Source organism: Scyliorhinus torazame, chromosome 7 (assembly GCF_047496885.1).
Source record: "Scyliorhinus torazame isolate Kashiwa2021f chromosome 7, sScyTor2.1, whole genome shotgun sequence".
Lineage (NCBI taxonomy): Eukaryota > Metazoa > Chordata > Chondrichthyes > Carcharhiniformes > Scyliorhinidae > Scyliorhinus > Scyliorhinus torazame.
In genome coordinates, this window is record NC_092713.1 from 66,025,825 (window position 1) to 67,179,257 (window position 1,153,433).

The following is a 1,153,433-nucleotide window of genomic DNA, read 5'->3' on the forward strand; positions in this document are numbered from 1 at the left end:
TGCCGGATCCGTGGCCGTGCCTGCACACAGCGGCGGCCTGCAGCGGCCGTGCCACATGGCGGACGCAGCCCGTGGACCCGACCCGCGAAATAATGACCCCCTTTGGCCGGCTCGCGCGCCCCAGACCACCCCCCACAGTGCCCCCAGCCCCGAATAATGTCCCCCCTGCCCGCAGATTGGCCCACTCCGACTGTGGCGGCGCTGGACTGAGTCTGCAGCCGCCATGCCGAGTTCCCGGCGGATGAGACCATGAGAGACCCATGCCGTTGGGATCTCGGCCAGTCGGGTGCTGAGCATCGGGGGGCAGGCCTCAGACAATGTCCTGAGGACGTTGATACATGGCGCGGCGTACTCGCAGGGACGAAGCATCATGAAAGCGGCGCCGCCCCCGATTTGGTCGTAAACTTGGATTCTCCGGCCGTTCGCCGAACGCGATTTCGCTGTTGCTGACCGGAGAATCCAACGCAACATATTTGAGCCAGTTTACCTCAGTTGACTGGACAGCTGGTTAATGATGCAGATTGAGGCTCAACAGCGTGGGTTCAATTCCTGTTCCGGCTGAAGTTATTAATAAAGGTCCCGTTTTCTCAACCTTGCCACCCCTCACCTAAGGTGTGGCGATCTTCAGGTTAAATTACCGCCAGTCAGCTCTCTCTCTCTCACAAATGAGAGAGCAGCCTATGGCCCTCTTGGACTACGGCAACTACATTTCACCAAAGATGTCGCAAGTACTGGCAGAGTGACCCATTTCAATATGGCACAGGGACTGAGTTAGAGAGCATGCAGGTTCCTGGGATGTAGCACTGGGGTCCAAGTAGAGGATGTCCAGATGAGGAGAGGAGTGTAGGGGAGAAACAATCCACCTAATCATCGATTTCCTCTCCGACAGCAGCTGGTGCTGCATTGCCTGGCCCAAGCACTTCTCCTATCCAACAATCTAGAATAGCACAGCACTTACTCTTTTTACTGAAATCCTCTGCATTGCTGGAATACATGTTGATAGAATGTTGGTGCAGTCTTGGTAAAGTTTCCCAGAAAGTTTTCTTATTCTCAAAACTTAAAAGTATCAGGGTGGCACACTCTGGACCAAAGGTCCTCTGCAACAAATTATTCATAATCAGCTAGACGTTGTTAAGAGAAAGTGTCAAGTCAAGTGATCTCCATCAAAGTGCCATGCAATCCTCTTAATGAGTGCTAAGCAATTAGCCTCTTAGTGAACCAGGGCAGCCATTGCTAGCATGTACTTCTTGACCAAGATGGTATCTTTGTCATGAGAATGTCGCTTTAAGAAATGTTTGGCTGCTCATATTACTGCAGTGATATCAGAGTGTGGGTGGAGCTGGGCTGTCTGTCAGCTTTTTACTTTTATTTTAGGCTGTTTGCTGCAGGATGTGTTTTAGTTTCGTTTTCAGAGCTGGATAGCTGCAGTCACAGCCAGAAGGTCTATTAGAGTCTCTCTCTGTAATCTAGAGACTGTAAATCGATCCAGGAAATTAAGTGAGGTGAATTATGTGGTAGAAACACCAGATAGAAGGAAGACTCACTATGTGTGTTATGTGAATATGCTTAAAAGGTACTTTGATCCTGCAGGGGGACCTCCCTTCGGGCCCTCGCCACGGCGGCACTCCCATCCCCACCCAAAAAACACTCCCGCAGCCCGGTGGTGATAGCCACCCTCGAGTCCTGGAACCAACTACGGCAGCAATTTGGCCTGACCAAAATGTCGGACAAAGCTCCCACCTGCAACAACCATAGGTTCACACCAGCGCTGACTGACGCCACCTTCAAAAGATGGGGACAGGACGGGGGGGACACTGACAGTCAGGGACATATACACGGATGGCAGGATTGTAACAATGGACGAACTGAGAGAGAAATTCCAGCGAACCAGGGGAAACGAGCTGTGGTACCTGCAACTCAAAAACTTCCTATGAAAGGAGACAAGGACATACCCACAACCACCACGACAGACATTACTGGAAGAGTTACTGGACGCAAGCATACTGGAGAAAGGAAACTGTAGCGACATGTATGACCGACTGGTAGAAGAGGTCGACACCGGACTGGACGCCTGGTAGAAAGGGCCGACACCGTACTGGACGCAACACGAATGAAATGGGATGATGACCTGGGGATCGAAATAAGGTGGGGACTCTGGAGCGAATCACTGCATAGGGTCAACTCCACCTCCACGTGCGCAAGGCTCAGTCTGACGCAACTGAAAGTGGTACATAGAGCCAACTTACCAAGGACCCGTATGAGTAGGTTCTTCCCGGAGGTGGAGGATAGATGTGAACGGTGCCAAGGAGGACCGGCCAACCACGCCCACATGTTCTGGTCTTGCCCCAGACTTGTGGAGTACTGGACAGACTTCTTCGAGGCAATGTCCAAAGTGTCCAAAGTGTCCAAGTGGGTGAGGGTGGAGCCATGCCCGAAAGTGGCGGTCTATTCCGGGGAGGAGGGCAGACGTCCTTGCCTTTGCCTCCCTGATCGCCCGCCATAGACTCCTGTTCGGCTGGCGGTCAGCAGCACCACCCAAAGCTGCAGATTGGCTGTCTGACTTCTCGGTATCTCTCCAAATGGAGAAAATCAAATTCGCCATCCGAGGGTCAGACGATGGCTTCCACAGAACGTGGGAGCCATTCACCCAATTGTTCCGGGACCTGTTTGTGGCCAACAAACAAGCGGAAGAATAGCCAGGTAGCCAAGAACCAGGGGACAGTAGCCATGATTTGTGTGTGTGTTCCCTTCTCTTCTTATCAATATATATATATATATATATATATATATATATATATATCATATCCTGTGTGCATAACGGCAAATATACTTTGTTCAAAAACCCAATAAACAACATTTATTTTAAAAAAGTACTTTGAAAGGGAAGGAGAGAAAAAGGAGGAGGTTTTAATGATTCTAACTCAAAGTGACGAACCAAATCCAGATGACTGTGAATTTGACATACCTCAAATAAAATTGGAAATCGAGGATGTTCTCAAAAATTGGGATAAATTGTTGAGTTACCTTCCAGAGGAAAAATGGACTGACCTGAAAGAGTTATTGATATCACATGGGCAAGTTTGTGAAGATAAATTGGGAAGCACTAAAATGGCTATACATGATGTAGATGTGGGAAATGCTGTTCCAATCAAACAACATCCATATCGACTTAACCCTTTAAAATTGGCACAGGTTAACAAAGAGATTGAGAGTATGCTTAAAAATGGCATAATTGAAGTGGGTTGCAGCCAATGGAGCTCACCCATAGTGATGGTACCAAAACCAGACGGTACCCAACAGTTGTGTGTGGACTATAGAAAGGTCAATGCATTTGCAAGAATGGACTCTTATCCTATCCCACGTTTGGAGGATTACATTGAGAAAGTGGGACAATCAGCTTTTATTTCCAAACTGGATTTACTTAAAGGTTACTGGCAGGAACCTTTATCCGAAAGGGCAAAGGAGATTTCAGCTTTTATGACTCCAGATGGTATATACCAATTCAAAGTTATGCCATTTGGCATGAAAAACGTCCCAGCCACATTTCAACGGTTAACTAACAAAGTGGTTTCAGGATTACCCAATTGTGCAGTATAGATCGACGATCTGGTAATTTTCAGCCAGACATGGAAAGAACATTTAAAACATCTTATGGTGTTATTCGATCGACTTCAGGAGGCAGGTTTGGTGATAAACCTAGCCAAAAGTGAATTTGGAAAAGCCCAAGTCACTTTCCTTGGCCATACAATTGGACAGGGTCGAATGGTCACACGGGATGTGAAACCAACAGTTATTGAGGAGTTTTCAATACCCTCAAGACGATGGGAAATAATGCGATTTCTTGACGAGTGGATTTGATTGAACATTTGCGCAAACATTTTGTAGCGTGATTGCTCCACTGATGGACTTGCTGAAGAAACATTGAAAATTTCAATGGACAGCGGAGTTTCAACAGGCATTTGACTGCCTGAAAGCTGTGATAACCAATGCTCCTATGTTGGAGAATTACAAGGGACTCTGTGATCAGATTGAATTAAAGTATCTGACTTTAAAGAGACATGCCAAGGCGTAGAGAAATGGATGGATCGTGCAGAGACCTTCTTGTTCAAAGCGACTGTCAATCGAGAAGGATTTCAGTTGGAGAAAGAAGAACAAAAATGGACTATATTATTATATCAGTTTTCGTGTGTTGTTTTTTGAAATGAAAAAGTATATTTACTGTGTGCATTTCTTAAAGGATAGTGATAAGGTGAAAATTGAAACCATCTTGAATGTGATAGTTTATTTTTTTTTCTTGGGGGGAGGTGTCATGAAAAAATTTTGGCTCCTCATATTACTGCAGTGATGTCAGAGTGTGGGTGTAGCTGGGCTGTCTGTCAGCTTTTTACTTTTGTTTTAGGCTGTTTGCTACAGGGTGTGTTTTAGTTTCGTTTTCAGAGCTGGATAGCTGCAGTCACAGCCAGAAAGTCTATTAGAGTCTCTCTCTATAATCTAGACACTGTAAATCGATCCTGGTGATTTAAAACTAATAACAGTAGTGACTTTAACCCGATGTGCTTCTGGTAAAAGGTGTTTTTAAGTCGTATGGATGTTAAAAGGAAAGCTGAAAGGATTACTTAGTGTTGTATTCTTTGAGGGTTGTATTTGAATTAATGGTTGCTAAGATGTTCACTGTATGTTTTAAAAAGGTTAACTTGAGTTCATAGAATAAACATTGTTTTGCTTTAAAAGATACTTTTCCATTTCTGCTGTAGCACACCTGTAGAGTGGGCCGTGTGCTCCCCATACCACAATCTATTGAAAGTTGTGGGTCAGGTGAACTCCATGATACACTTTGGGGTTCTCTAAACCCTGATTCATAACATCTTGCACTAAAGATGTGCTATCTCAGCCACCTCAAATGCTCCCTAGCCCTCCAGGGAAGATTGCACCACCAATATTCCCTTATTTCTACTTTGCTATTGAGTGAGAAGGCAACGAATCCAATGTTGCATTACTGCTTGTGGGTTCATTTTAGAAATGGGTGCCTCAGTAAATTCCTATAATTGTTTGAGATTATCCATTTTGTGGACACCAGGCAATAAGAGGAAGAATGCCACCACCCAGGATTATGACTGAAGTCTTGGTATTCATCTGTTTTACCATTATTTGGCAGCTGTTATGTCTTCTCAATACAAATGGAGGCTGACGTGATATACTTTTTCAATCAAACAATAATCAATAAATTAAACAAAGATTACAGAGGTGACAGCCGCTGGTGGGGCACAAACTCAAAGATAACATCAAAAGGAAATGTAATAAATTAGATCAAAGTGTCATTTCCAGGGAAGGTGATGCACCCCAGCCCACATGGCACCCACCCATTGGAAGGCCTGAAGGGTGCTGGTGGACACCGCGTGCTCCCTCTCCAAGACCAAAAGTAGCTGCGGTAAAGGGGCAGACAGTTTGGTCATTTGACCCCCTTGACCACCTGCTGCCTGGGCCTGTTAATGGCCAACTTGGCCAGGCCTATGAGGAGGTCCTCCCCTTTTCTTGCTCCCCTCAACCCCCCCCCCCGCCTCCGCACAGGGTGACCAAAGATTAGGAGTGTGTTACCCTGATACATGGGTGTAGGGAGATTCCCTGCTGGGAACAGTTGACTAACTGTTGAAGGAAAGGTCAGCTTACAACAAAAGGAATATGTTAATATAAAAGCAAAACATTGTGGTTGCTAGAAATCTGAAATAAAAATAGACAACGCTATACTATAAAAAAAACTTAGCAGGTCAGCATCTGTGGAGAGGGAAACAGAGTTAATATAGTTAGTATTGGGGCAGCACGGTAGCATGGTGGTTAGCACAATTGCTTCACAGCTCCAGGGTCCCAGGTTCGATTCCGGCTTGGGTCACTGTCTGTGTGGAGTTTGCACGTTCTCCCCGTGTCTGCGTGGGTTTCCTCCGGGTTCTCCGGTTTCCTCCCACAGTCCAAAGATGTGCGGGTTAGGTGGATTGGCCATGCTAAATTGCCCATAGTGTCCAAAATTGCCCGTAGGGTGGGGTTACTGGGTTATGGGGATTAGGTGGGGTTACTGGGTTATGGGGATAGGGTGGAGGTTTGGACCTTCGGTAGGGTGCTCTTTCCAAGAGCCGGTGCAGACTCGATGGGCCGAATGGCCTCCTTCTGCACTGTAAATTCTATGTCTATGTCTATGTCTATTATATTTTAAAAACATGTTTACTGGAGGAATCTGGCCACATTACATCATCTGACTCCATTCAAGAGGTAGGACTTCCAACTCCAGAACTAGGATAAGAAAAGATACTTTGGAAAAGCAGAATGTATGGCCTATGTTTAAAGCCTTTGCATGATTTGTCCTTTCTTGTCCCTATCATTTTCAGTTATGAAATTTGTAGACCGGGTAGTCAGGTGTACATCGGGATGATGTGGACACAGGAAGTGACATGTGAATGTGGGAGACCCAGCAAAGGCAGACACACAGCGTGGAAGAGCTGTTAAGATTGTTGAATAACCCTCCAACTTGCACGTCCCTTGTCATCAGACGACATGGTGTCAGAGAGGAGCTGGCCGAGATGGCACAGGGACTTTGTCACATCGGCCAGCACGTCCTTTATGAAAACATCATGGCGCATCTACACTGGTGCTAGCCTCCCAATAAATCGAAAAAGGTACAAGTGCACACACTGTTAAACCTAGCAGGCCACAAGGTGGCTGGAAATTTTGAATCCTTTGTCTCCCAAGGTGAGGAAGAGAAAGAGGACTCAGAGGTATTGTTAAAGACATTCTAACAGATACCCATACCAGTGAAAAATATCATATTGGACAGGCATCTAGTTAACACAACTAACCAAAACCTTGATGAGTCTGTACAATCCTACACTGGGATTTTAAAAATACTTGCCAAAATGTGTGGGTTCAACACCCTCACAAAGAATTTGTGAGAGTTTGTATCATCTGGAGAATCCATAGCGATGTCTGTGTAAACAGTTGCTTTGAGATAAAAATCTAACACTCGAATCTGCCATCAGCATCTGCATGCTAAATGAGCAGTCAGAAAGAAGTGCTTACTGTCAAGGTGGGAAGCAGAAGTTTTCGTGGTACAGAACTCGCCCTGCTCAAACTTCAGCAGCCATCACCCACAGAACAGAATTGTGTGCTTCGCAACTCATAAACATTGTAACAACTGTGGCAAGTGGAACCACTTTGCTAAATGCTGCAGGTCCAGATCTCAGAAACCTGTGACCTGTCATCCCAAATCTCTGTAGAGGTACTATACCCAACAACTCCAAAAAGGTAACCCAGAGTTGGAAGGAACAAGGTAAAAGGATCCTTGTACTGGACCTCCATGTATGTAGGCATAGAGAGGGAAGTGTACAGATGTGTACCGTGCAACGTACTCAAGCCTCAACAAACCAACGAACAACTGCGCCTACATGTGTGGAGTCTGCACACTCTCCCCGTTTCTGTGTGGGTTTCCTCCAGGTGCCCTAGTTTCCTCTCACAGTTCAAAGGTGCGCAGGTTAGGTGGATTAGCCATGCTAAATTGCCCCTTAGTATGTCTAAAGATGTGCAGGTTAGGTGGATTGACCATGCTAAATTGCACCTTAGTATGTCTAAAGATGTGCAGGTTAGGTGGATTGGCCATGCTAAATTGCCCCTTCCTTAGTATGTCCAAAAATGTACAGGTTAGATGGATTGGCCATGCTAAATCACCCCTTAATGTGTCCAGAGATGTGTAGGTTAGGTTAAGGGGTCATTGGGATAGGGTGGGGAAGTGGGCTTGGGTGGAGAGCTCTTTCAGAGGTTTGGTGCAGAATCGATGGGCCAAATGACCTCCTTCTGCACTGTAGGGATTCTATGAGGTCCCAGACCTCCCATGCTTGCTCATGGCGGTAGACATATTCGAACAGAACAGAAAGCAGCGCTTGGTCCAGGTTGACTCATTCTCTGGGTGGTATGAAATCAACTATCTGCCCAATCTGAAAAGCAACACGGTCATCGGCAAGCTGAAGAGACACTTCACCACACATGGCATCCCCAAAAGGATACTGACAGACAACGCCTGACAGTTTATCTTCAGAGAGTTCAAAGATTTTGCATAAATATGGGCACATCACAAGTAACCCCCTCTACCCACAATCTAATGGCTTGGCAGAGCAGATAGTGCACTCAGCAAAGCATCTCTTTGAAAAATGTGTCCACGATTACACGACTCAACCGGTGAAAGGTTCTGAGGCAGGGCCTGCCCTCGTCAGCACATAGAATGTCTTCCAGGTGTACTAGAGCCATGATCCCTGCAGCCAAGGCCATTCTGCAACCACAAATAGAGACAAATATGGGTACCACCCTCAAGAAGTAGCAAAAGATACTATGACCACAATGCCTGCAGACTCTGTGCTCTAAAACCAGGCCAAATGGTTAGGATCCAAACCACACACCACCACCACACACTGGCGGCGGTTTGCTGCCATGCTCACAACCAAACAGCTATGTAGTTACCTCAGATGGTGCTCGATACATTAGAAACTGGCATCATCTGTTGCAGGTACCCAAACCATCACCACCAACCAACACACAGTCCTGGGCACTGAGTCTGCAATCTTCACTCTCTGCACTGTTGGAAATAGAGACCCTTCCCGAGGCCAATAAACCCTTCTGCTTGTTAGTCCCTTCTCGTCAGTCTATACAACTCAGCCACTTCTACAAACACTTCCATAGACCAACAGCCCCATTCCAGCTCTTTGGTGAAGGCTGTCTGGTGATGAGTTTCCATTCTGTATGTATGGGAAAAGGAATTGTCTCAGGACTCTTTGAACTTGGGCCATCAAGTTCCCTAACACCCTGACACTCATTTTCACTCTCCAATGTTGCAACCTAGATCAATCCATGTGTGGATTTGGATAGCCCATGTTAGAGCATCTGTTGGATGACCCACATTGAACAGAAAGTGGTGCAGGTCCAGGACAAGCAAGACATTCCTGGCCAGAGAGCCAGCTAACATCCAATAACAGCCAATGAGGCCTATGCAGCACCAACATTTACATTCACTCTGAGTTCAGCATAATGTATTATTATTTATCTTCTTCAGTTCTCCGTCCAAAGGCAGATCCTTGGTAATTACTTTCCAAAACCATAGTAAAGTGCCTAGGGGAAGGAGGCTGGAATAGGGACTCACCCACATGCTGTCACCACTAACCTGACCCACAGGATAGCTGTCGAACCAACTGAGCTAACCAGAACCTCCAAAGATTTAGCTAGTCTCTCAAAACTAGTGAAGTTCTAACTGACCACAGAACTCTGTTCTTCGTGTTCTAAAAAGGATAGATTGCACCTAACTCAGCCTCAGAGAAGCTGCAAGATTATAAGCAACATTATGTAGAAAATGTGTGCTGACACTGTCCATACTCTCAGACACACATTATACAGATAACTCATTATATCAATATCTTGATTTCTGGTGCTGACTATTTAAAAGAAGGATGCTCTTGAAGCGGGAGAGATTGTTATTATTAGAGAACATTGTCGAGGTTCTTCATCCCAGCCATTAATATTCAGGTTGCTGCTCTATTGATTTTTGGCTGCAATGTCATTTTCTCCCTGGACAGGGTGGACAACTTTGTCTGAATGGAGAACTGATGTGGAGATGCCGGCGTTGGACTGGGATATTCCATAGGAATTTCAACCATGTCAATGGTACTGTAGGGTTGGATGGCCAACTTCTCGGTGGTTATATTGATACAGAGGCTACAAACAGGAATAGAACTAACCAAGAATGGGCCATTATGGTACCACTTTCATTGCACTGAACGAAGCAGCAGATCAGCTCATCAAGCACAGCACACACAATCTGTTAGGCAGAAGAAATATTGTGGTACCAGGCACTGGATTCAGAGAAACTACACAGAATCACAGAATGGTTACAGCACAGAAGGAGGCCATTCAGCCTGTTATATCTGTGCTGCTCCCACCTTCGCCCCATAACCCTGCACATTCTTCCTTTACAGATAAAAATCCAATTCCCACTTGAAAGCTCCATAAGAACATAAGAACTAGGAACAGGAGTAGGCTATCTGGCACCTCGAGCCTGCTCCGCCATTTAATGAGATCATGGCTGATCTTTGTGGACTCAGCTCCACTCTCCGGCCCGTACACCATATCCCCGAATCCCTTTATTCTTTAGAAAGGCATCTATCCTTTTCTTAAAAATGTTTAAAGAAGGAGCCTCAACTGCTTCACTGGGCAAGGAATTCCAGAGATTCACAACCCTTTGGGTGAAGAAGTTCCTCCTACACTCCGTCCTAAATCTACCTCCCCTTATTTTGAGGCTATGCCCCCTAGTTCTGCTTTCCCCGACCAGTGGAAACAACCTGCCCGCAACTATCCTATCTATTCCCTTCATAATTTTATCTGTCTCAATAAGATCCCCCCGCATCCTTCTAAATTCCAATGAGTACAGTCCCAGTCTACCCAACCTCTCGTCATAATCTAATCCCCTCAACTCTGGGATCAACCTAGTGAATCTCCTCTGCACTCCCTCCAGTGCCAATATGTCCTTTCTCAGGTAAGGAGACCAAAACTGAACACAATACTCCAGATGCGGCCTCACCAACACCCTATACAATTGCAGCATAACCTCACTAGTCTTGAACTCCATCCCTCGAGCAATGAAAGACAAAACTCGATTAGCCTTCTTAATCACCTGTTGCACCTGCACACCAACTTTTTGCGACTCGTGCACCAGCACACCCAGGTCCCTCTGCACAGCAGCATGTTTTAACATCTTACCGTTTAAATAATAATCCATTCTGCTGTTATTCCTTCCAATTGAACCTTTGCCAATTACCTTAACTCTGTGGCCTCTCGTTCTCACTCCTTTCGCCAATGGGAATGGTTTCGCCCCATCTACTCTGTCCAAAACCCTGGATTTTGAACATCTCCTCTCAACTTTCTCTTCTCAAAGAAAAACAGTCTCAACTCGACCAATCGTTCTATGTAACTGAAGTTCCCCATCCCTGGAACCATTCTCGTGAATCTTTGCTGCATTCTCTCCAATGGCTGGGATTCTCCGACCCGGCGCCAGGTCGGAGAATCCCCGGGTGGATGTGAGAATCGCACCCGGCTTCCCGATTCTCCCCCGCCAATACTCGGGCGCCCGCAGGATTCCCTCCGCACCGGCTGGAGCTGCGGGGTCCACTCCGGCGCCGACCTAGCCCCCTAGGAAGGGGAGCATTCCCCATTATCGGGGACCATTGACGCTGGTGTGGTTGGCGCCACTTTTCACGCCGGCGTGGGGTCATAGCCCCATTATTGGAGAATTCTGCCTAATGTCTTCACATCTTTCCTAAAGTGGGTGCCCAGAATTGGATGCAACACAAACAGTTGAGGCTGAACCAATGTTCAATGCACGTTTAACATAACTTCCTTGCTTGTAATCCTTGCGCCTATTAATAAAACCTAGAATGCAAAGGCTGATGGGAAAGTCAGCCAACAGGACACAAACAAGCAGCTGTGGGTTGAGTGTGTATTTACCTCTGGAAAGGCCAGACAAGATCGATACCGGCAACCATCAGCATAACAAAACACCAGCCATCTGCATATTAATGAGCAATCCCCGGGAACAATGAGCAACATTTAGATACATAAAGCCAACCCAGACTTGTCGGCGCCAGCAGAAGCCTACACAAAGGGAGGTGAACGACCACCTCAAGACCGCCCATCGATCAAGGAATCGCTCCAACATTGGAGAAAATCGAACCAAGTGATTAGGACAAAGTCCAATCACTTGGAACTAGGTACAGGGTCCGCCCCGAAAGGCGGGAAGCCCCTGGGGACTATAAGAATAGAGTCCAAGTTCAAATCGTTCTTCTTGACCGGGTCACTCAGCAACGCGAACCAACCCTTGACAGTGGCCGGTCCAGCCATCGCTGAAATCGAGTAAGTCTTATTTCAACGTTCGCTACAAGATAGGCGCTCCTAGCTACCAATCTGTACCAACTTCGAATCCCGCAGGCTCAGAACCCGAACGAAAGGCCATTCGTTTCCCTGACCTGGTGGGCCAGTTCCGAGTTAAGTATTGGCCTGTTAGTCGTAGAAGTAGCTTAGACGTAGAATTTATGCATGAGTAGTGATTACGTGATTACTGTGTATAATAAATGTGCTTTGATTTAAATCTTACTAAGCGATGTATTGGATTATTGATCATTACTCGGACTTGAACCACATGGCGGTATCAGAAAGATACCTGGCGACTCAAGAGCAAAGGTGATAAAACAGAGCAATTAAACGAAGGCAAAAGTTAGCAACAGTTTCTCTTGAGCCCTCTTCACATAAAGTCTACTATCCGCAACCCTTTTCCCATTTACAACCTGTTTCTCTATTCCTCTCTTTTCAACTGAGCTGGAACTTGCTCCTGGGGTCCCAGCCACTTCTCAGTGACTCTTCTTTTGGGACCTCTGCCCAACCCCTCTCCCTGTTCCCCGCCTGGGGCGCTTCTTCTCAGCCTCGTGCTCTCCCAGTCAGCTGTCCCGGGTTTTTGTGTTATTTGTTCATATATGCAGGTGCACTGGCTCCAAATAATATAAAAATGCCAATCTGTACATGTGCAGTTACTCCTGGTCTGCGCATGCACTAAAGCTCTGAGATCAGAGGGTGCTGAAGTTCCCGCCCTCCACTACCAACACCAAAATAAGTTTAACTTTCATAACAGGGTGATTAATTACGTTCCTGGTGCTATAAAAACAGTTGACTCCTGTTGACCAAAAAAATTTCAATCAGTATTATGGAGAGGGTAATGTGTGATGCCTTTAAAACTATTCCCATAAATCGATTATTAGGATAGAGTCAAACCAGTGCATCTCACTTTTCAGCTTTCAAACAGAACATAAATGCACCAGTCACATTGCTGTCTCCCACATTGCAATGGCAACTGAAAAATATCAGACCCAAATTAGATGAATTAAATTTTCGGTATCCTAAATCCTACTAGGGTTGCCAATCCTCCAGGATTGGCCTGGAGTTTCCAAGAATTTAAGACCAAACTCCAGGACACTGCCATGTGCAACCCTCGAGAAAAATCATGAGGACATTAAAAATATATAGTTCCTTTTAAATTTTCTTTGAACATTCTTCTTTATCAGATATCAAAATATTGAAAATGCTTGAAAAAGGCTGTTTGGTGACAGTCAAGCATCATCCAATTGGATAATGAGTCTTTCTGCTTTCCAATTGGCGTAGGAAGGCAGTACATCAGCAGGATAGATGTGTTGGCCAATGAATGGATGGAGCATGGCGGCAGGTCATACGATGAAACCTTCAGGACTACACTGAATCACAATTGGCAACCCTATGGCTAAACCAGATCTTAGACCCCTGCAGACATCAATGAGGGGCCTGCCTACCAGTTGTTTTAAGCTCTGTCTGAGAAATTGGACTGCCCTAAGCAGAGTAAGTTTGGGCCTGTTTCACCCAGGTTTTCCAGATGTGGATGCAGACCAGCCAGTGAAAAAGTAGGGGTGTGCACTCCATTCATACTATCAGTTATGGACCAATGGACCCAAACCAATTTCCACCCCAGGGCTCATTCCACGACTTTGCCAGCAGAGAAAGAAAGAAAGGGAAAATCTGTATTTTTCAGTTGCCATTACAATTAAGCTTGCATCAGAGTCTGTGATACAATTGTCTCACACTGAGTGTCTGGTAGATATTAAACTGTGTCAGGGGCCTGAAAATAACCTGCATGCGTTTAATGAACATAGAGGGCACTACCCATTGGATTTGCATTGCAGTCAATTACATGCTCTTGAATAAATGCCTCTTATTCCTGATTACCTCATCAGAAAATGTGTAGTTTATCCAACGGGGCAGGAGATGAAAAGCTCTGCTGCTGTGATGCCCTTGAGTTGAACCCTTGGAATCAGGAATAACCACTGTCCCTATACAAATAATTATTTTGGGCATCACTGAATTTTGGCACAAACATAATGGCCTGGTAGGAGATTAACTTTGTGATGATGTGTAACAAAATAGATTAATTTCACAACTGAGTCGTTCAGATGACATCATGAACTCGTAATGTTGTCTGAATGACACAACCATACTACCAGACTGTAGCCATTCCAACGGATAGGAGGATTCATTTTAATTATAAAAGACTAGGAGGAGTTTGGAATCTTATTGAGATACCTTACCCGAACAATAGGTCACTGCAATCCATAATCAGAAATTATGTATTTTTATTTTGTAGATCGGTGCTGGGCTACGCAGTATCGTGTTTAAGTTAAATACAGTTTGAGCTGCAGAAGAACGCATTTGTAAATCCATACATGGAATATTTTCCTTTTGTTTCTCACATTAAGCGCCTGGGGAAAAAATACTTTCATCAAGAAATATCTTATCAAATACAGCACAAAATGAATGAACTGGATAGGATTTTACACTTTTTGCCTTGCAGTTTTATCAACGTGTGTAATAGCTTATTCTACGACGTTGTCTGAGGCTGTCGGTCCCTTGAGTTCTTCCTACATCTCTGTAGCCAGTTAAAATGGTTAACTCCCGATTTAGAATGGCCAACCCCGATTTAAAATGGCGAATGGAAAAGGCTGATGGGAAAATCTGCCAACAGGACTCAAACAAGCAGCTGCAGGTAAAACTGTGTATTCGCCTCTGGGGAGGCCAGACAGAATCGATACCTGCAACCATCAGCATCACAAAACACCAGCCATCTGAATATTAATTAGCAATCCCCGGGAACAATGTCCAACAAATTAGACACACAAAGCCAACCCAGACTTTTCGGCGCCAGCAGAAGCCTACACAAAGAGAGGCGAACGACCACCCCCAAACCGCCCATCGATCAAGGAATCGCTCCAGCATTGGAGAATATCGAACCAAGTGATTGGGTCGAAGTCCAATCACTTGGAACCAGGTACAGGGTCCGCCCCGAAAGACGGGAAGCCCCTAGGGACTATAAGTACAGAGTCCAAGTTCAAATCGACCCTTCTTCACCCTGCTGCAACCCCTGCTGCCTTCTGCTGACCTTCTGCAACAACCGCTCAAATCGTAAGTCTTATTTCAACGCTCTCTACGAGACAGGCGCTCCTAGCTGTCAAACTTTACCAGCTTCGAATCCTGCAGGCTCAGAACCCAAACGAAAGGCCATTCGTTTCCCTGACCTTGTGGGCCATTTCCAAAGTTAAGTATTGGCCTGTTAGTTGTAGGAAGTAGCTTAGAAGTAGAATTTATGCATAAGTATTGATTACTGTATATAATAAATGTGTATTGATTAAACTCTTACTAAGCGGTGTGTTGGATTATTGATCATTACTCGGACTTGAACCACATGGCGGTATCAGAAAGATACCTGGCGACTCAAGAGCAAAGGTGATAGAACAAGAGCAATTGAACTAAGGCTAAAACTAGCAACATTTTGGCGACTCCACCAGGACCCGATCTAGAAGTGGAAAACCACTCTGGGAGAACCCAAGAATTTGAATTAGAAAACCAATTGGAAACAGAAAACTACAAGTGTTCAAGCAGTTCTGATCAATACTCATAATTCGGAAGTGTGTGCCTGCATGCGTAACTAACAGGGCCATAAGGTAAAACTGATAGATTTTTGTTGTGTCAAAACTGTCGGAAGTCTATAGTTTTGGAAAGCAGCAAAAGCCGTACCTGTATTTACAACACCGCCTTAGCCCCCTGTTCCAAATTTAGAAGAAGCAGTCGGATAGGAAAGATGGCAAATCAGGCAATGCAGCGCCTCATGAACCCTGAGGAATTTGCGGTCGCAGCGACCAGCAGCAGTAGAGTGGGACAATGTCCCATTTGGGAGGAGGAAATCAGGAAATATCTCAAAGGGAAAGGATGGCCCCTTTGGAATGATTTCTGTGATAACGAGGAATCAGGTCTGGGAGTATAGGACATACTTGGTGGGAGAACCTGAGTGAGATCCATAAAAAGAGCTTAGCGAAAGCTCGCAAGCCGATGGCAATCGTCTCCTGTTTGGCACAATTGCGAGGCACAGAGGAGGTCGTTAAGACGCGCCGCAAAGAAGTTGAGGGCATACATCAGATGGGGAAGGTCGATTTAAGCGAAGTTGAAAGAGAGAATATGGAATTGAGGAGGAAATTGGCAGCAAAAGATGGAGAGGTGGATGACGCCAAACGGGCTCACCAGTCTTGTCTAGCGCATTTAAGCAGTTTCCAGTCGCAATAGGAAAAGGCCTATCAGGACACGCAACGTGCAGTCCTGGTAAGAGAAGAGACAGAAAAACAGGTAGAGACATTACAGAAACAGTGTAGTGATCTCAAGGCAGCATTAAGAGCATTCCATGCTGTCACCACAGAACAAAGACAAAGCACCTTAGATCACGCAAAGTGCCGGAAGCAGATTGCAGAGCTGCAATCACTGCTTTCTGTTCAGGAAGGTTTTCAGGAAACCTTTGGGGAAAAGTTAGACCAGGAAGACGGCCCTGATTGGGAAGAGTTACACGAAACAGCACAGAGATATGTTCAGGGAACATGTGCGCAGGGAAAGCCCCAAAAGAGAAAAGCACCCCATCCCCCACACAGCAGATAGTTCAGACTCCAATGAACCCTGTAACCACCCACCGCACAGCCACATTGGACGATGCGGAATTTCTATATTCCACACCCTTAACAGTGACCCAATCACGGGACGCGTGCGAGAAGATCACCCCGTTCCTCCCCGCTTCAGACCCCCATTTCTTTGCCACAGTTAGACATCAGGCGAACATGTACAGCCTGGATGAGAGAGAGCATGTAAAGCTCATGGTTTTAAGTTTAGATCCGTCGGTAGCAGCAGCCCTTCCCGACCCACAGAACGTAGGAGGAGGCACCCTTGCAGAAATGCATACCGCGATCCTGTATGCGATCGGGTATAACTGGGGTGACCCCGTAGATGGCCTCAATAAATGTAGGCAGAAGAAATCTGAGCACCCCACAGCGTTCGCTGGACGCCTGTGGATTCACTTCGCAGCAGTCTTCAGAGACGCAGACCGTGCCCATTTGTCCCCAGACAACATGGCCAAAGGGACCCGCACCCTTATCTCCCATGCCACAGATGCAGGATAGAAAGCCTGTACGAGTTATGATCCCTCAGAGGAGGCCCATAACGAGAAGTGGGGAGTGAAAAGATTGTCCCACGTTTGGGAGCAATCTGTCCAGAGCAAACCCACCGTTAAAAATAGCGAGGAAAAGCAGGCCGGGGCAGATATGCAGGCAGTAAAAACAACACACCAGAACCCCGCATGGGTGAATGAGGGAAAGAACAGCCCCCCACCCAAGTCACTAGAGTGTTACAACTGCGGACAGTTGGGACACTTCGCCAAAGAGTGCAATGCCCCGAAAAAGCCACAGAGAGCCCAGCAGACGGGCACTCTGAGTAAGAAAAAGACTGAGCCCATTCATAGCGTTAGCGCCCGTTCAGATCAGACGGACTTGACCGGAACGGACTGACGGTGTACGGGCTCCCCCAGTTGGGTCTGCAACACCCTTTGGGATAGGTCAGGACGACCAGTAGTTGCAGCGAAAATTCGGGGACAGCCTATCGAATTTCTCTTGGACACAGGAGGGTCCCGCACCACCAGAAATTCCTCCACCCTATTTCAAAAGGACACGTGGCCCACCACAGCCACTATCACCTTCAGCGGCTTTACAGGCCACTCACAGCAGGGACACATCACAGCCCCTGTACCCATTCAAATCGGCACCATCGCCACAAAGCACCCCGTGATTTTAGTTGACCTGCCCCACACAGCAGAACACATTCTGGGAATTGATTTTATGAATTCCCACAACTTATCATTCGATCCAGTCAACCAGTGTGTCTGGAAGATGGTGAAATCCGCAAGAGCCCCCGCAACGCTCAACATAGGCGAATATATGAACAAAATTAGCACCGTAGGCGAATTTTGGTTCAACCCGACCACGCTTAGCACGGACAAGCAGGTTAGGGCAGTTCTGCAAAACAACAGGACAGCATTCGCGACCCACAAGCACGACTGTGGATGGATGACTGGCTCCGTACAAATAACAGGACCTGACACTAGACCCCAAAAACAGTACGGATTTCCCCTAGAGGCAGAGGGAGAAATCATAAAAGTAATAGAGAGCTTATTAGAGCAGGGTGTACTTAGATCAGTAGCCTCCACTAATAATGCCCCGATTTGGCCAGTGAGAAAGCCCGATGGATCATGGCAACTGACCATTGATTATCGGGAACTCAATAAAGTCACCCCCGCAGCAGCCCCCACCGTAGCAACAAGTCCCGAGACCATGCTCAAGCAGGGATTCAATTCCCGCTACTTCAAGGTTTTGGACATCAGTAATGGATTCTGGTCCATTCCATTGGCAAAGGCGTGCCAGTACAAAATTGCCTTAACCTTTAAAACACAGCAGTAAACGTGGACATGCCTGCCACAAGGATTCCACAACTCCCCCTCCATTTTCCACCGACAACTGGCAAATGGTTTAGCAAAATTTTCTCGCCCCGAATGTCTGGTACAGTATGTAGACGACTTACTACTGCAGACAGACACCAAGGAAGAGCACATTGAGCTTCTGTCCGAACTCCTGGAACTATTACATTCAATTGGTTGTAAAGTCAACCCCAAAAAGGCCCAGATTTTGGAAGAAAAAGTGATATATTTGGGAACAATTATCACGCACGGTAAACGCGAGATCGAGCATAAATTTTTAGGACTGGTTGGCTACTGCCGAATCCACATTGACGTTTCGCCAGCAAGGCAGCGCCCCTCTCAGACCTCCTAAAGAAGGGAGCCCACTGGGAATGGCTTCCGCAGCATACGGATGCTGTGGACTCTTTAAAACAGGCACTCATAGCAGCCCCCGCACTACAAGTTCCAGACCCGCTTTCCCCTTATGCCATAGAGGTAGCGGCCACAGACCGCACCCTTTCGGCCGTGCTCCTTCAGGAACGGCACGACCAGTTAAGACCCGTAGCTTACGCCTACAGACTCTTAGATGCTGTGGAGCAGGGATTTTCAGCCTGTGAGAGGCACCTGCTCGCAGTTTTCTGGGCAGTCCAGTACTTTTCATATATTACCGGACTGAACCCCATCACAATTCTGACCGAACACACCCCCACCCAACCTTTACTGGACGGACGATTCAAGGACGGTACAGTAAGCCAAATAAGAGCAGCCAGATGGACCCTTCTCTTGCAGGGATGGGACATCACTGTGAAAAGGACAAAGACACACACCTACTTAGCCGACAATTTGCAGTACCCCGGAACCCCCCATGAATGTGAGATTATCTCTCCACACCACAACACAGGCCCCTTTATCGCCAAAACACCCCCAGAAAGATAGGTAATTCAACTCCGAGCCCCCCGCACACGGACACGTGTGAGCCCATAAAGATTTATGTGGATGGATCTTCCACAGTTTGGATGGGAAGCGCATAACAGGTTGCGGTATATATGTCGAGGGCGCGCAGGGACACGCCCTCGAGGAAATATCGTTGAAACGGACACTTAGGCGGCAGGCAGCAGAGCTCGTGGCCATTGCATATATAATTGAGCACCCAGATTCCTTCCCCAGCCCAGCAGGCATATACTCGGACCGCCTCTATGTCTGTAACAGCCTTACGGAATTTCTGCCCCTGTGGGAAGCAAGAGGATTTATTTCTGCAGACGGAAAACCCATCCCCTCAGACCCATTGCTCTGCCATATTTTAGAAAAAGCCCAGTACAGGACTTTTGGGATCATCAAAGTCCGCAGCCACCATCGTTCCTCCCCCCCTGGAAATGTAAAAGCTGACGCACTGGCAGGTTCCAGACATGGGTATTTTTGGAAACCCCCCGAAAGCACGCCAGTGAGTGCAGTTCAGGTCACACAGACAAAGATCGACGATCTAGTGGAGGCCCAAAAGCAGGACAGCAATCTCACGGAGATTGTAAAAGGGAAGTATCCCGCCTCCTACGAGAGGTTTAGAAATACACTGACCACACATGAAGGTGTGGTGTTGAAGGACACCCTTTATGTGGTTCCTGAACAGGACAGGAACCAATTGATTTGTTTGTTCCATGACGGTCATGGACATCAGGGAATCGATCCCACTACAGCCCATCTCAAACAGCTTTGTTGGTGGCCAAATTTAAAGGAAGATGTAAGACATTACATAGAAAATTGTCTTATCTGTGCGCAGAATAACCCCGACAGATATGCCAAAAAGGCCCAACTCAGCCACACCCGACCCGTTAATGGCCCCTGGACTAACCTCCAGATTGATTTTATAGGTCCATTGCCCCCCTGCAGGAATGGCTATAAATATGTACTTGTGGTCATAGACACATTTACAAAATGGGTGGAAGCATTTCCAGCCCGCACAAACACTGCAAAAACCACAGCCAAGATTCTAACCCACCACATCTTTACAAGATGGGGACTCCCCCGCAGCATTGAATCGGACCAAGGTTCCCATTTTACGCGACGTGTCATGCAGAACATCCTCACGATATTTGGCATCACCCAAAAATTCCACATAGCATACCACCCACAGTCGAGTGGTATCGTGGAGTGCATGAATCGGACCCTAAAAACCACCCACAGAAAAATGGTCCAGCAGAACAACACCACTTGGGACTCAGTCCTCCCTTTTGCGCTGATGTTTTTGCGTAACACTTTTTCTACATCCACAGGTTACACCCCACACACTCTCATGACCGGACGCCCCATGAAAGGCACAGAATACTTGTTAGGTTTAGACCTGACCAGCCCCGCAGTGACGGCCCTCACACACGAGAACGCAGTACAGCAATTAGTTGCAAATGTTAAAACGGCTCAGTTACCAGCCGCAGTAAAATTGGGCACCAGAAAGAAACAGAGCAAGGCTTGTTTCGACATGACAGTGCATGCGACTGAGTACGATATCAGACAGCAAGTGATGCTTTCTGTAGAAAACCCCAGCACATTCCTGTCACCTAAATACTCGGGTCCGTATTCCATTGCGGATAAAGTAAGCCCTTCCGTTTACAAAATAAAGTACCCCAATGGTAAGACTGCGTGGTTTCATATAAACCAACTGAAGGCTTATGGAACACAGTCGAACCACGCACACCACGTCATGCTCGACGCAGCACACCACACCCCGCCCACAGCCAACGTAACCCTACCAACCCCCACCACGTCCAGCCCAGCCACGGACTCGACCTCAACTCCACCCCCGAAATATATACTCCGCCCCGGAACGCCCACAGACTGCAGCAGCAGAGACAGCGACTGTGACTCGGACGATAGCCACAGCACGCCTCCCTACTATCCCCATGCAACCGGACCCACACCCAGCGACTCCGGCTACGATCCAAGTGATCCCTTCCTGATCACTTCCTGATCCTGAACAAACCCCACCACCGACCACCGAACCACACTGACGACCCCGATTCTGTCTCCACACAACTAGACACCAATTATTGGCACCGTGACAACTCATACAGACTCGTCCGCAACGACGAGAGCGACCCCAACTCACACCATGCAGCCCTTTCAGCCCTAATCCACTCCAGAGTTTGGCACCCGGGAGAAGAGGACGACCTTGGGTCTGACTCCCAAACCGAGAACACCTTTGCGACCCTGTTCGCAGCCGAGAACAAAGGTGTCCAGATGATGTTTTAAAGGAACCGCTTGGGAGAAGTGTTGTCCTTTCTGATGGAACCTGCAGAATGTTTTATGTTGTGTGTACGTTTGTTAAATGTTGTATGTCCGACAGGAGAATTTTTTCTCACTGCCACACGCCTATTCGGCCGAAACCTCTGAGGACTTGCCTTCAGAGACTAACCATTGCCAGGCGCCAATTCACCTGAAACCTTTGAGGACTTGCCCACAGAGACCCACAGTTGCCAGGCACTTGTTCAGAGGAACTAGCTTGCCTGCAGACACTTGTTCGGGTACCAGACGCCCGATCGTAACTGCCCTTCTGGTTCGAAGGATAGAACCACTACGGCAGCCCCACCACGATGACTACACTTTTGCCCGTTCTTGTCGGTTGCTCAGGCAGTGGAGAAACGGCGTGAGACCCGCCCTGCCTGGGAACCCCCCGCTGGTCAATCACGCTCAGGTAGGGGAGATACGGCATTGGTAGCCATCCTACCCGGGGACTCCATCCAAATCTTACCCGTCGCGGCCCATACGCACCTCATTTTGGCATTTTTCAGTTCAAAAAGTTTTGTTTGTTTAGGTAACCTTTAGGATGCCGGCCATCTGCTATTTACATCCTGGAACATTTGGATGCTAAATCAGCACTGGTTCATCACTGGGAAGTGTGTCTTCTCCTAAAATTTGTTTTTTGAAAAAAAATGAGGGAGTCACACATAGTGACCAATTATAAAGGGAATAATTGGCACAAAAGGACAGAGACACTAGCATACAAGATATTAAACAAAGATAGTTACAGACACTATGCTTGTTTCTACAGAACTCCAGAAGCTCCAGGACTGGAGAAAACAAAGAGAGAAAAGGAAAGAGAACAGCCATGAGGACTTCCTTCATATGGACCAACATAATGTTATTGGACATTTGGTTGCGCGTGACCGCAAACCCCATGACTTCAAGAACCCCAGCCATTAATGTTTCAGTATCCCGCAGTACCCAGAGCCCAGTCACCAGCGACACTACATCTTCCTGGTGTGCCAGGTTCATAACCTGGTACTCCCTGTCCTATGTGATCGAAACATTGCTAGCATTGGCGATACTCTTCTGTGTAGTGCAGACTATGCGTCTACGAAAATGGAGAAGGAGAGCCTACCGCGCTCGAACCCCGGTATATAGGATCAGATCCCCTATGTTCGGTTACGACCAGACCCCCGACCCCCGCGATCTATAATAAAGTAATAAACTGATTCACTTTCATTTATTGTTATTGTAAATAAAGAGATGCAAAGAATTTTTTCATGAGCAAAGATTATATGATCCTGAGCTTGACTGCCAAGCCAGGAAAGACTGTATGAAATGCTATGATTTTGTTGTATGATTGAGGAAGGTAGGATAATGGAATGTTTAAGCGAGTGTAGTGTATTAAGAATAAGTTAGAGGTTCCCAGTTTATTGTTTTGTAATGCATGTCCCTGTCTGACAGAGCGCCCTTAGAATTATTAGTTAAAAAATTTTGTGCATAGCTATGGTCAGTGCAGAAGCCATGAAGGAAGTGTCCCCCCCCCCCCCAGGTCAGGGAATGGAAAGCAATATAATGATGTGATCCTTCACGCTTCGCGTTAGGATCACACGGAGGGAATGTAGCCAGTTAAAATGGCTAACTCCCGATTTAGAATGGCGAACCCCGATTTAAAATGGCGAATGGAAAAGGCTGATGGGAAAATCAGCCAACAGGACTCAAACAAGCAGCTGCAGATAAAACTGTGTATTCGCCTCTGGGGAGGCCAGACAGAATCGATACCTGCAGCCATCAGCATCACAAAACACCAGCCATCTGAATATTAAGTAGCAATCCCCGGGAACAATGTCCAACAAATTAGACACACAAAGCCAACCCAGACTTTTCGGCGCCAGCAGGAGCCTACACAAAGAGAGGTGAACGACCACCCCAAAACCGCCCATCGATCAAGGAATCGCTCCAGCATTGGAGAATATCGAACCAAGTGCAATCACTTGGAACCAGGTACAGGGTCCGCCCCGAAAGGCGGGAAGCCCCTGGGGACTATAAGTATAGAGTCCAAGTTCAAATTGACCCTTCTTCACCCTGCTGCAACCCCTGCTGCCTTCTGCTGACGTTCTGCAAGAACCGCTCAAATCGTAAGTCTTATTTCAACGCTCGCTACGAGATAGGCGCTCCTAGCTATCGAACTGTACCAGCTTCGAACCCTGCAGGCTCAGAACCCAAACGAAAGGCCATTCGTTTCCCTGACCTGGTGGGCCATTTCCAAAGTTAAGTATTAGCCTGTTAGTTGTAGGAAGTAGCTTAGAAGTAGAATTTATGCATAAGTATTGATTACTGTATATAATAAATGTGCGTTGATTTAACTCTTACTAAGCGGTGTGTTGGATTATTGATCATTACTCGCACTTGAACCACGTGGCGGTATCAGAAAGATACCTGGCGACTCAAGAGCAAAGGTGATAGAACAAGAGCAATTAAACTAAGGCTAAAATGAGCAACATCTCAGGGCAGATTCATAGCACTGGAATTACTGAATCATAGGATTCTGCAACTATTCAGTCCATTGTGCCTGGAATGACACTCTGAAAGAACCACCCAACTTTGATTCATTCCTCTGCCTGCTTCCCATATCTTATTACACTTTTTTGTTTTCTAGTATTTATCCACTTCCCTTTTAAATGCTATCATGGATTATGTTTCCACTAGTCTTTTTTAAAAAGGCTTTCCTCATTTCAAAAACTAACTGCATTAAAAAGAGCCCCCTATTCTCTCCAATTGTTCTGTTGAAGGTGGAATTGTGAAAATAAGTTTTCCCATTTACTTTCTCTGAATGCAAGGGCTCAGATTTAGTACAATAGAAATTAGACTATCAGTGCTCATTGTTATTAAGGAGTGACTTCTGGAGTACACACTTACGCAATGAAATGCAAAAATCCAGAAGTCATGTGGTCCCTGTGAATGGGCGCACGGTGGCACAGTCATTAGCACTGCTGTCTCACAGTGCTCGGGACCCGGGTTCAACTCCGGCCTTGGTTGACAGTCTGTGTGGAGTCTGCACGTTCTCCCTGTGTCTGCGTGGGTTTCCTCCGGGTGCTCCGGTTTCCTCCCACAGTCCAAAGATGTGCAGGTTAGGTGGATTGGCCATGATAAATTGCCCCTTAGTGTCCATGGACATGCAGGTTTGATTACTGGGATAGGGCAGGCCGGGCTGGGGAGTTGGCCTACGTAGAGTGTTCTTTCGGAGGGTCGGTGCAGACATGATGGGCCGAATGGCCTCCTTCTGCACTGTAGGGATTCTATGTTTCTGCAATTCTAACCTGCTCCTACACTATACACTCTAACAGTCCCTCACTTATAGCCCTGACATTGAAATCAATTTAAAGCTATGACATCACTGTGCTTACCACCAGCTACCCCACTGAACATTCCAGAAAAAATTAGGGTGGCTGCAAGTCAATTTGAAAAACTATGATGAGCCATAATTACTACCAATTTGGCACTGAAAGTGTAATTTTCCCCCTCTCTCAATGCTGTCTTTCTTTCCCAATCTTTATTTCTGTGCATAATTTAAATGTAATTTATAATTCCTGGATTGGAGCCGACTTGGAATTTGAACCTGCTGGGTGGGTTTGTGGTGGACAGGGGGTGGGGGATGTGGGGGACAGTGTGGAGATCTGGTAGCTTGCAAGAAACCCAAAAGTACGTGTAGTCTGGTCAGAGAATCATAGAATTTACAGTGCAGAAGGAGGCCAATTGTCCCATCGAGTCTGCACCAGCCCTTGGAAAGAGCACCCTACTTAAGCCCGCACCACCATCCTATCCCCGTAACCCAGAAACCCCACCTGGCCTTTTGGACACTGAGGGGCAATTTAGCATGGCCAATCCACCTCCTGTACACCTTTGGACTGTGGGAGGAAACCAGAGCCCGGAGACAATCCACGCAGACACAGGGTGGGAGTCTCCGTTGTCCGACGCCGAAATCGGGAACGGCGATCAGGCGGATAATAGCTCTCGATGCCAAAATCGCGTCAGGCACTGGTTTTGTGCTGAATTGCAATGCTCCGCCCCCTCCAAATCGGCATCATTGCGACGCACGCAGTTGCGACCGCGTTCACATCTCATTAGTGGGCCCACCCACGATGCTCCGCCGAGATGGGCCGAGTGCCTGGCGGCGTGGTTCACATGTGGTCACAACAGTCGTGAGCCTGGCATGGTGGCTGCGGAGAGAAGGCGTATGGACCGCCATACTTCGCCGACAGTTGTGCCACTGGCCGGGGGGGGGGGAGGGGGGGGGCTTCTGCCAGGACTGAGGGGAGTAGTGTGGGTGGCCGGGAGGTGGGCTGTGCGGTACGCACAACTGGTGCCAGCTTTTCGGGCGCGATCGGTGCGAGCGTAGGAGGTGTATAGTGTATGTGGGGCTGCAGCTTGTCAGCCCTGCTCGTGTCCAGCACTGACCTGGCGAGTCTCCCACTATGTTTCACGTATTCCGCGGGTGTTTCATGTGGCGCCGGTGCTAGGCCCTCACCGGTCGTTGAATCGGTGCAGGTGTGGCGCTGATTGTTCTGCCGTGGAACTCCGTTGGCGTCAGTACTTAGAAGCAAGAACGGAGAAATCAGCCCATGGAGAGAAAGTGCAAACTCCACACAGCAAGTCACCCGAGGCCGGAATTGAACCTGGGACCCTGGAGCTGTGAGGCAGCAGTGCTAACCACTGTGCCGCCGTGCCGTCCAACTGTCTCACCGTGGCTTTTTACACCAGTCATCTGGCATCCGCTTTCGCAAACAATTATCATCAGGAAGTGCGGTGACGACTCACAAGACTCGATTTCAACAGCCCTATTTGAAGGGACACTCGAATGATGACAGTTGATGCACTGTGGAGCTGGAGGAGCAAAAGAGGCAAGTGTCGTAATTGAGGGTAAACAAGCCAAATAGGCACCACGCTTTATTGATGACTCCACTGCATTTAAAGGTGTGGTCAGCAAAAGCCGGCAGGGTGTTATTCTCCCCCGACAATGGGAGAAAGAGGCCACCATTAAACAACACCATCGGGCGGAGCATCGGTGTGGGGGCCCCACCGACATTTTGGTTGTAAGACCAGAAGCTTCCTCCGGACACAGCGGCAAAAATCGGAGAATCCAGCCAGTGATTCCTTTAACACAATAAAAGCCAAGGTTATTTTAGAATGCAAGGTGCATTATAAAGCAATGCTTGACACTGAGCCATATGAGGAGACATTAGGACAGATGATCAAAAGCTGAGTCAAATAAGTAGATTTTTTTTAAGGAGCATCTCAAAGGTTGAACGAGAAATAGAGCGGCAGAGTGGTTTAGGAGGAAATTCAACTTTGGGCCTTGATAGTTAACGGCATGGCCACCAATGATGGAGCAATTCAAGTCGGGGATGCACCAAGTGGCCAGAATTATACCCCAGAGGATTTGGCGGCTGAAGAAGATCACAGAGATAGGGAGGGGCCAGGCCATGGAGGGATTTGAAAACAAGGATGAGAATATTAAGATTGAAGCATTGCTTAAGTGGCTAGAGTTAGCCAACTGACAGAGAGGTGATGGGTGAGCAGGACAAGTAAGGACATGGCAACAGAGTTTTAGGTACCTTCCAGTTTCTGAAGGGTGGATGTGGGAGGCTAACCAGGATGCATTGGAATAATCAAGCCTAGGGGCTGGTTTAATTCAGTGGGCTTGACAGCTGGTTTGTGATGCACAACTAGGCCAGCAGCACGGGTTCAATTCCCGTACCAGCTGAGAATTCTCCCTCTGTGTACCCGAACAGGCGCTGGAATGTGGCGACTAGGGGCTTTTCACAGTAACTTCATTGCAGTGTTAAATGTAAGCCTACTTGTGACAATAAAGATTATTTATTTATTTATTGGTAACAAAGGTTTGGATAGGGGTTTCAACAACAGATGAGCTGTGATGGGTGGAATTGGGGACAATGTTGCGGAGTTGGAAATGAGCAATCTTCGTGATGGCATGGATATGAAGTGAACCCCTCAACCCGCGGTCAAATTTGGCACCAAGATTGTGAATGGCCTGCTTCAGTCTCAGACATTTGCCAACGAGAGGGATGGAGGTGGTGACTAGGGAACAAAGATTGGAGCGGGGGTATAATTTGAAGGAATTTCCGCTCATCTTCTGTTGGATGTCGGACGAGCAGTTTGAAAGCTTGGAGATTGGTAGGAATTGAGAGAAGTGGTGGTGAGGGAAAACTGGGTTTTGTCGGTGTACTTATGAAAACTAACGTGAAAGCAAGAAGGCAGAGCTGAAGGTTGCCAGGAAGTGAGCAGCAGGTGTCTGGTGTCAGGCTCCTGGATTAAATGCTGAAATGACATAATTAGGGCAGAACAGGTGAGTATAGAGGCACATTCAATGACATCCAGTTGTAAATTTCACCCCAACCCCCTACTCTGCCTCCTCAAGCCTACTCTAGCACATCAGTCCTCAGACCAACTTACGTTGAGCACAGACATCCCTCTCTATGCACTTCTTAACATTCTCATCTGTCCATCCACCACTAACACTCAGCCTCATCTTTATGCAATGTCCTGTCTTTCTCTCTCATAGTCAACCTCAACAAACACTCTCCATCCATCAGTTCAGCAGATACCACGACTCTCACTCATAGGTCTCCTCTGTCCCTCGTTGCAACAGAAGAGAACGCAGAACAATAGGGAGAGGCAGAGAGGGGTAGATGGTCCTCCATCTATCTTGCTATTAATATTTGCATGAGAGGAGATGCTTGTATATCAGCAAATCCCAGCATACCTGGTCATCGTGAATGAGAAGTTGAGAGTCTCTGTAGCCATCTGGGATGGCCACTTCCAACTAGGTAAAGAGCAACTCGCAAAGACTGATGGGTAAAATGGACAAGCCAAGAGTCAGGCAGGCTCAGAGCCTGAAATGCATATTTGTCAGCAAAGTCCAGACGGCATCGAAACTCTGTCCCATTAGCATGTTAATTAGGCCGATTAGCAGGTGATGGCCCATCTCCCCCAACACAAAGGACTGGTACTCCAGCAACCGGGACAGTCCCAGACATTTCAGCGCCACTCCCTGTTCAAGGGAAACGCAAACAACGGGGTCAATGACTGCTTGGGACACGCCCAGTCATGCAAATCCCCGCCCACTTATTGGTTAAGGAATCGAACGGAGTGATCAGGGATCACCCAATTAGTAAGGCCCAAATCGAAGGACCGCCCAAAAGAGCGCGAAAGCCCCCCCAAGGAATGAGCTAAAGAAAGAGCTAAGACGAGCAAGGAGGGGACATGAGAAGTATTTGGCAGGAAGGATCAAGGAAAACCCAAAAGCTTTCTATAGGTATGTCAGGAATAAAAGAATGGCTAGGGTAAGAGTAGGGCCAGTCATGGACAGGGATGGGAAGTTGTGTGTGGAGTCTGAAGAGATAGGCGAGGTACTAAATGAATATTTTTCGTCAGTATTCACTCAGGAAAAAGAGAATGTTGTGGAGGAGAATGCTGAGACCCAGGCTATTAGAATAGATGGCATTGAGGTACGTAGGGAAGAGGTGTTGGCAATTCTGGACAGGCTGAAAATAGATAAATCCCCGGGGCCTGATGGGATTTATCCTAGGATTCTCTGGGAAGCCAGGGAAGAGATTGCTGAGCCTTTGGCTTTGATTTTTATGTCATCATTGGCTACAGGAATAGTGCCAGAGGACTGGAGGACAGCAAATGTGGTCCCTTTGTTCAAAAAGGGGAGCAGAGACAACCCCGGCAACTATAGACCGGTGAGCCTCACGTCTGTTGTGGGTAAAGTCTTGGAGGGGATTATAAGAGACAAGATTCATAATCATCTAGATAGGAATAATATGATTAGGGATAGTCAGCATGGCTTTGTGAAGGGTAGGTCATGCCTCACAAACCTTATCGAGTTCTTTGAGAAGGTGACTGAACAGGTAGACGAGGGTAGAGCAGTGGATGTGGTGTATATGGATTTCAGTAAAGCGTTTCATAAGGTTCCCCACGGTAGGCTATTGCAGAAAATACGGAGGCTGGGGATTGAGGGTGATTTAGAGATGTGGATCAGAAATTGGCTAGCTGAAAGAAGACAGAGGCTGGTGGTTGATGGGAAATGTTCAGAATGGAGTTCAGTTACAAGTGGCGTACCACAAGGATCTGTTCTGGGGCCGTTGCTGTTTGTCATTTTTATAAATGGCCTAGAGGAGGGCGCAGAAGGGTGGGTGAGTAAATTTGCAGACGACACTAAAGTCGGTGGTGTTGTCGACAGTGCGGAAGGATGTTGCAGGCTACAGAGGGACATAGATCAGCTGCAGAGCTGGGCTGAGAGGTGACAAATGGAGTTTAATGTAGAGAAGTGTGAGGTGATTCACTTTGGAAGGAATAACAGGAATGCGGAATATTTGGCTAATGGTAAAATTATTGGAAGTGTCGATGAGCAGAGGGACTCCGGTGTCCATGTACATAGATCCCTGAAAGTTGCCACCCAGGTTGATAGGGTTGTGAAGAAGGCCTATGGTGTGTTGGCCTTTATTGGTAGAGGGATTGAGTTCCGGAGTCATGAGGTCATGTTGCAGCTGTACAAAACTCTGCTACGGCCGCATTTGGAGTATTGCGTACAGTTCTGGTCACCTCATTATAGGAAGGACGTGGAAGCTTTGGAACTGGTGCAGAGGAGATTTACCAGGATGTTGCCTGGTATGGAGGGAAAATCTTATGAGGAAAGGCTGATGGACTTGAGGTTGTTTTCGTTAGAGAGAAGAAGGTTAAGAGGAGACTTAATAGAGGCATACAAAATGATCAGAGGGTTAGATAGGGTGGACAGTGAGAGCCTTCTCCCGCGGATGGAAGTGGCTAGCACGAGGGGACATAGCCTTAAACTGAGGGGTAATAGATATAGGACAGAGGTCAGAGGTAGGTTCTTTACGCAAAGAGTGGTGAGGCCGTGGAATGCCCTACCTGCAACAGTAGTGAACTCGCCAACATTGAGGGCATTTAAAAGTTTATTGGATAAGCATATGGATGATAATGGCATAGTGTAGGTTAGATGGCTTTTGTTTTTTGACTTCCCATGTCGGTGCAACATCGTGGGCCGAAGGGCCTGTACTGCGCTCTATCGTTCTATGTTCTATGTTCTATGTAAGTATAAAGGAAGAGTTTGCCATATGTTCGCTCTCTTTTGGCCTTGGAACCCCGGTCACATCTATTGCCAACTGCAGCAACACCAGAAGCAAGTTCGAGTTCAACGCCCACTACCAGACGGATGAGCCCAGCTGAGTAGCAGTTACCACTTCGAACCCAAGAGATCTAGAATTGAACAGCGGCCACTGTTTCCTGAACTGAACCGGGTGCCCGAAGTTAAGTACAGGTTGTCTTAGTAATAGGAGTAGTTACGTAGTAGTGTATGTTGCATGACTAATTGTGTGTAAATAAAGTACCCTTGACCTTGAACTAACTAACTGGTGTTTGGCTCTTTGATGGATAGCCGGTTGAAACTTGTGGTGGTATCATTCGATACCTGGCGACTCTAAGCATTCGGACATAGACAATATAGAAAGAAGGCAAATCCACTAATTGCCCTAATTGGAACAGAGCCACAGAAAAGACCAAGTAGTAGAGATAAATCGACAACAGTTATTGGCGACATCTGACGGGTCTCGACCCAGAAGTGACCCTGTCACTCTGAGAGAACCCACAAAAGCATTTGAATTAGAATCCAAATTGGCAAAGTAAAAGAAACCACAAACAAAACCACTATCGATCTAACCTCCAGAATTCGGAAGTGTGTAATTTGCATGTGTTCTAACAAAGGGATATAAGGTAAACTCGATAGATTTTGTTGCGTGAAACTTTCGGGAGTTACGTAAACCGGAAAATAACATAAGCCGTACCCGTGTTTGCACCACCACTTTATTCCCCCTTGTTCCAAATTTCCGGTAAGAGACAGAGTATTTGTAGGGATGGCCATGAAGGCAATGGAACACCTTATGCATCCACAAGAGCCCGAGGTCGCAGCGACCAATAGATCAGAACAGTGTCCCGTGTGGGAAGAAGAGATCAGAAAGTACCTAAAGGGGAAAGGATGGCCCCTATGGTCTGAGTTTTGCACGAATGAAGAGACAGGTCCTGGCAGCATAGGACAGACTTGGTGGGACAGCCTGACTGAGATCCATACAAAGAGTTTGACTGAGGTTCGTAAGCCGAAGGCAATCGTCTCGTGTCTGGCACAATAGCGAGGCACAGAGGAGGTCGTGAGGACGCTCCGCAAGCAGCTAGAGGAGAATGAAGTGTTGGGTACTCTGATACACAGATGAACCAACACGGTTGCGAATGGTACCACGCAGTTTTATTGGGCTTCTTGACACACACCATGGAGATGACCCACGGCGTGGGCTCCGTGACCCTGGATAGGACCCCTTGGTCCTGGAGATCCTGCAGCTGCTTCTTGAGGCGGTCTTTGAGTGGCGCAGGGACTCTGCGAGGTGTGTGAATGACCGGGGTGGCGTCTGGTTTGAGCCGAATTCTATAGGTGTATGGCAGTGTTCCCATGCCCTCGAATGCCTCCTGGTTGTGGGCGAGGAGCGATTGAAGCTGTGCGCTGAACTCTGCATCTGGGACGTCAGAAGTGCCGTCTGGAGAGAGAGAGTGGACTCGTTGCACGAGGTGGAGAGCCTTGCATGCCTGTGCGCCTAGCAGGGAGTCCTTCGATGAGCCGACTATCTCGAACGAGAGTGTGGCCGTGTGTGTGTTGTGTGTCACCTGGAGCTGGCAGGATCTCATAGCCGGGATAACGTTCCCATTGTAGTCGACCATCCTGCACCGGGACGGCCGAATTGGTGGTCTGACCTTCATGGCGTAGAAGGCTGACCATGCGATGAGGTTGGCGGAGGCGCCAGTGTCCAGGCGGAATGTTATCGGCGATCGGTTGACCGTCAGGGTGGCACACCATTCATTGCCCGGATTTATCGTGTTAACTCGGTTCCCATCAATGACCGCAACACGGAAGGCGTCTCGGTCATCTGTGTCACCGGTCTGGATGTCGTCTGGGCACGATTCGTAATGGGGAGGCTGAATGGTCCGCACATCCCTGCGAGGTTGTCGGAGTTGTGGGAGATTGACACGTTGAGCTGCTCGACAGTAAGCAGCGTAGTGGCCCACCTTGCCACAGCGTAGGCATTGTCGGTTTCTTGCGGGACATTGCCGCTTTAAATGTGCAGCTCCACAGTTGTCGCACGTCGTGACGTCATGGCGTTCGTCGCGCCACTGCGCATGTGCAGTTCGGTCTTGCGTCGAGCGCGCCTGCGCATCACGTCCCTCAGTGTTGCCATAGGTTTTGCCACGCACAAGCGCGGGAGGCCTCGAAAAGCGCGCGAAATGGCCGCCCTCGTCCGGGCCGCGGGCCGGGAGGAACTTGATCGCCTGGACCCCTTCGGCCTCGTGGGGCACCTGGCTCGCCGATCCAGCCGTGTAAGACCCCCGTCGCGCCGATTCGGTCGCCTGAAATTGGGCATAGCAGCTAGTCGCGTTTTCGTGCAGGACACAGGCTTCGATTGCGGAGGCTAAGGTGAGGCCTTTTATTTTTAAAAGCTGCTGGTGTAGGGTGCCCGAGGCGACCCCAAAAACGATCTGGTCCCGAATCATGGAATCTGAGGTGGTGTCGTAACCGCAGGACTGCGCGAGGATGCGGAGATGCGTCAGGAATGACTGAAAGAGCTCATCCTTATATTGCAGGCGCTGCTGGAAGACATACCTCTCGAAGCTCTCGTTGACCTTGACGTTGAAGTGTTGGGCGAGCTTGAGAAGGACCGTCTTGTATTTGGATTTGTCCTCGCCTTCCGCGAACACTAGGGAGTTGTCGACATGGATGGCGCGCTGACCTGCGGTGGTGAGGAGGATGGCGATCTTTCTGGTGTCCGGGGCGCTCTCTTTTCCGTTGGCTTCCAGAAAGAGCTGGAAGCGCTGTTTGAACAGCTTCCAATTGACGCCAAGATTCCCAGCGACTTGCAACGGCTGCGGTGTGTTGACGGTGTCCATGGCGCAGGATGGCAGATTTGTGGGTAGGTATCAAATCACTCCTGGTATCATGAAGTGTTGGGTACTCTGATACACAGACGAACCAACACAGTTGCGAATGGTACAACGCAGTTTTATTTCAATCAACTATTAACATAACAAACTCTGGTACTCAGCACATGGTGAATGTCTGAATGGCTGGCAATGAGGTCTGTGCCCTGAGCTGTCTCCTGCTCGAGTGCCCAGGAAGTGTCGTGTTCCCTGTTTTTTACTGTATATGCTCTTGTCTGTGATTGGCTGTCGTGTTGTGTGTGTTGATTGGTCCATTGATCTGTCCATCATTATGTATGTGCTGTGATGCTCATCTGAATATCATGACAGAGGAAGAGAAAAGTAGAGAGGGAGATTTAATTGAGTGCGAGGAATTAAATGTACAGCTCCGGGAGCAGTTAGCGGCGAATGACAAGGAAATGGATGATGTCAAGAGGGCACATAAATCCTGTCTCGCCCACCTTAGCAGCTTCCAGGACACACAGCGTGCTGTACTGGTCAGAGAAGATTCAGAGAATCAGGTACAGATCCTAAAGCAACAATGCGATGATTTAAAAGCAGCCCTTCGAGCACTCCACAGTTCCACCGCGGAACAGAGACAGACCGTGCCAAATGCAGGCAGCAAATTGCAAGGTTGCAATCCCTGCTATCAGTTCAGAATGGGTTTAGAGACACCTTTGGCTCACAGCTAGACCAGGAAGACGGCCCCGATTGGCAGGAACTCAGTGAAACGGCCCAACGGTATGTAAGCGAGACTGAGAATCAAAATAGAGCCCCTCAGGCCCCGAAGAGAAGAGCGCCCACACCACCGACTGCACAGGCAGCACTCAACCCAATGAACCCCATCACCACACAGCGGAGGGTAACCACGGAAGACCAACCCGATTTTGTGCACACCACCCCATTATCGATTACCCAGTTACGAGACGCCCGAGAAAAGATAGATACTTTCCACTCCACATCGGATCCACATCACTTTTTCGCGTTAGTAAAACAACAAACCCTAATGTATGGTTTAGACGAGCCGGAGCAGGTTAAGCTCATAGTTATGTGCTTATACCCCTCAGTTAGTTCAGCCCTTCCCGACCCACAAAATGTAGGAGGAGGTAGCCTCCAAGAAATGAAAACGGCCATTTTAGACGCCATAGGGTATAACAGAGGAGATCCGGCAGACGGACTCAACAAAGGCAGGCAGAAAAAGGGAGAGCATCCAACAGCATTTGCTGGATGCCTTTGGATCCATTTCACTGCGGTAATTGATGAGTTAGCCCGGGCCCATTTATCAGCAGACAATACGGCCAAATGGACCCGTACGTTAGTGTACCACGCCACAGAGGCAGGACAGAAGGCATGCGCCAGTTATGACTCCTCAGACCCAGCACACAATGAAGCGTGGGTTCTGAAACGATTGTCCAGAGCTTGGGAACAGTCGATTCAGAAAAAGACAGAACATGAGAGAATAGACGCCACCATGAACCCAGTAAAGGCACATCAAGACCCCGCATGGGTAAATGAAGGCAGAGGTACAGCGCAGCACCCCAAGACACAGGAATGCTATAATTGCAGACACGAAGGACATTACGCTCGAGAATACAATGCCCACCCCGAAGCAGCAAAGGAATCAGCACCCAACCCCCCCCCCCACCCACCCCCAGAAACAATACCCGACCCATTCACAGCGTTAGCGCCCGACCAGATAATTCGCCCACGAGTGGCACTGATTGACAGTGTTCGGGCTCCCCAACTTTGGTCTGCGATATCTTTTGGGATAAGTCCGGAAGACCGGTCATCGCAGGCACAGTCCGGGGACACCACGTAGAGTTCCTTTGGGACACAGGAGGGTCCCGAACCATGTTAAACTCCTCCATCATGTTCCAGAAAGAGATTTGTCCCACTACGGATACCATTACTCTTAGTGGCTTTACAGGCCACCTCCAGCAGGAACACATCACAGCCCCTGTGGGCGTACAGTTCGGTAATATTAGGACAAAACATTTGGTTGTTTTAGTAGACTTGCCCCAGGCAGCTGAACACATTCTAGTTATCAATTTCATGAGTACACACAACCTCTCATTCGACCCAGTTAACCGATGCATCTGGAAAATGGCTAGAGCAACACGAGCCCCTGCCACGCTCACAGTAGGAGATTATGCCCATAGAATCAGCTCAGTAGGAGAGTATTGGTTTGATCCACAAACCATTACCACAGACAAAGCAGTTAGAGAGGTCTTGAAAAGACATAAGACAGCATTTGCCCAGCACAAGCACGACTGCGGTAAAATCCCAGGTGTTGTAAACACTACAGGTCCCGACCCCAAGCCCCAAAAACAGTACGGCTTCCCCCAGCAAGCCGAGGGAGAGATAGCCAAGGCAATTCAAAGCTTATTGACGCAAGGCGTGATTCGACCAGTTGTATCGACAAATAATGTCCCGACTTGGCCCGTAAGAAAACCTGATGGATCATGGCGACTGACCATCGACTACAGAGAATTGAACAAAGTAACTCCCCTAGCAGCCCCCACCATTGCCACAAGTCCCGAGACCATGTCGAGACAGGGACTCCAGTTGAAAATTTTTTCGGTATTAGACATCAGTAATGGCTTTTGGTCCATACCACTGGACAAAGCATGCCAGTATAAATTTGCGTTCACCTTCCAGGGACAGCAGTACATGTGGATGCGCCTTCCACAAGGCTTCCACAACTCCCCCTCCATTTTCCACAGACAATTGGCAAACGGCTTATCTAAATTTTCCCGCCCTGAATGCCTTGTTCAGTATGTAGACGACTTGCTCCTACAGACTGACACCAAGGAAGAGCACATCTCTCTCCTTTCTGAATTATTGGAACTCCTTACAATGATTGGATGCAAAATTGACCCCAAGAAAGCCCAAATTCGTCAGGAAAAGGTCACTTATTTAGGTACGGTCATCACGCAATGGAAGCGTGAAATAGAACTCAAACAGATTGATTCCATCGTAAATTTGCCCTTGCCCCAAAACGTTACAGCCCTCCAGTCATTTTTATGACTGGTTGTTTATTGTCGGAACCATATCGACGGATTTGCCACAAAGGCAGCCCCACTCTCCGATTTACTAAAGAAACAGGCACCATGGAAATGGCTTCCACAGCACACAGATGCCGTGGAGGCATTGAAACACGCCCTGAGCACAGCCCCTGATCCCCACTCCCTGTACGCGATAGAGGTAGTGACCACAGATCGCACCCTTTCGGCCGTACACCTGTAGTAAAAGCACGATCGTCTGGGACCCGTGGTCTATGCCTCATGAGTCTTAGATCCGGTCGAACAAGAATTTTCAGCCTGCGAGAGGCACGTATTAGCAGTTTTCTGGGCGGTACAGTACTTCTCGTACATAACCGGACTCAACCCAGTAACCATTTTGACCGAACACACCCCGACACAGCTTTTATTGGACAGCAGACTGAAAGATGGCACAGTAAGCCAAATTCGAGCAGCGCGATGGACCTTACTCCTATAGGGACGCAACATCAAGGTCAAACGGACCAAAACACACATGTTTCTGGCCGATAACTTGCATTATTCAAGGACCCCACATGAGTGCGAGATCATAGCCCCAAAACACACCACAGGACCCTTTGTTCCAAAGTCGGGACCAAGAAAGACAGATATCGGACCCCAGCCCACAGACAAAGCCCTAAGAATTTATGTAGATGGATCCTCCACAGTCCTTGAGGGAAAAAGGAACAGGCTGTGGCATTTATATAGAGGACGCGCAAGGACACGCTTTAGAAGAGATAGCTTTAAAGTTGCCTGGACACTTAGGTTCGCAGGCAGCCGAGTTAGCAGCCATTGCTTACATTGTCCAGCACCCCGATTCATTCCCGACCCCTGCAGACATATATTCGGACAGTTTATACGTCTGCAACAGCCTTACGGAATTCCTACCCCTGTGGGAATCGAGAGGATTTATTTCCGCGGACGGAAAACCTCTACCCTCAGCCCCACTACTAAAACATATCCTCCAGACAGCTAAAGGCAGAGAATACGGCATCATGAAAGTACAAATTCACCAGCGCTCCTCCCCATCCGGTAATGTGAAAGCTGACGCCCTAGCGAAGGCAGGCTCACGGCATGGTCACTTTTGGTAATCCCCGAGAGTGCCCCAGTACACGCAGTTCAGGTCTCACAGACCAACATCCAAGACCTCGCCCAGGCACAAAAAGAAGACGAAGCATTCAAGGACATTTTAAAAGGAAACTTCCCAGATCCCTATGAAAAGTTCAGAAATTCTTTGACGGTCCATGAGGGAATCGTTTTAAAAGATGGAGTTTATGTAGTCCCCACCCAGGATAGGAAGTTCCATGACGGACATGGACATCAAGGGATTGAATCCACCCTTGCCCACCTCAGACCCCTCTGCTGGTGGCCCAAGTTGAAAACCGACGTGTCCCACTACGTCGAAAATTGTTTAATTTGTGTTCAAAACAACCCCAATAAGTATGCGAGAAAAGCCCAGCTCCGACACACTCGCCCTGTAAATGGCCCGTGAATAAACCTCCAATTGGATTATATTGGCCCCCTCACCCCCCTGCAGAAATGGTTACAAGTATGTGTTAGTGGCGATAGACACATTTACGAAATGGGTCGAAGTGCTCCCATTGAGAACAAACACAGCCAAGGCCACCGCAAAGGTCTTAACAGAACAGATTTTTACAAGCTGGGGACTCCCCCTTAGTATTGAATCGGACCAAGGTTCCCACTTTGCGGGAAGGGTCGTGAAAAATGTTATGACAATATTTGGAATTAAACAAAAGTTCCACATTGCCTATCACCCGCAGTCCAGCGGCATTGTGGATTGCATGAATCGGACGCTAAAAGCCACCCTTAGGAAAATGGTGCAGCAGCACAATACAACATGGGACACAGTGCTCACATTCGTGCTGATGTTTATTAGAAACACAGCTCTACAGGATATACCCCCCATACCCTCGTGACCGGATGACCCATGAAGGGTACCGAATACTTATTCGGACTTGATTTGGCCAGCCCCGCAGTCACCGTCCTGACCCATGAGAAAGCAGTCCAGCACATGGTAGAGAATATTAAAGCAGCACAGCTCACTGCAGCTGTTCGACTAGGCGCTAAACGAAAGCAGAGTAAGGCCTGCTTTGACAAAACAGTACACCCGACAGAGTACACAGTCGGACAGCGGGTAATCATCACCTTGTACAACCCTAGTTCGTTCCTCTCCCCTAAATTTGCAGGATCCTATTCAATTTCAGACAAGGCAAGCCCCTCAGTTTATGAAATCACATTTCCAAACGGAAAATCGGGATGGTTCCATGTAAATCAGCTTAAGGTTTATGGAACGCATTGCAGCCACTCACACCATCTCTCATTGGCGATGGCAGACAATGTGGACCCGCCCACTGACAACCCGAGTTCCCCCTCCCCCAGCAACAGCAGCACGTCCACAGACAAGATCTTGACCACGCCCCCAGAATCAAATTTCACCCTGACGCTTGATTCGGCTGCTAGCGACAGCGACAGCACTACCGAAGCCCCTGAGAGACCCGAACAAAGATCCCTCGAATTAGGCCCCAGTCACTACAGGCCCAAACACCCCGACGACGATACACTCAGCCCCTTTGAAACAATTTATCTGCCCAATCCGGAACCTGACCCGCCAGCCGACGATAGCGACACCCCCTGACAACCTCCCTACGGACCATGAAGCAGTGGCACCATTCCTGTCGCTTGACGAGAAATGACAAAATGGACCCCACATCGGCACACGCCGCGTTAGCATGCAAACTCCATGAAAGAATTTGACACCCGGGAGATGGTGACAGCTACGAGTCTGACTCCCACCATGGACAGCCCTTTGCAAATCTTTTTGAAATAGAATCTTGAGGTGTCCAGATGATGAGAGTCAGGAACCGATGGGGATTTACGGTGTCCTGTACCCTGATGGAGCCTGCCTGTTTTTTTTCTTTTATTTGTTATTTTTAAATGTTGAATGTTTGTTTATTTGTGCAACTACTCGTGTCGGTCTCACCAAATTTCTTGATACAGTTTCTTCTTTCGGTCTCACACCAAATTTCTTGATGCAGCCATAATTACTCGTCTGACGCCACATGGCAGTTAGTGAAACAAGTTTGTCTGGAATCCATATTGTTACAAATTCGTTCCACTCCTGGAAAGTCACTCAGCCAGTGGAGTAACGGCACTGATCCCCACCATGCCTGGGGACCCCCTATACATTTGGTCAGCCAAGCTCGGGTAGTGGAGCAATGGCATTGATCACCGCCCTACCCGGGGATCCCACCCATTCTTGCCCTGCCGCGCATCATACATACCACCCCATTCGACTACTTTATTTCGAAACACTTTCCCTGTTTTTTTTTCGTGTCCTGTGGTTTGAAGAATGCTCTTTGCCACTACTTTTGCCCTTCCCGGCAACCCTTCGGTTGCTATTCCCCCACATCCTATTTACATGGAAGAAACACTTGGTTGGAAAAACAAGTTTGCAGAGGATGGAGAAAGTGTCTGCCCACTCAGCTCATCGATCACAGGCTGCGAGAGTGCTCGCGCTGTGACACAGAACGTTTTGGGGATGTCTTGTCTCCGTAAATGGTTGTTTAAAAAAAAAATGAGGGAGTCACATATGGTGACGATTATAATGGGAGAATTGACGTTAAAGAGACACAGACGGAAATACAAGATGTTAAACAACATGATGATAACAGACACTATGCTTCTTCCCTTACAGAGATACGAAAACACTCGACGGTGAAGGAAAACCGAAACAAGATGAAGACGACCCTGATGATCGGCATCATGATCGTCGCTGAAACAGTCCAGTTGCGCGGGTTACCCGCTTCTATCCCCCTCACCACACAGGCCCCGAACATCACTACCCAACACAACACCCCCAACCTGGACACTACACGCACACAGACCCAGACACCGATACCCCCATATGGTGTGAGAACCTCATCAAGTGGTATTCACTGTCCTACACAGTGGAAGCCTTACTAGTGATAGCCATATTGTACAGTGTCATTCAGCCAATTAGATTGCAGAAATGGAGACAGAGAGCCTCCCGCCCCCCCCCCCCCCCCCCCCAGTATATACATTCAGAGCCCCTTTCCTCGGACTCCAGCAGACCCCACATTCTTTCTGAACCTTTTCTTTAATAAATTCCGCGGTTGTTGGTTTGTGAATAAAGTTTATTTTTCTGTGTATGTAAGTGTCAGTGATAGGAAGAAATGCGATGCAGCTATCGGATATTTTCTGTATTGTATCATAGGTTTTGGATTGTAAATAGCAGCATGAGTGTAGTCTAGTTAGAGACAGTTAGAGGTTCCCCTTTTACTGAATGTTAAATGGCCCCTAGAGATTCTTAGACATCTGTTGTTTAGGCAAATTAGGTAAATGTTTTTGGACCCATGGGACAGAGTAGAATAAAACCTGTCCTTGGTTAAGGGTACCCGGCACCCCAAGAGAACAAAGAAGACCCAGTATGGTGATCCTTCATTCTTCGTGTTGAGGATCAAGAGGATGGAGTGTAGCCATCTGGGATGGCCACTTCCAACTAGGTAAAGAGCAACTCGCAAAGACTGATGGGTAAAATGGACAAGCCAAGAATCAGGCAGGCTCAGAGCCTGAAACGCATATTTGTCAGCAAAGTCCAGACGGCATCGAAACTCCGTCCTATTAGCATGTTGATCAGGCCGATTAACAGGTGATGGCCCATCTCCCCCAACACAAAGGACTGGTACTCCAGCAACCGGGACATTCCTAGACATTTCGGCGCCACTCCCTGTCCAAGGGAAACGCAAACAATGGGGTCAATGACCACTTGGGACACGCCCAGTCATCCAAATCCCCGCCCACTTATTAGCTAAGGAATCCAACAGAGTGATCAGGGATCACCCAATTAGTAAGGCCCAAATCGAAGGACCGCCCAAAAGAACCCGAAAGCCCCCCCGAGTATAAAGGAAGAGTTCGCCATACGTTCACTCTCTTTTGGCCTTGGTAACCCCGGTCACATCTATTGCCAACTGCAGCAACACCAGAAGCAAGTTCGAGTTCAACGCCCACTACCAGACGGATGAGCCCAGCTGAGTAGCAGTTACCACTTCGAACCCAAGAGATCTAGAATTGAACAGCGGCCACTGTTTCCTGAACTGAACCGGGTGCCCGAAGTTAAGTATAGGTTGTCTTAGTAATAGGAGTAGTTACGTAGTAGTGTATGTTGCATGACTGATTGTATGTAAATAAAGTACCCTTGACTATGATCTAACTAACTGGTGTTTGGCTCTTTGATCGATAGCCGGTTGAAACTTGTGGTAGTATTATTCGATATCTGGTGATATTAAGCATCCGGACGTAGACAATATAGCAAGAAGGCAAATCAACTGATTGCCCTCATTGGAACAGAGCCACAGAAAAGACCAAGTAGTAGAGATAAATCGACAACTTCTCCCAGAAAAATTAAATATTGCACATGGTCAGATGGTATACAACACCCACTTATGTTGATTTGGGGGGGTGGGGCACAATTTTAAAGTGATTGACAAGAGCAGCGGTGACAGAGGGAAGAAATATTTTTACACAGCAAGTGATTAGGATTTGGAAGGCACTGCCTGATAGGATACGGGATACAAATTCAAGGGATTTCAAAAGGGAATTGGATACGCATTTGAAAGAGAAACGGCGGGATACTCCAACCCCCCGGCAGGTCGGAGAATCGCCGGGGGGGTGGCTTAAATCCCACCCGGCCGCCCCGCGATATTCTCGGGCCCCCAAAAAATCCCGTCGACGTGAGTCACGCCACGTGCCTTGGAGAATGTCGAGGACCAGCGCGACGCAACAGGCCCTGACCCACAACTTTTAACAGATTCTGATATGGGGAGCACGCGGCCCACTCTCCAGGTGTGGTACAGCAGAAATGGAAAAGTAATTTTTAAAGCAAAACAATGTTTATTCTATCAACTCAAGTTAACCTTTTTGAAACATGCGGTGAACATCTTAGCAACCATCAATTCAAATACAACCCCCAAAGAATACAACACTAAGTAATCCTTAATAACGCATTATTTCCCTTCGTCTTGAGGGTATTGGAAACTCCTCAATAACTGTTAGTTTCACATCCCGTGTGACCATTCGACCCTGTCCGATTGTATGGCCAAGGAAAGTGACTTGGGCTTTTCCAAATTCACTTTTGGCTAGGTTTATCACCAAACCCACCTACTGAAGTCGATTGAATAACTCCATCAGATGTTTTAAATGTTCTGCATATGCCTGGCTGAAAATTACCAGATCGTCAATGTACACCGCACAATTGGGTAATCCTGAAACAACTTTGTTAGTTAACCGTTGAAATGAGGCTGGGGCGTTTTCCATGCCAAATGGCATAACTTTGAATTGATATATACCATCTGGAGTCACAAAAGCTGAAATCTCCTTCGCCCTTTCGGATAAAGGTACCTGCCAGTAACCTTTCAGTAAATCCAGTTTAGAAATAAAAGCTGATTGTCCCACTTTCTCAATGCAATCCTCCAAACGTGGGATAGGATAAGAGTCTGTTCTTGTAACTGCATTAACCTTTCTATAGTCCACACACAACCGTTGGGTACCATCTGGTTTAGGTACCATTACTATGGGTGAGCTCCATTGGCTGCAACCCACTTCAATTATGCCATTTTTAAGCATACTCTCAATCTCTTTGTTAACCTGTGCCAATTTTAAAGGGTTAAGTCTGTATGGGTGTTGTTTGATTGGAACAGCATTTCCCACATCTACATCATGTATTGCCATTTTAGTGCTTCCCAATTTATCTTCACAAACTTGCCCATGTGATATCAAAATCTCTTTCAGTTCAGTCCATTTTTCCTCATAAGGTAACTTAACAATTTATCCCAATTTTTAAGATAATCCTCATTTTCCAATTTAATTTGAGGTATGTATGAGGTTTAGCACTGGGGGCTGGTTTAGCACAGGGCTAAAGAGCTGGCTTTTAAAGCAGACCAAGTCGGGCCAGCAGCACGATTGAATTCCCGTACCATCCTCCCCGAACAGGTGCCGGAATGTGGCGATTAGTGACTTTTCACAGTAACTTCATTTGAAGCCTACTTGTGACAAAAAGCAATTTTCATTTCATTTCATGTCAAATTCACAGTCATCTGGATTTGGTTTGTCACTTTGCGTTAGAATGATTAAAACCTCCTTTTTCTCTCCTTCCCATTCTAAGTACCTATTAAGCATATTCACATGACACACTCGGTGAGTTTTCCTTCTACCTGGTGTTTTTACCACATAATTCACCTCACTTAATTTCCTTTCAATCTGATAAGGTCCACAAAACCTTGCTTTTAAAGGTTCACCTACCACTGTTAACAATACTAAAACTTTATCTCCACTGGCAAAACTACGAACTTTGGATTTCTTGTCCGCTACCCATTTCATCACATTTTGTGCAACTTTTAAATGTTGTCTAGCCAATTCACCTGCTCTATTTAATCATTCCCTAAAATTTAACATGTAATCCAATAATGTAATTTCCGATTTCTCACTCACCAATTTTTCCTTAATCAATTTAAGTGGTCCTCTTACCTCATGACCAAAAATTAGTTCAAAAGGACTAAATTTGGTTGACTCATTAAGTGCATCCCTAATTGCAAACAGTACGAATGGAATTCCTTTATCCCAATCCTCTGGATAATCATGACAATAAGTCCTCAACATTGTCTTTAATATCTGATGCCACCTTTCTAACGCTCCCTGTGATTCTGGATGCTACGCAGTTGATTCCAATTGTTTTACTCCTAAGCTATCCATAACTTCTTTGAATACCCTTGAGGTCAAATTTGATCCTTGATCCAATTGTATTTCTGTGTGTTGTCCATATCTAGTAAAGAATTTAAGTAACTCTTCACCAATCTTTTTAGCTGTCATATTACATACTGGAATGGCCTCTGGAAACCTAGTAGACACATCCATTATAGTCAAAATATATTGATTCCCACTTTTCGTCTTAGGAAGCGGTCCTACGCAATCAATTTGGACCCTTGTAAAAGGTTCCTCCAATGCTGGAATGGATATGAAGGGTGCTGCTTTTATCACTGCTTGAGGTTTCCCTATCACTTGACATGTGTGACATGATTGACAAAATTAAACCACATCTTTATGTAGTCCAGGCCAATAAAAATGTTTTTGTATTTTAGCTAGAGTTTTCCTTATTCCCAAATGACCTCCCACTGGTACCTCATGTGCAACTCACAACACCTCCTTTCTATACCCTACCAGCAATACTACTTGATGAACCTTTGCCCACTTTTCAACCGCCTGCATATGTAAACGTCTCCATTTTCTCATCAAGACATTACTTTTACGGTAATAACACTCTGGTATACACTCAGATTCCTCTTCCGTGTATGCTTTCTGAATTATCCGTTTTATTTCTACATCTTTCTGTTGTAACTCCACCAATTGTCCTGAACTAAAAATATCTGCCTCATCCTCCACCTGTTCTTGTTCTTCTTCAACCATCTGACCAAAAATCGTTTCTGATAATTGCACTTCAACTTCATCTTCACTCTTTGATTTCTCCTCTTGTCTTAACCTGTGACTTTGCGACCTTGTTACTACACAATCCGGAAAAATCCCAGGATTTCATCCATCAACAATTCAGTTGTCTGATTTTCCACTGGCTTATCAACCACCGTCGGCATCACTCCCACCTGCGATCCAGCCATATCATTACCCAAGATAAACTGTATTCCTGGACAAGATAGCTTCTCTATTACTCCTACTACCACATCACCACTCTTCACTGGACTTTCCAACCTTACCTTATATCATGGAACACTACTCCTCTCACCCTGAATTCCACACATTACCACCTTTTCTGGCAACATTCTTCCCAAACTACGTAACTCCTCATCTCTTACCATTAAAGATTGACTAGCTCCCGTATCTCTTAAAATTGTGACTTCTTTACCTGCTCCTCCTGATACACATGAGTAAACTTTACCCACATAAGTAAATTCTTTGAAGAGATCTGGCACCTTCTTATCAATCACCGCTTGATTCGGCTGTACAATTTTTTGCACATCCTTCGCTTCAATGGGCTTTCCTTTACCACTTTAACAAACCCCACTGACTTATCCTGTTTTACCATATCAGTCTTTCCACTGCTTTTCTTCAACCACCAACACTGTGCCTTTACATGGCCTAGTTTATTACAGTGAAAACATTTGAAATTTTTCATTTCTTTTCCACCCTCCTGGATTTCTTTTTTAATCTGAGGTACACTTTCCTTTTTATCTCCCATCAGATCACCTTTACCTTTACCACTTGAGTATTTCTCATGTCCCCAGTTTCTATCCCTCACCGGCTGAAACTGATGTCGGATTTTGATTTATGAACTAATTCATAATCATCTGCCAATTCTGCTGCTAATCTCGCAGTTTTAACCTTCTGCTCTTCCACGTGAGTTCTCACTATATCAGGAATTGAATTTTTAAACTCCTCCAAAAGTATAATTTCTCTGAGAGTTTCATAGGTTTGGTCTATTTTCAAAGCCCTTATCCACCTATCAAAATTACTCTGGTTGACCCTTTCAAACTCCATGTATGTTTGACAAAATTATTTTCTGAAACTTCTAAACCTTTGTCTGTAGACTTCAGGGACTAGTTCATATGCACCTAAGATGGATTTTTTCACCTCCTCATACGTCCCAGATACCTCCTCCGGTAGGGATGCAAACACTTCACTAGCCCTACCTATCAGCTTTGTTTGAATCAGTAATACCCACATGTCCTGTGGCCATTTCATTTGTTTAGCCACCTTCTCATCAAACCTTGGCAACGCTTGCACATATTTAAATAGATCCCCACCAAGCCTTCGACTATGACGCTCTTTCTCACTATCCTCATCACTATCATCCAACTGTACGTTCCCCTTTACGTCTGCCAATTTTAACTGGCCATTTTCTGAAGTTCAAACTCTCTTTCTTTAACTTTTTCCCTGATCTGTATCTCCCTTTCTCTTTCTTTTTGTTCTGCTAGGGCTATTCTTTCTTTTCTTCTTTCTTCTCCAATTCGTTTTCCTCTCCATCCCTTTCGTATTCAAGCTGCTTTAATTCTTTCTCATATTCCATTTGTTTAATTTGCAACTGAATTTTTGCTATTTCCAATGAGTCAAACTGTATCTCAGGCAACTTTAAATGCTAAGCCACCGCCATAATGGCTTCATCTTTTCACTTTTAATCAGGTAATGTTAACTGCAATGTTTTTGCCAAATCTAACAGTCTGCTTTTAGTCTCTGTCCGTAAAGTACTGCGTGTGACCGTCTCTGCCCCCCAAAACTTCAGAGCCTCTGAAAGAGCCATTGTCCACAACACACTCCCTACTTAAACTAAAATACCACACCTAAAAAGCAACCACAATATGCTCACCCCTCACTGTCTTTAAGTTCACTAAGCCAATCCAATAGATAGACTTTTATCCCCCTCGAGCCCCCAATGTGTTATGGGCTAGGGTTTGGAGAACCCCAGTGTGTACCATGGAGTTCACCTGACCCACAGCTTTTAATAGATTGTGGTATGGGGAGCACACGGCCCACTCTGCAGATGTGGTACAGCAGAAATGGAAAAGTAATTTTTAAAGCAAAACAATGTTTATTCTATCAACGTAAGTTAACCTTTTTGAAACATACAGTGAACATCTTAGCAACCATCAATTCAAATACAACCCCCAAAGAATACAACACTGAAAACGAAGCTAAAACACACCCTGCAGCAGCAGCCTAAAATGAAAGTAAAAAGCTGACAGACAGCCCAGCTCCACCCACACTCTGACATCACTGATAAACATCCATTTCTTAAAGGTACATTTCTTAAACACTCATTTCTTAAAGGTACTCTCACATGACAGTGCCGGGGGAGGGTGGGAAGGTTGGGGGGGGGGGGTTGCGGGGAGGGGCTGGGGCAGAGGGGCTGGGTGGGGAGGGGCTGGGGGAGGGTGTGGGGTGAATACTGAGCGGGGAGGGGCTGGGGGAGGGGCTGGGGGATGGGCTGAGGGAGGGGCTCAGGGGGAGGGTCTGGGAAGGGGCTGGGGGGAGGGGCTGGGGGGCAGAGGCTGCGTCGGGCGGTTGAGGAGGGTGAGTGCCGGGGAGGAGAGGGGAGGATTTGGAGAGGGTGCGTGCCGGGGAGGAGAGGTGGGGGTTGGGGAGGGTGCGTGCCGGGTAGGAGAGGGGAGGGTTTGGGGAGGGTGCGTGCCGGGGAGGGGGGGGTTGGGGATGGTTCGCGCCGGGATGGAGAAGGGGGGGCGTTGGGGAGGGTGCGGGCTGGGGTCGAGGGGGAGGGGGGTTGGGGAGGGTGCGTGCCGGAGGGGAGAGGGGTGTGCGTTGGGAAGGGTGCGTGCCGGGGAGGAGAGGGGTTGGGGGGGTGGGGTTGGGGAGGGTGCGTGCCGGGGAGGAGGGGGGGTGGCTGGGGAGGGTTCGTGCCGGGGAGGAGAGGGGGGTTGGGGAGGGTGCGTGCCGGGGGTGAGAGGGGCGTGCGTTGGGAAGGGTGCGTGCCGGGGAGGAGAGGTGTGGGAGGGAGGTTGGGGAGGGTGCGTGCCGGGGAGGAGGGGGGTGGTTGGGGAGGGTTCATGCCGGGGAGGGGGGGGGGTTGGGGAGGGTGCGTGCTGGGGGGGAGAGGGGGGTGCGTTGGGAAGGGTGCGTGCCGGGGAGGAGAGGGGTGGGGGGGGGTTGGGGAGGGTGCGTGCCGGGGAGGAGGGGGAGTGGTTGGGAAGAGCTCGTGCCGGGGAGGGGAGGGGGGGGCGTTGGGTAGGGTGCGTGCTGGGGAGGAGTGGAGGGGGGGGGTTGGGGAGGGTGTGTGCCGGGGAGGAGGGTGGGGTGGTTGGGGAGGGTTCGTGCCGGGCAGGAGAGGGGGGCGTTGGGGAGGGTGTGTGCCGGGGCGGAGGGGAGGGTGGTTGGGGAGGGTTTGTGCCGGGGAGAAGAGGGGGGGATGGGGTTGGGGAGGGTGTGGGCCGGGGAGGGGGGGGGGTGCATTGGGGAGGGTGCGTGCCGGGGAGGAGGGGGGGTGGTTGGGGAGTGTTCGTGCCAGGGAGGAGAGGGGGGCATTGGGGAGGGTGCGTGCCGGGAGGAGGGGAAGGGGGGGGGGGGGTGGGGGTTGGGGAGGGTATCGTGCTGTGGAGGGGGGGGGGGCTGGGGAGGGTGCGTGCCGGGGAGAGAGGGTGGGATGGCGTTGGGGAGGGTGCATGTTGGGGACGAGAGGGGGAGGGGTTAATGAGGGTGCGTGCCGGGGATGAGGGGGAGGGGCTTGGGGAGGTTGTGTGCCGGTGAGGAGAGGGGGGTGGGTTGGGGAGGGCGAGTGATGGAGAGGGTGCCTGACGGGGAGGCGATGGGGAGGGGTTGGAGAGGGTTCGTGCCGGGGAGGAGAGGGGGAGGGGTTGGGGAGGGTGCGTGCCGGGGAGGAGAGGGGGAGGGGTTGATGAGGGTGCCTGCTGGGGAGGAGAGGGGGAGGGGTTGGGGAGGGTTCGTGCCAGGGAGGAGAGGGGGGAATGGGGTTGGAGAGGGTGCATGCCGGGGAGGCGAGGGAGAGGGGTTGGAGAGGGTGCGTGCCGGGGAGGAGAGGGGGAGGGGTTGGAGAGGGTGCGTGCCGCGGAGGAGTGGGGGAGATATTGGGGAGGGTGTGTGCCGAGGAGGTGAGGGAGGGTGGTTGGGGAGGGTGCGCGCCGGGAGGAGGGGGTGGTGGTTGGGGAGGGTGCGTGCCGGGGAGGAAGGGGGGGTGGGTTGGGGAGGGCGAGTGATGGTGAGGGTGCGTGCCGGGGAGGAGAGAGGGGGGTTTGGGGAGGGTGCATGCCGGGTACGGGGGGGGGGTGTTGCGGGGGGGCAAGTGATGGAGAGGGTGCATGCCGGAGAGGCGAGGTGGGGTTGGGGAAGGTGCGTGCCGGGGAGGAGGGGGGGGGGGAGGCGTTTGGGGCCGTGCATGCCGGGGAGGGGGGGGGGGTGCCCGCCTGGCCATGTGCCAGCTGGCAACAGTCACGACTGTTTTCGGGATCCTTAAGGGGGAGGGGGAGCAGCCTCAAGTCGTGGTACACATAGGCACCAACGACATAGGTAGGAAAAGGGATGGGGATGTAAGGCAGGTATTCAGAGAGCTAGGGTGGAATCTTAGAGCTAGAACAAACAGAGATATTATCTCTGGGTGTTATCCGTGCCACGTGCTAACGAGATGAGGAATAGGCAGAGAGAACAGTTGAACACGTGGCTACAGGGATGGTGCAGGAGGGAGGGATTCAGGTGCCTGGATAATTGGGGCTCATTCTGGGGTAGGCAGGACCTCTACAAAGGGGATGGTCTATACCTGAACCAGATGGGTACTTTAGATGGGTCAGTTTTTGTCCAATGTGTGCAGGAGGGTTTCCTGACACAGTATGTAGATAGGCCAACAAGAGGCGAGGCCATATTGGATTTGGTACTGGGTAATGAACCAGGCCAGGTGTTAGATTTGGAGGTAGGTGAACACTTTGGTGTTAGTGACCACAATTCAGTTACGTTTATTTTAACGATGGAAAGGGAAAGGTATATACCGCAGGGTAAGAGTTATAGCTGGGGGAAAGGCAATTATGATGCGATTAGGCAAGACTTAGAATGCATAGGATGGGGAGGGAAACTGCAGGGGATGGGCACAATTGAAATGTGGAGCTTGTTCAAGGAATAGCTACTGCGTGTCCTTGATAAGTGTGTATCTGCAAGGCAGGGAGGAAGGGAACCGTGGTTTACTAAAGTAGTTGAATCACTTGTCAAGAGGAAGAAGGAGGCTTATGTAAAGATGAGACATGAAGGTTCAGTTAAGGCGCGGTTGTAGGTGTAACATAAGCGGCTTCCTTGTGGTGCACTTGACAAAGGAAGGTTCAGACGTGGAGATAACTTCAACACGTTTATTAAACTATCTACACTTCTATTACTCGGGTTCGACAGTACTGCTAATCCTACTATAGCTACCCAGACTGACTAACCAGTTGCTGCAATCCACGTGGTGGGTGTAATATTGAATCAACCCTGTGTCTGTACTCACTGACTGTCTCCACTGGAAAGAGGCAGATCATGTGTGTGGTGTCCTTTATATATGGGTTGGTGTAATGCCCCCCTGTGGTCATGTCACCTCCATGTGTATCGTGAATGTCTATTGGTCCTGTCCTATCTAACTGATCTATTGGTTGAGTGTGCGTGTATGATGCCTTTGGTGCTCCCTCTAGTGTCTAGCTAGCCTACATGCATTTACATTGATGCACATCACCACAGTTGAATCACTTGTCAAGAGGAAGAAGCAGGCTTATGTAAAGAATAGACATGATGGTTCAGTTAGGGCGCTTGAGAGTTACAAATTAGCCAGGAAGGACCTAAAGAGAGAGCTAAGAAGAGCCAGGAGGGGTCATGAGAAGTCCTTGGCAGGTAGGATCAAGGAAAACCCTAAAGCTTTCTATAGGTATTTCAGGAATAAAAGAATGACTAGTGTAAGAGTAGGGCCAGTCAAGGACAGTAGTGGGAAGTTGTGCGTGGAGTCCGAGGAGATAGGAGAGGTGCTAAATGAATATTTTTCGTCAGTATTCACACAGGAAAAAGACAATGTTGTCAAGGAGAATACTGAGATACAGGCTACTAGACTAGAAGGGCTTGAGGTTCATAAGGAGGAGGTATCATCAATTCTGGAAAGTGTGAAAATAGATAAGTCCCCTGGGCCGGATGGGAGTTATCCTAGGATGCTCTGGTAAGCTAGGGAGAAGATTGCAGAGCCTTTGGCTTTGATCTTTATGTCGTCATTGTCTACAGGAATAGTGCCAGAAGACTGGAGGATAGCAAATGTTGTCCCCTTGTTCAAGAAGGGGAGTAGAGACAACCCCGGTAACTATAGACCAGTGAGCCTTACTTCTGTTGTGGGCCATCTAGAAAGGAATAATTTGATTTGGGATAGTCAACACGGTTTTGTGAAGGGTAGGTCGTGCCTCACAAACATTATTGAGTTCTTTGAGAAGGTGACCAAACAGGTGGACGAGGGTAAAGCAGTTGATGCGGTGAATATGGATTTCAGTAAAGCATTTGATAAGGTTCCCCACGGTAGGCTATTGCAGAAAATACAGAGGCATGGGATTGAGGGTGATTTAGCGGTTTGGATCAGAAATTGGCTAGCTGTAAGAAGACAGAGGGTGGTGGTTGATGGGAAATGTTCAGCCTGGAGTTCAGTTACTAGTGGTGTACCACAAGGATATGTTTTAGGGCCACTGCTGTTTGTCATTTTTTTAAATGACCTGGAGGAGGGCGTAGAAGGATGCGTGAGTAAATTTGCGGATGACACTAAAGTCAGTGAAGTTGTGGACAATGCTGAAGGATGTTACAAGTTACAGAGGGACATAGATAAGCTGCAGAGCTGGGCTGAGAAGTGGCAAATGGAGTTTAATGCAGAAAAGTGTGAGGTGATTCATTTTGGAAGGAGTAACAGGAATACAGAGTACTGGGCTAATAGTAAGATTCTTGGCAGTGTGGATGAGCAGAGAGATCTCGGTGTCCATGTACATAGATCCCTGAAAGTTGCCACCCAGGTTGCTAGGGTTGTTAAGAAGGCGTACGGTGTGTTAGCTTTTATTGCTAGAGGGATTGAGTTTCGGAGCCATGAGGTCATGTTGCAGTTGTACACAACTCTGGTGCGGCCGCATTTGGAGTATTGCGTGCAATTTTGGTCGCCGCATTATAGGAAGGATGTGGAAGCATTGGAAAGGGTGCAGAGGAGATTTACCAGGATGTTGCCTGGTATGGAGGGAAGATCTTATGAGGAAAGGCTGAGGGACTTGAGGCTGTTTTTGTTAGAGAGAAGAAGGTTAAGAGGTGACTTAAGAGAGGAATACAAGATGATCAGAGGATTAGATAGGGTGGACAGTGAGAGCCTTTTTCCTCGGATGGTGATGGCTAGCATGAGGGGACATAGCTTTAAATTGAGGGGCGATAGGTATAGGACAGATGTCAGAGGTAGGTTCTTTACTCAGAGAGTAGTAAGGGCATGGAATGCCCTGCCTGCAACAGTAGTGGACTTGCCAACATTAATGGCATTTAATGGTCATTGGATAAACATATGGATGATAATGGAATAGTGTAGATGGGCTTTAGATTGGTTTCGCAGGTCGGCGCAACATCGAGGGCTGAAGAGCCTGTACTGCGCTGTAATGTTCTATGTTCTATGACGCCGGCCAGCACCTGGGCAATGGCGCCAGTGCCCTCAGCGATGGCCTGCAGAGACTGGGCCATTGCCTGCTGAGACTGGGCCGTGGCGTTGAGCGCTGCTGCGATCTGCTGCTGGCTCTGGCTGATGGCTGCCTGTGAGAGGGCAGCCATGTCCTGGGCCATGGACACCGCCTGCATGGAAAGCCCCACACCTTGCACACTGCGACCCATGTCAGACACCGTCGCACCCATTGCCTCCACCGCGGACGCCACCCGTGCGGTGTCAGCTTGGGTGGTACGCATGACCGGCACCACTACCTGCTCCTGCACGCGGGTGGAGTCCTCCATCTTCGCCTGCAGCTGCCTTGGTCCCTTAGTCCGTGCCTGCATCGGGTCAATGGGTGGGTGTGGTAACTCCAGGAACCCGGTACCCGTCTGGGCGGCAGATGGTTGCCTGCGCTGGGCTGCCTCCGACCGCCTGGCCCCTCGGCTGCACCTGCCTCCACCTGCTGTACCGGGATGGCTGTGTTGTGCGCACCAGTTAGTGTCTCAGGTGCCTCATCGCTAAAGAACCCAACCGTGGTGAGTGTCTCTGCGATGGTGGAGGGTGTAACAGATAGCAGTGGCGTAATGTTGTGCTCCTCATCCGACCCGAAGTCCGGGGTCCCCTGGAGTGGTGATTCCTGTCCATCCGTCCCCTGTGTGTGGGTGTCGTGTGCGTCAGTGTCCTGGGCGTCGGTGTCCTGTGTGTGAGGGTCCTGTGTGTTAGGGTCCTGTGTGTCGGTGTCCTGTGCTTCAGTGTCCTGGGCGTCGGTGTCCTGTGTGTGAGGGTCCTGTGTGTTAGGGTCCTGTGTGTCGGTGTCCTGTGCTTCAGTGTCCTGTGCTTCAGTGGCCTGTGTGTTAGGGTCCTGTGTGTTAGGGTCCTGTGTGTCGGTGTCCTGTGTGTCAGTGTCCTGTGTGTCAGTGTCCTGTGCATCAGTGTCCTGGGTCGGCTGCGATGGGGGCCTGTTGCTGTGGCTGCCCTCCTCGTCGCTGGGTGTGGCCTGCCGGAGTCGCCGCCCTCGCACTAGATGTGGGAAGAGTGCGCCTGGTGCTCCAGGTCTGTCCCTGGCTCGTGGCTGCCCTGTAACGTCCTGGGGGGGACGTCTGCCTGGTGCTCCGGGTCTATCCCTGGCTCGTGGCCGCGCTGGAACGTCCTGGGGGCGGCGTATGCCTGACGGGCCGGGTCTATCCCCCCCTTCTCCCATATTCCCCCTCTCCCCAAATCCCCCCTCCACCCATATCACCCATATCCCCCCTTCCCCCATATCCCCCTTTCCTCCATATCCCCCTTCCCCCATATCCACCTTCCCCCATATCCCCCTTCCCCCACACACCCCCATATCCCCATATCCCCCTTCCCCAATATCCCCCCGTCGCCATATCCCCCCTTCCCCCAGATCCCCCCTTCCCCCATATCCCCTTCCCCATATCTCCCTGTCCTCCATATCCCCCCTTCCCCCATATCCCCGCATATCCCCCTGTCCCCCATATCCCCCTTCCCCATATCCCCCTTCCCCATATCTGCCCTTACCCCATTTCCCCTCCCCCATATCCCCTCCCCCATATCCCCCTTCCCCCCATATCCCCCCGACCCCCATATTCCCCTTCCCCCATTCCACCCATATCCCCCTCACCCCTTATCCCCTTCCCCCATATCCCCTTCCCCTATCCCCCTTTCCCCATATCCCCCTTCCTCCATATCCCCTTTCCCTCATATCCCCCTTCCCACATATCCCCCTTTCCCCCATAGCCCCCTTCTCCCATATCCCCTTCCCCAAATCTCCCTTCCCCCATATCCCCATATCCCTCCTTCCCCCATATCCCCCCATCCCCCATATCCCCCCTTCCCTCATATCCCCCACATCCCACTGTCCCCATATCCCCCTTCCCCATATCCCCCTTCCCCTATATCCCCCTTCCCCCATATCCCTCTACCCCCATATCACCCCTCCACCTATATCCCCCCCTCCCCCATATCCCCCATATGGTGGAAGGGGGGATATGGGAGAAGGGGGGATATGGGGGAAAGGGGGATTTGGGGAAAGGGGGGATTTTGGGAAGAGGAGATATGGGGGAAGGGGGGATATGGGGGAAAGGGGGATTTGGGGAAAGGGGGGATTTTGGGAAGAGGAGATATGGGGGAAGGGGGGATGGGGAAGGGGGGTAAAGGGAGCAGGCAGTGGGAAATTTCACTTGATGCTGCGCAGCGGGTGGCCATTTTGCTGGGTCTCCGGGGTAGAGGGGTGTCTTTTGTGCAGTGACGCTGCGCGGCCTCACTGTTGGCGCATGCGTCCGTTACGTGTGACGCCGTCGCGAAGGGCATCACGCCGCTACTAGCCCATTCCCAGCCGGAGAATCTGCGACGTTTCAGGGGGCCCGACGCCGGAGTGATTTGCGCCGTTTTTGGCACCGGGTTTGGGCCATCGTGCCGATTCACGGAGAGTCCCGTCCAAAAGGTGGCATGGATCTGGGGAATAATACCAACTGGATTGCTCTGAGAGCTGGTGAAGCCTCGGGCAGAATGATGTCCTCCTGTACTGAATTGTTCAATGATTCCAAGGGGTGGATACTCCATTGTCCGGCGCTGTGATCAGGATTCCATATCAGGTGGAGATTGGAGTGTTTCTCGAAAAACGGGTTTTGCACCGTTGCTGGGGGGCGCTAAGTGCTTTTTGCTGTGAATAAGAGGAAGTGAAATCACTTAGCTACTTTTGATGTGGTGAGGAGCTGTCAATCATAGCAAGAATGTTTATAAACATTGTGGTTAGCATCAAAGCAGGGTACTTGAGATTCATTCAAGCGTGAAGAAAAAGATAAAAGAAATCCACAAAGCACCTGTCTCTGGACTAATAAAATGGTCAATCACTGGCTAGTGAAACGAATTGCTCTCAGGGGATTCAAAGCCCTTTCAAGTGTACTTGGCTTTTGAGGAAACCTGACATTTGTAGCAGCTGCTACTTTAAACACGTTTATTGGAGGCAGCAGATGTTAGGGAAGAATAAATTAAAATGCAGTGATCCTTCACTGCAGTGCCTGGACTGCTCTTCAGCTCTCAGGCAGGGGTGACTGATGGTGGTCTCTGATGGAGGGGGAGGTCGGTGGCTAGGGGGTCGGGCCACTCTCACGCATGCGTGCTGTCGCGGGGGGTGATCCATTATGCCTGTGGGGGGGGGCCGGTGCGGGAGGATGCCCATCGTCATCAGTGGGGGAGGGGGGCAGGATTAGTTGGGGGGGGGGGGGGTCACCAGATTTCCTGATCAGGCCACCTGCACAAAATGTCAGCCCAATACCGGATTCCAACCATATCCGGTGAGCTCGTCCCATGCATAAATTTGCATGGCAAAGGGGAGCGACTCGCATCCTGGTCCCTTCTCCTCGCACCAGCGGAGACCAGTTCCAATTCACCACTGACGGGAGCACGTGGGCTCCAGAAGGGAGAATCCCACCCTAGGATACTATGAATTTTGCATTCCAAAGAAAAAATAAGAAATTGCTACTTTAAAAAGCTAGTTATTTATAATCAATCCATTTCAGAATATTTATCTTCCCTCCAGGAGTTAAGATTGCCACTCGCATAAATGATTTCCAAAAGAATCTATTCATTAGGCCAGACTTCATGATAACTTGCAAAAGTAGGCCAATGTTGACAGCAGCTACATGCATCAAGTGATGTGGTTTTCACCTGGCACTGTCAACACTTTGCACAGTTCCTCTGGGAGATGAATTCAATCATTAACACATTCTGGGATAGGTTTGCTTCTGGTTCAGTGGAGGGTGAAGAATTCAACTGGAGATTTGAAACTTTCGGTCATTTCTCTCTCCTAAGAATAGGTAGAATGGATTTGACCTTTTGTACACCTAAATACAGCAGTAATGGTCTGGAAGAGGGGGCGAGGTGGGGCACTGGCAGTGGGGGAGTGGGGGTGGGAAAGCGAGTGATGGGGGTCTGAGAAATTCAATCAAACCTGGAAATGGGGGCAGGAGAGCTGGGTACAGACGCGATTTATGTGCTTGGCAGGTGACCACATGGACAATGGGAAATTGGTGTGCGATGCAACAGCGGATGTTAGGGGGCACCAGTCCAATGGCAATGTGCCTTCTGGACATTGTGGAGAAACAAGAGGTGTCTGAATGGCAGACATTCTGGATGCAGCTGCTCCTTGTGGGAGAGGTCTGGAACTGCATCAAATGCACTTTGGGATCCGATGTCCTCAGGAGAATTGTGCAATGATCTGTGCAGCCTGAGATTCCCTGCCATCCTGGTCAATGGATTAGCATCTGATCCGGACCTCTGGAAGGCTTTGCAGTACAATATCACCATGCTCCACCATGTCGTTCTCCTCTGAAGGTGTGGGTCACTTCTCTGCACATTCCTTCTCAAGGTCCACACTCCCTAAAGGGCCACCTTGTTCAGAAAACAGCAGACCAACCCTGTGAGAAACCCTTGAGTGAGCATAATGGAGGGTACTCCCATCCCCTACCACACTCCTGCAATGGATTTATTATGGAACCAAAACCACATCTTCATGAGTCCAATGATCTGCTCTTGGTGGTCTTGTGCTGAGATGGGAGTGGCTGTTGAGACTCTGCACTTCCATTGTAGGATTAAGCCCAGTTATCAGCAGTGCTTCCTTCAACAGATAACCCTTGTCTCTCCAGCTACGACAATTGTGATTTCACAGACCCTATTTTCCGAGACTTTGCATTCCACAGATCCCTCTACCATGATTGTTGGGATTTGCTGAATGGAAGATCGTCCGGTCCCTTTCTGTCTGCACTCCACATAATTGTTGCTCTCTTTGGTAGTAGTAGTGTGGACTCACTGAGCCAGAGGCTACTCGAACAGTAGCCCTTTGAAATCAACGGCAGGAAGTGGACATGCTGTTATCCTGAGAGAGGAAGCAATGCCGATCTTGAGAGGCTGCACTTCAGTACTCCTCCAATGTATGCGAGTCCTTAGCAATACTGGTCCCACAGCCAAGGAGCCACAAGTCTGTGCTTTTCTGGGCTGGTGAGTTGGGTAAGACAGGAGTGTGAAGGATAAGATGTGAACGAGCCCTTACGGCTTCTGCTTCCTTGTGCCACACAGTCAGTTGAACCTTACCACCATAATGAGATGCTGAAAACAGAGGCTGGGATCTCAAGACTTCCAAACTGCCGAGCGTTGCCATCTGAAATGGCCTCAATGTAACTCAGCAGCTTCCCATCGCTATGTCACAGATAGGTACAGAGCACAGAGTACAGAGTGCAGCTGAGGAAACTGAGTGCAAACCTGAGTGTTTGGTGAGTGGGGCAGTTTGGTGAGAGGGTGGGGGGGCTTGTGGGAAGGGGGTGTTTTTTTCCTTTTGCTTTTTCTACCATTCTCACCTGCAGGAATTCATTCTTACTCTCCTACAGAGAAAGGTGTTTGGTAAGTATCTGGTATGTGGTTGAGGTCTATTCTATTCTAATCTACTCTATCCCTGAGATATACAAATTGGTGATGAAGTTAATAAAATATATTTTAAAAAGCAATAGAGAAAAGTGAATAATATAATCAAGTAATTAATTAAAACACATCAAATGTGGCAGGATAGGTGATGTGTCAAGGCTGCAGTATGTGTGAGCTCCTGGATACTATAGTGACCCAGGGCAAACAGGTCTGCTGTATTTGCGACTTGAGGAACTTCGGCTCAAAGTCGCTGAGCTGGAAGCTGAGGTGCAGACTCTGCAACCCAGCAAGGAAGGGGAATGTTACCTGGATGCTTTGTCCCAGGAGGCAGTCACACCACATAGGATTTAGTCAGTGGTCATGGACAGGAGGATGTGACTGCGAGTGTGGCAGCTGAGGGCACCTAGGGGGCAGGAGTGCAGGTGTGTCAGCCTTTGCAATTGTCGAGGTTTGAGGTGCTTTCAGATTCTTTGGGTGAGAGTGGAGGAGTCTGGATGAGCAAACCAACCATGGCACTGTGTTAATGGAAGCCATTCAAGTCAAGGGAGCAAAAAGCAATGTAGTGGTAGTAGGGGACCTTATAGCGAGGCAAATTAATACTATCCTCTGCAGGATAGAACGCAAGTCCTAATGGTTGTGTTGCCTGTCCAATGCTAGGATTCAGGACATCCTCTCAGGGTTGGAGAGGAACTTGCAGTGGGAGGGAGAGAATCCAGTTGTTATGCTCCATGTAGATACCAGTGACATAGGTAGAACTAGGAAAGAGGTTCTGCGTACAGAGTATGTGGCGCTGGACACTGAACTAAAGAAGCAAGACCTGAAAGGTGATAATCTCTGGAACATTACCTGAGCCATGTACAAATTCAACAAGTAAGAAAGGATGATTGTGCATAGTCAGCATCATCGATCACACTAATGTCTGCTCCAGTGGAGCCTTCGATTTGAAGGCAAGTCTATTAAAAGGCTTTGCCCCAATAAATCATCTCCCCTCGGCTTTGTAGATTGTGAAATAGTCTAGAGTGACATTTTGCAGTGTACTGGAATTGGGATCGTTCCCAGCACCAGAATAATAGGGTCAACATAAGTTTGAAGAGTATCTGACGCAGGAAAAAACATTGTGAAAAATAATGAGGATAGACTTTGTCACTCAATATAGATGCTTTTGCGTCAGCATTGATGCGGAGTGACACTGAGGTGCCCATGATCTCAATTGGGCAATCCTTAAAATAATGTGGTGCCTTTACCATTTGCGCTTCTCTCCATGTGCAGTATTTAACTCTCAGGGAAAGATTCCTCCAGATGTCAACTTGATAACAAAGTCTTCTTCAATGACTTGCACACCTTTGTGAAGTGATTTTTTTTGAGTGTGAGTAACACTTTTTACCTCAAGCTGGACATGGTGTTGGGAGTGGATGGGTACCTGACCAATTTGGTACATTTTTTAGGGTATCTGACTGTGATGGAGTGAGTGTTGAGCCTGCTGTGTTATCTTAGTCCATAGCCCTTGTTCTTGAGCTGGTTAGGCAAGTTATGTTTGTGACCATAAGTTTGAGGAAGTATTTTTGTGTAACCTCTTTAAATCTAACATGGTGGGTTCAATTTGGACAGCCAAGGCTGTGGCTTTTTCCAAGGTTAAATCATCATCCTCCATGAGCAGACATTCGCTAATTTGCGGAATTGAAGATTTTATGGAATCAATTTGTCATGGATTAGTTTGTTAGTTAATGTGCCAACTTTACATGTTGAAGCCAAATGCGACCACAGGCTCACGATTTCCCTGACACTTCTAGGGTGATAGGAAAGAGTAACAAGCCCAGAGAACCATGGATGACCAGAGATATTCAGGATACGATGAGAAGGAAAAAAGAGGCTTTTAGCAGGTATAAGGGGACCAAATTAGCAAGAGGCATTAGTGGAGTACAGAAAGTGCAGGGTGGAGCTTAAGGATGCAATCGGAAGAGCAAAAAGGAGATATGAGAAAGTTCTGGCTGGAAAAATCCCAAGATATTCTGTAAGTATATCAATGGATCGAGGATAACCAGCAAAAGAGGAGGGCCCATTACGGACCAAGAGGGCAATCTGTGGGTGGAGCCAGAGGGCATCAGTAGGGTGTTGAATGAATACTTCACGTCCATCTTCACCCAAGAGAATGAGGATGAAGGTATGGAACTAAGTGAGAGAGACAGCGAGGTTCCTGAGCAAATTAACATAGGGAATGTTAGGGTATTGGAGGTTTTGGCAGGTTTAAAAGTGGACAAATCTTCTGGTCCGGATAAATTGGGTACCAGGGACTGAAGAGGGAGACTGAGGGGCCTGACCCAAATTTTTAATTCCTCTCTGATCATGGGGGAGATGCCAAAGGACTGGAGAACAGCTTATGTGGTTCCACTATTTCAGAAGGGTTGTAGAGAAAAGCCAGGGAATTACAGACCAGTGAGTCAGGCATCAGTGGTAGGGAAACGTTTGGAGAAAATTCTGAAGGAGAGAATCTATTTGCACTTGGAGAGGCAAGGTTTGATCAGGGATAATCACCATGGAATTGCCAGAGGGACGGCATGCCTACCAAATTTGATTGAATTTTTTGAGGAGGTGATCAGGTGTGTAGATGAGGGTAGTGCAGTTGATGTAGTTTACATGGATTTCAGCAAAAGCCCTTGAAAAGGTCCCACATGGGAGACATATAAAAAAGGCAATTGCACACGGGGTATAGGGTAATTTGATGAGGTGGATTCAAAACTGTCTTAGTTGTAGGAGACAGAGGGTGATGACCGAAAGGTACTTTAGTGACTGGAGGTCAATGTCCAGTGGTGTACCACAGAGATCTGTGCTGGGTCCCTTATTATTTATATATACGGCATTGATGACTATATAGGGGGTAGGATCAGTAAGTTTGCAGATGACACAAAGATTGGCCAGGTGGTTAACAGTGAGTGGCCTGGGTTACAGGAAGATATAGACGGGATGGTCAAATGGACAGATAAGTGGCAGATGGAATTTAACCCTGAAAAGTGTGAGGTGATACATTTTGGAAGGAGTATTCTGACAAGGAAGTATTCAATGAACGGCATGACACTGGGAAGTTAGGAGGAACAAAGGGACCTTGGCGTGTTTGTCCATAGATCTCTGAAGACAGAAAGGCAGGTTAATAGGGGGTTCAAAAGGGCATATGTGACACTTGCTTTTATCAATCGAGGCATAGATTCCAAAAGCAGGGATGTGATGTTGGAGTTGTATAGTACTTTGGTGAGGCCAGAGCTCGAGTACTGTATGCAATTCTGGTCGTCACATTATTGGAAGGATGCGGTTGCACTGGAGGGGGTGCAGAAGGGATTCACTAGGATGTTGCCTGGGATGGAACATTTAAGTTATGAAGAGATGTTGGATAGGATTGGGTTGTTTTTGCTGGAGCAGAGAAGATTGAGGGACGATTTGATTGAGGTATACAAGATGATAAGGGGCATGGACAGGGTGGATAGGGAGCAGCTTTTCCCCTTAGTTGAAGGGTCAGTTATGAGGGGACACAAGTTCAAGCTGAGAGACAGGAGGCTTAAGGGGATTTGAGGAAAAACATTTTTACCCAGACGGTGGTGATGATCTGGATGCACTGCCTGGGAGGGTGGTAGAGGTGGGTTGCCTCACATCCTTTAAAAAATACCTGGATAAGCACTTGGAACATCATAACATTCAAGGCTATAGGCAAAGTGCTGGCAAATGGGATTAGGTAGGCAGGTCAGGTGTTTTTCACGTCTCGGGGCAGACTCAATGGGCCGAAGGGCCTCTTCTTCACTGTGTGATTCTGTGATTTATGCACATTACATTGTTCTATGTGCTGAAGCACAAGAGCACTTACTGCGATATCAAATGTGGATGTGTCTTTTGTAAACTGCTTGAAGAGTGATGGTCTTCTGCCCTTTGGCAATAGAAAGTATTGCCTTTTCTGCACATAGGGTACAGGGTAATGCGATAAGGTGGATTCAAAATTGGCTCAGTTGTAGGAGACAGAGGGTGATGACAGAAAGCTGCTTTAGTGACTGGAAATCAATGCCCAGTGGTGTACCGCAGGGATCTGTGCTGGGTCCCCTATTATTCGTCATTTATATATACTGCTGGTATCTTCTTCACTGCTAGTATCTTCCATACTCATCGCGAGCAGGTAGGTCTTGAACCCCAAAATCCATTGATTCCATGGTAGGGGTGGATCCCCTAGTGTAGAAGGAAAGGTACTGGAGCTGGTAAATTTAAACAATTCTCCGTCCTTGTAGCCAGTTATTGAATTATTGGAGATATGCAGCAATTAAATATCAGTTTCTGTGTGTGAGCAGGACACAATGCGTGGGATTTTCTGCGCAACTCGTGCCGTCGGAGACGGACCACTATTGGCTGGCGGTGGGATCTTCTCCTCCCACCATTGTCAATGGGGTTTCCCATTAAATGCACCCTTACCACCGAAAACCCGTGGTGGAGATGCACCGCCGGTAGGACTGGAAGATACCGCCGGGGCGAACGGCCAGAAAATTCAGACCAATGTATGCAACTCCAATCTTACTCTCAATTAATCTTACTCTGTAACCACACTCAGGCTTGATTAACATCAATCACAGCATTAACATCAGTCAACAGACACATACAATCAAACACTGAACATTTGAGCACAACAGGATACAAGCAAGTTCTGCTTGTGTAATTTATCATTAAGACAGGGCTTGTTTTAAAATTGCTACAATCACTGTTTTTAATGTTTGAAGTGGTAGAAGATCAAAGGGGGTGAGAGAGAGATCAAATGGCACCAGGAAAAGCTGTCCACACCTTCCAATATGTCATTGCTTGGATCTGAATTTTCTGGCTCGCCGATGACTGACAGACCACTGAAGGGGCAATTTTAATCCTGACTACCCAGAAGAAACATAGTGGGTAGACATCGGTGTGGTCTCACACACACTGATTGCGCATGGCCACAGTTTTAATCACCTCTTAAGTTGGCCAGCAACCAATGTGGTCCTTCTTTAAACGTGCAGATTGGGCTCTAACTATGTCAACAAAATAAAACTGTAAAATGCAAATGATATATAGATATATCGTCATAATTCCTTGAATTTTATTAAGTAAAGGTGAACATCACTGTTTAAATAATGCTGATAATATTTAAGTATACTATGCATAATATTTCTTATCACGTTCTGATAATGACAAAAGTATTTTGCGGGATTCTCCATTTCAGAAACATAGGACGGGATTCATCATTGCCGACGCCGATATCGTAATTGCGATCGGACGGAGAATCCCTTCCGACGGCGGCAGTTTGGCACCGGTTTTCTTTCCTCCGCCCCCTCCAAAATGATATAATCGCGTCGCGTGCCGAACGCCGTTGGAACGGCCTTAATGCATCACCTCATCTCCTGAAGGCCCTCCGTGATGCTCCTCCCCCAATGGGCCGAGTTCCCGACCGTGCGGTTGACGTGTGGTCTCAGCAGTCGCGAACCTGGCGTGGCGACTGTGGACTGTGTCCAATGCGCCACAGTGAGCCAGAGAGTCGTGCGGCTGGCTCTGCTGGGCGGCGGCTTCCACGAGAGCTGGGGGGGCAGTATTTGGCAGGCCGGGTCCATGCACGGCTGGTGCCATTTTTTTTACGGCGCAACTGCTGCAGGTTGTTGCCATGCACATGCCCGGTCACAGACCTGGCAATTCTCCAGCCATTGTTGTCATGGGAGCCAGGTGTTTTACCCGGCGTGGTTGCTAGCTCCTCACCGGTCGCAGGATTGGTGAGGGTTCGATGCCGATTTTTGCATCGTAAAACGCCACAGTTCCCATGCCGTGGTCGGCACTTAGTCCCCAAATTGGTGAATCCAGCCCTAAGTGTTGACACCAGGACTCAATCAGTGGACTTCTACGACAACTAAATTGGCACCGATGGAACACGATCGATTCCAATGAAAAACGTGTCCGATTCGCTGGGATTGGGTTGGCCACTCGAGAGGCTGACAAGCTGCAGCCACATATTAGCACCCCATTTCCCACACACACATCCCAGCCAACAACATGGCAGCATGGAGAGCGGCACTCTGGTTTGCAGACGCCAAGCTGGAGATCTTACTGGATACCATGGAGGAGAGGTGGGCCACCCTGTTGCCCGGGGTGGGAAGGCGGCAGCCACCCATCTCTGTACACAGGGCCTGGGTGCAGGTGGCAGAGGTCGTGAGCGCCGTGGACTGTAAGGGCTGAACAGCATCGCCAGAAAAAGATGCACAACGTCCTCAAAGCAGCCAGGGTGCACCAACCCCATCCAAAACACCCATTACCCCCTCCCCCAACCCAGGGGGTGACTGAACCCTACCTATCAGCAGTGTGCTCGCTCCTCACCTTGCACAACATGCCAGCACCCATACCGGCTGCTGTACTGGGTGTCCGGCTACGACATCCACTAGCTTCCCAACCACTGTGCTGCCCACATCTGAGTGTCTCAACACAATGCATTGTCTGATCCTTCCTCCCCCCCCAGAAGAAGGTGGCCCACAACCGCCATGAGAGAGAGAAGGCTGAAGGCGACTGCCGGTCTATGACCCCTCACCACAGCGGAGCAGCAGGCACTGGACCTGGTCATTGGGCCCGAGGAGAGGGCAGTCGGCGAGGCGGAGGTTGCAATCGGGCAACCAAGTGTGACCCAGCTGTGTTGTGGTTTCCCATGGTATGCGTGGCACGCATGACCCTCCCATACCACCTCCACAGCCCCCTCATCTGCTTCACACCACACCATCACTACCAACCCAACCTGTGATCCAATTATGCATCATGTCGTGTGTCTTGCACGCTCACGTGCAGGGGAGGCGGGCCCTTCTGTGTCCCCCGCACCTGACCCCAAACCCATGCAGATTCCAGTGATTGGATAAGGTGATGGATAGCAAAGACAGCCCCAGAGCACCAGTCCGGGAACCACACTGACCTCACGTCACATCTGTCTCCAACACCCTCCACCATCCAAGAGACACTCACCTCGGTTGGGCACGTTACTGAAGAGACTCCTGGGGCACTATCTGGTGCACACCACACACGCAGCAGGACATCAGGTGGAGCTTGGAACCCCAAGGGGGCAGCCATTCAAAGAGCCACCCTACCCCAGGGATTAGTTGTCATCCAAATGGGTCTTGGTCTTCTGGAAAGGGTTGTCCAATCGATAATGGAGATGCAGACACAGAGCCAGGGACAACACGAGGGGCTGTCAGCAACCATCCAGCACCTGCAGGAGCAATTGGAGAAGTCCAACCGCCTGTAGGGGCAGGAGGTGATGCCAACAATGTGTGCCACCCAGGCCAACACCGAATGGGGAGCACCCACATGGAAGCCTTGGGTCAGGATGTCCAAGGCCTGGGGAACTTTGCGGGAAGTGGCCGAGGCACAGGACAGGGCTGCATGTAACAGGCAGCTATGTACCAGGACCACCTGGACATTGCAGCTACAGAGCTTGGCCCAGTCACAACAGGTTATGGCTGAGGGCATCGTTGGCATTGCCCGGGCACTGGGTGACCTGAGTCGATCCCGGAGGGAGGTGGCACAGTCACGGAGTGATGTGGCACAATCTAGAGGGAGGTGACCCAGACCCTGTGCTCCATGGCTGCAAGAATGGAGACCCATGTTGAGATGAGAGCGGGTCTCCAGGACTGGTGGTGCCAGGTGGCGGGGGAGCCCCAGGAGTTTGCAACGGTCACACCTCCATTCTACCACAGCCTGGGGCCCTGAGGTAAGTGAGATCCCAGAAGGGTCTCCACTCGGCATCTCGAAGGACCCAGTGGCATAAAAATTCAGTCAACCGTCACCTTGATGGCTATTGGGAGCGGGTGGCTTCCCCCATGCCCCTCTCCCCCTCCCCACCGCATTGCCCCCTGCTCAGCCAGAGTCTTCGACCGCATGTCCGGTCTGGCAGGTCCTTGAAAACCAGAGATTACCGGTACACACTCGGCATTGTGTGGCGCCTCCATCCCACCTCTTCCTTGGCCTGTTGGGCGGTCTTCTCTCCATCCTCACCAGCTATCTCCTCTTGAACAGGCTCCACTGCAGCAGGACCCACCGCCGACCATTCCACCTGGCATTCTGCCCTCCACACCGCAGCAAGATGATTGCCTTGCAGGCCACACACCCTAGGGGGTCACCCCAACATCATGGCCCATCCCTGGACACTCCCCCCATCATCATCCCCCGCTACGCCTCCCACCCTTCGCAGATATCTCCCCAATTCATCCATGCCAGCGGCATGACCGGCAGCGCACGGTCATGCCTTGGGGAACATGTCCTACCTCCTCTCACTCCCTCGGCAGCTGCGGCACCTGTTTCCGCATTTGTAAAACGACAAGTGAAACTCGCCGTCAGTAATTCCTCCTGGCAGAGGCGGAGCAGCACAGGAGCCCCGGAGAATACCGGGTCATGCCCATTAGTGATACGCCAATGGCGTTTACTGCACATGCGGAGTAGAATGCATTGACGCCTCGGTCAAGGCACAGGAGCGTGGCATTCTGTCGGGTGCCTGGCACCGGGCCTGATTCTCTGCACAATCGCATTTATCGATTCCGGTGTCTAATGTGCATTATTATGCACATTAGAGCAGGCATTATCAAACTCGGGGGCGCGACCCGCGGGTGTCGGGAAGGTCGCGGAGCCGTCCGTCGCGGCGCTCCCCATCACGCAAATCTGCGCGCAACAGCCGCAGCAGCCGGCTGTTAATAACGCTGGCTGCAAGCGGCCTTCAAAATGGCCGCGAACATGTAAACTAAATGCGGCCGCACTGCGCATGCGTGTCTGATCATCGGTGCGCATGCGCAGTGCGGCCGCTTTTTTAAAATTCATTAATTTTATTATTTATTTAATTTTTATTTATTTTATTTATTTTATTTATTTCATTTTTCTTTTTCTTTACAAGTTCGGGGGGGGGATTTATTTGATAAAATTTTACAGGAAAAAAATGCAGAACTTTGGACAGATGGAGACTCCATACTTTCCAACACCGGAAGGCTTCACCTTCATCCAACATGTTCCATTGGAGGAGCGTGTACGAGGGCCAACGGGACCCAAAACCATTTCTTCCATTTTTGTTAGCAGCAAACAAGGTAAGAGAAAATGGTGGGTCGCGCAGGTCGGCCGGCGTGGGTCGCGAAGGTCAGCCGGCGTGGGTCGCGAAGGTCGGCCGGCATGGGTCGCGAAAATCAGCTGGGTTGGGTCCCGAAGGCTGGCCGGTTGGTAAAAATGGGTCCCCGGAAAGAAAGTTTGAAGAACACTGCATTAGAGGAAAGAAATCAGCATATTTGCCAAGTACTTAAAATCGCTTGATCCTGCCTCAACAATCTGTGTAATAGAGTTAGAACAGGCTCAGGTTAAACATTCATTTGAATAATCCCAAGAGCTCGGTGGGTAAATGTACGGACCAGTACAGGACAGAATCAGATGTAAACCAGACAGCATCGCAAATTTGTGTTGTTAGATGATCATAGAGTGGCACTAGTAAGAGTAATGTCTGGCAATGTCACCCTGCGGAGCAGGAAAAAAAACCCGGCATCAGCAGGGATTCCTGCTCATTATGCAGTGATGTCTAATTTAATAGCCTGAATTATCTTCAGAATCATGTTTCCTCTCAATCTACGTTTCTTCAATTAAGGCAAGCTCAGTTATGCGTGTCTGTCTTCATGGTAGAACACTCAATACCAGAAGCATGTTTGTCACACTTCTGTGAACCTCTTCTAATGCACCAGTGTCCTTTTGAAAGCAAGGAACATAGCCTTTCATACAAAAAAAATGAAGGTGCTTCATGGAAGAACTGATTGGACACTAACCAGCAATTGGGAAAAGATTTTACAGGTGGGGGAAAATATAAAGTGGAGAGGTTTATAAAATGAATTACAGAAGGAAAGCCAAATTGGTTGAAGGATCCTGCCGCTATTGATGGAGTGCAGAAGAGAAGGGGTACACAGTGGTCCAAACTCAGGACAGTGCAAGGCATAGGCAGTGCAACAAGGTTGGAGGAAGGTGCAGAGATGAGGTGCAAATGAGAATTTTGAATCAATGCTGTGCTGCTGGTTGAAAGCACGGGAGGGTTGAAGTAATGGTGAGCTTGGCTTGGTGTGGGATATGATATGAACGCTGGATGTCTGGTTGAGATGGAGCTTATGAAGAAACAAGTTTGGGGAGAATGGTGTGGAGCACATTGGTGGATGAGGATTTGAGAGAAGTGGAGATAGTCGGTTTTACTCGTAGATAGAAAATGGGGTTTGAAGCTCATTTAATTTGAGCAGGATAGCAAGGCCACAATCAAGTTACGTCTGAACAAGTGGTTTGGAGGAGGGGGACAAATCAGGCACTTGGATACGTGGTTCCTGGCAAGAACTAAACAAAGTGGCTTTGATTTTGTCAATGTATCAAATAACATGTTTCAACTTACAATTAAATACCATTGAAATCCATTGTAATACTTAAGCAGGCTTCTTGACATTCAATCAACAAATAGCAATTACTTTCCATGAATGGTGAATAATTACATCCAAATCCTTCTCCTTGTCACCTTTGCCTGGGTATATCTTTATCATTTTTCTTTCCCAATCTGCACTTTTATCTATATTATTTTCTATTTACTATTGCTTAGACTTTTGTTTTGCTTCATTTGGGAACCTTCATTTGGGAACTGACTGGACACATCATCAGACATTGGGTGCAAAATTGTGATAAGCTGCAGGTCTAATTTGGGGGTTTTCATGTATCAGTTACTGAAAAGTGAATCCTTCTGCTACAAGCTGGTATGGGGAATGACAATAATAATTCCTTCAAATATAAAGAGATTAGGAGCGAGATTTTCTCCAACATCGGCAAAGACTGATGTTGGGCATGTAAAGAGCATTGAGGCCACCAATGGCATTTACAGATTTTCTCACTATATAATCCAGGATTTAGGAAAGAATATTTGCAGTCACGGGTTCCGTGATGTATCGCTGGTGAACAGCCTCTGATTTGGTTAAGACTGCAGTGTGTGGAAGCTCTTGGATTCGTGGGTTATCCAGAGAAATGACGTGTGCATTTAGTGTCTGTGGCTTGAGGAGCTTCGGCTCAAAGTCATTGAGCTGAGACTGAGCTGTGTACACTGCGACCCATCAGGGACGTGAAATTTACCTGAACGCTTTGTTTCAGGAGGTGGTCGCATCCTTTAGGATAGGATCTTCTGGTTTGCAAAGTGTTCAGGGACAGGAGAGTGTGACTGCTGCTGAGGTTGGTAAGGGGGCCCAAAGGGCAGGAGTGCAGGAGCGTCAGCCACTGAAATTGTCCAATAGGTTGGAAGTTCTTTCAGCTTGTTTGGATGAAAGTGGGGAGCTGCAAGGTCAATGAGCTGACTGACCATGGCACTGTGGTACAGGGTGCGATTCAATTAGGGGGAGCACATAAGAATGTAGCAGAGGTAGGGGATAGCACAGTGAGGGGGATTAACACTGTTTTCTAGCAAAGAGAGGGATTTCAGACTACTGTGTTGCCTGCCCGGTTCCAGGGTTCGGGTTATCTGCTCCAGGCTGGAGAGGAACTTGCAGTGGGAGGGGAGGATCCAGTTGCCGTGGTACATGTAGGTATCAATGACATAAAGGGCGTGGAAAGAGATTCTAGGAGTCAGTATGAGGAGCTAGGCACTAGATTTAGAAGCAGAGCCTCAAAGGTAATCATTTCTGGATTAGTCCCTGAGCCATGTGCAAATTGGCATAAAACAAATAAGATTAGGGAAATTAATGCATGGCTCAAAGACTGGTGTGGAAGAAGTGGGTACTGGTTCGTGGGGCACTGGCACCAATACCAGGGAAAGTGGGACCTGTACCCTGGGATGGTCTATACCTGAACCACGCTGGGGCTGATGTTCTAGCGAGTCACATAACTAGGAAAAGAGAGAGAGTTTTAAATTAATTAGTGGGGGCAAGGGATCAAATTTGGGAAGAGGCGTTATACCAAAGAGTAGAGACTAGGCAAGAAAGAAAGGTACTAATGTGGGAAATGATAAACAGACTATGACAGTAAGGGACAGAGAGTACAAATCTATGGGTAAGTCAGCAGATATGGCAAAATGCCACAAAAATAATAAAAGGACAAAACTTAAGGCTCTGTATCTGAATGTACATAACATTCAAAACAAAACAGGCAAATTGATAGTGCAAATAGAAATTAATGAATATGATCTGATAGACATTGCTGGGGCTCCTACTTTTATCTATACGGTAGGGCAAAATATAAAAGAGAAAATGTGAGCTTGTCAGACAAATGTAGCCATTATCATGGGGGATTTTGATCTACATAGATTGGAAAAATCAGATGGGCAAAGGTAAGGTAGATGAAGAGTTCATAGAATATTTTCAGTATAGTTCCTTAGAACAGCATGTTCTGGAGCCAACCAGAGGGCAGGCTATACTAGACCTGGTATTGTGCAATGAGATAGGATTATTTGATAATGTTATAGTGAGGCACCCCTAGGTAGCAGCCATCATAATATGATTGAATTTTACATTTAGTTTGAGGGAGAGAAAAGTGTGCCCAAAACTAGTATTTTAAAGTAAATTGGGGCATGAAATTGGAGCTAGCTAAAGTGAACTGGCAAACGTGCATGAGGAATAGATCATCTGATGTTCTCTTTAGCAAAGAGCGGGAGTTCAGACTGCTGTGTTGTCTGCCCGGTTTTTTTAAAGGGATATTTCAGAATACACTTAATAGACACATTCCAATGAGAAAGAAAAATTCCATGAGGAGGACCCATCATCCACAGGTAACTAAATAGGTCATAAGTACCATCCAGAAATAGCTGCAAATCAGGAAATGGAAGGATGGGAGGAACTCAGGAAAAATACAATCACCAGGGAAGTGGTATGGAACAAATTGTTGGGTTGTGGGCTGACAAATCCTCTGGTCCAGATGTACTTCACGCTAAGGTCATGAAAGAAGTGGTTAATGAGATAGTTTTAATTCTCCAAAATTCCTTAGATTTGGGTAAGGTTCCATTAGTTTGGGAGATGGCAAATGTAACTCCTTTATTCAAAAAGAGAGGGAGACAGAAAGCAGGAAACTTCAGGCCAGTTAGCCTAACACATGCCATAGGGAAAATGTTAGAAACCATTATTAAAGATGTTACCGTAGGGCACTTGGAAAAGTTTAAGGCAATCAGGCAGAGTCAACATGGGTTTGTGAAAGGGATCATGCTTTACCAGCTTATGGAGTTCTGTCGAAGGGGTCACATGTGCTGTGGATAAAGGGGAACCAGTGGATATACTGCACATAGATTTCTGGAAGGCATTTGATAAGGTGCCACATCAAAGATTGTTGTAGAAAATAACAACTCATGGCTTGCAGGACAACATAGTGGCATGGGCTGAAGATTGACTAGCTAACAGGAAACAGCGATTTGACATAAATGGGTCTTTTTCTGGTTGGCAGGATGTGCTGAGTGGTGTGCCACAAAGATCAGTGCTGGGGCCTCAATCTTTTACAATTTATATAAATGACTTGGCTGAAGTGACCGAAGGTATGGTTTCTAAATGTACTGACAACACAAAGCTAGGTAGGAAAGTAAATTGTGAAGAGGATATAAGGAGGCTACAAAGGAACATAGATAGGGTAAGTGAGTGGGTAAAGATCTGGCAAAAGGAATATAATGCACGTAAATGTGAAATTGTGCACTTTGGCAGGAAGAATAAAAAATAAGCTTATTATTGAAGTGGTGAGAGCTTGAGGAGTTCCAAGAAGCAGAAGGATCTGGGTGTCCTGGTTCATGAAAATCAAAAGGCTGCATGCAGGTACAGCAAGTAATTAGGAAAGCTAATAGAATGTTATAATTTATTGTGTGGGGAATTGATTACAAGGTAGGGAGGTTATGCTCCAGTTGTACAGGGCACTGGTGAGACCACATCTGGAGTATTGTGTACAGTATTGGTCTCCTTATTTGAGGAGAAATGTAAATACATTAGAAGCAGTTCAGGGAAGGTTTACTCATACCAGGAATGGGCAGGTTATCTGAAGGGGATAGGTTAGAGATGCTCGGTTTGTATCCAGTAGAGATTTGAAGAGTAAGAGGCAACTTGATCTAAACCTTTTAAGATCCTGAGGGGTATTGACTGGGTGGATGTGGAAAGGATGTTTCCTCTTGTCAGAGAATGCAGAACTTGGGGGTCAAAGTTTTTAAAAAGGGGTGGCTCATTTGAGACAGGAATTAGGAGAGTTTTCCTAAAACTCAGAGAGTTTTCTTCTTCAAAAGGCAGTGGAAGCAACGACTTTGAATATTTTTAAGGCAGAGTTAGATAGATTCTTGATTAACAAGGGGGTTAAAGGTAATCGGGGCTGGCAGGATTTTTTTAAAAATTCATTTTCCAGGATGTGAGCCTCGCTGGATGGGCCAGCATTAATTGCCCTCCATTTCAGAGAGCATTTGAGAGTCAACCACATTGCTGTGGATCTGCAGTTACATGTAGACCAGACCAGGTAAGGATGGCAGATTTCCTTTCCTAAAGAACACTAGTGAACCAAATGAGTTTTTACAACAATCGACAATGGTTTCATGGTCATCATTAAACTTTTTTATTCCAGGTTTTAATCAAATTCAAATTTCACCATCTGCCATGGTGTGATTTGAACCCAGGTCCCCAGAACTTTCTCTGGTCTCTGGATTACTAGTCCCGTTACAATAACATAGAACCCCTACAGTGCAGGAGGCTATTCGGTCCATCAAGTCTGCACCAACCCCTTGAAAGAGCACCCTACCTAGGCCCATTCCCCCAACCTATCCCCATAATCCCACCTAACTTGCACATCTTTGGACTGTGGGAGGAAACTGGAGTCACCCAAGTCTGGAATTGAATCCAGGTCCCTTGGCACTAGGAAGCAGCAGTGCTAACCGCTGTGCCACAGCCTCCCCAAACGTGGGGTTGAGGTCACAATCAGATCAACCATGATCTTATTGAATGGCAGAGCAAGCCTGAGCGGTCTAGTGGCCTACTCCTGCGTCTAATTCATACCTTTGTATGTTCACTCAGCCCCTCGATGATGTGGGGGACATTTTTAAAGGCTACCCCAGTACACAGCTAGCAGACCAGGAAATAATCTTCACCCAGGCGGAACCCCCCTGGCATGACCCTTCAACAACATCCACCACCCCCTCCGCTTTCCGTGCTCCCCCCCCCCCCCCCCCCCCCCGCTTTCCGTGCTCCCCTGGGAATGCTGATTGCCAAGTGCAAGCTTTCTGAGACCAGTTTTACTTCATGCTGTTCTGACATCACAGCATCGTGGATGGATTTTTGATATGGGGCTATGATTCCATGATGTATGGGCCTGATAATTATGAGGATTTATTACAATGAGGTTCCCAATGTTCAATGTCAGGAAACTCGGTATGGGAGGAGGGAACAATTGCTTTCTGCTTTGACGTTGTCTCGAAATGCGACTTTGGCCTTCTCACGATAATTTCCACTCCTGCCGCCAAACCGCCTGACACGAATGGGAGCATAAAATCCCATCCTTGGCCTGCCAAGTCGTTGGTAATTAGTTGCTTTATTAATTATTTGTATCCAAGTTTAAAAGTTGAACAGTCATCTATATCACACAAATAATTTGGAAAATACACCTTTTCTTCAAGTCTTAAGGTCACAAAATTTAAATCTGAGAACGCCTCACATTTGTCTAATTATATTTTCTGGATCTTATATTAAGAAACTGTTGTCCTTGTTCGACTTGGCTATAAAATGGTTAACTGGTTGCTCCTTCTTCCCTTGCAGGCATTTCAGCAGCAGGGCCCCCTAACTTGTACATCAGTGCTGCCAGTGTCCATCTCCTTGTCTAATGTTCAAAAATTCCAACACTACCTGCTATTCAATTCCCTAAAATATGACATTATTACTTTTGCAGCACATAATATTTGCTGAATCATTGTAGGAAATGTGTGCGCGAAACATGTGTCAGCTCATTATGCTTGTTAATGGGTAGTAGATTAGCACAGGCCAGATATATGGATATGCTAAATATGATGGACAGGGAGAATAGATAAATCATTGGTAAATGCTGATTGACTCCAATAAACATATGCAATTAGGATTCTGTTGGACTTGTATGATGTACTGTTAAACATATGGAAATTTATGTAATTAAGACATTTCTTCAGGGAGATACATTTGGAATCTACTTAAAACATGCCTGTCAGACCCAAATTGCATATGGTAATTGAAGTTGGTTATTAGCACAAGTATCCATAGATGGTGCTTTATCATTCATTAGGAAAGTTAGAGCAGCATAGCCCACAGGAATACTTATTATTTATTCTTCAATATTCTTCCACTATTGTGAAACTAAATACCACATTTACTCAGGTAAAAGTCGATCTGATGTAGAAGTTGACCCCATGATGTATGCCCTAAAAAACATAACTTTTCATTTACTTCATGCCAAAGTTGACCCTTAGTTTTTCAGGGATCAAAGCCCCCAAATTTAAGAACCAAAGTATAATCGCAAACCCCTCAATTTATTATTGATTTAAAAGTTACACTTACCCTATTTCCTCCAGTTCCTTCTTGACAATGAAAACAGGAAGAATTTTTATTTTTTGAGGGGGGGGGGGGGAAACTGACAGATGAGAGAAGAGAAAAAAATACACGTGAAACGTAAATAAATGAACGGCCAGGGCTTGTGGTCTCAACCATCACCCTCAACCTTCTTAGGGATGTGAGAGGATGCTCCATCCTTGCCAATGAGGGTTCTTGCAAGTGCTGACTAGGCACTCTTGAACCTGTGTCCAAAGAGCCTTTAAAAGCAAAATACTGCAGTGCTGGAGATATAGAACATAGAACATACAGTGCAGAAGGAGGCCATTCGGCCCATCGAGTCTGCACTGACCGACTTAAGCCCTCACTTCCACTCTAACCCCCTAACCCAATAGCCCCTCCTAACCTTTTTGGACACTAAGGGCAAATTAGCATGGCCAATCCACCTAACGTGCATGTCTTTGGACTGTGGGAGGAAACCTGTAGCCATCTGGGATGGCCACTTACAAAGTAAACATGGCTACTTGCAAAGACTCAAGGGAAATATGGCCAATACAGGATTGAGGAAAACTCAGAGCCAAAATGTATATTTGCTAACAGAGAACCAGACAGTATCGAAGCCCCTAGCTGATTTGCATTCTAATGACCCATTTCCTCAGGACAAAGGACGGGTACTCAGGTATCAGATACAATTCCAGACACATAGGCACCACTCCCTTCACCCAGGAAGCCCAAACAGCCAAGGTCAATGAGCGCTCAGGACACGCCCAGCCATCAAGGCACCCGCCTCTTTAATGGCTCAAATCGAAGGCAGTAATCGAGGCAGGCCGAATTATTGGGTCCAAAGCTAAGGACCGCCCAAAAGAGCGTGAAACCCCAAAGGATAAAGAGAGACATTGCCATGTCTTCGATCACTTTTGGCCCTGGCACACCGACACTCTTCGGCCCGGCCTATACCTGAAGTCAACCGCAGCACCACGACCAGAAGCAAGTTCAAGATCAACGATCACAGCCAGACGAATGAGCCCAGCAGAACCGAAGTTACTCCTCCAGACCCAGTCGCTCCAGATCCGAACAAAGGCCTTGTTCCTCTGCCAAAGCTGGGTGCCTGAAGTTAAGTACAGGTTGTTGTAGTGTTCGGTATAGTTTAGCTTGTAGTGTTTTTATGTTGCATGTGTGAGTTAATCTTGCGTGTAAATAAACTATTATTGAACTGGAACTAACTGACTGGTTGTTGGGTCTTTGATCAATATCCGGTTGAACCTTGTGGTGGTATCATTTGATACCTGGCGACCCTGAAAAGCAATATCATCATTATTAATTGGCAACAGTTATTGGCGACCTCTGACGGGTCTCGACCTAGAAGTGATTTTGTCACTCCGAGAGAACCCACAAAACATTGAATTAGAAACCTAATTGGAAAAGTGAAAGAAACCACACGTGTAAGACCTGTATTGATCAAACCTCCAAGATTCGGAAGTGTGTAGTAATTTGCATGCGTACTAACAGGGATATAAGGTAAACTCGTTAGATTTTGTTGCGTAAAACTATCGGGAGTTTTGTGAACCAGAAAATAGCTTAGACCATATCCGCTGTTTGCATCGCCGCCTTATTCCCCCTGTCCAAAATTCACAGTAGAGAACAGAGATTACAGTAGGCAAAGAGATACCAGTAGAAATGGCAGCAAAGGCAATGGAACGCCTTATGAACCCACAGGAACCCTAGGTTGCACCGACCAGTAGAGCAGAGCAGTGTCCGATATGGGAAGAGGAACTAAGGAAATACTTAAAGGGGAAAGGATGGCCCCTTTGGTCTGAATTTTGTTCGAATGAAGAATCTGGGGCGTCATTCTCCGACTCCCCGCCGGGTCGGAGAATTGCCGGGGGCTGGCGTGAATCCCGCCCCCGCCGGTTGCCGAAGTTGCCGGCACTGGATATTCGGCGGGGGCGGGAATCGGGCCGCGTCGGTTGGCGGGCCCCCCCGCTGGATTCTCCGGCCCGGATGGGCCGAAGTCCCGCCGATAAATTGCCTGTCCCGCCGGCGTGGATCAAACCACCTTTTGAACGGCGGGACAAGGCGGTGTGGGCGGGCTCCGGGGTCCTGGGGGGGGCACGGGGCGATCTGGCCCTGGGGGGTGCCCCCACGGTGGCCTGGCCCGCGATCGGGGCCCACCGATCCGCGGGCGGGCCTGTGACGTGGGGGCACTCTTTCCCTTCCGCCTCCGCCACGGTCTCCACCATGGCGGAGGCGGAAGAGACTCCCTCCACTGCGCATGCGTGGGAAACTGTCAGCGGCCGCTGACGCTCCCACGCATGCGCCGCCCGGAGATGTCATTTCCGCGCCAGCTGGCGGGGCAACAAAGGCCGTTTCCGCCAGCTGGCGGGGCGGAAATTCCTCCGGCGTCGGCCTAGCCCCTCAATGTTGGGGCTCGGCCCCCAAAGATGCGGAGCATTCCGCACCTTTGGGGCGGCGCGATTCCCGTCTGATTGGTGCCATTTTGGGCGCCGGTCGGCGGACATCGCGCCGTTTCAGGAGAATTTCGCCCCAGGTCCTGGTAGTATAGGACAAAAGCTGGTGGGACAACCTAACTGAGATACACAAGAGAGTTTAGGGAAAGTTCGTAAACCGATGGCAATCATGTCCTGTCTGGCACAATTGCGAGGCATAGATGAGGTCGTGAGGACGCTCCGCAGACAGCTTATAGAGATAGAAGAAAAGAGTGGAGAAAATGTTAGCAAGTGTGAAAAAGTTAATGAACAACTCCGAGAGCAGCTAGCAGCAGAAGACAAGGAGATGGCTGATGTCAAATGGGCTCACCAATCTTGTTTCGTCCATCTAAGCAGCTTTCAGACACAATACGATAAGGCCTACCAAGATACACAACGCGCAGTCTTGGTAAGAGAAGAGACGGAACACCAGGTAACAGAACAGTTAAAGAAGCAATGCGCAGACTTGAAGGCAGCTTTACGAGCACTCCACAGTTCCACAATGGAACAAAGGCAGAGTTCAGTAGCCCACGCCAAACGCAGGCAGCAAATTTCAAGGTTACAGTCACTGCTTTCAGTGCAAAATGGTTTCAGAGACACCTTTGGACCAAATTTAGACCAGGAAGATGGCCCCGATTGGCAGGAACTCAATGAAACTGCCTATAGATATGTAGAAAATACCGAAAATCACAATAGAGCCCACCAGGCCCCGAAAAGGAAAGCACCCGCACCACCGACTGCACAGGCAGCACACAACCCCATGAATCCAGTCACCACACAGCGCACGTCACAGGATCATGCCGAACCCGATTTCGTGTACACAATTGAGAGATGCCTGCGCCAAAATTGAACTATTCCAACCCACAGCAGATCCACACCATTTCTTTGAGCGAGTAAGACAACAGACAGTTATGTGCGGTCTGAACGAGCCGGAGGAAGTGAAACTTATAGTGATGAGCCTTGACCCATCCGTTAGTTCAGCATTAATCAATCCACAGAATGTAGGAGGAGGTAGCCTCCAGGAGATAAAGGCAGCTATTTTAGATGCAATTGGTTATAACAGAGGAAATGCCGTAGAAGGTCTAAATCGTTGCAGACAAAAGAAGGGAGAGCATCCGACTGCATACGCAGGGCGCCTTTGGATACACTTCAAAGCGGTATTTGGAGATTTAGTCCGCGCACACTTAAATGTCGAAAACACAACCAAATGGTTGTCTCCCACACCACAGAAGCAGGTCAGAAAGCCTGTGCGAATTATGACCCCCTCAGACACCACACATAACGAAGTGTGGGTTCTGAAGAGACTCTCTAGAGCTTGGGAACAATCCCTACATAAAAAGGCAGAGCAGGAGAAGGCAGAAGCAAACATGAATCCAGTAAGGATACATCAGGACCCCGCATGGGTAAATGAGGATAGACATGACGGACAGCACCACAGAGCACAGGGATACTATAATTGTGGACAAAAGGGACATTACGCCCGCGAATGCAATGCCCCCTGAACCAGCAATAGAATCAGCAAACGAACACCCCACATAGGAACAATGCCAGGCCTATACACAGTATTAGCGCCCGCCCAAACATTCTGCCATAAGTAGCACAGATTGACGCTGTTTGCACTCCCCAACTTGGGTCTGCGACACACTCTGGGACAAGTCAGGTAGACCAGTGGTCACAGGCACAGTCTGGGGACACCCCGTAGAGTTCCTTTAGGACAGAGAAGGGTCCCATACCACTTTAAACTCCTCCACAATGTTTCAGCGAGATAAATGGCCCACTACAGACACTATCACTCTTAGCGGATTTACAGGACAAATCCAGCAGGGATATATTACGGCCCCCGTAGATATCCAAATCGGAAACATTAATGCCAAACACCCCGTTGTTTTAGTAGATTTGCCCTGAACAGCAGAACACATTTTAGGGATCGATTTCATGAGTTCACACAACCATTCCTTTGACCCCGTGAATAAGTGTGTTTGGAAAACGGCTAGAACAGCGAGAGCCCCCACCACGCTCTCAGTAGGAGACTACGAACACAGAATCTGCTCAGTAGGTGACTATTGGTTTGATCCGCAAGCCATTAGTACAGATAGGACAATTAGAGAGGTCCTAAGGAAACACAAAGCATCCTTCGCCCAGCAAAAGCACGATTGTGGAAAAACTCCAGGAACAGTCGCCTTTACAGATCCCGATCCTAAGCCCCAGAAATAATACGGCTTGCCGTGAGAAATTGCAAAAGTAATTCAAAGTTTGCTAGACCAAGGTGCAATTCGGCCCGTAGCCTCAACAAACAATACCCCAATTTAGCCCGTAAGGAAACCAGACGGTTCATGGAGACTGACCATCGATTACAGAGAACTCAATAAATTAACTCCTTAGCAGCCCCCACCGTTGCCACGAGTCCCGAGACAATCCTGAAGCAGGGACTACAGTCAAGGTATTTTACGGTACTGGACATTAGCAATGGCTTCTGGTCCATTCCATTAGAAAAGAATTGCCAATATAAATTCGCCTTCACGTTCCAAGGACAGCAATATAAGCGGACATGCCTTCCACAAGGTTTCCTCAACTCCCCCTCCATTTTCCACCGACAATTGGCAAATGGATTATCCAAATTTTCCTGACCCGAATGCCTCATTCAGTATGTGGACGACTTGCTCCTACAAACTGATACCAAGGAAGAGCACATTTCGCTTCTTTCCGAACTATTAGGTCTCCTACACACCAGTCAAACCGAAAAAGGCCCAAATCCTAAAAGAAAAGGTCTTTTATTTAGGCACAGTCATCACGCACGGAAAAAGAGAGATAGAGCAAAAACGGATTGATTCGATTGTTAACTTGCCCTTGCCCTATAATGTCACTACACTCCGGTAATTTTTTGGACTGGTTGGTTACTGTAGGAACCATATAGACGGTTTTGCCACCAAGGCAGCCCCACTTTCCGAGCTCCTAAACAAGAAGGCTTGGGAATTGCTTCCACAGCATACTGATGCCATTGATGCATTAAAACGCGCCCTCGGTACAGCCCCCGCTTTGCAGGTACCAGACCCATACGCCATTGAAGTAGCGATCACCGACCAAACCCTATCGGCTGCACTACTCCAAGAAAGGCACGATCGTTTAGGACCGGTAGCCTATGCCTCACGAGTTTTGGACCCAGTGGAGCAAGGATTTTCAGCCTGCGAAAGGAACTTGCTCGCAGTTTTTTGGGCTGTTCAGTACTTCGCATAAATCACAGGCCTCAACCCCCTAATGATTTTAACCGAGCACACCCCAACGCAACTACTGTTTGATGGTAGGTTAAAGGACGTTTCAGTTAGCCAGATCAGAGCAGCACGCTGGACCCTACTCTTAAAAGGAAGGGACATCACAGTAAAAAGGACAAAGACACACACATTTTGAGCAGATAATTTGCAGTATGAAGGAACCCTACACGAGTGTGAAATCATCGCAGCCAGGCACAACACAGGACCCTTTATTCCTAAATCGCTACCCACAAAAGCAGGCATCAGGCCGCAGAGAACCCAGCCCACGGATAAATCTTTAAAAATTTATGTCGATGGCTCATCCACCGTTGATAATGGAAAAAGGATTACAGGATGTGGTATGTATGTGGAAGACGCACAGGGATGCGCATTAGAGGAGATAGCGCTAAAATTACCAGGACATTTAGGATCGCAGGCAGCCGAATTAGCAGCCATCCCATACGTAGTGCAGCACCCAGATTCTTTCCCGACCCCGCATTTAGCACACTGGGTTAAATCGCTGGCTTTTAAAGCAGACCAAGGCAGGTTCAATTCACGTACCAGCCTCCCCGAACAGGCACTGGAATATGGCGACTAGGGGCTTTTTACAGTAACTTCATTTGAAGCCTACTTGTGACAATAAGCGATTTTCATTTCATTTCAGATATGTATTCGGACAGTTTATATGTCTGTAACAGTTTGACGGAATTCCTGCCCCTGTGGCAATCTAGAGGATTCATATCCGCCGATGGTAAACCCCTACCCTCAGCGCCATTACTAAAGCACATTCTTGAAACAGCTAAAGGCAGCAAATATGGCATAATAAAGGTTATAAGCCATCATCGTTCCTCCCCACCCGGTAACGTAAATGCAGACGCCCTAGCAAAGGCAAGATGACGACACGGTCACTTTTGGCAACCCCCCGAGAGTGCCCCAGTACACGCAGTCCACGTCTCACAGACGAATATCCAAGATTCAGCACAGGCCCAAAAGGCAGGTGACACTCTTCAGCAAATTTTAAACGGTAACTTCCCAGCCCCCTACAACAAATTCAAGGACACACTGACAGTACAGGATGGAATTGTATTAAAGAGTGGAATTTATGTGGTCCCCACTCAGGACAGGAACCAGATTTTTTGTCAATTTCATGACGGACTCAGACATCAGGGGATAGAAACCACCATTGCCTACTTAAGACTTTTGTGCTGGTGGCCTGATTTAAAAGCAGACGTCACACATTATATTGAAAATTGTTTAATTTACGCTCAAAATAATCCAGACAGATACTCCAGGAAAGGTCAGTCACGACACACCCGCCCTGTTAATGGCCCATGGACGTATTTACAGCAAGATTATATTGGTCCCTTCCCCCCCTGCAGAAATGGTTTTAAATATGTGTTGGTGGTGATCGACACCTTCAGAAAATGGGTGGAAGCATTTCCCTCCAGGATAAACACGGCTAAGGCAACAACCAAGATTTTAACAGCAAATATTTACACGCTGGGGACCCCCCCACAGAATTGAATCAGACCAAGGTTCGCATTTTACAGGAAGAGTGATGCAGAACGTTTGACGATTTTTGGGGTAAAACAAAAATTCCACATTGCCTATCACCCACAATCCAGCGGCATTGTGGAACGTATGAACAGAACCCTAAAAGCGACTATCAGGAAAATGGTGCAACAGCACAACACTACATGGGACACAGTTCTCCCATTTGCACTTACATTTATTAGGAACACGGTATCAAGTTCCACAGGATTCACCCCCCCACACCCTTATGACCGGACGACCCATGAAAGGAACTGAATATTTATTAGGACTTGATTTGGCCAGCCCCACAGTCACCGCCCTCACCCATGAAGAAGCAGTCCAACAGGTAATGGAAAATGTTAAGGCAGCACAGCTCGCTGCAGCTGTCCGACTAGGTGCTCGAAAAAAGCAGAGTAAGGTCTGCTTTGATAAAACAGTACATCCAGTAGAGTATACAGTCGGTCAGCCGGTGATGGTTTCCCTATATAATCCCAGTTCGTTCTTCTCCCCTAGATTTGCAGGACCCTACTCGATTTCAGATAAAGTAAGCCCCTCGGTATATAAAATAACGTATCCTAATGGAAAGTCAGGATGGTTTCCTATCAACCAACTTAAGGTTTATGGAACCCAGTGCAGCCACTCACACCACGTCTCCCTGGCAATAGCAGATGACTACGCCCTGCCCACTGACAACCTAGTCCGACCCTCCCCCAGCCAGGACAGCACGTCCAAAGACCCGACCTTGTCCCCGCCCCAGGAACGACTTTCCATCTTAAACTTGATTTGTACAATAGCAACAGCGCTCCAGACTTATTTGAAATCAACGACCAATGGCACAACCGCCCAGGCCCCAGTCGCTCCAGCCCCAGGAACCCCGACCAAGATATGTTTGGCCCCTCATGCCCCCTTTCATTGCCACAACCAGAGACACCGCCACTGCCCGACGATAGAAATTTGCCCTTTGCAGCTACCGCCCCTTCTGACCAAAGAATCCCCCATTTGCACCACGATATCTCTTGTCGATTGGTACGGAACGACGATTCAGATCCCACGAGGCCCACGCGGCCACAGCACGAAAACGGCAGACACGAGTTTGGCAACTGGGAGATGGCGATGACTCAGAGTTTGACTCCTGTTGTGGTAACCCTTTTACGATGCTTTTTGAAATGGAACCCTGAGGTGTCCAGATGATGAGAAAAAGGAACCGATTGAGATTTACAGAGTCCTCTTTTCTGATGGAGCTTGCCCGCCTTTATTTCGCGAATTTCTTGATACACTTGATTCTTCCGGTTTCGGATGTTTCATTAATGTCACCCACCCACTAAATTTCTTGATGCAGTCATGATTACTCGTCTGCACATTCTCGGAGTCCATATGTTACAAACTCTTTCCGCTCGTGTAAGATCACCCAGGCAGTGGAGTAATGGCACTAATCCCCGCCCTGCCTGAGGACCCCCTATGTATTCGGTCAGCCAAGCTCGGGTAGTGGAGCAACGGCACTGATCACCGCCCTACCCGGGGATTCCACCCATTCTTGCCCTGCCGCGGCTCATACGCACCCCATGTTCCCATCACTGATTTGGAAAAGCTTTAAAACTCTTTACTGTCTCTGGCAGGTCTTTGTTTCCCCTGATATGTTCTTTTTTTGCGTGTGGTTTAAAAAATGCTCTTTGCCACAGTCTCTGCACTCAACTTTGGTTTCCGGCGACCCTTCGGTAGCTAACCCCAACTGCTATTTACGTGTTCAACACACTTGGTTGAAACAAAATTTGCTGGACGGAGAAATTGGCCTCCCACTCAACGCATCGACCACACGCTGCATTTTAACAAAATGTTCTTTTCGGATGTCTTGTCTCCAAAATCATAGAATCATAGAATCATAGAATTTACAGTGCAGAAGGAGGCCATTCGAGCCATCGAGTCTGCACCGGCCCTTGGAAAGAGCACCCTACCCAAGCCCACACCTCCCTATCTTCATAACCCAGTAATCCCACCTAACATTTAGTTGGACACTAAGGGCAATTTAGCATGGCCAAACCACCTAACCTGCACATCTTTGGACTGTGGGAGGAAACCGGAGCACCCGGAGGAAACCCACGCAGACACGGGAAGAATGTGCAGACTCCACACAGACAGTGACCCAAGCCGGGAATCGAACCTGGGACCCTGGAGCTGTGAAGCGACAGTGCTAACCACTGTGCTACCGTGCCACCCCTTGGTTGGTTTTAAAAAAAAATGAGGGAGTCACATGGTGACAATTCTAATGGGAAATTGATATGAAGGAGAAACAGACAGACCAACGAGATATTAAACAAAGGTAATAACAGATATTATGCTTGCACCCCCAGGAATATACGAGGATACAAGGAACAAAAAGACAAGATGAAGACAGAACTGATGACCTCCATCATGATCATCATCGGATCACTACAGCTGCGTGTGTCGATGACCCCTGTAACCCACACCACACTGGCCCCAAACATGACCATACAATATGAGACCCCGAGCCCGGACACCACACCTCACATGAAAATAAACACTGATACCCCCACATGGTGCGATAACATCGTAAGATGGTATTCCCTCTCATACACGGTAGAATCCCTATTAGTTATTGCAATACTCTGCGGTGTCGTTCAGATACTTAGACTTTGAAAATGGCGAAGGTGAGCCTCCTGCTCCCCGATATATACACTCCGAGTCCCCTTTGTTGGACTTCAACAGACCCCACACTCTTTTTGAACCCTTTTCTGATAAATAAAGTTCCTGTTTCAGTAAATGTAATAACATAAGTAGGAATGAGATGCTGCTATCGTTTAAAAATTTTTGTACTGTGATATAAGTTCTTTTTGGGTATTAGATAGCAGCATAAGTGTAGTTTGGTAAGGACAGTTAGAGGTTCCCCTTTGTGTAAATAAGTTAAATGTGTAATGATTAAATGTTTTCTACTGCCCCTTTAGAATTTATGAATGTGTGATGTATTAATAACTTAGGTAAATGATCTTATACATAGGACAGAGTAGTATAGAACCTGTCCTTGACCAAGGGTACCCGGCACACCAAAGAACATATGAAGGATCAGTATTGTGATCCACCACGCTTCGCGCTTAGGATCAAGTGGACGGACTGTAGTCATCTGGGATGGCCACTTACAAAGTAAGCATGGCTACTTGCAAAGACTCAAGGGAAATATGGCCAATACAGGATTCAGGAAAACTCAGAGCCGAAATGTATATTTGCTAACAGAGAAACAGACAGTATCGAAAACCCTAGCCGATTTGCATTCTAATGGCCCATTTCCCCAGGACAAAGGACTGGTACTCAGGGATCAGATACAATTCCAGACACATTGGTGCCACTCCCTTCACCCAGGAAGCCCAAACAGCCAAGGTCAATGACCGCTCAGGACATGCCCAGCCATCAAATTACCCGCCCCTTTATTGGCTCAAATCGAAGGCAGTAATCGAAGCCTGCCGAATTATTGGGTCCAAAGCTAAGGACCGCCCAAAAGAGCGTGAAACCCCAAAGGATAAAGAGAGACACTGCCATGACTTCGATCTCTTTTGGCCCTGGCATACCGGCACTCTTCGGCCCGGCCTATACCTGAAGCCAACCGCAGTACCACGACCAGAAGCAAGTTCAAGATCAACGATCGCTACCAGACGAATGAGCCCAGCAGAACCAAAGTTACTCCTCCAGACCCAGTCGCTCCAGATCTGAACAAAGGCCTTGTTCCTCTGCCAAAGCCGGGCGCCTGAAGTTAAGTACAGGTTGTTGTAGTGTTAGGTATAATTTAGCTTGTAGTGTTTTTATGTTGCATGTGAGAGTTAATCTTGTGTGTAAATAAACTGTTATTGAACTTGAACTAACTGACTGGTTGTTGGGTCTTTGATCAATATCCGGTTGAACCTTGTGGTGGTATCATTTGATACCTGGCGACTCTGAAAAGCAATATCATCATTAATAACTGTCACATCAGTATCTAGTTAATTTGGCAACATTATTGGCGTCTCCGGTGCAAATTGGCAACAACCCGGAACACCCGGAGGAAACTCACACAGACACGGGGAGAACGTGCAGACTCCGCACAGGCAGTGACCCAGCAGGGAATCGCACCTGGGACCCTGGTGCTGTGAAGCCACAGTGCTAACCACTATGCTGCCGTGCTGCCCGATATTTCAGAAACCGAAAAGATCTGGAATAAAAGCAGAAAATGCTGGATAAACTCAGCAGGTCTGCCAGCATCTGTAGAGAGATAAACACAGTTAACATTCTGAGTCCATATGACCGGTCTACGGAACTGAAAAGGGATAGAAATGTGATTAATTAAATACTTGGAGAGCGGTGTGGGACAGAATGGAAAGTCAGTGATAGGCTGGATCTAAGGAGAGATTAATAAAGATGTCATGGGCATGAGACAAAGGGGTTGTTAATAGTAACATTAGGAACTGAAGAGTTTTAATAGTGGCAAAGGTAGGATAGCAGAATGTGTTAATAGGAAAACAGAAGCCAGTGCTCAGTGCGAGCAAATGGAACAAGTGACAATGGCCGTGTCGGAGAGGGAGGTATTGTGTTGGGGCAAGTTGGGGAACTCAACAACAGAAAAATGGGTGAGGGAGTCAGGATGGAGGGGAAAGTTCCCAGCCTAAAGTTGTTGAACACAATGTTGAGTCCAGAAGGCTGTAACTGTGGTGCCTAATAGAATGTTTGTGTTGGACTTCACTGGTCCTTGCAACAGGCCGAGGATGGACATGTGGGCATGAGAGCAAGATGCTGAGTTGAAATGACATGCGACCAGTAGTTTGGGGTACTGCTTGCAGATGGAGCAAAGGTGTTTTATAAAGCGATCACCCAGTCTGTGTTTTGTCTCCCCAATGTAGAGGAGACCGCAATGGGAGCAGCGAGTACAGTAGATACAGGCGATAAAGGGGCAGGTATTGCACCTTCTTTAATTGCATTCTGTAGAAGGGTCATATAGACTCAAAACGTTAACTGTGTTTTTCTCTCTCCACAGATGCTGCCAGACCAGCTGAGTTTATCCAGTATTTTCTGTTTTTATTCCAAAGAGCATCTGTCTGGGGCTCTGGATTAGTCATGTAATGGCATTACCACTACGCCTACACCATTGTTTTCCCTCTTGAAAGAGTTTTACCTTTCAAACATTTTTTGTCTGCAGTGTATTCAATGATGAATTACTTATTTTCGGTTTATCTGGTCCTGTGGAGTCACATAAAGGTCCGCTCACAGTCTCACCTATAGATGCAATACCTTTGGAATGTGGCAGCCACACATAGTTGATGGCTATGATGTTTTTCATAGTCAACTGGCTAATATGGTGCTTCATAAGAGTATAAATGAAGAGTTGGAGCATGTGTTACTATAGAGCCTATAGAAACTGAAAGGAACTGAATGCAAGCTATTGGAAATATATTTCCAATTTTGAATATATTTGTGAAGTATTTTGGGGGAAAAGTAAGAACAAAATACTGTGGATTTTTTAGACTACAGTAAAATGTAGTGGCATCACTCTCACCACTGAGTCATTCGAGCATGGCTTCAAATCCCACTCCAGGGCTGGAGGACATAATTCAGGCTGACATTTCAGTATAGTACTGAGGGAGTGTAGCTCAGATGAGAAGTTAGTCCCCATCTGCGTAAACTGGATGTAATAGATTCCGTGGCACTATTCAAAGCTGAGCTCTCCAGGTGTCCTGGCCAACATTCATTCCTCAACCTACATCACTGAAATCAGATTATCTGGTCATTTATTTCATTGCTGTGACAACTCACTGTATTCAAACTTGTTGCCACATTTTCCTCAATCAGTCAAACTCACTTTAAATGTATTTAATTGTCTGTAAAGCACTTTGGGACATTGTGTATTTGAAAAGCGCGATACATAAGAAACATACATAGAAAATAGAAGAAAAGGAGGCCATTTGGCTCTTCAAGCCTGCACCGCCATTCATTCTGATCATGGCTAATCAATAAGTTCAATACCCTGATCCCGCCTTCCTCCCCCCCCCCCCCTCCATATCCCTTTAGCCCCAAGAGCTATATCAAATTCTTCTTGAAATTACACAATGTTTTCACCTCAACTACTTTTGATGGCAGTGAATTCCATGGGTTCACCACTCTCTGTGTGAAGGAATTTCTCCTCACCTCAGTCCTAAAAGGTTTTCCCTCTTATCCTCAAACTATGATATAAATGCAATAGTATGTATGTGTGTTGTAGGTAGGTATGTGGTCAATATCCTGCAATAGTCTTCCTAACAGCACTGTTGGGTGATTCAAGGAGGCAGCTCACCACCACCTTCTTAAGGCCAATTAGGAATGGACAATAAATGTTGGTCTAGCCAGTGATGCCCAAATCCCACGAATGAATAGATAAAACTGTACAAGTTGTTTTATAAACAGCTATCCTTAACTATTTCTATCTCCATTTGCATAGCACACTAAGGGTTCCGAGGATTTTACCAAAGACGTAGAAAATAGGAGGAGGAGGCCATTCGGCCCATCGAGCCTGCTCTACCATTCATTATCATGGCTGATCGTTCAACCTTAGTCCTATGTTCCTCCCATATTGTTTGATCCCCTTTGCCCCAAATTCCATATCTAACTGCTTCTTGAAAACATACAATGTTTAGGCCTCAACTATTTCCTGTGATAACGAATTCCACAGGCTTACCACTCTCTGGGTGAAGAAGTTTCTTCTCATCTCTGTCCTAAATGGTCTTCCTCATACTGTGACCCCTGGTTCAGGACATCCCCACCATTGGGAACACCCTTCTTGCATCTACCCTGTCTAGTCAGGAATTTTATAGGTTTCCATGAGCTCCCCACTCATTCTTCTGAACTCCTGCGCATACAATCCTAACCGACTCACTCTCTCCTCATATGTCAGTCCCGCCATCCCAGGAATCAGTCTGGCCAGTCTGTTTTAATTTCAGATTTCCAGCATCTGTTCCATTTTGCTTTTGTTTTAATACTTGAAATATTCTGATCAAGGTTCTCCACCTTGTTATCTTGTCTTTTCCATTTTCTAATGCTGATGGCCCAGAATTTTCTGCTCCAAACAATTGAACATCAAAGGAAGTGATGTTAGTACTGTTGGAGTATTAGTGAGACTAGTCTGGAATACTTGCATTCGTAAAATGTGTGCGCACTTACGAAAAATGTCAATGTGGTGAAAAAGATTCAGGCAGGAGAAAGAAAAGTAATTTGGGGTATAAATGACGTAGGAAGAATAAGTAAGTTAGGTTGATTTTAATTTAGCTTTTGATTTAGGGGTAAGGCTGTCGCTTATAAGATCAGCATTTATTGTTCATCCGAAGGTAAGAGGTTCCGGGGTATTTTGGAACTACAGCTGTCTCTCTGATGAAGGTACTCCTACAATGCCTGTAGGGAGTTCCAGGGTTTTGACTCGCTGATGATGAAGGAATGGTGGATATAAATCAGAGTCAGAATGGTGTGCAACTTGGAAGGGAAAATGGAAATTATGGCACTTCCGGACATTTGCTGCCTTCTTGGGAGGTGTTACCAAAGAAGGCTTGCCAAGTTGCTGCCAAGCATTCTACAAGTACATGCTGTAGTCAGGGTATGCTGTGAGAGTGTTTAAGGAGGTGTGTGAAACTGTTGAAGAAAATTAAGGAAATAAAGGTAGAGAGGTATTTTGGGGCAAATCAGGATGGAAAAAAAAATCAGAATCCATAATTATAAAGTAAAGCAAGCTGTGCTTAGCTTAAACAATAATTTCAGCATGTTTCAATTTGTTGACCTGTAGAACAGACTACCAGGTGGTAAAGTAAATATTGACTGGTGAAATGTTCAAAAGGGAATTGAGAAGCATGCATTTAAGGTGAGCTAAATAAATAAATAAATAAATGTGATTGGATAAAACCCCGAAATGTTGCTTTACGGAATAGTGACATATATGTATCCACAATGCTCCTTGCAATGAAGAATTTTTGCAACCATTCAGGAGAGGCAGATAATAAAATGGGAACCTTCCCTTTAAATAGAGAAGGAAAGGTGGAGGACATTAACTTGGCTTTTAATAATGGATCTTACAGCATCCAACAACAGACCAGTGTCGGCAGAAATCTGAGAGTCCTTGGGGAATATGATACACACAGAAGGGGGGGGGGGGGGGGAAGGATTGAATTTACAAGATGGAAAATTCACTTTTTTGAATAAAATGCTATGACAATCCATGGGACAAATAATTATAACCTTGTTATGTCTAGAAGATGTTAACTCCTGTGTATATATTTATCTTAAAAAGTGCTCTCCATTCAGAATAAATAACGTACAAACATTCAGTTTTTCAAATGTCAAAAACATAAATATTTTATATATATATATAGTCAATAATTAGGATGATTATTAGGAATAAGCATAACTATCGTTTAACAATCCTTTAGCAATGTTTGTGAATAATCCAACAGTCCTGTTACCATTGGAAACCGTAATGTTAAGGCAAGTTCCCAATGTAAACAACTTAGTGAAAATTCTAATTTTAACAGATTCAAATTTTGAAATATTTATAAAATCATAGAATCAGACAGCACGTAGGAGGGCATTTGGCCCATCGTGGCTCTGGTGGCTCCTGGATATATCTAGCCAATTAGTTCCAGTCCCCTGTTCTTTGAATGTAGCTCTGCAAATATCTCCTTTTCAAGTATTCATTCAATTCACTTTTGAATGTCACTTGAGAACCTGGGGCGAAATTCTCCCCCAACGGCGCGATGTCTGCCGACTGGCGCCCAAAATGGCGCCAATCAGACGGGCATCGCGCCGGCCCAAAGGTGCGGAATGCTCCGCATCTTTGGGGGCCGAGCCCCAACATTGAGGGGCTAGGCCGGCGGCGGAGGGATTTCTGCCCCGCCAGCTGGCGGAAATGGCGTTTGTTGCCCCGCCAGCTGGCGGAAATGGCGTTTAGTGCCCCGCCAGCTGGCGCGGAAATGCGGCGCATGCGCGGGAGCGTTAACGGCCGCCGACAGTTTCCCGCGCATGCGCAGTGGGGAGAGTCTCTTCCGCCTCCGCCATGGTGGAGGCCGTGCCGGAGGCGGAAGGGAAAGAGTGCCCCCACGGCACAAGCCCGCCCGCGGATCGGTGGGCCCCGATCGCGGGCCAGGCCACCGTGGGGGCACCCCCCGGGGTCAGATCGCCCTGCGCCCCCCCCCCAGGACCCCGGAGTCCGCCCACGCCACCTGGTCCCGCCAGTAAATACCAGCTTTGATTTACGCCGGCGGGACAGGCAATTCCTGGGCGGGACTTCGGCCCATCCGGGCCGGAGAATTGAGCTGGGGGTCCCGCCAACCGGCGCGGCCCGATTCCCGCCCCTGCCCAATCTCTGGTACCGGAGACTTCGGTGGGGGCGGGTGCGGGATTCACGGCGGCCAACGGCCATTCTCCGACCCGGCGGGGGGTCGGAGAATGACGCCCCAGGAATAAGAAGGGTGCAGTCACAATGTTGGGGGTTTACTACAGGCCTCCCAACAGCCAGCAGGAAATAGAGGAGCAGATAGGTAGACAGATTTTGGAAACGAGTAAAAACAACAGAGTTGTTGTGATGGGAGACTTCAACTTCCCCAATGTTGACTGGGACTCACTTGGGCCTGGACGGGGCAGAGTTTGTAAGGAGCATTCAGGAGGGCTTCTTAAAACAATATGTAGACAGTCCAACTAGAGACGGGGCTGTACTGGACCTGGAATTGGGGAATGAGCCCGGCCAGGTGGTAGAAGTTTCAGTAGGGGAGCATTTCGGAAACAGTGACCACAATTCAATAAGTTTTAAAGTGCTGGTGGACAAGGATAAGAGTGGTCCTAGGGGGAATGTGCGAAATTGGAGGAAGGCTAATTATAACAATATTAGGCGGGAACTGAAGAACATAGATTGGGGGCGGATGTTTGAGGGCAAATCAACATCTGACATGTGGGAGGCTTTCAAGTGTCAGTTGAAAGGAATTCAGGACCGGCATGTTCCTGTGAGGAAGAAGGATAAATACGGCAATTTTCAGGAACCTTGGATAACGAGAGATATTGTAGGCCTCGTCAAAAAGAAAAAGGAGGCATTTGTCAGGGCTAGAAGGCTAGGAACAGACGAAGCCTGTGTGGAATATAAGGAAAGTAGGAAGGAACTTAAGCAGGGAGTCAGGAGGGCTAGAAGAGGTCACGAAAAGTCATTGGCAAATAGGGTTAAGGAAAATCCCAAGGCTTTTTACATGTACATAAAAAGCAAGAGGATAGCCAAGGAAAGGGTTGGCCCATTGAAGGATAGGCAAGGGAATCTATGTGTGGAGCCAGAGGAAATGGGCGAGGTACTAAATGAATACTTTGCATCAGTATTCACCAAAGAGAAGGAATTGGTGGATGTTAAGTCTGGAGAAGGGTGTGTAGATAGCCTGGGTCACATTGAGATCCAAAAAGATGAGGTGTTGGCCGTCTTGAAAAATACTAAGGTAGATAAGTCCCCAGGGCCGAATGGGATCTACCCCAGAATACTGAAGGAGGCTAGAGAGGAAATTGCTGAGGCCTTGACAGTAATCTTTGCATCCTCACTGCCTTCAGATGATGTCCCGGAGGACTGGAGAATAGCCAATGTTGTTCCTTTGTTTAAGAAGGGTAGCAAGGATAATCCAGGGAACTACAGGGCCGGTGAGCCTTACGTCAGTGGTAGGGAAATTACTGGAGAGAATTCTTTGAGACAGGATCTATTCCCATTTGGAAGCAAATTGATGTATTAGTGAGAGGCAGCATAGAATCATAGAATTTACAGTGCAGAAGGAGGCCATTCGGCCCATCGAGTCTGCACCAGCTCTTTGAAAGAGCACCCTACCCAAGCCCACACCTCCACCCTATCCCCATAACCCAGTAACCGCATCCAACACTAAGGGCAATTTTGGACACTGAGGGCAATTTAGCATGGCCAATCCACCTAACCTGCACATCTTTGGACTGTGGGAGGAAACCGGAGCACCCTGAGGAAACTCACGCACACAAGGGGAGAACTTGCAGACTCCGCACAGACAGTGAACTAAGTCGGGAATCGAACCTGGGACTCTGGAGCTGTGAAGCAATTGTGCTAACCACCATGCTACCGTGCTGCCCAGGCATGGTTTTGTGAAGGGGAGGTCGTGTCTCACTAACTTGATAGAGTTTTTCGAAGAGGTCACAAAGATGATTGATGCAGGTAGGGCAGTGGATGCTGTCTATATAGACTTCAGTAAGGCCTTTGACAAGGTCCCTCATGGTAGACTGGTACAAAAGGTGAAGTCACACGGGATCAGGGGTGAGCTGGCAAGGTGGATACAGAATTGGCTCGGTCATAGAAGGCAGAGAGTAGCAATGGAAGGGTGCTTTTCTAATTAGAGGGCTGTGACTAATGGTGTTCCGCAGGGATCAGTGCTGGGACCTTTGCTGTTCGTAGTACATATAAATGATTTGGAGGAAAATGTAACTGGTCTGATTAGTAAGTTCGCAGATGACACACAGGTTGGTGGAATTGCGGATAGCGATGAGGACTGTCAGAGGATACAGCAGGATTTAGATCATTTGGATACTTGGGCGGAGAGATGGAAGATGGAGTTTAATCCAGATAAATGTGAGGTAATGCATTTTGGAAGGTCTATTGCAGGTAGGGAATATACAGTGAATGGTATAACCCTCAAGAGTATTGAAAGTCAGAGAGATCTTGGTGTACAGGTCCACAGGTCACTGAAAGGGGCAACACAGGTGGAGATGGTAGTCAAGAAGGCATATGGCATGCTTGCCTTCATTGGCCGGGGCATTGAGCATAAGAATTGGCAAGTCATATTGCAGTTGTATGGAACCTTAGTTAGGCCACACTTGGAGTATAGTGTTCAATTCTAGTCGCCACACTACCAGAAGGATGTGGAGGCTTTAGAGAGGGCGCAGAAGAGATTTACTAGGATGTCGCCTGGTATGGAGGGCATTAGCTATGAGGAGCAGTTGAATAAAATCGGTTTGTTCTCACTGGAACGATGGAGGTTGAGGGGCGACCTGATAGAAGTCTACAAAATTATGAGGGGCATAGACAGAGTGGATAGTCAGAGGCTTTTCCCCAGGGTAGAGGGGTCAATTACAAGGGTGCATAGGTTTAAAGTGTGAGGGGCAAGGTTTAGAGGAGATGTACGAGGCAAGCTTTTTACACAGAGGGTAGTGGGTACCTGGAACTCGCTGCCAGAGGAGGTGGTGGAAGCAGGGACGATAGTGACATTTAAGGGGCATCTTGACAAATACATGAGTAGGATGGGAATAGAGGGATTCGGACCCAGGAAGTGTAGAAGATTTTAGTCTGGACGGGCAGCATGGGAGGCACGGGCTTGAAGGGCTGAAGGGCCTGTTCCTGTGCTGTACTTTTCTTTATTCTTTCTTCTTTGTTCTAAGGCACTGAATTTTAAAAGTAGGCTTATAGGTATTATGCTATTTCTACTGAGTTTAGAAAGAAAGAAATCATCAAAAATGTCACTTAAACTTAATGAAAAGATTATTGGAAGAGGAATACCACTTATCTTTAGGAAACAAAAGTAAAAAGATTTGGGAATACTCAGCAAATCAAGCAGCATCAGTTGATGTTTCTGGTCTTAACCTTTTCCACAGTTGCTGACCGACTGCTGAGTATTTCCAGCATTTCTGCTTCTGTTTTCAAATTTCCTGCATCTGCAGTATCTTGTATGGTGTCGAAGACCTCGCATCATTGTTTGAATTCATCCAATAGTGATTAGATCAACGTATTCTCTATTGGTTTGTACAAGAACTCTGAATTGGGGTAATCTCTAGTTCAGATGACCTCGTCCTAAAATTGCTCTTAATTCAGCAGTAAATGAACAATCTCAATCAGCCCAGAGGGTGGTTGGTATGAGTAATGCAAAATGCCACACTTACATCGTGGGATATCTAATCTAGGATCTCTTGACATTGATGCTAGATTCCTGAAATGGAAGCATTACATTTCATTCAATTTTAACTATGGCAGAAAATTTAAAAATAGCATTCTTAGCAGTGACTGGGACTCTTAAAGGAGTAAATGAGTGTTCCGGACCAAGAGTGTTTGCCTGAGGCCTCTACAAACTAAAATTATGGCAAGCCACAAAGATCGTGGAAGAGGGAAATCATCTGTATATAAAGGGTATAATTTGTTATTGTTACTCTTGCGAGAGGTTGTGCTGAATGGGCATTGTGGGGTCATGAGATCAGGCAGAAATGCTGATTATCAGGGGGTCATTCATAATATGTCATGTATGCACTTCTGGGGAAAGGACAAAGCTCTCATTGCAAACAGGCAATCACTTCATTATTTATATTTCATTAGAATATTAAAATTCAATGATACGTGTACTGCAGCTTCCAGAGAATACACTATGCATTGGGCTTTCCCATATGAAGTATTCTTTACAGGACTGCTTAGTGCAGAGTGGAAACCATATTTAAAATTAAGCTGGTAATTTGGTCTTCAAAATCAGTATTGCCTGTTGTATCCATAAAAGAGGTCTTAGAGAAAAACATCCATTCAGTGCTGAGACATGGGTACGTTGAGGAGACAAAGTGGGAAAAGATTTATATTGAAGTATAGTTGCAGGCAAGTAGAACCAGATAGCAAGCTCACAGGGATGGGAGTATCACATAAATGCTTCATCCATCTAATTTAATGCATTAAAAGTCATCTCCACATCTACGTCACAGCAGCCAACTATACGTTCCTTCAGCATTGGATTACCAAGTATCCTGTGCCTTCCCCCTATTAGCTTTTTATATTGAACTACCCTGAGCAAATTGTAGCCAAAATATGATCATCTAAACGTTGAGTATATGTGACCAGTATTTTCCATGTAGACCGTCTCTTGATGGCAATGTACAATGTATTGCTCAAAAGAAATGAGTGTTCTTTCTCAGGAATCCATTAGATGACTGGCTGCTGGGCTTCATTTGGAAGATATTGGGATTAAGATGGTCTTCTGCCCATTTATGTTGGAGCATGAAATGGCTCTGAAGCTATGGGTTGGTCCTGTTCACTTTGTGCCACACTTAAAACCATTTAAGCAAGGTTGTTGGTGGGGCCAACTTTACTTTGGCTTGAGGGGCATATTTTTGACCAGTGTCTACTGCGATTGGACTCCTATTGATGCCACTTTCTTTGCATCTACAGTAATCTGTTTGTCAGTAGACTGCTTGGTAACATTCAAAGCAGAAAAACCTTGCATTCCCCTCTATCCCAATACATGTTAAAATTGAAGAAGAGACCTAAAGCTTTGACAAAGAGTCACCCAGACTCAAAGCGTTAGCTCCCTTCTCTCTCCGCAGATGCTGCCAGACCTGCTGCAATTGTCCAGTATTTTCTGTTTTTGTTTCAGATTCCAGCATCCGCAGTAAATTGCTTTTATACTATTAGAGCCAAAGTCTTTGGCGCCTTCATCAGTGATTATCCAAATCAGTTTGGACATCTTCCAAAATTGGGCTGGGCGGGGCGGGGTCGGGGGGGCGGGTGAGGGGGGCTCCGCTGCAGACCTCATTGCAGCAGCCGTTTCACTCACAATGGACTGCAGGTCGGTTAGCAGTTGTCGGACTGTACTGATAGGGCTAGATAACTTTTCAACTCTAGCTGTTTGCAGGCTTGTTAAACATTTTCTCTAATGACAGTAGAAATGATGGACAGAGAACATCGTTCTTTGCAATAACCACCTGAGGTTGGGTTCTCTAAGGGTTTTCAGCTAAGAATAGACCCAGGTTCACCTCCATGGTCTATTCCATAAAGCCAGGTTACCAACAACTCTGCTTAAATGGTTCACCAAACACACTTCCCTTCACCTACTGGCCTGTCAGAATTCTGTAGGGACATTTCCCTCCATGACACCAAGGTCAACTCCTTCATCACCCTCAAATCTTCATCCCCTTCCCACAGCACTTGGATTTAGATTTGGATGTGTTTATTGTCACATGTACTGAGGTACAGTGAAAACTATTTTTCTGTGTGGAGCTCAAACAGGTCATTTAGTACATGAAAACGAAAATACATAATAGGGCAACACAAGGTATTCAATGTAAATCCATAGATGCAGACATCAGGTGAAGCATACAGGAGTGTAGTATTAATCAGATCAGTCCATAAGAGGGTCGTTTAGGAGTCTGGTAACAGCGGGGCATCTGTTTGTGTGTGTTCTCAGACTTTTGTATCTCCTGCCCGATGGGAGAAGTTGGAAGAGTGAGTAAGCTGGGTGGGAGGGGTCTTTGATTATGCTGCCCACTTTCCCCAGGCAGCGGGAGGTGTATGCAGAGACAATGGATGGGAAGCGGGTTTGTGTGATGGACTGGGCGGTGTTCACGACTCTCTGAAGTTTCTTGCGGTCTTGAGCGAGCAGTTGCTGTACCAGGATGCTTTCTATGGTGCATCTGTAAAAGTGGGAGTCAGTGTGGGCATGCCGAATTTCCTTAGTTTCCTGAGGAAGTAGAGACGCTGTTGTGCTTTCTTGGTCATAGCGTCAGCGTGGGTGAATAAGAGCTGATTTTTGGTGATGTGCACACCTAGGCATTTGAAGCTGTCAACGATCTCCACCTTGGCCCCGTTGATGCAGACAGGGGTGTGTACAGTACTTTGCTTTGTAGAACATACAGTGCAGAAGGAGGCCATTTGGCCCATCGAGTCTGCACCGACCCACTTAAGCCCTCACTTCCACCCTATCCCGTAACCCAATAACCCCTCCTAACCTTTTTGGTTACTAAGGGCAATTTATCACGGCCAATCCACCTAAGCTGCACGTCTTTGGACTGTGGGAGGAAACCAGAGCACCCGGAGGAAACCCACGCAGACACGGGGAGAACGTGCAGACTCCGCACAAACAGTGACCCAGCGAGGAATCGAACCTGGGACCCTGGCGCTGTGAAGCCACAATGCTAACCACTTGTGCTACCGTGCTGCACTAATGAGTTCAACAACTTCAGTGGTGGCACGGTGGCGCAGTGGTTAGCACTGCTGGCTCACAGCGCTGAGGACCTGGGTTCGATCCCGACTCTGGGTCACTGTCCATGTAGAGTTTGCACATTCTTCCTGTGTCTGCATGGGTCTCACCCCCACAATCCAAAGATGTACAGGGTAGGTGGATTGGCCACGCTAAATTACCCCTTAATTGGAAAAAAAATTGGGAACTCTAAAGTTATTAAAGAGAGTTCAACAAGAGTTCAACAACAAGCAACATGGAGTCTGCATGTTCTCCCCGTGAGTGCGTGGGTTTCCTCCGGGTGCTCCAGTTTCCTCCCACAGTCCAAAGATGTGCAGGTTAGGTTGATTGGCCATTCTAAATTGCCCTTAGTGTCCAAAAGGGTTAGGTGGGGTTACTGGGTTACGGGGATTATAGGGGATGGGGATGGGGTGGAGGCATGGGACTTGGGTAGTGTGCTCTTTCCAAGGGCCGTGCAGACTCGATGGGCCGAATGGCCTCCTTCTGCACTGTAAACTCTATGATCTATGAACTTCAGACCATTAACCTTGTACCCCGTACTGACCCCCTTTTTAATCCAGTTTTTGTACACCCCCGCCCCACAGGGCCATCAATCACTTGTCCTTAAATTGTGAGGACCTTGTTCTGCTATTAACACACTTTGCTATCTTACCTTTTTACCTCCATTAACACCTTCTTTAGTCTCCAACACTACCATTTACACTCCGTGTCTTATGGCCATGACATCTTTGTCAAATAATACCTAGCTCCCCACCTACCTCTGAACTTCTATTTTGCTCCACCTGCTCCACCCACTCTTAAATAGTATAAAATTTGTCATATTTTTGAGCAATGATTGAGTAAATCTTCTCCATGCTCCAGTGTGCAGGCAATGTGCCCCTACCTCACAGAAAGTATCTGTTCTACTTCAATTTTGGTTCTGACTGAATGCACTTTATGCACAAGCAACTATGTTTGAGCAGGCTTAATTCTCATGGTCCCCATTCTTGGACAATTGTACAGTTGAGTGATACTGATGAATTAGGCCTCCATATTGAACACCACTTGGAGGAAACACAGAGGGTGGCAAGGGCAGATTCTGGCTGGGGGACTTCAATGTTGTAAGCCTGTTGTTTTTGATAGGATCACTCGCGTTCTTGAACTCTTTGATAATCCTAGACTTCTAGGCCTGGAAATAATTTTTGGGTAGGATGGGAAACTGAGTTTGGAGCTTTCTGATGATGCCAACCCACACTGCAGTGGTGTAGACATGTAATTTGGGAGTGCAGTTGGAAAATCCTCCTACTTCTTTCAGAGTGCATTGATGCTTCAGGCTCCCCTTTTGGCTTTGCCATTGGATTGGGGATATCTTGGGGAACTTATGGAACGCACAAATCTATAGTTGTCCGATAAGTGTGAAGCAGTCTTTGGCAAATGTGGATGATTATCGAGACAGCCTGGTGTGTTGCAAAGATTTCCTTTGAAACTGAATGACTGTTTCAGTGCTCGTAACAGATAGACCTTTGACCTCGATCTACCTGGAGAAGTGGCAATAAGAGAGGAGTTTCCATTAAACATGAACAGAGCCACCCCCAGACATTCCCATGGTCTGGATGGGATGGTTCCCCTTGTTCTAGTCTGTGCATTGACCACATCTGGCACTGAGACATTGTTTCTTCTACAGATTTCTATATTCCCACCATCACACAGAAGACTGAACTCATGCTCTGCATCGCGTGATACACATGTGACCCTGGTGTATTCTACCCAAGATCTCTGGCCTACGTGAGACTGGAATCATCAGCCTCTTGTCGTACATGAGCAAATCCTCCACCATAGAAAAGTGTTTCATTTATTCAAAGTAGGTTCTTATCACCATACCAATGGGCTGCTGTTGTGGTCAACCCCGTGTAATATTAGCGAATGTTCGATCCTGACGCAAATCAGGACCTCCAGAAAATGCCCAGTTTTGAGTTTCATTTGGTCTTCCATGTGTCCAAACATCTCAGGTATTATGGATTTAGGATCCATCATGTTTCCCAGCTTTTAGTTGGTTTAGCTGAAGTTTTTAATTTTCCATCCAGTATCCAAAGCTTTCCCCACGCTATTTAGCCTCTCACCGAAACTCGCTGTGGTCGCTGCCTCTCCCTTTGGAGTTAAAAACTGCTTTGCATTAAATTATTTCAATTATCACTTCACTCCCTCTCCCTGGATCATTTCAGTCACCACAGGTAATGGTGTCAACCTTGGGCCTGGACTGCAGAGTTTTCCATAACCCACCCTTGCTCGGCCTCTAGTTTTCCTGGGGCTGCTTGCTAAGAGCATCATGAAAATTGATTTTTTAAATTACTTTTCTTAAGGGTTGCTCAGCAGTTCCACAATTTTTGCTCTGTTCTCCGACTGGAAGCCTCCAAGGCTGGATCAGGATTCTCTTCACAGGCCACCATGTGCTGTAGTGCAGCCCTGAATGACTTTAAAAGCTATCTTTCTGACTTCCTGCATCCACTTCATATGCATATAATCCCTACAGTGCAGGAGGGGGCTATTCAGTCCATCGAATCTGCACTGACCCTCTGAAATAGCATCCTACCTCGGCCCACACCTCCATCCTATCCCTGCAACCCTGCACATCCTTGGACACTATGGGGTAATTTAGCACGGCCAATCCACTAACTTGTACATCTTTGGACTGTGGGACGAAAACCACACAGACACGGGGAGAGTGTTAAAATTCTGCACAGATAGTTACTAAAGGCCGTAATTGAACACTGGTGACTGGCGCTGTGCTAACTACTGTGTCACCATGCCTCTGTTATATGGAACAACTTTGGAGTTATTCAACTAGTCTTAGTGTTCTGCAGTTTTGGTGCTACTCTTACAGTTCTTGACATTTAATCTTCTTCAAAATTGAATTTTCAGTGTTTTGGGGGCCATCACTGCTGTTACCATGTTTTATGTTGGTTAGCTGAGCTTCAGAATAATTATTGAGATGTTGGTATGTTCAAAGAACAACTGGTTTATTTTATACAACGGAACCATGTAAAATTATCCATGACTAGATATTGCATTGCTGATGCCATGAACATCGTTTTCTCCTCTCCTACTCATGTATTCTCTTGGCTTATCATTATAGGTGCTATTTACACCTTCTCATATATTAACCCTTAAAAACCCTAATACTACACCTTTTCCCAAAGGTAGGGAAGTCTAAAACTAGAGGGCATAGGTTTAAGGTGAGAGGGGAGAGATACAAAAGGGTCCAGAGGGGCAATTTTTTCAGAGGGTGGTGAGTGTCTGGAATGATCTGCCAGAGGCAGTAGTAGAGGAGGGTGCAATTTTGTCTTTAAAAAGCATTTAGACAATTATATGGGAAAGATGGGTGGAGGGATATGGGCCAAATGCGGGCAATTGGGATTAGCTTAGTGATAAAAACTGGGCGGCATAGACAAGTTGGGCTGAAGGGCCTGTCAATATGCTGTAAACCCCTATGTCTCTACACCTTCCAAGTGGCACACAGCTAACTTGGAATTGTATTGCAATTCCTTCACTTTCTGTATCAAATCCTGGAACTCCCCTGATAACACTGTGTGTACCTGCACCATAAGGACTGCAATGGTTCAAGAAGGTGGCTCATCACCACCTTCTTAAGGGCAGTTAGGGATGGGCAATAAATGCTGCCCTTGCCAGCAACGCCCACATCCCTTAAAGAAATGTTAAAAATATATATTTTTCTGGAAGTGGCTTTTATTAACTACAGTAAGTTTATTACTTCACTAGAGAAAATTTTGAGCCACTTCCCAGCAATCAACTTTGCATTGGGAGGACAGTTTTACAGGTAAAACTGCATTTTAAGAACATCTTTGGCATTTTATGGAGCAGTGTTTTTCAAACTTTTTTTCCAGGAACCCATTTTTATCAACTGGCCAACCTTCGGGACCCACGCTGGCCGACATTCGGGACCCATGCTGGCCGACCTTCGGGACCCACGATGGCCGACCTTCGGGATCCACACCGGCCGACCTTCGCGGCCCATCATTTTCTCTTACCTTTAATGCAAGAGGTGAGCCTGCTTGGTCCTCACGATCTCACTTCAATCATGTTCACTGGTGGAGAGGGCTACGGGCATATCAGGTGCAGAATTCAGCCGGTTCCTTTGTCCAATTTTCACCTTTGTGAGGAAGGAAAATCCAATGTCGCACGTAAGTCATTGTGAAGGGCAAAAGCAACAAAATGCTTCTTTTACTCAGCTCCGGTTACTTCTTGGAGATGCTACTCCAGAATGCTGTTAACCTCATTGACTTGTGCTGTGTGTTTAATGTGCTGTCAAAGCTGAGGAGCAGAAGTTGTTTCTTCATTTGGAGCCAGCTGCAAGTTAAGAACTGATTCTGGGGTCTCAAACTCGAAGGGATGTTTCACCCACCTCTTCTGTCTCAAAATCTTAAAGTTCTCCTCTGGAAAGTAGTGACCAAAATTGTTGATCAGCGCAGACAGCTTCAACTGAATAAGGCTTGCCAGTCCATTTACAGTTTCCTTACTAATGCTGGTTTCTTCGATGTATCGTAGCCGGTGTGGGGAACATGTAGTAATTTTGGCTTTGCACTCGCAATTGCCAAACTTTCAATGACTTTTGGAAAGCTTCAATTTCTTCACAGGGCCGAAAGCAAGCATAATCCTTCCCTTGCAATTTGAGGTTCAATCCATTTAGAATTGAAAAGATGCCTGCAAGGTAAGACATTGTTAGCATCCAAGTTTCATCAGCAAACAAATCAGCCAGAAAGGACAATTTCTCGAGGAGCAAAGCGTGGATTTCGTACCTCAGTTCGTAAACTCTGAGTAGCACCCGACCCCTTGACAGCCAACATACCTCTGTGTGGAACAATAAATGTGTGTGCTCAGCCCCCATATTGGAGCACAGAGTTTCATAAAGTCTGGTATTGAGTGCACTGCATTTAATGAAATTCACCACTTTCACAATTCCTTTCAACACTACGGTCATGATATTCAGATAAACATCATGGTGCAAACACACATACACACTGATGGACAGATCAACGGACCAATCAACACACACGCAACATCACAGCCAATCACAAGCAAGGGCACACGCACTATAAAACGGGGTACACCACAGATCCCGCTCATTCCAGCAGGAGACAGCTCAAGGCACAGAGCTCACAGCAAGCCACTCAGACATTCACCATGTGCTGAGTGCCTCTCCAAGATAGTGTTAGGGCTGGGTCCACAGGTTAAAGGGTAATGAATGAACCACAGTTACAAGTTTACAGATGTTATTATTGTTAGTAATAAAACACAGTTGTACTATCTGCAACTGCGTTGGTTCGTCTGTGTAGCAGAGCACCCAACACGACATAGTACCAGGATCGGAACCCAGCAACTGTGAGACCTACCTACACATCTTCAGGAATCCGCCATCCTGCGCCATGGACACCATCAGCCGCTCCAAATCGCTGGAAACCTCGGCGTCAACTGGAAGCTGTTTAGCATCACTTCCAGTTCTTCCTAGAAGCCACAGAAAGGGAGAATGCTTCGGACACCAGGAAAATCGCCCTCCTCCTCTCCACGGCAGGGCAACACGCCATCCACGTCTACAACTCCCTGGTGTTCAGGGAAGGTGAGGACAAGACGAAGTACAAGACGGTCCTCCTTTAACTCGAGCAACACTTCAGCGTCGAGGTAACTGAGAGCTTCGAGAGGTACCTCTTCCAGCAGCAACTGCAGGGTAAGGATGAGCCTTTTCAATCTTTCCTAACGCACCTCCGTATCCTCGCGCAGTCCTGCGGTTACGAGGCCACCTCCGATTCCATGATTCCGGACCAGATTGTTTTTGGGGTCACCTCGGGTACCCTACGCCAGTAGCTCCTCAAAATTAAAAGCCTCACCCAAGCCACCGCCATCGGAGCCTGCGTCCTCCATGAAAACCCGACCAGCCGCTACTCCCAATTCCAGGCGGCCGAATCGGGATGGCAGGGGTCCTACGCACCCGAATCGGCAAGGCAGGGGTCCTACGAGGCCGAGCAGGTCCAGGCGATCAAATTCCTTCCGGCCTGCGGCCCGGACGAGGGCGGCCATTTTGCGCACTTTCCGCGGCCTCGCGCGCTTGTAGGCGCCAAAAGAGATGTCGCTGCAGAGGGACGTGACGCGAAGGCGCGCTCTACGCAGGACCAAACTGCACATGCGTGATGGCGCAATGAACGCCATGACATCACGACGTGCGGCAACTGTGGATCCGCACATTTAAAGCGGCAATGTCCAGCAAAGAACCGACACTGCCTCCGCTGTGGCAAGATGGGCCACTACGCTGCCTGCTGCCAAGCAGCTCAACCTGCCAACGCTCCCCAATTCCGCCAGCCTCGCAGGGACGTGCGGACCATTCAGCCTCCATACTCCGAATCATACCCTGACGATATACAGACCGGTGATACAGACGACCGGGAAGCCTTCCGTGATGCGGTCATTGACAGGAACCGGATGTCCCCAAGCAGGACCCACCAGCCGATGCCAGTGAACAGTGTCAATCCGGGTGATGAATGGTGTGCCACCCTAACGGTCAACCGATCACCAATCACATTCCATTTAGACACTGGTGCCTCCGCCAACCTAATAGCATGGCCAGCCTTCTACGCCTTGAAGGTCAGACCACCGATTCAGCCATCCTGTTGTAAGATGGTCGACTACAATGGAAACGTTATCCTGGCCATGGGATCCTGCCAGCTCCAGGTGACACACAATGCATACACAGCCACACTGTCTTTTGAGATAGTTGGATCATCGAAGGACTCCCTGCTAGGCGCACAGGCGTGCAAGGTTCTCCACCTCGTTCAGCGGGTACACGTTCTGTCTCCAGAAGGCATGTCAGACTTCCCGGATGCAGAATTTAGGGCACAGCTCCACTCGCTCCTCGCCCACAACCAGGAGGCATTCGAGGGCATGGGCACACTGCCCTACACTTACAGAATACGGCTCAAACCGGACGCCACCCCGGTCATTCACGCACCTCATAGAGTCCCAGCACCACTCAAAGACCGCCTCAAGTAGCAGCTGCAGGATCTCCAGGACCAAGGAGTGCTATCCCGGGTCACGGAGCCCACGCCATGGGTCAGCTCCATGGTTTGCGTTAAAAAGCCCTCTGGCGAACTCTGGATCTGCATCGACCCGAAAGACCTGAACAACAAGATCATGAGGGAACACTACCCCATACCCAAACGGGAAGAGATCACGAGCGAAATGGCCCGCGCTAAAACTTTTACAAAGCTTGATGCCTCGAAGGGCTTTTGGCAGATTCAACTGGATCAGTCCAGCAGGAAGCTGTGCACCTTCAACACTCCTTTCGGCAGGTACTGCTACAACAGAATGGCGTTTGGCATCATCTCGGCATCCGAGGTATTTCACAGGATCATGGAGCAGATGATGGAGGGCATCGAAGGGGTGCGCGTCTATGTTGACGACGTCATCATCTGGTCCACCACACCACAGGAGCACATCAGTCGTCTCCAGCGTGTCTTTGCTCTGATACGAGAACACGGCCTGCGCCTCAACCGAGCCAAGTGTTCTTTTGGCCAAACTGAGCTAAAGTTTCTGGGGGACCACATATCCCGGTCAGGAATGCGTCCGGATGCAGACAAAGTGAGCGCCATTACAGCCATGCCGCAGCCGGCAGACAAGAAAGCAGTGCTACGCTTTCTTGGGATGGTCAACTTCCTGGGGAAGTTCATTCCCAACCTTGCCTCCCACACAACGGCTCTTCGCCACCTAATGAAGAAGACCACGGAGTTCCAGTGGCTGCCCGCACACCAGAAGGAATGGGAAGAGCTCAAAATTAAGCTCACCACAGCCCCGGTATTGGCGTTCTTCGACACCTCTCGAGATACGAAGATCTCGACTGATGCCAGCCAGTCCGGCATTGGGGCGGTACTCCTGCAATGGGATGACACTGCATCATGGGCCCTGGTCGCCTATGCCTCGCGGGCCATGACCCCCACAGAACAGCGCTATGCGCGGATCGAGAAGGAGTGCCTGGGTTTGTTAACCGGCATAGATAAGTTCCATGACTACGTGTATGGTCTCCCTAAGTTCACCGTGGAAACCGACCATCGCCCCCTGGTCATCATCATACAAATGGACCTGAACGAGATAACCCCTCGCCTTCAGCGCATTCTGCTCAAGCTCCGGAGGTACGACTTCCAACTGGTCTACACCCCGGGAAAGGACCTCATCATTGCGGATGCCCTATCCAGAGCAGTGAGCACACCACCCGATTCAGAGGGGTTCGTCTGTCAGGTCGAAGCACATGTGGCCTTCACATCGGCCAATCTGCCAGCTGGTGATTCAAGTCTGGCCCGTATTCGCCGGGAGACTGCGGCTGACCCCCTTCTACAACGTGTGATGAGCCACATGACGGGAGGGTGGCTCAAAGGACAGTGCCTACAATTCTACAATGTCCAGGACGACTTGGCCGTCATTGACGGTGTCCTCCTAAAGTTGGACCGGATTGTGATTCCACACAGCATGCGCAGGCTGGTCCTCGAACAATTACACGAAGGCCATCTCGGGGTTGAGAAGTGCAGGAGGAGGGCCCGAGAAGCTGTATACTGGCCGGGCATCAGCGACGACATTGCCAACATGGTGCTCAACTGCACCACCTGCCAAAGGTTTCAGCCGGCGCAACCCCCTGAGACGCTTCAGCCCCATGAGTTGGTGACGTCCCCCTGGGCGAAGGTGGGTGTGGACCTTTTTCATGCGCTTGGCAGGGACTACATCATCATCATAGATTACTTTTCGAATTATCCAGAGGTCATACGCCTGCACGATGTGACATCATCCGCTGTCATCAGGGCATGCAAAGAGACCTTCGCTCGCCATGGCATTCCGCTTACTGTCATGTCGGACAATAGGCCCTGCTTTGCAAGCCAAGAATGGTCTTCTTTTGCTGCTTTGTATGGCTTCACACACGTGACGTCCAGCCCTCTGCATCCCCAGTCCAATGGCAAGGCGGAAAAGGGCGTTCATATCGTCAAGCGGCTCCTCTGCAAGGCTGCTAATGCCGGATCTGACTTCTGTTTAGCCCTGCTGGCCTATCGCTCGGCCCCACTAGCCACTGGCCTCTCACCAGCCCAGCTGTTGATGGGTCGCGCCCTCAGGACCACTGTGCCATCCATTCTTGTTCCTACACCCGACTATGCTCCAGTGCTGCAAAGGATGCGACAGCAGCGTGCTCAGCAGAAGGTGGCACATGACACTCGGGCAACTGATCTTCCTGCCTTGGCGCCTGGAGACAGCGTCCGCATCCACCTACCAGAGGGTGGCTGGTCAGCAACTGCCGAAGTTCTCCGACACGTGACACCCCGCTCATTCCTGGTTCGCATGCCTGATGGCTCCATTCGCCGGCGCAATCGCCGGGCTCTTCGCCTGCCTCTGCGCTCGCTATGTGATCATACACCGGTGCCACGCCCTCCTGTTGTTCCTGATGTCGACTTCGTGGAGCTTCCTGCTAACATGCCCATTCCTCTGTCGCCTGTGGCCAGGCCCATTCCTCAGCCGGTTGGATCCTGACCCACCCTTGAGGCGGTCAACCTGAATTCGTCGCCCACCTACTAGGCTGGACTTATGAGCCTGTTTGAACATTGGACTCACTAAAGTTTGATGCCACAATGTTAATATGTTTCTCTTTTTGTCGTTACAGGAGTTCATTTTGGTGCTTGATGTTTACACTTGTTTTGTTTATGGTACAACCTCATTGCTATGTTGCACCTGACACCTTCCTATGTATATAGTTTAGCCTCATGTACATGTTGTAGATATTGTACACACACATTCAGCTGCGCTCAGTATACATCTATATTTATTAACACATAGGCACATATTTTTGTAAAAAAAGGGGGGGATGTCATGATATTCAGATAAACATCATGGTGCAAACACCATGATGGACAGATCAACGGACCAATCAACACACACGCAACATCACAGCCAATCACAAGCAAGGGCACACGCACTATAAAACGGGGAACATCACAGTTCCCGCTCATTCCAGCAGGAGACAGCTCAGGGCACAGAGCTCACAGCAAGCCACTCAGACATTCACCATGTGCTGAGTGCCTCTCCAAGATTACATAGATTACATAGAACATACAGTGCAGAAGGAGGCCATTCGGCCCATCGAGTCTGCACCGACCACTTAAGCCCTCACTTCCACCCTATCCCCGTAACCCAATAACTCCTCCTAACCTTTATGGACACTACGGGTAATTTAGCATGGCCAATCCACCTAACCTGCACGTCTTTGGACTGTAGGAGGAAACCGGAGCACCCGGAGGAAACCCACGCGGACACGGGGAGAACGTGCAAACTCCGCACAGACAGTGACCCAGCGGGGAATCGAACCTGGGACCCTGGCGCTGTGAAGCCACAGTGATAATCACTTGTGCTACCGTGCTGCCCATAGTGTTAGGGCTGGGTCCACAGGTTAAAGGGTAATGAACGAATCACAGTAACAAGTTTACAGATGTTGTTATTGATAGTAATAAAACAGAGTTGTACCATCTGCAACCATGTTGGTTCATCTGTGTAGCAGAGCACCCAACACAACTACTTCAAGATCGGATGGAATTCCTTTTGATGCAAGTGCCTCACAGCGAATAAAACAATGATTCCAAGCAACGTCCTGACCAGCTACCTCCTTAATCCTTATTATAATACCGCTGTTTTTCCCAGTCATGTTGGCTGCTCCATCGTTTGTGATTCCTCTTCAACGAACCCAGCCGAGCCCACACTTTCCAATCACAAAACTATTCAAAGCTTCAAAAATCTCTGCGCCAGACGTGTGGGTTTGTAAAGTCAGGTAGCGCAGCAAATCCTCAATAAATTCATTGTGTCAGACATGTCTAACGTAAACTAGCAAGGTTGCACAATCTGAAATGTCTGTACTTTCATCCAGTTGTACTGAGAACTCCTGCACTGATTTTAAATGAGAATTAAGCTGGGCTTCTAAAGTCTCAGCAATATCACACATTCGGCGAGCCACTGTGTTTTCACTAAGTGGAATACATCTCACTTTTTCAACGAACCTCTCATCTATGACCATACAAACTATATCTAATGCTGCAGGGAAAATTAATCTCTCTGCTAAGTGTGGGGCATTTTCTCTTTAGCTACACAGTAAGCTACCATGTAAGAGGCTAATTGTACTTTGTCGTTCAATGTAACATTTCTGCTGAGGATGTCAGCTGACGATTTAAGTTCTCGTTGCATCCTCGTTGAAAAAAAATCAAGGTTTGTTCTCGAACTCGCCATGCTTAGTCTTCAAATGCCGTTGAAGTTTTGAGGGTTTTAAACTTTCATTTGTCAGCACTTCCCTGCATTAACGCACAAGGGCCTTGCATCCATATTTTCATTGGCACAATTAATAAATCCATACCTTAAAAAATCGTCTTTATATTGCTTTGTGCCTGATTTCAGCTTCTTCTTAATGAGCTGTTCATCAGAGGGCCTGGAGCTCACACCACCACTGCTTTGTCCTGTTGTGGGCTCTCCTGAACAGCTCACACAAGCACTGCTTTGTCCTGTTGTGGATTCTCCTGAACAGCTCACACCAGCACTGCTTTGTCCTGTTGTGGATTCTCCTGAATAGCTCATACCACCACTGCTTTGTCCTGTTGTGGACTCTCCTGAACAGCTCACACAACCACTGCTTTGTCCTGTTGTAGACCCTCCTGAACAGCTCACACCAGCACTGCTTTGTCCTGTTGTGGACTCTCCTGAACAGTTCATACCACCACTGCTTTGTCCTGTTATGGATTCTCCTGAACAGCTCACACCACCACTGCTTTGTCCTGTTGTGGACTCTCCTGAACAGCTCACACCAGCACTGCTTTGTCCTGTTGTGGACTCTCCTGAACAGCTCACACCAGCACTGCTTTGTCCTGTTGTGGACTCTCCTGAACAGCTCACACCAGCACTGCTTTGTCCTGTTGTGGACTCTCCTGAACAGCTCACACCAGCACTGCTTTGTCCTGTTGTGGACTCTCCTGAACAGCTCACACCACCACTGCTTTGTCCTGCTGTGGACTCTCCTGAACAGCTCATAACACCACTGCTTTGTCCTGTTGTGGATTCTCCTGAACAGCTCATACCACCACTGCTTTGTCCTGTTGTGGACTCTCCTGAACAGCTCACACGAGCACTGCTTTGTCCTGTTGTGGATTCTCCTGAACAGCTCACACCAGCACTGCTTTGTCCTGTTGTGGGCTCTCCTGAACAGCTCACACCACCACTGCTTTGTCCTGTTGTGGACTCTCCTTAACAGCTCATACCACCACTGCTTTGTCCTGTTGTGGACCCTCCTGAACAGCTCATACCACCACTGCTTTGTCCTATTGTGGACTCTCTTGAACAGCTCACACCACCACTGCTTTGTCCTGTTGTGGACTCTCCTGAACAGTTCACTCCACCACTGCTTTGTCCTGTTGTGGACTCTCCTTAACAGCTCACACCACCACTGCTTTGTCCTATTGTGGACTCTCCTGAACAGCTCATACCAGCACTGCTTTGTCCTGTTGTGGGTTCTCCTGAACAGCTCACACCACCACTGCTTTGTCCTATTGTGGGCTCTCGTGAACAGCTCACACCGTCACTGCTTTGTCCTGTTGTGGATTCTCCTGAACAGCTTATACCAGCACTGCTTTGTCCTGTTGTGGGCTCTCGTGAACAGCTCACACCACCACTGCTTTGTCCTGTTGTGGATTCTCCTGAACAGCTCACACCACCACTGCTTTGTCCTGTTGTGGACTTTCCTGACCAGCTCACATCACCACTGCTTTGTCCTGTTGTGGACTCTCCTGGAGCTCACTCCACCACTGCTTTGTCCTGTTGTGGACTCTCCTGAACAGCTCACACTAGCACTGCTTTGTCCTGTTGTGGGCTCTCCTGAACAGCTCTCACCACCACAGCTTTGTCCTATTGTGGACTCTCTTGAACAGCTCACACCACTACTGCTTTGTCCTGTTGTCGATTCTCCTGAACAGCTCACTCCACCACTGCTTTGTCCTGTTGTGAACTCTCCTGAACAGCTCACACCACCACTGCTTTGTCCTATTGTGGACTCTCTTGAACAGCTCACACCACCACTGCTTTGTCCTGTTGTGAACTCTCCTGAACAGCTCACACTAGCACTGCTTTGTCCTGTTGTGGGCTCTGCTGAACAGCTCAGTCCTCCACTGCTTTGTCCCGTTGTGGGCTCTCCTGAACAGCTCACACTAGCACTGCTTTGTCCTGTTGTGAACTCTCCTGAACAGCTCACACCAGCACTGCTTTGTCCTGTTGTGGATTCTCCTGAACAGCTCACACCACCACTGCTTTGTCCTGTTGTGAACTCTCCTGAACAGCTCACACCAGCACTGCTTTGTCCTGTTGTGGGCTCTCCTGAACAGCTCTCACCACCACAGCTTTGTCCTATTGTGGACTCTCTTGAACAGCTCACACCACCACTGCTTTGTCCTGTTGTGAACTCTCCTGAACAGCTCACACCAGCACTGCTTTGTCCTGTTGTGGGCTCTCCTGAACAGCTCTCACCACCACAGCTTTGTCCTATTGTGGACTCTCTTGAACAGCTCACACCACCACTGCTTTGTCCTGTTGTGAACTCTCCTGAACAGCTCACACCACCACTGCTTTGTCCTGTTGTGTACTCTCCTGAACAGCTCACACTAGCACTGCTTTGTCCTGTTGTGAACTCTCCTGAACAGCTCACACCAGCACTGCTTTGTCCTGTTGTCGATTCTCCTGAACAGCTCACACCAGCACTGCTTTGTCCTATTGTGGACTCTCTTGAACAGCTCACACCACCACTGCTTTGTCCTGTTGTGAACTCTCCTGAACAGCTCACACCAGCACTGCTTTGTCCTGTTGTCGATTCTCCTGAACAGCTCACTCCACCACTGCTTTGTCTTGTTGTGAATTCTCCTGAACAGCTCACACCACCACTGCTGTGTCCTGTTGTGGATTCTCCTGTACCGCTCACACCAGCACTGCTTTGTCCTGTTGTGGGTTCTCCTGAACAGTTCACTCCACCACTGCTTTGTCCTGTTGTGGACTCTCCTGAACAGCTCACTCCACCACTGCTTCGTCCTGTTGTGGATTCTCCTGAACAGCTCACACCACCACTGCTTTGTCCTGTTGTGGGTTCTCCTGAACAGCTCACACCACCACTGCTTTGTCCTGTTGTGGACTCTCCTGAACAGCTCACACCACCACTGCTTTGTCCTGTTGTAGACCCTCCTGAACAGCTCACACCACCACTGCTTCGTCCTGTTGTGGATTCTCCTGGACAGCTCACACCACCACTGCTTTGTCCTATTGTGGACTCTCCTGAACAGATCACATCAGCACTGCTTTGTCCTGTTGTGGATTCTCCTGGACAGCTCACACCACCACTGCTTTGTCCTATTGTGGACTCTCCTGAACAGCTCACACCACCGCTGCTGTGTCCTGTTGTGGATTCCCCTGAACAGCTCACTCCACCACTGCTTTGTCCTGTTGTGGATTCTCCTGGACAGCTCACACCACCACTGCTTTGTCCTGTTGTAGACCCTCCTGAACAGCTCACACCACCGCTGCTTTGTCCTATTGTGGACTCTCCTGAACAGCTCACACCACCACTGCTTTGTCCTGTTGTAGACCCTCCTGAACAGCTCACACCACCACTGCTTTGTCCTATTGTGGACTCTCCTGAACAGCTCATACCACCACTGCTTTGTCCTGTTGTGGATTCCCCTGAACAGCTCACTCCACCACTGCTTTGTCCTGTTGTGGACTCTCTCGTACAGCTCACTCCACCACTGCTTTGTCCTGTTGTGGATTCTCCTGAACAGCTCATACCACCACTGCTTTGTCCTGTTGTGGATTCTCCTGAACAGCTCATACCACCACTGCTTTGTCCTGTTGTGGATTCTCCTGAACAGCTCACACCAGCACTGCTTTGTCCTGTTGTGGGTTCTCCTGAACAGCTCACTCCACCACTGCTTTGTCCTGTTGTGGACTCTCTCGTACAGCTCACACCACCACTGCTGTGTCCTGTTGTGGATTCTCCTGAACAGCTCATACCAGCACTGCTTTGTCCTGTTGTGGATTCTCCTGAACAGCTCACACCAGCACTGCTTTGTCCTGTTGTGGATTCTCCTGAACAGCTCACACCAGCACTGCTTTGTCCTGTTGTGGGTTCTCCTGAACAGCTCACACCAACACTGCTTTGTCCTGTTGTGGACTCTCCTGAACAGCTCACACCACTACTGCTTTGTCCTGTTGTGGATTCTCCTGAACAGCTCACTCCACCACTGCTTTGTCCTGTTGTGGACTCTCCTGAACTGCTCACACCACTACTGCTTTGTCCTGTTGTGGATTCTCCTGAACAGCTCACTCCACCACTGCTTTGTCCTGTTGTGGATTCTCCTGAACAGCTCACTCCACCACTGCTTTGTCCTGTTGTGGACTCTCCTGAACAGCTCACACCACTACTGCTTTGTCCTGTTGTGGATTCTCCTGAACAGCTCACTCCACCACTGCTTTGTCCTGTTGTGGACTCTCTCGTACAGCTCACACCACCACTGCTGTGTCCTGTTGTGGATTCTCCTGAACAGCTCATACCAGCACTGCTTTGTCCTGTTGTGGATTCTCCTGAACAGCTCACACCACCACTGCTTTGTCCTGTTGTGGATTCTCCTGAACAGCTCACACCACCACTGCTTTGTCCTGTTGTGGGCTCTCCTGAACAGCTCACTCCTCCACTGCTTTATCCTGTTGTGGACTCTCCTGTACCGCTCACTCCAGCACTGCTTTGTCCCGCTGTAGGCTCTCCTGAACAGCTCACACCAACACTGCTTTGTCCTCTTGTAGGCTCTCCTGTACCGCTCACACTAGCACTGCTTTGTCCTGTTGTCGATTCTCCTGAACAGCTCACTCCACCACTGCTTTGTCTTGTTGTGAATTCTCCTGAACAGCTCACACCACCACTGCTTTGTCCTGTTGTGGATTCTCCTGTACCGCTCACACCAGCACTGCTTTGTCCTGTTGTGGGTTCTCCTGAACAGTTCACTCCACCACTGCTTTGTCCTGTTGTGGACTCTCCTGAACAGCTCACACCACTACTGCTTTGTCCTGTTGTGGATTCTCCTGAACAGCTCACTCCACCACTGCTTTGTCCTGTTGTGGACTCTCTCGTACAGCTCACACCACCACTGCTGTGTCCTGTTGTGGATTCTCCTGAACAGCTCACTCCACCACTGCTTTGTCCTGTTGTGGACTCTCTCGTACAGCTCACACCACCACTGCTGTGTCCTGTTGTGGATTCTCCTGAACAGCTCATACCAGCACTGCTTTGTCCTGTTGTGGATTCTCCTGAACAGCTCACTCCACCACTGCTTTGTCCTGTTGTGGGCTCTCCTGTACCGCTCACTCCAGCACTGCTTTGTCCCGCTGTGGGCTCTCCTGAACAGCTCACACCAGCACTGCTTTGTCCTCTTGTAGGCTCTCCTGTACCGCTCACACTAGCACTGCTTTGTCCTGTTGTGGTCTCTCCTGAACAGCTCACACCAGCACTGCTTTGTCCTGTTGTGGTCTCTCCTGAACAGCTCATACCAGCACTGCTTTGTCCTGTTGTGGATTCTCCTGAACAGCTCACACCACCACTGCTTTGTCCTGTTGTGGGCTCTCCTGAACAGCTCACACCACCACTGCTTTGTCCTGTTGTGGACTCTCCTGAACAGCTCATACCAGCACTGCTTTGTCCTGTTGTGGACTCTCCTGAACAGCTCACACCAGCACTGCTTTGTCCTCTTGTAGGCTCTCCTGTACCGCTCACACTAGCACTGCTTTGTCCTGTTGTGGTCTCTCCTGAACAGCTCATACCAGCACTGCTTTGTCCTGTTGTGGTCTCTCCTGAACAGCTCACACCACCACTGCTTTGTCCTGTTGTGGGCTCTCCTGAACAGCTCACACCACCGCTGCTTTGTCGTGTTGTGGGCTCTCCTGAACAGCTCACACCAGCACTGCTTTATCCTGTTGTGGATTCTCCTGAACAGCTCACACCACCACTGCTTTGTCCTGTTGTGGACTCTCCTGAACAGCTCATACCAGCACTGCTTTGTCCTGTTGTGGACTCTCCTGAACAGCTCACACCAGCACTGCTTTGTCCTCTTGTAGGCTCTCCTGTACCGCTCACACTAGCACTGCTTTGTCCTGTTGTGGTCTCTCCTGAACAGCTCATACCAGCACTGCTTTGTCCTGTTGTGGTCTCTCCTGAACAGCTCACACCAGCACTGCTTTGTCCTCTTGTAGGCTCTCCTGTACCGCTCACACTAGCACTGCTTTGTCCTGTTGTGGTCTCTCCTGAACAGCTCACACCAGCACTGCTTTGTCCTGTTGTGGATTCTCCTGAACAGCTCACACCACCACTGCTTTGTCCTGTTGTGGGCTCTCCTGAACAGCTCACACCACCGCTGCTTTGTCGTGTTGTGGGCTCTCCTGAACAGCTCACACCAGCACTGCTTTATCCTGTTGTGGATTCTCCTGAACAGCTCACACCACCACTGCTTTGTCCTGTTGTGGGCTCTCCTGAACAGCTCATACCAGCACTGCTTTGTCCTGTTGTGGATTCTCCTGAACAGCTCACACCACCACTGCTTTGTCCTGTTGTAGACCCTCCTGAACAGCTCATACCAGCACTGCTTTGTCCTGTTGTGGATTCTCCTGAACAGCTCACACCACCACTGCTTTGTCCTGTTGTGGGCTCTCCTGAACAGCTCACACCACCACTGCTTTGTCCTGTTGTGGATTCTCCTGAACAGCTCACACCACCACTGCTTTGTCCTGTTGTGGACTCTCCTGAACAGCTCACACCACCGCTGCTTTGTCCTGTTGTGGGCTCTCCTGAACAGCTCACACCACCACTGCTTTGTCCTGTTGTGGATTCTCCTGAACAGCTCACACCACCACTGCTTTGTCCTGTTGTGGGCTCTCCTGAACAGCTCACACCACCGCTGCTTTGTCCTGTTGTGGGCTCTCCTGAACAGCTCACACCACCGCTGCTTTGTCCCGTTGTGGATTCTCCTGAACAGCTCACACCAGCACTGCTTTGTCCTGTTGTGGATTCTCCTGAACAGCTCACACCAGCACTGCTTTGTCCTGTTGTGGATTCTCCTGAACAGCTCACACCACCACTGCTTTATCCTGTTGTGGATTGTCCTGAACAGCTCACACCACCACTGCTTTGTCCTGTTGTGGGCTCTCCTGAACAGCTCACACCAGCTCTGCTTTGTCCTGCTGTGGATTCTCCTGGACAGCTCACTCCACCACTGCTTTGTCCTGTTGTGGACTCTCTTGTACAGCTCATACCACCACTGCTGTGTCCTGTTGTGGATTCTCCTGAACAGCTCACACCAGCACTGCTTTGTCCTGCTGTGGATTCTCCTGAACAGCTCACACCACCACTGCTTTGTCCTGTTGTGGACTCTCCTGAACAGCTCACACCAGCACTGCTTTGTCCTGCTGTGGATTCTCCTGAACAGCTCACACCACCACTGCTTTGTCCTATTGTGGACTCTCCTGAACAGCTCACACCACCACTGCTTTGTCCTGTTGTAGACCCTCCTGAACAGCTCACACCACCACTGCTTTGTCCTATTGTGGACTCTCCTGAACAGCTCACACCACCACTGCTTTGTCCTGTTGTGGGCTCTCCTGAACAGCTCAGACCAGCACTGCTTTGTCCTGTTGTGGATTCTCCTGAATAGCTCACACCAGCTCTGCTTTGCAATGTTGTGGATTCTCCTGGACAGCTCACACCACCACTGCTTTGTCCTGTTGTAGACCCTCCTGAACAGCTCACACCACCGCTGCTTTGTCCTATTGTGGACTCTCCTGAACAGCTCACACCACCACTGCTTTGTCCTGTTGTAGACCCTCCTGAACAGCTCACACCACCACTGCTTTGTCCTATTGTGGACTCTCCTGAACAGCTCATACCACCACTGCTTTGTCCTGTTGTGGATTCTCCTGAACAGCTCACACCACCACTGCTTTGTCCTGTTGTGGGCTCTCCTGTACCGCTAAGACCAGCACTGCTTTGTCCTGTTGTGGATTCTCCTGAACAGCTCACACCACCACTGCTTTGTCCTGTTGTGGGCTCTCCTGAACAGCTCACACCAGCTCTGCTTTGCAATGTTGTGGATTCTCCTGGACAGCTCACACCAGCACTGCTTTGTCCTGTTGTGGATTCTCCTGATCAGCTCACACCACCACTGCTTTGTCCTGTTGTGGATTCTCCTGAACAGCTCACACCACCACTGCTTTATCCTGTTGTGGATTGTCCTGAACAGCTCACACCACCACTGCTTTGTCCTGTTGTGGGCTCTCCTGAACAGCTCACACCAGCTCTGCTTTGTCCTGCTGTGGATTCTCCTGGACAGCTCACACCACCACTGCTTTGTCCTGTTGTGGATTCTCCTGAACAGCTCACACCAGCACTGCTTTGTCCTGCTGTGGACTCTCCTGAACAGCTCACACCACCACTGCTTTATCCTGTTGTGGACTCTCCTGTACCGCTCACTCCAGCACTGCTTTGTCCCGCTGTGGGCTCTCCTGAACAGCTCACACCAACACTGCTTTGTCCTCTTGTAGGCTCTCCTGTACCGCTCACACTAGCACTGCTTTGTCCTGTTGTGGATTCTCCTGTACCGCTCACACTAGAACTGCTTTGTCCTGTTGTGGTCTCTCCTGAACAGCTCATACCAGCACTGCTTTGTCCTGTTGTGGATTCTCCTGAACAGCTCACACCACCACTGCTTTGTCCTGTTGTGGGCTCTCCTGAACAGCTCACACCACCACTGCTTTGTCCTGTTGTGGACTCTCCTGAACAGCTCATACCAGCACTGCTTTGTCCTGTTGTGGACTCTCCTGAACAGCTCACACCAGCACTGCTTTGTCCTCTTGGAGGCTCTCCTGTACCGCTCACACTAGCACTGCTTTGTCCTGTTGTGGTCTCTCCTGAACAGCTCATACCAGCACTGCTTTGTCCTGTTGTGGATTCTCCTGAACAGCTCACACCACCACTGCTTTGTCCTGTTGTGGACTCTCCTGAACAGCTCATACCACCGCTGCTTTGTCCTGTTGTGGATTCTCCTGAACAGCTCACACCAGCACTGCTTTGTCCTGTTGTGGACTCTCCTGAACAGCTCACACCAGCACTGCTTTGTCCTGTTGTGGATTCTCCTGAATAGCTCATACCACCACTGCTTTGTCCTGTTGTGGATTCTCCTGAACAGCTCACACCACCACTGCTGTGTCCTGTTGTGGATTCTCCTGAACAGCTCACACCAGCACTGCTTTGTCCTGTTGTGGATTCTCCTGAACAGCTCACACCACCACTGCTTTGTCCTGTTGTGGATTCTCCTGGACAGCTCACTCCACCACTGATTTGTCCTGTTGTGGATTCTCCTGAACAGCTCACACCAGCACTGCTTTGTCCTGTTGTGGGCTCTCCTGAACAGCTCACACCACCACTGCTTTGTCCTGTTGTGGACTCTCTTGTACAGCTCACACCACCACTGCTGTGTCCTGTTGTGGATTCTCCTGAACAGCTCACACCACCACTGCTTTGTCCTGTTGTGGACTCTCCTGAACAGCTCACACCACCACTGCTTTGTCCTGCTGTGGATTCTCCTGAACAGCTCACACCACCACTGCTTTGTCCTGCTGTGGATTCTCCTGAACAGCTCACACCACCACTGCGTTGTCCTGTTGTGGATTCTCCTGGACAGCTCACTCCACCACTGCTTTGTCCTGTTGTGGATTCTCCTGAACAGCTCACACCAGCACTGCTTTGTCCTGTTGTGGGCTCTCCTGAACAGCTCACACCAGCTCTGCTTTGTCCTGCTGTGGATTCTCCTGGACAGCTCACTCCACCACTGCTTTGTCCTGTTGTGGACTCTCTTGTACAGCTCACACCACCACTGCTGTGTCCTGTTGTGGATTCTCCTGAACAGCTCACACCACCACTGCTTTATCCTGTTGTGGACTCTCCTGTACTGCTCACTCCAGCACTGCTTTGTCCTGCTGTGGATTCTCCTGAACAGCTCACTCCACCACTGCTTTGTCCTCTTGTGGATTCTCCTGAACAGCTCACACCACCACTGCTTTGTCCTGTTGTGGATTCTCCTGAACAGCTCACACCAGCATTGCGTCGTCCTGTTGTGGACTCTCCTGAACAGCTCACTCCACCACTGCTTTGTCCTGTTGTGGGCTCTCCTGTACCGCTCAGACCAGCACTGCTTTGTCCTGTTGTGGATTCTCCTGAATAGCTCACACCAGCTCTGCTTTGCAATGTTGTGGATTCTCCTGGACAGCTCACACCACCACTGCTTTGTCCTATTGTGGACTCTCCTGAACAGCTCACACCACCACTGCTTTGTCCTGTTGTGGATTCTCCTGAACAGCTCATACCACCACTGCGTTGTCCTGTTGTGGATTCTCCTGAATAGCTCATACCACCACTGCTTTGTCCTGTTGTGGATTCTCCTGAACAGCTCACACCACCACTGCTGTGTCCTGTTGTGGATTCTCCTGAACAGCTCACACCAGCACTGCTTTGTCCTGTTGTGGATTCTCCTGAACAGCTCACACCACCACTGCTTTGTCCTGTTGTGGATTCTCCTGGACAGCTCACTCCACCACTGCTTTGTCCTGTTGTGGATTCTCCTGACCAGCTCACACCATCACTGCTTTGTCCTGTTGTGGATTCTCCTGAACAGCTCACACCACCACTGCTTTGTCCTGTTGGAGACTCTCTTGAACAGCTCACACCATCACTGCTTTGTCCTGTTGTGGATTCTCCTGAACAGCTCACACCACCACTGCTTTGTCCTGTTGTGGATTCTCCTGGACAGCTCACTCCACCACTGCTTTGTCCTGTTGTGGATTCTCCTGAACAGCTCACACCAGCACTGCTTTGTCCTGTTGTGGGCTCTCCTGAACAGCTCACACCAGCTCTGCTTTGTCCTGCTGTGGATTCTCCTGAACAGCTCACTCCACCACTGCTTTGTCCTGTTGTGGACTCTCTTGTACAGCTCACACCACCACTGCTGTGTCCTGTTGTGGATTCTCCTGAACAGCTCACACCACCACTGCTTTATCCTGTTGTGGACTCTCCTGTACTGCTCACTCCAGCACTGCTTTGTCCTGCTGTGGATTCTCCTGAACAGCTCACTCCACCACTGCTTTGTCCTGTTGTGGATTCTCCTGAACAGCTCACACCAGCATTGCGTCGTCCTGTTGTGGACTCTCCTGAACAGCTCACACCACCACTGCTTTGTCCTGTTGTGGGCTCTCCTGTACCGCTCACACCAGCTCTGCTTTGCAATGTTGTGGATTCTCCTGGACAGCTCACACCAGCACTGCTTTGTCCTGTTGTGGATTCTCCTGATCAGCTCACACCACCACTGCTTTGTCCTATTGTGGACTCTCCTGAACAGCTCATACCAGCACTGCTTTGTCCTGTTGTGGACTCTCCTGAACAGCTCACACCAGCACTGCTTTGTCCTGTTGTGGACTCTCCTGAACAGCTCACACTAGCACTGCTTTGTCCTGTTGTGGATTCTCCTGAACAGCTCACACCACCACTGCTTTGTCCTGTTGTAGACTCTCTTGAACAGCTCACACCATCACTGCTTTGTCCTGTTGTGGATTCTCCTGAACAGCTCACACCACCACTGCTTTGTCCTGTTGGAGACTCTCTTGAACAGCTCACACCATCACTGCTTTGTCCTGTTGTGGATTCTCCTGAACAGCTCACACCACCACTGCTTTGTCCTGTTGTGTACTCTCCAGAACAGCTCACACCACCACTGCTTTGTCCTGTTTAGTACTCTCCAGAACAGCTCACTCCACCACTGCTTTGTCCTATTGTGGACTCTCCTGAACAGCTCACACCATCACTGCTTTGTCCTGTTGTGGATTCTCCTGAACAGCTCACACCACCACTGCTTTGTCCTGTTGTCGGCTCTCCTGAACAGCTCATACCAGCACTGCTTTGTCCTGTTTAGGGCTCTCCTGAACAGCTCACACCAGCACTGCTTTTTCCTGTTGTGGGCTCTCCTGAACAGCTCACACCAGCACTGCTTTGTCCTGTTTAGGGCTCTCCTGAACAGCTCACACCAGCACTGCTTTGTCCTGTTGTGGATTCTCCTGAACAGCTCATACCACCACTGCTTTGTCCTGTTGTGGACTCTCCTGTACTGCTCGCTCCACCACTGCTTTGTCCTGTTGTGGACTCTCCTGACCAACTCACACCACCACTGCTTTGTCCTGTGTAGCGCACAAAGACTCCATGAGACGAATATAGTGAAGTCGATGAGGCTTTATTAAGCGTGTCTGTTCCCCAGCAGCCCGATAGTGAACTGGCATGCGGGGGAAGACACCGGCTTCTTATACTTCGTCTTCAGGGCGGAGCTTGAGGTCAACGGCCAACCAGGACCCGGGATCTGTCAGCCAATGACATTAGGGCTTCCAGTCCCACATGACCCCCAATACATACTACCACATTCACCCCTTGTCAAAAATGAACCCGGCGGGGTGATGCTTCGTATGGTGGTCAGGGTTTACAGGGCTGGTCCTGGGAGGATAGAACAGTTACATGGTAGTACAGTATTGGGCAGTTTCGTCCTGTTACAACTATTTACAGAGGGTATAGGAAAAACAAAATGTTCATTGAACAGTCCATCTTTGTTTTACATCGACGCCACGAGTCGGTCGGGCGGTCTGGTCGTCCGTGTCGATCGCCTCGGCCCCGGCGGTGGTGGTGGTGCTTGTACCAGTGTTGTCGCCTCCGGGAGCCGCACGGTTTCAGCTGTCGGTGCAAAGGGGAGGGGGACTGATCCTCCTGGGAAGGGGGCGGTCACGAGGTGCGGCGGTGGCAGGAAGGGGGGCGGTTGGGTTGATGGTGTCGGGGAGGTGTGCGTGGTGCCGGCGGGCGCCAGATCCCGCAGGGAGACCGTGTCCTGTCGGCCGTCGGGGTACTCCACGTAGGCGTACTGGGGGTTTGCGTGGAGGAGGTGAACCCTTTCGACCAACGGGTCCGCCTTATGTGCCCGCATATGCTTTCGGAGCAGGATGGGTCCTGGGGCCGCCAGCCAGGTCGGCAGCGACGTTCCCGAGGAGGACCTCCTAGGGAAGACAAGGAGACGCTCGTGCGGCGTTTGATTAGTGCTTGTACATAATAACGACCGGATGGAATGGAGAGCATCCGGGAGGACCTCCTGCCACCGTGAAACTGGGAGATCCCTGGACCTTCCAGACCGTGCCGTTCTCCCTTTCTACTTGCCCGTTCCCCCGGGGGTTGTAGCTGGTCGTCCTGCTTGAGGCTATGCCCTTGCTGAGCAGGAACTGGCGTAGCTCGTCACTCATGAAAGAGGACCCCCTGTCGCTGTGGACGTATGCGGGGTAACCGAACAGTGTGAAGATGCTGTTCAGGGCTTTAATGACTGTGGCCGCGGTCATGTCGGAGCAGGGAATGGCAAAAGGGAAGCGGGAGTATTCGTCCACTACATTAAGAAAATATGCGTTGCGGTCGGTGGAGGGGAGGGGCCCTTTGAAATCGAGACTGAGGCGTTCAAAGGGGCGGGAAGCCTTAATCAGGTGCGCTCCATCTGGCCTGAAAAAATGCTGCTTGCATTCCGCGCAGATGTGGCAGTCCCTTGTGACTGTACGGACCTCTTCTAAAGAGTATGGGAGATTGCGGGACTTGATGAAGTGGTAAAACTGAGTGACCCCCGGGTGGCAGAGGTCCTCGTGGAGGGTTTGGAGGCGGTCAATTTGTGCGTTGGCACATGTGCCGCGGGATAGGGCATGGGACGGCTCGTTCAGCTTTCCGGGACGGTACTAGATCTCATAGTTGAAGGTGGAGAGCTCGATCCTGCACCTTAAGATCTTGTCATTTTTAATTTTGCCCCGCTGTGCATTATCGAACATGAAAGCTACCGACCGTTGGTCAGTGAGGAGAGTGAATCTCCTGCCGGCCAGGTAATGCCTCCAATAGCTTCCACTATGGCTTGGGCTTCCTTTTCCACTGAGGAGTGGCGGATTTCTGATTTCTGAGGCGTGGAGGGTTCAGGAGAAAAAGGCCACGGGTCTGCCCGCTTGGTTAAGGGTGGCCGCTAGAGCTACGGCGGAGGCGTCGCTCTCGACCTGGAAGGGGAGGGACTCGTCGATGGCGCGCATCGTGGCCTTTGCGATGTCCGCTTTGATGCGGCTGAAGGCCTGGCAAGCCTCTGTCGACAGAGGGAAGGTCGTGGTCTGTATTAGGGGGCGGGCCTTGTCTGCGTACTGGGGGACCCACTGGGCATAGTACGAAAAGAACCCCAGGCAGCGTTTCAGGGCTTTTGGGCAGTGCGGGAGGGGAAATTCCATGAGTGCGCGCATACGTTCGGGGTCGGGGCCTATTATCCCATTGCGTACTATGTAGCCCAGAATGGCTAGCCGGTCGGTACTAAAAACGCACTTGTCCTCGTTGTACGTGAGGTTCAAGGCTTTGGCGGTCTGGAGGAATCTTTGGAGGTTGGCGTCGTGGTCCTGCTGATCGTGGCCGCAGATGGTTACATTGTCGAGATACGGGAACGTGGCCCGTAACCCATGTTGATCAACCATCCGGTCCATCTCCCGTTGGAAGACCGAGACCCCGTTTGTGACGCCAAAAGGGACCCGTAGGAAATGGTATAATCGCCCGTCTGCCTCGAGGGCTGTGTATTTGCAGTCACTTGGGCGGACGGGGAGCTGATGGTAGGCGGACTTGAGGTCCACGGTGGAGAATACTTTATACTGGGCAATCCGATTGACCATGTCGGATATGCGGGGGAGAGGGTACGCGTCTAGTTGTGTGTACCTGTTGATGGTCTGGCTATAGTCAATGACCATCCTTTGTTTCTCCCCTGTCTTCACTACTACCACCTGCGCTCTCCAGGGACTATTGCTGGCCTGGATTATGCCCTCCTTTAGTAGCTGCTGGACTTCGGACCGAATGAAGGTCCGGTCCTGGGCGCTGTACCGTCTGCTCCTAGTGGCGACGGGTTTGCAATCCGGGGTGAGGTTCGCAAACAAGGACGGGGGTTGCACCTTGAGGGTGGCGAGGCCGCAGATAGTGAGTGGGGGTATGGGGCCGCCAAATTTAAACGTAAGGCTCTGTAGGTTACATTGGAAATCTAAGCCCAGCAAGGTGGGGGCACAGAGTTGGGGAAGGACATTAAGTTTGTAGTTTTTGAATTCCCTCCCCTGTACCGTTAGGGTAACTATGCAGAATCCCTGGATCTGTACGGAGTGGGATCCTGCAGCTAGGCAAATCTTTTGAGCGCTGGGGTAGGTAGTTAAGGAACAGCGTCTTACCGTGTCGGGATGTATAAAACTTTCCGTGCTCCCGGAGTCGACTAGGCATGGCGTCTCGTGGCCGTTAATTAGGACCGTTGTCGTCGTCGTCTGGAGAGTCCGGGGCCGATCCTGATCGAGCGTAACCGAAGCGAGCCGTGGTTGTAGTAGTGGGGTGGGGTGGGGTCCGTTGTTGCCATCCAAGATGGCGTCGGGAATGGACAAAATGGCCGCCCCCATACATCGCACGTGGCTGAGGGGTCACAAGATGGCGTCGGGGGTGGACAAAATGGCCGCCCCCATGCGTCGTACAGGTCGGGGGCGGTCCAAGATGGCGGCGCCCCTCCTCCCCTCGTGGTGGTCGGGACCCAAAATGGCGGCGTCTGCGGGTCGCACATGGTGTGCTGGGGGGTCTGGGAGCGCTAGGACCGCGCGGAGTTCCTTCACTTCGAGCGCCAGGGTCGCGGGCGCTAGGACCGCGCGGAGTTCCTTCACTGCAAACGCCAGGGCCGCGGGCGCTAGGACCGCACGGAGCTCCCTCGCCGGGGACAGCGGTGGTCGGGGCCCAAGTCGGCGGCGCGGGCGGGTCAGGCGTGGGGCTGCGAGCGCAAGGAGCGCGAGGAGCTCCCTCACCGGGGACAGCGGTGGTCGGGGTCCAAGTCGGCGGCGTCGGCGGGTCAGGTGTGGGGCCGCGAGCGCAAGGAGCGCGAGGAGCTCCCTCACCGGGGACAGCGGTGGTCGGGGTCCAGGTAGGTGGCGCCGGCGGGTCAGGCGTGGGGCGCGGGACGGGGGTGAAGGTGGCGTTCGGGACGCGAAAGACTCCTTCCTCTCCGTGGAGAGTGTTGGCCGGGACCCAAAGCGGGAGCGCCGGCGGCGGGTCGTACATGGGCTGCGGGGAGGGGGGTTGGGGAGCGTAGGCGGCGTGCAGGGCTCCCAGTTCTCCCGGGGCCGCGGTGGTCGGGACCCAGAGCGGCTGCGCCTGCAGGTCGCACATGGCGTGCTGGGGGGGTTGGGAGGCATAGACTGCTTGTAGGGCTCCCTGTGGCCCCGGGACGGCGGCGACCTCGCGGGATCGGCACACCACCGCATAATGGCCCTTTTTCCCGCAGCTTTTGCAGATGGCTGCGCGGGCCGGACAGCGTTGTCGGGGGTGCTTCGCCTGGCCGCAGAAATAACAGCGGGCGCCCCCGGTGCGACTCGGCGTTTGGACTGCGCAAGCCTGTGGGGTGTCCGGGGGTGGGGTAGGGGGTTTGCCGCGACGGGTACGTACGGGGCCTAATGGCCTGCCGCGCGGTCGGGGCCGTAGGCGCGGGTATTACGCGCGGCGACGTCTAGGGAGGCTGCTAGGGCCCGTGCCTCTGAGAGTCCTAGCGACTCTTTTTCTAGAAGTCTTTGGCGGATTTGGGAGGATTGCATACCTGCCACAAAAGCGTCGCGCATTAACATGTCCGTGTGTTCGTTTGCATTCACCGACGGGCAGCTGCAGGCTCGTCCCAAAATCAGCAGCGCGGCGTAGAACTCGTCCATCGATTCCCCGGGAGCTTGCCGTCTCGTCGCGAGCTGGTAGCGAGCGTAGATTTGGTTAACAGGGCGGACATAGAGACTTCTCAGTGCTGCGAACGCCGTCTGGAAATCGTCGGTGTCTTCAATGAGGGAGAAAATCTCCGTGCTCACCCTCGAGTGCAGGACCTGCAGTTTTTGTTCGTCTGAGACCCGGCTGGTGGTCGGTCTGAGGTAGGCCTCGAAGCAAGTCTGCCAGTGTTTGAAGGCTGCTGCCGCATTCACTGCGTGGGGGCTGATCCTCAGGCATTCTGGAATGATCCTGAGCTCCATAGTCCTTTTTAGGCACGCTTAATAAATTGTAGCGCACAAAGACTCCATGAGACGAATATAGTGAAGTCGATGAGGCTTTATTAAGCGTGTCTGTTCCCCAGCAGCCCGATAGTAAACTGGCATGCGGGGGAAGACACCGGCTTCTTATACTTCGCCTTCAGGGCGGAGCTTGAGGTCAACGGCCAACCAGGACCCAGGATCTGTCAGCCAATGACATTAGGGCTTCCAGTCCCACATGACCCCCAATACATACTACCACATCCTGTTGTGGATTCTCCTGAACAGCTCACTCCACCACTGCTTTGTCCTGTTGTAGGCTCTCCTGAACAGCTCATACCACCACTGCTTTGTCCTGTTGTGGACTCTCCTGAACAGCTCACACCAGCACTGCTTTGTCCTGTTGTGGACTCTCCTGACCAGCTCACACCAGCACTGCTTTGTCCTGTTGTGGGCTCTCCTGACCAGCTCACACCAGCACTGCTTTGTCCTGTTGTAGGCTCTCCTGACCAGCTCACACCAGCACTGCTTTGTCCTGTTGTGAATTCTCCTGAGCCGCTCTCTCCAGCAGGTTTAGTTGTGAGATCCTTGCCTGTTTGTGTCTCTGGCCCTCTCTTCCTTATTACAAAATGATCCATTTTAAATTTTACAGTCCTGTTGCTTGTTTGCTGCTGACAAAGTGGAGGAATCGCAATCACGCCCAAAGCACGTGATGTCAGTGTTTGGGGTGTGTGACTTGTTCTCTGCCTCGCTTCAGGTAGGAAGGCTGCATTGAATTTGAAAAAAAATCTTCTCCAAGGTCAGCATGCTGATGTCAGGAGGAGGTGGTGTTTTTCTCTGGGCTCCAGGCATGTGCACTGATCAGCAGGCACGTATGCGCACTGCGTCTGGATTTTTTTTAGCCGGTCGCAACTGGCTTATTTGAAGCTGCTCACAGCCGGCATTGTTAAAAGCCGGCTGCTGCGGCCGTTGCCTGTGAATTCCCACAATGTGAAACGCCGCGATGGACGGTGAACTTGTGGACCCTCACTTACAATGCATTAAGCTTAATTTTTGGAATTACTTTTCCAAGAGATCACATGGCAACAACTGCAGTTCGAGACACAGTAACAAAATGTACTCTGCTCAGTAGAAGCAAGCATGTGAAGTTTAGGAAATATTGTTTTCTGAAGCATGCAGCATTAGTCAGGTTGCAATAAGATAAGGAAACCCTGTGAACTGGATATTTTGCATGAGAGTAACCCTCCTTTGCTGCACTGCTTGTGAGAGGATGTTCAAAAATAAACAGGAAATTAACCAGGCCCTGTCCTTGCTCCAGCTTGGCATATACTTTACACAACAACTGGAGAGTCCCTCTGTTGTCAGTGTGCCCCTTAAGAAATGCAGTTGCATGCCATTTCTGTCTGATTCTGCCAGCAAGCAACCAATACCAGCCAGTAATTTGCCATGTATAATGAATGGATCAATGTCAGAAACTGCATTGGGCCTCCACACTTCTAGCAAGCAATCTGAGATTGTGTCACTTCACTGGTGAAACATTGTGAATATAAGCACATTATGAATAGAGTCATGCAGTAGGTACATTTAAACACAGGTGTGAATTTGACATAGCTCCCAAGGGGTTCCAGATGGTACATTTTACTCTTCATTTCCTCGTTATTATTCAGAGGGCCTCAAGGCCTCAATGCACAAGAGCCGAAGCAGCTTTAAGTGGAAACTGTGCAGGACATTGACTATCATGCCAATGTAGGGCACGGTTCAATGGAAAACATTTTTAAGTTCATTTGTGGCAGGGTTTTCAGGGGGTTCTGCCAACGGGTTCCCCACCGGTACTTGGTCACGTTTTTGGGCCAGGGGAGTTTCTCACCAGATTAGCTGACACTTTGAATTTTTTCCAACACAGGGCAGCTGAATTTTGAAAGGGTGCCCCGATCTCCAAGTGAGCTTGTGGGTCCCCCACATTCCCCACCCATAGGCAATGTCACCTCACACACACATGAGCAGTATGAAGGGGTAGGGCCAGAGGGCATCCGTGCACGATCTCTGACCATCCAGGGGTCTCTGATATCCCGGCAGACACCCCCTGGGTGCCGTTCTGCAAGGTTCATGTGATGAACAGTTACTGTATTACTGTACCCTTATCATCATGTAAGGTGATGACCCCTTTAAGACCGGGCTTGGAACCATGGGGGACTCCGCCTCTGGCTCCGCCCACCTGGATGCCGTTTATAAGGGACCGCCTTGTGGGCGGCACCCAAAAGCACCCGTTTTGGCACCAGGCTAGTTCTCAGCTTATTAAAGCCTTCTTTACCATTTACTCTCAAAGCGTTGTTATTTTTATTTTTTTCAGAATAATTTTTATTAAAGTTTTCAGAAAATATCAACAACAAAATGTAAAAGGAACCCAATAGAATTAAATACAAAACAAAGCCCAGTGCCCCCTCCCCCCTATACATAAATAATATATTAACACCCGCCGAAACACATAGCAAATATATACATCCCCTCAGATCCCCCAGTATAGACAAACAAAAATACAATAGAACCCACTCCCATCCCCACCCCTCCGGGTTGCTGCTGCTGCTGACCATTGTCTACCGTTCTGCCAGGAAGTCCAAGAACGGTTGCCAATGCCTGAAGAACCCTTGCACTGATCCCCTTAAGGCAAATTTCACCCTCTCCAATTTAATAAACCCCACCATATCGTTGATCCAGGATTCCACGCTTGGGGGCCTCGCATCCTTCCATTGAAGAAGAATCCTTCGCCGGGCTACAAGGGACACAAAGGCCAGAATACCGGCCTCTTTCGCCTCCTGCACTCACGGCTCCTCTGCAACCCCAAATATTGCGAGCCCCCAGCCCGGTTTGACCCTGGATCCTACCAACCTCGACACTGTCCTCGTTACGCCCTTCCAAAATTCCTCCAGCGCTGGGCATGCCCAGAACATATGGGTGTGATTTGCTGGGCTCCCTGAGCACCTAACACACCTGTCCTCACCCCCAAAGAACCTGCTCATCCTTGTCCCGGTCATGTGTGCCCTGTGCAGCACCTTAAACTGTACGAGTCTGAGCCTCGCGCACGAAGGGGAAGAGTTCACCCTCCCTAGGGCACCTGCCCACATCCCCTCCTCGATCTCCTCCCCCAACTCCTCCTCCCACTTACCTTTCAGCACCTCCATCGAGGCCTCCTCCTCCTCCTGCATCAGCTGGTATGTTGCCGAGCACCCTGTCCCGTACCGTGCGTGGCGGCAGCAGCGGAAATTCCACCACTTGCCCCCTGGCAAACGCCCTTACCTGTAGATACCTAAAGGTGTTTCCCGGGGGAGCTCGTACTTCTCCTCCAGCTCACCCAGGCTCGCGAACTTCCCATCCACAAACAGGTCCCCCGAAAACTCTCCATCTATTCTCCCTTGGACAAACCAGTGGTTCCCCCGTATCGGGGTCCACACCAAGGCCCCCCACTTCCCCCCTGTGCTGCCTCCATTGCCCCCAAATTTTGAGGGCAGCCGCCACCACCGGGCTCGTGGTATACCTCATTGGAGGGAGCGGCGGCGCCTCCAGACTCTTACTCTCACAAGACGCCGTCTCCAGCCTCTTCCATGCCGCCCCTTCCCCCTCCTTCACCCACTTGCGCACCATTGCCGCATTGGCGGCCCAGTAGTACCCACAGAGGTTGGGCAGCACCAGCACCCCCCTATCCCTACTCCGCTCCAGGAACACCCTTCTCACCCTCGGAGTCCCTCGCGCCCACGCAAACTCCTGTTGACCCGCCTAAAGAAGGCCTTCGAGATAAGAATGGGAGGCACTGGAATATGAACAAAAACGTTGGGAGAACTGTCATCTTGACCGACTGCACCCTACCCACCCTACCCTACCCACCAGGGACAGCGGCAACGCGTCCCATCTCTTAAACTCCTCCTCCATTTGCTCCACCAGCCTCGTGAAATTAAGTCTATGCAGGGGCCCCCAGCTCTTGGTCACCTGGACCCCCAAATACCTGAAGCTCCTCTCCGCCCTTTATAGTGGGAGCTCGCCAATCCCCCTCTCCTGGTCCCCTGGGTGAACCACAAACAACTCGCTCTTCCCCATGTTGAGCTTGTACCCTGAGAAATTCCCGAACTCCCTGAGGATCCTCATTATCCCCGGCATTCCCCCCACCGGGTCCGCCACAAATAGCAGCAAGTCGACTGCATAGAGCGACACCCTATGCACCTCCCTACCCCGCACCAGCCACCTCCAGTTCCTCGACTCCCTCAGTGCCATAGCCAGGGGTTCAATCTCCAGCGCAAAGAGCAGGGGGGACAAGGAATACCCCTGCCTCGTCCCTCGATGCAACCGAAAGTTCTCAGACCTCCTCTTGTTCGCGGCCACACTCGCCATCGGGACCTCGTACAACAGTCTAACCCACCTGATGAACCCCTCCCCAAATCCAAACCTCTTCAGCACCTCACACAAGTACCCCCACTCTACCCTATCGAAGGCCTTCTCAGCGTCCATCGCCGCCACTATCTCCGCCTCCCCCTCCCTCGCTGGCATCATAATAACGTTCAGGAGCCTCCGCACATTTGCGTTCAACTGCCTCCCCTTCACGAACCCCGTCTGGTCTTCGTGGATGAACTGCGGTACACAATCCTCAATTCTCGTGGCTAAGACCTTCGCCAGCACCTTGGCATCTACATTTAACAATGAAAGCGGCCTGTAAGACCCACACTACAGGGGATCCTTGACCCACTTCAGGATCAAGGAGATCAATGCCCAGGGCAGCGTCGGGGGCAACGCCCCCCTCCCTTGCCTCATTGAAGGTCCTAACCAGCAACGGGCCCAACAGGTCCACATATTTTTTGTAAAATTCGACCGGGAAACCATCCGGCCCCAGTGCCTTCCCCGGCTGTATGCTCCCTATCCTTTGGCCAGCTCCTCCAACCCAATCGGAGCTCCAAATCCCGCCACCAGTCCCTCCTCCACCTTTGGGAACTTCAGTTGGTCCAGAAAGCGGCCCATCCCTCTCTCCTCCAGTGGGGGCTCGGACTGATACAGTTCCTCATAAAAGTCCCTGAAGACCCCATTCATGCCAACCCCACTCCACACCACACTCCCCCCCCCCCCCCCCCCCCACTATCATTAATTCCCCTAATCTCCCTAGCTGCATCCCACTTCCGAAGCTGATGCGCCAGCATCCGACTTACCTTTTCCCCATATTCATAAATCACCCCTTGGGCCTTTCTCCACTGCGCCTCCGCCTTCCTGGTAGTCAACAGGTCGAATTTGGCCTGGAGGCTACGCCTCTCCCTCACCAGTCCCTCCTCCGGCACCTCCGCATACCTCCTATCTACCCTCACCATAACCCCACCAGCCTCTCCCTCTCCCCCTACTCTCTCCTCTCCTTGTGGGCCCTAATGGAGATCAGCTCTCCCCTAACCACCGCCTTCAGCGCCTCCCAGACCATCCCCACTCGGACCTCCCCGTTATCGGTGGCCTCCAGGTATCCCTCTATGCTTCCTCGGACCCGCTCGCTCACCTCCTAGTCTGCCAACAGCCCCACCTCCAAGCGCCACAACGGGCGCTGGTCCCTCTCCCTCCCCCCCCCCCCCCCAAGCTCTAGGTCTACCCAATGTGGGGCGTGATCCGAAATGGCTATCGCCGAGTACTCGGTATCCTCTACTCTCGCTATCAGCACCCTGTTCATAACAAAAAAGTCGATCCGGAAATAGACCTTATGAAAGTGCGAGAAGAATGAAAATTCCCTTGCCCCCGGCCTTGCAGATCTCAAAGGGTCCACCCCTCCCACCTGGTCCATAAACACCCTCAGCACATTAGCTGCCGCCAGCCTCCTACCCGTCCTAGACCTGGAGCGATCCAGTGCCGTATCCAACACCGTGTTAAAGTCCCCCCCCCCCCGCCCATTATCGGGCCCCCCACTTCCAAGTCCGGGATCCAACCCAACATGCGCCGCATAAAACCCGCATCGTCCCAGTTCGGGGCATACACGTTGACCAGCACCACCCTCTCCCCTTGCAGCTTACCACTTACCATTACGTACCTACCGCCATTGTCTGTCACAATGCTCAACGCCTCGAACGACACCCTCTTTCCCACCAAGATCGCCACCCCCGATTTTTGCCATCCAGCCCCGAATGAAACGCCTGGCCTACCCACCCCTTCCTCAATCTTACCTGGTCTGCCACCTTCAGGTGTGTCTCCTGGAGCATGACCACATCCGCCTTCAGCCCCTTCAGGTGTGCGAACACCGGGGCCCGCTTGACCGGCCCGTTCAGTCCCCTTACATTCCAGGTTATCAGCCGGATCAGGGGGCTACCCGCCCCCCTCCCCCGCCGACTAGCCATAACCCCTCCTCGGCCAGCCACCCGCCCGAGCCCCACGCCCGGCCCGTTCCCCATGGTGGCAGACCCCGTCCCAACACCCTCTACTCGCTCCAGCTCCCTCTTGACCATACCAGTAGCAACCCGGATCCCCCCCACCATCCCCGCCACCCTCTCACCATCCCCGCCACCCTCCCACCCAGGAGCCCTCCGAGCTGCATTGCTCCCCCCATTGCACTCCCGCAAGTCAGCTGACTCCTGCTGACCCCGGCCACTCGTGCCTCTCCTTCGACTCCTCCCATTGTGGGAGTTCCCCTCCCCCTCCATTACCCACCAGCCGGTTCTCCGCATCCCCATCCCAAGCGCGGGAAAAAAAACGCGATTCCCCGCCCCGGCCCCGCCCCCTCCAGCCTTCAGCGTGGGAAAAAGCCCGCGCTTTCCACCTGCCCGGCCCCACCTCCTCTGTCGCTGCTCCTTTTACAGGCCCAGTCCCCTCACCCCCAACTCAGGCCTCACCCTCCCCCGCGGGGCCCCATCCCCATCCCCATCCCCATCCCCATCCCCCCCTACCGGCCATCCACCCCCTACTCCGTTTAGTTGCCCCCCTCCAAGAGCCCACCCGACAGACCCAACCAAAACAGTGCCCAACCACCCTAACCACCCACACCGAACCAAAACTGAACAACAACAAAGAACCCCCCCTCAAAACGTAACACAACAACAGCAATCCCCGACCATCCCCACACCCGACCCCCCATCCCGACCCTCAGTTTGTGTCCAGCTTCTCGGCCTGAACAAAGGCCCACGCCCCCTCCGGGGACTCAAAATAATGGCGCCGGTACTTGTAGGTGACCCACAGACGCGCCGGCTGCAGCATACCAAACTTCACCCCCTTCCTGTGCAGCACCGCCTTCGCCCGGTTGTACCCGGCCCTCTTCTTCGCCACCTCTGCGCTCCAGTCCTGATATATTCGAACCTCCGTGTTCTCCCACCTGCTGCTCCTCTCTTTTTTGGCCCACCGGAGTACGCACTCCAGATCAGCGAACCGATGAAACCGCACCAACACTGCCCAAGGCGGCTCGTTAGCCTTGGGCCTCCTCGCCAGCACTCTATGGGCCCCTTCCAGCTCCAGGGGCCCCTGGAATGACCCCGCTCCCATCAGCGAGTTTAACATGGTGACCACATAGGACTCCACGTCCAACCCCTCCAGGAGGTCCAGGATCCACAGATTCTTCCGCCTCGATCGATTCTCCATCTCCTCGAACCGTTCCTGCCATTTCTTGTGGAGCGCCTCGTGCGCTTCCACCTTTACCGCTAGGCCCAAGATCTCGTCCTCATTATCTGAGAACTTTTGTAGGACCTCGCGGATTGCCACTCCCTGGGCCGTCTGGGTCTCCAGCAGCTTATCAATAGAAGCCTTGATCGGCTCCAGCAGGTCCGCTTTGAGCTCCCTGAAGCAGCGCTGGATAACCTCCTGTTGCTCCTGTGCCCACTGCATCCACACTGCCTACTGCCCGCCTGCAGCCATCTTGCTCTTCTTCCCTCACACTTTCTTTGGCTTCACCACCACTTTTTTAGTCGCCCCGTTCCTGGTCCAAGCCATACACTGTTGGGGGAATGTTGCAGTCTTCTTCCCACACCGGGTAATGTCGAAAAAATTCCATTGGGGGCCCTGAAAAGAGCCCAAAAGTCCATTCCAAGCCGGAGCTGCCGAACGTGCGACTTAGCTCTGCCTTGCCGCAACCGGATGTCCTAAGCGTTGTTATTGAGGGTACAACAGTCCACCTTTGTGTGGCCTCGCTGGGGAGGCCGGTAGCTGCCAGATAAGTTCGCCGAAGTCGGTGATAACCGGTCTAAAACAGACTTCGGCAAGCGTCGTTTGGTTCCGGCCTTTTGGGCTTGATTCTGACTCTGACACCTCACAGGACTTGGGTAGACACAATGAGGCAGGAAGGCCGCCAGGAAACCTGTGGGAGGCCTCATCTGGCATTCACTGGCCACACCATGCTCGAGCGAGAGTGCAACACAGCCGGTGGATCACACCTGCAACCTTGAAAGTCAATACCCAAAAACGTTCTGGAGTCCACCATGATGTCAAGGCTGTTTCAGTTGGGTGATATGTTAACTCCTGAACAAAGAGCAGAGAGAGAAGTGAGCCTTCAATAAAGAGCAGGGGGAAAGAGAGAAAGAAGCAAGACTTCGATAAAGAGCGGAGGGGAGGCGAGACTTCGATAAAGAACAGTGAGGCGAGACTTCGATAAAGAACAGTGAGGCGAGACTTCGATGAAGAGCGGAGAGAGAGGTGAGACTTCGATGAAGGGTGGAGAGAGAGTGGCAATACTTCGATAAAGGGCAGAGAGAGAGGCAAAACGTCAATATGGAGTGGAGAGAGGCAGGACTTCAATAAAGAGCGGGCACAGAGGTGAGACATGGAGCTGAGAGGGCGAGGCGGGGCTTCGATAAAGAGCATGAAGAGAGAGAGGTATGACTTCAGTTAAGAGTGCGGAGAGAGGGAGTGGTGAGACTTCAATAAAGAACGTGATTCGCGGAATGGCTGACAGACCGTCAGCAACACATCGAGCTGGAGTAAAGGCTACAAGGGAGATAGCTGATTGGTTAGTGGGTAGGTTGAAGCTAAGTATGAGTTGTAGCTTTTTAAAATATAACAAATAATTATTTTACTTGGAATAAATTTAACGCAAACGTCTTTTAACTTAACATATAACAGGGGAATTCAGTCCTATGTTTTGCAGGGGGTGCAGTATATGGGAATTCCGAAATGTGCCATGCAGTCTGGATGACATTTGCAGCAAGTGCCTCTGCTTTGACCAGCTTCAGAGCCGGGTTTTGGAGCCTGGGGGTTGGCTGAAGGCACAGCGGTGCACCCGTGAGGCAAAAGGTTCGTGGATAGCACATTTTTAGATGTGGTCACCCCTCAGCCTAAGGAAGAGCAGTCGGAGAAGGAACAACTGACCACCAGGCAGAAGAATGGGGGCAGGCAGGTAGTCAGGAAAGTCCCAGAGTGCACCTCCCTCAAGAACCATTTGTCCGTGTTGTTAAACTATGAGATTGACCGTTCCTCTGGGGAGCATAGCCAGAGCCAGGTGGGTGGCTCAGCTGCACAAGCGGGGGTGGGGGGGGGGGGGGGGGGGGAAATAAGAGTGGAAGAGGCAATAGTGGTAGGAGACTCAATAGTGAGGGGTTCAGGCAGGAGTTTCTGCGGCTGCAGATGTGACTCCGGATTGGTGCGTTGCCTCCCTATGCCTGGGTCAAGGATGTCACTGAGCGGCTGCAGAAGTCGTGGTTCACATTGGTACAAACGACATAGGCAGAAAGAGAGAGGAGTTCCTACAGTAAGGGTTTAGGGATCTAGGCAGCAGATTGAAAAACAGGACCTCAAAAGGTTGTAATCTCCGCAATACTCCTGGTGCCACGTGCTTTGTGAGTATCAGAATAGGAGGATAGGGCAGATGAACGTGTGGGCTGAAGAGATGGTGTAGGAGCGAGGGCTTTCATTTCCTGGTCCACTGGGTCCATTTCTGGGGAAGGTGGGACCTGTACAAATCAGATGGTTTGAACCGGAATCAGAATGGGACCAATATCCTTGCTAGGAGGCTTGCTGGCACTGGGGAGAGTGGGGGGGAGGGGGGGTGTCACACAGTGGAAGTACAGTAAGGAGTCATTCACAGCTAAATAATGAAGAAAAACCACATCGGTCTGGAAGGCAGACCAAAGATAGACATCGATATGTTAAGGTACAAGGGAATATGGCAAAGCTGGATTGCATTTACTGTAATGCAAGGAGTCTTATGGGTAAGGTTGATGAACTGAAGACATTGATTAGCACATGCAAGTATGATATTATTGTTTTCGCAGATTCATGGCTGAGGGAGGGGATGGACTGGCAGCTCAATATTCAGGAACAAAGAACAAAGGAAAGTACAGCACAGCAACAGGCCCTTCGGCCCTCCGAGCCTGCGCCGACCATGCTGTCCGTCTAAATTAAAATCTTCTACACTTCCGGGGTCTGTATCCCTCCATTTCCATCCTATTCATGTATTTGTCAAGGTGCCCCTTAAACGTAACTATCGTCCCTGCTTCCACCACCTCCTCCGGCAGCGGGTTCCAGGCACCCACTTCCCTCTGTATAAAAAAAAAAAACTTGCCTCGTACATCTCCTCTAAACCTTGCCCCTCGCACCTTAAACCTATGCCCCCTAGTAATTGACCCCTCTACCCTGGGGAAAAGCCTCTGACTATCCACTCTGTCTATGCCCCTCATCATTTTGTAGACCTCTATCAGATCGTCCCTCAACCTCCGTCATTCCAGTGAGAACAAACCGAGTTTATTCAACCTCTCCTCATAGATAATGCCCTCCATACCAGGCAACATCCTGGTAAATCTCTTCTGCACCCTCTCTAAAGCCTCCACATCCTTCTGGTCGTGTGGTGACCAGAATTGAACACTATACTCCAAGTGTGGCCTAACTAAGGTTCTATACAGCTTCTAGGGCAGAGAAACTTCAGATGAGACGGGCAGTAAAATAATAATAATTTGTATTAGTGTCATAAATAGACTTGCATTAACACTGCAAAGAAGTTACTCTGAAAATCCCATAGTCGCATACCTCCGGCACCTGTTTGGGTACACGAAGGGAGTATTCACAATGTCCAATTCACCTAACAAGCACATCTTTCGGGACTTGTGGGGGTGCCCGGAGTGCCCGGAGGAAATCCACGCAAGCACGGGGAGAACGCAGAGACTCCGCATCGACAGCGACCCAAGCCACTTGGTTCCCTGGCGCTGTGAAGCAACAGTGCTAACCACTGTGCTATCGTGCCACCAGAGGAGGTTGTCATCACAATATTGATAAAGGAGTCAATCACTACAGTGAGGAGTGATAATATGTTAGCAGGCTCCTCAATTGATGCCATATAGGTGGAACTTAAAAAACAAATAAAAGTCAATAAATTTGCTGAGAGTATTCTATAGGCACCCAAGCAGTCAGGGTGCGATAGAAGAGCAGATATGTCAGCAAATTTCAGAAGTGTAAAAGCAATATAGCATTAATAGTCGGTGATGTCAACTTTTCCAATATTAATTTGGATAGTCAGAGTATGAAAGGCTTAAAGGGGGCAGAATTCTTAAAGTGTATCCACGAGAGACTTTTGAAGCAGCACGTAGAAAATCCTACAAGAGTGGGGGCAGTACATGACCTAGTTTTAGGGAATGGAGCCGGGCAGATGGTAAAAGTGTCAGTGGGGAACATTTTGGTCACAGTGACCATAACTCAGTAAGATTTAAGATAGTTATAGAAATGGACAAAGATGGACCGGAAATAAAGGTTCTGAATTGGAGTGTCAATTTTAATACAGTAAGACAGGATCTGGCCAAAGTGGACTGGGTGCGACAACTTGTAGGAAAATTCACATCAGAGCAGTGGGAAATCATCCAAAAAGGAAATAGAGAGAATATAATGCCAACATGTTCCCATAAAGGATGGGATCAAAAGCCCAGAGAATCCTGGAACAGGATTGGATCAGGAAAAAAAGGAAGGCTTATGGTAGAGGCAGAAGACTGTAAACAGTGGATGCCTTAGAGGTACTTATTAAAGAAATCAGGAGAACAAAGGGAGGGGCATGACAAAAACATTGGCTGGGAAAATCAAGGAGAATCCGAAGGTGTTTTTGAAGTATATTAAGGGGAAGGGGGTAACCGGGGAAAGAGTAGGGCCGATTGGGGACCAAAGTCAAAAGACAGAGGTAAGGTATTAGTGAGCATTTTGCATCTGTGTTTACTATGGAGAAGGACGATGTAGGCAAAGAAAGCAGGGAGGGGAGTGTGATGTAATTGAACAGATTAGTATTGAGAGGGAAGAGGTTTTAGCAGGCTTAAAAGTGGATAAATCCCCAGGCCCAGATGAGATTTATCCCAGACTGCTGTGTGAGACAAGAGAAGATTGCAAGGGCACGGACGTTAATTTTCAAATCTTCTCTGGCCACAGGAGAGGTGCTGGAGGACAACTAATGCAGTACCAATATTAAAGAAGGAAAGTAGGGAAGAACCAGTTAATTACAGGCCAGTGAGTCTAACATCAGTGCTTGGGAAATTGTTGGGAAAGATTTTGAGGGACAGAATTAATCTCCATTTGGAAAGCAAGGATTACTCAAGGATAATCAGCATGGCTTTGTCAGGGGGAAATCATGTCCAACAAATTTGATTGAATTTTTGGAGGTGGTGACTAGGTGTGTACATGAGGGCAGTGCAGGTGATAAGATTTCAGTAAGGCCTTTGACAAGGTCCTGAATGGAAGACTGATAAGAAGGTAAAAGCCCATGGGATCCAAGGCAATTTGACAATTTGTAGTCTGGATTCACCGGTGTGTCTAAAGTGATGTTTTCTCAGAGTACCTACTGGATAAATGGGGCAAGGAAAGTTCAACGGCAATGAAAATTTTTGTTCAAATGGCCAAATAATAAAAGGAAGAAAAATAAATGCATTTGTATAGCACCTTTTATGACCTCAGGATGTTCAAAAGCACGTTAATAATAATAATCTTTAATAGTGTCACAAGTAGACTTACATTAGTAATGAAGTTACTGTGAAAATCCCCTAGTCTCCACAGTCCGATGCCTGTTCGGGTACACGGAGGGAGAATTCAGAATGTCCAATTCACCTAACAAGCACGTCTTTCGGGATTTGCACAGCCAATTAAGTACTTTTGAATTGTAGCCACTGTTGTAATGCATGAATAAGAACCTTGGTAATATCTACTTGCTCCTCAAGGCAGAAAAGACCACAATAACAGCATCGCATTTTCCTGGAGATATCAGGAATAGCACTATTACAGATTTGAGCATTGAGATCTCAACATTTCCTTAAACAATATTTAAATTGATGCTCCTTCTTCAGATACAGTCAGGTGCAGACATCAGAAAAAAACTGTTCAGGAAGTTGTTTTGTGTGCACCGTTACTCAGGTGAAAATGAGAACAAATGATTTGCATTTAGTATAGACATGTATAATTCAGAAAGTCCTTGGTGTATGACTTTTATTCTTTCATAGGATGTGTCATCGCTAGCAAAGCATTTATTGTCCATCCCCAATTGCCTTCAAGAAGGCGGTGATGATCAGATTGTTGTTACTGGATATGTATGATAATTCATACAGATTAATCGAATGAGGCAAGTCAATATATTAGTCGATGACCTAGATGTTATTAGTAAAGACGGTATTAACATGGCAACATCGATTGAATGCTATTCTTGAGTTATATCAATTTTATAGTACATTTGATGGACTTAATATTAATCCCATCCATTGGAGATATTTCAAATTTCTGGACACATCCTATTCGATTGATAAGAATGGTGACCCTTAAGTATGCTAAGGAAAATTCAATTTTGTTATAGACTTTATTTCAGCATGCTTTCAAAAGGTCAAGAATTCTACGTCTGTGAATGTGCTCACCTGGTCAGTATTTCATTTCTAGACGGAAGTAAACATGTACTTTCAAGATTAAATGTCTCTTGCTATATGGAAGAGATATGATCTATTGTAAAGTTTATAGCATTTGGAATATATTTAGTTTTTTTTTAAACTGGGCATTGTTCATTGACTTATTCCATAGTTTAGAAAAGCACAAGTTGAGCCTCAGTCTCAATCCACCTACTAAACAGGAGATAAACTGTGGCAGCAGGCAGTACATTCCAGTGACCTATGCTAAAGTAGCAAGAATCATCTGTCGATGGCTGGTTTTCACCATCTTTTACAGATGGGGCAGGTGAGTGTGAATCACAGGGGGATGCAAGGCAACGTTCAGGAGCTGTCACTGACATTGAACTCGAATAGCTAGCCGAATACACAACATGTAATAAGGATGGAATAAATATTCCACTTGGTCCCTTTTTTGTAACAATTCATTTACCCACTTGCAAATATTATTGTTGTATACTCACCTTTCTATTTCCTGAAATTAGGTCCCAATTGACAATTCTTGCATAATTTTAACTATCTGCTATATAATGATGACATATGGTTTAGAAAATACTGCAACATCTTCTGATGTGATATTATGTTAAGGCAACAGTGACAATGACTGTGGGTCAGATATTTAGCAAGATCTCAGCAAATACTTTTTTCCCTTTTGTCACATAGGTATCTGGCACCCAAACACCTGTTCACGTTTTAGTCTTCAAAGGACATAGCTGAGAAATGCACAGGTAGTTCTTGCCAACTTGTATTAACTGAACTACCTTTTCCAAAGTGGAGTGTCTAAGGCATGAGTTGTTAAGTGGCAAGGATTAGTCAGCACCCCCCCCCCCCCCCAAAGTGTGCATTTCCAACTATGCAGCACTATTGGGCTTGTGCATAGGATGGGGCTTATTGCAAGGAGTTCTAGGGGCTGGGGTATATCCAGATGAGGGTTGCAAAAAAATAGCAGAGTTGACATTACACCTAGACAGTTACAATAGAACAGAACTGCTGGTGCAAAGCAGTCATTTAGAAATGTATATTTAGTTCGTCCCTAATCCCCCCAACATAACAAGGGGGATTCCATTTGAAATGTACTCATGGGACCCAGAATCCAGAGGAGCAAAGCCCGTCCTAAACAGGTTCAAAACACTTTAGATGGAATAGCTGAGGCCAGCAGAATACCTTTTAATGAAAATATAACCATCAAATCTCTTTAAAAAATTGACATATTCTCAATCATTTCTACACTCACAGCTAAGAATTTGCATCTCTAATTCACAGAATCATAGAATCCGTACAGTGCAGAAGCTAGTCGGCCCATCGAGTTTGCACCAACCCTCCAAAAGAGCACCCTACCAAGGCCCATTGTCCCCAACCTATCGCCGTAACCCCGTCTAAATTTTTGGACACTAAGGGGTAATTCAGCATGGCCAATCCACCCAACCTGCTCATCTTTGGATTGTGGGAAGAAACTGGAGCACCCGGAGGAAACCCACGCATATGGGGGGGGGGGGGGGGGGGGTATGTATAAACTCCACAGACACCCAAGGTTGGAATCGAACCCAGATCTCTGGCGCTGTGAGGCAGCAGTACTAACCACAGTGCCGCTATGGCGTCATTATAATGTAGGTTGGGCAATTGAAAAAAATACATTTGTTTTCAGAGTGGGCATCACAAGAAAACAAGCATTTATTCCCCATCTCTAATTGCTCTCCAGAACGTAGTGGTTCACTGCCTTCTTCAGCCCTTGCAGTCAGTGCAGTGTAGGTACACACACAGAATTTTGATTTCAGTGAAGGAATGCCAATATGGTTCTAAGTCAGGATGGTGTGTGAGGGGAACCTGGCAGTGTTGCCATGAGCCTGTTCGCCTAGGTGGTAGAGATAATGTGCTTAGGAAGTGCAGCGAGTTTCTGCAATGCTTTGCATAGATGCTACCCATTGCAACCTTGATGACGGAAGTGAATGTTTAACTTGAGGGGACTCAATCAAGTGGGCTGCTTTGTTCTGGATGGTGCAGAGCTTCTCAGGTGTTGTTGAAGCTGCACACAACCAGCCAAATGGGGAGTATTCTATCACACTCCTTACTTGCACCTTGTAGATTATGGAACCAGCCTCTTGACCTTCTAATGCAGCCACAGCATTTATGTTGCTGGGCCAGTAAAGTTTCTGGTTAAGGCTGATTGATAGGATGTTGATATTATGGATTCAGTGATGGTAATACTTTTGAACATAGACGGAAGGTGACAAGATTCGCTCTTGTTTAAGATAATATTGTCTGGCACTGGTGAATGTTACTTCTCCCTTCTCAGCCTATGCTAGAATACTGTCCAGATCTTGCTGCGTACAGGCAGACTACATTATCTGAACACTGCAATCATCAACAAACATCCCCACTTCTGACCTTATGGTAGAGGGATGGTCAATAAGGTGCAGCTGCTCCTGCAGTTATATCTTGGGCCCCGAGCTCATTGACTTTCAACACCCAGAACTACCTTCATAACTCTAACCAATGCAGTTTCGTGCCTGACCCATTGACATCAATTTTACGGTGTCTTCAAGATGCCACATTCAGTCAACTGTTTCTTGATATCCAGGGCGGTCACCATTATTCCCTTTCAAGCTGTGCAGCAACCAGAAAGTCTCCAAATAAATCACACGAGTCGACCTGTTAAATGATTATGGCCAAGCAATTAAATAAATCACCTGCACATTCCAAAACAAATGAGAGGCTATGTTGGAAGTCACTGTCACTGCACCCGTGGAGTTCAGCTCTTTTGTAACATCTGGATAAAATGATGTCTGCAGTAGAGCATGTATCTGACATTTTGTCATTTGTGTTGCAGTAACACTAGACTCAAGGAACAGGGATGTTAAATATAAATGGCTTAAATTCTACTTGATCGGCAAGCATTGGCATCAGGTCCAAAAGGAAACTGCAAACTTATGGAACTGAAAAGAGGCTCCATAAGCTACGCTGAGGCAGGTTTGAGATTTGCTGAAACTATTCATCAACCGCATTGCAGGTGAAAATTCCAGAGTTCATAATGGTTATTCAAATGATGCCCACGACCCAAAAGTTGGCCAAGTCGCACATGCTTGTGGTAGATGCTGAAATATAATGACAGTGCACATGAAACACCATTTTAAAAAATCAGAATAGACAAATCTTAACTCTTGTAAATCTCATTTTCAAATAAACAGTATCCCACCAAGTCGAATCAGGGCAGCACGGTGGCATTGTGGTTAGCACAATGGCTTCACAGCGCCAGGGTCCCAGGTTCAACTCCCGGCTTGGGTTACTGGCTGTGCGGAGTCTGCACGTTCTCCCCGTCTACATGGGCTTCCTCCGGATGCTCCGGTTTCCTCCCACAGTCCAAAGATGTGCAGGGGTAGGTGGATTGGCTATGCTAAATTGCCCTCAGTGTACAAAAAAGGGAAGGTGGGGTTACGGGGATAGGGGAAGGGGGGGGGGGGGGATGGGGTGGAGGTGTGGGCTTAGGTAGGGTGCTCTTTCCAAGGGCCAGTGCAGACTCGATGGGCCGAATTACCTCCTTCTGCACTGTAAATTCTGTGAATGATTTCCAGTCCCATTGTTCTTTGACAATAATTTTATCCCCTAAATTCCCTTCATGATAGGGATGGGAGCACAGATAGGTAATATATATGCAACATATATTCTACTTTCTTAAAGGAATGAAGTGGAATTAGAGAATGAAGTTAGGGACAACTGTAACAAGAACAAGTCTCCCACAAATTTGACCAGTCAAGACTGGGAGCACAGAGATGCTGAATCGACAGCATCATCAATGTCCACATCAGAGTTCCCAAATCTAACGGTTTGCTCAACATCTCTAGTTCAGCAAGTGACAACAGCAGATAATACCTCCCTGAGCAGATTTGTTTGACCCTTCACAGGCAATTAATAATAATAATCTTTATTAGTGTCACAAGTAGGCTTACATTAACACTGCAATGAAGTTACTGTGAAAAATCCCTAGTCGCCACACTCGGGCACCTGTTCGGGTACACAGAGGGAGAATTCAGAATGTCCAATTCACCTAACAACACGTCTTTCGGGACGTGTGGGACGAAACCCACGCAGACACAGGGAGAACATGCAGACTCCGCACAGACATTGACCCAAGCCAGGAATTGAACCCGGGTCCCTAGGGCTGTGAAACAACAGTGCTAACCACTGTGCTACCGTACCGCCTAATGTTGAATCACTGTCTTGTAATTCCCAATTCAATACCGCAGTGGTTCAATGAAGCTGCCCATCTTCATCTCAGAGCAACTGGTGACAAATGATAACTGCAGTCCTCCCGGCATTCTTTATAATAGGTAGCAGATTATGCCAACAATAGGTTGAAACCACCCAGGGTTGTTGGGGGGACGCAGAAGTAATTTTTTAATTTTTTTTAAACGCATTTTATTCAAACTTGTATCAAAGTAGGTTACAGCAAATAAACACCCCGGGAAACATTCTTCCTAACAATCAACTATACAGTTTGTACAGATTTTTCTATTTTTTCACCCCCCCCACCCCCACCCCTCTGACGAACAGCTCCTCAAACACGGTCACAAAAATGCCCCACCTTTTCTCAAAATCCCCTGCTGAGTCCCTTAACTCATACTTTATCTTCTCTAACCGCAGGAAGTCATACAGGTCACCCAACCAAGCCGCTACCCCCGGTGGCGATGCCGACCGCCATTCCAGCAAAATTCGTCGCCGTGCAATCAGAGAGGTGAAGGCCAAGACATCGGCCTTCCTCCTTTCCATGAGCTCCGGCTTCTCTGAAACCCCAAATATCGCCACCAAAGGGTCCACTCCCTCCTCCACGATCCTGGCTGAGACCGCGAACACTCTCGCCCAGAATCTTCCCAATTTTTCACAACCCCAAAACATGTACGCAAGATTCGCTGGCCCCCGCCCACACCTCTTGATGGGTTGGGTGCTCTGGATCCGTGGAACACATACAGGCCACCAACATTTAAAATAGTACAATATTTTATTAAGTTAGAAACTGTTGAACATACTTTCACTGTGGGTTAACATGATGTTAGATTAAACTAAATACCTCTGCCTGTCCTAACCAGGCTATGCACTCAGCACATGGTGAAGATCTGTGCTGTAAGCTCTGTCCTTCTGAGAAGCTGCATCCTGAATGAGCGGGAACTCTGATGCCCTCTGTCTAGACAGTGAGTGTGCTCTAACTGGTGATTGGCTGTGGTGTTGTGTGTGTTGATTGGTCTTGCTGTGTGTCCATCAGTGTGTGTGTCTGCACCATGATATACTGGTGTATATTGTGACATTCCCCCTTTTATAAAGAAATGTACGTGTGTGGCAATAAATAATGTGTGGTGAGAATGTTCCTAACTACGTGTGGGGTGCGAAGACATACTTACAGGACTACATACACGAGAACTAAGCTATTTACATGGGAAGGTCCCTGGTGCAGAGAAGCAGTATGCAACAAGAGTAACGAGATCAACACTATATACAAACAAGGGAAACAATCAAACAAAGCAACAAAACAATTCAGAGAGTCCATAAGTTTGAAAAGTTCATAAATTTAGTCTCTGAGGTGGGCGACAAATTCTGGTTGACCGCCTCAAGGGTGGATCGAGAGCCGCCGATTCAGGAGCGGGCTGGACTGCGTCAAAGTCATGGGGAGGCAGAGTGACAGGGAGCTCTGCATAGTCCGTGGCAAGTCAGCAGGAGGGCGAGGCAACACTGGAAGATCACGTGGCGCGAGTGGAACGAGACAAAGGTTGCGTCGATTGCGGCGCAGAATAGAGCCATCCGGTAGATGAACCAGGAACGAGCGGGTGGGCCACCTGCCGAAGGACAACAGCGGTTGCAGACCAGCCACCATCCGGAAGATGGCGCAGACGTTGTCATCTGGAGCCAGAGCAGGGATATCAGCTGCACGAGAGTCATGAGCCGCCTTGTGCTGTGCACGAGACAGCTGCATCCAGCGAAGGACCGGAACGTGGTCGAGGTCTGGGACATGGATGGACGGCACCGTCGTCCTCGGGGTGCGACTCATGAGTAACTGGGCTGGCGACAGGCCAGTGGACAGTGGGGCGGAGCGATAGGCCAGCAAGGCAAGGTGGAAATCAGACCCAGCGTCAGCAGCCTTACATAGGAGCCGTTTGACGATATGTACTCCCTTCTCTGCTTTGCCGTTGGATTGGGGGTACAGGGGACTGGATGTCACATGGGCAAAATTGTACCGCCTGGCAAAATTGGGCCATTCTTGGCTGGCGAAGCAGGGGCCATTGTCCGACATAACCGTGAGAGGGATGCCGTGTCGAGCAAAGGTTTCTTTACATGCACGAATGACTGCAATCGAGGTGAGGTCGTGCAACCATATCACCTCCGGGTAATTCAAAAAGTAGTCCACGTTCAGGACATAGTCTCTAACCAGCGTGTGGAACAGGTGGATGCCCACCTTGGTCCATGGTGACGTGACCAACTCATGGGGCTGCAGGGTCTCACGTGGTTGGGCTGGCTGGAAGCGCTGACAAGTGGGGCAGTTGAGCACTGTGTTGGCTATGTCCTCATTAATGCTGGGCCAGTACACCGCCTCTCGGGCCCGTCGGTGGCACTTTTCCACGCCAAGGTGGCCTTCGTGTAGTTGTTCCAGGACAAGCTGGCGCATGCTATGCGGGATGACAATGCGGTCCAGTTTTAGAAGAACCCCTTCTACTACCGCCAAATCATCTCTGACATTATAGAACTGAGGGCATTGGCCCTTGAGCCATCCGTCCGTTAGGTGGCGCATGACACGCTGTAGCAAGGAGTCAGCCGCCGTCTCGCGGCGAATTTGGACGAGGCGGTCATCCGAGGCAGGTAGATTGGAGGCCGCGAATGCCACATGGGCGTCAACCTGGCAGACAAATCCCGTTGGGTCACATGGAGTGTTGACCTGCCCTGGAGAGAGCGTCAGCAATGATGAGGTCTTTGCCTGGGGTGTATACCAGCTGGAAGTCGTATCGGCAGAGCTTGAGAAGAATACGCTGGAGGCGAGGCGTCATGTCGTTCAAGTTCTTCTGTATTATGTTGACCAGCGGGCGATGGTCGGTCTCAACGGTGAATTGAGGAAGTACGTAGACATAATCGTGAAACTTAACAACACCGGTCAGAAGGCCCAGGCACTCCTTTTCTATCTGCGCGTAGCGCTGCTCCGTGGTGGTCATCGCACATGACGCATATGCAACGGGGGCCCATGATGAGGCCTCATCACGTTGAAGGAGCACTGCCCCAATGCTGGATTGACTGGCATCGGTCAAAATTTGGGTCTCCTTTGCTGGATCAAAGAAAGTTAAGACCGGGGCTGTGGTCAGTTTTGCCTTGAGTTCTCTCCATTCGCGCCCGTGGGCAGGGAGCCATTGGAAGTCTGTCGTCTTCCTGACCAGGTTCCCGAGAGCCGTGGTATGAGAGGCGAGGTTAGGGATGAATTTCCCTAAAAAGTTGGCCATGCCCAGAAATCAGAGGACCGCCTTCGACTCCTCTGGTGTTTTCATAGCTGTGATGGCAGCTACCTTGTTCGCATCCGGCTGCACACCCAATTGGGAGACATGGTCCCTGAGGAACTTGAGTTCCGTCTGACCAAAAGAGCATTTGGCTTTGTTGAGGCGGAGGCCATGCTCATCTATACGTCTGAATACGCGCTGGAGGCGACTAACATGCTCCCGCGGGGTGGTGGACCAAATGATTATGTCATCGACATAGATGCGAACACCTTCAATACCTTCCATCATTTGTTCCATAATCCTATGGAACACTTCTGATGCAGAGATGATCCCAAACGGCATCCTGTTGTAACAATATCTGCCAAAGTGGGTGTTAAATGTGCAGAATTTCCTGCTGGATTTGCCAGAATCCTTTTGAGGCCTCGAGTTTGGTAAAGAGCTTGGCGCGAGCCATCTCACGTGAGCTCTTCGCGCTTGGGAATTGGATAGTGCTCTCTCATAATATTGTGATTTAGATCCTTGGGATCAATGCAAATTCTCAATTCGCCAGAAGGCTTTTTTTTTTTTACACATACCATGGAGCTGACCCAGTCGGTCGGTTCCGTGACTTTGGAAATCACTCCTTGGTTCTGCAGGTCCTGCAGCTGCTGCTTGAGGCGGTCCTTAAGGGGTGCTGGGATCCTGCGAGGTGCGTGCACCACAGGTTTGCCATTCGGTTTTAATAAAATCTTGTAGGTGTACTGGAGCGTGCCCATGCCCTCGAAGACGTCGTGGTACTGGTGGATAATGGCATCGTGCTGCGCCCTGAAGTCAGTGTCCTGAAAGGCAGGCGCGTCAGCAGGAGAGAGAGAGTGAACTCTCTGAACTAGGTTCAAGAGCTTGCATGCCTGCACGCCAAGCAGGGAGGCTTTCGAGGAGCCCACGATTTCAAAGGGAAGGATGGCTTTGCGTGACCTGTGCGTCACTTCAAGTTGGCATGAGCCGCTGGCAGCAATGGCATTGCCATTATAATCTAATAGCTGGCAGGCTGATGGCAGGATGGCTGGATTGACACAAAGGCTTTGGTGGTCAGACCGCGCAATGAGATTGGTGGAGGCACCAGTGTCCAGGCGGAATCGTATTTGGGACCGGTTGACCGTAAGGGTGGCACACCACTCATTGTCTGGATCGATGCTGTATACCGATAGAGGCTGGATTCTTTGCTTCGGGGACACCCTGTTTTTTATAATGGTACCGACTCGAAAAGGCGCCTTCGGGTCCTCGGTGTCAATATCGGGTAGCAGCTCCGAATCAGGCTCGGTGACCGTGGGTTGAATGGCCCGGACATTCCTGCGAGGCCGGCTGGAGCGACAAGAGTTGGCAGGCTGAGCTGATCTGCATATAGCAGCATAGTGGCCAAGTTTGCCACATCTCAGGCATCGTTGGGATTTGGCAGGACATTGCCGCTTTATGTGGGCGGAGCCATAGTTGCCGCATGTTGTAGCGTCAGTATGTTCGCTGCGCCACCGTGCATGCACAATGCGGTCGTACGTGGTGCGCGCCTGCGCAGTACGTTCGTCGACGTCCCCTCGTTCGGTGCGCACAAGTGCAGGAGTCCGTGAAAAGCACGCAAAACGGCCGCCTTCATCCAGGCTGAGGCCCTGGAGATGCTCGATTGCTTGGACCCGTTCTGCCTCGTGGGGACCTTGCTGCGCCGTTTCAGCCGCTTGGATGTGGGAATACCGACTAATGGCGTGTTCGTGTAGCACACAGGTCTCAATGGCAATCGCTAGGGTGAGCTGCTTTACCTTGAGGAGCTGCTGGCGTAGGGGGTCCGACTGAACACCGAAAACGATCTGGTCGCGTATCATGGAGTCGGAGGTGGGCCCGTAATTACAGGACTGTGCAAGGATGTGGATGAGAAAGGACTGGAAAGGTTCATCCTTGCCCTGCAAACGCTGTTGGAATACATAGCGCTCGAAACTTTCATTCACCTCGATGTTGCAGTGACTGTCAAACTTGAGGAGGACCATCTTTAATTTTGATTTATCTTCACCATCAGCAAAGGTGAGAGAATTGAAAATGTGGCATGTTCCCCGTCAATTGGATAGGAAGAGAGCGATCTTCCTGGTGTCTGTGGCTTCAAGGTAGAGCTGGAAGCATTGTTTGAATATCTTCCAGTTAGCACCTAGGTTACCGGTGATGCGGAGCGGCGGCGGCGGGCAGACACTGTCCATTTTGCAGGATGGCTGTATGCTGGTGGAAGGCAGATAACTTGCAGGTAGGTCTAAGAAGTTCTAACATCCCTCAACTACTGGTATCATGATGTGTTGGGTGCTCTGGATCCGTGGAACACTTACGGGCCACCAACACTTAAAATAGTACAACACTATTTTATTAAGTTAGAAACTGTTGAACATACTTTCACTGTGGGTTAACACGATGTTAGATTAAACTAAAGACCTATGCCTGTCCTAACCAGTCTATGCACTCAGCACATGGTGAAGATCTGTGCTGTAAGCTGTCCTTCTGAGAAGCTGCATTCCAAATGAGCGGGAACTCTGATATGTCTATATAGTGAGTGTGCTCTAACCGGTGATTGGCTGCGGTGTTGTGAGTGTTGATTGGTCTTGCTGTGTGTCCATCAGTGTGTGTGTCTGCACCATGATATACTGGTTGCTGAAAGAACCCACTCATTCTCGCCCGAGGCATATGCACCCTGTGCACCACCTTAAACTGTATCACGCTCATCCTTGCACAAGAGGAGGTTCCGTTTACCCTTCGCAGTGCCTCACTCCATACTCCCCAATTGATCTCCATTCCCAACTCCGCTTCCCATTTCCCCTTGATCTTCACCACCCGCTCTCATCCCTGCTCCCCCAGCCACTTATATATATATCCTCAATTCTTCCCTCCCCTTCCATATCCGGAAGCAGCAGTCACTCCAGCAGGGTGTATCCCGGCAATCTGTGGAACCCCTTCCAGACCTTTCGTGCAAAGTCCCTAACCTGTAGATACCTGAACTCACTACCCCTCGGCAGCTCTACCCCCTCCCTTAGCTCCTCCAGACTGGCAAACCCTTCCTCCAAATACTAATCCCTCACCTTCACCAGCCCCACTTCCCTCCACCTCCTGTATACAATATCCACCCCCCGCCCCCCCCCCCCCCCGGCTTAAACCAATCTCTCGCAGATGCGTGAGCACCGACATCCCTTCCACCCTAAAATGCCTCCTCAGCTGATTCCATATCTTCACCATGGACTGCACCACTGGGCTCCCTGAATATCTACTCGGAGCCATTGGCAATGCTGATGTCACCATAGCCCTCAAACTAGACCTCTTACAAGAGTCCTCCTCCATGCTAATCCATTATACCCTTCTCCTTCCCACCACCGCCGCACCTTGTCCACATTCGCTGCCCAATAATAACGAAGCATGTTTGGCAACGCCAACGCCCCCTGCTGCCTCTGTAGCAAGGTCCTCCCCACCCTCGGCATCTTCCCCGCCCATACAAAGTCAGAGATGATTGTGTCCACTTTCCTAAAAAAGGCCTTTGGTATAAAGATCGGGCGAGCCTGAAAGATAAACAAGAACCTCAGCAGAATATTCATTTTCACCACTTGGACCTTCCCCGCCAACGTTAATTTTCTTTCTCCACAAATTTATGGAGTCTCACGATCACCGCCCGCGGCAGCTCCCCAGCTCTAGGCTTTTGCCTCAGAGACCTATGCACTCGGTCCACTTCAGGTGCCTTATCTAGCACCCCTTCTGCCACCAGTCCCGTCAGCATCCCCGACACGTACCTCATGGCACTCACACCTTACACTCCTTCAGGCAGGCCCACTATTCGCAGGTTCTGTCTTCTTGAGGTATTCTCCTGCTCCTCAACCTGTTTTACAAAGGTCTCCTAGGAGCCCCACCTCTGCCTCCAGAGCCACCACACGATCGCTGTGGTCCGAGATCACTCCTTCAATCTCCCGAATCGGTGACCCCTGCACCTCCAAACATCTCTCCATCCGCTCCAAAGTACTCTTTAGCGGTGCCACAGCTTCTGCAATGGCCTTTGCATGATCCTCATGCATTTCTTTCCTCTGTTTATGGAATTCCTTCTTGATAAAAGTCATCAGTTCCTGTATCTGGGGCCTTACAGCTTGCCCCTCCCCCGCCTGCATGCTGAAGAGACTGTCTGTGAAGCACAAGACTGTTTCAACTTTCCACCAAACCTCTCACTGTTTTCTGCCGGGTCCGGTGATCAGAAGACATACCGTTCCAGGGGTAAACTACTCCTCTAACATTCACCTACGCCTGTTCATAAAGATTCCACCCGGATCTGGGTAAAAAGAGCCCTTTTCTGTGACTTTGAACAGGAACAGCCCTTTATGTGACCAATCACTCCATGGCCACAAGCGGAAGTCCGGGGGACGCAGAAATAATGGTTCAGGTGTATAAATTACGTAAAGGACAAAGAGGTTAGATAGATACAAGGTTGTTCTTTTTCCAGAGAATAGCAGACGTACGCAACAGGTTGTGGGCTTACGTGGGGAAAGTTCTGTACATCTTCAAGAGAGCTGAACTGGTTTCTGATGGCTCACAGTAGGTATCAATTCATGCATGTCAAGGTCAACATGGGTCTTTTTTGACTACTTTGTTACTTAATGAAATTTCTCTTGAGTGTTGGTTTTTGAACCTTTTTCACTGGTTTCCGAGTCTACATAACACCTAGCACCTGGACCTAATCTTTTGACCTTACTGTATGGGCTAGGATACATACATCAGTTGGTATTTTCCTGTTTTGACATTTTTCCATGGTTATATGGCTGAGTACTAGAAAAAGCAGCATTTCCAGCTATCTTTCGTGACTTGTTTATCCCAGCATCAATTATATTTAATTAGCTAGCTCGGCTGAAGTTCATAACCAGAGAGCTTTGTGATCAGAGTGCTGATTGTGGACAATTACAGTAAACTTTTGATAGCTTAGCTTTACACTGACCTTCACATCACTTAAAATAATGCCTCAGTTGTGTATACTTCAGAAGATGGCAAAGATCTTTCTGCAAAGATATCGCTCATTTGCATCCAATCCAAACCAGAAGTTTTTTTTAAAAAGGAAGACTTGCACTTTTCGTGACTACTAGGTATCTCAAAGCACTTCACAGTGAACAAAGTACTTCTGAAGTGTAGTCACTATTGTAATGTAGGAAATGGAGGAGCTAGAATCATGACAGCACAGGTCATTTTGGCCCATCAATTCACCTTGTACCAACTCCCCTGCCATTACCTAGTGGCACTGCAAACCTTTCCTTTTCAAATAATAATTTGCACAAAGCAAATTCCCACAAACAACAAATGATGATGACCAGATAATTGTGTGCAAAATATTAAATGAGGGCTATATATATTGGTCAGGACTCTGGGGATAGCTGTTTTGCCAAATTGATGCTGTGAAATCTTTTCTGCTCACCTGAGGAGCCTCGGTTTAACATCCCACCTGAATGGCGCATTTCCAATGATGTAGTACGCCTTCAGAGCTACACTGGAATGTCAGTCTTGATATTTTTCCCCCACTCATCCTGAAGTGGTATTTAAATCCAGGGCCTTACGGTTCAAAGGCAGGAATGCTACCCCGAGCCACAGCTCAAAAAGCCAAGAACATTTCCCCAAGGGCCTCTTGTATAGTTGTTACAACAGCATGTCAAACATGCATTTACAATATAACACTTACAAACTTTTGAAAAGTTGGCAATGACAGTTCATCAGACAATCCATAAGAAGCCATTCCTCAAATGAGACAAGCATGTTATAGTCCTTCAGACGCTCTGGAAACAAAGGGTACTCAAGCCCCATGCTGAGATGATTCCATTTCTCAACCATAGAAATTAGCACAGTGGCCTAAACAGCTGGCTAGTAATGCAGAATAAGGCCAGCAGCAGGGGTCCAATTCCTGTACCAGCCTTCCCGAACAGGTGCCGGAATGTGACTATAAGCATACAATAATTCATTGAAGCCTACTTGTGACAATAAGCAATTATTATTCCTATTAGAGAAATATATGTCAACCATTTGGCTTTGAAGCCAATTTGGCAATCACATAGCAGTTTCTCAATTAAGTCAAATTACGGAAATGCCATAATTGCCAACAACTTGGGTTCATAGAACACCTTTAATGTGGGAAGACATTTCAAGGCACAAAGACATAATCAAAGAAACTGGATACTGAATTAAAATTGAAGACATTAGAAAAGGTGATCTGGAGTTTGGCCAAGGGACTAGGTTTTAGACAAGGTCTGAAAGGTGGGTGACAATAAAACCGAAGGATGAAAATTTAAGGGGGCTTGTTGCCAATGCAAATCAGTGAAGCAGTGCATTTAAGTTGTCACAGGAAAGAATATAGGTTTTTGATGAGCCCAGCTTATAGGAGGGGGCAAGAATGAGAAGCTGGTCAAGAGCAACACTGCACTTTAATCATATGCTATGTGGTCGATTGAAGATGACAAAACTGAATCAGTGATTGCTAATCCCCGAATGCTAACTTACCATGATGCATCTTTTATCTAATAAATCTCCAGTTGCAAAGAGCAGAATGGTTCGTTATGTTCAAATTCTAACTCAATCACAAGTCTAAATGCTTCAATGCATGCTGTGCTTACAGACAATATTTGCTGCACAAGTAAAATAAGCCTGTGTAAATGAATCACCCCCATCATCAATGCAGTGCTCTGGGCATCTGCTGTGCACTCCAATCACTCTTATAAAAAGTGATTACAGTTCATATCATTGCATTATTCCTTGCCAACTGCAGGATTGCACTCCATCGGTCATCTCTGCCCTTAAGAGAGGTTGGCCATCAATACCACAAAGTGTTGTCATGCTGGAAAGTACGCAGAGATCCCAGATATTACAGGAACACATTAGGATTTGCTTTGCACCAGAAAAGCCCTCCGGCCAATCCAGGCAAGTATTTTCTTGGCAGTAGGCAATCTAGCTCAGAAAATATAGACACGACAGACTCAGAAAGTGCGTGTTTTTAAAAAAAATGTATGATGAACTGGCTTTTGTGTCACATCATTGCATAGTTTTTATGTATATCTAAAAAATAAAATTAAACATATACGAATGCACACACACTATTGTGATTCTATGCACTTTTAGACTTTGTTAAAAGTTCCAACAGTCACTTGACCTACTGGCTGAAATTCTCTGGTCGGTACAATTCACTTTACTCGCCGGCAGCACACCCTCGCCAGAGGGTTTCCCAGCAGCGTGGGGTGGTTACAATGGGAAATCCCATTAAACTGTGAGAGTATAGAAACCCTCCACTAACGAACAGTGTGCTGCCGAGAAACCCGCGGCTGGCAGACCGGAGAATTCCGCCCACAGATACAAATAGCAGCTTTAAAGCTCCAGATCATTTGCAATCTACCAGTGGAAGTCTGAAATTTTTCCACTGTTAATAGCACATAAGAACGGTTTGCATTTATATGGCCCTTATGATGTTAGGGTATTCCAAAGCTTTCTGATTTCTAGCATTCCTTATATGTCATTGATACACAGTCCAGGTCTCACTGTAGTACAGAAGCTTGCTACCAATTGTTCAAAAAGATGACAACTTGTCCATCAAGCTGCCTCACGCTTAAGAGTCTAAATGTCTTGATGAGACAGGGTAGTAACAGAGAAGGAAAGGAAGGAAGCAAATTCTGTACTCCGGATCCTACAACCTTAAACCATGCGTCTCCCATCAATGAGATAAAAGGATCTTTTCTACAATTGATGTAAACATAGCATTCTACAATGCACCACTAGGTACATGGAATACGTGCAAATACTAATTTGAAATAGATTCAAACATGAATTCTCCATTCTGGAAAATATTTAAAGGCTAAAAAATGCATTATGAGGTGATGAGATCACAACTATAGAAAGACAGATTTGGGAAATTGTATGTCATATGTCTGATAACCAACAACACTGAATTGCATCAAATCAAACCCTTCAAACCAGATTACCCGAGATTTTGCTCGGTGCAGGTTCTATAGGAGCATCCTTGAATCTTTCTTCTAACATGGTACAGGATATCAGGAACATAATCAGCTGTGCAAAAGGAGAAAGCAATAGGTGGTACTGGTTTTATTTTTTTGAAAAGTTAAACCCTTCACAATGATTCTGAACAAAATACATTTTTATTCTGCAAGATAGATGAATATGAAGTTATAGCAACTTGACAAAAAAGGAAAAAAAATCACAAAAATTCTGAAGACAGTAGCAGTTACTGTGTGAAAAGTGAAACACAGAGTCAATGCTTATAACGCAGAAAATCCCATACATGCTGTGACCAGTTATTGGTGTCACAAAAGACTCAGCTGCAGACTAGGAACAGAGATTTGTACAACTGATACAACCTAGTGTAGTATACAGTTATCTGTCCTAGTGTAGTATACAGTTATCTGTAAAGTATAAAATACCAGGACTGGGAGCAGATGCTATTCTATTAGTTGTAATGCACGGTGACCTTTTCTTGTAAGCTACATAAGTTCATATTAAACTACACCATTTACAGACAGAACAAAGCTGAATTACACAGATACAATAGTCAACATACTCAAGTTACATGCTGGGTTTTTGTCTGAAAAGTGCATGAATTTTTCTTTAAAAAGAACGAAGGACAGAATGTGCAAGAGAGGAGAGAGAGAGAGAGAGAGAGAGAGAGAGAGAGAGAGAGAGAGAGAGAGAGAGAGAGAGAGAAAAGAGAACCCAAGAGAGCAAGAATCCAACAGAAGAAGAGACAAAGTGAGAGCTTGAGGTAAAACGGGAGAGCAACAGACCGAGTACGACAAAGAGAAAGGAGAATGCACAAAAAATGTCTTTTTTGACCCCACTGCCTGGAACAAATGTGTAAAGCCTTCTGTCCTGCAGAGAACCAAAACAATCCAATTCATAATAAAAATTTAAAATGATCAAAGAATATAATCATTCAAATAAAGCAAGTATCATCAGGATAGAACTTTGTTTTTAAAAGTGTTTATAAAAAGAACTTGAAAGCACTTTGCTGCATCTAGCTGTTCTTAAAATAAAAATGTGCAATACTGACTAAAAAGGCATTAAAAAAATAATCTGGGAACACTTCAAATTAACATTGGTGACTATGGCATTGAAACTGCTGTGTTGCTCAAAAAGAGTTTCTACTAAGGCTGGGAATTCTTTGACATCAACTTATTATAAATAATGTGCTTTCTCCATAAGTTGGAAAAACAAATACTAGTTACCGGAGGATGGTGCTGCAGTAAGATATGCAAATTTAATTCCTGCTCCCCTCGCCTTCTAAAAAACAAATCTAGAATCGGTGTTCAGGGTCCCAACAGCTCAAAGTGCAACTGAATTAAATTTGGACAATCTCAATTTATTGAACATAAATGCTACATTCAACACTATTTTCAAATTCAATGACAAATTTCCAACTTGGAAAAGCTGCAGTGGATTGAAATCAGATATTATTCCACTGTTGGCATGTAAAAATATTGTTGTACAGTAGCATAGGGCTTCAAATTTATAACCAATTTGGGAAGCTTGATGTAATCACCATGAAGGCAAGGGAAATATTGCTGCCACTTGGGTAGAGTTTAGCATTTTCAATATTAATTTAAAATTGTTTAGTATCACTTTTCTCTTCTGGATAAGGAAAATCTACTGACTCTAACCAATCTCAGTCCTCTACACTCCTTAATTTTATCAGGCCCTGCGATATGCTTTGAAATCATATGCACAACCAACCAGTTGAATGCCACAAATAAGCAATTTTGACGAGTGGAACAAGTCATACATGGTATTTTTAAAAAACTCAGCGCATCATTTAGCCATGTAGGACTGTTTGTCCCATTTTTCTCCCCAATTAAGTTTTGTGCTTAAGAGGACAAATATCAATAGAGAATAAAGACCATTTTCCATTGCTGTCACACTATCGGCATCAAGTCGTCTCTCGTGAAGGTTTAAAAGGCAGGTGCAGAGTAAAGGTCCTTTCGCTCGGCTTTACTACTCCTTTGTCATCGCTCGGCCTTACTACTCCTTTGTCATCAACTTCCTATGTTATCAGTCTGAAATTTTAATTCATTTCATTTCTAATACCAAAACCATCTTTCAGACCCAAGTCACTAATCAAATTAATGCCAGTTAGTGGACAATTTTATATTGTAGTCCTGTCATTTTACTTGTGGTCTTTGCACAGAAGAGTGCTAATCTAATAGTATGCACCTGATTTAAACTGAGATCCCAGAAGTGAAAGGGTGAACGATTGCTACATAACCTACTGTTCCTCTTACTTTCATCCCCTTTGACTTTAATTAAAGATTTTTTTATGTTCAGTGAATGTTGTTAGTTCCTGAAAATTCACAAAGAAAATATACCTTTTTTAAAAACAGCATTGAGAAGCTCAGTCTGTGGATGAAGGGACATGGTTCTTCTGGCCATAACTCTACAAACAATGCCACAAATTGAACAATTCTCCCAGATGATTCTGGAAAAGCTAAACTCAAGGTAAATTCAGTCGCATTCAAATAAAGTTCATTGTTTCAAGGAATTGAATGCACTTCATGAACCATATTTTCTGTAGTGATGAATATCCTTGGATGTTTCCAGTAGAATAACAATTCTAAAGGAAAGGTTTGATATTACTTTGTACTGTTCCACTCCCAAAACACACCCCACACCCTCACATCAGTAATTACTAGGAGAAATTTCATCAAGCTAGAAGTTTAATCCAGCCACGACTGAAACACTAGGACATTCCAGTTCTTAAAAATTTCATTACAAGCTTCATTTATAAAATAGATTCAAGATGTCTTAGATTCTTCCTGCACTAGGTTGTCAAGCGTGACACTTCTCTTTGTTCAAAAGGAAACATCAGAATGCAACCTGGAATGAGATGCGGTGCTGAGAAGCACTCCATTTTACATTCCCTCCTTCTCACCCTCTCAAACCACAAAAAAGTGCTGCGAATTCATGAAAGATATTGACCTATCCTTCTCTTTCAAACAATATACTTAAGGTCATATTATGCAGGGGTGGGGAAGTAAAAAAAATGAGAAAAGGGCACGCAGGAATAAAAGAGTAATTACCAACTCCAAAAATATAGATCAAAAGATGAGATATTCAAGCCCTCCGACTAAGATTGCCTCACACTTTAATTGTTGGTTACTATGCCTGAACAATAGAATTTACTTAAATAATAAATCAAAATATTGTGCGTATACACACATGAATCTGCAATGAATTTAATTATCACCGCACAAAACAAAATTCTGCCAACTGGAATTTTTAAAACTCTAGACATTGCCTCCATCCCCATTTCTTCATTATATGTTTGCTTTCAATCTTCCTCTCTATCTTTAGCTGCAAGGGCATGATGGTCTGGAGAATAACATATGCATAATCAGACTCCAAGTGCAGTTAATGAGGAGCAGGATTGTTCTTCCTGGTGATTTCACTTCCTCCCCCAAATCATCCAATGGGAGTACTCCACCACCATGTAGTGCTTCATATACAGAAATCTTAGTAATACAAGTGATGGTGGATCAACAAGGTGGGGGGGGGGGGAGAAGAGAAAAGAGAAGGGCTAAAACCACAAGATGGCATCCTCGTCATTACCACAAAGAATCAATATTCCTACAACTTCCCAAAAAGCGTTCATTTTGCACAATGCTTCATTTTAAACATTTCCTTAAACTTTGACCAAATTACCCAGCCTTAGTATTTTTTTTTTTTTTTTTATATAAAAACAAGGCTCTCTCAGGAGTGGGTAAAGTATAAACTACCTATCAAACAAAAGCCAACTCCTAAAAATTAGCAGAAATGCTTAAAGGTTCATCAGAATGCTTTGTAGTGCTTCCAATATTTGCAGTTCAATCCTTCTCAGAACCCACACCACCCATCCCTCCCCCCAATGACCCAATTCCTGTGAATGCAGCAAACATACAACGTTCAACTCCATTCCAGGGTCTGCTTCACTTTACCATTACAAAAAAAAACATTCAATAACAGGAATAGAATTGCTCAAGTAGGGAGAAAAGGGCTTTTAGTAAGTGGGCCACAGTTGCACCCGCACCATTAATACATGCTGGGTAAGCACCAGCTTGTGCACAGTGAAGAATTAAAAAGTGGTTTCCATTTTGGCCATGGTCTGCAATTGAGCAGAGACCCTCACAAAATAAAATGGCAAATTTGCATCGAACTCCAGCTGCCCTCAAGGTCTAGGGGTGCATTTGCTTCCGCCAAGTTCACTGCTAACATATAGCGCACCAGCTGTCTGTGATAATATTAAAGCCGCTAAATATTTTTTTAAAAATCAATTGCGCCTGGATGGTGCAAAAAAACCCAACTAGTTACCATGTTCTGCAAATTCCTAATTGCTTGGGAACAGATTTGAAGTGCACAGAATATACTCTAGCCCTCTTAAAATGTAAGGCCTAATTTTCACATGAATTACATTTTTCAGAGAGGTCATTATTTTTTACCTCTATGGAATAAAAAAAAGGGCATGAAAACGTCAACATCTGCACTGGTGCAAAAATAGAACAATGGTTCTGGGAGCAGGAAAAGAGACGAGGGCCATGTTCTGCTCTACTGCAGAAAACAGAAGTAACTGGTGCGAGACCTTGTAGGCTTTTGGCAAAGGAAAAAAAGACAATCATTTTGTACATTTGTGAATATTACGGATGGCCTGTTAACATTCCAGATCTGAAAAAAGTATTTGAAACAAAATCAGATTCAAAAAAGTGAGACAAGTACAGCAAAAACTAGCTGCCATCTTATTACTTTTTTCACAAAAATCTGTAGATTTCTTTTTTGAATTGCACTAAATGCCCAATGCATCATGGGATGCTCATTTCCAGGACAAGCCAAGTTCTCAAACCGCGACACACCTGGGAACATGCTCAATGGATTTAGAACGTCGTCTCTTACACCATTTAAAATAAAGCTGTTCACCAAACCTTCAAATATCTCTCCCTACTTCCAAACAAAAAGCGGAGTACAGCAAAAGTCACATTGAACAGACTGAATTCTAGAAGTGTGAAGGATTAACTAATTGAATTTGTGTTTCCACAGAAATAGTCATCGCCATCAATTCAACTCTCTCATCCCAATTTCCCCATTAAGGTACAGGGACTTTCTTTGCCATCCAGGAGAATTACAAACTGCGCTCTCCTTTCAGCAAACAAATGAAACAAGATTATTTTGTTTGTTCCCCCCCCCCCCCCCACATTACCTAATTCCAAGCAGCTTTAACGTACTCGCATCTTTGCAACCATGTTTTGATGCTCACCTTCTGGGTTTAAATATGACTTCGCAAAGTAAGATCGCAAAAATTTTAGATGTTAATAACATTATGCATTCATGTTTTCTTTAAAAAAACACTAACATTTTGGTGTAAATATGCACGGCTGCAGACATCCGACAGAACATCAAGTGCTAAAACCAACATCAAAAGATTCCCTGGTCTTTTCATTTTGGTTAATTTTGTGAAGAGCTCTAGAGTCACAGAAGCCATAAAATGTTCTTTATTTGTATTTCTTTTTTTTTTTTTTAATTTGTACTCCAGTACATTGAAAATGACCCTTTGTGCAACTTTTTTTTTTTCAAATTTTGCCAGTTTTAAACTTTTTTTTTGTCAGAAGCTCTCCTGAATGCCTTTGGTCTTCTTTCACAGAGTTCAGTGTCCTCCAGCAAGTGAAAGAAATCAGATAATCTGTTCAAGTCTAGTTCAAGAAGAATACGTCGACTAAACTAAAAATGCAAAGAGGTCTTCTTCATACACTGGGTGCTCGTCAGAATTGCGCTAGATGTCGTTGAGATCTGAAGTTAAGACTAACAAAGTTCTCACAGGCAGTTCCATGAAAAAGAACATCTGAAAGTTGGAGATTTTTAAACTCTCACGATGAACAGCCTAGAGCCATCAGCACCAGACTGTTTGGACTTAAGTTTCAGCTCCACACGAATGACACCAAAACAAAAACCAAAAAATAAGATACATTTCCAGTTTTCTTTTGTGTTTCTCTGTGACTGAAATAAAAGCAAAAAAACAGAAAGTCACAGTTGGAGTTTAGGTAGCACCAGGTCACCTGAACTCTTGAGTACGCCACTGTCCTGTTCATATTCTGTACTCACTGTGCAAAAACAGCCAAGTACAATGCCCTCAGTGTTCTGTAATCTGTCATTGCCGACTCAAAACATTCATCTGCGCAGAGAGGGCATCTGGCTGTAGACGGGGTGGGCCAGTCTCACATTCAGAGAGTCATTGTGCTGGACCAGTGAAGTTTGTTGGTAATGCAGCACGAGGTCTTTAAGAGTGCTGTACAAGTTGTAAGGTTCGGCAAATCCATAACCCCTTGGCGTGCTGTAAATCACGCAGTGCTTCACTTCTCCATCAGCGCTGCAAGGAGAGATGCAAGCAATTTTTAGCAATAGACAAAATCCTATGACAGCACATATTAGGCAAGCAGCTTGTTTTGATTCAAGGTCAACAAGCGAGTTACCGCAACGGTTGAAATGCAACATTTCAGGCTTTTTGAAAATATGTAACTGTAGATATAACAAGCAAATTTAGTAACCGGGTATCTGAAATATTGTACTTGGGTAAACATTTCTTGTAATCATAGGTGAAGGAAACTCCATGGTGCACAAATTATATTCTTTCTTCACCATTTGTCATTGCCCCCCAGCTTTACTAGATTCGCTCTAACCCATGTTCCTTATTCCCATGGGAACAGATGATTCAATCAGAGGGCCAACCCTACTCCATACCTAGAAAACGCTCAGTGCAGACAATGGACAGATTACACCAGCTTTCTCTTGCTCACGTAACTACCAGGACAAAGTCAGATTCCCTTCCGAATATTTAAAAACTTGGGCCATACCACTTCTTTACTTTTAATAAGACCAGATTTAGCTTTAGTGTGGGTTAAATCAAGTGCTTGATAACTTGGAATTATTTTTGTTGTCTGAAACCACAAGGACAGTGACTAATACTGCACACAAAAGAAAGAATCATCTCACTTACACTTTAAAGCATTACCTTGACTTCCCATGAACATATTTAGTGTAGATTTTCTTCCAACTGCTTCCAACACTGACACACAAGAATTTGATCATGTTTTACACCAACAAGCTTCCGCCCTCCCAAATTGTTTTTAAAAAAATTTATAGAAATCCAAATCAAAATGTACTATTTCTTAGGAAACTAATGCTTCATCATTATTTGTCTGTACTTTGAATATTTAGCAAAGCTGATTTCAATTATTAAAAGGATTTAGATACCATTTAAATCCAGCTGTTTTCACTATGTCTCCTTCATGTGGTGGCTTATTTTGGACAGCCTCCGAATTAAGAAAAAAATCTCCCTTAAGCTTATGCCCATTTGGTGTGTTGGCAACTATAAATAGAAGTTTATCCCTGCAGCTGGTCAAAGTGCCACCAAGGTCTCCCCTCCCAGAAGAAAGACTGCTTTAATTCTTTGAGGCAGTGAGAATTTGGATTTTTACTGTAGTTTATTGTGAATGCAGCAGAAAGGCATTCTTTTTCAACACAATCATCCCTTCTGAAGCATATCGAACTGTTCAGCCTGTCCCACAGAGTACTGGTCATGTGCCAGGCCTTGCAGACAAAGAGCCTTCAATGTATCCCTTGGTACCAGTTATGAAGTGCTAGCTTCCCATAGGATGAGCTCTGCCCTTGGTCTGGCCCCAAGCTGTGGAAATTGGATGAGTGAAAATAAAATTAGAAAAAATGCCTGGCTAAGGGAAAGGGGACTTTGAGGAACAACCGATAATAGGAACTCACATTAATATATCTAAGATGCCTGCCTTGCACAAGCTTTGTATTTACCTCACTTAGAAAAGGAAAATGCTAATGTTAGGATCTGCCTCCAGCATATTCTTCACATTCCCCACCTAATGCTAATTAATACCCGGATCAATGAATGGCTCATACCTTGTTTTATGGTGTTTCCTACCAAACTGGATAGTTTATTCAGGTCTCATTGTGTTGTATTCACTGACCAATTCCATTTTGAGTGGGAACTCTGCTCCCTCTCCTCACCCAACGATTTATGCCTAACCCTACATTGCATTGCACTAGCCAACATCTTACACTAGCCAACTTAGAATGACAATGAATTTGTGTAATGTAAAGATTATTGACAAGGGAATAGAGGGGAAACTGGAATTAAAAGGACCCCAAAAAGGATATCATAAAAGGTGCTTTAAAGGGACTGACCACACTGCATCTGCTGTAATGCAAAATTTCCATTAATTTCTTCTTTTAAAAATAAATTTAGAATATCCAATTCATTTTTTCCAATTAAGGGGCAATTTAGCATGGTCAATCCACCTACCCTGCACATCTGTGTGTGTGGGGGCGAAACCCACGCAAACACGAATGTGCAAACTCCACACGGACAGTGACCCAGAGCCGGGATCGAACCTGGGACCTCAGCGCTGTGAGGCAGCAGTGCTAACCACTGTGCCACGTGTTGCCCCAATTTACTTTTGTAAATACCCAATGGGGTAGGGGGTGGTCCTGATAAATTCCTACATTCCTTCAAACACAATTGCAACTTCTACACATGGCAACGAAGACTAATGATAGAAAAAAATATTGACTCAACAGGGCATCAACAATGGGATTTTCTTGAGTCAAAAATGTGCCTTCTTTAAAACAAAAACATGATACTTACACCACAGAGCAGGCATAGCAGCCCTTTTTACTGCTTTCCCTGATTAGGAAGGCACCATCTGATTTTCCTCGAAGCAAATCTTCAGCTTGTGTTCGATTAATAGCGCCTACAAACCAGGTCTTCTCGTCGTAGTGAGGAAGGTTTTCATCTTCTTCAGTAATGAAATATGTGCTGAGGTGAAATTGTTTATAACAAGTTAGTCTATTGAGCCTTGTACTGTGCTCTCACAAAGAGCGATATGAAGAATATTTGCCAACTTGCTCCAGGATTAACTGGTTATTTACATTAAATAGCGATAGCAATATCTATACCACTGCATCAGCTTAATGTGTCTAGAAATTAAACCTTCTCAGTGACATCATCCAAATGCAGCGTTCATTTTCATACATATGCTGGCAACATCCAGCTCTCCTCACCACGTCTCTCAATTCCTCCAGTCACTAAATTATCTGATTGTTTAATGTGAGATTAAGTCAGTCTGCTTGCAACCTTGGTGCATAATTGATCCCGAGGTGAACTTCGGACCTCATATTCATGCCATCACTAAAGTAGCCTATTTCCCTATCCAGAAGACTGCATGACTTTTCCCCCATCTCCGCTTATCTGCTGCTGAAAATCTCATTAATGACCTCTAGATATGACTATCCCGTCATGTCTAGACCACCCTGGCTGGTCTCTCACGTTCTCTCCTCCTTAAACTAGAGGTCACCCCAAACTCTGCTGTCCTTTTGTACTTGCGGAAAGTCCAATTTGCTGTCCTTTTGTACTTGCAGAAAGTCCCATTTCTTTGTCACCCCTGTGCTCACTGACCTACACTGGCTCCTGGCCAAGCAGCATCTGGACTTAAAGAAATCTCATCATAGTTTTCAAGTCCCTCGATGGCCTTGCCCCTCCCTACCTCCAACCTCCTCCAGTTCCATCACCCCCCTGGAATATCTTCGCTCCTCTAATTGTGACCTCTTGTGCACCCCCAATTTTAACTGCTCCACCATTGGTGCCCATGCCTTCAGGTGCCCAGGCCGCAAGTTCCAGAATTACCTCCCTGCACCTCGCCATCTCATTTTCCTTCCTTAAGATGCACCTTAAAATCCATCTCTTCGACCAAGCTTTTGGTCATATGACCTAATATCTCCTTATGCGGCTTGGCATCATAGCTTGCTGTATAATTCATAAGAGTAGATTAATCAAGGCAATTACAAATTAGTGTTAAATGTCCTTTGTAGCACCAATCAACTTAGCATAATCGCACACAAAATCAAGAACTGAACTGGCTGTCCCCAAAACTGAGTCAAAGCCCATGCAAATAGGTGACCCTGATTATGAAGCCTACATTTAGTTCTACCACTGAGAAACTGAACAATTGGAAAGATATCAGCTTACTTGCCCTCAAGTGCTAAACCTGACTATGGTCCTGTCTATTCAAATCAATATGTTGACATTCCCATTAAGTGCTCTGGAAGGGGCCCAATCGGTCATAATTGGACACTAACAATGACTACATAATTAATGGTCTGCCATTAACTATCATGAGCACATTCAGTAACAGTTCTTTACCGTGCTTTGTAAATGTAATCTGAAGAAGCTGCACCAACTCTTTGAACCTATTTTTGGACTCCTGAAAACTGGATACAAGCTCCTAGATTTATTAGTTTCTTACAGGAAAAGATAGTTAAAATGACCCTTCCCAAAAACAAATAGCAAGATAAAAACAGAATTCTGTAAATCTAAAATTAAAAAGTGCCGGAACAGCTGTGATGTTCGGATTAAACATTTCTGATAAATCTTTAACTTTTCTCCGGATATTACCACACCAAATTTGACTTGCTTCTATTCCCCATCACATTCACACAAGTCTACCTGATCAAATTATAAAAAACTAAATCTGATCCTATTAGACTCATCTTACATTCATCAGAATGCTGAATTTCTTTTCAAGAAAGTAAAACCATTTTTTTTTTAAAGCTGCAGATAAAATATCTCATTCTAGTCTGAAGTCCTTTCCCTGTTTCATGATCATGATCACAATCCTGGTAGTTTTTGTAACTACCAAAGAACAAAAATACAATCAAACAATGAGGATGATTTTTTTTTTTTTAAGATAAAGCTCCGACCATGGTCATGTGCAACACACAATGGATACCTCCAGAAATAAACTCCAGAGCTGAGCAGCAATTCCTTACTCCAGATCAAAATTTAAAGTGTATTTGTGGCAAAACCCTTCCTATCTCCACCAAGGGTGGTCCACCTGCACAGATTTTCCACTATATCTAAATTTGGGCAAACCGAAAGACAGAAGGTTTTCAACATTTTCTAAGATCTTAAGTCTGAGACCAACCATGTAACTGGTACAGCTTCAGGTAAAAGAAAAGGTATTTTTCAGCAACGTATTCACAAGGACAATTATACTCACTCATCTGCATTTTCATTCTTGATTCCAAGCCAGTCATTTATTCGCTTTTGGCGCACCCCTTTGTGATTGAGCCACCTGCAAAATGGAGGGGGAAAATCATAAATTCGGATTGTTAAATGCCGACATTCAACCATACTTTGCCCCGCAGAAAAGTAAATCCAATATAATTTACTTTTGATTTCTACTTACACCAGATATTGATCCCTGATCTTACGCAGTTGAATTAGGTCAGGCTTGATGCTGTTCATTTTCTTATCAATTTCCCGGTTATCAGACGCTTGCTTCTTCAGATCCTGCTCCAGACGCATCTTACTGTCGTGTATCTCCCCAAGACGAGACTTGAGTTTTTCATAGTTCATCATTATCCTGCCATACAAGTAAAATGTTTTCAAATACTGGCAGCTAATGCATTGCTGCATGTTGTGTGGATGGCATAAACTGTTTACACTTACACACTGAAAATGAGTATGTTAATTATTTGCTCTATTTCTCCTTCCTATATTCATAGTTGCTCACTTCCAATATACCTTATAACGGACATGCAAATAATCAGGCTTTCCCCTTTGTGTACCAGTAGAAATCTGATTAGCTAGCTGGTTTGCAGAAGTATACTTTATGAAAATTAAAATCACCCCATTTATCTAACGACTCAATTAAGCAAAATCTATCCATATATTGATTTGAATACATTATGGAGAAAATCCATTCTAAAGTAATACATCAACCATATTCTTATTCATTAACATTTATGATTATAACACCATAAGCAGATGACACCAAATTTGGGGCATAGTTAATACTGAGGACGACTGCTGCAAAGTACAAGACACCAACAAACTGGAAGAATGGAAGTGGAAAAGGCAAATTAGTTTTAATACCAGTGAGAGGTGATCCTTATTCCTCCTACCAAAATGTAAGTTTTCCTACGCTTTGGAAAATAAGAATTGGAACAAATAATTATCTTGGGGGTCACAATCAAGGTTTAGAAAACCATAAAATTGCAAACAAAGCACTGGGACTCATTTCTGGAGGAACAGAATTTTTTTAAATGTTATAATTTTTTACATATTTAAAATTCCTGTGCTCAGTTGTCTCAGTATTACAAAAAGGATACAGACACACTGATGAAAGTTCAAAATAGATTACCAAGGCGATAGCAGAATTAAGAGGGTACAACCATCAGGTACGATAGAACAAGCTGGGGATCTATTCTAGAGAGAAAAAAACTGAGGGGTGGCTAGATAAAGATCTTCTAAGATTATGAAAGGGGTTGATAAGGTACATGTGATGATGTTTCTATTTGTGGGGAAGCCCTCAACCATAACTATGAGATAGATACTAATAAATCCAATAAAGAGTTCAGCAGAAACCTCTTTACCCAGACTTGCTACCACAGAGCCAATGCATAACATGCATGCAATTAAGGGGAACAAGATAAGTACGCAAGGGAGAAAGTAATAGAAGGATATACTGAGAAGATGAAGTAAGGTGGGAGAAAGCAAGTGTGAAGCATATACACAGGATGGATCAGTTGGGCCAAATGGCTTCTTTCAATGTGGAAAGCTTCAAATGAACGTCCCTATTAGGAGTAACATTCTGTTTTAGGTTCAAGTGAGAGGAAACTTTTTTTTATTCAGCAGGCAACTCCATATACTGAAGATTTGGGGACAAAAATATTTTAATCAATAGTACCGTTCAATTTCCTTCTCATTCCCTTCCCTGCGAAATCTCTCAATATATTCTTTGCTGTAACGTTCTTGAGTGTGACACTGCTCTTCAAATATTTTTATTGTTTCATTAAAGGCTTCAATTGCAGTTCTCTTCATTTGTATTTCCTGTTAAGAGACAATTGGTTTTACCATCAAGTTCAATTTCAAAAACAGTTTAGTTTGGACCAATATTCAATATTTTTTTACTGTAATATGCACATGGAATTTCGCTGTATTCTATTGTGAACTACAGTCTAGGATCACTAAATGTCAGAAATGGATGTGATTTTTATGAATGTCTTTTGGTACTGAAAGGTGGCCCTGGAGTACACTCAAATATATTGCAAAATTCAATTCTGCAACTCTTTCTCAAAAGTGCATTTTATTTTAAATTTGATTTAGACAGTCTCAGCACTTCTGTACAGGCTATTACCTCCATAGTAATGCTGCGGAGATGGAGGTTAACATGTCCTGGAACCAAGTAGCTCACCCACCCATACTAGCCAGTAATGGGTCATTGATCTGCCCCTTCTCCAAATATCATTCAAAAGTTTAGGTTACACATTATGGCAAGGAGAAAGGGAATTTATTTGGGAAATTTTAGCACTGTGAAATTTAAGTCTCCGATTGAACCAGATGCTGATTTCACAGTAACGTTATCCTTTGGCAGTGGCTTAGATAATGGGCACAGGGAGTTGCAAATGCCGATAGCCTAATTTCTAGGGTTTATATAAAGCTATACATATTCTACCACTTGGCAAAGATGTACAGTAGTGTAATTGTTTTAGGACAACCTTGATACACGAACCAGGTTGGATATTAATTCAGAAATTAACAAACCACTTTGAAGAAGCTTCTGCCCTACATTCAAATTATTGTCCAAGCCTACTGCTGACATCAACACAGCCACAGATTTATATAACAGGAGCTAACTGTTCCTTAAAAGGGCAGTGGGATTTCTGGAGCAGTATGATATAATCAAAAAGATTGAGGATGCTGGTAGCAACTTTTGCTAAAATGAGAATCACAAGATTAAGGAAACAGCATTCAAAAATTACTTTTCTAAAAATGCACTGTGGCAGAAACATTTCTGCAAAGTATGCAATTGGAGAGAACTTGGCCTTAGCATACCTGACTTCAAACAAACCAGGTGATGCACCATTTACACCATTGTTAACAAAATAGCTAAAACCATTGCTAACATAAAACAGAATACATTAAAAGTAGTGATGGTTTGAAATCAGTCCCAAAGTACTGGAGTTTTTGAGGAGCAAAAAAGATGGTGATGTACAGATCGTACGGTCCCAATAAACATTTGAAAATTGTGGCAAATTCACTGCTAGCTTTCAGTGTAAATACTAGCTTTCAGTGTAAATACTATCAGTCATCTGTGACTACATTGCCATTACCAACATGCAGGATCCAAAGCTAAATGAAACCATCGCCCAAGTTTCAACAAAATCAAAAAGGAATGGAATGTGTAAAGACCATTTAAGTCAACACCTTTACATCTACTGCTGTGTGCAACTTACCCCATTGTGCACGTCACATCATGTCTTAGAAAGAAAGGAGCTGCAAGAAATAACTTATTCCCATTCTCGCATCTCAACTATCCAGCCCTTGCTTTTTAACAAATTTCCTCCCTTGCCCCAGCAACACTGTTACAAGCCATTTGAGCTCCAGTGATTGGAATAAATTACTGCTGGGTACACATTACTCTCAGTACTTGTACTTGGCATACCTGTGAAGTCCGTGTGTATTCTTCATAAAGCCGGTCATATTCTTTACTCTTATCCTGATATTGGTTATGGTATTCCTGCAGTTTTTTGCCAACAGCGTCAATATTGTCTTCTTTCACCACCTGATCCTGTTTAACAAAGTGAGCAGCACAGGATATAATACCTATATTCTCATCATCAAGATTTGCTTTATTATGACGACAGACACAGCTAAATATTAGGTGTACAACTGAAAGTAACTGAATACAATTTCCAAGAAAAAAACCCAGAACTTCTTTATTCCCGGAACAATCATTTTCATTTCACCTAGCAGCTAATTGTAATAAACAAACACTGTGAAACCAGTATATCGAATACTTCATCTAATACGTGGAGATTTCCCTGCGTGAGACACAATACAATCTACCTACATAGCGATTTCAGCACCAAACTAATAATCAAAGTTCATGCCTGCATTAAAACCATGGCAAAACACAGAATACTTGAGGCATCTGGCCCATTCACAATTAATTACAAATGTCCTAAAAAGAAACTTGGTTTGGTATGGCACATTAATCTGTCACATTTATTTATTTTTAAAAATAAATTTAGAGTACCCAATTCTTTTTTTTCTAATTAAGGAGCAATTTAGCATGGCCAATCCACCTACCCTGCACATCTTTGGGTTGTGGGTGTGAGACCCACGCAGACACGGGGAGAATGCGCAAATTCCACATGGACAGTCACCCGGGTCCGGGATCGACTCGGGTCCTCAGCACCGTGAAGCTGCATTGCTAACCACTGCGCCATCGTGCCACCTAATCGGTCACATTTATTATGCGTTGACCACATCTATTTTTAATGGATAGTCAGTTCTCTTACAGTAACCACACCTCTTTTAGAGCTCCCTTCAATATGGCACCCAAAAACCACATTATTAGAGAGATTCAGTTATCAAATCCAGGAAATCTAACAGCTCTTCTTACCTGCTGGAACTTGGAGACTGGATACATTAATTTCACATCCAGCTTTGGGTTGTACTGTGCAAGGGACTCATGCCTGTAATGGTTAATGAGTTCCACCACCGAGTTAAAAGTGAGTGGGTCAGAGAAGCCATACTTTCCATCTCGATGGTATATTTTTATTAGCTTGTTATTGCCTCCTTTCCTGTAGAAGGACAAATATAAAGGCTGTGGTCAGTTGAGCAGCTTAACATAAGAATATGTCAAAAGAATGCAATTCGACTTACAGAGAGAGGCACTGATGTGGCTAGTTTTTTTAAAATACTGCATTAAGGTAACCAATAGTCACAAACTGAACTTTAGCTGAATAGCTCTAGTGGCAGAGTCCTGCGGGTTGGGTGGTGAGAAGAGAGAGAGGACAGCAGCATGAAAAGTCCTGAGGTCTTATTTAGAAGTAAAGGGCAGTTTTCCTGGTGTCTCGGCTGATATTTCTCTCAGTTAATATTGCAAAAACAGGCATTGCAGTTTTGGGGATTTTGTACTGGGATTTGGAATTGGCTGCATGCTTCCTATGACAAAATCAGCATTGGCTGAAAAATGCTTCGGGACTTCTGGGGAGAGGTGCTATATAAATGCAAATCTTTGTTGTATTAATAGCAGTCCTTTCGTGCAAACCTCCTTAATGATCAGTTCACAATCTCAGAACATATTCCTAGTGAAGGTACTCTATCATATCGGAGTACTACATTGAGGAGGAGAGAGAGCAACTTGCAATATTAGCTGTGTCACAAGAAATGTGGGACAAAGAGTGTGAAATTTTCAAACTTTTTTATTTTTAAAATCACGATGACCGCAGAGAAGCATTTGAAGTGCCTTTGCAGAAAATAAGGAAATTGTTTATGGCAATTCACTTTTCGCCCCAGGTCAGAATGTCAGCCAATGTAGGATGATGTGGTCTCTACTTCATCCCAAGTGCACTGAATTCTAGTACCATGTAATTGGCTCCCCTGACCCAATGTGACATTTTCATTTCCTAGAATGATGTTACCAAGTAAGACCATCAACTGATGCCAGTTTGGGCCTTCATGATTTGGCTTCACTTGGTGAATCAGAGAGGTGGTGTTCATTCCATCATTCAAAAAACAGGAAAATAGTCAGGTGGGAAATAAGGGGCGGAGAATGGCAGAAAGGGAGAGAGAGAAAATAAACTCTCAAGAATGCACCAGGAATCAAGACTAGCTGTTACAAAGAAAGAAAAAAGACCAAAGTAAAGGCTCTGTATCTAAATGCATGTAGCATTCATAACAAAGAACAAATTGATAGCATACATGGAAGTAAATAAATACAATCTGATAGCCGTCGTGGAGACCCGGCTGCAGGAAGACGAGGACTGGTGCTGAATATTGAGGAATATATGACATTCAAGACGAATAGGAATCTAGGTAATGGTGGAGGGGGAGCACTGTTGATCAAAGATGGCATTGGTGCTGTCCAGGGTTGGGAGACTATGAGGTAGGTAACGGTGTTGGAGATAATGGCTTGATGTTCGGTGGTCTGGTCATGGTCCTGGGGGAGGTAGGAGGAAGTATCTGAGAGTTGGTGCTCAGCCTCCAAGAGGTAGAGGTCAGTACACCAGACGGCAACAGCACCCCCTTTGTCAGCAGGTTTGATAACAAAGTCGGGGTTAGACCTGACAGAGTGAAGAGCAGAAAGTTCAGAAGGAGAGAGAGGTTAGAATGGGTGAGGGGGGCAGGGGCAGAAAAATTAAGACAGCCAATGTCCCTTCGACAGTTCTCAATGAAAGGATAGAGGGCAGGTAATTGAAGATGGTTGAAGAAGGATCATTGATTACCTCATTCATATGGGGAGGGAAGGTGGCCAGAGTGAGAAAGGTGCTGCTACAGAGGGGAAGGCAGGCAGAGGGTTTGGGTCTCCCGAACCTGTTGTACTACTACTGGGTGGCGAATGTGGAGAAGGTACGGAGCTGGTTCAGAGGGGTTGATTCTCAGTGGGTCAGAATGGAGGAGTGTTTGTGCAGGGGGTCGGGGCTGAAGGCACTAGCAACAACGCCGCTCCAGATAGCTCCGGGGAAATACTCAGGGAGTCCGGTAATAATAGATTCATTGAAAATCTGGAGGCAGTTTCGCCAACACTTTGGGTTGGGGGTAGAGTCATGGGAAATGCCGATTCGGGGGAACCACAGATTTGAGCCAGGGAGGTGGGATGGAAGTTTTCGGAAATGGGAAGAGAGGGGGATTAAGGCACTAAAAGATTTGTTTCTTCGGGGTCAGTTTGCAGGATTGAGGGAGCTGGAAGCGAAGTATGGGCTAGAGCAGGGAGAAGGGTTTAGGTACATGCAGGTTCGGGATTTTGCCAGGAAGGAGATACAGAGGTTCCCAGAGGAACCGGCCTCCACATTGCTCGAGGAGGTGCTGACAACAAGGGGACTGGAAAAGGGGGCAGTATCAGTGGTGTACTATTTTGGAAGAGGATAAGGCATCACTGGAAGGGATCAAAGCAAAGTGGGAGGAAGAGCTGGGAGAGGTTATAAAGGAGGGCGTCTGCTGTGAGGTGCTCCGGAGAGTGAATGCCTCCACCTCATGTGCGAGGTTGGGGCTGATACAGCTGAAGGTGGTATTTAGAGCGCACCTCACGAGGGAGAGGATGAGCTGATTTTTTGAAGGAATAGAGGATGTGTGTGAGCGTTGCGGAGGGGTTGGGGGGGGGGGGGGGCGCTAATCACGTTCATATGTTTTGGTCCTGTCCAAAGCTCGGGGAGTACTGGAAGGTAGTGTTTAGGATAGTTTCCAAGGTGGTGCGTGTGAAACTGGACCCGGGTCCCCAGAGGCCACATTCGGGGTGTCGGATCAGCCAGGGTTGGAAACGGGTGAGGAGGCAGATATCATAGCCTTCGCCTCGTTGATCGCCCGAAGGCGGATCCTGCTGGGATGGAGAGCAGCCTCTCCACCCAGTGCCCTGGCGTGGCGGGGGGACCTGTTGGAATACTTGACCCTTGAGAAGGTTAAGTTCGAACTGAAGGGAAGCTTGGAGGGGTTCCACAAGTCATGGGCACTTTCAAGAACTGGATAACATCGAACATTAGTTTGGGGGGGGTGGCGGCTGTGTATATTAAGGGTGACTATGGGTAATTCCCAATTCCTTTTTGTCATTTGTTTATGTAAACATGCGGGCTGATGTTTGGGGGTTGGTGGGAGGATGGGATTGTTGTTATTGTTATGGGGATTGACATATCTTGCTGATTTTTGTTTATTGTTGATGGGTGTAAATGCGGGAGAAAATGTGGAACTGAACGCAAATAGATCATCCATGATCTTATTGAATGGCGGAGAAGGCTCGAGGGGCCGAATGGCCTATTTTTGCTCCTATTCCATGTATGACCATAAGTGGTTTAAACAGCATTTTAAACTTTTTTTAAAAATATAAATTTAGAGTACCCAATTCACTTTTTCCAATTAAGGGGCAATTTAGCATAGCCAATCCACCTAACTCTGCATATCTTTGAGATGTGAGGGCGAAACCCACGCAAACACAGGGAGAATGTTCAAACTCCACACGGACAGTGACCCAGAGACGGGATCGAACGTGGGACCTCGGCACCGTGAGACTGCAGTGCTACCTTTGCGCCACCGTGCTGCCCTTGCAATTTAAACTTGATACATCCGAGTACCCAATGGTATTTTACTTAATACAAATTTCTAATGGAAACCCAACCACCCTGACAACAGTAATGTTTTGGGAAAAGAAAATTCTAAATCCTTTCCCAACAAAAAGGGTGTGCTTTTGTGCTGCAATAAATAGTTTCCAACAAGGCTTCTCCAATTATGTCCATTCTAAACTAAGCTCAGATTATGGTAAACACAAATGATTGACAGTAAATGTTGATTCCCATTAAATTCAAGCTTTTCACAAAGGCCAACAGTCTATGGCACTTATTTATTCTTCACCAAGTTGTATCATTATTCAAAAATATTCCTTTTATGTTCTTACGTTGGTCTCCTTTATTTTCTTTAGAATCGTAGAATTGCTACAGCGCAGGAGGCCATTTGGCCCATAGAGTCTGCACCAACCCTCTGAAAGAGCAGCCTACCTATGCCCACTCTCCTCATAACCCCAACCCCACCCCACCAAACATGCACATTTTGTTTTGAACACTAAGGGGCAATTTGGGACTGTGGGAGGTAGCCAGAGGTAACCTATGCAAACACGGGAGAATGTGCAAACTCCACACAGTCACCCAAGGCCAGAGGTCCCTGGGCACTGTGAGGCAGCAGTGCTAACCACTGTGCCATCCTCTACAGGTTGCACACTGCAAGAGAGAAAACTACCAACTGTTGTTTTAGGAAAAATCATGATTGAATGGAGTGGCTAGCACCGAATTGTCAAGCAGTAATTCAAGTGAAGTATAGCTTGATAACCCCCAGAATTAGATTCTCATATTGCCTCAAAATGGCAATTAGTTATGCTCAATAGTTTCTCGTGATAAGAGTCCGTAGGGACAAGTCCAGGTTCGGTACCACTTGTGTGTCTCCTAGTAGCCAGCAATAGATTGCTACTGGCAGAGTTTTGGAACAGGTCGCCACCCTATCCTCTCAGTTGGGCACTCATGGCCTGGATAGTTGATATAATGGGGTAGAAGTCAACATGCGGTGGAGGTCAACAGGAATAAAACAAAATTAGATCCCAAACCTTTGCTATACATGGTCTTTGGGGTTTTGAATAATTAATCATGGGTCTCTATATCAATGTGCTAGGCATGTTAAACTTGAATGTTGAAAGATTCCTTGGATTGCCTGCTCCATGGTGGAGAGGCTCAAACGTTCCGTTGATCCGGAGAACAATGCCGTTGGAAGTCTTCAACTCTTGGCAGGGTCATCCATGACGTCAAGGTCAGAGGGAAAGGACCAGACAAGACACAAACAAAAATTAAGTCCTCAGCGGTGAATCAGGCAGAGGATACTCATATGGTATCAATGGCTGTGACGGTGGATGAAAGCTGCAGTAGTATGGAGATCCCCAGTTGTCAAGGGTCCCTTGCCTAACGGCAAAATATACTCTGTGCAAAAATCCAATAAAAAACATTTTTTTTAAAAAGGATCCCTTGCCATTGGAATTGGACCTACCTACCTGGATGTCCCACACCATGTGTCTACCTAGAGGAAACTAACACAGCCCACACAGACAAGCCCTGCAGCGATTGGCGAGAGGTGACAGGATCGTGAGATCTGGAAGTCCCTAGCTTCAGTCCGGTGTGTAGGCAGTGCAGTTTGATTCAGCGATTTCGCTCTTGGAATTGGTAACTGGAAAAGTGTTTCAACCGCTTTCTTCACAACTGAGCAGTCCTCTTCAGGATCCACTCTGCTCACCCCGCATGGAATGCCATTGTTGCCGTAAACTCAGGCACTTCAACACCGACGTCACTGTCCTCCAAGAGACCTGAAGAACAGGTGAAGGGCAACGGCGGAAAGATGGCAGTGGTTACACCTTCTTCTGGAGGGGAAAACCAGAGGACCAGCCCAGGATGCATGGAATTAGATTCACGATCAAGAATAAACTCATCAACCAACTGAGCCCCTGGCCAGCATCAACAAGTGCCTCATGACCCTCCCGTCTACAATTCTCCAAGAACCAGCAGGCAACGGTCGTGAGTGCCTACACCCCAATCCTTGATGCCAGCGATGAGTCCAAAGGCAGCTTTTACTCCACCTTGGACACTCAGGAAGATGGGATCCTCCTCCTCGGGGACTTCAACGCCAAGTTTGGAAAAGAACCATCGGAATGTTTAGGTTTGTAACTCCATTGGGGCTCTACTGCTCACTAAATGCACAAAACACCAGCTTGTCATCAGTAACACACTGGTCCGTTAAAAAGACAAGTTCAGGATCAAAGTACTGGTACAGGATTGACTTCGTCATCCAGAGACCAAAAGGGTGCCCTCCTCACCAAAACAATGACCAGTGCTGGTGACTGCTGGACAGACCATGGGCTCCTCTGCTCCTCTATGCCTGTCAACCCACACCAGAAGATGAAGAAACAGTTCAGAAAAAAGATAAACATTGAGCAGCTTCAACTGCCAAGCATGCTAGTGAACTTCCCTCTAAAATCTCCAAAATGTCCATTCTAATGGGAGTGCAGAAAACCTGGAAAGAGCAGAAGACGGCCATCATCCCAAACTGTGAAGATACTATCAGCTACAAGACCAGGAAGCAGCAAGACTGGTTTGACGAAAAAGGCCTCACCTCAATCGACAGGAGGAAAGCTCTCCGCACTTGGCAAAATGACATAACCCAGCGAGGCAAAGAGGAGAGTTCATCAATCAACCAAGGCAGAGATACAAAGAAGAACTAAGAAAATCAAGAACCAATGGTGGTCTGAAAAAGCCAAGGATCTGCAACTCCTCGCCAACAAGCACAGCACCCGGGGCTTCTTCAGTGCCACCAAGGCAATATATGGACCCAACACCCTAGGTCTCAAACCAGTGTAAAGTAAGGACACAACCCTCGAGGGACAGATAAAACATCAACCTTCGATGAATGGAACATTTCAAAGAACTCCAAAAATGTGATAGATAAGGATGTGTTTGAGGAAATCCCCAACTCCCCATCAAAGGTGATCATAGATTCCACCAAACGTGGACGAAGTCAAAGCCGCCATTAAACAAGTGAAAGCATGGAAAAGCCGCAGGAGTGGATGGGATTCCAGTAGAGATCATCAAACTTGAAGAGATTAGCGAGAGGCAGCACGGTTTTGAAGGGGAGGTCATGTCTCACTAACTTGATAAGACTTTTTCGAAGAGATCACAAAGATGATTGATGCAGGTAGGGCAGTGGATGTTGTCTATATGGACTTCAGTAAGGCCTCTGACAAGATCCCTCATGGCAGACTGGTACAAAAGGTGAAGCCACATGGGATCAGAGGTGAGCTGGCAAGATGGATACAGAACTGGCTAGGTCATAGAAAGCAGAGAATAACAAAGGAAGGGTGCTTTTCTGATTGGAGGGCTGTGACTAGTGGTGTTCTGCAGGGATCAGTGCTGGGGCCTTTGCTGTTCATAGTATATATAAATGACTTAGAGGAAAATGTTACTGGTCTGATTAGCAAGTTTGCGGACGACACAAAGGTTTGTGGAATTGCAGATAGCGATGAGGACTGTCAGAGGATACATAGGATTTAGATCGTCTGGAGACTTGGGCGGAGAGATGGCAGATGGAGTTTAATCCGGACAAATGTGAGGTAATGCATTTTGGAAGGTCTAATACAGGTAGGGAATATACAGTGAATGGTAGAACCCTCAAGAGTATTGATAGTCAGAGAGGTCTAGGTGTACAGGTCCACAGGTCACTGAAAGGGGCAACACAGGTGGAGAAGGCATACGGCATGCTTGCTTTCATTGGCCGCGGCATGGAGTATAAAAATTGGCAAGTCATCTTGCAGCTGTATAGAACCTTAGTTAAGCCACACTTGGAGTAGAGTGTTCAATTCTGGTCGTCACACTATCAGAGGATGTGGAGGCTTTGGAGAGGGTGCAGAAGACATTTACCAGGATGTTGCCTGGGATGGAGGGCATTAGCTATGAGGAGAGATTGAATAAACTTGGTTTGTTCTCACTGGAATGTAGGAGGCTGAGGGGCGACTTGATAATTATGAGAGGCATAGACAGAGTGGATAATCAGAGGCTTTTTCCCAGGGTAGAGGGGTCAATTACTAGGGGACATAGGTTTAAGGTGCGAGGGGCAAGGTTTAGAGTAGATGTATGAGGCAAGTCTTTTTACACAGAAGATAGGAGGTGCCTGGAACTCGCTGCTGGAGGGGGTGGTGAAAGCAGGGACGATAGTGACGTTTAAGGGGCGTCTTGACAAATACAAGAATGGGATGGGAATAGAGCGATACGGACCCCGGATGTGTAGAAGATTTTAGTTTAGACGGGCAGCATGGTCGGCGCAAGCTTGATGGGCCGAAGGGCCTGTTCCTGTACTGTACGTTTCTTTGTTCTATCACCGGTCATCTCCATCAGCTGTTGCTGAAAATCAGGGAAGTAATTCCTGCTGACCTCAGGGATGCCATCATTTTCAAGAAAGGAGACAAAGCAGACTGTGGGAACTACAGAGGATTACCCTCCCTCCCTCCATCGTCAGGAAGATCATCGCCAAAATCCTCGCGAGCAGCCTTCTCCCAGTCTTTGAAGAAATCCTTTCCTGAAAGCGGGTGTGCCTTCTCACCAAACCACAGAACAGCGGGTGTGACTTTTAGTGCTCGGCAACTTCAAGAGAAATGCCAGGAGCAACATTGACTACTCTACATGGCTTTCATCAATCTGACAAAGGTTTGTGACTCAGTCAATGGGGAAGTGCTATGGAAACAGCTGCCCGGAGAAATTCGCCAACATCCTCGGAGTCCTCCACAACAAGATGTCAGCAACAATCCTCACTGATGGAAATGAGACAGAAACCTTTGAGGTAAAGACTGGAGTCAAGCCAGTCCCCTCTTTTTTACATCTTCACTATCACCATCCTTCACCACGTCAAGAACAAGCTTCCCAGTGGAGTGAACATAGTGTACAGGATGAACAGAAATCTTTTCAAACCCAACTGGTTAAAATCCAAGAAGAAAACAACATGGACATCACCAGTACTTGGATGACATGCCATCTTCAGTCTCTCAAAGAGAATTTCGAAGCCATGCTTTACACCTTCGCAGGAGCATACCGAAAAATCAGCCTCAACCTCAAGAAGACGAAAGTCCTTTGCCAACCCAACCCAGGGCAATATCCATCTCTTCCCTCCATTGAGATCAATGGAAAAACCCTACTGAACGTGGAACATTTCCCCAACCTGGGTGCACAAGGCTGTTGTCCTCCCAACTCTTCAATATGGTTCAGAAATGTGGACTGTTTACAGATGCCATCTCAAGGCCCTGGAGAGGTGCCATCAATGCTGTCTGAAATGGATTCACATCAGCTGGGAGAACAAGCATATTAACATCAGTGTCTTTGAAGGAGCCAACAGCACCAGCATTAAGGCCACGATCATCCGAAACCAACTCCACTGGGCTGGCCATGTGCTTTGTCAGAGTCCCGATTGCCAAAGAAAATCTTCTTTGCCCATGTCAAGGAAGGTTTCCGAACAAGACGGTGACATAGAAAGCACTTCAAAGACACACTGAAGGCTCATCAAGAAATGTAATATGGACATCAACACCTGGAAGTGCCTTGCTCAGAAGAGATCTACCTGAGCTCCTGATTGAAGGGACACAATTCTTCGAGGACACCCGACGGCAAAAGGCGGCCCAGAAAATGAGCCAGAGAAAGGAATATCAGCGATCTAGCGTCCAAGGAAACACCTGTCCAAGTGTGCGGACAAAGATGCGGCTCTGGGGTCGGGTTCATCAGCCATGCAAGGAGCCAGAGATCCCATGCCCAGTAATGAGTGTGTCTCAGGTGGACAATCGTTAACAAATGATCGCTGAAGGAAGAATACATGGTTTTATGTATTTTAAAATCTTAATAATGGGTTTCCACATCAATGTGCTATACATGTTTACTGTTCAAAGTTGCATGATGTCGACATTGGAGCAATAAAGAGGAGTAATCTAGGACAGAAGGTAGCTGCACTCTTGTCGGAGTCAGAAAGTTTTGGGCTCAAGTCCCACTCCAGACTCGAGCACAAAATCCATGCTACATTACCAAGGATGTGCTGTCTTTTGAATGCAACCTTAAACTGAAGCCCTGCCTGTGCTCTCAAGTGTAATCTAAAGATCTCATGGTACTATTTTGGGATAACAGTGGGGGAGCCATCCCCAGTCGATATTTATTCCCCAGTCAACATCGCTAAAGTTCTAGTCATTTGATGTTTTCAGAAGTTTGTAGTGTTCCAATTGGCTGTCATGATTCCTACCTTATGACAATGACTATACTTCATAAGTACTAATTAGCTGTAAAGCACTTTGGGATGTCCTGAGGTTATGAATGGCAGTACAAGTTTTTCTTGGGTTTGAATTAAATTGGCAGAAGAATGGCAGATAGAAACAGAAAAGAGGAATATGGTCATAAAGCGATTGCGTTGGACAATACTAGAAAAGGGAGTAGTTCCATATTAGATACTAGTGGGTAAAGAAGGACTATAAAAGAAATGCAAAGACAGATTTACAATGCATGTGAATAATGTTGATGAGCTGAGCATAACTAGGTGTGTGGGAATATGATGCAGCAGCAATAACGGAACCATGACTGAAAAATGGAGAAGACTGAGAGCTTAATATTCAAAGATATAAAGTGCTCAGAAAAAATAGGGAAAGAACAAAGGAAGGGGAGATGGCAGCATTGAGTAGGAAAGATATTGTAGTGTTGCAAAGAGGGAATGTCCTTGAGGGGGCAAGGGCAGAATCCATTTGATTACAGCTGAGAAACAGGGTATGATCATGCAACTGGGGATATTCAACAGGCCTCCAAATAACCTGAGGGGTAAAGAAGCAAAATTGCAGGGAAATCAAAGATGTGTAAGAACTAGAGTGGAGAAACAGGGGACTTAAATTACCTGGTACTTCAATTGCTTGGGATAGTGTTACCTCCAGGAGATGGGAGAGGAATTTCTGAAACGCGTTCAGAAAAACTTTCTTGGATCAGTTATGCTCTCGTCTCAACTAGAAAGGACGCACTTCTGGATCAGGCACTGGGAAACGGGATGGACCAAGTGTGTATGGGTGGACGTTTGGGTAAGAGCGATATCACAAGGTTTAAATTTTGAATATTGTTGCTAAAGTTTTTTTGTTTTGCACTCATCAGGATAAACCTAAGAATGCTAAATTTTAAACAACCACAATAGTTTATACAGGAAAAAGGAGGAGCTGATTGGTTGGCAAGTCGACTCTGGCCAAAGTGCTGCCATGTAGAAAACAATTGGAACTAAAGGCTCTGAAACTTCCGGGTAATTTTTAAAAATGCATGGCTTGAACATATTCTTTGTGTGTGCAGAGCACACATTCCTGAGTCCTTGCAGAGCACACATTCCTGCGTCCCAAGTCCTTGAAACTGCACCTTGCTAACCTAATGCATACATATTGTGGGATACCTAATTACTTGAATTTTCACATGCAGCGCAAATGTCTGCTGGTCTTGCAAGGTCTCAGGGCCAACCCAGGCATACATATTTGCAAGGTAGACTAAGAGGCTGGAATAGTCAATCTAAACATGTGATTATATTGACAAAAGTGGCGATATTACAAAACTTAGGGTCCTGACAATATTCCAGCAATAGCACTGAAGACTTTTGCTCCAGAACTAGTTGCATCCAAAGCCAAGTTGTCCCAGTACAGCTGCAACACTGGTAGCTACCCGGCAATGTGGAAAATAGCTTAGGTACGTCATGACAAATCCAACCCAGCAAATTACCTCCACAATAATCTACTCTTGATCATCAGCAAAGTGAATGGAGGTGCCAAATGCAGTGCTTTCAAGTGGCGCTTTCTCAGTAATAACCTGCTCAATGATGCTCAGTTTGGGTTCAGCCAAGGCCACTCAGCTCTTGACCTCATTATAACCATGGTCCAAACATGCACAAAAGTGCTGAACTCCAGTCAGGAGGAGAGTGACTTCCCCTGACATCAAGGCAGCATTTGGTCAAGTGTGGCATCAAGGAAATCTTGAAAAATTGAATGTCATGCGGAGGCAGGGAGAAAAGTGTCCACTGGTTAGAGTCATACCTCGCACAAAGGTTGATGGTTGTGGTTGCTGGAGGTCAGTCAGCTCAGTCCAGGACTTCACTGTAGGAGTTCCTCAGGGTAGTGTCCTAGGTTCCAAACATTTTCAACTGCTTCATCAACAGCCTTCCCTCCATCATCAGAAGTGGGGAATTCGCTGATCTTGCACAATGTTCACCATTCACAATTCCTCAAATACTGAAGCAGTTCCTGACCATTTTCAGCAAGACCTGAGCAACATTCAGGTTTGGGCTGATAATTGGCAAGTAACATTTGTGGCACACAAGCGCCAGGCAAAGACTATCTCCAACAACAGAGGATTTAACCATATCCCTTTGACATTCGATGGTATTACCATTGCTGAATCTCCCACGATCAAAATCTTTGGAGGTTATTATTGACCAGAAACTGAAATGGATCAGTCATATAAATACTGTGGCTACAAGAGCATGTCAGAGGCTGGGAATTCTGCACCAAGGGCCTCACCTCCTGATTCCCAAAAGCCTGTCTACTATTTACAAGGTAAAAGTCAGGAGCCTGTTCGAATCCTCTCCACTTTCCTGGACGAGTGCGGCTCCAATAACACATAAGAAACTTGACACCATTCAGGACAAAGTAGCAGCTTGATTGGCACCTCATCCACAAATATTCATCCCCTCCACCAAGACAGCAGTGTGTACCATCTACAAGATACACTGCATTAACTCATCAAGACTGCTTCAACAGCACCTCTACCAGGATGAGGGAAACAGATGAATGGGTCAACACCACTTGCAAATTTCCCTCCAAACCGTGACTCAGAACTATAGCACCATTCCTTAACTGTCGCTGGGTCAAAATCCTGGAACTCCCTTCCCAAAAGCACTGTGGGCGTACCTACACAGACTTTAGCAGTTCAAGGTGACAGTTCACCATCTAAAGAACAATTAGGGATGGGCAACAAATTATGGCTAAACCAGCGCCACACACATCCTGTGAAATAAGTTTTTAAAGTGCATGGTGTTTTGAATGGGCTTCAAAATTCATATCTTTTGGATCTGCCGCCAAGCATGATAGTGCATCCTTGCTCAAAAGCAAGCTTTAAAAACATTTGTTCGACTTGTGCAAGAATAACAAGCTGCCTTGCGACATATATGACAGGATTTGGCCTCATGGTTTACTACGTCCATTCGTGTATGGACTGCATAAGACACACAAAAGTGATGTCCCCCTCATGCCATTGACCAAATGGTTGGGTGCATTACTGCAGCCAGTTCTTTAAAGTTTTCCATGTAAGCCGTGAAGGAATCCTTCATGCTCACCAAAACTATAGCTGACCTACATATTGATTGCAATGTCTTGTTCATTTGACATTGGTAACCTATTTGCGAAGCTGAAGACGACATCGACATTTGTGCTGTGTCACTATTCACAGCGAGACAGATATGCTGCCATTTGCATTCATCAAACTTATGAACTCAGTCAAGTTCAGTTGTTATTGCACCATTTACACCCAAATAAATGATGTAACCATGGGATCCCTTCTAGGTCCAGCATTTGCTGAGTTACACGGTTTTCCGCGAGATGGGCATTTTCCGATACGACGATTATATATTTGCAATCTTTGAATCTAAAGCAGTGTGTAAAGATTTCCTTATAAACCTCCGTGCATTCCATCCCATGCTCCTATTCGCTTTTGAGATGGATTGATCTATCCCAACGCGCTGCCTTTCCTCAACATGCTAGTTGAGAAATCTGCTAATAGTTTCTCTACTGCTGTCTACTACAAGCCTACCTTCACTGATTATGCTGGGATTCATATAGCTCCACAAGTTTGGTCTGATTAGCAGTTTTGTAAATAGGGCTTTTGCTCACCTTGCAAGCTCCAGACAGGAAAAGAATGCAAATGAAGTCTTGCAGAACATTGGCTATCATTATTCACTGCGTATCGCAAAGCTTGCAAAATGGACGAAAGGCCGCCACAATTGGACTTGTGCCTGTCTACCTCAAATTACTATGGAACGGCAAAATACCTTAAAAATTTGAACAACTGGTTAAGCAAGCTGCTTCACACTGACATGCAGTGGCAATGCCAATGGTATTTCCCTACTAACAAGATGCTGCCATCAGCCCAAAAAGACATTCTACCTAATGCACAATTGAGCAATGTCATGCAGGAATTCCAGTGCTCGATGTAGGCCGCACATGCCCAAAATTGGCTGACTGAATCTGACAACGTGTTCCTCTGGCTGGTCCTACTAAGCAGAGTACTCAACCAGCCACAAAACTCAATTCAAAATGTCTACTGTCAGTTGTGATTCCATGACTGAGGGCACTTGCTGAACAATCCTGCTTACGCTAATAGCTGCACTTAAAAAAACAATTTAAGATAATCAGTCAAACTCGTAACATGGCTCATTTGCACTTGCAACATACATTCATGCACAGGGATATGTTCAAGCCTTGCGCCTTTTTTGAATTACCCGGAAACATGGGCCTCTATAATTTCCTGTTTCCTGAACACCTCAGCCAGAGTCCAGTGCCAACCAATCAGCACCACTTTTCTCCTGTAGTATAACTTGCGATTATTTGAAATTTGGCATAGTGTTTGTCCTGATGAAAATCTTCAGCAACTTGTCTCTCTCTTCAGTGATATTCAAGGATGGTATTGAAGAAGAGCAAGAACAATCTGAAGTAGAATGTCTAAATTGGAAAAGGGCCAATTTCAGGGATAAAAAGGGATGAGGCCAGAGTAAAATGGAATCAAAGAATTACAGGAAAAACTGTAGCGGAACAATGTGGTGTTTTTTAAGGAAGAGATGCTTCATGTAGAGGTCAAGCCTATTCCAACAAGGGTGAAAGGTAGGGGAAACAAAACTAGGAAACCTTGGATGACAAGGATATGGAGAATATGATTAAATAAAATAAAGGATACCTGATAAATAAAATAACGGATACCTGATGCATGTCAGGTGAATCAGTCAAACAGGAACCAGGTCAAACACCATAGGCTGAGATAGGAAGTGAGGAGGAGACGGAAACTGGCAGAGAGATTTTGAAAATAGAATGGCAGTCAACATAAAAGGAAACCAAAACTTTCCTGACATGTAAATAGTAAGCATCTAGTAAGAAGTGGAAGGGTCTTATTCGGGACAAAGAGGGTTACACATGCATAGAAGTGCAAGGCAAGAATACTGAAGAGTACTTTGTACTGGTGTTTACTAAGAGGAATCTGACATTATCAGTAGAAGCCGGGTAGTAGTGGCAATGGATGGGCTGAAAATTGAAAGGTGATGGTATTGGAAAGACTGGCTCAGAGTGTAAGTTGCCAGATGTCTACAGTTTACATCCTAGGTTTCTAATGAAAGAGAGAGTGGAGATGGAGGGAGGGCTTGCCATACTCTTCCAATCTTCTCTAGATGCCAACAGAACTGGAGTGTGGCAAATGTGACATTCTTATTCAAGGGTGCAAGGACAGACCTGGCAACAATAGGTCATTTAGTTTGATGTCAGTGGTGGCTAAGGTTTGAGAAACAATAATCAGCAAGGGGGGGGGGGGGGGGGGGGTGAACCAACAGGCACTTGGAAAGGTTGGAGTTAATTATGGATACCCAGCATGGATTTGTAAAACGTAGATTGTGCTCAACAATTCAATTGAATTTTCTTTGATGAAGGAACAGAGAATGTTGATGAAGGGAATTCAGTGGCTGGTGCCTATATGGATTTTAAGAAAGTCTTTGATGGAGTATCACAAAGCTGGTGATCTTGGGCTTCATAAATAGAGGCACCAAGTACAAAAGCAGGAAAGATATGCTGAATCTTTAGAACGCTCTGGTTAGGCCCTGACTTAAGAATGTTGCGTCCAGTGTTGATCACCACACTTTAGGAAAGATTTGATTTGATTTATTATTGTCACATGTATCAGTACACAGTGAAAAGTATAGTTTCTTGCATGCTATGCAGACAACGCATACTGTACATAGGAAAGGAAGGAGAGACTACAGAATGTAATGTTACAGTCATAGCTAGGGTGTAGAGAAAAGATCAACTTAATACGAGGTAAGTCCATTCAAAAGTCTGACGGCCGCAGGGAAGAAGCGGTTCTTGAGTCGGTAGGTACGTGACCTCAAACATTTGTATCTTTTTCCTGATGGAAGAAGGTGGAAGAGAGTGTGTCCAGGGTGCATAGGGTCCTTAATTATGCTGGTTGCCTTTCCGAGGCAGCGGGAATTATAGTTAGAGTCAATGGATGGGAGGCTGGTTTGCGTGATGGACCGGGCTACATTCACAATCTTGTGGTTTCCTACAGTCTTGGCAGAGCAGGAACCACACCAAGCTGTGATACAACCAGAAATAATTCTTTCTATGGTGCATCTGTAAAAGTTGGAGAGAGTCGTAGCTGACATACCAAATTTCCTTAGTCTTCTGAGAAAGTAGAGTCGTTGGTGGGCTTTCTTAACTGTAGTATCGGCATGGTGGTGGTGGTGGTGGTGGGGGGGGGGTACACAGGTTGTTGGTAATCTGGACACCTAAAAACCTGAAGCTCTCAACCCTTCCTACTTCGTTCCCATTGATGTAGACTGGGGCATGTTCTCCTTTACGTTTCCTGACGTCGATGACAATCTCCTTTGTTTTGTTGACATTGAGGGAGAGATTGTTGTTGTCGCACCAGTTCACAAAATTCTCTATCTCATTCCTGTACTGTCTCGTCATTGTTTGAAATCCGACCCACTACGGTGGTGTCATCAGCAAATTTGAAAATCGAGTTGGAGGGGAATTTAGCCACACAGTCATAGGTGTACAAGGAGTATAGTAGGGGGCTGAGGACACAGCCTTGTGGGGCACCGGTGTTGAGGATGACCGTAGAGGAGGTGCTGTTGCCCATGATGGGAGTGTCCTTAAGAAGGTGCACAGGAGATTTAAAAAGAATGGTTCCAGGGATGAGGATTTTAGCTACAAGGCTAAGTTGGAAAAGTGAAGGTTGTTTTCCTTGGGGCAAAAGAGATAGATGGAAGTGCGCAAGATTATGACAGGTTTGAATAAGGTAGGCTAAGAAAACCTATTCCCATTAGCTTATGGTACAAGGATTAGCAGGCACAGATTTAACGCTTTTGGGCAAAAAACATAGGGGGAATGTGAGGAACAATTGTTTTACGCAGCTGGACGTAATGATCTAGAGCTCACTGCTTAGGAGGGTGATGGAAACAGAGACAATCAATTATTTGAAAAATAAATTGGATGGGCACTTGGAAGGAAATAAATTTGCAGGGGTGAAACACTGAAATGGGACTGAGGGGATTGATCTATGAAGCATTGGCCTGGATTCAATGGGTCAAATGGCCTCCTTCCATGCAATAAATGACTATGACCATATTTTTAAATGAATACCTTCTGTTCACTGATGTGACAGCAGTAACAGTTTGGCTGCTACAGATTTGGGGTCAGCTACAATATGTACACACTATGCCCCATGTAAAAAAAATTACATTGATCTCCACTGACAACCCAATGTATTAAGGCACCCCACAGCTTGCTGCTGAACTACACAGGTCAAGAACATATCAGATTAACTCACCCATCTGCCCTGACTTATTTTCTTTCCGTCAGGTAGCAATTGGGCTGTTACAATTGGCACCAACATCTCTGGACTATGATCAGTTGCGAGATGGGTGCAGTGAGGAGTGAAAAAGCGCCTATTACCTCCCAGCGGCTTTTGTTAAAAGTGCATGTGCGCAGGTGCAGAGTGAAGACAAGACTGGGGACTGCTGGGATGTCCTCTCCAAATAGTCTGTTTATTATCCAGCCTTGTACTAGATGAAAATCAACTTGGCAGTAATTAGGAGGATGTTAATGCTTTTGGAAACAATACACAAGCTAATGCTGTTAGGAGTTACGGACAAAACTGAAGAGATAATCCAGTTATGGACACCAACTGATCTCCATTTTAAAAAATGGATCAAAGGTATTAAAGTAACTACCTTTCAAAAAACCTTATATTGTAATTAAAAATCTTAGAAATTGTGCAAGAATTCTTCGTATTATTTTAGTAAACTTTATAATCAGCTAATAGGAGTGAATTGAAGGGACTTCCGGGTGCGACGATGACCAGCTGAGTCGCACGTTTCGGCAGCTCCCTGTGAAACGGACTTTTGGGCTCTTGATAGGAGCCCCAACGGCAATTTTGACGGCTAAAAACACTGTGCGGTAAACCAGAAGGGAATCCCCCCTGGATACGGATGGAAAAAGGAGGAGAAAGTGGCCAGATTGCAGTGGATCCTTTAGAACAGCGGCAAGGAAGGCAAGCAAAAACCAAGATGGCGTCGGAAGGTGGCAGTTTAACATGGGGCCCTGAACAACAAGAGTTCTTGAAATGCTGTGTGGAAGAGATCAAAAAGGAAATGAAGAAAGAGCTGTTGGCCCCGATACTACAGGCGATCGAAGGGCTAAAGGAGGAACAAAAGACCCAGGAGCGGGAGCTTCGGGTCGTGAAGGCAAAGGCAGCCGAGAATGAGGACGATATACAGGGCCTGGTGGTGAAGACGGAGACGCAGGAGGCACATCAGAAACGATGTGTGGAAAGGTTGGAGGCACTGGAAAACAACGCAAGGAGGAACAACCTGAGGATTCTTGGTCTTCCTGAAGGTGTGGAGGGAGCGGACGTCGGGGCATATGTGAGCACGATGCTGCACTCGTTAATGGGAGCGGAGGCCCCGGCGGGTCCGTTGGAGGTGGAGGGAGCATACCGAGTGATGGCGCGAGGACCGAGAGCAGGAGAAATTCCCAGAGCCATAGTGGTGAGATTCCTCCGGTTTAAGGATAGAGAAATGGTCTTAGATGGGCGAAGAAAACTCGGAGCAGTAAATGGGAGAACGCGGTGATCCGCGTTTATCAAGACTGGAGTGCGGAGGTGGCGAGAAGGAGGGCGAGCTTTAATCGGGCCAAGGCGGTGCTTCATAAAAAGAAGATAAAATTTGGAATGCTGCAACCGGCAAGACTGTGGGTCACATATCGAGGGAGGCACCACTACTTTGAGACGGCGGATGAAGCGTGGACTTTTATTGTGGAAGAAAAACTGGAATGAGCGGGTTATTAAAAAGAACGTTCGAACAAAGTGGTGGGGCGAATGTGGGGGGCAAAGAGGGGTTTTATGTACTAATCCTGCGATGTGGTAACTTTTCTCTCTCCCACAGGTGGTGATGGGGGGAGGAGGGGAGGTGGAGGAGATGGGGCGTTGGCCATTGGGGGCGGGGCCAAAGGAGAAGCGGGGCTTGGTTCCCGCGCTATGATAATCATGGCGGGAATAGAGAAGCAGGAAGGAGGGGGCGTCGCACGGTGCGAGCCGAGGTCACGGGGGGAAGCCGAGGTCAGCCAGAGTTTGCTGACTTCTGGGAGCAACATGGGGGGAGTAATTACGCTAGCGGGGGATCTAGCGGGGGGGGTGGGAGGGGGGAATTACTGGGTTGCTGCTGCTGGGGAGAGGGGGGAGCTGGTATGGGAGAGGATGGGCGGGGGGGCACCGCCTGGGGGAGATACAGCTGCGTGGGAACCGGGTGAGGAGCTGGAAAAAGGTGATGGCTAATCGACAAGGGGGGGGGGGTAGGAAGCCCCCCAACTCGGCTGATCACGTGGAACGTGAGAGGGCTGAACGGGCCGATAAAGAGGGCACGGGTACTCGCACACCTTAAGAAACTTAAGGCAGATGTGGTTATGTTACAGGAAACGCACCTGAAACTGATAGACCAGGTTAGGCTACGCAAAGGATGGGTGGGGCAGGTGTTCCATTCGGGGCTAGATGCGAAAAACAGGGGGGTGGCTATATTAGTGGGGAAGCGGGTAATGTTCGAGGCAAAGACTATAGTGGCGGATAACGGGGGCAGATACGTGATGGTGAGTGGCAAACTACAGGGGGAGACGGTGGTTTTGGTAAACGTATATGCCCCGAACTGGGATGATGCCAATTTTATGAGGCGGATGCTAGGACGCATTCCGGACCTAGAGATGGGAAAGCTGATAATGGGGGAGATTTTAATACGGTGTTGGAACCAGGGCTGGATAGGTCGAAGTCCAGGACTGGAAGGAGGCCGGCAGCAGCCAAGGTGCTTAAAGATTTTATGGAGCAGATGGGAGGTGTAGACCCGTGGAGATTTAGCAGACCTAGGAGTAAGGAGTTCTCGTTTTTCTCCTATGTCCATAAAGTCTACTCGCGAATAGACTTTTTTGTGCTGGGTAGGGCATTGATCCCGAAGGTGAGGGGAACGGAGTATACGGCTATAGCCATTTCGGATCACGCTCCACACTGGGTGGACTTGGAGATGGGGGAGGAAACAGGAGGGCGCCCACCCTGGAGAATGGACATGGGACTAATGGCAGATGAGGGGGTGTGTCTAAGGGTGAGGGGGTGCATTGAAAAGTACTTGGAACTCAATGATAATGGGGAGGTCCAGGTGGGAGTGGTCTGGGAGGCGTTGAAGGCGGTGGTTAGAGGGGAGCTGATATCAATAAGGGCACATAAAGGGAAGCAGGAGAGTAAGGAACGGGAGCGGTTGCTGCAAGAACTTTTGAGGGTGGACAGACAATATGCGGAAGCACCGGAGGAGGGACTGTACAGGGAAAGGCAAAGGCTACATGTAGAATTTGACTTGCTGACTACAGGCACTGCAGAGGCACAATGGAGGAAGGCACAGGGTGTACAGTACGAATATGGGGAGAAGGCGAGCAGGTTGCTGGCACACCAATTGAGGAAAAGGGGAGCAGCGAGGGAAATAGGGGGAGTGAGGGATGAGGAAGGAGAGATGGAGCGGGGAGCGGAGAGTGTGAATGGAGTGTTCAAGACATTTTATAAAAAATTATATGAAGCTCAACCCCCGGATGGGAGGGAGAGAATGATGGGCTTCTTGGATCGGCTGGAATTTCCCAAGGTGGAAGAGCAGGAAAGGGTGGGACTGGGAGCACAGATCGAGGTAGAAGAAGTGGTGAAAGGAATTAGGAGCATGCAGGCGGGAAAGGCCCTGGGACCGGATGGATTCCCAGTCGAATTCTATAGAAAATATGTGGACTTGCTCGCCCCGGTACTGACGAGGACCTTTAATGAGGCAAAGGAAAGGGGACAACTGCCCCCGACTATGTCTGAAGCAACGATATCGCTTCTCTTAAAGAAGGAAAAGGACCCGCTACAATGCGGGTCCTATAGACCTATTTCCCTCCTAAAATGTAGATGCCAAGGTCCTGGCCAAGGTAATGGCAATGAGAATAGAGGAATGTGTCCCGGGGGTGGTCCACGAGGACCAAACTGGGTTTGTGAAGGGGAGACAGCTGAACACGAATATACGGAGGTTGTTAGGGGTAATGATGATGGCCCCACCAGAGGGAGAAACGGAGATAGTAGTGGCGATGGATGCCGAGAAAGCATTTGATAGAGTGGAGTGGGATTATTTGTGGGAGGTGTTGAGATTTGGTTTTGGAGAGGGGTATGTTAGATGGGTGCAGCTGTTGTATAGGGCCCCAGTGGCGAGCGTGGTCACGAATGGACGGGGATCTGCATATTTTCGGCTCCACAGAGGGACAAGGCAGGGATGCCCTCTGTCCCCATTATTGTTTGCACTGGCGATTGAGCCCCTGGCGATAGCGTTGAGGGGTTCCAAGAAGTGGAGGGGAGTACTTAGGGGAGGAGAAGAGCACCGGGTATCTTTGTATGCGGACGATTTGCTACTATACGTGGCGGACCCGGCGGAGGGGATGCCAGAAATAATGCGGATACTTGGGGAGTTTGGGGATTTTTCAGGGTATAAATTGAACATGGGGAAAAGTGAGTTGTTTGTGGTGCATCCAGGGGAGCAGAGTAGAGAAATAGAGGACCTACCGTTGAGGAAGGTAACAAGGGGACTTTCGTTACCTGGGGATCCAGATAGCTAAGAATTGGGGCACATTGCATGGGTTAAATTTAACGCGGTTGGTGGAACAGATGGAGGAGGATTTCAAGAGATGGGATATGGTATCCCTGTCAATGGCAGGGAGGGTGCAGGCGGTTAAGATGATGGTCCTCCCGAGATTCCTCTTTGTGTTTCAGTGCCTCCCGGTGGTGATCACGAAGGCTTTTTTTAAAAGGATTGAAAAGAGCATCATGGGTTTTGTGTGGGCCGGGAAGACCCCGAGAGTGAGGAAGGGATTCTTACAGCGTAGCAGGGATAGGGGGGGGCTGGCACTACCGAGCCTAAGTGAGTATTATTGGGCCGCTAATATTTCAATGGTGAGTAAGTGGATGGGAGAGGAGGAGGGAGCGGCGTGGAAGAGATTAGAGAGGGCGTCCTGTAGGGGGACTAGCCTACAGGCTATGGTGACAGCCCCATTGCCGTTCTCACCGAGGAACTACACCACAAGCCCGGTGGTGGTGGCTACACTGAAGATTTGGGGACAGTGGAGACGGCATAGGGGAAAGACTGGAGCCTTGGGGGGGTCCCCGATAAGAAACAACCATAGGTTTGCCCCGGGGGGAATGGATAGGGGATATGGAATGTGGCAAAGAGCAGGAATAACGCAACTGAAAGATCTGTTTGTGGATGGGAAGTTCGCGAGTCTGGGAGCGCTGACCGAGAAATATGGGTTGCCCCAAGGGAATGCATTCAGGTATATGCAACTGAGGGCTTTTGCGAGGCAACAGGTGAGGGAATTCCCGCAGCTCCCGACACAAGAGGTGCAGGACAGAGTGATCTCAAAGACATGGGTGGGGGATGGTAAGGTGTCAGATATATATAGGGAAATGAGGGACGAAGGGGAGACTATGGTAGATGAACTAAAAGGGAAATGGGAAGAAGAGCTGGGGGAGGAGATCGAGGAGGGGCTGTGGGCAGATGCCCTAAGCAGGGTAAACTCGTCGTCCTCGTGTGCCAGGCTAAGCCTGATTCAGTTTAAGGTATTACACAGGGCGCATATGACTGGAGCACGGCTCAGTAAATTTTTTGGGGTGGAGGATAGGTGTGCGAGGTGCTCGAGAAGCCCAGCGAATCATACCCATATGTTTTGGTCATGCCCGGCACTACAGGGGTTTTGGATGGGGGTGACAAAGGTGCTTTCAAAAGTAGTAGGAGTCCGGGTCGAACCAAGCTGGGGGTTGGCTATATTTGGGGTTGCACAAGAGCCGGGAGTGCAGGAGGCGAGAGAGGCCGATGTTTTGGCCTTTGCGTCCCTAGTACCCGGCGCAGGATATTGCTAATGTGGAAAGAAGCCAAGCCCCCGGGGGTGGAGACCTGGATAAATGACATGGCGGGGTTTATAAAGCTAGAGCGGATTAAGTTCGTCCTAAGGGGGTCGGCTCAAGGGTTCACCAGGCGGTGGCAACCGTTCGTCGAATACCTCGCAGAAAGATAGACGGAATGGGAAAAAGAAGGCAGCAGCAGCAGCCCAGGATCGGGGGGGGGGGGCGGGGGGGAGGAGGAACCAGAAGGACTCTCAGGGTTGTTAATATATACTGTATAGTATGTATAGGTCGTTGCTACAGATAATTATATATTGGACTGTTAAATTATATTTTTGGAGAGTGTTACTTGTGACAAGGCAGTTGCCAATTAGGGCTAGTTTTCATTTTTGTTATTTATTATTTATTCATTTTTTGTTTATAAAATAGGTCATTGTTATTTGTGTTGTTATAATATTGTGTAAAGGATGCACAATGTACTGTGTTGGTTGACCAAAAATTTTCAATAAAATATTTAATTTTAAAAAAAGGAGTGAATTGAAGGAGAACAGTGTTAAGTGGGTTATTGGCTACATTAACAATCCAGTGTGTTTTTTTTAAATCAGTGCTATGAAGTACAGCAGTCAAACCAGATTTAAAATGGAAGTAAAGATGATTTCCCTTTTTTGCACAGGTCATTACTAAGTTTTCTTATTTGATCATAATACAAATAAACACATTCTGACTGACTAATAATTGATCTTTGAAAATGTAATGGAGGGAATTCAGATATAATCAATAACATCATGTGACATTGACTGAAATCACTCAGTAAGATATTAATAATCTGTACTAGCAACCAAAGACAGAGAATGTCACTCTAATGCATACATTGAATTGGGTGGCAAATTATTTGACTGAAGAATTTAGTGGTGAGATAGTCTATGTAAAGCACATCTTAATATTATATAGATATTCTAGCACGCCTACAACATAAGACATCAATATATCAAATTTAATTGAAATTTATCAATTATTAAAGAAAATTAAAATCAAGCACAAACTTTGATTCACACAGGTGTATAAAGAATTCAGTTCAGACACACTGACCGTGAATGGTCTTCTCACCCATTGACTTATTGGAGTGTTAGGTGTTAGTGGAAAAGCACTTTATGGGTGAAGGAGGAACAAGATTAATTGTTGACCTTGCATATTAATTGCCGATGCCAACGAAATCACAGAGGACTAAGTAAACTTATTCAGCAAGGTAGTCGATATTGTGTAACTAAACCTTCAAAAAGCTTTTGATGAAGTGCCATACAAAAGACTAAAGTACATTTGAGCTTGCGGGATTAACAGAAAGATTCTGGGTTAGGCAAGGAATTGCACAGACATCCTGTGTGGACAGAAAGTAGTTTGCGGGTGGACAAGTTACTAGTAGCTTCCACAGAAATTGGTTCTGAGGTAGTTGCACGACTGCATCTTTATCACTGGTCCAGCCAAACGCATCAGCAGAATTCTCAGCAAGTTTATGAAGGACACAAAGATTTGAGCAGATGCAAGGACTGTAAATTAATGAGATTCATATGCAATGGGGGAATAGACCCATGTCTATATTAAAATACATCTGCCAAAGACGTGCAATATGAAACAGATGGAACAAGTGTAAGCATGGAGGGTTGCATGTATGAGCTTACGAACGAGAGAAATACCAGATGCTTATAGTGAATGATTCACTTAAGGTATACGACCACTAACTAAAGGCTTTTGAGAAAACAAATAGGATATGAGAACGTATTAGTAGGATAATTAAAGACAAAAAGTACTCTACGTTCTTTGAACAAAACCATGGTCAGGCCACATCAAGAACAATGTGTCCAGTTTTGGACCACTCCCATGGTGGGTGATAGAGGCCCCATAACAGGGTCCAGAGGAGGTAAATGCTCTGAAGAGGAGCATTACAGACTCAAAACATTAACTCTTGTTTCTCTCTCCACAGATGCTGCCAGGCCAGAGTTTTTCCAGCATTTTCTATTTTTATTTCAGAGGAGATGGCTCATTTTGGGGGTGAGATTAGAAAAAACCCATGTTTTGGGAAACGTGATTGAGATCCGTAAAATAATGGACGGGTTAGATAGACTCAGTTCACGTGCGTATGTTATTGAAAAATATAGGTACGGGGACATACTTTTTAAGTTGTAATAATGCAGAATTAAGTTAAATGCAAAGAGGTATTTATTTGTACCAGGTTTCACCAACTGCTGGAATAAGTTACAGCTAGTGTTGATTTACTGCAGACATTCCAATGGGAGCTGGACCAGTTCCTGTACGTGACAACCATGTGGGTGATTGGGATTAGAGTCATCAATCATCTGGTTTCCTAAAGCTTCACTTCTTGCCTTCAGGGGTTAGAGAGAAGTTGCCTAATACTTTGCTCCCCCCTTAAATTGGCCTATGGTTTTTTTACTACCCTCTTTGAGGAACCTACATAGGAACAATGGTGCATGGAAGTTACATCATGCCAGGACAGTCCAGGCTTGATGGGTGTCTCCCATTTGTTTTCTGTCATTTATTTCCCCATGAGTTTCTGTAAGGATAGCAAAGAAATTAATGCACGGGTAGTTCTCAGAGTGAGCAAGAGATTTGGGGATGACTGCTGCAGCATTTACTTCTTGTTTGGTTCAAAAGGTGACTCGTATAGATCAATGTAGGAATTAAAAAATCCATCAATTCAATTAACAATGCCTGGGGACTTCCGGTGGTGGCATGTAGGAGGAGGTCGCACATTGGAGGGCACCTGCTTGAGGCTTGATTTTTTAGAATTTAATGCCCGGTCCCAGGGGCAATTTTTGGTTAAATAAGTGCAGGAAGACATAAGGAAGAAAGATGTCCAAAACGCAAAGGAAAACAGCTGTAAAGAAGGAGGCGAATAAAGGTTCGCGATCAAGTGGAAGGGTCACGGCTCAGGAACTGGAAGGAAGGCAGAGGCTGGGTCGCCGGGTAAGGCCGCACTGCTCATGGCAAAAAAGGTGACCTAGGTGATGGTCGTGGAACTTGAAAAACAGTTCACAAATCACATGGAGGTGATGAGGAAGGAGATGGTGGCAGTATTGAAGGTGCTGGTGGAGGAGGCGATTGGCTCGGTGAGGGCAGCGGTATCGAGGGCATCGGCCGAGGTGCAGAAGAGTATTTTGCCAAGATGTTGGCGGAGCTGTTGGGGGAGGGGGAAGATCCCTCTCGGTACGAACTGGATCGGGCTCATAGGACGTGGAGGCCTATACCAAAGGTAAATGAGCCGCCAAGAGCAGTGACTACTTGTTTCCATAGGTACCGCATGAAGGAGAAGGTCCTGAGTTGAGCAAAGCAGTAGCGGGAGGTGCAGTGGGCTGGAGCTGGTATACGTATATACCAGGACTTTACTGTGGAGTTGGCGAGGAGGCCTTCGGCCGAGTGAAGACGGCACTGTATAACAGCAGGATGCTGTGCGGCACAATGTACCCAGTTAAGTTGAGGGTGACCTACAAATCCAAAGACTTATATTTTGAGACGGTGGAAGCGGCGGATGTGTTTGTGAAGGCAGAAGGACTGGGACAGAATTGAGAAATGGGACTGAGGATTGGTCTTGTACTGAGGATAGGGGGTTTGTAGGAGTGTATGTAGCTTTATCTTTTTCACTGCATGTCGGTATATGTGCTAAATGAGTCGACGTTGTCTATTTGGACAAGTAAGAGTTGGGATTTTCCTTTGTAATGATGGTTCTTTTGGGGTTTGTGTGTTGAAGGGGATTTCTTTGTTCTCCTGGGACCGGGCAGGGGGGAGGGGATTGGAGGAGAGTGAGGCCAGAGCATGGACCTCCACACTGGCTAGTTTAGGCTGGCCAGTGAACGGGAACGTGGTGGGGGGAGGGGCTGCGGCCATCAGAGCCTGGTAGAACAGGTTTTGATGAGCCTCGGAGGGGTGAAAAGTTGGGGATGGGGACCGCTACTGGGTGGGGTGTTTGCGAGAGGAAATGGAGGGGAGGAGTGTGGGAGGGGGCTGGGGGATTCTACAATTCATGGGTGTCATTCATTGTACGCTTTTGGGGATTGGATGGCCTTGAATATTAACGAGGGGAATGGGGTTGGGGGGGGGGGGGCTATACATATATATATATATATATATATATATATATCAATGACGACTATGGACAATTCCCAATTCCTTTTTGGTTTTGTTATTTGATGTTTATGTTTTCATGCGGGCTGTTGTTTGGGGATTGGTGGGAGGATGGGATCGTTGTTGTTAATAAGGGGATTGACATTGTATTCATTACCGTTTACTGTTCGCTGGTGGGTGTAAATTTTGAAGAAAATGTGAAAAAAAATATATTTTTTTAAAACACAATTAACAATGCCTTTCCTGCTCAATAAACAGACTGAAATAAATCCAGCATTTTGACAAAAAATATTTCAATACTCTTAACTTATTGTGTACCTGAGGGTTAAAGTATAATCTCCCTGCATCTTGGTAGAAGCATCTCGCACAAGGAATGTACCATCTGGCATGTCACGCAACTTGTCATTCACTTCTTCCCTATAGATTTAAAAATAAAAGTGGTGATTAGACTGGGTAAGCTGACATTTGTGAATGTGCGATTTTCACCCTGCAAAACTGGTCTGCTTAAAACCCAATCTACTAGATTACCACTATGGCAGGACTAGCAACACTATTCTGATTACTTTTTAATACAAATATTAATTAAACATTGTTGCTACTCCAACTGCATTTAACGCCTATATAATGTTGCATAATTTTACCTTTCTGTTCCTCATCCTTCCATTTCCTAACTAAGAGAATTCTTATTGGTAACTAGCTTTACTTTCCTGCTTGATCTTTGTTGGAGGCTCATTAGGAAAGTTGTTGCTTGCCAGGAAAGATCTTTTTTTTTTTTTTTAAATAGCCATATTGCTTGATTCAATTTATCCGATTTAACAGATTTTTTGCCTGACATACAAAACTGATTTTAAGCCGTTATTTCAGTTAAATTTAGCAGCAGGATTAGGCTGAGGCCCTTAATTACCAAGTAAATTAGTTTTAAGCAAAATTGGCAGCTACATCTTAACAGATGATAGGGGTCCACCAGGCATAAATGATTAGACTGACCTAGAGATATCTCCCCAGTACCACTCGGCATCTTGTAGAGATATGCTTCCACTATCTTTGATTCCATTGGCAGTTATTGACGTCATGGGTTTAGGTGGCTTTGGAGGAAGAGCTGCAACACAAAGAGACAAAATATGAATATAGGAGAAACCCCAGAGTCCTCGATATTTCTTTTCCACCCCAGTAAAATACTTGTGTATGAATAGAATGGAGACTCATCGGCACATGTAGTGTACAATTTGAATGTTGATTTACTGTATCAATTTTGGTTTGCTAGGTTTTTATCTAACTAATTATCTATGTGACACTCTAAAAAGTGGGTAAGAGGTGTTTGGATAAATTGACCCATAAACTACCCAATGGATGTTTCAGATGAGCAGAAATTCTCCCTCGGTGTACCCGAACAGGCGCCGGAATGTGGCGACTAGGGGCTTTTCACGGTAACTTCATTGCAGTATTAATGTAAGCCTACTTGTGACAATAAAGATTATTATTATTAAAACCAAGGTGGCAGGAGTTCGCAATGAAGGAGAGGAACTAGTTGAAAAGCAGAATGCTATGGATGCTGGAAGTCTAGAAATAAAAACAGAAAATTCTGCAAATACTCAAATGCTGCAAGTCAGGCAGCATCTGTGGTGAGAGAACAGAGTGACTTTCCCCAGTTTGATGAAAGGTCGTCGACCTGAAACATTAACTTAAGGGAAGGAACAATTTAGATCCAATACAAAAAAAAAATGGAGAAACTAATGAGATTCTGTTACTGCGATATCAAATATTTACTGAATTCCATTCACCAGAACACTCCTGACGTGTATAATCAGCATTGATGTATAAACATGGTGATGTATCTTAGAAAACTCATTCTTTCATTATCTGCTTATGGGAAGGGAGTGAGTTAAGGAGGTCACCTGTTATGGCTTTGGATTTATATTTTCCTCACCGAAGGAAAAATTTAAATGAATCAGACTATACTACTGCACTAACTTACGGTACAGTGGATTGCAGAGCAATTAATTACACTTTCTGCCCATTTCAGAAGGGTCTTGTGTGCAGGTTTACTATCATCAGTGCTAAATCAAGCCTTATATGACAATTTATTTTTGAAGTTGCGTCTTGCTTTGAAAAGTCATAAACTCAGTGTGCTTGAATAAATGATCACAGGACAATGCTATGTGACCGGAGATAAAGGGGGAAAAAAAGGGAACAATCAAGATTTTTTTTACTCTTCCACAGGATACTGGCATTGCTCAATAAGCTAGAATTTATTCCCTGTTCCCAATTGACCTTCGAGAAAGTTGTGGTGGTGGTGAACACCTTACTGAACTGTAGTCTATGTGTACTTGGTACACCCATTGTGCTGTTAGAATAGGAATTCCAGGGTCCTTATTCAGCAGTGAAAGAATGGCGATATAATTCCAAATCAGGGTGATGTGTGGCTTGTAGGGGAAATTGCAGATGGTGGCGTTCCCATGTAACTGCTGCCCTTGCCCTTCTAGGTGGCAGAAGTTGAGAGTTTGGAAGGTGATGTTAAAGAGATCTTGGTGAGTTGCTGCAGTGCAACTTGTAGACGGTACACACTGCTGCCAGTGTGCATTGGTGATGGAGGAAGTGAATATTTAAGGTGGTGTATGGGGTGGGGGCAATCAAGATTTGCTTTGTCCTGGATAGTGTCAAGCTTCTGAAGTATTATGAAGAGCTACACTCATCCAGGCAAGTGGGGAATATTCCATTACACTCCTGACTTGTGCCTTGTAGATGGTGGACAGGCTTTGGGGAGTCAAGAGGTGAGTTACTCGCTGCAGGATTCCTAGCCTCTGACTGCTCTTGTAGCCACAGTATTTAAGTTTCTGATTAATGGTAAATCAAGGATGTTGATGAGAGTGGAATTTGGCGATGGTAATATCATTGAATTTCAAGAGGAAATGGCTAGGTTCTCTCTTGTTGGAGATGACTATTGTCTGGAAATGTGCAGCACAAATGTTACTCATCTCTTATCAGCCCAAATCAGAATGTTGTCCAGGTCTTGCTGCATATGGAACAGCCTGCTGCAGTGTCTGAGGAGTAGTGAGCAGTGCTGAACATTAATGCAATCATCACAGAACATCCCTAATTCAGATCTTAAATGGAGGGAAGGTCATTAATGAAGTAGCTGAAGATAGTTGGGCCTAGGAGACTACCCAGAGAAACTCTTACAACAATATCCTGGGTTTTAGATGATTGACCTCAAACAAACCAACCATTGTTGTTTGTGCTAAATATGGTTCCAACCAGTGGAGGGGGATCCCCCTCCCAATTCCCATTGACATCAGTTTTGCCATGGCTCCTTGATGCCACACTTAGACAAATGCTGCACTGGACAAAGTCAGTCACTCTTACTTCTGGAATATAGCTCTTTTTTCCATGTTTGGTACAAGGCCATGAAGTCAGGAGCACAGTGGCCTTGACGAAACCCAAACTGAACACCAGTGTGTGATTTTTTCTGACTTAAGTGTCGCTTAACAACTCAGTCAATGACAGCTTCCATTACTTTGCTGATAATTGAGAGTGGACTGATGGGATGATAACTGGCCGAGCTATTTAAGAAGAAATGGGAAACTAACAAGGTTTAAGATAAGCATATCTCTGAGACTAGCTATTTCCACACAAGGGTATTAAAAGGTGGTGAGGAAATTGGCTAAGAGCATTAGAGTTTTGGAAGATCATGAGCCGCAATTCTGGAATTGTCCCCTTGTATTGGCAAATTGCTAATGACATTCCACTGTTTCAGAAGGGCATGAGAGATAAATTAGGAAATTACAGCTTGTAAGTCTAATATCAGTTGTGCAAGTTTATTAAGAACAGTGATACCAATGAATTTGGGCAAATAGTAGCCAACCAGAAAGAGAGAGCATGGATTTGCAACAGGCAAGTTATGTTTAAAACATTTTTACATATTCATTCATGGTTTGCAAGCATCAATGGTCAGACCAGTATTTATTACAAGCATCCCCAACTTCCCTTGAATGATGAGCCATTTTCTTGAATTCATAGAATAGATCATAGAATTTACAGTGCAGAAGGAGGCCATTCGGCCCATCGAGTCTGCACCGGCTCTTGGAAAGAGCACCCTACCCAAGGTCAACACCTTCACCCTATCCCCATAACCCAGTAACTCCACCTAACATTAAGGGCAATTTTGGACACTAAGGGCAATCGATCATGGCCAATCCACCTAACCTGCACATCTTTGGACTGTGGGAGGAAACCCACGCACACACGTGGAGGATGTGCAGACTCCGCACAGAGAGTGACCCAAGCCGGAATCGAACTTGGGACCCTGGAGCAGTGAAGCAATTGTGCTATCCACAATGCTACCGTGCTGCGACTTGAATGACTTGTGCAAGGCCATTTCAGAGGGTTGTTAAGAGTCAACCACAATGGTTCAGGAGTCACATATAGATCTGACAGGCAAGGATGGATAGAATTTCATCAAATTAGTTTTTACAACAATTCAGTAGTTTGATAGCCACCTTTATTTTTCTTCAAGATTTTATTTCATTAATTGAATTTAAGTTTCCCAGTTTCCCCAGTGGGATTTGCATTAATGAACTTGGGTTGATTTTCTTTATGTTTTTGTCCAAGGGTGTCATTTATACAAATTTCATAAGTCATTGACAAAGCTCCAGATAAGACAGAGACTGTGTACGCGCATGGAATTGGGAGGCAAACATACTGGTTTGGATAAGGAATTGGTTAAAAGATAGGAGACAGAGTAAGGATAACAGGCAGGATGTGACCAGTGGCATTCCCAGGGATTTATACTGGTCTGCAATTTTCACCATATTTATAAATGGCTTGGAAGAAGGAACGGAGAACCATGGGCAAAATTCTCCCCCAACGGCGGGATGTCCGCCGACTGGCGCCAAAGACGGCGCCATTCAGACGGGCATCACGCCGGCCCAAAGGTGCGGAATGCTCCGCATCTTTGGCGGCCTAGCCCCAACATTGAGGGGCTAGGCCGACGCCGGAGGGATTTCCGCCCCGCCAGCTGGCGGAAATGCCGTTTGTTGCCCCGCCAGCTGGCGGAAATGGCGTTTGTTGCCCCGCCAGCTGGCGCGGAAATGCGGCGCATGCGCGGGAGCGTCAGCGGCCGCTGTCAGTTTCCCGCGCATGCGCAGTGGGGAGAGTCTCTTCCGCCTCCGTCATGGTGGAGGCCGTAGCGGAGGCGGAAGGGAAAGAGTGCCCCCATGGCACAGGCCCGCCCGCGGATCGGTGGGCCCCGATCGCGGGCCAGGCCACCGTGGGGGCACCCCCCGGGGTCAGATCGCCCCGTGCCCCCCCCCAGGACCCCGGAGCCCGCCCACGCCGCCTGGTCCCGCCGGTAAATACCAGGTTTGATTTACGCCGGCGGGACAGGCAATTCCTGGCCGGGACTTCGGCCCATCCGGGCCGGAGAATCCAGCAGGGGGTCCCGCCAACTGGTGCGGCCAGATTCCCGCCCCCGCCCAATCTCCGGTACCGGAGACTTCGGCCGGAGCGGGGGCGGGATTCACGGCGGCCAACGGCCATTCTCCGACCCGGCGGGGGGTCGGAGAATGACGCCCCATGTATCTAAGTGTGGAATCCAACTTAATTCCATCAGCAAATTAAATAGAATAGATGGGAACAGAAAGTTACAAAGGGGCATTGATAGATTATACCCGATTATACCCACTTACTGAAGGTGAAGTTCAATGTGGGGGAAGTGCAAAGTCATCGACTTTGAACACAAGAAAGAGTGATCAGAGTATTTTCTAAACAGAGAAAATCTAGCAACTCTGGAAGAGCAGAGATTTAAGAGTATGAAATCATTAAAGCCTCGTGAACAGGTTCAAAATAATTGGGAGTGGCTAATGGAAGATGGGAACAGGAGTAGGCCATCTGCCCCTCGAGCCTGCACCACCATTCAATGAGATCATGGCTGAGTCGGATAGCATGGCAGCACAGTGGTTAGCACTGTTGCTTCACAGTGCCAGGGACCTGGGTTCGATTCCCGGCTTGGGTCACTGTCTGTGGATTCTGCATGTTCTCCCAGTGTCTGTGGATTTCCTCCGGGAGCTATGGTTTCCTCCCACAGTCCAAAGATATGCAGGTTAGGTGGATTTGCCATGCTAAATTGCCCTTGGCGTCCAAAAAGGTTAGGTGAGGTTATTGGGTTACGGGGGTGGGGTGGAGGTGTGAGCTTATGTAGGGTGCTCTTTCCAAGGCCTGGTGCAGACTCGATGAACCAAATGGCCTCCTTCTGGACTGTAAATTCTATGACTCTACTCCAGTGCTCTAGATATAAAGGCCAGCCATCTTCTTGATTACTTTCTGCACGTGTGTGCGGCATTTTAAAGATCTATGCACCTGAACCCCAAGGTCTCTTTCATCACCCACTGAATTTAGCTTCGGACCATCTAGCAAATACCCTGAGCTATCATGTTTGGTCCAAAATGGATAACCTCACACTTGCCTACATTGAAATCCACCTGCCACAGTTTTGCCCATTCACCTAGTCTATCAATATCCTTTTGTAATTTTATGTTGTCAGCTACGCTGTCTACAATGCCACCCAACTTTGTGGCATCGGCACACTTGGATACTCGACTTTCTATGTCATTATCCAAGCCGTTAATGAATAATGTGTACAACTGAGGTCCTAACACAGATCACTGTGGGACAACCTCTAGTCACATCTTGCCAATTTGAGTGTCTACCCATTATCCCTACTATTGTCCCCTGCCACTCAACCAGTTTCTCAGCCATGTCAGTAATTTTCCGGGGCGGCACAGTGGTTAGCATTGCTGCCTACAGCGCCGAGGACCCAGGTTCAAATCCCGGCCCTGGGTCACTGTACGTGTGGAGTTTGCACATTCTCCCAGTGTCTGCGGGGTTTCACCCCCACAACCCATAGATGTGCAGGGTAGGTGGATTAGCCACGCTAAATTGCCCCTTAATTGGGAAAAAAAAATAATTGGATACTCTAAATTTTAAAAAAATATTTAAAAATAAAAAATGTCAGTAATTTTCCCTCAATTCCATGGCTTCTACCTTAGTTAACAATAACTTGTGGGACTTCATCAAATGCCGTCTGGAAGTCAATATAAGCAACTTCCATAGACATTCCCCTGCCAACTACCTTAAGTCACCTCTTCAAAAAGTTCAATGCGGTTTGTCAGGCATGACCTACCTGTCATGAATCAATGCTGGCTCTCCCTGATTAACTGAAAATTTGAGGTTTACAGTTACCCTATCCTCGATTGTAGACTCCCAACAATTTCCCCACCATAGATATTAGGCTAACCAGTCTGCAATTCCCTGTTTTTCCTCTTTCGTCCTTCTTAAAAAGCAGAATGACATGAGCAATTTTCCAATCCAGAGGGACAACTCCTGAATGTAGGGAACTCTGGAAGATCAGTTAGGGTATCTACAATGTGCTCCCCTACTTCATATAACACCCTTGGATGGAAACTGTTAGGTCCTGGGGATTTGTCATTCTAGTTCCATTAAGTTCCGCATTATCGATGTTTTACTTGGGTTTATTTTAATTTAGTCCCCGATCCATTATTAATGTCCTCAAAATTTCTGGCAAGCTATCTTTCTTTTCTACTGTAAATACGGAGGTAAAGTAATTATTCAACATGTCTGCCATTTCCCCATAGTAATTGACAATATCCCCACATTCAGTCTTTAGCGAGGCAATATTGTTCCTGACCACCAGCTTTCACTTTGTGCAACTATAAAACTACTTATTGATTTTGATGTAAGTTTCCTTTCATAATCCCTTTTAGCAGCTCTTAGAAGTAGGCTATATAGCTAGCATGTGGATCAGATGACTGCCAACAGCATAGGGATCAATTCCCGTTCTGGCTGAGGTAGACTTGGGCTTGCCTCCTCGCCCTACCTGTAATCAAAATATCACGGCATTTTGCCATGGTGACAAATAATCGCCAACGATCTGCCTTTGGGCAGAGAACTCGAGATGATTTTTATTAGGCAAAGGCGTTACGGGTTAATGGACCAAGGCAGGTTGGAGGTAAGATTTCGATCAGCCATGATCAAATTAATTGAATGGTGGAGCAGACCCAAAGGACTGAATGGCCTACTCCTGTTCCTGTGAAAAATGGTTTATAGTTGATTCAATTCAGTGGCTTCATTGAAAAGTATTTTAATAAAGTTAAATTAAGTTAGACATAATGCTGAAGTTCGAAGATTAAATTGAACCATATTTAGTATTGCAAAGTGGTCCAAATTTTCGGTACTTCAGAATTTTTTTACCCACAACTATTTTGCAGTGTTCAGTATTTAAAATCAGTGAAGACACTGATCTTGTGTACACAGATCACTTGATGGTTAAACATAATTGAACTGAAAGTATTGGTCATTTCAAGACAGGAATACAATTCTCAGTTAATGCGAAACCCAATGATATAAAATCATTATGGTGTAGAATTCTACTGACATCGGAATCACTGTTATACTCTAAGGCTTTAAATATAAAAAGTGTCAAATGTAAACAACTACCAGATATCAAGTAGCATAAGCCAGCTTGAACATGTTGAGGTTCCCAAAAGGGCCTGCCCTCATTCAAATAATGTGCTGAATTGTCTTATTCATGATAACCATCACCTCTTTATTATTGCCTCTAAAAAGCTGTATAACCACAAGTAGCTTGCACTGTAATGTAGTTTCAGTTTCATTACATACTGTAAGACATGACTTTCACAACTGATAGGGAATTCTCACTAAAAAAAAATTAGGAAAGGATTAATGGCTTGAATGAATGTTGCTCTTGATAAACCTGAAAGATTAATTTACAAGGTCACAATAATTTTCTTTTTGCGTTTCCCTTCCAACCTATTTTCCCCACCCCTCCCCAATCTTATTTGGCTTTGAATATGGATCCCCAATACGTGAAGCAAGTTTCCATTTTTGTGGAACTTCCTAGTTAAATGAAATTTGTATTGGGAAAGAAATGGTAATGTTTACATCCAACCTGTTGCTGCACATCTTTACCTTGATTTGAAATCTCAGGTTGCTCCCCCAGTGTTCCAAGACATAACATTCCATTTAGCAAGCTATCCAAGAACTGACCAAATTAATTCAAGCCAACTGGCAACAGATCACCAGTCATGTAGGAAGCAAACTTAGATTGTTATAAACGTTAATATTGTCTGAACTATCAGGCTATGAAATTTAACAAAAAACCTATATCTTTTATATCTCAATACGAATCTATAGAATCCCTACACAGTGCAAAAGGAGGCCATTCAGTCCATTGAATCTGCACCGACCCTCTGAAAGAGTACCCCACCTAAGCCCACTCCCCTGTCCTACCCCGTAACCCCACCTAACCGGCACATCTTTGGACGCCAAGGGCAATTTCTTTTAGCATAGTCAATCCATGTAACCGTCACACCTTTGGACTGTGGGAGGAAACTGGAGCACCTGCAGGAGACAGGGGGAGAACTTGCAAACTTCACACAGTCACCCAAGGCCTGAGTTGAACCCAGGTCACTGGCGCTGTGATGCAGCAATGCTAACCACTGTGGAATTCAAAATTTTGTTCATGCTGATAAGATACCCCTTCAATATGAAATATGGCAAAGGCACAATCAAATTAATGTAAATCCATAGAACAAAACGAATCATAATTTTAATGGCAAATTTACCAGGAGATGCAGCAGGGATGTATAGTATACTGCTGAGGTAGAGTTGAAACCCCCTCATCTGAATGGTTTTGTGAGTGCCTTACCCTGTATTAAAGCAGGAACTGCCAGACCCAACAATGGGCACAATAGTTTTCTCCAACATATTAAGCACCCGAGTCAAATGCAAAGGTAAAAACTAACAGTACTTTGATGTTTAGTTCTTGCATAATATTCATCATCATCCCCTCCACCAATTAAGTTATCTTTGTACCCTGACCCTTGAAGGCATCAACTCGTGTTAGTCCTTCTCCCAAATAGCAAGTCTTCATGCTGCAGTGCTCAAAATGAACGTCTTATGACAGAGTCATCACAGCCAAACCCAAGTTAGTTTTCAAAATCGTATCCACACACACTTCTATCAGAGATCGCAGGACAGAGGTCAGCAGTCGTCACTTGGTTAATTTCCTGTTCTCTAAACTGAGGCTCTGAGTCCAATTGTAGCACCTTTATCACTGCACCAGCTGGGATTGGTTACTGCAGCAAAGACTGGTCATTATACGGTGGTTCCTCCCTTTCTATTGATGTAGTTCCTTGGATGAACTGTGTGCTCAAATGAACCATGAAACTTTTGAGTCTTGCCCAACCTATCCCTCAAACATACTTAGTAGATGGGCAAATCCACTAATTTAAAAAAAAATGTATATTAGCTTCCCCACATGCAAATGATAAGTATTACCACAGGACACTTGAATTCATTTCATCACACCACAAAATACTCCACAAAACGTCCCCTACAATACAGCAGATTTGTGAATCTCATTTATAAAGCAAATGAAGCTTCATCTCAGGTTGATGGAAAGCAAGAAATTACAATCCATTTGACATTGTTCTATCAAATATATATAACACGATGATCTTCGAGTTGATATCGTGCTACCCTATAATTCTTCCAGAATAAGGACACAGAAATTTGATAATCTCAAGGTAAAATAACTAGAAAAGCTTATTATCCAAAATAGAAATGCAGGTTAACATTTTGCGTCTTGCCCTTATTTTGAATAAAATCAATCCAAAACACTCAAGAAGCTCGACACCATCCAGGACAAAGCACCCCACTCGATTGCTCCCCCTTCCACATTCAATCCCTCCACCACCGACGACCAGTGGCAGCCATGTGCACCATCTACAAGAGGCATTGCAGTAACTCGCCACGGTTCCTTCGGCAGCACCTTCCAAACCCACAATCACCACCATCTAGAAGGACAAGAGCAGCAGATACTTGGGAACCCCACCATCTGCAGGTTCCCCTCCAAGTCACTCACCACCCTGACTTGGAAACATATCGCTGTTCCTTCACTAATGCTGGGTCAAAATCCTGGAACCCCTCTCTAACAACACTGAGTTTCCCTACACCTCGGGGACAGCAGCGGTTCAAGAAGGCAGCTCACCACCACCTTCTGCAGGCCAACTCGGGATGGGCAATAAATGCTGGTCTAACCAGCGACATCCACATCCCGTAAATTATTATATTTTTTAAAAATCTCACACAGATGCCAATCAATATTGCTGATGATTTCCACAATTTTCTGTTTTTAAACTTCCGTGTTTGTTCAAACATTAGTGCAAGTTATCCAGAACAAGGAGAAAGATACTAATCCTGTTCACAGTTTAATCCAAAAGTCAGTCTTGCAGGATTAACATTTTGAACTTTCCATCTTGCTGCATTGTTACTCTCAACCTTGGAGAAGCTCATTTAACATCCCTTAAACATTTAACACATTAAACAACATTCACTACTAATCAAATAGACCCTTCAATTGTACACACTTTTAAAAAGCTTACCGTTTATGAAAATGTTATGGTCGGCTTTAAAATAAATCTAATTGCCTTGCCTTTTAATAATTGGATTTAAAAGCTGTAATTACTCTATGTCTCAACAGCTATGTTGTCCAATAGAACTCTGTACTATTAGTTTAACTTGGCAATTGCTATGGTTACAAATTCTCAACCTAAAATCATTCTTGCTGAATACAAAAAGCTCTTTCTATGGGATACTTCAGGCCTTTCCGTTATGTCTCAGCACACTGTAATGTAATTTCTTATGATACATTTCTACCCATTTTTTAAAAATCATTGCAATATTTCCCCCACATTTTAGAAATGTTATGTTAGGATACAGAGCTAGGAGCTAATTTAAATGATCTAGACTTTACTTTGAAACTAAGTATCCTATGCAAATTTCTTCCCTCAAGTTCATAATGAGATGACAGTCCTGGGCTTCATTCTGGAAAAATACTTGGGACAATTATTTAAGATTGAAACCAAAGGCTTGTGATTGAACTATTTTTGTAAGAAGTGAAACAGTACAAAATATTATCACACAACTTTTACCATTAAAACTTTTGATGGTAGAATGGCTAACCTGAAGTATCCCCTTTAGTCACTATCAGGATTAATGAGCAACAAAAGAAGAATAGTGATGAATTCGAAAATCAGGTATTATGGATTGAGACCATCTAACTCGAGGATGCTTTAACGATTGCATCCTAATACACAGTCCAATAGAAGTGAAATGAATCAATTTACTAAAAAGTAATTGTTTCTTGCCTACCCAATGCATATGTGGAACATCAGGATACAAGATTCAAAAGAACTTCATTGTGGCTTTTGATGCAAAATGAAACATTATTGCCACCCGCTCTGAAGAGTCATACGGACTCGAAACGTGAACTCTGTTTCTTTCTACAGATGCAGCCAGACCAGCTGAGATTTTCCAGCATTTTCTGTTTTTACTATTCCCATCCCTGCCCCATTTATCTTTTTGTCTGGCATTCTTCTTTAGCTGCAAAGAGTGTCGTGTTGGGTGTTCCGATACACAAATGATCCAACACGGTTGTAGACGGTACAACTCGGTTTTATTGTCTTAAACAATAACAACTAATAACTGCTGGCTGAGGTTCGTGCTTCACCAGCTAACTTGTGGACCCAGCCCTTTCACTATCTTGGTGAGGCACTCAGCACATGGTGTATGTCTGAGTGGCAAGCTGTGAGCTCTGTGCTCGGAGCTATCTCCTGGTAGAATGAGCGAGAACTGTGGTGTTCCCAGTTTTATAGTGCGTGTGCTCTCACTGGTGATTGGCTGTGATGTTGTGTGTGTGTGTTGGTTGGTCCAACTACCTGTCCATCAGTGTGTGTATGATTGCACCATGATATGCTAATGTGGATATCATGACATCCCCCCTTTTCACAATGATATGTGCCTACATGCTAATAAATATAAGTGTGTACTGAGTGCATCTGAGTATGTGTGTGCAATATTTACAACATGGACATGAGGCTAAACTATATACAGAGGAAGGTGTCAGGTGCAACAGAGCAACGAGGTTGTACCACAAACAAAAACAAGTGCAATCAGCAAACAACGAGAGAACTTCTGGAACGACAAGAAAGAAACACGTTAACAGTACTGTAAAACAATTCAGTGAGTCCAATGTGCTAACAGGCTCATAAGTCAAGTCTCTCAGGTGGGCGACGAATTTGGGTTGACCGTTAGGGTGGCACACCACTCATCGCCCGGATCAATGATGTGCACTGGCAGCGGCTAATGGTTCCGACTTGGGGACATCCGGTTCTTGTTTATTACCGCAACGCGGAAGGGTTCCCTGTCTTCGGTATCACTGGTCTGCATGTTGTCAGGATATGACTCAGTGTATGGGGGCTGAATGGCCCGCACGTCCCTGCGAGGCTGGCGGAATTGTTGAGAGTTGGCAGGTTGAGCTGCTCGACAGCAGGCAGCGTAGTGGCCCATCCTGCCATAGCGGAGGCATTGTCACGCTTTGGCCGGACATTGCCGCTTTAAGTGGGCGGAGCCACAGTTGCCGCACGTCGTGACGTCATGGCGCCCGTTGCACCACCGCGCATGTGCGGTGCGGTCCTGCGTAGAGCACGCCTGCGCATCCCGTCGACGTCCCCTCTTTTGGCGCGTACAAGCGCGGGAGGCCTCGGAAAGTGCGCAAAATGGCTGCCCTCGTCCGTGCCACGGGCCGGGAGGAACTCGATCGACTGGACCCGCTCTGCCTCGTAGGACCCCTGCCGTGCCGATTCGGCCGCCTGGATTTGGGAGTACCAGCTGGTCGCGTTCTCGTGGAGGGCGCAGGTCTCGATGGCAGTCGCTAGGGTGAGGCGCTTTATTCTGAGGAGCTGCTGGCATAGGGTGTCCGAGGTGACCCCAAAAACTATCTGATCCCGAATCATGGAGTTGGAGGTGGCCTCATAGCCGCAGGACTGCACGAGGGTACGGAGGTGTGTCAAATAAGATTGAAAAGGCTCATCCTTACCCTGTAGGCGCTGCTGTAAGAGGTACCTCTCGAAGCTCTCATTAACTTCCACGCTGAAGTGTTCCTCGAACTTTAGAAGCACCGTCTTGTATTTTGTCTTGTCCTCGCCTTCCGCGAATGCCAGGGAGTTGTAGATGTGGATGTCGTGTTGCCCCGCCATGAAGAGGAGGAGGGCGATTTTCCTGGTGTCCGATACATTCTCCCTGTCTGTGGCTTCTAGGAAGAGCTGGAAGCGCTGTTTAAACAGCTTCCAGTTGACGCCAAGATTTCCAGCGATTCGGAGTGGCTGCGGAGTGTCGTGTTGGGTGTTCCAATACACAAATGATCCAACACGGTTGTAGATGGTACAACTCTGTTTTATTGTCTTAAACAATAACAACTAATAACTGCTGGCTGAGGTTCATGCTTCACCAGCTAACCTGTGGACCCAACCCTTTCACTATCTTGGTGAGGCACTCAGCACATGGTGTATGTCTGAGTGGCACGCTGTGAGCTCTTGTGCTCTGAGCTATCTCCTGGTAGAATGAGCAGGAGCTGTGGTGTTCCCTGTTTTATAGTGCGTGTGCTCTCACTAGTGATTGGCTGTGATGTTGTGTGTGTGTGTGTGTGTTGGTTGGTCCAACTACCTGCCCATCAGTGTGTGTGTGCGATTACACCATGATATGCTAATGTGGATATCATGACAAAGAGGACACTGGACCACAAGGGGATTGGGAACAAAGATTCTAAAAATTTGAATGCTGCACGTATAAAAAAAGGTAGATGTCAAAGTTTAAATATGGAGTTTCTAAATCAAAGATATGCCTCGTGATTATCTTGCCCAAAATTTTAAACCAATGACCACAAAGAAAACTTTATATTCTCTTGGCATGCTCACCAATTCAAAAGATTGTGGGTTGAAAGGTGCCTTCCATGTTCCCATCATTGCAGTCCTGAGCTTAACTGAATTCACAATGTGGTCGGCGCATCACCGTTTTAGCCCAATGAGTGTTACTGAGCAATTTGAAATATTTGAATTTTGAAGGCTTTCGACTCGCGTCAACATCCAAGTTTATTCCAAAAGAGAGCATACGCTTTGCGGATGTCTCCAACGTCATAACAGACGTACTAGAAGTGTACAGGTAGGCAGAAACCTTGGGCATGGTCTCATGTTACCATGTTAAAACAAGACTTGCCTGTAACACTTGCTTTAACTGGATCAGCCTTCAGTCATTTCTTTTCTTAATAAGCTATACTGCAAATTAAATAGAAAAACTACATCTACTATGATAAGTTGTTTCAGGGAGGCATCAGAGTCTGAGGAATGTGCCCACTCTTAAGCAGATACAATTCCTAAACTGGCAGCCATCAGTTCAGAATCGCCTCAAGTCAACCAGTCCCTAACCATTGAATGCATACAAAATGGCAACCATTGAAGACACCAAGTGAGTAAATTATACTGCATGTGGTGGTGGGTTGGTCCAATTCGGCTTTGGTCCAAGTCTTTCGTTAGCTAGAATTTAGCTCCATGAATGACAAAACAAAACGTGCAATTCACCCTAAAACAAATGAGACAAATAAACTCTGTCCAAACTGATCACACCATCCAGAAGCACGTGTTCCTGTTTTCCATTTGGAAACATTTCACTCCGTCCCTTAAGCCTCCACATTCCTTTTGGGGGTTACATCAGGAATGGGTGATCTCCCATGTGTGTGAATTCTACATATATCTATTTCACTGTTTAAAGGTAATTGATGTCAGCAAGGTGAGGTTGTAGTTTGGTTATGACAAACACACTCTGGGCTATTACTATTGTGAGCTGGATTTGGTCCACTCGAAGATAGTAGTGCATGAATTCTTCCCAAAGAAATGGATTCTGGACATTCATACTTGCGCAGTCATTATAAAAAGTCACTATAAAATGGAATGCAGACCACAGCTGACGTGTCAAAGTCCATTCTTTAATGAACAGTCTGTTCAGACACCAGGGGCAGGAACGGCATAGTGACACAGTTGTTAGGACTGCTGCTCAGTACCAGGGACCTGGGTTCAATTCCGGCCTGGGGTCACTGTGTCTTTGCATTTTCTTCCCGTGTCTGCGTGGGTTTCCTCCAGGTGCTCCGGTTTCCTCCCACAGTCCAAAGATGTGTAGGTTAGGTGGATTGGTCATGCTAAATTGCCCTCGTGTCCAAAAGATGGTTGGGTGGGGTTTCAGGGATGGGGCGGGGATGATCTTGAGGGTCGGTGTAGACTTGATGCGCCAAATGACTTCCTTCTGTACTGTTGGGATTCTATGATCCTATGAATTAATTAATTCATATATTTGTTAGATTCATATTTCACCACGCACCTAGTTATTCCAACTAACCATGTCATATCCTTTAAACCTTTGCTCCAAAATGTAGCTGGTTATATTGAATGAAGCAGTGAAACATTTTGTTATAAATATTAACATTTAAAGTTAAGGTAGATCAGAATTCCCAATAAAATATGCCTCTATATTTCACTGAACGCTTGGGTCAAAGCTCTTGGTTTGTCAGTCAAAATATACCAGCAAACCTTGAAAAGTACACCAAATGTCAACAGTGGCTCAATTTAAACCAGCAATGCCCTTTTAAAATAAATAGATTCCAGCAGTCCATCTGCAGTAACAGAAACAGAAATGTTTAAATACTTCAGAATGCAATGAGTGGCAGGCCCACTATCTGAAACAGTGTCAGTTTTCCTCAGAACATACAGAGATAGCTACCAGAACCATTCCTCAAAACTGTAATTGAGGTTTAACCCTGCAATCACATCATTGCACTATTACCTAATTCTAACACAGCCCTCGCAATGCTGGCTAAAATGAGACAGGGTGGGAATTGTCTGGCTGATGTGACATATGTGAAACTATCCTGAGTTAACTGCATTACTGAGTGGAGAGATAGCCATTTTGGAAAAATCAGGTAGAACAGTTTACAAAGCATCATTTTTTGGTTGGTCTGTATAATCTGGTGTATTTAACATAAAGAATACTGATTGGGAAGAAGGGATGATTATTTTGGGAACAGCTTTAGCCAAGCAAAGCCTGCAGTATTGGTAACCAGGGAAAGCAGTGTTAAAGAACTGGCAAAACAGCTCAAGGAAAAGAAAACGCAGATCATATTATACATGTTAAAAAACGATGCGCATATAATTGCGTCTAAATATCCAACAAACAATTTTCAACTTTAATAGAATATGAATCTATTTTATGATAATCAATGCTTATGTTTCCAACAACACATTTAAAAGTTTCAATCCCACTTCTTTGGATTGGAACTGGCATTCTCCATTTCAATAGATATTTCAGAATGCTGCATCTTTACTACCTTACCGTCTACGGCAAATGTTTCTGATAGGAGTCTGGCATGCATTACTAAGTGCAGTATATCTACTTCATGCATTGTCAGTTCCTTTGTGTGCCGGATTCACTCCTTGGTATCATGCTTGCTAATGAGGTTGAACTCGGCATTTGCTGAACTTTAAGCCCTATATCAGAAGCTCCTGGCAGTATTAACCTTTTGAATGGAGACAGTGTTCTAGCCAATCAGAGTGCAGCATGAGGATCGTATGTTTCTGACGTCATAGAGGATAGCAATAAAGTGCAAGAGCATTATAGCAAGCAGCAGCTATTAGGGATACCACATTCAGCTCTCTCTCATATATATAAGAAACACTTGGAAATATGGGATAGATAATCCTTTATTCCGTACATCGTTAATGTTTGGAACTATATCACTTTCTCTGATAAATCTCAATGGCCATTCACGCGATAAAGGTTTTGCTTTACTCAGGGCCTATCCATCCACACTTTCTTACTGTTCAATCTATCCCAACTATTTCCCTTTGAATCATTGTTCAGCGTTTTGATAACCAGCAGCTGAACACCTGAAAACCTCTGCAGTCCAATTTGCAATAATCACTGTATTTGAAAAAAGAACAAATTGATGAGGCCAATTTTACATGTCTTAATAGTTGCAACCCTCTTCCCTCCCCTACAACTATTACTGGCAGTGCAAAAAATAATCCATCAGCATTACTGTTTGGGAATACTTTTCAAATGTTTGAATTCATCAACTGATACAGTTCTTTTATTCTCACCAGAAATGCAATCTGAAACTATGATCCAATTTTTGTGTTACCTGTAGAGAAATATAGTAACAAAGTAAAACAGCTACATGTCTGCAACTATGTTATTTATCGCTTGCTATAAATGCAGCTTGGCATAAATGACTAAAATGCTCATGCAAAAACCTATATGATATCTCAACTATGCAGGAATTTCAGCTGAGGTTTATTCTTTCAGATTTTGTAACTAAGTATGGAAATGTGGTACAAATGGGACATGTATTAACCACTGCATAAAATTATAGAATAGCACAGCACAGGAAGAAGCCATTTGAATCATTTCCATCTTAGTTTGGTAGTATGCACTAAATTACAATTGAAGCATTTGGCAAACATTTAAAATACACAACATTATTATCTAAACCAACATTCTGCTCAACTCCTTCACAACAAAGAAATCCAATGCTCCAGAATCCTTATCAGTATTCTCGCCAACCCCCCGCAAAAGGTGCAGGTAAACTGGCAAGGAGAAAACATTGTAGACTAAGGTTTTCACTCGTATTCCGCGAAAGCGAAAACGAAAGACAGGTTTTCCATCCAGCTTTTTATACCATATTCTTGTAACTATCTTATTCACTGACATTAGATGTTCCTCAGAAGTCTATAACAGCAGAGAGGAAAAACAAGGTTTAGAGGCCGACTTCAAATTTAAAACCATTATCATTTTACAGACTTGAAATGTTTACATAATTTGAATTTCTAAATTGACTTGCACTAAAATGTTGAGTCACATGGCTATGTAGTTCATAAAGCAAATTCAGTTTGTCTCAACTCTCATTACTACTAGTGTACTTATTGCTTCAAAGGTTGGGTTGATAGTATACAAAATTGCTCGAATGTTTCTAAAAGTCCATACATCCTTCGGTTGTGCTGCACCAGCACTAAAATTATGTTCATTGCTATCAGAGCAAGTTGGATCCCCAGTACCAGATTTGTTCAGAATTTTGTTCACTGCTTCAGTCCTCCGTAACTGTAAGGCACTTATTACTAAAATAATAGAGTATATTTGATTCTCCCATCTCTAAATCATCACAGAATAAAGGATTAAATCTCGAGCATTTTCCTTTATTCTCCCTCCAGAATAACTTTGTCTGTTCTTATGCGAGCCCCAAATCTCCACAGTCCAACACAGTTACAACATTTTGTTCAACAAAAAGAAACTCCTCAGGATCCTTCCACTTTTTCCAGAATTTAGAAATGCTGGATATTTACTGCAATTCCATTAAGAGGAAGTTGTCAATCATACAGCCATTATGAGCCCAAACAATACACAAATAATCTCATAAAATATGACTCAAGATTTAGAGAAGAGGTGATTAAATAAAGCGGTTCCTACCAGCCACACCGTGCAAGATAGTTGAGTTTATGCCTAATGGCTGTAGCATTTGACTGGCTTAGGCCAACAAAGCCCTTGTGACCAGCTGTTCTGAGGATGGGTCTTTCCTGGCACATAGCTTCTTGCTTTTTGGTTACACCCTCCAAGCATGAAAAGTGGCAGCCCTATTAAGCTGCAGCTGTCATATAGTAAAACAGAGTTCTCACCACCCACCAGGCTGACATTGTTCTGTTTGAATTACATGGGCAATTATGTTTCGGATCAGCATTTTCAAAGTTTGGGGAAACTGAAAAGTAAGTGTGAAAGAGAAGAAGTGAGGGAGGGAGTGGAGGGCAAAATGTGCAGAGTCAAGAAATACTTCAGTATTGTATAAGATTTTAACAGTTTGGGCAATTTTCAAAAGATAAATTATATAGCAAACTCAAAACAGAGGGCATGGAGCATCTAATAGACATCTGTATTGAGTCCTGGGTCATTTTATTTATGGATAGATATGTTTTTTGCCAAAATATGTGATGAGGCAAGCAATTGGCTGTTGAGTTAACAGGAGCTCAAATTCTGCTGAGGCCTCTGCATCCGTACAATTAGAACAGCTTCTGTTTGGAAGGGATATTTGACAATACTGCTGCTGCAATCACAGTAAAGCATCCTTTGATTTATCAGTGTATAGATGAATACTCAAGTGGAAATAAAGCTCAATTTGCATCATTGATTAATTCTTGGAGACAGTCAACAGTTCGGTGTTAGGTTAGTGTGACCAGGGCTGCTAACATGACATTGCTTGTATATATTACATCACCATATTGGTATTCACAGATAAAATATAGGATGCTCTTTGTACTGAAATATGAGTTTTAATATTAGTAATGACTGCTAAAAATAATTTTGCTTACATTAACACTGAAAGCTCACAATAAATCTGCCTCATCATTGCATCGACCATTTACAATGAGGGTGTATTTGGCCAAAAAGACAAACCAAATACAGAGATATAAGCATTTACATAGATGTGCTTCAAAACTTGATTGAAGAATTTTACAGGGTGCAAACAATATATTCTGTTTTGTATTTCTTTCTCTCACTGTGGCCTTCCATGTAGGACTTGGTAATTTAACAAATCAACTGCAGTAACACAGCTAAGCAAGCCTTAACAGAACATTCGCATAAAGCTCAGCTGCTTCGGGAAGGCTTGCTGCTATGACATTACGAGGGGGTAGAGATATGACACCCCCCCCCCCCCTCCCCCTCCTCCCAGCCCCCTTTTGTGGCTATGTAATCTTAGCTGCATAATGTACATGGCCTAGTCCCATCAGGATGTGAAGGCTGGAAAAACGAATGTAATATAGGTGGTGTTAATTCCTTATCACTATGCAACTGGTAACCGTATGCAAATGAAAATAGTGAGTAAAAATAGGCCATTGACTGCTCTGTAGCAATTGCGGTTACTTTTCCATTTTGCACAGAGATACTGGAAAAATATAAAAGTGAATAGTCTTTTGACTTTGCAAGGAGATCTGCTCACTATGCTATTGTCTTCTGAAATCCAAGTGACATCATTGACAAGGACTCAAGTGGTGGCTGTACATCTTCAGAATACAAATGATATTTCTGCCAGTATTATAGCATCAGTCCCTAAATTGTAATGTGGCTTTAATTAGTTTTATTCTTTGGAAAAAAAACACAATCCTTATTATCATTCACTTGGGTCTATTTTGCAGCTTTAAACACATATTGCAAATGATAGTTGACACAAAATGTCCAGGGGCAAGATTGCCAACCAGTTGGATTGAAGGGGTTACTAAGCAATACATTCCTTTAAAAATGCATATCAACTATTTTTCAAATTGCTCAACACATTAACTCAGCAAGTATAAAATAAAAAGTTAAAATGGCTGGTTGCAGAAATAGCGGTTGCCTATGCAAGCTCACCTAAGAATCCCTAGACATTGCAACACGATCTGCGGTGATCCAAAGGGAACAGCAGCCAGAAGAGAGGGGGGGGGGGTGGGGGAGAGAGAGAGAAAGAGTCTGGCCAAACTCTTATCATTACAATCACATCCAGAAAGTCGTCAGGCTACCAGGATTTCATGGTCTGTGTAGCAGCGCTCTGCTGGGACGAGGCTGGCCAGTGGATCAGAGTAGTGCTGAGTTCACATACCAATTAGGTATTCAAAGCTCATAAAGCACGATCCAGCTTCCAACAGAAATGACGCCAAGTTCAAGCAGAATCATGTTTCTCTTCAATAAATGTTAAAATGAAACATCTGCAAAGCTCCTCCTCCCATCATTATTCCCCCCCCCCCCCCCCCCCCCCCCCATCCCAATCCCATCCCTATTTGTAAGACAGTTAAATCATCACACTCTCCATTGTCTCCTAATCTGCTTGGACTTCGTTTTTAAAAAAGGGCATCATTAAACTTTTATCGTTATATTATTAACTCCAAGAGGACCAGATTCCCTTGGAAACTTCCACATTTAACCAGAACAGCTCAAATTGACTGAGAATGGATATTCTGACAGCAGAATTATTGAGATGTATCAAATTAAATATTTCACTCAAAAATCCTGTGAGCCAGAAAAAAGTATACCACAGCACTCAATGGGTCAATGATGATTACTTCGCACTTTTCAAATGCGCCCTCAGAATACAATAAGTGAACATTCCTAATGATTAAATCTAAGAAAATTATTGATATATTTGCAATGTAACACACTCTCAATTTTCCTTTACCTTTTCCTCTGCAAAGTAGGCCAATGTTAGACTTTGGAAATATTGCTTCCAAGGAAGCAGCTGCTTTTTATTCTATCTGCATGGCCTACAAAGAGATTCTTTTATTGTCTATACTGTTCACATTAACTCCCTTTGAAGCAAAACTTTCTCTTTCTTGATCATGATATCAGGGCTCACTACCATGACAGAAACCAGCTTTTTAAAATACTTCTTTTTTATTAAAAAAAAAAAAATTGTAAGAATGCAACCAAAATGTACCTTTGGCAAAAATCTTGACACTCCAAATTAATTTAATATTGAAGTCCTTTATAAAGTTTTCGACAGCAGATATAGAAATTGGAATATATATAAAACATTGTACTTTTCAGGGGGGGGGGGGGGGGGGAAGAGGAGGAGTGTCAGCATAATCATGATTCCAAGAAGTCCAATATGTCAAAAGCTTTTCCAAAGAATAAAAGATAAAATCAATGCAATGCCCTGAAGTGTAATGGGGTACAGGCCCGGCCAGTAATAAGACTGATAATTGCAAAAGCTCTGCACAGACCACTGAAGACACAAAAGAAACAAAGGGGGGGGGGGGGGGGGTCACCCAAGAAACTCAGGCTTTAAGTCGCTAAAGAAAGAGAGCAAGGTGAAAGATTTAGAATGGTGTTACCTGGAGGGTCCATTTCAATGTAGAATATTAGCTCAGTTGAATAGGGCATCATCACTTCTCTCCAGTCTGCATCTGATTTGTCCATATTCCAAACTGTGTTGTACATTGTCTACGCAGTATTAAGATTATTTTTCTTTAAATATAAAAATGCTATCATACGGCTTTACACTTTGACAGTATTCCTGAATGCCTGCTTCAGATGTGCTCTTAAAACCTTGCTTTGTTACTGTTGCTCAGTGCTGAGTTGTTGAAGAAGAGGAAAAATAAAAGCAGTAACAGTCATGGGATGAATGAACGTAGAAACCAGCTCTACGATTGTGGGCTCAGTGGAAGCAGAGCTTGGGCTTCATGTTCCAGCTGGAGGAGGAGGAGGAAGGGGGGGGGGGGGGTGGGGGGGTGAGAGGGGAGCGAGAGAGAGGGGGAGGGGCGGAGCTGACCCGTGACCTTTCACATCAGCGGGAGGTACCAACCTCAACGGGGGGGGAGTGGAGGAACAACATCCCCCCCCAGCCAAATAAAACCACGTAAAACAACAATGTCCTCCATGCACCGCATTCTATCCGTAAGTAATCGTCGGAATCCGATTTTATTTATAAATAGATATGTTTCCAGCCGCATGTGGTTGGGCTTTTCCTCTCTACACCCCCCCGCGAAGTGTGCGGTGGTACGGGCCGGGCCCGGCTCCGGCTCGCTCCAGAAGCCGCTCTGCCGCCCGCAAACTGCCGGCGATTCCGCAGCGAATCAGGAGCGGGACCTGGAGATGGGGAGGGGGGTAGGGAGGGGGAGGGGCGAGCCGCGCGGGGCGGGGCCAGCAGCGGCTATGTCTCCCACAGGCTCTTCAACACAAAACCCCGCCCCCTTTCCTCAAGTTGGAGCCAATCTCCTCGCGGCGACTCCAAGAGGCGCGCGCCGATTGGCCGCGCGGTTACCAAGCGGGACAAAGGGCTGTGAGCCGGAGTACAACAACAACTGGCGGCTGCAAGGGGGAACCAACAGATGGCCGAGAAGCCGAGTGCAGGACTTTGAACTAAAACCTCCCCCCCTTCTCCAGCCCTCCCCCCCCCCCCCCCCCCCCCCCTCTCCAGCCAGTTGTCTCACTCAATTGTGTGCTTCCTGCCATTGTGTGACTGCTGGAAAGAATACACGTTTCGGGGGGGGGGGGGCGAAACAATTACCTCAAACCAGACGGGCCAGAAATTGCAGATTGTGTTCCGACACCGAGAATTAAACCTTGCTGGCTTTTGATTTTGTTTTAATGGGTTGAGCAAATAAGCCATACAAAGATTGGCTGTAAAAAGACCTTTAAATCCTCCCGCCCCCCCCCCCCCCCCCCCCAGTGAATCCTCCATGCAACCATCGTTAACCCTTTGTTCCACCAGGCAAGAACATTTAAGTCGCCACAGAAAACACTAAATTTCTTGCAGACCTGGGATACTATGTAGGCCAATTTTTTTCTTACAAAAACCCCGATGTCACTGCTGAATAGATCTGAGGGACTTTAAATATAATTGACTGCCTCACCAGTTCCAACAACCTGAGACAGAGAGGTCTGCCAATCCAATTTGGCATGAAAAAAGTGTAGACTTTAACTGACAGCCATTGATGTTGGTACCTTTTCACAGAAAAAAAATTAATTGTGTAGTTATAGCTGCAAATCAGTTTTAAAATTTTAATTACCGGTAGTGCTTTCATCTCCACTCCCCCACCTCTTTCGCCCTCCCCACCCCACCACACAAAGAAGAAAATTCTCAGCTATAATATGTACATTAATTCATTTGCGTGATAACTATAAATATATAGAGCGAGAGAGAGAGAATTGAGTCATGTTTGTTTTTGTTGAAATGTCCTACAGTGGTGATCACTGGCAATATGCTCCTTTAACATAATACTTCCAGCACAATGTTAATCTCTATTTAGGTTTGCATTGTGCAGTCAATAAAATTTCACATCAATTAAATCCGCAGAAAACAGGTTTAGTTCAGCAAACATTTTTAACTTTTATTTACAAGCTAGTGAAATAAGAAGCTGGTTAAATTTCACAGCAGCCTTTGTCAAGGACTGTGTGCTAAAAGGAAGCTTAGCCTTTAAAATCATGCATCCTTTCAGAAGGTCCTCATATCACAACCAGGCTATGCTAGCATTTAATATGCAGTTCAGCATTGTCAAAACTGGAATATAACAATCTTTTTTTTGCCAAAACAGTTATAAATCTGCAGTTCATCAAGCTCAGAAAATATTTTATACATGGTATTTATGATTTTAAAGCAACATTGATTCTAAACTATGGATTGAACGCATTGCACCTATTGAGCCAGGTGAGTTTAGGTTTCAAACAGGGCTTACGGTCATGTTAATACCTGAAGAAATTGATTCTCATCCACCAAACTCATTTGCTTAAACTTGGAGTGGGTCTAAAACAGCTTAAATCTGGATTACATTTTCCACAAACTTAGTGTATCTGTGACGTTAACATTTAAACTCAACGAGAAATAGAGGTAGGTAGCTGCAGTTAATTCACAAATTAAAGTATGATATTTCTCAATGTATCCACTAGGTGGGGTATCTGATCAATGATCACTATCCATTATGGCTCAAAAATTGTGCATGATGGCTCCTGAATCAGAAGGATAACATCAAGAAATAAATATAGACGGCTACAGATCACTTTCCTGCATGCAGGCTAAAGGCAGAATGGCTAGGATACAAATTGGAACAAACTATTGATAATAATCTTTACTAGTGTCACAAGTAGGCTTACATAACACTGCAATGAAGTTACTGTGAAAATCCCCACTCGCCACACTCCGGCGCCTGTTCGGGTACATTGAGGGAGAATTCAGAATGTCCAATTCATCTAACAAGCACGTCTTTCTGGACCTATGGGAGGAAACCGGAGCACCCGGAGGAAACCCACGCAGACATGGGGAGAATGTGCAGACTCCGCACAGACAGTGACCCAAGCTGGGAATCAAACCCAGGTCCCTGGTGCTGTAAAACAACAGTGCTAATCACTGTGCTACCATGCTGCCCATTGAAGGAAGATCATGATCTTTTGCAAAGCATCTTTAAAAATCATCTGCTCAATCTTGAACTGCTTAAATTCATCAAAGTCAGTATTTCTTAAATGAAAAAAAGAAAAATGAAAATCACTGATTGTCACAAGTAGGCTTCAATGAAGTTACTGTGAAAAGCCCCTAGTCACCACATTCCGGCGCCTGTTCGGGGAGGCTGGTACGGGAATGAATACAGCAATCACAATTCTTTGCCATTTTAGATACTGTCTATTGACGAACATAGCATAACTGCGCGCTACATAACTGTTCCTGAAAGATCACTGACCCACTAAGTTATTCACTGTGAAATGCTCCCCCCCACCCCCAACAGAAATGTTGCTTGACAGTGCTGTGCGGCAACCTTGGGATCTTTCACTTCCTTTTGAGAAATAAGATGATATCTCAAAGTTTAAAATGGAGTTTCAAAACAAAAACCCTACATGTTCTTGTGAGTTGTAAAGTACATCTTGTTCTGGACTTCATCAAATATAACTTGTAACTCAAACCTCCAATGAAAGCTATCGGAGCAGCAGTATCCCATTTCTTATTATCTACATGTCAATTTCATCGGTTCAAATCGAAGCCAACCTTTGATTTCTGGATAACCATTTAAAAGTGGGACTGTTAGTAAATGGATTAACACAAAGAAATTGTAAATTAACTTTAAAAAAATTATTTGACATAGATAATTAGAACAGTACAACAGTCAACAGCACACAAAAAAACCTCAATATACTCTCCAAACAAAGCTTATCACTTCAATTCTTTGTTTAAAAAAGTCTTCGTCCACAGGATTCTAAGAGACAATTATAGAAAACCAGTTTTATATATGCTGATGGGTATGCAGAAATGCTGTACTGTTGGGTTAATAACTAGGATCGATGTGATTTCTCTAATGCACTCATTGCATTAGCCCTGAATTGCTTCAGGGAGTTATGGGACTCCCTAGCTCTAGCTACTGCATACTTAGTTTCACACCAGCTTTAACCAGCATGGTGATGTCATGCCTAGTTGCAATGTGACCTGCTCTGCTCGCTTGATACAACATTCTACCAACCGTTGCAAGCAAGTCATTCTTATTCCAAGTTATTATCAGCTGCAAGCACTGTCCTACCTCCACTGAGAGGAATAAATTACGTTTTGTTCTTCTGAAGCAAAGAAAGAGAATTGTAATTTATAGTTTCATTCTGTTCTTTTTCTTAACAGGGCTGGTTGCAATACAATTTGACAGGCTTCAATATTTTGATTCTGTGCTGTTGATGCACTATTTTCCCTGATAGATTACCTCTTCTAATAATTTTCACTCCATATTGATATAATGATATGCCCCATTTATTTCTGCTGCTGAACTCAAGTTCTCTTATTACCAAAGTGCTAACCTTGTGGACCACACTGCCTTGTTCTCTCAACCCTAAAAACAGCTACATGAAGCGAGAAGCCTGGGATTCAGGATTAGTCACAAATTTAATCCCAGTTGGTTTTTTGAAAACGATTCCAAAGTTCAAACAGTGAAATGCCTTTATTGATCTAATAGTTAAATGTATCACCTGTGAGCCACGCAGCCCAGAATGCCCCCAGGTTTAATCTCAATTGATAATCTAATTTCAATAAAGTGAAACTGGTGCTCCGGCACTCATGAGGGAGAAAAGAAACACCCAAAGCTCACACTGCTAAACACAATCCAATAATGCCTCTTGGTAAAACAAATGCATGTATATTCAGGTTCCATTGTGATGACATACACAATCAGATTGTCTGTCACTCGTTAGGTCTGGTTCCATGGATGCAGCCTGCCTCCCATACTTTACCCAAGCGGTCATTCTCCATCCATGAAGCATCATGGTCAACCCCGATCCTGCCCTAAGGCAGGCACATGTTTCCATACAGATCAGTGATTACTGATTTGGCACACATTCCCCTCCAATGCCAATGGGAGTAAAACCAAATATAGTGCTGGACTACTATCCTGGATGAGATCAACTAAATCCATATCAAACTAGAGTTCCATCTCATTTGTATCGTCCATTAACACACTTTGCAGTGCACTTAGTTGAAGAGCCATTAGGAAACTCTAGGTAGCTTCTTGAGAAGGCGGGCACAGAAATTTTGCATGGCAGAATCTATCTCAGCTTACTTCAGTGAAGCCAGTGAGTAAGAGCCAGCTTTTCTGCTGATTAAATTTGAAGATAATTAAGAAATCGTAACATGGGGTTTATTTCCACACTCGTACATTGTTTGATAATTCTGATGGCACTGAAAACAGAATAGCTATTTTATTTCTAGCCTATCTTGTTTGACTTCACACATTGACACCATCACTAATTAAATCGCATAATTATTCACAGAAAAGACACATTCAGCAGCTAATTGCGAGGACGTAAAATACATTTTCGTACCTAAAAACTGGTAAATAATCATTTGCCTCCCAGATTAGCGGAGAATTATTTTGGAAGTCTACTTGAACCGTTGTCCTAGAATATCCCTGATTAACATTTAAAACCCCTCTTTTAATGTGCGTATTGCTGTTTTGACATGTCCGGCAATAATGAAGGCCGAAGGAAAGCAATACTTACTCTGAATGTCAACTAGAGTGCATCAATTTAATTTATCAGAAATATACAGTAATTATTATTTACAGGATGTGATGAGAAATGTCAACTCTTACAATAAACTGCTGGCACTTTCTCAAAATTACCTTGTGCCCTTTTTTTTCCCTTTCAGCAGGTGCCTGGTAAATGATTTCTATAAAGCGACACAAGATTGATTAAACAAAAGCCACCTTGTGCCAAAGTTCAGTCCTTGTAAATGGGGTTTGTATCTCATTCTCTGCCTCTGTCAGCCTCTGTCAGTCTTGCTCTGAAGGACCTTTCTTGCTTGGCTGGGTCACAGTAAGCAGGAGCACTGCCATAAAGGAGAAGATTGAATGGGGGGAAAAAGGCATCACCTTTCAAATTTGTCTCAACAAGTTGGACGACAAAAGAACAGCAAACTCTTTGACAATGAGCATAATTATGATCTTTGACTTCTCAAAGCAGTTGGAAAGCATGTTTACTTACAGTGTATTATTAATTCTCCCTCATTTACCTTTCCATTTCATGCTCAACAGTTCTTTAAGTGTACTGCTGTTTCATTTGTTTTAAGTTTATATCTTTATTTCTCACTCTTTTCTCCTATTCCAGCTATATTCTTCTTTATTACTATTTTAACAGAATGCACCATGTTAAGGCTCTACAAATAGTCCTGTTCCAGAGTCTGAAAATTGTAACCCTTTGGAAAGAAAATGCAAACAGAGAGTACGGCAAAAATATATTAGTTGAGAACAAAGAGTTTATATATACATTCACGTGCATTTGTTTTAAAGTTGAGCAAGAAAAAATTAAAGTGATCATGTAATAGCCTGAACCTTAAGTATTCATCACAAAATTTGCTTTATCTATGTTTCCATTAATGATAAAAAAATGTATACAAGACTGAACTAGGATCTGTAGACTGCCAATTTATATTGCCATCCGGTCCTTCACGCAATAATAATTATTTTTCATCGTTCTCTCTCCATTCTCTCTCATTGCCTTCTTCCTAAAATCTGAGAGGTTAACAATCAGAACTCTGATTCATTAGAGGTTTCCACTTTATTCTATCTGACACAAAATGCAGCAAAAACAGAGGAACTATTTGAAATCCAAAAACACTTGGTTTATTATTTGTCAGGGTAGAGAATAGCATTGAACTGTACAGAAGTGTCCATCCCCCTACTGCCTGCGGAACCAAAGAAAGTTACAGATAGATGGATTTATGGGCTCATTTTAATGCTATAGGCATGATGGATCATGCTATGACTAAACAGTCTTTTTAAAGGGAGCCAAGAAAACATGAAAGAAAAAACATACCTCCATATCATCCTGGCTATTTTATAATATTGGTATTTTTTAAAGATAATAGAAAAAGGGCGCGATTTAACTAAAAAAGAGAAATAGTCCGTTCTGGGCAGGCTTAGCAGGGCCGTTTCCTGCCATTTTTAAATGGCGCCCCAATCTTTCGACCCCGTGTTGCAACCCCCAATGCCCCAACTCACCTATAAGGGGGTCCTCGGGGGCCCCCCTGCACCGCATACCATATGGGCAGGGCACCCCGGGCCGATCCCTGGCACTGGTAAAATGTCAGCCTTTCACCTGGCAGTGCCAGCAGTGCCCCTGCCAGCCTGACAGTGCCACCTGGGAACTCTGGCAGTTCCAGGGTGCACAGAGTGGCACTGCCAACTTGGCAGTGTCAATGTGCCCAGGTGGCACCAGCAGTGCTAGGGTACCATCCTGCCGGGAGGCCAGCCACCCGGGGGCCTCCGATTGCCTTGGAGACCATCCCCCCGAAAGTGCTGTTCCATCTGGCCCCCATTTGTGGGGACCGGTGCTAAACGACATGCAGCTGGGGTCTCCTCAGCGAGGCTGATAGATGCCGGGTGACCGTTTGATCCGATGTCAGCATGATTAAGTGAGTAACTGTGCGAGACTGGGTTCCGCCCATTATGGGTGGGATTTGGATCGTGACATCTTGCGAGATCTGGTTAGATCTCAGAAGGAGTAACAACCGCGAGAATCCCGGAAGAGGCCTCTCCCAGGATCTACCGGCCGCAGACTGGCCCGATTCTGGGGGAATACGGCCGATAAATTGCACCCAAAGAATGTTTGCTGACTGAAGCCATGACTGGCTACAACGGACAGAAAAGTAATTTCTAACCTTCAGAAAACTATAGAAACCTCGTTGTACCTAAAGATGTACTAATGCCCCGTGACTGCAGAAATCAAATTCCAAGGAATGCACAAAGGCCCCTTTACATTTCTGAGGCAAAGCCCTGGCCAACAGAGACAAACCACCTGTGAGGAAAAAGGCCCCTGAAACCTCTGCACTTGAATTCTAACCCCCCTGGCAGTTTTTTTTGTGTGGGGGGGGGGGGGGGGGGCTGAGGTGGATGTGTGAAATTGCATGGACATGTTTCCGTCCAGGAACCTGCCCACCCAACCTGGAAGCAATTTTACGATGAGGCCACTAAAGAGCCTTTTCCCGATCATAGAACATAGAACATAGAACATAGAAAATACAGCACAGAACAGGCCCTTCGGCCCACGATGTTGTGCCGAACCTTTGTCCTAGATTAATCATAGATTATCATTGAATTTACAGTGCAGAAGGAGGCCATTCGGCCCTTTGAGTCTGCACCGGCTCTTGGAAAGAGCACCCTACCCAAACTCAACACCTTCACCCAACACCAAGGGCAATTTGGACATTAAGGGCAATTTATCATTGGCCAATTCACCTAACCTGCACATCTTTGGATTGTGGGAGGAAACCGGAGCACCCGGAGGAAACCCACGCAGACACGGGGAGGACGTGCAGACTCCGCACAGTCAGTGACCCAAGCCGGAATCGAACCTGGGACCCTGGAGCTGTGAAGCAATTGTGCTATCCACAATGCTACCGTGCTGCCCTTGAGAACAAATAAATCTACACTATATCATTTAACCGTAATCCATGTACCTATCCAATAGCTGCTTGAAGGTCCCTAATGTTTCCGACTCAACTACTTCCACAGGCAGTGCATTCCATGCCCCCACTACTCTCTGGGTAAAGAACCTACCTCTGATATCCCTCCTATATCTTCCACCTTTCACCTTAAATTTATGTCCCCTTGTAATGGTTTGTTCCACCCGGGGAAAAAGTCTCTGACTGTCTACTCTATCTATTCCCCTGATCATCTTATAAACCTCTATCAAGTCGCCCCTCATCCTTCTCCGTTCTAATGAGAAAAGGCCTAGCACCCTCAACCTTTCCTCGTAAGACCTACTCTCCATTCCAGGCAACATCCTGGTAAATCTTCTTTGCACCTTTTCCAAAGCTTCCACATCCTTCCTAAAATGAGGCGACCAGAACTGTACACAGTACTCCAAATGTGGCCTTACCAAAGTTTTGTACAGCTGCATCATCACCTCACGGCTCTTAAATTCAATCCCTCTGTTAATGAACGCGAGCACACCATAGGCCTTCTTCACAGCTCTATCCACTTGAGTGGCAACTTTCAAAGATGTATGAACATAGACCCCAAGATCTCTCTGCTCCTCCACATTGCCAAGAACTCTACCGTTAACCCTGTATTCCGCATTCATATTTGTCCTTCCAAAATGGACAACCTCACACTTTTCAGGGTTAAACTCCATCTGCCACTTCTCAGCCCAGCTCTGCATCCTATCTATGTCTCTTTGCAGCCGACAACAGCCCTCCTTACTATCCACAACTCCACCAATCTTCGTATCATCTGCAAATTTACTGACCCACCCTTCAACTCCCTCATCCAAGTCATTAATGAAAATCACAAACAGCAGAGGACCCAGAACTGATCCCTGCGGTACGCCACTGGTAACTGGGATCCAGGCTGAATATTTGCCATCCACCACCACTCTCTGACTTCTATCGGTTAGCCAGTTCGTTATCCAACTGGCCAAATTTCCCACTATCCCATGCCTCCTTACTTTCTGCATAAGCCTACCATGGGGAACTTTATCAAATGCCTTACTAAAATCCATGTACACTACATCCACTGCTTTACCTTCATCCACATGCTTGGTCACCTCCTCAAAGAATTCAATAAGATTTGTAAGGCAAGACCTACCCCTCACAAATCCGTGCTGACTATCCCTAATCAAGCAGTGTCTTTCCAGATGCTCAGAAATCCTATCCTTCAGTACCCTTTCCATTACTTTGCCTACCACCGAAGTAAGACTAACTGGCCTGTAATTCCCAGGGTTATCCCTAGTCCCTTTTTTGAACAGGGGCACGACATTCGCCACTCTCCAATCCCCTGGTACCACCCCTGTTGACAGTGAGGACGAAAAGATCATTGCCAACGGCTCTGCAATTTCATCTCTTGCTTCCCATAGAATCCTTGGATATATCCCGTCAGGCCCGGTGGACTTGTCTATCCTCAAGTTTTTCAAAATGCCCAACACATCTTCCTTCCTAACAAGTATTTCCTCGAGCTTACCAATCTGTTTCACACTGTCCTCTCCAACAATATCGCCCCTCTCATTTGTAAATACAGAAGAAAAGTACTCGTTCAAGACCTCTCCTATCTCTTCAGACTCAATACACAATCTCCCGCTACTGTCCTTGATCGGACCTACCCTCGCTCTAGTCATTCTCATATTTCTCACCTATGTGTAAAAGGCCTTGGGGTTTTCCTTGATCCTACCCGCCAAAGATTGTTCATGCCCTCTCTTAGCTCTCCTAATCCCTTTCTTCAGTTCCCTCCTGGCTATCTTGTATCCCTCCAATGCCCTGTCTGAACCTTGTTTCCTCAGCCTTACATAAGTCACCTTTTTCCTCTTAACAAGACATTCAACCTCTCTTGTCAACCATGGTTCCCTCACTCGACCATCTCTTCCCTGCCTGACAGGGACATACATATCAAGGACACGTAGCACCTGTTCCTTGAACAAGTTCCACATTTCATTTGTGTCCTTCCCTGCCAGCCTATGTTCCCAACTTATGCACTTCAATTCTTGTCTGACAACATCGTATTTACCCTTCCCCCAATTGTAAACCTTGCCCTGTTGCACGTACCTATCCCTCTCCATTACTAAAGCCAAAATGTTTAGGCTGGCAGGTGCAGGATAGATCAGGGGAGATATAGAAACATTTAAAATCCTCTATCTTGGGCAAGGTGGCTGTGGGGTTCTCCATCAGAAGCCTTCTTCTGATAGGGTGCCGTTCCCTCAAGAATCATACACCTCTGAGCCTCTCTCCCCATCCCTGGGCCTTTGCACTAATACCCCAAATAGGCCCTCTAGTTATCCCCCTCCAAGGAGTTCCCTATCCTCCTCTCTCTGGGACCTCTGCCACTTATCTGGCCTCCATGTCACAACACTTAGTCCCAGACACATTGCTATTGCTACAGTGCCTCTTCTGGCCACTGCAAAGCTGCTCCTGGAGGGCCTGGAGAGCTGTTGTCAAATCTTGATTGGTGGGCAGCTCAACAAGGTGGGACCTCCATCCAAGTGAGGACAGAAGTCCTGCCTGCCGCAATCAACACTCATTGGAGCCTAAAATGGGTGCAAGCCTGTCTGAGTTGGCAGGGATATGTTCAAGCTCTTTAAAAATTCAACCCCTGGTAAACCTATGAATGGATGAAACATTAATCATCTCAAGATCCTTTTTCCAAATCAAGGCGAAGAATTGGGAGTATATCACTTGATGCCCCGCCTCATGCTGCTAGGATCTGTAATATTGCTTTGTGAAGCTAAAAGAGGCACCCTGCCAGCTTTCACGCACGCAAAAGGAATAGAGCTCTGTCCAGGTTTAAATTGCCTGTCTCTCATCCACACTCTTTCTACTGGAACGTCTGAAATCCTGTACCAGTGCCTACGACAAGCCTCATGCACGTTTGCGTGCTTCTCCATTGTGGAGCTTCCGCCTTAACCTCTCTGAAGGAAAATAACATTAGACTAGGTGAAACAATCATTCTTATTTTGTCTGGTCTTGCCCTGTACCTATTTAATCCCATATCCCTCTTTTTATTGTAAGAAGTCTTACAACACCAGGTTAAAGTCCAACAGGTTTGTTTCAAATCACTAGCTTTCAGATCACTGCTCCTTCCTCAGGTTAAGGAATAGTGCTCCGAAAGCTAGTGATTTGAAACAAACGTGTTGGACTTTAACCTAGTGTTGTAAGACTTCTTACTGTGCTCACCCAAGTCCAACGCCGGCATCTCCACATCATGCCTCTTTTTATTGTATGAATATTGTACGTTGCAAACCCACTTCCTGTATTTTGAGTGTGTGTAAAATATACACCTTCTAAGTGTATCCTATCTTGAGTTTGCTGTAGGGTTATTAATAGAGGATTGGACGTGGGCAGCATGGTGGCGCAGTGGGTTAGCCCTGCAGCCTTACGGCGCCGAGGTCCCAGGTTCAATCCCAGCTCTGGGTCACTGACCGTGTGGAGTTTGCACATTCTCCCCGTGTATGCGTGGGTTTCGCCCCCACAACCCAAAAATGTGCAGTAGGTTAGGTGGATTGGCCACGCTAAATTGCCCCTTAATTGGAATAAATGAATTGGGTACATTAAATTTTTACTTTTTTTAAATAGAGGATTGGGCCACCCCAAAACTGAAGGGTTTGGAAAAGTACGCCACCACTGCCCGGGGGCACTGCTGGGGGCTTCCATTGGGGAGGTTTGGGTTGGGGGTGTGGTTCCCTGGGAGAGGGTTGGATGCCGAGTCTGGGGGCTCCTGAGTCCGTGGGGGGGGGGGGGGGGGTCCCGTGCGCTATTTGTACGTTTAAAAAAATTATTTTCAGATTGAGTTTGCATTACGAGCCCACCCTGCCTGCATGATGTCGTGGGACCTGCCTCCAGGATTTCTTTTGACAATGTGTCAAAATATAAAGTGGGAAAAGTCAGCAGTGCGGCAGGCAAGCTGCACACGGCTTTCCTGCCTCACTTGACACATTGTCAAAACAAAATGGAAAATTCCACCCACAAATTAGGAAGCAGCGCATTAGGGGGTCAAGTAAAGATGATGGGAGCATTGATGGTCACCTTTTGTGGAGAGAGGGACACGGAATGTGGTGAGCTGAGTGATGGGGATGGGACTGCTCGGAAGAAGGAGAAGAGGATGGTCTAACAAAGATGGAAAGATGTGGTGATGAGAGCCTTAAACACAGTGGGATTGGAAGAGGAATGGGTAAGTGACAGGTTGAGATGGAGAAGGGTGATTAACCAGCATCGTGGCGACCCCAAGTACCATGGGAGCAGCCAAAAGAAAAGGAATGTGGAAAATTGCCTCATGATGCTTCAGAGAAATACAGACCAAGATTTTCACTGAGTTGGGATGACTCGGCAGTCCTTTAAAAATGGCGGGTGTATCCCAATTCTGGGATTCCCAAGCCCATTTGAGGGCTTTGCAATTTTTGGCAGTGCATTTAAACAGTACGGGTTGATTCCTGTCAGAACCCAAAATCCGCCAATCCCAATGTTATGGGCTCCAAAGTGCAGTCAGATATCTTCTACTGCTCTGTAATTTTCCTGAAGTTGGGCCAGGTTTTTAAAGCTGTCCTTAGAGGAGTCGTATGTATGAGGAGGTCTTTTGAAAGGTAAGTTTAAAAGGCCTCCCACATGTCCCCATGCCACGTTATGCCCACCCACCCCCTCAGGCCCCTCATGCCTCTTATGCCAGGCTCTTCCCTTCCACCCTTCCACAGCCCTAGAGAAACAGACATTTTAAAAAATAAATTTAAAGTTCCCAATTGTTATTTTTCCCAATTAAAGGACAATATAGTGTGGCCAATCCACCTACCCTGCACATCTTTGAGTTGTGGGGGTGAAACCCACGCAACACGAGGAGAATGTGCAAACTCCACACGGACAGTGAGCCAGGACCGGGATTGAACCTGGGTCCTCAGCGCCGTAAGCAACAGTGCTAACCATTGCATCACTGTGCCGCCCTCTTGAGAAATAAAATTAACATTTCGAGTCCCATATGACTTCTTCTCAATAAGAGGGAGATGTTCCGAAGAGTTATCGTATTGGACTCAAAACCTTAACTCTCTTTCTCTCCCCACAGATGCCGCCAGGCCTGCTGAGTATTTCCAGCACTTCCTCCTTTTATTTCAGATTTCCACATCCACGGTATTTTGCTTTCATATTGGAAGAGTCGAGTTTGGAGGTGGCAAAGGCAGTTTCCATTCGTAGATGGAGGGGTGTAGTGGCAGAAATGGGAAATGTTATAGAGGTTGAAAAAGATGGTCCTTGATAGGAGAAGATGGGGGGTCAGAAATGCATCTTCGTCTTAACAGGTCACTGAAGTTATAAGGAGTCTGGTTCAGCCTGACATTACCCAGGGAGATGGTTGAAATCTTCAATGAGCATCCAGCAGAGTCTGGGTAGGAGGCATGGATAGTGAACACCATAGTTTTGCTTTTTCCTATCTTTAGCTGGAGTATGTTGTGATTCCTTTCAAGACAGGATGTTGCACAAGCAGTCTGAGCACACAGGTAGGGTAGGGTCAAGAGAGATGATGAAGGATCGCATTTGTATATGGTCGACTCTATTGAAAGCTGCAGAGTTTTGAAGGAGAATGAGGAGAGATATACACCATGGATTAGCTGCTCATTATACACCCACCAATTTTCTATTTCATTGAATTCAAAAGGAAAAGAAATGGGCCAGGATACACATCAAGCAGCCAATAATTCTATTATACAACATATCATGTACAGTATTTCCAAGGGCCGGTGCAGACTCGATGGGCCGAATGGTCTCCTTCAGCACTGTAAATTCTATGAAATAGTACTGCTTTTAAGAGGATAATTATTCAAAAGGGAATGATCAAAACAAAAATATTTTCCTGTTTGATAACTCTCCCAAAGCCCTAGAACATGAGCATCCATTGATAACTTACAAAACTGGTTTACCTGGAATACTGGTGTACATAGAATCAATGTCAAAAATAGTATATTTTTACATGATGTCTCCCATGGCACAGGATGGTGTGCTGGGCTTTTCTCTAGACCAGAATGATGTAGCCTTCATTGAACCATGAACAGTATAAGGGTAGGGTGCTCTTTCCAAGTGCCGGTGCAGACTTGATGGGCCGAATGGCCTCCTTCTGCTCTGTAAATTCTATGATAATTCTATGATAAATATTAAGTGTAAGAACATCTGGATAAACACAGTACCACATAGTCACAATCTGTTTGATCAGGCCATGTTCATACACCGATAGATGCTGTTAATATATTTATAAACAACTATTTGCAACTGTTTCCATATGTGTCATCTCTTTTGTAGTTGTGACTCCTTTGTAAGCCACAGATAATACAACCGAGCAAGACATACCTGCTCTGCAGTCCATTGTATAAATACATATTACTATTACACAGAGTGATTGCATGACATCTTAATGATGAAAGTTATCAGGTAAATATGGAAGCCAGTCTGTGTATTGAAAAGTTCCGCAAACAACAACGCATTAAGTGAACAGTTCATTTGTCTTTCTGGTGGTATTGGTTGAGAGACAAATGTTGAATAGGACATTCAGACAATTGCATGTTCTTTTTCAAACAGTGTCATGGGACCTTTTATATTCATTTAAACAGGGCCTCTGTTTAATATGCCATCTGTAAGATACCTCTAACAATGCAACACTGCCTCAATACTGTACAGAAGTATCAGCCTAGATTAGATGCTGAAGTCCTAGCGTGAGTATCAGACCCACAATATTCTGACCCAGAGGCAACAGTGATACGACTGAGTCAAGCTGATACATAAACGGACACAAAAGTGGTGTTATAATAAAATAATATGGCAGGGGAAAAAAACGTAATTTTTAAAATATCCATATCTGTACTTATTGCAACACAGTGTGCTAAGCAAAGGTATAATGGTCAAGTATCCATTATATCATTACATAACCACTGCATTCAAAAAACACACGAATTATGTTCTCAAAATCTTCAGATGATTTGCCAAATATTCCCAACTACCATACAACATGGAACATTTTTACTCAACTAACAGAGGAGTCACTACATAAAATGATGCCCTGTCACAGCACAGATTCTAAAATGTATCGTTATTTTTTTAAAGCCCCAATTTGGCCAGTGGTTTATTTGATAATTATACCTGTGGGTAACAGCCACACACTCCATGAAGAACCTGACTTCAATTCACAGTTTGTGTTGTGTTAAGTGATCTCAACTAGATCATCCAATTGTCCTCAAAGCTGGGGCCTCAGTGGGGAACATGCGGTTGAGGCAGCACACAGCCCCGTTTTCTACGCCGGGCTGCTCCACTCACCGGAACTCCTCAGTTAGCAAAAGATTGTGACGCCATTTTTAAATGGCTTCCGATCTCCGAAGCCCTTGTCGCGATCCCCGCCCCCCTCAAGCCCCAATGCACTATGGGGAGGGTGTGTCACCCCCCCCTCCCCCCGGCAACACCTGCACAGGTCACCCAGCACACAAAAAATGACAGATTGGCATCTTGGCAGTGCCAACCTGGCACCATGGCAGTGCCCCTTCCAGCTGGCAGTGCCACCTGGGCACCTTGGCAGTGCCAGGCTGGTACCCAGGTGGCACATCCAGGGTGCCAGTCTGACGGTGCCTGGGTGACACCAACCGTGCCTGAGTACCACCCTGCCCAGAAGTCAAGAACCTGGGGGCCTCCGATCCCATGGGAGACCCCCATGAATGCCGTTCCGTCTGATCCCTGTTTGTGGGGACCAGTGCTGAATGGCGCGAACATGACATTTCTGAGGCGAAGGGGATAGATCCCAATGCCTCTGGTAACTGAGGAATCACTTTATGCAGATTTGTTAAAAAGTGATCCTGCCCGCTATGGGCGGTACTTACATTGCAACATCTCATGAGATCGCATTAGATCTCTCGAGGTGTTGCGAGCCAGCTAGATCCCAAGAACGGGGTCTCTCTGCTTTTATCTTCCATGCTGCATCGCGGCAAGCTGCGTTTCGGGCGCAGGGTAGTCGTTGGCTCGGGCCCATAGTCTCCCGAACAGAGAATCCCAGCCAACGTTTGCAAGGCTTTCCAAAAAGCATACTAGTATTTCAATATACTTGGAAATAGTCATGAGAAGTTGATTGAATAGATTTTTAATGTCTGCTTTGCGGAACCGATGTAACAATTAAACCCTGATAATGAGAATAAAATACATTGTCGGTGCCACTGCTCTGCAAATGTAAATGATGATATCACATTTATCAACACCAATACTAACATTCATTCCAGGCCCAAAGCCCACTTTTTCCTTCCAGAAACCAGTTCTGCCAAGTTTCTTTCTTGTTGAGTCAGACTTGCTGTTCTTGGATTTAGAAACTAAATTAACTGTATTGGTATCTTTAAAAATATCTCCAAATATTTCAACTGAATATAAAATCGTCACCCCGTTTCAGTGTACAAAATAATCCTTTTCCCTCAATAATGTGCCAGGAGAGCAGCTTTGTAATAAAGTCTTGTTACCGCAGGGCAAGCTTTCTTTTTGCACGGAAACACTGTTGGTGCAAGGGCTTCAGTAAATACATCCACTTGTTTGCACCTTTCTTGACGAAAAACTGCTACTTATACCCAAACCACCTCAGTATATACAGCCCTGTACTTTGTGTGAAGGATTGGCCTTTCCAGACTCCGACACAAATAAATAAATGTGAAAATGGCAGAAGCGCAGGCCAGAATTTTATTGGAAGGCCTGAGGGACCAAAAGTGGTCTCCAAGCCTGCACAGGTGGACACAGGACTCTGAGGGGCCGCAGTGATTGAAGGGTGTTGCACTACTGCTGGCATCATTGTTGTCCTCAGGCCCTTCCTGGGAAGTCTATGGATTGCTACCTCAATAAATCTGGCAGTCTCCCAATGCCTGTCCCTATCTGGCAAAATACTGGTGGGGGCAGAAAGTAGTTGCTAATCAGGCAATTAATTGTACTGATTGGCCACCTAACTCCCATCGGGGGTGGCCATGCTGCGCTGTTGTTCCTCATGTCATTGACAATGTCCCATTAATTTTATATCAATTGTGTTTAATTATATGAAGGTGGAGGGTGTTAATAGGGGTTACACTTGAATACATATAAAGAGACGCTCACTGAAACTGTGTGGTAGTTGAGTTGGGGGGGTGCATGCTTATAATGTTTCACCTTGTAAAAAAAAATACAAAACTGAGTAAAGACTGGCTCCAGTATCATCCTTCACCAACTGGGTTTCGAAAATAGAATAGATCCCATAGTGGCAGAAAGGCATCAAGCTTCCCTCCCAATATGTTCGGCCGCCATTTTATGAGCCCTCCTGCCTCTCAGCACACCTCCAAAGACCTGGTGAAATTCAGACTGATGTCCTCACAGATTATGCACAGAAAATTCCAACAACTTGCATTTGTAGCGCATAATAGAAAAAAACACCCCAAGGTGCTTCACAGGAGTATAATCAGACAACATTTGGCACTGATCTAAAAAAAAGGAGATATTAGGAGGAGCGATTGGAAGCTTATTCAAGATAGAAGGTTTAAAGAAGGATCTCAATTACTACCATTGGCCAATTCAACCTACCCTGCATATCTTTGGGATGTCGGGGCGAAACCCACGCAAACACGGGGAGAATGTGCAAACTCCACACGGACAGTGACCCAGAGCCAGGATCGAACCTGGGACCTCGGTGCTACCATGTGCCACCGTGCTGCCGTATGCCTTTACATCCATGAGGTAAGATATTTTCTGTAGCATAGAATATGACACTTATATAATGGGGCAAAACAAAAAGAATGTTAACAGTAACTTGCTACATTGCCAAAAAAAAAGCACTTTAACGTTTGGGAACAAGTGTGGGGGTTGATTTAGGAATGGACCCAAGTATCTGACACATTTTCTGCTATGTCTGCATTAAATATTTGGAGATACTGAATGACAGGCCTGAATCCTGTGACAGGTGTTGAACTAAACCATTATCATATTCATCCAAAATAATGAGTCTGTGAGATTTACTGAGATAAATCAACAAAAAAATGTCCACGAAGGAAAGAGGAAAAGAATTTTCAAGGCTATTCAATGCTTGGGGAGTATAGAGGAAATCATTAGTTCTCAATTTATCTCTACATTTATTGGATTATTCATATAGACCAGGGTTAGTTGGAACTGCAGGTCAGGTGCAGAAGGAATATACTTAAATGAACATAATAATCATGGCTGGTGATGGAAGAAGAAACACTTTGGTGTCACTCACAAGCTACTGATTTACTGAGTTCCAGCGGTTTTGCAAAAGTTGCAGTCTCATTCCTCGTTATCCTGCAAGTAGAATTTATCAGTTATAATGGACACATAAATCTGACACCATTGCAGATTGGGGGATACAAATAGCAAAACCCACATGCATTCGGTGAGGGTGCCGATGGCTTGACGAAGACAAGGGGGGGGGGGGCAATGTGGCAGGTTGGCTGGGCAAGGACGGGGGAGGGGAGTAGGGCAAGGGCCCACGATGGTAGGCAGAGGGGCACGGAGGTGGATGAAGAAGATGATCAATGGGAGGCAGTTGGAAGACCAGAGGGAAGAAAGCTGGACTTCAATAAGGTAGCACGAAAATCTCACAAACAAGGGGGCGTTACCACATTGCGTATTGGAAGGGAATGGATGAAGACTCCAAGGTGGTAGGAAGAGGTGATGGGTTTGGCGGGGGGAGGGGGGGGGGGTTGCAGGGGGGTTTCCGTCCTCAAAAATGGCCTCAAACCTAATCGGACAAAATGCCAAGTTGGTGTGGATGCCATCACGTTTTTGGGTGACAGAATATCATCACAGGGGGTGCAGCCGGACGATGAGAAAATCAAGGCCACCATCAACATGCCGAAGCTCACAGATAAAAAGGGTGTCTTGCGAATTCTGGGCATGATCAACTTCGTTGGCAAATTCATTCCAAATCTCGCTTCAAAAACTTAGCTCAGGGAGTCCATTAAAAAGGATCTGGGACGGGATTCTCCGTAATCGGCGCGATGTCCTCCGACCGGCGCCAAAAACGGCGCGAATCAGTCCGGCATCGCGCCGCCCCAAAGGTGCGGAATTCTCCACATCTTGAGGGGCCGAGCCCTTACCTTGAGGGGCTAGGCCTACGCCGGACTGATTTCCGTCCCGCCAGCTGGCGGGAAAGGCCTTTGGTGCCCCGCCAGCCGGCACGGAAATGACTTTGCCGGGCGGCGCATGCGCGGGAGCATCAGCGGCCGCTCACGGCATCCCCGCGCATCCCCACACCAACTTGGCATAGTGGAGACCATGGCGAAGGCGGAAGGAAAAGAGTGCCCCCAATGCACAGGCCCACCCACAGATCGGTGGGCCCCGATAGCGGGCCAGGCCACCAGGGGGGCACCCCAGGACCCTGGAGCCCGCCCGCACCGCCGTGTTCCGCCGTCCCAAAGGTGGTTCAATCCACGCCGGCTGGCGTGGGTTGACAGCGGCGGGACTTCGGCCCATCGCGGACCGGAGAATCGCTGGGGGATTCCCGCCGACCGGCGCGGCGCAATTCCCGCCCCGATGCGAAGAATTCGCGACACGGCGGGGGCTCGATTCACGCCGTCCCCGGCGATTCTCCGACCCGGTGGGGGGTCGGAGAATCGCGCCCCTGATCTTCCAGTGGTCTCTGAAACATATGAGCATGATTGGAGAGCGCTCTGCGTCTCCTTAACAACGGGGCCTCTGCTGGACTTCTGCAACCCGGCTAACGAGACAAAAATCCCCCACGGACGCCTCTCAACTCAGGATCGGAGCAGTGCTGTGGTGCGAATGGAGACTGGCTGCCGCTAGCATATGCCTCAAGGGCCATGACGGACACAGAGCGCCATTATGCACAAATTGAAAAAGAATGTCTGGGACTTGTCAAGGGGCTGAAAAGGTTCCAGGATTACGTGAATGGGCTTCCCTCATTCTTGACTGAGATGGACCACAGGCCGTTGGTTTCAATAGTCCACAAGGACTTCTGCTAGATGTCCCCACGGATACAATGGCTCATGATGAAGCTTCAGCGGTATGACTTCAACTTGATCTACACACCAGGCAAATTTCTGGCTATCACTGACACACTCTCAAGAGCTGCGTCCGTAAATGAAGTCTGTCCGGGGGGGACACAAAGTTCAAATATATGTTAATATAGTGGCTGCATCACTACCGGTATCAGATGAGAAATCAAAGCTCATCAAGGCAGAAACGGCCAAGGGTCCAGTGCTTCAAAAGGTGATCGGGTGTCTGAGGGATGGCGGGAAAAAAGGCTCCTGCCCCGCCTACTACAACATTTGTGCTGAACTCAGTGAGGTGGATGGCTTGCTTTTAAGGCAGCAGAGAATTGTCATCCCTCACTCACTGCGGCCGCTCATGTTCAAGAGGCTGCACGGAGGACATTTAGGCATTGAGGAATTCAAGCGCCGGGCCTGGGAGATGGTATACTGGTTGGTGTCACCCAGGACATAGCTGGTATGGTGGACCAGTGTGACCCCTGCCAAAAATTCCGCTGCAGGCAAAACAAGGAGCCCATGCAGGTCAAAGACGTTGTTGCCAGCCCATGGTACAAGGTCGGGATGGATTTGTTCCACTTTTGATGGACCTGATGGTCATTGATTACTTTTACAACTACCCTGAGGTGGCGCAGTTGTCCAACGCGACAACAAGGCATGGAATATCATCAATTGTCATGTCGGACATTGGTCCTTGTTTTAGCAATTACGAATGGACTGCATTTGCTCACTGGTATGATTTCAAACACGTAACATCAAGCCCGCTCTAGCCACAGACAAATGGGAAGGTGGAGAAGGCTGATCACATAGTCAAACGGCTGCTCATGAAAGCTTTAGACAGCGAAGAGGACATGTACCATGCCCTGCTCAGCTGCCAGTCAACCCCACTGGTAAATGGCCTGTCACCAGCACTGCTGTTGATGAACAGGCAGCTGCGGACAACCCTGCCCTCCATGGCAGTCCCCACAATGGATTGGAACCTCCAGTCGAAGCTCATCTCACAGAAGCACAAACAAAAGGACGCATATGACAAATCTGCAAGAGCACTCAAGCCTCTGCAAATACAGGACACAGTTAAGAGTCAAGAATCCCAATGGCGGAGGGTGGACGAGGCTAGCAACAGTTATCCAACAAGCGGGTGCACACTCATACAGGGTGCTCACTGATGGCTCATTTCTGCACCAAAATTAAAGAGCTCTACTCAAGATACTGAGACCCTTTGTACTCAACCCGGCAGATGAGTCTGAGTATACTCCCAAGTGCAAAATAGGTGCAGAAGATCTGGCACACCCTAGCAACTGATGTGTCTGTGTTGGTGCTGGGGGATGGAGCAGTGAGTGATGCAAATAGGGCATGCTCACCAGCCCAGATGATACTCAGGCGGTCGTTCAGAGTGCAGCGGATGCCTGATAGACTGAACCTGCGACTGAACACTTCTTTCTCTAAGAAGAAATGTGATTGTCAATAAGGGTATTTGAAACATTTCTCCAAAGGAAGGGGGATGTGGTGACATGCGATCGGCATATCTATGTATAATTGTACGTAGTTGCGTCAATGTATATATTTGTACATAACAGTGCCACTGTATATAGACAATGACCAATACATGTAGGGATTGCTATAACCTCCCGCCAGCAGGTGGAACCAGACCGGACAGATGTATATATATTGGAGGACGGACGGGAACCGGGCACACGGTAGGAGGATGGACAAGACAGCAGACATCAGGAATGGAGATGGAATCGTTTATACATAGAAATGCATGGTTACCACTAAGAATGAATATGAGTAACAACTACATCTTTGTGTTCTATGTGTACCTTAATCATCAAGGAAATAACAGAACACAACCTTTCTTTGGCTTATGGTCTGGTTGAAAAAAAGATACCTTGGAAGGTAGGGCTACAAAAAATTCACGAGTAACAGCTGTTCGTTCCATGTGGATTTAAAACCCTGGAAATATTGCAATAAGATTTCTAAATGGATCGTTTTCAAACAAAGGAATTTGTGTTACCACAAACTAAATAGGGAAGTGAACAGCTATAAACAACTAAGGTCTTAGGGCAGCACGGTAGACAAGTGGATAGCACTGTGGATTCACAGCGCCAGGGTCCCAGGTTCGATTCCCTGCTGGGTCACTGTCTGTGCGGAGTCTGCACGTTCACCCCGTGTCTGCGTGGGTTTCCTCCGGGTGCTCCGGTTTCCTTCCACAGTCCAAAGACATGCAGGTTAGGTGGATTAGCCATGCTAAATTGCCCTTAGTGACCAAAAAAAGGTTAGGAGGGGTTATTTGGTTATGGGGATAGGGTGGAAGTGAGGGCTTAAGTGGGTCGGTGCAGACTCGATGGGCCGAATGGCCTCCTTCTGCACTGTATGTTCTATGTTCTATGTCTTTCAAGAAATAGAAATGTGGTGATACCTCACTTTGTTTCAATTAGATTTTTGGGGAGCGATTTTTGGCTTCAATGAGCAATGGAAATGACACAAAGTTCTATCAACCATTTTCCATTATTTTTCAACTATGAATACAACTCGTTAACATTTTTCTTTCAGTTCTTAAATACTGCAGTATCTCCAGGGGACTGTGAATGAAGATAATGTGATTATCAAAGGAGTTTTGATCAGCTACATGTTGCAAACTAGATGCATCTGTCAAATGTAATCTCCAACACTTGAGCTGCATGGTGCAGTCAAATCAATAGACCTATCAAACAATGCACTATTTGGTGGTGAAAGTTTGCTAATTTTATTGCAAGAGTAAACATGAGCATAAAGGAGTGAAATGTTGCACAGTTTATTGTTACAATGGGTAAGTGGAATTACCTTACTTTGGAGATTGAAAGGCAAACAGAACATTCCCTTAATGCAATAACTCTTATTAAGCAACCCATATTAAAGGTTTGCAATTGGCAGCATTTGCTCTGTGTATATTACACCAGTAAACTATTAACCCAAATCTAACAGCAGTCTCATTTGAGGTCATAACAATTGTTTAAACTGGACAGTTTAGTGCATTCTTCCTGAATGCTTAGCAGTATTATCCTGGTATTGCTGCTGGACTCCAGTGTGGTGAGGCAGCAGTTGCCCTCCGAGGTGGGCTTCACCCAGGTCCATGCTTCCTTCCAGCAATAAAAATGCTTTTAGCGGAGAGAGGGACTGCCATGTTATCTAGCTGCATTACCTGTGGGCTAGAGGTTATTGTGGCAGGATTATACTGGCATAGTCTCAGCAACATTTTCATACCAGTGTTACACTGCAGCAAGGGATTAATGCAAAGTAGTAGCTCCAAATAAATGTTCTTTTATGTCGTCGAAGTTCCTCCATCATGGTGCATGGACACGTGAATTATTGTTGGCATAAACACAATGCTCCAAGTGGCAACATCTATGGTTCCTTGGCAATTCTTCCTTTTGAAAAAGTTTCCCAATACTTTCGGGCAACAAGGGTATTGCAGTGCAGCCCTCAGTATCCACTGCTGGAGGAGTGTCGCTCACAGTGAGGAGGTGTCAGATGGGCTGGACACCCCCAGTGTCTCCTGGTTGGAAGGCCCCGGGCTGTGCTCCTGCTGATCCTCGACCCTTTGGGTACCCAGGGGACCCTCATTCTTCCATGGGACAGAGGGGCAGCTGAAGTGAGATCCAGAAGCCTGATCGTCCTTTGGTGCTGACACTCGTGGATTCTCACGATGGTGCCTGCACCATGCAGTTGAAGCTCTACACCATGGGAGCTTATGCCCTCAGTCATGGAGGTCATTAGTTGCACCATGAAGTGGGCATCCCCCACTGTCATGATATACAAACCTGCAACCAATGGATAATCAGAATAGGACACAACCAAGGGTTATCAGGACACCCAGAGGTGGCATCACCACAAGGGGGCATGACACGAACACTACAAAAGTGACAAGACGCACAAACACTGCCTCTTCCACAGGCAGACACCTAGAGAGTAAGACAGGGTTGATCAGCAGCAGCATCATACCCTAGCACGTGGCTTAGAGCAAGCTGGTATAGTTAGACTGAGTCACTAGAGCAAGATTCATCGAGTGTCGAACTCATTTAAGAACTGTGTTAATAGTTCAATAAACATGTTGAATTCATTTCATAGTCTGGAGCATCCTTTCGTAAAGTCTACATCCAGTAGCAGTTTATGTTACACAAAGTAACATAACACAACATGGTACAGGAGTGACTGTTCTCTCTACCTAGTTCAACTCAGCAAGGTCAAAGACAACCAGCTTATGAATACAGGCACAATGGACAAGATTCAGGCTCCTTATCAACTCAGGACCACCGGTAATCTTAGTGGTAACTGGCATTTGTTCAAGCAAAAGTTTTAGCTATACGTGGAAGCATCCGACCTAAATAGCGCGATGGATGCACGCAAGATAGCTCTTCTACTCACCACTGCGGGTGGCCATGCGACAGAGATCTTCAACTCCTTTCACTTTTCCGAAGGGCAGGACAAAACAAAATAACAAACTATCCTGGACAAATTTGACAGCCACTGCGAGGTGGACACCAACGAAATATTCGAGCGCTACATCTTCAAGCAAAGGAGGCAAGGTAAAGATGAATCCTTCAATAGTTATCTGACTAACCTTAGACTGCTAGCGCAATCCTGCAACTTCGGTGACATAACTGACTCCATGATCAGAGACCAAATCGTTTTTGGAGTCCACTCTAATCCTCCGCGAGAGCAATTATTGAAAATCAACCATATGACCTTAAAAGTGGCTATTGAACCATGTACTGTGCATGAGCATTCAAAGAACTGCTACTCACAATACAAAATGGCTGAGAGTGAAAAACAAGCCTCCCACGAGGTGGTGTGTGTTCAGGCCATCTCTCGGATGCAGTGCCTCAATATCTCCGACGGCAGCCATTTTGCACACTCTTCCCGGGGCCTGACGCATGCGCAATGGGACCGGGATTACGAAGCGGCCGAAAACCGCACTGCGCAGGTGCAAACAGCTGAGAACGGCACCGCGCATGCGCAACAACGCACTGAAAGTCATGACGGCGACATCATGACGTGTGCGAACTGCGACACTGCCCACTTTTTTTTAAACTGCCCTGCAAGAGGAAAACGCTGTTTAAACTGTGGGAAACTCAACCATTATGCAGCCCTGTGCAGATCTGCACCACCAGTCAGTGGTCAGCGCTCCCAATTCCGATAGCGTCGCATTCGGAGTGTGCAAACCAAACGCATGACTCTGATCCAGGCAGTGCTACGGATCCAGATGATGAATACCTGGGCACCACATATCGAGTGGGCATCATCACGAAGTGTGAATACGCCACACCGAACACATCGCAAGTCCAATCAATCCTGGCTGTGGATTCCGAGGACGAATGGAATGCAGTGATGGATGTCAACCAATGTCCCATCCAGTTCAAACTGGACACAGGTGCCTCCGCCAACCTGATCTCGCAGGTGGACTTCACGAGGATCAAGAAGCCGCCCACAATCCTTCCAGCTGCCTGCAAACTCCTGGACTACAATGGAAACGCAATTAAGGCACTGGGGCCCTGCCATCTGACGGTGTCCAACCGACATGTAGAGACACGCCTACGCTTCGAAATTGTTCAACCAGACAGGTCGTCCCTGTTAGGTGCGCACGCCTGCAAGCAACTGAACCTCATTTGACGGGTCTACACTACGATGCCATCTCATTCGGATCTTCAGGCCAGCATCGACGACATCCTCACTCAGTACCAGATGCTTTTAGCAGGATGGGCACGTTGCCGTATGAGTACAAGATTCTACTGCGGCCTGATGCCAAACCAGTGGTCCACGCACCGCGAAGAGTCCCTGCTCCGCTGAGGGAGTGACTGAAAGCAGAGCTTACAAGTCTACAACAGAAAGGCATCATCACCAAGGTCACTGAACCAACCAACTGGGCCAGCTCAGTGGTGTGCGTAAAGAAGCTTTCGGGGGACCTACGCATCAGCATTGACCCCAAGGATCTAAACAAAAACATTATGCGGGAACATTACCCAATCGCAAAGTGGGAAGAAACCACGAGCAAGATGGCACACGTGCGATTCTTCACAAAACTGGACGTATCCCAAGGAGTTTTGCAAATCCAACTTGAAGAATCCAGCAGAAGGCTCTGCACCTTCAACACGCCTTTTGGCAGATTCTGCTACAACCGAAGACCATTTGGCATCATCTCGGCATCAGAGATATTCCATCGCATCATGGAACAGATGATGGAAGGAATAGAAGGGGTTTGTGGCTACATTGACGATATCATAATCTGGTCTACAACCCCAGAGGGACATGTGTCGTGACTCACGAAGGTATTCTGATGCATACATGAACATGTCCTCAAGCTAAACAGATCCAAGTGCTGTTTTGGGACATCCATGTTGAAGTTCCTGGGCGATCAGATTTTGAAACACGGTGTGTGCCCGGACACAGACAAAATTAAAGCCATCGAGGCAATGAAGGTCCATGAGGACAAGAAAACAGTACTGCGCTTCCTGGGAATGGTAAACTTGCTTGGCAAATTCATCCCGAATTTGGCCACACACACGACGGCCCTACATAAACTGGTCAAGAAATCACCCGCCTTCGAGTGGAAGACGGAACACCAGACAGAGTGGTTGGAGCTGAAAGTCAAGCTCACCACAGCACCCGTCCTTGCATTCTTCGACGCAGACCGAGCAACCAAGATACCGACAGATGCGAGTCAGGATGGCATTGGGGTGGTGCTGCTACAAAAAGATGATACGTTATCCTGGGTCCCAGTAGCAATGGCATCACAGGCAATGACACCCACTGAGACCAGGGGCGAAATTCTCCGCAATCGGCGCGATGTCCGCCGACCGGCGCAAAAATCGGCATAAATCAGTCCGGCATCACGCCGCCCCAAAGGTGCGGAATCCTCCGCATCTTGAGCGGCCGAGCCCTAACCTTGAGGGGCTAGGCCCGCGCCGGACTGATTTCCGCCCTGCCAGTTGGCGGGAAAGGCCTTTGGTGCCCCGCCAGCTGGCGCGGAAATGACATTGCCGGGTGGCGCATGTGCGGGAGCGTCAGCAGCCGCTCACGGCATCCCCACGCATGCGCAGTGGAGGGGGTCTCTTCCGCCTCCGCCATGGTGGAGACCATGGCGAAGGCGGAAGGAAAAGAGTGCCCCCACGGCACAGGCCCGCCCACGGATCGCTGGGCCCCCCCCGGGGCCAGATCGCCCCGCGCCCCTCCCAGGACCCCGGAGCCTGCCCGCGCCGCCTTGTCCCGCCGGTAAGAGAGGTGGTTTGATTCTCGCCGGCGGGACAGGCATTCCAGCAGCGGGACTTCAGCCCATCGCAGGCCGGAGAATCGCCGGGGGGGGGGGGGGGGGGGGGGGGGCGCCAACCGGCGCGGCGCGATTCCCGCTCCCGCCGAATATCCGGTGCCGGAGAATTCGGCAACCGGCGGGGGCGGGATTCACGCCAGCCCCCGGCGATTCTCCGACCATCCCGCACCAGGTATGCACAGATTGAGAAGGAATGTTTAGGTCTTCTCACCGGCATCCTCAAATTCCATGATTATGTCTACGGCTTGCCTACATTTAACGTTGAGACGGATCACAGACCTCTGGTCCACATCATCCAAAAAGACCTGAACGACATGACACCCCGTTTGCAGAGAATTCTGCTCAAACTCCGGAGGTACGATTTTAATCTGGTGTACACGCCTGGCAAGGAGCTTATCATTGCCGATGCATTGGCCCGCTCCATCAACTCACCGAGTGAGCCACTGGAGATCATCCAGCACATTGAATCGCAGGTACAACTGTGTGCAAGCACCCTCTCGGCAACAGACGAGAAGCTCGTTCTCATCTGAGAAGAGACGGCCAATGATCCCCTGTTGCAGCGAGTCATCCACAACCTCAACAATGACTGGCAGAAAGGGCAATGCCCTCAATTCTACAACGCTAAGGATGATCTGATGCTGATCGACGGCATCTTGCTGAAGATGGACGGAATAGTGAGCCCGCTGCGTCTCCAGCGCATGGTGCTGCGGCAGGTTCATGAGGGACACCTGGGCATCAAAAAGTGCAGACGCAGGGCCCGACAAGCTATCCACTGGCCCGGCATCAACCAGGACATCACGGACATGGTCATGGCCTGCAAAACCTGTCAGAGGTTCCAACCAGCGTAGAGCAAGGAGACGCTCTAACCACATGACCTGGAAACCTCTCCATGGTCCAAGGTGGGCATTGACTTATTCCACGCGAATGGTCGCGACTACATCCTACTCATTGATTACTTTTCAAACTATCCTGAGGTGCTGAAGCTGCCAGACCTCATCTTAAGGACTGTCATCAAAGCATGCAAAGAGCCATTCTCGCGGCATGGCATCCCGAACACTGTCATGAGCGACAATGGTCTGTGCTTCCACAGTCGAGAATGGTCCACATTTGCCAAGAGCTACAATTTCAGGCATGTCAGCTCCAGTCCGCACTACCTGCAGACCAATGCCAAAGTCGAAAACATCGTTAAGCAACTCATCCACAAGGCCTCAGACTCCACTTCTGACATACACCTTACACTACTTGCATACCGGGCGACTCCCTTGTCCACTGGCATGTCACCAGCTCAAATGCTGATGAATAGGGACCTGCGAACGACGCTTCCAGCCCTACACCTGCCCAACCCAGATCACCTACCGGTACTACAAAAGATGCAAAAGCTTCGCAGCAGCCAGAAACAGAGCTATGACGCACGTGCCATCGATCTGGACGTGCTATCCCGGGCAGACACTGTCAGGATCAAGATACCGGATGGTGGGTGATCTGCCCCAGCTGTCATTATTCGACAGGCCGCGCCCAGATCCTATGTCATACAAATGTCTGATGGCACCATTTGTGCAAAGGAATCGAAGGGCTCTGCGAGAAATCGCACGCCCGCAACCACTTTCCCCTCCATTTCCACATGTCAAATTGCTACCTCCAGACACCTCGAACCACGAGTCCACCAGCCGTGCCTCCCACTCGCCTGTCAAGACACCGTCATTCCCTCCACCACCTCTCCGGCGGTCGTCGAGGATCAGACGGAAACCCCAGCGACTGGACTTATGAACAATTGTTTTGTTTGTTTTGTTCTGTATTCCTGTTCACTGTAGGTTCCAGTCAGTCACATTAGACAGACACATCCACATGTACATACATCTAAAAAGATACACAAAAGAAAGGGGGAGATGTCATGAGATGCAAACATGCAACCAATGGATAATCAGAATAGGACACAACCAACGGGTAATCCGGACACCCAGAGGTGGCATCACCACAAGGGGGCATGACACGAACACTATCTTCCACAGGCAGACACCTAGAGAGTAAGCCTGTTGATCAGCAGCAGCATCACACCCTAGCATTTCACCCTCTGCACAGCTCTTTGCTCCAAGGGTGTGACACATTTGAGCTCAGGCATGACTCCGGCTGGCTATGCCCACTGACCCCGGTTATGCTTGAGTTTATCCTTCAATGAGACAGGTGGGGAAAATGTAGGAGGGAGTCCTGCTAGTTCAGATGCTGATGAAATCTGGCATATGTGGGTCTTGAGCGGGAATGGGAATGGGAATGTGAGGAGTAGACTAGCTACAGGGGGGAACATGAGGAGTGGGTGGGGGTGGGGTGTGGGAAGAGGGCTGCATGATTGGTATTGGGAACCCGTGCGATGGTTGGATGAGAGATGATCTTGGAGGTGTGAAGGGGTCCAGAGGGAGACTTGAGGAGGCGGACTTACCCTGGCCGTGCGAAGATCATTCATTTTCCTGCAGAACTGTTGCCCGTCCTCTTTTATGGTGAGACGGCACTCATTAAGGCTGCCACTGCCTGCCCAGGAGGGGGTGGTGACCTTGGTGGAAGGAAGTCAGTGGGGAACGTGGGTATTGACCATCCTGCCTCTGTTACAAAGCATCCAGGGGCTTGGTCAGGGTTCTCTCTAAGAAACTTGGTGCTGGCTCCCTGGCAGCCATCCCTCTGACTGGATGTGGAACAAGTGCTGAGGAGGGATTTATGTGGAGTGCTTCACCAGTTGTCGAAATTAAGTTGTCCCGGGGTGAATTAATCAGCTCAATATTCTGTGAGATTTCCTGTTGGCACCAACAGGATTCTCCCGTTTTCTCACTGGAACCAACAATTTGAAAAAATGTGGTAAGATTCCACTCTCCGAGTGAATATGACTGAATGGATTATAGTTTTTCACGAGCAATATAGTTAGTTACTTGATGTGGATATTTATGTAGCCCATCGACATTCACTCTCTTTATATAAGAATAATTACTCGGAATACTGTACATTACTGGCACCTGGGAGGAGTAGGAAAATTAGTGTGGGAATGGTATTAAATGCCACTTTCAAGACTTCATGGGGCATCAGATTATAGGAGCCATTCAGAACTTACATGCCAAATTGGTAGCTGATGGGATTGGATTGGACACTCATCCCACCCAATTTTACTTTCCCTGAACTTCATTGACAGGTCGGTTAGGTCAAATTGGCCACAATATGTCTGCTGCAGTGAAGATGTGTTTTGCATGCCAGAACCTTTTACAGTAGCATTGCCTCAGTACAGCACCATATGCTTTAATGCTACAAACGATTCAGCCTCATCCCCAACATGACCACATTTCTTACATGGTCCCACCTCGGAATCTATTCAAATGAGACCCGAACACAAAGCTTCTGTTACTAACACAGTGCTGCTTGGAGCCGAGGTAATGATCTTGATATTTGACTATACCCGGCATGCTGAGCATTATTCCATTTGTACAGAGGTGAGCGGCAATATAAGAATTGATTAAAAGTGATTTGTCAGCAGTTGGCTTAAGGCCATTCAGTTTGAAAAAAAATCTGGCACTTGTGAGCAAGATTGTTGGGGTAGTCATGGCATCTTTACGTAATTCCCAAATGCCTGTACTTTAGTTACACCACGAGTGTTTCCTTTGGCAAAAACAACCAATCTAATCAGGGTCAACTTTACTTTAACTCTCAACACAGAAGTTCATTCAGGTTTTAAACTACACAGCAAAGTATCCTCTATCCAGTCTAATTCTGATAAACACATAATTGGTTTGCCAAGAAACCATACACTTCAATAAACTAGTCAATTGGAAAATCTCTGAACTGAAGCTTATTTACGCAATCAGTCACTCAGCATTTTTGTCTGATCGTACAATGGCACATACTGAACTAAACGCTATAATTGAACAGTCTTCAGAGGTTTCCTGCTGTCTCAGGTTTAATTTGGAGGCAGACAGACCATACTTCTTGCTGAACATTTAAAAATGTGTTAATTAAGAACTTTTTGGTCTTCCAATTAGGAATTGTGTACTGTATGAGCAAATGGGAATTGATCCACTGTAATTGCAGCCTGTGGAAGTGAATGGGAAGTGGACTGATGCATTGAAACAAGGCAGTGAACTGTAATTTTACAGTGTAAATTGAGAGTGACTGTGACCAGAGTTTCACACAGTGCGTGCCTTTAGGAAGTAGAGTTCTAACAACCGACAGATATTTAGCACTAAAAATCAAGGCTGACACTCCAGTGCTGTACTGTGGGAGTGCTGCACAGCTGGAGATTTAATCTTTCTGAGATGTTAAACTGAGGGCCCTGACTTACCCTCTCAGCTGGGCATAAAAGAGTTATCTCCCATGCCCTGGCAAAAGCAGATAATATGGCCATTATTGTGTTGCTGTTTGTGGGAGCTGACTGTGTGCAAACTGGTTCCTGCATTTCCTACATTACAACCGTGACTGCACTTCAAAAGTACTTAATTAGTTGTAAAGTGCTTTGAAATGTCTAACAGTCATGAAAGGTGCTATATAAATACAACACTTTTTTATATATAGGAGTAGCTTAAAGTGGATTTATCTATTAGAATTCCAAGATTAAATACATTTAGCTTTTCAGCATGGCATTGTTATGGCATACTCCTGACTCCTCTCTTCTCAATCCACAAACAATACTGAATGTGCTGATTTCTACCTACAGTCATATTGTGCATGTTGTTAGAATCCCCACGGGGACGACCCGATTAATCTCCCTGTGAGCCTCGAGGGGCGGAGTCCTGTCAGCAGGCTCGTTAATTCCACAGGATAAAACCCGGCCAAGGTAGGAGTCAGGATTCCAGAATAGTCCCAAGCTGGGAGTTAGACTGTTGCTTGTGTATACTATTTCCTAAACCAAGGTTGGAAATAAGCCTTTCATGACTCTCCTTTCCAGACTCCTCCTTGACTACCATAGTGCAAAGCATGCTATCTTTGCAGCATCTGTTTTTCCCAGCTGGATCCTCCCTCCTTAAAATGAAGAAACAAGGGGTGCTGATAATACTGCCTGCCCGGCTGAGGTCAGGTGGGCAGGCCACTAAGATCACCGGGGAAATGTATCTGTGCACATCCCGCTCCCTTTTCACAGCCTTCCATATTGACCTGCTGTTCTGAGGAGGCAGTAAAGACATCATTGGTCGTTCTTTAACCAGCCTCTAATTATGTCATTGGGGTCCGACTGCTATTTTAACCAATGGCCTGTGCAGGATATCTGTTGAAGAGTTCCTGCCAGATATAAGCTGGTGGGAAGAAGAGAAAGGGCCAGAAAAGGCTGAATCATTTAAGTAAACTGTTTGAACAATTTCCTTGTGGAGCCAAGAGGTGGAGAATTGCCCTCTGGGTCCACCAAGGAATGGTTCCGCTTTCCCAGCCACAAGCTCCCCCTTTGACTACGAGGCCCTCCTGAAAGTAATCTACCTGAATATTAGAGATTGTTCCTTCCTGTTTTAACTGACAGCCCCCTGCTGCCCTGCATTTTGTTTCAGCCCACCAACCAACTGGATTTTCTTGCCAATTTTGGACAGGGAACCGACAAACGAGGCCAAAGAATCAGGATCAACGGGACTTTATGTGCCAAGGGAACACTAGTTTATCCTGTCCATCCAATAACCACCCTCAGTTAAAATCAGGGCTACAGACCACTATTTAACTAGTCTTTTGTATATCGATGCATTGATTAATTTAATAGAGCCATTATTGCTCCTTTGGAAGTTCGAAGATAGACAGTTCTTGCAATGATGTGAAGATGCCAGCGATGGACTGGGGTGGGCACATGAAGGAGCTGTGCTCCGCAAGCTAGTAATTCCAAATAAATCTGTTGGACTTTAACCTGGTGTTGTATGACTTCTTACAGTTCCTGCAATGGCTGTGATGAGCAGTTTTGGATCCCTTCCAGCAAATGGAGCGATAAAACAATAAAATTAATTCTACTGCAAATACGATGGGCTGGATTCTCCATCATTATTGGGACTATGTCCCCACGCCGGTGTCAAAACGGTGGAGTCTTACTCCTGAAAATCCTGGATTAAAGGGGCATGAATTCCCAGCCCTGCACGGGGCTAGCAGGGACCCCAGCGTTTGCTGCAGATACGGGCCCCCGCACCTCCGGGTCACCACGGCCTCCAGCGGCCGCGCCGTGCTCCATGGTGGACTCGGACCGTGGAGGTAGACCCACAAAGGAGACCCCCCAGTCGGACACGCGACCGACCCTCAACCCCCGCACGAACATTCCCTGGCCGCCTAAAAGGCCCCCCTGGCCTCTGATCCGCCCGCCCCTAACCAGGGCGGCCGCGGGCTGAGTCCGCAGCCACCACGCGAGTATCCCGACTGGCTGGAGCACATTAGTTCCACGCCGTCGGGACTTCAGCCGGTCGGGGGCGGAGGATGTCGGAGCGGGCCTCTGGCAATGGCCCCAGGCAGCATGGCGTACTCCCCGGTGACGCTGCTTTTTGGGCCCCGCTGCTTTTCGGGGCCCGCAGAATCGGTGACCCGGCATCAGTCCCGATTTCTTGCAAGAATCGATTCTCCGCCCCTGCACCGGCCACAATTTCGGTGCGAGGGTGCGGAGAATCCAGCCCGATATCTGCTGCATTGTAAACACTTGCAATATTGTACTGCGGGATTACTAATTTTTCCCTAAAATAAAGATTTTTCCTTGCCATAGCTCAAGATTGTGGAGCCATGTCTGGCTCAGGTTCTTGCTGATATGAATGAATTTCACGCTTATACCATCCTCCTCATTTATCAACTAAGCTGTACTTGAAGTTCCACTTTAAGGAGCTGACTCCAGTTGCAAATGCAGAAAATCTCAAGCATTGACCTGTGGGCTAAACACTTTCAGGCTGCTCAGCAATCTTCAGAACAATGACAGAAGCAGAGAATAGTTACGTCTGTGCCAACTCTTTGTAAGTGCAAGTCAGCCAGACACTCCCTACTCTTTCCCCACGTGGCTCTGAAAATGTTTCTTTTCAATTGCTTATCAAATTCCCTTTAAGCAACGATTGAGTCTGCCTCCAACACAATCTCAGGCACTGTCTTCCACATCCTAACCATTCTCTGTGTAAAAATGTTTTTCCTCATGTCGCGATTGATTCTTTTGCCAGTCAACTTAAATCCTGGTCCTATGGCTTTTGCCCATTCCTTCAATGGGAACAGGAATTCTCTATTTACACTGTTAGATCCCTCTTGATTTTAAACATTTCTATCAAATCATCTGCCGTAGTTTTTCCAAACTATCCACATATGAAGACCCTCATCCTTGGAATCATTCCTGTGAATCTTTTCTGCATCCTTTCTAAAGCCTTCACATTCTTCCTAAAGTGTGATGTACAGAATTGGCAGCAGATGCATGGAAATATCACCACCTGGCATGTTCCTCCTCCAAGTCACTCACCATCCTGACTTGGAAAAATATTTTAGGTACACTCACAGTTCTGTTAGGGAGGGAGTTCCGGAATTTTGACCCAGTGACAGAGAAGGAACTGCAATATTTTTCCAAGTCAGGACATGGACTGTAGCGTTTCAAGAAGGTATCTTGCCATAGCCTTCTCAAGGATGATTAAGGGTGTTGCTACTTTTATTAACAAACCACAAGCTGCGAGTATGTTTCTTGTATTGACCAAATGACCACACAACCAGTATATTAGTTCGAAAGACAGTTTATTATTAAACACAAGACTTATCTCTATGTGCAACGATACACACTAAGATGACCTTTACTTAACTTCTGGGTGACTGGCTCTGTGCAGGTAGATAAGGTCTTTATCTGAGTCCCCACGTGTGTCGGCTGGAAGTCATCAGGTTCATCTTGGCTGCGGCTCGTCTCTCTCAGGTAGCGATCGCAGGTGTTGAACTTGGCTGGTCGTTATGCTGCAGTTGGTGTGGGCACAGGCCGGTCCCAAAAGAGACCGATCCCTAGATGTGCAGCGCCTCTTATCCTTCTCCTCTTTCGCGCCTTTTTGGGCGGTGCTAATTCAGGATCCAATGGATCGATAGGATCTCGATCACCCTAATCAATTCTGGCCAATTAGGGATGGGTACCTCGATGGCTGGGCAGGTCCTAGTTACCATTGTCCCAAGTACATATGTCTTTCCAAATAAGGGGAGGTGGCGCCGGTGAGTCTGCTACAGTTGCTGTTCCTTAATTTGAGTCTATTGTCCTGGGGAAATTGGTGATTGACCTTTAACAAGTGCAAGTTTCAGTTTGGTCTGGTTTTCCTTTGCCCAATACACAGGGGCTGTGTACTGTCTGTGTCGCGACTTGACCACAATTCCCATGATCTTTTGCGGTTGGCCATTTTAGATGGCCACGGGGTGGGCAATAAATGCTGACCTAACCAGCGAAGCCTCTGTCCCTTGAATGAATTTTAAAAATAGACAGAATACTCCAATTGAGGTTGAATCAGTATTTTGTAACGGTTCACCATTTTTTCCGTCAGAAATAGCTCAAGGTACAAGATAAAGTTCCTGGAATAAAGTAACTAAAGTCATGTTGAAGTGCATTGCAAAAATATGTTCTAATTAACATATTTGGAGTGGAATAAAGGTATCCATTATTACCATCTTAATCACTCATAATTAGAATCTGATTAATTTATCTCCAAGGGGCGGCATGGTGGTGCAGTGGGTAGCACTGCTGCCTCAGCACCAGGGATCCGGGTTCAATTCCAGCCTTGGGTCACTGTCTGTGTGGAGTTCACACATTCTGCCTGTGTCTGCGTGGGTTTCCTCCGGGTGCTCCGGTTTCCTCCCACAGTCCAAAGATGTGCGGGTTGGGTGAAATGGCCGTGATAAATTGCCCCTGAGTGTCCAGAGATGTGCACGTTAGGGTACGGGGATAGGGCGGGGTGGACGGGGGTGTGGACATGGGTAGAGCGCTCTTTCGAAGGGTCAGTGCAGACTCGATGGGTCGAATGGCCTCCTACTGCACTGTAGCGATTCTATGATTCTGTGAAATCAAAGTTAAATCGTCATGAATTTATAATCCTTTCTCCTGCCAGTCGGATGCTCTTAATTGTAAACTTTCATGAAAAATTCTGTCTTGGAAAAGATCAGACCAATGATCTGCAAAGATTGTGATCAATACTGTATTACTGAGAATATTAGCAGCATGGCCTAGTGATGCTTCAGATGATTTCTCAAGTTAACTTAAACAGTAGAACCTGTTTAGCCAAAGGCTGGTCACATGCAAGCCTAGAATTGGCCCATCATCAACTATGAATTAGGTTTCACAAAGCGAGGGATAGGGAAGGGAACAGGAATTTGCATACAAGATAAACTGCAATAATATGCAAACTATGCAAGAAATAGAGTAGCTTTATTATTAAAATGGATACAATGGGCACTGTTCAGCAGTCTCTTCGCACCCGACTTGACATCGGGCTGAGGCCATTGAATTTTGCGAGAGGTCTCTCACGACTCTTAATTCGTCTCGCGAGATTCAATTCAATAGAATCACGCGGGATGTCGCGATCTGGATCTCGCTCTCGCTGGGCGAGAGCCAACTATGCATATTTAAATGAGCCATTACATCACCGGCTGCGCCTGCAATACCTCGCCAGGGCACCGTTTACTACTTGTAACGGCACCTGGGGGGAGGGGGTCTCCCAGGACATTGGAGACCCCTCGGTGGTCGCGTATTGGGCGGGATGTAACCCTGGCACTCCCTTTGATATATGGGCACCTTAGCACTGCCATGCTGACAGTTCCATGGTGCCTGCATGTCAGGTTGCCATGCCAGGGGTTGAGCCTGAGTGTGCCTTGCCCATAAGAGGTGAGGTGAGAGGGGGCTCGAGGACCCCGGAAGAGGTAAGTTGGTTGAAGTGGGGCGGGGTCTAGAAGCTATGGCGGGGTCGTTGACGAGGGTCCAAAGATTGGGTCTGCCTTTAAGAATGGCGCAACCTGCGAGTAGTCTTCTTGCACTGACGAGCTGAGCAGGAATTGACTAAAGTGAGGCCTCGATGGGGCGTTCCTCACCGAGGCCAAACAAACAGCGAGTGCCGTTGAATAGTGGGGTCTGTCTCACCGAGGAACCACCACGAAACGCGCCCAAAACCGGACTTGGATTTTTTTGGGGTTGAATCGAGCCCCATATATTTTCTTACAAATAGTACTGTTTTTTTAAAATAAATTTAGAGTACCCAATTCATTTTTTCCAATTAAGGGGCAATTTAGCGTGGCAAATCCACCTACTCTGCATATCTTTGGGTTGTGGGTGCGAAACCCACGCAAAGACGGGGAGAATGTGCAAACTCCACACAGACAGTGACCCAGAGCCGGGATCGAACCTCGGACCTCGGCGTCGCGAGGCTGCAGGGCTAACCCACTGTGCCACCGTGCTGCCCCACAAATAGTACTGTTACGCCAAAAAGGCCGTGTGGAGCATCTGCAAGTCGTATTACCTTCTTTCGCAAGGCACAACCATTCAAATATATTGTTGTTCCCCTCCAATATGTCAGGTGCAGCAACCAAAAAGTACTGCTAGGTTTTGTCATGAGTTTTTACAAAATATTATTTTTTTTTTCCAACATTGCCTTCTTTGTCATGTGAGAGTACGATAACCACAGGTTAAGACAAGTTATAATATGTCACTAGGAAATCTAAAACTTCCTAAACTATCTAGGTTTAACATCCATTTACCCATGACATAGTTCAGTTAAAATTGAAAGGGATTTGGGAGTTCGAAGACCTTTGGATCCTGAATATTGTTCAGCTCCAAAACTTCAAGCTTTCGAGTGCGGATATTGCTTCTGGATTACAATTCCTTAATTATACTATTATCTTGATTTGATCCAGATTGCATTCTCAACTCTGGCACAGAAGCTCAGGGTTTCAAGCCCCACTGAGCTTGAGCAGATAAACTAGGTTGACATATTCAGTGCAGTACCAAACGAGTGCTGAATTGTCAGTCTTTTGACGGATAGGTTAAACCTGATGGAAATTGAGCAGCAGGATTGACTGGCATGGCTGCTTGCGTAGTGGGGAAATCTAGCCCACAGAGAAGTAGGTTTAGTGGTTGTTGGGGTTGGGTAGAGAATGGTTGGGAGAATTGGAAATGATGGCAAGATGTTTGAAGATCATGGAAGATTGACGGAGGGGGGAAATCAGGTATTGGGGGTGCTCAGTGACCATGGCGGTTTGGAAATGGGGGAGATTATTCACAAGAGGTGTGGGGGGAGGTAGAGGGAAATAAGTACTCCTGCTCCACCAGCAAAACTGTAAATATACTTATCTTCTGGATCCAGTTCTTTTCATCTTTGTTGTCCGGCTGCATTTCCTCATCCCGGGGAAACCCGGCCAAGAAAGTTTAAAAAGAGGAACTGTTAAGACGAAGCACGCAGTCTCTTTAACGGGTTTCAGTGGTCGACCTACTTCCTTGGAAGGGGTCACCCCCTCCCCCACCATTCTGATTCTGGTATAAATTGAAGTGGACGAGATCCAGGTGGATTGGGTTGGGTCGCTGTTTCAGATGTTTACTATTTTTATCTTTCAACCCAACTATTATTGGAAGTTAAAATTACCCCTTACAATTTTGTGTTGACGTATGTCATGCATCAATGTAAAATCAGATTTTCACAGTGTTGAATGATGGCCAGGATTTTTCCGTGGCAGGACCCGCCACAGAGGATGTGGTGGTGCCAGCCAAAAGCACATCCGAATTGCACCGTACGATCCGGGTAGTGGGCAGGGGCAGGAAAATTCCACCCGGCGCGTCTTACTGGTTCCTGTGTCACATTGCAGTGTGTGAGAAACAAGGCACGCCTGCAGTCATAATCCTCTGGCACCTGAGCACAAGCTGGTGATCTCACATGTGGGGAACATCATCACCACAAGGACTGAAGCAGTGTCAAGGAGGCCCACAACCACTTTCTCAGAGCAACCAGGCAAGGGCAATAAATGCAGCCTTGCCAGTTTTGCCCACATCCGAAGAACAAATATTTAAAGAAAAAACGCTGAATGCAGGAGAGAGTTAGCAGGCCTGACCTTAACCCTTCATCTCAGAATAAAAGTCATATTGCCTCAATAAGTCATTTTTATCTCCCAAACCAACCAGAATTTTGCCCTCTCTGCATGAGTTTAATATAAATCAGGACATTCTTTTTGTAACTTCGATTTCTAACTCAGTGACCCACCAAATTATGCTTTTCCCGCTTGTTTTCATATTGCATTTTCTCTGCTGTCAATTGCCCTAGAATTTACTCACCGTCAGCATTATGCAAGCTGATGACAACCGTGCCAAGTCAACAGATGTTCTTTTCCACTGAAAATCTAACGGCCTTTAGTTCCTTAATGCCACTGCTCAGATCACCTACAGTCTTCCCGAAGACATGACTTTCGTGAAGCCTTCTTTTTTTTATGCAAGGAGAAATCAGCGATTTTGAAAAATAAATTAACAGGGCCATTTCCCACAGCAGGAAAACAAACTAGAACTCCTCTTTAAACAGTCGTAAATGTCCCTGTGTAAATACGAACTTCACACGGGACTGTGTGTTCTGAAAACACGAGGGGCTGACATGGGCTCCAGTTCCAAGTGCTTTATTGAAACTTGACTGTCTGCCAAAGTTTAATGTTTAACATTTCAATGAAGCCTACGTAACTGGTTTTCAGTCTGTTTAATTCTTTTTAGCAAGAATCATAGAATTTACAGTGCAGAAGGAGACCATTCAGCCCATTGAGCCTGTGCCGGCCCTTGGAAAGAGCACCCTACTAAAGCCCACACCTCCATCCTATCCCGTAACCCAGGAACCCCACCTAACCTTTTTTTTTTGGACACTAAGGGCAATTTATCATGGCCAATCCACCTAACCTGCATACCTTTTGGACCGTGGGAGGAAATCGGAGCACCCATTGGGAACCCATGCAGACACGGGAAGAACATGGAGACTCCACACAGCCAGGGAGCCAAGCTGAGAATCGAACCTGGCACCCTGGAGCTGTGAAGCAACAGTGCTAACCACTGTGCTACCGTACCAATGTAAAAGTATAGTTGTTCATTTTAATTGTGGCACAGTATGTTGCGATAAAAGTAAAGGTCAGAGTTTCTTGGCCGTTCACGCCAGTGGGATCTTCTGCTCCTGCCGAAGGCGCACCCCTGCCGCAGGTTTCCCGGCAGCAAGGGGAGCATTCAACAGGAAATCCCCTTGACAACGGCAGGACCAGAAGATCCTCCCGGTTGACAATGATGGATTGCCAAGCCCGCTGCAAAACACGCGGCAGGTTGCGCGGGCAATCCGACCCTAGTCCACAATAAACATGCTGAGCTTTTTTCAAAAAAGAAAATTGAACAACCTACACGTAGCCAGTCACTTTCTAAAGAAATTAAACTAAAACTCCTTGATTTATAGCTCCAATGTTGTTATATACAAAACTAGAAAAGTGCCTGCGCTACGCTACATACTTGAAATACTTTAATCAAATCCTCCATAATAGTTTTAGCTGATGTTGCCTCATGGTTCAGAGTGATTCCATCATAGTCAATTGCAAAAATGACAGAAAATGATATGTAGCATTGATAAACTACTTGACATTTCTTAAGCAAAACGTAGATGATAATCTTTCAAAAGGCTTTTTAAAGTGGTACTGTCATATCATCAAGGGAAATAGAAGGTGTGTAATAATGGTTTGGAATGCTGCAGAAATTTGTTAGTGACCTTGGTATCCAACGCCATGTCAATCCAGGCACGTGATGATTCTCTTTCAGGAACAATTTTCCGCGCGCCACCGGTCCGACGCCATCCCGCCATTCTCCCAACCTGCGAGAGCGGCGTCATCGAGGTCGGCGCTGCGCCTGCCGGAGAATCGCCCGAGGTGCTAAGTACGGCGAAACTCCAGGCCCCCGCTATTCAGCGGCCCGGATGGGCCGAAGTCCCAATGGCGTGACCCCAGGTCGCGCCGTCGCCGTTCACCACTGCTAAATAAATTTGTCAGCCAGTCGTGCTGGCTGACGATGCGGAGTGAGGAAGTAAATGGCCGGCGTTCCCGGAGGCAGCATGTCATAGCATCCACGGCCAGTGCTGACGGGGGGAGGGGTTTTGGGGAAGGGTGCCGCCATGCTCGGGGGGAAGGGGGGGAGGGGGAGGAGGGGGGAAAGGAGGAGGGCGTGGGGGAAGGATGCTATCATGCTCGGGGGTGGGGGGGGGGTAGGAGGAGGGGTGGGGGAAGGAGGAGGGGAGGTGGGGAAGGAGGACGGGGTGGGGGAAGGATGTCGTCATGCTCGGGGGGGGGAAGGAGGAGGGGGTGGGGGAAGGATGCCGCCATGCTCGGTGGGGGGGAAGGAGGGGGTGGGGGAAGGATGTCGCCATGCTCGGGGGTGGGGGGGGAAGGAGGAGGGGGAGTGGGGAAAGAGGGGGTGGGGGAAGGATGTCGCCATGCTCGGGGGGGGGAAGGAGGAGGGGGAGTGGGGAAAGAGGGGGTGGGGGAAGGATGTCGCCATGCTTGGGGGGGCGGGAAGGAGGAGGGGGTGGGGGAAGGATGCCGCCATGCTCGGGGGGGGGGGGGGGAGGAGGGGGTGGGGGAAGGATGTCGCCATGCTCGGGGGTGGGGGGGGAAGGAGGAGGGGGAGTGGGGAAGGAGGGGGTGGGGGAAGGATGTCGCCATGCTCGGGGGGGAAGTAGGAGGGGGTGGGGGAAGGATGTCGCCATGCTTGGGGGGGAAGGAGAGAGGGGGTGGGGGAAGGAGGAGGGGGTGGGGGAAGGAGGAGGGGGTGGGGTAAGGCTGTCGCCATGCTCGGGGTGGGGGAGGAGGAGGGGGTGGGGTAAGGAGGAGGGGGTGGGGGAAGGAGGAGGGGGTAGGGGAAGGAGGAGGGGGTGGGGTAAGGCTGTCGCCATGCTCGGGGCGGGGGAGGAGGAGGGGGTGGGGTAAGGCTGTCGCCATGCTCGCCGCGGGGGGAGGTGGAGGGGGTGGGGAAAGGAGGAGGGGGTGGGGGAAGGAGGAGGGGGTGGGGTAAGGCTGTCGCCATGCTCGGGGTGGGGGAGGAGGAGGGGGTGGGGTAAGGAGGAGGGGGTGGGGTAAGGAGGATGGGGTGGGGGAAGGAGGAGGGGGTGGGGTAAGGCTGTCACCATGCTCGGGGCGGGGGAGGAGGAGGGGGTGGGGTAAGGCTGTCGCCATGCTCGCGGCAGGGGGGGGATGGAGGGGGTGGGGGAAGGATGCCACCATGCTCGAGGGGGGGTGGAGGGGGGAATGAGGAGGGAGGGGGGAGAAGGTGAGGAAGAGGGGGGAGGGGGGTGGGGGAGGAGGGAGGGGGAGGAGGATGGGGGGAGGTGGGGGGGAAGGGTGCAGCCATGTCTGGGGGGGGAGGGCAGGGGGTGTCGGGGCAGGAGGTCTCCATGTTCCGGGGAGGGTTTTTCGTGGGAGCGACATGCCAGCCTGCCTGCGATGGCAGGACGGTGGTGAAGACACACTTGCAAGTTGAGGTCATGATGATGGGCAAAGGCCACTGGCACTGCCATCCCGCGCGGCCACGCGCCTTGACCTTCCCCCACCCCCTCTTCCCCCCGACCCGACCCCCCCCCCCCCCCCTCCCACACACGGGATCCGCAACACCCAGACCACGGTGGCGCAATGAAGAGGGATGGGGTAAACTGGTCGGTGGATGGAGACTGTGGGTAGGGGTCTGGGTGCCTGCGTGTCTGTAGCGAGACCAGGCAACCGGTGAACACATGTATCCCATGGCACCTGGCTGTCGAGGTGTCAAAGCGCCATCATTAAACCTGTTGTATCTCCTCCCCCCCTCCTGCAGATCGTCATGTTTGCGAACCAGCCAGCGACGTTTGCCGCCATGGCGGGAGCCGCTGCCCTGCAGGTGGCCCTTCGGTAGCATCGACGCAGGCGGCTCAGAGCAGCTGCGGCAGGGGCGGCTGCAGCAGAGGGACTGGTTGCAGAGGGCCCCATGCCACCCGCTCAGGCTTCAAGCTCCGCCTGTCCGACAGGAGCAGGAGGAGGCGGAGGGGGACGATGACCACCACATTGTCGGGGATGCACAGGACGAGGATTCTGATCTTGATGGGGCGCAGGCGGAGGAGGAGGAGCAGGTGGTGGTGCCAAGGCGCCGGAGGTGCCCCATGAGGCCTCGGGTGTACCGTCACCGCATGTCGTTCGAGGACCTGCCGGACAGGGCATGCAGGAGGAGACTCCGATTGAGTCGGGAGACCGTCGCACATATATGCCACCTCATGGCACACTTGGCGCCACGTGGAACGAGGGGAGGACATGCTATCCCGGTGACCATCAAGGTGACGGTAGCCCTCAACTTCTACGCGACAGGGTCGTTCCAGGTGCTGAGCGGGGACCTGTCCGGTATCTCACAGGCATCGGTGCACCGGTGCATCCGAGCAGTAACTGACGCCCTGTATGCCATCGCCGACCGGTACATCCAGTTTCCAGAGGACCGCGCACGCCAGGATGCCCGGGCAGTGGGATTCACCTCCGTGGCCAGGATACTGATGGTCCAGGGGGTGACTGATGGGGTGCACGTCGCCATGCGCCCACCCTCGGAGAATAGGGACGTGTTCATGAACAGAAAGGGGACCTACTCCATGAACATTCAGGTGGTCTGCGACTATCGCATGACGATCATGCACGTGTGCGCCCAGTCCCCCGGCAGTGTGCATGATGCCTTTATACTGGCGCAATCTTACATCCCCACCATGTTCGAGGGACACCCCCCAGGCTGAAGGGCTGGTTGCTGGGTGACAGGGGTTACCCGTTGCGGTCGTGGCTGATGACGCCTATACGGATGCCACAGACCAACGCGGAGACCCGCTACAATGAGGCCCATGAAGCAACCAGGTGTGTTGTGGAGAGGTACTTTGGGCTGCTGAAGATGCGCTTCAGGTGCCTGGACCGCTCTGGAGGTGCCCTGCAGTACCACTTGGAGAGGGTCGGCCGCATTGTTGTCTGCTGCGTGCTGCACAACAAAGCCCAGCAGAAGGGTGATGTCCTGGAGGAGGAGGCACAGGGGGAGCCCGATGAGGGCGACGCATCTGCACATGAGGAGGAGGATGGGGAGGGGGGGGCACAGACATGACATGGGGTCTGGATATGGCCAGGAGGCTGCACGACGCCACCGGCCTGGCGAGCGAGCACGTGAGGCGTTGATCGCCGCACGTTTCATGAACTAGGGGGGAGAGCATTGCTGAGCAAGGCACTTGCACCACCATTCTGCTCAAACGCACCACCCAGCAGCCCCCCACCTCCCGCACCATCCGACAACCATAGTGCCCAACACCACCACTTCCACAGCACCTTACACCTGCGGCACAACGGGATGGTCTCACACAGTTGCTTGTGTCAGCGGTGTGATCAGTGCCATGTTGAATGATGACAACCCGCTCTGCGATGAGCTGTGAGCTCCGGATCGTTATACAATATCTGACTCGTGGTCACAGCTACACCTGCCACCTCGGTGGTCCCTGTATGCGTCACGGACACTCCATCACATGGCCATGTGGGGTAGCTGGCGTCGGTGTGCCGAGGGCAACGGGGTGTTGGGGGAGGGGGAGGAACACACACCGGCCTAACCATTGTACCGAACTTCGACCCCAGCGCCTCTCGGTCCCCTTCATGACCCCTCTGGCACCGGACATAGCACAGAGACATCTAGGTTTGGTGTAACAGTGACTTTAATCGTGACATTCACATACAAGTGCCCTAGTCCCTATAACTAAGCTGTGCCCTGCACGCGTGCCAACTTACTACGTGTCTAACGTCTTGGCCTTATGGGTCCTACCACTGCGTCTTGGTGTTTCCCCAGACGGTACAGCAGGAGTGGAGGCGGACTGCTGAGACTCCTGCCCTGTGACGTGGCTCCCCGTCGGCGCACGTTTCCTGGGGCGGCCCGGCTTTGATGGGCCAGGCCGCTCGGCGGGCGTGCTGGATGGCGTGGTGCCACCCTGTTCTGCCCGATGCCCACCAGATGCACTAGGGACGGAACGGGGTGAGTCCGTGTGCTCCGGGACCTCCCTTGCTGGAGTCACCGGGACGGGCCCCAGAACCTCCTCCTCCCTCGGGGAGCCCGGTGGCACCTGGGCCTCACTATGGGACGGTGGTGCGAGCGGAGACACCACCTTGGCACCACCGACACCTGGCGCTGCCAGTCCTGGAGGCCCGCTGTGGCATCGACCAGGGTCTGAACGTTCGCAGCAATGTAGCTCAGGGAGTGCGCCATCCCTGTCAGGGACTGTGCAACCTCCCGCTGGGCTTGTACGACGCCATCCAGCACGTGCGCAAGGCAGCCGATGCTCCTAGCGATGGCCTGCTGAGACTGGGCCAGACCCCGGAGCGCGGCGGCAATGTCCAGTTGGCTCTGGCGCCTGGCAGCCTGTGAGAGGGCAGCCCAGTCCTGGACCATGGATGACGTGTGCACATCAAGCCCCATGCCTTGCAGAACCTGGCTCATGGCCGAAACTGTTGCCCCCATTGCCTCCACCGCGGACGGCACCCATGCGGTGTCGGCCTGGGTGGCAGCCATGACCGCATCACTCCCTGCTCCTGGACTCGGCCGGACTCCTCCAGCTGCGTCTGCAGATGCTGGAAGACGGCTGTCATCCCGTTGTCCACTCCCTGGATTTCCAAAGGCATCGGGTCTGTGGGTGGATCTGGTAAGTCCAAGAACCCGGGAACCGTCTGGGCGGCAGCTGGGTGCTGGGCCTGGCCTGCCCTCCGACCGGCCAGCCCCTCGGCTGCTCCTACCTCCGCCTGCTGTACCGGTTCGGCTGTGTGGTGCGCACCAGTCAGTGACCCAGAAGCCTCATCACTAATGTGCCCAACCGAGGTGAGTGTATCTGCGATGGTGGAGGGTGTGGGTGACAGCAGTGACGCAAGGTCCACGTCCTCATCGGACACCAGGTCTGGGGTCTCCTGGGTCGAGCCTTGGACCGACAGACGTTGTCCCCGGTCCATGTGAGGTGCCATGTCCAGTCTGTCCATCATCTGTCTGGCCGTCCTCTGTGCGTCACTGTCCAGTGTCCCCGTCCTTTGTCCGTCACTGTCCTGGCTCTCCGTCCTCTCTTCGTCCATCTCATGGCCGTCAGTGTCCTGACTGTCTGTCCTGTGTTCGTCAGTGTCGTTTCTGTTGGTCCTCTGAGCGTCCGCTTCTTGTGCCCCGACCTTGGAAGAGGGCTCTCCTGTCCGTCTTCCTTCCCCTCTCTGCTGTGCGTCCCTGTGGGCGGATGAACTTGGACCTGGACGGTGGGGGCTTCTCCGAGACGTTCCGCAATAATCGGCTGCTGGCCCTGGAATACACAGTAAAGCATGTATCGTTAGACACGCGGAGTCGGGTGTGAGGGGGTGGAGGGGGCAGTGTGAGAGGGTGGAGTGTGAGGGGGTATTAGGTGGTGGAGGGGGCAGTGTGAGGGGGTTGAGGGGGCAGTGTGAGGGGGTGGAGTGTGAGGGGGGGCAAGGGGGTGGAGGGGGCAGTGTGAGGGGGTGGAGGGGACAGTGTGAGGGGGGGGTGCGGGCAGTGAGGGGCTGAGGGAGTGTAGCCAGGCAGAGGAGTCTCACTTGGTACTGCGCCTCCGATCTGGCATGGCGCTACGTCCCGGGTGTCGGCTCTCCCAGTGAGGTCCAGAGCCCTCTGCTCATGGACAGTGAGGGGGTGGAGCTCAGGTGATCCCCTTCCAGTACTTGTATACTCACGGTGGTTGTGAGCTGTCTTGCCCTGCGGGGGGGAAAGCATCACAGTCAGCATCAAATTGTGCAGATGTTGGCAACATTATGACTGGGTGGGGGCACTGGGCACCACGCCACGGCAGCTCACAAAGGGGGTGTGATGCCCATGTGGGTCGGGTGCAACGTGGTGCCGCCCCTCCTGCGTGGGCATGGGGGGGTTCCCGCGAAATGTGGTGGGGGGGGGAGGGAGGGGTGGGGTGTGGCCCGGGGGAACTCTTGGGGTACTTACCCCGTCAGCCCTCGTGAGGTCGTGGAGCTTCTTGCGGCACTGGTCTCCAGAGCGGGGGGGGTGTGCCCCACAGCGCTGACCGCGGTGCCCACTTCACACCAGTTGCGCTTGACTGTGCTGGCCGGGTACCAGTGGCCACGTCTTGGTCACAGGATCACCCTGCGCTCTTCAACTGCGTCCAGCAATGCCTCCAGGTCATTGTCCTGGAACCTGGGAGCGGCACGGTGGGGCTCAGCCATTTCTCTCTGTCGGGGCCTGTGCGCGGATCGCGCACATTAAATGACGTGGCGCGGCGTCATCCGGGCATCGCGTGATGACGGCGCTGCTCTGGCGCCATACCCACCGCGTTTCTCACGGCTCTGCAGCTGGCCCCTTTTCGGGGCCTGAATCGATGCTGCCAGCGGCCAGTTCGTGCCGTCGTGAAATGCGACGGCGTTCACGACGGCGCGGACCCTCTGACTCGCCATCCGAAAATCCCGCCCACAGTTTCTGTCTTAGCCTGGTAGATGTTGGGCGGGATTGTCCCAGCCCCACACCAGGCCGGAGAATCCCCGCAACCACGCCACGACACCCCGACGCCGGCACGCGATTCTCCACTGAGCGGAGAATCGGCGCCATTGTGTTTGGCGCAGCGCCGGCTGCGGGCCGCTCTACACGGTCGGGCTGCCGATTCCCGGCCGCTCTAAAAAGGGAGAGACCCGCCGATGCTGTCCACACCTGGGCGCAGCCGGCAGGAACACTGCGCGCAAGGTCGGGGGGCTGCCTGTGGGGGGGGGGGGGGGTGCTCAGACCCCGGGGGGGCCTCCGATGGGGCCTGGCTCTCGATCGGGGCCCACCAATCGGCGGGCCGGCCTCTCGCTCCCCGGGCCTATTTTCTTACGCGCCGGCCCCTGAACTCCTGCGCCATGTTGCGTCGGGGCCGGCGAGTTGAGGGAGGCCACCGCGCATGCGCGGGTTGTCGCCGGCGCCATTGCGCATGTCCTCGTTGACGCCGGCGCCACTGCGCATGCGCGGATCCCACGGCACACATTTTGCGCCGGGATGGGAGGCTGGAGCAGCGTGTCCAGCCCTACAGGGGCCAGAATCGGTGCTCCTAGTGGCCCGTTCACGCCGTCGTGAAACGCGACGGCGTTTCGACAGCGTGGACACTCTGCCGCCAAATGGGAGAATCCCGCCACTTATATTCAAGCTTATTTTTTAAATGCTTGCATTACTTTCTGTAAAACGACCTCAATTAAAGCAAAATGCTTGCAGATTGGTGGTCTGCCTCCTTGTTGGAGGCTGTCCATGAAGTTTTTATATCATTCAGCATCTTTCAGCTCACTAGAAATTAATTTTGATGAAAACATTCCCTTTCACTAAAAGGAGAAATAATTTGAAACCTCTTAGATTTAATTACGAGAGAATATTCTGGAAAATATTGGAGAGATTACACATGAAGTGCAGGTCTCGTCATTTTGTGCACGGAAAAAAGACATTAGAACTGCTTTACTGAAGGCCTGCAAAAGATTATTGAACTGTAAACAGAGGGTATGTAAACAATGGGCCCGATTTACAGACTGCTTCCCATCGGAATCAGGCCTCCCCCGGGATTCTCAACGGTCGTTATGCCTCGCGATACAAGATCTGGCATTGCCAGGGTGCCAGGCTGGCAGTGCCAAGGTGCCCAGGTGGCATTTAAACCAAGCCGGGGATCAGGCCTGGGGGTGCCGTGCCCATGTGAGATGCGGTGCGAGGTGAGTTGGGCTATTGGGGGGTTCCGGGGGTCGCGCCGGGGGTCGAGAGATCGGAACATTTTTGTTCCACTCGCCAGAGCTCCTCGGTGCAGGAAATGCAGCTGAGTGCGGTCTCTGCGGGGCATTCCCCGTTGAGGCCCCCAAATAAAAGCAGAGTACCGTTAGATAGTGCGGTCGTACCCGACGCTTGTCGCTCTCTAATCCCACTTGGAACGTCCTTTTGGTTAGATCACACCCTAAATGTTTCTAATTGGACTTTTAATGTGAAATCAATATTTATCCTAATTTTCCTCATTTTCTCTCCTCAAACTGTTAACTTCTGGGCCCAAAATACTAAAACATGCAATCAATCGTTTGATAACTTACCTGTGTGGCCATTCTTCATGTTAAACCTACATATGAATGCTGGCAAGCTATTCCATCATTTATTTGTTGTTCACCTATTACTGCCAAGGCCATGATCAGCCAACTCAGCATAAACTGAAGATCAAACCAAGTGCATCCTGGAATGGAGAGGACACTGCAATAATACATTGGGCAGTGCTTTCACTGCCTCAAACATTGGGGAACTCCAAACTCAAATTTGTGTTTGTTCATTTAGGGGATGTGGGTGTCGCTGGCTGGGCCATCCCTAACTGCCCTCCGTTTCAGAGGGCATTTCAGAGTCAACCACATTGCTGGCAACCTGGATTCACGTGTAGTCCAGACGAGGATAAGATGACAGATTCCTTCCATAAAAGACATTAATGAACCAGATGGGTTTTCGTGACAATGGTTACCTGGTCCTCATTGGATTTTATTGAATTAAAATGTCACCATCTGGGATTTAAACCCAGGTCCCCAGATCTTGCCCTGTGTCTCTGGATCACTAGTCCAGTGACAACACCACTATGCCACTGCATCCCTTAAGAACAGACAAAATCATGGACGTGGGACAGCAGTTTTACATAAAATCAGACTCTGTGAACCAACAGAGGTAAGATAAACAAAGCACCAACTAAATTTATTCGCATTCAAAGTTCACAGACCTGTAGATAGATGATCAGCCAGTTAAATATCTAATAGTATCCATTATTTTGAAGCCTTATAAAGGAAACTGGATTATTTCAAATTAAGTGTGGAATGGAGAGGTTTTTGTTTAAAAAAAACAGGATAATTAAACAGTTCCAAAACAGAATCTTGATGCGAGGGCAACTTGGTACAGATCAGTGACATTTCCCAATTCTTGCCTTTTGATGTTTATTAATATCTGGAAACTACTATCTTTGTTATAATAGTAGAAATTGCATGAGTGCCACAGGTTAATAAATACATTACGCTCGGGCATTAAGGGAGCGGCAAGTCAACTGGGTTCATAAAACTCCCAATTCATACAGCAAGGCACAGATGCCCAGCTAATCGATTATCTGGAAGATCATAATACTGGGTATGACACCCATAGGCTCTAAGATTGATCTGTATTGATCTTGGCATCAATCATATTGGGAGAGAAATGTAGTCATCTCCGCCAAAAGAGAATAAAGTGCCTATTGGATCAATGATTGTGTTGAAGAGCTGTGAAATTTGATGAAAGGTCAGCATTTCTGAAATAGATCTGACCAACCAATCAATCCCCCCCCCCCCCAATTGTTTATTCTTTAAAGGAAACCAGAGTAATTATTTTCTCAGACAGAACTCATACGATCTTTGTAGACAGCTAAATTACTCTTGCTGATTACTAATTTCCCCAATATAAATTTGGAGTTTGTAAAAAAGCAAAACAGTTTTGGCATCTTTATTTGTATGAATTATTTTAAGTCCAAGCTCATTCAACCATCCTTTAAAATGATTGTAATAATAGTGGCATTCCCCATGGCATTGTAGGTGATAAGTGAGGACCAAATGTAGCCTTCAGATAAAGATGGAGATGGGTTTGGGTGGGTGGCGGGGGGTGTGGTGGTTTGAGGTTGAACAAATTTTAACCTCATGCACTCTATCCTTATTTGTATAATACCTGGAAAGTAATTTATCATTCATAGTTGTATAGCAAAACCTGGCTGCAGCTTCCATGCACTTGGATCAATTGGCTTCACCATTTGGAAGTTGGGGATGAATCGGAGTTGCTCTGTTGCTTTTATTTGATGTACCTGCCAATCATTGTGCAGGGTGTCCAAGGCTAGACTCCCAGGTCAGATAGCTGCTCTGTTTTTTGTTCCCACTTTCCCACCCTCCACCGCTCTTCAATTTGTGCAGCTACACTAAAGGAGAGACCTGCAAAGGGCGGCGGCAGGAAGGGCCTCAGCACACAAACAGCACATGTAAAAGGTAGCATTATCCCTCACAACTATTTCTATGAGCAGCTATAAACTAACAGATCAACAGGCATTGAAGTACTACACGCATTGGTTGAAAACCAAGACTAGATGCTCTGCCTGAGTGCCTTCTTTTCATCGTGCATTTTTTCATACTCTGAAGTGCTTCCTAGAAAGAGCAGGTGCTCTGCCTGACAGCTATTTTATTCAGACTGATGCCTGAACAGCATGTCTGCACTGGAGGTACTTTACCACCACAGAAGCAGCTGGCACCACTAAGACATTAAAGTGCCAAGGATGAGGACCTTCTCACAGCTACTGTTGAATTTTATGGATAGACGTGATGACCACAGGTGGGGGCTCGAAGGCCTAACCTGCGGATAGTCAGGGATATGGCTGGACAGTGCCCTGACATTGTCCCTGACATCCTGGCTGTGCCAGGTTGGCATTGCCAAGGGCACCATGGAGCAGTGCCAAGTTGGTACTGCCAAGGGCATGGCCTAAGGGGAGGGGTGAGGAGGGAGCGGCCTGAAGAGAGAGCCCTGAGGGGGGCATTTGGCAACCCCATCGTGGGGTGTCGCTCACTTGGTGGGGGTCTGATGACAGCTATTGGGAATGGAGGGGCTTTGCCGGTGCGAAGGGGGCTCTAGAATTTTCTGAGATCAGGGTATCCTTTTTAAAAGGTGCCCCGATCTCTGAGGATCTGGCCTTGCTAGCGTCTTCAAATCCCACACATCACGGACGGGGTTCTCTAACCCCGGGCCGGGTCAGAGTATCGCCGGAGGGGGGCGCGATTCACGCGCCGATGCCCCGACGCCAGTCCGCCAATTCTCCGGTCACCGGAGAATCGGCGGTACGGTTGGCGCGGCTGCGGAGCGCCCCCCCCGTCGATTCTCTGCGCGGGATGGGCCAAGTGACTGCCGAGATAAACCAAGTCCCTCCGGCGCCGTTGACATTTGGTCCTACCTGGCGGGACCTTGGCGTCCATCCAGTGGGGGGCGGCCTGGTGGGTGGAGGGGGGTCCGACCCCGGAGGCGAGGGGGGGGGGCACTACTGTGGCCTGGCCTGCGATCGGGGCCTACCGATCGGCGGGCCGGCTTCTCCTGGTGGGGGCCTCTTTTACACCGCGCTGGGCCCCTGTATATCTCCGCCATGTTGTGTGGGGCCGGCACGGAGAAGGAAACTAGCCCGCATGCGTAAATTTGTGCCGGTCGCAGCGCGCATGTGCAGACCTGCAGCGCCCGTTTGACGCCGGTATCGGCAGCTGGAGCTGCGTGAGTCACTCCACTGTCGTGCTGGCCCCCTGTAGGGCGCAGGATCACTGCTCCTGAGGCCAGTTGACGTCATCAGGATCAGAGAACCCCGCCCCACATTTTTGGCACCAATCACCTCTGGCTCCAAAGAATTAGTCCATGACTCTCTGGAAAAATTTCTAAGTTCATTTCTGGCAGGTTTTCAAGGAGTTCCCCACCGCTATTCAATAACAGTTAAGGCTGGATTCTCCTGCCCTGCCAGCCGCATGAATGCCACGGGCAAGCCGCGTACAATGGAGAACTCCATTGACCTCGTGTGGGATTCATAAGGGGAATATGGGGAAAGGGGGATATGGGGGAAGGGGGGCTATGGGGGAAGAGGGATATGAGGGAAGGTGGATATGGGGGAAGGGTGTTATGGGGAAGGGGGATATGGTAGAAGGCGGGATATGGGGGAAGAGGGATATGGGGGAAGGGGATATGGGGAAAGGGGGATATGGGGGAAGAGGAATATGGGGGAAAGGGCATATGGGGGAATGGGCATATGGGGGAAGGGGGATATGGGTGAAGGGGGGATATGGGGGAAGAGGGATATGGGGGAAGGGGATATGGGGGAAGGGGGATATGGGGGAAGGGGGATATGGGGGAAGGGGGATATGGGGAAGGGGAATGGGGAAGGGGGATATGGGGAAGGGGAAAGGGGGATATGGGGTAAGGGGGGAAATGGGGGAAGGGGGGAAATGGGGGGAAATGGGGGAAGGGGGAAATGGGGGAAGGGGGATATGGAGGAAGGGGGGATATAGGGAAGGGGGATATGGGGGAAGGGGGATATGGGGGAAGGCGGGATATGGGGGAAGGGGGATATAGAACAGTACAGCACCTTCTATCCCACTCCCTGTCATTCTGGTGTGCTCCATGTGCCTATCCAATAACCGCTTGAAAGTTCCTAAAGTGTTGGGAGGATTAGGGGGAAGGGGGATATGGGGTAAGAGGGGATATGGGGGAAAGGGAGAATGGGGGAAGGGGGAATGGGGGATATGGGAGAAGGGGGGATATGGGGGAAGGTGGGATATGGGGGAAGGGGGATATGGGGGAAGGGGGATATGGGGGAAGGTGGGATATGGGGAAGGGGGATTATGGGGGAAGGGGGGATATGGGGGAAGGGGGATAAGGGGGAAGGGGTATATGGGGAGGGGGATATGGGGGAAGGGACGACAGACACAGCCCATCAGGCGGATGCCGCCCCCAGGACGTTCCAGGACGGCTCCCTACCACCTGCGGCTGTGCCGTCACTTCTCCAGCAGCCGTCCCACGCCGACCCCTACCTCCGGGCTGGCCGGCATCAACCATCGCGACTGGTTGACGCTGTTAAATAGGTGGTTTGATTTACAGCGGGACTTCTGCCCATCCGACCCGGAGAATTGGGGCGGCCTCGGGGCCCGTTGTGTCGCGCCAGTCCTCGACAGTCTCCGAGGCGCGCAGCGCGATTGAAATGAAATGAAAATGAAATGAAAATCGCTTATCGTCACAAGTAGGCTTCAATGAAGTTACTGTGAAATGCCCCTAGTCGTCACATTCCGGCGCCTGTTCGGGGAGGCTGGTACGGGAATTGAACCGTGCTGCTGGCCTGCTTGGCCTGCTTTAAAAGCCAGCGATTTAGCCCAGTGTCACGACAATGGGACTTTTGGGGGGCCGGAGAATATCGCGGGGCAGCCGGGCGGGATTTACGCCGCATCCCAGAATTCTCCGACCCGCCAGGGGATCGGAGAATCCTGCCCCATGTGTCTTCCTCATCACTTACTGTACCTACACACAAACATTTTGTGATTCATGTACCAGACCACCCAGATCCCTCTTTACCACTGAGTTCTGCAATCTCTCTCCATTCAAATAATATGCTGCTTTTTTATTCTTCCTTTCAAAGTGGACGAGTTCATATTTTACCAGATTATACTCCACATGCCAAATCTTTTACCCACTCACTTAACCTATTTAAATTTCTATGTAGACTCTTTAAGTCCTCCTGGCAATTACTTTCCCACCTGGCTTTATGTCATCAGCAAATTTAGTGACCATACATTTGGTCTGGTTTATTGTCCAACTCAATTTGAGTAATACAGAGTTAACGGTAGGGATCCACTCCCCTGTGGTGAGTTTGGTGGCATGGAGGGCACTTTTAATCATGGGGATTCTGCCACCTACCCAGGTCAACGGCATTAGTTCCTTGGCGGGATGGCCCATGGACAAAATCTCTGCCAATTAAAGCACATTTAAGGGCCTCATTCTGCTCTCATTGGTATGTACTCTGTGGCTGGCAGGGGGCTCACTTTCCAGGGAGCACAAAAAAACAAAAAAAAAGGGGTTGCTAGCTTGTGGGCTCCAGGGGAGGGGGGGGGGGGGGTGACCTGCTGAGAGATACCCCACTGCCCTTGCTTCTCGCCCTTTCTCATGTGATCCCTGCCACACAACCTTCGTCTGCCATCACTCATCTGTAGCCTGGGCCTGCTGAGTATTTCCAGTATTTTCTGTTTCTACTTCAAATTTCCAGCATCCACAATATTTTGCTTTTGTTTCAATTTTAGTAAACATTTGGCCAAATTCCTTAACCTCTGTTCCCCAGTAGCATCTGAAGAAATAGGTGCTATCCTGTCTCCCTATCGTTTGTGCACTGCACACAAACTTCCCCTGTGACATTGTGGAGTGAGGTTGTGACAATGTAAATTACAGGAAAACTAATACAAGAGGGTTTTGCATAGATTTTCTCTAATAATAGTATCTAAAGCTACTGCTTTCCCTGTCCTGCATTTAAATTCTAGCTGTGTTAGACTCTATTAAATGCTGAAACCTTGACAAATTCTTTCCAATTCATTTTGCTGCAGCTTAAAGTCAATGTAAAGTTTGCACTAGAGTTCCTGAGAGGCCTGTCTTATTTGTTCGGCAATCTAGTTTCAAATACCCTGATGATCAGCCTACCTGGGGAAGGATGCAGAAGAAGAGGCAGAACATGCATAGCACATACACCATGGGCTGTATTCTCCGCACCTCGACGCCCAAATCGTGGCCGGAGCGGGGGCGGAGAATCCATTTTCCCGCAAGGAATGGGGACTGGCGGCGGTTCCCGACAAGCGGCGTACTCGGTCGCCCTGGTCGGGGGCGGGCTGATTGGAGGGGCCTTATAGGCGGCCAGGAAATGTTTGTGCGGGCAGGGTCGGGCGCGCGGCCGATCAGGGTTTTTTATTTTAGGGTCCAGCTCCATGGTCCGAGTCCACCATGGAGCACAGCGTGGCCACTGGAGGCCGCTGCCATGCGCATGCACGCCCTCCGACCCAGAAGTGCGGGGCCCATATCTGCAGCAAAAGCTGCTGATCTATGACGGGTCCCTGCTAGCCCCCTGCTAGGCTAGGAATTTGTGGCCCTTTCACACCAGTTTTTCTGGCGTGAAACTCCACAGTTTTGACGTCGACGTGGGGGACATGGTCTCAATAACGGAGAATCCAACCCATGTCAGTCAGAAACAAATTTCTCCAATGGGTATCAAACCCCTTATTGTTTTATAAATTTAGAGTACTCAATTCTTTTTTTCCAATTAAGGGGCAATTTAGCGTGGCTGTGGGGGTGAGACTCATGCAGAAGTGGGGAGAATGTGCAAACTCCACAAGGACAGTGATCCAGGGCCGGGATCGATCCAGGGTCCTCGGCGCCGTGAGGTAGCAGTGCTAACCACTGTGCCATCGTGCCACCCCCAGATCCCTTATTTTTAATGAAGAGGGCCTAATGCCCAGTTCAGATACTGAGCCTTTACAAATATGGTGGGCGGCCTATCTCAGGTACAGAATAAGTTTACGCTGGCCATATTGGATTTTTGGGCACTTAGTTCACACTTACAAGGAGAGCGCAGCCATTGTTGTTCGCGGCCAGCTTATGGTATAAGCTCCCAGAAGTGGCAGACTTCCACTTAGATTCAGAATGTCCATATAGTGCTGAATTCCAATAACGATTGAGGAATTTTAGACACTCAACTCTTGGTTCCTACTAAGAGCACATTTAGTCCGCTTAGTTTTCTCCTGATCAGCACCAAGAGAAGAATATTAGTTCCAATACTTTCAAGATTGATATACACTAATCGTCTTCAGAACTAAAGATCTAGCAAGTGAGCAGCAGAAGGACCTGTGCACGAGGATCAGTAAAGAAGTTCCTGAAAGTTACTGTGATCCCATTATTGTCCCTTAAATGTGCAGGACAATGTTGGGGAGAACATTGCAAGAGAAAAATACATGATTTTTAAATTCCAGCAATTTTATAAATATTTCTGAAATGTACTGGAAAAATTACCATTACCCAACACAATCACAGTGGATAACCAGTTTTCCCACATTTTATGCGCTCTTGGACAGAGTGAAGATGTTTGCAATGAAATATTAATAGGAATTATCTGCTCTACAACTTGCTGCTCAACTTCAGCTGCTGTGAAATATCGGCTGGGATATCGCCCCGTGATGTTGGGATCGTGAATGGGGATCGGGCGGAGAATCGGGCTTCCGGCAGAAATCGAGGTTTGCGCTGGGCCTACTCCTGCTCCTAGTTCTTATGTTCTTATATGGGTACAATTCTCAAAAATGTTTGCAAAATTCAGTCAGGAGTAAATACAAAGGTTATTTAGAATACAGTTAAAAGTTTCTAGAAATCCAGAGAATGAACTGGTGGTGACATGGGCGTTGAGGTTTTGCGAGCAGTGCGGCAGGGCGTGAATCGAGAGAGCGACGCTGAGGGAACATGGTGCCGCAGAACAGCGGGGGCGCGTGGGGGCTGAGGCTGGAGCGAGGGAAGGCCACACAATTATTAGCGGTTGTGTGAGAGTGGGATTGTCGAGGTTGTGGTGCAGTGAACCTAACCATTCAGCAACAAGTGCCAGCACCATGAGATAAGTGATAGGAGACATCTGCAGTCAGAAAATAAATTATGGTCACTCTAGGGTGTGCCAATTGGTACAGTGCCAGATAATTGAAATTTTACTGTAATTAAATATTTTGCATGTGCTGTCTCTGTTGTAATCCAAGTAAGCCGGCAATTTGTGCACAGCAAGTTCCCACAAAGAGAGTGAGATAAATGACCAGGCAGTCTAATTTAGTGATATTGGTTGAGGGAAACATGTTTGCCAGGATACTGAAAATACCTCTCCTGCTCGTCTTTGAATAGTGTTATGGAATCTTCATTGTCCACCAGGTGCTTTCATATCTCATTTGAAGGGCAGCATATCCATTAGCCCAGCGCTCCCTCAGTACTGAAAAGGGACTTAAACCCATTTTTGACCGTCTGAATCAGGGACGAGAGTGCCGTCACTGAGTCACGGTGGACAGCTTTAACTTTCAGTCAGCAACTCATTTGGTAATAGCTGCTATCGCCCTGCAACTAACAGGAGACAGTAAACCAGCTGAAATGAAGAGAAAATTGAGTGAGGCGTTAAATGGGCAGCCTATTCACTATTGCTCACGTGAACGGGGTTCACAATTTCAGGTGCTGCTAAAAAGGTCAAGATTTTACATATCATCTTTGTCACAACCGCTAAACCCTGGTCCATTATTGGGAACAGCCCCTCTGGCCATGTGCGATAAGGTATAGCTATCAACCACAGTTCATAATCGAGGATGTGCGCTCATTGCACAGGAAATGCACCATGGGCGAAATTCTCCGGAAACGGCGTGATGTCCGCCGACTGGCGCCCAAAACGGTGCAAATCAGTCGGGCATCGCGCCGCCCCGAAGGTGCGGAATGCTCCAGCCTTAAGGGGCTAGGTCGGCGCCGGACGAATTTCCGCCCCGCCAGCTGGCGGAAATGGCCCTTGGTGCCCCGCCAGCTGGCACGGAAATGACATCTCCGGGCGGCGCATGCACGGGAGCGTTAGCGGCAGCTGACGGCATTCCCGCGCATGCGCAGTGGAGGGAGTCTCTTCCGCCTCCGCCATGGTGGAGACCGTGGCGGAGGCGGAAGGGAAAGAGTGCCCCCAGGGCACAGGCCCGCCCACGGATTGGTGGGCCCCGATCGCGGGCCAGGCCACCGTGGGGGCACCCCCCAGGGCCAGATCGCCCCGCGCCCCCCCCCAGGACCCCGGAGCCCGCCCACGCCGCCTTGTCCCGCCGGTAAGGTAGATGGTTTAATCTACGCCGGCGGGACAGGCATTTTAGCGGCGGGACTTCGGCCCATCCGGGCCGGAGAATCGCGCAGGGGGGGACCCGCCAACCGGCGCGGCGTGATTCCCGCCCCCGCCGAATATCCGGTGCCGGAGACTTCAGCAACCGGCGGGGGCGGGATTCACGCCAGCCCCCGGCGATTCTCCGACCCGGTGGGGGGTCGGAGAATCTCGCCCCTGGTCATTATACCTTTTTATCAATTGTTTTAAAGAGTGTAGTTGCCAAGGTCATGCTTCAGGTGTCATGATGTAACTGGTGATCAGGTTACAGCAACGACTTGTACCTGCTAGAATTGAACTATAATCATACTTTTAATTAAAACCGGTAATTTCCTGAAATGCAAATGCACAAAGTCACACTAAATTAGACACTTAAGCCTAATTTAGCAAATAAGGCAAATCTGAGAGTGCAGGGGCCTGTGGTGTAGTTGTGCTCCTAGTAAAGTAAAGCCGCCATAGTCCCAGGTAACGCTGGGCTGTTTTCTCCTTTGAGGACTGGTGGTGATTTAACCTGAGGATCACCACACCTCAGGCAAGGTTGAGAAGGCAGGACCTTCATGAATAACCTCAGCCGGGACGGGAATTGAACCTGTGCTGTTGGCCTCGCTCTGTATCGCAAACCAGGGGCGGGATTCGCTCCTACCCGGCGGGGCGGGCCGTACCGGTGCCGTGGAGTGACGTGAACCACTCCTGCTTCAGGCCGCCCAGAAGGTACGGAATCCTCCGCACCTTCAGGGGCTAGGCTGGCGCCGGAGTGTTTGGTGCCATGCCAGCTGGCGCGGAAGGGCTTGGCGCCACGCCAACCAGTGCCGAAGGGCCTCCGCCAGCTGGCGCGAGTTGGCGCATGCGCGGGAGCGCCAGCGTGTGCTGGTGTCATCCCAGCGCATGCGCAGGGGGTTCTTCTCCGCGCCGGCCATGGCGGAGGCTGACAGCAGCTGGCACAGAGTGAAAGAGTGCCCCCACAGCACAGGCCCGCCCGCGGATCGGTGGTCCCCGATCGCGGCCCAGGCCACTGTGGGGCACCCCCCAGGGCCAGATCCCCCCGCGCCGCCCCCCCAGGACTCTGCAGGCCGACCGTAGAGCCAGGTCCCGCCGGTAAAGACCTTGTTTGATTTACACCGGCGGGACTGGCCAAAAACGGGCGGCCGCCCGGCCGATCGCGGGCCGGAGAATCGCTGGGGGGGGAGGGGGGGGGGGGGGACGCTGCCAGCGGCCGCCGACTGGCGCAGCGCGATTCCTGTCCCCGGCACCGGAGAATTCGGCAGCCGGCGTCAGGGCAGCGGGGCGGGATTCACGCCGCCCCAGCTGTCCAGCCAACTACCCCTAGTGTAGGGATGGGGAAAGGAAGCTTCAGTTTGTGCTGATCTTTACGACCCAAAGTCAGCAGTGAATTTGATTCGGCTACGGGAAATGTAACAGCTTGTAGACAGAGCTTAAACTGAGAAACCCCAAATGCAACCATCAACTCTCATTCCCAAGCCCCAGGTTTGTCTTGGAGCTTACAGGAATTCATTTCCCGGACACATCTCGCCAACCATCAGAAAAGCAGAGCGCATAAAAAATTGCACCTTTTTACTATTTTCTTTCACCACTTTTATTTAGTAATTATAAAAATACTGGTAATAGGATAAAATTTTTTTTTAATGAGCTTAGGAGGCAAGAGTTCATGTGATGAAGCCTCTAGCAATATGTCCAACAACAGGGGATCATTAAAAGGCCTGGCACTTTCCATTCACGGGATGCAGGATGAAAAATTGATTGAATTGATATCAACCACACAGCAGAGACATATGTGAACAGCATTGCTCCCTCTGTTGTTTGAAAATTGGAGGCCCTGATGCAGTGGATGTATAAAAAGAGAACAGTTGGCAGGCCTGATGGCCACTCAACAGTAATGGCACAGGAGGGATCTTGCTGACTAAGACAAACTCATTCCATGTACTTAGCCACACATGAGGGTCCTGTGCTATCAGGATCAAGATGAAAGTGTGTGTCCAGCTCCTCAATGTCACACAAATGTTTTCAGGGCCCAATAAGCCTGGAATGAATCTAAATTTGGTACTACAACCCCTCTTGGATGTGGCATATGAAGCACGATTGAACCATCATCATTTGTACTTTCTCCTCCGGTGTGCCTGAACTGGGTAGCAGAGAGGAAGGGTCAATCAGTGAAGTCAGGTTAAGGTGTTTCTCTGCCTATAGAGTGGTTTCCCTTTGAGTCGACAACTCTGGCTAAACTCTAACCCCCTGAAAACTGTGTGTACTCTCCAGCCGGTGCCCCTTTTCCAAAGAAAGGGTGATTAGGATGTTGGCCCTTGCAAATGCCCAGTTGTTATGTAAAATATGAGTTCCTAATGTGACGCCAGGTCTACTTTGGCTTGTCCATCTATAAATGTGTAAAGTCGCTGTAGCCCCAGATGGCAATAGGCTGCTTTCCCCATTGAAAGAGAAAGCTGACTGGTGGTGATTTAACCTGAGGATCACCACACCCCAGACGAGGGGCAAGGTTGAGAAGGCAGGGCCTTCATGAATAATCTCCATGTATAGGACCTGGAGGAATTACAGGTACGGTTAAAGTGCGTTCAGGGCTGTTGCCCTTCGGTAATCTTTTTCATCCTAATTTTGCAAAATGTTCATAGTCTTTAAAGTAATACTCAAGTTCACCTCTTTACACAGTGTGATCTGACTACCAGCAGCTATCAAGAGCAAGGAAGGTAACAGGGCCCTCCACCAAAAAATCTAATGACTGGAGTTAAATGTGATGGGAGGGAAATAAATATAAAATACAGCTCCAAAGACCTACTTTCTGGCTTCAAATCATCAGGTACCAAAGACCTTCCATGCCTACATTTGTGGGTAAGGATCATTCTGTAGACCAGGGCCCAACCGAGCTCATGAAATTTGGATCTGATTTTCTGAGTTGACACACGACTCCCTATAAACATATTTTGTGTGTGTGGTGAACCACTGTACACCTGTATTAGGGGATGTAAGGTAGGACCTGTATTACAGGTTCGCCGGTACTTACTAACTTTTACAGATGCACCATAGAAAGCATCCTATCGGGCTGCATTACAGCCTGGTATGGCAACTGCTCGGCCCAGGACCGCAAGAAACTTCAGAGAGTCGTGAACACCGCCCAGTCCATCACACGAACCTGCCTCCCATCCATTGACTCCATCTACACCTCCCGCTGCCTGGGGAAAGCGGGCAGTATAATCAAAGATCCCTCCCACCCAGCTTACTCACTCTTCCAACTTCTTCCATCGGGCAGGAGATACAGAAGTCTGAGAACACGCACGAACAGACTCAAAAACAGCTTCTTCCCCACTGTTACCAGACTCCTAAATGACCCTCTTATGGACTGACTTCATTAACACTACACCCTGTATGCTTCATCCGATGCCAGTGCTTTTGTAGTTACATTGTATATGTTGTGTTGCCCTATTATGTATTTTCTTTTATTCCCTTTTCTTCTCATGTACTTAATGATCTGTTGAACTGCTCACAGAAAAATACTTTTCACTGTACCTCGGTACACGTGACAATAAACAAATCCAATCCAATCCAACCCAATCCATGCCTGCTGGCTCCGCCCAGGAGGAGGAGTATAAATATGCATGTCCTCCATTCAGCTGCCATTTCACCAGCTGCTGTCAGAGGCCACGCATCTTACTGCAATAAAGCCACAGTTGTACCCAATCTGAGTCTTTGTACAATTGATCGTGCATCAGTGTGGCCTCACGAAATCGCTCAAAAACGGCATTTGGAAAATTGGGACTTGCAAAGTCAGGAACATCGCCTCTGCTACGATGTTAGCATGCTATTGCAACTGCCACTGTAACTACAATCAAAAAATGTTTTCTTGAGCACACTGTTCCCATTTGTTTCTGTCTGATAACTCCTGAATATGGCAATATACTACCCTTTAAGAGGCCTGTAAAAATTGTGTGCACCAGGCTTTATGACGAGCCTCAGGCTAGTTTCTAATCAGGCTTTTTTGCCTGTTTTAAAGTGTTATATCTCATTGAAACTGAATGTGATTTGTTGATTTAAGGCCTCTGAACACTGATAAGAATCAGATCCTAGCATTTTAAGACTAACGGATGAGAGAACCGACATTAGCATTATTAGAATGCTAGTTTTGGAGCCAAAATAGCGCACTTTGTAGTGAAGTGCATGCTGCAGCAAATACATCCTGTAAACCTCCTAACCTGTGGCAATTTTTATGAGGGTGAAAACACTCAAGGGACAAAGGCGTGACTTGTGGCCTTATTTGCTGGTGTCGAGAGGCCACTCAACTACCAAAAAAAGATTTTTTTTTAACTTTAATTAAAACTCCATTGAACAAAAGTAAGCCAATAATATATTCCGATTTAAAATAAATCAGGATGTTATCCACATGTTAGATTTGGGCAAATTGAAAAGTAAAGTATGCTAACCAGCAAATGTCAGGATTTAAAAATATTTCTTTTAAAGGAAAGGTAAATAGTGAGTCTTCAAAACAAAGATAATTTATCCAAGATTTGAAAAAAATAAGCACATGGCCAACAGGTGGCTAATATGTTAATAAATGTTGTTTGCTCACAGACTGTAAATAATAAGCAATTTGTTAGTCTGATTTGGCCCTTGATAAACTCCTCACACCCATAGGGTTTGTCATGCCAAGGCTCAGGCAATCAGCAAGGGGTCTGGCATCGGTCCTCCTAGTGGATTGTGCAAAGACAGAGAGAAACACAGAGGCAGTTGAGCTTCCTTTTAAAAGGGAAGATATACAGGGAAGATTTGTGAGGCCAAGCTTTGGCCAGGCTCAGAACATTGTAGCAAACCATTTCCACGTTGCCCAGGTGAGTGGAGATGAGAGCTCTTCCAGAGAATTTTAATTAGCTAACATACTGGAAGCCGTGTGGGCAAAATGGAGGGGTGTGTGGGGAGGGAGGGTGCTACAGTGGCAGTGGGGAAACTCATAAGTAGGCGCGCAGCATTCATCAGTGGTTTAACCCAGTCATTGCATTTGAAGTGTGTTGGCATTAATCAAACAGATCCACAAATTAGAGAAAGGTTGCACACCCAATTATACATGGCTGGAAAAGACACAGCTAGTCAACGGGTGGGGCACCAAGGTTCCAAGTCAAGGGTGCTGGCAAGTGTGACATGAAGGCCCTAAACATTGACTATCGCACCTGGGAGTCATGAGCTGGTGAAAGAGGGAAATGGCGACACCTGGTTTGGTGGGCACTCGACAACCAATGATACAGCAACTTGGCAATATAGAACCATGGAAAAATTATGGCACAGAAAGAGGCCATTCAGCCTATCGGGACCGCCAGCTGAAAAAACTATCCGCCCATCCTAATCCCAACTTCCAGCACCCAGTCCCTAACTCTGCAGGTTACAACACTTAAGGTGCAGACTCAGGTACCTTTTAAATGAGTTGCTGGTTTCTGCCTCAACCACCAATCCATGTAGCGAATTCCAGACACCAACCACCCTCTGGGTGAAAAAGTTCTTCCTAATATCCCCTCCCATCCTTTTACCAATCACATAAAATCTGTCTGATTTTTATTCACTGATAACTGACCTCTCTGTTAGGGAAAACAAATCTTCCCTGTCTATCTAGGCCCCTCATAATTTTGTACATCTCAATCAAGTCACTCCTCAGCCTCCTCTGTTTTAAGGAAAATAGCTCGAGCCTGCCTAACCTCTCCTCATAGCTGCAATTTTGCAGCCCTGGCAACCTTCTTGTAAATCTCCTCTGCACTCTCCAGAGCAATTATGTCCTTCCTGTAATGTGATGACCAGAACTGTGCACTACAACAGTTGCCTAACCAGCATTTTATAAAGTTTCCTTATTTTGTATTCCATACCTCATCCAATGAAACCTTCAGAAACCTGTGGGCATGCACTCCAAAGTCTTTCACTTCCTCTCAAAATCCTCCCGTTGATTGAGTATTCCTTTCCTTGATTTGCCCTCCTAAAATGCATTACCTCACACTTCTGTGGATTGAATTCATTTGCCATTTTCCTGCCCACTCAACCAAACCATTGATAGAATTCTCAAGACAATAGCTATCCTCTTTATTATCAACAACACGGCCGATTTTTGCGTAATTTGTAAATTTCCCAATAATGCCTCCCACATATAAGTCCAAATCCTTAATAAATACCACAAACAGCAAAGAACGCAACACTGAGCCCCGTGGAACACCACTGGAAACCACTTTCTATTTGATAAAACATCCATCATTATCCTTTGTTTCCTGTCACTGAGCCAGTTTTGGATCCAACTCACCTATTCCCCTGTATTAACGTTTCTGAACAGTCTGCCATGTGGGACCTGCCTTACTAAAATCCATGTAGACTACACCCACTGTACTACACTCATCAATCCTACTGATTACTTCCTCCAAAAATTCAATTAAGTTAGCATGCCATGACTTTCTCTGAATAAAACCATGCTGACTATCTCTGATTAATCCTTGCCATTCTAACTGGCAGTTTATCGTTGCTCTCAGAATTGACTCAGATAATTTGCCCACCACCAAAGTTAGACCAACTGGGCTATATTTATTTAGCCTATCCGTCACACTGTTTTAAAATAATGGTACAACATTTGCCAACCTCCAATCTTCTGCTACCTTGCCTCTATCTAATGAAGATTGATAAATGATCCTCAGGGCATCCACTATTTTCTCCCAGGCTTCCTTTAACAGCCTGGGATATAATCCATCCGGCCCTGGTGATTTATCCACCTTCAAGGGTGTCAGTCCTTCCAGTACTTCTGTTCTCGTTGTGCTTACTGTATCTAATATTTCACACTTCTTCCCATTAACTAGAAGGTCTGCATCATTGCTCGACCTTTGTGAAGACAGAAACAAAGTACTCATTCCAGCCTGGCAGATATTCTGCATCATCGTATCAGTTACCTTGTACATTCTTGATAGGCCCTACCCTTTCCTCAGTTATCCTCTTGCTCTTAATGTGTCAGTAAAACATCTTTGGGTTTTCTTTGATTTTACATGCTAATATATTTTCATATCCTCCCTTTGCTTTCCTATTTTCCTTGTTTACTTCACCCGTGTGTTCTATACCCTCAAGGCTTTCTACTGTATTAAGTTTCTTGTGACTGTCATAAGCTTTCTTTTTCTGCTTTACCTTACCTTCTCTACCTCTAGATAGTCAGGGGGCTCCAGATTTGGTTGTACCACCCTTTTTCTTTGTGGGAACATACCTACACTATGCTGTTGAATGCCTCCCACTGGTCTGCCACTGATTTCTCTTCAGGTAGCTGTAACCAGCCCACTTTTACCAGATCACCTCTCAGCTTAATAAGATTTGTCTTTCCCCAATTTATAACATTTATACCTAGAACCTGCCTTGCAAAGATTGGCCAACACAACCATCAGCAAATGTGCATCATATGAAGACTCCCCACCTAAATGGATTTGTTCCTGCATGCCCATCAGCTTTCATAGATGAAAGGATGGCAACAACATTGCATTTGAAACTGACTTCCAGGTTTCCCCTACCAATTAGCATGAGAGGGCATGATGACCCGGATGAGTCGATTTCAACTCCATAATTTGAAGGGACACTGCAAAGAAATTCAGATGATGGCTTCTGGATGTGGGGGAACAAAGGTAGGGACTGTTCTGATGAAGTCCCATATGTTTACACCCCACTTTACTGATGTGTGGCTGGATTTGATGCTGCTAATCTGTAAGTGCCCACAAGGAGATACTCTTCCCTATTCTTCCCTATTAATGGGAAGAAGAGGAAAGCTGCTGAAACCAAGAACACATTGTTGGAGGTCATTCTGGAGGTGAACAGCAGGAGCAGCATGCCGTGCTCTTGAATTCAGTACTGAAAGCACTTTATTCCCCTAATCGGGGCAGGAATGGTGAGTTTGGAGGCACACCCAACTACTTCCTGATGCATAATCCCATCATTCTGCCTTCTTAAAACCATTCCAACGTTTTACACCTGACATCAATTTACCTTTCAGTTTCACGTGTCCCTTTCCATTGATGCACTTCCTCACATCCATATCTGTTCATCCACAACTGATACTCACCCTCGTTTTAATGCAATATCTTCCTCATGGTCAATCTCAACAAATTGGCCATCCATTCATTCAAAACATTCCATTACTTTCAGCCATAGGTCTCACTTCGAGAGTCAGGGAGAGGCAGAAAATCAGGGGCAGGGAGACACTGTGGCCGGGATTCTGCAAAAACGCAGCTAAGTGTTGACGCTGGCGTAAACACCGGAATGTTTCACGCCAGCGTCAACGTGCCTCTTAGCCCAGTGATTCTGAAGCCCACAGGTGGCCAGAACGGCGTCGGAGTGCTCCACGCAGCTCTGGCGCCGATACGCGGCCCTGCAATACCGGCCATGGGTCCGCGCATGCGTGTGGTGGCCGCTTCCGTGCCGGGCCCGTGCAACATGGTGAAGCCACACAGCGGGCTGGTGCGGAAGAAGGTAGGCCTCCCCCCAATTGCGGGTCTGGCGTTCAAGGAGGCCCCCCCGGCGTCTGATCTCTCCCCCCCCTCCCACCACCAGCAAGGCCACCGCGGCTGCGAGTCCGAGCTCCCGCCGGGTGGGACCATGTGAGAACCACGCCGGCGGGAACTCATCCGGTCGACTGCGGGGGCCTCTGTCAACAGCCCCTGACTGCGCCACGTCGACCACGTGCGCGGCTGGCAGCGATTCTCTGGTCGCCGGAGAATCGCGTCCCGGCGTCGAACCTGATCGCGGGTCTGAGGCCCCATTCTCCGTGCCCGCGCCGAGCACGATTTTGGCACGAAGGTTCGGAGAATCCTGGCCTGTGTTCTACGTCTTGCTCCTCCTGAAAATGCAAACTTCATTGATGCACAAGGATGTACAGAGAGAAACACAACATGACCATTTTGGAGACCCTGATTGGTACATATTGAAGGGCGAAATGCAAACCTGAGATCTTTGTTATTGGCACTATTGGTGGCAATGTGTACATAATACATCAGCTGGTTTGTAATGCAGAGTAAGGCCAGCAGCGTGGGTTCCATTCCCATACCAGCTTACCCGAACAGGCGCCAGAATGTGGCGACTCGGGGCTTTTCACAGTAACTTCATACTTGTGACAATAAAAGATTATAATTATTATTATTAATTGCCTGCCTGAACAAACATGGCATTGGTTAGCTGTGTGATGAATTTGTGGGCACCTGACACACTGTCAACAGACCACTGGAAGGTGTCAATTATACTGACCTATTTCATGGGGAAAGCACGTGTGTTCATTCCTTTGTATTCTGAGGTATTGATTGAACGAAGCAAGTCCAATCATAAACTTGCCATGTCTGTTCTGGCAAAGATTTTTCTCCATCCAACTTGAAGCACAAATATGACAATTATCCAGTTCAATCCCACAAGGATACTATTGTTACTAGGTTACATTATTGTGTAGTGGACATTGGCTGGTGTGGCAACAGCACCATATGCAAGATATTTAGATTGCTTACGGAAGATCGAAGACTCTATTTCTAACACCACCATTCAAACTTGGAAAAGCTGGTGATCAGGTTTAGAAAGGCTAACAATGCATAAGACAATGTAGGACTGGTTGAAGTTGTTGATACAGAATGCGATGATTTAACATAATGATGTAGCTTCCTCTATCTATATACTACACTATATCTACACTCTTCAGAGCAGTTTCCTTTTAGTTATACCTCAATATGATTAAAAGTATCTAATACTTTCAATTATCCACCCTCATTTGTTAAGCATCAAAACACTCATCCAAATAATGTTTGCTGTTATTTATTTACCTGTTGAATTTATGCAGTGACTGTTGAGGGTAAGTATTGGCCAGGAATCTGGGGATAACTCCCCTGGCCTTCTTCAAAATTGTTTCAAGAGATATTTTATGTCCATCTGAGGGGTCAGATAGGGTATTGGTTTAATGTCTCTTCGGAAAGGTGGCATCTCCAATTGTGCAACAATAATGCACAGCTAACCCTCAAAGCTGGGGATGCAGAGGGTGATCCTTGGAACAGTATTTTTTTAAAATGCGCAATGAGGTTTCTTGATGAAGGTAACTGCTAGAAACGGATTTAAATTCCTTCAAGCACCTTCTAGAACCAGTAACCTCTGCCGAGCTTTCCAGCCTGTGACATACGGTGGGGTGTGATAGTTAAGAGGTGATGCATCCCTAAACCATTACGTTCAGCAGGGTCACTGATGGGGGTCCCACACAGCCTCTCCCAACACCTATGTTAGAGGTATTTTCAAACTTCCCCTCACCAATTCTCTTCCCACAACCACAGTGCCTATAGATGAACTGTAATGCAGGAAGAAAGTTAGGAATTCTCCATCCCTACTTTATGTTACCAGCCTGAAGGAAGAGATGGGTATCTGTCAAATTAATACTCGAACCAGTATACATGGCATCATTCATATCGTTACAAAAGAGCCTTCCAATCTCTGCATTCTATTTCTCTACAGATTGGCCATCTCTAGCAATGCTGGAAAGAGTGTCTTTTTGCACAAAGTTGTAAACAGGTTAGATAACATTATTATACTGCAAATCAGCAGTAAAAACAATACACATCTTCTTGGCTATTTCAATACATTTGGCTCCAGCTTTGATTTCTGGAGAATAATCTCACAAAAGTCACACTAAACCATATGCTGCAAAACCATGCGAAAGACTAGATTCAACAGTGGCTGAGAAGTAACGTACCTAACATCAATGTGTAAAGAAAGAACAATTCACATTTCTACAATGCCTTTTACAGCCTTAGGCCATCCCAAAGTATTTCAAAGGCAATGGAGCATTTTTGAAGTCTAGTCACTGTTGTAATGTAAGCAGACACAGCCAATTTGAGCAGAACAATGGACATAAGTGACCAGATAATCTGTTTTAGCACTGATGGTTAAGGGATAAATGTTGCTTGGTAAACGGGGTGAACTGTTTGTCTTCAAATCGTGTTATGGTATCTTTCAGATCTGCCTGGTAGATAGCTAGGACTTTGGTCCAACGTCTTGTCCAAAAGGCAGAACCTTTGACAGTGTAGGAGTCTCTCAGCATCTCACTGGAATGGGAGCATAGATTATACACTTACCTTCCTCTGAAACAAAAACATGTGAGAATGTGACTACTGGGCCAAGGCTGAAACCAAGGTACCTGACGACAAGTGGTGTTCCAGGGTCCAGGGTTGTGGTGGCCTCCACCCTGAACTCTAGAGACAGCCCCAGACATTGGCCAGTGAGTTCAGACATCTGCACAGATGTGTTTTGCACTGGTGTGTTTTCGTGCTGACACTGTGGAGAATCGGGCGTAGGCGACTGGGCCTTCAGCTGCATCCCGTTAGCGGGAATCAAATGAGGAATCAAATCAAATCACTGGCCTTCAGCGGGTTTCTGATCTGCCATGGCTGGCACCGGCATTAGATCCCGAACGAAATTCACGCCGGCCTAACCCCCATTGAACTTGCCGGCAGGGGCATGAGTTAATTCTGCCCCTCGTCTTTCTCTGTATCACACATGTGAAATATGATTATGCCTAATTTCGTAAAAGGGAAAGTGGGATAACAGTGAGATTATGAATGAGAAAGCCCGCAATATGGTTAGAATCATTGTTTCACAATATATGGCAAGGTGGCCCAGTGATTAGCACTGCTGTCTCACAGTACCTGGGACTCGTTGGTCTAGGGGTATGATTCTCGCTTTGGGTGTCTCGGTTTCGAAACTTGCGGGAGGTCCAGGGTTCAAATCCCGGACGAGCCCTTTGATAAGGTTTTCTGTTGGTCAAGCGATATGTTAAGCAAGGAGTCAGGAGGGCTAGAAGGGGTCATGAAAAGTCATTGGCAAATAGGCTTTTTACACGTACATAAAAAGCAAGAGGGTAGCCAGGGAAAGGGTTGGCCCACTGAAGGATAGGCAAGGGAATCTATGTGTGGAGCCAGAGGAAATGGGCGAGGTACTAAATGAATACTTTGCATCAGTATTCACCAAAGAGAAGGAACTGGTAGATGTTGAGTATGGAGAAGGGGGTGTAGATAGCCTGGGTCACATTGTGATCCAAAAAGACGAGGTGTTGGGTGTCTTAAAAAATATTAAGGTAGATAAGTCCCCAGGGCCTGATGGGATCTACCCCAGAATACTGAAGGAGGCTGGAGAGGAAATTGCTGAGGCCTTGACAGAAATATTTGGATCCTCGCTGTCTTCAGGGGATGTCCCGGAGGACTGGAGAATAGCCAATGTTGTTCCTCTGTTTAAGAAGGGTAGCAAGGATAATCCCGGGAACTACAGGCCGGTGAGCCTTACTTCAGTGGTAGGGAAATTACTGGAGAGAATTCTTCGAGACAGGATCTACTCCCATTTGGAAGCAAATGGACGTATTAGTGAGAGGCAGCACGGTTTTGTGAAGGGGAGGTCGTGTCTCACTAACTTGATAGAGTTTTTCGAGGAGGTCACTAAGATGATTGATGCAGGTAGGGCAGTAGATGTTGTCTATATGGACTTCAGTAAGGCCTTTGACAAGGTCCCTCATGGTAGACTAGTACAAAAGGTGAAGTCACACGGGATCAGGGGTGAACTGGCAAGGTGGATACAGAACTGGCTAGGTCATAGAAGGCAGAGGGTAGCAATGGAGGGATGCTTTTCTAATTGGAGGGCTGTGACCAGTGGTGTTCCACAGGGATCAGTGCTGGGACCTTTGCTGTTTGTAGTATATATAAATGATTTGGAGGAAAATGTAACTGGTCTGATTAGTAAGTTTGCAGATGACACAAAGGTTGGTGGAATTGCGGATAGCGATGAGGACTGTCTGAGGATACAGCAGGATTTAGATTGTTTGGAGACTTGGGCAGAGAGATGGCAGATGGAGTTTAATCCGGACAAATGTGAGGTAATGCATTTTGGAAGGGCTAATGCAGGTAGGGAATATACAGTGAATGGTAGAACCCTCAAGAGTATTGAAAGTCAAAGAGACCTAGGAGTACAGGTCCACAGGTCATTGAAAGGGGCAACACAGGTGGAGAAGGTAGTCAAGAAGGCATACGGCATGCTTGCCTTCATTGGCTGGGGCATTGAGTATAAGAATTGTCAAGTCATGTTGCAGCTGTATAGAACCTTAGTTAGGCCACACTTGGAGTATAGTGTTCAATTCTGGTCGCCACACTACCAGAAGGATGTGGAGGCTTTAGAGAGGGTGCAGAAGAGATTTACCAGAATGTTGCCTTTTATGGAGGGCATTAGCTATGAGGAGCGGTTGAATAAACTCGGTTTGTTCTCACTGGAACGAAGGAGGTTGAGGGGAGACCTGATAGAGGTATACAAAATTATGAGGGGCATAGACAGAGTGGATAGTCAGAGGCTTTTCCCCAGGGTAGAGGGGTCAATTACTAGGGGGCATAGGTTTAAGGTGAGAGGGGCAAGGTTTAGACTAGATGTACGAGGCAAGTTTTTTACGCAGAGGGTAGTGGGTGCCTGGAACTCACTACCGGAGGAGGTAGTGGAAGCAGGGACGATAGGAACATTTAAGGGGCATCTTGACAAATATATGAATAGGATGGGAATAGAAGGATATGGACCCAGGAAGTGTAGAAGATTGTAGTTTAGTCGGGCAGTATGGTCGGCACGGGCTTGGAGGGCCGAAGGGCCTGTTCCTGTGCTGTACATTTCTTTGTTCTTTGTTCTTTGTGCCAGGCACACGGGTTTGATTCTGATCTTGGGTGACTATGTGGAGCTTTTACGCTCTCCCCGTATGTGCGTGGTTTTCCTCTGGGTGCTCCGATTTCCTCCTACAGTCCAAAGATGTGCAGGTTAGGTGGATTGGCCATGATAAATTTCCCCTTAGTGTGACCAAAGATTATTTGGCCATGGTATTGAATGCAGTTCAAAGCTTTTAGCCTTCTAGGCATACACACAAACTTTTATACATTAAAGGGCAAATGTGTAAAGACCATTTCAATGGTTTCCACCACTTTAAAGGGATTGCATTTACCTTAATCCCACAGACCTTTAGACTTGACATACTGACAGGCTTTTTGAAGGGTTTAGGAGTACAGATGGGATCTTAGTACAGTGGGCTAAACAGCTGGCTTGTAATGCAGAACAATGCCAGCAGCGCGGGTTCCATTCCCGTACCGGCCTCCCTGAACAGGTGCCGGAATGTGGCTTTTCACAGTAACTTCATTGAAGCCTACTTGTGACAATAAGTGATTATTACTCTTTTCACTTTATTAGGAGAAATGTGTATTTCTGAGATACTGATTGACTGTTTGATAGGTTTAAGGGTACAGATGATATCACTTCCACTTTATTATAAGAAAACTTTAATTTTTAGGGTTAAAAGGCTCCAGATGGATAGAGCAACCAATTGAGTCCAATCCCAGGAAGGAACCCCCACCTAAGCTCCTCCAGCCCAACATAAGCCCTTGTGACCGCACCTCCTGTTAAGGACCACCTTAGCACCCTGGAAGCAAGCATAGGGAGGATACTTACTGCCTTGCCACATCTGGAACTGCAAGCCGCCGGGTCTACTTTCCTCAGGACTTCACGCCAGTGGGACTCTGGGTTGGGGGGGGGGGGGGGGAGGAATATCCCAGCTGGCACGTGAAATTAGCGTCCAGCCCGTAAATAAGATATCAAACAGCTTTACTGAGTTATTTACATGGTTCCTCCCGGTCGGGGCGGGAAGCTCGGCGAGGATGTTGGGAAATCCGTTATGGCCAGGGGAGCAGGCCGGGAGACTCGCGACAGACTTAATGACGGATGTGAATCACGATTTTGACCCGACAGGGGATTCAGCGTGTCACCCCAAATTCCGCAGCTAGTGGGCAGTCCTGGAGGATCCTGGCTGTTATTTGTCAAGCATAGAGCGAGAGAAGAAATAATTGGCAGGCTATTTGACAATGGAGAACATTATAAAGATGATCAATATCCTGAAATTTCTACTGGCAAGTGCTCTCCAAAAATCTTGGGCTGGATTCAACAGTCCCCCAGCCATGTGTTTTTCAGCAGCCCCATTCCCTTGCAGTGGAATTCTCTCTTCCTGCCGCTTGTCAGGGTTTATCATAAAACAAAAAATAGCTGAAATGGCGGAAAAGATTTACGGGTGCTGTTATATTTTCAATATTCTGTATATTTATATTGGTATGTCCATCCTTTTTCAATACATTACACAAAGGACAAAAATCCCATTTTAAGCCATTACCACTATAACCAAATTCAATTAACTTATTGTAAGTCGAAAATGACTTAGTCTCAGTTGAGTATTTAGAAAATCTCAATAATTTGGAACTCTTTGCATTTTCTTAACCTGTTCCATTTAAATGAGTTAAAGTAGGAAGAAAGTAACCTAAGTAAGAAGCTTAATTAACCCAACCGCAATCATATTGAACAAGTCAATAAACATGGGCATAAATAATGCGGCAAAAATGAGAAAGGTTTCAAAAATGTTTGTTTAAATCATACAGTAGCCAACTGTTAATACCTTTTAATTGTTTCTGAAATGGATTTTGCTGATCTGTATTCGACCCCACTCTTCTGTTTGCACAATCATCATTGTCGTCAGTCCCATGAAATGACAATGACGTCTGTCAGGCTTTGTGTGTGTTAATTTATTCCCTTTTCAATGAGACCTTAATTCAGAATGTCCTCAAGTCGTTTTCTCTGTCCTCTCTAGGGCCCAGTGCCATCCTTAAGTTGTGAAAAGAGAGTCTGTTCCACAAGACAATTATTGGCCATGTAGACCAGCAGAGCCATTTCATATGATCATGATTACAATGCTAGAGGAATTGGGCGGAATTCCCCCCCCACCCACGCCGGGTGGGAGAATCGCCGGGGCACCGCGCGAGTCCTGCCACGCTGCCCCGACCCCCACTTGCGATTCTCCCACCCATCCCCAAACCAGCACGTCGAGAATCACGCCTGGTTCCCGCCGGCACCGTCCACACCTGGTCGCTGCCGGCGGGAACGCTGTGGGGGGGGGGGGGCGGCCTGTGGGGGGGGGGGGGGGGGGGAGGGTTCCTGAACCGCGGGGGGGGGGGGGTGCCTCCGATGGGGTCTGGCCCGCGATCGGTGCCAACCAATCGGCGGGCCAGACTCTCTAAAAGAGGACCTCCTTTTCTCCGCCGCCCCGCAAGATCCATCCGCTATCTTCTTGCGGGGCGGCCTCGGGGAGGACGGCAACCGCGCATGCGTAGGTTGGCGCCGGGCAACCCGCGCATGCGCAGGCAACGTCATTTACGCGGCGCCGCTTTTTACGTGGCGCCAAGGCCCAGCGCGCGTAAATTACGCGACGCAGCTCCTTACCCCCCGGGGCAGGAGAATAGGGGGCTGGGAGCGGGCTCCGACGCCGGAGTGAAACACTCCGGTTTTCATTCTGGCTCGGCACTTAGATTCCATTTCGGAGAATCTCGCCCGTTGTCTTCAAATCTGGAGGTTTGTTCGCCTGTTCTCCCACTTGACTTTGATTACACAATAAGGAGGTTTTAAAAGCAGTATTGGCAAAAGAGGCTGTAAGTGAACATAGCCACCATGGAATATTGTTTTAGCAAATGCACTAAGACAGCCCTCAGTGTCAGCGTCAATTGTCCTGTCTGTCTGGATTTTGTACTTTCTCCCCGTGTCTGTGTGGGTTTCCTCCGGGTGCTCTGGTTTTCTCCCACAGTCCAAGGATGTGCAGGTTACGTGGATTTGACATACTAAACTGCACCTTAGGATGAGGTTACAGGGCGGGGGATTGGGCCTAGGCAGGGTGGTCTTTCAATAAGTCGGTGCAGACTCGATGGGCCAAATGGCCTCTTTCTGTACTGTAGAGATTCTATGATTCTACCTGATTTTTAGAATCCTTTGAACCTAATTGAAGTGGCTGGATTCCACTTTTTGACAATTCCAATGAGCTTGAGTTCCAATGAAATGAAAATCGCTTATTGTCACAAGTAGGCTTCAATGAAGTTACTGTGAAAAGCCCCTAGTCGCCACATTCCGGCGCCTGTTCGGGGAGGCTGGTACGGGAATTGAACCGTACTGCTGGCCTGCCTTGGTCTGCTTTCAAAGCCAGTGATTTAGCCCTGTGCTAAACAGCCCCTTAATACACAAATTCATGCCTACCTTACCTCACCCAAAAGGCACCCCACCACACCTTTGGTCCATAATCAAAGAAGTACCTTACCTCTCCAAAGGGAGAGCTGTCTATCCAAACAAATCCACAAAATTCCAACCTGCTCCTACCACGTCTAAGCTGCTCGTTCCAGGTTTCAAACACCTCTCAGACCAAAATTAAGCTTGAGATAATTGATGATTTCGATGGACAGCTGCCTCTGTAAAATGCACATGTTTAAAATTCATGGTGGTGAGTTGCCATCTTGAACTGCTGCAGTCCATGTGGTGTAGGCACACCCACGGGGCTGTTCGGGAGAGAGTTACAGGATTTTGACCCAGCGACAGTGAAGAAACAGTGATATATTTCCATGTCATCATGGTGAGTGACTTGGGGGGTAACCTCCAAGTCATGGGATTCCCATGTGTCTGCTGCCCTTGTCCTTCCAGATGGTAGTGGTCATAGGTCTGAAAGGTGTTGCCTAGGAGCCTTAGTGAATGTATGAATCATGTAACTCAAGTACCGCATCTGTGAAAATGGTAGGTGCCAAGTTCGAGTGTGGGACTTCCAGATACAAGCCATGTTGGCGAGGCTTTGATTTGTTGTGAAAATCCAGGCCATTGTGTGTAGAGAGCTGGAACGTTACCTGCATGCACCTTCCACGCTTCCCTTAAAGGTACATGCCATAGCTGTACTCCTAGTCGTATCAGCTGAATATTCATGTATTTTGCACGTAATAAATTTGAATGCACATTTTTTTCTTAACCTGTTCCATTTAAATGACATGGTACCTGAATATTTCTGTTAAGTGAATGGGGAAAAATAAAATACAAGAAGAAAACCATTTTCTGTTTCTATCAATTGTTTTTTCATATAAATTTTGAGTACCCAGTTCTTTTTTCCAATCACACTGAGGATACTGGTCAGTGAAAATACAAGCTCGTGTTGCAGCTGAGGGAGGCAGCTGATGTTGATCCCCAGGACTGGATACTTGTTGGTCGTCTTCTATTCTTTTTCAGAGGACCTCGAAAGATATCTGACTATCTTGAATGGTGTGAAATGTAGAAGAAATTCTCACTGAAACATCGAGGGGTCCATCATTTTATAAACTGAGAGTGAATTTGGAGGAACTTGTAAAGCTGTCTTGTAGCACATTCCAACCCATTTTATTCAGTGTAATTTGTGCGCATTGGTCAAGAATCTCTAGACTTCTGGATGTTCGTACCCTGGAGGTACCTCTTGAAATACACTGGGCAATCGTCATAAATTCCATGCACTAACTACGTGGAAATTGCCTGGGTAGATTGATCTTCCAATGCATCTGAAACCCTTCAAAACTCTGAGTTAAGAGTCGAAGATGTTGGATGGTTCTGCCTTACTTCTCAGAATAGTTACACAGGAAAAGTTAAAAGGATTAAAACCAGTTATAACTCCTGGGCAACAATTCTACTAACCCATACACTACAAGCCCCTGTCATAATATGCACTCATGTTCATAATGAGATACAGACAGGCAGTGATGGACACACACAGGAACCAATCACTACACAGAATACAGAACAACCAATCACCAGGCAGGACACTACAGGGTACATTACCAGTATAAAACACACGAGGCAGGAAGGCTCAGCCTCTTCGTACTGGTGATAGCTATAGCAACAGTCAGGGTGCAATGTGCAGTCAGCACCTCCTACACATAGCACAGAGGAAATCTGGGCAAGCCAGACCAAGGTTAGCAGCTTAGATTAATAGAGTGTCGACTCACAGAGAACTGTGTACATTACTCGGCAAGTTCAATAAAGCAGTGTTGAACCATCTACAGCGTTGGAAGCCTGTTTTCAAGTGATACTGCATCGAGTTGCAGTCCTTGTTAATCCAACATATATAACAGATCAGCCCCCACCCCTCCAATTCCCCACTGAGCTCCCCCTCGATTATCCACCAACTAACTCCCCAATCAACCCCCAACCAACTGACTAACCCCTGGCCTGACTAACCATCCCCAGTGGCCCAACTGCTTTTGAGTAACTAACAGGCCAAATACTGCCATAAAGTATTACATCTTGAAACATGTTGATTCACAGGTTGAATTATTCACAGCAGCAAGCAGAAACTGGAGTTATTGAAGTCACAGCAGCTTTGAACCAACTGTCATTACAATATCTTTGTGGTGGGGAGGTTATTAGGCCCCAGGGTTGTAGGAGCGCGGTACTCAGCAATTATAGTACCAGATGACTTCCCTCACTTTGTAGACCTGTGGTTGGCGATGGGTTTCCCTCAGCAACTCCCTTTGTTGAATACAGCTTTGTCTGCGGACAAGGGGTTTTGTGAGAGGGTAGCTTCTGCTATTGGAAATTACGTGGATTTTAGTAAGAATGAAGAGGTTTCACCTTCCACGTACTGGGAATCGCTGAAGGTGGTCATCAGGGGGAAGATCATAGAGATGAGTCTGATAGGGAGAGGCAGAGGTTTGTGGATTCCATCCTGGAGATGGAGTGTCAATACTCTAAGCCTCAATGGCAGAGCTGTTAGCAGAGAGGATGAAGCTTCAGATAGAATTAGAGTTGGTGTTGATGGAGAAGGCAGTCAGTCAGCATCATCGTGTGAGAGGGACATTTTACGAGTATGGGGAGAAGGCCAGCCGTATATTGGCTCATCAGCTGAGGCGGCAGGCGGCCTCTCGGAAGATAGTCCAGGTTAAGAGCCCAGAGGAAGGTTAGTTTCTGCTCCAGAGAAGGTCTCTAATAGCCCGGAGATGGGTCTTGCTCAGATGTAGGGGATCAGTGCTGCCTAAGGCGTGTTTGGGGGATTTGTCGGAATTCCTGCATTTTGGAAAGATAATGTATGCCATAAGGGGATTGGAAGAGGGGTTTTACTCGAGGTGGCTGCCATTCATTACCTTCTTTAAAGAGTTGGTTGCCATCAGCAATTGGGAGGCGGGGGGGGGGGGGGGGTTTAGGAGGGGCGGGGTTGTGGGGATATTTTTATAAAAATGGTATAAATTTGTTTGACCATTTTGTGTGTTATAATTGAAAAAGTTCCGAATAAATTATATTTTTAATAGTGAAAGGATTAATCAGACAATCCCATCAGCTCAATTCCCTTGAAAGATAACTAAAGAAGAATCAGCTTGATTTCTACTGACAGCTTTCGTGTGAACATTCCCATGGAGTCATGTCAAGTCTGTATGTGTTGCTGTCAAGTCATTAAAGAAAGGGTGGCCAATCCTTCCAACCATAAAACCCTTTGAAATATAGTCATACCTTGAGAAATCAATCTGAGAAACAGGCAGTCAACTCAACCAATTAAGAACAAACTCAATAATGTATACCAAGCTATTTACGTCAATGGTTTTCAAGAAGCGTTGCAATGTCCACTTGTAGTATCTAACAAGTACCTTCTATGCTCAGGCTGTCTTGATTAGATTATGTTGTTGCTTACCAGACTGGTGCCTCATGGTAATTGTTTCTAGTACTTGGATGTACTCCGTGAGGACTTTTCCAGACATATAAATGCATCAGTAAACAGTCTGGCTTATCTAATTTCTTAGAAATAGAATTGAAAGAACAGAAGCCAATGTCCCACCATGTGTGTGAAGGAGCCATTTTGAGGGAGCTATCTTTCTGAAAACATCCTTTAAGAATAACAAACACAGTCCTCAGAGAAAACACAAATGTTACGAGCAAACATAAGGATGATTCTCTGCCTGCGTTGCTCCCGGTGCACATGCTGCTATTTCTGGGGAATAGTAGGATAGCCTAAACAGGGTTTGCCCCAGACGTCAATTGGAGCATGATGCTCCAGGCCCGTGGCACCAGGCGCAATCTGGTTCATGCCCTCACTAGGCGTGTACCGAATGGGCATATTTAAACGAGTATTTGAATATGCTTAGCCTGTTTTAAGCCGGGGTCTCAGCTCCTGGGGTTCTCTACCCCGCCGGTGCAGCACGAGGCTGGGGGGAATCACTACTGGTCTCCATCAACGAAGACCAGGTATGATGGCGTTGGCAGGGGGCGCAAGGTTATTAGGGCCTCCAGGTGGTCAGGAACAGGACTTAGCACCCTCGCAATACCAATATGGCAATCTGGCCAATCTTGGCAATGCCTGGCTGATTAGCACTGCCAGCGTGCCAAAGGGAATTGCTAGGGTACCTGCTTGGCATTGCAAAGGCACCAAGAGGCACTTTCATACTCTCACTTTAAGATTGGGGCACCCTTTAAAAATGAAACCTCGATATCTGGGAAGTCGGGATTGCCAGCATCTTTGGGTGAGATCTTTATTTACTCAGCTGCTTTCATCCCAGGTTCCAAAATAAAATGATTACGCTTGGGAGAATTGCGATTGGAATTGTGCTGGAACAGCTGGGGGGCTTTCCCCCCTGAAACAGCACTTAAAATCATTTTTGGGAGAATTCCGTCCATCATTTCTTGTCACAATCCAATGCTACTTCACATTACAGTGAAATAGAGGATCTTGAACTTGTTATTTTGAGAGCAGTGGATATTTGGGCGCGATTACAGATCAGTTATGGTCTCATTAAATGGGGAGAAGACTCAATGGGCCGAATGACCTACTTCTGCTCCTACACCTGATAGTCTTCAGGATTGGAGTCTCATATAGGGTTGCAAATAGCTTACATGAAGAACATTAGTGACCGATGAGTCTTAACAATGCTCAGTCTCCCATTGAGGACACAGATGGCATCATATATCAGATCAGAGAAGTTCCATTGGTTTAGCTGCCACCTCAATACTGAACTAATTATTTTAAGTATTTGTGTCATCTTTAAGTAGTGGTTTTAATTGAAACTATGCACTCGATGTTTTCTGCTGACCAGGCTTGTCAGTGCAGTAGTTAAAAGAAAATAATCTTCAAGTCATTAATACATGACAATACTTGCATTGAGTAATGGAATACTCTCCACTTGCCTGGATGAGTGCAACTCCAATAACACTCAAGAAGGTCAACACCATCCAGGACAAAGCACCCAGCTTGATTGCTCCTCCTTCTACAAACTTTCAAACGTTTCACCACCGACGAACAGTGGCAGCTGTGTGTACCATCTACAAGATGCATTGCAGTAACTCACCAAGGTTCCTCAGACTGCATCTTCCAAACCCACGACCACTACCATCTAGAAGGACAAGAGCAAGCAGATACTGGGAGCACCACCACCTGGAGATTCCCCTCCAAGTCACTCACCACCCTGACTTGGAAATATATCGCCATTCCTTCACTATTGCTGAGGCAAAATCCTGGAACTCCCTCCCTAACAGCACAACGGCTGTCCGTACACAAGGACTGCACTGGTTCAAGAAGGCAACTCATCAACATCGTCTGAAGAGCAACTAGGGATGGGCAATAAATGCTGGCCTAACCAGCGACATCCACATCCCATAAATTAATTTTTTTTAAATTAATCCGCCATGATCGAATGGTGGAGCAGACATGATGGGCCATATGGCCTAATTCTTCCTATATTTAATGAACTTACAAATTAACTATTATTTCATTTTTGCAAGTTTTTATTGCAAAATTATATCTGCAACTGATTACTTGAAAATTCGGTAAGTAGCATGTAAGACTTTCTCTTGAACCCCACCACCATGTCTATTGGGCAATTGCACTCAAGTCCGCTCTTCAGCCTATGTACACAGTGAGAGGGAATAAATCAGGAATATATTCATGAATGTGGTGGTGTTTTAACTTGAACTGTGCATATTTAGTTTAATTCACACTACTGAGTTTAGCAAGTCTCCAAGCCAATTCTGATGGCAAACTCATCAGCATTCATTCATCATTGGGTTACTTATGTTTTACTGGCTTAAACTCCCCTTGGCTAATTCAGCTCCTTCACATCACAACCACATCTAAGCTACACCTGGGAAAATGAAGGAGCTAAGCTGGTATTTTTCATACGAAAATAAAACTCGAAAGAAAGACATCACATTTATATTTCATGATCTCTGGACATCTCAAAGTGCTGAATTAATGTAGAATTTATGCCAGCGAATACCGCATGGTCACAAACAGAAATGAAATAAATGACCAAATCATTTGTCTAAGGCTTATAGGTTGAGGGATAACACTTGGTCAGGACACTGAGAACTTGCCTGCTTTTCCAATAACACACAGGGCGGATTTCCCTGGTCCGTCAGCCACGTGTTTCTCGGCCCTGCATTGTTTGCTGGTGGCTGGATTCTATCTTCCCACCGATTGTCAATGGGATTTCCCATTATAACCACCCCACATCGCCCCAAAACCCACTGGCATGGGTGCGCTGCCGGCAGGAAAAGTGAATCACAACAGCCAAAGAATTCCAGCCAAAAGGGCGGGATTCTCCGACCCCCCGCCCTGCCGCTCCGACGCCGGCTGCCAAATTCTCCGGCGCCGGTTTTCTGGCGGGGTTGGGGATCACGCCACGCCGGTCGGGGGCCATTGGCAACAGCCCCCCGGCAATTCTCCGGGCGCCGATGGGCCGAGCGGCCACCCGTTTTCGGCCAGTCCCGCCGGCATGAAATGGACATGGTCCATCCCAGCGGGACCTGGCTTGGAGGGTAGATAGCGGAGTCCTCAGGGGGGCGCTGGGGGATCCGGCCCCCAGAGTGGCCTGGCCCGCGATCGGGGCCCACCGATCTGCTGGCAGGCCTGTGCCGTGGGGGCACTCTTTCCCGTCGCGTCGGCCTCTGTAGGGCTCCGCCATGGCCGGCGCGGCGAAGATCCCCCCTGTGCATGCGCAGGAAACACGGCGGCGGTTCTACGCATGCACCAGACCACGCTGGTAGTTCTGCTCATGCGCGGGGCCACGGCGGCCCTCCACCGCCGGCCTGGCCCCCGGAAGTGCGGAGGATTCCGCAACTGCCGGGCGGCCCGACGCCGCAGTGGTTTGCGCCGCTCTTGGAGCCGGCGTCGGCCCGTCCCGCCAATTGCAGGAGAATCCTGGCCATAGTCTGTTACACACACCAGAGAGGGGATCAGTTGAACACCGTGGGCGCTATTTAACCACCGTGTTGCACCCGGTGCTGATCTGAGCGTTAACTAGCAGGAAAGGCCAAAATCGAGATTCGAGTCAGGCCCAAATCAATTTACTATCTAATCGGCCCGCTCCTGATGGCAAATTCCAGATCACGCCCAAATATGGCGAGCATATCATTAACCCTCATTTACATTCATTCTCATCTTATTAGTAAAATTGAAGTCAAATGCAAAGACCTCTGGGACCCACGTATTAACTTGCTCCCAAGTGTGAAATCACGCGGGCGTTGTTTTGTACTCTTTCTAAAATCGTGAAGATGGTGCTGAGCATGTGAGTAGCCATTTCCACTTTAAAATATGCAGCTCAAGGGCATCGAAACTGCTGCCCCAGTGCTTGGGGGGTTGGGGAGACCCCTTAGGGGGGCTTAGGCTTGGCAGGGGGTTGAAGCATTGCAGATCGGCGGTCGCCCCTGAGACGGGATGGAGGGCGGACTGAAGCATTCCAGGTTGTGGTTCGCCCCTGGGCCGGGGCAGGGGCTGTGTAAGGGGCTTTTTGTCTGTGAGGCCTTCAAGCCATTTTTAAATATTGTGGATACCCATAACAAGAACAACTACAGATGCTGCCTGTCTGTTCTACCAAACACTTCCAGGACAAAGCCCAACTCTTGTTTCTATGCTGAAGGTTACTTGAACTCCCTTTGACTGTGAGCAGCCTCTAGCTTTACAGCTGAAAGCTATTGCTAATGAGGAAGTGACCTTGATAGTTGTGAGTACACTCCACAGCTGCAGATTATGTTTGCAGTTTGCTCCTGCTGGTGGCTGCAGCTGCCTGGAGACTGCTGTTGCTGTTTCCTTCTTTTTCTTTAGTGGGAAAGAAAGACAATGTTTCCAAAGATACGTCGGTCCTGGAACACCGGCCAGAAGGCAATCTGGTTTGAAGCAAGAAGGTGCTGTGGGGACTGCTGTGCGACACTGATCTGAATGAGCAACCTGATGACGCCCTTGAAGAAATGCTTTCGCAGATTGCCGATGCTTTTTTGCTAGTGTGATGTGCTGCATGTAACTGGCACATCACCGTGGGTTAAACATGCTGGAAGTCAAGGATGTTCAACTGCACCTTGAGCGCCAGTGGAATATGTGGATGTCAGGGTTTTGTTCCAGTGAGATTGGGCCGTGTGTGAGGGCCTGCAGAGCTGTGTCTTCTGGACGGAGAATGACACTGATACGTGAAACAAGACACACTTCGATGAACAGATCATTTTACGACAAAGTTCAGGACACGATAAAATGTTCTCAGGCTTATCCTCCATTTCCGTTGAGGAACTTTCGAAGGGTGTTACTGTGTGAACGTTTTCTTTTGTGAGTGAGCTGATATGGCTTTGTATTGATACCAAAATGAACAGTGATATTTCCTTGTTGATTAATGGTTAGTGCGATATGTGGAATGTTACGTAGTTGATGTTCAAATTTTTGTTAATGCTGACCGTTTTTGCCAATAAAATATTACTCAAGTGGCTTCTCATGGGTACATGTGCTATATCTCAGGCGATGATTATTTGATTATTTCAATCAAACTTTGAAGCCTGCACAGGTTGCCTGAACTCTAGACATGTCAGCACCATAGAGGCAGTTGACAACAAACAAACACTGAAGAGCTTCAGCACTGGGACTATCCTCCGGACCATAGGGTAAGTGTGTGGCTCGGGGAGAGGGCACCTGATCACTATCTCTCGAATGTTCCCGGCAGAGTCTGGGGTCTAGGCGCTCCTGCTGCGGCCAGTGTGCAGATCGAGGACTTCCGGCACAACTGGCTTGGTGGATGGCACTCTGAGAGAAGGTGGGCCACGTAAGGATCGGGGAGGCTTGGGGGATTTGAGGGTCCCGGGTTGGAAGCCCTAACTTAGAACATAGAACATTACAGCGCAGTACAGGCCCTTCCGCCCTCGATGTTGCCGGACCTGTGAAACCACTCTAAAGCCCATCTACACTATTCCCTTATCGTCCATATGTCTATCCAATGACCATTTGAATGCCCTTAGTGTTGGCGAGTCCACTACTGTTGCAGGCAGGGCATTCCACGCCCTTACTACTCTCTGAGTAAAGAACCTACCCCTGACATCTGTCCTATATCTATCTCCCCTCAATTTAAAGCTATGTCCCCTCGTGCTAGACATCACCATCCAAGGAAAAAGGCTATCACTGTCCACCCTATTTAATCCTCTGATCATCTTGTATGCCTCAATTAAGTCACCTCTTAACCTTCTTCTCTCTAACGAAAACAGCCTCAAGTCCCTTAGCCTTTCCTCATAAGAGCTTCCCTCCATACCAGGCAACATTCTGGTAAATCTCCTCTGCACCCTTTCCAATGCTTCCACATCCTTCCTATAATGCGGCGACCAGAATTGCACGCAATACTCCAAATGCGGCCGCACCTAGTTTTGTACAGCTGCAACATGACCTCATGGCTCCGAAACTCAATCCCTCTACCAATAAAAGCTAACACATCGTACGTCTTCTTAACAACCCTCTCAACCTGGGTGGTAACTTTCAGGGATCTATGTACATGGACACCGAGATCTCTCTGCTCATCCACACTGCCAAGAATCTTACCATTAGCCCAGTACTCTGTCTTCCTGTTATTCCTTCCAAAATGAATCACCTCACACTTTTCTGCATTAAACTCCATTTGCCACCTCTCAGCCCAGCGCTGCAGCTTATCTATGTCCCTTTGTAACTTGTAACATCCTTCCGCACTGTCCACAACTCCACCGACTTTAGTGTCATCTGGAAATTCACTCACCCATCCTTCTACGCCCTCCTCCAGGTCATTTGTAAAAATGACAAACAGCAGTGGCCCCAAAACAGATTCTTGTGGCACACCACTAGTAACTGGTCTCCAGTCTGAACATTTCCCATCAACCACCACCCTTTGTCTTCTTCCAGCTAGCCAATTTCTGATCCAGACTGCTAAATCACCCTGAATCCCATGCCTCCGTATTTTCTGCAGTAGCCTACCGTGGGGAATCTTATCAAACGCTTTACTGAAATCCATATACACCACATCAACTGCTTTACCCTCATCCACCTGTTTGGTCACCTTCTCAAAGAACTCAATAAGGTTTGTGAGGCACGACCTACCCTTCACAAAACCATGTTGACTATCTCTAATCAAATTATTCCTTTCCAGATGATTATACATTCTATCTCTTATAAACGTTTCCACGATTTTGCCCACAACAGAAGTAAGGCTCACTGGTCTATAGTTACCGGGGTTGTCTCTACTCCCCTTCTTGAACAAGGGGACAACATTTGCTATCCTCCAGTCTTCTGGCACTATTCCTGTAGACAAAGTTGACTTAAAGATCAAAGCCAAAGGTTCAGCAATCTCTTCCCTAGCTTCCCAGAGAATCCTAGGATAAATTCCATCCGGCCCAGGGGACTTATCTATTTTCACTTTTTACAGAATTGCTAACACCTCCTCCTTATGAACCTCAAGCCCTTCTAGTCTAGTAGCCTGAATCTCAGTATTCTCCTCGACAACATTATCGTTTTGCTGTGTGAATACTGACGAAAAATATTCCTTTAGCACCTCTCCTATCGCCTCGGACTCCAAGCACAACTTCCCACTACTGTCCTTGACTGGCCCTACTCTTACCCTAGTCATTCATTTATTCGTGACATATCTATAGAAAGCTTTAGGGTTATCCTTGATCCTACCTGCCAAAGACTTCTCACGTCCCCTCCTGGCTCTTCTTAGCTCTCTCTTTAGGTCCTTCCTAGCTAACTTGTAACTCTTGAGCGCCAAAACTGTGCACGCTTTCCAGGGAGTGTGTATGGCAGCTGCATCCTGGGACAGGGAAGCCCTCATCCTCATACGATTCTCATAGGACGAGGCTTTGCAAGTCAGCTCATCCCCTCCTACCCAATCCCTCCACCATCCCCCCGCAATTACCCATGTTCTTCTCCTTCCCACCCAATCCCCCAATCCCTCTATTCCCCCCAGCCCTCCTTCCCCCCATTCCCCATTCCCCTCCTTCCCACTCAATCTCCCCTTTCCCACAATCCCCCCTGCCCATCATTCCTCCCCTTCCCACCCAAACCACTCCCCCAATCCTTCTACTCTCTCCCCAATTCCCCCTTCGCCCCAATCCCGCCCATTCCCTTCTTTCCACTCATTTCCCTCCTTCACCCACCTCTCCACGACTAACTTATTCCACCCTCCAAGGGTCTATGTAACATCAATCCAGGGTGATGGGTCAGTGTTGGCACTGTCAGCGAGTCAGTGTACAAGGCGGGAGAGTGATGATAACTTGCCGTGAGGTTAGCTCTGATGCTCCTCAGTTTATGCCAAAACCTGACTCCTGTCTTTCTGCTGACAGCGCGCTCACACCCATCCTCTGAACGGGGTTTGCATCATGGACATTTGATCTTGGACCACTGTGCCCTGGGGGGCAGGGGGTGGGGGTACAGGCAGGCCTGCTGTGAAGATTAATGTGACAGAGGTTTCACATGTATCAGGTGTGACATGTTTTAATTCTAAATATTTGACATTTCCTTCACCCTAGCAACAGATAGTGCCCCCCCCCCCCCCCCCCATGTCCAATCAGTGACCCTCTCTCTTCTTGATTCTCCGTGGTCTAATGCTACTTCTAGGTGTGTCCCCAGGAGGCAGAGATGGAGACAGCCTGCTGCTTTTTGCGCCCTGTGGCCTTTGATGCCCTTGGCAGACGCCTTCAGGAGCTGGACGGTCCAAGACGACTTACCGGTGTCACTGCCATCGCTGTTCTACCATGTTCTGCCCGCTGCCCTTGAGATGCGCCGGTGTCAGGATGGGACAATTTGGAAGAACTGGAAAGCGCTGTCGTCTCCTTGGTGACAGGCCCTGGATTGGACACCAGCGCTTCCTCCTCCTGACAGTGAGACTCGGAGGCACGAGTCCGGCGAATCAGAAGATGAGACCGGCAGTAATTGCGAGAAGCTCATGGAGCTAATTTCCGGCACTAATTGTCGTTAAATACAGACCGTGATCTCGCCAACGCGGCCGTCGAGAAACAACCCTCCAAAAACCACACTTGGAAATGTTTTTATTAAATCTTACCCATTATCTGTAAGTGCCTCAGATAGAGCAGCTCTCCCTTAGTACTGCACTGATGTGGCATACTAAATTATGTGGTCTGTATCTGGAATGATTATCATAGAATTTACAGTGCAGAAGGAGGCCATTCGGCCCATCGAGTCTGCACTGGCTCTTGGAAAGAGCACCCTACCCAAGGTCAACACCGCCACCCTATCCCGATAACCCAGTAACCCCATAACCCAGTAACCCCATAACCCAGTAACCCCACCCAACACTAAGGGCAATTTTTGGACACTAAGGGCAATTTATCATGGCCAATCCACCTAACCTGCACATCTTTGGACTGTGGGAGAAACCGGAGCACCCGGAGGAAACCCACGCACACACGGGGAGGATGTGCAGACTCCGCACAGACAGTGACCCAAGCCGGGAATCGAACCTGGGACCCTGGAGCTGTGAAGCAATTGTGCTATCCACATGGCTACCGTGCTGCCCCTATGATGCTTGACCCTACCACCTACTGCCTCAAATTTAAGTACCAAGCCACAATTGATATCCAGTTAGTATTGGTACTTTAAAAAGTCAATTATCTGTCCAGAGATGGAAATTTCTTTTTTTTGGCAGGTTGTGCTGAATACCCATATCACTGGTCTACATCACTGTTCTTAATAGAACTGATTTAATGCTGGAGCTGGACTATTGTCTCGATCAAATTCCACGCATATGCTTGTAGTATTAAATTTTGACAAAGGTGTAACTGAAGCAGCATCAAAAGGACTCCAAGTCTGTATGATCGGAATCTATGGAATCAAATATACTCGGTGTGAAAACCCTCCATGGTCTACATCACACAGTTAAATCTGCCCTTCTACACAATTGAATGCTTGGAAATGGCATTATTCAAACAAATTGATTTTCTTAGAAAGAACTGATTAGTTGTGGCTTATCTAGGGATAAATACTTACTCTGATATCAAAGCCTCCTTTTAACATTTAATCACACTCCCAAGTCACAGTAAACATGTTTATAAATTGCACATAATTAATCATGAGCACCCTTCACAGTCCCCAGAATTTACACTCATGAAGAGGCACCTAGAACTTGTGCTCAGACAGTTGGCATGTCGTTCCCATGGTAGCTTTCCTTTTGTGTTCTCTTGGCTGATTTATAAACATGTTATAAGGTACTCAGAAGAGTTTACCTTCTTTAGACTGCCTCCCATATGTGAAAACTGCAAGGCTAATGCCTTGTTGTTATAGAGGGTGGGAGGGAGTCTATGGATGACACAATCACATGAAAGGTAAGTGCCTTTGAGTGCAATCATTAAACTATAACTGCACAATTTATTACCACAGCCACTAAGATAATGGCAGTGACTGAAAGGAGAATTCTTAAATCATTCGAAATAGGGAACAAAGCAGTTAGCACATCAATTAGAGAAATGTGACCTGGCTCAGCATATTACTGATATGGAAGTTAGCAAGTTTTACTGCTCTTGTCTAATGCAGTTAAGAATTTGTTTTGACGCTGATGAAACACAGCATGATTTAGCCACAATTAACAAGAGCTTTCATACAGCATCGTTATATAGTGCATTTAAAACTGCTTCACTGGAAATAGGAACTCAAAAAATACTGATGACCTGTACATGTTTTCTGCTCCACTGCCTCTGATCCCAAATCCTACTTGGCATCTCCAAACTAAAGAGTAATGAAGTACAACAGGGAGGCAGTTTATCACAGTAACAATCTGCATCTACTTAATCCCCTTTAAAGATTATCCTTCAAAAGTATCTTGTGATGACATCATTGCCCAGAGTTGGGTTTGGATAAATCTCGAGGTATTGTTCATTCCAGTGTTAGGCTGCTTCTGATTGGATTATTAGGTCTCTATCTATTTAACTTAATCCGACCTTAATGAATCCCTGATATCTCTTAACGCCTGGCAGTCTGCATATTGCAGATGTTATGAATACAGTTTAGACAAATGAGGGGCTTTCTGTATGAATACACTGTACAAGATCAAATTGTTACCAATTAGTTGATAAAAGGCTTATATTTTTAGCTGCTTGTGTAGGCTGAACAGTATTTTCTCTCAATCTGAAATTAACTACTTCATTCTCTGTACACAACATTAACATTTTTCTTTTCTCCTCTCAGACAAGAGAGTATTAACAAATAAGCAACAAATATTTGGACAAAAATGGACTGTCTAAAAAAAAGTTTCAGGAAGATTTATTTAAATACTAGATCCCACCTAATTGTGACACAAAGCTATTTTTCGGGGTGGGGGGTGGGAGTGCAGGCAGTGAGGAAAGGCAGATTAGATTAAGGGGAAAAATCAAGTAACTGATATCCTTTGCCAACTATGGGCCAAAACAATACTTTTGCTGAACACAAAAGGCTTCTTTGCTTCCATTATTGCTCATGTTACCATCACTATTGTGGCAGAGACCACTCCACTGTTACTCTAAGGATGGGTCCCTGTATCTGTTCCCGCTGAATGCATTGTACCAATAAGGGAAAACACATCACATTATGTTTATACCTAACTCCAAAGATGGAGTATTATTTTGCTTTCAAAGGGCACTAATCACATCCAGTTGGACACAACAAGATTCAATTCTTACTACTTCCAAACTACAACAGTTTGGTGTTCTTGATAAACAGAGAAAAAACTCTCTGGTAAAGTACATTTAACTGGCGGTAAGATTCTGCTTCAATTAGTAGGGATGAAACTGCTTCATAGTTCTCAGCTTGGTTACAGGGATGAAGGCATTTAATGTACAGTTTCATTCAGATTCAATCTGAATTAATTGGGTCCTCATTGAGAGGCCACTCACATCCATTGCTTCAGAGTTGAAGTGACTCATGTAGAATCTGAATGAATAATTTCAGCCTTCTATCCAAAACGCTGTTAATGAACTGCAACATTGAATTTTTTGGGAGAAAATTTAAAGTTTTTTTTTGACCATTTCAAATCACGTATTGAGCTACCAACTAGACCAGCACAGCTTTGTCCCCAAATTCAATACACAATGAGTCACTGATGTCAGCCAAATATTTACGTTATTGAACAGAGGCCACATGTTTTATCGGAGGCCCAGATAATAGGTGGGGCAGATGAGATCTAAAGAATGTGAGAAATAATACATGGAGAAGGATCACTTTAAAAGATTAAGTAAAATGGGAACTACAAAGGGTTAGATTTTGGGTAACAAAGTGTTGTCCACGCACTGTGAAATAAACAGGAAATTGCAGTTAGACTTCTGCATAAACCTGCAACAGGGGCTGGTTTAGCACAGTGGGTTAAACAGCTGGCTTGTAACGCAGAACAATGCCAGCAGCGTGAGTTCAATTCCCGTACCGGCCTCCCCCGAACATGAACCGGAATGTGGCGACTAGGGGCTTTTCACAGTAACTTCATTGAAGCCTACCTGTGACAATAGGCAATTATTATTATTATATTACTTTACTTACAGGGCACCACAAAACTTATTTTAGATCCTTGCATTTCTAGTACTAAATGGGAATAAAGCTATGCCAATTAGGTTGGGAGGGGGTGTAGCCTGGGATACTTAAAATGTTGACCTCTGAGATCCCCAGCATTCTGGTCGAGCTTGCTGCAATTCTATGACTGATCAAATAAATTGCACGAGAATGATGTGAGGCAGCACCAGAGGTACCTGAAATGCCCGTGCGACTTACAGGAATGAAGCTGCTAAATTCAGGCCCAGGTCATAGCTTCCCCTGCACCTAAAATGCTGGCTGTACATTTTGGCCCGTTAATCAAAACAAAAAATTTGCATTCTCTGGTCTTCTCGATGTAGGGATGGGGAAACATTATAGAGCAGAAGAGGGATTGAGCAGTGGCTGAACTAAAGTGGCATGAAGCGTTGAGGAAATTTGAGTCATCGTGAAAATGGGAATAAACGGGAATAATACACCTAAAACTGGTCCAACTTTACATTTATTCACTTAACTTTGAAGGAAATTCTAGGCTCATGCTCACTTGCTCACTCTTTTGCACTTTTCAACAAAAGGTGGGGAGGTGGTGTCAATGGGCAGTTTACTTTGGAATAGGTAACAAACCTGCTTTCTTAGCTCCACACCCAAACTTAAGAACACCTTGGTCAATTGGGTGACATGGTGGCACAAGGGCTAGCCCTGCTGCCTCAGAGCTCCAGGGACCCGGGTACAATTCCGCCACTGTGTGGAGTTTGCACTTTCCCCCCCGTGTCTGCATGGGTTTCCTCTGGGTACTCCGGTTTCCGTCCACAGTCCATAGTCTGGCTTACGGGGATAGGATGGAGGCATGGGCTTAAGTAGGGTGCTCTTTCCAAGGGCATGTGCAGACTCGACGGCCGAATGGCCTCATTCTGAACTGGATGATTCTATGATTCTTCTGCTATTCCAATTATTGTACCACTGTTGATATCTTAAGATAGCAGTATTCACTACACAATCCTTCTTGGCCCTCTTGCCCTTGTCTGTCCTGTGGCCTGCTCGTCGACCATCCTGCTTGCCAACTCCTTCCCACTCAGTACCTCTCCCACTTGCCAGTTCCCTTCCTGACCCTCCAATACACTAGCTCCCTTCCATTTGCCACTTCCTCCACTTGCCACTTCCCTCCCTGATCTTCCCACCCGACACCTCCCTCTTGCTTCCCTGCTCTCCTACTCGCTGCTTCCTTTCCTGACCCTCCGACTTCAGCTCTTCTCACTTCCTTGCTTGCTTCCTCCCTCTCACCACCCCTCTCACAAGCTCTTGCCCATAGCAACGGTTCAGGAAAGGGAAGCGATGAGTTGAGAGGAAGGATCGTGACTAGGAGGGAGGTGGAGAGTGGGAGCATTGGGAAGTCAGGAAGGAAGTGGCGAGTGGTAGGGTCATAGAGTCAAGAGGGTCAGGGAGGGATGGGATGGGGGGGGAGGGAATTGGTGAGTGGGAGGAGTGGTGAGTCAGGAAGGACAGGGAGGGATGTGGCGAGTAGGAGGGTCAAGGAGGATATGGTGAAGGGGAAGGAGAAGAAGGAAACGGCGAGTGGGAGGGTCAGCGAGTGATGTGGTGAGTGGGAAGGTTGGGGAGGAAAGGGGTAAGTCAAGAGAGGCAGTGAGTTGGAAGAAGTAGCGGACTGGATGCTGGAAGCGACGAGCACAAGGTAAGTTGAAAGAGTTAATAGTTGGTAAATTATTAAGGCTTCTTAAGTTATTAAGAGTTAGTAAGAGGATTTCTGGGTCAGTTTGCTTCAAGAAGTTAGTATGCCAGACTCCCAAAACAACTACTCCACTCAGATCTTGATCACTGCAGGAGACTCCCAGTAAAACAGCAGAAATGTTAGAGGGATGTCTTCAAAGGAAGAAGGAAACCCTGGCTTGTGACTGACCAAAATGGAGAAGCCTCATTTGGGAAGGTACCGAAAACTTAATTGGAATGTGCAGAGATGAAGTCAAGGTGATAGAAGGAGGGCACAAATCTCCAAACAACCTATCTACCCAACCCTTCAAGCACCTTCTGCTCTCATGTGGCAGAGTCTGCAGATTGCACATGAACTTAGCAGCCATTTCAGAACCTATCGAATCAGAGTGGAAACAAGTTATCCTTGATCCTGAGGGACTGCCTAAGAAGAATGTAAAAATTACAGGTCAGGAATGTAACCCACATTTATTACTTGTCTCTTAAGGGAACATGATATTTGTTTAGCACGTTGTTTTCTAGGAACACATTAGGTGTGCTAAATGAGAGGTAACTGTATAAAGTACAGACATTATGCTCAATGTACACTGTAGCTTGATTAGATCACACTTGGCAAACTGTGTACAGTTACTAATGTGTTTCATAATCATTTTTTGTCAAGTACATACCAAGATACCTTTTTGAAGAAATAAATCTCAATGAATCTACAAGTATTTTTAAAGAATCCTACTTGCAACCCGATTAAAAAATTTCATTATGCCAATTAGCTTTCACTATTTTCTATGAATACCACTTCCCTAAGATGTACTAATTCAGCTCAGACCAGGAAGTAGTCTAGACACTTTTCCCAACTACATGGCATTTATTCACAGAGCTATTGGAAAAGCTCTCAAATGCATGTCAGCTAAGCTCAGTGATCGCACTGCTGTCTTGGAGTTAGATGTTGTGGGTTCAAACTCCATTTGAGGACATAATCTCTTAATCCAGGGTGACTCCTCTGTGCAGTATCCAGGGAGGGCTGTACTTTTCAAGTTACCTCTTTCTTTTTTTCATAAATGTTTTTTATTGGGTTTTTGAACAAAGTATATTTGAGAACGGCACACACGCACAAATCACAAAGGGAAAAAAAAAGTAATAACACAAGAGAAATACAAAATCAATTATTTACACACATAAGTAGGCATCTGTTTGTGGGGGAGGGGGAGGCGGAGACTGGGGGTGCGAGGGTGCGGTAGATATACATTTGGGTGCCGGAGAGACAATTCCGGAGGGCAATACTCGAATGGGTCTGGTGCTGATGTTGCCCCTTGCTTCTCCCGGACAGATTTCGCTGCCGTTGTCATCTCAAACTCACTGCCACTTCAGCTGGCCCTCCCGTCTTCCGCCTGTATACTCCTTTTTCTCTGTTCCTGTGGATGTCAAGTTTGTTCATGTTTTCCTGCCTCCCCCACCCCCCATCCTCCCCATACCACCCCCCCCCCCCCCCCCCGCCCACCCCCACCCCTACCCCCGTCGTCTGACCCTCGGATGGCGAATTTGATTTTCTCCATTTGGAGAGATTCCGAGAGGTCGGACAGCCAGTCTGCAGCTTTGGGTGGTGCTGCTGACCGCCAGCCGAACAGGATTCTACGGCGAGCAATCAGGGAGGCAAAGGCAAGGGCGTCTGCCCTCCTCCCCAGGAATAGATTCCGAGAGGTCGAACAGCCAGTCTGCAGCTTTGGGAGGTGCTGCTGACCACCAGCCGAAGAGGATTCAAGTTACCTCTTTCAATGAGCTGTTCAGCCAAGGAGCGAGTCAACCTGTGTGGAAAAGATTTTATGGCACTATTCACCAGTGAGCAGGGAACTCTCACAATGCCCTGGCCAACATTCGCCCCTTAACCAGCATCAATGAAACAGATTAACTGGTCAGTTACCTCACTTTCTGTTTGGAGGACAGTGCAGTTTGCAAATTCACCCACCCTTGCCCATGACACAATGATGACAATGAAATGCAAAGTACTTTGCAGTATTCTGAGGATGTGATGGGTGCTATTTTTGTGCTAATTCTTTCTTCAGTTTAAAAGAATAAGTTTGTATTAAACATGGTCCAAAAACTAAACAATGTAACAGAATAGATACAATAATTGTAAAGACTGGCAATTGAGGAGATTGGTTGGTGCAATGAATTACAACATTGTCATTTATCCTTTGGAACCTAGCTTTAAAGATAATGGGAAGAAACCAAGATGACCTTATCCAAATGATGGCTAATTATGAAAATGAAGTTAGCATTCTTGTGAAGTTGTACAGTCTGGAGAAATGTGGTTAAGGTGAGGCTTTGGCAGGGAAAAAGAAGAAGTTTTGCTGAGTATTTAACCTCTGCTGTTTCTTAACTGGAATAATTGACCCTAACTCGCAGAGGATGCCATAAATGGAAAAAATATTCTCACTATCGAGATGATTCCAAAACTGACAACTACCAGAAAAAGGAAAGAAGTCAGCTTTGAAGCTTCATTAGATGGGTCAATTTGGAGTTTAGGCTCCACAAAACCCTTCATTTGAGGCCAGTCAAGCATATGACTAATTACATCACATGAAGTAAAAAATAATGTCCCGAAGCAAATGATTGCCGTTTCTCAGAATTTTATTCACATGCCCAGTTGCACAAATGGTTGGTTGTTAGTAAAAGGATTTGTACCCTGACCATATAATTTCAATTCCTAGAACTGGAACTGTTTTGCTATGAAGCAATTGTCTTCAGTTTAAAAAAAAAATGCATCTTACTTCGTCATCACATATTTCATGCACTATAAAAGTTATTAAATTAAAAATGGTAAAAGAATGGGTATTCTAATGTTAATCAACCATTCATTGTACCACTGGTCATCTGAATTTGGTCAAATATCTTTATGAACTATTCCAAGAACTGAGTTTGCCATGGAAATGATAATGCCTCTTTGACTCCCAGTCACAGTAATCGTTACATTAACCATCTGCCCCCTTGCATTTATTCGGCAGAGAAAGAACACATTTGTGTGATACACCTCTTGCCAATTTGAATCCAAGTCAGAAACAGTTCTGAAAGCGTTAACCAACTTATCTCTAATTGAATAGCTTGGTGTAGTGCCCTCAAGTCCGAACAAAGGTCATTTTGCTCCTGCATTACATTTCTTGTCCCTCCATTGTTTTTAAAATTACGTTAATGATTCTTGCAGTTTTCAGGGCGAAGATTGCCCTTTTAGATGCTGAAATTTAAAATACTAAAAGGACAGTAATACCCTCTCCTGGATATATTAAGTTGGGCTGGAGTTACAAACTACCCCTACTCCACCTCTTTGGCAGTAACCTAGGGCGAGATTCTCCGACCCCCGCCGGGTCGGAGAATCGCCAGGGGCTGGCGTGAATCCCGGCCCCGCCGGTTGCCGAATTCTCCGGCACCAGAGAATCGGCGGGGGTGGGAATCGCGCCGCGCCGGTTGGCGGGCCCCCCCTGGGATTCTCCGGCCCGGATGGGCCGAAGTCCCGCTGCTAGAATGTCTGTCCCGCCGGCATGGATTAAACCACCTCTCTTACTGGCGGGACAAGGTGGCGCGGGCGGGCTCCGGGGTCCTGGGGAGGACGCGGGGTGATCTGGCCCTGGGGGGTGCCCCCACGGTGGCCTGGCCCGTGATCGGGGCCCACCGATCCGCGGGCGGGCCTGTGCCATGGGGGTACTCTTTTCCTTCGGCCTTCGCCACGGTCTCCACCATGGCGGAGGCGGAAGAGACTCCCTCCACAGCGCATGCGCGGGGATGCCGTGAGCGGCCTCTAACGCTCCTGCGCATGCGCCACCCGGCAATGTCATTTCCGCGCCAGCTGACGGGGCACCAAAGGCCTTTTCCGCCAGCTGGCGGGGCAGAAATCAATCCGGTGCAGGCCTAGCCCCTCAAGGTGAGGGCTCGGTCGGTCAAGGGGCGGAGGATTCCGCACCTTTGGGGCGGCGCGATATCGGACTGATTTGCGCCATTTCTGCCGCCGGTTGGCGGACATCGCGCCGATACCGGAGAATTTTGCCCCTGTTGACCATATTGCCTGTCCATGGCACCTGAGCAGTGTGATTGCACAATCTGGAAACTGGGTATAACCACAAATTCCGCACTAGTCCCCTCAGTAAATTGAAAAGGCTAAGGTATAAAATACCGATTCAGTTTAAAAACAAATTACATTCCTCATAATGATATAAATAAATTTATGCTGTCATTAATGTATTTCAATTCCTCCACAAAAATTTGAATCTGAAGGCCCCTCTCAAGTGCTGAGGGTGGACTAGATATTTTCACCCAGAGCTAGAGTTTGAAGTGACTTTGTGTTTTACAGTTCCAGCATGTATAATGCACCTAATTGACCTTAGTGCAAGAATATACTGGAACCAGTCAGTTTCGACCAACTTCTGCACTGGAATTTTCCTTCAAATAATTTTCAAAAACAAGACTAGCTTCAAAGGTTTTAAGGCAAAACATATATTGAATGTTTTCTCTTCATGATTAGGTAAAATATGTGTGTGAAGGAAAATAGCAATATCGAATCTCCACAGCACAGAAGGAGGCCATTTAGCCCATTGTGTCAGTTTTGGATGAAAAACAGCTATTCAATTTAACCCCAAGTTTCCAGCTTTTGGTCTGTAGTCCTGTAGCTGACTGCACTTCAAGAGTGCATCCAAGTATATTTTTTAAAATAAATTTTAAGTACCCAAATCCTTTTTTTTTCCAGTTAAGGTGCAATTTAGCGTGACCAATCCACCTAAGCTGCACATCTTTAGGTTGTGGGGGTGAGACCCACGCAGACACAGGGAGAATGTGCAAACTCCACACGGTCGGTGACCCGGGGCCGGGATCAAACCCGGGTCCTCAGTGCCGCGAGGCAGCAGTGCTAACCACTGCAACACTGTACCCAAGTATTATTTCTTATTACAATAAGGGTTTCTGCCTCTACAACCCTTTCAGGCAGTGTGTTTCAGATGCTCTCCAAACTTGGGTTGAAACAATTTTCTTCCCTAATCCTGTCAGTTACTTTAAATCTTGTGCCCCCCTGCTTATTGTCCTCTCTGCTAGGGAAATAGATCCTGCCTATCTACTTAATCCTCATAATTTTATAAACCTTAATTTTTCAACAAAGCAAATGTGAGACGATTTGACTTCAAAATTCAACTGGCAGAAGTATCTTTTCAAACAAAGAACTTTCTTTCCTTTTCCTTCCCTTTCTCAAGTTTATAAAACACAAAATGAAAGGTACAACAGCTCTGTCATTAGAACAGGCTTATCAGGGCAGCATGATTGTGCAGAGGTTAACATTGCTGCCTCACGGCACCGAGGTCCCGGGTCACTGTCCGTGTGGAGTTTGCACGTCCTCCCCGTGTCTGCGTGAATCTCACCCCCACAACACAAAGATGTGCAGCGTAAGTGGATTGGCTACACTAAATTTCCCTCAATTAGAAGTTTAAAAAAACCCACTCTTTTAGGGATATGCAATAAAGGCTAGCCTTGCCATTGGCATCCACACCCCATGAAGTATAACAAAAAAGGTTGATTAAAAACAGAGGAAGGTATTTACCATGTGATTACAGTCCAGTCAATCTAACCACGGTCATGGGCAAATCATTGAAAATCGTCTGAGAGACAATCTAAGTTGTCACTGAGAAGGGTACAGATTAATCAACGACAGTCAACGTGTATTTTTTAAGGGAAGTTCTTATCTCATTAACTTGATTAATTTTTTTGAGGAGATGACAAGGAGGATTGTGAGGGTAGTATGTTTGGTAGGAGTAGGGCAGCACAGTGGCGTAGTGGTTAGCACTGCTGCTTGCGGCGCTGAGGACCCAGGTTCGACCCCGGCCCCAGGTCAATGTCCGTGTGGAGTGTGCACATTCTCCCGTGTCTGCGTGGGTCTCACCCCCACAACCCCAAAATGTGGTTAGATAGATTGGCCACACTAAATTGCCCCTTAATTGGAAAAAAGATAATTGGGTACTCTAAATTTATTTAAAAAAAATGTTTGGTGGGAGTTTACGTGGATTTTAGCAAGGATTTTGACGGGTCCCACATGGCAGACTGGATGGATGCTACAAGTCACATTCTGCCAAATCAAAGGCATATTCAATATTCCTGCTCCCTAGCTCACACCTTCAATCCAATTTCCTATCCAAGCCAATAGGCTGCCTCCAAGTCCATGCATTCTCATTTTTGTAAAGAATATCGAATGTGGAACTTTGTTAAATGTCTTCTGGAGGACCATGAAAAAGAATCCATAAATACTTCCTTACCTACCACAATAGTGACTTCCTCAAAAAAATTCAACTAGGTTCATTAGACATGGCTATCCTTCACCGATTCATGCTGGCTCCTATTTTTCCAAATACTCAATCAATCTGCCCCAATAATAAATTCCAGTGCTTCTTCACACGTTACAGCAACAGATCTACCATTTCCTTGATTCTCCCTCCTAACTTTCGCAAACATTGCCAGTGTTTAGAAATTTCTTTATGGGATGTGGGTGTCACTAACAAGGGCAGCATTTGTTGCCCATCCCTAGTTATAGAATACAACTGCGCAGTCCAGGCCCTTCGGCCCTCGATGTTGCACCGACCTGTGAAACCACTCTAAAGCCCATCTACACTATTCCCTTATCGTCCATATGTCTATCCAATGACCATTTGAATGCCCTTAGTGTTGGCGAGTCCACTACTGTTGCAGGCAGGGCATTCCACGCCCTTACTACTCTCTGAGTAACGAACCTAACTTTGACATCTGTCCTATATCTATCTCCCCTCAATTTAAAGCTATGTCCCCTCGTGCTAGACATCACCATCCGAGGAAAAAGGTTCTCACTGTCCACCCTATTTAATCCTCTGATCATCTTGTTTGCCTCAATTAAGTCACATCTTAACCTTCTTCTCTCTAACGAAAACAGCCTCAAGTCCCTCAGCCTTCCCTCATAAGATCTTCCCTCCATACCAGCCAACATTCTGGTAAATCTCCTCTGCACCCTTTCCAATGCTTCCACATACTTCCTATAATGCGGCGACCAGAATTGCACGGAGTTATGTACAGGCCTCCTAACAGTGGTCAGGACCGAGGGCACAAAATGCACCACGAAATAGAAAGTGCATGTCAGAAAGGCAAGGTCACAGTGATCATGGGGGACTTCAATATGCAGGTGGACTGGGTAAATAATGCTGCCAGTGGACCCAAGGAAAGGGAATTCATTGAATGCTTACAGGAGGGCTTTTTGGAACAGCTTGTGATGGAGCCCACGAGGGTACAGGCCATTCTGGACTTAGTGTTATGTAATGAGCCAGACTTGATTAAAGATCTTCAAGTAAGGGAGCACTTAGGAGGCAGTGATCATAATATGGTCGAATTCAATCTCCAATTTGAAAGAAAGAAGGTAGAATCAGATGTAAAGGTGTTACAGTTAAATAAAGGTAACTACAGGGGCATGAGGGAGGAACTGACGAAAATCAACTGGGAGCAGAGCCTAGTGGGAAAGACAGTAGAACAGCAATGGCAGGAGTTTCTGGGAGTAATTGAGGACACAGTACAGAGGTTCATCCCAAAGAAAAGAAAGGTTATCAGAGGGGGGAATTAGGCAGCAATGGCTGACAAAGGAAGTTAGGGAATGCATCAAAGCAAAAGAGAAAGCCTATAATGTGGCAAAGAGTAGTGGGAAGTCAGAAGATTGGGAAGACTACAAAAACAAACAGAGGATAACAAAGAGAGAAATAAGGAAAGAGAGGATCAAATTTGAAGGTAGGCTAGCCAGTAACATTAGGAATGATAGTAAAAGTTTCTTTTAATACATTAAAAACAAACGGGAGGCAAAAGTTGACATTGGGCCGCTCCAAAATGACGCTGGTAATTTTGTGATGGGAGACAAGGAAATAGCTGAGGAACTAAATAAGTACTTTGCGTCAGTCTTCACAGTAGAAGACATGAGTAATATCCCAACAATTCCGGAGAGTCAGGGGGCAGAGTTGAATATGGTAGCCATCACAAAGGAGAAATTGCTAGAGAAACTAAGGTCTAAAAATTGATAAATCCCCGGGCCCAGATGGGCTACATCCTAGAGTTCTAAAGGAGATAGCTGAAGAAATAATGGAGGCGTTAGTTATGATCTTTCAAAAGTCACTGGAGTCAGGGAAAGTCCCAGAGGATTGGAAAATCGCTGTTGTAACGCCCCTGTTCAAGAAGGGACCAAGGAAAAAGATGGAAAATTATAGGCCAATTTGCCTAACCTCGGTTGTTGGCAAGATTCTAGAATCCATTGTTAAGGATGAGATTTCTAAATTCTTGGAAGTGCAGGTTTGGATTAGGACAAGTCAGCATGGATTTAGTAAGGGGAGGTCGTGCCTGACAAACCTGTTAGAGTTCTTTGAAGAGATAACAAATAGATTAGACCAAGGAGAGCCAATGGATGTTATCTATCTTGACTTCCAAAAGGCCTTTGATAAGGTGCCTCACGGGAGACTGCTGAGTAAAATAAGGGCCCATGGTATTCGAGGCAAGGTACCAACATGGATTGACGATTGGCTGTCAGGCAGAAGGCAGAGAGTTGGGATAAAAGGTTCTTTTTCGGATTGGCAACCGGTGACGAGTGGTGTCCCGCAGGGTTCAGTGTTGGGGCCACAGCTGTTCTCTTTATATATTAACGATCTAGATGACGGGACTGGGGGCATTCTGGCTAAGTTTGCCGATGAATCAAAGATAGGTGGAGGGGCAGGTAGTATGGAGGAGGTGGGGAGGCTGCAGAAAGATTTAGACAGTTTAGGAGAGTGGTCCAAGAAATGGCTGATGAAATTCAACGTGGGCAAGTGCGAGGTCTTGCACTTTGGAAAAAAGAATAGAGGCATGGACTATTTACTAAACGGTGACAAAATTCATAATGCTGAAGTGAAAAGGGACTTGGGAGTCCTAGTCCAGGATTCTCTAAAGGTAAACTTGCAGGTTGAGTCCGTAGTTAAGAAAGCAAATGCAATGTTGTCATTCATCTCAAGAGGCTTGGAATATAAAAGCAGGGATGTACTTCTGAAGCTTTATAAAGCATTAGTTAGGCCCCATTTAGAATACTGTGAGCAATTTTGGGCCCCACACCTCAGGAAGGACATACTGGCACTTGAGCGGGTCCAGCGGAGATTCACACGGATGATCCCAGGAATGGTAGGCCTAACATACGATGAACGTCTGAGGATCCTGGGATTATATTCATTGGAGTTTAGGAGGTTGAGGGGAGATCTAATAGAAACTTACAAGATAATGAATGGCTTAGATAGGGTGGATGTAGGGAAGTTGTTTCCATTAGCAGGGGAGACTAGGTCCCGGGGGCACAGCCTTAGAATAAAAGGGAGTCACTTTAGAACAGAGATGAGGAGAAATGTCTTCAGCCAGAGAGTGGTGGGTCTGTGGAATTCATTGCCACAGAGGGCGGTGGAGGCCGGGACGTTGAGTGTCTTTAAGACAGAAGTTGATAAATTCTTGATTTCTCAAGGAATTAAGGGCTATGGAGAGAGAGCGGGTAAATGGAGTTGAAATCAGCCATGATTAAATGGTGGAGTGGACTCGATGGGCTGAATGGCCTTACTTCCACTCCTATGTCTTATGGTCTTATGGTCTTATACTCCAAATGCGGCCGCACCAGAGTTTTGTACAGCTGCAACATGACCTCATGGCTCCGAAACTCAATCCCTCTACCAATAAAAGCTAACACACAGTACGTCTTCTTAACAACCCTCTCAACCTGGGTGGCAACTTTCAGCGATCTAGGTACATGGGCACCGAGATCTCTCTGCTCATCCACACTACCAAGAATCTTACCATTAGCCCAGTACTCTGTCTTCCTGTTATTCCTTCTAAAATGAATCACCTCACACTTTTCTGCATTAAACTCCATTTGCCATCTCTCAGCCCAGCGCTGCAGCTTATCTATGTCCCCCTGTAACTTGTAACATCCTTCCCCACTGTCCACAACTCCACTGACTTTAGTGTCACCTACAAATTTACTCACCCATCCTTCTACGCCCTCCTCCAGGTCATTTATAAAAATGACAAACAGCAGTGGCCCCAAAACAGATCCTTGTGGTACACCACTAGTAACTGGACTCCAGTCTGAACATTTCCCATCAACCACCACCCTTTGTCTTCTTCCAGCTAGCCAATTTCTGATCCAAACTGCTAAATCACCCTGAATATTTTCTGCAGTAGCCTACCGTGGGGAACCTTATCAAACGCTTTACTGAAATCCATATACACCACATAAACTGCTTTACCCTCATCCACCTGTTTGTCACCTTCTCAAAGAACTCAATAAGTTTTGTGAGGCACGACCTACCCTTCACAAAACCGTGTTGACTATCTCTAATCAAATTATTCCTTTCCAGATGATTATACATCCTATCTCTTATAAACCTTTCCAAGACTTTGCCCAAAATAGAAGTACGGCTCACTGGCCTATAGTTACCGGGGTTGTCTCTACTCCCCTTCTTGAACAAGGGGACAACATTTACTATCCTCCAGTCTTCTGGCACTATTCCTGTAGACAAAGATGACTTAAAGATCAAAGCCAAAGGCTCAGCAATCTCCTCCCTAGCTTCCCAGAGAATCCTAGGATAAATCCCATCCGGCCCAGGGGACTTATCTATTTTCACATTTTCCAGAATTGCTAACACCTCCTCCTTATGAACCTCAAGCCCTTCTAGTCTAGTAGCCTGAATCTCAGTATTCTCATCGACAACATTGTCTTTTTCCTGTGTGAATACGGACAAAAAATATTCCTTTAGCACCTCTCCTATCTCCTTGGGCTCCACTCACAACTTCCCACTACTGTCCTTGACTGGCCCTACTCTTACCCTAGTCATTCGTTTATTCCTGACATATCGTGGGGCAGCACGGTAGCATTGTGGATAGCACAATTGCTTCACAGCTCCAGGGTCTCAGGTTAGATTCCGGCTTGGGTCACTGTCTGTGCGGAGTCTGCACATCCTCCCCGTGTGTGCGTGGGTTTCCTCCAGGTGCTTCGGTTTTCTCCCACAGTCCAAAGATGTGCAGGTTAGGTGGATTAGGCCATGATAAATTGCCCTTAGTGTCCAAAATTGCCCTTAGTGTTGGGTGGGGTTACTGGGTTTTGGGGATAGGGTGGAGGTGTTGACCTTGGGTATTGTGCTCTTTCCAAGAGCCGGTGCAGACTCGATGGGCCGAATAGCCTCCTTCTGCACTGTAAATTCTATGATATCTATAGAAAGCTTTCGGGTTATCCTTGATCCTACCTGCTAAAGACTTCTCATGTCCCCGCCTGGCTCTTCTTAGCTCTCTCTTTAGTTCTTTCCTAGCTAACTTATAACTCTCGAGCGCCCTACCTGAACCTACATGTCTCATCTTTACATAAGGCTCCTTCTTCCTCTTGACAAGTGTTTCAACTGCTTTAGTAAACCACGGTTCCTTTGCTCGACCACTTCCTCCCTGCCTGACAGGTACATACTTATCAAGGACACGCAGTAGCTGTTCCTTGAACAAGCTCCACATTTCCATTGTGCCCATCCCCTGCAGTTTTCCTCTCCATCCGATGCATCCTAAGTCTTGCCTCATTGCATCATAATTGACTTTCCCCCAGATATAACTCTTGCCCTGCGGTATATTCCTATCCCTCTCCATCACTAAAGTAAACGTAATTGAATTGTGGTCACTATCACCAAAGTGCTCACCTACCTCTAAATCTAACACCTGTCCTGGTTCATTACCCAGTACCAAATCCAATATGGCCTCGCCTCTCGTTGGCCTATCTACATACTGTGTCAGGAAACCCTCCTGCATTGGACAAAAACAGACCCATCTAAAGTACTTGAACTATAGCGTTTCCAGTCAATATTTGGAAAGTTAAAGTCCCCCATAACAACTCCCCTGTGTCTTTCGCTCCTATCCAGAATCATCTTTGCAATCCTTTCCTCTACATCTCTGGAACTTTTCGGAGGCCTATAGAAAACCCATAACAGGGTCCAATATCGAAGTCCCAGGTACCAACCCATGCCGCAAGTTCACCCACCTTATTCCGGATGCTCCTGGCATTGAAGAAGACACACTTTAAACCACCTTCCTGCCTGTCGGTACACTCCTGCAACTTTGAAACCTTATCCTTGGAACTGAGTGGCTGGTTAGGCTATTTTAGGGGATATTTAGGAGTCAACCACATTGCTGTGGTTTTGGATTCATATGGAGGCCAGACCAGGTAAGAATTTTCTTCCCTAAAAGACATTGGTGAATCAGATGGGTTTCTACAAAAATTGACAACGACTTCATGGACATCATTTGACTTTTTTTAAATTCCAGTTTTTTATTGAACTCAAATACCACCATCTGCAAGGTGGGATGCGAACCCCAGAGCATTACCCTGGGTCTCTGGATCAGTGATAATACCATTATCTAATGAATAGAGATTGAACAGTTTAGGCATATACTCTCTCGAGTTTAGAAGAATGAGAAGAGATCTAGTTGAGTTTTATAAGATGATAAACGTTATTGACAACGTTGACGGAGAGTGGATGCTTCCTCTTGTGGGTAATCTAGAACGAGAAGTCATAGTTTTAAGATAAGGGTAGCAGATTTAAAATGGAGATGATAAGAAATTACTTCTCTCAGTGAGTCTTGATTCTGTGGAATTCACTATCCCAGAGTACGTACGGTGGCTGCCGGGACATTGAGTAAATTTAAGGAGGATTTAGACAGATTTTTAATTAGTAATGGGTTGTAGGGTTATGGAGGATGGGCGGGAAAGTGGAATTGACGCCAAGAAGAGATCAGCCATGATTGGATTGGATTGGATTGGGTTATTGTCATGTGTACCGAGGTACAGTGAAAAGTATTTTTCTGCGAGCAGCTCAACAGATCATTAAGTACATGGCCGAGCAGTTTCGAGGGGCTGAGTTGCCTATTCCGGCTCCTAGTTTTGTTCAAGTGTGTGTGTGAGTGCAAAAGTTGGAGCATGTTTATTATTTTTACTTAGGCCGGGTTAAGTCTAAAACACCTGCCTGACTGTGGCTCTTATGACCAGAACACATAAACAGTTAAACACTCACTGAATTGGCAATTATGTCCTTTTTCCAAATACCCTGTTACAGTCAAACGAGGAGTGGGAAAAGAGGGGAGCCATTTGACCCCTCCTCTCTTGATTGCAACAGTTTTCTTTCCAATCACAATTCTCTTTGGCTCTGACTGACTGACACTTCTGTTATTCATTCTGTACTGCCTTCTACCCTGCCACAGGACTTCCTTTTATCCTTGTCCCCCCACCCCTTGCTCAAAATCAATTTTCTATTTTTATCTCAGATGTTCAGCATCTGCAGTAATCGGCTTTTCCCACAGAATTAACGTTACCTGTTTAATATTACCTTGTTTTATTGTCGACATCTTGAAACTCCCACAGTCAGGTAGAATTCTAAAGGGTAAGGAGTTGAAATAACAAAATAATTGCCCAGTATAGGGTGCCAATTGTCAGGGTCACTTGTGCTGCAATGGATCAACTATTGTGAATGCAGGTGTTTATCAATATGTTACCAACGGATGTCTCAGTTGGTTCCCGGTACATTAAGAGGATCGATTAATATTTTTATAATGTACACATAGGCTTACAAAATCTCACAAAAATTGTAAAGCACATCAAACATGCCTGGATTGTGTGTTGTTTTCCATACTGTGGACTGAACAAAGTAACTCCCAATTATGACCTATTCCGAACAAAATACTCTTCATAAGTAATTCATTGACTTTGAAGCCACAGGTTGGTGAATTGCTGTTTGTACCAGATATATCTAGGTATGAACTCAATTGAATCATTCAACAGAAAGGACCAAAATAAATTTGAGGTGTATAAACGTACTTTCCTGTCTGTGGCATGGCGGAATTGGGTTTTATTCTTGGGATGGTGGGCAAGTTACCTGAAGGCGAAGCATACTGTGGCTGATATTTAAACCTTCTCATTAATGCCTCAATTATATCATAATTCTGTTTTCCCACCCCGAGGTCTTGCGAACAAGATTTACACAGACACGAACTGCTTGGGAATTGGCATAGTCTATATTGTTTAATGAAATGCTTCCACTGTATGTACAGTCAGAGCAATCATTCACAATATAATCCTAAATACTGAGTTAGTGATAAAAAGCAGCATTCAGTTTTGTTCTGAACATTCAACTATGTTTTATGCTCCACTGCAATCTGTCCCCAATAAAAGTAGCCTGTACAAAAAAAACAGTATTAATTCAGGATGGGAAAATATTAACTTTTTATATGAATTGAATAGTTTTATTAAAGTGTTGAGGAAGAATCAGTAGTTACGCCAAAAAATCTTTTGAAAGGCAAGAGAAAGACAGAGACCCAAGCAATTACGGATTTGTTGTCTTACTCCAGAAAACCAGCTAGTGAAATAGGAATGGAGTCTAAACTTTATGTACTTTTATAATCTTTTATTTACAGTGATACACATTACAAACATGCACCCCCTAACCCACCAACCAAGTTTCAGTTTGCTCCTAAATATATGTAGAAGCTTTTCATCTTGCACTTCACACGAACACCAATATAAGGGAGAAAACAACAATTAAGGTTGTTGCATAGCCAGCATACGTACACCTTGACAACCTCACCTACTTTGCCAGCAATGGTGGCAAAGTCATGACATTTGTCAGAAATAGAGTAATGGAGGAAAGAGGGACATTAGATGAGGGTTTTTATGTCCTTATTTTCACTTTGGCTGTAACAGTATTCAATGGCAGAGATATGTCATCCAATGGCCGAATTCTCCCGCCGTTCACTGGCAGCAGGATTCTCTGGTGCCACCGGCAGCGCACCCCCGTGGGTTTCCTATGGTGCGGGGTGGCTTCAATGGGAAATCCCATTGACAGCAGAGGGAGCAGAGAATCCCGCCGCCAGTGAATGGTGTGCTGCCTCACGCCGCCAAGAAACATGAGGCTGGATAATATCATCCAATATATTTTACATCATTTGTGCCACCTTCTGGCCAACTTCTTTATGCCTGGCATCTTTTAAGATTGAAGTGGGCAACTGATCACACAGGTGCATGCTTTAGACAGTTCTGTCTTGAGTACATTTAACTAGCAACAATGCAACAGGCCTGTCATGACCAAACTCTGCCTTTTTTCAAGTCGACCTCACAGAAAAGGTCACCAATCTACCTCATGCTGAAAAATTGTCTCAAGTCAGAAGTCCATCTTTATTGCAGACAGAAGAGCTATTACAACAAAGGTATATTTCCATTCCCGTGCTGTTGGCCTTTCTCTGCATCACAAACCAACTGAGCTAAATCGGCCCCTAAAGTTGCCATAGTCCAGATGACTATAGGCTGCTTTCCCTTTTGAGGGGGAGAGCTGACTGGTGGTGATTTAACCTGAGGGTCACCACACCTTAGCACAGTTGAGAAGGCGGGGCCTTCACGAAAAACCTCAACTGGTACAGGAATTGAACCCACGCAGTTGGCCTTGCTCTACATCACAAATTGGCTGTCCAGTCAATTGAGCTAAACTGGCCCCTCTCCCCTACCGGCTGAGGTTATTCATGAAGCCCACCTTCTCAATGTTGCCCCTCCCCTGAGGTGTGTTGGTAGCACATGTGGCTAGCACTGTGGCTTCACAGCGCTAGGGTCCCAGGTTCGATTCCCCGCTGGGTCCCTGCTAAATTGCCCTTAGTATCCAAAAAGATTAGGAGGGGTTAGTGGGTTCTGGGGATAGCGTGGAAGTGAGGGCTTAAGTGGGTCGGTGCAGACTCGATCGGCCGAATGGACTCCTTCTGCACTGTATGTTCTATGTATCTATGTATGTAATTTTCCTCAGCAATACTCAAGTTCTGTACTACCAAATTACTAATCTCAATGTTGTGCAATGTTTTATAAATGCCTTTTCCAACCATTGTGAGATTCGGCAGTGAGAAAGTCAGGAACCGTTACTTTAAAGAAATATTTGCAAACTTAAGCCTGTGCATTTCTTTAGCCATTATACGTTTGTGTGAAACCTGCCCCACGCTATAAAGATGGATTCCACAGACGATATTGCTGCACCAGAACTGCAATACAGTCACACAGCATTTGCTCTGTATTCCCCGAGAGGATAGTTAGCCACAAAAGAAGCCAAATGATCCTTTTCACAAGACATGTCAATGCAAACATTTGAAATAAAAATGACTAAACATGCTAGCAGTGCAAGGTAATCTGTTTACTATGCCACTCCACAGCTTACATCAATACACTGCCACAAAAATAATGATTGATCAGCATTGATTGAAATCCTTCCACAAACAATAAATGCACTCTAATCCAGGCTTCACTCCTCAAAGTCTACAAAGCTTCTCCAAAAGTTCATCATTTTCAGACATGTCTTGGAACCTACATTGAGGTTCTTTGTTTTGTTTGCCTCTACCTCAACTTCTCACCCTCATCACCCTGCTCTCTGAATCTCAAAGTAATATGATTGAGATAAACTCATTATGAAGAAAATCGATTGGATTTCTTTTTCTTCTTTTTCCTGAACACAAATGTGAGTGTTGAATTGTATTTTACTGTACACAGAATTTAACTTTGACACTGCGATGGACAATAGAGAAAGTATTTTGAAAGTAACATGAAATTGTAACTTTTTAAGTGTTCCTATTTGTGCCATACTAAAGAAACAGCTGAAATAGTGAACATGAATCTATATAGTTTGAGACATTTCTTAGATTCTCCAGTGACTAATTTCAGCTCGCACAATTAGTCCCACTTACCACGTACATATGAATAGAAGGCAAACGTGCCTCTCAGTATTTGATCAGTTAAGTTATATTTCTGGAGAATCACTCACTTTCAACTGATTATTACTTCAGAAGCTCTCTGCTTAAAAATACCACTTAAGCCAGTTGGTAAAGACATATGGAACGGAGTCTTAAGAAGGCAGAAATATCTCAGTCTGATCCTCAGCCTGTGCTGAGTTAGCTGGTCTACACTGGAGCTACAGCAGGGCTTTATAATAAGCTCCAGGACTCTTGAGCTGTAAGTGAAAATAACTGCCATAATCTCTGCTTTCAGTGGTACTTGGAAAATGCACCTAGGTATCAGGTAAGGCTAAGATACCTTTCTGGTTGAACAGTATGCTGTCATTCATTGCTAGCATATACATAGAACCATAGAATTCCTACGGTGCAGGAGGAGGCCATTCAGCCCATTGAGTTTGCATTCATCCACTGAAAGAGCGCCCTACTTTGGTCCACTTCCTCACCATATCCGTAACCCCATAACCCCACCTAACCTGCCCATCTTTCGACAATAAGGGGCAACTTAGCATAGCCAATCCACCTAACATGTGCATCTTTGGACTGGCGGAGGAAATTGGAGCACCAGGAGGAAACTCATATGTGGGGAGAAAGTGCAAACTCCACACAGTCACCCATGGCCGGGTTCGTGGTGCTGTGACGTTACAGTGCTAACCACTGTGCCGCCGTTCCTCCCAAAGAATGGCTTCATGAATAAAGTACTGGAGATGTTGTTGGTGATCATGATCCATTGCCTACATCTCCTAGAACGACTCAACAGCCTTCAGCTGAGGAAAGAGAAAATTAAAGGTGGGGGTGGGGCGGGGTGGGGGAGGAACTTCACTGATGTCCTTCCTTCCACCTACCAGCTCCGATTATGGAGTCACAAATTAATCTTGCACTGAATGTTTACAGTGCCTTTTTTCTTGTTAATTATTTAGAATTGTTACAATCATTACTAAATTACCTCATCTTCATTCAGAAAAAAATTGCAGAATCGGCAAAAAAATGAAGGTTGGCACACGAACACAAATCAAGGATAATAATGGAGTATGCTAATAAATGTTAAATAAAAATAAATATATGATTGGCTAAGTAAAATTATTGAGGTACAAGAATATTGGATATCTTCCAATGAATTACTAAAACATTTAACATAATTAAGGGAGTACATAAGGATGTCAGAAACAGGAGCAGGAAAGACCATACAACTCCTCAAGCCTGCTCCACCATTCAATACGACTATATGGATCTTCTACCCTCCCCCCACCCACTTATCTATCTAGACTGGGGACTGTCACACACTGGCTTGGCTGCACCAATGGCTGATGTGGAATTGGATATCCTTGAACCATGTGATAATATTTGAATTATTACTAAATTTAGGGTGGAGGATATGCCACAGCATGTTTGCTCGAAAATAAATGATAATATTTGAATTGGTTGAGTTCTACCTGCAATGCCTTTTTAATTTAGAATCATAGAATCCCTACAGTGTGTAAGGAAGCCATTAGGCCCATCAAGTCTGCACCAACCCATATGCTTTTGACACCATTGTAAAATTTAAATAAACATCATATTATGAAATCTTGATGATTAAGCCTCTTATATATATCAATATTTTAAAGTAGACTCCAGAACTTTGCTGTCAGTGTCTGTAAACTGGATTTAACAGCCGAAATGTCAGGCCTGGCTCACTGACGCCATACTCCCAGAATCTAAATTAAACACATCATATTAGCCTTTGGCTCAAGTGTCAATAGGTCATTGGTTTTGCCTTACTCAGCAGACTTGACCACATAATCCTGGATAATACTTCAGTGCATAACTGAGCAAATACTGCACTGATGGAGATGCCATCATTCAATAAAAGGTTCCATGACACTGTAATGTTCTCTGTTTAGTTTGTCTGGATGTCCTGAATGCATAGTGTTGAACAAAGAACATCAAGCTAAGTAAATTAACAATGCTGATTTATTAATCTACTACTTAAACAAGGTTCAAATGTATTCCTAAAGAATAAGGTTATTAAATTAAACTATGCTATCTTTAACTGCAGAATTCTCAAACATACAACTAATCTATCTCACATCTAAACACCTTCTCAAAGTCAAGGGATATCACATGATATATATGACTGCTCTTGATCACCCTCTGGTGGTAGGAGGTATTACATTATATTGTTAACTCTTTATCTCCCATACAATATACATATTCTTCCAGTACCCTGACCAACATTTATTCATCAATTAACATCTAAAATGAAGATTTGGTCATTTATGCCATTACTTTTTGTGGGCCCTTGCCGGGTACAAATTACCTACTGTGATTCCACACTTCAGAAGTAGTTAATTTGCTGTGAAGCACTTTGGGATGCCCTGAGGTTTTTAATTGGGCTACATATCACCTTTTCTTTCTTCGGAGTCTATGAATCTCTAGTCCATGTCCAAACAATAAATGCAATTTATATATAGGGCGAGATTCTCCGGCCTCTCAGCCACGTGTTTCTCGGTGGCGAGAGATGGCGGGCTGTTAGCTAGCGGCGGGATTCTCTGCTCCCGCTGCTGTCAATATGAATTTCCATTGAAGCCACTCCATGCCGCCAGAAAACCTGCCAGAGAATCCTGCCGCCAGCGAATGGCCAGAGAATTCCGGCCATAGTATATAAAACCAAAATACTGCGGATCCTGGAAATGTGAAATATTTTGCACCTTTTATGTAGTAAAACATTGCACGGTGCTTCACAGGAGTGGCATAAAACAAAATTTGACAGAGGGAATTCTCAGTCAACATTAGGAAGGTGACCACAAGCTTGGTTAAAGAGGCATGTTTTAAGGACAGTGTTAAAGAGAACAGAGAATAAAGAGCAAAGAGGTTTAGACATTGAGGGTGGGATTCTCCAATAATGGGGCTATGTCCCCTCGCCGGCGTGAAAAAGGGCGCCAACGGCTCCGGCGCCAACGGCCCCCGAAAGTGAGGAATTCTCCCCTTTCTCGGGGGCTAGGCTGCTGCTCGAGTCGTCTCCACAGCTCCAGCCGGTGCTGAATGGCCCGCGTGAGTCCGCGCATGCGCGGAACGGTCGCCGTATTTGGGTGCATGTGCGGAACGGCCGGCGAATTTCCGCGCATGCGCTGGGGTTCCCTTCTCTGCGCTGGCCCCCGGGCAATATGGCAGAGCCCTACAGGGGCCTGGCGCAGAGTAAAGAAGGCCCCTACGGAACTAGCCCGCCGGCCGATCGGTAGGCCCCGATCGTGGGCCAGGCCACCGTGGGGACCCCCCCGGGGTTGGATCCGCCCCCCCAGGATGGCCCCCGCACACTCACCTTCCAGGTCCCGCTGTGTGGGAGGTGAGTAATCCACGCCGGCGGGACTCGGCCAAACTCGTCGGCCACTCGGCCCATCGGGGGCCGAAGAATCACCGGGGGAAGCCACTGTCAACGGCCCCCGACCGCCATGGCGCCGATCCCGCGGGTGCCCGAAAATCAGCGGTGGTAAATGCGGAAGCCGGAGTCGGGGCGGCGGGGGGCAATTCAGACAATCCTGGCCGGAATTCCAGACCATCGAACCCAAAATCTGATCACAAATTATTTAATCGTAAGCAACAACTTACATTTATATGCAGGGAAATATCCCATGACCATAATCAGCTAAAAATGGATAGTTAGCAAAACAAATGTGGCAGTGGGAGGAATGACCAAAGATTTACTCAAAGAGGGCAGCACGGTAGCATAGTGATTAGCACAATTGCTTCACAGCTCCAAAGGTCCCAGGTTCGATTCCGGCTTGGGTCACTGTCTGTGCGGAGTCTGCACATCCTCCCCGTGTGTGCGTAGGTTTCCTCCGGGTGCTCCTGTTTCCTCCCACAGTCCAAAGATGTGCAGGTTAGGTGGATTGTCCATGATAAATTGCCCTTAGTGTCCAAGGTTGCCCTTAGTGTTGGTTGAGTGGGGTTACTGGGTTATGGGGATGGGGTGCTGTGGGCTTGGGTCGGGTGCTCTTTCCAAGAGCCGGTGCAGACTCGATGGGCTGAATGGCTTCCTTCTGCACTGTAAATTCTATTTTAAAAATATAACTCCATAGGGAAGGTTCTAAGGAGGTAAAGGAGATGGCTTTTGAGGTGAAGTAGGGAGGGAATTATAATCTTAAGTCCTAGATAACTGAAGTCATATCCACCAATTATGGAGCAAAGAAACCGGTGGTTCTGGTTCGACCAAGGATCATGCCCAGGAATGGAATTAGTGCTGTGACTATGGCATTTGTAATGACTTTGACAAGATGACACTGTGTCTTATCCAATATTGTATATTGGAAAAGCAATGATGATAACAACAGGAGCACTGAAGGGATGGGAAGGATTGGTGGTATATTGGTGCTGAGTGCAATCAGTGTACATGTGGAAGCTAACCCCCTGGCTTTCAATGATGTTGCCAAGGGCAGCATATAGATGAGGAAGAGCTAAGGATAAATCTGTGAGTGACTCCAGAGGTAACAGCATTGAGATGGGAATAATATTGCTAGAAAAGTTGACTATGATTAGATAGGCAAGGTTGCCACTGAGGGAAGGCAGTCCCATTGAGTAGGACAACAAATGAAAAGTGTTGGAGGAGGACAGTTTGTTCAATTGTGTCAAAAGCTGCAGAGAATTGAGAATGGTAAGGAAGGGTGGTGTACCATCGCCACAAAAACAGAAGGGGTCATTTATAACTTTGATTTGCATTATTGAAATGCTTGGCAAGGGAGAAAGCCTGACCAGAGAGATTTAAACATGGAGTTATGGGGAACTTGGGCCTGGAGTTGAGGGGTGACGATGCATTTAAGGACTTTAGAGAAAAAAGGGAAGTTGGAGATGAGACACAAAAACTGGGTTGAAAATGAATTTTTTGAGGAGGGTGGTTTTAAACAGGAAAGGCACAATATCTGGGGGTGGGTAGTGGGTTGTGTGGAGGCTAGGAAGGGAAGTTATGTGATTGTCAGTTTTGTGGGAATGAGGTTAAAGGAATAAGAGATGGATCTCATGCTAAAGATTAAGGCAGAAATGAAGAGAGACCTAAAGAGGTGTATGGGTGTGGAGAAATTAATTCATCAAGGAGCTTTAGCAGAGGAATGAGGTCAGATGATATATGCCATGTACCAGCCAGCTGTGTGAATGGATGGCTAAACCAATTGTGTGCCAAATGTGCTCAAGTGTCCACCCTTGGACTTGAGGACCATATTGGAGGAATGACAAGGATGAAAGCGAATAAAGGTTTTGTTGTGGATAAGATGATCAAAGATGAAGGAGAGAGTATCATTAACAGATTGAAACAGCAGACAATTGTGGCAAAAGTAGGACTAAATCTTAGTTAGTTGTAAGTGATTTGGTGATAGCGTTTTTTCCAGATGCAGTACAGAAGGAAGGAGGGTTGTTAGGGGTAGGGGGTACTTAGATGAAGAATGCACACAGAAGTAGCTACCTTATCTGATATGGTGAGACACTCCATTTGACCAAGTAAGCATGATGAACTGGCTGTGCATGTGACAGCAAGGATAGGGCAAGATAAGTGAAGAGGGAGATGGAAGTAACCAAGGATGAGAAGTCTTCAGTGCAGAGGTTGTGATAAAATAAGAGAGGATGAGAAATAAGGTGAGGCTTGGGGTGGTGGTGGTGTGATGAGAACAAGAATTTTAAAAGGAGGAGCTGAGAGGAATGGAACAATGTATGGTGACTGAGGGACAAAATTATCGAGGATTAGTGGAGACGCCAAGGTGTGGAGCACATCTGTATGTACAGTGGGAGTGTAAGTCAGGGCAGAGATGTCATGTATATAGATTTGTAACTACTTTGTCTTTACCTTTCTATCAAAATATTGACACACTTTGGGGGGCAGAAAAATATCCGCCGTGTTTCTGCAAGCCAAAACTCAAAATACCATTTTACATGAATGCCACAGAATGTTCCTCATGACATGGTCAAACAGGTTAAATTCCTTCAGAGTTTACTCTCTGTCAGCACGGAAACAGGGGGAATTATTTGAGTAGACAGTAATCTCCTTACAAATTCACATTTGTGTTGCTCGGGGGTTATAGAGTATTTTTCATGGTGAAATATAAAGGGAATTTAAATTGTTTCACTTTAATACTATCCTACTGGATTGAAAGGTGGTCTTGTGGCACAGTGGGTAGTGTCCCTGCCTCTGTGCGAGAAGCTCCAGCAACCGATTCCAGGAAAAACCTCACTATGGGGACAGATGAAAGTCTGCCTTGTGCACCACTTGCTGTGGGGAGTGAAACAACAACAAACTGGATTGAAGGTCTGTACCTTAACTCCCATCCACTTTAAGCTGCCCGCGTCTCTGTGGGTTTCCTTCGGGTGCTCCGGTTTCCTCCCACAGTTCAAAGATTTGCAGTTTAGGTAGAGTGGCCATGGTAAGTTACCCCTTAGCCTTCTTCTGCCCAGTAGGAATTCTATGGTTCTGTGAAGCAGTTGGCAGGACTCAAGCTCAGATGGACACAAAAACCAAGGTCCATGACACAAGTAAGGGGTTCTGTTATCTGATTTCACAATGGAATCCACAGCAACCCAGTGACAGGAGCAGTGGAGATAAAACTGTAAAGTACCTCTAAATGTGAGTAAAATGAGGAGAGAGCTTAAAACAAAGCAAGTTTATCAAATCTATCTAAATCTGGCAAGGTCACGGGCAGTTTTAAAATGGCACGGAAAGGAAAGAGTTAATATTGGAGTACAAGAACTGACAGACAGGAGAGACAGAGTCACCAAAGAAGCGATTTGATGTAGTACCTGAACAAGTCTCGTCTTCCTTTGATAATTAGCCACAGAACATATTTAGTTAAAAAGTCAGAATATTTCTCCAAACTGAAGAGTAAAAAACTTACAATGAGAAACAAGGCTGAGTATCTTAAGAATATATCAGGCACTATGGATTTCTGTTCTGAGAGGTGATGTCCTCAGTTAGAGTCATGTGATAATCTCCAATGTTGAATTGAAGAATTTTAGCTCTTAAATCTGCAGCTATGGAAAGCTTTCCAAAATGTATTGTACTCATTCTCCATTGTATTGTGAAGATAACTGATGAAGATGAAATCTCTCAGTAGAAAATATCCTACATGAGCAGGGATGTCATCATTCAAGAAGTTTTAATGGCCTCCCACAACCATCTGTTCCAACTGCATGCTGCCAGCTGTACAGTGGTATAATCGAGAGCTTGGTGATGCTTAGCAAGGGCATCCTTGGTTAAATTAAATAAGTGCTAGCTCTGGGATGTCTTTCATTGGCTTCATTCTGGATGATTAAGTTAAGCCAGGAAACTGTGTGCAGTCTCCTGGTTGCTATGAGCTTCAGGTTTATTCATGAACGTATCTAACTGATGCTCGAGTACTTCAAACAAGGATATCTTCCATATGCCTACATGATGAAAACCATGACAAAAATGTCAACAGCAAGTGTGTAAAGCAATGGTGTCTTTCACTAATTTATCCAAGGGGCTATGATTTCATTTGTCAATGTGGTTAAGTGGGGTAAGCTGAAGTCTATATTTGCTTATATTTGGGGGCTGGTTTAGCTCAGTGGGCTAGACAGCTCGTTTGTGATGCAGAACAAAGCCAGCAGCGCGGGTTCAATCCCTGTACCAGCCTAGAATTCTGAATTCTCCTTCTGTGTACCCGAACAGGTGCTGCAATATGGCGACTAGGTTCTTTTCACAGTAACTTCATGCAGTGTTAATGTAAGCCTACTTGTGACAATAAAGATTATTTCTTTTATTTATCAACTTTACCAGGCACCTACTTCTTATACATTGGTCAGGAAGAGGTTCAGCTCATGTTTGAAGGAATTCAGTGAATCAGTGTGGTAGTCTGTGTAGAGGTATTACGGTACCTGGTAATGCTGGAACACCATTGGTAGATATTGTATGCTTCCTATTGGTCAAGCTGTATGATAGCTCCGCCCTGCTAGGCAGGGTATACGTGCCCGTGCCGCCCCAGCAGCCTTCATTCTGTACCTGAGCTGCTGAGGGAAACATCAAGCTTATTAAAGCCTTCAGTTGGACTACAACCTCGCTTTAGTGGGCATTGATCATGCATCAATTTAATAAGCTAGATTTAAAAGGATGGAGCTCCGAATCAAGCCAGAGTGTCTGCAACATAGCCCCCACGCGGCGAACTCAGCGGCAATCTTCAAGCACTGGTTGGCGTGTTTTAAAGGATATCTCGGAACGGCCGAAAACATACCCACAGGAGAGCAGAAAATGCAAGTCCTGTACTCGAGGGTGAGCCTGGAAATTTACACCCTCATCGAGGACGCGGAAGACTTCGATGCGGCAATAGAGCTGCTAAAATGACATTATATCCACCCAGTAAACCAAGTCTACCCCCGACATCTGCTAGCAACGAAGCAACAAAGCCCTGGGGAATCGCTGGAAGAATTCTACCGTGCACTCCTGGGGCGAAATTCTCCGCAATCGGCGCGATGTCCGCCAACCGACGCCAATAACGGCGCAAATCAGTCCAGCATCGTGCCGCCCCAAAGGTGCGGAATCCTCCACATCTTGAGCGGCTGAGCCCTAACCTTGAGGGTCTAGGCCCGCGCCGGACTGATTTCCGCCCCGCCAGCTGGCGGGAAAGGCATTTGGTGCCCCGCCAGCTGGCGCGGAAATGACTTGTTTGCCCTGTTTGCGAACCTCACCCCGGACTGCAAACCCGCCCCCACCAGAGTCGATTTCGGCGGGAGAACAGCTGGTGAGTCAGTTTCAGCGGGAGCAGTGCGGAAGTGGCTGCTGGGAGGTAAGTCTGTCCTTTAAAAGCACTTGTCTTTGCAGGGGCAGGCCAGTCGATTTCGGCGGGAGAACAGCTGGTGAGTCAGTTTCAGCGGGAGCAGTGCAGAAGTGGCTGCTGGGAGGTAAGTCTGTCCTTTAAAAGCACTTGTCTTTGCAGGGGCAGGCCAGTCGATTTCGGCGGGAGAACAGCTGGTGAGTCAGATTCAGCGGGGGCAGTGCGGAAGTGGCTGCTGGGAGGTAAGTCTGTCCTTTAAAAGCGCTTGTCTTTGCAGGGGCAGGCCAGTCGATTTCGGCGGGAGAACAGCTGGTGAGTCCGTTTCAGCGGGAGCAGTGCGGAAGTGGCTGCTGGGAGGTAAGTCTGTCCTTTAAAAGCACTTGTCTTTGCAGGGGCAGGCCAGTCGATTTCGGCGGGAGAACAGCTGGTGAGTCAGTTTCAGCGGGAGCAGTGCGGAAGTGGCTGCTGGGAGGTAAGTCTGTCCTTGTCCTGTCCACTTGTCTTTGCAGGGGCAGGCCAGTCGATTTCGGCGGGAGTGAAGCAGGCTGGTTAGTCAATTTCAGCAGGAGCTGAGAATTTTTTTTTTAAATTAGTGTTTTAGGCGGGAACAGGAAGTCGACCCGCGGACGTCTGGGAAGACCCTCACCAATAAATTCTGGTGGAGAGGAAACCCGAGACACTACACGTGTAGTGTCTCCCACCCGCCCTCCTCCTCTAACCTAATAATAAAACCCATTGGTCTGAGGTAAGTACCATATTTTATAATATTATTATTTTTTATAAAATATTTAATTTAGTTGATAGCCAGATCTTGGTAGAAAGTTAAAGGAATGGCAGGGAAGGGAGTGCAATGTTCCTCCTGCAGGATGTTTGAGGTGAGGGATGCAGTTAGTGTCCCTGCTGATTTTACCTGCAGGAAGTGCTGCCATCTCCAGCTCCTCCAAGACCGAGTTAGGGAACTGGAGCTGGAGTTGGAAGAACTTCGGATCATTCGGGAGGCAGAAGGGGTCATAGATAGCAGCTTCAGGGAATTAGTTACACCAAAGATTGGAGATAGGTGGGTAACTGTAAGAGGGACTGGGAAAAAGCAGTCAGTGCAGGGATCCCCTGCGGTCGTTCCCCTGAGAAACAAGTATACCGCTTTGGATACTTGTGGGGGGGACGACTTACCAGGGGTAAGCCATGGGGTATGGGCCTCTGGCACGGAGTCTGTCCCTGTTGCTCAGAAGGGAAGGGGGGAGAGGAGCAGAGCATTAGTAATTGGGGACTCTATAGTCAGGGGCACAGATAGGAGATTTTGTGGGAGCGTGAGAGACTCACGTTTGGTATGTTGCCTCCCAGGTGCAAGGGTACGTGAAGTCTCGGATCGTGTTTTCCGGGTCCTTAGGGGGGAGGGGGAGCAGCCCCAAGTCGTGGTCCACATTGGCACTAACGACATAGGTAGGAAAGGGGACAAGGATGTCAGGCAGGCTTTCAGGGAGCTAGGATGGAAGCTCAGAACTAGAACAAACAGAGTTGTTATCTCTGGGTTGTTGCCCGTGCCACGTGACAGTGAGATGAGGAATAGGGAGAGAGAGCATTTAAACACGTGGCTACAGGGATGGTGCAGGCGGGAGGGATTCAGATTTCTGGATAACTGGGGCTCTTTGTGGGGAAGGTGGGACCTCTACAGACAGGATGGTCTACATCTGAACCTGAGGGGCACAAATATCCTGGGGGGGAGATTTGTTAGTGCTCTTTGGGGGGGTTTAAACAAATGCAGCAGGGGCATGGGAACCTGGATTGTAGTTTTAGGGTAAGGGAGAATGAGAGTATAGAGGTCAGGAGCACAGATTTGATGTCGCAGGAGGGGGCCAGTGTTCAGGTAGGTGGTTTGAAGTGTGTCTACTTCAATGCCAGGAGTATACGAAACAAGGTAGGGGAACTGGCAGCATGGGTTGGTACCTGGGACTTCGATGTTGTGGCCATTTCGGAGACATGGATAGAGCAGGGACAGGAATGGATGTTGCAGGTTCCGGGCTTTAGGTGTTTTAGTAAGCTCAGAGAAGGAGGCAAAAGAGGGGGAGGTGTGGCGCTGCTAATCAAGAGCAGTATTACGGTGGCGGAGAGGATGCTAGATGGGGACTCTTCTTCCGAGGTAGTATGGGTTGAAGTTAGAAACAGGAAAGGAGAGGTCACCCTGTTGGGAGTTTTTTATAGGCCTCCTAATAGTTCTAGGGATGTAGAGGAAAGGATGGCGAAGATGATTCTGGATAAGAGCGAAAGTAACAGGGTAGTTATTATGGGAGACTTTAACTTTCCAAATATTGACTGGAAAAGATATAGTTTGAGTACAATAGATGGGTCATTTTTTGTACAGTGTGTGCAGGAGGGTTTCCTGAAACAATATGTCGACAGGCCAACAAGAGGCGAGGCCACGTTGGATTTGGTTTTGGGTAATGAACCAGGCCAGGTGTTGGATTTGGGGGTAGGAGAGCACTTTGGGGACAGTGACCACAATTCGGTGACGTTTACGTTAATGATGGAAAGGGATAAGTATACACCGCAGGGCAAGAGTTATAGCTGGGGGAAGGGCAATTATGATGCCATTAGACGTGACTTGGGGGGGATAAGGTGGAGATGTAGGCTGCAAGTGTTGGGCACACTGGATAAGTGGGGCTTGTTCAAGGATCAGCTACTGCGTGTTCTTGATAAGTATGTACCGGTCAGGCAGGGAGGAAGGCGTCGAGCGAGGGAACCGTGGTTTACCAAGGAAGTAGAATCTCTTGTTAAGAGGAAGAAGGAGGCCTATGTGAAGATGAGGTGTGAAGTTTCAGTTGGGGCGATGGATAGTTACAAGGTAGCGAGGAAGGATCTAAAGAGAGAGCTAAGACGAGCAAGGAGGGGACATGAGAAGTATTTGGCAGGAAGGATCAAGGAAAACCCAAAAGCTTTCTATAGGTATGTCAGGAATAAGCGAATGACTAGGGAAAGAGTAGGACCAGTCAAGGACAGGGATGGGAAATTGTGTGTGGAGTCTGAAGAGATAGGCGAGATACTAAATGAATATTTTTCGTCAGTATTCACTCAGGAAAAAGATAATGTTGTGGAGGAGAATGCTGAGCCCCAGGCTAATAGAATAGATGGCATTGAGGTACGTAGGGAAGAGGTGTTGGCAATTCTGGACAGGCTTAAAATAGATAAGTCCCCGGGACCTGATGGGATTTATCCTAGGATTCTCTGGGAGGCCAGGGAAGAGATTGCTGGACCTTTGGCTTTGATTTTTATGTCATCATTGGCTACAGGAATAGTGCCAGAGGACTGGAGGACAGCAAATGTGGTCCCTTTGTTCAAAAAGGGGAGCAGAGACAACCCCGGCAACTATAGACCGGTGAGCCTCACGTCTGTAGTGGGTAAAGATTTGGAGGGGATTATAAGAGACAAGATTTATAATCATCTAGATTGGAATAATATGATCAGGGATAGTCAGCATGGCTTTGTGAAGGGTAGGTCATGCCTCACAAACCTTATTGAGTTCTTTGAGAAGGTGACTGAACAGGTAGATGAGGGTAGAGCAGTTGATGTGGTGTATATGGATTTCAGCAAAGCATTTGATAAGGTTCCCCACGGTAGGCTATTGCAGAAAATACGGAGGCTGGGGATTGAGGGTGATTTAGAGATGTGGATCAGAAATTGGCTAGCTGAAAGAAGACAGAGGGTGGTGGTTGATGGGAAATGTTCAGAATGGAGTACAGTCACAAGTGGAGTACCACAAGGATCTGTTCTGGGGCCGTTGCTGTTTGTCATTTTTATCAATGACCTAGAGGAAGGCGCAGAAGGGTGGGTGAGTAAATTTGCAGACGATACTAAAGTCGGTGGTGTTGTCGATAGTGTGGAAGGATGTAGCAGGTTACAGAGGGATATAGATAAGCTGCAGAGCTGGGCTGAGAGGTGGCAAATTGAGTTTAATGTAGAGAAGTGTGAGGTGATTCACTTTGGTAGGAATAACAGGAATGCGGAATATTTGGCTAATGGTAAAGTTCTTGAAAGTGTGGATGAGCAGAGGGATCTAGGTGTCCATGTACATAGATCCCTGAAAGTTGCCACCCAGGTTGATAGGGTTGTGAAGAAGGCCTATGGAGTGTTGGCCTTTATTGGTAGAGGGATTGAGTTCCGGAGTCGGGAGGTCATGTTGCAGCTGTACAGAACTCTGGTACGGCCGCATTTGGAGTATTGCGTACAGTTCTGGTCACCGCATTATAGGAAGGACGTGGAGGCTTTGGAGCGGGTGCAGAGGAGATTTACCAGGATGTTGCCTGGTATGGAGGGAAAATCTTATGAGGAAAGGCTGAAGGACTTGAGGTTGTTTTCGTTGGAGAGAAGAAGGTTAAGAGGAGACTTAATAGAGGCATACAAAATGATCAGGGGGTTGGATAGGGTGGACAGTGAGAGCCTTCTCCCGCGGATGGAAATGGCTGGCACGAGGGGACATAACTTTAAACTGAGGGGTAATAGATATAGGACAGAGGTCAGAGGTAGGTTCTTTACGCAAAGAGTAGTGAGGCCGTGGAATGCCCTACCTGCTACAGTAGTGAACTCGCCAACATTGAGGGCATTTAAAAGTTTATTGGATAAACATATGGATGATAATGGCATAGTGTAGGTTAGATGGCTTTTGTTTCGGTGCAACATCGTGGGCCGAAGGGCCTGTACTGCGCTGTATTGTTCTATGTTCTATGTAGGAGCAGACGGTACAGTGCCCAGAATCGGATCTTTATTAGGTCAGAGGTCCAAAGGCTACTGAGGGAAGGAGTCATTGAAGCTAGCAACAGTTCCTGGAGAGCTCAAGTAGTGGTGGTAAAGACCGGGGAGAAGCATAGGATGGTCACTGACTACAGTCAGACCATCAACAGGTTTACGCAGCTGGACGCGTACCCTCTCCCCCGCATATCCGACCTGGTAAACAGGATCGCGCATTACAAGGTCTTCTCCACAGTGGATCTTAAGTCCGCCTACCACCAGCTCTCCATCTGCACTAGTGACCACAAATACACTGCTTTTGATGCAGATGGGCGGCTCTATCACTTCTTACGGGTTCCCTTCGGTGTCACCAATGGGGTCTCGGTCTTCCAGCGCGAGATGGACCGAATGGTTGACCGGTACGGTTTACGGGCAACATTCCCGTATCTCGATAATGTCACCATCTGCGGCCACATTCAGCAGGACCACGACACCAACCTCCGAAAATTCCTCCAGACCGCAAAGATCCTTAACCTTACATACAATAAGGATAAATGCGTGTTTAGCACCGACCGCCTAGCCATCCTCGGCTAAGTAGTGCGAAATGGAGTTATAGGCCCCGACCTTGTGAGCATGCGACCCCTTATGGAGTTCCCCCTCCCTCACTGCTCCAAGGCCCTGAAGCGCTGCCTAGGGTTTTTCAGTTACTACGCCCAGTGGGTCCCCAACTATGCGGACAAGGCACGTCCCCTGATCCAATCCACAGCTTTTCCCCTGTCGATAGAGGCCTGCCCGGCCTTCAGCCGCATCAAAATGGATATTGCAAAGGCCACGATTCACGCCATCGACGAGTCTCTCCCTTTCCAGGTCGAGAGCGGCAGGTCTGATGTAGCTCTGGTGGCCACCCTCAACCAAGCGGGCAGGCCCGTGGCCTTCTTCTCACGTACACTCCATGCCTCCGAAATCCGCCACTCTTCAGTCGAAAAGGAGGCCCAGGCCATAGTTGAAGCTGTGCGACATTGGAGGCATTACCTGGCTGGCAGGAGATTCACTCTCCTCACTGACCAACGGTCGGTTGCTTTCATGTTCGATAATGCACAGCGGGACAAGATAAAAAACAGGACCTCTGCCACCCGGGGGTCACTCACTTTTTCCACTTTATCAAGACACACAACCTGTCCTACTCCATCGTGAAGGTCAGGACAGCCACCAGGGACTGCCAAATCTGCAAGGAGTGCAAACCGCACTTCTACCGGCAAGAGACAGCGCACCAAGGCTACCCGTCCTTTTGAACACCTCAGCATGGACTTCAAAGGCCCCCTCCCCTCCACTGACCGCAACATGTACTTCCTGAACGTGATTGACGAGTACTCCCGGTTCCCATTCACCATCCCCTGTCCCGACATGACCGCAACCACCGCCATCAAGGCCCTCCATAGCATCTTTGCACTTTTCGGGTTCCCCCTTACATACATAGTGATAGGGGGTCCTCCTTTATGAGCGATGAACTGCGTCAATTCCTGCTCAGCAAGGGCATCGCCTCGAGGAGGACGACCAGTTACAACCCCCGGGGTAACGGACAGGTAGAGAGGGAGAACAGAACGGTCTGGAAGACCGTCCTACTGGCCCTCCGGTCCAGGAATCTCCCAGTCTCCTGCTGGCAGGAGGTCCTCCCAGATGCCCTCCACTCCATCCGGTCACTGCTTTGTACCACAACCAACCTGACACCTCACGAATGTCTCCTTGTCTTCCCCAGGAAGTCCTCCTCTGGGACCTCGCTCCCGACCTGGCTTGCAGCTCCCGGACCCATCCTGCTCCAAAAACACGTGCGGGCGCACAAGTCGGACCCGTTGGTCGAGACGGTCCATCTTCTCCACGCTAACCCCCAGTACGCCTACGTGGTGTACCCCGACGGCCGACAAGATACGGTCTCCCTACGAGACCTGGCGCCCGCCGGAGCCCCATGCACACCCCAGCCACCAGTCCCACCCTCCCCTCCACCAGGGCACCTTACAGGAGGATCGGTCCTTCCGCCGGCCCCGTCTAAGGCCCCCCACCCACCGACTAGGGGTGTCGAAGCTGCCACAGAGATCGAGGCCACGCTCCCGGAGTCACAGACTCCCGAGTCTCCACCGGAGTCACCACCGAAGCTCCGACGATCACAGAGGACGACCAGGGCCCCCGATCGACTGATTGCTTCAGTTTAAATTGTAAATTTATATCATAAATTGTAAATAGTTAATAGAATTGTAAATAGTTACAAAACGCTGTACGGAGGTATTATGGTACCTCCGTAACTAATTCTACCACGTTGCCATGTTTGTAGTATCAGGCCACCACCCCCTCCGGACTCTTTTTAAACAGGGGGTGCATGTGGTAGTCTGTGTAGAGGTATTACGGTACCTGGTAATGCTGGAACACCATTGGTAGATATTGTATGCTTCCTATTGGTCAAGCTATATGGTAGCTCCGCCCTGCTAGGCGGGGTATAAGAGCCCGTGCCGCCCCAGTAGCCTTCATTCTGTCTGGAGCTGCTGGGGGAAACATCTAGCTTATTAAAGCCTTCAGTTGGACTACAACCTCGCTTTAGTGGTCATTGATCGTGCATCAATCAGTATTCACCGTATGAGCTGCAATCCGTTCTACACAACCACTATGATGTAGAAACACAAGATTTTGCATCCAATCCAATTTTGCCTTTATACAAATTGTGAGAATTATCCCCCAGTCCCCCAGAATCTATTTAGTTGAAGCAATTTGTTCACACATACACAGTCTAATCACTTCATAATCCTATAAGCCTTGATCAAATTACCCCAGTATATGCTTTTCTAATGTGTTAAGACCCAGCTCTAAGATGCTTTAGGCTGACAATTAATGTTGTGGCCCTCTTCTGCACCCTTTCCAATGCCTCACCATCTCCTACTAGATGAAGGATCCAAAACTGGTATTCTAAATGAGGTATTCTAACCAAGGTCTTGCACAAATCCAAAATAGTATGCTATATTTCATAGTTAATTGTCCTGTATCCACTCTCGATCACCAAATGCACTCGAGGTAAAGCTTCACAGCATTGGTCATGAACCTTTGGAGATCTTTTTTAAATTAAATTGAGAGCATTGGATAATTTTTTTTCTCAATTAAGGGGCAATTTAACTTGGCCATTCCACCTATCCTGCACATCTTTTTGGGTGAGTCCCATGCAGACACTATGAAAATGTGCAAACTCCACACAGACAATGACCCGAGGTTGGGATCAAACCTGGGTCCTTGGTGCTGAGGCAGCAGTGCTAACCACTGCACCACCATGCTCCCCACAAATCTTTAGAGATCTATGTACCAATTTTAGTTATTTTCCATAGAGTTTTATGCATATTCTACATTGGATCCATCACCATACATAACATTATTCTTTATCCAAGTTAAACATCATTTGTAAGTCACAGGGTCAACCCCCCAATACATCTAGATTTACTTACAGTAGACAAGCATCCTGATTCTCACTGATACATTGGTATCATCTTGCAGATCATCTCCCGCTAAATCATGAATGAAAATAGTAATGCCCTAACACTGTTCCCTGTGGAAAACTACTTGTGCCTGGTCTCCAAGCAGATCCAAATCTACCCTTGACGTAGTGCTGAAGATTCAATCACTGTCAATTCCTCACAAGGAGGTGCAACTGCTGTTTTGACTTCACATCTTACACCGACAGTTCAGTGCCTTACTTCACCTGGAACATAGAACATGGAACATACAGTGCAGAAGGAGGTCATTCGGCCTATCGAGTCTGCACCGACCCACTTAAGCCCTCACTTCAACCCTATCCCCTTAACCCAATAACCCATCCTAATCTTTTCGGACACTAAGGGCAATTTAGCATAGCTAATCCACCTAACCTGCACAACTTTGGACTGTGGGAGGAAACCGGGGCACCCAGAGGAAACTCACGCAGACACGGGGAGAACGTGCAGACTCTGCACAGACAGTGACCCAGCAGGGAATCGAACCTGGGACCATGGCGCTGTGAAGCTACAGTGCTAACCACTATGATACCGTGCTGCACCTGTCTTGATCCTTTTTTAACAGGCATGTCAATGATGCTGGGAGATCATTGGCAGGCAAGACAGAATTGAGCAGGAGTACAATGAAAGCTGCTGGACAAATTTACCATTTGAGGAAAGGGAAGCTGCCCTGTCTGTGTGAACTTAACTATTCGACTTTTGAACCCCTGGTTGCTGTGTGCACGCTGCATGAGTTTATATCTAAATCCCAGTCTGTAATCAATGATATCCTCAGTTGTCCCGCACCCTGTCTCTCCAGTCCTGCAGTATGCAAGTTGTGTGTGGGATCCTAGCAAGCAAGGCACATAAATAAAATTGAAGTGATCCAAAGAGGTGCTGCAGAATATTACACGATTCGGTATGGGAAATACACTAACCCTGCATTGTTGATCCAATATTTGAAATGGCAATCACTACTGTTAAGGAGGGGAAAATGAAGATAAAAAAACAAGTAAAAACAGGGAGTTGATTTGAGGAGGATGTCTGGAGAAATGATGAGATGAAGATTCGCCTATCAGTGGAAAACAAGTACTTTACATGCGTGGTTAGAGAAAACAATGGGGCTATATGGGCAGTAACTCCAGATAGGAGAGATAAGGAAATGGACACGTACCTGCCAAAAAGACAACTCCACAGGGTGAATAACATTAAAGGGAAAGAAACAGTGGGAGCAATTCTCTCAAAAATGACAAAGGGTGGATTCTGTGTTCCAGAGACACTGGGCGGGATTCTCCAATAATGGGGCTATGTCCCCATGCCGGCGTGAAAACCGGCGTCAACCACTCCGGCGTCAACAGCCCCCGGAAGTGAGGAATTCTCCCCTTTCTAGGGGACTAGGTTGTCACCGGAGTGGTTTCCGCAGCTCCAGCTGGCGTCGAACGGCCCGCGCGGGTTCGCACATGCGCAGAACGGCTGGCGTATTTCCGCGCATGTGTGGATGGGCCGGCGAATTTCCGGGCATGTGCGAGGGTTCCCTTCTCTGCACCGGCCCCCGGGCAATATGGCGGAGTGCTAAAGGGGCCCGGCGCGGAGTAAAGTAGGACCCCACGGAACTAATCCGCCCGCCGATCGGTAGGCCCCGATTGTGGGCCAGGACACCGTGGGGGACCCCCTGGGGTCGGATCCCCCCCCCCCCCCCAGGACTGCCCCCGCACACTTACCTTCCAGGTCCCGCCGTGAGTGAGTGAGTAATCCATGCCGATGGGACTGGGCCAAACGCATCGGCCACTCGGCCCATCGGGGCCCGGAGAATCGTCTGGGGGGGGCGTTGTCAACGGCCCCGACCGGCGCGGCGGGAATCCCGCCGGCACCCGAAAAACGGCGCCGGAGAATAGGGAAGCTGGCATCGGGACAGGATTCGCGCCTCCCCCCCAGGGATTCTCCGACCCTGCGCCGGGTCGGAGAATCCCCGGGGGGAGGCGGGAATCCTACCCCGACGCCAGCTTCCCTATTCTCCGGCGCCGTTTTTCGTGCGCCAGCGGGATTCAGGACTGTGTCCGCTAGTGCTAGGGGGGTGGTGCTAGGAGGTTGGGTGGGCAGGATTAGCATTGTGGGGTCCCTCTGATGGAGTTTAGGGGCACCTAGATTAAGTACTTACCCCCTTGGCCCACCGCGAGATCCACTGCATCGGGGCCAGGCTGGCAAATACGTGCATCAGCCCATGCCCCCGTGACTTGGCCAAGGGGAATATTGTTTGGGAAAAGGGGCGTCTCCGAGTTCAGGTAAACGTAGGTAGTTGGAGACCAAGGGATAGTTTCATGTAAAATTTTGCGTTTATAGACATCAGTATACTGAAGTGTCACAACAGATTATAATCCTTCTTGTCGTGTGTGTGTGTTTTATGTTTCTTTTAAGAAGTATTCTTTATTAATTGTTCACACAACGACTGGACTGTCTCTCACTGGGTTATACACCATTCCTCACATTATACCAGAAAAATCACATCCACCACTAATAACTGGTGTTCCAAGTTACCCTTCTGGGTTTTGGGATAGCCTCTCATTTAACATCAGCGGGGTTGTAACTCTACAGCAATGGACGTAGTAAAGTCAATTGATTTCAAGGTTGTGCCGGTGCATGGCGACTCTCTGTGAGCTCTCTCTCAATTAATCATGATCTATAAAACATGGAATGGGCTTGTGGGAATTGGCAGAAACAAATACGTTGTCCGACAGTGACAAAACACAATGTCGTCATCCACATAAACTTGAAAGATCATGGACAGGACTTTACAGCCCCTATGCCATAGTGGATGCAGTGGGCCATTTAAATTGCTGTTTCCTTTGGTGGGACCGTAATATCCTGCTAGGCAGGAAGGGCCGAAATCTCCTGGCCCATTTGTTTTCAAGACAGTCTGTCAACAATCTTTCTTTCCAAGGACAACCCCACAATGGTACAAGCTGGCAATGGCAATAGTCACAGCCCCATCACATGAAATCCTTAAGATCCACACTTAGGTCATTTCCATTTCTAAGTTTATCATTATCAGGATTACCATATCAGCCGGTCATGTCTGGCTAACTTGCACAACCATATCAATATCGGTGGAATACAGATATTAGTCTCTGATGGTGACACAGCCAAAGCAGAAGCAGAAACTCAGCTCCTCTGTCAATGTTCATCTGTATAAAGGTTTTGTTCCCCATTGTGAATTCTCAACAGAACTTCAAGCATCTGGAAGCCATGGAGTACATGGAGCCATGGCCAAGCTGGGTCAAGCAAAGACATTGATAGTAAAACTTGTACCTTTTCTCCTTACTGTACAAGAGTGTCAAAGAGTCAACAGCGATTGCCTTCTCTGGCATCCGTTAACATTACCAATACTTTCATATCTGTAGCTCAGAGATACCTAATGAGCAGATTGTTTCAACATCTGCTTTACACTTCTCCAGTTGCCCAATTGTTCGTGGTAAGGGACCAGGGATCATTACAAGTGATATTTCTCAAGAATTGAAAAATAGTCTCAACAAGTGCTGTGCGCAATGATTGATCTGATGACAACCAAGGAGAACGGCAGGGAGGCCCTAAGCACTTCAATCATTTAGAAGCAAATAGCATCAGACTCTTTCTAATCAAAACTTTCACCAGGATTCAATCTTTCTTTGACTCCAAGTCTGATAAAGTGCAGGCTGAAGCTTTTAATGTATTGGGGAACTTAGTCAAGTGTGCAAATGAAGATTCCAAATCCTCCTTCTTTGACAGATCCATTTAAACCTGGTCTGCTTGTTGCTGCAGCTGAGTGAAAACAGCAAAGAGGTCACTAGCTTTTGTTTATCTAATTGTGATCATAATATGACCAAATTCTACACAGTGCATGAAAAAGAGAAACTCGAAACGGCTACTAAGATTCCAGATTTAGGATAAGCCCGATTTCGATGCAATGCGACTGAGATTGTCTCCACTGTAAACTTGATAAATCAGTTAATGGGTGAAATGACAGAAGATCAGTGGGAGATGTTTAAAAGGAATTCAATATGATACAGAACCACTTTATATCCCTCGGGGAGCACTACTTAGACAGGCACAATGAAGTAGGGAAGGGACAACACAAAACTAAAAGAAAAAGCATATAAAAATGCAAAACAAAAGCACAGATCCTGGGGAATGGGAGCGATTCAAAGATGATCAAGTGATGACAAACAAGAGCTACAGAAATGGGAATATGAAAAAAAAACTTTCAAGGAATATCAAAATCACCACAAAAAAATTACAATTACTTTATGAAAATGTGAGGTGAAGTGCAATGCGGGCCCCTTGAAAACTGATAACAGTGATTTCTGGTGGTGACGTGTAGGTGGAGGTCGCACGTTAGGTGGCTTCCACTAGAGTCCTCGGTTTTTGGGCCTTTTTACCCAGTTTTGGAGGGAATTTGAGGGTAAACTCATCCTAATAGAGTTGTGGGCACTGGAGCATGTTGAAATCCCAAAGAAGGAATACTGGGAGAAAGGGAGCGAGTGCTAGTCTACCGGCAGAGTCGACAAAGATGCGAAGTGTGTTTGGAGGAAAGATGGCAGGAAAAAGCTCACCAGGTGGGGCTGTGCTTATTACAGTGGATACGTTGGCCAAGGTGATGGCGGTGGAGTTTGAGTGCCAATTGCCAAGCATTATTAGCGACAAGGGGCGATGATGGACACTCTTAATAAATCGGTGGACGAGTCATTGGCCCTGATAAAGGAGGTTTTTGGAAATCGGAGACGGTGCGGGAGCATGGTGAGTTGCTTAAGGGAAGGAGGAAGCACTGTCGTGACACAGCGACCAGCTCGCCTCACTGGAAGCTGAAGGTGAAGGGCAGAAATAAGGGCTTGAGGGCCAAGGTTGAGGACCTTGAGAACAGGTCGTGATGGCAGAACCTCAGAATCGTGGGGCTCCCTGAAAGTGTGGAGGGCCTGAGGCCGACGGAGTTATTGCAAAGACGTTCACAAAGCTGTTGGAGGTAGAGGAAGAGGCCCTCCCACTTCGAGTTGGATAGCGTCCACTGGTCTTTCCGGCCGAAGCCATGTGTGAACGTGCCATCAAGATTGTCTGTGATTGTCTGCTTTCATAGCTACCAGATGAAGGAGCAGGTATTAAGATGGGCCCAGCAGAATCGAGAGGTGAGGTGGGAAGGCAGTGGTATTCGTATACCAGGACGTCACGATGGAGTTGGTGAGAAGGTGTGTGGCCTTTAACAGGCAAAAGCAGCTCTTTTCAGGAGTGGACTGCACTTCGGCGAGGTCTACCAGGCGAGTCTGAGGGTCAGGCATAACTCCAGAGACCATTATTTTGTGACGACGGAGAAGGTGTAGGCTTGAGTGAAGGCAAAAGGATTGAGACTGAACTGAGATGGATTCTGGGACTTTGGTGTAGTTGGGATGAGGGCGACATGTTTTGTGGTTGGGGATTCATTAATTCATTTTGTATTTAGTTACCGTTAAAGTTTAATGCTGTTTGGGGTGTGTTGTTGTGGTATGGATTGCCTTTCTCCTCTCCAGGGGTTGTTTTGGACTAGAGAGGGCACACAATGGGGGAGGGGGGGGACAATTTCTTTGGGGAGGGAGGGAGGGGAGAGCAATTTTGGGATCAGTTAGGGCCTGGGGGAGGGTCGACTTGTGAGGTAGAGGGTTTGGGTGTAGGGTGTTTGTTTTTAGTTCCTTTCTAGATGCAGGGGAGTGGGGTCACCTCATTAGCAAACTAGAGTTGACTAGTGAACTGGAGTAAGGTCGGCGGAGGGACTGCAGTTGGCCAAACCTGGATAGGCAGTTTGGCTTACCTAGAAGGTGTGGATGGGGGTGCGCAATAGGGGCAGTGAACAGAGGAACTGTTTCAAAAGGCAATGGTTGGGGGGCTTCTGGGTTGGGGGTGGGGCAGGGTAGCTGGCTGACGATGGCTGGGAGAAGATTTTGGTCACTTCGTGGGGTGGGGCTGTGGGCCATCATGGGTGGACTCAGGTTGTAGTAATCAGGTGGGGGGATCAGATTATCCCTCGCAGTGGACATGGCTGATATGCAGGGGTGGGGAGAAGAGAGGTCCCCGGTTCAGTTAGTAACATGGAATGTGCGGTGATCGGGAGGGCGGGTAAAGAGGCGAGAGTTTTTGCCTACTTGAAGGGCTTGTCAGTCAGTCTAACCTCAGTGGTAGCTGAACAAAAACAATTGGAAGTAATTCTGAGAGTCAGAATTAAGTTGAACCACAATTGATTGAGTGGCAGGAAGCAGAGGGTGATGGTCGAGGAATGTTTTTTGACTGGGAGACTGTGTCTAGTGGGGTCCCGCAGGGATCAGTGTTGGGGCCCTTGCTGTTTGTGGTTTATATGAATTGTTTAGACATGAATGTAGGAGGGCTGATTAGTAAACTTACGGATGATATAAAAATTGGTGGGGTGGTAAATAGTGAGGAGGATAGCCCTAGATTATAGGAAGATATAGATGGGCTGGTGAAATGGGCTGATCATGGAAATCAATTTCAATCTGGATAAGTGATAGTTGATGCACTTGGGCAGGACAAATAAGGCAAGGGAATACATGATGAATGGCTGGACTTTGGGAAGCACCAAGGATCAGAGTGTGCATATACACTGGTCCCTTAAGGTAGGAGGGCAGGTGGATACAGTGGTTAAGAAGGCATATGGAATACTTTGTTTTATTAGTCGAGGCATAATGTTTAAGAGCAGGGTGATTATGCTGGAACTGTATAAATCTTTGGTTAGGCCACAGCCAGAGTACTGTGTGCAGTTCTGGAATCCAAATTATAGGAGGGATGTGATAGCACTGGAAAGGGTGCAGAGGAGATTTACCACAATGTTGCCTGGGCTGGAGGGTTTTAGTTATGAAGAGAGATTTGATAGACTGGGGTTGTTTTCCTTGAAGCAGAGGAGACTGAGGGGGTATACTCTCGAGATGAATAAAATTATGAGAGGCATAGGTAGAGTAGACAGGAATACACTTTTCCTCTTGGTGGAGGGACCAGGGTGTGGTGTTGGGTGCTCTGGTGCACAGATGAGCCAACACAGTTGTATGTGGTACAACTCTATTTTATTATAACTCTTATAATACAGTTCGTTCTGGATACTCTGCACGTGCTGTCTCCCTGAGTGTGTTTGGCAATAGATGTGTCCTGGTTCTCCTCTGCAGCTAATACTGACCACCGGGGGTCGTGTCTGTGCTTTTATATCTTTCTGTCATTGGTTGTGGTGTTGTGTGTTCTGATTTGTCTGTTGGTGTCTATCATGATGTGTGTGTTTGAATATCATGACATCCCCCCTTTTTATAAAGATAAGTGCCTACGTGGTTATAAATACAATTGTGTCGTGAGTGCATCTAAGAGTGTGTGTGTGTGTTGTGTACAGCGTGTGTTTATGACGTAACTATTTACATGGGGCGATGTCGGGTGCGTCACACTAACAAGGTTGTACCATAACAAAACTTGGATGCGAGAGAAAAAAAAAACTTGAACATTGGTCCGGTCAGACGATATCTGGAACAATAAACAACAACAGGTTATAATACAGAAGTGTTTGACTTTTTGAACGTATGAACAGCGTTATAAGTCCAGTCTAATGGGTGACCGCCTCAAGAATGGGCTGGTCCTCAAGCCGGTTCAGCTGTGGAGATTTGGGGTCACACTGGTTCACCTTGGACTGTTGGAGGTGATGCTGTTGCCGAAGTCTCTACTTTACCATTTGTTGTACTTCGTGCAGTGCTTGGTTTTTTTCATTCGTGCAAATATAACATTCAACATCTTTGTTAGTGGTGCCTTGGCTGTGGTTTGGTTCTGGTGGCGATGGAAGGGGCATGATCCGTGGCATCTCCACGAAGTCATCCTTGGGAACCAGTGGAGGATCCGGCGTGTGCGTACGGTTCAGTTGCGAGCGTGGAAGGCGGCACAAAGCCCGCTGATTGCGCCTACGCACCAATCCATCCGCCCTGCATGCCAGGAACAAGGTGGAGTCTGTTTTCTTTTTATGTTTGTGGTGGACGGCATCTTGTAGCCGATGGGTCGTTGCCATCGAAGTAGCACCATCACTAATATCATGCAAGGCGATGACTGTGCCAGATGTGGAAGTTGGCCGAGACCGTGTACGCTGGTTCCGGCCACCTGCTGTGCCGGAAGGGCGACTCCGCAGAGAAACGTCGAAGCATGTCGCCTTGGAGAGAGAATTGTTGCTCGCATCAACGTCTGGCGATGGCGCAAATTGGTGTGTCCATCTTGGACCGCCGGTGCTGGTTGCCACTGCCGACCCAGTGGGACTGCCACGCGATCCATTCCCTGTCGCCGTGGCATCCGCCGTCACCCTGAGCGTGCCATCACCGAGGCCGCGACACCGCCCGTCCGGAGCAAGGTCTGGCGTGCGCAAATCAGAGTCGGCGCTTGGCTGCTCCCCATCTGGAGTCCGGTCTGCCTTCCGTCGATGCCCCCCGTCCGGAGTCCCAACAGGTTCACTGGAGGCAGCCGAGATTCCCTGAAGCTGCACTTCTGGAGTCGGAACATGCAGGAATGCACCAACCAGTGGAGAGGGTCGAGCCATCGAGGGTGGAAGCGGTGCGCTGCCACCGCAGTCGTCAGTGGTCCCACCGTGATCGTTGAGTGCCTCGGTACGCACTAGGCGAGGTCTGTCACCTTGCACCTTTTGCATGGGAAGTGGGATGCTGTCGTCACTCGTCTCACATCCCGTGGATAGATCCTCATTAGCAGCTTGCTGTTCACTAGGGTTGGGTAAATTGTCAGAGTTTTCATCTGGTGGTGCACACCATGTCGGTGGACTGTCATTGTCTTGCCGTTGTCCTTCATTTGGGCTTTTCTTCTTTGGAATTTTAAATCTTCCCCCAGACATTGCAGAACCTTGTTTATTACCCCCAAATTCTCCCATAGGTATGGTCTCGAATATAGGATCCAATGTTTCTATCGACATTGTACTATTTTCCAAAGAACATTCCGTTTCACTTTTCTTCTCAGGTGCCTCATATGTATCTTTGTCTAATGTACATGCCTTCATGGTCTCTGGGTCTGATTTTGCTGGGACTGGCATGGTCACAGTCTCTCTTTTACTGTTCTCAATTGCCCACATTATACTCCCCATACATAACTGCTTAATCACTGGGGTTAGTGTGGTACAATGGATAATCGGGTCGACCTTATCTGCATCTTCACCATTAGTGGAAAGCACACTTGGTTGACTTGAAACTGCTGTGGGTTTTAAATTCGTTATCTGGCTACTCGATGTCGGTGTCCTCAGGATTCTTGCTCCAATGTTCTGCTCAATAATCAGTGGAGCGTGTATAGGTTCAATGCAATTAATGTTCCCCTCAAGGTTTGAAGAGTCATTACTGACTAACTGCTGGTCTCCGAAGTTGGGATTTTGCGGTGTTGTGTTGAAGGGAGACATTTGTCCCTGCTGTAGATATGATTCAGGTTGTGTTATTTCCATTACCTGAGGATCAATGTCTTGTCCATTTTTTTGATCCGTACTAAAACACTGGCAATTCTCAGTCTGCTCCTTGCAAGTTAAACATTCAATTAATTTCGTTAGCAAATCCTCAGCATCCTTCTGTGGCCGTGCAGCATTATTAATCTCTGTTCGGCTACAATGATCCTGAAGGTCAGCGCATAAACCTTTTTTCTTCGGGCTTGGACGAGGCGATTCCTTTGGCTTGTCTTCAGTTGGGCTTGAACAGTCTTCAGCGCTGTGCCCTTCATTGTAGCATGAGAGACCGTCATGTTCATGCTGCTGTGTAGTGGAGCATGGTAGGCTGTTATAGCCTTCTTGCTGTTCACGTGAGCATGGCAGACTTGCATCGTCTGCCGCTGGTTGGTCAGGAGAGGTTGCTAGACCCTCATGGTCTTGTTCCTGCAAGGACTGCGCTCTGGAGTCTTGCGTTCCTTCCATCGTGGAGTCCGTCCACGAGCTCTCTGTGGAGGCTTGTGACACTGGAGTCACTTCTTGTTCGTGCAAGGACTGCGCTCTGGAGTCTTGCGTTGCTTCTATCGTGGAGGCTGTCCACGAGCTCTCTGTGGAGGCTTGTGACACTGGAGTCACTCCTTGTTCGTGCAAGGACTGCGCTCTGGAGTCTTGCGTTGCTTCTATCGTGGAGGCTGTCCACGAGCTCTCTGTGGAGGCTTGTGACACTGGAGTCACTTCTTGTCCGTGCAAGGACTGCGCTCTGGAGTCTTGCATTTCTGCAATTGTGGAGTCTGTCCACGAGCTTGCTGTGGAAGCTTGTGACACTGGAGTCACTTCTGGTTCATGCGAGGACTGCACTCTGGAGTCTTGCATGTCTTCTTTCATAGAGTCGGGAACGTTGAGCGGGACGTGGACCACGCTCTGTGTGGCAGCAGGGCACTCTCCGTGTGCTTGCACCGCTCCCTGTCTGTTAATGTCAGGCTGCAGCATCATCCGGTACTGATAAGTTGGAACGTCATATCTGCTGGATTGAAGATCCTCAAATCCGAAAAATGAATCCGCATCTGCGTCGGATTCAATGTGGGGGCCGCCAATGTGCAACACGAAAGGTTCGTCCGAGTCATAGTCATATAGGACCACGGAGCTATCATTGGGCTCGCGAGGTCCGGAAACACTGTAAAGATCGTCATCGAAGTATTCTAGGTCGGAATCATCGGCTTGTGCGTAGGTAACTGCTTGTCGGAGGGTTCTTCGGAGGTCAAATTCATCTCCTGGGTCAATTTGCGGCACTGTGCTGTCATTCCAGGTGAGGGAAGGTTGTTTTACAGCTTTAACAGATTTTTGTTTTTTTGATTTGGGACGTTTCCCTTTTAAATTGGATTTGGGACATTTCCCTTTTAAATTGGTGCAGTCTGGGGCCTCTGACATCCTGACGCTCGGTATGTAGCACGTAGGAAGCGACTGCGCATGCTCAGATCGCTGTTCCTTTACCGATGGCCGTTTTCTTGACTGCGCATGCGCAGCATCTCGCGCATGCGCAAACGAAACTTCCGGTTCTGCGCACTGCTCGCGCAACTGTGCTAGCGTTATACCTTTAGCAAGATGGCCGCCGACCTCGACCCAGCCTTCTCTCAGGCCCGGGATTTTGGCTTCTGGGAATTCGGGCTCCGGGATCCCAGCCACGAGGTGAGTACTGCAGCTTTTCTTACCTTTATGTGCCGATTGGATTGCGTTTTCTTCACAGTACTTGGAGAATTTGTCCAGGACTGCCTGGTAATCGTACCTTTGCTGGCTCCTGAAGAACCTGAACCTTCTGAATATTTCTTTTGCCCTTGCACCGGCGATGGTGAGGAGAAATTCAATTTTTTCGCTATCATCCAGGTCTTGGAGTTCAGCTGCCACCAGGAACAATTCGAACATTTGCCGGAATCGCCGCCAGTTTTCGCGGAGATCGCCGTAGCACTGGAGTGCCTGCGGAACCGGGAGCTCGTACATCATGCCTGGGCACTGCTGGTTGTCTGTGTGCACTGAGGTATGCCGGCAGGTATCGATCCACTCCTGTACCATGTGGTGTTGGGTGCTCTGGTGCACAGATGAGCCAACACAGTTGTATGTGGTACAACTCTATTTTATTATAACTCTTATAATACAGTTCGTTCTGGATACTCTGCACGTGCTGTCTCCCTGAGTGTGTTTGGCAATAGATGTGTCCTGGTTCTCCTCTGCAGCTAATACTGACCACCGGGGGTCGTGTCTGTGCTTTTATATCTTTCTGTCATTGGTTGTGGTGTTGTGTGTTCTGATTTGTCTGTTGGTGTGTCTATCATGATGTGTGTGTTTGAATATCATGACACAGGGGACATAGGACAGGAGGTTTAGAGGGGATGTGGGGAAAAAGGTTTTCACCCAGAGGGTGGTGGGAGTCTGGAACTCACTGCCTGAAAAGGTGGTGGAGGCAGAGACCTTCATTACATTTAAGATGTATTTAGATGTGCACCTGCAATGCCAAGGCATACAAGGCTATGGGCCAAGTGATGGAAAATGGAATAAGAATAGTTAGGTGGTTGTTTTGGACCAGTGCAGATGTGACGGGTCAAAGGACCATTTCTGTGCTGTCGAGGTCTATGACAAATCCCCAGTACCAGATGGTTCCATCCCAGGTTTTTAGAGGAACTGGTGAGAACATTGCCAATTCCGTAACAATAATCTTCAAATGTTTTCTGATGGTGCCTGTCGATTAGAAAATTGAACACATCAACTTTGCCCTTCAAGAAAATTGAGAGGAAAAAGAGAATTATATACCAGTTAGCCCAACATCACTCGTCAGGAAATTTTGGGTGGTGCCAGAGGACTAGAGAATTACAGAAGCTACACTCTTGTTCAAAAAATTTGCAAAGATAAGGGGCGCGATTTTCCGCAATCGGCGCGATGTCCGCCGACCGGCGCCAGAAACGGCGCGAATCAGTCCGGCATCGCACCGCCCCAAAGGTGCGGAATTCTCCGCATCTTGAGGGGCTGAGCCCTCACCTTGAGGGGCTAGGTCCGCGCCGGACTGATTTCCGCCCCGCCAGCTGGCGGGAAATGCCTTTGGTGCCCCGCCAGCTGGCGGGAAATGCCTTTGGTGCCCCGCCAGCTGGCGCGAAATGAATTGTGAACTGTGAAGACGACAGTGTGGAACTTCAAAAGGACACAGATAAGTAGGTGGAATGGGCAGACAGGAGGCAGATGAAATTCAATGTGGAAAAATGTGAAGTGATTCATTTTGGTAGGAAGAACAACAGAGAATAAAGGTTATAATTCTAAACGGGGTGCAGGTGCAGAGGGACCAGTGGGTAGACATGCATAAGTCATTGAAGGTGGCAGGAAAAGTTGAGAGCATGGTTAATAAAGTATACAGTATCCTGGACTTTATAAATAGCAGAATTGAGTAGAAGAGCAAGGAGATTATGTTGAATTTGTGTAGGACACTGATCTGGCCTCAGCTGGAGTATTATAGTCAGTTCTGAGTTCTGCATTTAGGATGTGAATTCATTGATGAGAGTGAAGAAGAAATTGATGAGAATGGTTCCAATGATGAGGAACTTCAGTTATAAAGATAGACTGGAGAAGGTAGGATTGTCTTCCTTAGCAAAAAGAAGGTTCAGAGGAGATTTATTAGAGCTATTTAAAATCATGAGGGGCTTGGACAGAGTAGATAGGCAGAAACTGTTCCCACTTGTGAAAGGAATGAGAATGAGGGGGCACAGATTTAAAGTAATTGGCAAAAGAAGCAAAAGTGATCTGAGAAAAAATGTTTTAATGCATCGAGTGCTTAAATTCTGGAATGAACTGCCTCATCGAGTGGTGGAGATAGGTTCACTTGAAGCATTCAAAATGAAATTAGACTGTTATCTGAAAAAAAAAGAATGTGCAGGATTATTGGGAGAAGGCAGGAAATGGAATTAAGGGAATTGCACATTCAGATAGCCTGTGCAGACACGATGGGTCGAATGACCTCCTTCTGCATTGTAACATTTCGGTGATTCTAGAATCTATAATTAGAGCGACTGAATACGTTGAAAATTTCAGCTGATCGGAGATAGCCAGCCTGGATTTAGAAAAGGTAGATGATGCCTAATGAGCCTGATTCAATTTTAAGAAGTGACTTAGGAAGTGGAGAGGGAAATGTCTATGCATGCTGTGAGGACAAGCGTGATGGGTGAGCAGAATCTAACATGGGAAGAGAATATGCTGCGATCAAAGTAAACAGAATGCTGAACTACATCAAAAAGAGGTTCTTACGCAAATTACTCTGGCAAGTCTGCATCTTAAACACTATGTGCAGTTTTTGACATCAAGATGGCAAGGAAACATCAAAATCCAGAGATTAATGTGTAGAAGAACACGCAACCAATCTCCAGTGCCAGTAAAAACTTGGGGCGTGATCTACAAGCCGTGCCCTGCCCGAACAGGAGTGTGACACAGCCGGTAGATGCCGGAAGAGGCCTCCCCAGTCATCCCGAGAGCCAGTGCGCCTCGCGAAATCTACCCAGACCTCACGAGGCATCGTGATCAGGATCCTGCCCACAATGGGCGGGACGAAGCCTCACTCGCTTAAGTAGGTTTAAAACTTGCTTAGGTATGCTGACCCGGGATCTATCGGGCTCCCGGCATCTACTGGCCTCCCCAGCTCGGCCCCAGCTCGGCCCCATTCAGTATTGTGCCACACAAAGGTGGACCAGGTGGAACAGCACCCGGGGGATTTCCCGGCCATCGGAGTGGCCCTGGGTGGTCAGGGACAGGGCATGTGGGCACCTGCCATCCCGACATTTCACTGCGCTGAAGAGTTCTGGCGCGCGGAGTTCCTCAGTGCAGTGAATGGGGATAAGTGCGGCCTTGGCAACCATTCCCCACCGAGGCCTCTGACCTACCAGAATGGGCGCTCCGAGCACTGGGAAACACCTAGCTAATCTTGCGTGTAAGAGGACTCTGTCCCCATTTGGATAGATCGCGCCCTAAGTGTGACTAGACAGCAGTGGGGAACTCACCGACAGAGCCCAACAAAACACGCCACAAACTCTTTCCATTAGATCGCGCCCTTGGTCTTGAGAGGTAAATTCAGGAGATATAAAAGATAATAAATGGTTGAATTAAGGAGAATCTCACAAAGTATTTCAAATAAACCAAGATGCCAAGACATGTAAATATAGGGCAGGATTTAACAGCTATTCACACCGGGGGGAAATCCCAGTCCTTCGCTGGCGTAATCCTGTTGACAACAGGGGTGATGTGTTGGGTGTTGTGGATCACAAACAGGTCACCAACACTGGAAGTGGTGCAACTCTATTTTATTATAAGGTTAACTATATTAACATACTTGAACTGTGGGTAAATGCAATACCAGCTTTAACTGTTGACCCTTGCCTAGTCCTAACCAGGTGATGCACTCAGCACATGGTGAATGTCTGTGTTGCAGGCTGTGAGCTCTGTGCTCCAAGCTGGCTGCTAGAAAGAGCGGGAAATTAGATTTCTTCTTGTAAAGAGTGCCTCCTTCCTGGAAGGGCTTCCAAATTGGAGAGTGGCAACAAAACCTGGCAATTATTTAACAGACATTTGGATGTTCTAATGGCATAACTGCCCATTTTCCAGATGCATTAAGTAAGGTAGTCTGAAATATTGTTTTCCTACTTATTTATCTGATGATCTTATATAGCTCAGTTATTCTGGATGATGAGCCGAGCTGTGGGCTTAGGGGTGTCAGGGTTAGGGATTTTGCAGGTGGAGTCAACACCCAAGTTTTCAACAAGATATATACTCTCAACTTTGTGACAAATTCAGGTCACTTCCAAAGTCAATAAACATGTCCAAAACCGTGTGTTTCCTGTGTGATTACAAATCCACCCTGAGTACACTTTTAAACACAAGGCTTTTGTTCAACATCACGAGTAAAGCACAACATACTGGCCGGTGTGCCTGGTCCTCTGCAGCTGCACTGTTATAAACTGCTCAGTACTTGTGAAGAACTGAAATGTTGGAACTCAAGCTGGGACATACAGAGCATTACATCAATGCCCGGAAATGACTTGAGATATCAATTGTATCCCATAGTATCTTGTCTAAGGCAAAGAAAGACACCAGAAACTCTCCCTGATCATGTTTCAGAATGAACGAGACCGAACTAACCCAAGACATGGAAGATCTCTATGTAACAATCATCTTAATCTTTAAGAGGGATAAAAACATGGAGCGGTTCATTTTCCAAAATGTGTCCATTAAGCGACTCGAGTATAATGAAAAAGGTGACTATTTAATCTGAATAATCTTGCAACCTTATACAACTCAAAAGATTCTTCTTTTGTTCCAAAGAACCAGCTATGTTAGCTTCCAGTAACACTAATGCACCCAATGAATAGCACTGCTTTTCTCCCTTTTTTGCCTGGATTAACCTTTTCTGTATGGATCTCAATTTCAGACATTGCCCAGGGCAAGACTGCAGTCCTGTCAATCGGGCAAAATATCCAGCTGCCGTGGGTGGGCAGCACGGTGGCCTAGTGGTTAGCACAGCTGCCTCACGGCACTGAGGTCCCAGGTTCAATCCCGGCTCTGGGTCACTGTCCATGTGGAGTTTGTACATTCTCTCCGTGTCTGCGTGGGTTTCACCCCCAAAAATGTGCAGAGTAGGTGGATTGGCCACGCTAAATTGCCCCTTAATTGGAAAAAATAATTAGGGAATCTAAATTTTAAAAAAAATATCCAGCTGCCCAATGTTGTTGAGAAGCATTCTTTTCCTTACACTTTTTATGTATTATGAGTTAATAAAATGTTCTTTGCTTAAACCATTATTTCCAAATCTGCTTTGCCAAACCACCTTTACATTCAATGATAATACATTGATTCAATTTATTTCTGCATTTGGTCATGACAGCTATAGCAAACCACTTATTCATCTGTAAGGTCATATGATATGTGCACTGTATTTACTTTAGCTACCGTTATCAAATTCAAGTCATCAATGAGGTGCAGGTCAGCACGGTGGCACAGTGGTTAGCATTGCTGCCTACGGCGCTGAGGACCCGGGTTCGAATCCCGACCCTGGGTCACTGTCCGTGTGGAGTTTATACATTCTCCCCGTGTCTGCGTGGGTTTCACCCCCACAACTCAAAGATGTGCAAGTTAGGTGGATTGGCCATGCTAAATTGCCCCTTAATTGGGAAAAATAATTGGATACTCTAAATTATTTTAAAAAATCAACGAGGTGCAAACCTCCGAGAACCATCCTTCGCCCAGTAGAAGTACCTTTCTCTTGGGGTGCCACCATTGATATTTGGAAACTGATAGACGATGCCAGGGAGATATTTAAATTTTGCTGATTTATATGAATTTAGAGGGAGGGTGGATTCTTTTACAATACCACAAAACAGACAATGGCGAATTGACACCTCACTTTAACACCCTACAAAAACATCCCCACCCCCCAATCCCCCTCGCCTCAGCATTTTATTTTCCATCAACTTCAATAGCTGCCAATATGCCAGTTTTGCTCGACTGCCCAAGACCAAATTTACTCCCAGAATCGCAGGAACACAGGGCAGCACGGTAGCATTGTGGATAGCACAATTGCTTCACAGCTCCAGGGTCCCAGGTTCGATTCCGGCTTGGGTCACTGTCTGTGCGGAGTCTGCACATCCTCCCCGTGTGTGCGTGGGTTTCCTCCAGGTGCTCTGGTTTCCTCCCACAGTCCAAAGATGTGCAGGTTAGGTGGATTGGCCATGATAAATTGCCCTTCGTGTCCAAAATTGCCCTTAGTGTTGGGTGGGGTTAGTGGGTTATGGGGATAGGGTGGAGGTGTTGACCTTGGGTACGGTGCTCTTTCCAAGAACCGCTGCAGACTCGATGGGCCGAATGGCCTCCTTCTGCACTGTAAATTCTATGATAATCTATGATAATCCGGGATTCAACTAATCCCATTACTCCGAGTTTAAATCTGTTCACATGAAAATAATGATCACAGATTATATTTTCAGCATATTCTTCCCCAATAGGACATATATTAAGAATACAGAACATCGTTCCGCATTTTATTGATGTGAACCATGAGATTTTTTTTTGTCATGTGAAGTTATTGCGTATATGGTGCCCTAAATTGCTGATTGTGCTATGGTAAAATTGACCTGAAAATGACAAGTAGTGTTGAAATTGAATGCTTATGCTTTAAAAATCCAAAACAATCCACATTGCAATTATTGTACAAAAAGTGAGTTTCAATTTGATATCTGAATAAATGTAACTATTCATGCTGACATGATATTTTAATATCTAAATATTTAAGGGACCCTTTAATCTTTTACACATTTGAATCATTCATTTTTATTTATATTGAGACCTTGAAAAAATGTGCTGTACAAAAGATTTGCCTTCAGAAGATTTACTAGTCATGTTGGACAGAGGTGAAAGGGTTGATTAATCCCATCACCCTCCCCTGGGACACAGCTAAAGTTACATTGTACAACCAGTTACTTGTATGCTATTGCATTAGACACAAAACTAGCTTTGCTTTTGTCCTGAACTGTTTGACTCATAAATGTGATCTGTAACTCAAAAGGAGAATGAAAGGTCTGTTTTGTGTCTGCTTTCTGCCTTTTCATGCCTTCTGACAGTCGTGTACGCCTCAATCTCTTTCCTAATATGGTAGAAATTGCCTGCCATTATATATAAAATATATACATACACACTACAGTGTATATTAATTATTATGGAAAAAAGTTGGGATTCTAGTTTTCTGATTTTCATGGTGAAGGTATATAAATCTCAGAAACTGATATAGGCCAGTATCACAGGTGTTCTCACAAAAGTCATTGATCAGAAACAATAGGCAGGATTTAGCTACTGAGGGGCTAATTTCCCGCCTTGCCAGACCCACCTCGATGAAAAGTTACACACAATCTTTGCTCTCGGTTTGTGGGTGCGGGAGGAAGTCAGGCCTACTGACCCTGGAAGTAGAATGTCAGCAGCCGCAGTGGCAGACGAGTGTCACAGAAGACTGATTTGAAGACCTGTCTCGTTCCCGGATTTTGTCCCAGGTGTGTTAGAAGATTTTAGGCCCGCTAGCCCTCACCCTCACACCTCCTCCTTATAGCTTCCATTCCAACTCTTGCCAATTTTTCTCCCAAACCATGGCTGCTTATATTCTCCATGCCAACACAATGTCCCTGAGCCACTCTCCATGACCCCCATGGAGAACGGGCAGGAAAGTGGAGTTGAGGCCGAGAGGAGATCAGCCATGATTGTATTGAATAACGGAATGGGCTTGAGGAGCTGAATTGTCTACTCCTGTTCCTAGTTTAAAAAAAAATAAATTTAGAGTACCCAATTCTTTTTTTCCAATTAAGGGGCAGTTTCGCATGACCAATCCACTTATCCTACACATCTTTGGGTGAGACCCATGCAGACACGGAGAGAATGTGCAAACTCTACACAGTGACCCGGAGCCGAGATCGAACCCGGATCCTTGGAGGCATGAGGCAACAGTGCTAACCACTGTGCCACCATGCCTTCCTGTTCCTAGTTCTTATGTTCTTATACTGTCTAGGCCAATTGAATACCAACTCATGCTTCTTCAATGCCAATTCACCCAGTATGCACTATGTACATAGCCAATGAGCCACAAAATAATAATGGCAAATGTGGAATCGCTGACAGGAAATAAAACATCCAAGCATGCCTACTGAGGCTTGGCTGGAATCCCAAATTACTCAGGGCAGAACCAATCATGGGCTTCTGTTTTGACAAATTAACTGAATTGTTGACTTCGCTTGATTGATATTTTTAAGTGCGTCAAAGGCCCAGAACATCGATTCTCCTGATGGGCTATACTCTGGTGTTACCCCAGAAGATGCACTGTGGGACCCCCAAGAGGTCTGCAGGCCTTCAGCTAAGAATCTACAGGACGTACCTTCCAATGGGCAAATATCCTGCACTGGGAATATCCAAAATTCCAATTTAAAACTGGAGACTATTGATGGTTTTCACTCTCTTAACAGGATAGGTTCTTTTATTCATTCATTCATTCATTCATGGGATGTGGGCATCGCTGCCTGGACCAGCACTGGTTGCCCAGCCCTAACTGTCCTTAAACTGAATGGTTTCCTAGGCCATTTCAGAGGACATTCAAGACTCAGCCACATTGCTGTCGGTCTCGAGTCACATGTAGGCCAGACCAGGTAAGGGTGGCAGGTTTCCTTCCCTACATTAGTGAACCAGATAGGCTGTTATGACAATGGTTTCGTGATCATCATTAGACTTTTAATTCCGGATTTTTATTAACTTCAAATTTCACCATTTGCCATTGTGGGATTCAAACCTAAATCCTCAGAGCTTTACCCTGGGTCTCTGGATTACTAGTCACGTGACAATACCACTATTCCACCATCTTTTCATACCAGTCACCCACATAAGGTTAGAGCAATTAAAACCACTTCTAACTCCTGGGAAATTCTGATACTTGACTGCGCCCCCACCCCCACTGGACACTATTCCCTCGGCTACCCACTCCCTCAACCACCCGACACCTTCCGACCACTACCACTACCCGATTAATGCCCCCCCACCCCTCACCACCCGATTACCCTCCTGGTCTCTCTGACTATCCCCCAACTAACCCTCACCCCGACCACCCGACTGCCCTAACCACTGACTCCTCTCATCCCCCTCACTCCCCCCTAACTGCCCTCCAACTTCTGACTACCCTTCGGCTAACAGCCCACTCCCCCAACTATCCCAAACCCCCAGTGACTACCCTATGCCCCCCCCTCCCCCCCCACTGTCCCCCAACTGCCCACTCTGCATGACCACGTCAACCCCAACTACTCCCGATCCTCAGACACCTCTGACTAAGCTGGACTATCCGCTGACAGCCCACATTCTCCCAACACCTCCAACCACCATACCCCTCTCTCCAATCATCCAACACCCCCCCCTAAACCATGAAGCCCCATGACTACCCATGACCCAGCCCGCCGAACCCTTCTCCCCCAACCCAGCTGACTGACTTACATTACATAATTACTTTCCCTCCTGTCATAGTGCTGGGGCCTTTAAACTTACCTGGTTTTTCACCTCGTGCCATTAAATGGGGTGCGGCTTCCCTTCCCCCGGTGCTGCTGCCGTGGGCAGGAAGGAGTCTGGAGTTGCTGTGCTGCACATTTCTCACCAGGACGGGTTTGGAGGATCGGGTGAGAGCCTGGATAAGTAAAACGAAGCAAAGTGGCAATCCACAGGTGACTGCTACTCCGTGGAAGTTCTGGGCCTATGCCTCAATGTTTATTTGGTTAAGATGAAGACTTGTGAAGTGTTTGAAAGCTCTGGATACTTTAACGGTCTGTCTGATTAACATTTTCATAGGATTGTTGAAACAGCAGATTTATTTTCAAAAGATGATTTGTGACAGGGGGTTTCTTTTCTTCGCGACATTTTCACATTTGCCATTATTATTATTAGGCTCAGTGGTTATATAAAATAATATAAAAGCAAATTACTGCGGATGCTGGAATCTGAAACCAAAGAGAAAATGCTGGAAAATCTCAGCAGGTCTGGCAGCATCTGTAGGGAGAGAAAAGAGCTAACATTTCTTTGTCAAAGCCTTTTACAAAGAGTCATCTGGGCTCGAAACTCTAGCTCTTTTCTCTCCCTACAGATGCTGCCAGACCTGCTGAGATTTTCCAGCATTTTCCAAGCAGTTATATATATTTTGTACACTGGGTGAACGGGCATGGATGAGGCATGAGATGCCATTGAATTGGCACAGACGATATAAGTAGTCATGAGGGTGGGTGGGAGGCATGGGTTGGCTTTTAGTTGGGATGGATGGGATATGGGGTACATAGGTAAGACCTTTTGAACTGAACATTTAAAAGATTCTAGAACCTACTCTGTTACACCATGTTATATGCCCTCAAACCGATGAAGAAGATAGGCATTTTATTTTTACAAAGAGGCATGGAATATGGAAAATTTAGCTTGACAAGATGGATTCCAGGGGGCCAGGTGATTTTCTTTTGTGTTTCCTGTGCAGTCAAGATAGACCCATGTCTTTAAAAAAAAATTTAGAGTACCCAATTCATTTTTTCCAATTAAGGGGTAATTTAACGTGGCCAATTCACCTACCCTGCACATCTTTGGGTTGTGGGGGCGAAACCCACACAAACAGGGAGAGAATGTGCAAACTCCGCACGGACAGTGACCCAGAGCCGGGATCGAACCTGAGACCTCAGCGCTGTGAGGCAGCAGCACTAACCACTGCGCCACCGTGCTGCCCTTTAGACCCATGTCTTGACATGACTGGAAAATCATTCAAATGTAAGGTAACTTTCCAGATGATGATGTCTATCCCACTCCGTTCCAAACTTCTTTAAAACACAACTTGTGGTGGTCTGTGGAGAAGTGAAAATAACAAGAGCATGGTTCACAACTTTTATGAGGAACCATGAAGCACAAGTCATGGAGAAGTTTGCCCAACTTCATGAAAATTGCAGGAGTCTAGGAGATTCCTGCCACCACAATGGAGCTGGTAGGGTGAGTGTCCAAGGTGCGGGCTTGTTACCCACACCCTTGACCCGTGCCAGCGAAAACTGAGGGTGTCAGGAATGTCAAGGATCCGGGAATCTGATCCTGCTTGCCATTTTCAAATGGCTCCAGAGTCATTTTGACTCTGTGAAAACCCAGGCCATTAACTCCGTTTCTTTCTCCATGGAGGCTGCCAGACCTGCTGAGCATTTCCAGATTCTTTTTAATTAAAAAAAAATAATTATTTTTTAAATTTAGATTACCCAATTATTTTTTCCAATTAAGGGGCAATTTAGTGTGGCCAATCCACCTACTCTGCACATTTTTTGGGTTGTGGGGGCGAAACCCACGCAGACACAGGGAGAATGTGCAAACTCCACACGCACAGTGACCCAGAGCCGGGATCGAACCTGGGACCTCAGCGCCGTGAGGCAGCTGTGCTAACCACTAGGCCACCGTGCTGCCCTATTTCCAGATTCTTAATCAGAGGCTGCAATGCTGGAATTAGGAATACAAGATGGACTAAGAATCCCAGTGTTATTATTTGTAGGAATGACTACTAATTCTCCCTGGCATTGACAGTTAGGGACAGGAGTAGGCCATTCAGCCCATTGAGCCTGCTCCACGATTAAATACGATCATGGCTGATTGGACACTTAAATGCCTTGTACACCCACTATCCCCATAGCCCTTTACGTTGTTAACCAGAAGCCGATCAATCTCTACTTTACAGGTATTCAATGATTGAGCTTCCACAGCCCTCTGGTTAAAGAATTCCAAAGACCTCTGTGCAAAGAAATTTCTCCTCATCACGGTCCTAAGTGGCTTCCCCCTTATTATATTTGTTTATATTTTTAGAGTCCCATTAGGCCAAACAATACCTATATTTTGAAACATTTGATTTGGGTCTGCCCTTTTATTTGATTTTTCATGTTGCCAATGACTAACGTCCTCGTTCATGTTGTTTTCTGATTCATCTTTGTTACTGGTGCTCTGAGGTTTACACTCTCTGATTCCAAATATTTTTCCTTTCAACTGCAAACCTGTGGCCCTACCATAATACAAAATGTTTACTTTAATGAATTATTATAGTATTATTTTGGCACAAGAACCATCTCACTGTCAACAAAATATGTGTGGCAATATTTTTCAAAGGAACCATTTGTAAGGGGGGTATTTTAGATGCAGGCCCCTAACTGTGATCTTTATCAAAGTCCAATGCTCCATCCACACTTACACAGAACTTTGTTTTACTTGCTCAAAGAAGGTTGCTCAGGCAAGCCTAGAGGTCGACCCAGCCTGCCTTGATGTGGGTGCAGCCACAGGCCACCACTCTCCAACATCAGCAGTGGTGGCCCAATTGCTGTATGTTTTGTTAATTTAAGATAGAATAAAAAGGTGGTGAGAGGGTTCCACCATGTTACCATCCATTGCAGTACTGCAGCTCTCAAGCTGGCAGGCCTCTGATTCATCCTCCAGCTTCATGAGTCCGTCTGCTGTCCTTACTTGGACTGCAAATCTCTGTGTCAATTAACAGGGTCCATCCGGACTTCCGGTGGCGGCCATGGAGGGGTAGGTCGCACATTTGATAGCTCCCGCCTGTAATGGACTTTTGGGCCTTTTTCGCCCGGTTGTTTTTGGATATTATGCGATAAAGCAGTGAAGAGTGAGACAGTAAGGAAAAATCCCCCTCTGGTGTATGGAGAATTGGACCAGAAGTGGCCGTGTGAGACGACAAAGTCCTGTAAGGGAGGCGCAAGCAGAGCTGGTAACATGGGACAGCATGGTGGAGGGCAAGGACCGCGGGGAGACGGCACAGTGGTCGACGGAGCAGCTGGTGAAGTTTTTCGAGGATTGCTTCGCCAAGCTGAAGAAGGACACGCTGGACCCGATTAAGGCTTCGATTGATCAAATGGTTCAGAATCAGGAAACCCATGGGAGAGCGATCCAGGAGGTCGATCAAAAGTTGTCCGAGCACGAGAAGTATATAACCGTGCTGGAAAGCAAGGTGGGGATGATGAGCGACCACCAGAAAAGAATGCAGGAGAAGCTGGAGGATCTGGAGGCAGAATCTCAGAATTGTTGGCCTCCCTGAAGGCAGTGAGAGGTCGGATGCGAAGGCCTATGTGACGGACATGATGGAGAAGTTGATGGGGGCTGGGCTGTTCCCTCGGCCCCTGGAGTTGGACAGAGCGCACAGAGCCCTCGCAAGGAAGCCCAGAGCGAACGAACCGCCAAGGGCCAGCGGTGGTACATTTTCACTGTTTCATGGACAAGGACACGTTTTGCGATGGGCCGAGAAAGAACGGAGCAGCAAGTGGGAGAACTGTGAGTTGTGCATTTATCAGGACCTGGGAGCAGATTTGGCCAAGAGGGGAGCTGGGTTCAATCGGGCAAAAATGACCCTCTTTAAGAAGGGGGTGAAGTTCGGGATGCTGTACCCAGCCCGCCTGTGGGTCGCACATGAGGAACGGGACTTCTACTTTGAAACGCCAGATGAAGTATGGACCTTTATTAAAGAAATGAAGCTGGAGGTGAATTAAAAGACACTTAAGCCTTAGAGAAGTACTGTGGCAGCGATTTGTGGTGCTGGATTGTAAAAATTTAAGTAGCTCTATGTGAAATAATGGGCTGTGTGGATGGTTAAAGGTTGATCTGTCTTGCAGGGACCTTGCTAGAGGGGGGGATGGGCTTTGAATTTAGTTCTGTTTTTTGGGTGACTATTTTTCTAAAGTGATTGTTTCTTCATTGTTTCTTTTCTGTTATTTGTTTACTGGTGCCGCTTTTGAAATGCTTATTCATGTGGGGGGGGGGGCAGAGAGGAGAGTACAATAGGGAGACAGACTGTTTGGTGCCAGGGGTAAGAGCTATCGAGTCAGAATGGGTCAGCTGACTCGGAAGCGCAGTGGGGGGTGGACAGGTGTTAAGCTGAAGCTTGACTTGGGGGATTGGGTTTTTAGTGTTGTTGCTGGCGGGGGGGAGGGAGGGGAGAGAGCGGCTTTGCTGACAGGGGAGTAACTATTACTAGGGGACAAATGGGAGGTCGGGAATGGCGATAGCCCGAGTGGGGACTCGAGGAAGGGGAGGGCGCGAGCTCGAGGCTGGCCTAAAAAGGATGATGGCTAGTCGGCAGGGGGTGGGGTTGAAAGCCCCCCGTCCAGGCTGATCACATGGAATGTGAGAGGACTGAATGGGCCAGTCAAGAGGGCTTGCATGTTCACGCATTTGAGGGAACTGAAGGCGAATATGGCAATGCTACAAGAGACACACCTAAAGGTTACAGACCAGATGAGATTGAGGAAGGGGTGGGTTAGCCAAGTGTTCCACTCAGGACTGGACTCAGACCAGGGAGGTAGCGATCTTGATCAGAAAACAAGTGGCATTCGAGGCAGGGAGAATCGTGTCAGACAAGTGGGGGTAGGTACATAATGGTGAGTGGGAAGCTGGAGGGGGTGCGAGTGGCATTTGTGAACATATATGCTCTGAATTGGGATGACATGGAATTTATGAGGCGGGTGTTAGGAAAGAGTCACATAATCTGATCATGGGAGGGGACTTCAACACAGTCATTGATCCGGAATTGGACCAGTCAAAATCCAGGACAGGGAGGAGGCTGACTGCGGCAAAGGAATTGAAGGTTTTTATGTAACAGATGGGGGGAGTAGACCCATGGAGATTTGCACGGCCGAGGACGAAGGAGTGTTCCTTCTTTTCACATGTCCACAAAGTATACTCTCGTATCGACTTTTTTGTTCTGAGCAGGGCGCTAATACCGAAGGTGGTGGATATTGAGTACTCGGTAATTGCAGTGTTGGATCATGCCCCGCACTGGGTGGATCTACGGGTTAGTGTGGAGAGAGGGCAACACACGCTGTGGAGACTGGATGTGGGGTTGCTAGCGTACGAGGCGGTCTGTGGGCAGGTTAACAAGTCCACCCAGAACTACCTGGAAACAAATGATACGGGGGGGGGGGGGGGGCTCTCTGCAGCGACGGTCTGGGAAGCTTTGAAGGCAGTAGTCAGAGGGGATTTAATCTCGATACGGGCCCACAGAGAAAAGGTGGAACGGGCTGAGAGGGATAGATTAGTGGAGGAGATACTCCAGGTGGACAGGAGATATTCGGAGGCCCCGGACGCGGGGCTACTGAGCCCCAATTGAGATTGAGGAAATAATCAAGGGGTTGGAGGGCATGCAGTTGGGCAAGGCCCCGGGGCCTAACGGCTACCCGGTGAAATTCTATACGACGTTTTCAGAGATATTGAACCCACTGCTGGTGAGGACATTTAACGAAGCAAGAGAGAAGGGAGTTCTCTCCCCAACCATGTCGCAGGCCTCAATTTCATTGATCTTGAAACGGGAGAAGGATCCGGAGCAATGTGGGTCATACAGGCTGATTTCTCTACTGAATATGGATGCCAAACTGCTGGCTAAGATACTGGCCACAAGGATTGAGGACTGTGTCCCGGGGGTGATAGGGGAAGACCAGATGGGATTTGTTAAGGGCAGGCAACTCAAGGCCAATGTTCGAAGGCTTCTAAATGTTATTATGATGCTCTCAGAAGGAGAGGAGGCAGAGGTGGTGGTAGCGATGGATGCAGAGAAGGCTTTTGATCGGGTGGAGTGGAATTACCTGTGGGAGGCGCTGGGAAGGTTTGGGTTTGGTGAGGGCTTTATTGACTGGGTGCGGTTGCTCTATCAGGCACCAGTAGCGAGTGTGCGTATGAACCGGCTGAGGTCGGGGTATTTTAAACTACTCCGAGGGACGAGGCAAGGGTGCCCCCTCTCCCCGTTACTGTTTGATCTGGCCATAGAGCCATTGGCCATGGCGTTAAGAGCCTCTAGGAACTGGAAAGGGCTGGTTCGGGGGCGGGAGGGGGGTGGGGGGGGGGGGTCTATGCAGATGACCTGCTCTTATACATTTCGGACCCGTTGGAGGGGATGGGGGAAGTAATGCGAATCTTGGGGGAATTTGGCAATTTTTCAGGGTATAAATTGAACATGGGGAAAGGCGAGGTGTTTGCGATCCAGGCAAGAGGGCAGGAGAAGAGACTGGGAGAGCTGCCACTTAGAATGGTAGGGAAGAGCTTTCGATATCTGGGAATCTAGGTGGCCCGGAAATGGGAGGTACTACACAAGTTAAACCTATCCCGGTTGGTAGAACAAATGGAAGGGGACTTTAAGAGATGGGACATGCTCCCGTTGTCACTGGCGGGGAGGGTACAGACCGTGAAAATGACGGTCCTCCCCAGATTTATGTTTGTCTTTCAGTGCCTCCCTATCTTCATCCCTAAGGCCTTTTTCAAGCGGGTGAATAAGATTATTTTGGGCTTTGTGTGGGCAAGTAAAATCCCGCAAGTGAAGAAAGTGTTGCTGGAGCGCAGTCGGGGGGGGTGGGGGGTTGGCGCTGCCGAACTTCTGCAATTACTACTAGGCGGCTAATATAGCCATGATTAGGAAGTGGGTAGTGGGGGAGGGGTCGGCATGGGAGCGGATGGAGGCGGCGTCATGCAAAGACACCAGTCTGGGAGCATTGGTAACGGCACCTCTGCCGTTCTTGCCAGCCCGTTACTCCACAAGTCCGGTGGTAGTGGCGGCTCTGAGGATCTGGGCGCAGTGGAGGAGATATAAGAGAGTTGAGGGAGCATCGATTTGGACCCCGATTTATAACAACCACAGGTTTATACTGGGTAGGCGGGTTCCAGAGTTGGCAGAGGACAGGAATTAGAAGGATGGTGGATCTATTTATAGATGGGAGCTTTCCCAGCTTGAAAGCTTTGGAGGGTAAATATAAATTTTAGGTATTTGCAGGTGCGCGACTTCCTGAGAAAACAGGTACCGGACTTTCCGCTGCTGCCACCACGGGGGATACAGGATAGAGTAGTTTCCAGTACCTGGGTGGGAGAGGGGAAGGTATCGGATATTTACCAGGAGCTTTCAGAGGCGGAGGAAACTCTGGTGGAGGAGCTTAAGGGCAAGTGGGAGGACGAGCTAGGAGGAGAGATAGAGGCGGGTCTATGGGCGGATTCCCTCAGCAGAGTTAATACCTCCTCATCGTGCGCCAGGCTTAGCCTGATACAATTTAAGGTAGTCCACCGGGCGCACATGACAGTGGCTAGGATGAGCAAGTTTTTCGGGGTAGAGGATAGGTGTGTGAGGTGCGCGGGAAGCCTAGAAAATCATGTCCACATGTTTTGGGCATGCCCGAAGTTCAGAGGGTTTTGGCAGGGTTTGCTAAGGCAATGTGCTAAAAAAACGGGTGGTGCCGAGTCCGGAGGTAGCTATCTTTGGCGCGTCGGAAGATCCGGGAGTTCAGGGGGCGAAAGAGGCCGACGTCCTGGCCTTCGCCTCCCTCGTAGCCCGGAGACGGATCTTATTAATGTGGAGGGACTCAAAGCCCCCGAGTGTAGAGACCTGGGTTAGTGACATGGCTGGGTTTCTCAGTCTTGAGAAAATAAAGTTTGCCTTAAGTTTGCCTTCGGGTTCTCCCGGAGGTGGCAGCCGTTCGTCGACTTTTTCGGGGAAAATTAAAAATGTCAGCATAAAATTTTCAAAGACTTTAATAAAATATTATTTAAAAAAAACAGGGTCCATCCATCAGAATCCTAATGAACGAATGTTCCCCTAGGGGTGGGTTCGGGACCCGTAAACAGCCCCGACTTTTGTTTCCCGTCCCCTCGCCCCCCCCCCCCCCCCCCCACCACCACCAGCCCATAGGGAAAATCCAACCCCTGGTTTGGATCCCGATTATTGCTGAAGCATTGGGAAAGAATTTTCTGCCTCTTGGAAAAGTGAAATGAGTTTGTCAATGTAGCTTATCGTGGGTACAAATCTAAAGCAGAAAGCTTTCCCCAAATCAGCACCAATTGCTGGAAAGGTGGGAACCTCATTAAGAATGGCAGCAGGAATCAGAAATATCGCTCAGACAGTAAAAGATGTTTCTTTGGGGGGGCTGGGCCAAAGGAAATGTCTGAATTGAAATGCTTTGTGCAGACAAGTGGGAGAGCCCAACGTGTAAGTGAGTTCCTTTCCTCCGCAGTGATATTAATCACCTTGTTAAACACAAAATACCATGCAAAAGCATAGAATTATCAAACAAAAAATGTAGGGCTTCTAATATTCATCAACAGAAGTGTGGTTTGCAGTTATCCAATAATGAATTACTTACTTGCATATCATAGGCATATGTGAATGCTGAAGCCATATCAAATGAGTCACTGTTCACAAAAAAACCAAATAATACATGCTTCAGGTTCATCACATATCAAATTACTATGAAAAATGAAATGAAAATGAAAATCGCTTATTGTCACAATTCGGCTTCAATGAAGTTACTGTGAAAAGCTCCTAGTTGCCACAGTCCGCCGCCTGTTCGGGGTGGCTGGTACAGGAATTGAACCATGCTGCTGGCCTGCCTTGGTCTGCTTTAAAAGCCAGCTATTTAGCCCAGTGTGCTAAACCAGTCCCTGATAGAGCAACTAAGTTGCTCTATTAAGATTTGGTTAAATTGCTATAATGCTGATAGATTTTTAAACTGCTGGGATAGCAGAAAGGAACTTCAACATACCAAACTACTGGAAAACTCTAACTGGATCTCAGGGGCATGAACTGATAGTGTGTTATCTGTAGCTATAGCCGTCCCATTATTTTTTGCATGCAGGAGGCAACTCAAGTTCATCTTTTGCTCTTCAGTTCCTTGCCAGGCACATCATTTATTTTAAAGCAGCCTGAGTTCACATAAACATTGAATAATTTTGCACAAATATACACACAAGGGCAGCATTTTTATACTACCTACTCGTTACAACTGGTTCCTATGACATTTCTGCTTTTGGAGATGGAGTGGAATGTGGCCAAACAGCAAAATGTAGATGGCAGAGACAGGTGAGAGAAGAACAATATCGTTGACCCATGTGTAAGTTGTGGGAAGCCAACTATAATACATTAAGTCTTATGCTAGATACATTTGTTATCAGACTTGTTTACTTCTGGTGTCATGACTTTGTCAACTGTGACACTTCCTCACATTTGCCTAACATTTGAGGTAATAATTGCTGAAAATATTAAAAACTACTTGAATTACATAGAACCTTTAATGTAGTAAAACGTCCCAAGGCACGTCATCGGAGTGGCACCAAAACAATTATTGAGCCACAACTGTTAGGTCAGATGATCATAATCATAGGTTTTAAGGAGGGCGTCTTAAAGAAGGAAATAAAAAGGCTTGATAAAGCATAGAAAGGAAATTATAGAGCTTAGGGCCTTGGGAGCTGAAGACAAGGCTGCAAAAGGTGGAGCAATTCAAATTTGGGATGCTCAAGGGTTCAGAATTGGAAGAGTGCAGATATCTTGGTGAGTTGTAGGGCTGGTGGGGATTACAGAGAGGGGTGAGGCCATGGAGGACGGAAAACAACGATGAGGATTTTAAAATCAATAATTATTCAACAGAACCAATGTGGGTTAGCGAGCACAGGTGTGATGGGTGGGTGGGAATTGGCGCACGTTGGGGCATGAACAGTAGAGTTTTGGATGACCTCAAGTTTATGGAGGGTCAAAAATGAGAGACTGGACAAGAGAGATTTGTCATACTAGGGTCTAGATGGAACAAAGGCATGTTTCATTTCAGCAGCAGATGACTGGAGGCAGGGCAGAGATGGGTGATGTTATGGAGGTGGGAGTATGTAGCAAATATGTGGTTGGAAACTCATCTTGGGGTCAAATATAACACCAAAGGTTGGGAACAGTCTGGTTCAGCCTCAGCTGCCAAGGAAATGGATGGATTAGGGCAGCACGGTAGCATTGTGGATAGCACAATTGCTTCACAGCTCCAGGGTCCCAGGTTCGATTCCGGCTTGGGTCATTGTCTGTGCGGAGTCTGCACATCCTCCCCGTGTGTGCGTGGGTTTCCTCCGGGTTCTCCGGTTTTTTCCCACAGTCCAAAGATGTGCAGGTTAGGTGGATTGGCCATGATAAATTGCCCTTCGTGTCCAAAATTGCCCTTAGTGTTGGGTGGGGTTGCTGGGTTATGGGGATAGGGTGGAGCTGTGGATCTTGGGTCGGGTGCTCTTTCCAAGAGCTGGTGCAGACTTGATGGGCCGAATGGCCTCCTTCTGCACTGTAAATTCTATGAGCTGGTAGCTAGGGAATAAAGTTTGTGTCAGTGATGAAAGACAATATTTAGTTGGAGAAAATTTCTGTTCAGCCAGTACTAGACCTTTGACCAGAAGTGTGACAATTTAGTGACAGCGGAGGGTCTAGAGACGTAATGGTTTCATGTCATTAGTGTTCATGTGGAAACAGAATATTACATTGCAGATATTCCTACACATGGTGGTGCTCTTTTGCCTCTTCCTGTGCCGCAACTCACCTGGTCCTGCCCACGTCTGGGTCTCCTACTGCTGGTCCTTTAACTTCCGAATTCTCCGGCGCCGGGGTTTTGGCGGGGGCGGGAATCGCGGCGCGCCGGTCGGCGGCTGCTGGCAGCGGCCCATCCCCCCGGCGATTCTCCAGCCCGCGATGGGCCAAGTGGCCGCCCGATTTCGGCGGGTCCCGCCGGTGTAAATCACAACAGGTCCTTACCGGCGGGACCTGGCTCCATGGGCGGCCTGCAGAGTCCTCGGGGGGGGGGGGGTCTGGCCCCTGGAGGTGCCCCCATGGTGGCCTGGCCCGTGATCAGGGCCCACCGATCTGCGGGCAGGCCTGTGCCGTGGGGGCACTCTTTCCCTCCGCGCCGGCCTAGCCCCTGAAGGTGCGGAGGATTCCGCACCTTTGGGGTGGCCTGACGCCGGAATGGTTCACGCCACTCCTCGGCGCCGGAGGGGCCTGCCCTACCGGTTCGCGGAGCATCCCGCCCCTTGTTTAATTGACTGCAAATATAAACGGGATGCGGATGGCACAGTGGTGTTGCTGAAGAAGGGATTGCTAAACACAATAAACTTGGAGTCGAAGAAATCTAGACCTGCTTTCTAGTTCTTATTATAGAGTTACCACTGGAGCTTAACAATCATGAGCAACACCATGGGAGATCTGCTACATCTTAGGTAGGAAGATATTAATGGTGGTAATTTTAATCAAAGAGTTAACATAGTCTGTTCACTCCAAATAGCTAGTGCACAAGATCAGGCTACAGTTAGCAAAGTCATTAACAGCAGTGGAGTTGCCAGGGACCCCCTTTGCTGAAGCACAGATGGTCTATTATATGTTTTCAGACAGTCCTGATAAAGCCAGACTGATCATCATCCGCATGATGATAACATGGACACAGAAAGACTCACTTAATCATTAAAACCTGATGCTGTTGCACGCAACAGAATAAAGGACTTGGTTCTGAAATCAAACTTCTATTTTGATGTGAAAAAAAGTCTTACTTTTCAGACTAAGACTCCACTTTACAACAAATAAAGTAGTGAATGAGACCACTCCAAATGCCTTTAGTTTTCGACAATGTGATGTGTATTGGACCAAGGAGTGTTATTCAATGTTCTTGAGAGATGATGCTAATACCACAAGATAGAAGTTCCCCAAAAAGAGAGTTTTCCACTCTTGGCCATGAGATCAAGGACAGATACTGAATACATACAGGGGAGAGGAAATCGGTATGCTATCTCTCAATTGTTATCTAGTGATAATTCCTATGTACTTTGGCGCAATGGTAACATAGCTCAGCTGGAATGCCCACTGACTAGTGAGACCACCACTCATTATTGAGACCCAGACATGAAGAGGGTGAGGCAGTCGAGAATTTACTGTTGCTTGAAGGACACCCTAACAAGAATACTGCGCTTTAGGAGGGGGACAGAAAATTGGAGAAATCTCAGGCTCATATGTCCAACAATTAAATACTGAGTAACGTTCACTACAATAAATATATCTTCGCATTGGTTGTTTTAGAGTTTCATCAAAAATGTACATTCAAAATGAACAGGCCTACGCAGTGAGGGACGTATGATGGTGACTTGTCCTTGTTCGTATTAATTGCTGATATGGGGGCGGATTATGAAGTGCAACAAATGCATATGTTTTAGCTGCAGTCACTGTAGGAAAAGCATTGTAGGTCAGTGTGATACGTTCCTCAAATATATTTTTCAAAAACACTTGAAGAAAGAGCAGTCTCAAATTCAGCATGAATATTTGTATTCCCAAGGTCTAACATTTTGCTAAACATTATTTCTCCTGTTACGTCCTTGAGCTGCTACATACCTCAACTGATGATTGATTGGATCTAGCACAGAAGACCCTCATACATGGGGCTTTGCAGCAGCAAAGCATTTGAAAAAGAAAGTTGTGGGTTAAAGAATTGAAGCATTGCTTACAGTCAGATAATCCAATGTTCATGTGACACTGAATTCATAACTCACACCAAGGAAAATAAGAAAAATGGAACAGTTACAAAGGAGTCTTATTCCCAAAATTCTAAAAAGAAAATCGGCAATTATCCATAAAAAACATGTCTATATAAACAGGTCTATTACGGAGTCAAAAAGAACCCAAGTTTAACTGTCCAAAGAATTATTCTTCTGAAGGTGTTTGCCTCTGGCGCATGAAGAAAAGAAAAATACAAAGTTGGGTTTTTCAGCCAACGTTCCTTAGGAAATGGGCAAAAGTAACAGAAATTTAAGGTATTGTTTTACCCAGAGCGGATCTAAAGATTTATTGCAAAATTTAGGAAATTGAGCCAGGGACTGATGAGTGAAATAGATTACTTCCAGCCTCTTCAAAAACAGAAAAACCATCCAAATCAAACATCTTCTTATATATACTGAAGAAATACTGGATTCTGAAACAAATAAACACGAGCTGCATTTTAACTTTGGGACAGAGTGGGGCAAAGTGTGTGTGCTGCCTTGTCAACATTTAGCCAACTTCCTTACCCACACTGCTGGGAAGTCAGTGGCACGTGGCTGCCTAGCCATTAAAATGAGGCGGCAGGAGTTGGCCACTGGGGACCCAGGTAAATGGTCCTCAGCACAAGCGAAGTTCACCAGGAACGGGATCCAGGTTAGAGGATGTTGGATGATGCTAAGGACAGGGATTCCTTGTGGAGCACTCCTTCACCTTGGCCCACAAGGAAAGACATAGGGCTGATTGGGGTAAATTGTTTCCAGCTTCTGAATGGTAGGGTAGAGGGGACCGGTCACTTTGGGATTTTGAAGGTGGCTTGCACTTAATTGGCATGGAGACAGGTCCCCTGTGGGTGGGCCCCAGAAGCTGGACACCCAATCAGAGAGCTTCCAGTTTCAGTGGCAGTAAGTGAGAGGGCACTTTAACATGAAGGTGCCCTCTCAGCAACATTGTAAAAATAAATTAATAAAAGATGGAAAAAGCAGCCTGGTCACAACTATAATAAGCAAAATACTGCAGATTCTGGAATCTGAAACAAGAACAGAGGGTGCTGGAAAAACCCAGTAGGTCTGGCAGCAATTGTAATGAGAGAAGGTGGAGTTAACGTTTCAAGGGGAATGTGTGAGATATTGAAGTGTAGCTGTGAGAGATGGCAACAAAGTGTAGCAACTTTAAGAACAAAATATGACGTAGTGTGGAAGGGAGAAGGGGTCTGCATTGATGCAATAGATGTAAGGATATTTTAAAAAGGGGTTTAAGATGGAAGAGAAAGATCACAGGAACTGAGCGATTTGTTGTTAAGTTTGCAGATGCTACAAAGATATGTAGAGGGACAGGTTGTGTTGAGGAAGCAGAGATGTTACAGAAGGCCCTGGACAGGCTAGGAGAGTGGGCAAAGAAGTGGCAGATGGAATACAATGTGGAAAAATGTGAGGTATGCACTTTGGTAGGAAGAATAGAGTCATAGACTAGTTTCTAATTGGGAAAAGGCTTTGGAAATCAGAAGCACAAAGGGACTTAGGAGTCCTAGTTCAAGATCCTCTTACGGTTAACATGCAGGTTCAGTTCAGAAGGCAAATGCAATGTTAGCATTCATGCCGAGAGGGCTAGAATACAAGAGCAGGGTTGTATTGTTGAGGTTGTATAAGGCTCTGGTCAAACCCCATTTGGAATATTGTGAGCTGTTTTGGGTCCTGTCTCCAAGGAAAGATGTGCTGGCCTTGGAGAGGGTCCAGGGGAGGTTCACAAGACTGATTCCCGGAATTAAGGACTTGTCATATGTTGAGGACTCTGCATCTGTACTCGATGGAGTTTAGAAGGATGAAGGGGGATCTCTTTGAAACTTCCAGAATACGGAGAGACTAGAGTGAATGTGGAGTGGATTCAACTTGTAGGAAAAACTAGAACCTGAGGGCACAGCCTCAGACTGAAGGGACGATTCTTTAAAACAGAGATGAGGAGGAATTTCTTCAGCCAGAGGGTGGTGAATCTGTGGAACTCTGTGCCGCAGAAGGCTGTGGAGGCCAAGTCACTGAGTGTCTTTAAGACAGAGTTAGATAGGTTCTTGATTAATTAGGGGATCAAGGGTTATGGGGAGAAGGCAGGAGAATGGGGATGAGAAAAATATCAGCCATGATTGAATGGCGGAGCAGACTCGATGGGCTGAATGGTCTAATTCTGCTCCTGTGTGTTATGGTTTAATCTAAATCTGCCGAACACAATGTTGAGTCCCGACTGCAGTGTCAGGAAACCGGCACACTGGCCGGCACAAGTATCTTTGAGCCCCAAACGTCTCTTGTCTCGACCTTGGTAGGGCTCAAATATTCTACCTAGAATTTATTGTAAAAACGTTCACTTTTCATGTCTCTGTTTCTTGTAGGTTTCGCTTGGTGGGAGGTCCTTACTCCTCCTCACTGGTTTCAGCTTAAGACAGCAAATTGGGTTGATTTCATTGTCAGTTACATCATTGAAGAGGACTTCACTGAGGGTACCTAGGGCGTGATTCTCCACTCCCAACCCAGTTGGGAGAATTGCCTGGGCCGCCAAAATTTCCGGGGACGCCGGTCCGACGCCCTCCCACGATTCTCCCAAGCGGCGGGAACGGCCCGGTCGGGTTTCGCGGGCCGCAGGCCGGAGAATCGCCGGAGACACCGAAGATGGCGATTCTCCGGCACCCCCGCTTTTCTGAGGCCCGGATGGGCCGAGCGGCCAGGCCAAAACGGCGGGTTCCCCCCGGCGCCGTCCACACCTGGTCGCTGCAGTCGTGGGCAGTGCGTGAACGCTGGGGGGGGCGGCCAGTGGGGGGGCGAGGGGGGATCCTGCACCGGGCTTCACCTGCAATGTGGGGTGGCCCGCGATCGGTGCCCACCGATCGTCGGGCCGTCCTCTCTGAAGGAGGACCTCCTTCCTTCCACGGCCCCGCAAGATCCGTCCCCCATCTTCTTGCGGGGGCGGACTTAGAGAGGACGGCAACCACGCATGCGCGGATGACGTCCGTTATGCGGCATCGGCCGCATCATCTATGCGGCGCCGCTTTTCCACGGGCGACAAGGCCTGGCGCGGGTAGATGACGTGGCCCCGATACTGGCCCATTGTCAGGGCCTGAATCGGTCGGGACCGGGGCTGTTCCGCGCCGTCGTGAACCTTGACTCCGTTCACGACGGCGCGGCCACTTCGGCGTGGGAGTGGAGAATCCCGCCCCTAATATTTGGGGCTCCAAAAGGTGTGTGCTCACTAATATTAGTGTGACCAACTGGTTTAATGCACTGCAGTGGTGAAAACAAGTTTAAATCAAAATGGCTGATTCTGAGCTGAATCGAGGATCAGGAAAGAAAGAAGAGTGGAGACAGGGGGAGAGGAGAGGGAGAACAAGGAGACAGAAGGTGGACTGCAGGAGAAATCGGTAAGATCATGGGCGAAATTCTCCCCCAACGGCGGGATGCCCGCCAACTGGCGCCAAAGCCGGCGCAAATCAGACGGGCATCGCGCCGGCAAAAAGGTGCGGAAGTCTCCGCATCTTTGGCGGCCTAGCCCCAACATTGAGGGGCTAGGCCGACGCCGGAGGGATTTCCGCCCCGCCAGCTGGCGGAAATGGCGTTAGTTGCCCCGCCAGCTGGCGCGGAAATGCGGCGCATGCGCGGGAGCGTCAGCGGCCGCTGTCAGTTTCCCCGCGCATGCGCGGGAGCGTCAGCGGCCGCCGAACGTTTCCCGCGCATGCGCAGTGGGGAGAGTCTCTTCCGCCTCCGCCATGGTGGAGGCCGTAGCGGAGGCGGAAGGGAAAGAGTGCCCCCACGGCACAGGCCCGCCCGCGGATCGGTGGGCCCCGATCGCGGGCCAGGCCACCGTGGGGGCACCCCCCGGGGTCAGATCGCCCCGCGCCCCCCCCAGGACCCCGGAGCCCGCCCACGCTGCCTGGTCCCGCCGGTAAATACCAAGTTTGATTTACGTCGGCGGGACAGGCAATTCCTGGGCGGGACTTTGGCCCATCCGGGCCGGAGAATCCAGCGGGGGGTCCCGCCAACCGGCGCGGCTGGATTCCCGCCCCCGCCCAATCTCCGGGAGCGGAGACTTCGGCGGGGGCGGGGGCGGGATTCACGGCGGCCAACGGCCATTCTCCGACCCGGCGGGGGGTCGGAGAATGACGCCCCATTTGCCTCACAGCACTGGGTCAGTGCTATAAAGGAAACTGTTCTTTCAAAATCTGCTTATTCTCACTTCAGTCTTCTTTAAAAGTATATTGGGGGTACCAGAGTTGAGACTGACAGGAATTTCAGCAGTATCAATGATGCACTATCAATTACGACGAGGCGAGAGTAGAATGTAATTGAGGCTTTATTACACAGAGATGTGTGGCCTCCTACAGCAGCTTACGAAATGGCTGCTGTTCGGAGAGCACACACATTTATACTCCACCTCCTGGGCGGAACCAGAAGGCAAGGATCTACCCCCATACCTGTAGTACAGGGGCCTTACCGTAATACCCATATATACAATATAATACAACAGTGGTGACTACCACAATCAATCCGTGGCAGGATGTCCAATTGAAGGTGGACAGAAACAGGAACTACCAGCTCCCCGGACGCTCAAGTGCTTCCGAGGAGCCCTGTTATAAATGCAACATCTGGGCAGCACCGTGGCGCAGTGGGTTAGCCCTGCAGCCTCATGGCGCCGAGGTCCCAGGTTCGATCCCGGCTCTGGGTCACTGTCCGTGTGGAGTTTGCACGTTCTCCCCATGTTTGCGTGGGTTTCGCCCCCACAACCCAAAAAGATGTGCAGGCTTGGTGGATTGGCCATGCTAAATTGCCCCTTAATTGGAAAAAAGGAATTGGCTACTCTAAATTTAAAAAAAAAAGAAAATAGATGCAACATCTTCCAGAATGCACCTTCCCCTGCCAGCTTTGCATACCAGACGGCCCAAATCAGCACTGGCTCTTTGAGGCCAAGGACTTACGACTTTAACAAAAAATGAAACGGTTTAAAAGAATGGTTACTTTGAAAAAGATAAATATACACAGCTTCGCTCTTTCCAGTTGGATAATTGTTCAGCAATCAGGAATGGCAACCCTGCAGGTTGTTTTATTTCCCTAGCCCAGGGGCATTGAAGGGGACTGGAGCACTACTTTTCCCCAAATCAACTAATTCAGCACAAACTTGGAAACCTTTCAGTCTCTATGTGGCGCTTACCAACAAACCGACAGGGACCACTGTTTCACCTTTCAAATAATTCAAAACACAACAAATACTGAGAAAAACAAAAAAGGAACCAACTTTAGAAATTAACCATGGATGACTTTAATTGTTTATTTTTCAAAATGGTTTGATGGGGAGTTTTTAAACTTAAGGTCTTACAAAATGCTCTGAGTTGGTGGTGTGAGTGCTGTAGATCATGAACCTGTACATTTGTAGAGCAATGTTACGATAACCCTTAGATACTTTTGTGAGGGCCACAAAGAATCCAGCACGAGTTTTAAGGATACAAAGTAATAACATTTATTTACAATAACATATATATATAACAGCAGCAGCAACTTCCCTTGCTGCACACGCCTTCCTGCTGGTTCCAAACTGGCCAGCTTTATTTATACTTGGAGTTTACTAATGGTTTCTCCGCCCCACTCATTGGGGAAGCTCATACTCCCACAGGATTGTGGGATTGTCATTAGTCCCCAGCCAATAGTAAGCAGGCAGGTTATAACAGATACCCAAAAGAAGGCTTAACAACTGTCATTTTTAGTTGTCAAGCAGGTTGACCCAGCAGCTCCACATCTAAAGAGTTTGGTAATTATCTCCATTATTCAACACGTAAATGCAACAACCATTGTGCAAATGAACAAAAGTGACCAGGAATGCCCCAGCCGCAGTCAAATAGTCTGAAGGTTGTGCGGGTACTTCAGCGACATTAGCTTCTAAGAATGTTCACCAAACCTTGCCCTGCTATAGTATTGGTTGTGGCTTTCTCCTTTCGAGACTGAAGTTTGTGGGTTCAATTTTCACCCAGGACTTGAGGACAAATATCAAGGCTAACACTCGTGTGCAGCACTGAAGGAGAGCCACAGTGACGAGGTGCTGACTTCCAAATGAGATGTTAACCCAAGACTCTACCTGCCTCTTGAGTTGGGTGTAAAAGATCCCATGGCTCTATGTTGAAGAAGAGCTGGGAAGTCGTCTCCAGAGCCCTGGCCAATCAATCAATATTATTAAAACAGATGATCAGGTCACAATCACACGGGATATTGCTGCGTATAAATTGGCTGCCACATTTCCTAATTTACAACAGCGACTACACTTCAAAAATACTTCTTTTAATGTGAATCATTTTGGGATGTGCTGATGTCATGAACAATTTTATAGAAATGCAAGATTATTTTATACATATATTAAAAACTGAAAAGTAGAAGGGTTTATGTTACGGGATGAGCGCAACAAATGATATGCAGAGCACCAACAAATGATACCTATCCCCTGAAGGTTAACAACTTTGTCTTGATTGACTTAGCAAGTATATACAGGAATTAACTAAACCCGACAAGCAAAGAAAGTCTCAGGTTTCAACTCGTGTCTGTGCCAAGGTTTTGCCTGGGCATCACCCGTGTGCTTCAATTAACCTCAGTGCCTCTCGGTGCTGAAACAGCACTGCACCTGATATCCAGGGATCCCACAGAGAAGCTGTGCTTTACTCCAATTGAATCAAGGCTTCAGGAAAGTGGAGTGTCAGGATGTAAAAATAAATTTTCTTAAGGTGGTCAGTGACTTAAGAGTTTGTGTATGTAGCCCCCTTTTAATTTACGAGGGGTTTAATTGAAAAACACTCTGCTGAGAACTACTTGATAAAAGTGATAAAGTGATTAACTAAAATGCAGCCAGAAAGGTTAAAATGCAGATAAAGGAAAAGATACTTAAAGATGAGGGGCGTCCGGGGGCAGCACGGTGGCGCAGTGGATTAGCCCTGTTGCCTCACGGCACCGAGGTCCCAGGTTCGATCCCGGCTCTGGGTCACTGTCTGTGTGGAATTTGCATATTCTCCCCGTGTTTGCGTGGGTTTCGCCCCCACAACCCAAAGATGTGCAGGCTAAGTGGATTGGCCAGGCTAAACTGCCCCTTAATTGGATACTCTAAATTTTTAAAAAAAGATGAGGGGCATCTGACTCCTTGGTACGAGAGGTCTCTTGAGAGATTTCCGTCCCTTGGAACGCCTTGCGAGATCTAATAGTATGTGATCCAGATTTACATATTTAAGCGAACCATTAGCCTCATTTAAATATGTCTCCGCAGGATTAACCCAGCTCTCTGGAAATGACGCCCATGCCTGGGAGACCTCTCCGTGATGCCGTTTAGCACTGGTCTTCACAAATATGAACCAGGTGTGACATCATCTGGGGGGGCCTCTCAGGCCATTGGAGACTTCTGGGTGGTCGGGCCGGGGATAGGGCAGGGTGGCATCCTGATTCGCCCTCTGGAAGCTGTCCACCTTGGCATTGCCAGGCTGGCACCATGGCACTGCCACCCTGGCACTATCAAGGTGCCCATGTGGCATTGCCAGGCTGGACCTCCCAAGGTGGTCAGGTGGTGCTGACAGATTGGCACTATGAAGGTGCCTGGGTGGCACTGCTAGGGTGGCAGTTCCAGGGTGCCTGGGTGCCAGTGTGGCACTGCCAAGGGCCAGGGACTGTGGGACATGCCAATGAAAGGGGGGATGAGGGACGGTATGAAGGCTGTGGGGGGTGAAGAGCGGGTACGAATGGGCATCCATAAGGTTGGGGGAGGTGAAAGGTGGAGGTCCTGAAAGGGTGGGGAACACAAAGGGGGCTGTGGAGCCCTGAAAGGGGACACCTTCAGTGATCCCATACCGGGTGTTCTGAATTGGGAGTGTGTGGGGTAATGCACATGTGTGCGAGGGACGGAGAGGGGTGACATTGCCCATGGATGGGGAGTGTGGGGACCCTCAAGCTCACTTAGAGATCAGCGCCCCGATCTCTGAGGAGCCGGTCAGCTTTGACAAAAGGTTATCTGTACTCGAAACGTTGGCTCTTTTCTCTCTCTATAGATGCTGCCAGACATACTGAGATTTTCCAGCATTTCCTCTTTTGGCGAATTGGCTGGTGTTGGCTGAACATCACATTTTAAAAATATAATCTTTATTGTCACAGGTAGGCTTACATTAACATTACAATTAAGTTACCGTGAAAGTCTCCTAGTCGCCACATTACGGCGCCTGTTCAGGTACACAGAGGGAGAATTCAGAATGTCTAATTCACCTAACAAGCACGTCTTTCGGGGCTTGTGGGAGGAAACCAGAGCACCCAGAGGAAACCCACACAGCCACAGGGAGAAAGGGCAGACTCTGCACAGACAGTGACCCAAGACGGGAACCGAACCTGGGAACCGGGCGCTGTGAAGCAACAATGCTACCCACTGTGCTACTGAGCAACTGCTGTTTAAGTGCTGCTCATCCATGTTAGCTGGGGGCTGGCGAATGCGGTGCCAGCGAATCGGCTGATGAGCCTTCGTTTGTGGCAAGAAGCAGATGGGGCCTGGTTAAGTGGCCAAATTTAACAGCGTTGCCGGCCTCGCTGAGCAAACGCTGGCAAGCTGGCAGCAGTTCCCGCTCGCCACCACACTTAGAAATCTTTCCAGAGAATTGCGCCCAGTGTTTCCTATTCCTCACTCCAGTTAGAGCACTTACAGATTGCCTCGACTCTTGAGGCAGAACAGCAGTTGATTTCTTAATACCTTCTTCTTTGTCCTCCCTTGGCCAAGAACTCTCTCTGAAGCTGTTTCCCTGAGTTCTTCCTGCGTGTCTGCACTCAAAAATGTTTGTTCTCTGCCTGCCTTTATCATAACAAAAAACAAATGGCTGCTGTGTCAATTTTGATGAAGCATTATTCCACCAGGCAACAAATTAATTGTGTTGAAGTCCTTTGAATCCCTTCCTGTCTCCTGTTCCCTCAGATGGAAAAGGATTTTTCATATCTGATAGAATTCAATGGAGCGGTCTTTGCAATTTTTAATGACTCTTTCTAGCCAGCTCTACAGATATTGGTTGGCAAGGCAATGGCCCAGATGTAAGTGATGTAGTAGTAGACATTAAGCACTTTATGTGCTAGATTTAATGGCGCACCAGGATTACTCCTCAATGAAAAAGTTGAGGTGAGCTGTCGACCTATTTGTCAGCTCATCCTACGGAGATCTAGGGCGGGATTCTCCGCAATCGGCGTGATGTCCGCCGACCGGCGCCAAAAACGGTGCGAATCAGTCCGGCATCACGCCGCCCCAAAGGTGCAGAATTCTCCGCATCTTGAGGGGCCGATCCCTCACCTTGAGGGGCTAGGCCCGCGCCGGACTGATTTCCGCCTCGCCAGCTGGCGGGAAAGGCCTTTGGTGCCCCGCCAGCTGGCGCGGAAATGACTTTGCCGTGTGGCGCATGCGCGCGAGCGTCAGCAGCTGCTCACGGCAACCCCACGCATGCGCAGTGGAGGGGGTCGCTTCCGCCTCCACCATAGTGGAGACCATGGCGAATGCGGAAGGAAAAGAGTGCCCCCACGGCACAGGCCCGCCTGCGGATCAGTGGGCCCCGATCGCGGGCCAGGCCACCGTGGGGGCACCCCCCGGGGTCAGATCGCCCCGCGCCCCCCCCCCCCCCCCCCAGGACCTCGGAGCCCGCCCGCGCCGCCTTGTCCCGCCGGTAAGAGAGGTGGTTTGATTCTCGCCGGTGGGATAGGCATTCCAGCAGCGGGACTTCGGCCCATCGCGGGCCGGAGAATCGTCGGAGGGGGCCCGCCAACCGGCGTGGCGTGATTCCCACCCCCGCCGAATATCCGGTGCCGGAGAATTCGGCAACCGGCAGGGGCGGGATTCACGCCAGCCCCCGGCGATTCTCCGACCCGGCGGGGGGTCGGAGAATCCCGCCCTTAATGCTCAGAGTAACGTTGCTGATTTAAAATCCTGCCTCTGAGAGCTGCCGATCAATCAAACGCCAGGTAACGCTCTACTCTCAGCAGCACCACCAGTAGTGGTGATCACTGTTGGAACTACAACAGTCCCCAACTCCAAGGAGCCAGAATCAGAGCAGAAAGTAAGTAGAAGGTGGTGGTATCAATGAGGCCAAGCCGGAAGGGTCTGGCAAGGAGGGAAATGGTAGTAATGATCCTGGATAACTGTTATAACCCGCATGAGACAGGACGGGGCAATCAGTCTCCCCATGACTCTCGTCGAATACGAGCTCCCCCCGCTAAGGGGGTGAGGAGCCCGAGGACTTTCATGATTGAAACCTGTATACAGTCAGCCAGGTATGGCAGCGACAGAGAAGCCCTGGTTGGGATGTGATGTATATTGTAAACATAATTGCTTTGTAATAAACCAAGTTTTATTTTGAATAACTCGGTTCGGACTCATTTGTAGCCTACTAAAGTAAGCAAGCTCGAAGGGGAGGGAATCTGGTGGAGAGGGCAAAGGAGCTGGTGGAGAGAGGGGGGCACGGGTTGATCCGATGGCCTAGGGAGCCCAGCAAGGAGTAACCACCCTTGCCCACCTCCATCCACTGAAGGTCCTTAATTGTCCCTCAGGCAGTTTGGTAAAATAACAGCGAGGGCAGGAATGGGCAGGTAGATGGCAGGCATGCCCCCATGGCATTTTATCAGTTCCCCCGCTTGAAAATCTGCTATCAGGGGACACAAAACCCAGTCCTCTGTCTTCACATCCTGTCCTGAACAAATAGAAAAGCACGTGCCAACATTTCACCCCACCTATGTGTATAGCGCTCTTTTAATACAAAAGAGTGTGAATAGAGAGATTAGTACACAACAGAAACCAAAATAGAAACATTACCAGAAACTCTTCTGGATTAAATGTGCTCTCTAATCAACAAACACGCTACATTGATGCAGCCGACTAAAATAAATTCTCTTGTATTGCCACTGGAGTCTTGGCTGTGGTGTCAGGTTCTGTCAATTATTTAGACCTGTTTAATCTTAACACAAGGTACTGCTGTCCCTCTCTTATGACAGCCATCTCATTAAGCCAAAGTGCTACAGACTGAGGAAGTTCGAAAGACTGTTCTGATGTCTCAGCTCCTTTGACCTCTCTGAATGCTGCTTAAACGTCACCCGTCTCCATGTGTCAGTTGATAAAAGTGTCAAAACCTCAGGAGCAGAGGCGTTAGCTTTTAGAGAAAGAATCCAGCAGAAATTAGGTGCAATTCTGGTCTTCTTTACAATCCACCAAAGATTCCAGTGCTGATGAAGGTCATTCTGCCCACTATGTCTGTACCAAGATCTTGTTGGATAAATCTAAAATTAATTCCTTTGCTCTCTTTTCTCAAATCGCCCTGCATCATCATCATCTGCTTAACATGTTTAACTGCTGTTCCCTTAAAAGATACAACAGTTTCTATCACAATTACTCACTCTGGAAAAACATTCTATGCTATAACAACTCTGCTTAAATAACTTCTCTCAATGTCTTCTCTCCCCTCATTTAGTGATAATTTCAAAAATTTCCTTTAAGGCCTCAATTTTCCCACAAATTGAGAGGCTGTCCATTCTAAATAGCACATTGCTGTTCCTGGAGTCAGCTAACCACATAAACAACTTATTAAAAAAATAATTCATGAAATGTGGGCGTCGCTGGCTGGCATTTATTGCCCATCCTTGAGGGCATTTAAGAGTCAACCACATTGTTGTGGATCTTGAGTCACATATAGACCAGACCAGGTAAGGACGACTGGTTTCCTTCCCTAAAGGACATTAGTAAACCAGTAATGCTTAAAATACCTTACACTTTCCGCACTTACATCTTGTAACACTTTCCCTATCTTAATTTGCTAATAATACCCTTTTATCACAAAACAGAATAACCAAAAGGAGATTTCCTAATTACGGGAAGTTAATGGATGTCTAGGCATGGCTCAGGTGCTTGATTTTCAACCTTGCATCGGGGACCAGTTGCACTGATAATTTCCAGCCCCGACACCATGTTCGCAAGTGCGTTGCACACACAATGCAATCTAAAAATGTAGATGATCTAATTCAGTTGGCAGTGAACTCTGTACCTAATTTGCAGCGCCAAGCTCTGCTATGAGGTGGGTGCTGCCTACAGAAAGTGAGGGTCAATGGCAGCCTTCGACCATGACAGGGTGTGTGGCTGCCTTGCAGAAAAGTGAAGGGAGCACATTGGAGGGTCAACAGTCTCACTGTTCATGAAAGTGGCCAAAAAAGCACCTAAAAGTTACTGAAAGTGAAAGTCAGCACCATTGCACAGGCTGCTCTTCCCTTTTAAGAGAGAGAGAAAGCTGACTGGTAGTGATTTACTCTGAGGGTCATCACACCTCAGGCGAGGGGCAAGGCTTAGAAGGCGGAGCCTTCATGGATAACCTCAGCCGGTACGGGAATTGAACCCGTGCTGTTGGTATGGCTCTGCATCACAAACCAACCATTCAGTCAACTGAGGTAACCGACCCCCAACGTTACTGTGCATCTTCTCACACAAAAAACTCCTTGTGGCCAAAATGTTTCATTATTTAAAAAATGAGTTAATTGTTCCTCGCGTTGAATCCGACAGACAGCTATGGTGCAGTAATATGTGTCAGACTGTTTGGGTCTGGCAATTAGTGATATGAAAATTGTCTTTTGGTCCATTAACAAGCTCCTTAAGGAGCTTAATAGAGAGTTAATCAAAGGTGAGCAGATTCCCAACTCCAACCCCCTGCCCTCGCTTCTCAAATTGCCTGTATGTCCCGGAGGCATTGGGACGCTGATATACCATCTGGGAGCACTATTTTCAAAGCCAACCCACTCGTGTTTTTGCATCCATGGGTGATTTGAAATCCTGGCTCTGGGCCAGATTTTCCTGATTCCAAACAGAGTCAGGACTCAAAAATAGCCAGTGGGCAGAGGGGCCAGAGTTCCTGCCTCCATTCCTGCCCTCAGCCATTTTCATGAGGGCAGCGGAGGAATTGGGCCCTGGAATCTGCCCAGTCCTGTGGCGGATGAATCTGATAGGTGTTGTGGGCTCATTGAGAGCCCACTCCAGGTAAGTTTTTAATTTTCATGGATCAGCTAGACTTTCGCAAGTGCCACGTCTTGAACCAAGTACGTGGAAGTTGGAAGTTTAAAAGGGAAGTTAAATGGCTTTGCCTCCTTTCCAGTTCATTATTATAAATGTTGTGGTATGAGTTGTATCAATGTTCAGTAAAGTGAGTTATGACAATGCTGTGATCGGAAGATGTAACTACCCAGTAAACTGTGGGCACGATTGAACGGCCTTGTCGTGCCCGACTCTCTTGTGATTTGCGACACTCTGAATACCTCACGAGATCTCGCGAAACGTCGTGGTGAGGATGAGATCCAAATGAACATGTTTCAGCGAGCAGTTAGGCTCATTTATATATATGCCGCCACCCGATGCACCTTAGGCCCAGGAATGAACGTCTACACCTGGGAGACCTCACCATAGCGCCGTTCAGCACTGGTCCACACAAACATGGACCGGGGGGGTATCCACCCAGGCCATCTAAGGCACCCGGGTGATCGGGCTCTGGGCAGGGTAGTACCCTGCCGCCCGAGAACCGTGGCACTCTCAGTCTGACACCTCGCACTGCCACCTGGACACCCTGCCTGGGTGGCACTGCCAGCCTTATGATATGGGGTGAAGGGAGGGAGGCTCTCGGACCCCCTGCCAGGTAATTTAGGGCACTTGTGGTGGGGGGGGGGGGGGGGGGGGGGTTAGGAAACAGCGATGGAGGAGTCCAAAGGAGGTTGAGGAATTGGGGAGGCATTTAAAAATTAGGTAAGTGTGGCCTCAGCCAAAAGAAAACATAGTCCCGTTTGATAGAGGGGTTGTTCTCAGCGCTGCAGGTGCCAAGAAAAACTTCCCTCAATGCACCCAAAATGGGACTTTGTTTATTTCCTGATAAATTGCACCTTATATGCTTGACTGACTTTTACTTTTGCTAAATGGCAAGCTGTCAAGTAAAAGATCAATGTTGTAAATGTGAGAAAGTCTTTAGATAAGTCAAAAATATTAATCAAATAGATTAAAAAAGAATACATTTCATATGATTGAAAGGGTAATCTAGTATGATAACGACATATAAGTATTTAATATTTTCCTATTGCATTTGTGTGTTCAGTCTGGACATCTGTTGAGATAACAGTTTGAAGTCTGTTTGCTCACTCGGGGAGTCTTATCACTGTAATCCAACTGCCTATCCTATTACAAGTGCATTGCATCATTTATACCGCTGAAGAGTCTGCCTAGTCAGGGAGTTTCATGGGCTATTCAACGGCTTCCATCGAACAGGATTTGTGAGTCCTGTTGATAAATAGGATAATGGGTGAGATAAAGGAGGTGAGGGTGAGGAAGAGAGTATGAGGGGTACAGGAGGTGATAGGCATTTTAAAGTTGTCAGCAGGTCCAACTGTACAAAGGTAAACAACTGACTCCCTCAAAATCATTGGGCTGAGGGTTGTTTGTGAATGGGGACACGTCTTTTGCCCTGACCACTTTGGACTCAGCCCACCTCTAGTGGCAGGCCCATATTCAGGCCACTTAGACCAGGACCCCTGGGAGACCATTCCCAAGATAGAGCCAGGATTGTGTCGCTGAGTTCCTGATTCTCACCTCTTTTTAAAAAAATATATATTTTATTGAAAATTTTTTCTAAACAACATTTTTCCCTCTTACAAAACAAACGGAACGATAACAAAATAGAAATTTTTAACAATACACAAGTAACAAAACCCCATTATCTATTGACCTATACTAAACTAAACCCACCCCCCCTCCCACCTCCCCCCCCCCTTCCCCCTGGGTTGCTGCTGCTGGTCATCTGTCTTCCCTCTAACGTTCCCTCAGGTAGTCGAGAAATGGCTGCCACCGCCTGGTGAACCCTTGAGCCGATCCTCTCAGGGCAAACTTTATCTGCCCCAGTTTAATAAACCCCGCCATATCATTTACCCAGGCCTCCAGTCCGGGGGGGTTTCACCTCCTTCCACCTAAGTAGGATCCTGCGCCGGGCTACTAGGGACGCAAAGGCCACGACATCGGCCTCTTTCGCCTCCTGCACTCCCGGCTCTTCCGCAACTCCAAATAGAGCTAACCCCCAGCTTGGTTTGACCCGGGCATTCACCACCTGCGAGATCACTCCCGTCACTCCCTTCCAATATCATTCCAGTGCCGGGCACGCCCAAAACATATGTGCGTGGTTTGCCGGGCTCCCGCCACACCTCCCACATCTGTTCTCCCCTCCAAAGAACCTGCTCAATCTTGCCCCCGTTATGTGTGCTCTATGTAGCACCTTAAATTGAATCAGGCTAAGCCTGGCGCATGAGGAAGAGGAGTTTACCCTGCTTAGGGCATCAGCCCACATACCCTCTTCTATCTCCTCCCCTAATTCTTCTTCCCACTTTCCCTTTAGTTCTCCCACCGACTCCTCCCCCTCTTCTCTCATCTCTCTGTAAATCTCTGACACCTTGCCCTCTCCGACCCACACCCCTGAAAGCACCCTGTCCTGTATCCCCTGTGTCGGGAGCAACGGAAATTCCCTCACCTGTTGTCCAGTAAACGCCCTCACCTGCATATATCTCAAGAAATTTCCCCGGGGTAACTTATACTTTTCCTCCAATGCTCCCAAGCTCGCTAAAGTCCCATCTATGAATAAATCTCCCACCTTCCTAATTCCCAACTGGTACCAGCTCTGAAATCCTCCATCCATTCTTCCTGGGGCGAACCTATGGTTGTTCCTGATAGGGGACCCCACCAGGGCTCCCCGCACCCCTCTCTGTCGCCTCCACTGTCCCCATATGTTCAGTGTTGCCGCCACCACCGGGTTCGTGGTATACTTTTTAGGTGAGAGCGGTAGCGGTGCCGTCACCAGCGCCTCTAAACTCGTCCCTTTACAGGACTTTCTCTCCAGTCTTTTCCACGCCGCTCCCTTACCCTCCATCATCCATCTATGTATCATTGCCACATTGGCGGCCCAATAATAATCTCCCAAGTTCGGTAGTGCCAGTCCTCCTCTATCCCTACTACGCTGAAGGAACCCCCTCCTTACTCTCGGAACTTTCCCTGCCCACACAAAGCTCGTGATGCTCCTATCTATTTTATTAAAAAAGGTCCTGGTGATTAATATAGGGAGACATTGAAATACAAATAAGAACCTCGGGAGGACCATCATCTTAATTGCTTGCACCCTGCCCGCCAGCGATAAAGGCTGCATGTCCCACCTCTTGAAGTCCTCCTCCATTTGTTCTACCAGCCATGTCAAATTAAGTCTGTGCAAGGTTCCCCAGCTCCTAGCGATCTGAATCCCCAGGTATCGGAAGTTTCTTTCCACTTTCCTTAGCGGTAAGCCTTCTATCTCTCTACTCTGGTCCCCTGGATGTATCACAAATAATTCACTCTTCCCCATGTTTAGCCTATACCCCGAGAATTCCCCGAACCTCCTCAAAATTCGCATAACCTCTATCATCCCCCCCCGCTGGGTCCGACACGTATAACAATAGGTCATCCGCGTATAATGAGACTCGATGTTCTTCTCCCCCTCTAATCACCCCTCTCCATTTCCTGGAGTCTCTCAACGCCATGGCCAGAGGTTCAATTGCCAACGCAAACAACAATGGAGACAGCGGGCATCCCTGTCTTGTTCCCCTATATAATCGGAAATACTCCGATCTATGTCGACCTGTAACTACGCTTGCCGTTGGTGCCCCATAAAGAAGTCTAACCCAGCGAATAAACCCGTTCCCAAACCCAAACCTCCTTAACACTTCCCATAAATACTCCCACTCCACCCTATCAAATGCCTTCTCTGCGTCCATTGCCGCCACTATCTCTGCCTCCCCCTCCACTGGGGGCATCATTATCACCCCTAATAGTCGTCGCACGTTAACATTCAATTGTCTCCCTTTTACGAACCCTGTCTGGTCTTCGTGCACCACCCCCGGGACACAGTCCTCTATCCTCGATGCCAGTACCTTTGCCAGCAACTTGGCGTCCAAGTTCAATCGTGAAATAGGTCTATAGGACCCGCACTGCAACAGATCTTTGTCTCTCTTCAAAATTAGCGATATCGTCGCCTCCGATATCGTCGGGGGTAGAGTCCCCCCTTCCCTGGCCTCATTGAACGTCCTCGCCATCAACGGGGCCAACAAGGCCAACCGGGAACCCGTCCGGCCCCGGAGCCTTCCCTGCTTGCATGCTTCCCAGTCCCTTAATAACCTCGTCCACCTCAATCGGCGCCCCCAGGCCTGCCACCTCCTGCTCCTCCACTTTCGGGAACCTCAATTGGTCCAGGAACTGCCGGATCCCCTCCTCTCCCTCTGGGGGTTGAGACCTATACAGTTCCTCATAAAAGGTCTTAAACACCTCATTTATCTTTCCTGGCCTTCGCTCAGTGTCTCCCCTTTCATCCCTAATTCCTCCTATCTCCCTCGCTGCTGCCCTCTTTCGCAGTTGGTGCGCCAACAGGCGACTAGCCTTTTCCCCATATTCGTACCTCCTCCCCTGTGCCTTCCTCCACAGTACCTCCGCCTTTCTGGTGGTCAGAAGGTCAAACTCGGTCTGGAGTCGTCTCCTCTCCCTGTACAGCTCCTCCTCCGGGGTCTCTGCAAATTCCCTGTCCACCCTTAAAATTTCCCCCAGTAATCTATCCCTTTCCTTGGCCTCTGTTTTCCTTTTTTGGGCCCCAATAGAGATCAGCTCTCCTCTGACCACCGCTTTTAGTGCTTCCCATACCACTCCCACAGGGACCTCGCCGTCGTCATTGACCTCCAGGTATCTCTCAATATACCCCCTCACTCTTGCACACACTCCCTCATCCGCCATCAGTCCCACATCTAATCGCCAGAGTGTTCTCTGCTCCCTGTCCTCTCCTACTTCCAGGTCCACCCAATGTGGGGCATGATCCGAAACCGCTATGGCTGAGTATTCAGCTTCTTCCACCCTAGAGATCAACGACCTTCTTAAAACAAAAAAATCTATCCGGGAGTACACTTTATGGACATGGGAGAAGAAGGAATACTCCCTAGCCCTAGGTCTAAGAAATCGCCATGGATCCACTCCCCCCATTTGGTCCATAAACCCCTTAAGTACCTTGGCCGCTGCCGGCCTTCTTCCGGTCCTTGAGCTGGATCTATCTAGCCCCGGGTCCAGCACCGTATTGAAGTCCCCTCCTAAAATCAAATTTCCTGCCTCCAGGTCCGGTATACGCCCCAGCATCCGTCTCATGAATCCCGCATCGTCCCAATTTGGGGCATACACATTAACCAACACGACCTCCATTCCCTCCAGCCTACCACTCACCATTACATATCTACCTCCGCTATCTGCTACGATGTTCTTTGCTTCAAATGCTACCCGTTTCCCCACCAAAATGGCCACCCCTCTGTTCTTTGCGTCCAGTCCTGAGTGGAACACCTGTCCCACCCATCCTTTCCTTAGCCTAACTTGGTCTGCCACCTTTAGGTGCGTCTCTTGGAGCATAGCCACGTCTGCCCTTAGTCCTTTCAAATGCGCGAGCGCTCGGGCCCTTTTTATCGGTCCATTCAGGCCTCTCACGTTCCACGTGATCAGCCTCACTAGGGGGCTACCTGGCCCCCTCCCGTGTCGACTAGCCATTATCTTCTCTAGGCCAGTCCCATATCCCGCCTCCGCGCTCCCGCTCGCTCCCCCAGCGTCGCACACCGTCCCCGACCACCCACTCTTTAGCCATTCCCTTTTGGATTTCCGCAGCAGCAACCCAGTTGTCCCCTCCCCCCCCCCCCCGCTAGATCCCTATCTAGCTTGATTGCTCCCCCCATATCACTTCCGTAAGTCAGCTGACTTCAACTGACCCTGGCTACTCCTGCTCACTCCTCGACCCCCCCGGTGTGAGGGAACTCCCATCCGTCTTGCGCCTGTTTTCCCGCCTTATTCTTTCTGGCGCGGGAACATCCCATTACCTGACCCGCCTCTTGTGGCGCAGCTCCCTTTCCCCTCCCCCTCCCCTTCCCCATTCTCCGACTATGTCCCGTCTTTCCCCCCTCACCGGCGCCCACATTTCCCCAGTGTCTCCTCCCTTCCCTGTTTACTTCTCGATTAACTTTCACCATACCATTAACAAAAACAATAACAATAACAATTCCCTGCAGCATCAGTCCCTCAGTTCCAGTCCAGTTTCTCTTCTTTAATAAAGGTCCATGCTTCCTCCGCCGTCTCGAAGTAATAGTGTCTCTCCTGATACGTGACCCATAGTCTTGCCGGCTGCAGCATCCCAAACTTCACCTTCTTTTTGTGCAAAACCTCTTTGGCTCGGTTGAAGCTCGCCCTCCTTCTCGCCACCTCCGCACTCCAATCCTGGTATATCCGTACCACCGCATTCTCCCATCTGCTACTCCGCACCTTTTTAGCCCATCTCAGGACCTCTTCTCTGTCCTTAAGGCGGTAGAATCGCACGATTATCGCCCTCGGTGGTTCTCCCGCTTTTGGTCTTCTCGCCGGGATCCGACCTGCCCACTCCACCTCCATGGGGCCCGCAGGGGCCTCAACACCCATCAGTGAGCTCAGCATCTTACTTGCGTACGCTCCACAGTCCACTCCTTCCACACCCTCAGGGAGACCTAGTATCCTAAGGTTCTTCCTTCGCGCTCCGTTTTCAAGGGCCTCGATCCTTTCAGCACACTTTTTATGAAGTGCCTCGTGCGTCTGAGTCTGAACCGCCAGGCCCAGGACCTCGTCCTCAATACCTGACACCTTCTGCTCCACCACGCGGAGCTCAGTCTCCTGGGTCTTTAAAGTCTCCTTAAGCCCCTCAATTGCCTGTAGCATCGGGGTCAGTACCTCCTTCTTCAGCAGGTCCACGCACCGTCTCACGACCTCGTCCTGCTCAGGCCCCCATGTCGCCTGCGATTTCTCCGCCGCCATTTTGTTTTCCCCTCCCTCTGACCTTATAGTCGAAGATTCTTCGGGCTGCAGCCGCCGCCGCCGGTTTTTTCTTCTGTCGTTCGGGGGGGGGACTCCCTTCCCACACACCCCACACCGGGTTACTCGGCCGAAAAAATCCCCGTTGGGGCTCTTAAAAGAGCCCGAAGGACCGTCGGAGCTGGAGCCGCCGAAACGTGCGGCTAGCTCATCCTCACCACAACCGGAAGTCCCGATTCTCACCTCTTGACCTGAAAATCCGACCCATTAAGTCACATTTCCCAGATCTCCACCATTGGCTCAATAAATCAGTCATAAAGTACGAGGACTGTACCAATACTTTTTTCTTAGGACTACTTATTTGAGCTAATAACCATCTGGTATTGTTCACAGCTGGTCACGTTTCACTCACTTGCTTTTTTTTGGACATAATTTTGTTGATCAAATTCCAGCTCGGCAACTCACTTGAATGTATTTATTTTTCTATACTGTGGTGAATAATTCGACCAAAACTGTCAATATTTGCCAACCTCTGAAGGTTATGTCAATTCCTGAAGCTTAAAAAAGGATTTGATACTTTCGACAAGGACAACCTAATATCTCCATTCAGAGCCATTCTCACACATGTTTAGATACTGCGTCACATTGGTCAGACAGATGTGGCATTCATTTTTCTAATCCTGTTTTTTTTCTCTGTAGTCCGGTTCCCCCCATCCCTTCACCACAAGCGAGCTCCCTGCAAAGCTGAATTACTGCAAAATAATCACAGGGCGGATCTCTTATTCACAAATGTTTTTGCCAACCTATTTCAATCTAAGTCAACTGACTGTAAAGAAATGCTATTCAATTATGAAGGACCCCACAACTGGTCTAATCTAACCAGCTTTGACCAAGCATCATCCAGACTTGAAACATTAGCTCTGTTCTCTCTCCACAGGTGCTGTCAGACCTGCTGAGATTGTCCAGTATTTTCTATTTTGGTCTAATCTAATATCATTCTCGTCTAAAGCCTGCAACATAATAATAATCTTTATTAATGTCACAAGTAGGCTTACATTAACACTGCAATGAAGTTACCAGATGTGTTCCTGCGTTATAACCAGGAGCAGAAACCTTTGCGATAATTTCCCACTCTCCGTTCCTGTTGGAGCATTTCAAATGTTGTCCTTTGAGATTATCCCTCTTTCCATAGATGGGGTATCATGGTGGACCTTTGCCTCCATATGACTTGGTGTTACACTGCTTGATGTGTGGTACCCTTTAAGCCATAGGGAAAGTTGGAGACAACCCTTTACTAAATTGTTCCAGTCAAAAGCGCACAGGGAAGAAATGCAGCTCTTCCTTAAAAGAATATCGGCCTACAGTGATACTTTCCTAAATGGAGTAATCCAAACAATATTATATATTTGTTATGGGCCAGGGTTTAGAGAACCCCAAAGTGTATCATGGAGTTCACCTGACCCACAACTTTTAATAGTTTGTGGTATGGGGAGCACACGGCCCACTCTACAGGTGTGGTACAGCAGAAATGGAAAAGTATTTTTTAAAGCAAAACAATGTTTATTCTATGAACTCAAGTTAACCTTTTTAAAACATACAGTGAACATCTTAGCAACCATTAATTCAAATACAACCCCCAAAGATAACAACACTAAGTAATCCTTTAAGCTTTCCTTTTAACATCCATAAGACTTAAAACACCTTTCAACAGAAGCACATTAGGTTTACATTCACTACTGAAAACATTTATAATTCTGAATTCACCAAATGATCAAGAGATAGTCTTTTGATGGCAGGGAGAACAGCAGTCCACCTGCTTGGTCTGAAAATGAAACTAAAACACACCCTGCAGCCTGCTCAAAAACGAAAGTAAAAAACTGACAGACAGCCCAGCTCCACCCACTCTCTGACATCACTGCAGTCGTAAACACCCATTTCTTAAAGGTACTCTCACTACAGATATTTATATACACACCCATTTATAAGCACCCATTTCTTTAAGGTACTCCCACATGACATTTGTGAAAAATCATTGTGAGATCCATCCTTCCCAATGTAAATGAGATGGCAATTGGCATGATTTTGAAACTTTTAAAGGGGTGCGTTGCAGCCAGATAGACAATTGATATCATGTAAAAATGAGAAAGACACAGGTCACCAGGTACCTCAACCCCAGAAGATTAATTAACAGTAATTATCCACTAGTTATTCCTTGGGGTTTTTAAAATGTAAGTCCTCCTTCCACCTCCCATAATAGTTAAACTTACCAAATTCCTATCGGATTAATAAGCCCCATGAGATTCCTGCATAAATCATTAAGTACAATCCCCTCCCTAAAGTGGAGAAGAGGAGTGTTTTTACAGAGCTAAGGCTGAATCTTTCAGTAATGGTAATAGCTGGTGAAGAACAGAAGTTAAAACAGAATGTGCTCAGCAAACACTCAGTCTGTTATCAGTGAAGTGACTGAGAAGAAGATTATTTTTAGCTTTTTTAAACCCACATCTACTTTATTGCTTGTAGGAGAATAGGCTTCACTAAAATCAGCTGCAGGTCCTTGCTGACTGTGACAACAGTTATCCATGAATTCAGCTGCTGTTTTTACAACTAACAATATTGGTTACATATCTGGGGCGAAATTCTCCGGTATCGACGCGATGTCGGCCGACTGGCGCCCAAAACGGCGCAAATCAGTCGGGCATCGCAACACCCCGAAGGTGCTGAATGCTCCGCATCTTTGGGGGCCGAGCCACAACCTTAAGGGCCTAGGCCGGCGCTGGACGAATTTCTGCCCTGCCAGCTGGCGGAAAAGGCCTTTGGTGCCCCGCCAGCTGGCGCGGGAAAGACATCTCCGGGCGGCGCATGCCCGGGAGCGTTAGCGGCCGCTGACGGCACTCCCGAGCATGCGCAGTGGAAGGAGTCTCTTCCGCCTCCGCCATGGTGGAGACCGCGGCGAAGGCGGATGGGAAAGAGTGCCCCCACGGCACAGGCCCGCCCGCGGATCGGTGGGCCCCGATCGCGGGCCAGGCCACCGTGGGGGCACCTCTCGGGGTCAGATCGCCCCGCGCCCCCCCCCCAGGACCCCGGAGCCTGCCCGCGCCGCCTTGTCCCGCCGGTAAGGTAGGTGGTTTAATCTACGCCGGCGGGACAGTCATTTTAGCGGCGGGACTTCGGCCCATCCGGGCCGGAGAATCGCGGGGGGGGGGGGGGGGCCGCCAACCGGCGCGGCGCAATTCCCGCCCCCGCCGAATATCCGGTGCCGGAGAATTCGGCAACCGGCGGGGTCGGGATTCACGCCAACCCCCGGCGATTCTCCGACCCGGCGGGAGGTCGGAGAATCTCGCCCCTGTTCTTGGATTGTGCATCTATATGTATTTTAGCAGGGGAGAGGTAGAAATGGTCACAGAAGGTCCATGGACTAGATACTTCTGCTCGTTTGTTATTGTGCATTGTTACGAATATCCTACTCTATAGACAAATAAGAAATAATGTTTGGTATCAACACTGCAATTAAAAAACCTTGGGTTGGGGTAATGGTTGGCTTTTTGTCTTTATAGGTAATACACTTGTGACCACAGATCAACTTTGAGAAGCAACTTCATTAATTTCATCAAAGTGCCTCACCAACTGAAAGACTTCCTTATATGGTCACTCAGTAACAATATACCTTGCATTATAATGACCAAAATTGCCTTTCTTTTAGGTCTAAACTGGTATAAAGCACTTTGTTACTCCTGGAATAAATGTATCCCACCTACATGTAATACTTTGGGCAGAATATTACAGGGGGTGTGGATAGCTCGCTCTCTCGACCCCAGAAACAAAGTTGGCATGGAGCTGACTTGCTGCATGCTGGCCCGCCCTGCAGCCAGAACGTGATGTAGCCACCCCAAACGGGCGCAATGTGGGACGTCCGCTCCTCACAGTCGTCGGGAGCTGCTGGCCAATCTGATTGCAGTCAATTATCTTTTCATTAAGAAAATTGCTAAATACCCATTTGAATCTTGAGAAGCAAAATCCGATTGGCCAGCAGCTTCATCAGTCCCGGCAGCGAGTGTGTTAGTGGGAATTGCCGGGACTGCAAGCAGGAAGGAGAAGAAGGCCCAATGGATCCCAAATACTGGTAAGTCCGGAGGTTTCGGCAGGGAGGGTGGTGAAATGCAAGACGCTAAGCTTCGACATTATGCATCTTCTTTCAGCAGTATTCAAATTCTGTACAATCAAATGATTGTTTGACAAAGGAGAACCTTAAATGCCCTGAAACAGTATGAATGGTGAATTAGCACAGGGTTCCTGTGCATCGCATGGACAGCATTTCACTACAGAAGTGGGACCTGAACCATCAGTGGCTTTATTAGGCATGCTGATCGGTTTTGAGGTGAGCGGTGAGCTGAATAGAGGACAAGCACAAAGTCCAGGACTTTCTTGTTCACAGTCACTGTAACACACTAAGACTTGAGACTGAACTGTATGTACAATGAACAGCACAGCAAAAACTTGAGCAGGACTAATGGTTTGTGTTTGATCAAAAATTTACAATTTCAGATTCAGGAATGTAAATAGGAACTTGATGATCTCAAAACATCGCCCTCAGGTAAACATGAGATAACCTGACACAGTGACTGTTTTTTCCTCTGAAGATCCAGATAAGTATTCAGTAGTTTTTTTAAATGAAGAGATAATTGACTACAAATCAACCTATTTTCTTCCATCTGTACTTTCAATCAAATTCCAATAATGTATCCAGCAAGTTAATTTTAATGGATTTTAATGATGTGGCCATTTGTTTTCACAGGTTTGTAACAGGGAAACACAAGCATTACTCCTGACATAAAACTAAACTAGCTTGTTTTTTCTAATAACGCAGGCCAGCAGAATGCTGATAAATCACAAAGTCCAATTTTGAATGACCATTGGACTTGTTCCTTCCACTGCTGATCTTAGGTTTGAAAATGAATTTCCAGCCCCAGTATTGGTAATTTGCACTTGAATGATTAACATATTCAAAATTGGTGTAATAATTAACAATATGGAGAACTGTGGGTGATTATTCAGGTCCTACCATTACTGGGCACAGTGTATGCAGCGCTACTTAGGTTCCTGCCATTAATTTTTCTCAAGCATTTTGTGATGTTGTAAGTTACAATCCATTATCTCTCAACTAAATTTGATGGTTTAGTGAAGTATCTCAGTTCAAGGCAGGAGCCAAGCTCCCAACACTGTTACTTAAAATATTTTTTAGAGTACCCAATAATTTTTCCAATTAAGGGGCAATTTAGCATGGCCAATCCACCTACCCTGCACATCTTTGGGTTGTGGGGGTGAAACCCACGCAAACATGGGGAGAACGTGCAAACTCCACATGGACAGCCGGGATCGAACCTGGGACCTTGACGCTGCGAGGCAGCAGTGCTGACCACTGCACCACCATGCTGTCCCTCCCAATACTATTCTTATAGCTTATAATCTTCACCCCTCACCTCTCACCAACCTGAATGCTCCCTCATCGACCCCATGCCCCCACATATGCCCACGGCCCTCCATGCCCCAACCTCCCAAGTCCTCTCATATTCCCAATGCTTCTCATTCCTCCATCCTCTCTAATGCATCCCATGCCCCCATACCACTTCTATATCTTCTTGTACCACTATGCTCCCACCATGACCTCTCCCCATCCCCCCTCACTCCATGTCCCTTCATGCACTCCATGCCTCCTTCCATGCTGCATGTATCCTCCATAGCCACTCACCCAGTATTCACTTGGGCAGGCCTCAGCATGTCTTTCAAATGAACATTAAAATAATAAAACTTCTGTTTATTGCTTCCTAGTCCACCGTGTTTCATACTTTATCGCCTTTACCACAATTTAGGCCTGTTTTATCTCTCCTCTTAGGTCTTGGCCCTCTGTGCTTTCTATTTGTTGTTCAGTCATTGCTTTGCAACTTATCTGCTCCAGCTTATCAGTGCCGTCTGTTCATAGTCACTCCCCAGCCCAAATGTCCTCTACTCCCATACATGCACATGCTGTCAACTCTTTCCCCCTCCCAGAGGAGCGGCAGGTAATAAACTCAAAGCAAAAAAATACTCAGGAGGAATTAACTACATCATCACTTCAGCACTATATCCACAGTCTTCATAAATAATCCAAAGAGGAAAGTCCTCAAAGGGTTAGATGCTTAAAAGCCAGAAATTATTCTCCAACCAATCCTAAAGTTTCTATAGAAACATGTTTAGTTTATGTAAAATTCAACGCTGTCCAAACCGGCTGAATAAAACCGTCCCGGATTATTGATACATACTTGAAGCAATCTTCAAAGCCTCTCTCCCTTTGCTCTGTGCAACAGGCTATTTTTCAAATTTGTTTGAACTATGTTTTTCAAGAATAAAAACACTCTTCAACATGTACATCTCTGTGCATTTCCAAGCTTCCTATTAATTTTGGCATAATGCATCTATTCGGCCTGTAATCTTAGGCTCCGTTGTGTGGTGAGCATGCTGTGAATGAAATGAATAATTTATTATTTTAATGATAAAGGGGAAATTACAACATGCAGCTGAAAATCCCAAATACTGATATAAACTAATTTTATTCATTATAATAATTAATCACTTTAATTTTATATAAAAACATAATATGGCTTCATGGAATAACCAACAATATTTAGAAACTTTAAGTCCTAGCAACCAATGCTTTGGAAAAACTGACATATGGTAAGATATTAAAATACATGATTAACCATTTAATTCTCTGAATCACATATGGGGCATGATTTAACAGAAATGAAACAGAGTGCCGTGTTTGGCCCAGTTAGCCAGGTGCTTCCCGGCACTGGCAGTGCCGAGAGCCATCCTGCTATTAAACAGGACTCTGCTTCATTTCTGGGCCTCAGCGATGAATCCATTCACCAGTGCCAGAAGAGATCGGGGCGCCTCTTTTAAATGGCATCCCGATTTCTGAAGCCCCCACCACGGTCTCCGGACCCCCCCCCCCCCCCCGCAACACCCCAACTTACTAATGAGGCGGTCATCGAGCCCCCTGCACCCCACCTTATAAGGGCAGGGCACTCCAAGGTCCGAACCCGGGCTCAGACAAGATGTCACCCGGGCACCGCCATTCTGCCACCTTGGCAGTGCCACCTGGCCACCAGGATACCACCCTGGCCAGTGCCCGATCACCTAGGGGCGGCCCGATCACCTGGGACCCCCCGATCACCTGGGACCGCCCAATCACCTGGGACCCCACCCATCCCTCCCCATCCCCCATGTGCCGGTACACCTGGTTCACATTGGTGAAGACCAGTGTTAAATGGTGTTTGCTCTGGTCTCTGAGGTACGACTGTTAGATCCCATGCCTTGGGCAACTCAGGCGCGAGCTTATTCAAGTGAGCCTGACTGCACACTTGAATATGAAAATCACAATAAGGGGGGGGGGGGAAATCCAGCTCGCAATGCCTCACGAGATCTCATTAGATAAATTCAACCTCATTCTTTGTGAGGATGAGCCTTATGGTGGAGAGGGCTTATATGATTTGGGTCTATATGAATGGGTTTTATGAATGGGTTTTTATGAATGGGTCTATATGAATGGGTTTTTCCCGGGAGTGGAGGATGTATGTGAGAGATGTGAGAGGGGGCTGGTGAACCATGGTCATATATTTTGGGGGTGCACAAAGTTGGGGGGTTTCTGGGCAGCGGTTTTAGCGACTCAGAGACAGTGGAGGTGAGGATATCGGCATGCCTTTTGGTGGCGATTTTTGGTGTTTCGGATCTGCCGGATCTGCTGGAGAGGAAGGGGGCCGTTGTCATGGCCTTCGCCTCACTGATTAGCTGGTGGCGAATCTTACTGAGTTGGAGGTTGGCGGTCTCGGCATGGCTGGGTGATTTGTATGAATTTTTAAGATTGGAGAAGATCATGATCACTCTCAAGGGATCGGAAGAGGGTTTTTATGTCAGATGGAGGCTCTTTCTGTCATCATTTGAGGATCTATTTGTGGCCGGAAGATTGGGGGGAGGAGGGTGGGGGATGGGGTGTTGGGTAGTTTAGGGGGGAAAAAGGGGGAAATTGACAAACTGTTTGAATCATGATTATATTTGGTTATTGCATTTGTATGGTACTGATTGTGTTTGGAATAAAATATATTTTTAAAAAGATCTCACGAGACGAGAAGCCTCTCGCTCAATTTAACGGCCTTGTCGCCCTCCCAAGTTGGTAGCTCACTGCCGTGGTTGCTAATGAGTAAATGAGGACAAATTGCCACTACCAGCGTGGTAGCCCCCATGGTGCAAGTTATTTTTACCCCAAAATAGACACTCACAGGTGGGCGGCAATGTCACATTTGATAAAAACTGTACTCATTATACCGACACTTTACACTGAAGCTGAAATCCATTTCCCACAGCCCAAGAACATTGGCTTGCATTGTGTTAGCTTATTTCAGGCTGTTGGAATTCATCAAATGGGGCTCAGTACTCTAAGGTAAGGAGAGGAGAAGAAGAAAATTCAGTAAGCTCAACCACATCACCAGCTGCTGGTTCTATTCTCAAAAATAATACTTCCATAACCGAGATGACACTTTTTGTCCCCATGATATCGGTGAGTCATCTATCTGAAAGTAGCATCTTTCAGTTTGAGAGAAAGCTTAAATTTTGCTCCCTTCTTCCTAAAGATCTATCCTGGGATTTAGTAGTCGTAATTCAGCATGGTTGGCCACGTTGCTCCTGTTACCTTGCTCGGGTAGCCCATATCAGAGCCAACTGAGTGACTTTGTAACAGGGCATTCAATAAGGAGCACAATGCAGTTGTGCACAACCCTATCCTCAGCTAATGTGCACACAAATGTACTGTGCTGACAGCCATCAGCTGGTCTTTTTCTCTCTCCTAACCCCTTTAAGGCTATTTTCAACACTCCTGCTTTCCTGGTTTACAATGAATCGAAACTGGGACCTTCCTGACGTGTGACATTTAGTTCCACAATGGCCTGAACATTTAACAACTGGGGCGAGATTCTCCGACCCCCCCGCCGGGTCGGAGAATCGCCTGGGGCTGGCGTGAATCCCGCCCCCGCCGGTTGCCGAATTCTCCGGCACCGGATATTCGGCAGGGGCGGGAATCGCGCCGCGCCAGTTGGCGGCCCCCTCCCCGCGATTCTCCAGCCCGAATGTGCCGAAGTCCCGCTGCTAGGATGCCTGTCCCGCCGGCCTGGATTAAACCACCTACCTTACCGGCGGGACAAGGCGGGGCGATCTGGCCCCGGGGGGTGCCCCCACGGTGGCCTGGCCCGCGATCGGGGCCCACCGATCGCGGGCGGGCCTGTGCCGTGGGGGCACTCTTTTCCTTTCGCCTTCGCCACGGTCTCCACCATGGCGGAGGCGGAAGAGACTCCCTCCACTACGCATGCGCGGGGTGCCGTGAGCGGCCGCTAACGCTCCCGCACATGCGCCGCCCGGCAATGTCATTTCCGTGCCAGCTGGCAGGGCACTTCCGCCAGCTGGCGGGGCGGAAATCAGTCCGGCGCGGGCCTAGCCCCTCAACGTTAGGGCTCGGACCCCCAAGATGCGGAGGATTCCGCACCTTTGGGGCAGCGCGATGCCCGACTGATTTGCGCCGTTTTTGGCGCCGGTCGGCGGTCATCGCGCCGATACCGGAGAATTTCGCCCAAGATCTCTTGGTCTGATTCAATATTGCTTTTCTTCACAGGAGCCAAAATCATTCCTGCTCCTCCCTCACAATTTGTTGATGAAACATGAGGTGGTGCAAGAATAATACACACCCTCTCTATAGTGACACAGTGTAAACATTAGACAAAATTGTGTAACTGTCGGCAGTGGAATTCATCACTGCTCCCTCACTCTGCAGCTAGGGAAATAAAAAAGATGATTTGAAGGTGAGGCTCTTCCAGACCTAGTCGTGCAAGTGAACAGTATGCAGAGCAACTAAGGTAAATGCACTATGGAATGGGATAACCATACATTTCTTTGTTGTTCCTCATTTTCTTTCAAAAAAGACAAAGGAAATGTACTGAACCTCACCTCAGACTCCATTCAGAAGGGGTGCAGGGTATCTGAGTGTTTATGATAGGATGATGGAATGGGGGGGCGGGGGGAAGGAGAGAGACAAGATAACAGCTGCCTTAACAGATATTAAAGTTGATTACAGCCTGAGATTCATTTAGGGCAGTAATGGAGACGATGGGGGTCTAGTCCATGGGCTGGAGGACTGGTGAGAGATCCACACTGCCTCTTTGAGAGAAAGCTGGCCAAAATTAAATGTCACTCAAGCACCCAGGGGTAGTGGCAGGCCTACTCCAGGGCCAAGGATCCTAGGGGTGCAAGTCCTACCTACCGAGAGCTGTTGGACAATCAGATGCTGGCAGCTCTATAACGGCAGTGCCACTGGCGAGGTGGTGACTGCTGCTGGCACAACACCCACTCAAGTTGATGACCGTCGCTGGAGCCCAGGCCACAGGTGAGTGAAGGGGAAGGCTTGGGGTGGGGTGCGGTCACAAGGTGGGGGCCACGGGGAAGGAGGGACAGCAGCAGGATCAGGGTGTGGCTTTGAGCTGGCCACCCTCTCTGGATGGTAAGCTCTTTGATCAGGCACTGAGTGTCATTGAATGAGGGATCCCCCATTGGGAGCCCACAAGCAATCCCACACGGGCATTAATTGCTCTCTTAGGGCCCGTGATTGGCCGCGGGGTGGAAAAGATATTCATGGGCCTTCCTGCCATGAACTCAATAGGGGCACAGGCATGAAGGCAGCAGGGCCCCCCAACCACCATCATTACTCCCACTTGAGTAAATGTTCCTCGCCACCAAACATGCCATGTAGGAGGGCAGATTTTACCCTTATTGTAGTAATGAAGATGACAGGACCTAGGCCTGTCTTGGCAAGAGATTTCATTTTGAGCTCCTCAAAGCCCCAGCACAAGATGTAAAACTAAATAAATGCAAAACAGATGGGCCTCAGCAACCTGCACCAATCAATACATATATTAATATATCATTGGTTGTCAAGCAAACCAGTTCTGAAGGATTACTGAGCAGTAAAGTAAATCCCTGAATGAATAATACCAATGTCTGGAATGCTGCTGCCTCAGTCATGACCACGTGCAATGTATATTAAAATGTAACTTTTATATTTGTTCTGAAGAAATCAATGGCGAATGAAAGGAAAAAGAATGACTTGCAAAGACTTCAAGGAAAGTTTTTACATTTTCTAGGAAGAGACTCCCCCTCTTGTCTCGATTAACATATTTTAAGAGTGGAATAAGGCTCAGTTCTGGTACAAATGAACGAGAAATCCATTGCTGATACACTTTCAGGTCTTGAAGAATAGGTTGTCTCGACTGTCATGAATCCGCCTAGAGATAACAGTAGACAGCATTCAAAGGGACTCAATTGGCATGCGTCTCTCTCGGCAACGAGTTTCGAACAGCAGTTCAGATAATAATCAAGTGGGAATCGCTTATGGAGGGGAAACAGATTCGAGACAATTGCGAAGATCCATGAAATATACATATGTTAATGTGTAGTCAGCCGAATACATAGACGACATAATCAAAGAAGAACAAAGGTGCAATTGACCAGACCCTGAGAAGGAAAGGAGGCAGTTTCCATCTAGCTGTCTCAGAAAGCTGATAGGCCAGTTTCTAGCCACCAAACCTGAAGGCCAGGTTTACAGCAAACAAGCTTCTACGTCTTAGAGTCAAGGCAGTGCAGAAAACCTTTGTACAGCAGTTTGAAAATATCTTCGCTGGACCAGGAAAAAGACTGTTCCTAGATTTGAGTATCATCTTGTATTGTGTGGTAACCATAGTTGGTTATTCAAATTGGATGTTGTTTGTGGAGCAGGGGAAATCCTGCAGAGTTCAGGTATCATAGATATAGTTTGTAACAAAAGGTACGTTCTATATATGAGTAATTCATACGTCACTATTGCGTGAGAGTAGAGTAATCCTGTTTGTATGCATTTGTCTTTTTTACTTTAATAGGCTTTAATAATTGTTACACAATAACTAGGCTATTTATTCTCACTCTCACTTGGGTTTCACTTATCTCCTCACATGAAAACAAAAACAGCACGGTAGCACAGAGGGTAGCACAGTTGCTTCACAGCTCCACGGTCCCAGGTTCGATTCCGGGCTTGGGTCACTGTCTGTACGGAGTCTGCATGTTCTCTCCGTGTGCGCGTGGGTTTCCTCCGGTTGCTCCGGTTTCCTCCCACAGTCCAAAGATGTGCAGGTTAGGTGGTTGGCCACGCTAAATTGCCCTTAGTGTCCAAAAAGGTTAGGTGAGGTGACTGGGTTACGGGGATATGATGGAGGTGTGGGCTTAAGAAGGGTGCTTTTTCCAAGGGCCGGTGCAGACACGATGGGCCGAATGGCCTCCTTCTGCACTGTAAATGCTATGATATTATGATTCTATGAAAGCTACATACCACCACGCACCAGTGTTCAAGATGGGATACCCTTGCAGATAACATCAGCGTGCTTCGGCCGTAGCATGGCCATAAAATTGCACCCTTAGTCATTTTTTGGGGGCTTGGGGAGTTTCTTACTGGTCATGCCCACACTTGGAAATTTCTTGCCTGCAGTAGGGAACGAAACTCACCGGCGAGACTGGCTCCTCAGATATCAGGGTGCTATTTTGAAGCGTGCCCGTGTGGCGTGGCTGATAGAAGCCGGGGGGGGGCTCCGCTCCCAGGATCTACCCAACTTGCAAAGCCTCGCGAGATCTAATGTGACCTCGTGAGATGTGCCGATGTAAATCCCGCCCATAATGGGCGGGATTACTTTTTAGCAAATCTGCATATTAAAACGAGACAGCTAGTCTCACTTTAATGTGCAGATATCCGAGTTACCCGAGGCGTGCGATCTATCTCCTTCAGCTCGGAGACTTCCAGCGAGCGCTATTCAGTACTGGTCTCCACAAATGGGGGCCAGAAGTGATGCCACTCGTAGGAATGTCCCAGGGGATCGGAGGGCCCCAGGTGCATGCCCTTTGGGCAGGGTGGTATCCTGGCACTGCCAGCCTATGCTTTGGAAAAAGGTGGGCAGAGAGAGAAAGAAGGATAGATGAGAGAGACATCTCTTGCATGCTGATATAAAGGCTCAACAACTAATTTCCTATCTGCCTTCTTAGTTGTGGGTCACATGTGACAAAGGGAGTTGAAATGGGGTGAAAAAAATACTTTTTGCTCAACTAAAATAGCCTCCTATTGTGTAATTCAGGAGGTAAACATGTTTATCATTTCCACTTACAACAGCAATTATTGATAGTGTGCAAATTATTCATGCTTGATGCATCCGTAAGATTTTTAATTAATTTGGCTCTGTAATTACATAGGATTAAAAAAAAAACATTCAAAATACGAGAATAGCAAAGCCGGAAATCTCCCAGTTATGCCTTAAATGATAATCAGGGAGTATACCTCATGATAATTCTGTAGGGTAAGCTGTGCATCCCCCACAATGAATAATGGAGTTAATCTTACAAAAGGTTATTTAGGTCAGACTAATGAGTGGAGAAAATGAGGATCTCCTTGGAGCTCAGTCTAGCCCTGTGTGCTTAATGATTTACCAGCACTCAACTGTGAATCTTACTTCTTAAAAACACAATCTTAATGACCTGAATGTGTAGAGTATTAATTTTGCTTTTGTGTCAAAATGTAAGAGCTGATGGAACTGAGCTGTTGTGTATTTGAATGCCCAGAAACTTAATTTGATGGGATTCCCTGCACTCAGCTATATAAATGCTTGGCAAAAGCAATCTGTGTCCTCCTTTGCACCTGGCAGAAAACAACAGCAGCAACAACTTGCACGGTACAGTTTCTTTAAATTAATAAAAAGTTCCAAAGGCATTTTACAGGAGCGTGATAAAGCAAAATTTCACAAGCCTCCCCAGTCTTGTAAGGAGATTTAAAACTTTGATCAACGAGGTAGTTTTTAAGGAGCACCTGAGAGGAAAAAAAGAGAGGTAGAGGTTTAGTGTAGGAATTCCAGAGCTTAGGGCCCAGACAGCTGAAGGCACGGTCATCGGTGATGGAGCAATTAAAATCAAGGATGCTCAAGAGGCAGAAAAGAAACTTTGCATTAGAAACTTTTTTACACTGGAGGCACTACGGAAATGGTCAACCAAACAACAATGGGGCATTCTGGCTATTCCTAATCAGGGGCTTGTGAGTATCGTGCCTCTTCTAGGGTGCTCAAGGGTCAAACAGGAGCATGGCCTAGCTTCAAAGTTCCTGAAATGGCCTATTGCCCACAACAAACATGCCCATCGATTAGGAAGGGACGGGGCTAGGCAATGGTGTTGCTCTTCATCAGGAGTTCCTATAATTTTGGCTCTCAAAGCCACCTGGCTTAAGGTTAGCGCACTTGTGAACTGACTGACCCAGTGCCATTGTGGGACCCACTTTGGCGTTTAGGTTGTGCCAAAGACTGGACAGTTTAAGATTGGCCCCCATTTTTGCTGGGATGTCAGTAGATTTCCAGTGGGGCTCAAAACCCTTCTAACTAACCACCTGGGCTGCAATTTGTTCCAACATACATAAAGCCGGCTCCTTTGATGTGCCCCAAATGAAGCAGGGATTTGTTTGAGATACAAATTAGGTGACCTCTCCACACCTTACATACTCCAGTTGGGGTCACTGTCAGATGATGTCAGACGAGGTTGCTGGAATTAAGACCTAGCTGCAAATCTACTGGGGAATTGGTACAATTCCTCCCATGAGAAATAGCACATACAGCTGAAAACAGCTAATTATTCTCCAGCAGTTTCACTGGTCCTCTGATGGGGTCATGGTTGAAGAGCAGAATCAGCAGGCAACTGGTAGAATCCCTACTGTATTTCAAATCTTTTAACAATAATCCTGAAAGTAATATATGTATTCAGCCAGAGAATTGTGACAACTGCAAGCACCTCTGAAATAAAAATCACTTTTTTGCAGCAAAATAAACTACAATATATTTCCTTGCTTGCAAGCAACACAACCTACAATGATAACCCCTTCTGCTTGAGTGTCGCCACATTTAGCATCGGATAGATTTTGGCCTACGATAAATAGTTACAATCAAGTAGTGACAGGACACAGAATCTGGACAGCAATCATGTACATGCTGTGCATTTCTGGTGGGAGTTGCACATGATCTAATTTTTTCCTGTGCATGTTTAATTTTAATATTTTAATGAGGGGTGAGGATACCTGATGTATTTCCCAGTCTTAGTAGAACTGTGTTTCCCTGTCATAACCATGATTGTAATGTGCATCAATACAGTCAATACTCTCTTTAATTTAAAGGAACAGAGGATGATAAAGTCCAGATTTGAATGGATAGTTCACAAGTGTTCCTGTGCAATTTCTGTGAAATATTTTCCTGGTTGACTTGAGTTGATGAAAGATTTGGTGCCACAGAATCTGGCACATTTTGATTAGGTCCCAAATGGGGAATTTTTGTTGGGGAGACATTTTTGTTCCTGCACAAAGGAAAACAAGGGACTTACGAAAGATCATCAGGCAAAGTAGCACCAAAGGATGAGTGCACACCCACTCTAGAGTGGGCTAACGTGGGCTGGTCCAATGAGTAGTGTTTGCCAAAAGCAAGAATAGCCAAGGAGAGCATGACCGGAATTGTGTCACAAACTGTAAGGACCCCTGTAGCCAACCTCCTTCACAGGCAGCAACAGGCAAGATTGCCAGTTTTCACTATTTCTGATTCCACCTTCTTTCAAACATGGCCAGTTAATGTAACAATTGGCTGATTTGTCAGTGAGCACAGGTAGACATTTCATCTTAGTTCTGACTGAATTTCACCAGGAGCAGTTGCCTGATGGGCGCCTTCCAAAACCGAGCTGTCCCACTCCTCACAGAAAATGGTGAGAAAGTCACAAGAGTGTTTTGTGCTGACAAGCCAACACTGAAAAAAAGCGGTTTTATCATGCTGCCGCCAAGGCAGATTTTCCAACACAGCTTGCATTGATGAGGTACTAATTGTGCAGAAGCAATAATTGTGAAACAGGTTGCTCGGCAACACTTTGCATCATGCATATATACAGGCAATGAACTTTGTAAATTCAGCTGTGGTAGACTTTGATTAGCAGCTTCTTTAAGGTATGCTATCCTTCTGTGTCTGTTCTCAGGCCTTGCAGCTAATTCATGCCGCAATGCATAGCCATCTCCTCCTGACAGGCACGATGACCAGTCAGCCATCTTCCGTGAAGGCTGCCCTGAAAATTGGCAAACAGGACAACATTCCTGCTACGTATCTCATTCAGTAATGTCCCCACTTTACCAGGTGTCAAAAGTAACACAAATTCACCGCTGGCCCACAGATTCAGGCCTAGATTTTCTTATATGCACCAGGTGCATAGGGTCAGAGGATTTCCTGGCTATGCGAACCTGACTTCTAAAAATGCCTAATCAAAAGTTAGGTTTTTTGTTCCAGGTGGCGGATTATAATAGTGGTTGTGCTGGGTGACCATGGAATGAGTACAGAGGAGCAGGCTGGTTGGAAGGCCTGCCTCTGTGCACCAGCCCTCTAGCCCTCACCCCTCATTCCTCCTCCCACACTGTCCAAATCCATGCCAACTATGCCCCCACCCACCCCATGGTCCCCTTACCTTCTATGCCAACATATGCCCCTCTTCCCACCCCCATGGTCCTTTATATCCCCTTTGCCAACTTAGTGCCAACTCATGCCCCCATCCACCACCATTTGCCCTTACATCTGCCATAGTAACACCCAGTATCCACAATGTACCGATCTCAGGACGCATGCTGAGATTAAATAAAATTTTGTTCCAATTGTCTATTGCAGATGTCATTCTTTTTTTAAAAACTCTAATTCGAAAAAACCCATTTACTGCATTTATATTCCTACATTATCCCTTATAGCAAATATTCCAATCATTTGCACAATCCCTTATAAAAACAAGTAATTTAATTCATATTCTCTTGTCAAAGAGTCCATTACACTTGGAGCTGTCATTCAAACTGTGAAAAGGCAGGCCCCATACTGTGATAATAGATGGCTGTAAAATCAGTTCTGCAACACTAATCCAGTAATGGTAATCCTAAGGTTTATGTCAACAGAGTGAAATAACAAGCAACATTTTATTTTAAACAATTGAGACAATTCTTTCAAAACATTAAAGTATTAGATGTTTTGACAGCTTGACAGCTCCCTTTGACAGGTCAATTTGACATTTTTGACACTTTCAATGAGCTTCACAGTTCCAATGAGTTAATGCATGTTTTACTCACATTTATGTCTACCTTTAGAAATCCCAAAGGATGCCTGACCTTTCCCAAAGGGCACTTGACCTGCCCCAGAGGGCACCTGACCTTCCACAAAAGGCAGTTTAAATCACCCAACAGTGTTGAGGGATGATATCCTAAGGGGTACCTTACCTCTCCAAAAGGTTACTCTGGCTATCCAGACAAATCCACAAAGTGCAGCTCTGCTATAAACTGCACAAGATAGGTTTCACACACCTCCCACGCCAAAATCACGCGAGTGGAGGCAGCTACTGATTTCTATGAGCTGCTACCTCCCCGAAATGCACATGCTCAAATCCTGACCTGGGCCCATTCCCTCCCCTATGAAGATGGAAGGGGCCATGTATGGGGGCAGGACTTCTGGATTCAGGCCTCTGATGTAATTTTCACCCCAATGGCGAAGTTCTTTGTCCTGGCGAAAATTCAGGTCTTATTTTCCAGCTTCCACATTTATTGTGTCAGGCAGTGGACACTGCCATTCACTTTATTTCCTGAAAAAGTGCTTGGAAAGTCTTAAACATATTTTAAAATATTTCCAGCTTTTAAAAAGACTGACACAATTTTTGCTTGGTTTAGATTGTTTGGTTGTGCAATTGTCCACACTTGCTTCAGAAACATCTGTCTCTCAGGGTTTCATGCAATATTGCCCTTCTCTCAGCAATAGAGAGAGAGAGAGAGGGATTTGCTAAAAAGAAAGTCTGGTACCTACTTTTCTCACCTGAGCTTTCTCTATCTTTTGCCCACTGTTGACCTAAGCAACTCAGTTGCATTGTTATTTGGCAGTATTTCCACAGAGGCATTCAAGACCAATCATCAAGATAAAATGAAGTTTAGAACTATTTATTTCCATACAATTCACACACGATATAAATGATCATAACAGCATTTATGAAAATTGCAAGATTCAAGTATATCAGTACATATCGATTGTTGTTATAGCTTTGTATGGGAGGGGGAGGTCATAAACATTTACTTGAAGGCCAACTCCCCTTGACAGAGAGTAAAGGATAGAGGGTTACGAAAGCCATGACGCATCATGTATGAAAGGTCTTTAGAGCATTATTTTTGACAGGGTCATTCATTTTCCTCTGGCCTGAGTACTTTCTTTAATATAAATGAAAGATTTTACATTAACTATTTATTCCGCGGTCAGTCAGTTTATTTTTGAAAATATATCAGGTTGTGTCTGCAAAAGCACATAAAATATATTTTACTCATCAATATTAATAAGGGGTGGGATTTTCGACCCCTCCCTGTGGCGTGTATTGTGGTGGTGGAGCCAGCGCACCATTGGCCGGCAGTGGCATCTTCTGATCCCGCAGATGTCAACGGCGTCTCCTGCCGTCCGCCGCCGGGGTACCCGTGGTGGTTGGGGGGGGGGTCGCCGTCAGCGGGACCAGAAGATGCCATCGGCGGAAGCAGCCTGAAAATCCCGCCAAATGTCTTTGCATTAAAATGGTGATTGTACATCATTACAAGAAAACAACGATGAAGTCAAGGATTCTTTTAACATAAACTACTATGGACTAGTGATGTCACCGAAATGATTAAATTGTCATGCGAGTTAAAATTCTTACAGTATTTACTTTTTATTTTTCTATTCATCTCACATTTAGAAGCTTCATTTGTAAAAGTGAGGTACTACAGATGGGCCATTATAATGGTGGCGGCTCCTCATGGATCCCAATTTTAAAATATTCTTTTTAAACGTCTCCCCGTTTGTTGGCTCTGGTTAAATTAAGTTTATATGTAGAGTGTGTTGTCGTCTTAATCACCCAGGGGTAACATGGACTGCATCTGGATGCAGTTGTACTTGAAAGTAGACTCCAAACTTTTGGTTCAATACGCTTTATTGAACTTGTTAAGCAGTGCACACAGTTTGCTGTGGGTTTGACACTCTACTAATCTAAGCGTGCTTACTATAACTAACTAGACCAGACCAGCTCTGAGCCACATGTAGAAGGTGCTAACTGATATATACACCCTGACTGTCACTACAATTGTCACCAGTGGAAAGAGGCAGAGTGTTGATGCCGCATGTGTTTTATAGTGGGAGACCACCTTCGAGTGTTCTGCCTGGTGATTGGTTGTGTTCTGTCCTGTGTGTTGATTGGCTGTACTGGGTGTCTGTCACTGCCTGTCTGTATCTCATTATGTGCATGAGTGCATATCATGACATCTCTCCTTTTTAAAAAAAAAATGTTGGTTGCTTGGAGCATATGCGACTGTATTTACATGTAGAACTATTTACATAAAATGGCGAGTGGAGGAAAGCGAGTGGATGAATATATACATACGAGGTGTCTAGCGTGCAGATACAGAACAAACTTTACAAGATAAATGTCTATAAGTCCAATCTTTGGGGCTTGCGTCTGATCCTTGTAAACCACCTGAGAGGTGGAGGTGGGGACGACGGCGCCTTGGCAGGCGGGTGTGCTGCCAGATTGGTGGCCTCGTGGTGCGAAGTGTCCGGAGGAGGCACGACAACATATAGAAAAGTAGGATCTGGACGGGCAAGCAACTTTGCGCAGTGCCCTTCTGTTGCGCCTGACAATGGAGCCATCAGTCATACGAACTACAAACAATCTGGGAGCAGCCTGTCGAACAACGACAGCTGGAGCTGACCAGCCTCCATCAGGTAGCTTGATCCGAACAGCATCTTCTGGAGAGAGCACAGGCAAATTGGTAGCATAAGCATCGTACGTCAGCTTTTGCCGGTTCCTGAGTAGCTGCACCTTTTGCAGCACTGGGAGGTGATCCAGGTCTGGTAAGTGTATGGCTGGAACAGTCGTCCGCATTGAAAGGAACACCAAACCAAACGCAACCTCAAGCACAACTTCAAATAATCAGATCTTTACACTTTAATTCAAGCATTTTATCATTGACACAATAGTTCTACTGAAGGATATTCGGTGGGGACTGGCTAGGTGATTTTCAACTATTCCAAATCATACTTTAGAAGAGTTAACCCATCCCGAAACATAAACAATAAAAAAGCCTATGCACACATATACTGTCTCTGCAACAGTTCCAAAGGTTTTAATAGAGAGCCTTCACGGAAAATCAATGGCATGCAATTTAAACCAGTTGCCTTAAAAATAAAGACAAGTTTGAGTTTTATTGGATTTTTCCTCCTGCCTATTTATTTAGTGAGTCATACAATGTGTGAATGATGCCAGAACAAGTTTACTTTGCAGGATTCCATGCTAAATAAACTCCACAGCAAACCAAATGTGTTAGTTAGTGGACGCTAGTGTTTAAAGAACTATCTGGCAGCAAGATCTGACTCAGCTCCGAACAACACTGTAAAGCCTGACTCAGCTCTTTTTTCGAGAGTATCAATGAAGCTGATTTATCACATGCTCCTGGATTCAGTGTCTTTTTTTGTCCAGGTTTCACTACATGCAGTTGCTGGCTGCTTCAGTATAATTGCTTATGTCTGAAATTTCTTCTACCATTCAACAAGCAATGTCCGACATGGCTATTCCGTCTTCAATCCACTTTCTTGAATTAATTAACACAAGGCAGCATTTAGCTAGGATTTTCTTTACTTTCCATATACGGGCACACCTGAAACAACTCCCTCCTCCTCACACCTTACGGGCAGCACGGTACCACAAGTGGGTAGCACTGTGGCTTCACAGCGCCAGTGTCCCAGGTTCGATTCCCCGCTGGGTCACTGTCTGTGCGGAGTCTGCATGTTCTCCCCGTGTCTGCATGGGTTTCCTCCGGGTGCTCCGGTTTCCTCCCACAGTCCAAAGACGTGCGGGTTAGGTTGATTGGCCATGATAAATTGCCCTTAGTGACCAAAAAGGTTAGGAGGGGTTATTGGGTTACAGGGATACAGTGGAAGTCAGGGCTTAAGTGGGTTGGTGCAGACTCGATGGGCCGAATGGCCTTCTTCTGCACTGTATGTTCTATGTTCTACACAAACACGCATACATTAACTTGGATCTGATGTCTCCTCGGACTGCTTCCCCGTGGAATGTTAAACCAGCTGTGACCACCTACATGATGGGCTCCTCAACACTGGTGCTGTGGAAAGTTGCTGATCAGAGGCCTGGTAACTTTGCAATGGGAAAGGAACAAAAATGACCCCCAGTCACCGAGGCCATTTACATATATATTCTCATGGTTGCTACCATTTCATATCAGTAGAACCAATGGGGCAGATTTGTAGCTCATCTTTTCATGTGCAGAGGGCAGCACGGTGGCACAGTGGTTAGCACTACTGCCTCACAGCACCGAGGTCCCAGGTTCGATCCCGGCTCTGGGTCTCTGTCCGTGTGGAGTTTGCACATTCTCCCCATGTTTGTGTGTGTTTCGCCCCCACAACCCAAAGACATGCAGGGTAGATGGATTGGCCATGCTAAATTGCCCCTTAATTGGAAAAAATGAATTGGGTACTCTAATTTAAAAAAAAATATCTTTTCATGTGCAGAAATATAGCCTTCTTATTTGCCACCTAACTATTTTTAAGAAAAGACAATTTTGCCATATTGTACACTATTCATGGAATAATGCATTCAAAAATCTAATTTCCTGGAACATGCACCCTTTCAATAAAACAAACGGAATTAAAGTTTCATTGATACAAACTCCCACTGAGGTGGGTGTCCAAAACAAAAGACAATCTATGTCTCTTGAGATCAGAACTAAAAAATGTCAATGTCCCTTTTATATTTCCACAATGGCTGCATTTAGAAAAGTGAAACTGTTGTTATATCAACATGCATCTGACAATGCATCCACTCATCGCTACCACCAGCAGAGCTTCACTGACAGCAAAACATTACACTGCAACTTCACTCACACAATGAAAATAAGAATTAAACTTTTCAAAACTCTATTAGCTCAGATTTTGGCAGTCAGCAGATAATCAACAGCACTTACTGCTGACCTCGAAGAACATTGCCACAGGCGATCTCTCTGGCGTCGATTTCCACTTTCCTGGTATTGCTTTGATTCTCACATCAGCTCAAGGGTTCTCCAGCATCCAACAACAGCAATATCATCAAAAAAGCCAAACAACCAATCAAATTGAAGAATTGTCACAGACAACAAACCAGGAAACAAAACCCAGTGACTAACCTTCACTTTTTACTCAGTTTACAGATTGCAAAATAAGGATTGGAGCACACATATGGAATTAGAGTAGAAGGTGAAGTCTCATAAACTTTGAAAATATTATTTGAAAAATCTTTTAAAAATCATATTGGAAAACTTTGACACTCCAGCATACACAGAAATAGTTTTCCAGGGCCAGAGAATAATTGTAAACTTAATATGCGGATAAAACCCAGTTCTACCTCAGTCAACAAGTTGTAACATCTTCAAAGGGCTTCACAGTGAGACTAATCATGGAAATATGCAAGTTGATGTCAATTCAAGTGACCTCAGAAGATTTCATACCTGTAGGAAGTTCAATAACGCACCCTTTGGGGAAACAGCGAAGAGGTGACAGCAACCTCTGGACTTTCACATTTAATTGTGCATGGACACAAATGCCAGATGCCACTGTCAGTTTTCCAGTTATAATGATGATGGGTAGGGCCAGTTAGCTCAGTTAATTAGAACGTGATGCTTAATGATGCCGATGGCAGGGGTTCAATCCTGGCATCTTCTCCTGCAATTAATGCTGCCTCTGTCTCATGACCTACGCATCTTTGTTGCCATCTCTCCTCACTCCCACTCACCTTCTAGTCTGCTCCAGCTGCTGCATCCTCTCTTAAATGGTATAGAGTCCATCACATTTACCCCATTCTTTAGCTCTGAAAAGAGTCGTACGGACCCGAAATGTTAACTCTGTCTTCCCTCTACAGATGCTGCTAGACATGCTGAGATTTTCCAGCATTTTTCTGAGTTTTTGTTTCAAATTCCAGCATCCGCAATGTTTTGCTTTTAGTTCAGTCAGGTAGTTCTTGGAGCTTGCCTCTTCTACTTGCCCCATTGTGATATCATGACATCATTGAGCCATGATTAGCAACCCTCATACAACAAGGATACTACGTGTCAAGAGGGAATGATGCCGGATGCCGATAGTTTTGTCATTATTGCAACGTCAGAATTTCAGGCGAGTGTCGGACCCAACAATCCTGCCTCTGAAAGAGCCAAAGATGTCATTAATCAAGCTGAGATAGTATCTACAGAAAAAAAGAGTAATTGATGTTCAAAGACACAATACGGATTTTTTTTGCAACTGATGTGCCCCAATGGTTAGTTTAATATCATATTGCACCGGGTGGGAAAAAAATCCACTGTGATAGTGGCACAGCACAAATTGGTGCATTGTTGGATTATTACGGACAAAGTTATGCTTCTCAATGACCAAGTTGACACAAGCAAACTTAAGCACTGCTTTCATATTACAAATCATATACTCTGCATATTGGCATATGTCATAATTATTCAGCTTTTGGACATGACTGGACAACATAACCCTGACTTCATGATTAGAGTCTTATGTTTCCCACATAATATTGATTCTTTGAGGATTACTATTTGGCTTTTAGCCTTATTTCTGTCTTCAGTGATATGTGGAAGTCATCCAGAAGGTTTCAGCTTTCTGATTTGATTCTTCCTCATCTTAAAACCCAGATAAAATGATTCGAGATAGTAAGTCAAAATGCCCCAGAGGAATCTCTACAGGACACTGACAGGAGAAATACAACAGAAAGTCCTTCATTATATACTCTTTTCTTATTTATAAAAATCTGCCTCATTTGCATTTTGTGTTGAGATTTGCTGGGATGTTAGTGTGGGAGTTTCAAGCATAATTGCAGTCGAGTTGACTATGCTATATTTGTTCATAACCTGATTAATTTGCACATTTGTGGCAGCTGGCCGCGAGGAAGGGGTATTAGCATTAAGTTAGTATGACTAGAATTGATCAAGTTATATAACTTGATGGATACACATTATTTTATGGGCATAGTATATGCATCAACAATAATGTGCTATTTATATGGAGGAATCTGATGCATTTTGGTCAGCTGGGCATGGAATGCTCTTTTTAGGGCGGGACATCAACAACTGATTAGTTTTTATTTAGAGGTGATTAATGAAGGCATACATCACCAGATGGGAGACAAACTGGGACATAAGCCAGTGGATAACAAGGAAAGGACACTGACTGACGTAGACTCCAAAGTCTGGTCTCAATGAAGTTAATATATCTCTTATACATGCAGAAGTGTCGGAAAGCACGTACAGCTACAAGCATGTCTCTTATCAGCCTGTCACTAAAGACTGTTTGCAGCAGTCACTGTATCTTGATAGGAAAATGACCACAGAGGAAATAAAAGTAACAAATATCTTTTTAATGTGCATTCAGAACTCCACATTATAATGTTCATAATTAAAACATATATAGAAAATCTATTTTGCCAATTCTGTACTGCAATTAGAAATTAGAAAGCATTTTATTTTTTCCTGGGTCTTACTACGCAACATATTCTGACTGAGTGAGTGACTTGTTTCACAGCTGCTTTCACCGAGGGACATTCCTCACCATTGTTGCGATATTCAAGCCAAGGTGGGGGGGAAGGGAGGTCAGGGTTCATTTTGGGTGCCTCGGAGATCGGGACGCCATTCAAAGATGGCGTCCTGATCTCTTGCTACACTGTGGAGTTCCGGAGAGCAGAGCTCCCACTGTATACAACGGGTTTTGTATAACCTCGGCAGTGCGCTTCAGGCCCCTTATACATCGCAAGTCAATTTGAATAGCCATGTGTTTCTCGGCACTGTGAGTGGCAGGAAACACGCGGCCAGATGCACTCGCAAGGGGACTCTTTTAGGAGAATCGTACTGTCAACGTTTATCACAGTCCAGGATGCACGCGTGAGTGACAAATGTATACTTCCACCAAAAAAACTCAGAGCACCTATATTCAGGTGGTATATCCACCAATCTTTGGCACAACGCACTGGGCGCGATTCTACACTCCCACGCCGGTTGGGAGAATCTCCTGGGCCGCCAAAATTTCCGGGGACGCCGGTCCGACGCCCTCCCGCGATTCTCCCAAGCGACGGGAACGGCCCGGTCGGGTTTCGCGGGCCGCAGGCCGGAGAATCGCCGGAGACACCCAAAATGGCGATTCTCCGGCACCCCCGCTATTCTGAGGCCCAGATGGGCCGAGCGTCCAGGCCAAAACGGCGGGTTCCCCCCGGCGCCGTCCACACCTGGTCGCTGCAGTCGTGGGCGGTGCGTGAACGCTGGGGGGGCGGCATGTGGGGGGGCGAGGGGGGATACTGCACCGGGCTTCACCTGGAAGGTGGGGTGGCCCGCGATCGGTGCCCACCGATCGTCGGGCCGTCCTCTCTGAAGGAGGACCTCCTTCTTTCCGCGGCCCCGCAAGATCCGTCCCCCATCTTCTTGCGGGGTGGACTTAGAGAGGACGGCAACCACGCATGCGTGGGTTGGCGCCGGCCAGCCTGCACATGCACGGATGACGCCCATTATGCGGCGCCGGCCGCGTCATCTAAGCGGCGCCGCTTTAATGCAGGCGACAAGGCCTGGCGCGTGTAGATGACGCGGCTCCGATCCTGGCCCATTGTGAGGGCCTGAATCGGTCGGGACCGGGGCCGTTCCTCGCCGTCGTGAACCTCGACGGCATTCACGACGGCGCGGCCACTTCAGCGTGGGAGTGGAGAATCCCGCCCACTGTTTATCTTCCATTTATTAACTGATTTTTTTTCAGAGTCTAAGGCTGGAATTTTCCAGCCCCCTGTTACAGGTATTCCTACCGCAGTGGTGGTGAGCTATTGGCCGCCAGCGTGATCTTCTAGTCCCGCCAAAGACAATTTGCATGGCTCCCTGGTCAACAGGCAACCTGTCATGTGAGGTCAACTTCGGCAAACTTGAAGATCGTGTCAGTGGGAACGGCTGGTAAATTCCATTCTAAGTTGTAAATAGATTCAAAGCCTTCAAAGTTAAATGAATATATAGGCTGCGATCATCCCCCTCCCTCCAACCCCGCTATTTTCTGCAGGAATGGCAGAGAGCGCAGAGAATCAAGGGGGAATCCCAAAACGGCTTGTACGATGGCAGGACTTCCCTTGCCACTGATGTAACGGGGTTCCCACCATACAATGACAGGAACGCCATTTAAGTTAATTTAGATATAATAAGCCGGTCTCCCCGCTGGAAAATCCCACTGTGTACAAGGGTCCCCTCTTGGTGGTCTAACGTCAGGCCGTCGGGATGCCCAATAGGTTTTTAAAAACGGGGAACTGGCAGAGACAACCCTCCAGAGGCATGCAGGTAAATACAGCCCCCTGGGGCAGAGGGTCATGCCTGGGCAGTACCCTGGCACTGCCCCTTGACACTGTTAGGGGGCTTCCCTTGGGTAGGTTCGAGGTGGGGGGGGGGGGGGGGGGGTAGTGTCCCGTGTCCGTGGGAGGGATCATTTTCTTATTTTTTATTTCTGTCAGATTGGGGCCCCCATCAAAAAGGGTGTCCCAATCTGTCAGGGATTGCTGGTGGGATGGGCTGATTCAGATGTCCTGGGATTAATGTATCAAACAATATGGTGGGAAAAGCCGTCATTGCAGCTGGAGGGTTATACCACTTTCCCCACCTGACTTAACATATTGGCAGAATTCATCGGCTGATCACGCCGGCAGAATACTCCGATCCCACCGATGCCACACAGGTTTCCCGACGGCGAGGGGTGCAGTCAACGGGAAATCCGGTTGACAACGGCGGGACCAGAAAATCCCTGCCGAGAAACACGTGGCGGGTTAGTCGGTGAATTTTGCTCATTGTCAAAAACAGAGAATATTCTGCCCATAGAATGGAGGAATAGGGGCATTTTCACTTTAATTGAACTGGCCTGAATTTAGCTCAAGTTTCGCTTGTCCCTTTTTGATTTTTGTTCTGGAGTTGCAGCAGGTGAAGCATTTGATGATAATCTTTTGTCAATGCTTCTGCACATTGACTGATTTTATTGATTTTCTTTCCTCTCTGCTGCACAACAGAAAAGATCCGAGACCGACCCGTTTGAAATTACAGCCAATGCAAATGAGATGACATCATTCCTTATACAGCTGTATTTATAGCCTTTTTAATTTACTCATCCCTAATTTTCCTCATCTTTATGTAAGTCCTTTATCTTCTGCGTTTAGCAAGTCAATCAGCGAGTGGTGGCTGAGGCCTGATGCATTTAAGTCCATCTTTCAGTGTCACTGTGGTGTTATCAAAGCACTTTTCTTTCAGAGAATGCTTGCACAAGGGATTATCTGGGATGGGTTTTAGGGCTTTTCGTTTTGGCACCTGAGGAGTGAACTAACAAAAGCTGCCACAAGGATTCATTACAGATTGCAGCAGTCGGTCAGCATTCAGGGCTGTCAACAGACAGTTTCCAACATGTGCAAACTGCAATCCACAACCTGTATCTCAGCAGTACAGTAAAAAGGCAAGATGGAGAAAGTGCTTAAAATCTGTACCAACATTGGACCAGTGAAGAGAGAAAGAATCAAAAGAAATTCTGCATGAAATCATAGCAGTTGCACAGCATTCCAACGCACCATTTTGATACGTCTATAAAGTGTTGGGACATAGCAATTAGCCCCAAATTCATCCGAATAGTTGCGATGGAATGTTATGCGCTGGAATGAAGAATCAAGAAGCTTTCTACCCATTTCCAACCCTCATGTAAAAGGAGAAATCAATTACAGACTGAACCGCCTTAGCGCTTAAAGTCGACCAGATATATCTGAACTATCACTATGGCTCATAAACTCTGTTGCCAGACTGATTTCTGCTGTCACCAATCTCTTGCGTGTCCTGTGAGACAAAGTGTTTTCCCACTATTCTTCCACACCCTACTGCAGGAACACTGAATCTTATCACATAGGCTGACCTTATCCCTCCAGGACACTAGTGTAGTAATCCATTTGGCACACCCACACAATATCTGGATTTATGGAGTACAAATTCAAAGAGGACTCTGCGTTCAAAAAAAAGGAAGAATGGACATTCTGCTTTTAAAACAAAATGGAGTGCTCAGGTGACGTTTCCCTCTGGCAATATGTATATGGAACTGGAGAATGTCTGGAGAATACATTAAAATGCAAATGAATTTGTAGCATATCTCATGAGAAGGCACTAACATGCAACAGACCATTCCTGTGAATTAATTGCTGCCTTTATCCAAATTCTTACAGCAACCAGTTCACAATGAACTTTCAGATTTTGGGTTTTGGAATGGAATTCCACACAATGGGTGCGAAGAAAAATCCCATACTGTCACGAGGATCTGTGAATAGGTGAAATGCGAATATCACGAGTGTCAATGGTCAAGTTGTCAGATCAATGAAAAAACAGATACGATGGAAACCCAGGTTTCTGATAAGGGACATTTAACAAGACAAATGTTTGGGAACAGGATCCTGCCTAAAATCCATCGACTGGAATAGAATTTGGGTAGGCCTTTATCTACATATTTGAAGAACCAAATCAGTTTTGACTGCAGGGGTTGACTGCATCTTGATTGAAGTGAGGCTAGGGAAACCTGCGACTGCAAGCAGCAATCCACTGTAAATCCGTCTTCATAAACCTCCAAAATCAATGGCTGGGATTTTCCAGCCCCGCCTGCTGCTGAGATTATCCACTCTGCCGCATGTCAATGCATTTTTGGCTGGCCCGCGCCCCTGTGGTGGGTCCCGCCATGGCAGGGCCAGAAAATCTCAGCCTATTTCTTCAGTAATCACAGGCCTGCAATGCTTCAAGGTTTCATCACAAGAAAAGCAAAAGTGACAGTTATTGGTTTAGGTTTTTAAGGTCTAAGTGCATGCTACCTCTTTTGTAATCACCATCTTTTTGTGTAAGTGTGTGTATGCCTGTCAGTGTGAGTGGGTGCAGTTGCAAATACATTTAATGTGTTGAATATTCAACATTTATCCTTTTTATTACAAGAAAATCAGAAACTTGTCTGTTCTTAAGAGTTATAGCACCCAGGGGATTAGGGTTTTCTTTTAAACACATCTGTCTTCAATCAGTCGAGAGGTGGGAAAAAGGGGAAACCATCCCATCATTTCTCCCTTGCCCGTAACATTAAAATGGCTCTATTTTCCAAAAGAGTATGGTGTCACGGCCAATTATGTGCAAAAGCTAAGCTGGTTACACAATGGCTATTGCTTGCATTCTGAATTTAACAACATATTTTAGTTTATCCTCCTCTCCCATTCAAGCCTGTTAAAGTGTAGCCCAGTTCCAACAATATCAATGGAAATAAGCACTTGAAGAGAAATATATAATATATAAATAAACAATTAACATACAGGATGCGAAGGTTAACCTGAATTATTTGTAACTTGTTTTTGAAAGGGAATATTAAATGTGAAGCCTTGGTCCGTTCAACCCCCATGAAATGCCTATTTTTTGGGGGGGGAAATGTTGTGCTCGCCAGGGTGAGTACTGTCGCAATCAAATGTTTTTTTACTTTTGGGATCCATTATTAGTGTCAAGCCTCTGAGGTCAAGTGCAATGGAGGCAAGAGTAGCTTCTACTTTACTCAACAGTATGCCTTATTCTAGATTTAGACAATGCTGCTCATCATTCTTATTTCTTATAGGAGAATATCAACTTGGCTTCCTTTCAGTGAGATCTTTAGCTTCACATCAATTATTGAAGATTTAGGGACAGTTCATGCTGTGGATTTGAAGGCATCAGAATGTGGGTATGACTGATCTAAATCACAGAAGCCATTCCCTCTTTCCAGCCAGCACAGTTAGATATCCTAAATCAGATCACTGCCCAATCTATCTCACTTTATTGAGTCAGCAGATTTCTGTGGGATGTACTTTCCAAACTGCCCATTTCTCAATGTGTTTGTTTTATTGAACTGCTTCCCGCAGCAGTTTTATTATTCTAATCTCCACTCCCATTGTAGAATTTACTTCAAGGAGCGGTCCCCCCCACCCCCCCCAGATAACAAGATGTACTTTACACATGCTAATGCATGTACAATTATTTCTTCTTGGGGCCTATTACCTTTCTCAATAGCTGCAGAAGGTCTGAATAGGCCAGCAATAATACTTTGTTACCATGTATTGGCCAGATACGAGTGTTTTCATGATACAGCCCCCACTAACCATGCAAAGCACCTTCTCCAATTAATTGCTCGGCACTTCACATTTCTGCTGCCCAAGTCACCATTACCATCAATTAATCCTTCTTGAAGTCTGTGCTCCTGCCATTAACTCCATGCTACATATTTGCCACTGACTTTGGAGCTGCTGTTAGTGACAAACCAGCAATATAAATGTACTGTTGAGTGTTAACAGGGCAACTTTATGCTATAAAGGTTAATGCATGGAGTGCTTTGAATCGGAACAGTTCCAGTTAACAGTGTAACTGCTGGTCTTGCCCTGTTATTACTTCACTTTTTATAGGAGTGGACAGAATACAAAAAATCTTTTGCTCATGGGTTTCCTAGATTGATTCTAATGGAAAACATTTTCAATGCTGATTAAAGAGTGCCCAGAGAGTTTGTGGTTTGAATTTTTCTTCCAGCTAATTTTCTCTCAAAGCTTTTAGCTCCTCCTGGGACACAGTTCCAATGATTCCAGCTCCAACAGCCATCGAGTATCTCACCCAAGTGACCACGATCTGAATTTTGCACAGACAGACAGGCTCTCCATCTGCACCAAGTGACCCAAATCCAGAAGTTCAGTCCCCGAACTCAGCCTCCAACATTTTTGCAGGGGGTAGGGGCGGGATATAAATTGCACATCTGTGTTTCCCGAAGGCAGCTTCCCACATAAATTAGTAACTGTCTCCACTCATGTGTTATTTTAGTGAGGTAGGTACATGTCCAAAACCTGAAGTGTGCACTTTAAAGCCGATAGGAGCAAGTCTGAACCCATGTTGATTCATTTGGGGTACCTCTTTGGGAGAAGTGAGACACCCTTTGGGAGAGGTAAGGCATTTTTTGGCATAGCTCAGAGTCCCTTTAGGATTGTTAAAAGCAGACATGATTATGTGTAAAATATGCATAAATGCGTTGGAACTGTTGAGTTGTCAACGAACTGACAAGCTGTCAAAAAACTGTCAAAACACATGGAACTGTTGAAGCTCACTGAAATGATCAAATCTCACGCTGTCAAGGGATTTAACTCTGCCGGGCTTTAAATTGCAAACTAATGTGTGGAGTTTAAGTGTTGTTTCACTCTGTTGAAATAAGCCTGAGGGTTATCATTAATGGGTTTGTGCTACAAAACGCATTTTACAGTCTTACATTACGACAGTAGTGAATAGTTTGATTGACTGCTCCAAGTAGTCATAGGAGATTAGTTGAAGGAATTTCAATGTATTGATTTTTATCTTATCAATCAGAGTGTTATTTTTAAATAGTAACATCACCAATTGATACATAACTTTATTTTATGTCAGCGTGCCCCTCAAGATTTGTGAGAGTTGGTATGGAGTGGGTATGGGCAAAGGTGGTGAGTGGGAGTATGGATTGGCATCAGTTGGCCATATGTTATCATAAGAGCTATAAAGGGCAATAGGGATGGGTAGAGGAACATAGGTTGAAAGTGGGCATATGGGTGACCATAAGTATGGATATAGGGACATAGGGTAGCACGGGGGTATGAGGGGCCATGGGGGCACATGTTGACATGGATGCAGCAAGGGAAGTGTTTGAGGAAGGGGGTGATTTTGTTTTAATCATTAAAAATAAATAAATGCAACAAGTATTGGAGAACAGAGACAGGCTTTCCACCCAGCCCACTTCCAGCCTCTGCACTCATTCCGAGGATGGTGGGCCCATCTTCTAATCCAGCCCACACCTCCAGGACATAAATCCGATGGTCTCGGGTCTCCTTTTCCATCATTCGGCTGGCAGAATCAGGAAATGTTCCCAATTGGCCCATCTTTGGGCCTAGACAGTGAACAGCAAGAATCATTATCATCGAGACTGACCCTATACTCACTTGACCCTCAGGCTGGCTATGAAGAGCACAATTTATCACTAGGTTTTCCCTCTCCTTAATCAAAGGCACTGCAGCAAATGATAACATCTGAACTGCTGCCCTGTGTGAGATCAACTAATTTAGGAAAGACTGGCGGCACCACATTCCGTTTCTGAGACAAAGTGTTGACGCCAACGCAGAATTCGTGGACTTTCACGACAGCAAAACTTGGACTGATTCCGCCACTGTTGAGGGGCTAGCACTGGCGCCATGTAGAACACAATGGATTCCAATGAAAAACAGTGCAGGATTCACCGGGTCCGTGATTGACACTCGGGAGGTTGACAATCTGCAGCCACATATACAACAAGATGCCACTGGTTGTACTGGAGCAGTGCAGGTGCCATACAGGTGATGGGTTGGCTGGGGCCAGAGGGCATCCAGGATGGTGGCCTGGGGGGGTACCCATACGACCTGTGGCCAACGGCATAACCGTCAGCAAACTATGGAGATGTTGGACCCCCTCTCTCTCCCTCAGCAGCCGCAATGCCGCTTTCACGATTTTTAAAAGCACAAGTGAACCGCGCCATCGGGAACTTGGCCCAGCGGAGGAGGAGAATCACAGAGGCCCCGGAGAATACCAGGTCGGGCCTGCTAATGACATTCAAACGCTGTCCACTGCACGTGCGTTCCGGTCCGCATTGGCACCACTGTCGAGGTGACGGTGAATTGCGATTTGGCGTCAAATCAGCGCCCACCTCAAGTTTGGCATTGTAACCTATTCTCTGCCCAATCGCTTTTTGCGATTTTGGTGTCGGCAAACGAAGAATCCTGCCCTGGGACTTTCTGGTCTATAATACTTAGTGCTGGGATCAACAATCCTTTTATTCCCGAGGAACCTTTTGCAATAATGTTGCCTAAAATAAAAATAACTGGGAGCTGCAAGATGAAAATTAATGCTCTCTGTATTGAACATGTGCATAGAATTAAAACAATTCTTTCAGTTATTGATTCTCGTGATAAAAAATAGCTTCTATTAGCACATTCAGAATAATTTATCGTTTCAGTTATATTAAAAACCATTACGCTGGCAACCATAAAACCTGTTCCTTGATCCAAAGGCATTATCTATAACTATGGTGTAGCTAAACCTTGAACAGGTTTATTTAGAGCACAATAGTGTTTAGTGTTAAAATAATCGTTTGAAACTGTGATGTTCAGCTTCTTATCCCCACAATAAAAATACAGCTCTTACTTTTCTTGACTTAATTTTTTTAATAGCTTTTTTAACGTTAATGTGAGCCAATGGAAAAGGTTGAGAGCTGCAAATGAGACGCTAAAGAGCCGCATGTGGTTCTGGAGCCAGGGATTGTAGGCTCGTGGCTTGCTGCATGCATTACCTTTACTCACTAAACCAGTCGGCTCAATTCTGATTGCATCGACATTCGGTTATGTTTTATTTATTAGCCAGTGCACCTCAGTTGAGATCAGCTTGTGAAATGGATTCAATCCATTTTATGTGGAACTGTGGAAGAGGATTTCGGACTGCTTGCAGGTACAAAGTTAAACCAGTTCGATGAAGGAATGAAACCTTCACGAGCAGAATTTCATGAATTTTATGTTCCTCTGTTATCAGCTGCGGAGAGCCGGTATGATTCCTCAGATGGCATTGCGCCACCCTCTTGCCTGCCCTCATCACTCCGCTATTTTACAGTCGGACGGACAAGGCCTACGCCAGCCTGCCAGCATTCCCTTGTCACCAAATGAGGCCCATTTAACGATCATTTTAAGGCTGTTTCCCACCTGTGCTCAATTTTCAGACTGGCGGGTGGAACAATGTAGAGGGAGGGATGAGGAGGAGGGTGGTGAAGAAACGGGGGTGATTCTGGAAAATGCCTGCTCAGGCCTCAGACAGGAAGTGAGTGGGTGTCTCCATCAACAGCCTCCTTTCAACATCAGTAATCTCCCCTCGCCCCCTCCAATGTTGTCCGCCCCTTGGGGATGCTTGCTGCACCCCTCCAAGCCTTTCCATCAACACACCCAGTCCACTCTGCCTGTACCTGCAAGCCTCGCCTCACCTCCCCGCCCTGATACCCCCCAGCCCAATTTTACCTGATCCTGGACTCGGGGCCATAGGCCCAGATTTGTACCAAGTTAGGTTGACTCGGGAGCCGTTTAAAAATGGCGGGCTGGTGCCAATTCCAGGATTCCCGACCCCACTCCCGGGCTGCCTGAATTTTGGCAATGCCTTTAAAAGGTGTAGGTTGGTTCCTGTCAAGAGCACAAATCTGTCTCTCCTGACCTGGCCAGCTCCATTGTGGAGACAGGTATCAAATAAATAATCTTTATTCTTGTCACAAGTAGGCTTACATTAACAATGAAGTTACTGTGAAACGTCCCCTAGTCGTCACACTCTGGCGCCTGTTCGGGTACACTGAGGGAGAATTCAGAATGTCCAATTCACCTAGCAGCACATCTTTTGGGACTTGAGGGAGGAAACCGGAGCACCCGGAGGAAACCCACCCAGACACGGGGAGAACAGCAGACCATGCAGTCTGCAGACTTCGCACAGACATTGACCCAAGCGGTAATCGAACCCAGGACCCTGGCGCTGTGAAGCAACAGTGCTAACCACTGTGCTACCATGCCGCCTCCTACTTCTCTGCAATTTTCATAGAGTGGGGCCAAGTTTTTAAAGAGTTGATGTTCATGACCCCCTTAAGAGGAGTTTGTGAACTCTGTGTGCATGAGAGTTCCTTTTAAAAGGGAAGGTTCCCCCTCATGTCTCCCATGCCAGACTCTGCCCTTCCACCTACCACCTATGTCCCCTCATGTCTCCTCTGCCTGGCTCAGCACTTCAAACCTTTCTTTTGAAGCATATGCGAAAGTGATCAAAATTATCACATTTTGGTCAAGTACACCATGCAGAAAGTGTACAATGGGTTAATGGATGTGGAAGTACCGGAGCGTGGCATTGGGTGCACGAGGAGCCTGGGAGGTAGGTGGGGAAGAGTGTGGTGTTATGGACGGGGGATGGGGAGTGTTTGGAGGGTGAAGGGGGTGTGAGGGGTAAGGGCTGGAAAGTTTTTGTGTTGTTTTTTTACACTGGAACAAGGACCTTTTAAAAGGTCCTCCACCACACCCGGCAGTCTCTGCAGGTGCCTCTGCATTTTCTCTCAGGTCTGCTGACCCAAATCAACTTACACCCACGCCAGCAATGAAGAGCCCACCTGGGCGGGCACTTTCTCCTGATGAGGGCAGGTCGAATCGGGAACTTTTTTGACTCCCCCTACCCACCTCAAGGATGAAAATCCAGGATTTACAGTCTGGGGGCTGCTTGCAGTTGGGACTAGAGAACTGTTGGCCAATCGTATTGGCTGGCGGCTCTCTGAGGTGGGACGTCTTCCCAAGAAATGAGAAGAGCCCTAATCTACAGTCAATTAACACTCCTTGGAGCATTAAATGGCTGAGGGGCAGTATCTGCCGGGATGCATTCTCCACAGACTCAGGGCCCAGCAAACCCCAACATTTTGAAAACTGGCCCACACCTGTGAAGTTGGAATGCCATTTGTATTCTACTCTAATCAAAGCCTGGCCAGCAAATTTTAATTTGCATTTTAATGAAAACAGTTCAGGGTTATTGTTTGGAAAGTTTGAAACATAACTTACTTGGCTGTATCTGCAATAATTCAGCTGAGTACAATTTAGTTTAACAAGTAAACAACAGAAAATCAGTATCACAATGAAAAACTTTAGTAAAAATATGGAGGAATTTTTTGAATTTTTGATTACTATGTAAATAATGTGATCAAAATCACAATCTGTCGCCAACTAATAGTTAATGAGGTAATTTATTGAACCTCATTAAATATGTGGATACATTTTAGCTGCTTTTTAAGAGCTTAATGTACTTACAGTGTTTGCTTTGTGTTCCTTCATTTTAAATGTACTTGCATACTCAATGTCTTGGTGTGGTACTGAGCTATATAGTTCCATATTTCCAAGGTTAGAACTTTATGTTTAGTTGGTTCATCTCAGCTATAGAAGTGCTGATAATTAATGAGGCCTCCTGGCTCAGAATCAGTTTTAGTCTGATTCTGTTTCAGTGAAATGCAGCGGGGTGAGTTCTTACGTTGCAGGCGCCATATTAGTTCAAGTTGTTGTTATTCTGGTAGAATTTGGAATACAGCCTGATGAGTAAATATTAAACTTGCTTTGCTCAAATATTTGAGGTCATAAATGAGTCGAATCCTTCATGTAGTACTGAGGGAAGAGCTGGATCGTTGGAAATGTCATCTTTCAGACAAAGCATTATGATGCAGTTGCGCCTGAATGTCCTTGTAGTTTAGGTGGACACGAAAGATCACATGATCGAAGCAGTACTGAGATCCCTTTGTCAATATTTCTCCCTTGTCCATAACACTGAAAACAGATTGATTGTTCATTCATTTTGTTTCTGGAACCTTGCTGTGCCAAAAATGGCTACTCTCCCTTTTCTCCGGAACAATAGTGATTACAGTACGATTGTTTTGTGAAATGCTTTGAGATAACCTGATAGGGACTATTTAAAAGTCTTTTATTTGTTTCTTTCTTCAAATTTTTGGGTGTCTACCAGATGCAAAAGCTCCATTCAGTAGGCCGTGTGAAGATGTTACCTCGTGCAAAAAGCATCATTTGATATTAGTTGACTCATTTAAGCCATTCAGTCACTTGCAGAAACACATCAAGCTATATATCTTGTCACCGGTTCTAGACCATTCTTGAAGATCGATTTCTGCCTCTAAATATAAGTCTTTGTTTTCCAAAAATCAGGATCAGTACCCATTCAAATGTGTTAATTGAAATGGCCTCAGTCTGTGCCTTGAGAGCGTCATTATAAAACTGCTAGAGTTCTGTTACACTGGAAAGTAGTAATAAAGCAACCTGGTTAGAGGTCTGGGCACAGGGGCAAGTGTCCACCCTTCTAGCTAGGAAATGATTTGTGGTACGGGGGTGGAAAAGATGGAAAAATCTAAAGGGAGGAAAAATAATAAACGGAGTGGGGTGGAAATGCCAGACATTACAAGAATTATGTATGTAGGAGTCAATGTGCACCGGTTTGAATTTTTATGTTTTTAACATTTGGCCTTAAGGCCATAAATGCTCCGAAAGCTTAGTTAATTGAATGAGTTCATCTAAAAAGGTTTGTCCTTGTTGAAGTCAGATGAATTGGAAATAAAATAAAACAACTTTTCTCAGTGGTAGAGATAAGCAAGAGAGATCCCTAATTGTTCAGACTCGGTGTTGGCTTCATGCTTGCTTCGAGTCCACGGAGACAATTAATATCAAGCCTTCTCACTGTTATATTTGTCACCCAATATACCAATGACGCGTCTCGATCCTCAGACATTTACGAATGATCTTGGATCAAATAATGGCCTTTCTTAACTTGGCCAAAACCAAGACCAGTTTAACACAGTGCCCTTAAACTCTTTCCAACCTCTCCTCGGCTGAGGTGTGTAGAATGCAGGTAGAGATTCAATTTCCTGCAGGTCATTTCAGAGCAGAGTATCATAAATCACATCAGTATCTGTGTTGTCAGCCTACATTACAGCTGACAATGGATAAGGGCTGACTGGCTATCTGGACTTGGTCTCACCCTGTAGCAGATGCATCAATGATGCATCTTGATGCTTGAGATAGATTTCCAGTCCTACTGACACTGTGGAGAGTCAAACTTCATATAGTTTGCATTTATACCAACAACTACCAAGGCTAACAAGAGAGAGCTTTTGCAAATTGTGAATGCCTATTCTACTCCTTCAGCTAATAGTTCAAGCATTTGTCTTCCTTTGCAAATGTTTCAGAACTATTTTCTGTTGTACATTATCTGCAAGAATGATGATTGTACAAAATATTAAATATTGTGTGTTAATGTGAAAACATGGGGCTGGATTCTCTGATTTCCAGACTAAGTGCTGACGCGGCGTGGGAACAGTGCCGTTTTACGCCAGAAAAAACAACGCAACAGCTGCACCGATTCCGGGTCCGCTGGGGGGCTAGCAGCCGAGCCGGGTAACGCTTCCAAAAATGGCTGGAGAATGGCCGGGTCCATGGCCGCGTGCAGACCCGGCTTGCCAAATAATGACCGCTAGTAACCCCCCTCGCCACCCCTGGACCCCCCCCCCCAGCCCTCGCCGAAGCCCCCCTGGCCAGTGGAATGGCTCCCACCCTCGACTGTTGCAGCGCTGGACACAGTCCGCAGCCGCCACGTGAGGTCTATGAACATAAATAGCGTAAGTGTTCCGTGCTGTCGGAAACTCGGCCCATCGGGGGCGGGGCATCGGGGAAGGGCCTCAGGTGATGTCCTGAGGCCGCCCCGACGGCAGTACGCGAATTTGAGGGGGCGGACCTTTTAGTTGTAGAAGTAGCTTTGACGTAGAATTTGTACATGAGTAGTGATTACTGTGTATAATAAATGTGCTTTGATTTAAATCTTACTAATCGGTGGATTGGGTTATTGATCATTACTCGGACTTGAACCTCGTGGCGGTATCATAAAGATACCTGGCGACTCGACAGCAAAGGTAATAAAACAGAGCAATTGAACCAAGGAGAAAGTTAGCAACATAGACATCAGGATGTATAAGTCGAGCCTCAAGCCATTGGCCAGGTCAGGTATGGCAAAGGAGCTGCGGGTATTTATGGACCAGATCCAGGGCGGCTTAGGCATCCAGGTGAGAGGGAGTTTTCCTTTTTCTCCCATGTACATTAGGCAAAGTCCTGAATAGACTTTTTTGTGGTGGGGAAGTCAATACTCCCAGGGATTGTGGGGCAGAATATGCAGCAATTGTGATTTTGGACCATGCTCCACATTATGTGCATGTGAGATTGAAATGGGACGAGATCAGAGACCGGTGTGGAGGTACGATTCGGCGCTACTGGCAGACAAGTTGTTCTGTGAGAAGGTGGTTTCGGTGATAAAGGAGTATATGGAGTTTAACCAGAACAGGGAGATCTCACTCCCCACATTTTCGGAGGCCTTGAAGGCAATGATCTGGGGGCAGGTTATATCCTACAAGGCCTACAGGACAAGATTGAGAGGACGGAGAGACAGATGTTGGTGGATGCCATTGTAGAAGCAGACCGACGGTACATGGTAGCCCCGACTAGGGAGCTATTAGCAGAATGGAAGAAACTACAGGGCGAGTTTGATCTAATGGCGACAGGGAAGGCAGTGGGTCAGCTTCGTCGCTCAAGGGGAGATTTTAGGGGTATGGGAAGAAGGCCAGCTGCCTGCTAGCCCATAGTTGAGGTGAAGGTCACACGGGAGATTGCACAGGTGAGAGATGTGGGAGGAGGGTTGGTGAAGATGCCGGAGAAAATTAACAAGGCATTTAAGGCCTTCTACCGGGGGCTGTATTGGTCTGAGCCCCGAGGGGGGGTCGCGGAGATATTGCATTTCTTAGACGGGTTAGTATTCCCAGAGGTGGAGAGATGAAAGAGATAGGGATTGGAGGCGCCATTGCAGGCGATAATGGAGTGATTGGGGTTGATGCAGTCGGGAAGTTACGGAGGCCGGATGGCTTTCTGGTAGAATTTAATGAACAGTTTTTGGCAGAGTTGGCACCCCATCTCTTGGGGATGTATAATGATTTGTTGGCGCAGGGGGAGTTGCCACCCATGCTGGCACAAGCATCAATCTCAAAGAAGGATAAGGATCCAGCGGAATGTGGGTCGTATAGACCCATCTCCCTGATAAATACCGATGTGAAGCTGCTGGCTAAGGTGCATGCGAGGCAGCTGGAGGGGTGTGTGCCGGAGATGGTCTCTGGGGACCAGACGGGTTTTGTTCAGGGGCGGCAGATGTCGAGCAATATCAGGAGACTGCAGAGCGTGATAATGACTCCATCTAAGGATAAAGCCCCGGAAGTTATTATATCAATTGAAGCGGAAAAGGCTTTTGACCGGTGGTATAATGAGTGTACCTGTTTGAGATTTTAGGGTGGTTTGGGCCAACGTTAATTGCATGGGTGCCCCCCCCCCCCCACTGTTAAACCTTGAAGCGGGGGGGCATTTGAGAATTCGGTCCTTTATTTTTAAGGGTGGGTTGCAACGTTACACAACTTTACTGATTGGTGAGACACCAGCTCCATCATTCTTTTCCACTGAGTTTCTGATCCATGTGACATCACTTTGGAGAGCTACTGAGCCAAGATCTGAAAACTTTTGGAGAGATTCCTAGTCCACTCTCCAGCATATCTGAACACTTGACTCTGGTGGCACTGCAGAATAGTGAACTACTCATTCTCTCAATCATATTGATCAGGAGTTGGCAGGAGGGAAGGGGGAGCCAGGGTAGAAGAATACCACAGGATCCACTTTAGATCATTTCTCTGCCATTTTCCTTCAGCCGATATTTTTTCCTCTTTGCTATAAGTTTTGATTTCTTGTCAATAATGGTGCGATGGCCGCCAAACTCATCTGGTACTTCATCTCGGTGCCCAATCATGCTGTGAGCCTTGAGAAGAACCGACATATTATTTGATGGTGAGGAGAACAAAACAACGATCCTATTCTTATCTGATATCTCTACGTGCACACTTCACAGCAACAGTCAGAAGCAGGAACCCAAGATTCTTTCCCCTCCTCTAACCCAGGAGCTTTGAAACAACCAAATGCGCTCCATCTTCAATGAGCTGACTCAGCAATAATCAAGACTTAATCCTGGATTTTTTCTGGACTGTATGGCTCACCTTCTCACTCAATAACGTGAGGGTATTGGCAAAAAACTTCAAAGGAAATCAGTAGGTCTAGTTTGAATATTCAGAAGACATGAAGCATTATGCTTCTACTTAACATTTTCAGACGAACAACTGCACGCAAAGCGTGGGCTATCTTTTCTGGAGACGTCAGCAAAAGCTACCGATCCTTCTTTGTAAGGCCTCCGTGAAAACACAGCAGCAACACAGCATGGCCTCTGTTTGTCATTTAATCATCCAAACTAGCACTTTGCAACTTTAATAACAGAGGAACTCCTTTGTCTCTTTTTAAATTTCCTTTGTTAACGCAGCACAACAGTTGGATTCAAAAATAATCTGTTTGTCATGCAATAACGTCCAGATGGTTCCTTAACTGCATATTATCGACAATCATGGAACTGTATCATAGGTCAAAGAGTTCCTTAGTCATTCCACACAACACAACAAAAACTGAATACAGCACAAAGGAGCGAGCAGCAGAATTCAGAAAACGTATCCCTACCGAGAAAAGATTATGGGGAGCATCAAATAGGAATTTTGAAAGGCTGGAAACAATTACGAAATTTTAAATAAAGCGGAGGCTTCACTTAGTTCCAGCCACTGACAACATCATGTTCTTCTGTGTTAACCACGCAGGCGTACCTCATATGCTGATGTATCTTGGATGGCTACTCTGTGAAAGTGCCCGGGACCCATCATTTTGCAGGGATAATACTCTTGAAAGCCATTATTGAAATTCAAAGGGAAGAGTAAAAAAGATTTCTCCTCCTAGTGTGAGCTTGTCCAACATAATGTTGTTTCAAACATGGGTGGGCCATCAAATACGTGACAAAGTCAATGATCTTTAGTACAAGCAAAAATCCAGGAGAGTATCACATATGGCAAGTGAAAAGAAGCAACAGCTGTTCAAAGAGGACAAAAGGTTTACTTAAGCTATTATTCAACATTGTTTTATCTGAAGTCCCTGGTCCAGGAAAGCTATTCTAACTGTGCAACTGAAAGCATCATGTTAGTACTTAGCAAACAAATTAAGAAAGTTATGGGTCCTTCCTTCTTACAGAAAACAATTATCAGCTTTGTTTTGCTCAGTTTGTGTATCTTTGCTGGATTTATCACACAATTCATGCTATGGATGTATATGTGAAATAAAGATATGAATGGGCTTCTTCAAAATAAATGATTGCACAGAGTAATCTAAAGTGACCTGGGTGTCCTTGTTCAGAAGTCACTGAGAGCCACCATTCAGGTGCAGCAAGCAATGAGAAAGGCAAATGGAATGTTGGCCTTTACTGCAAGAGGATTTGAGCAAGGAGTAAAGAAATCTCGTCGAAATTGTATACAGCCTTGGTGAGACCACACCTAGGCAAGACTTTTTCGTTGCAAGCTTGTTAAATCGCGAGAGCCGATGTCAGGCACGCTTCCTGACATCATTGCACAATCTTGCAATATTTCAGTCGGCGGGCGTGTGCGTGAGAGTCGGAAGCAAGCCCATCAACAATCAAGCAGCTAATTTAGCCCATTAAGGGGCGGCACGGTGGCGCAGTGGTTAGCACTGCTGCATGACGGCACCGAGGACCTGGGTTCGATCCTGGCCTGGCCCAGGGTCACTGTCCTTGTGGAGTTTGCACATTCTCCCCGCGTCTGCGTGGGTCTCACCCCCACAACCCAATGATGTGCAGGGTAGGTGGATTGGCCAGGCTAAATTGCCTCTTAATTGGAAACATAAAAATGAATTGGGTATTTTAAATTTTCTTTAAATTTAGCCCGTTAAGGGGCCAGCTGAACACAATTTGCGTTGGCCCAGCTGCCATTACGGTTGGCGAGTAGGCCGATTGGCCAGGCGGCCTTTATGTTTTCAGCCTTACTCCAGGGCGGGATGAACTGTCAGGACTGAAAAGAAATGAAGCAATGTGTCCAGGGACCGAGGTCTGTGTATGATTGTGCTGCCTGAACACTGATGGCATTTTTTTGTGTTTGATATTTATTTTTCATGCATCAACAGCTCTGTGAGACAGCTCTGTAGTGGCTGTCCCACTGAGGGAGCACATTATAAACACCAGGCCACACCCTCCCTTTTCTTGGTGCCTGCCCTTCCCCGCAGTGCTTAGCCTCCCCGAACAGGCGCCGGAATGTGGCGACTAGGGGCTTTTCACAGTAACTTCATTGAAGCCTACTCGTGACGATAAGCGATTTTAATTTTCATTGTGTTTCATGCTGGGTGGTTGTTAATTGGCCAGCCAATGTGAAATTGCACTCCAGGGCCGACCACGGCTGGGAACGGTGTTTGGTGTCCTCTTCCAGGCCTACTTAGCACGTGTGTCCAATGGACCAAAACTTAAGGCCCTAGACAATTGCATACATTTTTGTTCTCCTTAACTAAGGAATGATATACTTGCCACAGAGTGAGTGCTCACTCGACAAATCCCTGTGATGGCTGTCTTGTCCTATGAGGGGAGGTTAAGGTGATTGGGCCTGCATTCTTTAGAGTTTAGAAAAATGAAAAGTGGTGTCACTGAAGCATACAAAATTCTTACAGGGCTCGACAGAGTACATGCTGGAATGATGTTTCCCCTGGCCCGGGACACAGCCTCAGAATAAAAGGCAAGCCATTTAGAAGGAAGATGAGGAGGAATTTCCTCACTCAGAGGGTGGTGAATCTTTGGAATTCTCTAATCCAGAGGGCTGTGGCGGATCAGTTATTGACCATATCGAAGAGCGATTTTGATAGATTTCTAGGTATTGAAGATATCGAGAGATGCGTGGATAATGCGGGAAAATGGTGTTGAGGTAGCAGATTAGCCTTAATCTAGTTAAATGATAGAGCAGGCTCAAGGGATCAAATGGCCCACTCCTGCTGCTATTTCCTTTGTTTCTATGCACTTCTGACTGGCCTCCCACATTCTACACTCACATTGCAGCAAGTCCTGCTCTCCTATCACCTCTGCACTAGCTGACTCACACTGGCTCCAGGCCAAACAGAACCTGGATTTAAAATTTTGCATCCTCATTTTTAAATCCATTTTATGGCCTTGCACCACCCTATCTCTGTCATCTCCTCCAACTCCACAACTCTCCGAGTATCTGTACTCCTCTAATTCTTGCTTCCTGTGCATTCCGAATCATAATGCTCCACCACAGGAGATCATGCTTTCAGCTGAAGTAGGCCCTTTGGGATATCCTCCCTACATCTCACTGCCACACTTTTTTCCTTTAAGACACTTCTTACAACCTACCTCCGTATCCAAGCTTATGGTCATTTGCCCTGATACCTCTTAATGTGGCTCAGTGTCATACATTGTGTTGCGCCTTGGGATGTTTCAGTATATTAAAGATGCTTTATGTACTTCTTATTATTGTTGCAGTCATGTACATGTGCTGAAATGCAATATACAAATTAAAATGAAAACTAGTCTAAATAGAAGTCAAACAACAAAAACTGATTCTCTGGAAGACATAAATCGCTTGAAAATAAATAATTACATGTAATTACAGCCCTCTGTTGCTCAGCTTTATTGGTCACCCTTACACAATAGAATAGAATCTGTGGTGCAGAAGGAGGCCATTCAGCCCATCGAGTTTGCACTGACCCTCCGAAAGAGCACGCTATCTTGCTCTATCCCTGTAACCCCATATAATAAGAGGCAATTACCATGCCAAATCCACCTCACCTGTGCATCTTCGGACTGTGGGATGAAACTGAGCACCCAGAGGAAACCCACGCAGACACAGGGAGAACATGCAAACTCAACAAAGACAGTCACCCAAGGTCGGAAGCGAACCGGGGTACCTGGTGACATGAGGTAGCAGTGCTAACTACTGTGCCACCATGCCACCTGGTCCTATGTGACCCAAAGTATTCAGCATTTTAAGGTTTCTTCACCTATTCCCTACAGTCACCTCTATTCTCCCAAAGAATTTATCCATGTCGCCCATCACTTCCCCATTTATATACCACACCTCAACTGGCATGGTTCAGCTTCTGATTGTGTGTTAATGACACTCATCTCTACCGCTCTACTATTTAGTTCAAATCCTCATCGAATTCTGTGCAATAAAGTCCATTTGGCATTACGTTACGGACTTAAGCAAGATAATGGGCGGGATTTTCCGGACATGCCCGCACCAAAACCGACCTTTAATGGACTTCCAGACTTTCCATCCCACCCGCGATGATTCATGTGCCAGACGAGATGGGAAACTGTTGGCCAGTATTTTAAGGCCTTGAATATCAAACAATATATGACCTCTGCAACAATGTGATTGTCTAGAGAGAGCTCAACGCAATGCTGTGATGGGAAGAATTGAGGAGGTGGGGGGGGGGGGGGGGGGGTTGCATGGGGTGGTGCAATGTGGTGGTTGTTAGGTTTTTGGCAACCACATCTCCTAAATCCTTGAAGATGGATGGTCAGCAGAGTCTCAGTTGGCAGGAGGTTGGCAAGTGACAAAGAAATGTCATGAGATGCGGGCATCGCTGGCTGGGCCAGCATTTATTGCCCATCCCTGAGGGCATTTAAGAGTCAACCACATTGTTGTGGGTCTGGTACTTCTGCCCACTGATCCTACACAAATGACATGCTTTATAGTGACATTGGAAACATTGGAGGGCATTCCATCATGACAAGTAGAATTTTGGAGTGACTCTATACAAGTGACTGTGACCATAACTGACCACATGCTTTATGCTACTATCAATAAAAATAACTTTCTTAGCTTCTCTTAATCCTTCCAAGTGAAGTTGCAATATTTTTCTCCTTAAAATATTGTTGTTTTATTCAAATCTCACTCTTGTGGCCATCTGTATATTTCAACCAAGGTAAATAATGGAATGTGGCACAGAAGGAGGCGATTTGGCCTGTCCTGTCTCTGCTGGCTCTCTGAACGACCAATTCACCCACTGACATTCCCCTTCCTTAACCCTATGGTGCTGCAATTTTTTACTTTTCTGATAACGATACAATTCCCTTCCGGAGGCCTCGATAGACTCTGCCTCCAACACACTCTCTGGCTGTGCATTTCAGATCCTAATTAATCACTGTATGATTACCTTAAATCTGTGCCCTCTGATTCTTGATCCTTCTACCAATGGGAACAGTTTCTCCCTGTCTACTCTGTCCAGACCCCTCATGATTTGGAATACCGCCACCAAATTTTCTTTCAACTTTCTCTTCTCCAAAGAAAACAGTCCCAACTTCTCTAATCTTTTTATGCAACTGAAGTTCCTCAACCCTGGAACTATTCTCATGAATCTTTTCTGTGTATTTCCTTAAGCGTTCGCATTCTTCCTATAGAGTGGTGCCCAGAACTGGATGCAATATCTAGCTGAGGTCGAATCAGTGTGTTATACGGGAGTAACATAATTTCCTTGCTTTTGTACCTATGCACCTATTGATAAAGTCCAAAATATCTTATGCTTACTAATCGCACTCTCAAGCATATGCATACATAAGGTCCCTCTGCCCCTGAATCTCCTTTAGGGTTGGACCCTTTATTTTATATTGTCTCTCCACATTCTTCTGACCAGAATGAATCACTTCACACGTTACTGAATTAAATTTCATCTGCTACCTGTCTGTCCATTGCACCAACCTCTTCATGCCCTTTTGAAGTTCTAAACTATCCTCCACAGAGTTCACAATACTTCAATGTTTTGTATCTTCTTCAAATTTTGAAATTGTGCCCTGTGCACCAAGGTCTACATCATTAATACAAATCAAGAGCAAGAATTTTAACACTGATCCCTGAGGAACTCCACAAGAAACCTTCCTCCAGTCTGAAAAACAGCATTCACCACTTCCCTCTGTTCCCTGTCGCTCGGCCAATTTTGCATACACTATGCCAAAAGCCATTGTGCCATTTGCAGATATTTCTGCATTTGAAATTTTTCAAGTTGTATGACTGATATAAGTCAGCATTTTAACTTCCAGACTCACATGAGTGAGCTTGGCAACAGGTCGGGAAACTGGAAGTTTCAGTAGCAAATTTGTTAGTCACAGAATACCTGCCCATCCTTTAGTGGTAACATGTACAACGGCCTGAATTTTAAGCCTGATATATAATTGGACACGTTAAATTAAGAATTGGACATTTTAAATCACATCCATGTTCAGTCCACAGGCAGGCCTATGGGTATTTTGAACAGCCAAGTTCAAATACACTGAGCAGAGACAGACAGTCGGGATAAATCTGGGCCTGCCCTGTAAACAGGATATCAGGAGATAAGCGGCCCCATTCAAATCGATCGATTGTGCCCAGGTGAAGCTAGACCTTCTGGCACCCAGATTTCCTGCCGTTACCATATATGGAGTAAGGTTATGTGCGGACAATTTACCTGGAGATAGACCCTGGTGGTGGGTTCCAGGTCTCCTGCTGAGTTGCAATCAGCAACTCCACTGGGTATTGTGACCCCCCATCCCAAGACCTCATTGGCTGACAGCCAGAGAACTTTCTGAAAAGGCACGAAGAGGGAGATAAGAATCGACCACCAGGACCTTTCCCAGCGAAGACTCGGCGCAGAGAAGATTCTAAGGAGGACCAGAGGATGGCAGGAAGCAGTGTACGAGACCCACCTTCGTGGATGGAGACCCTGAGATGACAGAGACTCAGTGAATTGGACACGCAGCTTGACTGATATTGTCACAAGTAGACTTCAAATGAAGTTACTGTGAAAAGCCCCTAGTCGCCACATTCCGGTGCCTGTTCGGGGAGGCTGGTACGGGAATTGAACCGTGCTGCTGGCCTGCCTTGATCTGCTTTAAAAGCCAGCGATTTAGCCCTGTGCTAAACCAGCCCCAATCTGTGGAGTACCCTTTCTACTTTGAGCAGGCTGAGCAAGGGAAAGCAGAAGCGTATTTCCCAACATCAAATAAAGTTACCAATCCAACATAAACTTAACAACAGGAAAGTGTCTGCTGTTTCCAGCTATTAAGTGCCCGACCAAAATTCATTTATCAATGGGCTACAAATTGCTTTAGTCTTAATGCACCATCACAAGAACAAAGCCAGCAGCCAGCAGAGAATAGCAACTCAAATGATTTTTCAATTAAGAATTATCATATAACAGTGAATGGACACAATCCTGTTTTATCCCTGGGAAAGGATGCTATAGAATAATGGGAAATGCAGTTCTCAGATGTAGGTTATTTCTTGAAGCAAACCTAGTTTTAATGCTCAAGTATAATAAGATGATAGAGTGAAAAATGACTACGGACAAAGTATTCCATTTTGGCACAGCTTTGTCTCTATACAAGTTGTGCTTCATTCATTTCAGATAAATTATTTCACTCATTCTTCCGCAATGTACATAATATAAACGATATAAGGTTGACGCATTTGTTTCATGTACCCTCAGTAATAGAGCAAACCTGCGAAACATTTTTTCCAGAACTAGTCCATTGTCCATCGTGAGTGTTTCATTTATGGGAGGTTTTTAAAGCAATTCATTGTGAAAATTTACTACCTCAATATCTTTCATGTAATACACATTTAACACAGAAAATGCATCTCAATAAGCATCATAAAAATGTACCCAGGCAAAAAGATAATGGATGCTAACTCAAATCAGAATTGGAAGGATTCTATCATCTTGCAAAATCAGAAAAGGGCCTTTTCGTTCATTCCATTCACCCCTTCTCCCTTTCCTTTGCCACAAGTACTAACATCTGCTTGGCATCCACTGCCCCCATCTGTATTTTACCAACCAGCCATGAAAGAATCAATGTGGTTATTCTTTGCCAATTAAACATATAAATGTGATGATCTACATTAGGTGAGCTAAAGTGCACTATCTTCACAAATAGGTGTTTAAAGACAAATCAGCAATGCCGACAACTGATACCATGGTGCACATTTAAGTATCAAACACATTCCAATGCCATTTATGTGTGATGCTATCATGCCAAAATTGTCCCTTCCTAAATATAAATTGCATTGCTGAATATTTTCTCAAAAAGCAGTATCTCTTAGGTAAGTTGAAATGCCACGTTGACACGCACCATCTCATAAAAGTCTTGCATGACTTATACATGCTCCTTGAAATTTAAAGAAGGTTGTTATACTGAATATAGCTTCTGTATCTAAATTGAATCTGTGTAAAGGCCAACAAGGAGTCTATTGTAACCATCTGCTATCTAAGACATATATGGAAATACCTCAAAGCATTGGATCACGAAATAAAATGAATCTGCCAAGGACATTTCATAATACAGAACAAGAATATTGGCTTCCTACCTGGTGCAGCTTGCATTTCAGCCAAGCCTCCAGTCATGATAAGTGCCTCAATGATCTTGATGTGGTGCTCTGGATTTACATCAGCACTGAAAGCAAATATAACCAGCATTTAACATTTTTGTACACATTCATCCTGGCAGCATGTCTGGTTCAAGCACAATTTACAACATTTGGCCTGACGTAGGCATTTGAAAAATTCTTGCCACAGACTTAAATTTCCCAAACAGAGAAGTGTTTAATAAATAACGAGCGAGAGTTAGACGTGGAAACACTGCAAGTCACGGACTGAAATTCAAATAAACCCATTCTTCCCACAGCTTCCTCTGCTTTTTCAGAGCTGCTGACAAAAGCTTATAATCTCACGCCAGCTCAGAACTGTACAACAAGTACATTTCATTAATCTATTCTGCATTCTGAAGTGTACCATACCAATGCTAAATTCTACTGAAGGCCGCATGGAGGTAGTTGGCCCTTGAAGGTAGAATATTTGGCCACTATCTCCTTAACTGCAGCAAGTTTATCTCCGCCTATCAGTTAAACAACAGTGATTCGAAATGAAAATGTACCAAATTTAACTTTGGTTAACTTCTCGTGGCCACTACCCCACCAGCCCCTCCACCAACCTCCCGCAACCAAACCACTCCCTCACAAGTCTTCCATTCTTCCTACAAACCAGAGATTTTGACAAGCTCATCTTAGCAGCACATTTTGATTTTTACCTTGTATTCTCTCCCAGCCTTTTCAGACTTCATGATGTTCTGGGCCTCACCTTTGTTTCTCAATTTTAAAATGCACTTATCCAACCATAGGACCCTTTTCAAAGCTCAGTAAAGTTGCTAATGGGCAGCACAGTGGCGCAGTGGGTTTGCCCTGTAGTCTCACGGTGCCGAGGTCCCAGGTTCAATCCTGGCACTGGGTCACTGTCCATGTGGAGTTTGCACATTCTCCCCGTGTTTGCGTGGATTTCGCCCCCACAACCCAAAGATGTGCAGGGTAGGTGGATTGGCCATGCTAAATTGCCCCATAATTGGAAAAAATTAATTGGGTACACTAAATGTATTAAAAAAAAGAAAAGTTGCTGATGGCCTGGAACATAACATACAATACTTTGTGCAACTGATGCAGAGAGATATTCTTTATAGATAAAATGATGTTCTTACGCTTCAGTTAGCTTAGTGAAATACCTCCTGCCCTGACTGCTGCAGGTTTTTTTTGCCCCCCCCCCCAAAATGTTTACGGAAGATAAGATCACTGCAGCATCTGCTGTCAATCCCCTTGTCCCTCAGCAACAAGACAGAAGTCAACCCACCCAGGTTAGCCTCTTTTCGACAGATGTGCGGTAGAGTACAGCACAGTCTTATTACCATTGCTGCAAATCTAGAAACATCCAGACATAGATACTGTATACAACCCCGACAATTAATAAGGAACTAATTTGAACTGCCAGAGGAGATTATTTGCTATTTACCTTGTCTGATACACAATAATCCTCCAAATATACAAAAATATTGAGAGCCAGTCACACAACTAATTTCAAAAGAACAGTATTCCTAAAATGTGTTCAACAGAATGGCACATTACCAATTCAAATGTCTGTCATTGCACAATACACGATAAGCACTGTGAGCAGATTAACCACTGATAAATCATCGCATTCATTTGCAGCTCCATCATTGATGCAAAGCTTCCACAAAGTGCCTTCCTTGAAATTTTTCCCTCAGCACTACATTTTAGCTCCGAGCAGCAGTGCTATAGAGAGAATTTACTATATTACCTCACAGTACCAAGAAAGCACGATGGATGCATGAGTGTAAATCAGGGCATCGAGGAAAAGTTGGCCCATTGCATGCAGTTTGAATCAAGTGAAAATCCTCAGCAAACAAATGTAATCAGAATGTGCAATCTCATAAAACATCGCATGACTAACACCTTGTTCTGTTGTCTGGATGTGGCTATATCAGTCAGCATGCACCTAATGCATCAGACAATTGGTTAGAATTTTCCAGGCCTTTCCCCAACACTTTCCTGACATCTGACCACGTTAGGTGCCAATGTTAGGTGCTGTTACTGAGATAAACTAAATCGAATTCAGCATAATTGAATCATTTTACTTTAGTGGTCTGACTCAATAAAATGCAACTGACGGAGGCTGCAACGTACACTCTGTTCCTTCATGAATTTTTATATTCTGCGAGATATTAAAAAGGTTCTCACTCTTGAACCTCGTGTTAACCCACTATTGACACATTAATCTAATGATGCCATGGATTTGGAGTGCTATCAAGACTATGACCTCCACTCATGAAAAGAATGAACTAAATAAAATGTCTGCTCTTCAACTTCAAAGTTTAAAAGAAAGGTATAGAAGGCCAAGGGTGGAATTCTCCGACCCTCCGTGCCGAAATCGCGCTCGGCGCGGGGGCGGAGAATAACCCAAAATAGGCTCCCACAATAGGCTCCCACGCGATTTTCCGGCGACCAGAGAATCAATGCCAGTCGCGCGTGCGATCGACGTGGCGCCAGTCGGGGGCCGTCGAATGTGGCCCCGGCGGCGATTCTCCATGCTCAACGGGCCATGTGCCCGCCGAGTACCGCCGGGGTGGTTCACATGTGGTCGCACCCGGCGGGACCTCGGCGTTCTGCATGCGGGGGCCGTCCTGGTGGGGGGGCGGGGGAACCCGACTCCGGGGGGGGCTTCCACGATGGTCAGGCCCACGATCGGTGGCTACCGATTGGCGGGGGTGCTCATTCTCGGGGGGGGGCTATGTTCCTCCGCGCCGGGGCCCTATAGGGCGCCGCCATGTTGTGCGGGGGCCGGCGCGAAGACGGCCGCCGCGCGCAGTCGGTACAGCAGGGCCCCCCCCGGTAGCCGGAGCTGCAGGAAGCACGTCGGGGCCCTGCTGGCCCCCTTGAGGACGGGGAATCACCCCGGACTCTCTGGGAAAAAGTCCGGAGTGATTCCCGCCCGTTTTCCGGCGGGCGTGGGGACTTAGTCCCCAGAAGGGAGTATCCCGCCCCATGTGACACAGATCTCCTCGACATTCATGATTCCATGACATTTGATAATATGTTATCAAATGTGGAAATTATGTCTGCCCCATATATGTGATGAAATCATAAAAGTTATGTACAGGAAATTAATTCTTATAATTTCACGACAGTCTCATCAGAGCAACTTTGAATTCAACCAATTCTCTCACTCTACAGCACAGCCCTGATAGAAACCTCTTTATTGTTTCTTATACTTCAATTGTTCACCTGATTAGTAAATTCAGAGCATTGAATAATAAGTAAAATACTGCGGATGTTGGAGATCTGGGGCGAAATTCTCCGTTATCGGCGCAAAGTCCGCCGATTGGCGCAAAAAACGGCGCAAATCAGACTTGCGTCACGCCGCAAAAATTGTCGCGAAGTCTCCGGCCCGAAATGGGCTAGCAGCGACGTGACGGGATCCGCGCTTGCTCACGTGGTTCACGCCGTGCAGCGTCATACACGCCGCACGGTGTGACGGCTCATATCGATGCACTGCTCCCCCCCACCCGACCGGAACACCCGACCGGAACACCCGACCGGATGGCGGGCCGCCGCTCAGCCCCGAGGTTCCAGTCACGGGATGTGGAGGCGCTCCTGGACGCAGTGGAGCAGAGGAGGGAGGCCCTGTATCCCGGGCACGGCCGCAGAGTTGCCCCACGCCACAGCCGGCGTCTGTGGACGGATGTGGCAGAGGCCGTCACCGCTGCGGCCCTGACACCATGGACAGGCATCCAGTGCCACAAGAAGGTGAACGACCTCATCAGAGCAGGCAGGGTGAGCCTCCCCCCCTCCCCTGCCTGATATCCATATCCCCCCTCCCCCATATCCCCCCTCCCCATATCCCCCATATCTCCCCCTCCCCCATAGCCCCCATATCCCCCCTCCCCATATCCCCCTCCCCCATATCCCCCCTCCCCCATATCCCCCCTCCCCCATATCCCCCATAGCCCCCTCCCCATATCCCTCATATCCCCCCTCCCCCATATCCCCCCTCCCCCATATCCCCCATATCCCCCCTCCCCCATATCCCCCCTCCCCCATATCCCCCATCCCCCAAGTGAATCCAGCCCTAACCTTAACCTCTGCAATACACGCGCAACCGATGGTGTGCATTCATATACCTGTCTAACACTGTTGCCTTTTACCCCTGCCACCCCCCCCCCCCCCCCGCCACAGGAGAAACGCGCACACAACACCAGGGAGCATTTGAGGACTGGAGGAGGCCCCGCTGATGAGAGGCCACTGACCGAACACGAGGAAAGGGCCCTGGAACTGGCTGGCGGACCTGAGGACCGGGAGGTTGCTGATGCAGAGGTCGGGGGCGTACTAGCAAGTGAGGCACCGACAGCCCGTCCTCATATCCCCCCTCCCCCATATCCCCCCACCCCCATATCCCCCCTCCCCCATATCACCTGATCACTGTCTGCGTGTCTAACCATGCATGCTTCATTGTGTGTCGCGGGGCAAACGTCAAGGCACCCATCCCCGCAGATGCAGACCGCCCGCAGGATGCCCCTCGGAGGCCACGGGCGACGGAGAGACCCGGACCCTCTGGCATGCGACGCCCGCAGGATGCCCCTCGCACACCACGGGAGACGGAGAGACCCGGACCCTCCGACATGCGACGCCCGCAGGATGCCCCTCGCACACCACGGGAGACAGAGAGACCCGGACCCTCCGGCATGCGACGCCAGCAGGATGTCCCTTGGAGACCACGGGAGACGGAGAGACCTGGAGCAACAGGGAGACGATGCCCCCGTCACGTGCGGGTGCGACGGCGCAGGCGTGTGCCACCCAGCGACGAGAGGGGCAGCCACAGGCCCCCGTCACAGCCGAGCCAGGACACCACTACCCAGGACACCCCTACCCAGGACACCCCTACCCGGGACACCCCTACCCGGGACAGCGCTACCCAGGAAGACAAAATACCGGACAGTGACACAGAGTGGATGGGTGGAGACGAACCCCCACCCCAAAGTGCCATGGACTCAGAGTGGGACGAAGAGCATGACACAACGCCACTGCTGTCACCAACACCCTCCACCATCGCAGAAACACTCACCTCGGTTGGGTACTTTAGTGATGAGGCGTCTGGTACACTCACTGGTGCGCACAACACAGCCGTCCCGGTACAGCAGGTGGAGGTAGGAGCAGCAGAGGGGCCGGGCGGTCAGAGGGCAGCCCAGCCCAAGCGAACATCTGCCGCCCAGATGGATCCCGGGTTCCTGGAGTTACCACACCCACCCATAGATCCGATGCAATCACCGACACGGAGACGAGCGAAGAGGGTGACGGCCGGCTTGCGGCGGCTGCAGTCGCAGGTGGAGGAGTCCACCCGCGTCCAGGAGCTGGGAGTGGTGCCGGTCATACGTGCCACCCAGGCCGACACCGCACGGGTGGCGTCCACGGTGGAGGCAATGGTTGCGACGGTGTCAGACATGGGGAACGGTTTGCGAGGCCCGGGGCTTTCCGTGCAGGCGGCGTCTGTGGCCCAGGACATGGCTGCCCTCTCACAGGAGGCCATGAGCCAGTGCCAGCGCTAGATGGCAGAGGCGCTCAACGCCATGGCCCAGTCTCTGCAGGCCATGGGCCAGTCTCAGCAGGCCATAGCCCAGTCTCTGCAGGCCATCGCTGAGGGCATCGGCACCATTGGCCATGTGCGAGCCAGCGTCGCACAGTCACAGACAGGGTTTGCCAATCCCCTGGGCTCCATGGCTGCAAACCTGCAGACCCCTGTCGATACCAGCACGGGCCTCCAGGACTGGCAGCGCCAGATGTCGGGGGGGCGTCGGATGGCCAGTCCGTACACATCCCCCACCCATGTAGAGGCTTGGGGGCCATCGGGCACCCCGAGGGAGGAGGAGGTGCTGTGGTCCGTCCCGGCTCCCCCTGTAGGGGAGGTCCCGGTACACCGCGACACCTCGGACTCCCCCCCTTCCGTCCCAGGTGCATCGGGTGGGCAACGGGCAGGACAGGCTGGCAGCTCGCCACCCCAGTCGCCCGGGCCGCAGCCTGGCCCATCTAGGCCAGGACGCCCCAGGAAACGGCTGCCAAAGGGATCCTGTGTCAGAGGGCAGGAATCACAGGAGTCCACCTCCAGTTCTGCTGTACCGTCTGGGGAACCACGTAGACGTAGTCAAAGGGCCCGTAAGGCCAAACAATTATACACTGAGTAAGTTGGCACGGGTGCAGGGCACAGATGAGTTTTAGGGGCTAGGGCACTTGCATGAACTCCTTTGGTTATTAAAGTCAATGTTACACCTACAGAAGCTGCCTTTGTGCTCTGTCCAAAGCATGCGGGGGTGTCATGTACGTTGAGCGCAAGTGTGTATGTGAGGGGTGGTCTTACCTCAGCCCTAGGTGAGTCTGCCCCTTCCCCCTGGGCCGCCATCAACATCCCCCCGGGCAGAGGACGGGACCGTGCGCTGCAGTGTCACAGCCGCATGCAGGGATGGTCCGGGTGGATGGTGGTATTGTGGCCATGCCGCAGGTGGATCGGCAATGGGGGGGGGGGGGGTGCATGCGGGTGGTGTGGGTGGGGTTGGGGAGTGTGGTGAGGGTGCTGGGTGGGTGGATGGGTGGGGGTGGTCGGCTGTTGCCATGGTGTGCGGTCTGTGGCCGTACTACCCGATTCCCACGCCCATCTAGTCAGTGAAGCGGGCGGCTATCAGCCTGTCCCGTGCCCGCTGGGCCAGCCGGTAACGGTGGACAGCCACCCGCCTGTGTCTCGACCGTCTGCCCTGACCATTGCCCCCATCCCCCTCATCTGGGAGGACTGCGCCTCTTCCTGCTGCTCCTCCACTCCGCCCTCCTCTGCCTGCGGCACATCGCCCCTCTGCTGGGCTATATTGTGCAGGACGCAGCACACCACAATGATGCGGCCGACCCTATCTGACCGATACTGGCAGGCGCCCCCAGAGAGGTCCAGGCACCTGAAACGCATCTTCAGCACGCCAAAGCACCTCTCTATCACTCCCCTTGTCACTACATGGGCATCATTGTAGCGGTTCTCCGCCCATTGCGTGGCCTCCGTATAGGCGTCATCAGCCACGATCGCAATGGGTAGCCCCTGTCGCCCAGCAACCAGCCCCTCAGCCGGGGATGGCGTCCCTCGTACATGTCGGGGATGGATGACCGCGACAACACGTATGAGTCGTGTACACTGCCCGGGTAACGGGCGCAGACGTGCAGGATCATCATGCGGTGGTCGCAGACCACCTGTATGTTCATCGAATAGGTCCCCTTCCTATTGGTGAACACGGCCCTGTTATCTGCAGGTGGCCGCACGGCGACGTGCATCCCATCAATCACGCCCTGGACCATGGGGAACCCGGCCACGGCAGAGAAGCCCACGGCCCGGGCATCTTGGCTGGCCCGGTCCACAGGGAAGCGGATGTAGCGGTGAGCCATGGCATATAGGGTATCTGTCACTGCCCGGATGCACCGATGCACCGATGTCTGCGATATGCCGGACAGGTCCCCACTCGGTGCCTGGAATGACCCCGTTGCATAAAAGTTCAGGGCCACCGTAACCTTGACGGACACGGGGAGAGGGTGTCCCCCGCGAGTGCCACGCGGTGACAGGTGTGCCAGCAGGTGGCAGATGTGTGCCACGGTTTCCCGGCTCATCCGGAGTCTCCTCCTGCATTCCCGGTCCGTGAGGTCCTGGTATGACAGCCGGGGCCGGTACACACGGGGCGCCCTCGGGTGCCTCCGTTGCCGTGGGGCCGCGACGTCCTCCTCCCCCTCCTCGCCCTGTCAGTCAGGTGTCCCTCCAGCCTGGGCGGCTGCCGCCTGCCCCTCTGCGGCAGCCTGCGCCGCCTCTCTGGCACGCTCCTCCTCCTCAACCAGGGCAACATAGACATTAGCGGCTGCCGCCACGGCGGCCAACATCGCTGGATGATCAGAAAACATGACGGCCTGGTGGGGGGGGGGGGGAACAACGACATGTCATCATTGCCCATATCCCCTCCTCCCCCCAGCCAGGTGGCATGGACCGCATGGGTCCAACTGTTGGAGGCTGGCACCTGGCCAGGTGGACCAACTCACTTGCCCTCGCATCCCCCTCCCCGGCACGGGCCCCCCATCCCCCTCCCTGGCACGGACCCCCCATCCTCCTCCCCGGCACGGACTCCCCATCCTCCTCCCCGGCACGGAGCCCTCATCCCCCTCCCCGGCACGGACCCCCCATCCTCCTCCCCGGCACGGACCCCCCATCCTCCTCCCCGGCACGGACCCCCCATCCCCCTCCCCGGCACGGACCCCCCCATCCCCCTCCCCGGCACGGACCCCCCATCCTCCTCCCCGGCACTGACCCCCCTCCCGGCACTCCCCCGGAGCCGAGCCCATTCTCACCACCCCCCCCGCCGCACACACACACACACAACCCGAGACACACCTCTCCCCACACATTCAGACTGCGGCCACGCCATCGCCTGCCCAGCGGCCAACCCCCCAGGCCGTCACTCACCTCCACGCTGGTCGGCGTGAACCTGGAGCACAGGTTTACGCCGATTAAAAGGAGGTTTGATTTACGTCGACGTGACCCGTCATCACGTCGACGGGACTTCGGCCCATCCGGATGGGAGAATATCGGCAGGCCCAAAATCCGCTGCCTTGCGCACACCCGTGCCATTCTCCGACGTCTGCGGCGCCATTAACGCCCCGCCGACTTTTCTCCCTTCGGAGACTTCGGCAACCGGCGGGGGCGGGATTCACGGCGGCCAACGGCCATTCTCCGACCCGCTGGGGGGTCGGAGAATGACGCCCCTGAAATGAAAGCAAAGAATTCTGGAAAAGCTCAGCCGGTCTGACAGCATCTGTGAAGAGAGAAAGAGTTCACGTTTTGAGTCCATGTGAGTCTTCTTCAGAGTGTGTAGCTCTGAGCTGATGAGCTCTGAAGAAGATTTGCACAGACTTGAAATGTTTACTCTGTTTCTCCCTCCACAGCTGCTGCCAGGACTGCTGAGCTTTTCCACCACTTTCTGTTCTTCATTACTAAATAATCGGCGTTCAACACTCCTGAAGTAAACACAGCAAATTACTGTTAAAGATGCTATGCCCATTAATTATAAAGTCAATAACAGGCTAAACACATGCATTGTTATCTTCTATAATTCCAATGCCATGTATGATTCTTCAATAGAAAACCACAATCTAACCACAAATGTATTCCATGTTTGGTGGAGAATGCCAACACAATCAAATCAATCTTAAAGTTCTCGGAGATGTCTCAGCATTTTTACAAGCTTCTTATGAGTTTGAAATGTGGAGTGAATCAATGAGTAAATGGGCTCTTGTATACAGATGAAGATATTTACTTGTATTTATATGGAAGAGGAGGGGAGATTTTTATCTGCCAACTGCCCCATTTAAAATGTCTTTACCGTTTTGTTATCGCCCAAGGCCCGACCAACTCAATGGGCGAGATCTTCCTGCTGTTTAAGGCGGCGGGATCTTTTGGTCCCGCCGATGGCGCACCCCCATCATGGGTTTCCTGGCAGAGTGGGGTGGATTCAATGGGAAATCCCATTGACAGCGGCGTGACCAGAATATCCGGTTGCCCTCCCACCGCCGGGAAGCGTGCCTCAGGGGGGCCAGAAAATCTCCCCCACTTTCTGCCCAATGGAACTAGTTGTTTTGCAGTCAAGCCAACTATCCATGAATGGTCTAACTGTAGGTGGTTTAGAAAAGTCACTAAATTGCAGGATGCTTTCCTGGCCCCAAGAGAAATTTTCTGACCTATTTTCGGTCGTTCTGTAACCATTCTTTGGATTGCCTCCCCATTGACTTTTAAAGATTTACTTCCAGCTCTGTGCAGCAACCAATGGATTTACTGCCCCCCCCCCCCCCCCCCCACCACCACCACCACCACCACCACCACTCCCTCCCATTAGTTTTCTTTCTGTGCTGGCAGCTCAACAATCAAATTAAAGGCACAACCGTGAAAATGTTTCAGCCCTCTTGCTGGTTCCTCTGGGCAGATGATGCCATTGTTCCACCCACCACCTCATTTTATTGTGCGTCCAAAACAGAAATCAGCTCAGTGGGATTTACAGAAAGCATGATCCGAACAATATTCTGACCAAAAACCAAAATCAGCAGACAGAATGAAGTTCAGATTGGGCGTTCTGACCTCCAAGTCTGAGTTCCCCAAATGCTCCCCCATTGCACACCATGCTAAGATTCCAGTAAATAAAATATATCCCGACATTTTTTGGCAAATCAAAGGTCAAAGAAAATTACAGCACCATGCTTATCAAGACTCAAGTTGCATTGCAAAAATGCCACCCTTAGGATATGTTACAGAAGCTATTCTACAGTCCTGATAAGTTTCCATTAAAAAAACAAGCCTTTGACAAAACATCTTTTTGTGCATGTTATTTGTTTCCAAAGTCATTTACCTTGATAATGAGTGCCTGAAGAAGACGTCACTGAAGATTTCGCCCAGAAGCCTTGGGGTGAGATGGTTTGTGCCTTCATACTGACACACTTTACAAAAGTGCTTCACCAGATATTGCAAAATAAGGCTGTGTGGCTGAGGCAGGCTGGGAGATTCCACAATTCTTCTGATTTGTTTGACGCAGTCATCAAGGTTCTGGATTTCTGAATAACAGAGATCAGATTATGTTAGGGCCTACTTTCAACATTGGTAAATATAAGAACCTCATGGCCATGTATTGTGCAGCATACAGGGGCTGCATCACCCCATAGTGTAGGATGGCATAGGTACCTGTAATTTCATGCAATCACAAAATTGTTATGCTGCAGAAGGAGGCCATTTGGCCCATTGTGTTTGCACTAGCTCTACAAAATAGCATTATGACTTAGTGTCATTTTCTTGCCTTGTCCCAACTCCTGCACATTGTTTCTATTCATATAATCGTGTAGTGCCCTCTTGAATGCCTTCATTGAACCTGCCTCCACCACACTTACAGGCATTGCATTCCAGACTCTGAACCACTCGTTGGGGGATTTTTTTTTTTCTCACATCATGGGCGTCATTCTCCGACCCCCCGCCGGGTCGGAGAATGGCCGTTGGCCGCCGTGAATCCCGCCCCCGCCCCCGTCGAAGTCTCCACTCCCGGAGATTGGGCGGGGGTGGGAATCCGGCCGCGCCGGTTGGCGGGACCCCCCGCTGGATTCTCCGGCCCGGATGGGCCGAAGTCCCGCCCAGGAATTGCCTGTCCCGCCGACGTAAATCAAACCTGGTATTTACCGGCCGGACCAGGCGGCGTGGGCAGGCTCCGGGGTCCTGGGGGGGGGGGGGCGCGGGGCGATCTGACCCCGGGGGGTGCCCCCACGGTGGCCTGGCCCGCGATCGGGGCCCACCGATCCGCGGGCGGGCCTGCGCCGTGGGGGCACTCTTTCCCTTCCGCCTCCGCTACGGCCTCCACCATGGCGGAGGCGGAAGAGACTCTCCCCACTGCGCATGCGCGGGAAACTGACAGCGGCCGCTGACACTCCCGCGCATGCGCTGGGAAACTGACAGCAGCCGCTGACGCTCCCGCGCATGCGCCGCATTTCCACGCCAGCTGGCGGGGAAACAAACGCCATTTCCGCCAGCTGGCGGGGCGGAAATCCCTCCGGCGTCGGCCTAGCCCCTCAATGTTGGGGCTAGGCCGCCAAAGATGCGGAGCCTTCCGCACCTTTGGGCCGGCGCGATGCCCGTCTGATTGGCGCCGGCTTTGGCGCCAGTCGGCGGACATCCCGCCGTTGGGGGAGAATTTCGCCCCATATCAGCTTCTTTTGCAGATCATTTCTGACTAAATGCAGTACTATGAGAAGGTGCAGAACAAAAGGTCCAAGGGTGGGAGAAAATTAAAATCAAGAGAGTGCACCAGACAGAAGCATCTTCTTAGACCTCCTATTGGTATTTACAAAGACTTTGGATCAGAGTTGTTGTCCATCTTCTGGAGGAGGTAAAATGCAGAGTCCAGAGTTGAATGGAGGGAGCAGAAAAAACAACAAAAGAATGTAATTTCCATTATCTCTGCTTCATTATTTCTTTTTATAAATTAGAGTACCCTGCGGTGATATACATCACTGTAAGCACACAAAGGGTTAATGTACATACACTACACGTAGCTAGACACTAGAGGGAACACCAGAGACATGCACACAGGCAGTCAACCAATAGGTCAGTAAGATAGGACACGGCCAATGGGCAGTCACGATACACACAGAGGTGACACTACCACAGGAGGGCATTACACCAACCCATATAAAAGGACACATCACACATGCTCAGTCTCTTTCCAGTGGAGACACTCAGTGAATACAGACACAGGGTTGATTGAACACCACACCCACCACGTGGATTGTAGCAGACTTGTTCGTCAGTCTGAGTAACTATATCAGGATTAACAGTAGAGTCGAATCCAAGTAGGAGAATTGTTAATAGTTTACTAAACGTGTTAAAGCTATCTCCAAGTCTGAACCTTCCTTTGTCAGAGTGCACATCAAGGAAGCAGCTTATGCAATGTCAAGAGCATAACAAAACATACCCAATTCATTTTTTCCAATTAAGGGGCAATTCAGCATGCCCAATCCACCTAGCCTGCACATTTTTGGGTTGTGGGGGCGAAACTCACGCAAACACGGGGAGAATGTGCAAACTCCGATCGAACAGTGACCCAGAGCCGGGATCGAACCTGGGACCTCGGCGCCGTGAGGCAGCAGGGCTAACCCACTGCACCACCGTGCTGCCCTCTGCTTCATTATTTGTTATAATGCACAGAGTACAGTATTGAATGAGATGTTGCACAACCAGCTGACATTAATTTACCCCTTGCTGCCAGAAATCACTTGGATTGTTCAACAGAGATTAAGTTCAATATGTATAACTTGTATCATAATTTCCTTCATTCCTGTAGCTATGATATTGGTGTTTTTGTGTGCTGGGAGAATCTTGAGTGTCTGATCATTTAATTATTTATAAAAGCAGTTAGCTTTTGATCGGTTCACTCGAAAGTGGGCTTTTGCCAGATTTTCACCTTTATTTTTCATGTGGTTAGCAGCAGTAGGAAATTGACAGATCTCCCAGTGAAAATGTATCCTGTTCATTTATGTAACATAAGCCAGTTTGTAGAGTCATGTGTGAAATTGTAGTGCCAAGTAAACTCAGCAATAGGGCTACAGAACAATCTCTGAATTGTGATTTTGATTAACTAGATATTGAATAGTGTCATCTGGATTGTAGGGGGAAGCGAGGTCTATTTACTGGGTGACCTCGATGCTGAACCAGAGATCTCCTATCCAAGCTCTCTGTGACAGAGAACTATCCATTGGACCCCAAGGCCAAAAGTTCTGTCCCCACCTGTTGGAAACCAGGGGCGCGATTCTCCACAATAATTTCTAAGTTATTTTGTGGCGGGTTTGTTAGGGTGTTTCCCGCCGGTTCTGCCGGTGAGTTCCCCACCGCTGTTCAACGGGTGGCACAGTGGCTAGCACTGTTGCTTCACAGTGCCAGGGTCCCAGGTTCGATTCCTGGCTTGGGCCACTGTCTGTGCGGATTCTGCACGTTCTCCCCGTGTCTGCATGGATTTCCTTGTGGGTACTCCGGTTTCCTCCCACAAGTCCCGAAAGATTAGGTAAATTGGACATTCCGAATTCTCCCTGTATACCTGAACAGGCGCCGGAATGTGGCGACTAGGGGATTTTCACAGTAACTTCATTTCAGTGTTAATGTAAGCCTAGTTGTGACACTAATAAAGATTATTATTATTATGACACTTACACCTTTTTCAGCCCTCGAGAGTTTCTCACCAGTTTAGCCCACAGTTAGAAATTTTTTTAACACTGAGGAGCTGAACTCAGGATCGGGCCGTAATTTTGAAAGGGTGCCCCGATCTCTAAGTCCCCTCCCCCCACCCCTCACTCATGGACAATGTCACCCCCCACACACATGGGCACTACCCCACACCCTCAAGTGAGTACACCCCACTAGAGGGCGCCTGGGGGTCCCCCCTCTTCAAGCCCTCTTACAGCACCCCCTCCCTCCTAGGACCACCACCAAACATCCACCCAATCTCCCAGAGGCCCCTACTTACCTTCCCTGCATTCCCCCACCTTTCAACCTGCCCTCCACCCTCACTTCATGGGCATGACCCCCTCACTCCCTGGCCCTTGGCAGTGCCACCCTGGCAGTGCTCCTGCTGGCTTGCAGTGCCATCCTGGCATCTGGAGTACCCACAAGGACCAGCACTGATCGGCGCCCGGCTGCAGCGTCCATGGGGAGGGCGAAAAATCGATGGAGGCCACTGGACCCCGGGCAGGTTGGTCGTAAGTAGGTTTACGACCTACTTCCGAGAGCGTCATTCGGTCCTGCCCATTTGGGGCGGGGTTCTGACTCCGACATCGTGCGGGACTTCAGAGAATCTCAGGAGTACGGAGCCTGTCGGGAGGCTCGCTGCAAGCCTCTCCCAACATTCTCCGGCCGCGTTGCGCTCAAACAAGAGCACAAGGTGGCCGGAGAATCGTGCCACAGATGTACGACTGAAGATGTATACCGGGATCCTCTGGAAGTTGTGACCCACTGACCTCCGTGGCAAGTACCCAGGAAGTTTCAACTTCCATTGGGCAATTCCCCTGCTCCCTGAGACCCTCTGCGAAAGACCCTGAGAAGGATTCTCCAATGCCCGACGGCGATATTGTAGTCGACAATCAGACGGAGAATTCCTTTTGACGCCGAAAACGGGGTGCTGCCTGTTTTCAGATGCTCCGCCTCCTCCAAAACGGCATTCACGGTGAGTACGCCGCACACCGTTGGGCCGACCTCAGGATGTCACCTGAAGGCCCTCTGCCAATGCTCCGCCCCCGATGGGCTAAGTTTCCGACGGCGTTGGACACGTGTGCTCTGAGTTTTCGTCAACCTCGTGTGGCTGCTGTGGACCTTGTCTAGCGCCACCACAGTCGGGGGGGGGGGGGGGGCCATTCCGCTAGCCAGCGGGGCTTCGGCGGGGACTGGGGGGACTGGTAGGGGGTGGTCCGGGGGTGGCTAGGGGGATACAGGGGGGCACTATCTGGCAGGCCGGTTCCGGCCGGCGCCATGTTGTACAGCGTGACCGCTGCAGGTCATCGCCGCGCACATGCACGGCCACGGACCCGGCAATTCACCGGCCGTTTATGTCGGAAGTGCTGGGAGTTTTACATGGCACGGCTCCTAGCCCCCCACCGGGCGGAGCATTGGTGCGCGGGCGGCGCTTACTTTTTCATCGTAAAACTAGACACTTCCTCCGGACATAGCCTCAAAATCGGAGAATCCAGCCCCCTGACTCTGAGTTCTGGACAGTTCTGTGGGACTGACCTGAATAGTTACCCCAAAAATGTTGGACAGATTAAAGCCTAATCTAACATCTGGATAGCTACACCACATATCCAACCCCCATCACCACCCCTGACTTTTCTACATCCCCCCAGAACCAGCTGACTACCCTCATGACCCAACCCGATCCAACTATCCACCCGACCAACCGACTATCCCGACCTGACGTGACTACCCCTCCGACCACCTCATTAGTCCACTGACCCAACCCTACTATCCCTCTGATCTAACTACCCATTCAGCTTTCTACTCCCCAATTAACTTATCCACACCCTCACTTCACCTACCTACCCACGTCAACCACTTACCCACCTCACCTACTTATTCACCTGACCCATCACTTACTCCATACCCACCCTCACCCACCTAGACCCTACCCACCTACCGAGACGCACTTGATGAATTTACCCAGATAGCCCCCTGCCCATTTATCCACTTACCCATTCACGAACATTCAAACTGGACCTTTGAACTTACCATACAGCAACTAGTGCCGTTAACAAGGGAGCAATTCCTGTCTTCCTTCAACTCTGCTCTGACAGATTTCCCCAAGGGACGCTGAGCTCTGCATTTCTGTCAAAGGCAAACTCAGAAGATCTTGGCAGAGATGCTCAGCTGCATCAAGTTAGGGGAATTTTCAAGTGCAGCAGCAATCAAAGATCGTCTCCGCTGCTCAGAAGATCCACGCCCAGATAATTCATGGCCAGAAAAATGACTTTGACTGTAATCATATATAACCACCAGCCCACACAGTTGTGTCATTGCCTGTACCTGTCATTTACTACGACCCCAAATCAAAGTCTGGTTTTGGTTTTCTTGCTGTTAATTAATTTATTAGACTAGACTTAGTTAAAAATGTTCTTCCCATTTCAATTCCCTGCCTTCCACTCAAGGTATTCCCCCTTTACTTGGTAATTGTTCTACACCTACGAGTTGGCCTGCACATGTGGCCCACGGTAATAGGATTCCACTCATTTTTTCAAGAAAGGAAGGAGATAGAAAGAAGAAAGCTACAGCGCAGCTAGCTTAACATCTGACGTAGTGAAATTGCTGGAATTAGGAGGTTATAACAGGGCACCTCAAAAATCTTAATACCATCAGGCAGGGTCAACATGGTTTTGTGAAAATAAATCAATTTTAACTAATTTACTGGAGTTCTTTGAGGAAGTAACAAGCAATATAGATAAAGGGGAACCTGTGGATATCCTGGGCTGGATTCTCCGCACTCTGACCCCGAAATCGCGGCCGGCACTGGGGCGGAGAATCCATTTCCCCGCAAGGAATCGGGACCAGCGTCGGTTCCCAGATTCTGCGGGCCCTGAAAAGCGGCATACTTGGAGAATACGCCACGCCTCCAAGCACCTACCTGGGGCCATTGCTGGAGGCCCGCTCCGTCATTCTCCGCCCCCGACTGGCCAAAGTCATGACTCAACCTGCGGCCGCCCTGTTCGGGGGCGGGCCGATCAGAGGGCGGGGGGCCTTACACGAGGCCGGGTAATGTTTGGACGGGCAGTCAGGGTCGGGTGCGCGGCTGATCGTGGGGTCTATTTTTAGTGTCCAGCTCCGCGATCTGAGTCCGCCATGGAGCACGGCGCGGCTGCTGGAGCACGACCCGGAAGTGCGGGGGCCTGGATCTGCAGCAAAAGCTGCTAGATTTAAGCCAGGTCCCTGCTAGCCCCCTGCAGGGCTTGGAATATGTGGCTGTTTCACGGCAGTTTTTCTGGTGTGTAAGTCCACAGTTTTTACGACGGCTTGGGGACATAGTCCCAATCACAGAGAATCCAGCCCCCTGTACTTAGATTTCCAGAAGACATTTGAAAAGGTACCACATCAAAAGGTTACTATGCATAAATAAGAGCTCATGGTGTAGGGGACTCATGGGTAGAGGATTGGTTAGCAAACAGAGGGTAGGCATAAATGGGTTATTTTTTGATTGAGTGGAGCGCCACATATCAGTGATGGGGCCTCAATTATTTACAATTTATATCAATGATGTGGATGAAGGGACCGACTACATGGTTGTTAAGTTTGATATTGACATAATGGTAAGAAGGGAAGTACGTTCTGAAGAGGGCATAAGGGGCGGGATTCTCTCAGCCCATGCCGGTTCAGAGTATCGCCGGGCCGGGCGCAATTCGCGCGCCGCCGCCCCAATGTCGATCTGCCGATTCTCCGGTGAATCCATTCTCATTGACGCTGGCGTGGTCAGCGCGGCGCCGGCCGGGGGCCGCTCTATGCGCCCCTCCCTTCGATTCTCTGCCCGGGATGGGCCTAATGGCCATCAAAAAAGCCCGAGTCCCACCAGCGCCATTCACATCTGGTCTTACCCGGCTGGACCTCGGCGTCCATCTTGTCGGGGGCGGCCTGGTGGGGGGGGGTCCGAACCCGGGGGGCGCCTCCATTGTGGCCTGGCCCGCGATCGGGGCCTACCGATCGGCGGGCCGGACTCTCCTGGTGGGGGCCTCGTTTACTCCACGCCGGCCCCTGTAGCCCTACGCCATGTTGCATCGGGGCCGGCGCGGAGAAGGAAATTACCGTGCATGCGCACATTCGCGCCGGTCACGGTGCGCATGCGCAGACCCGCGGCACACATTTGAGGCCGGTATCGGCAGCTGGAGTGGCGTGGGTCACTCCAGTGCCATGCTGGCCTTCTGTAGGGCAGAGGATCGCTACACTTAGCGGTCCGATGATGCCGTTGTTGAATTCTCCAGTTTTTATGACGGCATCAAAACTCTGCCGTCAGAAGGGAGAATCCCACCCAAGGAGTCTGCAAAGGGACAGAGATAGGGGGCGGGATTCTCCGACCCCCCCGCCGGGTCAGAGAATCGCCGGGGGCTGGCGTGAATCCCGCCCCCAGCTGGTTGCCGAATTCTCCGGCACCGGGTCCCCCCCCCCGGCGATTCTCCGGCCCGGATGGGCCGAAGTCCCACTGCTGGAATGCCTGTCCCGCCGGCGTGGATTAAACCACCTCTCTTACCGGCAGGACAAGGCGGCGCAAGCGGGCTCCGGGGTCCTGGGGGGGACGCGGGGCAATCTGGTCCCAGGGGGTGCCCCCACGGTGGCCTGGCCCGCGATCGGGGCCCACCGATCCACGGGCGGGCCTGTGCCGTGGGGGCACTCTTTTCCTTCCACCTTCGCCATGGTCTTCACCATGGCGGAGGCGGAAGAGACCCCCTCCACTGCGCATGCGCGGGGGTGCCGTGAGCGTCCGCTAACGCTCCCGCGCATGCGCCACCCGGCAATGTCATTTCCCCGCCACCTGGCGGGGCACCAAAGGCCTTTCCCGCCAGCTGGTGGGGCGGAAATCAGTCCAGCGTGGGCCTAGTCCCTCAAGGTTAGGGATGCGGAGGGTTCCGCAGCTTTGGGGCGGCGTGATGCCGGACTGATTTGCGCCGTTTTTGGCGCCGGTCGGCGGACATTGCACCGATTACGGAGAACTTCGCCCAGGTTAAGTGAGTGAAGCAAAATTTCGGACTACAATGTGGGAAAATGTAAACTTGTCTACTTTGGCAGCAAGATTAGAAAATCAGTGTATTGTTTAAACGGAGGAGCGATTGCAGAACTCTGAGGTAGAGGGATCTGAACATACTGGTATGTGAGTCACAATAATTTAGTATGCAGACACAACAAGTGATTAGGGAGGCAAATGGAATATTCTCATTTATTGCAAGGGGGATGGAATATAAAAGTAGGGATGTTTTGCTCCAGTTGTACAGAGCATTGTTTGTATCGGTACTGGAGTACTGTTTACAATTTTGGTCTCCTTGTTTAAGAAAGGGTATAAATGCGTTTTGTGCAGTTCACGGAAGGTTCACTCAACTGATACCCCTGGAGTTGGAGTTTAGGAGAATGAGAGGTGTTCTTATTGAACATATAAGATCCCGAGGGGACTTGACAGGGTAGATGCTGAAAGGATGTTTCCCCTTGTGGGAGAGTCTGGAACTAGGGGGTCCTCCACTTAAGACGGAGATGAGGAGAATTTTTTTCTCTTGAGGGTTGTGATTATTTGAAACACTCTACCCCAGAGAGTGGAGGAGACAGGGTGATTGAAATTTTTTAAGATAGAGGTAGATCTATTCTTGGCTAACAGGAAAGCTAAAGGTTATCAGGGTAGCTAGGAATGCGAAGTTCAGGCCATAATCATATCAGCCATGATCTTGCTTAATGCTGCAGCAGGCTCAAGGGGCCATCTAACCTACTCCTCCTCCTAATTTATATGTTCGGATGTACCTGTCTCTGTGGAGGAGACAGCTGATCCCAATCATAGCTAACCCCTGGGAAAGTTCTATGGGAACAGGAATGCCAAGTGGCCATCCCAGCTCAGCCCCTTCCTATTTTCCTAGTTCCACCACCGTCAAGCCATTGCGGGGAGCGAACGTTCAGCCCATGCTTTGCGGGACATATTAGCAGAATTGTTAGCTTGTTTTTGACCCTCTCAAATACACCACACACAATAATTTTAACATCAACGAATTGCCTTCAGATAACGTCTTTAAGATAGAAAAATGCTTCAAAGGGCTATGAGCCAAAGGAAGAAATATTAAGGTGGGTGATCAAAAGGACTTGTGGTTGATTTTAAAGAGAATTGTAAATAAAGTGAGGGAGATATGGAGGAGAAGGGATTTAGGAAGGAAATTCCAGAGTGTGGAGTCCAGGCAGCTGAAGTAGAGCTGTCGAGGAGGAAGAAATGAGCTCAGAGTCAGAGCAATGAAGCCCTCTTGGGATGAGAGATGAGGTAGGGCCAGAGAATATCACAGAGAAAGGAAGAGGTGAGGCCATGAAGGGGTTTGTACGTAGGATGAGAACTTTAAATTTGAGGGATGATAGATGGTGGCAATGTAGGTTAGCAAATTCAGGGGTCTTGAGTGAGTTGGACTTCAAGCAGGGTAGGATATAGCAGACACGATTTGGATCAGCTGAAGTTTATAGAGGATGACCAGGAAAGCACTGGAATAGTAATCTGGAGGTGATAAAGGCATGGAAAAAGCAGGGACGGATGTTCCTGAGGTCAAACATATGTTCTGTGTGTGAGGATTCCAATAAAAGAGAATTCAAAACAACAATATAATAGACAGATACATTTTTATTACAACTTCAATAATTCAACAATGAGTCATCCCCGTTAGTGACCTCTGGTGGCATCACAAGTCAAACTGCATCAGTTGAAGCCATTGAATGAATTGTTAACTTCAATATTGAACTAAAACTGCTCCCCCAATCATACAAACAAAAAACAATTTGAGCACATCCCAATTACACTATGGATGGATTTGGTAACATGCATGAGATTCACAACTGCACAATTTGAAACTGCTTACGTATGATGCTGAACCACTCACAATTAATTTGGTCAGGGCCCTTTCCCGTCTGGCTATGACCTAAATTGAGGAAGCTCCTTTTGAGGGCAATAAAGTGGAAACCAACCTGTAAAGAAATATTGATCAATCCGTGGCAGGTCCATGACTGGAAATGTAAACCAAGTATTACCAGCAGAAACTGACCAGCTTTGGTTTTTAAAAGCAGTTTCTATTGGAGGTCCCCAAGGACATGCCTACCTGAGGAGGACTTGATTACCTCCAGCAGAAAATTGTTGACTAATGTCCACTTTACATGACAGGATTGTTTCTGTTGCCATTCTTGCTATTAAAGATGCCCCGATAAAGAGACACATGGAGATATTCCACACAAAATAATAGTTCCAATCATATTTATCTCCCCTGCCCCCATCTCACTTCTAAAATGTTCCCTCCATCCACCTATCCAATCTAACTATTAATGTTGGTATGGTATTTGCCTCAGCCACTAAACCTTGAAGTGAATTCTACAATCTCACAATCAGGATAAAGAAGTTTCTCCTGCTCTCTGTTCCGAGTTTCTTTAATTTAATCTTGTATCTACACCTCCTTGTCTTTAAATCTTGCAGTGTTAAAAGGTCAGAGTCTATCGCAATCTCGTCCTCCACTTAGTTGTTTTTCTTTTGTATCTGTTGGCAATGCATATTTATTAATACCAGATGCAGGTATTAAACAGCACATTTTACAATTACTGTGTAGAAAAACAGTGTTGGTTTGGCTTCAGCTGATTTATTTATTTAATGATTTTCTCAGATAAATGTTTGATGCATAAAGTCAAAATGTTGTCACTGTTAAACACTGTACTTTGATAAACTGCTTTTGTAATGTTGCAGAGCAAACATGATAATTCTGCTGCCTCTGCAGTTCATGTGCACGGTCATAGACTTCTCTGAGGTAGTAACATCCCCTGTGGCAACTTAATTGGAAATCAGACTAACTAACTGACTGTCGGACAGTTGCTTTCTCAGCCCAGTTCCACATTGCCATTTGGGAAGGTATGGCGGCCAGATGCATGGTTAAAAATAACTGCACATGTGCGAGCTTGTGCATGAGCAGCTGTCTTTGTGTTGTTCTGGCTGCTGTGGAATCTACACCACATTAAACAAAGACAATTTTCAAGTACCAGGTCCTGTGCTGGTATTACAGAAATGCTTTCTAAAACTGTTCTAAAATATACACATAAGATTTAGTTCTGCTCGACCAGTCTGGTGCTGCATCCACATCTGGTAAAGGGGTCAGAGGTACCATGCGTACGTTGAAGTGGAAAGGCTTGGGATTGCCATTTAGTAGGGACAAATGATGTAAAATTATAATGTACAAGGTTAAACTGTGAGTTAAAGTTTGAGTTCTGAATTGAAGTATTGGCTAGCAAAACTAGTCACAGCTAATTGTGGCACTCTAGTCTCTGGGTCAGTAGGTTCAGGCCTCACTCCAGAGACTTCAGTATATAATCTAGCTGGAAACGTCAATGCAGTACTGAGAGAATGCTGAGCTGTCAGAAATGCTGCCTTCTGAATGTTAAACATTGAATGTCTGTTTGCTAAGATGATTGTAAAATACCTCATGGCATTATTTGAAGAAAACAAGAGAGTTCTCCCAGTGACTGGGTCAACATTCATCCCTTAACTAATACCACTAAAACATTTATTATTTCAAAGAGAACAAAGAAAAATTACAGCACAGGAACAGGCTCTTCAACCTTCCAAGCCTGCGCCGATCCAGATCCTCTAACTAAAAGTGTCGCCTATTTTTTAAGGATCTGTATCCCTCTGCTCCCTGCCCATTCATGTATCTGTCTAGATACATCTTAAATGATGCTATCGAGCCCGCCTCTACCACCTTCGCCGGCAATGCGTTCTAGGCACCCGCCACCCTCTGCGTAAAGAACTTTCCACGTATATCGTACTGAAACTTTTCCCCTCTCACCTTGAACTCGTGACCCCTAGTAATTGAGTCCCCACTCTGGGAAAAAGCTTCTTGCTATCACCCTGTCTATACATCTCATGATTTTGTAGACCTCAATGAGGTCCCCCCTCAACCTCTGTCTTTCTAATGAAAATAATCCTAATCTACACAACCTCTCTTCATAGCTAGCGCCCTCCATACCAGGCAACATCCTGGTGAACCTCCTCTGCACCCCCTCCAAAGCATCCACATCCTTTTGGTAATGTGGCGACCAGAACTGCACGCAGTATTCCAAATGTGGCCGAACCAAAACATTTTATTGTTTATTGTTTGTGGGATTTTACGATGCACAAATTGTCTACCATCTTTGCCTACATCATCATGGTGATTGCATATCTGAAAGTGAGATATTGGATGCAACAAAATTTGTGAAATCTCAGGCACATGATATATCAATGCAATTCTTTCTTTTTTTGCATGCTATTTAATTCATATCGGGGCTTTAAACATCTTTGAAAACATTGCAGCTACACATCAACATCGCTCCACTATTCATATTGAAAAGCATCAAGCCTGACTATAGCTGTAACAAAGTGCAATTTATTCTCTGACTTTTGTAATATTTGTATGAGATTTCTCAATTGAAAAGCTGGTCACATTCATTCTAAGCCCGAGCTACTCCTGGATACAAATTTCAGGTAGCTGAAGGTAACCTCCCGGATAATTAATTCAAGCAATCCTCATACCTCGATAACAAAGTAACACTGCCATTATTGCAGCTAGAACACTCCCAGGTAGAACAAAAATGACAATTACTGGCTTGGTTGTTTCTAGGCAGACAACAGGCAACGCTGTAAATTTCTAAGCAAATTTTTAACACAATTGAGGTCTAGAATCATGGAAGTTGCAACTGACAGTTGCAATATAATTTAAATTATTTGTGGAGTTTGCATCTAGCACTTCTAAGGCAATGCAAGTGACTTGTTTCTAAGTGATTTGGAAGTCTGAAAATCTAACCAAACAAATTTTGAATGAAAATACAGAGAAAATGATGAATAGAGGTTAGAGAGCCTCTTCACAAATCAAAATCCATTCCAGTTAGCTAGGTGTTAATTACATTAAGATAAAGTTGCCATAGTCCCAGATGACCATAGACTGCTTTCCCCTTTGAGGGGGAGAGCTGACTGGTCATGATTTAACCTGAGGATCACTACACCTCAGATGAGGGGCAAGATTGAGAAGGTGGAGCCTTTATGAATAACGCCAGCCAGTACGGGAATTGAACCCACAATATTGGTCTTGCTATGCTTCGTGAACTAGCAAAGTGAGCTGAACCGGCCCCAGTGGATTACTTAGGTCCTCACATCAAGACCTTCTTAATCAACCCATTAGCTGCTGTGGCATTCATTTTAAAAACTGCAACATCTAGATTTAACTAGAATCACAAATAACAATGTATGATATAGAAATTCTTAGGAGTTACAAATCATCTTTTAGCTTAATTCAATTTAGCTGCTTAATGTGTTTATGGAAGTTAAGGTTGAATCATCCTGTTCACTCCTTTCTGTACCCTTTTTCAATGCATCTATTTCTATTTTAGGTATGATGACCAAAATATTCCTCCCAATTCCAGAACTGGACAGATTATTCAGGAAGTAAAGAAAGATCATGCATTTTTTTCTAGCATCGTTCATGACCTTTGGGAATCCTCAGCCGGTAATACTTCTCAGAGGCTTCTCTCTTTGGTAATGTAAAATATATTGATAGATATGACAATGTAGGAATGTTGATAAACAAGGGAGTCAAGGGTTGCAGCGGTGGGGCAGAGGGGTGCAGACAATAAAGTGGAGTTAAGACCACAGCAGATCAGCCTTGAACTCATCAAATGGTGGAACAGGCTCGAAGGGCCGAATAACCTCCTACTTCTAAGCCCTATGCTATTCATTTTTTAATTCATTTCATTGGATGTGGGCATCACTGGCTAGGCCATCATTTGTTTCCCATGCCTGATTGCCCTTGTGAAGGTGTGGTGAGCTTCCTTCTTAAACTACTGCAGTCCCTGCAGTGTTGGGCACCCACAGCACTGTTAGGGAGGAAGTTCCCGGCTTTTGACCCAGTGACAATGAAAGAACGGCAATATATTTCCAAGTCAGAATGGTGAGTGACTTGGAGGGAAACATCCAGGCAGAGACGTTCCCATGTGTCTGCTGCCCTTGTCTTTCTAGATGGTAGCGGTCGCGGATGTATAAGGAGCTTTGGTCTGTTCCTACAGTGCATCTTCTAGATGATACACATCTTTCTAGATGATGCACACTGCTGCCACTGTGCATCAATGGTGGAGGGAGTGAATGTTTGTGGAAGGGGTGCCAATCACGCGGGCTGCTTTGTTCTGGATGGTGTCAAGTTTCTTGAGTGCTGTTGGAGCTGTACATATTCAGGCAAGTGGAGAGTATTCCATTACACTCCTGACTTGTGCCCTGTAGATGGTGAACAGGTTTTGGGCAGTAAGGAGGTGAGTTACTCACCGCAGGATTCCTAGCCCTTGGAAATTACCCTAAACACCTCCTTCCAGTACTCCCCTAGCTTTGGACAGGACCAAAGCATATGAATGTGATTCGCGGGTCCCCGTCCCCCCCCCCCCCCCCCCCCCCCCCCCCCGGCAACGCTCACACACATCATCTACTCCTTCAAAAAATCAGCTCATCCTCGCCCTCGTGAGGTGCGCTCTATATACCACCGTCAGCTGTATCAGCCCCAACCTCGCACATGAGGTGGAGGCATTCACTCTCCGGAGCACCTCACACCAGACCCCCTCCTCTATAACCTCTCCCAGCTCTTCCTCCCACTTTGCTTTGATCCCTTCCAGTGGTGCCTTATCCTCTTCCTGAATAGCTCCGTACACAGCTGACACTGCCCCCTTCTCCAGTCCCCTTGTCGTCAACACCTCCTCCAGCAATGTGGAGGCCGGTTCCTCTGGGAAGGACTCCTACCAATCTTTGCAGGTGCACCATAGAAATCATTCTATCTGGCTGCATCACAGCTTGGTATGGCAACTGCTTGGCCCAGGACCATAAGAAACTGTAGGGAGTCATGAACACAGCCCAGTCCATCACGCGAACCTGCCTCCCACCCATTGACTCTGTCTACACCTCCCGCTGCCTTGGGAAAGCGGGCAGCATAATCAAAGACCCCTCCCACCCACGTTATTCTCTCTTCCAACCTCTTTCATTGGGCAGAAGACACAAAGTATGAGAACGCACACTAACATGTTCAAAAACAGCTTCTTCCCTGCTGTTACCAGACTCCTGAATAAACCTCTTTTGGACTGAACTGATCTATTCACACATCTTCACTGCTGAGTAGTACTAGACTCCGTATACTTCACCTGGTGCCTGTGTCTATGTATTTGCATTGTGTATTTACATGTGTCCTATATTTTTGCATGTATGGAACGATCTGTCTGGTCTGTACGCAGAACAATACTTTTCACTGTACCTCGGTACACGTGACAATAAATCAAATCCAAATCCATGTTGTTTTGCGTATTAATTGCCCAACAGTATCATTGGCCCTGGTCTCTCTAAAGTCTTTTGAACCACAGGTGACCCTTCTTAATATGTCCTGCTTTGACTTGTCATCCATTTTATGTATCATTTCATCTCTGTGAAGTACTTTGAGACTTTTTTTTACATCCAAAGATATGCAGGTTAGGTGGATTGGCCATGCTAAGTTGCCCCTTAGTGTTCAAAGATGTGCTGGTTAGGAAGGGAGTGGGTCTAGATAGGGTGCACTTTCAAAGAGTCGGTGCAGACTCGATGGGCTGAATGGCCTCCTTCTGCACTGTAGGAATACTATTAAAAGCTCTAGACAAATTGTTGACCAAGATAATTAATGCCTTTTGCTTCTTAGCTGCTCACATAGCTTTAGGCCACAAACACGTTTAATAATTTTCCTAATGATACACCGCTGTGCTATTTAAAAATGTTGTGTGAATAAAAGTTTTGTAATAGACCAACAATTTCTTTTGGAGGGAATGCTTTCACCATCCTAACCCCTGTTGCTGAACCAGTTCTCAAACCAGTTGTCAATTTAAAGTTGGTCTCACTTGGAAAGCATCAATGCTAAATAAATGCTAACAATATATAAAGCATAATATACAATCAAGAAAATAAGCTGAAAGATGTATTACAGGATAAATTCTACACTCTCGTGATTATAATTCCCAATTTCCTTGACTTCAGATTTTGTCTCTACATGCATTTAAAAAAAGCTTTCTGACCTTTGTGAAAGAAACAAAAAAAAACCGGAATTAAGGACCTGTTTTTTTATCAGGGTAGTCTAATGATGTAATTTTCTCCATTTCCATTTTAATGGACAAAAAAAAACTAATTTTGAGCTGCATTTGTTCGAACCTGAGAAACTCAATCAGCGCAATTGATGAAACACTCAATGCTGCCACATCAAATAGATTTTATCATCACTATTTCTGCTGGCAAGACGGGCTTAATCTCAGTTATGCTTTCTTGTGAGTCATTCAGTCAGCTTTCGTTGTGCAAAAGATCATCTTTCACTGATGTGCACTGGATGTTCCGTATATATGATCCTATTTATCAGGTAAAATTTGCAAGGCTCTTCGTGAATCTAATTTACCAGAATTTGGTCAGCGCAGATGAATGCTACCCATTCCATATTCCTACAGTGATAGGAATGAAAACCACTGAAGTTGCCGATAAAACTGACTGCACATTAAAAAAGCACAGTACAATTTGGATTCAACCGACTTTATAAAGCCTCTGTATGTGGAAGAAACATCGGGGAAGCAACAAAGGATAAAATATAATGAAAATATTCAGGTGCTGACTGGCGTATGAGCCAATGAGGCCTCAAGCCAGGCTCCACAAGTAAATAAGGAGCCCCTTAGAGCACGGTATCATGTCGACCTACTGTATTATGACATAATTCATTTAATAAAGAGCCTATATGTAAACATTCCACAGGCCTATTTCATCAGGTACAATTGATTTTTTTAAATAGATTGGGAGAGGGGAGTGAATTGTTTTTTTGTGTAATGGGTTGGGGGGGGGGGGGCACATATTCTTGGAGTCCAGGGTCCCAAGATTTCTAAATCCAGCTCTGAAAATGCTTGACTGCAGGGAAAGAAGTATTGAGAAAGATTATAAAAACATAGAAAATAGGAGAATGAGGAGGCCATTCGGCCCTTCAAGCCTGCTCCGCCATTCAGTATGATTATAGTTGATCATCCAACTCAATAGCCTAATCCCACTTTCCCCCCATATCCTTTGATCTCCTTCGCCTGAAGTGCTATATCTAACCGTTTCGAGAAAACGTGCAATGTTTTGGCCTCAACTACATCATGTGGTAACGAATTCCACAGGCCGACCACTCTCTGAATGAAGAAATTTCTCCTCACCTCTGTCCAAAATGGTCTACCCTGTATCCTCAGACTGTGACCTCTGGGGCGAGATTCTCCGACCCCCCGCCGGGTCGGAGAATCGCCGGGGGCTGGCGTGAATCCCGCCCCGCTGGTTGCCGAATTCTCCGGCACCGGATATTCGGCGGGGGCGGGAATCGGGCCGCGGCGGTTGGCGGCCCCCCCCCCGGCGATTCTCTGGCCCGGATGGGCCGAAGTCCCGCTGCTGGAATGCCTGTCCCGCCAGCGTGGGTTAAACCACCTCTCTTACCGGTGGGACAAGGCGGCGCGGGCGGGCTCCGGGGCCCTGAGGGCGGCGCGCGAACGGGGCCCACCGATCCGTGGATGGGCCTGTGCCATGGGGGCACACTTTTCCTTCCGCCTTCGCCACGGTCTCCACCATGGCGGAGGTGGAAGAGACCCCCTCCACTGCGCATGCGCGGGGATGCCGTGAGCGGCCGCTAACGCTCCCGCGCATGCGCCGCCCGGCAATGTCAGTTTCGCGCCAGCTGGCGGGGCACCAAAGGCCTTTCCCACCAGCTTGCGGGGCGGAAATCAGTCCGGCGTGGGCCTAGCCCCTCAAGGTTAGGGCTCGGCCGCTCAAGATGCGGAGGATTCCGCACCTTTGGGGTGGCGCGATGCCGGACTGATTCGCGCCGTTTTGGCGCCTGTCGGCGGACATCGCGCCAATTACGGAGAATTTCACCCCTGGTTCTGGACACACCCACCATCGGAAACATCCTTCCTGCATCTACCCTGCCTAGTCTTGTTAGAATTTTATAGGTTTCTATGAGATCCTCCTCATTCTTCTGAACTCCAGAGAATACAATCCTAACCGATTCAATCTCTCCTCATACGTCAGTACCATCATCCCAGGAATCAGTCTGGTAAATCTTTGCTGCACTCCCTCTAGAGCAAGAACAGCCTTCCTCAGATAAGGAGACCAAAACTGCCCAGAATATTCCAGGTGTGGCCTCACTAAGGCCCTGCTCCTATATTCAAATCCTCTCACTGTGAAGAACAACATACCATTTGCCTTCTTTACCGCCTGCTGTACCCTGCATGCTCACCTTAAGTGACTGGTGTACGAGGACATCCAGATCTCGTTGCACATTCTTCTCTCCTAATTTATGGCCATTCGGATAACAGTCTGCCTTCCTGTTTTGCTACCAAAGTGGGTAACCTTGCATTTCTTTAAATTATACTGCATCTGGCATTCATTTGCCCACCCACTCAACTTGTCCAAATCGCACTGAATAATCTCTGCATCCTCCTCACAGCTCACCCTCCCACCCAACTTGGTGTCATCTGCAAATTTGGAGATATTACATTTAGTTCCCTCATCTAATTCATTAATATATATTGAGAATAGCTGGGGTCCTAGTGGTACCCCACTAGTCACTGCCTGCCAATTTGAAAAAGACCATTAATTCCTACTCTTTGTTTACTGTCTGCCAATACATATATATATATATATAAATATATATGTATATATATGTATAGCAATGTATATTTTTAGAGCGGTATTCATAACATACAACGAGACAACTCAGAGTGCTTTATAGGACGATGGTTAGAAAATGCACACAGGCAGAGTGTAAAAGGAAGAAGGTCTGAAGAGACAAAGGCATGGTCAAGGCAAGCATTGTAGTGATTCTATGATTCTAAGTAATGAGCCTGTGGAGAAATTTGATGGTGAGGGTGATAATCTTAAAGTTATTAGATAACGCCTGGGGCACAAGTTGACATGCATTTATTTAGCACTTTTCATGAATATTGGTTGTCTCAAAGTGCTTCACAGCTAATTAAGTACTTCCGAAATGTAGGCACTTTTGTGTTGTAGGCCAACATGGCAATCAATTTGTGCACACACAGCAAGATCCCACAAACAACAATGTGATAATCTGTTCTATTGTGATTTTGATTGAAGGAGAAATATAAGTCAGGAGACCAGGGATAACTCTCCTGCTCTTCTTCAAAATATTGCCATGGTATCTTTTAAATCCACTTCAGCTTGCAAATAGACCTCAGTTCAATATCTCATCCAAAATATGGCACCTCCGACAGTTCAGCAGTCCTTCAGTACCAGACTGGAGTGGCAGGGTAAATATTTATGTTCAAGCCTTGGAGTCAAACATGAACATGGAACATCAGCAATTACCTAGTGAGCCGCAGCTGGTACTCAGGACTGAATCTTCTGAGAATGGCAACCATCGTTGGATTTTCACTCTGCTCCTTTTTGGTTACACAGTGCCGAAGCTTTGTGTTTCTCGCCTGGACTTCTGAAACAGGCGTCTTCAGAAATGCAGAACAACCCATTCTAGGAATCCTCCTTCACAGGGCAGAAGCTAAGCTATACCGCATTTTTACAGCTCGAGCTGCAGAATTTTGGTCAGTCTTCATTCACGAACACTTTGGGATATTAAATAGCTTTTACTGTGTTAGTGAATGAGTGTGAGAGAACTAAGTGGATAGAGTAGCTAGGGTGCCAGCTGGGTTAGGTAGCAGGGCAGCAGGGTGATGGGTAGGGTGGTAGGTTGGGTTGGATGACCTGGGTGGTAGGTGGCAGGCTGGGTAGGATGCCAGCTGGGTAGGATTGTAGATGGCAGCATGGGTAGGGTCACAGGGTCGTAGGGAGCTGATGTCGAGTCAGGTGGGCTTGGGTGGCGGGGGGGGGGGGGGGAAGAGAACCAGCAGTTTGGGGAGAGAGAGTCAGAGGGTGTTCAAGGATGGAGGGTGTCCGAGGGAGAGTTAGCGGGTCAGAGCGGAGTCGGAGAGGTGGGGCAGGAGTCAGAGGGTTGTGTGGGAGACAGAGAGTTATGGGGGAGATGGAGGGTCAGTGGGGTGTCCAAGGGTTGGGGGATGGAGTCCGAGGGCCAGGGGGGAGTCTGAGGGTCAGGAGGGACTCCGACGGTCAAGGGGGAGACCGTGGGCCAGCGGGGAGTCCTTGGTTCGGCGGGGAGTCCGAGGGTCGGCGAGGGTCGAGGTGGGGCCAGTGGGAGTCTGAGAGTCGGGGAAGAGCCCGGGTATCAAGATGGTATTGGAGGGTCAGGTTGGTCAGAGGGTGGAGGGCAGTCAGGGGCATCAGTGGGGAGTTGGGGGAGGTGCAGTTGTATAGTTACCCAGGAGTTAGGTATGGTTTTTTTCCCTGTCTACCATTCCTGCATAACTATTCTGGTAAGTGTGATGGACCCCTCTGAAGTCTCTGACTTCAGATCAAATTTGGAGGGTTCAAACATTCTCCAGTCCTGTATAGGGACTCCCGAGTGGTCCCCCAGCACATCTTCCAGGCTACCTCTGGGATATAACCATCAGGGGACCAGAAGATTTCGGCCTCACTGTCAGTTCATAACACAACAAGCAGAAGATCTCCCAACAAAGAGAAACACGCCCTGAAAACCTGTAAGATGGGATAGAGGGTTGCAGAACTGTCCCCTGCTGAAATTTACAGGGGCAGGAGAGGGCTTATGAATATTGCAGCATTTGGGCGTGCTTGGACCCCCCCCACCCCACCACCACCCAGCTCCCAGACTCCGCCCACCAACCCTCGAACTCCCACCCAAAACTCTCAGACTCCCCAATCACACACACCCCGCTCTCTGCCCTCGACCCTCAGTTTGAGTGCATCACATTCATGTCCAGTAGAAGACTGCTGTCCAAGAGTGGAGATTGGCTGTTCCCCCAATGTCAGAAGCAAATTCTGTTGCCTCCTGTGACCCACTAACACTAGCCTGGACACCGAGTTGGATCTGATCAGAAGTATTACCGATCAGCAAAGCATATTGAGCATGCTCACAGGAATAAAGTGACACGCTTTGAGAAAAGTTAAGAAACAGTTTAGAATTCATATGGATTCTATTCTCAAAATATCTGAAAATCAACATGAGGAAGACAACATCATGCTTCAGGATGTGGCCATACCACCATCTATCAGCATTGAGAATATGACATTGGATGTTGTTGATAGTTTCACATATCTAGGCTCTACAATCACCAACAATTTGTCATTTGATGTTGAAATCATGTTGAAAACATGCATTGCAAAAACTGCAGCTGTTATGCCCAAGTTGACCAAGAGAGCAGGGGCTGGTTTAGCACACTGGGATAAATAGCTGGCTTGCAATGCAGAACAATGCCAGCAGCGTGGGTTCAATTCCCGTACCGGCCTCCCCAAACAGGTGCAGGAATGTTGTAGCCACCTAAAATGGCTGATTCCCTATTAATTTGGCCAAAACCCAATATAAAATGGCTAACCGAAAAGGCTGATGGGAAAAGCAGCCAACAGGACACAAACGGACAGCTGCAGACAAAATAGCGTATTCGGCTCTGGGGAAGTCGGCCCAAATCGATACCTACGACTATTAGCAGCACATCAACACAGACATCTGCAGTTTAATCGGCTATCCCCGGGTACAATTGCAACATATTAGCAATTGAATGCCGGGCCAGACCTCTCGGCGCCTGCAGTGGCCGAAACAAAGACAGGTTAACGACCACCCCTCGATCGAGGAATCGCCCCATTATTGGAGCATATCGAACCCAGTGATTGGGAACAAGCCCAATCACTTGGGACTCAGGGTCAAGGGCCGCCCCGAGAGGCGGGAAGCCCCTGGGCCCTATAAATTGAGGGGCCAAGTTCAGATCTCTCTCTCTCTCCCTTCTTCTCCTGCTCGCAACCTTCACAAGAACATCGACCAAAAACAGTAAGTTTGACTCCAGCGATCGCTACCCGATAGAGACTCCTAGCCATCGACCCATATCAGCCTTTTGAATCCTGCAGGCCAGACCCGATTCGATAAACCATTTGTTTCCCTGACCTGGTTGGCCATTCCTAAAGTTAAGTATTGGCCAGTAGTGGTAGGTTTTGATATAGACAGTAGGATTATTGTGTAAGTATTTATTGCTGTACATAATAAATGACCGTTGATTTCAATCTTACTAAGCGGTGTGCTGACTTATTAATCATAACTCGAACTTGAACCACGTGGCGGTATCCGAAAGATACCTGGCGACTCGTGAGCAAAGGTGACATAATCAGAGCTAATAAAACTAAGGCTAATAAGAGCAACATAATTGGCGACTCTGGTGGGACCCGACATAGAAGTGGAAAACCACTCCGGGAGAACCCCAGAAATTTGAATAGAATCCAATTGGTAACAAAAACAAGAAAAACCCACAAGTGTTCAAGCGGTTCTGGTTAATAATTCACAATTCAGAAGTGTGTGTATGCATGCGTAACTAACAGGGTTATAAGGTAAAACTGATAGATTTTGTTGCGTCAAAACTGTCGGACGTCAGTATTTTCGGAAATTAGCGCAAGCCGTACCCGCATCTATGACACCACCTTAGCCCCCTGTTCCAAATTCGAACTAAGCAAGCAGATAAGAGAGATGGCCATGCAGGCAATGCAACGCCTCATGAACCCCGAAGAATCTGCGGTCGCACCGATCAGCAGCATTAAAGTGGGACAGTGTCCCATTTGGGAAGTGGAAATTCGGAAATTTCTACAGGGCAAAGGATGGCCCGTGTGGAGCGGTTTCTGCAATAATGACGACTCAGGTCCCGGAAGTATAGGGCATACTTGGTGGGAGAACATAAGTGAAATTCATAAGAAAAGCTTAGCAAAAGTGCGCAAGCCGATGGCAATCGTGTCCTGTATGGCACAATTGCCAGGCACAGAGGAGGTCGTCAGGACGATCCGGAAAGAAATAGAAGGCATACATCGTATGAGTAAAATCGATGTATGCGAGATGGAGAAAGAGAACCTGGAATTGAAAGGGCAGTTAGAAGTCAAGGACGAAGAGGTGGCTGACGCCAAACGGGGTCACCAGTCTTGTCTGGCGCATTTAAGCAGTTTTCAGTCCCAGTATGAGAAGGCTTATCAGGACACGCAGCGTGCAGTCCTGGTTAAGAAAGAGACAGAGAAGCAGGTGGAGACGCTACAGAAGCAATGTAGTGATCTCAAGGCAGCCTTGAGAGCGCTCCACGCTGCAACCACGGAACAAAGGCAGAGTACCTTAGACCACGCGAAGTGCCGAAAGCAAATTGCAGACCTGCAATCAATGCTTTCTGTCCAAAAAGGATTCCAAGAAACCTTTGGGGAAAGTTTAGAACAGGAAGACGGCTCTGGTTGGGAAGAATTGCAGGAGACAGCGCAGAGATATGTTCAGGGGACATGTGCGCAGGGAAAGCCCCAAAGGAGGAAAGCACCCCCACCCCCCACACAGCAGGTAGTTCAGGCTCCCATGAAACCTGTAACAACCCACCGCACAGCCACAGCAGACTAGTGGGAAGTCCTATATTCCACCCCCTCACAGTGACCCAATTACGGGACGCGTGTGCTAAAATCACACCGTTCCTCCCCGCTTCAGACCCCCACCATTTCTTTGCCACCGTCAAACACCAGGCGACCTTGTACGGCCTGGATGAGAAAGAGCAGGTAAAGCTCACGGTCCTCAGCTTAGACCCATTGGTCGCAGCAGCCCTCCCTGACCCACAGAACATAGGAGGAGGCACCCTTGCAGAAATGCATACCGCGATCCTGGCTAAGACCGGGTATAACCGGGGCGACCCCGTAGATGGCCTAAACAAGTGCAGACAGAAAAAGTTGGAACACCCCACAGCGTTCGCAGGACGCTTGTGGATTCACTTTGAAGCCGTTTTCGGAAACGTAGACTGTGCCCATTTGTCCACAGACAATATGGCCAAATGGACCCGCACCCTTATCTCCCATGCCACGGATGCAGGACAGAATGCCTGTAGTAATTATGACCCCTCGGAGGAGGCTCATAATGAGAAGTGGGTGGTCAAAAGATTGTCCCGCGTTTGGGAACAGTCGGCTCACAGTAAACCCACCGCTAGAACCCTCGAGGAAAAACAAGCCGCCGCAGACGTGCAGGCAGTAAGAACCACTCTTCACAACCCCGCTTGGGTAAACGAGGGAAAGAGCAGCCCCCCAGAAAAACCGCAAGAATGCTACAATTGCGGACAGTTGGGACATTTTGCCAAAGAATGCAATGGCCCTAAAAAGCCACAGAGAGCCCAACAGACAGGCACTCTCAATAAGAAAAAGGCAGAGCGCATACATAGCGTTGCGCCCAGTCGGATCAGATAGACTTGACCGCAACAGACTGACGGTGTACACCCTCCCCCAGTTGGGTCTGCGATACCCTTTGGGATATGTCAGGACGACCCGTAGTCGCAGCGAAAGTTAGGGGACAGCCGATCGAGCTTCTCTGGGACACAGGAGGGTCCCGCACCACCTTAAATTCCTCCACCCTTGGTAAGGACACATGGCCCACTACAGCCACTATCACCCTCAGCAGCTTTACAGGCCACTCACAGCAGGGACACATCACAACCCCTGTACCCATCCAACTCGGAACCATTAACACAAAACACCCCGTTGTTTTAGTCGACCTGCCCCCAACAGCAGAGCACATTTTAGGAATCGACTTCATGAATTCCCACCACCTATCTTTAGATCCAGTCAACCAGTGTGTCTGGAAGATGGCGAAGTCCGCTAGAGCCCCCGCAACGCTCACCATAGGGGACTATATGAACAAAATTAGCGCAGTGGGCGAGTTTTGGTTCAACCCCACCACACTCAGCACGGACCGACAGGTTAGGGCAGTCCTGCAAAAGAACAGGGCAGCATTCGCGATCCACAAGCACGACTGTGGACGGATGACTGGCTCCGTACAAATAACAGGACCGGACCCTAAACCCCAAAAGCAGTACGGATTCCCCCTAGAAGCAGAGGGAGAAATCCTAAAGGTTACAGAAAGTTTATTAGAGCAGGGCGTCCTAAGATCGGTAGCCTCAACTAATAATGCCCCGATTTGGCCAGTAAGGAAGCCCGACGGATCATGGCGCTTGACCATCGATTATCGGGAACTCAATAAAGTCACCCCCGTAGCAGCCCCCACCGTTGCAACAAGTCCTGAGACCATGCTCAAACAGGGACTCCATGCCCGATATTTCACGGTTTTGGACGTCAGTAATGGATTCTGGTCCATTCCATTGGCAAAGGCGTGCCAGTATAAATTTGCCTTCACTTTCAGAGCGCAGCAGTACACATGGACATGCCTGCCACAAGGCTTCCACAACTCCCCCCCCCCCCCCCCCCATTTTCCACCGACAGCTGGCAAATGGACTAGCGAAATTCTCTTGCCCCGAATGTCTGGTACAGTATGTAGACGATCTACTACTGCAGACAGACACAAAGGAAGAGCACATTGAGCTTCTGTCCGAACTCCTGGAATTACTACATTCCATTGGCTGTAAAGTAAACCCCAAAAAGGCCCATATATTGGAAGAGAAAGTGGTATATTTGGGTACTATTATCACACACGGCAAACGCAAGATTGAGCACAAAAGAATTGACTCGATCGCTAAATTGCCCCTTCCCCAACACGTTACAGCCCTCCGGTCGTTTTTAGGACTGGTTGGCTACTGCCAAAACCACATTGACGGTTTCGCCAGCAAGGCAGCACCCCTCCCAGACCTCCTAAAGAAAGGAGCCCCCTGGGAATGGCTTCCGCAGCATACGGATGCTGTGGAATCATTAAAACAGGCTCTCATAGCCGCCCCCGCACTACAAGTTCCAGACCCACTTTCCCCTTACGCAATAGAGGTAGCGACCACAGACCGCACCCTTTCAGCCGTGCTCCTGCAGGAACGGCATGACACTCTAAGACCCGTGGCTTATGACTCCCGAATTTTAGATGCTGTGGAGCAGGGATTCTCAGCCTGTGAGAGGCACCTGCTCGCAGTTTTCTGGGCAGTCCAGTACTTTTCATACATTACCGGACTGAACCCCATCACCATTTTGACCGAGCACACCCCCACCCAACTTTTACTAGACGGACGACTTAAAGACGGTACCGTCAGCCACATCCGAGCTGCTTGGTGGACTCTTCTCTTACAAGGACAGGACATCACAGTCAAATGGACCAAGACACACACATACTTAGCGTACAATCGACAGTACCCCGGAACCCCCCATGAGTGTGAAATCATCTCGCCCCACCATAATACAGGCCCCTTTATCGCAAAAACACCCCCCAGGAAACTAGCCACTCCATCTCAAAGCCGCCCTCACCCAGACACGTGTGATCCCATTAGGATCTATGTGGATGGATCTTCCACAGTCCTGGATGGGCAACGCATAACAGGTTGTGGGATTTATGTGGAGGACGCGCCCTCGAGGAAATCGCATTAAAATTACCCGGACACTTAGGCGCGCAGGCAGCAGAGCTTGCGGCCATCGCTTACATTATAGAGCACCCCGATTCCTTCCCCAGCCCAGCAGACATATATTCAGACAGCCTATACGTTTGCAACAGCCTCACCGAATTTCTGCCCCTCTGGGAAACAAGAGGATTTGTTTCCGCGGATGGGAAACCCCTCCCCTCAGCCCCATTACTCCGCCATATTCTGAAAAAAGCCAAGGACAGGACCTTTGGCATTATAAAGGTCCGCAGCCACTATCGTTCCTCCCCCCCTGGAAATGTAAAAGCCGACGCGCTGGCTAAGGCATGGGTACTTTTGGAAGCCCCCCGGGAGCGCCCCAGTGAGTGCGCCAGTGAGTGCAGTTCAGGTCGCGCAGACTAGGATCGAAGATCTAGTAGAGGCCCAGAAGCAGGATAGCGCTCTCACTGAGATCGTGAAAGGGAAGTTTCCAGCCCCATACGAGAGGTTCAGAAATACGATAACCACACATGACGGTGTGGTGTTGAAAGGCACCCTTTATGTAGTTCCGAAGCAGGATAGGAACCAATTAATCTGTTTATTCCATGATGGTCATGGACACCAGGGAATCGATCCCACCGCAGCCCACCTCAAACAGCTTTGTTGGTGGCCAAATCTCAAAGAGGATGTATCCCATTATATTGAGAATTGCCTCATCTGCGCTCAGAACAACCCAGATAGATATGCCAAAAAGGCACAACTCAGCCACACCCGACCCGTTAACGGCCCCTGGACTAACCTCCAGATCGATTTTATAGGTCCATTGCCCCCTTGCAGGAATGGGTATAAATATGTTCTGGTGGTCATAGACACTTTTACAAAGTGGGTGGAAGCATTTCCAGCCCGCACCAACACCGCGAAAACCACAGCCAAAATCCTAACCCACCACATCTTTACAAGATGGGGACTCCCCCGCAGTATTGAATCGGACCAAGGTTCTCACTTTACAGGACGGGTCATGCAGAACGTCCTCACGATATTTGGCATAACCCAAAAATTTGCCCGATCTGATTTGACGGTAGAATCACAGCAGCAACCCCACCATGATGACTACATTTTTGCCCGTTCTTGTTGGTTGCTCAGGCAGTGGAGAAACGGCGTGAGACCCGCCCTGCCTGGGAACCCCCCGCTGGTCAAAAACGCTCGGGTAGGGGACATACGGTATTGGTAGCCGTCCTACCCGGGGACTCCATCCAAATCTTACCCATCGCGGCCCATACGCACCTCATTCACCCTTTTCCTTTCAAAACAGTTTTATTTATTTAGGCGACCCTTGGGTTGCTGCCTCATGCTATTTACATCCAGGAACATTTGGATGATAAACTTAGCACTGGTCCACCATTGGGAAGTGTGCCTAACATTTGTTTTGAAAAAATAAATAAAAAATGAGCGTGTCACATAGAGTGACCAATTATAAGGGAATAATTGGCCCCAAGAAGGACAGACACACTCACATACCGGATATTATACCAAGGTAGTTACAGATACTATGCTTGTTTTACAGAACTCCAGAAGCTCCAGGACCGGAGAAAACAGAGAACACAAAGAAAGAAAAAGAACGAGGACAGCCATGAGGACTTCTTTCATCGTGATCAAAATTTTTATGATGAACATTTGGTTGCGTGGGAACGCGGACCCCATTACTCCAAACCCCCCTGCCGTTAATGTTTCACTGCCCCGCAGTACCGAGGGCCCAGTCACCAGCCACGCTGCATTATACTGGTGTGCCAAGTTCATAACTTGGTACTCCCTGTCGTACGTAAATGAAGCACTATTAGCGTTGGCAATACTCTGCTTTGCAGTGCAGACTATGCGCCTCCGCAAGTGGAGAAGGAGAGCGTACAGCGCTCGAACCCTGGTATATCGGATCCGATCCCTTATATTCGGGTATGACCAGACCCCAGACCCCCGCGACCTATGAAACCAGAATAATAAAACATGCACTTGAGTTTTTCTGTAAATACAAAAATGTACAAAACCCCATCAACAGAAAATGTATGATCCTGAGCTTGACTGCCAAGTCAGGAAAGAGTATATGGAATGTTGTAATTGTTGTTGTATGTTTAGAGAGATAGGATGATGCAAGGCTTGATGAGTGTATTTAGGTAAGATTAGAGGTTCCAAGTTTTTATTTTTTTAGAGACATGCCCCTGCCTGACATAGCGCCCTCAAGAATTGTTTAGGTAAATTTTTGTGCATAGCTAGGGTCAGAGTAGTGGCCATGTAGGAGGTGTCCCTCCGGTCAGGGAATGGAAAGGACAAAATTTATGTGATCCTTCACGCTTCGCGTTAGGATCACAAGGAGGATCTGTAGCCACCTAAAATGGCTGATTGCCTATTAATTTGGCCAAAGTCCGATATAAAATGGCTAACCGAAAAGGCTGATGGGAAAAGCAGCCAACAGGACACAAACGGACAGCTGCAGACAAAATAGCGTATTCGGCTCTGTGGAAGTCGGCCCAGATCGATACCTACGACTATTAGCAGCACATCAACACAGACATCTGCAGTTTAATCGGCTATCCCCGGGAACAATTGCAACATATTAGCAAGTGAATGCCGGGCCAGACCTCTCGGCGCCAGCAGTGGCCGAAACAAAGACAGGTGAACGACCCCCCCCCCGCCGATCGAGGAAACGCCCCATTATTGGAGCATATCGAACCCAGTGATTGGGAACAAGTCCAATCACTTGGGACTCAGGGTCAAGGGCCGCCCCGAGAGGCGGGAAGCCCCTGGGCCCTATAAATTGAGGGGCGAAGTTCAGATCTCTCTCTCTCTCCCTTCTTCTTCTGCTCGCAACCTTCGCAAGAACATCGACCAGAAACTGTAAGTTTGACTCCAGCGATCGCTACCCGATAGACTCCTAGCCATCGACCCGTATCAGCCTTTTGAATCCCGCAGGCCAGACCCGATTCGATAAACCATTTGTTTCCCTGACCTGGTGGGCCATTCCTAAAGTTAAGTATTGGCCAGTAGTGGTAGGTTTTGATATAGACAGTAGGATTATTGTGTAAGTATTTATTGCTGTATATAATAAATGACCGTTGATTTCAATCTTACTAAGCGGTGTGTTGACTTATTACTTATAACTTGAGCTTGAACCACGTGGCGGTACCTGAAAGATACCTGGCGACTCGTGAGCAAAGGTGACATAATCAGAGCTAATAAAACTAAGGCTAATAAGAACAACAGTGTGGCGACTAGGGGCTTTTCACAGTAACTTCATTGAAGCCTACTTGTGACAATAAGCGATTATTATTATTATTAGAGTGGGGAACAACAGCTGACTGACTGAGAACACCAGATTGTGTGAGTCTATCAAGTCCGCATCCTCAATGTGCTCCTCTACAATGGTGAGACCTGGACAACGTCCTCTAGGCAGGTTTACCCTCAGCACCACTTGGCAGGGCAGAATCATCAACTCACAGATCCTGGAATGTGTTAAACCATTAGCATATATTATTATTCAGCTAACCACATCTCCACTGGCTCAACACACTCATCAGAGATACTTGACGGCTGACACCCAAAGACCTCCTGTACAGTGAACTAGATACTGAATCACAACATCTGGGTGTCCACACCCACTCTACAAGGAGATCTGCAAGCGGGATATGAAGCAGCGGACGTTGGCACTGACAACAGGGCAACAGTTGCTTACAGCCCTTGTTATGTTGGGCGGGATTCTCCCCTCCCCGGCGGGGTGGGGGATTCCGGTGTAATGGAGTGGCGGGAACCACTCCGGCGTCGGACCGCCCCAAAGGTGCGGGCCAAGCCCTCACCTTGAGGGGCTAGGCCTGCGCCGGAGTGGTTTGCGCTCCGGCAGCTGGCGGGAAAGGCCTTTGGCGCCACGCCAGCTGGGGCTGAAAGGTCTTCGCCGGGTGACGCATGTGCGGGAGCGTCAGCGGCTGCTGACGTAATCCCCGCGCATGCGCAGGGGAGCGGGGTCTCTTCAGCCTCTGCCATAGTGAAGACCATGGATCGGTGGGCCCCGACCGTGGGCCAGGCCACCGTGGGGGCACCCCCCGGGTCCAGATCGCCCCGCGCCCCTCCCAGGACCCCGGAGCCCGCCCGCGCCGCCTTGTCCCGCCGTTCAAAAGGTGGTTTAATCCACGCTGGCGGGACAGGCATTCCAGCAGCGGGACTTCGGACCATCGCGGGCTGGAGAATCGGCGTGGGTGGGCCCGCCAACCGGCGTGCCGCGATCCCCGCCCCCGTCGAATCTCTGGTGGCGGAGACTTCGGGACACGGCAGGGGTAGGATTCACGCCAGCCCCCGGCGATTCTCCGACCCGGCGTGGGGTTGGAGAATCCCGCCCATTATCTTTTTCTGGGGTAAACAAACGAGGCTGAAGGGCAGGCAGGGAATTTGAAAACAGAGCTGAAATGTTGTTGCTTCAGCTTACATGCTAACTGACTGTGCAAGAGAACTGAATCATGTGATATTGCATCAATTCCTGCGATGGCATACTTATTAGAATCATAGAATCCCTACAGAAGGAGGCTATTCGACCCATTGAGTCCAAAAGAGCACCCTACCTAGGCCCACTCCCCACCCTGTCCTCGTAATCCCACCTAACCTTTGGACACTAAGGGGCAAGTTAGCATGGCCAATCCACCTAACCTGCACATCTTTGGATTGAGGGAAGAAACTGGAGCACCTGGAAGAAACTCATGCAGACAAGGGAAGACTCTGCAAATTCCACACAAACAGTCACCCAAGGTTGGAATCAAACACGGGTCCCTGGCGCTGTGAGGCAGCAGTGCTAACTACTGTGCCACCGTGCCACCCCAACAATTAGCATAAGCATATATTTAAGTTATCATATTTAGCATACTAGCAAATGCATTACCGTAACCTATCTGGAGTTTGACTGCTTGGAAGGACATTGGAAGGGGAAAGCTGAAATGAAAATCTCAATTGCTGAGAAAAGGGTACAGAGTAAATAGAAGCCAGTGAATCATGTACCTTCTTAACCCACTGTTTTCCTCTGCAGCAAACCCTGAGCCACATCAGACAATGCTTAACAGAGCTGAACACCAGGGCACAAATCATTGTATTATGAGACAGAAGGCTGCCATAAAGATGTTACTCTCTGTCCATTCATACATCATTTGTAAAATATATTGGCCTATTTTAGAGCTGGCCTTGCTTTACTAGAGTATTGATTAGCCCACCAGTCGTAAGATAAGATATAAAATAATTGTGTCATGTTCACATTGAAAGTTTTCATTATTGTGACCCACACATCGGGCACTTACAGGAAACTCTTGATTACGAAGGATGTCATTGGGTCCATTTAAAAGAAAGTGCAATGAATTTGAACTCAAAGCAATATCCAGCACAGCCCCACCATTTCAAACAAACTTCTTCCAGGAAGGGGAATAATGGAAAGTTCCCCTCTTTGAGAAACAGAACATGATTTGTAAAAAAAAACAAAGCGGACAGAATGAAAACAGTTAATATGTAACTCAGGGAGGGTAAAATGCTGTGATTGGAAAAGTTAGCAACAAAGGCCTATTGGCCTTAACAATGTCTAATGGTTGTTTGCTGACACATATGTTGGTTTGGACTCAACATCTACCTTACTTGAGCACGTATTTAACTGGATATTGCATAAAAATGCACAGGATTAAAAAAATAAAAATCTTTAGATATTTTTGTGACAAATTCTAATGGAAAACATTGGTGTGGTAAACCTTAAGAGATGATTTGGAAATAAAAATCAGAGGCGTTGCAATGGAGACCATAATACATGCCATATGTTGTGTGTACAGACTGGATTGGATATACAGACAATTTTCATGATATCTGTGCTGACAAAAGCCATTGATGGATCTATATCTTATTGAAGTATTTATAATAATCCAAGCACTTAGAGTTCATAGGTCACCACCGGCTCATTGGTAAACTGGTGGATGATGAATGGGTTTAAAGCCTATCTCAGCAAGTATGGATTAATTAGAGCTCGAAGACTTGCCCTTGATCCAACATGGTTGGAACATTACTTACTCCCTGCTGCTTTACTTGCAGTGATTACCAATGATGCGTGCCCCACAATGGAAGCTCCAAATGAACTTTAAACTCAGCCAGCTGCCGTTCCAAATGACCTTATCCTTCAGGAGGTTAAACCTGTCCGTACAATCTCAGGCCCAGATGGACCCTCATTCCTACTCTTAGCAACACAGATATTTTTTTTTAAAGTCTATTATGAATCATTAGCATGTATTTAATCTTTTTAATCAAAGCCGTTTTAACAAACAGCAAATTACCATTTTTGTTGAGCAAAATAAATGATTACAACTTATTTAGTGAATTGACACAGATCAGAAAGCAATGCGATCATCTTTACAGCTTATAGTTACTTACAGTTTTAAATGCTACTGAAAAGATTTTATACATAAAGATGATGCAGTAGAGGGTGATACAATTCAAAATTAAATATGCATAATACATTACATAATGAAACTACCCTCAGCACACACAATGAAATGGAAATAGAACCCAAATTATGTACAGTATAAACTGACATTATAGGGTTATTGACATCGTAGGCCAGATTTTGCCACCAGAGGTAGGTAGCTCATATCTGGGAAATTTCCAACTGACCCTAGAAGCAGCACATAGGCGGCAATAAGAAGGGTGGAGTTGGGGGAGTGCTAAGGTGGGCTGGTTAGAAAGCATGCCTCAGTTGTTTTAGAAGCTGTTAAGTTGTTAAGTCCTCTAGCCTTCACCCCTCTCATCCCCACCAACCCGCTTGCCCTCCATGTCAATTCTATGCCCCTCACCTATCTTCCCCATGGCTTTGTAAACTCTCCATGCCACCTCCATAGCTACTCACTCATTATCCATCATGGGCAAACCATAGGTGACATGTGGAGATGAAAAAAATAAACTTTCAGCAAACAATGAAGCTCTTACTCCTACACAGTTAATAATTAAAATAATTTCCATTCGTAAAATTCATTCAAAGCTTTTAACTCTCCTCAAGTGCTTAATCCTTTAGAAAGGCAAACTTCTACTCTGACCTCACAGTAAAGACGGTCAATTCTTTAATAGTCTTTTTAAACTGTTAACCAAACTGTAAACTCAGAACCCCTTGCTAAGATAACTGTAGCATTTGAAACCCAGCTAAACATTCATAACCACATAGTGAAAACTCTTGAAGATATGCCAACAAAGAGTTCAATGGAAACTGCACACAAGATGCTATTGTTTTTTCCTACCTACACATTAGTCCAACAGAAGGGTTTTTAACTCTCACTGACACGTGCAGTGTGTTTTTTTAAAGTTGAAAGGAGAAGGGCATTTAAAAAACTTCAGATCATAACAGTTATATAGACTTTGGGTGCGGTTCAGCGACTGGTCGTGCCCAACTTGGTATAGGCATGAGGCCGTTGAAACACTTTGTGAGACTCACCTGGGGCCCGGGAGTCACCTGCCTTGCCAGGCCTCAGTCATGATGGCGCCTAAGGGATATTCTGGGGCGTCGAGGGCCCCTAGGGTCAGGCACTGATCATGGTGGCACCCTAGCATTCCCCCTAGCACTCAGGAACCTTGGCACATCCAGCCTGGCACATTGGCACTGCCACCTGGACACCCTGGTGCTGCTACCCCAGCAATACCAGGGTGCCTGCGTGGCACTGCCAGGCTGACAGGGGCACTTCTAGGGTGCCAGGCTAGTGGTGCCAAGGAGCCCAGATGCCAGGTTGGCCACGCCAAGGGTCTGGCCTGGGGGATCTTGCCCATAAGAGGTGGGGTGAGGGGGCTTGAGGAGCCCGGAAGAGATAAGTTGGGTGAACTGAGGGGGTCCAGAGGCTGCGGTGGAAGCATTGAGGGAGGAGGAAAGACCGGGGCTGCCTTTAAAAACACTGCCCAACCAGTCTTCCTGCACTGGCCAGCTGAGCTCGCCAGTACAGGTAATGACTTAAAGATTTGCCTCGATGGCGAGATCCTTGCTGAGGCCCAAAAAATGGTAAAGTGCTGTTGAATAGCGGGGTCTTTCACAGCAGCGCAGGCGCCGGGAAACACCCTGGCAAATGCACCGCTTAACGGACTTTAAGTCAAGCCCGCTGAATTACGCCCCTTACCTGTCTTTCAAGAGCCTTAATGTCTACTCCATCATTTTTTGACACTGCAAATCAAGGCCCTTGCAATTGCTAAAGTGGGGTCTGAAATCAGCACTGAGTTCAAATAACCCTACTGAGTTCAGGTTCAGGGTGTAAATCACACCCTGCCCCTTTTCCCCCACCACCAAGAATTGGATATATTAGAAATGAGGGCAGTACTTCCACAACCGGTCCCACTTTCCACTTTCCAAAACTCTCTGCAGTCTTCTCAGCTCTGCAGAAATATGGTCCTATATAATGACAAATATTGATAACCCCAAACCTACACAGAGGGTAAAGATATAGTGGGAATGCATTTGCTTGCCTCGTTTCATTTCGAGTAAATAGTGTCATGCCAGTGCAGGCATGAAAACATTACACATTCTTAAAAACTGTATTCTGTTTAAAATGGACACTGATGAACTATTCAGATGGATGTCAGAAGGGTCAGGTGATATTTTGTAACTTAAACAGACTAACAAACTTCTGGAAAGTTCTGAATTGAATTATAATGGGCAGGGGTCTCCCCCTTGAATGGAGATTTTTGTATTCGTTCTTGGGATGTGGGCACTGCGGGTTAGGCCAGCATTTATTCCCCATCACTTGAGATAATGGTAGTGAGCTGCCTTCTTGAACTATTGCTGTCCATGTGCTGGAACTAGTAGTGCTGTTAGGAGGAAGCTTCAGGATTTTGACCCAATGACAATGAAGGAACAGCGATATATTTCCAAGTCAGGATGGTGTGTGACTTGGAGGAGAACTTCCAGGTAGTAGTGTTCCCATGCACCAGCTGCCCTTGTACCTCTAAGTGGTAGAGGCTGCGGGTTTGGAAGGTGCTGTCGAAGGAGCTTCAGTGAGTTGTTGCAGCGTAGATGGCACATACTGCATTGTGGGTAGCACACACTGCATTGTGGGTGGTGCACACTGCTGCCAGTGCTCATCAGTGATGGAGGAAGTGAATGGTGCAGTTGATGGATGGAGTGCCAATCAAGTGGGCTGCTTTGTTCTGGATGGTGGCAAGCTTCTCGAGTGCTGTTGGAGCTGCATTCATTCAGTCAAGTGGGAGTATTCCATCACACTCCTGACTTGTGTAGCCACCTAAAATGGCTGATTCCCTATTAATTTGGCCAAAACCCGATATAAAATGGCTAACCGAAAAGGCTGATGGGAAAAGCAGCCAACAGGACACAAACAGACAGCTTCAGACAAAATAGTGTATTCGGCTCTGGGGAAGTCGGCCCAGATCGATACCTACGACTATTAGCAGCACATCAACACAGATATCTGCGGTTTAATCGGCTATCCCCGGGAACAATTGCAACATATTAGCAATTGAATGCCGGGCCAGACCTCTCGGCGCCAGCAGTGGCCGAAACAAAGACAGGTGGACGACCACCCCCCGATCGAGGAATCGCCCCATTATTGGAGAATATCGAACCCAGTGATTGGGAACAAGTCCATTCACTTGGGACTCAGGGTCAAGGGCCGCCCCGAGAGGCGGGAAGCCCATGGCCCCTATAAAAATAGGGGCCAAGTTCAGATCTCTCTCTCTCTCCCTTCTTCTCCTGCTCGCAACCTTCGCAAGAACATAGACCAGAAATCGTAAGTTTGACTCCAGCGATCGCTACCCGATAGAGACTCCTAGCCATCGACCCGTATCAGCCTTTTGAATCCCGCATTCGTTTCCCTGACCTGGTGGGACATTCCTAAAGTTAAGTATTGGCCAGTAGTGGTAGGTTTTGATATACAGAGTAGGATTATTGTGTAAGCATTTATTGTTGTACATAATAAATGACCGTTGATTTCAATCTTACTAAGCGGTGTGCTGACTTATTAATCATAACTCGAGCTTGAACCACGTGGCGGTATCCGAAAGATACCTGGCGACTCGTGAGCAAAGGTGACATAATCAGAGCTAATAAAACTAAGGATAATAAGAGCAACACTTGTGCCTTATAAATGGTGAACAGGCTTCGGGGAGTCAGGAAGTGAGTTCTCCTCTGCAGAGCTCCCAGCCCCTGACCTGCTCTTGAAGCCATGGGCTGGTCCAGTTCAGCTTCTGGTCAATGATAACTTCCAAGATGTTGATAGTGGAGGACTCAGCGAAGGTAATGCCATTGAATGTCAAGGTGTAATGATTAGGTTATGCCTTGTTGGAGATGGTTATTGCCTGGCACTTGTGTGGCATGAATGTTACGCGCCCCTTGTGAGCCCGTGCCTGGATATTGTCCAGGTCTTGGTGCATTTGGACATGGACTGGTTCAGCATCTGAGGAGTCACGAACGTTCTCACTTCTGACTTCATGGTGGAGGGAAGGTCATTGATGAAACAGATGAAAATGGTTTGGCCTAGGACACTATCATTTAAAAAATAAATTTAGAGGACCCAATTCTTTTTTTTTTCCAATTAAGGGCCAATTTAGCGTGGCCAATTCGCCTACCCTACACATCTCTTTGGGTTGTGGGGTGAGACACATGCAGACACGGGAGAATATGCAAACTCCACACAGGCAGTGACCCGGGGCCGGGATCGAACCCGGGTCCTCAGCACTGTGAGGCAGCAGTGCTAACAACTGCACCACCGAGCTGCCCGCCCATGACACTATCCTGAGGAGCTCCTGCAGCGACATCCAGAACTGAGATAATTAACGTCTGACAGTCTAAAAATTGTCCTCTGTGGAATTTCACACCTGTTATTCTCCAAACTTACTCCAAAACAGAGAGACATTGGTCTCCTTGACTCTTTGACTCCTGTTTTGCGATGTAACAAAGGAAATTGAGACCAGTTAACCACAAGTGAAATGTGAAAGACCACCATTTTACCTTCCATTGGATATCAATGGCCTTTGACCATGTGACTGAAACGAAATCTTTACTGAAAGATCATTGTTTGCCTTCTATTGAATATCAATGACCATTCATCATATCATTGAAACAGATACTGAAAATATTTTTTTCCAAAACCCTGCAGAGCAACATTAACAATACCACAAATGCAGAGAAAGGCTGTGACATCTTGCCTTTCAAGAGCTGTGAGGCTCAAAAGTCTTTTTAAAAGCCTCCTTCATCACATATCAAAAAGCTCCAAGTTCACCTGTAATGAAATTGGACCTCTGGCTACCACAGCAACCAATGCCTGTCTACAGGACCTGCTGAACAGGCCTCCCTTTGCAGGAGGCCTGCATTTAATCTGGATCTGACCTTAACTGTCTAAACATACCTGAACTACAATTTCACAGTGGGGAAAGCTCCCTCCATCACTGCACTCTCAAAAGACACATACACTGCTAACCATTCTGTTTGTTTTTAATACTTGAAGGAACAAACTATTATCTTTACTTAAATGTTTCCTGTGTGTGTAATATGTGATTGACATGGCAATATACTTTCCGGGGTGAGTGAGAGAATAAACAATTCCCCGAGTTTGAATCCATGAAAGTCTGCTGTTGTTGATTTTTATATTGACCGCAATGGTCAGAACACACACAAGAGCCTTTTCAAAAATACCACACTGGTTACAACAGAGGGCAAGGGGAACTGGGGGCTTCAGTTAATGTCTCTCCCCTGTCTGTAACAATAGTTACTAGTGCCATGATTCAGATATCCATTTACCACAGAATTTTTGATTTAGACAGCAACTTAGATTTATCAACATTTGTCACCAAATCTATTAATGATTAAAACTTAATAACTACAATTTCTAACTTTAGTTCAAAAGAGCATGTCGTACAAAAACAATTAAATATTTTGGTTTGAAGAGTGAGTATACCACAGGACATGGTAATAGGCTACATAAAACTGCAGGAGTGAATGTAGAGAATATAAAACTATTTTGCTTTAAAAGAGTGCAACCCTCTTTTTGAGCATCTGGGGACATGCTCCCCCACCCATCCCCATCCCCGCCCCCCAAAAATGAATACATGCTAGATTTTGTACACACTTTTAAAATTCTCAATCGGTAGAGTTTTCGCCTAAAGAAAATAGGTAAAGCAGGTGAAAATTTCTTGTTGTTTGTCCTGGTTGAATTCCTACCTAACTTTGGGATTCTTTCCAGTTCCCAACTCAGCCCAGCAGGCAGCAAGTTCTGCCTTATCTAGGTAGATCCTAGAATGAAGGAGCCTCAGATAACAGAGACCAGTAGCATGCCTGCTAACTGAATGCAAAGGCAGCTGACCAAACAGTTTTACAAAAAAAGGTAATGTCGTAATGTCGGACTTTTCTTTCACCGGCACTCCACACCACAAGTTCATTCTCAAAAGACTAGTGATGGTCCTGGTCCCACAGTTACAAGTGGAATGATAATTACTTGCTTACCGTAACTAATTAGGCTGGTGTTCAATTGGAACCAAAGGAACATTCTCCCAATTTGTGCCATAATTTGAAGAATATACGAAAATTTGAAGAGGAAATGAAAATTTGAAGAGGAAACCGGCATGGTGACACAGTGATTAGCACTGCTGCCCCACAGTTCAAGGACACTTGTTCAATTCCAGCCTTGGGTGACTGTGTGGAGTTTGCACTTTCTCCCCATTTTTTGTGTGGGTTTTCTCCAGGTGCGCCAGTTTCCTCCCACGGTCCAAAGGTGTGCAGGTTAGGTGGATTGGCCATGCAAAATTGTTCCTTAGTGTCTAAAAGGTTAGGTAGGGTTACGGGAATAGAGTGGGGGCATGGGTTTAGGTAAGGTGCTCTTTCCAAGGGCCGGTGTAGACTCGATGGACTGAATGGCCTCCTTCTGCACTGTAGGGATTCTACGATTCTATGTGGAGACTTTCTTTACAGCTTTCGAGAAGCTGGCAACTCAGTTACATCAAGCACCAGAATTTTGGACACTCCTAATACAGGGTCAGCTGATAGTGGAAACCTCACAGGTTGTCCCTATGCTGTCTGCTGTTATCTCCGCCAGGTAGTTATACAAAGGATGCTGCCCTCAGTGCTTATGAACTAATATCAGGGGCATTCAACCAACAATTCTGGAATTCCAATGAAAAGCCACATAGATTTATCTGGAATTCGGAAAAATTGAACAGCTAGCTTTTGACTGGTGGGTCTGAGCCGAAAGATAGAAGGTTCTTATGAAGGGTTAAGAGAACTGGTACTGTTAGACAAAATTAAAAACGGTCTCCGACACAGCCTTAAAACTCACATCGGAACAAACGGTTTCCCCTGTCAGAGCTGCAGCAGTCATTGCTGATGACTACGATGTGACCTCCAAACCTCGAAAACAAATCAAGTTTGGGTCCGGTAGCTCTTATCAGCAAAGAAATGATAAAAGGAAGATAGTGAGAACGGAGGATATGAGAGTTGAGAAGACAAGGAGAGTCAATCACTAACTTTTAAAAGAAAGAACCTGCAAAGCAAATTAACAGGATCATACCCTGCATGCTTAATTCTGGCATGCCAGCCCATATGAAAGAAAACTGCTAGCATGCTATTATAACCCCCAAGGAGACGACCCAATTGATGTCTCCATGGGGCTCGTGGAGTACGAGTTCCCCCGCTGAGCGGCGGAGGTCCAACAGCGGGCTCGTTAATTAATTCCCCAAGATAAAAGCCGACCCAGGAAGGAGCCGGAGTCTCAGGATGGTCTCGGCTGGGACTCGGACTGTTACTTTGTTATAGTATTCCTAGCATGAGTAGGAAATAAATTATTTTTGGCTATCCTTTTTTGGGACTCCCCATTGAGTAAAATACACGCATAAAGCCTCACAGAAGGTACTGCAGGCAAGATAGAGTTTGTATGTTCTCCTTCTGTCTGAGTGGATTTCCTCCGGGTGTTTCGGTTTCCTCCAACAGTCCAAAGATGTGCAAATTAGGTGGATTGGCCATGCTAAATTGTCCCTTAGCATCCAAAAAGATTAGGTAGGGTTAGGGGGATAGGGCGAGGGAGTGGGCCTAGGTGGGGTGCTCTTTCAGAGGGTCGATGCAGTCAGGATGGGTCAATGACCTCCTCTGCGCCGTAGTAAGTCTCTGTTCAAATGAAACTGAAGGCCCAGAAATCGATTAGGATTTGGCATTTTAGGGGAAAGTGCCCCCTAGTTTTTCAACGCAGCAGGAGAAGTAGATCAACTGTTACGATCCCAGGAGCTTGAAAGCTGACGTGGTGCTGCTGCCAGAGACCCATTTGAGGGTGAAGGACCAGATGAGCCTTCGGAAGGGTTGGGTGAGTCAGGTGTTCCACTCAGGCTTCGATAGCAGGGCCCGGGAGGTAGTGATACTGTTGGGTAAGAGAGTTAAGATTCAAATGGGAAGGTGATGGCATTGGATTTGAATACAGTGCTGAATCTGAAGGTGAATTGGTCTAAGCTGCGGTCGCTGATCCCCTTGGGGGGGGGGGAGCGAATACTTTGGCTACGTTTATGAAGGAGATTGGGAGGACAGACCCATGGAGGTTTCTGCAATCTGAGGGACAGGGAGTATTCGTTCTTTTCGCCAATACACAATGTGTATTCAAGGATCGTCTTTTTTATTATGGGGAAGGCGTTGTTGGCAGGGGTGAGGAAAATTGAATACTCGACAATTGTTATCTCGGACCATGCTTCGCAATTGGTGGATGAGGTCCTGGAGAAGGGATTGGCACAAAGGTCGATTGGAGATTGGATCTGTGATTGTTGGCGGAGCCGGATTTTGTGCAAAGATGGGAAAGGTGTTTGAGGATTATGTGGAATTTAATAGACACATGGAGGTTCTGTCGTCAATGGTGTGGGAGGCATTAAAGGCAGCAGTAAGGGGCAAGATAATCTTGTTTAAGACTCGGGTGTACAGGGAGACAAGAGAGGAGCAGCAGCGACTGGCAGAAGAAATTTTAGAAGTGGATGGAAGAAGGATCCCTCCCCGGATCTTCTGGTGAGGAGAAAGGAATTACAGGCAAGTTTTGACCTTCTGTCCACAGGAAAGGCAGGCAAAGAGGGCAGTATATGAGTATGAGGAGAAGGATAGTTGCTTGCTAGCTGGCCTGCAGGTGTCTGAGGGAGAGATTGTTCGGGTCTGGGATGGGTGGTAGTGGTGGCGCTGTAGCAGGTGAACAAGCCATTTGAGAAGTTCTATAAATAGTCGTATAGGTCAGAGGCCCCAGAGGATGAGTCGGACATGAGGAATTTGGTTTGGGCGGTTGGAGTATCCTAGAGTAGGTATGGGAGAGAGGGCAAGGCTGGAAGAGCCAGTGGGGATGGAAGAGGTTCCGGCGGCAATAAAGAAGATGCAGACGGGTAAGGCACCAGGGCCGGATGGGTTCCCGGTGGAATTTTATAAAATATTTCTGGATACATTGGCACAGCTAATGGTGGCTAAAAAAGGGTAAGGACCTGGTGGCGTGTGGGTCGTATAGGCCAATATCTCTGCCAAATGTGGATGTCAAGATTTTGGCTAAGGTGTTGTCGCTTAGATTAGAGAGTACCCCCCAAAAGTGATTGGGGAAGATCAGCTGGGGGTTTGTAAAGGGCAGGCAGTTGTCGTTGAACGTGCGCCGTCTGTTAAATGTGGTTCTTTCTCCGGCAGTGGGAGGGAGTCAGAGTTGGTGGTGGTGCTGGATGCAGAGGAGGCGTTTGATCATGTCGAGTGGAATTATTTGTTTGCAGTGTTGGAGAGGATTGGATTGGGCCCAAGTTGTGGTATGGATTAGTGTATAAGGAACCGAAGGCAATTGTGTGCATTGTCGACACGAGTTTGGGTATTTTCGGTTACATAGGGGAACATTGCATTGGCGATAGAGCCCTGAGGTGCTCGCATAAATGGAAGGGGATTGTTCAGGGGAGGGGGATGTTGGTGGAAGTGTCTCTGTATGCTGATGATCAGTTGTTGTCTATCTCCAACTTGGGTTCTTCGGTGGGGGATATAATGGGACTGCTTCGGAATTTTGGGGCGTTTTCAGATTACAAACTGAATCTGGAAATGAGTGTGTGTTTGGTAGTGCCTTCTCCGGGGGTTGCCATTTCGGCAGGCAACTACTCACTTTAGGTACTTGGGAGTGCAGGTGGGTCAGGGCTGGGCCCCACTCCGTAAGTTGAATTTCACGAGTCTGGTGGGTAGGGACAAGGCGGTCCTATTGAGATGGCAGACCGGTTGCAGGTGATCAGGATGAATATTTTGCCCCGGTTTTTAGTTCAATTTCAGTGTCTGCCGGTATTTTCGCCAATACGCTTTTTTACGGTGGTGGAACGGTTGATCTCGTCATTTGTGTGGCAGGCAAGCTGGCAAGGATTAGGAGGATGGTGCTTCAGAGAGGGTGGCAGTCAGGCGGACCTTCCAAATCTGATATATTATTATTGGGCGGCGAACACGAAGAAGGTGCGGCGATGGAGCAGGGAGCCGGAGGCTTTATGGGTAAAGATGGCGACAGGCTGTTGTCAGGGGTAAGGGTTGGGGGTGCTGGCAACGGCTCCACTCCCGTTTTCCCCAGGGAAATACTCAGGGAGTCCAGTGGTGGTGGCCATGTTGAGAATATGGAGGCATTTTCGACAGCACTTTACGTTAGGGGCAGGGTCAACATGGATACCGATCCAAGGGAATCATGGGTTTGAGCCAGCGAGGTTGGATGCCAGGTTTCGGGGATGGGAGGAGCGAGAGGTGATAGAAGTGAAGGACTTATTTCGAGATGGGCGGTTTGCGCGTTTGGAGGAGTTGGGGATGAAGCCTAGGATCCCGCGAGGGAATGTTTTTAGGTATATGCAGGTGAGGGATTTTGCGAAGGTTTGCCCGACTATTCTGGTGGCACCACTCTCCTCACTGTTGGAGGGGGTGTTGTCAGTGATGGAGCTGGAGGGGTCAGTGATGGGGCTGTGGAATATATTGCCACAGGAAGTAGTTGATGCTAAAACATTGAATATATTCAAGAGGCACCTATATATAACACTTGGGGCGAATTGAATCTATGGGGAGAAAGAAGGATTAGGCTTGTTGAGTTGATGATCAGCCATGATCGTGATAAATGGCGAAGCAGGCTCGAAGGACCAAAAGGCCTCCTCCTGCTCCTATCTTCTATGTATGTATATATTTATGAGTCCAAGACAATCCAGAGAGACTGGGATAGCTGGGAAAAACCAACAGAATTCAGCACAGGTGCAGAGAGCTGAGGGAGAGACAAAAGTCCTGCAGGAGGCGATTGAGCCTTTCAGAACTAAAGGCACAAAAGTAAAGCCAACAGAATTGGAAGGGGCCAGGTTCTGGCAGAACCCGGCCGGTAAACCACGTCCCTAGTCTGGTGATTCTACTCCTAAGACACCTCATGGGCAACCAGCTCCCAGTCCACACCAATGCTCCCTGTTGACAGCTTCTGCAAAGCCTGAGGTATTGCTCAGGAAGACTGTCCTCCTCTATTGGAATGCACCGCAGGTCACTGAAAGGGGCAACACAGGTGGAGAATGTAGTCAAGAAGTCATATGGCATGCTTGCCTTCATTGGCCGAGGCATTGAGTATAAAAATTGGCAAGTCATTGTGATAATATACACACAAGTATATGATGGTGCACAGACAGACAGTAAGTGACACAAAGGATGACCAATGAACATACAGAACACAGCAGCCAATCACCAGACAGGATACGGCCACTATATAACCAGGGGGCACTAGTTTTCCCGCTCTCTTGTGTAGCCATCTGGGATGGCCATGTCCCGATTACAAAGTGGACACCCGCAAAGAATGCAGGGAAAATTGGACAATGCTAAGAAACAAGCAGGTGCAAGCTCTGTCTGTTGATTAGAACCTTAAACTCTCAGACAGGACAGAAACAACCAAGCAATCTACATACTAATGAGCCATCTCCGGGGATAAAAGGGAAACATTTAGATACACAATGTTAAGGCAGACTCCCCGGCGCCAGAAGAGGCTAAGACAAAGCAGACTAACAGTCACCAGGACACGCCCAGCGATCAGGGAACCACCCCTCTATTGGATGAAAATCGATACGACTGATTGAGAAAGACTCAATTAGTTGAGGCCAAGTTCAAGGCCCGCCCAAAAGCGCGCAAAGCCCTTTTTAGTATAAAAGGTATTCCCCAAGGGAGAATCTTTCTCCTTTGGCTTTGGCTCTCAGCAAAGAGAGAGACCAGCTGAGCAGCTACACCAGACCAAGTAAGTTCCAAGTCAACGCACGCTACGAGATAGACGCTCCTATTCGCTACACTGTACACAGCTCAACCCAGCAGCCTCAGAACCGAGCAACGGCCATTGTTCCTCTGACTGAGTGGGCACCCGAAGCTAAGTATAGGCTTAAGTAATAGTGGTAGTTTAGTTTGTAGAGTTTATGCATGAGTAGATTTGACTATGTGTAAATAAATGAACACTGCTTTTAAACTTACTAACTGGTGTGTCGAGTCATTGATCAGTATTTGGTTCTGAACCTTGTGGCGGTGTCGAAAGATACCTGGCGACTCTTGAGCAAACATGATTAAACAGAGCCAAATTAAGAGCCAACCAAACATTAGCAACACTTGGAATGCAGCCTCTGAGACAGTCAGAGCCTGTGAGCAACAACTAGAACATCCACCATGTGGTAGTAAGATAGTCTGGTCAGGTTAGCCTCAGGTCTCCAGTCAACTCAGCATAGTGTCAACCCACAGTGCAAGCATGTTTAATAGTTAAGAGTTTAATAAAATAGAGTTGCATTTCTTCAAGTGTTGGAAGCCTGTCTCTCTCTCTCTCTGCTACAGTAAACGCAGTCCTCGCAGACCCAGCTTACCCAACACATCATGGTGCCAGTGAGTCATGCTCGACGGACCCACCTTGAGATAGTCTGCCTTTGACCAGCGATCAGCCATCCGGTAACATGGACAGCGTCCGCTCTCCCCCGCCGCTCCGCATCGCCGGCAATCTCGGTGCGAACTGGAAGATTTTTAAGCAGAAGTTTCAGCTGTATCGTGAAGCCATCGACCTCGAGGCCGCATCGAAGGCCAGAAAGATTGCCCTCTTCCTCTCTACAGCCGGGGACCACACTATCCACATTTTTAACTCCCTCACCTTTGCTGAAGGTGAGGACAAGACAAAGTTCAAAACAGTCCTGCTGAAGTTCGACAGCCACTATGACATCAAAGTCAACGAGAGCTTTGAACGCTATGTGTTCCAGCAGAGGCTTCAGGGTAAGGATGAACCTTTTCAGTCCTTCTTAACCCACCTCCGTATCCTTGCGCAACCCTGCAACTACGGCTCCACTTCCGACTCCAAGATCCGCGACCAGATCGTTTTCGGGGTCCATTCCGATCCCCTTCACCAGCAACTCCTCAAAGTTAAGCAGCTCACCCTCACCATCACCATCGAAACCTGCGTCCTACATGAACACGCAAATGGCCGGTCCTCCCATATCAAGGCGACAGAGATGGCTCGGCAAGGCCCCCACAATGCGGAGTGGGTGCAGGCCGTAAAACAGCTCCAGGGCCTGAGTCTGGATGAGGGCAGCCATTTTGCATGCTTTTCCCAGGCTCCTGCGCATGCGCACAACGACCGAGGGGACGGCAAGGCTGAGGATCGAACTGCGCATGTGTGCACATCTTTCAACCGCACCGCGCTTGCCCAACGCAACGTCCTGACGCCGGCGTCATGACGTGCAACAACTGTGGCTCCGCCCACTTAAAGCGGCAATGTCCTGCAAAATCTCGCGCTGTCTCCAGTGTGGCAAGCTTGGCCACTACGCAGCCCTGTGCAGATCTGCTCAACTGCCCACCACACAGCAGTCCCAGGCATAGCGCTGGAACGTCCGGTCAGTGCAGCAACCCATTGCAGACGCCGACTCCGACATGGTTCCAGATCCAGACACCGAGGATCTCACATCCCCATCCCGGGTGGGCATCATCACCAAGCACACAATGCTTTCCAAAAAAAAGGCTAATCCACTCCCAGTGCTGAGCATTGAACCGGACGACAAGTGGTGTGCCACCTTTACGGTCAACGAATCTCGCATACGCTTCAGGCTGGACACCAGCGCTTCAGCGAACCTCATTTCGAAGTCTAACCTGGATACCATCCACGTCAAGCCAAGCATTCTTCCATCGGCCTGCCAGCTCATCGACGACAATGGCAATGCCATTGCTGCCAGTGGCTCATGCCAGCTTGTGGTTTCTCATCGTTCCTCAAGAGCCACCCTGCGATTCGAAATAGTAGCGTCCAACAAAGCTTCCTTGCTCGGTGCTCGGCCTGCAAAATCCTGAATCTTGTGCAACGGGTTCACTCCATGTCGCCCGCTGAGGCATCAGCCTCGCCAGATGCCACCTTTCAAACTCAATTAGATGACATCATAGCACGATACCACAGCGTCTTCGAGAGTATGGGCACACTCCCCTACACATACAAGATACTTCTGAAGCCGAATGCCACACCCATGGTTCATGCACCACGTCGGGTGCCGGCACCCCTTAAGGACCGCCTCAAGCAGCAGCTGCAGGACCTCCAGGACCAGGGCGTCATTTCTAAGGTCACGGAACCAACAGACTGGGTTAGCTCCATGGTTTGTGTCAAAAAACCATCAGGGGAACTTTGCATTTGTATCGACCCCAAAGATTTGAATCGTAACATCATGAGGGAACACTACCCCATCCCTAAGCGAGAAGAGCTCACTAGCGAAATGGCTCACGCCAAGTTATTTATGAAGCTGGATGCCTCCAAGGGGTTTTGGCAGATACAGCTAGACGCATCTAGTCGAAAGCTCTGCACTTTTAACACCCCATTCGGTCGTTAATGTTACAACTGGATGCCCTTTGGCATCATCCCCCCCTCGGAGGTGTTCCACCGAATAATGGAGCAAATGATGGAAGGCATCGAGGGGGTGCGAGTGTACGTCGATGACATCATTGTCTGGTCTACAACTCCTCAGGAACACATCGATCGCCTCAAGCGAGTGTTCCATAGGATCCACGAGCATGGCCTCAGACTCAATAGAGCCAAGTGCTCGTTCGGTCAAGCAGAAATGAAGTTCCTCGGCGACCAGATTTCACAGTTCGGTGTGCAGCCAGACACAGATAAGGTGTCGGCGATCACTGCTATGAAGACACCGGAGGACAAGAAGGTGGTCCTCCGCTTCCTAGGGATGGTCAACTTCCTTGGGAGGTTTATCCCCAACTTCGCATCTCACACCACAGCTCTTCGCAATCTTGTAAAAAAAACACCGACTTCAATTGGCTCCCCGCTCATGAGCGAGAGTGGTGTGAGCTCAAGGCGAAACTCACCAAGGCCCCGGCCCTGGCGCTTTTCGACCCTGCCAAGGAGATGAAGATCTCCACCAACGCGAGCCAGGCTGGCATTGGGGTAGTACTCCTCCAGCGTGACGAATCCTCCTCCTGGGCCCCAGTTGCATATGCATCTAGAGCCATGACCCCCTACTGAGCAGTGATATGCTCATATCGGGAAAGGGTGCCTGGGCCTCCTCACGGGGATTGACAAATTCCATGATTACGTGTATGGACTCCCCAAGTTTACGGTTGAAACGGACCACAGGCCACTGGTTCACATCATACAGAAGGACCTCAACGATATGACGCCACGCCCACAGTGCATCCTCCTCAAACTCCGACGCTATGATTTCAACCTGGTCTACACCCCGGGCAAGGAGCTCATTGTGGCCGATGCACTCTCTCGCTCCATCACCACACCGTGCGAGCAGTCGGACTTCGTCTGCCAGATCGACGCCCATGTTGAGTTCTGCGCATCCAACTTTCCGGCCACTGACAAAAGGGTCGTGCAGATTCGTCAAGAGACGGCCAGGGATCCTTTACTCCAACGGGTCATGCGCCATCTCACAGATGGTTGGCAGAAGGGCCAGTGCCCACAGTTCTACAATATAAAAGGCGACCTGGCAGTGGTCGATGGCATACTAAAGAAACTGGACAGGATAGTAATACCACAGAGTATGCGAGAGTTCGTCCTCGGCCAACTCCACGAGGATCACCTGGGGGTGGAAAAGTGTCGCCAGCGAGCCCGAGAGGCAGTATATTGGCCTGGCATCAATGACGACATCGTCAACACTGTCCTAAATTGCCCAGCGTGCCAACAGTTCCAGCTGGCTCAGCCGAAAGAGACTTTGCAGCTGCATGAACTGGTGTCGTCCCCATGGACCATGGTTGGCATTGATCTCTTCCACGCAAAAGGCCGGGACTATGTCCTCCTCGTGGAATATTTTTCAAATTACCCCGAGGTGGTCAGACTGCATGACCTCACATCAGCAACAGTCATCAGGGCGTGCAAAGAGACCTTTGCCCGTCATGGCATTCTACTTACGGTCATGCCAGATAATGGTCCGTGCTTCTTCAGTCAGGAGTGGACGGATTTTGCCCGACGGTACAATTTCACACACGTCACTTCAAGCCCCCACTACCCCCAGTCAAATGGGAAAGCAGAAAAGGGGGTAAAACGACTGTTGTGTAAAGCTGCTGATTCGGGTTCAGATTTTCACCTGGCACTGCTAGCCTATAGGGCGACTCCTTTGTCTGCTGGCCTGTCCCCAGCACAGCTGCTAATGAACCGCACACGACGGACGACGGTGCCAGCTAACCACGTCCCGGACCTTGACAATTTTCCGGCCCTGCAAAGAATGCAACTGTCTCGGGCCCAATGCAAGTCGGTGTATGATGCCCATGCCACAGAACTCCCTGCTCTGGTCGCTGCTGACCGACTTCGTGTTCAGCTTCCTGACGGTGGCTAGTCTGCCACAGCTGTGGTGGTCAAGCAAGTGGCCCTCGTTCGCATGCATGATGACTCTTTCTTCGCCGTAATAGGCGGGCACTGCAGTTGCTTGCACGCTCGCCACCTGAACGTGATGTCCCGCCTCGCCTGCTGATTCCTCAGGACCCACCCTTCCAAGAGGTCACCGATCTGCCGCTTCTGTTGCCACCGTCTACGTTGGACGCAGCTCCGCCCATTCCAGTGCAGGCGGCCCCTGACCCACCCTTGAGGCCGTCAACCAGAATTCGTTGCCCATCCACAGAGACTGAACTTATAGACTGAATGTTGCATTGCCTTGTGCTTTGTTTACACATCTGTACATATTGTTTCTTCCTAATTTGTTGTATGCCCTCTATCTGCACTAGACACCTTCCCATGTAAATACGTTCACGTATTTTGTATATAGTTCAGCTCCTACTCACGTAAATACGCTCACATACTTTGTACATAGTCAGGCTCATACACACACCCACTATTTATTGACACATACACACATTTTTTGAAAGGGGGGAGATGTCATAATATACACACAAGTATATGATGGTGCACAGACAGACAGTGAGTGACACAAAGGATGACCAATGAACATACAGAACACAGCAGCCAATCACCAGACAGGATACGGCCACTATATAACCAGGGGGCACTAGTTTTCCCGCTCTCTTGGGATGCAGCCTCTGAGACAGTTAGAACCTGTGAGCAACAACTAGAACATCCACCATGTGGTAGTAAGATATTCTGGTCAGGTTAGCCTTAGGTCTCCAGTCAACTCAGCATCGTGTCAACCCACAGCTCAAGCATGATTAATAGTTAAGAGTTTAATAAAATAGAGTTGCATTTCTTCAAGTGTTGGAAGCCTGTCTCTCTCGCTGCTACAGTAAACGCGTTTTTTAACCTGGTGTTGTAAGACTTCGTACAGTAAACGCAGTCCTCGCAGACCCAGCTTACCCAACACATCAGTCATGTTGCAGCTGTATAGAACCTTAGTTAGACCACACTTGGGGTATAGTGTTCAATTCTGGTCGCCACACTACAGAAAGATGTGGAGGCTTTAGAGAGGGTGAAGAAGAGATTTACCAGGATGTTGCCTGGTATGGAGGGCATTAGCTATGAGGAGAGGTTGAATAAACTCGGTTTGTTCTCACTGGAACGACGGAGGTTGAGGGGCGACCTGATAGAGGTTTACAAAATTATGAGGGGCATAGACAGAGTGGTTAGTCAGAGGCTTTTCCCCAGGGTAGAGGGGTCAATTACTAGGGGGCATAGATTTAAGGTGTGAGGGGAAAGGTTTAGAGGAGATGCACGAGGCAGGTTTTTTACACAGAGGGTAGTGGGTACCTGGAACTTCCTGCCAGAGGAGGTGGTGGAAGCAGGGACGATAGTGACGTTTAAGGAGCATCTTGACAAATACATGAACAGGATGGGAATAGAGGGATACGGACCCCGGAAGTGTAGAAGATTGTAGTTTAGATGGGCAGCATGGTCGGCGCAGGCTTGGAGGGCCGAAGGGCCGGTTCCTGCGTTGTACTTTACTTTTCTTTGTTCTCCACATCATCTTCCAGCTGGTACTTCAGTTGTCACAACACACAAAAGTGTGAACTAATCCAGCTGTTTGAATTTGCACTAAGCAACAAAATTATTATAGGTGTACGAATAGGATCAATGATAGATTGCAGACAGCTGGATAAAGCCTCTTTTACTCATGAGCTGACAAGTTCCTGTGTTTCTTATCTTGAAAGAATCTTGCTCTGAGTTAGTTGCAGCCCAGTTTCTGGCTGTAATAGCTATATAAATCCAAATACCTTCTGGGTAGAGATATTATTTCATAATTTCATTACTTGCTTCTCTAGAAAACCCTGGAAACTAAATCTTACTGTGAGTTTATAACCATGTATAGTTCTGTGTGAAATATTGTGAAAGTACAACAGCCTGGAACTTAATGCTCTGCTATATTATACTTTGTTGACAGCATCTGGTCGGTGTGAGGCAGCTATTAATAAGACAAATCAGGTACTCGGGTGTATCTGGACAACATTGGACTACAAGTCAGAATGAGATACACTGACATTGCTCAAATCATTGGCGGGGCTATTTTTGGAGTCTGCAATGCAGCTTACTCTGAAAATCATACAAGTACAGCAAGAAAGGTTTAAAGAAAATGAATCCACAACTTAGGGGTATTACGTTACAAAGAAACACTCATTGGAGAAAAGAGGGTTGAAGGGAGATCAGTCTAGCATAGAGCAGATAGAAATAAATAGTCTGGGGAGTGCGGGGCAATTAATATAGAATTAGAGGACTCAGCTATAATATACATAAAATTCATGAGCGAGATAGGGAATTTGAATTATCCTACAGAATAGTGGATTAGCTCCAAAGAAGGTATTTGATTAGAGGTCACTTGGTACTTTTCTAATAAAATGGGATCAATATTATGTTGAGAAGAAAGATTGAGGGTTCTAGAGAAGATTTATTCAGTGATTATATTTTTCAGGGAAGCCAGTGAAGGAAATGAGCATTCCTTGAAGTAGGAAATTAATAAGTGATGTGGAAAATAAATCCACAACGGAAAAATCATATTTGGACTTGGGAATGAGCTGACTTAATAGTCTGAATAGGTTGCTCACATTATGGATGGGATTTTGTACCCCTCCGGGGTGTATTTTCCAGTGGTGGGCAGCTTGCCATTGGCCAGTGACGGGATCTTCTGGTCCTGCCAATGTCAAGAGCGTTTTACGTTGTTTGCCGGCGGTGCCGGAAGATCCCGCTGGCTGGATGGCTGGAAAATTCATCTTGCAGATTTTAAAAATTCTTTGATGCAAATGCCAAATCTGAAGAAAGCGAGAACAAATTCCTGTTCAGCATTCAGACAAAATAACCCAGATTCCATTACAGCTCATGTGTCCTGGTTGTCTATTTGGTTTCTAAATATATGCAAAGCTAAAGACAGAACGGGACAGGAACGAGTATGTGTTGCACCCAATTTTTAGATATAAACCAGAAGCAAAGGATACCAACGTACACTGAGCTGGCCTGTGTCCAATACACTCAGGCATTGGTCCCCATGCTAAATTCATCAATTGTTCTTTTAGGCCCCCAGAACAAGAATGAACTCAAAGTAAAATCTACCTCAAACTAAATTCCAATGTTCCGGAACGGGCAAGTGAAAGCATGAACAACATGTGCACATGCAGTGGAGTTAAAAGCCCCATTTATTCCAGTGTGTATACAATTGTTTTACATTCAGTAACTCCAAAGCCTGAGTTCCACAGAATGCTGAGATACAGGTTTGTAAACCATGGTGTACCTTTCACTCGGAGTTTGAACGAGGGAGATTTATGGCCATTTTGTAACAATATTATTGCTTTACCTTACACGCAGGACTAAATATATCCCAGCTGGAGTTAACATTTTCTCGCAGCTGCAAATGAACTCACCAAATTAAAAAACTCCTGCAGGATTTTCCTGCCAAGAGATTTTTAATGGTAAGAACTGTTGATTACACTTCTGCCTATTGTGATTGAACATATTGTAATTGATGCCGAATGTAAAGCAGGAAATTAAAGGAGTCAGGTGCCATAAATGATGAGATTTGTAACTGTCACCTGAATACCAAGATTAGCACCTTTCAATTGTTCTAAAAGCATCTGTTATGCACACAATTAAGATACAATTGTAATTCGTTTGAACTAGTAGCAATGGGCTCCATAGTGATCGTGTGGAATAACAAACACAAATGGCGGCACAGTGGCACAGTGGTTGCCTCGCAGCGCCAGAGGCCTGGGTTCGATTCTGACCTCGGGTGACTGCCTGTGTGGACTTTGCACATTCTTTCCGTGTGTGCGTGGGTTTCCTCTGGGTGCTCCAGTTTCCTCCCACAGTCCAAAGATGGGCAGGTTAGGTGGATTGGCTATGCTAAATTGTCCCTAGGTGGTGTTATGGGGATAGGGTGGGGGATTCGGCTTAGGTAGGGTGTTCTTTCAGACACGATAGGCCGAGTGGCCTCCTTCTGCACTGTAGGGATTCTATGATTCTATGACTGTCAGGTTAATAATAACCACATTATCCCTTCATATGTCTTAATAACCTTCTTTTCTCTCCAATCATTTTCCTGCTTTACACTTTTCTTAACATTGTGATTTATGTTGGGTGTGTTATTATAGGCAGGGACATATCTCATCCAGTGACAGCTTAGTGAATGTAATGGGTTATCAATGGTTGAGAACATCATTGCCTTACCCTCAGCCAGTGTTTAGACCAGCCTAAAGACAAGTAATGCAATTAACTTGTACTTTTTACAAAACAAAGGTGGGCAGAGATGAATACGATGAGATTGTGGCATTACGGTGAAAACTAACACAAATACTGCCATGGGCCTACCTAAGCAGCAAGGGGGTTTGAATATTCATCTATCAGCGCCAAAAACAACTTCCCAACAAATAAAGTTGCCCTTTGTAGTAAAGTCGAGTACAATAAAAGTTAGCCCATTTTTTAGTTGAGATTAGTTCCGCTATCAGATTGTGCATTCAACAAGTTTATTATGTGTGTAATATTTATACAGAATGATTGATCACTAAAACTACAAACTCCCTTTTGTTGCATTGCCCAACCCGATAGCATTATGATTCTCTGATTAAAAAAGGTCGCTTGATTCTACTCATGCGTGTGATATAATGCCGGTTATCAGTATCAATTATCTATACACCTTTCCAGTAAATTGTTATGCATCTTGTCCATAAAAGATAAGCTGCCATACCTGTTATTTTCTTTCTAAAGCTAACTTGATATCTTGGCTTCAGTTATAAATACCAAATACTGATGATTAGAAGAAATGAGAATACCTTTCAGAACCAGGGGGTGGAATTTTCCTATATTTTTTCCAGAGTGTCAGGCTCTGACTGAAAACCGGTGTGCAGCTCTCCAGCTGCACGGCTGAGATTTTAGTCTAGATCTTGAGCCCCTCTGGAAAAAATAAATCAGTGGTGGTGTTTTAACACCTTCACAGTGTTAGAGCGAGGCCTGATAAAGCTGGCAGATTTGCTAGAAGCCTGTGGTGTGTGTGTGGGGGGGGGGGGGGGGGGTCCATCGTCCTTATTGTGGAACCCGATATTGGGAAGTGGGAGGGCCGCTGAAAGTCAAACTGCTACTCTTACCACCAATCACCCCTCCCCGTGACCCTGATCGTGCGAACCCCATTCCACCTTCACTCACATTTGGCCCAGAATTCCATGTCACCCTGGACCTCTGGTGGGTGCACTGTGGTCAGTTGCCACTATTCCCACTAGCACGAGCAGCAATGGACAGTTGCCAGCCTCCAATTAGCCGGCAGCTCTTGGCAGGCTGGACCTCCGCTGCCAGGCACCTTAATTACAGGAAAGGCCCGACAGTGGCCACTTAAGTATCCGAAGGGCCTTCCCCATGGAACTAACCGGGTTCCCCATTGTTCTCCAACCGGTGGGCAAGACACCTGTTGAATCCGATGGCCACGCTGCATTCGAAAAGCAGCTTGCCATGGCGCAGCATGGCCAATAAAAGCCGGGAGACTCTGTTCGTGGGATCTACACAGCTCACAACGCCTCGCGGGATGTAATACAATCTTGAGAGACGTTGCACTGTAAATCCAGCCCATTGTGGGCGGGATCACTTTTTAGAAAATCTGCATAATAGAGCAAGACAGCTAGACTCACTCTAATGTGCAGTTTCCCCAGGTACCCTAGGCATTAAGATCTCCCCTTTGCTTTGGACGCCTCAGGTGAGCGTCAATCAGCACTAGGCTCCACAAACGGGGACCAGATGGAATGGCACTGGTGGGGGTCTCCCAGGGGATAAGGGGCCCCAGGTGCATGTCCTTTGGGCAGGGTGGTACTCTGGCACGGCAGGTGCCACCCAAGCACCTGGCAGTCCCAGCCTGGCACCCTGGCAGTGCCAAGATACCAGGTGGCAGTCCAGCTGACAGGGCCACTGCAAAGGTGTAAAGCTGGCATTTTTTGTGTGGGTGCAATTGGGCTGGGGATGCCCTGCTGGAGGGTTGTGGGGTACAGGGACCCTTGCGGGTGGTCGGGTCAAGTCAGGGGCCTCAGCGATTAGGACACCATTTAAAAATGGCATCCTGATCTCTCTGTATACTGAGGGGTGGCCAGCAGAGCTCCTCAGTATAGAAAACGGGACTATGTGCGGCCTCGGCCGCGCGTTCCCTGCTGAGGCCCCAATTTAATGCGAGTGGCATTGTATAGCCATGTGATTCTCGGCGCAATGGGACAATGTTCCCATTTAGTTGAATCGCACCCATTATTTCTGTTTATGCAATTAAAGGGCAGGCGCATCTAAATTCAAACAGGGTTACATTTTGGAATTCAGAAATCAACCCGATTTGAATCATTTTGAACTATAAATTTGATTGAATGGTAATATGAACCTTATTTATTTTTCATCAGCTGTGAATATCTGAAGAATATTTTTGACCATTTTTTGTGTGAAATGGTTGCTCTATCTTAGAACATAGAACATAGAACAATACAGCGCAGTACAGGCCCTTCGGCCCACGATGTTGCACCGAAACAAAAGCCATCTAACCTACACTATGCCATTATCATCCATATGTTTATCCAATAAACTTTTAAATGCCCTCAATGTTGGCGAGTTCACTACTGTAGCAGGTAGGGCATTCCACGGCCTCACTACTCTTTGCGTAAAGAACCTACCTCTGACCTCTGTCCTATATCTATTACCCCTCAGTTTAAAGTTATGTCCCCTCGTGCCAGCCATTTCCATCCGCGGGAGAAGGCTCTCACTGTCCACCCTATCTAACCCCCTGATCATTTTGTATGCCTCTATTAAGTCTCCTCTTAACCTTCTTCTCTCCAACGAAAACAACCTCAAGTCCATCAGCCTTTCCTCATAAGATTCTCCCTCCATACCAGGCAACATCCTCGTAAATCTCCTCTGCACCCGCTCCAAAGCCTCCACGTCCTTCCTATAATGCGGTGACCAGAACTGTACGCAATACTCCAAATGCGGCCGTACCAGAGTTCTGTACAGCTGCAACATGACCTCCTGACTCCGGAACTCAATCCCTCTACCAATAAAGGCCAACACTCCATAGGCCTTCTTCACCACCCTATCAACCTGGGTGGCAACTTTCAGGGATCTATGTACATGGACACCTAGATCCCTCTGCTCATCCACACTTCCAAGAACTTTACCATTAGCCAAATATTCCGCATTCCTGTTATTCCTTCCAAAGTGAATCACCTCACACTTCTCTACATTAAACTCCATTTGCCACCTCTCAGCCCAGCTCTGCAGCTTATCTATATCCCTCTGTAACCTGCTACTTCCTTCCACACTATCGACAACACCACCGACTTTAGTATCGTCTGCAAATTTACTCACCCACCCTTCTGCGCCTTCCTCTAGGTCATTGATAAAAATGACAAACAGCAACGGCCCCAGAACAGATCCTTGTGGTACTCCACTTGTGACTGAACTCCATTCTGAACATTTCCCATCAACCACCACCCTCTGTCTTCTTTCAGCTAGCCAATTTCTGATCCACATCTCTAAATCACCCTCAATCCCCAGCCTCCGTATTTTCTGCAATAGCCTACCGTGGGGAACCTTATCAAACGCTTTGCTGAAATCCATATACACCACATCAACTGCTCTACCCTCGTCTACCTGTTCAGTCACCTGCTCAAAGAACTCAATAAGGTTTGTGAGGCATGCCCTACCCTTCACAAAGCCATGCTGACTATCCCTGATCATATTATTCCTATCTAGATGCGAGTCAATCTCTCTGTGCCACAAAGCACACATGGGTAGCGGTAATAGGCGGTTGACATGTTCACACAAGTTCTCCAATTTCCAGCTGGAGAAATTATAGGAAACTATAGTACTCTTCGGGAGGGTTTAAACTAATTTGGCAGGGGAATGGGAACCGGATTTGTAGTCCAGCAACTAAGGTAGCCGATATTCAGGACGCCAAAGCATGTAATGAGGCAGTGGGGAAGGGAACACTGACAAAGGAGAGTATTTGCAGGCACGGAGATGGGTTGAAGTGTGTATACTTCAACGCAAGAAGCATCAGGGATAAGGTGGGTGAACTTAAGGCATGGATCGGTACTTGGGACTACGATGTGGTGGCCATCACGGAAACTTGGATAGAAGAGGGGCAGAAATGGTTGTTGGAGGTGCCTGGTTATAGATGTTTCAATAAGATTAGGGAGGGTGGTAAAAGAGGTGGGGGGGGGTGGCATTATTAATTAGAGATAGTATAACAGCTGCAGAAAGGCAGTTCGAGGAGTATCACCCTATTGAGGTAGTATGGGTTGAAGTCAGAAATAGGAAAGGAGCAGTCACCTTGTTAGGAGTTTTCTATAGGCCCCCCAATAGTAGCAGAGATGTGGAGGAACAGATTGGGAAACAGATTTTGGAAAGGTGCAGAAGTCATAGGGTAGTAGTCATGGGCGACTTTAACTTCCCAAATATTGAGTGGAAACTCTTTAGGTCAAATAGTTTGGATGGGGTGGTGTTTGTGCAGTGTGTCCAGGAAGCTTTTCTAACACAGTATGTAGATTGTCCAACCAGAGGAGAGGCAATATTTGATTTAGTACTGGGTAATAAACCAGGGCAAGTGATAGATTTGTTAGTGGGGGAGCATTTTGGAGATAGTGACCACAATTCTGTGACTTTCACTTTAGTAATGGAGAGGGATAGGTACGTGCAACAGGGCAAGGTTTACAATTGGGGGAAGGGTAAATACGATGTTGTCAGACAAGAATTGAAGTGCATAAGTTGGGAACATAGGCTGGCAGGGAAGGACACAAGTGAAATGTGGAACTTGTTCAAGGAACAGGTGCTACGTGTCCTTGATATGTATGTCCCTGTCAGGCAGGGAAGAGATGGTCGAGTGAGGGAACCATGGTTGACAAGAGAGGTTGAATGTCTTGTTAAGAGGAAAAAGGTGACTTATGTAAGGCTGAGGAAACAAGGTTCAGACAGGGCATTGGAGGGATACAAGATAGCCAGGAGGGAACTGAAGAAAGGGATTAGGAGAGCTAAGAGAGGGCATGAACAATCTTTGGCGGGTAGGATCAAGGAAAACCCCAAGGCCTTTTACACATATGTGAGAAATATGAGAATGACTAGAGTGAGGGTAGGTCCGATCAAGGACAGTAGCGGGAGATTGTGTATTGAGTCTGAAGAGATAGGCGAGGTCTTGAATGAGTACTTTTCTTCTGTATTTACAAATGAGAGGGGCGATATTGTTGGAGAGGACAGTGTGAAACAGATTGGTAAGCTCGAGGAAATACTTGTTAGGAAGGAAGATGTGTTGGGCATTTTGAAAAACTTGAGGATAGACAAGTCCCCCGGGCCTGACGGGATATATCCAAGGATTCTATGGGAAGCAAGAGATGAAATTGCAGAGCCGTTGGCAATTATCTTTTCGTCCTCACTGTCAACAGGGGTGGTACCAGGGGATTGGAGAGTGGCGAATGTCGTGCCCCTGTTCAAAAAAGGAACTAGGGATAACCCTGGGAATTACAGGCCAGTTAGTCTTACTTCGGTGGTAGGCAAAGCAATGGAAAGGGTACTGAAGGATAGGATTTCTGAGCATCTGGAAAGACACTGCTTGATTAGGGATAGTCAGCACGGATTTGTGAGGGGTAGGTCTTGCCTTACAAATCTTATTGAATTCTTTGAGGAGGTGACCAAGCATGTGGATGAAGGTAAAGCAGTGGATGTAGTGTACATGGATTTTAGTAAGGCATTTGATAAAGTTCCCCATGGTAGGCTTCTGCACAAAGTAAGGAGGCATGGGATAGTGGGAAATTTGGCCAGTTGGATAACGAACTGGCTAACCGATAGAAGTCAGAGAGTGGTGGTGGATGGCAAATATTCAGCGTGGATCCCAGTTACCAGTGGTGTACCGCAGGGATCAGTTCTGGGTCCTCTGCTGTTTGTGATTTTCATTAATGACTTGGATGAGGGAGTTGAAGGGTGGGTCAGTAAATTTGCAGACGATACGAAGATTGGTGGAGTTGTGGATAGTAAGGAGGGCTGTTGTCGGCTGCAAAGAGACATAGATAGGATGCAGAGCTGGGCTGAGAAGTGGCAGATGGAGTTTAACCCTGAAAAGTGTGAGGTTGTCCATTTTGGAAGGACAAATATGAATGCGGAATACAGGGTTAACGGTAGAGTTCTTGGCATTGTGGAGGAGCAGAGAGACCTTGGGGTCTATGTTCATACATCTTTGAAAGTTGCCACTCAAGTGGATAGAGCTGTGAAGAAGGCCTATGGTGTGCTCGCGTTCATTAACAGAGGGATTGAATTTAAGAGCCGTGAGGTGATGATGCAGCTGTACAAAACTTTGGTAAGGCCACATTTGGAGTACTGTGTACAGTTCTGGTCGCCTCTTTTTAGGAAGGATGTGGAAGCTCTGGAAAAGGTGCAAAGAAGATTTACCAGGATGTTGCCTGGAATGGAGAGTAGGTCTTACGAGGAAGGGTTGAGGGTGCTAGGCCTTTTCTCATTAGAGCGGAGAAGGATGAGGGGCGACTTGATAGAGGTTTATAAGATGATCAGGGGAATAGATAGAGTAGACAGTCAGAGACTCTTTCCCCAGGTGGAACACACCATTACAAGGGGACATAAATTTAAGGTGAAAGGTGGAAGATATAGGAGGGATATCAGAGGTAGGTTCTTTACCCAGAGAGTAGTGGGGGCATGGAATGCACTGCCTGTGGAAGTAGTTGAGTCGGAAACATTAGTGACCTTCAAGCAGCTGTTGGATAGGTACATGGATTACGGGAAAATGATATAGTGTAGATTTATTTGTTCTTAAGGGCAGCACGGCAGCATTGTGGATAGCACAATTGCTTCACAGATCCATGGTCCCAGGTTCGATTCCGGCTTGGGTCATTGTCTGTGCGGAGTCTGCACGTCCTCCCCGTGTCTGCGTGGGTTTCCTCCGGGTGCTCCGGTTTCCTCCCACAGTCCAAAGATGTGCGGGTTAGGTGAATTGGCCAATGATAAATTGCCCTTAATGTCCAAATTGCCCTTGGTGTTGGGTGGAGGTGTTGAGTTTGGGTAGGGTGCTCTTTCCAAGAGCTGGTGCAGACTCAGGGGGCTGAATGGCCTCCTTCTGCACTGTAGATTCAATGATAATCTATGATTAATCTAGGACAAAGGTTCGGCACAACATCGTGGGCCGAAGGGCCTGTTTTGTGCTGTATTTTCTATGTTCTATTAGTAGGGTTTGGGGGTGAATTTCAGTCAGGTATCTCCTTCCCTGTGGAGGATGGAAGCTGCCAAGGTGCCATTTGCTGGTGTTCAAATATCCATTCAAACCAGAGAAACCTCTTAGCTTTATTGAAGCTATTAGATTCAGCAAGGGTTTTCCTTTGGATCAATGTTGAACATTTTGACCTGCTCCAATTACATTCTATAATATTCTTAGGAGTTGATTGATATCTTTATTACTTCAGTAATATTTTATGAAGATTGAGGCGATGCATGTCGCAGATGATTAGCCCAGATTTTGGCTCCAGGACTGAAAAAATAATGCTACTACACATCAGCATCTTAAAAACTGGATTGGAATGATCACCAAATCCTATATCTTGTAATTTAGTTATTAAAAAGCAATAGTAAATTAGTTTTAGTATCAATGTTGCGATCATGTTTGATTTTAATAAGTGAATGATTCCAAATGTTTGCACTGAAGACAATATGCAGTGTTTTTTTTAGAAATCATTCATGGGATGTGGGCGTTGCTGGCGAGGCCAGCATCCATTGCCTATCCCGAATTGCCCTTGAGTTGCCTTCCTGAACCGCTGCACTTTTTGTGCTCAACATATTGCTTTTAAAATCTATATATTTTTATTGTTTTTTGCATTTGCTTGTAACAATATTGCAAACAGAAAGACAAAAACATAAACAGAAAAATAAAACAAATAAAGGGAAAACTGAGTAATCAGGTGTGAATACTTATGAAACATATATACAGCTACGAAGCCTGTTAGGATTGGGCTCCCAGTGATCGGTTACTCCAACTGTATTATTTGGCTATTTACATGTGGATGCATGGTGTTAAAACATACCAGGGGCATGTTTGCGGCAACCCTGATGTACCCCGTTGGTGTTGCCATGGCCACACCCATGGGCTCGCCTTCCTTCGCTGCCCTTTGGTTCCTCTGCCCTGCTTCCTCTGTACTCTGGGGCCTTCCCTTCTCTTATCCCCCCTTCTGTTCTTCCTTTGTCTGTTTCGGTCCCCCTTCCCCCCACCTTGAACCTCCCTCTCTCTCTTATTGGTTGCCAGTCATGAACAGGACTTCAAACAGGTTGGGAATTTGCTTCCACGTGTTCCGGAGGCCTTTCTCTGATCCTCTGATGGAGAATTTTATCTTTTTCAATTTGAGGAATTCTGCTAAGTTGGACAGACAGTCTGCGGCCTTGGGTGGTGTTGCTGACCTCCAGCCAAGCAGGAGGCTCTGGAGAGCAAACAGGGAGGCAAAGGCTAGGGCATCTGCCCCTCTCTCCAGAGCCAGAGCTCTGGCTGTTCTGATAATCCGAAGACCGCCACTAGTGGGCATGGCTCCACCTCATTCCCACAATGTCAGACATGGCCTCGAAAAAGGCAGTCCAGTACCCGACAAGTCTGGGGCGAGACCAGAATATGTGGCACCATCCACATTTGTCCTCCACCTCTGAGAAGAACCTGCTCATATATGTTCTGGTCAAGTATGCCCTGTGCGCTAACTTTAGCTGCATCAGGCTCATCCCTGTACACGAGGAGGTGAAGCTAACTAACCCTATGCGGTGCTTCAATCCAGAGTCCTCCCCCTATATCCGGGCCTACCTCTTCCAGCATTTTCCCATGTCTCATCCAGCGGTCCCCTTACCTTCTCTAGCAGTCGTCCGTACATGTTAATTCAGTTATCGTCCCCTAGTTCGTCCGATGCCAGTAGTCTGTCCAGTAGGGTGTGTCTGGGTAGCTAGGGGATCGTTGCAGTCGCCTTGTGGAGTAAGTTCCTTAGTTGCATGTACCAGAGCTTGTTACCTTTTGGGAGCTGGGTTAGTTTCCCCAGGGTCGCTACTCTGTTGTCTATGTATTGTGGGCAACACTTTCAAACATTGATTTTCTTATTTTAATTTTAAAACAGGATGAAAGATGATTGAACGTTTCCAAAAGCAGAACAAAATGTTATCAGGCTCGTGTGCATTTTAGAAAGTACTCTTATTTAAGGAATGGTGCTAATCGGAAGCCATCTGCAGGATTTTACCTTGGGCAGTGTAGACCAGCTCACTGTAAATAGCTGGCGGAATCACAGGTGAAGACAACCCTCGTAAGTAATGCTTCAGTGCATCAGCAATGATGTGGATGTCATATTGATCGATATCAACAGCTGCCATATCTGTAACACAATGAAAGGGGTTAGAAACCAGATAGATTAGCATAATTCCTATGCTTTCTTATTGCATGTATGTTGTCGGCAGCAGTCTTGTCGACTGTTGTGGCTTTCATTGCCCGACTTAGGATAAAATGATATTTAGCTTGCCCATCTCTGAGGTGATACACCATCAATAACACATGACGAGTGATGAACGTAACTGAGGCTTTAATACACTAAAGAGCAAGCCTCCTGCCTCTGGACCAGAGGGGAGGAGCCACAGGCGGAGCCAGCCTGGACAAGCCCAGGCATGCACAATACAATACATATAATGCAATAACATGGTTTACCACATTCACCCCGTTTTTAAAAAAGAGTCCTGCGGGGGTGAAGTGGTCTTAAAGGTCAAGTCTGTCAGTGGCCTTGACCTCCTCCGTGATTGCCTCAGTCCCGGCTGTGGTGTGGGCTCCGGCGTCGGGACCTGCGCGTCCGGGAGCGTGCTGTCTTCTTCTTCTTCAACCAGATGTTGACTCGGTGAAGGGGGGGGTGCGGTGTATGGGCGGTGGTGGTGGTGATTGTCGCCGGTGGGCCTGTGGGTGTCAGTTCGTGAGGGAGGTGGGCAGGGGTGGGGGAAGACGGTGTAGGGTGGGGTTGGTGGTGATGGTCGCCGGGGAACCTGCAGGTGCTAAATCCCGAAGGGAGACCGTGTCCTGCCGCCCGTCCTGGTGTGCCACGTAGGCATATTGGGGGTTTGCATGGAGGAGCAGGACCTTCTCGACGAGGGGGTCAGTTTTATGGCTCCTCGCATGCTTCCGGAGAAGGACGGGCCCCGGGACTGTCAGCCAGGTCAGGAGCGAGACCCCAGAGGTGGATTTCCTGGGGAAGGCAAACATACGTTCATGAGGAGTCTCATTAGTGGCTGTACATAGGAGCGACCGGATGGAGTGGAGCACATTGGGGAGGCCCTCCTGCCAGCGGGAGACTGGGAGACTTTTCGAGCGTAGGGCCAGGAGGACGACCTTCCAGACCGTCGTGTTCTCCCTCTCCACCTGTCCGTTTACCCGGAGGTTATAGCTGGTCGTCCTGCTGGAGGCGATGCCTTTACTGAGCAGGAACTGACGCAACTCATCGCTCATAAAGGAGGAGCCCCGATCACTGTGGATGTAGGTGGGGAACCCGAACAGGGTGAAAAGACTGTGCAGGGCCTTGATGACGGTGGCAGACGTCACGTCAGAGCATGGGATGGCAAAGCGGAATCTTGAGTACTCGTCAACGAGTTGAGGAAGTACACGTTACGGTCAGTGGAGGGGAGGGGCCCTTTGAAGTCCATGCTGCGGCGCTCAAAGGGGCGGGAGGCCTTTACCAGGTGTGCTCTGTCCGGCCGATAGAAGTGCGGTTTGCACTCCGCGCAGACCTGGCAGTCCCTGGTCACGGACCTGACCTCCTCGATGGAGTAAGGCAGGTTGCCAGCCTTGATGAAGTGGAAAAAACGAGTGACGCCCGGGTGACAGAGGTCATTGTGGAGGGCCCGGAGTCGTTCCACCTGTGCGCTGGCACATTTACCGCGGGACAGGGCATCTGGGGGCTCATTGAGCTTCCCAGGCCGATACAAGATATCGTAATTATAGTTGGAGAGCTTGATCATCCACCTCAGAATCTTATCATTCTTGATCTTGCCCCGCTGTGTGTTATTGAACATCTAGGCAACCAGCCGTTGGTCAGTGAGGAGAGTGACTCGCTTGCCGACCAGGTAATGCATCCAATGTCTCACAGCTTCTATGATGGCTTGGGCTTCCTTTTCGACAGATGAGTGTCGAATTTCGGAGACATGGAGGGTACGGGAGAAGAAAGCCATGGGCCTGCCCGCCTAGTTGAGGGTAGCAGCCAGAGCAAAGTCCGACGCATCGCTCACCACCTGGAATGGGATGGACTCGTCCACCGCGTGCATCGCGGCTCTGGCAATATCTGCCTTGATGCGATTGAAGGCCAGTCGGGCCTCAGCCATCAGGGGTAAAATGGTGGATTTGATCAGTGGACGGGCCTTGTCTGCATAGTTGGGGACCCACTGGGCATAGCACGAGAAGAACCCCAGGCATCTCTTCAGCGCCTTGGGGCAGTGGGGAAGGGGGAGTTCCAGGAGGGGGCATATGCGGTCGGGCCGGGCCCTAGGACTCCGTGTTCCATGACGTTGCCGAGGATGGCTTGGCGGGTTGTGCGGAAAACACATTTCTCTCTATTATAGGTTAGGTTCAGGACTTCAGCAGTTTGGAGGAAGCGCTGGAGGTTCTCGTCGTGGTCCTGCTGGTCATGTCCGCAGATGGTGATGTTGTCTAGGTACGGGAACGAGGCCCGCAGCCCATACTGGTCAACCATTCAGTCCATTTCCCTTTGGAAGACCGAGAACCCGTTGGTGAAGCCGAAGGGGGCCCTGGAAGTGGTGGAGGCGGCCATCTGCCTCGGCGGCAGTGTATTGGCGGTCCTCCGGGCGGATAGGGAGCTGGTGGTACGCGGACTTCAAGTCGACTATAGAGAAGACTCGATCCTGCGCAATCTGATTGACCATGTCAGATATGTGGGGGAGGGGGTACGCATCGAGCTGCGTGTACCGGTTAATGGTCTGGCTGTAATCGATGACCATCCGGTGCTTCTCCCCAGTCTTGACGACCACCACTTGGGCTCTCCAGGGGCTGTTATTAGCCTCAATGATCCCCTCTCGCAGGAGTCGCTGGACCTCCGACCTGATAAAGGCCCTGTCCTGGGCACTGTAGCATCTGCTTCTGGTAGCGACGGGCTTACAGTCCGGGGTGAGGTTTGAGAAGAGGGAGGGTTGGGCGGCCTTAAGGATCGCGAGGCTACAGACGGTGAGGGGGGGCAGGGGTCTGTCGAACTTTAAGGTAAGGCTCTGGAGATGGCACTGGAAGTCGAGCCCCAGTAATAGGGCAGCGCAGAGATGGGGGAGGACGTGGAGCCTTAAGTTAGTGTACTCTACGCCTTGTACAGTAAGGGTCGCGACACAGTACCCCCGGATTTCTACTGCGTGGGATCCGGAAGCCAGGGAGATTTTCTGGGTCGCGGGTAGGATGGGGAGGGAGCAGCGCCTTACCGTATCTGGGTGTATGAAGCTGTCTGTGCTCCCGGAGTCGAAAAGGCAGGCCGTCTCGTGCTCGTTGATCCGGACGGTCATCGTGGACTTCGCGAGGTGGTGCGGCTGGGACTGGTCGAGTGTGACGGAAGCGAGTGTCGGAAGGCGGTTGGTAGGCCGGTTGGAGGTAGCAGCGGCCAGCGTACAGTCGCGTGAGCTGGGCTCCCGGGAGGCTGCGGAGTGGTCCCAAGATGGCGGCACCCATGAGTCGCGCGTGGCGGGTGGCATCTGCGATGGTGTCCAAGATGGTGGACCCCATGACTCGCCAGTGGCGGGTGTCAGCGGCGATGGCGTCCAAGATGGTGGCCCCCGTGGATCGCACGGCCGAAATTAAAGATGGCGGCGCCCACGGGTCGCACATGGCGGGTGGCGCGGCAGCTGGGGGCGGCCCCGACAGGCAGCAGGAAGCGCTGCTGGGCCTAGAAGATTTAGGGGGGGATCCGGCCTGGCAGGCTTTTGCGAAGTGGCCCTTCTTCCCACAGCCATTACAAGTTGCGTTCCGTGCCGGGCAGCATTGTCTGGGGTGATTACCCTGGCCGCAGAAGTAGCACCTCGGGCCTCCAGCATTGGCGGGCCACTGCACGGCGCAGGCCTGTGTCGCACCCGGGTCGGTTGATGGTTGCGTGCACGAGGCCCACGAGGGTGCCGCGCGGTCGGAGGTGTAGGCCCCCATGTACTGGGAGGCCAACTCCAGCGAGTTGTAGAGTTGTACTGTCTCTGGGAGGCCGAGTGTCTCCCCTTCTAGTAATCACTGGCGGATATAGTTAGAGTTCATGCCCGCGACATAAGCGTCCCTGATCAGTAGCTCCGCATGTTGGGTAGCCGATATCGCCCGGCAGTCACAGTTCCGGCAGAGGATGCGCAAGGCAGGTAGGAATTCTGCGAGTGATTCCCCAGGGCGTTGCCATCTCGTGGCGAGGAGGTGCCTAGTATATACCTGGTTAACGGATTTCACGTATTGTCCATTTAGCAGCGTTACTGCTTCCGTGTACGAGGGGGCATCCCTGATGAGGGGAAAGACTCTTGGGCTCACCCGTGCGTGGAGGACCTGCTTCTTCTGGAGTTTGTGAGGTCTTCGTTGAAGGATGCGAGGTACGCCTCGAAGCAGCTTAATAAAAACATACAATATTACAGCACAGTACAGGCCCTTCGGCTCTCGGTGTTGCGCCGACCTGTGAAACCACTCTAAAGCCCATCTACACTATTCCCTTATCGTCCATATGTCTATCCATTGACCATTTGAATGCCCTTAGTGTTGGCGAGTCCACTACTGTTGCAGGCAGGGCACTCCACGCCCTTACTACTCTCTGAGTAAAGAACCTACCTCTGACATCTGTCTTATATCTATCTCCCCTCAATTTAAAGCTATGTCCCCCCATGCTAGACATCACCATCTGAGGAAAAAGGCTATCACTGTCCACCCTTTCTAATCCTCTGATCATCTTGTATGCCTCAATTAAGTCGCCTCTTAACCTTCTTCTCTCTAGCGTATACAGCCTTAAGTCCCTCAGCCTTTCCTCATAAGATCTTCCTTACCATACCAGGCAACATTCTGGTAAATCTCCTCTGCACCCTTTCCAATGCTTCCACATCCTTCCTGTAATGCGGCGACCAGAATTGCATGCAATACTCCAAATGCAGCCGCACTAGAGTTTTGTACAGCTGCAACATGACCTCATGGCTCCGAAACTCAATCCCTCTACCAATAAAAGCTAACACACCGTATGCCTTCTTAACAACCCTATCAACCTGGGTGGCAACTTTCAGGGATCTATGTACATGGACACCGAGATCTCTCTGCTCATCCACACAACCAAGAATCTTACCATTAGCCCAGTACTCTGTATTCCTGTTACTCGCACCAAAATGAATCACCTCACACTTTTCTGCATTAAACTCCATTTGCCACCTCTCAGCCCAGCTCTGCAGTTTATCTATGTCCCTCTGTAACCTGCAACATCCTTCCGCACTGTCCACAACTCCACCGACTTTAGTGTCATCTGCAAATTTACTCACCCATCCTTCTACGCCCTCCTCCAGGTCACTTATAAAAATGACAAACAACAGTCGCCCCAAAACAGATCCCTGTGGTACACCACTAGTAACTGAACTCCAGGCTGAACATTTCCCATCAACCACCACCCTTTGTCTTCTTCCAGCTAGCCAATTTCTGATCCAAACCGTTAAATCACCCCGAATCCCATGCCTCCATATTTTCTGCAATAGCCTACCGTGCGGAACCTTATCAAATGCTTTACTGAAATCCATATACACCACATCAACTGCTTTACCCTCGTCCACCTGTTTGGTCACCTTCTCAAAGAACTCAATAAGGTTTGTGAGGCACGACCTACCCTTCACAAAACTGTGTTGACTATCCCTAATCGAATTATTCCTTCCTAGATGATTATAAATCCTATCTCTTATAAACCTTTCCAAGACTTTGCCCACAACAGAAGTAAGGCTCACTGGACTATAGTTACCGGAGTTGTCTCTACTCCCCTTCTTAATGTAGTTCTCTGATACTTTACGAACTCATGGGGAAAAATGTGTAGAGACTTTTGCAGTCAAGGTTACTAACATTGTGTGAATTTTATATAATTCTGATAATTATAGGCATGTTTAATAATAGGATAAAGAGGTTCTTGTTTGCAGTAATGCATTTTGAATAATGGCTCTATATAATTCCACATGTACTATGATAACAAAGGCTAAAGACCTTAGCCAGTGTTCAAACGTTTCTGTCGTGGCGGCTGTCTGTGGGTCCGGCTCCAAGCGATCAGGCTTGAGTATGAGTTCATCTTTAGGAGTTTAGTGTATTAAATTGATACACCATCGATAACACACGAGTGATTTCATAGATTTCATAGAATTCATAGAATTTACAGTGCAGAAGGAGGCCATTCGGCCCATCGAGTCTGCACCGGCTCTTGGAAAGAGCACCCTACCTAAGGTCCACACCTCCACCCTATCCCCATAACCCAGTAACCCAACCCAACACTAAGGGCAATTTTGGACACTATGGGCAATTTAGCATGGCCAATCCACCTAACCCGCACATCTTTGTGGGAGGAAACCGGAGCACCAGGAGGAAACCCACGCACACACGGGGAGGATGTGCAGACTCCGCACAGACAGTGACTCAAGCCGGAATCGAACCTGGGACCCTGGAGCTGTGAAGCATTTGTGCTATCCACAATGCTACCGTGCTGCCCGTGATGAACGTAACTGAGGCTTTAATACACTAAACAGCAAGCCTCCTGCCTCTGGACCTGAACTGGGTTGGAGGCGGAGACTTGCCACCTTTATACATAAGCCCGAGGGGAGGAGCCACAGGCGGAGCCAGCCTGGACAAGCCCAAGCATGCACAAGCATGCCCAATACAATACAATACATATAATGCAATAACGTGGTTTCCCACACGAGGTTAAAGCATAACCTTGAATTTAATGCATCAGAACTGCCAGGTACTTGAATCTGCCCCACTTCCTGTTAGGTTACTTCACTTCCTATCAGGTCATCCCGCAGCCTTTAAATAAACAACTTAACTTGCCTGGACCTACAATTGGGACAGCTATTGGTTCATAATACATAAGACAGCTCAGAAATGTAACCGCTTGATCCACTTCTCATTGGAGAGCCGGAGATTCATATCCAATAGTTAGTTGATACTTGGCCTTGCTACTTTGTTTCTACAGTTCTTGATCAGGGTACACGTTGGAGCACCACAAACTGATGAAAGCAAAATGTTCCCTCAGGAGAGGAATGCAAAGTTAATTTGTATCCTATGACTCTAAACCGGGTGGAATTCTAGCTATTCAACAATTGGCATCACTAAAAAGCCAACCATTTACTGAATAAGGGAAGAATGGGCGATAAGTGAGTTGGAAGACGAGAAAGTATGCTAAATGACACAAGGGAGAGATGTTTGAGATGAAAAAGTCAAGCTGACAAAAATGGAAGCGATGTGCCGCACATTAACCATCCCCAGTGGCCGGATAATGAGGGGATAATGCGAGATGTCTGGAGCACATTCTGAAGTATGGCATTTGATTTAGTGTGCTGGTAGAACAACTTCTTTGACATCATGGGTGTGCAATCGTCAAAAACATTATAGCCTTACCGAAGAGGTTTAATGGAGTCATTATTATTGCAAGGATTGTGTTCCAGCACAAGGTCTTCGACAATGTTAATTTAAAATTCATCCTCAAGATTGCAACTGTGAGAATATTTGTTTTGTTTCTCTATCTGTTTGCTTAGGTGAACAACTATTGTGCTATTGAATGGAATATTATCTGACCTTGTGCATGAAACACTTTCACTTTGAGTGCAGCATTTCAGCTGGTGGACAGAAGCAGAAAACCCCTTGCATTACCATTCCCTTCACTCGCAACATCAAGTCTAGGGTCCCTGCCCTCCTTGCTGCATCGCAATTAGGGCTCCATTCAAAATCTATGAAAATGTGATTTTTCACAAGTAAGTGTGGTTACAGGTGGAAACTTTGGCAGATAAACTGGAGCAAAGTTTAACAGCCACTCAACGTCAAAGGAGTTAGTTTATTTGAAAAACATAGGAGATTTCTGAGATATGATAAGGTGCTTATGTAATGCAAGTCTTTCCTCCAAAGCATATTTTTTAAGATCTGCATTAGCTTTATGAATACGAGCATTAATGCCAATTAGCACTGAAGGGTTGCTATCCTCATACTTAATGAATTTTCAGAGCACTGTTAATATGCCAAAGTGTACTGTGAAAATATATTGTTATATTAGCAAAACAGAGAAAGACAGGAAAAGTCATTCAAACTGGGCACTCTTGTAATAAAGTAAAGATTTATGCAATGTTTTAAAAAAAAAAAAAATTTTGAGTACCCAATTCATTCTTTTCCAATTAAGGGGCAATTTAGCATGACCAATCCACCTAGCTTGCACATTTTTTTTGGATTGTGGGGGCAAACACGGGGAAAATGTGCAAACTCCACACGGACAGTGACCCAGAGCCGCGATCGAACCTGCGGCCTCGGCACCGTGAGGCCGCAGTGCTAACCCACTGTGCCACCGTGCTGCCCGATTTATGCAATGTTGACATCCTATCATATGGTGTCACTTGCATTTAGTTCATCCAGGTTGCCACTGAAACACTCGCCTGAATTTCACAGTGGACGTTAGGTCCCCAACATCACAGTAAAATGCCGAGCCCGCACATACCTGTCGGAGGATTTCCTCAGGAATTTTACCACAGGTAATTTTGACCAACTGTAGGCCCACCATCCAATTAAAGGTGGTCAACAAGCTCCCGATGCTGAGAGCCCAAACAGAGGGCCTGCGGCCCTGAAGCCTCATCTGTGCCACAAGGGAACGTGGCCACTGCTGAGGTATGCAGGGAACATCGGTAGCTGGACCGGGTAAGTTTAAAAACAAAACTTTTTAAAAAAAATCATACGGCCAAATGTTGGAGGGGAAACCCGTGTGGGGAGATTGATGGGGCCATGGGAACTGCCTTCACTATTTGTGACCTTCTCTTTGGGCTATTCGGCCTATCCCTCAACTCCCCCAACCCCCAAGCTGCCATAGGAAGGCCACCAATATTTAGCTGACAGCGCCATAATATAGCCCACATTTGGGCCTCTTTATGGTGATTTGCTGCCGGTTCCATCAATAGGAAATGCCCTGGCAGCTGCAGAACCACATCAGCGAGCTGACCCAACGTGGCTCCCCACCTCTGAGCCCACCTCCTGTCGGCCAGTAAAATCCAGGCCGCTGAGTCTGCACTGAGCCACTGTAGCAAGAATATCTAGCTTAGGGAGTCCTTGTCCTTGACGTGGCATCCCCTAACCATCAGGAAAACAGTGGAACTTACATGGAATTTCGGGACCCCAACAATCTCGGGTATTAGTTTGCTGCAGATATCTGAAGGCAATCAGTTCCCTCAGGAACGCGAGCTAGGTTCAGACTTAGTCATGGTCACAATAACATTACTTATACCAGAGCAAACTGAACCTGTTGGCATGTATAAATAAGTTACCTCCTTGTCAGAGATACACTGAAATGTATAGAATTAGCAGAAAGTCAGATCTACGCTACAGCCACTTAGCAATTCAATCTGTTACTAAACATACAGCCTAAATCCTTTAAGCATTGACAGTCCCTTTCAGCGCAGATCTACAGAACTGATAACCGGCATGCTCCGATAATGAATCAGCACTCTGAGGACAGCAGTATAACTTTTCCATCAAAATTTGAAAGGAACAGTTGAACCTGGTCTTGCAACATGGGAGCATCATCCTCCACATCCCTTAACAGCTCACTCCATTTGCTCATAACTCCATTTGTGCTTTTTCTGCTCCTCTCCACCTCACACGGACAGTTTATCCATGCCCCGTCTGACACTTTTGTCAATGGTCACCTTCCCCATTTTCCATCCAACCCTCACTGCATCCTCCAGGATAAAAATGAACCTAAGGAGTAACTGGTGGGTTTTGGCACAAAACAAAAGTGACACAGGAGACTTACTGGAACATCTTTAAATTGTTTTTCCATTCACTGGGGTTAACTTTGAGCAACCATATAAAAATAGTGATGCCAATTAGGCAATCCCATTCTACGTAACGGGCTGCCTATTAACTTTCATCCACTTTTATACAATCATGCAAAGTCAGAATAACCTCAATCAATACTTGTTGTTGCAGATATTTCAGACTTTTTCCTCCTGATGTCAGTCTGAGCAGACTTGTGCACCAGAGAGTAAAATAACAAGGCTTAAAGTCCACACTCAGAACCTTGCAAAGAAAAGTAAGTTTTCCTGTTTTTCCTTTGAAAATACAATGCTAAACGACACTACATCCGCTCTATAATGGATACACCGTCACTGTTAAATCCAGGTGAGGATGGGGGCAAGGACTCCCATTCCTTGATTAATTCTAACAGGATTATTTGACATTTCTAAGGATAAACGGCTATTTCTGTGCATGCACTTAACCATTTGCACAGTGAGTGCAAAGTATTCAGTCTGACGGGCTTTCTTTAGTTTAAACATTGAGCTTTTATTGTTAGCTTTTACTTTGTGAAAAATCAACCCAGGTAAAGACATAAAAATATTTGAAAAGGCAAACACATGTCCCGACCATTGCAACACACACACAGGCATGCAAAAATGATAAGTTATAAAATGGAGGAAGTTAACTTTTGGCCAAATTAAGATTTGACGAGTGTTCATAGATTATGAGTCCTTCACTGTTGTTGATAACTGAGGAAGTCCCTTCAATGGAAGTCCTTGTTTTTTAATCTCCAGAATTTCTCTGTTTGTTGTCCCGAGTGTGATACAAGCAGGCACATTTCACTTTAGCTGAGAGAGAGACCCGCAGCTTTGTTGCTGCCTTCAGATGTTTCTTCGGTTGATTTTAACAGCTCCTGCTGCCTTTCTCGACACTTGGCACCAAAGAGTGTCGTGTTGGGTGTTCCGATGCACAAATGATCCAACATGGCTGGAGATGGTACAACTCTGTTTTATTGTCTTAAACAATGACAACTACTAACTGCTGGTTTAGGTTCGTGCTTCACCAGCTAACCTGTGGACCCAGCCCTATCACTATCTTGGTGAGGCACTCAGCACATGGTGCATGTCTGAGTGGCGCGCTGTGAGCTCTGTGCTCTGAGCTACCTCCTGGTAGAATGAGCGGGAACTGTGGTGTTGTGTGTGTGTGTTGGTTGGTCCAACTACCTGTCCATCAGTCTGTGTGTGATTGCACCATGATATGCTGATGTGGATGTCATGACAAAGATGTCTACTGTCATGTGATTGGCTTTCAAACTGCACAGTCATTGTCCCCCTCTGGAAGTGGGGACCCTCTCACACCTGTTGTTAGAAGCTTTATAGATCAATAGGTGTACAGTCCACAGGTCACTGAAAGGGGCAACACAGGTGGAGAAGGTAGCCAAGAAGGCATACGGCATGCTTGCCTTCATTGGCCGGGGCATTGAGTATAAGAATTGGCAAGTCATGTTGCATCTGTATAGAACCTTAGTTAGGCCACACTTGGAGTATAGTGTTCAATTCTGGTCGCCACACTACCAGAAGGATGTGGAGGCTTTAGAGAGGGTGCAGAAGAGATTTACCAGAATGTTGCCTGGTATGGAGGGCATTAGCGATGAGGAGAGGTTGAATAAACTCGGTTTGTTCTCACTGGAACGACGGAGATTGAGGGGCGACCTGATAGAGGTCTACAAAATTATGAGGGGCATAGACAGAGTGGATAGTCAGAGGCTTTTCCCCAGGGTAGAGGGGTCAATTACTAGGGGGCATAGGTTTAAGGTGCGAGAGGCAAGGTTTAGAGTAGATGTACGAGGCAAGTTTTTTTACACAGAGGGTAGTGGGTGCCTGGAACTCGCTGCCGGAGGAGGTGGTGGAAGCAGGGACGATAGTGACATTTAAGGGGCATCTTGACAAATACATGAATAGGATGGGAATAGAGGGACCCAGGAAGTGTAGAAGATTGTAGTTTAGTCTGGCAGCATGGTCCGCACAGGCTTGGAGGGCCCAAGGGTCTGTTCCAGTGCTGTGCTTTTCTTTGTTCTTTTGGTTCTTAGTTCTAATAGTGGCCTTCAACAGGTGAGACAATTAATTCCTTGTATTCTGTTAGCCACTGTGATAGCCAAATGTGATTAAATATCAATATCTCTGCTCTTAACTCCTTGAGTAGTCCATTTCCAACCGTGACAATGTAGAAAGGGGACTTTTACAGCTCCAAAGCAATGGCTTGTTTGTTTATTTCTACTTTGTTTTATTTTACTTTCACTGATGGGCGGCATGTGGTTAGCATTGTGGTTAGCACTGTTGCTTCACAGCACTGGCACCTCCTTTCCAGTGTATCACACAAACACACACCCGGCACGGACTTCTCCCAACATTTATCAGAGGGCGGAATCTTACCCGATTTTCTCAAAGTGTCAGGCTCAGACTGAAAACTGGTGTGTAGCGCTCCAGTTGTACAGACCAATTATCATTCCAGATCTTGAGCCTTTATAAAGAGCAAAAATAGTGGGCGGTGTTTACATCATCACTCTGGTGGGGCAGGGATTGACAGAGCCGGCATCTGACACCACAGAGATCAGAGCTGAAACTGAATGGCCTGCAGCCCCACCACAAAGGTATTGGGGGCTGCCATCACCCCCTGGCCAGCATTGCGGGCTGCCAACAATCATCGGGGTGCGGGGTGCTCCCCCCACCCCCCCCCCCCCGCCCACCAACAATCATCGGGTGCTCACCCCCCCCTCCCCAGTACTGCAGAAGTATAGCTAGCATTTCTCTCCCCCCCACCGACCAGTGCACGCTCCCCTCATGCCTGCATATTGGCTCCTCACTGCCCACTCTCTTCCTACTTCCCCTCGCAACACATTGCTGGAGCCCGCCCCATGGAGCTCCCACGAGGCTTGCCCTGGCATTGCCCGCTGGCACAGGTTGACACTGCCAAATTAGCATTGCTATGTTTGGCAGTGCGAATAGGGCAATGCCAACCTGGCAGTATCAACCTGTGCCAGGGGGCAGTGCCAGAGAAATGCCCAGGCATGACCCTCTCCCCCCACGGGCAACACTTAACTTTTTGCCCATTTTGGGGGAAGACACAGCTGCTAATGGAGCTCAGCAGTGTCACTGAAAAAGAGAGTATTCTCTGAGAGTCAGCAATGCCATAGAGAGTTCACTGGCGTAATATAAAAGTAATGGATATGTAAGAGTGGCTTCAACGTCACAATCTGACCTGAGGATTCGGAAAACCATTCATGAATTATCCTTGTGATTTGTGATGTAAGTGAACCTCTTTGAGATTCTTAATTATTGCTAAATATCCATCTTACTCACTAATATGTGAATGTTACATTTCTCTCACATGAATTGCAATATTTTTCAGTAAAACCTGACAAAACACACCTTTTTGAAACCTTTTCCAACCGAGGCAACAGCGAGACAGATATTCATTTGAATACACCCAATAATAATCAATCATGTGCAAAATGTTCATTGGGCTTCCAAATGCAAGAGGTGCCTCAAGGCATTGCCCATGCACGATTGATTTTTAATTTGGTTTAGAACTTTACTATCTTTCCTACAACAATTCTGCAAAGCCAAGAAAACATTCACAAAATACAAGTAATAGAAATCTGTAAAACATTCAGATTGGACACTGGCTGTAAAGGTGGCATTTTAACTGGGATTGGACAGTGCCAATTCAGGATTTGATAGCATCCAAAACATCCCAGATTTACTGCTAATTGACACCAAGATGGCAATTTCATGAGAACACGTGATATTAGGAACAGAAAGAGAGAAATATTATATTATATTATTGCAATAAGGGGTGCTTTTCTGATGCTTTTGGATGCCACAATGAAGGCAGCATTGCTCAGTGTTGAAAGATGCTGTGCTGTGTGTACAAATACACACAACTGAATTTTCCCAGCCCCGTGGAGATGAGTTTGGAGGCAGGGAAAGGCGGGTAATCCCATTGGGACAGCTCCCCGGCTCTGTACTGCTTCTGAGCAACTTGAGCAGGGAAAGGCTGCCACAAAAATCGACAGTCCAATCCACGAAGACGGGCAGGCAATGAAGTCATTTAAATCCCCAATCGAGGCCATTTTTCCACAGTGCTGCACCTATGCCGGCATTGCCATGCTGGGAGCCTGACAAGGTTTTGATTAATGACCTCTTGCTGGGAGGTTGGCGCTTCATGAGTGGTTGAACTAATTGGCAGCAGCTGGGAGCTGCAATACTCACAGGGACCCCATGAAAGACCACATATATTCTGCTGGAGGAGCCAATCTTCCACCCCGAGGTCCCTCAGAGTACTTTGTCACCTTCTCAGCATGGAAGAGGGATTTTATGGTGCCCCCGAGGCCTTCCTCTTCGCCAGCAGTGCTTAGCTTTTCCGGTGGGGCTGCAGTTTGGACATTGCTGGGCCTCCTACTGGGCCTCCCGCTTCCCTGGTCCACTTTCTATCCTTAATTGGATGCCAATTAAGAAACTGCCTTAATGTCCTATTTGCCTCGGTCAATAGCCTAATCTGGGATTAGGCTATTGAGTTGGATGATCAGCCATGATTCTAATGAATGGTGGAGCAGGCTCAAAGGGCCTGATGGCCTCCTTCTGCTCCTATTTTCTATGTTTCTATGTTCACGTAAAGTAACTCCAACACAGCTGACTGTGTGGGCTCGGGACGTACATAGGGGCCCAATATCATGGTTTCAATGACCACAAAGAAAATTCAGCCCAAAGTACCTAAAACGACACCTGAAACTTTGTTGCAGTCAGATAAACAGCCACATTGACAAATGAGCTTTACCTTTCTCAAAAAAGCAAATTGTAAAAAGAAAACATTTTGTTTGTATAAATGTTCAAGCTTTAAGTTGAACTAGAAATTCAGGGATCATTTGCTGGCACAAACAGGTTACTCCAGCAATTCCATAAATGAACCCTGTGGATAAAGCTGGCCCAATTCAAGTGAAAGTAAACTTCTTAAACATTTGCCTTTTTTTAAGGTATTTTGTTTTCTTCACCATTGAACTTCTCAAACGTGTACCATTCTTTAGACTTCCATCAATGATACTCAAATATGTTAAGTTCCGACGGTAACTCGTTAGTAAGAACTCAAAAGCAGATCTTGACTTCTTTGCATTTTGTTTAGCAATCACTTCTCCAACAACTGCACAGTACGACCTGTATTCCCTTCATCTATTTAACTCCTCTGCCATTTCTTTGATCCTGTAATTACATCCCCAGTTTCATTCTCTAAGTGGCCAATGCTTCCTTTTATTTCTCTCGTTCTTTTAATATACTTTAAAAAGTTCTTATTAACTGTTTTTATGTTTCTCGGTTACTGGCCCCTATAGTTTATTGCCTCCTTCCTGATTATTCTTTTGGTCCATCTTTGCAGTTCTGAATCTATCCCAGTCTTCTGGCTTACCAGTAATAGCACAGTGAATAGCACTGTTGCTTCACAGTTTCAGGTTCCAGGTTCCAAGTCCCTGGTTCAATTCCCGGCTTGGTGACTGTCTGTGTGGAGTCTGCATGTTCTCCCGTGACTGCATGGGTTTCCTCCCACAAGTCTGGAAAGACGTGCTGTTAGATAATTTGGACATTCTAAATTCTCCCTCTGTGTACCAGAACAGGCGCTGGAGTGTGGTGACTAGGGTCTTCTCACAGTAACTTCATTGCAGTGTTAATGTAAGCCTACTTATGACAATAAAGATTATTATTAACCTTTGCCATCTTATAAGTTTCCGCTTTCACCTTAATACGCTCCTCATAGCTGAATGCTAAATTCTATCATACTGTGATCTCTACTTATAATAATAATCTTTATTATCACAAGTAGGCTTACATTAACACTGCAATGAAGTTACTGTGAAAAGCCCCTAGTCGCTACCATGCCGCCCCTACTTCCTCAGGGATCCTTAACCTTGAAATTATTTATTAAACCTACATCACTACACATTACCAGATCCAAAATAGCCTGATCCCTGGTTGGCTCCATAACATATTGCTCCAAGAAACTGTCATAATATACACCAGTATATCATGGTGCAGACACACACTGATGGACACACAGTGGGACCAATCAACATACACAACACCGCAGCCAATCACCAGTGAGAGCACACGCACTATAAAGACAGGGGACATCAGAGTTCCCGCTCATTCGAGTAGCAGCTAGCTAGGAGCACAGAGCTCACAACCTGCAACACAGACATTCACCATGTGCTGAGTGCATCAACTGGTTAGGACAAGGCAAAGGCCTTTAGTTAAAGCTGGTATTGTATTTACCCACAGTTCAAGTATGTTTAAATAGTTAACCTTTTAATAAAATAGTGTTGCACTACTTCAAGTGTTGGTGACCTGTATGTGATCCAGAACACCCAACACATCATGATACCAGGTGTGGTTGCATACTAGCACTTCTTAGACCTACCTGCAAGTGATCTGCCTTCCGCCAGCATTCCGCATTCTGCAACATGGACAACATCAGCCCGCCGCCGCCACTCCGCATCGCCGGCAACCTCGAGGCCAACTGGAAGATTTTCAAACAGCGCTTCCAGCTCTACCTCGAAGCCACGGACAGGGAGGGCGCCTCGGACACCTGACAGATTGCTCTTCTCCTCTCCACGGCCGGTGACCATGCCATCCATATTTTCAACTCTCTCACCTTTGCAGATGACGAAGACAAGACGAAGTTCAAGACGGTTCTCCTCAAATTTGACACTCACTGCAGCGTAGAGGTGAATGAATGTTTTGAACGCTATGTGTCCCAGCAGCATTTTATAGGGTAAGGACGAACCTTTCCAATCCTTTTCAACGCACCTCCGCATCCTTGCGCAATCTTGCAGCTACGGGCCCACCTCCGACTCCATGATACGCGACCAGATCGTTTTTGGTGTTCAGTCGGACCCTCTACGTCAGCAGCTCCTCAAAGTAAAGCAACTCACCCTAGTGACCGTCATCGAGACCTGTGTCCTACATGAAAATGCCACCAGGCGGTACTCCCATATACAAGCGGCTGAAACGGCGCAGCAAGGTCCCCACGAGACGGAACGGGTCCAAGTGATTGAACACCTCCAGGGCCTCAGCCTGAATGAGGGCGGCCATTTTGCGCGCTTTTCGCAGACTCCCGCGCTTGTACGCACCAAACGTGGGGACTGCGACATGGAGGAACGTAATGCGCAGGCACGCACCACGCAGGACCGCACCGCACATGCACGATGGCGCAGCGAACGTGCTGACGTCACGACGTGCGGCAACTGTGGCTCCGCCCATTTAAAGCAGCAATGCCCTGCAAAATCTCGACAATGCCTACGATGTGGAAGACTTGGCCACTATGCTGCCTGCTGTCGAGCAGCTCAGCCTGCCAATTCATATCGCTTCAGTCAGCCTTGCAGGAATGTTCGGGCAATTCAACCCACGGTCACCGAGTCCGATTCCGACCTCCCACACAGCAGTGATACTGAGGACCCGAAGGCACCTTTTCGAGTCGGTGCCGTAGCGAAAAACAGGCTGTCCCCGAAGCAAAGACACCAGCCACTGTCGGTATACAGCATCGATCCAGACGATGAGTGGTGTGCCACCCTGATGGTCAACCGATCCCAAATACGATTCCGCCTGGACACAGGTGCCTCCGCCAATGTCATGGCGTGGTCTGCTATCCAAAGCCTTCGTGTCAAACCAACCAATCTCCTATCGGCCTGCCAGCTATTGGACTACAATGGCAACATCATTCCTGCTACCGGCTCATGCCAACTCGAAGTGACGCATAAGTCACGAAAAGCCATCCTTCCTTTCGAGATCATGGGCTCCTCGAAGGACTCTCTGCTTGGCGCACAGGCGTGTAAGTTGCTGAACCTCGTTCAAAGAGTTCACTCTCTTTCTCCTGATGACACATCTGCCTTCCAGGATGCTGACTTCAGGGCACAACTCAACGCCATCATCGACCAGCACCGCGACGTCTTCGAAGGCATGGGCACGCTTCCATATACTTACAAGATCATACTCAAACAGAACGCCACGCCTGTGGTGCATGCACCTCGCAGAGTCCCAGCACCCCTCAAGTACTGCCTCAAGCAGCAGCTGCACGACCTCCAAGACCAAGGAGTGATCTCCAGAGTTACGGAACCATCCGACTGGGTCAGTTCCATGGTGTGTATAAAGAAGCCTTCTGGCGAGCTCAGAATCCGCATTGATCCAAAGGATCTGAATCGCAACTTAATGAGGGAGCATTGCCCAATCCCCAAGCGCGAAGAGATCACATGCGAGATGGCTCGGGCCAAGCTCTTCACCAAACTTGATGCCTCGAAAGGATTCTGGCAAATTCAACTTGACAGATCCAGCAGGAAACTGTGTACCTTTAACACCCCTTGTGGCAGATATTGTTACAACAGGATGCCGTTTGGGATCATATCGGCATTCGAAGCATTCCACAGGATCATGGAACAAATGATGGAAAGCATTGAAGGTGTTCGCGTCTATGTTGACGACATAATCATTTGGTCCATCACCCCGCAGGAGCATATCAATCGCCTCCAGCGCGTGTTCAAACGCATACGGGAGCATGGCCTACGCCTCAACAGAGCCAAATGCTCCTTCGGTCAGACGGAACTCAAGTACCTAGGGGACCACATCTCCCAGTTGGGTGTGCGGCCAGATGCGGACAAGGTGGCTGCCATCACAGCCATGAAAAAGCCAGAGGGCAAAAAGGGGGTCCTTCGATTTCTGGGCATGGTCAACTTCCCAGGGAAGTTCAGCCCTAACCTCGCCTCTCATACCACAGCTCTCAGGAACCTGGTCAGGAAGACGACAGACTTCCAATGGCTTCCTGCCCATGAGCGCGAATGGAGAGAACTTAAAACCAAACTTACCACGGCCCCGGTATTGGCCTTTTTTGATCCAGCGAAAGAGACAAAAATTTTGACCGATGCCAGCCAATCTGGCATTGGGGCAGTGTTCCTGCAACGCGATGAGGCATCATCATGGGCCCCCATTGCATATGCGTCACGCGCCATGACCCCCACGGAACAGCACTACGCGCAGATAGTAAAGGAGTGCCTGGGCCTGTTGACCTGTGTCGTCAAATTTCATGATTATGTGTACGGCCTTCCCCAATTCACCATTGAGACCGACCATCGCCCGCTGGTCAATATAATACAAAAAGACTTGAACGACATGACGTCTCGCCTCCAGCGCATACTGCTCAAACTCCAGCGATACAACTTGCAGCTCGTATACACCCCGGGCAAAGACCTGATCATGACGCTCTGTCCAGGGCAGTCAACATTCCGTGTGACCCAGTGGGTTTCATCTGCCAGGTTGACGCCCATGTGGCCTTCGTGGCCTCCAATCTACTGTCCACGGATGAACGCCTCGTCCAAATTCGCCGCGAGACTGCGGTTGACCCCCTGCTACAGCGTGTCATGCGCCACCTACTAGATGGGTGGCTCAAGGGCCAATGCCTGCAGTTCTACAACATCAGAGACAATCTGGCGGTAGTTGATGGTGTCCTCCTGAAGCTGGACCGCATTGTCATCCCGCACAGCATGCGCCAGCTCGTCTTGGAACAGCTACACGTGGGCCATCTTGGTGTGGAGAAGTGCCGCCGACGTGCCCGAGAGGCAGTGTACTGGCCCGGCATCAATGACATAGCCAACACAGTGCTCAACTGCCCCACCTGTCAGCGGTTCCAGCCGGCCCAACCACGTGAGACCCTACAGCCCCATGAGTTGGTCACGTCCCCTTGGTCCAAGGTCGGCATCGACCTGTTCCAATCGCTGGCCAGGGACTATGTTCTGATTGTAGACTATTTTCCAAACTACCCGGACGTGGTACGTTTGCACGACATCACGTCGTCTGCAGTCATCCGTGCCTGTATGGAAACATTTGCTCGTCACGGCATCCCACTCACTGTAATGTCGGACAATGGCCCCTGCTTCGCAAGCCAGGAATGGTCCAACTTTGCCAGGAGGTACAACTTTTTGCATGTGACATCTAGTCCCCTGTACCCCCAATCCAATGGCAAAGCAGAGAAGGGCGTCCACATAGTCAAACGGCTCCTCTGCAAGGCTGCCGATGCAGGATCCGACTTCTACCTCACCCAGCTGGCCTATTGCTCGGCCCCACTGTCTACTGGCCTGTCGCCAGCCCAGCTGCTCATGGGTCGCACCCTGAGGACGACGGTGCCGTCCATTCGCGTCCCAGACCTCGACCACGTTCAGGTCCTTCAACGAATGCAACTGTCTCGTGCACAGCACAAGGCGGCTCATGATGCCCGTGCAGCTGATCTCCCTGCTCTGGCTCCAGATGACAACGTCCGCATCCATCTTCCGGATGGTGGCTGGTCTGCAATTGCTGTGGTTCTTCGTCTACCGGATGGTTCCATTCTGCGCCGTAATCGGCGTGCCCTTCGTCTCGTTCCGCGCTCGCTACATGATCCTCCGCCAGTGCCATGCCCTCCTGTTGTCCCTGACCTGGACTATGCAGAGATTCCGGTTACTCTGCATCCTCCTCACTCTGACGCAGTCCAGCCCGCTCCTCAGCTGGTGGCTCCTGACCCACCCTTGAGGCGGTCAACCAGAATTCGTCGCCTACCTCAGAGACTTGATTTGTGAACTTTGCACTAATGGACTCTCTGGTCTGTTCTGTTCTTCCGTTTAATCGTTCAAGTGGTTTGTATGTAGTGTTCATCTCGTTATTTGTGTGACACACTTTTTTTCTGCACCAGGCACCTTCCCATGTAAATAGCTTAGTTTTATGTACATAGTCCTGTAAATATTTCGCACACACGTAGTCAGGAACATTCACCACACACTATTTATTGTCACGCAGGCACATTTTTTATATAAAAGGGGGGATGTCATAATATACACCAGTATATCATGGTGCAGACACACACTGATGGACATGCAGTGGGACCAATCAACATACACAACACCGCAGCCAATCACCAGTGAGAGCACACGCACTATAAAGACAGGGGACATCAGAGTTCCCGCTCATTCGAGTAGCAGCTAGCTAGGAGCACAGAGCTCACAACCTGCAACACAGACATTCACCATGTCATAGAATTTACAGGGCAGAAGGAGGCCATTCGGCCCATCGAGTCTGCACCAGCTCTTGGAAAGAGCACCCCAGCCAAGTCCACACTACCACCCCATCCCCATGTAACCCCACCCAACACTCAGGGCAATTTTGGACACTAAGGGCAATTTTAGCATGGACAATCCGCCTAACCCGCACATCTTTGGACTGTGGGAGGAAACCGGAGCACCCGGAGGAAACCCACGCACACACGGGGAGAACGTGCAGACTCCGCACAGACAGTGACCCAGTGGGGAATCGAACCTGGGACCCTGGAGCTGTGAAGCAATTGTGCTAACCATTATGCTACCGTGCTGCCCAAAATGTGCTGAGTGCATCAACTGGTTAGGACAAGGCAAAGTTCTTTAGTTAAAGCTGGTATCGTATTTACCCACAGTTCAAGTATGTTTAAATAGTTAACCTTTTAATAAAATAGTGTAGCATTACTTCAAGTGTTGGTGACCTGCATGTGATCCAGAACACCCAACACATCAGAAACCATCCCGTGTGCATTTTATGAATTCATTCACTTGACTGGTCATTTCCAATTTGATTCGCCCAATCTATATGAAAATGTAAGTCACCTGTGATTAATTCAGTGCCCTTTTCACATGCATTTATTATTTATTGATTTAAACACTTTCCTACAGTATGGCTACTTTTTGGGGCCTACACAATACTTCCACCACTCTGTCCCTTCCTTTGGGATTTGTCACTTCCATTCAAATCGACTCCACATCCCCTGGGTCTAGATCATCCCTCAGAACTATACTTATGTTCTCTCTTATTAGCAGAGCTACCCCACCACCTTTTCCTTCCCACCTGTCCTTCCTAAAAGTCAAATAACCCTGAATATTTTGATCTCCTTGCAACCGTGTCTCAGAGATGGTTATCAGATCATACCCATTTAACTCTATTTGTGCTGGCAGTTCTTTTATCTTGTTGTTTATGCTCTGTGCATTAAGGTACAGAAGTCTTAATTTTGTTTTTCTACCACTTTTCCTTACACTAAGCCCATCTTTAGGGACAGCAGGACCACTGTTTGTTTTCTGAATTTTATTCCAGTGTCTTCCTCGTTTGTTTTACCCTTTTAATGCCATTTGTTTCTAACCCAGTTTCTTTCTCCTCTAACACCCTGCTCAGGTACCCATCCCCCTGCCATGCTAGTATAAAACCTCCCCAACTGCACAGGCAAACACCGCTGCTAGGATATTCTTCCTGTTTCTGTTGGAGTGTGACCCATCGTGTTTCTACAAATTCTACCTTCCCCAGAACCTTTCCCAATGGCTCAGGAATCTGAAACCCGTCCTCCTACACCACCCCTCTAGCCACGCATTCATCCTGCCCACCCTTCTATTTCTATTCTCGCCAGCACATGGCACTGGGAGTGATCCTGTGATTACGACATTAGAGGTCCTACTTCTTAACTTATCACCTAACTCCCTGTGTTCAGCTGTCAGGACCTCATCTTTTTCTTTAAGCTATATCATTGGTACCAATGTGTATCACAACCGCTGGCTCTTTGCCCTCCCTAGCAACAAAGTGAATGAGTGGCCTAAACTCACATGTTCTGCAATATTCCCTTCAGCTTCATGTATAATTGCCTCCTATTTTCCACTTACCCCTGCCTCCACAAACCGAGATTGGGAATAAGCAATTCACCAATGCCACACTAGTGTGGAAATGCCCAACACCGGCTGTTTTTTCATGCTGAGCAGGCTCCAGCCTGGTTGAGAGACCTGGGCATAGCAGGTCCAGTAATTGTTCGAGTATCAGCTGTTGCTCAAGTGAATCACAATATTCTGGGTTCTGATCCCAATCAAGGGCTTCAGCACAAAATTCAAAAATGGCTGACACGCCAGTGCCGAAGATACTGAGGCACCATCTGCGTGCTTGGATGGATGTGAAGGATAACATGGCACGATTTCGAAGAGGAGCAATGATGGTATCTCTGGTTTGCTCAATATTTATCTGTCAATTAACATCACAAAAAACCGAGTGTCTGTTTGTTATCACGTGACTCTTTGTGGAAGCTTGCTGTGCACATAGCCGCTGCTGCATTTCCAACATTGCAACTTCAATAAAAACACTTCATTGGCTGTAAAGTGCTTTGAGATGTCCAGTGGTCGTGAAAAGCACTACAAAAATGTGAATCTTTTCTTTCCATTTGCAATATCCTGGTGCTGATCTATCTCGTGTGATTCTGTGATTCAGTACTACTCTCAAAACCATTATGATCAACTTCAGTTTCAAATAATGGATGTAGATTGTTATCTTTGCTGAAAAAAAATCAGAGACGAACCCCGTTTCCACCCCAACAGCCCCATTTGCAAGAATGACAAACCAAAGCCTCAGTGTGAATGATTTACACCATCTTGCTATTTTCAAAGTATAGTACAACTAAACAGTTTGAAACAGCAGTCTTCTTCTATTTTAAATTACCATTTTTAACATGTAATTTTTGCTGACAGGTTGGGTCTGTTTAATATTAATTTTCAGAATCGTTTGCAGTTTTGTTTTTTACTCTGTAAAATGGATCTTGTTCTCATGTTGTCCCCGAGCTCAGTGTGAAAGTGCTGGGATTGCCAAATGAAAAGCGGTCACGAAAAAGCACTGGGAGTCTGGACAAAGTCTGTGATGAATTTATGAATGCGTTACTTTAAGCATTTTTTTAAAAAAAATGTATATCTGCTATTTCCTTATACATATATTGAATCCTTAAGCAAATTCTACTTCTTCCCTTAAGATTAACAGGGTTTAAAAATGCTTTTGATTCAAGGGGGATAATTCAGGAATAAAAACTAGTGGAGCACCAGCTGGCCCCCAACATGATGTGCTCCAGAGTGGTATAATGTGGCTTTGTCCTAATAGTGATTATGCAGCGATTTATCCATCTCAGCCATGTCCCATAAATAAGAGGTGTTCGTGTAGCCAATTGCTGTGAGATAGGTAGGTTGGAAATGATATGTTGATCAGGGAGAAATGAAGGAAAAGCTTTATTTTTTTTTTAAAAAGGGTTATTAAATTGCAAGCGTACAGATTTCCCTTAGTGCAATGGCAAATCCTTGCAACATCTTATGGTGACAATCTTTGGCCTTTAGGCTTTCTGCCAGCAATATCATTCCAGAGAAAGGTCGTGAGAGTCTATTATTCAGCTGCACCTTTTTAAAGACAGCAGAGCCTCCACATATCTCTTTTATTGGATGTTAATGGCAGATACAGTGATAAATAAAGTATAATGAGCAGCTGATCACCGCAGCACATTGGCATTCAGAGTCCTGGCAGTTTATTAAACAATTCATCAGTCTACGATCAATGTAATTAACAGTCTCTGAACAGATGGAAAAATGAGCAACTACATCAGTGTCACAGCTTTAGTTGCTGCACAGTGCAATAAGAGAAAAGGTTGATTACTTCTAAGAATATATGTGAGCCCTTTAGCCATCAAGGCCTTCTGCCTGCCTCGAACATTGTCAGTGAGGGACTGGAGGTTGCAGTAGGTTGCCATGTAATTATGTAGCATTATGCATATTTGTGTACCATATCAATGTGGAATAAATAGCATAACAGTTGTCCAGAGCACAGAAATGACTCCTTTTGTCAAACAAACCAGTTTTAGTTTGTGGCTTAAAGCACTAACAGCAGTTCCACAAGAATGAAGATAAATTCTGAATAAGTATGCTCACTGACAGGTATTAGCTAATACTCAGATGAAAGCTGGAGGGGGATGGTAACACGGAGCCACAACCAATAATTGTACGAGGCCAGCTGCTTTTCCATCAGTAGAATTGAATTAAGCAAAGATCCTTATTCACTGGAATGAACACATTGGGGGTGGTTTTCCGGCCGCATTTTGCCCGGCGCAAATCCCGCTATGTAGCAAAATACCAGGAGAGCCATGAAATGGGATTTGCGCCGGACACTAAACTGTTCACTATGTTCACGGGCCCTCCCAGCAGACATAATCTGGTTCATGCCCTCGCTGGTCGCAAACTAGATTAGCATATTTAAATCTTCATACAAATATGCAGGATGTGTTTTAAACCAGATTATTCCGGCTCCTGCAATTCTTCTACCTGCTGGTGTGGCATGAAGCTGGCGTGAATAACTACTGGACCAAACATGATGAACACGCTGGGGGACTCATAGGGCATGGTAGCCCCCACGTGGCATGGCAATGCCCTGGTAGTGCCAACAGCGCTGCCAAGGGGCAGGGTCTGAAGGGATGCAGCCTTAATGTGCAGGACCTGAAGGAGCGATGAGTGGCATTGAGGGGAGGGGTATGAAGGGTGACTCATTAGGAGGGCCCTGATACTGCCGATCAACGGGGAGGGGGGTGGGGGGGGGGGGTCCTGATGTCCGTCGCAAAGGGGTCTTTAATTTCACTTTGAGTTCAGGGCAGCCCCTGTGAAGCTGCGCTTGACGGCATGATTAGGACTTGCCCAGCCATGGGACAAAACTTATCCCCCTTCGAAAAAAATTGGCAAACTGTGAGAAATTCTCATAGGAAACCTGTCTGTTTCTCTGAGGAGAAACACTTTGATTTTTTGACTGAACCTGACACCTACCCATTTTTTTGAAAGATTGCACCCATTCAAATGAATCTCCTAGATATCAGACACATTAGACATATATATAACTCTTGATTATTTGTTCCTTCACTAGATATTTCTCTCAAAAATGTTTTTTAAAAATGCAGTGGTCCTTTTCTTTAAACCAGATTAAAACCTGTCACATTCTTCGGCTTAATTTATTCCGAATGTTTTCTCAACACTGTCAAACCTGTCAAACACTCCAAACAATGAATGTGGATCGCAAAATAATTTTCTATTTCTGTTCTATAAACCTCTATCTTCCTTGCATATGTTACAGAAAGGTTTGGGAGAGAATTGAAACTTTTGTCCAATTTTCCCATACTGTCCATAATCCGCGAGTTTTTGAAAGTGTAGATGTGTATGTTTCTCAACCCTTGAATGTCTGCTCAATTTTTAAATATCCAGCAATAGTCATTCGTGTGCTTCAATAAAGAAAATTATTTAGTCATGCATTCACCTAAAAGTCTAAATGACACATCGTTGTGAATTCTTTGAAGGTTGGTGTATGTTAATGTTGAATTTGTGCTGCAATACAATACATGTTTTAAGTTGGCAATTAAGCACAGCTGTTCCCAATTGGGGAGGTTTTAGTGTATCACTGCAAGAGTACATAAACCAATTCACGCTGGGTGTCTGGGAGGAATTGGGAGAGTCTGTGACTCTACTCTGCTGACTAGGAAATAAACGTGTTTTAGGCTAGCTTCAGACTCATTCTTACTCAGCGAACAATTATTGGAATTAGCAGCTTAGTTTAGGTGGTTTCAATGGCTGTAGTTGTATATCAGAGATTATTGAAAGATTCCCTTGAGGATATAGATGTTCAGCAGGTCCCAAAGTGAGTCACTTGTAGGTCAAATGACAGGTCTAATGGGCTCTGAAAAAGGAACAAGCTGGTGAGATTTCCAACGGCCTCCAGGTTTTCAAACAGGCGTAGATCTTACTGCCTTTTGTTGCTGCTGACGTTTTCCGAGGCAGTGTTGTTGGGAGACTTATTAGCTTCTATCTAGCTATTGGGATGTTAGATTTGTTATTTGTAGCCAGTTTCAGTCACATGATGGAAAGTTTCAGTGCCTTCCATTTTCCATTTTATGGGTCAGAGTGAGGGTGATTTATACAAAGTAGGGGAAATTATTGATAACCTATTAACCCATCAGCTATGATTAGCTTACTGAAAGACCGGATTTGATATTCCATCCTCATGGCTCTTACACATCTGGAAGCCAATGTTTGCTTTATCTCTTCCATTGAGCTGATAAGGATGACCTCTTTGCATCTGAGAAATTTATCAGCACTCACGAACTTTCCAAAGGCATTTTTTGACAAAGTTAATCCTTTGTACAGAAATTGCAAAAAAAACACCCTCACCAGTCTTGTTGGTGTCCATTTTCAAATAAAACACTGTTTTAGAAAATTGTGTATTGAATGTAGTCCATGTTTAAAATTATGAATAGGACAAGCTGTCTCTGGGCATGGCACATATATCAGTGGGAAAAAAGTCTTCCCTGGCATGTCTGTTGAGCAGAAAATGGAGGCAATATCACTGCCACATTTATATTTCTGTATCCAAAACGTTTAATAATTACAACACAAGGGTTAGGAACCAAAATTACCCATCTGACTACTTTGCTTTTCCCCAGACTGCAAAGAACATCTCAGCCACACTGGACAGTGCCTGACTGTATGTGTGTCTTTTCCTTTCCACCATAACAAGATCTGCATTAAATATATTGATCCAAATTTGCTCTTCTGTGCGTCCACAACATAGGAAAACTCAAAAATGCTTCAACATATGTGCAAGAAAACAAATAATCTTTTTGACCATGTATGCAGTTTAATGGTTTATTCAAAACCCAAAGCAATTTTTCACACTGCTTAGATGCACTGACCTTTGGAAGATTTTGTGTGGCATTGGAAAAATATATACACCGTAACGGGAGAAATATAATTCTGTCAGAATTTTATTTTCTTCGCCTACCTCCACTCAGCTGCTGAAACCATGGGCTGTATTTTACAGTGGGGCATATTGCCCTTGTTACTAATGTCTTTTACAAACTGGTCAACATAAAAAAAAGCTGCCCCACTGCAATAATATGCCACCAGTGGCCTAAAGCACTTCCACTCTGTCGTGGGAGGAACTCCCACCCTTGACAGCTGCCAGCCCATCCGATTGACTGGCAGCTGGAGCAGCCCAAGCAGTGCCAGAACTCAGTAGTGGACGTTGCTCGTACTGCAAGCAGTCCCCAGGGAGAAGAGTAATGGATCCCAGCTAATTTAAGTGGGAAGGTAAGGTGGTAATTAACTCTTGCACGTTTGCCCACGCCAACAGTAGTATGGAATGAGAAGCAGAATATTTGGGTCAATTAACCAGTTAAAAACCTCAATTGCCTGTTAATGATTCTCTTCAAAATGGTGGAGGTGCTGCTGATTTTGGTGCCTACCCAGCATATTAAGGGGACCAGGTCAGGAATGGGCCAGAAAGCAGTGGGCTGGCCATATTTTACATGCTCCCACCCCCCCCGCCCCCAACCCCACCTGCACCGAAAACACAGCCAGTCCAATATTCCATGCTTTTGTCACCTCTAGGCTCAACATCTCCAGTATGCTCACTGGCCTCTGAAGCTTGACCTTCAAGGTATCCATAACTGTGTGGTTCATTTACCATTGTGCACAGTCCACATGCCCAGAATCCTGTGCGGGATTCTCTCAGGCCATGCCGGGCCAGAGAATCGCAGAGCCGGGCGCGAATCGTGCAATGCCGGTCCGCCGATTCTCTGGTGAGCGGAGAGTCGGCGCCATTGGCGCCGGTGCAGCACCAGTCGGGGGCCACTCTGCGCGGATCTCCCGCGATTCTCCGCCCGGGATGGGCTGAGTGGCCGCAAAATAATCCGAGTCCCGCCGGCGCCGTCCACATGTGGTCTTACTCGGCGGGACCTCAGCGTGCATCCATCCGGGGCGGTCTGGTTGGGGGGGGGGGGAGGAGGTCTGGCCTGGCCTGCAATCGGGGGTCTACCGATCGGTGGGCCGGCCTCTCGGGCTGGGGGCCTCTTTTGCTCCGCGCTGGCCCCTGTAGCCCTACGCCATGTTGCGTCGGGGCAGGCGCAGAGAAGAAGGCCACCGTGCATGCGCGCAATTGCACCGGTCGCAGCGCGCATGCGCAGACCCGCGGCGTACATTTGAGGCCAGTATCGGCAGCTGGAGCGGTGTAGGTCGCTCCAGTGCCGTGCTGGCCTCCTGAAGGGCTCGGAATCGCTGCTCCTGGGGGCCTGTTGACGCGTCGTGAAACACGACGGCATTCACGACGGTGTCAACACTTAGCCTCAGGATCAGAGAATCCCGCCTGCTATCTTGCATGAGCTCCAAAGACTTACTGTCCTTTGGTGAATCAACTTGAAAATCCTCAAGTTGTGTCTTCAATTCCTTTTGCTGTTTTTCCAACATGTATGGGGCAGGAGGCAATTGGACCGTTGCCCCATCCACCTCGCCTGAAAATTGGAGAATCACAGCTGTGCTACTAATGAGTTCACACTATTTACAGGTGGCAACGAGCTTGTTCACAACTGATACAGACTTGGAACATTTTGGTTTATATTTCCTCACAAAGAACTGCTATTGTAATTTGAGATTTGACAGGTCAATAAAAGGAAATAGCATCTAAAAGTTGAAAATGGCAATTAAAACTGTACTCAATGAACCTACAAATGATTATCATTGGTGATACAGTTATTACCATTTTAAACTGAGGAATTTTAAGCTCATGTGCAAGGGCCAATTTACACACTATCTTGTGTACACAGCCAGACAAACTTACGCATAGCTAGTCATAATTTTGTCTCTCCCATTTCCTGATATGTCACAGTTCTAAGTTATAAATTCCAAGCCAGGCTCCAGTGAGTCCAGGGCTCCTCCTGGAGTTCCTGATCTAAGTGAAAATTATCTCTCGTTTCACAGGAAAATATTCTTCGGTACGCCTTTTGTTTGACTGTGAAATTCTGCCGCATACAGAAGGGCAGCATGGTAGCACAGTGGTTTGCACTGTTGCTTCACAGCGCCAGGGACCCGGGTTCAATTCCCACCTTGGGTCACTGTCTGTGCGGAGTCTGCACGTTCTCCCCGTGTCTGCGTGGGTTTCCTCCGGGTGCTCTGGTTTCCTCCTACAAGTCCCGAAAGACGTGCTGTTAGGTATTTTGGACATTCTGAATCCTCCCTCGGTGTACTCGAACAGACGCTGGAGTGTGGCGACTAGGGGATTTTCACAGTAACTTCATTGAAATGTTAATGTAAGCCTATTTGTGACACTAATAAAGATTATTATATATGCTTATTTTTTGCAGGATGTTTTTGTTTTAAACTTCCCCGAAACCTCTGATACAGTTAAACCCCCCACCACCAATTTAAGAGCTTTCCCCCTGATTCCCATTGACTCCAGCTAGGGCTGCTTGATGCACAGTTTGGGTATTGTAGCGCACAATGACTTACGAGAGAGACGAGAAGTGATGAAGTCGATGCAGGCTTTATTAAGCGAGACTTGTCCCCAGCAGTTCAGCAACAGAATGAAGCGGTGGGGAGAAGCTCGGGTTCTTATACTCCGCCTTCAGGGCGGAGCCAGGAGTCAGCAGCCAACCAGGACCCGGGATCTGTCAGCCAATAGCATCAGGCTTCACAGTCCCACATGACCCCTAATACATACCACCACATTCACCCCTTGTTAAAAGGAACCCGGCGGGGTGGTGGTTCGCATGGTGGTAGGGGTTTACAAGGCTGGCCCTGGAAGGAAAATTTCGGACATGTTACTACAGTTTTAGCCCTACACTGGGCTATGTACAAGGTCCTGGGCGCTGTACCATCTGCTCCTAGTGGTGACAGGTTTGCAGTCCGGGGTGAGGTTTGCAAACAAGGACGGCGGTTCAACCTTGAGAGTTGCGAGGCCGCAGATAGTGAGTGGGGGTATTGGGCCACCGAATTGAAATGTTAGGCTCTGCAGGTTACACTGGAAATCTAATCCCAGTAATGTGGGCGCGCAGAGTTGGGGAAGGACGTAGAGTCTGTAGTTCTTAAACTCCCTCCCTTGCACCGTTAGGTTCGCGATGCAGAACCCTTTGATCTCTACGGAGTGGGATCCTGCATCCAGGGAAATCTTTTGCGTGCTTGGATGGATGGTCAGAAAACAGGGTCTTACCGTGTCTGGGTGAATAAAACTTTCAGTGCTCCCGGAGTCGATCAGGCATGGTGTCTCGTGTCCGTTGATCAGCACCGTTGTTGTCGTCGTCTGGAGCGTCCGGGGCCGTGATTGATCCAGTGTCACCGAAGCCAGTCGTGGTAGTAGTGTCGCGGCGTCTTCTTCGGATCCCGTGGAGCCGTCAATGCTGGGGTCCTTTGTTGTCAACCAAGATGGCCGCCCCCATGAATCGCACATGGCCGGGGGTGGACAAAATGGGGGTGAATAAATTGTAGCGCACAATGACTTATGAGAGAGACGAGAAGTGACGAAGTCGATTCAGGCTTTATTAAGCTAGACTTGTCCCCAGCAGTTCTGTAACAGAATGAAGCGGCGGGGAGAAGCTCGGGTTCTTATACTCCGTCTTCAGGGCGGAGCCAGGAGTCAGCAGCCAACCAGGACCCGGGATCTGTCAGCCAATAGCATCACGGCTTCACAGTCCCACATGACCCCTAATACATACCACCACAGGTATCTTTATTTAAGGTAGGATGTAAATGCATTGGAAGCAGCTCAGAGAAGGTTGATTAGTCTAATACCTGGAATGGGTGGGTTGACGTATGAGGAAAGGTTGGGCAGGTTAGGCTTGTATCTGCTGGAGTTTAGCAGAGTAAGAGGAAACTTGAATGAAACCTTTTAAGACCCTGAGGGTCTTGACAGGGTGGATCTGGAGAGGATATTTCCTTTTGTGGGAGAATCTAGAACTTGCGATCGTGGAATGTGTTGAGGCATTGCACCTTTTCTGGATTAAACAAGGGATTGAGGGGAGACAATAGTTTCCTGTTGCATTCTCCATTGCAATACTTCAAGCAATCAGAGCAGACCTGTCAATCACCTTTCCCCCGCACAATACAAACCTTTGCTCCCCCTGAAATTCGGCACTGCCATACCTGGTCTGGGCAAGACGAAAGGCCTCAACAGCATATCCCCTTTTCCAGCAACAATCAAAGTTCTTTCCACTTCTGTCGATTAGTTCTTCAATTCTATCATACATTCCCATCGATCTCCTCATCTGGTTGTTCGCTTGTGGGCATATATACTCGAATGGCGGAAATGTCTGCTAGTTTCCCCTTTAGCTTTACCAGCATCAGTCTATCTGACTTGCATTTCACTTCACTCAGTCACGGTTAGCAGCATCCTTATCTTGTTCTTCACCTCCTCTTGAGTTTACCATTCTCATTTCATCACTCGAAAAGGCATGGCCACCATACTTCATATAACTCTCGTGTTTTTAATTTCCCCTTTTCCATTTTTGCTTCCAATTTTCATTTCATGTTCATACATTCCACATGACCAGAATCACAGAATTGTTACAGTGCCTTTGGCCCATCGTGCCTGCACCGGCTCTCCAAACAAGCATCATGACGTTGTGTCGTTCCCCTGCCTTTTCCCTGTACTCTGCATATTCTTTCTATTCAAATAATCCTGAATGCCTTGATTTAACCTGCCCCCATTACACTTCCAAATAGTGTATTCCAGATCCGAGCCACTCGTGTGAAACTGTTTTTTCTCACATCATATTTGTTTATTTCGTTAATCACTTTAAATCTGTACGCCCTCGTTCTTGATCGTTTTACAAATGGGAACAGCCTCACCCGAACTATGTCCTGTCCCTTCCTGATTTTGAATATCTCTATCAAATCTCTTTGTGACTTTCTTCTCTCCAAGGAGAACAGTCCAAACCTCTCCAATCTTCCCTGATAACTGACGTTTCTCATCCCTGGACCATTCTTGTGAACCCCTTTTGCATTCTAATGTGTTTACATCCTTCCTATAGTGTGACACCCAGAACTGTATACAATATTCCATCTGAGATCTAACGAGTGTCTTGTACAAGTTCAGCATAACGTCCTTGCTCTTGTACTCCACACCCCTAATAGTAAAGCCCAGAATACCATATGCTTTATTAACTATTCCTTCCACCTGTCCCGTCACCTTAAATGACTTATGCACATATACACCCAGGTCTCTCAAGAGTTTATTGTATATTGTCTCTCCATGTCCTTCCTACCAAAATGCAGCATTCTTTTGATATTGAAAAGCTTGTCTATAAGGATTTGTTGCATGTCAATTTGGGAGGCCCAACTCCCTTCCTCGTTGACAGAAACAGCAACTGTCCTTTGACAGAAACGTCCATCTACGCTGTTGGTCTTGACTTGTACTGATGACATCCTGATCTACTTTCTTGGCTGTTTTCAATGGTGCTTTATCATTAGCTTCCACTGTGGCACCGCTTTCTTCCTATCTACTCTGTCCAGACTCTTCATGATTTTGAACATCTCGATCAAATCTATTCTCAAACGTCTCTTTTCAAGGAGAACAATCCCAAGTTTCTCCAATCTATCTTGTTCAAAACCAGGAGGGATTGTGATGGAAATGGGGCAGTGAGGCCTACCACCACCGTCTCAACTTTGACATCCCTCCTCTCATGGTTCAAAGGACCCCCATGACTGCCCAACACTTCCCCAATTTGAGCCTGCAAATACTGGGGGAGGGGTGGAGTTTGCCTTCGTGGCAGGCTTTCCAACCATTAGACACTCTTACCGTCAAACCCAGGCAGTGCCAGTTGATGCCTGAGACCCTCCCTAGAAAAATCCATGAGTGAGAGAATGGAAAAGCCTAGGCCTTCAATTCACTGCCAGACACCCACCATGCTAGCCTCAGTCTAGCAAAGGTCTACAAAATATTGAGGTACCAACATCTTCAGGCTCTTTTTGGCTCCTTTCAATGCTCATCCTCCTCTTCGGGTGTCACAGCGACTGCTGAACCATCTTAATTTTTCTGGGGGCTACTACAGGGCTGCCATTTTCTGCCAGCCAGGAAATAAACTCATTTCAGCCTTTGGTCTACCCACCTGTCACCCACATTACTGAGCAGTGGAGATTTTTTTGCAAATACACAAGATATTTTTAATATTTTAAAAATAGGCTCTCACAACGGCCAATGACTTGAGTTTTATCGGCAACTTCTATATATTTTCTGAGAACATGCAGCAAGAACAATATAAACAGCAATGCATATACAATATCCAAAAAGTATCTAAATAATATATAAATTGGAGAGGAGGCAAGGGACTAATTTCATGGCTGTAATCTAATCTCAAGCTTTAGATGATGGATCTAAAACACTCAGGCTTCACTTTAGCTGTTTATGATCTCATCTGAAGCTTGCTATTAGGGTTACATTAGGAGTAAAGGATGGCCTGTTCAGGGGGTGGTGTTCCACATGTTGTTGTGTACCTTGGCAGCGCTGGTAGCTTTAGGATACATTAAATATGCAACCATTTAGGCTCCAAGGTCCCAATTTCAGTAGCATTTGATTCAGTGCAGATTCAAAGCAGTCTTCCCTCAAATGCTCTTAAATGCAATAGAATTTGAGAAACATGGGAGAGGTCTGGTAACGAATGCAAACAATTCACTCATGTTTGTTTGTATATATCAGTACATGTCGGCCTTTCTGTGTTATCTAAACTGACTGTAAAGCTATCCATTTCACTTATTGCTTGAGTGAATTTTTCTGAAGGGTGATAATGAATTATGTTACTCATTAATGCATGTTCTTGTTATCAAGCTTGGGGATGTTTGGGTTTAGTTATTTTTAAATATACGCTTTCATCACTCGTTTCTTCTAAACAGCAAGATATTAGCAGAGTAATTTGGGCAATGCTGGAAAGTGGCTCAAAGTGAGCATCACAACTGGAATGCGTGCTCAAAGTTTCTATAAACTCAAGGAGTTGACTATCCTGATGCAGCATGTTGGTCAGGGTTATGGGATGTTCTGCTCAATCTTATGACCCTCAGGCCAGCAATGTCCTGCAGAACTTAGAAGGAGACCAGAGCGGGTCTCCTGATTCACCTGGGGGATGATGGAGAAAAATGTATGTATATATTGAAATTTTAAATCAGACACGTATTATTTAAAAGGTACATACAAGCCCAAGCTGGCCGAGGATGTAAATTCAGTCACTGTCTGACTAGCTCCCAGTTGGGTGATAGTAAAAGCAACAGAATGGAATGTCACACCCTGTCTCAGATACACAGTTGATAGGAAGGAGCCATTCAAACTTGAACTGCTGGGCGTGATTTAACTAAATGGGAACAAAGTGCCAGAGCGAACGCGTTTAGCCGCATGTTTCCCAGCCCCGATGCCCCTCCAAGCCCCAACTCATTATGAGGATCCTCGCTGGGGCCCCCTGACACTCTCCAAACACCCACACAGGGCACCCCGACCCGATCACCGCCGTGCGAGAAATGTCAGGTTGGCACATTGGCAGTGCCAACCTGGTACCTTAACCGTGCTGCTGCCAGTGCCACCTGGGCACTTTAGCACTGCCAGCGTACCTGGCTGGCAGTGGCAGGGTGCCTGGGTGGCACCAGCAGTGCCAGGGTTTCACCCTGCCCCAAGGGCAAGCACCTGGGGGCGTTCAATTCCCTGGGAGAACCCCATGAGTGCCATTCTGTCTGGTCCCCAGTTGGGAGATTTTTTTTTTTTTTTTTTCAAAAAAATATACTTTATTCATAAAAATTTATCATGAGCATTACAGAAACATTTCAAATTGTCTTGACTGTACATTTCCGGCAGGGTTACATGTTGCCTTGACTTTCTTTCATTCAATTTTGATATTATCATACACATATCACTCTTTACATTACAATTCCTTCTTAAATATTTACAGTGTCATGTTTGTTTTATACATTGGAGTGTTGCTTGCCCAGACCGAGGGGCTTTACACTGTTACGCGCCCCTCGGTGTACATTTGCTGGAAAGACCTTACACAGTGGTCTTTCCCCATTGCGCCTTGGCGGCAGCTGCCCCAAGCTTGAGTGCGTCCCTCAGCACGTAGTCCTGGACCTTGGAATGTGCCAGTCTGCAACACTCGGTCGAGGACAATTCTTTGCACTGGAAGATCAGCAAGTTTCGGGCAGACCAAAGAGCGTCTTTTACCGAGTTGATGACCTTCCAGCAGCAGTTGACATTTGTCTCCGTGTGTGTCCCTGGAAACAGTCCGTAGAGCACAGAGTCCTGTGTCACAGAGCTGCTCGGGATAAACCTTGACAAATACCACTGCATCTCTCTCCAGACCTTCTTTGCAAAGGCACATTCCACAAGGAGGTGTGTGACCGTCTCATTTCCCCCACAGCCACTCCGAGGGCAGCGTGCATTGGTGCAGAGCCTTCGGGTGTGCATGAAGAATCTGACGGGGAGGGCCCTTCTCACCACCAGCCAAGCTAGGTCTTGGTGCTTGTTTGAAAGTTCTGGTGATGAGGCGTTCTGCCAGATGACTCTAACAGTCTGCTCAGGGAACCATCCAACGTCCTCCACGGTCTCCTTTTCCCTGAGGGCCTCGAGGACATTACGTGCTGACCACTGCTTCATTGCCTTGTGGTCAAAGGTGTTTTCCTTCAAAAACTTTTCCACGAAGGACAGGTGGTGCGGTACGGTCCAACTACTTGGAGCGTTCCGTGGCAATGAGGCCAGGCCCATCCTTCGTAACACCGGGGACAGGTAGAACCTCAGTATGTAGTGACACTTGGTGTTTGCATACTGGGGGTCCACGCACAGCTTGATGCAGCTGGACACAAAGGTGGCCAACAGGATGAGGGAGGCGTTGGGTACGTTCCGCCCTCCCTTCTCCAGAGGTTTGTACATGGCGTCCCTTCGGACACGGTCCATCTTGGATCGCCAGAAAAATTTGAAGATGGCCCGGGTGACTGCTGTGGCGTAGGGTCGGGTTATGGGCCAGACCTGCGCCACGTACAGTAGCACCGAGAGTACCTCACACCTGATGACCAGGGTTTTGCCCGCAATGGAGAGGGAGCGTTGCTCCCACCAGCCCAGTTTCTGTCTTACCTTTCCTATGCGCTCCTCCCAGTTTTTGGTGCACGCCCCAGCAGCTCCGAACCATATCCCCAGCACCTTCAGGTAATCTGACCTGACAGTGAAGGGGACAAAGGACCGGTCGGCCCAGTTCCCAAAGAACATGGCCTCGCTCTTGCCACGGTTTACCTTGGCTCCCGAGGCCAGTTCAAACTGGTCGCAGGTGGTCAAGAGCCTGCGCACAGACGCAGGATCCGAGCAGAAGACGGCAACGTCGTCCATGTACAGGGAGGCCTTGACTTGCATGCCTCCACTGCCTGGGATCGTCACTCCTCTTATGCCCGGATCCCTCCTGATGGACTCGGCAAAAGGTTCTATGCAGCACACAAAAAGGGCAGAGGAGAGAGGGCAGCCCTGCCTGACTCCAGATTTGATCTGGAACTTTTCTGATTCCCACCCATTGATTGAGACTGCGCTATAGATGTTTGTGTAGAGCAGTTTGATCCAATTGCGAATTCCCTCCCCAAACCCCATTTTGGAGAGCACATCCATCATGTAGGTGTGCGATATTCTGTCAAAAGCCTTCTCCTGGTCAAGGCTGATGAGGCAAGTGTCCACCCCCCTGTCCTGCACGTAGGCGATCGTATCCCTGAGTAGCGCGAGGCTATCAGAGATCTTCCTGCCGGGTACAGCGCAGGTCTGGTCAGGGTGGATCACCGACTCCAGAGCAGACCTGACCCGATTGGCGATGACCTTTGCTAGAATTTTGTAGTCCACATTCAACAGTGAAATGGGTCGCCAATTTCGAATTTCTTCCCTTTCCCCCTTCTGCTTGTAGATGAGGGTGATGATGCCTTTCCTCATGGACTCTGACATGCTGCCTTCCAGAAGCATACTCTCGTACACTTCCAGCAGGTCTGGGCCGATCCAGTCCCACAGAGCCGAATACAACTCAACCGGTAAGCCGTCGCTTCCGGGAGTTTTACTCGTCTCGAAGGACTTGGCAGCCTTTGTCAGCTCGTCCAGAGTTAGTGGTTTGTCCAGGTTTTCCAGCTCGCTGTCGCCTATGACCTCCATGATAGTCGACAGGAAGGTCTGGGAAACAGTGCTATCTGTTGGCTTCAGGTCATACAGTCCGGCATAAAAGGATTGGCTGATCCTCAGGATGTCAGACTGCGATGACTTTTCAGAGCCATCTTCTTCCTTCAGGCTGCTGATCACAGAGGTCTCTCTGTGCACCTTTTGGAAGAAGAAGCGTGAGCACTTTTCGTCCTGCTCCACGGAGCGGACTCTGGAACGGAAGATAACCTTGGAGGCCTCCGAGGTGTAGAGCGAGGCTTGCTGGCTCTTTACCTCGTGGAGATCCTCCTTGACATCCACCCCCATCGACTGCAGCTGGAGCAAATTTTGCATACTTTTCTGGAGCCTGGACATGACCCTTCGTCTCTCTCTTACCTTTTGAACGCCCTTGAGGATGAAAAACCTCTTGATATTCCCCTTGATTTCTTCCCACCAGAGATGTGGGGCCTCAAAGAGGGGTTTCACGGTTCTCCAACCTTTGTAATCCCTCCTGAGTTCCTCGATGTTCTCAGGGGTCAGCAGTTTTACATTTAGCTTCCACGTCCCCCTGCCTACCCCCTGGTCTTCCTGCAGGTGGCAGTCGGCCAGTAGGAGGCAGTGGTCAGAGAAGAACACCGGCGTTACGTCGGTGGACCTGACCGTGAAAGCTCGGGACACAAAAAAGTCTATCCTGGAGCGGACGGACCCGTCTGGCCGTGACCATGTGTATCTACGCTGCGCGCCATCTGCAGGGTTGCTGCAGACGTCGAGCAGCTTGGCGTCTTTTACCGTTTCCATCAGGAGTCTGGACGTAGCGTCTAGTTTGCTGTCGGCTTTGCTGGATCGTCCAGCTACATCGATGATGCAGTTGAAGTCACCACCCAGGATGACCGGCTTGGAGGTGGCCAACAGCAGTGGGAGTTGCTGAAGGACTGCCAGCCGCTCACTTTTTACGGCCGGGGCGTACACATTAATAAGTCTGAGAGGGGTGTTTTTGTATTTCACGTCTGCTACGAGGAGGCGCCCGCCCACCACCTCCTTAACGTCGGAGATGGTGAAGTTGCCTCCCCGCAGCAGAATACCCAGGCCGGAGGAGCGGCAGTCGTTTCCTCCTGACCAGATGGATGGCCCGTGGGGCCACCAGCTCGACCAGCGCCTGTAGTTACTGAGGTGCGGAATTCCGCACTCCTGCAGGAACAGTAGGTCAGCTTTTACATTTGCCAAATAGTTGAGTGTGGCTACACACCGCGAAGTATCTTTGATGCTTCGCACATTTATGGATGCAATTTTTAAACCCATTATAAAAAGGTAGATTTACCAGTCTCAAGAGTCCAGAGTCTATACAGTTGGCTGTTCCAGCTGTTGAATGTTCCCCAGCATGCCGGTGGTGCTCGCAAACTTTAGCACAGTTGCAGGGCTGAGAAAGCTGTTCTGGTCCGTACTGGCCCCGTGGTTTTGATGCAGATGCATTGGGGGGGGGGGGGGGGTGTAGCCCTGGGGTTTGTCGTGGCAGTCAGTAGGTGTTGGGGTTGCAGGCCGGTCTTCACCTGGGTTGTTGCTGCTCGTTACTATCGGGGGTTGGTCTGTGACCTTGTTTTCTTCCCGGTCGGTGGTCTGGGGGGTCTGTGCCTTCCGTTCCACGTTGGTGCTTTGCCTCTTTATTTGAGGCCGATTCTTGTCCTGTTTTCCCTCATCGGATGAGGTGTCGGCGCTAAGTGCGCCGGCTGAGAGGTGTTGCTTTTTGCCACTACCCCTCGGGGGGTTCTTCAGTTTGTTTTTTTGTTTTCTCTTTCGTTTGTCCCTGTTCACTGTTTCCCAGGGCTCTTTATTCTTTGTCCCATCCTCTTCCTCTTCCATTGAGTGTTCCTCATCAGATGGGGCTGGGGTTGGGTTGTCAGGAGGTGCTGGGGCCTCCTCTTTTTGTTGGGGGCCCTTCTGTTGCTTTTCCTCATTCTGAACCGTGGTGTCTTTTTCGGTGGAGGGTGTACGCACCTCCTCTCTGGTCGCCTTTTTAACTCCGCTGCTGATGATTTGAGCGTATGTCGCCCCGCGTTTCGGGCAGGCCCTGTAAAGATGGCCGGCCTCCCCACACAGGTTGCAGCACTTGTCTTCCTTGCAGTCCTTAGTCATGTGTCCCTCCTGCCTGCAGTTCTTGCAGAAGGTCACACTGCAGTTTGCGGCAACATGCCCCGTTTTGCCACAGGTGTGGCATACTCGTGGCTGTCCCACGTAGTAGAGGTAGCCACGATTTACTCCAATAGCGAAATTGGAGGGGGGATGCAGGATGGCTCCGTTGCTGTCCGTTCTTAGGGTCACCTTGACCTGGTGCTCACTGGTTCAGATGCCGAAGGTGTCTTTCACTTGCACGCTGTCACTTTTCAGCTCAGCGTACCTGGCGAGGAACGTGAGCACATCAGACACAGGGACGTGGGGGTTGTACGTGTGCAGTGTAACAACCCGATTTCGCTGCGCCGGTAGGGTAAACAGAGGCTCCGCAGTCAGGATCGACAGGGGACTCTGGTTACCTTTTTCCTTGAAGACGTTCAAGAATTTGATGCACGCTACGACGCTCTTGAAGGTGACATCAAAGAAACCATTCTTGGGGAAGTTTTGCAAGCAGAAGATCTCTGTTGCTTTAAACCCACAACACTCGAGCAGCACCCTCTTCACGAAGTGTTTCCGGTCCAAAGGTGACTCTCCCTCCGTTTTCTTCACTGTGACTCGGACAGTGTTTCGCACGCCCCAGCCTGGTGGTCGGGATGCAGCTGCATCCATAGCTCGTACGTTGGGTGTGAAACTGTATCGGCGTTAGGCCTAAACCCGAGGTTTAGGCCAGCATGTAGATTCACCAATAGCAGCCAAGCTCCAAACGTTTCCTCTTTGACGACTTCAATCCCTCCGAGTTCTCCAATCCACGATCGACATCGAAATCCTCAGCTTCCCTCGATTAAATGAGACTACACTTGATCTTAGCCAAAAGGCCGAGAGTTGGGAGATTAGTGCTCAGTGGCACTTGCCCAAGGTCTCTGAGGTGAAGGGGATAGATTGTAACACTTGGGTGCCTTGGGAAACTGCATATTAAAATGAGACTAGCTGTGTCGCTCTAATATGCAGATTTGTCAAAAAAGCGATCTTGCCCACAATGAATATGATTCACATCGCATCGACTTGTTCGTTCCCGGGAGGTATTGCGAGCTGGGTGGATCCTGGGAGCGGAGTCCCCCGGCTTCTATTGGTCACATTGCGCTGCATCGCTGCCTTTCAGGCGCAACGTGTCCTTTCGATCACGCCCACTATCTCCTGTGGAGATAATGGAAGCTGATTATCTCAATAGGCATTACAGCCTGTAAGTTATATCCTAGACCTGTTGGTGGATTTTATGCCATGCAAGAATATAAAATTCGGTAATCCTGCTGGCAGGCTGCCTCTGCTGCCAAAATACACGCAACGGGTTGGTCAGTAAATCCTGCCCAACTTCTCAGGACCACGGACTCTCAAAACTAGCTACTCAACTGCTGAAGTCAATGCTACTGGAACCACAAATCTCAAACATCGGAACATTTCACTGTCTACTCCTCACGGATAAGTCAAAGGCTAACTTCTATTTTTTTAAAACTTACTTTTGGACTTTCTTCTCATTTCTTATCTGTGTGAATGTATGTGTGCGTATTTTATTATACTTCTCATGTTTAGTAGCTAATAAACTCACTCTTCCTTTAACTCAAGAAAGCCTGGTTATATTGGCTCCTTTTAAGACATAAATATATTGGGACTGGGGAAAGGTGTCCACAAGGGAAGTGAATGTTTTTGATGTAATCTTGTTGCAACCAACCGAGGGGTTTGAATAAATAAAGGGAGCCAGCTCAGCCCTCCTCACCTGGGGGCATAACAATTTGGGAATATCCCATTCAGAATTTAATAAATTGGGGATCGAGCTGAAATAGATCCCACAGAGCGTTTGGAGGGTAACAAATCTGGGGGCTTCCCCTGGGGACCGATCGTAACAACAGAAGTTAAAATATTTTGAAACAATTAACTTACTCCTCTTTGGGCGATTTCTAGCTGTCCCCTTTAGGATCATTGGTTAGGTCGCTAAAGTCCTGGAAAAAGTGAGTTTGAGAGTTGCTGATACATGTGCTGGGAGAGTATTGATTACAGAATGGTGTGTCCTAAAGAAGTCTTCATAGTCTTCAGTCGGGTAATTTTAAGTCTTTTTTAACTACGAGAATTATTTAGACAGATAAAAGGAAAGTCACCATTTTTTTTTCTTTATTCATTCATTGAATGTGGGCATTCTAATAAATGTCAATATTTATTGCCCATATCTGAGGGCATTTAAGAGCCAACCACATTGCTGTGGGTCTGGAGGCCAGACCAGGTAACGATTACAGATTTCCTTCACTGAAGGACATAAGTAACCCAGATGTGTTTTTATGACAATTGACAATGGTTTCATGGTCATCATTAGGCTTTTGATTCCAGATTTTTATTGAATTCAAATTTCTCCATATGCCCTGGTGGGATTTGAATTAGGGTCCCGAGAGCATTTCCCTGGTCTCTGGATTATTAGCCCAGTGACAATACCACTTCACCACTGCCTCCCAGATGACCATTGGCTGCTTTCCCTTTTGAGGGAGAGCTGACAGATGGTGATTTAACCTGAGGATCACCACACCTCAGGTGGGGTCAAGGTTGAGCAGACAGGGCCTTCATGAATAACCTCAATCGGTACGGGAATTGAACCCGCACAGTTGGCCTCGCTCTACATTACGAACCAGCTGTCCAGCCAACTGAGACCATCCTCAACTATCTTTGCTTGTAAAACCAAAAACAAAATGTCTACTGTCAGATGTGATTGCGCAATTAAGCAACACTTATTAAACAATCCTGAGTGTCGTAGTTTCTACACTAATCACTAAATTAAGATAATCAATCAACTTTGTAACATGGTCCATTTATGCATGTGAGAAGTGGCATACATTCAAGCAGGGACCTGTTCTCTGCAATCAAAAGGAATATGTTCAAGTCTTATGCCTTTTTTATTTTTGCTGGAGCTTGGGGAGCCTATAGTTGTCCATTGCTTTATCCATGGCAACCCCTTGGTTAATCAGAGCCGACATGTCAACCAATCAGCATATTTTTCTCCTGTAGTAGAAATTGTTGTGATAATTTGAAATTTGTCATTCTTCTGTGTGTCCTGATGAGTGCAAGTCAAAAAGCTTCGGCAACCCAGGCCCTCGGGCGGCCATATTCGGGGTGTCCAACCAACCGGGGTTGGAAATGGGCGCGGAGGCAGATGTTGTAGCCTTTGCCTCGTAGATCGCCCGAAGGCGGATCCAGTTAGGGTGGAGATCAACCTCTCCACCCTGTGCCCTGGCATGGCGGGGGGACCTGCTGGAATTCTTAACGCTTGGAAAGGTCAAATTTGAACTGAGGGGAAGGATGGAGGGGTTCTACAATTCATGGGCATTATTCATTATGCACTTTTGAGAACTGGATCACATTGAACATTAGGGGGGTTGGGGGCTGGGAGGTGTTGGGGGGTGGGGGTGGGGACTGTATGTGTTAATGGTGACTATGGGTGATTCCTGATTCCTTTTTGTCATATGTTTATGTTAACATGCGGGCCAATGTCTGGGGTTTGGTGGGAGGAAGGGGTCGTTGTTATTGAAATGGGGATTGACATTACATTGGCTACTAATTATTGTTTATTGTTGGGTGTAAATTTGGGAGAAATTGTGAAAAAGAAGGGAGAATAAAAATATTAAAATAAAAACTTCGGCAACATGTCTCTCGCTTTTCACAAATTAAAATCAATTGGGAGTGTAATTTATATATTTTTGGGTGATGCGGAAGCTTCTATCCTGGCCTTAAAAAGACACTAGTGTGTCACAACAAATAATACTGCTGCTATAGAGTGTGTCTATTAGGCTGCTATAACAATGTAAACGTGGTTTGTGGTAACTTTTGCAGTGTGTCCTGATGTGGAGGGCATTCGTCTCAGTTTACCCTCGTGCTGACAGCTCCCCCTCCATATTATTTCCCTTGGAGGAAAAGATTCACCCTAATTCTTGTTTTGGGTTTATTTTGTGTACACTAAGATGGTGGAGTTTATGGCACATCTTTGAAGATGTTTGCTACGCTCTGCCATAAAAAAAAGACAATGTGCTTGTAAATCCTGCGATCTAAAATTCATACAGAAATGAACGGGCAATGCTGAAATTTCAATGTGTGAGTATTCAATGTAGCTCCACATTCTAAGCCATAAATTCAGCATATCTTTAGGACCTATGTAGCCACACAAGCTTCACTATCCACTTACACAGCAATAAGCAGGAAGCCACAGGCACTTACATTACCGTCTCAGAAATAAAGCTCCACATATATAAATGTTACTTATATTGAGATGTTCAAATGTTTTATATATATATATTCAAAGCTTTAAATACAAATACAAATGGCAGGATCTGTTGACAGTAGGTGAATCTTACAGCATTGAAAGGAAACACTGCAAATTGAACAACGGAATATAAACAATTGCGATGAGGAAAATTAGGAACTTTATTTTGAGTCTGTTAGCAGTTATATCAGGAAATCATAAGTAGCTTTTATATAGCTCACATCAGTTCGACGAGTAATCAGATTAGCTCCTGAATGGTTTACTTGTTAAATGCATTTATGTTGGAACTGAGCCACACAGATCATGGAAGCTCCTAGGCTTAATTCCCACTCTGCACTATGTTCGCTGGTGTCACTCATAGAATTAGCAGAGCTGCCACACTCCCCCTCACGAGGGTTAGGAATGGGGAAAACAAACCGCTTGTGATTTTGGCTCAAAAATATATCTACTTACAGAGAAAATGACAAGAATAGGTGGAAACGATCAGTTTTCTGTCAGCTGCACTTCAGCAATGCTGGGCTCTGAAGGGCATCTTTGTTCTTTGATGTTTAGTGTTGGCAAAGGGGAGATTTGAATTTTAAATCCCATGGAAGATGTTGGACCAATTGCAGGGAAATTGGTTTAAAATCGCACCCGAGAAGATTTTTGTTTCTAAATCCTAATCCTCTTTGACTACTCCAGAAACTGGAAGGTATGACATTTTTTCTCTTTATTCTTTCACGGGATGTGGGCATCACTGGTAGAGCCAGCATTTGTTGCCCATCCCTAATTGCCATTGAATGGAGTGTCCAGGCCATTTCAGAGGACAGCTAAGTATCAACTACAGTGTAGGCCAGACCAGGTAAGGACGGCAGATGTCCTTCCCCAAAGGACATTAGTGAACCAGATGGGTTTTTACAACAATTGACAATGGTTTCACGATCATCGTTTGACTTTTTAAGTCCAGATTTTTATTAGATTGAAATTCCACCAACTGCCGTGGTGGGATTCAAACCGGGGTCCCCAGCGTATTATCCTGGGTCTCGGGATTACTAGTCCAGTGATTACACTGCCCCCCAATGGGCCCCCTGCTCAATCCCAGCCTCACCAGAATGATTTAACTGAGTTTGCAATCAGAAAGCTGGCCAAAGGTCAGGAGGTGCATCATGGTTGCTTGCAAGCTAGGGTGGTCAAACCTCCAGGGTTGTCCTGGAGATGCCAAAAATACCAAGATTATTGGCCATTGCAGAGAACCAGGAGAAAAAAAATCAGAGCAGAAGTAATAAACTTGTGAGGGCTCCTTATAAAACAGAATCCTTCAACATTGTCACAAAAGTATGTAGATGACGGAAAAAAGCTGGGAACAGAGGCAGGGAGAAGGGAAGGCCCAGGAATACATTGAACCAAAATTGGCAACCCTACAGAAGGCAGACCCCTCACTCAATGGTATGAACACTGAGGGCAAGCAGAAGATAAAGCCAACTCATCCGAGCAAGTTAATTTGTAAAATCTCCTGCTGCAAAATAATCGGAAGGTTCTGCAAAGCTTCGAATTGGGGATGCATATGAAGAAATGGAACATACACATCTCACTAATGATGGTAACATACAGGCTATCGTGAATTTGTTAGCTTAAAGAAACAAAAAACTACGCCTTCAGATGGTTCCTGCTGTTAAATTAACTGATAATTATGTCAACGTTATAACCTGGCAGCCAAAGTATGCATCATTTTTCATTTAAAATTGCAGTGAGGAATTTGTACTGTGCTGTACAGAGGTGAACTTTGACCTTGGCCTGGCATGTTGCAAAGCCTCCTATTGTGATGACAGATATTTCACACAAAACAGCACACACACAATGGTCACGTTTGTCATTACTGAGGCGGCTTGGAGCAATGAAAAATTAAACCAGTCGTGTGGCAAGGTGTGATTGCTGTTTCTGCTTCTGAGCTAACATCCCCCACACAAAACAAATTGCTGCTTTTTTTTTAAAAGATTGGGAGATTTGGACAAAGCAATAAAAAAAAAAATTGGACTGCAGAGAACTTGATGGCTATCTCAACATGTATAAACAGGAACGGCTGTGTGGTTGACTAAAACTAAAAGCAACCTCAGGGCAGTCAGTCTGTTATTCTAGAATAATATGCAGCTATTAAGGTAAAATAAGTTAAATATATTTTATTATAAGATCTCACTGTCTTTCGATTATGGAATCCCATAGTTCAACTAAGTGCTGCATCAGGTGGTATTTGTTTGTCACCTTGCATGATGTCCCTTCTTTTTCTATCCTAGAATAATGAGTCGTACTGGGATAATGTAAGACATCATCAGATGTTCATCTTAGGCGATACTCGTCAAATGGGAACACGGAATGTGCGAGATAGTCAGTTAATCACACCAAAAGTGAGACAGTAGTATCCTGCATGCCACCGACCCTCCCAACCTGCCATGCCTGCAAGTTCCCCCTCAAGCTTTTAACCGTGAAAGACAGGGTAGATAATGATAAACCATTTCCACTGGTTGGAGATTCTAAAACTAAGGGGCAGAGTCTAAAGATTATGACCAGGCTGTTCAGGAGAGATGTTGTGAAAAACTTCTTCACTCAAAGGGTGGTAGCGGTTTGGAACTCCCTCCCACACACAGCAGTTGAGGCTTGAATAGTTGTTAATTTTAAATCTGAGATAGACAGATTTGTGTTAAGCAATGTTATTAAAGGATATGGGTCAAAGGTAGGTATATGGAGTTAGGCCAACAGATCAGCCATGATCTCATTAAATGGTACTGCAGGCCCGAAGGCTGAATGGCCTACTCCTGTTCCGATGTTCCCTCACTGCTACCTCCCTCCCCAGTGCCTGCAAGGTCCCCTCTCAGTGGCCTTGGCGTGTTCCCTCTATCACACCTAATGGGAAGCCTCGTCCCCACTTAGCTCCCCAGAGGGCCCTCACTGTGCCCTCCCTCCCCCGTGTCTGTAAGGTCCCCTCTCAGTGGCCTTGGCGTGTTCCCTCTATCACACCTAATGGGAAGCCTTGTCCCCACTTAGCTCCCCAGAGGGCCCTCACTGCACCCTCCCTCCCCCGTGCCTGTAAGGTCCCCTCTCAGTGACCTTGGCGTGTTCCCTCTATCACACCTAATGGGAAGTCTTATCCCCACTTAGCTCCCCAGAGAGCCCACACTGCACCCTCCCTCCCCCTTGCCTGCAAAGTCCCCTCTCAGTGGCCTTGGCGTGTTCCCTCTATCACACCTAATGGGAAGCCTTGTCACCACGGAGGTCCCCAGAGGGCCCTCACCTGCCACTGTCAGGTTGGCCCTGTTTCCGCATGTGTCTCTCCCCCAAGAGCCAATGCCTACATTTGCACCTCGGGGAATCCCCTCAACTGATTCGTGTCTTCCAAAAACTGTTGTAAACCTTGCTGATGTGACATTGTGTTGGGAAAATTTGAATATTCAGTGAGGTGTGGGAATCATGTGGTAGGGGGGGGGGGGAGAGGGGGTTGGGCGAGGTAATTACATTGAAATGTATTCAAAAACATTAAACTGAGGTTCTCACCCTTAGTGGGAGTGAACCTCGTGACGTCACCAGCAAGGGTGCAGAAAATCAGGAATCACGATCTCTCCGGAGAGAATCACAACACCCGACTCTCGTGAAATTTTCTGCTTGCGCAGCATTCCCGGGCACGGATACGGGAGCTCAGAATTTCCCCAAGTCAGTGAATCACATCCTTAATGAGTCTGTCAGTGAATCACACCCACAGTGAGTCTGTCAGTGAATCACACCCACAGTGAGTCTGTCAGTGAATCACACCATTAATGAGTCTGTCAGTGAATCACACCCACAGTGAGTCTGTCAATGAAACACACCAACAGTGAGTCTGTCAGTGAATCACACCCACAGTGAGTCTGTCAATGAAACACACCAACAGTGAGTCTGTCAGTGAATCACACCCACAGTGAGTCTGTCAATGAAACACACCAACAGTGAGTCTGTCAGTGAATCACACCCACAGTGAGTCTGTCAGTGAATCACACCCACAGTGAGTCTCATTGAATCACACCCACAGTGAGTCTCATTGAATCACACCCACAGTGAATCTGCCAGTGAATCACACCCACAGTGAGTCTCAGTGAATCACACCCACAGTGAATCTGCCAGTGAATCACACCCACAGTGAGTCTCAGTGAATCACACCCACAGTGAATCTGCCAGTGAAGCTCACCCACAGTGGTTCTGCCGGTGAATCACACCCACAGTGATTCTGCCAGTGGATCTTACCCACAGTGGGTCTGCCAGTGAATCACACCCACAGTGAGTCTCAGTGAATCATACCCACGGTGATTCTGTCAGTGAATCACAGCCACGGTGATTCTGTCAGTGAATCACACCCACAGTGAGTCTGTCAGTGAAACACACCCACAGTTTGTGAAATAGCCGAGTTTGTGTAGATTTATGGGGTGAGTTGATCTGTTCTATTAATACATAAATTCTAGCAGAGATAATTATATAGTCTTCAAGAGCACAGATGCTGTCTGATTTTTATTTCTATTTCCTTATCTATGGTATTTTGAGGCAAATTGCTCCAACTTGATGGTTATCTCAACTATTTATAGCCAATTTAACACCAACCAGTGACTCAATGTTCTGCTCTGTATTACTGAGCTCTGCACTGAGCAGTACATTTACTAACTTTGTGCAACTCCCCATTTACAGTAAAGATCTTCCGCAATTGGTGTATTAGCTCCACAGTTCCTACTTTACAGCCCTGGGTACAGCTTTAAAATGTCAGCTCATTTCCTGTAAGGTGCTTTGGCTTGTCGGCGGGGGGGAGGGTTGAAAGTTGAAGTGTTAGTGCAAGCCGTTCTTTATTTTTGAAAATATATTTGGGCACCATGACATAATGATGTTCGATATTGAAATAATCCACGCCTGGACACTCGCCAATGAAAGTCCAAACCATTTCAACTTTATGCCCCTATAACATTTTTGTGCAGCTTGGAGGCCCCAAACTGGCACCCACTGCAGCCGGTCAGATTGTCCAGTGAAGAGGTTAATTGGGCAATACTGCTGGAGGGTGGCGGTGGGCATAAGGGGCGCAAGGGCATGTCTGTTGATGCAGATCAATGAGAATGCTGGAGTTAAAAATCTGGCTCTCTTCTAAAGGCAATGGAGGGCTGACATTTTGAAGTCTCAAAGGCATGGATTTTAATTGGGTAATGGTATTGAGGGATATGGAGGAAAGGGAGACATAGGTACATGAGGAATATAGCTGCAGATCTGCCACGGTGTTAAAACAGAGAACAGGTTTAAGGGGCTGAATAATCCATTGTTGCCCCTATGGTTCTCCGAACCTAGGTTTTTTCACCAAGGTTAAAGGAAATATTCAGTCTTCCAGTAACCTATTCCTTCATTTTAAAATGCTGCTGATCCTATCAATGCCCGTTGAACATAATGGGCTTATACATAATGCAGCTAGAATGTAATAATAGTTAATAAACAATCATAGAATCATAGAATTTACAGTTCAGAAGGAGGCCATTCAGCCCATCGAGTCTGCACCGGCCTTTGGAAAGAGCACCCCAGATAAGCCCCACACCTCCACCCTATTCCCTTTATCCCCATAACCCAACCTATCCTTTTCAGACACTAAGGGCAATTTAGAATTGCCAATCCACCTAACCTGCACATCTTTGGACTGTGAAAGGAAACCGGAGCACCCGGAGGAAACCCACGCACACACGCGGAGAACGTGCAGACTCCACACAGACAGTGACCCAAGCCGGGAATAGAACCTGGGACCCTGGAGCTGTGAAGCAACTGAGCTAACCACTATGCTACCGTGCTGCCCAGTTTGAAAAACAAAGGAACCCTGGCTGGCACTGTCATGTTGTAACTGAGTAAACTGTTTGAAACAGCAAAAGATTTTAGAACATTACCGTCCATTCTTACAGGTGAAATTTATGTTGCCTGTGTTACTTCCAATCCATAGCCTATTATTACCTAAAAGCAATTATTTGCAAGACTAACATTTAATATTCATTTGTTATAAATGCCCTTTGGAAACTCAGCATACTGTAACTATCAATCTGCTGAACACAACTACCTAAGGTATTCATGTAACAAGCTCTTTGTGGTTTATATAAATGATTCAGAAATGAACGTTGGAGGGTTGATCAGTGAATTTGTGGATGATACGAAAATTGGTGGGATGGTAAATTGTGAGGAGGATTAGACTTCAAGTACAGAAGGATAGAGATGGGCTGGTCAGATGGGCTGATCAGTGGCAAATGGAATTCAATCCAGATAAGTGTGAGGTGATGCATTTGGGCAGGACAAACGAGGCAAGGGAATACATGATAAACGGCAGGACTTGGGGAACACCGAGGATCAGAGGGACCTTGGTGTGCATGTACACTGCTCCCTTAAGGTAGCAGGGCAGGTGGATAAAGCGATTAATTAGGCATATGGTATACTTGCCTTTATGAGCCAAGGCTTAGAGTTTAAGAGGAGGGAGGGTATGCTGGAACTATATAAAACATTGGTTAGGTCACAACTAGACTATTGTGTGCATTTCTGGAATGCACATTATAGGAGGGATGTGATAGCACTGGAAAGGGTGCAGAGGAAATTTACCAGGATGTTGCCTGGGCTGGAGGGTTTTAGTTATAGAGATTGAATAGGCTGGGGTTGTTTTTCTTTGAGTAGAGGAGACTGAGGGGGGACATGGTTGAGATACATAAATTATGAGGGGCATAGATAGACAGGAAGAAACTTTTCCCCTTGGTGGAGGGATCAATGACCAGGGGGGCATAGACTTAAGGTGAGGGGTGGGAGATTTAGAGGGGATGTGAGGAAAGATGTTTTCACCCAGTGGGTGGTGGGAATCTGGAGCTCTCTGCCTGGAAAGGTGGTGGAGTCAGAGACCCTCATAACATTTAAGAAGTATTTAGATGTGCACTTGCGATGCCAAGGCATACAAGCTATGGGCCAAGTGCTGGAAAATAGGATTAGAGTAGTTAGGTGGTTGTTCTTGGCTGGCGCAGATGTGACGGGTTGAAGGGCCTTTTCCGTGCTGTCGACCCTTATGACTCTAAGTCACAGCAAAATATATGTCAGAACAAATCTTACTTAATAAAACAAGACTGGGATTGGAAACTAAAACCTGCCGAAGATATACTCATGACATCTTAAAAGAGAATTTGAATGACTTTAAATGAAGGCAATGCAGAAAATATTCACAAAGTCAATGGGCAGAATTCTCCACCACTTCCCGTCAGTGGGATCGTCTGGACCCACTGGAGTCGACCCCACCCCATGGGTTCCCCCACGGCATCAGGGGCAAAGAATGTGAATCACCATTGACTTCAGTTGGGCCAGAAGATCCCGCTGCTGGCCGATGATGAGCCACCTCTGCCGTAGGACAACGAGCTGAATGGGGTTGGGGGGAGAGGGGGAGGGTGGGTGAAGGACTGCACCCAATGTTCCTGATTTTAAAAAAAAATCCTCCCTTCTCTTCTGAAATTGGTAATGAAATTTCAAAGGAACTGGCAACCTTTCTGTTATTTTGTGTGGGGCTAGGTTTCATGTCTTATGCCAGGTCATTAAGTATGGGTATGCTATTCAACCAGTGAAAATACCACCACTGAACCTGCTCTCGTTTTCATTAGGCTTCTGCATGCGCACGTTTCCCAGCACTGTTTATTACCTGGAGATCAGGAGCACAAATGGACTCTTTTTCTGCTCAGTTGGCACCATGGAAGTAAAATGCAATGGCTCCACTGCTATCTCCACTGAAACCAGCATTGACCATGTAGTGAGCCTGGGGTCTTGGGAAGGTGCTTCTGTGAGGTTTTCAGTGCAATTCGCCCAAAATCAGGCAAACTAACGCAAAACAACCAGGAATTGGCCATTCCTCCAGATTGAGTTAATCATCATTGTTTCTGGTAATTGTGCCTGTTTAGAGGCTTTCAAAGAGGATTTGCATTTTTAGATGCAAGGGCATAATTTAAAACCTTGAAATTTTTTTTAATACAAAACTGATTTAACTGCACCAATGTAACAAGTAAATGGTTTCAAGTAATTTTCACTTACTTAAAATCAGATTACTTTCAGGTGGTTGATGAGATAATCTGATGAAAAAGTATTTTTGTTGGTGATTAATTCATTTTTACTTGTGTTAATAAAGCTGTACCAGGCCACACTTAAAATATGTTAAACAATATTTTAAATTCAATTTCAAATGAATTTGCTCAATCGCTTGCGCAATTGCGTTGGTTCATGACTAATTGTCTGTTTTGATGATATCTGGAAATGTATCAAAATAAAAAGCCTCACTTCTCAAAACTAAACCAACTTTGCCCACAATCTGCATCCATACCATTGGGAGTGCCCAAGTTTGTTTTCATAATTTTATTTAACGTAGATGTTGACCTCTGCCAAATAATTCTGTTTTCCGAAACATATTTTCATATCGCCATGTCTCGAAATGGCTTATCTATCATTTTGTTCTCTGCAGGGTTAAGCTGAAAGAAAGAGCTGAAGAGATCACATTTACTTGAACATGAGCCTGAGCTATGAGCTAATGCTTGGTTTTCACGATGATATGTTTCTTGGCTCTGCAATAGTCACGGCCAATCAAGCCTTTCTTAGCAATTCACTTGCTCTTTGAGAATAACACATTACAATGGGACTATCTGGTTACATGAACCGAGTTGGCACAAGGCACTTTGGTAATGCAGCTCTCCCATAGCAGCATCTGAGTGGGGAACTGCAGCCTGCTTCCCATGAACAAATGTCGCATTTGGACAGGATCACTGAAACCCAGTATCCAAACAGCTCAATATCAAAAAGATGGCCACAACTCCATAATTGAAAGGCATTAAGCAGCACTTTCATGATTGTCATTCTGAAGCTCCAACTCTGAAAAGGATCCAAAGGGCTTTAAAATGCTGGGAAACTTACCAAAAGATGTCAGATTATCCATTTGGCTTTTCTCTGGTGACAACGACATTTAAATGAGCACTGTAGGCAAGCTTGCTGGGATTTAACCTTCAACAATACAGTAGAACATGGGGTACAGGCTCGATATCCAATCAAAGTAGATTTTTAATATTGCAACAAAATCAGGTTTCTGATTTTACTCCTTGAACTGTCGAATGTTCAAATGTCTGAGCCTCTGTATCACTTTAGTGAAAACCCCATGCTATCTAGAATCCATTGAACCCCCATTTCTACGTTGCAGAATAAAATAAAAGATGTTACCTCTTCAGCATACCTCACCACAACTCTCAAACCTTTGAGAAGTGTTTTATAAAGAATGAATCACTACAAAATGGAGCAGCTGTTGTTTGCTGGTAAGCAGTACAGAATCATCTAAATTATAACAGAGGAAAAACTGACGATTCAAAATCACAGTTACAGTAAAACTAAGGCAGTCAAAATATTTCAGTTCAATTCAAATTTGGGATTCAGATTTTAAAAGTCCAAAAGTTAAAGCTCTAATTTTGTAAACATGGATGGATGGTAGGGTGCTGACAAGAAAAAACAAAAGAGCTTGCATTTATACTGCACATTTCATACCCTCAGAACATCCCGAAACATTTTGCAGTCCGTTATAATTTAAATAAAATTGTCAAGTCTTGGAGTGCAGCAGAGGTCTGAGTACTGCCACAGGCCTAGGATGACTCTTAGGGAGCAGGATGCTTAGACTCAAAACACGGGCCTGAATTTTTCAGCCGTCGGGCGCACGCACTTGGCGAGCCCGGAAGCAAACCGGAACACGCTCCCGGCTGCAGGCGGCCCAGGATTGCGTCTTCATGCTGGCTGGCCAATTAACGGTCAGCCAGCTTGAAACCTGTGCTATGAAAGGCTGAGCACTGCTGGAAAGGCGGGAAGAGGACGGGCACTGAGAAAAGCGAGGGTGCGCCCTGGCGTTTCCAATGGGCTCCCTCAGGGGGGACAGTTGCTGAGGAGCTGCCTCAGAGAGCTGCTGACCAGTGAAAAATAAATACCATTGCTAAAACGTGCCCACGTTTCGGTAGCACAATCATACACAGACCTCAGTCTCTGGACACATTTGTTAATTTCATTTCAGTTCTGACCTTTCTTCCCGCCCCAGAATGAGGTTACAGCTTAAATGTAAAGACTACCTGGCCAATAGCAAAGCTCGTCAATGCTAAATGCAGACAGGCAACATAAAATTCTGGTCAATTGGTGTTTAATTAATTTAAATTGGCTTCTTGATTGTCGGCGGCGTGTTCCCAACACTCGCACGCATCCGCTGACTGAAATATCACGTGAGTGCGCTATGATGTCGGGACGCATCGCCAATGTCATCACATGATCTCACGTCCTTCCGGGTCGGGTGTGTGCCTGAAGTTTGGAGGCAAAATTCTGGCCAGCATACCACTAGGCATACATGGACTCCAATAGATCCTTGTTCTTTAGTTCTCCAATAACCCAACTGCACACACCATCCTGTACTCACTAGCTTGATAGTGATTCAAGATAAATCTACCCCATCACCCAAAATTGGTTAGGCACATGCCCATGAGAGGCATCACTTCCCAGCAGAGAAGCTAAAGGTGGGTCTCTTTAGGGATCTAACCCTAGCTTCACTATGTTGCTGATCATACTGCATGATATGGTTTACAAATATATTACTTTTAACCTCAGTTTTAACAAAATCTTGGATGATACAAACTACTGATCCACTGTGACAAAACTGGTTGCATTATTTCTCACTGTTTTATGATCATTTGATTTTCATTAACTTATTATTATTTATAGTTGTTTGGTTGTACAGAACTTGGGAATTGCTGAAAAAAGAAGCATGTTGCCAAAGCTTTTAGCTTTGCACTCATCAGGGCAATTCACAAGAATACCAAATGTGAAGGGAACATCAATTTATACTGCATGAGAAGTGAGTGATGATTGGTTGTCAAGTAGACTCTGATTGGTAGGGGAATTGTCATGGTGAATGCCCCACGTAATGAATGATTGACTGCAATCTGCCAAGATTTGTTTAAATTCAAACCAGGCATCTCAACTCTGATTGGTCAAGGCATTGCTTTGGGGAATGAACCAGATAATGGCTGTCACATACTTTATGATGTTGAAAAAGGCTCAATGTGTGTACATGGTCTTTCTGTCTTCAAAAGACAGGGCTCTGTGTATTAATATACACATGTGTAAGCATGTGTAAGTGAGCCACACTGTGGGCCTGACTGATCAACTTGAATTGGTTGTTAGTGTAATTCACAAAAGTGATGGCCTTAGATCTATTCATGTGTTTGCACGATATGTAGCAAGTGATGGTCTGATCAAGGCAACCATTATTGTGCAAGATGGCTTTGATGCCATTGGATATCAAGAATTGTCCTGATGCGTACAAGATGAAAAGCTTTGACAACATGTGTCTTTTTTCAGCAATATTTATTTATTTTTGCTTGGATTGATCAATATGCCATGATCATACTGCAAAGAATGTCCAGAAAACAATGTCCAGTCACAAAATAAGAAAAAAAAACTACAGAATAAAAGTGGTGTTTTAAATTGATGTGTCACAAAATACTGTCATACATTCATAATAAAGCCATCTGCGTTTCTCCAGATGGCCTCATTATGAATGCTTGGCTGACCTTCAATACTCACTGAGGGGGGGGGGGGGAAGGGGGGGGGATACTCACTGAGGGATTAGCACAGCAGGGATTTGCTTACATGGGCTGAAGTGGAGTGTTAGCTTTGGTTAATTGACTTTTTTATGAGGATATGATAAGTTACTTTCCTTGTCTTTTTTCAATGTCTGCATGGTAATTTAGAAAGATGAAAAGGTGTGAAGTGAAGTAAATCTTCTGTTATTAATGCTGTGACCCTTGACTTCCTCACAAGCTTTAACTTTTTCAGGATTATATTCTCTCAAAGGGGCACCTTGCATGTGTGTTTTCTCTTTCAGTACTTTATTTTAGCTATGCTTTTACCATCAACTCCATAGAACAAAAGGCTGGAGGATTCCATCCCTCCTCTGGCTGCATGCCCATACTATTCTGGTTGAAAACGTGTTAACACAAGTTTAGATTCAAGCTCTCTCCTTCAGTGGATTGAACCGTTCAGACATTTTCACATTTCAAAACCATTTCGGGGACTTATTTGCAGGGACCAATTTTCCACAAGGACCAAACCTGTACAAAGATGTCCAGTGAAAATCCCTACTTCAAGGTATATTTGGATCATCAGGTACCCACTCCAGAACTGGTTAGAACACAGAAAGTGCTGTGACCTCTGAACCCCAATGTTTATTTTGCGGCTGATGTCATTAATTAATAGATGAATAAGTAATGGATCACGAGATACAGAAATGAAAAGAAAGATTGGATTTCTATCCCGAGAAATGAAAAGTCTTTTGGTGCTCTATTTCAATTAAATATAATTCTCAAGAGCCCAATCAAAAGCCAGGCTGTCTGGTCCAAAACCAGATGGAAGGCAGTGCTAGTGAGTGCATAGGACCCTCTCACCTTTGGGATTTGATTGGTTCCGGATTGACCTCGAGGAAGGGATGAGTTCTGGAGGCAAATGGTGCTTTTCCTTTCACAATTCATGATTATGGAAATGCCAGTTGGCACAACGATATTCAGGAACAGAAGAAACTTCACCTTTATTGTGCAAGTTGTATGTTATAGTCGTGTTTTTAGAAAAAAACGGTGGTGACATAATAATGAGCCCAGGGCCTTGGGCGGGGGGGGGGGGGGATTGCTGATTATATTCCTTGTTTACAGTACTCTCAGAAAAAAACAAGCTTTCAAGAAAAAAAAACAATTGCAAGCATGGTGTTGATGTTGATGGATGCCCAACTGAGCAGTCACCATGAAATTCTGACTGCCCTAAAACATGCCACTGATAGTCTAATGCTTGAATCATCATTGAGGTCAACAGACTGGATGCAGTCCAGTACATCATTTGAAGTCTCTGTTTTTACAGCTTATTGTTTCTCTTTCGGATCGGTTCTATGCTACCTCACAAAGCTGATTCAGTGATACATGTAGACAGCCAACCTGCATTCACCCCTTGGAGGCTCCATTAATTTTTTATTCAAATCCACATTTCACATTGGCTTGAGGAGCAATTTGGAGCTTCTCATCTTTGGCAAACATTTTATCGATGAGTGATACTTCGCTGGTAAGTTTTGAATCTCCAAGATAAAACTTTTCCACTGCAATTATCTTTCCTGATGTAAATTACAAGGATTTACATAGCAAGGAATAACATTTTGTGAACTATGCTGCCCCTTTTGAAACAAAAGAATTCATATATTATTAGTATTTTAGTTACTGAAGTAAGTGCAACTTGAAGGGAATTAGTTCTGGTAATATCTGAAAATTTGGGCAGAATTTAATTTTCCAAATGCAAGTCCCGTTCACTGGCTGGAAAACTGGTGGGAAGCACATGTCACTTTTGTGCGGGAGACCTGACTGAACTAAGTGCTACTTAGGCACTTAATTAGCGAGCTTTGAGCTTTCCCTGGGATTTATGAATCCGGCAGCAGACCTTCCATCTGTTCAGAGCTGGACTGAGGTGATGTGGAGAGGGCGGGGTCTTGAGCGTACAGGGGAAAGGGTGGCAGTGGGGAAATTGAGGACTTTTAATGCACCCCCCCTCCTCCCCAATCCTGCGCCACTTTATTGGCCAATGAGTGCCTAACAATGAGAAACCATTTTGCTGAGTGGTCTTTGGGAGCCATGGGAAAACCATGTGATTCCCATTTAATCCCTGAGCCATCAATAAATTCCGGCGGGCTCAAGGATAATTGGTGTCAATTGGCTAATTATTGAACCTAACTGACATCTCACCTCGAGCAGGTAAATTTCCTGCTTGGGGCCCTTCCTGTCTCCGACTTAATGACAAAGTGTTCCACTGCTGGAAAACTGAGGTGAGGCCTCTCCCATGATTAAGTGGGACTTGCAACCTTATCTCGCGCTGTGATGCGCTGAATTCCAATTCTTCCTTTTGTGCCACAAGAGTAAGATTTCTGGAGCCTGCCCTCTCTTTGTATAGGTGAGTATTTCAGACAGAGATTCTTGAACCTTCAAAAAAAAAATTGGCTAAACATCTGAAGCAGAGAAATGCACATGAGTATGGGCTGGAAAGGGGCTGGTTTAGCACAGTGGGCTAAACAGCTGGCTTGTAATGCAGAACAAGGCCAGGAACGCGGGTTCAATTTCCATACCGGCCTCCCCGAACAGGCACCGGAATGTGGCAACTAGGGGCTTTTCACAGTAACTTCAATGAAGCCTACTTGTGACAATAAGCGATCATTATTATTATGAGGAGCAAGCAACACAGTTGAGTTAGTTTTGGATTGTTCTTGCAAAGTCATGGTATAAATGTGATGGGCTGAATGGCCTCCTTCAGTGCTAGTAACATCCATGGTCAATTAAGTGCGTAGAGCATGGAAACCGTGATCAATATACGTTTGCATGTATTCATTACGACAAATCTCATTCCTCCAGACATTTGCTTACAAAAGGCAGCTAGCAATGTAAGACAGAAGGAGTAGAGAATATAAAATACAATTCTTTGGAATTTTTTAATGTGGTCTCATAAAACAGACTTCATTCAAGCTGTAGTTTTCATGAATATATAATTCAGAATAGGGAAGATAAAAACTAACAAGCAATATGTTCTTGTACACACTGTTTTAGTTTCAATATTTAACAGAACATGTCTGTCTGTTCTCACAGAGGTTCAGCTTGTACTCAGTGGTGACGCATGCTCTATAATGGCCTTGCTCCTTGCTCTTTCGTGCTGGCTGTTCTCAGATTAACAGAATGTACAGTGAGTTTAAATCCATTATTCCTAGGTCCAGAACTCTTTATGGACTCCAGCTTGTTACTGCACTAAATGCAGAACAAGATCCAGAAAGTTGGTTCTGAGCATCTGTGGCTTTAAAGCAAAAATAGCCTGTGCAAGGATTAGCGCGAGGAAGCCAATGGTCCAGTAAGAAAGATAGACGACTTCCGGTTGCGGCTGTGCGGAGCTAAGTCGCACATTCGGTAGCTCCCGCTAAAAACGGACTTTTGGGCTCTTTTCAGAGCCCCCAGCGGCAGTTTTTGGACGGTTCCCGGTGTGGGAAGGAGACTGCAATAGTTCCCCGACAGTGTATGGCTTGGACCAGGAGCGGGGCGACTAAAAAAGTGGGGGTGAACCCAAAGAAGGTGCGAGGGAAGAAGAGCAAAATGGCGGTGGGCGGGGACCAGGCAGCGTGGATGTAGTGGGTGCAGGAGCAGCAGGACGTTATCCAGCGCTGCTTCAGGGAGATTGAAGCGGACCTGCTGGAGCCGATGAAGGCTTCTATCAACAAGCTGCTGGAGATCCAGACTGCCCAGGGGGTGGCGATCCGCGAGGTCTGACAAAAGGTCTCCGACAATGAGGACAGGATCTTAGGCCTTGCGGTAAAGGTGGAGGCGCACGAGGCGCTCCACAAGAAATGGCAGGAACAGTTTGAGGAGATTGAGAATCGGTCGAGGCGGAAGGATTTGCGGATTCTGGGCCTCCCAGAGGGGCTGGAGGGGTCGGACGTGGGGGCCTATGTGGTCACCATGCTAAACTCGCTGATGGGAGCGGGGCCCTTCCAGGGGCCCCTGGAGCTGGAAGGGGCCCATAGAGTGCTGGTGAGGAGGCCCAAGGCTACCGAGCCGCCGCGGGTGGTGCTGGTGCGGTTTCATCGGTTCGCCGATCGGGAGTGCGTGCTCAGGTGGGCCAAGAAAGAGAGGAGCAGCAGGTGGGAGAACGCGGAGGTTCGAATAGACCAGGACTGGAGTGCGGAGGTGGCGAAGAAGAGGGCCGGGTACAATCGGGTACAATCGGGCAAAGGCGGTGCTTCACAGAAAGGGGGTGAAGTTTGGCATGCTGCAGCCGGCGCGACTGTGGGTCACCTACAAGGACTGGCACCATTATTATGAGTCTCCGGAGGAGGCGTGGGCCTTTCTTCAGGCCGTGAAACTGGACACAAACTGAGGGTCGGGATGGGAGGTCGGGGATTGCTGTTGGGGTGTTACACTTTGAGGGGGGGTTCTTATCTCTTATTTCTGTTTGGATCGATGAGGGTGGTTAGGGTGGGTTGGCACTGTTTTGGTTGGGCCTGTTGGGTGGGCTCTTGGAGGGGGGTAAGTAATTGGAGTAGGGGTGGATGGCTGGTAGGGGGGATGGGGCCCTGCGGGGGAGGGGGAGGCACGAGTTGGGGGTGAGGGGACTGGGCCTGTAAAAGGAGCGGCGACAGAGGTGGCAGGGCCGGGCAGGTGAAAAGCGCGGGCTTTTTCCCGCGCTGAAGGCTGGAGGGGGCGGGGCCGGGGCGGGGAAGCGAGGGTTGTTTCCCGCGCTTGGGATGGATGGGGGAGGCGGAGAGCCTGTGGATGGGTAATGGAGGAGGAGGGTATGTCCCACAATGGGAGGAGTCGAAGGAGAGGCGGGAGTAGCCGGGGGTTAGCAGGAGTCAGCTGACTTGCGGGAGTGCAATGGGGGGAGTAAAGCAGCTAGGAGGGATCCTAGCTGGGGGTGGGGGGGTGGGGGGGGGGGGGGGGGGTGGGGTGGAACCGGGTTGCTGCTGCTATGGTCAAGGGGGAGCTGGAGCGAGTAGAGGGAGTTGGGACGGCGGATGTGGTCATGCTCCAGGAGACACACCTGAAGGTGGCAGACCACGTAAGATTGAGGAAGATTAGGTCAGGTGTTTCACTCAGGGTTGGATGCCAAAAATCGGGGGGTAGTAATCTTGGTGGGAAAGGTGGTGTCGTTCGAGGCGTCGAGCATCGTGACAGACAATAGCGGCAGGTACGTAATGGTAAGTGGTAAGCTGCAAGGGGAGAGGGTGGTGCTGGTCCATGTGTATGCCCCGAACTGGGACGATGTGGGTTTTATGCGGTGCATGTTGGGTCGGATCCCGGACTTGGAAGTGGGGACTCTGATAATGGGGGGGGGGGGGACGTTAACACGGTGTTGGATCCGGCACTGGATCGCTCCAGGTCTAGGATGGGTAGGAAGCCGGCAGCGGCTAAGGCGCTGAGGGGGTTTATGGACCAGATGGGAGGGGTGGACCCTTGGAGATTTGCAAGGCCGGGGGCTAGGGAATTTTCATTCTTCTCGCATGTTCATAAGGCTTATTCCCAGATCGACTTCTTTATTATGAGTAGGGCGCTGATAGCAAGAATAGAGGATACAGAGTACTCGGCGATAGCCATTTCGGATCACGCCCCGCATTGGGTAGACCTAGAGCTGGGGGAGGAGAGGGACCAGCGCCCGTTGTGGGAAGAACAGGTGGAGGGTTTTAGGGGTGGCTCAGGGCAGGGATAGGAAGGTTGGGGGACCTGTGTGTGGACGGGAAGTTCACGAGCCTGGGTGAACTGGAGGAGAAGTATGGGCTCCCCCCCGGGGAACACCTTCAGATATTTACAGGTAAGGGCGTTTGCCAGGCGGCAAGTGGTGGAATTCCTGCGACTGCTGCCACGCACAGTACAGGACAGGGTGCTCTTGGGGGGGTGGGTGGGAGTGGGGAAGTTGGTGGAGTTGAAAGGTAAGTGGGAGGAGGAGTTGGGAGAGGAGATGGAAGAGGGACGTGGGCAGGTGCCCTAGGGTGGGTGAACTCTTCCTCTTCGTGCGCGAGGCTCAGCCTCATACAGTTTAAGGTGCTGCACCGGGCACACATGACCGGGACTAGGATGAGCCGGTTCTCAGGTTAGGTGCTCAGGAAGCCCAGCAAATCACACCCATATGTTCTGGGCATGCCCAGCGTTGGAGGAATTTTGGAAGGGCGTAGCAAGGACGGTGTCGAGGGTGGTAGGATCCAGGGTCAAGCCGGGCTGGGGGCTCGCAAAATTTGGGGTTGCAGGTTAGCTGGGAGTGCAGGAGGCGAAAGAGGCTGGTATTCTGGCCTTTGCGTCCCTGGTAGCCCGGCGAAGGATTCTTCTTCAGTGGAGAGATGCGAGGCCCCCAAGCGTGGAATCCTGGATCAACGATATGGCGGGGTTTATTAAATTGATTATGGCGATATCAACGATATGGCGAGGTGAAATTCGCCTTAAGGGGATCGGTACAAGGTTTCTTTAGGCGGCGGCAACCGTTCTTGGACTTCCTGGCAGAGCGGTAGACAATGGTCAGCAGCAGCAGCAACCTGGGGGGGGGTTCTATTTTTTTCTGTTTATTTACCCTTGGGGATCTGAGGGGGTGTATATATTTGCTATGTTTGCTCTGTGTTAATTCGGGGTGTTAATTTATTATTTATGTATAGGGGGAGGGGGCACGGGGGTTGTTTTACTTTGTTCTGTATTTAATTCTATTGGGTTTCTTTTTCATTCTGTTGTTGATATTTTGTGAAAACCCTAATAAAAATTATTTTTTTTAAAAAGAGAGATAGACAGCTTATTATTTACTTAAAGGGCAATGTTCTTTTGTGTGTGTGTGTGTGTGTCGGAGGGGTGATGTATACTCAGCATAAATATCCAAACACTCCACCTTAAACAAAACCACTGGCATGGAGGGGAGATGATGGCTTTTGAGAGAATGGCCGAATCTTTATGGTGCAGGAGGAGGTCATTTGTTCCATTGTGGCTGCACCAGCTCTCCAAATGGACATTCTGACTTTGTGCCATTTTCCTGCCTTTTCCCAGTTACCGTACACATTGTTTCAAATAATCAATTAATGCCATCTTGAAAGCCTCAATTTAACCTGCCTCCACCACACTTCTAGGTAATGCAGACCAGAACCACTCGCTGTGTGAAAACCTTTGTTCTCACATTGCATATACTTCTCTTGCCAATCATTTTAAATCTGTGCTCTCTCGTTCTCAATCATTTTATAAGCAGGAACAGTTTCTCCCTATCCACTTTGTCCATCCCCCTCATGATTTTGAACGCCTCATTCAAATCTCCGCTCCGCCTTCCCCTCTCCAAGAAGAAAATTCCGAACTTCCCCAATCTACCTTCATAACTGAAGTTTCTCATCCCTGAAACCATTTTTGTGAACCTCTTCTGCACTCTCTCAAAAGCGTTCACATCCTTCCTAAAGTATGGCACTCAAAATTGTACACTATGCTCCAGCTGAGGTCGAACTTGTGGTAGTATGCATTAGGGGTCATGTGGGACTGTGAAGCCATGATGTCATTGGCTGACAGATCCCGGGTCCTGGTTGGACGTTGACCTCTAGCTCCGCCCTGAAGGCGGAGTATAAGTACCTGGAGTCCTCCCCCGCAGGCAGTCTACTACTGAACTGCGGGGGAAACAGTCACGCTTAATAAAGCCTCATCGACTTCACTCTATTCGTCTCTCGGAGTCTTTGTGCGCTACAATTTATTAAGCGTGACTAAAGGACTATGGAGCTCAGGATCATCCCGGATATGCCTGAGGATCAGCCCCCACGCAGTGAACGTGGCAGCAGCTTTCAAGCACTGGCAGACTTGTTTTGAGGTCTACCTCAGAACGGCCACCGGCCGGGTCACAGAAGACCAAAAACTACAGGTCCTGCACTCGAGGTTAAGCACGGAGATTTTCTCTCTCATCGAAGACGCAGAGGATTTCCAGACGGCGTTCGCAGCACTAAAAAGTCTCTATGTCCGCCCAGTAAACCAGATCTACGCTTGCTATCAACTCGCAACGAGACGGCAAAGTCCCGGAGAATCGATAGATGAATTCTACGCTGCGCTACTAATTTTGGGACGAGCCTGCAGCTGCCCGTCGGTGAACGCAAATGAACACACGGACATGTTAATGCGCGATGCTTTTGTGGCAGGTATGAACTCCTCCCAAATCCACCAAAGACTTCTAGAAAAAGAGTCGCTAGGACTCTCAGAGGCACAGGCCCTAGCAGCCTCCCTAGATGTGGCCGCGCGAAATACCCGCGCCTACGGCCCCGACCACGTGGCAGCCCATTGGGCTCCGTACGTACCCGTCGTAACAAACCCACCCCCCCCCGGACACCCCACAGGCATGCGCGGTCCAAACGCCAAGTCGCACCGGGGGCGCCCGCTGCTATTTCTGCGGCCAGGCGAAACACCCCCGGCAGCGCTGCCCGGCCCGCGCAGCGATCTGCAAGATCTGCGGGAAAAAGGGCCATTTCGCGGCTGTGTGCCGGTCCCGCGAGGTCGCCGCTTTCCCGGGAGAACAGGGAGCCCTGCACGCCGTTTACGCTCCCCAACCCCCCCAGCGCCCCATGACCCGCAGGCGCAGCCACTCTGGGTCCCGACCACCGCGGCCCCGGGAGAACAGGGAGCCCTGCACGCTGCTTACGCTCCCCAACCCCCCCCCCCGCGCCCCATGTATGACCCGCAGGCGCTACCACTTTGGGTCCCGACCACCGCTCTCCCCGGAGAAGAGGGAGTTCTGCGCGTCTCTAACGCCCCCCAAACCACCCCCCCCGCGCCCCACGTCTCACCCGCCGGCGCTACCAATTTGGGTCCCGAACACCGCTGTCCCCAGAGATGAGGGAGCCCCGCGCGTTCCTAACGCTCCCCAACCCCCCCAGCGCCCCATGTGCGACCCGCAGACGCCGCCATTTTGGGTCCCGGCCACCACGAGGGGAGGAAGGGCGCCGCCATCTTGGACCACCCCAGACCTGTACGACGCATGGGGGTGGCCATTTTGTCCACCATCGCCGCCATCTTGTGACCCCCCAGCCATGTGCGATGCATGGGGGCAGCCATTTTGTTCACCCCCGACGCCATCTTGGACGGCAACAATGGACCCCAGTATCGACGGCTCCACGGGGTTCGAAGAAGACGCTCAACTACAACAACCACGTCTCGCTTCAATGACGCTGGACCAAGCTCGGCCCCGGACACTCCAGACGACGACGACAACGGTGCTGATAAACGGGCACGAGACACCATGCCTAGTCGACTCCGGGAGCACGGAGAGCTTTATCCACCCCGACACGGTAAGACGCTGTTCTTTGACCACCCATCCCAGCGCACAAAAGATTTCCCTAGCTGCAGGATCCCACTCCGTACAGATCAAAGGCTTCTGCATAGTTACCCTAACGGTGCAAGGGAGGGAGTTCAAAAACTACAGGCTCTACGTCCTTCCCCAACTCTGCGCCCCCACATTACTGGGATTAGACTTCCAGTGCAATCTACAGAGCCTAATCTTCAAATTCGGCGGCCCAATACCCCCACTCACTATCTGCGGCCTCGCAACCCTCAAGGTGCAACCCCCGTCCTTGTTTGCAAACCTCACCCCGGACTGCAAACCCGTCGCCACTAGGAGCAGACGGTACAGCGCCCAGGACCGGACATTCATTCGGTCCGAAGTCCAGCGGCTACTAAAGGAAGGCATAATCCAGGCCAGCAATAGTCCCTGGAGAGCACAGGTGGTAGTAGTAAAGACAGGGGAGAAGCAAAGGATGGTCATAGACTATAGCCAGACCATCAACAGGTACACACAACTAGACGCGTACCCTCTCCCCCGCATATCCGACATGGTCAATCGGATTGCCCAATATAAAGTCTTCTCCACCGTGGACCTCAAGTCCGCCTACCATCAGCTCCCCATCCGCCCAAGTGACCGCAAGTACACAGCCTTCGAGGCAGACGGGCGATTATACCATTTCCTAAGGGTCCCATTTGGCGTCACAAACGGGGTCTCGGTCTTCCAACGAGAGATGGACCGAATGGTTGATCAACACGGGTTGCAGGCCATGTTCCCGTATCTCGACAATGTAACCATCTGCGGCCACGATCAGCAGGACCACGACGCCAACCTCCAAATATTCCTCCAGACCACTAAAGCCTTGAACCTCACATACAACGAGGACAAGTGCGTTTTCAGCACAAACCGGCTGGCCATCCTGGGCTACGTAGTGCGCAATGGGATAATAGGCCCCGACCCCGAACGTATGCGCGCCCTCATGGAATTTCCCCTCCCGCACTGCTCAAAAGCCCTGAAACGCTGCCTGGGGTTCTTTTCATACTACGTCCAGTGGGTCCCCCAGTACGCAGACAAGGCCCGCCCCCTAATACAGACCACGACCTTCCCTCTGTCGACAGAGGCTTGCCAGGCCTTCAGCCGCATCAAAGCGGATATCGCAAAGGCCACGATGCGCGCCATCGACGAATCCCTCCCCTTCCAGGTCGAGAGCGACGCCTCCGACGTAGCTATAGTGGCCACCCTTAACCAAGCGGGCAGACCCGTGGCCTTTTTCTCCCGAACCCTCCACGCTTCAGAAATCCGCCACTCCTCAGTGGAAAAGGAAGCCCAAGCCATAGTGGAAGATGTGCGACATTGGAGGCATTACCTGGCCGGCAGGAGATTCACTCTCCTCACGGACCAACGGTCGGTAGCCTTCATGTTCGATAATGCACAGCGGGGCAAAATCAAAAACGACAAGATCTTAAGGTGGAGGATCGAGCTCTCCACCTTCAACTACGAGATCTTGTATCGTCCCGGAAAGCTGAACGAGCCGTCCGATGCCCTATCCCGCGGCACATGTGCCAACGCACAAATTAACCGCCTCCAAACCCTCCACGAGGACCTCTGCCACCCGGGGGTCACTCGGTTTTACCACTTTATCAAGTCCCGCAACCTCCCATACTCCTTAGAGGAGGTCCGTACAGTCACAAGGAACTGCCACATCTGCGCAGAGTGCAAACCGCATTTTTTCAGGCCGGATGGTGCGCACCTGATTAAGGCTTCCCGCCCCTTTGAACGCCTTAGTCTGGATTTCAAAGGACCCCTCCCCTCCAACGACCGCAACATATACTTCCTTAATGTGGTGGACGAGTACTCCCGCTTCCCATTCGCCATCCCCTGTTCTGACATGACCGCGGCCACAGTCATTAAAGCCCTGAACACCATATTCACACTGTTCGGTTGCCCTGCATACGTCCACAGCGACAGGGGGTCCTCCTTCATGAGTGACGAGCTGCGCCAGTTCCTGCTCAGCAACGGGATAGCCTCAAGCAGGACGACCAGCTACAACCCCCGGGGGAACGGGCAAGTAGAGAGGGAGAACGGCACGGTCTGGAAGACCGTCCTACTGGCCCTACGGTCCAGGGACCTCCCAGTTTCACGGTGGCAGGAGGTCCTTCCGGACGCCCTCCACTCCATCCGGTCACTACTGTGTACTAGCACTAACCAAACGCCTCATGAGCGCCTCCTTGTCTTCCCCAGGAAGTCCTCCTCTGGAACGTCGCTGCCGACCTGGCTGGCGGCCCCAGGACCCATCGTGCTCCGAAAGCACGTGCGGGCGCACAAGTCGGACCCGTTGGTCGAAAGGGTTCACCTCCTTCACGCGAACCCGCAGTACGCTTACGTGGAGTACCCCGACGGCCGACAGGACACGGTCTCTCTGCGAGACCTGGCGCCCGCCGTCAACACACACACCCCCCGACACCAATCACCCAACCCCCCCCTTCCTGCCACCGCCGCCCCCCGCGACCGCCCCCTTCCCAGGAGGATCAGTCCTCCTCCCAGGCCCGACCAGGAATGAAGCCCAAGCTGAAACCGTAAGGCTCCCGGAGACGACAACACCGGAACAAGCACCACCACCACCACCGGGGCCGAGGCGATCGACACGGACAACCAGACTGCCCGACCGACTCGTGGCGTCGATCTAACAGTACAATATGTGGACTTTTAACGAGAACATTTTGTCTTTTCCTGACGATTACTGTAGATAGTTTGAGAAAAAAAAAACCTTGTACATACTGTAATAACATGCGAAAGTTTTCCTCCCAGGACCAGCCTTGTAAACCCTTACCACCATGCGAAGCATCACCCCGCCGGGTTCATTTTTAACAAGGGGTGAATGTGGTAGTATGCATTAGGGGTCATGTGGGACTGTGAAGCCATGATGTCATTGGCTGACAGATCCCGGGTCCTGGTTGGACGTTGACCTCTAGCTCCGCCCTGAAGGCGGAGTATAAGTACCTGGAGTCCTCCCCCGCAGGCAGTCTACTACTGAACTGCGGGGGAAACAGTCACGCTTAATAAAGCCTCATCGACTTCACTCTATTCGTCTCTCGGAGTCTTTGTGCGCTACAGAACTCATTTCTGGGATACATTTCATCTGGTCCTGGAGTCAACTTTAAGTAGCAACAGTTTTTCCAATACCTCCTGCTTATCAATCTTGAACCCTGATAGTGATAGAGTTCCATCCTCTGTCAGCACGGACTGGTTAGCATCTGCCTACTTGGTAAAGACAGATTCAAGATTTTTAGGGCAGATTTAGAGCAGCACGGTAGCACAGTGGTTAGCACTGTTGCATCACAGCTCCAGGATCTCAGGTTCGATTCCCGGCTTAGGTCATTGTGCGGTTTCTGCACGTTCTCCCCGTGTCTGCGTGGGTTTCCTCCGGGTGCTCCGGTTTCCTCCCACAGTCCAACGCTGTGCAGGTTATGTGGATTGGCCATGCTAAATTGCCCTTAGTGTCCAAAAAATGGTTAGGTGAGGTTACGGAGATGGGGTTCTCTTTCCAAGGACCGGTGCAGACTTGATGGGCCGAATGGCCTCTATAAATTTTATGATTCTATGAAGTGCTAATTTAGCACCTCAGCCACACCTCCATACCTCCATTTGTAAATCCCCTAATCAGCCCATTTCTCCTTTTACTATTTATATGCCCATCGAAGACTTTGACATTCCCTATTATGTCAGATACCAGTCTTTTGTCACAATCTATCTTCGCTTCTCTTATTCGCTTCTTCACCCTTCCTCTGAATCTTCTGTATTAAGCCGGTTTCTGAATTGAATTTTCTGCCTGACATCTGTCATATGCACACTTTTTCTTCTTTATCTTAATTTCCATCTCCCTTTTCATCCAGGAAGCTCTGGATATGTTTGCCCTACCCTTCCCTCTTGAGGGAATATGCCTCGATTGAGCCCAAACTATTTCTTCCTTAAAGGTAGCCCTCTGTTCAGCTACAGTCTTTCCTGCCAGCCTTTGGTTCCAGTCCATCAGGCCCAGCTCCGCTCTTGCCCCATTGAAATTGGCTCTACCTCAGTTAATTATTCTTACTCTGGATTGCCCATAGTCCTTTTCTACCTTCATCCTAAATCTTACGATACAATGATACCTAATTTCCAACAACAAGGCCTAGCAGTGCCTCCTTTCTTGTTGGACTGGACATCTACTGTCTAGAATATTCTCCTGAACACACTCTATGAACTCTTTCCCCTTTCTGCCCTTAACACTACCACTGTGCCAGTCTATTTTCAGGTAATTAAAGTCCCTGATTATAGCCACTCTATAATGTACCCACCCCTCTGTAATTTCCCTGCAAATTATTTCCTCTACATCCTCCCCATTAGTTGGTGGTTTATCAACTACACTGAGCAATGTGATTGCACCCTATTTAATCCTGAGCTCTAGCTAAATAGATTCTGTCCTTGGACCCTCTGGGTCACTCTCTTTCTCCAACACTGCAATGCTCTCCTTAACTAATAACGCCGCCCCTCTTCTTTTCTTCCTGTCCTATCTTTCCTGAGCACCAATTTAGCGTGGCCAATCCACCTACCTTGCACATCTTTGGGTTGTGGGGGCGAAACCCACGCAAACACGGGGAGAATGCACAAACCCACATGGACAGTGACCCAAGGCCGGGATCGAACCTGGGACCTCGGCGCCGTGAGGCGGCAGTGCTAACCACTGCACCTTGCCCAAAATTCCCCATAATGAACTCAACCCTGGCTCTGTTCAGCTGCAACCTGTCGCGCTTGTACAGATGCCACTTTCCCCAGAACCAGTCCCAGTATCGCAGGAATCTAAAGCCCTTCCTCCTGCACCGTCTTTCTAGCCATGCATTTATCTGCCTTTCTGTAATCACTTGCATGTGGGAATAATCTGGAGATTACTACCTTTGAGGTCCTGCTTGTATATTTTCTACCTAGCTTCCTAAATTTTTGATTGACCCCTGACTATCACTAAGACTTGATCCGACTTCGCCTTTGACCCCACGGCTACTCCCTCCAAGACTCCAAACTACACCCAACCTGACCGCATCCCCATCCCGAGTCCGTAACTACCCCCTGACCTTCCCAAATATTCCCCCAACCTGACTATCCTCAAACACCCCACAGCCTCTTGACCATACCCTCAAAATGATCCAATTAGCAATCCTGACCACCAACTACCCCGCTGGTCTGCCGACTACCTCTGCCCTGACCCAATTAACCCCGACTGCACTTACCTCACCTCACCCATCCAACTGACCACTAACCCGGCCCGACAACCCCCACCCGACCAGAACTGACCTGACTACACAACTCAACTACCCCCAACCAACCAATGCATTTAACCACCTATCCTTTCCCCCCTGCACAACTACCAATCTATCCATCTACACCCCCTATCCACCAACCCACCTACCCACTTATCCACCTTCCCCACTAACCAGTGATCCACTTACCAACTTAACCACCTACCCACTTACCCTGAACTACCTACCCACTTACCCAGTCACTCATTCACTTTTACATTCACTAACATTCAAAGACACAACGTAAACTTACCAAATGGCAGCTAATGCTGTAAAAAAAATGGGCGTCCTGTCTTCAACTGACTCTACTCTGCTCTGATAGAGTTTTCTGAGGTATGCCGTACTCCACACTTTTGGAAAAGCTGGGCTTGGAAAATCCCAAATAAAAGGTGGAGCAGCGTCGAGTCGGGGAATTTCTGAGTGGAACGGTCATCCAAGATTGATTGCCACCATTCAGAAGATCTGGGGCAGGATGATCTTTGTTCCCCTTAAAGGTTCTATTCCCTTTATTAAGAAAGTTGAATTCAGAGAATCATAGAATCCCTATAATGCAGAAGGAGGCTATTTGACCCATCGAGTCTCACCAACCCTCTGAAAGAGCACCATAACCTAGGCCCATACCCCTCCCACCCTATCCACATAACTCCACCTAACCTTTGGACGCTGAAGTGTAATTTAGCCAATCCACCCGCACATCTTTGGACTGTGGGAGGGAACTGGAGGACACGGGGAGAATGTGTAAATCAAAGGTCAGAATCGAACCGGGGTCCCTGGCATTATGAGGCAGCAGTGCTAACCACTGGAGAAATTCCTGGAGAAATATTTGACGACTATCCTAAATATAGCTAACCCCCAGCCTGGCTTGACCCGGACCTTCACCACCTTTGAAATCACTCTTGCCACTCCCCTCCAGTACTCATCCAGTGCCGGACACGACCAGTACTCATCCAGTGCCGGACACGACCAACCAGAACATGTGTGGTTCGCCGGACTTCCCAAGCACCTCCCGCACCTGTCCTCCACTCGGAAGAACCTGCTCAGTCTTGCTCCCGTCATGTGTGCTCTGTGTAGAACCTTGAATTGTATCAGGCTAAGCCTGGCACAAGAGGAAGAGGAAAAAATAGTGCTCCCACCCCCCCCGGGGGCTCCTCGGTGACACTCGGTGCTCCTCTCCCCCTCTAACCACCCTCCTCCATTTCCTAGAGTCTCTCAACGCTATGGCCAATGGTTCAATTGCCAGCGCGAACAGAAATGGGGACGGGGGCACCCCTGCCTTGTTCCCCTATGTAACCGAAAATACTCCGATCTCTGCCGATTTGTGACTACACTTGCCACTGGGGCCCCATAGAGGAGTTTGACCCAACTGACAAACCCCTCCCCGAACCCAAATCTCCTCAACACCTCCCATAAATACTCCCACTCTACCCTATCGAATGCCTTCTCTGCATCCATCGCTGCCACTATCTCTGCATCCCCCTCCGCTGGAGGCATCATTATCACCCCCAACAGCCGTCGCACGTTGACATTCAATTGTCTCCCCTTTACAAACCCTGTCTGGTCTTCATGCACCACCCCTGGGACACAATCCTCGATCCTCGTCGCTAGCACTTTTGCCAGCAACTTGGCGTCTACATTCAGGAGCAAGATAGGCCTATATGACCCGCATTGCAGCGGATCTTTATCTCGCTTCAGGAATAATGATATCGTTGCCTCCAACATTGTCGGGGGTAGAGTCCCCCCTTCTCTGGCCTCGTTAAAGATTCTCGCCAGCAGCGGGGCCAACAAGTCCACATATTTCCTGTAAAATGCCACCGGGAACCCGTCTGGTCCCGGGGCCTTCCCTGCCTGCATGTTCCCCAGCCCTTTAGTCACCTCATCCATCCCGATTGGCGCCCCCAGACCTGCCACCTCCTGCTCCTCCACCCTTGGGAACCTTAATTGGTCCAGAAACTGTTGCATCCCCTCTTTTCCCTCCGGGGGTTGGGACTTATATAGCCTCTCATAAAAGGTCTTAAATACCTCATTTACCTTCCCTGCTCTCCGCTCCGTTGTTCCCGTTTCATCACTAACTCCCCCTATTTCCCTCGCCGCTATCCTCTTACGAAGCTGGTGGGCCAGCAGCCGGCTCGCCTTTTCCCCATATTCGTATCTCATCCCCTGTGCCTTCCTCCACTGTGCCTCTGCCTTCCCTGTGGTCAGCAGGTCAAACTCCGTCTGAAGTCTTCGCCTCTCTCTATATAGTCCTTCGTCCGGGGCCTCCGCATATCTTTTACCCACACTCAAAATCTCCCCCACTAATCTCTCCCTTTCTTTGCCCTTTTTTTCTCCTTGTAAGCCCTAATGGAGATCAACTTTCCCCTAACCACCGCCTTCAGCGCTTCCCATACTACCCCCACCTGGACCTCACCATCATCATTGGCCTCCGGGTACCTCTCAATACATCCCCGCACCCTTCCACAGACTCCCTCATCCACCAATAGTCCCACATCCAGTCGCCAGAGTGGGCGCTGTTCCCTCTCCTCTCCTAGTTCCAGATCCACCCAGTGCGGGGCATGGTCTGAAACGGCTATGGCCGAATACTCCGTTCCTGCCACCCTCGAAATCAGTGCCCTGCTCAAAACAAAGAAATCTATCCGGGAGTATACCTTATGAACATGGGAGAAAAAGGAGAACTCTTTGGCCAACGGCCTGGCAAATCTCCACGGATCCACTCCCTCCATTTGCTCCATAAACCCCCTGAGCACCTTGGCCGCTGCCGGCATTCTTCCGGTCCTGGATCTAGACCGATCTAACCCTGGGTCCAGCACAGTATTGCAATCCCACCCCCATTACCAGGCTTCCCACCTCCAGGTCCGGGATACGTCCCAGCATCCGCTTCATAAATCCCGCGTCGTCCCAGTTCGGGGCATATACATTTACCAGCACGACCTCCTTTCCCTGCAATCTACCACTCACCATCACATATCTACCACCGTTGTCCACCACTATATTCCTAGCCTCGAACGACACCCGTTTCCCCACCAATATCGCCACCCCTCTATTTTTCGCGTCCAATCCTGAGTGGAACATCTGTCCCACCCATCCTTTCCTTAACCTAACCTGATCCGCTACCTTCAGATGCGTCTCCTGAAGCATGACCATGTCTGCCTTCAGTCCTTTTAAGTGCGCGAACACTCGGGCCCTCTTAATCGGCCCATTTATGCCTCTCACATTCCACGGGATTAGCCGGATTGGGGGGCCGCCCGCCGACTAGCCATCACCTACTCGGCCAGTCCCACGTCCAGGTCCCGCGCACCCACCCGTCCCCCAGGCGGCGCCCTCCCGTCCCGACCACCTCTTCCCTTGCCAGCTCCCTCTCGCTCCCAGCAGCAGCAACCCAGTTGACACCCCCCCCCCCACCCCCCAGCGCTAGATCCCCATCTAGCATGGTTACTCCCCCCATGATGCTTCCGAAAGTCAGCTGACTCCAACTGACCCCGGCTTCCCCCGCTCTCTCCTTGACCCCCTCATGTGTGGAACTTTCATCCTCCTTGCACCTATCTTCCCGCCATCATCTCCCTAGCGCGGGAAAAAACCTGCGCTTTCCTGGATCGGCCCCGCCCCCCATGGCGCAGCTCCCCCATTCCCCATCCCCCACCTCAGTCCCTTTTTCCACCGGCGCCCACATTTCTCAGTGTCCCCCCGTCAAGAAGAGAAAAAAACCCCGTCTATCGTCCCGATACTGTGAACCTCCCATTCCCCAATTTACATTTCTATACATCATCATCGTCGTCTCCCCCACAGCATCAGTCCCTCAGTTCTGGTCCAGTTTCTCTTCTTGGATGAAGGTCCATGCCTCGTCCGACGTTTCAAAGTAGTAATGTTTATCTTGGTGCGTGACCCACAATCGCGCCGGCTGCAGCATCCCAAACTTTATTTTCTTCTTGTGAAGCACAGCCTTGGCCCGATTAAAGCTTGCTCTCCTTCTCGCCACCTCCGCGCTCCAGTCCTGATACACTCGTATCACCGCATTCTCCCACCTGCTACTCCGTACCTTCTTGGCCCAGCTCAAAACAGCCTCTCTGTCGGTGAAGCGGTGAAATCTCACCACCATCGCCCTTGGTGGTTCTCCAGCCTTTGGTCTCCTCGCAAGGACCCGGTGAGCCCCTTCCACCTCCAGGGGGTCCGAGGGGGCCTCAGCTCCCATTAGCGAATGGAGCATCGTGCTCACATAAGCCCCAACGTCAGCTCCCTCCACTCCCTCGGGGAGACCCAGAATCAGGAGGTTCTTTCTCCTCGAGCTGTTCTCCAGGACTTCGAGCCTTTCGATACACCTCTTACGTAGCGCCTTGCGTGTCTCCATTTTTACCGCTAGGCCCAGAATCTCATCCTCGTTCTCAGCTGCCTTCGCCTTCACCCCACGGAGCTCTATCGCCTGGGCCTTTTGCGTTTCTTTTAGCCCTTCGATTGCTAATAACATCGGTGCCAGCACCTCCTTCTTTAATTCCTCCACACACCGTCGGAGGAATTCCTGCTGGTCCGGGTCCCATGTCGTCCGGGCTCCATCCGTCACCATCTTGCTTCTTCCTTCTCTTCTCTGCCGCTGCTCCAAAGGATCCTTTGCAATCTGGCCACTACCACCGATCCTTTCCATACACACCAGGGGGGACTCCTTACTTCGTCACCCCACACTGGGTTTGGTCCGAAAAAATTTCCGTTGGGGCTCCCAAAAAGAGACCAAAAGTCAGTTAGAACGGGAGGTGCCGAAACGTGTGGCTTAGCAGTGCATCGCCGCAACCGGAAGTCATTCTTTAGTTCTGTTGACATCTTTCTGGATCGAGATTTGATGATGTAGTTCAGTTACACCATTTATAGTTTACTGCTTTTGCCACTGTAAGTCCGAACAATACAACAGTTCGAGAGTAGCTGAGAAGTCAATTCCCTTAGCACTGTTGCTATCTTCATCACAAAGACCAGAACATTCCGGCCGTTCATGCCAGCAGGATCTCCCGGTCATGCTGATGTGCACCTCCCGCTGCGGCTTTCACAATGGTGAGGGGTGTATTCAATGGGAAATCTCCTTGACGACGGCGGGACCAGAAGATCCTGCCTCCGGCCAATGGGAGGCTGCCTCTTCCACCACAAAACGCATCACGGGTTGTGCGGAAAATCCCTCTGAGTGAATGGTCATTGCAATGTAGTAAAAACGCTACATTATTATGGGTTTTAACACATATCGGATTTGGGCTGCATCCCAAAGACACGCTGGAGAGTCTCTCTCGGAAACTCCCAGTTAAGAAATTATTGGGAAACTGCAGAAGAGCCAATTTCCCCTTGGCAATTGCACTGCACTGTGAACTATCCGAAAATGCAATTTAAACCACTAACTTTGGATGGTTCAACAGGATTGCACTAATAGTTACTCTGGAAAATGTTAGAAGAATTAAAACCTCTTCTTTTTGTAAACACCCAGAAGCACTCCTGCATTGGACTCCCCCCACCCCTCCCCCCATTCCCCCCAATCCCCCTGGGTCACCCCCATCCCTCCTAACTAATTCCACCACCGCCCCCCCCCCCCCCCCCAACTTCCTCATCCCCAAAACTGACTGCCACTCTGAGGAAGTTACGGACCATATAATGTGTTCACAGAGATCCCCTCGACAGAATAAGCTGATATAGAATGCACTTTAAACGGTGCGATCTACTGACCAGGTTGTGATCTTGCTCGAGTACAACGCAGCCAGCAGATCCCGGGAAAGGCCTCTCATGGACTTCCCGAAAGCCTTCATGCCTCGCGGGATCCACCCAAGTTGCGCGAGGCCTCGGAATCGGAATCACGCGCAAACCTACTTCGGCGCTCTTCCCCGGGATATCTTACCTGGGAGGCTGCAGCCAGGCGCCATTCAGTACAGGTCCACAAAAACGTAGACCAGGTGGAATGGCATCCGGGAGTCTCCCGGTCCATCGGAGATCCCTAGGTCGTCAGAAATAGTGCAGAGTGGCTCCCTCGCCCTCCCCCTGGAACGCCTTGACACTGCCCAGCTGGAACCTCTGCACTGCCACCCTGATAGTGCCAAGGTGGCACTGCCAGGCTCCTGGAGCACTGCCGGGGTGCCAGGGCGGCAGTGCAATGATGCTCAGGTGCCAGGGTGATACTGCAAAGGGTCAGGGCCCAAGGGGGGGGGGGGGGCATGCTCATGAAAGGAGGGTGGAAGGGGGAGGGGTTTGACGGTGGGGGTGTGCACAGCACGCAAGCCGGGGCCTCTGGGAGTTGGGGGTGGTGACGGGTGGGGGTGCTTGAGGGGGGGGGGGGGGGGCTGTAAGGGGGGTGGAGAGACCTCAAGTGGGGGGACCCCACAGTGGGGTATCCTCACTGGGGGGGGGGAGTATGGGATAGTGCCCATGTGCGTAGGGGGTGACAATACCCATGGGTGGGGGGACAAACTCACTTAAAGATTGGGGCACCCTTTCAAAATGGCACTTCAGTTCCCCAGTACTGAAAAAATTCCCAGTGGGCTAAACTGGTGAGAAACTGCCCAGGGCCCAAAAAGTTACTTAGTGTCATTGACTAGCAGTGGGGAACACACCACAGAGCTGGCAGGAAACTCCCTGAAAAACCCGCCACAAATTAAGTTAGAAATTTTTCTATTAAATTTGCCCATTGGTTTATCGTAGGCTGATAGCGTAACTTTGCAATTCTGTTATAAGTATACATATTTTTTTTAATTTAGAGTACCCAATTATTTTTTTTCCCAATTAAGGGGCAATTTAGCTTGGCCAATCCACCTAACCTGCACATCTTTGCGTTGTGGGCAGACACAGGGAGAACGTGCAAGCTCCACACAGACAGTGACCCAGGGCCGGGTCCTCAGCTCCATAGGCAGCAATGCTAACCATTGTGCCACGTGCCGCCCCCTTATAAGTATACATGAACATTGCTGTCATATTGAGATGGGAAATCTTCAACATAGTTTTAGTATGTGCTTGCAGGTGCACCTCCTTTACAATGTGATTACAGGTGCACCTGGATTTACAATCAAGATTGGCCTGAATCCAGGGCAAAATAATTTGTGCACAGCATTGATTTTTCTTGCATGACGAGGGACTTCAATCAGTGACAAAACTGGAGTTGATATGAGCTGCAGGACGTTTAGGGAGGTTTAGTAATCTTTATGAGCTCTGCATTTTTAGATTGCAGTCAAATGCTGGTAACATGACACTAAAAACTATGAAAGTGATAGGGCAGGCAGCGTATTTGCTCTCCCTATAAAAGTAGGATTCTCATGGGGCGTAAAGGGGAACGTGCGGCTATTAGACGTGACAATCAAAGGAAAATGTGGAAATCCAAAGTCCCAGTTTGGGATAGTTTGCCCTATCAATATCAATTTGTTTCCACCTCCAGCCAGCTGTCTTATCAGCATGTTCACATGTACAGGAAATGCTGATGTTAATGGAAAGTTGATATATCTCCACATAGCGAAGGAGTAAAACCTTTTCCCTGAATCTGGTTTAAATCAAGCTGACAGAAACACACTGTCCAAATGATGAATATCTGCCTGTGCACTTGGTGTGTGTACTTGGATGTTTATATGTGCCACAGACACTCCTGAGAATTCCTTTCCCCTCCCCCACCGCCGCAGCACTGTTATTAATTTTTCTCACTCTTTCTCTCCTCACCCAAGGCACTTTCCATTAGCTGACTGAGAAACTGGAGCAATGGCCTGTTCTAAAGTATTTGCCAAGCTCCTCTGTATTCAGCTGTAAGGGGATGCAGGACAATGCTCCAGAAGGCACAGTGGTTAGCACTGCTGCATCACAGCTCCAGGGACCAGGTTCAGTTCCGGCCTCGGGTGACTGCCCGTGTGGAGTTTGCACTTTCTCTCAGTGTTTGCGAGGGTTTCCTCCGGGAGCTCCGGTTTGCTCCCGCAGTCCAAAGAAGTGCATGTTAGGTGGATTGGCCATGCTAAATTGTCCTTAGTGTCTGTAGTGATGTCTGTATGTGCATGTACATGAGGGGTTAATGTGTAATCAGTAGCACCAGATGATCACTAGAGGGCCAGACCAACAGGGGTATCAAGGCAACCACATTGTGTGTCTCTCTCTCTCTTTTGGATAGACTGTGACCAGGACAAGAGTATCAGATTAGCTCAGATGGTTAGTGTAGTTACACATAGTTACTGTAGTTAGATCTTGTTAACCTTATCACTAGTATCAATGTTAAAGTAAAGAACTCACGCAATTATTGTTATAGTTACTCAATAAACCTTTAGTTACTATTGGAGGAGTTTGAGTCTTCTTCACAGAGATTCATAAGACCTCATCAGTAACCAAGGTTTGAGTAACACATATTACACTCCGTAGTATGTCAAAACACACAGAGAAGTGTAATAAAAGATAATACAGGAGCGTAATAAAAGAGTGTCCAAAGGGTTAGGTAGGGTTACTGGGTTATGCAGATAAGGTAGAGGTGTGGGCTTAAGTAAGGTTTAAGTAGGGTGCTCTTTCCAGGGGCCGGTGCAGTTTTGATGGGCTGAATGGCCTCTTTCTGCACTGTAGGGATTCTATGTGGCTCTCATAGATTTCTGATTTTGTCTGCCTCCATCCATAGTACATGAAATACCTTGACATTAAAACTGCATCCAATCATTGCACTGGTTCCGGTACAATATGCTATTTGGTATAACCTCATGTCAACTATCTCGCTTTCATGAGTTATTACTGGCCAACACCTCATCTGAAAGATAGCACCGATAAGGCAGAACTCCCTGATACTACATTTAAGTACTACCCCACCCCAGCTACTATCAGCATCCCTTGCAGGACACTCATTTTCTGCGCCTGTTTGGCAATTTTAAAATAGTCTGCAAGAATTTATGGTGTCCAAGGTGCTTGAAGTTCGAAATGTTGTGATCTTTATCGAAAATAATTTACAGAAAGATCAGTTCACAGAGCTCGAAGATAATGATCACACATTTTCAGTGTACTATTCTTTTAAAATATAATAAGTCATTTTCCTTTGCGCGGCCCTGCATATATCCATTGAGAAAGTTGGGAAACTTAAACTATGATATTTTGCTATGTTGCTGTCATTTGTGATTTCTCACAGAGGAAATCTTGCAACTTAAATGTGAACACAGATATACACTCACCAGCTCCTGCAAGTGAAAGCACACAATACTTTAAGATTCTGAAAATTGAAAAACTGAGCAAGATAGTGGGGGTCGAAAACTCCTGGCACGGAGGGTTTATATTTTGCGCTGTGGCGTGCTTTAAGTACAGGAATCTCTGTAAAGGTGGGAGTGCAATCATTCTGGCATTGCAACTAAGATTCTTTGGGTCAATAAAAGTTCAATGAAATTTGTCATTTGATAAAGAAAAATGCAGTCGGTTAATCACAAAAAAAAGAGATCTGAAAAGCCCATCAGAAGACAAACAAAAGCTGCCACTCTAATAAACTAAGTACAAAAATAAATATTTTTGTTTCAGCTATTTTGGGTGAACTTTAAGGCATGTATGGGCTTGTCTGGTCTGTCTGTTGAACGCTGTACATAGGGTTTGCCCAATGATGCTCACATTACTTGAGCTTAATGAGGGAACATATCAGTCAGCACATTTGCTGTTTCTTGAATTTTTAGAGTTCTGCCGTACATCTCAGTTAACAAGGCTTACGGCATACATTAAAATGCACATGCTGGAGATAGTTGACTTATGAGCACAGCCTTTGCTAATTAAATTATGTTGTTTAGTGATGTGTGATTACAAAAAGCCATTTGTCTGCAGCTAATGTTTGGCGCAGTTCGCCCGAATTCAGGAAAAAAATTGTTTGAGTGTGTTTTCAATCCTCCTAAAGACTTCAAGTAAACATCTGACTCTAAGACAACATAAGCCAGTAGGTCAACAAACTTTGACAATTTGCATGCTTGTTATCAGGAGCAGTTGCTATCCAGCAGTCTATCGTCATAAGCATCTTAAACATGCCCCTCCAACTGGAGGCCTTGTAATAAGAGACACAATGTTGAAGCTAAATAAAGGCAGACACTAACAAATGATGTCCTGTGTCATCATAACAGATCAGATCTGTCCTGTTTAATATCATACAAATCTCAATGTTACATATTTTAGTTGGGGGGATTTATAACTCTATTAAACAAGAACAGCCTACAGAGATGCAATATGTTATTAAATTTGATCAGAACTGTAACATCAATGGTTCATGTAACGAAATAAAGACTTGCATTTATATAACACTTTTCCTGATTGTAACGGCGAAGGGTCTAAAATCCCCACAATGGAGTAGACAAGGGCAACACTGTTACGTATGGGATTGCGAGCTGCAGCCTTATCTCAGGGCCATCGTAATCTCACACGGCGGAAATGGTGAGAGGAATCTTGGGAGTCAGTCCCACCCACCTCTGTTCCGACACAGACAAAAGCGTGAAAATCCAGGCCATTAACCCATTTGCCTCCCCCCAGTGGCTGTGTGGCCTGCTGAGCAATTCCATTGTTTTTCTGTTTTCATTTCATATCTCCTTTGCCAATTTAAATCATTGAAATAAATCCAGAATAGAACACTAGCAACGGCGACCATAAAACCAGTGGATTGTCCTAAAAGCCTATTTGGCTCACGAAGGCCCATTAGGGGAGGCCTCATCTGGCGAGTCCAGACACACAGAATGTGGTTGACACGTAAACGTTCTCTGAAAGGGCCTAATTGATACACCATCAATAACACATGATGAGTGATGAACGTAACTGAGGCTTTAATACACTAAACAGCAATCCTCCTGCCTCTGGACCCGAACTGGGTTGGAGGCGGAGACTTGCCACCTTTATACATAAGCCCGAGGGGAGGAGCCACAGGCGGAGCCAGCTTGGACAAGCTCAGGAATGCACAAGCATGCACAACACAAAACAATACATATAGTGCAATAACATGGTTTACCACATTCACCCCCTGTTTAAAAGAGGAGTCCGGCGGGGGTGAAGTGGTCTTAAAGGTCAAGTCTGTCAGGGGCCTTGACCTTCCGCCGTGATCGCCTCAGTCCCGGCTGTGGTGTGGGCGCCGGCGTCGAGACCTGCGCATCCGGGAGCGTGCTGTCTTCTTCTTCTTCACCCAGATGTTGAGTCGGCGAAGAGGGGGGGGGGGGGGGAAAGAGGGGAGGGGGGCGGTGTATGGGCGGAGGTGGTGGTGCTTGTTGCCGGTGGGCGACAGCTTGTGAGGGAGGTGGGCAGGGGTGGCGGAAGACGGTGTAGGATGGGGGGTGGTGGTGATGGTCGCCGGGGAACCCGCAGGTGCTAAATCCCGCCCGTCCTGGTGTGCCACGTAGGCATATTGGGGGTTTGCATGGAGAAGCAGGACCTTCTCGATGAGGGGGTCAGTTTTATGGCTCCTCGCATGCTTCCGGAGGAGGACAGGCCCTGGGATTGTCAGCCAGGACGGGAGCGAGACCCCAGAGGTGGCCTTCCTGGGGAAGGCAAACATACGTTCATGAGGAGTCTCATTAGTGGCCGTACATAGGAGCGACTGGATGGAGTGGAGCGCATTGGGGAGGCCCTCCTGCCAGCGGGAGACTGGGAGACTTTTCGACCGTAGGGCCAGAAGGACGGCCTTCCAGAACATCCCCTTCTCCCTCTCCACCTGTCCGTTTCCCCGGGGGTTATAGCTGGTCATCCTGCTGGAGGCGATGTCTTTGCTGAGCAGGAACTGACGCAACTCGTCGCTCATAAAAGAGGAGCCCCGATCACTGTGGATGTAGGCGGGGAACCCTAACAGGGTGAAAAGACTGTGCAGGGCCTTGATAACCGAGGCAGAGGTCATGTCAGATCAGGGGATGGCGAAGGGGAATCTTGAGTACTCGTCAACGATGTTGAGGAAGTACACGTTACTGTCAGTGGAGAGGAGGGGCCCTTTGAAATCGGAAGGTGATCGGTAGGCCGGTAAGAGGTAGCGGCGGCCAACGTACGATCGGGTGAGCAGGGCTCCCGGGAGGCTGCGGAGTGGTCCCAAGATGGCGTCCCCCATGAGTCACGCGTGGCGGGTGGCATCTGCGATCCAAGATGGCGGCCCCCATGGGTTGCGCGCGGTGTGTGTCAGCGGCAATGGCGTCCGAGATGGCGGCCCCCGTGGGTCGCATGTGTCGGCCGAAATTAAAGATGGCGGCGCCCACCGGTCACACGTGGCGGGTGGCGCGGCAGCTGGGGGCGGCCCTGACAGGCAGCAGGCAGCGCTGCTGGGCCTAGAAGATTTAGGGGGGGATCGGGCCTGGCAGGCTTTTGCGAAGTGGCTCTTCTTCCCACAGCCATTACAAGTTGAGTTCCGTGCCGGGCAGCATTGTCAGGGGTGATTACCAAGGTCGCTGAAGTAGCACCTCGGGCTTCCAGCGTTGGCGGGCTGCTGCACGGCACAGGCTTGTGTCGCACCCAGGTCGGTTGATGGCTGCGCCCACGAGGCCCACGAGGGTGCCGTGCGGTCGGAGGTGTAGGCCCCCATGTTCTGGGAGGCCACCTCCAGCGAGTTGTAGAATACTGGGTGGAACTGTATTTTCCTATTGAATGGACATGTGCAAAGAATCAGGCTTCTGAAGGGAACCCCCCAGGGAATTATGCAGTTTTCTTTGATTTACAATTCTGTAGCTAACAGTTACCTGAAATTGGGTTCAAATATGACATTGTTTTGCATGCTCCCCGACCCATGTCTATCAGAGCAGGATTAAGCCTGTTTTTGGCATTTAATAAGATCATGGCTGATCTGATTGTAACGTCAACAACACATTTACACCTTCCCCCGATAATCTTTGACCCTCTTGCTTATCAAGAATCCATCTAACCCAACTTCCGGTGATGGGGATGTGCTGAGAAGTCGTACATCAGGTGCGCCCCCTCCCCCAAGAGTCTGAAAATAGGCACAAAATAGCAATGCGAAGGGAAATGCTGAACAACAGCCACTTTAGAGGTCACAAAGAAACAAGAAGTGGCGAAAGCCAGGAGAAGCAAATGGCTGAGCCAGCAGACGCACGAGGCGACGAAGCTCAGGCCTCGCCAGAGCCAGAAGGACCGACCCACCGCACAAGGAGTCCCCCCCCCCCCCCCCCCCCCCCCCCCACACCAGGTGGAGGATGTTTCTCTCTAGGGAACTGAGAGAACACAGAGAGGAGATGAAAACCGACATTCAAACTGTGGTCAGGGGGGCATTCGCAGAAGCTCTGGCGACCATGCAGGTGGCCCGAGACAAGGCGGAGAGGCAGCTGGAAGCTCAAGAAAGCACCATTAAAGTGCTGGAGAAAGCCGCAACAGACCAGCGCGACCAGATCGTTGCTCTGGAAAAAGAAGTATCAAGGTTAGTCACAACGCAGGGGAGTCTGAAGGGAAAGACCGAGGACCAGGAAAACCGATTGAGGTGCCAAAACATGCAGATTGTTGGCCTGCCAGAGGGGATTGAAGGTAGGGACCCCATGGACTATGTGGCCCAAATGTTGGGAAATCTGGTGGGAAGGGATAGCTTCCCCAATCCACCAGAAATAGTCAGAACCCACCGATCACTTTGCCCAAAATCCAGAGCTGGGAAACAGCCGAGAGCGATAATCGCTAAAATGCACCGGTACCAAGACAGGGAAAGAATCCTGCGCTGGGCCAGACTAACCAAAAACTGTAACTGGGAAGGCCACTGGATTCGGATCTACCAGGACACTAGGGCTGACCTGGCCAAGCATTCAACAGGGCAAAGGGTGCCCTGTACAAGAGCAGCGTAAAGTTTGGGTGCTGTACCCAACCAAACTCTGGGTCACATTCCATGACAGGGAACATTTCTTCATGGCCCCTGTGGATTCGGACAAGTTTGTCCTGGAGAATGAGCTGGAGAAACAGCAGCAGAGACAGCGGTAAAGAGATCATCTGAAGAGACTTTATTTGTTTATTTACTGAATGTTAACCAACTCGATGAACACTTTCCGCGGGACTGCACTGCCTCGTTCTAGGGACGAGAGGTGAAATAGAAGAAGGAAAGAGCGAGGACAGCAGAATGCAGGAAAGGGTGATGGGAACTGCTGGTCGGGAACACAGAGAATGGGCGATGGGAGGACACACAACCAATCCTGGGAGAAGGGGCCACCACACTAGTGGGGAAGCTAGCACCTGGAATTGTGATGGAAAGAGAGGCCGAGGTGAATCTCTCCCAAGGGATCGAGCGCTTGGCATCAGCAACAGGGTTACAACTAGGGGAAGAAACAGAGGGTAGGGAGTGGGGTGGGGAACAGCTACAGGGAAAGGGGGAGAAAGATGGGGGGGAAAATACCATAAGGGGAACATAGGAACAAAAATAGGGGGTAGGTTGCAACAGGGAACCAGTGGCGACTTGGAACACAAAGGCACCGCAAGCAGCCATTTTGGAAGGTCCCTGAACAAAGGGGCACCCTGAAATGCAGGGGCTCACCCACATGGTGTACACATTGTTGCCGGTCATTTTGGGTGACCCCTGGACAAAGGGAAACCCCGGAGAGCAGGGGCTCAGCCTCATGGGAGAACGGTGACCGTGGCCATCTTGGCTGGCCCCTTAACAAAGGGAAATGCCGGAGCACAAGGGCGCGTCCACCAGGTAAATATGGTTGATCCCACAGGAGGGGGGGGACAAAAAAAACCCATCCCATCAGGATAGTCACCTGGAACGTCGGTGGACTTAATGGCCCAGTGAAAAGATCCAGAGTCTTCACCCACCTGAAATGTTTGAAAGCTGACACAGTCTTCCTCCAAGAGATGCAGCCGAGGGAGAAGGACTGACTGCGGGTAAGGAAGGGCTGGGTGGGACAGACCTATCATTCCTCCTACGGGACGAGAGCCAGGGGAGTAGCTATACTGCTAAATAAGAATGATATGGAGATGCCGGCGTTGGACTGGGGTGAGCACAGTACGAAGTCTTACAACACCAGGTTAAAGTCCAACAGGTTTGTTTCGATGTCACTAGCTTTCGGAGCGCTGCTCCTTCCTCAGGTTCTTCATTCACCTGAGGAAGGAGCAGCGCTCCGAAAGCTAGTGACATCGAAACAAACCTGTTGGACTTTAACCTGGTGTTGTAAGACTTCGTACCGTGCTAAATAAGAAGACAATGTTTACCGCAACGAGGACGGTTACGGACCCACGGGGACAGTACGTCATGGTCAGTAATGTCCTAGACGGGACACTGGTAGTCCTTGTCAATGTGTACATTCCCAACTGGGACGACACGGAGTTTATAAAGAAGACCTTGGCAGAAATCTCCGACATAGATACGCACTGATTAATCATGGGGGGAGGACGACTTTAACTGTGTACAGGACCCACAGACAGACAGGTTGAATCCCAAAACAGGAAATCTCCAACATGGCATATTCATGGAACAGATGGGGGCCATGGACCCATGATGGTTCACCTACCCAGGGGAGAAGGAGTTCTCCTTCTTCTTCCAGGTGCACAACGTATATACACGGATCAACTTCTTTATAGAGGGGAAGTCAGTGCTTTCAGGGCTAGTAAGAGCGGAATATTCCGCGATCGTAATCTCTGACAATGCTCCACACTACATGGATGTGAGATTGGAGACGGACTGTGCCCAACGCCCCACATGGAGGTTGGACCCGGCCCTCTGGCAGGTAAAGCTTTTTGTGAGAAAATATCACAGGCCACAGGTACATTACTAATAACCAGAATGGGGAGATCTCACCCTCCACGTTCTGGGAGGCACTGAAGGATGTTATCAGGGGTGAGATTATAGTTTACAAAGCACAAAGAAATAGGGAAGAATGGGCAACTAGGCAACAGCTAGTCGGCTCCATACTGGAAGTTGGCTGACAATACTCAGAAGCCGCGACTGTAGAGCTCCTGGCAGAGAGGAAAGACTACAAATGGACTTGACCTACTCTCCATGAGGATGGGCTGGACATGCCAGTCATCGAGGAGGACAGGGAACAGGACCTGGCAGCACCATGAGGAACTGGGAGAAGTCACGGAGAGCAGCAACTCCCTGCAGGTGGGGAAGGCACGGGGACCAGACGGATTCCCGGCAGACTTCGACATAAAATTTGCAACGGCACTGGCCCCGCACCTGTGGGAGATTTCATAGATTCACTGGCGAGGGGCACGCTGCCGCCTACCCTGGCACAAGCCGCAATCTCGCTGAGACCCAAAAAAGACAAGGACCCAACAGAATGCGGGTCCCACAGACTTATTTCACTGCTAAATGTAGATAGCAGGGAACAGGACCTGGCAGCAGATACTGAAGATACTGGCCAAAATCCTAGCCAAAAGGCTAGAGGACTGTGTACCAGAGGTGGTAGCAGAAGACCAAACGGGCTTTGTCAAGGGTAGACAGCTAACATCGAACCTCAGGTGTCTGCTGAACATGATCATGACCCCACCCGTGGGCAGCACGGTAGCACAGTGGTTAGCACAATTGCTTCACAGCTCCAGGGTACCAGGTTCGATTCCTGGCTTGGGTCATTGTCTGTGCAGAGTCTGCACGTTCTCCCGATGTGTGCGTGGGTTTACTCCGGGTGCTCCGGTTTCCTCCCACAATCCAAAGATATGCAGGTTAGGTGGACTGGCCATTTTAAATTGTCCTTAGTTTTCAAAATTGCCCTTTGTGTTGGGTGGGGTTACTGGGTTATGGGGATAGGGTGGAGGTGTGGCCTTGCGTAGGGTGCTCTTTCCAAGAGCCAGTGCAGACTCGTTGGGCCGAATCGTTGTACAACTATCCCACAGCGAGCATACGGACAAATACCACCAGCCCGAAGTACTTCTAGCTACACAGAGGCACAAGGCGGAGATGCCCATTGTCCCCGCTGCTGCTCGCCCTAGCGATCGAGCCACTGACGATCATGCTCAGGGTGACAAAAAACTGGAAGGGGATCTGCCGAGGAGACAGAGAGCACAGAGTGACGCTCTATGTGGATGAGCTGTTCCTCTTTATCTCGGACCCGCAAAGCAGCATGGAAGGAATCATGGCACTTTTGAGAGAATTTGGAGCCTACTCGGGCTACAAGTTCAACGTGGGCAAAAGTGAGGTCTTCCCAATGAACCCGCAAGGGGGAGGGGCAGAGCTGGAGGGAATGCCATTTAAACAGGCCTGGCACAAATTCCGCTACCTGAGGATCCAAATCACTCATGACTGGACAAATGGAACCTGACCAGTCTGGTGCAGAGAGTAAAAAAGGACCTGCAGAGGTGGGGCACATTCCCACTCTCCCTGGCAGGGCGAGTGTGGACAATTAAGATGAACGTACTGCCCCGGTTCCTTTTCCTGTTCCGATCCATCCCGATCTACATCCCCAAGGCCTTTTTCAACTCATTAGAAAAACTGATCATGGCATTTGTGTGGGGAGGAAGAATGCAAGGATCCCAAGAAGGGTGCTGCAGAGAGCGAGAATCATGGGGGGGCCTAGCCCTCCCAAACCTGCAATATTACCACAGGGAGCAACCTTGGAGAGGGTAAAGGGGTGGATAAAGGAGCCAGAAGCCGAATGGGTGCTTATGGAGTAGGGTTCCTGCACGGGGACCTCCCTCCGGGCCCTAGCCACGGTGGCGCTCCCATCTCCACTGAACAAATACTCAACAAGCCCAGTGATGATGGCAACACTCCGGTCGTGGAACCAACTGCAACAGCACCGTGGGCTAATGAAAATGTCTGTTAAGGCCCCCATCTGCAATAACCACAGGTCATTCCCGCAACAATGGAGGCCACCTTCAAAAGGTGGAGACAGAACGGAGGGATGCTAACAGTTAGGGACTTCTACACTGACAATAGACTGACAACACTCGAGGAACTAACAGAGAAGTTCCAGCTGACAGACAGGAATGAACTGAGATACATGCAAGCCAAAAACGTCCTATGTAGGAAAACGAGAACATATCCACGACCACCGCAACAGTCTTTGTTAGAGGGCCTACTGGACGTGGACATCTTAGGGAAGGGGAACTGCGGTGATCTGTGTGGGCGACTACTGGAAAAGGCAAACACAACTGGACAAAACAAGAGAAAAATGGGAAGAGGACTTGGGGATTGAAATAGGATGGGGACTCTGGAGTAAAGCACTGCATAGTGACAACTCCACCTCCACTTGTGCAAGACTAAGCCTAATACAGCTGAAAGTGGTACACAGAACCCATTTAACTAGAACCCGAATGAGCAGGTTCTCTCCGGAGGTGGAGGATAAATGTGAACGGTGCCAAGGCCCAGCCAATCACGCCCACATGTTCTGGTCTTTCCCAACACTCGTCGGGTTCTGGACAGCCTTCTTCGAGGCAATGTCTAAGGTGGTGGGGGTGAGGGTGGAGCCATGCCCAAGGGTGGCAGTCTTCGGGGTCTCAGAACAGCTAGATCTTTTCATGTGGAGGAGGGCCGACGCCCTTGCCTTTGTCTCCCTAATCGCCCGCCGGAAATCCTGCTCGGCTGGTGATTTACACCACCACCAAAGCTGCAGACTGGCTGTCCGATCTATCGGAATTTCTCCAGATGGAGAAAATCAAATTTGCCAACTGGGGGTTGGAAGAAGACTTCCACAAGATGTGGGAGGCATTCACTCAGCTGTTCCAAGACCTGTTTGTAGCCAACAGCCAGTAAACCATCGGGAGCTGAAAGCCACAACACAATAACGTATGCCAATGAAAGGGCCTGGGTGAGGGTGGGGAGGGAAAAATGAAACATAGAACCCAACCAAGACCAGCAAATAACAAAATGACCCTCCTCAATGACTCTGAAGCTGGAAGAGTGACTTGATAGATGCTACTCCCCCCGCCCCCCCATCCACTGCTACGATGTTCCAGACTCCAGGGTTGCTGCCGGCCTCCATCCAGAAGGCAGCCGCAGACATTCTTCAGGTAAATCCTGACTTCTACGCGCCACATTGTACTAAACGTGTTCTGTGCTGGTGTGTTTTCCCACTGCCATTGCGGAGAATCGGGAGTAGGGGGAAGATTCCGGTTGGGCCTTCATAATGGGATGCAAATCAGTTTCATCCCAGCCTCCAGCGGGCTTCCTGATCCGCCATAGCGTGCACCAGTGACTCCCCCCCCCAGCCTGCCATTGAGCCTACCAGTGGGAGCCATGGGAGAATTCCACCCTCAGTGTCTTGACAAATGCTGTTTTGGATTGGTGTGGTCAATAATGGAAAACTGCTCGAGCTTCAAGACATTTATTATTGTTTTAAAAGAAAGGAAAGAATTAGTCAGATAACTATAGCCTCGTATAAGCCAAACATTAGGATAAACGTCTCATCTAGAAAAACACCTTTAATTATAGATAGTCATGGATTTGTAAATGAACAAATTTAATGGAGTTCTTGAAGGAAATAGAGAATGTGGATAAAGTAAACTACATGAATATTAAATGGATTTCAAAATGCATTTAATAAGCTGCATAGCAAGTTTGTTATAAAGTTAAAACGCATGGTTGGCGTCGAGACGGGTGGTGTATATTCATTTTTGATTTCAATGGGATGAACACTACGTGCATTTTACAAGGGTGATCCTGTCCATCAGATTACCGTCTAGGCAGTGAAAGTGAAAATTATCCCCTCGACATTCCAGCAGGGATAGAAAGTTGATTAAAGAATAAAAACCAGAGTAACCATGAATTATTTATTTTTAACAGGAGAAATGAAAGCAGTGCTAATCTCCCAGCAACCCTTACTCTTGTCAATATGTATAGATATGCTGGATTTGGCAATAGATTAACAATGACCCAATACCATGAGTGTGGTTAACTGTGAAGAGTACTGCAGAACATAAACAGATAGTGGATTGGGCAAACATATTTCAGTTAGAGTTTTATGTGAGGTGATAGAATCTGGAAGGAGGAAGAAAGACAGGACCTATCCACAAAATGGTTACATTTTAAAGGGGGCTAGAGCGGAAAGTCTTGGGGATTCAGCTCTTTGAAAATGAGAGGACAAGTTGTGAAATCCTAAAACAAAACATAGTACGATCCGAGGTTTTATCTATAGGGCAGTGGAGAACTAAAGCAAAGTGATCATTCTGAACCAAATAAATAATTGGTTAGGTTGTCATTGGAATATTGTGTTCCATCTGAGCACCTTTCTTTTGGAAGGATGCCAAGGCCATGGAGAAGTTACAGGAAACAAGCTATCAGGGATGGGAGGCTTTGGTTATGAGAAACAGGACTCTTTTCAATGTCATGGAAGCCTGAGGAGCAAGATAGAGAGTTCAGAGATCTGAAAAAGTTGTCCACAATTCTGAGGGTCCTTGATAAAAAAAATTACCAACTGGTCCATGAATCAGTGAGAACACAATTTAGGATCAAAAGATTCATGAATAGACAGCTCTATCAACTAACGGGCACAATAGGGACAAATCACCTCCTCCAGTGTCCTAGAAAACCATATGGAGCATTGCATGCAAAGTGCAGTGTACAAGCTAACAGATATTTATATTAATTGGACATGGATCCCTGACATTCACCAGAGAGTTCCTCCCCACTTCCTCCTATCATCATCCCACCGTGTTTGTACCTTCTCCCAACATATCCGACCACCTTTTCCCTGCGGTCCCACATTTTCCGCACTGTCAGTGTTCACATACTGCTCATCGGCACGTTTGAACACTTTTCTCCCCTTGCTTGTCCAAAATTAAGGGCAATTTGTTTAAAAAGTGGAAGCAATTGCCAATTTGCAAACTTTTATATTAACCAGCTTTTTCCTGAAAACATTCATAAAATATTTTTAACAAGAGAGTAGTAAGGGCGTGGAATGCCCTTCCTGCAACAGTAGTGGACTCGCAAACACTAAGGACATTCAAATGGTCATTGGATAGACATATGGACAATAAGGGAATAGTGTAGATGGGCTACAGAGTGGTTTCACGGGTTGGCGCAACATCGAGGGCCGAAGGGCCTGTACTGCACTGTAATGTTCTATGTTCTCGATGAAAATTGACAGAGCAGCATTTTGACACTAAGGGGAATAGCACTCCCAATTCTGCTACACTTTTTTAACAGAGTTTATTTATCTCTTGGAACATAATGGACTAAAATTAGAACTTTATGAAACTGCTAAAATTAGTAACAACATAATTAGAGCTAACAAATTCAACTTTCAGGTAAACGCCAAACCTCATTCACACAAACTACATTATTACAAACTACCTGACAAATAATTATTTTGTCTCGGTCCTGACTGAATTACATTCAACAGAGAGCTTAAATTTTGATTAAAATGACCCCTGATAAGAATGAATCTAATGGTCAATGAGTCTGTTCTTATGACATTTGGCATTATGGGCTGGACAGTCAAAGAAGCTGACATTCTTTCCTGTTGCAGCTCACTTTTCCCATCCCAATTTTTCTACTTCCCCTCTCCCTCTCCACTCATTTGCTAACCTCCTTCTCATCTACCCCCTCCCACTTGCCCATCAAATCTCTTTTTCCTCCATCTACCCCACCTTCTCTCACCCTCCATTCTGCTTTCTCTAGCCCCTCTAGCGCTCAGTCTAGCTATCCCCACCCTCTCACCCTGCTCAGCTGGAATACTGCACTTGGACTTAACACTGAATTTTCCAGCCCTTTCCGCTGGTAGAATCTTCTGGTCTTGCTGATGGCAACCCTCTGCAGCCGGCACCGAGGTGACAAGGCCAGCAAACAACGCAAAACGCCATGGACAACGGTGGGACTGGAAGATCCCGTCACTGGTCAATGACAAGCCACCTGGAAACAGTCTACTTTCGGGGGCCACTAATAGGAAAAACAGTCAACGAAACATTAACAAGCTGCAAAATTGTACTAGTAAAAGAAGGAAAGTGTGGTGTTGGGTGCTCTGGTGCACAGATGAGCCAACACAGTTGTATGTGGTACAACTCTATTTTATTATAACTCTTATAATACAGTTCGTTCTGGATACTCTGCACGTGCTGTCTCCCTGAGTGTCTTTGGCAATAGCTGTGTCCTGGTTCTCCTCTGCAGCTCTTACTGACCACCAGGGGTCGTGTCTGTGCTTTTATATCTTTCTGTCATTGGTTGTGGTGTTGTGTGTTCTGATTTGTCTGTTGGTGTGTCTATCATGATGTGTGTGTTTGAATATCATGACATCCCCCCTTTTTACAAAGACAAGTGCCTACGTGGTTATAAATATAATTGTGTCGTGAGTGCATCTAAGAGTGTGCGTTTGTGTTGTGTACAGCGTGTGTTTATGACGTAACTATTTACATGGGGCGATGTCGGGTGCGTCACACTAACAAGGTTGTACCATAACAAAACTTGGATGCGAGAGAAAAAAAAAACTTGAACATTGGTCCGGTCAGACGATGTCTGGAACAATAAACAACAACAGGTTATAATACAGAAGTGTTTGACTTTTTGAACGTATTAACAGCGTTATAAGTCCAGTCTAATGGGTGACCGCCTTAAGAATGGGCTGGTCCTCAAGCCGGTTCAGCTGTGGAGATTTGGGGTCACACTGGTTCACCTTGGACTGTTGGAGGTGATGCTGTTGCCGAAGTCTCTACTTTACCATTTGTTGTACTTCATGCAGTGCTTGGTTTTTTTCATTCTTGCAAATATAACATTCAACATCTTTGTTAGTGGTGCCCTGGCTGTGGTTTGGTTCTGGTGGCGATGGAAGGGGCATGATCCGTGGCATCTCCACGAAGTCATCCTTGGGAACCAGTGGAGGATCCGGCGTGTGCGTACGGTGCAGTTGCGAGCGTGGAAGGCGGCACAAAGCCCGCTGATTGCGCCTACGCACCAATCCATCCGCCCTGCATGCCAGGAACAAGGTGGAGTCTGTTTTCTTTTTATGTTTGTGGTGGACGGCATCTTGTAGCCGATGGGTCGTTGCCATCGAAGTAGCACCATCACTAATATCATGCAAGGCGATGACTGTGCCAGATGTGGAAGTTGGCCAAGACCGTGTACGCTGGTTCCGGCCTTCTGCTGTGCCGGAAGGGCGACTCCGCAGAGAAACGTCGAAGCATGTCGCCTTGGAGAGAGAATTGTTGCTCGCATCAACGTCTGGCGATGGCGCGAATTGGTGTGTCCCTCTTGGACCGCCGGTGCTGGTTGCCACTGCCGACCCAGTGGGACTGCCACGCGATCCATTCCCTGTCGCCGTGGCATCTGCCGTCACCCTGAGCGTGCCATCACCGAGGCCGCGACACCGCCCGTCCGGAGCAAGGTCTGGCGTGCGCAAATCAGAGTCGGCGCTTGGCTGCTCCCCATCTGGAGTCCGGTCTGCCTTCCGCCGATGCCCCCCGTCCGGAGTCCCAACAGGTTCACTGGAGGCAGCCGAGATTCCCTGAAGCTGCACTTCTGGAGTCGGAACATGCAGGAATGCACCAACCAGTGGAGAGGCTCGAGCCATCGAGGGTGGAAGCGGTGCGCCGCCACCGCAGTCGTCAGTGGTCCCACCGTGATCGTTGAGTGCCTCGGTACGCACTAGGCGAGGTCTGTCACCTTGCACCTTTTGCATGGGAAGTGGGATGCTGTCGTCACTCGTCTCACATCCCGTGGATAGATCGTCATTAGCAGCTTGCTGTTCACTAGGGTTGGGTAAATTGTCAGAGTTTTCATCTGGTGGTGCACACCATGTCGGTGGACTGTCATTGTCTTGCCATTGTCCTTCATTTGGGCTTTTCTTCTTTGGAACTTTAAATCTTCCCCCAGACATTGAAGAACCTTGTTTATTACCCCCAAATTCTCCCATATGTATGGTCTCGAATATAGGATCCACTGTTTCTATCGACATTGTACCATTTTCCAAAGAACATTCCGTTTCACTTTTCGTCTCAGGTACCTCATATGTAACTTTGTTTAATGTACATGCCTTCATGGTCTCTGGGTCTGATTTTGCTGGGACTGGCATGGTCACAGTCTCTCTTTTACTGTTCTCAATTGCCCACATTATACTCCCCATACATAACTGCTTAATCACTGGGGTTAGTGTGGTACAATGGATAATCGGGTCGACCTTATCTGCATCTTCACCATTAGTGGAAAGCACACTTGGTTCACTTGAAACTGCTGTGGGTTTTAAATTCGTTATCTGGCTACTCGATGTCGGTGTCCTCAGGATTCTTGCTCCAATGTTCTGCTCAATAATCAGTGGAGTGTGTATAGGTTCAATGCAATTAATGTTCCCCTCCAGGTTTGAAGAGTCATTACTGACTAACTGCTGGTCTCCGAAGTTGGGATTTTGCGGCATTGTGTTGAAGGGAGACATTTGTCCCTGCTGTAGATATGATTCAGGTTGTGTTATTTCCATTACCTGAGGATCAATGTCTTGTCCATTTTTTCGATCCGTACTAAAACACTGGCAATTCTCAGTCTGCTCCTTGCAAGTTAAACATTCAATTAATTTCGTTAGCAAATCCTCAGCATCCTTCTGTGGCCGTGCTGCATTATTAATCTCTGTTCGGCTACAATGATCCTGAAGGTCAGCGCATAAACCTTTTTTCTTCGGGCTTGGACGAGGCGATTCCTTTGGCTTGTCTTCAGTTGGGCTTGAACAGTCTTCAGCGCTGTGCCCTTTATTGTAGCATGAGAGACCGTCATGGTCATGCTGCTGTGTAGTGGAGCATGGTAGGCTGTTATAGCCTTCTTGCTGTTCACGGGAGCATGGCAGACTTGCATCGTCTGCCGCTGGTTGGTCAGGAGAGGTTGCTAGACCCTCATGGTCTTGTTCCTGCAAGGACTGCGCTCTGGAGTCTTGCGTTCCTTCCATCGTGGAGTCCGTCCACGAGCTCTCTGTGGAGGCTTGTGACACTGGAGTCACTTCTTGTTCGTGCAAGGACTGCGCTCTGGAGTCTTGCGTTGCTTCTATCGTGGAGGCTGTCCACGAGCTCTCTGTGGAGACTTGTGACACTGGAGTCACTTCTTGTTCGTGCAAGGACTGCGCTCTGGAGTCTTGCGTTGCTTCTATCGTGGAGGCTGTCCACGAGCTTGCTGTGGAAGCTTGTGACACTGGAGTCACTTCTGGTTCATGCGAGGACTGCACTCTGGAGTCTTGCATGTCTTCTTTCATAGAGTCGGGAACGTTGAGCGGGACGTGGACCACGCTCTGTGTGGCAGCAGGGCACTCTCCGTGTGCTTGCACCGCTCCCTGTCTGTTAATGTCAGGCTGCAGCATCATCCGGTACTGATAAGTTGGAACGTCATATCTGCTGGGTTGAAGATCCTCAAATCCGAAAAATGAATCCGCATCTGCGTCGGATTCAATGTGGGGGCCGCCAATGTGCAACACGAAAGGTTCGTCCGAGTCATAGTCATATAGGACCACGGAGCTATCATTGGGCTCGCGAGGTCCGGAAACACTGTAAAAATCGTCATCGAAGTATTCAAGGTCGGAATCATCGGCTTGTGCGTAGGTAACTGCTTGTCGGAGGGTTCTTCGGAGGTAAAATTCATCTCCTGGGTCAATTTGCGGCACTGTGCTGTCATTCCAGGTGAAGGAAGGTTGTTTTACAGCTTTAACAGATTTTTGTTTTTTTGATTTGGGACGTTTCCCTTTTAAATTGGATTTGGGACATTTCCTTTTTAAATTGATCCAGTCTTGGGCCTCTGACATCCTGACGCTCGGTATGTAGCACGTAGGAAGCGACTGCGCATGCTCAGATCGCTGTTCCTTTACCGATGGCCGTTTTGTTGACTGCGCATGCGCAGCATCTCGCGCATGCGCAAACGAAACTTCCGGTTCTGCGCACTTCTCGCGCAACTGTGCTAGCGTTATACCTTTAGCAAGATGGCCGCCGACCTCGACCCAGCCTTTTCTCAGGCCCGGGATTTCGGGCTCCGGGATCCCAGCCACGAAGTGAGTACTGCAGCTTTTCTTACCTTTAAGTCCCCATTGGATTGCGTATTCTTCACAGTACTTGGCGAATTTGCCCATGACTGCCTGGTAATCGTGCCTTTGCTGCCTCCTGAAGAACCTGAACCTTCTGAACATTGCTCTTGCCCTTGCACCGGCGACGATGAGGAGAAATTCAATTTTTTCCTTATCATCCAGGTCCTTGAGTTCAGCTGCCGCCAGGAACAACTCGAACATTTGCCGGAATCGCCGCCAGTTTTCGTGGAGGTCGCCGTCGCACTGGAGCGCCTGCGGAACCGGGAGCTCGTACATCATGCCTGGGCACTGCTGGTTGTCTGTGTACACTGAGGTATGCCGGCAGGTATCGATCCACTCCTGTACCATGTGGTGTTGGGTGCTCTGGTGCACAGATGAGCCAACACAGTTGTATGTGGTACAACTCTATTTTATTATAACTCTTATAATACAGTTCGTTCTGGATACTCTGCACGTGCTGTCTCCCTGAGTGTCTTTGGCAATAGCTGTGTCCTGGTTCTCCTCTGCAGCTCTTACTGACCACCAGGGGTCGTGTCTGTGCTTTTATATCTTTCTGTCATTGGTTGTGGTGTTGTGTGTTCTGATTTGTCTGTTGGTGTGTCTATCATGATGTGTGTGTTTGAATATCATGACAGAAAGGACACCAGGTAAAGTCATGGCATATATTCATGTAAAATCCTTTGGCCGCCGCAATGATTTCTCCATTAAATGGAGGATTTTCCACTGGAAAGTAGACTTACAATAGAGCAAATGTGTCACAAAAAGCAATACTTTCAGGAATATTATTGAACATACTGAGATAACATTTTAAAACATACCTTACAATGATTATCAATGTCTCTCCAGGAATTCTAGTGCTTGAGATCATGAGCTTTTCAAAGATGGCACTGTTGGCTAAAGAGTTGCAACATGGTGGAATGCCACACTTTACACCAAACATCTGGAACTACAACCAGCTGGTTTTGTTTTATTTGTATAACTGAGAGCCGGACTGGCTATTCACAAAGTGTACCAGAACTTGCCATTTGGAAGCCCTGCCTATGTATAAAATGACCAAACAACCCACTTCAACCTACACCAGACTTTGGACCATGAGAATAACTACATTATTTTTTTTTAAATTGTACGAAATATCGAAAGCATAATGTTCTGATCTTTTCTAAGGTAACGTTTCTAGTTAAAATGTAATTTGCAGTACTTAATGTATTATGGATTTATGAAATATATAACATAACATACATGACAAATTCAATTAAGATCTGTCATGGCTTGATATTTAATGATTTCTGAATGCTTACAGGCCAGAATTCTTCCACTTCCACTTGTGCTTATGTGAAAACAGGTTGAAAACAAAATTATGAATATAAATCCTCACAGGAATTGGACCATCATTCAAGGCTGGAAGGGGGTTCCATTAACAGCTCTTGTATAAAAGAAAAGCATGTTAAAGTACAAAATTATAATTGTCACTAAGCATAATGTCTGATCAAGGCAGGCCAGAGGTAAATACAATTGCTCCATAGATTCACCTCATGGCAACAATGAACAAGCTGAAAATTTCCATCAGGGCCATTACCTGAAGTTATCACAGACAAAAAGGGCAAGGCACATCAATTTTAATACAGCAGAGGTTAATGCAGCCTACACCTATTCAAAGTTACTTAATTAGCTGGTAATTCAATGTTCTCAATGCAAAAAATGTGATCAGGATGGGACTACATAGGATTACCTACCTACAGTATTTGAATATTTATTCAAATGATGACTATTGGAAATTGTAGGCTGGTAGAAAAGCATTGACATTGAAGATAGGAATGACTCTCAACTTATGATATATGTTTTGATATTATGGGTGCAATGGGCGGCAGATCCCTCTTCCAGGATCTACCTGGTTTACCACGCCTCGCGCGATCTACACGATCTGGCAAGATGTCGCGTTCTGAATTCCGCCCATTGTGGGCAGGATCAGTATTTAGCAAATCTGCATATCTGATCAAGGCAGCTAATCTCACTCTAAAATATAGCTCGTCTGATCTACCGAGGCATTGGGATCTAACCCCTTCACCTCGGAGACCTCAGGTGAACTCCGTTCAGTACTGGTCTCCACAAACGGGGACCAGATGGAATGGCACTGGGGGGGTGGTGATTCCCCTAAGTGATTGCTCCCTGGGCAGGGAGGCAACCTGGCACTGATGGAGCCAACTGGGCACCTTGGTAGTGCCAGCATGGCACCCTGGCACTGCCACATTGATGCCATCTGGGCACTACCCAGGTAGCACTGGCAGGGGCTGTTGATTCCTTATTTCCCATTTCTTTTACTTTGTGGATATTATTTTGATCCATGAGAGTTTAATGGACATATTCTTCTTGCTCTTGGACAGTCCCTCAGCATTGAGGATGACTTGCTTCCACTCTGGGCAGGTGGGTTCTACAGTGGCTGAATAGTCCGATCCTGGATCCGCAGACTCTGCCACAGGTCTTGCAAGTAGTCCTTGATGAGGTGGGTGGATCGCTCTTGATTCTGCGCTCTCTTTCCGCTGTTTTCGCTTGGCCTCCGAAGATGGAGAGGAGCGTTGGTATGATTACACAGCCCCATTTGCAGCCATATTGTGGCAGTTCCATTGGTGAGGATCATGGGTTGTATGTCATCGTGGAGAAGGCAGAGAATGGTGATGAATTTCTGCCGGCAGCCGAATCTGAGGAGGATGCTCCACAGATCCTAATGGTTGACAGAGTCGAAGGCCTTTGCAAGATCGAAGAAGGCCTTGTACAGAGGTTGATGCTGCTCCCTGCACTTTTCCTGGATTTGTCACATACAATGTACATTGAGCCTCTTGATGTGTGGATGCCGCACTGAAACTCAGGGAGGAGCTCTTCAGCCACTGGGTGGAGGCAGTTGAGGAGTATTTCCCATGGCGGAGAGTAGGGAAATCCCTCTGTAATTTCCACAGTCAGACCTGTCTCCTTTCTTGAAGATGGTCACAATTAAGGCATTTCTGAGATCATCCAGCATGCTCTCTTCCTTCCAGACAAAGGTAGTGGACTCTTGTCAAGAGTGCATCTCCATCACATTTTAGCACTTTGGCTGGGATTCCATCTGTGCCAGAGGCCTTGTTGCTCTTCCACTGTCGGATGGGTTTTTCACCCTCACGGCGAGCTGGGGTTGCGCTGACATGGTGGTGCGTAAGGTGTCACAGGATGGTGTCGAGAATGTTTTTATGTATTGCTGTTGGGGTTGTCCATGAGGGTCCTGGTGTTCCAGGTCTCGAAATTTATTTTGGAGGGCGGGGTAAGGGTGTCTGGTGCCTGTGCATGAATTCTTTAAACTTGGGTGGTCATTGCAGACCAACCACCACACGGTCCCACGGGAGCGAGGTCTTGGTGCATTGGCAGGGAGATCCAACAAAACTGGAGTGCCGAGAAACACCATGCTATCGAAACCCATTCAGGGGGATACAGGCCTCAGAGGGGAATGACCAGACAAGGCCGCATTTAGTCCCGTTTTATGCACTGATGAGCTTCGCTTGCCGTAACTCCTCAGTGCAGAAGATCAGGAGGCCATTTAAAAATGGCGTCTCGATCTCTCGATCCCCACCCTGACGTGACCCACAAACTACCCCAAAGCCCCAACGCACCTATAAGAGGGTCCTCAGGCCTCCCTGCACCCATGCAAGGCACCCTCAGGCCTGATCAGCAGCATGGGAAAAATGCCAGCTTGGCACTTCGGCATTGCCACAATGGGCGGGATTCACATTGCGACGTCTCACAAGGTCGTGTTAGATTTCGTGAGGTGTGATGGGCTGGGTCGTTCCCGGAAAATGATCTTCCGGCATCTACCGGCGGTTCCGCACTGCGTTCCGGGCAATACGCGGCTGGTAGATCGTACCCATCGCCTTTTGAACAGAAGAACTCAGGCTTTTTGGCACCTGAGAGAGCCCAGGGATTCGGTTTGATTGGTAACAGGTGATGATTAGGTCCTGCCCGTATAGGATGGTTTTCAGAGAACCAAGGAAGCGACAGTCGGTCCTGGACGCTGAGAGGAGCAGCTGTCAGTGTCTATCCCTTTCTCTGTCTCTCTCTTCCTCTCCAGAATAATGCCTATCTGCTGATTCTGAACCTGCAGAGAACTTGGATGAATCTACCATTACTGGCTGAAAACAAAAACGTCCAACTGAAGGCGAGATTGAGGAATGGTGGAAGATATCCACCTGAAACAAAGACTCTTAGCCTTTTACTTTCATCACTTTACATCCCTATTTCCCCTGTGTTTGTCTGTCTTGTGTGTGTATATAGAGGGTGGGGTGAGTTAAAGAGGGAGGGTTAGGAATTAGATAATAGTTAACCAGTTGTATATTTAATTATAGCTACTGTTATGAGTAAAAATTAATTGTGTTTAAATTTACAAACCTAGTGACTAGTTATTGGCAGCCATAGACCAAAGACTTTGGGCATTTTTCCAAGAATTATTTGTTAATTTCAATTGTGATGCCACTCCGGGTCAAGTGGGGTTGAAATTGACCGCACACTAGCCCAGGATCTTGTGACATCCGTATGTATGTGTGGTAGCGCGACCACACATACATGGTGACTGGCTCGGGGCCTATCGCATGGGAGCAAGAAACCCAACAAATGGAGAAAAGCGTGGGCCCTGGGAGTGGAGTTCTGGGCAGAGTGGACCCTTCAGTCAGAGGGTGAAGACCTGCTTAGTGACTCTTGTGCCTAGTATTGTTTACCATTGCTTGTTACCAATAAACCTTTGTTCCGTTGTACTGGACGTTTCCCAAGTATTGCCTCGAGCCACCACAGAATGCATTGTATTTTACTTTTTAAATTCTTTTATCTCCAATTTTAACTCATGTTCCTTTTTAAAGGCATTGATTCTTCACTGGCATAAGGCTAAAGGAAGTGCATATTTTTTGCCCCAGTAACTATGTGGCCGTTACCTCCATGTGAGTCTTTCAAGTTAATTTGGGAGTCGATTCTAATGTGAGGGGCATCATAAGGAAGCCTAATCCTGTCTTCAGCTCACAGCAGAGTTCACTGGAGAGTGGTCAGGAATGGGAACCCCGAAAAATCTGTAAATCAGGGATATATAGCCAATTGCTACACCTTTACCATTGAGATCAGCCAAGTGGGCACAAGCTGGGGATCCAAACTTGTACCTTCCCTGCCTTTTAGGCAGAGGTACTACTACTGGACATACCTACTGGAGGTCCAGTTTACAATTTGACGATCTGCACCAAATAATCTTCAGATGCCAATGAGTAATTCCATTTGTCTCCATAATCTCGCCATTTGTGTCTCATTTTCTACCCTCTTCCTCTTGGAAGTATTGAATATTTCTGTGATATTGTTCCATGGACAATGTTTGACTTCAACAGCCATTATTCATCTCTGACAGGCTATTTGACCATGATGCCTATCCCAGCCATTGAGCAGGAAGAGCACAGAAGTCAAAATTGAGTTTGAAAGCTAAATTCCAAATGCTGATCTTTATGCACACAGATGAACATTCACACTAGACATTTTGAAAATCTAAAACCTGTTCAACATGATCATAAACGCGGGGCCATATGTCATCTCTGATTGCCAAGCAAAATTGTTTGTTCTAAAAATTCTTGTAACCTTGAATGCTTTCTAATATATTGCCACATACAGGCTGAATTTTAAGGGAAATTCATGCCAACTTGTTTGCAGTGAATAGTTTTGAAATAGTAATTATCCTTGTTAGTGTCTTGCACCAGGTTATAGCTAAAGCATGAGCTGATGCATTAATGGACGCCTTCAGAATTGCAGAGTGAGACTGCAGTACTGTGGTGAATGATATCTGTATACATATGTACCCTTAATGCGTAGGCCCCTTTAAGACCGGGTTTGGAACCCTGGGGGACTCCGCCCCCAGGAAGCTGTATATAAGGTTACGTTCAGTAGGCAGCGTGCAGTGAGCACATTTCTCGGCAGCTATCTGGTTTTCTGGTTATTAAAGCCTTTGTATTATCGAACTCCTCTTCTGATTCATAATTGAGGGTATCTCAATCACCCTGTTTCTTCAGCTTCCAATCTGCAACACTAATTATAAGGAACCACAATTAAGTAATAGAAGTCTCTTGTGGTGGATGTTGCCTGTTTCATTGATGGTTTTCATACTGTGTTTGCATTACCAGAAAATGGCACACTGAGTTCTTCACTGAGGGAGGGAGCGACGGGGCTGGATTGGGACCCACAGTAGAATGGGATGGAGGGGTGGGGTATGGGGGTAGGGGTGGGGGGAGGGGTTGTGCTTCAGAGTTCAGAGGCCAAGCAGCAGCGAGAAGATTGGGGTATTGAAGTCAGGGTGTTGAGAAATTGAAGGCTGGAGGGGATGGTAGATTACAGGCCAAGTGCGCGTGTGTGTGTGGGGGGGGCGTGCAGAAGGGTCTAGGTAGGGCAGCCAATCAAAAGGGGTCAGCGAGGCAGAGAGAGAAACTCAGCTGGCCAGAGTTAAATTTGAAATTGTGGATCGTTACGAGGCTGCCACTCTCATGATAATATTTAAATTGCCAACTAGCTTCCTGACAGCAGGTTGGTTGTGACCCTTCCTCCCCATTAAAACTGGCAGAGTGCAGGTTGAAGGCATGCTGGGGTCAGGATTCAGATTTTTAACACTTTAATCTCATACCTGACTTAAATTCACCCATTTTTTTGGAGTTAAAACTTTCCTCACTGTGTTGGTTAGACTCCTTGGCTCGACACACTTCCCATCGCAGCCAGTCCAATTTTGTGACAGTACGTATGTATTTTGCTTTGGTTTGTTGGACATCATTATCAAATTGCCTGGACAGATCCCTTGTGCTCGTAATGACTGTAGTCGAAGGGTCCGGCACATAAAAAGTTAACATGGGCCTGAGGACAGCACCGCCCACACAGTGATGTAGGAGAACACATGGGGCGAAATTCTACGGTATCGGCGCGATATCCGCCGACTGGCGCCCAAGACGGCGCAAATCAGTCGGGCATCGCGCTGCCCCAAAGGTGCGGAATGCTCCGCATCTTGGGGGGCCGAGCCCCAACCTTAAGGGGCTAGGCTCGCGCCGGACTAATTTCCGCCCCGCCAGCTGGCAGAAAAGGCCTTTGATGCCCCGCCAGCTGGCGCGGAAATGACATCTCCGGGCGGCACATGCGCGCGAGCGTTAGCGGCCGCTGACGGCATTCCCGCGCATGCGCAGTGGAGGGACTCTCTTCCGCCTCCGCCATGGGGGAGACCGTGGTGAAGGCGGAAGGAAAAGAGTGCCCCCACAGCACAGGCCCGCCCGCGGATCGGTGGGCCCCGATCGCGGGCCAGGCCACCGTGGGGGCACCCCCCGGGGCCACATGGCCCCGCGCCCCCCCCCAAGGACCCCGGAGCCCGCCCGCACCGCCTTGTCCCGCCGGTAAGGTAGGTGGTTTAATCTACGCCGGCGGAACAGGCATTTTAGCAGCGGGACTTCGGCCCATCCGGGCCGGAGAATCGCGGGGGGGGGGGGGCCCGCCAACCGGCGCGGCGCGATTCCCGCCCCCGCCGAATATCCGGTGCTGGAGAATTCGGCAACCGGCGGGGGCGGGATTCACTCCATCCCCCGGCGATTCTCCGACCCGGCGGGGGGTTGGAGAATCTCGCCCATGGTCTGCACCTAGGAGTCAGTGTAGTGGTGGACAGAGCTGTGTTTAGAAACAAGCATGGAGACAACTCCTAGCTCAGGCCGTTACAGTACCTCTCTATATAGTTTCCAGTGGTTAGTAAATCTGTTGAACTACCTAAGACTGAGAATACCTTAATAGTATCTACCAAACTACACCCAACACCTTACAACAATAACTTTTACAAATTTTGACAATGGGTTCCCATTGAAATAAATCCCCAGCTTTCAGTTGTGTCTCAGAATTTTGATCATCTAAATAATTTAGAAATGAGTAGGCTTCCGTGTACTGGGTGGCATGGTGACACCGTGGTTAGCATTGCCGCCTCACAGTGCCAGGAACCCGGGTTCAATCCTGAACTTGGGTCTGTCTGTGTGGAGTTTGCACTTTCTCCCCATGTCTGTGTGGGTTTCCTCCGGATTCTCCAGTTTCCTCCCACAGTCCAAAGATGTGTGGGTTAGGTGGATTGGCCAAGCTTAATTGCCCCTTAATGTCCAATGGTTAGGTGGGGTAGCAGGTAAGTGGGACTAGGTAAAGTGCGCTTTCAAAAGGTCGGTGCAGACTCAATGGGCCGAATGACCTGCTTATTCACTATGGGATTCTATGTGTCCCTTTTCTTTCTGTCCTGTTCTCCTCCCCCTGCCCTTCCATATTTTTGGATTTTCGGAGCCACTTATTCATGTTTTAGAATCAATTCCCCCTCTCTGTTCTATGTTCCCTGTCAGGTGCAGCTTTCTTTTCCTTCTCTCAGCATGAGAAAGCGTTAAAAAAATAATAATTTGGTTTCAACGTTGTTCTTTTCTGTGTGAGCATTTTTCTTGGATCTTCTAATGTAGAGGCCCTGGCCTCTTGTCTATTTCAATAAAATTGCAAGCCTTGCTTCACCAGTGGCTTAGCTGCAGTGACCAGCGTGAAACAGAACAACAGAGGCAAGGTCCCAAGTGGGCTGAATTAGTTGATCTCAGTCAAGGCAGGGAAGGAAAGTAATGAAACATCTTGATTGCTATCTATTGACCAGTACGGGAAAATGTGCACTTCTTGATCTTAGGAATAGAAATAAGCCTGGTTTTGTTGACTCCATTATTGAACAGCTGTCAAAACTCACTTGTAAGGCTCAAGAATGAAGAATAATCAAAAGCACCTGTATATGCATCAAATCCTGTCCCAATTAATGGTTTCAGGAGGCAATAAGACCACTTGGGAGCAGGGAAACGAACACATTAAAGGTTTATTTTCACAAAAGTTAAATGGCGACCAGAACGCAATAATTTTAATCCAGTTAAAAAGGTAGGGAGAAATTGGTCAGTATTTCAGGAAACGTCGGAAGAATTTCCGCCAAAGACAAAGAAGAGCAAAACCACAACTAATGATTGCTCTTGAGATGGCACAACACTGTCCTTACACAGGTTTCTGAATGAAAAATGGTTCACAAGAACATAAGGGCAGCTTGGTAGCATAGTGGTTAGCACAGTTGCTTCACAGCTCTTGGGTCCCAGGTTCGATTCCCGGCATGGGTCACTGTCTGTGCGGAGTCGGCACGTTCTCCCCGTGTTTGCATGGGTTTCCTCCGGGTGCTCCGGTTTCCTCCCACAGTCTAAAGATGTGCAGGTTAGGTGGATTGGCTATGCTAAATTACCTTTAGTATAACAACGTTTTGCGATTCATGCACAAGGACACCCAGGTCTCTCTGCACAACAGAATGCTGCAATTTTTTACCATTTAAGTAATAGTCCATTTTGCTGTTATTCCTACCAAAATAAATGACCTCACATTTACCAACATCGAACTCCATCTGCCAAACGCTTGCCCACTCACTTAAACGGTCTATATCCCTCTGCAGACTTTCAGTGTCCTCTGCACACTTGGCTCTTCCGCTCATCTAAATATCATTTGTGAACTTTGACGCTTGGTCCCCAACTCCAGATCATCTATGTAAATTGTAAACAATTGTGACCCAACACTGATCCCTGAGGCACACCACTAGCCACTGGTCGCCAACCAGAAAAAAAACCCATTTATCCCCACTCTTTGCTTTCTGTCAGTTAACCAATCCTATAATCATGTTAATACATTGCCCAAAACACCATGTGCCTTTATCTTATGCAACAGCCTTTTGTATGGCATCTTGTCTAATGCCTTCTTGAAATCCAGATATATCTGTCTACCGCGCTCGTAATGTCCTCAAAGAATTCCACTAAATTAGTCAAACATGACCTGCCTTTCATGAACCCATGCTGCGCCTGCCCAATGGGACAATTTCTATCCAGATGTCTCGCTCTTTCTTCTTTAATGACAGATTCAAGCATTTTCCCCACTACAGAGGTTATGCTAACTAGCCTATAGTTACCCACCTTTTGTCTACCTCCTTTTTTAACAGTAGCATTACATTTTCTGTTTTTCACCTGCCGGAACCGCCCCAGAGTCCAGCGAATTTTGGCAAATTCGGGCCGAAGAATTGGCGCTCGCCGGTTCTCCGAGCGGCCCGGTGCGAATCGTGCGCCGCTGGTTTCCGGGGGGTGGGAGAATCGCGTGCGGGGGTCGGGGCGGCATGGCGCGATTCGCGCAACGCCCCGGCGATTCTCCCACCCGACGTGGCGGGGAGAATAGCGTCCATAGTCTCTCTAATGGCCACTAAATCATAGTCATTTGCGATGATTTGTGCCGTCAACTCATTTATCTTGTTTCGAATGCCTACAAGCATTTTGGTAATCTGCCTTCATGCTAGTTTTAATACCTTCTTTTTGAATCCTGTGGCCACCTGGGTTGGCCACTTCCCGACTTAAAATGGAGAACCGCAAAGGCTGAAGGGAAATTCAGCCAACACAGGCAAAGGCTAGCAAATACAGAAATCATGTGTATTGAAACCTGTAAGAAACCAGACAGCACTGAAACCAGCAGCCACCTGCACAGTAATGAGCAATTCCAAGGCACAATTGCAACAGTTAAGGTGAATAAAACCAAGCCAGACTCCTCGGCGCCAGCAGGAGCAAAGACAAAGGAAGGCCAACGGACATTTAGGGACCGCCCTGCGATCAGGGAACAGCTCCAGTATTGGAGAAATCGATCCAAGTGATCGGAACGCAATCCAATCACTTGGAACCAGGCACGGGGTCCGCCCCGAAGGGCGGGAAGCCCCTGGGGACTATAAAGTAAAGCCCCCCAAGTTCAAATCGTCCTTCTTGGCAGGGTCACTCAGCAACTTGAATCAACCCTTGACAGTGAACTGTCTAAGCTGCCACAACAACCAAGTAAGTCTCCAGTCAACGCACGCTACGAGATAGGCGCTCCTAGCTACCAGTCCATACCAGCTTTTGAATCCTGCAGACTCAGAATCGAACAAAAGGCCTGTTCCCCTGACCTGGTGGGCCAGTTCCGAAGCTAAGTATAGGCCTTTTAGTGATATTTAGTAGAGTTATATGCATGAGCAGTGATTTACTGTGCATAATAAATGTGTTTTGATTTGAATCTTACTAATTGGTGTGTTGAGTTATTGATCAGTATTTGACCATGAACCTCGTGGCGGTATCATAAAGATACCTGGTGACTCTAGAGCAAAGGTTATAGAAACAGAGCAAATTCAGTAAAGACCCAACGGGCAACGAATTAAGAGCCAACCAAAGTTAGCAACAATCCTTTCATAACATCTCCTGAGTTCTTCTTCCCTTTATCTTTTTTCATAACTTCCGATGTAGTTGAACCCACCTTCCCATGTGCTAACCTGCTGCGTTGCATCCCATTAACTATTTTACTTCCCGTAGTGTTACCCTTCCCTTCACGTCACCTCTGAAGAGTGAAGAACGTGCCAGTAATATGGAACAATGTATTGTCGGTCTTTGAGAATAATAATTAGCTGGATCCAAGTAATCAAACTGACATAACAGTGTGCAAATTACAGGAATAAGGGCCGGGATTCTCCGAGCCTCAGCGTTGAAATTGCGCTTGGCGCGGGGGCGGAAAATGGGGTCTCAGACCCGTGGCGCCGCATCACAATTCTCTGGGGACCGGAGAATCGCCGACAGTCGACGCGGCGCTGGTCGGGGGACGTTGAAAGAGGCCCCCGCGGCGATTCTCCGCGGTCGACCGGCCGAGCTCCCGCCAGGGTTCCGTTGGCGTGTTTCGAACCTGGTTCCACCTGACGGGAGCTCGGACTTGCGGCCGCGCTGGCTGTCCTGGTGGAGGGGGGCAGAGGGATCAGACTCGGGGGGGGGGGGGGGGGGGGCCTCCATGACAAACAGGTCCGCGATCGGGGGCTGCCGATCGGCGGGCTCGCGCGATCCAGGAGGGTCTACCTTCTTCCGCGCCGGCCCGCTGTGTGGCTCCGCCATGTTACGCGGGGGCCGGCGCGAAAATGGCCACCATCCGCATGCGCAGACTTGCGACCAGCAGCCGCACGCATGCGCTGACCTGCGGCTGGACATGCAGGGCCCCGTATCGGCAACAGGAGCTGCGGGGCGCACGCTGGGGCTCTGCTATCCCTCTTACAATCAGAGAATCACTTCAGACTTTTTGAAAAAAGTCTGGAGTGATTCACGCCCATTTTCCGGCGGGCGTGGGACAGAGGCCCATTTTCTGAGAATCCCGGCCATGATAACAATAATAATCGCTTACTGTCACAAGTAGGCTTCAATGAAGTTACTGTGAAAAGCCCCTAGTCGCCACATTCCGATGCCTGTTCGGGAAGGCTGGTACGGGAATTGAACCCGTGCTGCTGGCATTGTTCTGTATTACAAGCCAGCGATTTAGCCCACTGTGCTAAAAGTGCAGAGCGTAAACAATTATTGCAGATATCTGAAAGAGCTGGTTATCAAGATATGCAGAAAAGTTAATGTCTGAAATTCAATACAGTATGAAACCAGGTACGGGGATAGTGATGCACAATTTACTTGCACCGGTTGCTTCCAATGTAATACCCTGTAAACTTTGTGAATGCAATGTATACCCTTCTCTTTGCAATAGGGCCTCAGTGACCTCGCTTATACAGCAGCGGATGACGAGCCACAAGATATTGGAGATGCTGCCTGCTCCAACATGGAAGGAGCTCAAAGTGAAGAAGTTTACAATCACAATCACCTTTCCAACCACTGGCAACACTGTCTTCCCCTTGCTCTGAGATTGCTGGTCTGCCTGCTACAGGTTGCACAATTCAATGAGCACCTCCTTAGCGAAAGAGAAGCATCATGGAAAATGGGTAGAATTTAATGCAGGGACAGGAGACTCACCTGCTGGCTGGAGAACCAGTGAGAGCCCTACGCACCCACGTTGTGGAAAGCCCAAGGGTTTTAATGCCCTATAAATAGCCAGTGCCAGACCACCCGCAGGATCAAGGACCCTGGGAGCTACGTTTCAACCCGTGAGAAAGGTTGGCCAATCAGGCCTAGGATTGCTGAGGGACCCAGGTCACTGGTGAGAGAGGGCAGGTTGCTGGAGGGTGGGGAGGACGGCCTTGACACAAAGGCAGGGAGTGGTTCTCAGTGGGTAGCCCCTCCCCCATCTTCCTGCTCCTGGATCCTTTCATCAGGTATTGAGGGACACCCCCGAAGCCCACAAGCAAACACAACAGGGCACAGTGGTTGGCACTGCTGTCTCACAGCGCCAGGGACCTGGGTTTGATTCCAATCTTGGGTGACCACCTGTGTTGCACATTCCCCCTGTGTTTGTGTGGATTTCATCTAGGTGCTCCGTTTTCCTCCCATAGTCCAAACATGTGCCGGTAGGTGGATTGGCCATGCTAAATTGCCCCTTAGTGTCCAAAGATGTGCAGGTTAGGTGGGGTTGCAGGGATGGGACGGGAGGGGTGGGCCTAGGTAGGGTGCTCTTTCGGAGGATCAGTGCAGACTCGATGGACCGAATGGCCCTCTTCTGCACTATGTGATTCTATGGATTACCAGTGCCTGTGCTCATGACATCACCAAAATGGTGGTCAGCAAGTATGGATGCCATTATGGATATGAAATGGTACCTGTAATGCCACAAATACATGCGCTATATGTAACTGAGTTTTGTGGCTAATGATTCCTCGGTCTCGCACGCAACTCTAGGATTATAGCATAAACTGATACCCTTACAGAGTACAGATCATCATCAAAATAAAAACTTGATGTCACCATTCACTGAACCACAAGAGTCCTTTGTTCCACCCTACTTAAAACCTTTTACCCTTCTCCACCCAGTGTTTGGCGCCAACTCTATGCAAACCACAGACCAGATAAACTCTCACATTACAGGCACTGTGTAAGAAAATTGACTGAAAAGAACTATTCAACACAGTAATAATCCTTGTCTGGGTTGTCCCTACTCTTACTTTTCCTTTTTATAAACTTTTTCCATGTCCTTCACATCTGGCCGCTGACTTTAAATGTACCCTAGCAAAGTGCACAAAAAGCTCAGGTTTAATTCACAGAACAAAAAAAAATGGTACAATAAATGCACAGAGTTGAACAACTTAATTCCAAAAGGTTTGCAAAAGCAAATATTATATCGCCCAAATGTTTGGATCCTGTTAAAAATCATTTTTTCAACAATTGGAATTCAAAAAACATTTTCAACAAAACAAAAGATTCAAAAACTGCAAGAAGATGCATAAGAAGAAAAGACTAACTACCTGGTCGTTGAAAGCCATTGTAAAATGCAAACATTGATTTTGTTTCTCTGTGAAGATCTGTAAAGTTGCAAGTGAGTGGGGATCATTTGCAAAGACTGCACCATGACATTATGGAACAAGCTTTGTTAGAGCAGCTGCTCTTTTTCTGTCTGTCACTTTGCAAGGTTATTATTCAATTCCTGCTCTGTTAGTTAATCGCAACCTGCACACATTTGATGAGCTGCAGTTGGCTGCGGTAGGCTGGGGTAGAGGGATTCAATAAAGCTTCCTTACTCTACTCTCTATTCATTTACAATTACTGTTGAAAACGGTTTGTGTGGATGCCAAGTAATGACAGGGATAGAATTGACTTTGACACTTTCCAATACCAAGCAACCTGCCAATGCTCACTGTCTATGTACATCAACGAGGTACCAGCATACTGCTACCCAGCACTCAAGAAGGTAAATGGGAGAGCGTAGAAAACTGTTCGAAGGAAGGGGAAGAGAAGAGGAGTGAGAAGAAAATTGTATAATTTTTGATGCTATATTACAGTAAAGGTGGAGTGACAAGGTTGGTTAATTTTGTCTCCAGTGCTCACCAGCCACAGCCAGCAAACCTTTGCAAATAACTGGCTTGTCTGAATAAAATGATACATAATTTGGAACAATTGCCATTGTTTGATTTTCTCAATAATCGTGAGCGCGTGCATGCATAAGAATCAAATGAAGTAAATTGTCAGACTGGGGGCACTTGCAAAGCTTGTGACTTGACAGAACATTAAATCATAAGTCATATCGGACCTGCTGAAGCAACAAAGTAGAAAGGTCACCCAGTCCGGATGGGATCTGTCCTACATTACTGAGGGAGGAAAGTGTGGAAATTTAGGATGTTTTGGCCACCATCTTCCAATGCTCCTGAGATATGGAGGAGGTGACAGGGGACTGGAGAAATTGCAAACGTTGCACTCCTGTTTAAGGGAGTAGAGAGGGATAAACCGGTAACTATTAGACCAGCCAGTCAAATTTCAGCCGTGGGAAACTTTGAGGCAATAACTCAGGCCAAAATTAATTGACATTTTGAAAATATAGGATAATAAATGAAAAACAGCGTGCTTGACTAAATTGTTTACGTTCTTTGGTGAAGTAATGGAAAAGGTTGGTGAGAGCAGTGCATTTAATGTTGGGACTTTCAAAAGGCGTTTGATTAACTGCCACATAATAGAATTGTGAGCAAAAGTATAAACTATGGGATTAAAGGGACAATGGCAGCAGCGATACAAAATTGGCAAAGGAAGATACGGCAGAAAATTATGGCAAATGGTTGTTTGACACATTGGAAGGAGGCAGACAATGCTTGGTGTTTGGACCATTTCTCTTTTTGATAAATATTAATGAGCTGGAGATGATGATATCTGCTAATGTCAGAAAACACAGAAATGCAATACACAATGGTCAAAGATTCATGTTGCTCGGGCAGGCAGGCACCCAACCGGAAAGCGCATGAGATCATGTGATAGGGCATCTGGCGCGTATCCCGATGTCACCGCGCACTCGCGCGGTATTTCAGTCAGTGGGCACGGGAGAGAGTCAGAAGCACACCTGCCAACAATCAAACAGGCAATTTAGCCCATGAAGGGGCCAACTGAAAGCAATTTTTCGTGGTCCATCTAACTTTTATATGTGACAGGCAGCATGATTGGCCTGGCAGCCTTTCGTTTTTAGCTGCAATCCTGATCCAAGGCGGGGTGAACCGTCAGGGCTGAAATAAAATTTTTAAAGGTATCTGGTGGCTGAGGTCTGTGTTTGAATGTGCTGCCTAGACACTGAAGCGCTTTTCCATCGAGATCTATTTTGCACAGGCCTGCAGCTCCCTCACACAGCTCCACAGTGGCTGTCCTCCTGAGAAAGTCCATTAGGTGCACCAGCCTGCACCCTCCCACCCTCCCCAGCAGCACGGAGCTTTCACAGTGTGCGTCTCAAGTTAGCTGCCCGTTATTTGAACAGCCTGCGTTAAATCGCATTTGGGGACCAATCATGACCGGAAACGCATTTCGCGACCGCTTCCGGGCCCGTCCAGTGCGCGCACCCAACCGATGCAAAATTTAGACCAATAAGTAAATGTGATAAGGAGGACATAGGCTGACTAGGAAAATAAGCTGACATGAGGCAAATGTATTTGATAGATGAAGTATGACTTTCTACATATTTTTGCAGGAAGAATGAGTAAAGGCAATCTGGACTAAATGGTACAATTTTAGAAGAGGTGCAGGAACATAAAGACCGGAGGAAAAGTTGAGAAGGACGTTAAAAAAACATATGGAATATTACGTTCAATTCTGGATGCTAGACGTTAGGAAAGAAGTCAAGGCCCTCAGGTACAGGTGAGAATGGTACCAGAGATGTTTCACTCCATGTGATATCAACAAATGGCTGAAGGCACTGGATACAGAAAAGGATATGGACCGTGACAAAATGCCACTGTCATACTGAAGGTAGGTACTCTGAAAGTCGCCATGCTCTAACCAAGCTGTTCCAGTACAGCTGCATCACTGGCATTTGCCCAACAATGTGGAAAATTGCCCAGTTATGTCCTGTCCACAAAAGGTAGGATAAATCCAATCTGGCCGGTTACTGACACATCAGCCTTCCCTCAAATCTCAGCAAAGCGATAGAGATGTTGTCGACAGTGCTATCAAGCAGTACATACATAGTAATAACCTGTTCACCAATGCTCGGTATGGGTTCTACCAGGGCCACTCGGCTCCAGATGTCATTGCAGCCCTGGTTCAAACATGGACGAAAAAAGCTGATTTCCAGGGGTAAGTTGAGGGTAACTGCCCTTGACATCATAGCATCATTTGAACTTGTTTGGCACAAAGGAGCCCTCGCAAAATCGAAGTTAAGTGGAATCAGTGGGATAGACTAAAGGGGCGAGATTCTCCGACCCCCCGCCGGGTCGGAGAATCGCCAGGGGCTGGATTGAATCCCGCTCCCGCCGGTTGTCGAATTCTCCGGCACCGGATATTCGGCGGGGGCGGGAATGGCGCCGCGCCGGTTGGCAGGCCCCCCCCCCGCGATTCTCCGGCCCGGATGGGCCGAAGTCCCGCTGCTAGAATGTCTGTCCCGCTGGCGTAGATTAAACCACCTATCTTACCAGCAGGACACGGCGGCGCGGGTGGGCTCCAGGGTCCTGGGGGGGCGCGGGGCGATCTGGCCTCAGGGGGTGCCCCCACGGTGACCTGGCCTGCGATCGGGGCCCACCGATCCTCGGGCGGGCCTGTGCGTTGGGGGCACCCTTTTCCTTCCGCCTTCACCACGATCTCCACCATGGCGGAGGCGGAAGAGACTCCCTCCGCCCGGAGATGTCATTTCCGCGCCAGCTGGCGGGGCACCAAAGGCCTTTTCCGCCAGCTGGCGGGGCGGAAATTAGTCCGTCGCGGGCCTAGCCCCTTAAGGTAAGGGCTCAGCCCCCCAGGATGCGGAGGATTCCGCACCTTTGGGGCGGCGCGATGCCCAACTGATTTGCGCGATTTTGGGCGCCAGTCGGCGGACCTCGCGCCGATACCGGAGAATTTCGCCCAAGAAGTTAGAGCAGGAAAGGTCAAAAGTGATATGCTAAAGGTGTCCAAAATCATGAAATTATCTGAAAGTGTAAGTTTTGGGAAATAATTTTAAGTTTCCATAAGGGCCTCAAGGCAGAGAACACAGATTTAAGGAGGTTGACAAAAGAACCACATACGATATGAGAAAGTATTTTTTGTGCAGCAAGTTATTCTGATTTGGAATGCGTTGCTTGAAGGAATGATGGCAGCAAGCAGATTCAATAGAGAATTTGATAAATATTTCATTGGGAAAAAATTGCATAATTAAAGGGAAAGAGCAAGAGTGAGATTAATTAACCAGTACTACCAAAGGGCCAGCATAGGCACAATGGGTCAAATGGCCTCCTACTCTGCGGTATCATTCTATGAATTCAGATATCAAAACTTACCCACCTCACAGAAAACCTCTCTCACCATACACCTAATTCCCATTGGCATTTGAAGTCAAATTGAAGTCAAATTGAACTGAACAGGTTAACATTGGTATATGAATTTCAGATGGACAGATGGAACACTCAACATTCTGACTTGGAAATATATCGCCGTTCCTTCACTGTTGCTGGGTCAAGAACGTGGAATTCCTTCCCTAACAGCACTGTGGGTGTACCTACACCTTGGGGGTTGCAGTGGTTCAATAAGGCAGCTCACTAACACCTTCTGAAGGGCAACTAGGGATGGACAATAAATGCTGGCCTAACCACCGACGCTCGCATCCCGTAAATGAATTTTTAAAAAAACATCAGGGCGCCTGCAAAATGTGTCCCACAAATAATTTGGAAGCGGCCCAGATGCAGCAATTGGGCATGGGCCATCCCACAACTAAGTTAGTTACAACAGTATGCATTTTACCCTGGAAAGTAGGTGCGGCAATGTTAAATTTAGGCCCCAGTGGTTTTTAAAAATTATGGACAATTCCTAATTTCTGGAATGAGATGGGTACACAAAAATATTCCTGTGAGATTTGGAAAGGAAATTGCTGAAAAATGGGAAAACCACAATGGGAGATAGTTCAGCGAAAGCATTAATATTACTATTTGGAAGTCAACCATGTGTTATCGTGGGTAAATCGAATTCATAGCGAAGAACAGAAAATGCTGGAAAAACCCAGCAAGCCAGGCAGCAATGCCGAGAGAAACAGTGAAAATATGGGGCGGTATTCTTCCCCCACACACCGGGTGGGAGAATCGCAGGGACGCCGCGCATGTCGCGCCATGCCGCCCCGACACCCGCACGCGATTCTCCCACCCCCCACCAAAACCCACGCCGCGAGAATCGCGCCGGGCCGCTCGGAGAATCGCCGCAAACGGCGAGAGGCAATTCTCCGGCCCGAATGGGCCGAGCCGCCGGCGAAAAAAATGACAGTCCCGCCGGTGCCGTTCACCCCTGGTCGCTGCCGGCGGGAACTGTGCAGGAACGCTGGGGGGGGGGCCTTTGGGAGGGGTAGGGAGCTCCTTCACTGGGGGGAGCCTCCGATGGGGTCTGGCCCGCGACCGGGGCCCACCGATCGGCGAGCCGGCCTCTCCCCTCCCGGGCCTACCTCCTTCCGTGGTCGGCCTCAGAACCCCGGCGCCATGTTGGTGAGGGGCCGGCGCGCATAAGAGGTTCCCCGCACATGCGCAGGATGGCGCGGCCCAACTACGCATGCGCAGGAATGAGCTGCCCCCAACTGCGCATGCGCGGCGTGAACCGCTCCAGCGCCGTGCTGGCCCCCTATGGGGGGCCCTGTTCGCGCCGTCGTGAGACGCGACGGTGTTCACAACGCCGCGGGCGCTTAGTCCCGGGAGCGGAGAATCCCGCCCATGTTGTTTCTCTCCCCATATACTGCCCGACCTGACCTGTTGGGTTTTTCCAGCATTTTCTGTTCTTATTTTCAGTTTTCCAGCATCCGTAGTATATTGCTTTTGGGAATTCATGGTTACTTAGTTGAAGAAATATTCCCCACGTATCGGACACAGGGTGAATCACGACTCATTTGTTTTAGTGTGGGATTCACCACAAATGTTTGATTATTTCTTGGCATCTGGGAGCCTGGGCCCTTTACCAACCAGTGGGCTGCTCTGAAACTTGTAAAAGTTATCATGGGGCTGCGCCATAGCCACTTCAATTCAGAATGCCCATTGGAAATTGCTTACACGACTATAAAGTTCAAATAATGTGCTCAAAGTGTATTTATCATCTGTATTTATGTAGTCTTCACAAACAAGGTTGATGTACTTCAGCAACTTAAGCAGGCATCAGAAAATCTCTTTTCCTACTCAGACGCTCTGGTCATGCAGGCATGGTCTCTTAGGAGAGGAATAGTTGACCAGAATTTCATCTTCTGCCAGGATAAGGTCCTCAGTTGGCCACAGATGGAGCTGAAATTGGACAGGCTCCAAATTGCACCAATACACTCACCCTGGGAGGGGGAGTTAGATATTTCTAATTCAATTAAAATAGTTCTTATTGGAGGCCTTGATATTAATTCTTCTCACGATAGGTGTCAGAGGGTAATTGGAGGAAGGGGTTTAAAACCAAAAGAGAAAACGGGGACTGTGTTCCCCAACCAGGACCAGCACCAAGGGTCCCAACCTCCTGCTACTGGTTTTCCAGCCCAGCGAACAGCCAGGTTGTCGATTTGGCCAGTTGTCGGGCAGGAAATGCAAGAAAAGTAAATGATAATGTGGCTATGTGGTTATATTCAGCAGGATCTCCAAGTCCCTTTGCCAGACTCTTCAGCCGTCTTTAGCGTCCCTCATAAATATCAGGGCCTTTGTCCCCTTTCAATCTGGATCTAAATCAATAGAGGGTAACTGGCACTAACGTGGCTCAAACCAATCTCTCAAAGTGTCTTTGTTAGCTTGCACTGTAACAGCAACAGAATTATCGCCAAAGGTCATTTCTTTCAGTGCTAAATTTCACTATAAATCCTTAATATAAAAACATAAGCATGGTACTACAAATGGCCCTCTTGCATATTGTATAAAATCGTGCTCATGGGATATTTTACGGGACTGACAGGTTGGAAAATGAAAAGGCCTGAAACAAAGTCCTGGATCACTGGAGGGTGATCTGAAATGTTTCCCTCTTTAATTCCAGTGGCAATGCTAAACCCTCAAGGGCACTGAGTGCCAGGCCATTACCACCTGCTGTGTAAAAAGATCTTCCTCATTGTGGTGATCCACTGTAATAGGAGATGTAAGGTAGGACCTGCACTACAGGTTCGCCGGTAGCTCCTGCCGGCTGGCTCCGCCCAGGGAGAACTGTATAAATATGCATGACCTCCAGTGCCCTGCCATTTCACCAGCTGCAGCAGGAGGCCTCGCATCTGACTGTAATAAAGCCACAGTTGTACCCAACTTTAGTCTTTGTGCAATTGATCGTGCATCACTCATATCTTCCCTGCACCTCTTGCGCAAAACCTTAAATCTGTGGCCTCTAGTCCTTGTACTAACAGCTAATGGCAACAGTTTTTTCCTTATCTACCTGATCAAAAACTGTCAATATCTCAAACACCTCTCAAATCTTCTTTGTCACAAGGAGATCAAAACGAGTTTCTCCAACCTAACCTGTAACTAAAATTCCATTTAATCTGAAATATAGCACCCCTGGCAGTGCCGTGCTCCATCAGTACTTCACTGGAGTGTCAGTCTTGATTTTTGGTGCTCAGTTCCTGGACTTGAACCAACAACACTCAAGAAAGTCCATCCAGGACAAAGCAACCTACTTGATTGGCACCCCATCCACAAAGGTTCACTCCCTCCACCACTGACGCACAGTAGCAGCAGTGTATACCATCTACAAGATGCACTGCAGGAACTTACCAAGGCTCCTTCGGCAGAAACTTCCAAACCCATGACCACTACCATCTGGAAAGACAAGGCCGGCAAACACGTGGGAACACCATCGCCTGGAGGTTCCCCTCTAAGCCACTCACCACCCTGACATGGAAATATATCACTGTTCCTTCACGGTCATTGGATCAAAATCTTGAAACTGCTGCAGTCCATGTGGTGTAGGCATTACAGGTGTGCCTACACCACATGGACTGCAGCAGTTCAAGGCAGCAGCTCATCACCACCTTCACAAGGGCAATTAGGGATGGCAATAAATGCTGGTCTAGTCAGCGGCACCCACACTCTGTGAAAGAGGTGAGACTTCTCCCAACTGAGCCACGATTGACACACAATAACTGTGGACAGACCCTTTCACAGAAGCAGCTATATAAATCGCAGTGAGTATGGTGCATTTATTGTCTTCTTTCCCTCTCGTGTCTTCAGCCCTGCACTTTCTGCTGTCACCTCATCTTGCTTTTCCTGCTGAGTTCCAGGAAGCCCGGGAAGCCCTTGCAGCCAAATTTAAACCTCTACACCAACATCAATATTGCTCTAATTGACATGAAAGAGGGGGTCGGCCGTTCTGAAGATGCAAACCCAGTGCTTCATCATGAAACATCGGGCGGGATTTTATGACCAACCCGCCGTGTGATTTCGGCGGCGGAGGCGGCCAGCCAGCAGGATTTACCCACCCCGCCGTTGTCAACGGGGCTTCCCAATGACTGCACCCCTCACCGCCAGGAAACCGATGTGCCAGCGTGGGACAAGAATATCCCGTCAGCATGAACAGCTGGTAGACCGCGCCCATTATAAAATGAGATATATTAAAGTCTTTAATCCAAGAATTAAGGCCCATGGTCTCACAATGTACGGGTGGAATGGTTTAAGTGCAATGAGTTATGAGCCACTTGGATCTGCAAAATGATTACGTATAGAGCTCCCCTCTACATAATCACCTTGGGCCAAGAAAAAATATCCTTATCCACTGCAATTCTACACAGGCAATATTAACTTAGAATGATCCGAATAGAGTGAATAATTAAAAACTGCAGTGTTCAGTGTTGACTATTCCCACTGATCTTGTATTGAGTACTGTAAAAATGCCATGAGATTCTATTATTATTATGAGAACAGCTAAATTCTCAGGAGATCACTGGTGTCACAAGTGGCTAAATGATGAAGAAAAATATGATATAATATCAGGCAACAAATGTTGAATTATTGATCCAAGACATAATAATTGATACTGCTTTCCATGAATCATGTAGAGCCAAGAAGGGTGCCAGGTCAAGGGTGAACATACATAAAATAAATCAGTTTGTTCAAAATCTAACTTTAACCTGATGATAGACTCTATCAGTTCAAGGACAACGTTGCTGCTTCACAATGCCTTTGGGAACCTTTTCGTTGGATGGAGTGACAATACTGACTTGAGCGCAACAAATTCCAAATAAACATGAATTGAAATGGTCCTGCTGCCTCAGCGGTTATATAGTGGGGAGATCCTGAGTTAGTTGAGCTAAGTGGAGTCAAGGATACAGGTGCTACAATTGGAGGATGTGTGCCCTGGATAGACAAGGGGTAAATTATCCATGGTTCTCAGTCCTAATTTGCTATCCATTGATACCTGGAGGCAAGTATGTGCCTTGCACACTGGACGACGAGAGCATTGTGATGATCTCATAGTTGAAGAGCCTTCTGATATATGTCAAACGTGTCCCTGAGGAATTGCCACTTATAGAAATTATCTGTCGAACTGTTTGCCAGTCAAGGAGTAGAGAAAATTAAAGAGTTGGGTGGACAGAATCACAAAGGTGTTAAAATGGCTGTTTGTCCATTAGTCTAGACAAAGCAAAGAGCTGGCAGCACACAGAGAAATGGCTCTTTCAATCTTTCTGCGATTATGTTTTGTTGCATGAAATTCTAAATCACTGTAGAGAGAGAGGCTAATTCTTAGCTTACCCATTGCAAAATGAAATTCAAAATCATATTTCTAGCAACCAAAGATGGTATCCGCATCCACTTTTGTAACAGAGGAACAAAGATAGTGTTCGGTCCTTTCAGCCTGTTGTGCTATTAAATCAGGTCATTGGCATTATTTAACGACTCATTACATAATGATGGTGGACTCGATAGCTTCCATACTTCAAGATCCACTGCAATATCTCTGTGCCAGGTTATTCATTGAAAAGCAGGGCCTTTAAAACAATATAGTAATACTAAAGGCCATTATAAGACTGGGCTGGAGCAGGGGTCAATTCAATTAACTATGGCTTGAAAAACCTGGGATATGTCCTTTTTATGAGATTGTTCAGTGCGTCTGTGCATTTGGCATCACGTCAGCTGGATCCAGGATTGGCCGAGTGACTATTTCTAGCCCCGAGGACAGCTGTGCTTTACCAAATCATTTCTCCCCTCCAAAGAGCACTGCAGTCCTTTGCTTGATGCAGACTGCGAAAATTAAACAACAAAACACCACTCCTCCTTTGTTTGACTTTCTCCAATCCACTCACTTTCTGTGTTTGAGGGGGCGAAGAAGGCAATCTGCTCCTTGGTTTCTGCCAAGGCTGCTAACAAATGAAGCACCAGGCACATCTACCCAGTGCCACAGACTCACCCACCGCGCACCACTCGTTAAGAGTGAATCATTCATGATGGCCATAAAGTGTAACCTACTTCATGTGCATCACTCTTCAAAATAAACAGAGTTCCATGTGGATAAATAAGTTTACAAGCTTTAGTGTTCTGAATGATCATATTCATTCCGAGTATTTTGCTATTGTTGACAGCACTGACAGAGTATCTGTAACAGGTGCCTGGGAAGGATGGAGTGTGGAGAAAGGAAATCCATGGCTTGGATGGTAAATTTCCCTCTGTCCTCTCATGGATCTTACCAGACCTCTGCTGACTGCAATTAATAGATTGTTAGACTTTATTTTGATATTTCTTGCGTGCTCAATGCCAAAGACCATGGTTGGGATTCTCCGAGTCTCCGCGCCGAAATCGCGCTCGGCGCGGGGGTGGAGAATGGGGCGTCAGACCCACGATCGGGTCTGACCTCTTCCCGTGATTCTCTGTGGACCGGAGAATCACCGCCAGTCACGCGGGCGCGGTTGACGCGGCGCCCGTCGGGGGCCATTGAAAGAGGCCCCACGGCGATTCACCGCCGGCAGCTGGCGGAGTTCCCACCGGCGTGTTTCTAACATGGTTCCACCAGGCGGGCACTCGGAGTGGCAGCAGCCGCGGCCGCCCTGGTGGGGGGCGGGGGGATCCATCACCGTGGTTGGGGGGGGGGGTCCTCTAGGACAGCCAGGGTTCCGATTGGGGGCCACTAATCGGCGGGCACGCGCGATCTGGGGGGCCTACATTGTTGGGGCCGGCTTGCTGTGTGGGTCCGCCATGTTGCGCGGGGCCGCCTCGCGCACGCGCGGACCCGCAGCCGGAAGTGCAGGACCCCGTATCGGCATCCGGAGCTGAGCGGAGCATTCCGGCACCCAGCTTGCCCCCATGAGGTAAATGAATCACAGGGCCAACACTCTCCGGTGTTTACGCCAGCGTCAACACTTAGCCGCCGTTCTCGCATGCCCCATTCTCCGCGTCGAGCGAGATTTTGACGCGGAGGCTCGGAGAATCCCGGCCCATGACTGCAAGGGAGGTTTTTTGCTGCCGACCCCAAAGTGTGTGACTTTCTCCATCCAATATCTGTTCATGTGGTGCTGCCCAAAGATCAAACAGAAAGTATTCTGATTGTATTTCGCTAACTCAATATGATTGTGACATTTTAGCACAAGAATACATAGAGACCAGCAGCTTGGGTTTAGAATACAAAGAATCACTGAATCACAGAATGTTTACAGCGTAGAAGGAGGCCATTTGGCCAGTCATGCTGTGCGGCTTTCTGATAGAGAAATTTACCTAGTGCCACCAACTCCACATTCTTCCTTTTCAGTTCCCTCATTAAAGCATCAATTGCCCCTGCCTCCACCACACCCGCAGATCCTAACCACTCACTGTGTGGTTTTCCTCATGTCTCCATTGCTTCTTTTATCAATTACCTCAAATCTGTGCTCTTCGGTTCTCATCCTTCCACCAATGGGAACAGATTAATCCCTATCTACTCTGTCCGGAACCGTTATCTTTTTTAATGCCTCCATCAAATCTCCCTTTCCAAGAAAAACAATCCAAACTTCTCCAATCTATCTACACAACTAAAGTTTCTCATCCCTGAAAACATTCTCATGATCTTTCCTGCACCTTTACTAATGCTGGAAATTAGAGACACATGTGATAAAGGAACATCTGTAATTATGGGTGACTTTAATCTGCATATAGATTGGGCAAATTAAACAATATCGTAGAGGAGGAATTCTTTGGGTGTGTACGGGGTAGCTTTCTGGGCCAATATATTGAGGAACCAACTGGAGAGCAGGACATCTGAGACTGGGTACTGTGTAATAAGAAAGGAATAATTGGCAATCTAGTTGCGCGAGGCCCCTTGGGGGTGAACGATCATAATATTATAAAATTCTTCATCAAAGGAGAGAGTGATGTAGTTGATTTTGAGACAAGGGCCCTGAATGGAAATAAGAGAAACTATAATGGTATGAGGCATGAGTTGGCTGTGATGGATTGAGGAACATGATTTTAAAGGGATTAGGATGGCTAGGCAATGGAAAAATTTTAACGAGCACATGGGGGAACTGCAACAATTGTTCCTATCGACTGCAAAAATGAAATGGGAAATATGGCCAAACCATGGCTTACAAGGGAAATTAGACACAGTATTAGATCCAAGGAAGAGCATACAAACTGACCAGAAAAAACAGTAAACCTCAGGATTGGGAGAAATTTAGAATTCAGCAAAGGAGGACAAAGAGTTTTATTAAGAAGGGAAAATAGAGAGTGAGAGTAAGCTTGTGAGGAACATAAAAACTGACTGTAAAAGCTTCTATAGGTCTATAAGAGAAAAAGATTGGTGAAGACAAAAGTAGGACCCTTGCAGGCAGAAACAGGGGTATTTATAATGGGGAACAAAGAAATCGCTGACCAACTAAATACATACTTTGGTTCTGTCTTTGCAAAGGAGGACACAAATAACATTGCAGAATGATGACGATTTGGAGGGGCGGAGCATTGCGATTCGGCGCAAACCGGCACCTGCCACGATTTCGGCATCGGGAGCCATTCTCTGCCTGATCGCCGTTCCCCATTTCGGCGTCGGGCATCGGAGAATCCCGCCCAATGCCTTTTGAAAACAGGTTACTAGAAACCACCTTTCATGGATTGCCACCTTGTTATGCTGGAGAGACTTGAGCATTCTGTAGATCCCGAGAGCGATGTCATCGTGAGTCTTAAACTCCTGGCAGGCTCACCCACGATAATAACTTTGGATGTTTGGAACCAGACAATGCACAATCCAAAACAAGTTCTCAACAGTGGATCAGGCAGCAGGTACTCACACAATATCAATGGCTGTGATAGCGGATGAAGGCTGCAGCAATAGGGAGATCCCCAGTCATTGAGGTTCCCTTGCCACTGGAACTGGACCTAACCTCCGTTAAGGACCATGTCTGCTGATGTGCAATGACATACCGACGTTAAAAGATGTCCCACACTAGACGTTTACCTAAAGGAACCCAACACCCCCCCCCCATACCCACATAAAAGCCCTGTGGGGATTGGCAACGGGAACGAGACCGTGAGATCTAGAGGTCCCTAGCTTCAGACCGGCGCACAGGTGGTGGAGTCTGATTCATTCGTTTCAGTCTTGGATAGGTACAGGAGAGCGTTTCGACAGCTTTCTTAATGACTGAGCAGCCCCCTCTTTAGGATCTACTCTGCTCACCCCACATGGGGAAAGGGCTAGAAAAGGTGCCCTAAAAATAGTCTGTTTCGCCCCCCCCCAACCTGGCTGGAAAACTGCATCCAGCAGGCTCATCTATCTGCAGTCAGAAAATCAAAGTTAAACTCAATTTCAGAACCTGGAATGTACGAAGCCTCATGGGTATTGAGCAAAACAATCGACCAGAACAGAGAACTGTCCATGTTGCCCGCGAATTCGGGCAGTTCAACATTGACATCGCTGCTCTGCAAGAGACCCAAAGAGCAGACAAAGGGCAGCTGAGGGAAGTTGGCAGTGATTACACCTTCTTCTGGAATGGAAAGACTGAGTATCAGCCCAGGATGCATGGAATTCGATTTGCCACCAAGAACAAACTCATTAACCGACTGTCTGAGCACCCTGTCAGCATCAATGAACACCTCACGACTCTCCATCTGCAACTTACCAAGAATCAGCAGGCAATGGTCTTGAGTGCCTATGCCTCAACCCTTGATGCCAGTGATATGTCCAAAGAGGACTTCTACTCCACCCTGGACATCATACTCTCCAACATTCCTGAGGAAGATAAGACAGCAGAGTGGTTAGCACTGTTGCTTCACACCGCCAGGGTCCAAGGTTTGATTCCCGGCTTGGGTCACTGTCTGCGCAGAGTCTGCATTTTCTCCCCATGTCCGCGTGGATTTCCTCTGGGTGCTCCGGTTTCCTCCCACAAATCCCGGAAGACGTGCTGTTCGGTAATTTAGACATTCTGAATTCTCCTTCCGTGTACCCGAGCAGGTGCCCGAGTATGGCGACTAGGTGCTTTTCTCAGGAGCTTCATTGCAGTGACAATAACGGTTATTATTATTATTATCCTCCTTTGGGACTTCACCGTCAGGATGGGAAAGAACTCCCAACCCTGGAAAGGTATCATCGGAAAGTAATGAGTTGGGAATTACAACTCAAATGGTGTTCTCAAGCTCACCAGCTTGTCACCAGTGGCACACTCTTCCTCCGAAAGGACAAGTTCAAGACTTCCTGGAGACATACAATCAAAGCACTGGCACATGATCGACTTTGTCATCATCCGATCCCAACACCAAAGGGATGCCCTCATCACCAAACCAATGACCAGTGCAGATGACTGCTGGACAGACCACAGGATCCTCTATGTCTCCACCAGAAGCAGCAGAAGATGAAGAAACATCTTGGAAAAAAATCAATGTTGAGTGGTTTCAAGAACCAAGCATAATAATAATAATAATCGCGTATTGTCACAAGTAGGCTACAATGAAGTTACTGTGAAAAGCCCCTAGTCGCCACATTCCGCCGCCTGTTCGGGGAGGCCAGTACGGGAATTGAACCCGCGCTGCTGGCATTGTTCGGCATTACAAGCCAGCTGTTTAACCCACTGTGCTAAACCAGCCCCTGCTCCAACAATGTCTTCACCAAAATCTCCAAAGCGTTCATTCTAGTAGAGTGAAGGAAAATTGGAAAGAGCTGAAGACAGCCATCATCACAAGCTGTGAAGAAACCATCAGCGACAAGACTAGGAAACACCAAACTGGTTTGACAAGAACACCCACACCATCCAAGAGCACATCGACAAGAAGAGGAAAGCTCTCAGAGCCTGGCAAAACAAGTTCACCAGAAAGACAAAGAAGAGAGCTCATCAAACAGCAAAGATGGAGGTACAAAGAAGAAGTAGGGGCATCAAGAACCAATGGTGGACTGAGAAAGCTAAGGAGCTGCAACTTCTCACTGACAAGCATGACACCCGGGCTTTTTCAGTGCCACCAAGGCCACATATGGACCCAACACCCTAGGCCTCAAACCGGTGTGGATTGAGAATGGAACCCTTTTGAGTAACAGAGAAAACATCAGCCTTCGATGTAGAGAACACTGCTTTGAGGAACCTCCTGACTGAAGGCTCATAATTCTTCGAGTACATCTGACGGCAAGGGGAGGTCTGGAAAAGGAGCTTGAGAAAGGGATACCGATGATCCAAGGACCAATCTTACCTCCCGGAAAAACCTACCAAGTGTGCACTCGAAGATAGGGCTTTAGGATCGGGCTCATCGTGCAAGGACCCACAGAACCCGAGACCATTGACGTGGAGTTTCTTAGGTTTGTCAACCATACCCGTTAGCGAGTAATCGCTGAAGAAGACAAGAAGTCTGTTGATGTCTCAAACAGCTACGAAAGCTGAGAATAACTGAATGAAATGGAGATATTATCACTTCAAGGAGAACCTCAAGGCACTTCCTGTGACTGCGTGACGTTTTTCAGCTCTTGATAGGATGTTATTGTAAGACATTAAAAAGCACATTGCGATCTATATCTTTGTTCAAGTAAATGTTGGACTGTTTCTGCCATACACTTTTCCCTCTCTAAGTTCGGTTGGTCATCCACTCTTGCATGTGATGCAAATGTCTGATCCCCCCCCCCCCCCAGAAATAATCTTTCCCTTTTCCCCTGAGCTAACCACAGGGTTGAAATTCCTGAGTATGCTATTTTAGCAAGTTAATTCATTTAAAATGAACAAGGTAATCTTATTGTTAGTGCTTTGAAATAGTACTCTGAATGATTTCAACTCATGTGGCTAGTTATCCATCTCAGCTGGGCAATAAAAAGAGAATCAGAAAGTGAAATCCAGTGCTTGTCACCGGGTTAGAAGAAACAAAGCTCTCCAGAGATCTGGGAACAGCTGGCCTATTCATTACGTCTCCCTGACTTGAGGTATTGGGAAGATATGTCTAAACGGAAGCTCCAACAAAAACCTTAGGTAAACATCACCCGATCCCACCTTCTACTCATCACCACTACACAAAGTGCTCAATGGAAGTATCATCATGGTTTGTTTGCATTTACATGTTGACCATTTTTAATTGACATTGGAGCTATTATCATCAGAAAGGAGAACCAAATGCTGCTGGAGCACGGTGGCGGAGGACTGCTTCTGACTTTTAAAAAACTTTTCAGGTGACTATTTTAACACTGTGACACTTGTCGTGAGCGTGAATTAATAATGGTGTGGTGAAGGTAGTGTATAGCATCTGGGACTTCAGTGAATGTACAACCGACAGTGTATCTCCTTAAGGATATGGAGTTGAAGCCCAAGTACAGCCATGACCCCACTGAAGGGCGGCAGAACAAGCTCGTTGGCCATGTGCTCTGCTCTTTCTCCTATTTCCTATGTTCTTACAGGATTGAGCAATAAACGAGGAGTAACTGAAAAGGAGGGTGAATTGGAGTCTCATCAAAGGGGGCAAAATACGACTGAGGAACAGAGATTGAACAAAAAGAGAGAATCAAGAAACTGTAAGAAAAAGAAGAGAAAAATTAAAAATTTGACCTTTAAATCTCTAACAACAATTTGCTACATGCAGATTCAGGGTCAGAGACCCTGGAATGGCATTAACAATGATTACATTGTTAAAAAGGGGCTTGCATCATTAAGTTCCAGTACTAGCTTTCTCTGAGAAGCTTAAAGAGTAACTAACATGCAAATGCAGCAGTTATTTTTTTTTAAATTTAGAGTACCCAATTATTTTTTTTCCAATTAAGGGGCAATTTAGTGTGGCCAATCCACCTAACCTGCACATCTTTGGGTTGTGCGGGTGAAATCCAAGTAGACATGGGGAGAATGTGCAAACGCCACACGGACCCAGGGACAGGATTCAAACCCCGATCCTCAGCGCCGCAGTCCCAGTGCTAACCACTGTGCCACATATCACCCTAAATGCAGCAGTTCTTTAAGAAAACCAGAAGGAAGGGGGTGAGATGTGGGCCATGTGTAGTAGGGTGGCATAAGTCAACCAGAAAGTTACAGGGAGTTGCAACTCACACTATCTCGCTCATTAGGGGCTGTTTAGCACTGGGCTAAATAGCTGGCTTTTAAAGCAGACCAAGACAGGCCAGCAGCACAGTTCAATTCCCGTACCAGCCTCCCTGAACAGGCGCCGGAATGTGACAACTAGGGGCTTTTCACAGCAACTTCATTTGAAGCCTACTTGTGACAATAAGTCATTTTCATTTTTTCTCATTAACCGCTGAATTGCTGGTCAGTGTGAGCATTAATAATGCGTGCGGCATTAACAAGTTGCTATTCAACCAGCAAGATGTGCCCAGTGTCGTATTAGAAACTAGACTGAGTTGATTAGTAATCTCTGGGTGTGAGTCTTAAATTTATCCAACTGACTGTTTACAAAAGAGAACTAAACAGCTGAGGTGAAGTAATGTCTGTTCTGGCCCTTTCCTCACCTTCTCTATCTTTAATCGCTAACACAAGTCAGCTTGTTTTTCAACACAACTGGTGCACCCTCCATCATAGTTAGGTTCACTCTAGGTCACAATCATAAAATTAGATGAATATGAATATGGAATATTGCACTCCAGAAACTGTCGAACATAATTTTTGATGAGAATGCCGTCATGGTCTTGATCTCTGCAATACCACAACCTACTTAAACCATCTACTTTTATCATCTTATGATGTCATTTGGTGCAATGATCAATGGATTTAATTCGCTAAACAAAGGTCCTGTTTTAAAAACCATTTAATTTTAATGAATTGGCGTCATCTTAATTATCCTTTTGTTTATTCCTATCCATGCAAGTGCTGGTAAAATTAAAAGGAAGCTATGGTGCATCAGTAATCAATCCATATGAATATTACAAAGCAAAATGAAAGTGGACATTGCCTTTTCATGATGTTGTCGCACGCATTTATCAAAATCTCATCCACAGCCCTATTCAGCGAGTGATCTTTTGACCTATTTCTCCTCTTCCTATTCATTTTCAAGACTGAGTGCTTTCTTCTCGGTTCCTTAGCCACTCTTACGGGATTATTCTCCTTTCAATTGATAACGGCATAAAATTAGGGGAACTATTGTGTCTAAACATAATGCATTTCATTCTTGGAACAGCATCACAATAAGAGGACAAATTATTGCTTCATTCCACTTGCATTCACCCAAATTCCATTCTGTTTTAACATTGCTTAATTTAGGTTGTCTTTGGATTTACCGTATAAATGGGATACAGCTGGTTTAGCTCTATTTTTGGGATAACAACGTTGGCCCTGGGTTGTCCATCATTCACAGAAAACTGGCAGCTATTCTGTACTCTAGTGTAATAAATACACCTGGACACCACATCTTTATTGTTTCGCTATTGCACTGTTATTACCTTAACTCCATTATTGTAAGTCTAATCATCAGTTGTAATCAATACCTTAATCTTGCACAACTAATATGTGATTGCCTGTAATGTGCTGGCTCTGTGGAATCGCTAGACAGTGGCCTGAATTTTATTGACTGCGGTGGCTCGCTTCCCACCATCCGAAGAGTTGGTGGGGACACATCCCCACCGAATCCGAGTGTCCTGCAGCCAATTTACGCTTCAGTGAGCATTGATTCACTACAGGCGGGACTTCCACCTCTCACTTGGGAAGAAATCTCGCCTTAATGATTCGCCGGCCAACCTGATTGGCCAGTGGTTCTCCAGCCCTTGCAGCAACAACACTGCAGTGGGCAGAAGAGGAACTACACCAACCTGCCTAAGCCTAAGTTCTGGAGCCACAAGACAAGTAAGGGGTCCCAGAGTGGGCAGGAGAGGTATGGTTTTCGGGATCCCTGGAAGGGGGTGGTGATCGTTGGGGAGGAGTGAGGGGAGGGGAGATGAAGAGAGGTGCGAAAGTCATTGGGCCTTAAGGAGATTGCGCTCCCTGTCAGAAAGGGACTTCTAATGGAGACCACCCCTCACCACCTTCCTGCCCAAGATCTAACTTTGATTCTTTCGGATGTCCTTCCACAAAGGTTCAATGTTCTCGTCAGCCTACAAATTGAGGCAAGGCGTGAAAATGGCCCTTATGTGGCCATTTTGAGTCTCAATTGGGTCATGGGTGGGCTTCCCATCCGAGGCCTTGTCCGCTCCAGTATAAAATCACTGGGTGGAATTCTGTGATCCTGAGGCTAAATGTTGACGCCGTCGGAAATGCGTCGCGTATCTCGACTGCGTCAACACCTCAGGATCTGCAATTCTGGCCCTTACATTGGGCCAGCACGGCACTGGTGCGGTTCACGCCGCTCCAGCTGCTGGTCCCGCCGCGAACTGGGCACCGCGGGATCCGCGCATGCGCAGTGGCACCGGCGCCAACGTGCACATGCGCAGTGGCTTCCTTCAACGCGCCGGCCCCGACGCAACATAGCGCAGGACTACAGGGGCCGGCGCGGAAGAAACAAGGCCTCCAGCCAGAGAGGCCGGCCCGCCGATCGGTGGGCCCTGATCGTGAGATCGTGCTGGTCGCGGGGATTCCCCGGCCCAGCCCCGGGCTGAGAGAATCCTACCCATTGAGTCAGCGGGGCAAGCAGAAACCCATCCCAGCAATTTCACGCTCCTGCCACTGCCTAAAATCCATCAGTGGAGGAAAATAATGTTCAGGCCAGTATTTCCGTGGGGAAGACAAGTTCCCTGGATTGTTAGTCTTGCCCTGCCTAATAACACCTTTATAAAAGTTTATTGTTGAAATAGGCTCAAGGTTCAGTTGTAGAGGCCACTTACTTTCTTTACAATTTTTCCACAAACGATATTCACGTTTCTTATGCCCCCTAATGGTTTAACCATCTAATGGGCTAAAATAACAAATAACTAAATAAATTATTCATCTGGGGAGCAGTCTTTCAATTTGGTGTAAAACTCTACTGTCTGTAAAATGGGCAACATGAAATGGACGCAAACTTACAAACCTACAATTGCTTACAAATGACCATTAAACTGGCAGTTTAAATAAACCACAAGGACATGCAGCTGCTGGGAAAACTGGTAAAATTCACATTGATACAGGTCTTCCAAACTTACATAGAAATTGCAACATGGAAACAAGCCATTGAACTCAGGTGTCTATGTTGGTATTTAGCCTCAGCAAAGTTGGAGCCCAGGCACATTATTTACAACAAGAAGAAATTCTTGGGCGAAATTCTCCCCCAACGGCGCGATGTCCGCCGACTGGCGCCCAAAACGGCGCCAATCAGACGGGCATCGCGCCGCCCCAAAGGTGCGGAATGCTCCGCATCTTTGGGGGCCGAGCCCCAACATTGAGGGGCTAGGCCGGCGCCGGAGGGATTTCCGCCCCGCCAGCCGGCGGAAACGGCGTTTGTTGCCCCGCCAGCTGGCGCGGAAATGGGCGGCGCATGCGCGGGAGTGTCAGCGGCCGCTGACAGTTTCCCGCGCATGCGCAGTGGGGAGAATCTCTTCCGCCTCCGCCATGGTGGAGGCTTTTCCGGAGGCGGAAGGGAAAGAGTGCCCTCACGGCACAGGCCCGCCCGCGGATCGGTGGGCCCCGATCGCGGGCCAGGCCACCGTGGGGGCACCCCCCGGGGTCAGATCGCCCCGCGCCCCCCCCCAGGAGCCCGGAGCCCGCCCATGCCGCCTTGTGCCGCTGGTAAATACCTACTTTAATTTATGCCGGCGGGACAGGCAATTTCTCGGCGGGACTTCGGCCCATTCGGGCCGGAGAATTGAACGGGGGGGGGCCCGCCAACCGGCACGGCCCGATTCCCTCCCCCGCTGAATATCCGGTACCGGAGACTTCGGCAACCAGCGGGGGCGGGATTCACGGCGGCCAACGGCCATTCTCCGACCCGCTGGGGGGTCGGAGAATGACGCCCCTTATTCTTTACTTATTCAAATTTATTGAAATTTGTTTCCTCATTCCTCACTGGCATGCCAAGTGCAGGTAGTAATTGGTCCATTATCTAACTGTTATAGAACAAAAGTAACAATTGACCACCCGAACACAAAAGCACCAGCTGAGTGATACGGAAGTAAACTGGTCAACACTTCAGCCATTATCACAGCGGTCTACATCCCACCCCAGGCAGTAGTGAGGAAGGCGCTGGACGAACTATACACAGTAATAAACAACTACGAAACAGAACACCCGGTGGCCTTGTTCATCGTGGCCGGAGACTTCAACAAGGCCAACCTCAAGAGTGTACTGCCAAAATTCCACCAGCACATCTCCTGTCCCACCAGGGGCGACAACACTCTTGACCACTGCTACTCAAAAATCAAGGGCGCCTACCGTTCCATCCCCCGACCGCACTTTGGGAAATCAGACCATAAGACGGTGCTCCTTCTCCCGGCATACAAGCAGTGGCCCTGACTCAAGCAGGAGAATCCAGCTAAGAAGGTTGTGCAGTGCTCGTCCAAGGAGACAGAAGAGCTCTTACGTGACTGCTTAGAGACAGTGGACTGGTCCATATTTAAGAACTCAGCGACCAACTTAAATGAGTATGCCACCACCGTCACAGACTTCATCAGCAAATGTGTGGACGACTGCGTGCCAAAGAAAGCAGTATGTGCGTTCCCCAACCGGAAACCATGGCTCAATCGCGAGATTGACTCCCTACTGAAGGACAGATCTGAGGTGTTCAAGGCAGACGACCCTGACCTACACATGAAATCCAGGTACAACCTCCGCAAAGCCATCCGGAATGCCAAGAGAGAATATCAAACCAAGCTAGAGTCACAGACAGACTCTCGGCGGTTGTGGCAAGGACTAAACAACATAACGGGCTACAAAGCGAAGCCGAACAGTATCTCTGGCAGCAGCGCACCCCTCCCCGATGAACTCAATGCATTCTATGCTCGGTTCGAGCAGGTAACCAACAGTCTGTTGGCGAGTGCCCCAGCAGCCCAAAATTCACCCATACCCACCATCACAGCTTCCGAAGTCAGATTGGCCTTCCTGAAAGTGAACCCTCGGAAGGCGACGGGCCCAGACGGGATCCCTGGTCGTGCACTCAGAGCCTGCGCGGACCAGCTGGCAGAGGTATTCACGGACATCTTTAACCTGTCCCTACTCCACTCCGAGGTCCGCACCTGCTTCAAGAAGACCACCATCATACCGGTACCAAAGAAGGACCAGGCAACGTGCCTCAATGACTACCGACCAGTGGCCCTGACTTCAGTCGTAATGAAGTGCTTCGAGAGGTTGATCATGAAGCGCATCACTTCCATACTCCCAGAACACCTTGATCCACTGCAATTCGCATACCGCTGCAACTGGTCCACATCAGACACCATTTCCCTGGCCCTACACTCATCCCTAGAGCATCTCGAAAACAAGGACTCCTACATTAGACTCCTATTTATTGACTACAGCTCCGCCTTCAACACCATAATCCCAGCCAAGCTCATATCAAAGCTCCAAAACCTAGGACTTGGCTCCCCACTCTGCAACTGGATCCTCGATTTTCTGACCAACAGACCACAATCAGTAAGAATGAACAACAACACTTCCTCCACAATAGTCCTCAACACCGGCACCCCGCAAGGCTGCGTACTTAGCCCCCTACTCTACTCCCTATACACACACGACTGCATGGCAAAACTTGGTTCCAACTCCATCTACAAGTTTGCTGACGATACGACCATAGTGGGCCGGATCTCAAATAACGATGAGTCCAAATACAGGAGGGAGATAGAGAACCTAGTGGAGTGGTGTAGCGACAACAATCTCTCCCACAATGCCAGCAAAACTAAAGAGCTGGTAATTGACTTCAGGAAGCAAAGTACTGTACACACCCCTGTCAGCAGCAACGGGGCCGAGGTGGAAATGGTTAGCAGTTTCAAATTCCTAGGGGTGCACATCTCCAAACATCTGTCCTGGTCCACCCACGTCGACGCTACCACCAAGAAAGCACAACAGCGCCTATACTGCCTCAGGAAACTAAGCAAATTCGGCATGTCCACATTGACTCTTACCAACTTTTACAGATGCACCATAGAAAGCATCCTATCAGGCTGTGTCACAGCCTGGTATGGCAACTGCTCGGCCCAGGACCGCAAGAAACTTCAGAGAGTCGTGAACACCACCCAGTCCATCACACGAACCTGCCTCCCATCCATTGACTCCATCTACACCTCCCGCTGCCTGGGGAAAGCGGGCAGTATAATCAAAGGTCCCTCCCACCCGGCTTACTCACTCTTCCAACTTCTTCCATCGGGCAGGAGATACAGAAGTCTGAGAACACGCACGAACAGACTCAAAAACAGCTTCTTCCCCACTGTCACCAGACTCCTAAATGACCCTCTTATGGACCGATTTCATTAACACTACACCCTGTATGCTTCATCCGATGCCAGTGCTTATGTAGTTACATTGTATATGTTGTGTTGCCCTATTATGTATTTTCTTTTATTCCCTTTTCTTCTCATGTACTTAATGATCTGTTGAGCTGCTCGCAGAAAAATACTTTTCACTGTACCTCGGTACACGTGACAATAAACAAATCCAATCCAATCCAATCCAAACAAGCTTCAAGGTCTGATCACCTATATTTGCTGAATTAGCTGATATCAGGCAGAAGGACACCACAATTGCCTCTGCACTTTGACCCAACAGAAAGACACAGCTATGGCACCAATTAACATCGGCTTGCAGTGAGGACAGCTTGCTCGTACTGTCCACCAGACTGAGAAATAAGTCGACGAGATGCAATTGCACCTCAGCAAGAAACAGGGAAGTCAGGGATAGAGGGAAGTAAAAGGGAGTAAAAATTGGGGGAAGGGTAACAAAACCACAAGGGCCGTAATTCCCCAGCCATTGAGATTCTCTGTTCCCGTGGGCAGCGCACCCCTGCCGCCGGTGTCCCGTCAGCGGGCGCTGGCTTCAATGGGAAATCCCATTGACAAGTGGCGGGAGTACAGAATCCTGCTGCCAGCGAGTAGTGCACCGCCTCGAAACACGCGACTGAGGGACTGGAGAATCCAGCCCAATTACTCATTTAATTCAATTAATTCTGGGTGCTGGGGAGTCAATGGATTTCGACATTCAACTCTAAAATGCAAAGGATATTCATTTTTTGGGCTTTTCGCGGTTTAGTTATTAAAATATCTTCTGTTATTCAAAGATTAAGTGGCCTGGAAAGGGAGACAAAGTTTGCTTTGCTGGGTGGTAACATGGAAATGGGGTTGCATTATGCAAGGAGTGCAGTCAATAAATTTAGTCTCATCAAATTTGCTATAAAGACACCGGGAAAAAGCTGGTGCTCTTCCGTGAACAGCAAAGGAATGGTTGGTAGTTTCATAATGACATATATTAATCACCCAGTTTAAATAATGACATAGATGTAATCCGCTGTTGAATCATGGTCTCAAAACAGCATTGTGTGTCATTATTTAGCCAACATAAACTTTGAATGTCTGTATTTAGCAAGTGTTTAAGGCAGTGTGGAAAGTTTCTGTTGCTAACCTGAATGAACTCAATTGATCTGCTGCCAAAAATACAATTTGGTGTTTTCATAGTGAAATGTCTCCATTTGTTTAATGCCTCATCATTCCTGTCCCACCCTGGTTGTACAATTCTATCGTTCTGTAGTGAAGGTCCTTTATTATAGCATGTCTCCCATAGATGAATCAGTGAGTTAATAAAGTGAACTGGTGCAATGCCATATTAGAGTGAGGCCTAAACGCTTCATAAGGCAGTGTTGTTGTAATAGTTGGCGTTTGCCTTCATCTTGTGGAATTACACCAAATGAATCCAACGTGGTGCATCATTTATCATTTACCATTATGTGTTTTCTCACAATGACAAGGTAAAACATTCTGTTTGCTTAAAGTCATCCTTTGTTGTATGGATGGTGATTATAAGGAAAAACACAATTCATAAGAATAATTAAATAATAAATAATATTGGTGGTTCCTGAAAATAAAGATGAAATTCCATTTGCATTTTAGTTTATGAACTATACACATATAATGGGGCGATGTCTACCACCTACCCACCCGCCCCCTCCCCACCCCCAAACCCCCCTTTTGCCACATCTGTCCAATTTGAGCTCATGTGCGCAGTCTGAAGAAAATGGTTGCTGCACAGAATAACTGTCTACAAGGTGAAAACGCTGTCCTTGCTCAGCAATGGATACCCAACATTATTCCCCTTCCTCCTACTTCATATGGTAAACTTTAACCTGGCATATCTGAATGCCCATTGATCAGCTTTTTACTTTATTGGACCATGTTATTGGAAAAGAGTGTAATTTGAAGCTCTGCAAAACAGCAGACTGAAAATAAAATAAAGCAGCATTCAAATTGCACAAAACTGTAAGAGTAAAACTTAGAAATGGGATGTTGTGTCTGGATGCCACTGCCTCTGGGGCTTACATTTTACAGTGCCATGGGGTCTCAAGTTACTCATGGTTCACCCACGATTCATGCAAGATTTCTAAATTGTCTGCTCGCTGCCTTGTCTCCAGGGAATGTATTCTACACTTCACTGCTGATAACTGTCTATACATATGTGATACATGTATCTCTCATAACTACAGCAGTTCTATTGGCAGGTGTTTGTGGTGAAGTGCGCAATACAATTTAAGTTAATGATAGAAAAGATACTATACCAAAACCTTGATAATATGTAGTATATAGATGGGTGGCACGGTAGCACAGTGGTTAGCTTTACAGCGCGGTAGCTTTACAGCGCCAGGATCCCGGGTTCGATTCCCGCTTGGGTCACTGTCTGCACATTCTCCCCGTGTCTGCGTGGGTTTCCTCCGGGTGCTCCAGTTTCCTCCCACAATTCCCAAAAAACATGTTTGTTAGGTGAATTGGACATTCTGAATTCTCCCTCTGTGTACCCAAACAGGCGCCAAAGTGTGGCAACTAGGGGATTTTCACAGTAACTTCATTCCGGTGTTAATATAAGCCTACTTGTGACAATAATAGAGATTATTGTTATATTTTTGTTGTACATATGTGCAAATATATATTAAGTGTTCAGTAATCCCCTTTTGCTTCTACTGTATGTGCGTGAAAGACATAAATATGATAAGTAGAACCAACTGAGCATTATTTGACCAATTGATTTATCCCTCCTTAGTTCCATATTACAGTGCTAGCAGAGTACATTTGACACATGACTGCTGTTTTTGCTACAGTTTGAGACACTCTCTGATTTTTAACTACCTTGCAGCCTTGAATAAAACCCTATCCAGGTTCACACAACAGCAGGGAATTTAGTATCGCTTTAAGCACAATAAGGTAGACTTCAAAGCTCCTTAAACAGAAAACCATCTAATAGCACGCCACAAAACGGAGTAAAAACTGGGGGAGTTTAGAAGAAGGGGCAGAAGAGAAAGCAGCAAGAGGAGTTATAAGTGGATCCAGAAGCAAGGTAATTGATAAGAGGTTTTCTGAATCTTTATAAAGGTAGTTTGGATGGAAGGATTTCAGAAGGGAGTTCCAGAAGATGGAATTGGCAGAATGCCTGAATGCGTATTGAATAGAATGACACGGGGAAGTGGAACCTGCACGAGAGGCTGGAAGAACTTTGTAGGTTAGGTTACAGTGAGTTCATGAAAGGATTCTAAAATTGATTTGCTGAATTATGGGTGTTGGTGCAGTTTAACAATGACAGAGGCTATTGAAGCACGGGGACTTCTCACAAGTTGCACTTTGTCAAGCGTAGATAAGAACAAAGCATGATAGGAGAGTGCAAGGACAGTTGAGCATCAAGGTATTAAAGGTAAAGATAAAGTCCCCAGAGTCCCAGGTGGCCATAGACTGCTTTCCCCTTTGACAGGGGAGAGCTGACTGGTGGTGATTTAATCTGAGGATCACCACACCTCAGGCGAGGGACAAGGTTGAGAAGGTGGGGCCTTCATGAATAAACTGGAATAAAACTCTTGGTAATGGCGCAGATGTGAGGAGAGAATCTCCATATGGGATCAAGCAGTATCCCAAAGGAGATCAATCAGATGGTAAAAAATCTCAGAAGGGCTTCCTCAGCCATGTCTGATTATCTATGATTAAATGTAAGTAGACTGCATTTACCCACTCTTCACTTCCAATTACCGTAGTTGAATATAAAACTGAATGAGACTATCGAGCATCAACTAAATGTATCATTCATAATATTCACAGAAATGGACTTTGGTTTAGTGGTAGCATTCCTATCGCTGGATCAGAAACTGCAAGGGTCCATGCCCATTCTAGACTATCCCCTCAAATAGAGAGTCAGGATGTAGTTCTGAATTTAGGGTTGACGTCCAGTGAGTGTGGATGTATCGTCATATAGATTATGGAAACACATAAAACTCCCCCCGCAATACAGAACTAGCTACCTTCAAAATTGGTACAAAGGTGGTCATAGCCACAGAAGGAGTGTCTATAACATGGTTGCTAATCATCCTGCAAATCTTTACCTCTCTCTGTGAATAGTGTCAGCTGCGGCTCAGTTAGTTGCGCTCTCAACTGTGAGAGGATTCTGAGTTCAAAGCCCACTCCAGGACTTGAGCACACAAATTAAGGCTAAAACTCCAAGTGCTGAAGCGGGGGAGTATTGCAGTCTTTCAGATGGGATTGAGGGCTCGATATAACTAAATGGGAACAAAGTCCCACAGCTAGCGCATTTAGCTGTGTGTTTTCTGGCGACTCGCGTTGTGAAAGGGGCCTCAGCGGGGAACGCGTGGCCGAGGCCACACATAGCCCCGTTTTGTACATTGGGGAGCTCCACTCGCGGAACTCACCAGTGTAGCGAGACATCGGGACGTCATTTTTAAATGTCATCCTGATCTCTGAGGCCCCCGACGTGATTCCCGACCCCCAGCCTGAACGCACTATGGGCAACAGTGTGTGTAAAATGGAATCCACGATTGCTCTCATTGTCATTCGGTTTCAAAGCGCAGGTGTTCACTGACTTTGTGGGATTGGGATCATTCATTTTAGGTTCGAGTGCTCAGCCTGACTGGGGCCTGATATAATCGAGGGTACTACCCTACCCAGAGACATGCAGCGGAGGGCCTCCGATACCGTGGGAGACCCTCACAAGTGCCGTTCCAGCCGGTCCCTGTTTGTGGCGTCAGGCGATGTTCACACTTCTCTCCAGCCGGGCAGGCAAAAGAAAAGCTCTCTTCTGGTCAGCCTCTCTACAGTCAGAGATCCTGGTACAGTGTCATGGATATTACAGTCTAGTCACTGGGGTTGTGTGGCTGTTTCTTGAGGCAATGCTGCATAAGAAAAGCAGCATCAGATGCTACCGCCAGATATGAATTTCCCAGCAATGCCCTCTGCAAGGCTGGTTCCATTAGAAGGAGGATCCCAATGGATTACTGCCACAATATCCACATTCGGCTTTACATTCCAGAAGCATATGGATTGAGAAAGGAAGGAGAGGGAAAAGTCTCACCCACACAATAAACATTATACTGGTGTCATGGGCATGTCCCTTTAAGAAATGTATTTGTCTTATCACATGGCTTCAGTCATGTCATTGGGTGGGTGGAGCTGGGCTGTGGCTCTGGGAGTTGGTTTTACTTTCACTTTGAGTTTGAACTGGTTTTGTTCTGCACAGGTTGAAAGGTTTTTCCTCTGTCTGCATTTTCAAAGCTGTTTCCAGACTGCTTGATAACTTGAAAATAAATAATTGCTTTCTGGAAGGAATCAAACCTGCTGTTTTGGAAAGGAGACCAGAGCATCCATACCAGGCCTTGAGTGCGATGTGCTGGGCCACAACTTTGAAAAGGGTTTTCAGGGTTTATGGGATTTTGTTATTAAATTGGAACAGCTAAAGGGGGAATTTATTAAGGGTTATACATAGAGTACTGTAGCTGTGTGGTGCATTTATGTGGGTAGTTGATAAAAATACTTACTGTGTTGGTTTATTAAAATGTTAACTAAATTTATAGAATAAATTTTGTTTTTGATTAAAAGTGCTTAAGGCCTTTGCTGAATAACCCCTGAAAGGCAGGCCCTTGTGCTCATCGTAAGCAAAATCAAAAAACAGTTGTGGGTCAGGTGAACTCCATGGAATACTTTGGAGTTTCCTAAACCCCGGTCCATAACACTAGAGTCCCTTAACAAATAAAACAACTTTGCGTTTGTGATTCGAGAATTAGACACCAATTATTCTGATTTTACACTTGCCATCTGGTTAGAAGGATGAATGCACACACATCTGCGGACATTTCAGTTTCCCCCCCAAAATCAATCCTGATTGACAGTCCCTGAAATCTAGTTAGAATTGCAAAAAGTCAAACATTCACCATGCTAATGGCTATCTGACCTCAGAGGCCTTGTTGTATTTAAGACCTGGCAGAACTTGGCCTCATCTTTGTATTTCATCTTGGACAATTGGTTAAATGTCTCTTGGATTTTTCTTTAAGTCAAAAAGTGATCCATTAACGCAAAGACACTGAAATTAGATGGTAAGACAGGATCACTTAAATGCATTCACCTGCAATTCCTCTTGCCTGTGCTAGAGGAGAGAATAACCCCATTTGTTATAAACAAGTTAATGCTTCCATTGAGCTAGTGAAGAAAGTATTTTTTTTCTTCTTTAGTCTTTTATGAGAGGTAGGCATCGCTGGCAAGGCCAGCATTTGTTGCCCATCCCTAATTGCCATTGAAGCCACTGGTTTGTTTGGCCATTTCAGAGGGCAGCTAAGAGTCAACCAAATTGTTGTTTGTCACAAGGCATCATTTCAAGCAGGGCCAAAGTGAATTATATCTGACTTCTTGTGCACAGACTTTTAGCCATCATCTGTGATGGGCTGAGTTTAGCACCGCCAATTCTGAGGACCTGCCTCTGATGGCATTCTGAGGGCAAATGGATTTTCTTTTTCTTTTCCGATAGATATCCGACCACCCTGATGTGTAGTTGTCCCCTTAACCCCACCCAGAGATATGGTTCACAGCCTCATCTACAGTTGTTACTCCACTAAAATCCTGATTGTGTCCACAAACTGCCTGATGGATGGAAATCACTAATTCACAGCAACGCTTTCTACTGAGTCCCAGAATGGCACTCCACAATCTGTCAAGCTGCAGTAAAGCTACGTCAGTAAGTGATATTTTTGGCACCAATGAAAAAGAGAAGCGGAAAATTGCTCCTGAAACCGTGCTTCGTTAATCTTTTATAATGTGGGTGGTTAAAGAATTGCAGTCGTGAACTCCCACTGGTTTCGGCCTGATTGCATTTTCAGGCAGGTGGGGGGGGATACAGTGACAGATATAAGAGTGTCTCCATTTCATCTGTCACCTCAGAATCTAACCTCATGCCTTGATTTGCAGACACAAAGCAGCAGAGCTCAGAATGACAGAGCTGTGGGCACAAATTTCAATCCAGGACAATTTTAAAAGGATACATTCAGCAGGAACTGTCCCTGTCAAACTCAAATGCATTGAAAGCTAGAGTCCAGAGACGGTATGAATTTATATCAGCTCACCCTTTTCACTTTGTCACAATGATACCAACTTAAAAGCATGATTTGTTTTTACAATTCCCACTGCTTCCAGATCGTGAAGGTTTAAATTCAGCGGGAAGCTGATTCTGATTATTTTCACATAGAACTTACAGTGCAGGAGGCTGCTATTCGGCCCATCGTATCTGCACCGGCCCTTGGAAACAGCACCCCACTTAAGCCCACACTTTCAACCAATCCCCGTAACCCAGTAACCCCACCCAACCTATTTTGGGTACTAAGGGCAATTTAGCATGGTCAATCCACCTAACCTGCACATCTTTGGATTGTGGGAGGAAACCGGAGCACCCGGAGGAAACCCACACGGGGAGAACATGCAGACACCGCACAGATAGTGACCCAAGCCCAAAATCAAACCCGGGACCCTGGAGTTTTGAAGCATCTGTGCTAGCCACTGTGCTACCGTGCTGCCCTACACGCATACACCGATAACTCTCCGATTAGTGCCAATCTGCACAATGTTGCCTTCCTCTGTTTTTTAAAATGCTTAATTTCCACGATTCTGACACTATAAGTGAAAATAATGCAGCCAGTAACAAACAAGTCAATCCCATCAATCACATACTGGGTAATACCAAGGGCCTAGTATACAACAGTGCCACCAGCTAGCACCCTGTGGTACTACAGCACCACCCACTGAATTCTGACCAATTAACTAGGTCCTCCATTCACGTTACTTCACTGGGACCGGGCGAGGGGAGGGGGAGGGGTGGACAGACAATCAAAACTGTGGCCTCGATTGGACTAAAGCAGATTTGGAGCAATATTTATTGTTGATTGGAATCCTTTTAGATCTGGTACTGCAGTCACTGTAAATATTATTGTATGCGATGCTGCTGCACCAGAAAAAAACACAGAAAAATAAATATTAATGTTTGTCTTTGAATGACTCCTCCCAATTTTGAAAACATCTGAAATGAGGTATGTATATCTATGTGATCAATGTGGCGCACAAATGCTGGCATAGACCAGTTGGGCTGAATGACCCATTGATGTGCTGTAGGATCTATGGCTGTCCCCCAAGTTTGCAAAGGACAAATATGTGGAATATATGTAACGTCTAGTACATGTAAGTAAGCCACACTGCAGACCCAACTGATAATCTTAAATTATCTGTCCACCCCCCCTCCCCCACCCCTAAATTGTTTTTTAGTGTGATCGTGTAAGAATTATATTAACAACCAATTTTAAATTATCAGTAGTGGTCGCAGTGTTGCTCACTGACGTGCTAGATGCTACATATATTCACACGAAGGGCCCTGCCCAAACAGAAAGACATGCCCATGCATTGCACCTTTTTCACTAAACTAAAGCTTGGGCGACAGACATTCCCTGGTCCATTCCTCATGGCAATGCCTTGACCAATCAGAGTCAACTTGCCCAGTTTGAATTCTCCTTGGCAACACCAATCAGTGTCCATTTGCCAATCAGTCAGCATTTTCTTGTCAAGCAATCTAAATTGTTGCTTCCTTTGCTTACTTGTGATTCTGTCCTGATGAGTGCGAAACAAAATGCTTTGACAGCATGTTTCTTCAGCAATGCTTTATGTACACTGCACTCCAGATACCACATTTTGATACTGATGTTAAACAAGCTTTAAAAATATTGGGCAGTTCTGAGCTGCAGTTTGAAACTGTGAAGTTCCCCAGTCAAACATCAGTTAATGTTTTGACTGACCAAAGCTGGTATTTATTTTGGAAAAATTACATTTTGTAGATCCCCCTTAGCAGTAGTAAAATGCAAGGCTCCTGCCATTAAATGAAAGCAACAACATGCACTGAATTCGCACATTTTACAGCTGATGCCATGGAATCATTTGCAGAAGAACAGGGAAATTCCGTCAATGTCCTGCCCAATTTCTACCCCTTGGTTAAGGCCAAGTAGGAAGCAAATCTACTGGTCATTCAAAGCATCGCTCTTTGCAGAGCCTTGCAGGAAACCAATTGGCTATTGGCTTTGCCTTCAACATAGCAACTATATTTCAAAAAAATATTTTTTGTAAATTCAATATCCAAAATGACAATCCTGTCAGATAAAAGCAGCCTGTCGTTTGAAACAGATAACACCGGCATGGCAGGTGTGGGAGCTATGACGTCAAGATAATTTGGGACTGGTTTGCCTCTGAACTGCACCCAGCATTTGAGCAGGAAATCTGCATGCACAGATTTCTGATACGTGCTTGCAGTTTACATCAGTGCATCCTTTTTGAGGCACCGTCAAGTGCACCTCCCTCAAAAGTCCATACAGGGTATTCGGATGCAGTGCAATTTAGACCCAAAATTGGGGGAAATGATTAAAATTGATTTTCTGGCACAAAATCCAAGGGGCAGCACGGTAGCACAAGTGGATAGCACTGTGGCTTCACAGCGTCAGCATCCCAGGTTCGATTCCCCGCTGGGACACTGTCTGTGAGGAGTCTGCATGTTCTCTCCACGTCTGCATGGGTTACCTCCAGGTGCTTGGGTTGCTCCCACAGTCCAAAGACGTGCAGGTTAGGTGGATTTGCCATGATAAATTGCCCTTAGTGACCAAAAATGTTAGGAGGGGTTATTACAGGGATAGGGTGGAAGTGAGGGCTTAAGTGGGTCGGTGCAGACTCGATGGGCCGAATGGCCTCCTTCTGCACTGTATGTTCTATGTTCTATGAAAAAATGCCCCTATCGTGACCTACTCCTCTATGCAGTAGAATGCATGGCTTATATTATTCCTTCAATATACCACGTGCCAAAGTTTGACAATCTGTTACCAATAAGCTGTAGAGTAGATTGGTAGCTTGTGTTGTTATTTGCTTGTACATCAGCTGATCAGTTCTTACACAGGCTGTGCGTCACAATTAAATTCACTAAAACATCAACTTTAGTTTATGTAATGTCTAGACTCTGTCCGAGAAGTTTCTGTTTAAAAAGCTTGCAAATAAAATCCACCTGATCAACCTCATCCCTGCCCTATCACAGGAATCAGGGATTCCCGTAGATGAAATGAAATGAAATGAAAATGAAATGAAAATGAAAATTGCTTATTGTCACAAGTAGGCTTCAAATGAAGCTACTGTGAAAAGCCCCTTTTCTGTCATCCCAGTAGTCAGCAGTAATGTATGTGCTCATAATGTTCGTGAAAAAATGTAGACTCAGTTCCTGAGCAGTCTTAGTTTGGCTGCGTTCATAATAATACCTTCATAAGCACATGCATATTGGAAAAAAATATTTTAAAGTTGCAATGATTGGCAAAACAAATCTCGAACTCCCAGAGACTTCTGCCCTCCTCCGCTGAAGGTGCCAACTCTTATGGGAAAAGGCATCCAGTTCCAGTGATAATGGTCTTTTACCACAGCCTTACCCAAGCTGTTATTGTAACAATCCATTTCACATCTAAAGTCACAGCTTTTGAAAGATTTCCTGCAAGGGAAATTACTATTATAACACTGATACAAAGAGAATGTATTTTAATTATCATACAATCGAGCTTTACTGGGAAACTCAGATTACAACATGACTCATGGTAGACAATGATAAAAGGCGGACATGACTCTGATAAAACACCACCCCCTTGTGGTAGACTGTAGAAATGTAGTTACTCACTCCTCATAAAAATAAAGAAACATTGCAGAGTAAATGAGTACTAGTCTGCAAGTGGATTGTTAAAAAAAAAGTGACATACTAGCTCTGTAAGTTACAGTATTACATCTACAACTTAATTCAGTCCATATTTTGTTGCATTAACACACGTTGGTAACAGCAATCCTGTTCCTGTTTGATCCTAGGTACATAGATCAGTGCTTTGTTGATTTAGAGTTCATGAAACTGACCTGGAGTTGACAGAGCAAATGAAAGGGAAAGAGAACCAACTTGGAAACAGACTAAACTATCATTTGCTGTCGGCCAACAAAGGCTATCATTACAATAATAATTGACACTTCATTCCCTTTCACTGACCTCCACTCCCCTCTCAAGACTCTGTGAGAGATTTATAGGTTTTTAACTCAGTGCTGCTTTCTCGTCAAAGAATCTGCAAAACGACTTTTGAAGGAATCTTGATGGGTGACAAAAAACATAAGCTCATCATTTTGTGGAAATTAATTTTTAAAAATTGACTCAGAATTATTACTCTGGCGTAACCTCCCTTTCATTTGTCACATACACAGTTGGTTTACGAAGAATATCTACATACTGGTGAGGTGCCAGATGAAAAATAGGTGCTAAAGAGATCCAATGCGCCACTTTTGTTTGGGGAGTGGAGGTATTCCTGGGCAATTGCCTAAAACATGCATTAGGCTCCTGAACACACTAATCAAAGGTCTAATACTTGTTTTAAGACACAAATCAGGAACTTATGTATGTGGAAAGATGCATGCATTCAGGGTTATCAGGTCTACATTTGGCTGGGCAGCACTGTGGCGCAGTGGTTAGCATTGCTGACTAAGATACTGAGGACCCGGGTTCAATCCTGGCCCTGGGTCACTGTCGCTGTGGAGTTTGCACATTCTCCCCGTGTCTGCGTGGGTTTCACCCCCACAATCCAAAGATGTGCAGTGTAGGTGGATTGGCTAAACTGTCCCTTAATTGGAAAACAAATAGCTGGGTACTTTAGATTTATTAAATAAAGAACAAAAATCTACATCTGGCTAAGCAATGGTCTTTCAAGGGATCACAAAAGGCTGATTCCAAAATGGTGGCTTCTAAAAAGATAGGATGAATGTATTTGGAGTTGGGAGAAGCTGGAGGGCCACTGCTCACTCCTCTTTCAATCGTCTCACTCACCCTCATACTAGGCTTGAGCTGCCCCTACTCCCCACCCATGGCAACAAGCTTTCTCATGGACCATGACTTGTACCTACACCTCAGCAGCACAATCCTAATGAGGCTAGTGGACCAATTTCACACGGTCTTGCCACTGGCTTCATTAGGTGTGTGTAGCAAGCACTGCACTGAGCACAATACAATTTTCAGGCCATCAATTTGTTGTGTGTTCCTCCAATTTTACTGAATCTCATTTGGCTTTCCCAACCCTTTGTCAATCTAAAGAAAATGTATGTTTATGCTCCTATGCCTGTCATCACAGAATGTGATGCAATATCACGTGATCCAGTTCTCTTGCAGTTAGTACATACAAGCTGAAGCAACAAGAAGCCACCATTAAAGCTCTCTGTTCAACTTCTGTGTCCGTGCTTCAGCTTCGTTTGTATTAATCCAGAAAGAGATAATTACAACGTGGTGGCAGCGGCCGTGAGCTGATATGCGTAAATGACAATATAAGTCAGAAGCCCTTCCTGAAATGCTGCAACCAGATCACAGCTCTCACATTGGGCCTGCAATGGTGTAAGTAAAGTTTGAAGGCATTTTGAATGCACTGTGAACTTTGGCTTGAGCTGGCAAGACAACAATTAATGGTACTTCCAGCCGCAGACATCAATGCAGTAGACTCCTTCCCACTGCCATTGCACATGCCTGCTGTTAGCTAACCCCGATGCCAGGGCATTGCTTGCCTACAAGCTCAAAAGCCCACACTGCAGCAGCACAGCTTAGGGCGTGACACCTGCACAGCTCTCCAGACATCACTGCAATTTTCAAAGCAAGGTTTGCTCTTCAGCACAGAAAGAAGTAGAAGGCTTAAGTAATGGCAGACAAGTTTCCAGGAGATAGGCAGGGGTGTCGTATGTCCACTCTCCTGTTTGCATTGGCGATTGGGCCTTCAGTTGTTGCTTTGAAACATTTGGATAAGTGTCGGGGGATTGTGAGGGGGGAGTGGAGGACAGGGTGCCCTTGTACGCTAATGATCTGTTATTGTACATTGCTGGCCTGGTCCCCACAGTGGGGGGCATAATGGCCCTGTTGTTGCAGTTTGGGGCTTTCTCTGGATTCAGATTAAATTTGGAGAAAAGTCAGTGTTTTTCAGTATTCTCGCCGGGTAGGGGAGCTGAACTGGGGGTATTCCATTCCGTTTGACAGGCACTCACTTTAGGTACTTGGGTTTGCAGGTAGTTCGGGATTGGGCCCACCTTTGCAAATTAAATGTTATGAGTTTGGTGAGCAGGGTTCAAGCCGTTCCACAGAGGTGGGACAGCCGCCCTTTATCTTTGAATGGCCGAGTTCAGTCTGTGAAGATGAACATTCAACCATGGTTCTTTTCTAAAATTCCAATGTCTACCGGCTTTTTTAACAAAAGCAATTTTTGTGGGGATGGAGAGATTGATTTCGTCCTTCGTCTGGGCAGCAAAGTGGCCAGGAAAGCGGTCCTGCAGAGGGACGGGCAGTCGGGGGGCTTGGCGTTACCGACCCTATATTGGTCTGCGAATGTGGAGAAGGTGTTGGGTTGGCGTGGGGACCAGGAGGCAGTTTGGGTGAAAATTGGGTCACGTTCATGTCGGGGGTCGGGGCTGTGGGCATTGGCGATGGCTTCTCCGTTCTCCCCAGTGAAATATTTGGGTAGCCCAATGGCGGATCGCTACATTGAAAATATGGAGACAATTTTGGTAGCACTTTAAATTTGGAGCGGTGTCGATGTTGGCGCCGATTTGTGCTAATCACATGTTCGAGCCAGCAAGGCTGGATGCCAGGTTAAGAGGCTGGGAGGACAAGGGGGTGGAAGGAATGAGGGATTTGTTTTTTGGAGGGGTGGTTCGAGAGTTTAGAGGAGTTAACAGAGAAGTTTGGGCAGATGTCTTAGCCTTCGACTCGCTGATTGCCAGTAGTTGGGTTCTGTTGGAGTGGAGGTCAGCTTCACAACCCAATGCCTCAGTATGGCTGAGCGATCTTATGGAGATTTTACACCTTGAGAAAATTAAGCACACCCATAGGGGGTGAAACAGAGGGATTCTACAAAAGATGGCAACATTTATTCTGGACTTTAAAGAGCTAGTCACTGTCACGTGTTGTGGGGGGGGGGGGGCTGTTGTTTCTTTGGGTTTGTTTTACTTGTTTTATTGTTTTGTATTTATCAAAAAATGTTTAATCTTTTTTTTTAAATTTCCAGGAGGTGAATTGGGAAGTATCTGATGACCCGGTATTATGATCTTGGACCAGGCCCCAAAAGTTGCTAGGATACTGGATAGGAACCTCAATATTTTATTTTATTTTTGTAAGACTGTGAGGAAAGGAATCCTCACTCCAGGAGTGATTTCATGAAAAATATGGATATGGTACATGAAAACAAACTTTATTATTAACACAGTATTAAAATAACTTTAACATCACACAAGAAAATAGCTAACAATTACCCTTAAACAATGCTAATCAATACAGTAACACAATAACCCTTAACCGCTATCTTTATTTTCACTCAAACAAAAAAACCATCTTAGATCCCAATCCACTTTTAAATACAGTTAGCACTCAGGAATATTCACTCTACAGAGATGTCTTGGTTATTCCACTTTGAGAAAGATAGATTTTTTGAGACTGTTTAAAAGAAAGAGACCTGACACCCTGTCAGAATAATGCAGAATCTCTGGCTGCATCTTTCAGAGATTTTCTCAGCTCGCCTTCCAGCCAAAAGCTAATCCTAAAATCCTCAACACCTGACTGCTTCAACCCCCGGCTCCTTTGGAAAAGCTGGACTGGATGTCAGAATGCAAACCATTGATGGAAGGCAATGTTGTGAAAGAAGATTTTAAAATATGTTTTTCTTTGGAGTGGAGTTTGGAAACTGGTACGTGACAATCATCTGGGGAGATTCTGAGGAGAATCTACAGATACTAACTTGGGTTCAGAGCGGAGTGTGTATTTGATCACAGCTTATTTGTATGCTTAAAGGGATTTGTGTTACTGAGACCATTGTAGCATAAGATATATTTTGTAATCCATGTTAACCTCACAATCTGTGTGTATTTGTTAAGCTAAGGGGGGAGTAAAGAAGTATTATATCATGGTCCAACTTTTCTTGTGTAATCAATGTTTTTGTTCTTGTAATTAGCGGTCCTTTGACTCTGTTCCTCCATGTTTATTTTTATAAAGTGAAAATGACAGTCTAATGAGCTAGGGTTTCATCCTGGGATCTTCCCTTCCGGTAATAACATCACCTGGGATCACAACCTCAAGGACAGGAGCGGCCAATACTGTTAGCGCCATCTTTAGTCCTTTTGCTGTTGTTTTGGATGGAGAGATGTGGGATAATTTTTCCCTGTTTCCACCTCTCAATTGGCTGCAACAAGATGTATTTTTGAGAAGTGTTTTAACCTTGGGTGAGGTTTGAATCTAAAGAGTAGACACAAAGCAGGTATTCTTGTAAGCTTACATCAAAAGAAAGTATGAACATTTACAACACTTAAAATGTAAACACAACAAACACCCACTCCTCAAACATATGCACACATACACACACACACAAAAAGATGACTTCTAAGCGATAAGATGACTTAGATTACTAAAAGAGTAAAACAAAACAGATATTGTCTTAAAACAATCCTTAAGATGGTGGTTAAAAAATTGAAGACCTGAAGGATTCCCTCGTGGTTCACTGATGTCAAAGGAAGTTAGACATTTCTAGCTTTTTCAGTTGAAATTGTAGTTGAACTCCTATTATGAATGTTATAATCCTGCAGATAAAACTCATTGGCAGGGTTCCTTTTGTTTTCTGGATCAGATCTCTCCCTCTGAGGTGTTGGTCCCAGACTGACTCACTGGATTGCCGTTGTGGATTAATAAGACATTCCCCATCACAAGCTAATGTCTATCATGTGAAAACAACATAGTTGTTTTCTGTTATTCACACAATGCGTCAATCGTTAAGCAATTTCTCACAGAATGGAGGATCTTATCAACATTTCTGCTGTGATTAGCCTCCAAAGTGTCTTTATTTGAAAGTCCAGCTTCATGGGGCCTGTCAGTCTGGCAGCCATTGTCGTTTTAAATGTCTTCCATTGTACTGGTGAGTGGAAAGCCATTTGCAATTTAAATAACATCCAGAGATATGTTACACAAGTCTGGGGGCCAAGTGCTGGAAAATTGGGATTAGAAGTGTCGGAAAATAGGACCAGAATAGTTAGGTGGTTGTTTTTGACCGGCGCAGACGGGATGGGCCGAAGGGCCTTTCCTATGCTGTATGGTTCTATGACTCTATATCTGTCTCTGTCTATATAGAAACTACAAAGGAAGTCACCTGATTCCTCTGGCATCAATTGTGTTCTGATAAATTGTCCATTCCATGTTCCGTTTTAAAAAATGATAATGTGTCCACCTTCCTAAATATTGTATGGGCATATGACGCAACCATAAAATTGTCCCATTGTTGTATCCGACAGTGGTTTACGTTACATCGAAAACTAATTCATTATATGTGCGAATGATGGTTCATCAGCAATGTCACTTTATCACACTGATATCCTTGTTGAAATGGAATAGCTGAACATATGGCCAGGGCAGTCAAATCACTGATCCATCAGTGTTTGGAAACCAGGCAAGATATCAAAGTTGTGTCATTACATCGCCATTACTACCATCTGCTGAGATTCTGTTTGATCGATTGGTGAAAACCACGCTATCATGCTATCTTCGCAATTAGTCCTCTTTATCACAGATTAATTATATCAGTTGAAAGACACACATAATGTGCAGTTGCATGAGAATTATCAGCACTATACATTGGCCAGGTAAGGTCCTACACCCACAAGAACCGACATGGATCCCATGGGGTGTCCAGGGTGTGTAAATGTTTATATGAGATGACAACACCAAATGGTGCGGCACTGCGAAGGAATCAATCTCATCTCAGGGGCCTCTGCTAGCCATGCATAATGAAAGAAACCAGTATCGTCCACATGTATTGTGTGTGTCTTGCAAACCAAGAGGGAACAAGCAACATACTGACGAGGACAATTCTCCCTAACACGGGGCGGGAATCTCCCAGCCCAGGACCGGGCCGGAGAGTCCCCTCAACCGAGCCACGCCGCCCCTACGCCGGCACGCGATTCGCCATTGCCGTCGGCGCATTTGGTGCACCGCCGGTCGCGGGCCGCTGTACGCGGCTGGGCCGCCGTTTCTCGGCCAGGGATAGGGTGAGCAGCCGCTCTAAAAAGGCAGAGCCCCGCCAGCACCGTCCACACCTGGTCGCAGCCGGCGGGAACTCTGCGCTGAGGGTCGGGGGACGGCCTGTGGCGGGGGAGGGTGGGGGCTCCGACCCCGGCGGGGGCCTCCGATGGGGCCTGGCCCAGGATCGGGGCCCACCGATCGGCGGGCCGGCCTCTCGCTTCCCAGGCCTATTTTCTTCCGCGCCAGCCACTGAACTCCCATGTTGCGTCGGGGCCGGTGCGTTGAGGGAGGCCACCGCGCATGCGCGGGTGAGCGCCGGCACCACTGCACATGCGCGGATCCCGCGGCGCACAGTTGCCACCGGGATGGGAGGCTGGAGCGGCGTGAACCGCTCCAGCGCCGTGCTGGCCCCTTGTAGGGGCCAGAATCGGTGCTCCCAGCGGCCCGTTCACGCCGTCGTGAAACGCGACAGCGTTTCCAACGGTGTGGACACTGCTGCTGAATGGGAGAATCCCGCCCATGATTTTCAGGAGGAGAGGACACATCCACATGTCACTGCCAAAAGGTCTGGTCGAGCCAGCTGATGACGAGTATAGTTCCAAATGTAGACACCATGAAGAGGAATGTTCCAAGTATTCATGTTACAGCTGAATGCTTTATGTAAATTATGTAATTGTTGTCAATCTTCTCCTATTCCATAAGGGTTGCTTATATTCATATGCATATTCATGTTACACTGTATGGGGTTGTCATTAAAAGAAAGTGGGATATTGTGATAGTGCATTTGTTATTATGTTAAATATAATTTAGATACTTTTATCCTCATGGACACCATCACAGGAAGTGATGCAATATAATCCAGTCTTCTCGCACAGTTGGTTAGCATGGTTGAAGCAACAACAAGTCTTCATTAATCGAGAAAGAAATAATGCAACAGTATTCACAGTAATTTCACTCCTTCTGTGGTATCTCATGCTTGCTTATTAGAAAAGTATAACATGCAATTTTTTTACAAATCTGGTGATAGAATGCTGTACTGAGGGGGGAATCATCTTGTTGTTTTACCCATCTATAAATGTTCTTTAACTCCACTCTGCGTTGCACTTCACATCAGTACACAAGAATGAGCGAGTTACCCATCTTGACACTGATTTATCATTTTAAAGAGAATTAGTGTTTCAGCCAGGGAAATCCTAGTGCCTCTCCCATCCTTACACCATTCTGTATAGAACGATTCAGGTGTCAATGGACGAGGGTTTGAAAGTCTCTTTGCACCACTTTCTAATTAAAGGCTGTGATGAGTTTCTGTAAGCAGAGGTGTCTCTTATTGCCTGAAAACTACATCTTTTCAGTCGCCATCCTGCAGAGCGAATGGATTTAGGGATCAATAGTTATCTGGATTGTGGTGAATTGCAGATTGCAATTTGTGCAGGTATCTCACTATATTCCTTAGTCTGTTCAAATAGATATAGCACACAAGGCAGAGATTTGACAATCTAAACTAACAAATCAAGTTCATTATTTACACAATTGTGCAATTACTTAAAATATAACAAACTGGACCAAACTAGCCCAAAGACATGCAGGTTAGGTGGATTGGCCTTGATAAATTGCCCTTAGTGACCAAAAAGGTTAGGAGGGGTTATTGGGTTACGGGATAGGGTGGGAGTGAGGGCTTAAGTGGGTCGGTGCAGACTCGATGGGCCAAATGGCCTCCTTCTGCACTGTATGTTTTATGTTCTATGTTCTAATAATGGAGTATAACTGTGATTTATAATTGATAGATCATTACAGCTCTCATCTTCCCCTCTACAGCAGATGGAAAACATTACTACGTTACAAGAAAGCCTTCAATGTTAACAATCCAGGCTTCGCATGCCTTTTGGTCACAAAATGTTGTCTTGATCTTCATCTTGATTGCAGGAAGTTTTACAATGTATGACTGAATTTAATGCAGGCAGCAGTGGACCACCCTGTGTTGCCCATTTCCCAGAGTTCCAACCGGATCTGTGCCCACCAGACAATTAACTTCTTAATCATGGATCTGGGACCTTTATGGGTGAAAATCCCACCTCCAGGAGTGGATGGCCAATTGGACGGCTGAATGCTCTTCCATCCCAATAGCACCATCCGGGAGCAGTGGCCACTGCGGGCACTGCAACCAGCCTGCAGCAGCATCCTGAACACTGTCCTGGAAATCAGGACGGTGGGATTGGGCTCATCGAGTCAGTTCAGCAAGTCCTGGTGAGGGGTCGGGGGGGGAATAGTCATTGGTGAGGACAGGTTGGCGGAGTTTCCTTAGGATTGCCCTTGTCATGGGTTACAGAGTGTCACTGAGGAGGACACCACCCCTGTAGGGAGGCCATGCCAGCTTTTACTGGGTGGTTTCCCACAAAGTTGAGGGTCTCTCACTGCTGGTAAAATATCAATGCTGGCAGAAAGGCCCTTAAAACATAAGAACTAGGTGCAGGAGTAGGCCATCTGGCCCTTCGAGCCTGCTCCGCCATTCAATGAGATCATAGCTGATCTTTTGTGGACTCAGCTCCACTTTCCGGCCCAAACACCATATCCCTTTATTCTTCAAAAAACTATCTATCTTTATCTTGAAAATATGTAATAAAGGAGCCTCAACTGCTTCACATGCCAGGGAATTCCATAGATTCACAACCCTTTGGGTGAAGAAGTTACTCCCATTTGGCCACTTAAGGGCTTTAATTAGTCTGCAGGCTACCATCTCTGCCACTGACTGAATAGCAGTCAGGCACTCAACCTCCCCCGGCTTCCATTCTAATTCTACAATCACCCCCCCCCCCCCCCCCCCCCGCCCCCCCTCCACCACTGCCTGCAGCTCATCTATGCCTGTAGCTCATCTATTTTAAATTATGCTGGCAGCATTAGAGCAGGAATTTCGGCGGGAAGGAGTCAGATCATAGAATTGAACCATTGAATCCCAACAGTGCAGAAGGAGGCCATTTGGTCCATCGAGTCTGCACTCACCCTCCAAAAGAGCACCCTACACCCCACCTAGGTCTGCCCCGCTGTCCACCCAGCCCTATCCCCGTAACCTAACCTGTACATGCCTGGACACAAAGGGGCAATTTTAGAAAGGCCAATCTACCGAACCTGAACATCTTTGGACTGTAGGAGAAATCGGAAGTACTGCTGACATGGGGAGAAAGTGCAAGCTCCACACAGCAGTTACCCAAGGCCAGAATTGAACCCGTGTCCCTGGCGCTGTGAGACAGCGGTGCTAACCCCTGTGCCAACGTGCCGCCCATGATGTGCCATGGGAGCCTGGGAAATTTAGTAAGTGCATCACGAGAGCACAATTTCTGCAGTTAATAAACTGTATGCTGTCAATAAGCCAAACTATTGGAAGAAGTGCTGAAATGGTTACTGCTACAAAGGAAAACTTCTCCGGGGCTAAGGTGAAGGTACTGCTGGCCTAACATTCTTTGCTTTGAGATTTTGTCCTGCGTACTTTGTAATCCAGTTGACATTGATATCTAGTCCTTCATTTAGAGCATTCACTCTGGATCCTTTATGAAGGTGTGGGAGGGGGAGAGTGGAGTCAAGTTGGTGCTCCAGGCTGCATTTCCATTGGTTGAATCCCTCCCAGGTGTTGGTGTACAAAAGGACAGTGGACTGCATCATTATTCCAACCACGTACCACCTACCCTGGGATTGGCCATTCAGAACTTCCATATGTGTCTAATGCTGGTGAAGAGATTGAAGAAGGCATTGAGTAAGAAAAGGTTTTCATCCTCATATACTCTTTGAAAACACGGTCTTTCCCACGTCCACCTCTCTCTGGCGAGTCAGTGTTGAAGCCAACATTAGCTTTCCTTCCTCACGTGTTCTTAAATGATGATGTTTGCATACTCTTCTCTAGTGGCCTGTCCTTCCTTGTCAATGGACACCACCTCTGCTCCATGAACAGGATTGTTAATTAGCTGTTGCAGTCCCCAGATCTGCATTTGTGGAATGAGTGGTAGGAATGGTAAGTGGAAGGCAGCTATGTCCTGGGATCTGTATTCATTGTAGGGTATGGGACACTTGACAGAGAGACCAGTGTCCATGTTCCAGGGACAAGGAAAATGGTGCCACATGATACCCTAAGAGGCGATACTTAATTGTTGTTCTGGGAATTTCTTCCTGTGATTTTCACCGAAATACATTCAAACCTCATAAATTTATTAAACTTCATCTGAGACAGCAAAGGGCCTTTGGGGGCGATAGCAGTCCCACTCACATCTGCAGGCTCCGCCTTCCACATGGTCTTTACTGCTATATGCAATGGCCTTTCCACTGTTGTTCCTGTAAAGCCGTCCACCCATTCTGGACGGGTAGACAGCTTTACAGGAGACTAATACTCGGTTAGTTCTATCTTGGAAACTTAAGGAAGTCTCTGATTCTGGGAGGCTTATTCTCCTCTGATCATTAGACACTAGGGGCGAGATTCTCCGACCCCCCGCCGGGGGCGATCTGGACCCGGGGTGGTGCCCCCGCGGTGGCCTGGCCCGCGATCGGGGCCCACCGATCCGCGGGCGGGCCTGTGCCGTGGGGGCACTCTTTTCCTTCCGCCTTCACCACGGTCTCCATCATGGCGGAGGCGGAAGAGACTCCCTCCACTGCGCATGCGTGGGAATGCCGTGAGCGGCTACTAACGCTCCCGCGCATGCGCCGCCCGGAGATGTCATTTCCGCGCCAGCTGGCGGGGCACCAAAGGCCTTTTCCGCCAGCTGGCGGGGCGGAAATTAGTCCGGCGCGGGCCTAGCCCCTCAAGGTTGGGGCTGGGCCCCCCAAGATGCGGAGGATTCCGCACCTTTGGGGCGGCGCGATGCCCGACTGATTTGCGCCGTTTTTGGCGCCGGTGGGCGGACATCGCGCCGATACTGGAGAATTTTGCCCCAGAAGCCTGTATCCAATTGCAGTGGAAAAGAAACAAAAATGGAAAATACTGGACAATCTCAGCAGGTCTGGCAGCATCTGTGCAGAGAGAAGTGAGCACCTGGGTGACTCTTTGTCAAAGCGGAAAAGAAGCTGCTTTTCCTTAGGACGGTAGTTGAGGCGAGAACTGCAACCAGCAACCATTCAAAAATCTTCTTCTTTGATGACAACCAGAGATCAGTCTGTCTCTTTTCTCTTTCTGGATCTAGGGAGCCCGCGGGAAGCATTGCTTCCATTCCAAGAAGCTATTCATAGTTTGCAGCATCTCAGGCCCGAGGCCCTCAGATACCACAAAGAAATGTTAGCACAGAGGGCGGCACGTGGCGCAGTGGTTAGTACTGGGACTACGACGATGAGGACCCGGGTTCAAATCCTGGCCCTGGGTCACTGTCCTTGTGGAGTTTGCACATTCTCCCCATGTCTGCGTGGGTTTCACCCCCACAACCCAAAATGGTGCAGGTTAGGTGGATTGGCCACACTAAATTGCCCCTTAATTGGAAAAACAATAATAATTGGGTACTTTAAATTTTTTAAAAAAGCACAGAAAAGAAAGCTCAGTTTTATCAAACTACTAAAGGCATGGCGAATAAAAATAAAACCAGTTGGACTACCCTGCATCAACTTAGGCATCAACCACGAGGGAGGTAGGCTGCCCTGTCGACCCTATAAGGTGCTCCTCACTAATGTGTGGGGACATGGTCCAAGATTAGGAGAGCTGTCTACAGATTAGTCAAACAACAGTCAGACATGGACATACTCTCAAAATCAGAAATTTTAGCCAATGTTCCTGACTCCTCCGACACATCTGAAGAGGGGATTCAGCGATGATACATTTTAAAACTGAATAGCTAGGATGTCACTAGAGTAGTTTTACATAAGTTACTTTATTAAGGATTGAGATGAATTACAGGACTGAGTAATCATTATTAACCAATAAACATGTATTATTAGGACATTGCAGTAATAAGTAATCAAAAGGGATTTAGGATAGCTAACTTGACCAAAAGGACGTCGCTTCTGATATCTTGGGTGGGATTCTCTCTGCCCTGGGCCAGACCGGAGAATCCCCGCGACCGGGCCACGCTGCCCCGACGCCGGCACGGGATTCTCCGCAGAGCTGAGAATCGGCGCCATTGGCGCCAGCAAGGTTGGCGCCGGTCGCGGGCCACTCTACGCGGCCGGCCTGCCGATTCACAGGCTGGGATGGGCCGAGCGGCCGTCGTGGAAACACTGAGTCCTGCCGGCGCCGTACACACCTGCTCTCAGCCGGCATGAACTCAGCATGGAAGGGTCGGGTGGCGGCCTGTGGGGGGGCTCCTAATGCAGCCTGGCCTACGATTGGGGCCCACCGATTGACGGGCCGGCCTCTCTGGCTGGAGAATTCATTTCCTACGCGCCGGCCCCTGTGGTCCTGCGCCATTTTGCGTCGGGGTCGGCGCTTTGAAGGAAGCCACTGCGCATGTGCGCGTTGGCACTGACCCCACTGCGTATGCGCAGGTCCCATGGCGCCCAGTTCGCGCCGGGATTGGCAGCTGGAGCCGCATTAACCGCTCCAGCGCCGTGCTGGACCCCATAGGGGCCAGAATTAGTCCTGGGAGCAGCCTGTTCACGCCATCGTAAAACGCGACGGCGTTTACGCCGGCATGGACACTCTGCCACGGGCTGAGAGAATCCCGCCCCTCGTCTTTGTGAAACAATCCAGGATGCGGGTTTTGCTGTCCTGCTTCTCACAGACAATGAATGCACAACAAATTACTAGTAAGCAGAGCTGTCAGGATGAGGATCAATCAAGTGCTGCTTGCAATTCTATTGGTAAGGTTTAAACATTGCTTGCAATTCTATTGGATAAGTTTAAACGTAGCAGCTTCAGGGATTGGATCACGTCCAACTGGGGTGGACTATTGATTTTTGAACATTGTATAAGTACTGTGTTCTGTCCTTTGTTCAGGAGAACAGATCTTGGCAGATATCCAGGTCTGTCTCCGTGTACACGTAACAAGCTTGATTAACAGCGGCCTTGTCCAGGTTGTCGATGTGTCTTTTCCTCTCTGTACTGAGTTGAGCCACAGGGAATAACCCCAGATGGATACACAGGTCTTCAAACCGCTCCTACAACATCCCTGGGTACGGCCACTGGCAAGGCAGAACCCCCTGATGTGGCAGCACGGTGGTACACATGCAGTCCGAAGGGATTTTCCCTGGGAGTCCTCAACACTGACTCCGGACTCCATGAAGTCTTATGACATTGGACAGCACGTTGGCGCAGTGAATAGCACTGTTACCTCACGGTGCCGCGGTCCTGGGTTCGATCCCGGCCCTGAGTCACTGTGCGTGTGGAGTTAGCACGTTCTACCCGTGTTTGTGTGGGTCAAACCCCCACAATCCAAAGATGTGCAGGATAGATGGATTGTCCATGCTAAATTTACCCTTAATTGGAAAAAATTAATTGGGTACTCTAAATTAATTTTTTTAAAGTCTCATGAATCAGGTCAAACATGGGGAAGGAAACCTCCTTCTGATCACCTCGTGCTGCTTTCCCTCAGCTCATGAATCAGTGCTCCTCCATGAACACTGCAAGAAGCACTGAGGGTGGCAAGGGCTCAAAGTGTACTCTGGATGTGGAACTTCAATGGCCATCACCAACAGTGGACGAGCATATCACCATTACTGACAGAGATGGCAGAGTCTGAAGGATATGGCTGCCAGATTAAGCCTGTGACAGGTAGTCAGAGAACAAGGGAAAAAACTAAGTGACCTCGTCCTTACCAATCTAGCAGTCGCACACTTTGCCCTCCAGAAGAGACCTCTGTAGCTTTTCGGCTCTGCTCAAATGGTCAAAATACTGACATTTTCTTTTCTGGATGTCACTTTTTAGAATTGCTTTTGCAATTTTAAGCACCTCTTTATTTGTCTTATGGCCTGTATAGAGAATTTGAAGCTTGCATCTAAGCATCCACATTTCAAAGGCCTAGGCTTCAACATCAGGAATTGTGATCCTCGGACTCACTGGAATTCTTGGACCATAAATCCATCTCTGACAGTAATCCCAGTTTATTTGAAATAATCCATCTGTCTGTTTTCAAGCATTGCAACAAGGCAATTATAGCTCATATAGCACATCAATACAGCATTGACCGATTGGATCGAATAGTCAGTGACCGTGCTGTAAAAATCAATGTAATTTGATGCAATATGGTGACACACACAATGGGTTAGCATAAATTATGAGATGGTGCTGGGCACAAACTACACGACACCCTGAATCTACCTAGACTTGGACAACTTTTGTTGCGCTATATAGGCTTACTCAATTCATTTTGGTGTTTTCATGTGTACACAGTGTTAATTCTTCACTGAAACACTGGTGGTCCCAGCATGTTGTGAATCCTCAAACAAAAATCTTTGCCTGTCATCACGAATGAGCCGCAGATTTAGGGACTGGAAACCTTTGTTGATCATGTCAATTATGTTCGTTTATATTTGGGTTATGTGCAATCTCAATGGTGTAGCGTTCATTTAACCAAATATTTCTAAGCTGATGAATGGGCTCCGGGTAACTGTACAGTGGCACATATTCTCAGATGGGGCTGAAGATGCAGAGGCGAAGTTTGTCATTAACACGGGAGGGTGGGTGCTCCTTCGTGCCTCCCTGTGACTGAACAGAATTTGTACTGAGGTGCTTTGAGTGAACCTGTGCCTGATAGAAGTTCCTGGCCCCAAAAAGGCACAATTGTTGACGTAGTTCCTCCTCAAAAGGCTACTGTAGCCATGACAACAATTCCTGATCAGAAATTTAATGGAAGATAACAACTTACAGAGTCCCATCCTGTACCTGCAAAACACAGCACCTTCCATTTATACTTCAGCCTGTAGGCTGATTAATTGGTCAAGTTTTCCACTTACAAAAGCAAACAATTTTCTCTCTAAGTGATCAAAAATACAGTCAGGTGTTTTTTTCACAAATCATGGGTAAGAAAAGCACAAATTGCCCAATCTGTGACAGAACCCACATTTACACACTGAAGAAAGCACCTCAACTCGCTTGTTGGTTTTTAAGCTGAGAAAATGTCCAAGCAGACAGTTCAGCTTTCTGCAAACCAAGGAAAATACTTTATTCAATTGCTATATTATAACAACACTTAACTGTCGTGGCAGTGCAATATAAATGAGACAACAATGTTGCCCTCTAGCCCCACCACCGAGAGATGGCAAGAATTACTATAGAAAATACCTTAAGAAATAAGACCATAAGAAAAAGGAGCAGGAGTAGGTCGTTCGCCCCCTTGAGCCTGCTCCGCTATTCAATAGGATCATGTCTGACCCGGCATTCCTCACGCCCACTTTCCTGCCCTTTCTCTGCAACTCTTGATCCTCTTGCTGATCAAGAATATATGTCCCTCAGCCTCAAATATACACAAGTACTCTCATTCTTCCTAATTCCAATGAGTAGAATCCCAACCTGTGTAGCCTTTGCTCAAAAGACAATCCCTCCATACCGGCCATCATCATAGTGAACCTTCTCTGAACCTCCTCCACTGAAATCCTGGGCGCGATTCGCCAGAAAGATCTCGAAGTGTGGTAGCGAGCTTCCCGACGCTCGGCCCGGCGAAGCCAGCAACACTATTCAACGTTAATTGGTCCACTTAATGAGGACTCACGGGTTTCACGCCGCAAATGAAGGCTCACCAGCCTAGTCGCCGGGACCGCGTTCGCCAGCCCCCCCCCCCCCCAACAAGGTCGAGCAGCACTTAAACAGCACTTGCACAACCAACCCAACTAAGCTCGCAGCCGTAGGCAAGTGCAAATATCAGGTTACAGTGTTCAGTTTTAAACATAAATAAGAGACACTGGGACACGTTAACAGAGAGTGTCTAGCCTCAGAGGATCTGTATTCCATCCGGAGTTGTTGGAGAGGAAAAGAAGACCATTTAACATTGAGGATATTAATTCAGTTCTTTCCAAATAATAATTACAGAAGAGTATCTTTAATTGCTTTTCAATCTTACCAATTTCAAGAGCTTCCTTGAGCTCCGAGCCACTAGGTGAGCCAGGGGAAGGCCTGTAGAGGATTTCACTTTCTGCACCTTACAGAGAAAATAAACAAAGTCCAGTTCAGATGGGAATAAGATCAATGCACTGTACAAATTTACAATGAGACAATATAAATAATTGTCCTAAAATCTATGATGGGATGTATCCTTGTGTATCTACCAAAAACAAATTGCTAGAAGTCTCAGCCACCGTCCTCGGAAAACTTTCCAAGATCAAGGCAACACTCCTCATTGGGCAGCCAATTTGGGAATCTGATGGTGAAGAAGCCAGGAAAACTGGCTGACGACTGCTAGGCCGGAGGCGTTATCAGCCTCTCTCCACCATCGAAAACAAGTAAAACACTCCCTGTAGCCTTGTTTCTGTAAAGGTCCCATTGAACTCGAGGAAAGTGGGAACTCCTCATTAGGGCATACCCAGGGCCCAGCTCTTTTCTACGCTGATGGCCATACATCGGGTGAGTCAAAACTGGCCATGGATTTCAGTGGAGGCCTTCACTAATTTACGTGCTGTAGAATTTAACGAACCAGCTGCAGTTCATCAGAAGTGAAGGCCACAAAAGCTGCAACCAATGCTGTGGTGCACAAATTTTTGCTCTGGTCCCCATGCCCCAGAGAGTCAGTGTCATGCAAGACCAGCTGGAGAGTATAGTTTAGGCTACAGTCGCAATCTTACTGAATGGTGAAACGGGCTCGAGGGACCACATCGCCTCTTCCGGCTCCTGTTTCTTATGTTCCTATATACAAACGCATTGCGTTAATCTCATTTGACCCTCCAAAAATTGTTGGCCCATTTTTCATTCATTCTTTTTATTCTGCTTGTTGAAAAGAGTCACAAAGCAAACCATCAATTAAGCAGTTAAAGCTACAAGAATAAATAGTAGAGTGATTCCATTTTAGGTATTATCCGTATTTCAATGCTTACACCATTTGATTTGAAACCTGCCGTCACAATCATTTGCCTAAGAGACAGATGTGACTCATAATTAATCAAAAGAATTACCTCTGCGGGCAAGTTACAAACTGAGAATTAGCTATACCACAAAATTAAAGAGCACCTTTGATGCTGCAATGATTTAATCAAAGCATAGTTAAAAATAGAACTGTTCATCTGAATTACTAAATAATCCTAAATGATAGGCAAAGGAGTCGCTGTCGTGGCTGGGTGCACCTTACCTTTAGAACTTTGGAATCTTGTCCTGATGAAAGAAATTAGAGGGTAAGTTCCATCTGCTTGTGCGTGCCTGGCACAGAAACTCCTCCAGGTGGACTGCACATTTAGAAATCCCACATTCACAGATTATGGGCGGACGTTTGCACTCTTGTGCAGAGAATGCTGCCTGGGGCAAGGAAACCAGTGTGTAGCTCTCCAGCTGCACAGCCGAGATTGCTCTTCAGATTCTCTGGTACTCTTTGCACAGAAAATCTGGGGCGTGTGGTTTTTGTCATCACATTGGGTCCCCCCCGATTTGCATGTCCCTCCTCGACTGCTTCCCATTTCTCACTGCCTATTGACATCCACTGTTCTTTGTTAACACCGAGGATACCTTATGAATACCCATTTACCTGCCTGAATTTCAATTTTCGCATGGAGCTGCACATGTAAACAGCTCAGGATTTTATTTTAATTCATTTGCATAGATAACAATAGGGAGGGCGGGGTGGAATTTCTGTCGCAGTTGGAAACAGTGACGCCAGCGGAAGATCCCACGGGACAGCGTGAATGAGAGTTCCGGCAGCGAGATCTCGTTTTCTGATTTACCCGCCCTTGCCGGTGACGTAACGACATCACGTCATGTCGGCAAGGCGAGAGTTCCTTACCTGGCGGGGGAACACATGGAGGGGAAGTCCATTTTAATTTTTTGCGTGGGAACCTCGTTACGTCACCGCTGATCTCGCTGCCGGAACTCTCATTCACGCTGTCCCGTGGGATCTTCCGCTGGTGTCACTGTTTCCAACTGCGACAGAAATTCCACACCGCCCTCCCCATTGTTATCTATGCAAATGAATTAAAATAGAATCCTGAGCTGCTTACATGTGCAGCTCCCTGCGAAAATTGAAATTCAGGCAGGTAAATGGGTATTCATAAGGTATCCTCTGTGTTAACAAAGAAAAGGCAGTCCCCTCCCACTATTGCTGGAATTTTCAGATTTGTTTTGTCGTGTCGTTTTCGACAAGAAAACCGGAGAGAAACCCGCCAGCGCCGTTCAAGGATGCAGTTGTCACGGACACTCCCTGGAAGACAGGCACACACCTGCTTTATGTGCACGGTGTGGTTACACACTATCTGAACGTTAAGGGAGTAGGATCCCTTGCAGTTCACAAACAGCGCCCCATGCCATCATGGGAAACGCAAAGCCATGTGGGTGCAGTCGATGACGCCCTGCACCTGGGGCAGGCCAGCAATGCGGGCAAAGCCCATGGGCCTGGCATCCTGGCTCATCTGGTCCCGATCAAAGTTGAAGTACAAATTGACCCTCGCAAATAGCGGATCTGTAACCTCCCTTATAGACGAGACACTGGCATAAAAGCTCAGAGTGGAAGTGACTTTCAAGGCCACAGATAATGAGTGACCTCCCAGTCCATGTGGTGCCAACTCTTGCAGCGCCTGGCACAAGTAGTCCACCGTCTCCTGGGACAGATGTAGCCTTCTCCAGCACTGGATCTCTTAACATCTGGAAGTAGGAAGTTGTTCGGCAGAATACCCAAGGCTGGTAGTGTCTCCTCCAAAGCTCTGCCATCTGTGGCCCTGCTCCCAGAAGATCAGCAGGCCCAGCCTCCCCTCCTCTGCAGGGCACTGGTCCTGTCTGCATACAGCGACACATCGATGTCGCTGCTGCTACTCCACAACTATAAGTAGATCTAAAGAAGTGCCAACTCAACTGGCTCCATGATTCTCTCGAATCAATAACTGAAAGGAAGAGAACATAAGAGTGAGCGATGCGGAGTCCTGACAATGCCCTGACCCAAAGCCCTCTCAGGATCATCCACCCATTCGCATTCCCCATGTGAGCGCCTTTCCAGTGAGCCTCATTCTCTCCCCTCTCTCACAGCGCCCAATCGCCCACAGTTGCCAATTGCCCACAGTTCTTCACTCAATTCGGCCTGGCAGAATTGCCTCGACCCTAGAGAGCCTCAGCAGGCCACATATCTTGTTTTCCAACTCTCGCGGTATTTTGTGCCTGCGTCGCTGTTCTCGCTGATGGCTAACGCAGGCTGAAAATTCCGCCCTATATTTAAAACCGGATCTATTTGAATAGAACAACTTATTGCTGACCTTTGATACTCCAGAACGTAAGGATTTTGAGTGCTGGTCAGCAGTAGCTCTGAGAAAGGTAACTCATGCAGAATTCACTCAATATTTGTATTACGATATCAGGCATCAGAACTGACTTGTGTGGGAGGGGATTCCAAGGCTTAACCTAAGGAGGTGCCGGATGGAAAAAAGGAGGAAAAATATATCATGACAAATTACGCTGTATCACGTATCATAGGGGAATAAATATTGGCGGAGGCTAGAGAGGAGGTGTCCAGTTTGCCCAGGAAGAAAAGGTCTTTCACATCAGAGACAACACAAGGAGAATGTGGGGGAGAACTGAGTCGCTGAGGAGGGAGTAAACTGATGATGGTGTGCCCTATTCATGATTTATTGTAGGGACTAAACTGTCTCTTCCTAGACTGTTGGCAATTTAAAGCTTTAATGCTTCAGAAAAACTCTGAAACAAGATCAGTTGTATGGCACCTCCTTTTGTAAAGTTTAGACAGGGTGCTAATTTAGACAAATACAATGCTTTTAGCATCTGCAGATATTTCTTGGCAGGCTGTGGTCTTTTTGCATTGTATGCAAGCTTTGTTGTCATTCTTTTTTCTTCTCTGAAATCCCAGGCATCACAAAAAGCCATCTTAATGTTCTCATAAATGGAATTGAAAGTCCTGCCTCACTCCAGGATTTTCAGTGATTTAAAGGAGAAGGCACCGTGGTTTGGCCAATTTGGAGCACTTCAATCCCATTGTAAAGCAATGTTTGTAAAGCAGTGCAAGAGGCAGAGACTACCTCCCAATGCTCTACTGAAACTCTCCTTCAGAAAACGAGAAGAGGGGCATTATGCACCAAAGGACAGCAGTCCAGAGGAATGCCATGTCACCAGCCTTTTAACAGCTGGCATACAAATGCCATCCATCCAATTATTATGACGTGTGCTAATGCCTTGGTTTGGTGCCTCCACTCCACAGCAAACCCTCGTAAGTAGATCGCTATATTTTGCTCCATGTTTCCCTCCATTTCAACAACATCAGAGAGCCTGAGGGGAGTGGGGGGGGGGGGGGGAGTGATACATAAACTATCAGAGAGCACAGAAGAAATGGAAAGAGGGGGGTAAATCATTCTCACAGCTAATGTCTACAGCAAAACATCAAAGCATTAACTTACAGTAATACATCAAGTGTACCACACGCCACTATCACAAAATTACCCTTATTGATGGAGTGACTGCTGGAGGAAACACAGTCAGAAAGTTGTACATGTACATGTATTCCGGAAAAGCATTCTGGAAACCTGACAGGACCTGCACTTGGTGAAAATGCTGGTTTGGATCATATCGTTATGGTAAAAAACAGACCATTTGGCCTTAGTTCAGCACTGGTGTTAATTTCCATTTAAGTCACCTTAATCCCACTCCCTTGCTTGCTCCCCGCATCTTTTAATATTCCTCTTTAGCAAACAATGGTCTAACTCCTTTTGAAGGGGATTTATGAATTTAGCAGTTCGCGATAGCTCAACAAACTCAGATTTTGAATTCTGCTCTGTCTAAACGTGTTGGTCTGGTGTCAAAAAGGGCAGAAAACCTGGGGTGGGATTCTCCAAACCCCCGCCGGGCCAGAGAATCGCCGGGGGGCAGCGTGAGTCCCACCCCACCGACGGCTGCCGGATTCTCCGCTGCCCGTTTTTCGGCCGGGGGCGGGAGTCGCGATTCTCCGGCCCGCAATGGGCCGAGTGGCCGCCCGTTTTCGGAGGGTCCCCCCGGCGTGAAATACACCAAATCCTGACCTGGCTCTGCGGGCGGGCGCGAGGTGATCTGGCCCCGGGGGGGGTGCCCACGTTGGCCTGGCCCGGGATCGGGGCCCACCGATCCGCGGGCAGGCCTGTGCGGTGGGGGCACTCTTTCCCTCCGCACCGGCCGCTGTAACGGTCCGCCATGGCTGGTGCGGAGAAGAACCAACCTGCGCATGCGCTGGGATCACGCCAGCGCACAATGGCGCTCCCACACATGCGGCAACTCTCGCCGGCCGGCGGAGTCCCTTCAGCGCCGGTTGGCACGGTGCCAACCCCACTGGCGCCAGCCTAGCCCCTGAAGGTGCGGAGGATTCCGCACCTTCTGGACGGCCCGACGCCGGAGTGGTTCACGCCACTCCTCGGCGCTGGTACGGCCTGCCCCGCCGGTTAGGGGAGAATCCCGGCCCTGATTCTTGCTGCAAAGTGTGGAATTTGACAGAACCATGTTGGGAATCCCCCCTATTTGCCCTGTTTTTTCAATATCTGGTGGGGGCCATGGGTGTGTCTTCTATCATGCCCTCTCTATTTTATGGGTGTACATTGGAAGAGTTTTAACCGGGAAATTCTATCCATGACATTCTTGAAAGAACGCAACTAAACTTACAGAGATTAGAATTGGTCCGGGCTCTTCTGAAAGACCCTAAAGTTTCAGTAGGCTGAATTCCTTTGCAATGAAGGTCAACATGCCAATCACTGTCCTAATTGCTTGCTACACCTGCGTTCTAACCTTCTGCATTCATTGCATGAGCACCCCCCAGTCTCTCTGAACATTAACATTTACAAGTTTCACATCTTTAAAAAAATATTCTGCTTTTCTATCCTCATGATCAAAGTGAATAACTTCACACTTCCCTACATTATACTCCATCTGCCATCTTGTTGCCTACTCATTTAACCTGTCCATATCTCTTTTCAGCCTTTGTGTGCCCTCCCCAAGGCTTACCTAGCTGGTATCATCAGAATCACACCTTCATCATCAGCACCCCACCTTCCAATCCACCAGCCTTCATATTCAGCGGATCCTCCTCTACCATTTCCACCAGCTCCTGCGTGACGTCACAACCAAACACGTCTTCCCTGCCCTCCCCTTTCAGCATTCCAGAGGGATAATTTCTTCTGCGACACCCTGTTCCATTCCTCAGCCATCCCTAACACCCATTCCCTTCCTACGGCACCTTTTCGTGCAAGCCTGGAGATGCATCACCTGGCTTTTCATCTCCGCCCTTCTCATTGTCCAAGGCCCCAAACATTCCTACCAAACAAAACAGCAATTTATTTGTACTTCTTCAAATTTAGTCTATTGTATTTGCTGTTCACAATGTGGTCTCCTCTACACTGGGAAGACCAAACGCAGACTAGGTAACCACTTTGCAGAACACCGCCATTCAGACAGCAAACATGACCTTGATGCTCCTGCCACTTGTCATTTTAATTCTCTATCTTTCTCGCACTCTGACCCTTCTGTCTTTGACCTGCTACAGTGTTGCAGTGAAACTCAACACAGCACCTCATCTTTATTCTCGGCACTCTACAACATTGTGGACTCAATATTGAGTTTCAACAACTTGTAGATCATAATTTCTGTCTCCACCTTGTTTTATGATTTTTTTCCTGTTTTTTTTTTGCTGACATCTTTCTTTCTTTATCCCTGCATGCTGCATTCAGATGGATGTTATATAGCCATTCATGCCCCATTATGACACAATCTCTATTAGTTTCCTGTACCAATTACCATTCTGTTTGGATTTTGCATCTTAAAATTTTGTTTCTACTGTCGCCAACCATATCACAGATCTTCTCTTTTATTTCTTATTCTTTATGATCGAACCTCTGTTCAACTCGCTTAAAAACTCTTATATTTCTATCTTCCTTCTGTTCTGATGGAAGGTTGTTGACCTGGAACGTTAACCATGTTTCTCTTCACAGATGCTGCCTAACTTTATGAGTATTTCCAGCACTTTTTGTTTTTATTGTAGCTTATCACGTCTCTCAGTAACATCTAATGAATTAACTTTAGTGAAATCACTGTTGTTCTGCAGCTGAATGTCACAGCAAGATCTCAAAGGCTACAATGGTCACAAGATGAATAATTTAGTTTTGTGGTATTAGGAGAAGCCCATACTCTTCTGTGAATAATGTTAGGGGATACTTAAATGTCCAGCTGAACAGACACATGGGCATCACCTGAAGGACAACCTGGCACTTCTTCAGTACTGAACCGTGTCAATTTATGTGCTCAAACCTGGGAGTACAGATTGGACTCATTCCCATTTGACTATGACTCAATAATTGGATGACTCATACTATTGAGAATGACCTCCATGCATATTTGTGTGCCCATGCTTTGATGTATCTGCATTTGTACTCAGGACAGAGAAACTGGGAGAATTCAAAAAAAAACAGTACCTTTCTTCTCCAAGGCCTCAATCAGCTTCATCACAATCTGCGGTGCCTGATCCGGCAAAGTTAACAGCTCAGTTAGCTCCTGCCCCGGGGGAACTGTCAATGTAGAACACAGAAAGAGTATTCATTATGCTTGCCTGCAGCCTCCTCTGAGCATCAATTAAACTGGATTTTTAATCATGGACCTTATGTAACAAGCTGCAAAACATTCTGTATTCTGACACTTATTCTTATCATTTTCGACAAGTAGCTCAGTTGGCTATTCCATCAGAAAGATAGCTTTGAAAAGTGCATTTCTACTGTTGCAATTACTATTTACCATATGCAAGGCAATTTCAGAGCTGTCCTGTGCCATTATGAGGCCGTTCTATCTAAAATTGGATTAATTTGGACTATGTATTTGCATACGCTCTGAAAATGGACATCCTCACACACAGAAGACTCTTATGGTTAGAGCAAAAGTGTCTCTTATAATCAAATAATGTTATTTCCACTTCTTGGGAATGACAGCTTTGGAGTGTGGGGCCTTGGAACGACAAAAGGTTTGGTCATGGGCTCCTTCTCATTCTGTTTCACACACTGATTTTGAGTCTATTAAAATGGGAATCCAACACACAGATAAGCTGACCTTAACATTGCGGAATACAGAAATCCAGGCCTCCACTCCAGCCCTACTGAGGTTCATGATTTTAGAAGAGGGGTCACGAGTGTTAGGGTACCAATCCCCCACCACTGCACAGACCCCTGCTTTCCCACCCCATCATCATGACCATGTGCAATTTGCTGGAAAGTACAGCAGAAATTTCTGGCTCTCATCACTGGCAGTCTGGACACCCAATTGGGACACACCTCTGCCCACGTCATGCCCAATGTGTCTGAATTCCGATTGAGGGAAGTACTGCTGGACCTTTCAATTGGAAACAAGTAGTTTGATTCACGATCAATAACTGCTAAAACGAGGTTGTAGCACAACTGAAGGCTTTAATAGACTAGAACTGTTCCCCAGCAGCTCAGGTACAGAATGAAGACTGCTGGGACGGCACTGGTTCTTATACCCCGCCTATCAGAGCGGAGCTACATACTATACAGTCAATTATAAACCCCCAAGTTTAACCAATGGAACTTCAGCCTCTTGGGTACTGCAATACCTGATAATACCACATAGTTAAAGTGGATTGAAACCACCAATCAAATCTCAGGCTTCACCTTATTTTCATACATCAGAAAGATCTCTTCTCCTGCATCATTATCTTACTTGATTTTCTGAATCAGAATGTTGCCGTTTAATCAATCTATTATCTTTTGCGTATCCCAAGTTATAGAACTGCACAGTAACTGGAAACCATAGCCCCAAATCCCACATTTTCTCACCGGGAAGTAAATACTACTGGCCTAAGTTAGGTGCGCAGTACATTTTGTGCAAAGGCCAGTTTTCTTTTAAAACTGACACTGATATTTATGCTGTGAATAAATGGTTCAGGCTGCTATGACACACAACACAAAGACAGACCGATCTCATGGCCATTTTCCATTGATGAGCCTCTTCCACTTGGACCCAATTTGTAATTAACAAGTTCCTATCAGTGCTATATTGAGCAGCATATACCGTGGGCCAGGTTCTGCAACAATTGCGTGTGTACAAGTTTCTTGTATGCAAGATTGTTCCAAAGTTGAAATGATGGCTTTAAAAGATAAAGGGCGTCATTCTCCGACCCCCCGCCGGGTCGGAGAATGGCCGTTGGCCGCCGTGAATCCTGCCCCCGCCGAAGTGTCCGGTACCGGAGATTGGGCGGGGGCGGGAATCGGGCCGCACCGGTTGGCGGGACCCCCCCCGCTCAATTCTTCGGCCTGGATGGGCCGAAGTCCCGCCCAGAAATTGCCTGTCCCGCCGGCGTAAATCAAAGCTGGTATTTACCGGCGGGACCAGGCGGCGTGGGCGGGCTCCGGGGTCCTGGGGGGGGGGGCGCGGGGCGATCTGACCCCGGGGGGTGCCCCCACGGTGGCCTGGCCCGCGATCGGGGCCCACCGATCCGCGGGGGGGCCTGTGCCGTGGGGGCACTCTTTCCCTTCCGCCTCCGCCACGGCCTCCACCATGGCGGAGGCAGAAGAGACTCTCCCCACTGCGCATGCGCGGGAAACTGTCGGCGGCCGCTGACGCTCCCGCGCATGCGGGGCAACAAACGCCATTTCCGCCAGCTGGTGGGGCAACAAACACCATTTCCGCCAGCTGGCAGGGCGGAAATCCCTCCGGCGCCAGCCTAGCCCCTCAATGTTGGGGCTCGGCCCCCAAAGATGCGGAGCATTCCGCACCTTTGGGCCGGCGCGATGCCCGTCTGATTGGCGCTGTTTTTGGCGCCAGTCGGCGGACATCGCGCCGTTGGGGGGGAATTTCGCCCAAAATCTTATTTGCTACTTCACTAATCTGTCTGACTTGCCCTGATGCCAAAAGTGACAACAATGAAGATATTAGTCTAGAATTTCATCCTTCACCCTAAAATGGAAGCTACTTTTGTGCTATTTTTTGCACCAATCTAGCTACTAAGAAAATTTCTGCAGAACCCATTAACTCATGTTGTAACCTTTAAACTGGTGTAACTTAAGCACAAATGCAGTGCACCCGATAGGGTAATGAGGAGTGGTCTCCTGCACTATGCTCTGGTGCCTCCCTCTCAGAGCAATTTGCCTTTGCTGTTGCTCCTCTATTATATGGGCAGGTTGTGCCCTCTGAGCAGGTCCTGCCAGTTACTTAGTCCTCCGGGTGCTCCAGTTTCCTCCCGCAGTCCAAAGATGTGCAGATTAGTTGGAATGGCCGTACTAAAATTGTCCCTTAGTGTCCAAGGATGGGCGAGGTTACTGGGATAAGGTAGGGGACTGGGCCGAGGTAGGGTACTCTTTCAGAGGGTCAATGCAGACTCGATCGGCCAAATGGCCTCCTTCTGCACTGTAGGGATTCTATGATTTTATGTTTTGAGGGCAAGGATTTGAAAAATTGCAGATGCACTGAGACTGCACAGCAACAGTTAGTTAACAAGAGCATACACAGTATTTAAATAACTGCAATATTGTTCTGTCAGTGTCATTGCCATTAATCCTTAATATTAGGTTTGTCGCAAAGAATTAGAGAAAAAAAAAATTCAAACACAGATTGCACAGTATTTTACTAGATATAGAGATAAAACATCACAGGCTTAACTTGATTAGACCATCTGTATATATTATTTATCCATTAAAACCTTGTTAATAGCAAACCCAGTATTCTACCAGGCAGATGGTGTTTTCTTTGCATTTTTAATTAATCAAATTGCAAAGCTAGTGAGAAGAATCAAAAGAATAAGCAAAGCATAAGAATCTGACTATGGCAGTATCTTCCATGAAATCAGCTTTACAGAATCATTCCTTCAGGCAATATGTGAAAACAGAAATCGGTGCTGGAGCTGGGGACGGATAGAATTTCAGCTGTCGCCACTTAGCTGTGTGAGTTAAATAGATTTTCTGGGACTGGATGTGTCTTCGCAAAGCACCGTGACAAGGAATCTAGCTTTGTCACAATGCATATCCTAAATTTAATTTCACAATTCTTTCCATCACAAAGCAGTAATTTTCCAGCCTTATATTTAAGTAATGGTGCATATATTGTGTCTTTTCCACAGGATTTATTTTCCTGGTCTTCCCTTTTGAAACTTCTCCTTTTTCCTGGTCTAAATGTTGTTTTGTGTCCAAGATGGTCATGGGCAGATGGACTGCCCTCAGGCCTTGCCTGTGGGAGATACACTGGCTCTGTTCTGCCCCATGTTCCATGTAGGGAAATGGCTGCAGCGTGCAAAGTAAGCAGTGGAAAGGGAAAGTAAAGCCATAAGATTGGGCGTCTCTTCCCTGTTTACTACCACGATCGCACCCAGTTATTACATTCTTTATCTCCCCTCATCTGAAAAAAATCTCCACTTTCTAATTATGTAAAGAGCAAGAGGAAGCTTTGGCTGGAAGATAAATAATCTAAATGTGTACCAGCAATCCATAGAATCCATACAATGCAGAAGGAGGCCATTTGGCCCATAGAGTCCGCACTCACACTCTGAAAGAGCACTCTACCTAGCCCCACTCTCCACTTCTGCCCCCCCCCCCAAAAAAAACATCCTCGTAAATGGCCAATCCACCACATCTTTGGACTTTGTGAGGAAACGGGAGCAGCCGGAGGAAACCCACGCAGACATGGGGAGAAAGTGCAAGCTCCACGCAGTCACCCAAGGCCGGGATTGAAAGTGAGTCCCTGCCGTTGTGAGGCAGCAGTGCTAACCACTGTACCACTGTGCTGCCCTATCCTCATTCTGGTTAAAACAAATAAACTGCAGCTTTTCCGGAGCAAACAGAGCCAAGATTAGATTTAGATTAGATTAGATTTAGATTTATTGTCACGTGTATTGAGGTATTGTTCTGCGTACAGTCCAGGCAGATCGTTCCATACATGAAAAACATAGGACAAACGTTAAATACACAATGTAACTACACAGACATAGACATTGAGTGAACCATACGGAATATGGTACTACAACTGTAGAGAAAAAGTGTCGAGAGATCAGATCAGTCCATAACAGGGTAATTCAGGAGTCGGGTAATAGCGGGGAAGAAGCTGTTTTTGAATCTGTTAGTGCGTGTTCTCAGACTTTTGTATCTCCTGCCCGATGGAAGAGTAAATAACCTGGGTGGGAGGTGTCTTTGATTATGCTGCCCGCTTTCCCAAGGCAGCGGGAGGTGAAGACAGAATCAATGGATGGGAGGCAGGTTTGTATGATGGACTGGGCTGTGTTCACGTCTCTCTGTAGTTTCTTACGGTCTTGGGCCGAGAAGTTGCCATACCAGGCTGTGATGCAGCCAGATAGGATGCTTTCTATGGTACATCTGTAAAACTTGGTAAGAGTCAATGCGGACATGTCAAATTTACTTAGTTTCCTGAGGAAGTATAAGCACTGTTGTGCTTTCTTGGTCATAGACAAGCAGGAAGACATGGGGTCGCTCCATTATGTTCTCATATACACACATTTGAGGATGCACATGTGCACAACACACACATGCAAGTACATAAATGCAGGTGTGCAGGTACACATGCATGCACACAAGTACACACGCACATATACTGGTGCACATTCATGCCAACAGACATGCACAAGCACACATGCACAGACACATGCACACCTCAAGATGCCCACATTCATGCCTGCAGGTGCATAGACATGCTTATGGGTAATTTCACACGCCCCTCAGGAGTACAGATACACGTGCCCACACACACACATGCATATACAGACACATGCAATACACACACAGGTATCCACTTGCGCACTGGCAATTCATGACTTAGGTGGTGTTTTACCCTCAATGAGCCTTTCATTGATATGTATCACATCCTCAAACTGGGTATGATTCACACAGTACCTTTCACTCCCTTTATTGGCACAGAGAACTGGGCTAAACTGCAACAAACCTTTTCAAAGAAAATCAGATATCAATAGCTAATGACTAATACCCTCTTAGATGATCAATTAACAAGATGTGAGATACATATCATTCTCCCACAGACTGTCATTTCTCAACATATTCAGGATATGTTGCGAGTACCCTCAAGGTAACATTAATTGTCGCTGGTTCCTTAAGTCACTTATATCCAATGCCTTGGTGGAGGACTTGGAATACTATCCAAAATGCCAAAGAATAAAGGAACAATACAGCAAAATGTCTCATTAACACTGGAAGAAAATGGGAGACAAGAAGAGTTTTTGTTCAGTCCGTAAGATACTCAGCAATCAGAATTGCACACTATCTACCTCAGGGCAGCTTTATTTAAGTTAGTAAAGTGAATATGCGAAATAAAATACATGCGACTGATGTTTTTATTGGTATGTCACACAGACGAGTATCAAGCCAAACCAAATAATTGTGTTTTGACAGAATAAGCAATAGGTTTAATTGGCATGAATCAGATTTCACAGGTTTGACTACAGCAGTATGGAAAATTGGATGGGGTGTATGACAGCAATTCCATGCCATCCATTATGTGTCCGCCAATGAAGGTGAATTTTCCCCCTATTCAGGGCATCCGTCTACGGGTAGAGAGAGAGAAAGAAAGGAGAAAGAGAGGGAGAGCCGACCTGTACCAAGTGCTTGGCTCCTTTAATATGCAAATTGGGATCCTGTAGCATACATATGACCCTCATTATCATTCTAGGTGTCGCTCCACAAACGCTAACTCAGCTGCTGCTTGGTCCCCCACCTCTGAGAATGGACAGAGCCCCCTACCCCCTTCTGCTAAAAATGCTTTGTTCTGCGTCTAGTCGCTCACTAGAATATTGCAATGGTTGAGGCTAGGTAAGCTGCTCCAGGATGCCTGTAATCTGCCAAATGTGTGTTAATGAGGCCCGGCGCACACACTGACATTAACAACCGTATGGAGGAAAATCACCCCAACAACAGTAAAGAATTGGTTGTCTGAATAAGGGTAGTCAAATTCTACCCTCTTCATAGCAAGCTGCTGCGTTACGATTCTTTACTGGAGGTGCTACTTCGAAACATTTGACCAAAAAGCTAGTTATCCCCTTGGACCAGTTCTGGGATAATGAGCAGCAATCTTTGAGCTTATTTAGGAAATGATGCCACAAGACTGATTTAATGCTATGAACTATAACCTTTAATCCATATTTCGACTGCTAGAGAGTGAATTCTTTGTTTGAAGGTTCATTATTTATACCAGTAATGTCCAACCTGCTACAATAACATCACTGACAAATGTCACAGGTTCGCTGCTACGTTTTCCAATGAACCTGATTGATTACTTCAATCATGTCTTAACTGAATGCAATCTTGAGGTTCCACACCGACACACATCTCAAAGCACAGGCTTTTGTGCATTTTGCTGCTATTTGCTATCTGCTCCCCAGAATTGATACATACGCCCATCAGCATTGCCTCTGGAAAGAGGGTAAACACTGTTGAAAACTAGAAACAAGCCACCACGGGATCACACTGATAAAATCAGCTCCAGTATATTTCAGTGCAATGGTATAATTACCACCAAGACCAAAACTACTAGCAAAGAAAATAGAGATATATAGAGCGCGATCTCCTGGCCTCGTCACGTCCGGCACAGGACGCAATGAGGCCAGTAAATCTCTGAGATTTATGGAGCTCGTTACGCTTCGTGTGATCTTGGGAGGCGTCATGATCTGGATCCCGACCACTGAAGATTCACATATTTAAGTGTGCAGTTAAGCTCACTTAAATATGTTCGCGCTGGAGTACCCAAGAATCGGGATTCTAACAGCCTCACCTTGGAGACCCCAGGTGGGTGACGTTTAGCACTGATAACCACAAATGTGAACCAGGTGTACCAGCACTTGGGGGATCCACCCAGGTAATCAGGAGCCCCTGGGGGTCAGGTTCTGGACCTTGGCACCCCCGATGCCACACGGACACTGTTACGCAGCCACCCTGGCAGTGCCACCTGAGTGCCACCCTGGCAATGCCAAGGTGCCCAGGTGGCACCTTTACCGTGCTGAGGATCGGGCTGGGTGTGCCCTGCCCATATGAGGTGAGGTACAGGGGAGCTTGAAGAGCCCCTAATTAGTAAGTTGGGGTGTTGGGAGGAGGTCACGGTGGGGGGTCGAGAGATCGGGGTGCCATTTAAAAATGGCACTCCGATCTCTTCCTGCACTGGTGACCTGAGCACTTTAATGCAGGAAATGGGACTAAGTGCGGCCTCAGCAGGGCATTCCTCGCTGGGGCCTAGAAATAAAGCAAAGTCCCATTTAATAACAGGGTTGTTCTCAGCACTGCAAGTGCCAGGAAACACCTGGCTAAACGCACCCAAAACGGGACTCGGTTTCATTTCCGTTATGCCCAAAATATTTAAAAGCACATGATCCTTTTGTGTGCTGGTGGTTGATTGAGTCAAATTTAAAGCTTGACTATGGCACCACAAGCCTCCATGTGATGTTTCTGTGATTGGGATTTCCCAGTCCCATACGCAGCGGGAATAGTCATGGCTGTGACACGAAATATGAAGGATCAACATAATTCCCGTTGACTTCAGGTGGGAATTTCCAGTCCTGTCATGGAAAATCTCAACATATGCCTCGATTGTCCTTTTCAGAACTGCAATGTTTTGAAGCAATGATGCTCTGTTTATCATTCATACAATCTCAAGCTAAAGATATCGGGCGGAATGTACTGCACAACCCGTCATGTGTTTCGTGATGGTGCGAGGTGGCCCACCATTAGCCAGCAGCGCGACCTTCTTGTCCCACCATTGCCAACGGGGTTTCTGGTTGAATGCACTTATCGTCTTGATTACGCCTTGGTCCAGGACTTTCAAATGCAGCTTTGAAACATTATCCTTATAAAATAACCACATGAGAGGAGTTAAATCCAAGATTTGCACATGCAAAAAAATTCTTCTTGCCAGGAATGGTTATTGGTCGGTATATCACACAGGGAGGTCCCAAGAGCCCACTACATTTCACACTCCATTCAGTTTTCTATGACTTTCTTCTAGTTATCTATTGGCCAGGATCTCTTTCAAGCTTGCATGGACCACATTACATGAACTGTGCTAGGATGTATGTGTTGCGGATGGTATAGTTTGTTTTGGGTAGAACAAAGAAAGAGTACGATCGATCTAATTGGCAAGAGGTTTATGGTAAAGGCATGACAACACTACAAGGGAAATGTGACATGTGATCCAGCCTTAGTTTCACTTCTGCTTAGAGCAAAGCACACTACACATTGCCCTGATGCCTTCAAGCTTTATGCCTATGTCAACTGTTCTCATGTGCTAGTCTTAATAAATCAACCCACAATGTGTTTAACAATTCCCTTATGAGCGATTGGTGCCTTGGGTCATGTATGGTAAATACGTCCAAGATATTTTATCATTATAATAATATGACAATATGGACACAAAACCCTGTGTCGCAGTCCCAAGTCTTATACATTCAGAGCAAGAGTCCCTTCTATTTGTATTCCAATCCTGTTTCAATAAAGGACAACATGCCACTTGCCTTCCTAATTGCTGACCATACCTGCATGATAAAACTGTGCCCTTTGTACAAGTACACCCAAATTTCTCTGAATATCAATATTTAAAAGTTTCAAGTCTTTTAAAAAATATTCTGCTTTTCAATTCTTACTACTAACTTTACACTTTCCCACATTATACTCCATCTGTCACTTTCATAGCAGCTGGCTGATTTAGCTCAGTGGGCTAGATAGCTGGTTTGTAATGCAGAACAAGGTCAGCAGCGTGGGTTCATTTCCCGTACCAGCTTACCCGAACACGCGTCGGAATGTGGCGACTAGGGGTTTTTCACAGTAACTTCATACTTGTCACAATAAAAGATTATTATTAATTAGAATCATAGAATTTACAGTGCAAAAGGAGGCTATTTGGCCCATCGAGTCTGCACCGGCCCTTGGAAAGAGCACCACACTTAAGGTCACACCTCCACCCTATCCCCATAACCCAACCTAACCTTTTTGGACACTAAAGGCAATTTAGTACGGCCAATCCACCTAACCTGCGCATCTTTGGACTGTGGGGGTAAACCGGAGCACCTGGAGGAAACCCATGCAGACACGGGGAGAACATGCAGACTCCATACAGACAGTGACCCAAGCCGGGAATCGAACCTGGGACCCTGGATCTGTGAAGCAACGGTGCTAACCACTGTGATACCGTGCCCTCCCTCAATTGTTGTCCACTCAATTATATCTTTGACATCTTTCCTCCTGCCCTGGAGGGAGGCCCTTGTTGAATTCCTCTCACTGTAAATGATATCAGCAGTATAATGCTCACATTTCTGACTGCAACACATGTTGCCACACAAGAAGATCTCATGAAAAGTACACAAAATAAACAGGCTCCCAATGAATACATGTATAGAGCATGGAACAAAAGCATGTAGCACACACACATGACTTTGTCACTTAATCTAGGGGTCAACCTCATTTGTTTCCTCATTGTGGCTCTGTTTCTGACATATAACCCCTATAAAGTTGCAAAATACTTAGGGGGTGGTTTTAATCTTCTCAAAAAAAAATCACATAGCAATCTTACTGCTGAAAGTATGTTTCGAACATTGATTCCTGTATTTTTAGTACATTGCACTGATACAAATATCACCAATTTTATTACCAATCTGACAGTTTCGCTCACTCGAAAACTCGACTGGCCACTCATACTGCTATTTTCTAGCTCCCAGCCTCAATCCCCACAATGACAAGATCTCGAGTCTTATCATCAATATACACTGTATCTGTATATTAACAGTCTTAGTTGCTACCCTCATCTGTGCCGAAGGACTAAATTATATAGGCCGAGCATTTTGCTGCAGCTGCTCCGTAACGTCACCAGAAATGTGATGGACACGCCATTAATAAATGTAAGTAGGACTTCTGCTGTACTGCCAGTAAAGTGGTGGCAGTGAAATTCATGACCATAGTGTTAAACAACATCATTTTGCTTGCTTCACAATTGAGGCGAAGCCACTGGAAATAATGTTTTACTTTGTGCTGCTTTAATTTAAAATAAAAGTAATGTTTGAATAGCGGGAGGCCTGTGGTGCAGTGGGTACCATCCCTACACTGGGCCAGAAGCTTGGTGTTCAAATCTCACTTCAGGACTTGATGGCCATGGAAGGTGCATTCATAGCAGAGCCAAATATGGCAAATAACCAAACAAGTGCCAGGCAATGACCATCTCCAACAAAAGACAATCTAACCATTTTCCCCTGACATTCAATGGCATTACCATCAATGAAACCTGCACGAGTAAAGTCCTAGATGACCACTGACCAGAAACTAGACTTGCCATAGAAATACTGTGGCTCCAAGAGCAGGTCAGATGCTGGGAGTTCCACGTGGAACTTATGGGGTGGGAATGATCATCTGCCCCATGGTTCTCGCGGAGTACAAGCTCCCCTGCTGAGGGGCGGAGGAACTCCATTCAGCTATCTATAAAAGGTCGGCCAGTAAGGCACCGACCGTGAAGCGAACTGGTAGGGATCTACCGGGAGTTGTACATGACTGTAGATAAACCAAAGTTCTTTATTTTACATGGTGTGTACTCCCTTATGTCCTTATTAAATAATTCACCTCCTGACTCCCAAAACCTGTCCACTATCTACAAGGCACAAGTCTAGAGCATGATGGAATAATCTCCACTTGCCTGGATGAATGCAGCTCCAATAACATTCAAGAAGCTCAACACCATCCAGGACAAAGCAGCCCCGCTTCATTGTCAGCTCAGCACTACCTCAAACATTCACTTCCTCCACCCACCAATGCAGAGTAGCAACACTGTGTACTATCTACAAGATGCACTGCAGCAATTCACTAGGGCTCCTTCAACAGCATCTTCTAAATCCACAACCTGTACCATTTAGTAGGACAAGGGCAGCAGCATGGGAACATCATAGAACATAGAACATAGAACATTACAGCGCAGTACAGGCCCTTCGGCCCTCGATGTTGCGCCGACCTGTGAAACCACTCCAAAGCCCATCTACACTATTCCCTTATCGTCCATATGTCTATCCAATGACCATTTGAATGCCCTTAGTGTAGGCGAGTTCACTACTGTTGCAGGCAGGGTATTCCACGCCCTTACTACTCTCTGAGTAAAGAACCTACCTCTGGCATCTGTCTTATATTTATCTCCCCTCAATTTAAAGCTATGTCCCCTCGTGCTAGACATCACCATCCGAGGAAAAAGGCTCTCACTGTCCACCCTATCCAATCCTCTGATCATTTTGTATGCCTCAATTAAGTCACCTCTTAACCTTCTTCTCTCTAACGAAAACATCCTCAAGTCCCTCAGCCTTTCCTCATAAGATCTTCCCTCCATACCAAGCAACATTCTGGTAAATCTCCTCTGCACCCTTTCCAATGCTTCCACATCCTCCCTATAATGCGGTGACCAGAATTGCACGCAATACTCCAAATGCGGCCGCACCAGAGTTTTGTACAGCTGCAACATGACCTCATGGCTCCGAAACTCAATCCCTCTACCAATAAAAGCTAACACACCGTACGCCTCTCAACCTGGGTGGCAACTTTCAGGGATCTATGTGCATGGACACGGAGATCTCTCTGCTCATCCACACTGCCAAGAATCTTACCATTAGCCCAATACTCTGTCTTCCTGTTTTCCTTCCAAAATGAATCACCTCACACTTTTCTGCATTAAACTCCATTTGCCACCTCTCAGCCCAGCGCTGTAGCTTATCTATGTCCCTCTGTAACTTGTAACATCCTTCCGCACTGTCCACAACTCCACCGACTTTAGTGTCATCTGCAAATTTACTCACCCATCCTTCTACGCCCTCCTCCAGGTCATTTATAAAAATGACAAACATCAGCAGGCCCTGTTTCACTAATCTATCCACGTAGATCCTCATCCCGGGAATCATTCTGGTGATTCAGATCCTTGTGGTACACCACTAGTAACTGGACTCCAGTCTGAACATTTCCCATCAACCACCACCCTTTTTCTTTTTCCAGCTAGCCAATTTCTGATCCAAACTGCTAAATCACCCTGAATCCCATGCTTCCGTATTTTCTGTAGTAGCCTACCATGGGGAACCTTATCAGACGCTTTACTGAAATCCATATACACCACATCAACTGCTTTATCCATATCCACCTGTTTGGTCACCTTCTCAATCACTGCCTGGAATTTCCCCTCCAAGCTACCCACCATCCTGACTTGGAAATATATTGTCGTTCCTTCACTGTCGCTATGTCAAAACCCTGGCAATCTCTTCCTAACAGCATGGTAGGTGGTGTATCCAAGTCAGATGGACTGGACTGTTTCAAGAAAATGGCTCACCTTCTCAAGGGCAATTGGGGATGAGCATTAATTGCTGACCTAGCCAGCAATGCCCACATCCCATGAACAGTTTTTTTTTTTTAAATTCCATTCAGATATTCCCATTAGAATATTCCCATCAGGCTATTACCATGAGGCAATTCCCATTAGAGTATTTCCAGTAGAGTATTCACAATAGAATATTCCCATTAAAATATTCCCATTAAAATATTCCTATTAGAATATTGGGGATTGGACAAGCCTGAGAAATGTTCCACTTTGCTGGATATATGGCAGTGTAATAGTTGAACTGGAACAGTTTGGCTAGATCCCTTATTATTTGCAGTTCAGTTTACCCATAAAAGATAGCAAATATCCGATATGTTGATAATTTGCACATAATTACATTTGATTAACCGGGCTAATAATTCGTGGTCAGATAGATAGATGCCTGTGTCACCAGAATGAAAGACACATTGGTAACAAAATTTACACATGCAATACTAGCAACATCCACAGAGTGGCACCACAGGTGTTCAAGCACTGAGGAAATCTTCTGGCGAGGTAGAGCAAACAGCAGCAACCAAACACCAACAGATATTGTCTGAATTTGGGAACAGGATTGCAGATAGAACTAATTCATATTGAAACATGACATATAAATCATGGGGTACAGAGGGAAATTGGATTAATGGCTAAAATTGTGGCTCACACCATGTTGTACTGTCTCTACGGTTGCCAACTGTGCGCATTTGAAACAGGCAACTAGTTATAGACCATAGAACAGTACAGCACAGTGGGCCTTTGGTCCACGATATTGTGCCGACCACTTATCCAAATCTAAGTTCAACCTAACCTACACCCCTTCAATTTACTGCTGTCCATGTGCCTGTCCAAGAGTCGCTTAAATGTCCCTGATTACTCTGACTCTACCACCTCTGCTGGCAGTGCATTCCACACACCCACCACTCTCTGTGTAAAGAACCAACCTCTGACATCTCCCCTATAGCTTTCTCCAATCACCTTAACATTATGTCCCCTCGTGTCAGCCATTTCCACCCTGGGGAAAGTCTCTGGCTATCCACTCTGTCCATGCCTTGTACACCTCTATCAAGTCACCTCTCTTCCTTCTTCTCTCCAATGAGAAAAGCCATAGCTCCCTCAACATTTCTTCATAAGACAAGCCCTCCAGTCCAGGCAGCATCTGGTAAATCTCCTTTGCACCCTCTCCAAAGCATCCACATCCTTCCTATGAGGCGACCAGAACTGGTCATAATATTCCAAGTTATATCAATGGCTGTCTCTTCCACCTGTTATGCAGTAGTTAAAATAATGCTTCTATGCTTTATTCACTCATGTTTTTGCTGTTTTTATGCATGGAAGTTGCACCAGATGTCGACCTTATTTTAGCAGGTGTGGTGCAAAATGGAATTCGCGGGTGAAGAGATATCAAATGCACAGTGCCTGGCTGTGTCAAAGCTCTGGCTTTTTATTGTTCATCCATGGGATGTGGTGCCTCAGGCTAGGCCGGTATTTATTGCCAAACCCTAATTGCTCTTGAGAAGGTGGTGGTGAGCTACCTTCTTGAACCACTGCAGTCCAAGTGGTGTAGAACGAAAGAGTGGTTGGGGAGGGAGTTCCAGAATTTTGACCCAGCGACAGTGAAGGAATGACAATATATTTCCAAGTCAGGGTGGTGAATGATTTGGAGTGGAACGTCCAGGTGGTGGGGTTTTCCCGCTGAGATGGTTCACCCACTTCTGGCTGAAGATTGTTATGAATTCTTCAGACATGTCTTTTTCACTGATGTGCTGGGCTCCTCCATCATTCCGGATGGGGATATTTGAGGAGCTTCCTACTCCAGTGAGTTGTTTAATCGTCCACCACCATTCATGACTGGATGTGGCTGGCCTGCAGAGCTTAGATGGGATCCATTGGTTGTGGGGTCACTTAGCTCTGTCTATTACTCGCTGCTTATGCTGTTTGACACACAGGTAATCCTGTGTTGTAGCTTCACCAGTTTGACACCTCATTTTTAGCTCCGTCTGGTGCTGCTCCTGGTTTGCTCTCCTGCACCCTTCATTGAACCTGGCTTGATGCCCTGGCTTGGTGGTAATGGTAGAGTGAGGGACATGCCCGTTTAATAGACCAGAATATCAGTTTCTATTTATTTATGAGTGAACAACTTTTACTTCAAATGTAGGGATTGCAATTCTCTGATTCTCAATGAACTCTGTATTTCTTAAATCAGGCAGGTCATTTCAGTAGTGCAAGGGCTAATTTTGGCACAAAATTAACATTTGCCTTTGGATTATGCAAGTTTCTCTGAATTTGAAACCACTGAAGATGTAAACCAGCGATTGCGAATAGTGTTTGTAGAACCAAAATGGAAGTGCCAGAAACATACAGGCTTTTTATTGAGATTAAACACTGGACATGGTCCACGAATATATAAAAATCAAATATCCTCCCCCGTGCTCCCACGTACCCCCATTACATTATAAACAAACCTCACACATAATTGGACTCAACCTATTGAGCAACCTGTCTCCCAGCAGTTTACAATGTCGACTGTATTGCTATCAGGCAAACTGAGCTCTCGTAACCTTTGGACTATGAGTCTGACATTGAACAAATTAATGGTCAAGCCAATTCTGCAGCAAAGCTGGCAGTTTTGCTCATTCTCCCCTCGAGACATTTGGATGCATGAGAAAAAAAATCAGAGAAAAGTGACCAAGATTTATCCAGGCCTAAGACATAACGTTATGCCAAAAGGCACCGGTAAAAAACAATCATCTCGAGCTAAGACAAAGGGGTTATGTAGCAGATCTTCAGGTGAATGAAAACTATTGGTCAGGCAGAAGTAAAATACAAATATGTTGTTCCTGCTGTTGAAGTAGAGCAAGTATTTATCTTGGAGAACACGAGGGCACAGATACCCACATTAACAAGCAGCAAACAGGTAAGAGATGAGAAAAATATCACCTCCACAGGATAGTGAAAATGTGGAACAAACTGTTGATAGAAGATGGTTCACTTAAGCTGGATAATGAAACGCAGGATAAAGTACACAGAATGCACAAAAGTTCTGTGATCCTTTAATCTTGTATTGTACTGACACCTAATATGCAAGTACATAGATGAAAGAAAGCTTATCCTAAAGAAACAAGCAGCCGACAGTGTATGACCGTCACTCGACACTCCAAAGCACTAAGAGCCGACTCCTTATAATCGTATGATACAGGAGCAGAAGTAGGCCATTCAGCCCCTCGAGCCTGCTCCGCCGTTCAATAAGATCATGCCTGGTTTGGTTATGTTTCAAATTCCACATTCCCATCTACCCCCGATAATCTTTGATTCCTTTGCCGAACAAAAATCTATCTACCTCCACCTTAAAAATATTCAAGGACCCCCGCCTCCACCGCCTTCTGAGGCACAGAGCTCCAAAGTTGCACAACCCTCTGAGAGAAAAAAGTTCTTCTCATGTCCGTCCTAAAAGGGTGACCCCTAATTTTAAACCAGTGCCGCCTAGTTCTGGACTCACCCACAAAAGGAGACATCCTTTTCACCTCCACTTTGTCAAGACCGTTCAGCATCACATATGCTTCAATCAAGTCACCTCTCACACTTCTAAACCTCAATGAAAACAAGTCCAATGTGTCCAACCTTTCCTCATAAGATAGCTTGCTCATTTAAGGTATCAATCTGGTAAACTCTCTCTAAACCACCCCAAAGCATTTACATCTTTCCTTAAATCAGGAGACCAAAACTGCACGCAATATTCAAGACATGGGCGTGCTACAGCGGACTCAAGTTAATGTCCGCTGAACGGCGGGTTTAGTGGAGTGTTTCTCGACGGCTGCAATGCCGAGAAACATCCTGCCATCCAACGGCGCTTTTGTTTTGGCCTCGGGGAGATTCTCCTTGCTGAGGCCGCACTTAGAGAGATTTCCTGCTGGCGAGCTTCTTTGCAGATTGGTTCTGGCAGCTATGATGGTTCCCTCCCCCTTTTTTCTGGCCCTCCCCAATTTCTTGAACCCCCCCACCCTCGCCTCACCAGGGTGGCACTGCCAGGGTGCCAGGCTGGCTATGCCAAGGTGCCCAGGTTTCAGAGGGAGTGCCAGGGTGCCACCCTGCCCTGTCTCCGACCACCCGGGGGGTCTCCAATGGCCTGGAAGACCCTCCCCCAGGTGCCATTACAACTGGTCCTCATGTATGTGGACGGTCCCAATGGTACAGCCGCCACTTTCCCCAGTATTGATGCCAGTGCCCCACAAACCGGAACCCACTTCTCCCACACCAGTACTTGAACATTCATCTCTCTAATCTGATTTGTCCTGTGCCAATTTGCATGTGGCTCAGGTAATTAATCCAGAGATTATTACCTAGGAGGTTCTGCTTCTTAATTTGGTGCCTAGTTCTTCATACTGACTGTGAAGAACCTCTTTCATTGTCTTGCCTATGTCACTGGTACGTACATGTACCACGACCACTGGATCCTCCCCCTCCCACTGCAAGTTCCTCTCCAACCCGGAGCAACTATCCAGAACCCTGGCACCAAGGAGCTAACAGAGCCTGTTGAGCTTTCACTCTTTGCCACAGACAAAGTGTCAATCTCCCTCACTCTACTGTCTCCTGCTATCACTGCACATCTCCTTATCTCGAATCAGCTGTGTGGCAGACTTAAAAACAGATAATATTGGAGAGACTCAACAGGTCTGGCATCATCTGTGGAAATAGAAATAGAATTAACATGTTGAGTCCATATGAAGAAGAGTCATATCAGATCCAGCATCCGCAGTATTTTGCTTTTATTTTAATGTTGCAGACTTGCGTATTAAACAACAGAATGAGAATGCCTAGCGTGGAGTGAAGGGTAATAGAGGGTAATCTCCTATCCCCAGTCTTCACAAAATGGGTTTGGATTTAAAACTGGACTTGAAGCACAGCAAAGAAACACTCATCTCACTCCTGTTTTTAGCTCCCCTAGAACACCACAGCCATTGCCCTGCCATCTAGGCCACGAACTATAACTCCAGGAACACGGGACTTCTCAGACTTGGGGGGGGGGGGGGGGGGGGGGGGGGGAGTGTGGACATTCCATGTGGTCTAGACTGTCCTACAGCTGAGTGCTCACTCCAGTTCTCACCAGACACTGAAATAGGCGCCGGGCTGCTCTCCCCAGTCCTGTTTATCCTGCTCTCACTTTAATCTGCCATTCGTGCCCTCTGGTTCTGGCTCCGCAGACCTGCCATAGACACCACTCCCTTCCAATATATGCTTCTAGCATATATATTACGTAACAGCTAATTTAGGATTATCAGTCAGGCTTGCAGTGTCACACACATGTGCATGCTAGAAGCTACATAAATTCACACTCAAAGCTCCGCACTTTACAGACAGAAAGAACATGTACACACATTGCACCTTTTTCAACTAAATAAAAGCTTGGGGAACAGTCATTCCTTAATTCATTCCCCATGGAAATGCTTTGACCAAACAGTGTTGACCTATCTGTTTTGAATTGAAACAAAAGCTTGGTAGTTAACTGTTCCCTGGTGTATTCTCTATGGCAACACCTCTCGCAATCAGAGCCCATATCCCAACCAATCTGCACTCTTCTCTCATGCAGTACAAGTTGTTGTTCCCGTCACCTTTGGTATTCTTGCTCACCTGTTCTGATGAATGCAACATAAATAGTGTCAACAGCAATTCTCATTTTCAGCAATACTCAAATTAGTCAAATATTTTCCTGTGTTTAATGCACTATCTGGACTCATGAGGATTTGGACTGCTGCTCTTAACTTTTCATCGGCACCCATGATGCCATTTTTGACAGTGGTTTTCAGGCAATGCATTCTGTATGGGTCCCAGAGCACACAAAACGTAACTGAGCATTATGCTGTTAACAATAATGGCACAGGAAGGTCATTATAAATTGAACCATCTGCCCTGGATTAGCACTCATGTAAAGCAGACTCCCTCCTAACCTCTTGCCAATGACAAGTAGGGCTGATTTGAGCAAAAGGAGGTGTTTAAATGTGAAAACTCACAAACAGATAACTGATCTTTTCCCCGCTCACAAAGTGCTTGACTTTTTGTGGTAAGCTTTGCATACACCCAGATATTGGGAGCATGTTCAAAATGTACCTGTGTGCACACTATAAAAATAATGTTAGTTTAAACATCTTAGTTGGGAGTTGATAGGAATGGGATGCATAAATAAATGATGTGTACTGTGAGAGCCTGAACATTTGCAGCATATCAAACAGACTCAAGGAGAGAAAAGAAAAACAAATACTTTGTGGTGATATTGAACATATTAATGAGGCAGGTCGGCACAGACTATGATACTAAGTGTTAGTATAGGCTTTGAGTTTACTAGACGTCCTGAAATATATACGTGTCAATTAGTGGAAAACACTAACCGCCATTTTGTAGTTCGGCAGCTGGTTCAAAAATCCTGATGGAAAGCTCATGCCTGATGAAACCACATTTCAAAGATTTGCATCTCTGGTTAAAACAGACAAGAGATAGTCTCAACCCCATTTCGCCTCAGCCACCCCTGCCAGAGAGCATTTTTCTCACACTCAACTGCGTGCTACGCTTTCTAAATATTAATGCCAGCATTCGCTGCCCTGCTGTGCCAAGGACACCCAGTCACTATCAGGTTAGTGGAAAAAAAACAATTTTAACTGGCTTTCCGCACCAAATTAAAGTGGTCCTAGCACGCGAACATATGCTAACAGGATTCAGCGAGGGGCCTTTCTCCCCTGCTGTGGACAGACGCCAGAAAATGCTGCTCCTTTGAAAAAAAAAAAATTTCCATCACAAATCTCTTCTGCTGTTGCTTTTGCTATTCTCAGCAATCCTTTTTTTTCCCCTAACTTTAAAATGCTCAGCTGGCTGACAGGAGCTAAACAAGATCATTAAAATTGAAACGTTAGTTTAATTCCAGCTGTTTCCTGAGTATTTTGCACTGTAAGGATGTTTTTAAAAAGTTAATGGATTAAATCTAGTTCTATTGTTGTTAAGGCAATTAATTAATGAGTTAAGGCTCTAATCAGCCAAGCTATGAACAGTAAGTACACTCTAAGATATCCTGTAATACTTGAACAAAGATAGAAATTTTAAAAGGTGGGTGCAAGAAAGATTCAGCATGTGGGAAGTATTAAGAATAAATGTGTTTCACTGGATTGGAAATTAAACTTGTTTATTAGACTGCATTCAAAGCTTTCAACTTCTTTAATGTCTAACGTTGCAGGAATATAGTGGTGCACTGAGGTGTGGCACGGAACAAGCAATTCAGAGGTTGTGAGTTCAATCCCACGCTTAGCAGTTTGTGAAAATAAGTTCAATAAATCTGGTCATTTGTCAGCCCGAACACAGAAACGTCAGCACAAAAGCTGCTCTCGCCCTCAGAGGGTAGTATCCTGTTACTCTCAGGCCATTTGTCTCCATACGAATTCAGTCCTACATGACATAGGTAACGTTTACTGGCTGAAGTGGCAGAGTGAGCCACTCATCGGTTATACACAGCTGCAGCGATCTCCGTTGACCCTGAAAATGCTTTCTCACTGAGATTGGAGACAGGCGCCTAAATTGGCAGAACCGTCCCAAAAGTAAGATGATCATTTACCAGAGGCCAATTATTGCAGCCCATCATCACAACTCTGCTGGAGTTTCATAGGGTAGCACCCTCAGTCCATCTGCCTTGCAATGCTTCATCACTGAATTTCTCCCCTTTGAAATGCAAGAGTGAGGAGGTTCACTGACGATGCAGAGTGTGTGTACATAGTTAAAAAAAACTCTGCTTACGGATAGAGGATGGAGTGGTTGAGTTTGCCTCTCTCTCCAGTCCGCTTCACCCGGATGGGTTCAGCCTCAACATCAGAATTAGTTCAACAACATCAAGGATTGAGCTTCCTGCTTAACTAGTACTCTATCCACTGGATTCAATAACCATCCACTCAACATTAACTCCCTGAGGGGCACAGATGAATAACCTGTTTCCTGGCATCACACTCTTTCAAATCTGTTCAGTGTGGTCAGAGTCAAAACCATCTGAAGAGCATGCCTGTGACCTTTTGAGCAAATTAATCACTTCAGTTATCACTGTGGGTGGGATTTTCCAGTTCCGCCCACCCGGGATCACAAATTCCCGCCCTGAGGTCAATGGACCTTATCCGTCCCGCCCACGACATTGCCAGTGTGTTGTAAAGATGTGCATTACGATTGATAAGAAATGCTGTTGTGTGCAGAAAGATGGAATTAGAAAGGGCATCTGGGTGTCTTTGGGTCGGCATGGACAAGGTGGGCAGGATGGCCCCATTCTGCGCTGCATCATTTCTATGGGCATGATTTAGCAGGAGACGTTCTAAGTGCCGTATCGGGTATGACTTCCCGTGTGCTTCCCGATGGCTGAGCCGGTGAGACCATGGCCCGTAGTGAATAGCACTTAGTGTCGGAAATGATTCCCCCATGAGCTTCACGCCAGAAATGGCTGAGCGTCAGCTGATTCGCTTGGACCATGCCCGGCAGCTCCCCACTAACAAGGCCAGCCTGCGTGACGCCTTGTAGGCGAAAAGGACACCTTGTTCCCCCCAAGGGAGGTTGGATGATCAGGAGAGGCTGCATTGGCAGCCCGACTGTAGCAGCTGCCACTTCGGGCAGCATGACCAGGAGGACCTCAGTCCAGTGTGGGAAGAAAACCAACGATCTCTATCGCGCCTCAAGGTAAGTTGGCACCAGCCCCCGGCATCTGTCCTCCTGCCACCACCCTAACATTCCCTCCGACCTCTCCATCCTGCTACCCCAGCAAACAAGTCGTCAGCTGGCACCTCACACCGCATCCCCCCTCCCCCAGCATATTACCGCAACTGTGCCCCAGCACACCCTGTCACCCACCAGAATAACCCCTCTATGCCCAGGACCGCTGCGCACACATGGCATCTGCCATAGACCCCCCCCAACTCCTCGATGCATCAGACGTGCAGCTCCTCAAACTCTCACTTTGTCCCAGCAGGAGAAGTTAGCCCATAATAGAAGGGAAAGGGCCCAGACGGGTGGCAGGGTACCGGACATCAGAGTTCTTATCCCCTATGAGGAAAGGGACCTAGAAATCGCAGGGTTGGCCGAAGTTATAGCAGTCACCAACAGCGAGTTTGGCCTGCCCCACAGAGGTGAGGATCCAGTGCTCCTCCACCCAGATGACCTGTCTCAAGTCAGTTCTTCATGTCAGACAAAATGGTCCTTCCCTCTCACTGACCACATCTCCATTCTCTCGCAAGACCTCCATCCAATGGGCCTGTGCCGTCCGGACTATCCAGGCCCCCTGTCACCAAAGGGAACACCTCAGAGGACTGCTCCGAGGATTCTACCATCGAGGCATCACAGCTATCACCCCACCCTCATCCAACACAGAGACAGGCACATCGGTGGGCAACAGTAGGGTACAGGCTTCTGGGGCACAATCTGGTGAGCACCACACAGATGCTGGTGTACATCAGGTGGAGGCAGGAGCATCCAAGGGAGTCAACAGTCAGAGGTCTGCTGGATCCCAGGACTCGGCTGGGTCCTAGTCAGATGCCGAGCCTCTGGAGAAGGTTTTCCCAGAGCTGATGCAGATCCTAGAGCATGGCTGTAAGATTCAGGAGGGGATGTCAATGACACTCCGACGAATGCATAGCTGAATGAAGGAGACCCAAAAGCTATGGGCACAGGAGATGGTGCTGGCCATGCATGGTACCAAAGCCTACACTGCTGGGGTGGAACCCACAGAGGAAAATCTGGAGCACGACATCAGCACTTTGAGTGGTGGTGTCCAAGGCGTGGCTCAGTCAGTAACGGCCATGGCTGAGCATCTCAGCAGCATGTCCCAGTCACTGGGGGACATTGCTGAGGTGCTGCGGAGTATGTCCCAGGCACTGGTGGGGATTGCCTGGGAACTCCACAGCATGTCCCAGGCACAGGCGGGGATTGCCTGGGAACTTCACAGCATGTCCCAGGCACAGGTGGGGATTGCCTGGTGTTATGGGCCATGGTTTAGAGAACCCCAAGTGTATCATGGAGTTCACCTGACCCACAACTTTTAAAAGATTGCGGTATGGGGAGCACACGGCCCACTCTACAGGTGTGGTACAGCAGAAATGGAAAAGTAATTTTTAAAGCAAAACAATGTTTATTCTATCAACTCAAGTTAACCTTTTTGAAACATACAGTGAACATCTTAGCAACCATCAATTCAAATACACCCCCCAAAGAATACAACACTAAGTAATCCTTTATGTTTTCCTTTTAATATCCATCAGGCTTAAAACACCTTTTACCAGAAGCACATCAGGTTAAAGTCATTACTGTTATTAGTTTTAAATCACCAGGATCGATTTACAGTCTTTAGATTACAGAGAGAGATTCATACACCTTCTGGCTGTGACTGCAGCTATCCAGCTCTGAAAATGAAACTGGAGCCGCAGGGCTCTGGCCAACTTATCGACGTCAGTGGCATCGCCGTGCTACCCTGTTCTACCCATTGACCTTGAGACACGCCACTGGCAGGAGGGGGGATTCCGGGGGAGATGGAGACCGCCACCATCTCCCTGGTAGAAGGCATCGGGTCTCCTCCCAGACAGTGCCCATGGGACCCTAAGGATTTCCATGGGATGGAGAAGCAGTGAACTCCAGAGCCTTCTGCATCATTCGGCCCTGCCAGCTCTGACACCTCCCCATTGTCTGCACCCTGGTGTTGACTCCTTCGGTGATGATCCTCAGTGTCAGGGCCTCTCTGGAGTGCCCCAGCAATGTCCACCTGTGCCTGGGACATGCTGTGGAGTGCCCAGGCAATCCCCACCTGTGCCTGGGACATGCTGTGTAGTTCCCAGTCAATCCCAACTGGGGAGGGTGCGTGTCGGGGAGGAGGGGTGGGGGGGGTTGGGGAGGGTGCGTGCCGGGGGGGAGGTGGGGGCGGGGGTTGTGGAGGGCGCGTGACGGTGAGGAGAGGGGGGGTTGGGGAGGGTGCGTGCCGGGAAGGAGAGGGGGGGTTGGGGAGGGTGCGTGCCGGGGGGGGAGGGGGGGGGGGTTGGGGAGGGTGCGTGCTGGGGAGAGTGGGAGGGTGGTTGGGGAGGGTGCGTGCCGGGGAGAGAGGGGAGGGTGGTTGGGGAGGGTGCGTGCCAGGAGCAGGGGGGAGGTTGGGGAGGGAGCGTGCCGGGGAGGAGGTGGGAGGTTGGGGAGGGAGCATGCCGGGGAGGATGCATGCCGGGAGGAGGGGGAGGTTGGGGTGGGAGCGTGCCGGGGAGGGGGGGGGGAGGGGGGTTGGGGAGGATGCGTGCCGGGGAGGAGAGGGGAGATTGGGGAGGGTGCGTGCCGGGGAGGAGGGGGGGTCGGTGGTTGGGAAGGGTGCATGCCGGGGAGGAGAGGGGGGGTTGGGCAGGGTGCGTGCCGAGGAGGTGAGGGGGTTGGGGAGGGTGCGTGCCGGGGAGGAGAGGGGGGGTTGGGGAGGGAGCGTGCCGGGGAGGAGGGCGGGGGGTTTGGGGACGGTGCATGCCGGGGAGGGGGTGGGGGTGTCCGCCTGGCAACAGTCGCGACCATGCAGCCCATGGCACCTGGCTGCAGGGGAGGTTATGGGCAATGGTGACATGTCGTCTATCCCCCCCCACCCCCTGCAGGAAGTTATGTTTGGTGTTCACCCAGCGATGTTGGCCGCCGTGGCGGGAGTCGCACTTCTACATGTTGCCCTGGGGAGCCGGAGCAGGAGCGTGCCAGGGAGGCGGCGGAAGCTGCCGCAGAGGAGCGTGCCGCACGGAGGCAGGTGGCACCCGCCCAGGCTGGAGGGCCGCCCGCACAACAGGAGGAGGAGGAGGAGGTGTGGTGGTGCCACGGCGATGGAGACGCCCGATGAGGCCCCGCTCGTCGTACCAGGACCACATGGCCCAGGCACGCAGAAGGAGACTCCGGATGAGCCGGGAAACCGTGGCACACATCTGCCACCCGATGGCACATCTGGCACCGCGTGGCACTGGGTAGGACACACTCTCCACGTGGCCGTCAAGGTTACGGTGGCCCTGAACTTCTGTGCCACGGGGTCATTGCAGGCACCGAGTGGGGACCTCTCCAGCATCTCGCAGGCATCGGTGCACCGGTGCATCCGTGCAGTGATGGACGCCCTGTATGCCATTGCGGACCACTACATCCAGTCCCGTGCACCGGGCCAGCCTGGATACCCGGGCACCGGGCTTCGCTGCAGCGGCCAGGATGCCCATGGTCCAGGGGGCGATCGATTGGATGCATGTCGCCGTGCGGCCACCTGCGGATAACAGGGCCGTGTTCACGAATAGGAAGGGGACCTATTCGATGAACATTCAGGTGGCCTGCCACCACCGCATGAGGATCCTGCACGTCTGCGCCAGTTACCCAGGCAGTGTACATGACTCATTCGTATTGGCGCAATCTTTCATCCCCACCAAGTTCGAGGGACGCCCCCCCCCCGGCTGAGGGGCTGGTTGCTGGGCGACAGGGGTTACCTGTTTCAGTCATGGCTGATGACGTCTATACGGAGGCCACAGACTGACACGGAGAACCGCTACAACGATGCCCATTGTGCGACCAGAGGTGTGATAGAGAGATGCTTTGGGCTGCTAAAGATGCGCTTCAGGTGCCTGGACCGCTCTGGAGGGGTCCTCCAGTACCCGTGAGATAGGATCGGCCGCATCGTTGTGGTCTGCTGCGTCCTGCACCACACGGCCCAGCAGAGGGGCGATGGCTGCAGGCAGAGGAGGGGGAAGGGGAAGAGCAGCAAGACGAGGCGCAGACCACCCCAGATGAGGAGGATGGGGGCAATGGTCAGGACAGACGGGCTGGACATGGACGGGAGGCTTCCCACCGTTACCGGCTGGGCCAGCGGGCACGGAACAGGCTGATAGCCGCCCGGTTCACGGACTAGGGGCGCGTGGGAATCGCCGAGTATGGGCACAGACTGCGCACTACGGCACCAGTCTACCGCCCTCACCCCACCCACCCACCACCAACCACCCTCACCCCACCCGCATGCACACCACCCCTCCATTGCACATCCACCTGCGGCACAACGGGCCGGGCTCACACGGTCAACGGTGGAAGCGTGTCTATTGCAGGCCATGGAGGATGATGACAACCCGCTCTGCGATGAGCTCTGGGCTCTACATCGTTGGACTATGTCTGACCCATGGCCACAGTACCACCCTCCACCCGGACCGTCCCTGCATGGGGCCGTGACACTGCAGCGCACGGTCCCGTCGTCTGCCCGGGGGGATGGCGAGGGCCACCCGTGGGAGGGGTGGGGGGGGTCGCACACACACCTGAGGCCGACATTCTGTCACCTCTCACACACACACTGGCGCTCACCTCACAGCACACCCTCGCACGTATCTGACAGAGCACACAGTCAGCTTCTGCAGGTGTGAAAGTGATTTTAATAACAAACAGATCATACACGTGACCGAGCCCCAGAACTAATCTGTGCCCTGCACCCGTGTATTGAGTGCCTCTGCGATCTGCTGCTGGCCCTGGCTCATGGCATCCTGTGAGAGGGCAGCCATGTCCTGGGCCATGGACGCCGCCTGCACGGAAAGCCCCAGGCCTTGCATACTGCAACCCATGTCTGACGCTATCGCACCCATTGCCTCCATCGCGGACGCCGTCCGTGCAGTGTCAGCCTGGGTGGCACGCATGACCGGCACCACTATCTGCTCCTGCACGCGGGTGGACTTCTCCACCTTTGTCTGCAGCTGCCACAAGCCAGCCGTCACCAACTTCGGTCGTCCCTTGGTCCGTGCCTGCATCGGGTCTATGGGTGGGTGTGGTAGCCCCAGGAAACTGGGACCCGTCTGGGCGGCAGATGGTTGCCTGCGCCGGGCTGCCCTCCAACCGCCCGGCCCCTCGGCTGCTTGTGCCTCCACCTGCTGTACCGGGACGGCTGCGCAACAGTTAGTGTCCCAGATGCCTCATTGCTAAAGTGCCCAACCGAGGTGAGTGTCTCTGCGATGGTGGAGGGTGTAGGAGATAGCAGTGGCGTAATGGCGTGCTCCTCATCCGACCCGAAGTCTGGGCTCCCCTGGAGTGGTGAGTCCTGTCCATCCGTCCCCTGTGTGTGGGTGTCGTGTGTGTCAGTGTCCTGGGCGTCGGTGTCCTCTGTGTTAGGGTCCTGTGTGTTGGGGACATGTGTGTCGGTGTCCTGTGTGTTAGGGTCCTGTGTGTTGGGGACATGTGCGTTGGGGACATGTGCGTCAGTGTCCTGTGTGTTAGGGTCCTGTATGTTAGGGTCCTGTGTGTCGGTGTCCTGTGTGTCGGTGTCCTGTGTGTCAGTGTCCTGTGTGTCGGAAGCCTGTGTGTCGGTGTCCTGTGTGTCGGTGTCCTGTGTGTCAGTGTCCTGTGTGTCGGAAGCCTGTGTGTCGGTGTCCTGTGTGTCAGGGTCCTGTGTGTCGGTGTCCTGTGTGTCGGTGTCCTGTGTGTCGGTGTCCTGTGTGTCGGTGTCCTGTGTGTCAGGGTCCTGTGTGTCGGTGTCCTGTGTGTCGGTGTCCTGTGTGTCGGTGTCCTGTGTGTCAGTGTCCTGTGTGTCGGAAGCCTGTGTGTCGGTGTCCTGTGTGTCGGTGTCCTGTGTGTCGGTGTCCTGTGTGTCGGTGTCCTGTGTGTCGATGTCCTGTGTGTCGGAATCCTGTGTGTCAGGGTCCTGTGTGTCGGTGACCTGGGCGTCAGTGCCCTGGGTCGGCTGCGATGGGGGCCTGTTGCTGTGGCTGCCCACCTCATCGCCGCACTCGCACTAGATGGGGGCAGCGTCCGCCTGGTGCTCTGGGTCTGTCCCTGGCTTGTGGCCGTCCTGGAACGTCCTGGGGGCGGCGTCCGCCTGGTGCTCCAGGTCTGTCCCTAGCTCGTGGCCGCCCTGGAATAACCTGGGGGCGTCATATGCCTGATGGGCTGGGTCTGTCCCTCCTTCCCCCATATCCCCCATAGCCCCTTCCCCCATATCATCCCTTCCCCCATATCCCCAATATGAGGGGATATGGGGTAAGGGGGATATGGGGAAGAGGGTATATGGGAGAAGGGGATATGGGGGAGGAGGGGATATGGGGGAAGGGGGTTATAGGAGAAGGGGTGATATGGGGGAAGGGGGGATATGGGGGAAGGGGGGATATGGGGAGGGGGATATGGGGGAAGGGGGTCATGGGGGAAGGGGACTATGGGGATATGGGGAAAGGGGATATGGGGTAAGGGGGATATGGGGAAGGGGTATATGGGGGAAGGGGTATATGGGGGAAGGGGTATATGGGGGAAGGGGTATATGGGGGAAGGGGTATATGGGGGAAGGGGGGATATGGGGGAAGGGGGATATGGGGGAAGGGGATATGGGGAGGGGGATATGGGGGAACGGGGATATGGGGAAGAGGGGGTATGGGTGGATATGGGGGAAGGGGGATATGAGGAAGGGGATATGGGGGAAGGGGATATGGGGGAAGGGGGATATGGGTAAGGGGGATTTGGGTAAGGGGGATATGGGCAAGGGGGATATGGGGGAAGGGGGATAGGGGAAGGGGATGGGGGAAGGGGGGATATGGGGGAATGTGGATATGGGGGATATGGGGGAAGGGGGCTATGGGGGAATGTGGATACGGGGATATAGGGGAATGTGGATACGGGCGATATGGGTGAAGGGGGGATATGGGAGAAGGGGATATTGGGGAAGGGGGTTATGGGGAAGGGGGATATGGGGGAAGGGGGGATATGGAGGAAGGGGGGGATTTGTGGGAAGAGGGGATATGGGGGAAGGGGGGACATGGGGGAGGGGGGATATGGGGGAATGTGGATATGGGGGAAGGGGGGTATGGGAGAAGGGGGGTATGGGGAAGGGGGGATATGGGAGAAGGGGGATGGGGAAGGGGGAAAGGGGGCAGGCAGTGGGGGGTCTCACTTGGCGCTGCGCGGCGGGCGGCAATTCTGCCGGGTCACCGGGGGGAGGTGTCTTTTGTGCAGTGATGCTGCGCTGCGTCACTGACGGCGCGCGCGTCCGTGACGGGTGATGCCATCGTGAATGGCATCACGCCGCTACTAGCCTATTCCCGGTCAGAGAATTCACGACGTTTCGGGGGGCCCGACGCCGGAGTGATTCGCGCCATTTTTGGCGGCGAGTTTGGTCCATCGTGCCGATTCACGGAGAATCCCGCCCTCCCGACACGATGTAGCTTAGAATCCAAATGGTTGTGAAGTAATATGAGCTGTTATTTCACAATTCCGCAGAGGAAAAAACAGAAATTTCAATTGAAATGAAATGTATCTGAATTGTGGTTTGCATGCAGTGTTTCTCTCAAGCCTTTCTCTGTGGACAATTGCCATGAATTATAGTTGTTTGTGGAAAAGATAAAGGATACATAATACACATTCTCCATAGTTCTCCAGTCAAGAATGGTGCTGGACAATTAAACAACTAACAGGAGGAGATTCCATGAACATCCCAATCCTCAACACCCAGCAGGTAAGTGTAAAAGAAAAGGCTGAAGCATTTGCAACCATCTTCAGCCAGAGTGGGCGATCCATCTTGGTCTCCTTCTCAGGTCCCCACAATCAAAAATTCCCATACCAGCCTCCCGGAATGTGGCGAGAGGGGCTTTTCACAGTAACTTCATTTGAAGCCTACTTGTGACAATAAGCGATTTTCATTTCATTTCATTATAGGATCCTTTTTTTAAAGGATGGTGACCTTCACAGGACCCCAAGTTTACGTTAATGATGGAAAGGGATAAGTATACACCGCAGGGCAAGAGTTATAGCTGGGGGAAGGGCAATTATGATGCCATTAGACGTGACTTGGGGGGATAAGGTGGAGAAGTAGGCTGCAAGGGTTGGGCACACTGGATAAGTGGGGCTTGTTCAAGGATCAGCTACTGCGTGTTCTTGATAAGTATGTACCGGTCAGGCAGGGAGGAAGGCGTCGAGCGAGGGAACCGTGGTTTACCAAGGAAGTGGAATCTCTTGTTAAGAGGAAGAAAGAGGCCTATGTGAAGATGAAGTGTGAAGTTTCGGTTGGGGCGATGGATAGTTACAAGGTAGCAAGGAAGGATCTAAAGAGAGAGCTAAGACGAGCAAGGAGGGGACATGAGAAGTATTTGGCAGGAAGGATCAAGGAAAACCCAAAAGCTTTCTATAGGTATGTCAGGAATAAGCGAATGACGAGGGAAAGAGTAGGACCAGTCAAGGACAGGGATGGGAAATTGTGTGTGGAGTCTGAAGAGATAGGCGAGATACTAAATGAATATTTTTCGTCAGTATTCACTCAGGAAAAAGATAATGTTGTGGAGGAGAATGCTGAGCCCAAGGCTAATAGAATAGATGGCATTGAGGTACGTAGGGAAGAGGTGTTGGCAATTCTGGACAGGCTGAAAATAGATAAGTCCCCGGGACCTGATGGGATTTATCCTAGGATTCTCTGGGAGGCCAGGGAAGAGATTGCTGGACCTTTGGCTTTGATTTTTATGTCATCATTGGCTACAGGAATAGTGCCAGAGGACTGGAGGACAGCAAATGTGGTCCCTTTGTTCAAAAAGGGGAGCAGAGACAACCCCGGCAACTATAGACCGGTGAGCCTCACGTCTGTAGTGGGTAAAGTCTTGGAGGGGATTATAAGAGACAAGATTTATAATCATCTAGATTGGAATAATATGATCAGGGATAGTCAGCATGGCTTTGTGAAGGGTAGGTCATGCCTCACAAACCTTATTGAGTTCTTTGAGAAGGTGACTGAACAGGTAGACGAGGGTAGAGCAGTTGATGTGGTGTATATGGATCTCAGCAAAGCGTTTGATAAGGTTCCCCACGGTAGGCTATTGCAAAAAATACGGAGGCTGGAGATTGAGGGTGATTTAGAGATGTGGATCAGAAATTGGCTAGCTGAAAGAAGACAGAGGGTGGTGGTTGATGGGAAATGTTCAGAATGGAGTACAGTCACAAGTGGAGTACCACAAGGATCTGTTCTGGGGCTGTTGCTGTTTGTCATTTTTATCAATGACCTAGAGGAAGGCGCAGAAGGGTGGGTGAGTAAATTTGCAGACGATACTAAAGTCGGTGGTGTTGTCGATAGTGTGGAAGGATGTAGCAGGTTACAGAGGGATATAGGTAAGCTGCAGAGCTGGGCTGAGAGGTGGCAAATGGAGTTTAATGTAGAGAAGTGTGAGGTGATTCACTTTGGAAGGAATAACAGGAATGCGGAATATTTGGCTAATGGTAAAGTTCTTGAAAGTGTGGATGAGCAGAGGGATCTAGGTGTCCATGTACATAGATCCCTGAAAGTTGCCACCCAGGTTGATAGGGTTGTGAAGAAGGCCTATGGAGTGTTGGCCTTCATTGGTAGAGGGATTGAGTTCCGGAGTCGGGAGGTCATGTTGCAGCTGTACAGAACTCTGGTACGGCCGCATTTGGAGTATTGCGTACAGTTCTGGTCACCGCATTATAGGAAGGACGTGGAGGCTTTGGAGCGGGGGCAGAGGAGATTTACCAGGATGTTGCCTGGTATGGAGGGAAAATCTTATGAGGAAAGGCTGATGGACTTGAGGTTGTTTCCGTTGGAGAGAAGAAGGTTAAGAGGAGACTTAATAGAGGCATACAAAATGATCAGGGGGTTGGATCGGGTGGACAGTGAGAGCCTTCTCCCGCGGATGGATATGGCTGGCACGAGGGGACATAACTTTAAACTGAGGGGTAATAGATATAGGACAGAGGTCAGAGGTAGGTTCTTTACGCAAAGAGTAGTGAGGCCGTGGAATGCCCTACCTGCTACAGTAGTGAACTCGCCAACATTGAGGGCATTTAAAAGTTTATTGGATAAACATATGGATGATAATGGCATAGTGTAGGTTAGATGGCTTTTGTTTCGGTGCAACATCGTGGGCCGAAGGGCCTGTACTGCGCTGTATTGTTCTATGTTCTATGTTCTAAGACCTATTATCTCTGTTTTAACTGCGGAGCTGGTGTCAATACGTCTTGAAATATGACCAGACTAATCGCCATTTGAGAACCATGCTGTCTCTCTGGGTCTCTCGCTAAGCTTTTCTGAATGATGTTAGGAAGAATTTTAAGCTTATCAACTCAAGATCCTGGAGTACAATTTATTCTCTTTGTTATACTTGTTGCTTGGGAAGTTTGAAATATTAAAGTATTATTCATAATTCTATTGGTTATGTTTCTATCCCAATGAGCATTAGGGATTCTGAATGATAATTACATGATTCAGGTTTCATTTATATTATTTTGGCTTTATCTGGTTCTGTGGTCAGTGAGATATTCATCACACTTGAAACCTCAAACTTGCAAATATTAATAAAAGATTCAGTCACGTAGCGTAGGAGAGGGTCTAAAAGTGTTTCAGGTACAATGAGTTATTTGGAAGGACATTGACTGTTGTTATGTAGGCAAACATAGCAGAAGCTTGTTGTACAAGCAGCAACAGGATGGTTATTTATATTGTTATTTATATATTTGGAGCATTGGGTGGTAAGCAGTTTTCTTACACTTGGAGGAGTGGAATTCAAATCCAGCTTGCTTGAATGTCTCTTTCTCCATTCCTATAATGCAAGATCATCCATCAAGTAGATATGAGTCAGTAGCCCAAGCAGACCAAATAGAAAATGGCCATCTCACTCAGCCAAGCCACAATAAAAATTGTGAAGAAGAATTTTAAAAGGGGAAAGGAAGTAGGAATTTTCTTCTTGTATCAAATTAATGCTGCACCTTTCCTGAGGATGATCAATGATTATATTGGTGCCACAAATGGAAATGCACACCCCACCTCAACTTCGATGCTCCAGAAGGGATTACAGCAATCCCACCTCCTTATACAAACAAAGAAAAACAGTTTAACAAAAAGAATATCCTTGAAATATTCTCCCACTGCTATAGTGAACAGTTTCTAAACAGACACAGCATTCTCACAATGCACTGGTAACATTTAATCAAATAAGTGGTTTTCAGGGCTGTACAATAGGAGCAAGAAAGTTTTTTTTGTGTATTTCAATCAAAGCAGAGATAGAATTGTATTGTGGGAGTAAGGCTCTGCAGACAGAATACTAAATAGCTCAGAAACTGCAAGCAAATATTTATGTGCTGCATTCTTAATTAATCGGAGCTGTGCAGATTGTTTTTCTTGGTCCTTTATCATTAGTACATTCTGCTGTCAAGCAAAGAAGAAACATAAATTAGACACTAAACACTCTCCCACAAATGAGAGAAACAATCGGGAATCTTTGGCACACTTAAGTACCTGGTTTATAATAAGCTTTTCTGGTAAAATTACATAATAGATGCTCCAACTGAGGGATATAGAATATATGACTGCGGGCTGAAACTGGTTACCCATAGAACTCAACAGCTTTTGTAATGCCAGGGACAAGCTTTTTCTTTGAATGAAAGGCTTCATGAAAAATGTGTATCTGTATTTATCTTCCATTGCTGCTGTGGTGATAGGGACAGAATTAAGTTATTTGCTCATCAAAACCCGAGTTTGATAGTGCTCGGAAATTCGCCAAGCCCAAATCCCAATTAATATCATCGGTCCCTTGGAGACTGGTGTCTTGGCACTGGTTGTGCTCATGTGTCAAAATGAGGGTGGGAAAGAGATAAGGGAAAGGGAGACAGGGATCAGAGAGAAGTTGAGGGGAAGGGGGAAAAAAGAGAGGATTGTGTGTGCTCAGAGTGAGGCAATTAGACTGACCAGAGTGTGTGTGTGTGAGTCTTGAAACAATCAGGAACAAAAAGGCAAACATGCACGAGCTGGAGGTGGACCATAGCTAACTGAGCAGCCAATGTCGGGTAGGATGGATTTTTGCATAATTAACATTTTGAACTTGAAAATGCAAACCATAACTATTTAATATTTTTCTCTTCTGTTCAAGCAGCTCTCACCACACCATCCATCATTCCCAATCAGAGTTAGAACAAATAATTCAGTCCTGGTTAGCATTGTGCTACTTTATTACTCAGAAAGGTACCTGGCCTCCACTCTTCTCAACGGCAAGATCAAGACCAGGAAGTGGTGTGAACATCGCTGGGAAATTCTCTTTTTATAAATCAAAAATCTGCAGTTCTCTCTTGGTCCCCCAGCTGTGACCACCCAAAGCATGACTGAGCAAACGTATCTGTGACCTATTTAATACCTGAGTCATAACTCAGCAACATCATATCAGAATGAAATTTGAACAGCTATAAATTAAAGACTTGTTTGCCACATGAAGTTCTTTTCGTTAATGCTGACTACATTGGACAATGAGCTATTGTGCTTGCTTTTTTTTGTGTCATCTGTTTTTACTTTGTAGAGAAGCCATGCTGATAACAAAATAAAATGCTTTTTAGCACAATAAAAAGACAAGTCATTTATCATGAAGAATGCACAAGCCCTGCCAACTGTCACAGTACATCAGTGAAAACTCAGGTTGAGCAGTTTCTTAAAAAACACACTACACTGTCTTACGGTGAAATGTCTTCCTTCACTGATTCACCCTTGCGAAGAAATAAGCTGAAAATGGAGGTAAACCATGTTGAACTTCCATCATGGAATCAATTTATATATGTTGGAGAATGGAACAGATTTTCGATCCCAATGCAAACATGAGGTATTATATTTTGCCCAATCCATCTGACATGACGAACCTCAGAACAGCAGCTTCCATTCCACCAGTGCGAATACTTTCATTTTGATTCCACTTCCAAAGGCTTCTTGCACGTTAATCTAGTGATACAATACTAATCGAGAAAGGATAATAGTCATTTTCAAAGTCAACTCCTCTTGGAATGAAATTCGGGCATCGTCCAAATTAACTTCATTGAGAAATCTTACAGTTGCCATTAAGACGACACCATTCAATCAAACCTATCCCAAAGATATATGTTTCAACCGAGTCTACCCAATTACTCCTTGCAATTCCACCACTTCCAATCAAGAGAACACCCGAGTGCAAGTTATTTAAAAGGGTTGTTTCATTTTTTATTTTTAAATGGATAACAATTCTTTGGGGAGTGTGAAGAGCCGTTCCTTATTTCTACAGATTTTGTCATGGATAAGTAATGTAACAATGTGTCCCAAACAATGCGATGACAACCTTTCATGAACATGGTTACCACAGGCTTACATTCAGCAAAAGCCTCCGCTCATCACAGACTAAAAAGGACTGCAAGACAAAAATGCTTTTCTAAATATTAACAAGAAAGTAATCCCGATAGGATGGCTTCTAAGATGTTATCAAGAAGCACCGTCATTGACTGGGAAAGTTACAAGCTAACTAAAACAGAAACTGCTGGAAAAACTCAAGCAGGTTTGGCAGCATTTGTGGGGCGAGAAACAGAATTAACGTTTTGGATCGAATATGATACTTCTTTTGTTCTGAAAAAGAAATAATACTGAACTCCAAACATTAACTCTGGGTGGAATTTGCTCTTCTTTGGACGTGTCAAGCCAGGCGGGAAAGCGGGTGTAACCCGCCAGCCACACTGTCAGGCTTCCCGCCATATTTTCTGGCATATTGTCGAAGACAAATCCTGGAGACAGCCCGCCAGTAAAGCCCGCCCCTTTAGAAATGGCGGCCTGATCTGAAAACAATTTTTAAAAATTACAAATACCCCATGGAAGCCCCCTGTCATGGACTCAGTACCACCCCACCCATAAGGAACCCCCCTCCCCTCCACAGACTTAGAAACTCACCCACACCTCCCGGGAGCACCCACAAGGACTTGGGAACCCTCCCACCTTCCGTGTACCCCCCACATGGACTTGGGAACCGTGCCCCCCCTCCCCAGACTTGGGACCCTCCTCACACAGGGAACCCACCCCCCACTAACCCGGGAACCCCCTCTCCAAAAGGGAATCTCCCCCACTCAGAACCTCCCCAATGGAAGTCCCCCCCACCTTGGCAGTGTTGGGGACACTGCTTGCGGGCAGTGATGGGTTACTGCCATGGCATGACCCTCTCCCTTCTGGAGACTGTACTTAACTGTGCGCTCCCAGTGGGGACTGTTCACCAGCTCCCCATTTGTCAGGGGTGGGCACGGCCAATCGAGCAGGGAGGCCCCGCCGGCTTGAAAGCTATTTTGGGTCTCCTCTTCCATTCTCCTCCCCCATTTCCCGCCTGCCAAAAATGGGGGCAGGGGGTGGGTTGGGGAGGGGGTGGGGGGGGCGCCTCTGTTTATTTCTCAAAAGATGCTGCCACACCCACGCCCAATTTCCAGCACTTTCTGGGGGGGCTTTCAGATTTCCAACTTCCACAGAATTTTGCTTTCATTATGGGGCACAAGTTAATGTTTGTTTGACCTTCATTCTTTAGATTAGTAAAGCAAATGAACATATCTAAAACAGACTTAAAGTAACAATGGTCGCAGAATTGTAGCGGGGACTCTTCATTACCACAATATTTGTGTGATGAATGTAATTTAGCAAGAATAGTAACACAAATCACTCAGCATTCAGAACAAAATAAATACCTCTGGAATCCGAGGACCCAAGAGTGAAATCTGACAAGCCATACAGCCATAAACTATTCACTGCAGCTTTCCTTGCCGATCACCCTCAGGGCTAGCCAACTAGACATTGTTATTTAGGCACCTAAACTATTACTCAATGGAAGCTAGAATTTGTTTCTTCTCTGCTGGTTGTTCCAGCCAATCGGATTCACAAGTACGCTGGGTGGGGAGGCCAGGTCTGCCAAGTGTTGAAAAAAAAAACGTGCTTTGCATTTCAACATCCACTTAGTGGTTACAAAATGCCATCTTATCTAGAACATGCTACAATTTATTTTCCGAATCCTTTTACAGAATTATTTAGTGAATTCAAATGTATTTCTGTTAAATACGCTACTCTTGAGATTAATAAAACAGAACGGTTGAGTCCTCTCTTCAACATAATTTGTAAATCTTTCTTTTCTATGATTTTCCGATTGTTTTGTGCAGTTTTGCTTGATCATGTAGATTGCCATGACTATTTTTCTAGCCAAGAATGAAAAATGAATAATCTCACGGAGATCGAATTGTTCTTGTTTGACTGATCCTTCCGAGATTTCTGTTCAATACTTGGATATCAGTTTTACCACATGCACAGTTCAGCAGCTAGGATATCATGATGCTTACCAGTGAATAACTGCTGAAACAATCCAGGTGTTCTAGGTCCTGGTCTCATGTGAAGAAGGAATGATAGCAGTCAAGTTTAATTTTTTAATTGATAATCTTTATTGTCACAAGTAGGCTTACATTAACACTGCAATGAAGTCACTGTGAAAAGCCCCTAGTTGCCACATTCCGGCTCCTGTTCGGGTACACAGGGGGTGAATTCAGAATGTCCTAACGGACTTGTGGGAAGATACCGGAGGAAACCCATGCAGACACGGGGAGAACGTGCAGACTCTGCACATACAGTGACCCAAGCCGGGAATCGAACCTGGGACCCTGGTGCTATGAAGTAACAGTGCCAACCACTGTGCTGCCATGTGAAAGCAAAGATCCAAAGGTTGCAAGATGATTACAAGAAAAACCAGTCAGTCTAGATTTGTTCATTCATTCAGGGGCACCGTAGCCCCACAATCAGAGGTCAAATTAGAGACAGAAAGAGAAATAACGAAATGGGGAGAAAGGTGACGGATTAACGAGAGGGAAAAGTTGACCAAAAGGAAAAACAAGAAAACACTAGGAGCAAGGCAGATAAGTAAAGAGATCTGCTTGGGAATTATTATACTGATTCCTGAGAGTTTATGAGTGATCAGCAAGGTAGGTGTGGGAAATATGCAGACATTCATAAACCATGAAGTGTTGGGACTGACGTGATCATTATCACCAAGAACAGTGGCACTGCTTTCATGTAAATATAGGAAATGCTAAACGAAACAAAACCAAGGTCTACCTCGTTCTTGATAGTGATCCTGATAGTCGCATGATGCAACCAATACCAGTGTGGCTGGCAAATGTGGTGCAGAAATGGGCAGGACCCAGACTTGCATAGCTAAGTGCGCTTAAAAACACTCTTAACTATGTCTTCGCTGAATCGAACGGCCACCGGCCTTGCCGAGGAGATCCCAGCCGGGTACCATTTAGCATCGGTGACCACAAAGTGGGGCCAGGCAGAACAACACTCGGAATGGGGGGGGGGGGGTTCTCACAGGTGATCGAAGGCCCCCAGGTGGTTAGCCTCTGGGCAAGGTGGCCCCCTGACACTACTGATGCCACCCAGGCACCTTGGCACTGTCTGCCTGGCACCCTGAGTGGCACCCAGACAATGCCACCCTGCCATTTCCAGGATGTCCAGGTGGCATTGTCAGACTTCCAGGGGCACTGCCAGGCTGGCATTTAGAGCACCCAATTCATTTTTTCAAATGAAGGGGCAATTTAGCGTGACCAATCCACCTAGCCTGCACATCTTTAGGTTGTGGGGGCGAAACCCACGCAAACACGAGGAGAATGTGCAAACCCCACATGGACAGTGACCCAGAGCCGGGATCGAACCTGGGACCTTGGCGCCATGAGGCAGCAGTGCTAACCACTGCGCCACCGTGCTGCCCCTCCAGGCTGGTATTTTGCCCATGCCGGGGATCAGGCCCGGGGGTTCCCTGCCCGTGTGAAGTGGGGTGATGGGCGGGTCTCGTGGGTATCTTTGGGGGGGGGTTGAGAGATAAGGGCACCATTTAAGGGCTCCGCTCGTTGGAACCCCTCAGTGCAAGAAAGACGCTGTGCGGTCTCAGTGAGGCATTCCTCAGCAGGGGCCGAAATAGGAACAAATTGCCTTTCGATAGCGGGGTCGATACCGGGAATGACCCCGCTAATCCCACGCTGAATGGACTCTGATTTTTTGGGATTAAATTGCGTCCATTGAAATTAAGAGTTTGTTGTTCCGCTTTCTGCACCTGGTGGTGCACAAGTCAAACTTTCATCTGTTTCCATGGCTCGTTTTTTCACGGACACCAAAGGGGCGCCATCTCCACATCAAGCATGGTTGACCAGGAGTCTCTCCCGCTCGTACCCGCTGCCACTGGCATGCCCAAGGATTTTTCAGATTAATATTCAATCTGTTTGACCGCGCTGTGAACGCATCATCCTTGGCCATCAAGTCGTGAGGTGGGACTCACACCTGGGGCTTCTCCCTCAGAGGCTGGCATAGTACCCTCTGCGCCACAAGAACCCCCTCACCAAAGGGTGAGGAAGTAATGTTGGATTAAGAGAGTTAAAGGAAACAGAAAGTTAAAAAAAAGCCAAGAAAATCTCAAAACAATAGTTAAAATCTTAAGCAATGGGACTCTACAATTGTAAGAGCTAATTGGTTGTTTGGTGATAGTCAAAACTCACACTGTATTAAACAAACCCTAACTTTATCAGTCAAGTTTACTGCATATTTATCATGCAAGAAAAACAATTCCACACCATTGCATGTGTCTCAAGGCTAAATTTCTTGGATAACCTTTCCCTCCACTTTTAGCTACACATGTGCAGTCACTTAAGTTATTGTCCCAATTTACACTTGAATAACTCTGAGCACTGCTATCCTCACTGTTATTTGTACCACAAAGGGCGGGATTCTCCAGCACGCCTGTCCAGTGACCGGAAATTCCCGCCCGAGGTCAATGGGCCTTTACATGGTCCTCGTCCCGCCCGTGGCGATCTTGCCACGGGCGGAAGAATCCAGCCCAAAGTCTGACCCATTTCAGTGGCTGAACCATCTTAAAAGGGTAAACCACCATTCAGCTTCTGTCCTTTGTTGTTCCATTTCTTATAAATGTAAATATGTCTCAGCAGTAAAAGGCCATTTTATCTCCCACTAAGCCATCTGGTGTTGCTACCTGAACCTCGCTTAAATAATAAGTTCGGCCTACATTTGCACATTCCTCTTATCATCTCTCACATGCCCAAAAATACGATAAGAAAATGTTTGTTCGCTGATAAAAATAATTGTCTGTGTAAAGGGGAGATGGCAGCATAGTGATAATGGGCAGGATTCTCTGGACCCTCAACCGCGTTTTTCTCGGCGGCCTGCCGTTCGCTAGCAACGGGATTCTCTCTTCTCGCCGCTTATCAATGGGTTTTCCCATTGAAGCCATCCCACATCGCCGGGAAACCCGCAAGTGGGGGTGTGCTACCAGTGGGAAAGGACAATCCCAATGGCCGGAGAATTCCAGCCAATGTCTCTAGACTAGCACGGTAGCATAGTAGTTAGCACTATGGCTTCACAGCACCAGGGCCCCAGGTTCGATTCCTGGCTTGGGTCACTGTCTGTGTGGAGTCTGCACGTTCTCCCCGTGTCTGCGTGGGTTTCCTCCGGGTGCTCCGGTTTTCTCCCACAAGCTTGAAAGATGTGCTGTTAGGTAATTTGGACATTCTGAATTCTCCCTCAGTGTACCCGAACACGTGCCGAAATGGGGTTTTTCACAGTAACTTCATTGCAGTGTTAATGTAAGCTTGTGACAATAAAGATTATTATTATTAGACTAGTAATCCTGGTGACATGAGTTCAAATCCCACTATGGCAGCCGGTGGAGTTTAATTTCAATGAGTACATTTGGAATTGTAAAGCTAGTCTCAGTAATAACTCATAGCCTTTAGAGGAAGTGGTGGCGTAGCGGTGTTGTCACTGGACTAGTAATGCAGAGACACAGGGTAATGCTCTGGGGACCCAGTGTTCGAATCCCGCCATGGCAGATGGTGAACTTTAAGTTTAAAAAAGACTGGAATTAAAAGTCTAATGATGGCCATGAAACCATTGCCGATTGTCTTAAAAACCCATCTGGTTCACCAATGTCCTTCAGGAAAGGAAATCTCCCATCCTTACCTGGTCTGGCCTACATGTGAATCCAGACCCACACAACGATGCAGTTGACTCTTGTGTTGGTCTGCATTAGGGGTAATATGGTACCTGTGAAGCCGAGAGGCTATTGGCTGACAGGTCCCGGGTCCTGGTTGGATCTGCCGACTTCTGGCTCCGCCCTGAAGGCGGAGTATAAGAGCTCGAGTTCTCCCAGCAGCCGCATTCTGTAACTGAGCTGCTGGGGAACAAGTCTTGCTTAATAAAGCCTCGATAGACTCCATCACTTCTCGCCTTGTGAAAGTCATTGTGCGCTACAACTCTTAGCTGCCCCCACTCTGAAATGGCTGAGCAAGCCACTCAGTTTAAGGTCAATTAGGGGTGGGCAACAAATGCTGGCCCAGCCAGCGGCGCCCACATCCCAAGAACGAATTCCCCATTGAAGCTGCCCCACGCCACTTGGAAATCCATTGGCGGGGGTGCACTGCCAGCAGGAAAAGAGAATCCCAACGACTAGAGAATTCTGGATCCTATCTATATCCATTCTGTCGTGTCCTGTAAGAATTTTGTACGGTTCAATTAGGTCACCCCCCCATTCGGAGAAACTCTAGGGATTACAGACTCCGGGCGCAATCTAACTAAAAAAGGGTGCACTGTGGACAGGATTAGAGGAATCGTTCCCGTCGCTTGTAGCGGGAACGCAGCGAGTGTAGTTCCTCTGTGCAGGAACTGATCGGGATGCCATTTGTAAATAGCGTTCCGATCTCTCGAGCTCCCCATGAAACTCCCGGTCCTCCTCAACAGCCCAACTGACTTATAAGGGGGTCATTGAGCCGCCGCACACCACCTCACACAGGCAGGGCACCGCTGGGCCCGATCCCGATGCAGCCAAAATGCCAGCCTGGCAGTACTAAGGTGCCCGGGTGGTACTAGCTGTGCCAGTGTGCCATCCTGCCTGGAGACCGACCACCTGGATCTACCAGCTGTGTTGCGCCACGGATCTGGCAGGATTCGGCTGGTAGATCGCGCCCTCTGTCTCCTCAATTTCTCCTCATGAAACAATCCCATGGATTACTCTGGTGAATCCCCATGCACTCCTTCTATGTCATGTATATCCTTCCTCAGATGAAGGAAACAAAACTGTACACAATACTCCAGGTGGGGTCTCACCAAAGCTATGTATAACTGCAGCAAGACATCCGTATTCCTGTACTCAAATCCCCTTGAGATAAAGGCCAAAATACCATTTGACTTCCTAACTGCTTGCTAACGTTTAGTAACTCATGAATCAGGACACCGAGGTCCCCTTGGCAGCTGCACTTCCCAGTGTCTCACCATTTAAGAAATACTGTGCCCCCTTATTTTTTTCTTCGAACGTGAATGACTTCACACATATTCACATTATATTCCTTCTGCTGTGCTCTAACCCATTTAGCTTGTCAAATCACCTTGCAGCCTTCTTGCATCTTTCTCATAACCTACATTCCCACCCAGTTTGGTATCATCAACAAATTTGCTAATATTACAGTTGGTCCCCACATTCAAATCATTGATATAGATTGTGAACAATTGTGCACCTAGCACTGATTCTTGTGGTACCCGATTAATAGCAGCCTGCCATCCCAAGAATGATCTATTTATTCCTACCCTCTATTTTCTGTCTGATTACCAATTCTCAATCTGTACTAGTATGTTTCCCCCAATCCCATTAAGAACCCTCAAATTAAGAACAGCATAAATTAATATGAAGAGTTCCAACAAAGAGTAATATTGGAAACAAAACATCAACTCTCTTTTACTCTCTCCACCGATGCAGTCAGGCTTGCTCTGTTTGTCCAGCATTTTTTGTTTTTATTCAATTTCCGGTGTCCATATTATTTTGCTTTATATAAGTTAATAAGATACCTTTGTCACAGTCCAATTGCAAAATAGACTTGAATAGTGGGGCACATCCAGTTACCAAACCAGTCAACCTTTTGCCCTTCCAAAGTGATTGATTCCAATTTAGTGTAGTGTTAAAGTGTGTGCAGCGTTATACTGCGCATTAGACACTTGATCAAAATACATATCAGTCAGAATCCATACAACGGGGCGAGGCTTTTTAATTGATCACTCTGGTCTAGATTCCAGCATTAACCCAGGAGCTGATTAGCTCCACCACTCACTTCCTGACGGATTAACATTTCTGCCATTCCATGTACCATATTGCGACATGAAATCCTGTAAAGTATATTTAAAAGAGCAAAATACTCATCATGGCACACGGAGTCTTATTAATACCTTTTAGAATTTAGTGAAGTATTTATGTACATCTTCATTTAAGCTAATGCCTGCCATTAATAAAATAGTACTCAAAAGCTGAGTACATTTTTAGACAATTCTAGAGCAATGGATACAGTACCTTAGATCTTACTCAAAACTACTCGATGAAAGGGCAATAGGAACAGTTGTCAATTTGTAAAGACACTCCAGGCACTGGACAGAACAGGGAAAATGCCAGCTATACAGTCTCTCCCCTCGTGATTTAGAATCTCCTCTATTCAAAAATCCTCCCACGCTCTTTCCAAAAGCCAAAAAAGCATGGGGAGTCATTCTCCGACCCCCCAGCGGGTCGGAGAATGGCTGTTGGCCGCCGTGAATCCCGCCCCCGGCGCCCGCCGAAGTCTCCGAAGGGAGAAAAGTCGGCGGGGCGTCAATGGCGCCGCACACCTCGGAGAATGGCACGGGTGGGCGCAAGGCCATCGATTTTGGGCCTGCCGATATTCTCCCGTCCGGATGGGCCGAAGTCCCGTCGACGTGATAACGGGTCACGTCGGTGTAAATCAAACCTCCTTTCAATCGTGTCAACCTGTGCTCAAGGTTTACGCCGACCAGCGTGGAGGTGGGTGACGGCCTGGGGGGTTGGCCGCTGGAGAGGCGATGGCGTGGCCGCAGTCTGAATGTGTGGGGGAGAGGTGTGTCTAGGGTTTTGTGTGTGTGTGTGTGTGCGGCGGGGGGTGTGGGGGGAGTTAGAGTGGGCTGGGCTCCGGGGGAGTGCCGGGAGGGGGGTTGAGTGCCGGGGACGGGAGGATGAGTGCCGGGGAGGGGGATGGGGGGGTCCGTGCTGGGGAGGGGGATGGGGGGGTCCGTGCCGGGGAGGGGGATGGAGGGGTCCGTGCCGGGGAGGAGGATGGGGGGGGGGGGGGTCCGTGCCGGGGAGGAGGATGGGGGTGTCCGTGCCAGGGAGGGGGATGGGGGGGGGGGGTCCGTGCCGGGGAGGGGGGGGGGGTCCGTGCCGGGTAGGGGGGGGGTGCCAGGGCAAGCGAGTTGGTCCACCTGGCCAGGTGCCAGCCTCCAACAGTTGGACACATGCGGTCCATGCCACCTGGCTGGGGGGAGGAGGGGGTATGGGCAATGATGACATGTCGTCGTTCGCCGCCCCCCCCCCCCCCACCCCCAACCAGGCCGTCATGTTTTCCGATCAGCCAGCGATGTTGGCCGCCGTGGCGGCAGCCACTAATGTCTATGTTGCCCTGGATGAGGAGGAGGAGGAGGAGAAGGAGGAGCGTGCCAGAGAGGCGGCGCAGGCTGCCGCAGAGGGGCAGGCGGCAGCCGACCAGGCTGGAGGGACACCTGACCGACAGGACGAGGAGGGGGAGGAGGACGTCGCGGTCCCACGGCAACGGAGGCACCCGAGGGCGCCCCATGTGTACCGGCCCCGGCAGTCATACCAGGACCTCACGGACCGGGAATGCAGGAGGAGACTCCGGATGAGGCGGAAAACCGTGGCACACATCTGCCACCTGCTGGCACACCTGTCACCGCGTGGCACTGGCGGGGGACACCCTCTCCCCGTGTCCGTCAAGGTTACGGTGGCCCTCAACTTTTATGCAACGGGGTCATTCCAGGCACCGAGTGGTGACCTGTCCGGCATATCGCAGACATCGGTGCACACCGGGTGCATCCGGGCAGTGACAGACGCCCTATATGCCATGGCGCACCGCTACATCCGCTACCCTGTGGACCGGGCCAGCCAAGATGCCCGGGCCGTGGGCTTCTCTGCCGTGGCTGGGTTCCCCATGGTCCAGGGCGCGATCGATGGGATGCACGTCGCCGTGCGGCCACCTGCAGATAACAGGGCCGTGTTCATCAATAGGAAGGGGACCTATTCGATGAACATACAGGTGGTCTGTGACCACCGCATGATGATCCTGCACGTCTGCGCCCGTTACCCGGGCAGTGTAAACGACTCTTACGTGTTGTCGCGGTCATCCATCACCGGCATGTACGAGGGACGCCATCCCCGGCTGAGGGGCTGGTTGCTGGGCGACAGGGGCTACCCATTGCGATCGTGGCTGATGATGCCTGTACGGAGGCCATGCAATGAGGCGGAGAACCGCTACAATGATGCCCATGTAGCGACAAGGGGAGTGATAGAGAGGTGCTTTGGCGTGCTGAAGATGCGTTTCAGGTGCCTGGACCGCTCAGGGGGCGCCCTCCAGTATCGGTCAGATAGGGTCGGCCGCATCATTGTGGTGTGCTGCGTCCTGCACAACATAGCCCAGCAGAGGGGCGATGTGCCGCAGGCAGAGGAGGGCGGAGTGGAGGAGCAGCAGGAAGAGGTGCAGTCCTCCCCAGATGAGGGGGATGGGGGCAATGGTTAGGGCAGACGGGCTAGACACAGGCGGGTGGCTGTCCACCGTTACCGGCTGGGCCAGCGGGCACAGGACAGGCTGATAGACGCCCGCTTCACTGACTAGATGGGCGTGGGAATCGGGTAGTATGGCCACAGACCGCACACCATGGCAACAGCCGACCACCCACACCCCCCCACCCATCCACCCACCCAGCACCCTCAACCCCCTCCCCAACCCCACCCACCCCACCCGCATGCACACCACCCCCCCATTGCCGATCCACCTGCGGCACACGGCCGGGCTCACACAGTTGCCGGTGGACGCGTGTCTATTGCAGGCCATGGAGGATGATGACAACCCGCCCTGCGATGAGCTCCTGGCTCCACATCGTTGGACTATGTCTGACCCATGGCCACAGTACCACCATCCACCCGGACCATCCCTGCATGCGGCTGTGACACTGCAGCGCACGGTCCCATCCTCTGCCCGGGGGGATGTTGATGGCGGCCCAGGGGGAAGGGGGCAGGCTCACCTGGGGCTGAGGTAAGACCACCCCTCACACACACACACTTGCGCTCAACGTACATGACACCCCCGCACGCTTTGGACAGAGCACAAAGGCAGCTTCTGTAGGTGTAACATTGACTTTAATAACCAAAGGAGTTCATTCACATGCCCTAGCCCCTAAAACTCATCTGTGCCCTGCACCCGTGCCAACTTACTCAGTGTCTAATTGTTTGGCCTTACGGGCCCTTTGACTACGAGGTTCCCCAGACGGCACAGCAGAACTGGAGGTGGACTCCTGTGATTCCTGCCCTCTGACATGGGATCCCTTTGGCGGACGTTTCCTTGGGAGTCCTGGCCTAGATGGGCCAGGCTGCGGCCCGGGCGACTGGGATGGAGAGCTGCCAGCCTGTCCTGCCCGTTGCCCACCCGATGCACCTGGGACGGAAGGGGGGAGTCTGAGGTGTCGCGGTGTTCCAGGACCTCCCCTACAGGGGGACCCGGGACGGACCACAGCACCTCCTCCTCCCTCGGGGTGCCCGATGGCCCCCAGGCCTCTACATGGGTGGGGGATGCGAACGGACTGGCCATCCGACGCCCCCCCGACATCTGGCGCTGCCAGTCCTGGAGGCCCGTGCTGGTATCGACAGGGGTCTGCAGGTTTGCAGCCATGGAGCTCAGGGGATTGGCAAACCCTGTCTGTGACTGTGCGACACCGGCTCGCACATGGCCAATGGCGCCGATGCCCTCAGCGATGGCCTGCTGAGACTGGGTCATGGCCTGCTGAGACTGGGCCACGGCCTGCAGAGACTGGGCTATGGCATGCTGAGACTGGGCCATGGCCTGCAGAGACTGGGCTATGGACTGCTGAGACTGGGCCATGGCGTTGAGCGCCTCTGCCATCTGGCGCTGGCACTGGCTCATGGCCTCCTGTGAGAGGGCAGCCATGTCCTGGGCCACAGACGCCGCCTGCACAGAAAGCCCCAGGCCTCGCAAACTGTTCCCCATGTCTGACACCGTCGCACCCATTGCCTCCACCACGGACGCCACCCATGCAGTGTCAGCCTGGGTGGCACGCATGACCGGCACCACTCCCAGCTCCTGGATGCGGGTGGACTCCTCCACCTGCGACTGCAGCCGCCGCAAGCCGGCCGTCACCCTCTTCGCTCGTCTCAGGTTCGGTGGTTGCATCGGATCTATGGGTGGGTGTGGTAACTCCAGGAACCCGGGATCCATCTGGGTGGCAGATGTTCGCTTGGGCTGGGCTGCCCTCCGACCGCCCGGCTCCTCTGCTGCCCCTACCTCCACCTGCTGTACCGGGACGGCTGTGTTGTGCACACCAAGTGAGTGTACCAGACGCCTCATCACTAAAGTGCCCAACCGAGGTGAGTGTTTCTGCGATGGTGGAGGGTGTTGGTGACAGCAGTGGCGTTGTGTCGTGTTCTTCGTCCCACTCTGAGTCCATGGCACTTTGGGGTGGGGGTTCATCTCCACCCATCCACTCTGTGTCACTGTCCGGTATTTAGTTTTCCTGGGTAGTGCTGTCCCGGGTAGGGGTGTCCTGGGTAGTGGTGTCCTGAGTAGTGGTGTTCTGGGTAGTGGTGTCCTGGGGAGTGGTGTCCTGGCTCGGCTGTGACGGGGGCCTGTGGCTGCCCCTCTCGTCGCTGGGTGGCACACGCCTGCGTCGTCGCACCCACACGAGACGGGGGCGTTGTCTCCCTGTTGCTCCAGGTCCCTCCGTCTCCAGTGGTCTCCAAGGGACATCCTGCGGGCGTCACATGCCGGAGGGTCCGGGTCTTTACGTCTCCCGTGGTGTGAGAGGGGCATCCTGCGGGCGTCGCATGCCGGAGGGTCCGGGTCTCTCCGTCTCCCGTGGCCTCCGAGGGGCATCATGCGGGCGGTCTGCATCTGCGTGGATGGGTGCCTCGGCGTTTGCTCCTGCGATACACAATGAAGCATGCATGGTTAGACACGCAGGCAGTGATCAGGTGATATGGGGAGGGGGATATAGGGGAGGGGGAATATGGGGACGGGCTGTCGGTGGCTCACTTGCTAGTACGCCCCCGACCTCTGCATCAGCAACCTCCCGGCCCTCAGGTCCGCCAGCCAGTTCCAGGGCCCTTTCCTCGTGTTCGGTCAGTGGCCTCTCATCAGCGGGGCCTCCTCCAGTCCTCACATGCTCCCTGGTGTTGTGTGCGCGTTTCTCCTGTGGCGGGGGGGGGGGGGGGGGGGGGCGGTGGCAGGAGTAAAAGGCAACAGTGTTAGACAGGTATATGAATGCACGCCATCGGTTGCGCGTGTATTGCAGAGGTTAAGGTTAGGGCTGGATTCACTTGGGGAAATGGGGGAAGGCAGATATGGGGGAGGGGGAATATGGGGGATATGAGGGAGGGGGCATATGGGGGAGATGGGGGAGGGGGGATATGGGGGAGGGGGGATATGGGAAGGGGGGATATGGGGGAGGGGGATATGGGGGAGGGGGGATATGGGGGAGGGGGGATATGGGGGATATGGGGGAGGGGGATATGGGGGAGGGGGGATATGGCGGAGGGGGGATATGGCGGAGGGGGGATATGGCGGAGAGGGATATGGCGGAGGGGGGATATGGGAGTGGGATATGGGGGATATGGGAGGGGGATATGGGGAGGGGGCATATGGGGAGGGGGGTTATGGGGGAGGGGGATATGGGGGAGGGGGATATGGGGGAGGGGGGATATGGGGGAGGGGGGATATGGGGGAGGGGGATATGGGGAGATGGATATGGGGGAGGGGGGATATGGTGGAGGGGGATATGGGAGGGGGATATGGGAGGGGGATATGGGGAAGTAGGGATATAGGGGAGGGGGGATATGGGGGTGGGGGGATATGGGCAGGGGGGATATGGGGAGGGGGGATAGGGGGGATATGGGGGAGGGGGATATGGGGGATATGAGGGAGGGGGCATATGGGGGAGATGGGGGAGGGGGGATATGGGGGAGGGGGATATGGGGGAGGGGGGATATGGCGGAGGGGGGATATGGCGGAGGGGGGATATGGCGGAGGGGGGATATGGGAGGGGGATATGGGGAGGGGGCATATGGGGAGGGGGGTTATGGGGGAGATGGGGGAGGGGGATATGGGGGAGGGGGATATGGGGGAGGGGGATATGGGGGAGGGGGTATATGGTGGAGGGGGATATGGGAGGGGGATATGGGAGGGGGATATGGGAGGGGGATATGGGAGGGGGATATGGGGAAGTGGGGATATAGGGGAGGGGGGATATGGGGGTGGGGGGATATGGGGAGGGGGGATATGGGGGAGGGGGGATAGGGGGGATATGGGGGAGGGGGATATGGAGGATATGGGGGAGGGGGGATATGGGGGATGGATATGGGGAGGGGGGATATGGGGGATAAGGGCGATATGGGGGAGGGGGGAGATATGGGGGCTATGGGGGAGGGGGGATATGGGGGATATGGATATCGGGCGGGGGGGGAAGCTCACCCTGGCTGCTCTGACGAGGTCGTTCACCTTCTTGGGGCACTGGGTGTCTGTCCGTGGTGTCAGGGCCACAGCAGTGACGACCTCTGCCACCTCCCTCCACAGATGCCGGCTGTGGCGTGGGGCAACTCTGCGGCAGTGTCTGGGATACAGGGCCTCCCTCCTCTGCTCCACTGCGTCCTGGAGCGCCTCCACATCCCGTGACTGGAACCTCGGGGCTGAGCGGCGGGCGGCCATCCGGTTGGGTGTTCCGGTCGGGTGTTCCGGTCGGGTGGGGGGACCAGCGTGTCCTGATGAGCCGTCACGCCGTGCGGCGTGTATGACGCTGCACGCCGTGAACCACGTGAGCAAGCGCGGATCCCGTCACGTCGCTGCTAGCCCATTCCGGGCTGGAGACTTTGAGACGTTTTGGGCGACGTGATGAAAGTCGGATTTGCGCCGTTTTTGGCGCCGATCGGCGGACTTTGCGCCGATAACGGAGAATTTTGCCCATGATCTGAAATCATTCCAGACCACGGAAGTAACTTTCCCCCCTAAACAATCAGGTCAAATCACAATAATGGGCTGTTCCTCTGTTGCACTGGAAGAATGCTATCTCCGGCGCCATCTTGAATTCAATTCAACTTCAACAAACTGGTACAAAGTAGCATATTTATAATCAAGATGTACAAGACTCTGGATATACTAGTCTGGATACACTGGATATTAAATTGGATAGCCCCTGAAAACAAGCACAGGGGTCGAGTTTAAAGGACAGGTGTACATGACTGTATTGCTTAAATGCAACATTCATTTTTTCACTTTCCCCTCCCTGAAAATGCTGAATTCTTTCCTGGTCAAACCGTTATATTTTATACTTTCTCCATTTCCTCTAATAATCTGCAGTGTGTTGACATTACTCTAGCATCCCAAAGACGCGGCAGACGCTGAAGGAAAATTATGGAAACTAAACAAATGCATCCATGGGCTGAATGATGCCAAAAACAACTAAAAGCAGCTCCTGCAATTTTGGGCAATATTCTCCCATCTGGGACTAAGTATCCTGCGCAGACAGGGAAGGGGGAGCATTTCTCACTGCAGAGGCCAAAGGGAAACCAGGCTATATATTCTGCCCCCAGCATAATTAATTATACATCCGGGGGTTTGGTGCTGTCTTCCGTGGCACGGCGGGCTTGATGGCACTCACCTCGCCATCATCTCGAGCTGCCATATTTAAAAAGGTGCCCGTCATCACTGACCCACCATTGAAGAAGGAAGATGGACCCTCAGGACCACACTGAGGCTGAAGGGTGGACCTCCATAAAGCCAGACAACCATCATGATATATGCTCCCCCCACCTACTGCTGTGGTGATCCAAGGATGCTGGTGGCCTCCATCCCAACCACGAAAGGCAGCCCACTTTTGCAGGCAACATAGTTGCAGGCATGTTCTGGACTGGTGTATTTTCCTGCTGGTAATCCAGAGAATGGCGATGGTGAGAGTGATAGATAGATAGAGTGATAGATAGATAGAGTGATAGATAGATAGAGCGATAGATAGAGTGATAGATAGTGATAGAAAGATAGAGTGATAGTTAGAGATAGAGTGATAGATAGAGTGATAGATAGGGATAGAGTGATAGATAGAGATAGAGTAACAGATAGAGATAGAGAGATAGAGTGAAAGAGAGATAGATAGATAGGAGATAGATAGATAGATAGATAGATAGATAGATAGATAGATAGATAGATTGATTGGATAAGGCCAAGCCTTCATCTGCATCCCATCAGCGCAATGCAAATCGGTTTCATGCCGGCCTCGTGCATGGACCCCGATCTGTCATTACGAGCAGCACAGAACGATTCCACCACCGGCATGGAACTGATTTTTGGGCCTCCAGCCTAATTCCACCCCACCGCGCATTCCCCCCCAAATAAGTTTCTATCAATAATCCTACTTCGAGAGCTTTATTCCTATCCAGGTTCATCATGTTAGACCATCCTCGAAAGATTATATATCCAAAGGAAAGATTGTACATCTAAATAAGACACAGAGGAATTGAATAGTTAGTTGAACTGATTTGGTATTCAGACGAGTACAGATTTCGTTTTGATGTCCTGGAGATAAGTTCCCTAAAGTGGAGAATGTTTTACGGCAAAATAAAACGTTCAAAGAAATGGATCTGGAGGGCTTGAGAAACCAGGTGATGTGTAACACTGCCAGTCAGTAACTCATCTCAGGTGTGATCATTTCCTATGGCCTTCAAGGTGTAGAAGCAGATGTTCGTGCATCTCCAGAGAGTCTCTGGAACTTTAGGCTTGGGCCGGGCAGGCCTTGCTTCCACGAGAGAGAGACTACAGGAGAAGTTTCCCTATTATAGCCGAGACGTTAAGACTCCAAATTCTCCGAGGGATTATCCTAATAACCCATTTTGAACTTGTTATTTCATATAAAACAATATTTGAAGCAGTTCAAGTCCACACACTCCCTCCTTCCCAGCGCCTGTATGAAGGATGGGAATTTTCATTCTTCCATGAAATGCAAGTGTCGCTGGCAAGGTCAACATTTGATGCTCATCTCGAATTGTCCTTGAATGGAGTGACTGGCTAGGCCATTTCAGAGTGCACCCAGGAGTCAACCATATAATTGAGGTCTGGAGTCACATGGAGGCCAGACCAGATAAGGACTGCAGATTTCCTTCCCTAAAGGACATTAGTGAACCAGATAGGTTTTTACAGCAATTGATGATAGATTCATGGTCACCATTACTGAGACTAGCTTTATATCCCAAGTTCATTGATTGAATTGAAATTCCACCAGCTCGTATGGTTGGAATTCAACTTGTCCCCAGGACATTAGCCTGGACCTCTAGATTTCAACTGCAGTAACATTGCCGCTACTCTACTGTCTCTCCTCCAATTAAATAACTAATTAGCAAATCAAGAAACGTATCATTTGGACAGTATTTACTAAAAAAGTAAACATAAAGGGCGGGATTCTCCGACCCCCCCACCCCGGGCCGGAGAATCGTCGGGGGGGGGGGGGGGGGGGGCGGCGTGAATCCCGCCCCGCCGCCAGCTGCCAGGTTCTCCGGCGCCAGTTTTTCGGTGGGGGCGGGAACCGTGATGGGCCGAGTGGCCACCAGTTATCGGCGGGTCCCACCAGCGTGAAATACACCAGGTCCTTACCAGCGGGACCTGGCTCTGCGGGTGGCCTGCGGAGTTCTTGGGGGGACGCAGGGGGGGGGCCACGGAGTCCTCGGGGGGGGGGGGCACGGTGGCCTGGCCAGTGATCGGGGCCCACCGATCCGCGGGTGGGCCAGTGCCGTGGGGGCACTCTTTCCCTCCACGCCGGCTGGTGTAACAGTCCGCCATGGCCGGCGCGGAGAAGAACCCACCTGCGCATGTGCTGGAACGCCGCCAGTACACGTTGGTGCTCCCGCGCATGCGCCAACTCGCGTCGGCTGGCAGAGGCCCTTCGGCGCCGGTTGGCGCGGAGCCAAGTCCTTCGGCACCGGCTGGCTCGGCGCCAACCCCACCGGCACCGGCCTAGCCCCTGAAGATGCGGAAGATTCCGCACCTTCCGGGTGGCCTGACGGCGGAGTGGTTCACGCCACTCCTCGGCGCCGGTACGGCCCGCACCGCCAGGTAGGGGAGACTCCCGCCCAGGATTTCAGCAGTATTGTGTCGAATGCATCTGAAATTATCTCTAGCCAAAGGGAATCAAAAGGCTGTCTTTTTTTAAATGTTAAAACAATGCTAAACCCTGGGAATTGGCATTCCTTTCCCTTCTGCTCGCTCTTTACAACTCTGCCCGTACATTCTAACATTCTGAGTTTCAAACAGGTGGCAATGTCCTTTAAAGAATCCCAAATATTGGTAATCTGTTCATGGGGTAACATATTGATATCCATAAGGAGAAATCTTATTTGTCATAATAGAAAACTTAGCGTCTTTTCCAGATTAAACCCTGGAAATAGTTTTAACAAGTACAGAAAAGTTTTTTATTGATTAATATTGCACAGATTTAAAGATACGCTAATTCAGAGTTTTTGGAACTTTTTTGCCCTGGACCCATTTTTACTAACCGGCCAACATTCGGAACCCACAACGGTCGGCCTTCGCGACCCATGGGGGCTGCTCTTTGCGACCCACAATTTTCATTTACTGTGACAGGTGACCCTGCTTGATCCCTATGATATCACTTGCTTTGTTATTCAATGTTACACTTCTGAGAATGGCTTCAGCTGCTGAATTAAGATTTCACTGCACCCGTTGAAAAAAAGAGGTTTGTCCTCAAACTCGCCATGCATAGTCTTCAAATGTCTTTGAAGTTTTGAGGGTTGTAAACTTTCATTTGCCAGTGCTTCGCTGCATATAATACACATGAACTTTGCATCCTGATTTGCGGTGGTACAATTAATAACCCACACCTCACGTATTCATCTTTCTGCTGCTTTGTTCCTGTTTTCAGCTTCTTCTTCATGGGTTGTTCACCAGAGGCCCTGGAGTTCACACCAGCATTGCTGGCAGCTACAAAAAGGAGGAATCAGTCTCGCACATGTGACATGCGCATGACCTGCTCTCTGCCACCACTCCAGACAGGAAGAGTCCAGCGATTAGAAACAAATGCTCCTGTGACAGTGCGCTGACGTCAGGAGGAGGCGTTCAGCCCTGCTGGGCTCCGGGCCTGCGTACTGCTGAGGGAGCACGCATGCATGGTACGGCAAGCATTCTGAAAGCCGGTCACAGCCGGCATTTCTAAAAGCCGATCGCACTGTTGAGCACTTCTTCCTGCGATCGGGAATGCAGCAACGCATGGCCCCGTCCGACACCTGCCCGCGGCCCACCCGCACGCAGGTCACGATCCTGGATTTGAAAAGGGCTGAGCTAATTTATGCAGGCTTCACAAACCAAAACTTTCAGTTATAATATCGTGGGAACATTTGTGATAAACTCCGGCACATGGTTCACACTGGAACAGATGTCACACCTACAATTTCTATTCTCAACTCTCAGCTAAATCTTATAAATCATGTACCTGTGATTAGATACTGTAAAAGCATAGCTGAAGTTGTGAATAATACATGGGCTGTTACATTATAAGATGGCTACATAGCAATATATTTATCTTCATTTTCTATAGCATGTAAAGATTAATATGCACTCAATCATTTCAAACGGTGGGACAAATGAATATCTGAGAGATCAAAGAAGACACTCAGGCAATGGAAAAAAGAGATGAGCAGGAAAAGTAATCGTCACATGAATCTTTTACTTCAACATTTATGTTATGGAAATATTAATATATGACAAGGTACTTGTTAATTCTGATAATCCTTAAATGCAGTGGATAACTGAACAGTGTATCAGCATTTACACAATATATAGATTATAAAGAAATCAGAGCTGGAATAGCCACAGCAAATAATGCATTCTTCCCAGATTTCCCGATTTTCCCTACCGAGGTGGGTGGGTAGCAGAAGTGGCCAGCACTGTGGCTTCACAGCGCCAGGGTCCCAGGTTCAATTCCCCGCTGGGTCACTGTCTGTGCAGAGTCTGCACGTTTCCTCCGGGTGCTCCGGTTTCCTCCCACAATCCAAACACATGCAGGTTAGGTGGATTGGCCATGATAAATTGCCCTTAGTGACCAAAAAGGTTAGGAGGGGTTATTGGGTTACAGGGATAGGGTGGAAGTGAGGGTTTAAGTGGGTTGGTGCAGACTCGATGGGCCAAATGGCCTCCTTCTGCACTGTATGTTCTATGTTCAAAATATGTCCAGCATTAAATATCCAGCGTTCAACTATTTCTTGCCATTTCAATACGTCAGGGAAAGAAAATTCCCAAATATAAAGACTTTGGAAGTGTCCAATTATAAAACAGTTGCCTGATGTTTGCTTTCTGTCAACAGCTGCAACCTAGAAAACGATCGGTAGAAATTTGGTCCACTGGCCATCCAACTCCAGTGGAAAATCTCACCTGCAATATCTGAAATGCCATGTGACTAATAAATGGCCTTGGTAAAATGGCAGAGAGGGGAAGGGAGCTCATGCGGCATCTGACAATGGAAAATAGCAGTTACCTTTTTTCAAAATAAAAATGACAAATAGGCCTTCATAATATCTCCTGATCAGCTGCCACTGGCAAAGATGAAAGGGGATGCTGGCTATCCATTTGCTCTATTACAGCGATCTTTCGCTGACACTGTGGCGGCCAAATGGGAAAATTCCAAACAAAATTTTAAGCACAGATTCTGGTGGCTTAAATGTTGAAACCTGTAGATTTGTATCTGAACGTTTCCAGTTACTGAATCATCTGTGACTGCAACCACAATATTTCCCCCAGGGGCTGAGATTTGGCCAAACCTGGAGCCATTCTAAAGAAAGGCATACATGTCTGTAAGTTAGAAATATTTCCACTGACAGCTCCAACTCCCTCCTGAGTCTCAATTCATTCCCATAACATTGCTGAATCTGGAAAAGTGTCCGGAGACAGGGCCCCTTTGAGGGAGGTGACACTCCCAATGGCTAATCTAATATCATTTAACCGGAGTCAGGAATTGAGCATTTTTCCATCCTCTTGTGCCAAAGTTGTTTATGTGCAAACATCAAAAGTTTAACGAGATACACACTGGCAATGCTGACAATTTATTTGTGTGAGCTGCTTTATATAGTATGTATCTTTAAACGTCAACTTCTGTATTTATTCAGGATCTGCTTATGGATAAAAGCAAAGTGGTTGGCTGCACTTATCAAACATACCAGTGGAGAATAGTTGCAGGTCTCCCATCCATCAGTAAACTGCAAAAAATGTTAACTTCCAGAACAGAACTAGGCAAGTAAAGAAGTGGGCCAGGATTCTCCCTTCTGGGGACTAAGTCCTCACGTCGGGGAAAACCGGCGCCAACCACTCCGGCGTCAACGGCACCCCACAGTGAGGTATTCTCACCGGTCTAGGGGGCTAGGTAGACGCCGGAGGGGTTGGTGCCTCTCCAGCCAGCGGCCAAGGGCCGGCATGAGTTTGCGCGTGCGCGGAACAGACAGCGTAATTCCCCCCATGCGCAGACCAGCCGGCGTATTTTCGCGCATGTGAAAGTTCATGAGGGGTTACATTCTCCGCGTCGGCCCCCAGGCAATATGGCTGAGCCTTACAGGGGGCCCGGCGCGGAAGAAAGAAGTGCCCCCATGGAAAAAGCCCGCCCGCAGATCGGTGGGCCCCAATCGCGGATCGGATCCCCCTGTGCCCCACCGAGGACTGCCCCCGCATACTCACCTGCCAGGTCCCGCCGTGCGTGAGGTGAGTAATTCATGCCGGCGGGACTGTCCAAAACTGGACGGCCACTCGGCCCATCGGGGCCCGGAGAATCGCGGGGGGGGCGAAGCTGTCAACGGCACCCGACCGGCGTGGCAGGAATCCCGCCGCCGCCAAACGGCGGCAGAGAATAGGGCGTCCGGCATCGGGGCGGGGGGGGGCGGGATTTGCGCCTCCCTCCGGGGATGCTCCGACCTGGTGGTGGGGGGGAGGGGGGGGGGGGGGTGGTCGGAGAATCCCGGCCGAGATGTCAACTCCCCATTACCGGTATAACCCTCTCACCCAAATCAAAACTATTCCCAATGTTTACACCACACTAAAATGTCTGTGTCTGAAATGACTGTTAATCGCTCTGTAGCTTTCGGGGTTCCGAAGTAGAGTCATAATGGATTTGAAAAGTTAACTGAGTTTGTCTTGACACTGATGCTGCCAGACCTGCTGAGTTTTTCTGGCACTTCTGGCTGGTAGAGAACCTTTGATTTATGGAAGATTAGTCTTGAGGCCTATTCTCTCATACGCCTCGTGAATGCGTCAATGTTGTTTGTAGTTTGGCATCTGAATGTGCACACATACAGGCATCGTATGCATACAGCAGCTCAATGACAGAGGTTGGGGTGGTCTTGGTTCTGATCTGGAGGTGTCAACGGTTGAATAGTTTCCCACATGTCTGATAGGTTAGCTCCAGTCTTGTGGGGAGTTTCAGGGTGATGGGGCGGATTGTTGCTAGGAAGATGGAGAAGAGCGTTGATGCGATGATGCAGCCAGGTTTGACTGCAGCTTGCACACGTGCTGGGTCTGTGGTGGTTCCATTGGTGAGGATCGCTGCTTGCATGCCATTGTGAGGCAGGCAGAGAATGGTGATGAATTTCTGCAGACAGCAAAATTTGAGGAGGATGCTCCACAGTCCCTCATGGTTGACAGAGTCGAAGGCCTTTGCAAGATCGAAGAAGGCCTTGTACAGAGGTTGATGCTGCTCCACGCACTTTTCCTGGATTTGTCGCACGCTGAAGACCATTGAGTCTCTTGATGGGCGGAAGCCGCATTGAGACTCAGGGGGGAGCTCTTCAGACAGTGGGAGGCCGTGGTCGAGGAGTATTCTCACAATGATCTTTCCCATGGCAGAGATTTGGGAAATTCCTCTATAATTTCCACAAGTCGGACCCATCTCCTTTCTTGAAGATGGTCACAATTAAGACATCTCTGAGATCATCCGGCATGCTCTCTTACTTCCAGACCAGAGTGATGAGCTTGTGGATTCTTGCCAAGAGTGCATCTCCGCCGCATTTTAATACTTCTGCGGGGATCTGCGCCAGAGGCTTTGTTGTTCTTCAGCTGGCTTTTTCGACCTCAGGGTGAGCTGCGGTTGCGCTGTGATGGTGGAGGATAATGTGTTGCGGGATGGTGTCGAGGACGCTTGTGTCGAAGGCTGAGTCTGGATTGAGGAGGTCCTCAAAGTGCTCTCCCCAGTGCGTGTTGACTGCCTCTCTGTCTTGATGAGAGCCTCTCTGTTTTTGGCTCTCAGTGGGGTAGGACCCTGGGTACTTGGACCGTAGTTGGTTTTGATTGTGTTGAAGAAGCCAGGCACATCATGATTGTTGGTGAGTTGCTGAGTCTCCTGCACTCATTCCACTCACTATCTGCTCTTTAGGTCGCGGGCGGGTTCTTTGTTGCACATCGGCCTGTAGGCTTGTTTCCTCTCACTCAGGTTTTCGTGGAGCTGCCAGTTCAGGAACGCCGTGCGCTTGTGGGCTAAGGAGATCCTGGATGTCCTGATCATTCTCGTCGAACCAGTCTTGTTCCTGATCGAGAGGCCAAGCGTCTCATTGCAGGTGCTGACGATGATGGCTTTCAAGGCAGCCAGAAACATCAAATCACAGCCGTCAGTGCCTACGCCCCAACCTCAGGTGAAATAGACGTGACAAAAGAAGCATTCTACTTCAGCCTCGACCAATCGCTGTCCTGCATCCCAAAGGAGACGAGCTGATTCTCCTCGGTGACTTCGCGCTGGAGTCGGGAAGGATGCAAACCTTTGGAAAGGTGCGTTAGACAGGGGAGGAGTGGAGAAAACAAACTCCAACAGAGTCCTCCACCTGACAAAATGTTTAGAATGTGACCTGGTTATCACACACACCCTGTTCCACGAGAGAGTCAAGCAGAAGACGTCATGGCAACACCCCCGCTTCAAGCACTGGAGCCAACAGACTATTTCATCATCCGGGCAAAGGAAGGCAAAGACATCCACATCACCCGTGCCAGAACCGCAACAGACGACTGCTGGATTGACCATCGACTAACCCGCATGATGTCATCTCCATCACCCTGGCCCCAAACCGACACACACAGAAGAAACTCAATCGTAGGAGATTCAATGTCGCCGGACTCAAAGACTCCGAGAAGAAAGAGCTACTCAGCCGGAGCCTCACAGCTAACCTGGCGATGACCAACGAGCCAGAGCCGCAGAACGTTCACAGCACCTGGTCAGCCTTCAAGGTCAAAAAAGCTGCAAGTAATCTTGTTCTGAAAAGCTATTTTTTTCTTTTTTAATCTGTGTCTAATTTTAAAGTCCTGCACAAGAAAGTCATAATTTACCCAGCCTACCCATAAGCATTTAATCTGTATCAAGGAACAAGTAGTACCTGATTAGATTAGACACAAACCTCACTTTATCAACTGTACTATGTTGCATACCACATCTCTGTCCAAATGCAATGCACATATTTGCTCTCCTACACTGGCACCCCCTACTAGAATGCCTAACCTTTGTCTTTCGTGGTTCAGCTTTTGCATGACGCAAGGATTTGTCATGGTGGAAACTTGATCTCCACAATGAGTGAAGAACTGGAAACCTCTTGTTTCTCAAGCCTCTATACTCTCAGGGCTATGGAAACCCAGAGGTGCAAATCACCCATACAATGGACTTTTCCCCTGGGTTGCTAGCAGTGGTACCCAGGAATCTCAGAATCCCAGGTAATCTGGGAGGGTTTGCAACCCTAATGCACATGCACCTCCTGCAGAGGTTGAATGGCAAACAGTAATTAATGGGTGAATGACCTAGATTCCCTTCCATGACCGAGGGAAACTGAGGTATTTTGTAATTCTGCTATGGCTGCATTAGTTGAAACTAGCTAACAAAGGCCAGAGCGGGTTAATTGTGGCACTTTTCTGGTTTATATCCTCAGCTACTCAGGTTCACTGTGCCAGCATGGAGCTGTTCCTCTCACCAATGTTTCTGAACATGGAACTAATTGGTCAATTGCAGCCCAGTAAGAAGAAACAGTGGGCATGACAAAGCCCCATAGCAAGCACAGTTCATCCACGTTGTTTCCTGGCGCTCACAGCATCGAGAAACACAAAGCTATTGAACAGCACTCAGGTTAGATAGGAGGCCTCAGCGGGGAACGCACGGCCGAGGCAGCACATAGCCCCGTTTTCTGCACCGAGGAGCCCCACTCACCAGAACTCCTCAAGTGTCGCCATTTTTAAATGGCGTCCCAATCTCTGGAGTCCCCGATGCGACATCCAACCCCCCAAGCCACTGTGAGGGGGTCCCCGGGTCCCCAACACCTGCATAGGGCACTCTAGGCCCGATCGTCGCCATGCAAAAAATGTCTGCTTGTCACCTTGGCAGTGCCAACCTGGCACCCTGGAAGTGCCCTGCCAGTTGGTAGTGCCGCCTGTGCAACTTGGCAGTGCCAAGCTGGCACCCAAGGTGGCAGACTGTCCAAAGGACATGCACCTGGGGGACTCCGATCCCCGGGGAGACCTCCAGGAGTGCCATTCCATCCGGTCCCCATTTGTGGAGAACACTTCCTTTCAAAGCTCGGCCAAGGTCTCCGAGGCGAATGGGTTAGATGCCAACGCCTTGGATGCCTCAGGTAAATGCACATTACAGTGAGACTAGCTGTCTTGCTCTGATACGCAGATTTGCCAAAAGGTGATTCCCCCATTATTTACATCGCAAAGTCTCACGAAACCGCATTAGATTGTGCCCAGTATATTTATGTAGCCTGTTTCGGGACTGCAGGGCAACCCAAAGAGCTTTATACCTAATGAAACAGTTTTTGAAGTGTTTCATCGTTGTAACGCGGGAGGCATGGCAACCAACTTCTGCACAGCAAGCTTCCCCATACGGCAATGGTAAGATGCTTCAGTGTCCTCAGCTCTCACCTTGGGTGGAGAAAATGGGCAAACTGAGGAAAATAACCAGTTTCCAGGTGGGTACGGGGCAGGGGGCTTTCAGAACTGGGCAAAGAGAAGATGAATTCAGCATTTTGCAAGCAGATTAACTGCATTCTGCTTTGCCTAAATGCTTTGCATTGAAGGTCATCCAGCATCAAAAAATCTTCAGGGATTTTTGTGCTTTGTTCAGAGCATGTGGTTTCAATTTATAACCAATGCCATTCGTACAGTTAGATTCAGAGGAACTTGCAGTGACACTTTAATGAGAACATAATCCATATTCCAGACTCTTAATGGGCGCCAAGTTATTACTCTGTGTGTCACAGGCTATTAACTGTACGAAAAAGCTGCACATCTCATGCTGAGTTTCTGAAAGAGACAGTCTCTCTTTTCCCTGAATCACCTACAGGCAAATATTTCAGTGACTTTTTTCTTGTAAAGTTGGCTATGAAGTTAAAAGTGTTCATAGCTAGTGTTGTTGTAGTTTCTGTTTGATGACAAAAATTTTTGTTTAACTTTACTGAAAGCCTCCACCTGTGGTGCCTGCCAAGACCAGCTTTGGTACTTCCGAAGTAGGGTGTGCAAGGGGGTCAATAAGGAGGTCAAATTTTCCGTAATAATTGACTAATCCCAGAAAAGATCTTAACTAATGTTTCTTGGAGTTGGCGCTTCCTTGATGGCCTCTACCTTGACTTCTATCGAATGTAAAACTTTTTTATCGATCTTTCTGCCCAAGAGATCTTTATTTGCTTGAAAAACACATTTTCCCTCTTCTGGTGTATGCCAGCTCTCCAGAATCTCAACTGGACATCTTCTAGGTTTGCCAGGTGCTCTCGTTCTGAAGTCCCTGTAACAAGGACGTCATCCTAGTACGGTGCTACTATGGGTAACCCTTTGGGGTGGCACAGTGGTTAGCACTGCTGCCTTGCAGCGCCAGGGACCAGGTTCAATTCCGGCCTTGGGTCCACTCTCTGTGTGGAGTTTGAACGTTCTCCCCATGTCTGCGTGGGTTTCCTCCGGGTGCTCCGGTTTCCTCCCACAGTCCAAAGATGTGGAGGTTAGGTGGATTGGCTATGCTAAATTGCCCCTTAGGGTCCAGGGATGTGCAGTTTAGGTTACGGGGTTATGGGGATAGAGCGGGGTGGACATGGGTAGAGTGCTCAATCGAAGGGTTGGTGCAGTCTTGATCGGCCAAATGGCCTCCTTCTGCATTGTAGGGATTCTATGATTCTCCGCGATCCATTGGAATATGGTGCACATTGATGAGGTCCTAAAGGGAAAGCAAGTATAGGCCCTTGTGTGTGGTGATCATAGAATGCTTTCAGGAAGGCCTTTCTAATTCAAGTTGAACCTAGGCATGGCTCATATCCAACTTTGTGAATGTCTGGCCACAGGTGTGGCTCACTCTCCAAACTGTATGAGTCTTATTACGACAAGATTTTCCAGGCACCCAAGTTCAGTCTCTGTCTTTTCCAGTGGGTAGTATGGAACCAGTCTCACTCTAAAATATTTAGGAGTAGAATCGGGGTCAACATAAATCTTGAATTTGGCTCCTTTTATTTTCCCAAGTTCTTCCTGGAAAACTTCAGTCTTTTGTTGATGACTTTATACATTCCTCCCACACCCAGCCTGAAGATTCCAGCCAGTTCAGCCTGACCCGCTGGAGCCAATCTCTCCCCATTAGGCTTGGCCCTTGCCGCTGCACAATAATGTGTGGAGGCCGGGCTGATTGCTGTCCGTAAGTTACTGAGGTCATTGTGGTTCCCTTTATTCATAACGGTTGCGACTTCCAGGTGGCTAGTCTGGCCTTCATGTCTTCTAAGCTCAAGAGTCCAATGCCAGTTTGGAGATGATCATATGTCTGCTCCCGATATCAGAGCCGGCCGCTACCATGTCCATCTCCATTTTCAATGTATGGCTGCTTCCCAGCAGTTTCACCATTATTGGGGTGACCGTGGTCATAATGATGCGGTTTAGTTGCATTGTTTGTTTCTGCTAATGGGTATACATAAGAACATAAGAACTAGGAACAGGAGTAGGCCATCTGGCCCCTCGAGCCTGCTCCGCCATTTAATGAGATCATGGCTGATCTTTGTGGACTCAGCTCCACTCTCCGGCCCGTACACCATATCCCCGAATCCCTTTATTCTTTAGAAAGGTATCTATCGTTTTCTTAAAAACGTTTAAAGAAGGCGCCTCAACTGCTTCACTGGGCAAGGAATTCCAGAGATTCACAACCCTTTGGGTGAAGAAGTTCCTCCTACACTCCTCCTAAATCTATTTCCCCTTATTTTGAGGCTATGCCCCCTAGTTCTGCTTTCCCCGACCAGTGGAAACAACCTGCCCGCATCTATCCTATCTATTCCCTTCATAATTTTATATGTCTCAATAAGATCCCCCCGCATCCTTCTAAACTCCAATGAGTACAGTCCCAGTCTACTCAACCTCTCGTCATAATCTAATCCCCTCAACTCTGGGATCAACCTAGTGAATCTCCTCTGCACTCCCTTCAGTGCCAATATGTTCTTTCTCAGGTAAGGAGGCCAAAACTGAACACAATACTCCAGATGCGGCCTCACCAACACCCTATACAATTGCAGCATAACCTCCCTAGTCTTGAACTCCATCCCTCTAGCAATGAAAGACAAAACTCGATTAGCCTTCTTAATCACCTGTTGCACCTGCACACCAACTTTTTGCGACTCGTGCACCAGCACACCCAGGTATCTCTGCACAGCAGCATGTTTTAACATCTTACCGTTTAAATAATAATCCATTCTGCTGTTATTCCTCCCAAAATGGATAGCCTCACACTTGGCAACATTGAATTCCATCTGCCAGACCCTAGCCCATTAACCTAACCTATCCAAATCCTTCTGCAGACTTCCGGTATCCTCTGCACTTTTTGCTTTACCACTCATCTTAGTGTTGTCTGCAGACTTTGACACATTGCACTTGGTCCCCAACTCCAAATCGTCTATGTAAATTGTGAACAACTGCGGGCCCAACACTGATCCTTGAGGGACCCCACTAGTTACAGGTTGCCAACCAGAGAAACACCCATTTATCCCCACTCTCTGCTTTCTGTTAGTTAACCAATCCTCTACCCATGCTACCACTTTACCCTCAATGCCATGCATCTTTAGTTTATGCAGCAACCTTTTATGTGGCACCTTGTCAAAAGCTTTCTGGAAATCCAGATATACCACATCCATTGGCTCCCCATTATCTACTGCACTGGTAACGTCCTCAAAAAATTCTACCAAATTAGTCAGACACGACCTACCCTTTGTGAACCCATGCTGTCTGCCCAATGGGACAATTTCCCTCCATGTGCCCCGCTATTTCCTCCTTAATGATAGATTCCAGCATTTTCCCTACAACCGAAGTTAAGCTTACCGGCCTATAATTACCCACTTTCTGCCGACCTCCTTTTTTAAACAGTGGTGTCACGTTTGCTATTTTCCAATCCTCTGGGACCACCCCAGAGTCTAGTGAATTTTGATAAATTATCACTAGTGCATTTACAATTTCCATAGCCATATCTTTTAACACTCTGGGATGCATCCCATCAGGGCCAGGAGACTTGTCTACCTTTAGCCCCATTAGCTTGCCCAATACTGCCTCCTTAGTAATTACAATCATCTCAAGGTCCTCACCTATCATATCTTTATTTCCATCAGTCACTGGCATGTTATTTGTGTCCTCCACTGTGAAGACTGACCCAAAAAACCTGTTCAGCTCCTCAGCCATTTCCCCGTCTCCTATTATTAAATCTCCCTTCTCATCTTCCAAAGCACCAATGTTTACCTTAGCCACTCTTTTTTGTCTTATATATTTGTAGAAGCTTTTACTATCTGCTTTTATGTTCTGAGCCAGTTTACTTTCATAGTCTACCTTACTTTTCTTTATGGCTTTTTTAGTAGCTTTCTGTTGTCCCCTAAAGACTTCCCAGTCCTCTAGTCTCTCACTAATTTTTGCCACTTTGTATGTTTTTTTCCTTCAATTTGATACTCTCCCTCACCTCCTTAGATATCCACGGTCGATTTTTCCCCTTTCTACCGTCTTTCTTTTTTGTCGGTATGAACCTTTTCTGAACACTGTGAAAGATCGCTCGGAAGGTTCTCCACTGTTCCTCAACTGCTTCACCACGAAGTCTTTGCTCCCAGTCTACCTTAGCTAGTTCTTCTCTCACCCCATTGTAATCGCCTTTGTTTAAGCACAAAACACTAGTGTTTGATTTTACCTTGTCATCCTCCAACTGTATTTTAAATTCCACCATATTGTGGTCGCTCCTTCCAAGAGGATCCCGAACTATGAGATCATTAATCAATCCTGCCTCATTACACAGGACCAGATCTAGGACCGCTTGTTCCCTTGTAGGTTCCATTACATACTGTTCCAGGAAATTATCCCGGGCACATTCTATAAACTTCTCCTCAAGGCTGCCTTTACCAACCTGGTTAAACCAATCGATATGCAGATTAAAATCTCCCATGATAACCGCTGTACCATTTCTACATGCATCCGTTATTTCTTTGCTTATTGCCTGCCCTACCATCCTGTTACTATTTGGTGGCCTATAGACTACTCCTATCTGTGACCTTTTCGCCTTACTGTTCCTGATTTCCACCCAAATTGATTCAACCTTGTCCTCCATAGCACCAATATTATCCCTTACTATTGCCCGGATGCCATCCTTAAACAACAAAGCTACACCACTGCCCTTACCGTCCATTCTATCCTTTCGTATAGTCTGATACCCTTGGATATTTAACTCCCAGTCGTGACCATCTTTTAACCATGTTTCAGTAATGGCCACTAAATCATAGTCATTCACGATGATTTGCACCATCAACTCATTTACCTTATTTCGTATACTACGAGCATTCAGGTAAAGTACACTTATGCTGTTTTTTATGTCTTTGTTATGAATCCTAACACCTTGATCAGTAACTTTTCGCAATTTATTTTTCCTCTTACCCTTTCTCCTAATTTTCCTTGTCTTTGAACCCATATCTCTACATAATAACCTGTCACGTAACCTGCTGCCTTGATCTCCATTAACCATTATACTGTCCATAGCTTTACACTTCCCTTCCCTCCAACTTGCTCGTTTAAAGTCCTTGTGACCAATCTATTTATCCTATTCGCTAGAACACTGGTCCCAGAATGGTTCAGGTGAAGACCGTCCCAACGGTACAGGACCCTCCTGCCCCAGTACTGATGCCAATGCCCAATGAAATGGAATCCCTCTTTCCCGCGCCACTCCTTTAGCCATGTGTTAACTTCCCTAATTTTCTCAACCCTATGCCAATTGGCACGTGGTTCGGGTAGTAATCCAGAGATTATAACCCTGGAGGACCTGTTCTTTAATTTAGTCCCTAGTGTTTGATAATCCCCAAACAGGTCCTTTTTCCTAGTCTTACCTATGTTGTTAGTTCCAACGTGGACCACAACAACTGGATCCTGCATGGTGCGGCCTTGCCTTCTTCTCTGAACAGCACGGGTTCTTCCTATTGCTATAACTTTGTCTTGGCTGTGCCCTTTGGCAGTTTGGCAGTGCTTGCAATCATCCATCACCTGGCACCTGCAACCTTCTTGGTTCCCTTGTATCCTCAGAACCATCATTGCATTTTCTTGATTGCTGGGTGATGCGAGTTGAGCACAGATATTGTAATGGCCTATCTGATATCTTACTTACACAAGTCCACTAACCTTAACCGGAGGACATTGCTATCTGATGCCCCTCGAGTTCCTGAGCCCATTTTTCCGCAATTTCCAGTGAAAGTAATGGCTTTCTTTAAATCCAGATTGAGTTTTGTCAGAAGCTTTGTCTTGGGTTGTCAAGTTGTTAATTCCGAATACCAATCTGTCTCGCAACATGTTGTTCAGGGATGATCGGAATTCACAATGTTCTGCCAATTTTCGTAATCTGACCAAAGATTCTGTGACAGATTTCCCTGAGGTTTTCTCTGCTGTGTAAAGCAGCATCTCTGGAGGACTTTAGACTTTTTACCAAGTCTACAAACTCATTTAAAGTCTTCGAGTTAGGCGCATCTGAATAGGTCAGGCTTTTATCTTACTTAATGTGGGGGCACCACATGTTGTCAGTAAGATCACTTTCTGTTTTTTTATCTCCCTCAATTTTAACAGCCCAGAAGAAGTAATACATGCACTTTGTGTATTGGGCCCAGTCTTCTCCACAACTCCATCGGGTTCAGGTTTACCGAAGAGAGGCACAAGTGCTAGCTCGGGGACATACAGAATACAGGCCCGGGTTGAAGCAGTTTTTAAACCAAAGTGTTTGAAGAGTTTTAAATTCCTGCTGCTTGATTCCCATTGGGTCCCTCATTTGCAGGCAGTCGAATCGAGGCACCCAGCATTGGGAAGGGGAGTTGGTGCTCGTGCTCAAAGCTACTTCTCTATCCTTGCTTCAGACCCCATCAGACTTCTCTGGTGGCCCCCTTCCCATGAACCCATTCCTCTCCATTCACCTGAATCCTGGGATCCAGCACTAATCCTTGGCGAAGTCCTTAGAGTGTTACCAGCAGCAGCCATCACTCCTGGAGGCGCTGCAGGCAATGGTGAGCTGCCAGCCTCTGATTGACTGAAGGCACTCAGAAGATGGGATTTCTGCCTATGAATTCCCGCATATTTGGGAAGTCCTGCTGCTGGCCAGTTAATTGCCTGGCAGCCACTTAATTTTGTCAGGCCTCTCTTACACAAGTGAAACTGGTTCTCCTCCAGCTATTGGCGAAATACCCCGCCCCCACATGTAATTCCAGCCTGTATCAGCATCAAGCTTTCCTCGGCCAGATGTAGCCGAGGCCAATATTTTTCTCAATGGTGTGCTGTAGCTCAGAGCAGAAACCACATGCTGTCAGAAATTAGGACAAAATTGCAGCTGGCAGATTATAGAATTTACGCTGAAGAGATTGGGGAATGAGGTGAAAAAAATACTTCATTCCCACCCCTCCAACTCAGTGATCAGAAAAAAGCCATTGTCCCAATCAGAATGCTGTGTACTTCATTCATTTTTGACTTACCAGTCAAACAAACTTTATATATTTAACGCAGATTTGAAGGAAGTTCATGCCCAGCCCACTTGATACCACTGAAATTACCCCAGCACTTTTTCAACATAATTCTTACAACCAACAAACCTTCATTCTGTCATCTGGAGCTGACCGTGAATCCAGGTCCCAGATGTGACAGATCAATCAATGATCACATCATGCAGCTTTTACTGAAACTCTTTCTTTTGTAGTAACAACCTCGCATATATTATAAAAGAACACCATGATATTTTTATTCAAGGCATTTAAAATTATTAATTAGTAAAAGTAGTAACTAATTAATGTGTAAAAGCAGTAAATTCTTCTTGATGTAACTAACTGTTTCCCAGTAAAATTATCATTCGTGAACATGAAATCAAATCAAATAATTTGCAATAACCACTTTCAAGTCACTATCCAATTATAAGGCATGAGGAGATGGGATTAGCTCAATTGGCTGGATGATTGATTTGCAATGCAGAGCGACAGCAACAGCGTGGGTTCAATTCCTGCACCGGCTGAGGTTATTCATGAATTTAACTTTTCCCCTTGGCCTGAGGCATGGTGGCTGACAGGTTAAATCACCACCAGTCAGCTCTCTCTCTCAAAGGGGTGAGCATCTTCTGGTCCTAAGGCGATGTTTACATTTTTATTATGTAAATGAATCAGTTGCAGATGACGGTGTTCCATTTGACTGTGTTGCAACAATATAAGCGCTGACCTGACCACTGAAAGGTAAAAACACAGGCAGAAGTGATTCTGATCTGAAACGGAATTGAAGCTCAGTGGATATTTGAAAAAAATAAACTAAACTTGTTTTGTCTACTCTGTGCAGAAAGCAAATGGCAACATATCTAGGCCAGCACCATGAAACTATGAAATGCATTTCGACGTTTAGATTATCGAAGAATGCTGGATGCAGTCACTATGCTTCAATTCAATTGTTTCAATTCCCAACTGCAGAAGCTAATTGGCTTAATCTACATCTCTTCAGTATCAAAACTAACTTTAATTAGTTAGTTTGAAAATAAGAATAACTACGAACAACTAATTTAAAAGCCCTTTCTCCATCTGAAAGCATATATATCCATTCAACTCAGATGGTAACTCAGCATGGTGAGCTTCACCCTGTACCAGCTAGCCCTTCATTAAACACCACTACCAATACTCAAGTTTGGGGTGATGATGTTTGATGTTTAAATGTGTATTTCTCTTAGTTGCATGTAGGGATCATGAGTGCATAGCCATTCTTATTTATTCCATTATTGTATTATCATTACATGTATTACCATGTGCTACAAATACAAACTATATATTGACAAGGCATGAAAATAAATCAAACCTTTGTGCATCAAGATTTTATCCTTTTTTTGCTATTTTTACATGGACTTTTGCTGAACCAAAAAATGGCTGCTGCAGGTCACACTACTTGCAAGGTTTTTAAAAATAAATTTAAAGTACCCAATTATTTTTTCCAATTAAGGGGCAATTTAGCATGGCCAATCCACCTCTCATGCACATCTTTGGGTTGTGGGGGTGAAACCCACGCATTCACGGGGAGAACATGCAAACTCAACACGCACAGTGACCCAGGGCCGAGATTCAAACCCGGGTCCTCAGCGCCGTAGGCAAAAATGCTAACCACTATGCCGCCCCTTCTACTTGCAAGGTTGGTCTTCTATTCTGGAAGCTATCATGACAGATAATAAGAACAAAATAATTCCACTCTCACCTTTGTGGAATCTTACAACAATTTAATAAAAATTTGCAATTAATAGTCTATTGATGACCATGAAAGCATTGTCGATTGTCGTAAAAACCCATCTGATTCTCTAATGTCCTTTAGGGAAGGAAATCTGCCATCCTTACCTGGTCTGGTCTGGCCTACATGTGCCATCCTATGGACTGGCTACAGTAGCCACCAGCTCCCCTGAATTCCACCCCTCTGACAAAGCTGCGTCTCGCAGTCAGCACCCGGAAAAGGATGGCACAGCTGTGCATATGCCACCAAGTACGTCGGGGCCCTCCACCCCCTGAGCCCCCAGAGGAGACCTGCTGGGGCATCAACGGCCATGGGACGTGGTGAGCAGCTGGCTGCCTCCACCTCTGATGGGCATCCTGGGGATACACCTAGACACAGTGGTAGAGCAAGGAAGACGAAGCACATCGAGGATCACTGAGAGGGCAAGGGGAGGGGAGGGGGGGATAGGTAGGAGGAAGGAGTGGAGTGCGCGTGGGGGTGGGTGGGTGAGGGGGCATTACGGGATGGCGGTAGGGAGGGAAGGTGGGGAGACTGGGGCAGTAGTGTAGATTTATATGAGACATATTAAAAAACCCTCACTACAACCAGAATGACAACTCTGGCGTTTTGTTCCGTGATGCAGGCTGACCACCAATCCCATGTCCCATCTCCCAAGACATGGGGTCCTGGCACCGCCCCCCCGACACACATCACAGGGGCAGCATTCCCACTGTCCCCGGGCTCATTGCCTATGTGCGAAGATGGCTACTCACCTCCTTGGGTTCCAGTAGCAGACCGTCCGCCAAGTTCACGTTTTTGAAATGGTGTACTAATCGGCACTAGCATGACCACTTGCTGGAGAGGCTGCTGGATTACGGGAGGCCGTTGGTTATGGGGTGGCTCCCGTTAATTATATGCAAATTGGTCTTAAGTGGTGATTATTGGTTTCTCACCACGCTAGACAGGATCTTGATTTCGACAACGGGAGCAGGCCGGTTGCATCGCAAACGGTTTGGCGCCCGGTGCGGTTCTTGTTTTTGGCCTCTCCGCTATGCACTGGCCTTGTTGCGCTCTTGCTTGAGTGCAACAAGGCCACTGAATTGTGCCCATTGGCTTTTAGAAATTGCTTGAACCAATTTAGGTACAGTTGGTTTCTCCTTTCACATATTCCTCTCATTTCAAAAATGTTTTGAAATAATTTGAGAGTAGCTTAAGACCTACTGTTTTATTTTTCCATTCCTGATTTTCCTACTGCAGGTGATAACTGTGGCTACACGCAAGGGGATGGCCAGCATGTTCCGCACTTCTGAATTTTGTTGCTATGAAGCGTGTAAAGGGGGAAGACTTTTCATTGATCCTCTGCAAGAAAATACTGGCATTCAGATCTGAGTGATTTGTTGAAATATTTAAACTAGGTCCCAGCTCTTACTCGAGCTCCACAAATGGTTTCAAAACCAAGCTAAATGCTCAACTTCGTATATAAGATAACAATGTTTTTTCATTTAATTTCAGACAAAATGTCTTCTTCCGACTCCTTTGATCTGGCTGTTTCAGTATTTGCCTTCCCTCCATTTGACAGGCCTGAGACTCCAATAAGCCTGTACATTGCAGTGGTTTGGTCAAAGAAATTGCATTTTTCCTTGAATATTAGGTTTCCAGGATCTGAATGTGTTTAGTCCGATGTAACAGAACTCTGCATGTACGACTAACCTCATTACATAGCTGTAGAAAGAGTAACAAACAGAATACTGTACAGATTTTCATAGATTAATCTAATTGACTCAAGTGCCTCTGGCATTATGTGATTGATTCACACAATGATTGTATAGCCCAGTACAAAATGGCATGAAAGCTTTCTATCTTTTACATCGCAGAAGTCCAAATCAAAGTACTCCAAATTTTTGTATACAAATATTATTCACTCACTTTTCCCATTTGTGTATGCATTACCTGGGTTAGTCTTGATTGGCTGTGAATTAGCTGATATTAGTGGGGTGCCTACAATTGAGCTTTATTTCCCCAGCTACTAAAGGGTGAGACAGGGTTCTACATATATACAGTTCAAAAATAGGTCAGACTTATGCTGATGTTTCAATTGCACATGAGCCTCTTTCCAGACTAATTACGTCTTCATACCCCATCAGTGTGTCCCTTCTCTCAAATCTGCATCAAGAACACCCCTCCCACTTTCCCTTAAATGCACCGATGCTACAGACCCTATTAATTTCCATAGGGGTGGAAGCAGCCAGCATTTACATATGTACATTCCTGATTTATGTTCAACCATGATGTCCACCATGAGCAAAATAAAACCTGTTGAAGTGCACAGGCTAGCATAACACATCAGGAATGACAGCTAATGTAAGGCACCTGAGCATTGGGAGAGGCTGTGGCAGTGTCCCAGCACAAGTTAACATTTTCAGCACACATGCTGGCAAAATAACTCAAATATAGGAAGCCATTTAGCAAATGTTTTTCTTTTAACGTCTGAGTGACACAAACAGCTTTCATTATGGACGCGATTTACCAGCCGCGTCCTGCCGGAATCAGGACGGAGCACGATGGCTAGATCCTGGGAGATGCCTTTAGAGACCCCAGGCAGCATTAGTCCCCACAAACGGGGAGCAGGTGGAACGGAACTGGGAGGGTCTCCCAGGAAACCGGAGACCCCCAGGAGGTCTGTCTCAGGCCAGGCTGGCGCCTTGGCACTTCTGGTGCCACCTAGGCACTGCCAGCACAACTGGTGTCAGCCTGACACTGCCAGGGTGCACAGGTGGCACTGCCAGGCTGGCAGGGGCACTACCAGGATGCCAGGCTGGCAGAGCCTAGGTGCCAGGCTCGCATTTTGCTCACAGAAGGGATTGGGCCTGGGTCAGCCCCGGCGCTACAAGTGCCAGGAATGACCCCGTTAATCCAGCCAAGATTTAAAAAAATTAAAGTGCGGCCTCTATTTCAGTTCAAATGCATTGCTCAACATATAATAATAATAATCTTGTCTTGTCTTGTCTTGTCACAAGTAGACTTACATTAACACTGCAATGAAGTTACTGTGAAAAGCCCCTAGTCGCCACATTCGGCTCCTGTTCGGGTACACAGAGGGAGAATTCAGAATGTCCAAATTATCTAACAGCACGTCTTTTTGGACTTGTGGGAGGAAACCAGAGCACCCGGAGGAAACCCACACCGACACGGGGAGAACGCGCAGACTCCGCACAGACAGCGACCCAAGCCGGGAGTCAAACCTGGCACCCTGGCGCTGTGAACCAACAGTGCCAACCACTGTGCTACCCTGCCACATATTCGGCTATCGTCATTTGGGACCATGATCTGCACTTAGTGGATTTGGTTTTAGAGGTGGGACCTTTTCAACATCCGGCTCATGGAATCTGAAACTGCAAACGTGAACTTGCTGGAATTAATTCAGTATAATTGGAAGATGCCGAAACAGATCCTGTTGGAGAAGGGGTGTTGCACCCATTCTTTGCCAAGAGGTTTTCTCTGGAACTCATATTGTGCCACTGTTTGACACATAAGTGGCACAGGTCATTAAAAATTTATTTTAAAGCATTCATTGTTGTGCAAACTAATTGTCAGCAATACATGCAAGTACCATGATCAATATTTAAAGAGTCCTGTAACTATCCCACGTGTAAGCTGTACCTGTCTATGAGCCAATACCTTAAGCACACATCAGGTTTAAAAATGCAAGCTGAATGGTTACAGCACAGAAGGAGGCCATTCATCCCATTATGTCAACGAAGGTGGTTTATGTCATTTAACTATGTATCCTTGAAAGCAAGCAATGTATTTGATATAACCTAGCTAAGTACATAAGGATCAAAATAAGATTATGTTATTGCTTTACAAACTATCCTCCAGGAAATTATTGACATATTCTACGTTGTCCTGTATGATTCTTGGAGCGATTTTGAATAAATCTTGCAGGATTTTGTCTAACAAACTGTAAATCTGTCAACACTCAATTAGGTCTTAGAAGCTTTACAAGTAATAAGACGCTGGAGGGCATTTTCAATCTAGACATAAACATATTGGTTTGCACTGGGTTGTGTGCACCTCACTCTAAATCACTGGATTGTTGAAGGGCTGCATCAACTGATTATATTGGTAACTGTTTCGATTATTGAAGTGATTAATTGAGCACTCTATTTGATTACTGCAATTCTGGTACAGTGAGAGATAAAGTTCCCTCTCGAGGCACTCCTATTTTTGGGGGGTTTCAGTAAAATGACTTGTTTGAGAACTACTGAAAATTATAACCGAAGAAAAACCGCACAATCACGTGTTGCATTTTAGATCGCAAACCTCGAGGCTGCAATTTTTTGCAGCAACAATATTTGCGATGAACACCATACATTAGACTGTTGTGCTCCTCCAATGGTGTGTGAATGTCGCAATTTCCTGGGGAAATAATTAGAAAATGCCAACCGGAGCACTGAATCAGGATTAGCATGACCAATGTCTGATATACATCCAAGGTAACACACAATGGAATAACAGTCACATGTTCAGTAACAGTGGCTCTGATCTGATAGCATGTGGATACTGCTGTATTTATTGTATGAACAGAATACAGGCTAAACAACAAGATAAAAATACTTTGACAAATGAACAGGCACAAGGGAACCACATTTTGAAGTTGAAGATTGGGTTTGAATCAAACAGCCAAATCCATCCACAAACCTGCATCCTCTGTATAAGGTCCAAAACAGATCAAGCAGATGCTTGGTACCAATACTGATCTATTGGATGCCAACATAAAATGAAACGCAGGGTACTTGATAGCAAGAAAACCAGGATATTCCGAGAATAAGACACATTTCCTTTCCTGTGATCACACGCCTCAGCAATCTAGATCACACAGAAGCAAAACATCAGGGGCGCGATTCTCCGCTCCCGCGCCTGTCATGATATTCAAACACACACATCATGATAGACACACCAACAGACAAATCAGAACACACAACACCACAACCAATGACAGAAAGATATAAAAACACAGACACGACCCCCGGTGGTCAGTATTAGCTGCAGAGGAGGACCAGGACAGATCTGTTACCAAACACACTCAGGGAGACAGCACGTGCAGAGTATCCAGAACGAACTGTATTATAAGAGTTAAAATAAAATAGAGTTGTACCACATACAACTGTGTTGGCTCATCTGTGCACCAGAGCACCCAACACCACATGGTACAGGAGTGGATCGATACCTGCCGGCATACCTCAGTGTACACAGACAACCAGCAGTGCCCAGGCAAAATGATAGAGCTCCCGGTTCCGCAGCCGCTCCAGTGCTACGGCGATCTCCGCGAAAACTGGCGGCGATTCCGGCAATGGTTCGAATTGTTCCTGGTGGCAGCTGAACTCCAAGACCTGGATGATAGCGAAAAAATTGAATTTCTCCTCACCATCGCCGGTGCAAGGGCAAGAGAAATATTCACAAGGTTCAGGTTCTTCAGGAGGCAGCAAAGGTACGATTACCAGGCAGCCCTGGACAAATTCTCCAAGTACTGTGAAGAAAACGCAATCCAATCGGCAAGTAAAGGTAAGAAAAGTTGCAGTACTCACCTCGTGGCTGGGATCCCGGAGCCCGAATTCCCAGAGGCCGAAATCCCGGGCCTGAGAGAGGGCTGGGTCGAGGTTGGCGGCCATCTGGCTAAAGGTATCACGCTAGCACAGTTGCGCGAGCAGTGCGCAGAACCGGAAGTTTCGTTTGCGCATGCGCGAGATGCTGCGCATGCGCAGTCAAGAAAACGGCCATCGGTAAAGGAACAGCGATCTGAGCATGCGCAGTCGCTTCCTACGTGCTACATACCGAGCGTCAGGATGTCAGAGGCCCCAGACTGCACCAATTTAAAGGGGAAATGTCCCAAATCCAATTTAAAAGGGAAACGTCCCAAATCAAAAAAACAAAAATCTGTTAAAGCTGTAAAACAACCTTCCCTCACCTGGAATGACAGCACATTGCCGCAAATTGACCAAGGAGATGAATTTGACCTCCGAAGAACCCTCCGACAAGCAGTTACCTACGCACAAGCCGATGATTCAGACCTCGAATACTTCGATGACGATCTTTACAGTGTTTCCGGACCTCGCGAGCCCAATGATAGCTCCGTGGTCCTATACGACTATGACTCGGACGAACCTTTCGTGTTGCACATTGGCGGCCCCCACATTGAATCCGACGCAGATGCAGATTCATTTTTCGGATTTGAGGATCTTCAATCCAGCAGATATGACGTTCCAACTTATCAGTACCGGATGATGCTGCAGCCTGACATTAACAGACAGGGAGCGGTGCAAGCACACGGAGAGCGCCCTGCTGCCACACAGAGCGTGGTCCACGTCCCGCTCAACGTTCCCGACTCTATGAAAGAAGACATGCAAGACTCCAGAGTGCAGTCCTCGCATGAACCAGAAGTGACTCCAGTGTCACAAGCTTCCACAGCAAGCTCGTGGACAGACTCCACAATTGCAGAAATGCAAGACTCCAGAGCGCAGTCCTTGCACGAACAAGAAGTGACTCCAGTGTCACAAGCCTCCACAGAGAGCTCGTGGACAGCCTCCACGATAGAAGCAACGCAAGACTCCAGAGCGCAGTCCTTGCACGAACAAGAAGTGACTCCAGTGTCACAAGCCTCCACAGAGAGCTCGTGGACAGCCTCCACGATAGAAGCAACGCAAGACTCCAATGTGCAGTCCTTGCAGGAACAAGACCATGAGGGTCTAGCAACCTCTCCTGACCAACCAGCGGCAGACGATGCAAGTCTGCCATGCTCACGTGAACAGCAAGAAGGCTATAACAGCCTACCATGCTCCACTACACAGCAGCATGACCATGACGGTCTCTCATGCTACAATGAAGGGCACAGCGCTGAAGACTGTTCAAGCCCAACTGAAGACAAGCCAAAGGAATCGCCTCGTCCAAGCCCGAAGAAAAAAGGTTTATGCGCTGACCTTCAGGATCATTATAGCCGAACAGAGATTAATAATGCTGCACGGCCACAGAAGGATGCTGAGGATTTGCTAACGAAATTAATTGAATGTTTAACTTGCAAGGAGCAGACTGAGAATTGCCAGTGTTTTAGTACGGATCGAAAAAATGGACAAGACATTGATCCTCAGGTAATGGAAATAACACAACCTGAATCATATCTACAGCAGGGACAAATGTCTCCCTTCAACACAACGCCGCAAAATCCCAACTTCGGAGACCAGCAGTTAGTCAGTAATGACTCTTCAAACCTTGAGGGGAACATTAATTGCATTGAACCTATACACACTCCACTGATTATTGAGCAGAACATTGGAGCAAGAATCCTGAGGACACCGACATCAAGTAGCCAGATAACGAATTTAAAACCCACAGCAGTTTCAAGTGAACCAAGTGTGCTTTCCACTAATGGTGAAGATGCAGATAAGGTCGACCCGATTATCCATTGTAACACACTAACCCCAGTGATTAAGCAGTTATGTATGGGGAGTATAATGTGGGCAATTGAGAACAGTAAAAGAGAGACTGTGACCATGCCAGTCCCAGCAAAATCAGACCCAGAGACCATGAAGGCATGTACATTAGACAAAGATACATATGAGGTACCTGAGAAGAAAAGTGAAACGGAATGTTCTTTGGAAAATAGTACAATGTCGATAGAAACATTGGATCCTATATTCGAGACCATACATATGGGAGAATTTGGGGGTAATAAACAAGGTTCTGCAATGTCTGGGGGAAGATTTAAAATTCCAAAGAAGAAAAGCCCAAATGAAGGACAACGGCAAGACAATGACAGTCCACCGACATGGTGTGCACCACCAGATGAAAACTCTGACAATTTACCCAACCCTAGTGAACAGCAAGCTGCTAATGAGGATCTATCCACGGGATGTGAGACGAGTGACGACAGCATCCCACTTCCCATGCAAAAGGTGCAAGGTGACAGACCTCGCCTAGTGCGTACCGAGGCACTCGACGATCACGGTGGGACCACTGACGACTGCGGTGGCGGCGCACCGCTTCCACCCTCGATGGCTCGACCCTCTCCACTGGTTGGTGCATTCCTGCATGTTCCGACTCCAGAAGTGCAGCTTCAGGGAATCTCGGCTGCCTCCAGTGAACCTGTTGGGACTCCGGACGGGGGGCATCGACGGAAGGCAGACCGGACTCCAGATGGGGAGCAGCCAAGCGCCAACTCTGATTTGTGCACGCCAGACCTTGCTCCGGACGGGCGGTGTCGCGGCCTCGGTGATGGCACGCTCAGGGTGACGGCGGATGCCACGGCGACAGGGAATGGATCGCGTGGCAGTCCCACTGGGTCGGCAGTGGCAACCAGCACCGGCGGTCCAAGATGGACACACCAATTCGCGCCATCGCCAGACGTTGATGCGAGCAACAATTCTCTCTCCAAGGCGACATGCTTCGACGTTTCTCTGCGGAGTCGCCCTTCCGGCACAGCAGGTGGCCGGAACCAGCGTGCACGGTCTCGGCCAACTTCCACATCTGGCACAGTCATCGCCTTGCATGATATTAGTGATGGTGCTACTTCGATGGCAACGACCCATCGGCTACAAGATGCCGTCCACCACAAACATAAAAAGAAAAAGACTCCACCTTGTTCCTGGCATGCAGGGCGGATGGATTGGTGCGTAGGCGCAATCAGCGAGCTTTGCGCCGCCTTCCACGCTCGCAACTGAACCGTACGCACACGCCGGATCCTCCACTGGTTCCCAAGGATGACTTCGTGGAGATGCCACGGATCATGCCCCTTCCATCGCCACCAGAACCAAACCACAGCCAAGGCACCACTAACAAAGATGTTGAATGTTATATTTGCACGAATGAAAAAACCAAGCACTGCACGAAGTACAACAAATGGTAAAGTAGAGACTTCGGCAACAGCATCACCTCCAACAGTCCAAGGTGAACCAGTGTGACCCCAAATCTCCACAGCTGAACCGGCTTGAGGACCAGCCCATTCTTGAGGCGGTCACCCTTTAGACTGGACTTATAACACTGTTCATACGTTCAAAAAGTCAAACACTTCTGTATTATAACCTGTTGTTGTTTATTGTTCCAGATATCGTCTGACCAGACCAATGTTCAAGTTTTTTTTTCTCTCGCATCCAAGTTTTGTTATGGTACAACCTTGTTAGTGTGACGCACCCGACATCGCCCCATGTAAATAGTTACGTCATATACACACGCTGTACACAACACACACACACACTCTTAGATGCACTCACGACACAATTATATTTATAACCACGTAGGCACATATCTTTGTAAAAAGGGGGGATGTCATGATATTCAAACACACACATCATGATAGACACACCAACAGACAAATCAGAACACACAACACCACAACCAATGACAGAAAGATATAAAAGCACAGACACGACCCCCGGTGGTCAGTATTAGCTGCAGAGGAGGACCAGGACAGATCTGTTACCAAACACACTCAGGGAGACAGCACGTGCAGAGTATCCAGAACGAACTGTATTATAAGAGTTAAAATAAAATAGAGTTGTACCACATACAACTGTGTTGGCTCATCTGTGCACCAGAGCACCCAACACCACAGCGCCGAAGTGCCCACGCCGTTGTGAACGCCGTCGAGGTTCACGATGGCGCGAAACGGCCCCGATCCCGGCCGATTCAGGGCCCGAAAATGGGCTAGGATCGGGGCCGCGAGAAACTCGGGGGGGGGGGGGGGGGCGTGTCGCGAAAGCCACGTCGTCACCGCGCGACGCCCGAATGATGCGGCGCTGCGTCATAAATGGCGCGATCCGCGCACAGAGGACCCGGAGGAGAAGAGAGAGGAAGAGATGGCTGAGCCCCGACGAGCCGCACCGAGGTTCCGGGACACGGACCTGGACACCCTGCTGGATGATGTTGAGCAGAGAAGGGACACCCTCTGCCCAAGACGTGGGCATTGCCAGCCATCCAGCGCAGTGAGGCGCGGTTGGCGTGAGGTTGGCACCGCTGTGAGTGCTGTGGGGAAGACCCCCCGGACGGAGGGGCAGTGTCGGAAGAAGCTGCACGACCTCACTCGGGCTGCGAGAGTAAGTGCCATGAGGGTGCCCCCAGGCCCCCCCCCCCACCCCCCCGCCCCCCCCCGGCACGAGGGGGGGGGGGAAGTAGGGGTTGAGGCATCGGGGGGGGTTTGGTGAGGTCAGGGGGGGTTGGGGCATCAGGGGGGGGTTTGTTCCCCAGGGCCACCCGCCGAACGTCCAGGGACGTCTCGGCCAAGAGACAGCGGAACATCGCCAACCACAAGTGCACCCAGGGATGCACGCCAGAGGTTGGCAGTCGGTCGGGCAGGAGGGCAAACCTCTCAGTTTAGGACGCAGGACCGGGACGCTCACACCACCGAGAGAGACAATAGTGAGGACCACAGGGCAGACAATGAAGATGACTCGCACATCACGGCCACACACTCGGTGGAATCACCTGGAGGTCAGCACGACATGGCCGGCATGGAGCTTGCGCCGGGCCATGAGTGGGAGGAGAACAGACCAGAATTCCTAACAGGTGATGACCTCGAGCTTGCGGCACTGCTGTCTCCAACCCCAGACACCATCACACAGACACTCACCTCGGTTGGGCATATAAGTGATGAGGCTCCCGGGTCACGGTCTGGTGCGCACCCCACAGCCAAGCCAGTACAGCAGGTGGAGTTTGGAGCAGCCGAGGGGCTGGACGGTCAGAGGGCAGCGCAGGCCCAGCAACCAGCTGCCACCCAGACGGTTCCCGGGTTCCTGGATGTACTTGACTCACCCGGACAACCGATGCATGTGGACACCCAGGGACTGAATAACAGGATGAGGGCCATCTTCCAGGACCTGCACACGCAGTTGGAGGAGTCCATCCGCGTTCAGGAGCAGGGAGTGATGCCGCTCATCGCAGCCACCCAGGCCGACACCGCACAGGTGGCGTCCGCGGTGGTGGCAATGGGTGAAAGAGTTTCGGTCATGGGTCGGCTTCTGCAAGGCGTTGGGCTTAACGTGCACGCGTCATCCATGGCCCAGGAGAGGGCTGCCCTCTCACAGGTAGCCATCTCACAGAGCCAACAGATCATTGCCGCCGCTCTCCGGGCCCTGGCCGAGTCTCACCATGCCATGGCCCGGTCCCAGCAGGCGATGGCACAGTCCCAGCAGTCAGTCGCGGAGAGCATAGACCACCTGGCGCATGTGATGGATGGCGTTGCGCAGTCACATGTCGCACTCCCTGGGCTCCGTCTTGGCGAACATTAGGACCATGGTCGATCCCGCTGCAGGACTCCAGGACTGGCAGGGCCAGGTGTCGGTGGTACGACGGGGTGTAGAAGCCAGATTCCTACACGGGGCATGTCTCCGATCGCATCTCCGTCCCACAGTGAGGCCCAGGGGCCACCGGGCTCCCCGAGGGAGGAGGTGGCTCTGGGGCCCGTCCCGATAGCTCCATCAAGGGACGTCCCGGTACACTCGGCCTCCCCCCCGTTCCATCCCTGGCGCATCTGGTGGGGAGCGGGCAGGTCAGAGTGGCACAACGCCATCCAACACGCCTGCCGAGCAGCCTGGCCCATCGAAGCCGAGCCGCCCCAGGAAACGCGTGCCGACGGGGAGCCATGTCGAAGGGCGTGATTCTCAGCAGTCCGCCTCCACTTCTGCTGTACCATCTGGGAACACACCTAGACGTAGTGGTAGGGCTCGTAAGGCAAAGTCGTTAGGCACGTAAGAAGTTGGCACGGGTGCAGGGCACAGTTTAGTTGTAGGGGGTAGGGCACCTTTGTTAATCACACAAATAAACTCACTGTTGAATTTGACTTGTAAGACTCTGTGCTATGTCCGGTGCCAGGGGGCTCGTGAGGGTGACCAAGTGGCGTAGTGGTATGCGAGCGGTTCAAGATCTGCACCGGATGTGCTGACCGTTTCCCGCCTACCTCCCATAATCGGACACCGTTGTCCTTGGCACACCGACGCCAGCCACCCCACATGGGCATGTGATGAAATGTCCATCACAAAGGCTCTGACCACCGGAGTGCATGGTTCAGCTATAGCCATGTGTCAGACCTCGGCTGGTGAATCTGAGCACACAGCTCATCGCAGAGCGGGCTGTCATCATTCAACATGGCACTGATCACACCCGCTTACACAATCATCAATGTTGTGCAATCCCGTAGTGCCGCAATGGTAAGGTGCTGTGGAATTGGTGCCGTGAACGCGGTGCGGGGGGGGGGGGGGGGGGTGTTGTGTGGTGCCCGTGTGCAGGATTGACGGTGCAAGTGGCAGTGTTCAGCGATGCGGCCACCAATGCGTTGCGTGCGCGCTGTCCGCGGCGGTGCCGTCGTGCAGCCTCATGGACGTAACCAGCACCCTGGCAGTGTCGGTGTCCTGCGCCCCTCCCCCCTCACTGATGCGCGCCATCATCCTCCTCCTCCACATCCTCCTCTTCCCCATCCCCCTCATTTGCGTTAGCTCCATTGCCATCGGGTCCTCCCTCCGACTCCTCCACCAGGTCATCTCCCCTCTGCATGGCTATGTTGTGCAGCGCACAGCAGACGACAACTATGCGACCGACCCTGTCAGGCCGGTACTGCAGGGCCCCTCCGGAGCGGTCCAGGCATCTGAATAGCATCTTCAGCAGGTCGAAGCACCGCCTCCACCACACCCCTGGTTGCTGCATGGGCCTCGTTGTATAGGCTCTCCGCATTGGTCTGAGGCCTCCGTATTGGCGTCATCAGCCATGACCTCAACGGATAGCCCCTGTCGCCCAGCAACCAGCCCCTCAGCCGGGGGGGCATCCATCGAACATTGCGGGGATGAACGACTGTGCCAGAATGTAGGCGTCATGCACACTCCCGGGGTACTTTGCACACACGTGCATGATCTTCATGTGGGGGTCGCACACCACCTGAATGTTCATGGAGTATGCGTCCTTTCTTTTCATGAACACTTCCCTGTTGTCTACAGGCGGGCGCATGGGGATGTGCACACCATCAATGACACCCTGGACCATCGGTATCCCGGCCACCTTGGCGAATCCATGTGCCCGTGCTTCCTGCTGTGCTCGGTCATCGGGGAATTCTATGTACCTGTCCGCGATGGCGTACAAGGCGTTGGTGACGGCCCTGATGCACCTGTGGACCGATGCCCGTGATATCCCGGAGAGGTCCCCGCTCGGCGCCTGGAAGGAACTGGTTGCATAAAAGTTTAGGGCCACCATCACCTTGACGGAGACTGGTATCGCGTGTCCTCCCATTCCACGTGGTGTGAGGTGCGCCACGAGCTGGCATATATGTGCGACCATCTCCCTGCTGAACCGTAGTCTCCTCCTGCATGTGATGTCTGGTCGGGCCTCGAACGACATTCTGTCACGGTACACCCTCGGCCTTGCTGGACGCCTGTGGCGCCCTGGCACCACCATCAGTGGCTCCTCCTCCTCCTCCTCCTCCTCCTCTTCCTGCTCCTCTCCAAGCACTTCCTCTGCATTCCTCGCCATCTGGCGGTCAATGTTCCCCTCGGCATCCCCCTGTACATTCGGGTCCTGAGCGCCTGCGGCCTGCACGGCGATGACGGGCCACTCCGCGGCCATCCCCTCTGCTGCACCGGCGACCGCTGCATCTGCAGCCACTGTGGGCCGTCCGACTCTACGCTGCCGGATGGCAAACTCCAGAGCTGCGGCTCCAACCACGGCAGTAAACATCGCTGTCTGGTTGGCATACATGGTGACCTGCAGGAGGGTGGTGGGGGGCAGAGAAATGACATGTTTCATGGAGGTTCTTCCAAACCTCACCAGCCGGGTTGCATGGGATCCCTGTGTGTCCCGGTGGCCTGGTCGCGCTGCAGACACGCAGCCAGCCTAACACCTGGTCACAGTCTGCGTCCAACGGTCAGTTCACACCATACTCCTCACCAGTGTGCCAGTCGCCTGTGCCAATCAGCCACACGGCAACCTGTGACCGTGTCCTCGTCACCGTCCTGCCATATCAGGGCGGCTGACATGTTGCATCCGCGGATGGACGATACCATCCACACTCTCCCTCACCCCCCCTCCCACCTGCACACTCTCCCTCACCCCCCTCCCACCTGCACTCCGCTCCCTCACCCCCCCTCCCACCTGCACACTCTCCCTCACCCCCCCTCCCACCTGCACACTCTCCCTCACCCCCCCCTCCCACCAGCACACTCTCCCTCACCCCCCCTCCCACCTGCACACTCTCCCTCACCCCCCTCCCACCTGCACACTCTCCCTCATCCCCCCGTTGGCCGCAGCCTTCTCGGGGAAGCCGATCCGGTCTCCAGGAGCTGCGGAACAGTCCGCTCACCTCCTCCCTGCTCAGCGACAGCCAGCACGACTGCTTGACGACTTTAAATAGCAGGTGTGAACGACGACGGCGTGAACTGGGGTCACGCCGTCGGTACTTCGGCCCATCCGGGCCTGAGAATAGCAGGGGTGCCGGAGAATCGCCATTTTGGGTGTCTCGGGTGATTCTCCGGCCTGCGCCGCGCGGAACTCGACGGGGCTGTTCTCGCCGCTTGGGTGAATCGCAAGGGAGGGCGTCGGACCGGCGTCGCGGGAAAATTTGGCGACCCAAGCGATTCTCCCAACCGGCGCAGGAGCGGAGAATCGCGCCCCAGATTCATAGATCATCTCACAGATCAAAGAGACATTTGCATCCCAATTACTCTACTTAGAGAAAACGGATAAATCAAACTTTAAGAATGATTCAATTGAAAATGATGTATTTGGTTAAAAGGGAGAAAATAGTTTGATTTATCTGGATTATGTTAGTTGGTTCTCTGATCTATGTAACTACTTGATTACTTAATCCTGTGGATAGGGCTAGAGAGCTAGTTAGGCATGGACGCTTTTAGGAAAAAAATCCCTCACTTTTCTCCCTCTCTATCTCTGAAGAAGTCATACAAAGTTGAAACATTAATTCTGTTTATCTCTCCAATGATGCTGCCAAACTTGCTGAGTTTTTCCAGCAGTTTTCTGTTTTCCTTCCAGAAAATATCCTTGGTGTTGGATGACACCATCTGTATGTAGAAATGCATATCAGTTCTGAGATATTTTAAAGTATTGTAAATAAGCCTACTGTCGATTTGGAACTAGTACCATCTCTGCATGGCTCGGAGATAAATCAGACATCTAAAATTTGCAGCAATAATAATAATATTTTAGGGGATCGGGGGTTATGGGGAGAAGGCAGGAGAATGGAGATAAGAAAATATCAGCCATGATTGAGTGGCGGAGCAGGCTCGATGGACCGAGTGGCCTAATTCTGCTCCTATGTCTTATGGTCTTATAGTATTGTCACAAGTAGGCTTACATTAACACTGTAATGAAGTTATTGTGAAAAGCCCCTAGTCGCCACATTCCGGCGCCTGTTTGGCATCCATACACCTTCCCACCACAGACTTAATCAGGTGGGGCAAATAAATGGTGTGGTCCACATCGGCCACCATCCCAGGCTGATTACATGCCCACCCCACCACCAAACTTACGGGGGGGTGCACTCTTTATAACATCGAGGATTATAGGTCAATGTACATTTTTATACAATTGGGAATTCAACCATCTGAACCATGCTTTACTATAACGTTCATTGAGATTTGAATGCTGCTATTAAAAGAAAAATGTATTCACATTCTGATATTTTCCTTTGAGGAATTCTGAGCTTGAGCAATGTTCTTGTGTTATCCCACGTGAATGTGAAGCTTGACCTACACAGAATTTTGTCAAGATAAATAAATAACATGCATTTGTATATTGCTTTAATTCAGCCATACGATGTCCCAGAGCCCTTCACAAATAATTAACAACATTTTGAAATGCAGTGACTGTTGTTGTGTATGCAAAGCGGCAATGATTTGCATCCTCATTTTGAAACCTGGTAAAATTTATGTGCCCAGTGCTGCAGTTGTGTCAGTGAAAACAGTGGCGTTGAAAAAGTAAAACACTTTGAACATAAAATTAAAAGGCCCCTGTTAGAATCAGTATTGCAATAGTTTGTGCTATGACAGAAGTCACATCTGCCTCTGTGTAATCATTGATAATGGTCAACATAGCAGCAGCAAATCTCAAAAATGGACTCCCTCAGCTCCATCAGGCGTTCCTTCTTCCCACTTTTAAAAGTCGAGCTTGGCCTGAACAAAACACCACCTTTCAGCATGATGTCATCCTGCCCAGTCCACACTTATTATATTTGCTCGAAGGTGCTCAGGAAGACAGATTGTGAAGAAAGAAAAACGCAGCTGTGGTAAATGTTTATATTTTGGAATAAAAGCCCATTACAATCGAAAAGTTAATCACACCAGGAAACATTAAATGGCACTGCTATCTAACTTATAGGAAAAACTTGCCACTGTGTCACTAAATGATGATGCTGACCTGAAGCATTGCATGAAAATAGCATCTTCAGCATAGGATCTTTTATACACCTCAGAGCTTGTGAAAATACCTTTTCATTTTAAGTGGACAGCAATAGCAATACAAAATTAATTAGTTGATTATAGCCAGCAGGAAAATTAACATCTCTAGCCTCAGCTAATTAAATCCTCTATTATTCAGTTCCTAAGGCTAATGACCTACTTATAGGACGGAATAATATCCAAGAACCTCTTACAATCTCTTGAGAAATGGAATTCCATTGACACTCTCAGGATTTCACTGCTGCAACAGGAAATTATTCACGGCAGATTGTCAAAATTGATACATGTTTCAGATGAATTTGAATTTTTTAATGAATTCAGTATGGAATACAGCCATTATTGACAGCATTTATATATTATTTGAAGTAATAAAAACCACCTGGGCAATTTACAATATTACACAAATTAGTCAGACATCTCATTCTTCGGATGAAGAAGGACAATTGCTGCCTCCAACCCCCTTCCAAAACAAAATCAACTTTCATGACATTATGAGTAAATGTTTGGTTTGGAAACTATTCTTGTTTTTAATTTCCCGAGCATGAAGTGCACTCTCTCTGGACTTAATGGGACCATGATATTCGTGAAGTCTGACATAAATATTTGTAACAGGTTTCTGAAACATATCAATGATTGAAAAGGTATGAAATGTACTTGTATATTACTTTATTTTTTAAAAATCATTTATTGTCACAAGTAGGCTTCAATGAAGTTACTATGAAAAGCCCCTAGTCGCCACTTTCCGGTGCCTGTTCGGGGAGGCCGGTACAGGAATTGAACCCACGCTGCTGGCCTTGTTCTGCATTACAAGCCAGCTGTTTAGCCCACTGTGCTAATCCAGCCCCTCCAATTTTACTCCAGTATGTTATAACTTCCCACTTCCAAAAGGTTGCCTTCCTTGTGTGATGCCAAAAGTGGTCAGAGAGCAAGCAGACAGGGGGGAAACATAACTTCTTCTATAGCTTTGTTCTATTGTTGCTGAACATTCATTGAAAACATAGGAACATCAGAATTGCCAGATGAAAAACGACCAAGTTCCATCTCATTTGACATTCATCATCAAAAACCACCTTACCCTTCAGCACCATCTACACCAATAGAAGGACTTGCATTTGTACGGTGCATTATCAGAGCCCTCCGAAACATCTTAAAAGGCTTCACGAACTATCAATTCATACACAGTCTTCCCACTTATCAGCGTTCCTTGTTTACAGTAATCCTGATTGAAATAGAAAATGACTTTGCAAACAATTCTTAATGGTTTCCTCCCAAGATTAAAATTCACTTTAATTTTGCTGTTTGTCATTAAAATAAACAAGACACTTTCAAAGCAAGCTTCAGATTCCATTGAAAGGATTTAGAATATAAAAAATTGCTTAAGTTATTTTACTGTTAACTTCATAGTGTTAACAACCTAATAATGAGTATAATTGTGGTTTTTGTTAAAGCAATCATTAGGTAAAGCCCAAATGCTTCTCATGTTGATGACTTTCAAAAGAAAGATATTTTAGAAAAAACTGATTTTCTTCAGTCTTATTTACAATATTTGAATCAATACCTCAGAAAATCTAAACTTATGCCCTCGTGTTCATTCTAGCTATTCACAAAAATCCAGTTATACAAGAAGAGCTGCTTAGTGGTTAAAGATGATCTTGATACAACCAGGGGTGTGGCTGGTATTTTGATCAAGTTTGATTCACACTGGAAGGTATTGATTTTCAGCTAGCAATAGCACACAGTAGGCGCCCTTTTGCAAACTTGCTGACTTGCACATTTTCATCCACCACCCTAAACTAGATTAGATCCATCACTGACTTTCAATCTTTTATAATTTGCAATGGAGGGGCTCCAAAGTGATGTCGGAACTGTCACTGAAGTCCCTCAGCATTGTTGCCTCTGAAATATGACTGCCAACATTACTCACTGCGGGAGAGATTGGCCTTCTGATCGTGCAGTTGAATACTGGAGATTAGGGATCACAAACGATCCCAAAGATGTTATCTGAGTAATCGCAGTTCCAGATGTGTTATTTCTTTTTTTTTAATAAATGTTTTTTATTGGATTTTTGAACAAAGTTTATTTGCCGTTATGTACACAGGATATGATATATATATATATATATATATATATATAAAGTAGGCATCTGTTTGTGCCGGAGAGACAATTCTGGAGGGCAATCCTCGAATGGGTCTGGTGCCGATGTTGCCCCTTGCTTCTCCGGGACGGATTTCACTGCCGTTATTGTCTCGTGCTCACTACCGCTTCAGCCGGTCCTCTCATCTTCCGCCTGTATTCTCCTTTTTCTCTGTTCCTGTGGATGCCAAGTTAGTTAACGTTCCCCTGCCACCTCCCCCCCACACCCCCCGTGGTTCGCCTTTCCTTCCTCTTAGATTTAGCTGTTCCCCCCCCCCCCCCCCTCTCTCTCCCCCGGTCTATCTCTCCTTCTCATGCCTTGGCTGCTTTCCCCTGGTTCTTGGCTACCTGGCTATTCTTATGCTTGTTTGTTGGCCGCAAACAGGTCTCGGAACAATTGGGTGAATGGCTCCCACGTTCTGTGGAAGCCATCGTCTGACCCTCGGATGGCAAATTTGATTTCCTCCATTTGGAGAGATTCAGAGAGGTTGGACAGCCAGTCTGCAGCTTTGGGTGGTGCTGCTGACCGCCAGCCGAACAGGATTCTATGGCGGGCGATCAGGGAGGCAAAGGCAAGGGCATCTGCCCTCCTCCCCAGAAATAGATCTGGCTGGTCTGAAACCCCGAAGACTGCCACTTTTGGGCATGGCTCCACCCTCACCCCCACCACTTTGGACATTGCCTCGAAGAAGGCAGTCCAGTACTCCACAAGTCTGGGGCAAGACCAGAACATGTGGGCGTGGTTGGCTGGGCCTCCTTGGCACCGTTCACATCTATCCTCCACCTCCGGGAAGAACCTACTCATATGAGTTCTTGTTAAGTGGGCTCTATGTACCACTTTTAGTTGCGTCAGGCTGAGCCTTGCGCACGTGGAGGTGGAGTTGACCCTATGCAGTGCTTCGCTCCAGAGTCCCCACCCTATCTCGATCCCCAGATCCTCCTCCCATTTCATTCTTGTTGCATCCAGTATGGTGTCGGCCCCTTCTACCAGTCAGTCATACATGTCGCTACAGTTTCCTTTCTCTAATATGCTTACATCCAGTAACTTTTCCAGTAATGTCTGTCGTGGCAGTTGTAGGTAAGTCCTTGCCTCCTGTCGTAGGAAGTTTTTGAGTTGCAGGTAACTTAGCTCGTTCCCCCTGGCTAGCTGGAATTTCTCTGTCAGTTCGTCCAGTGTGGCGACCCTGCCATCGGTGTATAGGTCCCTGACTGCCAGTGTCCCCCCCGCCCTGTCTCCACTTTTTGAAGGTGGCGTCAGTCAGTGCTGATGTGAACCTATGGTGTTGCAGATGGGAGCTTTGTCCGACATTTTGGTCGGGCCAAATTGCTGCCGTAGTTGGTTCCAGGGCTGGAGGGTGGCTATCACCACCTTGCTGCTGGAGTGTTTTTTGGGTGGGAATGGGAGTGCTGCCGAGGCGAGGGCCCAGGGAGGTCCCCTTACAGGAGGCCTTTTCCACGCGCACCCACTCGGCTTCTGGCTCCTTGATCCATTCCCTTATTCGCTCAGCCGTCGCCGCCCAGTGGTAGAATTGTAGGTTTGGGAGGGCTAGCCCTCCCCTTGATTTTATTTTTTGTAAGACCTTCTTTGGGATCCTAGCATTCTTCCTTCCCCATACGAGCACCATGATTAGTTTGTCTCAGATATGTTATTTCTGACCATGGTCCGCAAGCTCTGCACATTCAATGTCGCTGTGAAGCAACAAAGCACTAGGAAGTGCGACCAACAGAACTTTATTTACAAGAAACAAATTGATACATAATTACTACCTTTAAAACATTCCTTTTAATTTCTACATTTCTTTCGTAACTTTCTGGTTCCCCAGTGTTGCATTTAGGGGGTATCCCAATGATGCACTGGGAATCCCTCTAGGAAATTCCAAGGTAAAGGTTTACCCAGAAATTGCCCAGAAGTGCTAATTTCCCCTGGACAATTGTACTGGGCTGGAAACCATCCAACAGAAGCGATTTAAATCACTAAATTCAGATGCTTCTACCAGTTTTACCCTGATAGTTACTCTGAAAGAGTTAGGAGGAAAACAATTATTTCCAACTCCAGAGTAACTATTTAAAGAGCCAGACCGAACCTTGCATGAGACAGCCCCCCCCCCCGCAGCGGATCCCACACACCACCCACACCCCCTCAACCAAACCCCCTCCCTGCCAGGCCCAATCTGGCCCCCATCCCGGTCCGACCCCTCCTGAACCCCACCTTTCCTGCCCACATGTCCCTCTTTGGGCCATGGGGTCTCTGGACCTGCTGCCCCTCACTTCCCCAGTGCTGCCATATGGAGGCCACCTCAGTTTTTGGCAGCCTCCCCACCCAGTACCCTGCCACCTGAAAATGCCAGTGCCCTGTAAATGACCCTCAATTAGGCCTTAAGTATGCAAATGCCCCTCTGGAGCAGCAGCCGATCTGATTCACAGCACGTCGCTGGGAAACTTCGCTGGAGGTTGGACAGCAATGAGTATCCGTCCTGATGTGGCACCCCCCCCCCCCCACCCTCACCCCCACCCCACAACTATTTTGCCAAACACAACCTCCATTTCCATCACCCGGAAGGCAGTAAAAGTTAGTTCAAAATACACTAACTTCACCACTGACACACTGTGGCTTCAGTATGCACTAACTCACAAGCTCATTTCAACTGCAGCTCCCAGCCCTGTGCCATTTGCCACGAAGAAAGACAAACAACAATATTATGGGAATAACTTCATCTTTAATTCCCCATTCAATTCCATCCACACCAATCTGACGTGGACATGAAATGCTGTTTCTTTACTCCTGGTGTGTCAGAACTCTGGAATTCTCACTTTAACATCATCATAGGCACGCCATCACTGCACACAATATAATTGCTCTGGAAGGCCAGCCATCAGCTCCTCAGGGAAACCCGAGATAAATAACAAATGTGGTTCATGAATGGCTAGAAATAAATATAGAAGCACCATTTTTGGGTGAGAAGAGTATAACATTGAAAGGGAAAGACATTCTGAACTATCTCTGAATGTTGGCTGGAGAACAGTAGGAGAGGTGATTAGCCACCCATCACCCATGTCAGGATGTAATATATTTTTTCTTAATAGAGAAATACACAGAAAGCACTAAAAACCCTACAAGGGGTTTAGATGATGATGCTAACACTTGGCACCTGACCATAGATTTCTCCAAAAAGGTTGAAGCTATCAACATGCAATTGCAGATGCAATGTCAAGAGCAAACACTGGAAGGATAATGGGCACGATCTTACCAAAAGGTTTCCAGGTATCATTTCAGGCGTGTTTGGCTCGGAGTTCCTTTTCGGCTCCGTTGGTGAGTTCTCTATCTCTGTGTAACCACACAGAGGTATTTTTTGGGACCTGGGGAGTTTCTCTCTGGGCTACCCATACATAATGGCGCAATCTACTGCCTGGATTGCGCCTGAAAGCCGGCGCAACCGGTAGGTGCCGGGAGATCCCTCTTCCACAATTGACCTGACTTGCCATGCCTCGCGAGATATATTGCAATCTCACGAGACAACGCTATCTGAATCCCGTCCATTGTGGGTGGGATCACTGTTTTGCAAATCTGCATATTAGAATAAGACAGCTAGTCTCACTCTAATACACACTCCCCTGATCTACCCGAGGCATTGGAACCTAAAACCTTCGCCTCGGAGACATCGGGCGAACGCTGTTCAGTGCTGGTCTCCACAAATGGAGACCAGACGGCACTTGTGGGGGTCTCCCAATGGATTGGAGGTCCTAGGTGCTTGCCCCCTGGGCCGGGTGGCACCTGAAACTGCTGGTGCCACCTGGGCACCTTGGCACTGCCAGTCTGGCACCACCACTTGGCTGCCAGCCTGGCACTAGCAGAGGCACTGTCAGGCTGGCATTTTATTTCACGGTGGGGATCAGACCTGGGGGTGCCCTGTGCGTGTCATGTGGGGCGGGGAGGGGCCCCCAAGGACCCTCTTGTAAATGGGTTGGGGCTTTGGGGGGTTTAGGGGTCATGTCAGGGGGTTGAGAGATCAGGACATCATTTAGATTGTTTGGAGACTTGGGCGGAGAGATGGCAGATGGAGTTTAATCCGGACAAATGTGAGGTAATGCATTTTGGAAGGTCTAATGAGGGTAGGGAATATACAGTGAATGGTAGAACCCTCAAGAGTATTGAAAGTCAGAGAGATCTAGGTGTACAGGTCCACAGGTCACTGAAAGGGGCAACACAGGTGGAGAAGGTAGTCATGAAGGCATACGGCATGCTTGCCTTCAGTGGCCGGGGCATTGAGTATAAGAATTGGCAAGTCATTTTGCAGCTGTATAGAACCTTAGTTAGGCCACACTTGAAGTATAGTGTTCAATTCTGGTCGCCACACTACCAGAAGGATGTTGAGGCTTTAGAGAGGGTGCAGAAGAGATTTACCAGAATGTTGCCTAGTATGGAGGGCATTAGCTATGAGGAGCGGTTGAATAAACGCAGTTTGTTCTCACTGGAACGCCAGAGGTTGAGGGGCGACCTGATAGAGGTCTACAAAATTATGAGGGGCATAGACAGAGTGGATAGACAGAGGCTTTTCCCCAGGGTAGAGGTGTCAATTACTAGGGGGCATAGGTTTAAGGTGAGAGGGGCAAGGTTTAGAGTAGATGTACGAGGCAAATTTTTTACACAGAGGGTAGTGGGTGCCTGGAACCCGCTACCGGAGGTGGTGGTGGAAGCAGGGACGATAGTGACATTTAAGGGGCATCTTGACAAATACATCAATAGGATGGGAATAGAGGGATACGGACCCAGGAAGTGTAGAAGATTGTAGTTTCGTCGGGCAGCATGGTCGGCACGGGCTTGGAGGGCCGAAGGGCCTGTTGGTGTGCTGTACTTTTCTTTGTTCTATTTAAAAAAGACACCCTGATCTCTTCCTGCAATGAAGAGTTCCGAAAGATAGCGTGGTGTTTCATGGCGCTGTGAGTGCATGGTAACATCCGGCTAAACGGGGTCATCACTGGTCTCTGCTGCAATTTGGTTAGATTGAGCCCAGAATTCTTTTCAATACTGGGGAACTGAACTTGTTGGCCAGACTGGCCGCTCCGAGATCAGGCAACCATCTTAAAAAGGTGTCTCGATCTCTAAATGAGCTTGAGGGTCCCCCACACCCTCCACACAAATGGGCATTCCCCCCTCCCAAATGAGGACACCCCGCTATGAGGTTGCTGAGGGCCCCCCTTTTCAGACCTTCCTGCGCCCCCTTTCGGGAGCCCCCCCTTCCAGGTCGCCACACTTCACCCCTCCTCCCAACCTTCTAGAGGTGCCTTCATACCTGGCCTTCACCACCCCCTATCATTCATACAGCCCTCATCCTTCCTTTCATGGGCATGGCTGCCCTCAGGCCCTGACCATTGGCAGTGCCATCCTGACACAAGGGCACCATAGCACTGCCACCCTAGCAGTGCTCCTACCAGCCTCTCCCAGAATCTACCAGCCACGCCTACTCTGATTCTGATAGGACGGGCCGGTAGATTGCGCCCAACATTTTAAAATTGTCAAATTAAATAATTAAGAAATGTATCATTCAATTATTTGTTGAGAATTAAGGAACTGAGCCTCTATATTGATGCACAGCTTACCAATTGCGGTGGACACTTAAGGCATTTGCTCTAAATTGTTCTTCATGTTTTACAAATGCAGTGTAAGCCAGTTCAAACCCATAAAAATAAAACTCAGTAAATGTGGGCCGTAACAATACTGATTGAACAGATACTGCATTGTTTTTTTTGCCACCAGGATACATCCTTTATGGTTGCAGTTAACAACTAATTGAATGTTCTGCTGTCTGAGTGTCCCTTTGTCAGCATCGATTACTGACAAATCTTTCAGTCCCTGCCTGTAGCAAATGCCTAACTCTCTGCTCATTGACATTTCACTCAAATGTTTTGTCTCATTTCCCATGTCAAGGAAAATTCTGCGTTAATTTGACTCAGTTGTTTGCTGCTTCTAGTGAACAAAGGCTTTTCTTTAATTTAAACCAAAAGTGCAGCTGAGCAAGAATCACACTCAACTTCCTACTCCTTCAGAGGTCATCACCTTCCTGGTGTCATAGATATTAATTTGAACAACTTTACCTGAATTGGCAACTTGCTACAAAATCAAGGTCAGGACATTTGTGCCATAATATACACAGTGAGCGGTCCCTCTCCCTAAGCTTTGGGTAAGGTCCATGTGAGGGAATGGATGGCTGCTTTGTCTGCCGTGATTCAGACTCACGTTAAACCATGTGAAATACCAGTCATGACATCGAAAGCAATGTGTTGAAGCATTTCGAGGAAATTGGGAACTATGTTTGCTTCATTTTTTATTGAAACAGCCATTCACGCATTAGCAAAACTGGGGAGACGAAAACCAATGAGGAACCCTGCAGGTATGGCTTCTCTGGTGTTTTTCTTACTTGAACCCTTAAGGCACTGTTGATAATTCACTGATTTCATAAAGCTCTTGCTCTGCAAGGGGACTACAGAGTTTGTGTTAGTTTGACCGAGTAAAAGCTAATGGCAAGCTGGCCTTCATAGGGAGAGGATTTGAGTATAGGAGTAGGGGTGTCTTGCTGCAGTTATACAGGGCCTTGGTGAGGCCACACCTTGAGTATTGTGTGCAGTTTTGGTCTCCTAATTTGAGGAAGCACATTCTTGCTATTGAGAGTGTCCAGCGAAGGGTCACCAAACCAATTCCCGGGATGACAGAACTGACAAATGAAGAAAGACTGGATTGACTGGGCTTGTACTCACTGGAGTTTAGAAGACTGAGAGGGGATCTCGTAGAAACATCTAAAATCCTGATGGGATTGGACAGGCTAGATGCGAGGAGAATGTTGCCGATGTTGGGGACATGTCGAACTAGGGGTCACAGCCTAAGAATAAGAGGTAAGCCATTCAGGACTGAGATGAAGAAGAACGTCTTCTCTCAGAGTTGTGAATTTGTGGAATTCTCTAACACAGAAAGCAGCTGGGGCCAGTTTGTTGGATATATTCAAGAGGGAGCTGGAGGTGGCCCTTGTGGCTAAAGGGATCAAAGGGTATGGAGAGAAAGCGGGCGTGGGATATTGATCAGCCATGATCATATTGAATGGTGGTGCAGGTCCGAAGGGCCGAATAGCCTACTCCTGCACCTATTTTCTATGTTTCTTTGTTTCTAACATACACATGTGGCTCATCATTGTAATATTGAGGCTGTGTGCCTCAGTCAGCAGCCTCTGAGCCAGAGAGTTCAAGACCCCCCCAGAACTTGTTTGCCATGAAAGGAGTGTTCATGACATGGCTCATCAGGTTGATTGTCAACCTGTTAATCCTTCAAACACTTGCCCACTAATCCCTGAAGGGAGAAAACAGAAGTGCGTGAAGATACGAAACGGACAAACAAAACCATCCTAATCTTGCACAGATACTGAGTACCCAGGTGAGCAGTTTGGCTGTTTCTTGGCCCTTCCACCCCCTTCCGTCAGAAAAGGATGCAAAATTGGACGAAAGGTTGCACATTAATTACTGTCACATCTATCCCCAGATGGCCTGTTGCACGGAAAATGTCTGACTACCAGTCTTTGGAAACATTGCCCACTGAAAGTAAACCAAAAGAAGCTATCTTCCATAGTGGTCCACAACTTGCTTTGTTAGGGTAGGTTTTGGCTTTGCGGAATGGAGTGAACCAGATGCTGTGGAAATCGGCCACTGTTTCACATCTTTTTGTTCTGCAATACGCACAATGGTAATAAAGTAAAATTAATAAAACTGCAAAATGATCTGCCAACTAACACTCTATCGGCCATTTGACACAATCACACAAAGTCAAGGTCCATCGCCGTGTGTTATACCATCAGTACTAAACTGTCAAAGCTGGCCACTTTTGATTCAATGAAGTTTAATTCAAAAGAGGAACAAATTTAAATTTATCTCGGACATCCCAAACAAGATTCACAGTTAATAAAAGAAAACATTGAAGCATTTGAAGTGTATCACTGTTGCGATACAGAGAAACTTGGAAACCAATTTGCACAGACCAGTGAGACAAATGACCAGATAATCTGGTTTAATGGTGTTGGCTGAGGGATAAATGTGGGCCAGGCACCTCAGGAATTTCCCTGCAAATCTTCAAACATGGCCATGGGATTCGTTCTCATTTTTTATAACTTCCAAATAAATATTCATGTTAGCCAGCGGTACTAACAGCTACAAGCTACAACAGGTAACTTAACTGTAATGATCATTCAACACATGGAACTATTTGAAGAAGTCATGGTGTGGTGTCAATAGGTGATTGGTCAGCCTTATCCTTAAACACAGCTCATACTTCAGCAATATGTCAACTTGGAATGGTTCAGCAAACCAGCTTTCTGCTGTTTCTTACTCCTTATAAGGGAGGAAGCACATCAAAGAAATAATACACTGTATATCGGAGGACTACCTAATGAAGGATGTATAGTTAATCAACGCAGGTCACAGCACAATATATATCTGAACCAGATGTTGGAAATAGTGCTTAACTAAATTTATCAATTCCAACTATATCCTTGGGGATACCAAGAGGATTATGGGACAACATAATATGCCTGGCTATAACCATCAGCAGTAAACTTTAATTTGGCAATGCTGAGTTCTGCAAAAGCTATTCTACAGATGTTCTGTAAAGGAGCCAAAAGCATTTTCGGTCTAATATTCCCAAACAATTATAGATTGTATTTTAGCATTGAGATTTAATGACAATTAGTTTTCATCCATAATGTTTTGCTTAATTTTGAAAGAAGTAATGGTTGAATGCGACTATTAATCGTTCTCCATGAACTAGTTATGACATTGAGTTCACAGCAGAGTGAGAATTCGTAACAATTACTTATATTTGGACAGCGTTAAGATATTTCTTGAAAAAATATTTTTTCTATTACTTCAACTCTGGTCTCTTTTGTATTTCCCCTTGGACCCATCACTGGCCATCGGGCCTTTACCAATCTTGGCTCTAAGAACTGCCATTTCTTCCCCAGCCCTCTCTACCTCCCCACCTCTCTCTCCTCCCTATAACTCATCTTTTTGATCCAGCAATTGGCGATTCCTCACTCTAATATCTCTTTCTTTGGATGGTTGTTGATTTTTCTCTGCCTCTACGTCTCTGAAGTGCCTCAGGCATTTTACTGCATTAAAGCCACTATATAAATTCATGTTGTTGTTGTTATCCTCATTTCTCATCTCTTGTAATCTCCCAGCATGATCACCCTGAACTCAATATGACTGCACTCGGCAATTGGAGATATCCACTGACCCTGACCTGTGTGTCTTTTTGTGCCTTATCTCCTTGTTTAGTCTGCTACACAGACATAAATGCAGCACGAGCTAGGGAAACAATTAATTTTCAACACAAAAATGTTCATCAGCCTGTCCTTGTTAGGTCTAAAGCATAAAAATGTTCATATAAAATTTGCACAGTTTTACAAAGCCCTCAGTCAAGTCCTATCTGAGAAAAAAACAGCTCAGTCTCATTTATAGGCCCGTATGAATGATCTAGATTTACTCGTTTTCTGGAACTTATTCAATGGTACTATGTTCACTACAGTGCTTGATTCTCAGAAGACACTATAGAGGCCCAGATCTTCCAATGAGAAACTTTGGGCCGGGATTCTCCGACCCCCCGCTGGGTGGGAGAATCCCCGGGGGGAGGCGCGATTCCGGCCCCGCCGGCCGGACGCCGGATGCCCTATTCTCCGCTGCCGTTTTTCGGGCGGTGGCGGGATTCCCACCACGCCGGTCGAGGGCCGTTGACAGCGGCCCCCCCAGCGATTCTCCAGGCCCCGATGGGCCGAGCAGCCGTGAAGTTTTGGCCAGTTCCACCGGCGTGAATTACTCACCTCACGCACGGCGGGACCTGGCAGGTGATTATAAAGAACAAAGAACAAAGAGATGTACAGCACAGGAACAGGCCCTTCGGCCCTCCAAGCCCGTGCCGACCATGCTGCCCGACTAAACTACAATCGTCTACACTTCCTGGGTCCGTATCCCTCTATTCCCATCCTATTCATATATTTGTCAAGATGCCCCTTAAATGTCACTATCGTCCCTGCTTCCACTACCTCCTCCGGTAGCGAGTTCCAGGCACCCACTACCCTCTGCGTAAAACACTTGCCTCGTACATCTACTCTAAACCTTGCCCCTCTCACCTTAAACCTATGCCCCCTAGTAATTGACCCCTCTACCCTGGGGAAAAGCCTCTGACTATCCACTCTGTCTATGCCCCTCATAATTTTGTAGACCTCTATCAGGTCTCCCCTCAACCTCCTTCGTTCCAGTGAGAACAAACCGAGTTTATTCAACCGCTCCTCATAGCTAATGCCCTCCATACCAGGCAACATTCTGGTAAATCTCTTCTGCACCCTCTCTAAAGCCTCCACATCCTTCTGGTAGTGCGGCGACCAGAATTGAACACTATACTCCAAGTGTGGCCTAACTAAGGTTCTATACAGCTGCAACATGACTTGCCAATTCTTATACTCAATGCCCCGGCCAATGAAGGCAAGCATGCCGTATGCCTTCTTGACTACCTTCTCCACCTGTGTTGCCCCTTTCAATGACCTGTGGACCTGTACTCCTAGATCTCTTTGACTTTCAATACTCTTGAGGGTTCTACCATTCACTGTATATTCCCTACCTGCATTAGACCTTCCAAAATGCATTACCTCACATTTGTCCGGATTAAACTCCATCTGCCATCTCTCCGCCCAAGTCTCCAAACAATCTAAATCCTGCTGTATCCTCTGACAGTCCTCATCGCTATCCGCAATTCCACCAACCTTTGTGTCGTCTGCAAACTTACTAATCAGACCAGTTACATTTTCCTCCAAATCATTTATATATACTACAAACAGCAAAGGTCCCAGCACTGATCCCTGTGGAACACCACTGGTCACAGCCCTCCAATTAGAAAAGCATCCTTCCATTGCTACTCTCTGCCTTCTAGGACCTAGCCAGTTCTGTATCCACCTTGCCAGCTCACCCCTGATCCCGTGTGACTTCACCTTTTGTACTAGTCTACCATGAGGGACCTTGTCAAAGGCCTTACTGAAGTCCATATAGACAACATCCACTGCCCTACCTGCATCAATCATCTTAGTGACCTCCTCGAAAAACTCTATCAAGTTAGTGAGACACGACCTCCCCTTCACAAAACCATGCTGCCTCTCACTAATACGTCCATTTGCTTCCAAATGGGAGTAGATCCTGTCTCGAAGAATTCTCTCCAGTAATTTCCCTACCACTGAAGTAAGGCTCACCGGCCTGTAGTTCCCTGGATTATCCTTGCTACCCTTCTTAAACAGAGGAACAACATTGGCTATTCTCCAGTCCTCCGGGACATCCCCTGAAGACAGTGAGGATCCAAAGATTTCTGTCAAGGCGTCAGCAATTTCCTCTCCAACCTCCTTCAGTATTCTGGGGTAGATCCCATCAGGCCCTGGGGACTTATCTACCTTAATATTTTTTAAGACACCCAACACCTCGTCTTTTTGGATCTCAATGTGACCCAGGCTATCTACACACCCTTCTCCAGACTCAACATCTACCAATTTCTTCTCTTTGGTGAATACTGATGCAAAGTATTCATTTAGTACCTCGCCCATTTCCTCTGGCTCCACACATAGATTCCCTTGCCTATCCTTCAGTGGGCCAACCTTTTCCCTGGTTACCCTCTTGCTTTTTATGTAGGTGTAAAAAGCCTTGGGATTTTCCTTAACCCTATTTGCCAATGACTTTTCGTGACCCCTTCTAGCCCTCCTGACTCCTTGCTTAAGTTCCTTCCTACTTTCCTTATATTCTACGCAGGCTTCGTCTGTTCGTCTGTGCAGTGGCGGTCCTCGGGGGGGGTGTGTGTGTGTGGGGGACCAGACGCGGGGGGGGTGCCCCACAGTGGCCTGGCCTGCGATCGGGGCCTGCCGACCTGCAGGCAGACTTATTCTGTGGGGGTCTTCTTTCCTCCGCGCCGGGCCCCTGTCGGGCTCCGCCATTTCTCCCGGGAGCCAGCGCGAAGAGAGACCCCTCGCATGCGCGGAAATACACCTGGAAATATGCCGGCCGGTCCGTGCATACGCGAGATCACGCCGGCCGATCCGCGCATGCGCGAACTCGACGCATTTTCGGTCTAATATACCCAAACAATTATAGATTGTATTTTAGCATTGAGATTTAATGACAATTAGTTTTCATCCATAATGTTTTGCTTAATTTGGAAAGAAGCAATTGTTGAATGCTACTATTAATCGTTCTCCATTAACTAGTTATGACATTGAGTTCACAGCAGAGTGAGAATTTGTAACAATTACTTATATTTGGACAGCATTAAGATATTTCTTGAAAAAATATTTTTTCTATTACTTCATCTCTGGCTGGAGCGGCGCCAACCCCTCCGGTGTCCACCGAGCCCCCGAAAGGTCGGAGAATTCCTTACTTTCGGGGGTTGTTGGCGCCGGAGTGGTTGGCACTGGTTTTCCCGCTGGCGTGGGGACTTAGTCCCCAGAAGGGAGAATCCCGGCCCTTAGTTCCAACCCTGGTCAGACAAAAAAAAGCACACTTACTTTCCTCTGATTTTTCTTTTAAAAAAAAAATATTTTACTCAAACAAAATTTTCATGATAACACACACACAACACAACAAATCCCAATCCCATATTATTCCCGAAGTGCACCCACACAACCCCCCCAATACCCCTCCCCAGTCACACCCCATAAAGAAAACCTTAATCAAACTAAAAACTACTGTCCCAAAAGCTGACAGTATCAGCCGGGTCGGAGAATCGCCGGGGGCTGGCGTGAATCCCGCCCCCGCCGGTTGCCGAATTCTCCGGCACCGGATATTCGGTGGGGGCGGGAATTGCGCCGCGCCGGTTGGCGGGCCCCACCCCCGTGATTCTCCGGCCCGGATGGGCCGAAGACCCGCTGCTAGAATTCCTGTCCCGCTGGCGTGGATTGAACCACCTACCTTACCGGCAGGACAAGGCGGCGCGGGCGGGCTCCGGGATCCTGGGGGGGGGCGCGGGGCGATCTGGCCCCGGGGGGGGTGCCCCCACGGTGGCCTGACCCGCGATCGGGGCCCACCGATCCGCGGGCGGGCCTGTGCCGTGGGGGCACTCTTTTCCTTCCGCCATAGTCCCCACCATGGCGGAGGCGGAAGAGACTCCCTCCACAGCGCATGCGCAGGGTTGCTGTGAGCGGCCGCTAACGCTCCCGTGCATGCGCCGCCCGGAGATGTCATTTCCGCGCCAGCTGGCGGGGCACCAAAGGCCTTTCCCGCCAGCTGGCGGGGCGGAAATCAGTCCGGCACGGGCCTAGCCTCTCAAGGTTCGGGCTCCGGCCCCCCAAGATGCGGAGGATTCCGCACCTTTGGGGCGGCGCGATGCCCGACTGATTTGCGCCGTTTTTGGCGCTGGTCGGCGGACATCGCGCCGATACCGGAGAATTTCGCCCCAGTTCCCTGAAAAAGGAGATGAAGGGCTGCCACCTCGAGTAGAATAGAACCCTTCCACCGACCCCCTCGTTATACTTGATCTTCTCCAGGTGCAAAGATTCCATCAGGTCCCCCCAACAAAGCCAAAGCCTTAGGCACTGGGAACCTCTATGCAAGCAGAACTCGCCTCTGGGCTATTAGTGAGGTGAGGGCTCGGATATCTGCCCTCCTCCCCATCTGCAGCACCGGCACGTCTGACACTCCAAAAATGGCCAGCAACAGGCACGGTTCCAGCAGAATGCCCCAAATCCCTGACATTGTAACCAAAACAGGAGACCCAGAAACTAACAAGCTTGGGGCAAGACCAAAACATGGGCAGCACGGTAGCATTGTGGTTAGTACAATTGCTTCACAGCGCCAGGTTCCCAGGTTCAATTCCGGCTTGGGCCACTGTCTGTGCGGAGTCTACACATCCTCCCGTGTGTGCGTGGGTTTCCTCCGGGTGCTCTGGTTTCCTCCCACAGTCCAAAGATATGCAGATTAGGTGGATTGGCCATGCTAAATTGCCCATATAGTGTCCAAAATTGCCCTTAGTGTTGGGTGGGGTTACTGGGTTATGGGGATAGGGTGGAGGTGTGGACCTTGGGTAGGGTGCTCTTTCCAAGAGCCGGTGCAGACTCGATGGGTCGAACGGCCTCCTTCTGCACTGTAAATTCTATGATTCTATGTGCTTATGATTCACCAGTCCCCTAGAGCACTGCTCACACCATTTATCCATCCCCAAGAAGAACCCACTCATTCACGCCCTAGTCAGGTGTGCCCTGTGCACCATTTTGAACCTTGCGCATGCGGATGAGGTTGTCCAAGTAAAGAGTCTCACTCCACATTCTCCCCTCAAAGACCAAACCCAGCTGACCCTTCCACTTCCTTTTTACTTCCTCCAACGATGCCTGCTCTGTCACCAACATCTGCCCATGAACTTCCAAAATCTTACCCTTCCCCAACTCTGACAAGGACAGAACCCTGTTCATAAGCAAAGGTTTGAGTACCTGGGGAAATGATGGATGCTCCTTGCATTAAAAATCACGCACCTGAAAGTACCTGAATATATTCCCCCTTGGGAGCTGGAACTTGTCCAACAAAATGTCAAGACCGGTGAACCTACCCTCCAATAGCATGGGCGGGATTCTCCGCTCCCGCGCCGAAGTGCCCACGCCGTCGTGAACGCCGTCGAGGTTCACAACGGCGCGAAACGGCCCCTATACCGACCGATTCAGGGCCCGATAATGGGCTAGGATCGGGGCCGCGTCATCTACATGCGCCAGGCCTTGTTGCTGCGTAAAGGCGGTGCTGCATACATGATGCGGCCGGCGCCGCATAACTGGCGTCACCCACGCATGCGCGGTTGCCGTCCTCTCCGAGTCCGCCCCGCAAGAAGATGGCGGATGGATCTTGCGGGGCCGCGGAAGGAAGTAGGTCCTCCTTCAGAAACGACGGCCCGACGATCGGTGGGTACCGATCGCGGGCCATCCCACATTTGAGGTACCCCCCAGTGCAGGATCCCCCTCCTCCCCCCGCAGGCCGCCCCCCCCCAGCATTCCCGCGCTGTTCCCGATGGCAGCGACCAGGTGTGGACGGCGCCGGGGGGAACCACCGTTTTGGCCTGGCCGCTCGGCCCATCCGGGCCCGAGAATAGCGGGGGTGCCGGATAATCGCCATTTTGGGTGTCTCCGGCGATTCTCCGGCCTGCGGCCCGCAGAACTCGACGGGGCCATTCCTGCCGCTTGGGAGAATCGCGGGAGGGCGTCGGACCGGCGTCCCGGGAAATTTTGGCGGCCCAGGCGATTCTCCCAACCGGCGCGGGAGTGGAGAATCTCGCCCCATGTCTCTAAACCTCTCCAACCCTTCCCCCTCCCATGCCCTAAACGATTTATCTAAGCCAGATGCAAAAACCTATGGTTCCTGCAAATCGGAGCCAACAGTGACGGGGAGACCAGTTTAAAATTCAGCCTTAACCTATTCCAAATCCTCAAAGTGGCTATCACCACCGGGCTCGAAGAACATCTAGCAGGGGAAAACGGGAATGACACTGTAAGCAGAGCCCTCAGATTCAACACTATGCATGAAACCTCCTCCATCTGCCCCATAGAGAGTCCGGATCCTTGAACCATCCCCGCACCTTATCAATATTTGCTGCCCAGCAATAACATGAACACATAACGTAAGAGCAACCCCTCCCAATTGCCTATCCCTTTGCAAAAACGTCGGAGGAATCCGAGGAGTCTTATCAGCCCTGCAAAAGAAAGCCTTGGAAAGAAAGATTGGGAACATTGGAACAAAACAAAACCTTGGGAGAATATTCATTCATCAACCCTTCCCGCTAAGGTCAGAGGGAGGGCATCCACCTTTTCAAATCGGCCGGCACCCCATCCACCAGACCAGAAAAGTTAGGTTAATGGAGCGTGGCCCAGACATGAGCCACCTGGATACACAAATACCAGAAGCTAGTCTTGGCCGGACAAAACGGCAGCCTTCCCAGATCATCTCCCCTCCCCAGAGCATTCACCGGAAAATATTCACTCTTGCCCATGTTTAGCTTGCACCATAAGAAGGAGCCAAACTTCCTGAGCAGCCCATTATCTCCCCCACATTGGAGAGACGGTCCGTAATATATAGTAATAACCCCCCTCCCCTCCTCCGCTTTCTCAAAGTGGGGGCTCTGTGCAAAAACCTAATCGTAGAACATAGAACATAAATCAGTACGGCACAGTACAGGCCCTTCAGCCCACGATGTTGTGCCGACCATTTATCCTAATCTAAGATCAACCTAACCTACACCCCTTCAATTTACTGCTGTCCATGTGCCTGTCCAAGAGTCGCTTAAATGTCCCTAATGACTCTGACTCCACCACCTCTGCTGGCAGTGCATTCCACACACCCACCACTCTCTGTGTAAAGAACCTACCTCTGACATCTCCCCTATAGCTTCCTCCAATCACCTTAACATTATGTCACCTCGTGACAGCCATTTCCACCCTGGGGAAAAGTCTCTGGCTATCCACTCTATCCATGCCTCTCATCACCTTGTACACCTCTATCAAGCCACCTCTCTGCCTTCTTCGCTCCAGTGAGAAAAGCCCTAGCTCCCTCAACCTTTCTTCATAAGACATGCCCCCCAGTCCAGGCAGCATCCTGGTAAATCTCTTCTGTACCCTCTCCAAAGCATCCACATCCTTCCTATAATGAGGCGACCAGAACTGGACACAATATTCCTAGTGTGGTCTAACTAGAGTTTTAGAAAGCTGCAGCAAAACCTCGCGGCTCTTAAACTCAATTCCCCTGTTAATGAAAGCCAACACACCATACGCCTTCTTAACAACCCTATCAACCTGGGTGGCAACTTTGAGGGATCTATGTTCGTGGACCCCAAGATCCCTCTGATCCTCCACACTTCCAAGAATCCCGCCTTCAACCCTGTATTCAGCATTCAAATCCGACCTTCCAAAATGAATCACTTCACATTTATCAAGGTTGAACTCCATCTGCCACTTCTCAGCCCAGCTCTGCATCCTGTCAATGTCCTGTTGTAACCTGCAACAACCCTCAACACTATCTACAACTCCACCAACCTTAGTGTCATCGGCAAACTTACTAACCCACCCTTCCACTTCCTCATCCAAATCATTTATAAAAACCACAAAGAGCAGAGGTCCCAGAACAGATCCTTGCCGGACACCACTGGTCACTGACCTCCAGGCGGAATACTTTTCATCCACCATGAAACAAATTTTGGCCTGAAGCCAAACTGCCCCAGGATCTCAAAGAGGTACCCCCACTCAACCCTATTGAACGCCTTCTCTGCTAACATGAAAATAATCACCTCTGGCTCGATCCTTATATTGGCCAACAAAAGCCAGCCCTGAAAAAATCCAGTCTGCTCCTCAGAAATCACCTAAACAAGGCAGAGCTCCAAACGCAGTATCAACACCTTAGCCAACAACTTAGCGTCAGTGTTTAACAATGAAATAGGCCCAAATGACCCACATTCCATGGGACCCTTGTCCTTCTTCAGGATCAGGGAAATCGATGCCTTCATCAGCGCGGCCTGCAATACCTCCCTGGGACACGAAATCATTAAACATATCCAGCAGAAGTGTGACCAACTGACGAGCAAACGGTTTGTAAAATTCGATTGGAAACCCATCCGGATCCAGTGCTTTGCCCGTCTGGATTAACCGTTTACAGCTCATGATCTCCTCCAGCCTGATTGTCCTCTCTAACTTCTGCCTTCTCTCCTGCTCCACCTCAGGGAAGATTAACCCATCCAAAAATTGCCTCATTGATGAACCCTCCTCTGGGGGCTCTGACTCATACAACCCACAGTAGAAGGCTTCAAACACCTTATAAACCTTCTCTGGGGCAGAGACTACCCGCCACCCAAGCCCCTGACCTGCAGTATCTCTTGGGAGGTTGTCTGCTGCCTCAGCTAGTGATCCAACAGACAACTGGCTTTCTCCCCACACTCATGAAAAGTCCACCTCCAAAGGAGGAACTGAGTCACCAACTTCCTGTTGACAATAAGTCAAAATCCATTTGCAATTTCTTTCTGTCCGTCAATAACTCCGGTGTCGGAGCGATCGAGAATGGAATCCACCGGTCTCTGCCTCTCCACCTTCCCAGGTTTATCTCCTTAAAATAAATTATCTACCCCCCCACCCCCCCCCCCCCCCATCCCCCAACCATCGCCTTGAGGGCCTCCCAAAGCGTGGAAGGCATGACTGCCTCATTCCTGTCAAACTGCATGCTCTCCAATGGCAGAGGATCCATGCTCACAAAAACCCTCGTCTGTGAGCAACGCCACGTCCATCTCCCAGGGGTTCACTCCGAGCGGCTCAGTTCCAGCATCAGGACCACAAAATGCGGAGCACGATCCGACATAATGATCCTCGGCATAAGGCAGGTTTTGTACCGGCAATAGCCATCACCTCACCAGTGACACTGTCTGATTGGCCTGTAGCATTGAGCAAGCAGAACCTCCGCTCCTCAAGTCCTTGATCAAGGGGAAGGCTTGCTACTGTACAGTCAAGTGCCTTAGTGGCACTTAATGTGATGGGCTTCACCTAAAAGGGGCGATGCAATGCTCTTACCGATTCTTGGCTGGTGGGCAAGACCTCCGTTGCCTCATTGAAAACTGCCATGGAGTTGAATGAAGGAGAGAGATGAGAGAGGAAGAGACCATTGACCATAAGACGATAAGAGGCAGTGCATGAACAACCAGAGTACATGCTGTGGAAATGCCAAAATGGATAAGAAGAGGTAACATCGTGATCCTGGACATATTTGTGGGTTTGACCAGGATAACTTGGTACAGTGACAGAAGTTCATTTCTAGAACCTGCTCCTGTTCTATAGGTGCCCAATTTACTGCCCACTATATTGGTGACTCACACAAATGATAATTGGACCTAGTCCGTCAATTGATTGAGGAAAAGTGTTGGTCTGTGGCAAAATCTATCAATTGGAAACTGATTTAACAAAGTGCGCAGAAGTCTGCTGAGAAAACGATGCACACATCATTAGAGCAAATGTTGCTGGGGACTAGAGTGTCAGGAAGTCCCGATCACGTTTCTGAGAGGCACCGAAAACAAGACAAGTTGCAGTGCTCAAAATTAAAAAGCAGAAGGAAAATAAAAAGGGATTTTATAAAATGGGAACAGTGTGACATAGGTCACCTTTTCCTCCTGTTTGGTGAGATTGCAGGAGCCAACTAGCAAAGTCTTAAATCTATCACAAATTCTGTGTAAATTTCAGATTAACAACTGAATAATAATTAGAACCGCCTTACTCCTCGCTACATTAGCAAGTTGCCAGACAGACGCGAAAATGATTTGTCATACATCAGTGACAAGTGAGAATCCTTTCGTATTATCGTCACCGCCAACTGAACATAACCGACCCATTAAAAATTGCATTAATTTATGGGAATTTCAGTCTTATTTCAGTAATACGTATACAGATTATCACCAGAGGAGGACCAAGTGTATTTAATTTCTTTAATAAAGAAACAGTTTAATTGTAATTTTGAAGCAGGAGCCACTGTGACATGAGAGTGTGAATTGATGAGAAATGAGAATCACTTATTGTCACAAGTAAGCTTCAAATGAAGTTACTGTGAAAAGCCCCTAGTCGCCACATTCCGGTGTGATCACTAGTGTTGATTGGAAATGCAGATCAAATGTTTTTGAAGTTATCTCCTTGAAAAGGTGCCCATACTTCAAACATGCAACTAAGAGAACTGCTGAAAGGTCATCAACCTGGAACATCGGGCAGAATCTTTCAGAGGGGACAGGATTGTCGGCTACCAGCTGGAAATACTCTTTATTCTTTCACGGGATGTGGGTGTCACTGGCAATTCCAGCATTTATTACTCAATCCCAAATTGCCCTTGAGAAGGTGGTGGTTGTTGTATTCTTATAACGCTATCAAAGCATCAATCACTCATTAGGGATTGTGTAAACTCATTGTGGGTCCATTTGTTTAGACTAGGCACATGAGAGCAGCTTTTAAATGGAACAATGCAGTATTCCAGACAGAAGTGGCTGCAGAATGCAGGTCACAGGCCCGGCTTGTGCAATGACGTCACGCGTCCTGTGCGTCTGTGCTTTTGACGCAAAATAACAGAGGAGAGATTCCTCCATTTTCTAGTTGCGAGCAAACAAGGCAACAGGACTGTGAAGAACTGAAGATGGATTGTTTTGTGATAAGGAAGGGAGGGCCAGAGACACAAACATCCCAGAATCTCACAACTGAATCTGCTGGAAAGAGCAGCCCAGGAGAGTCCATGGCAAGACAAAACCGCGCTAGTGTGAGCTGCTCAGGCAAGTCCACAGCAGGACAAAGCAGTGCAAGTGTTAGCTCTATACAGTGCTCTAGGGCTTCGAGTGAAAGCCAACGAAGCAACTGAAATCGGGAACAAAGTAATATAAAGATGATTTCTTGAGGTGTGGCTTTGTTGATTGTGTCAATTCAAATCTGGACGCAAAGCCCATGGCAGGGATTCTCCAAAATCCCGGACAAGTGTCGACGCCGGCGTCAAAACCGGCACGAGCAATGCCGGCGTCAACGGGACCCCAGGCCAGGTATTCACCCCTTTTTTGGAGCGTAGTACGGTGGCGGAGTGCTTTCCGCTCGAAAGCCGGTGCGCCACGGCCGGCGCAGGTCCCGCATGCGCGTGGGTTGCCGCTTTCGTGCCGGCACCCGGGCAACATGGCGGAGCCCTACAGGGGTCTGGCACGGATCAACATAGGCCACCCCCGGAATTAGCCCGCCCGCCGATTGGTAGGCCCTGATCGCGGGCCTGACCACCGTGGAGGCCCCCCCCCCGAGTCGGATTCCCCCCGCCTCCCCACCAGGACGGCCCCTGCAGCCAGAACTTCGAGGTCCCGCCGGGTGGGACAATACGTAACCCACGCTGGCGGGACTCGGCGGGCACTCAGCCCGTCGAGCGTGGAGAATCACCGGGGGGGGGGGGGGGGGGGTGCTTTCAACGTCCCACAACCGGCACGGCGGCGACCTCGTGGACGCGATTGGCGCAGAATCTCTGGTCGGAGGAGAATCGGCGGCCCAGCCCCCCCCCTGCGGATCTCTGACCCGGTGCGGAATTGGAGAATCCCGGCCCACATGTATTATATGCAGGGAAGTACTGGCAAATGGGAATTTAAAACCCTCAAAACTTCAAAGGCACATGAAGGCATGGCGAGTTGAGGACAAACCTCTAGATTTTTTTTTCAAGGGGTGCAGCAAGAACTTAAGTCATCAGCTGAAGTGCTTAGCAGAAATGCAACATTGATTGACAAAGCACAATTAACCTCTTACATGGTAGCTTACCATGTAGCTAAGGAGAAAATGCACCACACTGTAGCAGAGATTAATTCTCCCTGCAGCATTAGACATGGCTCGTACAGTCCGAGATGACGTCAGCTGAAAAACTGAAATGCATCCCGCTTGTGCACAGAATTTGTGTTATTGCTGAGAATTTAGAAGGCCAGTGTTTTTCTCTTCAAGTCAGCACAGAAGTTATCAATATAACTAGATGAAAGTAGCGATGTTTCAGATTGTGCAACCTTATTAGTTTAAGTTAGGCACGTTGGCACAATCAATTTGTTGAGGATTTGCTGTACTGCCGGACATTATCCAACCAACACGACTGGTGCAGAGATTTTTGAAGCATTGAATAGTTATGTGGTTGGAAAGTGCAGGTTCGACTGGGTTCATTGCAGAGGATGGGGCAAACAATGGGGCAGCCAACATGACTGGGAAAAACAGTGGAGTAAAATAAGGATTACGGAGGCAGTGGATCAGGACATTGTTTGGAATCGTTTTATTTACCATGAATTGTCACCAGACTGTCAAGCTTTATTCAGTCGCATCTGGCTGTGCTGATCAACAGGTTTTTTTGCTTCTTTCCAGAGGAGAATTTTCAGATTTTGAAAGAGAGGTGGATGAAAAATCCATTTGAGTTTGAGACCCCAGAGTCAAATAGATGACTCCAAATGAAGAGACTGAACTTCTGCATCTCACCTGTGACAACACATTAAAAACACGCTTCAAGTCCATGAGGCTATCAGCATTCTGGAGTAGCATCTCCGAGGAGTATCTACTGAGAAAAACAAGCATTTTGTTGCCATTGCCTTTCACAACGACTTACATGTGCGAGGTTCAATTTTCCGTCCTCACAAGGATGAAGACAGCACAAAGGAAGTGGCTGAATTCGGCACCTGATATGTGCATTTCCCTCTCCTCCTGTGAACCTGATTGGAGTGAGATTGTGAGGAGCAAGCAGGCTCACCTGACACATTAAAGGGAAGTAAAAATGGTGTGTTGAGAAGGTCAACTGGTTGGTAAAAGTGGGTCCTGGGAAAAAAAGTTTGAAATATCTGCTCTAAAGCATAGATGTAATCTGCTGGTAAACCCCAGATCTGTTAATGATAACCTTGTCTGGAGGTTTCTTTAATTGCTCTCTGTGGGGTTGCTATTCTTGGATGCTATTCCTGGTTGCATTTGAGATCTAGGGCTGGATTCTCCGTTTGGGACACTTAAGTCCCCACGCCGGCGTGAAAACGGTAGTGTTTTACGCCAGGCACAAAACGGCCACAGATTCCCTGCTCCGTGGGGGGCTACCTTCATGGCGGACGCAGCCCGCGGACCCGGACCGCAAAAATAGTCCCCCCTTCGGCCGGCTCGTGCACCCTGGGCTACTCCCCCCAAAGTGCCCCCAGCCCCGATTAAAGCCCCCCTGCCTGCGGATCGGCCCTTCCCTGACTATGGCTGCACCGGACTGAGTCTGCAGCCGCCACGCTGAGTTCACGACGGGTGAGACCACATGAGTACCACGCTGTCGGGAACTCAGCCAGTCACAGATTCCAAAAGTGCGGCGCTTTTCAGGGGGTGGCACATCGCGAAAGTGGCGCCGCCCCCGATTCTGTCGTCAGCGGGGATTTTCACCGCATCGCAGAATGCGATTTCAGCATTGGGGACCGGAAAATCCAGCCCCTAGTCTTCAATTCAGTATGAATGTACAGTGGTTGAGCTGGAATGGATCTGATCTGTCCTTGGTTGTGCCACACTATAGCACCTTTGTGTGTAAAGACTTCACAGGACCTTGGGTCAGAACAAAACCTTCTCATCTCGGCTGGTTGCCATGTACCTTCGGTGGTATCCTAGATGCGAACTTGTCCCAACTTTAAACTTGGCAAGTCTGTTATGCATTTTTATCATTCATGTTGTTCACCTTTTCTTGCAGTTTTAAAAGTTACTCTCTACTTCCTGAGAGTACAATGGATAAGTTTAGGTAAATTTGGTCTGCTAAACATGAGCTCTGCCAATGATGGAATAGTTGCACTTAAAGGTGTTTCTCTCAAATGTAGCACTGCACTATGTAGATCTTTCTTGTTCTGTCCACATTTGAGAATTAGGGATTTCACCATTTGAATTATATGTTCAGCTAAGCTGTTAGGTCTAGGGTAATAAGAAGAAGACGTAGTGTGGTCAATATTCCACTTCTCACACATATCGTAAAATGGCAGACCATCATCCATAATGATCTCGCTAGGCATACCAAATAAGCTGAAAATAATGCTTACAAGTGTGCATGACAGTTTTGTTTGACCTAGAGTGTGATTGTTGAATAATGGGGTACTTAAGTCGTTGACGATGACAATTAAGTCAGTATATGGACATGAAAGAGGTCGGATGAAACCTTAGACGAAGGATGGGTAGGATCCTCATGTGGAATCAATGGTTCTTTGTGCTGACTTGGCATATGCTCCTGACATAATAATAATGCCTTGCATTTCTTGAAAATGACTCCAATGTCATTGTTCATACCTGGCCAATAGATATTCTCACTTGTGTGTCTTCTTGTCCAATCTATGCCCATGTGAGAGTGATGAAGCTGTTGAAGAGTATCAAGTCACAAATATTCCAGTACGATGACCTGCCTGCCTTTGAGAATGATTCTCTAGGAGATGCCCAGCTCACCTCAGGAAGGCCAAAGTGGTCTCATATGTTCATGGACATGCAGAATTGAATCTGGCTATCCTTTGATTATGGTTTTCCATATTTCTGTCGTGTGGAATCTTTTGCCATTTCTTCTTGTAGCTGCTGGCATTTGCATTGCATAACATGTACCAGATTAATTGCCGGACTTGCATTCTCTTGCAAGCATAACATTGCAGCTCCCTTGAAACTATCATCAACCTAGCCCACAACCTGATCACTTGTCTTTCCTGACTCAAGCTAACCCAGTGCTGGCCCACTCACAGAATTGACAGGCTATGCACTGTAATCCCACCATGGGGGACCTATCAATTTACCAGCACTTTATTTTAACATTGTCCCAGCCTGTGTTTGCAAAGCTTTTCTGTGCAGTCACTATGCTGTTTTTCAACACTTTCCAAAGTAAAACTCATTGTGGTCTGACTCAGACATCAAGGGTCATGCCATGTAGCACAACTGAAGACAGTTCACCCATGACGTACCTGTGGTTAATCTCACTGCCATGTTGGCTAACCAGCAGTGAACTCCATATTGTGCTTCCATAATAATATACAGACACCAATCGCTCATAAGGGATTGCATAAACACGTTGTGGGTTCAGTTACTTAGACTAGGCACACTGGAACAGATATACAACAGGAGAATGCTTGAAGACATCAGTGCATTCTGTGTTCTGCTCACAGGCCAAGTGAAACTAAGGCTGGATCATATGACAGAATTCCCTTCTACTGATGGCATGCTGCTATCTGTCGTGAATTCGCATGGAGACAGCAGTGGACAGTATTCAAAGGATATGAGTATTGGTATGAGTCTCTTCCAGTGATGAATTTAGAACTGCAAAATAGACAATAATCGAGTGTGAATAGTTTATGGAGGAGAAACGGATTATAGATGATTGGGACGGTCCCTGTGAAATACATATGTTAATGTATCGTCAAGGATGTTGATAGAGGCAGAAAGTTGACGACACAGAAGACATAATCAAAGAACAACAAAGGTTTAATTGTCCATACTTGCAGAAGCCGGGAGAGGCAGTTACCATCTAGCAGTCTCATAAAGCCGACAAGCCAGTTTCGAGTCACAAACCTGAAGACCAATTTACCGCAAACAAGCTTCTATATCGTAGAGCTAAGGCAGTGCAGAAAACCTTCGTAACAGCAGTTTTAAATATCTTTGCTGGGCCAGGAAAAAGATGGTTCTCACAGAGGCCTCTGAACCCCCCACCCACCTCCCCACTGCCCCAACATACCTCTTAAGGGGTCCTCAAAACCCCCTCACCCCATCTCTTAAGGGCAGGGCACTCCCAGGTCTGATCCCGGGCAACCTGGCACATTGGCACTGCCAAGGTGTCAGGCTGGCAGTGCCAAGGTACCCAGGTGCCAGTGGGAGTGTCAGGGTACCACCCTGCCCAGAGCCTGACCAACCGTGACCAACCCCCAGATGCTGTTATGCCTGGCCCACGTTTGTGTGGGCCAGTGCTAAACAGCGCCATGGCGAGGTCCTCCAGGCTTGGATGTTAGTGCACAGACCTCGGGGGAATCGGGCTCAGACATATTTAAATGAGTCTGATGGCTCACTTAAATATGGTTATTTGGACCTTCCCCACCAAGTCTGGTGCGAAAAGGCTATTGGATCATGCCCATCATTATTTCTTGCAATTTTAAACTCTTCCAGTTTTAATGAATTTGTGCATATTACGGTGGGATATATATGAAATGATGCAAAATGGAGCTTGTGAGTGACAGAATCAAGCACTTCTAGATTGGGTGTAGAATAGCATAGTTTGAACGTATAACTCACATTGTTCGGTTCAAAGATACTTGTCCCTACTTTAGCATTTCCAGTTTCCACACCAGTATGAGGTTGCCAGCTTAAAACCAATTAGTGCAACAAACAGGGCAGAGTTGTACCAGAGGCCTATATTCAGCAGGAACTGACTGAGGTCTGCCAAAACTGAGTTCATGTAGCAACATCGGCAGCGGATGGAGAATCTTCACCTACCAGGGTGGTCTAGGTCACAAAGGAGAAAGGGTATTATTGTGTCTGACTGATTCATCAGCCAAAACAAATGTCAGTCACTTTTTCACTAAATATGATAGAGTATTCGGATGCCCTGCCATTTGATTTACTGGAATATGTTATATGGCAACAAAACATGCTAAAGACACCGAGGGACAGCATGTCATTACTGCAGCACCTTCCTGCCCAGGTTTTCTCATTGAACTCAACATCAGTGACTGAAAATTGATTATGCAACTCCAAATGCATGACTGCGTAGTTTGATCATTTTAGCTATAATTGCGATTAAGACAATTATGATTTGTTGTGAAAAAATTTCAACAGACATAAGGGAAGTGACAACTATTTCATCTGCTTTACAGATGATTTCTATAATAGAAAGGCATTGAGTGCATTCTCAACATCAAGCTGTGCAAATCGAAGCTATTTCAATTCTGTCCCTAGATCTAAAGTGGCTGCACGTCCACATAAATGCTTTGTTGATTTGATGTGTGGTTTCTTCGCTGGTGTTGCAGCTGTACAGTGATAAACTAGAAGGCTTCAATTCCTGCTGAGGTGGTGGTGAGGTGACCTTAGAGATGATGCCTTTCTTTTGTAGGCTGGGGAGCTCTGCTTTCAGTCGCTCCCTCAGTGGAGCTGGTACGGTGCGTGGACCACTGGCTTGGCGTCAGGTCGCAGTAGAATCTTGTATTCGTATGGAAGCGTGCCCATCCCACTGAAGACATCTGGGTACTGGGTCAGGATGTCGTCGATGCTGGCCTGAAGATCCGGATGAGACGGCGTCATGGTGTAGGCCCGTCGGATGTGATTCAGTTGCTTGCAGGCGTGCGCACCTAGCAGGGACGCCCTGTCTGGTTGAACAATCTCGAAGCGTAGGCTTGTCTGTATGTGTCGGTTGGACACTGTCAGGTGGCAGAACCCCAGTGCCTTAATTGCATTGCCATTGTAGTCCTGGAGTTTGCAGGCAGCTGGAAGCTTGGGAGCCTTCTTGATTCTCTTGAAGTCCAACTGCGAGATCAGGTTGGCGGAAGCATCTGTGTCCAGTTTGAACTGGATGGGGCATTGGTTGACATCCATCACTGCATTTCATTCGTCCTCGAAATCCTCGGCAAGGATTGACTGGACTTGCGATGTGCCCGGTGTGGCGTATTCACACTTCGTGATGATGCCTACTCGGTATGTGTTATCCAGGTAGTCATCGTCTGGATCTGGAGCACTACCTTGATCAGAGTCATGCGTTCGGTGTTGCACATCTTGTATGGGAATTTTGATTTCTTCGTCACTTGTCTCACATACAGTGGGTAGACATTCAGTGTCTTCTTGTTGGTTTAATGAGTTGGGTAGACTTTCATAGTCTCCTTCTGGTGGCTCAAACAAGCTGGGTAGACTTTCATAGTCTTCTTCTGGTGGCTCAAATAGGGTCTTGTTCATGCATGGACTTCGCTATGGAGTCTTGAGTTGCTTCCATTGTGGAGTCTGTCAACGAGCTTTCTGTGGAGTCTTTCATCGTTCTCTGTGTGAAGTCGTGCAGTGGTCTCGCTGTGCTCCCTCAACGGAGTTGTTCAGTACTCGCTGTGTGGCATCGTTTTCTTCTTGGGTATTTGACAGGTTGCTGTCATCCAATGTATCGACGATCTGCCATTGCATCATGGTATTGGATTCATCTACCATGAGTAGAGTCGTGTTGAGCTTTTCAACCGTGGCGCTGATACTTGTATGATCATCATATCCGAATAACTCAGCCCTGCCGGAGTAGTACTCTTCAATAAACAAATCATCTTCTTTTGTTTCGGATTCGTCAGCGTGCTCTTCATGTTCAATGAACAAATCATCTTCTTTGGTTTCGGATTTGTCATTGTGCTCTTCATTTCAGGTGGTGCAAACTGCTTGTTCCAGGGTGCTGCGGGGGTTATTTTCAACTGCTGGTAGAAATTGAGGCATTGTTCTGTCTTTCGAGGTGAAAGAATTGTGTTTTGTAGCTTTAAATCTCTTTTTTTCAATTTTCGGACATTTCCCCTTTAAGTGGACGTGGTCCAGGGCCTCTGATGTCATGACGCTCATGACGAAAAGCGTAGGAATGGATTGCGCATGCGCAATCCGAGTTTCCTTTACGGTGCGCTCTTTTTGCAACTGCGCACGCATGGTGCAGTTCTCGGCCGTTTCGTATTCCCGGTCGTATTGCGCATGCGCTGGGCCCCGATGAGTCGGCAATGTGCAGGCGCTGCATCTGGGAATGGTCTGAACACTCTGCACCTCGTGGGAGGCTTGTTTTTCACTCTCAGCATTTTTGTATTGTGAGTAGCGATTTTGCGAATGCTCATTCACAGTGCACGTTTCAATAGCGACTTTTAAGGTCATATGCTTGATTTTCAGCAATTGCTCTCGCAGAGGATCAGTGTGGACACCAAAAACGATTTGGTCTCTGATCATGGAGTCAGTTATATCACCGAAGTTGCAGGATTGCGCTAGCTATTGAAGGATTCGTCTTTACCTTGCATCCTTTGCTTGAAGATGTAGTACTCGAATATTTCGTTCGTGTCTACCTCGCAGTGGCTGTCGAATTTGTCCAGGATGGTCTGGTATTTCGTTCTGTCCTGCCCTTCTGAGTATTGAAACGAGTTGAAGATCTCTATCGCATGGTCACCCATGGTGGTGAGTAGAAGAGCTCTCTTCCGAGCATCGGTCGCGCCATTCAGGTTGGATGCTTCCACGTATAGTTGGAATTTTTGTTTGAACGAACGCCAGTTAGCACTAAGATTACCGGTGGTCCTGAGTTGATGAGGAGCCTAAATCTTGTCCATTGTACCTGGATTCGGTAGCTGGTCGTCTCTAACCTAGCTGAGTTGAACTAGGGAGATTGAGCAGTCACTCCTGTACCATGTTGTGTTATGCATAAGTTGCTACTTGATGTAGGTTCTGCTGAAAGATGCTCCAGACTCGGAGATAAGTTTGACGTATTTATTGAACGATTAACAATGCTCTTAAATGAGTTTGACACTCTACTAATCTGCCTCTAGTAACTCAGTCTACTCTGCCTAACTGTACAAGCTTACTCTCGACCATGTTCTGGGGTGTGATGTTGCTGATAATCAACCCTGTCCTGCTCTCTTGGTTTCTGCCGGTGGAAGAGGCACAGCCTGCGTGCCTTGCCCTTTTTATATGGGTCGTGTAGTGCCCCCTTGTGGTAATGCCACCTCTGGGTGTCCTGATTAGTCAAGAAGGCATACGGCATGCTTGCCTTCATTGGCCGGGGCATTGAGTATAAGAATTGGCAAGTCATGTTGTAGCTGTATAGAACCTTAGTTAGGCCACACTTGGAGTATAGTGTTCAATTCTGGTCGCCACACTACCAGAAGGATGTGGAGGCTTTAGCGAGGGTGCAGAAGAGATTTACCAGAATGTTGCCTGGTATGGAGGGCATTAGCTATGAGGAGCGGTTGAATAAACTCGGTTTGTTCTCACTGGAACGACAGAGGTAAAGGGGCGACCTGATAGAGGTCTACAAAATTATGAGGGGCATAGACAGAGTGGATAGTCAGAGGCTTTTCCCCAGGGTAGAGGGGTCAATTACGGGGCATAGGTTTAAGGTGAGAGGGGCAAAGTTTAGAGTAGATGTACGAGGCAAGTTTTTTTACACAGAGGGTAGTGGGTGCCTGGAACTCGCTACCGGAGGAGGTGGTGGAAGCAGGGACGACAGTGACATTTAAGGGGCATCTTGACAAATACATGAATAGGATGGGAATAGAGGAATACGGACCCAGGAAGTGAAGAAGATTGTAGTTTAGTTGGGCAGCATGGTCGGCACGGGCTTGGAGGGGCGAAGGGCCTGTTCCTGTGCTGTACTTTTCTTTGTTCTTTGTTGAAGCAAAGTACTGTAAACACCCCTGTCATCACCAACGGGGCTGAAGTGGAGATGGTTAGCAGCTTCAAATTCCTAGAGGTACACATCACCAAAAATCTTGTCCACCCAAGTCGACGCTCCCACCAAGAAAGCACAACAGCGCTTATAGTTCCTCAGGAAACTAAGTCTGAGAACACGCACGAACAGACTCAAAAACAGCTTCTTCCCCACTGTCACCAGACTCCTAAATGACCCTCTTATGGACTGACCTCATTAACACTACACTACACCCTGTATGCTTCATCCGATGTCGGTGTTTATGTAGTTACATTGTGTACCTTGTGTTGCCCTATTATGTATTTTCTTTTTATTTTCTTTTATTTTCATGTACTTAATGATCTGTTGAGCTGCTCGCAGAAAAATACTTTTCACTGTACCTTAGTACACGTGACAATAAACCAATCCAATCCAATCCAATCATCCAAAGAGCCCAAAGGGTCATATCCACATGCTGGAGCATGAGACATGGCACATAGCTCTGCTACAGCACTGAGGCTTGTATGTGTACACAGCTCATGCAGATTTGCACAGAATGCATGCGAATAAGCAATATGATGCACAGATGTAGTGATGATAAATGTCCATTCCTCACTCTATATTAGACTATCATAAAATCATAATGTCATTACAGTCAAACAGGGCGAAGAAAACAATGGAGGTGGCCTGGACTGGGGGTAGATCGGCCTGATTCAGCCATCTGTCCCATGGAGTTTGCTGGGGTGCCTGACCAGCTTTCTGTTGATGATGGTGAATCGCTGTTAGCAGGTGATAATTGAAGTATTGCAATCACCTTTGTACATGTACAAGGTCGTGCTCTCAGTTCACAGAGCACAAGGGGGTATTAACGTGAGAGGGAGTGCAATAATGGGGCTGCATCATAAGTTAAGGCAATGATGTGAATCACAGCGTGCTTTCACAATGAGAAGAGCTTTACCTAAATGACTCCCTTTGCGTCTCACACAGTTCCCAACTCTACTTCCATCCACGAGCATCAACCCCCACCCGTCCCCACTCCTAGGCGAACAAAATACGACTGGAGTGGAGGTATCTGATGATTTAACCACCAGCTGCCTCTGTGAAGCATGCATGCGCGAAACTGGGACGTGCCATATGTAGACACCTGGGTTGGCCAACTCCCGACGTAAAATGGAGAACAGCAAAGGCTGAATGGAAATTCAGCCAACAGAGGCAGAAACTAGCAGGTGCAGGTTTACTGTGTATTAAACTCTGCAAAAGCCCAGACAGCATCGATACAAGCAGCCATCTGCATAATAATGTAGCAGCAATCTACATACTAATGAGCGATCCCCGGGAACAATCGAAACATTTGGGATAAACAAGGCCAAGCCAGACTCCTCAGCGCCAGCAGGAGCCAACACAAAAGAGGTTAACGGACACCTCAAGACCGCCCATCAATCAGGGAACCGCTCCAGCATTGGAGAAATTGAACCAAGCGATTGGAACGAAGTCCAATCACTTGGAACCAGGTACAGGGTCCGCCCCGAAAGGCAGGAAGCCCCTGGGGACTATAAAGTTAAGCCCCCAAGATCGAATCGTTCTTCTTGACCGGGTCACTCAGCAACGTGAACCAACCCTCGACAGTGACCGGTTCAGCTGCCGCCAAGAGCCAGTAAATCTTAAGTCAACGCTCGCTACGAGATAGGCGCTCCTAGCTACCAGTCCGTACCAACTTTGAATCCTGCAGAGTCAGAAACCGAATGAAAGGCCATTTGTTCCCCTGACCTGGTGGGCCAGTCGGAAGCTAAGTATAGGCCTGTTAGTTGTAGAAGTAGCTTAGAAGTAGAATTTATGCATGAGTAACGATTACTGTGTATAATAAATGTGCTTTGATTTGAATCTTACTAATTGGTGTATTGAGTTATTGATCATTACTTGAACTTGAACCTCGTGGCGGTATCATGAAGATACCTGGCGACTCGAGAGCAAAGGTTATAAAACAGAGTCAATTGAACCAACCAAAAGTTAGCAACACATATTCGGACAGGACTTCAGATTTTCAGGCAGTTCCTCTATTTCTTGTTATGGTGAAAATCTGGGCCTAACAATCAAATACGTTCAAAACTGTGTCAAATAAATTAAAAGTATTCTGCTCCAGTTCTGTTTTATATTTATTCTTTCCTTGTGCAGCTGAAAGAAAGCACATTCACCTTCAATGCTATAAGCTGCGCATCATGTAAATTACAATTAGGCCATTTGGCAAGAGGCTGTATCTTCGTTCGAAATGTGGAAAAACATCAGTCTTTGTTTCAAAGAGCACAGGGTACTTATGAAGTGCTGAGCATTAATATTAAGACACAGGTTAAACTTTAAAAAGCATAAAACATGGACGTACTACAACTGTATCGGGAATCATCAACTGATGGAGGAGTGATTTAACTGGATTCAGGAATATAGTTCAATTTCCTTTTGAAAGAATCATTTGACCAAATGTCTGAAAACAGAAAGAAACTTCAGTGAACTTTGTTTCAACCAAGGTTCTTCTTTGAAGTGTCGGAAATGAGTATGCCTCATCATTGAGTCATTAAGGAAATCAAAATCTCGTTCAATTGCAATAAGGAAGAGCCCTGGGAGTCAGTTAGCCTCAACTGTGGCTCTTTGAGCTCTAAAAATTTAATCCTAACCAAATTAACAAATTTACTAAACTGTGAGTATTTATCAGCAAAGCTCACTTTAATGTGCAGATTCCTGGGTTATCCGAGGAGTGGGATATATCCCCTTCCCCTTGGAGACCTTGGGCAGGCGCCGTTCAGCACTGGGGAACAGACGGAATGGCACTTGTGGGAGTCTCCCAGGGCATTGAAGACCCCCCTCCCACCCAGAGGTGCATGCCCTTTGGGCAGGGTGGTATCCTGGCACAGCTAGTGCCACCCAGACAACCTGGCAATGACAGCTCGGCACTCTAGCACTGCAACCTGGATGCCAGCCTAGCACTGCCAAGGTGCCCAGATGATAGAGTGGGATCCTCACAGTGCGTTAGGGCTGGGGGAGGTGGGAAATCGGGGGTCAGTTCAGGGACATCAGAGATCGGGACACCATTTCTCGTTACACTGAAGAGTCCTGTGGAGCGGGGTTCCTCAGTGCACAGAACGGGACTATGTGCGGCCTCGGCCGCATGTTCCCTGTTGAGGCCTCCTATCGAACGTGATAGCCTTGTGTTTCTTGGCACTGCGAGCGGCGGGAAACATGTGGCTAAAAGAGCTCGCCAAGAGACAATGTTCCCATTTAGTTAAATCGCGCCCATAGAAAGCAATGAAGAGGATAGGAACAGACTTCAGGAGAGCATACTCAGACTGGTGAAATAAACCAACAGCAGATAAAATTTAGTGCAGAGACGTGTCAGATAATTTGTTTTGGTAGGAAGAATGAGGAAAATATGAACAAAGTGGAACAATTTTAAAGCAGTGGTGGGGCAGAGCTGTGGTGTTTGCGGAGGGGGGGGGGGGGAGGTGTGCAGCCTCAGCATAAAGCATAAAGGTCTACTGAGGTGTATACGGGAAGTGACAAGAAAGGCTGTTAAAAATCTAAGCGTTCTTTGGCTTTGTTAATTGAGGAATAGAGTACAACAGCAAGGATGCTACCCTAAACCTGAATAAAAGAGGAGTTAAACCTGGACAGCACTTTAGGAAAGATGCGGCAGGGACAAGGGGCTTCAGTTATGTGGAGGGACTGGAAGAAGCTGGAGCTGTCTCCTCAGAGCAGAGAAGGTGAACTGGAGATGGGATTGAGATATCCAAACAATGAGTGGGTTTGGTAGAGTAAATACAGGAAAGACCAGAAATTTAAATCGATTGGCAAAAGAAACAGGGCGAGATTCTCCCAGCCCTGGGCCAGGCCGGAGAATCCCCGCGAATGGGCCACGCCGCAGAGCGGCGAATCGGCAGCATTGGCGCCGGCATGGTTGGCGCGGCGACGTCGCTCTACGCGGCAGGCCCGCCGATTCTCTGGCCCGGATGGGCCGAGCGGCCGTAAGAAAAGAACCGAGTCCCACCGGCGCCGTTCTAACCTGCTCTGGGCCGCCGGGACCTTGGCGTGGAAGGGTCGGGTGGCGGCCTGTGGGGGGGGGGTGGGGGGGGGGGGGCGGGCGGTCCGACCCTGTGGGTGGCCTCCGATGAGGCCTGGCCCGCGATCGGGGCCCACCGATCGGTGGGCTGGCCTCTGTGGCTGGGGGCCACCTTTCCTACGCGCCGGCCCCTGTAGTCCTGCGCCATGTTGCGTCAGAGCCGTCGCGTTGAAGGACGCCACTGCGCATCCGCGCGTCACAGCGCATGTCCTCGTTGGTGCCGGCGCAACTGCGCATGCGCGGATCCCGCGGCGCACGGTTCACGCCAGGATCGGCAGCTGGAGCAGCGCGAACTGCTCCAGTGCTGTGCTGGCCCCCTGTAGGGGCCTGAATTAATCCTGGGAGTCGCCCGTTCACGCCATCGTAAAATGCGACGGCGTTTACGACAGCATGGACACGCTGTTGCGGGATTGGAGAATCCCGCCCCAGGAGTCAACAGGAGGAAACATTTTTTACGCAGGAAATTATTGAGACTCAGAATACAGTGCAGGAAATCCTTGCTTAATATCATTCTGCACAATGTTGCATTGCCTTAACATTACTCTCCAACGACCTGTATTGTTGATATTCTGTGCTAACTTCGCAGTAAGCCGGGACATTCCCACAAAACTCCCACTGTTCAACCTGCAAGAGCTGGCTCTTGGATGAGGTGGGGTGCATGTAATTTTGGGAGGGGGTTATGAAACTCTTACAGATTGTTTTGCATGTCGTCATTCCATATAACGTCATTAATTGGTTCCTGGGAAACATGATGTTAAGTGAGGATTCCTTAGATAGCACCTTCCAAACATATGACCATTGCCATTGAGAAGGACAAGGGCAGCAGGCACATGGGAACACCATCACCTGGAGGTTCCCTTCCAAGCCACTCACCACCCTGACTTGGAAATACGTCACTATTCCTTCACCGTCGCTGGGTCAAAATCCTGAAACACCCTCCCTAACTGCATTGTGGGTGTACCTACACTGCAGGGACTGCAGCACTTCAGAAAGGCAGCTCACCACCACCTTCTTAAGGGCAATTAGGGCTGGGCAATAAATGGTGGCCTGGCCAGAGGCACCCACTATCCTGCGAATGAACAAAACAATATCTTCCTGTACACAAAAGAAAACAGATTCAATAATGCCATTCAAAATAGAATTGGGGAAAGAGCAGGGAGTGGAATTAATCGACTCGCTAGGCCAAAGATCCAGCACAGGCAGAATGGGGTGAATGGCCTCCTTCTGTGCGGTAACATTTTATGATTATATCATTACCAATCTGAAAGCCGTACACACTTCTGCAGACTGACAACAGGTGGTGAGGATCAAGTTTCCAGCTATTTACACATGGGATAGATTTGTAAGTCCAACTGACAACCACTGCTGACGGCACTCAAAAGGAAAGGTCAATCGTAGATCTACAAAGAAGTCAATATTCTTAGAATCTAAGGGCAGGGGTGTCAACTTCACATGGGTTATAAAATGGACATCATCAGATCAAGTGCCCCACTTTCCATTTGCTGGCACTGTTTTACACCCTGCCAAAGTGGATCGCCCTCTTGTGGACTAATAATCAGAGGACTGGGTTTATAATCCAGTAGATTGCAAGTTCAAATCCCAACTGGCAGCTTCAGTATTTGAATTCATTCTAAACAACAAACCGGCACCAGCAAGAGAAAAGAGTCTGTCTCTTTGTAGAAAACCTGCTGCTTCACGAATACCCTTCATGGAATGAGACCTGCCGCCTGACCTTTAGGTTACTATTGTAGTTAACTCACAACTCACCTTCTGATGTGGTCCTATGGATGGGCAATAAATTCAAGCTCAGCTAGTGATGCCCCCATTCCAAGCATGAATAAAAGGAATTGTTTGTCAGCTTGAGGGGGAGGGAGGTGTTGGAGAAAGTGCATTTTCTAAACCTGGAGCGGGATTCTCCCGCACTTGGTGCGATGGCCCGACGCCGGCTCCAAGAGCAACGCGTACCACTGGCGTCGGACCACCCGGAAGTTGCGGAATCCTCCGCACTTCCGGGGGCTAGGCCGGAGGCGTTGGCGCCGCGCCAACAGGCGGCGAAGGGCCGCCGTGGTCCTGCGCATGCGCAGAACCGCTGCCGTGTTCTGCCGCAGGTGCAGGACCACTAGCATGTTCCTGCGCATGCGCAGGGGGTTCTTCTCCGCGCCGGCCATGGCGGAGCCCAACACAGGCTGGCGCGGAGGAAAAGAGTGCCCCCACGGCACAGGCATGCCCGCAGATCGGTGGGCCCTGTTCGTGGGACAGGCCACCGTGGGGGGCCCCACCTGGGGCCGGATCCCCCCGCACCCCTCCGAGGATCCTGCTAGACGGCCGGCAAGCCAGGTCCTGCCGTGATGGACCATTTCACGCCGACGGTACTGGCCGAAAACAGGCGGCCGCTCGGCCCATCGTGTCCGGAGAATTGCCGGAGGGGGGGTTGGGGACGCTGTCAACGGCCCCCAACCGGCGCGGCGTGGTCCCTGCCCCTGCCCGAAAACCGGCGCCGGAGAACTTGGCAGCCAGCGTCGGAGCGGCGGGGCTGGATTCAAGCCGCCCCCCCCGCGATTCTCCGACGCAGCAGGGGGGGTCGGAGAATCCCGCCCCTGCAGTTTGAAAAATATTACAATTATAGAGATTGGAATTATTTTCCATTGACATTGAGGGTTAATTTTATGAGGCATGTTGAGACCTCGATTTTAGGATAAAAGTTATTGTCCCGAGACTGCACTTGATGGCAGTGGGACCTGCTCGGCAATTTTACATCAGCGGCCTCCTAATTGCCCGCCTTTGTTGATGTAAGCCTACTTGTGACAATAAAAAGATTATTATTATTATTATTATGGACCAGGGCACGCTCGTGGTGTTGCAAATCTGAGGACTAGCAGTTCTGAAAACTCAGTAGCCCCACAAGGAGAGTTTGTTGCTGCTGAGGGATGTAGGGCCTACTGAGATAAGTGAAACATATATCACAGGACCGATAGTTGGAGGGAATACCCCATTGGGAAATTCATTGGACCCACGTGGGCTGCCCCGGCCCCCTTTTTGTTTCATTAAATCTTCCCTCCCAGGCTGTCACTGGGAGGCTGCTTCCATTTATCTGGTGGCCTTTCCATGGGAATGAAATGAAATGAAAATCGCTTATTGTCACAAGTAGGCCTCAAATGAAGTTACTGTGAAAAGCCCCTAGTCGCCACATTCCGGCGCCTGTTCGAGGAGGCAGGTACGGGTGGCCCCATGTGGTGGGGGTGGGATGGTTGGGGGGGGGGGGGGGGGGCACCATGCCAATGTGAAAACCAATGTCAAAATGGCAATGGGATTGTCATAGGCCTTTAGATGGAAGCAGGCTTCCCCCCTCTCTTGGGATCTGGTACAATCTGGTCGTTGAAACAAAATAGAAAACAAAATCAACTTTAAACTTTAACATGATCAACCCTGTTTAACAAAAGCCATTCCCATGTCCAATATCATGCCTATTCAGCATCAACAATGTTCATGTGGAGAATACAAATACGCTCACTGAGACACAATAAACACCTTAACACGACAGCTTGCACGCAATCAATCTCTGAACACACTAAAGCCTCGAAAGCGAAGATGTTAATGTAGTTCCTGCCTATGATATAGCAGACTTCATTCGACCCGAGAGTGTTTAAAATTGAACCTTCAAGTAAATTAGTGTTTGGTGAAAACACAAGCATGAAATTAGATAATAAAATAGAAAATAACCACAGTTCTTTCAAACCATGCGTAATACGAGCATAAGAATTTTCAACTGGGATTTTAGTGAATGGTCGCCGATTATCTGATTTCCTTCCCAGTCAACAGTAACCTATGGGGTTTTATGACATTATAATTCTCTGAACATTCCAGTAGAACAACAAACACAAACGTTAAGCAGAAGCAGCACCATTACAACACGAAGGAAAGTATAATGGTATTAGAAATGTAAACCATAAACGGCCGCCTAAGTTAGTATGATTTAATAAAGAAATTACGGCAGTGCTAAACTTTATCTCTTGTGCAATAGAAACAGGTCATGTCCATATGAATATAGTTTTGTGCATACTTGTAAAAGTAAAATGTTTAAGAATATGCCCACCATCTGTTGAGTGATGCAAGTCATAGCAAACAGCAGAATAAAACTGACAAAATCTAAGTGTTGGAATTACACAGCTGGGAATATAAAATTGTTTGTACCACAGCAGCTGTCCAGCAGGAAGTCAGGTTTACACTTTGAGCGCAAGGATGTTCTGAAAATAAGGGTCTGCCAAAACATTAATTTGCCTTTTCTCTCCACAAATACTGACTGGCCTGCAATGTATTCCTAGCACTCTGTACTTCTATGTCAGGTTTCCAGCAGATTATTTTCTTTGAGAAAGATGCGAGGCGCGTGCAGAGGTAGTAAGTGTCTTGGCAATGTTGCCAACCCGAAAAACAGATAGCATTTCAGATTTACGATGGACTCATCTAGATTTTATGGAATTCTTTATTTCCTGTGCCCATGTGTTTAGAACTAGATCTGGTGATCCACGAACAGCAGCACAATTTTACCACTTGTGTTTCCCCCCATGGCCAAACATGTTTATGATCATGGGAGTTCCAGCTTCCCTCTGAGTTTTGTTGAACACACCTCTGTGCTAAATATATTCTCTGGGTATTACAGATATAATGGGGGATTTTTAACATGTTGCCTGGTGAGATAGGGGGCGTCATTCTCCGCCGGCGGGAGTCTCCGTTTTGCCGGCGCCCGGGAGTTTCCCGACGGCGTGGGGCTGCCCCACAATGGGAAACCCCATTGACCGGCCGGCGTTACGGAGACTCCCGCCGGCCGGTCGGGGCAGAAATGTGGCGGGGCGGGGAGGAGAATTTCGCCCTAGGTGTGGGCAGGGGTTTAAATGGACAAAAGATACTGAACATACTGAAAACTCCAACCCACTGTCGTTCAGATTTTGCAGCGGCTGGACAAGGAGCGGGCAGCCAACTCGCTCCCAGGAGGTGGGTTGGAATTTTAAACATGTTAATGAGTCTGTAAGCCTCAAATTTAATCTGCCTTGCATGTTTAACTGTGGCCGACTGGTTACCTGGGCCTTGGGAAACCTGCAATTCTAGTGAGGCTAGGATAGCTTTGGGGAGAAGGCAAGTTCGTTCACAGCAGTCCCTGTGGACCAAGAGAAGCAGGTGCACTTCTTCCTGGCCCTGTAAGTTCCCCTAAACCTCATACAAACCAGGAACTTCACAGCACATGGAGAATCGAGACTGTGGGGTTCCCCGTGTGCTATTGGATCGGCGATCTGGATTCTCCTGCCCTGCCCACTGGAAGAACGCCACAGGGTGAGCCGCGTAGAATGGAGAACTCCATTGACCTTGGGCGGGATTCTCCGGCTTCCGGGCGGACTCGGTCGGAGAAACTCGCCCTCCATCTCTGAACACGGTCAGGAAGTAAAAATTGTCTCCTAATATGTCACATGGCCTTTCAGTTTGTCAATGTACATTTCATATAAATAATAATAATCAATGATAATCTTTATTAGTGTCACAAGTAGGTTTCCATTAACACTCCAATGAAGTTACTGTGAAAATCCCCTAGTCGCCAGACTCCGGCGCCTGTTTGGGTACACTGAGGGAGAATTCAGAATGTCCAATTCACCTAACAATCACGGGCGTCATTCTCCGACCCCCCGCCGGGTCGGAGAATGGCCGTAGGCCACCGTGAATCCCGCCCCCGTTGAAGTCTCCGGTACCGGAGATTGGGCGGGGGCGGGAATCGGGCCGCGCCGGTTGGCGGGACCCCCCGCTGGATTCTCCGGCCCGGATGGGCCGAAGTCCCGCCCAGAAATTGCCTGTCCCACCGACGTAAATCAAACCTGGTGTTTACCGGCGGGACCAGGCGGCGTGGGCGGGCTCCGGGGTCCTGGGGGGGGGGGGGCGCGGGACGATCTGACCCGGGGGGTGCCCCCACGGTGGCCTGGCCCGCGATCGGGGCCCACCGATCCGCGGGCGGGCCTGTGCCGTGGGGCACTCTTTCCCTTCCGCCTCCGCTACGGCCTCCACCATGGCGGAGGCGGAAGAGACTCTCCCTACTGCGCATGCGCGGGAAACTGACAGCGGCCGCTGACGCTCCCGCGCATGCGCCGGGAAACTGTCAGCGGCCGCTGACGCTCCCGCGCATGCGCCGCATTTCCGCGCCAGCTGGCGGGGCAACAAACGCCATTTCCGCCAGCTGGCGGGGCGGAAATCCCTCCGGCGTCGGCCTAGCCCCTCAATGTTGGGGCTAGGCCGCCAAAGATGCAGAGCATTCCGCACTTTTGGGCCGGCGCGATGCCCGTCTGATTGGCGCCGTGTTTGGCGCCAGTCGGCGGACATCGCGCCGTTGAGGGAGAATTTCGCCCCACGTCTTTCGGAACTTGTGGGAGGAAACCCACACAGACGCGGGGAGAACTTTCAGACTCCGCACAGCCAGTGAGCCAAGTTGGGAATCGAACCCGGGCCGCTGCTGCTGTGAAGCAACAATGCTAACCACTGTGCTACCATGCTACGGCCATGAATATTGTGGATATTTTGCGACAGAAGAGAGGCAGTAAAACTGGTATAAATATTTAAAGTTATGGCAGGAAATGTTTTTAAAAATGAAGTAAAATAATGCACAGTTCCCACTCTCCTGTTCAAAGATTTAGAGATGTCCAATTTGGTTAATTTTTCATGTTCAGCGAATGATCTCTTGACCCTGTGCTAATCTTATTAACAAATCAACATTTTTTCTAAACCTGCTCACAATTTGTAACCATAATCAATTAACATCAGGCTGTCAACTCTACTGCGCTCCCTGGAGATTAAAGGTTCAGTGTACACTCAAAACGAACGCCTGTATTATTGTTTTAGCAGAGGTCACCAATGTGCAGCAATTTTTAAAAAAACAATCCATGACTGACCAAACAAGTGATTGAGTATCAAGTTGATTAGATTCAGCTGCGTTTGCCAGTTGTGAAATTTAAAAACAAATTGTTTGACACTGATGCGCAATCAATTACTCTCAAGACAAGGTGATTCATAACTGAAGGCTTTAATCTGCTAGAACTCTTCCCCAGCAGCTTTGATACAGAAAGTGAAGGCTGCTGTGATGGCATTGGTTCTTATACTCCGCCTCTCAGGGAGGAGCTATGTACATCAGCCAATGGTAGACTCCTGGGTCTAACCAATGGTCATCCACCTCTCAGGTACCGCAATACCTGGTATTACCACATTCACCCCTGTTAAAAAAGAGCCCGGCAGGGTGATGGCCAGCGTTAATAGTCGCCTTTCGCATGGTATAACCAGGTATGGAGGTACCGTGATGTCGTGGGCAATAACAAATTGTTCATAGTGCAGCAATCAGTCGATCGGGTGGCCTGGTTGTCCTTCTGGAGCACCTGGGCTTCGGCAGTGATTTTGATGGGGGTCCCGGCGGTTGCGACTCCGGGAGCATGATGTTGTCGTCCTAGGCATCTTTGTCACCCATAGGCGGCGCTGTTGGGGCAAAAGGTGGACAGGGGGGGAAGGCGCCTGTAGGGGGCGTCGGTGTGTGTTCGGGCTGAGGCAGGAGCGGCGGGAGTACTGACCCTCCAGTTAGGTGCTGTGGGGAGGGTGGGGGAAATGGTACGGGTGCGCGTGGAGTTCCGGCGGGTGCCAGGTCCCAAAGGGAGACTGTGTCTTGGCGGCCGTCAGGGAACACTACGTAGGCATACTGGGGGTTGGCGTGCAGCAGGTGGACCCTCTCGACCAATGGGTCCGACTGGTGCACCCTCACATGTTTCCGAAGCAGGATGGGTCCGGGTGTCGCTAGCCATGTTGGGAGCGAGGTCCCGGAGGAGGATTTCCTGGGGAAAACAAGGAGACGTTCGTGAGGTGTCTGATTCGTGGTTTAACAGAGCAGTGACCAGATGGAGTGGAGGGCTACCGGGAGGACTTCCTGCCAGCGGGAGACTGGGAGATTCCTGGGCTGTAGGGCCAGCAGGATGGTCTTCCAGACCATTCTGTTCTCCCTCTCTACCTGCCCGTTTCCCCGGGGGTTGTAACTTGTCGTCCTGCTCGAGGCGATGCCCTTGCTGAGCAGGAATTGACGCAGTTCGTCACTCATAAAGGAGGACCCCCTATCACTGTGTATATATGCGGGGAAACCGAACAGTGTAAAGATACCCTGGAGGGCCTTGATGACGGTGGTTGTGGTCATGTCTGGGCAGGGGATGGTGAATGGGAACCAGGAGTACTCGTCAATCACATTAAGGTAGTATGTGTTGCAGTCGGTGGAGGGGAGGGGGCCTTTGAAATCCATGCTGAGGCGTTCAAAGGGATGGGAAGCCTTTATCAGGTGTGCCCTCTCTGGCCGGTAGAAGTGCGGTTTGCACTCCGCGCAGATTTGGCAGTCCCTGGTGACGGTCCTGACCTCCTCGATGGAGTAGGGCAGGTTGCGGGTCTTGATAAAATGAAAAAAACGAGTGACCCCGGGTGGCAGAGGTCCTCGTGGAGGGATCGGAGGCGGTCCACTTGTGCGGTGGCACAAGTGCCGTGGGACAGGGCATCAGGAGGCTCGTTCAGCTTCCCCGGACGAAACAAGATCTTGTAATTGTCGGTGCAGAGTTCTATCCTCCACCGCAAGATCTTGTCGTTCTTAATCTTGCCCCGCTGCGCATTATCGAACATGAAGGCAACCGACCGTTGGTCTGTGAGGAGAGTGAGTCTCCTGCCGGCCAGGTAATGCCTCCAGTGTCGCACAGCTTCTACTATGGCCTGGGCCCCCTTTTCGACGAGGAGTGGCGAATTTCGGAAGCATGGAGAGTGCGGGAGAAGAAAGCCACAGGCCTGCCCGCTTGGTTGAGGGTGGCGGCCAGAGCTACGTCGGACGCATCGCTCTCGACCTGGAAGGGGAGGGACTCGTCAATGGCGCGCATCGTGGCTTTTGCAATGTCTGCTTTGATGCGGCTGAAGGCCTCGCGGGCCTCCATCGACAGGGGGAAGGTTGTGGATTGGATCAGGGGTCGGGCCTTGTGTGCGTAATTGGGGACCCACTGTGCATAATAGCTGAAGAACCCGAGGCAGCGCTTTAGGGCCTTGGTGCAGTGAGGGAGGGGGAACTCCATGAGGGGGAGCATGTGCCCAGGGCCGGGAGCTATGACTCCACTTCGCACTACGTAGCCCAGAATGGCTAGACGGTCGGTGCTAAACACGCATTTATCCTTATTGTATGTCAGGTTAAGGATTTTCGCGGTCTGGAGAAATTTGCGGAGGTTGGTGTCATGGTCCGGCTGGTCATGGCCGCAGATGGTGACGATATCCAGATACAGGAACATTGCGCGTAAGCCGTACCGGTCAACCATTCAGTCCATCTCTCACTGGAAGACCGAGACCCCGTTCGTGACACCGAAGGGAACCCTTAAAAAGTGATAGAGCCACCCATCTGCTTCGAAGGCAGTGTACTGGCGGTCACCATTACGGAGGGGTAGCTGGTGGTAGGCAGACTTGAGATCCACCATGGAGAAAACCTTGTATTGCGCGATCCTGTTCACCAGGTCGGCTATACGGGGGAGAGGGTACGCATCCAGCTGCGTAAACCTGTTGATGGTCTGTCTGTAGTCAATGACCATCCTATGTTTCTCCCTGGTCTTTACCACCACTACTGAGCTCTCCAGGGACTGTTGCTCGCTTCGATGACCCCTTCCCTCAGCAGCCTTTGGACCTCCGACCTGATAAAGGTCCGTGCCTGGGCACTGTACCGCCTGCTCCTGGCGGCGACGGGTTTGCAATCCGGGGTGAGGTTCGCAAACAGGGAAGGCGGGTCGATCTTAAGGGTCGCGAGGCCGCAGACAGTAAGGGGATGTATAGGGCCGCCGAATTTAAAGGTCAGGCTTTGCAGATGGCACTGGAAATCCAGGTCAAGGAGTGTGGCTGCGCAGAGGTGCGGCAGGACATACAGGCGGAAATTGTGGAATTCCCTGCCGTGGACAGTGAGGTTCGCGAAGCAGAACCCCTTTATCTCCACCGCATGTGACCCGGAGGCCAGGGAGATCCTTTGATTTACGGGATGGGTGACAAGAGAACAGTGTCTTACCATGTCAGGGTGAACAAAGCTTTCCGTGCTCCCAGAGTCAATCAGGCATGACGTCTCGTGGTCGTTGATGGAGATCGTCGTTGTAGCTTTCGCAGGCGTCCGGGTGCGACTCTGGTCCAGAGTCACCGGGGCCAGCTGAAGTAATGGAGAGTTTTGGTCGGGCAGCATGTAGTCGGCTGTGCTGGGGGCCTGGGGTCCCATCCAAGATGGCGCCACCCATGGGTCGCACATGGTGTCCAGGGATGAAGAAGATTGCGGCGGCGAGGGACAAAATGGCGGCGCCTGCGGGTCGCACATGGCCTTGGGATAGGGGGGTGGCGGTGAGCGGTGGGCGGTTGAGGCCTGAAAGGGGGGTTGCCGATAGTCGCTGGAGACCGCGGCCACGGCGCGGGCCTGGCAGACCCCCACATAGTGGCCCTTCTTGCCGCACCCTTTGCAGGTGGCGGTGCGGGCCGGGTAGCACGGGCGGGGATGATTCGCCTGCCCGCAGAAGAGCAGCGGTGTCCGGCGGCGTTAGCGGGCCGCCTCGCCGCGCAGGCTTGCGGGGTCAGGGGAAAAGGTCTGAGGGGCTGCCGCTACTGGGTGCCACGCAGCCCAGGGGGCTGCCACGCAATCGGGAGCAAAGGACAGCGCGTTTTTATAGGCAACGTCCATGGACCCCGCCAGGCCCCGTGCCTCTGCAAGTCCCAGAGTGTCCATTTCTAGGAGCCTGCGGCGGATATCGGGGGAGGTCATACCTACCACGAAAGCATCCCTGATCAAAAGTTCCGTGTGGTCGTTCCCCGAAACTGGCGGGCAGCCACAGTTTCGGCCCAGCACCAGCAGCGCCCGGTAGAAGTCTTCCAACATTTCCTCGGGGCTTTGCCTCCTAGTCGCCAGCAGGTGACAAGCGTAGACCTGGTTCACAGGGCGGATATAATGTCCTTCTAGCAGCTCGATCGCGGCAGCATAATTCGCCGCCTCCTCGATAAGAGGATAGATCCCGGGCTGACCCGTGAGCGTAGGAGATGCATCTTTTTTCCTTCTGTGGGGGTGTCAGCGGCCATGTCGAGGTAGCCCTTAAAGCACGCCAGCCAATGTTTGAAAATAGCAGCAGAGTTGTCCGCGTGGAGGCTGAGCTGAAGGCACTCCGGTTTGATACGGAGATCCATCCTTTCAACTGAAGTTGTAGCAGATTAAATTGATGCGCAATCAATTACTCTCAAGACAAGATGATTCGTAACTGAAGGCTTTAATCTGCTAGAACTCTTCCCCAGCAGCTTTGATACAGAAAGTGACGGCTGCTGGGACAGCATCGGTTCTTATACTCCGCCTCTCAGGGCGGAGCTATGTACATCAGCCAATGGTAGACTCCTGGGTCTAACCAATGGTCATCCACCTCTCAGGTACCGCAATACCTGGTATTACCACAGACACCAAAGGATGTCCTCCAGATATCATTTTGTTACAAGAATCAGAATCTTCTCATTTGTCGGTTCTCTTACATATTTCTAATGTAAGGGCACTGATGGAAGCAAATCCAGAGAGAAAGGCAGATCATTGATAAAACAGAAGTAGAGGCAGGAAACAATCTCAAGTTTTCTCTTAAGGCCTGGGAACTATGGGCTTTGTTTTTTTTAAATTATATTGGACTCTTAGATTTTTACTGCTAATTTGGAATTGTATTCTATGATCATTTCCATTCTTCCATGAAAATCAGAACGCACTGCCTTTGTCGTGAGATCTTGTTTCAACCTCAAGACTTAAATTTTACTATGACTTGAAAATACCTCTTGCCAAAGGATCGCCATGCGAATCACGTCAATGCAATAATTCATTATTCGAATGTCAAAACACAAGCTATATCAGAGGAGTAATTTCTTGGCGCATGATGTGACATCTGTGCAGCTTTTATTTTCTTTGAAAATAGAAACACTGTCGAGATTTTGGGGATGGTTTAATTCTGTTTGGATTAAGTTTCTGTCATGAATTAGTGTCACGGGATACACCAACAGCCATGAATGTTCTCAATGTCCATGGTAATTATTCACTTTAATGGAAGTTGATGACTTGGGAAATATATATATTCGACTCATTTTACAATTGTCTTTATTCTTGTAACACAGAACCTTTTGCAACAACTTCCTGCTTTTGGTGGAGAGATCATTTTTAAAATTCTGCAGTCCGCCAATCTATCGGCGGGCGAGATTAGTCTGAAAGGATGAATCGACCCCGAGCTGACTCTGTCTTAACGAATGCCAAACATGATATGGGTGTCGAAAAGGGATATATTTCCAATGTCTGGAAACTGCTCTATTTCAAGGAGCTGGACGTATATTTATACCATGCTACATAGGGAGCTGGGAAATCACCAAAGCATCTCGTTTAATGCTGCAACAATGAACAATATTGTTGCCAAGTTATGACAGAATTCCAAATCAGGTCAAGATACAACATTTGTCACATCAATGACTTGACCATGTTCTTCCAGCATTATAAGGAATGTAGGACAAATCTGTAAAATGTAAATTCCATTTACCGGGTCCTTACACCGGACAATATGAGTCACCATTCCAGAGGAACATCAATGGCGCAACATTTGGTGTAAAGTGGAAGAACATGGACTCGTTCCCAAAAAGATTCACAGCAGCTATTTCTGAATCAGACAATGGCAGGTTGTTTTGTGATCAGAATTCTCCAAGAGACAGGAGACTATTGCGTGTTAAAAATAAAGTGAACAAATGTAGAAGGCTTGTGTTTCAAAGAAAGATCAATCTTTCTAAAGGGCTCCGATGGGGACAGCAGTAAATCCTGGAGAGTGACAGAGTGCTGTGAGGTGCAGGGAAGGGCAGGAAAACTTCTTCTTGCTCCAAGCAGAATGACTGCCAGAGGGACTTTTATACCTCTACCAAAATGAGAGGGCTGTTTAAGATGTGAGGCTCTTTGTAACCAAGTCCTCTTCTAATACACAAAATTAACTTGCTCCAATTGAAAAAAAACAGAATTCAAAACCGAAATGGGGTACCGTGACAAAGATTCAAGACAGAAATTTGTTGATCTCAACATATGTCAAAAAATCCTTTTGTGTACAATTTTCCCTCTGCTGCAAAGGTACATTTTATATTAATAGTAATGAAAATGCATGCACAGATGAAGCATATAAAAAAACTGATTGCATACTCTGCATGTGGGACTGAGGCCTTCGGTACAAGTCTGCAGAGGATACCGATTCCAAACGCAATTTCATATCAAAAAGCTTTTACTTTAAAGAGAATGCAAAATTGGTTTGAAAAAGCTTTTGGGATTTCTGCACATATGCAGTGTCTCACGGTTGTCTGAAATTGTGAACCAGAATCTCACTAAAGGGAATGATTAATTCTGGTTCTGGTCTAACTTGTACATTTCATAGAATTTACAGTGCAGAGGATGGCCATTTGAACATAGAACTGAATGAGATCATGATCACATGATTACATAAAGCATGGCCGGGATTCTCCGCTGGCATTATTCTCCATTATGCCGGTGCCCGGGGGTTTCCCGGCGGTGTGGGGCTGCCCCTCACTGGGAAACGCCATTAACCGGCCGGCGTAATGGAGAATCCCACCGTCCGGTCGCGGCAGAAATGTGGCGGGGCGGAGAATCCTGCCCGATCTGAAAAATCGCCGACTAAAATTATTTCGAGTTATTTGGAAAAGGCAAAAGGGAAACAAAATACATCAACCTGGTAGCATGTCAGTGAAAGTACCTGCAGTTAAAATTATGACTGGATTCCTTTGGTGGGATTTGATGATACACCATAGAAACTAGGGAGGGGACTGAAACCCACAGTTCCATACATAAACCTGAAGCCAGGAGGAAAATGTCTACTTCAGCCTATCACTCGCCTTCAAGCAAGCAAGTCACAGTAACATTGACGAGACTGGAGAGCAGCTGCTTGGACATTCTCCCAGATGGAAGGCAGGAGAAAAATGACTGAAGGATAGATTTCAAAAAGGGCTGTACTCTAGCTCCTCTGCTCCTCTTCCAGACCATTGAATATGTCAGAAAGAGAAGCCAGGTATTGTTGAAACAGAGGAGGCCGAGGGGTGATTTAATTGAGGTGTACACGATTATAAAGGCCCTAGAGTAGACGCGAAAGACCCGTTTCCTCTAGCAGAGTGGTCAACCACCGGGGGGAGAATTTAAGGTGATTGATAGAAGGATTAGAGGGGACATGAGGAAAAGGCTCTTCACACAGCGGGTGGTGGGTGTCTGGAGTTTGCACCCTGGTTTGGTGGTTTGAGGCAGGAACCATCAACTCATTTCAAAAATACCTGCCGCTGCACCGGAAGTGCTGCAATCTGCTGGAAGGTGGGATTAGATTGGATGGTTGGTCACTGTTTTGTTTTGTTTTGATACAATGGGCTAAATGGCTCTTTCTGTGAGGTAACCTTTCTGTGGTTTTATCTCGGTGTAGTTTTCTTGAATTAGGGAAGACAGTATGACATTACATACCACAAATACAATCCAACAATTTGTGATATAATTTTTCTTGGGATGGTGGTGGTAACCACAAGATTAGGATACTTGTTTGCATTTGTGGTTAATTTAAATATTTTCTGAATTCATCAGAACATCAGGGATTAGGACCAAAAGGTAATAGACTATGCCTAAAAGCATTTTAGTTGCAGGAATTCTTTGCTTTTCCTGTGAGAATTCCACGTGTAATATTTATCATAGAAATCATAGAATTTACAGTGCAGGAGGCCATTCGGCCCATCGTGTCTGCACCGGCCCTTGGAAAGAGCACCCTACTGAAGCCCACACCTCCACCCTATCTCCGGAACCCAGTAGCCCCACCTATCCTTTTTGGACACTAAGGGGCAATTTGGCATGGCCAATCCACCTAACCTGCATATCTTTGGACAGTGGGAGGAAACCGGAACACCCGGAGGAAATCACGCAGACACGGGGAGATCGTGCAGACTCCGCACAGACAGTGACCCATGCCGGGAATCAAACCTGGGACCCTAGAGCTGTGAAGCAACAGTACTAACCACTGTACTACCATGCCGCCCACAGATTTAATCCAAAACATTTTAGTAATAGGCATCGCCAGAATGTGAACTGTGCATCTTTATTCAAAAACAATCTCCAGACAACTGTAGAATCAGTTCAAGATAAATAATATAGAAATTCTGGGGTTATAATACATTTGTTAACCTAATATTAAATATGTCTCAATTAATTTATTGCAAACTAAGATAAAAGGTGGGTTCCACTCCCAACAGAGGTACAAATTGGGTCGCAAAATGCGAACTTATTTTGTGCTGCAAAAACATTTTTCCTGCCTTCCTGACCCTGGACCATTTTCAGCAGGTTGGGAAGGCCTTGAGCACGATACACACATGCACCTCTTTCACGATCAGTTCCTCATTATGAGGACCACAGGGAAACTAAACTTCCTCCTACACACGGTTTCCATATGCTTGGGCGGGTTTTATAAACTCTAAAAAAAACTAGGAATGCGTGTGACCACTGGAGGAAGCTTTCTGAGAGTGAAGAACATTTTGACACTTTCAAATGTCACTATTAAATGCTGTATTGCAATATAGATGTATTTTTAATGCAGTGATTCTCACAGGGATTCTTGTCTTGCAAAGGTAAATTGGATCCTTACTTTTTTTATGCTTCATCGGATGTGGGCATGGGGAAGATGGAGAGTAAGAGGGGTCAGATTCATGGGAGCCTTTAAGCAGTGTTGGGAGGTGGGGCTGCTGTGTTGGAGAACCAAGGCGGGCCTTAACACTGGCTGCCTCTGCACTCAGTCCCCACACACTCCATCACGACTCATAAAATGCACTTCGTAAAAAGACAGAAATCCTGGGTAAAAGGCACATTTGAGTTGGCCGTGCATTTTGGCTCCCCATGTCACCTCAAATCCCTCATACTTCCCAGATCCCTCATGCTCCCTCACTGCCAACCACCCACCCTTCATTCCATCTCTGGTCCCCATGGCACCCCAGATCCATTGGTACATCTGGCCACCTGAAAATTTAAAAAATTAAAATCACTTGTCACAATAATGGGCTTCAAATGAAGTTACTGTGAAAAGCCCCTAGTCGCCACATTCCAGCACCTGTTCGGGGAGGCTGGTAGGGGAATTGAACCCCCGCTTCTGGCCTTGCTCTGCTTTAGAAGCCAGCTGTTTAGCCTACTGTGCTAATCCAGCACCTCGGAGACCCCTCATCCTCCACAGGCACTCACTGGGGGACCAAAATGGAGACCAGGTGTTCACACCGTCGTGAACGCCGTCGCGATTCACGACGGTGCGAAACAGGCAAGGGGACGACCAATTCTGTCCCTCATAGGGGGCCAGCACGGCATTGGAGCGGTTCACGTCGCTCCAGCCTCCCTTCCTGGCGCCAAATAGGCACCGTGCCAACCCGCATATGCGCAGTTGGGCGTCACCAACCTGCGCATGCGCGGGGGACTTCTTCAGCACGCCGGCCCCTACACAACATGGCGTGGGGGTTCAGGGGCCAGCCGCGCAACAAAGTTGGCCCGGGGGGGGGGGAAAGAGGCCGGCCCGCGGATCGGTGGGCCCCGATGTCGGGCCATACCCCATCGGAGGCCCCACCGGTGAAGGAGCGCTTTTCCCCGCCCCACAGGCCACCCCCCGACCCTTCGTGCAGAGTTCCCGCCGGCAGCGACCAGGGGTGAATGGCACCAGCGGGACTCTGCTTTTTCCACGCGGCCGCTCGGCCCATCCGGGCCAGAGAATCGGCGCGCATCCAACGCACCGGCGCAAATGGTGCCGATTCTCCGCACCTCGGAGAATCGCGCGCCGGCGTCAGGCATCGTGGCGCGGTTGCGGCGATTCTCCGGCCCGCCGTGGGGCTCGGAGAATCGTGTCCATTAAGTATGAACCAAGCACCCGCCTCAGGAAACATGCAATATTAATGGGAGTTATTTTAAAATCAAAAATAAACTTCTACCAACCTAATAAAACCTGGAATGCAAACACAGTACCAAAAGAGTGCAGGGCAGGTTTCCCCAAGCCCACACAAGAATCTGGGCAAAAGGGTCTAGGCTCCACCACCCACTCTTTCAACCTTTGAAATTTTTTTGCATTTGTTTCTTTATAAAGGTTCTCCTGCATGGAGTTAATGCAACTTTTACTGAGGTCAGAATGCAGTAACTAAACCTAAACTATTTTAAGACAGTATTTTTTATTTGTCTTTCTGAACCAAATTCCTGACACAGTTAGTAAAAAGATTTCAGAGATCACTCAATGATAAGAATTCCCTTAGTCTCAGAGGTTTAAATTTGAGAGCTTGCGCTGTTGAGTTGCCAAAAAAGGGGTATGCAATGAGACGCCAGTCGGAATTTTAATGAGTCTCTGGATTTATACCCATATGTTCAGTGTGTGCCAAACCAAGAGGTGTGAAGAAGCCAGAGGTGGGAGTTAGCTGAAATCTACAAAGGCAATGTTCTTAATGGATGACAAGTAGCTTCACATTTAGATTATAGAAACAGTCCTGTAAGACTTGATTTTATTCTGAGCAAACACTACCTTTACTTGGGCTTTCGATAGTTCAATAAATTTGCACAATTACCATCCACTTACGAGTTTAAATCTGCCCATTCTGATCCTTGACAACCCTTTTTTGACAGGCAACTAAAAAGCCACCCATGTAGAACGGAGAAGGATTTGGCTGCAAGCACTTTGAATAAGTGAAGTGAGGAAAGATAGTCATTTAGATTCCTTTCCAATTCTTTTCCCGCACCTCGTGGTGCACTAAGGCAAACTATTGTCTGCTTCCATACCTAGTTGTTCCCAGAACAGGTTGCTAGTCTGTTTCTAGGGATTCATAGCTTTAGAGGGGCGCCACTCCATATCGAGCATGGTTGTCCAGGAGTCTCTCCCGCTCTTACTGCCAGCTAATGGCATGTTGGAAGGGTTTGCAGGTTGACATTCAACCTTGTTGACCGCATTATGAATGCACCTTGGACATCAAGTCCTGAGGTGGGATTGATCTTAGAGCTTCTGGCTGAGAGGCAGGGACGCTACCCACTGCGCCACAAGACCTCCTGCATACGGTCAGATAAAGACTGTGAATGTCTGCAGGGGTTCTTCAGCCTGTCCACCATAACCACAGAGGCAACCCCAGTAATGTCCTAAAAAAACAGCATTAATAGCTTTTTAACAGTGTGATGAACGGTTATTGTATTACTGTACCCTTATCATCATGTAAGGTGATGTCTCCTTTAAGATCGGGCTTGGAACCCTGGGGGACTCCGCCTCCAGCTCCGCCCAACTGGGAGTCGTATATAAGGGTGCCGCCTGCAGCACCCGTGTCGGCACCAGGCTAGTTCTTAGCTTATTAAAGCCTTCTTTACCGTTTTACTCTCTCGCGTCGTTATTGAGGGTACAACAAACAGGTTTGCAGCTTTGCACCAAAGTTACTGCAAACTCTCAGTAGAACCCTTTCACCCAACCAAATATGGGAATGTACCCATGTTCTTCAGTGAGATAGGAGGGATATCCGAGCAGGTTCTGACAAGTCTTTACAAGAAACTTTGCAACTGGAGAACTAACTTTCAATTTTGGCGAGATGAGGTTTTGTCAGCCACTGCTGGAAAGGAACTGGGAGCAGCATATGGAGCAGATGGCTACAATTTGGCTGCAAATCACAAAAAAAGAGGAAATCTGCTTCTGGTCTTTGATTTTGCAAAGGCAGAGATTGCCACGACACGGCTGGCCAAATAATCTTGATTATTTGTGAAGGCCTACACCATAAATGGAAGGAATTGACACTTTACTGGTCCACATTATCACTGTGAAAGGCATGAACAATCTAATGGCTCCAGAATTCCAACGGTTTTGGAAGTTTAAAATACCATTGCCATAACTGGGGGGGGGGGGGGGGTCAGGATTTGATACTAAGTCCACCAATTTTACACACCATTTAAGGTATGTCCTAAATGCCACAGGCACTTGAGGGTGGGAGAGATAGTTCCACACTGGTATGAGTAGCCATGCAAACAGGTTTAGGCCACATATTCCATCATTTCTGTGGTTTTAACTTACACAATTCTGAAATGGGAGTATTTTAATACAATTGCAGTGGAAGGTTAACTGTTGTATTGAATTGTGTCATTAGGTACAAACTTAAAACTTTGCTTTGAATCAGTCTTTCACCAACATTATTATTAAAGCTCGGGCTTCATTTGGAATTCTGCCTTTAGGCAGTTTTTGGTTTGGAAAATCTTCCTAAAATATCCTGATTGGCTGTAGCATGAATTTTCCAGAGATGATTTTCCTCTTCATGATAAATATGTTGGAAAAGAAAGATAGAGAAAAGCAAAGAATTTAAAAGCTCCACAGGTTCATATAGCAGTGCCACAGGAAACCCATGCCCCATTGATACCCAACCAGCAGAGTGCTTAGACCCTCAGACGTTCCTACCTCTTTGGTATTATGAGGCAATAAGGTTGCAGCTCAGAAGGGCTGAATGAACGTTATAGGAAGGTCTTCAAACTGCATTATGGAAACAGACTGAAACAAACTTTCTTTTTCATTTTAAAAATTCATTTATGGGATGTGGGCGTCGCTGGCAAGACCAGCATTTATTGCCCATCCCTAGTTTCCCTTGGGGAGGTGGTATTGAGCTGACTTCTTGGACCACCGTAGACCCAAAGGTGTAGGTACACCTCCAGTGCTGAAAGTAAGGGAATTTCAGGATTTTGACCAAGTAACAGCGAAGGAACGGCGATATATTTCCAAGTCAGGATGGTGAATGACTTGGAGGGAACCCAGGTGATAAAGTTCCCAGGTATCTGCTGCTCTTGTCCGTCTAGATGGTAGTGGTCTTGGATTTGGAAATTTCTGCCTCAGAAACCTTGGCGAGTTCCTGCAGTGATTCCTGTAGATGGTGCACATAGCTGCCACTGTTCGTGGAGGGATTGAATGCTTGTGGAAGGGATAGCAATCAAGCGGGATGCTTTGTCCTGGATGGTGTCAAGCTGCTTGAGTGTTGTTAGAGCTGCACTCCATCCAGACAAATGGAGAGCATTCCATACATTCCAGACTTGAGCCTTGTAGATGGTGGACAGGTTTTGGAGGGTGAGTTACTCGTGGCAGGTTTCCTAGCTTCTGATCTGCTGTGATAGTCACTGTATTAATATGGCTAGTCCAGTTCAGATTCGGGTCCATGGTAACCCCCAAGGTGTTACTAGTGGGGGGTTCAGTGATGATAATGTCATTGAATGTCATGGGATGATGGTTAGATTTTTCCTTGCTGGAGATGGTAATTTCCTGGCACTTGTGTGGTGCGAATGTTATTTGCTACTTGTCAGCCCAAACCTGGATATTGTCCAAGTCTTATTGCATTTGGACCTGGACTGCTTCATTATCTGAGGAGTTATGAATGAGACTGAAAATTGTGCAGTCATCAGCGAACATCCCCACTTCTGACCTTATGATGGAAGGAAGGTCATTGGTGACGCAGCTGAAGATGGTTGGGCCTAGGACACTACCCTAACAAACGCCTACAGTGATGTCCTGGAGCTGAAATGATTGACCTCTAATCACCACAACCATCTTCCTTTGTGCCAGGTTTGACTTCAACCAACAGAGATTCCTCCCACCCCCCCAATTCTCATTGACTCCAGTTTTGCTAGGGCTCCTTGATGCCATACACAGTCAAATTCTTGGTCAAGGCCTTGATATCAAGGGCAGTCACTCTCACCTCACCTCTTTCCATGTTTGAACCAAAACTGTAATGAGGTCAGGAGTGGACAGAGCCCAAACTGAGTGTCCGTGAGCAGATTATTGCTGAGTAAGTGCCACTTGATAGTACTGTTGACAGCACTGGGCTTCAGAAACAACCCTTACATTTCTGGCAACATGTGAGTTTTAGTGCCAATTCTTCAATAAGGGAAGTCACCAATCCTCTGTTTGCCAGTTCATTACATCAGATGCTGGAGTAAGACATGGGTAAGGGGATCATTAATTTTGACGGGATTGTGAGTGCTTGGAGCTCCTGACTGCATTAATGTTGCCAACAAGACCAATCAAATATGTCAATTGGAAGAGACTTTACTGCATCAATGTCCAACTGGTGTGTGATTACAGATTCAGCTTTCCGCACAATGCCCACTCTACAGGCAACTGCCATTCCCAGCGTCTACCCGCTTAACCCTGCCCCTTCCACAATTTTACCAGTGACATTGACCAATTAATGGCCATGTAAGGGCTTCCTCTGTCGCTTGTATTTTACTCATGGTGGGGGAGGATGGCACCAAGTGTCCAGCATGTCTGGTTTCATGGGTTGAGCTGGTGGCTAATCAAAGGGCGGGGGAATGGGTGGGGAGTAACTTTACTGGTGCCCTGTACCCATTGGCGACCCCCCAGCCCTATCAATGATGTGGAGAAGCCCTATAAAGGGTTCACATTCACTCTCTAATTAAAATTGAACAGGCCATTGGCATGCTGATAGATCGATTCAGGTGTCAAGGTATGTCTGGCATTCCCTCTAGTACGAAGTCTTACAACACCAGGTTAAAGTCCAACAGGTTTGTTTCGATGTCACTAGCTTTCGGAGCGCTGCTCCTTCCTCAGGTGAATGAAGAGGTCTGTTCCAGAAACACATATATAGACAAATTCAAAAATGCCAAACAATGCTTGGAATGCGAGCATTAGCAGGTGATTAAATCTTTACAGATCCAGATTTAATCACCTGCTAATGCTCGCATTCCAAGCATTGTTTGGCATCTTTGAATTTGTCTATATATGTGTTTCTGGAACAGACCTCTTCATTCACCTGAGGAAGGAGTAGCGCTCCGAAAGCTAGTGACATCGAAACAAACCTGTTGGACTTTAACCTGGTGTTGTAAGACTTCGTACTGTGCTCACCCCAGTCCAACGCCGGCATCTCCACATCATTCCCTCTAGTATCATCACACACTGTTGCCTCGTGCTTTGCGGTGGCCCACTGTGCCCTTTACATTTTAATTCTACAGGAAGGCCTGGACTCCAGAGGTGAAGACAGAATAAGAAACTGAATGCACAATGTCGGAGGGACTTCGACATGTGGGCCACACACAGGGTCACAGCAGCTTCTGGGAACGAGCGGTGACTGATCAGACAGATTCTCAAGAATCTTTTATCACATAGCTTTCCAACATCTTTAATAAGCAGGATGTTTCACAGTAAATTAATTTCACAACTTATTCAGAACAAACGATTCATTAGGGGCAGCAGGGTAGTACAGTGGTTAGCACAGTTGGTTCACAGCTCCAGGGTCCCAGGTTCGATTCTGGCTTGGGTCACTGTCTGTGGGGAGACTGCACGTTCTCCCCGTGTCTGCGTGAGTTTCCTCCGGTTTCCTCCCACAGTCTAAAGATGTGTGGGTTAATGGATTGGCCATGATAAATTGCCCTTAGTGTCCAAAAATGTTAGCTGGGGTTACTGGGTAACGGGGATAGGGTAGTGGCATGGGCTGAAGTAGGGTGCTCTTTCCAAGAGCTGGTGCAGACTCAATGGGCCGAATGGCCTCCTTCTGAACTACAAATTCTATGATTCTATGATTACCAACCCCATGTCCATCTGTATTTTTCCCCAACATTTTTCTCGTTCCTGGCAACCTTGTTTCCAACAATGCAATGAATGTGATCAATATATTGTAATCAACAAAAAATACTTCCAATATGCTAGTTGCCCCCCAAATACAATCCAGCTTTAAATCTTGCAACCAGGCCCATGGAATGGCTTGCTTTGGTCCCCCAATATCTTTTCTGGGCCTTCCAGGCAAATCTCACCAATTGCTGGCAGGACGAATGTCCTAATGAGCTGATCCCTGGGTTTCTGACAGGGTCACGATCGGAGCTAGAGAGGGAGGTGAAATCCTGCCCTTCTTGTACTTCCAGTGGCAGATTGAGAGACCCAGAATGTTATGGCCATTTTGCACGTGGACTGAGTAAGCTGAATTGGGCACCGTGTGAGAATGGAGAGGGAATAGTTAACGGAATATTCAGTTGGCCCAGCTAACATGGTCCGAAATGGCTGTTCATTTATCACTGAAGCTTGCAAAAATGATTTGCATCCCACAAGCCATAATGAGTCCAGCATGTTGCATTAAATTTGTTCTCGATGAATGGTCTTTCTTCTGAGAGTATATGATACCAAAGTTCTTGGCATTTTACTACAAAATGCTGCAGCTGTGACACAAATAGGAAACAAAGTATTTCATTCTTTAGCTAAATAGTGCAGAGTTCAATTAGCTTCTTCAACTGGAGCAAGTAGCCATGGACGACTTTTACAGATTAATGTTCAATAAAAACCTGGTTTTATATTTCACTCCAATCCTCATGTAAACTGTTTGCCCTACATTTTCACAAGCTATAAATACTACAGCAATAAAAGTACATTTAAGCTGACAGTGCAGATAGAGGGGTGGTGAAATGTGTGCTCTTCCAGATGTACAGTAAAATGATTATATTTTCTGGACACTTGGATGGAGATAGACATTACTACGGGGAATTAAATACCTAGCAGGTTTTTTGAAAGAGTCAAGCACCTTAACTGAAGGCCCCCAATTACATTTGTAGTTTAAATAATTTCCCCTCTCTGTCGATAATATAGGAATTATTTCCTTTATTGAAGAAAAGGGGAGTGAAGCATGTTTGAAACTGCGAGGCATTTGCAAAGTTATTTTTGATTTTCTCATTTGTTTTTCTTTGTCTTTTTCATCTTTGTTTTCCGGCAATTAAATCGCATGATGTGCTTGTACTTTCGAGCAGAATCTGGAGATCGGCTGGCACCATTGCTCCAGACTGACACAATAACAATATGTGGCATTCAGTGATCTATCTATCATTCTGACACTGAAGATGCAATCTCTCTTTGCTAATGGCATTTTCAATTTTAAGCAAGGTTTATTCATTCAACATTCATAACTGAGACTCTCTTAGCCAGCACTTCAGATTGGTATTGATGAATTCCCCTCATTAAAAAGATTGCAAAATCCAAAACATTCACACACATTAATACCTTTTCCAAGCAGTTTTTCCACCAGGAAGATCTTGCCAGAGGAGAAACCTCCATCAGCAGGGAATGAGACGATCTACTTGTGTGGATTCCTCAGTGATGGGGTTTAGAGGGTTTTGGCTGATGGATTCCCACATGCGCCAGACATCCAGTTGACCAAAAACAAAATTGCCGCTACCGTGATAATTGTTCAGCGACCCTTTGCCCAGAAGTGTGTGTTTGTGGACATTGGGCTCAGCTGAGAAGTACTCCACAGTTCAATAGCCTGCCAACATTTATGACCCAGTTTCAAATATTAAGAACTGCTCAGGAAGGGTACTGATGGCTGCATGCACCCACTGACCTACTACCATCAATAATGAAAATAGAATAAAAACATTTTATAATGTTGAAAATGCCGGGGCAGCACGATGGCACAGTGGTTAGCACTTCCACATCACAGCTCCAGGAACCAGGTTCAATTCTAGCCTCGGGTGACTGCGTGGAGATTGTACTTTCTCCCCGTGTTTGCGTAGGTTTCCACTGGGTGCACCGGTTACCTCCCCCAGTCAAAAGATGTGCAGATTAGGTGTATTGGTCATGCTAAATTGCCCCTTAATATCCAAAAGGTATGGAGGTTAGGTGGGGTTACTGGGTTAGGGTAGGCTGAATGGCCTCCTTCTGCACAGTAAATTCTATGTTTCTATAAAAAGATAATTGCATTAATATTAAACTTAACAATTTATTGAGTTGTAGAGCTGTGCGAGATGGAAAATTTCACCCTGGTTCCGTCGGAAGTGTGCCTGAGGCTGACTATGTTGCAGCAAATTAGCATGTATCCAGCCTGTGCTGTACCTTTTGTTTCAATATTAACATTGCGTTCAAAAGAGGAGAGGACTGTCACTCCCACCACTAACATCCGTCATCTTTTTTCCAAATAAAAAATGTGTTAGAGCAGTTATCCATGGCTTTAATGTAATGTAAGCTTTTAACAAAATACATTTTGCTCCTACTTGAGTAACTCTTAAAAACGAAAACAAAGTTTTGAACTAAAATCGACCTTACTCCCCAGTGAAATGGAAGAGCTACTTAATGCACTACATTAGTCTAATAAGGTACAACTCGAACTGTCAATCAATAAACTGTATCCTTTTTTAAAAAAATGTTAATTAATATTGTTAAAGACTGTTAACATTTAAAGAAGATATCTAAACACCCTGCAATCAACCAATCAAACCCACAAATGTCATGTTTGTCTTAGAAACAAATTACATTGCAAAAAATAAAGCTTATGCGATCAATTCAATTCTACTTATTTTGCCCCCCCTCTCCCCCTCCGCCCCACCCCCCAAGTGTTCTATTATCTTACAAAATCATGAAGGTTCATTCATTTCTCCAGGGACCAACCCAAAAAGTATGCCACAGCCTTCCAGAATTTACTTTAATTCTCCTTTGTATTCTAGCTATTTCTCAAGGTACAAATTACACGAGGATCCTTCCATTAGCTTTTATGCCAAGGGAAACCTCCAATTCGCATTAAAACTGCATGACTATGGACGTTTCAGTTCCTTGTCCTGGCTTTAGACCTACAGAGACTGTTTTCTCCCAACCTGCTCCCACAGTTACTATGCAGCTCTTTTCTAGCTAACTATGCAAGCTGACTGATTTCTTCCACAAGCCTTTGCAAATACTACTACATATTTCTTTCCTCGAGTTGCAAGCTAGAGCACAACTGCCAGCTGCTTTTCCCTCACAAAACCCAAACTGCTTCTGTCAGCAAACACGCACAGATTAAATAAACAAAATAACTTTTTAGTTAAGGCATCACCCTGAATCACTTTCTCTATGGCAACATGGCATGCTTTGGGATGATACAAACAGAAATTTAAATGTATTAGTTTACCTTCAACACAACTATTTGATTCTGCAACCCATATCAATAATTTCTATTGCTAATGGAGCTTTATGTCTCTTTCTCCAGACTCCTGGGCTCCATTACAAGCTTAGAGATGGGTCATTCATTGTCCAAAGTGCTTTTTCACTATCAACTCTGACTTTGTAAAGCAAACACTGGTTAGTTTTTAAGCGTAATAAACTCTAGCTAGTTTGAGAACATTTAGATCTGAATTTCTTATCAGTTTTTCAATTAGATGGCCTCATCTATTAACAGTTAAAACTGTAATTATAAAACTAAAAGTTTTATTCCAAAAGATATGAACAAGATTTTTGCAGCAATATCACATTTTGTATAACGCCAAAATGAAGTAGGAAACTTTGCATGCAGAAATTCCCAGGTTAAAATGAAACTCTGCAACTTTTCAGATGTTTGATGTTGTATGGCATGTCGTTCTTCCTATAAATACTTCCATTTACACCTCTTCAGATACTGGGACTGTGTTTGCCACAAGCACAAACAGTGATGTGAGTGTAAAATCCTGCGAGAGTTAGAAAATGAGATTCTCACTGACAAGATCTCGTTTCCCAACTTTCCCTACCCCTCGCTGATAATGTAATGAAGTTCCCACCCATCAAGGGCAGGGCTCTAATGTCAATACATTTAAATCTTATTAGAGGGTTTTCCAGCCACAGGATCCCCCCTCACGCTGAGGATGCCAAGGTTGGTATAGTCCCTGGGGAGGGGGGAGAAAGGGGGACATTCCCCCAGCACAGGTTGGCATTGCCCCTTGCAGTGCCAACTTGTCAATGCCAACCTGTGCCATGGGGCAGTGCCAAAGGTTGGCCCTCTGAGGAGCTCCATGGGTGTGGGGGGGGGGGGTCCCCTTGTGTTTGTGTATGGTGGGAGTGGGAGGGCTGATAGCTGAGAAAGGTTACAGTGCTGTGATTGGGGTGGGGGGGGTGAGGAATGCCCCTGATAAAGCCATGGTCAGGGGGTGGAGAAAGTGCCCCGATACACGTGGTAGAGGGCTGTGTTTGTGTATGTGTGTGGGGGGGGGGGGAGAAGCATATTTTAAACAGATTGGGGCGCTGTTTAAATAGAGCCCCATCCCACCAGGGTGACATCGTAAACCTAGCCCTCAGATATACTGTATATTGAATGCCAGAAAATGTGGTCTGAAATTTCAGCTATGCATCTGGAGAGATACACATGGGTTTTCAAACAGAGCCTGACCCTCTGCCAAATTGTGGTCAAATTCCATTCACTGAAGCAGCATTTGTGCCACACACACCATCAGGCAATTGCCATCTCCAACAAGAGAGAATCTGACCAGCTCCCCTTGACATAAAACAACATTCTCATTGATGAATTCCCACTGCCAATATTCAAGAGCCCAACATTCACTTGAAACTTATTTGAACTGAGTACAGAGCAGGTCAGACACTGGGAATTCTGTGGTTACTCTCCCTCCTGACTTCCCAAAATCTGTCCACCATGTATAAGAACAAGTCAGGAGTGTGATAGAATAATATGCACTTGCTTAGATGAGAGAACCTTAAACAACAAAACTCAGCATCATATAGGGCAAAACAGATTACTTGATTAGCATCTGATCCACCATCTTAAACATTCACTCCTCCACCAGCAACTCCCAGTGGATGCAATGTGTATCATCTGCAAGATGTACTGCAGCAGCTCAATAAGGAATCTTCAATAGCATTTTCCAAACTAACAACCTTCACCACCTTGATGGATAAGGGCAACATTCATATGGCAACATCATCCCTTGCAATTTCCCCTCCAAGATGCACATCATCCTAACTTGGATCCATATCTTCATTCTTTTACTGTTACTAGGTCAAAACCCTCTCTTCCTAATGGCACTATAGGTTTACTTACACAACACGGACTTCAACAGTTTGAAAAGACACTCTACAACCCTCTCAAGGGCAACTAGAGATGTGCAATAAATACCGGACTTAACAAGGTGAGCCACAAAACAATTGTGATATTGAAATCAAAAAAATATAACATTTGTTATGACACCCTGGGCAAATGCATGGTTAATTCCAGCCCCATAGACCCCAGAGTCCCAACGTAAGTGAATTAACCAATAACTCGTGTGTTTTCCGGAGATCTTTTACCTTCAACTGCTCTAATGACTTACAGGCACTAGATTTGTAAGTGAAACATTTAAAAAAGTTACTTTATAATAAAAGGAGATAAACATGTACTGGAAATAATCAAACAATGGTGTACCAATCTAACTATTGGGCAGCACGATAGCACAAGTGGATAGCACTGTGGCTTCACAGAGCCAGGGTCCCTGGTTCGATTCCCCGCTGAGTCACTGTCTGTGCGGGGTTTGCACGGTCTCCCCGTGTCTGCGTGGGTTTCCTCCGGGTGCTCCGGTTTCCTCCCATAGTCCAGAGACATGCAGGTTAGGTGGATTGGCCATGATAAATTGCCCTTAGTGACCAAAAAAGGTTAGGAGGGGTTATTGGGTTACGGGGATAGGGTGGAAGTGAGGGCTTAAATAGGTTGGTGCAGACTCGATGGGCCGAATGACCTCCTTCTGCTCTGTATGTTCTATTCCCCAAACCGCATCCTACTCTCCACCCAGACATACAGTGAGCAGGGAAGGAAAAGTTAAAAAATAACGGGTTAAAAAGGCTGAGATTAATCTTTGTTGCGGAGGTGGGAGTCAAGTCTGAGATTTGAAGTCATCAGTTGGTTTAAAGGTTTGTCTCCAATTAGAACTCGCAAGTTGTAGACTTTCCTCTGGGGAGTAACTTTCACTGGACCGATCTCAGTCTCACTGAGACTATCTTAGAAATTCTCTACCTGAGCACCTAAAATCGGGGTTTTTTTTCACTCTGCCTCTGGAACGCTTGTCTGTTCCTTATGCAGATCAAGATTAACTGTATTGAAGAGAAAGTAAAAGGCCCTTTCTTCCAGATCTCTAGAGATCTCAGGGGAGAGCTATCAGCACTGTGCCTTCCCCAGCCTTCTGAACAGCGGTTAGGCTTTCACAGATCTGACTGGAGAGCACCTGCAGCCTTTGATCAGAGGTTATATTTCACAGGCCTGGCTGGGTAGAACACTTGCAGCATTTAAATCAAGAGTTAAACCTTCACAGGCCTGACAGAGAGAGTGTTTAAATCAGATCCTGCTGCTTCAAATCAGCTCCTGCTGCTTCAGAGGTTTTCACAGAACTGAAATAAAACAGAAACTGCCTTCTGTTCCAGAATCTTCCTAAAGGCTCTACCAATCCCAATCAAAAATAGAAGCTGTCCTGGAATTTCAGGAGAGGGGATTGGCCATCAAAATAACATCACGGGCTATGGCACAGCGCATACTGAATCAAGGGATCGACCTGGGACAGTCCAAATAGCAGCTTGCAGCAAGGGTTTCAGTGCAAAACCAAATGTATGTAGTTTTAAAAATAAGGTCTGGAATTTTGAGGCAGCCAACAAGGCAGGAATTATAAAGGGAAAGCATGGATTAGAACGAGGGGCGTCATTCTCCGACCCCCCGCCGGGTCGGAGAATGGCCGTTGGCCGCCGTGAATCCCGCCCCCGCCGAAGTCACCGGTACCGGAGATTGGGCGGGGGCGGGAATCGGGCCGCGCCGGTTGGCGGGACCCCCCGCTGGATTGTCCGGCCCGGATGGGCCGAAGTCCCGCCCAGGAATTGCCTGTCCCGCCAACGTAAATCAAACCTGGTATTTACCGGCGGGACCAGGCAGCGTGGGCGGGCTCCGGGGTCCTGGGGGGGGGCACGGGGCGATCTGACCCCGGGGGGTGCCCCCACGGTGGCCTGGCCCGCGATCGGGGCCCACCGATCCGCGGGTGGGCCTGTGCCGTGGGGGCACTCTTTCCCTTCCGCCTCCGCCACGGCCTCCACCATGGCGGAGGCGGAAGAGACTCTCCCCACTGCGCATGCGCGGGTAACTGACAGCGGCCGCTGACGTTCCCGCGCATGCGCCGCATTTCCGCGCCAGCTGCCGGGGCAACAAACGCCATTTCCGCCAGCTGGCGGGGCGGAAATCCCTCCGGCGTCGGCCTAGCCCCTCAATGTTGGGGCTAGGCCGCTAAAGATGCGGAGCATTCCGCACCTTTGGGCCGGCGCGATGCCCGTCTGATTGGCGCCGTCTTTGGCGCCAGTCGGCGGACATCCCGCCGTTGGGGGAGAATTTCGCCCGAGGTTCCTTACATATTTAGATATTACAAGCACTCAAATACAAAACCTTAGAGTTGATATTCCTACCTTCTGCCACTTGGATGCCAATCATCTGCAGTATCCCTGAAATATGCAAGCTTTGATCTGACCTTAACAAACCTAAATCCCTGGTTTCAAGTCACTGGCACCGCTGGACATTGGGCAAGACCAATCCTTGGAATGGAGGAGGAAAAGCTACTCTGATTGTAAATCCCATATCTCCCATTTTACCATGAAAGGGGTAGGCGTCAGGCTGCCTGCTTACTCTTCGGCCTATTGAGGATATTAAGTGGCCAGTTAATGGCCACTTCAGTGCCGCATAATGCCAGGTGGTAGGCATGGCAGCTGTACTGTGTGAGCTGGTGTTTGGAAAGGGTGGGTTTTGTTCGGAGTTCCCGGTCCTCATTGGATGCACACCCCAAAGTCATAACCCCCTTTAGCGCTGCACCTCCTCACCTCTCAAATTCCCCCCCACCTTCCTCATCCCCCTCACTGGGTTCTGACTGCCAGCTCTGCTGATAGTCTGGACTTACCTTGAAGTCGAGTTGCACAACCTCTTCTTCTCCAGGGAATGGCTATATTCCAAGGAGTGGCCACCATTCAAATGTAGCACTGCTGGGACTATAGGAGCTGCCAGCCAATCTAATTAGCTGCCAGCTCTCTATGGCAGGAGTTCCTCCCCAGATGGGGGTGACGATGGGAGTGGACAATTAACACAGCTTCCAGCGCTAAATGGCTGCAGGGCAGCCAGCACCTTCTTGGGCCGGCTCACCTTTAAATTGGGTGGGATTCGGGTGGCAGGGGGAATACTGCATCCTGTAACATTCAACCCAATCTGTGTGGGAGACAGCAATTCCCATAGAAGAATTACCATCATACATGCTGAATAAAGAGGTGTGAAAGACACTTGGGGAAATTTGGATAATAGCCAACTGCTGCTGCTGATGGTGAAGAGTGAATTGCTGTCTCATACTGAAATTCAAACATGGTCATTCTAATTTGCTCAAATTCTGCTTGACAATTTGAAAGCCCCCAAATTGTGTTAAATGAGATTATCACTCTGTGGGGAAGGTCATTTTCCCTCACGGATAAAATGCACAATAATAATCAGCAGAGCGAGACTGTTCTATAAGTTCCAACTTAACCATTTTAACATTCCTTTTTGTTCTAACCATTAAGACTTTTGTTTTCTTTGCAAAATAGTGACACATAACAGATGGCATTTTAAGTGATTCTGGTCCAAAATTACAAGTGGAATTTATAAACCTTAAATAACAATGTAAACTGCTTAATAACATGATGAAATCTGCTTTTGGACCATTCAATTAGTCCCGTTCCCCGCTCTTTTCCCATGGCTTGGAATACATATATCACATGATTTTTATTAGTTCAGAAGTCAATATATGCATCAGCTAGACTGAAGCTGCATTGCCATTTTATCAGTGGAGTCTGGCACGTAACTGAAGATACATTGCCATGTGAGTGAGGGCAGAGTTTACACCACAAGTGAACAAAGAAAAAACTGTCCAACAGAAAACGTTGGACAAACTCAGCAGAATCTGGCGGAAACTGTGGAGCGAGACACAGATTTAACGCTTCTACCAAAACTGTAGACAGGTCAGTGGGACTCGGAACACTAACCGTTTCAGTCTCCACGGACGCAACCAGACCTGCTGAGTTTATCCAGCATTTTTTATTTTTATTTCAGATTTCCATTAGCATCCGCAGTATTTTGTTTTCATTAAAAAAAACTATCCAGCAGGATGCAGATTCTGCTGCTCGAACTATCCATTTTTAGGACACGTTTATTGTCCTATGCTCTGGAAAGTAAATCTGAAATACAAAGCAATATTGTCACATCACATCAACCATAGGCAGTCTCAATCCACAGACTTCAAAATCTGTCCAGTGGCCATTAGGGTCCTACATTATTTGTCTGAATTCACAGGGGCAGATGATGCAGTCCTGGTACAGTGGCTTTTTTTCTGTTCACTCGTGGGATGTGGGTGTCACTGGCTAGGACAGCATTTAATGCTCACCCCCAATTGCCCTCGAGAAGGTGACGGTAAGCTGCCTTCTTGAGCCGCCGCAGTTCAAGAAGTGTAGGTACACCCACATTGCAGTTAGGAAGGGATTTGCAATAATTCTGACCTCGCGACAGTGAAGGAACAGCGATATATTTTCAAGTCAGGATGGTGCGTGACTTGGTGTGAAAATTGCAGGCGGAGGTGTTCCCATGAACCTGCTGTCCTTGCCCTTCTAATTGAAAGCAATTGTAGGTTTAGAAGGTGCTGTCCAATGAGCCTTGGTGAATTCCTGCAGTGCATCTTGTAGATGGTACACATGGCTGCAATTGTGCATCGGATGGAGTGAATCTTTGTGGATGGGGTGCAAATCAAGCAGGCTGATTTGTCCTGAATGATGTTGAGCTTCTTGAATGTGGGAGCTGCACTCATCCAGTCAATCCAGGCAATTACAAGAGTAATGGAAAGTATTCCATTACAACTCAGACGTGCCTTGTAGAGGCTGGACAGGCTTTGAGGAGGCAGGAGGCGAGTTATTCATCATTGGATTCCTGACCTCTGACCTGCTCTAGTCCAGTTCAGTTTCTGATCAATGGTAACCCCCAGGGTGAGATGTAGGGATTCAGCGATGGTAATGCCATTGAATGTCAAGGGGCAATGGTTAGATCCTCTCTTGTTGTTGATGTTCATTGCCTGGCACTTGTGTGGTACGAATGTTATTTGCCACTTGTCAACCCAAGCCTGGATATCACGTAAATGCTGAGAATTGCACCGTGCAATCATCAGCGAACATCCCACTTCTGGGGTGAAATTCTCCTACCCGCCCCGCCACATTTCTGCCCCGACCAGCCGGCGGGAGTCTCTGTAACACCGGCCGGTCAATGGGGTTTCCCATTGTGGGGCAGCCCCACGGCATCGGGAAACCCCCAGGCGCCGGCAAAACGGAGACTCCCGCCGGCGGAGAATGACGCCCCTGATGCCTCACGTCTGTAGGGTTTCCCAGTGGCACCAGATGAAATGGCCAGTTGGGTGGGTTATCCACTCTTCGTCAAGAAAATGGTATCCACTAATCTAATTGGGGTGACTTGGTCAATCTGTGGATTTTGCTGCAATGGATACATAGATACAGCTTTGAAATTGGGAAGCAGCTAATACAGCGCATTCATTGCCTGAACTAGTTTGTCACTGTAAATCCGCACAGTAGAAATTCAATTAAAACTCCAGAAGTCCATGAATCAGGTAAAAGGAATGGACTCTGGCGCCAGCTTAAAGTTGCACATTTCCTTCATCAAACTGAGTGAATGTGTATTAAGCAATACAGTAGAATTTCAGCGTGAATGTGAGATCTGTGTTCCACCTTGGCTCATGTTTTAATGAGCTGCCATGCTTCTTACATCAAATCAGTGTGAACCTTTCAAAGGCACGCACAGCATTCCAAGCTGATACAGTACCAGCAGTAATCTCAAGTCAAAGCGTATAAAAACTGAAGCATTACCGTGTTTGACAGTTGGGAAAAACCAAGACTATAAGTTTCCAATTATGCAACAAATAAATCAACAGTACAATTTCAGTCTGAGGATTCAGTTAAGTTACTTCACCTGTTGTTCTCAGGCAAGGGAGCTCAATATCACAATTCCTGGTCATGTGAATTTTAACGGGACTTGTACTCACCTGAAAAGTATATTTCTTCATTTTGTTCATTAGTCCCTCCTGATCCCTTACCCCACATTCCAGACCGAGCATTGGAGGAGCCATATGCTCTACCCCTGCTCCTGTGTTCCTACAAAACAGTCAAGTAGGCCATCTGCTCCAAATCATTGACCAATTCACCAAATTGTTGGAGGCATGGATGATTAACATCCTTCCGGTCTTCCTCCCTCACTGTGAGAACACACTCATATTATGCTCACATCTCCCCAGGAAAGTGTTACATTGCGAGCAAATTGACGAGGTAGTGCTGAAACACAAGAGGCTTGTTGAACTAAGGTGAACTATATACAGTCGACAGCACAATTATTCCACAGGACTTTATTGCATGACTCTCGGACTAACTCTGACCAAGCCCCAACAGCCAGAACCGTGCCGAAATGTAAGCCCGTCTCCCCATAGGCTCTAGGCCAGTCATGTGGCACGTGAAGTATCGTTCCTTAAAGGGGTCAAGCTGCCATATTCCTCCCCCCATAGGTTCCCTTACAGATCCCTGTAATACAGAAACAGAAAAATTTGTATCTATCGCTATGTGAAAGGTAAAGTTGCTATAGTCCCAGATGGCCATAGGCCCTTTGAGGGTGAGAGCTGACTGGTGGTGATTTAACCTGAAGATCACCACACCTCAGGCAAGGGGCAAGGTTGAGAAGGCGGGGCCTTCATGAATAACCTCAGCCAGTACAGGAATTGAACCTGCGCTGCTGGCCTGGCTTTGTATCATAAAACAGCTGTCTAGCCAATCAAGCTAAATCTTTCTAGCCTCACAGCCCTGTAGTTCTATGGCATGGGATACTGGCCCAGTCCTTTTAACAACTGTTCCAGGCAACCATTCTGGTCCTGGCTATGGAAGCAGATAGTTTCACCCAGACCTCTGATGGCTGTATGAAACTTATATCTCTGCATAAAGGGGTTATAATGGTCCTTCAATAACTGCTTCAACTGAACAAAGAACTTGGAGTCCGGAGCCTTGGGGATGTTACGAGGTTGTATGTTTGTGAGCTGCAAGCAGTAATATTACTTTTTGTTTCTCTTCTGCCGTTATTCCATTGGCAGCAAAAAAATATCGAAGCCTTTCAACAAATTAGCTCCAACTTTCAACCTCTGGATCAAACTAATCAATTTTTCCGTGGCATTGCTATTTGACTGCAGATGCTTTTTTACTTTTTAGTATTCGGAGAGGCTCCTTCCCATCACCCCGCCCCGTCCAAATTTTCAACAATTTCCTTTGACTGGCTTGTTTTACTCGAGTCGCCAATGTTATATAACGAGGCAATCGGCGAGGCAGTCTTAAAACACAGAACAGGCTTATGAACTAAGACGAGTTATATATCCTGGACAGCACAATGCACAGGTCTAGTTCCTATGACTCCCGGGCTAATTCTGACCAATCCCCAAGGACCACAACTGCTCCTATAATGCCTGATAAGCTTACATTCGCACACTGTGTCCCCCATAGGCTCTACGCCCATCACATTACCCACAAAGTATCGCCCCTTAAAGAGGCCACGCTACCACAGAAAGCTTTGCTGGAAATCCATTGTGCAAGGAATTCTAAAGAAAACCTGTTTTCCTAGCACTAGCACTTTGGTCTGGTAGACTGCAATCTTCTGTTGATTCTTTTCAGCAAAATCTTCTCTATGGAAGTCAGCACATTTTGAAACTTAGAAACATGTTGACATGGCTGGTCTTTCAAATGGTAAGTACAAGACAAAGAATGTTGACCTGACTTTTGAATGCATTCACAGGATTCCAGCAATTTCTTGTGCTGCAGGATTGTGTTGTTACAACAAGATGTTGTACAGAATGTTAATATTTTTCAACTGAAAGAAAATTGGCATGGTGCACAGGGTTGGAGACATGAGAGAGCAAATCCACTCGTTCCTCTTGTTAAACTTACATGGTTAACTCAAAAGGTAATATTAGAGGCACAAGAGAGGATTGTCTGTTATATTCTTGGACAGCAGTGCATGACATGAGAAGATCTAAGAATCATAAACTAAAGAGATTAAAATAATGTTCTTTTGGTCAAATTGGTAAAATTCAACCCTTCGCCAATTAACTTATTGTGGACTAGGCTTGAGAAAGTAATGTTTTCAGGACATCAACACAAGGACTGCAGCGGTTCAAGTGGCAGCTCACCACCACCTTTTCAAGCTCAATTGGGAATGGGCAACAAATGCTAGCCAAGCCAATGATGCCTACATCCTATGAATGGATAACAAGTAAAAGCATCTTTTGCTCTCATGATGAACTTTCCAGAAGTTGATGAATACATATCTTATTATAGGAATTGAAACATTTTTAGGTTGGCCTCTATGTCATTGATTATTGGCCATCTAAACACAGAAAGAAAAATGTACATTCATTTCAAGGCAAATATGGCTGATTTCAAGAAGGCTATACCATATCAAAGTAGTGAAATAGAAACATAGAAAATAGGAGTGGGGAGAGGCCATTCGACCCTTCGAGCCTGCTTCGCTATTCGTTTTAATCATGCCTGATCATCCAACTCAATAGCCTGATCCTGCCTTCCCCCCCATATCCTTTGACCCTCTTTGCCCCAAGGGTTATACTAACTGCTTCTTGAAAACATACAATATTTTGTCCTCAACTGCTTTCGATGGTAGCGCATTCCACAGGCCGACCATTCTCTGGGAGAACCAGTCTCTCCTCATCTCAATCCTAAATGGTCTACCAAGTATCTTCAGACTGTGACCCAAGATTCTGGTGACACCCACCATCGGGAACATAGATGCAAGAATTTTATAGCTTTCTATGAGATCCCCCCTCATTCTTCTGAACTCCAGCGAATACAATCATACTCCGATTCAATCTCTCCTCCTATGTCAGTCCTGCCATCCCTCTTGCCATCCCAGGAATCAATCTGGTGAAAATCCTTCCTTGGATAAGTGGACCAAAACTGCACACACTATTCCAGGTGAGGCCTCCCTAAGGTTCTGTATAATTGCAGCAAGACATACTTGCTCCAAGATTTTCTTGCTCCTGTATTCTAATCCTCTCGCTATGAAGGCCAACATACCATTGCCTTTACTGCCTGCTGCAACTGCATGCTTACCTTCAGCAACTGGTGCAAGAGGACACCCAGGTCTCGTTGCACATTGCCTTCTCCTAATTCATGGCCATTCAGATAATAATCTGCCTGTCTGTTTTTGCAACCAAAGTGGATAACCTCAATATACCAAAAGGGTTGACCATTTCTAAGCTCGGAGAATTTTTCCTTGGCTCTGGTGGTCTCTTGATGACATTGTATGATCTCCACCCTGTCAATCTCTCACAGTTTAGACCTGGTGCTGGCATTTTCATTTGTTATATGTCCCTCGTCTTTTCATGAAGATGATGCACTCATAACATACAGATGTAAAATGAGCTTCAGAAATGAACAAATTTAAATGAATTTCTGGCATATATGCCTCTCTCAGTATCAGGTTCTATTTGAATCATTAGCTAGTTACAAACGAAATTACACAGTAACAAATTTTGTCATGTTCCATATAAAAACTGAATACCAAGAGCCAGAAAAATATTTATTTGTATTTCAAGAAAACAGGCACTATTACAAGGACACGTATGAGAGTCCCTTCGAACCCTCACCTTAGAACCCAATGGAAAATACTCTGCTTAATCCAGTGTCATCTAAGCAGATAAATTGAGCATTGACTTCACAGTTTATGCCATCTTATGCCCTCAATGTGTGACTGGCCTGTAATAGATTCCAGCTGTGAGTCTACATATAAGATGACTTGTTTTGGCTACAGAAACTTTACACGTGTAAGCCACTGATATTCAACTCAGAGAACTCATGTGACACAGATCTTTGTACCTGGTTAAGCCCTCAGTATGTCAGGAAAGCTCTACTATTCAGGCATCTGTCCCAACTTATCCTTCTGCTCCTCCTAAAAATAACATCTATCTTAGATGTTTTCTCAACAGCAAAGATTAAAATAAAGCGTATTTATAGAAGATGGTTTTACCAACGGATGACATGTTTGCAAAATCATGCAGTCAGTGAGATGTACAGGGAATATAAACACAACAAATTTACAATTTGTTGAAATGAGAGATATATTAACATAAAAGCATTGAGCAGCCGTAACATACTATTTATTTGGAAGACCATTAAAAACCTGCCAAAATGCCTTTAAACACAAATTACAAACATAAAATATTATAAACTTATAATAATAATCTTTATTGTCACAAGTAGGCTTACATTAACACTGCAATGAAGTTACTGTTAAAAGCCCCTAGTCGCCACATTCCGGCACCTGTTCGGGTACACAGAGGGAGAATTCCGAATGTCCAATTCACCTAGCAGCATGTCTTTCGGGACTTGTGGGAGGAAACCATAGCACCCGGAGGAAACCCACGTAGACACAGGGAGAACATGCAGACTCCGCACAGACAGTGACCCAAGTCAGGAATCGAACCTGGGACCCTGGCGCTGTGAAGCAACAGTGCTAACCACTGTGCGCCTGAACCACCAGAATTGATGTGGGAAGGGAACCAATTCTCTATATAGGTACAGTCTTAAACTAAAATATTTGAAAGTTTGATCTGGGCTTGCACCTCTGGCATCCAGCTAGCCTGGTAGGTTGGAAAGTGGAAAGTTTTGAGACAGATTTTAATTTGTGCTCGAGTACAAAAATCTGAACTCAAAGCATGCTTATGTATTTTATTTAATGTAAGGAAGTGCGGAACATCATAAAACATTGGGAAAACACTTCCAGTAAACACTACTTGCTCCAGATGCATAAGTATATCTCAGGAGTAACCTTGCTTGGATGTCCAGCTCTTCAGATTGGATAGAATCTCAATGATCCTAACTTGCCTTAAATATGCTAATTTCAAACTCGCCGGTGTGTGAGACAAATCATATGGACAATTCAGTCTGCACTTAATTGATCCGGGATGGGGAATCTCCAGAATCTAATATAATTTAGCACTAATTTAACCACCTTGCTCAAAATATGGCAATAAAATATGGGAAATGGAAACAGTACTCTTGGAGAATGAGGTGGCGGTGCGGAGATGATAATAATCTGGCATTAGGGAAATTTATAAGTCAGAATTTCGCTGGATCTTTTCTCTTTTTCAATATTTCTGATTCCTCAACATAATCATTAATAATCTTGTTTAATGTGTAAACAAATAAAATATTTAAAATATGAACAGGCGCAACATATAAATATTTTGCAGCAATTATAAATAATTTAACAGTATAAAGAAATTAAATTGCTTCCTTCATCAATCATGACTTTCTCTGAATCACTACTCTACACTGATCACCCGACATTAAGACATTAAAATTTTAATCAACTGAATTCTTTGATAAATTTGTTATCAAACAAAATAAATGTTGGTGATGACGGTGGTGTAGTGGTACCGTTGCTGGACTTTTAATGCATAGCTCCAGGCTAATATTATGGGGACAAGGATTCAAGTCTCAGCATGACACTTAATAACCTGGAATTGAAAAGCTAGTCCCAGTAATGGTGACCATATAACCAGTATAGATTGAGAAAACCCATGTGGTTCACCAATGTACCATCCTTACTCAGTCTGGCTGACATGCGACTCCTGACCCACTGCAATGTGGTTGATACTTAACTCTCCTCATAAATGGTGTGGCAGGGCAATTAGGGATGGGAAACAAATGCTGTCCTTGCCAGCAATACCCATAACCCATGAAAGAATAAACTAAAATAAAACACAATTAGACACATTTTTAATATAATGAGGCCTCTGATACATTTCCATCCTCTAATTATTTACTCCCGCAGCTCTGTATAAGTTTTGGAAATATTTATAAAACATTGAATAGTTGAATAGTCCACAGTTCAACAATGTTGGATTTGATCAGATTTGTTGATGTACCATAATTTTATTCCCTTCATTTTCTTTTCTTTATTGCATTAGTATTTTGAGATTTCATTTACATACATTGGCAGGTGAACTGTGCATCACACCTTTCAATCTGCAACATGTTGAAGAGTTAGAATTACAATCTGGATGTTGGGGGTATGAGGTGTGGTTTTCTCTAACACCAACAATACTGGTCATTTTTGCACACTTGGCCACCTTGAGCATTACAAGTCTTTACCTCAGTCGTGCAAGTTAATATGAACATGACCATAGATGTGCAGGTTGGGTGGATTGGCCATGATAAATTGCCCTTGGTGTCCAAAATTGCCCTTAGTGTTGGGTGGGGTTACTGGGTTATGGGGATAGGGTGGCGGTGTTGACCTTGGATAGGGTGCTCTTTCCAAGAGCCGGTGCAGACTCGATGGGCCGAATGGCCTCCTTCTGCACTGTAAATTCTATGAAATTCTATGACCCAATTAAAGCAAAGCAGCAGAAAAACTGTGGTGCATCAATGTCCGGTTCTCAACTTTTTAACTTTGCTGCTCACCGGGTAGTGCGGGGCAATAGCTTGGAGTAATTTGTCTTCCGGTGTTCAACTGTGGGGAGGGAGCACCCTCCATTCATCATCTCCAGGACAGCCTGACTGGGATCAGGAAATTGGGGGTCCACAAAGGGATCGGATACCTTATAGCTTCAGCAATTCTTCAACACTTGTTTATTAAAAATCTTTATTAGAGTCACAAGTAGACTTACATTAATACTGCAATGAAGTTACTGTGAAATCCCCTCATCGCCACACTCCGGCGCCTGTTCGGGTACACAGAGGGAGAATTCAGATTGTCCAATTCACCTAACAAGCACTTCTTTTGGGAATTGTGGGAGGAAACCGGAGCACCGGGAGGAAACCCACGCAGACAAGGAATGAACGTGCAGACTCTGCACAGATAGTGACCCAAGACAGGAATCAAACCCGGATCTCTGGCACTGTGAAGCAATAGTGCTAACCACTGTGCTACCATGCCGTCTTCCCACTTCAAATGACATCCTATCCGACTGTCACAATGGTAAACTATACTTTTTGGTATTTATCGACCTGTCTGCAGCCTTTGATCATATCATCCTCCTCCAATGCCTCTATGCCTTTGTCCAGCTGGGCGAGGTTTCACATAGGCCCGAAACAACAACAACTTGCATTCATATAGCATACTTAGTGTAATAAAACATCCCAAGGCACTTCACAGGGGCATTATGAAACAAAGTATCACACCCACACCAGGTAAGGAGATGTTGGGTCAAAGAAGTAGGTTTTAAATAGACTAAAGTGAAGTAAACGGGTGGAGAGGTGCAGCAAGGGTATTCCAGAGCTTGGGGCCTCGGTAACTGAAGACATGGACAAAATGGGGGGGGGGGGGGGACAATTAAAAATTGGGGATACTTTAAAGGCCAGAGTTAGCGGGGGCCTGGTTCAGAGGGTTGTGCAGCTGGAGGAACTAAGAACAAATAAATCCCAGAGTATGTGATATTTCTTCCAGAGCACAATGAAAGACTGTGGAGAAAATCTGAGAGGTGTTGATGGTGATTTTGAGGGTGTTAAAAGACACGGAGGAGGTAACATGGTCCATATTTTCAAAAAGATAATAAAGCAGGTAACGATAGTGATGCACCCATCAGACTTACTTCAGCAATAATGCAATCAAACATTGGGAGTAAGCGTGATGATTATCTGCACAATAGTAACCGAGCAAACAGTGCTAATTCAGAAGGGGAGGCAATTGTCTGACCAATAAAGCTAAATTATTTGACAAGGTCACAAGTGAACTGTGATAAATCCTGTGATGTACCCAAACCTCCAAGGATTTTGGCTAACCTTTTGTTAAGTAAACTCAGGTGATTGGGGATTGCAGATAAGCTGGGAAATAACTCCGATCTAGCCTGAAAGTGGACAGTTTATGGGAACATTTGATTCAGGTGGAATAATTTAATGGAGCAAAAAATGTATCATTGGTTCATTCAGTCCCATATAAATTGCAAAGTCTTCAGATGCACCAACGTATGGATCAGTGTTCGGAGACAAAATTGCTGCTTTCCAAGAAAGCAGAGATGCTGATTTTTGCAACGTCCACTCCCAATTACCATGCTCGTAAACTCTTACGTGGAATAATAAAATCAATGATATACTTGTCACAGGAAATGGGTAACAAAATGTTACAAGATTCATTGGTCCACCAACATCACTGAAGAGAAACAGAAACAGAAAATACTGGACAATCTCAGCAGATCTGACAGCATCTGTGGAGAGAGAAGGGAGCTGATGCTTCGAGCCTCGGGTGACTCTTTGAGAGAACTGGACATAGGATCAGATTTATATTGTTGTGGGGGTGGGGGTGGGGCACGCGTGGAGCAGTGGGGATGGGGACTGAAACGAAGATTAGCCAGCCGTTATCGCATTACTAATCATGGGATCTTACTGTGTACTGATCAGCTGCCGTACTTTCTGCATTCTTAATGGGCTGTAAAAAATTTAAGTCATCAAAAGCAATATATAAATGCCAGTTTTTCTTTTTTGTCACAGCAATACAACCCATAATGATTGGCAGGTGGGCAATTAAAAAAAAATTACAGGAAAGATTGTTATGATCTCAGACCAGACCCCAACAATGGCTAGGATACTGGACTGAAACCCCACTATTTTAGTTTATTTGTAAGACTCTTTGGAAAGAATGATTCGCTCCAGGAGTGACTGCATGAAGAAATACGGCTTTGGTATTTAAAAAAACAAAATGGCTACAATATTAACTTTTTAATATCACACCCAAAAAGAACAGCTTACAATTACCCCTTAAACACTACTACTCAATTCCCCATTACACAACAGTAAGAAAAGAAAAGTACAGCTCTCAATCTATTTTACTGTGGGAGAATTGTGGACTCGGGAAAAGGCAGATCAGGGGCGAAATTCTCCTGTATCGGCGCGATGCCCGCCGACTGGCGCCCAAAATGGCGCAAATCAGTCGGGCATCGTGCCGCCCCAACGGTGCGGAATGCTCCGCAACTTTGGGGGCCGAGCCCCAACCTTAAGGGGCTAGGCCCGTGCCGGACGAATTTCCTCCCCACCAGCTGGCGGGAAAGGCCTTTGGTGTCCCGCCAGCTGACGCGGAAATGACATCTCCGGGCAGTGCATGCGCGGGAGCGTTAGAGGCCGCTGACGGCATTCCCGTGCATGCGCAGTGGAGGGAGTCTCTTCCGCCTCTGCCATGGTGGAGACCGTGGCGAAGGCGGAAGGGAAAGAGTGCCCCCACGGCACAGGCCCGCCTGCGGATCGGTGGGCCCCGATCGCGGGCCAGGCCACCGTGGGGGCCAGATCGTCCCGCGCCCCCCCCAGGACCCCGGAGCCTGCTCGCGCCGCCTTGTCCCGCCGGTAAGGTAGGTGGTTTAATCTACGCCGGCGGGACAGGCATTTTAGCGGCAGGACTTCAGCCCATCTGAGCCGGAGAATCCCGGGGTGGGGGGGGGGGGGCCGCCAACCGGCGCGGCGCGATTCCCGCCCCCGCCGAATATCCGGTGCCGGAGAATTCGACAACCGTCGGGGGCGGGATTCACGCCAGCCCCCGGCGATTCCCCGACCCGGCGGGGGGTCGGAGAATGTCGCCCCAGAATTCAGTGCCTCTCTCCAAGGCCTTCTCCAAAAGACTGCCGCTCTCCACAGCTCTCTAAAATCTCTGCTTCTCTAAAGCTGTTCAGAATGTCTCTCTGCATTCCTTGGCTCCACCCAGCAATGACCACATCTCCCCAAGCTGAAAAACACATTGGGCAGATTCTCCGCTGGCGGGATATACTGGCAGCGGCGGCGTAGGGTGGCCACAATGAAAAATCCCATTGGCACGTGGTGGGAACGGAGAATCCCGCTGCCAGTAAGGGCGCGACGCCGAGGAACATGCTGCTGGTGGACCAGAGAATCCCGCCCATTATCTCTATCGGCTGCAAAGCACATTAGCTCCCCAGAGACCTTCCCAGTCAAACCAAAGTCCATTATCCCAGTCTGAAAAATACATCCCTCGGGTCAATTTCACCTTCTGGCTGCTGACAGTACCCAGGCACTGCAAAACCAAATTCTTCTCAAAACAACATGACCACTGCAGTCAAACACACTCTCTCCTGGCTTTTAACCCTTACATTGCCCAATACTGGAGTTCAAATCTCACCTTTGGAGTTCAATTGATAATCTGGAATTGAAAAGTTGTCCTTAGTAATGATGACCATGAAACCATTATTGTAGAAACCCATCTGGCTTTACTTTCCCTTAAGGGAAATAAATCTTCTATCCTTGAATAGTCTGGCCTACAGCAATGTAGTTGATTCGGAAATGGCTGAGCAAGTCACTCAGTTGTAACCAAAGGGTAGGGAAGTCTAAAAGGAATGAAACTGTGCGACCCTGAATGAATAACTTGAAAAAATAGTTTGGGAGATCTCAAGTTCATCTCCAGCTATTTAGTGTTGGTAAATAATCTTTTGTTGATGGATGCTTTCATTTGTCACTAAGTTGATGTGGGCTCTTTTCATGGTGACTGGATAATTTCAGCAAAGGTATTCATTATTTTTCATTCCGGTTTCAAAAATATGTGCACAAAAGCATTCAAGTAATTCATGCAATTCTAAATAACTTTTGTGAATAAACACTGGGGTAAATTGGATAGCCCCTGAAAATGAGTGCCGAAATGTAGTGGACACCCACTCAACATTATGTAGATAGCACGTCAACGTGATACTGATTACTGCATGTAGCCACACTGTTCATTCATTGTGCTTATCAGATAGCTTATCACTTTGTTCCTTGCTAGCACCACTTAAAAGCAATACTGCCTTCCTTAAGGCTAGCCTGCATCTCTTAAATGGGGAGGTGCATTATGGCTGCTGGCATTACTGAGGCTTTTTGGAATAGACTGTGCAACATTCACCAATGGCTGGCCAACAGAGACTATGGGCGGAATTCTCCACTCCCACGCCGAAGTGGCTGCGCCGTCGTGAACGCTGTCGAGGTTCACGACAGCGCGGAACGGCCCCGGTCCCGACCGATTCAGGCCCTGACAATGGGCCAGGATCGGGGCCGCGTCATCTACACCCGCCAGGCCTTGTCGCCCGCGTAAAAGCGTCGTCGCATAGATGACGCGGCTGGCGCCGCATAACTGGCGTCATCCGCGCATGCGTGGTTGTCGTCCTCTCTAAATCCGCCCCGCAAGAAGATGGGGGACGGATCTTGCGGGGCCGCGGAAGGAAGGTGGTCTTCCTTCAGAGAGGACGGCCCGACGATCGGTGGGCACCGATCGCGGGCCACCCCACATTCCAGGTGAAGCCCGGTGCAGGATCCCCCCTCGCCCCCCCCCACAGGCCGCCCCCCCCCCCAGCGTTCATGCACCGCCCACGACTGCAGCGACCAGGTGTGGACGGCGCCGGGGGGGAACCCGCCGTTTTGGCCTGGCCGCTCGGCCCATCCGGGCCTCAGAATAGCGGGGGTGCTGGAGAATCGCCATTTTGGGTGTCCCCGGCGATTCTCCGGCCTGCGGCCCGCGAAACTCGACCGGGCCGTTCCTGCCGCTTGGGAGAATCGCGGGAGGGCGTCGGACCGGAGTCCCCGGAAATTTTGGTGGCCCAGGCGATTCTCCCAACCGGCGTGGGAGTGGAGAATCGCGCCCTGTATGCCCCAAGATCTTCTGACACCGCACTGTAGATCTTGGTGGTGGAGGTTGAAAAGAGGAGCAATGCCCTGTCTCTGCAGGAGGGAGGGAGAGCCCACCAGGCCCACAATGAGGAGGCAATGGGAATACACAGAATAACAGTCAAGAAGGTCAATGCCTGAGAGTAGACGCAAGGGGCTCTCAAGTGGTTGAGGTCACAGAATACATCTTCAAAGACGTATCCTACCAACTGCATCAATAGTCTTAGACACTTCTCAATTCACCACCCCTCTATCACTCACCTAACAATCTCTATTGGAATCCTACCTAAAATTCATGTGCTTCATCTCACCCTCACGCACTGCAAACCTCACATTTTGTACACCTTGTCAGGTATTCAAACACGATTGGGGGATTTTCCAACCATTCTCACCAGCGTAAGCTTCTGGTCCCATCGATGGAATTCAATGGGAAATCCCATTGACGGCAGCAGGACCAGAAGATCCTGTCACCAGCCAACCACCTTCCGTGCCGGGAAACATGCCACGATGGCCAGATCACCCAAACATTCTGCACAAAGCTCATTGAGGCACTTCCCTATCTCTGACAGGAGAACCTGGTACACAACCAAAGGCAGCAAGAACTAACTGGAGGGGAAGAGGCAACCTGCAAGTCTAACTCCCTTGGAGGACTGGAATGTCAATCTGGTTTTTGAAGCACACTCATTTTTTAAAAAAACACTTACAATGACTTCCAGTGCTGAGCAGACGTGAATTAGGCATTTCCAACCCAAAATAGCCCGCTAAATGCGGGAAAAAACCCTTCAACCTCCTCCAACACCACCAAGATATGCCCCTAGAAATCCTCGGGGCTGAAAAGATGGCAAAGGCAGCAAGAGCTGTGAGAGGAGGACCGAGGCCTTGGCAAGCATAAGGGCAATGAGACCCCGGCCACACCCGAGCGGGGAGGGCCGCTGCAGCATACGCAGGGCCTGCCCGTTGAATGAATGGAGGGAGTTCTTAAAGCAGGAACTCCAAGAGCTCAAGAATGTCATTAAAGTGGAAATGATGGCAACAGTGAAGGTGGTGTTCGCGGAAGCACAAGGCACCCTGCAAGCGGCGATGGAGAAGACGGAAAGGCGGCTGGAGACACCGGAACTGATGATCAAGGAGATGGAGAGAGCTGCCATCGACCAGACTAATTGGATCCCCTCACTAGAGAGGGAGGCAACGTAACCAGCAATGAACCAGATACCGCAACATATCAAACTACGAAGAATGGAGAGACTATTTGCGGGGGACTGAACCGCCTCATTTTAAAGTCTGATGTTGAGCCTCATAAAGGAGGGGGCAAGGACTTCCACAGGACGTGAAAGTTGCTCACCAACTTGTTCCAGGTTCTGTTCGCATCCAGCAACCGGTAGAGTGGGGGAGGATTGGGCGGGAGGTGGGGTGGGGAGGGGAGCGAAAGCACGTAAAGTAGGCAAGAGAGACAAAACCGCAGATGATGAGCCCGAGGGCAAGCTGAAAACCAAAGTAAACAGTGTAGATGCACCTGTAAATAAGCGCTCAAGCCACACTGGGGAGTATAACAACGGCAGACTGGCGAAAGGGTTACCACAGCCACATTGGGAGAGGAGACAAGGGCCTGTGAATATATATGAGGATTTCGGAAGGTCTTTGCCGTCCCTTTCATATTTGTCTTCTTTGTTCTTTTTTATAATTTCAATTTATTCGCTTGTTTTATTTTCCGTTTTGCTTTGCGCGGGTATGCAACGCGTAGTTTATCTTGTGAGCTGAACATACAATGTGAAAACCGATAAAAACATTTTTTTTAAATCCTTACACAATGACTGTGAAATTCTAATGCACAGCAATGAGAATGACAATTCCACATTTTGCCTATCTTTTTCTGAACAACAGAAGCACTGGTTACATCCCCAATGGGTTAAAGAGCTCATCCAGGGAAATAAAACAAAATGAATACTGAAAATGGAATGGCTGTGCCACATATTTCCCGCATTTTCTCTGTGTTGTTCATTTATTCGGTGAGGTGAACATTGCTGACAAGGAAGATCTTAAGTTAGATTCCCAGTTTGTGCTGACTGAACTGCTATCAACCAGGACTGTAGTAGAAGACACAATGCTCAATGTCCTTGAATTAAGTCAGAATAAAAATGGGCCAGATGAAAGCCCACCAGGCCAGGATTTTCAAACAACCCCTATTGGAAACTTGTACAAATATTGCAAGTGAAAAGATCAGGCTCAGTGGTGATACCTGGAGATAAATGGCCCGAGCCAATAATTCAGTGAGCAAAGCATTTGCATAGATTCAAGAATTTAGTTTCAAACTCAAAATTTGTTTTCTATTTGAACATTTTGAAATAACCTGCATGTAATTTGCACGATGCCATGTTACTTTCTGCATACCAGGGGTGGGATTCTGCGGGGCGGGCAACTCCAGCGGGAAGGAGTGGCGTGAACCATTCCGGCGTCGGGCCGCCCCGAAGGTGCGGAATCCTCTGCAACTTCAGGGGCTAGACGGGCGCCGGAGTGGTTTGCGCCGCGGCGGCTGCCGCAGAAGGGGCTTGGCGACACGCCAACCGGCGCCGAAGGGCCTCCGCCGGAAGGCACGGTTTGGCGCATGCGCGGGAGCACCAGCATGTGTTGGCGTCATCCCAGTGCATGCGCAGGGGGGGTTCATTTCCGCGTCGACCATCGCGGAGGTCCACAGCAGCCGACGCGGAGGAATAGAGTTCCCCATGGCTCAGGCCCGCCCGCGGATCGGTGAGCCCCGATCGTTGGCCAGGCCACCGTGGGGGCACCTCCCGGGACCAGATCCCCTCCGAGGACCCCGGAGGCCGCCCGCGCAGCCAGGTCCCACCGGTAAGTACGTGTTGTAATTTATGCCGGTGGGCCTGGCCTAAAACGGGCGTCCGCGCTGCCCATTGCGGGCCGGGGAATCGCCAGGGGTGCCGCCTCCGGCAAATCCCCGACGCCGGAGAATTCGGCAGCCAGCGGGAGCGGGATTCATGCCGCCCCCCCCCCCCCCCCCCCCCCCCCGGTGATTTTCCGACCCGGCGGGGGGTCGGAGAATCCCGCCCCAGAAGTCATGGACATTCAACATTAACACTAAAACATAAGACAAATCCCGGCTTCTCTCGACTCTCCACATGGTTGAACTCCCACATCTATGGTATCATCCTGCTAAACCTGCTCTTTACCGTCTCCAATGCCTTGATATCCTCCGTGAAGTGTGGCCCCCAGAATTACACATAACGGTTGCAATTTTGCACCCATGTCGGCGAGATCTTGTTTTCCGATTTTCCACACCTCTCGCCGGTCACGAAATGTGGGGCGAGATTCTCCGACCCGCCGCCGGGTTGAGAATCGCCGGGGGCTGGCGTGAATCCCGCCCACACCGGTTGCCGAATTCTCCGGCACCGGATATTCGGAGGGGGCGGGAATCCCGCCGTGCCGGTTGGCGGGCCCCCCCCCCCCCGCGATTCTCCGGCCCGGATGGGCCGAAGTCCCGCCGCTAAAATGCCTGTCACGCCGGCGTAGATTAAACCACCTCTCTTACCGGCGGGACAAGGCAGCACAGGCGGGCTCCGGGGTCCTGGGGGGGGGGGCGTGGGGGCGATGTGGCCCCGGAGGTGCCCCCACGGTGGCCTTGCCCGCGACCGGGGCCCACCGATCCGCGGGCGGGCCTGTGCTGAGGGGGCACTCTTTCCCTTCCGCCTTCGCCACGGTCTCCACCATGGCGAAGGCGGAAGAGACTCCCTCCACTGCGCATGCGCGGGAATGCCGTCAGCGGCCGCTAACGCTCCCGCGCATGCGCCGCCCGGAGATGTCATTTCCGTGCCAGCTGGCGGGGCACCAAAGGCCTTTTCCGCCAGCTGGCGGGGCGGAAATTCGTCTGGCGCAGGCCTAGCCCCTTAAGGTTGGGGCTCGGCCCCCCAAGATGCGGAACATTCCGCACCTTTGGGGCGGCGCGATGCCCGACTAATTTGCGCCATTTTGGACGCCAGTCGGCGGACATCCCGCCGATACCGGAGAATTTCGCCCCTGGTCTCCAACCTTCCTGAGCAGTAACCTCGGGCGAAATTCTCCGGAACCATACCAGGATCGAATCCGGGTCCTCCGCGCCGAGAGGCAGCGGTGCTAATCACTGCTCCACCGTGCTGCCCAAGTTCCACTAATTCAGGACAAACTAAGGCTTTCGGTTTTAATTTTTAATCAATTCGTCAAAACAATTTTCTGCACGATGAATATGTAACAGGGGCAGGATTCTCCGACCCCCCGCTCGGTCGGAGAATCGCCGGGGGGGGGGGGTCATGAATCCCGCCCCGCCGGCCGCCAAATTCTTTGGCACCGGAGATTCGGCGGGGGCGGGAATCGCGCCGCGCCGGTTGGCGTTCCCCCCCGGCGATTCTCCGGCCGGCGATGGGTCGAAGTCCCGCTGCTATAATGCCAGTCCCACCGGCGTGAACTAAACCACCTCCCTTACCGGCGGTGCCAGGCGCTGCGGGCGGGCTCCGGGGTCCTGGTGGGGGGCGTGGGGCGATCTGGCCCTAGGCGGTGCCCCCATAGTGGCCTCGCCCGCGTTCGGGGCCCACCGATCCACGGGCGGGCCTGTGCCATGGGGGCACTCTTTTACTACGCGTCGGCCGTGTAGGCCTCCGCGATGGCCGACACGTAGGTGACCCTCCCCGCGCATGCGCGGGGATGACGTCAGCGGACTTCCGCCGGCCGGCGGAGTCCCTTCGGCCCGGGCTGGCATGGCGCCAAAGGCCTTCCACGCCAGCCGGCGGGACTCCGGTGTGGGCCTGACCCCTAAAGGTGAGGGCTTGGCCCCTAAAGGTGCGGAGAAATCCGCACCTTTGGGGCGGCTCGCCCAAGTGTCTTTACAATCCCAAAGTAATTCTCAGATAGATGAATACGTGATGATAAAAGAAGGCAATAATATTTGGGACTGTATTGTAAGACAAATGATAACGAGTATCATCTGGCTTTGCACTCATCTAATTTTTTTTCCCCAGTTGATAGGGCCATTAATTCACTGGCACCCACTTTACATTACACCTCAGACAGATTCCCCACACTCCCTTTTAAAATCTTCCTCCCAGTTTACTTAACACTTAAAAGTACCCTAAAGCAACAGTATCATCAACTGAGGAGACAGTCAGTAGTTCAATAATCCTCCATGACTTGCTTTGCCAACAAGTTTTACCAAAATAGTGTGAAGCACATTTTCTTGTTGGGTTTAGTACAGACAGTCTCCTGAAAATCTCTGTGGAATTCCTCACAAAAGCAGCTAACTCTTCACACAGCAAATGATGGCTGGAGTAGAGTGCTGACCTTCACTCGTAATTGAAAACTCAACCAAAGTTGTGCAACAAAAGTCCAATGTTCTGCATTCTTGAGTATATTGATTTTAACATTTGTTACGCAAGTAAAAAGGGTGATATCGGATTGGTCACCGTTTCTATGTCATGCCTGAAGTTAGTTAGTAGATGGGGAAAATCAGACCACTGGATTAACAAAAATCACCTATTGTCAGGTTAAAATGACCCCCTTAGTCTTTGTACAACATTTCTCTTTCTCGGCTATAAAACATTGCCAGAGCCTCATTTATACTTCTATTAAAATAATACAGTTTTCAATCAAAACCATTGTATATGTTGCCAACAGTATTGTCTGGGCTATAATGTGAAACTTTGTGTGTCACACAGGTTCCAGTGCCACTTGCTCACCCCCCACAACCTACCTCATCCCTCAGGCACCAGGAGGAGAGATGTCGGAGGAAGCAGTGTCACATCTGATTTGTCCACATTTTGCCACCATAAATACTAGCACATCATGTGATGTAACACAAGTGTAGAGACAGTTGCACATGGTGAAGGGCATTGTGCCAGAGTGCAGGAGGACATGTCGGAGTCAGGGACATCTGTGTACAACCCCCCTCGGAGGAAGAAGGAAAGTCATGATGTTTCTGTGGGCATGCAGGTCAGGAGTCACCTTATGTGGCACGGCACCTACAGCATCAGCAGCAAATGTGTAGACTTTAGGCAGAATTCCCGGAGGCAATGAGAGCTTGTGCACCATGAGTGGAGACGTCCATGAAGTTGATGAGCTCTGCCTTGTCTAGAACAGTTGATTGCATGGCCTACACCTATGAGAGAATGACCAATCTCATGAAGAGATACATACAGCATCATCCGGAGTGAATGCAAGAGCAGCGCGGCTCTCTGCAAAGGGTCCAATGCTCACTCAGGAGCATGGAGCAGTCCACTCTATGGAGTGCTGGCATGTATGGAATGCATGAAGTGCTGTGTTCCCTTAACTGGACATTTGTACTAGTAGCACAAAGGTTGCTGGAATGGACAAGTGCCGCGCCCCAGCAGCCAGCCCAGCTGACCCACCTGAAGGCCAAACCTGGCCTGGCTGCAGAAGTTCATGAGGAGGGTGCAGGTTCTCAGAGCATCTCAGCATAACTCCCAAGCCCTTGTCTGCTCTACTTGTCCGAGTGACAACAGTTGCCTCTGCAAAAATGCCATATAGCACAAATAAGCAGCCTGTCTCCACCGCCTCCGGGTCAACAGGGCACTATGGAGGAGCATTCGTGAGCAGAGGGTGCTGTGTTGCCTCAATTTCAAATGGGTTCACTATAGTTTCATTTCATATCATATCATTTTGTATATATCACAGTTAAACCAAGAGAGCATCAGTGTCTGCCCACAGATGAGATCTGCAGACTGTGGTGCCAGATCTTTGTTGCATCACAGCACATATCTCAATACTAAATCCCCTGGTTAATCTAAGCCGCACTCTGCATTGGTTTTCTATCAGATCCAGATATGACCTCTTCAGTCATATACCCTTACCTCAGGGCAAGGCCATTGCCTCCAACTTGTGGCCTTGCCACCACATGACCACACGTTGCTCCCGTTCACATGCCTCTATTTGCAAAGGTGTCATCCCCATTTTGCAGCTTCTTTGCCATTATGCACACTCATTCTCTTATTTGGCACACCGCCTTCATCCAAACTGGATGTCTGTGTCACAAGGGAAACATTTATCTGAGAGGGCACGGAAAGTGTCCAACGGCACCATGGTTTGCTTACAGTCATGTTGCTGGTTTTGGGGCCGGGTGGACAGGCACGGAACACCATTGCCACGGCCTGTAAGGCAGCCATGCAGCTGTGCACACCGCTGACTGCCCACTGATAACTTATGGCCAAAAGTCATATGGGTGCGCCCCCCAGGTCACCCCCCCCCCCCCGCCCACCCAGGTGCCCCCTGGCCGCAGCTGACCGATCAGTGGGATGGGCGTTCACCAACGCTACCAGTGCCAACTTGGCTGGGATGTGTGTGTGTGGGGAGTGAAGTCTGTATATGCGGCTGCAGTTATGAGCCTCCGAGTGTCAATCACGGACCTGCGAATCCTGCACCGTTTTTCATTGGAATCAATTGTGATCCATGTGGTGCCAGTGCTAGCCCTTTAACAGTCGCTGAATCGGTCCAGTTGCGGCACCAGTTTTGCTGTCGTGGGACTCCGCTGAATCCTGCCTCGCCTCAACACTTAGTCTCAGGAACGGCGAATCCCGCCGATTGAATATCGCGTTCCCAAGCAGGAGAAAAGTTTTCTACTTCTCCTTGTAGCACCTATAGAGTAAATTCATTTAAACAAGAGTAATTTGAATCCTATGAAAGCTTTCAAATTACATCATTTTATTGCACATCTATATCAGGGGCGAAATTCTCCCCCAACGGCGCGATGTCCGCCGACTGGCGCCCAAAACGGCGCCAATCAGACGGGCATCGCGCCGCCCCAAAGGTGCGGAATGCTCCGCATCTTTGGGGGCCGAGCCCCGACATTGAGGGGCTAGGCCGGCGCCGGAGGGATTTCCGCCCCACCAGCTGGCGCGGAAATTACAAATCGGGGCGGCACATGCGCGGGAGTGTCAGCGGCCGTTGACAGTTTCCCGCGCATGCACAGTGGGGAGAGTCTCTTCCGCCTCCGCCATGGTGGAGGCCGTTGCGGAGGCGGAAGGGAAAGAGTGCCCCCACGGCACAGGCCCGCCCGCGGATCGGTGGGCCCCGATCGCGGGCCAGGCCACCGTGGGGGTACCCCCCGCGGCGAGATTGCCCCGCGCCCCCCCCAGGACCCCGAAGCCCGCCCACGCCGCCTTGTCCCGCCGGTAAATACCTACTTTAATTTACGCCGGCGGGACAGGCAATTTCTCGGCGGGACTTCGGCCCATCCGGGCCGGAGAATTGAGCGGGGGGGCCCGCCAACCGGCGCGGCCCGATTCCCGCCCCCGCCCAATCTCCGGTGCCGGAGACTTCGGCAACCGGCGGGGGCGGGATTCACGGCGGCCAACGGCCATTCTCCGACCCACTGGGGGGTCGGAGAATGACGCCCCAGATCACAATTCAGTGTTTATTACTGTTCCCGTTAGATTTTGCTTCATTTTTAAGTTAGTCTTTTCTGTTCCCCAAAGTGCGAGTCCTCCTTCTAAGGCAAAAGGCTTCAAATATTTTTTGTTGAATCATAAATGCAGTGCGCACACTTTCCACCACCGCGGAATAGCATGAAAAGCAACATTAGTTTGCTTTTTTCAGGACTTTGCTGAGAGTCCCTAGGCTGGATTCTCTCAGCCTGGGTTACGGGCCCCCACCAGCGATTCTTGGCCCAGGGTGAGGCGATCAGCCGTAACAAAAAACCGAAGTCCCGCTGGGGCCGTTCTAATCTGCTGTTAGCCGATGGGACCTCGGCGTTGAAGGGTCCGGGGGTGGCGTGTGGGGGGGTCCGACCCCAGGGGGGGGCCTCCATTGTGCCTGGCCTGCAATCGGGGCCCACCGATCAGCGGGCCGGCCTCTTGGGCTGAAGGCCTCCTTTCTTCCGCACCGGCCCCTGTCGTCCTACGCCATCGGGGCCGCCGCGGAGAACGGAGCCACTGCGCATGCGTGCATTGGCGGCGGTGCCACTGCACATGCGTGGACCCCGCGGCACCCAGTTGATGCCGGGATCAGCAGCTGGAGCAGCGAGGGTCGCTCCAGTGCCATGCTGGCCCCCTGTAGGGGCCAGAATTGCTGATCCTGAGGCCATGTTGACGCCGTCAGGAAACACGACGGCGTATCCGATGGCGTCAACACTTGGCCTCAGGATCAGAGAATCCTGCCCCCTATCTCAACGAAATCACAGAATAACAGAATTGTTACGGTGCAGAAGGTGACCTATCATGTCTGCACCGGCTCTCCAAGTACGCAACTTAACTATCATTTGCCTACCTTCTCGCTTTAACCCTGCACATGCTTCCTCTTCAGATAACAGTCCAGTTCCTGTATAAATGCTTCAGTTGAACCTGCTTCCACCACACTCTCAGGCTGTGCACTCCAAACCCTAATCACTCACTGCATAAAAAAAGTTTCCCTTATTTCAAATCTGTGCCCTTGTGTTCTCGAGCCTTTCACAACTGGGAGCAGTTTCTCCCTATCTACTCTGTCTCGACCTATCATGATTTTCTTTCTTTTTTAAAATAAATTTAGAGTACCCAATTCATTTTTTCCAATTAAGGGGCAATTTAGCGTGGCAAATCCACCTAGCCTGCACATCTTTGGGCTGTGGGGGCGAAACCCACGCAAATACAGGGAGAACGTGCAAACTCCACACAGACAGTGACCCAGATCGGGATCAAACCTGGGACCTTGGCACCGTGAGGCAGCAGGGCTAAACCACTGCGCCACATTGCTGCCCGATCTCTCATGATTTTGAATACCTCTGTCAAACCTCCTGTCAACCTTCTTTTCTAACCAAAAAAATCCTAACTTCTCCAGTCTATCTTCATAACTGAGGTTTCTTGTCTTATGTTCCTCATCCCTGAAACCACTTCCGCGAATATTTTCTGCACCCTCTCTCATGCCTTCACACCCTAAAGTGCATTGCTTAGAACTGGACGCAATACTTTAGCTGAGGCCGAACTAGTAACTTATTCTAATTCAACATAACCGCCTTGCTCTGATACACCATACCGCTATTCACAAAGCCTAGGATACTGCATGCTTTATTAACTACTCTCTAAAATGTCCTGCTACCTTCATTAATTTATGCACATATACACCTAGATCCGTCTACTCCTGTAGCCCCTTTGGAGTGTACCGTTGTTTTATATTGTCTCTCCATGTTCTTCCCATCAAAATTAATCACTTCACATTTCTCTAGATTGAAATACTACTACCAACTGAGTGTCCATTCTATCAACTTGTCCATGTCCCACCTTGCTCATAGTTCACAATGCTTCCGAGTTTTGTATCATCTGCGAACATTGAAGTTGTGCGCTGTTAACCAAGATCTAGTTCACTAATGTATATGAACAAAAGCAAGGGACCCAACACTGACCCTTGCGGAACACCACTAGAAACCTGCCTCCAGCATGATAAACATTCATTAACCATCACTCTCTCTTTCCTATCACTCAGCGGATTCCATGGGCGAAATTCTCCCCCAACGGCGCGATGTCCGCCGACTGGCGCCCAAATCGGCGCCAATCAGATGGGCATTGCGCCGCCCCTCCGCATCTTTGGCGGCCTAGCCCCTCAATGTCGGGGCTAGGCCGGCGCCGGAGGGATTTCCGCCCCGCCAGCTGGCGGAAATGGCGTTTGTTGCCCCGCCAGCTGGCGTGGAAATGCGGCGCATGCGCGGGAGCATCAGCGGCCGCTGAAAGTTTCCCGCGCATACGCAGTGGGGAGAGTCACTTCCGCCTCCGCAATGGTGGAGGCGGAAGGGAAAGAGTGCCCCCACGGCACAGGCCCGCCCGCGGATCGGTGGGCCCTGATTGCGGGCCAGGCCACCGTGGGGGCACCCCCCCGGGGTCAGATCGCCCCATGCCCCCCCCTCCAGGACCCCGGAGCCCGCCCACGCCGCCTGGTCCCGCCGGTAAATACCAGGTTTAATTTACGCCGGCGGGACAGGCAATTTCTGGGCGGGACTTCGGCCCATCCGGGCCGGAGAATTGAGCGGGGGGTCCCGCCAACCGGCGCGGCCCGATTCCCGCCCCCGCCCAATCTCCGTTACCGGAGACTTTGGCGGGGGCGGGATTCACGGCGGCCGACGGCCATTCTCCGACCCGGCGGGGGGTCGGAGAATGACGCCCCATATCCATGTTGCTACCGTTCCTTTTATTCCAGGAGGTGTAACCTTGCTCACAATTCTGTTGTGTGGCACTGTATCAACCACCTTTTGAAAGTCCATGTACAGCACATCAACAGCACTGCCCTCATCAATGCTCTCTGTTGTCTTCAAAAACCTCCAGCAAGTTAACAATATTTATTTTTTAAATATTCCTTTTATAATGTGAAGTCAGTTGGAGAACTGAAATATGCCAAGTGCAGCGTGCACTATCCCAAAATGACACATTAGCTGACATTAAGAGAAGACAACTTCCGATCTTTCATCACCCCTTCTTTGCTCTTACATGTGATTTGGTTAAATGCTAAGGAGCACTGAGTCATGAACCACAAACACTATCACTTAATAATATTCTTTTGACCTTTGTATGGGTGAGCAAAGAGCAAAACTATCCTGACCAAGAATCCAATCATATTCCACCCTCCGCGATGATTTTACACACTCTCAGCAAGTCTTGCACCACTGGTTTTCAAAAGGTTTGAGCTCAATCAAAATGAGTAACTGGAAGAATAGAAATGGCAAAAAGAGTTCCGGGTGCGGCGATGACCAGCTGAGTCGCACGTTTCGGCACCTCCCGTTGGAACGGACTTTTGGGCTCTTATTAGGAGCCCCAACGGCAATTTTTAACGGCCAAAATCACTGTGCGGTGAAATAGAAGGGAATCCCCCCGGATATATATGGAAAAAGGAGAGGATAGCGGCCGGATTGCAGTGGATCCTTTGGAGCAGCGGCAAGGAAGGGAAGCTCGAAGCAAGATGGCGTCGGAAGGTGGCCGTTTGGTATGGGGCCCGGAGCAACAAGAGTCCCTGCGGCGCTGTGTGGAAGAGCTGAAGAAGGAGGTGTTGGCCCCGATGCTACAGGCGATTGAAGGGCTAAAGGAGGCGCATAGGACCCAGGAGCTGGAGCTTCGGGTCGTGAAGGCAAAGGCTGCTGAAAATGAAGATGAAATACAGGTCCTGGTGGTGAAGACAGAGACGCACGAGGCACAGCACAAAAGGTGTGTGGAGAGGTTGGAAGCCCTGGAGAATAATTCGAGGAGGAAGAATTTAAGAGTCCTGGGTCTTCCCGAAGGCGCAGAGGGGACGGACGTCGGGGCATATGTGAGCACGATGCTTCACTCGCTAATGGGATCGGAGGCCCCGACAGGCCCTTTGGAGGTGGAGGGAGCTTATCGAGTTCTGACGCGAAGACCAAAGGCTGGAGAAATACCTCGAGCTATAGTGGTGAGGTTCCACCGCTACAACGACAGAGAGATGGTCCTAACATGGGCGAAGAAAACTCGGAGCTGTAGGTGGGAGAACGCGGTGATCCGCGTATACCAGGATTGGAGTGCGGAGGTGGCGAGAAGGAGGGCAAGTTTCAATCGGGCTAAGGCGGTGCTTCACAAAAAGGTTAAATTTGGAATGTTGCAACCGGCGAGATTGTGGGTCACACACCAAGGGAAGCACCACTACTTTGAGACGGCAGAAGAGGCGTGGACATTCATTGTGGACGAGAAGCTGGAATAGTCTTGCGAGAGAAAGAGCTTCTGGGATAAAGTGGTGGGGTGACTATGTGGGGCGAGGAAGGGGAAGGGGAAAGGAAAGGGGGGGATGATTTTTCAATTTGTTAATTTTTCAATCCTGTAACTTTTCTCTCTTCCCCTCGTTGGGGGGTGGGGGGGGGGGGGGGGGGCAGGGGGGGGGGGGGGGGGGGGAGTATGAGGAACTGTGGGCGCCGGTGGGAAGGAAAGGGGAAGGAGAAGGGAACTGCGCCATTAGGGGCGGGGCAGAGTGGGAAACGCGGGAGTTGCTCCCGCGCTATGGTAATTATGGCGGGAACAGGGACACAGGAAGGAGGGGGCCTCGCACAGTGAGGGGCCGAGGGCAAACGGGGAAGCCGAGGTCAGCCAGAGTTCGCTGACTTCTGGGAGCAACACGGGGGGTGTAATTACGCTAGAGGGGGATCTAGCGGAGGGGGGGGCAGGGAGTTAACTGGGTTGCTGCTGCTAAGGGGAAGGGGGAGCGGTTATGGGGCGGGGTGGTCGAGACGGGAGGGCACCGTCGGTGGGATATACGGGTACGTGGGAACCGGGTAAGGAGCTGGGTTAAAAAAGGGGATGGCTAGTCGACAAGGGGGGGGGGGGGGGGTGGTAAAGAGCCCCCCAACCCGGCTGATCACGTGGAACGTGAGAGGGCTGAATGGGCCAATTAAATGGGCACGGGTACTCGCACACCTAAAGAAATTAAAGGCAGATGTGGTTATGTTGCAGGAGACGCACCTGAAACGGACAGACCAGGTTAGACTACGTAAAGGATGGGTGGGACAGGTGTTTCATTCAGGTTTAGATGCGAAGCATAGGGGGGTGGCTATTTTAGTGGGGAAACGGGTACTGTTTGAGGCAAAGACCATAGCGGCGGACAGTGGGGGTAGATACGTGATGGTGAGTGGCAGATTGCAAGGGGAGGAGGTGGTTCTGGTGAACGTATACGCCCCGAACTGGGATGATGCAAACTTCATGAGGCGTATGTTGGGGCGTATCCCGGACCTGGAGGCGGGAAAGTTGGTCATGGGGGGAGACTTCAATACGGTGCTTGATCCAGGGCTGGACTGGTCGAGGTCCAGGGCCGGGAGGAGGCCGGCAGCGGCCAAGGTGCTTAAGGACTTCATGGAGCAGATGGGCGGAGTAGACCCCTGGAGATTTATTAGGCCTAGGAGTAAGGAGTTCTCATTTTTCTCCCATGTTCACAAGGTATATTCACGGATAGACTTTTTTGTCCTGGGAAGGGCACTGATCCCGAAGGTGACAGGGACGGAGTATACGGCCATAGCCATCTCGGACCACGCTCCACATTGGGTAGATCTGGAGGTAGGAGAGGAAAAAGAACAGCACCCACTCTGGAGAATGGATATGGGCTTATTGGCGGATGAGGGGTATGTCTAAGGGTGAGCGGGTGTATCGAAAGGTACTTGGAGCTTAATGACAACGGAGAGGTTCAGGTGGGAGTGGTCTGGGAGGCGTTGATGGCGGTGGTCAGAGGGGAACTGATATCCATAAGGGCACATAAAGGGAAGCAAGAGAGTAAAGAAAGGGAGCGAATGTTGAGAGAACTTCTGAGGGTGGACAGGCAATATGCAGAGGCACCAGAGGAGGGACTGTACAGGGAAAGACAAAGGTTACATGTGGAATTTGACCTGCTGACCACGGGTAAGGCAGAGGCACAGTGGAGGAGGGCACAGGGTCTACAGTGTGAGTATGGAGAGAAGGCGAGTCGGTTACTGGCCCAACAATTGAGGAAGAGGGGAGCGGCGAGGGAGATAGGTGGAGTGAGAGATGAGGAGGGAGAGATGGAACGGGGAGCGGAGAGAGTGAACGGGGTGTTCAAGGCATTTTATGAGAGGTTGTATAAGGCTCAGCCCCCGGAAGGGAAGGAGGGAATGATGCATTTCCTGGATCAGCTGGAATTCACGAAGATGGAGGAGCGGGAGAGGGCAGGACTGGGAGCACAGATTGAGGTGGAGGAGGTGATAAAGGGGATTGGGAGCATGCAGGCGGGGAAGGCCCCGGGACCGGTGGAATTTTATGGGAAATATATGGACCTACTGGCCCCGCTTTTGACGAGAACCTTTAATGAGGCCAGGGAAAGGGGGAAGCTACCCCCGACTATGTCGGAGGCGACGATATCGTTACTTTTGAAGAAGGAAAAAGACCCGCTGCAGTGTGGGTCCTACAGGCCTATTTCCCTTTCGAACGTAGATGCTAAGCTCCTGGCCAAGGTGATGGCGACGAGGATAGAGGATTGTGTCCCAGGGGTGGTCCACGAGGATCAAACTGGGTTCGTTAAGGGGAGACAGCTGAACACGAACATACGGAGGCTGCTAGGGGTGATGATGATGCCCCCACCAGAGTGGGAGGCGGAGATAGTGGTGGCGATGGACGCCGAGAAAGCATTCGACAGAGTGGAGTGGGACTACCTGTGGGAAGTGTTGAGGAGATTTAGTTTTGGAGAAGGGTTTATTGGATGGGTACAGCTGCTATATAGGGTCCCGGTGGCAAGTGTGATCACGAACAGGCAGAGGTCTGACTACTTCCGTCTTTATAGAGGGACAAGGCAGGGGTGCCCCCTGTCTCCGTTACTGTTTGCATTGGCAATTGAGCCCCTGGCCATAGCATTGAGGGGCTCCAGGAAGTGGAGGGGAGTGCTCAGGGGAGGAGAAGAACACCGGGTATCACTGTATGCAGGTGATTTATTGCTGTATGTTGCGTACCCAGTGGAGGGGGTGCCTGAGATAATGCAGACACTCAGGGAGTTTGGGGAATTCTCGGGGTACAAATTGAATATGGGGAAGAGTGAGTTGTTTGTGGTGCATCCGGGGGAGCAGAGTAGGGGAATAGATGATTTACCGCTGAGGAAGGTGACAAGAGATTTCCGGTACTTAGGGATTCAGATAGCCAGGAGTTGGGGAACCTTACATAGGCTAAATCTAACACGATTGGTGGAACAGATGGAGGAGGATTTTAAGAGATGGGACATGGTGCCCCTGTCACTGGTGGGTAGGGTGCAGGCGGTCAAAATGGTAGTCCTCCCGAGATTCCTTTTTGTGTTTCAGTGCCTCCCGGTGATGGTCACGAAGGCTTTTTTCAAGAAAATCGAGAAAAGTGTCATGAGTTGTGTGTGGGCTGGGAAGACCCCGAGAGTGAGGAGGGTTTTTTTGCAGCGTAGCAGGGATAGGGGGGGACTGGCACTACCGAGCTTAAGTGAGTACTATTGGGCCGCCAATATCTCAATGGTGTGTAAGTGGATGGGAGAAGGGGAGGGAGCGGTGTGGAAGAGATTGGAGATGGCATCCTGTAAAGGAACCAGCCTACAAGCACTGGCGACGGTGCCGTTGCCGTTCTCCCCGAAGAAATACACCACAAGTCCAGTGGTGGTGGCAACACTGAAACTTTGGGGGCAGTGGAGACGGCATAGGGGAATGACGGGAGCTTCGGTGCGGTCCCCGATAAGAAATAATCATAGGTTTGTCCCGGGGAGAATAGATGGGGTATTTAGAGCATGGCAGAGAGCTGGGATTGTGCAACTGAGGGATCTGTTCTTAGTCGGGACGTTTGCGAGTCTGGGAGCGCTGACGGAAAAATATGGGTTGCCCCAAGGGAATGCATTTCGGTACATGCAACTGAGGGCTTTTGCGAGGCAACAGGGGAGGGAATTCCCGCAGCTCCCGACGCAGGAGATTCAGGATAGAGTGATCTCAGGGACATGGGTGGGGGATGGTAGGGTGTTGGGTATATACAGGGAAATGAGAGACGAGGGGGAGATCATGGTGGATGAGCTGAAGGGAAAATGGGAAGAAATGCTGGGGGAAGAGATCGAAGAGGGGCTGTGGGCAGATGCCCTACGTAGGGTAAACTCGTCATCCTCATGCGCCAGGCTTAGCCTGATACAATTCAAGGTTTTCCACAGGGCGCATATGACCGGAGCAAGGCTCAATAAATTTTTCGGGGTAGAGGATAGATGTGGGAGATGCTCGAGGAGCCCAGCAAACCACACCCACATGTTTTGGTCATGCCCGGCATTGCAGGGGTTCTGGGTGGGGGTGGCGAATGTGCTTTCGAAGGTGGTGGGGGTCCGGGCCGAGCCAAGCTGGGGGTTGGCTATATTTGGGGTTGCAGAAGAGCCGGGAGTGCAGGAGGCGAGAGAGGCTGATGTTTTGGCCTTTGCGTCTCTAGTAGCCCGGCGAAGGATATTGCTTATGTGGAAGGAAGCCAAACCCCCGGGCGTGGAGACCTGGATAAACGACATGGCAGGGTTTATAAAACTAGAATGGATAAAGTTTGCACTAAGGGGTTCGGCTCAAGGGTTCACCAGGCGGTGGCGACCGTTTATTAACTACCTCACAGAACGATAAAGGAAATGGGAAGGTAACAGCAGCAACCCAGTGGGGAGCGGGGGGGGGGGGGGGGGGGGGGAGGGCTCGGGTGGGTCCTCAGGAGTGTTTTTGTATAGATATTTGTACTTGGTTAAGTATATTGGATTGCTTGATTTTATTATTTGGGAGAGCTATTATTTTTGTTATGGCAGTTGCCGTTTAGTTTATATATTATTTATTTATTTGTTAAAAACGGTCACTGTTATTTATATTGTTTTATTGTTGTAAAAAGGGAAAAACCTTTGTACTGTTTTGTTTGGCCGAAAAATTTGAATAAAATATATTTTTAAAAAAGAAATGGCAAAAAGAGTTTAGCTAAACATATATGGGACAATGCCTTTACAAAGTCCAGCAATTAATTCTTATCATAGATCTTGTCATAGAATTTACAATGCAGAAGGAGGCTATTCGACCCATCGAGTCTACACCGGCTTCTGAAAGGGTACCCTCTCCCTAAGCCCACACCTCCACTCTATCCCCGTAAGCCAGCAACCTCACCTAACCTTTGGCCTTGATATTGCTGCTTAGTGTCTCTCGCTTATTTTTGTTGTCTATTCCTTAATTTAATTAATTGAACTCTGGATTTTTATCGTTTTTAGTTCAGAAAATACATAACATAATTTAATTTTCTTCAAAAAAAATGTAGAAATCATGGTGAAAAACCAATGTCAATCATGTGATGCACAAGTGTTCAACAAGGTTGAACAGAGCAAGAGAGACACTATGGTAAATCAACAAGGGCAGTTAAGCAATTCCAAAGTCTTGAAGACCTCGGAAAGAGATTTGGTGTGGAATGTGACATAAAGATGGATATTCCCTGATTGTGATGGGACTATTTGTATGCACATTTTATTCTTATCTACTGAAAAAGAATGTTGAAAATCCAATGCATTTCACAGCAGGTCTTTTGCAAACCTCAAGATTTTCGTTACCTCAGCGTGTTGGCACAGATAACAAAGCTTCTAAAAGCGGAGGAAAGTTGACTCTTTTAAAAGGTTCTCGGGGATTATGGAAATATATTTCATGGATGAGGATTTTTAAATTCAGTTTCCGATGGTATTATCATGGAAAACCTGCATGACAACATTAAACAACAAAAGGACGTTCATCCCTAGCCTCTAATTCTCAGGGACAATGTGGAGTAGACAAGAGATAATAAGCGCAACCTCGTCAGAAAAAAATAAATTAGAAATGCACAAAAATCATAGTTGCTGGAACCTGGATTATCACATCCTCGAGAAAACTTTGCTCAGGTCATTCTTAGGATGTTACCCGAGAATACGGTGCATTGTTTTTTGTTGCATAATGCATGTATTTTGCACAACAGTACTCACTTAAAGCAACAATTCTGTTTTTGTTAATAATATAAAGAACAATCTAATTTCTCTCACACCACACAGCGTGTGTTCAGTGGGGGTGGGGGTAGAAGTCTTCTTGCTGATCCTGACATAGTCCCCATAAGATGTTGGGTGGGCGGGTGCTGAAATTGGGGCTCCAGCCACCATTTTTAACAACATAATTACAGGGCTATTGAGCTTATTACCAAGCCAACTGACCCATATTTAATTCTGCCCATTATTACGATCCCAGACCAGACCCCAACAGTGGCTAGGAAACTGGTCCGAAACATAGTAAAACTATGCGGAAAGAATGATTTGCTCCAGTAATGATTGCAGGAAGAAATAGGGCTTGGTTATTTTTAAAACAAAACTTTAGTGTGATGACAATAATTTTTTTTACTTTACACCAGAAAAGACCAGCTTGCCCTTTACATCTTAAACACGACTACTCAATTTCCCATATGGGCAACAAAAAAAACAAACATACAGCTCTCAATCTATCTTTCTGTGAGTGAATTGTGAACTCAGTGTCAGGCAGCTCAGAATTCAACTCCTCTCACCAAAGTTTCTCCACAAAAACACCTTCTCTAAAGCTTATCAAAATATCTCTCTGCATTCCATGGCACCACCCAGCAATGACCTCATCTCCCCAAGCTAAAAAATCTAATTATCTCTGCAGGCTAAAAAGCACATTAACTCCCCAGGGACCTTCCCAGTCTTACCACAGTACATTATCCCAGACTGAAAAACATATTCCTTTGTCAATTTCACCCTCTGGCCATTAAAAGCACCCAAGCTCTGCAAAACAGTGGGCGAGATTCTCTCAGTCCACGACGGTTCAGAGAATCGGCGGGCCGGATGAGAATCGCGCGACGCCGCCCCGACGCTGGTCCACCGATTCTCCAGTCACCAGAGAATCGGCGCCGGCGTGGCGCCGGTCGGGGTACGCTCTACGCAGCCCCCCCCAGCCATTCTCCGCCCGGGATGGGCTGAGTGGCCGCCCAAATAATGCCCGAGTCCCACCGGTGCCGTTCACATCTGGTCTTACCCTGCGGGACCTCGGCGTTCATCGTCTCGGGGGTAGCCTGGTGGGGGCCTCCGCCGTGGCCTGGCCTGTGATCGGGGCCTACCGATCAGCGGGCCGGCCTCTCCTGGTGGGGGCCTCTTTTGCTCCGTGCCGGCCCTGCGCCATGTTGCAATGGGGCCAGTGCGGAGAAGGAAGCTTCCGCGCATGCGTGCATTCGCACCGGTCACAGCGCGCATGCGCAGACCCGCGGCAGCCATTTGATGCCGGTATCGGCAGCTAGAGTGGCGTGGGTCGCTCCAGTGCCGTGCTGGCCTCCTGTAGGGCAGAGGATCACTACACTTAGCGGTCCGATGACGCCATCGTTAAACTCTCCAGTTTTTACGATGGCGTCAGCACTCTGCCGTCAGATGGGAGAATCTTTTTAAACAAACATGGCTACTGCAGTCAAATACACACTCCAGGCGTTTAACCCTTTAATTGCCCAATACTTAGAATCCAATATTCCTGGAGTCTTCCAGTCATTGCACCACGCTATAACCCAGTTGGCATGGGCAGATGGGTGTGAGTTAATGGATGGAGTCTGTTTTTCAAAAAATATTTTGGGAAGGAAAAAGGGACACAGCATTTTGGAGGGGGGTTGCCCTTTGTACATTGGAGGGGGGGCAACTCCCAAAAATGTTACCCCCTTCTTTTTTCCTCCCTACCTGGCAAAATCTGCCCGGCGCACGCCCTCGCCCCACATCCCTAGACTTCCCGACCCCTCCCTGCCCTAAAAGCCCAGGACTTACCTGTATCTGGAATCCATCAAAGTTCTTTGTGGGACTTCCCGCAGTCCACACAGTGCCCACTGATCAGTTCTGGCAACGCTGAGACGGCAGCTCTCGAGGGCGAGACATCCCCAACTGAAGAGCAAAAGTCCCACTCTCTGCCTGTTTAGCCCAGTAACAATATGTGATTACAGTGGGTTGAGGTTTCTTTAGGTCTGTCAGAGCTGATTACAGTGAGCAGCATGTCAACTTCATCCAGTGTGCTCATTTCAATCATTTCAATGTTCAAGAAGCTCTAACTGTCTTCTAGCAGGACACATAAGCCGTGGGCAAGTACCCGAGTAGTTTGCATCAATTAAAGCTAGCCAACATTGCTTAAAACTAACCTACAGCTTTTAATGGGGAGGTGCATTGTGCTGGAGGATGAGCAGCAAGTCACTCTGATCTGGGAAAATTGAAGAACGGTATAACATTATGAAGAGTGAACTTTTGGCTGCCATGGAGGAGAGATGTCCTAATCCGCAGAGGCCCATGAGGCCCGCCATATGTATGCTCAACAGGAATTCAAGACCGAGGACATGGATTCAGTGTTGCAAGAAAGTCAGGGCAATATAGCAGGGTCAAGATCCACAAATGCATCTTCAAATGCCATATTTCACTAATGGCACACTAGCCTCAGACACTGTTCAATTTACTCTACACCAATCACTCGCTCATCTACCAACAAATTGTATCACCAAGACAACCTGAAATTAATATGCTTCACCACACCCTCACACACTTATTGCTGCGAATCTCACAGCCACATTTCACAGTAGCTCACTAAAACTGCAAACTATTCAACTGTGACAGCCCCATCATCAAATTTAATTGCACGATATTCACTGACACACGAGCATGAAAAGTGGGAATGCAACTGGAGAAATTAAGGACTAGCTCCTGGAGGACAAATGTGTGTGGTTCTAACTCCATGGAGAAGACAGTGCTAGCAATTATTGAAAAGACCATTGCTGAATTTATGGTCAATGGCGGGACTCAAATCATCAAAAATGACAATAACCAGTCACATTGGCTGTGGGTTGTTACTGGGGGGGCGCTGTTTATCTTGTTTTGTTCCTGTTGATACCTGATGGTTAAAATTGTTAAAATTATAAATGCCTTAATAAAATATTTTCTATAACAAAATGACAATAACCTCATTCTTAATCTTGCAGGGTTCAGTGTATTTTCATGGCTTACTCGAATGATTAACTTTGTATTACACATTCACCACTATTAACTTTGCTTGAAAATATATCAATATATAATTGTTGGGTTATTTATGCTATCTTGCAAGTATTCAATTATGCAGGAAAGGAATTGTTTCTATACTGTGAGACTGCATTAGTGGACACATGCTAAACTTGAACCAAATGTGGGTAGAAAACCCATACCTTGGGACTTGTGCGAAGTAAAAGTCATAGACGTTGTACTCAGCTATTGGGCGGGATTCTCCCCTACCCGGCGGGGCGGGTAGTCCCGGCGTGATGGAGTGGCGGGAACCACTCCGGCGTCGGGCCGCCCCAAAGGTGCGGAGACTTCCGCACCTTTAGGGGCCAAGCCCTCACCTTGAGGGGCTAGGCCCACGCCGGAGCGGTTTCCGCTCCACTGGCTGGCGGGAAAGACCTTTGGCGCCATGCCAGCCGGGGCCGAAAGGTCTTCGCCGGGCGGCACGTGTCCGCGCATGCGTGGGAGCGTCAGCGGCTGCTGACGTCATCCCCGCGCATGAGCAGGGGAGGGGGTCTCTTCCGCCTCCGCCATAGTGAAGACCATGGCGAAGGCGGAAGAAAAACAGTGCCCCCACGGCACAGGCCCGCCCGCGGATCGGTGGGCCCCAATGGGTCGGCCAGTCCACCGTGGGAACACCCCCCGGGGCCAGATCGCCCAGCGTCCCCCCCAGGACCCCGGAGCCCGCCCACGCCGCCTTGTCCCGCTGTTCAAAAGGTGGTTTAATCCACGCTGGCGGGACAGGCATTCCAGCAGCGGGACTTCGGCCCATCGCGGGCCGGAGAATTGGCGGGGGTGGGCCCGCCGACCAGCGCGGCGCGATTCCCGCCCCCGCTGAATCTCTGGTGGCGGAGACTTCGGGACACGGTGGGGGCGGGATTCACGCCCGCCCCCGGCGATTCTCCGACCAGGCGGGTGGTTGGAGAATCCCGCCCAGTGTCTTAAACACCTTCGCTTTATGAATGTTAAAAAACATGGGGCTGAATTCTCAGCTCCCCGATGCCAAAATCACGGCCCGGATTCTCCCCAACCCGGCGGGGCGGGGTGGGTCCCGGCAGGATGGAGTGGTGGGAACCACTCCGGCGTCGGGCCACCCCAAAGGTGCAGATTTTTCCACACCCTTAGGGGCCTAGCCCTCACCTTGAGGGGCTAGCCCCGCGCCAGAGTGGTTGGCGCGCCGCCGGCTGGCGGGTAAGGCCGGTCGGCGGAAGGTCGCGCATGCGCGGGAGCGTCAGCGGCTGCTGACGTCATTCCTGCGTATGCACAGGGCGGGGGGTGTCACTTCCGCATCGGCCATCGCGGAGGAAAAGAGTGCCCCCAAGGCACAGGTTCGCCCGTGGATCGGTGGGCCCCGATCGCGGGCCAGGCCACCCAGGACCCCGGAGCCCGCACGCGCCGCCAGTCCTGCCAGGAAGGGAGGTGGTTTGATTCACGCCGGTGGGACTGGCATGACAGCAGCGGGACTTCGGCCCATCACGGGCCGGAGAATCGCCAGGGGGGGCCCGCCGACCACGCGGCGCGATTCAGGCCCCCGCCTAATTTTCGGTGCTGGAGAATCCCGCCCCATGTTCGGTGACGGGGTGGAGAATCCATTTTGACACCCATGTCGGGAGCGGCGCTGTTTTTCATATTCTCTGCTCCCTGAAAAGCAGCGTACTCTAGGAGTATGCCGCGCTGATTGTCCACGGCCTCAGGCCATTGCCCGAGGCCCGCCCCGTGATGCTCCGTCCCCGGCCGAGTTCCCGGCGACGTGGGTTACGTGTGGTCACACAGCTCGTGAACTCAGTGTGGCAGCTGCAGACTCAGTCCAGGTCCACCACAGTCTGGGGAGGCCGATCCATGGGCAGGAGGGGTTCATTTGGGGCTGGGGGCACGGTGGGCGGGCGGTCCAGGGTGCGCAGCGGCCGAAGGGGGGGGGGGGGCACTACTTTTGCGGTCCGGGTCTGCGGGCTGAGTCCGACATGAAGCACGGCGTGACCACTGCAGGCCGTCGCCATTCACATGCGCGGCCACGTAACCGGAATTGCTCAGGGCCATATCGGCAGCTAGAGTTCCGACGCTGCCTCCCTGCTAGCCCCCAGCAAAACGGCGAATCGGTGGCAGTTTTACAGCAGTTTCCCTGGTGTAAAAGACCACCATCTTCACATTGGCGTGGGGACTCCAAAATGGAGAATCCAGCCCATGTTTGATATCTGTGTAAGAGCAAAGGCAGAGATGAATTGGTCAAAGCAGGAGGAGAGTCATAGAAAAACTGAGAAATGTTAAAGAAGAATGAACTTTGGGACTTTTGTAAAGTTCAAACAGGAATCATTTGATATTGGCTCACGAAGAATGTGCAGACAACGGCAGCAATGGATGGCTAATGAAGTAATATTGAACCAATGAAATGGACAGGACTGAGCTTTACATAATATGGCATAAGGACAAGGCGGAAAAAGTGTTTAAGAGAAGAGCTTGTTGAATTAGACAATGCGCAAAGAGAAACTAGACTACAGCCAACAGAGCACAACAAGAGACAGTGCCGCGATCAACCAGAGGATCGTAAGCAAGTATCCTGGAGTGAACTGATGGGATACCACTGCCTTTGTTAAATACCGCATTTTTGTATTTGTTATGATTAACGTACCAAATTCTGTGAAACTTGTAAGAACATTCCCATATCCAGCACGGTCTGTAGATAGTCTGAACTAAGGATCCAAAAAATGTATTAAACAATTAGGACAGAAACAAACAATCCAAAACTTAGTCTTCTTTCTCACATCCACATTCCCCTCATCCCACAATCTTGTCTGATTTACAAGCTGCAAATGGTGTCAGCATGCATCTTTTAGTTTGCCCCCTCCACTGCCTGCACCACAACCTTATACTTTTCCCCTTGAGGATACCTAGGAATAGCAGCTCAGTCAGGCGGTGGAGGAATGGCACGAAGATAGTGATGAAGAAGACTCAGTCATTTGCTCTCACACACAGCCACCAGCTCAGATACTGGCATTTTGTGTAATTTAGAGGATAACAGAGGCACCATGGGCTGCAGCCAGGACGAGAGGCGAGGATGGCACTGTTGCCAGCTCATTGGAGAGCAAGATGGCAGAGGAGTTCCACTCCAGAGGAAACAGATGTGACACAGGGTGATGCAGGGGTAGTGTACAGTAGAATACTGGTGGGCATGCATGATGAAATATTTTGTGCATTGGTAGGCCTGCCAGAAAGTCTGTGGTCAACATCAAGGAACATGGAGCAGTCTGACAACAACCTGGCACAGGACTTTGAGTGAAACGTGGAATCCATCCTTTGCAGCATAGCAATGGTGGGCAACTCCACTTGCACACTTGTGGACCCAACTGTGGTTCAGCATCTGATGGCCAATCTTACAGCTTCCATTGCAGCACAAGCAGCATTCACCCAATATCAGTGCTGCGGTGGCTCTGACTGCTGTTTTCAGTTTGGGATCAATGGTAACCCCAGGATGTTGATTGTGGGGGATTCAGTGATGGTAATGCAATTGAATGTCAAGTGGTGCTCTTTCCAAGAGCCGGTGCAGACTCGATGGGCCGAATGGCCTCCTTCTGCACTGCAAATTCTATGATAATCTACGATCCTCTCTTGTAGGAGATGGTCATTGCCTGGCACTTGTGTGGCGTGATTGTAACCTGTCACTTGTCAGCCCAAGCCTATTGATTGTCCAGGTCTTGATGCGTTTGGGCATGGACTGTTTCATTATCTGAGGAGTCGCGAATGGCGCTGAACATTGTGCAGTCATCCGCAAACATCCCCACTTCTGATCTTATGATGGATGGGAGGTCATCGATGAAGCAGCTGAAGATGATTGGGCCCAGGACACTACCCTGATGAACTCTTGCAATGATGCCCTGGAGTTGAGATGAATGGCCTCCAATCACCACAACCATTTTCCTTTATGTCAGGTATGACTCCAACCAGCAGAGAGTTTTCCCCCTTGTTACCATGCAAGCTCAGTGAGCAGCAACGCAAGCTCAAACTGCGGCAACGCAAGCTCAGAGTGCGGCAATGCATTACATGTGCAAAGAGGCTTGGGAGGGTGTCACAGCAAATTACTAGGATTGCTGAGACACCAGCTCTCACATTGCCTCCTTACCCCCAACCTCACAAATGGCAGTTGCGTACGGTCCTCTCCAAGGATGACAGCATTCAGCCTCCCACTTTGCTGTTGCCCATCAATCAGTAAGCTGCCGCCTACATCGCGATGTAACTGCCCTCTCTAGACTCCCGAGTTGCTTCTGGTCATCTGCAACATCATATACATTCTCTCCCATTGAAGGTCACTGACTGGCACAAAGGGAATGGACAAGATGATTCATTAACATGTAAAATGGAATGTTTAATTCATAAATTTGGTTTGGAATGGTTTTTTTTTGTGGTGCCTTTGTAGCCAAACACTGTGATAGGCAGTGACTTAGGAAAGGTAAAGTGTTGGATTCTAGGCGACTGGAAAATTGGGATTGTCATTGTTTATAACACATTCGGATGCATTTGTCATGGACAGCCCAGCCAGAAAGTTGCTGTCTAGGTTATCTTTTCCCTCCCTCTTACTCCACCTGCCCCACCCCTTCATCCTCCTCAGCTGCTTGCTACACAGCTGGTGACAAGGGCCGTGCCCTCATGATGGTGAGCATGGGCAGTATGCATCGGATGGCCATGAATTCCGGATACCTGTTCAGCTATGAAATGCAGGGTTCCTCCAGAGCGGCTCAGGCAGCATAGGCATTGGTCTGCCTCTGAGAAACCAAATTCATTTTTGTGGAAGGCTAAATTTCTCCATTATGATAAAAAAAAACATTTTAAAAATAATATTCTTTTTTTCCCCGATAATCCAGTTTTTAACTTAATCCCATGGTCCAAATCATTAATTTTACTATCTGTAAACTTTAGATTAAAAGTGGAAAGTTTTAGTGCCTGGTTTGCTGACTGAGAGGACAGTGCAATCTGATTGGCAGCTAATGCTGCTTGATGACATCTCTATTGATCAACATCTGGAGATCCCTTGACTTGGTGCTAGGTTCAAACTGACATTGGGAAAGGGAAAATCCACAACACAGGTCTTTGTGGGAAGCTTTCTTTCACGGTCAATGACAAAACCCTGTTGCTTCTCATTAACCATGAAATACAAACCTTGGTCTTAACATGCCAATGGTGTGCTCCAACACATCGTGTGTCACCATGGCTTTCATTGTATGCATGCAGTGCACAGGTTGTACACTGGAATCATAAGCCAGGTCATCAAAAAATAGCCCTCATCACCTTCATGATTTGCAGTGCTGGCTCAAAAGCAGCTGACACATTGGGCAGCAAGAAAGTGAAGGTCTCAAGACTGTTGTTAAGATACCAGTCAACGACCTGCATGGTATGCTGTGATTGGTCACACTCCAGTTAACACCAAAGAAGTGAAATCCCTTTTGGTTCTATATGCAGTGCTAACATGTGGAGCCTGCAAAATGATACACGTGCAGTCATAGGCAGCCTGCACTATGGGAAAGCCTTCAATGTTAGTGAGGCCACATGCTGTCCGTTTCTCTCTGGCAAGCGAGGATGAAAAGTAATGACTTCTCATTAAGAAGAGAGCCTCAGTGACCTCACTTACACCAGAGTGGATGGCAAACTGCAAGATGGTGCACCAGCCTGGAAGCAGGCTGAAACATGAAAGTTCATTGTTGTGTTCACCTCCACATCCACTGGTAATGTAGTCCTTGTTCTGTCTGAGGTTTCAGCTGTGGTGCAGCAGGTGGCAGATTTCACTGAGAATGTCCTTGTTGAAGTGCAGCCAAATCACATGTCGTTCTCACTGAGGTTCAGGTCGGCAGTTTGCTTCTTAAACACCCTGGGGAGATATGGCTTCCTGCTTACAACACTTCTCCTTCAGCCTTTCCATCAGCTTGGCTTGCTCTGCATGGCATCTTTCATCCTCCAAGACCCACTGTATCCCAAGAGGAATGCCTACTACTGCACTCATGTCTGGAAGCAAATGTTTGTGCAGAAGTCTTGAAGTCAGCAAAACTCAGTCAGTGCTTGTAATACCATGCCCTGTAGTCTTGGGCAACTTTGAACAACAGTGGAAAATATCAAATACTTTTTGAACAAAGGTTCAACTGTGAGAAATTAAGAGAACCAGGATCTCGATGTCCAAAGTGGCACCCTTCACGTCACATCAGTGTTGCATGCTGATTGAGGTCATGATCTACCTCCTCTGAATACTCAACCAAATAATTACTCCACATCAACACCTTCACCAATATGGTATCTAATATGATTTGCCCCACCAGTGTGCCTGTACCCCCTACCCCACCCCCGCACCTTTTTAGGTCTCGAAAAGCACTCAATGTGCAAAGAAAAACCACATTGCTTGCCATTTTTGTTTACCCCCTGGAACGCAAAACAAAGGTTAATTTTGCTCAACCAAAAATGATATTTAATCACACACACAAGCTCTTCTTTCACATTTGTGACAGTTGTTTCTATCAATCCTCAGCTGGCTTCAGTAGTATCTCATGCAGCAATGAATTGTGCCAAAACATACTTGGGTTTTACAAAGCTACACAAAGACAGTATTCAGTAGCCAGCCACTATTACTTCACCATTAAAGTGTCAAATTATGTAGCAGACAATCTAGGACAAGCATATCAGTGAAAGGCAACAATCAAAACAAACTACTTGTTGAAGAATGTTGACAGGTTTCCAAAAATCATAATTGGGTCTGGCATGAACACGATTGCAGCAAAGATGAAATCCTTCCACCAATTATGAGTTATATGACTCAAAACAGGTAGATGAATTGATGAAATAACTTTTAATGAGAAGTATAGCAAAGGATCTAATTTTGGTGTTGCTGACTCAACTTCCAGTTCAATTTTTATAAACTTTTCCCAGCTAATCCTTGTTCCGAACAGCAGAGTATCCATGCTCACCTGTACACCTCAACAGCTGTCATGGACTCAAAGGTCTTGCTCATAACGGTTTGGAAATTCTCACTGCATGAAAAATGTCAATGACAGAGACCTTTACACAGCAATATTGAGCGAATATAACTTACATATGAACTGGGAGCAGGAGTAAGCCACCCAGCACTTCGAGCCTGCTCCACCATTTAATGAGATCATGGCTGACTTCAGCATTCTTAGCATGGTGCCATATGGTAATTATATACAAGAAACAATTGAGAAACAAATCAGGGAAAGAACAGTGTGTGAGGTAATGAAAGGACATATTAAGAATTTAGTTATCTTGGATCATGCAGCACAGAAGGAGGTCATGCAATTTCTTCAGCCTTGGCCTGCTCTTCAAATGAGATTTCCAATTAGTTCCCAGCCTCCATCCATTTCTCCATAGCCCTGCAAATCTTAAGTCCATATCCAAATCCATATTGAAATCTGTTAATATGACCCTTTATGGCAATTAATTCCAAATCATAACGTACCACCTTTGAATCTGTGCACGCTGGCTATTGATCCTGCTAACAAAATCAGGGGCAGGATTCTCTCACTCTGACGCCGGGCTGGAGAATCGCCGGGACTGGCGCAAATCGCACCACGCCGCCCCGATGCCGGCCCGCCGATACTCCAGAGACCGGAGAACCGGCGCCATTGGCGCTGGCACGGTCGGCGCGGCGCCAGTCGGGGGGCGCTCTACGGGCCCCCCCCCCCGGCAATTCTCGGTCCGGGATGGGCCGAGCGGCCACGCTAAAAAAGCCGAGTCCCGCCGCTGCTGTCTACACCTGCTCTTGGCCGACAGGACTTTTGGCGTGGATGCATCTGGGGGCAGCCTGGTTGGGGGGGGGGTCCGACCCCAGGGGGGGCCTCCGCTGTGGCCTGGCCCGCGATCGGGGCCTACCGATCGGCGGGCCAGCCTCTCGAGCTGGGGACCTCTTTCGTTCCGCGCCAGCCGCTGTAGCGCTACGTCATGTTGCGTCGGGGCCGGCGCGGAGAAGGAAGCCACTGCGCATGCGCGGCAATCGCACCGGTCCCACTGCGCATGCGCAGGCCTGCGCCGCCTGTTTGACACCGGGGATCGGCAGCTGGAGCGGCATGGGTCGCTCCAGTGCCGTGCTGGCTCACCGTAGGGGTCAGAATTGCTGCTCCTGAGGCCAGGTTGACGCCGTCGAGAGACACAATGGCGTTTACGACGGTGTCAACACCCGCCTCAGGATCAGAGAATCCCGCCCCAGTTTCTCCCCAAGAACTATGACCGTGTAACTATCATCAATTGTTGTAAAAACCTACCTGATTCACAAAAGTCCTTTAGGGAAGGAAATTGGCTAATAGGCAGGAAACGATGAGTAGGAATAAGGGGTTCTTTTTCAGGTTGGCGACCTGTGACCAGTGGAGTTCCACAGGAATCAGAGTTTTTTAAAAATAAATTTAGAGTAGCCAATTATTTTTATTTTTCCAATTAAGGGGCAATTTAGCGTGGCCAATCCACCTAACCAGCACATCTTTGGAAACCCACGCAGACATGGGGAGAATGTGCAAACTCCACACGAACAGTGACCCAGGGACGGGGTTCTAACCCGGGTCCTCAGCGCCGCAGTCCCAGTGCTAACCACTGCGCCACATGCCGCCCGACAGGGATCAGAGTTGGGACCACAACTGTTTACAATATATATTAATGACTTGGAGGAAGGAAGCGAATATGCGGTCGCCAAATTTGCAAATGACACAAAAATAGGTGGAAAGGCAAGTTGCGAGAGGGTTACAAATAGTTTGCAAAGAGTTATTGATAACTTACGCAAGTGGTCAAAAGAAATGGTAAATGGAGTATAATGTGGGAAAATGTAAAGCTGTTCATTTCGGAAGGAGAACAACACTATTATTTAAATAGAGAAAAACTGAAAAAGCTGCAACACAAAGGGATGTGGAGGTACTTGTGAACGAATCACAGAAGGCTAGCACACAGGTGCAGCAGGTAATCAAGAAGGCTGACGAAATTTTGGCCCTTATTTCAAGATGGTTGGAGTATTAGATTAGAGAATTCTTGCTGCAACTGTACAAGGTACTGGTGAGTTGTGTATATTTAAGACCGAGATAGATCGATTCTTGCTCAGTAAGTGAATCAAGGGTTACGGGGAAAGGGCAGGAAGTTGAACGCGAGGAATGTCGGATCAGCCATGATCCTATTAGATGGCAGGGCAGGCTCGAGGGACTGAACAGCCTACTCCTGTTCCTATTTCTTATGGTCTTACCTGGTCTGGCTTCATGTGACTTGGCCCACGGCAGTGTGGTTGACTCTGAACTGCCCTCTGAAATGGCCCAGCAAACTGCTCGGTTAGAGGGCAACTGGGGATGTCAATGAATGCTGGCCTTGCTAGTGGCCACTTCCCAAGAACAAATACGCAAAAATAAATGAAACTTGCAGTCAAATATTTGATCCTGTGAACATTGACAGATTTCTTGGAAGAAATGCCACATTAAAGAAAGATTTTCTCACTGGTTAACTGAAACAGTTAGCATCACGATTCCAAATCCGGTTCACTTGTTCTTGAGGTGTGGAAAATATGAGGCAGCATTTATAACCCATCTGTCGTCCTGAAATTATATAGAGTCAACAAATGTCAGACTGGGTTTACATGGAGACCAACCAGATCTGGGCAATCTTTGACAAGCATGCCTGGCTCAGCAGCTTTCATGGACAATTTGTTGGTGCTGCATCGTAAACTTATTGAACTGTTTAATAGTTTTAGGTCAGTTTCAGTTATTTAAAATTGGGTTACTCACAGATGGGGACTATATGTACTTCAATTAAAAATGTGTGCTCATTCTGGCAAAGCCCGTTTTCAGTTGTGTTAATCAAACTGCAAGTTGCTACTATTAAAAATAGGAGAGAACCTTTTTAAAGCAAAAAATGTCAGATATTACAATCTGAAACGCTGCCCGATTGCTGCTTTAAGGTAAAACTTCCCATCGAATGGTATGCAAATAAATTTGAGTGGAAACTCGAGAGGAAAATAATTCTCAAGATGAGCATAATTATAGGCACCATTTGTGCTTGGATTACCAATTATACTCAAAGCAGAAACTTCACAACCTGGTCCCATGTTATGTGGTGAAAAGTCGCAACACCACATATCAATAAATCTAGCTCTAAAGCATGATTGAAACCTGGGGGTGCCAGGGAGTGTGTGTGAAGACTGACTGGTTCATAACTACAGTGGGTCATCTTCTCATCGCCTACCCACCTGCCATTAACCTGTTTAAAATTTTATTGGGGGTGAGGGGGGGGGGGGGGGTAGAAAGGGAGTCATGAGATGGCCCTTACGTGGCCAATTAATCTTTTAAAAAATAAATTTTAGAGTACCCAATTCATTTTTTCCAATTAAGGGGCAATTTAGCATGTTCAATTCGCCTACCTTGCACATCTCTGGGTTGTGGGGGCGAAGCCCACGCAAACACGGGGAGAATTTGCAAACTCTACATGGACAGTGACCCAGAGACGGGATCGAACCTGGGACCTCGGCGCCGTGAGACTGCAGTGCTACACTGCGCCACCGTGCTGCACTACGTGGCCAATTAATGGCCTCATCCTGCCCCACACACACTTTGAGCGGGATTCTCCGACCCCCGCCGGGTCGGACAATCCACGGGGGGGGGGGGGGGGCGGCGCAAATCCCGTCCGCCGCCCTGACGCTGGCTGCCGTATTCTGCGGTGTCATCTTTCGGGCGGGGGGGGGGACACCCGCCACGCCGGTTGGGGGCCGTTGTCAGCGCCCCCCCCCCCCAACCCCACCCCCCGGTGATTCTCTGGGCCCCGATGGGCCGAGCGCCCGTCCATTTCTGGCCAGTCCTGCCGGCGTGGATTACGCAAGGTCCCATGCGGCAGGACCTGGCAGGTAAGTCGGTGTGGGCGGTCCTCGGGGTGGGGGGGGAGTGGCCCCACGGTGGCCTGGCCCGCGACTGAGGCCCACCGATCTGCGGACAGGCCTGTTCAGTGGGGGCACTTCTTCCTTCCACGCCGGCCCCTGTATGGCTCCACCATGGCCAGCGCAGAGAAGAGAACTCCCCGTGCATGCGCCAAAATTTGATGGCCGGTCTGTGCATGCACAAGATCACGACGGCCCTTTCGCGCGTGCGCGAACTCGTGCAATCCCTTCGGCGCCGGCTGGAGCGGCAGCAAACCCTCTGGCGTCCACCTAGCCCCCTGGACAGGTGAGAATTCCTCACCTTGGGGGCCCGTTGACGCCGGAGTAGTTGGTGCCAGTTTTCCCGCCGGCATGGGGACTTAGTCCACGGAAGGGAGAATCCCAACCTTTGTGTTGGGCAATTGAGATCAGGGGATGGGGGAGTGTTATTTGCCAGGGTTTAGAGAACCCCAAAGTATATCATGGAGTTCACCTGGCCCACAACTTTTACTAGATTGTGGTATGGGGAGCACACGGCCCACTCTACAGGTGTGGTACAGCAGAAATGGAAAAGTATTTTTTAAAGCAAAACAATGTTTATTCTATGAACTCAAGTTAACCATTTTAAAACATAGTGAACATCTTAGCAACCGTTAGTTCAAATACAACCACCAAAGAATACAACACTAAGTAATCCTTCAAGCTTTCCTTTTACCATCCATAAGACTTAAAACACATTTTACCAGAAGCACATCAGGTTAAAGTCACTACTGTTATTGGTTTTAAATCACCAGGATCGATTACAGTCTTTAGATTACAGAGAGAGACTCTAATACACCTTCTGGCTGTGACTGCAGCTATCCAGCTCCGAAAACGAAACTAAAACACACCCTGCAGCAAACAGCCTAAAACAAAAGTAAAAAGCTGACAGACAGCCCAGCTCCACCCATTCTCTGACTTCACTGCAGTAATAAACATCCATTTCTTAAAGGTACTCTCACTACAGATACTTATATGCACGCCCATTTCTAAACACCCATTTCGTAAAGGTACTCTCACATGATACCTCCCCCCAAGAAAAAAAAAACCATCAACTTCAAGATGGTTTCATTTTTCACCTTTTCACTATCCTTTAACAAATGCACACAGTAAATACACTTTTTCGTTTCAAAAAACAACACACGCAAACAGGTACGATAATATAGTCCATTTTTTTTTCGTTTTTCTTCCTCCAACTGAAACTCCTTCTCGATTGACAGTCTCTTTGAACAAGACGTTCTCTGCAGGATCCATCCATTTCTCGACGCCTCGGCATTTCTCTTTAAAGCCAGATACTTTAGATCAATCTGATCACAGAGTCCCTTGAAATTCTCCAACACAAGAGCATTAGTTATCACAGCTTTCAGGCAGTCAAATGCCTGTTGAAAGTCTGCTGTCCACTGAAATTTTTGAAGTTTCTTCAGCAAGTCGATCACTGGGGCAACCACGCTACAAAAAATTTTCACCAATGTTCGATCAAATCCACTCATGCCAAGAAATCGCATTATTTCCCTTCATCTTGACGGTATTGAAAACTCCTCCAAAGATGTCGGTTTCACATCCCGTGTGACCATTCGACCCTGTCCGATTGTATGGCCAAGGAAAGTGACTTGGGCTTTTCCAAATTCACTTTTGACTAGGTTTACCACCAAACCCGCCTCCTGAAGTCGATCGAATAACTCCATCAGATGTTTTAAATGTTCTTTCCATGTCTGGCTGAAAACTATCAGATCGTCGATGTATACTGCACAATTGGGTAATCCTGAAACCACTTTGTTAGTTAACCGTTGAAATGTGACTGGGGCGTTTTTCATGCCAAATGACATAACTTTGAATTGGTATATACCATCTGGAGTCACAAAAGCTGAAATCTCCTTCGCCCTTTCGGATAAAGGTACCTGCCAGTAGCCTTTAAGTAAATCCAGTTTGGAAATAAAAGCTGATTTTCCCACTTTCTCAATGCAATCCTCCAAACGTGGGATAGGATAAGAATCCGTTCTTGTAACTGCATTAACCTTTCTATAGTCCACACACAACCGTTGGGTACCATCTGGTTTTGGGTGAGCTCCATTGGCTGCAACCCACTTCAATTGTGCAATTAAGCATACTCTCAATCTCTTTATTAATCTGTGCCAATTTTAAAGGGTTAAGTCTGTAGGATGTTATTTGATTGGAACAGCATTTCCCACATCTACATCATATATAGCAATTTTAGTACTTCCCAATTTATCTCCACAAACTTGCCCACGTGATATCAATAACTCTTTCAGGTCTGTCCATTTTTCCTCTGGAAGATAACTCAACAATTTCTCAATTTTTAAGAACATCCTCGTTTTCTAATTTAATTTGAGGTGTGTCAAATTCACAGTCATCTGGATTTGGTTCGTCACTTTGAGTTAGAATCATTAAAACCGCCTCCTTTTCCTCTCCTTCCCTTTCAAAGTACCTTTTAAGCATATTCACATGACACACTCGGTGAGTCTTCCTTCTATCTGGTGTTTGTACCACATAATTCACCTCACTTAATTTCCTTTCAATCTGATAAGGTCCACAAAACCTTGCTTTTAAAGGTTCATCTACCACTGGGAACAATACTAAAACTTTATCTCCACTGGCAAAACTACGAACTTTATCTTGGGTAATGATATAGCTGGATCGCAGGTGGGAGTGATGCCTACTGTGGTTGATAAGCCAGTGGAAAATCAGACAACTGAAGTGTCGAAGGATGAATATCCTGGGATTTTTCCCACTCTCTGACATCACTGCAGTAACAAACACCCATTTCTTAAAGGTACTCTCACATGACAGGAGACACATCCTTTGTGGGTTCCCTGAACCCATTGGAGGCACACCGGCAAAGATCACAGGCTGGATTCTCCGATTTTGAGGCTATGTCTGGAGGACGTTTCTAGTTTTGCAATGGAAAAGGCAGCGCCGCCCCCGCACCGATGCTCCGCCCAGTGTGGGGCTAGCAGCCGCACAAAACTCCCGTTGTTCCCGACATAAACGGCCGGGGAATTGCCGGGTCCGTGGCTGCGCATGCGCACGGAGACGACCTGCAGCGGTCGCGCCGTACAACATGGCGCCGGCCGCGCACGTACCCGGCCAGCCAAATAGTGTCCCCCTGGACACCCCTTCGCCACCCCCTGGACACCCCCACCAGTATCCAGCCCTCGCCGAAGACCCCCCCCTGCCTGCAGCATGTCTCCAGCCCGACTGTGGTGGTGCTGGGCACAGTCCACAGCCGCCACGCCGGGTTTATGAAAACTCAGACCACAGGCAACCCGCGCGGCCGGGAACCCAGCCCATCGAGGGCGGAGCATCGGGGGAGGGCCGCAGAGCGATGTGCTATGGCCTGCGGCACGCACCTCGATGACGCTGATTTGGAGGGGACGGAGCATCCAAAAAATGGTGCCAACCCCGATTCGGTCGCAAACGGGGATTCTCCGCCCGATAGCTGAATACGATTTTGGCGATGAGCAACGGAAGATCTCGCCCCATATGGTCTCTCAAACCAAACCTTCCACCCTTCCTCCACCTGGCCAGCCAGCCTGGCCCTGGCAATACTGTGGATCGACATCCAAATCCAGGCTCTCCTTCAGCTAGACTGCTCGAATTCCCAGTCACAGCCACTGCCCTCGCCTGCAACTGCTGTAACTGCAGAGCTACCGGCCATTCAGTTGGCCAGCAACTCTTTCTCAGGCTTCCTCCGAATAGAAAAGTGTTTAATTGCTGCAAAATAGCAGGCGGGATGGTGGGCAGGCAATCACCAACCCCCGCTTCCCCCACCCCCTCAATGTTTTAAACATAAAATCCAGCTCATGGTCTGGCTGGTTAAAAGTTTAGCAAGCGTTCTGTTGAAACAATGCACACCACTTTTGGCAATTTAGAATCCAGAACTTGAATTGAATTAACAGCCCTTCATTTTATGACTCACGTGAAACGAGGTGTTTTATCCAGCCACTAAGAATATTTAAATGAGATCATCAAGTGATAATTGCAACCATGTGTTTAATCTAAATACAAAATTAATATCGGTTAAGGTGAAGTAAGTGATCAATCTGTCATTTCGGAATAGCACGATCCTTTCAAAATCTTGCAAATGCTTCAGAGGGCATTACCTTCAAGAATCTTGGGGTGTGCTGTTTTATTGTGGTGTTTGAGCACAAAAAAATGTATCAGGCGTATTTTTATATACAGAACTTTCCTGGTTTGTGCTTTAGCTCCTACCAGTCCTGAGGTACCCATTGTTCATCATTTGTTAGAAGTCAATGACCGGGGGTGGGGAGTAAATTGTGTTCAGTCAAGGATGTCAGGCAATCTTGCTCAATGCTGACGTTCAGTCGCATTTATTTACCTCTTATTCCCTGATCTTGCAATACTTATTGAATCACAAGGCAAAAGTCTAACACATTAATTTTAAGATGAGTATGCATGAAGAAAGAAAATAATTTCAAGACGTCTCTCATCCATAATTTTTTTACATTGCTACTAATCAAGACATAAACCAGGAAGAATCCCTAAAATAATCAAACGACACCTGGAAGATTTGCTTTAATTCCCTTAGAATTCAGAAAATCTTAAAATTAAAGAATTTTAATTAAAGATTAAAGAATTTTGGGGAAGCAATGTCTTTGATCATACATTTTCAAACTGTGGCATATGTAAAATGACATTAGTTAAGCCAGGTTACTACTTGTTTGAATTTGAAGTTATAGTTCCAGTGGCTTGTAACAACAGAGAAGATTTCAGAGGAGAAAAGTATAGCCATGCTCAAATTTCAGGAGCTACGGAGGCAGTAATGGATTAGGCACAGTTCTTATCTCGTTGATTCGTATCCCTTTAAATGTTAAGCTTGAGATATAACCTAGCTCAATGCTGACGTTCAGTCGCAGAAGACTGGAGGATAGCAAATGTCGTCCCCTTGTTCAAGAAGGGGAGTAGAGACAACCCCGGTAACTATAGACCAGTGAGCTTTACTTCTGTTGTAGGCAAAGTCTTGGAAAGGTTTATAAGAGATAGGGTGTATAATCATCTGGAAAGGAATAATTTGATTAGAGATAGTCAACACGGTTTTGTGAAGGGTAGGTCGTGCCTCACAAACCTTGGGCGAAATTCTCCGACCCCCCCCCCCCGCCCCCCCCCCCCCCCGCCGGGTCGGAGAATCGCCGGGGGCTGGCGTGAATCCTGCCCCCGCCGGTTGCCGAAGTCTCCGGCACTGGAGATTCGACGGGGGCGGGAATCGCGCCGTGCCGGTTGGCGGGCCCCCCCCCCCGCGCGATTCTCCGGCCCGGATGGGCCAAAGTCCCGCCGCTAAAATGCCTGTCCCGGCGAGGTAGATTAGACCACCTACCTTACCGGCAGGACAAGGCGGCACGGGCGGGTTCCGGGGTCCTGGGGGGGGGGGGGGGGGCGTGGGGCGATCTGGACCCGGGGTGGTGCCCCCACGGTGGCCTGACCCGCGATCGGGGCCCACCGATCCGCGGGCGGGCCTGTGCCGTGGGGGCACTCTTTCCCTTCCGCCTCCGCCACGGTCTCCACCATGGCGGAGGCAGAAGAGACTCCCTCCACTGCACATGCGCGGGAATGCCGTCAGTGGCCGCTGACGCTCCCGCACATGCGCCGCCCGGAGATGTCATTTCCGCCCCAGCTGGCGGGGCACCAAAGGCCTTTTCCGCCAGCTGGCGGGGCGGAAATTCGTTCGGCGCCGACCTAGCCCCTTAAGGTTGGGGCTCGGCCCCCAAAGATGCGGAGCATTCCGCACCTTTGGGGCGGCGCGATGCCCGTCTGATTTGCGCCGTTTTGCGCGCCAGTCGGCGGACATCGCGCCATTTCCGGAGAATTTTGCCCCTTATTGAGTTCTTTGAGAAGGTGACCAAGCAGGTGGATGAGGGTAAAGCAGTTGATGTGGTGTATATGGATTTCAGTAAAGCATTTGAAAAGATTTCCCACGGTAGGCTATTGCAGAAAATATGGAGGCATGGGATTCAGGGTGATTTAGCAGTTTGGATCAGAAATTGGCTAGCTGTAAGAAGACAAAGGGTGGTGGTTGATGGGAAATGTTCAGCCTGGAGTCCAGTTACTAGTGGTGTACCACAAGGATCTGTTTTGGGGCCACTGCTGTTTGTCATTTTTATAAATGACCTGGAGGAGGGCGTAGAAGGATGGGTGAGTAAATTTGCAGATGACACTAAAGTCAGTGGAGTTGTGGACAGTGCGTAAGGATGTTACAAGTTACAGAGGGACATAGATAAGCTGCAGAGCTGGGCTGAGAGGTCGCAAATGGAGTTGAATGCAGAAAAGTGTGAGGTGCTTCATTTTGGAAGGAATAACAGGAAGACAGAGTACTGGGCTAATGGTAAGATTCTTGGCAGTGTGGATGAGCAGAGATCTCGGTGTCCATGTACATAGATCCCTGAAAGTTGCCACCCAGGTTGAGAGGATTGTTAAGAAGGCGTATGGTGTGTTAGCTTTTATTGGTAGAGGGATTGAGTTTCGGAGCCATGAGGTCATGTTGCAGCTGTACAAAACTCTGGTGCGGCCGCATTTGGAGTATTGCGTGCAATTCTGGTCGCTGCATTATAGGATGTGGAAGCATTGGAACGGGTGCAGAGGAGATTTACCAGAATGTTGCCTGGTATGGAGGGAAGATCTTACGAGGGAAGGCTGAGGGACTTGAGGAAGGTTAAGAGGTGACTTAATTGAGGCATACAAGGTGATCAGAGGATTAGATAGGGTGGACAGTGATAGCCTTTTTCCTCGGATGGTGATGTCTAGTCCAAGGGGACATGGCTTTAAATTGAGGGGAGATAGATATAAGACAGATGTCAGAGGTAGGTTCTTTACTCAGAGAGTAAGAAGGGCGTGGAATGCCCTGCCTGCAACGCCCTGCCTGCAACAGTAGTGGGCTCGCCAACACTAAGGGCATTCAAATGGTCATTGGATAGACATATGGACGATAAGGGAATAGTATAGATGGGCTTTAGAGTGGTTTCACAGGTCGGCGCAACATCGAGGGCCGAAGGGCCTGTACTGCGCTGTAATGCTCTATGTTCTATAACCTGTCATTATTGCTGATTTTTCAGTGTCAAATTGGCTCAGTGGGTAGCATTGTCATCTTGAGTGAAAAGGTCACGGGCAGAATTCAGCCCTACGATAGAAAGTTCAGCACATAGTCAAGGTTGACAATTCGGTGCATCATTGATTGAGGTGGAAAGAGCTGTCTTTTGGATGCAATGTTAAACTCAGACTCCATTTGCCCATTCAAGTGGATGCATCAGATTCCATGGCACTATTTGAAGGAAGTACTCCTGGTGTCCAGGACAATATTTGTCCCTCAGGTTATGTCAGCAATAATAAATGACCTGGTCATTATTTCGCTGTAGTTTTTGTGCTCCTGCTGTGCACAAAGTGGCTGCCAAATTTCTCAACATTACAAGTGACCACACTTCAAAAGTAAAGTAAAACAGAGCTTTATGACAACAAGGTCATAGAGAATGCTGCACAATTGCATTTTTGTTCATTTCTTACAGACTATTCCATTGCGGCTGTCTAGCTGCCTATGAGCAGTCTTCCATGGGTGATACAGGCCGGATTCTCCGCTATCCGGCAGCCCGGCCGTACCGACGCCGAGGAGTGGCGTGAACCACTCCGGCGTCGGGCCGTCCGGAAGGTGCGGAATCCTCCACACCTTCAGGGGCTAGGCCGGCGCCAGCGGGGTTTGCGCCGTGCCAGCCGGCGCTGGCGCTGCGCCAAACGGCCTCCGCCGGCCAGTGAGAGTTGCCACATATGCTGGAGCGCCAGCGTGTTCTGGTGTGATCCCAGCGCATGCGCAGGGGGGGGGGTTCTTCTCCGCGCCGGCCATGGCGGACCGTTACATCAGTCGGCGCGGAGGGAAAGAGTGCCCCCACGGCACAGGCCCGTCTGCAGATCAGTGGGCCCCGATCGCGGGCCAGGCCACTGTGGGGGCCCCCTCCCCGGGCCAGATCCCTCCGCGCGCGCCGCCACCCCCCGCCCCCCACCCCCCCGAGGAGTCCGCAGAGCCAGGTCCCGCCGGTAAGGACCTTGTTTGATTTAAGTCAGCAGGACTGGCCGAAAACGGGCGGCCACTCGGCCCATCGTGGAGCGGAGACTCGCCGGGGGGGGGCACTGCCAACAGCCCCCGACCGGCGCGACGCGATTCCCGCCCCCGCCGAAAAACTGGCGCCGGGGAATCCAGCAGCCGCCGTCGGGGCGGCATTCACGCCGCCCCCTGCCGATTCTTCGGCCCGGCGGGAGGTCAGAGAATCCGACCCACCGTGTCCCACAAGATCACTCTGCTCTTCCAAATTTCTCAAGCTTTTCACAATTCTGATACAAGCAATATTAGGGACACTTGAATGTCAGGGATTGTGGGGAAAGCTAAAATTCTTCCATACTGTGTTTCCTTAAGTAAATGCTCTCTTAATCGTTGAAAGAAATTACTTCAGTTTGTAAGAAATCATAGGCAGATGGTAAAAGTGACTGCAGCACTTCTGGGGTTCAATCTAAAAAGAATTATATAGCTGCAATAACTGTCAACAAGTACTTCTTCACCATTCCTTACTAGTAAGGCTTTGTCTATGATAAATGTAGCAAATATGTTTCATACACAACATACGAGACCACCAGACGTGCACTGTAGCAGCAAACCAATTCTCGTCTTTTTCGCAATAGAGTAATTTAAGTAACAGATTCCAATTGGCACAGCAAACACATGTAACAAAAAAAACATAAGATGAAACAAAACTTGGAATTAGAATGGTGAGAAAATTAGAATTTTGCTCAATATCTAACAGACACGGGCAGATTGCCTCTATTGAAAAAAACAGGCAAGTTGTCATTATCATCCATGTTGTGCACACAGTCCCCAAACAGCAACTTAAATGTGCCAAGATAGTCAATACACTGACAAATACCAGTTTGGACAGTTTACGTTACTGCTTAAAAGTTGATATATTGAACATCTTTAAAATTAAAAATAGGGCAGCATGGCGGCACAGTGGTTAGCACTGCTGCCTCACAGCGTCGAGGACCCAGGTTCGATCCTGGCCACTATCCGTGTGGAGTTTGCGCATTCCCCCATGCTTGCATGGGTCTCACCCCCGCAACCCAAAGATGTGCAGGGCCGGTGGATTGGCAATGCTAAATTGCCCCATAACTGGAATTTTTTTTAAAGTTAAACATTTCATTCAAGGTTTTTGATTTGGATTCATATTGTCAGCATTCCAGATATCCGTACGGAAAACATATTACAGCACATATAATTTTGAGTGAAATAGAGTTCAGGCAGTACACAGTTCAATGATCCAAAGATCTTTAATGATTTGAACATCTGTTTATAATGTAACCGGAATCTCTTGATGGTGCTATGGTGTGTCAACAGCCCACAGTACTTGCATAAGATAGCGGGGGTTAAGTTTCATGAAGTCTACAAGAGTCAGGTTTTTGAACTAGACAACCCAAAACATCTCCGATCCTTACAATAAAATGCTCGCAATCTGATGTCAAGAAGAAAGTTTTCAAGGAAGGTAACAGACTCATTAATCAAATACTGAGCAAATTTATTTTTTAAGCTCTTTATGCACAGCAACAAAAGCATCAAATAGCACCAGGTAAAACCAGTCTTGACACAAAATAATTGCAGAATAAGAGAACAAATTTCATTCAACAATTGATGTTATAAATAGATTGTAATGAAGAGGCTTACTGTCTTTCTTCTGACCATGTGAAAGGAAAGCAGCATCTTTCCTCTGAAAACAGGAATGAACATTATAGCCAAGCTTTGATGAGTGGGTTAATTATAAGGAGGGCAAGCAATTTGGCGTGTTGCTACATCCTAGTGCAGAGTGATTTGCTACTTGAATACCGCCATTTTGCAAAACAATCCAGGAGGCAATAATAGTGCTGGTTTTTGAGTGGATCAGAGTTGAGCTGCTGAACAAAGATCTGGCGAGTCATCCGACAGGAGAGCCTCCAGGGTTTGACCTCCTTCAAAACAGTGGTTTACACTCAACAGAAACCGTATACTTTATGGAAGGACATCACACCTCCTCCACAAATGGAATGTCAAGGACAGCCCAGCCTGCATCTGTGGTTGTCCCAATCAGACTGTTCACCACATTGCTGAGGATTGTGGTATACAAAAATTGCCACATGATTCAATGTGAACCACATAACGACACACTGCCTGTGATTTCGATGTCCAAATTGGGCCGAGGATTGAAAAACTGCAAGATGTCACATGCAAGAAGAACATCTGAGCAACATAAAATATGTTGCGCCTATTTGTAATCTGGGCAATTTTCTTCCAAAGAACCTAAAATTGTAACCCCTGTACAACCTCCAATTATGACCCTTTATTATTGTGCTCCAGCCCATGAATTTGCATCACTCTTTTCATTGTAGTTTTCTTTGAAAGCTCATTATTGCCAGATGATTGTTCACAGGCAAACACACAAGTAAAAATACAGCGAGACAAAAGCTTTGAAATTAGAATTATATTTCATATGTCAGAAGCAGAAATAAGTTGAAGTTCTTATCCACCATCTATTTGTAATCAAAGGGGGGGTGGAAAATTTCAATTTATATGCTATTAAGCACGTTCTGACATTTAATGTGCACTGTGAGCAAAGCACACAATACACAGTCCTATTTTATATTCTGCAAGCATATGGCAACTATCCTGCAAGTGGATAGGAAATAAGGGTTGCACCAGACTTGCAATATTTTCTCTTTTTTCTCAGAGTCCATGTTGGACTTAATTCTTTGTAAAACATAGGAATTCCTGTAAATGTCAGAGTGTTAATCTGTTAATAACATGTCCATTCTGACCCCAGTTGGACCTTTCTCCAAGGCACAGACGCCACTTTACAAACATGCTCAGAATTAATTAGAGAAAGGGGTCCTTTATTATTACACATCTGTATTGCGCTGGGAAATTATTTTCAAACATCTTTTGGTGGCTCCCTAGAGCATGACTGGTGGGCTATACTATGAGCAATCATATGGAGGAATCATGCCCTGTTAAAATAAAAATTGAGGGACAGATGTAATTCCGCATTCAGACCTCGCACATACTGGCAACATGCCTGCTGGTGTAGTGTTCTGGAAGGAAGCCTCGTTATTGGTTGCCTCTGAATCTGCCATCAAATTAAGAATGGTAGGCAGATTGTTTAGGTTGCAAATCCAATCAGAGCTCTCACTGCCCCTTCGCACACATTAGAACTATGCCATTATTTCTTCTCTTCCCAAGCCCTTCTGGTGCTTGGGAGAAGAAATAACTCACCTCACATTTCTCTGTATTAAATTCCATATGCCAGTTGGATGGGCTAGCTGATGCAGTTGATTGGCATCACGATTGATGTTAGCCAAACCTGCAAGTATGGTAACATTGGCAAATTTTGATATTTTACTCTGTATTCCAATAGCCATATAATATTTCTTAGCACGACTCATTGTTTTTTGTCCTTAAGCCTATTTTTTATCCACACTTACACTGACCCTTCTATTCCATACCCCTCAATTTTTTTAACCAGTCTTTGCTATGACACTTTGCCAAACATTTTCAAAAATCCATACAGACAACATCCACTGCATTTCATTCATCAACCTTCACTGTTCATCAAAAAAAATCAATTAGTCAAGCACGATCTATCTGCCTTTGACAGATGTACTGTTCTGCTTAATTAACTCCAACTTTTCCAAAGGTCTGTTGATTTCTTTTCTCTAATGATTGTTTATAATACCACATCCACTGCTGATGTTGAACTGGCTGGCTTGCAGTTGCTACAAATCCTTTTCTTGAATACTGGGGCCACATTTACCACTCTCCGATTCTCTGGCACCTCTCCCATATCCAAGGCATATTAGAAGATTATGGTAAGCCCTTCCCGCTATTCCACCCCCACTTTGCTTATAAAACTGGAATGCAAACCATCCAGACCAAGTGACTTGCGCACTCTAAGCACAGCCAGGCTTTCCAAGATGTTCTGCTTGTATATTGTCACTCCAACCAATCTCTCCACCATTGCCTCTTTCCGTGATACTTTGTCAGCATCCTCTTCCTTAGTAACCATGGATGCAGAGAACTCATTCATTATTCTAGCCTTGCCTTGCGCCTCTAAGCAACTGTCAACCTTTTACCCCCAATAAGCCCTTCCTTGTCCCTCACTACCCATTTACTAGTAAATATGCCTGTGGAAGATTTGGGGGTTCCCGCTTATGATAACAGCCATTCTCTCTTTGCCAGTCTTATTTTCCTCTTCACTTCCCTTCTCAACATACAGTATTTGGCCTGGGCCTCACTGGAAGAATTCACCTGAAATGCACCAGCCACCCTCTTTTATTTTTGATCTTCAAAGATCTCACAATTTCAGAACAGCCTGACATATAAAAACACGTGGCCACACAGAATTTGTAATTTAAGCAGCAGGTATACATAGCATTCTGACACTGATATTGGAGGGACAGAAGTACAGGAGAAGCCGAATTTCAGAAGCAGAAAATTAATTTTCCAGTCGGAATGTTGACGCCATAACCCAGCCAATGATGGAAGCCATCCTGATTCTGGGGGTAGGGAGGGTGGCTGCAACTCTCTATCGTTAAAGTTAAGGCCCTCCTCCCCCCACAACATGGTACCCATGGAGATGCAGCTGTGGCCGCACTCGATGGGTGGGTTTTCTCCTCCACAATAATGGTCTGGCAGCTGTACCGAGCTCCTATTTAACATTTTGAAGAATCTCCAGTGGACACCTTCATCCTAAGGCACCTCTCTTTCAACTACCCACACTGTCAGTACTGACCTCTGACATTGGAACTGCTGATTTTGCGATGCTGGAGGGCCTCTTATTGTCAGCCATCCTTAACTGAACAGCAAACGCCCCATCTGGCCACTAATTGAGCGTTTTCTTGAAAATTGCATCAGGCGCCATGTGGCTTGGGCTGCCACCTAGAAGTGATCCCAACAGTGGAGTCCCAACCTCAATGAAAATTCAGCTCACTGTATTCTATTCCCTTCACCACCAAACCCCCGCCCCCCCATCCACGCTAGAATTATTTTACCTTGTTTCCTTATCCCCGTTAATTCAACCTGGTACTTTTCTCCTCCTGTAGCCCAGTTAATCGGATATCCTATTTCCACTAACCCAGATCATTCTGGCTCTGCCTTCCCCTCAGATTTCACATTTGCATTCTTTGCCTCCTAGCAGTCAACTCAGCGCAATATTGACGGATAGATACCTGGCAGCATGTCACATTCTATCAACTTTTTAAGTGGTCCTTGACAGCCAAGTATTCTGTGCTTTGCATGCTACAATACACAATATCAAACATGAAAGAAAGTCAAAAACAAAGCCAAGTAACAGTCTTGCAAACGCAGTGAGGATGTAAATTATTGTCAATGGTGATTCTATGGACATAATTTTTGAAAATTTAAATTACCCAATTCATTTTTTTCTCCAATTAAGCATAGCCAATCCACCTACCATGCACATCTTTAGGTTGTGGGGATGAGTCCCATGCAGGCACGGGGAGAATGTGCAAACTCCACACGGACAGTGACCCAGGACCAGGGTCAAACTTGGGTCCTCAGTGCTGTGAGGCAGCAGTGCTAACCACTGCGCCGCCGTGCTGCCCCGATGGACCCAATTTTAACTCTGTTCAAGAGGAAAGGTTTTGAGTGGGTTGAAAGTTTCACCATATAACTCACAAGCAAGAAAGATAGAAGTGGATCCGACCTATTCCTCAATCTTAGACATTTACTAAAACCCATGTCTTACTGGCCCTTGTAGTATTGCATATGGGAAGGAATAATATTTTGACTAATACTTTTATTGCTCAAGAAAATCAACTGAAGTCACTTGCCTGCTGCACCCTATCAGCTTTATTTTCACAAAAGCATTCATATAAACTGAATATAGACTATGTTGACTATATTGGAGGGTTTAGATTGTATTATTCTTAAATCTACTGCCCAACCACTAACAAGCATTTCCAATATAATACAAGCAGCATTCACAAAGTGGTTGTGCGCTTATCAAAATAATCAATCAACTCAGTAATATAATTTTACTGATCAGATTTCACAATGATGTGATCAGTTTTATATACTAGATGTTGGTAGATAGAGAACAAATCTCAAATTAAACAGAATTTTGCTTAATTTGAATTATTTAATTTGAATGGTTTCAAATTCAAATCAATCTCAAATCCTCTTCTGAATAATCAATTAAATTAAGCAGAAAAAACATTTCCCTCCGGATAAGTGACTGACTGAAATGTTATTAAAATCAATGAGTCTTTGAATTATCAGAAAATTAACATAAGAGGAGAGAGAGCCTTTTGCAAAAAGCCAATAATGTAGGATCACTCAAATACAAGTACTGTAACGATTATTATAAGGAATCCTATCTGTTCGCACAATTTTTACTAAATATCTTTTGACTTATTGTCAACACATAAATGTCTCAGGTAAAAATGACTGCTGCTTGAAAATTGGAAGTAAATGACTATGGAAGATACATTATTTGTGCTAAAGAACAAACACACACACCCACACAGAGGTGCACGCACCCACAGAGGCGCACAAACCCACAACAAGGTGCACACACCCCAAGGCTCACACAAAGTGAAAGGGTTTCAAATTGCCTGCTGAAGTGGAAAAGGAATCCACTCAATTGATTAGAGTGTAGAAGATGGAACCCTAATGCACGGCACTCAAAATGATAGCATTTCCCACTTCTGAATCAATAGGTAAACATCTGCTCTTTTGTTAATAACACAGTCCCATTTAAAAAAAAATGTTTTATTCCTTATTTCCTAGCTTCCTCAAAGATTCTTCTAAAAAAGCAAGGTTCCCATGATGCTGAATGAAAGGCATTCGTAATGTCTTCAGTTCAATTTTACTGATGAATGCAAAAGCCAAAAGGTCGATACAAACCCTACTCTTGCATTTGATTAATGCTTCAGAATTCAAAAATCCAAACAATAAAAACATGTTGAAATAATGCTGACTGGAATATATGTGTCAATATTGTCAGTTTTGTTTCTAACCAGAAGTATATGGCAGTTTTTTTTTTTTTTTAAATGAATTTGGTTATCAAGAACAATCTGCAAGCTTCAATAGATGAAAAATACAACATAAGAATGTAATTTATTATTTCTGATTTTCTTTTTAAACCAAGGTTCATGTATTATAAAATTATGCAAAGGTCAGCCCCAAACTAACAGAAAAGTCTTGGGTCACCAGTTCAATTTTTATAAACAATTGCTTGTTAATGTATTTTCTATGACATATTGGAAATTTGACTTCCAAGTTTTTTTCCTTTAAATTGTTAAGCCAGAAACATAACATTTCCATTTTTAAAAAAAAAATCAACGCAATGTATTTCAACAGCACAAACCTTCCCTCTTCCAATTTTTTATTTTGTACCCTCAATGGTATTTTTGTTCAACCAGATAGAATGCTCCTTTGATTATCAAGCAATTTGCTAAGCAACATCTAATATAAATAATTTAAGAAGAATTTGGCACAATTTTTTTAAAATTGAAAATTGATAGTTATGCCATGTCGGAAATACAAACACCTCCATGTTTCACGTGGAATGGCTGCTATATATTCAGGCTTCTGGTCACAATGCAGTGTGAAGCACTATCTTCAGCACAAGTCCAAGCTAATAATATATGGTATTCAAAATTGCTGTTTCCAAAACCTTTCTGCATTTTTAATGAGGTCAATTTCTTTTCGACAGGCACTGTAGTTCTCAAAGATATCCATCCTCTTTTGGATAACGTATTGATCAAAATATTCTTGACAGATCTCACTTAATCACCTCACAAATAAGCAATCTTCTGAAAAGTTTCTGGAATCTGTTTCATATTCAAGCTCATGCTGCCTCCATATTTTGGACACTAGCTCTTGAAGCAAATGATAGGCTTTCATCGATGTTCAAAAAGATATTTGAAGATTTGTACCATATACTGTGCTTTCAGCACTCTGTAGTTAAATTCTTCTGCAATACTGCTACTGCAGAGTTTAGCCCACAATTTTAAAAAAACTTGCTTTTATTGAAAACACATGGCATTTACTGCAATGGTGACATGGCAATTACGACATAAAGTTGATTTTAAAAATTTCACAGCAGCTTAACGTTTGGAAGTTCCAATCAACACAGCCACAATCAACAGCTATCTACATTTGATTTGTTTCACCTGAGTCACCACAACTCAGTTCCACCATTCTAGCCTGCTCACCTAATTCCTGCACGTTCTCCAAAAGGGTTATTCACCATGTTACTGACTTAACTCCGATCTTTTTGGTGTAATCAACTGATCATTTTACATTGCATATACATGTTTTGTACACGAGATCCGAAAATATGTTACAAATGATAACAGGTGTAAAAGAAAATACGAGTAAACCTTGCTTGCTTAATGCCTCATCCTTACTGAAATTACAGCCTGGTTTCACAACCCAATGTTGGACGATCATGCCGATTATTACTGAAGAGAAATTGGACTTGCGAATGAGAAACTGCTTTTGCATCAAAGTTGTTTGAACTGAGAATGATATCCAGCAGTGAGAAAAGATTATCACAGATATACTAAAAGAAAGACACTATCTGAAATATTTTCAATGTTTCACTACATCTTTTCCTTGACAGGAACGATTTGGTTTTGGATCTGTATTCTGGCAGTTAAAACCTGAAACTCTGTAATTGCTTTGTGCAAATTCAGACTTAACTCAGATTTTAAATTAAAAACTTTGGATTTTATGGTACATTTTCAAAAAGTATTAAAAAATATTATTTGTGCTGTCCTATTATAGAAAGAAAAGATAAGAACATCTGGAAAATACATTGTTACTTTAGTTAGAGTTTGATTGCACAATGGGAACTGTAGCAATGTTATGATTTATTGAACTTTGCGCAAATATCTGAAACTCTGCAACACAGTCAGAGCATTCTGTTAACAAATTATAGAACTCACAACCAATGCCATAATTGGTGCGGCACGGTAGCACAGTGGTTAGCACTGCTGCCTCATAGCACCAGGGACTCGGGTTCAATTCCAGCCTCGAGTAACTGTGTGGTGTTTGCACTTTCTCACCGTGTTAACATGGGTTTCCTCCGCATGCTCTGGTTTCCTCCCACAGTCCAAACGATGTGCAGGTTAGGTGGGTTGGCCATAATAAATTGCCCCTTAGTGTCCAGAAAAGGTTACATGGGGTTACTGGTTTGCAGGAATATGGTGTGGAGTAGGGTGCTCTTTCGGAGGGTTAGTGCAGACTCGATGGGCCGAATGGCCTCCTTTTGCACTGTAGGGATTCTAATTATTTAATGGTTCCATGCAAGTAGAGATCTCTGAGCTTTGAAAACATTCAGTCATTGCTAATGCTTTAACTAAATGACGAGTGGATTTGCTGTACATAATTTGAATTTTGCTTCTTTTATAAAAGAGTACCACATCCTTCGAGTAAGCAGTACTCTTTCTACACAGCATCAATAATGCAATCTTCCTCCAATTTATGCTACCATGGCCCAATAGCGATGCTAATAGTGAGATTTTTCTTTGAACCAGATAAATAGATTAGCATTTTTCTCAGATAAACTATTGGAGACTGGCGAGGCCGCTGAATATGTTCACAGCTTTTGTCTATCTGAAAGCATATTTTAAGAGTAATATATACACCTTGGAACTGAAATGGATAGGGAAATATAGAAGTGGACAATAATTTGATGGCAGAATGCTGAAATTTAATCAAGTACTTTCAAACCTGTTTATCGAAAGCACGCAAGGACAGAATAAAAAGTTAAGTTTATGATCAGAATTGTATATTTTGGAATATTAGTACATTTCAAAATTTTAATTCATGAATTAGCTAGATATCCAGTTAAACTAACTGATTTTTTTCAAGGTTAGTAAGGTAGAAGTGTTGAATTCATCTTCATTTTTGAAAATCACAAGGGTGAAATAATCATAAATTAGCTCCACCTTTGTAAAATCATGTTCATCATTGAACTTTATGCCTTCTCTCACCGTTATAAACTTGTGATTTTTTCTCCCTTTAAACTACTAAATATTCAAACTTGCACACATTTGGTCCATTTCGTTCTGAACAAAAGTGTCCTGCACCGATGGCTAATGGGTCAAAACTACTGCTGCGAATTGCGTTAGGAACCATAATCTATATCCATGTCCTAAAGTTTAATAAACAGTGGAGCGAGCTGTTTGAGGAACACATACCATTAGTGGGAGCCGAGCTGGCCGCTGGTGTGGGAGGGACTGGTCTTGGTCTTGGCTTTGGAGTTGGAGTCACAAATCGAACCGGTCCAACAAACTCAACATAGGTTCCAGGGAAGTCTCCTTTGTCTTTGCTTCTTTCGTTGACACCATTTAGCCATCCTTTGGGATTCTTTTCATCTCCTTCTTGATAATTCGCCGTCACGAGCACCGACTTGCCAACAGTCAGAACGTCGCCTGGCAGTAAGTTGATATCTTCTTCTCGCTCCTTCTTGTACTCGAACAGAGCTCGGAACTGGAAACCCTCGGTACACATTGTTGCTGTTCTGTCCCAGGAATGTTTATTCTACTTTTGGAAAAACAAAAGTTGAGGTGGTGGGGAGGGGTCTTGACGCCGACAACCACCGTGTGACTCTTCCCTGGAACTCAAGGTCAACCTCAGAAGCTTGTCAGTTTCTCCGGCAGTGTGAAATCGCCGCTGTCCCATTAGATACAACCTCCATTCTCTTCATTTCGATGGTGCGCCGACCCAAGTTGCTGGACACTTAAACTTCTCAATGACTGCTGGTTGCTTATCCCGAATCAAGCGGAATTCATCGGGACGTCCTGAGTTCAAGTCCTTTCTGTAATCCAAACTGTCCAGAGAGAGAGAGAGAGAGAGGAGGGTTTATTAAACAGGTTAAAGGCCGTCCCCTGACCCTCTCCCCACTACATGCGCATTATTTGTTGAGGCACTAGGGGTATTTATACGGAAGTACAGTATTTGGGGATAAGTGGATCTATCTGGTAATTCAACACACAACAAAATCACCCCCCCCCCCCCCCCCCACCCCGCCCGCAATAATCTCCAGAGCACACTCGCCTTCAGCCGCTCAGACCTGTGGACACCATGCAATCACCCACTCTAAAATGTCAGATGCAAAAAGGGAAAGTTGAGCCAAAAAAAATCCCGCAGATAAAAATGAAGAAATCCCAAGGGTAAGAGATTGAAAAATAAAACCGAGTGCAAACACCACGTCGAGAAAAAAAATGGCTAAAAATATATACCAGACCCCTACGGGTTTCAGCACACAAAAAAATACCTCTCCAAATCCTGGGCGATTCCCCCGGTACGATGTCCACGCCTGGTGGAGAGAGGATTTAGGGGGCAGATCTCGCCACAGTGTCTGCTGAACGTGACGCCTGCTGCCTCCTCATCATTGCCTTTAATTGCAGTTGCTTTATTTCAGATGCATGCTGGCAAGATCGGGCACTCCGCAGTCTGGACTGTTCATTGCAGTCACTTTCCCCCCAGCCAGATTCCCAGTATTTATAGCGTGACGTGTCTAACCACACCTCCTGTCTGTGATAAATTGCAAGTGAAAGTCGGTCATTGCACTGCAGAATCTGTGCAGCTGTACGGATCCCTTGGAAAGAGCAGCGCCTGGTTCACTTGCTGGGTTCAAGCTGCAACGTGTTGCATTAAGCATGGTGCACTTGGGATTGGAGCAGGACTAAAGGGAACTTCTGGCATTTTCAAGATTTATTTGGGGTGGGGTGAGTGGTGTAAATGCAGTAAGAACTAAATGTTTTCGTTTTTGGATGAAGGTTTTCTTATTGCAAAAATGTTTTCGGAATACATAATAAAAATCTACCAGCTGAGGATGCCAGTGGGTAAATGGGGATAGTTTAGCACAGGGCTAATTTGCTGGCTTTTAAAGCAGACCAAGGCAGGCCAGCAGCACGGTTCAATTCCCATACCAGCCTCCCCGAACAGGCGCCGGAATGTGGCGACTAGGGGCTTTTCACAGTAACTTCATTTGAAGCCTACTTGTGACAATAAGCAATTTTCATTTCATTAAATGTATACAGTTACCCACTATTGTTGTCCTTTCACATGCTCTGCCTCATCACTTCTATTAACCCCTCCCCTTCCTTTGTGTTGTCCCACATCAGTCTTTGATGATACACAATTTCCTGGAGTGAAACATTCAGAAGGCTGAAGCCATCATCCACCTGAAACTTTATATCCTCGAGACTGATTCCAACACATTCCTCCGCCATTGTTTCAGATCGAACCAGGTTGTTCTCAACCTCTTCTGTCCATTTGTGCCACGCTACTCTTCCAATTCTGCTTCCTCTCCATCTCCAAGACTGTCTATTTCCAACACTGCAATATCCCCCATCTCTGCCCTTCAGCCCACCTGCCATTAAAAATTTCATGCATGTCCCTTCCACCTCCATAGGACCATAGAATCCCCTACAGTGCAGAAGGAGACCAGTTGGCCCATCGAGTCTGCACCGACCCTCTGAAAGAGCACCCCACCTAGGTCCACTCCGCTGCCCCATCCCCACAACCCCAGCCAACCTGCACATCCCTGGACACTAAGGGACAATTTAGCAAGGCCAATCCAACTAACCTGCACATCTTTGGACTGTGGGAGGAAACCAGAGGACCCGGAAGAAACCCACGCTGAGACGGGGAGAAAGTGCAAACTCCACACTGACAGTCACCCAAGGTTGGAATTGAAACAAGGTCACTGGCGCTATGAGGTAGCTGTGCTAACCACTGTGCCACCAGACTCCAGACTTTTCTCCTGGCTAGCCGCCCAGAAATTTCAGCTCATCCAACACTCTGCTGTGCCTGAGATCAAGAAATTCAAAATGCATCTGGCCAGAGGGATCTGGGTGCCTTTGATCATGAATTGCAGAAAGTCGGTATGCAGGTACAGTATGTAATTAAAAAGGCAGATTGCAAAAGGACTGGAGTATAAAATTAGTGAAGTGTTGTTGCAATTGTATAGGAGACCACATCTGGAGTATTGTGCCCAGTTTTGGTCTCCTTATTTGAGGAAGGATCTGGTGGCTTTGGAGGCAGTTCAGAGGAGGTTCACGAGATTAATTCCAGGGATGAAAGGGTTGACATATGAGGAGTGATTGAACTTATATTCTTATATTCGCTGGAGTGAAAGGGAATTTGATCAAGATATATAGGATACTAAAAGAGATTGATAAAGTAAATGTAGACCAAGTGTTCCCCTGTAGGACAATCTAGAAAGAGAGACCACAGATATAGGTTGAGAGGTGGTAGATTTAGAACTGAGATGAGGAGGAACTACTTCTTGCAGAGGATGGTGAATTTGTGGAACGCACTGTCCCACAGTGCAGTGGTATCTGAGTCTTTAAAGGGTTTCAAGCAGGAGATAGATATATTTCAGATTTTAAAAATGGCTTAAAAGGTTATGGGGAACAGGTGGGGAGGTGGATTTGACACCAGGAAGAGATAAGCCATGATCTGATTGAGTGGCGGAGCAGGCTCAAAGGGTCGAATTGCCTACTTCTGCTCCCAATTCTGAAGTTCCTATGATACCCTGAATGCAATATTTATCATGGCCTCCGTCTGAATGCCTAACAACCTCTCCATAACTCCTCATTGAGGAATACCCTGGGGCCTATTACCCTCTGACTGGAAGAGAATAACGCCCAGATTTGGCTAGCCCAACAGTCTTACATCAAGCAGTACAGGCTAATTCAGCAGTTACACCATCAGCCTCCCAAAAGATTATGCACAAGCTGGTGAGTAAATTAATCCATCATTTCTTACAAAATTATCAAAGGAGAAACCAGATAATAAAGTCATAAACTGACAATTATTAATTATCCCCCATGATCACAACACCAGTTAAAATTAAATATAGAGCAAATTATCTAACAGAGAGAATAAACTGATGGAATGAATAACAGAGGTTGCAAAGGTAATTCAGTTATGTCATGGTAATTCAACATTATTAATTATAATTTGATGGTTAAGACCTGTGTTGGAGATTGGTAAAAAAATGCTGCTGAGAGTAATTTATGATTAAATTCCTCAGGTTGCAGTCAAGGTACCAGCTTTAGATCATCAGATTATTGGATAGATTAAAGGATATGTGCATTCCAGAGCAGATAAATGTTGGGATTTTACCCTAACGTTCAGAGTTACCATCAGAACACACTGTGATCCAGTGGATTGAATGCCAGGACACTATGTAGATGCCATCATCAGAGTTTAGTGTTAACGGATAAGTCAGCTGCTTTCTTTTTAATGGTGCTAAGTTCGTTCCAGTTTTTTCCATCCTCCCAAAAAAACAATTTATCTATGACAGTGGTTGGTGGCCAGAAACATAAATATTTGTTTAAGCAATTATTTATCTAAACTGATAGATTTTATGACAAAACACCATTTTATGACAAAACACCAGGCTTTGAACAAAGAATACTTCTGAAACATATCAAGAACATATCATGAATTTGGAGAATAAGTATAAATAATTCAATGAACAATAAGTTAATAGGAGTTTGTATTACATAGAGAGATTTGGAATGATATGTGTGGGATACGCGTCGTTGTCCTGTCTGGATTTGAATATCATGCAGAATGAATCCAAAGTGCATGAAGTTGTGCTCTTCAAACAGAAAGTTGCATAACTTTAAAGCCAACTGAATGCACTACTCAGCATTCATTCTAAAGGTTATTAGGACTAGAGGGGTTGGGAAGGGGGATCAATCAGTGACCATGAGCAGGACGTAGCAAAAAAGGGATGATCTTTGAAACTGGATAGTTTTAATGGGTATACCTGTTTGGGTACAAGTGATACGCAAAACAGGGGGGGGGGGGGTATGGAGGACAGGTAACCTGTCCTCCATACCCCCCATAAGTGACTAATTAGGCGCTGAAAAGCAAGGTAATTACCCATGAGGGAAACGTCACAGGTATTAAGAATAGAAGAATGGTGATTATGGGGAATTCTAGATCAAGAGTTAGATTGTTTGTTTCTGGACATGATTGAGAATCCTGAATGGCACATTGTTGACATGGCTATTAAATTCAAGCCCTCAAGAAGCAAATACAAAAAGTTATGGAATTATAGATCAAGTAGCCAAAGCTTATGGGTTATGTGAGCACGGTAGCACAAGTGATTGGCACTGTGGCTTCACAGCGCCAGGGTCCCAGGTTCGATTCCCTGCTGGGTCACTGTCTGTGCAGAGTCTGCACGTTCTCCCTGTGTCTGCGTGGGTTTCCTCCGGGTGCACCGGTTTCCTTCCACAGTCCAAAGATGTGCGGGTTAGGTGGATTGGCCATGATAAATTGCCCTTAGTGATCAAAAAGGCTAGGAGGGGTTACTGGGTTATGGTGATAGGGGGGGAAGTGAGGGCTTAAGTGGGTCGGTGCCGACCCAATGGGCCGAATGGCCTCCTTCTGCACTGTATGTTCTATGTAAACTATGTAAACCAGTGACATTGACTGGAGTAAATTTGAGGTTTTGCTAAAGAAATTTTAATTAAATTCCAGGTTAAGGAGCAGAAACTCCAGGATTGATGTCTACTAATTACTCCCAGTATCACATGTTGGACTGCACAAGAAGATAAATTGTTAACAAATGTCTGGAAGAAGGGAACAGAAGGTGGGGCGGGTCTACAGATTACTGGTCCACTTTGGGACGAAGCAAGGCTGTATCTGTAAGGTGATCTTTGCCAAAACCAGCAGGGCAATCATGCCCTTCTCAAAGGATCAAGACTACAGTTGGAAAAATTTGATACAGCATGGGATAGGTGGGAGGGTGGTGAGAGGGGAAAATTCACAGAGTATTGAAAAAGTGTGAAAAAAAGACCAACAAAGCCTTTTGAGTGGGCACAATTATGCAATACAGAATTTTGTCTAAAAATACACAGAGCATTAAAAAAGGTTACCAGAGGCAAAAAACCTTGTTTCAAGAGTTGCTGTAGCAGCCATTCAAGAAACCTGGCCACAAGCTAGGCAAGATTGGGAAGTAACAAGTCCAGGCAATAAGATATTAGGAAAGACAGAGACATTGAGAAAGATAGTGGAGCGGTACCATTGTTAAAAGATAAGAGCAACAGTGATAAGAAGAAGGAATTTCAGCCAGGGTGATCAGATACTATAAATACGTTGAGCAGGGTTTTCCATTTGGCCAGGGTAGCTCGCCATCACCTTCTCAAAGGCAAATAGGGATGGGCAATAAATGCTGGTTTAGTCAGCGACACCCCCATCCCTGGGATTAGTTTTTTTTTTAAAGCAGTGCTAACCATACTATTGAGTGGCTGCACACTTCAGCATGGGGCCCAAAATTGTGTAAGGTGAGTATCAGTTAAAGTTTGCCTGCACCACTTACAGGGGGAGGTGTTTGTGGGAGAGATTCTGAGATGGAGGAAGAATGAGTTATGGCAGAAAAGAGGTAAGAACAGGCACCAAGATTTTCTCATCCTCTATTGGAGGCTTTGGTTGAGGAGGCAGTGAGGGGGACATATGGCATCTATCCACAGAGGGCCAGGAGGCCCTCCAGGGTAAACAAACCCTCAGAAGGTAGTTGGCGCATATCTGAGTCAGCCCAGAGAATCTGGATGCAGTGCTGCAAGAAGTTCAATTACTTCATCTGGGTGGTCAAGGTCATCTTCAAATGCCACATCCCACCAAGTGCATCATTAGCCTCAGATATTGATCAATCAACCATACTTCCTTCTCTTAGCTATCAACAACCTCAATCAATCATGTTTCATACATAACATTTGTACCTTCACCTCACCTTCACATACTTAACACTGCTGCAAGCCACACATGCACATATCACAGCTTGCATACACTGCCAGGTATTCAATCATGACAGCCACATTAGGCAAACAGATTGCATGACACTCACAAACATAATTCCTTCTTGCTTGCAGACCTAACCAGGGGGAACAGTGGTAATTGCTGAAGCTGTTGCAAGTAGTGGAACTCAAACCATCAAAGCTGATGGTACCCTTAATTTCTGCTCACACCCCATTTCCCGCTCAGTCTGCACTGTCTACCGAATTACAAGCTGCAGATGGGTCAGCGTGCACCTCTTTCTTTCCACTCCTCCCCTCACCACAACCCTACCCTTTCAGGATCCAAGAACTGACATGGGCAATGAAAGGTGGAGCAGCAGGATGAAGAAGAAACACAATCACTTGGTCCCATTCCTACAGCCATCAGCTCAGACAGTAACACTGTGTGTAATTTATAGGTTAGTATAGAAGTGGGATCTACACATGGTAAGACATTGGGTACAGGTAGTTGGCAGCCAAGACAGGGGACAATGGTAGTGCAGCTGCCATCAAAGCTGTGGAGTACAGTGTTCAAAGGGGCTGCCCTCCATAAGGTCGCTAGGATTACTGAAGCACCGCACTGGGGAATGGCAGAGGTTCCACAGAGCAGGTAAATGCGCTGTATATTCTTGTCATTCCAGCGGGCCATCGCTTTCCAATGTTAACTATGGCCTAGTGTTTCTTGCTGAGACTCAGGTAGGAGACATGCTTTCTGAACACCCTGGGAAAGTATGGATTCCTGCAGAGTCCTCTCCCCACCCCCCTCCTTTTTCTCTCTCTTCCAGCATCTGTCGTACACTGTGTCATCTCTGTTCATTCTTCTTCACGTAGTCCAAAGGAAATGCAATCACATCTGGGGGAAAGGTGTATTGAGCTCCATAATGGCACTACTAGCATTAAATCAGCATCAATCAGATTGACATCACAATTTGCTTACTCTGCATTATTCCAGCAGACGGTCTCTGTACCCATGCTAATGTCCTTACCAAAATAGCAGCCATCTCACACACACCAGAAGTGTGCATGTATCTAGAATGCCATTTCGGAATCAAAACAGCACTTGTAGCTTAAAACAGGCATGAAGGAGTTGAATTATGCGGTCAATAATTTTCTGGAATACATTCAGCACAGGTTCTTCGAACAATCCATTTTTGTAACTAACAAGGGAACAGGCCATATAGATTTAGTGATGAACCACAAAACCAAATTAGTTGACAATCTGATAGTAAGGGAGCATGTTGCAAATAGTAGCCATAATATGACTGAATTTATTAATAGGTTTGAAGTAAAATAGGATGTTAAAAAACAAGCTTTTAAATTTAGGTAAGGTAGGTTTAAGGGATGAGAATTCATTGATAAGAATAAAATCTGGTTGAATCACTAATGAGTAAAGCTACAGCTCAAGTATTCAAGGAATGATTTAGTACAATACAAAACCAGTCATCAGCAGCCTTCATGAGCCCCATTTTAGTATTGCAGTTTCTGCCACACTTGCTGCAGAGGAAGACAGTGGGCTGAGAAGGTGCATGATTGGCTGGTGTCGGTTTTCTCTGGGCCCTCTTCTCAGCCAGCTGAGCTTGACCTTTCTACTCGCATCCCCCAGTACCTTTCCAAACAGTCAACCTCCAGACATAATGGCTGTTCGTGCCTACCTCCAGGTTGTCAGGGTCAATGTCCTCTATCTTGGCAGTGTCCTGGTCACAAAGGTATGAATGCCCAAGAGATCCTGACCTGGTGACCAATTTACCATGCATAAGGTCTTTGGGTATACAACCATCATCTGTCCAGTGAATGTGGTTGAGACAGTGCAGACATCATTGGCTGAGCAAGGAGTGTCTGCTGATTGAATTAGCATCCTCCAGGACCTGGTCCTGCCAAGAGATGCTGAGGATACGTTTGAAACAATGAAGGTGGAAATTCAGATGCTTCTACTGCCGAGCATGTTACTCAGGTCTCACCACTGTAGAGGTGTAAGCTGAGGACACAGGCTTGGTAGACTCAGAGTTTGGTGTTTTCAATCTGGTTACTCTGGTTTCACACTCACTTGTTCAGCTTGGACATAATAGCTGCAGCTTTTGAAATGCACGTTGATTTCAGCAGCAAGCAACATATTGCTGCTAATTGTGGAGCCTAGACATGTGAAAATATCAACAACCTCCAGCGTCACAGTGTCAATGATGATAGATGGAGGTATGGCGACAGCCTGGACCACGACATCGGTTTTCCCGATGCTGATGATTAAACCAAATTGTTTACAGGAATGAGAGAGTCTGTCCATTTACCGCTGAAGGTGTCCCTCAGTCTGGAAAGCCAGTACAGCATTGTTAATAGAGATCAACCCGTTTGTTTGTTTGTTTGCTTGGTGCAATGGATTCCATCCACTTGTTGAGCAGATGAGCTCCAAGCAACCATTGAATCAGATGGGCAGTGGCGCATCAGCACCTTGCTGGTTGGGGCTATCTGACTTGTGTTGGGCAGTGGCTGACCAATGGGACATGGTGATCCCTCCCACCATCAGAAACAGCCCACTGTACCCATTCCAAACTCCAAGCAAGTTGATCTTATCCCTCGTATGTGCTGTCTCCCATGTTGTGTTAATGCCCAACAGCGAAACTGTAATGTCCTTTACAAGGCACAAACCTGCACCAAGTTTATGGAGACCCTAACCTGCCTAAAGTCAGAGTCCATTTCTGGAGGCCAAATTCCTTGCGAGTTCCTCTGAAACTTTAACTTGGGAGAGACCTGTGAGGAATGCAGTTTCCATGTGTTGTGATGAGGAGGCACAGCCGAAGACTTGCCCTAGAGAGGTCGTAGTGATAGAGACAGACTTAATTGCTGTTAGAAAGCAGTGGAGACTGAAAATAAGAAGCAAACTATCTCACAAAAGCAGTAAGTATGCTAAACTCTCTTCATCCACACACTAGACACAACACATTGACCTGTTGGACATGCAGCTATTGGCTGTTTAGTTCAGTTGGCTATAGCATGGTGCAACTAGCCCTGCACTGACCAGTGTGTCTGTTCAGCTGCAAATCACACTAATTTACAAAACCAGTCATTGTTGTTGTTTCTCTTCCCACGTCCAGTAGTGCACAAGGCAGAATTCCATCTGTTTCCATAGCAAATTATTCCTGGAACAGGTTGCTAGCCTGTCACCAGAGGCTTAAGGGTGTCACTGTGCATCAAGCATGGCTGACCAGGAGTCTACGCTGTTTTTACTGCCTTCTGTTGGTGTATGTTGGAAGGATCTTGTAAGTTAATGCACAACCTGTTGGCCATGCTATAAATGCACCTTCCTTGACCATCAAGTCCGGGGGTGGGACTCGAACTCAGAGCTTCTGACTTAGAGGCAGGGTGCTACCACTGCGCCACAAGACCACCCATTAAACCACTACAGACCCCAAACTAACCTGGCTGGTTCAGCGTCCATGACAAACAAGTGAGGTAAGAAATATTTTTAAGGCAAAATAAAAAGCTTACACAAAAAGAAGTGGAAATACAGCCATCAGGGAGAATGAGAACGAGGTAATATAACCGAAGATGTTAGAATTTTTAATTTTTAAAAATAAATTTAGAGTACCCAATTCATTTTTTCCAATTAAGGGGCAATTTAGTGTGGCCAATCCACCTAGTTTGCACATCTTTGAGTTGTGGGGGCGAAACCCACGCAGACACGGGGAGAATGTGCAAACTCCACACGTACAGTGACCCAGAGCCGGGATCAAACCTGGGACCTACGGCGCCGTGAGACCGCAGTGCGACCACTGTGCCGCCGTGCTGCCCAAAGATGTTACAATTGTGGAACTATCATTCAGGGTTGGCCGAAGCAGACTTTTTTCCAGAAGTTAACAGGTGAAGAATGAGGGGCCATAGATACAAAATTAAATTAAATTAAAACAGAGAATAGAATAAAGATATTCACAGATAATTATGAGGCAATTCAAATCAGGTTTCATTGCTGAGGCAGAAATTATATCAATGTTCTGGAGTAGACTGAATAACTGAATGTAGAAAAAAAAGACTTGAAGAGAGATGCGAACAGGGTGGGTAAATGTGATTAGTATTATTTGCTCATTCAGAGAGTAAACATCAGTGGCCTGTTTCTGTGTTGTAAACTCACACACATGCGCATCACAATCCAGGTGGCACTATCACCCCATCCACTCCTTAAATTTTCAATTTATTTTTAACAAAGGACCTTTTACAGATAAGGAGTCACATACTTGTATCTCTGAACAGTTATCTCTGAGCCTGTGATCTTGGTGGTTTATACCTCCCAGTCTGTAAGGAATGCTTTGCTTCAATGTTTTACTGTATGCAATCTGTATTCACTGGCCCAATTCACAATGGCTCTTCGGTTTCACAGGGTTCAGCTTGACTGCTGGTTTTATTATGAGGGCACATTTAAGGGAATGTGCACCATGAACTCCATGATACACTTTGGGGTTCTCTAAACCCTGGCCTGTAATACCACCGCAATCATTACATCTGTGGGAATGGCCGAGACAGCGATAGTAGAGAATTCACACAGACTATGCTGGTCTAGTGGAGGCACAAATGTTCCTAGTGATTGTGGATGCACACTCGAAATGGCCAATAATACTGATCATGAAATCCACGATGATAGAACAATCCATTGAGAAGCTGGTCCAAATATTTGCAAAATTTGGAGCAGGCCCTGACAATGGTGCATAATTCACTTCTAAGGAGCTTGAAGATTACTTAAAGGGAAATGGTATACAGCACAAAGTCAGCCTGAGACAAATGGATTGGCCGGATATTTCATTAAATCACTAAACATTCCATCAATGAATCAAAGGATCAACATATATTGGCAAGACCGAGTTCTTAATATCTTATCCGAACATCGCACAGGCAACAACACAGAGTTCATCAGCAATGCTGTTGTTCAAAGGAAACTGAGAACACAGTTTGATCTTTTGATACCACCTGATACATTAGAGATTGTCCAACGATAACAACAACCATAAATTGCTTGGAGGGAACAAAACTCTAAAAAGTGAGTGTTCACTCAAAGAGAGCAAGTGCTAGCCAGAAGCGATACCACCAATGAGAAATGGGTACCTGCTGTGATCTAAGCAAAAACAGGTCCAATATCAGACACCGTATAGACGGATGATGAAAGAGTTTGGCGATGTCATGCTGCCCAGCTACCAGTTTCATGCAGTGAAATCGCTGAAACTTCTCCTAATAAAACCTCTCATCGTGTTTGTAAGAATCTAAGGTTTTGGCATCTCCACACCTTTTCTCTTTCCGGCAAACTCAGAGATATAACAGTACCTTTGAGTGTATATAATCAAAACTGCTGTCAATCACTATCACTGACAAAGGATGTGACGGAGGAGTCCCGTGAGCTGACCTCAGTTTACAGAAGCAGCAGTCGATGTCAGACTTGCATACTCAACCTCCCAGTTAATGTTGTATGTATTTACAGCGGAATTTTCTGTCGGCGGGATCCTCGGGTCCGCCAGCAGCACACCCACGCCTGCGCGTTTCCTGATCGCGTGGGATGGCCACCAAAGGAAACCCCATTGGCCGTCTGCTAGAATGACAAATCCTGCTGCTGGCGGGGGCACGCCATGCGAAAAAACATGGCTGGAGAATCCCGCCCATAGACCTTTCTTCAAATCAAGATTATTTTTTTACCAATCATTGTCGTATGATTGGTATGTTTATGCCTTGGAAGAACGGACCGATTTCATTCTGAAAAATACTTATGTTCATATGGACTGTACAAAGGTAGTTCTCATCAGGGATAATCACATTATCTTTCTTTAAGCAGATTATGAACGAGAGCCAATACTCCAGTCAGTTCCAAGAAGAGGACCATGATAAATCCACTACTTGGAGAAAATTCTTCAAAAGACTGGCTTCCACATGCTGCTTTCTGTGGAATGCTGGATTTTGTCTCTCTCTTGGTCTTTTTTATGGCCATATAAATTATTCAACTCCATAGAGAGAACTGATGCTTCATGAAAAAAGGCATCCTCCCCAAAATTCAAATTAATGTTTGAACTCGACGTTCAATGGGCAATCTTATGAGAAAAATACATTTCAATATATTTTATGCACCGAGCTCTCACTGCACAGCATGCTCCATCAGTCAAGAAATAAGACATTTTCCCCAGTACTTACACCTTTTCTTAGGTGCGAATCACTTTGTGAGGCGGCAGACATTACAGAGCAAGCTTTTGAGAAGCATATGCTTCTATCTATCTATATGCATTAGCACATCAGCATGTGAATAGACTGGAGGGGGAAAGAGTTTGTGGAAAATATTCTGCAATGTGTAAGATTGTAAAACAAGATTAGCATTGAAAATTTATAATTTTGTGCTTTTTCTCCCCACCTAAACTCCACTTCAAACCCAGTAAAATCACAGGGTTCTTGCCTATCTTCACTCGTTACATTGATACACTGAAAAGTAGAATATTTCTGGCACAAAAGGAGCCATTTGTCCCATTATTTCTCAGAAAAATAACATAAACCTGTGCATAATGAACCTAATTAAAGTCACAGATGACATCTTCACACTATGATCAGGGGTATATTTTCCCTCTTCAATCTCCCTGCAGCTATGGCATGGTTTGGCACACCAACCCCCCTCTGATGACACAAGGTTAAGGCCTTCACTTCATTCCAATCAAATAATACATAGAATATCTCCACTAATGGCTTCACTTTCTACTCCTCCAATGACACCTCCGAAGTTCCCCTTATTTACATACTTCTTCTTGGTAACCTTATCTGCTGATGGGGCAACTTCATGTGTATTGACTATGCCTAGCTCTACCTCTTCACCATTTCACTCAACTTATGTTCTGTCTAATCTTTCTGGTTTGTGCTCAGCCTATTTATAGCCCTGGGCAGTGAGTTCAAGATTGGTGTGAAGTCACTCAAGCCACACAGTTTAGAAGGAACACTCCCGCAAGCCCCTCCACTGTTTGCTGTGCTCTCAAGGCTGTGTGATGAGAAATAGCCTTGGATGAATGGCCATTTTGTCCAGTTAAACATTGGGAGGACAGGAGCCATTCTCTCAGAGCCCACCACAAACTTCCCGGGCGGGATTCTCCGATATTGAGGCAGAGTGTCCGCGTCGTTGTGAACGCCGCTGCGTTTCACGATGGGGTGAAACGGCAGCGGGCCGCGGTACAACGGTCGATTCAGGCCCCGAAAAGGGGCCAGCAGCGGGGCCGTGAGTAACGCGGTGGGCGTGGCGCCAGAGCAGCGTCGTCGTCACGCGACGCCCGGTTGACGCCGCGTCGTTTAAAGTGTGCGATCCGCACACAGGGCCCCCGTGGATAGAGAAGGCTGAGCCCCGCCGTGCCGTTCCCAGGTACCGGGACATTGATCTCGAGACGCTGCTGGACGCTGTAGAAGAGCGCAGGGCCTTCTTGTGCCCAACCATCCAGCACTGTGAAGCGTGGCTGGCGTGAGGTGGGCATCGTGGTTAGCGCTGTGGGGCACACCCCCCGCTCTGGAGACCAGTGCTGAAGGAAGCTCCACGTCCTCACGAGATCTGCCAGAGTAAGTGCCCCGAGGGTTCCCCCGGGCCACTCCCCACTCCTCCCTCCCCCCACCACGTCTCACGGGACCCCCCCCCCCCACCACATCTCATGGGACCCCGCCCCTGCCCACGCAGGAGAGGGGGGGTTGGGGACACCATGTTGTACCCGACCCACATGGGCAACACCCCCCCTTGAGAGCTGCCATGGCGTGGTGCCCAGTGTCCCCAACCCAGTCATAATGTTGCAACATCTGCGCGTCTTGATGCTGACCGCCTAACTCTAATGCTTCTCCCCCCCCCCCCCACCAACCCCCCCCCCCCCTCCCCCCCACCCACCGCCCCGCAGGATAAGACTACTCACAACCAACGTGAGCGAACAAGAACCGGATTGGTGACGGTGAGAGGGGCTCGGAGGAAGCAGTCAATACAGGGATCAACTGTGGTCGTTCCCCTTGGTAACAAGTATACCGCTTTGGATACTGGTGGGGGGGGTGGACTTACCAGGGGTAAGCCATGGTGACCGGATCTCCAGCACTACGGCTCTTCGGGGGGGTTTAAACTAATTTGTCAGGGGGATGGGGAAAACGAGCTGTAGTCCAGAAGCCAGTGTCAAGAGTAGGGAGGTACTGAGGAGGGTATCAAGGTCGCAGGAGTGTACTGGCAGGCAGGAAGGTGGGTTGGAGTTTGTCTACTTTAATGCAAGGAGCATCCGGAATAAGGTAGGTGAACTTGGAGCGGGGATTAGTACTTTGGATAACGATTTTGTGGCCATTACGGAGAATGGTTGTTGGAAGTTCCGGGGTATAGATGTTTCAGTAAGAGTAGGGAAGGTGGTAAAAGAGGTGGAGGAGTAGCATAATCAAGGATAGTTTAACGGCTGCAGAAAGGCAGTTCGAGGGGGAGGTAATATGGGATGAAGTTAGAAATAGGAAAGGAGCGGTCACGTTGTTAGGAGTTTTCTATAGGCCCCCCAATAGTAATAGAGATGTGGAGGAAGAAATTGCAAAGCAGATTATGGATAGGTGTGGAGGTCTCAGGGTAGTTGTAATGGGTGACTTTAACTTTTCAAATATTAATTGGAACCTCTATAGGTTGAACAGTTCGGATGGGCAGTTTTTGTACAGTGTGTGCAGGAGGGTTTCCTGACACAATATGTGGATAGGCCGACAAGAGGTGGGGCCACGTTGGATTTGGAACTGGGTAATAAACCGGGCCAAGTGTTAGATTTGTTTGTGGGAGAGCACTTTGGAGATAGTGACCACAATTCGGTGTCTTTCACTATTGCAATGGAGAGGGATAGAGCCACACGGCAGGGCAAGATTTATAATTGGGGGAGGAGTAATTATGATGCGATTAGGCAAGAATTATGGAGCATAAGATGGGAACAGAAACTGTCAGGGAAAGGCACAAATGAAAAGTGGAGCTTGTTCAAGGAACAAATACTGCGTGTCCTTGATAGGTATGTCCCTGTCAGACAGGGAGGAAATGGCCATGTGAGGGAACCATGGTTCACAAAAGAGGTTGAATGTCTTGTCAAGAGGAAAAAGGAAGCGTATGTAAGGGTGAAAAAACAAGGTTCAGTAGTGTCGCTTGAGGGTTACAAGGTAGCAAGGAATGAGCTAAAAAATAGGGCTTAGGAGTGCTAGGAGGGGGCATGAGAAGTCCTTGGCGGGTCGGATCAAGGAAAACCCCAAGGCTTTTTACTCTTATGTGAGAAATAAAAGAATGACCAGGGCGAGGTTAGGGCCGGTCAAGGACAGTAGTGGGAACTTGTGAATGGAGTCAGAAGAGATAGGAGAGGCGTTGAATGAATACTTTCCTTCAGTGTTCACCGAGGAGAGGGCCTATGTTTTTGAGGATGAGTGTGTGATACAGGCGGGTAGGCTGGAGGAGGTAGATGTTCTAAGGGAAGATGTATTAGCAATTTTGAAAAACCTGAGGGCCGACAAGTCCCCTGGGCCTGATGGAATATATCCTAGGATTCTTTGGGAGGCAAGGGATGAGATTGCAGAGCCTTTGGCTTTGATCTTTGGGTCCTCACTGTCCACGGGGATAGTGCCAGAGGACTGGAGAGTGGCGAATGTTGTTCCTCTGTTCAAGAAAGGGAATAGGAATGACCCTAGTAATTATAGGCCGGTTAGTCTTACTTTGGTGGTCAGTAAGTTAATTGAAAGGGTCCTGAGGGATAGGATTAATGACCATTTGGAAAGATGCAGCTTAATCTGGGATAGTCAACACGGATTTGTGAAGGGTAATCAAATTTGCCTCACAAATTTGATTGAATTCTTTGAGGAGGTAACTAAGTGTGTAGATGAAGGTAGAGCAGTTGATGTCGTATACATGGATTTTAGTAAGGCGTTTGATAAGGTTCCCCATGGTCGGCTCATGAAGAAAGAAAGGAGGTGTGGGATAGAGGGAAATTTGGCCGATTGGATCAGTAACTGGCTATCACATAGAAGACAGAGGGTGGTGGTGGATGGAAAATTTTCAGACTGGAGACCAGTTACCAGCGGTGTACCACAGGGATCAGTGCTGGGTCCTCTGCTATTTGTGATTTTTATAAATGACTTGGAGGAGGGGGCTGAAGGGTGGGTCATTAAATTTGCTGATGACACCAAGATTGGTGGAGTAGTGGATGAGTGGAGGGCTGTTGTAGGCTGCAAAGAGACATTGATAGGTTGCAGAACTGGGCCGAAAAATGGCAGATGGAGTTTAACCCTGATAAGTGCGAGGTGATTCATTTTGGTAGGACAAATTTGAATGCGGATTACAGGGTCGACGGGAGGGTTCTGAGGCATGTGGAGGAACATGTGGGGGTTCATGTCCACAGATCTCTGAAGGTTGCCACTCAAGAGGATAGGGCCGTGAAGAAAGCCTATCGTGTGTTAGCGTTTATTAACAGGGGGCTTGAGTTTAAGAGCCGTGGGGTTATGCTGCAACTGTACAGGGGTGCAGTTCTGGTCACCTCATTATAGGAAGGATGTGGAAGCATTGGAAAGGGTGCAAAGGAGATTTACCAGTATGCTGCCTGGATTGGAGGGTAGGTCTTGTGAGGAAAGGTTGAGGGAGCTAGGGCTTTTCTCATTGGAGCGAAGGAGGATGAGAGGCGACTTAATAGAGGTTTATAAGATGATGAGGGGGAAAGATAGAGTGGACGTTCAGCGACTATTTCCTCGGGTGGATGTAGCTGTTACAAGGGGCATAACTATAAGATTTGGGGTGGGAGATATAGGAGGGATGTCCGAGGTAGATTCTTTACTCAGAGAGTGGTTAGAGTGTGGAATGGACTGCCTGCTGTGATAGTGGAGTCGGGCACTTTAGGAACTTTCAAGCGGTTATTGGATAGGCACATGGAGCACACCAGAATGACAGGGAGTGGGATAGCTTGATCTTGGTTTCAGATAAAGCTCGGCACAACATTGAGGGCCGAAGGGCCTGCTCTGTACTGTACTGTTCTATGTTCTATGAGGGGATCACCTGTGCTGCACCCCCTCACCGTCCATGAGCAGAGGATTCTGGACCTCGCTGGGGGAGCCGCCACCCGGGAGGTAGCACCATGCTAGATCGGAGGCACAGGACCAAGTGAGACTCCCCTGTCTGGCTACACCCCCTCAGCCCGTCACCTCCCCCGCCCGCAATCACACTGCACTCCTTACCAGTGCCCCCAAGCCCCCCCTTTCATCCGCTCCCATAGATGCACGGCAGAGGGGGGAAGGAAGACGGACAGGAGGGCCCTCCTCTGAGGCCGGGGCACTGGAGGGGGACTGACACGACACGCTGGGAACGTTCAGGCCCTGGTCGATTCCACAGCGGGCCTCCAGGACTGTCAGCGCCAGGTGTCGGTGATGCCACGGCGCCTGTCTCTGCGCGCACCACCGTCCCATAGTGAGGCCCGGGGGCCACCGGGCTCCCCGAGGGAGGAGGAGGATCTGGTGCCTGTCCCGGTTACTCCAACAAGGGAGGTCCCAGGACACTCGGATTCCCCCCGTTCCGTCCCTGGTGCATCTGGTCGGCAGCGGGCATAGCAGGGTGGCACCACGCAATCCAGCACGCCCGCCGAGCAGCCTGGCCCATCCAAGCCGGGTCGCCCCAGGAATCGAGCGCCGACGGGGACCAACGTCGCAGGGTAGGAGTCTCAGCAGTCCGCCTCCACTCCTGCTGTACCGTCTGGGGAAACACCAAGACGCAGTGGTAGGGCCCGTAAGGCCAAGATGTTAGCCACATAGTAAGTTGGCACGGGTGTAGGGCACAGCTTAATTGTAGGGGCTAGGGCACTTGTATGTGAATGTCACGATTAAAGTCACTGTTACACCAAACCTAGATGCCTCTGTGCTATGTCCGGTGCCTGAGGGGTCGTGAGGGGGACCGAGTGACGCTGGGGGTCGAAGTTCTGTACAACGGTGAGGCCGGGTGTGTGTTTCTTCCCCCTCCCCCAACACCCCGTCGTCCTCAGCACACCAACGGCCATGTGGTGGGTTGTCCGTGACGCATACAGTGACCACCGAGGTGGAGGGTTCAGATATGGCCATGAGTCAGACATTGTCTAGCGATCCAGAGCTCACCGGTTGTCATCATTCGACATGGCACTGATCACACCGCTGACACAAGCAACTGTGCTAAAACATTCATGGTGTGCCGCAGGTGTAAGGCGGCGTGAAAGTGCTGGTGTGGGCGGTAGGGTTGTGCGATGTTGCAGGAAGTGGGGGTGCTGGATGGTGCGGTTGTGCGCGATCAGTGGTGCAAGTGCCTTGCTCAGCGATGCCCTCCCCCTAGTTAGTGAAACGTGCGGCAATCAACGCCTCGTGTGCTCGCTCTCCTAGCCGGTGTCGTCGTGCAGCCTCCCGGCCATATCCCGCCCCCAGATCGTGTCTGTGCCCCACCCCCTCCTCATCCTCCTCCTCCTCCTCCTCATGTCAGAGGCTTCGCCCTCATCGGGCTCCCCCTGTGCATCCTCCTCCAGGACATGTTGCGCAACACACAACAGACCACAACTATGTCGGGGTGGTACTGCAGGGCCGCTCCAGAGCGGTCCAGGTACCGCAATCTCACCTTCAGGAGGTCAAAGCACCTCTCCACAACACCCCTGGTTGCTGCATGGGCCTCATTATAGCGGGTCTCCGCATTGGTCTGTGGCCTCCGCATAGGCGTCATCAGCCACAACTGCAATGGGTAACCCCTGTCGCCCAGCAACCAGTCCCTCAGCCGGGGGGGGGGGGGGGGGGGGGGGGGGAGGTGTCCCTCGAAAATAGCGGTAATGAAAGAATGGGCCAGTATGAAAGCATCATGCACACTGCCAGGGTACTGGACACACACGTGCATTATCTTCATGCGATGGTCGCAGACCACCTGAATGTTCATCGAGTTGTTCCCCTTCCTGTTCAGGAAAACGTCACAGTTATCTGAGGGTGGACGCATGCTGACGTGCATCCCATCAATCACCCCCTGGACCATCGACGTCCTGGCCATGGAGGTGAATCCCGCTGCCCGGTCAGCCTGGTGTAAGCGGTCCTCCGGAAAATTTATGTGTCTGTCAGCGATGGCATACAGGGCGTCGGTGACTGCCCGGATGCACCGGTGCACCGATGCCTGTGAGATTCCAGACAGGTCCCCGTTCGGCGCCTGTAAGGACCCCGTGGAGTAGAAATTGAGGGCAACCGTGACCTTGACGGTCACCGGGATAGCATGTCCTCCCCCCGTTCCACGTGGTGCCAGGTGTGCCATAAGGTGGCATATATGTGCCACGGTCTCCCGTCTCAATCGGAGTCTCCTCCTGCATGCCGTATCCGGAAGGTCCTGAAACGACATGCGGTCCCGGTACACTCGCGGCCGCATGGGGCACCTCCGGCGCCTTGGCACCACCACCTGCTCCTGCTCCACCCCCTGCACCCCATCAGGATCTGAATCCTCGCCCTCTGCATGCCCCACGATGTGGCGGTCATTGTCACCCTCCGCCTCCTCACGCACCTGTCGGGCGGGAGGGCCTGTAGCATGAGCGGCTGGCACTGGGCCCTCTGCAGCCTGTCCCTCTGCTGCAGCCGCCGCTCCAGCAGCTGCTCTGAGCCGCCTGCGTCGGCGGCGCCGAATGGCTACCTGCAGGGCAGCTGCTCCCCGCCACAGTGGCAAACATAGCTGGCTGGTGCGCAAACATGGCGAACTACACAAAGGCGGGGTTTGGGAAGGAGAGATAACAACATGTTTAACGATGGTGCTTTGACACCTCGACAGCCAGGGTTCTTACCTCGACAGAAGGGCCCAGGGGGATACATGGCTGCCCCGGCTGCCTGATTTCGCTGCAGACTCGCCTGCAACCTTCGCCCTGCCCACAGTATCCGTCCACCGCCCACTTCACCCAGTCCCTCCTCATTGCGGCGCCACTGGCCTCAGCCCATCACCATGACCTGCACTTGGTGGTGTGTCTTCGCCACCGTCCTTCCATGGCAGGCCGGCATGCATGTCACTCCCGCGGGTAACCTTGCCCCCCACCCCCAACAGCATGGCGGCATCGTTTTCCCCACTCCCTCCTCATTTCTCCACCCCCCTCCTCCTTTGCCCCACCCCGCTCCTCCTTCCTCCACCCCCTCCTTTCCCCACCCCTCCTCCTTCCTCCACCCCCTCCTCTTTCCTCCACCCCCTCCTCCTTCCTCCACCCCCTCCTTTCCCCACCCCCTCCTCCTTCCTCCACCCCCTCCTCCTTTCCCCATCCCCTCCTCCTTCCTCCACCCCCTCTTGCTTCCTCCACCCCCTCTTGCTTCCTCCACCCCCTCCTGCTTCCTCCACCCCCTCCTCCATTCCCCAACCCCTTCTCCATTCCCCACCCCCTCCTCCTTTCCCCACCCCCTCCTCCTTCCTCCACCCCCTCTTGCTTCCTCCACCCCCTCTTGCTTCCTCCACCCCCTCCTGCTTCCTCCACCCCCTCCTCCATTCCCCAACCCCTCCTCCATTCCCCACCCCCTCCTCCTTTCCCCACCCACTCCTCTTTCCTCCACCCCCTCCTCCTTCCTCCACCCCCTCCTCCTTCCTCCACCCCCTCCTCCACCCCCTCCTCCTTCCTCCACCCCCTCCTCCTTTCCCCACCCCCTCCTCCTTCCTCCACCCCCTCCTCCTTCCTCCACCCCCTCCTCCTTCCTCCACCCCCTCCTCCTTTCCCCAACCCCTCCTCCATTTCCCACCCCCTCCTCCTTCCTCCACCCCCCTCCTCCTTCCTCCACCCCCCTCCTCCTTCCTCCACCCCCTCCTCCTTTCCCCAACCACTCCTCCATTCCCCACCCCCTCCTCCTTTCCCCACCCCCTCCTCCTTCCTCCACCCCACTCCTCCTTCCTCCACCCCCGTCCTCCTTTCCCCAGCCCCGCTTCCTTTCCCCACCCCTTCCTCCACCTCCTCCTCCTTCCCCCGCCCCTCCTCCTTCCTCCACCCCCTCCTCCTTTCCCCAGCCCCGCCCCCTTTCCCCAGTCCTTCCACCACCCCCTGCTCCTTCCCCCCCCCCCCGCCGGGCATGGCGGCACCCCTCTCCAAGAACCCTCCCACCACCCCCCTCCCACCAGCCGTGGACGCCGCTTCCTGCTGCCTACGGTGAGACCGGCCACTCACCTCCTTCCTCCACATCGTCAGCCAGCATGACTGGCTGACAGATTTATTTACCAGGGGTTAACGGCGACGGCGTGACCTGGGGTCACGTTGTCGGGACGTCGGCCCATCCGGGCCACTGAATACTGGGGGGGCCCGGAGAATCGCCGACTTAGTACCTTGGGCGATTCTCCGGCAGGCGTGGCGCCGACCTCGATGACGCCGTTCTCGCCGGTTGGGAGAATGGCGGAACGGCGTCGGACCGGCGCTGCGGGAAAAAATGGCGCGAACGGCGATTCTCCCATACGGCGCGGCATGGGAGAATCCTGCCTTTGCATCGATTCCACCCTCCTCCCTGGCACTCTTTAATAGTAATAATAATAATCATTATTAGTGTCACAAGTAGGCTTGCATTAACACTGCAATGAAGTCACTGCTGCTGGAACTTTCAATCTTATCTTTGCCAATTCCAGACTCAACAATTCCAATGTTATACAGACCATCCTTCCACTTGCAATACTCATTAAGTTCCTGGTCATCTAAGACCCCACTTCCTATTTCCTCTCCCATTCTTCCTGACTGAGCTCCATTGGCCCCAGTTCTGCAATATCTCCAATTTAGGATGCCCACTCTCCTGTTTAAACTCATTCTCTGCCACATCCTTCATCATTGAATCTCTTCGAGTCCTACAAACCCTCCACCAGAGCTTTCCATTCTTCTTCTGACACTGGTCTCCTTTGCACTCCCTTCCTTTTCCCTAATGTTGCCAGCTCTGCCTTCAACAATCTCGGCACGAGTTCCCTTCTAGCACTCCATCTCTCTCCTCCTGTAAAGCCCATCTTTGTAATCAAGCATTTGTTCTTTGTTGGACTGTCCATTTTTCCCCAAAAATATGCCTTGCTGACGCAGAATGGGACACTTTTATGACAAAAAGGCCTTTTATTTATGCAAGCTCTTGTTCATCAGGTTTTGTGGTTGGTCCTTATTTAAATAGAACAAGTAAACTGAGAGGGTGGGAGATATTACAAGGCACAGACTGGTGATAAAATTCATCATCACGTCCAATGTGGCAGCTTGTCTTCGACCAACTGAAGAAAAGAATATTTGAAGAACAGGGGGCGAGATTCTCCGAACCCCCAGCGGGTCGGAGAATAGCCGTTGGCTGCCGTGAATTCCGCACCCGTCGAAGTCTCCGAAGGGAGAAAAGTCGGCGGGGCGTCAATGGCGCCGCAGACCTTGGAGAATGGCACGGGTGGGCGCAAGGCCATCTGCCGGTATTCTCCCGTCCGGATGGGCCTAAGTCCCGTCGACGTGATGACGGGTCACGTCGGCGTAAATCAAACCTCCTTTTAATCGGCGTCAACCTGTGCTCAAGGTTTACGCCGACCAGTGTGGAGGTGGGTGACGGCCTGGGGGGTTGGCCGCTGGACGGGCGATGGCGTGGCCGCAGTCTGAATGTGTGGGGGAGAGGTGTGTGTAGGGTTTTGTGTGTGTGCGGCGGGGGGGGGGGGGGGGGGGGGGGGGGGGTTAGAGTGGGCTGGGCTCCGGGGGGAGTGCCGGGAGGGGGGGTTGAGTGCCGGGGAGGGGGGATGGGGGCAATGGTCAGGGCAGACGGGCTAGACACGGGCGGGTGGCTGTCCACCGTTACCGGCTGGCCCCAGTGGGCACGGGACAGACTGATAGACGCCCGCTTCACTGACTAGATGGGCGTGGGAATCGGGTAGTATGGCACAGACCGCACACCCATGGCAACAGCCGACCACCCACACCCCCCACCCATCCACCCACCCAGCACCCTCACCCCCCCTCCCCAACCCCACCCACCCCACCCGCATGCACACCACCCCCCCATTGCCGATCCACCTGCGCACAACGGCTGGGCTCACACAGTTGCCGGTGGACGCGTGTCTATCGCAAGCCATGGAGGATTATGACAACCCGCCCTGCGATGAGCTCCTGGCTCCACATCATTGGACAATGTCTGACCCATGGCACAGTACTACCATCCACCCGGACCATCCCTGCATGCGGCTGTGACACTGCAGCGCACGGTCCCGTCCTCTGCCCGGGGGATGCTGATGGCGGCCCAGAGGGAAGGGGCAGACTCACCTGGGGCTGAGGTAAGACCACCCCTCACACACACACACTTGCGCTCAACGTACATGACATCCCCGCACGCTTTGGACAGAGCACAAAGGCAGCTTCTGTAGGTGTAACATTGACTTTAATAACCAAAGGAGTTCATGCACGTGCCCTAGCCCCTAAAACTCATCTGTGCCCTGCACCCGTGCCAACTTACTCAGTGTCTAATTGTTTGGCCTTACGGGCCCTTTGACTACGTCTACGTGGTTCCCCAGACGGTACAGCAGAACTGGAGGTGGACTCCTGTGATTCCTGCCCTCTGACACAGGATCCCTTTGGCGGCTGTTTCCTGGGGCGTCCTGGCCTAGATGGGCCAGGCTGCGGCCCGGGCGACTGGGATGGCGAGCTGCCAGCCTGTCCTGCCCGATGCACCTGGGACGGAAGGAGGGGGAGTCCGAGGTGTCGCGGTGTTCCGGGACCTCCCCTACAGGGGGACCCGGGACGGACCACAGCACCTCCTCCTCCCTCGGGGTGCCCGATGGCCCCCAGGCCTCTACATGGGTGGGGGATGCGAACAGACTGGCCATCCGATGCCCCCCCGACATCTGGCGCTGCCAGTCCTGGAGGCCCATGCTGGTATCGACAGGGGTCTGCAGGTTTGCAGCCATGGAGCTCAGGGGATTGGCAAACCCTTTCTGTGACTGTGCGACGCCGGCTCGCACATGGCCAATGGCGCTGATGCCCTCAGCGATGGCCTGCAGAGACTGGGCCATGGCCTGCTGAGACTGGGCCATGGCCTGCAGAGACTGGGCTATGGACTGCTGAGACTGGGCCATGGCGTTGAGCGCCTCTGCCATCTGGCGCTGGCACTGGCTCATGGCCTCCTGTGAGAGGGCAGCCATGTCCTGGGCCACAGACGCCGCCTGCATGGAAAGCCCCGGGCCTCGCAAACCGTTCCCCATGTCTGACACCGTCGCACCCATTGCCTCCACCGCGGACGCCACCCGTGCGGTGTCGGCCTGGGTGGCACGCATGACCGGCACCACTCCCAGCTCCTGGACGCGGGTGGACTCCTCCACCTGCGACTGCAGCCGCCGCAAGCCGGCCGTCACCCTCTTCGCTCGTCTCCAGTTTGGTGGTTGCATCGGATCTATGGGTGGGTGTGTTAACTCCAGGAACCCGGGATCCATCTGGGCGGCAGATGTTCGTTTGGGCTGGGCTGCCCTCTGACCGCCCGGCCCCTCTGCTGCTCCTACCTCCACCTGCTGTACCGGGACAGCTGTGTTGTGCGCACCAGTGAGTGTACCAAGATCATCAGATTTCTGAATTTATGTCAAATAGTAGCACTCTCAGTGAGAAGACTGACTCCAAGCCACACTCCAGAGGTCGATGTAGTCGAGGCTGGCACTTCAGTAATGTCCTGAAGAAATGTTGCACTCTCACAGGTGCCATCTTCTGGTTATGCTGTAAAACTAAGGCTGCCATCTGCCCTTTCAGGCAGAGGTAAAAGATCCCACAACACTATTCAGAGGATCAGAGAGTTATCATAGTGTCCTGGGAAACATTACCCCTCAACCAACACTACCAAAGACAAATTATCTGCTCATTCACCTTATTGCTCTTGTGGGACCTAGCGTTCATTACAACAATGACTCAACTTGAAAAATATTTTATTGGCTGTGAATCATTTTGGAAGTTCAAGAAAAACATAGTAATCTTATTAGCACCTTGCATCCATTCGAAAGAATAGAAGAAAGAGCGGAAAAATACAGTTATAACCGTTGATTTGAGCATGCCTTGTAAGGCTCAATATAGTTTTCAAAAATGTATTAATTAATGGGTTGTGGGCATCACTGGCTCGGCCAAAATTTATTGCCCATATGGACAATAGTAGATTGATAACTATGTCCAAAGGTAGGTAACCAAACAGTTTCTGAGTGGCGTTGGGCTGATCCAATAATGGCAATGCATGCACGATACTTTCCCATGCAGAAGATCAAGTCTACTGAAGGAATGTTAATGTTTAAAAGTTAAATTCCAATGTAAAGGGATCTCCTGCTCTTACAGCTGTTCATTGGAATCTCAAACAGCTGAGTTGCGCTGAGAGAATGTAATCAAGTCAAGTTTTGAACTTAACCACTTCTTGATCAATTTTTAACAGTCTTTTAATGAATTTTAATTACATGAGGCTGATTATTTTCATGGGAAATCATTTGGAATGGTTTTTCAGGCAGTTTTAACAGCGCAACAGCTGTTAACTAATCAACTGTTTAACTTCCAGATGCGCCACTGAAGCTGCCAATCAAAATGACCAATACATCATGCAAAATACTTACAATGGTCAACTCATTTCATTAAGGTGCACTGAAATTAACTTACATGTTAATTATATCAATTACCTGTTGAATCTAACCTTCCAGCATCATTCCTCTTAATAAAAGACTTTACTTTCTTTTCACTTCACTAATCGATACATCACATTTGTACTGCTCAGGATAAGCTGCAGGAAAAAGCATGTTGGTTTTGACCTACATATCCAACTGGTCACATGAAGCAATGATCAGCACATTTTCCTCGCCATGGGGGGCAAAATTGGATAGACCCCGAAAACAGGCATGAGGATCACAATGTGCAATTAATCTACGCCTGTCACATTCGATTCAAGCAGAAGACAACCTCCTTGCTCACATGACTGTAATGTGCAGTCAAGCGCTAAGCACACTGTTAAGTAATTGTACATGTCAGCAGGAGCCCAAGTTGGTGCATGGATAGCATTACTTAAAGCTCGCTTGCACTACTTAAAAACAGCTTGTGGTGCAGGGGTGGTGAATTCTGGCTGCAACAGGTGCTGGAGATGGCCAGAGGAAAAGTGTCTGACTTGCAAGGAGAGTGACTCATGGCACACTAGGGAAGAAAACATGTCCCAGTGCTCTCAGATATTACATTGAAGGCTTTGTCAGAAGAGATGGAGAGGAGGATGGATGTGTTCAAGCCACAGGGGGCCAGGATGCCCTCGAGACAAATTCTCAGATGGCGGTGAGACAAGATAGTCATGGTGGTCAATGCCAACAGTCTAGCCCCTAAGACCTGGATGCAGACCACATGAGATTCAATGACCTCACACACATAGTCTGGGTTGGTGAATCCATATTGAAATGTTGTTTCCTGCCAGCTGCACCAGTAGCCTCAGACACTTCTCAGTTCACCAATCCTATTATTCACCTACTAACGTCCTATTGCTGTGTGCGTGTACAAACTTAAGGAGGTCCTTGAACTCCAAAATGGCAGCACTGAGGTCAAAATAAGTGTCAATACCTTAACCAAAATACTATCAGTATGGTTCACACCAGACACGAGTGTGGGCAGTGGACACCATTTTGGAACAAATCACCACCCATTGAACCAAAGATACGCACTACACAACTATTTTTGTGGTACATATCTATATGCATAAATAATATGCTTTTTGCAATAACAGCACTTTATTTCTGAATTAACTCAGGGAATTCTCAAAATGTGATGACCAGTCTCCAGAAACGTGTAAGATCTTTGTGGAGGAGGGCCAGCATTTATTGTCCATCCTGAACTTACTAGGCCTGGGGCATTTAAGAGTTAACCATATTGCTGTGCAGGTAAGGATGGCAGAGTTCCTCCCTTACTGTCAGTGAACCAGATGGGATTTTATGACAATGGCAGACTTTTAATTCCAGATTTGTTTTACTGAATTCAAATTTCACCATCTGCAGCGGTGGGTTTTGAGTCCGAGAGCCCCTGGGTCTCTGGATTTCCAGTCCAGCGGCAATACAACATCACCTTGCAGGAACAGGATTGCAGGAAACATATTGAACCTGAAATATGAAAAATGTACAGCCCACGTCTTCGTAAAGTAATCATTCCTGGAACAAACATCATCACGTGATCCCCATTTATATTTATCTAGTTAGGAAACTGGAATACCTTATTGTTCTTCATCAAGGGAGTAAGATAACATTCACAAATTTGCAAGGAACCCGGCAGATCAGTTGGTTTGCAAAGCATTTAATTCGATAGCATAAGGTCTAATGCTACTGGCCTTCATTTCCGCAATGCATGATAATCTATCGCAGGTATGATGAATGGTCTGACAGTGTGAGGCTTAGTTAAATCTCCTACCTTAGTAAGAAAACAAGTACTGTTATTTTTGTTGGCAGATAAACTTCCAGCTGTGGTCAGAAAGATGAATATGTATCGATTTCCTGACAACATCTGCTTGAGCTGCAGTCTGGAAGTGGCAGAAAGATTTTTGTTAATTTTGCATTTCTCTATCCTTGACAGCATTGCAAATGAACAACAACAGCAACCCTGTTTTTATGTAATGGTATCATAACCCCCATGAGGACCACGAGGAAATAATCATTGATCTCCCTGTGGGACTTGTGGAGTACGAGCCCTCCTTGGTAGAGGGTGGAGGTCAACCACCTGGGCTTGTTATGAGCAAGGTCTAAAAGCAGGCCAACTCAGGGCTAAGTGTAACAAGTCCTCCCAGCTAGGGTTGCGCTGGAAGTGAAACTCAGACTATTGTAAATGTGCAAATAAATCCTTCACTTACAACAGTGAGACGCAGACTATTGTAAATATGTAAATAAATCCTTCATTTGCAACAGCTTTCCTCTGAGGTATTATACCTGCCGACAAGGATTAAAGGCAGCTCCGGCTCGGCTGTCGAATCGCCTGAGTTCAGTTTTTGGGCGCTACCACAGCCCGGTGGGATGAGAACAAAGAACAAACAAAGAACAAAGAAATGTACAGCACAGGAACAGGCCCTTCGGCCCTCCAAGCCCGTGCCGACCATGCTGCCCGACTAAACTACAATCTTCTACACTTCCTGGGTCCGTATCCCTCTATTCCCATCCTATTCATGTATTTGTCAAGATGCCCCTTAAATGTCACTATCGTCCCTGCTTCCACCACCTCCTCCGGTAGCGAGTTCCAGGCACCCACTACCCTCTGCGTAAAAAACTTGCCTCGTACATCTACTCTAAACCTTGCCCCTCTCACCTTAAACCTATGCCCCCTAGTAATTGACCCTTCTACCCTGGGGAAAAGCCTCTGACTATCCACTCTGTCTATGCCCCTCATAATTTTGTAGACCTCCATCAGGTCGCCCCTCAACCTCCTTCGTTCCAGTGAGAAAAAACCGAGTTTATTCAACCGCTCATAGCTAATGCCCTCCATACCAGGCAACATTCTGGTAAATCTCTTCTGCACCCTCTCTAAAGCCTCCACATCCTTCTGGTAGTGTGGCGACCAGAATTGAACACTATACTCCAAGTGTGGCCTAACTAAGGTTCTATACAGCTGCAACATGACTTGCCAATTCTTATACTCAATGCCCCGGCCAATGAAGGCAATCATGCCGTATGCCTTCTTGACTACCTTCTCCACCTGTGTTGCCCCTTTCAGTGACCTGTGGACCTGTACTCCTAGATCTCTTTGACTTTCAATACTCTTGAGGGTTCTACCATTCACTGTATATTCCCTACCTGCATTAGACCTTCCAAAATGCATTACCTCACATTTGTCCAGATTAAACTCCATCTGCCATCTCTCCGCCCAAGTCTCCAAACAATCTAAATCCTGCTGTATCCTCTGACAGTCCACATCGCTATCCGCAATTCCACCAACCTTTGTGTCGTCTGCAAACTTACTAATCAGACCAGTTACATTTTCCTCCAAATCATTTATATATACTACAAACAGCAAAGGTCCCAGCACTGACCCCTGTGGAACACCACTGGTCACAGCCCTCCAATTAGAAAAGCATCCTTCCATTGCTACTCTCTGCCTTCTATGACCTAGCCAGTTCTGTATCCACCTTGCCAGCTCACCCCATATCCCGTGTGACTTCACCTTTTGTACTCGTCTACCATGAGGGACCTTGTCAAAGGCCTTACTGAAGTCCATATAGACAACATCCACTGCCCTACCTGCATCAATCATCTTAGTGACCTCCTCGAAAAACTCTATCAAGTTAGTGAGACACGACCTTCCCTTCACAAAACCGTGCTGCCTCTCACTAATACGTCCATTTGCTTCCAAATGGGAGTAGATCCTGTCTCGAAGAATTCTCTCCAGTAATTTCCCTACCACTGATGTAAGGCTCACCGGCCTGTAGTTCCCGGGATTATCCTTGCTACCCTTCTTAAACAGAGGAACAACATTGGCTATTCTCCAGTCCTCCGGGACATCCCCTGAAGACAGCGAGGATCCAAAGATTTCTGTCAAGGCCTCAGCAATTTCCTCTCCAGCCTCCTTCAGTATTCTGGGGTAGATCCCATCAGGCCCTGGGGACTTATCTACCTTAATATTTTTTAAGACACCCAACACCTCGTCTTTTTGGATCTCCATGTGACCCAAGCTATCTACACACCCTTCTCCAGACTCAACATCTACCAATTTCTTCTCTTTGGTGAATACTGATGCAAAGTATTCATTTAGTACCTCACCCATTTCCTCTGGCTCCACACATAGATTCCCTTGCCTATCCTTCAGTGGGCCAACCCTTTCCATGGCTACCCTCTTGCTTTTTATGTACGTGTAAAAAGCCTTGGGATTTTCCTTAACCCTATTTGCAGAAGAGACATCATGGTCTGAGACTGTGCGAACATCATGGAACGTGTGTTTCGCACCGGACACACCATTTATGCATGGAATTTTGGCAATGGTGCGGGGGCTTCCAGGGGTGGTACTGGACAGGAATGGCCATATCAGGTCAGAGTCCAGGGAAAGACCCTCAGAAAGCATTTAGAGCATTTAACCAGACATGCACCCGACTGTTGAGATGTCCCACCGGCGGTAGTCCCGTTGTTGCCACAGCAGGAGCCACCTCTTGGGTTGAGGATCCAGCCGACCGGATTGTCACAGCCTGCCCAGCAAGAGAGCTGTAATTTGGGTTCCGACATGGATGCGGAAATGTCCACGCTGGCAGACAACAGCATGTCTGACACCGCGGTCCCGACAATTCCTCTTTTGCGGGTTGCCAGAAAATGGCGTTCAGCGACTCGTTACACTCCACCGAACCCAGAGCCACCACAGGTGGGTGCACAGCCACGGGCAAAGTGGTGCAGCAGGCCCCCTCCATTGGCGGCTGAAGGGCGACTTTCAGACTTTTCTGGAGGGGGGAAGAGAAGGGGTGTTATAACCCCCACAAGGACCAAGGTGGCACTGCCAGGGTGGCACTGCCATGGTGGCACTGCCAGGGTGGCCCTGCCAGGGTGCCCATGTGGCACTGACAGGATGCCTGGGTGACATTGCCAATATGTCAGGCCAACAGTGCCACGGAGCTCGGGTGACGGCAAGTGCGCCAGGGTACCACTCTGTCCCGAGTCCGACTATCCGGGGGCCCCGAGGTACTGGAAGACGCCCCCCCCCCCCCCCCAGGTGCCATTAGACCTGGTCCACGTTTATGTAGACCAGTGCTAAAAGGTGCCCGGTTGAGGCTTCGCTGGGGAGGCGGTTAGTCCCTGGGCCTCGGGAGAATTGGGTGCAGACATATTTAAATTACCCGAATGGCTCATTTAAATATGTTAATCTGGATTTCGCCCTCACTGGGTGATCCCGTGAGATCTCACGAGACGTTCTGAGCTTCATAAATTTCATCAGAGGCCCATCACGAGATTTAACAGCCTCGTCGCGCCACCGAGTCATGTGCAACAGGGCCATTCATTCGCGCCAGAGTATTTATATGGCCAGTCTAGTTCAGTTCCTGTTCAATGGTAGCCGCATGATGTTGATAGTGGGGGATTCAGTGATGGTCATGCCGTTGAATGTCATGGGGAGATAGTTAGATTCTCTCTTGCTGGAGATGAGCATTGCCTGGCATTTGTGGCAGGCATATTACTTGCGCCTAATTTTTTTATTTTTTAATAAATCGAGTACCCAATTCATTTTTTCAAATAAAGGGGCAATTTTGCGTGGCCAATCCACCTTGCCTGCACATCTTTGGGCTGTGGGGGCGAAACCCACACAAACACGGGGAGAATGTGCAAACTCCACACGGACAGTGACCCAGAGCCGGGATCGAACCTGGGACCTCGGCGCCGTGAGACAGAGGGTTAACCCACTGCGCCACCGTGCTGCCCTACTTGCCCCTAATTAACCCAAGCCCGAATGTTGTCCAGGTCTTGCTGCATGCGGCATAGACTGCTTCAGTAACTGAGGTGTCAAAAATGATATTGAACACTATGAAATGACTGTAAAGTATCATGGCAGAGGCAGCTGTTAGATTTAGCAAAGATTATAATGTCAATCATTTAAAAAGAAACAGAACAGCTGAAAGGGGATTTGGACCTAGCAAACAATTTTGACAAGGTAAATAAGGATCTTCTGTTTTCACTATTTGGTATTTCCAGTGACGAGGGGTCACAGTTTCTAGCTAGTCAGCAAGAGAGCTAGGAGTGAGATGAGGAGAAACTTCTGTACTCAAGAGAGTTGTTGGGGTTTGGAATGCGCTGCCTGGGAGAATGGTGGAGGTGGATTCCATAGGAGGTTCCAAAGAAAGTAGGATACATATTTGAAAGTGATGAATTTAGAGTGCTACGGAGATAGGGCTAGGGAATGGGACGAGCTAGGTTGCTCTTTTGTGAGCCAGTGCAGTCACTTTGGGCCAAATGGCCTCCTTCTGTGATATAAATAACAACAACAAAGACCGTGGAGAGGTTAGTACGCAGGAGATTAGTTAGAAGTTATGTTGTTTTGTATCACACAAGACAACCCTCTGATGTGGGGAATGACAGGCTGTTTATTGTTTTGTTCTATTGCACAAAGGCAAGGTGCACTGATTCTCTGTATGCTTACTTGACGTGAAATAAAGCAGCTCAACAATTTGTTTCTGGCCCAAGTGTTTGATCAATGTGCCTTTAAATGGCTGAATTTACAGATCTAAAGACATGAATATCTGGGGTAAATTGTGTGTCAGCTTTGACTTGGTGTGCGTTCTTCCCGTTGAGTTCAAGTCCCACTCCAGAGACTTGAGCATCCAGGCTGATATACCAGTGCAGTGCAGTACTGATGGAATGCTAAACCGAGACCCTGCCTGCTCTCTCAAATGGATGGAAAAGATTCTATGCCTTAGGGAGACTACCCCCCATTTTTGATGTGTCAGTGCAGACGCAATGGGCGGAAGGGCCTCATCTGCACTGTGTATTTTTATGATTCAAGGACTGCACTTCAGAAGTACGCCATTGGTTTGACAAGTCCATTTTCAAAGCATTCCACAAATGCAAGTCTATCTTTTTATTGTTATATTTGTGGGTTTAACTGTCCGACAATTGTATATTGGGTAATATGGGTACACCTCTTACTGTCCGATCAGGCGGTGAAAAAATTAATTAGACAAACCAAGACCCTAAGCTTGTAGCACGAATACTGAATCATGCTGCTCACCAATCAAATTTTCTAACTCAATGGAAAGTAGTGTAAATGTCATATCTTAAGTATATCTGTGGTTTTGCTGGAGGCAATAGTTTCAAACAGGGTGTGTGTCTTGTAAGTTGACTCAGACTGAAGTTTGTGTCAACAAATCAATAAGCACCTGCTTGTTTAATCGCTCGAAAAAGTACTTTTGGAAAAACGTTACACTCTGAACGAGGCATTTTCGTGCAATAACTTTCCAGATCGTCGATACCATTCTCCATACACTTTCTGCTTTCTGTCCCCAATTTGTTGAAATTAAAGCTCATTAAGGCTGATTTTACACAAAATGGTGGTCAGCAGTTGGAGTGGGCCTGCTGTGTGCTGCTCATCCATTGTTGCTGCCATTAAAGGAGTTATTTTGAAACTCCAGCTTCATTTGCAAAATTTCCAGTAAATTTGCACATATCAAACCAAAGGAGTTCACTGGTTGGAGAGGAAGGGGATCTGACAGGATACGTGGTGCATGCTCCTTCCAACTTAAAATCATAGAATCCAATCATTGCTTCAGAATTCAGTCTCAAATCACGTTGATTAAATCAGGTTAAGGGACTTCAAAATCCTGAACAAATTCAATCTGAAAGCAAGCAGTGTGTACTCAAATGGATCATAATAGAAAATGTTACTTCTACTCAAACCATTTGAAGAAGAGTTGCTGAATGGGATTACAAAAATATCCTAGTTCTTTTCAAGGTGTATTTCAAAATGCAATAAAAACATATGGGGCGGGATCCTCTCAGCCCGGGGCCGGGCCGGAGAATCCCCGCGACCGTCATGAATCGCGCCACACCGCCCCGACGCCGGCACGTGATTCTCCGCAGAAGCGGAGAATCAGCGCCGTCGTGGTTGCCACTTTGCCGGTCGGGGGCCGCTCTATGCGGCTGGCCTGTCGATTCTCGGCCCGGGATGGGCTGAGTGGCCGTCGTAAAAATGCAGAGACCCGCGGGCGCTGTCCACACCTGCTCTCAACCAGCGGCAACTCGGCGTGGAAGGGTCGGGGGCGGCCTGTGGGGGGGGGGGGGGGGGGAGGGGGGTCCAACCCCGGGGGAGCCTCCGATGTGGCCTGGCCTGCGATCGGGGCCCACCAATCGGCGGGCCGGCCTTTCTGGCTGGGGGCCTCCTTTCTTCCACGCCTGCCCCTGTAGTACTGCGCCATGTTGCGTCGGGGCCAGTGCGTTGAAGAAAGCCACTGCGCATGTGCGTGTTGGCGCCATTGCCACTGCGCATGTGCTGATCCCGTGACGCCCAGTTCACACCGGGATCAGCAGCTGGAATGGTGTGAACTGCTCTAGTGCAGTTCTGGCCCCCTGTAGGGGCCAGTATTGCTGATCCTGAGGCCGCTCTGATGCCGTCGAGAAACACGATGGCGTTTCCGATGGTGTCAACACTTAGCCTCAGGATCACAGAAACCCGCCATCAAAATCGTGGTTAGAGAAGCAAAAGCCCCACAAACAAAATCAAGGTGCTACTGAGCATTGTGAACGTTTTTGTGGGGTGTTGGAGGGAGGGAGGGACACGCCCTTCCCACCAGCAGCCTCTTTCTGGTAGAGGAGATAAGAATGATAAAAACGCAAAGTTATTTTTGAGGGGCAGGGGATGATAAATGTGGAAAATTCCCTTGGGATCTCGAAAGGCAATTAAAACAAATTTCAGGAGACCAGTTGTGAAGGGAATGTTGGAGATGCTGGATGGGCCCCTCATCTAAGATTCTGCTTTACTCCTTGAGTGTTGTTGCTGCAGGCTCCACAAGGTAAGTGGAGAGTTGTGATAGCTCGAGACAGACTTTGGAGGCTTCCAGTAGTTAACAATGGGGTTTATTAATGAAAGGCAAAGACAGTTAAGTAACAGGCACAGAACCCCAAACAACAGGTCTTAACACTTCAGCTCCCTAGTCCACACTGGCTGGGGTCTTGCTCCCAGGGCCCTGCTCAAACTCCCTATTGGTCGAAGTTTTTGTGCTCCCATGTGATTGGACCTGAGCCAGGTACGTGGTCTGCGGAGCCCACACCCTTCAAGGGATCATGTTACCACATCCCTCTCCCCTTAAGTCCTTTATTACAACTATATACAAAGTTACAAATGTTAACAGAAAAGTCAGGGAAAGAGAGTCCATCAAAGCGTCAATCAGTCCTCCCAGACCCTGTAGCCACAGGCTGGACACTTTTTGGGCGATTGAGTGGTCAACAGTTGGTGCCACCTCAGGAGACACCACCTCAACAACAGGCGAACTGGTCTCACCAGCCTCGACAAGCATACTTAGTAGAGCAGGATTATGAGTCCCTGGCTCCCCCTAGCTGGACAGTTACAAGAATGTTCACGATGCTAGCTGGACTAGTAGACTCCAAGTTGGGGCTCGCCACTCTTCGACTCCTCAAGTGGTTATGTGCTTTCTGATACTCTTCCCGTTAACATTAACCACATCAGACACTGGCACTTATTGGGCCACAACCTGTCCTTCTAACCAAGGCGCACCTGAGGCAGAATTATGGATCAAAACGGAATCTCCCACTGGGAGAAACCTGTCACCCATCTGCTCGGACTGCTGATTCTTCTAGAAGGCCCGACGTGCCTCCACCCTCCCTGCCAAATTTGGAAACACAAGATCCAATCAGGTTCTCAACTGACGGTCCATGAGCAGCTCAGCTGGTGGGACCTCTGTCGTGGAATGAGGGGTTGAGTTGTACGACAACAGCGAATTAGCCAACCATTGGTGAGTAGTTTATCAGATTGCTTCTTCAAGATATTCTTGAAAGCTTGGATGGCCTACTCAACCAGACCTTTCAACATCAGGTGGTAGGGGCTGTCCTCATGTGTCGTATACCATTTGCTCTCACAAAACTATGGAAATCATTGCAGGTGAAGGGTGTGCCGTTGTCAAACCAATTGGCCCGGGAAGCCCATGCATGATAAATACTTGGCACAAGTGATCTACCGTCTCCAGGGTAGTGGGCCCCATCCTTTTAACCAATAGCCACTTAGAGTGGGCACCGACCAGCACCAAAAATATCTTCCCATATCTAGGGGCTGGTTTAGCACATTGCTAAATAGCTGGCTTTTAAAGCAGACCATGGCAGGCCAGCAGCGTGGGTTCAATTCCCGTACCAGCCTCCCCGAACAGGCGCCGGAATGTGGCAACTAGGGGCTTTTCACAGTAACTTCATTTGAAGCCTACTTGTGACAATAAGCGATTTTCATTTCATTTCATTTCCATAAACAGGTCACTGTAGTCAACATGGACCCTGGTCCTGAGCAACCCGGCAATTCCAAAGGGTGGTGGAAGGTGGAAAAGATTGCTGCATTTGGCAGGGGTGCTCTGGATCCGTGGAACACATACAGGCCACCAACACTTAAAATAGTACAACACTATTTTATTAAGCAAGAAACTGTTGAACATACTTTCACTGTGGGTTAACACGATGTTAGATTAAACTAAAGACCCATGCCTGTCCTAACCAGTCTATGCACTCAGCACATGGTGAAGATCTGTGCTGTAAGCTGTAAGCTCTGTTTTTCTGAGAGGCTGCATCCCGAATGAGCGGGAACTCTGATGCCCTCTGTCTTTATAGTGAGTGTGCTCTAACTGGTGATTGGCTGATGTGTTGTGTGTGTTGATTGGTCTTGCTGTGTGTCCATCGGGGGTGTGTGTGTCTGCACCATGATATACTGGTGTATATTATGACATCCCCCCTTTTATAAAGAAATGTATGTGTGTGGCAATAAATAATGTGTGGTGAGAATGTTCCTAACTACGTGAGGGGTGCGAAGACTTACTTAAGGGACTACGTACATGAGAACTAAGCTATTTACATGGGAAGGTGCCTGGTGTAGTGAAGCAGTATGCAACAAGAGTAACGAGATCAACACTATATACAAACCAGGGAAACGATCAAACAAAGCAACAAAACAATTCAGAGAGTCCACAAATTCGAAAAGTTCATAAATTTAGTCTCGGAGGTGGGCAACAAATTCTGGTTGACCGCCTCAAGGGTGGGTCGAGAGCCGTCGGTTTAGGAGCGGCTGGACTGCGTCAAAGTCAGTGGGAGGCAGAGTGACAGGGAGCTCTGCATAGTCCGTGGCAGGGTCGGCAGGAGGGCGAAGCGACACTGGAGGATCACACTGAAGGGCCCGTCAATTATAGAATCATAGAATCATAGAAGTTTACAGCATGGAAACAGGCCCTTCGGCCCAACCAGTCCATGCCGCCCAGTTTTTACCATTAAGCTAGTCCCAGTTGCCCGCACTTGGCCCATAACCCTCTATACCCATCTTACCCATGTAACTATCTAAATGCTTTTTGAAAGACACAATTGTACCCGCCTCTACTACTACCTCTGGCAGCCCATTCCAGACACTCACTACCCGCTGAGTGAAGAAATTGCCCCTCTGGGCCCTTCTGAATCTCTCCCCTCTCACCTTAAACCCATGCCCTCTAGTTTTAGACTCCCCTACCTTTGGGAAAAGATGTTGACTATCTACCTTATCTATGCCCCTCATTATTTTATAGACCTCTATAAGATCACCCCTAAGCCTCCTACGCTCCAGGGAAAAAAGTCCCAGTCTATCCAGCCTCTCCTTATAACTCAAACCATCAAGTCCCGGCAACATCCTAGTAAATCTTTTCTGCACTCTTTCTAGTTTAATAATATCCTTTCTATAATAGGGTGACCAGAACTGCACACAGTATTCCAAGTGTGGCCGTACCAATGTCTTGTACAACTTCAACAAGACGTCCCAACTCCTGTATTCAATGTTCTGACCAATGAAACCAAGCATGCCGAATGCCTTCTTCACCACCCTGTCCACCTGCGACTCCACCTTCAAGGAGCTATGAACCTGTACTCCTAGATCTCTTTGTTCTATAACTCTCCCCAACGCCATACCATTAACTGAGTAGGTCCTGGCCTGATTCGATCTGCCAAAATGCATCACCTCACATTTATCTAAATTAAACTCCATCTGCCATTCGTCGGCCCACTGGCCTAATTGATCAAGATCCCGTTGCAATCCTAGATAACCTTCTTCACTATCCACTGTGCCACCAATCTTGGTGTCATCTGCAAACTTACTAATCATGCCTCCTAAATTCTCATCCAAATCATTAATATAAATCACAAATAACAGTGGACCCAGCACCGATCCCTGAGGCACACCACTGGTCACAGGCCTCCAGTTTGAAAAACAACCCTCTACAACCACCCTCTGCCTTCTGTCGTCCAGCCAATTTTGAATCCAATTGGCAACCTCACCCTGGATCCCGTGAGCTTTAACCTTCTGCAACAACCTACCATGCGGTACCTTGTCAAAGGCTTTGCTAAAGTCCATGTAGACAACGTCTACTGCACTGCCCTCATCTACCTTCTTGGTCACTCCCTCAAAAAACTCAATCAAATTTGAGAGACATGATTTTCCACGCACAAAGCCATGCTGACTGCCCCAAATCAGTCCTTGCCTCTCTAAATGCTTGTAGATCCTGTCTCTCAGAATACCTTCTAGCAAATTACCTACTACAGACGTTAGGCTCACCGGTCTGTAGTTCCCAGGCTTTTCCCTGCTGCCCTTCTTAAACAAGGGCACAACATTCGCCACTCTCCAATCTTCAGGCACCTCACCTGTGGCTGCCGATGATTCAAATATCTCGGTTAGGGGACCCGCAATTTCCTCCCTAGCCTCCCACAACATCCTGGGATACATTTCATCAGGTCCCGGGGATTTATCTACCTTGATGCGCTTTAAGACTTCCAGCACCTCCTCCTCTGTAATATGCACACTTCTCAAGACATCACTATTTATTTCCCTTAGTTTCCTAACATCCATGCCTTTCTCCACCGTGAATACCGATGAGAAATATTCATTCAGGATCTCACCCAACTCTTGTGGCTCTGCACATAGATGTCCTTGTTGATCCTTAAGAGGCCCGACTCTGTCCCGAGTTACTCTTTTCCCCTTTATGTATCTGTAGAATCTCTTTGGATTCTCCCTTGCATTATTTGCCAAAGCAATTTCATGTCCCTTTTTGCCCTCCTGATTTCCCTCTTAACTCTATTTCGACAATCTCTATACTCTTCAAGGGATCTACTTGATCCCAGTTGCTTATGTACGTCATATGCCTCCTTCTTCTTTTTGACCAGAGTCTCAATATCTCGAGTCATCCAGGGTTCCCTACTTCTACCAGCCTTGCCCTTCACTATAAAGGGAATGTGCTTACCCTGCACCCTGGTTAACACATTTTTAAACGCCTCCCATTTACCAGCCGTCCTTTTGCCTGCCAATAGTCTCCCCCAATCTACCTCTGCAAGTTCCTGTCTGATACCATCAAAATTGGCCTTGCCCCAATTAAGAATTTTAACTCTTGGGCCAGACCTATCATTCTCCATAGCTATCTTAAAACTAATGGAATTATGGTCACTTGTCCCAAAGTGATCCCTCACTAGCACTTCTGTCACTTGCCCTTCCTTATTTCCCAAGACGAGGTCAAGTTTTGCCCCCTCTCTAGTCGGTCCATCCACATACTGAATGAGAAATTCCTCCTGAATACACTCAACAAATTTCCCTCCATCCAAGCCCCTAATGCTATGGCTGTCCCAGTCAATGTTGGGAAAGTTAAAGTCCCCTACTACTACCACCCTATTATTCTTGCAGCTATCTGTAATCTCCTTACATATTTGCTCCTCAATTTCCCGCTGACTATTTGGGGGCCTGTAGTACAGTCCTACCAAGGTGATCTCTCCCTTCTTATTTTTCAGTTCCACCCATATAGACTCAGTGGGCGAACCCTCGGATATATCCCCTCTAAGTACTGCCGTGATGTTCTCCCTGATCAAAAACACTACTCCCCCTCCTCTCTTACCTCCTGTTCTATCCTTTCTATAGCATCTGTACCCCGGAACATTGAGCTGCCAGTCCTGCCCCTCCCTTAGCCATGTTTCAGTCATAGTTATAATATCCCAGTCCCATGTGCCCGTCCATGCCCTGAGTTCATCCGCTTTGCCCGTCAGGCCCCTTGCATTGAAATAAATGCAGTTTAATGTAGACCTTCCTTGCTCTCTGCCCTGCTTTCTCTGGTCATGCTTTACACACTCTCCCTTCCTGCCTTTTGTTTCTGTCCCCACTGACTTCCTACATCGGTTCCCATCCCCCTGGCACATTAGTTTAAACCCTCCCCAACTGCACTAGCAAACACCCCCCCGAGAACATTGGTTCCGGTCCCACCCAGATGCAGACCGTCCGATTTGTACAGGTCCCACCTCCCCCAGAATCGGTCCCAATGTCCCAGGAATTTGAAACCCTCCCTCTTGCACCATCTCTCAAGCCACGTATTCATCCTAGCTATCCTGTCATTCCTACTCTGACTATCATGTGGCACTGGTAGCAATCCTGAGATTACTACCTTTGAGGTCCTACTTTTTAGTTTAACTCCTAACTCCCTAAATTCAGCTTGTAGGACCTATATTTTTTACCTATATCATTGGTGCCTATATGCACCACGACAGCTGGCTGTTCACCCTCCCCCTCCAGAATGCCCTGCAGCCGCTCCGAGACATCCTTGACCCTTGCACCAGGGAGGCAACATACCAACCTGGTTTCTCGTTTGCGTCCGCAGAAACGCCTGTCTATTCCCCTTACAATTGAGTCCCCTATCACTATAGCTCTGCCACTCTTTTTCCCGCCCTTCTGTGCAGCAGAGCCAGCCACGGTGCCATGAACCTGGCTGCTGCCACCTTCCCCTGGTGAGCCATCTCCCCCAACAGTTTCCAAAACGGTAAATCTGTTTTGGAGGGAGATGACCGCAGGGGATCCTTGCACTGCCTTCCTACTCTTCCTCTGTCTGTTGGTCACCCTTTCCCTATCTGCCTCAGTAATTTTAATCTGCGGTGTGACCAACTCACTGAATGTGCTATCCACAACCTCCTCAGCATCGCGGATGCTCCAAAGTGAATCCATCCGCAGCTCCAGAGCCGTCAAGCGGTCTAACAGGAGCTGCAGTTGGACACACTTCTTGCAGATGAAGGAGTCAGGGACACCAGAAGGGTCCCTGACTTGCCACATCTCACAAGAGGAGCATGACACGGGTCTGAGCTCTCCTGCCATGACTTAAACCTGAAGTTAAATTTGAACTACACTACACAGCTAAGAGAAAGTCAAAGAGAGAGAAATCACTTACCAGTTACAAGCCAATCACTTACCTGCTGGCTGTGATGTAATTGCTCCAGAGACTCCCTCACAGCTCTGCTTCTCTGCACCTCCTTCAGGTGAGCACCAAATTCCCTTAACTAGTTAATTAATTTACTTAATTAATTTGATTTTTTTCTTTTTTTGTCACTCCCCTCTTACCCGAACTCAGCCTTACCCAAACTCAGATACACTCTGTTTGCCTCCAGCACTCCTTTTCTATAGGCACTTCAGCCACACCCTTTGTATCCTTCCTGATTTACAGTCAGCCAATAGGCCTGCTCCCAAAACTGATCTCTCTCCCGAACAGCTGACCTGCAAGGTAAGGAAGTGGTTAAGCAGTACTTACCTCACCCACGGCGCGCCCTTTTAAACTGTCCCCTCTGCCTCGCAGCTCCCGCGCTTTTTGAAACTCCCGCGCTGTTTCCAAGGTCCCGGCTCCCTCTCTCTCCCGAACAGCTGACCTGCAAGGTAAGGAAGTGGTTAAGCAGTACTTACCTCACCCACGGCGCGCCCTTTTAAACTGTCCCCTCTGCCTCGCAGCTCCCGCGCTTTTTGAAACACCCGCGCTGTTTCCAAGGTCCCGGCTCCATCTCTCTCCCGAACAGCTGACCTGCAAGGTAAGGAAGTGGTTAAGCAGTACTTACCTCACCCACGGCGCGCCCTTTTAAACTGTCCCCTCTGCCTTGCAGCTCCCGCGCTTTTTTGAAACTCCCGCGCTGTTTCCAAGGTCCCAGCTCCCTCTCTCTCCCGAACAGCTGACCTGCAAGGTAAGGAAGTGGTTAAGCAGTACTTACCTCACCCACGGCGCGCCCTTTTAAACTGTCCCCTCTGCCTCGCAGCTCCCGCGCTTTTTGAAACTCCCGCGCTGTTTCCAAGGTCCCGGCTCCCTCTCTCTCCCGAACAGCTGACCTGCAAGGTAAGGAAGTGGTTAAGCAGTACTTACCTCACCCACGGCGCGCCCTTTTAAACTGTCCCCTCTGCCTCGCAGCTCCCGCGCTTTTTGAAACTCCCGCGCTGTTTCCAAGGTCCCGGCTCCCTCTCTCTCCCGAACAGCTGACCTGCAAGGTAAGGAAGTGGTTAAGCAGTACGGTTGCGACGCAGAATAGAGCCATCCGGTAGACGAACCAGGAACGAGCGGGGGGCCACCTGCCGAAGGACAACAGTGGTTGCAGACCAGCCACCATCCGGAAGATGGACATGGATGTTGTCATCTGGAGCCAGAGCAGGGAGATCAGCTGCACAGGAGTCATGACCCGCTTTGTGCTGTGCACAAGGCAGCTGCATCCGGCGGAGGACCGGAACGTGGTCGAGGTCTGGGACATGGATGGACGGCACCGTCATCCTCAGGGTGCGACTCATGAGTAACTGGGCTGGCGACAGGCCAGTGGACAGTTGGGCGGAGCGATAGGCCAGCAAGGCAAGGTAGAAATCAGACCCAGCGTCGGCAGCCTTGCATAGGAGCCATTTGACGATATGTACTCCCTGCTCTGCTTTGCCGTTGGATTGGGGGTACAGGGGACTGGATGTCACATGGGCAAAATTGTATCACCTGGCAAAGTTGGACCATTCTTGGCTGGAGAAACAGGGGCCATTGTCCGACATAACCGTGAGCTGGATGCCGTGTCGAGCAAAGGTTTCTTTACATGCACGAATGACTGCAGACGAGGTGAGGTCGTGCAACCGTATCACCTCCGGGTAATTCGAAATGTAGTCCACGTTCAGGACATAGTCTCTACTCAGTGCGTGGAACAGGTCGATGCCCACCTTGGTCCATGGTGACATGACCAACTCATGGGGCTGCAGGGTTTCACATGATTGGGCCGGCTGGAAGCGCTGACAAGTGGGGCAGTTGAGCACTGTGTTGGCTATGTCCTCATTAATGCCGGGCCAGTACACTGCCTCTCGGGCCAGTTGGCGGCACTTTTCCACGCCAAGGTGGCCCTCGTGTAGTTGGTCCAGGACAAGCTGGCGCATGCTATGCGGGATGACAATGCGGTCCAGTTTTAGAAGAACCCCGTCAATTACCGCCAGATCATCTCTGACATTATAGAATTGAGGACATTGGCCCTTGAGCACGACACGCTGTAGCAAGGGGTCAGCCGCCGTCTCGCGGCAAATTTGGACGAGGCGTTCATCCAAGGCAGATAGATTGGAGGCCGTGAATGCCACATGGGCATCAACCTGGCATACAAATCCCGCTGGATCACATGGAGTGTTGACTGCCCTGGAGAGAGCGTCAGCAATGATGAGGTCCTTGCCTGGGGTGTATACCAGCTGGAAGTCGTATCGCCGGAGCTTGAGAAGAATACGCTGGAGGCGAGACGTCATGTCGTTCAAGTCCTTCTGTATTATATTGACCAGCGGGCGATGGTCGGTCTTGACGGTGAATTGAGGAAGTCCATAGACGTAATTGTGAAACTTAACAACACCGGTCAAAAGGCCCAGGCACTCCTTTTCTATCTGCGCGTAGCGCTGCTCCGTGGAGGTCATCGCACGTGACGCATATGCAACGGGGGCCCATGATGAGGCCTCATCACGTTGAAGGAGCACTGCCCCAATGCCGGATTGACTGGCATCGGTCAAAATTTTGGTCTCCTTTGCTGGACCAAAGAAAGCTAAGACCGGGGCCATGGTCAGTTTTGCCTTGAGTTCTCTCCATTCGCACTCGTGGGCAGTTAGCCATTGGAAGTCTGTCGTCTTCCTGACCAGGTTCCTGAGAGCCGTGGTATGAGAGGTGAGATTAGGGATGAATTTCCCTAAAAAATTGACCAAGCCCAGAAATCGGAGGACCGCCTTCTTGTCCTCTGGTCTTTTCATAGCTGTGATGGCAGCTGCCTTGTCCGCATCCGGCTGCACACCCAATTGGGAGATGTGGTCCCTGAGGAACTTGAGTTCTGTCTGACCAAAAGAGCATTTGGCCCTGTTGAGGCGGAGGCCATGCTCATGTATACGTCTGAATACGCGCTGGAGGCGACTAACATGCTCCTGCGGGGTGGTGGACCTAATGATTATGTCATCGACATAGACGTGAACACCTTCAATGCCTTCCATCATTTGTTCCAGAATCCTAAGGAACACAGAGATGCAGAGATGATCCCAAACGGCATCCTGTTGTAACAATATCTTTCAAAGGGGGTGTTAAATGTGCAAAGTTTCCTGCTGGATTTATCGAGCTGGATTTGCCAGAATCCTTTTGAGGCGTCGAGTTTGGTAAAGAGCTTGGCGCGAGCCACCTCACATGTGAGCTGTTCGCGCTTGGGAATTGGATAGTGCTCTCTCATAATATCGCGATTTAGATCCTTGGGATCAATGCAAATTCTCAATTCGCCGGAAGGCTTTTTTACACATACCATGGAGCTGACCCAGTCGGTCGGTTGCGTGATTTTGGAAATGACTCCTTGGTTCTGGAGGTCCTGCAGCTGCTGCTTGAGGCGGTCCTTAAGGGGTGCTGGGACCCTGCGAGGTGCATGCACCACAGGCGTGGCATTCGGTTTTAATAAAATCTTGTAGGTGTATGGGAGCGTGACCATGCCCTCGAAGACGTCGTGGTGCTGGTTGATAATGGTCGCGCTGCGCCCTGAAGGCACTGTCCTGAAAGGCAGACGCGTCAGCAGGAGAGAGAGAGTGAACTCTCTGAACTAGGTTCAACAGCTTGATGCCTGCGCGCCAAGCAGGGAGGCTTTTGAGGAGCCCCCGGTTTCAAAGGGAAGGATGGCTTTGCGTGATCTATGCGTCACTTCAAGTTGGCACGAGCTGCTGGCAGCAATGGCATTGCCATTATAATCTAATAGCTGGCAGGCTGATGGCAGGATGGCTGGTTTGACACAAAGACTTTGGAGGTCAGACCGCACAATGAGATTGGCGAGGCACCAGTGTCCAAGCGGAATCGTATTTGGGACCGGTTGACCGTAAGGGTGACAGACCACTCATCGTCCGGATCGATGCTGTATACCGATAGAGGCGGCATTCTTTGCTTCCGGGACACCCTGTGTTTTGTAATGATACCGACTCGAAAAGGCGCCTTTGGGTCCTCAGTGTCAATATCGGGTAGCAGGTCCGAATCGGGCTTGGTGACTGTGGGTTGAATGGCCCGGACATTCCTGCGAGGCTGGCCGGAGTGACGAGAGTTGGCAGGCTGAGCTCATCTGCATAAAGCAGCATAGTGGCCAAGTTTGCAACATCTGTGGCATCGTTGGGATTTGGCAGGACATTGCTGCTTTAAGTGGGCGGAGCCACAGTTGCTGCACATTGTAGCGTCAGAACGTTCGCTGCGCCACCGCGCATGCATGGTGCGGTCGGACGTGGTGCGCGCCTGCGCAGTACGTTCGTCGACGTTGACGTCGCCGTCCCCTCGTTCGGTGCACACTATTGTAGCAAATTTCTGAGTCTCCTCGTCCAACTCTAGTTGCAGGTAGGCATGACTGAGGTCTAATTTTTGAATAGGTAAGGTTCCCCCGCCAGATTAGCGTAGAGGTCCTCAATTCGGGGAATCAGATACCGATCGACTTGGGCAGCCTGATTTGTGGTCACCTTATAGTCCCCACAAATCCTTATCGAGCAAACAGGTTTTAGTACAGGGACTATCGGCGGCACCCACTCTGAAAACTGAATCAGCTTTATTATACCAAGCTCTTCCAATCTCTTTAACTCCGCTTCAACCTTCCGATGCAGTGCAGATGGCACTGGTCTGGCTCTGAAGAACTTGGGCATTAAATCCAGATTGATATATATCTTGACTTTTACGCCTTTATTCTGGCCCTTTTGGAAGACATTTTCATAGCCATTCAATATTTTGAGCATTTCCAGCCAGTTGAGCCTAATCTTCTGTAACCAGTCTGTTCCTAACAGACTGAGCCAATGTCTTTCCATGACAACAAAAGGCAGATTGGCCTCCTGCCTCTGTAGGTCACTGGGGTTTGGCTGTTCCAGGGATCTTCAAAATGTCCCTGTTGTATGTTGAAAGCTTGGCGAAAGTACTCATCAAGTTAAAGACTGCGTTCCTGATATTGGAAGGCCTTCTCACCCACCAAGGTCATCGAAGCCCCAGTGTCGACTTCCATTTTAAGGGGTTTACCATTTCCTCTTCAGATAATTTCAATTGGGGCCGTCTTTTTCAATTGGACTGCATTCAAACGATTCATTACATGCTTTTCTTCAGGGCTCTTCTACACAACGTTCAGTGACATTGTGGACTGCTACTGCTGTTGTTTTTTATTGCATTGGCGCGCTTTGCCTCACACATCAATGTGCTTGAATGCACCCCCTTTGGTTGCATTGCAAGCACACATAGGAACAGGAGTAGTCAATTCAGCCCCTCGAGCCTGTCTTGCCTTTCAATGAGAACATGGCTGGTCCATGACCTAACTGCATATACCTGCCTTTGGCCCACATCTCTTAATATCTTTGCTTAGCAAAAATCTATCTATCTCAGGTTTAAAATTAACAACTGATCTAGCTTCGCCTCTGTTTGTGGGAGCAAGTTCCAAAACTCTACCATCCTTTGAGTGAAGAAGTTCTTTCTAACATCTCCCCTGAATGGCCTAGCCCTAATTTTTAGACCATGCCCCCTAGTCTTAGAATCTCCAACCAGTGGAAATACTTTGGGCGGGATTCTCTAGCTCGCCCACCTGGCGACCGGAATCCCACCTGAGGTAATGGACTTTTCCATTGTCTGCGTCTCGCCCGTGGCATTCTTGCAGCGGGCAGGGCGGAAGAATCCAGCCTTTATCTTTATTTGTCCTTCCATGTTAATATCTGGAATATTTCGATCAGATCACCCCTTACCCTTTTAGATTTTAGTGAAAACAATCTAATTATAGGAATCACTCCTCGTAACTCAACCCTTGTAATCCAGGTATCATTTTTGTAAACCTACACTGCACTCCCTCCAAGGCCAAAATATCCTTCCTAAGATGTGGTGACCAGAACTGCTCACAGTACGCCAAGTGGGGTCTAACCAGGGTTTTGTTCTAACTGCAATATCACCCAGGTGTCTTCATACTCCAATCCTCTAGATATAAAGGCAAGCAATCCATTAACCTTTTTGATTATTTTCTGCACTTGTTCCTGGCATTTTAAGGACCGATGCACCTGAACCCCCAAGTTTCTTCGGACATCCACTGTACCTAACCTCCTTCCATTTAGAAAGAACTCTGCTCTATCCTTTTTTGGTTCAAATGGATAACCTCACACTTGCTCACATTAAATTCTATCTGCCACAATTTTGCCCATTCACCTAGTCTGTCAATATCTCCTTGCAATTCTATGCAATCATTTAGACTGTCTCCAGTGCCACCTAACTTTGTATCACCTGCAAATTTGGATATATGACTTTCTCTGTCATCATCCAAGTCATGAATGAATAATGTGAATAATTGAGGCCCCAACACAGAGCCCTTCAATCACATTTGTTTTGATGTTTTAAGTTTGCTTTGACATTCCTATTACTTTGATGCAGTTTCCCTTTAAGGAGCTGCATTTTAATTTGTGCCTCAGTTCATTGATAGTTTATTTGGTTAGCCAAAAGAAGCACACCGCTCTGCTGTCTTCACGCCTCTGTATAAACGTTCTCATGTGCCTAGTCTCAATAAATGAATCCACAATTTGTTTACACAATCCTTCATGAGCATTTGGTACTTTTATATCATTATTGTAAAGTTCCAGACAAGCAACCACACGTAGGCGATGACTGTAAGAAAATTCAATCTTCATTTTACCTACTATAATACAACTCCTACTCCTCGAAGGATCACTCAGGCCGGGATATTTGTGTCCCATGGGGCCCTTGGCTTAAGGGTGTAGCTCCGCCCCCTCATCTGGGGAGATCATACTCAGGTGAGGCCGTTGGGACTCTGATGTTGCAGACCCCGTGGCCTCTTGTCGGTTATAACAATTATAAAAACATAACAACTGTCACCTGCATTAAATTCAACCTACATGGAAAACAATGGGCCGAAAACTCCTTGTGAGGCCTATTTCTGACCAGGTAGAGAGAGGCTTTTTTCAAAGTTACACTGATACCATAAATTCAATCAGGCAGCAACAGACTGCAAGGGAAAACCTACTTCAAGAAAAATCTGCAGAGCCTGAGAGAGGCTGAATCTACCTCCTCTTGCTCTTTTTCATTCTCAGGGCAGCTTTGCATTGTACCCTAAGTATGAGAAGTTTAATGTTGACGGTTTCTATGTTTGAAGTGCTGTCCCTGTTCTGTACTTTTTAGTCACCGTTGTGAGAATTTCCTTGCGCTCTTTGACTGACTGTGTTTGTCCACGGCAGTGGCATTATGACCCTGAAATTATTGTAAATGTTCGACAATTAGCTTTCAGTCATTCATGCAGCACTGTTTGTGTTGGGAAAGTTATTTATTAACAAAGACCATGACTTAAATGTTTCAGCACAAAAAAACATTTCTACTTTTAAAGTTATAGTGGAGCCATTCAGGGGTAGGTGTTAGGGAACCCTGGTCTTGCTGATTTATATTAATAACCATGACTTTGGTGTAAAGGGCATTAAATACAAAATACATGTATGAGACAAAACTTGGAAGTATTTGGAACTGTGAGGAGGATAATGTTGAGCTTCCAAAGAACCTGGAGAGGTTGGCGGAATGGACGGACAAGCAACAGATGAAATTTAATGCAGAGAAGAGTGAAGAAAGTAATTTTGGAAGTAAGAAAGTGGAGAAATAATATAAAATAAAGGGCACAATTCTAAAGGAGGCACAGGTGCAGATAGACCTGGGTGCATATGTACATCAATCATTGAAGGTGGTGTTGTAAAGTTAAAGTCATCATAGTCCCTTTTGAGGAGGAGAGCTGACTGGTGGTGATTTAACCTGAGGATCACCACACCTCGGGCGAGGGGCAAGGCTGAGAAGGCGGGGCTTTTGTGAATAATCCCAGCCGGTACAGGAATCTAACCCGTGCTGCAGGCCTGACTCTGCAACACGATCCAGCTGTTTAGCCAACTGAGCTAAACTGACAGTAGGGCATATTTGAGAGTTTGGTTAAAGCACAAGTCATCCTAGGCTTTATTGATGAAGGCATAGAGTACAAAATCAAGGATGTTATGTCGAACTTGCACAGAACACTGGATCAGCCTCAATTGTAGTATTGGTCAGATCCACTTCCGGGTGCCACACCTTCGGAATTAAAGACATTAGAGAGAGTGCAGAAAAGATTCACGAGAGTGGTTTGAGATGAGGAACTTCAGTTATGTAGATAGTTTGGAGAAGTTGGGCCCTGTTTCCTTGAAGACAAGGCTGAGAGGAGATTTGGTGGAAGGATTGAGAATCGGAGGGCACAGATTTAAGGTAATTGGCAAAAGCAGGAATGTTACCATGAGAAAAAAGCGTATTCATACGCCAAGTGGTCAAGATCTGGAATGTAGTACCGGAGAGTGTTGTGAAGGATGATTCAATGGAGGCATTTAAGAGGGAATTGGATTATTACCTGAAGAGAAAGAGCATGAGACCCATGAAGTGGAGGGCAGCCTGCACGGACAAGATGGACTGAATGCCCTCCTGTGTTGTAATCATTGTGAATTTTGTACTTGATACAAACTGAAATTGAAGCAGCTTTGAACGTGGCTTATGTTCCCTGGAGTTGAGTTTTGAATGTTGAGGGGTGATCTAAGCAACATATTTAAATGATTAAAGTAAATACGGAGAAACTATTCCTTCAGGTGGGGCAAGCAAGAATAAGGTGACTTAATCTTAAAGTTAGGGCCATTTGGGGTAAAATCAAGAGCACTTTTTCTCACAAGGAGTGGCAGAAATCTAGAACTCACCTCCCCACAGGCTGTGGATGCTGGGCCAATGGAAATTTAAGGCAGATCTTCAAGTCTGAAGAGATATGGAGCAAAGGCAGCTAAATGGAGGTGAGATACAGACCATGCATCATCTAATTGAACACCAGAAGAGTCTCAAGCAGCTGGTTACCTTCCAAAAGTGTCCAATTTCTTCATGAACATGTTAAGTTGAGAAACAGTTTTTTAATGATGTTGATATTTTCTTTCAGCTGTAGCGGCCTTCAAAGTTAGATGGATCAGTTGTAGACCATTGAATGCCTGGGATAATAAGACACTGTAATACACAGAAATAATTTGGATGCTTCAGTAATTTGGATCCAGAGTACCTCATCACATTGAGCACCTTCACCTGGAGACTTAGATCAAGATGCTATCATTAATTTGGAATCATCACCTTTTTCCACTTGGACCAAAATAGATTCAGCTGCAACTACTGCAATGAAATCACCTCTTTGGATAGATTCTCATGAACAAGCAGGGAATTTAAAATTATTTCTGTTCAAAATGTTTGATAAGTACACATTGCAAATCCCAAACATGCTGTGAACTATCATTCCCAACATAGTCTGTGTGGCCCATGTGCAAACTTCATACATGCATTTGGCTTCAAAATGACTAATAAATAAATATCTTCTCAAATGTTCAGATAACTTCAGTTTGTGGCTGTTTCCACTCGAGTGAAATCACCGTTTAAAAATGCAATGCTTAAATGTGACTGACACATTTCAACCATAGTCTAGATGCAACTTTGTAGCAGACATTATATAGATTCAAAATTGCAGGCGGTACACCTGCCATCTCTGGGTGTGCAGAGCTGTCAGATGAAGCTCCTGACACTGACACCACCTAGATTAATAAAGCTTGTTGCCTCGAATTCCCAATTCTGCAACATCGTGCAGTTCTGTTCCAGTGTCACTAGCAGTGATGGTGGGTGCGGCTGAAGGCAGCAATTCCTATTCATGTCATCAGTGAAGCAGAACTTCATAATGACAGGGTGGCAGTTCTGTACAAAATGTGATTACAAGTTGTACAACGCAGCCGTGTGACACAGCGGAAGAGGTGACTGATGCCAGTAAAGGGGGTGAAATAGTTCATGCTTCCCATTGAAGACAAATGCTATTTGCCACAGGTTGTATTTTTCAAAAGTGGCAATGATTTATAGCGTTTTATAATTTACAGTTGGGTGTCAAGATTCGCTGCAATCTCTTCAGACAATTGCTATGGAGTTGGCGAAAATCAATTACACTTATTAAAATTTGCACTTACTGAGCAGATGGATGTTGGTTCACACAAAGGCAAAAGCTTTCCACTTCAGATACCCAAGGGTAGAATTTGAACCTCATTCCATGAGGGTTAAAATTGAGCTGCTCTTTTTTCTGCTCTGACAATGCCCAATGGCCATTTTAAAGTTGGATGGTTCAGGTGTTTACTTCACTTATAAATATATGCTAATTGCAGTAGTCCTGCTCAGAAAGGGCCTCGGCAAATTTACGGCTGACTGTGACCTATACATCAATACAACTAGGCACTTAGCAGAGGATCCTGTGGTGTTCTTTGTAATTCTTATTATCAGGATGGATGTCATAGTGTTCACAAAGACCACAGAAGCTAAGTTCAATAACAAAGCTAACGTTTATTACACTACTTATTAAAGCTCGACCACTTACTCCTATAGCAAGCAATAATCGATTCACCTACAATCTACAATGTTAGCACAGTTGCTTCACAGCTCCAGGGTCCCAGGTTCGATTCCGGGCTTTGGTCACAGTCTGTGAGGAGTTTGCACAATCTCCCCGTGCCTGCATGGGTTTCCTCCGGGCGCTCCGGTTTTCTCCCACTGTCCAAAGATGTGCAGGTTAGGTGGATTGGCCATGATAAATTGCCCTTCGTGCCCAAAAAAGGTTAGGTGGTGTTACTGGGTTACGGGGATAGGGTGGAGGCATGGGCTTAAGTCGGGTGCTCTTTCCAAGAGCTGGTGCAGACTTGATGGACCGAATGGCCTCCTTCTGCGCTGTAAATTCTCTATACTAACACTAGTCTCCACACTCTATCTATAACTATAACCTGCATTCTGTAGACCTCTCCTCTGCACTCTCTCCAGCCCTCTCCCAGAACCCCGAGAGTCAGTGCTGGCTGGTAATGGAGTACGTAGCTACTTTCCCCTCAACATCTGGGCAGGCGACAAGCCTGATGCCAAAGGTTAACAGTGCTAATGAAAAATCCTCTTAATCATGACATGCCTTTTTGAACAGTTGTTTTACTATTCCGACTCCTTTCTTGGTTTCCCCATTCGATTGGGGGTATAATGGACTGGATGTGACGTGTTGGAAGTTGCAGCCTTCTGCAAATGACAACCATTCCCAACTACTGAAACAGGGTCCATTATCCATCATGACTTTTAGGGGTGTGCCATGTCAAGCAAATACAAACATCGCAGCTCTTATCACTGAGTGAGCAGTCAAATCTGTCAACATTATGACTTCAGGATAATTGGAATAGTAATCTATGATTGTCAGATAATCATTTCCTCTGAAATAGAACAAGTCCATCCCAACCTTAGACCATGGGTTAGTGACAATTTCACTCGATGCAAATGTTTCTTTGCACTGGGATGGTTGATGTGTTTGGCAGACACTATAATCTTGAACATAGTTGTCAACATCTTTATTGATGCCTGGTCAATATACTGATTGCTTGTCCTTTGCATTTCTCTATCCCTTGATGCCCTTCATGTATCTTTTCAAGAATACTTCTTCGTAGGCAGGACGGTATAACAATTCTGTCTCCTTTCAACAGGAATCCATTGACAACAGCCAGGTCATCCTTGAAACTGTTGCAGCTGCCATTAGGCCATCCTTCTCTCAGATGTTTGATCACCCGCTGAAGTATTGTATCCTTTTCAGTCTCGTCCCGAATTAAGCTTAGTTGTGCATCAGACACTGGTAACATGTCCTCGATAAATGTGTCTTGTGCTTCCACATTCAGTATAACTTCTGAAGCTTTCTCATCATTGTAACTCGTAGCTCTCGACAATGCATCTGCTACAACAAGTTCTTTGCCCTCAGCTTCATGCTGAGATGTGTTGGCAGTCTGATTTATTTGCACCAAATTTAATTAAATGCATGCATCTACACCAATTAATGATGATTTTGTGGCGTGAACAATTTCAAATTCTAATGGTATGCAGATATCACAGTTTTGTGCTGTGAGGCAGTAGGAACCAATCGTTGCACTTGCATTCCCATTGTAGTCTGTCAGCCGGCATTTGGACTTCCTAATCTTTGGAAACTTATTTAAAAGTTTCAGACCTGCCTCTGTTATCAAGTTTGCATGTGCACCTATATCCAGCTTAAATTCAGCATCAGACCCATTAACATTCAGTGTGACAGTCCAATCTTTTATTCGATCTGATACTTGAAGTATTGTCTTATCATCAGTGTCTCTGTTTCTACTCGGAACCCTGGATATGCGATATCCCTTCTTAGTTCCCAAATAACAGAAATTCAGGCTGGGCTTTTTGGCAAAGTTTCGTTGAACTTTATTTGTCAGCTTTAGTGCCTACTTGGAAACTTTGGTTACAATACAAACTTAGGTCAGATTGATTGTCTTTAGCGAATACAGTAGTTGAGTTTAAAATACAATTACCAATCTTGGTTATTCTTCAAATCATGATACACAGTACAACATTACTGATTGATTTAAACAAAAGAAAAATGGTGATTTAGCAAAAGCAGCAGTAAAGAAATAGATTTCAGAAAGAGATAGATTGATTCCGGAATGGATTTTCCATCCAGACAAGTGATTTTTAAGAACATTATTATCTTAAGGTTTCGCCTCATTTTCACCTATGATTGGCTTTAACTAATTTATAATTGACTCAATTCGACCAAAGTGTTTGTCTGTCAATTTTGTGAGACATATGTATTTAAATAAGTTGGTGTGAATTTTCCATTCCATCGCTTGCCAATTTTCCAAATAATCAACACCTGCATCTCAACATTAATTAGAAAACAACACAGCCTTCAGGGCATTATGACCTGAGACTGTGTATTACCATGGAAATGGAGCTATCCAGGCTGGGCAAGTAGTAACATACAATAGGGTCTTTTTGCTAGTTGGTGTCATTGTCCTTCAGTCTTTAGCTGTTTGTAAAATGTAAAACCTGAGAAAGAATTTAGAGCGTGTTATCTGGATTAACCCTTAGAAGATTCCCAGCTACAGATGCACTGAATGAGTTCTCATTTAAACCTCTTATATCTGACCAGAATATTCGATTTCTATCAGTGTCCAGTTTCTTAACTCTTGTAATCTCTTCTACCATGAAGGTATCTTGCATAGTATACTTAGAGAAATTGGAATTTGAAGTAAAAATATTTTCTTAGTTTCGTTCATTTTTTAAACTCTGCACTTTTTAATATCGATGGTATGATTTTTTAGAATCTTTTGCTGGCATCGCTGATGTAAAACGGCATTGGGAGGCAAAGTGATTGAGTTTACCACATCATGAGCATTTTTTTCCTTTTGCAGGACAATTGTTTCTATAATGGGCATGGCCACAATGTGTGCACATCATCACGCTGCTTGAGTCACTTCCAAAATGGCTGCCGTCAGTGGCGCGCTGTTTTCTAAACTGCGTCACTGAGTTCATGGCGTCGGCCACGTTTCGCGAATTCGCACCTTTTTCTTGAGCCCTAAACTCTGCATACTGGTTTGTGGCATGCTCACTAGCCTTGCAGAGATTTATAGCTTCTTCTAAAGACAAAATCAGTCTTCTAAGTAAATGTTCTCGCAACGGCTCATCATATACACCAAACACGATCTGATCCCGAGTTAATGAATCCATTATGGAGGAAGAATTATAAGACTGAGCTCTGAGCCTTAGATTAGTGATAAATGAATCTATTGATTCTCCTTTCAGTTGCAGCCTTTTTTGAAACATGTAGCACTCATAAGTTTCATTCACTTGCGCTTTACAATGAACATCGAATTTGTTCATGGCCCGCTCTTATTTTTTCTTATCCTCACTGTCTTCAAACTCAAACAAATTATATAATTCAAATGCCTCGGTCCAGCTATATTTAGGAGGAGCGCAATTTTGCAATGATCAGGAGCTGATTCTATAACAGAGGCAGATAAAGAAACTTCAAATTGCTGTTTGAATTTTTCCAGTTTAGACTTAGTTTACCGGTCATCCTGAAGTGTTCTGGCTTTTTCAGACATTCCAACACTCTCTAGACCTCTCCTCTGTACTCTCCCCAGCCCTCTCCCAGAAGCCTGAGAGTCAGCACTTTATATTGTCATGTGAGAGTACCTTTAAGAAATGGATGTTTAAGCAATGTACCTTTCAGAAATGGAGCTGATCATATTACTGAAGTGATGTCAGAGGGTGGGGGAGCTGTTTTTTTGAGTTTCCGTTTGAGAACGCAGCTGGGAGTGTCTGTGTGCAGTGAGCTGCAGGAAGAAACACAAAGCTGGTCTGTTTATTTCTGCAATCCAAAGACTATAAATATATTGAATGTAACCTAATGTGTTCTTATTTTTGAAGGTTTGAAGTCTTTTGTATGTTTAAAGGAACAGTTTGAAGGATTATTTAGTGTTGTAGTCTTTTGGGGTTATCTTTGAAGTAATGAGTGTTAAGATATTCAATGTTTGTTTTAAAAGGGTTAACTTGAGTTCATAGAATAAACATTGTTTTGTTTTAAAAACCACTTATCCATTTCTGCTGTATCACAACTGGAGAGTACTCTGTGTGCTTCCCACACCACAATCTATTACAAGTTGTGGGTCGGTTGAACTCCATGAAACACTTTGGGCTTCAGTAAACCCGTACCCATAAAATTGGGGGCTCGTCTGGGATAAAAGTCTATCGATTGGACTGGCGTAACAAACTTAAAGACAGTGAGGGGTGAGCATATTGTGGTTGCTTTTCAGGTGTGGTATTTTAGTTTCAGTGGGGAGTGTGTTGTGGACAATGGCTCTTTCAGAGGCTCAGGAGTTTTTGGGGATGGGCACGGTAACACGCAATACCTTAAAGACAGAGACTAAAAACAGACTGTTAGATTTGGCAAAAGCATTGCAGTTAACATTGCCTGGCAAAATGCAAAAAGATGAGGTACTTACCACGGAGCTGAGCATTTAAATTTGCCTGAGATACATTCTGACTCATTAGAAATGGCAAAGCTCCAGTTGCAGATTAAGCAATTTGAACATGAAAAAGAATTAAAGCAGCTTGAATATGCAATGAGAGAAAAAGAAAATGAGAGAGAAGAAAGAAACAAAGAATGAGATAGAGATAGAGAGGAAAAAGAAAAGGAGAGAGAAGTAAGAAACAAAGAAAGAGATAGTGAGAAAAGGGAAAAAGAGAGAGAGAGTGAACTTCATAAAATGGCTATGAAATATGAAAATCAGTTAAAATTGGCAGACACCAAGGGAAACATACAGTGGGATGAGATTGATGAGGAAAGTGAGACAGAGCATCATAGTCAAAGACGTGGTGGGGATCTATTTAAATATGTCTTAAGCATTGCCAAGGTTTGACGAGAAGGAGGTAGAAGCCTTTTTCATTTCATTTGAGAAGGTAGCTAAACAAATGAAATGGCCACAGGAATGTGGGTATTACTGATTCAAACAAAGCTGGTAGGTAGAGCTAGTGAAGTGTTTGCAACACTACCGGAGGATGTATCTGGAACATATGAGGAGGTGAAAAAAATCCATCTTGGGTGCATATGAGCTAGTGCCTGAAGCTTACAGACAAAGGTTTAGAAATTTAAGGAAAGAATTTGGTCAAGCATACATAGAGTTTGAAAGGCTCAAACAGAGTAATTTTGATAGATGGATTAGGGCTTTGAAAATAGGCCAAACGTATGTAGCTCTCAGAGAAATTATACTTTTGGAGGTGTTTAAAAATTCAATTCTTGATGTAGTCAGAATCATGTGGAAGAGCAGAGGGTTAAAACTATGAGATTAGCAGCAGAAATGGCAGATGATTATGAATTAGTTCATAAATCAAGGCTTGGTTTCCGACATCAGATTCAGCCGGTGAGGGCTAGAAACTGGGCACATGAGAAATACTCAAGTGATAAAGGTAAAGGTGATCTGATGGGAGATAACAAAGAGAGTGTACCTCAGATTTTAAAAAATCCAGGAGGGTGGAAGAGAAATGAAAAGTTTCAAATGTTTTTACTGTAATAAACTAGGCCATGTAAAGTCACAGTGTTGGTGTTTGAAGAAAAACACTGGGAAGGCTGATGTGGTAAAACAGGATAAGACTGGGGTTTGTTAGAGTGGTAAAGGAAAGCCCAAGGGAAGCGAAGGAGGTGCAAACTATTGTACAGCCTGTTCAAGAGGTGATTGATAAGAAGGTGCCAGATGACTTTAAAGAATTTACTTGTGTGGGTAAAGTTTACTCATGTGTGTCAGGAGGAGCAGGTAAAGAAGTCACAATTTTAAGAGATACAGGAGCTAGTCAATCTTTAATGGTAAGAGATAGTTTGGGAAGAATGTTGCCAGAAAAGGTGGTAATATGTGGAATTCAGGTTGAGAGGAGTAGCGTTCCATTCCAAAAGGTAAGGTTGGAAAGTCCAGTGAAGAGTGGTGAAGTGGTAGTAGGAGTAATAGAGAAACTATCTTGTCCAGGAATACAGTTTATCTTGGGTAATGATACAGCTGGATCGCAGGTGGGAGTGATGGCTACTGTGGTTGATGAGCCAGTGGAAAATCAGACAACTGAAGTGTTGAAGGACGAATATACTGGGATTTTTCCAGATTGTGGAGTAACAAGGTCGCAAAGTCACAGGTTAAAACAAGAGGAGAAATCAAAGAGTGAAGATGAAGTTGAAGTGCAATAATCAGAAACGATTTTCGATCAGATGGTTGAAAAAGAACAAGAACAGGTGAAGGCTGAGGCGGATATTTGTAGTTCAGGAAAATTGGTGGGGTTACAACAGAAAGATGTAGAAATAAAACGGACATATCAGAAAGCATATACGGAAGAGGAATCTAAGAGTATACCAGAGTGTTATTACCGTAAAAGTGATGTCTTGATGAGAAAATGGAGACCTTTACATATGCAGGCGGATGAAAAGTGGGCAGAAAATTCATCAAGTAGTATTGCCGGTAGGGTATAGAGAGGAGGTGTTGCGAGTGGCGCATGAGGTACCAGTGGGAGGTCATTTGGGAGTAAGGAAAACTCAAGCTAAAATCCAGAAACATTTTTATTGGCCTGGACAACATAAAGATGTAGTTAAATTTTGACAATCATGTCACACATGTCAAGTGATAGGGAAACTTCAAGCAGTGATAAAACCAACGCCCTTAATACTCATTCCAGCATTTGAGGAACCTTTTACAAGGGTCCTAATTGATTGTGTAGGAACGTTTCCTGAAACAAAAAGTGGAAATAAATATCTTTTGACTATAATGGATGTGTCTACTAGGTTTCCAGAGGCCATTCCAGTACGTAATATTACAGCTAAAAAGATTGTGGAGGAGTTACTTAAATTCTTTATTAGATATGGACTACCCATAGAAATTCAATCGGATCAAGGATCAAATTCTACCTCAAAGTTATTCAAAGAAGTTCTGGATAGCTTAGGAATAAAACAATTTAAATCGACTGCATACCATCCAGAATCGTAGGGAGCATTAGAAAGGTGGCATCAGACATTAAAGACAATGTTGAGGGCTTATTGTCAAGATTATCCAGAGGATTGGGATAAAGGAATTCCATTTGTACTGTTTTCAATTAGGGATGCCCTAATGAGTCAACCAAATTTAGTCCTTTTGAACTAATTTTTGGTCATGAGGTAAGAGGACCACTTAAATTGATTAAAGAAAGATTGGTGGGTGAGAAATCGGAAATTACATTATTGGATTACGTGTCAAATTTTAGGGAACGATTAAATAGAGCAGGTGAATTGGCTAGACAACATTTGAAAGTTCCACAAAATGTGATGAAACGGGTAGTGGACAAGTAGCTAGGAGTGTCTGTGTGCAGTGAGCTGCAGGAAGAAACACAAAGCTGGTCTGTTGATTTCTGCAATCCAAAGAATATAAATATATTGAATGTAACCTAATGTGTTCTTATTTCTGAAGGTTTGAAGTATTTTGGATGTTTAAAGGAACAGTTTGAAGGATTATTTAGTGTTGTAGTCTTTTGGGGTTATCTTTGAAGTAATGGGTGGTAAAATATTCAATGTTTGTTTTAAAAGGGTTAACTTGAGTTCATAGAATAAACATTGTTTTGTTTTAAAAACCATTTCTGCTGTATCACACCTGGAGAGTACACTGTGTGCTTCCCACACCACAATCTATTACAAGTTGTGGGTTGGTTGAACTCCATGAAACACTTTGGGGTTCTGTAAACCCAGACCCATAGCAATATAATGCTGCATCTAGCTCCATCTGGTGGTCAATAATGATATTTCATTAACCCTTTATATTCAAGACATTCAACATAATGTCACAGATCCAAAGACAAGTGAAAATCCTTTTGTTTGCAATGAGGATCAGGAGTGCTAAGTTTGGGCCTAGATAAATCACGCTGAACTATAGCAAGCATACGATTTACCTGCAAACTGCTGAACATCTACCTCTTTACTCCCAGTATCGGTGGACAGCTGGATGACAAGATGTTAATGAAGTCTGGCTATTGTGGGGACAGGAAGTCTGATGGCACTCCCTGGCTTTTCTGACTGGGGGACAGGGGGAGGGGAGGAGGCGGGGGGGGGGGGGGGGGGGGTGTGGGGGTTGTAATTTCTGCTCAAGCCAACATTAAACATTCCTAATTGTAAAGCCTCTTATTTTCTATCTCAACACAAGCTTGAGCTGCAAAAGGTTGTTACTCTAGCCCTCACGTGACATGTTTTCCATTTTCCACACCAGTCATTCTGTGGCCATTTCATATGAGATGAGGAAATATAATGCGATGCCCACTAGAAACTGGGATAAGACTGTTCAAAATCATTTCACCACTTTGTTGAATCTTTTCAGCCATCAAACAGGAGTAGAGTTTTATTCAACAGTCTAGGCTACCTGTCAATCCAGAAAAAAAAACCATGATGTGGAGATGCCGGCGTTGGACTGGGCGAGCACAGTAAGAAGTTTTACAACACCATGTTAAAATTGGACTTTAACCTGCTGTTGTAAGACTTCTTACAGAAACAAAAGAGCAAAATACATGCATTTATATGGTAACTTTTGTGAGCACGGATTATCTAAAAGTGATTTACCACAAATGAAGTATTATTTTGAAGTGTAGTCACTGGTGTAATGTGGAAAAAGCAGCAGCCAATTTATGTACCCAAACTCCCACTATCAGCAATGCGATAATGACCAAATAATCTGTTCTATTTTTATGATGTTGCTTGAGAGATAAATATTTGCCAGGACACAGTGTCTAACTCCCCTGCTGTTCAGTGATTTGGATCGCTTTTACACTGACCGATACCTGAACCAATGAAATTAAAATACCACAGCTGAAGCCACAGACTACCTGGTGACAGGGCTCCACCTCCACAAAGGCAGTCTGACAGCTTTGGTCATGGTTACTTTTTTAAAAATTCAATGCGCTGATCTGGTGCCTCCATCTTGAGGCACTCTTTCTCTCCATTTACCTGCAGGTTGGCTTTCTATTGGCCCTCCAATTCCAGGATGACAGGTGCACCCCCCCTGCCCATTAATTGGCCAAACTTGCAAAAACACTGTACCTGATAGGGTGCGGGGTTGGGACCTGCATTTGATTCAGGTGTCAGGGTCCCAACCCCAAATTGAAAATCCAGCTCAGGTCCCAGAAATGAAAGGCCCGACTTCTCATTTTGCTACCCAGTTCCCCAAATAGCTCCTTGCATTTCTGTTCTGTTTCATTGTGTCGAAAACATCTGAAAGCCTTCACATAATGACTTTCTTTGAAGTGTTATTATGTGGCCAGAGGTAGCAGCCATTCTACCCTAGCAGCACCTCACAAACATCAATGTAGTCTGCTTGCTTTGAGAGCAAAAAATGCATCAAACAGCAGTACAATGCACAATGTAAGTCCAATTAGTTATGTGGGAATTCATTGTATTAATGGGCAGAATTTTTAAGTTAGTGGGGTTTCCCTTCCTGTCAGCTAAAGAGCCTCTGGCCAGCACATCACCAACAAGACTGGCTGCCCTGCAGCCATTTAACTGTCTACTGATTAGCTGGAGGTGGAACCTCTGCCTTTCAGTCAAGAAGAAGTCCTGCATCAGAGAGCTGCTGGAAAATCTGATTGACTTCAGCTCTTTAGTCCCAGGAACTGCACTGGACAGAACGGGGATTGCAAGCAGTACCCAGAGTCCAAGTCCTAGGTGTCCACGACCAGGTAAATGTGGGAGACGTTAGGATGGGGAGGGGAGGTGAAGCCTGGGGAGGGAAGGTGGGGGAATTTGTGCAGAGACCAGGTAGGGAGAGAACATCCACGGTGGCCAAAACCTTTTGGGGAGGCCGCGGGACCATTGAATCACTACAGGGCGGAGCGTAGGGCGCCAGGCCCGCTCAATAGATGCAAATGCATCATTATGACCCATTTGCATTTATTTACATGCACTCGCTGGCTTGTGGCATGGAACTAATTCACGCCGCCAGCAGGGCCTCGGAGTATCATGTTCGTCGGAGCCCAGGGCCGATCCCGACTTTTCCCCGACGACGTTGTTCGCCGCATTCTGAGCATTCCGGGATGGAGAATAAACCCCAATATGTTGTCAAATCTACCAGGGAACAGGCTATTTTAGATTTAGCATTGTGTAACGAGATAGGATTGATTAATGATCTTGTAGTAAAGGATCTTCTAGGGAAGAGTGATTATTGCATCTTCAATTTTAAATTCAGTTTGAGGTCAGCAAACTTGAGACCAATATTAGTGTTCGAGTGTTAAATCAAAGTAATTACAGTGGCATTAAGACAGATTGGCCCTCCTGCACTGGGCAGAAAGACTAAAAGGTAGAATAGTTGATGAACAATGGCAGACATTTGAGGAGACATTCAATTCCTCTGAGCTAAAATATATTTCAGAGAGAAAGCAAAATTATAAGAGGGAGGAAATGCATCTGTAGGAAAGCAAGGAGATTAAAGATAGCATAAAGGCAAAAACTAACGGATACCATACTGCAAAGGTCAGTGACAAGTTGCAAGATTGGGAACCCTTTAAAGACCAACAAAGGGTTACAAAAAAAAGTACTAAAATGAGCAAGGTAAATTATGGACAAAATCTAGTGCAAAACATAAAAACGGGTCGCAAAAGATTATAAGTATATAAAAAGGAAGAGAGTAGCTAAAGTCAATGTTGGTCCCTTAGAAGACAAAACTGCAGAGTTAATAATGAGGAACACAGAAATGGCAGACACTAATTCAATATTATTCCTGGTTTTCATGATGGGAGACACCAGAACCTTCCCAATAATGCAGAGGTTATTGAAAATGAGGAATATAAAACAATTGCCATCACTCAGAAAAGGTACTGAGCAAACTATTGGGATTAAAGGCAGGCAAGTCCCTAGGGTCTGATGGCCTACATCCTATAGTCTTAAAGGAAGTGGCAACAGAGATAGTGAAGGCATTGGTTATAATATTCCAAAATTCTCTCGATTCTGGAAAAGTTCCAGTGGATTGGAAAAAGGCGAATGTAACACTCATGCTCAAAAAGGGAGAAAGGCAGAAAGTAGGAAACTACACCAGTTAGTTTAATGTCTCATTGGAAAATTGTTGGAATCCTTATTATGTAAATAGTAACAGGACATTTGGAAAGTCAAAGCATAATCCATCAGAGTCAAAATGGTTTTATGAAGGGTAAATTGTGTTTGATTAGTTTTCTAGAATTCTCCGAAGATGTAACAAGCAAAGTGGATAATGGGAGATGTGTAGATAAAGAACAAAGAACAAAGAAAAATTACAGCACAGGCACAGGCCCTTGAGCCCTCCAGGCCTGCGCCGATCCAGATCCTCTATCTAAAACTGTCGCCTAATTTCTCAGGATCTGTATCCCTCTGCTCCCTGCCCATTCATGTATCTGTCTAGATACCTCTTAAATGAAGCTATCGTGCCCGCCTCTACCACCTCAGCCGGCAATGCGTTCCAGGCACCCACCACCCTCTGCGTAAAGAACTTTCCACGCATATCTCCCTTAAACTTTTCCCCTCTCACCTTGAACTCATGACCCCTAGTAATTGAGTCCCCCACTCTGGGAAAAAGCTTCTTTCTATCCACCCTGTCTATACCTCTCATGATTTTGTAGACTTCAATGAGGTCCCCCCTCAACCTCTGTCTTTCTAATGAAAATAATCCTAATCTACTCAACTTCTCCTCATAGCTAGCACCCTCCATACCAGGCAACATCCTGGTGAACCTCTCTGCACCTTCTCCAAAGCATCCACATCCTTTTGGTAATGTGGCGACCAGAACTGTACGCAGTATTCCAAATGTGGCCGAACCAAAGTCTTATACAACTGTAACATGACCTGCCAACTCTTGTACTCAATACCTCTTACAATGAAGGAAAGCATGCTGTATGCCTTCTTGACCACTCTATCGACCTGCGCAGCCACCTTCAGGGTACAATGGACCTGAACACCCAGATCGCTCTGTACATCAATTTTCCCCAGGGCTTTTTCATTTAGTGTATCTGGACTTCCAGAAAACATGGCTGGTGACACTTCTCAGTGTGGGATGTGTCCTTTTGAGACAATGAGGCAGTTTTGAATCCACAGACCAAATTGGATGATCCTTGGCGACCATCTTTTGCAGCACATTATTTACCATTTTTAAAAGAAAAGTTTGTTCCAGAAGATTCCACATTGAGTTCAGTTCATATTTTTAAAATTTATGAAAATGACATGCCCTAACTGGGCATGAGCAAGATAAAGCAAAAGACCTGAGGATTGGGAACATTTTAAAATTCAGCAAAGGCAGACCAAGGGATTGATTAATTTGAAATAAAACTAGCTGAGAACATAAAAACTGACTGTAAAAGTTTCTTGAGGTATGAAAAGAGAAAAAGATTGATAAAAACTAATGTAACTTACAGTCAGAAACGGGGGAATTCATAATAGGGACCAAAGAAATGGCTGAGGAACTAAATTGGTTTTTTGCTTCTGTCTTCACAAAGGAAGACATGAGTACTCACTCAGCCTGTTCAAATCTCACTGAAGCATCTCTGCATGTTCTGGATGTTCTGAGGAACACAAGGTCTACTGAGGAGTTGAAGGAAATTAGTATTAGTAAAGAAATAGTTTTGGGGAAATTATTGGGATTGAAGGCGGGCACACCTCCAGGGCCTTATAATCTTCATCCTAAAGTACTTAACGAAGTGGCCCTAAAAATAGTAGATCCATTGGCTGTCATTTTCCAAAATGTTTTGGACTCTGGAATGATTCCTACAGATTGGAGCGTAGAGAATGTAACCCCACTATTCAATAAGGGAGATAGAGAGAAAACAGACCAATGAGCCTAACATCAGTAGTACTGAAGTTGTTGGAGTCCATTATCAAGGATTTCATAGCACAACATTTGGAAAGCACTGGTGTAATCAGACAAAGTCAGCATGGATTTGCAAAAGGAAAATCATGCTTGACAAATCTACTAGAATTCTTTGAATATGTAACTAGTAGAGTTGACCAGAGAGAACCGGCGAATGTGGTTTATTTAGACTTTCAGAAGGCTTTTGACAAGGTCTCACATAGCAGATTAATATGCAAAGTTAAAGAGCATGGGATTAAGGGCAGCGTCTTGAGGTAGAAATCTGGTACGCAGACGGAAGCAAAAAGTTGGAATAAATTGATCTTTTTCAGATTGGCAGGCAGTGACTAGTGGGGTTGTTAAGTAATGGGTTAAGAGTGGTTGTGGACCTTAAGATCTAGGATAAGGCCATTTTTCCGAAAGGACAACTACCAAAAGTTGGTACAAAGGTGACATACTTGCCTGAAGGATCTAGTCAATGGAAGGATGCAACTGTTATTAGAGCAGGGAAGGCCACTGGAAAGTATAAACATTGGTTGAATGTACAGCATTCAGGGGAGGGAGTTAAGACAATGGATTGGGAACACGAAGTTCAAAAATGGAGGTCACAGAAGCGCAGTGCCAGTTCAGATAGTACATCGGTTAGTGAACAGGTCCGCAGGAAAAGGTCAAGAATTTTGAAAGGACATCCCACAGCAGATAGGAAAGATCAAGCAGTAGCAGTATAGAACAAGTTACAAGGCGGGAGAGGGGACGTAGTTTATCAAGGTCTCGGAACATGAGTAAGACTACGAATACTAATAGGAGTAGAAGCCCACATGCACGTGAGATTTTGGTGGCTTCCAATAAATTATATGAAAAGTTATCAAAGATGCTAAACAGCAAGAACTGCATAGTTGGAGTGAATTTGGGCTTTACACGGAAGTACCGGATAGGGGACAAAGAGCTCTGTCCCACAGATGGATTTGCACGGAAAAGGTTCTTCCAGATGGAACTTATAAGGCAAAGGCCAGGCTTGTGGCAAGGGGATTTGAAGAAAGCTTTGAAGATCAGGATTTAAGGGTAGATTCACCTACAGCAGGAAAAGTTAATTTTAAAGATCTTCTTTTAGCCACAAAGGAATGGGAATGCATATCTATAGATATGAAAGCTGCCTTCTTGCACGGGCATCAGCTCTAGAGAGACATTTTTCTCCGTCCTCCTAAAGAAGCAGCGAACACAGAAGGGGTATTCTGGAAGTTGAACAAATGTGTATGTGATTTGAATGTTGCACCTAGTGTCTGGTATTTTTCGGTAAGATCAGTCTTGTTAAAGCTAGGCTGTTACCAGTTGAAAGGAGTTCCGGTAATGTTTTACTGACACTATAAAGGGAACCTTTCTGGCATCTTTATGATGCATGTCAAATAATTTTTGTGGGGTGGGACTAGTGATTTTGAAGCTTTCGTAATCTCTGGTTTGAGGAAAGAATTCAGGGTTGGAAGTCAGGCTTCCGGTGCATTTAAATATATTGGACTGGAAATCGGACAGACTAAGTTAGGGGCAACTTTCCGTCAGCAATCTTATTTGGAAAGCATCAGTCCAATAGCAATTAGTTGTGGCCGGGTTTTCACAAAAAGATGCAAGATTTCAAAGATGGAAAAAGAGCAACTGCAAAGCTTAATTGGGCAACTGAATTGGTTAGGTAGACAGACTAGGCCGGACGTGAGTTTTGATGTCCTAGAGTTGAGTACAAAAATGAATGATCCCAAAGTGGAAGACGTAATAAGAGCAAATAAAGCGGTTGGCCAGACTAAAAATGCAGGAGTGTGTTTTGAGGTTCCAGGTTTTAGGTGACCGTAGGCACTTGAAATTCATAGCTTATAGTGATGCATCCTATGCAAATCAAGCACAGGAGGTTTTATAATTTTCCTCTTGGGGAACAATGGTAAATGTTGTCCTCTTGTGTGGGAAACAAAGAAAATAAGGAAAATGGTCGAAAGCACTTTGGCTGCTGAGACGTTGAGCTTTGTAGAGGTGGTGGATATGGCCTTTTATATGTCTCAGATATTGACAGAAATTTAACTTTTGGATATTGTTAATGAAGGGCGTCTGATTCTGTGACTTTTTGGGGGGAAATTCCATGTGTGTTTTTGAGTTTCTTTAAATTTTGTTTTCACATAATTATTTGTAATGGGTTAAGAGTTCAGTAATGCATTAAGAGACATTAGTTGTCTCATTTATGTTAAGTATCCAATGATTGACACTGATATGTAAAAGGGCTTCAGGTGGCCCTTGTGTCAGGTGGTGTGTTGTTAGAGTTTTGTGCAGAGGCTGTGGAAGTGAAATAAATGGTGTTTGGTGAAAAGGAACAGGACTTTTCATACAATGGTAACTAAAACGTATAACAGGGTACCGCAGGGATCTGTGCCAGCACCCTAACTGTTCAGATTATATATTAATGATTTGGAAGAGGGAACTGAATGCATTTTCTCCAAATTTGCTGATGATACAAAGTTGGGTGGGAGGGTGAGCTGTGAGGAGGATGCAGAGATGCTTCAGTGGGATTTGGACAGGCTGAGTGAGTAGGCACATATATGGCAGATGCAGTATAATGTGGATAAATGTGACGTTATCCACTTTGGTAGCAAAAATAAGAAAGGCAGATTTTTATTTGAATGGGTATAGATTGAGAGAGTTGGAGACTCAGCGAGACCTTGGTATCCTCGTGCATCAATTGCTGAAAGTGAACACGCAGGTACAGCAGACAGTAAGGCAAATGGTATGTTGGCCTTCATTGCGAGAGGATTTGAGGATAGGAATAGTGGTGTTTGACTGCAATTGTATAGGGCATTGATGAGGCCATGCCTGGAGTGTTGTGTGCACTTTTGGTGTCCTTATCTAAGGAAGAATGTTCTTGCTTTGGAGGGAGTGCAGCAAAGGTTTACCAGGTTGATTCCTGGGATGGCGAGACAGTCATTTTTTTTTTTGGGAGGAACTCTTTTATTGAAGCATTTGTAATTTTCACAATTTCTAAAACAACCGCGCACATCTTAACACAAGATACCCCCTAAAATAGCAGCAAACAATAAACCACGTACCCCACTTCTCCCACCCTATCCCCAATTACCCGTATACTAAATTCCCTGTCCTTATTTAACATTACCATGCCTCCTATTTTCCTACCCCCCACTTTTTCCCTTTCCCCCCTTACTGCTGACGTTCAGTTTTTGTTAAAGAAATCGATGAATGGCCGCCAACTCCGGGCGAATCCCTGTATTGATCCTCTTAGAGCGAACTTGATTTTCTCCAGACTGAGAAACTCTGCCATATCGCTGACCCACACTCCTGACTTCAGGGGCTCCAAGTCCCTCCATCTCAGCGAGATCCGTCTACGGACCACCAGGGAGGAGAAGGCCAGGATCTCGGCCTCCCTCGCCCCCTTTGCCCCCGGATCTTCCGACACCCCAAATATTGTTAATTCTGGACTAGGAGTTACTCTACCTTCTAGGACTTCCGACAAAACATCTGCAAATCCCTGCCAGAATTCCCTCAGTTTCGGACATGCCCAAAACATATGAACATGGTTGGCCGGGCTACCCCCACACCGCCCGCATCTGTCCTCCCCTCCTCGAAGAACCTACTCATCCGAGCTACTGTGGGCCCTGTGGACTACCTTGAACTGAATCAAGTTAAGTCTAGCAGAAGACGAGGATGCATTTACCCTTTTCAAGACGTTTTCCCACAGTTCAGTTTCCAGCTGCTCTCCTAGCTCCTCTTTCCACTTCCTCTTCACCTCTCTGATAGGGGCCCCTTCCCACTCTAACAATTCCCTGTATATGTCCAAAACCTTCCTACCTCCATCCCCTGTTTTTGACAGCACTTTATCCTGTAGTCCCCTCAGAGGGGCTTGTCTCCGTACAAAGTCCCACACTTGAAGGTACCGAAACCCGTTCCCACCGCGGGAAATCAAACTCCTCCTCTAATGTCTCCAAGGTCGGGAAGCCCTCCTGGATGAATAAAACCCCAAACCTCTCAATCCCTGCCGCTGCCATTCCTTAAAGCCCCCATCCAGCCCCCCCGGGTCAAACCGGTGATTATCACAGATCGGTGACCACACTGAACTCCCCTCCAGTCTCATATGCTGCCTCCATTGCCCCCACACCCTCAGGGGTGACACCATCACAGGACCTGTGGAGTAGCAAGCCAGCGAGAATGGCAGGGGCGCTGTCAGTAATGCCTCCAGATTCGTACCTTTGCAGGATGCTGCCTGCATCCGCTCCCAGACCGACTCCTCCCCCACTCCCCACTTCCTGACCATCGATTTGTTGGCAGCCCAGTAATAGTTAATAAAGCTCGGGAAAGCCAAGCCCTATTCCTCGCGGGTCCGTTCCAGGAGTGTCCTCTTTACTCTCGGGGTTTTACCTGCTCATATAAACCTCAATATCGCCACATTCATACTTCTGAAAAATGCCTTTGGGACAAAAATCGGGAGACACTGAAAAAAGAAAAGCAGTCTTGGAACGACAGTCATCTTCACCGTCTGAACCCTCCCCTCCAGCGTCAGTGGGAGCATCAATTCCCAGATACCTAAAACTCTTCCCAACAACTTTAAAAGGTAGCTCCTTCAGCCTCCTTTCCTGCTCCCATGCCTGAATCGAACATCTCGCTTTTTCCCATATTTAACTTATAGCCTGAAAATCGCCCAAATTGTCCTAATACCTCCATAATTTTGGTCACCCCCCCCCCCCCCACACCGGGTCTGTGATATAAAGCAACAAATCGTCCGCATGGAGAGAGACCCTGTGCTCCACCCCCCCCCCCTCTCACTATACCCCTCCAGGTAGTCGCTGCTCTCAGGGCCATTGCTAAGGGTTCTATGGCCATGGTAAACAGTAATGGGGAGAGCGGGCATCCCTGCCTTGTTCCCCGGCAAAGATTAAAGTATTCTGACTGAACTCGGTTAGTTCTTACATTTGCCACCGGGGCCTGGTACAGTAGCCGACCCACTCCACAAATCCATGCCCAAACCCAAACCCGCCTAAAATATCCCATAGATACTTCCACTCCACTCGGTCGAAAGCCTTTTCTGTGTCCATGGCAACTACCACCTCAGCCTCGCGCCCCTCCGCTGGCATCATAATTACATTAAGAAGCCGTCTAATGTTGGATGCCAAGTGCCTGCCCTTTACAAACCCCGTCTGATCCTCCCCAATTAACTCCGGGACACAGTCCGCTATTCGAGTGGCCAGGATCTTTGCCAATAATTTGGCATCTACATTCAAGAGGGACATTGACCTGTATGATCCACAGATCCCGGATCCCTGTCACGCTTCAGAATGAGAGAAATTGATGCCTGTGATAAAGTTGGGGGGAGTCCTCCCAGATCCTTGGACACGTTGAAAGCCTTAACCAGGAGCGGCCCCAGTAACCCAGAGAACTTCTTATAAAATTCCACTGGGAACCCATCAGGTCCCGGGGCTTTACCCGATTGCATCGCCCCCAATCCCTCTATCACCTCCCCAAGCCCAATTGGGCCCCCCAGGGCCTCCACCAGCTCCTCATTTACCTTCGGGAACTCTAGCCTCCCCAGGAATTGATTCATGCCCTCCTCCCCAACCGGGGGTTCCGCCTCGTATAGCTGGCTATAAAATTCCCAGAACACTTCATTCACCACCCCCAGGTCCGTCACTGTCTTCCCCCTCAATTCCTTTATTTTCCCTATTTCTCTTACTGCCTCCTGTTTCCTCAGCTGATGTGCCAGCATCCTGCTAGCTTTCTCCCCATGTTCATATATTGCCCCTTTTACCCTCCTCAGCTGACCCTCTGCCTTTCCTGTGGAAAGGAGCCCAAACTCCATTTGAAGTCTCTGACACTCCTTCAGGAACTCCTCATTTGGAGACTCCGAATATCTCCTGTCCACCTGTAAGATTTCTCCTACCAACCTGTCCATCTCCGACCACTCAGCTTTATCCCTGTGGACTCGAAGCAAAATACATTCCCCTCTAATGACCGCTTTCAGTGCCTCCCAGACCACCCCAGCTGCAGTCTCTCCCGTGTCATTGATCTTTATGTACCTCCGAATGGCCTTTCTCACTCGCTCACAGATCAGACGGGACTGTCATAAGAGGAGAGACTAAGTCGTTGGGGACTGTATTCATTGAAGTTTAGAAGAATGAGAGGGGATCTCATAGAAACTTACAAAACTATAACAGGATTAGACAGGGTAGATTCAGAAAAAATGTTCCTGATGGTGGGGGAGTCCAGAACGAGGGTCATATTTTGATAAGGGGTAAACCATTTAGACTGAATTGAGGAGAAATGTGTTCACCCAGAGAGTGGTGTATCTGTGGAATTCTCTACCACGGAAAGTAGTTGAGGCCAAAATGTTGTGTAATTTCAAGAAGCAATTAGGTATAGCTCTTGGGGCTAAAGGGATCAAGGGATATGGGGAGGGGGAAGGTAGGATCAGGGTAAAGAACTTGATGATCAGCCATAATCATAATGAATGGCAGAGCAGGCATGAAGGCCCAAGGGCCTCCTCCTGCTTCTATTTTCTATGTTTCTGTGTTTCTATGGTTCTGTGTTTCTGTGACATACTGAAATTACTGTCATTCTTGGCCATATTAAATCTTATTTTCCTTAATTTATCAAGGTTTTTTATGTTAAATTAATATAAAGATATTTTAGTGTCATATGGAATGTTATTTCTAAATTGAAAGAGACCCCCTCCATTACTATTGGTAAGCATTATTGATAGAGGAGATTGAGGAGAGTCAGTGACATTTTCATCACATGCAAATGGAATAATGGGGGAAATTTTCATCTAATTGTAATCCACCAGGATTGGATAGGAAGCAGTTTTAAACATTGAGTACCCCCATTATAGGGAGAATAAAGAAGTTATGGAAACATAATTTATTGGGCTATAACTTTGAGTTTCAGGACAGTGTATCTGGGGGATCTGGGGCGTACCCCAAAGATACGCAGGGCCTCCCCCCTCACCACCAGAATTTGCCAGCAATAGCCAGGAAAGTACAAACGTCTTTTGGACAATTTCCCTGTACTGGGAACCATCTGAAAATGTAAATTAAATTGCCAACTTTGAATAGTTCTGACTGTCAAACAGCAGTGGTTACTGTGGTGAATGTATTACTGCTACCATTCACCATTGTATGGCATTACATTGTATTGTATTATGTTGATGCCCTTGTGGGCTCTGCCTATGGATCCGCCCCCTCAGGGGAGGTATATAGATCTGCAGTCTGTAGGCAGCATTCAGTAAAGAGCAGTTTCAGGCAGGCACAGATCTAGCTGATTAAAACCACTGTTCACTTCTACTCATCATCTCATGTGAATTGATGGTCGCATTAATTACCCAGGCAGAGTCAGAGGAATTAAAACCACTTCTAGCTTCTGGGTAATGATAGCACTGACCCTCCCCCCGCTCAACAGACACTGGAATCTTGTTAGCCCACTACCCCCCCCCCCCAATCCTCATAGAACTCCCCCCTACACTCCCACTACTCACAACCCCTGCCATGGGACTAGCCCCCCCCCCCCCCCAGTATCTCCTGACTACCCTCCCACCCGAACCAGACGTCCTTCCAGCCCAAACGACTACTGCCCCCCACCCCAGGCCCAATCAGTCCAATCCTAACCAACCCCCACTACCCTCAGGTTCCGACCCCCTTCCCCCTCCCAAATTCTACCCACTTACCTTCTCTCTGTGTTGTCAAAGTGGCTAGACCCTGGACCTTTAAATTTATCTGGTTTAAGGCAGCTAGTGCCGTGAAAAAGGAAGTGTAACTTATTTACCTTCAACTGAGTTGCACTCGTCTGTAAGCCTCAAGAACTTGAGAACAGATCTTGTCTGGCCTAAGTCGGAAGATTAGGTAACATAGGAGTGGTTGGATTTTGAGGTAATTATTTATGAGCGGAATGGCTATCTGACTCAATTGCCACTCCATTGGGAGTTCTGGGACTTTCAGCTATACAGAGAGGCTTAAGGAGTGAGGGCATTTTTTCACTGGCGTGGAGAAGATTATGAATTACATTAAATTTTAATGATTATGTACAATAAATAATTGTGTTATGATGATGTGAGGAGGTGTCGAACGGCTCACCTTTCCTTCTCTTTCATCTCCTCATATGACTGGAACAGGTTTTTTTTGTTTGTAAAGGATATACTTGCCAATTCAGTGAGCACTTAACTGTTTACATTCTTTGATCATCAAAGACATAATTTCCTGAGTTTAACAAAGGAAGTGGATAAATTTATTATACTTAGCCCGATCAAAGTAAAATTGTAAAATATGCATGGTTGCATTTGCTGACAATGATGTGCATGTGCAGTTTCTGATAGTAGGCCCAGGTTAGCAACCACCATCTTTATCAGGGGCAATGCGTGACATAAACCCAGCTTATTTACTTTCAAGAACTATGTATAATGCATGAAAATAAAGTGTATTTCAGTACTTAGCAAATCATATTTAGTTCTGCAACATCATTAATTTATTGATCCTTCTTAAAGTGAAGAGATTTGAGAATGTGACAGAATATGCATGCATTTTAAGGCAGGATTATGCCCCTTCGCTAAACCACTGGAATTCATGAGCTCAGTACAACATTGCAACAGTTTTCTTTCCTATCTTGACTGAATCTTTCTTATCACTGAATATTTAGCAACATATGTTCATAGTGCTTTTAAATTGCGAGACAACAGGAATCATTAATGTGAGTTGAAGTATGGGCATTTAGTAACGATTCTGGATGGTCCCTGTCGCTCCTTGTAAAATACTGTAACCCTTTCTCCAAGTGTCAATATTCTGAGCAATTTGCTGACTAAGTGATGTGTGGGATCCTTGGAATCCACAAACTAAGAGCATATTGCAATAACCAAGTTATTTTAACTGAAGCTGCACATCTGGAAAAAGACGAGATTGGGTAAAATAGTAATTTTACATCCTACCTGAATTTACTGTCCATTGAAATCATAGAATCATAGAATCCCTACAATGCAGAAGGAAACCATTCAGGTCATCAAGTCTGGACCAGCCCTTGGAAAGAGACCCTACTTAAGCCCACGCCTCCACCCTATCCCCCTAACCCAGTAACCCCACCTAACCTTTTGGGCAGTAAGTGGCAATTTAGCATGGCCAATCCACCTAACCTGCACTTCTTTGGCCTGTGGGAGGAAACCGGAGCACACAAAGGAAACCCATGCAAACACAAAGAGAAAGTGTAAACTTCACACAGTCAGTCACCCAAGGTCAGAATTGAATCCCGGTCTCTGGAGCTGTGAGGCAGCAGAGCTAACCACTATGCCACCGTGCTGATGTAAATCTGCCATACCTACCGATTCTGTGGATTTTCTGCCTTACGTGTTCGGTTAAAATTGTTTTCATTGTGTCATTATGGCGGTATCCACCTTTATTAAAGGCTGATCAGAACTGATTTTATATTAAATCATATATTCACTTTATATTAAAAACTGATCAAAACTGATTTTATATTAAATCATGTATTAACTCTATATTAAAAATTGATGACCGATGAAGTCAATTATCTCTTGTAAACCATTACTTATCGCAATAATGTTTTTCAACAAGTATTACAGACATTATCTTTGTAAGAGTCCAGATGCAGTGAACTCATTAAGTCTAGTGGCCTTGTCTGGGAATGAGCTCTGTCAACTAAGGGAGGATATCACTTGTCTAGTGACCTTGCCACTAAGGGAGGCTACTGTCTGCCAAGAGGCCATGCCAAGAAGGGAGGCTGGTGTTTTTCTGGAGATAGCTACCAGAGGTATCAACCTTGCATCTTTAGGAACAAGTGCCCTGCTGGACCTCCCTAGAAACCAAGGTCTTGCCGACCAAGAGAGCGACTGTTCTTTGTCTCGAAATAACTGAGGAGTCAATCTATTTTTCAGAAGCAAATGCTCTGCAAGAACTCCCTAACTACAAAAAAGATATAAATGTTTAAGAACAGGCTGCAAAAGTTAGAGTTTCGCTTGGAGAGCTGTTTAGGAGATTGCTGGTGTTTATTTGACCAAGCTGCTATCTCGACTCGTGAGTTCTGCTCATTGATTGAGTATCGAATTCCGAGGCGACTAGTCGATGTAAGTATAAGATGTTTATAGCTTAAGCAATTATATAGTTAGGGAGGTCACAGGCTAGCTCATCATATATCCTGTATTTGTCAAACTGTATCATGTATCAAAAACACTTGTATTACCTTTTTTCTTTAAATAAATTGCGTATGTATTTTACCATACAGATCTGTGTCTATTTTAATAAATAAGAGTGACATTTAACTAGGACTCATCATATTCTCACCCTTTGAGGCGATCTGAAGGGTCACTTGCCCATGCCTGGCTCTCAAGAATTAGAAATATTTAGTTGAAGTTAAGGAAAAGATAGCAATCTAAGTCACAGTCTATCCTGTACACTGAAGGTAGTGAAAGCAAGACACATTGTGGATACTATCATTAGAACTCCCAGATAGCGAGCCTTACTTTAGATATTAACAAGACCTTGGCTGGTAGCTTACAACCTCGACTATTCAGGAAGATCTTGGATAGAATACTCCTCGACTGTCACTATCGGCATATAATCTTTCCCTATTCCAACTTTCAAAATCTATCAATTCACACTTCTCAAGACCGTGCAGCATTTACCACACATCTGCCAATCCGGTTAGTCTGTCTTAGAATAGAATACCCATAGTGTAGAAGGAGGCCATTCGGCCAATCGAGGCTGCACCAACCCTCTAAAGGAGCACCGTACCGAGGCCCACTACCCCACTCTATCCCTGTAACCCGACCTAACCTTTGGACTGTGGAAGGAAACCGAAGCACCCGGAGGAAACCCACACAAACTCAGGGAGAAAGTGCAAACTCCACACAGACAGTCACCCAAGGCCAAAAATGAACCCGGGTCCCTGGCACTGTGAAACAGCAGTGCTAACCACTGTGCCACTGTACCACCCATTTCTTATCGCCTTTCATGGTCCTCATCATGATTTACCATTCCCTTCTCCAATTTGGTTCTACCAGCCAATCTCAACAATGTTTCCTTAATTTCAGATCATTAATGTTTAAGGAAACAAAGATGGATCCAACATAAATGCCACTGTAACTCCGGGCACCACACTTCTCCAGTCTGAGAAGCTTCCCTTTTCCCTTATCATTTTTCTATTTGTCCTCCACCCATCTCTCCTCCTATTTTCCTACAATCCAGCCACAAGTCTCTCAGCTGGAAAGTTGTCAAATACTTTTTGAAAATCCATAAACTATGGGCGGCACGGTGGCACAGTGGTTAACACTGCTCATACCTCCAGTGACCCGGGTTCAATTCCGGAATCAGGTGACTGTATGTGTGGAGTTTGCACGTTCTCCCCGTGTCTGCGTGGGTTTCCTCCGGGTGCTCTGGTTTCCTCCCACAATCCAAAGATGTGCAGGTTAGGTGGATTGGCCATGCTAAATTGCCCTTAGTGCCCAAAAGGTTAGGTCGGGTTACAGAGTTTAAGGAGATAGGGTGGAGGCGTAGGCTTTTTTTTTAGAAAATATTTTATTGAAGCATTTGTAATTTTCACAGTTTAACACATTAACATTTCTCAAAAGAAAGTCCCGTGTGGGCCGACGCATGCAGAAAAACTAAAAAACAATGTCCCCTACTGCCCACGCCCTATTCCCTGATTACCTGTATACTGAGTTCCCTGTCCATATCTAACACTGCCATGCCTCCTATTTTCTTCCCCCCCCCCCCCCCCCGCCCGCTTACTGCTGACGTTCAGTTTTCTTTGAAGAAATTGATGAACGGTTGCCATCTCCGGGCGAACTACTGAGTTGATCCTCTCAAGGCGAACTTGATTTTTTTTCCAGGTTGAGAAATCCTGCCATATCGCTGACCCACACACCTGACTTCGGGGGCTCCGAGTTCCTCCATCCCAGCAAAATCCGTCTCCGGGCCACCAGGGAGGAGTAGGCCGGGACATCGGCCTCCCTCCCCCCCTTGGCCCCCGGATCATCCAATACCCCATATATTGCCAGTACTGCACTCGGGGTTACCCTCCCTTCGCCCACTTCTGACCTAACGTCCGCAAATCCCTGCCAGAACCCCCTCAACTTCGGGCATGCCCAGAACATGTGCACATGGTTAGCTGGGCTACCCCCACACCGCCCACATCTATCCTCCACCGCCTCAAAGAACCTGCTCGTCCGGGCTACCGTCACGTGGGCGCTGTGGACCATTTTGAACTGGATCAGGCTAAGTCTGTCACAGGACTAAGCTGAATTGACTCTCTTCAAGGCTTTTTTCCCACTTTTCCATTTCCAGCTCTCATCCCAGCTCCTCTTCCTACTTCCGCTTCGGGGCCTCCTCCCACTCCATCAACTCCTCGTATATCTCCGAAATCCTCCCTTCTCCAACCCCAGTTTTGGACATCATCTTCTCCTGTAGTCCCCTCAGGGGGAGGCGAGGGAAGCTTGGAACCTGCCTCCGGACAAAGTCCCGGACCTAAAGATATTGAAACCCATTCCCGCCCGGTAGCTCAAACTCCTCCTCTGGTGCCTTCAAGGTCGGAAAGGCCTCCTGGATAAATAAATCCCCAAATCTCTCGATCCCTGCCTGCTGCCACCCCCTGAAGTCCCTATCCAGCCTCCCTGGGACAAACTGGTGATTGTTACAAATCGGAGACCACACTGACACCCCCTCCAAATCCATGTGATTTGAACCAACCAAAAGTTAGCAACATATTGCTGGCGACATTCTGACGGGACCCAAACTAGAAGTGGCTTAACCACTCCGGGAGAACCCAAAATTTGAATTAGAGATCCAATTGGGAACAGAAAACCACAAGTGTTCAAGCAGTTCTGATCAATTCTCATAATTCGGAAGTGTGTGTATGCATGCGTAACTAACAGGATGATAAGGTAATACTAATAGATTTTTGTTGCGACAAAACTGTCGGGAGTTGGCATTTTCGGAAAATAGCGAAAGCTGTACCCGTATTTACAGCACCGCCTTAGCTCCCTTGTTCCAAATTTAAAAGAAGCAGCCAGATAAGAAAGATGGCAATGCAGGCAATGCAGCGCCTCATGAACGCAGAGAAATTTGCGGTCACAGCGACCAGCAGCAGTAGAGTAGGACAGTGTCCCGTATGGGAGGAAGAAATCAGGAAGTACCTCAAAGGGAAAGGATGGCCCCTGTGGAGCAAATTCTGTAAAAACGAGGAAACAGGTCCCGGGAGTATAGGACATACTTGATGGGAGAACCTGAGCGAGATTCACAAGACGAGCTCAGGAAAAGCTCGCAAGCCGATGGCAATCGTGTCCTGTTTGGCACAGTTGCGAGGCACAGAGGAGGTCGTTAGGACGCTCCAGAAAGAGATGGAAGGCATAGCAAGGTAGATGTTAGTGGGATAGAAAGAGAGAACTTAGAGTTGAGGAGGAAGTTGGCAGCAAAAGACGGAGAGGTGGATGATGCCAAGTGGGCACACCAGTCTTGTCTGGCACACTTAAGCAGCTTCCAGTCCCAGTATGAAAAGGCCGATCAGGACACGCAATGTGCACTCCTGGTATGTGAAGAAACCGAGAAGCAGGTAGAAGCATTGCAGAGGCAGTGTAGTGACCTGAAGGCAGCGTTAAGAGCGCTCCATGCTGCCACCACGGAGCAAAGATAAAGCTCGTTAGACCACGCAAAGTGCTGGAAGCAGATTGCAGAACTGCAATCTCTGCTTTCCGTTCAGAAAGGATTCCAGGAAACCTGCGGAGCAAAATTAGATAAGGAAGACGGCCCTGATTGGGAAGAGTTGAATAAGACAGCACCGAGATATGTTCAGGGAACATGTGCGCAGGGAAATCCCCAGAAGAGGAAAGCGCCCCAACCCCCCACAGAGCAGATAGTTCAGGCTCCAATGAACCCAGTCACCACCCACCGCACAGCCACATCGGACGACACGGAATTTTTGTATACCACCCCCTTAACAGTGACCCAATTACGGGATGCGTGCGAGAAAATCACACCGTTCCTCCCCACCTCAGACCCCCTACTTCTATGCCAGAGTAAAGCAGCAGGCGACCGTGTACGGCCTGGATGAGCGAGAGCACGTAAAGCTCACAGTTTTAAGTTTAGACCCTTCGGTCGTAGCAGCCCTTCCCGACCCACAGAATGTAGGAGGAGGCACCCTTGCAGAAATGCATACCGCGGTCCTGGACGCGATCGGGTATAACCGGGGTGACCCCGTAGATGGCCTCAACAAATGCAGGCAAAAGAAAACCGAGCACCCCACAGCGTTTGCTGGACGCCTGTGGATCCACTTTGCAGCAGTTTTTGGAGACTTAGGGGCCCATTTGTCCCCAGACAACATGGCCAAATGGACCCGCACCCTTATCTCCCATGCCACAGAAACAGGACAAAAAGCTTGCGCGAATTATGATCCCTCAGAGGAGGCTCATAATGAAAAATGGGTAGTAAAAAGATTGTCCCGCGCCTGGGAGCAGTCTGTACAAAACAAACCCACAGTTAAAAATCCTGAAGAAAAGCAGGCAGGAGCAGACATACAAGCAGTAAAATCACACCAGAACCCCGCATGGGTAAATGAAGGAAAGAACAGCCCCCCACAAAAGTCACAGGAGTGTTACAACTGTGGACAGTTGGGACACTTTGCAAGAGAGTGCAATGCCCCACGAAAGCCACAGAGAGCCCAGCAGATGGTCACTCTAAGTAGGAATAAGACAGAGCCCATTCATAGTGTTAGCGCCCGTCCAGATCAGACGGACTTGACCGGAACGGACTGACGGTGTACGGGCTCCCCCAGTTGGGTCTGCGACACTCTTTGGGATAGGTCTGGACGACCGGTAGTTGCAGCGAAAATTCGGGGACAGTCCATCGAGTTTCTCTGGGACACAGGAGGGTCCCGCACCACAATAAATTCCTCCACCATGTTCGAAAAGAACACTTGGCCCACTACAGCCACCGTCACCCTCAGCGGCTTTACAGGCCACTCACAGCAGGGACACATCACAGCCCCTGTACCCATTCAAATCGGTATCGTGGAGCGCATGAATCAGACCCTAAAATCCACCCTCAGAAAAATGGTCCAGCAAAACAACTCCACTTGGGACTCAGTCCTCCTTTTGCGCTGATGTTTTTGTGAAATACAGCTTCAACTTCCACAGGTTACACCCCACACACTCATGACCGGATGCCCCATGAAAGGCACAGAATTTTTATTAGGTTTAGACTTGACCAGCCCCGAAGTGACGGGCCTCACACACGAGAACGCAGTCAAACAATTAGTGGAGAATGTTAAAACAGCTCAGCTCGCAGCCGCAGTGAAATTGGGCACAAGAAAGAAACAGAGCAAGGCCTGTTTCGATAAGACAGTGCATGCGACTGAGTTCAGTGTCGGACAGCAAGTCATGCTCTCCGTTTACAACCCCAGCACATTCCTGTCACCAAAGTACTCGGGTCCGTACTCCATTGTGGACAAAGTAAGCCCTTCCGTCTACAAGATAAAGTACCCCAATGGAAAGACTGCGTGGTTCCATATCAACCAGCTGAAGGCATATGGAACACAGTCTAACCACGCACACCACGTCATGCTCGACGCAGTAGACCACGCCCGCCCACAGCCAATGTAACCCTATCCTCCCCCAACACGTCCAGCCCAGCCACGGACTCGACCTCAACTCCACCCCCAAACTATAGACTCCGCCCCGGAACGCCCACAGACTGCAGCAGCAGAGACAGCGACTGTGACTCGGACGATAGCCACAGCACGCCTCCCTACTATCCCCATGTAACGGGACCTACACCCAGCGAATCTGACCACGATTCGAGTGATCCCTTCACGATCACTTTCCTGAACAAACCCCACCACCAACCACCGACCTACAAGGACGACCCCTATTCCGTCCCCACACAACTAGACACCACCTATTGGCACAGAGATAATTCGTACAGACTCATCTGGAATGACGAGAGCGATCACAGATCATACCAAGCAGCCCTATCAGCCCTGATACACTCGAGAGTTTGGCATCCGGGAGAAGATGACGACCTTGAGTCTGACTCCCAAAACGAGAACCCCTTTGCGACCCTGTTCGCAACTGATAACTGAGGTGTTCAGATGATGTTTTAAAAGGAACCACTTGGGAGAAAACGGTGTCCTTTCTGATGGAACCTGCAGCATATTTGATGTTGTTTGTACTTGTACTGTTAAATGTTGTGTGTCAGACCGGAAAAAAATCATTTCCACCGCCCCACGCCCTTTCGGCCGAAACCTCTGAGAACTTGTCCGCACGCTCATCGGCAGAAACCTCTTGAGAGCTTGCCAGATGCCCGTTCGTAACTGCCCTTCTGGTTCGAAGGACGAACCAATACGGCAACCCCCCACGATGCCTACATTTCTTGCCCGTTCTTGTCGGTTGCTCAGGCAGTGGAGAAACGGCATTGGGACACGACCTGCCTGGGAACCCCCCTCTGGTCAGCTACGCCCAGGTAGGGCACACACGGCATTGGTCGCCGTCCTACCCGGGGACTCCATCCAAATCGTACCCGTCGCGGCCCGTACGCACCTCATTTCGGAAATGTTTGGTTCAAAAAGTTTTGTTTTGTTTTCAGGTAACCCTTACGTTGCCAACCCCCTGCTATTTACATCCTCAAACATTTGGATGGTAAACCGCACAGTCTGCGAGACGGCTCGCACTGGTTCAGTATTTGTAAGTGTGTCTTGTCCGGAATATTCGGTTTTTGAAAATAAAATGAGGGAGTCACACATAGTGACCAATTATAAAGGGAGTAATTGGCACTAAAGGACAGACAGGCTATCATACGAGATATTAAACCAAGATAGTAACAGACACTATGCTTGATCACACAGAACTCCAGAAGCTCCAGGACAAGAGCAGAGGAGAAGTGAAAGAAGAAGAACCATGAGGACATCCTCCGCGTGGCTCATCGTTATAATGGACATTTGGTTTCGCGTGAACGCGAACCCCTTGACCTCAACTCCCCCCCCCCCCCAGCCGTTAATGATTCACGTCCCCACAGTACCCAGAGCCCAGTCACAAGCGACACCACACCATCTTGGTGTGACCGGTTTATAACCTGGTATTCCCTGTCCTATGTGATAGAATCCCTATTGGTATTGGCGATACTCTGCTGCATCGTGCAGACTATTCGTCTGTGAAAATGGAGAAGGAGAGCCTACCGCGCTCGCACCCCGGTTTTTGGATCAGATTCCCTATTTTCGGATACGACCAGACCCCCGACCCCCGCAATCTATAATAAAGAGCATTCGTTTGCGTTTTTGTTGTAAATAAAGAAATGATCATGAGCAATTGTACAATCCTGAGCTTGACTGCCAAGCCAGGAAAAATGTGTATAATACTGCTATGATTATGTTTGTATGGTTTAGGAAGTTAGTGTGATGAAATGTTTAAGTGAGTGTAGTTTATTAAGGGTAGTTAGAGGTTCCGATTTTCTTGTTTTGTAATGCATGTCCCTGTTTGACATAGCGCCCCTCAGGATTGCATAGTTTTTGCATAGTTATGGTCAGTGTAGAGGCCATAGAAGAGTGTTCGCTGGGTCAGGGAATGAAAAACAACGCAGTTATGTGATCCTTCACGCTTCGCGTTAGGATCACAGGGAGGGAGTGTAGCCACCTAAGTTGGCCAACTCCCAATTTAAAATGGAGAACAGCAAAGGCTGAAGAGAAATTCAGCCAACACAGGCAGAAACCAGCAGGTGCCGGTTTGCTGTGTATTTAACTCTGCAAAAGCCCAGACAGCATCGATACCAGCGACCATCAGCATAATAATGTAGCAGCCATCTACATACTAATAAGCAATCCCCGGGAACAATCGCAACATTTAGGACAAACTAAGCTAAGCCAGACTCCCTGACGCCAGCAGGAGCCAACACAAAAGAGGTTAACGAACACCTCAAGACCGCCATCGATCAGGGAACCGCTCCAGTATTGGAGAAATTGAACCAAGCGATTGGAATGAAGTCCAATCACCTAGAACCAGGTACAGGGTCTGCCCCAAAAAGCGGGAAGCCACTGGGGACTATAAATGTTAAGCCCTAACTCGTTCTTCTTGACCGGGTCACTCAACAATGCGAACCAACCCTTGACAGTGACCGGTACAGCTGCCGCCGAGAGACCGTAAGTCTTAAGTCAACGCTCGCTACGAGATAGGCGCTCCTAGCTACCAATCCGTAGCAACTTCGAATCCCGCAGACTCAGAACCCAAACAAAAGGCCATTTGTTCCCCTGACCTGGTGGGCCAGTCCGAAGCTAAGTATAGGCCTGTTAGTTGTAGAAGTAGCTTAGACGTAGAATTTATGCATGAGTAGCGATTACTGTGTATAATAAATGTGCTTTGATTTGAATCTTACTGATCGGTGTATTGAGTTATTGATCATTACTTGGACTTGAACCTCATGGTGGTATCATAAAGATACCTGGCGACTTGAGAGCAAAGGTTATAAAACAACCAATTGAACCAACCAAAAGTTAGCAACAAAGGCGAGCCTTGTAAACAGGTTGCCTCAGCTCCTGTGGTTGCCTCTGCACTTCTTCCTGGGTTGACTTGGGCGACATGGTAGCAGAGCGGTTAGCACAGTTGCTTCACAGCTCCAGGGTCCCAGGTTCAATTCCTGGCTTGGGGCACTGTCTGTGCGTAGTCTGCACGTTCTCCCCATGTCTGTGTGGGTTTTCTCCGGGTGATCCTGTTTCCTCCCACAGTCCAAAGATGTGCAGGTTAGGTGTACTGGCCATGCTAAATTGTCCTTAGTATCCAAAAAACGTTAGGTGGGGTTACTGGGTTATGGGGATAGGGTGGAGGCATGGCATTCATTAGGATTCCCTTTCCAAGGGCCGGTGCAGACTCGATGGGCCGAATAGCCTCCTTCTGCACTGGAAATTCTATGACTGGCCCGGCTCCAGCTCACACCCAGCCCATAGCACTGAAAATCCCACCATTGTGTGCACTTTCTCCCAAGGTGAGCAGAGCCAGGAATCTTCCCGCTTCCCCCGAGGGAGGATGAAAACCCAGGCCGTTGTGTTTGCATTCAGAACATGTCAGAAACTGGGTTTTCTAAATGACTCCTGCAATGCAACAATGTTGCCTTGTAAACATTTGGACGTGTGGTTACAGCTATTCATCTCCAACATTCCTGTGCAGCTAAAATAACTGTGAATCCTCTTGTGTCCGGGTGTTGTAGCAATTGATTTTGTTGTTTCGTAAACCCTCATGTGGAGTTCAACCTTCAGCTTGCATGTTTCTTATTTATAGCATCACCGTGTATTTGTAGCTGACACCCCGGTGGATTACAAAAATCTGTACCACAAAAAATATCGCTTCAGGCAAACATTTCAGTAACCGCTTCAAGAGGATGTTTCAGAAATTCCTCTGTTGGCACTTCCCTAACTTTACAAAAACATCCAGCCTCAGGAGAACGATAAGGTGCATTTGAAAGAAGATACAACAGGGTAATAATTTCATAGCCGACAAGCAGAAAAGCAAAATGTTTAAAATTTTGACTACAGGCAAAAACATTCTGGAAGTAGACAGCTGTCTTACATCTATCTTTGCTCTCTTCCAGTACCAATGATGAACCTGCATTTCCATGTTCATGAATTGCTGAGTACATTTTTCTAAAACGCTAGCTGTTATGCTGGGAACACGGGAACAGGAATAGGCCATTCATCCCCTTGAGAATGTTCCCCCATTCAATTAGATGATGGCTGATCTGTATCTTAGCTCCATCTATCTATCTTGGTTCTGTAACCCTTAACAACAACCTGTCAATCCTGTTTCGAAATTCCCCATTTACCTAGCCTCATCCGTTATCCGGGTGGAGAGTTCCAGATTTCCAAAACCTTTTCTCCCGGTGATAATATCCAACAATTCATTTTCAATGTAGGATAGTTCAGGTGCGGGACTATTTCTGTCTACGCTGCCAATATTGTGACAACTCCATTACCAGAGAGTCGCATCCTATTCCACCATCGCGACATTTCGATTTCCCTCACCAAACATTCTTCTTATTTACTGAATTCTGAGAAATTTTGCTTTACTCATTGGGCGGAATTCTCCCATTCTGAGATTGAGTGCGGTGGTGGACGGCTCCAGCGGCACCTGTCCCACTGACCAGAACAGTGGGATCCCATGCCAGGTTCTGCACTTGGAAGGTCATTAATTATGCACAAGTGAGACCCCGTCCAACTTTCCTGGCAGGCCGGCACCTGGTTCGCCCACTTCACCAGACCGTGCAGGTTATCAGCAATACAGGGGGGAAAGGCTAGCAGCTTCAAGAAAAAATCTGATCCTTGATTCAATCACTCTCCCCCTGAGTTCATGGCCAGACCTGTGCCCCACATGGATCTCACCCCACTGCATCTGGCGTCTTCATTCAGCCCCTTCCAGTAAATAAAGTGCTATCTCTTTGACCCTCTTGTTTGTGAGTTTGTCATGCAGCCTTTTCCGGGTCCAGCTTCCCTCCCCTCGGCCTTCCCTCTGCCATCCATTGTTCATCTTCTTCATCCACCTCCTTGCCACTCTGTTTGCCATCACCAGCTCTTGCCCTTCCCCTGCCCTCTTGCACATCCCTTCTCCCACATTGCCCCCCACGCTTGTTTTCATGAGGCCACAGCCCCCCAGCCTAATCTCACACCCTCCTCCCAGTTGAACTTCAGATCTTTGTTGCGGTGACAGCACAAGTCACACAGCACAGTCTTGTCCAGATAAACAATGCTGTGTGGCACCAGGGGTAAGGAGACCCCTGTACACCCCAGCTCCAGGCACAGTACTGATTTGACTTTGTGACATAGGAGGGTCCAGCAACACACTGCTGTCCATGAAAGCCACTTCGACACGAAGATGGAGGCAGGAACCAGTCTGCCGTGTCAGAGTGGTGAACATCGCATAAGGAGCAGCACAGCACTATGGCAGAAAGTTGTTGCACTCACCTTGAAGTCTTTAGTGGCCTGTGCATGCCACTCATCAACAATTGGGTTTGACGCTGATATAAATTCCTGCTGGCGCGATGCAAGATTGAAAGGCCTGATGGAATGCCAGTGGGCAGCTGTTTTAATGAGAATTCTTGAGATACAAGTGAATGCAAAACTGCAGTTATGCCACTTGAAGCAGGAAGAGCAACCGCCATTGGGAGAATTGCAATGGGATTTTATACCGGCGGGTTTCCCACCAGATTCACGATGCCCGCCCACCAGAAAAGCAGGCAGGTTGGGACAATTACACACATCATGTTAAGACAATTCCAACTCATTCACAAAGGTCCTGGCTGTTTTGTTCTTATGTTGCAAGATGACCAATTTCATGATTGTAAACTAACATTATTAAGAACAGAACATGGACACAGATTCCAGGCTGGCAATCTGGTTTCAATTTGCATTTACACGTGCAATCTCACCTCTGATCCCGAGGCCATGTGACCCCCATGAAGTACTGAGTGTACCATAATATATCAAATACTGGAGCGCACTACCACAATCACTCTAATATCATGACACTGTAACTGGCTGAATAGAGAGTTGGAGATGTTTGGTCCCATTTACCCTCATTTGCTGTGCTTAAAACAGAGGCAATGAGGGCCAATTTTGAGATGTGATGCCTGTGCCTGAGCAGTTGCTGCAATGTAGGTACAGGGAAAGGCCCTTTGTAGTGATCATCTAAAATTAGCACTAGGCCTTACGCTGAAGCAAATCAGGGCCTATTACCTGTTTTAGGCCCTATCCCAGAAAGTGGTCAAAAGCTGACTGGAGCATTCTTTGATTCATTTTTGCAGGAAAATGACATGTACTGGAAGCTGCTGAAGAAAAGGTGAATAATTTTCTCTGAAAGTTTCAAGTATTCCTCCTGGTTCCACAGAAGGCATAAGCATACTAAGCAGTGAAGCAGCATGTGATAGATAGAGCTAAGCAACCCCACAACAAACAGATCAGATCAAAGCTCTGCAGTCCAGTCATGAATGGTGGTCAACAATTAAACAACTAACAGGAGGAGAAGGCTCCAAAAATATTTCAATGATGGGGGAGCCTAGTACATCAAGTACACAAAAGACAAGGCTGAAGCATCTGCAATTATCTTCAGACAGAAATGCAGAGTGGATGATCCATCTCAGCCTCCTCTTCATATCCCCAGCATCACTGATGCCAGTCTTCAGCCAATTCAATTCACTCTACATGATATTAAGAAATGGGGGACTTCCGGTAGCGGTCATGACCTGCTAGGTCACGTGAACGGCAGCTCCCGCCGGGATCAATGTTTCGGGCCACTAAAAGGAGATGCAGCGGCAATTGACAGGAGGGACCGGCGTGGGAACAGACGTGGGAGAGCCCCCCCCCCGCCCCGCTGGTGCATGGCGAGATTGGGGGTTTTGTTGTTTGTTTTGCTTGTTTTCCAGGTGTTTTGTTTTCTAGGTGTTCGGTGCTAGGGGGTGGGAAACGCCCGGGACGGGCTGTCCGGCGCACGGGGAGGTCCCAGATGACGTTTGCCCCTCTACCCTGTGGGGGAGGGGGGTAGGGCGGCCCGAAGGGTTGGTATATAGAGGCGGGAGCGGCCGGGGTCAGCATGGGTGAGCTGACTCACGGAAGCACAATGGGGGGGAAACCAGAGCTAAGCAGATGCTTGGCGGGAGGGGGGGAGCTGGAGAGGGGGGTTTGGGGGGGGAAGGGGTGCTACTTTGCTGACTGAAGGGGAGCCAGGTGAGGGGTATGGATGGAGAGTCGGGCGAGGGGGCCGTTGGGGGAGAGCTGGAGGAGGGAGGCGGGGGTACGCGGTTGGCCAAAAAAGGTAGATGGCTAGTCGGCGGGATGCGGGGGTGGTTACCCCCCCCCCCCCCCCCCCCCCCCTCCGGACCAGGCTGATCATGTGGAACGTGAGGGGCCTGAATGGGCCGGTCAAGCGGTCCCGTGTGTTCTCGCATTTGAAGGGGTTGAAGGCGGACATGGCCATGTTGCAAGAGACGCACTTAAGGCTCGTGGACCAGACGAGGCTAAGGAAAGGATGGGTGGGACAGGTGTTTCACTCGGGGTTAGACTCAAAGACCAGAGTAGTGGCTATTTTGGTCAGTAAGCGAGTGGCGTTTGAGGCGGGAGGCATCGTGGCGGACAAGGGGGGCAGGTATGTAATGGTGAGTGGCAAGCTGCAAGGGGCCCGGGTGGTGTTAGTGAATGTATATGCCCCAAACTGGGACGATGCGGACTTTATGAGGCGCGTGTTGGGTAGGATCCCGGGCTTGGAGATAAGTCACCTGATTATGGGAGGGGACTTTAATACGGTCCTGGGTCCAAGCTTGGATTGTTCTAAGTCCAGAACGGGAAAGAGGCCGGCGGCGGCCAGGGCCTTGTGGGGGTTCATGGGCCAGATGGGCGGAGTGGACCCCTGGAGGTTTACGCGGCCAAGGACGAAGGAGTTTTCCTTTTTCTCCCATGACCATAAAGTCTATTCGCGAATAGACTTCTTTGTGTTGAGTAGGGTGTTAATCCCAAGGGTGGAGGGGGTAGAATACTCGGCCATTGCGGTCTCGGACCATGCCCCGCACTGGGTGGACCTGCGACTGGGGGTGGAACGGGGTCAGCGCCCTCTCTGGCGACTGGATGTGGGGCTGCTGGCGGACGAAGAGGTGTGCGGGCGGATAAGAAGGAGTATTGAGAACTATGTGGGAGAGAATGACACAGGAGAGGTGACGGTGGCAGTGGTTTGGGAGGCTCTGAAGGCAGTCATTAGGGGAGAGTTAATCTCAATTAGGTCCCACAGAGAGAAGAAGGAGAGGGTGGAGAAGGAGAGACTGGTGGGAGAGATACTCAGGGTAGATAGGAGGTACGCGGAGGCCCCAGAGGGGGGGCTGTTGAATGAGCGCCAGAAATTACAGGCGGAGTTTGACCTGCTGTCCACGGGGAAGGTGGAGGTGCAGCTGAAGAGAGCGAAGGGGGCAGTTTATGAGTATGGGGAGAAGGCGAGTAGGATGCTGGCGCACCAGCTGCGCAGGAGGGAGGCGGCCAGAGAGATTGGGGGAGTGCGGGATAGGGAAGGCAACATGGTGCTGAGCCCAGAGAGGGTCAATGAAATCTTCAGGGAGTTCTACGGAAGGTTATACGAGTTGGAACCCCCCGGGGAGGGGAAGGGATGAGGCGGTTCATGGACTGGTTGAGGTTCCCAAGGGTGGAAGCAGAGCGGGTGCAGGGACTGGGGGCCCCGATTGGGTTGGAGGAGGTAGTCAGGGGGCTGGCAGGCATGCAGACGGGCAAGGCCCCGGGCCCGGACGGCTTCCCCGCAGAATTTTATAAGAAGTTCTCGGAGCTGTTGAGCCTGCTCCTGATGAGAACCTTCAATGAGGCAAAGGAGAAAGGGACCCTCCCTCCGACAATGTCGCAGGCATTGATCTCGCTTATCCTGAAGAAGAAGGATCCGCTTCAGTGTGGGTCCTACAGGCCGATATCGCTCCTGAACGCAGATGCCAAGCTGTTGGCAAAAAATTCTGGCCACCAGAATAGAGGACTGTGTCCCGGGAGTGATTGGGGAGGACCAGACGGGGTTTGTTAAGGGCAGGCAGCTGAACGCGAATGTGAGGATGCTCCTGAATATTATCATGATGCCCTCGGAGGGCGGGGGGAGGTGGAGGTGGTGGCTGCGATGGACGCGGAGAAGGCTGTTGACAGGGTGGAGTGGGAGTATCTGTGGGAGGCGCTAGGCAGGTTTGGATTTGGGGAGAGATTTATAGGGTGGGTCAAGCTGCTGTATCAGGCCCCTGTAGCGAGTGTGTCCACAAACTGGCTAAGGTCGGAATATTTCAGGCTGCACCGGGGGACGAGACAGGGGTGTCCCCTGTCCCCGTTGCTGTTTGCCCTGGCAATTGAGCCGTTGGCCATTGCGCTCAGGTCTTCGGGGGATTGGAGGGGGCTGGTGCGCGGAGGGGAGGAGCACCGGGTCTCCCTCTACGCGGATGATCTGTTGTTGTATATTTCAGACCCGTTAGAGGGGATGGGGGAGGTCCTGCGGATCCTGGGGGACTTCGGGAGGTTCTTGGGGTATAAGTTGAACGTGGGGAAGAGTGAGCTGTTTGTGGTCCACGGTAGGGGCCAGGAGGAGAGACTGAGGGAGTTCCCGCTCAGGATAGTGGAGAGGAGCTTTCGATACTTGGCGACACAAGTGGCCAGGAACTGGGATGCCCTGCACAGGCTCAACTTAACCCGGCTAGTGGAGCAGATGGAGGGAGAGTTTAAAAGGTGGGATATGCTCCTGCTTTCCTTGGTGGGACGGGTGCAGACTGTGAAGATGACGGTTCTCCCCAGGTTCCTCTTCGTATTTCAGTGCCTCCCCATTTTCATCCCCAAGTCCTTCTTTAAGCGGGTGAATAGATTGTGACGGGATTTGTGTGGGCAAATAAAACCCTGCGAGTCAAAAGGGCATTCTTGGAGCGTAGCCGGCGGGGGGGAGGACTGGCTCTGCCGAACTTCTGCAGTTATTACTGGGTGGCCAATGTGGCCATGATCAGGAAATGGATGATGGAGGAGGGGGGCGGCGTGGGGAGGTTGGAGGCGGCATCGTGTAGAGGCACCAGTCTAGGGGCACTTGTTACGGCTCCGTTGCCGTTCTCGCCGGCACGGTACACCACTAGTCCAGTGGTGACGAGGCACTGACGATCTGGGGGCAGTGGAGGAGATACAGGGGAGAGGAGGGGGCCTCGGTGTGGACCCCGATACGGAATAACCACAGATTTTCTCCGGGTAGGTTGCATGGGGGATACCAAGGCTGGTATAGGGCAGCTATTAGGAGGATGGGGGACCTGTTTATAGATGGTACTTTCCCTAGCATGCAGGCGCTGGAGGAGAAGTTCGGCCTACTCCCGGGGAATGCGTTCAGGTACCTCCAGGTTCGGGGCTTTCTTATAAAACAGGTGGGGACATGTCCGCTGCTGGCCCCGCCTAGGATCCAGGACAGTGTGGTGTCTGGCATCTGGGTAGGGGGGGGAAGATGTCGGACATTTATCAGGAGCTGGAGGTGGTGGAGGAAGCCTCAGTGGAGGAGTTGAAGGGCAAGTGGGAGGAGGAGCTGGATGAGGGCCTGTGGGCCGACTCCCTGGGCAGGGTGAACACCTCCTCATCATGTGCCAGGCTCAGCTTAATTCAGTTTAAGGTGGTCCATCGGACGCATATAACGGCAGCAAGAATGAGTACATTTTTTGGGGTGGAGGACAGGTGCCCGAGATGTGCGGGGAGTCCGGCGAACCATGCCCATATGTTTTGGGCATGCCCGGCGCTTAAAGAATTCTGGCAGGGGTTTGCGAGGGTGATGTCCAGGATTTTGGACACTCGGGTGAAGGCGAGTCCAACAGTAGCGATATTTGGGGTGTCGGAGGATCCAGGAGTGCAGGAAGCGAAAGAGGCCGAGGTACTGGCCTTTGCCTCCCTGGTAGCCCGGAGACGGATCTTGCTAATGTGTGGAGGGACACGAAATCCCTGGGTGTGGAGACCTGGGTTAGCGATGTTGCGGGGTTCCTCAGCCTGGAGCGAATAAAGTTCGTCTTGAGAGGGTCCTTGATGGGGTTCTCCCGGCGGTGGCAAACTTTTCTTGACTTTCTAGGGGAGCAGTAAGTGTCATAAGAACATAAGAACATAAGAACTAGGAGCAGGAGTAGGCCATCTGGCCCCTCGAGCCTGCTCCACCATTCAATGAGATCATGGCTGATCTTTTGTGGACTCAGCTCCACTTTCCGGCCCGAACACCACAACCCTTAATCCCTTTATTCTTCAAAAAACTATCTATCTTTATCTTAAAAACATTTAATGAAGGAGCCTCTACTGCTTCACTGGGCAAGGAATTCCATAGATTCACAACCCTTTGGGCGAAGAAGTTCCTCCTAAACTCAGTCCTAAATCTACTTCCCCTTATTTTGAGGCTATGCCCCCTAGTTCTGCTTTCACCCGCCAGTGGAAACAACCTGCCCGCATCTATCCTATCTATTCCCTTCATAATCTTATATGTTTCTATAAGATGCCCCTCATCCTTCTAAATTCCAACGAGTACAGTCCCAGTCTACTCAACCTCTCCTTGTAATCCAACCCCTTCAGCTCTAGGCTTAACCTGGTGAATCTCCTCTGCACACCCTCCAGTGCCAGTATGTTCTTTCTCAAGTAAGGAGACCAAAACTGAACACAATACTCCAGGTGTGGCCTCACTAACACCTTATACAATTGCAGCATAACCTCCCTAGCCTTAAACTCCATCCCTCTAGCAATAAAGGACAACATTCCATTTGCTTTCTTAATCACCTGTTGCACCTGTAAACCAACTTTTTGCGACTCATGCACTAGCACACCCAGGTCTCTCTGCACAGCAGCATGTTTTAATATTTTATCATTTAAATAATAATCCCTTTTGCTGTTATTCCTACCAAAATGGATAACCTCACATTTGTCAACATTGTATTCCATCTGCCAGACCCTAGCCCATTCACTTAGCCTATCCAAATCCCTCTGCAGACTTACAGTATCCTCTGCACTTTTTGCTTTACCACTTATCTTAGTGTCGTCTGCAAACTTGGACACATTGCCCTTGGTCCCGAACTCCAAATCATCTATGTAAATTGTGAACAGTTGTGGGCCCAACACTGATCCCTGAGGGACACCACTAGCTACTGATTGCCAACCAGAGAAACACCCATTAATCCCCACTCTTTGCTTTCTATTAATTAACCAATCCTCTATCCATGCTACTACTTTCCCATTAATGCCATGCATCTTTATCTTATGCAGCAACCTTTTGTGTGGCACCTTGTCAAAGGCTTTCTGTAAATCCAGATATACCACATCCATTGGCTCCCCGCTATCTACCGCACTGTTAATGTCCTCATAAAATTCCACTAAATTAGTTAGGCACGACCTGCCCTTTATGAACCCATGCTGTGTCTGCCCAATGGGACAATTTCCATCCAGATGCCTTGCTATTTCTTCCTTGATGATAGATTCCAGCATCTTCCCTACTACCGAAGTTAAGCTCACTGGCCTATAATTACCCGCTTTCTGCCTACTTCCTTTTTTAAACAGTGGTGTCACGTTTGCTCATTTCCAATCCGCTGGGACCACCCCAGAGTCTTGTGAATTTTGGTAAATTATCATTAGTGCATTTGTAATTTCCCTAGCCAACTCTTTTAGCACTCTGGGATGCATTCCATCAGGTCCAGGAGACTTGTCTACCTTTAGCCCCATTAGCTTGCCCATCACTACCTCCTTGGTGATAATAATCCTCTCAAGGTCCTCACCTGTCATAACCTCATTTCCATCAGTCACTGGCATGTTATTTGTGTCTTCCACTGTGAAGACCGACCCAAAAAACCTGTTTAGTTCTTCAGCCATTTCCTCATCTCCCATTATTAAATCTCCCTTCTCTTCCTCTAAAGGACTAATATTTACCTTAGCCACTCTTTTTTGTTTTATATATTAGTAGAAACTTTTACTATCTGTTTTTATACTCTGAGCAAGTTTACTCTCATAATCTATCTTACTCTTCTTTATAGCTTTTTTAGTAGCTTTCTGTTGCCCCCTAAAGATTTCCCAGTCCTCTACTCTCCCACTGATCTTTGCTACTTTGTATGTTTTTTCCTTCAATTTGATACTCTCCCTTATTTCCTTAGATATCCACGGTCGATTTTCCCTCTTTCTGCCGTCCTTCCTTTTTGTTGGTATAAACCTTTGCTCAACACTGTGAAAAATCACTAGGAAGGTTCTCCACTGTTCCTCAACTGTTTCACCATAAAGTCTTTGCTCCCAGTCTACCTTAGCTAGTTCTTCTCTCATCCCATTGTAATCTCCTTTGTTTAAGCACAAAACACTAGTGCTTGATTTTACCTTCTCACCCTCCATCTGTATTTTAAATTCCAGCAGTGTCAGCAGCAGCAGCATCCTGGGAGAGAGGGGGCGGGGGGGGGGGGGGGGGGGGGGGCGTCTGCGGGGTCCAGGTGGGGGTACTGTTGATACAATGTGAGTTGGGTATGGAGACAAAACCCACCTTGTTCTGTTTTTTCAAAAAAATTCTGTTGTGCAAGTAGTTTCATTGTAAGCTTTGGGATATGTTTATTGTTATTGTTTATTACTATCTGTATTTCTATTTTTGTTATGTAAAATCCTTCATTGGAAAACTTTAATAAAACATTTATTTTTAAAAAAGATATTAAGAAATGGCTGAAGGTACTGGACACTGCACAGGTTATGAATCCTGACATCCTGGCAATAGTAGAAAAGACTTGAGCTCCGGAACTAGTTGCACCCATAGCCAAGTTGTTCCAGTACAACTACAACATTGGCATCCATCTGGTAATGTGGAAAATTACTCAGGTGTGTCCTTTCCAACTTAAACACTCACTCCCTCTACCATCGAATGTGTGATGTTAAAAATGCATTGCAGCAATTTAGCACAGATCCTTTGACAGCACCTTCCTAATTTGCGACTATGCCGCCGAGAAGGACAAGGGCAGCAGTTACACAGGGACCTGCATGTTCCCCTCCAAGCCACACGTCATCTTGACTTGTAACAATATTGCCATGTCTTCACTATTGCTGGGTCAAATTCCCGGAAGTCCCTTCTGAAGCTTGATCAAGTCCAAGGTTTGCATCATCAGAGCAGAATTTAAAGTCAGGACTCTTGCTTGTTTCTCACGGTATTCTGCAAATTTGCAGAGGTTCTTCTGATAATTAATTGGAATCACAAATCTTCTTCTTGGAAACATTGAAATCCTTAACAATTTGTGTTTGTCACAAAATTGATGATTTTCTCTTTCTTGTAATATTCTTTTTGTCGTCATAACTAATAGACTGTCAATCACTTGAGCCCAGCCAGACTTCACGGGCGGGATTCTCTGGGAATTGGCGGGGCGGGCAGAAATGGCGCAGTGGAGTGGCGGGAACCACTCCGGCGTCGGGCCGCCCCAAAGATGCGGAATCCTCCGCACCTTCAGGGGCTAGGACGGCGACGGAGTGGTTTGCGCCTCGCTGGCCGGCGTGGAAGGCCTTTGGCGCCGCACCAGCCGGTGCCGAAGGGACTCGGTTGGCCGGCGCGGGTCCGTGCATGCGCGGGAGCATCAGCGTCTGCTGATGTTATCCCCGCGCATGCGTGCATGGAGTCACTTCCGCACCGGGAATGGCGGATGAACACGGCCTCCGGTGCGGAAGTAATAGAGTGCCCCCACGGCACAGGCCCGCCCGCAGATCGGTGGGCCCCGATTGCAGGCCAGGCCACCGTGGGGGCACATCCGGGGGCCAGATCCCCCCGCGACCGCCCAATAACCCCGGAGGCCGCCCGCGCCGCCAGGTCCAGCCGGTAAGGGACCAACTCCAATTTACGCCGGCGGGACCGGCTACAGGCGGGCGGGACTTCAGCCCATCGCGGGCCAGAGAATTCAGGCGGCCCCGGGGCCCATTGGGTCGCCCCGGACCCTGCCATTCTCCGAGGCGGGCGGCGCAACTCGCGCCACGCTGGTTTTTGGGGGGTGGGAGAATTCGGAGGCCAGCGGGGGTGGGATTCACGCCGACCACCAGCGTTTCTCCAACCCGGCAGGGGGTCGGAGAATCCCGCCCCACTGCTTTCAGCAAAGGAGGTGAGGATCGAAGAGGAGAAAATGGGCAGAAATAAAATTAGAAACTGAACGAAGGTATGAAGGGGCATATATCCTTAAAGATTACATGAACATTTGACTTCTGCTAGAATTCTAGAGTCCTGTCACATTACGCCATCATGAATGCTGATGGCACTGAAGAGAAACCCTTGCGCAATTACAAACACTTTTTCAAAACGATGAATGTAAATTGTACAATGCAGAGTTTTCTACTGGAACAATAAACCATTTTCCATTTTTTCTTGACACTTGTGAAGTGCAGAAATACTTAGCCCCGCCACCACATCCTCAAGGGCAATTCGGGATGGGTAGTAAATGCTGGCCTAGTCGGCGATGTCCACATCCCATGAACGAATAAAACAAAAACTCCAATCAAACAGCCTCAGTCCACAAGAGGTGAAAAGTACATAGCGAGTGTGGAGCTGCATTAGAAAGTTCAGTTGTGTCTTTCCAAGCTGCACAGCCTACCATCCGGAACAAAATTGAAAGTAACCTATACAGCAAATCACTGATGTCAGCTTAAGTCTGCCTTCCTGTCGCTCCAAATACATTATCCAACATTATTTACAGCCTTGCTGTAAAAACTGGATGAAGCTGAAAGCCGCAATGAAATCTATCACAAAAGTCCACAACAGCTGACTGAGCTGTTCTCACCTAATAGACCGCAAAATCAACTATCATAGCATTTAATCTCCTATTGCAGAATAAATGCTACGAATGCAATACAATTCCTCTCATTATGGTTATTCATCCATTTGTGCATTTTAAAGATAAAGTCACTCCATAGCCGGGTGATACTAGGCGAATGTTAGGATTTGATTCACCATCGTGTCATCATCTAAATTCATCAGGGGTAATGGCAAGTATAAGTACTCTTCTTGAAGTAAGAGAGTGTAAATCATTCTATGCAGCAGTCATTTTTAAAGTGAAGTATGTGCTGTTCCCATGACAACAAAAGTGAGGGACCCAAAAATCTACATAATTCTCAATTGAATGAAATAATGTAACAAGGATAGTGATACAATATCACACCATCAGACCACAGATAGCTTTTATTTTCAGAATTAATTGGCCTAATTTATCTGGCTGATCTAATTTTCTCCTCAGACTGAATCTTTTAGGCGGGATTTACCATTCCCCGACAGTAATTTCGTAATCGGCAATCGGCGGCGAATCCCTGCTGACGCCGAAATCGGGAACGGCGCCTGTTTGCCGAAGGTTTTGTATCCTCTGCCCGCTCCGAAACGGCATCATCGTGTCGCGCGGCGCACGCCATTGGGACGGTGTAGGTGTGTCACCTGAAGGCCCTCCCTGATTTTCCGCCCCCGATGGACCGAGTTGCGTGGTTGACATGTTGTCTCAGCAGTCGGGAACGCGGCGTAACGGCTGCGGACTGGGTCCAACGCCGCTACAGTTGGGTGGGAGTCGTGCTGCTGGCCGGGAGGGGGGGGGGTGCTTTCCTGAGGGCTGGGGGGACTGTTGAGGGCTGGCCAGGGGGGTGCTATCTGGCAGATTGGGACGGCGCATGGCCTGAGCCATGTTTTACGGTGCTACTGCTGCAGATCGTCGCCGTGCGCTTGCGTGGACACGGTCCTGGCCATTCTCCAGCCATTTTTATAGTGGGTACCGGGGCTTTTATGTGATGTGGCTGCTACCCACTCACCGGTCACAGGGTTGGTGAGGGGTCAGCGCCGATTGTTTTGACATAAAATGCTACAGTTCCTCCGCACTTAGTCTCAAAAACTGTGAATCCTGCCCATTATTTTTAAATGAGATTTGGATGGTGGACAGGAGAGGTTGGGTCAAATGAAAAGGGGGGTGGGGGGGGGGGGGGGGTGACTGGCGTTCAAAGAAACTCTCATTGATGATTGCTGCCTCATATGGTTCCAGTAAAGCAACTGGCACTTTGATAAATGAAGGTTGCGCAAGTTTAAACACAAACCGTTAAATGCAATCAACGAACACCGTGGAGGTACTGCAAAGGTGGGGTTAGCATTTGCAGATAGTGTGACATCCTAGTTAATCTGTGCTTGAGAAAACGTACAACGGAAGTAATGTCCAACAATGTAGTTTTGCAGGTTAATTGACCAGCCTTGAAACTTGACAAAAATGAACTTGCTTCACACACATCTGTATCATATATGTCGAACACGTTTCTATTCAGTGCTATCAGGGTATGGTGGATACGATTCCAGCCCGAGGGCTATGGCGATTTGAATTGTCAATACATAATTCATTTATTATTTGAATCAATTTGAATTAATTAAATTCCATAATTTGATTATTATTAAATAATAAAATTCAATCCTTACATTGCTCAACCTTGAAATGAGGCATCTGAGCTATGACCACAACAAGGTATATGATATAGTGCCAAAAAGAAAAATCTTGCAGATTGCTTCAAACCAAACTGAATATGGAACCAGGAAGAAACAAATTAAAACTAGTAAAAGATAAATTTAGAACTGACGTAAGAAAGTTCTTCTTCGATGAGTGATTAACACATGGAATAGAATGCCATGTAGGGTAACATTGGAAACGGATGCACCATACATTTATTGGTGACATCTCGTTTAAATTGCCAAGCTGTACCTAACGGCCTGACAGCCACACTGTGCAAGATTGCCAAGTGGAGTTGTTTCGAAATTAAATATATTGCTGTGTACATTCCAAGGTGTCAGAAGAAAGCTTCTTTTACACACTAACAATGCAAAACCGACAATCAGAACTAAATACATGCCGATATGCAGCATTCAATGTCAGCTATACCTGCATCTGTGGTAGGCGATATGAAAGATATAGCCATTGATATCCCTAACTCTCGCCCAGGAATGCCAATTTGCGATGTGCAAAACTCAGAAAAAAGGAAGAAGAGATTAATTTTGCTGCATTTTCGCTCTTGTGGGGGTTGAAGGGGAGCTGGGGGCAGGATGGTGGTGGTGGGGGGTGGGGGTGGTGGTGGTGAGAGAGGCAACCTGCATCCAGGATTCACTTCCCGGAACCCGAGTTCCAGTGCTCCTAGAGCTCGGCAGACTTATCAGGGAAAATGAACATTGGTTACATTTGATAATTGGTGGACAGTCCTTTCCGCCAGTTTACCAATCAGGTGTGCCCGCCACCTATCCAAGAATACAGTAGGGGCACCAGCACCACTGAACTGAAAATCAGCCTACCTTGTCCATTAATGCAAAGGTGTGCTGCAGCTGCAGGATATCTGAAATCTAATAGAACATGGTTCTGACCTGGTGGGAATTTCTAACATCTTCTAGTCATATTCAACATTGTCAACGAAGACAGAAAAAAATAAACCCAGGAACCAATCATTATTCATATATTTCCTGCATGAAAAAAGCTAATGATTGCAGCCAACTCAAGTGAAATACTTCCTGAGCAACCTTGTTCCCCTTTTAGAGGAAATGACATTCAAATAGTCATTTGGTAGTACAGAACCTGACTATAGCTGAAAAAAGAGACATGCTGTCAAAGCTTTTTGTCTTACACTCATCAGGAAAGATTTGCAAGAATATCAATTGTAAAGGGAGCAATGATTTATACTGCATGGGAAGAGAATGCTGATCGATTTTCAAATGGACTCCGATTGGTAGAGGCGCTGCCATGGGGAATGAACCAGGGAATGGCTGTTGTCCCAAGATTTTGCTTTGGAATGCTCCTTCTGTTTTTTTTCTCGATTGAACAAAGGCTTGGGCGACGGCCATTCTCCGGTTCATTCCCTGTGGCAATGCTTTGATCAGAGCCAATCTATCTGGTTTGAATTTAATCAAAACTTTTGTGGTTAATGTTCCCAAGTGCATTATCCATGGCAACATCTTCACCAATCAGAGTCCACTTGCTAATCGATCAGCACTCTCTTCTCATGCAGTATAAATTGTTGAATTGTTGTTCCTGTTACAATTTGTATTTCTGCGAATCTGTCCTGTCTCTTTGTTCAGCAAATGGCAGTCAAGTAGACATTGAAAACCCCTGATTTAGTGCACCTCAACTTGCAGAGAACCTTCAGTAAGGGTACGTCTGAAATGCTGTTGCACAGATCGGGGAGGCGGTGGCACAATGTTACTGTCACTGAGACCCAGGGTAATGATCTGGGGACTCGGATTCAAATCCCACCATGGCAGATGGTGGTGGAATTTAAACTCAATAAAATATCTGGAATTGATAGTCTAATGATGACCACAAAACCATTGTCAATTGTCTTAAAAATGCATCTGGTTCACTAATGGAAATCTGCCATCCTTACCTGGTTTGGCCTTCATTTGACTCCAGACACAGCAAAGTGGTTAACTCTTAAATGCTTAGCAAGCCACTCAGTTGTACGAAAACACAAAAAGGAATGACCCTTCCCAACAGCACTTTGAGTGTACCTACACCAGTTCAAGCCGGCAACTCAACACTACCTTCTGAAGGGCAACTAGGGATGGGCAGTAAATGCTGGCCCAGCACTAGCCAGCACTTGTTCTAGATCCAGTCGGGGAGATGGATGCCAAAATCCTGCATCTAGATTCTCCGAGAGAGCCCTTACCAAACTATTCAATGGTGTGCAGCAGAAATTGGACCTCGTATACCTGCATACCCACAGATGCCCTTCCAGCACCACTGTTGCAGCCCTAGTCAGTGCCAGCTCATTGCAGAAGAGGAGAGGGCAGCTGTGCTGGAAGAAGATGAATGTGGCCAGCATAAGTTTGATTCCTCCAGTCTCCCACTGCACTGTCTCACACAACCTTCACACCTCCAAGATGGTTGGCCAGACACCTTGTGGGTTGTCAACACCTATCAAACGGCCCGCTTACTCACCTTCCCCAATCCTCATGGTCCCCCTCCCCCCCTCAGTAGCTACTTTGCTCCTTGCATTCCCGCTGTCATTCAAGTCCCACACCTCATTGCCATCCTGCCAACACCCTCCCCATATGTCTCTTTGCGGGATAACAAATATGAGCGAGCAGAGGAAACCGGGAACGCTGCCTGTATACCAGCCTACAGATGCTGTTAAAACAAGGGGTGCCCCAACATGAAGGGTAAGGCCTGTGAGTGACCCCCCGGGATTGTGATACTGAACCACACACACACAAATTTTCCAATTCCTTCCTGGTCACAGGAGAGGTGGCAGAGGACTGGAGGATAGCCAATGTGATACCATTATTCAAGAAGGGAGGATGGGATAAACCAGGAAACAACAGGTCTGTCAGTCTAATCTTTTTGCTGGAGAAACTATTGGAAGCAATTCTGAGAGACTGAATCAAACTGCATTCGGAAAGCTATAGATGGACTTTGACCTGCTCTCCACGGGGTAAGTGATGCACCAGCTTCGCCAGACACGGGGGACCTTCTATGAACATGAAGACAAAGCCAGCCAACTGTTGGCTCACCAGCTAAGAAAGAGGGAAATAGCTCAGGTGAGGGACAATGGCAATAGACCATGCCAGAAAGGATCAACAAAGTCTTCGCAACCTTCTACCGGGGGCTGTACACCAGTAAGCCCCCCCACAAGGGGGACTCGGGGATGAAGCAGTTCCTTGATGGACTGGACATGCCTTTCATGGGGGACGAGAAGAGATGGGGCCTGGAAGCACCATTAGAACTGGGGGAAGTCATGGAGAGTATCCACTCCATGCAGGCCGGGATGGCGCCAGGGCCAGATGGATTCCCGGCAGACATCTACACAAAATTGGCACCAGTACTGGTCCCACAACTGTGGGAGATGTTTGGAGACTCGCTAGTAAGGGGCGCCCTGTCATCCACACTGGCACAAGCACCAATATTGCTGACACCCAAAAAGGACAAAGACCTGATTGAGTGGGTATCCTACAGGCCCATCTCACTACTCAACGTAGTGAAGGCCCTGGTGAGGTGGCTGAAGTAGTCACCAAAGACCAGATGGGCTTTGTCAAGGGCAGGCAACTAACATTGAACATTAGGCAGCTGCTGAACATGATAATGACCCCATCCGGGGAGAGGCCACCTGAAGTGATGACTCCCTGGATGCAGAAAAGGCATTCAGCATTGTTGAATGCAAATACCTCATAGAGCTACTGGAATGGTTTGGGTTTGGACTAGGCTTCACTTTCTGGTGAAATTACTGTACAGCACTCCCATGGTGAATGTACGGAACCAACACCACCAGCTCTAAATACTGAGACAAGGATGTCCGCTATCTCCGCTGCTGTTTTCTCTGCAATCAAACATCTGGCGATTGCCCTCAGAAAGGCAAAGGGGTGGAGAGGTATCCAAAGGGGGGATAGAGAGCATAGTGTTTCACTCTCTGTGGATGACCTGCTCCTCTACATCTCAAACCCCCAGATCAGCATAGAAGGGAAAACTAAATTCCTCAAGGGGCTTGGAAACTTCTCCTGTTACAAGCTTAACCTGAGCAAGAGCATGATCTTCCCTGTGAACCCACAGGGGAAAGGGAGGGTGCTGGGGGATTGCTGTTCAAGCAAGCACAGACCAAATTCTGCTACCTGGGGATATAAATAGCCCACGACTGGACACGGATCTACAAGTGGAACCTGACGTGTCTAGTGGAGGAAGTCAAAAGGGACCTACAGAGGGGGGCCCACTCCCACTCTCCCTCGCAGGGGGAATACAGATGATCAAAATGAATTTACTGCCCAGGTTCCTCTTCCTGCTTAAATCCCTCCCTATCTACATCCCCAAGGCCTTTTTCAGCACAGTTGACAAACTAATGATGGCATTTGCGTGGTGGGGGGAGGGGGCAGGGCAAACCTGAGGATCCAAAAGAAGGTCCTGCAAAGAAAAAGAAACATGGGAGGCCTGGCCCTCCCAAACCTACAGTTCTACCACTGGGCAGCCATCATAGAAAGAGTGAGGGGATGGGTGAAGGAACCGGGAGTAGAGTGGATTAAGATGGAGGCGAGTTCCTACATAGGGACGTTCCTAAGAGCCCTAGTCACAGCCGCTATCCCATCTCCCATGGCCAAATACTTGAAGAGCCCAGTGGTAATAGCCACGATCAGGATGTGGTGCCAAATGAGGCAACACTTTGGCCCAAACAAAATATCCACAATGGCCCCCATCTGCAACAACCACAGGTTCACTCCGCAAGAATGGACGCCACCTTCAAAAGGTGGAGACAGGACAAGGGACACTGACGGTTAGAGACATGTACAAGGACAATAGAGTAACGACCCTGGGGGAACTCACGGAGAGGTTCCAGCTACCAAGAGGAAATGACCTGAGATACATTCAGGTCAAAACATTTTCCGTAAGGAAACAATGGCGTAATCCCAGCAACCAGGACACTCGTTAGTGGAAGAACTACTGGACGTGGACAGTCTGGGGAATAGAAACTGTACGGCCAATCACACCCAAATGTTCTGGGCTTGCCCCAGACTTTTCGGGGACTGGACGATCTTCTTTGAGGCAATGTTCACGGTTGTGTGGGTGAGGGTGGAGCCATGCCAAAAAGTTTCTGTCTTGAGGGTTTCAGACCAGCCAGAACTCTTCATGGGGAGGGGGGCCAACACCTTAGCCTTTGCCCCCCTGAATCCCCCACTGGAGAATCCTGCTCGGCTGGTGATCAGCAGCACCACCCAAAGCTGTTGACTGGCTGTCTGACTTGGCGCAAATTCTCAGGCTGGAGATAATACAATTTGCCACCCGGGAGTCGGATAAGGGCTTCCACAAGACATGGAACCTGTTCACCAACTTGTTGCAAGATCTGTTTGTAGCCAGCAACCAGTAAGGAAAGGCGGGTGGGGGCAATGGGGGGTCCGGGGGGGGGGGGGGGGGGGGGGGGGGGGGGAGAGAGAGACTCAAGTGAGCCAAGGGACAAAAAGGAAAAGGAAATGGGGGGTGGGTGGGGGGAGGAGGGAGGTGCGACTGGAGGGGAAGCAGGGAAAGGGGGGCGGCGAAGACAGGTAAAGGGAGCGAGAGGGACAGGGGGAAAAGTTACAGGGGACTGGTCCAAGGACAAACTGCAAATAGACACTTGTAACTACGTGCTCTCACCATACTGGGGATTGTGACAGATGTATGCCGACTAAAGGGGGGTCGCGACCAAAGCGGGAGGGATGACAATTGCCTATAAATATACGTGCTGATTTATGTCTGTCTTTTGTATTTTCCTTTGTTTGGCACGATTTTTGTCATAAGTAACCTCGGGTTGTGAAATCTAATGGGCGGGATTCTCCGACCCCCCCGTCGGGCCGGCGTGAATCCCGCCCCGCCGCCCCTACGGCGCCGGTTTTTCGGTGGGGACGGGAATCGCGCCGGTCGGGGGCTGTTGGCAGCGGCTCCCCCGGCGATTCTCCGGCCCGCGATGGGCCGAGTGGCTGCCCGTTTTCGGCAGGTCCCGCCTGCAGAGTCCTCGGGGCGGCTGGGCGATCTGGCCCCAGGGGGGGCCCCCACGGTGGCCTGGCCCGCAATCGGGGCCCACCGATCCGCAGGCGGGCCTGTGCCGTGGGGGCACTCTTTCCCTCCGCGCCAGCCGCAGTAATGGTCTGCCATGGCCGGTGCGGAGATGAACCACCCTGCGCATGCGCTGGGATGACACCAGAACACGCTGGCGCTCCCGCGCATGCGCCAACTCGCGCCGGCTGTCGGAGGCCCTTCGGCGCCGGTTGACATGGCGCCAAGCCCTTTGGCGCAAACCCCGCTGGCGCCAGCCGAGCCCCTGAAGGTGCGGAGGATTCCGCACCATCCGGGCGGCCCGACGCCAGAGTGGTTCACGCCACTCCTCAGCGCCGGTATGACCTGTCCTGCCGGGTAGGGGAGAATCCCACCCAAGATAGGAAAATCCAATGAAAACACTATTTAAAAAAAAAATTAGGTGGTTGTTTTTGACCGTTGCATACACGATGGGCCGAAAGGCTTTTTCTGTGCTCTATGACTATGACACACTGATTAGAAGTTAATTGTGTCCCCGCATCCTTTTCAGTGCCCCCTGAAAATTGAATACCCTGGAGGGTGATTGCTGACGGAGAGCTCACCTCGAAGTTCCCCTCGGAGGTGAGATCGCCAGGTTCACATTTCTATAAATCTGTTGTAAATGTTGCTGGCATGATGTTCTGTCATTATTAAATGAGGGGGGGAAGTCCCAGAGTGAGTTCCCACTAATGACATGCAAATGTATTAAAATGAGGTTCTCGGGCTCCCGCGGCATGTTTCCTGTCAGCGAGAGGTTTCGAAAATCAGAAATCACGATCTCATTGAATCATAGAATCGTAGAATCCCTACAGTGCAGAAGGAGGCCCATCAAGCCTGCACGGACCTTCTGAAAGAGCGCCCTGCCTAGGCCCAAACCCCACCCTCTCTCCGTCACCCCACCTTGGGCAAATTTAGCATATCCAATGCACTTAAGATGCACATCTTTGGACTGTGGGAAGAAACCGGAGCACCCGGAGGAAACCCACGCAGACACTGGGAGAAAGTGCAAACTCCACACAGGCAGTCACCCGAGGCTGGAATCAAACACGGGTCTCTGGCGCTGTGAGGCAGCAGTGCTAACTACTGTGCCACCGTGCTAACTGCATTATCCGATTTTCTACGGATTTTGCGCCCACGTCGCTGTTGTCACTGACAGTTAACGCGGGCTCAAAGCCGTCTCCTAAGCCACCAAGTGAAACCTTTAGTTGTACATCTGTCTTTGATTCTGTATCATTCTTCAATGGCTAATTCTCCCATTCTAGCAGGAAATTTTACAAAAAAGATAATAAAACTGATAATATAGACGGAAAATGTTGGAAATACTAAGCAGGTCAGGCAGCCCCAGATGTTTTTCTTTTACAAGATTAATAGTGTTCTTGCATCATATGATTGATCACAGCTCCCTGAAACCTGGGAACCATTATACTGTGGCACGGGAGGAGAATTGTATTTTACACAACGAGTTACGATGATTAAGAAAGCAGTGCCTGAAAGGACGTTGAGGCAGATTGAATAGTAACTTTCAAAAGGGAATTGAGTAAATATTTGAAAAGGAAAACAATCTGCAAGGTTTTTGGAAAAGAGTGGGGAAGTGGGACCAATTAGATTACTCTTCCAAATGTTTTCACGGGCTGAATAGCTTCCTTCTATTGTGTAGGATGTTACGGTTAAGTAGTTGGTTTCGTTAAATTAAAATCTGTGAGGATCAGTAATCACTACCTTAGAATTGCCGCATGCTTGTTATTTTACAATATTACAATGTAAATTTCATGTTAAAATCGAACATTATTACAATGCAAAGGCAGAACAATAGCTGTACAAGTCAGCACATAAGATTAGAGTTTAACACATAGGATTTACAGATGATAGGGTTTAGGGGATTGGAGGTAATATATTAGCATGGCTTGAGGATTAGTTAACAGTCATACAATAGAGAACAGGAGCAAACGGAACACTATCAGGATCGCGAGGTGCAACTAATCTAGTGTCACAAGGCTCAGTGCCTGGGCCTCAGCTATAGCAATCTATAGCAATGGTCAGGTGAGGGAACCAGGGATAATATATCCAAGTTTGTTGGCGATATAAAGATAGATGAGAATGGGAACTGTAGGACACAAAGAGGCTGCAAAGGGTTTTTAAGCGAGTTTTGGTGGCAAAAACAGGAAGACAGATTATTATCTGAATAGCTATAAAGTGAGAGAGGGTCATGAGCAACGAGACCTGGGTGTCCTCGTATACTAGTCACTGAAGGTATCATAGTCACTGAAGGTAAGCATGTAGTTGCAGCGGGCGGTAAAGAAGGCAATTGGTATGTTGGCCTTCGCAGCGAGAGCATTAGCGAGCAGGAGCAGGGATGTCTAGCTGCAATTATACAGGGCCTTGGTAAGCAACATGTGTGCAGTTTTGGTCTCCTTATCTGAGGAAGGATGTTCTTACCTTCGGGCGGGTGCAGTGAAGGTTCGCCGGACTGATTCCTGGGGTGGTGGGACCAATGGATCAGGAGAGATTGAGTTGGTTAGGATTATATTCACTGGAGTTCAGAAGAATGAGAGAGGATCTCATAAATCTAGAAAATTCTAACAGGGCTAAACAGGGTAGATGCATGAAGGATGTTCCCGATGGTGAGGGTGTCCAGAACCAGGGGATACAGTCTGAGGATATGGGGTAGACCAATTAGGAATGCGATGAGGAGAAATTTCTTCACCCAGAGATTGGTGAACCTGTGGAATTTGCTACCACAGAAAATAGTTGATGCCAAAACAATATGGGCGGGATTCTCCGACCCTCCGCACCGGAATTGTGGCGGGCGTGGAGAATAGCCGTTCACGCCGGAAATCTGGCGTGATGGCGCTTCCGTGATTCTCCGCGCACCCGCCAGTCCCCCGCGCGCAGTCAACGCGGTGCCGACCAGGGACTGTTGGAACAGGCCCCCGCAGCGATTCTCCGTGGTCGACCGGCTGAACATCCGCCGGCATGGTTTACATGTGGTACCACCCGGCGGGAGCTGGGACCCACGGCCGCGGTCTTGGTGGGGGGCGGGGGGTATCTGACTCCGGGGGAGGCCTCAGTGGTGGCCAGGCCCGCGATCGGGGGCCACTTTCCTCCGCGCGGGCCCGCTGTGCGATGTCGGCAGCGCCTGCGCCGAGGTGGGCTGCCAAGCGCATACGCAGACCTGCTTGTGGCCGCTGTGCGCATGTGCGGCTGCGTGGTCTGGCTAGCAGGACCCCGCCGGCAGCCAGAGCTGCAGGATGCATGCCGGGACTCTGCTAGCTCCCTGGAAAACAGAAAATCACCCCGGATTTTGAGGAAAATGGCCGGAGTGATTCCCGCCCGTTTTCCAGCGGGCGTGGGGACTTGGTCCCAAGAAGGGAGGATCCTGCCCTATGTTTTCAAGAAGGAGTTAGATATGACACTTGGGGGGAAAAGGGATCAAGATATGGGACGAAGATGGAAACAGGTTACTGAGTTGGATGATAAGTCATGATCGTTATAAATAATGGAGAAGGCATGAAGCGGCGAATGGCCTCCTCCTTGAAGTGTTGGGTACTCTGATACATAGACAAACCAACACGGTTGCGAATGGTACAACGCAGTTTTATTTCAATGAACTAGTAACATATTAAACTCTGGTATTCAGCACATGGTGAACCTCTGAGTGGCTGGCAATGAGGTCTGTGCCCTGAGCCCTCTCCTGCTCGAGTGCCCAGGAAGTGTTGTGTTCCCCGCTTTGTACTGTGATTGGCTGTCGTGTTGTGTGTGTTGATTGGTCCGTTGATCTGTCCATCATTATGTGTGTATGTATGTGCTGTGATGTTCTCCTGAATATCATGACACTACTGTTTCTACTTTCTCTGTTTATATGTTTCTTAAATGATTGAGCAAATAGCTGAAATATGGAATATAATGGGAATATGTGAAATTATCTACTTTAGCAGGAAGAATGCAAAGGCAGATTTGTTTTTTAAAAGTGCATAATCAATAAATGTTGCTGATCAGAGGGAATTGGCAGATCCTTGCAACCAAGTTAACATGCATTGCAGGTACTCACCAAGACTCCTTCCACCAAGACAGCACCTTAAAAACACATGACCACTAGCATCTAAAAGGGCAAGGTCAGGAGATACCTGAGAACAACATCACCACCTGGTAATTCCCCTCCAAGTCGCATACCATCCTAACTTGGGATTATATTGCCATTCCTTCACTGTCGCTGGGCCAAATCCTGGAACTTCCTCCCTGACAGCATTGTGGGTGGACCTACACCTCATGGACTCCAGCGGTTCATGAGGCAGCTCAAGGGCACGGTCTTCTCAAGGGCAATGAGGGATGGACAATAAATGCTGACCTAACCAGTATAGCCCACATCCTATGAATGAATATAAGAAAGGTACAGCAAGCAATTAAGAAGGCAATTAGGGCAGCACGGTAGCATTGTGGATAGCACAACTGCTTCACAGCTCTAGGGTCCCAGGTTCGATTCCGGCTTGGGTCACTGTCTGTGCGGAGTCTGCACATCCTCCCCGTGTGTGCGTGGGTTTCCTCCGGGTGCTCTGGTTTCCTCCCACAGTCCAAAGATCTGCAGGTTAGGGGGATTGGCCATGATAAATTGCCCTTAGTGTCCAAAATTGCCCTTAGTGTTGGGTGGGGTTACCGGGTTGTGGGGATGGGGTGGAGGTGTTGACCTTGGGTGGGGTGCTCTTTCCAGGAGCCGGTGCAGACTCGATGGGCTGAATGGCCTCCTTCTGCACTGTAAATTCTATGAAATTGATATGCTAGCCTTTCTTGTATAAGGTGGTGAATGTATAAGAGTAAGCAACCTTGCTGCAATTATACAGGGCTCTGGTGCAGAGCAAACCTGGGGAATTTTACACAGTTTTCATCTCTATATCGAAGGAAAGATATCCTTACTTTAGAGGGATGCATATTATGGTTCACAAAATTGATTTGTGGAATGAGAAGGCTGTCCCAAGAAAAGAAATAGAGTAAAATGGGTCCACACTCGCTGGAGTTCAGAAGAATAACAGGAGATCTTATTGAAACATATAATATTATAAAAGGGCTTGACAGGGTAAATGCTGCTCTGGCTGGAAAGTCTATAACTAGGAGTCAGATTTTGCAGATAAAGGGTCAGCTATTGAGGATTGAAATAAAGAAAGATTTCTTCAACTAAGAGGCTGTGAGCCTTTGTAATTCTTTACCCCAGAGGGCTGCTAATGCTTAGTCAATGAGTACATTCAAGACAGAGCTTAATATATTTTTGATAGAAGTTTAGTCATGTTCCTATTAAATGGCAGAGGAGATTTGATCGGCCATATGGCCGACTCCAGCTCCCATTTTTTTATGTTCTTAATAGCAGTATTACATTAGTGCATTTCAAGTCAGTCTGAGTAACTTTACTTTAAAATAAGAAATGTTCTGAATAGCGTTCCCTAAAGGTCAGTACTGGGGTCTCTACTGTTTCGGACTGAAATAACTTTTTTAAATTTGTCCATGGAACATGGGCTTCTCAGGCTGTATCAACATTTATTGCTCATCCCTAATTGCACTTGAGGGGGCAGTAAAGAGTCAACCACATTGCTGTGGATCATGAGTCACATGTAGGTCAGACCAGGTAAGGACGGCAGAGTTCTTTCCCTAAAGGACATTAGCGAACCAGAGGGTTTTTTACGACAATCGACAATGGTTTCATGGGGCGGGATTCTCCCCTACCCGGCAAGGCGGGAGGTCCCGGCGGGACGGAGTGGTGTGAACCACTCCCGCATCGGGCCGCCCCAAAGGTGTGGAATCCTCATCACCTTCAGGGGCAAGGCCTGCCCCGGAGTGGTTTGCGCCCCGCCGGCCGGCGGGAAAGGGGCTTGGCGCCACGGCAGCCGGTGCCGAAGGGACTCAGCCGGCTGGCGTGGGTCCACGCATGCGCGTGAGCATCAGCGTCTGCTGACGTCATCCCCGCGCATACGCACATGGAGTCACTCCGCACCGGGAATGGCGGATGACCACGGCCTCCGGTGCGGAAGGAATAGAGTGCCCCCACGGCACAGGCCCGCCCGTGGAATGGTGGGCCCCGACCGCGGGCCAGGTCACCATGGGGGCACATCCCGGGGCAAGATCCCCCCGCGACCCCCCAATAACCCCAGAGGCCCCCACGCCGCCAGGTCCCGCCGGTAAGGGACCAACTCCAATTTACGCCGGCAGGACTGGCTACAGGCGGGCGGGATTTCGGCCCATTGCGGGCCGGAGAATTCAGGCGGCCCTGGGGCCCATTGAGTCGCGCCGAACCCAGCCACGACTCACGGCACGCCGGTTTTTGGGGGGGGTGGGAGAATTCGGAGGCCGGCGGGGGCGGGATTCACGCCGACTCCCGCCGATTCTCTAACCCAGGGGGTCGGAGAATCCCGCCCATGGTCATCATTAGAGTTTTAATTCCATATTTTATTGAACTCAGATTTCACCATCTGCAGTGGCGGGATTTGAACATGGGGCCCCAGAGCGGGACTTTAGTTAACTAGTCCAGTGACAATACCACCAAGCCACAACCTTATAAATCACCTGGATTTATAAGTATAATAGTGAGCTGGTCAGTTTTGCAGATCATACCAAACTTGCGTGACAGGAAGAAGACACAAAGAGTTCAAGATGGAACAAGTTGTTAGAACTATGATACAGATAAATTCAAATAGAGCAAATGTTTCTCCCACTGCTCTCTCCCCTCCCCCCATCCCACACGCACAAAGATGGAAGCAATATCTTGTTCGTCTTTTGGGTTAAAATGGCCGTGGTTCATCATCTGGGGGACATAGGTGATTGCTGAGACCAATGTGCCCAAATGTTCGATAGCAGATAGGACAGGATACCTCGGATGATTGAGTTTTGGATGAGATAATGCGAGAAATTGGCTCACAATTTCCTCCCCTTATGTTTCTGTAGGAAGTCCGTCGTGTCGCGACAGAAGCTGGGTGTACCTTGTACGATGGGTTTCAAGATGCCCTCGATGTAGCCAGAGAGGTTCTCACACAGGGTCCCATTGCCTGAAACGATAGGGCGGCCTGGTGTGTTGGCCTTATGTATTTTTGGGAGGCAGTAGAGATCTCCAATGCGGGGAGTACGTGGGATGAGAGCACGTAGGGTGCTCTGAAGATCTGTATCCAAGGTCTTGATCAGTCTGTTAAGTTGGCGGATGTGTTCCTTGGTCGGAACTGCCTCCGATATCGCCACATCCCTCCTCAAATAAGGTGACCAAAACTTGACACAATGCTCCAGATGTCATCAGCAAGCAGAAAATCATGAAGTATGCTCTTTGATACCTTAGTCTTTGTCCAGAGTCGTTTCAGATTGAGAAGCTTCCCATCCATGAGATATCTGATTTTGATGCCAGGGTCAGACAGCATGGAGGAGAAAAACATACTGAAGTGTTTTGGCACTTGCACACGGTTCTGTTTAATTCCATTAGTGAATGGGAATGGGTCAGAAGACTCACCATCATCCAGGACTTGTGCGAGCCTGCAGTCAAGGAACTGTCGAACCATTCAACTGGCCTTGCAGCATTTATGGACAGACAAACAGACTTAGGATTTCAGGTTGATAATCGTTCACCAGAAATCTGATTTACAAAATGGGTTTACAGAAGGGGTGGCCTGTTTTCCGCTCTGCTCAATTTATTTATGAATGAAGTTACTAGTAGGGTGCAACACCAGCTGCCGGTTTACTATTGCCCATTTGGTGCTACTGCCAAGCCAGTTTCATGACCAGAAATTGAATTGGCTAGTTTTATTAATTGGCCTCAATTGCCAATTATACTGACATTTCATTATCAACATTTGCACCTTATTGGCACATGAATAAAGCAGAACACTGGCCTGAGAGCATCAAGTAGAGTGGAATCGATTTAACTGAAAAAACCGATCACCCAACTTGTACTTCAAGCTAGAAGTAGTATAAATGGCATTAAGTTTCTAAATCCTCTAAATAACCCATTGGACCACCTGTAATGTGAGCAAAGAGCTGATGGGATAGACTGCTGCTTCATTTCAGTTGTCATTGCAGTATGTAAAATATAGGCTTCCACTGAGTACAAAATGACATGGATTTGGCAGAATAATTGGTACGACAGCCTGGCCATTCAAAAACAGATGCCTGCAATGGAACTCAGCTTATTTCAGCTTTTTTTTTCTGCTGTGCTGAGTTACTAAAGCTTAGCGAATGATCTCAGATTCTTCCCTAGCAGAAGGCCTCACAAGGTCTGTGCTTTGGCAAAGCTCCACACCGACAAAAATATTGATTTATCAGCAGTTCTCCATCTCAGTGGATGCTTTTTGCTCCTTATTCTGACAAGCAAATTGGAAGAGAAATTTAAAGACTGCAATAAGATAATCCATCTGGATGTACTTCAAGTAGTAGTGGCAAAAAAACACAAATGGTCAAACATTCCAATCTCATTCCTCAAAGTAGTTTAGTTTGAATTCCCATTCTTTTCTCCTGATTCTGCTCCTTATGTGGGTAGTTCCCTTGTCCTACATTTCTCTTTGCTAACTTTCAGTTGTGGGACTTATATTCACCGCTTCAGAATGATACAGGTTCCAGATTCACGCTCCCATAGCACAGTTCCAATACAAGATCTGGAAGGTACAATTTATATTCCTTTTATTCATTCTCGCAAAAAGGTTATTGATGAGATCATCTGGTTAATACTGACATAGAAGCAAAATCAAGAAATAGAGAATTACAATTTAAGGAGGGCGCAATATATAGGGTTTAAAAGACATTTACAGGATGTGGGTGTTGCAAGCTGGGCGACATTACCCTTGAGAAGGTGGTGGTGAGCTGCCTTTTTGAACTGCTGCAGTCCCTGTGGTGCAGGGAGAGAGTTCCAAGATTTTGATCCAACAATAGTGAAGGAATGGTGATATATTTCCAAGTCAAGACAGTGAGTAGCTTGGAAGGGAACTTCCAGCTGGTTGTATCTGTTGGGTTCAGAAGGTACTGCCCAAGGAGCCTTTGTGAGTTCTTGCAGTGCATCTTGTAGGTGGCACACACTGCTGCCATTGTTCATTGGTGGTGGACAGATTGAATGATTGTGGATGGGGTGCCAATCAAGCGGGCTGCTTTGTCCTCGATGGTATCAAGCTTCTTGAGTGTAGTTGAAACTGCAGTTAACCATGCAAGTGGAGAATATTCCATTACTCCTGTTTTGTACATTGTTGATGAGGGGCAGGTTTTGGGGTGTTACTCACTGTGGGGTTCCTAGCCTTTGACCTGCGCTTGTAGCCACAGTATTTATATGGCTAGCCCAGTTCAGCTTCTGGTCAATTGTCACCCCCATGATGTTGATTGTGGGGGATTCAGCGATGGTAATTCCATTCAATGTCAAGGGGTGATGATTAGATCCTCTCTTGTAGGAGATGGTCATTGCCTGGCACTTGTGTGGCGTGAATGTAACTTGCCACTTGTCAGCCCGAACCTGGACATTGTCCAGGTCTTGCTGCATTTGGACATGGACAGCTTTAGTATCTGAGGCAAATGATGCTGAACATTGTGCAATCATCAGCGAACATTTCCACTTCTGACCTTACAATTTCAGGTAGATAATTAATGAAGCAGCTGAAGATGGTTGGGCCTAGTAACATATAATAGGTATTGATTGGTTCTGTACATCTGTCATGAATGAGTTGAAGATTCTTATGGAAAATGGCAATTGTTCCCAAAGTAACACTAATGTCCCATGTTGGATTTCAGTGGAACTAACTTCCAGGTCAGCAGTAATCTATATTTCAATCCTCAGATGAACTAGGAAAAGCAAAGACCTTGCAGAAGTTAAATTAATTGAGTATTTCATGGATTAATAGCACAACAATGCTACTAATTTTACTCGCGCTTCGATGCTTATTTGCTTTCTGGTAGCTTCAATATGCAAGAGGTTCTCTGGAGAACAGGATTTCAGTAAGGAAATGTAGAGAGGCATATAAGGTGCAAAATGCACATGAGCTAAATGGAAAGTGTACTTGACTTTTGGAACATATTTGCTTGCAATAAAATCAAAATTCCTACTAATAAGAATGAAAAATCTGAAGAAGTAAAAACCTTTTGATGTAACAACAATGGCTATGAAATTCATTGTGGAAACTAAATAGACATGGATAAGATGAGTTTCCCCATAACAAGTATCGAAGTTCTTTTAGCGTTTGCAATGGCCAATGCCAAATAAAATTAATGTTTCACAATACCACTTTTACTCAATATAGATATAACCCAACGTATTACAGAGTGATGTTTGATTCAGCCAATTTTCCCAGAATACCTGACAGCCACATAACACCAATATATATGGAAGTGAGAGAATAACATCTGTTTTAGACTTCCTCGATTAAATAGATCACAGAGCAGAACAGGAGCCTTATATGCCTTTGGGTTCATGCATGCTCTGTTACCTTTGCAACTCAATCGGGACACCAATGAATCTAAATCCCCTACATTTTTTGCTATAAATATTAGAGTCTATGGGCTGGATTCTCTATTTCGGAGAATAAGTTCTGACGCTGGGACTGAATCGATGGTGTTGCTCTTATTGGCCTTAGTTTTATTAACTCTAATTCTGTCACCTTTGCTCATGAGTCGCCAGGTATCTTTCTGATACCGCCACGTGGTTCAAGCTTGAGTAATGATTAATAATGCAGCACACCGCTTAGTAAATGTTAAATCAACGATCATTTATTATATACAGCAATAAATACTTATACAATAATCCTACTTCTAGACTATTACCTACCACTAAAGGCCAATACTTAACTTTGGTGTTGGCCCACCAGGTCAGGGAAACGAATGGTCTATCGAATTGGGTCTGGCCAGCGGGATTCAAAAAGGCTGGTACGGGTCGATAGTCTGGAACACCTATCTGGTAGCAATCGCTGGAGTAAGACTTACTTGCTCTTTCGTCGAAGGGTCTCGAAGGTTGCGAGTAGGAGAAGAGGGGTCGATCTGAACATTGCCCCTATTTTTATAGTCGCTAGGGGCTTCCCGCCTCTCGGGGCAGACCTTGACCCTGGTTCCAAGTGATTGGACTTGGTTCCAATCACTGGGTTCGATATGCTCCAATAATGGGGCGATTCCTTGATCGGGGGGGTGGTCGTCCACCTTTCTTGGTCTCAGCCACTGCTGGCACCAAAAAGTCTGGATCGGCTTTCAATTGCTAATTTGTAGCAATTGTTCCCGGGGATGGCTGATTAAAACGCAGGTGGCTGGGTTGATGTGCTGTTAATGGTTGCAGGTATCGGTCTGGGCCGACTTCCCCAGAGTCGAATACACTGTTTTGCCTGCAGCTCTCCGTTTGAGTCCTGTTGGCTGATTTTCCCATCAGCCTCTTTCGTTCGCCATTTTAGATCGGGGTTTGGCCATTTTACTCAGGAATCAGCCATTTTAGGTGGCTACAATGGTGTTCTACGACCATAGAAGGAAGCGCCTGACTCGGAGCAATTCAGGATTTGTTAATGGGTTAGCCCCAGCGCCATGTGGAGCTAGAGCAATTGCAATGAAAAATGGTGACAATTTGCCAGGGTCGGGATTGGCACTCAAGATAAGCTGCAGCCACATATAAGCACTCCACTCCCCACACATGGTCATTCCAACCAACAAGATAACAGCCTGAAAAGCAGCACCGCAGTTCACAGATGCGGAGCTTGAGATCCTGCTGGATGCCGTGGTGCAGAGGTGGTCACCCTGGTCCCTGGGGTGCGAAGGAGGCTGCCAACCACTGTCGTACACCGGGCCTGGGTGCAGGTGGTGGAGGCTGAGAGTGCCGTGGGCCCCGCTGCCTGGACGGGCCAGCAATGCCTGGAAAAAGCTGCACAACCTCCACTAATGTTGTACCAGAAGGATCTGTTTTGGGGCCACTGCTGTTTGTCATTTTTATAAATGACCTGGAGGAGGGCGTAGAAGGATGGGTGAGTAAATTTGCAGATGACACTAAAGTCGGTGGAGTTGTGGACAGTGCGGAAGGATGTTACAAGTTACAGCGGGACATAGATGAGCTGCAGAGCTGGGCTGAGAGGTGGCAAATGGAGTTTAATGCAGAAAAGTGTGAGGTGATTCATTTTGGAAGGAATAACAGGACGACAGAGTAAGGGGCTAATGGTAAGATTCTTGGTAGTGTGGATGAGCAGAGAGATCTCGGTGTCCATGTACATAGATCCCTGAAAGTTGCCACCCAGGTTCAGAGGGTTGTTAAGAAGGCGTACGGTGTGTTAGCTTTTATTGGTAGAGGGATTGAGTTTCGAAGCCATGAGGTCATGTTGCAGCTGTACAGAACTCAGGGAGTATTGCGTGCAATTCTGGTCGCCGCATTATAGGAAGGATGTGGAAGCATTGGAAAGGGTGCAGAGGAGATTTACCAGGATGTTGCCTGGTATGGAGGGAAGATCTTATGAGGGAAGGCTGAGGGACTTGAGGCTGTTTTCGTTAGTGAGAAGAAGGTTAAGAGGTGACTTAATTGAGGCATACAAGATGATCAGAGGATTAGATAGGGTGGACAGTGATAGCCTTTTTCCTCGGATGGTGATGTCTAGCACGAGTGGACAAAGCTTTAAATTGAGGGGAGATAGATATAGGACAGATGCCAGAGGTAGGTTCTTTACTCAGAGAGTAGTAAGGGCGTGGAATGCCCTGCCTGCAACCGTAGTGGACTCGCCAACATTAAGGGCATTTAAATGGTCATTGGATAAACATATGGATGACAAGGGAATAGTGTAGGAGTGGTTTCACAGGTCGGCACAACATAGAGGGCCGAAGGGCCTGTACTGCGCTGTAATGTTCTATGTTCTATGTTTGAGAGTTTGTAAAATACCCATATATCCATTCTTAATTGCCCGGACTGCTTCATAGTGTGCAGGCCATCTAGTTACACTTAAGCTCTTTAGAGAAAACTGTAGATTGCCCTGTGTGTTTAAAATCCCCCATCTTCGTGGAGATCTAGAAAAGAAAACATACAGCTCCTGCAAAATGCCAAAATAGTCAACAACATCAGGTACAGTCGACACTGCCTTTTCTCCAACAAGGTTAAGTGAATGGGCTGCACATGGTACATGGTCTGCGTACCTGTTAATGTTTTTAAAGAGTGCTTGCAGCCCTTTCTTCGAGCCGTTCATGTTAGATGCATTATCGTAGGACTGACCACGGATATTTTCAAGTGAAAGCTTATGTTCACCCAGGACTTGTATTTTGTTGAACAAGGTTGTGGATGAATGGTTTTCTATCGGTAAAAATGTTAAAAATCTCTCACAGGGTTTTCCATTAGAGCAGTATCGAACCACAATTACCAGCTGGTCAACATGTGTGAGGTCAGGCTTAGAGTCAACAATAATCGAGTAGTATTTGGTGTCTAGGTTGTTGATTTGATTCACAATTTCATCTTGCACATGTTTTCCCATGATTTCTATCAATTCTTCATACACGAGTTTGGATAGGTAAGTAGCATTTACTTTTTCATTTTTACATTTCTCGAGATGTTCATGCAAAAATGGGTCAAACTCTGCAATAAGTTCAATGGCCCCCATGAAGTTTCCATTATTTGGTGAGCCCCACTTCTCCTCATGACCTCTAAATGCCAAACCTCTTTCACTTAAAAACTTTATAACAGCTACAACTCTTTTCAGTACTTCAAAATAGAACTGTATGGTTTTTCTCATCTATTTGTCAAGTTGCTGATCCACAGTATTTTTATTTGACTTTCTTGTTATCCAACACAACATCGCACTCTTATGTTCCACACTGTCTTCATGATTCTACAGAGTTCTGCGTACATTCATCCAGTCAGAAAACCCATCTGTTGTAAGTGATGTTTGGCATTTAGAAAAGAGTGTGCAAACAAAACAGTATATACAGCCTTTGCTCTTTGAGTAAATTAACCAGGATCTCATCACAGTCTGGCCATTTTTCAATATTTAAAAAAAATATTTGCTTGAGAAACTTCTGTTTTGCTGCTTGTAAACCCTGCTTGATTCGGTATATACATCATCTGGTTTATTATTTTGAAAAAAACCTATGTCTTGCATTAAACAATTCTGTATGAGATCAATATCAACAGTTCTGGGCCAGTTTTCGAGGTCACTGTATTCTTTGAAATCACTGAATTTGCTTCCTGTTTCATGTTTCTGCTCAGCCTCTGCTTGTTCCGCGGTACTTTCATGTTGACCACTGTGATCGTCACCTGTATCAAAAGCGTCAACAGTGGATTGAATATTGCTAGAAAGAGCTCCCACGGTTTGTGCACTATCATTGGCTTCAATGGTGTTTGCTTGGCTTGTTTCAACTGTAGTATTAGCCTAGGCTATGCGGTCGTAGCCTACCTTCCGTTCACCTCTTCATAAAAACAATAGGCTTAGGCTAATCTAACACTATTTCACCTTTATTACTTACCTTACTTTTCTAAATATAACATTTATTTTTGAGTAGGGGTAATTAAAATATTGTATCCTTATGAACACTTTATTGAAAAAAATTCTTGTCTAGATCGCTATCAAGAGTGCTTTCACGTTGAAAATTCACGTTAGCATTGTGATTGCCTTTTCAACGGCTCCCCTTTTTTGTTATGACACGTCATCTACTGTTTGTATTTCTGTCATAATTGTTAATAGTGTTTTAAATTATTTATAATTATTTTATATTAAATATATTTAGAATGAAACATCCTTAATTTGAAAGTTTTTTTCGTTTACGGCTAGCCTACATGATACTTTAATCACCTTTTAATTTTTATTTTAACTATTATTTTGTATTGAATTATACTATATTATTGATATTATTTTTTTTTTTAAACTCCTTCTCATACAGCAGACCCAAAATTTTTAAGCAATGTGGACTAAAGTCGCTTCTGAGGTCCCTCCGGTATTAGGGGCCCTGAAGCTTTAAGCTTCATTAGTTTCATAGTAGATCCGCCCCTGTGTGTATTTTTTTTAATTTTCAAAACTGGTTCAGCATAGAATGTCCAAATAGTCCAAATCTACAAATTGAGTCGATTAGATTTTCTTCTGACTCTGGTTGATCTTCTCAAAGTTTGACCTTGCTGCTCAGAACTTGTAGATTCAATGTTCTCCATGACATTCTCATGCTCAGGGACTGCTGAACTATCTGACACTGTAGCTGACGTTGATTCTGACGTAGGTTCATCATCCATCACGTTGTTGTGAAAGTTTTCTCTGGCTTTCAAGAGCACGCGACGAGTGCTTCTTAAAACGAACCCTTCCTCTGTCTGTACATTGTCGGAACGAGGTGCTACTTCTTCAAGTACAGTGGCTTTTCTCAACCAATTGCCTGAATCTTCTATTCTCACAATGTCATCACTACTCAGAGGTGGTAAAGTTCCAGACACTCTGGGCGTCATTATCCGACCCCCCAGCGGGTCGGAGAATGGCCGTTGGCCGCCGTGAATCCCGCCCCTGCCCCCGCCGAAGTCTCCGGTACCGGAGATTGGGCGAGGGCGGGAATCGGGCCACGCCGGTTGGCGGGACCCCCCGCTGGATTCTCCGGCCCGGATGGGCCGAAGTCCCGCCCAGAAATTGCCTGTCCCGCCGGCGTAAATCAAAGCTGGTATTTAACAACGGGACCAGGCGGCGTGGGCGGGCTCCGGGGTCCTGGGGGGGCGCGGGGCGATCTGACCCCGGGGGGTGCCCCCACGGTGGCCTGGCCCGCGATCTGGGCCCACCGATCCGCGGGCGGGCCTGTGCCGTGGGGGCACTCTTTCCCTTCCGCCTCTGCCAAGGCCTCCACCATGGCGGAGGCGGAAGAGACTCTCCCCACTGCGCATGCGCGGGAAACTGTCGGCGGCCGCTGACGCTCCCGCGCATGCGCCGCATTTCCGCGCCAGCTGGCGGGGCACCAAACGCCATTTCCGCCAGCTGGCGGGGCGGAAATCCCTCCGGCGCCGGCCTAGTCACTCAATGTTGGGGCTCGGCCCCCAAAGATGCGGAGCATTCCGCACCTTTGGACCGGCGCGATGCCCGTCTGATTCGTGCCGTTTTTGGCGCCAGTCGGCGGACATCGCGCTGCTGGGGGAGAATTTTGCCCTCTATCACAGAACTGCTTTTGTTTTGCTTTAATGTTTTGCATTTCCTGCAGTACCACTGCATTCTCCTCCTTCTTTTCCAAGTATGGCAGTGTGGTACGCAACCTTCTATTCATGAGTACCTCTGCTGACGATCTATCATTGACAATGGTAATGCTTTGCAACGTGACTTTGCGAGATATAGATCAAATTAGCTGTCCATTGCTTCCTGTAATGATTATTTTACAATACGTACACTATTTTCATTCAGATTTTTGGGATCCATGCATATACGAGCATCACCATTTTTTTATTTCACACATATCATGGAATTTACCGCATTGGTAGGTTCTTCTATCTTCGTGATAACTTGTGGTTTCATATCTGATATGGGTGGTAGCGTAGAAATGAGATTGACATGCAGATCTATACCTTCAGCAATTTCACTACGGATAGTTTGTATCGGTGCTTTAAATTGTATCTCGTTGGTGAATGGGAGTGCACTAAAATCAGTGAACACATTGCTGAATTTGCTGATAATATTCTCAGAATCATTGGAGTGTTGATCTAATTCTTTGTATATACTAACTGCACTAGACCTAATTCATCACAGGACTCATCAACAAATAATGAATCCAAGCCCTTGGATACAATACAGAATGGGGTGGAATAAACTATGTTCTTCACCACCACACAGGTTACAAGCACCATAACATTTAATGCTTGAACCATTATAATCTCTGAGATATTTTGTGACTTCTTCTAATCGGCTGAATTTTTAGATTTTTTAGATCAGTCATACTGATTAAATTGGCTTTGGCACCAGTGTCTAACTTCAATTGGACCACTGTACCATTCACTTCAAGTGGCAGAAGCCATTTATCCTTATCAGCTGCATTTATTTTAAATGGAGCAGGAGTTTGTATTTTTTTAAGTGCTGGAGAATTTTATGATGTCTCCAAAAAATTATTCTTCTCTGTTATTACTCCAACAAACAATGATGTTTCATCACTGGAGACTGTGTCTTCCACTGTGCAGTCTGATCTGGGACTGAGCTTAGAGTAACAATTCTGAGAAAAGTGATGTTTTTCCTTTGCTTCTGGAACGAAACTTGCCAAATGCTGGACACTGCCTTAATTTGTGCCTTTGACTACATCTTTTATACAGAAATACTTTGTCCTGATCGTTAACCTGTTTATTGGTGTGAAAGGAGCTGCAGGAACTTTCCCGACTTTTTTAGGAAGTTTCCTGCCTTTGTTGAAAAAGGACAGCAACTGGAGTGCTTTCCTCCAAGAAGACATGGCCATTACTGAGAAACATTTTAGAATGCTGTGCTACTAGCTCATGAGTCTGACAAAGCTTAACTGTCTGTTTCAAGGACAGCTCCGTTTCCCTCAGCAACTCTTTCCTCAGCTTACTTTCATTCACACCAAACACAATTAGGTCCCGAATCATGGAAGATTCCACTGCAGAAAAAGTACAAGTTTTAGCTGTTAACTTCAAATCAGTGATGACATGATTTATGGACTCTTCTGTATTCTGGAAACATGATCGAAACACATAGCGTTCATAAAATTCATTCTTTCTGGGGTGCAATGTTTATCAAATCTTTGAATTACTTTGTTAAAATTGTTACTACCTTCATCGTTTGCAAATAATTTTTTTGCATTAAACACAGCAATTGCTTAGGGGCCTGCTGCTGTTAGGAACAACCTGATTGATTTTCTAAGTTTACTGCAGTAAGAAACAGATTAAATTGTTGTTTAAACACGTGTCAGTTGCTGTCTATATTACCATGAGACTTATTAGTGGTTTCAATGACTCCATGTTGTTAATTCTGGCAGTCTGCAAGATCTTCAAATCTCTGTGGACCTCATGGCAGGCTGATAGTTTTTTTCGCCAGTGATTAATACTATCCAGACCTGATACCATGTCATGTTCTTGTTGGATGGCCTGATTTATATTGCGAGAATACTTACAGCTAAAGCTTTTTAAAAATAAATCTAGCAATTTAGCGTAGCCACAGTATTAATATGGGTAGTCCAGTTCAGTTGCTGATCAATGGTAACCCCCAGGATGTTGATTATGGAGGATTCAGCAATGGTAATGCCATTGAATTTCAAGGGCTGATGGTTAAATCCTCTCTTGTAGGAGATGGTCATTGCCTACCACTTGATTAGCGCAAATGTCACTTGCTATTTGTCAGCCCAGACCTGGATATTGTCCAGATCTTGCTGCATTTGGATATGGACTCTTTCATTATCTGAGGAATTGTGAATGGTGCTGAACATTGTGCAGTCATCTGTGAACTTACCCACTTCTGATCTTATGATGCAAGGGAGGTCTTTGATGAAGCAGCTGAAGATGGTTGGGCCTAGAACACTGTTATAACCTGCCTGCCATTGGCTGGGGACTAATGACAATCCCACAATCCTGTGGGAGTATGAGCTTCCCCAATGAGGGGGGGCGGAGAAACCATTAGTAGACTCCATGTCTAAATAAAGCTGGCCAGTTTGGAACCAATAGGAAGGAGTGAGCAGCAAGGGAAGTTGCTGCTGCTGTTATATATATATGTTATTGTAAATAAATGTTATTTCTTTGTATCCTTAAAACTCATGCTGGATTCTTCTTGGCCCTCACAAAAGACACTATCCTAAGGAACTCCTGAAGTGATGTCCTAGAGCTGAGATGATTGGCCTCCAATCACTACAACCATCTTCCTTTGTGCCAGGTATGACTCCAACCCGTGGAGAGTTTTTCCCCTGATTCCCATTGAGTCCAGTTTTGCAAGGGCTCCTTAATGCCATACTCGGTCAAATGCTGCCCTGATGTCAAGGGCAGTCACTCTCACCTCACCTCTGGCATTCAGCTATTTTGTCCATGATTAACCAAGGCTGCAATGAGGTCAGGAGCTGAGTGACCCTGGTGAAACCCAAACTGAGCTTCCATGAGCAGGTTATTACTGAGTAAGTTCCGCTCGATAGCACTGTTGATGACTTTTTCCATCACTTTGCTGATGGTGGGGAGTAGACTGATAGTGCGGGAATTGACTGGGTTGGATTTATCCTTTATCTGGTGTACAGGAGACACCTGGGCAATTTTCCACATTGCTGGGTAGATGCCAGTGTTGTAGCTGTACTGGAACAGCTTGGCTACAGGTCTGGCAAGTTCTGGAGCACAAGTCTTCATTACTATTGCTGGAATATTGTGAGGGCTCATAGCCTTATTAGTATCCACTAGGCACTTCTGGCTGAAGATTGTTGTAAATGCTTCAGCCTTATCTTTTGTACAGATGTGCTGGGCTCCTCCATCGTTGAGGATGGGGATATTTGTGGAGCCTCCTCCTCCAGTGAGTTGTTTAATTGTCCAGCACCAGTCACGGTTAGATGTGGCAGGACTGCAGAGCTTATATCTGATGTTTGTTGTGGAATCACTTAGCCCTGTCTATTATTTGCTGCTTATGCTGTTTGGCACACAAGTAGTCTTGTGTTGGTGCTACACCAGGTTGACACCTCATTTTTATGTATGCCTGGTTTTACTCCTGACATGGTCTCCTGAACTGTGCATTGCATATTATAATGGTTTGATTCTTATAAAATAACATTTCATCCAACCGAGTGTAAACAGTGCCATAGGATATTTTCAACTTGCCCAGTATTGTCACCATTTCATTGTTGTTCTTCGGTCCAAGTTAAGTTGCATTTTAAACTTTATCATGGATTTTTAATTTACTAATTTTGTTGTTATAAGTTCCTACTCTTTATTTGTCACCATTGTGCAAATAAATATCTCCACATAGCATGCTTCCCTTTCTACCCTGCTGGCAGTCCTTAACTCTCCCACTGTTTATTCCTCTTTGCTTGGCTGGAGAAGAGGTCTATATTTCACAAGTACCAAGCTTCAATCAGAATGTATTTATTTTTATTAAAAGGAGAGAAAGCTAGAAAGCTATTCTTTTCCATTACTCTCCAGCTGGGGAACTTTTATGTTATGATCTGCTCAATCAAAATTAATGGATGGGTTTCCATAATTCACAACTGACCTCAATCAAATGTTATTTCTCAAATGACCTGACGCTGGATGAACATGCTAAGGGCTGTTTCATAACTCACCAGTTGGAGGTTGGAGCTCTATAATTTCAAGAATAGCAAGAAAGACTTATCTGAGTAATGTGAAATAGTTACAGTACAATTGTTCTCTCAATCTAAGGCATCTGTGTGAACGACCTTCCTGAAATTTAATGCAGTGAGCTATCTTTGTGGCAGGAATTTATTCTTGAATTAGATAACGGGTGAGATATTCCCCGAAATCACCAAAGGCCATTGGCAGCTGTGAAGAATGGCATTAACGATGCCGACGTTAGTTTGGGACTTAGAAAAAAAAAACATGTGGGTCCCACAATATAGAAATGATGGGGTGTTTCTTATTCACCCATCACCCCCCACCAGCAACTTGGAAACACAAGGATTAGGTGCTATTTTTAAAGACCACCCCAGCGCAGTGTCCAGATCAGTTAAACTTGGCACCCCATCCTGGCAGCCCGCTGGGCAATCCCCTTGTATTAACCGGGCACTACACAGGCATCCCTGGCAGTGCCCAGGCACTGTCCAGGGAGCCCGGCAGTACCCTGGCAGTGCCCGAGCAGTGCTAGGGGGGACCCAGCTGATGCCAGGGTGTGCCTGAGCGATGTGCAGGCAGTGCCAGGGGATTGCTTAGGAATCCTCTCCCTCTGATCACTGAACTCATGCAGCTCCTCTGGGTAGTTTGCTCACCAAAGCCGGAGGGTGGATGAGTGTCACGGGGAGGGGACGAGCGCCCGGTCCAAGTGAGGGGGCTCCGCTGTGGCAGGGTGTGTGTGGGCAGGGCATTCCAGGTGGGCGGGTCAGGTGGGGGGGATCAATGGGAAATGGAGGGTCCCGGAGTAAGGGTGTCAGTCTAATATCCTCTCTCGATGCCTTACTATTGAACGCTATGGCACGGCCTTTGGACCCAGAACTTGCCCTAGTAGTGCTGCTGCTAGGCTGGGTGGCCAGACGCAAGAGACAGCGGCAGCAGCAGCATCTGCAAAGGCTTGAGGTGGCGGGCCATGTGCCAGACCCCAGCACACACCCTGAGGATTTGGCTGCCATAAGACTAGGGAGGGACCCAGAGGGGGCGCTGCGCGACAGCCCAGGGTCTACAGGCATCGTTGGTCATTTGAACAGATGACAGACAGCACGTGCCTCAAGAGACTTGGCCTCAACAAGGAGATGGTGCGGCATCTGTGTAATGTTCTCGTGGTCTTGGCACCAGGTAGAGGAGGAGGACTCCTGCTCCCGGTGGCCGTCAAGGTCACTGCACTCTGAACTTGTACGCCCAGAGTTTGAGCGGGGACCTGTGTGACATCTTGTAGGCAATAGCCTACAGGTGCATCCAACAAGTTACCGTAGCCAGTTAAAATGGCTAACTCCCGATTTAGAATGGCTAACCCCGATTTAAAATGGCGAACGGCAAAGGCTGATGGGAAAATCAGCCAACAGGACTAAAACAAGCAGCTACAGGTAAACTGTGTATTCACTTCTGGGAAGGCCAGACAAGATCGATACCAGTAACCATCAGCACAACAAAACACGAGCCATCTGCATATTAATGAGCAATCCCCGGGAACAATGTGCAACACTTAGACACAAAGCCAACCCAGACTCGTCGGCGCCAACAAAAGCCGACACAAAGGGAGATGAACGACCACCTCAAGACCGCCCATCGATCAAGGAATCGCTCCAGCATTGGAGAATATCGAACCAAGTGATTGGGACAAAGTCCAATCACTTGGAACCAGGTACAGGGTCCACCCCGAAAGGCGGGAAGCCCCTGGGGACTATAAGAATAGAGTCCAAGTTCAAACCGACCCTTCTGCTGCTACCCCTTCTGCATCATCCTGCACCCTTCTGCTTCTTCTTCTGACCGGGTCACTCAGCAACGGAGACCAACCCTTGACAGTGACCGGTCCAGCCATTGCGAAACACCCCGTATGTCTTACTTCAACGCTCGCAATGAGATAGGCGCTCCTAGCTATCAATCTGCACCAGCTTCGAATCCCGCAGGCTCAAAACCCGAACAAAAGGCCATTTGTTTCCTTCACCTGGTGGGCCATTTCCAAGTTAAGTATTGGCCTGTTAGTTGTAGGAAGTAGCTTAGAAGTAGAATTTATGCATGAGTATTGATTACTTTATATAATAAATGTGCTTTGATTTAATTCTTACTAAGCGGTGTATTGGATTATTGATCATTACTCGGACTTGAACCACGTGGCGGTATCAGAAAGATACCTGGCGACTCAAGAGCAAAGGTGATAGAACAGAGCAATTAAACTAAGGCTAATGTTAGCAACATCACGGATGCCCTGTATGCCCGGGCGGAAAACTATATCATCTTTGACATGGACCAAGCCGAGCAGGATGCCCGGGCAGCAGGTTTCACCACCATCACCGGGATGCCCCAGTTTCAGAGGGTAATAGGTGGCACGCATGTCGCCCTGCACTCACCGGGCCATTTGGGAGTGCGCTATATTGGCAGAAAGGCGTTCGACGCCCTCAACATACAGCTCGTGTGTGACCACCAGATGAAGATAATGAACGTGTGTGCACACTTCCCGGGGAGTGTGCATAACAGCTACATCCTGGGGCAGTTGGTCATCTAGGACCACCCCAGGAGGGGTGGTTGGCTCTTGGGGGATCAGTGGTGCCCGCTGAAGACCTGGATAATGATGCCAGTACAGAGGTCTGAGACTGAAGCGGAGAGCCGATACAATGAGGCCCAAGTGGCCACCTGGGCTGTGATTGAACGGTGTACCGGACTCCTGAAAATGCGGTTCCGATGCCTCGAACGCTCCGGTGGTGCACTCCAGTACACCGCCCGGAGGGTAGCCCGCTTTGTGGTGGTCTGCTGTGTCCTCCACAACTTCGCACAGCAGTGACGTTGGTGATGGGCTGGGGGTGGGTGATGAGGAACATGTGGCCACCTCCGAGGAGGAGGAGGAGGAGGAGGACGAGGATGATGTAGCGGGGCCGGAACATCAGAGGCTGGAAGATGAGCCCAGGGAGGAACTGGAGGACCAGCCATAGGCATTCTACTGAGATCCTCAGCCATGGCCGTCACCAACTGCGCGTCACCATGAACACCTTCATTAATGGTGCAACGTCATGCACCAGGCTCGCCACTTCCCTCGCCACCTGAGCAGTGTTGGCCTCGTTGCCTCACATTGCCGGTGACATCTCCTGTGCCGTAGCCTCTGGGACTCCTCCAATCAGCCATGGACCTGCTGGAGTATCACTGACATCTCCCTCTGAATGTCCTGTCTGCTTCCTATCATCTCCATAAGCTCCGGGATGACCTCTTCCTCAGACTCTGCATTAGGCTGGGACCCATCGGGGTCCTGGGATTCAGCAGCCCTCTGACTGCTGTCTTCTCTGGGGGTTCCTGCTCCACCTGATGTGCATCAACAGCTTTGTGGTGCTCACCAGAATGCGCCCCAGAAGCCTGACCAGTAATATTTCCCACCAAGGTGCATGTATCTGCGCTGGTGGAGGGTGGGGATGACAGCTGTGGCATTTTGTGCCTTCCTCAGAGCTCCTCTTCGGGGTGTTCTCCTGGGAGGCTGGAGAGGGGGCCAGCTGAGATGGGCCGGCGCCATCAGCTGGAGGACCTATGGGAGAATGGACAAATGGGGTTGGATTCTCCCAAAATGGGGCTATGTCCCCGTGCCATCGTAAGAACGCTGCATTGCACTCCCGAGTTTCCTCAAAAAAAGATAAACCGATTCACTTACCTTCAGGGGGCTCGCAGGGTCCCAGAGTAAATCACACAGCTTTAGCTGCAGATATGGGCCCCCGCACCTCCGGTTTCGAGACCTCGCATGCGCACGGCGGTGGCCTCCAGCGGCCGTGCCGAGCGCCACGGCAGACTCGGACCGCGGAGGCAGCTCCGAAATATAGGCCCCCCCCCAATCTACCGGGCACCCTTGCATCGGACTGGCTCGATATAGCCCCGGCCGCTCATAAGGCCACTCCTCCCGGTGCCCGATTCCCCCACCCCCCACCAGGGTTCCCAAACGGCAATCGGTGATTAGAACCACGCCGGCAGGAACTCGGCCGACTCGGAGAAGAGAATTGCTGGGCGGGCCTCTGGCAATAGCCCCCCAGCTACACGGAGTAATTCGCGAAAAGGCCGAATCTCAGGTCCCGAAGAACCACTGGAGTGGCGCCGGGCCCGATTTCGACGCGAAAGATGATTCTCCGCCCCCGTGCCAAACGCAATTTCGGCGTGGGGCTGCGGAGAATCCAGCCCATGGTCAGTGGGACGGATGGGACAGTCAGTAAGGCAATTACCACTCATGTGGCACGGTAGCCTTGTGGATAGCACAATTGCTTCACAGCTCCAGGGTCCCAGGTTCGATTCCAGCTTGGATCACTGTCTGTGTGGAGTCTGCACATCCTCCCCGTGTGTGCGTGGGTTTCCTCCGGGTGCTCCGGTTTCCTCCCACAGACCGAAGATGTGCAAGTTAGGTGGATTGGCCGTGATAAATTGCCCTTAGTGTCCCAAATTGCCCTTAATGTTGGGTGGGGTTACTGGGTTATGGGGATAGGGTGGAGGTGTTGACCTTGGGTAGGGTGCTCTTTCCAAGAGCCGGTGCAGACTCGATGGGCCGAATGGCCTCTTTCTGCACTGTAAATTCTATGGTTATCTATGATAATCTATGTTTGACAGATCAACCAGGTGGAGCCCGGTGATTCCACACCTCTGTGGCATTCGTTAGCTTCTGTGTGAGTGACTGCTCTGTCCTCGGCCACCCCAGTCACCTCCAGGGCCCGTTCCTGGAAGGAGATGAGAATTCTCGTGTCCGGTTCCCCACCGCCAGTTAGGTTGTTGATCTTTTTTCATCTCTAGAGGCCAGTCACATTCCCGGCGCTTACAGTCACTGCCACCTCATCCCAGGCAGCACTGGCTGCCCTATGGCTGACCCTCCGGCACCCTCGGGGGAACAGGACATCCTTCCTGGCCTCCACTGTGTCTAGCAGCCTGGCCAGATCTGCATCCCCGAATCTTGGGGCCCGTCTCCTGGGCCCCATTGTTGCAAGCTGGCTGGCGTTGGCTGAGGAAGAGCTATTTAAGTGCTGCTTGACCTTGTTAGGGGGGGGCTGGCGAGCGTGGTGCCGGTGGATTGGCTGGCGCGCCCTGATTTGCGGCGAGAAACCCATGGGGCCTCATTAAGTGGAACAATTAACGTTGAAAAGCTTTGCCGGCCTTGCTGGGCTGAACGCCGGGAATCTCGTGGCAGTTCCCGCTCACTGCCACACTTAGAAATCTTTCCGGAGAATCCCGCCCATCCTTGAGCCTTGGGAAGTCTCTCCCCGATCTAGCTCACACTTAGAAATGTTTTCATCACTGGGAGCTGAACCTTCCGGCTAGACTGGCTCCTCGGGCATTGAATCGCCATTTTGAAAGGGTTCCCCAATCTCAATGTGAGATTGAGGGTCGCCCACACCCCCCCAACCACAGGCAATGTCACCTGCCCGCAAACATGGGCATTACACCACACCCCCCAAGTAAGAACACCCCACTGTGGGGTCACCGAAACCCCCTCACTTTTTAGGCCCCCCCCACCCCCTCTTTCAAGCCCCACCCTTTCAGGACCACACACATAACCCCTCTGACCTTTCTGAGGCCCCCTCATACCCGCCATTCACCCCCCCCCCCCACACACACACTTTATAACCCCCTCATCCCCCCTTTAATCGGCATGGCCCCCGTCAGGCCTGATACTTGGCAGTGCCAACCTTGGGTGCAGGCAACCTGGCACAGCCATCCTAGCATCCTGGCAGTACCCCTGCCATCCTGGCAGTGCCATCCTAGCATGCTGGCAGTGCCTTCTGAGCATTCTGGATGTGACAGGATAGCAGTGCCAAGGTTCCAGGCTGGCAGTGCCAAGGTGCCCAGGTGCCAGAGAGCCAGGGGTCACCCTGTCCTGTCCCCAACCACCCAGGGGTCCCTAGTGGTCTGAGATACCAACCAGGTGCTGTTGCGCATGGTCCACACTACGGCGCCTCATCAAGGCCTTGCTGGGGAGGCCGTTAGTTCCCGGGTGCCGATAGAATCCGGAGCAAACCTATTTAAATGAACCTACTAGCTCATTTCAGTGTGCTGATCTGGATCTCGCCCAGCAGAGGACTCGGTAACTCTCGGAGAGCAGGTCCCATCTTGATGTGTGCTTTGCCACAAGGAAGACAGCAGGTTAGCCTGGTGGGATGGGAGGAAGCACTTACTGCTGGAGAAGTACTTTCTTCTTCGACACATCTGTTCTCATCTTCCTTTAGCTGCCAGGTTTCCTGATGCTTCGGAAATCTGGCCTGCCAGGGGTACATCTGGAAAAGAGGTAAAATTTAAGACATGCATTCTCTTTAAAATACTTAAAGAGCAACCCACACCCTAGGAGGAGCAGTGATTGCCTGTCAGCAGTGATTGCCTGTCTGCCTGTCAATCCTCTATTAATACTGCAAGTGGTTGATTTGAAGCAGGTTGAGTTTGAGATTTTAACTATTTTCACACTTCTCCTGACCCCAACCCATTGATTATGGGGGCTGGGGAGAGGTGGACGGTTAAAATTCTCTTCAGGGTTCCAGGCTATTCCTTTCTGTTACCTTGGAGCAAGTTGCCTTAAATATGAGCAGCCAAGGGACTGGGGACACTCGTCTGTCAGAGAGCAATGTGTGTTATTTTAGAAATAGTTGGTGGGCTTCTGTTTTGGTCTCCGATATTTCAACCCACATTCGCCACCAGAGAGAACAGCGACGGAGGTGGAAATTCCGGAGAGAATCGGGAAATGCAATTCTCTCCGGGGATATCACGAGGTTCACGCCCACAAAGGGCGAGACCCTAATTTTAATGGATTTCAATAAATTTGAATATCATTAGCCAGCCCCAGCCACACAATCCTCTCTCTCTGAATATTCAAGGTTCACGTCAGTAAGGTTTACATCAGGTTTTGAAAGGTGAAATTGAGTTCAGTGGATCCCTCCAGGGGCACAAAGGCCCGGGGTCAGAGAGATATACCCGAGCAGTGCACTGGCACTGCCCTACGGCACAGGTTTGCAGTGCCAGGGGTGGGCCCTTTTGGGAGCCCATGGGGAGGGGGGATTCCAATTATGTGTGGTGAAGGGGAAGGGGCGGGCAGTGAGGGGGAATTTTGCAGGCACGGGGGAGGGGGCAGAGAAAGCAATGAGGAGAGGGAATTCCAGTGATACTTCCAAGGTGTTAGGGGGGGGTGGCTGGTGTCACCAATGATTGTGTGGAGGGGAGGGATGCGGGGTGCAGAGGGAGTCCTCATTACCTTTGGGGCAGGGAGTTCCAGTTCAATTCTCATCTGGGTACCCTTTAAATTTTGATTTTGACTTGATTTGATTTATTGTCACATGTACCGAAGTACAGTGAAAAGTATTTTTCTGCGGCCGAGGAACGTTGACAGTACGTACATAGTAAACACAAGAATAATCAACAGAGGACATTGACAAATGGTATATCGACAAAACAGTGATTGGTTACAGTGCAGAACAAGGGGCCAAACAAAGCAAACAAAACAAATACATGAGCAAGAGCAGCATAGGGCGTCATGAATAGCGTTCTTACAGGGAACAGATCAGTCCGAGGGAGAGTCGTTGAGGAGTCTTGTAGCTGTGGGGAAGAAGCTGTTCCTATGCCTGGATGTGCGAGTCTTCAGACTTCTGTATCTTCTGCCTGATGGAAGGGTCTGGAAGGAAGGCCTCGGTGGGAGGGGTCTCTGATAATGCTGTCTGCCTCCCTGAGGCAGCAGGAGGTGTAAACAGAATCAATGTGGGGTGACAAGTTTGTGTGATGCATTGGGCTGAGTTCACCACACTGCAGTTTCTTGCGATCTTAGACTAAGCAGTTGCCATACCAGGCTGTGATGCAGCTGGATAGGATGCTCTCTATCACACATCTGTAGAAGTTTGTGAGAGTCGATGCAGACATGCCAAATTTATTTAGCTTCTGTAGAAGTAGAGACGTTGTTGGGCTTTCTTGACTGTTGTATCAACGTGAGTGGACCAGGACAGACTGTTGGTGATGGTGACCCCCAGGAGCTTAAAGCTATCGACCATCTCCACTTCGGAGCCATTGATGCAGCCGGGAGTGTGTGTCGTGTTACACTTCCTGAAGTCGATGATCAGTTCCTTGGTCTTTCCAACATTTAGAGAGAGGTTGTTTTCGGTACGCCATGCAACCAAGTGATTTATCTCCCGCCTAAAGTCTGATTCGTCGTTGTTTGAGATACGGCCCACCACAGTCGTATCATCCGCAAACTTATAGATTGAGTTGGAGTTAAATCTTGCCACACAGTCCTGTGTGTTTCGGGAGTAGAGTAGAGTTCTGAGCACACATCCTTGGGAGGCTTCGGTGCTGAGGACTATTGTGGAGAAGGTGCTGTTGCCTATCCTGACAGATTGCAGTCTGTTGGTGAGGAAGTCGAGGATCCAGGGCACCCCAATCTCTGTGATGCCAGCCTTGCAGACTCTATGAGGCCCGGCTCTGCCAGAATGATGGCGTGAACCCCACCCATTCATTTTTTACATTCAGAGAGGCTCAACGTCTATAGTGAAAATCAGTCTGTGCAATTGGATAGGTACATGGCGGTTTTCAGCCTGAGCCTGACTCATCGAAAAAATCTGGTAAGGTTCCACCCACCATTTACACCTCGGGTTGCGGAGTTTTGGAAGCACATTAAAAGCACGGCAGGTTTTACAAGGATGGATCCGCAGTTGCCCAATGCCGGATTCGGGAACCCCAATGGGAGCAGAGAATGGCGCATGGGCTTAAAAACAGGTTTGGTGCCAAACCCATTGCCACACTCTGCTGCTCCCCTGTCGCAGGCGGGGAAATAGTAATCCCTCATTAGTTTGCATAGGACTGCGATTAACAGACCTGATGCCAGAATCTCCACCCTCGTGTTAATCTCCAACTCCCACAGTGGGAAATCCACTGGACAGGCTTTGGTGCAAGGTTGCACAAGCGTGGCCCTGTCACGGTAGACCCTGCGGTGAGTCACTGGGATTAGAGCTTAATGGACATGCCCTCACCCCAGTCAATCACAAGGCACCCACACAATGCTAATCATGCCCCCATCAGCCCCCCCTCCCCAGACCATTCTCCCCATCAAGCACCCCCTATCAAAACCCCCCATGAGAGAACCCCATTAGAGATCCCCATCAGCGACCCCCCATCAGAGCCCCATATCAGTCACTCCAGCCCGGAAGGTGAAGAGCAGTCCAGGCAGAAACAATGAAAAATCACTGCTTTTTTCAGACAAAAGTGTGGAAAGGAGCAGGTAAGTGAAAATGCTGTGATTTTTCACTGTTTCTGCCTGGACTGCTCTATCGCTTCTGGGTAGGGGTGACTGATATGGCGGCTTCTGAAATGGGTCCTCTGAAATGGGGCCTCTGATATGTATGGCTTTGTTGGGGGCTCTCAAGTGTAGCTCTCATGGGGGGAGGTTGATGGGGGTCTCTGACAGGGGAATCGATAGGGGGCTCCCATGGGGAGGTGGGGGGGGGGGGGGTCTGTTGGGGGGGGGGGGGTGCAGGATCTGGTTTGTGAGGGGGAGGGGGGCCTGCCAATGGTTGCTAGGACCGGGCTGCCCACTCAAAATGGTGGTCTGATCACGGTCCTCCATTGGAATCAGGCAGGCACCGTGCCATTCATAATTTTTCATGGCCAAAGAACCCAGAATAGCATGTGGCTGACGCTCCCAATGTCAGCGGGGACCAGCGTTGACTCAGTTGTGCCGGGAGAACTTAGTCTCCAAACGGAGAATCCAGGCCAGAGTTTCTGAAGGAAATGGAAGCCTGCTCTGGAGGTGAGAACATTCCAAAAGAAAAGTGTAAAATGTTTTCACACCTTCAAATGTCACTATTAGGTGCTATATTCTAATGTAGATGTGTTCTTAATGTAGTGATTCATCAAAGAGATCTGTCCCGCTAAGGTATATTGACCCTTTCATTGACTAGTATCATCTAATTATATATTACAGTGCTTTATCAATTATAAAATACCATAATATATTTGAAAATGTACTCTACTGTCATACCTTTGATGTGGAGATGCCAGCGTTGGACTGGGGTGAGCACAGTAAGAAGTCTTACAACACCAGGTTAAAGTCCAACAGATTTGTTTCAAATCACTAGCTTTCGAGCGCTGCTCCTTCCTCAGGTGAATGAAGAGGTAGGTTCCAGAAACATGTATATAGACAAAGTCAAAGATGCAAGACAATGCTTTGAATGCGAGCATTTGCAGGTAATTAAATCTTTACAGATCCAGAGAGAGGGGTAATCCCAGGTTAAAGAGGTGTGAATTGCCTCAAGCCAGGACAGTTGGTAGGATTTCACATGCCCAGGCCAGATGGTGGTGGGTGAATGTAATGCGACATGAATCCAAGGTCCCGGTTGAGGCCGTACTCATGTGTACGGAACTTGGCTATAAGTTTCTGTTCGGCGATTCTGCGTTGTCGCGCATCCTGAAGGCCGCCTTGGAGAACACTTCAGAGGCTGAATGCCCTTGACTGCTGAAGTGTTCCCCGACTGGAAGGGAACATTCTTGCCTGGCGATTGTCGCGCGATATCTGTTGATCCGTTGTCACAGCGTCTGCATGGTCTCGCCAATATACCACACTTTGGGACATCCTTTCCTGCAGAGTGTGAGGTAGACAACATTGGCCGGGTCGCACGAGTATGTACCACGTACCTGGTGGGTGGTGTTCTCACGTGTAATGTCTCTGATTTAATTGGACTGGCAGATCTGTCTGTTCAAACAGTTTCTGAAGGTAGAATAAATGGCATGCATCTGCTTCTCCCTCCATTGATTGACAGACACTCTGCTTTGAGGTGGAAATGGACACATGTTCAGTCACCGGAACTGGGAAGCTTTTGTTATGAGCTGTTCCAATATGAATGCTTGGCTGTGTTTCAATGCCATCAGCTCTGTATATGGTCTTATTGATCCAAGAACTATTGAAACTTTTATAAGCCTATAATAACAGGTGTGGTGTGTTTTTTGTTTGTTACAGACCTAATGGGCATTTAAAGGATTAGATTTTTTTCCCTTTGAGTTTTTGGTTCAGTATCAATTATAATGAGTTTGAAATCAGCATTTCTTATATTGTTAATGTTCTTCCAATGATTTTAAAATAATTCCCGTTGCTGTTGCATGGCTCCTGAGAACTATACATAGCCCATACTAGGTGACAGGCTATGTAGAATACATGGGGAGCATAGAGGTGGCATGGGGAATGTGAGATGACAGGGGGAATCTGAGAGGGCATGGCATGGCATATGGGAATGTGAGGTGTCATAAGGTGGTGTGTGGGAGTGTGAGGTGTCGCAAGGCGGTGGAGGATGAGGAAGGTGCAAGATGAGGTTTAGGAGCTCTTCAAACAATGTTGCGAGTTGGGCTCCTGTGTTGGAGAACTGAGACAGGCCATCTAAGTAGCCCACCTTCTCACCCATTCTCCTCATGCAATCCATTGTGGTTCGCAAAATATATTGTGCACTTGATCTCTGTGTGAAAAGACAGACATCCCTTTAAGTCACACATGGGTGGAGTGAGCATTTTGTGAGCCCCAAAGGACCACAGGTCAGGTTATCCTGTTTCTAGCCGAAGATTTGATCTATGATTTCAAATCCTACCAAAGCAGTGGGGGAAATTTACTTCAATCAATTAATAAACATGGAATGGTGGACGGGATTCTCCGCCCCGCCGCGCGACATTTCGGCCCCGACCGGCCGGCGGGATTCTCCGTTACGCCGGCTGGTCAATGGGGTTTCCCATTGTGGGGCAGCCCCACGCCGTCGGGAAACCCCCGGGCACCGGCAAAACGGAGAATCACACCGGTGGAGAATCCCAGCCATAATGTTCGCCACATTAATAATGATCATGAAACTACCGTTTTGTTAAAAACTGACTTGATTCACTAATGCCCTTAAGGGGGGAGAAACCTGTCATCGTTACCCAATCTGGGCGAAATGTGACTTCAAACCTACACAATGTGGTTGACACTTAACTGTCCTCTGAAAAGGCCGAGCAAGCCATTCAGTTGCAACAAACGTCGACATAAAAACTGAATAAGAGTAAAACCGATGTGCTGCGACCAATCTGTGATTTTATAAAACCAGACAACTACCCGCTATTGACCTAGGCAACAGTAGTAACAAAGTACACCCTGCCCAAAAAACCTTGAAAAATCCTGTTCAGTAACATCTTCGATCGTGATTGGGAGAGCTGTCTCACAGATTAGCCAAACAACAGCCTGACACTGCCACACTCACCGAATTGTACCTTACACCCAATGTCCCAGACTCCTCCATCACCAGCCCTGGGTATGCACAGTCCACCTTCAGGAGAGGCCTCTCAGAGGAGTTGGCACAATGGTATATAGTTGGAAGGGAATGACACTGGGGTTCCTGAACATTGACTCCTCAACACGAAGTCTGATGGCATCAAATCAAACATGGGCAAGGGAACCTCCTGTTGATTACCACCTACCACCTTCCCTCAGCTGAACAACACTTGGAAGAGACACAGATTGGGGCACAGCACCTACTCTAGGTGGGAGGCTTTAATGTGCATCATCAAGACTGGCTTGGTAGGACCACAACTGAACAAAGTGGCTGAGTGCTGAAGGATGTATTTTTCAAAGTGGGCCTGAAGCTGGTGGTGAAAGAACAAACAAGAGGGAGAAACCGACCTCACCAATCCATCTGTCACCGATACTGTTCTCCATGGCTGTATAGGTAGGACTCACCACTGCACAGTCTCGATGGAAGCAAGTCCAGTCTTCAAATTGAGGACTCTGTCTGTCATGTTCTATGCCACTGTCACCATACTAATTGGGATGGTCTCAAAATCAATGTTGCAGCTCCAAACTGGGCATTCATGAAATGCTGTGGGCCATCAACATAGAGTGGAGCTGCATTCAACCACAGCTGTGAACCTCATGGCCCAGCATATCCCTCACTTTATCATTACCATCAAGCCAGGGGACTAACCCTGATTCAATGAAGATTGCAGGAAGCAAACCCAGGAACCGTACCAGGCACGCCGAACAATGAAGTTCCAACCTGGTGTAGCAATAGCAAAGGACTCTGTGTGTGTGTCAAACAGCGGGAGCAGCTTGCAATAGATAGAGAAAAGGAATCTCATAACCAACAGATCAGATCAAATCTCTGCAGTTATGAATGATGCTTGACAATTAAACAATTAACAACAGGTTGAAGCTCCATGAACATCCCCACCCTCAATGATGACAGTGCCAAGTATGTCATTGTTAGAAAAACATGGCAGAATCATTTGAAAGCAATTTTAGCTGGAAATGTCAAGTGAATGATCCATCTCAGTGTCCACTCGAGTCCCCCGCATTACCGATGCAAGTCTTTAGCCAATTCAATTCGCTCCACGTGATATCAAGAGACAGATGAAAGCACTAGGTGCAACAAATGCGGTCGGCCCTGATAGCATCCAAGGTGTCGTATTAAGGATATTTGCTTTAGATGTACTCTTTGTTAACATGTTCCAGTACAGCTACAACACTAGCATCTACTTGACAATGTGAAAGATTGCTCAAGTATGTTCTCTCCATTGGTTGGAGTCATACCTGACACAAAGGAAGATGGTTGTAGCTATTGGAGGTCAATCATCTCAGTTCCAGGACATCACTGCAGGAGTTCCTCAGGGTAGTGTCCTCGGCCCAGCCATCTTCAGCTCCTTCACCAATAACCTTCCCTCCATCATAAGGTCAGAAATGGGGATGTTCGCTCATGTTTGCATAATGTTTAGTGCCATTTGCAACTCCTCAGATACTGAAGTAGTCCATTCCCACTGGCAGCAAGACCCAGACAACATTAGCTTGGGATAATCAGTGACAGATAACATTCACGCCACGCAAGTGTCAGACAATGACCATTTCAAACAAGAGAGCATCTGGCCATCTCCACTCCATGTTCAGTGGCATTACCATTGCTGAATCCCCCACTCTCAACTTCCTGGGTGTTATCATTTTGGATGGGGCACAAAAATAAGGTGGTTACAAGAATAGGTGTCAATTTTTCAGTGGATAACTCATCACAGGGGCTGGTTTAGCACAGGGCTAAAGAGCTGGCTTTTAAAGCAGACCAAGGCAGGCCAGCAGCATGGTTCAATTCTCGTACCAGCCTCCCCGAACAAGCGCCGGAATGTGGCGACTAGGGGTTTTCCCAGTAACTTCATTTAAAGCCTACTTGTGACAATAAGCGATTCTCGTTTCATTTCATTTTTCATCATCTGACTTCCCAAAGCCTGGCCATCATCTATAAGGTACAATGAAGAATGTGGTGGAATATTCTCCATTTTTCTCCACTCAAGAAGCTCATCACATCCAGGACAAAACGGCCCAATTGATTGGCATTCCACCCACCATTGTATACATCCGCCACTCCCTTCACCACTAGAGCATAGTGGCACTAATACGTATGACATACAAGATGCACAGCAGCAGCTTGCTAAGGTTCTTTCAACAGCACTTATCAAACTTGCAGCTTTGCCATCTAGAGGAATAAGGGCAGCGAACACATGGGGACACCACTACCTTCAAATCCCCCTCCAAGACACTCTCCATCCTGACTTGGAGCTAGATTGAAGTTGCTTCACTTTCACTGGGTCAAAATCCTGGAACTCCTTTCCTCACAGCTCTGTGTGTGTACCTACACCACGTGGACTGCAGCGGCTCAAGAAAGCAGCTCGCCACAACGTTCTCAAGGGCAATTAGGGATGGGCAACTAATGCTGCATTTCCCAGTGATGGTCACATCCCAAGAATAGAAAAAAAGCACCGCCTGCCTGATTTATCAAAATAGCTTGCACATAAGAAAGTTACAACTTTAACTGACACAATTTAGGATTTCCTATGGGAAAAATTAGATCCCAAGGCATGTAAGGAGACTCATTGAGCATTAATCACTTGCACAGGCGGGATTTACATCACTGAAACCACATTATAAGCTGACATGAAGCTACATGCCTTTACTAAATGACAATGAGGAGAGATGTTTTTTCTTTTTTAGAAATTCCCCATTAAGGGGTGGTGTGCACCATTTCTGGAGATACTGCAATACCGGGTCGATGCGTGGAGTGGATGGAGCAAGCCCCGAGTCCATCTCCCTGCTCCAAAAATCAATTTAATATATGGTCCCCAGATAAGGGACATTTCAGATATTAAACTGAAAAGATCAGAGACTACACTTGATCTTAGCCAAAAGGCCGAGAAGCGATTGACAATGAGCAGAGTTAAAAGATTAAGACGATATTTGCTATGGAGCAAAGTTGATGAATACTGGCATTACACCTTGGAAAGGAATGCCATTTTCTCATTGCCAACATTGACGTGTCATTGAGAACTGACTGCTGGCTCAGAAAGGCTCTCTGTAAATGCTTCTTAATTCATATTCTAAGCACTAAATTAATTTTTAAAAAGCACTTGTCAATACATTAAAAAACACATTTTATTTGAGTGGTCTTCTAAAATACACCAAACAAAAGTGCCAGAAATTAAATATGAGATTTTATTGCTCAGATTTTTCTTCACAGACCATCCCAAGGTATTTTTACGTGTTTTTCTTGTAATTATTTTATGTGTTTTTATGTGTTTTTTAACATGTTTTTCTTGTAATTATTCATTGAATTAAACAGACACTCTTTAAAATATGCTGCAGACATCTGAACTGTTTGAAATTATTATAAAGGAACAGAGCTGTCGCTGCTATTTTCAACCTTTCCTCTGTGATCTCCCATGTGTTATGTTGTAGAACTGGCTGATGACTGCAGGGAATGTTCGAAAACACTTTGAGTAAAATTCTTCTCACAATGACAGCAGGAGCTACCATTCCAATTGCATTTTAAATTTAGAAAGATGAACTCACATTAAAAATGGAAACCTGTTCTGATATTATCAGCAATCATGAAATTCTGGCAAACGTACATCAACCAGGACTGTTCTCCCCTTCAATATGTTCCCAAAAGTCAGTTTCTGTGGTTCAGAAGTTGCACCCAAGCATTTCAAACAATGTTCAGTTTTTCTCAGCAAGTGATGATTTCTCACCTGTAAAAATGAATTGGGACCGTCAGCAAGTTTGGAGGTGCCCATAACATCATAAGACCATAAGACATAGCAGCAGAATTAGGCCACTCGGTCCCTCGGGTCTGCTCTGCCATTCAATCATGGCTCATATTTTTCTCATCCCTGTTCTCCTGCCTTCTCCCCATAACCCGTATGTAATGGAACCTACAAGGGAACAAGCAGTCCTAGATCTGGTCCTGTGTAATGAGGCAGGATTGATTAATGATCTCATAGTCCGGGATCCTCTTGGAAGGAGCGACCACAATATGGTGGAATTTAAAATACAGTTGGAGGATGACAAGGTAAAATCAAACACTAGTGTTTTGTGCTTAAATATAGGCGATTACAATGGGATGAGAGAAGAACTAGCTAAGGTAGACTGGGAGCAAAGACTTCATGGTGAAGCAGTTGAGGAACAGTGGCGAACCTTCCGAGCGATCTTTCACAGTGTTCAGAAAAGGTTCATACCGACATAAAAGAAAGACGGTAGAAAGGTGAAAAATTGACCGTGGATATCTAAGGAGGTGAGGGAGAGTATCAAATTGAAGGAAAAAACATACAAAGTGGCAAAAATCAGTGAGAGACTAGAGGACTGGGAAGTCTTTAGGGGACAACAGAAAGCTACTAAAAAAGCTACAAAGAAGAGTAAGGTAGACTATGAAAGTAAACTGGCTCAGAACATAAAAGCAGATAGTAAAAGCTTCTACAAATATATAAGACAAAAAAGAGTGGCTAAGGTAAATATTGGTCCTTTGGAAGATGAGAAGGGAGATTTAATAATAGGAGACGGGGAAATGGCTGAGGAGCTGAACAGGTTTTTTGGGTCAGTCTTCACAGTGGAAGACACAAATAACATGCCAGTGACTGATGGAAATAAAGATATGATAGGTGAGGACCTTGAGATGATTGTAATCACTAAGGAGGCAGTATTGGGCAAGCTAGTGGGGCTAAAGGTAGACAAGTCTCCTGGCCCTGATGGGATGCATCCCAGAGTGTTAAAAGAGATAGCTAGGGAAATTGTAAACGCACTAGTGATAATTTATCAAAATTCACTAGACTCTGGGGTGGTTCCAGAGGATTGGAAAGTAGCAAACGTGACACCACTGTTTAAAAAAGGAGGTCGGCAGAAAACGGGTAATTATAGGCCGGTAAGCTTAACTTCGGTTGTAGGGAAAATGCTGGAATCTATCATTAAGGAGGAAATAGCGGGGCACATGGAGGGAAATTGTCCCATTGGGCAGACGCAGCATGAGTTCACAAAGCGTAGGTCATGTCTGACTAATTTGGTAGAATTTTTTGAGGACGTTACCAGTGCAGTAGATAACGGGGAGCCAATGGATGTGGTATATCTGGATTTCCAGAAAGCTTTTGACAAGGTGCCACACAAAAGGTTGCTGCATAAACTAAAGATGCATGGCATTGAGGGTAAAGTGGTAGCATGTGTAGAGGATTGGTTAACTAACAAAAAGATAAATGGGGATAAATGGGTGTTTCTCTGGTTGGCAACCTGTAACTAATGGGGTCCCTCAAGGATCAGTGTTGGGCCCGCAGTTGTTCACAATTTACATAGATGATTTGGAGTTGGGGACCAAGTGCAATGTGTCAAAGTTTGCAGATGACACTAAGATGAGTGGTAAAGCAAAAAGTGCAGAGGATACCGGAAGTCTGCAGAAGGATTTGGATAGGCTAGGTGAATGGGCTAGGGTCTGGCACATGGAATTGATTGTTGCCAAGTGTGAGGCTATCCATTTTGGGAGGAATAACAGCAGAATGGATTATTATTTAAACGGTAAGATGTTAAAACATGCTGCTGTGCAGAGGGACCTGGGTGTGCTGGTGCACGAGTCGCAAAAAGTTGGTGCGCAGGTGGAACAGGTGATTAAGAAGGCTAATCAAGTTTTGTCTTTCATTGCTAGAGGGATGGAGTTCAAGACTAGGGAGGTTATGCTGCAATTGTATAGGGTGTTGGTGAGGCCACATCTGGAGTATTGTGTTCAGTTTTGGTCTCCTTACCTAAGAAAGGACATATTGGCACTGGAGGGAGTGCAGAGGAGATTCACTAAGTTGATCCCAGAGTTGAGGGGATTAGATTATGACGAGAGGTTGAGTAGTCTGGGACTGTACTCATTGGAGTTTAGAAGGATGCGGGGGGGATCTTTTTGAAACATATAAAATTATGAAGAGAATAGATAGGATAGATGTGGGCAGGTTGTTTCCACTGGTCGGGGAAAGCAGAACTAGGGGGCATAGCCTCAAAATAAGGGGAAGTAGATTTAAGACTGAGTTTAGGAGGAACTTCTTCACCCAAAGGGTTGTGAATCTCTGGAATTCCTTGCCCAGTGAAGCAGTTGAGGCTCCTTCTTTAAACGTTCTTAAGAAAAAGATAGATACCTTTCTAAAGAATAAAGGGATTCGGGGATATGGTGTATGGGCCGGAGAGTGGAGCTGAGTCCACAAAGATCAGCCATGATCTCATTAAATGGTGGAGCAGGCTCGAGGGGCCAGATGGCCTACTCCTGTTCCTAGTTCTTATGTTCTTATAACCCCTGATCCCCTTATTAATCAAGAACCTTTCTATCTCTGTCTTAAAGACACTCAGCGATTTGGTCTCCACAGCCTTCTGCGGCAAAGAGTTCCATAGATTCACCACCTTCTGGCTGAAGAACTTCCTCCTCATCTCTGTTTTGACGGATCATCCCATTCGACCTTCTCCATACCACTCCTGTAAAGATTTGGTTCTATAAAAATATCTGCTAAAATGTTACATTTATAATGCTAGAATAGGATAATGGGGTGCATTCATAGAACAATTAATGACAAGATGAGACATACTACTTGGTTCTTGCACTTGGTCAGGCTTCACTTATAATATTCTGCTTAATTTTGGTCTACAGACATGCTGGATGATATTGAGGTTTAAGACAGTGTTCAGAGGAGAGTCACTTAATTAATTCACGGTATACAGTATCTTGGTTACGAAGCTAGGCAAAAAGAGTTGAGACTCTATGCTTTAGAGAATATTAAGCCTACAGGATGATCTGATTGAAGCAATGTGTTCTGTTCCAGTGATAGTTTGGATGCCTTGGAGGGGAACATGCAGGTGGGTGGTGTTTGAGAGGGTTGATTCAGAGAAACTCTTTTCTTATTGTGGGGGAACCTAGAATGAGGGAGCATTGTTACCTTAAAACTGGAACTTCACCATTCTTGAATGAAATCAGGAAGTATGTATTTGCATGTAAAGTAGTGGAAATATGAAATATGCTCTGTCAAAGGGTTGTGGATGCTAGGTCAATGATTGTTTTTAAAACTGATGCCAACATTTTTTTAATATATAAGGCTATCAAGATATAGGAATGAGTTGTAGGTAAATGGAGTTGAGGTATAGATTAACCATGACCTAAATGGATGTCAGGACAGGTTCACTGGTCTGAATGGCCTACGCCTGTTGCTGTGTTCTGTCAGTTGATCTCCAATGTTGGCCCGGTTCCTGGTCAGTGCTGAGCCAGGAAAACAGACGATTTCATGCTCAAACTCTGAGCTGAGTTAGAGAATCTTAGCCAGGATGGCACAAAGAGCACAATTTACCTCAGTGCTCCGTGTCATTGAATCATAGAATTTACAGTGCAGAAGGAGGCTATTCGGCCCATCAAGTCTGCACCGGCCCTTGGAAAGAGCACCCCACTTAAGTCCATGCTTCCACCCTATCCCCGTAACCAAGTAACCCCATCTAACCTTTTTGAACTCTAAGGGCAATTTATCATGGCCAATCCATCTAACCTGCACATCTTTGGACTGTGGGAGGAAATCGGAGTACCCGGAGGAAACCCACGCAGACATGGGGAGAACGTGAAAACTCCGCACAGTGACCCAAGCCGGGAATTGAACCTGGGACCCTGGAGTTGTGAAGCAACTGTGCTAATCACTGTGCTACCATGTTGCCCCATGGTATCAGTCAGTGTGTCTGCCCCTGCCCATTATCCAGCAACATAGAACATAGAACATACAGTGCAAAAGGAGGCCATTCGGCCCATCGAGTCTGCACCGACCCACTTAAGCCCTCACTTCCACCCTATCCCCGTAACCCAATAACCCCTCCTAACCTTTTTTGGTCACTAAGGGCAATTTATCATGGCCAATCCACCTAACCTGCACGTCTTTGGACTGTGGGAGGAAACCGGAGCACCCGTAGGAAATCCACGCAGACACGAGGAGAACGTGCAGACTCCGCACAGACAGTGACCCAGTGAGGACCTGGGACCCTAGCGCTGTGAAGCCACAATGCTAACCACTTGTGCTACCATGCTACCATGTTTCAATTGTTCATCAATTGACAACAAGCTGAGATTTGGTGGAGGGGTTTGCTCAGTTGTATATTGCGTAACTGGAATCATTAGCAGGTCGAGCCAGACAAGATGGGCAGAATTTGAACTTAAAAATAAGGGTGTGTTTGGATTGGGTGGCTGGGCTAAAGTCAGAAAACTCTGTTTTTCGAAGCAAACCCTCCTCCAAACCATCCATTCCTGACTTTAACTGAGGTGGAAGATTGGGCAGGCAACCTACCCACTCCAAGGTGGCAGATTGCAGCCATAGACAAAGTAAACTTTAGAAACCTGGCAGCAGTCGGCTGGGTTTTTCAGCTTTGGGTAACCTGGCAACTTCACCAAGGTGAGGAGGACCTGGCGGGTTCAGGAGGTGAACGTCATCACACCTACCTCCTGACCTACCTGCCTGCCTGAGGAGCTCCTGTGATTGGGTCCTTCCGTCAATGACCAACCCCCTCACCCCTTGACCCCCACCAGACCCTAATCTCCCTAATAGATCCTGATACCCCACTGGGTACTGTTACTACAGCTCCCACCAAGCCCAATCTCCCTAACAGATCCCGATTATGCCACGATCTCCCCACCACCACACCGCAATTCCCCTGCCGAAAAGTCTCTGACCGTCTCGCCCATCAAGCACCAACCTAGCCCTGGGATCGGAAGTCCACCCAATTAACTACACATCCCCACCCTGCTGACTGAATCCCCCATCCCCCTCCAACCCACTGGAGGACCAAGCTGTTTGACAGACATGCCTCTGGAATCAATCACTGACTTGAGAGACACACTATGGAGTTAAAGTTCCTCAGCATGTGGGGGAAACTCAAATTGTAAGTTCCCATAGCTTTCTCCCTTGGCGAGCAGGTATGTAAAAATTCAGCCCAATGCATCTGAAATGGCCCGTCAGTGGCATTCGTCCTGATAAAAACAAAGTATTTCACTTGTGCCATGTCATTCTGACACAGCAGAGGTGATCCAAGGTCAAGAGCAGCACAACTCCTAAAGAGCTCCTAAAGAGCATTCAGCTATCCCTGCAAAGTAATTAAACTCCTCTGGTCATAACAGCATTCTGTTTCATGCTCCTGTGTGAAACGAAAGCCCAAAATGTGGGATGCTGATTCATTATTAAGTGTGCAGATCCTTCAACATGCCATTACATTGTAAACACTAATTGAAGAGAAGAATAACAAAACCCACTGTTAATGGCCGGGCACTAACTCCCAGCTTGTTGATCAATAAGCCTATTTCTTTTGATAAATTGTTGAAGTTTTTCTAATCTCTCACCACGGTTGTTTGCCTTTTCCCCGGGAAAATAATACTTTTGGCAATTACACAAAGAAATACGAATCACGTGATAAATTAGATTCAAATACATTTTATGTTTCAAAACTCGCAGTAAATTCCACCATTTTCATTGCTTGCTACTAAGATTGCACTAGCTTTAACTTGGTAAATGTTGAACTTTGAATTTGCGGTCACTTGTCTCCCAGTATCAGATTCAAAGATTTTGCAAATTTACACAGTTGGGTTGGAACACATGTTGTAACTCACTTGCTGTTTCCAAATGATAAACTATGAAAAGAAAACTCAAGCACGCTGTGAAAAATCACCTGGCACCTCACATTTGTCACAACATGATCTGACCCCATTCTGTGTTGAATAAATTCAGTCATGCAGTTTTTCGCTGTCAAACCTACAGCTGCTGTGGAGTTTGACATTGTTTGCGAATTTTGCAGTCTTTTATCACAACTGCTTTCCACTTTGTCACAAGGTCAAATTGGCATTGAAAGTAACTTGACATGGAATCAGCAGCTAAGGTGAATTTTATTTTCGGAGAAACATGAAGAAACATGGGGCGGGATTCTCCGTCAGCTGATTCCAGAATTGTGGAGAATCCGACGACAGCCAAAAATCACGGTAGTAGCTGGGCGCCCGATGGAATGCCATGCTCGACAGGAGCGTGACTGCATCCTTCGCCGCACGTATAGTAAATGCCGTTGGCATATCATTAATGGGCCCAGTCCAGTATTCTCCCGGTCTCCCGCGATGCTCCGCATCTGCCTGCAGGAATTACCGATGGCGAGGTTCACTTGTGGTTTTAAATCTCGGGAAACTGGCGCAGTGGCTGCTGAGGGAGTGTAAGGACATATTCCCAGAGGCATGGCAATGGGCTGCCAGTCCTACCACTGCTATGACTGGCTGGGGGGAGCGTCTGCCAGGGCCGGGGGGAGTAGCGGGCGGTGACTAGGGGATGGGCCATGGCAAGGGGGTGACCCTGGGACTGGGCTATCCAGGCACGCACTGCCATTCCCGTGGAGTGCCAGGCAACATAGTGTACATGGTTATGCACCACCCGTACCCCTGCCGGCAGGAACAGGTGCCGGGGCCAGAGGCTCTCACGGTGCCGGGCACTGACGGGGCCAGGGGTGCGGTGAGGAGGGCAGAGTGCCTGGCGGAATGGCTGTGGGTGTCTCTGGGGATGGGGGAGGAGAGGAGGCGATGAGGGACATGTGGGGGCAGGGGCTGCAGTGCAGGTCGGGGCCACCGTGTAGCCTGTTGGACCTGGCTGGGCATAAGGATGCTAAGATGTCTCCCTTTCATCCCTGCAGACAATGGATTTCGGAATCCAACTAGGAATGGTTGCCATCACCCGAACCACCGCGGCACCGGGGGATGCACTGAGGTTGTACGGCCAGAGGCTGCTTGGGGAAGGCCCTGCAGCAGCAGAGCGTGGCCCAGAAGAACAGGAGCCATCCGGTGATGATGGAGAGCCGGCTGCCCAACAGGCTGAGGAGGAGGTGGGAAGGGGACGCCGCATTAGGCCTCATGTATATCGCGATCGCCTGTCATTTGAGGGCCTGCCACACTGGGCAAGCTGTCGAAGACTCTGGCTGAGTAGGAAGACTGTACGGCATATCCGCTGGATCCTGGCACACCTGGCACAATGGGGGTATGGGGAGGACACCCGCTCCCGGTGGCTGTCAAGTTGATGGTCAGCCTGAACCTCTACGCCACTGGGTCCTTCTAGGCGCTGAGTGGGATCTGTTTGGGATCTCGCAGACCTCGGTGCACAGGTGCATCCTTGCTGTCATAGAGGCTCTATATGCCTAATTGGTACAATATATCAGCTTCAATATGGACTGAGCCCACCAGGATGGCCAGGCAGCGGGATTCACCACCATCGTTGGGATGCCGCAGGTTCATGGGTGGTCAATGGGACGCATGCCCCCCTAGGAGCACCGGCGCATAAGGGGATGGTCTTCACGAACGAAAGGGGTTCCCCTCCATGAACATGCAGCTGGTGTGTGACAACGAGATGAACATAATGCACGTCTGCGCTCGATACCCGGGCAGTGTGCATGACGTCTTCACCCTGGCACACTCCACGGTTCCTGACACCGTCGAGGTGCTCCCCCGGGTGAGGGGTTGGCTCTTAGGTGACAGGGGTTATCCACTGCAGTCATGGCTGATGACGCCTATCCGGAGGCCACAGACTGACATAGAGGCCTGCTGCAACGACGCCCATGTAGTGACCAGGGGCGTGATTGAGTGGTGAATTGGCATCGGAACGTGCGCTTCAGGTGCCTGGATCGCTCTGGAGCGGCCTTTCACTATAGCGCTAGGAGAGTCTCCCACATCGTGGTGGCCTGCTGTGTCCTCCACAACATTGCACAGCAGAGGGACGACATGCTGGGGGATGGGGATGAACGCTAGGCTTTGTCTGACAAGGAGGATGTGGTGGAGGGCGAGGATGGGCAGGGCATGGAGGCTGGTAAAGCACAGGAGGCTGCACAACATGTGCACCTGGGTGGTGCACACTGGACGCTCCAGGTTTGGTCTCCCTGCCTCCCCGCCCCCCCCCCCCCCCCCCCCCCCCCACAAGCGCCCCCTCCGCAGCCAGCCCAGCCCAAACCATCCCTCACCCCCTTCTAACAGTGCACCTGCAGGTGTTGGATGATTGCTGGCAAGCCCTCATGTAGTCCCAGGCTCTGTGTCTACATCTCCAGCATCGATGGGACCGCCATTTCCAGAACCTTGAGACTGATCTGGCTGGCAGCTAGTCCCTGGGGTTGGGCTGCCCTCTGACTGTCCACCCGCTCGGGGGTTCCTACCTTCACCTAATGTACCACTGCCCGTGTGTGGTTCGCACTAGATAGTGCCCCCGGAGCCTCTTCACTAACATGCCCAACCAAAGTGTTTCTGGGATGGTGGAGGGTGTTGGCGACAGCTGTGACGGGAGGCCGGTGTCATCCCCAGACTCGTGCTCAGCGGTGTCGCAGGCTGACGTTTGGGGGCTCACGTTGTTGTCTGTTGCCGCCTCCTCACTGGACATGTCTTAGGGTTGTGGCCGGGGGCAAGGAACACCAGAAGGGTCCACCTCGTTGCCAGGTGATCCTGCAAGACACAAGACATGGTGCATGGTTGGATCACATTTTGGGGTGGTGCTGTGGGGGAGGTAGGTGATTGGGGGCTGGGGTGGTGTGTGGGTGATGGTGATCTGGTGTTGGGCAGGTTGAGTGCACCCGGTCCAGTTCCCACCACTCCACGAAGGGGGGCGGGGGGGGGGGGGGGGGGGGGGTAGAGGAACAGGAAATGCAAGTGTTAGGCAGTCAGACCATGGGCTGCACAGGGGGTGGGCAGCTAGTGGCCTTTGGGAACAGGGCACCCGGCCATGGTGGGCGTTATGTGTGCTGGCATGTGGCGCAGGGTGGGGTGCGAGCAGACTGCCGGAGGGTGGGGTTCAAGAGTTCAATCGCCCTCCAGATTGGGGGAGGTGGGGTACAGGTGTGTGGGACGGAGGTTGGCACCAGATGCATGGTGCTGGCCACTCACCCTGGCCGCCCTGAAGAGGTTGTGCTGCTTTTTGTGACATTGCTGCATTGCTGGCCGGTCCTGGTTGTGGGGCCCACGGTACTCACAGCCTCTGCCTTCTGAGCCCAGAACCGGTGTATTGCGATGTATTGCAGCTTCTTCCTACTCCGGGGAACAGGGTGCCCCACCTCACCTCACAGCGTCCAGCAGGGACTCGAGCTCTGCATCTGCAAACCGGGGTGCCGGTCTCCGGGCTGCCCTCTTCTTGACTGGGATGAGCGTGTGTAGGGAGTGGGGTGATTATATGCGACTGCAGCTTGTCAGCCTCTCGAGTGCCAATCCCAACCCTGGTGAATCGGACACTGTTTTTCATTGGAATTGATCTCATTCCACATGGTGCCGTTGCTAGCCCATTAACGGATCCTGAATTGCTTGCGATTGGCGCCGATTCCGTGGTCATAGAACACAATTTATTCAGTCCCGGCATCAGCACTTAGTCTCTAAAACAGAGAATCCGGACCATTACTTTTGATGTGATATACAGAGGCAGATTGTCTGGGGCCACCAGCCAGCGGCGGGAATCGCGATGGTCTGGTGCTCTGTCTAAGTGCTGTGCCTGTACCTGCTCTTTCTAGGAAGCTCTTCAGAACAAAGAGCCAGCCTCTTTGAAAAACTGTGATTAGAATGAACACCTGCTCAAACGAGGAAGCACTTCAGAGTTAATGGACACCTGTAGAGCTGTATAGATAAACAATGGTAACCCTTCATTTGATACTTCCTGGACCTGTCAAGTAAGAGGCTTTTGGAAGGCAATGATCTACGAAATTGAATAAAAACAATGCAGTTCAAAGTTTGTTGGCTTCTAAGCCTGCAGAAAGGTCTGAATAAGTTAAAGGGAAATGAAATTGACTGTGAAAAAACACTTCAAAGGTTAACACCACATTAAAGGAAATACATTTACTTTCTTCTCACAGATCTTTCATTTTGACATGCTGGGAGACAGTTTGAAGGTTTTAAGGCTACAGGTGTGATGATTTTCACTCTCTTCTCACAGAACTTTAATAGGGGCTGGTTTAGCACAGTGGATGAAACATCTGGCTTGTAATGCAGAACAAGTCCAGCAGCGCAGGTTCAATTCCCATACCGGCCTCCCCGAATAGGCGATGGAATGTGGCGACTAGGGGCTTTTCACAGTAACTTCATTGAAGCCTACTTATGACAATAAGCGATTATTATTATTATATTCTGGGAAGCAGTTTAAAGGGTGTAACGGCCAGAGGTGGGAAGACAAGCCAAATGACCCCTATACCAAGAAAGACCCCAGACCTGTGCCCCTCCAGCCCAGCACAAGTACTCTGACCCCCTCAGCACCCTGGAGGCAAGTGCATGGAGGGTATGCACCCCTTTCCATCCCTCAGAGTGCAAGATGCCGGGTTGGTACTGCCAAGGAGAAGGTCCTGAAGGGGGGGGGCTAATGGGGGATGAAGGGGGGCCTGAAAGAGGAGCTGGGGGGTGGCCTTGCCAGCGATTGAGGGCGGGTCTTGCCAATGATCCAGGGGGTGGGGGGCTGCAATAGTATTCTGAGATCAGTGCACCCCTGAACTCTGAGGAGCGGGACCTCTTTTATAACTGCAGAAAGCACTTCACTGCTTTGAAGTGGTCAGCAGCTGTCAATCATAACAAGAATGTTTATAAACATTGTGGTTAGGATTAATGGAGGGTACTTCAAACTGAACAAACCTCCTGGGAGCAGTGTTTAAATCATTACGCTGTCAATCAAAAGCAAGTTAAAGTATTGCAGTGTGAAAATGAATGGATGTTTAGCATTTCAAAGGACCTCAGGGCATTGTACGCCTTTTCAAATATGGTGGGCTTTCTAGGAAGGCTCTGACACTTCAAAATGCAACAGTTTTAAAGCATAGGGCTGATGGAGCAGATGTGAGGATAGGGAAAGTGTTCCTGGCTTTATTCTTCACTGATCTGTCTGGTCTCCTCATCAGCAGTCGGGCAGAGCAGTTCAGAGTGAGAAGACCATTTCAGAGTTCAAACAGGTCAGACAATGATGAAGACCTTGAACAGAGGATTACCTGAATGTCAAGAATGATCTTCAGCCTCGGGCTGGAAGGCACAGTCCAAACATCCTCCCGGGGGAGGATCCCAGGGTCAACCCCTTACCAACAGCTTGAGACCACCAGCCCCAAAAACCTTGGGAGTTCTCCCTCTGCAGCCTGGCAATGGCAAAGGGGCACATGGCCAATGGGCTGGTCCCCTTGACCCCAATCATGCCAGGCTAGTTAGTCACTGCAGGGTGTCAGTGCAATGGTGCCAGAGGGCAGTGTACCGTTGGCAATGCCAGGGGGCGCAGACTGAAGGGGGGACTGAATGGAGGGACCTGGAGGGGCAGCTGAATGGGGGGATGGCTGAATAGGGGTGCTGCCTGAAGGAAGGGGGGGGGGTTGGCTGAAGGGGGTGCAGCTCAAGGGAGGCTAATGGGGATTGGGGGGCGCTGAGGGGATGGGGGGGTGGCATTGGATCACTCTCATGCGTGGGTGGTGTGAGCGGAGGATGCCCCTCCTTGATGAGGGATTGAGGGTGCTCCCATTATTAGCAGGGGGCTGGGTCAACATTTGTGGGGAGGAGGGCAGCCTGTCCCTTGATGCTGGGATCAGGGTGCTCGTTCAAAATAGCGGCAGTAAGTGCTGGAAAACCGGCAAGTTTGGCGCTATGCACATGTTTGCAGAGTAAAGCCATTAGAATCCCCTCCCCAGTGACGCACCTAGCGCCATCCACCGGTGAGAGCACTTGGACTCTGGAAAGGAGAATCCCCGCCCCATTGAGCGATTAAACACATCGGTCTTCTTGCTTTTTCAATGACATATGCTGTGTCACAAAAACTTCTTATAAGAGCTTCGTTACCTTTACCAAAATACAGCTAATGCAGAATTATGTTGTAAATCTATTATTTCTGCAGGTAATAAAATAAAAAATAGCTACATTATAGCCATGATATATTGATGCTCTGATACACTGCATAAATGATGTGGCTTCTTTCACTATTGACAAAACAGATTTCCTTCCCTTATTCAGTTCTATGAATGGTTTTGATCAGAGACCAAGCATTCCTGTTCAGGGCAGATATAGGTTAGTGGAAAAAAACCACAACAAAACTATGAATGATTCAAGATTGCACATCCTGATAAGCAGTTCACAGTTCACATTGACACAGGTCAAAATAGTGCAGAGTACGGAGTGAATGGAAACCAATGAAACACAAGAAACAAGTTGAAATGTGGTGGGTGGAATTACAATGCTGTTGTAATATTACAAGCAACACTCAGCCAACTGATGGGCAATACCTCTCCCTCGTCAATCTAAGTTTTTTCTTTCTACTTATACTACAGGCATCAGGGTGGCACAGTGGTTAGCACTGCTGCCTCACAGCGCCAGAGACCCGTGTTCAATTCCGGCCTTGTGTGACTCTGTGTGTAGTTTGCACTTTCTCCCTGTGTCTGCATGGGTTTCCTCCGGGTGCTCCGGTTTCTTCCCACAGTCCAATGATGTTCAGGTTAGGTGGGGTTATGGGCTTACGGGGATGGAGTGGGGGAGTGGGCCTAGGTGGGGTGTTCTTTCAGTGGGTCGGTGAAGACACTGTGGGCCAAATAACCTCCTTCTACACTTTAGGAATTCTATGGTCCAAGCGCTGTTCGTTTGATCTTTTATCCCTCATTCAATAATAACAAAACTGGCATGTATTTCACAAATTAAACACAGTAGAACACCCAAATTGCTTCACAGGTGTGTAATCATGAGGCACCAGCAGCAGAAGAAATGTACTTAACCACAAACCTATTGGCCCTGCATATTTCCCGCTCTACAGATATCACCAAGCCGTGGAACCAACACTGGTTCAATGAAGTGTGCAGGAGAGCATGCCAGGAGCAACACCAGGCATACCTAAAAGTGAAGTGTCAACTTTGTGGTGTTACAGCACAGGACTACTTGTGTGCCAAACAGTGGAAGCAGAATGCGACAGACAGTTAATCTCTCAACCAGCAGATCAGGTTTAAGCTCTGCAGTGCGGTCACATCCAGTCACAAATGGCGGTGGACAATTAAACAACTCACTGGAGGAGGAGACTCCACAAATATCCCCATCACCGATAATGGATGAGCCCAGCACTTCAGTGCAAAAGATAAGGCTGAAGTATTTGCAATCATCTTTAGCTGTTCAGAGCACTTCTTCTCTGAGAGAGTGTGATCGATGCTTTACAGGTGAATGTCAACTTCTTGTAAGGTGCTCCTGCTGCTGCCTTCAATAAGACATGGAAGCAGATAATGGAGCTGTACCTTGTACCAAGAAGATCAGGAACATCACCACCATCAGTAGCAGGCATGCTATGCTCCCTTCTCCACAGCCACTTGGTCCCCACCCAGAACAGACGGAATGGTCACTGATTTCCTGTTGGACGGAGGCAAGACCCCAACACAGGGTGGGTCAGCTCTCTTGACATGTCTGAGCATTCATGCCTCAGGAGGCTAAGGATGTAACAGCAGGTCACTCCCAACATCTGGCCTCCCCTGGAATTTAACCTCAGTGGGCCAGCTGGTCATGCATTGCCAATGGTTGATAAGATTTCTGTCACTGGAAGGCCACCAGCTGGGTCTCTGCCAATCACCAAGTTGTATGCTCTCTTCTCCTGCAAGGAGAGAAAGCAGAGAGGTTTGAGTGTTCGGAATGACTTGTGGAAAGGTGGGAAGGACACCATTTTGTGACTGTGAGGGAAGAGTGCGAGACGCAATAGCATGAGGGTGAGAGTGAATGCTGACTGTTCAGGTGGGTATATGAGGTGCCTTGGGAGAGGGAAATGAGCTGTACAGGGTTGTGACTTCAGGAGTGCTGTGCAGGTTGTTGCTAACTTTTGGTTGGTTCAATTGTCTCTGTTTTATAACCTTTGCTCTAGAGTCGCCAGGTATCTTTATGATACCGCCACGAGGTTCAAGTTCAAGTAATGATCAATAACTCAACACACCAATTAGTAAGATTCAAATCAATACACATTTATTATACACAGTAAATCGCTACCTATGCATAAACTCTACTTTCTAGGTTATTTCTATAACTAACAGGCCTATACTTAGCTTCGGACTGGCCCACCAGGTCAGGGGAACAAATGGCCTTTCGTTCAGGTCCTGAGTCTGCGGGATTCAAAGCTGGTATGGACTGGTAGCTAGGAGTACCTATCTCGTAGTGAGCGTTGACTTGAGACTTACTTTCTTGGAGGCCGCTGGACAGTTCACTCTCAGGGATTGCTTCGCGTTGCTGACTAACCCTGTCAAGAAGAACAATTTGAACTTTACTTTATAGTCCCCAGGGGCTTACCGCCCTTCAGGGCGGACCCCGTACCTGGTTTCAAGTGATTGGACTTCGTTCCAATCGCTTGGTTCGATTTCTCCAATGCTGGAGCTGTTCCCTGATCGTTGGGCGGTCTTTAAGTGTCCGTTAACCTCTTTTGTATTGGCCCCTGCTGGCACCGAGGAGTCTGGCTTGGCTTTGTTTACCTAAAAATGTTTCGATTGTTCCCGGGGATCGCTCATTACTATGTAGATGGCTGCTACATTACAATGCAGATGGCTGCTTGTATCGATGCTGTCTAGGTTTCTGCAGAGTCTAATACACAGTAAACTTGCACCTGCTAGTTTTTTGCCTGTGTTGGCTGAATTTCCCTTCAGCCTTTGCGGTTCTCCATTTTAAGTCGGGAAGTGGCCAACTCAGGTGGCTACACTCCCTCCTTGTGATCCTATTGCGAAGCGTGAAGGATCACATAACTCCGTTGTCTTCATTCCCTGACCCAGCGAGCACTCTTCTATGGCCTCTACACTGACCATAACTATGCAAGGAAAATTTGAACTAACATTCTAAGTGGCGCAATGTCAAAACAGGGACATGCATTACAAAATAAGAAAAACGGTACCTCTAACTGTCCTTAATAAACTACACTCACTCAAACATTCAATCATATTAACTTCGTAAACAATACACACAAAATCATGGCAGCATCATTCACATTTGACCTGGCTTGGCAGTCAAGCTCAGGATTGTACAATCGCTCATGAACACATTTCTTTATTCACAAAAAGAACGCAAACGATTGTTCTTTATTATAGATTGCGGGGGTCGGGGGTCTGGTCATAACCGAAAACAGGGGATCTTGTCCTATATACCGGCGTGCGAGCGTGGTAGGTTCTCCTTCGCCATTTCCTCAGATGAATAGTCTGCACGATGCAGCAGAGTATCGCCAATATTAGTAGGGATTCTATTAAGTAGGACAGGGAGTACCAGGTTATAAACCTGTCACACCAAAATGGTGTGGTGGCGCTTGTGACTGGACTCGGGGTGCTATGGGGAAGTGAATCATTAACGGCTGGGGGGGGGGGTGCTGGGGTCAGGGGGTTCACTTTCGTGCGCAACCAAATGTTCATTAGGTTGATGAGCAACACGGAGGATGTCCTCATGGTTCTTCTTATTTCTCTTCTCTTCTCTTCGTCTACTTTCCTGGAGCTTCTGGGGTTCTGTGGGATCAAGCATAGTGTCTGTTACTATCTTGGTTTAATATCTCGTCTATTAGTATGTCTGTCCTTCAGTGCCAATTCTCCCTTTACAATTTGTCACCATGTGTGACTCCCTCATTTCTTTTATAAACCGAATATTCCGGACAAGACACACTTAAAAATACTGAAACAGTGTGAGCCGTCTCGCAGACTGTGCGATTTACCATCCAAATGTTTGAGGATGTAAATAGCATAGGGATGGCAACCTAAGGGTCGCCTGAAACAAAACAAAACGTTTTGAACCAAAAGTGCCGAAATGAGGTGCGTATGGTCCGCGACGGGTAAGATTTGGATGGAATCCCCGGGTAGGACGGCGACTGATGCCGTGTGTGCTCTACCCGAGCGTAGCTGACCAGAGGGGGGGTCCTCAGGCAGGGCGGGTCCCAATGCCGTTTCTCCACTGCCTGAGCAACCGACAAGAACGGGCAAAAATGTAGTCAACGTGGGGGGTTGCCGTATTGGTTTTACCTTTAAACCTGAAGGGCAGTTATGAACGGTTTGTTTTTCTGTCGACAGACGAGTTCCTCTGAACTGGCACTGGGACATTAACAAGTCTCTGTTGACAAACTAGGACAAACTAGTTTCTCTGACTGCCAGTGAGCGTCAGAAGGGTGGTGGTGTGGGGCCGTGAAAAAAATTTCCGATCTTACAAACAACATTTACCAATACCACTACAAACAACATTAAACATGCTGCAGGTTCCATCAGAAAGGACACCGTTTTCTCCCAAGTGGCTGCTTTTTAAAACATCATCTGGACACCTCAGTTATCGGTTGCGAACAGTGTCGCAAAGAGGTTCTCGCTTGGGGAGTCAGACTCAAAGTCGTCATCTTCTCCTGGATGCCAAACTCTCGAATGTATAAGGGCGGATAGGGCTGCATGGTGTGATTTGGGATCCATCTCGTCATTCCGGACGAGTCTGAATGAATTGTCCCGGTGCCAAAAGGATGTGTCCAATTCTGTTGGAATGGAGTCAGGGTCGTCATTGTAGGTTGGTGGTCGGTGGTGGGGGTTGTTTAGGAAAGTGATCATGAAGGGATCACTCGAATCGTGCTCCGATTCGCTGGGTGTGGGGCCTGATGTATGGGGATAGTAGGGAGGCGTGCTGTGGCTATTGTCTGTGTCACAGTCGCTGTCGCTGTCGCTGCAGTCTGTGGGCGTTCCGGGGCGGAGTGTATAGTTCGGGGGTGGAGTCGGGGTTGAGTCCGTGGCTGGGCTGGACGTGTTGGGGGAGGGTAGGGTTATGTTGGCTGTGGGCGGGGTGTGGTCTGCTGCATCGAGCATGACGTGGTGTGTGTGGTTTGACTGTGTTCCATATGCCTTAAGCTGGTTAATATGGAACCACGCAGTCTTTCCGTTGGGGAACTTTATTTTGTACACGGAGGGGCTTACTTTGTCCGCAATGGAGTACGGACCCGAATATTTAGGTGACAGGAATGTGCTGGGGTTGTATATGGAGAGCATGACCTGCTGTCTGACACTGAGCTCAGTCGCAAGTACTGTCTTATCGAAACAGGCCTTGCTCTGTTTCTTTCGTGTGCCTAATCATGCCGCGGCTGCTAGCTGAGCCGTTTTAACATTCTCTACCAGTTGTTCTACTGCTTTCTCGTGTGTGAGGGCCGTCACCTCGGGGCTGGTCAAATCTAATCCCAATAAAAATTCTGTGTCTTTCATGGGGCGTCCGGTCATGAGGGTGTGTGGGGTGTAACCCGTAGATGATGAAACGGTATTTTGCAAAAAGATCAGCGCAAAAGGGAGAACTGAATCCCAAGTGGAGTTGTTTTGCTGGACCATTTTTCTGAGGGTGGATTTTAGGGTCCGATTCATGCGCTCCACGATATCACTTGACTGGGGGTGGTATGCGATGTGGAATTTTTGGGTAATGCCAGATATCGTGAGGACGTTCTGCATGACACGTCCCGTAAAATGGGAACCTTGGTCGGATTCAATGCTGCGGGGGATGTAGTGCGTTAAGATCTTGGCTGTGGTCTTTGCCGTGTTCGTTCTGGATGGGAATGCCTCTACCCATTTTGTAAACGTGTCTATCACAACGAGTACATACTTATAACCATTCCTGCAAGGGGACAATGGTCCTATAAAATCAATCTGGAGGTTAGTCCAAGGGCCATTAACGGGTGGGTGTGACTAAGTTGAGAGCTTTCTTGGCGTATCTGTCCAGATTGTTCTGGGCACAGATAAGGCAATTCTCAACGTAGTGCGTTACGTCTTCTTTTAAACTGGGCCACCAACAGAGCTGCCTGAGGTGGGCTGTAGTGGGATCAGTTCCCTGATGTCCATGACTGCCATGGAATAAACAAATGAGCTGATTCCTGTCCTGTTCAGGAACCACATAAAGGGTGTCTTTTAACACCACACCGTCATGTGTGGTCAGTGTATTTTTAAATCTCTCGTAAGGTGCCGTAAATTTTCCTTTCAAAATCTCCCTGAGATTGCTATCCTGCTTCTGGGCCTGCAGTACATCCTCGATATTAGTCTGCGAGACCTGAACTGCATTCACTGGTGCGCTTTCGGGGGGTGTCCAAAAATATCCGTGCCTGGAATCTGCTTTTGCCAGTGCGTCGGCTTTTACATTTCCGGGGGGGGGAGGAACGATGGTGACTACGAACTTTAACTATTCCAAAAGTCCTGCCCTGGGCTTTTCCTAAAATGTGAAGGAGCAATGGGGCTGAGGGGCGGGGTTTTCTGTCTGCGGAAACAAATCCTCTTGCTTTCCACAGGAGTAGGAACTCTGTAAGGCTGTTGCAGACATAGAGACTGTCCGAGTATATGTCTGCTGAGCTGGGGAAGGAACCTGGGTGATCTGCAATGTACGCCATGGCTGCTAATTCTGCCGCCTGTGCACCTAAGTGTCCTGGAAGTTTTATTGCGATTTCTTCTAGGGCGCGTCCCTGCGCATCCTCGACATAAATGCCGCATGCGGTTATGCGCTTCCCTTCTAATATTGTGGAAGGTCCATCCACATATATTCTTATGGGTTCGCACGTGTCTGTGTGCTTGGGGCTCTGGGTTGGATTACCTCTCCTTCTGGGGGGGGGTTTCGCAATAAAGGGGCCTGTGTTGTGGTGCGGTGAGATGATTTCACATTCATGGGGGGTGCCTGGGTACTGAAGGTTATCTGCTAAGAAAGTGTGGGTCTTGGTCCTTTTAACAGTGATGTCCCGTCCCTGCAAAAGAAGGGTCCATCTGGCTGCTCTTATTTGACTGACTGTACCGTCCTTAAGTCATCCGTCCAGTAAAGGTTGGGTGGGGGTGTGTTCCGTCATGATTGTGATGGGATTCAGTGCGGTTATGTAAGAAAAATACTGTGCTGCCCAGAAAACTGCGAGCAGGTGCCTTTCACAGGCTGAAAATCCCTGCTCCACAGCATCTAAAACTCTGGAGGCGTAAGCCACGGGCCTTAACTGTACGTGCCGTTCCTGGTGGAGCACGGCCGAAAGGGTCCAGTCTGTGCTTTCTACCTCTATCGCATAGGGGGAAAGCGGGTCTGGAACTTGTAGTGCGGGGGCTGCAATGAGTGCTCTTTTCAATGAGTCCACAGCATCCGTATGCTGCGGAAGCCATTCCCAGGGTGCTCCTTTCTTTAGGAGGTCTGAGAGGGTTGCTGCCTTGCTGGCGAAACCGTCAATGTGGTTTCAGCAGTAGCCAACCAGTCCTAAAAACGACCGGAGGGCTGAAACGTTCTGGGGAAGGGGCAATTTGGCAATCGAGTCGATTCCTTTGTGCTCGATCTCGCGTTTACCATGTGTGATAATTGTACCCAAATATATCACCTTGTATTCCAGAATCTGGGCCTTTTTGGGGTTGACTTTACAACCAGTTTTCTGTAGGAGTTCCAGGAGTTTGGCCAGAAGCTCGATATGCTCTGTCTTGGTGTCTGTCTGCAGTAATAGGTCGTCCACATACTGGACCAGACATTCGGACCAAGAAAATTTTGATAATCCATTTGCCAGCTGGCGGTGGAAAATGGAGGGGGCGTTGTGGAATCCTTGTGGAAGGCATGTCCACGTGTACTGCTGATTTTTAAAAGTGAAGGCAAATTTGTATTGGCACGCTTTTGCCAATGGAATGGACCAGAATCCATTACTGATGTCCAAAACCGTAAAGTATCGTGAGTTGGGTCCCTGTTTGAGCATGGTCTCGGGACTTGTGGCTACCGTGGGAGCTGCTGCGGGGGTGACTTTGTTGAGTTCCCGGTAATCGATGGTCAGTCGCCATGATCCATCGGGCTTTCTCACTGGCCAAATCGGGGCATTATTAGTCGAGGCTACTGATCTGAGTACGCCCTGCTCTAATGAGCTGTCGTTAACTTTTGCGATTTCTCCCTCTGCCTCTTGGGGAAATCTGTATTGCTTTTGGGGTCTAGGATCAGGTCCTGTGATTTGAACGGAACCAGTCATCAGGCCACAGTCGTGTTTGTGGGACGCGAATGCTGTCCTGTTCTTTTGTAAAACTGCCCTAACCTGCTTGTCCGTGCTAATTGTGGTCGGGTCAAACCAAAATTCGCCTACTGCGCTAATTTCTCCTATGGTGAGAGTTGCGGATCTGCGGATCCATGTAAAATCTGCGGATTTTGCCATTCTCCAGACACATTGGTTGACTGGATCAAAGGACAGGTTGTGGGAATTCATAAAATCAATTCCCAAAATGTGTTCTGCTGTGTGGGGTAGATTGACTAAAACTATGGGGTGCTTGGTCGTTATATTGCCAATCTGAATGGGTACAGGGGCTGTGATGTGTCCCCGCTGTGAGTGGCCTGTGAAGCCGCTGAGGGTGATGGTGGCTGTTGTGGGCCACGTGTTCTTTTGAAACATGGTGGAGGAATTGATTGTGGTGCGGGACCCTCCTGTGCCCCAGAGAAACTCGATGGGCTGTCCCCGTATCTTTGCTGCAACTACTGTTCGGCCGGACCTATCCCAAAGGGTGTCGCAGACCCAACTGGGGGAGCCCGAATACCGTCAGTCCGTTCCGGTCAGGTCCGTCTGACCTGAGCGGGTGCTTTGTCCTGTTCTTATTTAGAGTGCCCGTCTGCTGGGCTCTCTGTTGCTTTTGTGGGGCATTGCATTCTCTTGCAAAATGTCCTAACTGTCCACAGTTGTAACACTCCTGTGGCTTTTGTGGGGGGCTGTTCCTGCCTTCATTTACCCATGTGGGGTTCTGGTGTGCCTTGAATGTGTGTATGTCTGCTTCTGCCTGCTGTTCTTCGGGATTTTTATTTGTGGGTTTGTTTTGAACAGATTGCTTGCAGGTGCAGGATAATCTTTTTAGAACCCATTTCTCATTATAAGCCTCCTCTGAGGGATCATAATTGGCACAAGCTTTTTGTCCTGTTTCTGTGGCATGGGAGATAAGGGTGCGGGTCCATTTGGCCATGTTGTCTGGGGACAAATGGGCTCGGTCTAAGTCTCCGAAAACTGCTGCGAAATGGATCCACAGGCATCCAGCAAACGCTGTGGGGTGCTCGGATTTCTTTTGCCTGCACTTATTGAGGCGGTCTACGGGGTCACGCCTGTTATACCCGATCGCGTCTAGGATCATGGTATGCATTTCTGCAAGGGTGCCTCTTCCTACATTCTGTGGGTCGGGAAGGGCTGCTACAACCGAAGGGTCTAAACTTAAAACTGTGAGCTTTACTTGCTCTCGCTCATCCAGGCCGTACATGGTCGCCTGCTGCTTTACTCTGGCAAAGAAGTGGTGGTGGTCTGAGGTGGGGAGGAACGGTTTGATTTTATCGCATGCATCCCGTAATTGGGTCACTGTTAAGGGGATGGTGTACAGAAATTCCATGTCGTCCGATGTGGCTGTGCGGTGGGTGGTGACTGGGTTCATTGGAGCCTGAACTATCTGCTCTGTGGGGGGTTGGGGCGCTTTTCTCTTCTGGGGCTTTCCCTACGCACATGTTCCCTGAACCTATCTCTGCGCTGTCTCACTCAATTCTTCCCAATCAGGGCTGTCTTCCTCATCTAACTGTGATCTAAAGGTTTCCTGGAATCCTTTTTGAACAGAAAGCAGAGATTGCAGTTCTGCAATCTGCTTCCAGCACTTTGCGTGGTCTAATGAGCTTTATCTTTGTTCCGTGGTGGCAGCATGCAGTGCTCTTAACGCTGCCTTCAGGTCACTACACTGCCTCTGCAATGCCTCTACCTGCTTCTCGGTTTCCTCTCGTACCAGGACTGCACGTCGCGTGTCCTGATAGGCCTTTTCGTACTGAGATTGGAAGCTGCTTAAGTGCGCCAGACAAGACTGGTGTGCCCCCTTGGCATCATCCACCTCTCCGTCCTTTGCTGCTAACTTCCTCCTTAATTCTACATTCTCTTTCTCTACCTCACTGACATCGACCTTGCTCATTTGATGTATGCCTTCTATCTCTTTTCGGAGCGTCCTACTGACCTCCTCTGTGCCTCCCAATTGTGCCAAACAGGACACGATTGCCATCGGCTTGCGAGTTTTTCCTAAGCTCTTCTTGTGAATCTCGCTCAGGTTCTCCCACCAAGTATGTCCTATACTCCCGGGGCCTGTTTCCTCATTTTCACAGAATTCGCTCCAAAGGGGCCATCCTTTCCCTTTGTTGCACTTTCTGATTTCCTCTTCCCAAACGGGACACTGTCCTACTCTACTGCTCGTTGCTGCGACCACGAATTATTCGGGGTTCATGAGGCGTTGCATTGCCTGTATTGCCATCTTTCCTCTCTAAATGCTTCTCTTGAAATTTGGAACAAGGGGTATTAAGGCGTTGTTGTAATTACGGGTACGGTTTTTGCTATTTTCCAGAATACAAACTCCCGACAGTTTTGACGCAACAAAAAATCTATCAGTTTACCTTATAGCCCTGTTAGTTACGCATGCATTAACACACTTCCGAATTATGAGGATTGATCAGAACTGCTTGAACACTTGTGGTTTTTCTGTTCCCAATTGGATTTCTAATTCAAATTTTGAGTTCTCCCGGAGTGGTTAAGCCACTTCTCGATCGGGTCCCGGCGGTGTCGCCAGTAATATGTTGCTTACTTTTGGTTGGTTCAATTGGCTCTGTTTTATAACCTTTGCTCTAGAGTCGCCAGGTATCTTTATGATACCGCCACGAGGTTCAAGTTCAAGTAATGATCAATAACTCAACACACCAATTAGTAAGATTCAAATCAATACACATTTATTATACACAGTAAATCGCTACTCATGCATAAACTCTACTTTCTAGGCTATTTCTATCACTAACAGGCCTATACTTAGCTTCGGACTTGCCCACCAGGTCAGGGGAACAAATGGCCTTTCGTTCAGGTCCTGAGTCTGCGGGATTCAAAGCTGGTACGGACTGGTAGCTAGGAGCACCTATCTCGTAGCGAGCGTTGACTTGAGACTTACTTTCTTGGAGGCCGCTGGACAGTTCACTCTCAGGGGTTGCTTCACGTTGCTGAGTGACCCTGTCAAGAAGGATGATTTGAACTTTACTTTATAGTCCCCAGGGGCTTACCGCCCTTCGGGGCGGACCCCGTACCTGGTTTCAAGTGATTGGACTTTGTTCCAATCGCTTGGTTCGATTTCTCCAATGCTGGAGCTGTTCCCTGATCGTTGGGCGGTCTTTAAGTGTCCGTTAACCTCTTTTGTATTGGCCCCTGCTGGCACCGAGGAGTCTGGCTTGGCTTTGTTTACGTTAAAATGTTTCGATTGTTCCCGGGGATCGCTCATTACTATGTAGATGGCTGCTACATTACTATGCAGATGGCTGCTTGTATCGATGCTGTCTGGGTTTCTGCAGAGTCTAATACACAGTAAATTTGAATTTCCCTTCAGCCTTTGCGGTTCTCCATTTTAAGTCGGGAAGTGGCCAACTCAGGTGGCTACAAGGGGAACACTGGGCAAGTCAGATTGTGGGAATTGACCCCTGAAAGCATCATGCTACTCACCTTTCCTGCCCTCCTGGATCCTCCTGTTTCACTGTCTCCAGGTTGGAGAGGCCACACTGCTGCTGCTACCCTTCTTGGCTACTTCCATCCACGTCTGCTTGATTCAAGAGGCTGTCTTCGTCCTTCCATTCTTGACAAAGTTCTCCTCACTGCAGCTTCGCAGATACCGCAGCAGGACTTCCAGATCAGACTGAGAGATACAGAGAGCAGCCTTCCACAGGTCTCTTCTCCATTCTGGCTGATCACTGAAACATCCAAAGGCAATTTCACCATTCTAACCCATGCTGGGGCCTGTTTAGTTATATCCTTCCTTTGATGGGTTATCTTACGCTACTCCCTAAAATTCCCGATTGGTCAGGGAACCCAAAGGCTGGACAATAATCCTGGGGCTCAAAGAAAAAGAGCCTCTGCAAAATCTGCCAATTAGTGAATTGGGTCCTCAAACCACAGATATCTCAGCTGGCATGAACTGCAGAAGATTCCACCCAAAATATTTGTTGAGACTTTAATAATTTGATTCATAAATTGTATATCCAATGCCCATGAAGACTATTCAGGATTAAGACGGCTCCAATAACTAGGCTGCTGCTGTTTTTACTTGATCTGATAGAATGTTGCAAGCTAATAAGTTCATCTGTCATTTCTCTGCCTGTACTGTGCCCAAAGCAATCTTCTCTCGGTGCATTAATTCTAACATTCAGAACCACAGAAGTGAATGAATGTTGAATCTTGCATTGAAGGGGACATGAAATATCCGTTGTACTTTATTTGAACCATTAGCTTATTAACCAGCAGATCAATTAGACACAGAAATATCCTCACTGTAATTGGAGTCCCAGTCAGAAAGTAATCAAGGGCACAAACTAATTAAATAAATTACAGAACAATTCTCTTGGATTGACAAAATGATGATGTCCTTTAAATCTACCTTTGGATTACTTGACACAAAACCACAGGCAAAGCATTTACAGGAATGGGTGTTGTACCAGCGCGGCTATACTATAGTACTGAAAACAGTAACACTTAAGGAGCTGAGTACAATGTTAGGTCAAAACCAACACCGTGGTTCAAGCTGTAAAAACTAGGGAAAACATCAAATGTTTTTTTGTAAATTGGCTACCTACTGGTATGTATCACTGCTTTGCTTCCTTTTTCAGCTAGGAAGACAGAACAACGTGGGCTGTATATTCCTTATAGACACACTCACTCTTTTCCATAATGTTACGACACCCTGGGCTAGTGCATGGTCAATTCCAGCCTGGCTTGGCCTGGAGTTGCATTACAATTGAAATTAACTATTAATTCTTCTAAAACACCCAAAGTTTGGATGCCCAATAAATCCAGTCACCTGGTTTGTAAATTTAAGCACATCTAATCTTTATTAACGACAATAACTGTAATTAAATATGTGGCAAATACAACTGGTTAACGATGATCTAATTCCTAACCCACTCTCTTTAACTCACCCCATCCTCTACACACACACAAGACAGACCAACACAGAGGGGAAAGAGGGGTGCAAAGGAAAATAATACGAAAAGTAAAAAGGATAAAAGTCTCTGTTTATGATGGACGTCTTCCAGTACATCTTTCAGTCTAGGTCTTCCGTTGGAGATTCTTGATTTCCGTCTGTAAAGGTTTTCACTGTGGATTCATCAGGATTCCAAGACTTCTCTGTAGATTCAGAAACAGCACGCAGGAACCCATTTTGGAGAAAGAGAGCAACTCACAGCTTTTCTCTCAGCATCCAGGGGAGTTCGGTTTCCTTCCTCGGTCCTCTGAAAATCTCCCACCTGGCTGAAACCAATCACTGTCTGTAGCCAGGCAGAATACAATCTTTGGCCAATCCATTGGCCAACTAATTGCACTGAATCCCTCCAATCTTGTGGGTGCCAGAAAGTCTGAGATCTTGGGCGTCATTCTCCGACGCCCCAGAGGGTCGGAGAATGGCCGTTGGCCGCCGTGAGTCCCGCCCCCGCCCCCGCCGAAGTCTCCGAAGGGAAAAAAGTCGGCGGGGCGTTAATGTCGCCGCTGCCGTCGGAGAATGTCACGGGTCTGAGCAAGGCAGCCGATTTTCGGCCTGCCGATATTCTCCCTTCCGGATGGGCCGAAGTCCCGTCGACGTGATGACCGTTCACGTCGACGTAAATTAAACCTCCTTTCATCGGCGTGACCCGGTGCTCCAGGCTAACGCCGACCAGCGTGGAGGTGAGTGATGGCCTGGGGGGTTGGCTCTGGGCAGGCAATGGCGTGGCCGCAGTCTGAATGCGTGAGGAGAGGTGTGTCTCAGGTTGTGTGTGTGTGTGTGCGGCGGGGGGGGGGGTGGTTAGAGTAGGTTGGGCTCCGGGTGAGTGCCGGGAGGGGGTCCGTGCCGGGGTGGAGGTTGGGGGGGGGGGTCCGTGCCGGGGTGGAGGTTGGGGGGGGTCCGTGCCGGGGTGGAGGTTGGGGGGGGTCCGTGCCGGGGTGGAGGTTGGGGGGGGTCCGTGCCGTGCCGGGGTGGAGGTTGGGGGGGGGGTCCGTGCCGGGGTGGAGGTTGGGGGTTGGGGGGGGTCCGTGCTGGGGTGGAGGTTGGGGGGGGGTCCGTGCTGGGGTGGAGGTTGGGGGGGGTCCGTGCCAGGGTGGAGGTTGGGGGGGGGTCCGTGCTGGGGTGGAGGTTGAGGGGGGTCCGTGCTGGGGTGGAGGTTGGGGGGGGGTCCGTGCTGGGGTGGAGGTTGGAGGGGGGGGGTCCGTGCCGGGGTGGGGGTTGGGGGGGGTCCGTGCTGGGGTGGAGGTTGGGGGGGGTCCGTGCTGGGGTGGAGGTTGGGGGGGCGGTCCGTGCCAGGGTGGAGGTTGGGGGGGGTCCGTGCCGTGCCGGGGTGGAGGTTGGGGGGGGTCCGTGCCGGGGTGGAGTTTGGGGGGGGGGTCCGTGCTGGGGTGGAGGGTGGGGGGGGGTCCGTGCCGAGGAGGGGGATTGGAGGGCAAGTGAGTTGGTCCACCTGGCCAGGTGCCAGCCTCCAACAGTTGGACCCATGCGGTCCATGCCACCTGGCTGGGGGGAGGAGGGGATATGGGCAATGATGACATGTCGTCGTTCCCCTCCCCCCCACCAGGCCGTCATGTTTTCAGATCATCCAGCGATGTTGGCTGCCGTGGTGGCAGCCGCTCATGTCTATGTTGCCCTGGATGAGGAGGAGGAGGAGGAGGAGCGTGCCAGAGAGGCGGCGCAGGCTGCCACAGAGGGGCAGGCGGCAGCCGCCCAGGCTGGAGGGACACCTGACCGACAGGACGAGGAGGGGGAGGAGGACGTCGCGGCCCCACGGCAATGGAGGCACCCGAGGGCGCCCCGTGTGTACCGGACCCGGCAGTCATACCAGGACCTCACGGACCGGGAATGCAGGAGGAGACTCCGGATGAGCCGGGGAACCGTGGCACACATCTGCCACCTGCTGGCACACCTGTCACCGCGTGGCACTGGCGGGGGACACCCTCTCCCCGTGTCCGTCAAGGTTACGGTGGCCCCGAACTTTTATGCAACGGGGTCATTCCAGGCACCGAGTGGGGACCTGTCCGGCATATCGCAGACATCGGTGCACCGATGCATCCGGGCAGTGACAGATGCCCTATATGCCATGGCGCACCGCTACATCCGCTTCCCCGTGGACCGGGCCAGCCAAGATGCCCGGGCCGTGGGCTTCTCTGCCGTGGCCGGGTTCCCCATGGTCCAGGGCGCGATCGATGGGATGCACGTCGCCGTGCGGCCACCTGCAGATAACAGGGCCGTGTTCACTAATAGGAAGGGGACCTATTCGATGAACGTACAGGTGGTCTGCGACCACCGCATGATGATCCTGCACGTCTGCGCCCGTCACCCAGGCAGTGTACACGACTCATTCGTGTTGTCGCGGTCATCCATCCCCGGCATGTACGAGGGACGCCATTCCCGGCTGAGGGGTTGGTTGCTGGGCGACAGGGGCTACCCATTGCGATCGTGGCTGATGACGCCTATACGGAGGCCACGCAATGAGGCGGAGAACCGCTACAATGATGCCCATGTAGCGACAGGGGGAGTGATCAAGAGGTGCTTTGGCTGGCCCAGCGGGCACGGGACAGACTGATAGACGCCCGCTTCACTGACTAGATGGGTGTGGGAATCGGGTAGTATGGCCACAGACCGCACACCATGGCAACAGCCGACCACCCCCACCCCCAACCCATCCACCCACCCAGCACCCTCACCCCCCTCCCCAACCCCACCCACCCCACCCGCATGCACACCACCCCCCCACCCCCCATTGCCGATCCATCTGCGGCACAACGGGCCGGGCTCACACAGTTGCGGGTGGACGCGTGTCTATCGCAGGCCATGGAGGATGATGACAACCCGCCCTGCGATGAGCTCCTGGCTCTACATCATTGGACTATGTCTGACCCATGGCCACAGTACCACCATCCACCCGGACCATCCCTGCATGCGGCTGTGACACTGCAGCGCACCGTCCCGTCCTCTGTCCGGGGGATGTTGATGGCGGCCCAGAGGGAAGGGGGCAGACTCACCTGGGGCTGAGGTAAGACCACCCCTCACACACACACTTGCGCTCAACGTACATGACACCCCCGCACACTTTGGACAGAGCACAAAGGCAGCTTCGGTAGGTGTAACATTGACTCTTATAACCAAAGGAGTTCATGCACGTGCCCTAGCCCCTAAAACGCATCTGTGCCCTGCACCTGTGCCAACTTACTCAGTGTCTAATTGTTTGGCCTTACGGGCCCTTTGACTACGTCTACGTGGTTCCCCAGACGGTACAGCAGAACTGGAGGTGGACTCCTGTGATTCCTGCCCTCTGACACTGGATCCCTTTGGCGGCCGTTTCCTGGGGCGTCCTGGCCTAGATGGGCCAGGCTGCGGCCCGGGCGACTGGGATGGCGAGCTGCCAGCCTGTCCTGCCCGTTGCCCACCCGATGCACCTGGGACGGAAGGGAGGGAGTCCGAGGTGTCGCGGTGTACCGGGACCTCCCCTACAGAGGGAGCCGGGACGGACCACACCACCTCCTCCTCCCTCGGGGTGCCCAATGGCCCCCAGGCCTCTACATGGGTGGGGGATGCGAACGGACTGGCCATCCGACGCCGCCCCGACATCTGGCGCTGCCAGTCCTGGAGGCCCGTGCTGGTATCGACAGGGGTCTGCAGGTTTGCAGCCATGGAGCCCAGGGGGTTGGCAAACCCTGTCTGTGACAGTGCGACGCCGGCTCGCACATGGCCAATGGCGCCGATGCCCTCAGCGATGGCCTGCAGAGACTGGGCCATGGCCTGCAGAGACTGGGCCATGGCCTGCTGAGACTGGGCTATGGCGTTGAGCGCCTCTGCCATCTGACGCTGGCACTGGCTCATGGGCTCCTGTGAGAGGGCAGCCATTTCCTGGGCCACAGACGCCGCCTGCACGGAAGGCCCCAGGCCTCGCAAACCGTTCCCCATGTCTGACACCGTCGCACCCATTGCCTCCACCGCGGACGCCACCCGTGCGGTGTCGGCCTGGGTGGCACGCATGACCGGCACCACTCCCAGCTCCTGGACGTGGGTGGACTCCTCCACCTGCGACCGCAGCCGCCGCAAGCCGCCCGTCACCCTCTTCGCTCGTCTCCGGGTCGGTGGTTGCATCGGATCTATGTGTGGGTGTGGTAACTGCAGGAACCTGGGATCCATCTGGGCGCAGATGTTCGCTTGGGCTGGGCTGCCCTCCGGCCGCCCGGTCCCTCTGCTGCTCCTACCTCCACCTGCTGTACCGGGACGGCTGTGTTGTGCGCACCAGTGAGTGTACCAGACGCCTCATCACTAAAGTGCCCAACCGTGGGGAGTGTTTCTGCGATGGTGGAGGGTGTTGGTGACAGCAGTGGCGTTGTGTCGTGCTCTTCGTCCCACTCTGAGTCCATGGCACTTTGGGGTGGGGGTTCGTCTCCACCAATCCACTCTGAGTCACTGTCCGGCATTTCGTCTTCCTGGGTAGTGCTGTCCCGGGTAGGGGCGTCATGGGTAGTGGTGTCCTGGGTAGTGGTGTCCTGGCTCGGATGTGACAGGGGCCTGTGTATTGCCCCCCTCGTCGCTGGGTGGTCGCTCCTGCACGTGACGGGGGTGTCGTCTCCCTGTTGCTCCAGGTCTCTCCGTCTCCCGTGGTGTGCGAGGGGCATCCTGCGGGCGTCGCATGCTGGAGGGTGCGGGTCTCTCCGTCTCCTGTGGTCTCCGAGGGGCATCCTGCGGGCGTCGCATGCTGGAGGGTCCGGGTCCCTCCGTCTCCCGTGGTCTCCGAGGGGCATCCTGCGGGCGTCGCATGCTGGAGGGTGCGGGTCTCTCCGTCTCCTGTGGTCTCCGAGGGGCATCCTGCAGGCGTCGCATGCTGGAGGGTGCGGGTCTCTCCGTCTCCTGTGGTCTCCGAGGGGCATCCTGCGGGCGTCGCATGCTGGAGGGTGCGGGTCTCTCCGTCTCCTGTGGTCTCCGAGGGGCATCCTGCGGGCGTCGCATGCTGGAGTGTCCGGGTCTCTCCGTCTCCCGTGGTCTCCGAGGGGCATCCTGTGGGCGTCGCATGCTGGAGGGTGCGGGTCTCTCCGTCTCCTGTGGTCTCCGAGGGGCATCCTGCGGGCGTCGCATGCTGGAGGGTCCGGGTCTCTCCGTCTCCCGTGGTCTCCGAGGGGCATCCTGCGGGCGTCGCATGCTGGAGGGTGCGGGTCTCTCCGTCTCCTGTGGTCTCCGAGGGGCATCCTGCGGGCGGTCTGCATCTGCGGGGATGGGTGCCTGGACGTTTGGTCCTGCGATACTCAATGAAGCATGCATGGTTAGACATCAGGCAGTGATCAGGTGATACGGGGGAGGGGGATATAGGGGAGGGGGGATATGGGGAGGTGGGATATGGGGGAGGGGGGGATATGGGGGAGGGGGGATATGGGGAGGGGGGAATATGGGGGAGGGGGGATATGGGGGAGGGGGGATATGGGGAGGGGGGATATGGGGAGGGGGACTATGGGGGAGGGTTGATATGGGGAGGGGGGATATGGGGGGGATATGGGGGACATGGGGGAGGGGGGATATGGGGGATATGGGGGAGGGGGGATATGGGGAGGGGGGATATGGGGGAGGGGGCATATGGGGGAGGGGGGATATGGGGAGGGGGGAGATGGGGAGGGGGGATATGGGGGATATGGGGGAGGGGGGATATGGGGGAGGGGGGATATGGGGGAGGGGGGATATGGGGGATATGGGGGAGGGGGGATATGGGGGAGGGGGTGATATGGGGAGGGGGGATATGGGGTAGGGGGGATATGTGGGATATGGGGGAGGGGGGGATATGGGGTAGGGGGTGATATGGGGAGGGGGGGATATGGGGGAGGCTCACCCTGCCTGCTCTGATGAGGTTGTTCACCTTCTTGTGGCACTGGGTGCCTGTCCGTGGTGTCAGGGCCACAGCGGTGACGGCCTCTGCCACTTCCCTCCACAGACGCCGGCTGTGGCGTGGGGCAACTCTGCGGCCGTGCCCGGGATACAGGGCATCCCTCTTCTGCTCCACCGCGTCCAGGAGCGCCTCCACATCGCGTGACTCGAACCTCGGGGCTGAGCGACGGCCAGCCATCCAGTCGGGTGTTGCGGTCGGGTGTTCCGGTCGGGTGGGGGGGAGCAGCGCGGCCTTATGAGCCGTCACGCCGTGCAGCGCGTATGACGCTGCACGGCGTGAACCACTGCGCAAGCGCGGATCCCGTTACGTCGCTGCTAGCCCATTTCGGGCCGGAGACTATCGACCCATTTTTCCGACGTGACGCAAGTCGGATTTGCGCCGTTTTTTGCGCCGATCGGCGGACTTTCCGCCGATAACGGAGAATTTCGCCCCTTATGTTCAAAATCTAAGTCTTCATCACACAGTGTACCATTTTGCAACTTTTGAGTTCCTCCCTCCTTCATTTCATGTAAAGGATAACAAATCAAAAATAATAACAACAAAGTAAAAGAAATGGAAAATAAGGGAATCAGCTGGAAGGGTCTTTACACACCTCCCTCCCTAAAATGAATAAAATGTCAGGGCATGTACTTTTCATTATGAGGTATGCAAGACATAAATCACAGACATATATCCATTCATCTTTCGTTGTTATACAAGTTCCCCCCCTCCTTCCAGTTCCTACATTGGTAATTAATCAGCCCTTAAACCCATGACAAAGCATCTGCTATCAAATTATCCCTTCCAGGGATGTTTACCATTTTAATATTGAACTGTTGTCATAATAAACTCCAGTGGAATAATCTTGCGTTCCGAGTTTTAAACCTTTCTATAAATGCAAGTGGATTATGATCCATATAAACTAAGCTTTGTTTATTGTCATGTCAGACATATACTTCAAAGTGCTGAAGGGCTAGTAGTAATGCTGAGGTTTCGTTTGCAATGGTAGAATATTATCTTTGGTACAGACTTAGTTTTTGAAAAAATATCCCACTTGCCTCCCTATTCCTGCATCGTCATCTTCTAGTAGCTCTACCCCCCACCCCCAAGTCGCTGGTATCCGAGGCCATTTTAAAAGATTTGGACAAATCCGGGGCGGTCAGCACTGGTTCGCTCACTAACATGGCCCTCAATCTCCCAAACTCTACTTGTCATTCTGTGGACCATACCATTTTCGCTTGTTTCGGCAACATAGCAACATGCACTGGTTTTCCGCCACTAACTGAGCCAGTCTTTTTGGGTTCAGTTGAGACGCCTGTTACTTTATTGGTTCAGAGTCTCGTATGTCTGCATCATGATTAGTTAATGTAGTGCACCTTGGTGTGTCCCTACAAATCTGTCCATATTTATGCAGTATCTTTATTCAATCTTTTTGTTGTTCTTCTTCCAAATAGGCAAACTCGGCCTGTATTGGTTCCAGAATGACCATATTTGTTAGTAATATCACAGGAGGGTCATTCTGTGAACTGTTGACCTCTTCGCCTACCTCACTCTTCCTATCTCTGTCCTCTTCCACTAATAATAATAATCTTTATTATTGTCACAAGTAGGCTTACATTAAGACTGCAATGACTTTTACCACCTACTTATTCATTCCTATCCTCTTCCTAACAATGATATTTGTTCAACATATTTATGTGGTCTAACCGGTCCTTATTCCTATGGTCTGAAGAATCGATTAAGTAAATCACCTTACTCAACCTCCTAACTACCTTATAAGAGCCACTGAATTTTGCTTTCAGATGTTCACCTTGCAATGGCAACAATATTAGTACCTCATTTCCAGCCTTTAATTCTTTGGACCTGGAATGTTTGTCTGCTCACATTTTCATTCTTGTTCCGGAAACGTTTAAATTACTCGCAGGCTACCTGACAAGCTCCTGTGAGACATTCCAGAAACGTGGACACGTAATCCAACATTGAGGATTGAACCTGTTGTTTTTGAAACTTCTCTTTCAACAACTTTAATTGACCCCTTATTTCATGGTCATAAACTCATTCAAATGGGCCAAACTGAGTAGATTTGTTCAGAGAATCTCTTTTTTTTTTCTTAAAAAATAAATAAATTTAGAGTGCCCAATTCATTTTTTACAATTAAGGGGCAATTTAGCATGGCCAATTCGCCTAACCTGCACATCTTTGGGTTGTGGGGGTGAAACCCACGCAAACACGGAGAGAATGTGCAAACTCCACACGGACAGTGACCCAGAGCCGGGATCGAACCTGTGACCTCGGCGCCGTGAAATAGCAGTGCTAATCACTGCACCACCGTGCTGCCCTGTTCAGAGAATCTCTGGTTGCAAATAGTAAAAAATCCAATCACTTATCCCAATATCTTGGATATTCATGGCAATAGGTCCTAATCATGGCAATATCTGCCCAAAGCTGAGTTTGTGGGTGATAGGTGGTTGTTTTTAATTGTTTGATACCTAAACTTCAAATTATCTCCTGGAAAATGTGAGACATAAAGTTAGAGCCCTGGTCAGGTTGTACTTTAAAGGGTAGGCCAAAACGTGTGAAAACCTGCATCAACCTTTCCACTACTACCTTAGCTGTAACTGTTCTCAAAGGTACAGCTTCTGGGAATCGGCCGTAAGAATGTACTGATGCCCTGCCTTCGTTTTAGGCAACGATCCTACACCATTTACCAATACCCGCCTGAATGGTTCTTCAAACACTGGCATGGGTATTAAAGTTGTGGGTTTAATCACATGTTGTTGTTTACCTATTACCTGACAGGTATGAAAGGGTATACAGAATTGCACTACATCCTTATGCAGTCCTGGCCAGGAAAAATGCCTGTTGACTGATGCCCGAGTTTTCCGAATTCCCACATGTCCTGACATTGGTATCTCATGTCCTACCCGCAGGACTGCCCTACGATATTTGGGTGGTACCACTATCTGATGAACAACCGTCCATTTCTCATCCACAGGTCTATGAGTATGTCTCCATCTGTTCTTAATGTAATAGCACTATGTAACCTCCTCAGCCTCAACATCTGTGAGATCTGATTGTGGTAATCTCTGGAACTGTCCCATGGGCCTCAATTAATTAATCTACCCTGTCTAATCCTGTTAGAATTTTATAAGTTTCTATGAGATTCCCCCTCACTCTTCTAAACTCCAATGAACATAATCCTAACCAACTTAGTCTCTCCTCATATGACAGACCCGCCACCCCCAAATCACCCTGGTAAACCTTCGCTGCACTCCCTCCATAACAAAAACCCTTCCTCAGAAAAGGACATCAAAACTACACACAATACTCCAGGCGTGGCCTCACCAATGCCCTATACAATTGAAGTAAAATGTCTCTATTCCTATATTCAAATCTTCTCGCTATGAAGGCCAACATACCATTTGCCTTCTTTACTGCCTGCTGTACCTGCATGCTTACTTTCAGTGACTGATGTACGAGGACACCAAGGTCTAGCTGAGTCTCCACCTCTCTCAATCTGCACCTATTCAAATAATAATCTGCCTTCCTATTTTTGCTATCGAAGTGGATAACCACACAATTATCCACATTATACTACAGCTGCCCACTCACTCAGCCTTTCCAAATCCCGCTGAGGCATCTCTGCATCCTTCTCACAGCTCACCCTCCCACCCAATTTTGTGTCACCTGCAAATTTGGAGATAATACATTTAGTTCCCTCGTCTAAATCATTAATATATAATGTGAACAGTTGGTGTCCTAGAACAGATCCCTGCAGGACCCCAGTAGTCACTGCCTGTCAATCAGAAATAGACCCATTTATTCCAACTTTTTGCTTCCTGTCTGCTAACCAGCTTTCTATCCATCATAATAAGATACTACCCACATTCCCATGCGCTTTAACTTTACACAATAATCTGCTGTGAGATCTTGTCGAAAGCCTTCTGAAAGTCTAAATAAACCACATTCGCCGGTTCTCTCTGGTCAACTCTACTAGTTACATTTTCAAAGAATTCTAGTAGATTTGTCAAGCATGATTTTCCATTCCTAAATCCATGCTGACTTTGTCTGATTACACCACTGCTTTCCAAATGCTGTGCAATGAAATCCTTGATAATGGACTCCAGCAACTTCCCTACTCCTGACATTAGGCTCACTCGCCTATAGTTCCCTGATTTCTCTCTACCTCCCTTTTGAATAGAGGGCTTTGAGCTACCCTCCAATTTGTAGGAACCATTCCAGAGTCCAACAAATTTCTCCACTTATCTCATTCACTAATACCTTAGCTTTCATTGAACTCTCTGGAGGGAAAACCAAATCCCTCTCCAGTAAGAGAGTTTGTGTAGCACCTGTGTCCCTTACAATAGTTGTGGGTTTGGCTACATCAGTTGATGAATATGGGGTGATCTTCTGCTGAGACAAAAACCCTGTATATCTTTCATCTACCTTATTCATCACACCTGCGCCCACAGCAGTGTTTACCTCTGGTCTCCTAAGTCCAGTTAGAGCTACAGTCTATGTAGCACGGTAGCATTGTGGATAGCACAATTGCTTCACAGCTCCAGGGTCCGAGTTTCGATCCCGGCTTGGGTCACTGTCTGTGCGGAGTCTGTACGTCTTCCCGTGTGTGTGTGGGTTTCCTCCGGGTGCTCCGGTTTCCTCCCACAGTCCAAAGATGTGCAGGTTAGGTGGATCGGCCGTGATAAATTGCTCTTAGTGTCCAACATTGCCCTTAGTGTTGGGTTGGGTTGCTGGGTTGTGGGGATAGGGTGGAGTTGTTGACCTTGGGTAGGGTGCTCTTTCCAAGAGCCGGTGCAGACTTGATGGGCCAAATGGCCTCCTTCTGCACTGTAAAGTCTATGCTATGTTAAAACTCTATGCTATGCTATCCCGAAGTATTCTACATTTGTGTTCTCTTTTCAGAATCCTCCTTATGAACCCCAACAAGTCCCACGGGCTTTCATCGCAAATTCCAACATGCTGAACTAACGTGTTCCACTTTATTGCAATGGTAACACCTAGGCCTTCGAGTCTCACCTCTATCCTCAGTACTTTCCTTCCGGGTCTGAGGAGATGATCTTGGCGCATTCCCAGCTATTCATTCTTTACCTTAGCTACCTGCATTCCTTTCACTTTCCTACTTTCTATACTTTTCAACATTATGGGGGTGACAGAACAAAAGTTTGAATTTGTGGATCAGCTCATAATTGTCAGCCAATATTGCTGCTTGACTAGTGATTTTCACACTTTGGTCTTCAACATGGGTTCTTATCACAGAAGGTAGTGAATTATTAAATTCTTCTAAGAGAATGAGCGGAGGAGGGGAGCAAAACTCTCTCTCTTTTGCGTTTTCCTTTCTCCCCAATTCCAACCTCCTTGCTTCAATATCCATTTGAAAAGTTCTTTCTTTTGCTGTGTCCAATTCTCTTTCTTTTTGCTGCATCTCTAATTGTTTCCTTTGTACCTGGCACTTTGCTCATTTTTGCTATGACCCAGGCTACGTTTCTGGTATCTCCTTCAAATTTAAATGCTGCATGATCATTTTATTTATCTCTACCTTCTCAGCTTTAGACAGTACCTCTATTTTTAATTAATTTGTCAATTCAATTAGTTTGTCTTTCCAAATCTCTTGTAATTAAACCAAAGGTGGGTCTTCCACCCAAAGAAAAACCTTAGCAGCTTCCAGGGCCATTCTGTTATGATATTACAAACCTGGTGTCTCTTTAGTACATACTTTGCCCCCAAACATCGCCATCTACCGTTCCAACGATCACGGGACCGAGCACCCAATTATGTTACGACATCCTGAGCTGTGTACGGTCAATTCCATCCCCACTTGACCCAGAGTCGCAAACAACTGAAATTAACTACTCATTCTTAGAGATCAGAAATCTTTGGCTACCCGATAACTACAGTCACCAGATTTGTAAGTTTAAACACAATTAATATTTATTAACAAAAATACCTATAATTAAATAGGTAGCAAATACAACTGGTTAACTGTTATCTAATTCCTAACTCCCCCTGGCGACGAGGGAATTTTCACATTGACGTCATTGCAGTGTTAATGTGAGCCTATTTGTAACAATAATAAAGATTATGATTATGATTATTACACAGAGGGGAAAGAGTGATGGAAAGGACAATCGTACAGAAAGTAAAAAGGAAGAAACAAGTCTTCAACGATGAGCTCGGAAGCATGAACGTTGGCACATGTTAGCACTGCTGCCTCACAGCTCCAGGGACACGGGTTCAATTCCGGCTTTGGGTGAATGTCTGTGTGGAGTTTGCACTTTCTCCCTCTGTCTGCTTGGGTTTCCTCCGGGTGCTCTGGTTTCCTCCTACAGTCCAAAGATGTGCAGGTTAGGTGGATTGGCCATGATAAATTGCCCCTTCGTGTCCAAAAGGTTAGATGGGGTACTGGGTTATGGAGGTAGGGTGAAGGCTTGGGCTTAAATAGGGTGCTCTTTCTAAGGGCAGGTGCAGACCCGACGGGCCGAATGGCCTCCTTCTGCACTGTAACTTCAATGATTCTATGATAAAAGTCTCTGGGCGGGATTCTCCCGCAACTGGCCAGATGGCCCGACGCCAGCGCCAAGAGCAGCGCAAACCACTCCGGCGTCAGGCCGCCCGGAAGGTGCGGAATCCTCCACACCACCGGGGGCGAGGCCCGCACTGGAGGGTTGGTGCCACACCAACCGGCGCCAAAGGGCCGGCGCGAGTTGGCGCATGCGGAGAACCGCCGGAGTGGTTCAGCGCATGCGCAGACCGGCCGGTGTGTTCCTGCGCATGCCCAGGTGGGTTCTTCTCCACGCCAGCCATGGCGGAGCCCTGCAGAGGTCAGTGCGGAAGGAAAGAGTGCACCCACAGCACAGGCCCACCCGAAGATCGGTGGGCCTCGATCGCGGGCCAGGACACCATGGGGGTCCCCCCCCGGGGCCGGATCCCCCCGCTCCCCCCCAAGGACTCACCTGGCCGGCCTACAAGCCAAGTCCCACCGTGATGGACCATGTCCATTTCACGCAGGGGGGACTGGCCGAAAACGGGCGGCCGCTCGGCCCATTAGGGCCCGGAGAATTGACGGGGGTGCCGCTGCCAACGGCCCCCGACTGGGGGGGTCGTGGAATCCCGCCCTCTGTTTACGATGGATATCTTCCAGTACATCTTTCAGTTTATTTGGAGATTCTTGCTTTCAGTCTGTAATGGTTTTCACTGTGGATTCATCAGGATCTAAAGACCTCCCTGTAGATTCTGCGACAGCAGGCAAGACACCTTTTGGGAGAAAGAGAGAGAGAGACAGAGAGCAACTCACAGCTTCTTCTCTCGGTGTCCAGGAGATTTCTGTTTCCTTCCTGGGTACTCTGAAAACCTCTCACCTGACTGAAGCCAATCACTGCCTACTGCTGGGCAAAATACAGTCTTTGGTCAATTCGTTGGCCACCAGTCGGCTAATCAAATTGAATCCCTCCAATCTCTCATGTGCCAGAAAGTCTGAGTTCTTCTATTCAAAATCTAAATCTTCACACCACAATGTACTATTTTGCAACTTTTGCGTTCATCATTTCTTCAATTCGACTTAAAAGTATATGTCCATTAAATATCCATGGATCAAAAATCATAACTACAACCTAATAGCAAAGGGAAATAAGGGAATCAACAGGAAGGGTCCTTACAATAATAAAAATTATTTATTTTTACTGATGATGGTTTTAAAATTCCAAATGAGTCCCAATTCTTAAGGGTTGCCTATTCCTGTCTAAATTGGACTTTTTTCTTCAAAATGGTACATTAAAGGTTTAATCTAAAAGTGTAATAACCTGCACAGAACACATGCAGCGGGATCAATTGTTTTCCCCGTGTGAATCGAGGAATATGAGCTCCCCCACTAACTAATGGCCTGATAACCATGTGGTATAAAAGGTTGGCCAATCAGGAACCGACCAACACAGAAAAAGGACCCAATGGTGTTTAACCGGGTTTCATTTAAATAGTTATTCTTATAAATAAACGTCTCCCTTTGTTTAGTAGGACTCCCCTCGCCTTTACTAAACTGGCGATGAGGATTAAACTGGAACTGTTAATGTGCAACTCTGCCAACTGGGCTGCTTCTCTGTGACTTTGCTTCTCCCTTGGACTAAGGTATGGTTTTATGTGCTTCACGATGACTTTGCTTGGTTGATTGGTTGCTTTAGACCACTGTTTCTCAAACTTTTCTCCGGGGACACATGTTTACCAACCGTCCAACCTTCGGGACCTATATCGGCCGACCTTTGCGACCCATACCGGCCGACCTTTGCGACCCACGCCAGCTGACCGTCGTGACCCACGCCGGCCGACCTTCGTGACCCATAACGGCCGAAATTCATGACCCACCATTTGCACTTACCTTTAATGTGACAGGTGAGCCTGCTTGGTCCTCACGATCTCACTTGCTTTGTCATTCAATGTTACATTTCTGTATGGATTGTTCATCAGAAGTTCTGGGGCTCACACCAGCACTGCTCTGTCCTGTTGTGGACTGCTAAACAGCTCACACCAACACTGCTTTGTCCTGTAGTGAACTCTCCTGAACAGCTCACACCAGCACTGCTTTGTCCTGTTGTGGACTCTCCTGACCAGCTCACACCACCACTGCTTTGTCCTGCTGTGGATTCCCCTGACCAGCTCACACCACCACTGCTTTGTCCTGTTGTGGATTCTCCTGAACAGCTCACACCACCACTGCTTTGTCCTGTTGTGGACTCTCCTGAACAGCTCACACCACCACTGCTTTGTCCCGTTGTGGATTCTCCTGAACAGCTCATACCAGCACTGCTTTGTCCTGTTGTGGGTTCTCCTGAACAGCTCACACCAGCACTGCTTTGTCCTGTTGTGGACTCTCCTGAACAGCTCACACCAGCACTGCTTTGTCCTGTTGTGGATTCTCCTGAACAGCTCACACCACCACTGCTTTGTCCTGTTGTGGACTCTCCTGAACAGCTCACACCACCACTGCTTTGTCCCGTTGTGGATTCTCCTGAACAGCTCACACCACCACTGCTTTGTCCTGTTGTGGATTCTCCTGAACAGCTCATACCACCACTGCTTTGTCCTGTTGTGGATTCTCCTGAACAGCTCACACCACCACTGCTTTGTCCTGTTGCGGATTCTCCTGAACAGCTCACACCAGCACTGCTTTGTCCTGTTGTGGATTCTCCTGAACAGCTCATACCACCACTGCTTTGTCCTGCTGTGGATTCTCCTGAACAGCTCACTCCACCACTGCTTTGTCCTGTTGTGGATTCTCCTGAACAGCTCACACCACCACTGCTTTGTCCTGTTGTGGACTCTCCTGAACAGCTCACACCAACACTGCTTTGTCCTGTTGTGGACTCTCCTGAACAGCTCACACCAGCACTGCTTTGTCCTGCTGTGGATTCACTTGAGCTGCTCTCTCCAGCAGGTTTAGTTGTGAGATCCTTGCCTGTTTGTGTCTCTGGCCCTCTCTTCCTTATTACAAAATGATCCATTTTAAATTTTACAGTCCTGTTGCTTGTTTGCTGCTGACAAAGTGGAGGAATCGCAATTGCGCCCAGAGCACGTGTTTGGGGTGCGTGGCCGGTTCTCTGCCATTGCTTCAGACAGGAAGTCTGCCTTGAATTTTGAAAAAAATCTTCTCCTGGGTCAGCGCACTGACATCAGGGGAAGCGGTGTTTCTTGCTGGATGCGGGGCATAGGCACTGACGAGCAGACACGCATGTGCAGCATGCCAGCATTTTGAAAGCCGGCTGCAGCCGTCATTTTTAAAGCCGGGTTTAGCTGGCATTTTTAAAAGTTGGTTCCTGCGGCTGTTGAGCATTAATCCCCGTGATCGGGAATGCCGCGAAGGATTCCACGACACTCCCGACATCTGCCCGCGACCCACCCTTGGGTCACGACCCTGACTTTGAAAATTACTGCTTTGACCCTGCTGTTGAATCCTGGAATCAGTATGTGGAATGTCTATGTTACTTTTCAGGGCAAATAACATTACCAAACAGAAGCGGCAGACAGTGATTCTATTGACAGCCTGTGGGGCGCACACATTCGGGATAATTAAGGGCCTTACATTTCTGGCAGATACGCTAGTATTTGACCAGCTTTGGTGGACGACCATTTTAACTTGATGTTTTTAAATGGTGTCCCGATCTCCTTCTGCACTGAGGAACCCCAGCGGGTGGAATGCCTCAGTGCAGGAAATGGGACCAAGTGTGGCCTTGTCAGGACGTTCCCTGTGGAGGTCCCGTATCTACCTGAATTGGCATTTAATAGCGTGGTATTTCTCGGCACTCCGAGCGCTGGGAAACATCTGGCTAAATGCGCTCGCTACAGGACTCTGTTCCCATTTGGGTAGATCGCGCCCACAGACTTCTGGGGTCTCTAACTCAGACTTGATCGTTCGCCGGCCTTCGGGTTGTTCTCTGCCCAGACATTCCAGCCGCAAGCGTCGTTCTCCGGCTAGGTATATGCTGGCCGACCCGGTCCCTCCGCCTGCCAGCGATGTGCAGAAGCCCAAGAGTCTGAGTCCTCTGCCGCCTGCCGGGACTCTGCCAATTTCTCCTGCTCTTTCCTCATCATCAGTATTTTTGACTTCTTGTTCTGCTCCTCGTCTTCATTGTCCTCATCGTTCTCTTTGGGGGGGGGGGGGGGGGGGGGTCTTCGGACTTTGGGCGGGAGGGGGTAATAGCCTGCAAGAATTACAAGGGGCGGGGTTGATTGTTTTCCCGCCGTAGTTTGAGGAGCTCGCCCACTGCGGGGTTGATACCCATGTTGTATAATAGGTTGGCCAGTCAGGAATGGCCGACACTGAGAGTGGACTACCGGTAAGTATAACCAGGCGCCATGCAAATAGTTGTTCTTATAAATAAGCGTCTTCTTTTGTTTACTTGTCGGACTCCCCTCGTCTTTATTAAAGAAACGAGTTTCAATACAGTGTATTTTCAGAACCTTAAGCGTTCCTAAAAATTGTAGCTCATTCTCTTGAAAAGAAAGATACATTTAGCTGCAGCACAGGGAAAATAATAGGTCAACTTATATGAAAATAGCATGTTGAGTTTAAACTGCCATCTAAACAGATGCAAGGCATTTCAATCAGCATGAAGTAAAAACTCAGCCAGCCTAGCAGCATCTGTGGAGAGTGAAATAGAGCGAACGTTTCGAGTCCAATATGACTCTTCTTCGGAAATTCTCTCTTCACAGATTTTGTCAGACCTGCTGAGTTTTTTTGCAGGATTTTCTTCCTTTATTTCAGATTTCCAGCATCTGCGGTATTTTGCTTCAATCACCACGAAAATCAAGTTGAAACAAAGTGAAAACAGTAGACGACAAAGAACCAACATTTCAGTCGTCAGTTTCTTCCAAGAAGCGTGCAAACTAAATCCTAATAAATCCTGTCGCTGTGTGTGCAGTGAACAATTGATGGCAAATTGCTCAATGATACAAGCTGCGAATGTGAAGCCAGGCTTGATGGAGCAGCTGGTCTTTCCCTCCATTTTAATACAAAAATTACATTTTAAGCAGGTTTAATTCCCTTGCACTTAGATCCCAATCATTAGAGCCTGGAACAGGTATTTTGAAAGCAAAGCAAAACAGATGCACCAGTACTACACTGTAACATCCTCTAATATGGCAATACTCAAGGAACCTTCTTCAACAGAAGAGTTCTGTAAAAACATCATGTGACATACGCTTTGCAAGAAACAATATTAGTTTCCTTGGCCCTATGTTCTTTGTTGTGTTAGCTGGTTAATTCAGCTCCAAACAGCGGACTGAGGTTTCAGGATCCCCCTCTCAAAAGAAAGAAGAGCTTAAATTTGTACAACACCTTTCATAAATATGCAGACCGCATGAAGCTGCAACCAGTTAGCGACAGCTATGTGGTAACCTCCAACGGTGACCGATATATTGATAATCACCATCACCTGTTGCCAGCAGCCAAACCAACACCAGCAACTGATCACTCAGATCGACCATTGTTCCTGAACCTCTGGCCCCACCCACCTCCCTCAACCCAGACGGCATTGGAGACTTGCATGGCCTTCACACCGCACGAACGATGCGCCTTGCATGCCCTACACAATGCACACTGCCAATAGGACAGTCCCACCTGCACCTGTTGGTATCGATACACGTTACAGACACTTGAACAGGGCCAACACAAGGTATCAGAACTCCATCACGTCTTAAACTGTCTGCATTGACCAAAGTCATTCTGTCAATTTTACTTTTACCATTCCCCCAACTTATCCTAAAGGAAGGGGTGGGAGTGCGCACAATAGACACACAACGCACTGTGTACTAGTTGCGAGAGTCAATTGGAGTTCTATTGTTCAAGTGCACACAGTGGGCACACAACAGACTATGCACAAATTGCAAGAGTCAAATTGGTGTTTCATTGTTTGTACAAACTGTTGTTTGCTTCTGTAAATTCATTGTTCTGTTTGCACATACTTAGTTGAACATAGTTATACGCGTACCCTGCTATATCTCACACCGCCGGGGGCCGAAACTAAATGTGGAGGATGTGGACTGGGTTATCACATGACTATGAGGTCACGTGGAACGTCACGGGGATTGATTGGCAGAATTATCCAGTACTTCATGTCATAATATACACCAGTATATCATGGTGCAGACACACACTGATGGACACAGTGGGACCAATCAACACACACAACACCACAGCCAATCACCAGTGAGAGTACACGCATTATAAAGACAGGGGGCATCAGAGTTCCCGCTCATTCGAGTAGCAGCCAGCTAGGAGCACAGAGCTCACAGCCTGCAACACAGACATTCACCATGTGCTGAGTGCATCGACTGGTTAGGACAAAGGTCTTTAGTTAAAGCTAGTATCGCATTAACCCACAGTTTGAGTATGTTTAAATAGTTAACCATTCAATAAAATAGTGTTGCACTATTTCAAGTGTTGGTGACCTGTGTGTGATCCAGAGCACCCAACACATCATGATACCAGGAGTGGTTGGATACTAGCACTTCTTAGACCTACCTGCAAGTGATCTGCCTGCCGCCAGCATTCCGTCATCCTGCAACATGGACATCAGCCCGCCGCCGCCGCTCCGCATTGCCGGCAACCTCGGGGCCAACTGGAAGATTTTCAAACAGCGCTTCCAGCTCTTCCTCGAAGCCACGGACAGGGAGGGCGCCTCGGACACCAGAAAGATTGCTCTTCTCCTTTCCACGGCCGGGGACCATGCCATCCACATTTTCAACTTTCTCACCTTTGCAGATGACGAAGATAAAATGAAGTTCAAGGTGGTCATCCTCAAGTTTGACACTCACTGCAGCGTAGAGGTGAATGAAAGTTTCGAACGCTACGTGTTCTAGCAGTGCTTGCAGGGTAAGGATGAACCGTTCCAATCCTTTCTAACGCACCTCCGCATCCTTGCGCAATCTTGCAGCTACGGGCCCACCTCCGACTCCATGATACGCGACCAGATCGTTTTCGGTGTTCAGTCAGATCCCCTACATCAGCAGCTCCTCAAAGTAAAGCAACTCACCCAAGCGACCGCCATCAAGACCTGTGTCCTACATGAAAATGCCACGAGTCGGTATTCCCATATACAAGCGGCTGAAATGGCGCCACGAGGTGGAACGGGTCCAAGTGATTGAACACCTCCAGGGCCTCAGCCTGGATGAGGGTGGCCATTTTGTGTGTTTTTCGCGGACTCCCGTGCTTGTACGCACCAAACGAGGGGACGGCGACGTTGAGGAACGTAATGTGCAGGTGCGCACCACGCACGATCGCACCATGCATGCGCGGTGGCGCAGCGAACGCGCTGACGTCACGATGTGCGGCAATTGTTGCTTCGCCCATTTAAAGCGGCAATGCCCCGCAAAATCTCGACAATGCCTACGATGTGGAAGACTTGGCCACTATGCTGCCTGCAGTCGAGCAGCTCAGCCTTCCAATTCATACCGCTTCAGCCAGCCTCGCAGGAATGTTCGGACAATTCAACCCACGGTCACCGAGTCCGATTCCGACCTCCCACACAGCAGTGATACTGAGGACCCGAAGGCACCTTTTCGAGTTGGTGTCGTTACAAAAACAGGCTGTCCCCGAAGCAAAGACACCAGCCACTGTCGGTATACAGCATCGATCCAGACGATGAGTGGTGTGCCACCCTGACGGTCAACCGATCCCAAATGCGATTCCGACTGGACACTGGTGCCTCCGCCAATCTCATGGCGTGGTCTGCTTTCCAAAGCCTTTGTGTGAAACCAGCCATCCTTCCATCGGCCTGCCAGCTATTGGATGACAATGGCAACATCATTCCTGCTACAGGCTCGTGCCAACTCGAAGTGACGCACAAGTCACGAAAAGCCATCCTTCCTTTCGAGATCGTGGGCTCCTCGAAGGACTCTCTGCTTGGCGCACAGGCGTGCAAGCTGCTAAACCTCGTTCAAAGAGTTCACTCTCTCTCTCCCAATGACACATCTGCCTTCCAGGATGCTGACTTCAGGGCGCAACTCAACGCCATCATCGACCAGCACCGCGACGTCTTCGAAGGCATGGGCACGCTCCCATACACTTACAAGATCCTACTCAAACAGAACGCCACGCCTGTGGTGCATGCACCTCGCAGAGTCCCAGCACCCCTCAAGGACCGCCTCAAGCAGCAGCTGCAGGACCTCCAAGACCAAGGAGTGATCTCCAGAGTTACGGAACCAACCGACTGGGTCGGTTCCATGGTGTGCATAAAAAGCCTTCCGGCGAGCTCAGAATCTGCATTGATCCCAAGGATCTGAATCGCAATATCATGAGGGTGCATTATCCAATCCCCATGGCACGAAGAGATCACATGCGAGATGGCTCGCGCCAAGCTCTTCACCAAACTTGATGCCTCGAAAGGATTCTGGCAAATCCAGCTCGACAGATCCAGAAGGAAACTGCGTACCTTTAACACCCCTTTCGGCAGATATTGTTACAACAGGATGCCGTTTGGGATTATATCGGCGTCAGAAGTGTTCCACCGGATCATGGAACAAATCATGGAAGGCATTGAAGGTGTTCGCGTCTATGTCAACGACATAATCATTTGGTCCACCGTAGCAGGAGCATGTCAGTCGCCTCCAGCGTGTGTTCAAACGCATACGGGAGCAGGTGGAAAGCCTCAACAGAGCCAAATGCTCCTTCGGTCAGACGGAACTCAAGTTCCTAGGGGACCACATCTCCCAGTTGGGTGTGCGGCCGGATGCGACAAGGTGGCTGCAATCACAGCCATGAAAAAGCCAGAGGACAAGAAGGTCCTCCGATTTCTGGGCATGGTCAACTTCCTAGGGAAGTTCACCCCTAACCTCACCTCTCATACCACTGCTCTCAGGAACCTGGTCAGGAAGACGACAGACTTCCAATGGCTTCCTGCCCATGAGCGCGAATGGAAAGAATTCAAAACCAAACTCACCACGGCCCCGATATTGTTTTTTTTTGGTCCAGCGAAAGAGACAAAAATTTGACCGATGCCAGCCAATCTGGCATTGGGGCAGTGCTCCTGCAACGCGATGAGGCCTCATCATGGGCCCCCGTTGCATATGCATCACGCGCCATGACCCCCACGGAACAGCGCTACGTGCAGATAGAAAAGGAGTGCCTGGGCCTTTGACCGGTGTCGTCAAGTTTCATGATTATGTGTACGGCCTTCCCCAATTCACCATCGAGACCGACCATCGCCCGCTGGTCAATATAATACAGAAAGACTTGAACGACATGACGCCTCGCCTCCAGCGCATTTTGCTCAAATTCCGGCAATACGACTTCCAGCTGGTATACACCCGGGGCAAAGACTTGATCATTGCCGACACTCTCTCCAGGGCAGTCAACACTCCGTGTGACCCAGCGGGATTCGTCTGCCAGGTTTACACCCATGAGTCCTTTGTGGCCTCCAATCTACCTGCCACGGATGAACGTCTCGTCCAAATTCGCTGCGAGATGGCGGCTGACCCTTTGCTACAGCGTGTCATGCGTCACCTAACAGACGGGTGGCTCAAGGGCCAATGCCCGCAGTTCTACAACATCAGAGACGATCTGGCGGTAGTTGATGGTGTTCTCCTGAAACTGGACCGCATTGTCATCCCGCACAGCATGCGCCAGCTCGTCTTGGAACAGCTACACGAGGGCCATCTTGGCGTGGAAAAGTGCCGCCGACGGGATCGAGAGGCAGTGTACTGGCCCGGCATCAATGATGACATCGCCAACACAGTGCTCAACTGCCCCACATGTCAGCGTTTCCAGCCGGCCCAACCACCTGAGACCCTACAGCCCCATGAGTTGGTCACGTCCCCTTGGTCCAAGGTCGGCATCGACCTGTTCCATGCGCTGGGCAGGGACTATGTTCTGATTGCAGACTATTTTTCAAACTACCCGGAGGTGGTACGGTTACACAACATCACATCGTCTGCAGTCATCCGTGCCTGTAAGGACACCTTTGCTCGACACGGCATCCCACTCACTATGATGTCGGACAATAGCCCCTGCTTTGCAAGCCAGGAATGGTCCAACTTTGCCATGAGGTACAACTTTGTGCATATGACAGTCAGTCCCCTGTACCCCCAATCCAACGGCAAAGCGGAGAAGGACGTCCACTTAGTCAAACAGCTCCTCTGCAAGGCTGCCGATGCAGGATCCGACTTCTACCTTGCCCTGCTGGCCTATCGCTCGGCCCCACTGTTCACTGGCCTGTCGCCAGCCCAGCTGCTCATGGGTCGCACCCTGAGGACGACGGTGCCGTCCATTCACGTCCCAGACTTCAACCACGTTCCGGTCCTTCAACGAATGCAACTGTCTCGTGTGCAGCACAAGGCGGCTCATGACTCCCGCGCAGCTGATCTCCCTGCTCTGGCTCCAGATGACAACGTCCGCATCCATCTTCCAGATGGTGGCTGGACTGCAACCGCTGTGGTTCTTCGGCAGGTGGCTCCCCGCTCGTTCCTGGTTCATCTACCGGATGGCTCCATTTTGCACCATAATCGACGTGCCCTTCGTCTCGTTCCACGCTCGCTACGTGATCCTCCACCATTGCCACGCCCTCCTGTTGTCCCTGACTTGGACTATGCAGAGATCCCGGTCACTCTGCATCCTCCTCGCTCTGACACACTCCAGCCCGTTCCTCAGCCGGTGGCTCCTGACCCACCCTTGAGGCGGTCAACCAGAATTCATCGCCCACCTCAGAGACTTAATTTGTGAACTTTGTGGACTTATGGACTTTCTGGTCTGTTCTGTTCTTCCGTTTAATTGTTCAAGTGGTTTGTATATAGTGTTCATCTCGTTATTCTTGTGACACACTGTTTTTCTGCACCAGGCACCTTCCCATGTAAATAGCTTAGTTTTTATGTACATAGTCCTGTAAATATTTTGCACACACGTAGTCAGGAACATTCACCACACACTATTTATTGTCACGCAGGCACATTTTTTTTATATAAAAGGGGGATGTCATAATATACACCAGTATATCATGGTGCAGACACACACTGATGGACACACAGTGGGACCAATCAACATACACAACACCGCAACCAATCACCAGTTAGAGCACACGCACTATAAAGACAGGGGGCATCAGAGTTCCAGCTCATTCTAGCAGCAGCCATCTAGGGGCACAGAGCTCACAGCCTGCAACACAGACATTCACCATGTGCTGAGTGCATCGACTGGTTAGGACAAGGCAAAGGTCTTTAGTTAAAGCCAGTATTGCATCAACCCACAGTTTGAGTATGTTTAAATAGTTAACCATTCAATAAAATAGTATTGCACTATTTCAAGTGTTGGTGACCTGTGTGTGATCCAGAACACCCAACACATCACTTCAGGCAGTGTAAGTGTGTTAATGAAGCTTTGTATCTTAGTTAATACATCTCCCGTTTGTTCACATCTGTGCATCTGTTGATTTAACGGACCATACAGAAGTGCAAGCAGCACACGTTAATTAATCCCTCTCAGACTGTCATGCTTAATACTTTTCTCCAGCCCAGCATTCCCAAACTGGGGTACACCCAGTTCTCCAAAAGGCCTTGCTCTGATTGGCCCATTTGATTTTTCTGATCTTGCTGTTGCTGGGCAGTAGAGCCGAGGTGAGGCAGGAGATGAATGAGCCAGATGTGGGGAAGTGGCTGCATTGACAAAGAGAGGCTGCTCACAAGTGAGTATGTGTGTGAGAGAGAGGGACGAATGTATGAGGGAGAAAGGGGTGTGTGCATGTATGTATATGTATGCGTGACAGACAGGGGTGAGTGTATGTGTGTGATAGAGAAAGATGTGTGTGTGTGAGACAGGGATGAATATCTGAATGTGAGAGAGGAACGAGTGTGTATTTGTGAGAGAGATATGAGTGTGTATGTGTGTCTGAGAGATACATCTGTGTGTGTGTAAGAGAGAGAAGGGTGAGTGTGTGTGAGAGAGAAGGGTGAATGTGTGCATGCGTGAGGCATATCAATTACGATGAGATGAGAGTAGAATGTAATCGAGGCTTTATTACACAGAGATGTGTGGCCTCCTACAGCAGCTTACAAAATGGCTGCTGTTCGGAGAGCACACACATTTATGCTCCGCCTCCTGGGCGGAGCCAGCAGACAGGGATCTACCCCCGCTCCTGTAGTATAGGGTCCTTACCGTAGTACCCATATATACAACTGTGGTGACGATCACATTCACCCCCTGTTAAAAATGAGTCCAGCGGTGGGGGTGGAAAACTATATACTTACAGATTGGTTTTAAAATTACAGAGAAGGTTACAAATTTAGACGATCGGGCGCCTTGATCTGTCGTTGAGAACGCCGCAGTGCTGATGGCGACTCAGGCGTCGGCTTGGTCTTCAGTGACTCCGGGAGCATGTCAAAATCCTCTTCATCCCCGGGTGGGAGCAAGGGGAGGACGGATTGTCCTGGAGCGGGGGCTGCGGTGGGGTGTGCCGCGGGAGGGGAGGGTGGCGCCGGGACGGGGGGGGAGGGGGGGGTGGGGACCCAGCTGGTGCCAGATCCTTGAGGTTGACTGTGTCTTGGCGGCCGTCGGGGTACGCTGTGTGGGCGTACTGCGGGTTTGCATGGAGGGGCTGTACTCTCTCAACCAACAGGTCCGCCTTGTGGAGTCGCACGTGCTTGCGGAGGAGAACGGATCCTGGAGCTGCCAGCCATGTTGGGAGCGAAACCCAGGAGGTGGACTTCCTGGGGAAGGCAAAGAAACGTTCATGGGGGGTTTCGTTGGTCGCGGTGCACAGGAGCGACCGAATGGAGTGAAGTGCGTCGGAGAGGACCTCCTGCCAGCGGGAGGCCGGGGGATTTCTGGACCGTAGTGCCAGCTGGACGGCCCTCCACACCGTCCCATTCTCCTGCTCCACCTGCCCTTTTCCCCTGGGGTTGTAGCTGGTCGTCCTGCTCGAGGCAATGCCCTTGTTGAGCAGGTACTGGCACAGCTCCTCGCTCATAAATAAGGATCCCTGGCTGCTGTAGACGTAGACGGGGAAACCGATCAGAGCGAAGATGGTGTTGAGGGCTTTGGTGACGGTGGCAGACGTCGTATCGGGGCATGGGACGGCGAAGGGGAATCGGGAATACTCGTCGACCGCATTAAGAAAGTACGTGTTGCAGTCAGTGGAGGGGAGGGGCCCCTTGAAGTCCACGCTGAGGCGTTCAAAGGGACGGGAGGCCTTCACCAGGTTGCAGTTTACACTCCGCGCAGACCTGGCAGTCTCTGGTGATAGCCCTGACTTCCTCGATGGAGTAGGGCAGATTGCGGGCCTTAATGAAGTGGTAAAAGCGGGTGACTCCCGGGTGACAGAGATAGTCGTGCAGGGTCTGGAGTCAGTCCACTTGTGCGCTGGCCCTCAGGACAGGACATCGGGGAGCTCGTTGAGCTTACCGGGGCAATTCAAAATCTCGTAATTGTAGGTGGAGAGCTCGATCCTCCACCTCAAGATTTTATCGCTTTTGATCTTACTCCGCTGTGTGTTGTTAAACATGAAGGCAACCGAACGTTGGTCAGTGAGGAGAGTAAATCTCCTGCCGGCCAGGTAATGCCTCCAATGTCGCACAGCTTCAACGATCGCTTGGGTGTCCTTTTCGACGGAGGAGTGCCGAATTTCGGAGGCATGGAGGGTGGGGGAAAAGAATGCCACGGGCCTGCCTGCCTGGTTGCGGGCGGTGGCCAGAGCGACATCTGATGCATCGCTCTCGACTTGGAAGGGGAGCGTCTCATCGACCGCATGCATCGTGGCCTTGGCGATGTCAGCCTTGATACGGTTGAAGGCTTAGTGAGCCTCGGCCATCAGTGGGAAAGCGGTGGATTGAATGAGTGGGCGGGCCTTGTCCACATAGTGTGGGACCCACTGGACGCAATACGAAAAGAACCCCAGGCATCGTTTAGAGGGCCTTCGGACAGTGGGGGAGGGGGAGTTTCGTGAGGGGGCGCATGCAATCGGGGTCGGGCCCTAGAACTCCATTCTGAACCACATAGCCGAGGATGGCTAATCGGTTCGTGCTGAACACACATGTCTCCTTGTTGTAAGTTAGGTTGAGGAGTGTGGCGGTGTGGAGAAATTTAGAAAGGTTAGCGCGTAGTCCTGCTGGTCGTGGCCGCAGATGGTGACGTCCAGGTACGGGAAAGTGGCCCACAGCCCATACCGGTCAACCATTCGGTCTATCTCCCGTTGGAAGACCGAGACTCCGTTGGTGACGCCAAAGGGAACCCGAAGGAAATGGTGAAGGCAGCAGTCTGCTTCAAACGCAGTGTATGGGCGGTCCGCCTTACGGATGGGGGAGCTGGTGGTAGGCAGATTTCAGGTCCACTGTCGAGAAGACCCGGTACTGTGCAATCTGATTGACCATATCAGATATGCGTGGGAGGGGGTACGCATCGAGCTGCGTGTACCGATTGATGGTCTGACTGTAGTCAACGACCATCCTATTTTTCTTCCCGGTTTTCACCACTACCTCTTGAGCTCTCCAGGGGCTGTTGCTGGCCTCGATAATACCTTCCCGCTACAGCCGCTGGACCTGAGACCTGATGAAGCTCCTGTCCTGGGCGCTGTACCGTCTGCTCCTGGTGGCGACGGGTTTGCAATCCGGGGTGAGGTTTGCAAACAGGGAAGGCGGGTCGACGTTAAGGGTTGCGAAACCGCAAACAGTAAGGGGTGGTAGGGGCCCGAAAAATTTCAGGGTTAGGCTCTGGAGGTTGCACTGGAAGTCCAGGCCGAGTAGCAAGGGAGGATATAGAGGTGGAAGCCGCTGAACTCTACGCCCTGGACGGTGAAGGTGGATGCAGTACCCCTGCATCGCCACGGAGTGGGACCCGGAGGCCAGGGAGATTCTTTGGTTAGCGAGGTGTACCGCGAGGGAGCAGCACCTTACTGTATCGGGATGGATGAAGCTCTCAGTGCTCCCGGAGTCCAGAAGGCAGGATATCTCGTGCCCGTTGACCTTCACCTTTGTCGAAGCGGTCGCGAGGTTGTGCGGTCGAGACTGGTCGATCGTGACCGAGGCGAGACGTGGCTGGTCGTCGGCGGTTGCATGCGATGAGTGGCCCGATGCGGTGCCCAACGGGCAGGGTTCCTGAGGCGGGTAAGATGGCGGCGCCCACGGGCCGCACGTGTCCTGGGGCAGGCAAGATGACGGCGCCCTTGGGCCGCACGTGTCCTGGGGCAGGCAAGATGGCGGTGCCCATTGGTTCTGAGGCGCCCACGGGCCGCACATGTTGTGAGTGGGGCAAGGTGGCGCCGCCCACGGGCCGCACATGGTCTGAGGAGAGGAAGATGGCAGCGCCCACTGGCCGCACGTGGGGGGTGCCGGGACAATAGCGGCGATTGAGCGGGCCTGGCACACTGCAGCGAAATGTCCCTTCTTGCCACAGGCCTAAGCGCGCTCCGCGCTGGTCAGCACTGCCGGGGGTGTTTTGTCTGACTGCAGAAGTAGCATTTGGGTCCCCCGGGGTTGGTTGGCTGAGGGCAGTCGCTGATGGGGTCCACGATGGGGTGGCCGCTTGCCAGGTCCACGATGCACAGGAGGGATGGGCCGTGCCATCGGGGGCATAAGCCTGTACGTTGCGTGAGGCGACCGTGAGCGAGAGCGCTATTTTCTTGGTCGCCGCAAGGTCAAGTGTGGCCCCTTCTACGAGGCGCTGGCGGATGTAGTCAGGCCCTATCCCCATAATGAACGTGTCTCTCGTTAGCAGGTTCGAATGTTCAGTGGCCGAAATGGCCTGGCAGTCACAGTCTCTCACCAGGGCGAGCAGGGCATGCCAGAAATCTTCCACAGACTCACCGGGAAGTTGGTGTCCCATGGACAGGAGGTGCCTGGCGTAGATCTTGTTGGTCTGCTGAGCGTAATTCTCCTTCAGTAGCGCCATGGCCTCTGCGTAGGTAGGCGCATCCTGGATGAGGGAAAAAACGTTGGAGCTCAGCCGCGTGTACAGAATCTGGAGCTTCTGTGCTTCCAAGATTGGGTCTGGCGCAGACCCGATGTATGCTTCAAAGCAAGCTAGCCAATGTTGGAAGTCCTATTTGGCGTTGTCTGCTTGAGGATGCAGCTGCAGGCGATCCGGCTTGATGCGGAGGTCCATGTCTGAAAAACCTCTGTGTAATAAATTGATGCACTATCAATTACGACAAGACGAGAGTAGAATGTAATCAAGGCTTTATTACACAGAGATGTGTGGCCTCCTACAGCAGCTTACGAAATGGCTGCTGTTTGGAGAGCACACACATTTGTACTCCGCCTCCTGGGCGGAGCCAGCAGGCAGGGATCTACCCCCGTACCTGTAGTACAGGGGCCTTACCGTAATACCCATATATACAACAGTGTTGACTACCACAGTGTGAGAGGGGTGAGTGTGTGCGTGAGAGGGGTGATTGTGTATGTGAAGGGAGAGTGTGTGTGAGCGAGGATTGAGTGTGTGTGTGAGAGAGAAGGGTGAATATGTGTGTGTGAGAGGGGTGACTGTGTGTGTGAGAGGGGTGAGTGTGTATGTGAAGGGGGAGTGTGTGTGAGAGAGAGGTATGTATGTGTAAATGGGTGTGTGAGAGAGAGAGAGAGATAGATGTGATGTGTGAGGGAGGGAGAGATGCGTGTGTCCAATATGAGAATCAGCTTTCCAGCATCATTCCTCCTGTTAAAAAGGAAAAAGGGTAAGATTGAAGTATTCTTTTAACAAGAGAACTTTTCAATTATGACCAGATTACACAGTGCTAAAGTGGGTACTACTTCCAGACGTTAATGTAAAGGGAGCACAGGAGGGTGGCTTTGCCAGGTGTTTATGTGAAGGGCCATGTAGCTGGCCAATGTATCTGTGACTGTGTGCCTCTTCCTAATGCAGAATACATGTACAGATTTATGTGGAAAAGGCTTGCTTACCAATGATTTCTCAGTCCGCATCTTTTTTGTGGCAAAAAAGGGTTGTCGATATTATGAGAATGTTGGGATACCCTGATGTCAAGAGGGCTAGAATACAAGAGCAGGAATGTACTTCTGAGGTTGTATAAGGCTCTGGTCAGACCCCATTTGGAATATTATGAACAGTTTTGGGCCCCGTACCTAAGGAAGAATGTGCTGGCCTTGGAAAGGGTCCAGAGGAGGTTCTCAAGAATGATCCCTGGGGCGGGATATACCGATCCCCCGCCGGGTCGGAGAATCACTGGGGACGGCGTGAATCCCGCCCCGGCCGGCTGCCAAATTCTCCGGCGCAGGGATTTTGGCAGGGGCAGGAATTGTGCCGCGCCAGTCGGGGGACATTAGCAGCGCCCCCCCCACCCCGGCGATTCTCCGGCGTAAATCACAACATGTCCTTACCGGCGAAACCTGGCTCCGGCTCCACAAGGTGGCCTGCAGAGTCCTCGGCGGGGGGGGGGGGGGGGGGGGGGGGGGGGGGGGGGGGTAGGGGGGGGGGGGAAAGAGGAGGGATCTGGCCCCGAGGGGTGCCCCCACGGTGGCCTGGCCTGCGATCGGGGCCCACCGATCCGCAGGTGGGCCTGTGCCGTGGGGGCACTCTTTCCCTCCGTAACGACCGCTGTCAACCTCCACCATGGCCGGTGCGGAGAAGAACCCCCCTGCGCATGCGCTGGGATGACGCCAGCACACGCTGGCGCTCCCGCGCATGTGCCAACTCGTGCCAGCTGACGGAGGCCCTTCGGCACCGGTTGGCACGGCGCCAAACACTTCAGCGCCGGCCTAGCCCCTAAAGGTGCGGAGGATTCCGCTCCTTCGGGGCGGCCCGATGCCGGAGTGGTTCACGCTACTCCTCGGCGCCGGAGTGGCCCGCTCCGCCGGTTCGCGGATAATCCCGCCCCTGGAATGAAGAGCTTGTTGTATGAGGAATGGTTGAGGACTCTGGGTCTGTACTTGTTGGAGTTTAGAAGGATGAGGGGGGATCTTATTGAAACTTACAGGATACTGCGAGGCATGGATAGAGTGGACGTGGAGAGGATGTTTCCACTAGTAGGAAAAACTAGAAGCAGAGGACACCATCTCAGACTAAAGGGACAATCCTTCAAAACAGGGATGAGGAGGAATTTCTTCAGCCAGAGGCTGGTGAATCTGTGCAACTCTTTGCTGCAGAAGGCTGTGGAGGCCAAATCACTGAGTGTCTTTAAGACAGAGATAGGTAGGTTCTTGGTTAATAAGGGGATCAGGGACACTTCCGGGTGCGGCGATGACCAGCTGAGTCGCACGTTTCGGCAGCTCCCTGTGAAACGGACTTTTGGGCTCTTGATAGGAGCCCCAACGGCAATTTTGACGGCTAAAAACACTGTGCGGTAAACCAGAAGGGAATCCCCCCTGGATACGGATGGAAAAAGGAGGAGAGAGTGGCCAGATTGCAGTGGATCGTTTAGAACAGCGGCAAGGAAGGCAAGCAAAAACCAAGATGGCGTCGGAAGGTGGCAGTTTAACATGGGGCCCTGAACAACAAGAGTTCTTGATTATGCTGTGTGGAAGAGATCAAAAAGGAAATGAAGAAAGAGCTGTTGGCCCCGATACTACAGGCGATCGAAGGGCTAAAGGAGGAACAAAAGACCCAGGAGCGGGAGCTTCGGGTCGTGAAGGCAAAGGCAGCCGAGAATGAGGACGATATACAGGGCCTGGTGGTGAAGACGGAGACGCAGGAGGCACATCATAAACGATGTGTGGAAAGGTTGGAGGCACTGGAAAACAACGCAAGGAGGAACAACCTGAGGATTCTTGGTCTTCCTGAAGGTGTGGAGGGAGCGGACGTCGGGGCATATGTGAGCACGATGCTGCACTCGTTAATGGGAGCGGAGGCCCCGGCGGGTCCGTTGGAGGTGGAGGGAGCATACCGAGTGATGGCGCGAGGACCGAGAGCAGGAGAAATTCCCAGAGCCATAGTGGTGAGATTCCTCCGTTTTAAGGATAGAGAAATGGTCCTTAGATGGGCGAAGAAAACTCGGAGCAGTAAATGGGAGAACGCGGTGATCCGCGTTTATCAAGACTGGAGTGCGGAGGTGGCGAGAAGGAGGGCGAGCTTTAATCGGGCCAAGGCGGTGCTTCATAAAAAGAAGATAAAATTTGGAATGCTGCAACCGGCAAGACTGTGGGTCACATATCGAGGGAGGCACCACTACTTTGAGACGGCGGATGAAGCGTGGACTTTTATTGTGGAAGAAAAACTGGAATGAGCGGGTTATTAAAAAGAACGTTCGAACAAAGTGGTGGGGCGAATGTGGGGGGCAAAGAGGGGTTTTATGTACTAATCCTGCGATGTGGTAACTTTTCTCTCTCCCACAGGTGGTGATGGGGGGAGGAGGGGAGGTGGAGGAGATGGGGCGTTGGCCATTGGGGGCGGGGCCAAGGGAGAAGCGCGGGCTTGGTTCCCGCGCTATGATAATCATGGCGGGAATAGAGAAGCAGGAAGGAGGGGGCGTCGCACGGTGCGAGCCGAGGTCACGGGGGGAAGCCGAGGTCAGCCAGAGTTTGCTGACTTCTGGGAGCAACATGGGGGGAGTAATTACGCTAGCGGGGGATCTAGCGGGAGGGGTGGGAGGGGGGAATTACTGGGTTGCTGCTGCTGGGGAGAGGGGGGAGCTGGTATGGGAGAGGATGGGCGGGGGGGCACCGCCTGGGGGAGATACAGCTGCGTGGGAACCGGGTGAGGAGCTGGAAAAAGGTGATGGCTAATCGACAGGGGGCGGGGGTAGGAAGCCCCCCAACTCGGCTGATCACGTGGAACGTGAGAGGGCTGAACGGGCCGATAAAGAGGGCACGGGTACTCGCACACCTTAAGAAACTTAAGGCAGATGTGGTTATGTTACAGGAAACGCACCTGAAACTGATAGACCAGGTTAGGCTACGCAAAGGATGGGTGGGGCAGGTGTTCCATTCGGGGCTAGATGCGAAAAACAGGGGGGTGGCTATATTAGTGGGGAAGCGGGTAATGTTCGAGGCAAAGACTATAGTGGCGGATAACGGGGGCAGATACGTGATGGTGAGTGGCAAACTACAGGGGGAGACGGTGGTTTTGGTAAATGTATATGCCCCGAACTGGGATGATGCCAATTTTATGAGGCGGATGCTAGGACGCATTCCGGACCTAGAGATGGGAAAGCTGATAATGGGGGGAGATTTTAATACGGTGTTGGAACCAGGGCTGGATAGGTCGAAGTCCAGGACTGGAAGGAGGCCGGCAGCAGCCAAGGTACTTAAAGATTTTATGGAGCAGATGGGAGGTGTAGACCCGTGGAGATTTAGCAGACCTAGGAGTAAGGAGTTCTCGTTTTTCTCCTATGTCCATAAAGTCTACTCGCGAATAGACTTTTTTGTGCTGGGTAGGGCATTGATCCCGAAGGTGAGGGGAACGGAGTATACGGCTATAGCCATTTCGGATCACGCTCCACACTGGGTGGACTTGGAGATAGGGGAGGAAACAGGAGGGCGCCCACCCTGGAGAATGGACATGGGACTAATGGCAGATGAGGGGGTGTGTCTAAGGGTGAGGGGGTGCATTGAAAAGTACTTGGAACTCAATGATAATGGGGAGGTCCAGGTGGGAGTGGTCTGGGAGGCGTTGAAGGCGGTGGTTAGAGGGGAGCTGATATCAATAAGGGCACATAAAGGGAAGCAGGAGAGTAAGGAACGGGAGCGGTTGCTGCAAGAACTTTTGAGGGTGGACAGACAATATGCGGAAGCACCGGAGGAGGGACTGTACAGGGAAAGGCAAAGGCTACATGTAGAATTTGACTTGCTGACTACAGGCACTGCAGAGGCACAATGGAGGAAGGCACAGGGTGTACAGTACGAATATGGGGAGAAGGCGAGCATGTTGCTGGCACACCAATTGAGGAAAAGGGGAGCAGCGAGGGAAATAGGGGGAGTGAGGGATGAGGAAGGAGAGATGGAGCGGGGAGCGGAGAGAGTGAATGGAGTGTTCAAGACATTTTATAAAAAATTATATGAAGCTCAACCCCCGGATGGGAGGGAGAGAATGATGGGCTTCTTGGATCGGCTGGAATTTCCCAAGGTGGAAGAGCAGGAAAGGGTGGGACTGGGAGCACAGGTCGAGGTAGAAGAAGTGGTGAAAGGAATTAGGAGCATGCAGGTGGGAAAGGCCCCGGGACCGGATGGATTCCCAGTCGAATTCTACAGAAAATATGTGGACTTGCTCGCCCCGGTACTGACGAGGACCTTTAATGAGGCAAAGGAAAGGGGACAACTGCCCCCGACTATGTCTGAAGCAACGATATCGCTTCTCTTAAAGAAGGAAAAGGACCCGCTACAATGCGGGTCCTATAGACCTATTTCCCTCCTAAATGTAGATGCCAAGGTCCTGGCCAAGGTAATGGCAATGAGAATAGAGGAATGTGTCCCGGGGGTGGTCCACGAGGACCAAACTGGGTTTGTGAAGGGGAGACAGCTGAACACGAATATACGGAGGTTGTTAGGGGTAATGATGATGGCCCCACCAGAGGGAGAAACGGAGATAGTAGTGGCGATGGATGCCGAGAAAGCATTTGATAGAGTGGAGTGGGATTATTTGTGGGAGGTGTTGAGGAGATTTGGTTTTGGAGAGGGGTATGTTAGATGGGTGCAGCTGTTGTATAGGGCCCCAGTGGCGTGGTCACGAATGGACGGGGATCTGCATATTTTCGGCTCCATAGAGGGACAAGGCAGGGATGCCCTCTGTCCCCATTATTGTTTGCACTGGCGATTGAGCCCCTGGCGATAGCGTTGAGGGGTTCCAAGAAGTGGAGGGGAGTACTTAGGGGAGAAGAGCAGCACCGGGTATCTTTGTATGCGGACGATTTGCTACTATACGTGGCGGACCCGGCGGAGGGGATGCCAGAAATAATGCGGATACTTGGGGAGTTTGGGGATTTTTCAGGGTATAAATTGAACATGGGGAAAAGTGAGTTGTTTGTGGTGCATCCAGGGGAGCAGAGTAGAGAAATAGAGGACCTACCGTTGAGGAAGGTAACAAGGGACTTTCGTTACCTGGGGATCCAGATAGCTAAGAACTGGGGCACATTGCATAGGTTAAATTTAACGTGGTTGGTGGAACAGATGGAGGAGGATTTCAAGAGATGGGATATGGTATCCCTGTCAATGGCAGGGAGGGTGCAGGCGGTTAAGATGGTGGTCCTCCCGAGATTCCTCTTTGTGTTTCAGTGCCTCCCGGTGGTGATCACGAAGGCTTTTTTTAAAAGGATTGAAAAGAGCATCATGGGTTTTGTGTGGGCCGGGAAGACCCCGAGAGTGAGGAAGGGATTCTTACAGCGTAGCAGGGATAGGGGGGGGCTGGCACTACCGAGCCTAAGTGAGTATTATTGGGCCGCTAATATTTCAATGGTGAGTAAGTGGATGGGAGAGGAGGAGGGAGCGGCGTGGAAGAGATTAGAGAGGGAGTCCTGTAGGGGGACTAGCCTACAGGCTATGGTGACAGCCCCATTGCCGTTCTCACCGAGGAACTACACCACAAGCCCGGTGGTGGTGGCTACACTGAAGATTTGGGGACAGTGGAGACGGCATAGGGGAAAGACTGGAGCCTTGGGGGGGTCCCCGATAAGAAACAACCATAGGTTTGCCCCGGGGGGAATGGATGGGGGATATGGAATGTGGCAAAGAGCAGGAATTACGCAACTGAAAGATCTGTTTGTGGATGGGAAGTTCGCGAGTCTGGGAGCGCTGACCGAGAAATATGGGTTGCCCCAAGGGAATGCATTCAGGTATATGCAACTGAGGGCTTTTGCGAGGCAACAGGTGAGGGAATTCCCGCAGCTCCCGACACAAGAGGTGCAGGACAGAGTGATCTCAAAGACATGGGTGGGGGATGGTAAGGTGTCAGATATATATAGGGAAATGAGGGACGAAGGGGAGACTATGGTAGATGAACTAAAAGGGAAATGGGAAGAAGAGCTGGGGGAGGAGATCGAGGAGGGGCTGTGGGCAGATGCCCTAAGCAGGGTAAACTCGTCGTCCCAGTGTGCCAGGCTAAGCCTGATTCAGTTTAAGGTATTACACAGGGCACATATGACTGGAGCACGGCTCAGTAAATTTTTGGGGTGGAGGATAGGTGTGCGAGGTGCTCGAGAAGCCCAGCGAATCATACCCATATGTTTTGGTCATGCCCGGCACTACAGAGGTTTTGGATGGGGGTGACAAAGGTGCTTTCAAAAGTAGTAGGAGTCCGGGTCGAACCAAGCTGGGGGTTGGCTATATTTGGGGTTGCACAAGAGCCGGGAGTGCAGGAGGCGAGAGAGGCCGATGTTTTGGCCTTTGCGTCCCTAGTAGCCCGGCGCAGGATATTGCTAATGTGGAAAGAAGCCAAGCCCCCGGGGGTGGAGACCTGGATAAATGACATGGCGGGGTTTATAAAGCTAGAGCGGATTAAGTTTGTCCTACGGGGGTCGGCTCAAGGGTTCACCAGGCGGTGGCAACCGTTCGTCGAATACCTCGCAGAAAGATAGACGGAATGGGAAAAAGAAGGCAGCAGCAGCAGCCCAGGATCGGGGGTGGGGGGGGGGGGGGGGGGGGTGGGGGGGGGGGGGGGGGGGAGGAACCAGAAGGACTCTCAGGGTTGTTAATATATACTGTATAGTATGTATAGGTCGTTGCTACAGATAATTATATATTGGACTGTTAAATTATATTTTTGGAGAGTGTTACTTGTGACAAGGCAGTTGCCAATTAGGGCTAGTTTTCATTTTTGTTATTTATTATTTATTCATTTTTTGTTTATAAAATAGGTCATTGTTATTTGTGTTGTTATAATATTGTGTAAAGGATGCACAATGTACTGTGTTGGTTGACCAAAAATTTTCAATAAAATATTTAATAAAAAAAAAATAAGGGGATCAGGGGTTATGGGAAAAAAGCAGGAGAATGGGGATGAGAAAAATATCAGCCATGATTGAATGGCGGAGCAGACTCGATGGGCCGAGTGGCCTAATTCTGCTCCTATGTATTATGGTCCTATGGTGTTGGGTGGTCACGAGAGATTCTATGGCTCAAAAGGTTAGGGAGACCCTGCTCTAGCCAATGCTCCCACAGAGACCACCAGCATTTTCTACTGAAGTAAAACATGAAACAAAAATATCAAATGAGATTACACTTAAATGTAGAGCCTGCAACTGATTTTTAAGAGAAGAAATGGCTGAGGGTGTGGAAGAATTGAACTCATTCTACCTGTGGTATTTTGTTGCTCAGAAGGACAGAGAGAGGTCACACAGTTTATCAGCATCTTTATGTAACAGGTGAATGGGGGAAGGTAATGTGAATTTAATGATGTTTAGTTAACTATATACTACATAAAACATGTAGGATAAGCTTTAAAAATGTGAAACAACCAAAATAACAGGAGTGAAAATATATTAACTAAGTCCATCAACAGCTAATAGATTCCCGTTGATTGATTGATATTCCCAGCCTTTATTTTCATCTCCTGGTGACTTTGCCTAATAGATAATACAATTTGCAAGCACTCACAGAATGACATCATGCTTCCATGTTAAAAGCATTATTAGGGATTTCATCTCACAAGGGATGTTTTCAATGCCAAAGACAAAGATATAAGTTTCCAAATGTGATGTGACAAGCATTATTGTTAGCTATGTATTACAAAGTGACAATAGGACCATTTGATTGTCCGATACATATTGAAGATTCTGTTCAATTATATTTCTTTTTATGAAAGATGAAATAGACGTTTCATTCCTAATGGGTTCTGCAGCAAGGATATGTGAGGGGAATTTGACTATTTTATTACCTTTTGTCTCCCACTCCAGAGAGAAGCCTGCATTCAACCTGTCTTTAGGTCTTGTTACAGTCTAACAAATCACGGATACATTGACTGTGGGACTGAGGTTTCAATTCTGCCTTTCACTCCATTTTTCTCTGGGCAGAAACCTTTCTGCATTTACTTAGTTTCAACCCGATTCTTGATTAATGTGGGTCAACAATCAAAATGATATCACTATTCAACACAAATTATCAATCTCACAGGGTGAATGGATTAGAAACTGAATTATTCTTGCAGTATACCCCAGCGAATAGGTCCACAGTCCCAGAGGACCATAGGCTGCTCTCCCCTCTGAGAGCTGACTCTTGGTGATTTAACCCGAGGATTACCACACCTCAGGTGAGGAACAAGGTTGTGAAGGTGAGGACTTCAGGAATAACCTCAGCCGGTACAAGAATTGTGACCAAGCTGTTGGCGTCGCTCCACATTGCAAACCAGCCTTCCAGCCAATTGAGCTAACTGACCCCCAACACCAGCTAATAATATAGGACATAGCAAGCAAGATTCTCTGTCCTGCCAGACCCATTTTTCTGGTGCTGGTAGTGGGATCCTCCGTCCTGGCAGTTGGCCAATGGCGTTTCCCATTGTGGCCACCCCCACCCCCGCCGCCGTCAGAAAACCCGCGGGCATGAGTGTGCTGCCGGCAAAGTGATGACATCCTTTGCAGTTGCTGCATTCAATCAGATCGTTTTGCACCTGTGCACTACTTTTTCATTACTTTGTGTACGTGGAAGCCCAAATCCCTTTGCTCTTCCATAGTCCTAACTCCTAGCCATTGAGAAAATATTCTGATTTCTTAGGTCCAAAGTGAATGATTTCACATTATATTCATGACCACGATATTAATGTGAAGGCACATTGGCCGCAGGGTGGCAGAAGGCGGTGGCGTGGGTAGATGGAGGGGGTGGGAGGAGGGGTGGGGGGGAGGGGCGCAGTATCACGTGGGAAAACTGAAGATAAGTTCAGCATTTCTGTCACTGGCATTTTAATACAGCCAACTCATCATTGTGGATCCAGTTTCAGTGTGGATTGCGCGGCAGAAGGTGCGATGAGAACCACACGGCAGTATGTAAATTCCAGTACTTACAGGGCCAATCCAAACTTGGAACTTGGAAGAATTTGTATTTGGAAGCAAGGGGAAATAAGATGTGAATGAATTGCGAATACGCAAAACCTGCTCTGCACTTTGATAAAAAAACCTTTTTGTTACAGCTGGGGCTGTGAGGAACTGGAGAGATAGTCTCCTCTGCACCTGTGGGGAAAAATGTAACCTGCTGCTGAGACAAAGAAGGTTTGACTGGAGCTGGTCAGGTAACTCAAATGGTCTTCAGTAGGAGCATCGTGCCACAATCCTGGATTCAGTGTGAAATGTGCTTTAAATTACCGAACTACAAATTACCCAACGAGAAGAGAAATTCCAAGGCGAGGACCAACAATTCATGATTAATTTAAAACGTTAGGTCAGCACGGTGGCGCAGTGGGTTAGCCCTGCAGCCTCACGACGCCGAGGTCCCAGGTTCGATCCCGGCTCTGGGTCCTGTCTGTGTGGAGTTTGTACATTCTCCCTGTATTTGCGTGGGTTTCGCCCCCACAACCCAAAGATCTGCAGGCTAGGTGGATTGGCCACGCTAAATTGCCCCTTAATTGGAAAAAATGAATTGGGTACTCTAAATTTATTTTTTAAAAGTGAAAGATAGTATCAAACTTAACGAAAAGCACATAATAGTACATAGATGGGTGGCAGCACAGAAGAATGGGCAGGGTGTCAAAAACAGCAAAGAATGACTAAAAGATTAATAAGGAGGGAAACATTAGAGGATGAGCGAAAGCGAGCGAGAGTCAGATAATAAGAGTTTCTATAGATATTTTTAAAAAGAGAAAAGCTGTCAAAGTGAGCGCTGGTCGATAGAAAGTGAGTCTGGGGAGATAATAATGGAAAATAAGGAGATGGCAGATGATTGAATTAGTATTTTGCAGCGGTCTCCACTATAGAAAGTATAAGTAACATCCCAGAAATAGCTGTAAATCAGGAATTGGAAGGAAGGAAGGAACTCAAGAAAATTACAATCACCAGGGAAGTGATGCTTAACAATTCGTTTGAGCTGCAAGTCCTCAGGACTTCAGCCTAGTGTCTTGAAAGAAGTGACTAGTGAGATCGTTGATGGGTTAGTTTTAATTTTCCAAAACTTCCTATATTTGGAGAAGGTTCCTTTAGATTTTATTCAAAGAGGGAGGGAGACAGAAAGCAGAAAACTAGCTTACCATCTGTCACAGAGAAAATGCTGGAAGCTACTGGGCGCAATTGAACACGCAAAAAAGAGTCCTGTTTTGGGCACATATAGAGGGGTGTTTCGATCCCGCTATCTATCGGGACTCTGCCGTTTGTTTGGCCTTGGCGAAGAATGCCCCGCTGAGGCCACACTTTCCTATTTTCCTACACTGACGAGCTGATCAGGACGCCATTTATAAATACTGTTCAAATCTTTCGGCCCTCTCTCTGCACCTCCACCTTGGCTGCCGGACCTCCCCACTGTCCCAACTTACCTCTTAGGGGTCCTAGTGTCGGGTGCAACAAGGCCATTAGAACACACCCTTTATTAATGATTTTGCAACAGGACATTTAGATTACTGCAAGCTAAACAGGCAGAGTCTACATGGTTTTGTGATAGGAAAATCATGATTGAACAATTTATTGGAGTTCTTGAAGTATCACGTGCTCTGGATCAAGGGGAACCGGTGGATGTACTGTACTTAGATTTTCAGAAGGCATTTGATAAGGTGCCACATCAAAGCTTATTGTGAAAATAAAAGTTCTTAGTGGAGGGAGTAATATATTGGCATGGATAGAAGATTGACTAACTAACAGGAAATAGAGAGCTGGCATTAGTGGGCCTTTCTCTGGTTCACAGGATGTGATGAGTGATTTGCCACAGGGATTGGTGCTGGAGCCTCAACTTTTTACAATTTATATAAATGATTTGGATAAAGGGAGCAAAGGTATGGTCGCTAAATTTGCTGATGCCAGAATGATAGGTAGAAAATGAACTTGTAAACAAGGCATAAAGAGGCTACAAAAGGATATCGATAGGTTTAGTGAATGAGCAACTATCTGGCAAATGGAGTATAACGTGGAAAAATGTGAGTTTGTCCATTTGGCAGGATTTTTAAAAAGAAGCACATTATTTAAATGGTGAGAGATTGCAGACCTCTGAGATGGAGAGGGATCTGGGTGTTCTTGTGCATGAATCATAAAAGGTCAGTATGCAGGTACAGCAAGTAATTAGCAAAGCTTATGGTTCATTGTGAGGGGAATTGAATACAAGAGTTAGGGAGGTTATGTATCAGACATACAGGGTATTGGTGAGACCACATCTGGAGTATTGTGTACAGCATTGATCTCCATATTTAAGCAAAGATATAAATGCATTGAAAGTAGTTCAGAGAAGATTTACTAGGTTCACACATGGAATGAGTGGTTTGTCTTATTTTGAATGATTGGACAGGCTCGACTTGTATCTGCTAGAGTTTAAAAGAGTGATCATGAAGGGTCTTCACAGGGTGGGTATGTAGAGGATGTTTCCTCTTGTGGGAGAATCTAGTACCAGGGGATACTGTTTAATAATTTAAGAGAGAGATGAGTAAATATCTTTCCTACTAGAGGATTGTGAGACTTTGGAATTCTCTTCCTCAAAAGCACCTTTGAATATCTTTAATATCTTGAATATCTTTAAGGCAGAGGTAGATAGACTCTTGATTACCAAGGAAATGATAGGTTACCGGAGTAGGTAGGAATGTGAAGTAGAGGTTGAAATTCGATCAGTCATGATCTTATTGAATGGCAGAACAGGCGCGAAGGGCCGAGTGGCCTACTCTTGCTCCTAATTCCTATGTTCCTTTCAAAGATTCAATTCTGATCTACGCACCTCATTGATTCTTCTTACCTATTGAAATGGACAAACTTGGGTACATAGCTCTCTATCTTTAATCCAAGCCTTGATTGATATTGAGAATAATCCCAGACCCCAGTAAAGATATCTTGTGTTCTGTCAGTTACAATACATTCCATTCATACAGTGAATGGTAGAACCCTCAAGAGTATTGAAAGTCAAAGAGATCTAGGAGTACAGGTCCACAGATCACTGAAAGGGGCTACACAGGTGGAGAAGGTAGTCAAGAAGGCATACGGCATGCTTGCCTTCATTGGCCGGGGCATTGAGTATAAGAATTGGCAAGTCATGTTGCAGCTGTATAGAACCTTAGTTAGGCCACACTTGGAGTATAGTGTTCAATTCTGGTCGCCACACTACCAGAAGGATGTGGAGGCTTTAGAGAGGGTGCAGAAGAGATTTACCAGAATGTTGCCTGGTATGGAGGGCATAAGCTATGAGGAGCGATTGAATAAACTCGGTTTGTTCTCACTGGAACGAAGGAGGTTGAGGGGCGACCTGATAGAGGTATACAAAATTATGAGGGGCATAGACAGAGTGGATAGTCAGAGGCTTTTCCCCAGGGTAGAGGGGTCAATTACTAGGGGGCATAGGTTTAAGGTGAGAGGGGCAAAGTTTAGAGTAGATGTACGAGGCAAGTTTTGTACGCAGAGGGTAGTGGGTGCCTGGAACTCACTACCGGAGGAGGTAGTGGAGGCAGGGACGATAGGGACATTTAAGGGGCATCTTGACAAATATATGAATAGGATGGGAATAGAAGGATACGGACCCAGGAAGTGTAGAAGATTGTAGTTTAGTCGGGCAGTATGGTCGGCACGGGCTTGGAGGGCCGAAGGGCCTGTTCCTGTGCTGTACATTTCTTTGTTCTTTGTTCTTTGTTCTTATTCCTGCTCTCAGTCTTCTACCTCAGATTTATTTACCAACCCATGTCACACGATTAACTCCAATTCTGTAGACTTGTGTTTTTGCTAATAATCTCTTGGTGAGAATCAGAAACTGACTTTTCACCATGCCCGATCATCTTTTCACTGACATACACGGAATGATAGCTAATCTCTTTTTTGGAGCCTGGTTTCCGAGGCTCACTCTGACATTTAGTTGGTTCGAAATTAAATATTTTTCAAGTCAATAGAAAATAAAATTAGCCTGGTGAAAACCCAGTTGCTGATTCTCCACCAACCCATTTCATTCTGCTGACATAGATTAACTTCACCACGCCATCTCCCACAGTAAGTTGCAAGTGTTTCCCCATCAGCTGCGTGGCCTTTTTTTCAAAGGTAATGGGAGGTTTAACGGTGGAGAAACCTCCTCACCTGCATCCCTGCCCCATCCCCAGTATCCTTCCTTTCACAGATGCTGGGCTGAATTTTATCAGCCCTCTGGAGACAGATCAGAAGGAGGGGAGGCTTTTAAAATGGAGGCAGAATGAATCTGGAGGAAAGTCTGACATCTTCCCACCACCATGTGATATTCCCAAAAGTGGGAAAGGCAGTGGTTTGGCTGCCTTCCTTGAGTCAGGGGACAATTAAATAAATTAGTTGGTCAACTAAATGCCATTTTACCATGTCAGGGGTTTACCAGTCTTGGCACAGCCTTCTGCCATGTGAGGAAAACACGGACTATACCACAGCAGTCTCCTGGCAGCTTCTCGATGGAGACCTTTCTTTCTGACCCATTGATAGGCTACCCAATAGAGCTGCTTAAGAGTCACTGAGGCTTGTTGTCAGAGATCGACTGGGATCGTCCAATCAGCTTCCAGGTCCCCACAGGTGGTAGGGAACATTGGAGCACACTGGAGGCTGTTTCCCGGTGGCAGCCCGGGTTTTGGGGGCGGGTGCGGGAATGGTTGGCCAGTGCTCCAGACAGGCTTAGAGGACCTCCCTGCCCACTAGTGTTCAGGGTATGCAGAAGCATAGTGGTATTGTTATTGGACTAGTAATCTAGAGACCCAGGTTAATGCTCTGGGATCCTGGGTTCAAATGCCACCATGGCAGATGATGAAATTTGAATTCAATAAAAATCTGAAATTAATAGTCTAATGGTGACCATGAAACGCCCTTTAGAGAAGGAAATCTGCTATCCTTACCTGGTCTGGCCTACATGTGACTCCAGATCCACAGCAACGTGGTTGATTCTTAATTGCCACTGGATCATTCTTCCATTCATTTAATGGAATGAAATTGTGAAGGGGAAATGATCATCCCTGCCAGATATTTGTTGTTCAGTTGATGGTTGATGCCTAGACAGTAAAGTTGAAAATCTATCTCTGGGAGTACAAGAGTGTGTAATGACTCCGATATGCAAGTTTGCGATATATATATTTTTGAAATTACACTGAGCTTTAATGGAATCATCTACACATTAAAGACACAGATATCAATGATTGATTTAAATAATGGACTGCAGATATGTGCACATTCTCTCTCTACTATTTATATTAAGTAATTTAAACTTGGGATACTCCAAAATCATAATTGGAATATATCCAAATGTTCAATATATCACATTATCACATTCCAGGAAATGACTTCAAGGCTCTAATTTAATTGGCTCTAATTCAATTCTCCTGTCTGAATGATGTTCAGTAATTTAAACTTGGGTCTCTGAAATATCCCCTAAACCTCTCAGTTAAATGAAAGCCTGAAAATTCATTCCTATTAGTTGATTCCTATCAAGTCCGATTAGTTGGGCCTGGCTGAAACATTTAAACCTTGTTCTAATTTATCAACAGATTACAAGATAGTGACTGGTTATCTTAATTTATCCACCCAAAACAAAGCTATCACAATGTTTCCTCTTACGGAATATGTAGGAAGTGTGTTTTCTGCTTCCTAAACTGGGGTTCATTTGAAGTGCATCCCCAGGCAAAGAGGAAGTGAGGTACCTCAGATTTCTCAGTCTTTTATAATATTCCTCTGATATGCATTTGGCTTGTGTCCACTTCTTTCATAAGATTGCGACAGTCGCAATTAATCTAAACGTTGTTTGGAGTACATTTTGTGCAAAACCAAACATGCCACTGGTGTGCTGAAAGAACTAATTACAAGTCTAGTTGCATTCTCTGTTTGAACAGGCAGTCATGTAAGTTTAGCTGTGGGTCAGTGATGCCTTTGGAGAGAATGCATTTGTCCTCTGAAAAGACCATTAAAAAAAATCAATGAGCTATTGATGGATAAGATGATTGTTTTGGGTTTTCCACAGATGGCAACTTCAAAGCTTTTATTTTCATTAATAAGCAGTTTTAATTATTGGTACTTTCTGCATGTGAAAATTCTGGCAACTAACAATTGCCAAAAGGTTTCTGTACCATTGGCTCTAACGAACTCTGTCCATCCACTGACTTGGCTCTATGACTTTAAATAAATATATAATTAAAACTTCCAGAAGGGAAATAAAGCCATGCCATGATCAGGTTCACTTGGTTTAGTTTTATAAACATTGATTTTTTTTAAAAACATCGAAAAATGAAAAGTCTAGCGTGACACAAGAATGCAGATGTTAGGCCTTCCCAGACAATGCCCCAGTTGCTGATTAGGAAATGCTGACCTGAGCCCAGAGCTATCAATTCGGGGAAATTTATGCGGGGTTTTCCTAGGCATCTCCACCAAATTGGCTATGGACTAACATTGGCAAAGGCTTGGGAACAGACTGTCCTCTTTGTCCTGAAATTTCCGTGGTTAGCGAGAGAAAATTGAGCAGAAACAATAAATTAATCAAAATACAAAAGAAATACGAGGTGGTGATGTGGTCAAGGGGAAATAGGTTCCATTTCAGAGCTGCTACTTCAGATGTTTTGTGGCTAGTTGTTTTTCTTGTAATGCTGAGAGCTAACTCCTTCGATAATCTGGATGAGCTTCCTACAAGGTTATGTGTGCAAATCCCATCGCAGAGACCTGAGCAGATCATCTAAACTGGTACTTCAGTGCAGCATTTAACAAATGCCATTCTCCGAGATGGTGGTGGCTTAAGCTTAGGGAGTGTGACCAGGAGGACTGGTCTCCAGTGTCGTATAAAGGTCAACGGACCACACCGGGCAGCATGGGTGAGTTGACACCAACGCCCCCCCCCACCCCTCCCCCCCACATCCCCCCTCCCCACCCCAAGACCTTTCCATCCCCATGCATACATCCACCTGCTCGCAACTCTCCATGCAGCCCCCAATCCTCCCTTCACCCCCCTCTCCCTTCAACTCCCCCCACCCTTCCTTCACACCCCTTCCATCCACCACTGTGAGCCAGGCATGTGGCTAATGGTGTCTTCTCTGTATCTCCACAGGAGAAGCTCTCCCATAATCATTGGGAGAGGGCCCAGATTGGCGGAGGCACGGTGGGCATAGGGATCCTCACCACCTTCAAGGAATGGGCCCTGGAGGTGACGGGTGTGGCCAAGGACAAAGCGGTCACCAACCACGGAGGTTGGTGGATTCCGCTGAGGGGAGGATCCACCGGGCCCCACCCGGGGGACCTGTCAAACGTGAGTTGTTATTGCCATGCTGACTAACCCATCCCTCCCACTGACCACATGTCCATTCTCCCGCAGGTCCCCCAGCCGATGGGTGGCACGGTGGTGCAGTGGTTAGCACTGTTGCCTCAGGGCGCTGAGGACCCGGGTTTGATCCTAGCCCGGGGTCACTGTCCGTGTGGAGTTTGCACATTCTCCCAGTGTCTCCGTGGGTCTCACCCCCACAATGCAAAGATGTGCAGGGTAAGTGGATTGGCCACACTAAATTGCCCCTTAATTGAAAAATAAGAATTGGGGCCTCTCTAATTTTTTTTTAAAAATGTCCTCCAGCCAGTGGCGCCGGCCCATCCCGGGTGGCCCCCTCTCCAGCATCCCAGGAGAACACCTCGGAGGAGAGCGCCGAGAATGCCATGATCAGGGGCTGGCTTAGCACAGTGGGCTAAACAGCTGGCTTGTATTGCAGAACAAGGCCAGCAGCACGGTTCAATTCCGGTACCAGCCTCCCTGAACAGGCGCCGGAATGTGGCGACTAGGGGCTTTTCACAGTAACTCCATTGAAGCCTACTTGTGACAATAAGCGATTATTATTATCAATACATCTCAGCTGCATCCCCACCCTCCACCAGCACAAAGACACACAATGTTAGTGGTCAGGCTTCTGGGGCATGTTCTGGTGAGCAACACTGCTGCTGTGGCACATCAGGTGGAGGCAGGAACCCCCAAGCGAGACAGCAGTCGGTGGGCTGCTGGATCCCATGTCCCAGCTGGGTTCCAGCCTGATGCTGAGCCTCTGGTACAGGGTTACCCGGAGCTGATGGAGACGTTAGGGTACATCCGGGACATTCAGAGGGAGGTGTCGGCAACGCGTCAGCATGTCCATAGTCGCTTGGAGGAGTCCCAGAGGCTATGGGTGCAGGAGATGTCACCGGCAATGCGGGGCACTCAGTCTAATAATGCTAGGGTGGCGACCGCAGTGGAGAGCCTGGTGCATGCCGTAGGCAGCATGAGTGGAAGTGTCCAAGAGATCTCGCGGTTGATGACAACCATGGCTGAGGGCCTCGGCAGAATGTCTGACTTGCTGGGAGATGTGACCCAGTACCCGGCTGACCTTGATGAGGTTCTGCGGGACATGTCCTGCTCTCAGATGGGAATGGGCGAGATGTTGCGGAGCTCGTCCTAGTCGCAGGTGGGCACTGCCGAGGCACTGCAGAGTTTGGCCCAATCACTGAGGAGCTTCGCCTAGGGCGCCGACACCTTGGTACAGACATTGTGGAGCCGCCAGGGCTGGCAGAGACAGATGATGCAGGGGCAGCAGGGGCTCGAACCAGCTGCCCCTCTCACTTGATGTGAACCCCAGGGCCCTATGGGCACCGAACGGAAGGAGGCGGCACTGGGTGCCAACCCAGACCCGTACCATAGTGTGGGGATGGTGGCCACCAACTCCCCCGAGTTCCACCCCTCTGATGAGGCCATGTCTCCAGGTCAGCACACGAGACAGGAGGGCATGGCTGTGCATGTGCCGTTGACATGTGTGCTGGCCCAAGAGCCCCCAGAGGATGCCCGCCAGGGGCATCGAATGGATGCGGTAAGCAGCTGGCTGCCTCCACCTCAGGTGTGCATACTGGGGGCACACCTAGACGTAGTGGTAGAGGCAGGAAAGCAAAGCACATTGAGGAGCACCGAGGACATGGGGGGGGAGGGGGGGGGGGTGGGGGGGAGAAGTGGGGGGGGGAGGGTAGGTGGTGGTAGAGTGAAGGGTTTGTGGGGAGACTGGGGTGGCACCATCGGGAGGGTAGGGAATTGTTGGACACCTGTGACACATTAAAAACCTTGAGCACAACCGGTATGATGCCTCTGTCACTTTCTTCTGCAATGTGGGCCGACTTCCGAACCCTTGGCCCATCTCTCCAGGCGTCTCCACCCCCTCCCCCTGGCACACTGCATGCAGGCAAAACGTGTGACCCAGCACTCAGCAGACAGGCAGGGGCCAAAATATGGCATTGATTGAGCAGTTAGCGCTCAGCTCTCTTAGGGTTATCATCACCCCCATGCCCTTGAAAGTGACCCGCTGACGGAGCCGACACAGTCCCACACCCTGGAGTAATGTGACACAGACGCTGGGAGGGTGGGAGACGGGGGTGGGAGGTGGGTAAGGTATCGATGGCAGACCAGGCCATGTCCTAAGTGAAGAAGGCGACTATGAGGGTCTCCCAGGCGCTCCGGGCTTATCGGACTTTCGCATTGCTGCCTGTCCTGCCACCTCTGGCTGGTCCTCCAGTTCATCCCTGGGATCATCCTCCAGCCCCTGCTGATCCGGCGCTTCCTCATCGTCCTCATCCTCAGAGATGGCCACAAGTTCCTCATTACCAAATTCCAGCTTGTCGCCCCGCTGCTGTGCCAGGTTGTGGAGAACACAGCAGACTACCACAAAGTGGGCAATCTGTACAGCAGGGCACCACCGGAGTGGTCGAGGCATCAGACCCGCATTTTGAGCAAACCGATGCACCACTCAATGGCAGTCCAGGTGTCCACATGGGCCTTGTTATATCTAGTCCGCGACGGTCTCCAGCCTCCGTACAGGCATCATCAGGTCCTCAGTGGGTACCCCTATGTCAAAGTTGATACAGTTTTATGTCTGAGCAAACAGGGCATCTGTGACCTGTCAGAGTAGGGGTGGTTGCGGGACTTTACGAAATGGTAGAATCGAGTGACCCCCGGGTGGCAGAGGTCCTCGTGGAAGGCTTGGAGGCGGTCTATTCGTGCGTTGGCACATGTGCCGCGGGATAGGGCATCGGACGGCTCGTTCAGCTTTCTGGGACGGTACAAGATCTCATATTTAAAGGTGGAGAGCTTGTCATTCTTAATTTTGCCCCGCTGTGCATTATCGAACATAAAAGCTACCGACCGTTGGTCGGTGAGGAGAGTGAATCTCCTGCCGGCCAGGTAATGCCTCCAATGTCGCACAGCTTCCACTATGGCTTGGGCTTCCGTTTCCACTGAGGAGTGGCGGATTTCTGAGGCGTGGAGGGTCCGGGAGAAAAAGGCCATGGGTCTGCCTGCTTGGTTAAGGGTGGCCGCCAGAGCTACATCGGATGCGTCGCTCTCGACCTGGAAGGGGAGGGACTCGTCGATGGCGCGCATCGTGGCCTTTGCGATATCCGCTTTGATGCGGCTGAAGGCCTGGCGAGCCTCTGCCAACAGGGGGAAGGTAGTGGACTGTATTAGCGGGCGGGCCTTGTCTGCGTACTGGGGGACCCACTGGGCGTAATATGAAAAGAAGCCCAGGCAACGTTTCAGGGCTTTGGAGCAGTGGGGGAGGGGAAATTCCATAAGGGAGCGCATGCGTTCGGGGTCGGGGCCTATTACTCCATTGCGCACTACGTATCCCAGGATGGCCAAACGGTTTGTGCGAAAAGCGCATTTCTCCTCGTTATATGTGAGGTTCAGGGCGTTAGCGGTCTGGAGGAACTTTTGGAAGTTGGCGTCGTGGTCCTGCTGATCGTGGTCGCAGATGGTTACGTTGTCGAGATACGGGAACGTGGCCTGCAACCCGTGCTGGTCAACCATTCGGCCCATCTCCCGCTGGAAGACCGAGACCCCGTTCGTGACGCCAAATGGGACCCTTAGGAAGTGGTATAGCCGCCCGTCTGCCTCGAAGGCGGTGTACTTGCGGTCACCTGGGCGGATGGGGAGCTGGTGGTAGGCGGACTTGAGGTCCACGGTGGAAAAGACCTTATACTGAGCAATCCGATTGATCATGCCGGATAATGGGGGAGAGGGTACGCATCTAGCTGCGTGTACCTGTTGATGGTCTGACTATAGTCTACGACCATCCTTTGCTTCTCCCCGGTCTTTACGACTACCACCTGGGCTCCCCAGGGACTATTGCTGGCCTGGATTATGCCTTCCTTCAGCAACTGCTGGACTTCAGACCGGATAAATGTCCGGTCCTGGGCGCTGTACTGTCTGCTCCTAGTGGCGACGGGTTTGCAATCCGGGGTGAGGTTTGCAAACAAGGACGGCGGTTCAACCTTGAAGGTTGCGAGGCCGCAGATAGTGAGTGGGGGTATTGGGCCGCCGAATTGGAATGTTAGGCTCTGAAGGTTACATTGGATGTCTAATCCCAGTAATGTGGGCGCGCAGAGTTGGGCAGGACGTAGAGCCTGTAGTTCTTAAACTCCCTCCCTTGCACCGTTAGGTTTGCGATGCAGAACCCTTTGATCTCCACTGAGTGGGATCCTGCAGCTAGGGAAATCTTTTGCGTGCTTGGATGGATGGTCAGAAAACAGCGTCTTAGCGTGTCTGGGTGAATAAAACTTTCAGTGCTCCCGGAGTCGATCAGGCATGGCGTCTCATATCCGTTGACCAGCACCGTTGTTGTCGTCGTCTGGAGCGTCCAGGGCGGCGATTGATCCAGTGTCACCGAAGCCAGTCGTGGTAGTAGTGTCGCGGCGTCTTCGTCGGACCCCGTGGAGCCGTCGATGCTGGGTTCCTTTGTTGTCAACCAAGATGGTGGTGTCCATGAATCGCACGCGGCCGGGGGTGGACAAAATGGCCGCCCCCATGAATCGCACGTGGCTGGGGGGTCACAAAATGGCGGCGCCCATCCTCCCCTCGTGGTGCCCGGGACCCAAAATGGCGGCACCCGCGGGTTGCACACGGGGCGCTGGGGGGGGTTGGTGGGTGTTCGGGATCTGTTGTCCTCGTTCTTCTCCGGGGATTGCGGCGACCCCCCGGGACCAGCACACTGCCGCAAAATGGCCCTTTTTGCCGCAGCTCTTACAAGTAGCTGCGCGGGCCGGGCAGCGATGCCGGGGGTGTTTCACTTGTCCGCAAAAATAGCAGCGGGCCCCCCCGGGATGGTCTGGCGCTTTAATCGCGCAAGCTTGCGGGGGGGGGGGGGTGCCGGGGAGTTGGTCGCGACGGGGTTCCACGGAGCCCAATGGGCTGCCGCGCGGTCGGGGCCATAGGCGCGGGCGTTTTGGGAGGTCACATCAAGGGAGGCTGCGAGGGCCCGTGCCTCTGAGAGTCCTAGCGACTCTCTTTCTAAAAGTCTTTGACGGATTTGGGGAGAGTTCATACCTGCCACGAATGCATCACGAATTAGCAGGTCCGTGTGTTCGATCGCGTTCACCGGCGGGCAGTTGCAGCCTCGTCCCAAAATTAGCAGCGCGCCGTAGAATTTCACGAGCGATTCTCCGGAAATTTGCCGTCTCGTCGCGAGTTGGTGGCGCGCGAAGACCTGGTTTACTGGCCGAACGTAGATGCCCTTCAGCAATGCGAGCGCCGTTGGGAAATCCTCTGCGACTTCTATAAGCGAGTAAATCTCCGGGCTTACCCTCGAATGCAGGACCTGCATTTTCTGCTCTTCTGTGATCCGGCCGGGGGCTGTTCGGAGGTAGCCTTCAAAGCATGCTTGCCAGTGTTTGAATACGGCTGCCGAGTTCGCTGCGTGGGGGCTGATCCGCAGGCACTCCGGGGCGATCCGAAGCTCCATCGTCTTTTAAGCTCGCTTAATAAATTGTAGCGCACAATGACTTACGCGAGACGAGAAGCGATGAAGTCGATCTAGGCTTTATTAAGCGAGACTTGTCCCCAGCAGCTCAGCAACAGAATAAGGCTGCGGGGAGAAGCTCGGGCTCTTATACTCCGCCTTCAGGGCGGAGCCAGAAGTCGGCAGATCCAACCAGGACCCGGGACCTGACAGCCAATAGCCTCTCGGCTTCACAGGTACCACATTACCCCTAATACATACCACCACATTGCTACAAAGTGCCACAACCAAGGGTTCAGAACAAGGAATCGCTGCAAGCAACCACCCATTACGGTCTTTGGGCGAAGGGAGACCCCAGAGTGTGGGGGACTACCCACGTGGCGGACGCACAGTGGGCGGCCATGCTGGGTGCCCCCTGGACATAGGGAGACCTCTGAGCGCAGGGGTGGATCCACATGGCGGACGCAACGTTTGCAGCCATGTTGGGTGCCCCCTGGATAGGGGGAAACCCCGGAGCGCAAGGACCAGACCGCATGGGGAGAGCAGTGCCAGTGGCCATCTTGGACTGCCCCCTAACAAAGGGAAACCCCGGAGTGCAGGGGCGCATACAACAGGTAAGTATGGTTAATCCCGCAGGAACGGGGGGACAGAAGTCCCCCACCAGGATAGTCACCTGGAACGTAAGGGGACTCAACGAACCAGTGAAAAGATCCAGAGTACTCACCCACCGAAGAAACATGAAAGCCGACATAGTCTTCCTCCAAGAGACACACCTGGGAGAGCAGGACCGACTGCGGGTAAGAAAGGGCTGGGTGGGACAGACATACCATTCCTGCTACGGGACGAGAGCCAGGGGGTGGCAATACTGATCAGCAAGAGGACGATGTTTAGGGCGACAAAGATGGTTATGGACCCAGGGGTATGGTACGTCAGCGGGACCCTGGATGGGGACGGGTTGTCCCATGTACGCGCCCAACTGGGACGACACGAACTTCATCAAAAAGACCATGGCAGAAATCCCCGACATAGCGATGCACCGACTAATCATGGGGGGGGGACTTCAACTGTGCACAGGACCCAATGACTGACAGATCAAACCCCAAAACAGGAAAACCTCAAACATGGCAAAGGAACTTGGTAGCTTTATGGAGCAGATGGGGGGGGGGGGGATCACTGGAGGTTCACCCACCCAGGGGAGAAGAAGTTCTCCTTCTTCTCCCCAGTACACAATGTATACACCAGAATTGACTTCTTTGTGGTGGGGAAAATGGTGCTTCTGGGGCTGGTCAAAGAGGTATACTCCGCAATTGTGATATCCGACCACACTCCACATTACAAGGACGTGAGTTTGGAGACGGGCAGGGCCCAACGCCCCGTGTGGAGGTTGGACACTGCCCGACTAGCAGACAAGGTCTTCAACGAAAAGATATTGCAGGCCATAGCAATACAAGGAGAACAACCAAAACAGGGAGGTCTCACCGTCCACATTCAGGGAAGCGATAAAGGCCGGAATAAGAGGGGAAATTATCGCTTTCAAAGCGCGAAGATATAGGGAGGAACGGGTGGCTAGGCAGCAACTGATTGATTCCATACTGGAGGTAGATCGTAAATACTCCGAGGCCCCGACCGTAGAGCTCCTGGCGGAGAGGAAAGAGCTAAAAAGGAACTTCGATCTGCTTTCCACTAGGAAAGCAGTGCATCAACTCCGCCAGGCACGGGGGACCCTATATGAACACGGAGACAAAGCCAGCCCGCCTGTTGACACACCAGCTGAGAAAGCAGGCAGCCACCAGAGAAATTGTACAAATCAGGGATACCAGAGGCACGCTGGAAACAGAACCAGAAAAGATAAACAAAACCTTCAACGCCTTCTACCAAGGGCTATACACTGCTGAGCCCCCAAAAGGGGAGCCCGGGATGAAACGGTTCCTTGATGGACTGGACATGCCAGTCGTGGGGGAGGGCAGAAAACGGGGCCTGGAAGCACCACTAGCACTGGGAGAGATCATGGACAGCATTAGCTCCATGCAGGCGGGGAAGGCGCTGGGACCAGACGGGTTCCCGGTGGACTTCTACAAAAACCTTTGACCCTGCAGCTGCAGGAGATGTTCACAGACTCACTGGCTAGTGGCAGACTGCCACCTACACTAGCACAGGCCTCAATCTCATTGATACCTAAGAAACATTTTTAAAACTTTTAAAAAAAATTTAGAGTACCCAATTCATCTTTTCCAATTAAGGGGCAATCTAGCGTGGCCAATTCACCTACCATGCGCATCTTTGGGGGCGAAACCCACGCAAACTTGGGGAGAATGTGCGAACTCCAGACGGGCAGTGACCCAGAGCCAGGGTCGAACCAGGGACCTCGGTGCCGTGAGGCAGCAATGCTAATCACTGCGCCACCGTGCTGCCCTCTAAGAAAGATAAAGACCCAACGGAATGTCGGTCATACAGACCCATCTCACTTCTTGTGGTAAACCACTGTATTGTATTGTATTGTTGTACTGTTACATGCCTGGGCTTGTCCCTGCTGGGTCCGAACCACTGTAGTATATAATATGTGTATTGTGGTAAACTGCCACTGTATTATATGTAATGTGGCAAACTACTGCCTTATGGCTCCGCCTCCCTCGGGCTCGGTATAAAGGTGGCTAGTCTCCGCCGCTGCCTCAGTTCGGGATCCGAGGCCAGAAGGCTTTCTGTTTAGTTTATTAAACCTTCAGTTACGTTCATTACTCGTTGTGTGTTCTTTGATGGTATATCAATTTAATAAACTAAACATCTAAGATGAATTCATCACTCAAGCCTGATTGCCTGGAGCTGGACCCACAGGCAGCCGATGCCACTGCAACATTTGAGCACTGGCTAAGCTGCTTCGAAGCGTACCTCGGATCTTTCACCGAAGACTTCACCGACCTCCAAAAGAAGCAGATCCTCCACGCACGGGTGAGCCCCCAAGTCTTTCTTCTCATCAGGGACGCCCCCTCGTGTACGGAGGCGATAATGCTGCTGAAGGGACACTATGTAAAGTCGGTAAACAAAGTGTATGCTAGGCACCTTCTTGCCACGACAATGCCCTGGGGAATCACTAGCAGAATTCCTGTGTGCCTTGTGGGTACTCTGCAGGAACTGTGACTGCCAGGCGGTATCGGCTACCCAACACGCGGAACTGTTGGTCAGGGACGCTTATGTCGCAGGCATGAAATCAAACTACATCCGCCAGTGATTGCTAGAAGGGGGTACACTCGGCCTCCCAGAGACAGTGCAGCTCTCAAACTCACTGGAGGTGGTCTCTCAGAACATGGAGGCCTACATCTCCAATCGCGCGGCGCCCTCGTGGACCTTGTGGGCACCGCCATCACCCGACTGCAAGCCTGTACCGCACAGCAGCCCGCCAACGCCTGAAGCCCGAGGTGCTACTTTTGCGGCCAGGATAAGCACCCCAGACAACGCTGCCCTGCACGGAACGCGACTTGCAAAGGGTGTGGGAGGAAGGGCCACTTTGCGAAAGCCTGCCAGGCCCGATCTCTCCCGAAAACTCTTAGGCCCAGCAGCGCTGCCTGCTGTCTGTCGGGGCCGCCCCCAGCTGCAGCGCCACCCCGCCATGTGCGACACGTGGGCGCCGCCATCTTCGATTTCGGCCGGCACGTGCGACCCATGGGAGCCGCCATCTTTGACACCATCTCTGATGCCACCCGCCACGCGTGGCCCATGGGGACTGCCATCTTGGGACCACTCCCCAGCCTCCCGGGAGCCCTGCTCACCCGGTCATACGCTGGCCGCCGCTACCTCCGACCGGCCTACCCATCACCTTCTGAAGCTCGCCTCCATCACGCTTGACCAGTCTCAGCCTCATCACCTCACAAAATCTACGATGACCGTCCGGATCAACGGGCACGAGAAGGCCTGCCTTTTCGACTCCGGGAGCACAGACAGCTTCATTCACCCAGATACGGTAAGGCGCTGCTCCCTCCCAATTTTACCCGCGGCCCAGAAAATCTCCCTGGCCTCCGGATCACATTCAGTAGCAATCGGGGGTACTGTGTCACGACCCTTACCGTACAAGGCGTAGAGTATGCTAACTTCGTCCTTCCCCATCTCTGCACCGCCCTATTACTGGGGCTCGACTTCCAGTGCCACCTCCAAGCCTTACTTTAAAGTTCGGTAGACCCCTGCCCCCCCCCCCCCCCCCCCCCCTCACCGTCTGTAGCCTCGCGACCCTTAAGGTCGCCCCACCCTCGCTCTTCACTAACCTGACCCCCGACTGTAAGCCCGTTGCTACTAGGAGCAGACGCTACAGTGCCCAGGACAAGGCCTTTATCAGGTCGGAGGTCCAGCGACTCCTACGAGAGGGGATCATTGAGGCTAGTACCAGCCCCTGGATAGCCCAAGTGGTGGTGGTCAACACTGGGGAGAGGCACCGGATGGTCATCGACTACAGTCACAGCATCAACCGGTACACGCAGCTCGATGCATACCCCCTCCCCCGCATATCTGACATGGTCAATCAGATTGCGCAGTATCGAGTCTTCTCCACAGTTGACTTGAAGTCCGCGTACCACCAGCTCCCTATCCGCCCTGAGGACCGCCAATACACTGCCTTCGAGGCAGATGGCCGCCGCTACCACTTCTTCAGGGTTCCCTTCGGCGTCACCAACGGGGTCTTGGTCTACAACGAGAAATGGACCGAATGGTTGACCAGTACGGGCTGCGGGCCATTTCCCGTACTTAGATAATGTCACCATCTGCGGCCATGACCAGCAGGACCATGACGAAAACCTCCGGCACTTCCTCCACACCGCTAAACTCCTGAACCTCATCTATAATAAGGAAAAATGCGTTTTCCACACAACCCACCTAGCCACCCTTGGCTACGTTATGGAAAACGGAGTCCTAGGGCCCGATCCCGACCGCATGCACCCCCTCCTGGAACTCCCCCTCCCCCACTGCCCCAAGGCCCTGAATAGATGCCTGGGGTTCTTCACTTACCATGTCCAGTGGGTCCCCAATTATGCGGACAAGGCCCGTCCACTTATTAAATCCACCGTTTTTCACCTGACGGCTGAGGCCCGCCTGGCCTTCAACCGAATCAAGGCAGATATTGTCAAAGCCGCGATGCACGCTATGGAAGAGTCTATTCCGTTCCAGGTGGAGAGCGATACGTCGGACTTTGCTCTGGCTGCTACCCTCAACCAGGCGGGCAGGCCCATGGCTTTCTTCTCCCGTATCCTCCATGCCTCCGAAATTCAACACTCCTCCGTCGAAAAGGAAGCCCAAGCCATTGTAGAATCTGTGCGACATTGGAGGCATTACCTGGCCGGCAGGCAATTCACTCTCCTCACTGACCAACGGTCGGTTGCCTTCATGTTTAACAATACACAGCGGGGCAAGATCAAGAACGACAAGATTCTGAGGTGGAGGATCGAGCTCTCCACCTACAACTACGATATCTTGTACCGACCGGGGAAGCTCAATGAGCCCCCAGATGCCCTATCCCGCAGTACATGTGCCAGTGCACAGATAGACCGACTCCGGGCCCTCCACAATGACCTCTGTCACCCGGGGGTCACCCGTTATTTTCACTTTATCAAGGCTCGCAACCTGCCTTACTCCATGGAGGAGGTCAGGTCCGTGACCAGGGACTGCCAGGTCTGCGCGGAGTGCAAACCGCACTTCTATCAGCCAGACAGAGCGCACCTGGTAAAGGCCTCTCGTCCCTTTGAGCACCTCAGCGTCGATTTCAAAGGGCCCCTCCCCTCCACTGACCGTAACGTGTACTTCCTCAACATTGTTGACGAATACGCAAGATTCCCCTTTGCCATCCCATGCCCTGACATGACCTCTGCCACCGTCATCAAGGTCCTGCACAGTCTTTTCACCTTGTTCGGGTTCCCCACCTACATCCATAGCGATCGGGGTTCCTCCTGCACGAGTGACGAGTTGCGTCAGTTCCTGCTCAGCAAGTGCATCGCCTCGAGCAGCACGACCAGCTACAACCCCCCAGGGAAACGGACAGGTGGAGAGGGAGAATGCGACGGTCTGGAAGGCCGTCCTCCTGGCACTATAGTCTAGAGGTCTCCTAGTCTCCCATTGGCAGGAGATCCTCTCCGATGTGCTCCACTCCATCCGGTCGCTCCTGTGTACTGCCACCAACGAGACCCCTTACGAGCGTATGTTTGCCTTCCCCAGGAAGTCCACCTCCGGGGTCTCGCTCCCGTCCTGGAAGACAATCCCAGGGCCCGTCCTCCTCCAGAAGCATGCGAGGAGCCATTAATCAGGCCCCCTCGTCGAGAAGGTCATGATCCTCCATGCCAATCCACAATATGCCTACGTGGCACATCATGACGGGCAACAGGACACAGTTTCCCTCCGGGACTTGGCGCCTGCAGGTTCCCCAGCGACCATCACCACCACCCCCGATCCTGCACCGTCTCCCTCCACCACTACCCGGCTACTTCAAGGTCTGGCACCTGCATGCCCACCAACGGCCATCACCACCACACGCGCCCACACACCGCCACCCCCCTCCACCGACTCAACTACTGGGTGAAGAAGAGGACAACACGCTCCCAGACGCGCAGGTCTCGACACCGGTGCCCACACCACAGCCGGGACTGAGGCGGTCACGGCGGAATGTCAAGGCCCCCGACAGACTTGATCTTTAAGTCCACTTCACCCCCGCTGGACACTTTTTATTAACAGGGGGTGAATGTGGTAAACCACTGTATTGTATTGTATTGTTGTACTGTTACATGCCTGGGCTTGTCCCTGCTGGGTCCGAACCACTGTAGTAAATAATATGTGTATTGTGGTAAACTGCCACTGTATTATATGTAATGTGGTAAACTACTGCCTGCTGGCTCCGCCTCCCTCGGGCTCGGTATAAAGGTGGCTAGTCTCCGCCGCTGCCTCAGTTCGGGATCCGAGGCCGGGACGTTTTCCGTTTAGTTTATTAAAGCCTCAGTTACGGTCACCACTCATCGTGTGTTCATTGATGGCATATCACTTCTAAAGGCAGATGCCACAATACTGGCCAAAATCCTTGCCAAAAGAATAGAAGACTGCGTACCAGAGGTGGTTGCAGAGGACCACCTGGGCTTTGTCAAAGATAGACAGCTAACCTCAAGCATCAGGCACCTGCTGAATGTGATAATGAGCCTATCCGGGGAGAGAACACCAGAGGTGATCGTCTTCCTAGATGCAGAAAAGGAACTTCAGGGTCGAATGGAAATACCTCGTAGAGATACTGTAACGGTTTGGCCTTGGAACAGGGTTCACCTCCTGGGTAAAACTCCTATACAACGCTCCCATGGCGAGCGTACCGACAAACAACACCAACTCCCGATACTTCCAGCTGCACAGGGGCACCACAGGATGCCCACTGTCCCCGCTGCTGTTCGCTCTAGCGATCGAACCATTAGAAATCGCTCTCAGATCAGCAGAAATCGCTCTCAGATCTGTAGGGGGATCCGAAGAGGAGGCATAGAACACAGAGTCTCACTCTATGCAGATGACGTACTCCTCTACATTTCGGACCCACAAAGCAGCATGGACGGGGTCATCACGTTCCTGAAAGAGTTTGGCGCCTTCTTGGGCTACAAACTCAACAGGGCTAAATCGCTGGCTTTGAAAGCAGACCAAGGCAGGCCAGCAGCACGGTTCGATTCCCGTAACAGCCTCCCCGAACAGGCGCCGGAATGTGGCGACTAGGGGCTTTTCACAGTAACTTCATTTGAAGCCTACGTGTGACAATAAGCGATTTTCATTTCATTTCATTTCATTTTTCATTTTCATTTCATTCATGAGCAAAAGTGAGATCTTCCCGGTACACCCACAAGGAGGGTGGCGGGGGGGGGGGGGGGGGGGGTGGCGGCGGGGAACACTAATGGGACTGCCGTTTAAACAAGCCCGACACAGATTCCGCTACCTAAAGATCCAAATAGCCCATGACTGGAAAGGGATCCACAAATGGAACCTCACCAGTCTGACAGAAGAAGTAAAAAAGGACCTGCAAAGATGGAACACACTCCCACTCTCCCTCGCGGGGAGAGTCCAGGCGATCACAATGAACGTACTGCCCAGGTACCTCTTCCTACTTAGATCTATCCCGATGGGGCGGTGGGGGGGAAGAATGGTAGGATCCCAACGAAGGTCCTACAACAAACAAAATCCAGGGAAGGGCTAGCGCTCCCAAACCTACAATTCTACCACTGGGCGGCGACAGCCGAGTGAATATGGATGGATCAACGGGCCAGAAGCCGAGTGGGTCCGCGCGGAGGAGGCCTCCTGCAAGGGGTCCTCCCTCCGGGCCCTCACCACGGTGGCACTCCCATTCCCACCCAAAAAACACTCCAGCAGCCCGGTGGTGATAGCTACCCTCCAGTCCTGGAACCAACTACAGCAGCAATTTGGCCTGACCAAAATTTCGGACAAAGCTCCCATCTGCAACAACCATAGGTTCACACCAGCACTGACTGACGCCACCTTTAAAAAGTGGGGACAGGACGGAGGGATGCTGACAGTCAGGGACCTACACATGGATGGCAGGATCGCAACACTGGACGAACTGACAGAGAAATTCCAGTTAGCCAGGGGGAACGAGCTAAGGTACCTGCAACTCAGCAACACGGTAGCATTGTGGATAGCACAATTGCTTCACAGCTCCAGGGTCCCAGGTTCGATTCCGGCTTGGGTCACTGTCTGTGCGGAGTCTGCACATCCTCCCCGTGTGTACGTGGGTTTCCTTCGGGTGCTCCGGTTTCCTCCCACAGTCCAAAGATGTGCAGGTTAGGTGGATTGGCCATGATAAATTGCCCTTAGTGTCCAAAATTGCCCTTAGTGTTGGGTGGGGTTACTGGGTTATGGGGATAGGGTGGAGGTGTTGACCTTGGGTAGGGTGCTCTTTCCAAGAGCCAGTGCAGACTCGATGGACTGAATGGCCTCCTTCTGCACTGTAAATTCTATGATAACTCAAATACTTCCTACGAAAAGAGACAAGGACATACCCACAACCGCCACGACAGACATTACTGGAAGAGTTACTGGACGCAAACATCCCAGATAAAGGAAACTGAGCGACATGTATGAACGACTGGTAGAAAGGGCCGACACATTACTGGACGCAACAAGAAAGAAATGGGAGGAAAACCTGGGGATTGAAATAGGGTGGGGACTCTGGAACGAAGCACTACATAGGGTCAACTCAACCTCCATGAGCACAAGGCTCAGCCTGACGCAACTAAAAGTGGTACATAGAGCCTATTTAACAAGAACTCGAATGAGTCGGTTCTTCCCGGAGGTGGAGGACAGATGTAATCGGTGCCAAGAAGGCCTGGCCTTCCACGCCCAGATGTTCTGGTCTTGCCCCAGACTTGATGGGTACTGGACAGCCTTCTTTGAGGCAATGTCTAAAGTGGTAGGGATGACGGTGGAGCCATGCCCGAAAGTGGCAGTCTTCGGAGTATCAGACCAGCCAGATCTATTCCTGGGGAGGAGGGCGGATGCCCTTGCCTTTGCCTCCCTGATCGCCCACCTTAGAATCCTGTTCAGCTGGCGGTCAGCAGCACCACCCAAAGCTGCAGACTGGCTGTCCGACCTCTCGGAATCTCTCCAAATGGAGAAAATTAAATTTGCCACCCAAGGGTCGGACGGCGGCTTCCACAGACCGTGGGAGCCATTCACCCACTTGTTCCGGGACCTGTTTGTGGCCAACAAACAAGCAGAAGAATACCAAGTAGCCTAGAATCATGGGAAAGTAGCCAAGGTGTGAGATGGAGGGAAAGACCCAAGGGGTGGTGGGGGAACAGCTAAACCTAGGAGAAAAGAAAGGTGAACCACAGGAGAATGGGGGGGGGGGGGCAGAAGGGGGGCGTGAAGAGGGAAAAAGGAGGATACAGGGAACAAAAGAATAGAACCAGAGAAGCGGGGAGGCGGGGGAATGAAAACCGGAAGGAGAGCACGGGAAATGACAACAAACTCGGCAAATGCAGAACTGAGAGCAAGAAAATACGGGACGAATGGCCGGAGCTGAGGTGAACGCGCAACAACAACAGCAGCGAAAACCATCCAGGAGAAGCAAGTAACAACACCAACACCAGATGCATTCTTGTATTGCCCTCTCTGTATTGGACATAACTACTGTAATTGTTTCTCCGGCACCCAAATGTATATATACCCCCCCAATCCCTCCCCCCCTGCAAACATGTGTCCACTTATTTGTTAAACGTAATATTGCTAACTATATAGAGTTGCTGTTTTTGAGCTGGTGTACAATATCCCACCAGTTTGTTTTTTTATATTTCATTCTGTGTACATAACTGTAAATATACTATGTTCAAAAACCCAATAAAAAACATTTTTTTAAAAAGAAGAAGGCATTTGATAAGTTCCTGATGGAGGAGGACATTGGGGATGTCTGAGTAGGCTTAATTCACTTTGGTAAGCATCATGATTAACCAGGGTCAGCCAGCGTGAGGCTAGATTTAACTAGAGTACTTCCAGAAATTATCATGTTTCTTTTGGCTCTTTATTATTATCTCTCCCAGGAGTCAGTACGTCGGAAAAGAGAGCCTGAGTTTGCATTCTGGATTGGGTCAATATTGATGAGCTGAATGGTCTTTTCTTGCCCGTCTTGTGTGTTCAGACCAAATCACTGAATGCTTGTGGTTCTGTTCCTCCATCCGCAAATTAATCCAAATAATTCAATATAAATGAAGTGTGTGGGAAGAGAGAAATCCCAGAGTGACTTCTAATAAATCATGACACATAACACCCAGATAGAAACAAAATGTACTGACAACACCAATGTTCTCCAGAAAATGTTATCTCAAGACTTTATGAATCGGAAAGGATTTGAACTTCATAGAAGTTTTTAAGCGTTGGTACTAATATCTTAACGTTAACTTTGTTTCACTCTCCACAGATGCTGCCAGATCTGCTGAGTTTCTCCTGTTATAGTATGGTACTAATACCTTGTCCTGCACTAATAATCTTGCACCATTTACAAATAAGGTTGGAGTGAGGAACAAGTCAGTTTTTATGGGAATGGGAATAATAATTTTAGGATTCAATGATTTTGGAATATGTGACTTCCTCAAAGAGAATATCTACTTTTGGCAATGTGTGGCATAGGTTTCCCTTGCACAGTAAAATATGAAGGCCAGAATTCTCTGGCTGTTTGCTGGTGGCAGATGTCTCTGGTCCCGCTGGGAGTGCACACCCGGCCACATGTTTCCCGGCGGTGTGGGTCTGGTTTTACTGGGAAATCCCATTGACAGCAGTGGGAGCAGAGAATGCCGCCACCAGCAAACAGTGCGCTGCCTCCCGCCGCCAAGAAACACGAGGCTGGGAGGCCGCACAATCCCGCCCGAAGATTCTGAATATGATGAACTGACAGATTCAGGGAAATGACTGTCTCCCTGGGCCAGATGAGTTTTATTTTATATATATTTGGTGAGGGACAAAACAATAGAATAATTGCTGAAAAGAGAGGCATGTTGCTGAAGCTTTCTGTCTTGCACTCATCAGGACAAATCAAGATCTGTCAAATTTCAAACAATCACAGGAGAAAATGATGCTGATTGGTTGCCATGATGACCCTGATTGGCTGAAGAATTGCCATGTAGAGAGCAACGGGAAACTATAGACTCCCCAAGCTCACAGGTAATTCAATAAAGGCACTGTAGAACCCGAATGGGATAGACAACCTGAACGCACGGTTGGGTAGAAATGAACAATACGTTTATTACGGTATACACAAAATAATGAAACTATAATTCCACTCCCCGAAGGGCAACCTCTCTGACTTGCTCCCAGGTCAGTGTTTATATACTGAGTAATTTCCCCTTAACCCCACCCGCAATTCCTGGGAGAATTCATACTCAGTTGTGTAAGGGGGAAATTTGTATGGAGACGGCCTTGGCCCCAAAGCAGTTATAACAGGTTCAAGGCTTGAATATTTATTTTTTTCCTATAGAGAACGCATCCCTGTGTATGAATATATGCCACTTCTAGCAAATGAGCATGACTGATCATCATAAATTAGTTGCTCCATACCCTGTGGGACAATGGTTATCCTGATCATTTCATTGTTTGCTATGTATCGCGCAAACTCGAAACTGGGCTGAAGTCTGTCACTTTCAGGACTGGAAAGTCTGCCCCAAGTTGCCCTGGAAAAGCTACGTAGTTCAAAAAATTTGAACAACAGGTTAAGCAAACCATTTCACACATCTAATATTCAGTGGCTATACAAGTGGTGTTTCCCACTAACAGGATGTTGCTTGTCTGTTCAAAGAGACGTTCTGCCTAATTTAGTAACTTCGTGTGTGAATTTCAGTGTTACGTAGGCGATAGCCCCAATGATTGGCTGATTGAAACAAACTTTGCTTTTGCGTAATAGGCAGAATGCAGATGGTACTCAACCAGCCCACAAAACCCAAGACAAAGGGCGGGATTCTCCCGCCGTGTTCACCCGGCGACGGGAGAATCCCATCCGAGGTCAACCGATTTTTCCATTGTTGTCGTCTTGCCAGTTGCATTCTTGCATCAGGCGGATCCAGCCCAAAATGTCTACATTTAGATGTGATTCTGTGATTGGTGAGCACTAGCTGAACAATCCTGAGTGTGCTAATGGCTACACAATCAAACAAGTTAAGATAATCAGTCAAGATCATTACATGACTCATTTACATTTGTTAGAGGTGACATACATTCGGACGCAGGGACCTATTCTCTGTAATGTTCAAGCCTTGCACCTTTTAAAAATTATCTGTGATCTTGAGGAGCCTATAGTTTTCCATTGCTTTCTCCATATCACTGCATTGGCCAATCGGAGTTGACTTGCAAACCAATCATCATCCTTTGCCCCTGTTGTATAAATTGTTGTGATCATTTGAAATTTGGCATTCTTGTGTTTGTCTTGTTGGATGCAAGAAGGAAAGCCTCAACCTCATGTCTCTTTCTCCAGCAATATTCAGGTTCTGTACTAACAAGTGACTGTCAATATAATAATTTTAATACTGTGATAATCAGAATAAACTCAGACATAATTCATTTGAAAAGAAATTAATTTTACTTAAGCTCCTGCCTTTCCTTGATTTTCCTTTTATTCGTCTCTCTTCCCCACTTCATAATTTTTCCCAGCCAATATTTCATAAAATTAATATACATCCACAGAATCCCTACAGTGCAGAAGGAGGTCATTTGGCCCATCAAGTCTGCAATGACCTCTGAAAGAGCACTCTACCTCGGCCACTCTCCTGACCTATGCCCACAAATTGATCATGGCCAATCCAACTAATCTGCACATCTTTGGACTGTGGGAGGAAACAGGAGCACCCAGAGGGAACCCACGCAGACATCGCAAGATCGTGTAAACTCCCCACAGTCACTGAGCATGGAATCGAACCCAGGTCCCTAGTTCTGTGAGGCAGCAGTGCTAACTACTGTGCCACCAAGCTGCCCGCATGACTCTTTGAAAGAGCTATTCCATTGGTTCAACTCCCTCTCTCTTTTCCCACAGCGCTGTAATGTTGCATAATCCATCAATTCTAACTCCTCTTTCCACACCTTGAAGTAACTTTTATATTTACCACTGAGGTTCATCACCGACCCCTTGTAGATCCGTCCAATTTTCAATGATGAAAATTGGGTAATTTCTACAACAGGCAGGTGGGCAATCTACTCACCAAATTGCCACTCAGGTTACCCAATAAGGTGCTCTTATCAGAACACTTCAGCTGAAAGGTCAATGACCTGAAACATTGACACTTTTTCTCTCCACAGATGCTGCTGGACCTGCAGAGTATTTCCAGCATTTTCAGGTTTTATTTCCGATTTCCAGGATCTGCAGTATTTTGCTTTTGTGTGAATAACAAAAGGAACAAAGAACAATACTGCACAGGAACAGGCCCTTCGGCCCTCCAAGCCTGTGCCGACCATGGTACCTGCCTAAACTAAAACCATCAATGGTATGGATATGAAACGTCTTTCACGAGGCTTATAGATGTCATGCTACATAACGTTCCACTTCCTGATTGTAGGAGTCAGCTGCAAATATAAAAAGCTAGTTCAGCATTATAATCCTACTGGTGTACTTAGATAAAGAAAATGGTTGAAAGATGAATACCTAAATTGCTCAAACAGAACAGCACTTTCATTCTGAAGCAACATTTTTCATTTCCTGAATGAGACAGCAGAAGGCTGTGATTTTGTTAAGTATATCATCAGGAAAACACCCACACAGGTAACACGCACCACCTGAGTGCATCTTTTCCAGCTATGAGGCACAATATGCTTTCGGTTGCCGAAAGGGCAACTTCTGATCTTTGTTCTGGCACTAAAAATGTGGTCAGGAAGTTAAGTGGTCAGGATTTAGCCCTTTTTTTTGTTAGCGTACACCTCCATCTGAAATGAAATGAAAATGAAAATCGCTTACTGTCACAAGTAGGCTTCAATGAAGTTACTGTGAAAAGCCCCTAGTCGCCACATTCCGGCGCCTGTTCGGGGAGGCTGGTACCGGAATTGAACCGTGCTGCTGGCCTGCTTTAAAAGCCAGCGATTTAGCCCAGTGTGCTAAACCAGCCCCAGGATCTTTAATCCTTTTCTAACTTTTATTCTTTCTCATGGTCTAATGAAATTCAGTTAACTTTTATGTTCATCAGCATCCCTTTTTGGCAAATCATCCAGTCCCATTCACTAAATAGACAATGCCGTTATGGATTATTCCAGTAAAATATCATATTTTCTTTCACAGAATTGTTATCGCACAGACAGAGGCCACCTGGCCCATCGTGTCTGCACCAGCTCTCTGAATGAGCAACTAAACTACGGTCATTCCCCACCTCCTCCTCATAACCTTGCACATTCTTTCCTTTCACATAACAGTCTAATTCCCTTTTGAATAATTCAGTTGAACCTGCCTACACCACACTCTTAGGCAGCGCGTTCTGGACCCTAACCACTCACTGCATGTCGCTTATGCCTCTTTTGCCAATTACTTTAAATCTGTGCTCTCCGGCTCTGGATACTTTTACCAGTGGGAACAATTTCTTCCTATCTACTCTGTCCAGACCTCTCATGATTGAACACTTCCATCAAATCTTCTCTTGGCCTTCTTTAAAGAAAATAGTCCTTGTTCTGGATGATATTAGAGAACAATTTAATGCAAGGAGGTTATTGCTATTTTGTTCAAACATTTTTCATTGTCCTCTTCTTTCATTTCTAAATATCTTGGACCAATATTTACTATTCTCACTGAAATGTGTTGTTTTTGTAACTTGAAGTTGAATACTATTTACTGCACTTGTGCACCTTAAACTGTGCTCATTAATAAAGTACAAAGTCTTACAACACCAGGTTAAAGTCCAACAGGTTTGTTTCAAATCATTAGCTTTCGGAGCTAATAATTTTAATACTGAGCAGTGCTCCGAAAGCTAGTGATTTGAAACAAACCTGTTGGACTTTAACCTGGTGTTGTAAGACGTTTTACTGTGCTGACTCCAGTCCTACGCCGGCATCTCCACATCATGGCTATCCTCATTAATAAAGATCAAATGATTCAGTTACAATCATTTAAGTGTAAGATTTTCATCTAATTAACCACTGCCAAGCTTAATTTGTTACTGGTTCTGAATAACTGTGTGGGAGTGGAGGAATGGCACTGAATGACTCAGTGGTAAGCATATGTGATGCATACTTATTACCTCCTAAAGGTGATCAGCAAGTTGGTTCCTTTGTTTTGAAAGTAGATTAGTAAAATGAAGTTAAAACAATGCAAAGATAATTAGAACTAGGTGTTCAGCAAAGGTTGGGCATTTCCATTTGTTTGGCTACTGGATGTGGTAGCAACGTCTGGCTGCTGCGTTGGGCTAGGGGACAGTGTTGTGGTTCGTCTACTATGAGAAATAGAAGATTGATGCTCCCTTTGGTAAGTAATCCAGTTTAAAATAATTTATTTTTCAAGAATCACAGCGGACCCACATTTGTATAGGTTATAGGTTATCAGTGAAGTCCACTTGCCTCTGCTGGATTCTTTCAAGAGCCTGAGGCATGAGAATCAGATGGCCAGAGTCTCTGTTTTGGATTGGTTTAGGGTTTATTGTCAGGTGTGCAGAGGTACAGTGAAAAGTATTGTTCTGTGTGCAGTCCAGACAGATCGTTTCATACATGAAAAACATAGGACGTACGATAAATACGCAATGTAAATACATGGACAGTAGAGAAGATGCGTGGAGAGATCAGTTCAATTCATAAGAAGGTCATTCAGGAGTCTAGTAACAGTGGGGAAGAAGCTGTTGTTGAATCTGTTGGTGCGTGTTCTCAGACATTTATATCTCCTGCCCGATGGAAGACCTTGGGTCAGAGAAAAACCAGGGTGGGAAGAGTCTTTGATTATGCTGCCTGCTTTCAGGGGGAGGTGTAGACAGAGTCAATGGATGGGAGGCGGGTTCGCGTGATGGATTGGGCTGTGTTCACGACTCTCTGTAGTTTCTTAAGGGCTTGGGTCGAGCAGTTGCCATACCAGGCTGCGATGCAGCCAGATATGATGCTTTCTATGCTGCACCTGTAAAAATTGTTAAGAGTCAATGTGGACATGCCAAATTTCCTTAGTTTCCTGAGGAAGTATAGGCGCTGTAGAGCTTTCTTGGTCGTAGCGTCGACATGGGTGGATCAGGATAGATTGGTCATCAGTTGGTGATGTGCGCATCTAGGAATTTGAAGCTGTCAATCATCTCCACCTCGGCACCATTGATGCAGACAGAAGTGTGTATGATACTTTGCTTCCTGAAGTCAATGACCAACTCTTTAGTTTTGTTGACATTGAGGGAGAGATTTTGCTTCAGGCCCCAACCTTCTTACACCAAAGGTCCTCCTTCAGAAGATCACAGACTCTGGCCCAGACTTGTGTCCCTGGTTTGGGTATGCAAATTCAGCTCGGTGAACTTGACGGCCAGCCTGCAGCACAGATTTTGAGTTTGTGGGTTTGGGGGGGGAACTGAAATAGGAGGTGGGATGGGCAACCCTGGAATGTGTGCCGGCTGCTGAGGTGTGCCGGATGGCAGGCCTGCCTCTGTGTTCTAGTACTGTGTTTCAATACATTTTAGAAGAGGATGAATCAATAAACAGGCCACCTGCCCTCACCACCACCTTCAACCACTCCCCCAGACCCCTACCTCCACCACAGTTTGACTTAAGTGGCCTGTGGAAAACTGGGCCTCTGTGTTGGATGGTGTAATTCATTTGTGCATAATGTTTTCCTTGCCATGGAGGAAATGTGTGTAGCCTTGAACTATAACTAGAAAACATAATAATAATCTTTATTATTGTCACTAGTAGGCTTACATTAACACTGCAGTTACTGTGAATTCAGAATGTCCAATTCACCGAACAAGCATGTCTTGGGGACTGGTGGGAGGACACCGGAGCACCCGGAGGAAACCCACACAGACACGGAGAGAATGTGCAGACTCCGCACAGACAGTGACCCAAGCCGGGAATTGAACCTGGGACCCTGGTGCTGTGAAGCAATAGGTCCACGTACACAATGATAAAATGGCAGACTAAATTAAAATAAATTAAAGTTATACAAAGCAACTCCTGGCATTCCTCAATTAATGCAACCGTAAGGAAGGCAACAAAATGTTGGCAAAAACATCAATTTCCATGCACAAAATACACAACGTCACTGTGGATTGTTCCAGTGTAATGCTCACACACGTGCTCTACGATCAAAAAAGGGAGAAGCTTGCTAGCAATTCATAATAGCTGTCCCATCACAGGTAGGATAATACAAAGAACAAAGAAATGTACAGCACAGGAACAGGCCCTTCGGCCCTCCAAGCCCGTGCCGACCATGCTGCCCGACTAAACTACAATCTTCTACACTTCCTGGGTCCGTATCCCCCTATTCCCATCCTATTCATGTATTTGTCACGATGTCCCTTAAATGTCACTATCGTCCCTGCTTCCACCACCTCCTCCGGTAGCGAGTTCCAGGCACCCACTACCCTCTGCGTAAAAAACTTGCCTCGTACATCTACTCTAAACCTTGCCCCTCTCACCTTAAACCTATGCCCCCTAGTAATTGACCCCTCTACCCTGGGGAAAAGCCTCTGACTATCCACTCTGTCTATGCCCCTCATAATTTTGTAGACCTCTATCAGGTCTCCCCTCAACCTCCTTCGTTCCAGTGAGAACAAACCGAGTTTATTCAACCGCTCCTCATAGCTAATGCCCTTCATACCAGGCAACATTCTGGTAAATCTCTTCTGCACCCTCTCTAAAGCCTCCACATCCTTCTGGTAGTGTGGCGACCAGAATTGAACACTATACTCCAAGTGTGGCCTAACTAAGGTTCTATACAGCTGCAACATGACTTGCCAATTCTTATACTCAATGCCCCGGCCAATGAAGGCAAGCATGCCGTATGCCTTCTTGACTACCTTCTCCACCTGTGTTGCCCCTTTCAATGACCTGTGGACCTGTACTCCTAGATCTCTTTGATTTTCCAAGTAATATCAGTAAAACAGCTCATTTTTCTTGCTATCTTCATAAAATATTATTACGTCTGGCATTGCGAGCCTGCTAGTTTCCTTAACCCTTGATGTGTTGGGTAGGCTGGGTCGATTTGGACTGCACTTGATGCAGTGTAGCGAGAGACAGACCTCCAACACTTGATAAGATGCAACACGATTTTATTTAACATCTAAACTATTATACATGTTCAACTGTGGGTTGACACTATGCTGACTTGACTGGAGACCTGGGGCGTCATTCTCCGCCGGCGGGAGTCTCCGTTTTGCCGGCGCTCGGGGGTTTCCCGACGGCGTGGGGGTGCCCCACAATGGGAAACCCCATTGACCGGCCGGTGTTACGGAGACTCCCGCCGGCCGGTCGGCGCAGAAATGTGGCGGGGCGGGGAGGAGAATTTTGCCCCTGATACTAGCCTAACCAGACTTACTAGCTATCACATGGTGTTTGCACTGGCCAGCTCACTAACTCTGACTGTCTCAGAGGCTGGGTCCCGAGAGAGCGGGAAAACTGGTGCCCTCTGGCTTTCTAGTGGTCGTGTCCTGTCTGGTGATTGGCAGCTCTGTTCTGTGTGCTTACTGGTCATCCTGTGTATCAATCACTGCCTATCTGCACTCCATTGTATACATAGATGTATATTATGACAACCCTGAACCCCCCCCCCCCCCACATCGAGCTAAGGCAAGGCCTCCACATGGCTGAACTCCGTAAACTGAAGCGGCAATTTGTCAGCTACACCAAGCTGCACCCACGACAGAAGACATTGGACAGATAGCAAACATGTTTGTTGCAGTCCATTAACCGAAGCCTACACTGACCAGCGTGGAAAAGCAACAGATTGTGACTCGGATTTCTTGATAATAAAAACGTTTTAAGAAAAAAAAATGTCTGCCGTTGGTTCTTGCATTAGACATACTAGGGATCATTGCCACCGCTAGAGACAGTTTATTTCAAGTTCCCTGACATTCCTTCTACATGTGCCTTGAGTCTACAGTGCAACAGTCAACAAACTTCAGACATTCTTCTTTGACTGTAAAATGCTTTGTGAGGTTCTGAGATCATGAAATGTAAATATATTTTTCCCTCTTTGTACACTCAAGCAGTTAAAGATAATAGAATGTGTTCTATCTTTAGGAATATAAGAAAATGAATGGCATTGTCTGCAAGTTTTGTCGTTCCCAATTGTCCAACCCATGGACAGGAATGCCAAACATTTCGCATAACTGAGGCTAACAACAGTCATTGTGATAACAGAGTAAATCACACTTAACTTTTAATACATGTGCATCGGGCCATTTAGACATGGAAATTATTGTCAGGGATACCATGCCACACAGGCTGTGCTAGCACAGACACTCATGGTAGACCCTTTAAAGGTACCCATGCAATTGTGGGAAGTTGAGATAGGTGTTTGCAGATTCAATAAAGAAAAGCCTTCAAAGGAAGTTTAGAAAATCATTGAAAATTATTTATAATCGATAGAGAAAGAGCAAGCACTGGGTTGCTCTTCAAAATAGTCAGCATAGACCTGATGTACCAAATAGCATCTGCCAGTGTTACATTGTTCTGCAATTCTATGATAATTGCCCCGTAGTTCACCACTATAAACACCAGAAAGGTTTAGGGCTGGTGTATGCAGGAGTAAATTATCTTTTAACAATGTGATAACTGATAATTGTTTCCAAACAATTTCTCCAGCACTGAACATTTAATTTTCTAAGTATGGACCCTCATTATTTCAGAAGTTAATTAGTAATGGCGATTTACTTTTTAAAAATCCCTTTTCAGATTCTCTCTTAATCTCATCTGTCTTTCCAAATCCTTATTTTGCCTCGTGCATATGATTTAACTTTAATCTCCTTCCTGCTTTTTTACTTCCTGGTTTAGATCATGTGCGATTCAGTGACGATTCTTCAATATGATTAGTTGAAGGAGCTTGAGTGTTTCCTGGTCTGGTCACACACACCACTGATGCCCTGTGAAGCATACAGCACTGGACCAGACACAAGGGGCTGGATTTTCCGATTTTGGGGCTACATCCAGAGGATTGATGGCTTTTTATGTTGGAAAAATCGGTGAGGCCCCAGAATCGATCCTCACACCGGTGAGGGGCTAGCAGCCGCGCCACGTAAAATGCACAGCCTTCCCAATATAAACGCCTGGAGAATTGCTGGGTCCGTGGCCGCGTAAGCGCATGGCGATGACCTGCAGCAGTCGTGCCGCCCGATCTGCCAGATAGTGCCCCCCTGAACACCCTCTCACCACCCCGGGGCCACCCCCAACCAGTCCCCCTCAACCTTCGCCGAAGCCAGGGTTGCTGCTGCACTGTCCGAGGGGGAACTGAACATGGAAGAGATGGTCGGGGCGGGGTTTCCCCGTCTGGGGGACTGGAGGGTGTGGGAGGTGCGGGCACGGGACTGGCCTAAGATAGGAGATGGCTGGTCGGTGGGGGGGGGGGGGGGGGGGGGTAGCCCCCCAATCCGGCTGATAACCTGGAATGTGAGAGGCCTAAATGGGCCGGTTAAGAGGGCCCGAGTGTTGGCGCACCTAAAGGGACTGAAGGCAGACGTGGTCATGCTTCAGGAGACACATCTGAACGTGGCAGATCAGGTCAGGTTCAGGAAGGGATGGGTAGGACAGGTGTTCCATTCGGGGCTGGATGCGAAGAATAGAGGGGTGGCAATATTGCTGGGGAAGCGGGTGTCGTTTGAGGCCAAGAACATAGTAGCGGACAATGGAAGCCGATACGTGATGGTGAGCGGTAGGTTGCAGGGGACGGAGGTGGTATTGGTAAATGTATACGCCCCGAACTGGGACGATGCTGGATTCATGAAACGGATGTTGGGGCGTATTCCAGACCTGGAGGTAGGGAGCTTGATAATCGGTGGGGATTTTAACACGGTGCTGGACCCAGCATTAGATCGTTCCAGATCTAGGACGGGGAAGAAGCCGGCTGCGGCCAAGGTGCTTAGGGGGTTATGGATCAGATGGGGGGAGTAGATCCGTCGAGATTAGCCAGGCCTTTGGCCAGAGAATTTTCTTTTTTCTGCCACGTACATAAGGCCTACTCCCGGATAGATTTTTTTGTTCTGGGCAGGGCATTGATCCCGAAAGTGGAGGGAACGGAGTATTCGGCCATAGCCATTTCAGACCATGCCCCGCACTGGGTGGAGCTAGAGCTGGGGGAGGAGAGGGACCAACGCCCGTTGTGGCGGTTGGATGTGGGACTGCTGGCAGACGAGGAAGTGTGTGGGAGGGTGCGGGGGTGCATCGAAAGGTATCTGGAGGCCAACGACAACGGGGAGGTGCAGGTGGGAGTAGTATAGGAGGCGCTGAAGGCAGTGGTCAGGGGAGAGTTAATCTCCATCAGGGCTCATAGGGTGAAGAGAGAGGGCAGGGAAAGGGAGAGGTTAGTAGGGGAGATTTTAAGGGTGGACAGGAGATATGCAGAGGCTCCTGATGAGGGACTACTCGGAGAGACGAAGTCTCCAGACGGAGTTTGACCTGTTGACCACAGGGAAGGCAGAGGCACAGTGCAGGAAGGCACAGGGGCGATATATGAATATGGGGAGAAGGTGAGTCGGATGCTGGCACATCTGCTTCGTAAGAGGATGGCAGTGAGGGAAATAGGTGGAATCAAGGATGGCAGGGGAACTACGGTGCGGAGTGTGGTGAAAGAGAATGAGGCATTTAAGGCCTTTTACGAGGAGCTGTATAGGTCCCAGCCCCCAGGGGGAAAAGAGGGGATGCGACGATTCTTGGACTAACTGAGGTCCCCGAGGGTGGAGGAGCAGGAGGTGGCTGGTTTGGTGGCGCCAATTGGGGTGGAGGAGCTGGTTAAAGGACTGGGGAGCATGCAGGCAGGGAAGGCCCCGGGGCCGAATGGGTTCCCGGTGGAGTTTTATAGGAAGTTTGTAGACCTGTTAGCCCCGTTGCTGGTAAGGACCTTCACTGAAGCAAGGGAGGGAGACAATGTCGGAGGCGACGATCTCTTTGATCTTGAAGCGGGATAAGGACCCACTGCAATGTGGGTCGTAAAGACCGATCTCGGTCCTCAACGTAGATGCTAAGTTGCTGGCAGAAATGTTGGCTACTAGGATTGAGGACTGTGTCCTGGGGGTGATTCACGAGGATCAGACGGGAATTGTAAAGGGTAGGCAGCTAAATACCAATGTGCGAAGGCTCCTAAATGTGATAATGATGCCATCGGTGGAGGGAGAGGCGGAGATAGTGGCAGCCATGGACGCGGAGAAGGCCTTTGACCGAGTAAAGTGGGAGTATCTCTGGGAAGTGTTGAGGAGGTTTGGGTTCGGGGGAGGGTTTATTAGTTGGGTCAAGCTCCTGTATAGAGCCCTGGTGGCGAGTGTGGTCACGGACCGGCGGAGGTCGGAGTATTTCCAGCTGTATCGAGGGACGAGGCAGGTATGCCCCCTGTCTCCTCTGCTGTTTGCATTAGCAATTGAACCTTTGGCCATGGCGTTAAGGGAGTCGGGGAAATGCAAGGGCGTGGTCCGAGGGGGAGAGGAACATCGAGTGTCGCTGTACGCAGACGACCTGTTGCTGTATGTGGCGGATCCAGTGGAGGGGATGGTGGAGGTCATGCAGATCCTAAGGGAGTTTGGAGACTTTTCGGGCTATAAGCTCAACGTGGGAAAGAGTGAGCTCTTTGTGGTGCATCTGGGGATCAGGTAAGAGGGATAGACGACCTACCGTTGAGGAGGGCGGAAAGGAGCTTTCGATACTTGGGGATTCAGGTAGCTAGGAGCTGGGGGGCACTGCACAAACTTAATTTGACGCAGCTGGTGGAACAGATGGAGGAGGATTTTGAAAGGTGGGACATGTTGCCACTCTCGCTGGCAGGCAGGGTACAGTCGATTAAAATGGTGGTCCTCCCAAGGTTTCTTTTTGTGTTCCAGTGCCTTCCAATCATGATCACCAAGGCCTTTTTTAAGAGGGTAGGCAGGAGCATTATGAGTTTTGTGTGGGTGAGCAAGACCCCGAGGGTAAGGAGGGTGTTCCTGGAGCGTAGCAGGGATAGAGGAGGGTTGGCGTTGCGGAATTTGGGTGGCTACTACTGGGCAGCCAACGTGGCGATGATCCATAAGTGGGTGATGGAGGGAGGGGGGCGGCATGGAAGAGGTTGGAGATGGCGTCCTGCAAAGGAACGAGCCTGGGGGCGCTGGTAACGGCACCACTGCCGCTCTCGCCGACAAGGTACACCACGAGCCCAGTGGTGGCGGCAACGCTAAAGATCTGGGGGCAGTGGAGACGACACAGGGGAGCGTTGGGAGCCTCGGTGTGGTCCCCGATCAGGGATAACCATCGGTTTGCCCCAGGAAGGATGGACGGGGGGTTTCAGAGCTGGCATCGGGCAGGGATTAGAAGAATGGGGGACCTGTTCATCGATGGGGCGTTTGCGAGCTTAGGGGCGCTGGAGGAGAAATTTGGACTACCCCTGGGAAATGCCTTCAGGTACATGCAAGTGAGGGCGTTTGTGAGGCGGCAGGTGAGGGAATCCCCGCTGCTCCCGGCACAGGGGATTCAAGACAGGGTGATTTCGGGCATATGGGGCGGGGAGGGCAAGGTGTCGGCGATATACCAGGAGATGAAAGAAGAGGGGGAGGTTTTGATAGAGGAGCTAAAAGGTATATGGGAAGAGGAGCTAGGGGAGGAGATTGAGGAGGGGCTGTGGGCTGATGCCCTAAGTAGGGTTAATTCCTCTTCCTCGTGTGCCAGGCTTAGCCTGATAGTTTAAGGTAGTTCACAGAGCGCATATGACGGGGCGAGGCTGAGTAGGTTCTTTGGGGTGGAGGACAGATGTGGGAGGTGCTCAGGAAGTCCGGCAAACCATGTGCATATGTTTTGGTCATGTCCGGCACTGGAGGGGTTTTGGAGGGCAGTTGCGGGAACAGTATCTAAGGTGGTGAAAGTCCGGGTCAAGCCAAGCTGGGGGCTAGCAATATTTGGAGTAGTGGACGAGCCGGGAGTGCAGGAGGCGAAAGAGGCCGGCATTCTGGCCTTTGCGTCCCTAGTAGCCCGGCGAAGGATCTTGTTAATGTGGAAAGAGGCGAAGCCCCCCAGCGTGGAGGCCTGGATAAACGACATGGCTGGGTTTATCAAGTTGGAGAGGATAAAGTTTGCCTTGCGAGGGTCTGCGCAGGGGTTCTACAGGCGGTGGCAACCGTTCCTAGACTATCTCGCGGAGCGTTAGATCAAGGTCGGACAGCAGCAACAGCAACCTGTGGGGGGGGGGATATCTTTCATGGGGAGGGGAGGAGGGAGGGAGGGGAAAGGTTTTTTTTTCTGGGGGGCATTTGAGCAAGAGAACACATGAATGATCCGGAAAACTGACATGTACGGGAGGAATCCAATGTACAAAGTTCTGTATCATATTGATGTGCCATGTTCATGTCTTGCTATGCAAGCTTTCTTTCTTTTTTTTTGTTACGGGGGTGGGGGTGGGGGTTGGGGGGGGGGGGGGGGTGTTTGTATGGTTGAAAATTTTGTTAAAAAACTCTTAATAAACATATTTTAAAAATAAAAAATAAACCTTCGCCGAAGCCCCCCGACCAGCAGCACAACTCCCGCCCGACTCTGGCGCCGCTGGACACAGTCCAGCCACCACACCAGGGTGCCGACCACTGAGACCAGATGCGCCCCGTGCGGACGGGAACTCGGCCCATCAGGGGCGGAGCATCATGGGAGGGCTTTCAGATAACGTCCTGAGGCCATCCCAACGCCGTGCTCCGTGCTCCTCGATGACGCCATTTTGGGGCATCCGAAAACAGGCGCCTTTCCCGGTTCGGCCATAAAAAGGCATTCTCAGCCTGATCGCCGATTTCGAAATCGGCTTTGGGGAATGGAGAATCCCGCCCACGGTTAGAGCAGGTTTCTGTTCAAAAGCTCGTTATAGCTGTCCATAAGATAACCCTTACTTCACCACCGAATACAAAATATGAGTCAATAATGTTTTTTCTGCGTATTTCAGAGACCCACCAATGAATAAACAGCAATGGACAATAATCATAAACACAAGATTATGTCAAAGGCAGAATTGATATTAGATGACAATAGATTCAAAAAGGACAAAAGTTTCTACCAATCCTGGCCATGTTTGATTGGGTATTGATCTCCCTGAAAATTCCTGGTGTCCTACTTGAGCAATATTTATTCACTGGAGCAACTAATTCTCTCTGCGGAAATCAGAGGAAGCTAACATAGTCAGAAATTTGATAATCAGAAAGAAGTGCTGTCAATTCCTTATAGATTTAACTGGAAATAATCAGTCAGATTTCTAAGAATTTTGGTCAAACGCTTGTACTCTTTGGCTGTTGCCCAATATTTTCACTTCAAACATGCCATACACTAAATAATTTTCTCCAACATGCCATTAACAAATTGGACTTTTGCTTGTGTTGTCAAAGTTAAATTTCTTAATTAACAATATTACTGCAAGACTAAATTGGGTATTGTGGCCATCTAAAATGGCCACCCGCAAAAGATAATGGGAATTGTAGTCAGGTTGGGACACAGATGATACACAGCCCCTGTGTATTGTGCAGAGGAAACCAGACCTACACCGATACTTGCACCTGCTAAATCTGCAATCCCCGATCTCCCCAGGACAATGGGACTGAGATTGAAACATAGCAGTAGTAACAGACTCAGGGACACTCATTCACCTTATTTGGGAGTGCATACGTGCCTTGGACAATAACCACTAGCTATCAAGGTACCCGCCCCCAAAGTGGCCAGAATCGATTAGGGTGATCGAAATCCTATCGATCCATTGAATCCCGAGTTGGACTGCCCAAAAGAGCGCAAAAGATCAGAGGAACTGCGCGACCAACGCTCTGTCTCTTTTGGGACCGGCCTCTGCCCCACCAACTGCAGCACATCGACCAGCCAAGTTCAAGGACCCGCGATCGCTACCTGAAGGTCGAGCCGCAGCCTAGACGTACCTGACAACTTCCAGCCGCCACACGTGGGGATTCAGATAAAGGCCTTATATAACCTGCACAGAGCCGGTCACTTGAAAGTTAAGTAAAGGTCATTTAAGCTGTTAGGTGTAGTTTAATGTGTAACCGCGTGTAGATTATTATGCATAGAACCTAGCCTATGTTTAATAATAAACAGTAATTGAACTAATATACTGGTTGTGTGGTCATTTGTCCAATACACGGAACATACTCGCGTCTTGTGATTATTATTAATAAAGATAAAAGAGCAACAGTATGATTTTCTCAATAAGTCGGTAAACTGGAACAAGGCTGGTTATCACAATGATTTGGAGTGTTAATTGGTAAAGACAAAGTTGTGAATCACAAATGCATTGGAGGTCCGGCACTGCCTGGGCCAACGAATGGGGCTAAGTGCTAATTCAACCCATTTGC

At 47.8% G+C, this 1,153,433-nt stretch overlaps 1 protein-coding gene and 1 non-coding gene across 5 annotated transcripts; both read right to left on the reverse strand.

The window, feature by feature from the left end:
• Nucleotides 1-155,743: 155,743 nt before the first annotated feature.
• pik3r3b (phosphoinositide-3-kinase, regulatory subunit 3b (gamma)) lies at nucleotides 155,744-911,650 on the reverse strand. 4 transcript variants are annotated; one of them, XM_072510843.1, is made up of 16 exons: nucleotides 911,452-911,650; nucleotides 910,373-911,004; nucleotides 692,179-692,271; nucleotides 684,678-684,755; nucleotides 524,083-524,214; nucleotides 461,188-461,389; nucleotides 450,752-450,837; nucleotides 199,154-199,265; nucleotides 198,485-198,583; nucleotides 171,175-171,355; nucleotides 170,212-170,337; nucleotides 168,454-168,596; nucleotides 166,951-167,127; nucleotides 166,762-166,836; nucleotides 164,352-164,522; nucleotides 155,744-162,050 (listed from the first exon to the last, which is right to left on the reverse strand). In XM_072510843.1, the coding sequence occupies exons 2-16, from the start codon at nucleotides 910,683-910,685 to the stop codon at nucleotides 161,852-161,854; spliced, it is 2,187 nt and encodes a 728-aa protein (XP_072366944.1). In that variant the 5' UTR covers nucleotides 910,686-911,004; nucleotides 911,452-911,650; the 3' UTR covers nucleotides 155,744-161,851. The 4 variants fall into 4 exon arrangements, with proteins under 4 accessions (XP_072366944.1, XP_072366945.1, XP_072366947.1 ...); XM_072510844.1 differs by lacking the exons at nucleotides 450,752-450,837; nucleotides 461,188-461,389; nucleotides 524,083-524,214; ... (2 more) ...; nucleotides 910,373-911,004; nucleotides 911,452-911,650 and adding an exon at nucleotides 220,996-221,369; XM_072510846.1 differs by lacking the exons at nucleotides 450,752-450,837; nucleotides 461,188-461,389; nucleotides 524,083-524,214; ... (2 more) ...; nucleotides 910,373-911,004; nucleotides 911,452-911,650 and adding an exon at nucleotides 219,539-219,559.
• A 137,597-nt stretch (nucleotides 911,651-1,049,247) lies between these two features.
• LOC140427543 (U2 spliceosomal RNA) lies at nucleotides 1,049,248-1,049,438 on the reverse strand. The gene has a single exon (XR_011948559.1). It is a non-coding gene; the product is annotated as a U2 spliceosomal RNA (small nuclear RNA).
• Between the last annotated feature and the right edge of the window lie 103,995 nt (nucleotides 1,049,439-1,153,433).

Coding starts and splice junctions, on each gene's coding strand:
- pik3r3b (XM_072510843.1), bottom strand. CDS start 910,685: ATGTGTACCGAGGGTTTCCAGTTCCGAGCTCTGTTCGAGTACAAGAAG. Junction 692,272..910,372: donor CAGCTCGGCTCCCACTAATG/GTATGTGTTCCT, acceptor CTACATTGACAG/TTCCCCCGGGGCAGGAGCTA. Junction 524,215..684,677: donor CAAGGAAGCTCTTGAAATTG/GTAAGATTGAAA, acceptor ATTGTGTTACAG/ATATGGCAGCTGTTGATATC.